At 39.9% G+C, this 1,153,433-nt stretch overlaps 2 protein-coding genes across 9 annotated transcripts; one reads left to right on the forward strand and one right to left on the reverse strand.

The window, feature by feature from the left end:
- The first annotated feature begins 309,184 nt into the window (after positions 1-309,184).
- On the forward strand, positions 309,185-862,212 carry tshz2 (teashirt zinc finger homeobox 2). 2 transcript variants are annotated; one of them, XM_072239784.1, is made up of 3 exons: positions 309,185-309,677; positions 603,454-606,554; positions 853,189-862,212. In XM_072239784.1, exons 1-2 carry the CDS (start codon positions 309,638-309,640, stop codon positions 606,543-606,545), a joined length of 3,132 nt encoding a protein of 1,043 aa, XP_072095885.1. In that variant the 5' UTR covers positions 309,185-309,637; the 3' UTR covers positions 606,546-606,554; positions 853,189-862,212. The 2 variants fall into 2 exon arrangements, with proteins under 2 accessions (XP_072095885.1, XP_072095892.1); XM_072239791.1 differs by lacking the exon at positions 853,189-862,212 and adding an exon at positions 754,656-754,696.
- Positions 862,213-901,676: 39,464 nt separating this feature from the next.
- znf217 (zinc finger protein 217) lies at positions 901,677-964,501 on the reverse strand. Of its 7 annotated transcripts, none has more exons than XM_072239842.1 (6): positions 964,477-964,501; positions 928,488-930,328; positions 919,946-920,071; positions 913,003-914,721; positions 907,979-908,089; positions 901,677-906,845 (listed from the first exon to the last, which is right to left on the reverse strand). In XM_072239842.1, exons 2-5 carry the CDS (start codon positions 930,289-930,291, stop codon positions 907,995-907,997), a joined length of 3,744 nt encoding a protein of 1,247 aa, XP_072095943.1. In that variant the 5' UTR covers positions 930,292-930,328; positions 964,477-964,501; the 3' UTR covers positions 901,677-906,845; positions 907,979-907,994. The 7 variants fall into 7 exon arrangements, with proteins under 7 accessions (XP_072095943.1, XP_072095935.1, XP_072095926.1 ...); XM_072239834.1 differs by lacking the exon at positions 964,477-964,501 and adding an exon at positions 964,386-964,473; XM_072239825.1 differs by lacking the exon at positions 964,477-964,501 and adding an exon at positions 964,386-964,472 and having other exon boundaries at positions 928,488-930,331.
- Positions 964,502-1,153,433: the final 188,932 nt, after the last annotated feature.

Here is a 1,153,433-nt window from a genome sequence, read left to right on the forward strand (position 1 = left end):
CCTCAGAATAGAAGGGTGTCCTTTTAGAACAGAGATGAGGAGGAATTTCTTTAGCTAGAGTGGTGAATCTGTGGAATTCTTTGCCACAGGCAACTGTGGAGGCTGAGTCTTTATGCATATTTAAGGCAGAGGTTGATAGATTCTTGATTGGTCAGGGCATGAAGGGATATGGGGAGAAAGCAGGAGACTGGGGCTGAAAGGAAAATTGGATCAGCCATGATGAAATGATGGAGCAGACACGATGGGCCAAATGGCCTAATTTTGCCCCTATGTCTATAAAACGCATCGATTTCTATGACAGGTATCACAATTGTTAGCTGATCTTGTATCACCAAGACCCAAAGCTTCACTCTTATATTTCTACACCTCCTGGCAATTAAGGCTAACATTTACTTCTTAAATGTTGTGTCTGCAACTTTATGTAATTTGTTTATGAGGATCTCCATATCTTTCTGAATAACAAAATTTAATATCACCTATTCAAAGTATTTCATTTTTCTTCTGTTCCTACAATAAGTGTCTAATTTGATGATTCACCATATGAAACTCCATCCTACATATGCATTATCCACAAGTTTAACTGGCAAACACTTTATTGCTTATCATTTAGCCACCAAGAGTACCAAGCATCACTCTACCCTACACACACCATCTCACCATAGTTCATTCTGCTGCTGAAGGAAAAACACAGCTCATATATGATGCAGATCCACTGCAGAGGACCTTTCAGAATCTCTAAGCCAGATAAGAGTGGTAGCTGTAAGTGTGGGGAAATAGTAAGGGCCATTCAATCACAGTTGACTTCAAAATCAGGCAAAATATTGAAACCCTCTTATCTGTACGCTGCTGTAGATTAGAAGTAGTTGAGATCCGAGTGTTGATTCCTGTGCCAGTCTTGTGTTTATGATCTTCCAACCCCAATGACTCTTGTTAATTTCCACTCTCTATTTTTTCCGAACCTTCTCTTAATTCATGCCCATTCACTATCACCTAACTTAAACATCCTAATCTTGCAAACATGCATTAAAAAAACTTAAGTGGCATACCGCATAAAAACAGATACCAGAGCCCCAAGTCTGCATTGGCCATCAAGCACACATTTATCTTAATTCTATTTCTTTGCTCCCTTATTCTCATTAACCTGCCCCAGATTAAACAGATCCCTTATAAACTAGGGGTAATTTATAGAAACTAATTAACCTTCCGACATGCATGTCTTTGGAAAGTGGGAGGAATTAGCAGCACACTGAGGAAATCCACATGCTCACAGGGAAGCCTGCAAACACCTCACAAGCAGCACCCGAGTCAGATTTGCAGTACACCAGAGTACAGCATTTGATCCAGTGGTAAAACAATAAATGCACAATGAGGCCGACTGGACTGCAAATAGTTAGAAAGTTAGAGGAATACGAAGGAGAAATGACTACTGGATGTAGCATAGAGGGAAAGTGAACTAGGTTAGAGGGAAGGATATAATTGTTACACTAATTTAAAAGTCTTCGGGTGAGGATACAATATAGTTTTAGCTGGATAATGTAATGTGACAGATATGGAAATATCGATATTCAAAGAAATCTGTGCATTCTTGTACACAAACTATTAAAAACTAACATAAAGGTATGTTGACTTATATTATAAGAGGATTTGAATTTTTTTTAAATCCTGTGGCTATTATATACATTCCCCTCAGACTGCACCTGGAGTTTTGTGTGCAGTTTTGATTTACTTGCCAATAAATGGAAATACCTACCATAAGGGTAACGAAAACTGGTTCCAGGGATGTCAGGTTGCTAAATGAGGAGAGATTGTGTAGACTGGGATTGCTACAAGAATGAGAGGAGACCTCTTTGGAACTTGCAAAATTCTTACAGAGCTTGATGGAGGCTGGGGGGAAAAGTGTTCTACTGGTTGTGGAGTCAAAGTGCAGTCTCAAAATAAGAGCTAAGCAATTCAGGACAGAGATAAAGAGACATTCTCTCCGTGGATGGTGAATATATGGAATTTTTCATCTTGGTGGGTATGGAAGCTCAGTCTTTGGGTTTGTTCAAAACAAAGATCTCTAAATTAACAGAAACAAGACATATGGGATTGTGCTGGAAAATTATGTTGGTGAGCAGGCCAAATGGTCTATTTTTAATTCTTCTATTCTTAAGTTCTCATGCACATGCCTGAGACTGAAACATATGGCAACCAAGGCTGAACTGGTCTCCACCAAATTTTCATTGACCTATATTTTCCAAGTATCAATATTTAATAAAATGAAGTGAGGCCCCTGCGTATTCATTCTTTTCTGTATCTTTGATCCAAGTGGTCTATTATTCTGAATTACTTACAGAACTATGCAAATGTCTTAGACACATATAAGTATATAGCTAGGATGTCCAAGACTTTTGCACAGTACTGTCGTAATTTTATATACTTCACTGTATTGCTGCCTCAAAAAAAAACATATTTCATGACATATGTGAGTGATGATAAACATGATTCTGATATGGGTCTCTATTGTGGACTGAGAGTGGGAAGGGAGCAGGAAGAAGGGAAACATAGTTGGTAAAAGGGGGAGGGAAGGAGGAGGGAGAGACATTCTGTAATGATCGATAAACCTATTGTTTGGAACCAAATGACCTTGTCTGGTGAATCACGGCTGGGTGTGTCCGCATCTGTGCAGTCCTTCTCTGCTATTGTCCCATATCCCTTCCACAGTGCTCCACCCTCATCATTCCCAACATCCTCAGCTCCTGCCAGATTTACTAACAAATATATAAAGAGTATTTACCCCCTTTTGGAAGTTTTCATGTTTTATTGTTTTACAACATTGAAACAAAATGGATTTAATTGTGCTTTCTTGACACTGATCAACATATAAGACTCTTTTGTGTCAAAGTGAAAACAAATTTCTACAAATTGGTCCAAATTTATTACAATTATTAAAACCCAAAATAATTGATTGCATAATTACTCACTCCCTTCAAGTCAGTATTTAGTAGGTGCACCTTTAGCAGCAATTACAGCCTTGAGTCTGTGTGGATAGGCCTCTATCAGTTTTGCACATCTGGACACTGCAATTTTTTCCCCATTCTTCTTTACAAAACTGCTCAAGCTCTATCACATTGCATGGGTATCATGAGTGAACAGTCCTTGTCAAGTCCAGCTACAAATTCTCAATTGGATTGAGGTCTGGACTCTGACTTGGCCACACTAGGACATTAACTTTGATGTTTTAAGCCACTCCTGTGTACCTTTGGCTTTATGCTTGGGGTCATTGTCTTGTTGGAAAACAAATCTTCTCCCAAGTCACAATTCTCCTGCAGACTTCATCAGGTTTTCCTCCAGAATTTCTCTGTATTTTGCTGTATTCATTTTACCCTCTACCTTCACAAGCTTGCCAGGGCCTGCTGCAGTGAAACATCCCCACAGCATGATGCAACCACCCCTATGCTTAACAGTCAGGTTAGTGTGTTTTTGGTGGTGAAGCACTGGGGAAAAGTTGTTATATGCAGAGTATCTCCCATCTCAGCCACTGAAACTTGTAACTCCTCCAGAATCGTCATAGGTCTCTTGGTGGCTTCCCTCACTAGTCCCCTTCTTACACAGTCACTCAGTTTTTGTGGACAGCCTGCTCTAGACAAATCTACAGTTGTGCCATTTTCTTTCCATTTCTTGATGATTGACTTAACTGTACTCTGAGGGATATTCAGTGACTTGGAAATTTTCTTGTATCCATCTCCTGATGAGCTTTTCAATAACTTTTCTGCAGAGTTGCTTGGAGTGTTTTATCTTCATGGTGTAGTTTTTGCCAAGATACTGACTCACCAACAGTTGGACCTTTTAGATAACAGGTGTACTTTTACTACAATCAACTGAAACACTTTGACTGCACAAAGGTGATGTCCGTTCAACTAATTATGTGACTTCCAAGACCAATTGGTGTGTCATATTAAAGGGGGTGAATACATATGCAATCAATTATTTTGTGTTTTATATATGAAATTAATTTAGATCACTGTGACATGCAAGAGCCTTTTTCTGTTGATCAGTGTCTAAAAAACCAAGTTAAATCCATTGTGATTCACTGTTGTAAAACATGAAAACTTCTAAGAGGGCAAATACTTTTTATAGGCACTGTGACTTTTACACAGCACTGTACTTAAATCACAAAGACTACTATTACTTAGATAGCCTTCCAAAAAATTCATTAGCAAGCAGAATGATGTGTTTCCTTAACAATATTTGGATAAACAACACACCTGTTAAAATGATTAAGCAAGAAGAATTAACTTCAAGAATAAGCTTTCCAAGGTGAAAATATGGTTTTCATCTTGGCTGATTGCTCTGATGATTGAATTATAGAAAATATCAAGATTGCCTTCCCGTCACCAGTTGGGCCAGGGCCATCACACAGGTCATTGATTTACTTTCTATTAATAACAAATTCTTGTGTGCATTATTTGTATGTCTATAAAAGCAGAATTGCAAACCAATTTGTTCAGTAATCAAAAGTATGTGATCTCAAATGATAAATCTGTACACCATTCTCAAACAAATATGGTTGCATTAATTTCCATCTTTAGGTATCACGGAGTATTTTGTTGGCCAAGTAGTCTAATGCAGATAATCCCACGCCAATATCATAAATGCAAACACAGAGTGAAGAAAAAACAGAGAAAAACAGCAAACCAGGAGGTCTTATAGCAGCACACAAACACATCTTACAACTGTATATTATTGCTTTAACCTTATAAATCAATAGGTAGACAAGATACTTTACAAAGGGAAAATCAGTAAAGAAAGCATTTGGCTTGTTTCTTCATGTGGGTTTGAAATAGAAGCCAATTATAAAGTTGAGAATAATTGCTACTTTGCCAAATATGTCTTTGGCTCTATGCACTCAATAGTGAGATGGACCATTTTTATTTTATTTTATTTTTAGAGATACAGCGTGGATCAAGCCCTTCTGTCCATTTGAACTGTACAGCCCCGCAACCCCCTACAACCCTGATTTAATGCTAACCTACTCAGAGACAATTTACAATGACCAATTAACTTACCTGGTATGTCTTTGGACTGTGGGAGGAAACCAGATGACCTGGAGAAAACCCATGCACTCACTGGAAGGGGGGAAACCTGGAGTGATATCTCAGTTCTCCTCTTTTTTGATCAATCAGCAGCATTTGCATTCAAATGGTCAAAGAAGCCTGAATTTATTTTTTATCCACACTTTGCAAACAACTTTGCAGTTATTGTAATGTGTTTGTAGCCAAGTTAAAATTTAAATACTAAGAGAAATAGTCACAGAAACTCAAAAGAGCCTCATGATACTTTTGCAGTGCAGCTCTGCACACACTGTAGAAAAAAATAAAACACACCAAAGGAGCTCGCATTCATCACCTTGAAATCCTATATGTGTTACAACTTTAGAGGAATGCTAAAAACGGACCGAGTAATTGTTTCACTACTTCAATAAGGATTTATACATAGAAAAAGCAATATCTGAACATGTAGAATGTAAAACCAGCGTGGCCACTAAGATGAGATGTCAAAATAAAAAAGTTTAATGTAGTAGTTAAGGAGGAGAAAAAGTCATATTTTTACAAATTGATGAAAGAATATCAATAAGAGTGTCATAGCGACCCATTTCACTCTGTTGTCAACAATGTTTGCTGGCTGTAATTTTCTTTCAATGTTCACAATATTGAGTTTGCCTATCGATTCTATTATTTTTGACCTTGCATTAGTGTAGGCTAATCTTGCACACCATCAAGATTGCTATACTTCCTCATAAAACTTCCTTTCATGATGAAAATTATTTTAAAACCCTAAGGGTAAGCTACAGTCAGGTCATAGGACCCCAGAGACTCTCTATAGATTGAATGAGCATATAACAATGTACAACATTTGTATGACTTAGATCACAGTACTTCCATCTTTCAGACTATTCATTACTTCATTTTCTTTCCCCTATCCAAAGGCTTGATCAAAACAATCACCATTCTGCAGATGTTCAGCTGTCAAGCATTGTATGACTGATGAAGAACAGACATCTTGGCAGCCTGCATATATTTCCAATGCTTGTGAAACTTTAGCACCAAAATTACGTTCCACCGAGAAAATAAAAGCTTCACTAATGCCAATCTGCTTGAGCTAACTGTCAGAAATCTTTAACTCTTCATTGAAAATATTAACAGTGTGAGTTCAGGATATAATCTCATTGTTGTACTAAATGGTTGAATGGAGATCACCTAGAAACTGCTTTACTATTAATAGATATTCTGATATTGTGAAAACAAAATCAGTTCTATACTTTGTTATATTTTCAGATGACGATGCATAACTTTCACGAGAGGGATTACTGTAAAGTAGGACTACTTAGAGCATACGTACTGGCAGGCTGGAAACATGACGAAGTAGTGAAAATCTCAGGAAATTTTGACAAGAGACCTTTTCAATATTATTTGGTGAGTAAAGTGTTTCACTTGCCATTCCAGTGCAGTGTCCGTATGTGCAAGTGCTTATATATTTTACAATCTGTTCCTGACAAAACTGCAAGTTTCCTTAAATACATGCCACGTTAATAATTGTATTGCTTTGGTAGGATCAACACTAGGCAATCCAATGTGAAAGTTTCAACATCCTTGTTAAAGGAGTGGGAGCTTGTGGCCTTGCTTTGTGGTTACCCAGTCCGAAATCCACTGAGATACACAATAGCATTAGTTGTAAATGTTAGCACAATTGCTGTGAATTAGTGCTGAACAGTTGGAGACTTAAATATTCCATTCTTATCATGGTTGTCCTCCCCAGTCAGTGAAAATGACATGGGCACTGAGGTCAAGAAGTGTGGTCTCTATGATTGAGCTTGTGCATGGCATCAGAAGATGCATTAGAAGAGTGGATTGGGAAAAGCTGTTTTCTGACCAGGATGTGTTCAGCATGTGAAAGGCATTCAAAGGCGAAATTTTGACAGTGCAGAGTTTGCATGTTCCTGTCAGGATTAAGGGCAAAGTTAACAGGCATAGGGAAGCTTGGTTTTCAAGGGATATTGGCGATCTGGTTAAGAAAAAGGGAGAGGTGTATAGCAGGTATAGGCAACAAGGAACAAATGAGGTACTTGAAGAGTATAGAAAATGTAAGAAAATACTAAAGAAGGAAATCAGGAAGACAAAAAGAAGACATGAAGTTGCTTTGGCAGATAATGTGAAGGTAAACCCGAAGGGTTTCTACAAGTATATTAAGAGTAAAAAGATAGTAAGGGACAAAATTGGTCCCCTAGAAGATCAAAGTGGTCGTCTATGTGTGGAGCCTCATGAGATGGGGGAGATCTTAAACAATCTTTTTGCATCAGTGTTTACTCAGGAAACTGCATAGCGTATATGGAAGGAAGGGAAATAAGCAGCAGTGTCATGGAACATATAGAGATTAAAGAGGAGGAGGTGCTTGCTGCCTTACAGCAAATAAAGGTAGATAAATCCCCTGGGCCTGACATGATATTTTCTCGGACCTTGAGAGAGACCAGTGTAGAAATTGCAGGGGCCCTGGCAGAAATATTTAAAATGTCCTTAGCCATGGGTGTGGTGCCGGAGGATTGGAGGGTAGCTCTTGTTGTTTCATTGTTTAAAAAAAACTCCAAAAATAAACCAGGTAATTACAGGCCGGTCAGCCTGACATCAGTAGTAGGTAATTTATTGGAAGGTGTTCTGAGAGATCAGATTTACAAGTATTTGGACAGCCAAGGGCTGAGTAAGGATAGTCAGCATGGCTTTGTGCATGGTATATTGTGTTTAGCGAATCTTGTAGAGTTTTTTTGAGGACATTACCAAGAAAGTAGATGAAGGAAAGGCTGTGGAAGTTGTCTACATGGACTTTAGTAAGGCCTTTGACAAGGTCCCACATGGGAGGTTAGTTCAGAAGGTTCAGACACTAGGTATCCATGGAGAGGTTGTAAACTGGATTTGTAATTGGCTGTGTGGGAGAAAACAGAGAGTGGTAGTGGATGATTGCTTATCAGACTGGAGGCCTGTGACTAGTGATGTGTCTCAAGGATCTGTGCTGGGACCATTGCTGTTTGTTGTCTATATCAATGATCGAGATAATAATGTGGTAAATTGGATCAGCAAGTTTGCTGATGACACTAAGATTGGAAGCGTTGTGGACAGCAAGGAAGGTTTTCAAAGCTTGCAGAGGGATCTGGACCAACTGGAAAAATGGGCCAGAAAATGGCAGATGGAATTTAACGCAGACAAGTGTGAGGTGTTGCATTTTGGAAGGACAAATCAAGGTAGGACATACACAGTAAATGGTAGGGCACTGAGGAGTGCGGAGGAACAAAGAGATCTGGGAGTTCAGATACATAATTCCCTGGAAGTGGCATCACAGGTAGACAGGGTTGTATAGAAGGCTTTTGGCATCCTGGCATTCATAAATCACAGTATTGAGTATAGGAGTTGGGATGTTATGGGGAGGTTGTATAAGACATTGGTGAGGCCAAATTTGGAGTATTGTGTACAGTTCTGGTCACCTAACTATAGGAAGGGTATCTGTAAGATTGAAAGAGTGCAGAGAAGATTTACTAGGATGTTGCTGGGTCTTCAGGAGTTGAGCTACAGGGAAAGATTGAACAGGTTAGGACTTTATTCCTTGGAGCGTAGAAGAATGAGGGGAGATTTGACAGAGGTTTACAAAATTATGAGGGATATAGACAGAGTAAATGTGAATAGGCTCTTTCCACTTAGATTTGGAGAGATAAATACAAGAGGACATGGCTTTAGGGTGAAAGGGGAAAGGTTTAGGGGGAATATTAGGGGGAACTTCACTCAGAGAGTGGTGGGAGTGTGGAACGAGCTGCCATCTGAAGTGGTAAATGCGGGCTCACTCTTAAGTTTTAAGAATAAATTAGATAGGTACATGGATGGGAGAGGTCTGGAGGGTTATGGATTGATCCATAACTTGGTCCATAGCCTAAAGATCTAGAAAATTCAATTGCTTGTCCAGATGCTTCTTAATTATTGTGATAATACTTACCTTTATCACCTTCTCAAACAGTGTTTTCCATGGTGTTCTGTTCCTTTGGCCATTAATTTTTTTGGAGCAGGTATTAGGTTGTGCATATTGAAATTAACCACAAGCAACCTAATTAGTTGGGTAATCCAGAAATAATATGTAGAATAATTGAGTTCAAAACTGTTGCTGAAACTTCCAGACCTCTGAAACACTGTAAGAGCATGCCCCACCACCCAACATCCCAACATCCCAACTCAGCTTTGCATTATGTCTCTTTATTTTCTCCACAGGTAACAAGAATATCAGCTCTATTCAAGAGTACTGTGCACTCTTGGCCATTTTTTTTTCTGTTTCTGCCTTCCCTAATATTACACATCTAGGATTAGAGCAGGTAATAGGAGCTAGATGAGACCAAAACATTGGCCATGGTTCAGTGCTTCTCTGGTGCTTATCATGTGAAGCTTCTGACACTCGAAACAGCATCAAGAGAAGAAGGAGAATGAAAATCTGGTACACTGCTGGTAATAAAGGTTACAAGCCCATTCAACAGTGGATGGATTCCACTTTGAAGGACCAAACTAGAAATAACTCCACATTTTTTTTTGCTTTAACTACCGTGTTTAAAGTAAGATAAAGGACAATACAAGCACATGTGGAAATAAATTGAAGCGAAGTATTTCAGCATCATTATAATGGTTCCCACATTTCGAATGCACACTGCTATTATTTTATTGAGCTGACACCACATTGAGCACAATGGAATGACCCTAGCCCTTCTACTGAACTCACCTGCTATGAGTGTTTGGTATTTAGCTCTGCACACTTTTCCAGAGGCTGCATGAATCCAACTAGTTTTTGTTTTTTTCCATCTCAAAATCTCAGAAGTGGTGAGTGTATCAGAGCACATCATGAGATATGTCTGCAGTTGGAGAAAGCACAAGCTTTTACTTCAGTAAAATTTTTAATTTGTGATGTTTTTTATTGTACTTTCTTGAAAAAAATGAGTAATGTGTCATTTTATCACACACTCCATTTTCTGACTTCAAACAGGCAGCTGAATGCACAGGCTGAGTTGTTTGGTTTCCTCACAATAATCAGTTAAGACAACTAAAAATTGTTTACCCAATACCCAATTGAGTTTTCAAATGAACTGATAGCAAAACTCTCCACTTAATACATATTTGGTATTCAGTTAAAGTGAACAAAATTGGAAAATAAAATAACTCAAATCAATCAATGTGTTGGGAGCAAATTGATATACCAGAAACCATGTCTACAGAAGTCAAAACTCAAGCAAATTATCAAGGAAAGTACTGTAGCTGAATAAAAGACTGCCTTGACATTTATCTGACAGATTAATCAACTTGTGGGGAAGGATGACGGCAAGGAAAGGTTCTCTAAATCTGAGACAAAACAATGGCCATGCCAACTTCATTTTGTTCTTATTTTCTATATGTATATTTAAATAATTTCCTAGTTACTAATGTCATTGTTCTATGAAAATATTTTATACTGGTATTCATGTTGTTTTGTACATAAAGCACAATGGCAATAATAACCACAGGGAACCTACAAAAAAATCTATTCTGTAATGGAATTGGTCCAAGAATGAAATCACATCGTTTCTGTTCAAAAATGCAATTAAACTGAATTCCTGAGGTGAACAATTTCATTAAATCAAATAAAATCCAAGTGGTGAAAAAAACATTTTCCATCTATGAGAAATTAATTTAATTCTTAAGCTTTTCTTCAGTGTTTAATTCAATCAGATGGATCTGGACATCATGGGGAATAGTTAATTACCAATAGTGTGTGACATTTGAGTGCCAGCTGTGGGTTCCCTACATAAGAGCAGTCTGGACTTCTGCAATGATACCAAATTTGGACAAACAGATAGTTACTCAGATATCAAAGTATTTTTCGGAGTCTTTCAAACTCCATTGCTTCAGATTCACTATATGCTTCCAGAACTGTTATTGTCTGGGAACAACTATTCCAGCACAGCAGCTGATCTTAAAGGACTGCCATTTGTATTAAATGTTAGCACTATATATTTAGAAATTCCCCAATTTTTGAAAATAAAAGAAAGGGAAAAATATTTGGAGAAGAAACCTAACTAGCGTGATGTAAACAGTTCCATGGATAGCCCAGGTTAACTCTATTGAGTGATAGGAAGTAAATTAGCTAAAAAAAATTGCTTATGTCTAGTGCTCGCCCTTATGTAGCCTTTCTATGAATATTTCTTGCTATTTGCTCAAGAGGAGCATCACAATGGAAAATGTCTTAGTGTATTTGTTTTCAAAAGCATTTGTTTCTCTTTAAGGGTCATTCAACATGACGAGAAGTGGGAAAATACAGAAAGACGTTTCAAAGACATTCATCATCATAAATATATGACCATAAGACATAGGGGCAGCATCAGGCCATTTGGCCCATCGTGTCCACTCCACAATTCTATCATGGCTGATTTACTATCTCTCTCAACTCCATTCATCTGCTTTCTCTCTAACCCTTGACACCCTGATTAACCAAGAACCTATCAACCTCTGCTTTAATTGTACACAATGACTTGGCCTCCACAGCCATCTCTGGCCATGACTTCCACAGATTCACTACCCACTGGCTAAAGAAATTCCTCCTCATCTCATTTCTAAATAGATGTCCCTCTATGCTGAGGCTGTGCCCTCTGGTTCTAGCCTTACCCACTACAGGAAACATCCTCTCCACATCCACTCTCCTTAGGCCTTCCAATATTCAATCAGTTTCTATGAGATCCTCCTTCATACTTCTATACTCCAGTGAGTACATGTCCAGAGCCATTAAATGCTGCTCATATGTTAAACTCTTTCGTTCTCACAATCATTCTCATGAACATCCTCTGAACCCTTTCCAATGCCACCACATCATTGGTTAGAAAAGGGCCCCAAAACTGCTCACAATACACCAAGTGCAGTCTGATCAATGTCTTATAAAGCCTTAGCATTACACCTTTGCTTTTATTTTTAGTCCTCTCGAAATGAGTGCTAACATTTTCTTTGCTTTCTTTTCTGCTGACTCAACCTGCAAGTTAAATTTTTAGAGAAACTTTCATGAGAACTCCCAAGTTCCTTTGTTCCTTTGCACCTTGAGTTTTGAATTTTCACCCCATTTAGGAAATAGTCTACACCTTTATTCCTTCTACCACTGTGCACGGCAATACACTTCCCTATACTGTATTTCACTGCAACTTCTTTGCTGAATCTCTCAATCTGTATAAGTCCTTCTGCAGACTCCCTACTTCCTCAACGCTACCTGACCCTCCACCTATCTTCATATTGTCTGCAAACATGGCCACAAAGCTATCAATTCCACTGTGTAAATCATTGACGTATAATATGAAAAGAAGCTGACACACCTTGTGGAACAGCACTAGTCACCAACAGCCAACCGGAGTAGGCCCCCTTTATTACCACTTTTTCCACCTACCAGTCAGCCAATCTTGAATCCCTGCTAGTATCTTTTCTGTAATACCATGGGCTCTTATCTTGTTAAGCAGCCTCCTGTACGGTACCTTGTCAAATGCCTTCTGAAAATCCAAGTAAACAACATCCACTGAATCTCCTTTGTCTATCCTGCTTTTTATTTCCTCAAGGAATTCCAACAAATTTGTCAGGTTAGATTTCAATAGGTACGCTTAATGTCAGAGAAATGTATACAACATACATCCTAAAAAATTCTTTTTCTTTGCAAACATCCATGAAAACAGAGGAGTGCCCAAAAGAATGAATGTTAGAACCCCAAAGCACCCCCCCCAGTCTCAGAAACTCCAACCATTGTTGTTCTGCTGTGTTCCCTACAAGTATCTCCTTCCAATCATCAGCTTGTCTTTCATGTCTCTGAAACTCATTTTACTCCACTGTAATACTGATACATATCACTTTATCTTCTCCCTCTCAAACTGCAGGGTGAATCCTGTCATTAATGATCACTGCCTCCTAAAGGTACCTTTACCTAGAGCTCTCTATCAAATATGGTGCTTTACACAACAGCCTATCCAAAATTGCCTTTCCACTAGTGGCTTAACTGGTGGTTGATGTGGTTTTCTTTTGTGTCTGTTGGTGACAGAAAACCTATGTGGGAGAGTGGAAAGGCCATTACACTGGGACAGTTCCATTCTCTCGATCTCAGAAGCCCTGGTCCAGTGGTTCGAGCAAGTGTCATAAACTGGGGTCTTCCTTGGTTGCAGTGGATGACTGTGACATCTTCTGTGCTTTGTAAGCCCCTTGTTCTCCACAGAGCATTGCAGTAACGCCTTCCTGGCCATTTTATCTCACTGTAGATCTCACTCACCCGGTCTACCAGAGCTGACATTGCATGCAAAGATGGCATATCCTTAACTCAATGGGGTACGAGGCCGCAGACCACACTCACCTTGTTTAGCTTTCCTTTCAAAGTGGTGTACTAGGGTGTAGCCACTTTCGCATGCAAACAGCTACTTGGAGCTACAAGGTGAGAGCTGAGTGTTCAGGTAGGAACCAAAGGTGAGTGAGCTGCCCCAGAAAAGACATGACAAACAATTTCAGTAGTGGCGCTACCCCTCCATAGACACCACATACACTCCAACTACAAGCTGCTCTAAAAATCCATCTCATAGACATTCTACAAATTCCCTCTCTTGGGATTCAGCACCAACATTATTTTCCCAATCTACTTGCATGTTGAAATCACCCATGCCTATCATAATGTTATCCCTTTTCTATCTCCTGTTGTAATTTATACCCACATCCTGGCTACTGTTCAGAGGCTGGTATATAACTCCCATCAAGCTCTTTTTACTCCTGTGGTTTCTAATCTCTATACACAAGAATTCTACATCTTCTCATCCCCTAGGGGAAGAGAAGATGGCGGTGCAACGCAGCGTGCGCGGCCGCTCCGAAATGATATCGGTATTTGTTAAGTAGGTACCATGCACAATCCTGATTTGATGGAGCCAGGCGTGAGAAGCACGGAGGAACATCTGGAAAAACTTCTGAAATGCCTGCTTTGCTGCCGCTGCTACTGTACGATCGAGAATCTCCGGAGGGGAAGGCCCCAAATCCTCAGCTTTGTCTACTGCCTGTTGCCGGGGCCGGGATCGAAACACTCAGCAGAGATGGTGCTCCGTGCTCGGTGTCGGAGGGCTGGTCGGAGGCTCGAAGTTTTCTGACGGACTCAAGAGTCGGCTGTGGTCGGGTGCTTCTAGTGTGCTGCATTGGCAAGTTTGCGGCGCTGGAGGTTCATGGCAGGGAGAGTTTTTCTTCCTTCTACCATCTGCGTGAGACAATGGGACTTTTGAGAGACTTTGAGACTTTTTTTTACCGTGCCCGTGGTCTATACTTTATCAAATTACAGTATTGATTTGCACTGTTGTAACTATATGTTATAATTATGTGGTTTTTGTTAGTTTTTTTTTAGTCTTGGTTTGTTTTGTGTTTCTGTGATATCATACTGGAGGAACATTGTATCATTTCTTAATGCATGCATTATTAAATGACAATAAAAGAGGACTGTGTGTCCTCATAATCTAATCTAATCACCTGTTCTAAGGTTCGATTTCATTTTTGACCAGCAGAACCGCCTCACTTCCTCTGCCCATCTGCCTGTGCTTTCGATACAATGTGTATCCATAGAAGAAAAACCACAGAAAAACTACAGCACAGAAACAGGCCTTTTGGCACTTCTTGGCTGTGCCGAACCATTTTCTGCCTAGTCCCACTGACCTGCACACGGACCATATCCCTCCATACACCTCCCATCCTTGGATGTTAAGCTCCCACAATGATCTTCTTTCGGCCACAACTCAGTGAGGCCCACCACGTCATACTTGCCAATCTCTAGCTGTGCTACAAGATCATCTATCATGTTCCGTATACTATGTGCATTCAAATATATCACCTTCAGTTCTGTATTCATCACCCTTTTTGATTCTGTCCCTATGCTACATATGGTGGAAATATATGGTGGAACAGAGAGACATGAAATATAAGAAAACTAATTCAATAATAGATATTAGAAATTGAATCTGTGTGTCTATCTTCTAAGAGTAAATCACCCATAACAGCAAATTTTGCCTTTTTCTCAGTGTGCTCAGTTAGTCCCACCAATCAGGAAATTGGACTGGTCACGTACTGTCATGATTCATCCTGACTCAGATTTTTATTTCCCTGTCACATTTCCCACAGCTTTATCATTGGTATGGTTCTATTTAATAACTCAATGACAGCAATTGATCAGTGGGTAATGACTGAAGACTTTTGTAATTTACTCAGATTTAACCAAAGCTTAGAAACTTCTGTGGTTTAAAAAGAGATTATTGTTATACTTTATAGTTCTCTTGCTGTTCCTTCTGTGAATTTTGCAGTACAAAAACATTTCCTTTTGCAAAAGAGGAAATCCTGGCACTGCCTCGGTCTGACCCCCTCAATATTCCAGCCCAATTGCTGAAAGTCTTCCCCCTTGCTTGATCGCAGCTATTAACTCATCTTCTACCTGCTCTCAGCAAGCACACATATCCCAGTCACATCAAACGTCAGATACGCAGCACAATCCCTAATCCCTGGATCACTCAGGTCGTAATCCCTATCCCATTGCAATCTCATCCCACTTTCTGCACAAAATGGCTGCACCTGCCCTGGGCCCCATTAAGATATTCTTCAGCTCAATGGCCATGGAATCTTAAACACTTTACTATCTGCTTTCCAATAACTGCCTCTTGAATACTCCCTCTACACCTCATTTCTTGTCACATTTCCCCACAATACCTCACTTGATTTCTCCCTGAGGTACTCTATGTGAGGTTTGCAGACTGATTGTAACATTTCTTAAAAGGAACAAGCCACAATAACTATTTCTTAAAACAGAGAGAGTATTAAATTGCAGGAACAGCATACAATCTGTTAGAGGGACTCAGCAGCTCAGGCAGCAACGCTGGGAGGAAGGGAATTGTACATGTCCCAGGTCAAAACCCCACATCAGGACTGAGACTGGGGAGACAAGATAGCCACTATGAAGAAGCAAAGAGGAGAAGTGATTCAGAAGCCAGAGGTGATTGGTGAACTGAGGAAGGGTGTAAGATGTTCAACAGGTTATGCCAATGAGGGGAGGGAAGCAGAGGCAGAGTTGGGGAAAACAGACATTTAAATGATAGATTGAGGCAGGCTGAGAGACAGAGAGAATATGTATTAAGAAGTAGATGAAGTAAGGAGGAAGAAGAAGAATGTGAAGATATGAGACAATTGCTGGAAGGTGATAAGCAGGAACACGAAGAGCTACCAGTGCTGGACTCTGATAAGTATAGGAGGTGAAAATAGGAACCATTAGGAGTTATAGTAGGAAGAAATCCTAAATTGACAATTCTTCCCCACCCCTTCCACAGATGATGCTTGACCCATTGAGTTCCTCCAGCCGATTGTTTATTGCTGCAGATTCCAGCATCTGCAGTCTATTGTTTTAAGAGTTCTATTTAAAGTCAGTGTTGTGGGCAGCATCCATTAAAAAAAATATCAGGTCCATTTCCTTAGCATAAAACATAAATGTATTAAAGCAGCGAAAGATATACAAACTGTAGATATCCATATCACCATTATACAATGATGCAGATTTATAAGGCTTTTTACAAATATCCAAATTTAACTTTTAAGATAGAGAACTGCAAAGCAAATAAATGTCAAATGGTTAGTATTTTGTTTAAACCACACACAGTGCAGTGCAGAGTTCATTTTTCTATATTGTGTTCGTCCATCGTCAATGTCGATGAGGACCCCGACAACATTATGATGGTGTCGAGACTAGCGTGTGATTTGGATTTAAGTGAGGGAGAGCTGCGCAGCGTCAGCCTCACTCTCTCTTCCCAATTCCCATCTGGATCCAGTGGCAAGACAGAGTCGAGACATCTGGAGATGGGACTCTGCGCAGTGGATGACCAGGACATCTTCTGTGTCTTGTCCTGCTCTACACGTTCACGACGCTTGCAGAGACCGCCTTCTTGACCGTCAGACCTTCCATTGGTCTCGTCCGCTCAATTCACCGGAGTCTGTCTTCACATGCTGGGATAGACAACTCCCTATCTCACCAAGGGTTTGAGACCCGTCAGCTACCCTCACCTTGTTTAGCCGGCTTGTCGAAGCCGTTGCCAGGGTGTGGCCGCTGTCGCATGCAAACAGCTATGGGGAGCCACAGGTGAGAGCTGAGTGCCAGGTGGGGACCAAAGGTGTACTAACCACCTTGAAAAGGACACGACATGTTCCCCCACCAGAGGTGCTACCCCTCCCTGACACCCCATACACCCCTTGTATATTGTATAAAACAGTAAAAGCATTGTGGGTGGCAGAAGGGAGGTACTTCTCTAGCAAAGGAGGTGTAAGGCACAGCTTCCCTCCGCTAGCCTGCAGGTCACCCTTGGGCAAGGAGTAGCACCTGCTTAGCCCCCAGTCAGAGTCACATGAAGCCATGGAACCAAGGTGGTGGATTGTCTTATGAGCAGCTCATGTATATCACAAATCCTCGTTATGCATCCACTGATGCCAAGCAGACGATCTCTGAAGAGTAATAGGAATGACTGGGGTCACACATCTTGTAAGGACACTGCCCAGAAAAAGACACTGACAAACCACTTCTGCAGAAAAAGTAGCCAAGAACAATCATGGTCAAAGGCCATGATCATCTATGTCATATGACACAGCACATAACGATTATGATGAAAAGCATTGAAATTTTTGAAAGATACTTGCAAGTCCTTTGTCAGTCAGATAACAACATATTTGTCAGGAAATTGAGGGGGTTGTTTCCTTTGAAAAAAGAAGTTTAAGGAGTAACCTAATACTGCATTCAAAAGGCATGCTGATTTGGTAGGTGGATTGGGGAGAGTCAATGAGAAGAGTTACAGGAAAATAAATGTAGAGTGGGATTGATGGAATTACCTTGAAAGCCAGCATAAGTGGGCTAAATGATCTCCTTGCCTGTCATAAGAAGATGTAATATGGAATAGGAAAATATTAAGTGCTTGGGAGAAACTTCCATGACAAACAGTAGATTGTCCTATCACAGTTTGGTTGAAGCAAATACATTACATGGATTTCAAAGGAAATAGTATGAATGTAAATATACACTATATTTGAATGAATTCATTCATTTAGATAAATGGATATGGTAAAAGGAACAAAAGGTTTGAAGTAAATTTATTATTGAAGTACACACATGTCACCATATGCAACCGTATATGTCTTCTTGTGGGCATAATCAGTTTATCCATGAAACATAATAGAATCAAAGCAAGGTACACCTCTCAGGACAGGTGTAACTAGGTGACTGTTGAATACCATCTTTTATTGTTAAGGTACACTTATGTATTCACCCTGGTAATGCTAAAATCACTGCCTGTGTCTTTAGGAGAAAACGGTGACATCATTATGCATGCGTGGAGTAAAAGAAGAGTTACAATGTTCCAGAAAGAATGTCGAGTACTGGACGTTTGGTGAGGAAAAGTGTTTGATAATATCCGTATGAACTCATTTTAACTTATTTGTAAACCTAGCATAGCATATCAGTAATTTGACATGTTTTACTTGTGGATGCTTTATATTTTCATGAGTAAGGTATCGGCACTGGATCGAGTGGTTGTGCGAAGTTCCATGTCGGCCTAGTAAGTTAGTCTTTCATGTAATTTAGCTACAAGGCAAAATATATTGTAAAAGTTTATTTTTGTCTTCCTTTGTTTCATGACTGAATGTGAAAGTAGCAGAGTAATGTAAATGTGTTATCTCCTTTCACGTGGTGTGAGTGAGGAGAACTCATTTCCGGGCCTAGCCGATATGTGCTTGGAAGTTAAGCATGTGAGTGCCAAAGTGAGTATACCTCTGAGTTAAAATGAGATGTATTAATTCCTATTTTGATGTTGTGTATAAAGTACAGGGTGGGTGGAATTCTGATGTTGTTTGTATTGTTTTTCTTAGAATTGCCACTACTGTATTTGTTTTGTATATTTTGTTTTACTTATCTTCATACTGCATCTGTAACAAGGGTGTGGACCAAAATTAATCTAAGATTGTAACAGCAGGAACTGTGTTCTTTTTATTAATTTTGTTGTTTTTATTTTGATACCCTCTTTCTGCGTTAAAAAACCTAAAAAGATAAAGAAATTAAAGACCCGAAAAAGTATTTGTTGCCCTGAGTGTGTGTTTTTCCCCAGGCAACAAAATTTGGTACCAGGAGTGGGGTTTCTAATCTTTCTATGCAGTACAATATACAATACATAAAAGGGTAGTGATGAAGAACTGGACAGCTGTTCCCATGGGACGGAAGGAAATCATGTTGTCGCATGGAGACCATGATAGGGACTAAAGATAAGGCTGGGACATTCAAGACTGACGCCAAGACATAGAATTATGACACTGATCCAGAGCAACTGTGGCCGTGAAGTCATCATGTTTTCTGCAAGAAACGCCAGCAAGCCCTTTCCTAGGCTGTTGTAGAGACTTTAAGGACTTGAATTTTCATAATTTTATATTCATAGGATAAACAAACTTAATCTGATTTGAATGAACGATTTAGAGAGTTGCGTAGTAGGCACGAGGAAGCCATGACAACTATCGATAAATTAAGCAAAATGTCCTATATAAATGTTCCAAGGGAAAGACTCATTGCTCCATTTATGGGGCATGCTGAGAAAGATCGGAAGTCTGTTGATGACTTTATTGAGTAAGTTGAATGTGTGCTTTGTGTTAGGAATCAGTCTGACTAGGATCAGTATGATTTTGTTTTGTCATTGCTCAGGGGTGGAGCTCTAGAAGAAACACGTATGTGCAGTGATGCTGAGGAAGACCAGGCCGATGACTTGTTCACCTATCTCAGGGAAACTTTTAGAGACAAGCGTAGTACACCCAGGTTCTATAGTCACAAACAGCAGGAAGGTGTAGACACAACAGAGTGTTCACATGCCCTAGCCCAAGCTCTTAACTTGCTACTGAAGTGTTCCACTGATGCTGTGGCTAACGAGTGCTGGTGTTCAGAAATCAATTTATAGAGGGGATCAGAGATTCTTCTCTTTGAAAGGAGCTCTGCAGATTCGTGCAGAACAGCCCTGAGTCCTCAGTGATGTGGAAGAAGAAGCTCATCTTCCTTACTTTCGGTACCTAGAGTGAGATGTTCAAGCGTTGGGCATGAAAATACCCAGTTGTGGCTTTCTAGTGTCCTGTTAGCATTGAACAACCCATCCCATGCATTGTAGGCATGAACATTATAAGCCAATACAGACAACTTGTCTACGCAGAATTTGACACGTCCCTGGGAGGAAAGTTGAATTCTGACTGGAGAGATGTTTCCAAGAAAATGAAACTGCACAGTTGCCAAAAAGAAGGCTGTAGTATGAATATCGAGAAAAGATACTGAGCACATTCTTGCTGAATCCGTAGTTACCATTGCAGCTAGGAAGGCCACTGGCGATGCAGGTACTGACCATAAGATGTTACTTGAGCCACTTAACACCCCTCTACCGGGTGATCTTGTAGTTACTCCCATGCTCATTGACTCTCGGAGTCGTACAGTACCAGTACAGGTTTAAAAGCTCATGAGGCAGAATGTATGGCTCTCACCTAGGACCCGGGTACCCTGTCAGAGGTAGAATACATAGATAGTGATCAGCAAAGTGCTGTAAGATTTCAGAGGATCTCAGCTGGCATTGATCAAGTGACAGTTGGTGTAAAGGAGGAGGGTAGTAACCACAAGTTAAAGTCATTTCTAGACAAACTCGACAAACTCAAACTCGACTCGTGAAGAACAACAAGCTCGGCTAAGAACTTTACTGGCTAAGTACCTGGATATCTTTGCAGTTGAAGATGAAGACCTTGGGTACACTGACAAGCTCAAGCATGAAATTCATTTAATTGATGGCGTGATAGATGGTCCTTTGCTCTTTGCCAAATTGCTGGAGTTGATATGATGCCAAAGATGAGATGATTACACTGGAACAGTCCTTTGTGAGTGTTGATGAGAGGAACTTTCTGCTTGACTCCTCAACCTCCATTTGCAGATAGGCTTGTGACAAGTCACACTATAAAAATCTCTCTCTGCCTGCCAATGATTCAAAAGTGTCTTCTATTTGTGGCAGGGGATACTGCATAGCACACAGCACTAGGTTGATGCTCACCTTGAAATCCCCACATATCAACTGGCTCCGGCCTTCCCTTTCTTGTACATCGGGACAATGGGCATAGCCCAATCAACCTTGGAGATAATTCCAGATGCCTCCAAGCTCTGAAGTTCAGCATCCACTTCAGGACATAGTGCGTAAGGCACTGGGCACACTTTGTGGAATCTTGGTGTTGCTGCTTCATCCAGTTCAATTCTGGCCTTCATTCCTTTGAGTTTAACAATATTCTTCTCAAACACCTTCTCATTAGCATCAATCAGCTGTGACAGTCTCTGGCTAGAGCTACTGTTTGAGCAACTGCCTGTTGATGGCACTTTGAGAACTTTGATTGTGTACCAGCCTGGTTGGATTTTTCTCAACCATTCATGTCTGAAAGGTGCTAGCCCTCCACTTTTCATCACATGTATCTTTAAAATGCTGTGTTTGGCCTCCATACATCATAATCACTTTCAGTTTGCCTTTGGGAGACACTCTTTTACCTGTGTAGGTCTTTAACATCACTGAGGTCTTTTCTAATGATAGCTTAGAAAACAATCTGTTGTAGTCAGCCTCTGAAATTATAGATGAAGCTGACCCTGTATCCAGCTCCATTTTCAGTTTATATCTATTCTGATTCATATGATTTTGTGATTTGCTTCAGTAATGCTTTACAGTTCTAGGCATGACAGCACATTTTTTGTCAGATTTGTGTTGTCTGATTCAGTTTCTCTGTCACTTCAAACACTTGTTTAGTTTTGTGTTTGAAACTTTTCAATTTGTGTGGTTTATTTCTTTGTTTGTGCTTTTTGTCTAACTTGCACACTCTCTCCATGTGACCTTGTCTGTGACACTTGCTGCAAACTTTTTCTTTGAAACAACAATCATTTGCATCATAGGAGGATTTACCAGATTGATAAGATTTTGCACCATTCTGTAACGTTTTGTGTGTTTCACATTCTAAATTCTTTTTGCTCTAGTCTGCTGCATCCTTTGGTGCAGTCTAATTATATTTGCAATGTTCAATGGCCATTCTAAGATTAGGTCTCTTTCTAATGGTAGCTTCTTTTGACTCCTTTGACAACGCATACCATAAACAAGCCTGTCCCTCAGTGTATCAGAAAGTGCATCTCTAAAGCCACAGTATTGGGAAAGCTTGCACAGTTCTGCAGTGTATTCAGAAATGCTTTCATCATTTGACTGGTTCCTCTTATGAAAACTAAAAACCTCAGATATTACTAGCAGTTCAGGGCTCAAGTGATTTTGTAAAACTGCAGAAATTTTGTCATTCGTCTTGCTTGTTGGCTTTTCAGGAGTTACTAAATTGCCTAAGAGTTGGTGCATTTTATTACCCATTAAGCTGAGAAGTGTGGTGGCTTTCCATTCCTCATCGACATCGTTTGCATTACAATACAATTTAACTCTCTTGATACCCAATTCCCAGTCGTCATTAGCACTATCAAATTTGCCAACTTTCCTGACTAAGGCCATCTTCATGTTATTTTCACTTTAACTTTACTAGCTGTGCATCTCTCACTATGGACTGTGCACTATGACTCATGCATCATTTTGTTTGTGTCCATGACAGCTTTCTCTGTACTTTTTGACTCTTTCCTTTCATTGTCCTTCTCCCTCATTGTCTCCCTGTAACTGTCAGTGCAGTTGGTGATATTCACTGGCATTCAGGCTCATACTCGTCACCAAATTGTTGTGTCCATTCAATTATTTATCCATTAAAAGACACGCATTGCACAGGGAGAGAGAGAGAGAGAGAGAGAGAGAGAGGGGGGGGGGTAGTGAACAATGTGCGTGCATAGACATGCAGGTCAATGTGCATGCATAGACAACAGATCAATATGCATGCATAGTTCTCAGTCAATAATCAGGGCTAAGGGGAGTCATTGCACTAAAAGAAATAGATCCATAGGTTACACTGTCTATTCTCAGATCTAATGCATTGGCCTATAATGAGGCACCTAGTCAAAGGCCATTTTAAAATGTAGCTGGATCGCATCTATTGCATTACTATTGTCTGCCCTTTCTATACCCTCCTCACAAAACTCAATAAATTTGTTCCAGCAAGTTTTTTCCCCTTTTGAAACCTTGCTGATTATTCATTTCAACAGTTTCTGACTTAGCATGTAATGTACTGCGAACATTGTATGTTTTGCTATTTAAACTACATGCATCCTATTCTTTATTTACCAATGTAAAATAAATCAAGAGAATTATATCTAAGAGGGCATATGTAACAAAATAACCAGCATGGATGTGGAGGGCCAAAGGGCCTGTTCCACTGCTGTACAACTGTGACACTGGACAAAAAACTAATGAAACTTCAAATGCCAGAATACCATGCTTACATTGTAACTATTTGATATTGTGAGGGAGATAATCGTTTTAATAGTGAGACTCTTAGGAAGGACTATCATAATATACTTCCAAGTTATGATAAGTCAGATCTCCATATGTTGCCCTAAGTGGGACCCACAGTGAGAAAGGTTCTGCATACTGAGGGAGGTTTGCAGAATCAATCCTTCTGAGATTACTCTTAAGGATTTCTGTTTATCTTTATGATGACACTGCTTTTTATTCTGAGAAGTATGATCATGTAATTTCAGGAAGTGGAGACCATCCAAAAGTTAAGTTTATCTATAAGGAATTGAAGAACACTGTGTGTCATGAGAGCTGACCGAATTTCATGACAGTAGAAAGCTTTCAGATAAATCACTGTTTGATTTTCAAAGGCCATGGTCATCATGTTGGGGAGTCTAGGGGTAGATTCAGCACTGAGCAGCCCAGAACAGGCTGATCCTGTCATATTAACTGCTGCAGATAATACTGGGGGGAGAAAAAAGCCATGAATTTTAGACCAACCAGTTTTTCACTGTTCCATTTTTGTTGGTCATCTACATCAACGATCTGGATGATAATGTAGTAAACTGGTTTAGCAAATTTGTGGATAACACAAACATTGAGAGTGGAGTGGACAGCGAGAAAGGCTATCAACACTTGCAGTGACATCTGGACCAGGTCTCTCTCTCTCGATGGTGAGTGAGACTCTGTTGGTCCTTGAGTCAGGGAACTTGGACAATGATAACCAACACGGCAGATCATAACATTGAAACTGCGAGCTGCTGGTCTCCACTTCTGTTGTCGTGGGAGAGAGCCTGTCTAAGATGTTGAAGTGTTGGGATGGACAGTCGTTTTTGATAGACTCTAGATCATGGTGTCTTTGGGGGCTTTGCTATTACTGCAAGGTGTATGGTGGGAGGTTGATTGTTTTGCTGGAGTAAGTGGAGGGATGAGAGTGGGGAGGGATGATGATTTTGTTTGTGCTTGTGCGTGAGAGGGAGAAAGGGACTTTGGGGATCCAATGTTTTTCTGCAATTAATTCTTTGTGTTTGTTTTGTTTCATAGATATCTACAAAAACATCTTTGTCTTTGTCTACATTCTCTGATGTCAAACTGAAACACTGAAAATTGAATAGGCTAGGACTTTATTCCTCGGAATGTAGATTATTCAGGGGAGATTTGACAGAGATGTACAAAATCATGAGAGATATAAGGAGGGTAAAAGCAAGCAGGCATTTTCCACTGAGGTTTGGTGAGACTCGAACTTGAGGTCATGGGTTAAGGGTGAAAGGTGGAACATTCAAGGGGAACCTCTTCAATCAGAAGGTAGTGAGAATGTAGAGTGAGCAGACAGCAGAATTAGAGTTCAATTTCAACATTTAAGATAAATTTGAAGAGGTATATAGATGGAAATGATGTCATAACACAAGGGTGTTATGATCAGTGTTTGTGAAGCATAAAATTACAATGATATATTAATTTCAATACACCTGTACACCTGCTCGTTAATGCAAATATCAAATCAGCCAATCATGTGGCAACAACTCAATGCATAAAAACACGCAGACATGGTCAAGAGATTCAGTTGTTGTTCAAACCAAACGTCAAAATGGGAAGAAATGTGATATAAGAGACTTTGGCCATGGAATGATTGTTGGTGCCAGATGTGGTGGTTTGGGTACCTCAGAAACTGCTGATCTCCTGGGATTTTCATACACAACAATTTCTAGAGTTTACAGAGAATGGTGAGAAAAACAAAACAAAACATATCCAGTGAGCTGCAGTTCTGTTGGCAAAAACTCTTGGTTAATTGGAGAGGTCGGAGGAGCATGGCCAGACTGGTTCAAGTTGACAGGAAGGTGACCATGTGTAACAACAGTGGTGTGAAGAAGACCGTCTCTGAATTCATAGCATGTCAAATCTTGAAGGGGATAGGCTACAGCAGCAGATGATCATGAGCATATACTCAGTGGCCACTTTATTAGGTACAGGAGGTACCTAATGACGTGGACACTTAGTGTACCCACATTTGGCACCTATAGTCAATGGCCAAATGTAAAGACTTACAACTAGAGTATAAAGGGATAAGATCTATGCTGTAGCTATCCTAAGCCTTTATTACACCACACCTGGAATACAGATGCTTGCTATACCTACAGTATCTTAGGCAGCATATATTGGTTTCAGATGATTGCAGAGTGGATTTTCCAGAATTATAATGGTTAATTGAGAAGAAAATATTATAAGGAACAAAAAGATGAAATATGAAGATAAGCTAGCCAGAAGCATAAAAGAAGATACCAAGAGTTTTTCTCAGATTATAAAGAGTAAAAGAGAGGTGAGAGTGGATATCAGACCACTGGAAAATAATGCTGGTGAAGAGGTAACAGGGGAAAAGAAATGCTGGATGAGCTTAATAAGAATTTTGCATGATTCTTCACTGTGGACGCTAGCAATCTGCCAGAAATTTGAGTGTCGGGGGGAAAAGTGATCATATTTGCATGACTGTATGGCTAGGCTTAGCCCAAATACCATCTATAAACTTGCTGACAATACAACCATTGTTGGTAGAATCTCAGGTGATGACGAGAGGGCATACAGGAGTGAGATATGCCAACTAGTGGAGTGATGTTGCAGCAACAATCTGCCACTCAACTTCAGTAAGATGAAAAAGCTGATTGTGGACTTCTTGAAGGGAAAGATGAAGGAACACATACCAATCCTCATAGAGGGATCAGAAGTGGAGAGAGTGAGCAGCTTCAAGTTCCTGGGTGTCAAGATTTCTGAGGATCTAACTTGGTCCCAACACATCAATGCAGTTATAAAGAAGGCAATGGTTATACTTTATTAGGAGTTTGAAGAGATTTGATATGTCAACAACTACACTCGAAAACTTCTATAGATGTACCGTGGAGAGCATTCTGACAGGCTGCATCACTGTCTGGTATAGTGGGGGAGTGGGGGGGCTACTGCACTGGAGTGAAAGAAGCTGCAGAGGGTTGTAAATTTAATTGACTCCCCCTTGGGTACTAGCCTACAAAGTACCCAGGACATTTTCAAGGAGCAGTGTCTCAGAAAGGCAGCGCCTATTATTAAGGACCTCCAGCAGCCAGGGCATGCCCTTTTCTCTCTGTTAGCATCACGGAGGAGGTACAGAAGCCTGAAGGCACACACTCAGTGATTCAGGAAGAGCTTCTTCCCCTGTGATCCGATTCCTAAATGGACATTGAACCCTTGGACACTACCTCACTTTTTTAATATATAGTATTTCTGATTTTATGCACAATTTTAATCTATTCAATATATGTAAGCTGTCATTGATTTAGTAATTTATTTATTATTATTTTATTTTGTTTTTTTCTTTTATATTATGTATTGCATTGAGTGCTGCTGCTAAGTTAACAAATTTCACGTCATATGCTGATGATAATAAACCTGATTCTGATTCCCATTCTGATTCTGACTACGGTGAAGGTATTTGGGAAACTGAAAGGTCTAAAGGTAGATAAGTCACCTAGACCAAATGGACGACACCCCAGAGTTCTGAAAGAGGTGGCTGAAGAGATTGTGGAGGCATTAGTAATGATCTTTCAAGAATCACTAGATTTGAGAATGGTTCTGGAGGACTGGAAAATTTCCAAATATTTCTGCACTCCATAATAAGAGACAGAGGCAGAAGAAAGGAAATTATAGGCCTGTTAGCCTGATTTCCGTGGTTGGTAAGATGTTGGAGTCTCTTCTTGAGGATGGGATTTTGGGATATTTGAAGGCACAAAATAAAATAAGCCAAAGGCAGCATGATTACATTTAGGAGAAATCTTGCCAGACTAATCTGTTGGAATTGTTTGAAGAAATAACAGACAGGATAGACATTGGAGAGACAGTAGGTGTTGTTTACTTGGATTTTCAGAAGGCCTTTGACAACTTGGCGCAGGTGAGGCTGCTAAACAAGGTAAGAGCCCATGGTATTACAGGAAATATACTAGCATAGACAGAAAATTGTCTAGTTGGCAGGAGGCAAATAGTGGGAATAAAATGGGCCTTAGACAGCTGTGGAGGCTATGTCATAGTATATTGAAATCTAAGGTTAATAGGTTCTTGATTAGTCAGAATGTCAAAGATTATGTGAAGAAGGCAGGAGAATTGTGTTAAGAGGGATAATAATTCAGCCATGATGGAAAGGCAGAGAAGTCTCCATGGGCGATCTGCTATCAGCAGCCTAGGCCCCTGTATGGGTAATGGGCTTAAGTAAGTAAGTATGTACTCTTGATAATTGGGCTGTCTATTTCCCTTGGTGCCTGACAATGAAGCTGCAGGACTACTATGGTCATATTCTCATAAAGATTGTCAACTAGAATCCTGGCTTACCTGGCTTAAGTACTATTAATATTTTCTGCTTTGGTTTCAGATTTCCAGTGTCTGCACTATTTACCTTCTATTCTATGGATATATTTTTCACTGCTGTCGATCAGGCTGTACCAATGGGGAGAAGAAAACTAAGCCAATATTGCGGATGGGTAGCTTACACCAAAAATGGACGATAATCGTACAGAGAAAGGACTTACCAGAAAATACAGAATTCATTCATAAAGACACAAGACTATAAGATATAGGAGAAGAATTAGGCCATTTGGCCCATCAAGTCCACTCCACAATTCAATCATGGCTGATATTTTTACATTCCCATTCTCATGCCTTCTCCCTTTACCCCTTAACCCTTTTTACTAATCAGAAACCCATGAATTTCTGCCTTAATTACACCCAATGACTTGACTTCCACAGCCATCTGTGGCAATGAATTCCACAGATTCACCACTCTTTGGCTGAAGAAATTCTTCCTCACTCAGTTTAAAAGGATATCCCTTTATTCTGAACTGTGCCCTTGGATCTTAGCGCCTCTGACTAATAGAAACATCCTCTCCATGTCCACTCTACAAGCCTTCAAGTATCCAGTACCTTCAGAAAATATTTCCGCTGATCTATATTCACTGAAGTCCAAGTAATATTACAAATACGTCCAGTGACAAAGATATAAATTTTATTGCATACAGGTTTCCATGATGTAATTTCAATTGGTCAATCTATTTGCTCAAAACCAAAAAGCCAATTTATTGCAATAAGTAATTATAGTGTGAAAAATGTCAACCTTTATCGATATGAGATTGTAACCAATGCACTAAAAATTAAATTTAGTTTATCATGTGTTAAAAACAACATCATATAGTAAAATATACATACAATAGGCTCACATTTAGTGGTCCAAATACTTTAATAGCCTGAGATAATGTTTCCAATTATTAACCTGTATGTGTATTTGAAATCAATTTAATTTATGATCAATATCAAGGACCAAACTGTTTCCCAAGGCTTCAGAAGTAAATGTTTACTGCATAGTCTTAAGGTTGTCTCTAACTGTTCCTTACTAAAATGCTTTAACTCATAACTTATGAGAATATTTAATCATGATAATTGCCCCTAAAGATAAGTTCTCATTCTTACAAATAAATGTTATAGAATTCCTAAAGGAGCAATAGAGATTCCTTTCGTAGGTCAGATTATATGTTTCCTCAGGGAGTTTCTTTACAATGAGATTAACTTTGTTGAAGCCAAAGATGGCTCAGTAGCAGAGGGGTAGATCTTGCACCAAAGAGCTTCAAGCATCTATATGATATCATCCAGTGTCTTACATGCTTAGTAATTTTCACGTCAAAAGAAATCAGAATCAAAATCAGGTTTATTATCACTGATATGTTATAATTTTTTTTTTGCTTTGTGGCAGCAGTGCACTGCAAAACATAAAAATCACTACAATCACTATAAGGTTACAATAGGTAGATAAATAGTGCAAAAAAGGAATAGCTAGGTTCTGTTCATTGGTTCATGGACCACTCAGAATCCTGATGACGGAGGGGAAGAGACTATTTCTAAAATGTTGTTTGTGGGTTTTCAGGCTCCTTTGCCTCCTCCCCAATGGTTATGATGAGGAGAGGGTGTATCCTGTATGTTGAGGATCCTGGATGATGGATGCCACCTTCCTAAGGCACCGCCTTTTGAAGATGTCCATGGTCGTGAGGAGGCTTGTGCCTATGACGCAGCTGGCTGAGTCTACAACCCTCTACAGCTAAAAAAAAATGTTATTTTCAGTTTGGCTCCCATTTCATCTCTGCTTCTTTGTCTTATTCTCTGTAGTCTTTTTTTAAACAGATAACAGTCAATAAAATTTGCTCCTTTTTTTTGGAAATTGTTTAAAACGTGTGCTCTTAGAATGCTATATTCATTGACTTCGAAAAGGAATTAAATAATATACTACATGTGGTGAAAAGTGCTCAGGCCAGGACATCTAAATCACAAGAAAAACACATTGAGTTCTTTTTAAATGACAGGCCACATTGGAATGATGTTCATGGCCACACCTTAAGAGAAAATTCAGACATGGGAACAGATTATAAGTTGATGTGAGTACAGTAAGCTGACAATTACACCATTCTTATTACATCTATGCGACATGTCTGCTTCACTAGTGCAGCTACTTTATATTTCCTACCTCTAATAACCGGTTTAGATATTGGGTACAATATCCACTATGGAACAAATGCAGTCCTTCTGGTGTCAGTATTCCTGTAGTACTACTACATTAGAAGATTCCAGGATTTAGACCCATCAGAAATAAAATATTGCTGGTAAATTTCCAAATTGGGATGGTATCTAATTTGAAGGGAGCATGCAACTACGGTTCTCAAATGTGCTGTTCTCTACTTGTTCTTCTTGTAGATCAATAGCGTCAGTGAGAAACTGCAGTTTATTTTGCACATTTTGCAAGAGGATCTGAGCATTCAGAATGGTGGAAGAAGTTCCAATTAAATTGGATGCTTTTCATGGGATGGTGTGGAGCTTTTGAGCATTGGTAATGTTGTACTCAACTAGATAAGAAGAGAGTGCTCCATCATAAGCCCAACTGGTGCTTGTAGATAATAGAAAGCTATTGGGCAGGTAGAAAGTAAGTAACTTGCAATGGGATATACATCTCTGGTACCGTTTTTGTAACCACAGTATGTGTGCATCTGCTTTAAGTAAATGTCTTGTCAAATGCTGATCCAGAATGTTGAAGCTCAGCCACGAAATAAATAAAGTGTCAATAATAGGCGGTTAAAGACTTTTGTTGGAGATGATCACAACCTGGCAATTATGTGACATATTGTATATGTTCCTCGTTATCTTCCTGCTTATGCCTGAATCTTGCCTAGGTCTTGTTTCAAGTTTTTTTTGAAGAGTTGCAAATGAAACTGAACACTCTGTGATCATTAGTGAACTTGAACACTTCAAACCTTATATGTGATCTTATTGATCAAGTAGCTGATGATAGTTGGACCTAGAACAAAACAATCAAATATTATTTTTTTTAATTTACACCCATACTTGAAGAGTAAAAGAGTTTTGTGGTGTTGAAATTGAACGTAATACTCAAGACTTCAAATTATATTCATTCACTCCACTGTCTTTGAAACTTGCGTTTTCGAAGTACAGTCAAAGAGTGTTGTTGTTATTGAAATATCAGTAAGAAATATCAGAAACATTTTAAAGAAAAAAAAACTGTTAGGAGATAATAAGAAAATAAGAGAATATCTGTTATTGTTGTGTAACACCATCAATGATTTTCTTTTAATCCGTAATGATAAATTCAGAATTGTAAAGAAACAGTTTTAAAATGTTCTCATGTTTCCCTAAGTTTTAATTTTTCAGTGGTAGAATGCGGTTTTCCCACTCCTCTACCAATATTTATAATAAGCTGGGAGAACTGAATTATCACTATGCAAGCTAACGTCTTATTTGGAGATTTAGTAAATGATATTTGACCAGGATTTGTTGTTCTTTGCTGATACACCTTCACCTCTTGTTGAACGAATACAGTTGCCTTTTATTATGACAGCCTTTCACTTTTTATTCTCCCTATGCCACAGGCTGAGTCCAAGACCATCTCAGGAATATCAATAATTCTTTGAGGCCATAACTTTTGGTGTCTGACCCGGTCACACTTCCCTGATTGAGGGTTGCTTTATTGTTAATGTAGACTGCAGCCATGATGTGTGACTAGTGGACAGGGAAGTCGACCATTACCTGCCAATGTTTGCTGGTGACTGATCAGCTCACCTTTCCTTGACTGCAGTGGTATCATGGTAGAAATTTTAAAGTACCATCCACTTGCTGTAATTATAGCTGAACCAATACTCTTCTGCAGTCTGCCTTGACCAGATAATGAGAGATAATCTTTTTTTTTATTGAGGGGTGAGTATTGCCCAGAATTTTAGAATAATTCCCTGAATTTCACCAAAATAGAGCCATATTTCATATTTCCTTAACAGGCAAGCATAGACTCAATTCAATATCTTAATTATTCATTCAGATTTGCGCAGCAATGACATTCTTGACTTTTTTTTTTGCATTTAAGCCACTAAATGGGACTTGAACCACCAAATATTCTAACTGGGGAAATTATAATGTCAAAATAAGTTAACCATTATTTAGCAAATATGATGTACTTACAAGAATGAAAGTACATCATGTCAGTAACTTTAAATTCCTGGCCGTCACTACCTCAGAGGACCTGGCCTGGACCCATCAAATTAAATATAATTGCAAAGAAAGCACAACAGTGCCTCTACTTCCTTGGGAGCCTGTGAAGATTTGGCATGTCATCAGAAACCTTGACAAACTTCTGTAGATGAGTGATGGGAAGTGTATTGACTGGCAGCATTTTGGTCTAGTATGGAAAACCATGCCTTTGAGTGGAAAATCATATAAAAGATAATGGATTCAGCCCAGTACATCATGGGTAAAACTCTCCCAACCATTGAGCACATCTACATGAAATGTTGGCGCAGAAAAGCAGCATTCATTACCAAAGATCCTCACCACCCAGGCCATGCACTTTTCTCACTGCTGCCATCAGGTAGAAGGCACAAGTGTCTCAGAACTCCCACCACCAGGTTCAAGAAAAGTTACTACCCCTCAATCATCAGGCTCTTGAACAAAAGAGAATAAGTACACCATTCTATTTCTGGTGTTTCCCCAACTGATGATCTTACTTTAAGGGATCTTATCTTCTTATTTCATGCTCTCATTATTTATATTTTCATTTGCACAGTTTGTTGCTCATTGATCCTGTTTACAGTTACTGTTCTATAGATTTGCTGAGTATACCCACATGAAAAAGGATCTCAGGGTTGTATGTAGTGATATGTATGTACTCTGATAATAAATTTACTTCAACTCTTCAGAAGACAGAGCTCTTTATTACATGATCATAGAGACTATTGGGAATAATCCAAGGGTTATATAGGATCATGAACAATACTAATATGGTATGTAGCAACTGTTTTGTTTACCTTCAGGATGGTCAGAATGTGAGAGTATTCTATTGTAGACAAAGGGTCAATAAATTATTTTAAACAAGAGGAAGATTAAAACTTGAAAAGTGGTAAAACCTTAAAGCAGTAGGAGTAGGGTTCACTCAGCTACAGAACATCTGGACAGTGAAGCTACAGACATCAGCATTGATTATATTGACTACAATTCAGCATTGCTCTCAAAACTAATCAAGACCTAGGCTTTGATACCTCCCTGTGCAACTGGATACACAATTTTCGTACTTGAGGATCCCTATAAGTTCAGATTGACAACAGCATCTCCTCCACAATAACTATTAGCATAGGTGCACCACAAAGCTGTGTGCTTAGCTCTCTGCTTTACTCACTTTACACTTATGACTGTGAGGCAGTGCATAGCTCCAATGCCATATCTAAGCTTGCCAACAACACCACTGTTGTTGGCCAAATCAAAGGTGGTGATGAATTGGCATGTTGGAGGGAGATTGAAAATCTGGTTGAATAGTTGAATAGAAGTTTCACAAGCTTCTATTGATGTAAGGTGGTGAGTATCAGAACTGGTTTCATCATGGCTATTCAACCTTTTGCTACAATTCAGGTCTTTAAGTCCTGACAACATCTTTTTAAATTTCCTCTGCTCTTTTTCAATTTTATTGACACCTTTCCTGTAGGTAGGTGACAAAAACTGCACACAATTCCCCAAATTAGGCTTTACTAACATCTCACACATCTTCAACATAATATCCCAACTCCTGTACTCAGTACTTTGATCAATGAAGTTCAATGTACCAAAAGCTCTCTTTTTGACCCCTTTTAGCTCTGTTGCCATTTTCAAGGAATTATGGATCTTTATTCACAGATCCCTCTTTACTACACCAGTCCTCAGTGCCCTACCACTCACCATGTAAGTTCTGCACTGGTTTTTCCTCCCAAAGTCCACATTGAATTCCGTCTGCAATTTTTCAGCTCATTTTTTCAGCTAGTCCAGATTCTACTGCAATCTTCAATAGCATTCCTCACTGTCCACTATACCCCTAATTTTGGTGACATCAACAACTTTGCTGATCAAATTTATTATATTATCATCCAGATCATTGACATAGATGACAAACAACAATGAACCCATCACTGATCCCTGTGGCATACTACTAATCACAGGCCTCCAGTAAGAGAAGCAACTGGCGAAGTCAATCCAGTTTGTGACCTCATCCTGAATGTCATGTGACTGAACCTTCCTAACCAACCTTGCAAAGGGGACTCCCAATAGCACTATTGGCAGGGTCCTTACCTGTGTTTTAAGAATGATTCAGCTCACAGTGTTGCTCAGTCAAGCCATCAGTGACATTTTGGAATTCCAATGAATAAATTCTTGTTTCAGTCTCAGCATGGAAGTCTGTTATTCCTCCTCACCTGGGTTCAGTCATTTGTCAATGCACACCATGACAGAAGTGCTTTGTTCTATAAAAAGACACAGCAGAGTTTCGACAGTAGTTTGGACATTGGTTGGCTGGAAGTGAGAGTGCCTTCCATTCTCAGTGCTTGTCCCAAGGCTACATTCTGAGTATTCTGAGGCTTCATTCTGAGCTTCTTGGATCCACGTTCTGAGATTTTCTAATCTACGTTCAAGGTTGTCAAGGTTTCCTGAGTCTCTCATGGCCCTCCAGGTTTCCAAGGACCATTCCTTGTTCCTGAGTTCTATGCAATTACCCCCAAGTTTTCCAGCCCCGTCTCAAACTTACCAATCCTGTCTTGAAAGTATCAGTCTGTTTTGAGTTTACCAGCCCTTTCTCGAGTTTCCTACTTCTCCCTGCACCGCCAGAGAGAGAGGGGGTACTGATATGAGCTATTTTATCTCGAGTCATTAAGTCCTTTTGATTTCTGTTTAACTTGCCAAGTTTAGTTTGACTGGCTCAAGATTTCACCATACTGTGATTATTTAAAGGGGACACCCAATTAGCACTGTTGCTGGTATCCATGTGTGTGTGTATCAAGAATGATTCAGCTTGTGGTATTACTCAGTCAAGACACCAATGTTCTTTTGGAATTCCAGTTCATGAACTCTTGTTTCTTTCTCAACATGATAGTCTGTTGTCCCTCTGCACTTGGGTTCAGTTTTTTGGCAGCATACACCATGACAAACCAATTGTATCCATTGATATCCTTTTGCACTTAACATATCAGTAGAAGTACTTTGGATTCTCCTTCACCTTCAATGCTAGAGCAACCTTGTGCCTTCTTTTAGCCCTCCTGATTTCCATCTGCAGCATTCTCTTGCATTTCTTATACCTCTCAAATACCTCATTTGCTCCTTCCTACCTATACCTGCTATGCACCTCCTTCTCCTTAACCAGTGCCTCAATATCTCAAAAATCAAGATTCCCTAAACCTGTTATCCTTACTTCTATTCTGACAGGATCATGTTGCACAGACTCTCAAAATTTCTCCTTTGAAGTCTCCCACTTGCCAAGTATCCTCCAAGAAGAATACAACCTTGTCATGGTTTGGAGGCTTGTATGCTCAATGATCCAGAGAGCTATGCTGGCTGGAGTCAGGGCTTTATGCTTTGACTCTTGGTTAGGTCACCCATGCCAAACAGATCAAAGGGTAGAGGCTAGAATAGGGGGTTCAGCTCAGGACTAACAAACCTGACTGGTAAAACAAAATTGTTATGGAAACAACAATGAAGAGTCCTTCTACATTTGAGTGTGATGGTATTCCTGAGTCTCCACTCAGGATTTAAATGACTGACAGGAGTGAAATCTGAGAGGAAGCTAGTGACGAAATGAAGGAAGCCCTGAATACCAGTAGAGATGGTAGACCTTCACTGCTGCCATAAACGCCAGTGGCATAGCAGGCAATAGGTAAGTATTACCAAGTATAACTTTGCCTGAAAACAACCTGTCCCAATCCACATTTGCCAGATCTTTTCTGATAACATCAAAAGCGGCCTTTCTCCAATTTAGAATCTCAGCCCAAAGACCAGATCTATCCTTCTGCATAATTACCTTGGAACTAATGAGGTGTATGGGGTATTCAGGGAGGGGTAGCACCTCTGGTGAAAGGGTTTGTCATGTCCAGTCTGGGGCAGCACACTCATCTTTGGTCCCGACTGGACATTTGGCTCTCACTGCAGCTGTCTGCATGTGACAGGAGGCCACACCTCGGTACACCACCTCGACAGGTAGGCTAAACCAGGTGGTGATAACCGACGGGTCTCATACCCTGGTGAGGTAGGGACATGTCTTTCCTAGCTAGTGAAGTCAGCTCTGGCAGACTGGACAGATGAGACCTGTAGTGAGATCCAATGGCTAGGAATGTGGTTCTGCGACACTCCACGGAGAGTGAAGGGTGTGACAAGGCACAGAAGACATCATGCTCATTCATTGCAACCAAGGAAGACCTCAGTTTATGATGCCTGTTGATACCACTGGACCCCGACTTCTGAGGTCGAGAGAGTGGAACTGCCCAAGTGCAATGCTTTTTCGCAGGTCCCCTGTCATTGCTGGACATGATAGACAACCATCTATGGCATTATGATCACTAGATGCAAAGTGTTCCCCAACATGAACTCTTGTCACCTGCTGAGACATTCTCTAATAGGAGATCTAGAATCTCACTCTCTGTAGCTGGGACATTGATATGTTGATTAGAAAATTTTCCGAAGCACACTTGACAAACACTATCCCATACAGCCCTTTTACAGTATAGGAGTCCTAGACAATATGTGGAAAGTTAAATTCACCAACTATCACAATCCAATGTTTCCTCAACGGTCGACGGTCTCTCTACAAATTTGCTCCTCTAAATCTTACTGACTGTTGGGTGGCCAATAATATAACCCAATTAACATGATCAATCAATTTCTTATTCCTCTCTTCTACCCATATAGCCTCAGGAGATGAAGCAAGCTCTCCAGCCTGTCCTCTGAGCACTGTCCTGACATTTTCCCTGAGTAATATTGCCACCCATTCTACTTTAATCCCTCTGCTCTATCATGTCTAAAACAACAGAAACATGAAACATTGAGCAGCCAGCCCTGTCCTCACACAAATCTCACTTATGACTAGTTTCACTAAGGTCAGTACAACATCTTTAGTCAAAGGGCCTGTACTGTGCTGTACGGTTCTGTGTTCTATAACTTGAAGCACTGGTTGATAATTCATGCAGCATTCACTGGTGTGGATACACTAAGTGAAAGAGAACTATTTTCCCATTCATTCTAATACATTACTAATAAAACATAACATTCCTCTTTGTGACATTTTTCTTGACTTGCAATGCACAAATGGAGAGTTAATCAAGAGTAACTTCCAATGATGTTGCTTATGCACTCATTAATGAGCCATATATGCAACTAACCAACCTAAATGTGACAGTCTAACTGCACATGACATAAATGAGAGAGCAAAGGTAAAATAAATAGGAAAATCTTGTGTTTATATAATGCATTATGTGACCTCGGGATGTCAAAAGCATATTATGACTGATGAAATACTTTTTGCAGTGTAGTCACTTGTGTTACAGCCACAGTCAATTTTTTTGTTCAAGGCAAAGCTCCCACAGACAGCAATGTAATAACAAACAGATAATCTGTTTTGTGATATTGATTGAGGGTTAAATATTAGCTGGGGCATTGGTGTTGATTCAAAGCTGGATAATGACACAAATTGAGATTGGGAGGAGAATGCAGGAGAAATCCAGCAAGATTTAGACAGGTTAAGCAATAAGCAAAGTCTTGTCAGATGGAATATAATGTGGAGTCATTCATTTTCGTGCAGAATAAAGATTTCTTTAAAAGGCATGGACTTGAAAGATGCTGGTGTTCAGAGGGATCTATGCATCATTATACAGGAATCACTGAAACTTAATGTGTCCTTTATTGCAGGAGGACTTAATATAAGAGAAAAGTTAACTTAATCAAATAGCATGGCTGCATGCCCCATGTCTTACCATGGCCATGGTGACAATCGGTTACTGACCTGTGCTAATTCTATTTGACAGACAAATGGTTCAGGGTAGGAGTGTAGCTGCAAAATTGAGGTAACTGGTAACTGGAAGCTTACATTTGCCCTTTTGGACAGAACACAGGTCCTCTGCAAAGCAGTCACCCAAAGTTCATTTAGTTTTTCCAATGCAGAGACCACACTGTGAACATCAAGTTAAGTGCATTAGACTGAGAGATCTGTAAGTGGCCCATTAGCTTTTCTGGAAAAAAAAACTGTTGGAGTCTCTAGATGTTGGGAAGGAATGAGATAAAAAGAACAGGTGTTGTGCCTCATGGGATTGCCTGAGAAAATCTATGAGATGAGGAAAAGTGGTGAAGGAGGAGATGTAGATCAGAGTATTCCTTTGAAGTGCTCATATTATACCCAGGCAGTATTCAGCCTGATGGCTTGAACATTAGCTTCTCCAACTTCCAGTAATTTCTCCAGCCTTCCCCCAATTTTCTTCTTTCAGCCTACATTCTGACTTTGCTCTTAACTCTTCTCTTCTCCTTACCTGCCACTGGTGCCCTTCATCCTTCCCTTTCTCCCATGGTCCACTCTCCTCTCCAGTCAGATTGCTTCTTCTTCAGACCTTTACTTTTTCCATCTATCACCTTTCAGCTTCTTACTTCATCCCCCTTCCCTCTCACCTGCCTTTGGCCTGTCACCTTCTAGTTTGTACTCCTTCCTCTCCCCCTCCCCCTTTCTTATTCTTGATTCTTCCCCCTTCCTTTCCAATCCTGATGAAGGGTCTCCGCCCAAAATGTCAACTATTTATTCCCCCTTCACAAGTTCTGCCTGATCTGCTAAGTTCCTTCAGCATTTTGTGTGTTGTTACTTTTGTTTGCAGATGTTTTCAGGTTGAGGAATGGGGAAAAGGGCAACTATTGGGCAAGGGCAAGGAATGAGCGTGGATCAGTACTTGGAGATATGATGTGGTGGCCATTACAGAAACTTGGATGGCTCAGGGACAGGAATGGTTACTTCAAGTGCTGGGTTTTAGATGTTTCAGAAAGGGCAGGGAGGGAGGCAAAAGAGGTGGGGGCGTGGCACTGTTGATCAGAGATAGTGTCACGGCTGCAGAAAAGGTGGACACCATGGAGGGATTTTCTGTGGAGTCTCTGTGGGCAGAGGTTAGGAACTGGAAGAGGTCAATAACTTTACTGGGTGTTTTATATAGGCCGCCCAATAGTAACAGGGAGATCGAGGAGCAGATAGGGAAACAGACCCTAGAAAGGTGTAATAATAACAGAGTTGTCATGATGGGAGATTTTAATTTCTCAAATATCGATTGGTGTCTCCCTAGAGTGAGGGGTTTAGATGGGGTGGAGTTTGTTAGGTGTGTTCAGGAAAGTTTCTTGACACAATATGTAGATAAGCCTACAAGAGGAGAGGCTGTTCTTGATTTGGTATTGGTAAATGAACTTGGTCAGGTGTCAGATCTCTCAGTGGGAGAGCATTTTGGGGACAGTGATCATAATACTGTCTCCTTTACAATAGCTTTGGGGAGAGATAGGAACAGACAAGTTAGAAAAGCATTTAATTGGAGTAAGGGGAATTATGAGGCTATCAGGTAGGAAATTGGAGGCTTAAATTAGAAACAGATGTTCTCAGGGAAATGTATGGAAGAAATGTGGTAAATATTCAGGGGATATTTGTGAGGAGTTCTGTATAAGTACGTTCCAATGAGACAGGAACTGTAGTGAACAAAGGCTGTTGTAAATCTAGTCAAGAAGAAAAGAAAAGCTTACAAAAGGTTCAGAGAGCTAGGTAATGTTAGAGATCGAGAAGATTATAAGGCTAATAGAAAGGCACTTAAGAAGGAAATTAAGAGAGCCAGAAGGGGCCATGAGAAGGCCTTGGCGGGCAGGATTAAGGAAAACCCCAAGGCATTCTACAAGTATGTGAAGAGCAAGAGGATATGCCGTGAAAGAATAGGACCTATTAAGTTTGACAGTGGGAAAGTGTATATGGAACCGGAGGAAATAGCAGAGGCACTTAATGAATATTTTACTTCAGTATTCATTATGGAAAAGGAACTTGGTGATTGTAGTGATGACTTTCAGCAGACTGAAAAGCTTGAGCAGGTAGGTATTAAGAAAGAGAATGTGCTGGAGCTTTTGGAAAGCATCAAGTTGGGTAAGTCGCCAGGACCAGATGAAATGTACCCCAGGCTACTGTGGGAGGCAAGGGAAGAGATTGATGAGCGGCTGGCGATGATCTTTGCATCATCAATGGGGATGGGAGAGGTTCCAGGGCATTGGAGGGTTGTGGATGTTGTTCCTTTATACAAGAAAGGGAGTAGAGATAGCCCAGGAAATTATAAAGCAGTAAGTCTTACCTCAGTGGTTGGTAAATTGATGGAGAAGATCCCGAGAGGCAGGATTAACGAATATTTGGAGAGGCATAATATGATTATGAGTCTATGAGTCCTCAGCACAGTTTTATCAAAGGCAGGTCATGCCTTACGAGCCTGATTGAATTTCTTGAGGATGTGACTAAACACATTGATGAAGGAAGAGCAGTAGATGTAGTGTATTTGGATTTCAGCAAGGCATTTGATAAGGTACCCCATGCAAGGCTTATTGAGAAAGTAAGGAGGCATGGGATCCAAGGGGACATTGCTTTGTGGATCCAGAACTGGCTTGCCCACAGAAGGCAAAGAGTGGTTGTAGGTGGGTCATATTCTGCATGGAAGTCAGTGACCGGGGTGTGCCTCTGGGACAACCTACTCTCTGTGATTTTTATAAATGACCTGGATGATGAAGTGGAGGGATGGGTTAGTAAGTTTACTGATGACACAAAGGTTGGAGGTGTTGTGGATAGTGTGGAGGGCTGTCAGAGGATACAGTGGGACATTGATAGGATGCAAAACTGGGCTGAGAAGTGGCAGATGGAGTTCAACCCAGATAAGTGTGAAGTGGTTCATTTTGGTAGGTCAAATATGACGGCAGAATATAGTATTAATGGTAAGACTCTTGGCAGTGTGGAGGATCAGAGGGATCGTGGGGTCCAAGTCCATAGGACGCTCAAAGCAGCTGCGTAGGTGGACTCTGCGGTTAAGAAGGCGTATGGTGTATTGGCCTTCATCAATCATGGAATTGAATTTAGGAGCTGAGAGGTAATGTTGCCGCTATATAGGGCCCTGTTCAGACCCCACTTGGAGCACTGTGCTCAGTTCTGGTCACCTCACTACAGGGAGGATGTGGAAGCCATAGAAAGGGTGCAGAGGAGACTTACAGGGATATTGCCTGGATTGGGGAGCATGCCTTATGAGAATAGTTTGAGTGAACTTGGCCTTTTCCCCTTGGAGCGACAGAGGATGAGTGGTGACCTTATAGAGTCATATCAGATGGTGAGAGGCATTGATCGTGTGGATAGTCAGAGGCTTTTTCCTAGGGCTGAAGTGGTTGCCACAAGAGGACACAGGTTTAAGATGCAAGTGAGTAGGTACGGAGGAGATGTCAGGGGTAAGTTTTTTTACTCAGAGTGTGGTGAGCGCGTGGAATGGGCTGCCAGCAACGGTGGTGGAGGCGGATACGATTGGGTCTTTTAAGAGACATTTAGATCAGTACATGAAGCTTAGTAAAATAGAGGGCTATAGGTAAGCCTAGTAATTTACAAGGTAGGGACATGTTCGGCACAACTTTGTGGGCCGAAGGGCCTGTATTGTGCTGTAGGTTTTCTATGTTTCTATATTCTAGCAAGAAAGAGAAGTAGGAGAAGGGATGAATATAATAAATGTAATGTGGTTGATAACTGTTGTCAGATCAGGAAATCAGAAAACACTCCAAAGCACTGATATGGAAATAGGTGAGCAGATACGATGAAGAATGAAATGGAGTATTTACAGTAAAAAAAATGGGAGGAAGTATTGGAATCTATGAGCCTGTAATAACTACTAACCTATCCCCTCAGGTAAAGACCAAAGATATGGAAAGAGAAGGGAAAAGTCAGAGATGGACTTTGTAAAAAGGAGAATAAATTGGAAAGTGACAGTAAAAATATTTTCAATGTGAGAACTGAAACCATTACAATTTATGTACTAGAAACAGAGTTAAGGAAAGTCTGTGCAAGGTTGAAACAAGGACTGTTGCATGCATCCCACAAAGAGACAAGCATAATTTAGGCCCATGTGTGGCTGCACAGCTTACTCCTTTGATCTATGAAACTGAATGGAGTTGTAGTAGAAGTTGCTCAGTGTGTGAATGAAATCAAATGAGCAAACAAGCATGTTGGTGGAGTTGTTAGTTGGGCCCCTGTTCATGAAAGAAACAAAATGACCTCAGACCATCCTGGGACTCCAACTTCAACTGCTCAAAGTGACTCCATCCCAATGGTGATTTGCTTTTTTTTTCTTGGCAACGCTTTCTAAAATAAGCACTTTTTAAGATCAGCAGGCAAACATAATCAACTACTGGTTTCAAATAAATTTTGTTTTGTATGCCATCCATACGGATCATGTTATCACCTCAGTGCATTGAGGCAGTGTCATAAGGGGGGCGCTGGGAGCGGACCCAAATGCAAGACACTGACACTGAAGAACAAGGAACAGGACTAGGACTAGAATTAAGCAAGAGAAGTGGAGAAGAAGGATGCTGGACATGACACAGGGCCTGGACTAGGACTTGACTAGGATAGCGGAACCAGGACATGGAATTTGGAACTAGGAGCCTGGGCTTGGACTCTGAGCCAGAGACTGGACAAGGACCCAGAACTTGTGTCTTGACTCGGGCTCAGACCCCGGAACTAGGCGAGGACATGACGTGGCTACAGGACTAGACATGGCTTGGGTTACTTCAGGCTTGGGTATGGACTCCGAGCCAGAGACTGGGCAAGGACCCAGAACCTGGGACTTGATTCAGGCTCGGACTCCAGAACTAAGCAAGGACAAAACATGGCTACAGGATGAGGAAAGGCAACAGGTCTGGACATGAGACTCCTGGACGGGACAAGGGAACCCAGCACAGGACGAGGGAACCCCAGCACCGAGCTGGGTAAGGTACTCCTGGGCTGGGCGAGACACATGGACAAGACGAGAACACAAAGCCATGGCTTGGACAGGACAAGGTTCTTGGATCATGGCTAGGACTGGACGAGACCCCGAAGCCTTGACTAGGTCGCGGGAGAGACAGGAACGCAGAGCCTTGGTCGAGGGAGAGACAGGAACATGGAACATAGAGCCAGGACCCCTCCTTGGGTACAGGACGTAGGGCCGGGATTCATTACATAGAATGCAGAAAATGACAAGATGGTTCCCAACACAAGGCAGCAGCAGATGGCCAGACATACCTAGCGAAGGCGTGGACACAGACGGTTTCTAACACTAGGTAGTGGCAAACAGCCAGACCTACCTAGCAAAGACGAGGACACAAAGACAGATCCCAACACTAGGTAGCAGCAAACTGCCAGACCTACCTAGTGAAGGAGTGAACACAGAGACAGTTCAAAACAACAATAGAAAATTCCTATCTTGCTCCAGCGATTGAAATTGACAGCGGTGCAGGTGAGGGTTACAGAAGAGGCAAGGCGGGGGAAGGGGAAGGGGAAGGGGAAGGGGAAGGGGAAGGGGAAGGGGAAGGGGAAGGGGAAGGGGAAGGGGAAGGGGAAGGGGAAGGGGAAGGGGAAGGGGAAGGGGAAGGGGAAGGGGAAGGGGAAGGGGAAGGGGAAGGGATAGGAATTCAGACAGGCTGTTATGGACAGAAACAATCCAGCAGCCAGAAGCTGAATCCTGAAGCTATTTATGAAGCCAGCCCAAACGAGAATCAGCTGCCTCAATGGAAACTGGGGAGAACCGGAAAACTTGGAATAAGGAACATGGACCGGACCGTGAACCGGAATGCGGATCTCACGGACCGGACCATGACAGGCAGTACAAGGGAGGAAGAACAATAGGATTCATAAGGAGGTGGTACAGTTCAGGGAAAGTGTAGTGCCAGCAGACAATTACATGGAAGGCCACGGTGAGGTAGATTGTGAGGTCAAGAATCCATCTTGACATCTGTTTAATAGTCTTATAATAGCAGGAGAGAAGTTGTCCTTCAGCCTGCTGATGTAAGCTTTCAGTTTTCTGTATTTCCTGCTTGATGGGAGTGAGGAGAAGAGAGGATGTTCAGGATGAGAGGAATGTTTGATTATGTTGACTACTTTGCTGAGGCAATGAGAAGTGTAGACAGAGTCCATGGGTGGGAGTTTGGTTTTCTTGATTATGTTGCTGAGCAGTACCGACAGCTATCTGCATCTCTCTTGTCTCTATGACCTTAACATTGTCCAAGTATGTAACAGACTACATGCAAAATGGATCAACAACTAATGCTACTGAGTAGTTTTCCATTATAAAATTGAATCAACTTTGTGTGATTCAACCAGCCCTATTATTGAACAATGAAATTCAGTGCGTTCAGATTTATACAAACTAAATTTATTAATCAAACACTATTATGTGAATTATTTATCATTCAAATGCTAATCCTCTTGCTTGAAATCAGGAAATCCTTAGAAACTTGGAATGAATCCAGAAATTAGCTTCTGATTACAGAAGAGAAGATAATTTCCACAAAATCCCAGAAATGTCCAGTTACCAGAATCCAGGAGAGTTCTAGTGCAAACCTCAGCAACAAATTAAGTAAAATAAATTTGAACCAGATCTGAATGAAAACAAGTGAGAAGATAAGGATAATAGGCTTACCAGACCATGAGTGCAAGTTGAGTGGTGGAAAGGAGGGTGCTAGTTAGGGTACTGGAACATTTTGGAGGATTGGCATAGAGCTGAGGTGTGGTGGAGTGGAGATTGGGCCTTCATCTATCTTCTTGTTGGGGGAGCTCAGAGATTGAGAGCCAGTGGCAATCAGAAAGTTTGTGCCTTTGGGTTAAAGGACGCTGGGTCATTGACTCATAAAGTTACACATTCCGATACATTTAACCCATCATATCCACCACTGACCAGTTGGCACCCCGCCATATTAATCCAATGCCCATTACCTTCTAGTCAGCTCCATCTTGGGTACCAGCCTACAAAATACCCAGGACAGCTTCAGGGAGTGGTGTCTCAGAAAGGCAGCATCCATTATTAAAGACCTTCGGCACCCAAGGCGCACTTTTCTCACTGTTACCATCAGGTAGGAGGTACAGAAGCCTGAAGACACACACTCAGCAATTCAGGAACAGCTTCTTCCCCTCTGCCATCCAATTCCTAAATGGACATTGAACCCCTGGACTCTACCTCACTTTTTTTAAATATACAGTATTTCTCATTTTTGCACGTTTTTAATCTATTCAATATACGTATACTGTTATTGATTTACTTTTTTTTTCTCTTCTATGTTAGATATTACATTGAACTGCTGCTGCTAAGTTAACAAATTTCATGTCACACGCCGGTGATAATAAATCTGATTCTGATTCTCTGTCTAAGCCACCCAAGTTCTCATCAAGACACTACTAAAAACCTTTCACACAAGAAAATGTTTTTCTGCAACTTACCAATCTATGATCTGGTAAAAATCTAGCTCTCTCAAGAGCAGCAGAGACAGGGGAATGACCCATCAAATTTCCTGATGAGCACAGAACAACTGATCTTGAACAATTACATTCCTAGAAAAGTGTAATGTGAAATTTGTACTGAAATAATGATTATTATACCGTAGAATTTCTAAGTGAACTACTTCTAAGTCCAGTTGCCATGGCGAGGTCAGGAATAGTGCAAACAATGCTCTGCAATCATTAATAATCTTCAGAAACTGAAGACAACTTACGAGGACTCTTCATTGAGAAAATGGCAGAATAAACAAACAAAGTAAAAAATGGACAAGAAATATAACAACCTATGTGAAAATCAGAAGCAAAATTTTTATGCAGACTTTGCTAATTAAACATGTATTATATTCAACTAAAGATAAACTTCCATCCCACTGACATTTTTTAAAGGAACTGATAAGATGTGAAGAAAGCTATATTTGCTTATAATCAAGATTCCTATGTGCAACGGTATGAGAAAGGGACTGCTGGAAATCATAGGAAGAAATCTCAAGGTTTCCTGAGGTTGATGAAATTGAAGTTCAAATATCAGGAGCAAGGCTCAACAGCAGTCATTCTTTCACACTTCCACTGATAAAATGGGACCATTACTTTCATCCTCCCCTTCCATTATTTTCACTGAGCTATACATGAATTTATATAAAAAGTCCGAAACTCAGTGAGAACATTGCCAAGAGAATCTAAACATTATCAAATCACTTGCTGTAATAAATCACTTCCCCTAATCATGAGAGAAGGTGTCCTGTCCTAGGCCTTTACTCTGATTTATAATGAAGAAAAACTAAAGCACCGTTCTGAGAAATGAGCGCCACAGAACATAGCTATTTGATATTCTCCTACACACTATTTTCCTAATAAGATATGTGGATGACAGACATACAATTGCTGACACAGTCTAGAATGTTTGCTGCAGATGCAGCTGAAAAAATAGGTCCCACAAAAATGTTAGCTGTGACTCAACTGAGTGTACTCCTGCCTCAGTGTCGGAAGATTGTGGAGGCATTTTTTTTCCACAGACTAGAGCACAAAAATCTCAGAAGTTCAAAGTTCAAAGTAAATTTATTATCAAAGTACACATATGTCACCATAAGTTGCCCTAAGATTGATTTTCAAGTGGACTTTCACAGTAAATACCAAGAAACACTGTAAATACCAATGAAAAACAACATAACAAAAATGGACCAATATGCAAGTCAACAAACTGTGCAAATACAAAAAAACTAAATAATAACAAATAAATAAACAATGAACATCAAGAGCATGAGATTGTAGAGTCTTTGAGAGTGAGTTCATATTTTTTGGAATCAGTTCAGTGTTGGGGTGACTGAAGTTACTAATTTATCCATTTGGTTCAAGATCCTGATGGTTGAGGGGTAATAATTGTTCCTAAACTTGGTGGTGCGCATCCTGAGGCTCCTGCACATCCTTAAGTACAGCATTGAAGCTGTACTTGGCCTCACAATCATAAGTAGAGCGGATGGCTAAGCACAGAGCCTTGTGGTGCAACTGTGCTGGTGGTAATTGTGGAGTAGATGTTGTTGTCGATCCAAACCTACTGGAGTCTGCAAGTGAGGAAATCAAGTATCTAGTTGCACAGGGAGATGTAGACGCCTAGGTCTTGAGCTTCTTGATTTGCTTTGACGGGATAATGTGTTTCATTTCCAACCTCTCAAAGCACTTCATCACAGTGGATTAAGTGATACTGGACAATAGTCATTGAGGTAGGTTACAACATTCTTGAAGCTGGTGGGTACCTTAGACTGCTGAAATGAGAGGTTAAAGATATCAGTGAGCACTCCAGCAGGTCTTCAGTACTGGTCCAGGTACCTTGTCTGGGCTAGATGCTTTCAGTGGGTTAAACTTCTAAAAGGATGCTCTCATGTCGGCCTCTGAGACTGATATTACATGGTCGTTGGGGGCTGTGGGAGCTCGTGAAGGCACCTCCATGTTTCCACAAGACCATAACACAAAGGAGCAGAAGTCGGCCATTTGGCCCATTGAGTCTGCTCCGCCATTTTATCATGAGCTGATCCATTCTCCCATTTAGTCCCACTCCCCCGCCTTCTCACCATAACCTTTGTTTTGTTGGTCAACCCTTTGTTATCTGCGAGCAAAACCTTATAATCACATACGCTGCTTAGTTAATAATTGAGTGGCTGATGAGGGGTACCAAACAGGTGGTCCAAAGGCCTTGATTCCCTGTTTTGCACTCAATGACTCAGGAGACACCCAAAGGAGAGTGAAGTCTGTTGGAATTGAAACAAGCTATGTTCTTTCTCGAGATAATCACTCTCTCAGTTAAACATGAAAGGTCTTATAAAACTACTCTGAACTAGAGATGAAAAACTATTGCCAGCAATTACTTTTTTAAAAATCTGCAGCGGCGGAAAATCTGAAATAAAAATAGAAGAAACTGGAAACTCTGAGCAGGCCATGTAGCCATTCACCACAGTGGATGTAAGTGCTACTGGACGATAGTTATTGGAGAATGCAGCTATTCAGACAAAGAAACAATATGAGCAAACTGTTAGTAAAAAATAGCAAAAGACCCTTCAGTGGAACCGATCCCAGCATTTTGGCCAATATTTATCTATTAATCAGTATCACTAAAACAAATGACTTGGTCAATAGTATTGATAAGAACATAAGAAACAGAAACTTTGCCACCAGTACTTCCTTTCCTATTCAGTGAGTTCATGTTGATGATTTAATTCTGTGGGACTTTCCTGCATTAACCTCAAATTCTTTGATACAAAGTTCACAGTAAATGTATTATCAATGTACATACTCTATACATCACCATATACAACCCTGAGATTAATCTTCTTGCAGGCATTCACAAAAAATACAAAAAAACACAATAGAATCAGTGAAAAACAGTACACAAGATGGACAAACAATCAATGTTCAAAAGACAGCAAACTGCAAATACAAGAAACCAAAATAATAATAATAAAGAAATAAGCAATAAATATCAAGAACATGACATGAAGAGTCCTTGAAAGTGAGTCCATAGGTTGTGGGAACAGTGCAGTGTTGGGGTGAGTTAAGTTTTTCCCTCTGGTTCAAGATTCTGATATTTGAGGGGTAGTAACTGTTCCTGAACCTGGTGGTGTGGGTCCTGATGCCTCCTTCCTAATGGCAGCAGTGAGAAGAGAGCATGGCCTGAATTCTGTGATTATTAAAGCTTGCCCTGAACTTGTTGAGTAACTGAACCTCCACAGCCCTCTGAATAGAGCTTTCCAAAGATCTACTCACCTTACCATGTAGATGTTTCTTCTTCTCTTTATCCTGAGTGACTGATCTCTTATTTTGAGATCATCAACAGTCTAGCCAAGTGAAACACCATTACTGCGTATACACTTTCAAACTCTAGAACAATTTTATATGTTTCAATGAGATCACATCCCAATTTCATGAACTCCAAGGAGTATAGTTGCAGCCTGTTTCCCCTTTCCTCTTCGGAATCTTTTCCATCCCAGGAACAAATCTGATGAACCTCGGTTGCACACTTTCTCAAAAATGGCTTCCTTAGATAGTGCTCAAAACTTTTGCACATTATTCTATTTGGAGTCCACCAGTACGTGATGCTTCAGGTATTTGAGGACCTTACCGCTCATAAGTTGCCTGACGTATCCCAACAGTATAACCACTGGTTACACATTTAAAGAATACTTCGTTGGCTGAATAGCTCGTTTGGACAGTGATGGAAGTTGTGTAAGTGCAATATAAAGAGAATTCTTTCTTCTCTGCGTCATAAAAAACAAAGTCAATGTCTCAAACGTGCAAACATTCTACACTCAATTCTACAAAGTCACATCAGTATTAATTTTTCAATACTGGCCATACAACAGAGTCAGCTAAGTTATTTCCCCATTAATACTCACATTCCAATTATTATTTTTAAATATACATTCAACCCAGTGGCCAAAATATCCACCTTTATCAGAACAATAGACCTGGCTCCCAAACGTATGTATTAAATTATTTATGAAGGACATTTCTCTATTTACCCTGGAAAAGTAATCTGTTTTGGTACCATTTTGGGTCATAATCCAGTCGCTTATTTTCATCCCAATAATCCTCCACCATTGAAAGCCTCACACCCTGAAGAATTACTGTGCTACTTGCTAAATGCTTATTGGCCACCCATTATTGCAATTGCCTAATTCTACTTAATTAGGAGATTAATTTGACCTGAACAAAGTGCTGGTTCCATTTATGATGTTCTGGCCTTGCATCAGGTTTGAAAATTGCCCCAGCTATATTCTGGTCAATTTACTTTTGGAAACAAAAACTAAGATGATGCTGCATCCCAAGTTTCCACAAAACCTTTTTTTATATAAATAATTATGTTCATGTTTAAATCATGAAAATCAACAGTAAACACGAAAGGAAGCTTATTTAAATGCACTTTCATATTTTCTATGAAAATTATTATAATTTGGTCAAAGTATTTCAAATATGTCCTTTTGTACTTCGGTAAGAGAATTTCTCACTATGTGGCCATGAAAAGGTTCTTTCTTCTTCCACAAGAACTTGCCTTTTCCATTTAATGATACGAGGGTAGAAGCCCACTTATTTTCCAGGCTTCTTTTGAATGACAAGCAGACTTCAAAATAGGGGAAGAATATACACTTTCAAAGAAATCACTAAAGAATTAGCAAGCTGTTTGCCCATCATTTTTCCTCACATTACAGCTAATGAATAAAAAATCATGAGTTGGATGTCTGTGATTTCACAGCATTACCTCTCATGAGCACAACCAGCTTATGAATTCAGCCCTTAAGTTTCATTAAGTCTCCATGGTGACCTGATGATTCTGACCCTATATTATAGAACACTGGAATTGTGACAACAAACAGTCATCTTATTGCATTGGAAACCAGCAATATATCAAGAAGATAATCGCCATGCTCTAACAAGATTTCACATAAATATTTGTTGATCATTCCTTTCTGTCATCCTTGGTTACATGTTGAAGTTATTAATATTCCATTAAAACATTTAATTTAAACAAGACCTACAGTTATTAAAATCTTGTCATTCCTCCACAGAGCAAGGTCATACATCTACATGTAAGTTAATAATTCAGTTTTCATTCTCCCCACCTACTGAACATTTCCATTACTGTTTTGCAGGATTGGTTTTAGCAAGACCCAGCTGTCATTCTCAACCATGCCTGCTTTTTATTTTTAAAAACTGGACCAAAAAAAATTGCATGAAGTAGTTAAATAATGACTAGCCAACTTGTTCACACACAAATCTTTACGAAAACTAACACACAGGGAGGAAAATTGTCTTAACCATCATTTTGGTGAGAATTGTTATTCACACATTCTGATGTGCCCATAATGTTGGGTATAAAATCTGATCTGTCCAAGAATCAAAAGACATACATTTTGCCAGCATTTTCTGTTGTTCCAAGCATCAGTTTTAGTGATGGGAATGACTAAGTAAGACTGATGTTGGATTAGACACTCCTTGTCCCTGTTATTCCTGCCCAGTGAACTCATTATAAGGAAATGCCAGATGTTGTATAAACAGTTGAAGGAGGAGAAGGTGTGGGTTGGTGTTGAAATAGGGTGGTCGAAGAATTGTGAAATACATAAAAACTACCTTTTTTTAAAATTTACAACAATATTATGAGTCATCATTATGATGTTCCTCCATGAGGACCATAACTTTGCCATAGGGTTTGGAGACTAGCATGTCCTAATGAGCCGGAAAGCTATGTTGGCTGGCGTCAGCGCCTTGTGCTTTGATTTTTGCCACCCATGACAAACAGGTCAAAGGGTAGAGGCCAGAATGAGAGTGGTCCACTGGTCCTCCAGGTTTGGAGGTTCAGATCAGGGCTAACAACCGTGACTGGTCCAGAAAATGTTGTTATGGAAACAGCAAAAGGCTTCCTTAAACACTAGAGGCATAACAGCCATTTGATGATGATGATGATCCTTATGATGCTTGTGAAAGTTAAATAAAAGGCTAGAACTGCAAATCTAAGGTTCACACAACTGGTGTTTCTGTTTGGTGTTCCCTCTTAATGTATTGCAAGTCTTCAGAGTTGTCAGCATGAGATCAGCATCTGCAGTCTATGCTCTTAAAGGGGCATACCACTAAACAAGCAACCTTCATAAAATTCTTCTCAAGCCCCTTTACATTAATAAACATGTCAGATTTTCAAGGATGAGATTAGGGGAACTGCAGCCTGTGGCTGTCTGCACTCCAGGGAAGTCACTAGATGCAGAACCCCAGTGCCCATATGCCACATCCTCATACTGAAAGCAATGTAGATGAAGTAGATCCTTCTTGAATACCTCACTTCAAACACACTGCATTGACTATAAATGTAAAGAATGAAAAATCATTGCACAGTTTTTCCTTTTTTTTATTATGATTAAAGTTTATTTTTATATTTAAAAATATTGGCTGCAGCTTAGAAGCAGATTAAGTACAATTATTCTGAGGGGGTTATACTATGGGCCTTTAAACAGCCAAGAGTTGAAGGAACAGATATAAAGATGATTCATGGCAATGTTTGGGAATGACAGTGTTGTCATAGTAGGGAGTTTAACTTCCCCAGTATTGATAGGAACTTCTTTAATACAAGAATCTTAGATGAGGCAGAATTTCATCAATGTTTCCCAAAGAGTTCTGAAAGCAACGTGTGGAGAGTCCAACTAGAGCAGTGGTCCACGGATGCCTCGGTTAATGGTAACGTTCCATGGCTTAAAAAAGGTTAGGAAGCACTGAACTGGAAGAAAAAGCAGACTAGACTTCACTTTCGGAAATGAGCCAGTTGTAGTGTCAGACCTGATCGTAAATGAACATGTTGGGATAGTGACAACAACTCATTATGTTTTAAGATGGTAATTAGTATAAATAAAATCCGATTCTGTGGGAAGGCAGTAAATTGGGTGAGGGAAAGTTACAACTTGATAAAACAGAAGCTAAGTGCATTAGTTGAGAGTAGCTACTGTTGGTCAACTCCTTGTCTGGCATGAGCTGTTTAAAAAAAAACCAGGTGATGGGAGTTCAGGATCGACATGTTCCTATAAGAAATAAGGACAAGGATAGTGAGGTGATCTGAGAGGTCCTACATTTAGTCAGGAAGGAAAAGGAAGCACATGTAATGTTTAGAAAGCTAAAATCAGACTAAGCCCTTGCAGGATGTAAATGTAGCAGGGAAGTGCTCAAGAAGGTAATTAGGAAGGCCAAAAGAGACCATGGAATATCCTTGGTGAACAGGATCAGTAGAATCCTAAGGTACTGTATACTTATGTAAAGAAAACAAAGAATAGCCAAGGAGAGATAGGTCCACTCAAGGACTAAGGAGGGAATTTCTACTTGAAGTCTGAGCAAGTGGCTACTGGGAATTCTGTAGTACAATCTCATCAGTGTGATTGCACCTTTCCTATTCTTGAGTTCTACCCAAACGGACTCAATGTCTGACCTCTCTGTTATGTCTCCCCTGACTGCAGCTGTGATACTGTCCCTGATTACTAGTGCTCTCCCCAACTCTTTTCCCTCCTTCTCTATCTTTTCTAAAACTTATGGTGGATAAGTTCCCAGGTTCTGATGGCAAACGTCCCAGAATATTGAAGGCTATTAGCAACACACATAAAAAATGCTGGTGAACACATCAGGCCAGGCAGCATCTCTAGGAAGAGGTACAGTCGACGTTTCGGTCCGAGACCCTTCGTCAGGACTAACTGAAAGAAGAGCTAGTAAGAGATTTGAAAGTGGGAGGGGGAGGGGGAGATCAGAAATGATAGGAGAAGACAGGAGGGGGAGGGATGGATTTAATAGCTGGAAAGTTGATTGGCAAAAAGGATACGAGGCTGGAGAAGGGAGACAATCATGGGACAGGAGGCCTAGGGAGAAAGAAAGGGGGAGGGGAGCCCAGAGGATGAGCAAGGAGTTAGAGTGAGAGGGACAGAGGGAGAGAAAAGAGAGAGAATCACCTCCAATGGGATCCCACCACTAAGCACATCTTTCCCTCCCCCCCCTCTGCTTTCAGCTCCCTATGCGACCCCCTTGTCCATTCATACCCCCCATCCCTTCCCACTGATCTCCCCCCCGGCACTTATCCTTGTAAGCGGAACAAGTGCTACACATGCCCTTACACTTCCTCCCTCACCACCATTCACGGCCCCAGGCAGTCCTTCCAGGTGAGGTGACACTTCACCTGTGAATCGGCTGGAGTGATATACTGTGTCCGGTGCTCCCGATGCAGCCTTCTATATATTGGCGAGGCCTGACGTAGGCTGGGAGGCCGTTTCGCTGAACACCTACGATCTGTCCGCCAGAGAAAGCAGGATCTCCCAGTAGTCACACATTTTAATTCCACGTCCCATTCTCATTCTAATATGTCTATCCACGGCCTCCTCTACTGTTAAGATGAAGCCACACTCAGGTTGGAGGAACAACACCTTTTTTCCATCTGGGTAGTGTCCAACCTGATGGCATGAACATTAACTTCTTTAACTTCCGTTAATACCCCACCTTCCCTTCGTACCCCATCCCTTATTTATTTATTTATTTATTTATTCTCTCTCTTTTCTCTCCCTCTGTCCCTCTCACTAACTCCTTGCCCATCCTCTGGGCTCCCCTCCCCCTTTCTTTCTCCCTAGGCCTCCCGTCCGATGATCTTCTCCCTTCTCCAGCCTCGTATCCCTTTTGCCAATCAACTTTCCAGCTCTTGACTCCATCCCTCCCCCTCCTGTCTTCTCCTATCATTTCGGATTTCCCCTCCGCCTCCCACTTTCAAATCTCTTACTATCTCTTCTTTCAGTTAGTCCTGACAAAGGGTCTCGGCCCGAAACGTCAATGTACCTCTTCCTATAGATGCTGCCTGGCCTGCTGCATTCACCAGCATTTTTTATGTGTGTTGCTTGAATTTCCAGTATCTGCAGATTTCCTCGTGATTGAAGGCTAATATTCTGGCTGGAGGTCTGTGATTAGTGGTGTCCACAAGGATCAGTGCTGGGACCTCTGTTGTTTTTGATATAGATTTAGATTTAGAGTTAGTATTTTATTTCTTACATCCATCTCACAACATGAAGGAGTAAAAATCTTTATGCTGTACAGGTTTCTCCCGCCATCCGAAGGTAGAACGTTCCTATGAAACAGTTCCTAAGCTGGAACATCGTAAAGCGAAGATGCAATTACCATCTATTTATATGCGAAAAATTTGTGAGCGTTTGCAGACCCAAATACTACCTACCAAATCATGCCAAATAGCACATAAAACCTAAAATAACAGTAACGTATAGTAAAAGCAGGAATGATATGATAAACACACAGCTTATATAAAGTAGAAATACTTTTCCACAATCATTGCCTGAACTGTTCTCCGTAGCGAAAATCTCACGCATGCACTGTTGGCAAAAGCATGGCGCAAGCGCTCTCCAGTAACCTTTAAGCTATGAAGCTGCCAAATCATACCAAATAACACGTAAAAATACACAGCCGATATAAAGTAGAAATAATGTATGTACAGTGTAGTATCACTTACTGGAATTGGGAAAGCGCTGAGCACACTGATGGTGGTGTGTTAGACTGAGTCGTTGGAGTTTGGGTGGTGCAGTGGCCCCCACCCTTCAGGCCGCCGACCGATACTGATCCGCGAAGCATGCAGGGGTCCAGCAGTAGCTGGGAGGCACACAGCACATCTTTAAGAAAAAAGCCAAAATAAACAAGCTAATTAATTAGGTGCCACCCGGCACATAATTGTCGGCCCAGATCAATGCCGATTGCCGATTGCATCGCCTGTGATCTGGGCCGACAATTACGTGTCAGACAGCACCTAATTAATTAGCATGTTTATTTCGGCTTTTTTCTCAAAGATGTGCTGTGTGTCTCCTGGCTACTGCTGCATTCTCCGCGAATCGGTATCTGTCCGCGGCCTGGGTGTTGGGGTGGCGGGACACTGGGGTGTCATCTCATCGTCTGTTTCCATTTCAGCAGGCAGCTCATCTTCTCCTATGACTGCCCGCCTTGATGTCGAAGGTCGACGTTCGTTGTCTGCTGTGGCTGATGTGGAAGGCTTGCTTGACTGCTGAGCCTTGCGCATTTTTCTATCATACAGTTGTTTGTAAGCACTCAAACCATCCTGCAAATATCTGCTAAACCGACATACCCTTTCAAAATTAAAGTCGTACTTTATCATTACTCATTCGGTTCCGATTGTTATCCTTTCCTCTTCCAATTGCATCATCTATCAGTTATTGGTCATGGGATGCCAAAACGTCTTCAACATCATCTTCGTCAGCTTCCACAAGCCAAATTCACGTTGTCCTTACTTCGTTCACCACGATCAAAACGCTTAATAATGTCTAGTTTTACGCTAAGTGTAACACCCTTACGAGCTCTTTCAGGTTTTTCCAATACCATAGAACCCATCTTGCAAACAGCTGCTCACAGGCACGTGTTTAAGCAATGCCGGCGAGAATGCCATTCCGAATCCGGGGGAGAGCGGCTGCTCGGGGTGCGCGCTGCTTTTTTCATAACAGTAAAACACCTTCTGTTAGTGAAACCAGGGTACTAATGTTGGTCTTTCGTAACAGTGAGGTTTCGTAAAGCGAACGTTCGAAAAGCGGGGGACACCTGTATCTCCGTTACTATGTACAAGCAATGAGGAAGGAAAATATAAGAGGGTATTGTCCAAATACTAAGATTCTTTGCATCATTGTTTTGTATACATGTATGTATAGTCAGATATTCAATCAGATCAATGTGTATTGATCAATCTGATGGCCTGGTGAAACAAGCTGTCCCGGAGCCTGTTGGTCCAGGCCTTAATGCTGCGGTACCATTTGCCAGATGGAAGCAGCTGAAACAGTTTGTGTTTGGGGTGGCTGGAGTCCCTGAGGATCCTCTGGTCTGTTTTTATGCACCTGAATCGAGGAATGTTCATATCCACAGATGCACAGGGCTGTCTACACCACTTTCTGCAGAGCCCTGCGACTGAGGGTAGTACAATTCTCAAACCAGGCGGTGACACAGCCAGTCAGGATGCTCTTGGTGGTACCCCTGTAGAAAGCCCTGACTATTTGGGGACTCATGCCAAATTTCTTCAGCTCTCTGAGGTGAAAGAGGCGCTGTTGTGCTTATTTCACCACGCAGCCAATATGTACAGTACAGGTGAGATCCTCGGTGACGTGTATACCAAGAAACTTGAATCTACTCACCCTTGCAACTACAATCCCATTGATGTCAATAGGGGCTAGCCTGTCTTCATTCCTCCTGCAATCCACAATCAACTCCTTCATTTTCTCGACATTAATGGAGAGGTTGTTTTCTTGGCACCACTGTGTCAGGGCATTGACTTCTCCACTGTCGGTTGTCTCATGATTGTTGGAAATAAGGCCTATCAATGTTGCGTCATCTGCAAATTTGATCAAGTGATTGGAGTTGTGCATGGCAACACAGTTGTGGGTGTATAGGGAGTAGAGGAGGGGGCTCAGGACACAGCCCTGGGGGGCTCCTGTGTTGAGGGTCAGAGGGACAGAGATGAGGGTGCCCATCTGTACCACCTGCTAATGATCTGACAGGAAGTCCAGGATCCAGCTGCAAAAGATGGTGTGCAGGCCGAGGTCTCGGAGCTTCTTGTCGAGCCAGGGGGAAGTTATGGTGATGAATGCTGAACTGTAGTCCAGAACAGCATTCTAACATAAACATCCCTGTTCTCCTGGTGAGTGAGGACAGTGTGTAGCGCTGTGGCTATACATCATCTGTTGATCAGTTGTATCGGTAGGCAAATGGTAGCGGGTCCAGTGTGCGTGGTAGCAAGCTGCAGATGTAGTCCTTGACCAGCCTCTCAAAGCATTTGCTTATGATTGAGGTGAGTGCAACAGGACGCCAGTCATTCAGACATATTACCTTGGTTTTCTTTGGTACAGGGACAATGTGGAGGTTTTGAAGCAGGAGGGCACTACACACTGGCAGAGGGAGAGATTAAAAAAGTACACCAATGATTTGGATGAAAATTTAGATGGGTGAATTAGCAAATTCATGGATGACATTAAGAACGGTGGCATTGTGCGCAGTGCACAGGATTATCAAAAAAATACAGCGGGAAAAAGAAGTGGCAGATGGGTTTAATCCAGGCAAGTATGAGGTTTTTCCATTTGGTAGGACAAATGAAAGGAGAAAATATACAATTAATGCTAGGCCCCCTAATAGCATTAAGGTAGAGAGGGATCATCACATTGTGGTACAGAGGGATCATTGTTCCAGCTCCATAGATCAGTAAAAGTCTCTAAGCAAGTGGATAGGCTGATAAAGAAGGTGAATGGGATGCTTGCCACTTCATTGATAGGAGTGTTTATTCTGAAAGTAAGGAACTTCTGCTGTAGCTAGATAATGCTTTAGTCGGACCACACTTGAAGTATTGTGTGCTCTTCTGATCGGCCCATTATAGAGAGGATTTGGAGACTGTAGAGAGGCAGCAGAAGAGTTTTAAGAGGATACTGTCTGGAATAGAGTTATGAGCTATAAGGAAAGTTTGGACAAAAGAACAAAAGAGGCTGAGGGGAATCCTGGTGGAAATTTTTTGTGAATGATGAGAGGCATGAATAAGGTAGACGGTCAGAATCGTTTCTCCAGGTTAGAAAAGTCAAACACCAAAAGGACACGTTTTTAAGGTTGGGGGTAACTTTAACAATGATATGAGGGGCAAGTTTTGTTTAATGCAGAGAGTGGTAGGTCCCTGAAATATATTGCCAGGGTAGTAGTGAAATCAAGCAATCTGATGGACCTTAAGAAAAACATGAATATGAAAGGAATGGAGGAATTTGGATGATATACAGTAAGAAGACATCTAATAAAAATTGGCATCACCACCGGTGCCATGGTAGCATAACTGTTAGAGCAAAGTTGTTAAAGCTCGGTGGGGAGGGGGGAAGAAGCTTGTACATCCTTCCTGTGAGCACATGGGTTTCCTCCAGGGGCTCCACTTTCCTCCCACAGTCCAAAGATGTACCAGTTAGTATGCCAATTGGGGCAGTTCCACGCTGTATCTCTAAATAATTAAATAATTGTGGGCTATGTGGCCTGTCCATTGCTGTACTGTTCTATGTTTTTAATTTTTTTTATATTTATACATTCCACCTCAATATGATGAAAATAAAATGACTATGGATCTAGTGTACTGATCTCTGAACCCAAAATCTCAATTTGACAGGTTATCCCACATGACACAGAAGATCAAGTACTTCTCTAATATGACGTTGTGTCAAGACAAAACTTGTCAAAGTTATCCCACAGATAATTAAGTGCAGAAGAATCCATATAAATAAGAACAAAAATCTAATTTGAAAAAAAATTACCTTTCTTCTTCCGTATATTTATGCTTGAGGATATTCAGGCTTAACAAACTTTTAAGGTTACATAGATGCTGGATAAGTGGCTGTCTCCTACATCTCTTATGGAACTTGCAAAAATCCATATGGGAATACCTACCAAACTAACTGCCTGGATGCATCCTCTGGTGACCTTCAGAGATGACCCTGTCAAAATGATCAGAAGCATTGGGAAAAGATGCCAGTAGCAAACTTCTGGCATACTGAGGACTTATCTGGGGAGTTCCTTCACCTGAGGTCAAAAATACTTGCTCAGTATGACAGATTCCTTCTTAAGAAAAAGAATAGTTTATTATTCACATTATCTATGGCTATTAGGGCTTCACTTAACGTACACTTTAAAAGCCACCACTTTCCAGTCCTCCTACCTCCAGTGTATGAGGTTTAGATTGCTTGTTAAATTATCACAGCAGATCCCCATTCACCTATATTGTGAAGACTTAATAGATATACACATTATCCCTAAATAAAGGTCTCTTTACAGGAATTTCTAATAAAGAGAATTTCCTTACCCAAATTACAATAGTTTTGTTGGAACTGTTGTGATTATACTTTAAAGCTACCATGTGGCTGCATGCCAGCCAAACCTGTGGCCGTTTCAGTAGCTATTGATTTGTACTAGATTAGATTAGATTCAATTTTATTGTCATTGTGCCAAGTACAGATACAAAGCCAATGAAATGTAGTTAGCATCTGACCAGAAATGCAAAGAGTAGTGTTATTTACAAAATAACTGGGAATAAAATGTAAGTGCTACAGCACACAAATATAAAAGTAGTGAGACAGTACAATATGGGTGCAATACTGCTTAGCGCTGTGATGTGAGGTTCAGCAGGGTCACAGCCTCAGGTAAGAAGCTCTTCCTGTGCCTGCTGGTGCAGGAGTGGAGGCTCCTGTAGGGCTTACCAGATGGGAGGAGAGTAAAAAGTCCATGGTTAGGGTGAGATGCATCCTTGATAATGCTTTTTGCCCTGCCCAGGCAGCGTTTATGGTAGATGTTCTCAATGGTGGGCAATTGGGTGCCAATAATCCGCTGGGCAGTTTTCACCACACGTTGGAGTGCTTTGCGGTCCAATACCGGGACAATTGCCATACCACACTGAGATGCAGTTGGTGAGTACACTCTCAATGGTACAGCAGTAAAATTCCATTAGTATCCTGGGACAGAGGATAATGGTTAAGGTATTTTAGAGACAAAACTTTTTGCCAAGTCTGCCTTTTACAACTATTCAGTCATGCTATTAAAGTTCAGCCAGGGGTTCCAAACATCTTTCGGTACCTTGTTAGCAGAATAAAGTTATCTATGACTTTAAACTCTTCTCAAACAAATAAAATGAATGATTCTTAAGTGATACTAACAGATATTCACATAAAATATATACAAATCTAAATAAGAAATTATTTAAAACAAGAAGTTTCAGTTTGACAGAATTCCCTTGCATGCATTGCTTTTGTTAAAATTTGAAGAACTAACATTCTGCTTTGCCATTATTGTTTAACAACAGAGCTCTGAGAGTTTCCAATGAATTCAGGAAAGCAGAACACATTGTAAGGGAAGTAATATATTGTCTGTCATTTTAAAGAAACCTTTTTTTTTTGGAGAAACCAAATTAGAGGATCAAGCCACATCATACAGGACGTGATCTAGGTTTACAAAAAAAAAGAAAAACTTATCACATGGTACTGACTTCTAAATGCCATGCTATTTTATAAGAAAGATGATCTCTGGAAAATCATTCTAGGTTTGGGAGATTTGCATGAGATTGGATAGTGAGGCGATATTATAAAAACCTACAAAGACATGTATGAATATTTAGATCTGCTGGGTTAAGTATTTATCCTGATGCCTGAAAGTAGCATTGAGTACACAAGAGGAATCACATTCATTCAGAGCCATGTTCATTTAACGTAAGATTTCAGTGAGAGTTCTTTGGAATGAAACCGATGTGACATTAATGGAAATAAAGGAACATTTCACTACATGTCCTTAAACCAAGGGGAAAGGAAACTTAGCTTTTTTCTATCACAACTGGTTATGTATTACTTAATATGAAGCTTGTTATATATACCATTTGACATCTTTTCAGTTTGCATGTTGACCAAGCATTCCATTGTCTACAATAGTGTCAGTGCTAACTTGTTTTCATTCACGGTCAATTTTGACCAATAATAAGACATTTAATTAATTTATCATTGCTATTCAAGAGAGCCAAGTGAAATGATCAGGCAACCTTTTTTCTTCATGAAGTCAGCATCTTCATTTTCTTCAGTTGGATAACAAGGAGGACAATGATCCTTTCAGCAAAGCAACTCTCTTTTTTTGTTTATGGAAATATGGTCCTCATTTTAAAATAAATACTCTTCCTAATTGACCCTCCTACTTCCATCTGAGGACAAGGGACAATCAAGTTAAAAAGAATTATGGATTGACATCATCAGCAAAGATATGGTTCTACTAATACAAATACACAGACATTCCTTCATAAAACCCATTGCAACAGTTACTGATGATGCTAAAATAATTAAGTTAATGTCTTTTTTGAAATGATATTGGAAAGTGTTATATATTTCAATAATCATTGTGTTGATGTGAAAAATAATAAAATATGGATCATAATAGTCTTGATATACTGAGTAGTGCCTGATCAGGCTTTTATGTTGCTTCATATATTACTGAAATATGAGAGGCTTAATTATAATCCAAGATGAGTTGTTCATTACCTTCCATTAAACTAAAAGGTTTAGAGCTAGTTTTATAGTTTTCTGCCTAAGGCTGCATTATCACAATGACAGTAGGGCAGGTGAAAGCAGCTTCACTTTGTTCTGATACTAAAACCGTGCAGCACCTCTGGACTCAGGCCTCAACTGGGCTCCAAGGTGAAGTGACACTTCTGAAGACTGGAGTCTTAAAGATTAATCACTTGGAAATTGGTGTGGACCCAAACCAACATATCCAGCATGAGTTTTCAATTCTGACCCTGTAAATGCAGAAATTTTGGTACCTGTCCAAAGTACCTTATATTTAGTACCTGATCAGGCACTACTCAGTATATGAAGACAACTATGATCCTTACAAGGAGTTCAAAGAGCCAAACACTTTCTAACATGTATATTGGACACATTAAAATAGGAATTTGTGCAGGGTTTGTAAAATTTTGTCTCATATTACATTTGAATATTTTACTGAAGATTATAAAATAAATGCACTACAACCAATTTTTACTCATTCTTCATAAAATTATAAATATGTAAGCAATTCATAAGCCAACAAAAATATTTCTGGAACCCATAAATATATCCTTCAGCTGTTATAAATCGCTGCAATATTTTTCCTTAACAAGCTCCTCCTTTCATAAGAGACGATGATTACTGCCTCATGTTTTTGTTACTGATGTTGTTGTTGCTGCTCACTGGATCCACACATCTCCTCATGAGAACTCTTTCTTGTACTTACTTCAAACGTAGATTCACTCCATTTTTTTCTAATCAGAGAATTTGTCATGCAGTTAACGTCCTATTATGGAGGTTCGTCGGAATGTCTTTCATATATATAAATGCCCTGATGGCATTCTCTTCATCAGAGCTAGGGAAGAAAGAAAGCAAGTTAGTCACAGGGAGCATGGGAAAAAGATGGATGGAGCAAAGGGAATATCCTTTATGGATTGCCAAATTTTAGCAGTCATCCTGCTCAGCGGCCAGGTTCTAACTTGCTTTGAGTCCCATTTACTGCTGTTCAGGTAAAGTGCTTAAAGCATCTCAGAAAATCTCAAACAAGACAAAGTTGGTATCACAGAACACTCCATGGTGATGTCACTGTTTAAACAAGTAATCATAACACCTGTTTCACTGAAAAGGTTCCTGTCTGCCCAAATTTGAGATCAGGGAGTCAAGTGTTTTAAATCATGTATGCTACAAATGCCTTGAATTTTACCCCTCATGTTAAGTATCCTGCAGATGCCATATCTTCAGAGAAAAAATTCCTTCTGATGAAGTTAAAATCTTGATAGCATGTGGAATAATAACTATTGTACTGTGAATGATGAAATATTCATATTACGTATTATATCTTTGCAAATTTTATAAATAGCATGCTCTTTGAAGGAAAAAGTCCAGCATTATGAAATAGTCAATTCATCTAATTCTCTTTTCTAATGTTGACCACTGGTTCTTGCTGAAACTATAACTGTCTAACACTCTGAACTAGACTAGGCTTGGCATGACTGCAAATAAATATTATTGAACATGCTGCTGAACATCGTCATTAAGGTTTTCAAGAGGGGTTGAAGAAGGCAGAGTTTAAAAAGGAAGCAAATGCTTATTATGTATCACAATCTTTAGGAGAGGAGGCTAAAGAAGGGAAATGTTTAAAATGTAATGTACAATGGAATTGGTGAAAGTTAATGGGAAGGAGGATGGATAACCTTAAAAGTAATTGCCTTGTGTTGTTGTGGTATTTGAATAAGTGAGAAACAGGACACAAAGAACCACAACTTTAGTATTCTATGGCAATGTAATGAATATAAGTGCATGAATCGTTGTAATTCATTTTACAATTTGTACTTCGTGTCAGTCATTTTATGAGATCACATAAACAAGTTTTTGTTATTATTAAAATATACTTCATTCATTAACTGAATTTTCAAAAGCCATCATGCTAATTATCTCGAGTTGAAAATTTTTCAAGTCTTTAATAAAATTACTTCTTCAAATTTAATCTTCCAGCCTTCGTGCTTTGAAATAATGTGCAAGAATGTTGGATTTATGTACTTGCAGGTATAGAAGAGCAGTTTTAGACCCTTGCACCATGGATTTCCCAACCACAAGGAATGTAAATCCCTGGGATAGCTGCAATGTTGAGTTATTTAAGCATTTATGGAGTGCAAACATAATCATACAAGATAGACCAATAACATTTTCTAAGATGGTATACGCAGTTAAGTAGCAATATAGTGGTGTACTATATTGTATTTATTTATTGTATTGTGGTGCCTGTATTTATCTAGCGTTTCCAGCTCATGCATGTGTTGAGGAACCCATGTCTTGATGGCCCATTTTCAAGTAAGAAGTTCAGCTGTGTAAGAAAAGCATTACTGTCCTCATTTAGCTTGCTTAAGTCTTGACAACTGCTGCTGAAGTTTGCAAAGCCAATGTTTAAGGAATTCCACTGTGTCACAGGACTGATACTAGTGTTTGAAATATTAAAAGTGCACACCTTACCAACAAGGAACACACGTAAGTATCTGCTGAGCTAACACTGCCTATCAGAGCTCTCTCTTCCTTACTCCTAGAAAGTAATTCCAGCCCCTGTGAGATCTACCTGTCTAGCTCCTACTAATGAGCCGGAATTGCTGATCTGTTATCAATGGTTCTCTGGAGTGCTGCACTAAATGTTGATTCAGTTTCATTGTGCTATAACCATGTTGGTCATTGCGGAACCAACTTCGTTCCAAATATTTGTTTATTTCTTTAGAGATACAGTGTAGGACAGGTCCTTCCAGCCCAGCAAGCCATACCACCCAGCAACTGCTCTGCTTAACACTAGCCCAATCGCAGGACAACTTTAACCAATTAACCTACTAACTGGTCTGTCTTTGGACTGTGGGAGGGAACTGGAGAACCCAGAGAAAACACACGTGATTTACGGGAAGGATGTACAAACTCCTTGAAGACAGCTTCAGAATTGAACTCTGAACTCCGGAACACCATCAGCTGTAATAGCATCGCAGTGACTGCTACACTACTGTGAGAGGACCTGACTTATCCAGCCAAAAGAAGATTGCCAATAATTGCTTTAGGGCAAATATATAATGGTGATTTTGAATCTTCACCTGTGGAATGACAAGTAACACAGCTCACCATAAAAAGTGTCAATGCATTCTCATTTACCTGGTGACTAAATTATTAAAGCATCCATTAAAGGTGCTGAGGTTTAAGAGCAATGTTTTGGCTCATACTAATTCATAGTATTGAGTCTTTAATTTATTTGTATTGAGGCATTAATTTATTTTCAAATGAGCAGAATGTTTCATACATAGCCTTCAGTAAAAAATGAGACCAGCTATCCTCCAACACGATATTTCTTCAATGGTCTAAGCCTATGCTCAGCGAGGTTCAATATGGTCTGAAAATTCAATTATAATACCAGAATGAGGGTCATTCAATGACTGCTTCTCATTTCAAATTTCTTTCACGGGATGTGGTTTTTAAAAAAGCTTTTGTGAACAGATGTACACCTTGAAGCTGACTTTGTCTAAAGTGTAGAGCAAAAGTTTGATGTAAGGTATTGTTCTTTATCCCTGCAAATGTTTCCACTTTTGCCAACAATTCTACACTAGAATTAATCCAATACAGCTATATGCACCCTTGGGGGGGCTAAAATTTCAAAATAAAAATAGCTATCTTTATTTAATTTTCTACACTTGAGTCAGTCTTGACCAATTATGCATAAAACTATTATACAGATAATTACTGCATTTTTCTTGGATTATGAGCCTTATTTCTAATGAAGGCAAATCATTAGAGACCATTCTTTATTGCCGCATAATTGAGATTCTGTAGTTTGCAAGGACGGTTTTAGGAAATCCAGCTTTCAATGTTTATTCGAAGAACTGACCAATAGATTCCTTTCAGGCTGTTTCACTGAGAACAGCCATCTTCAGACACCACATTCGTGTTCCACTTATTAAACCATAACAAGGGCAACATTTGCAACCTAATTGCAATTTTCTCACATCCATGATCACTGGAAGCATCGTTAGGAGAGGAGCTTGAATATCATATCAAAATGCAATATAGACTTAATAAATACATGTTATATTAACTTTCATTATTTTTGTAATGGTTCCTTAAGGTTTTCACAGCCAGGAGACATAGTCGGGATAAGCTTCCACTGGTGTGCATCTCACATAGCCTCTGACAACTAAGTTCATCTCCTGGTCTTCATGTGTGGCTTAGTTACTAAGCCTGGAGGAATTATTTCTAACGACAGGAGAAGCGGCAAAGGTGTGTTACTGGTGCCCTAAAACCAGTTGCTTCAGGCACGCCAGATGTAGCTGGCAGCTCATCTAGGAGGAGGAAAACTCTGATCTCAAACCTCTACTGCCTTGTGGCTATACCCACTCATGGGGAAGACTTCAGGAGTAAAACACCAGGGAAAATCTGGAGTTGGAGTCCAGAAGATAACCCTACGTTGAGTTCAACATTGATTTGTAACTCCTGTGATGCCACTGATGCCAAATTGTATTGGTCTCTGCCGTTCCTTTGGATTCTTCAGCTGCATGGAGAGGGGGTGCCTGATGCATGTGCAACAGCTTGCTCGCCATATTGTATTGCCCTGGCTTGCATATTATGTCGCCAGCTAGGACACAATATCCATGGTCGAACCCAAACCACGGAGGGCCTCAGTATTTTTGTAATTACATTATTTTATCTTGAGCTTTAATTTTGCATTTTTGCAATTCCTTCCATATATATGTAAAACAATTCCAGGGATTTTAAATATTTCTCTTCTTATATACAATTTTTCATTAGAAAATAGGCCTTCAGAGTTACTGGTGTCTCCCTCTGGCTTCTTCTATTTGGAAAGAGAAGAAATGATGTATTAAGGTTCAGCATCAACATGCACAGATTTAAGATATTGTCCCTAGCCTCTGCAGCTCATGACTATATCCACAGATACTTGTAAACAACTTCACTTTGACCTATGGCAATGTTTCAAAAGGTTGTACTTCCCTCGTGAAGCAATAACTGAGCTGTAACAGCTGTAAGATAATTACATTCAAATCTCATAACTATGATCTAAGCCCATTGCCAAATGACTCCCACCTGTCCAGTGCAATTTTGGCATCAAACTTAATTTGATCATTCAGCTTAACATGAATTTCTCTTTCACAATTTCTATATCTGTTACTTACAGCTCAATCTATCTTTCTTTTCTCAAATTACTATTCCTCCAATAATTTAAAGCAGGAAATGTTTGGAATATTCAGCAGGTTTAGCAGCATCTATAGAAACAACTAACATTTGTTTAGCACATTCTGGAGCAGAGGGTGGCGGTAATGCACCATTAAGCTGGATGCCAACCGCCGTAAAACAAGATACAGAGAGAGAGAACATTTGTTTAGTGTCAATAGTGCATCACCACCAATTAGCGCTTCTTCCATCAGGTCCCATGCCTTTGTATTTGTATCTCCTGAGTGATGTAAAAATTTAACTGTGAATATTTATATTTGAAAAGTATTAATATGAATCAAAGGTGGCATATACTGGTGATACTTAGCAGATCAAGCAGCATCCATGAAGAGAGATAAAACACTAACATCACAGGTCAATGACCTCTCATCAGAATTTGGACAATGGAAGACCTTTTGCGATAAGATTCACTCTTGACCTCAAAAACTACCTCGTTAAGGTCTTACACCTGCAAACTAAATCACTGATTACTGCACTGTCTCTGTAACTCTATCATCTTATTCTGCATTCTGTTATTATTTTATCTTGTACTACCCTAAAGTGCTGTTGTAATGAACTGATCTTTAAGAAAGGTATGCAAGCCACTGTATCTCAGAACATATGACAATACTAAATGAATTAACCAATTTACCAACCTATTCCTCTCTCCTCAGATGAAACCTTACCTACTGAGTATCGCTATCAGTAATTGTATTTATTTCACACATTCATGCTTGCCCTGATTGTTACTTAGCTCAGTGGTCCCCAACCTCTGGGCCGCAGACCGATACCGGACTGCGAAGCATGCAGGGGTGCAGCGGTAGCCGGAATGCACCCAGCACATCTTTAAGAAGAAAGCCGAAATAAACAAGCGAATTAATTAGGTGCTGCCCGGCATGTAAGTGTCGACCCAGATCAGAGGTGATTGCCGATTTCACGTGCTCTACGCAATCGACAATCGCCTCTGATCTGGGCTGACATTTACGTGCCGGGCGACACCTAATTAATTAGCTTGTTTATTTTGGCTTTTTTCGTAAAGATGTGCTGAGTGCATTCCGGCTACTGCTGTACTGCTGCATTCTTCGTGGCCCGGTATCGGTCCGCGGACCAGAGGTTGGGGACCAGTGACTTAGTTCACCAAGAAGAGTTTGAGGAAAAAACTCAAATACCTCTTTAGAGATACAACCAATGTATTTATTTCATGGTCTTCATTTAAATACTACACCCAGCTTCCTAAGTAACTCTCTTCCAGGAAGAAATCACCTACTGGCAGCAAATGCTTGATGAAGACAAGAGGGAGGAGAAGATGGCAACGCGATGCAGCACGCGTAGCCTCTCTGGTGAAATGATATCATATTTGTTAAATAGGGGCCGTGCACAATTCTGATTTGATGGAGACAGCCGTGAGAGCACGGAGGAACATCTGGAGAAACTTCTGCAATGCCCGGTTCGCTGCCGCTGCTACTGTGCGATCGAGAATCTCCGGAGGGAAGGCCCCAAAATCCTTTGCTTTGCCTGTTGCTGGTGGCCGGGGCTGGGGTCGAAGCATTCGGCAGAGATGGTGCTCGGTACTTGGTGTCAGAGGGCTGGTCGGAGCTCAAAGTTTTTGGACGACTCAGAATCGGACTGTGGTCGGGTATGGCAGGGGGAGTTTTCTTCCTTCTCCCATCTGCGTGAGATGTGGGACTTCCAAGAGACTTTGAACGTTTTTACTGTGCTCACGGCCTGTTCTTCATCAAGTTATGGTATTGTTTGCACTGTTGTAACTATATGTTATAATTATGTGGTTTTTGTCAGTTTTTCAGTCTTGGTCTGTCCTGTGTTTCTGTGATATCACACCGGAGGAATATTGTATCATTTCTTAATGCATGCATTACTAAAAGACAATAAAAGAGGACTGCGTGTCCTCATAATCTAATCTAATCTAAATCAATTAATGAAGTTCCCCTCATCAAGCTTCATGCTGGACAGGAACATCTGTGATTCTATCTCAGAAAAGCCATTGGATGTACCAGAGAATTAGTCTTATTGGACTAGAAATGGATGTTCCACCACAATTGCAGATTAACCCACTTTTCATAGAGGTTCACCATAACTTGTATAATTTGCAGTCCATTTCTGAGGGCAAGGGTCCTCTGCCTGCCAACCACCTCCACAATCTGCCCCACCACTCTCAGAGATTTATACAAACATACAATAGCCTTTCTGTTCTTGTAGTTCCTCAAGAATTTCACAGGTAATGTTATACTGTCATGTCTACACATATGCTGTTGCCCCATTATGAATATCAAACTCTCCAGTTTTAGCAATTATCTTTATTCAGATGAGAAGTTTACAATTGACATCATTGCTTTCCAGGTTAGTTAATTAAACTAGTGATTTAAATGCCCATCTATCCAATATGTGCTGAAAAGTAGAATTATTGTTGAATATATCTGCTAAGAGTGTATCTTTTAATATGGGTTAAGATCAATGTAACCAATGCACATCAGAATAGTTCAAAAAACATTTATAAGCATTGATGCAAACGAAAGACAAGATGCTCCCACAATGTTTGCACAATGCTACAACCTAGCTCATTAAAAATTAGAAGGAGGAAGTAAATGCAACAAACTTTCATCATTCTATAACAGTGATTCCCAAGGTTAAGTGATATCACCTACCTCAGGCTGGTGGGAATTTCTAAGGGGGCAGGGGTGCTCAGTAGCAGTTGAAGAATTTCAGGCTTAATATAAGAAATTAATAATTTATTATAAACATTTGATCCTCAGTGCCTCATAATTGATTACAATGATCATGTAATCACCTCATCCCTTGCTAACCCACCATTCTCCTAGACTGCTCGAAGGCGTTATAGTTGTGAAAAGTAATGTGACACTTCTTTATTTGGCATATCACAAGAAATCTAGATGAAAGATATTGTGTTATTGTATTTCTGGGCCTTGTCCCCTCAGTATTGCCATTCGCTGCTGTACTACGATGTTTGCTAGTACAATTCCCATACTCTAATCAATCAGTGATACAATTCTGTGAATTAGGGTATTGTGTTCAATGTGGTAAGTTCAGAAACAGCCCTTTCAAATGGTCTTGACTGTATTTCTCTGAACCACTGCCCAAATCAAATATTACTGTCCCATTTTATGTACCTTCAGGCAGAGAGTCAGGTGAGAGGTAGGACTTAAAGCACAGGAAATTGACTGTGGGCGTTAATCCATAATGAACAGTACAGTAGCAATTTGGCTAAATTAGCAGGGGCTGGGAAATGGTGAGCTACTGCTGAAGATGAGGTATTTGGGCTACAAACAGAGACAATGTATAGTGAAACTCTGAGCAAGGAGAAGCTGATAATAAGGCAAAATTACAGGCAACAGGATGAGTTGCAACATAAAAGCCTGGCAAAATCAAAAAGGGTGAATACAAGATTAAAGGTGTTATATTTCAATGCACACAGCAGATGGAATAAAGTCGATGAATTTGTAGCACAGTTACAGATTGGCAAGTATGATGTAAGCATCACTGAATGATGGCTGAAAGAAGATTATAGCTGCGAGCTTAATGTTGAAGGATATACATTGTATTGGAAGGATAAGCAGGAAGGCGGAGGGCTGGCATGGCTCTATTGTTAAAAATGAAATTAAATCATCAGAAAGAGGCGACATAGTGTCAAAAGTTGTTGAGTCATTGTGGATAGACCTAAGGAGTTGCAGAGGTAAAAAGACCCTGATGGAAGTTATATGCGTACCCCCAAAACAGTAGAAAGGATTTGCTCTACAAGTTGCAAAGGGAGATAGAAAATGCATGCCAAAAGGGCAATGTTACAATAGTAATGAGATATTTCAATATGCATGTATGCTGGGAAAATCAGGTTGGTGTGGGATTCCAAGAGGGGGAATTTCTAGAATGTCTAAGAGATAGCTTTTTGAAGCAACTTGTGGTTGAGCCCACTAAGGGATCAGTTATTTTGGACTTTGTATTGTGCAATAAACTGGAATTGACCAGAGCTTAAGGTCTAATCACTCATAGGGACAAGTGATCATATGGTCAAATTCACCCTGAAATTTGAGAAGGAGAAGCTGAAGTCAAATGTATCAGTATTACAGTGGAGCAAAGGAAACAGAGGCATGAGAGAGGAGTTGGCCAGAATTGATAGGAAAAGAACACCGGCAGGGATATTGGCAGAGCAGCAATGCCTGAAATTTCTGATAGCAATTAGGAAGGCACAGGAAATATGTATCCAAAAGAGGGAGAAGTCTTCTAAAAGCAAGATGACACAACCATAACTAACAATGGAAGTCAAAGCCAACATAAAAGACAAAGAAAGGGCATATAATAGAGCAAAAATTAGTGGTGAGTTAGAGGATTGAGAAGCTATTAAATACCAATAGAATGCAACTAAAAGAAGTCATTAAGAAGGTAGAGATAGAAAATGAAAGTAAGATAGCCATTAATACTAAAGAGGATGCCAAAAGTTTCACCAGATACGTAAAGTGTAAAACAGAGGTGAGAGTGGATATTGGACCGTTGGAAAATGATGCTGCAGAGGTAGCAATGGGGATAAGGAAATGGCAGATGATCTGAATAATTATTTTGCATCAGCCTACACTATGTAAGACACTTGCAGAATGGTGGAGGTTCCAGGTATCAGGAATCATGAAATGTGTGATGTTACCATTGCTAGGGAGAAGGTTCTTGTGAAACAGAAAAATCTGAAGGTAGATAAGACTCCTAGACCAGATGGTGCATGCCCCAAGATTCTGAAAGAGGTGGCTGAAAAGATTGTGAAGGAATTAGTAATGATTTTTCAAGGTTCACTAAATTCTGGAATGGTTCTGGAAGATTAGAAAATTGCAATTGTCACTCCACTTATCAAGAAGGGAGAGAGGAAAATGACAGGAAATTATAGGCCAGTTAGTCAGACGTCTGTGGTTGGGAAGATGTTGGTGCCAATTGTTATGGATGTGGTTTTGGGGTACTTGGTGGCACATGATAAAATAGGCCGTAGTCAGTATACAGGTTTAATGGTAAGGCACTGAGGAGTGCAGTAGAACAGAGGGATCTGGGAATACAGGTACAAAATTCCCTAAAAGTGTCGTCACAGGTAGATAGGGTCGTAAAGAGAGCTTTTTGTACATTGGCCTTTATTAATCAAAGTATTGAGTATAAGAGCTGGAATGTTATGATGAGGTTGTATAAGGCATTGGTGAGGCCAAATCTGGAGTATTGTGTTCAGTTTTGGTCACCAAATTACAGGAAAGATATAAATAAGATTGAAAGAGTGCAGAGAAGGTTCACCAGGATGTTGCCAGGACTTGAGAAACTCAGTTACAGAGAAAGGTTGAATAGGTTAGGACTTTATTCCCTGAAGCGTAGAAGAATGAGGGGAGATTTGATAGAGGTATATAAAATTATGATGGGTATAGATAGAGTGAATGCAAGCAAGCTTTTTCCACTGAGGCAAGGGGAGAAAAAAACCAGAGGACATGGGTTAAGGGTAAGGGGGGAAAAGTTTAAAGGGAACATTAGTGGGGGGCTTCTTCACACAGAGAGTGGTGGGAGTATGGAATGAGCTGCCAGATGAGGTGGTAAATGCAGGTAAATTCTTTTTTAACATTTAAGAATAAATTGGACAGATACATGGATGGGAGGTGTATGGAGGGATATGGTCCGTGTGCAGGTCAGTGGGACTAGGCAGAAAATGGTTCGGCACAGCCAAGAAGGGCCAAAAGGCCTGTTTCTATGCTGTAGTTTCTATGGTTCTATGGATGACCTTGCCTGAAATCTGTTGGAATTCTTTGAAGAAATAACAAGCAGGATAGACAAAGGAGAATCGGTTTTTGTTGTGTACTTGGATTTTTAGAAGGTGTTTGACAAGTTGCCACACATGAGGCTGATATACAAGCTACGAGCCCATGGTATTACAGGAGAGATTCCAGCATGGATAAAGCAGTGGCTGATTGTCAGGAGGCAAAGAGTGGGAATAAAGGGAGACTTTTCTGGTTGGCTTCCTGTGACTAGTGGTGTTCCACAGGGGTCTGTGTTGGGACTGATTCATTTTACAATATATGTCAATAATTTGCATCAATATAAAACTTGCAGGCAATACAAAGATAAATGGAGGGACAAATAGTTTTGAGGAAATTGAGAGGCGACAGAAGAACTTAGTTTCTGGAATGGAACTAAACTGGATTAAAAGAATGGACAAAGAAGTGACAGATGAAGTACAGTGACAGGAAGTGTATGACATGCACTTTGATAGGGAAGAAATGAAAGAGTTTCTAAGTGGAGAGAAAGTACAAAAATCTGAGGTGCAAATGGATTAGGGAGTCCTCGTGCAGGATTCCCTAAAGGTTAATTTGTAGGATGAGTCTGTGGTGAGGAAGGCAAATACAATGTTAGCATTTATTACAAGAGGACTAGAATATAAAAGCAAGAATGTAATGTTGAGATTTTGTCAAGCACTGGTGAAGACTCACTTGGAGTATTGTGGGTGGTTTTGAGCCCCTTATCTTAGAAAGGATGTGCTGAAACCAGAGAGGGTTCAAAGGAAGTTCATGAAAATGATTCCAGGATTATACGGCTTGTCATATGAAGACTATTTGATGGCTCTGAGCCTGTATTCACTGGAATTCAGAAGAATTGAGCTGACTAATTTAAACATATGGAATGGTGAAAGGCCTTGATAGAGTGGATGTGGAAAGGATATTTCCTAAGGTGGGAGTGCATAAGACCAGAGGACACAGCCTCAGAATAGAAGGGTATCCTTTTAGAGCAGAAATGAGGAGGAATTCCTTTAGCCAGAGAGTAGTGAATTTGTGGAATTCATTGCCACAGACAGCTGTGGAGGCCAAGTCTTTATGTAAATTTAAGGCAGAGGTTGATAGATTCGTGATTAGTCAGAGTATGAAGGGACACAGAATAAGGTGGGAGATTGGGGCTGAGAGGAAAGATAGATCAGCCATGATGAAATGGTGGAGTGGACGCGATGGGTGAAATGGCCTAATTCTGGCCTTATTGCCTTGTGGTCTTAAGCAGACCAAACAAAATAAAAGTGTAGGCAGTACAGTGTGAAGTGTCTGAAATATGGATTTATACTAGCACCAAGCAACCAACTGCAGCCAATGTGACTGTTGTGTGAAAAAGTTTTTCAAATGAGGCAATGAAACTGTTGAAGCTCCTTGAACATTTGAGGATTAAACAAACAAGACATTGATTTATTTTCAGTCACTTTGTAAAAACTTTCAGAAATGGAAAACATTTCAAAACATGTTTGCCAGCACTTCGCAACAAAACTGTGATGATTTGTGTTTTTCCATGCATTTCACTGCTCATTGCTAAATTTGGAAAGCTCCATACAATTGGAGAACTGATTCTGCCAGCAGTAAGGGAAGCTTTGAATGCGGGTTTGCGTAAGTCACCAGACCAAATAATTGAACTGATTCTACTCAGAGAGAACTCTGTTCAAAGACACATAAATAAAATTTCTGAGAATGTGGAAGACACATTGTGGAACATTCATAGGACAACAGAATTTGCTCTGCAGTGGGATGAGTCAATTTTGCCAGGTATTGAATCCTTGCTTCTTGGTTACGTTAGCATTATAAAAGATGAAAGCATAGTTGAAGAGTTGTTATTTGGAAGTGAATTAGAAACAGATACAAAAGGGGTGTCAATATTTCAGGCTGTTGAGCAATTTTTCTAAGAGGAGGACATTCGGCTCACCAACATTCTTGTTTTGTGCATCAGATAGTACACTATCAATGACAGAATACTATTGTGGTTTTATTATTTTGTTGAAAAAAACTGTACCTACATGTATCATATATACCACTTACTGAGTAATTCGCAGACAATATTTTGTCATTAAAAAAACCGCAGTGTTTGGTTGCACAAATCACTAAATACTGTGGTCACAGTGGCAAATAAAGTCAAGTGTAATGTTTTCAATTCTGAAAGTTTTGTATTGAGAATGATGAACAGTTTGAACGCTTGCTTTTCAGATGGCTCTCAAAAGGAAACTGCCAGAGACATTTTCAAGTGCTTTTGAAACTGTGATAAAATTCTTTGAAGACTCGAATGCTTCATTCAGTAATCAATTCAAGAATATTAGTCCTGACATTGCTTATTTGTCAAGTTTAATGAAATCAATCTTCAATTGCAAGGAAATGCTGTGAATCTTACCAAAGTCAAATATTTCTGTCCCAGTTAACCTTATTTAAGTGCAACATTGGCCATCACAATCTTTTCCAATTTCCAAGTCTCTCTGAGATGGAAGAGAAACAAAGAATACTATATGAAGACCTTCATATATACTGTGCCCACCTGAATGAGCTGCATAATGACATGACTGAGAGATTTCAGAATCTTCTCTCGATCCAAATCCAACACTAGGTATAAATCCATTATTGAACACTTGTATTGAGAAAGTAACAGGAAGGATAGAGGAAGAACGTTCTCACTACAAATTTACTTTGAGCGGAAGCCAAGGTTCAAATAATCACATGAAGACTTTTGGTCGCAGAAAGAAATCTGTGAATGCTATCTATCCTGTGCTGTGGAGAAAAGTCAAGATGTCCTTTAGGCCTTTCCAACATCATATTTAATGGAGCGTGGTTTCAGGGATCGCTCAACTTCTTTCAAAGCAATAAAAACAGACTCCAAAATACAGGATCTGACACTCCTTTGAGGTGACATTCAGCCTGATGTTGAAAATCAGCTATCACTGCAACAAACCCATCCATCTCATTGAAAGGTGATAAATCAAAGTAGAAAATATTCGGATTACTCATGTACGCTCTAAAATTGATTTTACTATAATTAATTAAAGAAGTATTTTTATTTGTAGCTTGAATATTTTTTGCAATTATTTGTAGTTTTTTCTCGCTGTGCATTGTAAATCAAAACCGTTAATAGTTTTTACTTAACAGCTGGAAAGGGAGAGGGGCCACTGGAGATATGGTCTGGAAGCCAAGGGGCCAGTAACTCAAAAATTTTTGAGAACCATCAGTCTATAAAAATTGACCAGAGCAATCCTCTAAAATAATATAACTTTGGTTAATTGTTCTACATTAAGCAGAAAGCATGTAAGAAGGAAAGCTCAGAGAGTTTGGTCCTATTTTATTATATTCAGGAGAGTCTGTTCCTAGACGATTTCTTTTATAACAAGGTATTGATTTTGAATATGTCTCTGTTACTTCTATATAGAGAACAAAAGCAATGAGCTGAGCTTTGGATTAGACATTCATTCTTCATATGCAATGGACATTGCAATACTTCAGTATATCAAGAGAAATAGTTTCCAGACTTCAAGCTCAATTTTTAAAGTTTACTGAAAACTAATACTCCAGCTTTATGCATTTTGCAATATATATGTAAATCATCACTGCAAGTTCTGCAATAAAAATATAACATGCCAGAAATATACTAAGATGTGATAAGGAACTGCAGCAACAGATTTCAATGTAAGGAGCATTCCTTCCAACAGCCACTTGTTCTTGGTTACCTTCACATGGCACTCTGCTTCTGAAATTCAGTTCCACTGAAATCGATAAACTCAAATTTCAGAAGCAGAGTCCAGCACTGTTTTATCAGGTGCTAACTACTTGTGGTCAAGGACAAAATTCTATCCTCACAGACTTTTACCTTACATTTCTACATAAATCAGAGCTTCAGTTTGACAAAGCTGATACATAGCTGTCAATTTTCAAAAGAATCTCCTGATGATTCTGTAAGAAACCTTTAACACTACAGATCACAAAATAAGCAAGTGAAACTAAATTTAATTTCTAGAAATTGCCAATGAAACCAAAGTGTTGCCTTAACACATCATGGCAGAATCCAGAAAGTCTTAAAATAAAAATCAGATTTTTTTTATCTGTGCATTGATGCTGCAGGTCAAAATGTATACATCCTGACTATTTTTGCCACAGCACATAGTGACAGTTTCAACTATTCCCAGGACTGCTGTTGCACAAATCAGATGCAAAGAGGAGCATCCGTGCATTACCTTGACAGGGCTAGGTCCTCAGCCTCAAAGCAGTACCCTACTGCCGCAGTGTGCATGTTCTATTCCCCGCACTATCTGTCCTTATGGCCTTCCCTCACGAGATTGCTGAATTAGCACTTTCAGTAGCATACCATCCTAATTAAAGTATAGACCATTATAACAGTTTGAAAGTAAATAATTAGTGAAATTCCGCAGTGTCATTCTTACTGTGGAAGCTGCTTCAGTCCGAGTGCTATTTCTGCAGCATTTTCTTGCACTCATTACCTTTTGAATCAAATCAGTGTGTGGGTCAGGGCATATCTGGCATCTTCATCCTTGCCAGGGGATATTTACTAACACTAGGCTACCCTTGTAGAATTATGTTGCAAGCCATCTGATTTGTGTCATGGCTTTCAAGCCAAATTATGAATATTAATTATTTAGAAATGTGCTTCGCTGCATTATTTTTTAATTATCCTTTCAAAACTAATGAATGCCCATTCTCAAGTCAAGTGCCTTGAGGGAACTGAGTACAAATAGATTTTATTTTTAAAAATATTCTGTTTTATTTTATGCATTTTGATGGTGCCAAAGGTACTAAATATCCGGTAGCTTTGTACTTCAGTTTCCTGTCTGGAGTCCTAAAAGAGATGCATCAAGTCCTTTATCACTTCATGTGGTTTCCTTGAAAAGTCTAATGTTTTAATTATTAAATAAAAATTGGTGGCTATGAAGAAATGCCCAACAATATTTCCTTTGGCATTGAAAAGTCAGAATAACATTAAAGTTGCATCTTTGCTGTTTCAAACTTCTGAAAACAATTTGCTGATGATATTATTGAGGCAATTGGAGGAATGTTTGCAATATTTGTTTTAGTGTTTCTGCCCCTATGAGTTATTTCTTGTAGATGCAGATAATGACATTATAAATCTTACTCTCAGGCAATTACTAAATGCTGGCACAGCCTATTCCCCACTGGGTGATAGGTTCAGCCTGTCTACATATTACAGCTCCACTTGCCTTGGTCATTAAGAACTAATCTTGGATTTATGGCAAGTCCTTAAAGTTCACAGCACTTTAATAATAAAAAGCAAAAAAGAAATAGCGGGCAGGTGGTTACAATGGGATGTAACAATGAGCATCATTTCTGGTTCCAGAGGGACAGACTGTAATATGTTTAGAAAATTGTTGCACATGAATCTAAAAATCCATTTACAAAGACATCAAGAGTAAATTTGGATTGACTTTAGCCAAATTATCTGACTTTAGTTCAGATGCTTCTGCTGTTTCTTTGGGAGGTGGGCTTACCCACGGGGAGCTTGAATCTTATCTAACAGGATGACACACGTGCAGAACACATGCATCACTGTTACCCGCACAGCGCATGTAAGCAGAGAGCAATTTGAGATATGCTGGCTCTTTCCTGTTTTCTGCTGTCTGCCTGGTTGCACAAAGCAAGGATGGAATTAACCAGAGTGAGCCTTAATATGACTTTTCTCATAAAGCACATTTCATTCAGCCTGAATCCAAATTAGCATGGATACATCATTCAGACACTGCAGCTTAATGTAAATGATTCATTTTGATTTAATCTAAATAAAATCTGTCTCTGGAATGATCCTGAAAGGAATGCTCTAAGCCTGTCATCCAAAGGATATGTGTCAGCAGATATTGATGCAAAAGATTAAGAATGCACAGAAGGAGAACAGAGCTGAAAATTGCTTGATACCAGTGCTAAAAGTTGTTTGCCTTGAGATGCTTCTTGAACGTATACATGACATGAATATTTAAATGTTGGAAATCAGATTCTTCACCCGTCTTTAGCATACCAATCATATTAAACTATTTGTTATGAACTGGAAGTGAATATTGGCATTATTCCTGATTTTACTACCACTCATCTACTGCCAATATATTTAGTGAGAACTCAGAAATAAGCACATTATTGGTTTGATCAACTCTCTTGAGTGCAAGGTCATAGTCTTTTCTAGTGCTTCCGTGAGTGTTTAGAACAAACCGAAACTCAGCATGACATTGCATTCATTTGTGAAGATCCTATCATGAAGTCAATAAAACTGTTTCATCAAACTATGATTTTTTTAAGTAATAGGAACAACGATATCCTCAAATAACAAAATTATTGGACTCTTGGTTGCTCTTCCAACTATAAGCCTTCAATGAATCTGAAACAAAAAAAAAATCTGAAACAGCAATAATCTCCTAGTTTATCCATATTCCTAACTGATTATTAAATAAAGCAAGGTTCTTTTGTTCAAGAGATCTTTGAAGGACAAGTTTACATCATGCAGCCTTCGATTACAAGGCACCATGTGGTCTATCATGATGCTCCTATTGAGGGCGTCTATTGGTTAGAATGCATATGTACATAGAAACTGACATTCAATTTATCATCAACAATGTATTGCCTGTCAGCAAGAATTTACCACTTAGAAACTGATTACATAGGAAATCAAAGCATACAACAGAAATAAGGAACCTGCTGCAAACTTTGAAGTTATGTCTGTCTCATTTTCCACACTTTATTAATTTTAGTAATGAAATAAACATAACTAAAAGCTGGTGCAATACCAGGAAAAAATAGAATAGAAAAATTGTGCTTCATATTTTCCAATATTCCTTTATTTCAAAAATAAGAATAAATAATTCCAAGCAAAAATTTACAATACATGAAAATATTATACAGTATTTTATGCAGGGCAGTATGTTGATTATTATGAAGGTGAAAGTAATGAAAAATAGACATCACTCCATCAAGTACAGGTAGTTAGTATCCACCAAAAATATTTAACACTGATAAGCACTTATTCCCAAGATGCCATTGTGATGCTTTCACTCTGGCACACTTCAAGCTTTCTAATTTATTTAGAACCATAAACATGTTAAAGTATAGCTATTTAGTGACAAGTATGCTGCCTTCAATCTTGGTCAATGACATCAACAAGCAACCAGGGCACTGAAGCCAATCTTTAGGTACAATGACAGTCATATGGAAACCAGATGCAACATTGAACAGGCCATTATCGTACTCAGGATGCACTTCACATGTTTGAGTAGAACAGGAAGCACTCTTCAATAAGACAAGTTTACAGTACATGGTATTCTGAACTTCTCGGTATTGGCCAGTTACATTAACATCTGGAATGCAATTGATATTCAGAATACTTCCTACACATTACGCCCTCCTTTATGAAGAAGTGTAGAAGAGTCTACTGGCTGCTCTGTCCCAACAATTTGAGAGGACCCTCATATTTTCTTTGCTTTCATCAACCTTAAACAACAAAGAAGTGAAATAACAAAGAGAAAAAAATTGTGCAAAGTACTAATTCATTTCTCTACTGGTAAAATTAAATTCTAGTCTAATAACGTCTAAACAAATACATTTAAATAAACCTAATAGCAAGCTGAATGTTCTCATGAAACTTCTCATGTTGATGTAATCAACCTGTAAGATAATTAGGTGTAGTAGCATAATGGTTAAGTTATTAGTCTAGGATTCAAAGATCTGGTTCATGAATTTAGAGATATGAGTTCAAATCCTATCAGAGCAGCTATGAAATTTAAGTAAATGCAACCCTCTCACCAGACTCGTTAGCTAACTCTGCTCACAGACACTTGACTCAGTGATAAGAAGGCCACTGTTCGTATGTATATCTAGGGTCAGTATGACTTGGGGTTCTTCCAAACTGGAAAGTTAGGAACATTGATCGTAGTGAATGCTGTGTAAGCACTTGTCCCAAACACAATTAACAGTCATCAAGAAATGACAGATCATACACCAGCATCAAATTATAAAGAAAGTATATTTACTAATTTTTTCAACTTCATCAGTTAACAGAAAAAGAAAAGAAATATGAAAGGTCTTATTACTGTTAAACCAGTCTAAATATGCACATAAACATTGCAGCTCATTTCTGAAGTAGTCGTGTGTATTGCTTTATTCACGCACTAAACACATGTTCTGCATAATAGACACTAGCCACAGTTCAAAGTTCCCTTGAAGACCACCTCGAATGAATGGGCTAACTCAGGAGTATTGATACTTCCTCCTTGGAGCCATTCGTCTGCACAAATCACTTCTTACACCGTGGTCTCTCCTTCAAACAGCATCCTCTAGGCATCTTCCCTGGTGCTCTTCTCCCCACACCTCCTGCCAAAAAACCCAAAACCAGCCTACTGTCCTTCAGAAATCTCATCCCGCCTAGCACTCCAGAATCACATCCCACTGGGCAGAAAGTTACAACATGTACCCAGACAGTGCTGACTGACCGACACAACATTCTTAATTTCGGCAACATGGCTCTTTATCTTTAGCCGAAGACAAAACACTCTTATGAGTAGGATACACTGCTTTTGCAGAAAACTGCTAAAATAAAATACCTCACAGCATTGTGGTAGAAATCTTAACCAGGGCATTACATAAATATAGAATAAGAAGTCAGAATCAGTAATGGTAAGTATGATATCCTGGATTGCTCTAGAGACCCATCAGATGTTCTGACTTACTTCTTAAGACATCTGCCAATTTATATCATCAAGCTTACATGTTGCTCTTAAATGCCTTCTCAGATCAGGAGGCACTGGAAAGGAAATTAAATCTGGCTTCCCTATTAATGACCTCTTTCCCTTTCTGATCTCCTTGGCAAACTGTTCTTTCTTATGAAGGGATAAAGCCAATATCTGCATCACATTGTCACTATTAACTCTTGCTCTGCAAGTCCAAATTCAATTGCTTCAGGCCACCATGTGCGGTTACAGTCTGGGTTAGTAAAATTTGGGGCATTGATTGGTTATTAACCAATAAATGAAGAGAGGGAAAAATTGACAGTCTGAGGGATATAATGTTTTCAGACTTTCCAGTACCAATGGATCACAGAGAGGGATTAGCAGCTCCTAGGATATGAATCTCTTTTGATTCTGTTTGCTCACTAAGCAAAAGAACTTTGAGAATAGTGCAAAACCAAAGCACAACTGATATTACAGTTACCTGAGACGTTTCTTGTTCCCTCAGATGTCACATCTCCATCCTTAACCATACAGCAGTATGCTCAGAAGTGGCATCTCTCTGTTCTCAAATGATTGCAATGTCTCCAGTTAACTGTAGCAGAGCTCTATTAGGTTCAGAGTAAGATTTAATGTCAACACAATCAATTCTAATAACCTCTGCCAGTGCCCCTACAGAGACCAAAATTGAGCTTCCAGCTGCGATAGAGCAGAGGTATCACTGAAACACAGCATAGGAGTGAATATCACCTCCAGAGTGAAAAGACATTCTGACAAATGTAACACCTGCCTCACAATGTATCCACATAAACTTTAAAATGAACACTGGCACCTCATTTGCTGCCAAGTACTCCTCTATGATCTTATTCCACCTTCATACTCTGATCTCGTGCTATTGGCATTCGACACAATGAAGCTCTTCCTTCTCCACATCTTCCTCTTTCTTCCCCTACCCTGATTCCCATTCCCCCACTTCCCCTTGCATTGACCTGAGTAGGACCTCAAGGGAATCCTGAGATGCCTGTCTGGAAAGTCTGCAAAAAAAAACTAAAGAAATCCATGATGCGGCGTGTCCATGGACCTTTGCAGAACATTGCCAGTACACATGGACTTACATATAGATGAGGTAGTCAGTTCAACAAAGCCCGGAGGAATGTTGAGGGAAACCAAGTATGTGCTTTCCTTAGAGTAATCCCTTTCTCCAGCCCTGGCCTCCGTTGCCTTAATGTTAAGGCAACGACTTTGTTCAGAATAACATTGGAATCTTTCGCCTCCTGTAGATTTTTCCTTTTGCCTGTAAGACAATCGATAGGGCTTTCATTTTAACTATTTTAATGGGGTACCTGCTATTGTCTCCATGTGTGTGACCATCTGCCTGCATGTGGACATGTGTGCAGTTGCCAGCCTGCCTGTGAAGGTGCCTATTTGCATCTGTCTGAGTTGGTTGTGTGTGCAGCCTTCTGCCTGTGTGTTTCTGACAGTTGTGACAAAAGGCAGGATACCTGGAAAGTATGCTGAAGTGTCAGTGCTGTCATCTGATGTATCTTATGAGAATATTGTACTTATATGACACTATATCCCATCTGAAAGAAAGATCTTCAATAGCATCTCAAAGTCACACTCTGTAAGTTTAGAGGTGTGCTCCGTTCTCTCTCCAGCCTCTTACAGAAAGGTAACCACTACTACAATTACCACTGCAGTGCACCACCTTGAAGATGGTCAGAAACCCGACATGCTTATAGTAGCAGAAAGTTCAAGCAAGAAGTATTGGGACAATTCATCCTTTCATTATGTGGAAACATTATCTTGGGAAATGTGCCTCTGCTATTTCACTAGGATTGAGACCTAAAATGCTAACCTAGATGTATTGGCATAAATCTAGGTGAAAAGAAGCCAAGCAATGTTATCTGCAAGTTTAAAAGCCAGCTTTCCAGTCTTTAACACCTCTTGATCTTTCCTAAGCCATCACATCTATGAAGACACATTGAAGCTTTCAGTGAAAAATTGAGAGGGCCTTCCTCTTCTGCTGAAAATCTGATTGCATCTCATTTTTACATCCAACATGTCCAGATCTCTTTGGGAAAATAAAAATCTCTTAATTATAATTCGACCGATCTCTCCATTAACTGCATGCTCCACAGTTGCTTTATTGATCCTTTCAATATATGTATCAGTTTGATGGCTCATTAGAAGCTTAAGAAGCATTACAACTATGCTGTAGTTGACTGTAAACTTTCCATTATCACTGACAAAATTGCATGCTGGTGAGATGTTCATATGAAAATCATGGAATCTTATTTGCAGGTCAAAATTAATATGAACTGTAGGCTTTTACCCATTATTTTTAATGTAAAATGACAATAATATGGTTGTTTATCCTTTGAATGTCATTTCCTCACTTTCTAAAGAGCTGTATTAAAATAGTTTCAATGAAGCCATAAGAGCATAAAATATAGGAGCAGAATTAGGCCATTTGGCCCATCAAGTCATTCAATCATGGCTGATCCTTTTTTCCCCTCCTCAACCCTACTCCCCGGCCTTCTCCCTGTAACCTTTGATGCCATGTCCAGTCAAGAACCTACCAAGCTCTGCCTTAAATACATCCAATGACCTGGCCTCCAAAGCTACCTGTGGTAATAAATTCCACAAATTCACCACCCTCTGGCTAAAGATATTTCTCCACATCCCTGTTTTAAATAGACGCCCCCTATCCTGAGGATGTACCCCCTTGTCCTGGACTCCCCCACCAAGGGAAACATCCTTTGCACATCTGCTCTGAAATGTGAATAGGCATTTAGCACAGAGCACCCCCGAGGACATTACTGTCAAAAATAAGTATACTGCTTTGGATACTGTTGTGGGGGATGACCTCCCAGGGGGATGGCATGGAGACCAGGTTACTGGCACTGAGTATAGTCAGTGGTGCAGAAGGGAAAGAGGGAGAAGGGTGGAGTGGTAGTGATAGGGGACTCAATAGTCAGGGAACAGATAGGAGATTCTGGGGACATGAATGGGATATCTGACTGGTTCGTTGCCTCCCGGGCGCAGGGTCAGAGATGCCTTGGATTGTAACCACAACAGTTTGGAGATGGAAGGAGCGCAGACAGATATCTTGGTGCATATTGGTACCAATGACATAGGACGGAAAAGCAGAGAGGTCATGAAAAGAGAATTTAGAGAGCTACATAAAAAGCTGAGAAGCAGGACCTCCGGGGAAGTAATTTCTGGATTGCTGCCTGTGCCACGTGCCAGTGAGGATAGAAACAAGATGATTTGGCAAATTAATGCGTGGCTGAAGAGCTGGTGCAGGGGGCAAGGCTTCAGGTTCTTGGATTATTGTGATCTCTTCTGGCGGAGTGTGTTCAAAAGTGACTGGTTGCTCCTGAACTTGAGGGGATCCAGTATTCTTGTGTGCAGGTTTGTTAGAGCTGTTGGGGAGGCTGTAAACTAATTTAGCAATAAAATGGAAGGAGATGCTGGCAGGGATGACAACAGAGCAGAAATAATGTGAGTTTTTGGGAAAAATAAGGAAGGTGTAGAATAGATGTATTCAAAAACAATGAAACACTCAAAAGGCAAAATAGTACAACCGTGGCTAACAAGGGAAGTCAAAGCTAATGTAAAAGCAAAAGAGAGAGCATACAAGAAAGCAAAAATTAGTGGAAAGGCAGAGAACTGGGAAGCTCTTAAAATCCTACAGACAGCAACTAAAAGAATCATTAGCAGGGAAAAGATGAAACATGAAAGCAAGAGAGCAAACAATATCAAAGTGGACACTAAAAGCTTTTTCAAGAATGTAAAAAATAAAAGAGAGATGAGAGTGGACATAGGACTGATAGAAAATGAGGCCAGAGAAATAATAATGGGAGCGAAGGAGATGACAGATGAGCTAAATGAGTATTTGCATTAGTCTTCACTGTGGAATACACTAGCAGCGTGCAAGGTGTTGAAGGGTGTGAGGAAAAAGAAGTGAGTGCAGTTACTATCACAAGGGAAAGGTGCTCAGAAAGCTAAAAGACTTAAGGGCACATAAGTCACCCAGACCAGATGAACTGCAAGCTAGGGCTCTGAAAGAGGTAACAGTAGAAATCATGGAGACATTAGTAATGATCCTTCAAAAATCATTGGACTCTGGCATAGTGCCAAAGGACTGTAAAATTGCAAATGTCACACCACTCTTTAAGAAAGGAGGAAGGCAGCAGAAAGGAAATTATAGACCAGTTAGCCTGACTTCAGTGGTTGGGAAGATGTAGGAGTCAATTGTTAAGGATCAGGTTATGGAGTACTTGGAGACACAGGACAAAATAGGACAAAGTCAGCCTGGTTTCCTTAAGGGAAAATCTGTCTGACGAACCTGTTGGAATTCTTTGAAGAGATTACAAGATAGATAAAGGGGTTGCAGTGGATATTGCATATCTGGACTTTCAGGAGGCCTTTGACAAGGTGCCACACATGTTAAGATCCCAGATATTACAGGAAAGTTACAGACATGGTTAGAGCATTGGATGATTGGTAGGAAGCAGCAAGTGGGACTAAGAAGATCCTTTTCTGGCTGGCTGCCAGTGTTGAGGAAATAGCAGGCTGCAGAAGGACTTAGACAGATTAGGAGAGTGGGCAAGAAAGTGGCAAATGGAATACAATGTTGGAAAATCCATGGTCATGCACTTAGGAAGTAGAAATAAATGTGCAGACGATTTTCTAAATTGGGAGACAATCCAAAAATCTGAGATGCAAAGGGACTTGGGAGTCTTTGTGCAGAGCACCCTAAAGGTTAACTTGCAGTTAAGATGGCAAATGTAATGTTAGCATTCATTTCAAGGTGTTTTGAATACAAGAGCAGGGATGTGATGCTGAGGCTTTATAAGGCACTAATGAGGCCTCACCTTGAGTATTGCAAACAGTCTCTAAGAAAAGCTGTGCTGGCATTGGAAAGGGTTCAGAGGAGGTGCCCAAGGCTGATTTTGGGAATGAAAGGATTATCGTACAATGAGCTTTTGATAACTCTGGGTTTGTACTTGCTGTAATTTAGAAGGATGGGGGAAGGATCTCAATGAAACCTTTTGACTTCTGAAAGATTCACATTCACATTTCCATTTCTCCTGACAGTCTCCCAGCTATTCACCTCCTGAAACTTTGAGGTGACTACTTCTCTCTAACTTTGTTTGATTATCTCCTCACTCTCCCATATAAGCCAAATGTCATCCAGCTGCTAACAAATGTCACCGACCTACAAGAAACCTCTTCACTGTGGTCTGGTCCAGCCACTTATTGGGCCATTGGAAGCCTTGTTTCTCCTTTCTTATACTAGAGTATAATGCAATGATACATTTCCACCAAGTATTTCTAATGTTTATATCCTGCCTCGTATTGATATTTAGTAGCCCTGGATATCCTCAGGCATTCCCACTATATTATGTAGGCTCACACTCTTCCTTGTAAAAACAGGTAACACTATAGAGAACAAAACCTACTAAAAAGAATCTTGGATACCATTCCACAGTATATTCTTAAAGTAAAAATCAATTTGCTGGAGGAACTCAGCAGATCAAGCGGCAGCAGTGAGGGGAAAAGAATTGCCAATGTGTTGGATTGAGACCAGGGCTTCCTTAAATAAGCACTTGATAAATAAGTACATTCGTATGGAAGGATCATCTGTTAAAATTTCCAAAGCATTTTCTAAAGCCACCCAAGCAAGTAATTGATTCTACTTCAGGGTTTGCTCTTCCAAACGGAATGCCTTATTAAACAGTTGTAGATGAATGGGTCCCACAAAATCATTCAGTGCCTTTCCCCAGCCAGGAGCCCTGGATGAACCATGAGAGCTGCAAGCTGCTGAGGGCCAGATCAGAGACATTTAAATCTGGTAACCAAGACAGTTACAAGGGGTCCAGGTATGACCTCCGGAAAGCCATCTCAAAGTTCAAAGCATGTATACATTATACAACCTTGACATTCATCTTCTAATAGGCAGCCATGAAACAAAGAAAACTAAAAGAACCCATATATTGAAAAAGACTGTCAAACATGAAGTGTGCAGAGAAAAAAAAACACACCGTGCAAACAATAACTGCAAGCAAAAAGCATTCTGAACCGAAGTCCGCAAAGAGAGCCCCATAGTTCCACAGAGTTCAGCGCAGAGCCAAGCTGTGGAGCTGCAATCTGAACTGGTCTGTTCCTTGCCTCGGACCCTGACGTCTTGACCTTTACAATCTGGCCTGGTGCCCAAATTGATGTCCAAATATTTGGTTCAATGACCTTGGTACACTCCGAGGTCAGGATCCCACCATCTCGATTTAACTTGCACCTGTCCATTTCCAGTTTAGTCCTGCACTTAAATCTCCATCCAAACATCGGGCTCAGTCGAATTGGTATGCTCTGGTGCCTGGACCTCTTCGCCTCAATTCAGCCTTTGCACGGCACTTAAAAAGACCGAACCTCAGGTCTTCCACACTCTCAGCGATGGTCCTGCTGCCTTCCCATGCCTTGGTTCTGCCGCATAGAACTACCTTCAAGTCCAAAAGGAACTTACAGACTACTACTTATGATGATCGTTTAACAGAAAAAGTGTGATTAACAATGTATTTATTTGTTGTCCTTGTTTAGCAACTAGTCAGAAGTTGTTGAGGTTCTCCAGTGCCTTCTTAAACCTGATGAAGTAGCAGACTAAATTTAAATCAATGAAGAATGCTCAATGGTTGTGGCAGGCCTTGAATATTATCTCCAGGTTAAATCAAGCGATATCAGAGACAACAGGGCTACCCTTCCAGATAAACTCAATGTCTTCTATGCTCATGTTGATCATCAAAACATGGAGGAACAATCAAGAACTCACACAGACCCCAGATAATCCTGTGATTTCAGTCTCTAAGGCCGACATATGACGAGCCTTCAAAAGGTGAACTCACGAGAAGAATCTAGCTCAGGTAGGGTACCTGACCGCATACTAAAAATCTCCGCTGATAATCTGGCTGGAGAGTTCATTGAGATCTTTAAGCTCTCACTTTGACAGTCTGAGGTACCATCCAACTTCAAGCAGGCTTCACGTACACTGGTGCCTCAGAAGTATGTGGCTACCTGCCTCAGTGACTATCATCCAGTAAAACACTTACATTCCGAGTGATGAAGTACTTTGAGAGATTGGTAATGGAACATATCAACTCCTGCCTGAGAAACATCTTGGATCTGCTCCACTTTGCCTACTGGAGCAGCAGGCCCATAGCAGATGCCATCTCACCAGTTCTTCACTCAGAAACCTCTAGGATGCTTTTTATCAACTACAGCACAGCATTCAATAACATTATCCCCTCAAAACTAGTCAATATGCATCAAGACTTTGGCCTCAATAATTCCTTGTACAATTGGATCCTTGATTTTCTCACTTGGTGACAACAATCAGTTTGGATTGGCAACAACATCTCCTCCATGCCCTCCATCAGCACAAGCTCACCACAAGGGTGACTGCTTAGCCCCCTGCTCTACTTGCTTTACACTTACAGCTGTGTGGTTAGGTGCAGCTCCAATGCCATATTCACATTTGCTGATGACACCATTGTCGTAGGCAGAAACAAAAGTAGTGACAAACCAGCATTTGGGACAGAGATTGAAAATCTGGTAGAGTGATGCCTGTTCAATGTCAGCAAGACCAAGGAGCTGATTATTTACTTCAGGAGGAGAAAATCGAAGGTCCATGAGCCAGTCCTCATTGGAGGATTAGAAGTGGAGTCAACAACTTTAAATTCCTCACTGTTATCATTTCGGAGGACAGGTCCTAGGCCCAGCATGTAAGTGCAATTACGAAGAAAGCACAGCTCCTAAGCCTGTGCTTCCTTAGGAGTTTATGAAGATTCGGCATGACATCAAAAGCTTTGACAAACCTCTATAGATGTGTAGTGGAGACTATATTGACTGGCTGCATCACAGCCTGGTATGGAAACAACAATGCTCCTAAATGGAAAATCCTACAAAAAACAGTGGATACTGCCCAGTCCATCATGGGTAAAGCATTCCCCTTCAATGAGCACATCTACACAAAACATTGTTGCAGGATAGTAGCATCCATTGTCAGAGTCCCTCACCACCCAGGACATGCTCTCTTCTCGCTGCTGCCATCAGGAAGAAGGTACAGGAGTCTCAGAACTCACACCACCTGGTTTAGGAGCAGTTATTACCCCTCAACCAATGTTCTTGAACCAAAGGGGATAACTTCACTCAACTTTAGGAACCCGATCTTTGAAATGTTACTGCAACCAATGGACTCACTTTCAAGGACTTTTCATCGCATGTTCTCAATGTTTATTGTTCATTTATTTATTATTATTATTATTTCTTTCTTTTTGTATTTGCACAGCTTGTGTCTTTTGCACACTCGTTAAATGCCCAGGTTGGTGTAGTCTTTCATTCATTCTACTATGCTTGTTACCTATTATGGATTATTGAGTGCCTGCAAGAAAATGAATCTCACCGGTGCATATAGTGACATATATGTACTTTGATAAGACATTTACATTGAATTTTCTCCTCCCAAAATTATAAATGCTGGTTAAGTGCAAGTGTTGGAGTCATGCTCTTGAAATTGTATGCCTAAGAGTCAGTAATAGAGAAATAACTGAGGTCCTTTGAAATCTTACATCACATTGGAGATCACCAGGTGAACCCTCTTGGCTGAACAAACAGGAATGATCTGAGATTATTTACAAAACAAGAGTTAACTCTCTATGTCGTAATTTCATGAAATAGTTTTGCCATTGCACGATGTCCTGTGTAATATTCAAAAGTGTCTGTACACTTGGGTCCTGAATCTCTGCAGAACCTCATGCAGGTTGTCAAGTGATCATTTGAACATTTGTTGGTGTGATGGGCTAATTCCATTGGAGAGCAGAATCAGAATCAGCACTATTATCTGTTTTATATCGAATAAAATTTGTTGTTTCGTAGCAGCGGTACAGTACAAAGACATAAAATTACTGTTAGGGCACATGGTAGCTTAACAGTTAGCACAATGTTGTTACAGCTCAGGGTGTTCTGGAGTTAGGAGTTCAATTCCAGCGTCGTTCTGTAGAGAGTCTCGGTACATTCTCTCTGTGAAATGCAAGGGTTTTCTCCAGGTCCCCTGGTTTCCTCCCACAGTCCAAAGATGTACTGGGTAGGTAAATGGTCATTGTAAATTGTCTTGTGATTTTAAGTTAGGGCTAAAGTAAATTTATTATCAAAGTACATATATATTGCTATATACAACCCTGGGATTTCTTTTCTTGTGGGCATACTTAATACATCCGCAATAGAATAATAACTATAACAGAATCTATGAAAGACCACTTGGAAGTTCAATCAGTGTTCAAAAGACACCAAACCATGCAAATACAAAAAGAAAGAAATAATAATACTAAATAAATAAGAATTAATGTTGAGAACATGAGATGAAGAATCCTTGAAAGAGAGGTTGTGGGAACATTTCAATAGGGCTATTGAAATTATCCCCTTTGGTTCAAGAGCCTGATGGTTGAGGGATAATAACTGGTCCTGAACCTGGTGGTGATGAAACTTGAAGCTCCTGTAACTTCTAACTGATGACAACAGCAAGAAGAGAGCATGTGCTGGGTGGTGGGGCTCCCTGATGATGGATGCTACGTTCCTGCAACAATGTTTCGTGTAGATGTGCTCAGTGATGGAGAGGGCCTTACCCATGATGGACAGGGTCATAGCCACTACTTTCTGTAGGATTTTCTATTCAAGGGCATTGTTATTTCAATAACAGGTTGTGATCCAGCCAGTCAATATATTCTCTACTACACATCAATAGAAGTTTGTCAAAGTCTTAAATGTCATGCTGATTCTTCACAAACTCCTAATGAGATAATGCCGTGCTTTCGTTGTAATTACACTTACATGTTGGGCCCAGGATGTGTCCTCTGAAATAACAACATCAAGAAATTTAAAGTTGCTGACCCTTTTCGCATCTGATTCTCCAATGAGGAATGGCTCATAGAGCTCCATTTGCCTTCTCCTGACGTCAATAATCAGCCAACATTGAATATGGGTTTGTATTTATGGCACCATTCAGCCAGATTTTCAACCTCCCTCCTATATGCCAATTCATTACTAACATTGATTCGGCCTACAACTGGTCACCAAAAAACTTGAATATGACATTGGAGTTGTGCTTAGGCACACAGTCATGAGTGTAGAGTGAACAGATCAATTGGCTAAGCACACATTCTTAAGATGCACCTGTGTTGATTGTTGGTGCGGAGGAGATGTTATTACCTATCCAGACTTGTTCTCATCATCCGATGGCTATGTTGAGGATCCAAAAGAAGATAAAGAGACCTGGGTTTGGAAACTTGGCATCTATACTTCTCATTGCAACTATTAGTGCTTTAGAAAAACATCAATTGCTCTTAAGATGTTTAACGTGTCACCCAACACATTGTGGAAACCCTGAGGTAGTCTAGTCCATGTACACTGTTGTTGCTCTAACATGATGGAAAATCAATCCTGAGACTCAGGAGCTAATGGCAACCCTCAGAATCTATTGGCAATGTCTCGGACTGTGAATATTCTATGTGATAGGGAGGGGCTATTAAGGATTGTAGCTGGGCTGGCCACAATGGGATGTCATCATGATGCAGTCTTATTAAGTACAGTGTAACCTATTGTCAACCTGTATGATCCATCAGGCTTCTTTACTCACCACTTGTGTGAGTTGGTAATCGAAGTCTCCTTCAATATACCCTGTTGTTTCAATTCCTTTACTATACATTGAACAGTCTTTTGGGGATATTGTTTGCGGGGTTTGTGCACTTCCCCTTCTATTGTAATCTTGTTTATTCTAAACTGCCCACAGTCTTGTTTGTGCCTGGGCCGTACCCCGGGAACTGCTGATACAGTAGTCCATATCATCCTTTCTTCAATTTCTGGTTATCGGGCTGCTGCGGCTGCATAAGGCTCATGGTAAACTCTTGAGGTGATACATCTTTGCTTACCCTGACTTGTCCATGAAATCTCTCCCTTTCCCTAATCTATGATGGCAACTGCCTTCCTTAGTACATCTATTCCCAGGATGGTACCGTCACTGTTTGGACAGACCCTGAAATGAACTAGGAAATGAACTTTTCCTACTTTCGAGCACCTGAAGCTCACTCTTTCTGCTCTCATCGCTTCCCCCCAACCCAACACCTGTAATATAAATAGCCTTGCAGGTTGTTTGCTATTAATATTCATGTCCCTGTGTGTCCACTAACGTATCACATTGCTGGCCCCCTAACAATGCTTTTGTGTACATCCATGGATCACCAGTTCTATCGAAGGGCATTGCTGCCCTCTATTTGTCTGATCTCAACACTCTCCTTATTAGTTCTATAATCTGGTCAGCGGTCAGGTTGGACAGAATGGGTACTGTTGGGGTTGGGGACTTAGGCTCTGTTGTGGTCTTTACCTGTTTTGGTGGATAACTTTCTTGCATCCCTCTCCTGCTGAAACTTCTCAAGTTTATGGATTATATACTCTGTGATTTCTCTCTTATTAATAATTGAGCCCATAATGTTGATGGATCCCTTTTATGTAGAAAGTTAAATAATTTTGCACCAACTTAGACTTTATTCTCAGGTTTTCCCATTCAAAGTCAGATACACACAAACAAATTCCCAAACAAGTATACACTCACCCTCTGGTATCCTGAATGGTATCTCCCACACTAGCCAAGTTTTCTCAGCAGTCAGGCTACACATAATCCATTGCGCACTAAATGAGAATACATGCACCCTCAGGCATCCTGAACAGGGCCACCAGTGGTCCCGTCTCAACAAACTGCCCAGTGCTGTCTGGTAGCTGGTCCCTTAAACAAATCACAGTAACAGACACACACCATACTTTTTTTTACCTACCAGTTCAGCTCTCTGCTGAGAACTTTGATACTCGTTGATCCCATGGTCATTGACCTAAACAGATCTTATTATGGGTACATCTTGGGTGCTAGTCTTATAAAAACATCTCACCCCCTTAGACTGCTGAAGTCACTGGCTACCCAATGGGTCACAAGTGTATTCTGGATGAACCTCCATATGTTGTGACTGTGATTGAAGTCACTAGAGAGACACTGAAGCTGGAGATATAGAAGTTATTATTCGTCATAACAAACAAGCATTCTTATGGGTACACTCTTGGTAGAAGCTCACAACCCCAAAAGTATATCACATTTTTATACCCTTAAAATTGAGGTTAACAGAAGGTAATTCAAGATAGTTTCAATAGTTACAATGACTTTGCTTACTTCAATAACTTGGGTTGACCATGCTTCCATTGGGAGACACCTCTGAATGTTCAAACACCCTTGTTGACATGAATATTCTAAAAGCTTCTGAAGAGAGACAGATACCCAAAATTAATGCTGTCAGGGCTGTCTCGTAGTACCCAAATATCTGAACTATTGAAAAAATATTGTTTTGCCTACATCTGTGGCCATGTTTTATATGCTAAATGACAACATCTGTCTGGTCTACCAGCTTGAACTCAGTCACGATGGTGCAGATAATTTAACCGATATTTGCTGGTTTGATGCAGGCCAGTTAACACTACTCCATTGTCTTAATGCATATGCAAATGTATCATGATCACCATTTTGCTAACCATATCTCTTAGTTTATGGGTTTTTAACCTCAGTTCACTGCTTGCAATTTACAACAAAAATTGAAGATTGGTCTTTGTTGGAATTAATTATCTGTTGTATTCACATAACTCCAGAACACTCCCTAACAAAAACAAGAATGGTTTCCAATCATAATATAACTTTGGTGTGGTGAAAATATCCCAAGGCTGGTGCAAAATTTCTAACAACAAAAATACACACTGAGCCATGAAAGAAGATATTCAAGTAGATGATCAAAGACTTAATCTAGAAAATCTGTTTGGAAGCACGCCAGAATGGAACAAAGAGGTGGAGGGGATAAAGGAAGGAATTTTGGAACTTAGACTTCGGTAGTTGAAGGTACAACTTTCAGTGGTAAAGGTGAGGATGGGCAAGAAGCCAGAATTAGAGATGTGATATATGTTACTGGGTGACAGTGCAAGATAGAATATGACCAGCATATTTTTAATAAATAGCAGAATTTGAAAAAAGCTGCATTCACTAAGAAAGACTATGCATTCATTAAAGTCTCTTGTGTGGCCGATTTGGACAATCAAGATGCTGCTGTGATAAGCCTTGTAGATTCACTGAGTTTTCAGCTAAAAGAAGCTGCAGCACATTCAGCAAAGGGCTGATGCAGTTTCTCACCTCAGTGTACCATTTACAGAGGCAAAAAATGAGGTATGCTTGAGAGGAAATTTACAAGATCTTGGCAGCATATTATGGACCAAGCCAGTCAAGATAGGCATTAGCTGTTTATGGTCACTTGCAGTCTCACCTTATATTGTATAGTGCTGAGTATTCAAACAGGCAACTGACAGGCAACATAACTAGTTCATTCCGGCAATCGTGAGCCACAGAAGTCACCTCCCATTCTCTCTAATCCCCTTGGCTTTTAGTGTATCTTACTTCTCATGCACTCACCGTGTATACTTTTGAATGCCTGGTTTCAACAACCTCCCTTGTGATCAGATTTCACAATCTAACCACCTTCCTCTCATTTTGATAGAATATATGTTTTGGCAATTTTTTGTATGTCTTGTCCCAGGTCTTGCATCCATCTAAAGTGACAATATTCTCTTCCTTTCTCCCCTTTCCAACCTGATAGCATTGTAGGTTAAACTAATGAATGAACACACAGACTCCTATCCCAAATCCAGGCATTAATTCAGTTTACATCCTATCACTGCAGTTGGGAAATTCCATTTTATGCAATTAGATAGATCTTGGAACAATTTTTAGGAGAGCTTTTTTTCTACAATGGTAAAATGAAATTATCATATTGCTACAAGAATCTACTTGGTTTACTAATGTCCTGCAGGGAAGGTAATCTGCCACCCTCACCTGGTCTGGCCTCTACGTGACTCCAGCCTTTACGATATATTTTACTCTTAATTGCCCTCTTACTTCAGCGGCAGATAGGAATGGGCATTACTAGCGATGTTCACATCCTGCAAGCAAAAAAAAATATCTTTAAGAATATGGATGATTTTTTCTTTACACTATCACTTCTCTACAGAAAAACACATCATACTATGTCATAGGGAATCAGTGAATAGTTACACAGAGAGGGAAGTCATTCAGTCCACTAAGCTCATACCAGCTGTAAGCAAGAGCAATGCAATTGGTCCCATTTCCTTTATACTCTTCCCAAAACCCTGAAAAATTCCTCCCTTCTTTTTATCTACCCAGCTCCTTTTTGAATGTTATGATTGCATGTATCTTCACTACTACAACTTTGCGTTCAAGATCACCCACTTTATATTTAAAAAAAACTCATCCTTCGGCCGGTCAGAGCAATTTCTCCAACTTCACTCGTGCCATACAATTCACAATTTCAAATACCAGATCTCCTGGCAGCCTGTTCTCTTTCCATTAACTAAATTGCTCATTTCTGTTGCCTGCCTCACAAATCTGATTTGTACATCGCCCATTGCCTCTACTTCATTCGTATCTAATATAAATCCGATCTCTGAACAGTCCTCCAAGTGTGGCCTAACCAGGTGCCGTATACATTTAATTAACTTCAGTGCTTTTGATTTATTTGTCTTTGAAAATACCCACAGCTTAGTTATCATTTTTAATTACTTTTTGACCCACGTTGCTGCTTCTAATGGTTTGTTTACTTTTATTCCTGGATGCATATGTTGTTTTTAAGTCCAGTCAAATTTAGGTGCTGTTGATGTTTCTCTTTTTTTTCCACAATGTATGAATCATCTTAGATTATTTGCATTGAAGCTTATTTGCCACTTGATTGCGCAGTCAGGCTGAAGATTTCTATGCACAGCTATCATGTAGCTAGATGCACTTTGTATCAACAGCTTGCAATTGTGTTTGTTACCTCAATTGCATCCTTGGAGTAGTTAATTGTAAAGAATCCTTTCAGTAGAATGTATTATCAACATTCTCCAGAACACTGAGCTGCAATACAGCTTCTTGCACATAAATTAATCTTAACATTCTTCCACTGTATTTCTTTACAAGTAGACTTTCAGTCTGAATCATCAGATTTCTTTAGGTTGAAAGATTTCCTTGAAACATATAAAATGCAAATGCCAATGGAGCTCTATTGTCTGGATCAGCATAGAAACTTAAGCATACTGATACACAAAAGATGTTCCTCTGCCTTTGAATCTCTTCATTCTAATAAAATTCAAATTGTCAATCAGTTATGATCAAAAAACAATTATTGCAGACTGCATCAATATTAAATCACAATATCATTATTAAAATATGGCATGGAATAAGATAGTATGCATAAAAATACTGAAAACCATCCATTTTGGTGGCAAATAAATCATACACCTTCAAATGGAGTTATATGAGGTAAAGTCTGGATATAACAGTCTGGCCAGATCTTTCGTAGAATACAATAATTGAATTAAATATTGTAGAGAAAGAGGTTAATTTGCCCATGTTAGCTATTTAGATTCCTTGGAAAGACTTGTCAATTATTCCTACCTCAGTTTCTCAATAACCCTGTAAATATTTTTCTCTCAATTCTCTTTTGAGCTTTTTAATGAATGTTCTGTCGCAATCCTTTTTTGTCAGTACATTCCCAATCTTAGCATAATTTGTGAAAAAAAAGATTCCTCCAAATATTTCAGTTGGCTTTTAAAATTTTGCCAGAATTTTGACCAGCAGTCTCCTGAAGCCACACTTTTCCAGGATGATGTTACAAAGAAAATAAAAGCATAGAATAACTTTATTCTTTGGGCACTCCTGCAAGATCAGCTTTCATTTGCCAGAATCATAATGTGCACATTCATGAATTCAAAATATCCTCTGCCAAAATCTAGCTAAATTCTGAGGAAAAGACAACCTAAAAAAATTCTCAGAATGTCAATACCTCCATAATCAAATAGTCACAAAAAAGAAACAACCTCAAAATCAGAGCAATCAAGATTTCTTTCAAATCATTTTGCTTCATTTGATTATATTGTGACAATGGCTACAATTGTGTTACTCTTTCCTTGCTAATGTGTACTCAACTTAAAAACACATTTGATAAAATCCCACATTAAAGACTATTAATTAAACTCACAGCTTTGAAGATTCTGGGAATTAGTAAGAAAATGGCTGAAGGGTGAAAATAATGAGAACACATTTGAGAAATAATATTGGATGGGGTGCTTCAGCATTAAATGCTATGCTGTACTGAAAAGAAAGTCTCTGATCAAATCTATGGTGGATACCAAATTAAAATACACAGTGAAATGGAAGATGTTAATATTAAATTAATAAATGAGTTCTCAGGATAGGAAAAAAAAGGGCAATACAATGCATGTGTAAAATCATATATAAAGAGGGGAAAATCAAGATACCTGAAGGGAGATGAAATGGCTGAAGATAAAACTGGGCTATCTTAGGCTCTCAGTAGCCATGATGTTACATATATTCAACAGATACCGGGCACTATCAAAATCGCAGGATATAACTTAGAAGAGGGCATACTATAATTTTACAGTGTGCCACTTAAAACAGAGTTACAAACTGTACTGTTCAGTAAGGTACAAAAGAACCATACACAGCTGATGCAAGATGCACAGCTGTATTTCTGTGTAAGAGTTTTGATTTATGAAGAATATCTGGAAACTATGCTATGCAGGCATAAGTAAATAAAATCTTACTTTCACTTAGTGTTTGCTAAGATTGCAAATTAGAATTTTTTAACTTGGGCTGTTGATTGAAGAAGTGATCATAGTCATTTCAGAACTGTTTGCTACCTTCAGGAATGTAAGGATCCCTCTAGATGGATTAATTAAATGGCTGAAAGATATTACCCATCTCTCATTATCTTGTGAGTTAGCAAGCCCAGGGCAATACCAAATTTCACATGTAACAGAAAATGTCACACACTAACAAATCTTTAATGTTAAAGCAACTAGCGAAGAAAGCAAGCAGCAATAAGCAGTAATACAGAAGACAATGGGCTGAAAATACAAGTCCTATTTTAATATAAGGGTGATGTTACCAAAACTTGCTAGGAAATGGTATCATATATGAAAAAAGAAAAGATGGACCAAGAGTGTCTAAAAAAACACAAGTATTGTCATTTGTGTATAAAAAAATGCTGTAACTTGAAAACCTTTGCCCAAAGCTAAATATACCATTATAATTCTTATAATAAAGAATTGGAAATAAATCAGGAGAGGTAGTTCCTAAAACCAGGTGAAATGCTGCCCAGTGCAATACAAATGTTAACATATTCATAGAGTTAATGATGAGGTAATTCACACCTTGGTTAATTCAGACAATCTCCATTAGCAAATGCAATAGAACAAATTACGCTGAAATAAGAAATTATTTAATATTTTAATTTTCAGGAAGAATGTGAATTATACTATGAAGGATGGTGCTAAGTGTATTTCACTCAAATGGATGGATTATTTAGAAAAGCAAAGGCCCACTCTGTTCATGAGCCACTTGTGGCATATTTGCTTCACTGGAACCACACTATCACTGCTTAAGAATTAAATTATATATTGAACAAAACAGTCAAACAAATGATGATGATGTGTTACTGCATTAGATATTGAATTAAAAATCAGAGTCAGAATCAGGTTTAATATCACTGGCGTTTGTTGTGAAATTTGTTGCTTAGCTGCAGCGGTTCGTTGCAATGAGGGTTACATGGATATTGTGCCCTAGCTGTCTATGTGATACGCAAGTCGGTACACAAGCTAGGGTGGTAGGGTATGGAGAGCAAGCTGTTGCGCATGCAGCATACTCCCCCTCTCCACACAGCTGATAAATCCAAAGGAACGGCAGAGACCAACACAATTTGGCACCAACAGCATTGCACAAGTTGCCAGTCTGTGCTGAACTCAAAGTAGGACCGCCTTAGGGTCTTCAGCTCTGAATTTTCCGTCGGGGTTCATTCCTGAAGACTTCACCATGGTTGGATATAGCTGCAAGGCAGTGGAGGTTTAAGATCAGAGCTTCCCTTTTCCTAGATGAGCCCAACCGCCCGAAGCGACTGGTTTTAAGGTACCGGTACCCCACATATGCCCTTCCTCCTGTCAGTAGAAATGATTCCGCCAAGCTTAGTAGCTAAACCATACGTGAAGTCTAGGAGCTGGACTTAGTTGTCAGAGGCTATTGAGACGCACAACACTGAAAGCATTTAATAGGTAGTGGGAGTTTATCCCCACGATCTCCCCCAGCTATGCCACCCTTCTGTACAGTATAATACATAATAAAAAACTATAAATTACAATAAGAAACATACACAAGAATTAAATCGAATAAGTAAGAGAAACATAGAAACATAGAAAACCTACAGCAGAATACGTAGTGCTAAAAGAAGTAGTGTTCATGGATTTATTGTCCGTTCAGAAATAGGATGGCAGAGAGAAAGAAGCAGTTGCTGAAACATTGAATGTTTGCCTTCAGGCTCCTGTACCTCCTCCTTGATGGTAGCAATAAGAAGACGGCATGTCCTGGGTGATGCGAGTCCTTAATGACGAATGCCACTTTTGAGCCATCACCTATTAAAGGTGTCCTTGATGCTGTGGAAGCTAGTGCCCATGATGGAGCTGGCTGTGTTTATAACATTCTGCAGCTTTTTCTAATCCATGATATATCTGTAGAAATCTGTGAGTGTCTCTGGTGACATAGCTAATCTCCTCAAACTACTAATGAAATATAGCAGCAATCGTACCTTCTTTATAATGGCATCAATATGCTGAGCCCAGGCTATAACTTCAGAGGCGTTGACACCCAGGAACTTAAAGCTAATCACACTTTCCCTTGATGAGGACTGGTGTGTGTTCCCTTGACTTCCCCCTTCTGAAGTCCACAATCAATTCCTTGGTCTTACTGACGTTGATTGCAAAGTTGTCATTGCAACACGACTGAAACAACTGATTTATCACACTCCTGTATGCCTCCTTGCCATCATCTGGATTTCAACAATAGTTGTGTCATCAGAAAATTTATCAGCAGTTTGAGCTAGCCACACAGTCACGGGTGTAGCGAGAGTAGAGTAGTAGGCTAAGCATGCATCCTTGAGGTTCAATGGTCAGAAAAATGTATACAATATACATCCTGAAAAGTGCCAGTATTGATTGTCAGTGAGGATATGTTATTTCCAATTCTCACAGGCTGTAGTCTCCCACTGAGGAAGTCAAGATTTCAGTTGCAGAGGAAGGCCCAGGTTTTGGAGCTTGTTGATTAGAACTGAGGGCATTATTGTGTTGACCACTGGATTGTAATCAATAAACATCAGCCTGGTGTAGGTACTACTATTGTCCAAGGCTGACTGGAGAGTCACTGAGGTTGCATCTGCTGTAGACCTATTGTGGCGATAGGCAAATTGCTGTGGGTCCAGGTCCTTGCTTAGGCAGGAGTTGATTCTAATTATGCCCATCCTCTCAAAGCACTTCATCATGGAACATGTGTGTGCAACTGGGCAATAGTCATTGAGGCAGCTCAACCTGCTCTGCTTGAGCACTGGTATGATTGTCTCCCTTTTGAAGCAGTGAGAGATTGAAAATGTCCTTGAACCCTCTCACCAGTTGTTTAGCACAGGTTTTCAATGCACTACCAGGTAGACCATCAGGGCCTGAAGGCTTGTGAGGGTTCACCCTCTTGAAAGATGTTCTGACGTTGGGTTCTGAGACAGAGATCACAGGATCGCCAGATGCTGCAGGGATTCACACAAGTGTAGTTTTATTCTCCATGTTAAAGAGTGCATAAGGATTGCTGAGCCCATCTGAGAGTAATTCATGATGTTAAGTTTTGCTTTGTCTGAAGTAATGAACTGCAAACCCTGCCAAAGCTGATGTGCATTCAATCCCATCTCTAACCTCAATTGAAATATCGAAAAAAGAAGTGAAATAACTCCTCATTCTCTCTACATGATTCTGTCCTCCTCCACCATCCTCCTGTCGCCAAGGGTTTTACGTATTATGTATCTTAATATTTTCAACTAAATGGTACAACGTACAAAGTGACGAAGAAGGTGTATGCCACACTTGCTTTCATCTGACTGGGCATTATGCATAAAAGCTAGGACATCATATTACAGAAGACATTGGTAAGAGAGCACCAAGAATATTGTTTGCTTTTCTGGTCAGTAGGCTATAGGGAAGATATGAATAAGCTAGGGAGAGTGCAAGAAAGATTCACAAGGAAGTTGCCAGGACTGATGTGCTTGAGTTATAGGGAGAGATTGGATAGGCTGGAATTGTTAACCGTGGAGTGAAATAACCTGATAGGAGATCCTATAGAGATATATAAAATCATGAAGTGACATAGTAAGATGGATTATCATGATCTTTTTCCTAGGGTAGGGGGAATCTAAACCCAGAGACCACAGATCAAACTGAGAGGGGAAAGATTTAAAGGGGACCTGAGAGATAAGTTTTTTTATGGAGAGGATCTTAGTTATGTGGAATGAGCTGCCAGAGAAAGTAGTGGAGGGAAGAACAATTATAATCTTTAAAAGACACTTAGACATATAGATAGATAGATAGGAAAGGTTTGGAGGGGTATGAGGTAAATATAAGTCATTTGGGCTAGCTCAGTAAGACACTTTGATCAACATGGATGAGTTGGGCCAAAGTGAAAAGAGAATGGTGTGGTCATATATTCATCTTACATAGAAAATGCATTATCAACAAAATAATTCTTACTTCATTGTTGGCTGTCAGACTTCTGGAGTGCCATAATTCAACCCCAAAATATTGTAAACATGTTTCATTTTAGAGAAATCAATTTTCAAATATCCAATACTTAAAGTGATTGCAGGACATAGTCGATTTTCTGGGCAATTATCTATTACTGCAGGTTAGTTTTGAATTAATTTATGATCTGTTACTATTAACCACTCTGATTTTATCTGGAGATTCAAAAATTAGCTATCGTGTTGGAATTAAAATGGTTGTTTATGACTTGCTATTGTATGCATCCTGCTGTATTTGATATAATACCTATGAAGCATTGTTCTGTAGTTGCTATCAGAACATTATTGTATTTTTATAACTGCATTATTTTCACTGAAATAAGAAAATTTATACTAGTTTACAAACACTGTCAAATTCCTCTTGCAAATTTTCACGAAGTAACTGTATATTGGCAGGCTTGTGTTTATCCTGATGTCTTCTAGTCTCTGCCTGTTCAACACACACAAAATGCTGGAGGAACTCAGCAGGCTAGGCAGCATCTATGGAAAAGAGTACAGTCAATAATTCAGGCCAAGACCCTTCATCAGGACTGAAGAAAAAAAGAAGAGGAGTCAGAGTTAGAAGGTGGGGGGAGGGGAGAAAGAAACACAAAGTGATGGGTGAAACCGGGAGAGGGAGGAGTGAAGTAAAGAGCTGGGAGGTTGATTGATGAAAGAGATACAGGGCTGGAGAAGGAGGAATCTAATAGTAGAGGAGAGAACGCCATGGAAGAAAGAAAAGTGGGAGATGAACCAGAGAGTACTGGCAATGAGATAAGGTGAAAGAGGGAAAAGAGGATGAGGAATGGTGAAGGGGGCCATTACAAGAAGTTCAAGAAAATGACATTCATGCCATCAGATTGGAGGCTAACCAAACAGAATATAAGATGCTGCTCCTCCAACCTGAGTGTGGCCTCATCGCAACAGTAGATGAGGCCGTGGATTGACATGTCAGAATGGGAATGGGAATGGGAAGTGTTGGCTTTGTCGGTGTGCTATGATCAAATAATTTCTGACTGTACTTGCTTTTCTTAGCATATTCTTCAAGTCTGAGTACAAATTCAGAATGATTCAAAACACTCAGTCCTGACCCCTATTTCTAACGTTGGGAACTTTGTTCAGACCATGTTATTAATTTTTGGTTTCACAAGCATATTGGAAAGTGAAAGATTGCTTTAAACCTTTCAATATATATATCGCTGATGAACAGTTGGTGTCTTAGTTTATAAGTCTATACATATTTGCTGAAGCTAAGTGAAAAAGATTTACTTTTATAAAATCTGGAAGTATTAATTTTAATGTTGAATAACTTGAAATTAAAATATTGAGTTTATAATCCGAGAATAAAGATAGGAACATTATGTCTAAACTCAGCAATGTTCATCTTTGTAGGTTTTGCTGTTTTTCTTCTATATTAAAAAATTACAGTGCTTAATATAAATAATATGGCAGAAAACCCGCCTGGTCAGTTGCAATAATATCACGATTTAGGACCATTGTTCATTGACTCTACTTGAAAATTTGGTCCCAATAAGGTCAGTGGAATTTCAGAAGTATAGCACGCGTGCGCGCGCACACACACACACACACACACACACACACACACACACACACACACACAGAGTTGTGGATGAATTCCATCTATTGAAATATGAAACAGTTCTAAAATCACACAAGATTTGTTTTAATGCTCGTCTTTAAAGCTATGGAACAGAAGTTCCCTCAATATACAAAGAATGCCCAATGTGGTGGCCAAAACTTAATATACATTCTGAAGCTCTCAACATGTGAAATAAAATTCCATAAAGTTTCTTATCTTTGTGTCTTTAATACCCTGTGCCTTCTTTTTAACCTAAAAACTAACATGAAAACTTGGTAAATCTGCAAACCTGGAGATGATTTAACATGTGACAGATAAATATTTCAGACTAAGCAAGAAGCTAGATATACATATTTTTGAATATTATTATTAACAATAAGAAGTTGATATTTATCGTTCAATTCCTAGCTATAAAGCTTGTCAAAAATTCAGAGTTTGACCAATTCCTTTTATTAGGAATCGGCAGTTCAATCTGTCAGATTATAGCAATACAGTGACACCATGCACAGGTTTTAACAAAATATACATTGTCAATATAATGCAATGATTCATTGCAGAATAAAAATCTTATGTAGATCTTTGAGAGTTAATCAAGGCTGTCACTGATGTTTTGATCTAATGTTGATTGGCTGAATTTTTATCAGAAATGGTGAGCTTCAATGTCCTGGTGATTTCCTGAGATAATTTGAATCTTTGCATTCAAAAGAACCTTTGAGAGTCAATTTAAGTGGCTTTAAGTAAGATATAATCAGCAAAGAGTGTGAAATAAAGTCTTTGTCTCATCACATTAATGCCAGCACTTAAAGTGGCAGTTTATCAAGAGGTACCGCACAAGGTTTTAATGAGCATGCTGCCTGTTCATGTACAGCACTAATTAATCCCATTTTTTTCACAGAGACGTGATTACTTCTTGAAACCCCCATTGTTTTTGCTCAGTGGTGAAGCACCTCACACAATTTTAATCTTCTGGCTGAGCTGGATTCTGACAACTGAATTATATCTTACTGAAAATAATTGCAGGTATCAGCTAATAAATCTGGCACATCACAAATAAATACATTTAACCAAGCACTACCAAAAAAGGGTATGATATTTGGATAAAGCAGTATTTCATTAGGTGTCTGTGCAAGAATGCATTGTCGACCAATAGAAAAACATAATAAATGCTAACACACTAGTCTTTTTAACACAATGGCTTCTTAGCAGAAATATATTATAAAAGATGCCTTTCTCATTTCAATAATTAGAAAGGCCAGCATAGCAGATACATTGAAGAGCATTGTATAAAAGGCTAGCTATTTTAACAATCAGCCATTTCTAATAGAGCTTCTAACCCATCTGCCCTTCTGACTGTGTTTGTCTAATATTATTAATATTTTCATGCAAGACTTCCTACCCACATATCTCCTGAAAATATTAACTGTAAACCAACTCGAAATCTATATCAATTTCCCAAATTTCTGCAGATTGTGTTTGGACCTGTATTGATGTTATTGTGGAGTAAGAAGTGTATTCACGGTGAATAAAATGGTTACTATTCTTGTTGGTCGGGGGACTTCAGAGTTTTGTTGTACAGGGTAAGATTTTGTATTTTTTGAAATGTGAATGCTGAATTGTAAAATATTTATATGTTGGATGACTAAACTATTAGTGGACCAATTTAAAAACTGGAATATGATTTTCAGAAAGGATAATTTTTATGTTTTAAAAGGTGATGCTATTTCTTAACTTGCGATGTTATGAAGCTTTGCCATTATATTGAATATAGTAATGAATACTTACAGAACCCGTTAAGTATGTAAACACTCTATGCCCTTATTGATTTTACAGACCTAAATCTCTGCTAAGCCTATTAATTACACATGGACAACCATCAGTTAGTCTCCATCTAAACACTTTTAGAAAAATGAATGCGAAACAACTACTCACTGTAACTAAACATTAATCTGGAACACACATTATGAATGGATCTTACTAAATGCAGCAAATTGCTGCAGTGGTCAGCATTAGAAGAAGTTCTTTGATAAATATCCAGATTTGCAGAAACAGCAAAAAAGGTAGAATTAAAAACAAGGATTTCAATACTCTACGTTTGAATGAGTTTGACAAAGCTTTTATACTGGTTTTCAGCTATGCTGGTCTAGAAATTATATTGAACAGTATAATATTTATATTTCCTGTTTGGTAGAGTTTCATCTGAATGCTGATCAATGACTTGTGCATCAATCTAGGAGTTCATGATCTGATTTCTGTGTCTTTTGTACAAATGCTGTACTGATGCAAGAAGCACCTAAGCATGCTAAGTGGCATCCAATGGCATGCAACCTATGACTGGATGCCACTTCATAAACAGCTTGAACCACTCAAACCACATCATACCTTCAGAAGCAATACAATGTCCCTCTGCCAAGAGCTTGTGAAAAGCAATACTGCCAGCTTGCAGACCAGCAAGTGAACTACAAGCTAAAAGTACCAAACACAGTAGCTTCTCCATTGATCACCCTTCTCCTGTTGCCAGTTCACCTTCGTCATCATGACCCTGACCCCTAACACCAGAACTACTGTAGTCAATCATACCATCTGATACTGATCAAACCCCCCAAATATCAACACCCTAAGGTAACCCACAAGGTCTTAACCTCCTCATAATTGATAACTTGACTTGCCCTCTCGAAGTCTCAAAGCTTCTATGACTGACATGGTGTCACATCACCCTCACCACCACACCCAGATCTTCCCCCACAACAGCACCTCGGGCTTCCTGCACAATAGGAAGTTCACTATAGCAGGTCCTCACACATGACATGTTGTTGGCCACCATATAATTTCTCAGCACTGAAGTATTTACATACAGCTAGAGCTGAGGATGCAAATTTCACAAAATGTATCTTTGTGTCATTCGCCTTTGAAGTTAACTTTCCCAGTTCTTGTCGTGACAAGTAAAGAGTTTGTCAAGGACAAAGACAATACAGCAGATTAGTGAGATTAGCTTTCAAACAGTTTGAATAACAATACTAAACAATAATTGTTAGAATAATAGAGATCAGAGGCAAAAGTAAATGAAAGAAGAAGATTTTATATTCCACTTGGGTAGATAACCACACAATGAATCTTCCAGTTTCAGGTAACACACATCCCAAGCGTTTCCTTCCCACAAACACCCACCAGTATACGTGGCTTTCCTCTCCATTTGTTCACCTCCTCTATGCCCCCTTTCCTAAGCTAGTTCCATCTCCCCCTAATCCTCTTCCCATTTATCAACTACCAGCCTCTGGCCCATCACACATCCCCTCTACACTGCTATATACTGCCAGTCATTCCTCCTCCTTCTCAGTCCCAATGCAGGGTCTTGACCCAAAGCATCGACTTAGATCTTTTGCCTCCACAAATGCTGCTTAACCCTGGAGTTCTTGCCGCATTCTGTTTTCTTATTGTTCCAGTGTCCAGTATCTGCAGTCTCTTTCGTCTTCCTGCAAAGGCAAAGTACTCTGGGGGAGGAATTGAACGACTAAAATTATATATTGCTTTTGAAATACTTCAATTGAATATCTACCTAATGCTGCGCAGACACTGGAATAATTCTACATATGAGCTACAGTATTATTCTGCTGCCTGTGCTCTTGACTATAAAGTATAACATTTTGTATAGCAATCAGATTCATGCAAGAACAATTGTGTTATGTTCCAGCTTTTGCATGAATAGTTAAAAGCAGCTGTTTGCCAGAATTCACTGCCTTGTCCACAAACCCGTGAAGGTTTATAGTAGTTTATGGACCCTAAAGGCTCTCTTCTGGTCTGACAGATTCAGTTTTAGCTCCTTAGCCCATAACAGCAGCTTTCCTCTCCCATAGGGTTCCAGTCAGGTGCAAACTGATGACACCTGCTTTGAATATTGGCACTATCTCTGGCAGTATAAATGCTGTTTAATTTACATTGCTGTATGCTAAGCTACTGTTGGCAATGAGCTGGCAATCCAAATGTAGAGAATATATTTGAACGTTAATAATGACCTTCCACCATTCTTAAATTAGTGGAAGCAGACTTATTCCACTTACCTGCAAAGCAATTTGAAAGTTTCAAATATATATATATATTATGCCAACAAACAGAACATTTTTCCTTTCACAGTGAAAAGTTTAGTACCACATTGTTTCCCAACATTGGACTACAAAATGCACTAGAAAAAACAATTGCTGAATGTTGTTATTTTCTATTTCAATTATTTTGTGTTTGATCATTAGAATGAACAAATTCGCAGATTGTTCATTTCTTACGTTGTGCACTCAAGGTTAATGTCAACTATCCCAAATCAACAAAGACAAGAATGAATTTTTCACCTTTGCAAAAATATTGCCTAAACAGGTACATTCATACTATTCAGTGTCATTTATCATAGATGATAAGACAAAAAGATGCAACGCATCTTAGTTGATCCTTTTAAATATTTTCATTTGTATTTAGATACAAGAAGCAACTGGGTTAGGATCACAAAGTATAAATTTATGAATTACAGAAAATTCAATGGTTTGGAACAGGCTAGGAATTCCAGCTGTTCCATTGCAAATTACTGACATTTACCATTGACAATGCCAACAAGTTTGCAAATCTAATGCCAACGCACATTTCATGAACTTGTTAGCAAGGCTTTGCCAGTCATTTGTGCGAAGTCTTGTGGCTGAACACAAATGTGCTAAGTATCCTGGTACTTCTCTCATGGACTCTACCCTCTGAATTTACAGCAAGAAAAAAAAGAACAGCAAGATTTTGAAAGGAGAAGTGCTACAAAGGGGCAATGTAAGTACAAAAATCATTTACATTTCTTAAAATTACTTGTTTGCTTCAATATTATTTTAAGTGTTTTAAATATTTAACTCTTGTAAAAAATAAATATTATAAACATTTTTACGCAGTTAATTTATTCTTCATAGATGGAGTGCTTCTGGCCATCACAGTCATTCCAAAATACTCAAAGTCCTTGACAGTTTTGAAAGGCAGTAAAATTAGGGGAAATATCTATGCTGACCATCAATGTGTTCTTTACACAGGCAAGGGTTTCCCAGCTCATCCATATCATGGCATTAGGTTGAGTTAGTTTCAAGCATTTCCTTAGGAACATGTTGACACTGGGGGGATCCATAAAAGGTATCTCAATATTTTTTCATAATATGGAGAGAGCAGGTGTCTGGCTACTCCCCTGTACAGTAGCCATATATGGTACACAAAACTATTGTTGTTGGAAATGCAGTTATCTGTCTTAGCAAATCTTTAATTTTCTTTTCGGTCCTGATGTGGTAAAAACTGTGCCTGAAACACAGTTTTCACCGTGTTTGAATTTCCCAAGCAGACATGAAACTCAACAAGCAGCTGAATTTACAGTCTACAGATGACTTAGATTAAATCATTCATCTCTCTTTTCTCTTTTCAAATGTTCATTGGCCTTCATGTATTAACAATATTGGCTGTTGAATTGCTTTGGTTTGTATTACTGTTAATCTCATTCTACATCTCTGATCTTTGATGGTCATAAAGCTAGGAACAGATCATTACCAGTTGTTAAAATACTTTATTTCAGGTGGACTTCAATCTCCACCAACGAAAGTGTAATTTACTTGAAAGAGAATCACACTTATAATGTAGAATACAGAACTTGAAGTCAATGCTTTAAAAATTATTTTTAAAGTAATTAAGAGCAACACAGATGAAATATGGCAGTTTGCACTCTATCTTGGTGCAGGCTATAATATCAGTGTCTGCAATATATTGAACTCTCCCACAGTACCATCGAATCGGATCAGATATACTTATCTATTTGCTTATGACAAGTCTATTGCTTTCATAATGAATTAGACAAATTTGCAATCAGATTTGAGCTATTTATATCAGATTCAAGTTGAGCTTCTGTAGTAATTTCACAATTTTGTAACCAATTAATTATGCCGAGTAAGGAATTATTCTGGCGAGGGTGAAGATCCTTGTGAACTTTGATTCTCAGTTGCTTTTTACTTCTTTGTCGTTGTCAGTATTGCACATGCACAATTCCCTGCTGAGGAAAAAGCTCTCTGCATCTACATCTACAGAAGAAAAAGTAACTAGGTGATTAATGGCGACAGAACTGAAATACTGCATGACCTGGCTGAGACGAGCTAGTCAATTTCTAGTGACATCAGCAGAAAGGCTTGCACTTTACAATTCACACTCTGTTCCAGCTGGTGGATAACCTGAATCTTGCAAATACTTACTCACTTATCAAGAAGTGAAATATAAGATATAATTTGGTGTTACATGGCTTCTTGTATATTTACTTAGCTGTGGTGAAAGGCTTTATGAAATATAACATGTTTCTTATGGCTTTATGTTTAGTGAGATGTGGTCAGGCAGATAATAAACATCTTACAGCTTGTTGTACAGGTGACTGTGTAAAAGTAGAAAATAAAAGCTTGCAGAACTTATTAATAAAAAAAGAAATGTGGAAATAAACAGCAAGTCAATCAGCATCTGAGAAAGAGCAGATAGTCTTAATATTTGGGGAACAGTCTCACTGAAAACATTGACTTCTTTGCTCTGTTGGGTACTCACTGATCTGTGCACTTTCAGCACTTCTGACATCTTTCATAACTATTTAATCAATGTTGACCACCATGTCTCATATGGAAATTAATTTTTGCATAATTTCAGACAGAATACCTTAGTATTTTAAGAAGGATCAAGATAGAGTATTTTTGAATTTCAGTTTCTATTCAATTAACTGAAATGTTCATTAAAGTAGAATTTTCTGTAACCTCAAAATGATTCTTTCAGAATATCCTCAATTGGAAGATGTTCATCATTTCACTAATTGATATCATTAGATTTGGTAATATTCTTCAACCATTAAATAACAAATAGTTTTCCTAGCTGTGAAATAGCCAAGATGAAACAACTTTCCAATATGGAATCTCTTTACAACTGATTGAAGTTACCAACAAACTTTCCATGCGCTCTCTGCACTCAAGAAATGTAGAAGTGAGTTCACTTTCCTTCTCCACCATACTTTGTCTCTACTCTCTCTCCTAGACTAACTCCCCACTGAATAAGCAGTTTCTCTGACATTCTTTTCCCTATGCTTTCTTAAAATCACAATTCATCTTGCTCTTGTTTTTTTCTTCGCTAACCCTTTTAATGATTAATATGTGTCCATTATAGTCTATGATGAAAATCTATGCCAATCCATGAAGTGAATTTTCCAAGGAAGTTTGTCCCTGATTATGGCCACACAAGTTGATTGGGCAGTAAATAAGGCTTATAGCATGTTACCTTTATGAGTAAACGCATTAAGTTCAAGTGTCAGAAAGTTATTTTGCAGCTTTTTAAAACCCTGGTTAGGCCACATCTGTAGTGGTGCATTCACTTCTTGTCATCTCATTATGGGGAGGCTTTGGAGAGAATACCAAGATGTTACTTGGATTACAGGTGTACCCTGCTTTTCGAACGTTCGCTTTACGACACCTCACTGTTACGAAAGACCTACATTAGTTACCTATTTCCACTAACAGAAGGTGTCTTCACTGTTATGAAAAAAGGCAGCACGCGTCCCGAGCAGCCAAGCTCCTCCCCCAGAACTGCATTCTAGCCGACATTGCTTAAGCACGTGCCTCTGAACATCTATGCTTTATGTTGATTTATTTTGAGCATCTGTTAGCAAAATGAGTTCTAAGGTATCGGAAAAACCTAAAAGAGCTCGTGAGGGTGTTACACTTAGCGTAAAACTAGACATAGTTAAGCGTTTCAATCATGGTGAACGAAGTAAGGACAAAGTGAGTTTGGCTTGTGGAAGTTGACGAAGATGATGTTGAAGAGGTTTTGGCATCCTATGACCAAGAACTGATAAATGAAGAGCTGACGCAATTGGAAGAGGAAAGGATAACAATCGAAACCGAATGCGGTAGCGAATGGACTGAAAGTGAAGTCGTCCAGGAACTGAACGTGAAGCAACTGCGTGAGATTTTCGCTGCAATTGACCACAATGATTGCAGAAAAATACGACTTTAATTTTGAAAGGGTGCATAGGTTTAGGGCATATTTGCAGGATGGTTTGAGTGCTTACAAAGAACTGTATGATAGAAAAATGCACGAGGCTAAGCAATCAAGCATACTGTTGTTTTTCAAGCCTTCCACATCAGCCACAGCAGAGGACGAACCTCGACCTTCGACATCGAGGCAGGCAGACAAAGAAGAAGATGACCTGCTTGTCCTGATGGAAACAGATGACAATGAGATGACATTCCAGTGTCCCACCACCCCAACCTCCGATGACTCAGCCTAACACACCATCAGCAGTGTGCTCACTGTCTTCCTGATTCCGATAAGTGATACTACACTGTACATATATTATTTCTACTTTATATAAGCTGTGTATTTTTATGTGAAATTTGGCATGATTTGACAGCTTCATAGCTTAAAGGTTACTGGAGAGAGTGTTTCTGCCGAGAGCACTTGCACCGAGTGTTTCTGCCGAGAGCGCTTGCGTGAGATTTTCGCTACGGTGGTGGACAGTACAGCAATGATTGCAGAAAAGAATTTCTACTTTATATAGGCTGTGTATTTATCATACCATTCCGGCTTTAACTATATGTTACTGTTATTTTAGATTTTATGTGTTATTTGGCATGATTTGGTAGGTTATTTTTTGAGTCTACGAACACTCACAAATATTTCCCATATGAATAAATGGTAATTGCTTCTTCACTTTACAACATTCCAGCTTACGAACCGTTTCATAGGAACGCTCTATCTTTGGATGGCGGGGGAAACCTGTATAAGGTATGTGGTACAAGGAGAGGTTGTACAAACTAGGGTTGTATTCTTTCAAGTGACAGAGGCTGTTGGGAGACCTGATAAGAGTTTATAAAATCATGAGGAGTGTGGTTTGTAGCTAGCCAATATCATTTTCCCAGGGTCAAAATGCCTCATGCTAGGGAGCATGATTTTAAGGTGGTGAGGAGGATGACAAAGGAAATGTATAGGGCAAGTTTTTCACACAGAGTGGTGAGTGCCTGCCGTGTGCTGCCAGGGATGGTGATGAGGCAGATACAATAAAGCTCCAGGATAGGCACATGAATATGCAAACAATGGAGGGATATGGACTTCATGCAAGTAGAAGGCATTAGTTTAATAAGGTGTCATTAGCTTAATTAATCTGGCAAAACATCGTGGACTGAAGCACATCTCTTGTTCTGTTCTGTTCTGTGTAAATCTAGAGCATATTAATAGATTCCAGAAGAAAAATAAGCTACTTCACTAACTTCCAAAGGTGCACCAACACCAAAAAATGTCATATGCAAGCAGTCTGCCAACTCAACAGGTGCAATCATTTATTTCCAGCTCTCCTTTCTTATGTACAAAAAGAAAGATAATTTGTCAGGTAATGGAGAATATGCCAGTTTGAATAGTCATAGTCATACTTTATTGATCCCAGGGGAAACTGGTTTTTGTTACAGTTGCACCATAAATAATAAATAGTAATAAAACCATAAATAGTTAAATAGTAATATGTAAATTATGCCAGTAAATTATGAAATAAGTCCAGGACCAGCCTATTGGCTCAGGGTGTCTGACCCTCCAAGGGAGGAGTTGTAAAGTTTGATGGCCACAGGCAGGAATGACTTCCTATGACGCTCTGCGTTGCATCTCGGTGGAATGAGTCTCTGGCTGAATGTACTCCTGTGCCCACCCAGTACATTATGTAGTGGATGGGAGACATTGTCCAAGATGGCATGCAACTTAAACAGCATCCTCTTTTTAGACACCACCATCAGAGAGTCCAGTTCCATCCCCACAACATCACTGGCCTTACGAATCAGTTTGTTGATTCTGTTGGTGTCTGCTACCCTCAGCCTGCTGCCCCGCACACAACAGCAAACATGATAGCACTGGCAACCACAGACTCGTAGAACATCCTCAGCATCTTCCATTCAGGATTTATCCAGCTTTGAGATCAATCTGTTTGCAAAAAGGAGCCTAGTTTTTGAACTGATGTTAATCATTGGACTCTGGCATAGTGCCAGAGGACCGGAAAATTGCAAATGTCACTTCACTATTTAAGAAAGGAGGAAGGCAGCAGAAAGGAAACTATAGACCAGTTAGCTGGACCTCAGTGGTTCGGAAGATGTTGGAGTCAATTGTTAAGGATAAAGTTATGGAGTACTTGGAGACACAGGACAAGATAGGACAAAGTCAGCATGGTTTTCTTAAGAGAAGATCTTGCCTGATGAACCTGTTGGAATTTTTTGAGGAGATTACAAGTAGGATAGATAAAGTGAATGCAATGAATGTTGCATATTTGGACTTTCAGAAGGCCTTTGACAAGGTGCAGCACATGAGGCTGCTTACCAAGTTAAGAGCCCATGCTATTACAGGAAAGTTACTGACATGGTTAGAGCATTGACTGATTGGTAGGAGGCATCAAGTGGGAATAAAAGAATCCCTTTCTGGTTGGCTGCCAGTGTCTAGTGGCGTTCTGCAGGAGTCGGTGTTGGGACTGCTTCTTTTTACGCTGTATATCAATGATTTAGATGATAGAATAGATGATCTTGTTGTCACGTTGGCAAATGATATGAAGATTGGTGGAGGGCAGGTAGTATTGAGGAAACAAGTAGGCTGCAGAAGGACTTAGACAGATTAGGAGAATGGGCAAGAGAGTAGCAAATGGAACACAATGTTGGAAAATGCGTGGTCATGCACTTTGGTAGTAGAAATAAATGTGCAGACTATTTTCTAAAAGGGGAGAAAATCCAAAAATCTGAGATGCAAAGGGACTTGGGAGTCTTTGTGCAGAACATCCTAAAGGTTAATTTGCAGTTAGAGTCAGTAGTGAGGATGGCAAATGCAATGTTAGCATTCATTTAAAGACGTCTAGAATACAAGAGCACGGATATGATGCTGAGGTTTTATAAGGCGCTGGTGAGGCTCACCATGAGTATTGTGAATAGCATTGTGCTCCTCATCTAAGAAAAGATGTGCTGGCATTGGAAAAGGCTCAGAGGAGGTTCACAAGGATGATTCCGGGAATGAAAGGGTTATCATATGATGAACATTTGATAGCTCTGGGTCTGTACTCATTGGAACTTAGAAGAATGAAGTGGGATTTCACTGAAACATTTTGAATGTTGAAAGGCCTAGACAGAATAGATGTGGAAAGGATATTTCCCATGGTGGGGGGCGGGGGGTTCTAGGACAAGAGGGTACAGGCTCAGGATAGAGAGGTGTCCATTTAAAACAGAGATGCAGAGAAATTTCTTTAGCCAGAGGGTGGTGAATTTGTGGACTTTATTACCACAGGCAGCAGTGGAGGGCAGGTCATTAGGTATATTTAAGACAGAGCTTAATAGGTTCTTGACTGAACATGGCATAGAAGATTATGGAGAGAAGGCCGAGGATTAAGGCTGATGAGGGGAAAAGAGGATCAGCTATGATTGAATGGTGGAGCAGACTTGATGGGGCAAATGGCCTAATTCTGCTCCTGTGTCTTATGGTCTTATGGTCTTAATATTGGGTTTACTGTTCTTTGTGCTTAAGGTCTGAAGGAGAGAAAGAATGCCTTGATATCAATCTAAAGCAAGACACATAAAATGCTGGAGGAACTCAGCAAGTCAATCATCATCTATGGAAATAAATAAACAATCAATATTTCAGGCCAAAACCCTTCATCAAGCCTGAAGAGGAAGAAGGAACATGCTGGAATAAAATGGTTCAGGGAAGGAATGGAGGCTAGTTAGAAAGTAACAGTTGAAGCCAGGTGGGAGGGAAAGAAAGAAGAAAGGTGGGTGACAAGAATGAATCTTATAGGCTATCATAGGAGAAAGGGAAGGGGAAGGGGACCCAGGGGGATGTGATGGCAGGTAAAAAGAGGTGAAAGGCCAGAGTAGGGAATAGAAGAAGAAGGAGGTGGAGAAAAAAAAATACCGGAAGGGGAAATTAATGTTCATGCCATTAGGTCAGAGGCTACCCAGAAGGAATATAACGTGTTACTCCTCCACCCTGAGCCACACCTAGGCACAAGAGGAGGACTTGGAAGACATGTCAGAATGGGAATGGAAATCAGAATTAAAATGTTTGGCCACTGGGAAGTTCCACTTTTGGCAGATGAGGCAGAGATGCTCGATATCATTTTGTTCAAGAACTAACTGCACATCAAATGTTGCTTCAGCCAGGAGTCCCTCATGTGGAAAATTGCCAATCCTTTTGCTGGAATTTAAGGTGTTCTGGTTTATTATACTTATACTAAAGACCAAAGACAGTGAAACATGTTCAATTATATATGTTTAGTACATACAGATCTGAAGGTCGCTAGTTCGAGCCTTGGCTGAGGCAGTATGTTGTGTCCTTGAGCAAGGCACTTAACCACACATTGCTCTGCGACGACACCAGTGCCAAGCTGTACGGGTCCTAGTGCCTTTCCCTTGGACAACATCCATGGCGTGGAGAGGGGAGACTTGCAGCATGGGCAACTGCCAGTCTTCCATACAACCTTGCCCAGGCCTGCGCCCTGGAAACCTTCCAAGGCGCAAATCCATGATCTCACGGACTAACGGATGCCTATAAGAAGTACATACAATATGTACAATGAAAATCCTGAGAAGTTTATTAATGTTATAATTCCTCACACAATCTTCTGCTTGCCTAGGTCATTGCCTCCAGGTAGGCCATGAGCTCAGAGCCACATCTAAATGTTTATTCCTCAAAGGTTCCAGGTTAAGATGGCACCACCGAAGATGTACAACATCTTACTGGTAAATCACAAGGCAAATGAAGAGACTAAGATCATTACTTATAACATCTTTCATGAAGCAAGTTGTAATGAACCATCGCTGCAGACAGTGAGGTGGCAAGCAGAGGTGAAGCTGATTCAGGGGATGAGCCGTGCTGGAGCATTGCGAGGTGAAACATGTTCGAACTGCCGGGTTCATCAATCGATTTCATATCGCTACCAGAGATGAGTAAGTAAGTTGGAGAGGAGTCGATGTGGAAGAGTTTCCATGCCCATCCGTCTAACCCAGTGAGAGGTTGGATCGCTCCAAGTACCGAGTCAGTTTTGCAATAGACCTGTGAGAGGCTAGTAGCAATATAGTGGTAAGAAAGATCTTATAAAGTTTTGGGCCATGATGCAATCTTGCTTGACACTTCCCTTCTCAAAGATTGGGGACATTGAGAACTGATTGATTCAGCTCTTGTTAAGATAAAAGGGGGGTAGATTTCTAGGGGCAACCAAATATGGCGTAAGTGTTCCTTATCCAACCTAGATGACAAGTCAAAAGTTTTAGTGAGGTTGAAAAAGGCCCAGTAAACTCGCTGAAATTGCTCCTTATATTTCCCCTGAGACTGCCAACCAGTGAAAACTATCATTGATTCTGCCCTCACCCCTCATCATCTCCATTTCCCGAATATCAATGCTCACCCATCTTCCCACAACAGTGATAGAGTACCTCTTGTCCTTACCTACCACCCCATGAGCCTCCACATCTTCTGTCCATTCCTCCTTCCCCACTAATCTCCCTCCCAGCACTTATCCTTGGAAGCTGCCAAAGTGCTACACCTGCCCATTCCTCTTCTTCTATTCTCCCCTCTGGTCCCTTACCTCTTTCACTCCTACTACTCTCCTATCAGATTCCTTCCTCTCCAGCCCTTGACCTTTTCTACCTACGTGCCTTCAAATACCAGCTCCTAGCTATTCTCCTCCCCTCCCCCCACCTTTTTATTCTGTTGTCTTCCCTCTTCTTTTCCACACCTGAAGAAGGGTCTTGGCCCGAAACATTGACTGTTTATTCATTTCTGCAGATGCTGTCTGACCTGCTGAGTTACTTCAGCATTTTGCATGTGTTGATTTGGATTTCCAGCCTCTGCAAAATTCTCATGTTTAAAATCTACACCTTGATAGAATCTTCATCATGATTCAATCAGCTGTTCCTCCCCCAGTGGAAGGAAGCAGCTGAGAAGCACACTGCGGATGACTTTACCTGTGGCAGATGGCAAGGAGACCCCTTTGTAGTTAACACAGTCAAATTTATCCCCTTTATTGAAGATGACAATGATTACAACATCTCTGCCATCCCCTGATGTTTTATTTGCTTCCCACATGTAGGAGGCGTGATTGAGAATTTATGACAAGTGCCTCACTGCCAAGTTTTAGAGCTGCAGCTAGGATATAATCTGGTCCTAATTCTTAATTATCACCTGTGAAGAAACTCTTGGCTCCTCTACCAGAATGATGCCAGGATTAGTTTACTCCACAGAAGATCCTTGAGTGTTCCTGGAGCCTTTCACCAACATTGCGGGAAAAGAGCACCAGAAGACCCATGACCTGAAGGAACATAATGCCAGAGAGGACGCATTTATGGTTCAAAGGAGACTGTTGGCAAGTTAGTTTGTGCAGAGTGTGATGGCTGTTGGACTGTGTTGCTCGGGTGCTGGTGGAGATAAACACAGTAGAGGCATTTAAGAGGCTCTTGGATACACATATGAATATGCAGAGAACGAGGGGATATAGACATTGTGTAGGCAGAAGGGTTTGTTTAGTTTGGCGATTAATTTCTATCTTAATTAGTTTGGCACAACATCATGGGCCAAGGGGTCTGTAGCTGTGCTGTATGCTGTACTGCCCCATAGCAATGTTCCCTCTAATCTTTAGTGTCAGTGTGCGCAAAAATCTTATGTTGTGCAGATGTTTTTCCTGTGACAAAAGTATGTGCATACTGAATGCACACATGGGACAGTTTATGTAGGTTTACAAAATATTTGACATAAAACTGCACAGAATAACAACAAAATAACATACGTATTTAAGTCACACACACAAAAAATGCTGGTGAACACAGCAGGCCAGGCAGCATCTATAGGAAGAAGCACAGTCGACGTTTCGGGCCAAGACCCTTCGTCAGGACTAACTGAAAGAAGAGTTAGTAAGAGATTTGAAAGTGGGAGGGGGAGGGGGAGATCCGAAATGATAGGAGAAGACAGGAGGGGGAGGGATGGAGCCAAGAGCTGGACAGGTGATTGGCAGAAGGGATACGAGGTTGGAGAAGGGAGAGGATCATGGGACAGGAGGCCTAGGGAGAAGGGGAGGGGAGCCCAGAGGATGGGCAAGGAGCTATAGTGAGAGGGACAGAGGGAGAAAAAAGAGGGAGAAAAGGGGAAAGAAAAGAAATCATAATAGGTAGGTAGGTAAATAAATAAATAAATAAATAGATAGATAAATAGATAGATAAGGGATCGGGTACAAAGGGGAGGAGGGGCGTTAACGGAAGTTAGAGAAGTCAATGTTCATGCCATCAGGTTGGAGATATTTAATTTTTATCACATTTAAGTCACTCAGTTATTTTTTCTCTCTCGTCTTTGGCATTTACCCATTCTTTATAAACTCTATCTCGACTAATAGAACTTCCAACTCATTGATAGCTTTTATTTCGCATTAACATATCCAAATGACATCCACCTAAATGGTTTCTCAACTTGTTTTTGAGTTGATTCATTAGGCTAACACCTCATTCACAGTCCACATTAGACGCAAGAAAGGTTCCTCCAATGCCCATCAACTGTGCAAGGTCACAAAACTGTTCATTTTGATGTACAACTGCCATTATTTGAGCAAAGTTTGAAACCGGCTTGAATTTAATTTTTTCTTGCAAGGAAAATTTGAAATCATTAAACTGTCTAACTATTACAATATTTTTAGCTAGAAAATCATGATATTTTAGACATAAGGCATTAACTTGTTCATCGCCAAATGTGAAGTCACAGTCTACAATTGCGGAGAAATCAAAAGCTGACGATTCTTGTACCTCAACTTTGATCTCCTCTGGGTTTGATCGTTTTCGCTCTCACTCATCTGCACTCAACCGTAACATGTGTAGCACTCCTGTAACAGGTAATGACGGGTTCTGTTGCCTGAGTTTTTGTACACTGTCCAAATGTGATTTACTTGCCAAATGATGTTTCAAAAAGTCAAGTTTCCAAATATCATCCCACTTCTTTCCACTAGCAAATTCTCCAGCAACTTTCGCATCACGACAATACAAATGGTTAACTCCAGCTTCCAAATCATACATAAATATTTCTCGTAGCTGAATGTTCATGACCTCATGAGCTTTCAGTGTAGCAGTTTCTGCTTTTTTGTTAAGCCATTCAACTTTAAACAAATTTGCAGTTCTTTTGCGCTTCAAGCCCTTTGCTTCTTTTGAATTCGACATAGTGAATCAGTATTCTTTCCAATAAAAACTCAGTAAGCTATCTACAGGATTTGAAACAGATCTTTGTAAACTTTACAATATGAACACTGTCCACCAAACATGGCTGCCACCATGATGCAGCTGTACAAAGCTGAACAGGATAGGTGAGGTGACGTAAATTAGCGACGTGCATTGTGGTATTTGAAAAACCGACTAACTAGTTGACAGAAACAGTTTGCTAAAAGATTATTCTCAATAAGTATAATGACTAACTACTACATTATTTTAGGTAACTAACCTTTTGTGCGCTGGTTGAAAAACGTGTGTGCAGGCGCACACGCGCACAGCTTACAGGGAACTATGCTCCATAGTCTATATTCCATTTTCTAACAAATACAATAGGAGTTCCAGCAACCCACTAAAAATCATGGCATCTTCAACATTGTCAGGACTATCCATGGCCTTAATTTCCAAGGTCCTCCTGCACTAAAAGTAGTGAGCTTATCAAGGCCAGAGAGGTGAAAAGACCATTTCCTTAACATGAATGCTTTTGATTCCATTCCATAGCAATTCACCCAGTCTGAACTTGCTGCCACCCATAAAACTCATGAAGCTGAATATGTCATATGGCAATGAAAAAAGAAAAAGATTTTATGTCTGCCAATCTGTAGACGAAAAGGAAGATAAATAAGTAAATCTAAGTAAATGTTGTTCAGTGTTTTATATGAAATAATTACCTTTTTATTAATAATTGTTTAAGTCTTTCCTTCAGTGTTAAATATTGTAAATTCTACCATTAGTCAGGGGGAATTACAAGCAATAAATACCTCAGAGCTGTTGCAAAAGTTCTGCTCTAGACCTTCTCTAGGTGAGGGATTATTCTGCACCCTCTGCTCTGCTCAGCTTCTTCGATTGTCTCCACACCACCGTGACCTTCCACCCTGACTCAGAGGTATGGATGATGACCAGTCAAATTGGCCATCCTTATTTGGATCAGGTGAAGCTTGGAACACTAGGTGGCAACTGTGGGCACGCACCAGGTCCAGCTGAATCTGAAGTATATAGTACATAATTAATGGAAATAATTTATTTTGCAAACAAATATTTTGTTTAACATTTCTCAATTTTCTCATCATATATTTAAGTATCCTTTTCATGGAAATGTGGAGTCCACTGAAAATTAAATGTCAGGGAAATGTGAAGGCATTGACTAACAAAAAAACCATGGATCACAGATCCCAAAAAGCATAAGCATGATCTGTACATTGAGAGAAACATCAACTAATAGAGGTATTAATAGTGACACCCAATATGACCTTTACTGGTGCACTTGTATATAATGGTGCAATGAAATACTGAGTATTAACTTGGATTTCTTTCCATAAAAATAATATTAGATATCTAAATACTATATATTATATGCTTTACTTGCATGATTTCACTCATGTAAACAAATTCTGATACCTTGAATTAAGCATCATTTGCACTAACAAAATAAGCCCAGGAACCACACATCAACACGTTCTGTCTGCTGGAAAATCTCATGAAGGTTGAAGCCTTGCATTTCTCTGCTTGCTTCATTCTTATCAAGGTAAGGAATAAAATACATATCAGAGGGTATGAAGAGAATTTGAATAGTCAGTAATAAATACTGACAGATAGATACAGTGTGGTATATTTGTATGTAAATATGCAAATAAGTTATGTGTGCATATGATATAATGATGTTGTCATATTTGTGATTTAAGTATGCATAGTGGTTGCTGTTCTGAAATGAAATACATACATACATTCCGAAAGAGATTATTTTCAGGCTGGATCAAACACGTCTCCAAATACACTAGGACTGATGACACAGATGGCCTGAACAACCAAGGCTAATTGGCTCTATATAAGAAACAGTGGTCTGAAGAAACTCTTCAAAGTACCTACTGAGCTTTGCTGATTGAAAGCAATGACCATAGGATCTCAAAACTTCACAGTTGGAGAAGAGAAAACAGCTCAGAGAATGAAGTTTCCTTGGTCCACAATGAGTCAATAATCTGCACAGGCAGTGGCAAATTAAAAATAGAATGACAGCAATAGTCTGTAGAATTGTCTGAAAGAAGCGCTGATAACAAGAGAATTAAACACACGGGAGCATTGTGCATAATGCAGCATGGCTTCGAGAACAGCTGTGTTACGGTTTAGGCGGGAAACAGGTCAAAATGGCACATATAGATTAGAGAGTCAGCCTTGACATGTACAATTGAATGTGAGTCCTTCACAGTATTCATGCAGAGGATGGAGCTTTTTACATCTGTTAGTATACAGTAACTGAGTTGTATTGAAAATGCACAGGCATTTAATACTGCTGTAAAAGAAAATAGGAAGACTGTTCTATTAACAGAGGTCGTTTGAGACCATTTGTATCTTTACTAATCTGAATGGCAAAGATACTGTATTCAATTCACAGTCATATAGAAACCTGAGAACTATATTGATTGATATTGATATATTGGAAAGAGCAAGAATTTAGAAGATTGGCGCAAGGAATTAGATGACATAGATCAGTTAGTGGTTGTATTGTAGAATTTGTTTGATTAAAATGTAACTGATGAATTCAGTTCTCAGTGAAATAGATTTTCACATGACTTATTAGTGAATTATAAACCGCATTTTTAAGCACACAGATCTTTTACATATGACATGCTTGCAGAATTTCAAAATAATCAAGATGGAAGCAAACAATTTCATTTGCGCCAAACATAAATATAATATTAATTTAAATCCAAAAATATTTAGTGATAGCTCCATAGATGATTTACCCTATGTAAGGGCAGAGGTGCAAATTCTTGCCAAAGAAGATCAAAACATTCTTCGAAACAAACACCATGGACCACAAGTCCATCAGGCAGTGGTTTGTGCAGGATGTCCTGCTTCCACTGCAGGGCAAAAATATGATGGTTCTTGTGAGTTGGTTCCTGCCCAGAACATTTTGCAGAATACCCCATCACTAGAACACACCAATAAACACCAAGACCTCATTTGGATGGCAATGGTCAGAATCTCACTCCAAAGTATACAGACCTCAGGATGGCTGTAGTGACTGGGAGATGACTACCCACTTCTTCGTGGTCTGTTTATTAACAGAGCTCGGAGAAGAATGAAGTGAGTCTAGTTACGATTTATCCCAAGCAGCAGCATAACAGAGGACTCCCTGACCTATAGGCTATACCCAGAGACACACACACATACAGACATCAAATGTTGCTGCAAGATCATCAACTCAGTGAAAGGCAGACTTGGTCTGCTCAAAAATTGCCCTTCCAGCAAGATGTCCCTAACCGAATGCTGGCACAATTCCAGTTGCAGAAGTACATGCTGAGGGACACACTGATATTCATTTTGTGAGGAAGAACTGCAGTCTAGAGTCCTTTGCTGCATACAACATGGAAGCACCTCAGACATTCAAAGTTTGTATTACAACAGGAGTCATGGGAATATCAATGATAGTTCGTACAAATGAAATGTACTAAAACAATTAATATACATAACCAATGAGACCGGATGTATGAACTGAACAACACTGCAAATATAAAGAGGGATACATAATGTTTTTAATCAATGAGCAAGTAACCAGATCAATGCTACCAGTGGAACCTCTTTGCAAAGATCAACAGAAAAGTATAGAGAGGATTCATGTCAAGATTGACTAGCAGGGCAGAACTTTTGGAAATGGTGGGAAGAAGAAAACTTTCAAGAACAAATAAATGATTAGTCTGTAGGTACAGCAGTGGATTGTGAGTGGAGTTAACTACAGCTGGAAATTCGGCCATCTCTCTTTGACAAAATATATGTCACACCCCCTGCTCATGAACTGTCTATCCTACTCCCATTATAAAGGAGGCTGAGTGGCATCCATGTCAGGACCACCAAATTCAAAAACAATTACTTTCCCCAAGAAGTAAGTCTGACCTAAACCTCCACCCACTAACTCCATCCCTACTTTATTATTTAACATCAGTCACCTTATGTATACTCCAGTGAAACTTTATGGACATACAATCAAACTATCTTTATAAACTATCTTGTGTATTGATGCTTTTAGTGTGTTTGTTATTATTATTGTGTTCTTTATCTTATGTGTTTTCTAATGTCGCTTTGGATCCAGAGTAACAATTATCTTATCCTCCTTACACTTGTGTACAGGAAATGACATGAAACAATCTTCAATCTTGGATTAGCTTCAAGCCATTCTGAGGTACAGTACCAAAGATATGAGGACAAACACAATGTATGTGTATGGAAGAAGATAGCACCAGTGAACAATACGACCAAAGGCGACAACCTTCAGACAGTTCAAATAACTACTCCTTTCACTTCATTGACTTCATCTTTTTGTTTCAAATGTCATTCTGCTACTGTTGGAGCCTGCAATCTACATTTCAGACTGATTGAATGATCTGGTGATTTGCTCTCGCTGAGGAAATTTGGCGAGGTTTCAAATGAAACGTGTGGCCTGGAGGCCAACAATCTGAAGATGGGGTGATTCTGATTAGGCTGGACTAGTGCTGTGGCCTGCAGGTAGCGAGATACATGGTGCTGGAATGAACTGAGCTGAGCTGAACTGAATATGCCTAGACCATTTCAAAGTCTTTCTAATTTGGTGTTTTGCATTCTGTGTTTCTTGCTTTTTTTTGCCATTTGCGTGATTTTTTTTGCACTTTGGGGATTTAATGCATTTCTTTAAACAGGTTCCATGTTTTTCTTTGTTTCTTGGCTGTCTGTGGGAAGAACGAATCTCAAGGTTATATATTGTACACATACTTAGATAATAAAGGTACTTTGAATCCTCATAATGGCCAACAATTAGAACTTCCTGAGTGTTAGTTCACTATATAGAGCAACCAACGTTAGGGGGTACACATTGGATAAGAAGACAAGCGATTGACTGGACAGATGAGTTTATTATTCATGCATCACAGCAAGACCCTTATGTAGATAGCAAAAGCATAATTTTTACCCTACACCTTCTGGAAGATGACTTCTCAGAAACAACTGCACAGATCATCAAAAGAACACAGAACATACTTGTGAAAAGAGTCTATGGGCATGGTCTCAAAAGCTGGATGAATTTAGATATGTTTCCAAGTGTAAACCTGCAAGCAAAACTACAGTAATGGTCTTACATTCATGAAAGAGACTATCAAACACATTTCATAGAGATGAAGTTGACTTTTTTATCAAATAAATAATAAAGAACTTTCTTGTCCTTGTGGTTGCTCAGTCAGGACAGGCAGAAGCTTGCCTCAACTACAGAACAAACAACTGAGAATCAGAGACTGATTTTCATAAATCCTGGTTAACCTGAAAAGGATGGTGTCATGAAATGGATTCAATTCATGTCACTTTTTTACAAATGTTTTATTAGCAGGAATGGCATCAAACTTCATCAAACTCCCCTCCACCAGCCAGCCTCAAACAGTGCTGGGAGGTCATCTGTACATAGTCTTAAGAAAGTTTTACAAGGTTTCTTGTGCTTAACCATGAATCATTATTAAGCTAACCTTTCAGTGAAACCATGTTCTACCACAGGACTTATCTCAGAAAATTTGCTGGTACATCACACAGTGATGCAAATAGTAGATCTGCTACCTCAGAGCATCAATGATCTGGATTCAGTCCTGTACTGGCAGTGTGGAGTTTGCAGGTTTCTCTGTGACCATGCAAGTTTCCTATGACCATGTCTAGTTTCCTTTACGTCCCAAAGACTTGCAGGCTGTGTGTTCACTGGACACCAAAAGTTGTCCTTATTACATAACTCAGTAGTAGAATTTATTGTAAATGTTGTGGAGACAATGAGAGATTTCAGAAAGGCAAGAAATTCTGCAGGTATTGGAAATCCAAAACAAAACCCACGCAATGCTGGAGAAACTCAGCAGGTCAGACAACATCCATAGAAATAATCAAACAGGCCTAGAACCTTCTGCAGGAGTGGCAAAGCAGAAGAAAGATGCCAGAATAGAGAGATGGGGGGAGGGGAAGGAGGATAGCTACAAAGTGCTAAATGAAGCCAAGTGGGTGGGAAAGGTAAAGAGCTGGAGAATAAGCAATCTGATAGGAGAGCAGTCCAATGAGAAAGGGAAGGAGGAGGGGGTCCAGGGGGAGGTGATAGACAGGTGACAAGAGGAAAGAGGCCAGAGTGAGGAATAGAAGAGGAAAGGAGAAGGAAATGTTTTTTTTAATTGGAAAGATAAATCGATATTCATGCCATCAAGTTGGAGGCTACCCAGATGGAATATAAGATGTTTCTCCTCAACCCTGAATGTAATCTCATCATGATACAAGGGGAGGCCATAGACTGACAAAGTTCTACTTTTGGCAGATGGAATGGAGGTGCTCAACGATGTGGTCCCCCAGTTTACGATGGGTCTTACCAGTATAGAGGAAGCCACATTGGAAGCACCAGATGCAATAGATGACCCCAGCAGATTCACAGAAGTGTTGCCTCAACTGGAAGGCTCATTTGGGGCCCTGAATGGAGGAGAGAGAGGAGGTGACTGGGTAAGTACAGCACTTTGGCTGCTTGCAGGGATAAGTGCCAAGAGGCAGATTAATTGGGAGGGACAAATGGACAACGGAATCACAGAACGAGTAATTCCTGTGGAAAATGGAGAATGGGGAGAAGCTAAAGATGTGATGGTGGTAGTGTTGGATGCAGAGGCTGATGGTTGATAGGTAAAGACAGGCTTGGAAAACTGATTGTTCCACGTAGCCAACGAAAATGCAGGCATAGCTAGAGTCCATGCAGGTGCTTATCACTAGTCCTCAAGTCTGGAGAAAGTGGAAGGAGCTGAAGGAAAAATTGTTGAGGGTGAGAACCAGTTCTGCCAAATAGAGGAAAGTAGTGGTGAAGGGGAATTGATTGGTTCTTCCATTGAGAAAAAAGCAGAAAGCTTTTAGACCTTCTTCAATTGAGAAAGAAGTGGAAAGCTTTTAGGCCTTATTCCCAATATGGAATATTTTGATATTCCCAAAAGAGAATATTTTGGATTTGTGTAAATGAGTGCTTGAGGTTCATGTGGACCCAGGGAACTGAAGGGCTTGTTTCTATGTGTTTGTCTTTATGTCTCTTTCAAACATTGTGAAATCATCTGAGTTTTTTATAATCTAGCTTGGAGGAAGTTATAAAGTGGCATGAATAAAAACAAAAATAAATCATGGTCTCTATCCTAATACAGGAAAACAGAGAGATACAAAGCAAGGAAGCAAAATTGTTTAGAGCCACGATTCAGTAGTCAATACAACTAAACGATTTTGTTCCAGTGGAAGGTGATGTTAAACATGACCACATTGCAAAATGATTGCAGCAAAAACCAAGCCAAAACCTTTTCAGAAGCAATACACACAAAGGAGGAACTCAGCAGGTGAGGCATCAACTATGGAAATGAATAAGCAGTCGATGTTTCCGGCTGAGACCCTTCATCAAGACTGGGAAGGAAGAGGGAAGATGCCACAATAAGAAGCTGGGGGGAGGCAAAGGAGCCCAAGTTAGAAGGTGATACGTGAGCTGGAAGGTGATAGGTGGAAAAGGTAAACTTTTGAAGATGTATGTGATGTGCCCAAAGCAACATTATTGACACCAGAGGGAGTTTAGTCATTTCACCAAATGTGTTTAGTGATATTTTAGTGACATTACCAATTCTGTATCCACCCACTGGTGTCTGAACTCTAACTTACGCATGCTTTTTATCCATAGATAACGACAAATTACACAAAAGGAAATTAAATGAAACCCCCAGATGCTGGAATTAATCAGCAGATCAAGCAGCATCTGTGGAGAAAGAAGTAGAGTAAATGCTTCAGCTTAATGACCTTTCATTGATAAGTCAATCTCTACAGTTTGAACTTATTTATCTTAAGCTTCTCTAAGTCATGAAGAGTCAATGACTGGAACATTTCTTTTATTCGCTTTTATAATGGAGAATGTCATCTTCTTCTGGGTAGAGTTTGAACCTGGCATCTGAGGTGAATGGGACTTACAGGAGCTCCTAGGTTGAATATTGACATATTGTTGAACTGCATTCAGAATTACTTCTGGCTTCTATGAAACACAATTAACATATGCTGTTACATATGCTTTAAATGACAAATAATTCTGAAGGAGTTACTGCTTGTGGTGCTAGTGAACACCCTCTGGATGTGTTAGTTCCGAATGTAACAACTAACTACGTTAAAAAGCACCATCACTAAGGATCGACAGTTTAGGCCTAAATTCAAATTTCATTACCTTTATTACATGCATTTTTTTAGCTATGATTTATTACCTTAATTTGTACAAACTGATAGCATTACCATTTGTCCTGCAACAATGTAATTCACTTTCTGTAATATGCCACATTTTTTTAATCCGATGTTTTTACCAGTCTGCATCATACCTTTTATAGTCAGTAATCATAATAATCAGCCTGGAAAAAAAAATAATAGTGCAGACAATAACTATTGCATTTTTTTATTTGGTTCTTGGCACCAGAACTGTGGAATCCCAGTGGAATGCAGCCAGAAGTCGTGCTTAAGAGGAAGTTGAATATAAAGTGTGCTAATCTGAGGATGTATTTGCCATGTGCTTGAAAGCCCCGAGTTTTATTGAGTGTGTTAGATTTCACTCTTGTCTCTATCCAGCCATGACTGTCTTTCTTCCTCACTGACAGTGACTGCAGGACCAAATTGACAGGCCTTTAAAGCCAGCTGACGAAAACCAGCATTAATTAAGTCATTGCCGGACTGTAATTTTGTTAAGAAGTAAAAATCTAATACAAGGAAAGGTTACTGAGTCCTTTCCTGTGTCAGAATTTCTACACAGCATGAATATTAATATGTCTAATAAAGACAGTCTTTGCTTCATCAAACATCATTCCAAGCACAGGTGCCAGCAGCAAACTCCATTGATTTCTGCCGAAGACAAATATGTCAGGATAGACTGACTGTCCTACTCCTTATCTCGAATTCCCAACCTCTTTTTTTCTGTTTACTAATGGACTTTTGTTTAATAGATCTTCCTAGGATGCGTAGCGTAGGGACATTAAATTTACAGGTTTTAACAAGGAAACAAGTCAGTACAAATAGTTTACTTATGGATTGTCTAAATCATTCAGTTGCCATCTCCGGTTCTGTCTCTGCATCCCACATGCAGTCTCAGGACTACTGATACAGAAAAACAATTAAGTGATAAACTTAGAAATCCTTATGTTTATGAGGCATTATGTGGCTCCCGTGCACTGAATAGATGTACTGGTAAGGTGTTTATTAGCTTGCAGCAGCCATTTATTGTTGAGAACACTGTGGGGTTTCTTGGTTTATCACAATTATAGCAAACGTTTGAGGGTTTTTTTAAATTAGAAAAGCAGTTTGACAAAAACATGCACTAATGACATTGTTTTCATCTTAGAATTGTGGAAGATATGCCATGGACGACTGCTATTTTTTGCGCTTAACTGCCGTCATGATGTGATTCTCAATAAGATCATTACAGTCAAAGTTTACACTTGAAAGTGATTTTATATCTTATATTTAGCTAAGTGTTTGGCATTATTTTCTCCACTGCCAACTTTAAGAATGATATACTTGCCTTCTAAACTTAGTAGCAATGTTTAGCAGCAATGATGACTTAGAAAGCTTACGAAGCAAATTGAAGTTGTTTTGTTTACTGGATTAAGAAACATTAGTGAGAAAATAAGGAGTAGAAACAAAGGAATGAAATGTATCTAAAGGATAGCCACACATGATTGAATTTTCATTAAAAATTAGGTTATTTTCTCCTGCACAATTAGAAACTCACCCTAGTCAGTCATAATAAGTATGTTATTGGGTAGCTGCCTCAGATACTCACTCCAAGTAGAATGAATATTGGAAGCAGAGTGCAGCACACTGCCATATCAAACATTACACTGGGGTTCAAGGTATTGTCTGATCAAAATTCATTAATTATTGGATGTGCATTTGACATGCTGTGATATATTAAACTACCAGCCATAAGGCGGGAAATGAGATTATGCTGAATAGTAGTTTTTAACATGATGGACTGATCTGACTCCTTCTGTGCAAAATTCTATGGTGACAAATAACAAATGTATCCAAATCTGAGACCATGTTATACCAAAGCCTTTAAGCCTCAAAGGGACCTTCAGCACCCGAGAAACTACTCAAAGTTTGCTGTGTTAAGCAATTCTAGAAAACAAGAAATACTGGCCAAATGATAACAGTAGCAAAAATAAATCAACTAACAACCAATCTATATGTAGCAAATAACCATTAAGAACATCACATTGGGAGATCCTTACCTTTGCTTATCACATGTTCAGCTGTGGAAAGTTAAAAGTGTGGATTGATTGGGCTCTGAAATACTGATGATGTTCAGTAAATCACTTACTGTTCCATCACACATGGTGTTAGTAGTAAAAACAAATCATCCTACAAATAAGCAACCTTTCATGTTGAAACCTAAAAAGCACTCAAGCCTAACGAATGGGTACTGCTCACCTAACTTTCAATCTGGCTCAAAATCTGATGCAGAAAACCAAATGCTAAGGAGAAAGAAATATGAGAATCAGAAGAAAACATTAAAAAGTGAAATATATTTGTTTTAAACATCCCCAATAACAACTACATTCTGAAAAAGTGAGATCCCCATTTGTAAAAACAAATTTTCAAAGTCAGAGATGTTGTTAGATAGTTTTGAAACCCATCACACAGTTAAAAAAAATCAATAAGATATAGATGCTTATTAGAAATGTTTAGTAACTTCACATTCTTCATAAGTTGGCTTCTCTCCCACATAACTGTGACAAACATCGACTAAGGTAGCTATGAGTGTAGTGCCATTTGTTTTGTTATTCACTTGTGGGATGTGGATGTCTCTGGAAAAGCCATTTTTTTTTATCCGTTCCTAATTTCCCGGAAATATAGGGGCAGTTAAAAGTAATCACATTGATGGGCCTGGAGTATTGTATAGGTCCAGAAAGAATAGAAGATTTCTTTCCTTGAAGGCTGGCAGCGAACCGGATAGGATTTTGTCCTTGCTACAGCTTCATTATTGTGATTGTTGTGACCATCTTGTACTCATTGCACTGTTACTGGCCCAAACCCATAAACACCAGTGGAATGTTATGCACAAGTGGAACAAGACCTGATTAATGTTGCACACATCCCTTTAAATGGGACATGTTTCTGATTGCAATTAGTCATGAACATGTTTTGCAAACTTATCAGAAGACAGTGGAAGAGAGATTATTAGTGTCACCTCAATATTTCAAACTCTCCTCTGGAGCTATTATGCTCCACCAGAGATAGTATGGCACACCGTCCAGGCTGCAGTCGGTGCTGCTCCCAGTGTTCGCTTGGCAGCTGGATAGTGGTCGACTGCAGATTTCTCCAGCATTCATGGACTCAGATTCTGGACTAAGTTTTTTGCACGGCTGTATTTTACTGATATCTCACATGTGCTTGCTCTCTTCTATGTGTGACTTGTGCTTTGTGCTCTGTGTAGCTATTGATACTGTGTTTTGCACCTTGGCCCCAGAATAATGCTGTCTTGTATTCATGGATATTTGTGTATGGTTATGTGACAATTACACTTGAATTAAATAGAATTGTAATTGCTTCTGTTGGGATATGAAAGTCCTTGTCGGAGGAGCATTGGCTCTGCCTTACTTCCCTCAGACTCTGGGTTACTTTTAGCTTTAGTTGTTGCCACTGAGCCTAAATCCAGCACATTAATCTCATTGCTGGAAGACTGCTGGTTATTTTTTGGTTCTCATAATGTTAATAAATTTCCCCAGGTAGCACTGGGAATTAGTGTGAACTCATGAGCACATATGACTTTGATCATGTTGCATAGTCCCTAACACATTCAGATTGACTAAAGCCATGCCAGTGCCTGAAAGAGTCCAGTTCGCCAGTGGTGTTGGTCCTTCAGCAACCAAGAATCAAGTGGGTTAATGCAATCTATGACCTCTGAAAGGTGCTTGAGCTGCTTCCAGTCACCTCTATAGTTGTCCAGTCAATTTTCCCAAGAACACCATAAGATATAGGAGAAGATTTATGCCATTCAGCACATCGAGTCCGCTCTGCCATTCCATCATGGCTCCTCCCAGATCCTACTCAACCCCATATACCTGCCTTCACGCCATATCCTTTGATGCCCTGACCGATCAGGAAACAATAAACTTCCGCCTTAAATATACGCGCAGACTTGACCTCCACCACAGTCTGCGGCAGAGGACTCCACATATTTACTGCTCTCTGGCTGGAAAAAATCTTCCTTATCTCTGTTCTAAAGGGTTGCCCCTCAATTTTGAGGCTGTGCCCTCTGGTTCTGGATACTCTCACTATAGGAAACATCCTCTCCACATCCACCCTATCTAGTCGTTTCAACATTCAGTAGGTTTCTATGAGATCCTCCCACATTCTTTTAAATTCCAGTGAGTACAGACCCAAAGCTGCCAAACAATCCTCATATGTTAACCCCTTTGTTACCAGAATCATCCTTGTGAACCTCCTCTGGACTCTCTTCAATGACAACACATCCCTCCTGAGATATGAGGCCCAAAGTTTTTGACAATTCTCTAACTGCAGCCAGACTAGTGTCTTATAAACATCAGCTCTCTTGGTCTGTAGTTGACATTCACCCCTTATAAAAGCTCAGCATTATCTCCTTGCTTTTATTTTCTATTCCCCTTGGAATAAATGCCAACATTGCATTTGCTTATTTTACCACAGACTCAACCTGTAAATTAACTTTCTGGGAGTCTTGCACCAGAACTCCTAAGTCCCACTGCACCTCTGACCTTTGAACCTTCTCCCCATTTAGATAATAGTTCACACTACTGTTCCTTTTACCAAAATGCAACGTCGTACATTTCCCAACACTGTATTCCATCTGTCTCTTTTTTGCCCATTCTTCCAATTTGTCTAAGTTCTGCTGCAATCATCGCATTGCTTCCTCGGCACTATCTACCTCTCCACCTATCTTCATACCTTCCGCAAACTTTGCCACAAAGCCATCAATTTCATTATCTAAACCATTGACAAACAATGTGAAAAGCAGTGGCCCCAATACCGACCTCTGAGGAATACCATTAGTCACCAACAGCCAACCAGAAAAGGCCCTGTTCATTCCCACTCGCTGCCTCCTGCCTGTCTGCCATTCTACTATCCATGCCAGACCAGGATCTTTCCAGTAACACCATAGGATTTTATCTTGTTAGGCAGCTTCATGTGTGTCACCTTATCAAATGCTTTCTGAAAATCTAAGTAAATGATATCCACAATCACTCCTTTGTCCACTCTGCTTGTTACTTCCTCAAGGAACTCTAACAGATTTGTCAGGCAAGATTTCCCTTTACAGAAACCATGCTGACTTTGACTTATTTTATCATTAGTCTCCAAGTACCTCAAAACCTTGTCCTTAATACAGACTCTAACATTTCCCCAACCTCCGAGGTTAGACTAACAGGCCTATAATTTCTCTTGCCTTTCTCCTTTCTTAAAGAGTGCAGTGATATTTTCAATCTTCCAGTCCTCTGGAATCATACCAGAGTTGAGAGGTTCTTGAAAGATCATGACCTATGTATCCGTTATCTCTTCAGCAACCTCTCTCAGGACTCTGGGATGTAGTCCATCTGGTCCAAGTGACTTAACCACCTTGAGTTTGCCTAGCATTGTTTCCTTTATAGTAGCAATGGCATTCATTGTAATGGCTCCCTGGCACTCGCAGACCACTGGCACACTGCTAGTGTCTTCCACAGTGAAGACAGGTGCAAAGTACCCAATAAGTTCATCTGCCATTATTTGCCCCCATTACTACCTCACCAACATTATTTTCCAATGGTCCGATATCAACTCTCACCTCCCTTTTACTCTGTATGTACCTAAAAAAAATCATCTGGTATCCTACTTTATATTATTGGCTAGACAGTTCTCATATTTCATCTTTTCCCTTTGTATAGCTTTTCTTACTTTCTTTTTGTTGGATTTTAAAAACTTCCCAATCATCCAACTTTCTACTTGCTTTTGCTTCCTTATATGCCCTTTCCTTGGCTTTTATTCAGCCCTTAACTTCCTATGTCAACTACGGTTGCCTACCACTGCCATTTGAGAACAATTTCTTCTGTGGGACATATCTATCTTGTGCCATGTGAACTATTCCCAGAAACTTCAGCTATATCTGCTCTGCTGTCATCACCACCAGTATCCCCCTCCAATCCACCTGAGCAAGCTCCTCTCTCATGTCTCCGTAATTTCCTTTATTCCATCATGATACAGATACATGTGACTTATGCTGCTCCTGCTCAAGTTGCAGTATGAATTCAATCATATTATGATCACTGAATCCTGAGGGTTCCCCAATACGATCTGGGTTATCACACAACCCCGAATCTAAGATAGCCTTTCCCCGAGTAGGCTCAAGCTCAAGCTGCTCTGAAAAACCATCCTGTAGGCATTTGACAAATTCCCTCTCTTGCGATCGGACACCAACTTGATTTTCGCAATACCCTTGTGTATTGAAGTCCCCCATTACAATTGTGTCATTACCTTTATTACATGCCTTTTCCAGCTCACTTTGTAATCTCAACCCCAGATCTTGGCTACTATTTGGAGGCCTATATATGATTCCCATAATGTTTTCTTACCCTTACAATTTCTTAATTCCACCCACAAAGATTCAACATTTTCTGACTCTATGTCACCTCTTTCTAGGATCTGTAATTCCATCTCTTATCAACAGAGCCACCACCACCTATACCTCCCTGCCCGTCCTTTCGATACAAAATATGTCCCTTGATGTTAAGCTCCCAACTGTGGCCTTATTTCAGCTACAATTCATGACGCCCACAATGTCATACCAACCAATCTCTAATTGGGCCACAGGTTTGTCCACCCTATTCTGAATGCTATGCGCATTTAAATACCACACCTTCAGTCCTGCATTCTTCACCCTTTTGAATTTTGCCTCTGTAGTACAATTTAGCTCTTTGCTCTGTCTGCATTTGTACCTAATTATTGGCTTGTCCTTCCTTAAGTTCATGTCACATACATCATCTACTCGTAAACATGCAGGCTGATCCTCAGCTCTATCATCCTGCCTCCCATCCCCCTGCCATGTTAGTTTAAACCACTCCCAGCAGCTCTAGTAAATCTGCTTGCAAGAATAACTTTGCAATGTTGCAGAGTGTTCCTTCAAACATATATAAATGTAACTAAATAGAAAAATATACTTTTAGCTGGAATGTGACAGTTCAACAAAGATTATTAGTGTCACTTCAATGTTTCAAATTCTGCTGATAAGGATGAAAATAAGCATTACATAAATAGTAATAACGTTAGTGTGTGTCTTGTGTCAGAAAATTATCAGTGACTCTAACATGCAATGCATTTGGAACTAACCAGTCCAATTTCCCAATGGGGTGCTACTTGTCCAGGAGTTGGTCACAAACATAATCTAACCGCTGTTAAGTCATTTTAATATGTGAAATGTACCCAACAAGAAATATTCAAATAAATTCATTTCCTCAGGATGTCACTCAGTCAGATTGCTTTGTTTTGTGAAATGATGAAGTACCTGCAGTTGAGATTATGTGTTATAATCCTTGCTGTGATGGTATTGAGCTTCCTGTACTCAAAGCCGTAAATTCAAAAGAAGATTTAAAGCCCTATCTGATATAGATATATACAGTATATATCTATGGGTATCCTCACTATTGGAAGGTTATAGTGTATCCACCTACTTTTCAAGGAATAGCTTTCTTCCCTGCTGAATCTCTGTGTTGAAGTTGTCTGTCCAAGACTGGAAGAAGCTGCAGAGGATCGCGAACACGGCGCAGCACATCACACAAACCAATCTTCCGTCCTTGGACTCACTTTACACCGCACGCTGTCGGAGCAGTGCTGCCAGGATAATCAAGGACACGACCCACCCAGCCGACACACTTTTCATCCCTCCGGGAGAAGGCTCAGGAGCTTGAAGACTCGTATGCCCAGATCTGGGAACAGCTTCTTTCCAACTGTAATAAGCTGCTGAATGGATCCTGACCCGGATCTGGGCTGTACCCTCCAAATATCCAGACCTGCATCTCAGTTTTTTTTTGCACTACCTTACTTTCCATTTTTCTATTTTCTATTTAAGATATAGAATTTAAATTTTTAATATTTACTATCGATTTGTAATCCAGGGAGCGAGAAGCACAGAATCAAATATCGCTATGACGATTATACATTCTAGTATCAATTGTTTGGCAACAATAAAGTATAAAGTAAAGTAAAGTAAAGTAGCTGCCAATATCCATTACTTGAATGGTGGGTCCCTCCCCCCTTCTGACCAATGAGGATATACTTCCAGCCAATGGAGTAGTTTAAACAGAGTTACATTATTTTAATGATACACAAAATTTAGTCATAATTATTCACACACATTTAAAACTCACAGAGAATTTGCAATCTGTAAGATATTTCCAAATTACAAAAGATTTACAAACTACAAAGGATTTTCAAACACAGATACAATTCTTACGAACAGAAGAACGTCCCCACAAGTTGCAGTAGAATGAGTCATCAATCACAGAAACTAAAGGTAAAGGATTGAATTCTAGTGCTTTTTCCTGTAACCCCATCTTCCTGTTCTTCTCCTTGTCATTCCTAAAATTATCCTTTTTTTTCTGATTTTAATACTATTTTCTACTAGATGAAATCATCTGCATGTGATGTTTTCTGGATACCTTTGCTGGGACAAAGTAACTCACACAGATGGCTTTGGGACAGTGATCCCAAGTATCCACAATTAATGTTGTATGGACTGGCCCCGGAGTACACAAGTATCCCAACATATAAACATGTTTGATGTGCTAAGTGACGTAACTCCATCTAGCTAATGGAGGCATCTCCTGGTCACTTTACTTTCCAAAGCAATGCCTCCAACTTCAAACTGAGCGTTACTTGCAATTTATTTTAAGAACTGGGGCCTGGTTCTTGTTTACAACAAAAAGCTGAGCAAAGAATATTTGTCAAAAGTTAAACTTTATCACCAACAACCCGCTCTCTTTGGAAAGGTCATTTAGCTTTGCTAGAAAGCTGAGCTTGGCAATAAATATCTTGGGCCTGGAAAGTTATTATCCATCACAAGTACAAGCAAAGTGCAAAGATAATACTGATACTGTATAATATTTTCAGATATTGTAATTGGCAACGAGTCCTTGACTTGAACATTAACACTATTTTCTTTCCACCAATTTTGGATGACCTACTGAATCTTTCCAACATTTTCTGTTTTTATTTCAGATCTCTAGTATCTGCAGTTTTATTTTAAATTTCAAAGATTGATGGGTTAGCTCAACAGTAAGAAAGAATGTGCCTCTGCATTTACTTGGAACACTGTGTCCTGGTTTTAAAAAAAGAACTGGGTGCCATTTCTGTCAATCATAATCCCTAAATTATTTTACAGAGTTTCACTGAACGTACATGGATGATTATCAGCAGTCCCTGATAAATGCATGTCATTTGACCCTATTTGCATCTTTGTAGGTCAATTAGTTGCTGATGCTGTGATATTATAAGCTAAAAACAGAGCTGTTTTCACTTGTCTCTAAAATTATTACAAGCAAGGTTATTCATCAGAAGTCCTGCTTTTCATTCTTTGACTTCTTTTCTTTCTTTCCAGGTAACTAGATGCCAGATTCCCTCAGAATCCCTAGAACTCTCAGATAAGATTGCAGAAGAAAAACTAAAGAACTACAATCTTTAGAACAGTACAATAATTGAACAAACTCAAGAAGATGACATGTTTTCAAGATAACTGAGTTTTATTGTTGCAGAAGTGGAGATTAAAGTGTAAAATGTAACCTCTAAAAGGAAAAGTGGAGGGAAGAACATTATTAACCACAGCAGCATCAGTACCAGCTCCTCTTCATGTACTACTGTAAGTAACATGAACACAAATTCTAGCTAACATTAAGGTGCATCATGGAAGAAGGAGTGAAGTTATCCTGCATGACGTGAAATCAGCCTATACTTCATAAAGGGGAGCAACATTCAGGCTTTAAGATCAAGTGGGAGTGAGACAATGCCAAAAGCAACCTGGTCAAAAAAAAAAACCCAGTGGAAAATTAAGGAAACAACACTCTCTTTCTTCTTTCTTTCTGCGATTGTACACAATTACTGAGGAAAGGTGTTTGAAGAAGAGTCAAGAGTTCTTAGGATCACACATTGCTCCAAATGCTACCATTCACCAACCAAACATGTCAAATTAATCAATACCCATACCAAACATCCGTAACATCACAGACCCACAATCTGAGCACTCTGCCAGCCTTCCAGTCACACTCAGCACCGCAGCCGAGGAATGTCTATTGTACCTCCCACTTGCATTCTAAAAGTTGTGGACCTCCAGGATATGCATCCATATTTGGGATAACCATGGAATTTATCAGCTGTTCGCCTCAATGAACACTATATTGATAAATGATCTAACTTTGCTCCTTTATATTATTTAAAAATTGGGACTCCTTCCAGGATTTCAGCATTAATTCATTGGTGTTCCATTGCTGCTTCTCTATTCACGCCCATGTCTAAATTCCCCATGACCAGATCAATAGTTCACTGACAAATTCAAAGCTGAATCTTTCAAAATGATTTGTAACATTTAAAGATATTTACATTATATTATTACAGTGGATCAAATTTGAAATTCTAAAGAAGTTACATTAATAAAATATGCAATATTTTCCTGGCCTGCAAAAAAATGATGTACTATGCTTTCTAAAACTTCTTCAAGGCATACATTTCTGAATTCTAAAGGCTCATATTACTTATGAAATTTCTTGAGTCTTGCTAAATCGCCAGGATTATGATGAGATGGTGCCCGTGGCTGAATTTTGCCCTAGAACAGATTTAAAGTGGAACTTTTGTGTGACATATTTCAAGGTACTTGAATTGAGTGGATCTGAGACTTGGGAAGAATCCAAAACAACAATAGTCAGATAGCCAGACAGCAACAAGTAGCAAAGGTTTTTGACCAGCGATAAGCACAACTCTAATAAACCTGACACAGTCACTATGCTGAGCCTGCTGAAGTAGCAGACATTTAGATATTACATCAATACTCAGTGGATAAGTGGCCAAGGGGAAAGATGAGAATAAAACACAATAGAAATTTCATTCAGAAACAACGATCATTAAACTTACAGTCAGCACAAAACCTCAGTGAAAAGATTGCGGCAGAAGCATCTGTAGTAAACATTAATCATGACTGGCAACATCAGGAAACTTATCCAAGAAGAAAGAACAACATTTGATCTGTTTAAAATCACAAGGGTGAGGAGTCAAGTTCTAAACCTCTCAAAATGAAACATCAAAGTTTGGGCAGCAGAGCAGCAGGTGAACTGTAACGGTTCAGATATTCAATGAACAGTTTAACATTATTGTCAAAGGAAATGTAACAAGGAAGTAACCAAAGACTAACCAGCAGTGCTAGTGATAGCACAAGGTAGCACAGTACGAAGCTAACCCAAAAATATTACAACTGTAAAAAGTTGTAATATTCAGTGACACATAATGAATTTATATTTGTGGAACAAGGAAAAGATTTTCAATGAATGTATAGCTTACATGATTTTACTTTAAATAAACTATGATCACAATATTATCTACTGTTGTGTTATACAAACTTTGAGATATCTTGGAAAGTGGCAGCTGAAGGGAGACATGGCTATGAATTTCAAGAAACATTGCCCTGTGAGGACATTGCTGCTGATATCATCCAAATATCTAAGCTATCTAATGCTGTCCCATTGTGCCAATGGCAGGAAACAGAAGCAAAGAATATAGATCCCCTAGAAAAACCCAACAGCCACCAAAAATCCCTTGCTACCTGATGTAGATGTTCTTTGGAAGGCATGCCTTTCTCTAAAAGGCATTTGTCAAGGCTTTCATAAAGATGTCTAAGCTTCTAAAGCACTTACTGGTGGAAAGTAACCATTTTACAACTATTATCGGTCTCCTACACCATCTTAACCATTGCCTCGAGAAATCCCAATGCTTGTAGAATAACTCTAATTTTTGTAAATTGTATACAGAATCAACAAGTCTTTCAGAGGCAGATTTTAAGATCTGGCTGTCTTCTCAGGCAGCTATTTGAGATGATTACTGGCTCGATTTAACATTGATTCTACATCCCATGTAGTCTCATGACAAAAAAAAAACAGTAAGGGCAACAAAACCTCCCAATAATTGGGAACCCTGTCCTCCTCAGCTGATGAATCAGTATTCCTCACAGTGAAAGAACTTGTGTGTAATATGAGCTGTGAATAATGATTACTACTTTAAAGTTGTCACTCTTTTAAAGAAATTACCATGTGACAAACTGATCTCTGTGTCACAACATGGAGGCCAGACCACCTGGAGTATCCCGTCCTTTCCTGAGGATTTCACAGATACTGCTCACATTTCCATCCCCCCGCCCTCTCTCTCTCATGGCAGTGTCCTCATCACTGAAATTTACTTCTCTCTGAGTGGTGTTATTTTAGGAAATTTAGTTAAAATAGGATCTTTCATTGATCCAGTTATAGTTACTATTCTATCGGCATGCTCACAGGAAAAAGAATCTCAAGGTTGTATGTGATGACACATATGTACTCTGACAATAAAATTGACTTTGAATTTTGAAGTTGTAGAACTGTATTTTGCCCTGGCCTTCAACATTTACAAGATTTGGTCACATCAATTACCTTTGACCTTGTCGAAACTCTGACTTGGGCTTTTGTTAAATATAACAAACAAGAATTCCTTTTCCTACAATGGAATTCCTTTATTTGAAGTTGAAAAGTTATAGAAATCTTAATTTAATAGCTCTAAATGAGGATCCCTTTGCTGCTTTTCCATCCCTTCTTGCTGGGAGCTAAAATCTGTGATGGGTTTACAAGCATTCTGGTGGTCAGTCTGCCAGTAATCTCCTGGGATCAACTTCTTGCAACTTTGAGACCCCATAAAGGGTCTCACCCCAAAACATCCAACACAAATGATACAGCACACACAAAATGCTGGAGGAACTCAGCAGATCAGGCAGCATTATGGAAATGAATTAACTGTCGATGTTTCTGGCTGACAGGACTGGCTTTATAGATGCTGCCGACCTAATGAGTTCCTCCTATGTCTTTATTTTGTATGTTGCTTCAGCTTCCTGCAAGTGACCAGTTTATTTCCCAGAGTGCAACTTCAGTCACAGCGCAGGCGCTGTCTCAGAGGTCTGCTGACAGCTTCTTTCGAGGATCAACTGGCTCACCTTTCCTTGACTGCAATAAGTTAAAGGTCCAACACTTGATTAGCATCTCATCACAACTAACAACAGCTTCCCTTTCACACACTTTCTCACCCCTCTTGATTTTAGCTACAAATATTTGGGCTATTTGCCTCAACCATTTTTCTGCCTGAGCTGTTTTTTTTCCCCATTTGAACAATATAAGGCCATAATGTGATAATCAAATACAATTCCAGCAGTTGCATTTGGTTATTTTACTTCAGTATCAGGGTGGGAAAGAACTGCTTCCTAGAACTACGTAGTTGCAAAGTTGTTGTGGTCAGACAGGTTCGACATTTTAAACATGTATTTCAAAGCAAGCTAGTTCATGTCAACATTCTAAAAACTTATCAGAACAAACCTTGGATAACCAAGGTGTTTCTGTATTGTCAAGACTAATTCTTGGAATACCGAACTTCTGACATGGCCAATCTTGCCAAAACCTCACTGTCATGCTGGCATTTGTTTCTTAAGCCCACAGGCTACAGTAAGGGTCTTTTAAAACATTGTACTCAAGCATGGTGAGAAAGAAACCTTTTATGGTTCATTTCTGAATTGTGGACACGATCTCTCCCTTATTGTACGTATAGTGCCTGAACAGTTGTTCTGTTCCATTAATGTAGGTATAGTCAGCCACTCTTCATGTTGGAGACGCAAGAGACTGCAGGTGCTGGAATACATGAGATGCAGGAGCAAATGAGTGGACCAGTCAGCATCAATGTAGAAAAATGGACAGTTGACATTTTGGGTCAAGAGCCTGCCCCTTACAGGCATTGCCTTTGTGTTTAGAGACTGGAAAGATACTTTCTTGAACATTTTACAGAACTTTGAACAAATTAAACATAAAAACTTATTTTAAATTACTTTAGGCATAACTGGTGCATTTTGGCATTTGCCCAGTGCTATAAATCCTTTCAGATTGCATCTGTTCAGATCATTTTGATAGTGACAACGATCATGTTTTGAGGCAAGTCACAAGATATGCAAGTTAGCATTTTTACCATTGCTCCCACTGTTAAATTATCTTTCTAGTATATTTCAGCACTTCTTCTCAAAAAACTTGGGATGTAATGTCATTTTAATTTGTGATATGTGTCACTGATCATGCAAATGCAAAGCATTTTGGTTCTATATTCCTTCTTAATGTTTCATTTTATTATCAGTTATTATCTGTCATTTTTCTACTCTCTGAAACTTGGTCTGTATTTTATTCTGCTCCTCCTGGGACATGCTTTGTACCTGATTTACACAGAAATCTATCATAACTGCTTTTGAAAGGGAAGGTGTATATAATTAACATGCAGTTGCAAGAATTTTTGATGGAATGTCACAATTTTCAAGGATCCCTTTGAATTTTGTGAATTTGTTGTACTTGAACTGAACATCAAATGATACAATAAAACTGTAACAATAATTTTCAACCTAAGATTCAGGACATCACTGGATAAACACAGCAGGGCCCAACCGATCTTATCCACCCAAAAAAATGATGATTCACCATCGCTATTTAACTGGCCCTTCATTCAATTAAACCTTTTATTGTCACTGCCTCTCTCGTAAACCAATTCTTTCTTACTTTAGAACATCCATCCAAAATTGAGATTTCATTCATTTTAATACCATATTCTGATTTTACTGAGTTGGCTTGGCATAAAATAGTATCCTAGAGTTACCTTGATAATACCATTGCAAAATACTGCACTTCATTTGCAAAGTTAATTTTCCATTGTCATTGAAGTTAGCACTTCTTCTTTAATATTTGCTCCTTGGAAGCGATGGCTCCTACCAAGATTATATTTCTTGAACATCTAGAGATGATGTGGAAAAGTGATGCTTCTGTGGTATTTTCAGGCAGAAAATTCAATTATTTTCACAACACCACAAGGAAAAAAATAGAAAATGATGTGTTACTTGTGAAGAAGAGATTTTTCCCAGATAATGAGAGTATCTGAACATGTGTAATTATGAAGGTCCATGATGGACTTAAAGGTCTGTTTTGGGGATGAGGGACTGCAGTTTCAAAGTATAATGTGAAAGGCTGTGATCATTCATATTGAAGAAGCGAAGGCTTGAGTGGAGATTGGTTAGAAGTATCTTGAATGAGGTGAAGTTCAGATACGAGAAGGCTGTTAACACTGATGGCAGGCTTGAGGACCAGACATCACATTACAAAAAAAAAGGGGAAGAGAATTTACAGTGACATGATGAAAAATGTTTATGCAACATTTGGTTGGAATGTGGAATAATCTGCCTGCAGATGCTGTAGAGCAAGATTCAATTTGGCTTTCAAAACATGATTGGATAAATTAATGGCAATGAAATATTTCCGATGCAGGAAGAGCACTAGCTGGTTGGTCTGGTAAAGCCAACTTAACACACTGGGCCAAATGTCCTCCTCCTATCCTACAGCCATCCCATGGTTCTAAGCTGATAGATGTTAACAGTTATTTAATATCACTCATGTGAATAAATCACTTTGAATAATAAATTATATTCTGAAACACCACTTATTTCAGTGCATACCTAAAATTATACAGCAGCAACACACACTGTACAGTATGTATGGCATGTCTTTTAGATGATCTTAAGTCATGTGTGGCATGAGTGTTGATTGATAGAGATTGCCATGGGTGAGTTGTGGGTATACAACACATTGACATTGTGCACATGAGTCTGGTGCTATGGTTGATGGGAAATGGCACATGGAGATACTTCTCTAACTTTAATAAATTTACGGTTGTTCCTCCTTAGGCAAATAGCTTCTAAAGTAGCAGTGACAGACATTTCTCAGGGAGAGCTCTTCAACTAGATTGCTGAACATTTTGACTCTGAGTCTTTGATAGTTGTTAAAATCCTATTTCATCTAATGCAACCGTAGCTTGCTCAGTAGCAAACTGAACAAGTACAAGGGCAAATAAAAGGTCTAATTTAGACATTTTAGGAATTTAGTCAATACAATACAGACTGTGAGTATGACCTGCATTGATTTATCCTCTCTCTTTGAATAGAGAGTATTGTGGCATATATAGCTGGAAAATAGGGGGAAAAAATGTCTTCTAATATGTGTCAGTCATGCAGAGCCAAAAGGTTCAGAGTTATTATGCTGTTTCAGTTCTGTCCTTCTTGGAAGGCGAAGAGGTGCAGAGCGACGGTCAACAGAGGAAATCAACTGCAACAGGCACTGTAACATCCGTTAACTCTCTGGAGAAGAAAGTGATTGCTACTGAAGAAATGCCAATGATGGAGACTGTGGCAGCAACAGTCTATATGTGTGTGTGTGTGTGTGTGTGTGTATGTGTATTAAATAGTTAAATTTGAAATAATGCAAAAACAGAAAAAAAATGTGGGGTAACACACATAAAAAATGCTGGTGAACGCAGCAGGCCAGGCAGCATCTATAGGAAGAGGTACAGTCGGCGTTTCGGGCCGAGACCCTTCGTCAGGACCTGTCAAAGGGTCTGGACCCGAAACATCGACTGTACCTCTTCCGATAGATACTGCCTGGCCTGCTGCATTCACCAGCATTTTTTATGTGTGTTGCTTGAATTTCCAGCATCTGCAGATTTCCTCATGTTTGCGTTTTTTAAAAAAGCAGGGTGTGTTCCAATTTCAAACAAGAGAAAATCTGTAGATGCTGGAAATTGAAGCAACACACAAAAAATGCTGGAGGAACTCAGCAGTCCAGGCAGCATCTATAGAAAAAAGTACAGTCAATGTTTCAGCCTGAGACAGAGTGCTGCTGAAGGGTCTCAACCCGAAACGTTAACTGTACTTTTTCCCATAAATGCTGCCTGGCCTGCTGAGTTCCTCCAGCATTTTGCGGGTGTTGCTTGGACTTCCAGCATCTGCAGATTTTCTCTTGTTTGTCTCCACAAGTCATACCTCGTTTTCTTGTATAGACCTGGGTTGCCAGACTTAAGTGCCACAGGTCTAGCCCTCAGCAGTCAATGAACCTCCTAGTTCATCCATGGCTTTTGGTTTGGGAATGTACAGCAAGTTTTCATAGGCACACACTCCTCCACACAGGTTTTAGTAAAGTTGGTGACAACTGCAGCATACTCATCCAGTTTCAAAGATGAATCCCTGAATACAGTCCAGCCCACCAATTCAAAGCAGTTCTGTAGGCGCTCCTGTGCTTCCCTTGTCCATACCTTCTTGGTCCTCACTACTAGTGCTGCAGTCTTCTGTCTCTGCCTATACTCAGGGAGTAGAAGTTTCGCCAGGTGATCAGACTTCCCGAAGTGTGAGTGTGGAATAGCATGGAGGGCATTCTTAATGCTGATGTAAGAGTGGTCCAGTTTCTTGTTTCCCCTGGTACTACAAGTGATTTGTTGATGATAATTATTTCGTGACTTTTTCCAAGCTGAACTGGCTAAAATCCCCCAAAATGATAGTGAAGGCTTTTGGGTGTGCTGTTTCATGCCTCTGATCATCTAGAGCATGCTTGACATTGGCCTGAGGTGGAATGTGCACCGCTACCAAGATGATCACTGAAATCTCCTCAGCAGATAGAATGGACAGCATTAATTGTGAGATATTCCAGGTGAGCAGAATTGGGTCATCACTGACACATTTGTGCACCGAGTGGAGTTGACTATGAGGCATGCACCTCCACCTCTGCTTTTGAGAGACTCAAAAGTCCTAACTTGATGGTGTACAGTGAACACGTCAATCTGAATCGCTGTGACCTGTATGGAAGGGGTTAACCGGTATTCCGTGAAACCAAGGATGCACGCTGGCATAATGTCCTCTAATGCAGCACCCTAGCTCTGAGATCTTCAGTGTTACTTACCAGTGACTGTACATTTGCCAGCAAGACAGTCGGTATTGGGAGTCGAAAGCATAGTTTTTTTTAAATGCACTTGTAGCTCAGAGTAGCAGCCTAATTTCTGATGAGGTCATCCTTGCAAGGATAGTACGGCCACTATTGACATTATTTCTGTCGGTTTTAAGTAGCGATAGATTGTTCAATCACATTATAACATCTTTATTAACTGTATAGACCTTGGATGCAGTTGTGAATCTCTGATGTAGCAGGCTGAAATGGGAATATTTAATCATATCCATTGAATTACGCTACTTCAAGTTCGCCCTTAAAGTGCCCTGGAAGTATACTTCTGAAATAAAAGTTGGAGTGAGTTAAACATGCATCCTCACATTGTTACCTTTCTGTTCCTCACAGTAGACCTTTAAAAAGAAAAGGAAATGAGGCACTAAGAGTTCAAAGCTATTTCGACAAAGAGGCCTCAGAAATTTAAACACAGTGGGAAAAGAAATTGAGGAAACATAAAGGTAATGGGAACAGAGACGACCGAAGAATCAGAGTCAGTTTTATTATCTCTGACATACTGTACGCTGTGAATTTGCTGTTTTGCAGCAGTAATGCAATGCAAAGTATAAGATATACTACAGATTATAATGAGTATACGTATATCAAAATGAAATAAGTAGTGCAAAATGAGAGCGAAACAGTCGTGAGGTCGTGTTCATGGGTTCATTGTCCATTCAGAAATCTGATGGCAGAGGGGAAGAAGCTGGTCCTAAAACATGAAGTGCACCTCCTAATTCATGCAGGTATTGAAAAGAGGGCATGCTCTGGGTGGTGGGGTTCTTAATCATAGATGCCGCCTTTTTGAGGTATTGCCCTTGATGGTGGGGAAATTAGTGCCCGTGATGGACCAGGTTGAGATCAGAACCCTCTGCAGTTTGTCCAATTCTCTCCTTAGCAGACAATGATGCAACCAGTTAGAAAGCTCTCCACAGTACATCTGCAGAAATTTGCTGGAGTTTTTGGTGACATAGCAACTCTCATCAAACTCGCAATGAAATATAGATGCTGGGATGCCCTCTTCAATATGCATCGATATGTTGGACGCAGGACAGATGGTTCATTGAATGTACACAGTAGGAAAAGAAACCTCGACCATTAAAATACAGCAAAGTAGAGGTCCTCCTGATAAGTGTAAACAGGACCTGTGATAAAGATCGGAGAATCCTGTGCTCCAACTGTTTAATCACAATGAAATAAGACTCAACAGAATACAATAGGAGAACAGATTGTTCAGAAACAGTGTTGACTGAGACCATTAAGAATTTAAAGACGGTAAGAATGAAAGGTCAAAGAGAGTAATCATGACAGAAGATTCAAGATTCAAGATTATTTAATGTCATTTCTAGTAACCAGCTGGGTCTTTGCAACTGGATCATCGACTTCCTCACTGGAAGAGCACAATCTGTGCAGATTGCAAATAACATCTCCACTTCACTGACGATCAACACTGGCACACCTTAGGGATGTGTGCTTAGCCCATTGCTCTACTCTCGCCACATCCATGATTGTGTGGCTAGACATAGCTCAAATACTTTCTATAAATTTGCTGACAATACAACCATTCTGGGCAGAATTTCAAATTGTGACAACAGGGCGTACAGCAGCTAGTGGAATGGTGGGATCAGAAGTGGAAAGAGTGAACAATTTCAAATTCCTGGGTGTCAATATCTCTGAGGATCTAATCTGAGCCCAACCAAGAAGGCACAGCAGCAGCTATATTTCATTAGGAATTTAAGGAGATTTGGTAAGTCACCTAAAACGCTCACAAACTTCTACAGATGTACTGAGGAGAGCATTCTAAATGGTTGCATCACCATCTGGTATGGGGGGTGGGGGGCCTACTTCACAGGATTGGAGTAAGCTGCAGAGAGCTGTAAACCTAGACAGCTCCATCCAGGGCATTAGCCTCTGTGGTATACAAGACATCTTCAAGGTGTGATGCCTCAAAAAGGCAGCGTCATTCATAAAGGACTGCCATCACCCTGGACATGCCCTCTTCTCATTGCTACCATCTGCAAGGAGGTACAGCAGAAGCCTGAAGACACACATTCAAATATTCAGCAACAGTTTCCTTCCTCTGCCATTTGATTCCTGAAAGGACATTGAACCCATGAACACTACCTCACTACTTTTTTAAATTTCTATTTTTGCACTTCATAGTAAATTTAACTATTAAATTATATAGATATATATATAGATATAATTTGACTGAAGGGTTAGTAAAGAAAGAACAGAAAAAGAAAATGGCCCATTTTAATGCAACAATCTAAATGTGCACAAGTTGGAGCTCACGGTTTCCTCCTTTGATCTCATCCCAAGCTTTGTCGAATCACAGCCCCGTTCCAGGTCAAATCCTACAACTTCTTCTTGTTAGCATCTTCTTCTTCATCTCCTCGTTGAGTGAACTCGGCCTTTTCTCCTTGGAGCGATGGAGGATGAGAGGTGACCTGATAGAGGTGTACATGATGATGAGAGGCATTGATTGTGTGTATAGTCAGAGGCTTTTTCCCAGGGCTGAAATAGTTACCACAAGAGGACACAGGTTTAAGGTGCTGGGGAGTAGGTATAGAGAAGAATGTCAGGGGTAAGTTTTTTATGCAGAGAGTGGAGAGTGCGTGAATGGGCTGCCAGCAACGGTGGTGGAGGCAGATATGATAGGGTCTTTTAAGAGACTTTTGGATAGGTACATGGAGCTTAGAAAAATAGAGGGCTGTGGGTAAGCCTAGTAATTTCTAAGGTAGGGACATGTTCGGCACAACTTTGTGGGCCGAAGGGCCTGTATTGTGCTGTAGGTTTTTTCTGTGTTCCTCAACAAAAGACCACAAGCCCCACCTTAGTGTCCCTCACCAGAAAAACCTAATTGGATGGCACACAATTCTCCTATCTCTTATCATTAACAGTAACCCAAACTAGCAGTTTACAGAGAACAGCATAAAAATCAAATACAGAACAGCATTAACAGTAACAAAATATGAACCGTCATTACATATATATATATTATATTTTTTATATATATACAGTATATATAGACTGCAATTCACAGTTTATTTTCTTTCTCTATTATTGTGTATTGCATTGCACTGCTGTTACAAAGTTAACAAATTTCACCACATATGCCGGTGATATAAAACCTGATTCTGATTCTGGCAAGTGTAAAGGAAAACAAAATAATAGTAACTTCAGATCCAAATCTAATGCAGCACAAACAAAAAACACAAGATAAATACACAATAAATATAAGTACATAAGATTTACATGGATTGTATTTTTTTGTGAATCCAACAGGAAATGATAAATTAGTGGTAGTTGGTGGTGTGGAGGGGTGGGTTAGTGGGTGGGGATGTTCATCACCCTTACTGCTTGGGGAAAGTAAGTAATTTTGAGTCTGGTGGTCCTGGTGTGTATACTATGCAGCCTCCTCCCTAACGGAAATAGAATAACAACAGTCCATGAGCAAAGAGTTTGGGATCTTACTTGATGTTACTGGCCATTTTCTGACACCTTTCTGTATATATAACCTTGAAAGTCAGTAGATTGGTGTCAGTGATGCGTTAGGTAATTTTGACTATCTACTGTAGAGCATTCCTGTCCACTGCTGTTCACAAGTCAGAAGTTTGTAAGCTGAGGAGGACCTCTGTGGTGGAAAGAATGGCACCGGTGTGTATTTATGTTAGCATCATAAATATAGCAGGAAAAGAGACAACAAGAAGTTTGCCATTGAGGAAGGCTGAACTCCAAAAGTTTTAAAGTACCAGGAAAGGGAACTTTGAATATTTACACATTGCTGGAAAAGAGAACCTAAGTGTTTCATGAGAAAAGGAGTGGAAGCACCAAGACATTAAACATAGTGTTAAAACACAGAAGTTAAACACAGTTAAATGAAATGGGCACTAGCACGTTAGGCACAGTGGGAAAAGGCCATAATCATTTCAATACATCTGGAACAGAAGCCCCCAGATCTTAAGTAGTAGTATTTAAAGTCATGAGGGGTATAGATAGGGTGAGAGTGCATATTTTTCCCAGGAAACAGGAACCTATAACTAGAGGGCATATGTTTAAGGTGGTGATGAATATTTACTGTCCAGGGCCCAGGAGACTTTTGTTGCCAAGCTTAGCTTTCCAACTCAGCAGCTGACTCTTCCAGGGGTCAAAGAGTTGGTTTTGAGTAGGTTAAACTTCCAACCCATATTCCTCGCTCAGCTTCTTGTTGTAGACAAGGACCACTCTTCAGTTTGTAAATTGCAAGTAATAATAGGTCTGAAGTTAAAAGGACAGTTTTGCAAACAAATAGTACTATCTATAGCCTATAGACTGCTGGCCCATGGCATACGGCTGGCTGCTCAAGAGATGCTGTGTAAGACAATGGGCCTGTATCAAACAAGAGAACACTGGCTATGTTATTTGGTTCAAGGAAGCTTGCAGATCAGGCTGATACTATATCACTTAGGACATCAAATAGCTGATCTATCAATAGTCAGGAGATTTGTGTATATTTGTCTCACATTTTGGGTGTCTGCGATCTCTGTCCCCAGAAGCATTTAGGTGACCTGTGAGAATCATATCTCAGCAAACATATCTGAAAAATATCACATGCGGGTGAAGTCACCAATTAGCAAAAAGCAGTATAAATGTTAGAGGTCAGTCAGGCTTGCTAGGAATGGTCGAGGAACAACAAGAAGAATGACAGAAATATGAGGTGACTAGAATCCGCTCATCTGCATTTGACTTCTGGGACAGATGACTCTTTGTCTGCAACTTGTGGGTATGTCTTTTTAGTTTATAGGGATTGTACCTGTGTTTTGGAAAGCCTTTGTATTTTAGAAATCATTTGTAATTTGGAAATTTTTTGTGGAGTGCAAATCCTCTGTGAGTTTTAAATGTGTTTTAAGAAGCCTATCTAAATTTAATATGCATCACGAAAAGTAAATGAACTGTGTTTAAACTGCTTTGTTAGCTGGAGGTATCTCCTCCTTGGTTGGGAGAGGGGACCCACTGCTCAAATAGTGTGTATTGACAGCTAAATCCACTGTGGAGGATAAACAGGGAAATGATCTAACCTTCAAAGAGTAGTTGGCTCTTTAGTGAGGGTACCTGCAGCTATCTATATTAGATAAGGTTTAAGATTTTGATTTGAGTTCAGATCTTTGTGGACAGCAAACCCATTAACTGAATTGAATTGAATTCAATTTATTACCTACATCCTTCATATACATGAGGAGTAAAAATCCTTACATTACATCTCTGTCCAAATGTGCAATGTATAGTAATTTATAACAAATAGTATGTCCAACAGGACAGTCAAAATAACATAGAAATACAATTGTATCAGCATGAATTAATCAGTCTGATGTCCTGGTGGAAGAAACTGTCCTGGACCTCATTAGTCCTGAAATTTATGCTGTGGTACCTTTTCCCAGATGGTAGCAGCTAGAACAATTTGTGGTTCGGATGACTTGGATCCCCAACGATCCTGTGGGCCCTTTTGACACACTTGTCTTTGTAAATGTCCTGAATAATGGGAAGATCACATCTACAGGTGCGCCGGGCTGTCCGCATCACTCTCTGCAGAGCCCTGCGATTGAGGGAAGTACAGTTTCCATTCCAGACAGTGATGCAGCCTGTCAGGATGTTCTCAACTGTGCCCTTGTAGAAAGTTCTTAGGTTTTGGGGGCCCATATCAAATCTCTTCAACTGTCAGAGGTGAAAGAGGCGCTGTTGTGCCTTTTTCACCACACAGCTGGTTTGTATAGATCATGTGAGATCCTTGGTGATGTTTATTCCAAGGAACTTTAAGCTGTTCACCCCCTCAACCCTAGGTCCACTAATGTCAATAGAGGTTAGCCTGTTTCTATTCCTCCTGTAGTCCACAACCATTTCCTTTGTTTTTGTGACTTTGAGGGTGTGGTTGTTTTCTTGACACCACTGTGTCAGGGTGATGACTTCTTCTCTGTAGGCTGCCTCGTTATTATTTGAGATTAGGTCAATCGTGTACTACCATCAGCAAATTTACTTAGCAGATTGGAGCTGTAGGTGGCGACACAGTTATGGGTATACAAAGACTAAAGAAGGGGGCTTAGGATACAGCCCTGAGGGGCACCTGTGTTGAGGGTCAGAAGGGCAGGGGTGAGGGAACACCTCACAAGGTGAGAAGAGAATGATCTATAAGGGACCTCGGGGGTAATTTATGGTTGATGCTGATACCATAACAACTTTCAAAAGACATTTGGTACTTAGGTAAGAAAAATTTAGAGAGCTATGACAGATAAATGCTTAGGAGACGATGGTACCTAACAGCGACTCCTTTGCTTGAATCTTTGGAAATAGCTCTATTTCTATCTTTAAAATCTCTATTTTTCCCTTTCAGAGTTCTTTTGAAGACCCTAACCTGGAATTATACACTGACTTTGATTCTTTGCAGGAATGGGACACACTCTCAGGGTCTCACAACTGGCCACTATTCAATATGCCAAGGACACGGCCTAGAAGACAAGTGCACCTTGAGGACTCCGGGATTTTGTGGCTCTGGAGGTGGGCGGACTCGAGGTCAGTGCCTGCGCAGGAAATTGGAGACAGAAGATCGAAAGCAGCAATCTGGCTGCTGGCTATGTGCCCAGAGACCTGAGTTCTTTGGGCACAGAGCTCGGAAAAAGCAATGCAACAGACTTTTAACATCGTAAATCAGTGAGTTGTTTGTTATGTCTCCCCTCTTGCTGTGAAATGGGGAAACCTCTTTTTCCCTTATTAGGGAGAGGGAGAGAGCCTGTGGTATGTCAAATACCTGGTGAACAAGTAGTCCCTGGGTTGCTGCAAGTCTGTGTCTTTATTGATGCTTTGCTGCATGATTGAGTGCTCGGGGGGGGGGGGCGCCGATGTTATTTTTTCTGGTGGGGAGGGGGGTCTTTGCTTTGCTGCTGCTTATGTATGGGTGGGGGGAGCTGGGGGTGGGGTACTTTGGGGTTCTAGCATTTAACTGCCATTCATCCTTTGGGGCAATCCTCTGTTTTTGTGGATGCTTGCGAAGAAAAAGAATTTCAATATGTATATTGTATGCATTTCTCTGACATTTAATGTATCTTTGAAACCTTTGAAATGGGATTTGCTCAGGTGGGCACGTTGGTTGGCATGGACAAATTGGGCTAAGAGCCTGTTTCTGTACTGTATTATTCCACGACTCTCCAACTGGAGTAATGGGTCTGGGTGCTTAGCTGCAAGAACAGGGATCCTGGGTATTTAATTACATAAATGACTTGGACCACAAGAGTTGAAAGACATACTTGAAAGTGGGGCCCTAGGAACATAAATATAACTGCAAAAGAGAGGTTAAAAAAAAAGAAAAAAGATGCTCAGAATATGTTACTACAGCAGAAGAAATTAAATAGAGTGGGTTAGCTGCTCAAGCTTTTAATCAGAATGAACAGGGATGTTGAGAATATAAACAATACAGGTAAGTATATCTGTGGATATAAACATAGAAGGAAGAAACAATCCAAGAGATTAAATACAACAAATTGTGAATTTAAATGTGGTGGGAGTAGAGTGAACTACCACTTTTAAACAGAGCAAAAAGGGTCCCAAGAATTTCATGACAGCACAGAGAGCTAGAGTATTAAAATGTGTCGATGAAAGAGATAAACAGGAGGAATTCTGCAGATGCTGGAAATTCAAGCAACACACATCAAAGTTGCTGGCGAAGTCCTGACGAAGGGTCTCGGTCCAAAACGTCGACTGTACCAGGAATGCTGCCTGGCCTGCTGCGTTCACCAGCAACTTTGCCCATCCTCTGGGTTTTTGTCCCCCCTCCCCCTTTTCCTTCTCCCTAGGCCTCCTGTCCCATGATCCTCTCATATCCCTTTTGCCAATCTCCTGTCCAGCTCTTGGCTCCATCCCCTCCCCCTCCTCCTATCATTTTGGATCTCCCCCTCCCCGTTCCACGTTCAAGTCTCTTACTAGCTCTTCCTTCAGTTAGTCCTGACGAAGGGTCTCGGCCCGAAACGTCGACTGTACCTCTTCCTAGAGTTGCTGCCTGGCCTGCTGCATTCACCAGCAACTTTGATGTGTGTCGTTTCAATGAAAGAGATAGCTTTTTTAAGTAGGGAAACCAAAATTGTGTGCAGTATTTCAGGTGATGACCGACAACATCATATACAACTGTAGTAAAACATTCCTTAAACACCAACACCTTCAAAGTGAGTCCAAAATACCAATTGCCTTCTTAACAACTTGCGGGCTGTTCCTGCTGACTCTATACGAGTCTTCCACTAGAACACCTAGATCCCTCTAAACTTCCCTCTCCATTTTGGTACTAATTTATCATTTTTTAATTTACCTATCCATCTATTTCTATCTATTTGTGTATTTATCTATTTATTTATTTATGTATGTATCAATTTCTTTATGATCTGCCTACTACTTATTTGTCTATCTATCTATTTATTTATTTATAGATACAGCGCAAAACAGGCCCTTCCAGCCCATTCAGCCGCACCACCCAGCAATCCACCTATTTAACTCTAGCCTAATCACAGGACAATTGACAATGACCAATTAACCTACTAACTGGTACACCTTTGGACTGTGGGAGGAAACCAGAGAACCTGGAGGAAACCTATGCACTCATGGTAAGAACATGCAAACTTCATGCAGACAGTGCTAGAATTGAACTTCGAACTCCGATGCCCTGAATTAATAGTGTCGTGCTAACTATTACACTACTGCGGCTATTCTCCTTACCAAAGTGCATGGCCTCAGACCTCACCACATTAAAATCTATTTCACAGAATTTGGTCCAATCACTCATTATACCTGTGTCTCATTTCTGAATCATAATGTCCTTCTCACAACCTGCTAGTCCATATAGTTTCATATAATTGGTGAATATGGAAGTCTTTTACTTCATCCCCATCCCCAAGTCATTGAGGCAAACAGTAAGAAAAGAGAGTCAAGGACCAGTCCCTCTGGTATACCACTAGTTATATCCCTTCAGACTGAAAAAGACCATTTTTCCCACTTCTATGTAATTCACATGGCAACCAGTTTTCAGTCTATGCTGACTCACTTCCTCCAGTATACTGAGCTCTTACTTTTAGCACCAGCCTCTGATATGCCACCTTGTCAAATGCCTTTTGGAAATATAAATTTACTGTACAAACAGGTTCCCTTCTGTCAACTTGCTTTGTTATAACCTTAAAAAATTCAAGCAATGTTGTCACATATAATTTTCTTTTCATAAAACCATATTGACTAGGACCGATTTATTCAACCTTCCTAAATACTTAGTCAATTCCTCTTTTATTACTGACAGTTGCATCTTGCCAAAAATAGATAGATGTTAAACCAACAGGCCCTGTATTTTGCCTTCCACCCTTTATGAACAAGTAAGCCATATTGGCTGTTTTCTAATCTTTGATAACCTCCTTGAAGTAACTGAGTTTTGAATATTTTTAACTAATACAACCACTATCTGCATAGCCACTTCCTTTAAAATCTTGGGTGTAGGCCTTTGAGTCCTGAAGACCTGCACATTTTTAGCCTTGTATGTTTCCCTAATAGTCAAGGGCTTTTATCTAGCAGGAATGAGGGCTCTGAGCATTTAAACACTGTAGTAAAAAAAGTCCCAGAGCATTTAAAGAGTAATCTTGAGCACTTAAATAACGTGGCTCAAAAATTCAAACACAACAGAATTAGAGCCTCCGGTGACTTAGAAGCAGGAGAAATAGGAAAGAGGAATTTCAATACAGCAGGACAAGTGGCCTTAAAAAGTAAAACACAATTGGAAAATAAAAGGCCACAAGAGTTCAAATGTAGCAGAAGATTCGACCATTAAATATTTAAATGCAATGAAAACTTCATCGGATAGAGGGCTCAAAGTGTGTAAACAGAACGAGAATTGAGAAGCCAAGTGATTAAACACAACAAAATGGAGTCCCTGTATATTTAAGTATAAGGGGAAAGAAACCCAAGCCTTAAAACAATGGACACAGGATCTGAATGTGGGGTGGGAGGGGGGTGGGAGTTAGGAGATATAAACCTATAACAGTTTAAATGAAGTGAGAAGAGAACCCTGAAAATGTAAGCACAGCAGGAACGGAGGCCCCAAGAGATTAAACACAAAGGAATCTTATGCCCCCATCAGTTTAATTCGAGTGGGAATGGAGTCAGAAGCATTTAAACACAGTAGGGAGTGAGCCCAAGATGTAAACATAGCAAGACATAACTTCAAGAATTCAACAGCTGAAGAATAGCGGCTCCGATAATTTTGTTACAAGATAAGGCTTGTGATTGTAAACACAATAGGGGAAGAAACCCTGAGAGAGTAATATTAGCAGAAACAGGGACCCTGAAGAATTTAATCACAAAAGTATTGGGGCTCCAAGCATCTAAACACAATATACACAAATGTCCCAAATATTAAAAGAAAGGTTCCCAGTCACATGTCATTTCTGTGGCTGGGAGGGGACAGTGTAACATGTATTTACAGAGTGTGAGCGATTTCAGCCTCTATTTGAGTATCTGAAGAGGCTATTTCTCAGGTTTTGGCTGTACTTCAGCCCTACATTCCTGATCTTCAGTCACTCAATGCAGAGGAGTTAGGTCGCTCCTTGCCATTTTGTTCCTAGACCTGATTAAGGTGGTTGTGCATGGATCTGGGCTGTGAGCTGTCAAGGGTTCAGCCCAACCTGATTGCCTGCCCCTCTTCTGGGGTTACATCTGAAGGAACATTCAGTTTTCACTGGTAAACAGGGATTTCTAGGATTAGTGGATGCCACAGCAGCTTAAGTGTATTCTGGATAGAGATGACCATGTTATAATTCAAAACTGTACTGTGTATCATGAAGTACTGTAAAATTCACATGTGATATTGTAATCACTGAATAAATCACAAATGGTAAAGGAGAAAGATTAATAACAAAAAAACTACCCCAAGGGAATAAATATAACAATATCTTTAAATGGCCAAGGCTGTGACATCTTTCCTATGGTTGAATGCGAAGTCCTCAATTGCTGCTTAGCGCAAACTTCATCAGTGAGCAACGGTTAAGCAACACTGATGTTAACTCAGCATTGAATATAATCGGCCATTTCTGCCAATCTGCACATTTACACTAGGCAGGAGTTACCTGCCAATGCTGTACATTTTCATTAAGCAGGACTATCATATCCACAGGCACACTCACCAGTAGAAGTCACACTATTAGCTTGCACATGGGCATCAGATGACAAATTGGAGGGTAAATTTTGTAAACTTTTCCCTCAGAGTTCCATTGTTGTTCTTACCTCTTCTATAAGTACATTAATTTTTAGCAAGGCCTTGGATTCCTACAAATAATTAAATATTGATCACACCTCATCCTTGACATTCATGATAGGACTTTGTAAGACTTAGCATGTAAGAAGTGATCTTAAAGAAATACTTCCATTTATGTAGGTAAACCTAGAACCACTATTTGATGTGACTCATGACTGAAAGTGTAGGGAACACAAATTAAAACAAATTAAAAACCATATATCTATCATTGGGGAAGAGGTACATGAACCTAAAAACACTAATAAGCATCCGTTAGTCTTACGAGACTATAGATCTGCCCTGGAAAGTCTTCACTCTCCAGGGCGCAGGTCTAGGCAAGGTTGTATGGAAGACCAGCAGTCGCTCATGCTGCAAGTCTCCCCTCTCCATGACACCAATGTTGTCCAAGGGAAGGGCATTAGGACCCATACAGTTTGGCACCAGTGTCATTGCAGAGCAATGTGTGATTAAGTGCCTTGCTCAAGGACACAACATGCTGCCTCAGATGGGGCTCGAACTCACGACCTTCAGGTCGTTAGTCCAATGCCTTAACCACTTGGCCACGTGCACACTCAACATTTTAGGAACAGCTTCTTCCCTTCTGCCATGGAGATTTCTGAACAGTTCATAAACCCATGAACACAACCTCATTATTCCTCTTTTGCACTTTTATATATCTTTGTAAGTTATACTGATTTTTATGTCTTGCACTCTACTGCTACCACAAAACAACCAATTTCATTACATATGTCAATAATAATACACCTGATTCTGATTCTGATTCTGTCAATTTGATAATAACATTACAATCTGCTTCAGTGATGTTGATTGACAGATAAATATTGGCAAGGAAACCAGTTATTTGCACAGCTCTTCTTCAAATAGTTATTTTGGATTATTTTGTATTCATCTTTTATATAACACTTTTCTGAAATGAAGTACTTTATCAGAAAGAAAGCACCTTGGACAATGTAACAGTCCCTGTTAATAAACCGAAGTATCAGCCTGGATTTTTCTGATGTTACATTATGAGGTACAGAATGAGGCTCATAAATCAGAATTTTTTTCAAGGATCTCTGCTTCCAATTTTGTGTTTATATATGATTTCCCAAATTAAATGAAGAGCTTTCTAATTGCCATTCTGCATTTTAAAGTACTTGCAATAACTTTGTGGGGAAACTGTGATATTGATTTAGAGTCCTAGATGACAAACTTGGTGCACCTAAATTTCTGCTTTGAGAAGTTCAAATGCCACAGAGAGATTAGAAATGTGTCCAATCAAAATATTATTTCTCAGTAAAGTATACTGAAACAATTTAATACTATTGCATGAAGGCCTTGTTGATTGTATAAATAGTAAAGGTCAGACAGATTTTGTCAAGTTCAACAATATCTGCAATGATCATAGTCTTGTTGCACATATCAATAAAGATAATCCTTATGACTAACATTTTTATTAGACTGTATTAAGACATTTTATTTACAGGTAAAACATACAATATCCATTGTAGAACATTGTTAGTTTTATTTGGACATTTATTTTCAGTTGGCTTTTGTCAGTGATTAGTCCATTAATTAGTATTCTGGGTGGTAAAGTTAGCCATTACATATGTCATGCTGATGGGAATCTACTAGTTATATTTTGAGTTAGCTAACTGGGGTCTCCTTTCGTATAGCTTGTTTACCAGTATCATAGTTTAAAATTCAAAGTAAAATTTATTATCAGAGTACATACATGTTACCACATACAACCCTGAGATTCTTTTTCTGCGGGCACACTTAGCAAATCTATAGGATGGTCCTGTAAACAGGATCAATGCACCACAAACTATGCAGATGCAGATATAAAAACATAACAATAAACAATGAGCATGAAATAACTAGATATAACAGTCCTTAAATGAGTATAGCTATCCCCTTTTGTTAAAGAGCCTGATGGTTAAGGTGTAGTAACTGTTCTTAAACCTGATGGTGCAAGTCCTGAGGCTCTTGTACCTTCTACCTGATGACAGCAGTGAGAAAAGAGTATGGTCTGGGTGGTGAGGATTTTTGATGATGGATGCTGTTTTCCTACAGCGACGTTTCATGTTGATGTACTCAATGGTTAGGAGGGTTTTACCCATGATGTACTGGACCAAATCCACTACCTTTTGTAGGATTTTCCATTCAAAGGCATTGGTGTTCCCAAGTCAGGACATAATACAGCCAGTCAGCACACCTTCCACCACACGTATATAGATGCTTGCCAAGGTTTTGGAAGACATGCCAAATCTTCACAGACTCCTGAGGAAGTAGAGGTACTGAAGTGCTTTATTTGCAATTATATTTATATGATGGGTCCAGGACAGGTCCTCTGAGATAGTGACTCCCAGAAATTTAAAGTTACTGATCCTCTCCATCTTTGATCTTCCAATGATTACTGGCTCATAGGCCGCTGGTTTCCCTCTCATGAAGTCTACAATCAGTTCCTTGGTCTTATTGTCATTGGGTGAAAAGTTGTTGTTATTACACCACTCAACCAAATTTTCAATCTCCCTCTTGTATGCTGATTCATCACCCTCCTTTGATACAACCAACAACAGTGGTGTCATCAGTAAACTTGTACATGGTGTTAGACCTGTACTTAGCCATACAGTATCCGGACTACAAATCCAACCACCCTTTAGCAGAGTGATCAAACTTGAAAAATAAAGTATTAATAGACTTGACAAAATGCAAGGTAGCAGAAACATATTTCCAGGAATTAAGTAAAAATGAGAAGACACAGGATAGATCTTAAGGTAAGGATATAAATGATACATAATTACTTCTAATGTGATCCTCATTTTTGCAACTATTTGCACCAAATGTATCAATGGGAGTCTTTTCTGAGTAAAACTGACATTTGTGAAGTGAGGAGTCAAAATAATTTAGTACTTCAAACATTGTTGGACAGAAAATGCATCTTTGATTATTAGTTACAGGATTCTACCGAAAAATATGACATTAATTAAAATGGAATCTAACCTTAATCAGCAGATATGAAATTTAGAAGGGTTGACACAATGAACAGATTTGCAGATGTAAACTCTCAGCTGATATTCAAGAGAAGTCAAAGAGATCATCATTATGGCCACTATATGTATACTAAGATAGTTAAGACAGAGGTAACTGTAGCTCCCAGTTATTAGCCTCTTGAATATCATTTTCCTGTGGTTAAGGTAAGAGGAAATAGCAAAACAAAAGCTCCCAAAAAGACTTTTTTCACATAATTGAAGTTTTAACCTTCACTTCCAACTCCTAAGGGATCGATCAGCTGACTGGCAGTGTGTGTGAGAGGACAGAGGAATACGGGACACATTTGCACCAATGTATGTCTAGAGTGGATGATGATACCTTCAGCTTTTTATCTTGATTATATTCATACATTCCTGATTGAGGGAAGATTGGAGTATCTGATGTGACAGAACACTTGGTTAATTTGAACTCAAATGGAACAATCAGAAGTGGTTACATCAAAGCTATGAATATTTTCCCAGGCTGACAGAATAATCTGCTGCATTTTTTCCAAATAATAATTTTTAAATATCATTTTAGCAATAAGGATTTTTTTGTTCCTTTTAGTCTATTTTTTGGCCTTGATATCCTCATGAGCAACATTTTGATGCCTTATCACACTGACATTGGTTACCAATAACTTTGCCAGATCTTCCAGAAAGAAGTGGTCTTCAAAAATATCAGCCTACTTGATCCTTGTGGATTTTCTGCAGACAATATTAACAAACAGATACCACGTGATTATCTTTTCCCAAACTAAACATAGTTCGATTTATAATGTAAATTCAACTTAGCCAGATGAGATCTCTCTCCAGTGTTGATGCTATCGATGCTCGTACAGCAAGTCCTATTAAAAACTGATCTGTATGTAGGCATTCAACATAATATTTATGTTGTACAATTGTATATGTCCAAGGAAATAAACTGAACTGAAAAATTATGTTTTTATTAAAATGTTTTCAGTTTACATTATAAGGTAGCTCACCAATAAAGCTAACTCAAACTATTCTATTTTTCGATCTCAGGCTCCTGATCAAGAACACATAACAAACCTATGTTTTATGACTATAAATCAAAGTAATCAATATTTTAAACACAAGAAAATACCATCTTTCAAGTTTCATGTCATGTTTTGACTACCTGGTCATAACCATTTTAATCATAATGTTGTGCTGTAAGATTTGTCAACAGTAAGCTGGTATTGCATAAAGCTTCTCCTGATATTAATGTTCCTTGGGAATACTCAGAAATGAGTTCTGAGCACTGTGCAGCAAACATACTTAACTCAATACATGCAAAGTAAAGGAACCTGCATACCATAGATTATAAATTAACTGCCTAAAATGAAATATTATGGCACCTTACCTTGTAAAGCACAATTTGAATGTTTCTACCACACCCATCAGATCAGACCAAAAAAGAAAACTCAGGAACTGGATTATCTTTTAGTTAGGAAGTTAAAGAATGACTATTTCCTTCAGGGTGCCATGCAATTTAAAACTAATTCTGCCATATTTTGAAAGTTCTTAAATCAGTCTTCAAAATGAGAAAGTTTCCATTGAACATTGAAGTAAACTATGAAAAGCAAACAAAAATTCACCCTTGCACTTCATTCTTCTTCAATGAAGACTGGTTTCAGTCAAATTCACTTCTTATATAACTAAACTTGTTTTCACAAATCACCTTTTGCTTGTTTATGGACTATTTGCTGGAGGAGAGGAAATAGTCTTATGGACCCATCTCTATGGAGGAAATGCCAGGAATCTATTTGGCCTTGAATGCTGCAAATTCAGCTCAGACTGATGGAAAATTTCAATAAGGTTGCTAAAGTTGCAGTATTTGCTTATGCTGAGTTCATGCATCTTCTAAGTAAATGCAGCAACCTTTAAGTGGAAGTATACAGAGACTAATTTGATTGATAAAATAAACTACTTCCAATTTCCAGTTTAATATAAAAGATATTTGAAATCTTTGGGTGAAATGTAAAAAAAGTTGTGCACTGAATGATACAAACCATAATTAACATTTAGAGCACCTTCCAACCCTTATTAGGGAACTCCTTGCAATGTAAATCATCATGGCTTGTTGGCCAATTTAAGTCACTCTGCCATTAGCTTTGTGAAAGCAGCAACCAACCTTTAATTTTCCAAAGAAATTCACTAGAAACCATAGAAACCATAGAAACTACAGCACAGAAACAGGCCCTTTGGCCCTTCTTGGCTGTGCCGAACCTTTTCTGCCTAGTCCCACTGACCTGCACATGGACCATATCCCTCCATACACCTCCCATCCATGTATCTCTCCAATTTATTCTTAAATGTTAAAAAAGAACCCGCATTTACCACCTCGTCTGGCAGCTCATTCCATACTCCCACCACTCTCTGTGTGTAAATGTTCCCTTTAAACTTTTCCCCCCTCACCCTTAACCCATGTCCTCTGGTTTTTTTCTCCCCTTGCCTCAGTGGAAAAAGCCTGCTTGCATTCACTCTGTCTATACCCATCATAATTTTATATACCTCTATCAAATCTCCCCTCATTCTTCTACGCTCCAGGGAATAAAGTCCTAACCTATTCAACCTTTCTCTGTAACTGAGTTTCTCAAGTCCCGGCAACATCCTTGTAAACCTTCTCCGCACTCTTTCAACTTTATTTATATCCTTCCTGTAATTTGGTGACCAAAACTGAACACAATACTCCAGATTCGGCCTTACTAATGCCTTATACAACCTCATCATAACATTCCAGCTCTTATACTCAATACTTCAATTAATAAAGACCAATGTACCAAAAGCTCTCTTTATGACCCTATCTACCTGTGACGCCACATTTAGGGAATTTTGTATCCATATTCCCAGATCCCTCTGTTCCACTGCACCCCTCAGTGCCTTACCATTAACCCTGTATGTTCTACGTTGGTCTGTCCTTCCAACGTGCAATACCTCACACTTGTCAGTATTAAATTCCATCTGCCATTTTTCAGCCCATTTTTCCAGCTGGTCCAAGTCCCTCTGCAGGCTCTGAAAACCTTCCTCACTGTCTGCTACACCTCCAATCTTTGTATCATCAGCAAACTTGCTGATCCAATTTACCACATTATCATCCAGATCATTGATATAGATGACAAATAACAATGGACCCAGCACTGATCCCTGTGGCACACCACTAGTCACAGGCCTCCACTCAGAGAAGCAATTCTCTACCACCACTCTCTGGCTTCTTCCATTGAGCCAATGTCTAATCCAATTTACCACCTCTCCATGTATACCTAGCGACTGAATTTTCCTAACTAACCAACTAACTTGCTGTATTTGCCTATGAACTTTCCATTAAATTCATCAAAAAAAGTTTAGTCGGGTAATTAACAGAATGCACCTTTTTAACATGTGCTTATTGTTAATAACTACTTATCAATTTCTCTTGCCCAGAAAGTGAACATTTAAATGAAGAGTCCTTCGATATGTAAGGGGTTTTACAAGAAAAAGGCACTTTGGCTCAGAATCCTCACTGACTTCTAAGTGCCCACTTAAATTAATCCACAATGGTCCTTTTTTATCCTCCCTACTGTTCTATCAACTCCCTCCAGATTCTATATCAGATTCTGGGATGTGGGACAAACATAAGCCACGCAGGAGAAACCTATGCAGTCAAAGGAAGAACATGCAAACCCCAGACAGAAGTGGAGGTCACAATTAAACTGGAGTTACTGGAGTGGTGAGGCTGCAGCTCGACTAGCAGTGCCACTCTGTCATCCAAATTTAAATAATTTTTAAAATTCTTTTATCACTTTTGTTCATCAAAATTCTGATACCTCTTTTTTTACTTTTAATCTATAGTGAATTGTCAATGAATTCAATATGTCAAATCTCAGAACTTCTTCATTTTTCTTTATTTTTCATTATTGTGATCTCATTGGCTGATATAAAAGAGATACTTTGCTTACCTTGTTACTCACCATCACCCACTGTCCAACTTCCCATAACGCAGCATTCTCAGCTTACATCTGCAGCAGCATGAACACTACTATTCTATCCAAGCAGACCACTAGATTCCTCTCCTCCAGCAAATAGTTGGGCAACTCTTTCAACTTTTGATTATATTTCTGAATCTTATGTTATCATTTCCTATCAAGGTAATGATTGATTTGTCACCTTACTGGTCATGACAGAGTAGAAACACCATTGCCCTAGATATATCATGGGATTATAGGTGTTGGTTCTGTAAAACACAGAAAATACATGTCCTTGATTATTTTGATACAAACCTAGCCAATGACAGACATTTTATCTCATCTAGATTGTCAAGGCATTAATTCAAATATTAGCCATTTGTTAAAACTGGCCAACTGTAGAGGTGACTGACAAAATATATAAACATAATTAATATTCATTTAAATGCATTTGGTACCATTATTTTCTGGAAGGATCTGGTTAATATCAATTGGACTATACTTCAAGACTGATCTCAGATAATGAGGATGTTTAATATGGGTGTAATATGATCCTGGCACTGTATGAGATACACATAAACTTGCTTCCCAGAATGAGATCACTGAACAATTTAGTTGTGAGAGATATACAGTATAAGCCAATATTGCTGGCCACATTTTTGTGCACCTGAGATCCGTGAACTCAAATATAGACAACCATAGTGGCCCTAGCACTTTACCTGATCAGTATGAGTTAGCTCCACACAGCACTGAGCAAAAATCCCTGCAATCTTCATTTTGGCTTCCTTTTTAAATTTTTTTATCAATCAAAACAACAACTGTATGTTAGCCACAACATTTTATTGTCTTGTCACCAGATATGTTTTACAACAAAACTACCAGACGTATCTTGAAATATGACCAGTTTCTCCATCCCACTGGGGAATATTATGAGGTTTAATTGGCTACCTCCTGCGATTGGATTGGAAAATTCAGTTAGACATGCTTATTTACATGTATGAAAAGTAACACCTGCTGGGTTAACTAATAACTTATCAAAATGTTATCAACACATGGGCAAGAAGAAATGGATACAATTGCTTGTCATATATTCATGCAAACTTTTACAAATCTTTTCTTTGTGCCACATCCATTCTTAAGAATACAAATTGACATTTGGAAAATTTGCATTGTACGATACTGTGTAGTTGCGGTAACCTTGGTTGTAATTTAACTATGGTTACACTAATACAGTTGTTACCCAGTCTTGCTGTTTAATTTTGCTTCTGGTCTCTTTTTTATTAAGTAGGAACAACATATACATTAGATGCTGCATTTCAATGTTCTCTGAGCAATATCTTGGACAAATAAAACAGGAGCCCTCTATACTGTGCAATGATACCATGCCTCATTCTAAAACCCAATTTATGTTTCGGCACTCTGGAGATTACATTCAGTTTGGGGTCATAATGACCAGAACTGAGTGTGATCCCCTGGGACACAGAGGTCAGTTTCCACACTGCAACACTTTAAATTACCTGCCCAATCTATCCACTACATTTGGATTTCCAGCTGCAATGAACAAGAGATTAGCATCAGGCATTTATTCAAGACCCAGACATCACTGAGGTCAAGCAGTGGGAGTTTTAACTCTAAAATCCAATTGAGTAGACAAGACAGTATGCTTGTACTTGACCACTTTCTGCAATGCTGTCTCAAATGTAAATTTACAGCACTAAATACACAGTGGTATAATTCTCATAAAGATATACTATGAGGAATGTTCACATAACCAATTTTGAAAATGCAATATGACATGAAATGCAAATAGTTTGGGAGCCATAAAAGAAATTCAGCTCCAAGTCTGTTCAGTCAAACTCTCCAGAGGTGAAAGTTTATGACTGAGAGCAGTCTGTTAGCTGCATCAACAAATCCACAGCAATAACCTCACTTTCAAAACATATTAAAACTTATTATTCAAACTATGCTGTGGTTTGAAATCTTACAAACAACAGATAGAATTCTCTCTGCAGTTCCATATGTTTGGAATATTGCAACATATTGAAAAACTTCAAATCATTTTGTAAAGCACAGGACCCATGAAGACTGCAATGTCAGCGCGCTTTGGAATATAAATATGAATTGAAATGCCACTTCAGATGTGTATGGTTTCTCAATGGATGACTCTCAAAAGCTCTCCACTTACAATAAATCCATATTAATCCAAGCTGGGCATATTTGACCATAGGTATTTACCAGACAAAAATATTTAATTTGGATCGCACTTTACCACCTTAAATCCAGCCAAATTAATTAGATAAACATAGAGCTAAATTTCTGTCTTGTGTGCATCAAATTGGAAGGTGACTTGCATTTATATAGTTCTGATAGCAAGGTGAAGACATTTCAATGTGCTTCATATTTTTCAAGCTGTCCCAATCATAATCTTCTTCACTTTAAAATCTGACAGTAGACATATCTTATTGGAACAGTGAATTGTTTTTTCATAATAATTTTCTCCAATTTCTCTCATTTGTACATCTGTTCTTTTTTAATCAACTTTAAAAATTGAGAATCTTTTCACAGTCATGAAGTTTTACAGTGCAGAAATAGGTCCTTTGTCCCATCATGTTTATGCCCACCTACACTAATCCCATTTGCCTGCATTAGGGCCATATCCTTTATTCCTTGGCTACTTAAGTGCCTCAAAGTCTCTTAAATGTAGTGATTGTATCTGATTTTACCACCTCCTCTGGCAGTGAGTTCCAGATATCAACCACTCTTGGTGCAAATAAATTCTCCTTAAATTCCATATGAAATTTCTTCCTCTCACCTTGAATGTTGTTGTTTGACACACATATCACAGGAAAAGGAGCTTGACTTACTTACCTTACTTACTTATGCCTCCAATAATTTTAATTATCTCTATCATGTCACTGCTCTGCCTCTTTTGTCTCAAAGCAAACAAGCCCAGCCTGTGCAATCTCTCCCCATAACTGTCAGACTTCAAGTCTCATAATCTATAGAAGTAAGGTTACGAAAAACAGCCACTTCCAGCTGTTTTCTCATCTTTGGGAAGGACCTGACCCCCCCCCCCCCCAAGGACAAGATCCAAGAGCAATCTATCTAAAGAACTTCAAATTGCCTTCAACCTGATGTTGTACCTAGTTAGACTCAGCTTCCTTTTGAAGTGATGGTTATAAAAGGATTACCCAGGCCCAGAGCCAAACACTTTAACTTTACTGCAGACCCAGACTACCAATGAGGAATTCCACAAAGGATCGGCCAATATATCATTGGTTTCAATTTGATCCACTTTTCAGTTTCATGTTCGTTGGTGTTATTGCTTTGAATTCCAGCTGAAAATCCAATAAACCATACTTTTTCACACAAATAAATTGCTATTTATTTATATTTGCATCTGCAGAGTTTGTGGTCTTCTGCACCCTGGTTGATCTTTCATTGATCCTGTTATACTTACTATTCTATAGATTTACTGAGTATGCCCACAGGAAATTGAATCTCGAAGTTGTATATGGTGACCTGTATGTACTATGATAATAACATTTTCTTTGAACTTTGAAATCAATAAATTCAAAACAATGATTTATTCTGTATATTGCATAAATGGGAATTTGTTGATAATTTCCAAATACTGTGATTAAAAACTGGAACGAAAGTGTTAAAGCTGGATTCCTCTGGCATTGATGTCAATAATATAAGACCACATGATAATTTTCAAATGTCTTGCATTAAATGAATCCAACAATGATATGAATAATTTTTGTCACTACAATTTGGTGAAAGGATTGGATTGAATTTGGCAATGTCCCATTTAACCCGATGTCAGTGTCATGGTAGCAGCTTTTTCAGATTTGTCATCCTCAGTTGTTGATGTTTTATATGTGATCTAACATTTTTTTCAAACAAAAATGATACATCATTTCTGGGCTTAGCTAACAAGCAAACAAAATCACTTATACGTAGCTTTGACTCATGCATTTTCTAACAACACAAATTCACTATCCATCCATTAATTAAAGAAAAAGTATTTTAATTTATTGTTATGTTAATTTTGGAATCAGTTTAAAAAAGAAACGAAATATTTGTTTAATTATAGTTTAAGCATGTCCAAAACATATTCACAGTTTATTTTTCTTTCTTTGGGTTCTTCACAGAGCTCAAAAGATAAGAAGCATTAAGTATTTTTTTTTACTCATATTATGCATAACTCCACAATATAATTGCTTTTGATCTTTAAATCTAGTGACTGAATCATAAGCAAGACTGACAGCATTTTTAATGCACCTAAGAACGGATTATCTTTTAATAACTCATAATAATGTATTTAACTTATTTGGAAAAGTAAGTTGTATTTCTAAATCTGTTTTTCTCTGACTTCAAACCAAATTTTGATCTATGTCTTGTTACATTAAAACAATTTTACTTTTTTCATGACTTATAACTGATATAGTTGAAATTGCCCTCTTAGATATTTGTATAAGGCTGTGAATCTAAGCACAGCTCCAACATCATATTCAAGTTTGCTGATACACCACTGTTGTTGGCCATATCCAAAGGCAGTGACCAATCAGCATAAAGGAGGGAGATCGATACTACAGCCTGGGATGGAAACACCAGTGCCCAAGAATGGAAAAGTATACTAAAAGTAGTGGATATAACCCAGTCCAGAAATGGAAAAACTCTTCCCACCATTGAGCACATTTACGAGGAGAACTGCCATAAGAAAGTAGCATCCATCACCAAGGGCTCAATCCATCCAGGCCCTGCTGTCTTCTCATTGCTGCCATCGGAAGGAGGTGCAGAACAATTAGGTCCAACACCACCATGTTGGACAACAGTTACTACTCTTCAACCATCAGGTTCTTGAACCAGGGTGGATACCTTCACTCACCTTAACTCTGATTCCACAAGTTATAGACACATTTTCAAGGGACTCTACACCCCATGCTCTCGGTTCTATTTATTTATTTATTTATTTACTTGTTTATTTGTTTATTTGTTTGTTGCATTTTCATAGATTGCCTTCTATTACACATTGGTTGTGGGTGAGTCTTTGTGTGTAGTTTTTCGTTGATTCTAGTGTATTTCTTTGCTCTAATATGAATGCCTGTAAGAATTTCATGGTAGTAAATGGTGTTATATAGGTAATTCATCAGGGTTATTTCAAGTTCGTTAATTTCTTTTGTTATATTTGAAATATTAGCTACATATTCCTGGAATTGAATCATATCAATTGACAAATTGCTGGCTAAATGTTTCTCCAAATGTTTCAAAGAGTGGCTTCCAGAAGCTGCCTGACTATGCAGAGAAAATTCACTATAAGATATCCAACACTGTACATTATATCTTTTTGTATAAATAAAGTGCTTTTGTCTGACTGGTTATTATTTCTTCCATATCTGATAGTATATATGAGAAAAAATATTGAGGAAATTTTAAAGAGTTAAATTATGAAGACTGTTTAGGTACGAAACCTTGTAATATCTTAATGTAGATATCTGGGCTATGACTTAGCATGCTAACAGTTTTGTATGTAGTTAATTGAGGATAAACTTTCCTCTAGAAATTCAACATGGTTCCCAGATAACACTCGAGTAGCACCTACTGCTTGAGCAGTACAAATGTAAATTTCTCAAATAATTTCTTTGGCGCCCATCTAGAAAAAATCAAGGTGCCACTTTACACATCAAAGAATATAAATCTGGAATTATTTTCCCCAAAACACTGTGATTGTTGGGCAAATTGTAAATGATAGTTATCATTAAATTTTAATTAGCTAGATCAGTGGTTCTCAACATGGGTCATATGATCCCCCAGGAAGCTATGCAGGATTTCATAGGGGCCACAAGTAAAAGACAAAAAACTGGGGGCCACAGAAGTTTCTGAATGGGCCATGTTAAGTTTACAGTTTTAATGAAACATTACTAAAATATATAAATAAAAAATAAATGAATATATGTAATTTACTTGGAACCCGAATGAAATGAATGGGAAAATGCGCGAGATGATGCAAATGAAACAGCATAACAGCTTAGACTGCTTGACCACACACAAATTACCAGTCACACAATGTAGGCGGCCCACATAGCCCTGCTCCACATCCACCCCCAAATCGCAAAATGCAGATTGTGTAGGGCTCTCTGCAGCAAGACCATCAGCAAATATCCAACAGGAGGCTGGTTCAGGTTGCCTTCCACTGACCAATGCGTGCTATAAAATTTATAAAACGTGACATGAAGGCTGCAGTTACTGCAGTAGTGTAATCTGCCAGAAAGGGCTTAACTACAGAGAGGCAAGAATGCATGAAGTCTACCACTGCATTACTATCTACCACAACAAATTCCATTAAATCCCTGATACTTAGCAAATTTTGAAAGACAGCTCAATTCGCTTTTCTTTGTAAGTACATTCTCGTTATTGTCACATAGAATTTGCATATGTAATAGCATTTTTAAAAAATAATCAGGCCAGTGAGGAGATGCAAAAGCTTAAGACAGATACCAAAGGTGAAACTATTTTTGAAGAAGTCAAGAGCTATTTCTTGGAACACAATATTCCGCTGGAAAATATAGTGGCTTGTGCAACCGATGGTGTTGCTCTGATGGTAAGAAGATACAGATGATTCATTACTCATTTAAAAAATGCTGTGCCTGATGTTTTTTGCATTCACTACGTCATCCATGATCAGTATTTGATTGCAAAAAAATTACGAGGACATTTGCACAACACCCTTGTCGCTGTAATAATGGCTGTCAACTTCATTTCAAATGCAATTCAAGATCATCTTTTTCAACAACTTTGTGAGAATTTGATTATTTTGAATGGCTGCTAATGCATATAGAGGTCTGATGGTTATCAAAAGGTAATGGTCTTCATTGCCCTGTTGCACTTTTAGATAGTATTGTAGCATTTCTAAGTGAAAAGCAATTCAGAGGACAAATTGTTGCTTCTAAATTTCACATATTTTACCTGTCAGATATATTTAAAAACTGAATTTATTAAACCTGTTGCAAGGAAAGGAGTGCAATCTCATATCATACAAAGAGGCTATTACTGTTTTCCATAAAAAACTCAAACTTTTCAGCAGCAATATTGGACATTGTGAACTTATGCAATTTCCTTCACTGGCCACTCTTAAAATAGAATTGTAAGATGATGATATGATTGTATATCTTGATCATATGAAGCAACTGCAGTCAGAGTTCAGAGACCTGCTGGTTCCAGACCTTCTGGTTGCAAATTCCAGATTGGGTGGTGGATCCATTTTAGGTAAATGTGAATGCTGTTGACACCACATTGCAAGAATGTCTTATTGAACTACGGAGTGATAGAACAGCTCAAGCAAAATTTCTGGATAACTAGTGATATTTAAAATAAATTTTCACCACTCTGGGAGAAAGCAAAGTTGTTTTTAAATTGCATTTCCCACTGCTTACCTAGTTGAATGTGGTTTTGCTCAAGCTCTTCACTTGCTATCAAAGGCTCCTAACAGTCTTGATGTTGTGAAAAGATGTGATCTTCGATTACCTTTAACCAAGTTGCAACCAGATATTCAAAAATTCACTAGTTTGCACCAGTTGCAAGGATCTCATTAAATACCCAAAGTAACAATATAAAGCATTTTTTGTTGCTGGTTGGAAGAATATTATAAATAAAGTATCCTATTCAGAACTTTGAAATTGTTTTATTTTTCATATACACCTGTAACATTGTATTTAATGTATAATAAAACCTATAACCTGTTTAAAAATAAATATTGACTGTATTTTGAATAATTAGTACAGCAGACCAAAAAACTAATGGAGAAAATGGAGGGTGGCGGGGGACCACAATTGAAGTCACAAATGGGTCGCAGGTGGAAAAAGGTTGAGAACCAGTGAGCTAGGTTATCAAGAGATGAGCAAGATATTGCATGTAAATGGAGCTGAAGCACAGACCAACTACCAGGTGGCTGAGTATCAAACTGTTTCATGTAACTGGATGGCTTGCTCCTGTTTGTGTGAGAATAACCATTTAAATGGCAGATGCAAAGTCAGCTATGTGTTATTAAATTAAGTACATTCCAGTTTTTTAAATTAAAATTTGAGCTGAAAAACAAATTACTTATCAAATGATTTAAAAGTAGATTTTCTTGCTTTAACTGTAAATGCCAGGAAATGAAAAGCAGAATGTGGAATTATTGTATTTTTTAAAGAATAATTTCTTCTTTCGTAAAATGAATATTATCTACAAGACAATATTATGCCATTTACTGGTATTATAAGACAACAATTTCAATGTTTTCAATTCAAAAATTCAAAGTAGACTTCGGACTAACCTTATGGAGGATTTGAATGTAACTGTGTAAACCCGATTTTACAGGAAAGAATTTAGTTACATAATGTGAGTTGATTCTGGATAGCAGCTGTAAAAAAATATGTATAATACATTCCACTATCAAAAAAATTGAAGTTTTGCATTACAGCAGAAAGGAAAGAAAAAGATTAGAATCAAGACAAACAGAAATCCACAAAAACTGAAAGGTAATATTGGTCAAAATGTTGGGTTTCAGTTTCCAAACACAAAGTAGCTCAATATTTTGGATGTGGTCTTTTGTTTTGTGTCTTTCTAACATTTTTGTGTATGTTTTCTTTCAAAATTATTAAAGCATTTTATATCTGCATTATTTTTGTAATTATTTCAAAGTAAGATATTTAGCTTGTTCCTACCTTTAATTCTAAATGGTCTCAAATGAAGTAATGGCAGTTTCTTTGTTAACTTATCCCCATTTCTTCTGCAGTAATACACTTCCCCTTCATTAAGCCAATGTCCGATATGTTACATTCTCTAATATGGCATACATTGTTTATGGCTCCCTGATTAATAAGGGAAATATACAAAACATCCTCATTATAATGCCTGCTTCAATACAACATGTTTTTATATAGCTCCCAAAGGAAGCATTATATCGAGGGGCTTGCTGTATTATTCATTAACTGTTTAGTTATTCATGTTTCTTTTTTAAAAAGTGCTTTCATAAAATTATTTGTTACTAGCATTTTTGACTTCACGGATGGCCACACTAGTATAGTGAAATTATTATTGCAAGGAAACAGATCTTAAAAACGTTGTTGAAACAGGAAATTAACTTGCCAACATTACTGGCTAAAAAGGGTTTGTGTTTTGTTGAATTACTCTAGTCATAGAGCTTTGAAGTCACACCAGATGGCCACGGTATGAATTCTAGTCTGTCTGCCCTTAAAATTTTCAACCCCTAATAGGTTTAATCAATGTTAAACCAAGCAAGTGGAACTAGGATGAATTAGGAAGAAAATCATCACTAGCTCACCACACTAAACATAACTTACTAGACAAACTCACTAGTCATGGGCAAAATTTTTATTGGCATAATTCTTTCTGATTCCCAATAAATATTTTCACAAACCACCGTAAAGAGCAGATGGAACTTAGTCAGATGCTGCAATTAATACCCAATATTATAAAACATCACCATTATCATTCCTAAATTGTGAAGTACGATTTCATTTTTTTGAAATTAAGATAATTTTAAAATCCATTTTAAATTTGATTTGATTTTTAAATGATTTGACAAAGTGAAACAATAATTATGTCATAGACCACAAAAAGTTTGGTTTGGCAGCTGGTGGAATTTCACTAACCTGAAAATACACAACCCATACATCTTTTCTACTTTTCTCGCACAGAATCAACCTTCAACCTAGAATCACAAAAGAACAGTTAAAAAATGCATATGTTTTGTATTACAATGAATGAAGCCTGAAGTATGAGAAGAAGAGGGAGATTTGGGTCTCCCAGAGATAATATTACAAGGAGATTGCAACACCAATCTAAAATATGTAGCTTTCTCTCACAAGCAAAAATATTTATTTTACTGGGATTTTCTGTATATGATTTGCATATTCATATTTACTGTTAAACAGAATCAAAATTCCATAAACTACTATTCTGGATAGTTACCAAATATTACAATTTTTCTGTCAACATGTCTACTTTGAGATGAGTTACTGAAATAGCTATTGCGCTTTTCTCCCAAGTCTTTGCTACTTTGCGTAATCTTTGAAGGCACTCATTCTGGCTCCCAAAATCTATATTGCTTCGAATCACTTTTCAGTTACCAGTGATGGTTTGACTGAGTAAAAACAAGCAATTACAAAACTAAACTTGTGATGTGATAATTGTCTATCCATAGAATGAGTTCTATTACTTGATTTTTTTTAAATTCTTGCAGAAAATAAAGCAATTTAACAATGTAGCAAATAAATAAATATTGTCAATTTAACTGACCCCCTGAAGTTGCTAAAAATAATTGGTAATAAAAACAATCAGCAGGAATCTATAGAGTATCATACATCAATTAGCGTCAGCACAAATTTTATTGTATTGTAATATGATGCTTATTTAGTTACTGATGCCTATTTTAAATTTCAAGGCAATTTTTTAAAGGTTTCCTGAGAAACACTGAAATTTTGAGGTCAACACATATGTCTTTGTCGAACTACTTTGGCTCCCAATGTTTCAAGCAAATCAAAGCCTGAACACAACCAGCAGAACACTGAACGAGCAACAAAATTCCATTTTATGAAGAATTTTCACATTGGTCTGTAAAAGAAAGAGCCAGGTGGAGATTATTGGTTCCAAATTGTGTTTACGTACAATGCTGATTCAAACAAATAGTAGCATCCCTCTGGCACAATTTCAATTTTTTTACAAAATTATTTTTTTCTTTCAGTGGTTTCATAGTGGTTCCCAAAAGCAGATGTTGTCTCCTACTAATTAGAAGTGATATGTTTTTTTTCAGTAATCGTCCCTCACTGAGTTGTGGGACCTGAGAGTTAGCAATTATTTTATTTTCAGTAATCTGTTTACATATTCTTGTGCTACTTTAAACTCAAACCAGATTTTACTACTACCATTCCGACAAGTTAGACAGACACACGCACACACACACACAAATAGAAGCAGAGTAGGCTACATAGCTCCTCAAATCTGCCATGCCACTAAGCATGATCTAGAGCCTAAGCACTGATTTGCTCCAAGGCTCGATTTTGCAGCAGTTCCACATAGGCCCCAAATCCCTAATCTTTCAAAAATGTATAAACCTCTTTTTAAATACCTCCAGTGACCCAGCTTCCCTCAACCCTCTGGGGTAGAGAATTCCGCACGTTTTGTGAGCAGAAATTCCCATTTATACAGTGCTTTAAATGCTGCAAAACAACTCAATTCATTTCACAATATGGAATCAGAATAGAGCAGAGGAGGGAAAAAATGAATTTGATGTTTGCCTACAATATGTTGTCAATTCTAATCATTGTCATCTACTTGCAGTCAAGTCGCAGTAGATGTTCTCAGTAGAAACTAGCAACCTCCTATATCACTAGAGGCTTAATAACTCATGGAATGTCTTACATTGCTCCATGTAGGAAAACTATAATCATATTTAAATAACTTGGTCTTTTCCTCAACATTATATTTGCAAATGTATGCCTAGAAATTCTTTAGTAGTGAAAAGCCAACACGGCATGGGTTGTCCTCTTTCAGTTTATCCTAAGAAATTATTTTCTGGAGGAACTCAAGAGGACGAACAGCACCTGGGGCAGGAAAAGAATTGCTAATATTTCAGGTCGAAACCCTGCATCAGGACTCAGATGAAAATGAAAATGGGCAAATTGTTTGTTGCTCCAGATTAGTTTCTGCTATCTCTTATGTCTTCATTCCAGGCAGCTGGCATTAATATCTTAACATATGAGGCATCAAAGCACATTTAAAAAAACCCTTTCCTTTGATAGCAGCACCCTTGAAATCAGATTAGGTGTTTGTTGCGTATGGGCACAAATGCCATCAGCAAGAAGGACAGACGTCGGAGTGAACACAATGAAATATCATTAAAGCAGGCTTACCTGACACAGTATTCACATTTTAGGATTCCCAGTCCTGAATCAGATATGGTTAGCTCCTTTCAGCTAAAGAAAAAGCAGGCCTAAACTCTGCTGCTATAGCCAGGGTCCCAACCCATTTGCAGATCTTAAGTGGGATTCACAAAAGAACGGCACAAGATGCCAAAATGGGTACTTGAAACTGCTGCAGATGTTGAGTGGCCTCTGGTGGATCCAAAATAAATTTACAAAACTGTTCAACCCACACATATCAAAACGCAGCTGCAATTAATGATTGGGTGTTTGATTAAATTCCTCCCATGAAAGACAAAAGCGCAGCAGTATACAAAAAAAAATAGGATCTTAGTTCTATGATCTGAAACGAGAAAAATGTCTCATGCAACACAAAGAAAATTAGGACATAATCATGAAAATGGGAACAAAATGAGTAAAGACTAAAGCACTTGTATTTTAGAAGTGCATTCTACCAACCTGGAGAGCCAGGAAGACCTATCTCCAAAGACAGCACTTTGTTGAGAAGTTTCTGTACAAACAACTTTGTTGGCTTAATTATTAAACTTTGATTAGTTATATCTTAACTTCTTAAGATTGTCACGTTTAATGTCAATTCAGATGTTAGCAACATATATGGTGAACCTTTCTGATTTAGACATGAAATACCCAACTAGCTTCCGTTCATTATGTGCCATATTGTCTGATGAAGGCGATCGTGGTCTTTCCATGACCATGATTGATCTTGGCAAATTTTTCTGCAGAAGGGGTTTGCCATTGCTTTCTTCCGGCCAGTGTCTTTACAAGATGGGTGACCCCAGCCATTATCAAGACGCTTCAGAGATTGTGTGCTTGGTATCAGAGGTCGCATAACCAGGACTTGTGATATGCACCAGCTGCTCATACGACCATTCACCACCTGCTTCTATGGCTTCACCTGATCCTGATCGGGGGCCAAGGAGGTGCTACACCTTGTCCAAGGTGCAGGTAGTGGAGGGAAGGAGCACCTTACACCTCCTTTGATAGAGACGTACCTCCATCCCGCCACTCCAATCACCTTTATTGAAATGTTTTTTAAAAGATGGTTGCCAGAACTGGAAGCTTGATTTATCAGGAGAGGCATAAAATCATGAGGGGCATAGATACAGTGAATAGTTACAGTATTTCTTCCAGGTTTTGGAAGTCTAAAACTAGAATGTAAAGATTTTCAGATCAGAGGGGAAAATCTAAAGGGGCCCTGAGGGAAAGGTTTTTTGACACAGAGAGTGGAGCAAATACAGAATGAACTTCTGAGGTTAAGGAAGTGAATAATCTAAAGAAAAAAATCACATAAAAGCCCCTATATTGAGAAGTAATCAATAAGTTCTTTGAGAATCTGATCAAGGAGAGCTCCTCTAGCATTGGTAATCTACTGGAACAATTGGTGAAGTGATCGTCTGTTCCCGTGAGGAGCCTTGGCAGTAGTCTATTCTTGAAACAGATTTCCGTAAGTTGAAGCTGAACTAGAAATATTCAGTTGGCAAGAGGGGGATGTGATGAATATTCCTGTCCAGGGACAGGGCGCCTTTTTTTTTTGCCAAACTCAGCTTTCTAACACAGCAGGTGACACTTGTAGAGATCAAAGAATTGTTTTGAAGTAAATTGGCAGCAATAATCAGTCTGATGTTAAAAGGACAGTTTTGCAAACAAACAGCACTGTCTTTAGGACACAGACTGCTGGCCCACAGCATGAGGGTAAATGCTGAAGAGATGCAGTATAAAACAATAGAGTGATGTTGATTGGGCTTGTATCAAACTAGACAACAATGGCCAAGTTATTTAGTTCAAGAAGGATTGCAGACCATATTGATACTATCACTTAGCACATCAAATAGCTGATCTATTGGTAGTTGGATGATTTGTATACTCACAGGGTCACCTTCAATAGCATTAGTTGTGGAGGTTCCGGAAATCTGTCCCCAGAAGCATATAGACTATCTGTCTGTAAAGGTACCTGAAAAAATATTACATGTCTGTGAAGTCACCCAAGTGGCAGGAAATGTTAGGAATAAATATCAAGGAACAACAAGAAGAATGACAGGAATATGGGGTGACTAGAATCTATTCCTTTTCCTTTGATTTCTGTGACAGACAAATAGTTCACCTGCGACTTGTTGGTGAGTCATTTAAGCTTATAGGGATTGTAGCTGTGTTTTAGTAATCATTTGTAATTTGGAAATCTTTCTTAAGATAGAAAACTTCTGTGAGTTTTAAATGTGTTTTAAGAATTTTGTCTGGATTTAAATGTGTATCACACAAAATAAATTGACCTAGGAGGAGGAGAAGGTGGCGGCGCAACGCAGCGCGCGCGGCCTCTCTGGTGATGAATATCTGTAATCTGTCAAGTAGGAGGCCGTGCACAATTCTGATTTGATGGAGGCAGATGTGAGAGCACGGAGGAACATCTGGTGAAACTTCTGAAATGCCTGCTTTGCTGCCACTGCTACTGTGTGATCCGAAATCTCTGGAGGGGAAGGCCCCGAATCCTTGGCTTTGCCTGTTGCTTGGCAGCCAGGGCCGGGGTCGAAGCACTCGGCAGAGATGGTGCTTGCTTCTCGGTGTCGGAGGGCTGGTCGGAGGCTCGAAGTTTTCAGATGGACTCAGAGTCAGCCTGTGGTCGGGTGCTTCCAGGTTGCTGCATCGGCAAGTTTGCGGCGCTGGAAGCTCATGGCAGGGAGAGTTTCTCCCTCTACCGTCTGCGTGAGATGTTGGGGCTATCGGAACATTGAGACCTTTTTTTTTTTACCATGCCCATGGTCTGCTCTTATCAAATTACGGTATTGCTTTGCACTGTTGTAACTGTATGTTATAATTATCTGTTTTTTTTGTCAGTTTTAGTCTTGGTCTGTCTTGTGTTTCTGTGATATCATACCGGAGGAACATTGTATCATTTTTAATGCATGCATTTCTAAATGATAATAAACAAGGACTGAGTGTCCTCATAATCTAATCTAAAACTATTTTGCCAGCTGGAAGTATCTTCTTCTTGGTAGGGAAGATACTTCCCACTCAAATAGTAGATACTGGCAGCTAAACTCACCATGGGGGATAAAAAGGGAAATTATCTAGTCTTTGAAGAGTAGGTAGCTACAATATAACCTCCCTTTAGTGAGGGCAAGGCTTGCCTTGCGCCCTTAACTCCTGGTGGAGTCGTCAGGGTGCCATCATGACAAGCTTTGCACCAGTCTGTTCTATCTGTCACGGTTGTGTGCCAGAGCCTGGGTCACCACAAATGTTTTCCCTGTCCATTCTTTAATGTTGTCCATCCATCTTCTCCTCTGTCTACCTCTCCTTCTTTTCCCCTCCACAGTTCCTTGTTGAACGGTCTTTGCAGGGCCACTGGATCTTGTTACATAGCCGTACCATCTCAGCTTTCTTTTCTTCACCATTGTAAGAAGGTCTTCATGGGGGCCAATGTGGTGCTGGATGGTCTTGCAGACCTGCTCGTTTGTGATGTGGTCCAAGTATGAGATGCCCAAGATGTTGTGATAGCATCTCATTTCCAATGCCTGTATCTTCCTCTGTAGCTCTGCTGTGATGGTCCATGTCTCACATGCGTACAGGAAGATGGAGAATACCAATACACGCAGGAGTCTGATCCTGTACTTCATGGTGATGTTGCTGTCCCTCCATATTGTCTTGAATTTCGATAGTGCAGTCATTGTCTGTGCAGTTCTTGCCAGGACTTCTGGTCTTGATACTTCATCACTGGTGATTGCCCCCAGGTATTTGAACTGCTGCACTGTCTCAAGTTTCTGACCATGGACTGAAATGTCTGTTGTGATGGTACTGTTGGCATTTGCCATGAGCTTGGTTTTCTCAGCACTTATTTCCATTCCAATCTTTGTGGAGGCTCTGTCAAGATGGCTGACCAGGCTGGCCAGTTTGTCCTCTTTTCCTGCAATTCATCAATGGCATCAGCATTAGGTTTGTGATGTTCCTCCCTCCGATGCTGACTGTGCCCGCTTGATCTTCAAGGGCAACACTCATGATCCGTTCCAGGAAGACGTTGAAGAGAGTGGGGAAGAGGAGGCAGCCCTGACGGACTCCTACAGAGGTATGGAACCACTCCCCGATGGTGCCCTGAGTGAGCACTGCACTGGTTGCCTTGGCGTAAAGCTGATGGATTGTATGAATCAGCTTCTGCCCCATGTTGAATTTCTTCATGGTGGCCCATAAGGCATCATTCTAGACTCTGTCAAGCGCCTTCTTGAAGTCTATGAAGACGTGGTAGAACTCTTTCTGATGCTGAAGGTGTTTCTCACAGGGGGTGCGGAGGTTGAAAATCTGCTCAGTGGTACTTCTGCCCTTATGGAAGTCTGCTTGTTCCTCGGCAATGTCTTCTGCCTGAGATCTCAGTCCGTTCAAGATGATTCTGAGCATTACCGTGCTTACGTGGCTGATCAAACTGATGGTATGGTAATTCTGGCAAAGTTGGAGATTGCCTTTCTTGGGAAGCACAGTGATCAGTGACTGAGTTCAAGGTGTCGGCCATTCATCTGTCTGCCAGATCTTATTGCAGATGGTGGTAAGCATGTCTATTGTGGCCTCTGCTCCATGCTTCAGCAGTTCAGCAGGGATGTTGTCAACTCCTGCTGACTTCCCTCACTTCAGTGATCGTATTGCGTCTTCAACTTATTCACGCATGAGTGGATAGTCATCCTAATTGGAAGATTCCTGTACATTCAACACGCTTGGATCCCCTTTGCTCCGGTAGTTGTACAGTTCTGAACACCTTTGTCCACCTTTCCATTATTTCCTTTTTTTCTGTGAGACTTTTGCCATTTTTGTCTTGGATGGTGTTCACTTTGGCTTGTTTTTCTTTGGTAAGATCTTTCACCAGTTGGAATGCCTTCTTTGCGTTGTTGTCCTTCAATGTCCACACACTGTTCAGCTATCCATCTTTGCTTTGTTTCCTTCATTTCCCTCCTGATTTCCCTGTTGATTTTCCTGTATTCTGTTCTTCCCTCTGCTGTGTTTTTATCTTTCTTTAATTTCCTTGTTGTCTCACACATATCCAGTATCTTGTTAGTGACCCATGGTTTAGACTTGCAGCGGCTTTTCCCCAGAATCTTGCTTGCTGTTTCCATCATCACTGTGTTAAATTTATTTGTGGTGGTCTGCAGGTCTTCATGAAGGAGGAGTATTGGTGCAAACTTCCCCCCAAATGCTGCCTGAAATTCTTCAGAGATGGCGGGGTCTTTCAGTCTTTCAAGATCAAATCTCCGCCGGCTGTTTTTTGGCTTGTTGATTCTCCTCAAGCGCCCTCTGATGTTCATCATGACAAGGTTATGGTCACTGCCCACGTCTGCTCCTGGGAATATTCTGGTCTTTGGTCTGTTCACACCAGATTTGTGCTGTCTTTGCACCAGGATGTAGTCAATCTGGTGGTGTTGACCACTGGGGGCCTGCCAGGTCCATCTTCGGGATGCTTTGTGCTCTCCAAGTGCATTCAACAGCACCATGTTGTTATAACTGGAAACTTCCAGCAGGCGTTGTCCCCTCTTATTGGAGGTGTCATTGCACGAGGGGCCGATGAGATCTCCCCAATCATCTTGTGCGTCCCTGCCCACCTTGGAATTCCAGTCACCCTGAATGATCAAAATATCAAAATATCAAAATATCAAAGAAAAAAGAAGATTGGGGGCAACTATAGCTCTCTATATTGAATAGGGCTTAAGATCTTCATTTGAGTTTAGAACATCATGGTCAACAAACTTAATACCATCACAATGGATAGGGCACACTTATTGATATTTCTTTTAAGAGAATATGGGACAAAACAGGCAAATGGGACAAGTTCAGCAAGGCACATTGGTCAGTATGGATGAGTTGGAGAGTAGGGCTATATAATTTGATAACTTTATGAATAACCTGTGCTGGCTGGAATTAAACAACATTTAATAACTATTGCAAATGTAAATTTGTAACAAATAAAACCTGCAATTGCAGTTGGATAATTGCTCCAAAAATTGATAACATGGTAAATAATGACTAAAATTATTAAGTTATACACCTGGAATATTTATTCATATTGATAAAAGACTACTAAATGCTGAATATTATATTTACAAAGGGTAACACCTCTATTAAATCAATAATCAAAATAAAGATTATGCTGATTATGACACAAAATTTCCCCATCTATTGAGAATGGAATCTGAATGTCAGGATATCAGAAAGCATTATTTTATTGAATTGTCCCTTCAATCAAATTTCAATCCAAAAAAGTAGAGACAACTTAATTATTAACTTACACAGATCTCATGTGCAGGTTCTTGCCGCTTCCTTCTCAGGTACTCAGTGCTTTGGTACATTTACTATAAAAATAGTTTACAAAAAGTTTACTTTGAAAGTTTAAAACATACGCTCATAGCTGGTGGTTCTACCATTTTCAACATTTTTCAAAAAAATTTTTTTTACATTTTCACTATAATATATTCTGAGAATTTTACACAATATTTGTTATAACATGAAAATGATTGTTTTTTGTATCAAACACTATAGCTAACTAGTGCAATGAAACAAACTCCTACTATGGGTAATGATGTGCTTTAAAAATTCCTTTAAAATCTCATCAAACTGCACAACATAAATATATGTTCTGTCAGAAACCATAAAATTGAACAAAAGTAAAAGTAAAGCCACAGCATTATTGTAGCCTCTGTTTTGATATTTTATATGTATCTGTGTTTAATGGATGATGCTGAAAGCAGAGGACTAATTCCTAGAAAGTGCAATGGAACTATATTTTAGTAATCAGAAAAACAATGATCACCTCAGGAGTACTTAACCACAACATGCCACGTGCTAATCAAGCTCACAGTTGTGCTCTGTAACTGTTCTTAGCACCTTGCTAATAACTTGCACATTTTTCGTTAAAGTTAACAACCACGGAGAGAAAAAAAAGGGAATGACATTAAAAGTTAATTAAAATACTATCTTATATTTGATTTTTACTTTAGCTACTTAGAGCTGGCATTTGAATGTTGCATTAAAAAATTTACAAACTTCTCTGATAGCTTAATGTGACATTGGGTGACCCTGACCACAAAATTCCAGACTCAGTAGTGCTGCAGCAGTCAACTTTAGCTATAGTATCAGTTCAGACACTACAATGGATGCTAATACAACTGGAGTAGAAAGAAATTTTAAAAATGCAGCAGGGGTCCTTCCAGATCACTAGCCCTTATGAGTATGTAGAGATGGACCCAGTTAAGGTACAGATATGGTACAAGCAGATGAAAGATGGTCTCTGTAACAAGGCTTCAGGAAACCAGTGGTTCTTATGAGTTTCTATTTGGAACAGAAGTAGGAAACTTAGGAGAAAAAAGAAGCTATTTTATTGTACATACACTTAAGAAAATGTAATATCAAAACAGACCAAGTAATGTCTATACACCCAGGAAGTACCAAATAAAGTGGTCACTAGGAGTATTTCTGTACGTGTGGGGTCTTCTGCTGCTGTAGCCCATCCACTTCATGGTTCGGGGGGTTGTGCGTTCAGAGATGCTCTTCTGCACACCGTTGTTACAACACATGATTATTTGAGTTACTGTCACCTTGAACCAATCTGATCATTCTCCTATGATCTCTCTTCATTAACAAGGCATTTTCACCTACAGAACTGCCACTCACTGGAATTTTTCTGTTGTTTTTCGCATGATTCTCTGTCAATTTTAGAAACTTTTATGTGTGAAAACCCCAGGGAATCAGAAGTTTCTGAGATACTCAAATCACCCTGTCTGGCACCAACGACACTGGACAGCACAGTATTTCTTTTAAGAATACTTTTGAGTGTACTTTATGGATTTTGGGCTGCTGATCATGAAAATCATCATGAAATTTCCCTATCGTGCATCATTTTTCGAAGTTGCCTATATTTGTTATTTCAATTTATAGTTCAAGTTAGAATAACTGTTGCCAGGATAAAGGAAGGCATTTTTGTTGGTCCACAAATCAAACAGGTCACCAATGATAGGCAATTCTAAGAACTTCTAATGGGACCAGAGAAAATTGCATGGAAGGATGTTGTTGAAAATGCTCTGGGCAACTACAGAGCACCGAACTATGTGTAGCTGGTTGACAACATGCTTCAAGTATACAAGACCATGATGTGCAACATGTCACTGAAGATACATTTTCTCATTCTCATTTAGACTTCTTCTCTGTAAATCTTGGCACTCTCAGTGACAAGCATGGTGAAAGGTTTCGTCAGGACATTGTGGTAATGGAAAAACAATAACAGGGCAACTGGAATCCATCGATACTGGCTCATTATTGTTCGACACTTAAACAAGAAGTCTCAGACGCTGAGTACAAATGGAAATCAACAAAAAACATTTTTAGCCTAGTTGAACTATTGCAAAGCATCACCACCATTATGAAATTAAACACATTATATTCAATAAAAGTTAGTTTCTTGTTTATTCAAATTTCTATGTGATACAAGTAGTCCGAAATTATATTAGTGTTCAGCTTCAATCATAAACAAAAAAAAATCCTGAAAAAGCAACACTTTTAAAACAAATTGTTATCCAGTGCAATCATTCCACAGTCAAAGTGACTTAGATCACTTTTTCCCACATTCTGATGTTTGGTCTGAACAACAACAGAACCTCTTGACCAGGTCTATATACTTTTAAGTATTGAGCTGCTGCTGTGTGATCGGCTGAATAGATATTTGGATTAATGAGCAGATGCACAGGAGTACCTAATAAAGTGACCAGTATCAAATGTATCAAATGTGAGAGGCAGTGAATAAGTAGCATAATCTATTTGTATCTGTATTGCAATTATGCTGGGTGTAGTTTATAGCAAATATTTTTTCTGAATAGTGAACTTCTATTTTTACAGAGCTTTCCAACTAGTGTATATCTATTGTTTTACTAACAACTACGGGTTACTGAAAAGAACATCTGCACTTATGGTCAATTTGCACTTCCAACTGAGTAATGTAACTGGCATTATAAAGTGTAAGGATTTGCCAGAGCTGCTGGAAAGTCTCTTCCTGGAATTCAGTCATGTACCCATAGGCAGATTTTTCTAGGTGTATGCAATTCCTATGTGCAGTAGAATGGCCATTTATCATATCTGTTAGAAACTAAGTCACCCTGTACATCAGATTAGCTCCATTAAGACAGATCCATTGGGACTTGATTGAATTTCCTTGGGATCATTGAAAAAAACTCTTCCTTGAAAAATACTTCCCTCATAAACAAGTCCTTATTAAAAGGCATCAACTTTCTCTGACTAAGAGTGTATAGAATTCCAAATTGAACAATAGAGATAAAAATCTGTGTTTAATCAGAACTTATCATTTTTTTCTTTTAATCTGACACTTTGGAACATACTTAGAATGTCTTGAATGACTCAAGTACCATTTTTCTATGATTGTTTTTTTTTGTTCTAAGTAGCTGCTGCATGCTAATCTCATGTTTTAGGAACTGTATGATGTATATTTCAGAATTTGGAAGGGAAGCTAATATTGACAAGTAAATTCAGGACTGATCATAGAAAAAGAATGGAATTTTCTGGTGCAAACTGATGCAGATTTAAATCCAGGTTTCTACCATCACACGCAGCACCATGACATATTCGGTTTGTGCAGATCTATTAACATTTAAAGTCTGCTTCCAGCTCAAGGAACTAAGCCACAGAGGAGCAAGAAATCTCAGTATTTTTGCAAATAGTGGTACAATTTGCAACTGCAGTGTGTAAGCTCATTTCCTTTACACCTCATGTACAATATCATTTAAAGACCAAATCCTTATTATATTTCCTTGTGGCACACTGCTTTCTTGCACTCCCTATGAGAAGGTTAAACAATTACATGCTACTAATTGGAGTATGTCAAGACTGATGAGGAGGCAAATAAACAACTAACAAAAGACTGAAAGAAATGCTGGCTAATTAAATAAGTTTATGTTAAAAAGAAATTAAGGAAATCTCAAAAAAGGACCAGATATCTCTAATGGTTTCACAGCAATAAATTCCTCATTATAGCAGTTACTGTGACAGGACGAACAATGTAAATTAGATACAGCACGTACATCCTTAATTTAATTCTTCACTCTAATAATTATTTAGCCAGTGTTATGCAGCAACTCCTGCATTAAAATAAACTGGAGAATACTGTATATCACAATGTTTTCCAAATGAAAAGGGAGAGAATAGGTCTTCTTTTGAGTCACATTTTGTCCCTTGGTTTTTACCAGTAAAGATAATCCTTTCATTCTGCCCAAGACCTATAGAAATGATGAATTCCTACACAGATGTGGGTGCTAACTGTATTTCTTAACTGTCAGTTCCATGAAGGTTGACTATGGAGTAGTCTTACTACTGTCGAAGAATCCAAAGTGACATTCCTCCACATTGTATCCCAAAAAGCCCCTAAATCACAAGGGAGATTGTTAGCTTTCTGCAAGGATTATTAAAATGAAGGGAAATTTATGGGTATCACTTTGTAATAATTAATCAGGAGCTGTTGATTCATAAAGTTCATTTTTTTATTCTCGATGAGTCAGTTATATAAGAAGGGTATTATCAAAAGGATATTGTCCTTGTCATTTTGATTAACAAACCAGTTTTCATAACCAAAGAAAATACTTTCAGCAGCATCCTTTTCTGCCTTTAAAAAATAAATATTGAATGAGAATATTAGGCAGTTAACCTTGACTACAATTTGTAATTTTCATGGGGGAAAACTTGCATATTCAGCAAATAAATTGCTGCGGGGATTTAAAAACAAATTGGAGCTGGTGAAGAATGCTACCGCATGAATCCTGTCATTTTTATGGGTTGAAATGATTAATTAGTTTGTTTAGCTCTTCAATTAAGCCAAGGAAAACTGCAGAGGCTGGTGAACACAAATGTTAGAAACAGGCCTGGTACATAGGGTTTTTTTAAAGCAAAGAACATCTAAGGTCACTACTCTTTTTTGTTATCTTCTTCAGTTTTCACCACCTCCATCTTTTCTTTACTATTTAGTCTCTCAAGACATCAGGGTAAGAGTGATGAGTACCTCTCAAAGTGGAATATTTCATGAACAGATCTGGTCAGTACTAACATTGATGACTTAAATGGAAAATGAAAGACTACCAAGAAACCACATGATCTTAACTCTTCTGAACATATTTTTGAGTTGTAGGGTAATACCAAGTCCAAAATGACCAGAGGGACAATGGATTTTCAACAAACAACTCAGTACAATCTGGTTTCTCCTCATTATTCTGAAAACCTTAAGCTCCAAACTCATGGTTTGTTTGCTATTGTTTAACCATGAAGCAAATTGCTCTTTCTTAATATTCAGATAATATAATTTATAGATTGGGTAACTATGTAGCACAACAAAATTGTGAGGTTGGATTTAAATATCAGTGCTCGCAACCATGTAAACCTAGTGGCAATTGTGTGTAGTTTTAGAGCAAAGTCCCTTCAGAAGTATTTCTTTCAAAGGAAAAGAAAATTAAAGTGATTTCTACTTAGTTGATAACCGACCAGTAACATTGATAGTTTCAAAAAACGAATCAAGTGCCCAATTGTGAAAAACCTTCAAACGTTGAAATAAATTATATGGAAGAAAGGTAATGAAAACAGATTTAAAATAGTGAGCGAGATAACAGTCCAAACAATTTTAGAGTACATTTAAGAATTAAAATACAAAATTTGTCTTAACTTTAAGGCAGAACAATTTAACTACTAATTATAATGTTAACCTTCTTTGATATTTTTATTCCTCATCATTCCATTCCTATTTTAATTCCCCTACGTGATGCACTGTACCACCAACAGGCAGGTGAGCAGGTAATCAAGCTTCTATAGATGTCATTCTCTAAACAACCTCTAAGGGATTTCATCAGTTTCCATTTTTTGTTCCATTAACTCTTTTCATTACCTTGCTCACATAGTGATAGTAATCAGGAGCTCAACATCTGAAGACACTGTTTTGGCACTCAATAGTGAGGCAAGTGAAAATGGATTGCATTCCAGAATTAGCTATATCTTTCTAAATTTAACATTTTTTTTAATATACCAGGTATTTGACATGTGAAGAAACTGAGTCGTGCATTTGATAAGAACATGTTCACAAATTCAAGTTGCTATTTGATGACTGGTTTGACAACTGTGGTATAAAAATGATTCCCACAAAGGACACAGATGTAATATCTCCCGATAGCAAAGCTGAAGTAATTGAGGGCTGACTCATTAATGCCAGTAAAGTAAATATATCTCATGGCAGCAAATCACAAAGACACCAAAGCAGGGCAGGTAAGAATGCTAGGTACCCACTGAATCAATAGCAAGAAGGTAACTACTCTAATGCATGGAAAAGGAGAGGTAGTCCACTGAAAATTGAGAGGGGAGATATAAACAGCAGCAGATAATGCAACGACTGTCAGCATAGGCAATCTGCAAAGTGAAATTATAAACATTAGTTCCAGTTAATGAAGCAGATTAAATGAAAAGTGATCTGTGCATATCCTACATTCATTTTATTAACCATGATCTGGGACATTCCAGCATTCCTCTTTGGCCAACACAGTTAACTCAGCACCTCACAATAATGCATTTCACACAGACGCAGTGACCTTTCCATATCTATAAAGACATGTCAATTAGGATTGTTGCAGACAAGCTCAAGGTGTACTTTCTTCGGCATTATTTAACTCTCCGAGGTCTTTGATAAGGAAGTGATAACAGCTAATTTAATTGATTGAAATGGACGCTCTTTACTTTCAAACTCTGTACTTTATTCTGTTTTTAAAAAGTACAGAGTTGGAAAGTAAATAGCTTCCATTTCAATCAATTAAATTAGTTGTCATCACTTCCTTTTTTTTAAACAAGGTGGTGTTGAAGCACCTGCACCAAATTTTGAGGCCAATGATCCTGGGATCGAATCCATCCGGCTCTTTTCATGATTTCAATCCATGCTGGGTTGGGCATTCAGCTAACAATTCAGCCTCATAAAAAAACAAACAAAAATGCTAAAGAAACAGCAAGATTGCCACCTGATGCACCATAAACTGCGGAAAGGAACAACATGTTTTTTTTTTAAAACAGTGTTACAAGCTGACTTCTGCCAAGGAAAGAATTTATATTAAGCTAGTTAATCAAGCTGAAAATTTACAACATGGAAATTCAATCATGCAGGTCATAAGTTGTTTGGACTATCCAATGTTCAAGTGGGAAAGCTTGGACAGATCAGGCAAGAATTCTTCAGACAAATGATCACGAGTTACCAATCTTTTAAGGTACAGACTTGCATAAAGCCTCCAACAAAATATCCTCCTGATCACACATATATCAGGAACCTTGCATGATATGTACATCCTGAGGAAGTCCTTGTGAGTCAAGCCTCAAGAACGCTAAAGTGTACAATACAATAATCAACTCAAAGCTGCCCATTAGATGGTCCACCTCTAAAACCAATCTGGCCTCAAAAAGCAGTCCAGTATTTCAGCAAAGCGTACAGTGTGAGCCATTTCATCATCTCACGCAAGCTCTCTCCCAAACACAAAGAGAGCTCATAACCTTTAATGTCTAAAAGGACAAGGGAAGCTATCACAGTGTACATCAAACAGGTACAGATGAACACAAAGTCATAAGATCCTCACTTGGAAATACATCTTCACTTTCTGGTGTGTTTAGTCACATTCAATGTTGCTTCTGCCTCCCCCCACCACCACTCCCCCAGTAGAGCCAGTGCACAATAAACACTGCAATACTGTACTGAATCAATGAGATTGCTCACCTCTAGATACAATGACAAGTAAGGATGAAGGAAAAAATGCTAACTTCCTGTTAAATCCGAATATCCATGAGGGAGACCGAATAAAGATGAATACAAATACAGTTACCAATGTGCAATTAAAGCACCATCCTGATTAATGATCAATTCAATATACCCTTCTGTACAAATCATAAAATCAGAATCATGCTACTCAACTCTGAAGTTATTTATACATTCATTTAAGAGAGGAACAAAACCATCACCATTATACATAACATGATCCTGGCAAAGCGATCAGCACAAAGCATTGACTGTTTATTCCCCTTCATTGCTGCTGCCTAACCTGCTGAGTTCCTCCAGCGTTTTGTATGTGTTGCTCTGAATTTCCAGCATCTGCGAAATCTCTTGCATTTGTGTGGCGTTACCTGTCTGCATGAATTTCCTGCCTTGACATTTCTGCCAAGATACCCATATATTTACAGCCAAGCTGGGGGATGGTTGCTGGCCTGGAGGAGAAGATGCTAAAGACTTTAGGAAGGGTAACAACAAGTCGTTCCTGGTCCGGATGTCCTAACCTCAAATTGCACCATCTCAATAGTAGTCCAGACAAGCAGAAGTAAGCTATTGCATGAACATGAGGAGACTTTTGCAGTGTCGGTGGAAGGAGCATAAAATGTTGTCATCTGAAGCAAGGACAATATGTATATTCAGAGGAGGGAGGAGAAGATGGCAGCGTGACGCAGCGCGCACGGCCATTCCGAATGAACATCGATATGTGTAACTTGGGGTGCCGTGCTCAATCCGGATTTGATGGGGACAGCCGTGAGAAGCGCAGAGGGACATCTGGAGTAACTTCTGAAATGCCTGCTTCGCTGCCGCTGCTACTGTGCGATCGAGAATCTCCGGAGACGAAGGCCCCAAACCCTTGGCTTTGCATATCGCCTGTTGCCGGGGCCGGGGTCGAAACGCTCGGCAGAGATGGTGCTCAGTGCTCGGTGTCAAATAGGTGGTCAGAGGCTCGCAGTTTTTCGGACGGACTCGGACTTGGACTGTGGCCGGATGCTTCCGGGATGCTGCATCGGCAAGTTGGCGGCGCTAGAGGTTTACCGTCTGTGTGAGATGATGGGACTTTTGAGAGAGACTGAGACTTCTACGGTGCCGTGGTCTGTTCTTATCAAATTACGGTATTGCTTTGCACTGTTGTAACTATATGTTATAATTATGTGATTTTTGTTGGTTTTAAAGTCGGTTTGTCATGTGTTTTCGTGATATCGTTCTGGAAAAGCATTTTTATCATTTCTTAATGCATGCATTACTAAATGACAATAAAAGGGGATTGCGTGTCCTCATAATCATAATATATTCATAATCTATACATCCACAGATAATTTCCCCAGGTGGGATATTGGTTGCCCTTGCCCAGTCAGATCACTGCAACGTCACTCTAGCCTCAAAGCTCCTGCCAATGCTGGAACTAAGAGTAAACTGAATTTGATGGAAGAAGTCAGAACTTCCTAAGTTGTGCACATACCTTTGTTGGTTTCTGCCTGCACTATATGCGGAAGGTGACTGCTGCAAACAGATGCTATGATAAGCTCCAGAAAGAACAAGGCCACATGAAAGACTAAAGCCAATTGAGAGATTTTCAAGCTGAATTTAATAACTCAACAAGTGTTCACATTTATATGCTCATCAACTGGAGCCTCAAAGTGCTGCATAATACTCCCCATCAGAGCTGTTGTGTAACCTTGTCCTCTAAAACATGAGCTACCCTTTCCCCTAAGTCAGGATGTAGTACAACTGTGCATGGTGATTCATCATATCCCAATTCTAAACTACCTTCCGCAGTCCAAGAGGTTCCAAGATTTAAAGGATATGAGTGTAAGTTCTAGACTTCCTCAACATATTCCATGATCTACAGTTAGATGCTGTTCCCTTGAGGAGGTAGAGGCAAGACATCATTTAGCACTGCTCTGTTGAGGCAGATTTTTGGAGCTCCTGAAATTACTTACAGTCAGCATATTCTAATGGAAAATATTATGATTGCCTATAGCAAAGTATACAACTTCATGTGAAGATATACAGAGGAAAATCATGCACTAATGACACTGGAAAAATTTGTACAGATTCAATGTAGAGTGCCTTTTTGACACATGCTTTAATTGTCAGGAAATATGGAGGAGGATTGCCCCAAAAGCTGAGCAGAGGAGACAATTTAGCAGTAAACGATACTTTACTAGAAAACTGCAAAATAACAAGCCACAAGAGGCCACAAAGCAAGAGAGAACAGCTACTAAACACAACAGGACACAAGGTAACTGAAGTTGTCTAAACTCCAACTGGCGGAGGCTAGCTGGTTCGATGTGTGAACAAGGACTGTGGACATAGGCTGCAGGTGATGAGTTGGAAATGAATGGCAGATGACTCCTGTCATCTGGGTGGAAATTAGGAGGTGTCTGCCTATGCAGGCCTGATATTAATGGTCCAAAGTAGCTCTATTACAATTGTGCAAAGTATATCTTTCTCTCTAATATACAGAGATGTCAATTGACCTCAAATTACTCATAATTTGATAACTGGCATCAAATGAGCAAGCTAATTTTTACAGGATGAGATGCAGCATGGAATGGATACCACAATAGTACAATGAGTCATTGTGGAACTCATCACTAAAGCAGCCAGGCATCAGATAGCTGCCACAATAACATACTTTACAATAATGTCAGCCTGTTTTAACATAACCATTATTGATTGGCAAATATCATACAGCATGAGCCAAATAGCCACCTACACTTTATTAATATTTCCTGAGTTGCAATTACACATGTATACATGACATCATGTGTTGGTTTCTATAGTTATTTTGATCATCTATGAGAACAGAAACTTTAAAAGAACAATAGTCTTAAAGGAATATTAAAATGTGAGATAATCTGTTTTAATATTTTTTTCAAGTGATAGTCATAGAAAATTGGTCTCTGTAAGAATTAATTGACTATAATATATAGGTTACTTTATTATCCAACAAACTGACAAACTCATTTACTTTCAAAAACATAGCCCAAAACTGAGCTATAGGCAGGGACCTCTTAGTCATCTCAGTAACAGTGTTCGCACACCTGTGCCTTTAGTCCATCAGATGTAGTCATAAAAAAAAACTGTTTAAACACTGCCTCAAATCACCAGTTATCTGCTACAAATTACTGCTCAGAACAATCTTTCTATTAGTTTGACTAGAATTTAGCCTTGCTAATGGAAACTCTAGCTTAATGCTTTTGAGTTTGACATTTCTTAGCTTGTTACATTTTGGAAAGTGCCTGCACATCATTTCTCCCTTCAACTGGGTGTCTCATTCTGCTTCTGTTGATTGACAGGTTACGGTTCAATTGTGTTTTTGAGGAAATTATATTTGAAACAGATTTCAGTGAGACACTGTGTTGATTAGATAACCTTTTATTTCTGTTTAGTAAAAGGAAAAGAATGATAGGAATATGCAGTAGGTCATAATATACAGAAAAAGTTAATATTTCGTGAAAGAGATGTAAATTAAGCATAGAAGGTGTAACCTTCAGTTGAGCCAATCAGTTTCATTTTAAGATAACAAACTATATGTTTCCTTTCAGTTAGCTAAGAGCAAAAGTGCTCTACTGCTGAAAATCTGAAACTAAAACAGATCATTCAGCAAGCCAGGCAGTATTGGTGAAAATGACAAGCAGATTTACATTTCAGGTGGAGAACTTGTCTAAGTTACAGCTGAAATGATTGTTCTACCAGCACAACCCCGTTTGGAGTTATTAGAGTGGAGTTGGAAGAAGCCCGGCCACGTTAAGGCACTTCAGTGTTTTCAAGAGGCGCTGTGAGGGATTTGGGGAATTGAACAAGAGGTCAGCAATGATCCAAAAGGAGATGGAAGGATGGGGATGCACTGAGTTGTCAGGGTTGGTGTTCAGCCTTGATCTGGCAGGACTTCTTCTACTATCTTCTTCTATGTGTCTGTCTGAGTGATCCAGAGAGGAAGTGTCAGAGCCAGACCACGTAAAGGTGAGGACAGAAGGTGAAAACTTGCAAGTAAAAACTTTCAAGTTCTGCATGAGTTCAAGAAGCAGTCATAAAAATCTCAGGAAAAAAATCTATAAAATGACAGACATAGCTTAAGCCCATGAAAATGCACATAGCTATAATTCTGATCTAGTAAAATAGTGGGTATATGCCAACTTCCACTTGGAGCCCACTGTCTTCCATAGCTAGCTTGATTACAATTCTTCCTACCCTGCCTCCTAATTACTCCACTTGGTTCTCTCAGTTCCTCCATTGTTGGCTTGTTCCAACAATGAGACATTCTTCATAGTTGCTAATCAAAGTCTTCCTTTTTCTTGACCATGAATTATCCTCAAAAACAACTTATAGACCCCTCGATGACACCTCACTTGTTTCGCACTTTCTGTTTTCACTCCTTCTCCTGGACAGAGTAAAATCCCCTTATCCACACCCTCCACCAACCAGCCTCCACATTCAATGGATCATCCTATGGAACTACCATCAGGTCCAACAAGATTCTGCCGCCAGACTCAGATTCCCCTCTCCTTCCAGCACTTAAAGGAATTGCTTCCTTCACAACTCACCGGTTCACTCCTTGAAATAAGCTGCAGAGAACTGTAAACGTAGCCAGCTCCATCATGGCACTAGCCTCCATAATATCGAGGACATCTTCAAGGAGTGAGGCCTCAAAAAGGCGGCATCCATCATTAAAGATCCCTATCACCCAGGTCATGCCTTATTCTTATTGTTAACATCAGGAAAGGAGTACAGAAGCCTGAAAGCACACACTTAATGATTGAGAAGCAGCTTCTTTCCCTCTGACATCTATTTTTTGAGTGGAAATTGAACTCATGAATACTATCTCACTACTTTTTTCATTTCTATTTTTACACTACTTATACACTGACTGTAATTCATATTTTTTCTATTCTCTTGCATTGAATTATATTGCTACCGCAAAGACAACATACAGTATGCCAATTATAATAAACCTGATTCTGATTTTGATACCATCTTTGCCTACTACTCACTATCATACAACACTTACGAATGGAACTGCAAGAGTTGTAACACCTGACCCTTCAGATCTTCCCTTCCCATCAGCTAGGGGCCTAAGCTATCATTCCAGATGAAGAAGTACTTCTTTTAATCTGGTGCACTATATTTAAAGTTCAAAATACGGTCTCCTCTGCATCGGAGAAACCACACATAGGTTAGATGACCATCTTGCCAAGTACTTCCAGTCATCTACAGAGGCAACTTTAAGCTCACGACTGCCTGCCACTTTAATTCTACATCTACTCTAATCTTTGTGATTAAAATGAGGCCAACCACAAACTAAGGAATAACACTTCATCTTCCATCTAGGCACATTGCAGGCAGCAGGACTCACTATTGAATTCTCCAACTTGAGATAAAATGTTCATTCTTTTTATTTGTATGAGAACTTGCTGTTTTGGCCTGCAGCCTTTTTTCTCATTATCTGGGCCTGCTGGGCATGTCTCCTGAGGCCAAACTGCAAAATTTTCCAGGTATTACAGAGAAAGAGAAGCCTAATCTGTTTTAACTATCTTTTGAAAATGTTGTTAAGTAATCCAGGTAAATTTCCTCTGTTCCATCCAATATATTCTCCCACTTTCCCTGCTACCTATAGATCTTATCGCTTTCTCACTCTCTCTACAACAGTGGGATAGAAGCTACCCTTGAGCCTGGTTGTATGTGCTGATTGTTTTACTGAGGCATCAAGAAGCATAGGCAAAGCCCACAGAGGGGAATCCGGTTCCTGTGATGTGTTGAGCTATGTCCACAGCTCTGCAGTAATTTGTAGTCATGGGCAGACCAGTTGCCATACCATGTCATTAATGTATCCAGACAGAATGTCTTGTATGGAGCATTGATAAAAATTGTTAAGAGCTGATAGAGATATACTCAACTTCTTTAGCCTCCTGAGGAAGTAGATGTGTTGGTGAGCTTTCTTGGTTGTGTCATCAATGCGGTTGGACCAGACCAGGCTATTGGTGATGTTCACACCAAGGAATTTTAAACTGTTAACACTCTCAACCTCAACACCATTGTTGAGGCAAGAGTGTGTGCACCGTCCTTTTCTCAAGTCAATGACCAATCACTGCATCAACTAATGTAGACTCAACAAATAACCATTAAGTACTGCTACCCTCTCTTCTTGATGGATAGAACATTTGAAGCACTCTGCAGGGCCCAGCTCTTCACCAAACTGGATCAAGAGAGCACATACAACTTAATTTGCATCCACCGGATGATGAGTGGAAGATGGTGTTCATAACACCCACTAACTACTATGAACATGTGATGATGCCTTTCAAAGTTTCCAACAGTGAAGCCATTTTCCAAGCCTTCTTCAACAAGATCCTCCAAGACATGCTACATAGGTATGTGTTCATCCACCTCAATGACATCCTCATCTTTTCCAAAGACCCCCAAAGAACACATCTGTCTCATCTGTTCAGTCCTCCAGCATCTCCTCAAAAAACCATCTCTACTGCAAGTCAGAGAAGTGCCAGTTGCACATCCCGGATACTTTCTTCCTGGGTTATGTCCTTTCGCGCCAAGGCTTAACCATTAACCCAAAGAAAATGCGTGCTGTTATTTATGACCCTGGTTAACTGATGCTGGAATGCTTGGAAGAGCACATGGAGAGCCATCCTAGCTGCCAACTGCACCTACTACCAGCAGGCCAACTGCTGTAGGCACTCATACAGACTACTTTGACCTGGAGACCATGTCTGGCTGTCCACCTAACATCTGCCCCTGTGCACCCAGTCCCTCAAGCTCTCATCACATCAACCCAGTAATAGCCATCTGCAGCTGTCACCATCCCTCAGGATCACACCTACCTTCCACGTGCTCTGCTTCAAGCCCGTTCTCCACGGACAAATCAACCCACTTGAGACTGCACCTCTGGAATCAAGTATGGTGGAAGGTCGTCGAATGTGGACAGTTCACTGGCTGATGAATTCACTTCAACATAGATGGGATGTGCAGTACCTGGTTGACAGGGAATGGTAAAGCCCGGAGAAGAGGTGCTATGTGCTATCCAGTTTCATTTTGGATTCATCACTCATCGAGGAGTTCCACTGGACCCATGCAGCCATTGCTGCTCTACCATCCTCTCTGCTATTGTTCCTTTCCAATCAATATTGTCCAGCTCCTCTTTCATGCCTCTGTAATTCCCTTTATTCCATTGTTAATGCCTCCGATCTTAGCTTTCTCCTCTCAAATTGCAGAGTGAATTCTATAGTATTATAATCACTGCTCATAATGGTTCCATTACCTTAAGCTTCTTAATCAAATCTGGTTCATTACACAACACCCAATCCAGAATTGTCTTTTTCCTAGTGGGCTCAACCACAAGCTACTCTAAACACCTCTCTCATTGGCATTTTACAAGTTCCTTCTCTTGAGTTGCAGCATCAACTTTATTTTCCTAATCTACCTGTTTGAAAAAATCCCCACCCATGACCACTGTATCACTGAACTTCCTAAAGGCCTTTTCTGTCTCCCATTGATTGTAATTTATACCCCACATCCTGTCTACTGTTCAGAGTCCTGTATCTAACTCCCAAAAGTTTTACTTTTGCAGTTTCTTAACTCTACCCACAAGGATTCCCCATCTTCTGATCCTATATCACTTCTTTCTGAGGATTTGGTTTCATTTTTTTTTTAACCAACAAATCAACTGTAACCTCTCTGCCCACCTGCCTGAACTTGCATATGATGCCAGAGAAACTTAGTGTAACAGGAAGCATCTGTAGAAAGAAATGCACAGTTGCAGCTTCAAGTTGAGACCCTCCATCTGGATAGATGCAGAATCTTGACTTGAAACATCAGCTATTCATTTCCCTCCACAAATGCCTTTTGACCTGCTGATTTTCATGTTACCTGATTTCTGCACCTTCTTTCTCCTCTTTATTAACTAGGAGCTCTATAATTTTCAGTTTAGGCAGGTCTGCATCAAGTTATTCTCCCCTCGACAGCCCAAAACACTTGCCATCATCTACAGGATGCACCAAGAGTGTAAATTTCAGTGGAGTGCTCACGTGCAACTAGCTATCTTGTCACTGACAGTGAAAATTCTCAGAGTAGTGAAAAGTCATTTCAAAGTATTATTTTGTATTCAGAACCTGGAACTTTTTTTTTCTAATTGAACCCTTTCAAACATCTATCAAAGCTTCATTTACACTTCATACAATTACCATTTTGATTTTGACACTCACAGAATATGATAGTCAGCAGTGATTTCTGCATTACAGGTCCCTTTTTTGTCAATTTACAGTCTGCACATGAAAGCTTTTACATGTAGATCGCATTTCTGAAACTGTCAAAAATAGCATTTTATTATAAAACAACACCAGTCTACCTATTATTGTCAATAAGCTCAGAGCATCATTACCGTCACTGTGTATTTTTATTTTTATCCAAATGAGCAAAGCTCTTCCCTCAAAAATCACTTATAACCTACTTAGACTTCAGGTAATAAGGTGGCACCATTTGCCTTTCTTCATTAGAGCTGTCTATGAAATATATCTGATTCACAGGTAGACAGTTCTGAATTGACTCGCTCCTTTCAAAAGGTTCTGGATTATCAAGGGCCCACCAGAAAAGGTGAGTAATCTTCCTACTGCTATCATGTTGTCAAAATCACTGCTTAGAAAGCAGTTAGTTCAACATTATCAAAAATAGCTGGAGAAAATGAGACTCCAAAGTAACTTTTGCATTCAGGATATTTATTGAGAATTTTATCTCCATGTAAAAGCTTTTTACTGAAACCTTGCTTATCTCTGGAGTATTTTTATTGTAAAAAGCATAAAAGATATTTAATTTCTGCAACTGCCATTATTAATAGTGGATTGTTTAAATTAGTTCTCACAAGTAACATTGCTTTAATGAGGTTGTTATGGAAATAATTAGACTGTTCTGTTATACAATCACCACATTCTTATCTCCATCCTGCCCCTAACATTTGATAAAACGCATTAATTCCAACCATTTGTATACCACTTCTCAAGAAATTTATTTTTGCTGAGGTTTGGTCCCACATGTGCTGACTCCCCTTCTCTTTCCAAATATACGATCTTCCCCTATGCTTGTTGGCACAGTGAATTCTAAATGGATATTCAGTAGTTATGTTTCTGAACCAAAACTGACACATCTCATTTGAGCCCCATACACAACCATCTGAATCAAGATTAGAAGTCTGAGCAATATTGTTTGCCAAAATTACAATTACACTGTTGTCAAGGAGTGCACTACATATACAAAACACCATACAATAAGGGTATATTTGTACTGCAATAGTCCCCAAATCATAAAGGTCAGAAAGGCCAAGAAGAAAATAAACTTTTTGTATCACATAGTAAATCTCCATCTGAATTACCTGGAAACCAGGAAACAAATTCTTTCTATTGTTTTAACAAGGAAGATTAAAATATTTAGTAGAATCATTATACAGTATTCCCAGTTCTCATATTTTCCCTCTGTGGACATTATCCGGTCTGTTGAGCATTTCAAGCATTTTCTGGTTTAGTTTCAGATTTCCAGCTTTTGTGTGTGTTTTTCTTAATATTCGCTTTTCAGTCCCTGACTGGTTATTAGCAAACTGAGCTTTTCTCTCTCCACAGACATTGACAAGTTTGCTGAGCCTTTTCAGCTTTCTCTTTAATTACAGATTTTCAGCAACTGCTGAGTTCAGTATCTCAGCAGCGTTTTTCTTTTGTTTCCCCTCTTCTATTTTCCCTTCACTTATACCTCCTATAGATGGATTAACAACCGTAAACTAGCCTTTTTACATTTCTTCTGTCTACATCAACGTCATACATGTTTTTTTGGTCTCCGCCCTGCTTCAGAAATTGTCTTTAATTTCCATATCTCGTTTGTTCGAGTCAAAACATGATAGTTTTCAAAATTTTCCAAGTCCTGCCTGAAAGTCATTGACCTGTAATGTAAACTTGGTTCCCCTCCATGCAGATACTGCCTGAGCTTCTGAATACTTCCTGCATCTTTTTTTTATTTCAAATATCCAGCGTCTGCAGATTTTTTGCAATTTGATTAAAATACTTAAATCATTTTAGCATAACTAAAACTTTCAGAAAACTCTTAATTGCAAGCCTTAGTCGATAGATCATTGTAAATGTATAAAAAAGAAAGCAAAAGAGGTTTGTGGTTTTAGAAAGTCATTCTGTTGGCCATAATAAAACCGCTCTAAAATTAAATAATGTCAAAATACTCTTCATTTACCAGTGAGTGCACTCTGAAAGAAGACCTACATTAATTTATAATTTTTTAAAGTGTTTAGTATGGTAGGATTCTGAATTCATGAATAATTAATCAATTTGACATTTTCAGTGTTGTTTCCCTCTTCCCTATGCATTCACAGGATATTGTTATGTTCAAAATAGTAGGTTTGATGAATAAAATTTGAGATCTGTGCATTTTTTTTTCCTTTTCTTTGTAACTATAAAAATAGTTTCAACAAAACAAAGCTGCAGTTTAACTGCTCTTGAAATTCACGTGAAAATAAAGATCTCAGTAACGATATATGAAAGAATAGTCCTGTAATTATCCCAAATTTCTGGTCACCCATGAGCTGACAAAAAAAAATTCCTTCTCAGCAGAATAATTACGTATCTTCAAAATATTTGAATGGTCTGATGGCAGTGGCTTAATTGAGCTTCAAACATGCAGAGATCTATCTAGTGTTGTGCCCAAGGAAGTGTAAAAATTTCAGTGGTGATCTGTAAAGGAGAATTCCTAACATTTGTAAATTTAGCTGTCGGAACATTTGAATAAGGACCAAGTGCGGAAAGAGAGACACTGAAGCAGGTTGACAATTCACTGACTTTAATGCAAACTTTGCAGATTTTTAAGGAAAATGAAAACACTAAATGCTAGGCCAACAGGGCCGTTAACTAAAATTCTCAAACTGAAAGTAAAATGCCAACACTGCAGCTGAAAGCAATATCCAAATACTGCTCATTTCCAGCGTCCATCAAATTATAGCAAGCAGGGAGTGTAACATTGCTGTGCTTTGCTCAAGTCTTGAAAACACTACAGCGAAAAGAAGGGAGTTAAATATCACCATAATTAAACAGTAGTTCGCTGGAATGTGCATATTCATGAGTGCAATTGTCAAAGCTGCTGTGCATGTAGACCCTGCAGTCGAATGCATGATTGTGATATTAGCATTTTCAAACCAACATACAGCATTTTCGGAGAATGGTACTCAGGTCCCATTAATATGTCCAAAGTTCTACACAAGTAAGAAGTTATCACAGCAAATGAGTTTTGAAAATGGCAAGAAAGTAGATAGGATGGTGAAGAGGTCTGGCACGCTTGCTGTCATCGGTCAGGGTACTGAGTACAGGTGTTAGGACACCATGTTTTAGTTGTACAAGACATTGGCAAGGACACAGCCTATCATCCTTCATCATTTCTGCCACATGCAATGACATTCCACCACCAAGCACATCTTCGCTTCTACGTCGCTTTCTACCTTCCACAGGATTGAAACTAATTTGTCAGGGAAATAGGAACTGGAGTGATAGGGCAGAAGGTGAGGTAGTTGGTATAGAAAAAGATGCAGTGTGCTGTGACACTATGAGAAAGAATAGGCACATAATAGGGAAAAATTGCAGTCTGTGGGATTGGTTGAAGTGTGTCTTTAAACTAACTAGTAAGGGGGTAAGTTCACCAATTTGAAAAAGTAAGGATAAGGTAAAAAAAGAAAGACAGTACAGGACAGGTTACAAACGTCTCCAACTAAATAAAAAGACAAGAAGTTTAGAAAGGGATTTCAATTTGCAGATAGATTGGGATATCAGGTTGGTGCTGGATCCAAAGAGAAGGAATTTTAGAATGCCTACAAGATGGCTTTTTTAGAGCAGCTTGTGGTTGAGCCAATAGGCAACTTCCCAAAAAGGAAATTCTGGGTTGGGTGTTGTGTCATGAAATTGATTTCATTGGAAAGCTTAGGGTGAAAGAACCCTTAGGAGGCAGTGACCATAATATGATAGAATTCACTCTAAATTTTGGGATAGAGAAGATGAAATCAAATGTATCAGTATTACATGAAATAAAGGGAACTACAGTGGTGTCAAGAAAACAACTTCTTCCTCAATGTTGCAAAAACAAAGGAGCTGGCTGTGGACTACAGGAGGAATGGACACAGGCTAGACCCTATTGACAATAATGAATCTGGGTTGAGAGGGTGAACAGTTTTAAGTTCCTCAGCATAAACATCACTGAGGATCTCACGTGATCTGTACATACCGGCTGTATGGTGAAAAAGGCATAACAGAGCCTCTATCACCTCAGACGGTTGAAGAAGTTTGGTATGGGCCTCCAAACCCTAAGAACTTTCTATAGAGGCACAATTGAGAGCATCCTGACTGGCTGCATCACTGCCAGGTATGGGATCAGTACTTCCCTCAATCGCAGGACTCTGCAGAAAGTGGTGTTGACAGCCCAGCACAACTGTAGATGTGAACTTCCCTCTATTCAGGACATTTACAAAGACAGGTGTATAAAAAGGGCCTGAAGGATCATTGGGGACCTGAGTCACCCCAACTACAAACTGTTCCAGCTGCTACCATCCGGGAAACGGTACCACAGAATAAAAGCCAGGACCGACAGGCTCCAGGACAGCTCCTTCCACTAGACCATCAGACTGCTTAACCCATGCTGACACAACTGTATTTCAATACTACACTATATAATTGACTATACTATTTATTATAAATTACTATAAATTGCACATTTTACATTTAGACAGAGACGTAACATAAAAATTTTTGCTCCTCATGTATATGAAGGATGTAAGTAATAAAGCCAATTTAATTCAATTCAAACTCAATAACCCAGTGCTTTTCAGTATAGCCAAGGATAGATCCAGCCTTTTTGATCAGTTTATTTATTCTTTTTGTATCACCAGCGTTGTTGGTGTTCCCCCAACATAAAGCCACAAAGAAGACAACACTTGCTACAACAGATTGGTAAAAGAGCTCCAGTATCCTGCTGCACACATTGAAAGATCTCAGCTTCCTTAGGAAATAATCTCTGCTCATCCCCTTCTTGTAAACAGCCTTGATTGTCAATAATATATAACAGGATACCTAAAGTTTTTCTCAGATATGTAAAGAGTAAAAAAGAGGTGAGAATAGATATCGGGTTACTGGAAAACTACAATGGAGAGGTAGTAATGGCAAACAAAGAAATGGCAGACAAACACAATATTCACTGTGGAAAACACCAGCAACATGCCTGAAATTCAAAAGTGTCTGGGGACAAAAGTGAGTTTAAATAGGAGAAGGTACTTGGGTGCTGAAAGGTCTGAAGGTAGGTATGTCACCTGGACCAGATGGACTACATCCCAGGGTTCTGAAAGTGGTAGCTGAAGAAATTGTGGAGGCATTAGCAGTGATCTTCAAGGAATCACTAGATTCTAGAATGGTTCCAGAGGACTGGAAAATTGCAAATGTCACTCCACTCTTTAAGAAGTGAAAGAGGCAAAAGATAAGAAATTATGAAACAGCAAGCCCAACTTCAGTGGTTGGCAAGATGTTAGAGTTCATTATTAAGGATGAGGTTTTCAGATATTTGGATGGAGGCATACGAGAAAATAGGTCAAAGTCAACATGGTTTCCTCAAGGGGAAATCTTGCCTGACAAATCAGTTGGAATCCTTTGGGGAAATAACAGGCAGGATAGACAAAGGAGTGTCAGTGGATGTTGCTTAATTGGATTTTGAGAAGGCCTTTGACAAGGATCGCACATGAGTCTGCTAAACAATATCAGAGCCCATGGTATTACAGCAAATATACTAGCATGGATAGAAGATTGACTGACTGGGATTAGGTAAAGAGTGAGAAAAAAGAAGGCACCTTCTGTTTGGCAGTGCTATTCTAGTGATTTTGAGTGAGAGAACCATCTCCTTTCATGTTACATTTCAATGATTTAGATGACAGAATAGATGGCTTTTTGGCCAAGTTTGTCAACAATACATAGCTGGGTGGAGGGTTAGATGATATTGAAAAGCAAAGAGTCTGTACAAGGATTCGGACAGATTAGGAGAACAGGTAAAGAAGTGGCAGATGGAATGCAGTGTAGGTTAACATACAGGTTGAGCTAGTGGTAAGGAAAGCAAATGTAATGTTAGCATTCATTTCAAGAGATCAAAATATAAAAGCAAGGATATAATGCTGAGGTTTTATAAGGCACTGGTCAGACAACACTTGGAGTTTTGTGAGCAGTTTTCAGCCCTATCAGATCTCTCTTCAGCCTCCGGCACTCCAGAGAAAACAACCTAAGTTTATCCAGCCTCTCTTGATAGCACATGCCCTCTAAAGCAGGCAGCATCCTGGTAAACTTCTTCTGCACCCTCTCCAAAGCCTCAAGGTCTTTCCTATAATAGGGCAACCAGAAATGTACGCAATACTCCAGATGTGGCCCAACCAAAGCTTTATAATGTTGCAACATAACTTCCTGAATTTTGAACTCAATTCCTCGACTAATAAAAGCAAGTATTCCATAGGCCTTCTTAACCACTTTCAAAGACCTATGAATTTGGATACAAAGATCTCTCTGCTCAGCAACATGGTTAAGGATCTTGCCTTTAACAGTGTACCGTCTCCTTGCATTTGCCCTACCGAGATGCAAGACTTCACATATATCTGGCTTAAACTCCATCTGCCATTTCTCAGCCCATATCTGCAATTGATCTGCATTGTGCTATATTCTTTGTCAGTCTTCCAGACTATCCACAAGTCCATCAATCTTAGGATCATCTGCAAATTTTCTAACCCACCCATCTACATTTTCAACCAGGCTATTTATATACATCACAAACAGCAGAGGTCCTAGCACAGATCCCTGTGGAACTCACACTAATTATAGACCACCAGCTCGAATAAGTTCCTTCAACCCATTACCCTCTGTCTTCTATGCACAAGTCAGTTCTGAATCCAAACAGCCAATTTGCCACAAACCCCATGCATCTAAATCTTCTGGATTAGCCTCCCATGAGGGACTTGGTTAAATGCCTTACTAAAATCCATGTAGACAACATCCGCTGCCCTACCCTCCCATCCTCTCTCATCACCCTGTCATTCAAGTTGGTAAGACATGACTTGCCAGGCACAAAGCCATGCTGGTTCTCCATAATGAGGCCATGGGTTTCCAAATGCTCATATAGCCCAAAGAATTTTCTCCAGCAATTTCCCTACAACCAACATGAGGCTTGCTGACCTATACTTCCCAGAATTTTCCCTTGTTGCCTTCTTAAATAGAGATACAACATTAGCCACTCACCAGCTGTAGCTGGAGAGGACATGAAGATACTGGACAAGGCCGCAGCAATCTCGTCTCCTGTCTCTTTCAATAACAAGGGGTAAATCCCATCAAGCCCTAGGGACTTATCCACCTTAATACTCAACATTTCTCTTCCTTGACCTCTACACACCCTAACTTATTTATACACAGCACAGATCTCTTGGTCCTTCATATTCCTTTCCTTGGCAAATACTGAAGCAAAGTACTCATTAAGTACCCTACTCACATTCTCTGCATCCAAGTAAATGCTCCCACCCTCTCCCTAGTTATCCGCTTACTCTTGAAGTATGTGAAGAATGCCTTGGGATTCACCTTAATCCTACTTGCCAAGAACTTTATTGGCCCCTCCTTGCTTTCCTAATTCCGCTCTTTAGTACTTTTCTGGCTTTTCTATACTCCTCATGTGCTCTGTTTGATCCTAACATCCAAAGCTCTACATAACTTTTCCTTTTTCTTCTTGACTAAATTCCTCACCTCCCTAGACATCTAAGGTTCTCTTATTTTTCCATCCCGGTCCTTCCTTCTAACAGGAATATAGCTTGCCTGGACTCTATGCAATTGATCTTTAAACACTCTCCTCATGTCTGACATGGACTTGCCAGAAAAAAGGTGTTTCCAATTAATGTTTCTTAGTTCCTGCCTAATGCAGGAACTAATGTAATTTGCCCTAATGCAATTTAAAACTCTCCCACAAGGACCATGCCCATCCTTATCTATAACTATCCTGAAAATCAAGGAATTGTGATCACTGTTTTCTAGCTGTTCACCCACTGTAAGGTCAGTCACCTGACCAGGCTCATTACCCAGCACCAGGTCCCAAGCGGCCACTCCTTTTGGTGGACCGTCCAGATATTGATTTATGAACCCTTCCTGGATACACTTAATAAATTCTGCCCCATTTAAACCCCATACACAGAGAATGTCCCAGTTTAATATTCGGGACGTTGAAATCCCCAATGAAAACAACCCTATTATTTTTACACATTTCCTTAATGTGATTATATAACTGCTCTTCAATGTCCCATTGGCTCCTGGGGGTGGGGGGGGGGAGGAGTCTGTAGTATAATCCCATCAGTGTGGTTGCATCCTTTCTATTCTTGAGTTCCACCCAAATAGACTCAGTCTCTGACCCCTCCAGTATGTTTCCCTTGACTGCAACTGTGATATTGTCCGTGATTAGTAGTGCAACTCCCCGCCCCCACTTTTACCTCCTCCTCTATCTTTTCTAAAACTTCAGAAACCTGATACCCTTTCCTACCCTCTTTCAACCATTTCAGTAATAGCTACAATATCATAGTTCCATATACTGATCCATGCTCTTAAGTTCATCACCCTTATCCATAATCAAGTAGGAAGGCGGGAGGAGAGAGAAGCTGCGTGCCGCGCCTGCGCAGCCCTCCAATGAAAAATGATATCGTATCTGTTAAATAGGGGCTGTGGACAATTCTGATTTGATGGAGATGGACGTGAAAGCACAGAGGAACATCTGGAAAAATTTCTGAAACGCTCGTTCGCTGCTGTCGTTACTGCGCGGATGGGAATCTTTCAGAGGGAAGGCCTCAAAATCCCCGGCTTTGCCTGCTGTTGGCGACCAAGATGGAGGTCGACTCATTCGGATAGAGATGGCGCTCAGTACTCGGTGTCGGAGAGCTGATCAGAGCTTGAAGTTTTCGAATGACTCAGAGTCGGACCGTGGTCGGGTATGGCAGGGAGAGTTTTTCTTCGTTCTCTCCGTCTGCGTGCGATGTGGGACATTTGAGAGACTTTGAACTTTTACTGTGCTCATGGACTTCTTCATCAAGTTATGGTATTGTTGCACTGTTGTAACTATATGTTATAATTATGTGGTTTTGTTAGTTTTTTTCAGTTTTGGTCTGTCCTGTGTTTTGTGATATCACACCAGAGGAAATATTGTATCATTTCTTAATGCATGCATTACTAAATAGCAATAAAAGAGGACTGCATGTCTTCATAATCTAATTAAAATATACACACTTCAAACTATCCAACCCATCATACTTGTTATTCTGATTTTGCCTCTCAATAATTGGAGGTCCTTCTCTTCCGATCTGATCCTTCCCTTACTGACCTGGGGCTCTGGTTCCCAGTCCCCTACAAAACTAGTTTAAACTCTACTAAGTAGCATCAGCAAAACTCCCAGCCAGGTTATTGGTTCCCTCCTGTTCAGGTGCAACCCACCTCTCTTGTAAAGGCCACTACTTCCCCAGAAAAGGTTCCAATGATGCAAGAACTTGAACCCGGTCCCCTGCACCATCTTAGCAGCCATTTATTCATCCATGCTATCACCCTATTCCTACCTGCACTAGCCCATGGCATAGGGAATAATCCAGAAATTACAAACTTGGAGGACCTTCTCTACAGTGTCTTTCCTTACTCTATATACTTACTGCATAAGATCTCTTCTGCTTTTCTACCTACTGTATGTCAATGGTGCCAATATGCACCATGATCTCTGGCTGTTCCCTCTCCCCCTTGAGAATATGCTGCAGCTGCTCTGATACATCATGGAATCTGGTAACTGAGAGGCAATACGTTATCCTGGTGTCCGTTCTGTGCCCACAGAATCTCTTTTGGGCCTTACTCAAATCTGGTCCTGTTATCCACTCTCTCCCGACATCTGCAGGCTCTGACACTGACACCCACACTCCTCCTGCCTGAGCTGCTGAGAAAGGATTGATTTTACCTGACTCTGCTCTTTTATGCTCACACCCCAAACTTTGGTAGGCCTCTGATGCTTATAGCGTAGAGTCTAAGACTGTATGGCACAACTTCAGAATACAAGCACATTCCTTTAGAACAGAGATGAAGAGGAATTTCTCTATTTAGCCAGAGAGAGTTACATCTGTCTAATACATTGCCGGAGATAGCTGTAGAGGCCAGGTCATTGGGTATAGTCAAAGAGGAGGTTGATAGTTCTTGATTAGCAAGGGTGTCAAAGGTTACAAGAAGAAGGCAGGAGAATGCGTTTGAAAGGGAAAATAAATCAGCCATAATCAAATGGCTTGATCCTGCTCTGATATCTCATGGACTTATAACATTTTATCTGATGCTTCACTTCAATAAAATCCAACCTTAGAACATGTGCAAAAGATGTTTGCAACTTGTAGAGATTGTACGTGCATTACTGCAAAACTGTTGTGTCATGACTATGAATAATTTGAGCTAGTTATTGCCCTAGCTAGCAACGGCCATATCTGATACATCAAAGGTTATGGGGAGAAGGAAGAAGAAAGGGGTTGAGAGAAATAATAAATCACCCATGATGGAATGGCGGAACAGTCTTGAGGGTCGAATGGCCTAATTTTGCTCTTATATCTTATGGTCTTATGGACCACTCTCTCCGTGGCTCCATGGTCTGCCCATCCCTCTCTGACTCCTGACACGTTACCCTGGCCTCAATGGAGATATAACACTTCTCCTCACCTCCTGTGTCATTATCATTCAAGGATCTAAACAGTCCTTCCAGGTGAGGCAAAGGTTTACATGCATTTCCTCTGACCTTGTCTACTGTATTCAGTACCCTGGGGAGTCCAAGTGCAGACTGGGTGACCACTATACAGAGTACCTATACTCATTCTGCAATGACCATCTCAAACTGGCAGAGGTAAACCAATTCAGCTCCCTTTCCCATTCCCACATTGAACTGTCCATCTTTTCTCTTCTCTTCTGTCAGGGTGGATCACAACTGTAACTGAAGGAACAACACCCTATTTTCCACCTGGGCAGTCTACAACTCTATGGCAGGAATACTTAGTTTACCAATTTCAGGCAACCTTCTTTATTTTTCTCCCTCCCGCCTTCCACTTTCTCTTTCCCCACTCCTCTCACATGCTTCTTCTGATCCTCCTCCAATGCTCCCATTTTTGTCCCTTTTCCTGTAAAACCCCAGATCACTTTCACTTATCTTCATCACTCTTAGTTCCATCCTCCCACTGCACATACAGGTCCCCCACCTCGAACCCTCATCTAGTTCCAAATGCCATTCAACTCACCTCTATTGGTTTCCATTCTTACTTCTTTTACTTATCAGAATCTAGCACTGGTAGTTCTTCATGATTCCATTTATCTCCCTCTCACAAATGTCTCCTATCTTCACATTCTCCTCTCTTCACCTTCTCCAGTTCTTGTTTATTTTCCCTCGTCCCCCTCTCCTTTTGTCCACCTCCATCCATCATTCACCTGCCACCAGCTCCACTCCCACTTCCCTCTCCTACTTGGCACTACCGGCTGTCATCTTACATGCCTCTTTGGTCCACTAATCTTCTCGCCAATCCCCTTCTCCTCTTTCTACTGGACACTTCACCTCTCCACTCTCAGTCATCGTGCAGACCTTCCACCTGAAATGTCAACAATTCCTGTTCTCCCTCAGAGGCTGCACTTCCGGCAGATTGGTTTTGGCAAGGCCACATTTGGGAAACTGTACAGTTCTGATCATCCTGCAATAGGAAGGCTGTTATTAAAGGGTCAAGAAATACTTACAAGGGTGTGACAAGGAGTGGGGAGATGGAGTTATAAGGAGCCCCTTGATAGACTTAGACTTCTTTTTGCCTGGAGTACAGAAGCTGAGAAATGACCTTATAGATGTTTATAAAATCATGAGTGGCATGGATAAGTAATCCCTGGGGTAGAGTAGTCCAGTACAGGAGGATATCAGTTTAAAGTGAAAGGGGAAAGATCTAAAGGGACTTAAGTGGCAATGACTTCACAAACAGTGCAGTGCATATCTGAAACAAACTGCCAAAGGAAGTGGTAGTGGTGATTGCAATTACATTTTAAAGACACTCTGACAGAAACATGGGTGGGAAAGTTTAGAGCAGTGATTCCCTCTGGGGATTGCTGAGGGTTTCTAAGGGGGAGATAAAAATAAAGGGGGCAGTGGGAAGGGTGCACTCAGTAGCAAGGGGGGCAGCTGATGGATTACAGGCTTAATTTAAGAAATGAATTACTTATTATAAGCACTTGATCCTCAGTGCGTCATAATAATTACAATGATCGTGTAATTACCTCATCTCTTACTAACCTACCGTTCTCTTAGGCTTTGCTTGAAGCTCATTATAGTTGTTGAAAAGCAATGTGACACTTCTTCTTTTGGCATATCATGAAAATACTGGACTGAAGAAATTGTATTAATCCTGGCCCAGCCGACGCATTATTGCTGTTCACTGCTGCAATATGGTGTTGGCTAGTATGACACCCATACTCCAGTCCTGCAGTGAAGCAATTCCTGTGAATTAGGGTATGGCATTCAATGGGGTAAAGTTCAGAATCTGCCCTTTCAAATTGTCTTGACACACTTCTCTAGCCCATGGCCTGATCGAGGTATCACTGCCCACTTTATATACCTTCAGACAGAGAGTCAAGTTTTGCCTGAGCTATGATAATGTCATAACATTCCCCTTTAATGATCGCAGCACTTGATGTTGGACTTAAACAATAGGTGATTGACCATGATCGTTAATCCATAACAAAAATGACAGAAGCAGGCCAATCTAAAAAAATAAGTGTAGACAGTATAGTGTGGCGTATTTGAAATATGGATTTATACCAGCACCAAGCAACTGACAGCAGCCAATGTGTCTGTGTGTGAAAAGGTTTTTCAAATGATGTAATGAAACCGTCCAAGCTCCTTGAACATTTGAAGAGAATACACTCTGATAAAGCAAACAAGAAATTCGTATTTTCAGTCATTTCATGAAAACTTTCAGAAAGAGAAAACATTTCAAAACATGTTTGTCAAAGCTTCGCCAGTACAGTGATGGTTTGTCAGCTTTATACAAAATTCTTTGCTCATTGCTAAATCTGGAAAGCCTCACAAAATTGGAGAAGAACTGATTTTGCCAGCAGTAAAGGAGGTTCTGAGTGCGGTTTTGCAGAAGCCACCAGACCAAATAATTAAAGTTTTTCCGCTCAGTAACAACTCTGCTGAAAGACAAATAGATGGAACCTCAGAAACACACACAAAATGCTAGAGGAACTCAGCAGGCCAGGCAGCATCTATGGAAAAGAGTAATCAGTCGACATTTTGGGCCGAGACTTGAAACGTCAACTGCTTACTCCTTTCCATAGATGCTGCCTGTCCTGCTGAGTTCCTCCAGCATTTTGTGTGTGTTGCTTGGATTTCAAGCCTCTGCAGATTTTCTCGTGAAATCTCTGAGAGTGTGGAAGATACATTGTGCAACATATTTACGACAACAGAATTTGGTCTGCAGTTGGATGAGTCAACTTTGCCAGGCAATGAACCTTTGCTTCTTGGGGACTGGAAACACATATGAAGGGAAATTCAATATTCCAGACTTCTAAGCAATTTTTCCAAAGAGAGTGACATTCTGCTCACCAATATTCCTGCTCATGAAACAGATGGGGCAACATCAATGATAGGACGACACTGTGAAATTAATACTTCCTTGAAAAAAAAGCTGTATATATTTACCACTCACTGTGTAATTCACAGACATCTTGTCACAGGAAACTTAAATGATTGGCTGCACAAATTATTGAATACCGTTATCACAGTTGTAAATAAAATCAAGTCCCATGCTTGACTCTTTCGAGAGCTTTGTATTGAGAATGATGAACAGACTGAACACTTGCTGTGGCACACTGGTCAGATCGATCTCAAAAGGAAACTGCCTGAGATGCTTTTATGCACTTTCTGAAACTGATAAAATTATTTGAAGACTTGAATGCTTCATTCAGTAATCAACTCATTGGTATAAGACCATAAGATATAGAAGCAGGATTAGGCCATTTGGCCCATCAAGTCTGCCCTGCCATTTCATCATGGCTGATCCATTTTACCTCTCAGCCCCAGTCTCCTGCCTTCTCTTCATATCCCTTCATGTCTTGTCGAATCAAGAATATATAAACCTCTGCCTTAAATATACCAAATGACTTGGCCGCCTGTGGCAACAAAAACCGCCAATTCACCACTCTCTGGTAAAAGAAATTCCTCTTCATATCTATTCTAAATGAAGTCCCTCTATTCTGGTTGTGTCCTCTGGTGTTAGGCTCCCCCCACCACATTCCCTCTATCAAGGGCTTTCAGCATTTTATAGGTTTCAATGTCACCTGTCACTCTTCTGAATTTCAGTGAGCTGAGGCCCAGATTCATCAAATGCTCCTCATATGATAAGCCTTTCAATCCTAGAAGCATTTTCATGAACCTCCTTTAAACCCTTTCCAATATCAGAACATCCATTCTTAGATAAGAGGCCCAAAGCTGCTCACAATACGCTAAGAGAGGCCTTATCAGTACTTTATAAAACATTTGCATTACTTCCTTCTTTAATATCCTAGCCCTCTTGAAATGATTGCTAACATTGCATTTTCCTTCCTCACCACTCACTCAACTTACAAATTAATCTTTAAGGAATCCTGCATGAGGACTCCCTTTGCACCTCATAATTTTGAATTTTCTCTCCACATAGAAAAAAGTACATGCTTTTATTTCTGCTACCAAAGTGCATGACCCTACACTTCCGGACATTGTATTCCATCTGCCACTTTGTCGCTCATTCTCCTCATCTGTCTCAGTCCTTCTGTTGCCTCTCTGCTTCCTCAAAACTATCTGCCCCTCCACCTATCTTCCTATCATCTGCAAAATAGGCCACAAAGCCATCAATTTCATCAGGTATATCATTGATGTACAATGTAAAAAGAAGAAGTCCCAACTCAGAACCCTATGGAATACCACCAGTCACTGGCAGACAACCAGAAAAGGCTCCCTTTGCCTCCTGCCAATCAGCCAATGTTTTATCCAGGTTAGTATCTTTCCTGCTATACCGTGGGCTCTTAACTTGTTAAGCAGCTTCATGTGTGGCACCTGATCAAAGGCCTTCTGAAAATGCAAGTACATATCCATCGATTCCTGCTTGTTATTTCTTCAAAGAATTCCAATATATTTGTCAGGCTAGATTTTCCCTTAAGGAAACCATGTTGACTATGGCCTATTTTATCATGTGCCTCCAAGTACCCTGAAACCACATTCTTAATAATCGACTCCAACAACTTCCCAATGACTGACATCAGACTAACTGGCCTATGGTTTTCTTTTTTCTGCTTCACTTCCTCCTTGATGAGCAGAGTGATGTTTGCAATTTTCCAGTCCTCTGGAACCATGCCAGGATTAATTGATTCTTGAAAGATCATTACTAATGGCTCCAGAGTACAGTGTGGAGTATCTGAAATATGAATTTATATCAGCACCAAGCAACCAACAGTAGCCAATGTGTCTGTTGTGAAAAAGTTTTACAAATGATGCAATCATACCATCCAAGCTCTTTGAGCAGCACACACAAAAAATGTTGGTGAACGCAGCAGGCCAGGCAGCATCTATAGGAAGAGGTACAGTCGACGTTTCAGGCCAAGACCCTTCATCAGGACCCAAGCTCTTTGAACACTTGAAGAGAATACACTCTGATAAAGCAAACAAGAAATTCGTATTTTCAGTCATTTCATGAAAACTTTCAGAAAGAGAAAATATTTCAAAACATGTTTGACAAAGCTTCGCCAATACAGTGACGGTTTGTCAGCTTTATACAAAATTCTTTGCTCATTGCTGAATCTGGAAAGCCTCATACAATTGGAGAAGAATTGATTCTTCCAGCAGTAAGGGAGGTTCTGAGTATGGTTTTGCATAAATCAGCAAAACCAATAATTGAAGTGATTCCTCTAAGTGACAACTCTTTTCAAAGACAGATAGATAAAATCTCTGAGAATGGGGATGACGCATTGTGCAACATATTCAGGACAACAAAACTTGCTCTGCAGTTGGATGAGTCAACTTTACCAAGCAATGAATTTTTGCTTCTTGGGGACTAGAAAAAGATATAAAGCAACCCAAACTTTTGGGTTGTTGAGCAATTTTTCAAAAGAAGGACATTCTGTTCACCAACATTTCTGCTTGTGCAACAAATGGGGCAATATCAATAACAGCACACCACCGTGGGGTTATTACTTTCTTGAAAAAAGCTGTACTAACATATTTACCAATCACTGCGTAATTCACAGACATCTAGTCACAGAAAACCGAAGTGATCAGCTGCACAAATGATCAAAAATTGTTATCACAGTGGTAGATAAAATTAAAGCCTATGCTTGACTATTTTGAGAGTTTTATATTGAGAATGATGAACAGTTTGAATGTTTGTGGTTGCACATGGAAGTCAGATGGCACTCCAAAAGGAAATCTGCCAGAGATAGTTCCATACACTTTTTGAATCTGTGATAAAGTTCCTCGAAGACTCAAATGCTTCATTCAGTAATCAACTCAAGAATATAAACATGACATTGCCTATTTGTCAGAATTATTCACAAGTTTAATGAATCAATCTTTAATTGCAGGGAACTTATGTGAATCTCATCAAAGTCAAATCAGTCATCACCACATTTCTGCCCAAGTTAACACTGTTTAAGTACAACATTGACAGTGGCAACTTTTTCCAATTTCCAAGCCACTCTGAGTTTAAAGAGAAAGAAAGAATACTAGATGATCATCTTCAAACATACGGTGCTTACCTTGGTAAGCTGCATAAAAACATGTCAGAGAGATTTCAGAATCTTCTCATAATCCAAATAATAGATCCATTCCTGAACACTTATAATGAGGAATTAACAGCAAGGATAGAAGAACTGATCTCACCTTAAAATGACTTTGAGCTGAAGACAAGTTTCAAAAAAATCATATCAAGACTTCCGATTGCGGAAAGAAATTTCTGAAAGCTATCTTGCACTGTGGAAAAAAGGTCAAGATGTTCTTTATTGCCTTTCCAATCTCATAGTGGAGCACAGTTTCAGTGCAGTCTCCTAAGTTCTTTCAAAGCAACAAAACAGACTGCAAATTACTGAATGTGAGGATCTGAGACTCCTTCTGAGTGACATTCAGCATGATGTTGAGCTGATTTCACTGCATCATTGAAAGGTGAAAAAGCAATGAAATAGTAAATAGTTGGACTACTAATGTATGCTCTAAAATGGTTGGTGACATTTTTAACTGTAATTAATTAAAGAAATACTTTTATTTGAGGCTTTAAATTTAGTTAAATAATGCTTGCAATTATTTGTCACTGCTTTGAATTTGCATTTCCTATTTTCTCTCACTGTGCAAAACAAATCAAAATTCTTGATATTTTTTAAGTAATGGCTAGAAAGGAGAGATGTGCTTTGGGATCCAAGGGGGTAGTAGTCCTAAAATGTTTGGGGGCTACTGGCTCAGAGAAAAATGAGCCAAACTTAGGCAAATCTGACTGGATCAGTGAAGCAACTTGGTTGGCATGGGCACGTTTGGCTGAAGAGCCTGTTTCTACACTGTAGATGTCTGTGACTGTGATTTGAGGGCAGCCTATTTTAATGATTGAAATTTTCTTTAAAGAATTAAATACTTCCAATAAACAATATGCACAAAAATGATGTGATAAAATAAAGCACATTTGCAAGGCATTCTTCATAATCTCAAAGCTATAAAGTAATTTTAAAGTATAGTCTTTGTTTTCCATTTGAATAACCCACAACCAGTGATGAGATCCTGACCTGATAATCTATTTTGGTTCCATTGGTTCAGGGCTAAACATTGGACATCACAAAAGCTTCCCTGCTCTGTCTTGAATAATGAAATAGGATCTTTCATACCTACGGTAAACACCAGGTAGTTCTATCTCTCATCTAAATGAATGCACAGTTGGCAGTCCATTGTTTCTTCTGTACTGTGGTACTGCATTGAGAATATAAAAATAATTTTAGGATTGGAATTACGCACTGCAATATTTGAAACCTTTTATTTCAGTTCCCTGCAGATTGTATTCCACTATGTCCTCACATTGTCTTGTGGCTCGATATTTTAGCAAAGCATAAACACTGTTTGGAAAATCTAACAGTTTAATGATATACCCTAAACCCTGTATAAGGGATTTACAGGATCCAAGTGTCTGCTATGCTTAATAGAATCATTAAGAAGTACAGGAAGAAAGATGGACACATTCAGATACTTAATTTTGCCACCTCCTTTCAGAAAAGTCCTCGAACGCACAGTGAATACACAAGAATGAGTTGCTTATAATAAATAGTGATAATGTGCACCTAATAACATAGACAGAGTGATAAATTTAATGGACCCATGTTAACTTCAATATTAATTTATTTTGTGAAGAGTTTTAAGATCTTACAGCATGATGAGACATTGTTGAATCATAAATATTACTAAAAATATACTTTAAATGCACATTTAATCTTTATTATCAGTCTAATCCCTCTTCCTGTTAACTTTTCCATCTCCGCTATGGCATCAGTTCCAAAAATAAAGAGGGTCAAGCCCAGATGGAATAAAATGTGTTTCTACAGCAACAACAATCTTAAAATTCAGGATGGGGATGTAATAGGGAAAGAAATCAGTTCATACTAGTAACAACCAAATGATATCGAAATACTATAGTTTGCACCATCTGCAGTTTGCACCACACAGTGTTACATAATGAAAATGTGTTTCATTAATTCAGTTTTAAATTTTATTACTTAAGAGGTCTGAAATTTGGGTGGAAATTATTTTGCCAAGTACCTGAAACAAAACAATAAAGTTTCCTTCTGCCTTAGTAAAAGTAATTGACACAATGAAATACAAGCCTTTCGAGAAACTTGAGAAAATCTGTATGTATGGAAACAGACTCCAAGTGAAAAGGTTAAAGCTAGTTATGTCAGAATGTTTGTCAATGTGAATGACCTGTTGTCGAGATGTTTTCCATAGTAATCATTGCTGGATTTTATAGGAGTTGCAAATCCTGTACTTCAACATCACACAGGGTGGTAAAATGCTATGAAGGCTATTAACTATAATCTGTATCATCACGGTAGAACAATTCCTTATGATCACATAGGGAGGTTCTATTTTGTAAAATGGCTGCATTTATTCATAGGTCAAAAGGGAATCAACAACGTTCCCACACAAAGTGAGAAAATCAGATTTAGCAGCTACAATGCCACCCTCGGGACTCAGAATGTTAGTGTGAGATCGGCTGGCAGGAAAGGCCATTAGATTCCTAATGTGACAGCACCTTTTGGGCAGCTGCATCTATATCTCTCTGCAGTGAATGTAAGCAATACATGACAGGTCTAGTTTGTAACCTCCATTAAAGCAGAGGACACCTACATCATTGCACAGCACACCACACCCTTCTGAGTATTTCTCGTGTCATTCTGCATGCCATCAGCAGTATTTATCTGCTATTCCAGATACGCCACCCACTGCAGCCTGTAATTTTTGAGCTATTTGCAGAGATATTTTGCTTTGATTTAACATCCACTCTGTGATGCTATAATTAAGTAAATTTTGTACACTATTTACGTGCCTTCTAGAAAGACTGGAATTTAACACTAATCCTGTAATCTGTAATTACTAGTTTCATAAAAAAAAATACAAATTTTGGAAACTTGATTAATCAGAACATGTGAAAACTCAAATGCCTTATGCAGAAAATGTTTGAGTAGTTTAGGTATTAGTAATGAGAGGGATACTTTTAAAAATGCGTTAACAGCATTTTTGTTTGATCTATAGGATCTGCTTCATTGGAGGAAAGGTGAGGTGAAGAACGAAAAGATTATTTTTAATAGTATAAAGAGGTCAGGTTTCCACATGAAAGCTGTAACATATTTACTTACTGCCATGACTACAATGGCCTTATTACACAACTGTGACCAAGATTATCATTTTATGCTTACTAGATTTTGCTACAACTTGATAACTACTGTGATAGCTGTTGTGTCATCCATCCGGGACCAAATTTAATACGTGTGGAGAGTTTCCCAAAGTGTGCCAGCAAACACGCATTAGTCCTCCAATCCTTCCTGCAACAATAATCAAAGTACAATATAGAATTCAATTATTGGTCCTTAAATAGTTCATTATTAGCCTTGTGGTAAACACTATTGAACTATCTGAGATTTTTCTGCTAGAGTAAAACTAGACATTTCTGCATCAATAACACTCACTTAGTGTTACAAATCAATGTTTTCTCATAAATATTTTTCTACTAATAGCCTACCAGTTCACTTAATAGTTACTGCATTAAATGGTAACATAAAAAATTAGCAATAGATGCTAGCTCACTTCGAATGAGCCACTTACAAGTCCCACTCCAATAATCTAGCAACAATGAAAATAAATTGATTTAGAAAGTCTATCAATTAGTGTAAGATTTTTACGCATAACATAGTGGATTTCATTGAAGATGGCATAGTTTACTATAACCTGGTATTCCATGAGTAGACAAGACACTTCCAGATCTTTAAGCTACATCATGCTACATATATTATATATTTCTACCGAGGCTCGGGGGCATGTGTGTTGACATCTGAAGGACTGCAACTCTCATTTTACCATCACTTGAGGAAACTGGTACCATGCAGATGAGGCCCATGAATGGAAGGGCCCACACTCAATTAAGCAGATGAGTGAGTCATGCTTTATTATTAATTAAAGAAATCACTATTATCTGGGCTGCTGCCATAATGTTTCTAATGAATACGGAAAGACATTTTTTACATGAAAAGCTAAAGATCTTCTCCACTACTATTCCCTTCCTAATGTCTTGAAAACCCTCCCTAGTCATATTCCCAAACCTCCAGGGCCCTCCCCTAATTAAATTTGCAATCATTTCCCTGAACAACAATATCCTCCCCTAGTCTTAACACTTCTCACCACTATCTACTGGCCCCTTGCTCTCCATTTTCCTACAATCCCTCACCCCACTCCTAGTCTTCTCAGCTATCTCCAGTCGATATATCACTGAACAAATTTTCTCCGCTATCCCTATTCAACATAAAGATGTAAGACTGCTGGAGGATAGGCTGCTCTGTGAATTCTCAGTACCAGGGCAATTATTTGTGTCTCATACAATCGAATATTCCCATCTGGACTCCCTTTGCAACGCAATTTTAATGCTTACTTTAACTGCATGGCAATTTTAAATCTATTGTCCTACAAATGATGCAGTCATTTTGAATTCTAGAACATGTATAGGTGACACATTGGTGATTCATGAATGATTCAGAAGATTATGGTTTGAGTCCCTCTCTGGAGAAAGGAACTCCAAGTGCCTTGTTCTGCTTAGAAAGTCCCATCTACACTCTTGATACCCTACTGGTTTTTCAAAAAAAAATGTTCAGGAAAAAAAAACAAATAGTTAGCTTTCGGTCCTGTTTGATACTTAACCCTAAAACTGATTATCAGCTCGTGATCACATTGCAGTTTAGGGGAGCATGCTGTGCACAAATTATCAGCAGTAATTCCTGCCATTTGCCTCTAAAGCACATCAATGATGTTTCTTAAGTGCTTTCTTTTATTAGTAACCTTAATGGATTCGTGTCAGGAACTGTGAACAATTCAAAACCAGTGCAACATGTTTAGATCATTTTCAAACACACATTACAAAAAGTTTCATTAGAGCACATTTCTGGGAAATTATCCATCCTCCAACTCTCACACCTGCAGTTGCCTTCCACATGGTAGGGGTGAGAAGTGAATGATAGATCCTTTCTCATGAAGGATGGGACTCGTCTTTTTCTCTTTGCTACTAACAACCCGCTAATGAAATTGTGGAATGTGCAGCTTTGAAACATTCAATTTAATTTTCTTAGTGGCTCATTGATCAATCATTGGATATTCCATGCCACTTTTCCTTCAGTGAAATTTATGGGATAATTTACTCTTCTTCATTGAGATACACACTCAATGAAACTAACCTAGCAAATGATAGGAATATATTTGTGTCATATATCTTGATTTTGGAATTAATCTTTAACATGCACTATTCTAAAGGGAATATGGCTTTGTGGCAAAGAACCCTGTCAATTCTAAGTACAAGGCAGAGAGTAATAATTTGAACTGCAACTACAATGCTGTGACTATATTGATAACAACCCAATAAATGTTCTGGTTTGGAGATTATAGGCTGCAGTGACTGAATGGTTCTCAGCCTTTTACTCTATGATTTGCATTAATTAGAGTCAAAACAATATTGCATTTTCCACAAGGGAGTAGGGACTGACAAGAGAATGGAATGTTTCCTCAACCAATCAGATTGAAAAATACTTAATGAGATTCACAGGCTTTGATATTAATATGGAAGTGGGGAAAGAGCAAGGTTCGTTTAGAAGCTATGAAATGCAGAAGTCGTTAGCTCATGCTCCACCAAATGTGATGGCAGGATAACTTTGGTACATTAACATGGCCATAAGCATGCGAGCTGAGACACAGACGTTCAGTGATGGCCCAAGAGCAGAGGGGGAGAAACTGAAGTGGATGAGGAGTTCACTAAATTTTAATAAGAACTGTGCAGAACAAAAGGAAACATAATAAATGCTAGGCCAACAGGGCCATTAACTAAAACTATCAAACTGAAAGCTAATGCCTACACTGCAGTACAGAAGCAGTAACTTAATACTAAATAAATTAGCTTCTCTACAGTTTCAATCTAAACTGTAGTCTTCTTTCCTGGCACAATGACAAATGTAGCAGGGAGCACTGACTGCTCTGTGTTTTGGTCAAGAATTAACAAGACTAAAATGAAAGGAAGGGAGTTAAATACAGCCACAATCAAACACTAATTGGCTAGAATCTGCATTCTCACAAGCTTGATTTCTGACTCCATTCAGCTGCCCGCCTGTGAAGGCACCCAGAGTCAGCAGCAATCCATGGTTGTGACAGGTCCCCCTCCCTAGCCACAGCTCCCAAGGTGCTAGAGACCTGTGACTGATGGAAGTCCCGTATGAGAGACATGACCAGGAAGTCAGGGCCAGAACCCATAAACATTCGTCAGGGCCATACCCATCCTAATCCCAGTCCACAAGATACTGGACCCTATCCTGTACCCAGCAAGTTGCCAGGAGGCACAGCCAAGGGACATATCCACCAAGTGGTAAGCAGAAAAAATGAGGGTGACTGGAGCAAGGGGGAGGAAGTTATTGACTTGAGCTGGGAAACATGGAACAACAGGTACATTTTCATCAATGATTTTAAGCACAGTCTATAGGAGGCTCTGTTTATAGTCTTCTCCACTACAAATGATCCCACATAGCATGAGGCCAACTTGCGGCTCTCAACTTTCAAAGGAACGTATCTAGACTCGAGCCAGACTTTCTCCCCTGGCTTGAGAGTCCTCACCTGCCAGTGGAACCAATCAGTCTGTCGGGCATATTGTTTCTGTGTACACAGCTCTCTCAGTCTGGCCATTTAGATGTGGATGAGAACCTGATGAAAGACTGGCTTTGGCCCAAAAGAGAACTGAAAGCCTTCTAAAAGTGGGATGTGAACTGTGGTCCTCGATCAGACACTATGTCCTGAGGGAAGCCATACAGCCCGAACACATGCTGAACCATGAGGCTGGCAGTAGTTTGGGGAGAGCAATGAAGTGGGATGCTTTGGAGGTCCAGTTATCAACCACCTGAATGGTAGTGTTTACATCTGACAGAGGCAGATGAGTGATGAAATCTACTGAGAAATGGGAGCAGGGTGGTGAGGCAGACCAGCAGGGTGCTGACCCCACTCAAACACTCTGGGGCACACAGTGACAAGGACAAACAGACTGCCAGGAGATTCCCCACCTTGGCCTGGATCCAAATGTTGGGCAACGCTCACCTCAACCTCTATTGCACAAATCACCAGAGCAACAATGTACAAGTGAGGAGGATGGGTTCTGGATTGGCATGTCCTCTGGGATGTCAACCTGCCAGGAAAGAGCATTGGCCTTGGTATTCTTGCTGAACATTTGATACAATAAGGTTGTAGCTCAAGAACGACACCTACTCTTTATGAATTAAAGTAAAAATAATCATCGCTAGGCCAACAGGGTCATTAATGAAAACCCTTAAATTGAAAATTAACACCAACGCCACAGCTCAGAAACAGTAACTTAATACTAAATTAATTCCACTCCTTTGCAGCATCAATCTAAACTGTAGTCTTTGCTCTCAGAACAAGGGCAAAGGTGAACAGGGGGCTTTGATGTTGCAATGCTTTGGTCAAGACATGTCAAGACTGAAATGAGAGGAAAGGAGTTAAATACAACCACAATGAAACACTGATTGGTTGAAATGTGCGTACCTATAAGCATGATTGCCGACCCCATTCAGCTGCCTGTGAGAGTACCTAGACCCTGCGGTAGAGTCTGTGGTTGAGAAGCTCAATCTTCAGCATCAGTCCAGAGCCATACAGCAGATTGGAGGCACGGCCAGATCTGAGTTGAAAAAACATGCAAGTGGCTGGGAGAAACCAGGGGATGAGGGTGAAGATTACTGAAAGGGCTGGCAGAAATGGAAGCAAGTTCTTAAGGGCCCTGGGAGTGCAGTGAGTGAGAGAAAGCATGGGAGAAGATCGATAGCCAGGAACCATATTTGGTGAGGTGCAAATCACAGCAGGATTCAGGTGTAATTGCCAAAGAGGTTAACAGGTTCATTCTCAGGACAGAGGGAGGCACAGCTCCTTCTCCTGAGCTGCAGAGAATGTTACAAAAGCTCTTCACTTTCTCATACAACAATCATAACCTTCTTTTACTCTCAGTTTTCCCAAAATATTGAAAACTTGGCCAGTACTCACTAAAAATGGAATAGAGAGAAAGCCTGAGTCACACAAGATTATTCAATATTAAGGTAGAGGCTCAGGTTTTGGGAGTGGGTTGGTCACAAGCATCTCCCATCATAATACATCCACAAAACTGGAAGCAGGCGGATTTCAGACAAGCTGTCTTTGGCATGACAGCTTTTACTTGTTGATTCGCTTCTGATTCAAATCCAGTTGTTCTGTGAAATTAAAATTATCTACTCAGAGAAACTGTGCTAGAATTCAATGTAAAATCATGTAAAGAAAGAAAATAAAATTAAAAGAGAAAGGATGATGTAAGAGAAAATCAGAGTGTATTTGTTTTTAAATCTACCACTATAGTTGAACTCTGAAGAAATTAGGCTTCATATTTGTTTAAAAATTCTAGAGAGGATGTTTGACATTTCTTTGATACCACACCATCAAAATGGATGATTGTTAACCTTTTCTGTTGTGTTCAGTAAGTATGTTGTGGGTAAGGACCCAACTTCACACCCTGGTGCCTTTACAAATGTTGCACCTGTCAACCTGTCAGTAATTTCTGGTCCAGCGAAGCTTGTTGAAGGAACTTGCTAAATTCTGTGCTTATTTGCACATAGGCAGAATATAAAATTTTCTTTTCTTAATGTCCAAACTCAATTTTCTCCATTAGAGTTTGCTGTATAATGTTCTTGTCCTAAATGCAACATATAATTTCTAAGAAATTTCAATTTCATGGGCTTTTGCAGCCCTTTGATATTTCATTCAAGTTCCTGTTTTTCCTACATGTGTCTACATGACAGTTGAAAACAGAAGTTCTCACCTGTATACCTGTTGGAGGAAGTTAGGACTGAACAGAGTATTTCCCACTACACACCAGAGCAAATTATATTTAATATCCTTTGAAGAGATTTGGTAGGCATTAGTTTCCTATATGGTCAAATTTAGTGCCATATCTGAAACCGGGTGTTGTCATGGTCCAGTCCGTGAAGTCCACGTTCCGGTTCACAGTCCGGTCCGTGGACTCCGGACTGCAGGTCTTCCGGCTGTCCCTTGTTTCAGTTGGGCTTAATCATAGGCACCTGATGCTCGTCTTGGAGCTGGGAATATAAGTGGCCCTGGGTTCAAGTGTAGTTATCTTATCAGTATCTTGTCCTTGCCTCTGTGGGGTAAGTCAGGCTGTTTTTGCCATTACCCTGCAGTTGGATCTGTCCCTTCCTGTCCTTGCCTCTGTTAGGTAAGCCAGGCTGTCTTTGCTGTTACCCTGAGGCAAGACTGTTCCCTTCCCTTCCCCTTCCTTCTGGAGTCTTGCCCTGCAGCCTAGTCAAGTTCTACCACTGGAGCCTTGTTGTGTCAAGATAAGGAACTGTATATTGTTGATTTGGAACTATCTCTGTGTCCACACCTTTGCAAGGTAGGTCTGGCTGTTTGCTGCTACCTAGTGTTGGGAACTGTCTCTGTGTCCATGACTTTGCTAGGTAGGCCTGGCCATTTGTCACTACCTAGTGCTGGGAACTGTCTTGTTGTGTTCAACATTCTGTGTAGAGCCTTGGCCCCAAGTCCTGTTCCCAAGGAGGGGTTCTGGCTCTGTGTTCCATGTCTGTGTTCCTGTCTCTCAAGTCTGAGGTTTTATGTTCCTGTGCTCTAGACCAAAGCTCTGTTTTCCTATCCTCCCCAAGACCAAGGCTCTGCTGTTCCTGAGTTCTAAGTCAAGGCTTTGTGCTCTTGTCCTGATCATGTGCTCTTGTCTTGCCCAGGAGTCTCTTGTTCTGTCCTGTAGCCTCGCCTAGTCCTGTCTCCCAAGACCCTGTCATATCTTCACCTAGTTCTGGAGTCCGAGCATGAGTCAAGACCCAGGTTCTGGGTCCTCGTCCAGTCTCTGGCTTGGAGTCTGAACCCAAGCCTTGTCATGTCCTCACCTTGAAGAACCCAAGCCATGTCCAGTTCTGTAGCCACGACATGCCCTTGCCTAGTTCTGGGGTCCGAGCCCAAGTCAAGACCCAGGTTCTGGGTCCTTGTCCAGTCTCCAGCTCGGAATCCCAGTCCAGGCTCCTAGTTCCCAGTTCCTTGTCCTGGTCCCGCTTGCCTAGACAATGTCCTAGCCCTAGTCTGTGTTCTTGTCCCAGCTCTCTAGTCAAGTCCTGTTCCTCGTACTTCAGTGTCTGTATCTTGCATTTGGGTCCACTCCCAATCCCCCCCCACCCCTGTTATGACAGGTGTCACCAAGGAAACTACAGCAGGAAGCTGAACAATTTTCAAATAAAATTGTAAACAGCCCTTAAAACTGATTTAGGAATGTTATGCTTAAAAAGAAACTCATACTTTTTGTACTGATAGTTAAGAATAAATACTTGTGTTTTTATTCTATCCCCATTTATTTTTCACCCATGTCCAGAGAAACACATTAAATAAGTCAATAGGCAAGGGAATTCAAATCAGCAGTCACACTGTGACACTTATTTCCACAAAGTGATGCCAGAATAATCAAGTTAATATGGAATAAATAGTTATTTTATTGTTAGATAACCAGCTTTCAAGGCGATCCTTATGTTGGAAAAGTCCCATATATATAATATGAATGTTAATACATTCAGAAATTCCTGATTATTAGCATGAAGAAAAGCCAACTCTAATCTTCACTATACTTCAAAAAGTGAACAAAAAGTACAAGTGATTTTTGAGGTGCTTTGCCTTAATTTATAATAGGAGATTAAAATTGTTATATTGTCAAAGCACTTTGGAGCAGAATGTGTCTAAGGTTCTTAAGAGTTTATCAGTTTTCAGCCAACAATGTTAAGAAACAAAAGCAAAAGATAATCTTGCTGTTTTCAAAACATGAGTGGTTTCTGTCACCTATATTAAATACATATTGGGCAATTTTGCCTACATGATGTGCACTCAAATTTTTGGATGTCAACATCTCAGAGGATCTATCCTGGGCCTAACACATTGAGGCAATCACAAAGAGGCACACCTGCAGTTCTGCTTCATTAAGGAGTTTGAGAAAAATTGGGATGTCAACAAAGCTTCTTACAGATTTCTGCAAATGTCTAGTGGAGTGCATTCTGACTTATTGCATTAGTCTGGTATGGAATGCACAGGATCATAAAAGTCTGCAGAGGATTGTAGACTCGGGCAGTTCCATGAAAGGCACAATTCTCCCTGCCACGAAGTTCATTTTCAAGAGGTGGTGCTTCAAGAAACTAGCATCCATCATTGAAGATATTCACCATCCTGAACATATCATCTTTGTATTATCACTATCAGGGAGAAGGTGCAGAATCCTGAAGACCCTCACTCAACATTTTAAGATCAGCTTCATCCCCTCTGTCATCAGATTTGTTAATCATCTATGAATCTATCTTTTGAATGATTTATTTTGTAACTACAATAATTTCTGTCTTGCACCATGCTGCTGCCACAAAACAGTACTGGTTTTTGATGACAGCATATTTCATGATATATTTCAATAATAATGATTCTGACTCTACTCAACAAATATATTCCTGCATTATATTATGCATAATAAAGTTAAGTCTTCATACAAAATTTGACATTATACTTCAAAATCAAAATTGCAAAAGGGGAAGAAATCTTTTATTTTTGTTTTACTTGTTGCATTTAAAAACAATGTTTTTAGCTGAATTAGTATACTGCTAAAAAGTTTTCTCTTGCAAGATAATTAAAGAAAGATGATGACAACTGTAACCAAAAACTGGTCTGATCTAAATAGAAATATCTTTTAAAAAATATATTATTTGTTGCTAAAATTCCAGCTTTCACATTTCTCTCTCTCTTTATACAAGTTTTTTTTTCATTCTTGTTTACTCTAAAATTTGACTGGACTTGCAGTCTGTTACAAATAGAATAAGACAGCTCTGTAGCAGTAACCTAAGACCCATAAGCTTCCTTGTCTATTACATCTGATAAAGTACAAACAAGCCCTGTCATTAGGAGGTGAATGTCAGCATAAAATGTGATTGACTTTCATGGAATTTAGGCTGACCATTTAATAAAATCCTGACGTATGTCTCAAATTTTCTTTATACTTCAAAAATACATTTGGAAACCTTCACAAAGATAGTTATACTGAAAATTCTCCAACTAATATTTATGCTTAATATAAAATGTTTTGGGGCAAAATGTATATCTGTCTAATTTAAATTAGACATCAAAATGAGGACACATAGTTGATCTTTACATTTTATCAATAAGGAACAATCAAATGAAAGGAATCAAAGTTATTATTTGCTTAAGTTAAGCTTGTAAAACAAGATTGCTACTGTAATATATTTTTATTTTAATTTTTTTATTGAATCAGGAATTTGTTTCTTTAATGCTGATACCTGCAAAAAGCATAATGTTAACATAGCATCTTTCATGGCTCCAGGATATAGAGTATCAAAGGATTTTATAGAAAATGTTGAAGCAAGACAGCCAATTTCACATAGGAACTTCATTGACAGAGAGAAATTCTGTGTAGACAACATCTACTGCTTTACCTTTGTTGCTTCTTCAAAAAGCTCAGTCCACTTGGTAAGGCATGACCTGCCCTGCATAAAGCCATGCAGACCGTCCCTAAGCAGGTCACATCTTCCCAAATGCACATAAACCTTAACCTTCAGTTACCTCTCCAACAGCTTCCCTACTATGCATGTGAGGCTCACTGTCCTATCATTATCCAGAATATGCATTTATTCCTTCTTGAAAAAGGGCGCAACATTTGCTATTCTCCAGTTCTCCAGGCCTCGCCTGTTGCTGGTGAAGATATAAAGACACTTCTCAAAGCTCAGAAATCTCCTTCCTTTTGTCATTCAGTTTTCTGTGACATATCCCATCAGGTTTTGAAAATGCATCCACCTTAAATCTTTTCAAAAGACCCAGCATTACCTCTTATTTAGTCTCAAAATGTCCCAATACATTAGCATGCCTATTCTATTTTCAGTACCTCTGAATCCTCCTTCTTGGCAAATACCAACACAAAGCACTCATTTAGTACATCAGCAACTTGCTCTAATTCCAAGCACAAATTCCTTCCTTTAACTTTGAATAGACCCACCCTCTCCTTAAATATCCTTTGTCTTAATATAAGTAAACAATGCCTTGGAATTCTCCCTGATCCTGCTCACCAAGAGCATTATACGGTCCCTTTAGAACTTAATTGCCTGGTTGAGCATTTCCTTGCTATCTCATATTCTGCAAGGGCTGTTTGATTTTCGCTTCCTAAAATCAAGGGACAGAACAAAGGGGACTCCGATCCTTGAACAATTATTAGGCTATTTTGTAGTGACTTTAGAATTGCTCACTCCCCATTCCCAGATCCCAGGCCATAACGTGTCTCCTCCAATTCTTCATATGCATCCAGTGATGATCCTTCTCCCATTCTCTTGTTGCAGCCCCTTTTCTCGATAATTCCCATTTCATTTTATAGTTCCCAAGTGCCAACTCTCTCTCAGCCCTCCAATCCTCTCAAGGAACTTTCTTTCACCACTACTCCATTCTGTAACCACAGGGACTGCTGACAGGAGGGGAGGACCTTTTGGTCTACGTTCCTATGTTTGTCTGAACCAGTCATGATCATTCCAGTTCTTAGAAAGAAAGGAAGAAAATTCTTCTGTCTCTGCTTTTATCTCAGATTTCTTGTACCTGCAGTCTGCAGTAATGGATACACTCAGAGCTAGAGTGGACTTTGAAGACCTATCTGAGTTACAATTAGAATCAGGTTAATTATCACTGATATCAGTCACACAACGTGTTGTTTTGCAGCAGTAGTATAGGCTAGTCATAATAAATTACTATACAGTAAGTTACAATCAATAAAGAGTATAAAAGAAGAATGTTGAGGGACCTTTTAATGGATCATGCACCATTCAGAAATCTGACTGCAGAAGGGAAGAAGTTGTTCTGAAAATGTTGAGTGTGACTCTTTAGGCTGCTGCACCTATTCCCTGATGGTAGATATGAGAAGGGGCTTGACCTGGATGATGAGGATCTTTAATGATGACCTGACCTTCTTGAGCCACCAACTTTTGAAGATGTTATCAATGTTGGAAAAGCTTGTTCCCATGATGGAGAAGGCTGAGTCTAGTACCATCTGAAGCCCCTTGCAGTTCTATGCATTGGCCCCTCCATACCAGCCAGCAATGCAATCAGTCAGACTAGTCTCCATGGTACATTTTTAGAGATTTGTGAGAGCCTTTGGTGCCATACATACCAAATCTGCTCAAATCTCCTAATGAAATATACAAATGTAGCTGTTGGTATGTCTTCATCATATTTGCATCAATATGGTGAGCTCAGTGTAAAGCCTCTGAAAGTTTAACACCCCAGAACTTGAAACTGCTCAACTTCTCCAATGTTGACCCCTCAGTGAGGACTAGTATGTGTTCTCCTGCCTTCTTGAAGTCCACAAGAGTGATGTGATCATTGATCAGAAATTTGGCCCAACCGTTCTCATTAGTAAAGGTTCCAAAAGGCAGCAGAAGACAGCAATGGATGGAACCCCAAAATACAAGGACATTCTGGTAGCCAGTTAAGTGGCACTTCACACAAAGTTATCTTTCAGAAGAAAGGCAGTGTGTTTTTGCCTTTTGCCCTATCCAGAGTATCTGTCTGTAAATGTGAAAAATAAAATCTCACATAAGCCAAAGGTGCCAGGAAAATACTACTCAGTTACTTACTAGAACAAGTATTTGCTCTGCATATGAATGACATAAATATGCCCTCAGAACTCACTAATCTTTTACTGATCATTATGAAAGGATTTCTTGCAACCTCCCAGTCTTTTGAATATTTAAAATTCATGACTATAAAGCAACATGGCATGCCTTCAGGATTTAATTTACATCTGAACTGTGCCATACTAAAATATTAAAGGGTTTCAGACAACAAATCCTTCAAACATATCCAAGATACAGTTATTGACATATTGGACAAGTTGCAATTTGGCATCTGTCTGTAACTGTGTACTTTTAAACTCAATTGCCTAAAGATCACCTTTTTGCTTAAAGACGTAATAAGTGTTGCAAGGATGTGGCTGGGGACAAATCCAAGTGCAGGACACAGATGCTGTGGCAGAGTCATTAGGGGTAGCACCACCACGAATGGGGAGCCAATATCCAGGAGACAATGCGACACTTAGAGCTAACAGTTCTCAGGAATAGGAAACAAGGTTTACTCTCAAGACTCAACCAACAAACTGGCAGCTTCTTGCTGTGGTCACAGGGTTTTTATCCTGCCGTTTGATGGGAAGCAGGTGTGTGTAGTTAGTGGAACCTGGGAATGATTGGAATCTAAATGAGGTGATTGAGGCCCAATTCTTGAGGCAAATGGCAAGGTGGGGGATTGCCAGGAGGGATCATGACACAGAGAACAAGTTCAAAATTGAGTGTGGTGGTCTAGAATTGCAAGACCTGGTTTCCCATACAGGAAACCATGTCAAATGCACCAGCCATTGAAATTATTAGCTACGTGATGAAAGATAGCCTTCTAAAACCCTCCCATCCATGTACCTGTCCAAATTTCTCTTAAGTGTTGAAATCAAAATTGAATCCCACATTGCACTGACAGCTCTTTCCACATGCACAAACCCTCTGAATGAAGAAGTTACCCCTCATGTTTCCTTAAACATTTTAGCTTGCACCCTTAACCCATGACCTATATGGACAGGAAAGAAATGGAAGGTTATGGGCTGAGTGCAGGTCAGTGGGACTAGGTGAGAGTAAGAATTCGGCACGGACTAGAAGGGCCAAGATGGCCTGTTTCCGTGCTGTAATTGTTATATGACCTCTAGTTCTAATCTCACCCAACCTCAGTGGAAAAAGTCAGCTTGCATTTACCCTATCTATACCCAACAGAATTCTATAAATCTTGATCGTCTCCCCTCAATCTTCTACATTTTAGGGAATAAAATTCTAACCTATTCAACTTTTTCTTATAGCTCAGGTTCTCAAGTCCTGACAACATCCTTGTAACTTTTCTCTGTACTCTTTCAATCTTGTTTACATCTTTCCTGTAGATAAGTGACAAAAACTGAAAATAATACTCCAAATTAGGCCTCAGCAACATTTTATACAATTTCAACATAACATCCCAACCCCTGTACTCAGTACATTGATTTATGAAGGCCAATATGCCAAAAGCTTTTTTATGACACTATCCACCTATGACACCACTTACAAGAAATTATGGATCTGTATTCCCAGGTCCCTCTGCCCTGCCAAACTCCTCAATACCCTATCACTCACCATGTAAGACCTACCCTCGTTGGTCCTCCCAAAGTGCAACTCCTCACACTTGTCTACATTAAATTTCATTGACTATTTTTCCATCTGTTCCAGATCCCACTGCGATATTTGATAGTCTTCCTCGCTGTCCACTACAGCCCCCAATCTTGGTGTCATCTGCAAATTTGCTGATACAGTTTACCACATTATCATCCAGATCATTGATGTAGATGACAAACAACGAGGGACCCAACATCGATATCTGCAGCATACCACTGGTCCAAACCTGCCAGTCAGAAAGGCAACCATAAACTACCGCTCTATGGTATCTCCCGCAGAGCAGATGTCTTACCCAATTTACTACCTTATCTTGAATGCCACGTGACTGAAACTTCTTGACCAACCTCCCATGTGCGACCTTGTCAAGGCCTTGCTAAAGACCATTGAGACAACATCCACTGCCTTGCTTTCATTAACTTTCCTGGTAACTTCCTCATAAAGCTCTATAAGATTAGTTAGACCAAGATAAAAAGCCATGTTGACTATCCCTATTCAGTTTCTGTGTATCCAAATACTTACAGTATATATTCAGTCCTTTAGAATACCTTCCATTAACTTTCCACTGCTGTTGTCAGGCTCACCAACCTATAATTTCTTAGAGCCTTTCTCAAACAACAGAACAATTTTATCTGTCCCCCATTCTACCGGCATCTCACCTGTGGCGAAAGATGCTTTAAATACCTCTGCTAGGGCCCCTGAAATTTCTGCACTTGCCTCCCACAGGGCCCAAGGGAACACCTTGTCAAGCCTTGGGTATTAATCCACAATAATTTGCCTCAAGACAGCAAAAACCACCTCCTCTGTAATCTGTCTAGGGTCCGTGGCCTCAGTGCTGCTTTGCCTCATTTTTACAGACCCGGTGTCCATTTCCCAAGTAAAAACAGGTGCAAAAGAACCTCTATTTAAGACCTCCCTCTTCGCTTTCAGCTCCAAGCATAGATTAGAACTCTGATCTTCCAGAGGACCAATTTTGTCCCTTGTTATTCTTTTCCTCTTAATATATCTTAGGATTCTCCTTCAGCTTGTCCACTAAAGGAACCTCATCCCTTCTTTTAGCCCTCCTGATTTCTACTTGGCATTTCTTATACTCCTCAGGTACCTCATTTGTTCCTACCTACCTATGCTTGTGATGGACCTCCTCTTTTTCTTAACCAGTGCCTCAATTTCTCTTGAAAACCCAGGTTCACTAACCTGTTATTCTTGTTTTTCATTCTGACAGGAACATATACCCTCTGTGCTCTCAAAATTTTACTTTCGAAGTCTTCCCACTGACCACGTACACATTTGCCACAAAACAGCCTGTCCTAGTACATATTTATCAGACCTTTGCTGATACCAACAAAATTGGCCTTTCTCCAATTTAGTATCTCATCCTTTTCCCTAATTACCTTGAAAATAGTTGCATTATGTGAAAAGTTAAAATCACTTACCATCTCAACCTTACATTCTTTGCAACAGTCTGTGAACTCTCTACAAATTTGCTCCTCTAGATCCAGCAGACAGTTGGGTGGTCTATAATAATCTTGCATTAACGCCCCTTTCTTATTCCTCAATTCCAGCTATATATCCTCATAGTTGAGCTCTCCAATCTGTCCTAACAGAGCATGCTGACACCTGTCTTAACTAGTAATCCCACCCCTTCTCCTTTATTCCCTCCCACTCTATCACGTCTAAAATAATAGAACACCAGAATACTGGGCTGCCAGTCCTGCCCCTCCTGCAACCAAGCCTCACTAATGGCTACAATGTCATAATTCCACATGCTGGACCATACCCTACGCTCACCTGCCTTCCCTACAATACTCATTGCATTAAAATATATAGTTTAGAATACTAGTCCCACATGTTTAACCTACTGATTTCAGACTTTGTATGTAGGCTTAACAACATCTTTCCCCACAACCTCTCCATTATCCTTCCTGGTGCTCTGGTTCCCATAACCCCACCCCACCCCATAAACAAGGCGGATGAACTTAGAGCGTGGATCAATGCGTGGAACTGTGACGTTGTGGCTATTACAGAGACTTGAATGTCTCAGGAGCAGGAATGGCTGTGAGTGTTTCAAAAAGAACAGAGGGAGGCAAAAGAGGTGGGGGGTTAGCAATGCTAATTAGGGATAGTGTCACTGCTGCAGAAAAGGAGGAAGTCATGGAGGGATCGTCTACTGATTTAGTGTGGGTGGAAGTCAGAAACAGGAAAGGGGCAATAACTCTATGAGGTGTTTTTATAGACCCTCCAATAGTAACAGGGATATCAGGAAGAAGATAGAGGCAGATTATGGAACGATGCAATAATATTAGGGTTGTTGTGATGGGAGATTTTAACTTTCCTAATATTGATCGGCATCTCCTTGGCGCAAGGGGTTTAGATGGGGTAGAGTTGTTAGGTGTGTTCAGGAAGGTTTTCTGATACAATACGTAGGTAGCCCAACTAGAGTAGAGGCTGTACTTGATCTGGTATTGGGAAGTGAACCTGGTCAGGTGTCAGATCTCTCAGTGGGAGAGCATTTTGAAGGCAGAGCCACAATTCTAACTCCTTCACCAAAGCACTGGAGAGGGATAGGAGCAGACCATTTGGGAAAACATTTAATTGGACTGGGGGAAAATATGATGCTATTAGGCAGGAACTTGGGAGCATAAATTGGGAGCAGATGTTCTCGGAAATGCACAGAAGAAATGTGGCAAATGTTCAGAGAACATTTGCATAGAGTTCTGCATAGGTATGTTCCATTAAGGCAGGGAAAGGATGGTAGAGTTAAAGAACCGTTGGGTACAAAGTATGTAGAAAATCTAGATAAGAAGAAAAGAAAAGCTTATAAAGGGTTCAAGAAACTAGGTACTGTTAGAGCCCTAGAAAATTACAAGGTTGCTTGGAAGGAGTTTAAGAATGGAATTAGGAGAGCCAGAAAGGGCTATGAGAAGGCCTTGGTGAGAAGGATTAAGGAAAACCCCAGAGCATTCTACAAGTATGTGAAGAGCAAGAGGATGAGCTGTGTGAGATAAGGACTAATCAGGTGCGATAGTGGAAATACGTGCATGGGGTTGGAGGAGGCAGCAGAGGTACTTAATGAGGGAAATAGATCTTGGCAATGGTGGGGATGACTTACAGCGGACTGAAGCGCTTGAGCATATACACATTAAGAAAGAGGATGTGCTAGAACTTTTGAAAAATTAAGTTAGGTGAGTCAACGTGATCAGATGAGATATACCCCAGGTTACTGTGGGAAGCGAGGGAGGAGATTGTTGAGTCTCTTGCAATGATCTTTGCATCGTCAATAGGGATGGGAGAAGTACCGGAGGATTGGAAGGTTGCAGATGTTTCTCCCTTGTTCAAGAAAGGGAGTAGTGATAACCCAGGAAATTATAGACCAGAAAGTCTGACTTCTGTGGTGGGCAAGTTGTCAGAGAAGATCCTAAGAGGCAGGATTTATGAGCATTTAGAGAGACATAATCTGATTAGGGATAGTCAGCATAGCTTTGTCAAGGGCAGATCATGAGCATGAATGAATTCTTTGAAGATATAACAAAACACATTGATGAAAGTAGAGCAGTGGATGTAGTGTATATGGATTTCAGTAAGGCATTTGATAAGGTTCCCCAAGCAAGGCTCCTTCAGAAAGTAAGGAGACATGAGATCCAAGGTGACCTTGCTTTGTAGATCCAGAATTGGCTTGCCCACAGAAGCAAAAATGGTGATTGTAGATGGTTCATATACTGCATCAAGGTTGGTGACCAGTGGTGTTCCACAGGGATCTGTTTTGGGACCCCTCCTCTTTGTGATTTTCATTAATAACCTCGATGAAGAAGTAGAAGGGTGTATTAGTAAGTTTGCTGATGACACAAAAGTTGGAGGTGCTGTGGATAGTCTGGAGAGTTGTCAGAGCTTACAGTGGGACATTGATGTGGTGCAGAACTGGGCTGAGAAGTGGCAGATGGACTTCAACCCAGATAAGTGTGAAATAGTTCATTTTGGTAGGTCCAAGTTGAAGACAGAATATTATATAAATGGTAAGACTCTTGGCAGTGTGGAGGATCTGAGATATCTTGGGGTCCGTGTTGATTGGAAACTCAAAGCTGCTGTGCAGATTGACAGTATTGTTAAGATGTATGGTGTATTGGTATTCATCAACCGTGGGATTGAGTTCAAGAGCTGTGAAATAATGTTACAGCTATATAAGACTTTGGTCAGACCCCATTTGGAGTACTGTGTTCAGTTCAGTTCTGGTCACCTCACTACAGGAAGGACATGGATACTTTAGAGAGAGTGCAGGGGAGATTTACAAGGATGTTGTCCGGATTGGAGGACATACCTTATGAGAACAGGTTGAGTGTACTTGGCCTTTTCTCCTTGGAGTGACAGAGGATGAGAGGTGCATAAGATGATGAGGGGCATTGATCATGTGGATACCCAGAAGCTTTCTCCCAGGGATGCAGTGGCTAACACGGCCGGGGGGGGGGGGGGGGGGGTATAGTTTTAAGGTGCTTGGAAATAGGTACCGAGGGGATATCAGGGGTAAGTTTTTCACACAGAGGTGGGTGTGTGGAATGCACTGACAGTGGTGGTGGAAGCAGATACAATAGGGTCTTTTAATAGCCTTTTAGATGGCACATGGAGCTTAGAAAATTAGAAGGCTATGCGCTAGAGAAATTCTATGCAGTCTCTAGAGTAGGTTACGTGGTTGGCACAACATTGTGGGCCAAAGGGTCTGTAATGTGCTGTAAAGTTCTATGTTCTAACTCTAGATAAACCCCACCCCCATGCTGCACAAGCATACCTTCCTGCTGGCATATTAGCTCCCCTCCAGTTCAGCTTCAAATTTCCCTTCTGTACAAGTCATACTTTCCCTGGGAAAGAGCCCAATAATCCAAAAATCTGAAGCCTTCCGTCCTGCACCATCTCCTTAGCCACATATTAAACTGTATGAGCTTCCTATTTCTGGCTTCAATAGCACATAGCATGGGTGGAAATTCTGATACCACAACTCTGGAGGTCCTGTCATTTAACTTAGCATCTCACTCCCTGAACTCCCTTTCCAGGACCTTGTCACCCCTGCAATCCATGACATTGGGACTGGTGTGGAAGAGTTAAGAAATTGCAAGCATAAAAAGACCCTGATGGAAGTTATTTACAGGCCTGCGAATAGTACCCAGAATACGGTCTACAAATTACAGTGGAAATCATGGGGGATTTTAATATGCACATAGATTGTGAAAATAAAGTTGATGCTGGATCTCCAGAGAACCTGTGGAATGCCTCCGAGATGGGTTTTTGGAGCAGCTTGTGGTTGAACTGACTAGGTGATCAGCAATTCTGGACTGGTGTTATGTAATGAACTGGATATGATTAAGCGCTTAAGGTCAATGAACCCTTCAGAAACAGCAATCGTAATATGATGGAATTCACCCTGCAATTTGAGAGGGAGAAGCTAATGTTAGATGTATTGGCACTAAAGTGGAGTAAAAGGAATTACAGAGGCATGAAAAAGGAGCTGGCCAAAGTTGATTGGAAGGGAACTCTACCAAAGATGATAACAGAGCAGCAATGGCCAGAGTTTCTGGGAACAAATCAGAGGCGCAGGTTAGATACATCCCAAAGAAGAGGAAGTATTCTGATAAGGGAAGTTAAAGCCAACATAAAAGCAAAAGAGGGCACATAATACAGCAAAACTTAGTGGGGAGTTAGAGGATTGGAGAATATTTAAAAACCAGCAGAAGTCAACTAGAAAACCATAAAGGGGAAAATATGAAATATGAAAGTAAGCTAGCCAATAGTATCAAAAATGATACCAAAAGCTTTTTCAGATATATAAAAGGTAAGAGAGGCAATAGTAGATACTGGTCTGCTGGAAAATGATACCGGAGAGCTAGTAACAGGGGAAAAGGAAATGGTGGATGAAATGAGTAAGTATTTTGCATTAGTCTTCACTGCAGAAGATGCTAGTTGTATGCCAGATTACTCGTAGACTTGATGGACTGAATGGCCTTATTCTGCTCCTATGTCTTATAGTTTTATGGACTTTGGCACTTTTGGCAAGGCCCTGCATGTTAGTTGAAATCTAGGGAGATCTTGCTAATTGGATGCAAGAGTGACTAAGTAATGTGACACAGACAATTGTACTGAATGGTTAAATTTCTGATTAGAGGCCCGTGATCAGTGATGTGCCTCGGGGATCAGTGGTGGGTCCTCCATTGTTGGTAATATATATGAACAATTTGGATGAAGGTATTAGGTATTAGTGGTAGACAACAGCAAAATCGATGGAAGAATGTCCTCAGTGCTTGCAAAAAAAAATGATCATCTGGGAAAGTGGTCAATCAAAGGAATAGACCATAAGACCAGAAGAGAAAGGAGCAGAAGTCAGCTATTCGGCCCATCGAGTCTGCTTCGCCATTCAATCGTGGGCTGATCCAATTCTCCAGTCATCCCCACTCCCCTGCTTTCATCCCATACCCTTTGATGCCCTGGATAATCAAAAACCTATCTCTGTCTTAAATAGACCCAATGACTTGGCCTCCACAGCCGCTTATGACAACAAATTCCACAGATTTACCACCCTCTGACTCAAGTAATTTCTCCGCATCTCAGTTCCAAAAGGACGTGCTTCAATCGTGAAGTCGTGCCCTCTTGTCCTAGAATCCTCTACCATGGGAAATAACTTTGTCATAGCTAATCTGTTCAGGCCTTTTAACACTTGGAATGTTTCTGAGATACCACCTCATTCTACTGAACTCCAGGGAATACAGCCCAAGAGTTGCAGATGTTCCTCATATGGTAACCCTTTCATTCCTGGAATCTTTCTCGTGAATCTTCTCTGAACCCTCTCCAATATCAATATATCCTTTGTAAAATAAGGAGCCCAAAACTGCACACAATACTCCAAGTGTGGTCTCACAAGTGCCTTGTAGAGCCTCAACATCACATTTCTGCTTATATTCTATACCTCGAGAAATGAATGCCTACATTGCATTCACCTTCTTCACAACCAACTGAACCTGGAGTTTAACCTTTTGGGTGTCTTGCACAAGGACTCCCAAGTCCCTTTTCATCTCTGATCTCCGACGAGCAGGATTTCAGCTAAGCCAAGTGTGAAATGATGCAATTCTTACCAGAGCAGAACATAACCAGTAAACAGTGAGGCCCTGGAGAATGCTGTTGAACAGGAAAACCTTTGGGTACAAGTACAAAGCTTTCCAAAAATTGAAGTACAGGGTGGCACATAGAATGCTTGAATTCATTGGTAGAAATATTGATTACAAGGGGTGTGATGTCATGTTACAGATGTACAAAATATTGGTTAGGTTGCATGTGGACCTTCATAGAAACATAGAAAATAGGTGCAGGAGTAGGCCATTTGGCCCTTCAAGCCTGCACTGCCATTCAGTATGATCATGGCTGATCATCCAACTCAGAACCCTGTACCAGCCTTCCCTCCATACCCCCTGATCCCTTTAGCCACAAGGGCCATATCTAACTACCACTTAAATATAACCAATGAACTGGCCTCAACTGTTTCCTGTGGCAGAGAATTCCACAGATTCACCACTCTGTGTGAAGAAGTTTTTCCTAAACTCGGTCCTAAAAGGCTTCCCCTTTATCCTCAAACTGTGACCCCTCGTTCTGGACTTCCCCCATCATCGGGAACAATCTTCCTGCATCTAGCCTGTCCAATCCCTTTAGGATTTTATACATTTCAATAAGTTCCCCCCCTTCAATCTTCTAAATTCCAACGAGTATAAGCCTGGTCGATCCAATCTTTTATCATATGAAAGTCCTGCCATCCCAGGAATCAATCTGGTGAACCTTCTTTGTACTCCTCTATGGCAAGAATGTCTTTCCTCAGATTAGGGGACAAAAACTGCACACAATACTCCAGATGTGGTCTCACCAAGGCCTTGTACAAGTGCAGTAGTACCTCCCTGCTCCTGTACTCAAATTCTCTTGCTATAAATGCCAGCATACCATTCGCCTTTTTCACCGCCTGCTGTACCTGCATGCCCACTTTCAATGACTGGTGTATAATGACACCCAGGTCTCGTTGCACCTCCCCTTTTCCTAATTGGTGACCATTCAGATAATAATCTGTTTTCCTGTTTTTGTCATCAAAGTGGATAACCTCACATTTATCCACATTAAATTGCATCTGCCATGAATTTGCCCACTCACCTAACCTAACCAATTCACCCTGCATCCTCTTAGCATTCTCCTCACAGCTAACAGTGCCGCCCAGCTTCGTGTCATCCACAAACTTGGAGATGCTGCATTTAATTCTCTCATCTAAGTCATTAATATATATTGTAAACAACTGGGGTCCCAGCACTGAGCCTTGCGGTACCCCACTAGTCACTGCCTGCCATTCTGAAAAGGTCCCACTCTTTGCTTCCTGTCTGCCAACCAATTCTCTATCCACATCAATACCTTACCCGTAATACCGTGTGCTTTAAGTTTGCACACTAATCTCCTGTGTGGGACCTTGTCAAAAGCCTTTTGAAAATCCAAATATACCACATCCACTGGTTCTCCCCTATCCACTCTACTAGTTACATCCTCAAAAAATTCTGAGATTCGTCAGACATGATTTTCCTTTCACAAATCCATGCTGACTTTGTCCGATCATTTCACTGCTCTCCAAATGTGCTGTTATCACATCTTTGATAACTGACTCCAGCAGTTTCCCCACCACCGACGTTAGGCTAACCAGTCTATAATTCCCTGGTTTCTCTCTCCCTCCTTTTTTAAAAAGTGGGGATGCATTAGCCACCCTCCAATCCTCAGGAACTAGGCCAGAATCTAATAAGTTTTGAAAAATTATCACTAATGCTTCATGTAAAGGTTTGTTCACCACCATGTGGTTAAGCTGGAAATGTTGTCAAAAATATTCACAATGACTTTGTCTGGTTTGGAAAGCTTGAGTTATAAGCAGAGATTGGATGGACTTCTTTCCTTGCAGCAGAAGCAGCTGTGAGGTGACATGATAGAGGGATGTAAAATTATGAGGCATAGATAGTGTAGATAGCCAAAACCTGTTTCATCTGGTAGAGCTGTCAAAACTGAGAGGACATGGAGATCAGGCCAGAGGAGGAGGTTTAAAGTGAATTGGATGGATGAAGTTTCACAGAAAGAGTAGTTGATATCTGGACTGAGGTTCCAGAGGAGCTGATGGAAGCAGGAGCATTTAGAAGGCATCTGAACAGGGGCTGAATGACAAGAATATAGAAGGATATGGAATTAATGCAGCCAACGTGGATTAGTGTAGACAGGCATAGTGGTCAGCAAAGATGCAGTGGGCAGAGGAGCCTGTTTCTGTGTTGTACAATTCCATGAGTCTATCTAGAGAGTCATGTAATGTGAAAATAGATAACTTTCCTGTAACTCGGGGTCTGTGTGTCTTATGCCCATATTCATTCTGACTGTCTGTTAAAATCACAGAACTTCACAGAGAAAATTACGTAATTCAGACTATTTCCAATAATGTCCCTTATAATGTTGAAGTCAGCATTTTAAATATTGTTTGCCTTTATTACTGTGGACATGAAGAGCACATTGCCAACAGGCCACTTCACTATGTGATATTTATCTATTTTCCAGGTCACAAGAAGCTTATTGCCAACATTAACTTTCTAGCACAGCAGCATGGCCTTTCCAATGGGCCAGGGTTGTTTCTGACAAACTTAATCTTCTAACCAATATTACTTGCACAGTTTCTTGTTGTAGATGAGTAGACAGTGAGTTATTGTAGGCCCATGCTTAATCAACATAACAGAATGGAGTTTTGTTAATTGGCCTGAATTGAACTAGACAGCACTGGCTGTACAATTGAGATTAAATTCATGTAAGCTTGCAGACCAGACTGATTTTGACATTTAGCACATCAATCAACAGTTGGGATATTTGTGTACTCAGAGGGTTAACACCGATAGTATTAATTTTGGGAGCCTGGGATCTCTGTCTCCAGAAGCTGTTAGACCAGCTGTGAGAATTATTTTATCCCAGCAAAGCTATCTGAAGAATATCACATGCTGATAATGTAACTAGTAGCTAAACAGTATAAATGTTAGAGAGCATTGGGGATTGTTAGGAATGGCAAGGAGGATGATGGAAAGATGGGATAATAGTAAGAAGAACTAGCTCAAACTTCAGTTTCTGTGCTGGACAGCTTGTTCATCTACAACTCATTTATATATTCTTTTATTTCCCAGGAATTGTACCTGTGTTTGGAAATCCTTTGTAGTTTGTAAATCTTTAGCAATTTGGAAATCTTTTATAAATCAGAAACCCTTTGAGTTTTAAATGTGTGTTAAGAAGAATTTGTCCAAATTTTAAAATAAAATAAATTGTGTTTAAACTATTTCGTTGCTGGAAGTACCTCCTCTTTAATAGGGAGGGGGACATATGACTCATATAGAGGAACTTGGCAACTAGACCTCACTGCTGAGACTAGTTAGGGAAGTAAGTCAATCTTTGAACAGTATATTGATACAGTATAACCCCTCTCATGGGAGGATACCAATGGGTACCTATAACAGTTGTTGTTATTGTTGTCGTTGAGTATCTCCTTTTAAATTTAGGGTTTTGCAGACAATGAGCCCAATGTCGTCACAATTAAGACCCTCATTGCTGTCACACATCTTGTAGCAAGGTATGCAAGCATCCTCATATATTATACACACATGGAACAAATCACAGTTGATTGATTACGAAAAGTATATTTTCTTGTCGGGTAGCCATTATGAACACTATCATTGTCTTGCATTTTGAGGGAGGTCATAAGAGTTATAATTGGCATCCATGTTATATTCCCATGTTTATGCAGTGGAAGCCAGCTCTGCAGAACTGTTCCTTTACAAACATGCATCTGATACATATATGCTTGATCTAACTGCTAAGAGCAGACTGAATAATCTTGACGATAGCCTGGATGTAATAGACTTAGAAAGATTAAGAGGTGATGATCTCAGCAATGGTTCTGTATGAAGAGACATTACGTCATCACAACAAATGTTTGAACTTTGTAATTACCAAAGCAGAGCCTGAAATGGGAGTGTCCCTTGGCTATTACTAGTTATATACCTCTGTAAATATGACTGATATGTTTATATCATTCATGAGGTGTACATTTACTCCTGCATCATGTTAACCTCAATCTTCTTCACCCTCTTTAAGAAAATTCACAGAACTGGTAGATTTGGTGCCAGTCTGTGGATTTTCCTTTCATTACAATACCAAAACAAATAAAATCTCATTACTCATTCTTACTTGTGAATTTTAAGCTACATCAGATGGTAACTTGGAGCATGACTGCACTCTAAACACTATTTTAAAAAAAACTTTGTGAATCTCTTTCAGCAAGGTGAATGTAACTGCAAAATTAGAGTTATTCTGCAGAAAATAGATTGGGTCTTTACATAGGTGTGACTACAACTTCATTGATTAACTTGTCAGAAACTCATTCATTTTAAGAACAACAAAACATTTCCCTAATACGTCTGACTGCGACTAAAACTAACAGGTGGCTTGATATACACTCAGCAATTGACTGAGAACTGCACCTCTCTAATGCTTGAACATGTATCATTGTTAATTTGCTTCACAGTGTTTAGTGAATGAGCATTGAAGGCAATAGAAATAGAGGCCTTTACCCTCTGAGAACAGTTTATAGGAAAAAAAAACACCTTTAATTGAAGAACTTGGCAGTCTGTTTGTCATTTGGTACAATGGGAAGTGACATAAAGTGAACTGCCTACACAATAAACCAATATTTTCTGATTTTTTTATTGTTCACCATTTTCTGTTATGTTACACAGCACGATATAAAGGCCATGACCTTCATTTTTGTGCAACATAACTTAAATAGTGTGATTAAGCTTGGGGAAACAACAGCTGATTCACCTGTGGAATCAAACATCTGTGGCCAATAGCTACCAAGGAAACTTGCATGGAAATAGCCTTGCTCGTTTTTTCTAAATACTTCCTTTTACTTGAATATATTCCTATTTCTTATAAGAATATTCTACTTTTACTAACATGAAAAAAATCTGCAGATGCTGAAAATCCAAAGCAACACACACAAAATGCAAGAGGAATTCATGCAATGTTCATGCCATCAGGTTGGAGGCTACCCAGACAGAAAATAGGGTGTTGTTCCTCCAACCTGAGTGTGGCTTCATCTTTACAGTAGAGGAGGCCATGAAGAGACATATCAGAATGGGAATGGGATGTGGAATTAAAATGTGTGGCCATTGGGAGATCCTGCTTTCTCTGGTGGACAGAGTGTAGGTGTTCAGCGAAACGATCTCCCAGTCTTCGCTGGGTCTCGCCAATATATAGAAGGCCACATCGGGAGCACCGGACGCAGTATATCACCCCAGCTGACTCACAGGTGAAGTGTCGCCTCAGCTGGAAGGACTGTCTGGGGCCCTGAATGGTGGTAAGGGAGGAAGTGTAAGGGCATGTGTAGTTGTTACGCTTACAAGGATAAGTGCCAGGAGGGAGATTGGTGGGGAGGGATGGCGGGGGGACAAATGGACAAGGGAGTCGCGTAGGGAGCAATCCCTGCGGAAAGCGGGGTGGGGTTGGGAAAGATGTGCTTAGTGGTGGGATCCCACTGGAGGTGGCGTAAGTTATGGAGAATTATACGTTGGACCTGGAGGCTGGTGGGGTGGTAGGAGAGGACAAGGGGAACCCTATTACTAGTGGGGTAACAGGAGGGTGGAGTGAGAGCAGATGTGCGTGAAATGGGGGAGATGCGTTTGAGAGCAGAGTTGATGGTGGAGGACATCTCCCTCGTCCTGGAATAAAAAGCCTCATCCTGAGAGCAGATGCGGTGGAGACGGACGAATTGCGAGAAGGGGATGGCATTTTTGCAAGAGACAGGCTGAGAAGAGGAATAGTCCAGATAGCTGTGAGAGTCAGTAGGCTTATAGTAGACATCAGTAGCTAAGCTGTCTCCAGAGATAGAGACAGAAAGATCTAGAAAGGGGAGGGAGGTGTTGGAAATGGACCAGGTAAACTTGAGGGCAGGGTCAAAGTTGGAGGCAAAGTTAATGAAGTCAACGAGCTCAGCATGTGTGCAGGAAGCAGTGTCAATGCAGTCGTCAATGTAGCGAAGGAAAAGTGGGGGACGGATACCAGAATAGGTTTGGAACATAGATTTTTCCACAAAGCCAACAAAAAGGCATGCATAGCTAGGACCCATACGGGTGCCCATATCTACACCTTTAGTTTGGAGGAAGTGGGAGGAGCCAAAGGAGAAATTATTAAGAGTAAGGACCAATTCCGCTAGACGGAACACAGTGGTGGTAGAGGGGAACTGGTTAGGTCTGGAATCCAAAAAGAAACGGAGAGCTTTAAGACCTTCCTGGTGGGGGATGGAAGTATATAGGGACTGGACATCCATGGTGAAAATAAAGCAGTAGGGGGGGCCAGGGAACTTAAAATCATCAAAGTTTAAGAGTGTGAGAGGTGTCACGAACATAGGTGGGAAGGGATTGAACAAGGGGGGATAAAACTGTCGAGGTATGCAGAAATAAGTTTGGTGGGGCAGGAGCAAGCTGAGACAATAGGTCTACCGGGACAGGCAGATTTGTGGATCTTGGGTAGGAGGTAGAAACGGGAAGTGTGGGGTGTGTGAACTATAAGGTTGGTAGCAGTGGATGGGAGATCCCCTGAGCAGATAAAGTCAGTGATGTTGTGGGAGACAATGGCCTGGTGCTCCTTAGTGGGATCACGATCGAGGGGTAAATAAGAGGAGGTATCCACGAGTTGTCGCTGTGCCTCGGCAAGGTAGAGGTTGGTACACCAGACCACAACAGCACCCCGCTTATCGGCGGGTTTTATAGTAAGGTTAGGATTAGTGCGGAAGGAGTGGAGAGCAGAGCATTCGGAAGGAGTGAGGTTGGAATGGGAACAAGGTACGGTGAAGTCAAGACGATTGAAGTCCCATCAGCAGTAAGCAATAAAGAGATCCAGAGCCGGGTGTCCATGAAGAGGAGGAGGGTTGAAGACGGGTGAAGGGGTCATCGGTGGGGGTGGGAGAGTCCTTGCCGAAGAAGTAAACTCTGAGACGGAGACAGCAGAAGAGTTCCACGTCATGGCGAACACGGAACTCACTGAGATTTGGGCAAAGTGGGACAAAGGTGAGGCCCTTACTGAGGACAGAGCATTCTGCCTCAGACAGTTGAAGGTCAGAGGGGATGGTAAAGACCCAGCACGATCTCACAGTGGCCACACATTTTATTTCCATGTCCCATTCCCATTCTGTTATGTCTATCCATGGCCTCCTCTACTGTAAGGATGAAGCCACACTCAGGTTGGAGGAACAACACCTTATATTCCGTCTGGGTAGCCTCCAACCTGATGGCATGAACATTGACTTCTCAAACTTCCGCTAATGCCCCACCTCCCGTGTACTCCATCCGTTATTTATTTATATACACACATTCTTTTTCTCTCTCTCCTTTTTCTCCCTCTGTCCCTCTGACTATACCCCTTGCCCATCCTCTGGGTTTTCCTGCCCTCCCCCTTTTCTTTCTCCCTAGGCTTCCTGTCCCATGATCCTCTCATATCCCTTTCGCCAATCAACTGTCCAGCTCTTGGCTCCATCCCTCCCCCTCCTGTCTTCTATCATTTTGGATCTCCCCCTCCCCCTCCCACTTTAAAATCTCTTACTAGCTCTTCTTTCAGTTAGTCCTGACGAAGGGTCTCGGCCCGAAACGTCGACTGTGCCTCTTCCTAGAGATGCTGCCTGGCCTGCTGCGTTCACCAGCAATTTTGATGTGTGTTAAATTTCCAGCATCAGCAGGTTTCCTCGTGTTTGCGTTTTTAAACACACTGGACTGCTGAGTTCCTCCAGAATTTTGGCATTCTGCTTTTACTGTACCTTTTAATCTGGGATAGAGGGTTTGCCATGTCTGTTTATATGATTTTCCTGGACAACAGCCATGTGATGTGCTCTGGTTTTAAACAATGCAATAGTTCTGCAGACAAGTGGAACATTCACTTATTGGCACATCTTAAAGCCTCACCATATTATCTCACCAATAAAACATTACTACTTCTATCAGTTAGTCCTGATGAAGGGTTTTGGCCCGAAACGTTGACTGTATCCTGTGGTAAACCATATGTCTGTTGTAACTGGGTTAACTGTCTGGACATGCCCTTTTGCTGACTGCCCCTGTGGCTCCTCCCACAGATTCCTGAATACAGGTAATTTCACCTTGCCCCTCCCCCTCAGTCCGGGAGCAGATACTCAGCATGGAGGTCGTATTGTACAGTGAATAAAAGCCTTTCAGTATTTGCCCTACTTCAGTCTTTTGTAGTTATTGAAGGTGCTTCAATTTTATTCGCTGTACTTTTAAAGCATGGAACACGCTGTGAGACCCGACAAGTTAGATCTCGATCCGCAAACGTCAGAAGCTGGAAGTGCTTTCGAACTCTGGCTGGCCTGCTTCGAAGCGTACCTAGAGCAGATTAAAGTGACCGACCCCACAGCGAAGCACAGAGTTCTACTCTCCAGGGTCAGTCCACGGGCCTATTCGCTGATCAGAGACCAGCCGAGCTAGGAAGGCGTGATGAGCGCACTCAAAGGACAATACCTGCAGCCAATAAACAGCGTCTATGCGCGACATCATTTAGCGACTCGAAATCAGCGACCCAGGGAATCAAGTGCTGAGTTCGTCCCAGCCCTACGGACGCTCATGTGAGCCTGCAATTGCTAAGAGCTGACGGCAGAACAGCATGCAGAACTCCTTCGTCACGGGGACCAGGTCAGTGTATGTGCACCAGCGGCTGTTGGAAAGAGCCGATCTTACCTTAAGTTCGGTGATCGAGCTGGCCGACACACTGGAGGCCGCTCTGCATAACTGTGAGGCTCTCCAGTCACGTGATCCCCTGATGGCCTCATGGGCGCCGCAGACCCCGCAACCCGCCGGCGAATCAACCTTGGCTGCTGCCAGTCGTGAGTCCCCGCAACCCGCCGGTGAATCGACCTCAGCTGCTGCCAGTCGTGAGTCCACGAAGTGCTACTTCTGCAGACTTGAGAAGCACCCCCGGAAATGCTGCCTGGCTCGACAAGCTACCTGCTCCAGCTGCAGAAAGAAGGGCCACTTCGCCAAGGTCTGTAAGTCCAAACCGCAAGCAGGATTGAGCAGTGCCGCATGCGAGACACGGTCGCCATCTTGCCTGCTGTCATCTTCCCTGCACGCCGCCACCACGTGCGAGACATGGGGGTCGCTATCTTGCCCGCTGCCATCTTCCCTGCATGCCGCCACCACATGCGAGACATGGGGGCAGCCATCTTGGCTGGCGCCCCCTCCCACTGCTTACGACCAACAGGTGCTCACGAGGCACCCCACCGTGCCAGCCCAAGACAGCGATTCAACCCTGGCCTCTGTGACCCTCGACCAAAGCGCTCCCCACCAGCTCGCAAGGTCAATGATGGACATCCTGGTGGAGGGGTGCAGGACAAGCTGCCTGTTTGACACAGGGAGCACGGAGAGTTTTATCCACCCGGACACGTTGCAGCATTGCGGACTCGTGACACGGCCAGTAAGTCAGAGGGTCACCATGGCTTCCAGGTCGCATACAACAGACATCCGGGGGGGTTGTGTAGCAACGCTAGTAGTGCAGGGCACACAATAACAAGATTTATAGGAAGGGAAAAGGGAAAGTGGAAAGGAAGCAAGAAAAAGCTAGGTATCACACTGTATAGAAAAGATCTGTAAAATAGTTAAAGTTGCATTTAGTTTCTCTAATATAGAAGAGACCATGTTGTAAGCACCAAATGCCATTATGAGACTGGAAGAGATGCAATTGAGTTGCTGAGCATCCCATACTGATACCTCTTTTCGGTTTATAGTTCAAGAATCTGTATTTTTTAAATTTTCAGTTACAGTTTGCTCCTTTGCCGCTGTCCTGTATTCCTCATTGAATCCAATGGGATCTAACAATCTGTGCGATGCTGAGGAATTCCAACTAAAACTAGGCTCTGCTACTAGATTCCATGGGCCTTCAGCATTTCACAGCATCTATGTAAGACTGGAAAATAATTCATTTGCAATGGCTCAACATAAATGTATTTTGTTCTGTTCCATGCAGTGCCATTTTGCATTGTTGCACTTAGTATTTGATTTAAAGAGTGGAGTAGCTTCTGTGCCAATAACGTCTGATCCATCCATTCTCAATCAGCAGCAAAGTAATGGAACATATCCTCAACAATGCTATTAAGCAGAACGTCCTCACCAATACCCAGCTTACTGATGGGTTTTGTTAGGACCACTTTGCTCCAAAACTCCTCATAGCCTTGGCCGAAACATAGAGCAATGAGCTAAATTCCAGAGGTGAGGCAAGAGGTCTATTCTTGATGTCAAGGCAGCATTTTTGGATTGTGCACCAAGGAGCCCTGGCACAGAAAGAAAGAAAACTTTGTCTTCTACCAAAGCTTGTCATCGATCAAGCCCACTGTTTCTGTTCATCAGCTTTCAATTGCTCAAACCTGACCCAACATTTTTCTGCAGTATCATTTAAGATATTGCCACCTGTCGGACTGACCGTCCCAGTCCCAGTAGGCCATAGGGAGCAGCCGGGCTTCAGAGCCTGCATTCTACTCCCTAAGCCTAAAGACCATTAAACTGCTCCTTAATAATCAGAGGTATTTGAAGACAATACAAAAAAAGATTTAAAATTTAAAAAAATACAAGCTTGAAATATTTTTTTAAAAAATAAATTTAAAGGTACATTAAACTACTAAAAACAAAGATGAAATAAAAAAAGAAAAAATGAGCAAACTATTTATCTGCATTTCCTTTTCAATCAATATCAGCAACCTCATCTCATCTGAGTAGACATAGAGTGGTGATCTTGAGGCTTTAGCTCTTCAAGGCTTCAGTCAGAGAAAGCAAGAGAAAGAAATGCCCAAGTTTTTTTCTTCTCTTTCTGTTTGCGCAGCTATGATGGTAGAGATGTCAGGCAGGATAGTGAAATGCTCCTCTTGCAAAATGTGGGATGGCAGGGAGAACTTCAATGTCCCTGACGACTACAACTGCAGGAAGTGCATCCCGCTGAAGATTCTAACACATGACACTAAGGAGTTGGAGCTGGAACCGGGTGAACTCTGGCTCATTCAGGAAGCTGAGAGGGTGATAAATAGGACATATAGAGATGTAGTTACACCCAGGGTGTAGGACACAGGAAACTGAGTGACAGTCAGGAAGGGGAAAGGGGTTAAGGAGCCAGTGAAGAGTACCCCTGTGGCCATCCCCCTCAACAACAGGATACTGTCGGGGTGGGTTGTGGGGAATAACCTAACAGAGGAAAACCACAGTGGTCAGATCTCTGGTACTGAGTCTGCCTCTGTGACTCAAGGGAAGCAGGGAGAAGAAACGCGCTGTGGTGATAGAGGATTCTTTAGTTAGGGGTACGGGCAGGAGGTTCTGTGGGTGAGAATGAGATTCCCAGATGGTATGTTGCCTCCTGGGTGCCAGTGTCTGGGATATCTTGGATCAAGTTCTCAGCATTCTTAAGTAGGATAATGAACTGCTAGAAGCATGGTCCATGTAGGTACCAATGACATAGGTAAGATGAGGGACAAGGTTCTGTATTGGAAGTTTGGGGAGTTAGCTGCTAAGGGACATGAACTCCAGGGCTGCAAGCTCAGAATTGTTACCCATGCCACATGTTAGTGAGGCCAGAAATAGGAAGATTATACAGTTTAATATGTGGCTAAGGAGTTGGTGTAGGAGGGAGGGCATAAGACATTTGTATCATTGGGCTGTCTTCCAGGGAAGGTGGAACCTGTACAGAAGGGAATGATTTTCACCTGAACTAGAGGCAGGACTAAAATCCAAGCAAGATGGTTTGTTAATGTGGCATGGTTGGGTTTAAACAAGAGTTTCTGGGGATTGGAACCAGAGTGCCAGAACAGACAGTAGAAGGCTGTGGAGGAAGATGTTGGTAAGACCTCAGACAAAGTCAAGAATTAAACTCAGAAGAATAATGTGACTATCACCCAGTAGCACTCACATCTACAGTGGGAAATGCTTTAAGAAGTTGGTTATGACTAGACTGAACTCCTGCCTCAGCAAGGACCTGGACCCATTGCAATTTGCCTATTGTCACAATAGGTCAACAGCAGATGCAATCTCAATGGCTCTTCACATGGCCTTAGACCACCTGGACAATACAAACACCTATGTCAGGATGCTGTTCATTGACTATAGCTCAGCATTTAGCACCATCATTCCCACAATTCTAAATGAGAAGTTACAGAACCTGGGCCTCTGTACTTCCCTCTGCAATTGGATTCTCGACATCCTAACCAGAAAACCACAACCTGTGTGGATTAGTGATAATATCTCCTCCTCGCTGATGATCAACACTGGTGCACCTCAGGAGTATGTGCTTAGCCCACTGCTCTACTCTCTCTATAACCATGACTGTGTGGCTAGGCATAACTCACATACCATCTATAAATCTGCTGATGATACAACCATTGTTGGTAGAATCTCAGGTGGAGATGAGAGGGCATACAGGAGGGAGATATGCCGACTAGTGGAGTGGTGTCACAGCAACAACCTTGCACTCAACGCCAGCTGACTGTGGACTTCAGGAATGGTAAGATGAAGGAACACACACCAATTCTCATAGAGGGATCAGAAGTGGAGAGGGTGAGCAGTTTCAAGTTTTTGGGTGTCAAGATCTCTGAGGATCTAACCTGGTCCCAACATACCGATACGGTTATAAAGAAGGCAAGATAGCGACTGTACTTCATTAAGAGTTTGAAGAGATTTGGAATGTCAACAAATATACTCAAAAACTTCTATAATTGTACTGTGGAGAGCATTCTGACAGGCTGCATCACTGTCTGGTATGGTGGGGTGGGGTGGGGTGGGGGTGTACTGCACAGGACCAAAGGAGTCTGCAGAGGGTTGTAAATTTAGTTGGCTCCATCTTAGGTACTAGCCTACAAAGTACCCAGGACATCGTCAAGGAGTGGTTTCTCAGAAAGACAGTGTTCATTATTATGGACCTCCACACCCAGGGCATGCCCTTTTCTCACTGTTACCATCAGGTAGGTGATACAGATGCCTGAAGGAACAAACTCAGCGATTCAGGATCAGCTTCTTCCCCTCTGCCATCTGATTCCTAAATGGACATTGAACCTGTGAACATTACCTCACTTTTTAAATATATATTATTTCTGTTTTTTGTATGACTTTTAATCTATTCAATATATGTATACTGTAATTTATTTCCCTCTCCTTCTCCCTCTTCTGTATTATGTATTGCATTGAACTGCTGCTGCTAAGTTAACAAATTTCATGACACACGCCGATGATAATAATTCTGATTCTGAAAAGGTTGAGCATGGTGCGACAAGTGTCCTGAGCTAACTATATTTCAATACAAGAAGTCGGAAAGGCAGATAATACTTCTGAAGATGAGATAGATACAAACAGAGGCAATGTGTAGTGAGGAGAGGCTGTTGATAAGGCAAAATTGCAGTCAACGGGATGAGTTGCAATGTAAAGCACAGACAAAATTGAAATGGGTGAATACAGGACTGCAGGTGTTGTACTTGAATGCCCGCAGTATATAGAATAAGGTAGGTGAACTTGCAGCAGAGTTGCAGATTGGCATGTATGATGTTGTAGGCATCACTGAATCATGGTTGAAAGATTAGCTTGAATCGAAAAGGTAGGCAGGAAGGCAGAGGGGTTAGTGTTGCTCTGTTGGTAAAAAAATTAAATCAAATAATTACAAAGAAAGAGTGCAGAGGAGATTTACAAGGATGCTGCCTAGATTGGAGAGTGTGCCTTATGGAAAATAGGTTGAGTGAACTCTACATTTTCTCCTTGGAGCATCAGAGGATGAGGGGTGACCTGACAGAGGTGTATAAGATGATGAAAAGCATTGATAGTGTGGATAGCCAGAGGCTTTTTTTCCCCAGGGCTGAAATGGCTAACTCAAGGGGACATTGTTTTAAAGTGCTTAGAAGTAGGTACAGAGGGCATATCAGGGGTAAGTTTTTCACACACAGCTTGGTGGGTGAGTGGAATGCACTGCCAGCGATGGAGGTGGATACAATAGGGTCTTTTAAGAGACTCTTCGGTAGGTACATAAAGCTTAAAAAAAAATAGAGGGCTATGTGGTAGGGTAAATCTATGCAGTTTCTAAAGTAGGTTACATGGTTGGCACAACATTGTGAGCCAAAGGACCTGTGTTCTATGTTCTATGTGACAAAGTGTTGGGAGGTGGTGAATCATTGTGCATAGAGCTAAGGAACTGCAAGAGTAAAAAGATCCTGATGGGGGATATATACAGACTCTCAAGCAGTAGTAAGGATGTGGCCTACAAATTACAATGGGAGATAGAAAATGTATGCTGAATGAGAAATATTACAATAGTCATGTGGTCTTCAATATGCAGGTAAATTTGGAAAATCAGATTGGTGCAGGATTACAGGAGGGGGAATTTCTAGAGTGCCTATGAGACGGCTTTTTAGAGCAGCTCATGGTTGAGCCCACTAGAGAATCAGCTATTCTGGATTAGATGTTATGCAATGAACCAGAATTGATTAGAGAACTTAAGATAAAAGAACGCTTAGGGGAAACTGATCATAATTTGATCGAATTTACTCTGAATTTTGAGAAGGAGAAGCTAACATCAGATGTATCAGTGTTACAGTAGAGTAAAGGGAATTAGAGGCATGAGAGAGCAGTTGGCCAGAATTGATTAGAAAAAAACATTGGCAGAGGTGATTGCCAAGCAGCAATGGCTGGAATTTCTGGAAGCAATTTGGAAGGCCCAGGATAAATACATCACAAAGAGGAAGAAGTATTCTAAAGGAAAGATGACACAACCATGGCTAACAAGAGAATTTAAAACCAACATAAAGCCAAAGAGAGAGCACATAATACAACAATATTTATTGTGAGAAGTTAGAGGATCGGAAAGCTTTTAAAAACCAACAGAAGGCAACTAAGAAAGTCATTAAGAAGGTAAAGATTGAATATGAAAGTAAACTAGCCAATAATAAAGAGGAGACCAAAAGTTTCCTCAGATACATAAAGTGTAAAAGAGAGACGAAAATGGATATCAGAGCACTGAAAAACAATGCTGGAGAGGTAGTATTAGGAGACAATGAAATGGTGGATGAACTGAAAAAGTATTTTGTATCAGTCTTCACTGTGGAAGACACTAGCAGCATGGTGGAGGTTCCAGGTGTCAGGGGGCATGAAGTGTGTGAAATTACCATAACTAGAGAGAAGGTTCATGAGAAACTGAAAGGACTGAAGGTAGGTAAGTCACCCGGACCAGATAGTGTACACACCAGAGTTCTGAAAGTGGTGGGAGAAGAGATTGTGGAGGCATTAGTAATGATCTTTCAAGATCACTAGATTCTGGAATGGTTCCAGAAGACTGGAAAATTGCCAATGTCACTCCACTTTTCAATAAGGGAGAGAGACAGAAGAAAGGAAACTACAAGCCAGTTAGTCTGACCCCAGTGGCTGGGAAGATGTTGGAGTCAATTATTAAGGATGAGGTCTCAGGGTATTTGGAGGCACATGAAAAACTAAGCTGTAGACAACATGGTTTCCTCAAGAGAAAATCTTGCCTGAAAAATCTGGTGGAATTCTTTGAAATAAGTTACAAGCAGGACAGACAAAGGAGAATCAGTTGATGTTGTGTACTTGTGTTTTCAGAATGCATTTGACAAGGTGCCACACGAGGCTGCTTAACAAGTTATGAGCCCATGATATTACAGGGAAAGGTTCTAACATGGATAAAGAAGTGGCTAATTGGTAGGAGGCAAAGAGTGGGAATAAAGGAAGTCTTTTCTGGTTATATGCCAATAATTTGGATGATGGAATTGATTGCTTTGTTGCAAAATTCACAAATGATATTTAGATAGGTGGAAGGGCAGGGAGTTCTGAGGAAGTGGAGAGGCTACATATGGATTTAACAGATTAGGAGAAGTGGCAAAGAAATGGCAGATGGAATATAGTGTCAGAAGTGTATGACCATGTACTTTGGTAGAAGAAATGAAAAGATTGACTATGTTCTAAATGGAGAGTAAAAACAAAAAACTGAGGTGCAAAGACACTTGGGCGTCCGTATGCAGGATTCCCTGAAGGTTAATTTGCAGGTTGAATTTGTGGTGAAGAAGACAAATACAATGTTAGCACTCATTTCAAGAGGACTAGAATATAAAAACAAGGATGTAATGCTGAATTTTTATAAAGCACTGATGAAGCTTTACTTGGAGTATTGTGAGCAGGTTTAGGCCCTTTATCTTAGAAAGGATATGTTGAAACTTGGGAGGGTTCAAAGGAGGTTCACGAAAATGATTCCAGGATTGAATGCATTGTCATAAGAAGAGTGTTTGATGGCTCTGGGCCTGTATTCACTAGATTGAGTGGTGACTTCATGGCGACCTATTGAATAGTGAAAGGCCTTGATAGAGTGGATGTGGGGAGGATGTTTTCTATGGTGGGAGAGTCTAAGACCAGAGGATACCGCTTCAGAATAGACAGGTGTCCTTTTAAAACAGAGATGAGGAGGAATTTCTTCTATCAGAAAGTGGTGAAACTTGGAATTTTTTTGCCACCTGCCACTGTGGAGGCCCAGTCTTTCTGTAAATTTAAGGTAGTGGGTGATAGATTTTTGATTGGTCAGGGCATGAGGGGACACGGAGAAGGCAGGGGATTAGGGCTGAGAAGAAAATTGGATCGGCAATGATGACATGGGGGAGGGGGGGGCACACAGCCTAGCACACAGCCTAATTCTGCTCCTATATTTTATGGTCTAATGGTCTAATTCAATAAATTAAGGCACACAATAAATATCTGTCATCTCTGGTGTAGGCTGAGCTGAGGGGCCAGATATGAGTTTCACCCCGATTCCCAATTCATGACATGCATGTTATGCCTTAAAATCAGTGGAGAATTCAGCCACAATGTAAGAGGCTGGATTGTCGATAACTGTCCTTCACACATTTGACTGGTGTTCAAAATTGTGAAAATAAGTGACTTAAATGTGCTACTCATAAATTTTCTAATTATATGAATTAAAAGTATTAAATTTAACCAAGATTTATTTTTTTAAAAGTGCTCCACTTTGCTCTTTGTCTCCTCTCCACAATCTCTATTGAAATCAATGGAGTCACATGTCCTCCATAATGCCCAGGAATCACAACAAGCCCAAGCTCTACCACAGAACTCCATGTGGTCTTCGACATTTCGGAGTGTCTGTGGATCATGGTGTGAATGCTGGTGATTCCAATTGGAACTCCAGCAGGAATCAGCTCAATCTGGTTCCTTATGTTTAAGGATTATTACTCTTCAACCATCAGGTTCCTGAACCAGTGCGGATAACATCACTCAACACTGACTTTCTCAGTATTATTTATGTACTTATTTATTGATTATTATTTTTATTTGTGCTTCCACAGTTTACCTTTTGCACATTGTTTGTCAGTCTTTGTGTCATTTTTCATTGATTCTGTGGTATTTATTGTTCTACTGTTCTAAGGTAGAAGGAAATGAGTTATTAACTTCAAACTTTCTGCATAATCACTCAAAGAGTTAACTGCACATGCATTTAACGAGAGCTGTATAACTCATCTCCTTCTACCGTAGGCCACAAAATTATCAATCACCCCAGCTGTGGATAACTTCCTAGAGGTCCAAGACGCCAACTTCTACAAAGAAGGGATCTGTATGCTCCACGACCACTGGACTAAGTGTGTAAGTGTAGGAGGGGACTATGTTGAAAAATAAATGTGCTGGGTTTTCTAAAATTGACTCCTCCTACCTTAGGCCACGAACTTATCTATCACCCCTTGTAAAGTTATACCAGCCTTACCATTGTCATTTTCACTACAATAATTTAGCCAGTGTCCAGGTTAACTTTATCCCTGAATCACTTCTTTATTTCGAAATAGACGATCATGCCTAATTATCAGAACTATTCAACATAAACTGAATCTTTTACTAATGGGAAAAATCACAGGTAACTACTGCCTTAGTGATCTGCAGACCAATATTCTATCACTGTAGGACTCAAATGGAGACAAATAAATTAGTACTTAATTACAAAATCATTGTAAGTAATTAGTCCTTATGGTCAGTTATTGATATTGAGTGCTCATTCTGATCACTTGGTTCTTTTCCAGCATCTACGATTGTCCATCTAGTCAATAATTCAATCATTTTCATACACAGACTGTCAAATCTAACTTGGGGAATTAAACACAAAGTCCTCCTTATTTTTAAAGATGATGACAACTGCAACCACTTCGCCATGAAAGGCATTTTATTGCAGATGATATAGTGCTTTTCTTTGTATCCCAGTCTCACTTGCCAACCATCTTTTGTTTCATCTTGGAGAAGATCCTTGATCATAGACTTAACATTTAAAGATGGAAGACTGTTTATGACTATACCTCTTATGAACTTAAATGCATCCACATTTGACTAGCTTTGTTCACTAAAACAAAATGCTTATTTAATTAACAGTGCATGTTTTGGGTCAGTGACAGATTTCAATCAGTGATGCAGCTTGAATTTCACATTGTGGTTCCTCATAAGTCTCACAGTCACATAAGTTACATCCAGTATAAGAAAATCCTGCAATTCATTGGAGCTAATTTCATGGAATAAAAATAAAATATTCAACAATGAAGTCTGATGTATTGATAAAAAAAAATACAGAATACAGAGAAAAAGATAAACTAGGTGCTAGGAATCATATACAATTATAATATGCAATTATAAATAGTTTCCAGATTGACATTACAAAATATTTGCTAAGCACTGTTCAGATATGTTTTGATATAGACCACAGCATGCAATAATATTCCATATACTGGCAGTGTTGTTCAGAAGTTGTAAATACATTAAAGGTGGACAAAAAACTATAATTTATGTAGCAACTGTCATGTACCAAAGCACAAAATGAAAATGTATTTGTTGATGAGAACTAGTTTAGATATTTATAATATTAAACTGGTACTTATCACTATTCATGTGCTGAATTGGGAATAGGTAGCTAAGGATTATTTGCTTTTGGTCTTGGGATTCCCAGAAAAGGAAAGGAATGAAAATGATGAAAAATCTTGAACATGAACACTCCTGAGCAGTAAGGTGAATGAACTGAATGGATATTCCTCATACATACCTTTACACTTTTTTCTTCAGAAGCAAAACCTGAAATTGAATCATTCGGATCCTTGTGCCTCAGCAATGCATTTTTAAAAGAGTTTTATTTTATTATTGTTACATGATTTACAGAGGTCAATATAATGTATAGGTCAATATAATGTGTAGGTGAATAACAACTCTTACTGCCTGTAGTGCTTACTGAAACTGTGTAATCCCAGTCACTTTTAGTAATATCTTCCTGTAAACTGAGAAGTTGTGATCTAGCTTATGTTCACTTCTTACATTTGACCTTACATCTAAGTAACATTATGGGTGATCAGCTGCAGACCCTGTTACCTCCAAGCAAAAGGTAAAATAACACAACACAAAATGAATGGAGCTCAGCAGGTCAGACAGCATCCATGGAAGTTAAACAACAGTCGAAATTTCAGTCTGAGACCCTTCATTAGAACTGGAAAGGAAGGGGGAAGATGCCAGAATGAAAAGATAGGGGGAGGAGAAAGAGGATAGCTGGAAGGTATAAGGTGAAGCCAGGTGGGTTAGAAAGGTAAAGTGCTGGGGAGGGAGAAATCTGATTAGAAAGGAGAGTGGACCATAGGAAAAGCGGAAGAAGCGGGGAACAACAGTGGAAAGTGATAGATAGGTGAAAAGAGGTGGAGAAGGCGAGAGTGGTGAATAGAAGAAGAGGGAAGGAGGAGGGAACTTTTTTTTTTACCAGAAGGCAAAATCAATGTTCACGTTATCAGGTTGGAGGCTACCCAGACTGAATATGAGGTGTTGTTTCTTCACCCTGAATGTGACCTCATCATGGAACAAGAGGAAGCCATGGACTGAAATGTTGAAACAGGAATGAGAATAGGAATTAAAATAGTTGGCCACCGGGGAATCCTGTGGAGTGGCACAGCAAAGCCATTCCCAAATTATGTCGGGTCTCACCAATGTAGAGGAGGCCACATCAGGAGCACCAGATACAATAGATGACCCCAACAGAATCATTGGTCTCCTCTACATTGGTGAGACATAAAAAGAGGAACCGCTTTGTCGAGCACCTCCACTCCATCTGCCAAAAGTGGAATTTCCCAGTGTCCAACTATTTTAATTCCTATTTTCATTCCCGTTCTGACATTTCAGTCCATGACTTCCTCTTTTGTCACAATGAGACCATACTCAAGGTGGAGGAGCAACACCTCATATTCCATCTGGGTAGCCTCCAACCTGATGACATGAACATTGATTTCTCCTTCTGGTTTAAAAAAAAATCCCTCCCCCTCTCCTCTTCATCTATTCTCCACTCTGGCCTCTTACCTTTTCACAACTGCTGATAAACTCCCCCTGGTGTCCCTCCTGCTTCCCTTTCTTGCACGGACCACTCTCCTCTCCCATCAGATTCCTTCCTCACCAGCCCTTTACCTTTCCCTCCCACCTGGCTCCACCTATCACCTTCTAGCTATCCTCCTTCCCATCCCTCTACCTTTTTATTCTGGCAGCTCTCTCCTTCCAGTCCTGAAAAAGTGTCTCAGCCAGAAATGTCAACTGTCTACTCACTTCCATAGATGCTGCCTGACCTGCTGAGTCTCTCCAGCATTTTGTGTTGCATTGCTTTGGACTTCCAGCATCTGCAGAACTTCTTGTGTTTAAAAAATAAAATAGTTGATTAAGATATACTGCCCTTAGCAATGGAAGTGAAAACAGCTTACTGATGCAATGTTTAATTCAGATCCAGACTAAATTCAAAGTGAGTGAAATGCTGGCATTGCTTATTTATTTTACCAATGGGGACATCTAAAAAAGTCTATCCTCTTCAAAATAAATGGTAAAATGAAATAGAATTGAGTGCTGCCCCAGTAACATTGCTAACTAAGGACTCTGAAATTTAATAGCAGCATTAACATTAATCTAAGTAGAGAGAAGCATCAGCAGTATAAAGCTTGGACGTAAGGCATGCATTGCTCAAGTTTTGAAGGTTGAACTCTGAGGAACATTGAGCACTCTGATCCATCTGCCTCATCAGAATGTTTCGTTTGCTTTCTCGGGTCACTCATTGGAATTCTATTCCATTTCAGGAGATTAAAAGCAAATAAGTGGCTCCAAGACTGTTGTAGAGTAAGAGTAATAACCTTGGCAGTGAGGGTGTGATGCTAATGAAAGCAAAAATTGACTACTTTGATGGATGTGTACACATTAAGTACACAATCCTAATACCTCACTCACAATTCTAAGTTGATCAGATACTTAACAGCAGAGCATTTATCTTCAGAGTATAAAGTTTCACATTTCAGTCTGCATGTCTCACCCCTTGTCTCTAAATGTGAGCTGCCTGTGATATCAATAGATAAACTATAAAATAAGAAGAGATTTCCATCATTAAATGGGAAGGATATTAAGAATGTCAATCTGATTCAGCTCTCAGTGAATGACACCTCTGGATCATGGTGTTAATTAAGGATCACCATAGGGACGTTGAAAAGACTGAAGTGTCCAGGACTCCGGATGAAGCTATGTATGAGGAAAAAATACATTTATGGGAAGAATGTTCTATAAAGTGAAGAAATACTTCACGTCTTGATATAACACGTAAGTAAGATTTATCAATGGAGCAGAACCTTCCCTTCCTCTATCAGGGAAAGCAGGAAGAGAAGCAGGATTGGATCAGGTTTCAATCCTTGGTGATTTGATTTGACCCAAATAAGGCATTTCACTGTGTGTTCAATGTCTATGTGACAAATAAAGCTCATCCTCTGAATATGTTGTTGCCTCGGCCATAATTGCCCAATTCTTGCCTTACCCATTTTTTTATTAAATTACATAGCTACTAGTTGAGAAGAACCAAAAAGGCAATGGGAGATTATGACAGTAACAAATTCATTGTACACTCATTGAAAGCAATTTGAATTTATCAGAGTGAAGTATGATCTAAACAGGATTTAATATGAATACATTAGTATCAACAATAGGTTATTATAATACTAACTACTTGACATTCTCAAGTTAGGCTACTGTGTCTATTTTAATATTATGCATTGAGGAATATATATATATGAAATATGCCTATGCATGATACTAAGTATGCAACATAAATTAAGTCGTCAATATAAGGATAAAGAGGAACAATGCAAGAGTCTGAAGTAAAAAGTTTGGACTTTAGTGAGCATTAGTGAGAAATTACAGAAATGAGAAACTCTACAGGTGCAAAGGAATGCAACACAACATGCTGGAGGAACTCAGCAGGTCAGACAGCATCTATGGAAATGAATGAACAGTCAATGTTCTGGGCCAAAGGCCTTCTTTAATACTGGAAAGGAAGAGCGAAGGTGCCAGAATAAAAAAGATGTGGGGAGGGGAAGAAGGATGGCTAGAAGGTGACAAGTGAAACCAGGTGGGTAGGAAAGATAAAGGGCTGAAGAGGAAGGAAGCTAATAGGAGAGGAGAGTGGCCTATGAGAGAAATGGAAGAAGGAGGGGACCCGAGGGAGGTGATAGGCAGGTGAGAAGAGGTAACGGGCCAGAGTGGGGAAAAGAAGAGGAGGGGGGAGGGAATGATTTTTACTGGAAGGGGAAATCAATATTCATGCCATCAATTTGGAGGTAACTCAGACAGAATAAATAAGGTATTGATATACACCCTGAGGGTGGCGTCATGTTAGCACAAAAGGAGGCCATGTACCAACAGGTTGCAATGGGAATGGGAATCAGAACTAAAATGTTTGGCCACCAGGAATTTCCGCTTTTGTGGAGAGAGTGGAGTTGTTAGATGAAGTGGTCCTCCATTTTACAATGATGTGCAGGAGGCCAGCGGTTAGAAACATAGAAATATAGAAAATAGGTGCAGGAGTAGGCCATTCGGCCCTTCGAGCCTGCACCGCCATTCAGTATGATCATGGCTGATCATCCAACTCAGAACCCTGAACTGGCCTTCCCTCCATACTGCCTGATCCCTTTAGCCACAAGGGTCATATCTAACTCCCTCTTAAATATAGCCAATGAACTGGCCTCAACCGTTTCCTGTGGCAGAGAATTCCACAGATTCACCACTCTCTGTGTGAAGAAGTTTTTCCTAATCTCGGTCCTAAAAGGCTTCCCCTTTATCCTCAAACCGTGACCCCTCGTTCTGGACTTCCCCAACATCGGGAACACCCTGCATCTAGCCTGTCCAATCCCTTTAGAATTTTATACGTTTCAATAAGATCCCCCCTCAATCTTCTAAATTCCAACGAGTATAAGCCAAGTCGATCCAGTCTTTCCTCATATGAAAGTCCTGCCATCCCAGGAATCAATCTGGTGAACCTTCTTTGTACTCCCTCTATGGCAAGGATGTCTTTCCTCAGATTAGGGGAACAAAACTGCACACAACACTCCAGGTGTGGTCTCACCAAGGCCTTGTACAACTGCAGTAGTACCTCCCTGCTCCTGTACTCGAATCCTCTTGCTATAAATGCCAGCATACCATTCGTCTTTTTCTCCGTCTGCTGTACCTGCATGCCCACTTTCAATGACTGGTGTATAATGACACCCAGGTCTCGTTGCACCTCCCCTTTTCCTAATCGGCCATTCAGATAATAATCTGTTTTCCTGTTTTTGCCACCAAAGTGGATAACCTCACATTCATCCACATTAAATTGCATCTGCCATGAATTTGCCCACTCACCCAACTTATCCAAGTCACCCTGCATCCTCTTAGCATCCTCCTCACAGCTAACACTGCCGCCCAGCTTCGTGTCATCCGCAAACTTGGAGATGCTGCATTTAATTCCCTCATCCAAGTCATTAATATATATTGTAAACAACTGGGGTCCCAGCACTGAGCCTTGCGGTACCCCACTAGTCACTGCCTGCCATTCTGAAAAGGTCCCGTTTATTCCCACTCTTTGCTTCCTGTCTGTCAACCAATTCTCTATCCACATCAATACCATACCCCCAATACCGTGTGCTTTAAGTTTGCACACTAATCTCCTGTGTGGGACCTTGTCAAAAGCCTTTTGAAAATCCAAATATACCACATCCACTGGTTCTCCCCTATCCACTCTACTAGTTACATCCTCAAAAAATTCTATGAGATTCGTCAGACATGATTTTCCTTTCATGAATCCATGCTGACTTTGTCTGTTGATTTCACCGCTTTCCAAATGTGTTGTTATCATAGGTGAAGCGTAGCCTCACTTGGAAGGACTGTTGTGGGCCCTGAATGGAGGTGAGGGAGGAGGTGAATGAGCAGGTATAGCACTTTGGCCACCTGCAGGGATAAGTGACAAGAGCAAGGTTAGTGGGGAGGGACGAATGCACAAGAGAATCTTGGAGGGAGCAATCACTGTGGAAAATGGGGTGGGGAAGGTGGAGATGGCGGAAGTAGCAGAGAGTAGAGACTCTTAGGATGGTAGGTAATGACAAAAGGAACTCTATCACTGTAAAGGCGGTGGGAATATGGGGTGAGCACAGATGTTTGGGAAATGGAGGAGATGTGGGTGAGCACAGCATCGATGGTGGAGGAAGGGAAACCCCATTCTTTGAAGAAGGAGGCCATCTCTGATGGCCTGGAAATGAAATCTGCATCAGGGGAACTGGTGCAATGGAGACAAAGTAACTACGAAAAGGGAATAGCATTTTTACAGAAGACTGTGTGGGGTAAGATATAATCAAGAAAACCATTGGAATCAGAAGGTTCATAAATCATGTTGGTTGATAGTTTGTCTCCAGAAATGGAAACAGAGAGATCGAGAAAGCAAAGGGAGATGTCAGAAATGGACCAAGTGAACTTAAGGGCAGGGTGCAAGTTAGAGGCCAAGTTGATAAAATTGAGGAGCTCAGCATGGGTGCATGAAGCAGCACCAATGCAGTTGTCAATACTGGGAAAATATGGCCTATAAATTAGATATCTATACATTTGAAAGCAAAAAGTTCATATTATGCAGTTTAAACAGATTAAACATAATCTTCCGCCTATTAAAGTGACAACTGGCTTAAAATTTGCTCAACTGCTATCAAGTAGGTGTCTGAAACAGAATCAGAATCAGGTTTAATATCACAGGCATCTGTCATGAAGTTTGTTGTTGTGCAGCAGCAGTACATTGCAATACATAATAATATGATGCTTATTTAAAAAATTAAATTAGTTTAAAAAGAGAAACAAAATAGATATGGCAAAGTTATTTCCCATGGTAGGGGATTCTAAGACAAGAGGGCACGACATCAGGATTGAAAGATGTCCATTTAGAACCAAGATGTGGAGAATCTACTTTAGTCAGAGGGTGGTAAATCTGTGGAATTTGTTGCCATGAGTGGCTGCGGAGGCCAAGTTATTGGGTGTATTTAAGGCAGAGATAGATAGGTTCTTGATTAGCCAGGGCATCAAAGGTATGGGGAGAAGGCAGGGGAGTGGGGATGACTGGAAGAATTGGATTAGCCCATGATTGAATGGCAGAGCAGACTCGATGGGCCAATTGGCCTACTTCTGCTCCTATGTCTTATGCTCTTATGGTCTTAATGGTCTAAAAAGAAAGAGTAGTGACCGGCTGTTGATAGTTTCAATGTCCATTCAGAAATCTGATTGCAGAGGGGAAGAAGCTGTTCCTGAATTGTTGAGTCTGTGGTTGCTGCAGGCTCAGTACCTTCTCCCTGATGGCAGCAATAAGAGGAGGGTCTGAATGATAGAAGTCCTTAATTATGGATGCCGTCTTTTTGAGGAATCACTCCTTGACAATATCCAGGATGCTGGGGAGGCTAGTGCCCATGATGGAGTTAACTGAGTTCGCAACTTTCTGAAGTTTATTTCAAATCTGTTCGGTGCCCTCCCCCATACCAGAGAATGATGCAGCCAGTTAGAAAGCTCTCCACAGTACATCTGCAGAAATTTACGAGTTTCTTTGGTGTCATGCCAAATCTCCTCAAACTCGGAATGATTTATCGTGCCTTTGTGCCTTCTTTGTAACTGCATCGAAATGTTGAGCATAGGATAGATGGAAAGAAATATTGACACCCAGGAACTTGAAATTGCTCTCCCTTTCCACTTCTGATCCATCAATGAGGTCTGGTATGTGTTCCCTCATCTTATTCTTTCTGAAGCCCACGATCAGTTCTTTGCTCTTACTGACACTGACTGCAAGGTTGATGCTTCAACACATTTCAAACAGCTGATCTATCTTGTTCCTGTACTTCTTCTTGTCACCATCTGAAATTCTGGTAACAATAGTTAAATCGTCAGCAAATTTATAGATGGCACTAGAGCTGTGCCTAGCCATACAGTCATGCGTGTCGAGGGAGTAGCACAGTGGGCTAAGCATACATCTTTGAGTTGCACCAGTGCTGATTGTCAGCGAGGTGGAAATGTTATTTTCAATACACACAGGTTGTGGTCTCCAGTTAGGAAGTCGAAGATCCAGTTACAGAGGGAAGTACAGAAGCCTAGGTTTTGGAGCCTTTTGATTGGAAATATAGGAATGATTGTTTTAAATACTGAGCTGTAGTCAATGAACAGCAGTCTGACGTAAGTACTAATGTTACCCAGCTGATCCCAGTCTGCATGAAGAGCTAATAAGATTGAATCTGCTGTAGACCTATTGCGGCAATAGTCAAATTGCAGTGGGTCTAGGTCCTTGCTTAGGCAGGTATTGTTTCTAGCCAGAACCAACCTCTCAAAGATAGATACCATAGAAACTACAGCACAGAAACAGGCCTTTGGCCCTTCTTGGCTGTGCCGAACCATTTTCTGCCTGGTCCCACTGACCTGCACACGGACCATATCCCTCCATATACCTCCCATCCATGTATCTGTCAAATTTATTCTTAAATGTTAAAAAAGAACCCGCATTTACCACCTCGTCTGGCAGCTCATTCCATACTCCCACCACTCTCTGTGTGAAGAAGCCCCCCCTAATGTTCCCTTTAAACTTTCCCCCCCTCACCATTAACCCATGTCTTCTGGTTTTTTTCTCCCCTTGCCTCAGTGGAAAAAGCCTGCTTGCATTCACTCTATCTATACCCATCATAATTTTATATACCTCTATCAAATCTCCCCTCATTCTTCTACGCTCCAGGGAATAAAGTCCTAACCTATTCAACCTTTCTCCGTAACTGAGTTTCTCAAGTCCCGGCAACATCATTGTAAACCTTCTCTGCACTCTTTCAACCTTATTTATATCCTTCCTGTAATTTGGTGACCAAAACTGAACACAATATTCCAGATTCGGCCTCACCAATGCCTTATACAACCTCAGCATAACATTCCAGCTCTTATACTCAATACTTCGATTAATAAAGGCCAATGTACCAAAAGCTCTCTTTACGACCCTATCTACCTGTGATGCCACTTTTAGGGAATTTTGTATCTGTATTCCCAGATCCCTCTGTTCCACTGCACTCCTCAGTGCCTTACCATTAACCCTGTATGTTCTACGTTGGTTTGTCCTTCCAAAGTGCAATACCTCACACTTGTCAGTACTAAACTCCATCTGCCATTTTTCAGCCCACTTTTCCAGCTGGTCCAAGTCCCTCTGCAGGGCCTGAAAACCTTCCTCACTGTCTACTACACCTCCAATCTTTGTATCATCAGCAAACTTGCTGAACCAATTTACTACATTATCATCCAGATCATTGATATAGATGACAAATAACAATGGACCCAGCACTGATCCCTGTGGCACACCACTAGTCACAGGCCTCCACTCAGAGAAGCAATTCTCTACCACCACTCTCTAGCTTCTTCCATCAAGCCAATGTCTAATCCAATTTACCACCTCTCCATGTATACCTAGCGACTGAATTTTCCTAACTAACCTCCCATGCGGGACCTTGTCAAAGGCCTTACTGAAGTCCATGTAGACAATATCCACTGCCTTCCCTTCATCCACTTTCCTGGTAACCTCCTCGAAAAACTCCAACAGATTGGTCAAACATGACCTACCACGCACAAAGCCATGTTGACTCTCCCTAATAAGCCCCTGTCTATCCAAATGCTTGTAGATTCTGTCTCTTAGTACTCCCTCCAATAACTTACCTACTACTGACGTTAAACTCACCGGCCTATAATTTCCCGGATTACTTTTCGATCCTTTTTTAAACAACAGAACAACATAAGCCACTCTCCAATCCTCCGGCACTTCACCCGTAGACAGCGACATTTTAAATATTTCTGCCAGGGCCCCCGCAATTTCAACACTAGTCTCCTTCAAGGTCCAAGGGAGCACTCTGTCAGGTCCCGGGGATTTATCCACTTTAATTTTCCTCAAGACAGCAAGCACCTCCTCCTTTTCAATCTGTACAGTTTCCATGGTCTCACTACTTCATTCCCTCAATTCCATAGATTTCATGCCAGCTTCCTTAGTAAATACAGACGCAAAAAACCTATTTAAGATCTCCCCCATTTCCTTTGGTTCCGCACAAAGCCGACCACTCTGATCTTCAAGAGGACCAATTTTATCCCTTACAATCCTTTAGCTCTTAATATACTTGTAAAAGCTCTTTGGATTATCCTTCACTTTGACTGCCAAGGCAACCTCATGTCTTCTTTTAGCCCTCCTGATTTCTTTCTTAAGTATTTTCTTGCACTTATACTCCTCAAGCACCTGATTTACCCCCTGTTTCCTATACATTTCATACAACTCCCTCTTCTTCTTTATCAGAGTTGCAATATCCCTTGAGAACCAAGGTTCCTTATTCCTATTCAATTTGCCTTTAATCCTGACAGGAACATACAAACTCTGCACTCTCAAAATTTCCCCTTTGAAGGCTTCCCACCTACCAATCACATCTTTGCCAGAGAACAACCTGTCCCAATCCACGCTTTTTAGATCCTTCAGATACGAGGGGTACTAGACGATAGTCATTAAGGCAGCTCACCCAGCTCTTACTGGGCACTGGTAAGATTATTACCATTTTTAAGCAGGTGGGAATCTCTGACTATAGCAATGAAGGATTAGAATACACTCGCCAGTTGGTTAGCACAGCTTTTCAGATCCCTACCAGGTACACGATTGTGGCTTGTCAACTTGTAAGGGTTTACCTTCTTGAAAGATGTTCTGACGTCAGCATCCAAGACAGAGATCACAGAGTCACCAGATGCTGCAGGGATCCTTGCTGTAGTTTTATTCTCCCTTTCAAAGTGAGCATAGAAGGCGTTGAGCTTACCTGGGAGTGAAACATCACTGCTATTCATTATGTTAGATTTCACTTTATAAGAAGTAATGGCGTGCAAATCCTGCCAGGGTTGATGTGCATCCAATTCCACTTCTAAGCTCAAGCGGAATTGTTCTTTGCTCTTGAGATTGTTCTTGTATAGTCCTGGATCACCAGACTCGAATGCCACAGGTCTAGCAGAGTCTCAGCAGAATTTGAATCTCCTGGTTCATCCACAGCTTTTGATTCAGGTACATACAGCATGTTCTCATAGGCACACAGGGTTTAATGAAGTCAGTGAGAACTGCGGCGTATTCATTCAGACTCGAAGATGAATCTCTGCATACTGTCCAGTCCAACAACTCAAAGCAATTGGGTAAGTGTTCCTCCACCACCCTCATCCATACTTAGTATTTGTTTATTGAGATAAAGCACAAATAAGCCCTTCTGACCCTTTGAGCCATGCCACCCAGCAATCCCCTGATTTAATCCTAGCCTAATCACAGAACAATTTACAATGACCAATTAACCTAACAACAGGTATATCTTTGGACTGTGGGAGGAAACCAGAGAACCTGGAGGGAATCCACGTGGTCACGAGGAGAATGTACAAACTCCTTACAGACAGCAGCAGGAATTGAACCTGGGTTGCTGGTATTGTAAAGTGTTGTGCTAACCACTACACTACTGGGCCACCCTTCTACCTTCTTGGCCCTGTCTACTCATGCTGCAGTCTTCAGTCTCTGCCTGTACTCATGGAGTAGAAGTACAGCCAGGTGATCAGATTTTTCAAAGTATAGGCATGGGATGGCATGGTAACCATTCTTGATGGTGGTGTAACAGTGGTCCAGTGTATTATCTCCTCTGGTTCCACAAGTGACATGTTTCTGATAATTATCTAGAGACTTTTTCAAGCAAATGTTGATAGGTTCTTGATTAATCAGGGTGTCAAGAGTTACAGGCAGAAGGCAGGAGAATAAGATTGATTGGGGTAATAAATCAGCCATGATGGACTGGACAGGGGAGTCTGGCTGGGCTGAATGGACCAATTCTGTTCCTATGTCTCATGGTCCTATGGTCTTACCTTTCATATTCTCCAAGAATAGTGAACCACTCTCAAAAAAACAGCACCTGCCGACCCGCTCTAAGAATGGAAGATACTAGATATTTCAAACCATGGAACACTTAACATTGATCTGCAAACCTTCATCTCCTCCAGGCAGCTTTCCAGTTAATAAACCCTCACCTCCCTATGTCAGCTAATTGTTCCACAATTTGCACCGCAGTCTCTTGTGGCATCCTTGCCACCGCAGACATTCCTTTTGTGTGACTGCTAACTTTTACCCAGATCTTATGAAAAGTTATCCATCTGCAACACCAACTCTGTTTCCCTCTTTAATCATGCTGTCTGAACTGCAAAGTATTTCCAAAATCTTCTCTTTTAAGTCTTACTATTTGAGCAACAAGCTTTGAAATATTACTGAACACAAACAAGAGAAAATATGCAAATACATGAAATCCAAGTAACACATACAAGATACAGGAAGAACTCTGCAGGCCTGCCAAACTGTCTCGGCCCGAAAACTCAGCTGTACTTTTTTCCATAGATGCTGCCTGGACTGCTGAGATACTCCAGCATTTTGTGTGTGTTGCTTGCAAATATTACTGAACCATTTGTTAGTAATATTTACATCTTTAAACTAAGTTTATCAAACTCACAAATTCGATTAATTTGTTAAAAGTATGAGTTTCAATAAAATACATTATACTGTTTTAACATAGCATCAGATTGGAACCAGTTTAATAGCTGCTAGTAGTACCACTCACTATAATACACCAAAATTCCTAACATCACACCTAAATGCAAAACGATTCTAAGCAAACATTTAATGGAAGTCCATTATATTGGATTGACTTATTCTTGCTAGTAAGTATTTGTTAACTTTGCAAAAACTGTGTTACCAGTCCCTTGCTTAATGCAAAAGATGGAAAAATGACATGTGATATTCAAAAGAAAACCGTGCTTGCAGCAAATACAAATTAATAAGAGATGACAAATAAGGATAATTAATTACCCAACATATTAAGCTTAATAGAGAGTAAAGGCTACATAGTGTTGATGTATTATTTTGTTTATTAAGGCATCTATTAATATTTATAAATAAAAAATAAAGAAAACATTCAGCAGTTCAGCAGTATAGTATGGGTGTGGCCATTGATTTTGAAATCTGATTCACTGCCTTATCTGCGGATTCAGCTGCAACTGCGTAATGTTTAAGCATTTCCACTTATTTCGATTTGTGATAAATTTATAGTTATTTTCAACCAAATATTGTCCTTATCTTTTATTTGGCTTTTTATCTTTATGGTGCTAGACCAACATTTATGATAAACTTTTAAAAGACTGTGCTTTGAGTATATCTTCTCTCCTGTTAGGAGCTGATATAAACACACACAGTGCATTAACATTGAATTTCTATGCATAGTATTTTAAAGAAAATTTTGTTTCTGACGATCAGATTGTAAAAGGTAACCACTGATGATTCAGGAGTTGGTCACAATTGCAATTGTGATGGTACTGAGTTTGTGGACTGCAAAGTTTTAAACTCAAATGAAGATTTTAAGTCTTATCTGATGTAGATAGCTACAGGTACCCTTACTAAAGTGAGGTATACTGTAGCCGCCAACTCATTAAAAGCTAGATCACTTCCCTGTTAATCCTCCATAGCGAGGTTAGCTGCCAATACCCACTATCTGAGCGGAAGGTCCCCCTTTCCTACCAAGGAGGAGATACTAACAAAGTAGTTTAAACACAGATTGTTTATTTTCAGTGATATGCATTTATGTCCAGACAAAATTCTTAAAACACATTTAAAAGTCACAGCAGTTTTCCATCTTAAAAAAAGATTACCAAATTCCAAATGATTTCTAAATCACAAAGATTTCAAAAACACAGGTACAATTCCTGTAAGTTATATAAACATACAATTGAGTTGCAAATGAATGAGTCATCTGTTGCAGAAATTAAAGGCAGATGAATGGATCCTACTCAACCCATCTTTCTGTCATTCTTCTTGCTGTTCATTGACCATTCCTAACAAGCCTGACTGATCTCTAACATATATCCTGTTTTTTTTTGCCACTTGGGTGACTTCATAACCATGATATTTTTTCAGATCCCCTTTCACACAGATGGTCTAAAAGCTTCTGGCAACAGAGTTCTCAAACACCTAAAATTAATGCTGTGAATGCTGACTTTCTGTGTATACAAAATCTTCCAGCTATTGATAGATCAGCTACTGTATTTGATGTGCTAAGTGATAGTATCAATCTGATCTGCAAACTTCCTTGAACTAAGTAACTTAGCCCGTGTTGCCTGGCTTGCTACAGGCCCAATTACCATACTCCATTGTCTTACACTGCATCTGTTAAGCCATCAGCCTCGTGCCAAGGGCCAGCAGCCTGTGCTCTATAGACAGTGCTGTTTGTTTGCAAAGCTATCATTTTAACTTCAGACTGGTTATTGCTTACTATTTCCATTAAGAACTGAAGACTGGCTCTTGATTTCGACAAGAAACTGAACAAAGAATTTTGGCTGGGAGCTTAACTTCCAAAATGCAAACAAGAGATAAAAGGGCAATATCATTTTACAATTCTTTGAAGTTTCCTGATTTGTATATATTATTATTGCATCACTTTTTTAAAGTCCAAAATTATCTAAACCACAAACTATGAAAAGATGTAATGGTTCAGGAGACATTGTTATGATTTATCATCTTTCCCTAGCAAAAGTCTAAGAACTTTTAAAAAACCTAATGGAGATTCAAACTGGATCTTAACCACAAGCAATCTCACTTATGTCAAGTCCCAAAGAGAGCTCAAAGTGGTGAATTCTTGAATTAGCCTGGGAAATTTCCTAGCCTTGAAGGGAGATCCAGATGTTTAGCCCCTTTCCTTTGCTTCTTCAGAAAATTAAGGCCCCGCTATTGGTTGGGTTTGACATTAGATGCTGCATCTTGGCTGTCTACATGACATGCGAGTCAGTGTGCAAGCCACAGCACTACAATGTGGAGAGAAAGCTGTTGCCCACGCAGCAGGCTTCCCCTCTCCATGCAGCTGATGAATCCAAAGGAACAGCAGAGACCGATACAGTTTGGAAGCAGCGGCATTGCAGGTATTGCTTTTCAGCACTCAACTCAATCAAGGGCTGCCTTAGGGAGTTGGTTCCACGTACTTCCTCAGGGTTTAGTCCCAAAGCCTTCCCTGTGAGTGGATAGAGCCACAAGGCAGCAGAGGTTCGAGATCAGTTTTCCTTCTCCTAGGTGAGCTGCCAACCATTGCTGGCAAGCCCCATTTGCCTGAAGCGACTGGTTTGGAAGTGTTAGTAACCCAGCTTTGCCCATTCTGCCAGTAGAAACAGTTCTGCAGTGCTTAGTAACAAAGGCCAGGAGCTCAACTTGGTAATGAGTTTAATTGAAGCGCACACCTTTGGGAGCATTTAATGGGAAGTGGGAGCTTATCCCCACTTTCTCCCACAGCTATGAGAACCTTAAAGTCCCGGTTTACAGTTTCTTCCCACTTTCTGATGCCATTTGATCTGTATGAATTGCATACAAAACAAAGTTTTCACTCCACCTCAGTACATGAGAAAATAATAAACCAATTTAATTACTAACTTACTAGTTCATAAATCGAGAAGCAACCTGCCCAGATACCATCAAAATTTGAACACCAAAGCAATGCTTTACCTTATCTTTTATCAGTAGTTCATTTAGGATTTTTGAATTAGCTCAGTGACTGGCTATTCAGAAATGCCCCAAGCAGAAAATGTCTTGGCCCATAATGTCAACTGTTTACTTCCCTATATAGATGCAGCATGACTTGTTAAGTTTCTCCAGCATCTTGTGCGTGTTGCTTCTAGAAAATTAGTTCTATCTTATTTAAATTTACTGGGTTGAAGGACCTCAGAAATAATTCTGCTGTACTCACCAAGAGAGTCTTATATTCCTTTTCTTCCATTTTCAATTCAACAAAAGATGACCGGTTCCCAAGTCTTCCACCAATACCAATTCTATAAATCAACTGGGAGGTTTATTCAATTTATTGATTTCCACCAAATTTTGTCTTCTCCTTCAATTTACATCTTTACTCAATCACCTTGCCTAAGTTGACAAATTCATAATGTGAGAAAGTCAATCATATCTACTTTGATATGTTTGTTTTAAGTATTTGACAATCTGGTATTATATACTCAAACTATAGTTTCACTGTTAAATTATTTTTGCAAGTTGGATTGCTTTTAGCTCTAAATATTTTTACTGAGTTTACACTTATGATTATCTTCACTGTGAGACACACACCTTATTTTGAAGCAACAAAATGTGTTATAAATATATTTTACTTTAACTATATTGCATGTAGGCAATCATTACTGTGGCAGTCACAAGTCAATGTTCAGTAAAATAACACAAACACATCAAAAAATGAACTGTTAAAAATGTTCTTATCAGTTATCTTCATAATCACTGTTGTAACCATTTGACAAACTGTTACACATGTTCATATTACACTCAGCCTCCATGCCCCAAATAAGATCTTCAATTCAACTGAGCTTCAAAATTATTCGCTTAAAAACACACTTGCTTATTGTGACATTCTTAGAGGCTACAGTAACAAATCCTAGAGCAAAGGGCAGGACCTGTCAGACAGAATTTAACCAAATTTTGCATGTTGTCCAGATAAAGTGCAAAGTCTGTGAAGAGCAGTGAAACTATAGTTTCTGCTGGATACAAGTCCAAAGATGTGAGTGGACAAGATAATCCTTTTCCCATTCGTAATTGCCATTTCAATGGTGAAACAACCCTGTCAGTTTTCACAGGTTCCATTAGTGAGGCTCTGTAATCTCAAGAAGCCAATCATTCTCAAAATTGTATATCGTTGCTTAAGAAAACTGCTAGAAGTATTGTTAAAGACACCTATCTAGTGTTAGATGTCACTTCACTTTAATCTTTATTGGCTGGGCTAAATGGAGACTCTTTTTCTGATTACTACAGCCTGCTGTTAACTGCACAAAGGCAGGCAAATTAGACTAGATTAGATTCAACTTTGTTGTCATTGTGCCAAGTACAGATACAAAGCCAATGAAATGCAGTTAGCATCTAACCAGAAATGCAAAGAATAGTGTTATTTACAAAATAACTGCAAATAAAAATTAAGTGCTACAGCATACAAATATAAAAGTCCTGAGACAGTACAATATGGGTACAATACTGCTTAGCGCTGAGATGTGAGGTTCAGCAGGGTCACAGCCTCGGGGAAGAAGTTCTTCCTGTGCCTGCTGGTGCGGGAGCGGAGGCTCCTGTAGCGCCTACCGGATGGGAGGAGAGTAAAAAGTCCATGGTTAGGGTGAGATGCATCTTTGATAATGCTTTTTGCCCTGCCCAGGCAGCGTTTATGGTAGATGTTTTCAATGGTGGGCAATTGGGTGCCGATAGTCCGCTGGGCAGTTTTCACCACATGCTGGAGTGCTTTGCGGTCCGATATAAGACAATTGTCATACCACACTGAGATACAGTTGGTGAGTATGCTCGCAATGGTACAGCGGTAAAAGTCCATCAGTATCCTGGGACAGAGGTAAGCTTTCTTGATGCTCCACAAGAAATAAAGGCACTGTTGCGCCTTTTTGATCAGGATGGAGGAGTTCAGGGACCAGGTGAGATCCTCGGAAATGTGGACACCAAGGAATTTGAAGCTTGATACACACCCCAGTACAGCTCCGTTGATGTAGATGGGGACGTGAGTGTGGCTCCTAGCATGCCAGAAGTCCACAATGATCTCCTTGGTCTTCTGGGTGTTAAGGGCCAGGTTGTTGTTGGCACACCATGCGGCCAGGTGCTGGACCTCGTCCCTGTAGGCCATCTCATCATCCCCTCTGATCAGGCCAACCACCATGGTGTCGTCTGCAAACTTGATTATGGAGTTAGAACCATGTACAGGAACGCAGTCATAGGTGAAAAATGAGTACAGAAGGGGGCTCAGGACACAGCCTTGAGGTTCACGGTGCCTGGGCCAGGGACAGATTAAAAATGTCCATGAAGACCTCGGCCAACTGCTCTGCACAGACTCTGAGCACACGGCCAGGTATTCTATCTGGTCCAGCTGCCTTCTGTACATTCACCCTGCTCAGGGTGGCGCAAACATCGGAGGTGGAAAGTGAGAGAGGCAGTTCACCAGGTGGGAGATCCGCTTTGAGGGTGACCTCCTTGCTCTCTCAGTCGAAGCGAGCGTAGAAGTAATCGAGCTCACAGGGAGGGGAGCAGAGCTGGAAGGGGACACAGTACTAGGTGGTTTGAAGTCTGCAATTCTCTGTTTGTATATGTGCTTAGCCTGAGAGATACCCCTCCTCAGGTTGGCCCTTGCTGTGCTGTAAGCCTCTCAGTCTCCAGACCTGAAGACTGAATCTCTGTTGGCCAAATTCACACTGTTGGCCTAAAGCAGCAGAAATCTGTTTGTTTGCTTATTGCAGTGAGAGAAATGACCAATCCAAATATGAACCCCAGATGTCATTGAATGGGCCAGGGAGAGAGAAAGGCCATGGAGAGAGAGTGAGAGACACATATCTGCACCTTCCATATTAGAAGTCAACAAATAACTGTATAGCAACATTTGATACATGCAGTACTGTGCAAAAGTCTTAAACATATAGAGAGAGAGCTAGGGCACCTAAGTCTTTTGCACAGTACTGTCATAATTTTACATATTACACTTTGCTGCAGTTGCAAAAATAAACAAATTTCATGACACTTGTTAGTGATGATAAACCTGATTCTGATATGGGTCTCTACTGTGGACTGAGAGTGGGACAGGGAACGGGGAATCATGGTTTGGAAAAGGGAAAGTGAGAGGAAGAGAGTGGAAAATGTCGGACAGACACTCTGTAATGATCAATGAACCAATTGTTTGGAATCAAATGACCTTGCCTGGTGTCTCAGGGCTGGGTGTGTCTGCTCCACACCATACTCCACTCCTGGAACCTCTTCTCGGCCATTTGCCCCACACCCCTCCCGTGGCACTCCACCCTCGATTTTCCCTACATCTTTTGCTCCCGCCAGATTTACAAACTGGCTCTCCATTCCATGTTGACAAATACTCTAATATGAAAATCTCTTGGGCACCCTAGCTGTATACGGCGCCTAAGACAGTCCTGTACCTCAGATAATTGTGGTGTCACCTAGTCTCTGGGTCTTTGCCTCAAATAACATTTCATATAATGCTGTACATATTTAAATAAAACCAAGGCTGTAACAAGCTCATTATCACATCAGAAATGAATTCTTGTAAGATCATCCCACTTGTGAGAAGTGGGTGTTATATAACAAATTTCCCGTGCCTTTCCAAACTCTGCAATTGTTTATGTGCATTGTTACTTAGCAAAGTCAGGGAAGCACTTTGGCATATCAGTTCTCTATTTTACTGTATTAGCATCCTCGAATAACAGGGATAAACAACGCAGTGGTAGTAAATCTTGGAATGTTGAGAATGCATCACTCTTTATACTTCATCAGTAGAAAAACAATTTCCACCTCCCCCCCTCCTTATTCATCCTATAGTCTGTACAAAGCCATGCTTGGTGCACATGTTCACAGGCCTATAGGTGAAGGAATTTTTTTAAAAATGTGCTCACTTGCTGTGAATAATTGGTCCAAAGTATCCAGTCCACCAGTAACCCAATTAGAAATTGGGTCAAATTGAAGTCCTTATGAAGGGTCTCATCCAGAGAGAAAACCGTGCCTCAGATACTATTGTCCTTACGTCCACAGTGATGAGTGTTTTGAGAAGCTGCTGATGAAAAGTATCAACTCCTGCCTGAGATGCGACTTGGATCTGCTCCAATTTTCTGGCTGGCACAACAGGCCCACAGTAGATGCCATTACATTGGCTCATCACTCAACCATGGAACATCTGGACAGCAAAGATGTTTACATCAGGATGCTCTTTATCAACCACAGCTCGGCATTCAATACTATCATCCCCTCAAATCTCATCAAAAACTTCAAGACCTTGGTCTCAATACCTTCTTGTGCAATTGGAACCTCAATTTCCTCACTTGCAAACCCCATCCAATACAAATTGGCAACAACACCCCCTTCACAATCTGCATCAGCACAGGAGCACCACAGGCTGTATGCTTAGCCCCTGCTCCACTCCCTTTATACTTATCACTGTGAGACTCAGCACAGCTCCTATACTAAATTTAAATTTGCTGATGGCACCACTGTCATAGGCTGATTCCAGGGTGGCATGTAGGAGGGAGATTGAACATTTGCCTGAGTGATGCCAAAATTACAACCTCTTACTCAATGTCAGCAAGACCGAGCAGCTGATTATTGAGTTCAGGAGGAGGAAGCAGGAGGACCTTTAGCCAGACATTATCGGATGATCAGAGGTAGAGAGGGTCAGCAGCTTTAAATTCCTCGGTGTTATCATTTCAGAGGAACTGTCCTGGGCCCAATACATAATTGCAATTACAAAGATTGCACAGCAGCATCTTTACTTCCTTAGGAGTTTACAAATATTCCGAATGTTAGCCCTAACTTTGACTAACGTCTATGGATGTGTGGTGGAGAGTATATTGACTGGTTGCATCATGGCCTGGTATGGAAACGCCAATGCCCTTGAATGGAAAATCTGACAAAAGTAGTGCATGTGGCCCACTCCATCACTGGTAAAGTCCTCCCCACCACTGAGCACATCTACACAGAGCATTGTTGCAGGAAAGCAGTGTCGATCATCAGGGACCCCACCACTAAGCTCATGGTTTCTTCTCACTGCTGCCATCAGAATGAAGGGACGGGAGCCTCAGGACCCACACCACCAGGTTCAGGAACAGTTATTACCCTTCAACCATCAGGTTCTTGAACCAAAAGAAATAACTTCACTCAACTTCACTTGCCCCATTACTGAAATGTTCCCACAACCTATGGACTCACTTTCAAGTGTTCTTCACCATGTTCTTGATGCTTATTGCTTATTTATTATCATTATTATTAGAGGTGTATAAGATGATGAGAGCCATTGATCATGTGGACAGTAAGGCACTTGGAAGTAGGTACAGAAGAGATGTCAGGAGCAAGGTTTTTACACAGAGAGTGGTGAGTGCATGGAATGGGCTGCCAGCAATGGTGGTGGAGGCAGATTCGATAGGGTCTTTTACGAGACTCCTGGATAGGAACATGGAGCTTAGAAAAATAGAGGGCTATGGGTAACCCTAGGTAACTTCTCAAGTAAGTACATGTTCGGCATAGCAGTGTGAGCCAAAGGGCCTGTATAGTGCTGTAGGTTTTTTATGTTTCTATGTTTTTATTTATTTTTATTCTTTGTTTTTTGCACAGTCTTTTGTACAGTGGTTGACCACCCTTTTGGTGCGATCTTTCATTGATTCTATTATGGTTACTAGATTTATTGAGTATGCATGCAAGTAAATGGTCTCAGTGTTGTATTTCGTGACATATATGTGTTTTGGTAATAAATTTATTTTAAACTTTGAACATTTGACTGTATATTTACATGCATAGATGCTGCCTGACCTGTTGAGTTCCTCCAGCATTTTGTGTGTATTAATCCAGGGGTCACATTTCTCTCACTGGTGGGCTTTTGCATTAATTTTCATTTCATCAACAAATGGGTGTTGTTTTGTCACTGGGAAATGCAAGGGGGAGGTTGGAAATAGAATTTATGAACCCTAATCACCCTTCTGCATGCTATGTTTGTTGATAATGTGAAAAAGAATGTTTAAGCAGAAAAATGCACCACTTAGTCTTACAGTTTGCACGACACTATTACAGCTTGGGGCATCAGAGTTTGGAGTTCAATTCCAATGTCATCTATAAAGAAACTGCATGTCTTCCCCATGGAATATGTGCTTTTTTTCCCCGAATTCTCCGGTTTCCACCCACAGTCCAAAGATATACCTGTTGGTAGGTTAATTGGTCATTGTAATTTGTCGCATGATTAGGCTAGGGTAAAATCGGGGGTGCCTGGGCCAAAGGGACCTACTCCACACTGTATCAGTAAATAAGGATACAAGTAAAAGGCAGTGAAATAGAGTTGATGTTTCAAGCCTATTATCCTTTTCTGTTCTATTCAAGTATCGTTTGCTCAAAATATTAACTATGTTTGTCCACAGATTTTGAGAATTTTTCATCTTATTCTCTGAATTTCAGTATCAGCAGATGTGTTTGTCTTTCAAAATCTGAAAATGTCCATGCACAAAATCTGTGGAATTTGCTATTCGTTACCATGTCTTTCCAGGAATCAGATTCAGCAATCTTGGATGGTCAGAAAATGGATTTGCCATATTTATGATTACATTGTTAGTTACTAAAAGACAACAAGCTATAATGATACCCAAGAAATTGTTCTACTCTATCATAATAGTGCACATAATTAGCAAGTCAATGATAAAAGAAGCCAAATTTTAAATAGTTATAAGATTGAAGCCAATTAATTATTTAACTATTTGATGTTAACTATCCAAGGAATAAAATATAGATTAGAATATAAAACTTGCCAATATATTAAAAGTAAAACATGTCCCTTATTCAGAATACAATTGAAAATTGTTCCACTTGCATCAGAGAGCAGAGTTTCCATTATCAAATTGGCAGTTTTATTTAGTAAGTGGAATCCCAATGGAAAAATGGTATTTATTCCACTATAGCCCGCAAGTGGGAGAATTACTGCCAGTTTGCATTTTCTGTCAAGTTAATGACTTACAATAATGGTTACCACCAGAATCATTAGGAGACAATTAAACTAATAATTACAGGCCAATTATAATCTTCAAATACAAATTCCTTTGCTAAACATTGGCAATAAGAAGGCTCACCAGAGCATTATAAAGTGTGTACGGAAACAGATTTCATTTTGTTTGCGCCAGTGTTTTCACGAATATTTTGGATGAAGTATTTCATATGGGAGCAGAAGCTACCCTACATAAAAGGAAGGTGGGGCATTAATTTATTTATTGGACTTAATGACTGAAAATTCACTGTCAGCAGTGACTCATTTGGTAATGCTTTCACCACTCTGAGTGGTAGCTCTCTCAGTTCTAAGTCAGAAGATCCTGAGTGAAAATCCTACTCTTTTAAGTATAAACTGGTGTTGCATTGTTGGAGGGACTATCTTACAGTGAAGGTATTACATCAAGGTCCTGTCTGTTCCTTCAAATGGAAGTAAAAGATCACATGTCACAATTTTGAAAAGAAGAAGTAATGATAATCCTGCTTTCTTAGCCAATATTCATCCCTCATTATCACTTTGAGTTTGCTGCATAGAAACTAGTTACTATATTTCCTAAAGTAGAATGGTAACTACAACTAAAAATGCTTTGTTACGAAGTGTTTTGGGACAGGGCAAAAGTTTCTATATAAAGTAAGTTTCTAGTCTGCTTTTTTTTAAAGCAGTGCTCAAGAAGATCTTGTTTTATATGATGATTGTTTATGGATCTATGTCGTGCTTTACGGACTGATTTACAAATACAACAGGAAAATCTCAGCATTGCTGGTAACTATAGAGGGAAAGAATCTGATAGACAACCTGTCAGAATAATGGCAGAAAATGTGCTTTATATTTTAGAAATTAATTCACAAACATTTGCATGAGAGGGTGGCTTGGTGATAGTTAATCATTGGGAAAATGTTGTGTGGAGGCCAAAACAACCAGCATAGATCAGTTGCAATGCACTGTGCAAATTTAGGTAATATATCTTCAAAAACAGGTTTGTACATGTAAGTGTTTTCTTAACAGTACATTCCTCTTTATAGTTTCAGAGTGACTTCTCTCTTCTTGATATAATATAGTGGCTACAAAAAATTGCCCTTTTTAGGACAAAATATAAAAGACCAGAGTCATTAATCTGGTCTACATCATCCTGAAATGCATTGGAATATTTGCCACCACAGGCATAAAAATAACCTCAGTATTCACCTATGTTTGTCAGTTATCTAGAATGATATAATTGACATTACATTTTGACTGATAGGGAAACTGTTCAGTATGAAAAAGCTGTGTGAAAAGGTCATCAAATTTATCCATACTTTTCTTTTTTAACTTTCCCACAGATTTGTGTAATTAAACCAAGCTGCATGAGGCTACCTTAGAAAATGGATACATTTAACATAATTAAGTCTACAACAGTGCAATGGCAAACTGAATATTTCATTCAGTAGTACAACGCCAGTTAGTTCATCATTTTTAGTCATCATGAGAGATTATAAAGCCAGATGATCTGTATAATAGCATGTAATTATATTCTTTATCTTTTAGAGCTTTATAATTTCATTATCTTATCTTGTCTTATAATGATGTAGAAGGAAGCCCACTGAGTTCATGCCAGCTCCCAAAGGACCACCCCCATCTGTCCCATGTTCTCTTTCCTTATTTCACTGAAACATATCCTCCCTCTTAGACACCCATCAAGTCACATTTGGATTCTTTTTGCCATTAAAATCATGAAAATACAATCTACAGGTGCCAATTAATCTATCGGAACATTTCTGGGATGGTGGAAGAAACCAGATCACCTAAGGGCAACCCCATAGTTGCAGAGAAATCATGCAAACTCCACACACACAGCACCTGAGGTCAGGAATGAACCTGAGTCCCTGGAGCTTTGACACAATAGAATTGACAGCCAGAGGGAATGTCTGTGTCTTTTCCAACTCCTGATATAAACACTCCCCCTCTCCCCCAAGAAAATTACTGCTGTTAGTTACTGTTTCTGTCAATCAGTGGCAAGGTGACTGTGTCGGAAGCTGGATACTGTGCTATGCTATATTCTCATCTGATGGTGAATCTAACCATCTGGTCATCTGCACCTTTTCATAGATACAGTAAGTCTAGCCAGGATTCAGCAGTATGCAGTGTTTCTCTAAATACAGATGCAATAGAGGAATTGTGAAAAATAACTACCCAGGGAAGGACTTTAGATAGAAAATTGAATGTTTCTTTCTAATTTACAATAAAGGAGGTGACACAGTCCTTGGCTAATAGGACTGAGATTTTTCCAAAATACTATTTGGAAAACTTACTCTCGCAAGTGAGATGCACGTTGAAAGCAATATATTTTCCAATGCATTTTCAGTATGTTTGCCTTTTTAAATGACAGATTACTTCCAAGTCAAAGATTAATTTTGTGTTCTCCTGACACTTTGACATAATAGGAAAGAATAATGCAATTGTGCCATTATGGAAGGTATTGAGTTTACTACTCTTTGCTCTCTCTTCCACATATACCCTGCATAATCGTTCAAACAAGCAGCACTTTATGGCTGAAATATTTAATTCAGACTTTTTGTTATAGCTATCTATAATAAGTAAATTAATAACTGTCTAAATTATGTCCGAAAGTAAGATGAGCGTATATGGTTCTTCTCAGAACATCGTATGGGTAGTGAAGATTTGGTCTTAACAAAGTGAAATGACTTTATTAACTCTAGCTTCCATATATGTTAGTTGCATCAAGATCAATGATTCAAGAAAAGATAAATGAATGACAATAACGGGCTGTCCCTTGGAAATGAGGATAACTTGTCTCCATTCCAGTTTAGTGGGTTCTGAAGTGGCTAGAAAGGAAATGCAGAGGGAGATGATTTTCAAATTAGATATTAAAACCAAAATCCACTTTCTTCCTTAGAAGGATAACACTAGATGAAAACACAAGTTGCTTTCATTGCTTCCTGACTAACATGAGAAAAAATAAATCAAGAAACAATAATGGTGAAAACGTGCAGAGATTCAGGCAACATCTGTGCAAAGTGAAACAGAGTTAATGTTTCGTACTGGATCCGATGAGAGATCTTTGCTCTGAAAGGTAACTCTATTTGTCTTTTACAGATGCTACCTGACCTGTTGAGTCTTTCCAGTATGTTCCGTTTTTATTTCAAATTTCTGCTAATATTTTAAATGTTCAAGACCAGAAACAGATTACCATGTCATCACACTGGTGCTTCTGAGATGTTGCTGAATCTAAATTATCCTTGGTGTTCTCTGCATTGCAAAGTTACCTATATTTTACAAGTAACCATTATGTTGTAGAGCTTTTTGTATACCTTAGGGCTGTGAAAGGCATTATATATTTAATTATGATAATGGATCTCATGGAGAATTTGTTGAGGAAATCTGCAAATATTGTATTGGATAAAGTATGATGGAACAAATATATTGTCCATATGACAGGATATAATAGTCGGTCTGAGGAATGGTAATTTTTCTTGCTGGAGGTGGGTGATAGGTAGTTGCTCAATGGGCTTGATGTAAAGATCAAGCTCTCCAATAACTGATTTGGAAGAGAGTGTCAGTAGTCTCATCTCGAAGTTTGCTAATGCAAATAGCCTAGCAAATTGAAAGTTTGCTGGATCTGAAAAAGCCAGAAGGCTATTTAGATTATATGGGAATATGGGCAGCAAGCAGCAAATGTTATCCAATATGGATGACTCCTTCTTGGAATTGGAATTGATTTATTATTGTCACATGTAGCGAGGTATATTGAAAAGCTTGTCCTGCATTCTAGTCTCACAAATCAATTCATTATGCAGTGCATTGGGGTAAAATAATAACAGATAATAACGAGATAAAACAATAACAGATTGCAGAATAAAGTGTTATGGTTACAGAGCAAATGCAGTGCAGGTAGGCAATAAAGGCTGATTTATACTTCTGCGTCAACTCGACGCTGTAAGTACTGTGTCGCTGCAAACGCTACGCAGAGCCGACGCGGATCCCTAGGCCATAGCCTGATGCACACCTCTCCCAAAATGTAATTACGCCCCGCAGCAACGCAGAATGCAACAGCTGTGATTGGTCTGCTTGGTAGCATCGCATTTCCTCCTACGCTGCAATAGTTTCCCATTGGGTGACTGAAGGGCAGGGAAGGAACTCTGGCTGCAATGCTTTCCATAAAGCTTTACAGACCTCCGAAATTATGGAGGGGACATTTCGCTTTTACGAAAAAAGATGCTTGCTTTAAACTTGTTTACCCCGAGAAAGACTACCATGACCATGAAGCCTTGCATGGGCAGGTGTGTGCGCATGTGCGACGTACCCGAATTGCAGAGCAATGCAGACACACCAACGCACAAGTATAAGTGCTCACAACATGCGTCGGCCACTTGCGTAGAGTTGACGCAGAAGTATAAATCAGGCTTAAGGGCAAGGTCATAACGAGGTAGAGTCAATTCCTATCGTATTAGCAAACAATTCAATGATCTTATAACAGCAGGGTAGAAGCTGTCCTTGAACCTTGTGTAGGTGGTTTCAAGCATTTGTATCTTCTGCCTGAAAGGAGGGGGAGAAGCAAGAATGTTCAGGGTGAGCGGGGTCTTAGATTGTGCTGGCTGCTTTATTGAGGTACCAAGAAATATAGACAGAGTCCATGGAGAGGAGGCTGGTTTCCATGATTGCTGAGCTGTGTCCACAATTCCCTGTAGTTTCTTGTGGTCATAAGTAGTTGCCATACCAAGCAGTAATGCATCCAGATAAAATATTTAGAGATACATGGTAAGTTAAGTTGTTTATGTCGATAAAGCAAGTGGGATGTTGTTTTTCATAGCTAAGAGAGAAAATTATCTATAACAAAGGGGGGTTAATCAGAAAGTTATTGATCTGGTGTTGCTAGACAGTTCTGTAATCCTCGCCATATGAAGGTTGTCAGGAAACCTGAAGTGACATACCAGAAAAAACAGAGTTCAGGTGTTAAACTCTTGATATGAGGTCAATCAACAGTCTCAGCTTAGGAAGGTTTTGTTGGTAGTTTGAACATTGTCAGAAAATCAGATGTTTAACTGATATCAGCTTTGTGAAGATGTAAGAGGCAAAAAGAAATAGTAAAACTGGTAGATTCAGGGGTGACAGAAAACGTTGTGATTTATTTGAGAGTGTACTCAAATATTGGATATATTTATGTATAAATTACAGAGAAAATGAGATTAGATCTTTTCAAGGTCAATTTGGGTAATTTTTTGAGTTGAAACATATAAATCCCAACTGTTAGAATACAATGGTGTTTTAGGTTGTGGGACTTTTTATATGTCTCTGCTTTCATATTGTGAGATATTCTTACTTCTTTTGGAATATCCCTATTTTAAATGCTGAACAAATGCCAATACCACCACACTCATTTATAAAGGTCATGTGGCTGATTTATAGCTTATTAAAATAATTAACTTTTATATTGCAACTAGGCATCTGAATCTGTGGTCAACAGATTTCTTATTCAAGCAAAAGTGGAAAATATAGTATTTAATGCCCACCATGAGAAAATCAAAGTCCAGAGTCTAATTTAAAAAAAGTAATTTTAAAATACCTGTAAATCATAATTATATGCTCCATCTTTTATCACGGATTGCATTGAGTGTTTGCGCTGGAAAGTTACCAGAAACAACAAGCTGATGAATAATCACATCTGGACTTAAGCATACAGAAAGGTCACTGCACTCTGGTCATGAAGACCTGGCTTTTTTATCAACTCAATTTCTTTCACTACTTATTATTGAGCAGATGTGAGCATTCTGAATAATATCAATACAGAATTAGAAGGAAGCAATTATTTTCAAAGAACCTTTTAACGTCCCCTTTCAATGCTGTCAACAAAGTTACCTGAAGTCAAATGTTGCAATTAAGACTTATTTCTGTGACAGAATTTCCACATCAATAGATATACATGTAATCACAGTGCGGTCCAGAAACTGTATTTTCAAACTGAGATAAAGAACAAAAAAAAACATTTTAATTCCAGAATAATTTAAAGAAAATATAGAAATAAAGCCTTATGCACTATTTAAAACTTCAAGCTAAGCAATATACTTCAGAGTACTTCTCTAAGATTAATTCCCACTCTTCAAGAACAGCATTATTTAACAAATCTTAGAGGATTCAAAACTGATCAGTAGGTTGCTTTTGCTGCCACCAAAAAATAAACTTGCTCACTGAACATATCTGCAATTCCCACGACAACCAAATGTTTTTAGTATTAACACAAACACCAAAAATATCTAAATTGCCAAACATTTATTTTCAAAATATTTACTTCAAAGATTTTTTTGAATGTATGGAATCTGGTAAGATATTTCAATAGGAAAAGAAACTACTAGAATTTAGTCACATTTCCAAATAATGAAGATTCATTATCTTGTACTATATTTGTGGAAGATGACATCATGTACATGGCCACTATTGTGAGATCCCCACTCATGTACAAGTTACATTTTTATAACTGATCAAAAGCTTAATAGAAAACAACTGAAATCATTGCTAGCATCAGCTTGACCACCTAGACTCTTGAGGTTTGTAAATAAACTCGGCTATTTCCATTTTCGGTGTGTTATATGAGCCCTTAGGGTTAGACGTTGAGTGCCCATGTGCTAAATAGGCTGATCTTGATGCCTGTTTTGGAGATTAACATTTTAGCTCATAAATTCTCTTATCAAGCATAGCTAAACATCTGTTAAATAGGAAGGAATAAGGCCAGTACTTAGCCTTCAGCGTGGAACTGGAACATTAGTTTCATCAGCTATCAGGTGCTAGTTGATTTCAACTAATTAATGCTGAGATTGGACAGGTAGTTACTCCTTCTGCAACTGGTTCTAGTTGCTGATGTGTACTAAGGAGAGTGTGGTAGTTGATGAAAAACTTGTTGCTGATTTCAGGGCCCCAAACAGTCCTTCCAGGTGAGGCAACACTTCACCTGTGAGTCGACTGGGGTGATATACTGTGTCCGGTGCTCCCGATGTGGCCTTTTATATATTGGCGAGACCCGACGCAGACTGGGAGACCGCTTTGCTGAACATCTACGCTCTGTCCGCCAGAGAAAGCAGGATCTCCCAGTGGCCACACATTTTAATTCCACATCCCATTCCCATTCTGATATGTCTATCCACGGCCTCCTCTACTGTAAAGATGAAGCCACACTCAGGTTGGAGGAACAACACCTTATATTCCGTTTGGGTAGCCTTCAACCTGATGGCATGAACATCGACTTCTCTAACTTCCGCTAAGGCCCCACCTCCCCCTCGTACCCCATCTGTTATTCATTTTTATGCACACATTCTTTCTCTCACTCTCTTTTTTTCTCCCTCTGTCCCTCTGAATATACGTCTTGCCCATCCTCTGGGTTCCCCCCCCCCTTGTCTTTCTTCCCGGACCTCCTGTCCCATGATCCTCTCGTATCCCCTTTTGCCTATCACCTGTCCATCTCTTGACTCTATCCCTCCCCCTCCTGTCTTCTCCTATCATTTTGGATCTCCCCCTCCCCCTCCAACTTTCAAATCCCTTACTCACTCTTCCTTCAGTTAGTCCTGACGAAGGGTCTCGTCCTGAAACGTCGACTGCACCTCTTCCTACAGATGCTGCTTGGCCTGCTGCGTTCACCAGCAACTTTGATGTGTGTTGCTGATTTCATGCTTTGCAGCTATCAGTCATTCCTGGACATGGTAGATTATGAGTGATTCCCCTTGCAGGACAGCATGACTGGGAAAATAAAAGCAGAAAAGAGAGATTCATAAGAGTGAAGTGTTTGCAGCAGGAGATTATATTAAACTTAAAACCTCAATGAATAATTCTGACAGAACCTCAGCAATGAACAAAATGAGATATTTGCATTCAGTAAAAATGTATTTGTACTGAAAATTTGCATAGGCTGTAGGTTCATTTGCAACATTGGAAAAGGTAAGTAGCACACAGAAAGGTGAGTGTGGCAATTAACTGTTATTGGGCAAGTTAAGTATCTGGTAAGTTTCTTCTTCAGCCTTCCACTGATAATACATAGTTAGTGCAGTGAGAATGGCTCCAGGGTCTGTGTTGTGCTCTTTGTAGGAGATGAGGGAATTCTGGGAAACGTCCAGCCTCCCACATGACAACACCTGCACAAGGTGCACTGAGTCACAGCTCATCAGAGCTGGTCAGTTAGGGAACTGGTTTTGATGACCTCTGGCTCACACGGAAAACTGAGGAGGTGATAGCTAGGAGCTACAGGAATGTAGTCACCCTAAGGTGCAGGAGGAAATACCTGGGTGAGAAGAAAAGGAACTGTGCAGCCAATCCAGAGTACCCCTGCCACCACTCTCCTCATTAGTAAGTATACCACTTTAAGGGAGACGACCTACAAGTGGGAAGCTACAGTGATTGCGTCCCTGACTCTGAGTCCGGTGCTGTGGATCAGAATACAAGAGGACTGCAGTAGTGATAGGGAGGACTTGGAGGAGAAGACACAAGATTCTGTGGATGCAATAGAGATACTCAAATGATATGTTGCCTCCCAGGTGCGAGGGTCATGGTTGTCTCGGATCAGGTCCTCAGCATTCTAAAGTGGGAGAGTGAGCAGCCAAAGGTCTTAGTGCATATTGGTACCAATGACATACTGTAGGTAGGAAAAGGGAGGAGGTACTGAAGAGGGAATTTATGGAGCTAGGTAGAAAGCTGAAATCAGGACCTCCAGGGTAGTAATCATTGGATTACATGCCAGTGAGGGGAAGAAGACGATGATTTGGCAGGTGAATGTGTGGCTAAGGAACTGATGTAGGGGACAAGGTCTCAGGTTTCTGGATCAGTGGGAGCTCTTCTGGGAAAGGTATGACCCAGACAAATGGGAAAGGTTAGAACTGAAGCCGAGGGGGACCAATATCTTTGCTGGCAGGTTTGCTAGAATTTTTGGGGAGGGTTTAAACAAGCTTGGTGGAGTGATAGGGCTGAGAATGGTGCAGTTGTTATGTAAACAGAAGCAGTGTGTAGTGAGACTGTCAGGAAGGACAGGTAGATGAAAGGCAAAATTACATACAGTGGAATGAGTTGCAGTGTAACAGGGGAACAAAATCATAAAAGGTCATAAATACAGGACTGAAGATGTTATATTTGAGTGTACACAGTATGCAAAATAAGGCAGATTATCTTGTAGCGCATTTAGAGATTGGCAGGTATGCCATTGTGGGTATCACTGCGTCATAGCTGAAAGATGATTATAGTTCGGAGCTTAACATCCAAGGATACACCATCTATTGAAAGGACAGGTAGGTAAGCAAACAAGGTTCTGTTGGTTTAAAAAAAAATTAAAATGATCTGAAGAAGGAGATGACATAGGGTCGGAAGATGTAGAATTGTTGTGGGTAGAGTTAAGGAACTGCTGCAAGGATGAAAAAACCATGATGACAGTCATATATAGACCTCCGAATAGTTGCCAGGATGTGGGTTAAAAGTTACAGCAGGAGATAGAAAATGCAGTTCAAAAGGGTAATGTTGAAATAGTCATGGGGAGCTTCAATATGCAGGTAAATTGGGAAAATCAGGTTGCTGCAGGTTTTGGATTGCAAGAAAGAGAATACGTAGAAGGCCGACAGGTGGGTTTTTAGAGCAGCTTGTGGTCGAGCCCGCTAGTGAAAAGGCAATTCTGGATTGAATGTTGTGTAATGATCTGGATTTGATTAGGGAGCTTAAGGTAAAGGAACTTTTAGAAGACGGTGCTCATACTATGATATATTCACCCTGCAATTCGAAAAGGAGGAGCTGAAGTCAGACCTATCAGTATTACAGTGGAGTAAAGGGAATTACAGAGACATGAGAGCAGAGCTGGCCAAAGTTGATTGGAAGGTGACACAAGCAGGGGTGATGGCAGAGCAGCAATGGTTGGAGTTTCTGGGAGCAATTTGGAAGGTGCAGAATAGATACATCCCAAAGAAGAAGAGGTATTCTAAGTGTAGGATGACACAACTGGGATTGTCAAGGAGAGTCAAAGCCAACATAAAAGCAAAAGTGAAGATATATAACTGAAAAACAATTAGTGGGAAGTTAGAAGATTGAGAAGCTCTTAAAAACCTACAGAAGGCAACTGAAAAAATCCATAAGATGTGATAAGATGAAATATGAAGGTAAGCAAGCCAATACCAAAGGGATACCAAAAGTTTTTTCGGATATATAGAGAGTAAAAGGGAGGTGAAAGTAGATACCAAACTGCTAGAAAATGATGCTGGAGAGGTAGTAATGGAGTCACAGAAATGGTGGAAGAACTTTATAAGCATTTTGCATCACTCTCCACTGTGGAAGATACTAGCCATATGCCGAAAGTTCAAAATTACCAGAAGGCAGAAGTGAGTACAATTGCTATTACTAGGGAGAAGATGCTTGGGAAGCTGAAATGTCTCATGGTAGATAAATGGACCAAATGAACCACACGCAAGGATTCTGAATGAGGTAGCTGAAGAGATTGTGGTGGCATGGTAATGATCTTTCAAGAATGACTAGATTCTGGCATGGTTCTGGAGAACTGGAAAATTGCAAATGTCACTCAATTTTTCAAGAAAGGAAAGAAGCAGAAGAAAGGAACTATAGGCCAGTTTGCCTGATGTCATTGGTTGGGAAGGTGTTGCAGTCGATTGCTAAGGATAAAATTTTGGGGTACTTCTAGACACATCATAAGATAGGCATAGTCACCATGGTTTCCTTGATGGAATATCTTGCCTGACAAATCTGTTGAAATTCTTTGAAGAAGTAACAAGCAGGATAAACAATGGAGAATCAGTAGATGTTGTGTATTTTGATTTTCAAAAGAACTTTGACAAGGTGCCACACGTGAAGCTATTTAAGAAAGTAAGAGCCCATGATATTACAGGAAAGATACTAGCATGGATAGAGCATTGGCTGATTGACAGGAGGCAAAGAGTGGAAATAAAGGGAGCCTTTTCTGATTGGCTGCCACTGATTAGTGATATTCCACAGAGACTGGTGTTGGGATCGCTTCTTTTCCATTGTATGTCATTGATTTAGATGATGAAATTGTTGGCTTTGTGACCAAGCTTGTGAATGATATGAAGATAGGTGGAGGAATAGGTAATGTTGAGGTTGCAGGAAGACTTAGGCAGATTAGTAGAATGGGCAAAGGAGTTCAGATGGAATACAGTGTTGGGAAGTGTATGGTCATGCATTTTGGTAGAAGGAATAAAAGCATAGACTATTTTCTAAGTGGGGAGAAAATTCAAAAATCTGAGGTGCAAAGGGACTTCAGTGTCCTTGTGCAGGATTCTTAAATGTGAACTTGCAGGCTGAGTCAGTGGTGAGGAAGGCAAATGCAATGTTAGCATTCATTAAACTGGATTCTGGTTTAAGATGGCACTATAGAAGGTGAGCAACAGCTTAGTGGTAGTTCAAAAAACAAGAAATTTGACCAAAAATATTATTTTTAACATCTTTTCTGAAGTAAATTGTGGAAAACTATCATCGTAAACAATGAAGAGATGAGCGAAAGCGAAGCAAATTTGAGAGATGCGCTATGCTGAAGCATTGCAAAATTGATGGAGTTGGAATGAACAATTCGGAGAAGAAGAGTTGAGGCAGAGGAGTTTCAATCTTCGTCCAATAAACACAGGTGCAAGGTTGGATCACTATAAGCACCGAGTTGACTTGGAGAGGTCGAGGACCTCTTTGGGCTGTGGGGCATGGTCTAGGCCCTGAGCTTTTTGCTACAGTGGGGTCCGGGTTCTAATGCAAGGCAATCCACTGTTTGGACAATTTCAACACCAGCCTAGATAGACTGAAAAGGCAGGGTGTCAGGACTGGAGGCGAGAGTTAGGCTGATTTCGCTCACACACCCGCGATATTCACTCCTCGCACCGTAACACTGAGTTTGTGATACTGCCCGAGCTGCTGTGTTTTGTGTCTATGAACCTTACTCACAGGGATTGAAAGACTTATCATATGAAGAGAATTTGATGGCTCTGGGCCTGTACTTGCTAGAATTTAGAAGAATAAGGGGAGATCTCAATGAAACCTATCGAATGTTGAAAGTCCTAGATAGAATGGATGTGGAGATGATGGTGGACCAAAGGGCACAACCTCAGTAGAGAGACGTCCACTTAGAATGGAGTGAGGAGGAATTTCTTTAGCCAATGGGTGGTGAATTTGTTGCCACAGGCAGCTGTGGAGGCCAGGTCATTGAAGGTATTTAAGGCAATGGTTGATAGATGTTTGATAAATCAGGGCTTGAAAGGTTATGGGGAGAAGGCAAGAGAATGGGGTTGAGAGGGAAATGGATCAGCCATGATCAAATGGCAGAGCAGACTTGACGGCCAAATGATCTAATTCTGCTCGGATATTTTATGATCGTATGGTCTTTTAAAATACTAATACCTCAGGTATTTCATATGCTGCAAAGATCCATTTTAGTTTCCAGTTGTATGTTTCAGAACCTAATATTTGAGTACAGATTGCAATAAATTCAAAGTCATCTTTTTCGAATGTGCACCAGTGAGAACCAGAAGGTTGTCATTGACTTTCTGACAAAAAAAAACTCTTTAAAGTGATCATCTTTCATTTCCATGTCTATAAAATTAGTGTTGTCCTGCACTCGAAGCAAACTTATGATGTCTTCTGATTCCATTGCAATACCTGTTTAATGTACTCATTTTTTGCAATAGGCTTTATATTTGTAATGCTGCGAGATAATTCATCCAAAGTCCATCTTCTCAGGGCATTTAGTATAACTTTTTTCATCAACCTCTTCAAATAATCTAGGTCAGAGGACAAATTTGCTCTTGTAAAACTATATCATATTTGACTTTGATATTAAGAGAATGTTTGTCAGCACATTGCATTACCTGAGCATTTCATTTTACTTGTGATCAGAAAACCTACATGACTCACCTACATGCCTGGTGATTTCCCCACAGTAACAAGTTCAACAGTGATTTTTGGCCATTGAGTTTGGACTGAGAAATGTTACTATGCAAAGTAAAGAAGAGATATATCAGCGTCCATAACATCCAAGAAGAAGACAATGAGAAAGCCCATAGGATCTGCCTGATCTATCAAGGTGTTGCCAATCCCCAGAAGTAATTAGGTGAGGGTACCCCAGTCTTAGCACTGACAGATGTCACTTACCCCAGCCCGTTCCACACCAGCACACAGGCAGCCAGGCTCAGTTCACACTGAACCAAGTGAAGATGAGATGTCTTTGACCATTTCATTGTTGTGGGAATGCCAGCAGAGATCTGACTCCTCAACTGGGCTCCTGGTATAGATCCTGGGCAGTGCTTGTTCTAATAATGCTCCCATTTCTGGGATAAGATCCTGAACACTAAGTAAATTACTAATGTGGACTGTAGTATCAACACTACTTATCTCTGAAATCCTATAGGATGCCATGGTACATCAGCCTTGGCACCAGAATGACCAATAAAGTGTCGTGATTCATAATTAAAATGGAAGTTCATCTGATCATTTAAGGTTCACATTGTGGTGATGGCAGTGCTTAAAATCTGTTCCTAAAATTATTGCCTTCTACATTAGTTTTAATGATGTTAAGATTGTCCCAGTTGCAAAGGCAATGGTTTTTAACTTACAGAATTTATCCATTATGAACTGGCTAATCCATGATGATGGCTTGATACTATACGGTCCAGACACTTTTGTGTGGTAATAAAGAGGTAATGATGACTTAAACACATCTGGCCATACTTCTACCTGAGATACATCTAACTTTATAATCATAAAAAGAGAAATTGACAGTGACACTCCACAAAGTGAGAAACAGGAACAACACTTTGGGTTAATAAGCCTTCATCATAAATTCCTCATTGTTCTTGAGATTGGTACAATTGATATTAGAGTCATAGAGTCACATGGATATAGAGTATGGACACAGGCCCTTACACCCAACTTCTCCATGCTAACTGTGTTGACCACTGAGCAACTCCCATCATCCCACATTGGTCTATAGCCCTCAAAATATCCACTATTCATGTACTTATCTAGGGGGCTTTTAAATATTGCTAATATGTCAGCCTCACCAACTATTTCTAGTAGCTCATTTCAAAGAAGCACCACCCTTTGCATGAAGAAGCTGCTCTTGATGCCCTTCGTAAATCTCTTCCCTCAGATCTTTAATCTATGGCATCTTGTTTTTGGTACCCTCTCCCTAGGAAAAAGACCACATGCTTTCTCCCCATCTATGCCCCTCCCGATCTTATATATTTCTATCGGGATACCACTCGACCTCTTAGATTCCAAGCAATAGAGTCTTAGTCTATTCAACCATTTTTCATAAGTCAGGCCCCTATGTCCATGTGACATCCTGGTAAATCTTTTATGAATTCTTTCTAGTTTGATAACATTTTTCCTATAACAGGGTGACCAAAACTGTACACAATATTCCAGATGTGGACTCACTACTGTTTTCTGTAATTGCAACTTGACTTCCCAACCCTTGTTCTCAGTGCCCTGACTGATGAAAGTGAGAGAAACACACAAAACACTGGAGGAACTCAGCAAATCATGGATCATTTATGGAGGGAATAAACAGTTCACATTTTATGTCAAGACCTTTCATCAGTCTTGTGATTCCACTGCACACATCACAAATTCCACTTTATATGAGAATTTATGTTTCCAGGCATGATTTCCCTGGTATTCATATGGATACCTCCATCATGTCCCAAAGGAGATGATAAGAGATACAATTGGATTCAGATGCTTAGTCCATACATAGAATATCCTCACCGGTCCCCAGCAACAGGTCAAACAAGGTGTTGCCTGAGCCACATGTCACTGTGCTGAGCAGACACACGGATGTTAGCCAGCATCTGTCAGGCAATTCTACATGCTGATGATTGTAACCCCCTTTCATTGTACGTTTGTATTTACATTAAAAACTTTGTCCAAGTAAGACTGTGCTTTGTGCTAAGGGTAGGTGATCGTTTTGCTTATTGTAGGAATGATTGCCCATAATGGAACAAGCTGCTGCTGTGTCAATCCACAACATAAACCACTTGCTGTCGATCAGCTCTCCAAATTTAAATTCATCTTGTTTCCCCAACATAGCCACACATAGGCTAGGTGCTGCACAAATCAAATTCTATGTGGTCTGCAATAGTTTCAATGTTACCTTGGTCTTTGACAGGTACTGTAGCTTACTTACTTGGAAGGAAGATAGATCCATAGTGCCAAACAATCTCATCACTCCATCCCGCCTCTTCTTCCCTCTATCCCTACAGTATTTTTCTTTCTCATGCCAATCAACTCCCCTTGGAGCCCTGTCACTTGTTGTTGTTCAGGCGTTAAGTCGAGTCCGACTCTTCGTGGTCTTGTGGACTCCTGCACACCTAGCCTTCTTGTTGGAAGCTGCCTCTCTAAGATCTCCCAAGGTCATACACATTGTCTGAGTGATATTATCTATCCATCATAGCCTCTGTCATCCTCTCCTTCTTTTACCTTCTGTTTTACCTAACACGGGAGTCTTCTCATAATGTGGCCAAAATATCTGAGCTTTAGTCTCATAATCAAGCCTCCTAGTAAGCAGTCCGGCTGTATTTCTTCAAGTATTGACTTGTTGGATCATTTTGTTGTCCACTTACAAGCAGTAATTTAGAATGGTCATTTCACCCACTTGCATGACTTTGGAATATGTGAGGAAAGCAGAGCATCTGAGGGAAATCTATACAACCACAAGAACATGCAAACTCCACACAGACAGTATCCGAGATGAGAATTGAACCCGGGTTGCTGGAGCTGTGTGACAGCAGCACTAACTGTAAGTATGGCATAGGTTACTCTGGTCTTCTTTGTTGCCCTGTGTTTGTATTTACACCCTCTCGCTACATGCTTTCCATTCAGTACAAATAACATGTTATACAATTAAAGAAACAAGCCTTTGGTGCACGGCTGCTGTTTAGTTGATTGTGCAATCTGGTAAATGTGATCATGAAATCAACAATGCCTTCTCATTCTTGTTTTCATTTTACTTTCCCTGCAATAACTCGACAGATTTCTGTCTTGTGTGTCTGAAATAAAAAATAGCATCATAGGGAAGGAAGTATCTGTGGCAGAAATGGAGTGAGGAAAGAATTGTGAGTTTTACCAATTGCTTGAACTGTGTACAAGGAGGAATCATGGGATATGAGGATGAGGACTTACCATGATGTTCAACTCAGCCAGTAGTCACAGCCTTACCAACAGATGTCCCAGTAATTGCCATCACCATTTTCTCCATAGGGTATGGACATGCAGATGTAAATTTCCCCCTTTGGCTGCAGTTCTCAGCTATTTATCAGTGTATTCATCTATGTAGGAAGAACAAGGAAAGAGGTTCTGCTGACAGAATTTGAGCAGCTAGAAAAAAAGTAATAATCTCTGCTTTGTTACCTGAGTCACATGCATATTGGCACAAGGTTAATAAAACCAGAGAATTATTCTGGTAATTTTGTACCCCCTCCCCCTTCCCTCTTCTTCATTTTCTGACTCTGGCCCCCCTCTGATCCCTTCTTCTCACCCGCCTATCACTTCCTCTGGTGCCCCTCCACCTTACCTTTCACCTCTGATGCACTATACACCCCAGGAGACACCTTCTTTTGCAACCTTTTACCTTTTCCACCTATCACCTCCCAGATTCTTACTTCATCCCCCCTCCCCCATCATTTTATTCTGGCATCTTCCCCCTTCTTTTTCACACCTGGCGAATTGGCTCGGCCCAAAACATCAACTGTTTATCCATAGATGATTCCTCACCTGTGGAGTCTCCCCAACATTTTTGTTTGTATTGCTTTCGTACGGGAGAAGCTGCTGTGAATTTATGAGACATTGGCACCAGCACTGGCAAGGAGACAGCTGTTCTGATGGGGTGGGCTCCACCTGAAGCGTGCTGGGACAGGGTCCTGGCAAACCTTGCTGTGGATGGGGCTTTAAAGATAGGTGGAAGGGCAGGTGGTTTTGGGGAAGTACAGAGGCTAAGAAGGACTTAGACGGATTAGGAGAATGAGCAAAGAAATGGCAAATGGAATACAGTGTCAAGAAGTGTATGGTCATGCATTTTGGTAGAAGAAATGAAAGGGTTGACTATTTTCTAAATTGACAGAAAATACAAAAATACTAAGGCACAAGGAAGTCCTTCTGCAGGATTCCCAAAAGATTAATTTGCAGGTTGAGTTAGTGGTACAGTAAGAAAGGTAAATGCAATGTTAGCATTCATTTCAAGAGGGTGAGAATATGTATAAAAGCAAGGATGTAATGTTGAAACTTTAAAGCACTGGTGAGGCCTCACTTAGTGTATTGTGAGCAGGTTTGGGCCCATTATCTTAGAAAGGATGTGCTGAAACAGGAGAGGGTTCAAAGGAGGTTCACGAAAATGATTCCAGGATTGAATGGCCTGTCATATGAAGAGCGTCTGATGGCTCTGAGTCTGTATTCACAGAATTTAGAAGAATGACGGGTGATCTCAATGAAACTTATTGGAAAGGGAAAGCCCATAATAGAGTCAATGTGGAGAGGATGTTTCCTATAGTGGGAGAGTCTAAGATGGGTGGACGCAGTCTCAGAAAAGAGAGGTGCCCTTTTAGAACGGAGATGAGGAGGAATTTCGTTAGCCAGAGAGTGGTGAATCTGTGGAATTCTTTGCCACAGACAGCTGTGGAGGCCAAATCTTTACATACATTTAAGGCAGAGGTTGATAGATACTTGATTGGTCAGGGCATGAAGATCTACGGAAGGAGGCAAGAGATGGGGACTGAGAGGAAAAATTTGATCAGCTATGATGAAATGGCGGAGCAGACTTGATGGACCTAATGGCCTAATTCTGCTCCTATATCTTATGGTCTATGACCTTGAACTAAATAGTGTGGTGGGGGGGGGCAAATAATGTGGTTTAGGTTCAATGGCTGAAATAGTATGGATAAAGTAAAAGGGAAGAAGAGTGTAGGGGAATTTATTGAAGTCTCTAGAATAAAGAATTAAAAAAAGTTTAGAAATGGATAAGAATTTAACTTCAGGTAACATGAAGGCAAAATTGAAAAGAAGAGTGTTGAAAACAGAACTGCATGTGTTATATTTGAATGCATGCAATATATAAAATAAGGTAGATAATCTTGTAGCGCAATTAGAAATTGGCAGGTATGATGTTGTGAGCATCACAGAGTCATGGTTGAAAGAAGAACAAATTTGGAAGCTTAACACCAAGGATACATTGTATTGAAAAGGCAGGCAGGTGAGCAAAGGGGGCAGGATGGCTTTGTTGTTAAAAAATGAAATCAAATCCTTTGAAAGCGGTGACATAGATTCAGAAGATAAAGAATCCTTGTGGGTAGAGTTAAGAAACTGTAAGGTTAAAAAGACTCTGATGGGAGTTATGGGACTCAGAAACAAATTAAAACATGACACAGATAAGGCATGAAAAAAGGGAAATGTTACAATGGTCATTGGGATTTCAATATGTAGGTAGATTGGGAAAATTAGGTTGGTGCAAAAGAAAGAATTTTTAGAATGCCCATGAAAAGACTATTTCAAAGCAAGCTGACTAGGGAAAAGTCAAATCTGGATTGATTATTGTGTAACAAACCAGATTTAATTAGGGAGCTTAAGGTAAAGGAACCCTTAGGAGACAGTGATATAATATGATAGAATTCACCTGCACTTTGAGAAAGAAAAGCTAAAGTCAGATGTATTGGATGTATTAGTATTACAGTTGAGTAATGTTAACTATAGAGAGCTGGCCAAAGTTGATTAGAAGGGTGCACTAGCTGGAACAATGGTACAGCAGCAATGACAGGAGTTTTTGGGTGTAATTCAGGAGACATAGGATCAATTCATCCAAAAAAAGAAGTGTTCTAAAGGGAAGATGAAGCAACCATGGCTGACAAGGGAAGTCAAAGGCAGAATAAAAGCAATGGAAAGGACATATGATATTTCAAATATTTGTGGGAAGCAATAAGGAGTGTAAAGAGGAAATGTAAAGGTAAACTAGCCAATAATATAAAAGAGCATAATAAACATTTTTTCAGATGTACGGTATAAAGAGTATAAGAAAGGCAAGAGTGGATTTTGGACTGCTGGAAAATGACGGTTAGAGTTAGTAATGGGGAACAAAGAAATGACAGACAAACTGAATAAGTATTTTGTTTACTCTGGAAGATACCAGCAGGTTGCCAGAAATTTGAGGTTATCAGGGGCAAAAGTGAATGTTGTCATTATTACTAAGAAGAAGGTGCTTGGGAAGCTGAAAAGTCTGAAGGTCGATAAGTCACCTTGCCAGCCAGTGGTGTAGTGGCATCTGCACTGGACTTCAAGCCGAATGGTCCCGAGTTCGATTCCGGCTGGCTCCTTATATGTTTTCCATTTGTGTTGGGCTGAATGTCGAGCTAGCAACACAGCCTCTTAAAGAACATTCAACTGCTATGAAAATGGCAAAAAAAGCCATCCGATGTGCCACAGGGTGTGAAAAAGAACAACAAAATAAGTCACCTGCACCAGATGGACTGCACTCCAGGGTTCTGAAAGATATAGGTGGAGGAATTAGTAATGATTTTTCAAGAATCACTAGATTCTGGAATGATTACAGAAGAATGGAAAACTGCAAATGTCACTCCATTCATTTTAAGAAGGGAGAGAGGAACAAAGCAGGAAATTATTAGCCAGTTAGCCTGACTTCAGTTAGATGTTAAGATGTTAGATGTTCAGCAAGATGTTAAAGTCCATTATGAGGAGCCAAAGTCAGCATGGCTTCCGCAAGGGAAAAACTTACCTTACAAACCTTTTCAAATTTTTTGAGGTAATAGCAGACAGGATAGACAAAGAAGAGTCATTGGATGTTGTTCTTTTCCTGGTTTTCAGAAGACCTTTGACAAGGTGCTGCACATGAGACTACTAAACAAGCAAAGAACCAACAATATTCCAGGAAATATACTAGCATGGACCAAAGATTGGATGACTGGCAGAAGGTAGCAAGTGAGAATAAAGGTTCTGGTTGGCTGCTGGTGACTAGAGGTGTTCCACAGGGTTACATGTTGGAACTGCTTCTTTTCACATTGTACAGTATATCTATGATCTGGATGGCAGAATTAATGGCTTTATGGCCAGGTTTATGGATGATAAAAAGATAGGCAGATGGGCAAATTGTTTTGAGGAACCAGGGAGTCTGCAGAAGGACTTGAACAGATTATGAGAATGGGCAAAGAAGTGGCAGATGGAATACAGTGCAGGGTGACACAGTTTGGTAGAAGGAATGAAGGCATAGATTTTTTTTTTAAGCAGGGATAACATTCCGAAAACAGAGGTGCAAAAGGACCTGGGTGTCCTAGTGCAGAATTCCCTAAAGGTTAACTTGCAGGTTGAGTTGGTAGTAAGGAAGGCAGATGCAAAGTTAGCATTCATTTCTATAGGGCTAGACGTAATGCTGAGCTTTATAAGGAATTGGTCAGACTGCATTTAGAATATGGTGAGCAGTTTTGGCTCCCTTATCTAAGAAAGTACGTGCATTGGAGAGGATACAGAGGAAGTTGATTAGAATGATCCCAGGAATGAATGGACTAGTGTATGGGCCTGTACTCACTGGAGTTTAGAAGAATGTGGGATCTCACTGAAACCTATTGAATATCGAAAGGCCTCGATAGGGTGGACATGGGGTGGATGTTTCCTATTGTGGAGGAGTCTTGGACACTGCCTCAAAATAGAAGGACATTTCTTTAGGACAGAAATGGGGAGGAATTTTCTCAGCCAAAGGGTGGTGGATCTGTAGAATTCATTGCCACAGACAGCTGTGGAGTCCAAGTCAATGGGTATATTTAAAGTTGAAGTTGATAGGTTGTAAATTAGTGAGAGTTGTTGATCTAAAGATATGGTGAGAAGGCCAAAGAATGGGGTTAAGAGGGAAAATAAACCAGCCATAAATGAACTCCAGCAGGTTCAAAGGGCCAAATGGCCTAAATATGCTCCTTTATCTTATGGGCTTATAAAACCAGAAGACCTTAAGACCTACAGTTTTATGCTAGCCTCTTTTCCTCAAAGAGAGTGGGATTGCTGTGTGTGATTCTGGAATGCCCTAGATATTGTCCATCATCCAGTCACCAAAGGTGGTGTGTGTTCATAGACTCGACCATGAGATCATAAAGCAACACACCAGAGCGACAGGTTGTTTGGCCCACATTCTCTGTGCTGAACAAGATGCCAAATTAAACTCATCTCTTCAACCTGCACATGATCCATATCCCTCCATTCCCTGCATATTCATGTATCTATCTATAGTCCATTGAATGCCACTATTCTATCTACTTCCACTACCACAACTGGTAATCTATTCGTGGCACCTACCATCTTCTGTGTAGAAATCTTGCCCCACACATTCCTTAAACTTTCTCCACTCACCTGGAAGCTATATCCTCTAGTATTCAGCATTTCTACACTGAAGAAAAGATTCTGCCTGACTACCTTATCTATGCCTCTCATAACTATAAATTTCTGTCAAATCTCTCATTATCCTCCAATGCTCCAGAGAAAGTTATCCAATTTTATCAAATGTCTCCTTATACTGCAGCTGATACCATCTAATCCAGGCAACATACTGGTAAACCTCTTCTGCACCCTCTAGAGTAGGGGTTCCCAACCTGGGGTTCACAGCCCCCTTGCTTAATGGTATTGGACCATGGCTTAAAAAAGGTTGGGAATCATCCACTTTGTAAGGAATAATAGAAGAGCAGATTATTATTTAAATGGTGAAAGATTGCAGCATGTTGTTGTGCAGAGGGACTTGGGAGTGCTTGTTCATGAATCGCAAAAAGTTGGCTTGCAGGTACAACAGGTTATTAAGAAGGCAAACAGAATGTTGGCCTTCATTGCTAGAGGGATTGAATTCAAGAGCATGGAGGTCATGCTGCAACTATACAGAGTACTGGTGAGGCCACACCTGGAGTACTGTGTACAGATCTGGTCTCCATACTTGAGGAAGGATATACTGGCTTTGAGGCAGTGAAGAGGAAGTTCACCAGGTTGATTCCAGAAATGAAGAGGTTAACCTGTGAGGAGTGATTGAGTCGCCTAGGACTATACTCTCTGGAATTCAGAAGAATGAGAGGGGATCTTATAGAAACATACAAAATTTTGAAAGGGATAGATAAGATAGAAGTAGGAAAGTTGTTTCTGTTGGTAGGTGAGACTAGAACTAGAGGAATTGCCTCAAGATTCAGGGGAGAAGATTTAGGACGGAGATGAGGAGAAACTGTTTTTCCCAGAGAGTGGTGAATCTTTGGAATTCTCTGCCCAGGGAAGCAGTTGAGGCTTCTTCACTAAATATATTTAAGATACAATTAGATATATTTTTACATAGTAGGGGAATTAAGGGTTATGGGGAAAAGGCAGGTAAATCGAGCTGAGTTTACGGACAGATCAGCCATGATCTTATTGAATGGCAGGGCAGGTTGATGGGCCTGATGGCCTACTCCTGCTTCTATTTCTTATGTTCTTATATTCTTAATCCCTGCTCTACAGCCTTCGCATCCTTTATGTAATGGGCAACCTAAACTACATGCAATAATCCAAGTGCGACCAAGCCTAAGTTTTATATAACTGCATCAAAACTTCCTAATCAATGCCTGAGCAATGAATGGACATGCTATATGTCTTTTTGACCACTCAATCGGCTAGTATTCCCCCTTTCAGAGATAGAATGCTAGCATTATGTTGTGTTAATCTCTATAGTTTTTAGGTAAGATTCACTTGGTGAACACGTACAGCACTCCTCCAGTCACAGTTCATCTTCCCCTTAACGAACAGTATTGCCTGGATTATTCTGCTTCTCATGACAACATCATTGTGAGAGGCAGCATAGAGGAATGTGTTACCTGCATTCCACAGAATGGGCATAACCATGCAATTCTGAAAAAGTGCATGGAAGTTTCTTATGTTCCATAAGAACATTTATCCGTCAATCAACACCACTGAATAGAATTATTGGCTCATTGTCCTTTGTTGGACTTGGCCCTTACATATACTGTAGTATATAAGGAAACAGTATATGTTCCCACCCTACTGGCACTGGCTATTCTTCAAAAGTACATCCTTGGGGGTAAAGTGTTGTTAATCCTCCTGAGGTTGTGAAAAATGCCATGCAATTTTTCTTGAATTTAACTGTTCTTTCATGAATATAATTTTTATAAATATCACTATATTTGTGTGTCAGATTAAACTATTTGATTACTGATAAACTGGTTCAGGCAAGAAGTATGCTTATATGACCTATAATTTGGATGTAACTGAAGTGAAAAATCTGTAGTTTTGACTGACAAGATGCAATAACCATTGTGCCAATTATTTTTGGGAAGTTGTAAACAGGCATGGTTAGGCAGGTTTAGGGAAGTTTGCTGTGAATGATTTGTCAAATTTTGTTTCTGGGTGTGTTGGTATAATTGACAGGTCATATTAAACATGACTTGGAATGACATGTAATGAATAGATTGTGTATGGGTGGAAGGTATGTAGCAAAATACAATTGAAGGATAAACTCAAACTGAAACTTTTTTCTCATTGTGTGGGCACTGAACTAGCAATCTAGAAGTGTGGACTAAAAACCTTGTTCATATATGTTCATATACTAATATAGTAATTTGTAGCTTGACACATATGCAATCCACTGCTCACAGATGAAATATTCTCTCTATTTGATCCATTATTATGCTGCAATATCATACAATGCATTGTGTCATTTAATTGGTCTAAACATGTCACTGAATTTCTATGCAAGTCGAATAATTAAGCATGAAAGAAACATGGATGACTTAAGAAAAAGTGGACATAATCTCTCAAATGTAATTATAATTGTTAAAATGTAATTAGTAAATGAAATAAATTATGAAGCTGGCAATTAAGAGAAACTATTTGGATTGAAAGACTGCAAGTATTGCATATGGTTTTGACTATCAAGCTAGATTCAAGATAGAGATATGAGAGACCCCATTTGCTGGAACCTAGAGTCAAAAAAATAAAATGTTGTAACAACTCTACATGTACAGCAGCATCTGTATGGGCAAAATGATGGTTGACATTTCAAGTTGAGACCCTGCATTAGGACTCATACGTACCCTGATGCGGTATCTTGACAAAAAAATTTGTCTATCCCTCTGCATTACAGATGCTGCCTGACCTGCTGAGTTCTTCCAGCAGTTTGATTTTTGCTCCAGGTTCAAAATAGCCTTTGCATTTATATAAAGTTGGCTGACAGATGAAGAACATAGATCACAAGGGTAAAGTTGTAAGTTTTATTATTGGCAGAATACAGCAGCTAATAACCTACAGAGACATCTTGAGATAAGAAAGGGAGATTGATTATGACTGTTTGGAGACATGATGAGAACAGAATAATGATTGACAGGCTGCAGTTACATTAAGTCTAGGATATGACTAATTATGATTTGTGACAGAAAATTGATGGAGTTTCATAGCTGCAGATTGATAGAATCAAATTTAGATGTCTTTTTTTGGATGAAGATGATAATGCAAAAAGTAGAACGAATGTTAAAATGGGGTATTTCTGATTACAGTTGACAGAGTACAGATGGACAAAGAGTGAGATGTGTAATATTAAGCTGAAAGGGAGTATAAACTAAACGTGGGGTGGATATCATAATGTAGAAATAAAATTGTATCACTAAATTGTGTAAATATACAGGTATCTTCTATCTCTTCGATGTAGATTGATTATTTTTCCTTTTGTTAATTCTGAATTTCCCATGGACTCATGGGCTGAATTCCAACTTCATGTCACAATTGGAGCAAAGGGATGGTATAGTTCCAGTGGATGTTATATCCCATTTTTTTTGCCCCATTAGCAAGTCATTTTTCAACCAATTATTCTGAGTGAGAGTGAGGCCAATGTATTCGTATCAATTTTGTTCTGTTATTGAAAGAAGCATTGAAAGAACATCTGGAGTTACATACATAACACACAAGCAAAAATAGAAATTGGATTCTAGATGTTTCAATGTTTAGTAGTTCATCATTAGATGCCTTCTGAGACTTGTAATGGTCAGCAAGGTAATCGTAATTCTTGTTCCTGGGAGGATGAGGCCAGCCTACAGCATAAAGGAGTTATGGGGGGAAGTTAACATCGATGTGAGCAACAGGATTATTGTTCCCCACAATTATATCCATTGCTGTAGCAGCTTGTATCTTTGTTAGGTCATGGAAGGTAAGAACAGTGGTACAGTCATTTGCATCATGATGTAAGCTTCAAGGAGAATTGCAGAATGCAGTTCACAAATTGTCACCTCCAAAAATCTGAAAGCTGAACTGCAAAGTTCATATCTTTGGTATCAATTGGAAAAGAAAGCTTCCCATGATTTTCTAAAGAGGCTTTCAGCACAACTTCTGTGAAAAAACACTATTCAAGCAATCACTCATGAAAGCATTGTGAGGCTGCAATATTTTTGTTTCAATTTTCCTTTCAAGTCTCTAGACCCCATCCAACATCATTGTGCTCTCACATTGGTTCATTGGTTTCTGGGAAGTTGAGAAAGTCTTGTACATGCAAATAAAGTTTGAAACTCCTGTTAATACTATTGTCAATGAAAATTTACAATATTTAAATTGTAAACTTTTTTCTCTAAAGAGGGTTCCCTCAAACAGCCTCCCGGGTTAAATGCAGACACTGGGGGGCTAGCATTTACTCCCCATTAGCTTGCAATCCTACTTAATTACTGAGGCTAAAATTACCGCCAGCATTTTAAACAACTAACTTCCTCTCATTGTAGACATATTAATGTTGTCAAGCACCTTATATCATTACATTCTATGTGGTTGTCAGTGATCATAGAGGTCATTGTTTAATGAAGTACAAAACTGATTGAATCAGTTTTCAAGCATTGGGCTAAAGCAGCATTAAAGAAGCCAATAGACAAAAGAGCTACTAAATACATATTAGTTAAAAATAAAATTTAATTGCAGTGTGGACTATAAAGGGAAAATATTAATGGCTAAAATGATAACAATTAACAATCTAACCTTTATAAAATTTCAGCATAACAAATCTCCAAATAAAATTTAAAATGGCGTGTTGAGGTATGTTTTAGGTTAAGAGATGCTTGAAATATGGATGATCATTAGCCCCCATAACAAATATAAAATTCTGATGAATAGTCTAAATATAAGATTGCAATACAAACTTAAACTTAGATTTAACTGTATTAATTTTTGATTATGTGTTTTCTTTGATTTTAATGGATAATATACTTGAACACACAAAATGTCGTACTACTAAAACATTGTTATTATTGCGCATAAACATACTATGACCCTACAATTTTGCAGGTACTAAAAAGAAAATGATTTTATTTAATATACAAAAACTGGATGATGGGGAATGAAATACAAACATGGATATTGTAGGATTAATGAGTGCAGGAGAGGCACAAAATCAATTTGGTACCATACAAAGATGTATAATTTACCTTTGATATTATCCTTTTCACGTTAATTGTTTGTTGAAGTTGGAAGTTAATATCTATTCACATTGGCTATACATGGTAGACCCATCTGGCTACTTGTCAGGAATCAGCAGTTGGATTACTACACCTTATTAACAGTTGAAACAATTAGATTATAAAATTGATGAATGCCATTTGTTAAGGTTTAGTTGAAAAGATGAGACAGTATCAGCAGAAAGTTGGTTCATTCACTTAGGAAAGTTAAAGCTGTGCACAACCACCACATGCAAATATGTCGGGCGCATTGTGGAGAGGAATAAAAATTCAATTTTCCTTTTCCTTAGTGGAGAATTTGTGATGTTAAAACTGATAAAGGTAGCCTTAAGATGTCTGTAAATATGTTTTATATAATGAGGTTAGAATGACAGGCACATTTGATTTTAATTTAGAGTCAAAGTGAAAATAGAGATGGATTATTAAATTTTCATTAATAGACTGATCATAAAGTGGAAATTAGAAGTATTGTCTATGAACATACTTCATTAGAGTGTGACTTGATGTCGAGATCATTTTTTTCATTACCTGTGTGCAGCCATTATGCTGTGTCCTAATGGCATAACTTAATCATGAGGAATACCACATTACTACAAGGACTGCACTTTGAATGATCTTGACAGATGGGGTTTACTGTATGTGAACATAATTGACAGAGTTAAAGTTGAAAGAAGGAATGACAGATTGGGTTCAAGGTGGAATTGGAAAATAATTATGATTGACAGATTTGACTTGCAGGCAGAATTATGAATATTTTTCATAGATTGGGGTTCAGGGTATTTGAGGTCCTAAATTATGATCATCAGATTTGGACGTTTGGGGAATATTTCATGATAATCTACTTACTATCAGTTTTAAGAGGAAAACTGAATATTGAGGTGGGGTAATAAATTGCAATTACATATTTCAGGAAGAAGTTCAGAGAGGAAACCGGTATGACAATCAAATAGATTGTTTAAGGGTCCGCTAAAAGACTGAAGTAATATAATTAGGAAAGCATGGTTTCCTTTCTAACTGGAATGATGTCATTCTGATGGAAAATATGGATTACCAAGAGCCTTAAATAAAAATTATCTAAGTAGATATTTTGGGGTTCAGGATATTTCAGGACTCTTGTCATAGTTCCATTCAGTGCTGTATTTTCATTCTCGCCGGGTTGGAGCCTGAGATAGGAATTGTGTAATTACAACGTCAAATTGTTGAGTATACGACACCATAATAAACGTTAACAGTGGCAGATCGTGCAGAATGCAGGGGAGATCATACTGCGGGATAGTTTAGTGTGGTATGGGTGAGAGGTTTTATTCATTTAAGTTGGTTAAGGGTGTATATACACGATTGACGGAGTACATTGGGCTGGGACTTACATAGTTTCTGCTGCTCTATTACACGAATCAGGCTCGCGGTCATTCAATTGACATAACAGAGGTTAACCCATGGTCGGTGGTTTTGCTTGCTGGTTTACTTGATTAGATTACATGCCTTTGATGGTTTCCTAATCATTCAGGATCCGATCGGTGCAGCCTGCCAGTGAGTTTAGCTAATCGAAGAGGGTTGGAAATGTCAGTGATCAGAGATTTCTGTGATCCATTGCCGCCCAGGGACAGATAGCACTGACAAAACCAGCTTCTCCTGAAGTTCTTATTAAGCTCGCAAGTCTCTTGGATTTCAATATAAACAAGGGATAGAAATCATTTGATTGTTAACCATCAAGGAAAACAGCCGAAATTCAGCAACTGACTCTTCCATACAAACCAGTGAATTATTGCGGTGCGTTGCTTTTCTGGGATGTGGTAATTGGTAAGTACTGACCCATTCCTCTCATCCGTCAGTCTTAGATCATATCAGTAACACTGCTCACGAAAGCCACATTGATACAAAATAAAACTACGCTACTTTAGTGGAGCGATTACGCTGAGTAAATTTTTAGATAACATATTTGGTTAGTTCATACTAAACCGCACTGGTTAATCATTTAATGAATATGATTTCTTTTGTGATTTTTAAAATTTGGTTACAAATATATCTTCTCTTTCAATGGAATGCTGAATGACTTTTACTTTCTTGATTAAGAATTACAAATAAACAATTTCAAACGTCGTCATAAACGCTGGTGTAGTTTTGCAGAGCAAAATTGGTTTTGCTCAACTTTCCCAATTCCAGATTAAACTCAACCTTGCGCAAACTGTGTTTTGGAATTAGTAGATTTCAAACTTCACTCTGATCTGATCTTAACCTGACATGAACATATATTTCGCTGCTGTGCTTCTTGCATATTATCGAGTGCGTTATAGTTGAACTGGATTATTTAGTAATGCAGGATTCTGAACCGAGTTCCGTTAGCTCCATCCCTGTGTCTCTTTTACACAGCGTTAATAGTGGCTCCGTGGCAAAGGTGATTATACTTGCATACTAATCTTACTGTGTAAATTTAATTCGCCTTTTATTTGACATGGATTATAAAACAAGTACAATTAACATTTTGCGTTTTAATATCGACATTTCTGAACATATTTAAGTATATACATAATGCCTACAGATTTCATGCCACGAATTGGCTTCTATTGATTTAATACATATCGCATATATGTTATTTATGCCTCCAGTCTCCTCAGTTTTCAACATATGTGATTAACATATTACAAAGCAAAACAAACTAATCATTTTAAAACTTAACTGGGAACAATTCATTTGTAGCATTTATGAAAAAAAATACTCCCCAGGGCTACATGACGTTTTTCTGTTTGCATACCTGATTTATATATATCGCTGTAATATATGTCCAAGTCAGATTTGAGAAATCCGGGGGAAATATTGGTACCTTTCGTATACTTGTGTGCACATCCACATATAACTAATATTAATGTGGGGCAAGTCTAGTAGTTTTGTTTACCAACATTGAGGAAGCATATTAAAGCAAATTGTGTGTGTGTGTGTGTGTGTGTGTGTGTGTGTGTGTGTGTGTGTGTATGGGGTGGGGGGGGGTATGTGTAACGTCGGTAACTGCAGCTGAAGGTTACGCGCGAATGTTTATCTTCTTTCCTGTAGAAATATTCCCCGAGCAGCGTGAACAGGATATTTGCCGAATTAGCTTTCATTCTTTTTCAAAAAAGTTACCTGAAAATATCTTTACAAGAATTTATTTTTGCTTCAGATTGGAAGAGTTGCAAAAGTTTAAAAGAGAATTTTTTTTGGAGAATACTTTTAAATGATGTTTTTTTTGCATGGTTATATGCGTGTGTGCGCATAATAGGTGTTCGGCTAATGCTTGGACCGCATAGAATTAATAATTTTGTCATTGTGTAATAACATTGTTTTATTGCCGTTAACAAATGCCTAGCCCTTGTTATTGATAGCTTTCTCTTCTGCTTTCATTTTTCACCGCTCCAGATGCTGTCAAATGCAAGGATGAGGCTGCTATAGATTGCATTTGACTTTGCCAGCAGGAGGAGCAGGAGGAGGAGGAGATCGATGCTTGCTTCTATCGCTTACCCGTGTCTGTGCGAGTGTGACTGAGCCCCAGTCCCTCCGGAAAAAAAAACTGCCAGCCACCGAACGACGGAGAGCTGCAGCAGCTCCGCTCCGCCACTGATCAGCACCCCACTCGGGGAGACGGGAGAGGGGCGCGGAGTGAGAGGCAGCGCCGGCAGCTTGTGATCATCAGCCTTTGGGAGGGGGGGTTGGCGGGCGTCCCTGTACAGATTCAGCGACCAACTCCCCCCGATAGACACATCCATGCAAAAAATATATTTCATATATAACATGCATTATATTGTATAGAAAAGAGCTACACGCATTAAGTTACACTCACGCGCGCACACACACACACACAAATACACACCCCGAGATCGGGGACGAGCCTCCAGCGAGCACCCACCCCCGCCCCCTCAACCCCCTCCCCGCAGCACCTCTCACACACCTGAAGAAAAGTCAACTTGAAACTCTCACAGCATGCCGCGGAGGAAGCAGCAAGCACCCAAGCGGGCAGCAGGTAAACAAGCAACTTCTATATCCTACCTCTGCCTAGACATTCACTAATTATTATTCATCAGTCTTATATAAATGGAAATGACCTAGCAAAATATGTTTTGTTTCACGGATCTTGTGCGTGTCTTCAAAGACTTCTGTTGTTTGAAGTTTTTGTTGTATGCTTGTGCATTCTTTTAATGGGCTGGGGAGTGATCTAACTGTAGTTTGGGCAAAGAGAGCTCTTCCGCTGGTCCAGCGCGGTGTAACCCGCTTTATTTTGTTACCCCCCCTGTCAGTCAAGCAGAATTTCGTCTGTAAAAAAAAATGGATGTGTTGCAATATTTTGCTGTAATCTGATACAGTGTTTTGTAGTGCAGCGGATTTGAACTGACGCGGCTAAAATCGACAAACTAAACTCGGTTTAAGGTTTGTGAGGCCGGCAAAGTAACAAGGAGAATTTTAAAAAACGTTAAAATTGTTGTTTAAGAGCATGCATGCACTTTGCAAATCTGTAGAAGGGGGGAGGCTGAAAGCGACGCGAGCTGCTCTAACTTTGTGCCTGCGCCCATTGTAGCTGAGCTCTCCGAGCGCTCCAAAGACCCACAGTTTAGGCAAATAGGAATCTAATCTGTGAAATAAATTGTCTGTTTAAACCCTCTTTTCCCCCTCCTGAGAGTTGTGATATTTGGTCTGGGGCACTGAAATAAAAGTCCATTTTTCATCTGCCGGATCCACCCACTTAACTGGTCTTAGAGTCGATTGCCATCTTTGATTTGACGGGTGATTGATCACCTGTCATCTGGCAGGCTTTGATCTATTCATTCTCGATAAATATCAATAAATCACTCACTATGGCAACGCATGTGCTAGTGACGTAACGCCTGCCCCTGTCATTTCCTTGCCCAGACATGCACAATAATTTTGTTTAGTTTTTTTAATGTGAGTGTTTTTCTTCATTTCCTTTCCTTTAAGGAGAGTAAGATGAATACATTATGAAGAAATCTTAGCTATTAGTTTACACGCTTTCAACTTGCATGGCTGTAATCTGGTAAATGTGTCACAGCTATAGAAATAACCCTCCAGAAGACTTTCTTCATTGTTGAGGTAATTGTCTCTCCCTTGACAGGCACATTCATCAGTGGCTTAATGGTCAATCAAAAGTTGGCAGGCTGAGTGTTTTCATTCTTTCCTATACACTACATTAGGCATACTTAATCAAAATGTCTCTGTGTAATGGCTGTGAAGAGTTCATGACTGAGTGATCTGTTGTCTGCACAGATAGAAAATTAACAGCTCAGTGCTGGAAGATGTGAGCTTGCAGATAAACAAATCGTGCATTAATATTTCATCTTTGAGACCTCGATGTGCTATCAGCAGCATATTCTTGGCTGTTCTTCTTCCTGATGGTTTCACAGCTGTAACTCATTTCACTGATGACTTTACTGGGGTTACCAAGAGTGACGACAAATTGATTACCTGGCAATGCAGGAAGGGGTGAAGAGATGTGGGTTGACAGATGTGATATAATAAGTTCAACGATGTATGATAGGAAACAGGGGGGTGGGGTAAGAATGAAAGCTATTGAGTAGCATTCATAAAGAAAACTTTGACCAAAGTTGCAATGTTTTAAAATAAACTTATTTAAATATATGTTAGCTTTCAATATTCCTGTCATTACTTAAACTTGACATGACTGTCAACTAGGGAATTCAAAATTGACTGATAACAATATGTTTTATAATTTGAAAGTATGATGAGGTTAAAAGTGCAGGAACACCACTTGGTGAGATCCACCAGTTTATGTGGTGTCAAGTATGCCTGTCTTAGATTGTCTGCTAGTTAACTGTGATCTTAATGTAATACTGCAGAAGTCAAACAAAACTAAAATCCTTCACAAAATAAATCTACTCATAAGTTCAAGAACAAAAGCATTATTAAATATTTTCTTTCTGAAGGTAGTCTCCAAATTTGATTTGGTTTCAATTTTGTTTTAGAACGATATCTCACATGATTTATTTTAAGTGGGGTCTCTACTCAAATATTTAATGCTTTAATAGCTCAGATATTTGCATGATATTTACAGTATTTACTTTGATATCCTATTGATGTGGATGGTAATTGTTAGAAAACATTTAGTGATGTATAGAGTATATTGATGGAATGAAGATCTGCAAAGAAATGAAAGCATTTTCAGGGACAGTCTAAAAATTCATCATAAAATTTATGTGCTAGACTTTTAAATAATTTTGCATTGCATTAAAAAAGATGTTACTAAAGTAAACTAGGTTCTGTTTGACTGTGCTTAAAAGATTATACCTTCAGTTGTGCTTTGTCTCTTCAGTATTTCTATGATAATTGCTTGTTTTAGGTTTGCTGTTCTTTTGAACTCTATTAAAAGCAGTCTGACTTGGTCTTTGTCCTACACCAGATCTGCATAGATATCACAACATTCCAAAGTGTCTGAATTCATACCTCAAAATTTTTCAAAGTCACACAGCACAGATTGGCCATAAAACTCAGGGTAAATTGTTGCACTCATTTCATCTCCTGTTGTAAAGGCCAAACTTGGTAGTGCCTTTTGCATCATCTTGATTTACCTTATTGCTCCTTTCTTCTTCAATACCAATATTTAACAAACCTGGGACTTGATGTTTCACACCTCAAGTAAATCATTCATTTCAGAGGGATGGAGATATATATGTATATATTGAACTAACCCTAAGAATAACCTGTGAACAAGAGTACTTTTGGCTTTGAATTCACTCTCCTTAGATCACATATATTCAAAGTATTAGTGGAAATATTTTAGAATTAGTTTGGAACCTTTACTGCTTGGAGATAACTGGGAAGGTTAATCACTTTTTTAAGTATTATTTTTGTATTGATCTATATTCTAGAATAATTTGATCAATAAATATGGCTTATTGTGTTAAAATACAAGTGTTACTGCTAACTAATAGGTATCACTGTGTGGAAGCCTTCCCCAATACTAAGTAGTTCTGAATCATTTCTAATTGGCTCTTAAAGATTAATTTCTGAATTTGATTATCTTTCACAGTCTCACTAGGTGAATCTTTTTTGAAGTTCAGAATCTTGCAGCAGCAGTTGTGTAATGTCTTCATGTGTAGAGCTCTTGTATTCTAGCCTGTAACGCTGACATTTGGAGTGAGGTTTAACTTCTTCAAGACTGTAGTGGATTTGTCACGTTGCGATATGGAGTCATGTAAGAATCATTTTGCAGGTCCATCAGTAGTAATGAATTCTGGATGGAATAATCATATTAAAAAATGAAAAAAGTGCAAATATTGGAAAAATGTTGCAATAAAAAAGAAAATATTGGTAGTCCATACCAGGCTCTGCATCATCTCTGAAAAGGCAGGTTAAGTTTTATGGTGTTAGAACTTTTCATGATCCATAATAATGTGAGTTTTCTCATTTCAAAGCCTGATAAACTTGCATTAGATTACAATCATTTTCTACTTTTTTCCAGGAGAGGAAGTGTTCATTGTAAAATTACAAGAACGTGTGTTGTGCTTTGTAAACCTTGATGCTTTCCAGCCAACATTTTCATGGTGGACCATGCTGCAACAATTTGTGATGACAAGTGGCTTATTCACTAAACAGGAATTAACTGTAATAATTACAGTTGTTCGTTAGCTCCACATGAAGTAATTATAGATTAATGAACACCTGTGTCCGGAAGGGTAGAACAGACTTAAATTCTTGCTTTGAACATTCCTACTAATTGTACCAGTGAAATATAACAAAGAGGAATGGTACTATAGAAGAAAGGTTTGTTGATTGTAACATCTGTTTTAGAGTCATAGAGTAATACAGTATGGAAATAGGCCCTTTAGCCCATAATACTCCAAGTGCGACCTCACCAACAACTTGTATGACAACAACAGTGTCCCTACTCCTAAATTCAGTGCCCTTACTGATAAAGACTAGCATGCTAAATGTGACCTTCTACTTGTACAGCTGCTTTCAGCAAACGATGCTCTTATACTGCCAGGATCCTCTGTTCAACAACACTCATTAGTTTTCAATCTCTTGAGTTTGCTTTAAAATGAGCTTAATTCTATGGTAGTCCAATATTTGGAAAAATCTGTAATGTTGCCTCCCGATAACATTGAATTATTACATTCCTTATTTTTTTTAAGTTAATATCAGCCAACAGTGACAATGAAAGCTCCTAGTTGTCCTCAAATCCATTTGGGTACACTAATGTCCTTTGAGAAGGAAATCTGCTTTTATTCTGCTGTTCAGTTTTGTGAATCCAGATTCACAGCCTTATCACTGTCTTTTAGCTGTTCACGAAAATGAGCCAGTGGCCCACACTTTGGTTTGGAAATGTGACAAAAAGTAGTAATAAAACTAGATAGATAACTGGACATGGACACTTGAAATGGCATCGGGTCTACAGACATTGCAAAGTCAGAAGAGATGTAGCACAGACAAGTCAAGCAGTAGCATGACATACTACTGTTTATAGATTTGTACAGTCAGCCAACAGCCTTTATTATAGGTGTGTATGCCTATTTCCATTGGCAAGACAGACATAGCTACCAATTTTTGTGTGACTGATTGAGGGGGGTATGGTGGTGTTGCAATGTGGTCTTTGGAACCCTTAACATTTTTATTCCGGCTCTATGAAGTCTCAGTAAATCAGCTAAAACCAAACATGGGCAAAGAAAATTAAGACATTACCAACAACCATCCTCCCTCACCGATTTTCCACCACTGAGGGAAAACAGGGATCAGTGAGGCAGTGATGGAATATGCTTAGGTATTGGGACTTATAGTTCATCTAAGTGTGGTTTGCCAGCATTGCCTTTAAGTGAGCCAGCTAAGTCCTGGAAGACAAAGGTGCTTGATAGCAAGAGGGAAGTACTTATAATCTTGTCTTTATTCAACCACGTATCAGATATGGACCTGATCCTGATGGTATTACTGAGAGAGTTCCCTTGCACAGACTCATTTAGAGATGAACTTCCTTATTCACACCGAAGACCCATTACATCTTGATGTGTACACTACTATTGCGTTCAAAGGGATGAATTCACAAGAGTTTTGAGAGTGCAGAACAATGAATATGAGAACCTATGGACGGTTAGCAGCAATAGAATGGTCTTCTTGCCATGGTCCTGGTGACCTAAAATGAGTTACCATCTGGATAACTGATCTACCATTAAATAATATCTCTGGTACCACCCAGATAAAATGTAAATTGTCTAAAAAGCAAAATGTTGCTATCTTATCAATCTACTCTAATTGGTTATATGTAATGGGATGTGATTGACAGTGGTGCACTCAGTCAAGTTGAGCATGATGTTTTCCTAAAGGGTCGTCTACTGGTGAGTTAACGGAGAACATCTCTGCGTGGCTTTGTGTAACATGGAGAGGCTGATGCACGAGCATCTACCACAATGTCCTAGTCAGATCTGAGCTTGGGTCCATTGGCGTGGATTGCAAGTCGACTGGGGTCCCTTCACTGCTGTTGTGATGTGTTATCATCTTCTGCCAGCTCAACCATTGAGGTCTTGGTTAGATCACTCTTGGAAACCTCCATCCTTTACCTTACCGCTTAAGTGACCCTACAGGATCTAAGTGCCAGGTGGCTAAACTCCAGACGGCATTGCTTTCAGGAACTCACAAGCTTCTCCACTATGACAAGGAGATGATGTTTGGAGAAGGATTGACAGTACTAGGAAGACTAAAAGAGTCTGTACATTCTGGAGCAAAAAAAGAACAGAATGCTGAAAGAACTTAACAGGACAAACAGCATCTGTGGAGGTAAAAGATGCAAGTCTCAACTTGAGTGTCTCAACCTGAGACGTTGACTTACTCCTATTACAACCTCAGTTGCTGTGTAGTCATTGACAGTGCTGTCAAGTTACAGTTGCTCATCCGTAACTTGGTCATTAATCTACTGAAGGATCTCCATGGGTTGAGCAGCATCAATGTGGGGAAAGGTATGGTTGACATCTTGGATTCGGACCTTGCATCAGGACTGAGAGTTGAGAGGGGAGATTGTGAATATAAAGAGGAGAAGGGAAGGGGCATCTGCATTCTCATATGTCTCTACTTGTTTATCAATGCTCATTCCAGATTCTGCCAAGAGTGCATTATAGAAATTTGACAGACTGTCAAATGTTGGTTAATATAGTCGAATTCTAGATTTTAGATGAGCATGTCTGCCATGAGAATAGGCAGCATTTGACTGAGTATGGCAGCAGGAGGCCTTCATAAAATTAAAATCAGTAGGAATCAGAATGGAGCAGCCTCTACTGACTTGCACTGTACCTGAGACAGAGGAAGACAGCTGTTAGAGATCAGTGACTTAGTACTGCACCATTGCTGCAAGAGCTACTCATGGTAACGCCTTATGCCCAGCTTACTTGGGTATATCATAAGGCAGGAATGGAAAGGACACTAGTGACTGTACAATGTTGTAATCATCAGGTAATGTAGTGGTCTGTGATAGCGAGCACCTCCATTTAGAGAGATCTGCACCACTTTCAGATTTGCATTACAACATGGCAGGTGATAACAGCACCATATTAATCAGGCACTGATCATCTCCAAGAGGGTGTCCGTCCCTTTTTCCTTGTCATTCAGTTGATGCTTCCATCATCCAGTCCCCTACTGTTAATACAGAGAATGTTACATCACTGGAAAGTTATCTATACGAGCTCTTTCACTCATGTCGCAGTGAGAGCAGGGCTTTATAGGCTTTTGACTCCCAGGACCCTATAAAGCACAGGGTCAAAGTGAGTGAAGTTCAACAATATCAGAACCCAAACAACCTGGCTTATCATTCCACCCGTCAGTATTAACAGTTCTATACTGGTGCACCATAATGCAGTATGTACTATGTACAGGTTGCCTTTCAATAGCACATGAAAGTCTACTTGTCATTTGTAACCCAATTTCCCTTCTACCTTAGTGGGCAAGGGCAGCAGGTGATTAGACTACCATCGCCTGCAAGTTCTGCCCTTGTCACAAACCATCCCATTTATCCAGGATATAGGATGCTGCATTGCTGCTGGGTCATACATTTCTGGAGCTCCCTATTCAACAGTAGAGTGAGTTTCTGTACGCTACAGGAATTGCAGATGTTCCAGAAAGAGCCTCCTGCCACTTCTGAATGAGGAATGAGCAAAATTACTTGCATTATCAGCGATTTCAGTTTCCCAAGAATGAAAGAAAAACAAATCCAGTGAAGTTTTCTGCTGACGGAGGTCTTCCAACTTTTCCCCAGTGCTTCTGATAATAATTCAAAATTTATGTTCTTCTGATATGAACATTTCATGTCCAGAAACAGGGTACTAGAGTTATGGTTTCATGGACAAATATACTTCTCTATGTCATTTGGGCATTGTGTTGCTTAGTTGTATGGAATAAAACTTTGAAGCAACAGGATATCTTTGGGATCAGCATTGTAATTAGTATTTCTTTCACACAATATATTTAGACCATAAGGCAGAGGAGCATAATTAGGATATTTGGCCCATCGAGACTGCTCCTCCATTCCGTCATGGCTGATATATTATCCCTCTTAATTCCATCTCCCACCTTCTCCTTGTATCCTTCGATGTCCTGACTGATCAAGAACCTGTCAGCCTCCACTTTAAATATACCTAATGATTTTGCCTCGACAACTATCTGTGGAAATGAATTCCAGATTCACTACCCACTGGCTGAATAAATTTCTCCTTATCTCTTTTCCAAAAGGATGTCCCTCTATTCAAAGACTGTGTCCTCAGGCCAGTGGCTCACCTATTGTAAGAAAAAACCTCTCCACATCCACTATATCTAGGCTTTACAACATTCAATAGGTTTCAGTGAGAACTAATCAATAAGCTTCAAGATCTTGGCCCAAAACCACATTGTGCCAATGGATCCTTAATTTCCTCACGTGGAGACCCCAGTCAGTTTGGAAGTTATGAAGAACACATGACAGCGCTTCCACTTTCTAAGAAGTTTGTGAAGATTCGGCATGACATCGGAAACTTTGTCAAACGTCTATAGCTGTATGGTGGAGAGTATATTTACTGGCTTCACTGAACTTCACTTTCGAATTACTGAACTGCTACCTCAACCTATGGGCTCTTCATCTTATATTCTGGAAATTTATTATTATTATTATTAATATTTCTTTTTTCTATCTTTTTGTATTTGCATGGTTTATTACCTTTTGCGTACTGGTTGTCCACCGTGTTGTTGAGGTCTTTCTATAATTCTATTACATTGGATCTATTGAGTATGCCTGCAAGAAATTGAATCTCAGGGTTGTATATGGTGAAATATATGTAATTTGGTAATAAATTTACTTTTAACTTTGAAATTTGAGATCCTCCCTTATTCTCTAAACTCCAGTGAGTACAGACGCAGAGCCATGAAACGTTCCTCATATAGCAACTCTTTCATTCCAGGAATTATTCTTGTGCACCTCCTCTAGACCCCCTCCAATGTCAACACATCTTTCTTACATAAGTGGCCCAAAACTGCTCACAATACTCCCAAGTGCTGTCTGATCAATGCCTTATAAAGCCTCAGCATTACATCCTTGCTCTTATATTCTAGTCCTCTTGAGATGAGTGCTAACATTGCATTTAACTTCCTCACCACTGACTGAACCAGCAAGTTAACCTTTAGGGAATCCTGCACAAGGACTCCTAGGTCCCTTATGTCCTCTGATATTTGAATTTTCTCCCCACTTTGAAAATGGTCTATGCCTTTATAACTTCTATCAAAGTGCATGACCGTACACTTCCTTGCACTATATTCCATCTGCCACTTCTTTGCCCATTCCGTCATCCAAATCATTGACATATAATGCAAAAAAAAGTGGTCCCAATACTGACCTAGGTGGAACATCACTGGTTATCTGCAGCCAATCAGAAAAAACCCCTTTATTCCCACGCTTTGCCTCTTGCCAGTCATCCAATCCTGTAATACCACAGGCTTTTATCTTGTTAAGCAGCTTCATGTTTGGGACCTTGTCAAAGATCTTTTGAAAGTCCAAGCAAACAATGTCCCCTGACTTTACTTTGTCTATCCTGCCTGTTATTTCCTCAAAGAATTACAACAGATTTATCAGGCAAGATTTCCCCTTAGGTTACCATGCTGATTTCAGCCTACTTTATCATGTGCCTCCAAGTACCCCAAAATCTCGGTCCTTAATGATGGACTGCAACATCTTCCTTACCACTGAATTCAGGATATCAACTGGCTGATAATTTCCTTTCTAATCCCTCCCTCCCTTCATAAAGAGTAAATTGACATTTTCAATTTTCCAGTCCATTCCAGAATTTAGTGATTCTTGAAAGATCATTACTAATGCTTCTACAATCTCTATAGCTACCTCTTTCAGAACTCTGGAGTGTATTCCATCTTCTCCAAGTGACTTATCTATCTTCATACCTTGCAGCTACCAACCAAATACCTTCTCATTAGTAATAGCAACAGCTCTCACTTCTGCCCAGACACTTTCAAATTTCTGAATACTGCTAGTGTCTTCTTCAGTGAATACTCAAGCAAAATACTTACGAAGTTTGTCTGCCATTTCTTTATTTCCCATTATTACCTCTCCAGTGTCATTTTCTAGCGGTCCACTCTTGCCTCTCTTTTGTTTTTTATATATCTGAAGAAACTGTTGGTATCCTCTTTTATATCGTTGGCTAGATGCCTTCATATTTCATCTATTCTCTCCTTCTGTACCAATGAATTTCTCACTAATTTTTGTTACATCATAAGTCCTCTCTTTTGCTTTTATGCTGTCTACAACTTCCCTTGTCATCCATGGTTGTCTCATCCTCCCTTTAAAATACTACTTCATCTTTGGGATATATATGGATCCTGTGCCTTCTGAATTGCCCCCAGAAACTCCAGCCATTGCTACTCTGCCATCATTCCTGTTGGTGTCCCCTGTTAATCAACTTTGGCCAGCTTCTCTCTCATGCCTCTGTAATTTCCTCTACTCCACTATAATATTGATAGATCACACTTTATCTTCTCCCTCTCAAACTGCAGGGTGAATTCTATCATATTATGATTACTGCCTCCCAACAGTTCCTTTACCTTAAGCTCCCTAATCAAATCTGGTTCATTACATAACACCAAATCCAGAATTGCCTTTCCTCTAGTGGGCTCTACCATGAGCTGCTCTAAAAAGCCATCTCATAGGCATTCTAGGGTTTCCCTCTATTGAAATCCAGCACCAACCTGATTTTCCCAGTTTACCTGTACATCGAAATCTCCCATGTTTGTCATAACATTGTACTAATTACATTCCTTTTCTATCTCCACTTGTAATTTATGTCTTGTTATAATTTATGTTTATATTACTCTAAAACTCTGCCCTTGGAGAAAGTTTCTCTACAAAATTTGTATTTTGTAGAGTGTTTCTCCAAAGGCAGAGTAATGGAATAATGTAGAACTGTTGCTATTGTATGAGTGTTCAAAATATAGTCGTTTTTAAATAAAATTTACTTCCTTCCTGATAAATGAGCCTGGCTCCAAGCATGAGTCCAAATCCCAAGATTATGCTCAGTGTAGTGCGGTATGATTGTTACTTCAGCTGGGTGGTGTTACAATGAAAGGGATGATGTTTATGGATCAATTTTTCTTTGAAATTCTCCTACTGCTTGGTTGACTGAAAGATGTGGAAGAAAATGGGAAAAATAAGGATTTTTTTAAATGAACTATTTGTTTGAAGGACACCGCAATAGCATAGAAAAAATTAATAGCATTTTATATATGCCTCAGCCTTCCTATAAATAACATTAATGGAGTTATGCCGTTTTTCATGATTTACTATCGGAAACAGATGCTGCTTACTGATTAAAAGTATGTAGGTAATGACCACACTGGAGTGCCTTGGTAGGACTAATATTTTAATCAAAAGCATCTGTTTCTCACTTTCAGTGCCATATTTATATGAAAGCTGTACACAAGATTCTATGGGGCAGTCTTTCATTCTTTCAAATGCAGTTCAGAAATCAGGCATTTGTGTAATATCTCTTTGTCCATCTTCAATTATTCACCATTGATTTCTGTCTTGCTGTTTTGAAAGTTTTCAGTTGTTGGGTAAAGATTTGTCTATAGCCTCTGTTCCATTTATTATCCTTGGCTCATTTTTATATTACATTTTTAGCATATTGTTTCTGAGTGATGTTAATTTTCATATCTACCCTAATAATGCTCAACTCCTGTTCTGTTACCTCTGGACTATTCCACCTTGTCAGACTGATTGTGTTGACACTCACTCATGCAGCAGACACATTAGGAATATGGAAGCAATTCTCTTTATTTCTCATCTCCTCTCTGTACGGTGGCTATCAACTGTGAACCTCCCCTGGCAGTGTAATATCAAAGGTTCAAAGGGTTCATTTTATTGTCAAAGTATGCATGTGCAATACAACTCTGATATTTGTCTTCTCCAGATAGCCATGAGATACAGAAAGACCATGGAGTTGATTAAAGAAAAGACATCAACTCCCACCCCAGGACGAGAAAGAAAAGAAACGAAACTGACAGACCCCAAAATCCCCCTCCCACTCCCCTGCAGAAAAATATAGCAACAATAGCATCAAATCATGTATAGCTTTAAATCATCTATAGTTTTAAAAGCCTGATATCATTCATAGTTTTAAGATGAACATATCTCTGTTACCACTAAGTTCGTGTTTTACCTCCTTTGTAACGTTGCTTGAACCACTCCATCTCTGCTCGGAGTCTGCACGGGATGGTTTTCTGTATCCAAGTGAACTGTAGGTATAAGGTAAATTTAGAGTGTGGGGAATTGAAATTGATTTGTTAGCATAGATGTGTTCACAAAATATACAGGACAGATGATTTGGATTAGCAATTTTGAAGCTACTGCTTGTAAACTGTAAACTTGTGAGGTACTTTCCAGAAGTTTACCATTATTGAAACTTAAGGCAAAGAAGACAATTCAATCCATTGTATACATGCTGGGTATGAAAATAGCTACTTGGACCGTTCCCACTTGGCTTTTGGTCCACAGCTTTGAGAGTTATGGTGCTTTAAACCCTCATCCAGCTACTTTTTAAATGTGTTATGTTTTTCGTTTCCATCACCTTTCCAGGCATTGAGTTCCAGAACAGATTCATGCTTCAGGTGAAAAATGTTTTCCTCAACTCCCCTTTAATCACTCTTGTAATTATTTTAAATTGATGCCTCGTGTTTTCATCGCCTTGTTAAAGGAATTGGGCCTTCCTGTTCAACTCCATGGCCCTTTCATACATTAAAAAAATGAACTTAACTATGAATCTGTATTTGAAACATTAGTTTGGGGATGATATAGCCTGTTAGTGTTGCCGTAGATGTTGAATATTAAGTCATCTTACCAGTTTGTATTTTACTCTAAACAATGAGTACTGAGTAACCCCCAAAAAAAAGGCCAAACATCGATCATTGATATTTCGATATTCACATGTGAATGACCACACCCTATCGGATCATCTTCTGACTTAATGCCTGGGTACATGAACCTTCGAACATAAATCAACTGGTAACAGTCAGCCCAAATGCACTTTGCCAGCAATTGCATCTTCAACATTTTGCTGAAGTGGTTAGTGTTTCTACTACTACACAACAGTTAGGGATATCTACCATTCCATGCCTGGACAACATTTCAGGAAATCTGATTACTTATCTGTCCATCTCCTACCTGCATATAGGCAGAGGCTAAAGAGCGAGGCCCCAGAGATGAAAGACAACAAAGAGGTGGTCATGGAAGACTGAGGAGCAGCTGCGGGATTGCTTCGAATCAAGAGACTAGGCCACGTTCAAGGATTCATCACAGGGTCTGAACGAATATACCACAATTCTCATGGACTTTATAAAAACAATCACAGGCAATTGTGGTCCCACTAATCATTCAGAATCGCCTTTAACCAGAAGCCCTGGATGAACAATGAGATCCGCAATCTGCTGAGGGCCTGATCAGTAACATTCAGGTCTGGTGACCAAGTTAAATACAAGAGGTACAGTTATGATCTCCAGTAAGCCATCTCACGTACGAAGTGGCAGTTCTGGACCAAACTTGAATCACTTGATGCCCATCAGCTGTGGCAGGGCTTAAATGCTATCGGCTCCAACAAAGTGAAACCGAGCAACATAGGTGACAACAAGGCTTCATTCTCAGATGAGCTCAATGCTTTTTACGCTCACTTTGACCATCAAAACATGGAGGCACCTCACAAACTCCCACGGTCTCGGTTTCTGAGGCTGGTGAGAGCTTCTCTCAGGAAAGTGAACCCAAGAAAAGCATCCGATCCAGATGGGTACCTGGCTGAGTATTGAAGATCTGTGCTGATCAATTGGCAGGAGTGTTCACTGATATCTTTAACCTCTCACTTCAGCAGTCTGAGGTACCCATCTGCTTTAAGCAGGCTTCAATTATACTGGTGCCTCAGAAGAATGTGGTAACCTGCCTCCATGACTATCATGCAGTAGCATTTACATCAACCGTGATGAAGTGCTTTGAAAGGTTGGTGACATATTTGAAAGGTGAAGCATATGAACTCCTGCCCAAGAAGTGACTGGAATCCACTCCAATTTTCCTAGTGTCATAACAAGTCAACAACAGCTGCTATTTCATTGGCTCTTCACTCAATCCTAGACAGCGAAGATGCATACATCAGGATACTCTTCGTGGACTACAGCTCAGCATTCGAAACTGATCAATAAGATTCAAGTCCTCAGTACCTCCTTGTCAAACTGGATCCTCAATTTCCTCATTGCAGACCCCAGTCAAGTCAAGATTGGCAACAACATCTGCTCCACAATCTTCCTCTGCACAGGTGCACCACAAGGCTATGTGCTTAGCTCCCTGATCTACTCACTTTATATTTATGACTGTGAGGCTAGGCATGGCTCCAATGCCATATTTAAGTTTGCCCACGACCCCACTGTCATTAGCTGAATCAGCATATAGGAGAGGGATAGAAAATCTCGCTGAGTGGTGCCACAAAAACAACCTCTCACTCAATGTCAGCAAGACCAAGGAGATGATTGTTGACTTGAGGAGGAAACTAGAGGTCCAAGAGCCAGTCCTTATTGGGAGCTCGGAGGTGAGGAGGCTCAGCAACCTTAAATTCCTCAGTGTTATTATGTCAGAGGATTTGTCCTGGGTCCAGCACATGAGTGCCATTATGAAGAAAGCATGGCAGGGCATCTCCTTCTATAAAGGTATGTGAAGATTCAGCATGACATCTAAAACTTTGACAAAATTCCATAGATATGTGGTGGAGAGTATGTTGCTTGGTTGTATCACAACCTGGTATGGAAATATCAATGCTCATGTACGGAAAAGCCTACAAATACAGCCCAGTCCATCATGGGTAAACCCCTCCCTACCGTTGAGCACATCTATACAGAGTGCTGTTCCAGGAAAGCAGCATCCATCATCAACGACCCCCAACATCCAGGCCATGCTCTCTTCTGGCTGCTGCCATCTGGTAGAAGGTGCAGGTGCCTCAGAACCTGCATCAGGAGGTTCAGGAGCGGTTATGACCCCTTAACCATTAGGCCCTTGAACCAGACGGGATAACTTCACTCACCCCACTACCAAGCTGTTTGCACTGTGCTGGACTCACTTTCAATGACTCTTCATCTCATGTTCTTGATAGTTGATTATTTGTTTATTTATTTATTATTACTTTTTTTCTTTCTTTTTTTGTATTTGCATATTTTTTTGCACATTGGTTGTTGTCCACCCTTTAGTATGGCCTTTCATTGATCCTATTGTATTTCTTTGTATTTAAAATGATTGTCCCCAAGAAGGGATCTAAGGGTTGTATATGGTGACATATATTTATATGAATACATTTAGTTTTCACATTTGTGTTAGATTAGATCCTTTCCTGGGCTTTGGCAAGATGTTGTGTCATCTGTCCTCAGTGGAATACTCTTAGTACATCGCAGAGTACATTATGTGTTTGCTACCATTCTGATTTAGAGGGCCATTCTGATAACATCAGGGACTTCATTGTAGCTGTGGTACAGTTGCAGGCTGCTCAAATACTTTCCAAGTTCCTAACAGTTATAGTAAAATGGAACGAGAGTACCTTACCCAGCATTTGACTGTTGAGATCCATAGGTACATCAGTAGTGTGTTTCATTCCCAATGCTCCATTATTGAAGACTTCGGTAAGGCTATATCTGGGTTCAGAGGCTTTGAGGGAGGGGGAAAAGACATTCCAATCAATGAAGAGACTACTCTCAGAGGGTTTTCAGAGGCGTGCATACTGCCAGTACTTGTTTGAGCACATTTAGGTTTTACAAAACTCTCATTATTGAGGTATGTGAGAAGACCTGGAGCCACTCTTTTATGCCTGATTACCTCTCCAAGAATGTCAATATCACATTGTCTTAGAATCTCCTGGTCACGGGATGGTTTCATTTGGCTGCCACATCTTTGACATTTCTCCCTGTTTTCTGCTTGCTTCTGCATTAGAGATCACTGAGGCACTGTACTTTAATTTCAGAGGATCACATGGCATCTGAAGTTTGGGATTGGTCAACTTTGCTGGTTTTCATTGTTTTTGTATAGCTGAATCAGAATCTGGTTAATATCACCGGCATATTCCAACAGTGTTTAAATTTTTTCTTTTGTGGCAGCAGTACTGTGCAATACATAAATTAAAAAAAACTATACATTATAATAAGAAAACATATGACTGAAGCTATTAAATAAGGACTGCAAAATGAGAGCTAAAGAAGAAAAAAAAATAGTGAGCTAGTTTACATGGGTTTGTTGTCCATTCAGAAATCTGATGGTGGAGGGGAAGAAGCTGTTCTTAAAACATTGTGTGTGCTTCAGGCTCTATGTACCTCCTTCCTGATGGTAATAATGAGAAGAGGGCATGCCCTGGGTGATGGGATCCTTAATGAGGAATGCATTCTTTTTGAGGCATCACCTTTTGAAGATGTCCTCAATGGTGGTGAGGTTAGTGCCCATGATGGAGCTGGCTGAGTTTGCAACTTTCTGCAGACTTTCCTGATTTAGTGCAGTGGCCCCTCCATGCTAGGTGGTGATGCGACCAGATAGAATACTCTGTACGGTTCATCGTTGGATATTTGCAAGAGTCTTTGGTGACATACCAAGTTTCCTCAAACTGTTAATGAAGTATAGCCACTGCTATGCCTTCTTTGTGATTGCATCAGTATGTTGAGCCCAGGTTACATCTTCAGAAATGTTGAGACCGTGAAACTGCTTACCCTTTCCACCGCTGATCCGACGAAGAGGACTGCTCTGTATTCCCTTGACTTCCCTCCCTGAAATCCATAAACAATTCCTTTGTCTTACTAACATTGAGTGTAAGGTTGTTGTTACGATACCACTCAACCAGCCGATCTATCACACTCTTGTATGCCTCCTCATCACCATATGAAATTCTGAAGTCAATAGTTGTGTCATTGGCAAATGTATCGGTGGTAATTGAGCTGTGCTTGGCCACGTTGTCATGTGTTTAGAGAAAGCAGAGCAGAGGTAAGCATGCATCCTTGAGGGGTGCACTGACTGTGGTCTACTGGTGAGGAAGTGAATGATCTAGTTGTGGAGAGAGGTACAGAGGCCCATGTCCTTGCTTCGAGAGAAGTTCATTCTGCCCATGACTCACTCTCAAAGCAGTAGATGTAATTGGGTCATAGTTGTTGAGGCAGCTTACCCTGCTCTTCTTGGCAGTTGTGAATCACCTGAAGAATGTTCTCATGAATGGAGCTATCATGCCATCATTGAAGGAAATAGTACTTCCAAACAGTTCCAACATCTGCCACCTCCCTGCATAATGGATCTTGGGAATAAGGTATTTCTCCTCTTGAGTGGCTTTTCACTTGAATACCCAATCCAACCACACCAGCTGAGCACTGATACAGCAAGAGTCACAGAGTAGCAATGGATATTTGTGGAAACTGTCAGTGGTCTGCTGAAAATCCCGTGCTTGCATCGGAATGGTGCTGCCTTTCAGTACGTATCAAGCAGATGTGCATACTTCTTTATCTGCAACATTCTGCATAATCTGTGTCCATGAAACAGCAACAGTGCTGGAAGAGGAGCAACAAGGAGACCCTAAGCTTGAGAGCAATGAGGCTAAACCTTATGAGTAGCAGGAACAAGTGGTGCTGCACTAGAAATGGGGATATCCCTGCTCAGATCTGCAGCCCCATGTCACAGCTCAGCTTATAGGGTAGCTAGTAACTGCACTCAATATGGGGTGTTTTTGTTTTAGACTGGTAATTCTTAAAATGACCTCAGCAATTCTGAGTCTCAAAAGCATGCCAGGTAACCCTTTCCATAGTCGATGATTCTTCTTCTCAGGCAGCCCATCTAGATCAAGAAAGAGTCCAGAGCTACAATGATTAACAATAGCATAGAATGCCGTTAATTAGTTGGGGAAACCCAATAACACTCAGGATTCATTCAAATGTTGCTGTGAGGATCCAACTATGCCGATTATTATACTTCAATAACTGAATCCTGATCCATTTGCTGAAAAGGATTCTTACATCTGTTTCTGATAGTCTGGAAATGACCAGAATGTATTCTGTGAGGAAGTGGTTTATTTCTGCATTGTTTCACTGAGAGATTCCCACAATTTGAGAAGACCACTGCAGCCCATCCTTTAGGCTCTTCTTATGCGAACCCTAGCAGTTTCCTGCCATCTCACCAACAACCCTGGCATGCAGGACCACATTCCTGACATTTACTTCACCAATGAGAATAACTAGTTCTCTTTCACTAAATTTAGGGCTCTCTCTCCCTCTCCCCCACCCTCCATACCTTACATTTCCTACAGCTTCTCTCTCTGCGTATATTGATGTTATCTGCCTGCCATAGGGAATGTGCCATGCCGGATTTAAGCTGACCATAGGGACTGTGCCTTTGAAGTCTGACGCACTTTGATTGGAGTTTAGCAAATACTTGAAAGCTGTGTACAACTGATAATGCAGAGAATTATACAGTTCCCATTTTAATGCTGGTTCTGGGTAATTCTCTTCCCAACATGCTTTTGGCCAATTTCACTATTTTATTTTGCAGGGGACCCAACCCGATGTTAGTGTTCCATCCAGTGATGATTTACAGCATCGAAAGTAGGTGAAACTCAATTTCTAGGCAATAATATTTCCATTTAGTAGTAGCAGGCAATCTGTTTCACATATGTCCCATTCTCCCATTTGTTTTTTCAGAAGATAACAAGACAAATACAGATGAGCAATGTTGATTATACTATCCTAGCTCATGTATGCAGAGAAAACAGCAGGTCTTTCTAGCCTCTTACTCTAAGCTTCTGAACCCAGGACTATTCTGATTTTGTTCTCTGATTGTACAGCCCTTTCCCCATCCTGGCATCAGGTTCTTTGCTGTGCTTAGCCTGTGAACAATTAATGAATTACCATATCTTGAACAGGATTCCAGATCTATCCTGTATCCTTTGGTACTTCTTCATCACCTTCACAGCTGAGTGATCATGCACTTTCCATTCTTTCCTCATAACTCTTGAACTTCATCTTTATCTTGAATATGTTCATTCCATCTCAGGATTTAGTATTGAGTGACTAGTGAGTTATATAGTTTAGACATGGCATCTTCTGTCTTTACTGTAGTAATAATATTCAATGTTCTACTTGCAATATTCAGTTGTTAATGTGCAATAATCTAATGGACATGGTAACTGTAAGGTTCCAGTTAACTGTAACCTTAGCTGCATAATAGCAACTTATCTGAGTATTGTTTATTCTTTCCATTACTCTGCATCAAACATTATTTTACTGTTGCGTTATTTTACAGGTTTTATACTTATTTACGAGATCGGGACTCTAGCCTCTTCTCCAGTACATCTATTGTTTTAATTTCATCTCTTGGTGGTAATGTTAAATGAAATACATAGTCAGTAGAAAGAATTTCAAAGGTAAAGTACTACACGTAGATACAATATAATACATTAAGTGCGCTGTCTGGATTTTAATTTCTGCATGTATGAATTTAATTATTTTGTGTAGCGTCTCAATCAACGTCACTGATGTTAACTTTTATTTTTAATATTAAGCCCTATTTAGCTATTACTCTCCAATAACCTCAAAATATTCTCTACAAAAATTTACTGCTCTCTCATTCAATTGTCTTAATTCTTTAAGTCTGCATAACATCTCTCTTGCAGCACACAAAGTACTGCAAGAATTCAGCGGGTCAGGGATCATCTGCAGAGAAAAGTGGACCTTTTCTGGACACAAAAGTGGATGTTTTGGGTCAAGAACCTTTACCTGGGCTCAACCCCATAGTGGCAACTGTCCTCTACCCTCCATAGTTGTTGCCTGATTGCTGAGTTCATCCAGGATTTTTTGTGTTGCTCCAAATTCCAGTTTCTGCAGTCTCCTTTATTTCTACAGAATACCTCATTAGTAGCATTTGGAGAAGTTGGGGTAATGGATTGTATTTGGGGGATTCTTGCAACTAATTGAAAGACATAGATTTGCCTAACACTGTAAGCACCATTATTAGACATGGCTTCATTTCGCATTCTTGCAATATCATCTCTGGAGTCTCCAAAGGAACAAATCCATAATCCTCTCTTCCTAGCCTTTGCTGACACCATCTAAATTCAGGAGGGAGAGAAGCAGCTAGCGTTTACTTCATGGTGGCAATATTCAGGTCTACTTCCCCATTTCTTCTCCGACTTTTGGAATTTCTCTATATTGTCGAACTGTTTGTTGTTCAGTTTTCACTAGGAAAAATGAAGTCATTATCCTTGGCTCCCATCTTTATTACCTTGGGCTGCTAACAGTCTTAAAGTGTTTGTTAATTTGGAGCTGACCTTCTGAACAATATAACTTGGAGTTGACATTCTGAATCTACCATTTTGATTATATCACCACTTTAGCCACTAATTCATCCATTTTGTCATCTACAAATATAAGTGTTCCAAATTCCACAAACAGATCTACACGCTATTGCAAATTTTGTTTCTTTCATTAAGGAGTCTTCAACTTAAAATGCTAATTCTGTTTTTCTATCCACAGATGCTGCCAGACCTGTAAGAGTTCTGCTTTTATTTGCTTCCTCCTAGTGCTACATGATCACCCACACTCATGGATCCACAGTGGCATGACCCACAGTTTAAAAAATCTGAAATCCTTGTACTGTATTTCTCCACAGACTCATTTCACCCAACTCTCTAATTTCTTCTTGCATTTTGACTTTAAACTTGTTGAAGTCTCAATTGCTCTGTTACCTTGACTATTCTCCTCTCCCTACACTCCTCTGCTCTGGTAATGCCCAGAATATGCTAGATTCCACTGATTAAAATATGTTCCAATGTCTTTCCACTTCATTTCATTGTCTTCTTGTAAAGATAATCATTAAAATTCACTTCTTTGTTGCATTTGGCTGTTATAGTATCTATAAACTCTCAAGAAACTACATCGTAAAAATAGAAGTTGCTTTTCTTTTGTCAACCACAGGGATAAAATTAAATGTATTTTCCTTTGATAATTATATCACAAAGCGGATAGTATTTTTCCTTCCAGTATTGCAATGTATGGGCAAGCTCCCTAATCTTGCACCTTGTCCCTGAACCTTGCTCACAAATGGATGCTCATCAGGAAATCTTGCTCCATTGACCCATCTGGTTTAATACATGTCAGTAAAATTGGGGTGTGCATTCAGAGCTTCCCAAACAGCCTTACTCTTGGCAGACGGGCAACTGACAGGGATGAAAATGCCATTTCTCACCAGGGCACCCAGTTATGGAAATCGGCTATGCGATATTTATACATAATGTCTTGTGATGTATGCAATCACAACTGAGTTTGACGGGAAGCATTTAAAACCAAAGCCTCCAGCCCTTTTGAGGAATAACTCGTACTCTCACACTTGGTATCATGCATCTAATCTTGTTTACACAATAGGATTTTTGAATAGTGGGTCTAGTTTTTGCACTAGATTTATCTTAATCTTTAGCTTATAAAGAACAGAATTTTGTTGTGGTTTTTCCTATTTGACTGAGAGAAGTAAAGTGCAAAATTTAAGGCTGAAGAATTTACTGCACTGTCTGATGTACCACACTGATTTAGCAATACAGCACAGTTCTCTTTTTATGTTGATTATTGATGTTCCACAGTGATTTGACATGTTGCATGCCAAGTCTGTTTTCACTCCTAGGTTTGAATAATTTCCTCAGAGCACATTAAAGTTAACTGTGTTAAAATATTGTCTATTTCTGTGCAGCAACCTGGCAACTATAAATTACTCTGGTATATGGAATGTCTTAACATTACCCTGTAGATAAATTCTCTTATAATTGATTTATTAACTGATCCTCATGTCTTAGTTTTATTTCTCCAAAAGTATAATGCTTTGCTAATCTTTGTCAAGATACTTTCTTGCTTTTCTTACTCTGTTATAATAACTATTAAACTCAATCTCAATGCCTCCTGATAAAGCTTCATTGCACATTTAGCAATTTTGTTGATCAGAATAACAATATTTACCTTGATTCCTCATGCAGTCAGCATGCCTTAGAAAACATAAGTGGAGAATAGCAATGGCAAAAAAAAGCTCACTTTAAAGCATCTTAACCAGGCGGAGATCCAAAAATGTCAAGTTGTGGAACCCAAGCTTTGTGCTTCTATTTAACTGCAAAGTTGATGGATTTTTGACAGGTTTATAGCTGAGAAGTTCCATGGCTAGTCAAGCAGTGCAATTATGTTTGAGTTAATTTGATATAATCAAGTTGATGTTATGCAGTCCCGGTTGACTCAGTCAGTGTATGTAGTTAATTTTCTACTGGAGGTTATAAATAAGAATTGAAATTTTAGCTAATCCTATCACAGTTTAAAAAAAACATCTTGCATTGTGATTTGTCTCAAGTTTATTGTGCTTTCTTAAACAATGCTTATTGATAGGAGATAATAATGCAAGTAGGCTGGTCATTTGCAAGTAAGGAGAGGAACATTTAGTTATGAGGGAGCAAAGTCATAAATGCTGCAGAACAGTATTTGTTTTGAAATGTTTCTTTTAGTGTAGATAGACTGGCAGAGCTGTCTCATTTTTGAACTGAGCTGAGCATGCATGCTTAAGAAAGCATGTCATGGGAACAAGCTTTCGGGAGTCTGGTTGCTGCAGTCTGCACTGCCTTTCCAGATGTGCTCAATACTAATGCATTAACTAGCAGCAGGGAGGTTGGGTTGATGTAGGTTTCAATGTGTTTAAATCCATGGGATAAACTTTGCTTAGAAATATGTTTAAGACACTGATCCTATTATTGAACAATCACAGAAAAACAACTACTTTTTTTTTTGAAAAGTTAAACATTTTCCTCCCTTCAGTGGCTCCCGTAACATATACATTTGCTAGGCAAGGAGTGCTTGACCCAGAAGTAGGTCAGCAGCTTCTGACAAGGCCAAAGACAGACAGGGGGCACTGTAAGGGCAAGAAATGGAATGTAAGTTTACTACAGTGGAAATTCTATTCTGAAATTTTCATAGTTCTGTTGTAGCTTGTTGTAATTAGAGGGAAAATCATTTGTATGTTAAAATATGTAGATCGTAGGACTCTGCATCACAAGGAATCATGGAATCATAGAGCAAGGGAATGGCCCACCTCGTTCATGCCACCGTGATGTCTGTTACGGCTAATCCCACTTGCCTGCATTAGGCCTGTATCTCTCTACTGTTCCGATCCATTACCTATCCAAATGATTTTAAACATTGTAATTGTATCTGCATTCTTCACTTTTTTTTCTGGTAGTTTGTTGCAACATTATACATTTCCTGCTTCAAACTGCATATGGTAGGTTATATCAGTGAAAATACCCTCAGTATGTGGTTTAGCTCAAGTAGACCATATTTTGATTTATTGCATGACCTGGTAACCTTTTGGAGCAGTACCACAAGAGTAAGGTTAAATATGTTTTGAGCAGTTAATTTACAGTTCTGTGCAAAAGTCTTGGGCACACATAGCTAAGGTGTCTGAGACATTTTTTGTACAGTAACATGGAGCGAGCCGAGAGCAAGTCTGTAAATCTGACGGGAGCAAAGAATGTTGGGAAATGTGAGGAGGGAGGAGTGTGGGATAGGTAGCAGAGGAGTGCCAGTGGGAGGGTGGCATTGGCGCGGTTACAGGCACACCTAGCCCTGAGACCCAGGCAAGGTCATTTGATTCCGAACAATTGGTTTATTGATCATTACAGAATGTCTCTCTGGTGCTTCCCACTCCCTCTCCTCTCCCTTCCCCTTTTCCCGACCATGATTCCCCTCGCCCTGCCCCTTTCCCACGCTCAGTCCACAATAGAATGTTTATCATCACTCACATATACCATGAAATTTGTTTTATTTTGCAGCAGCAATAAAGTGAAATACTTAAAATTACTACAGTATTGTGCAAAGGTCCTAGGCACTCTATTACATACGTACGCTTAAAGACTTTTGTATAGTACTGTATATCTAGTGTGAATTACGACAAAATATTTTTAGGTTATGTGGGCACATGCCCAAGTGGTTAAGGCATTCGACTAGCGATCTGAAGGTTGTGAGTTCGAGCCCCAGCCAAGGCAGTGTGTTGTGTCCTTGAGCAAGGTACTTAATCACACAGTGCTCTGCGACAACACTGGTGCCAAGCTGTATCGGCCCTTGCCCTTCCCTTGGACAACATTGGTGTCGTGGAGAGGGGAGACTTGCAGCATGGGCAACTGCCAGTCTTCCGTACAACCTTGCCCAGGCCTACGCCCTGGAGATTGAAGACTTTCCAGGCGCAGATCCGTGGTCTCACAACACTAACGGATGCCTTAAAATTTTTACGTTGCAGACGAGAAGCACGCTTTAAGTAAAAGGACTATCTGAAGAAATAAGTAGGGCGCTAAAGGTTTAATAAGGAGAGGAATTTTCAACGTTTTTTTTAAATTGGAGCAAGAGGTTGAGAGTGAAGGAGTAAAGGAATCTCGAAGAAAAGTTATCTTTTTTTACACTGCTTGGGGAAAAGAGGGTAGACTACACAAGCACGTGACTTAGAGCGCCAAAGGTTTTTTAAAAAAGACCACCATATACAGTGGGCAGCATTGAGAGCTGGCAGTGGAGTGAGAGGGAATAGGGTGGAACGGCTTTGGCTCAACAGGCTTTGGTGTGAACAGGCAGAGGCGAGGGTAGGTTCCGGTAAGGTTTGTTTGGAGTAGAGAGAATGCCAGGCAGGATGTTGGAATGCGCCTCTTGCAGGATGTGGGAAGTCAGGGAGACCTCCGGTGTTCTTGACAACGACACCTGTAAGACGTGGGTCCGGCTGCAGCTCCTGGATATGCAGACTGGGAGATCATTTTGCTGAAACGCAGACTGGGAGATCGTTTTGCTGAAACGCAGACTGGGAGATCATTTTGCTGAAAACGCAGACTGGGAGATCATTTTGCTGAAACGCAGACTGGGAGATAGTTTTGCTGAAAACGCAGACTGGGAGATCGTTTTGCTGAACACCTACGCTTTGTCCGCCAGAGAAAGCAGGATCTCCCAGTGGCCACACATTTTAATTCCACGTTCCATTCCCATTCTGATATGTCTATCCATGGCCTCCTCTACGGTAAAGATCAAGCCACACTCAAGTTGGAGGAACAACACCATTGCGTCTGGGTAGCCTCCAACCTGATGGCATGAACATTGACTTCTCTAATTTCCGCTAATGCCCCACCTCCCCTCGTACCCCATCCGTTATTTATTTATATACACACATTCTTTCTCTCTCTCTGCTTTTTCTCCCTCTGTCCCTCTGACTATACCCCTTGCCCATCCTCTGGGTTTTCCCCCCTCCCCCTTTTCCTTCTCCCTGGGCCTCCTGTCCTATGATCCTCTCATATCCCTTTTGCCAATCACCTGTCCAGCTCTTGGCTCCAACCCTCCCCCTTCTGTCTTCTCCTATCATTTTGCATCTCCCTCTCCCCCTCCAACTTTCAAATCTCTTACTAGCTCTTCCTTCATTTAGTCCTGACGAAGGGTCTGGGACCGAAACGTCGACTGTACCTCTTCCTAGAGATGCTGCCTGGCCTGCTGCGTTCACCAGCAACTTTGATGTGTGCAGCTCCTAACAAACTGCGTTAGGGAACGAGCAGGAGCTGGATGACCTCTGGGTCATTCGGGAGAATGAGGTGTTTATAGATAGTAGTTTCACCAAAGGAGCAGCGCACAGGTGATTGGGTTACCGTCAGGTGAGGGAAGGGGAAAGGGCAGGCAGAGCAGGGTTCCCCTGTGGCCATTCCCCTCAACAACAAGTATACCGTTTTGGATACAGCTGGGGGGGAATGACTTACCTGGGACAAGCTGCGGCAGCCGAATCCCTGGCACTGAGTCTGGTTCTGCAGTGCAGAAGGGAGGGTGGAAGAAGAGGAGATCAGAAGTGATAGGGGACTCGATAGTTAGAAGTACAGAAAGGAGGTTCTGTGGTCATGACAGAGACTCACAGATGCCTCATGGGTGCCAGGATCAGGGATGTCTCTGATCGCGTGCACAGCATTCTGAAGTGGGAGGGTAATCAGCCAGATGTCATGGTACACATCGGTACCAATGACGTAGGAAGAAAGAGTGAGGAAGTCCTGATTAGTAAGTATAGACAGCTTGGTAGGAAGTTAAAAAGCAGGACCTTGAGGGTGGTAATCTCAGGATTGCTACCTGCGCCACGTGCCAGTGAGGGTAAGAATAGGATGCTCTGACGGATGAACACGTGGTTGAGGAACTGGTGTAGGGGGCAGGGTTTCAGATTTCAGGATCATTGGGACCTCTTCTGGGGCAGGTGGGACCTGTACAAGAGAGACGGGTTACACCTGAACTACAAGGGGACCAATATCCTTGCAGGGAGGTTTGTTAATGCTATTGGGGAGGGTTTAAACTAGATTTGCAGGGGGATGGGAACCAGAGTGCCAGAGCAGATAGTGGAGCGGAGGTGAAAATAAGTGATGTTAAAAGTTCATGCAAAGTCACAAATAGAAGGGTTGTATCTGGTGGTAGTAATCTTCTGAGGTGTGTCTATTTCAATGCAAGAAGTATTGTGGGGAAGGCAGATGAGCTGAGGGCGTGGATTGACACATGGAATTACGACATTATAGCCATTAGTGAAACGACTACAGGAGGGGCAGGACTGGCAGTTTAATGTTCCAGGGTTCCCATGTTTCAGACGTTATAGAGGCAGAGGAATGAAGGGTGGGGTGGGGGGGTGGCATTGCTAGTCAGGGAAAATGTTACAGCAGTGCTCAGGCAGGACAGATTAGAGGGCTTGTCTACTGAGGCCATATGGGTGGAGCTGAGGATCCACATTAATGGGTTTGTATTATAGACCACCCAATAGTCAGCGGGAATTGGAGGAGCAAATCTGCAGAGAGATAGCAGACAACTGCAGGAAACAAAGTTGTGATAGTAGGGGATTTTAATTTTCCACATACTGATTGGGACTCCCATACTGTTAAAGGTATGGGTTAAAGTTTGTAAAATGTGTTCAAGAAAGTTTTCTAAATCACCATATAGAGGTACCAACTAGAGAGGATGCAATATTGGATCTCCTGTTAGGAAACGAGTAGGACAGGTGAAGGAAGTGTGTGTAGGGGAACACTTTGGTTCCAGTGACCATAACACCATTAGTTTCAACTTGATCATGGATAAAGATAGATCTGGTCCTCAGATTGAGGTTCTAAGCTGGAAAAGGCCAAATTTAAAGAAATAAGAAAGTATCTAAAAAGCATGAATTGGGACAGGTTGTTCTCTGGTAAGGATGTGATTGGTAAGCGGGAGGCCTTCAAACGAGAAATTTTGAGAGTGCAGAGTTTGTATGTTCCTGTCAGGATTAAAGGCAAAGTGACTTAGAATAAGGAACCTTGGTTCTCAAGGGATATTCGAACTCTGATGGAGAAGGAAGAGAGAGATGTATGACAAGTATAGGAAATGGAGCAAATAAGGTGCTTGAGGAGTATAAAATGTGCAAAAAAATACTTAAGGAAGAAATCAGGAGGGCTAAAAGAAGACATGAGGTTGCTTTTGCTGTCAGGGTGAAGGATAATCCAAAGAGCTTCTACAGGTATATTAAGAGCAAAATGATAGTAAGGGATAAAATTGGTCTCCTTGAAGATCAGAGTGTATGGAATCAGAAGAAATGGGGGAGATCTTAAATTTTTTTTTTTTGCGTCTGTATTTTCTAAGGAAACTGGCATGGAGTCTATGGAAATAAGGCAAACAAGTAGTGAGGTCACGGAACCTATACAGATTGAAGAGGAGGAGGGGCTTGCTATCTTGAGGCAAATCAGAGTAGATAAATTCCCAGGACCTGACAGGGTATTCCCTCGGACCTTGAAGGAGACTAGTGTTGAAATTGCAGGGGCCTTGGCAGATACATTTAAAATGTCAGTATCTACAGGTGAGGTACCGGAGGATTGGAGGATAGCTCGTTGTTTCGTTGCTTAAAAAAGGCTCTAAAAGTAATCCGGGAAATTATAGGTCGGTAAATTTGACATCGGTAGTAGGTAAATTATTTGACATGGTGGAGGATTACAAATACCTGGGGATATGAATTGACAATAAACTGGACTGGTCTAAGAACACTGAGGCTGTCTACAAGAAGGGTCAGAGCTATCTCTATTTCCTGAGGAGACTGAGGTCTGTTAACATCTGCCGGACGATGCTGAGGATGTTCTACAAGTGTGTGGTGGCCTTGGAGGGTCAGACACCCTGAGCTGATAGGCTGGTCCTGAACTTACTTCATAATTTACGGGCATAATTTATATATTACTATTTAACTATTTATGGTTCTATTAATATTTATTATTTATGGTGCAACTGTAATGAAAACCAATTTCCCCCGGGATCAATAAAGTATGACTATGACTATGGAAGGGGTACTAAGAGATGGGATCTACAAGTATTTGGATAGACAGGGACTTACTAGGGAGAGTCAACATGGCTTTATGCATGGTAGGTCATGTTTAACCAATCTATTAGAGTTTTTCGAGGAGGTTACCAGGAAAGTGGATGAAGGGAAGGCAGTGGATGTTGTCCACATGGACTTCAGTAAGGCCTTTGACAAGGTCCCGCATGGGAGGTTAGTTAGGAAGATTCAGTCACTAGGTATACATGGAGAGGTGATAAATTGGATTAGACATTGGTTCAATGGAAGAAGCCAGAGAGTGGTAGTAGAGAATTGCTTCTCTGAGTGGAGGCCTGTGACTAGTGGTGTGCCACAGGGATCAGTGCTGGGTCCATTGTTATTTGTCGTCTATATCAATGATCTGGATGATAATGTGGTAAATTGGATCAGCAAATTTGCTGATGATACAAATATTGGAGATGTAGTGGACAGTGAGGAAGGTTTTTGAAGCTTGCAGAGGGATTTGGACCAGCTGGGAAAATGGGCTGAAAAATGGCAGATGGAGTTTAATACAGACAAGTGTGAGGTATTGCATTTTGGAAGAACATACCAAGGTAGAACATACAAGGTAAATGGTAGGGCACTGAGGAGTGCAGTAGAACAGAGGGATCTGGGAATATAGATAGTAGTAGTAGTAGTAGTTATAGTCATACCTTATTGATCCCGGGGGAAATTGGTTTTCGTTACAGTTGCACCATAAATAATAGTAATAGAACCATAAATAGTTAAATAGTAATATGTAAATTATGCCAGGAAATAAGTCCAGGACCAGCCTATTGGCTCAGGGTGCCTGACCCTCCAAGGGAGGAGTTGTAAAGTTTGATGGCCACAGGCAGGAATGATGCTCTGTGTTGCATCTTGGTGGAATGAGTCTCTGGCTGAATGTACTCCTGTGCCCACCCAGTCCAGTACGTAGTGAATGGGAGACATTGACCAAGATGGCATGCAACTTAGACAGCATTCTCTTTCCAGACACCACCGTGAGAGAGTCCAGTTCCATCCCCACAACATCACTGGCCTTATGAATGAGTTTGTTGATTCTGTTGCTGTCTGCTACCCTCAGCCTGCTGCCCCAGCACACAACGGCAAACATGATAGCACTGGCCACCACAGACTCGTAGAACATCCTCAGCATCGTCGGGCAGATGTTAAAGGACCTCAGTCTCCTCAGGAAATAGAGACGGCTCTGACCCTTCTTGTAGACAGCCTCAGTGTTCTTTGACCAGTCCAGTTTATTGTCAATTCGTATCCCCAGGTATTTGTAATCCTCCACCATGTCCACACTGACCCCCTGGATGGAAACAGGGGTCACCGGTACCTTAGCCCTCCTCCTTAGTCTTTTTCACATTAAGCTGCAGATAATTCTGCTCACACCATGTGACAATGTTTCCTACCATAGCCTTGTACTCAGCCTCATCTCCCTACAGACACAAAATTCCCTAAAAGTAGCATCACAGGTAGATAGGGTCGTAAAGAGAACTTTTGGTACATTGGCCTTTATTAATCAAAGTATTGAGTATAAGAGCTGGTATGTTATGATGAGGTTGTATAAGGCATTGGTGAGGCCAGATTTGGAGTATTGTGTGCAGTTTTGGTCACCAAATTACAGGAAGGATATTATTAGGGTTGAAATAGTGCAGAGAAGGTTTACAAGGATGTTACCAGACTTGAGAAACTCAGTTACAGAGAAAGGTTGAACAGGTTGGGACTTTATTCCCTGGAGCGTAGAAGAATGAGGGGAGATTTGATAGAAGTATATAAAATTATGATGGGTACAGATAGATTGAATGCAAGGAGGCTTTTTCCAGCGAGGCTAGGGGAGAAAAAAACCAGAGGACATGGGTTAAGGGTGAAGGAGGAAAAGTTTAAAGGGAACATAAGGGGGGGGGGGCTTCTTCACACAGGGAGTGATGGGAGTGTGGAATGAGCTGCCAGTTGAAGTGGTAAATATGGGCTCACTTTTAACATTTAAGAAAAACTTGGACAGGTACAGGGATGAGATGTGTATGGAAGGATATGGTCCAGGTGCAGGTCAGTGGGCTAGACAGAAAAATGGTTTGGCACAGCCAAGAAGGGCCAAAAGGCCTGTTTCTGTGCTGTAATGTTCTATGGTTCTAAATAAGTTGCTAATCTGCAACAGATTATGTGAACCCCATCAGTCCCATTTCAGAATACTGCTAGTCTTCTTCCAATGCCTTTTTCAGCAGTTGCCCACTCTGAAACAGATCTAGATTGATTTAATATATACTGAATGTATATAAATATCAAATTTGACTCTTTGACTGTTGTGCTGTCTGGTACGCTCTCTCAGAAAGAATATGAAACTAAGCTTCCATCTGCACACAGGTGGATAAAATAGATTGCATGGTACCATTTTGAAAAAAAGCATGTGAGTTCTTACATTATCATGGAAAACATGTATCTTGAATTAAAATCAGAAAATGGATCATGCTTCTATTTGTGGGATCTCATTATCTGCAGGTTGTTTTTCCAATATTGCTGCAGTATCTGAACTCTAAAAGTACTTTGGGACATTATAAAGCTCTGAATTGAGATCGGAAGTTCATTATAAGGTTTTTTGTTAATATGCTTCACACATCAATGCTTTTACATACATATATTTAGCATTAAAAAAGTTATAAAGCATTTTTGTCTAACATGAAACATCACATTTCACCACCCATACATTAAATATTAAATTAATTTCTTTACTGCACGCAATTGATCTTGAAATATTTTGATTTGTGGTTTTTCAAATTTTTTTATGTGGCTTCACTTCTTGTGTGTGGTTGCTGATGCTTTTGTGTGCATATTATTTTTTGACCATACCTCAGAAATTAATTAAATGTGCTGTTTTGTCCAAAGAATGAGCTGCCATTTTAAACTTGATGCCAGTATGGAACTCAAACCTTATTTCAAACTGAAGTCTCTGGATGTCTGCAGATCTACTTTCAGAATTACAAGTGGTTTATTTCTGGTGTGGTTACATTACAAGGGAGATTTTATAATGGGGGTGTTGATCTTTTAGTAGGAGGATCTTCCCTTTAGAAAGGGGATCGTCAAGGTGAACCCTGCGTATGGCAGACCTTTAGAAGTATTTGTCTCACTTAAAAATACAAAGACAGCTATTCAGTAAAACTGCCATAATTGTTATGTTCAACCTCAGGAGCATTATAATCCAACAGCAAAAGGGCTGCTTTTGAAGAAAGTGCTTATTTCTTTTTGTATTAATGTGTTATTGTCTAGATCCAAAGCCACACCAGCTTTCATCAGCATGCAGTGAAATGCAACCATAATGTTTGTGAAGGGAGTGATTAAAAATAAAAAAAAAAATGACAAACCTCAAAGTTCTGGTCTTCAGCTATCAAATCTAGATGGAAGGGCTTAGTATTGCGACGGTGAGTACACGTGCATCTACACACATGCGCAAGTACACGTACATACACAATTACACATATACACAATCACCCACATATGCACGCACACAAATTAAGGCTTCAACTGTCTCATGTAAGCCAATGTTAAACTTTCTAGAATCAATGTTTAAAAAACATAGATTGCACGTATGTTTGTAAAATATTTATTTACACCTTGTTTTTGCTGTTAAAAATCCCACTGGATATGACACGCACTGCAGGTTTACTTCTGTTCTTTATTTTCAAAACTCATTGACGAGTCCATTTCAGTCTAAAAACTCTGATGTGGTTGTGTAAAGCTTGACAGTTAAATCTCATTGTTGCTAAGTTTCAAAAAATGTTTTTCTTGATGGTTGCATTTTGGAGTGAATACTACTTTCACCAGTCATTCACTCCAGATGTCTGTGATTCTGGCAAGTGATAAAAGAATGTACCTATTACATGGCAGTTATTTTTTTGCATTTTTAATTAAGAAAATTGTAACTGATAGCATTGCAAGCATGTAATAAGGTTGAAATCATGTCAGGTTAAATTAAATCCTGCTTTCCTCAATATAAGTGCATGGTGCATCAAATTTAATCCACAAAGATAACATGTTCATTCCTGATGTGTGTTTCTTTTCTTTCAAGTTGTCTTCTCTGATGCATGTGAACTGTTTGAGTCAACTGCAAGCATTATTTCTATTTGTGAATGCAGGCAAAAGTGGCAGGTTGTAAATGCTGTTGAGTTATTTTGATGTGCATCAAAATAAAGTTGACTCCAATTTGAAATTGACTTGTGTCATGTGTGTAAATGTGGTACATGTCAATATGTGTTTTTGTTTACCTGACTACCATTTTGTTGGACTATTCCAGGAATAAAATCAAATTTGTCACATCTGAATCCAGAGTTCTGATTGCTTAGGGCACTCATTTTAAAAGGCCTTTCCTCATTCAATTTAAATGAAGAATTGAAGCATTACCATACATTGAAGCATGCACAGACTAAAAAGAAAACTCTTGCCGAAATTAATTATTTTTTAAACAAATTGAAATAAACAAATACAATCTGCAGTAAAATCATTGTCAATATTCACAATTTTTTTCTATTTATTTTTTAACTATCTTTAAAAGGAAGTTTCTGTGTGAATGAAGACTGCCCAAGACAGTTTTTTAAGCGAGCCTTGGGTTAAGATTGAGTAATGAAGATTTGTGGATAGATAAGTACTCTGGAGTTTCAGTAGCCTTTGGGGATTGGGGAGCTTCACTGAGAGCAGATAAATGGGGTGGACTGTGTAAATGTCCTCTGTCAGGGTTAAATGGTGAAAATCTGCGGGAGTGGAAAATACTGAAGAGTCTTAATTGCTTTGATCTTTACTCAGTTAAGCAAATGGAATAGCATCTGATATTAGGTATGTTATAATCAGTCTTTGCAAGGAGCAGCCTTCATGGGTCAAAAAATTTGTGCTTATTTTACAATGGTTTTCAAATAATGGATTGGAAAATTTTTTACCAAATTATTATCTAACACTCATTAGTCAGTTGGACTGTCTTACATGGGTACCCTTTTTTGCAGATGATTCTTCACCTATTAGTGACCCTGTTGAAATTCCTCTTGTTTTTTTTTTCATGACCCGCTTTTACTTTTTAACTTTTATTCATAATTCTGCTTTAAATTTGGGTCATGATACTTTCTGATAAAACCCAACATTTACTGAGGCAGAGATTTTTAATCCTGTATACAATCAAAGCGACCAATATAATTCAAACAACACACATAAAAGTTGCTGGTGAACACAGCAGGCCAGGCAGCATCTCTAGGAGGAGATGCTTCCTAGAGATGCTGCTTGGCCTGCTACGTTCACCAGCAACTTTTATGTATGTTGCCTGAAATTCCAGCATCTGCAGATTTCCTCGTGTTTGTGAATATAATTCAAATATGTTAATTGCTCGACTGCATGAAGGGAGTAGCTCAAGTATCCAACATGTTTAAAATGAAGGTGGGAAGTTTCTTATCGTCATACTACATAATGACATGGTGAAACTTTTAAATATATGCATAATGGCTGCACCTACTAGAACAATCCTTTGTCAATTACATTTTTAAAAGGCATTATTTATTAAGTGAAGCATCTTGTGAGATATTTAACACAACTGTGCACATGATATGATCAGCACAATGATGTACAGTGTAATTCGTGTGATCTACAGGGATATGGGAAAAGAACATGGGAATGGGATTAGACAGCCATAGCTGAAGAGCTGAAATTGGCAGAGGCACAAAGAGGCACCATCTGTGCTGCGATTTCTGTGATGAATCTTAAGGCCGGTTTCTGCAGCATGATGGCCCTGGTGTAGAGCAGAAGCATGGATAGTTGGCCAAGATTGCCTGATTGTAAAGACATTTACAGATGGAACTAAGAATCGGAATGGAACAATACGAATAGGTCATTGAGCATCTAAGCCTATTCAGCCATTTAGAGACATCACCACAGGCATTAATTCCATAAGCCCGCCTTATAGGGCTATGGGTAACCTGAGGTAATTTCTAAAGTAAGTACGTGCTCGGCACAGCATTATGGGCCAAAGGGCCTGTATTGTACTGTAGGTTTACTATGTTTCTATGTTATTCTTAGGAATTATACATTTTATCAATTATAAAAGGTACCTAATAAAGTGGCCACTGAGTGTATGTTCATGTTCTTCTGCTGCTGTAGCCCACTTCAAGGTTCAACGTGTTGTGCATTCAGAGATGTTCTTCTGCAAACCACTGTTGTAACATGTGGTTATTTGTCGGTTTGAATCAGTTTGGCCATTCTCCTCTGACCTCTCTCATTAACAAGGTGTTTTTGCCTACAGAACTGGCACTCACTCAATGTTTTTTTTTGTTCATCGGGCCATTCTCTGTAAACTCTATAGACTGTTGTGCATGAAAATCCCAAGACATCAGCAGTTTCTGAGATACTTAAACCACCCCATCTGGTATCAACAATCATTTCACAGTCAAAGTCACTTAGATCATATTTCTTCCCCATTCTTATGTTTGGTCTGAACAACAACTGAACCTCTTGACTGTGTCTACATGCTTTTATGCATTGAGTTGTTGCCACATGATGGCTGATTAGATATTTGCATTAACAAGCAGGTGTACACATGCACCTAAGGTCATTGAATGTATAAGGTGTTCATTGAAGACATTAATTTTCAAAGATTATAACATCAATTATAAAATAAAAACAATATTGGAAAGACTTAGTAGGTTAAGCTGCATCTGTGGGAAGAGAAGCAGTTAACATTTCAGATTGGACACAGTTTGTTGGAAAATTATTTCCTTCATTTTGTTTTCATTATCAGCCCATAAATCTTTCTATTTTTCAATAAATTTTATTGATGCAGAGAAAGTAGGTGGTAAAATCAGAGTTTATAGATCATTCCTATTTGCCCATGAGTAAGTGATAATGACCTGCTTTCTTGAACTGGCGTACTCATTATAGAGATAGCGGCCCAACTGTGCTGGTAGGTGGATATTAGGATTGTTTTCCAATGGCAACAAAGGCATGTGGGCATATTTAGACACATTTCCAAACTGAGATAGAATGACTGTGGATGCATCTTATGGGGCCTGACATTCTTATTCATCTGCTCTGTTTGAGTTTTGCATTGCTAGAATTTGTGTGTTAGAAGAGGCTGCTAATTATGTCTTGGTAAATTGTTACAGCACATTTTCTTGTAAGTAGCATATGGATGATGTGTTGGTGGAGGGAATGAACATTAAAGGTATTGTTTATGCTGTTATGCCATCACACTCCTTATTTGGGCCTGGGGCAATGTTTGATAATTGGGGCCAAGATGCTTGGCTTTTAACTTTAACCAATGTCCTTTTTGCTGGATTTGACTCCTGCCATTGGAATGCCTTCTCCTTGTTTCCCATTGACTTCAATTTTACCAGGGCCTCTGGACCTCTGCACTTGGTCAAAAGTTAACCTGATTTCAACATTTATCTCTCTCATCCTACCTTTCCAATGGAACTCTTTTATTCATTGCTTGCCTCATAGGTGCTGTGAGGTCATAGAGTCAGAGATACCTGCAGCACAGAAGCAGGCCCTTCAGCCCATCAAGTCAGCACCAGGCATCAATAATTCATTTGCACTATTCCTGCATTAATTCAATTTTTATTCTTCCCAAGATATAATTTCCACCAAAATTCTACCACTCACCTAAACACATGGGGAAAATCTATGGCTAAAACCTACCAATTGTCATATCTTTAGGATGTGGGAGGAAATTTGAAAACTCCATTGAAACCTATGTGGGAGAACATGTAATCTCCACATAGACAGCAACCTAGGTCTGGAGTTAACCTGTGAGTCTGGTGCTTTGTGGCTATCACTCTGCTAACCATGCCACTGCACTGTCCCAAAGTTCTGGATCTGAACTTCTTTGGTGAACATCGAAGTGAATATGATTTGAGTATGTTATTTATATGCAGGTGTTACCTGACAAGACTGTGAACAATGCCTTTTATCATGTCAATAATGATTGAGAATGTTCCAAAGCACGGAAGTCTCATGCATTTAGCCTATTTTTCATATATTTAACATTTTCACTGGGAATTGCAATATTCAAGTCTGGTGATCCAAGACTATATTAGAAAGCCAGGTACAACTTACAGAGGGCTATCTCAAGAGCAAAAGAACAATTCCAATTGAGGTTAGAGGTGGAATTGGATGCACATCAACTCTGGCAGGGTTGGCAGCCCATTACTTCCTACAAAGCGAAACCTAACGTCGTGAATGGTAGTGATGCTTCACTCCCGGATGAGCTCAACATCTTTTATGCTCGCTTTGAAAGGGAGAACAAAACTACAGCTATAAGGATCCCTGCAGCATCCGGTGACTCTGTGATCCCTGTCTAGGAGGTGGGCGTCAGAACACCTTTCAAGAGGGTGAACCCTTGCAAAGTGACAGGTGCCTGAAAATCTGTGCCAACCAACTGGTTTTTCAGTCTCTCATTGCTGCAGTTGGAAGTTCCCACCTGCTTCAGAACAACAACAAACGTACCAGTGCTGAGAAGAGCAGTGTGAGCTGCCTTAATGCCTGCAGTCGAATAGCATGCGCATCTATGGTGATGAAGTGCTTTGAGAGATTGGTTATAGCTAGAACCAACTCCCACCTAAGCAAAGACCTTGGACCCACTGCAATTTGCCTGTCTCCACAATAGATCTGCAGCAGGTGTGATCTCATTGGCTCTTCTCACTGCCTTGGATCACTTGGACTATACTAATTCTTACATTAGCTGCTGTTGATTAGAACCTACAGCTCTACTCAAAAAGCTCAAAAACCTGTCCTCTCTACCTCCCTCTGCAAGTGGATCACTGGAAGACTGGAAGTCTGTGCAGATCAAAAATAATACCTTCCCTCACTGATAATCAAAAGTGGTGCACCTCAAGGAAGTGTGCATAGCCACTGCTCTACTCTCTCTACACCCATGACTGTGTGGCTTGGCACAGCTCAAATGCCGTCTATAAATTTGTTGATGATACAACTATTGCTGGCAGAAATTTAGATGGTGAAGAGTAGGCGTACAGGAGTGAGGTAGATCAGCTAGTTGAGTGGTATCATGGGACAACCTTGCACTCAATATCAGTAAGAACAAAGAATTGATTGTGGACTTCAGAAGGGGAAATACCAGGAAACACATAACCAGTCCTCATCAAGGGATCAGTAGTGGAAAGGGTGAACGATTTCAAGTTTATGGATATCAATATCTCTGGTGATCTATCCTGGGCCCAAAATATTGATGCAATTACAAAAAAAGCATGACAGCGACTATGTTTCGTTAGGAGTATTCTAATCGGCTGCATCACCATCTGGTATGGAGGGGCGGGGGGACTGCACAGGATCAAATTAAGCTGCAGAAAGTTGTAAACTCAGTCAGCCCATCATGGGCACTTGTCTCCCCAGCATCCCAGACATCTTCAAGGAGCAATGCCTCAAAAAGTTGGCATCCAACATTAAGAACCCTGTCATCCAGGAATGCGCTCTTCTCATTGCTAACATCAGGGAGAAGGTACAGGAGCCTGAAGGCACACACTCTACAACTTAAGAACAGCTTCTTCCCCTCTGTCATCAGATTTCTGAAACGACATTGAACCCATGAACAATACCTCACTACATGTTTTTCTCATTTTGCATGACTTAATTTAACTTTTTAAATATATTACTTACTGTAATTTACAGTTTTTATTGTTATGTATTGCAATGTACTGCTGCTGCGTAACAACAAATTTCATGACATATGCCAGTGATGCTAAACCTGATTCTGACTCTGGTAATGTGTATGTGGTTAAACAGCTTGGCCAGATGTGCATCTAGTTGTGAAAATTGTCCTCTCCAGTTGGGATGAAGTGGTTTCTCAGAACATTTAAGGTATTGAGTGATATCTCATGGAATGCATTGATTGGTGAAGGTTATTGTAAAAGCCTCACAAATCCTTGTCATAGTGTACATAAAATATACTGTGACATATCCTTGTTAAATTGCAATCAGCAGAATATGAGTATTCATGTGATGGAGACACAGAATTGTGAAAGTAGTTTAAAGTGACTTAGACTTCTCTATTAATAGTTACCCAGTCCTTTGACAGACAAGATTTCATGCCCTATCATTCATTTGATTGAATTGACCTTAATTGACTACTGCAGCGCAGGCTTACAGTAACATCTAATACTCTAAATGAAAATAGTTAGGTTATTGTTTAAAAATAGTGCCTCTGGTTTTAGATGTAGAGAGATTGCAGCTGATGTTGGAAGTCATGAAAAAGCAAAGCTGTCCTTCTTTCTCACTTGCACATGCTAACCAGTATCCTTAGCTGAAAACTGCACATATGAGTTCTAGAAGATCAGATTTGGGGTTGGGGGTAATGATTTGCACCATAGTAAAACTGGGCAATAATGAACAACGTTTCATGTGAGAAATGGCCTCATGAACATTATGTGCTGCAGCAGCACTACATAGACTCAGTAGGTGCCAAATTAGTGGAGGAGACTAGCTGCAAGAATGCTTTGGATGGTACATCTCAACATGCTCGGGTTATAGTTATCTCCTTGATCAAGTCCAGGATTCTCAGATCAATTAGGCTTTGCAAAGCATTCAAATCATATGATACACCTTCAAGCTTATTTTGGCATTCTCATCTGGGGTTGAAAGGGTGATCGAATGACTAAAGGGACTTGCTAAGAGTTGTTAAAGATCCATTTTGGTTTTAAATATTTTTGTTAGGAATGTTAGGTTCTGCTAACGTCAACTTTGGAGACAGTCTGCGAAGGATAACTGAACCCAACAGCAAGCAAAAAATTAAGATATACAGTATAGAAATGAAATGGCACAATTGCATAAACACCTGGTTTATGGCTGTATCTCCTCTGTCAATCCAGTTGTAGTATGCTGCTAAATTCAGTACAGTAACTGCTCCAGATTATTAGTCTCCCTGTGGTGTCATCAGATTTTCCAGTGGAGGATATTTTTAATGTGGAAATTATAGAATTGATTTTTTTCATTCACGTGGATTAGGAATCTGCTTGATAGAATCCAAGAGTTATTTACCTTTTCCGACGTTATGGAAAACTTGCAGTGTTCTGTTAACAATTACAATACAACTTGATATTTCTTGTATTGAAGTAAATTAAGATATTGATATTCATCACCAATATCTTAGTTTACTTCAGTACAAGAAATATCTAGATTTAACTGTTAAAAGGACATGAGAAATTTTTCACAATGTAGGAAAAGGTAAATAACTCTAGGATTCTATCAAGCAAGTTCCTATATGCATGTGAGAAATGGATTAATTCTGTTAGCTTCCTAAATTCTACTATGAAGTATTTTATCTTACTGAACAACCAGGTAACTAAGTACTGTAGTAGAATGTTTTACAGAAAGGAAAAATATGCTGTACGTTGGATCAACACACACAAAATGCTGGAGGAACTCAGCAGGCCAGGCAGCACCTATGGGAAAAAGTACAGTTGATGTTTCGGACCAAAACCCTTTGGCAGGACAGGTTAAGAGAGGCTGTTCTTGCTTGCAGAAACAAGCTATAGAGGAATAATGAATGATATCAATGAAGGGGGCTGTAAGGAATATTCATTACAACTGTGGATAGAATTCAGGACTTTAGGTGTATTTTACTTGTAATCATTTGGCTCAGTATTTTCTGATGACTTCTCAATGGATTTGCTTGCCAGCAGCCTCTGAATGGCTTAACATCGCTTTCCATAAATTCGTCCTGTATTGAGCAAACCACCAGGATGTTCGCTGTAGATATATGAATGAATGTATTATACTGTTCAACAAAGTGTATCATATCAAACATTATCAGATTGAGTACTTAAATGCTAGACTAGGAGGTGACAATAATGCTCAGCCTTGAAATGTAACACCTGATCGTGCATCCCTAATTTAAAAACAAGTATAAGTTGAGTACCTCTTATCTGCAGATCCAAAGTCCAAAACCTGCAAAATTTAAACTTTTTTTGAGCTTGACTTGATGTCACAAAATGGAAAATTCTACAAGATGCTGGGAAGGTTTACAGGCAATGTGCAGGGCTCAGCACACTACAGTCAGTTCTGAGAAGTGACCCCACGTATGTAATGAACAGAGGCGAATAAAAAGTAGAAAAAACACTGCATAAAGTTAAAAATGAAGATCTTGATCTGTATTGAAAGAGTGGATTCATCAGCATTAGAGTGAACAATTGCTGCTTAACGTTATGCTGATCTTGAAACAAGGAAATCTATCAATAAACTGAAAATCTAAGGTAATTGTGAATATTCAGCAGGCTGGATGCAGAAATTTAAGAAAAGGCACACATTTTTTTTTAATATTTGTGTTGATAAAGCATCTGCTGGTCATGAAGCAGCAGAGAAAATTAATTGCAACACACCACAAAATGCTGGAGGAACTCATCAGGTCAGGAAATGAATAAACTTTCCAGGACAAGACCCTTCTTAGGACGGTGAAAGTCATTGATGAGTTTGTCGAGATTGTTGCTGGTGAACACATCAGAACAAGTCTTCAATGCTGTCTGTTTTTATACCTTATTTAAAACCTAAAAAAGAAAGTAAAACACAAATGCGGTGTATTGTAATCTTTATTCCAAACACAGCTCTATGAATAGCAGAAATAGTTTTCTCTCTTTCCCCTTTTTGTAATCAGTTTCTTCTCGTTTGTGCTTTTGATGCCTTTTTTTATAGTACTGTAGAGGAATGATTACCAACAGGAGTTATTTTAGTGTGCTTTCTGACTTAATGGACAAAGTTGAACTATGGATATCTGTAAAAATGGATCTGTTTGTTAACTGGGGGTGGCCAGTTAAATGTGCAGCAATTAAGAATTGAATATTAATTCATAGTTAACAACAAACTGTCTAAAAATTCTACCTGTCTATAATGCTGTAGCATAGGTGGCTAGAGGGGACAAGCACCCATATTCAGAAATTATTCAAATCTACTTACGGTGTAATGTTTGCCTTCCAGGAACTCGTGTGACTGCTTTTCATTGGTTATGAGGATATGCAGTATTCTGCCTTGGTAAATCAGGGCATTCCTAAAAACCAGATGTCCATTCCCTGTAGACACCCACACTGCTTTTTTTATGACAGTTTAGTTCAGCTGATGGTTCATTTCATCTTAACTGAATTCCACAGCACAACAGTTGTCATATTTGATTTGTCATATTCAATTAAGTTTATTTGTAATACCCTGAACAGTTTGACAGGTTCAAATAAGCAGAAGAGAATGATGCACAAGTTTCCATTTTAAAAATTTAGACTATATTGGCCAACAAAAAGGGTGCTACCTTTTTTGAGTGTATCATCTGGATAAAATAATATTTGACAGCACACAGATGTCATTCGAAATTTAAGTGCTTCTGCATACAAGGAAGAATAGGGACTACCAGTGGAGAGCTGGATTTGTGGTGTGCTGGATTTGAAGTGTTATGGAACATTGACACAGTACTTTTGCAGGCCAGGTAAAATGTCGAAGAAAGGAGAGCCTCAAGTATGCCTGTTTTATAAGCAATTAGATTATTAAAAATAGAGGTAAATACCTGGTTACAGTTTGTGGGAGAATTTCACTGAATGACTCCATTTCAAGCAAATAGGTAGTCCGGAACCTTCCTGCTGTCTTGACTGGTAGCACGGCAGCATAGCAGTTAGCGTAATGTTATCATGCCACCAGCTACCCCGTTCAGTGCTGTGAATTGCCAGAAGGAGTTTGTACGTTCTCCCAGTGACCATGTAAGTTTTCTCTGGGTGCTCTGGTTTCCTCCAACATTCCAAAGTACAAGTTAATAGGTTTATTGGTTACATGGACTGCCAGGCTCATTAGGCCAGAAGGGCCTGTTAACATGCTGTATCTCTTAATAAATAATAAAAGTAAATTTTCCTATTGAATGCTTTAGATCACATCCACTCTTCAGAGGAAGGAATGCATGAGACACTAATATTGCCCGGCTTACTTACTGCCCGTTTTGCCGCTGGTGAATAGGGCAGCAGTGAAGGTCCTCCACCTTTGTATAGAAGAATTCCTCATTGCTGCTTCCGTAATAATTGTTGTTTGACCAGTTAGGGTTGTTAACCCTGAGGTGAACGCCTGAACCTGGAGGACCAGTGGACCACTCTTAGCCCAGCCTCTACCCTTTGATCTGTTTGGCATGGGTGACCCTACCAAGAGCCAAAGAACAAGGCCCTGAATCCAGCTAACATAGCTCTCTGGGTCATCGAGGTATGCAAGTCTCCAAGCTGTATGACAAGTCTATGGTCCTCTTGGAGAAATATTGTATAAATATTGAAGTATAAGTCATTATTGTTACCGGTTATTAAATGACAGATGCAATAATCACCAGGCAGTCAACCTTAACTCTTGGTGTATTTCAGCAAAAATATAGAAAAAGCAACCCTCCAATATATTAGACCCTTATATATTAGGTGTCAGGATATACATGATTCTTGTTACATGAAAAATCTTCAGAGGAATACTTGGAGGAAAATTAACCTCATGGAACATCTGAACAAAATTGATTTTTTCTATTGTCATATACTTGTCCAAGAAGTATTAGGATTGGGATTATTTTCTTTCATTGAAGTTTGTTTCCATTTGTTACCTAATGTTAACCTATATGTATTAACAGGCAGCTCTAAAGTTATGATGTGCTCAAAAATGAACTGATTGTTTCTTAAGTGTGCAGATTATACAAGAAAGTGGCACATTCATAAATGCGATTTAAGTTATGAAGTGCATATTGAATAGTCAATCCCAGGGTAATAGCACCAAAAATATTTTTCTTCCTGAGGTTAAAAAAAATGGTAATAACTACTTTTTATATCACTTCTGAAGTTTGACCAGATGCTTTCTGGGACGAGTGCTCACAACACAATTCCCACATCATTCAAGTGGGAGAGAGCTCATTCACCATGCAGCATTGTGGCAATGTGGTTACAGTTAGACCCAGTTATCTGTCATTGGACACTCCCAGGATATCTGAACTTTTATATTGTTGAACTGCGAGGACATCTCTGAACTCAGCCCATACCTACTGCAGTCCCTAGTTTCACCATCAACACCCCATACTCGCACCACCTGATGCCCAGAACTTGTCTTCCTGACCCTCTAATTCCCCTCTATCCCTTTGCTAACCTTATTGGTCCTTTTGATTATGGCTGTCCGATCTTCCTTACACTCTTGGTAGCTAAGTAAGCCCCTGAAGTCACCATCACAAAGCCCACCCACACCAACCTCTCACCTGACTGTTCCCCAGGGCTACGACTCCAATGTTTAACTTGCCTTGGCCCTGAACTAAAGCACGACATCAGTCCAAAGTATGTGCCTACACCAGCATCTTCTGACCCAAAGGGCTAATGTTTCCAGATACCCTGCTCCCCTGCTCAGACTCTTTCTCTGCCACCCACTGAACTCATCTTCGGGCCCATTAATTAACATTGGGTTCAGTGGTTATTTGCAGGATAGACCCATGATCAACATGAAAAAGCAAATTAAAAATATGGTAGTGATAAGGGAGTGAATAGGTAGGGGAATAGATCAAGAACACCAGGGATGGATCTCTGCGGTCAAGAACAAAAACCTCAAAAGGCATCTTGCCTTCTTCATGCCAGGGTTTCAGCTGCTAGTGGAAAGAGAAGGAGTAAATCCAGTCAATATAATAAATGGCATGGGTAGGAACAAGAAGGAGATCCGACTTAGGGTTTCAGGAGTTCACCTCTAAATTTGAAAAGAAGGATCTTGGGAGTGATGTGTAATGTGTCAAATAAGCAGACACATCAAGAGAATTGAGACATGGATAAATAAATGGTGTGGAGAAATCAAGGTTCCTACTCATGAGATTCGGACACCTGCTGTGCAACAGAAAGGAGCTCTACCAATGGAATGGCCTCCGCTGACCTCAGAAGCGACCAGTATCCAAATTAGGAAAGTAATAAAGCTTTATAAAAGGGAGAAATGAAGTGATGGCGGTATGTGAAGAAAGGGCTCAACAAGAAATACAAGCAGTCTGAAGATAATACCACAGGTAAGAATACAAGAGAATAATACAGGGAAAGGCATTGATGGCATGGAATCCTTTAGAGTTATAGAGCTAGATACTATAAGATAGATGTGCATAAAATGTGAGAAAATCCTAAAATGATTTAAACTGCTCAAAAAATGTACAGTTTCCATAATAAAGCAGGAAAGCTGGAGTGGCCGTGCATTGGGTAAAACCAGGCAGTGCAGTGCTGAGGCATAAGGTATTGCTACAGGTGAATCAAGGTTGAGAATTAAGCAGTCCAGGGTTTAATCTCAATAGAAAAGATAGAGGGGGATCGAGTAGCACTACTGATCGGGGATAACAAGATAATACTAAAGTAAGTAAACACAGGTAGGAAGTCAATGGTATGTAAATAGAAAGAAATAATAATTCCACAATCATGACTGATTTACAGAAGATGTAAAAGTGAAAAGAGGAGGAAAAAAATTAAATGAACAAAAATAATAATAGTGGATAAATTTCATCTACCTCAGTATTAATTGGACAGATGATGTAGCAATTCATGATATGGAAATGAGGTTCCTGCAGTGTACATAGGACTCACTTCTAATCCCATGCATCTATAAACCAACAATGGAGGGTTAGCTATTGGATTTAGGAATGAGAAAATTCAAAGCAGGTGAGAAAGGTTAAATAGGAGAATATCCAGGAAATGGGAATCCTAATATGATGTACTTCAACATAGTTGTGACAAAAATAGGTTAATAAATTGGAGAAAAGCTTATTTTGAGAATCTGAGATGAAATTAAGAAGAAAAAATCAGCAACAATATAGTCAAGGGATACAGATAAACAACAGGAATTATTTTAAATGGTGTTCAACAGACTGTGGGAAAACTATGCTTTGCTAAAAGTTAAGAATGAACTAGGCATTCATAGATGAATAAAACTAAAAGGGCACAAGAATTAGGAGTATTAAGCATGTAGAAAATAGAGCAATGCATGATAAGACAGAATAGAAAAAGATTAAGAGAGCTCAAATATTAATTATGAATGCAGAATGAATTATCAACTTAAAACAAGAACACAGGGCAAACTATATAAAAAAAGGAAAAAAATCTATCATTCAGCATTTAGAAGTGAGATTCAGCAGGTAGATAAGAAATTGGCTGATGAGATGAACAATGATATAAGTGTATTCAAAGCTTGGTAATAATATTGAATAATTAGGCTCGAAGATAAAAACCTTGGACCAGATAGATTGTGTCCATTTATTTTAAAAGTGGGAAAGAAGAGTAGCAATTCACAGTGGGAAAAATTGTGAATAGTGGTTCCATGAGGACTAATTAGGAAAAGGTATATTGCCAGAGGGTCAGTAGATAGCCAATGAAGTATATTTATTTAATTTAGAGCTGGAACATGTTTAGGGAAAAGTAGGTGGAGTTCTTGTTAAAGGAGAGCATAAACGAACACGTAGGAATGAGAAGAAATAATGGATTCTCTAGTTATATTTAAGAATAAGAAATCTTGCTTGACCAATTTTACCATATTTTTGTAGAGGTAAAGGAGAAAGTACACAATAATAATGCAGAGGATTTAAAATATCTAGATTTTCAAAAGGTTGTTGATAACTTACCCCGTAATATGTAATAAATATCAAAGTACGTAGATTCAGAGGATAAGCAGCAAGGTAGATTGTTCAGTGGCCAACTCTGAAGTTAGTGAACCCACCAGGCAACACGTCATTGGGCTGTGGGAGGAAACTAGGGTGTTGGGTGATTCCCACGTGGTCACAGGGAGAATGAGCCAACTTCACACAGACAGCACTGGAGACCAGGGTTGAACCCAGGTCACAGAAGCAATGAGGCAGTTTCATCCTTATTTCCCAAAGAGTACAGAAGCCTTGGGTGGATGAATAGTACAGAAACATTTAGAAGGTTTGAAAATATAAGGGATATAGTATCAAGAAAGGATGAACAAGTTGAGTCTGTTGTAAGTGAAGCTGGCTAAGGGGCAACTTGACTAGAGATCTTTGAAATTATGAAATGTTTATTAAGTGGTGAAAAGAAAAATAATATTTCCAATCATGAGGAAGACCAGAACTAGAGGTCATTAATATAAGGGGGGAACCAAGAAATCTGATAGGGAAACTTCTTCACTCAAAGAGTGGTGAGAACAGGTCATGTCTTTCAGGGGAGGCTGGAGAAACACTTGAGAGAGAAGGAAAAGAGAGGTTATATTGATTGTTTGAGATGGGGGAAGATGGTAAGTGGTTTGAATGGAGCAGAAATGCCAACATATAGTCATCAGCTGAGCAGAGTGACCCATTTAATTACACTCCATAACTTCTGTAAGTTAGCTAAGTTATGTATGTTTGGAATATAAATGCAAGAGCTACGTAAGAAGTTTTACACAGCAGTTTAATTTCTTGGTTAGGCTTACACATCTTGATAAGAATTCAACAAACAATCATTGATAGTATAATTGAGATGAAGGGCTGAGATGAGTTTTTGGTTTCAGTAAGAGTCAGTGTTAACTTGGGCTATGTTCTCTGACTTGCAGAGTTAACTATAAAGTTAATCAAAGTTTTTTATAAATAAATATTGAATGGATGCTCAAAGCTGGAAACACATTCTGAATGTAGAAGTATGTGTCTGAGAAGGATATGGGGCTGCATTTTCTCTTAAGAGATGAATGTACGGTGCTTGTTCAGTTTAGTAACAGCATCCCACAGACTTTTCATGATCTTTTTCTGTAAATTCAGCACCATTTTAAGAGAATCAGTGATGTTTTTGAGGAGATCAAATACCAAGAAGCTTCCTTCACCAACCTGATTGAAGACAGGGAGTTAAAAAAAGAATGGAAAATACAAAAGCATTTAAAGTAGTGAGATAACAGCAGACCAGTTCAAGGAGTTAAACACAATTAACAAAAACTTATAATGCTTTTGCTTTCTTTACATGCCTTGTGAAATTAAATATTCATAGCCTTCAGAAGTTGTTGCATTTATCGTTTGCCTCTTCATTAAAAGTTCAGTCACCTCTGAAAGTAGTAGCCCCCTCCATTCAGTTCTTTATAGTCGGGGATTAGTGTGAAGTTTAACAAACCAAGCTTTTGACATAATTGCATTATTTTGGTGGATGCTTCCCTGGTGTCATAGATTCTTGATTGCCTGACTGGCAGACCACAGTACGTGTGCTTGCAACACTGTGTGTCCGACAGAGTGATCAGCAGCACTGGGGCTCCACAGGGGACTGTCTTGTCTCCCTTCCTCTTCACTATTTACACCTCGGACTTCAACTATTGCACAGCGTCTTGTCATCTAAGTTTTCGGATGACTCTGTCATAGGTGGGTGCATCAGCAAGGGAGATGAGGCTGAGTACAGGGCTATGGTAGGAAACTTTGTCACATGGTGTGAGCAGAATTATCTGCAGCTTAATTTGAAAAAGTCTAAGGAGCTGGTGGTAGACCTGAGGAGAGCTAAGGTACTGGTGACCCCTGTTTCCAGCCAGGGGGTCAGTGTGGACATGGTGGAGGATTACAAATACGTAGGGATACGAGTTGACAATAAACTGGACTGGTCAAAGAACACTGAGGCTGTCTACAAGAAGGGTCAGAGCCGTCTCTATTTCCTGAGGAGACTGAGGTCCTTTAACATCTGCCCGACGATGCTGAGGATGTTCTACGAGTCTGTGGTGGCCAGTGCTACCATGTTTGCTGTTGTGTGTTGGGGCAGCAGGCTGAGGGTAGCAGACAGCAACAGAATCAACAAACTCATTCGTAAGGCCAGTGATGTTGTGGGGATGGAACTGGACTCTCTCACGGTGGTGTCTGGAAAGAGAATGCTGTCTAAGTTGCATGCCATCTTGGTCAATGTCTCCCATCCACTACGTAATGGACTGGGTGGGCACAGGAGTACATTCAGCCAGAGACTCATTCCACCGAGATGCAACACAGAGCATCATAGGAAGTCATTCCTGCCTGTGGCCATCAAACTTTACAACTCCTCCCTTGGAGGGTCAGGCACCCTGAGCCAATAGGCTGGTCCTGGACATTTCCTGGCATAATTTACATATTACTATTTAAGTATTTATGGTTCTATTACTATTTATTATTTATGATGCAACTGTAACAAAAACCAATTTCCCCTGCAATAAAGTATGAGTATGACTATGACTATTTTGAGGAGGATTGCAAATGCCCTGCGAAGGACCAGGATTCCTCCAACAGCAGTTTAGAAATGTCTAAACATGATTTGCTTGTACTTTTGAAGCTCCCATGGTGCTGACAGCCTCCCAGTGATTTCTACTGAAAGTTTCATGTTGTAATCTTAAAGAATTTGAACTAACCCAGTTTAGAAATGAATCTAGAAAAAAAGCATAAGAAGTTATTGACTATTTTACTCCAAAAGATCATGGATGCAAATCCGAAGTGTTTAAAGGGCAAATATATACAAGTTTCCCCCGCCATCCGAAGGTAGAGCATTCCTCTGAAACGGTTCATAAGCCGGAATATCCTAAAGCGAAGAAGCAATTACCATTTATTTGTATGGGAAAATTTTGCGAATGTTCGCAGACCCAAAAATAATCTACCAAATCATGCCAAATAACACATGAAACCTAAAATAACGGTAACATATAGTAAAAGCAGGAATGATATAATAAATACACAGCCTATATAAATTAGAAATACTTCTCTACAACGATTGCCTGCACTGTTCCTGTAGCGAAAATCTCATGCAAGCACTCTGTGCAGAAACATGGCGCAAGTGCCGTCGGCAAAAACACGGCGCAAGCGCTTACCAGTTACCTTTAAGCTATGAAGCTGCCAAATCATACCAAATAACACGCAAAAATACACAACTGATATAAAGTAGAAATAATATACGTACAGTGTAGTATCACTTACGGGAATCGGGAAGTCAGTGCCGAGCACACTGGTGATGGTGTGTTAGACTGAGTCATTAGAGTTTGGGTGGTGCAGTGGCCCCCACCCTCCGGGCAGCGACCCGATACCGATCCGCAAAGCATGCAGGGGTACAGCGGTAGCTGGGAGGCACACAGCACATCTTTAAGAAAAAAGCCGAAACAAACATGCTAATTAATTATGTGCCAGGCGGCACCTAATTAATTAGCATGTTTATTTCGGCTTTTTTCTTAAAGATGTGCTGAGTGCCTCCGGGCTACCGCTGCATTCTCCGCGAATCGGTATCTGTCCGCGGCCCAGGGGTTGGGGTGGTGGGACACTGGGGTGTCATCTCATCATTGATCGTTGCCTCGATGTCGAAGGTTGAGGTTCGTCGTCTGCTGTGGCTGATGTGGAAGGCTTGCTTGACTGCTGAGCCTCGCGCATTTTTCTATCATACAGTTCTTTGTAAGCCCTCAAACCATCTTGCAAATATGCCCTAAAGCTACGTACTCTTTCAAAATTAAAGTTGTATTTTATCATTACTATTTCGGTTTCGATTGTTATCCTTTCCTCTTCCAATTGCATCAGCTCTTCATCTGTCAGTTCTTGGTCATGGGATGCCAAAACCTCTTTAACATCACCTTCGTCAGCTTCCACAAGCCAAACTCACTTTGCCCTTACTTTGTTCAACACCATCGAAACGCTTAATTATGTATAGTTTTACGCTGAGTGTAACACCCTTACGAGCTCACAGACACATGTTTAAGCAATGCCGGTGAGAATGCAGTTCCGAATCCGGGGGAGAGCGCGCTGATTTTTTTTTCGCGTGTTGATTTTTTTTCCACGCCCTGATTTTTATTGCGCACTGCCTTTCTGTTAGCGAAACCAGGGAACTAATGTAGGTCTTTTGTAACAGTGAGGTTTCGTAAAGCGGATGTTCGAAAAGCGGGGGACATCTGTGTATATATTACTGGAGAGGATTGTTAAATATTTATCAGGCTTTGCTCAAAAATCTTTTTGAGTATTGTTGGGGGACTTTTACTTGCTTTGGCATCCATTTAAGTGTCGTGTGTTCAGACAAATTATAAACCAACTCTATGCATTTGTTTCAGCTTAATGGTTTCTCTCAGTTGATCTTCCTTGACTTTGGAGAACATCAATGGTAAAATAAAGTTATTAATAGATTGAGTGAGTGATAACTATGGCACAACAGAAGGTAGGCAGCTATCTCCTGAAGTATGTAGGAAGTAACTAATAGGTAAAACTATGCGTTGGAATGCAGCAATTCTTTTTGCTTTTTCATCTGTCATTTTCTGAAGGGCTCAAATGGGCTCTCTGATTAGAAGCAGCTGGGCTGAAAATTAATTTCCAGAAAACAGCTGGGTACAAACAAATTTAGCTAACTGCTAAATTCAAAAAGAAGATGCTAATCAAACCATTTCCACCAGATGTTTGTATTTGAATTGAAATGTTACAACTATTGTATCAGATTAAATGAGGGTTGTGTTTCCTGTCAAATAAACATGGTTTATACTTTCTATGTACTAGACCTCTAAAACATCTATAATCTGACAAAAGAGTTCATTTACCACTCCATTGTAAACTCACCTGAATGCACCAGCCTTAATCTTTTAGCATTCTTTCATGTAGGACTATCGGGCAGTTACAGCTAATCTGGTAAGTGCAGTCATGTCAGTGCTGAGCCTTTGGTGACAATTTCCTGAGGAGTCACTGAAGAGAAGCAGAATATCTCCACCCATCCTACCCTACCATTACTGGATTCAGCACTTAAATGCTGTAACGAAAATAGCAGTATCGTAGGCTTATTACATACCTCTGCCCATCTTTATTTCCATCTGTAGAAATTTTCAAGTGTCTTAGATGACAAACCAAATCTCTTCTAACTGTTAATGAAATATAGCCGCTTTATAGCAGCACTGATATGTGGGGACCAGTTTAGAACCTCAGAGATCTTGACATCTAGTAACTTGAAATTGCTCAATCTCTCCACTTCTGATCTCACTATGCAGATTGGTCATGATCCATTGTCCTACCCTTTCTGAAGTCCACAATAAGCACTTTGGTCTTACTGATGTTGAGTGCAGGGTTGTTACTGTGACACCACTCAACTAGCTGGTATATCTCCTGTATGTACTCTGTTCTCCATCAGAGACTCTACCAACAATGGTTGCATCATCAGCAAATTTATGGATGGCATTTGATCTATGCCTAGCCACACAGTCATGGATATAGGGAGTGTAGAGCACATCTTGAGCTAGCACAAATTTGGCAGTGTTGTGGTTTCTAAGATCTTCCTCCATTGGAATCATGAAGCCATTCTGATAGTTTCTTCATGGATTAGAATTTATGTTGATACCAATGATGGTGCTGACAGATTATGTGGAATCTAAATTACCCTCAACACTTATATACATTTTTCCTATGCATTTCTTCATATTACGTGCTGTGCTTTTGATGTGACAAGCCTATGTTTGCATCATGGACAATGTACTCTTAAGTAGCTTCATTTGTGCTGATAGGGTAAATTAAAGAACAGCAACATTCTTTCAAATTGGTTTCTCCTATATGCAAATCAACTGAACTATTTGCAATTATATTCACATAAGAATCATTTCTGCCCTTTGAAGTGAAGCATATGGTTTCTTTAAGCAGTCAGAGAAGTTGAGACAGGTAAAGTATCAACATTGAAAAGACATTTGGGTAAGTACATGGGTAGGAGTGGTTTAGAGGAATGCTGGAAAATGGAGCTAGCACCATGATCACCATGGGTGATGAGGGCCAGAGAGCCTGTTTCCATACTGAGTTACACTTTTCTCTTTTTCTCTTGTCAGCCTGAGGCATATCCTAATTATTTTTGAAGCTGGATCTCTACCATTGGTTGTTTTCTTGAATATATGGTCTACCTTGATTATATTTCTCCATTGCTCTGGAAACATGACCAGTTGTTTGGTAAGTCATAACAATGCAGCTGGTGTACTGTGGACTACCTTATATTCCTGAAATCTGGTATGGCATTCATATTAACTCTTCCAGTTACCTAGCAAACATTCTTTAGTTCACTTTTAGACAAGCTGGTCAGATAACCTTCAATTTCAGTCACAGTCTGATGCCCTTCTGTTTTTGCCAAATTAACTTCCCTAACCATTTCTCTAGAGTTTAGTATTAATGGACTATGCACTGTATGTCCATATAATAGGTGTTCTAAAAGAGTGAACACCTTGTTAATTGTTGGATATCTGCCAAGACCAGGCAATAGATATGGTATTTCATTCATTTAAATTCTGCTCAGGACTTGTGGACATCTCTGCTATCAGCTTGTTTTCTTTCAGGATGGTACAGTGAAATTGAAGTTGTTTTGTTTGAGACAGTTGCCATAAATAAATGATTAGTGAGATGTGAAGTCAGCATTTTCATTGGCCAGAACTCTTCTGGGAAGCCAGGCCAAGAGACTATCTCTAATAGTTAATTGGCTACATGTGTGTGTCCAGAGAGAAAGAGTAATCACATTTAGATAATCAAGATTCATACATGGGTTACCATAGTTAATATGTACTATTTCCGTAACTGAGATATAACAGGCATAAGGCTGGTGTAATTCATACAAACACATGAAAATCTAGCTAAAATAATTAGAGATTGTCAAGGGTCATTAGAGGTATGATCCACAGTTTTACCTACTGGTATTATTTACAGTATAAAAGGCTCTTAAGGAAAAAACAACTCAGGCATATCTTTAAAACCATGTTGCACCAAATGTGGGTAGTGAACAACATCCTCACAGAATAACTAGATGAAGGTTGATATGACTCTGTACTTCTGGATGGGCACTTGCCAGTTGCACTTGCATCCACAGTGATGAAGTGTTTTGAGAAACTGGTGATGAAACATATCAGTTCCTTCCTGATAGTGACTTGGCTCCGCTCCAGTTTGCCTTCCAAAGCAACAGGTCCACAGCAGATGCCACCTCATTGGCTCTCCACTCAACCCTGGAACATCTGAACAGCAAAGATCTATACAACAGGATGCTCTTTATTGACTATAACTCAGCTTTCAATTCCATCATCCCCACAAAACTAATCAATAAGCGCCAAGACATTGGCCTCAATACCTCCTTGTGCAAATGGATCCTGGACTGACTTATTTGCAGATGCCAGTCAGTTTGAATTGGCAACAACCTCTCATTCATGATCTCCACCAACTCAGGTGCACCACAGGGCTATGTGCTTAGCCCCCTGCTCTACTTACTTTACACTTATGAGTGTGTGGCTAAGCACAGCTCGGATGCCATATTAAAGTTTGCTGATAACACCACTGTCATGGGCCAAATTAAAACTGGTGATTAATCAGCATTCAAGAGGAAGATTGAAAATTTGGCTGAGTGATGTCATAACTCAATGTCAGCAAGACCAAGGAGCTGATTATAGACATCAGGAAAGGGAAACCGGAGGTCATCATTGGAAGATCAGAGGTGAAGAATGTTAGCATCTTTAAATTCCTGGGTGTTACTATTTCAGAGGACTTATCCTGGACCAGCATGTAAGTGCAAATGCAAAGAAATCACAATAGCCTCTACTTCCTGAGGAGTCTGTGGTGATTCATCACGATGTCTAAAACTTAACAAATTCAGCCCCATCTAAACCTCTTGCACTGAGAAGGTCCCAGTTTATATTCGGCAAGTTGAAGACCCCTGTGACAACAACCCTATTGATTTTACACCTTTTCTTAATCTGCCGGCATATCTGTTTCTTAATGCCCCTGTGGCTATGGCAGGGGTGGGGGGGGGGGGGGAGGCATCTGTAGTATAATCCCAACAATGATTACTCCTTTCCTATATTTGCGATCTACCCATATAGCCTCTGAATGCAGCTATGATACTGTCCCTGATTAGTAGTCCAACTTCCCTCTCCCTTACCTCCCTCTCTGTCTTTTCTAAAATATCAATACCCTGGGTTATTTCGCACCCATTCCTGTCCCTCTCTTAATCTAGTCTCTGTAATGGCCACAGCATCATAGTTCCATATACTGATCCATGCTCTGTTCATCACCATTACCCATAATACTCCTATCATTCAAGTACACAGACTTCAAACTATCCTTCCTATCTTATCTATTACTTTGCTCCTTCCTGCTTTTACCGGCCCTGACATCTACCTTCCTCTGTATTCCTCCACTTTCTGACCTGGTTTCTGGTTCCCATACTCCTGCCAAACTAGTTTAAACCCTCCCAAGCAGCACTAGCGAACCTCCTGGCCAGGATACTGGTTCTCTTCCAGTTTAGGTGCAACTCATCTCTCTTGTACAGGTCACCCCTGACCCAGAAGATATTCTAATGATCCTCAAGCCTGAAGTGGCTGCCCCCCTGCAAAAGTTCCTCAGCTACACTATCATCCTATTCCTGCTCTGACTAGCACGTGCCACTGAGAGTACCCTAGAGATTATTGCCTTGGAGGACCTGCTCTTCAGCCTCTTTCCTAACTCCCTATACTCTCTGCAAAGGACCTCTTCTCCCTTTTTACCTGTGTCATTAGTGCTATTGTGTTCCACAGCATCCTAGTCCGATTGGATAATTCAATTAAAAAGAAAACATTTCCTCATAAATCAAAGGGGTGTTTGAGTACTTGTAAAAGGATCATAGAAGAAGTTGCAAAGAGTATTGCGGAAGATAGCAGTCTGATGTGAAGAGGATGTTTCTTTTGGTGGGGGTGTCAAGGATCAGAGGGCACAGCCTCAAAATGGAGGGATAACAAATTAGAACAGAGATGAGGAGGAATTTCTTTAGCCAGATGGTGCTGAATCTGTGAAATCTGTAGCCACAGGCAGCTGTGGAGTCCAGTTCACTGGATGCATTTAAGGCGTAGGTTGATATTTTCTTGATTAGTCAGGGCCTGGAAGGTTATGGGGATAAGGCAGGAGTTTGGGGTTGAGGAAGAAATGTGTCAACCATGATGAAATGCTGGCGCAGACTCAATAGGCCGAATGGCCTAATTCTGCTCGTAGTCTTATGGAAATATTAGAGATATTCAGCATGGCTGAGAGCAGTAGCAGAGAAATAATTTCATTTAATATTTCAGACCAATGCATTTTCAGGTCACAGTTTGAAGATAAATTCTGTTTTCACAACTGCTAGTATTTTGTTATTTTTGGGATATGTTGAGATTGTTGATGAGCTGTTAAGAATGCTAGAGGTGTGATGATTATAGCAATGAACAGCCAGTTCTCAGGCTAGTGGGGAAAGAAGTGAAGGGGAGGGACCAGATCAGCAGAGAGGTGGCTTTGAGGAGGCAGTGTGAAGCAGTGGTGGAATGAGGAGGTGATGGGGTGAGACGTGAGGGATGAGGAGGGATTGAAGAAAGTTAGGTAAAGGGATAATGAATGGAACTAGAGGAAAGCAGTAAGAGAGCGTCAAGAACTATTAATTCATATCTTCAGGCATGATTAGAATCTCATTCCAATGGCTTCATTACAATGTCAGTATCTGGTTGAATACTTAAAATTTAATTCCCATAATTGTTCCTTGGTTTATAGATTAAACCCTCCCCACAAAAACACTGCCTTAGAGAACTTAGGCCAGTGAAAAGTTCTTCAGAGTGACGTTGTTCAGGTTTTTTTGAGTTCCTGATATCTGGCAAGTGAGTCTTTCAGAAGTACTACTGCCTACTAGATATTGTCTCCTATCTGGTACTGATTTGAATATGAGATAAAACGCCTTTCCTCACACCACTATATTTACAAACAATGAGTCCCTGATTCTTGAGGTACCCGAGACTACCTGTTCAGAACATTTAAGGCAAAACCTGTTCTCTAAATGTGAGGTGAGGTATCAGGAGTCCTCAGCTTTCTTATACACCCATGTCTTTGGAATCATTGTTGCAAGAACAGTTTCCTGATACCAATCCTATGTCTCAGATGCTGCCTGAACTGAGCTTGCTACAGGTTTGGTATAGAGCCATTGCTTTGCCCAAGACACTGTTACAGCCATAGAGTTTCTTCTTTAAGCAAATTAGCCACAACTCCCCGTCATTCAGGTTAGTTCTCAGCAGAACAGTAGGTGCTGATCCTTTTGCCTCCAATGATGACTGAACTTCCACCAACCTATCAGTGGACCACGAGAACAAGGTTTTCTACCTGCTAAACTGCTTCATCATTCCAAATTGTAAGATTTTGACTGTAGATAGTTTTTGAAAGGATTTCTACTATAATAGCCATTGATACCAAAACTATGCTGGTGAAAATATATTTTCAGCTCTATGATAATGGGAAGATTAAATACAGTGCTATTAGATTATTTCAGTGCTATTTTGAAAAAAAAAATCGTATTCTGTCTGATGCCATGGAAAGGAAGGACAAAATGAAGGAGCTTTATTGGTTTACAGGAACAAGCCAATGTGGACTCTGACTTGGATCTTACATTGCTACCAGGTCTTGCTCAAGTTAGTGCTTAGTCCTGAGTACAATCCAGTTATAAGTGCAGTGATCAGCAATCAAAGACTCACATTCTAAAGTACATTGAAACCTTCTCATCTACAGATGTGGGTTTGACTCCAGCCATAACACTGCACCAATGTAGCTAAATACATTGAAGCTCTTGCACATGGAGCCGAACAATCAATATACTGATGATATTCTAAAATTGGAATTTGTACAATGCACACGGTATGTGCATTACATCCTGGCTTAACATTTTGCATATGCACCGCTTCATAGAGTTACACTATGAATTTATGTGCGCAATCAGGTAGCAGTGAAGAGGAAAAAAAATATTTGTTTAATGTTTATCAGAGCCCGCTTGTTGTACAGGATGGTAATATTTCACCAAGCTTTCTTAATGCAGAGAAAATAGCCCATTTGCCATTATTCATAATTACAGGGGCATAGTATACAATCAGAACATCAGGTCAGCAGCCTACTGCCTGGCATCTTCCATTAATGCTCATTAAATGACCACCGGCAGGCACAGGAGAATTATTTGGATGATCTATCCATGTGCCTATCCTCCCTCCTTGAAGAGTGGTGTCCCTTGTGTACTGTTGTTGCACCTGACAGTCCAGCTTTGTGTGAAGGCTGCAAAAGTGCCCATTAGCTTCATAACTTGTTAGGCATTTACTTGGGAGAAAAACCGTAATTGTTTCCCTTGCATTTGAGCTGGGTGACAGGTTGAAGATAATTGTAGATCTAAATGTCATCATCAATTGAATTCTGTTTGAAATGCATCAGACTCTCAAACTTCCTTTGAATTGTTGGAAATAGAATAAAGTATATCATTGGTAATGGTATGGTGCCATAGTCAAGATTAGTTGACATTGGTCTTTTGTATAAATAAAAGGGTGTCATTAACCCAGTACTAGTGATGCTGCAGTCTGTCTATTCTCTGTATTTTTTAAAATTCCATGTGCAGTGCTGTATAATAACTGAATAGTTCCTTCATTGGTTCATTGAGATTAACCAGTACTTTCTGACTGCAGCCAAGGAAAGAGTAGCTGCCTTGCCTTGGTAATTTTGGACTGGGGATAGATGAGATTCACATTCACTGTGCAGGGGTCTCTGTTGGAACTACTTGTTTGTGAAACTGAGTAAGGACAAGATCGGGCTTGTCTGTAGCATTCCCTGCAGAGCCTGTCAGCAACTATTATCAAGGTTTACTGATGTATAGTAGGAACTTGAGCCGGGAGACCAGTAATGGATGGAAAATCCAAATTTTCCATCCATCATTTACATTTTAGCCTGAATTCACAATTGCTGCTTCCAAGGGGTTAAACACAAAGCTAGGAATGTGAATATTTAAAATCATCCCTGTAGAATAAAGCATTCTCTCCATTTGTGCTCACATAAAATACCTTGCAGCAAAAGCTGAGACCCTGAAAAAGAGTAATTGTGTGATATGATTAAACTGTACCCACGGGGTGAAGAATGTTAACTTCATGCTGCCTTCTTATGGCTAGCTTTAGTTTAAACTTCCTTGTATAGGTCTTCCAAAAAGAGATTGTCTACAGCTGCTCCTGTGTTACAGCATTTTGATAATGGAAACTTGTCCAAAATTGAGATGCAGAATAAAATTCACTCTCATAGGATTTATGGGGGGGAAAAAAGTAAATAATGTTTTAAAACTTCCATGTATTGATGCATGTGCAGATGACCCAGCTTCACGATACAGAAAATTGTTATATGGACCATTTTCAAGGAATGGTAATCGCCCACTCCTTGTAATGTGAGGATCGCTGGTATATGGCTGGAGGAAGTGAGAGCATATTTTTTACACTGAAAATTCTTCAAGTGCACAGCAGATGAAATGGCAGTTGTGGAGCAAGAAATAGAGTCAGTGATTTTTTTTTGTATCAGCATTAGAGATTATTAGTGATGTGACAGGTTTTTAGCAAGGACATAGTGAGGGAAATGGCAGGCAATGAAAGATTGAAAGAATTTTGCTATAGGGTGGATGTTGGCTAGAGATTTAATGATAAAATGGTTGACAGTACTAAGCTGGGTTATGGAACAAACAAAATGATAAAAAAGATGTGCCAGGAGAAGATGCGTAAGTGGGATTATTATTATCTGAAATTGTCCAACTTTTGTGTTGAATCAGAAGTAGTAACCTACCTGTTTGGAAGATGAACTGACAAACCTTGAGGTTACATTGAGCTTTGCCGAAATATATTAGTGGGTGGCAGATAAAGGTGTCATTGGAGATGAGGTGGACATTGTGACAGGAAACCAGAAACTGTAAAGTGATGACTTATTCTGTATCTGTATGCCACTTCTCAGAGTAGACACCCTTGTCCCTGTCCCATCAGCCTTAGCGGAGACAATAGCATGGGCATCATATATACTCTACCAAGTAGAAAATAGTTTAAATTACATTGTTAGCTGGAAGTATCTTCTCCTTGTTGTGAGGGGGGTGGGGTGGATTGAGGGGTACTGACTTCTAAAATAGTGGGTATTGGCAGCTAAACTCACCATGGACGATAAACAGGGAATTGATCTAGCCTTTGAAGAGTAGATAGGTAGAGTATAACCTCCCTTTAGTGAGGGCACCGGTAGCTATCTATATTGGAGAGGCTTAAGATCATCATTTGAGTTCAGAACTTTGCAGATAGCAAACCTAATTCCATCACAAGAGGAGAAGAGTGTGGAATGATTGAGAACTGGACTATAGTACATGAATCAAGGATAATGGGGATAGGGCAGGAAAATGGACCACAATCCAATTCAAAATTCAATGGTGGAGCAGAACCAGGGGAATGAATGGCCTATTTGTGTTCCTCCTCCTTTTGATTTGATTTAAATGGAAAGGCTATTTAAATGGAAGACATGTATTGTCAAGGAATCATGCCAGGTGGCAAAAATGGCAGAAGGTTCTCCATTAAATGTAGAACCAATTGGAATAGAAAATTAGGACAATTATTATGGATTCTTTGAGGAGGGAGAGAATCAATAGATGCTCAGAATATAGAATAGATATACTTGAAGTTGATGTAGAACATAGCAAAAGAATGCTAAAAAAAAAATGCAAAACACGGGCATTGTGGCTTTGAGATATAACAAACTGGAAGGATATATTTTTGTAAAGGAAGATGTGAGGCTGTCCATACATGTTGAGAAGGCAGTGGGAGTGGATGGAATAGGGGTGGAAGAAGATGAATGCCCAGAGCATGTCTCTGTTCCACCAGCTGCACCATGACCTTAGGTGATGCACACACCCACTTGGGAGAAAAATTGAATTTAGCAGATTTCTTCCAGCATTTGTCATCCCTCTCTGTTGGAATGAATTGGTAGTTGAACCAATTCATTAAAGTACTGAAGTCCACCAATGATAAGAGGAAACTTAACTGTGAGTGATTTCCTCGTCTCTCATTAAAAGGAGAATTATTCCAGTTATCGTTTATATTCACTCACATGGGTTTAAGTGAGAACGTTGCCTGCGTATTAGAATCTACTAAATGAATGGTCTTATTTAAAACAATGTTATATATGATTGATTGGTAGAACATAGAACTGCATAGCAGTGGACAAGCCATTTAGTCCACAATGTTGTGCCAGTTTTGATGCCATTTTATAGTAAATGCCCTCCTCATTGCCCTTTTCCCACCATTGCCTTCATAATCACATTTCAGTCTTAAAGCCACCAACACACCTCGTTCTACTACTCCCACTGTAACCTATTTCAGGTATCTACCTGTCTGAGTTTAAAAACTTGCCCCTCACACCACCTTTAAATTTCTTCACTCTGACCTTAAAAGCATGTTTTGTGGTGTTTTACTTTTCTTTTCTGGGGAAAATATTCGGACTGTCCACCCTTTCGATGCCTGTCATTATTTTTAAAAATCTCCATCACATCTCCCTCAGTCTCAGACGCTCGTGGGAGAACAACCTATATCTGTCTAACCTTTCCTTATAATTCATACTCTCTAATCAAGGCAGCATCCTGGTAAACCTCTCTTGCACCTTTTCCACAGATTCAAAGTCTATAATGGGGTGACCAGAACTGGATGGAATACATGTGCAGCATGACTTCTTTACTATTATACTCAACACCCCTACCAATGAGGGCAACCATGCCATATGCCTTATTTACCACTCTTTCTATTTGCATAGCCACATTCAGTGAACCTGGACCTCAAGATTCCATTCCACCTCAATGCTCTTACGGGGTCAATAATTAACCGTGCACTGTGTCCTTTCATTCGACCTCCCAAGGTGTAACACCTCACATTTGGCTGGATTAAACATTACCACTTCTCTACCCATTTCTGTAACTGATGTCTATCCTGCTATATTCTTTGGCAGTCCTTTACAATGTCCACATCTGTATCAATTTTGGTGTCTCCACCAATCAGTCATGCAACTCTTTTTTTTTACTCTTTCCTCCCCCATCATGTTTGATGCAACAAAACCCAGGAACATTAAGCTGCATTCAGGTCTTGTTAACAGTAACAACACTGTAATTCCATGACTACTCTGTTGTATATTGTTCTGTACATACTACTTATTACAAATTGCTGGAAATTTGCACATTGCACATTCAGTTGGAGATGTAACATAAAGATTTTTACTCTTCATGTATGTGATGGATGTAAGAAATAAAGTCAATTCAATTCAACACTGATCCAGACTCTCAGTTCATCCTCCTTTCTCATAGAACTCCAAATGCTGAATTAAACACAAGTTTAGTAGTCTGCCCCTTGCTCTCCTTCTTTCAGTCTTACCTGTCATACCACCTTCCTAACCCTCAATCTTATTACCTGTTGCTCCACTGCTGAGGTTCCCATCTCCTTGCCATTGTAATTTAAACCCCAATGATTTGACATTATCATCTATCTAAAAAGTTTCCAGAGAGATTCAGTTCCCTCATGCAAATATCCCTAATATCCTCACCATTATGGGACAAGGTGTTCACCATAATTCTGTGTACCAGTATGGTGTGGACACTCTTTTTGGATTACTAAAGTTCTTTTCCTATCTGCGAACAAGGCACTACTGAGTCTAATGTTGTCTGCATTGATCCCAGGCTGAGAATTGCTCCTAGGCTGAGAATTGCTCCTATGTTCTGTACATTTAACTTATTAGGGAATTCTCCCCCATTAAAGGTATTCAGTCCTGGAGGAGGGTCTTGGCCCAAAATGTCGACTGTTTCTCTATTCCACTGATGTTGCCTGACCTGAGTTCCTCCAGCGTTTTGTGTGTGTTGCTTCAGCTACTTGAATGTTGTGTGATAGGAGACGATACTTTTTAAGTTTTAGTTTCCTACTTTTTATGTTTCTCATTTTTCTTTTACATGCAGGTTTTTCACAACAGCATCTTGGTATTCAAGAAGTTTGTATGTAGAGTACAATACATTCTAGTTATTTTGGAAATCAGACTAAATTGTTCAAATTCCCACCACAACCTCTCAGGCAAATCCCCAAGTCAAATATGATCAGTACTTGTACAATAGATATTCTGTTATCATAGTTCCATGGTGGTTGTGTTGAAGATAGTTAATTGAAATTATTGTGATTATGTTGCCAGAAGCTATTAAATAGTTCTATCGCAGTTTATTTCTTTAACTTATGGTGTGCCTATCTTAAAGTTACTGGTATAAATTAATGGCTTTATAACAGTTGTATGATCTGGTTCCAGTATTCTGAATCTATCAATCATATTTTGTAAGCTATTTACAACATTGCTCAACTTTAAGTGAAGTTTTCAAAGAATGTGGTGTAAATCAAAGTACTCCATTACCTACAGATATTTAAAGAGTCTTAATAAATAACAATCACAGCAATGATACAAAGTAATTTTTAATAAATAAAATATTTCTAGTTTGCAGCAGTGAATATTTTATAAATGAGGCTGAAACAATGTCCTTTTTAATAAATTCGTTCTATACATCATTCATGCTTTTCAGAAAAGACTAACATTTTAAACAATCTTTGAACTAAAAACAATCTTTTTATTTCTAATTACATCCTTGCCATCAATTGAAAGCATAAATATTTGTCATGTGGTTTTGCATTTTTGTCAGTTGTTGCATTTAAGTAAAGGCAATGAATTTCCTGCGCCTAACACCTTCACCCACCACATTAATAGTTTGAAAGTAATCCTAGTAATCAGACTGCATAACAACTGTTTTTTGGGTGCTAGCCGTGCAGGTGTGAAGTTAACCCAGACAAGTTCAAGCAGCAATTTTTTTTCCATTTAGGCATGGCAAGTATTTGCCCATATTGGAATTGATGGGCATAATACCGAACACTATGAACTGTCCCAGAATATATGACCTCCCTTATGGCAAGGACTTGGACAAGGGCTTGAATACCCCTGTGCGTTAGAGTGGGAACTGTTTCCATCCCTGTTGTTACCTTCTACTCTGCCTTGATTTGGGCATGTACCATGAATGGCAGGTACCTCGGAAGCAAAGGTGCTTTGATGTAGCAGTCTGAAGATCCCTGAAGGTGGCAGCACAAGTAGATGGGATAATGAAGAAGGCATATGGGATGCTTGTTTTCATTGGTTGGAACATGGAGAATAAGAGCAGGAAGGTCATGGTGCAACTTTACCAAATGTTGGTTGAGCCACAGCAGGAATATTGTGTGTAGTACTGGCTACCAGACTATAGGAAGAAAGCACTTGCACCAGAGAGGGTATAGAGGAGATTCACGAAAATGGTGCCTGGGATGGAATATTTCATTTTTATGGAAAGACCCAAAGAACTGGGTTTGATTTTCATGGAGGAAAATGAGGGGGTATTTGGTGCAGATATTAAAAAAATGTGAGTCATAGTTTGGATAGAGATGAAAAGACTTTCCTCAATGCAACGGTGCCTGTATATAGAGAAGATACATGTAAGATTAGGTGTAAGAGATTTAAAAGGGGCTAGAGGTTATCCAAGGGTTGATTGTAATCTGGAAGGCACTGCCTGAGAGGCTGGTAGAGGCAGTGCTTTCACAATATTCAAGAAGTATCTGAACGAGCACTTGAAATGCCAAGCCATAGTAGTCTAATTGGTAATTGGTAGATTAGCTAATCATGTACTGAGGTGAACTGAAAAGTTTTGTTTTTGTGCCATTTGTTCAGATTATTTTACCACTTCAGTAGATCTAGGTAGTGCAAGGGGAAAACAATCATAGAATACAGAATATAGTGTTACAGTTTCAGAGAAAATGCAGTGCAGGCATACAACAAGGTATAAGGCCATAATGAGGCAAATTGTGATGTCAAGAATCCATCATCGTAGAAAAGGTTCAAGTGCTGGTTAATGAGGTCAGTATAGATATGAATTAGAGGAATGAACATGGTGTGATTCGGTGCTGCATAACTCTCTATCTTCATGTCAGTCATAATGTGTGCTGTTATTGCCTGCCTGCCATGGGAGTGTGCCTTTAAGACAGAAGCACTTTACTGATTCTGGCAAAGTATCACCATCAGTCATCCTGTGGGGCTCCACTTGTTTTACATTAGTTCTTGTTTGTGGGTGTTACTGAACCATATTGGATTGATTGTAAAAATGTGTGCAAGTGCACATGGGACTGATTGATAGCATAATAAATTGATTGGGCCTCTTACGAATGGAGGGCTCTATCTTTTTGCATGAGCTTTTGAGCACACGTTTTTGTCTCGGCAGGCCCTGTTCATAGCTCCTGCACTGTAAATTACCCAGCATGTACAATGGCTAACGTGACTCAGTAAGTAAAGTAGCAGTTAGCGTGATGCTGTTACAGCTCAGAGTGTTGTAGTTCCATGTTCAATCCCAGTGCCTTCTGTAACAGACAAGATATACAGACTCCTTACAGGATACAGAGTATGTTCTCCCCTTGGGTTTTCTCCCACACTCCAAAGGTATACCGGGTAGGTTTTTTTGGTCATTGTAAATTGTCCTGTGATTAGATTAGGATTAAATTGGGAGTTGCTATGCAACGCATATGAAGGGTGAGAAAGGGTAGGGACTTTTGTACCCAGGTTTACTGAGATGCACTTCAAGATCCAGGTAGATGGCATCTCTTACTTACTGTTCAAAGTAAGTAAAATTGAAAATCTGTGGGACGACAACCAATGCTACTGGAAGGTCATCAGTTTGTCTATCTTCCAGGAATTTCTTGCCCTTCCCCTTCTCTCTTTTTCCATTCTCCATTCTGGCTCCCCTTGCACCACTTCCTTGCCTATCACCTCACTTTGGTGCCCCTCCTCCTTCCCTTTCTCCTATGGTCCACTATCCTCTCCAATCAGATTACTTCAGCCGGTTACCTTTTCCACCTATCACCACCCAGCTTCTCACCTCATCCCCCCCCCTCCCCTTCCCTGTCATCTGGCTTCACCTATCACCTTCTAGCTTGTACTCCTTCCCCTCCCTTCACCTTCATATTTTGGCTTGTTCCCCCTTCCTTTCCAGTCCTGATGAAGGGTCTTGGCCCGAAACATTAACTCTTTATTCATTACCATAGATGCTGTCTCATCTGCTGAGTTCCTGCAGCATTTTGTGTGTGTTACTACTGAAAGGACATACCAGGACAGGTCTCTGTAAGGTTGTGAGTGCAGACTGTCAATGCAAACACCTTTGATGGAGAAGTCACTGTTGTTGAATATAAAGCAACAATGACCTCCCTAAAAACTGTGATATCTGACAGATATGGGTTGAAAGGGTTCAGAAGTTCAGAAGCTAGCAACCTTGAAAGCAATACAGGCACGTATGTAGGTTTATATTGGATGCTTCCTCAGGTTATGGATGTGAAAGAGGATTTCCTTATGGCGGCACAGACTACATAGATACTGCTCCTCCAAGAAGTTAGAAGAGATTATGGTTCTCTGTAAAGCCTGGGTTGAAAAGCACTTCGATGCTCAGCTGTTAGATTCCTCTTTGCAACCTGGTGCCTGTATGCATTCATTGTCTCCAGTCCATTTCATTTACGTGATATCATAGGGGAGGATGAGTATTATATCTGGAAAAATATTGAAAGGCAATTTGCTTGCAAGAAACTATTTAGATTTACAAGGAGGATTCAGTTTTTAGTATATGAGAAAGTGTGGAATAGGCTGTGTGTGCATTATTGACTATGAGTGTAGTGACTCAGATTGGCAACTTTGTTCCTTCTCTGCACATGCTGGCCCACCTGCTGAGTGTTTCTAGGAATTTCAGTTTAAGTTATGAAAACAATTTTTCTAGCCATTTATGTAACACTGTTCCTAACCCTACATTGTAAGAATAACCTGTCAATCTCTGGTTAGTGGATGTCATTTTTTAAGCCAATGTGGTTAGATAATTATGATATTTAAAAATCGCATTGCCTTTTGTCATCATTTAGATTAGTTTTATGTTAGCAAAATAACACTAGCAGAATCTTCCCCAAAAATGAGCATATGCTGAGTGAAAATAAGTGGAAAGTTACTCTACTCTACATCAGAGCAACTTTTAAATATTGTGTACTTTTTTCTGTACATGGACTCCCTCCCCCTTCTTGATCTCTCTGTTTCCATCTCTGGAGACAAACTGTCAACCGACATCTTTTATAAACCTCCTGATTCACACAGTTATCTCAACTGTACCTCTTCCCAGCCAAGCTCATGTAAAAATGCTATCCTTCTTTCTCAATTTCTTCACTTCTGCTGCATCTGTCCCCAGGATGTGCCTTTCCATTCCAGGACACCAGAGATGACCTCCTTCTTTATAGAACGGGGATTCCATCCATCTACTCTTGAAGCTGCCCTGACCTGCATCCCTTCCATTTTCCTTACATCTGCACTTAGCCATCTTCCTGCTGCCGTAATAGCAATAGTGTTCCTCTTGTGCTTACCTACTACCCCATCAGCTTCCGCATCCAACGCATTATCCTCTGCAACTTCTGCCATCTCCAAAGGGATCTTACTACTAAACATATCTTCACCTCATCCACCTCCGCTCTCTGCAGGGATTGCTCCCTCTGGGGTTCCCTGTCCATTCGTCCCTCCCCACTAATCTCCCTCTGGGCATTTAACCATGCAAGCAGCCCAAGTGCTACACCTGTCCATGCATCTCCTCCCTCACATCCGTTCAGACCTCAAACAGTCATTCCAGGTGAGGTAACACTTTACCTGCGAATCTGTTGTGATCATCTACTGTGATCAGTGCTCCTGATGCAGTCTCACATCGTAAATTGGGGGATCACTTCGTCAAGCACCTCCACACCATCTGACATAAGCAGGACTTCCTGCTGGCCAAACGTTTTAATTCTGATTCTCATTTCCGTTCTAAAAGGATCCATGGCCTCCTCTTGTGCCACGATGAGACTACCCTCAGGGTGGAGGAGCAAAACCTTATAATCTGTCTGGGTATTTGGTATCTTCCAACCTGATGGCATGAATATTGATTTCTCCTTCTGGTGAGCAACTTCCCCACCCCCTTCCTCTATTCCCCAATCTGACCTATTACTTCTTCTCAGCTGCCTGTTACTCCCCACCCCCCAGATCCCCTCCTGCTTCCTTTTCTCCTATTGTTCACTCTCCTCTCCTATTAGATTCCCTTTCTCCAGCGCTTGACCTTTCTGACTTCATCTATCACATTCCAGGTAGCTTCTTTCCCTCCACCCCCCCCCACCTTTTTATTCAGGCATCTCCCCTTTCCTTCTCAGTCTGAAGAAGGGTCTCAGCCCAGAACGTTGACTGTTGACTGTTTACTCTTTTCCATAGATGCTGCCTGACCTGCTTAGTTCCTCCAACATTTTGTGCGTGTTGCTATGGAATTTTCTAGGCCTTCAGCTTTGCACCAAAACTGTGTTTACATTTTCATGAAATGAGTGTGCAAATAATATGACTTCAAATTTTCAGGTAAGTATGAAATTGTTATGAAAAGATGGCTACACCATAGATATTATGTTAATGATCCGTTCATTCCAGTTAAGTTGAATGTACTGGTAGCCAATTAATGGCAGATAATTTTTATGAATTATTTTAGTAACTAATAACATAGCTAACAGTCTACTAAGTTTCTAGTGATTGATAATTTGCCTAATGGACTTCTCCCCTTTGTTGTAGTTATTTCACAAAGAGCAGAGATAAACCTTTCTACATTGGACAGTCTCACTGTCAAGTCATATGAAGAATGGTGATTATGGCTGGGCATGCTCATCTCACTTAGATAAATTGATGGAAACACTTGCCATTTGCTGTGGACTAATTTTCTGGAAATTCATTAAGACTGTGTTCTTGGAAATCTATTCCCAGACACAGTAGTGCAGAGGTAAATCATTTGTAACACTATATGTTACAATGTGAATAGTCCACCAACTTCATTGCATTAACTACCAGTCAAATGCAAAACACTATGATGGATTTCCCAAGTTAAAGCTGTCATGGCAAATACTGGCCTTGCAGTTTAACTTATTTTTTGTTTAGGAAATTTATCAAATCCTGTGACTGTACAACTTTTACTCTACCATTCAGAGGTCTCTTAGCAAGATTGTACCCCAGGTCGGCCCACCTTGGTAAGGTGGAATTCTTTCCTAGGTCTAAGCCCCTAATGGACTAACAGTGTTCAAAATCCTCGGCTTTAAATTTCTCTTTGCTAAAATTAGTAATTAGTAACACTCAATCTCAGTAACATGAATAGTAATGGAAAATTCAATATTTTTTCTTTATTAGAAAGGGATGTATGTTATAACATGTAATTGAAGTGCAGTTAGACCAAAGGTTTTAGGAGAAAAAAATTAGGCTTTTTGGACCATTAAGTCTGTTTTGCCATTAGATCATGGATGATTTATTTTCTATCTCAACTCCATTCCCCTGACTTCTCCCCATAACCTTTGACACTCTTACAATCAATAACCTATCAACCTCCACTTTAACTACAACAAGAGACTTGGCCTCCACTGCTGTATGTGGCAATGAATTCCACAGATTCACCACCCTTTGACGAAAGAAATTCCTCTGCATCTTAGTTATAAAGGGACATTGCTCTATTCTGAGACTGTGCCCTCTGATCCTGGAACCTTCCACTTTTGAAAATATCCTCTCCACTTCCACTCTAGGCCTTTCAATTATTTGGTATGTTTCAATGAGATCCCTACTCTTCTTCTAAGCTCCAGTGAGTACAGGCCAGGGCCATCAATCACTCCTTGTATGTTAACTCCTAATCTGGACTCTTTCCAATGCCAACACCTCTTTTCTTAGATATGGGGCCTAAAACTGCTCGCATTACTCCAATTGCAGTAAAATCAATGCCTTATATAGCCTCAGCATTACATCCTTGATTTTATATTTTAATCCTCTTGAACTGAATGCCAACTTAGCATTTGCTTTCCTTACTATCAATATAACCTGCAAGTTAACATTTAGGGAACCCTGCACAAGGACTCCAAGGTCCTATCGCACGTCTGATTTATGAGTTTGCTCAACGATTAGAAAATAGTCTACATCTTTATTCCTTTTAACAAAGTATATGTTCAAGATCTTCAGCAGACTCCCTGCTCCCTCAACACTACCTGCTCATTTACCCAACTTTGTATTCATCCACAACATGGCCACAAAGCCATCAATTCTGTTATCCAAGTCACTGACCTATAGATTGAAGAGGTGGTCCCAACACCGACCCATGCAGAACACCACATGTCAATGGCAGCCGACCAGAAAGGGGCCCCTTTATTCCCACTCTTTGCCTCCTCCCAGTCAGCCAATCTTCTATCCATTCTAGTGTCTCTCCTTTAATACCATGGGTTCTGGTCTTAGTAAGCAGCCTCATGTGAGGCACCTTGTCAAAGGCCTTCTGAAAATCCAGCAACATCCATAGAACCTAGAACATAGAATAGTACAGCACAGTACAGGCCCTTTGGCCCACAATGTTGTGCCAACCCTTAAACCCTGCCTCCCATATAACCCCCCACCTTAAATTCCTCCATATATCTGTCTAGTAGTCTCTTAAATTTCACTGACTCTTCTTTGTCTAACCTGCCTGTTTTTTTCCTCAAAGAATTCCAACAGATTTGTTAACCAAGATTTCCCTGTAAGGAAAGCATACTGGCTGCAGCCTATTTTATTATGTGCCTCCTGAAACCTCATCTTTAATAATGAGCTCTGACAGCTTGCCAACTACAGAAGTCAGGCTAACCGGTATATAATTTCCTGTCCTTTCTTAAAGAGTAGCATGACATTTGTGATTTTCCAGCCCTCTGGGACCATTTAAGAATCTAGTGATTCTTGAAAAATCATTACTAATGCCACCATGATCTCTTCAGCTACCTCTTTCAGTACTCTTAGGTTTAGTACATTTGGTGAAGGTGACTGATCTACCTTCAGACCTTTCAGCTTCTCAAGTACTTTCTTCTTAATAATAGTGACTACATTCATTGCTAACTCCTGAAACTCCTGAATTTCTGGCATGTTGCTGATTTCTTCCACTGTGAAGACTGATGTGTGATACTTATTCAGTTTGTCCATCATTTCCATGACCACTATTACAACATCTCCAGCATCATGCTTGATGACCACTTTTGCCTCTCTTTTACTCTTTGTATATCTGAAAAAAAACTTCTGCTATCCTCTGTTATATTGTTTGCTAGCCTACCTTCATATTTCATCTTTTCTGTCCTTATTGCTGTTCTCATTGCCTTCTGTTGGTTTTTAAGCTTCACAGTCCACTAGCTTCCCTCTAATTTTTGCTATTTTGTATGACCTCTCTGTTGCTTTCATGCTGTATTTCACTTTTGTTGTCAGCCACAGTTGCATCATCCTCTCGTTAGAATGCTTCTTCTTGGGAATGAGCAGATCCTGTGTCCTCTGAATTAGTCCCAAAAACTCCAGCATCTCTGTTTAATGCCTGCTTCTAACCAACTTTGGTCATCTCATCTCTCATGCCTCTGTAATTCCCTTTACTCAACTGTAATACTAATGCATCCAGTTTTAGCTACTCCCTCCCAAACTGCAAGGTGAATTCTATCATGTTATGATCACTCCCTCCTAAGGGTTATATAACCCCCTATCCAGAATTGCCTCTTTAAAAAGGTATTCTATAAATTCCATCTTCTGGGATCCAGTACTCACCTGATTTTCCCAATCTGTATGCATAGTGAAATCCCTCATTGTGGCAGCCCTATTTACATCTTTTTTAATCTACTGTTGTAATTTGTACCCCACATCTGAACAATTGTTCAGACAGCAGTATATATCTCCTGTTATCTCTTTTTGCCCTGCAGTTTCTTAACTCTGCCCACAAGGATTCTACATCTTCTGATCATAAGACCATAAGACCATAGGACAAAGAAGCAGAAGTCGGCCATTCGGCCCATCGAGTTCTCTCCGCCATTTTATCATGAGCTGATCCATTCTCCCATTTAGTCCCACTCCCCCGCCTTCTCACCATAACCTTTGATGCCCTGGCTAGTCAGATACCTATCAATCTCTGCCTTAAATACACCCAATGACTTGGCCTCCACTGCCGCCCATGGCAACAAATTCCATAGATTCACCACCCTCTGGCTAAAAAAAATTCTTGGCATCTCTGTTCTGAATGGGAGCCCTTCAATCCTTAAGTCATGCCCTCTCGTACTAGACACCCCCACCATGGGAAACAACTTTGCCACATCCAATCTGTCCATGCCTTTCAACATTCAAAATGTTTCTTTGAGGTCCCCCTTCATTCTTCTAAACTCCAAAGGATACAGTCCAAGAGCAGACAAAGGGTCCTCATATGTTAACCCTCTCATTACCAGAATCATTTTAATGAATCTTCTCTGTACCCTCTCCAACGTCAGCACATCCTTTCTTAAATAAGACCAAAACTGCCCACAGTACCCCAAATGAGGTCTTACCAACGCCTTACAGAGCCTCAACATCACATCCCTGCTCCTATACTCTATTCCTCCAGAAATGAATGCCAACATTGCATTCGTCTTCTTCACCACTGACTCAACCTGGAGGTTAACGTTAAGGGTATCCTGCAGGAGGCGTCCCAAGTCCTGTTGCATCTCAGAACTTTGAATTCTCTCCCCATTTAAATAATAGTCTGCTGGTTTATTTCTTCTGGCAAAGTGCATGACCATACACTTTACAAAATTGCATTTCATCTGCCACTTCTTTGCCCATTCTTCCAATCTATCCAAGTCTCTCTGCAGACTCTCTGTTTCCTCAGCACTACTGGCCCTTCCACCTATCTTTATATCATCAGCAAACTTAGCCACAAAGCTATCTATTCCATAATCCAAATTATTGATGTACAATGTAAAAAAAAGTGGCCCGAACACAGACCCCTGTGGAACACCACTGGTAACCGGCAGCCAACCAGAATAGGATCCCTTTATTCCCACTCTCTGTTTCCTGCCAATCAGCCAACGCTGTATGTGACTTTCCCGTAATCCCATGGGCTCTTATTTTGTTAAGCAGCCACGTGTGGCACCTTGTCAGAGGCCTTCTGAAAATCCAAATGTACAACATCCACTACATCTCCATTGTCTAGCCTACTTGTAATTTCCTCAAAAAATTGTAACAGGTTTGTCAGGCAGGATTTTCCTTTCAGGAAACCATGCTGAGTTCTGCCTATCTTGTCATATGCCTCCAGGTACTCTGTAACCTCATCCTTGACAATGGACTCCAACAACTTCCCCACCACTGATGTCAAGCTAACAGGTCTATAATTTCCTTTTTGCTTCCTTGCCCCCTTCTTAAATAGCAGAGTGACATTTGCAATCTTCCAGTCCTCCGGAACCATGCCAGAATCTATCGAATTTTGAAAGATCATTGCTAATGCCTCCATAATCTCCACAGCTACTTCCATTGTGGGTGCATTCCATCTGGTCCGGGAGATTTATCTACCCTTAGACTATTCAGCTTCCTGAGTACTTTCTCTGCCGTAATTGTGACTGCGCACACTTCTCTTCCCTGCCACCCTTGAGTGTCCGTTATACTGCTGATGTCTTCCTCAGTGAAGACTAATGCAAAATACTCGTTCAGTTCCTCCACCATCTCCTTATCTCCCATTACAATTTCTCCAGCATCATTTTCTATCGGTCCTATATCTACTCTCAACTGTCTTTGACTCTTTATATACTTGAAAAAGTTTTTATTATCCTCTTTGATATTATTTGCTAGTTTCTTTTCATAGTTTATCTTTTCCCTCTTAATGCCATTCTTAGTTTCCTTTTGTAAGCTTTTAAAAACTTCCCAATCCTTTGTCTTCCAACTAATTTTTGCTTCCTTGTATGCCCTCTCCCTTGCTTTAACTTTGGCTTTGATTTCTCTTGTCAGCCACGGTTGCATCCTTTCTCCATTTGAAAATTCTTCTTTTTTGGAATATATCAGTCTTGCACCTTCCTCACTTCTCACATAAACTCCAGCCTCTGCTGCTCTGCCGTCCTTCCCGCTAGTGTCCCTTTCCAGTCAACTTAGGCCAGTTCCTCTCTCATGCCACCGTAATTTCCTTTACTCCACTGAAATACCGGCACATCAGATTTCAGCTTCTCTTTTTTAAATTTCACAGTGAACTCAATCATGTTATGGTCACTGTCTCCTAAAGGTTCCTTCACCTCAATCTCTCTAAACACCTCCGGTTCATTACACAATACCCAATCCGGTACAGCCAATCCCCTAGTGGGCTCAACAACAAGCTGTTCTAAAAAGCCATCTCGCAGACATTCTACAAATTCTCTCTCTTGAGATCCAGTGCCGACCTGATTTTCCCAATCCACTTGCATGTTAAAGTCCCCCACAATTATCATAATACTGCCCTTCTGACAAGCCTTTTCTATTTCCTGTTGTAGTTTGTAGTCCACATCACTGCAGCTGTTCGGAGGCCTGTATATAGCTGCCATCAGGGTCCTTTTACCCCTGCGATTTCTTAGCTCAACCCATAAAGATTCTGCACCTTCCGATCCTATATCACCTCTTTCTAATGATTTGATATCATTTCTTACCAATAAAGCCACGCCACCCCCTCTGCCTACCTGCCTATCCTTCCGATACACCGTGTCTCTGGGACGTTCAGCTCCCAGAGACATGCATCCTTTAGCCACGTCTCAATGATGACCACAATATCATACCTGCCAATCTGTAGCTGTATGACAAGATCATCCACCTTATTCCTTGTGCTGCGTGCATTTAGGTATAACACCTTAAGACCAGTATTTGGTACTTTTTGCTTTGATTGCACTGCGACTCATCCCAATGGCTGCAAATTTGCCCCATCACCTGCCTGTCGTTCCTGACATCTTTACTGCTCATTATCGTAGATTTATTTCTGTTTTCCCCTTCCTCTGCTCTATCATTCCAGTTCCCATCCCCTTGCCAAATTAGTTTAAACCCTCCCTAACAGCTCTATGAAACCTTCCCACCAGGATATTGGTCCCCTTTGGGTTCAGGTGTAACCCATCCATTTTGAACAGGTCATACTTCCCCCAGAAGAGATCCCAATGATCCAAGAATCTGAAGCCCTGCCCCCTGCACCAGTCTCTCAGCCACGCATTCATCTGCCTGATCCTACTATTCTTGCCCTCACTAGTACGTGGCACAGGTAGCAATCCCGAGATTACTCCCCTTGAGGCCCTGCTTCTCAGCTTCCTTCCTAACTCCCGGAAACCTCTCTTCAGCACCTCCTCCCTTCTCCTATCATATGTCACTTCTTTCTGTCTGTCCTTTCTATATGAAGCGTATCCTTGGATGTTAAGTTCCCAGTTGTGATCTTCTTTCAACCATGTCTCAGTATGCTCATTTTCAAATACCACTTTTAGAGAATAGTAAAATCACAATAATTATGAGATAGCCATGTCTAGGGAAGGAATTGAAGAAAGGTGTTTACTCAGCAAGTGCTGAGGTTTTTTATCATTGTTACCAGCAATTGTGGAGGTCAACACATTTTAGCAAAAGGAATAGTGAATCCTATGATGGAATTAGAAGGCAGAAGATGAGCAATGACTTCAATTGAGCATAAATATCAACGTGGACCAAATACATGCTGCTGGATTATGCATTTCTGTAAAGATTGAAAGTAATGTTGCATATCAACTTTTCAGAAAGGATTGCACAGGAAACAATTAACGATTTTCAAGGCTATGGGATATGGGATAAGGGATAATTCCTAGCAAATATGAAGAAGCTGTGTTCCACTACCCTGCTAATGTATTCATTAAGTCTCTGGAACTTTGGGGTGTAGTGTTGAGTCCTGTGAGAGTGTCTTTGGGCTTAGTACTTGGATTACCATAGATTCTGAGCGATATTAGGGCATTGAGATTTAGAATCCAGATCAACGTCTGCAGATTTTTAGATGATACAAAACCGAGAAAGGCAAGGAGAGAAGTCAAAAATTAGACAATGTGTTGAATGCAATATTCATTGGGCAAATTAAATGACAATATGTTTAATAAACAGAAGTGGGAAAGATAATAATAGGAAAAACACCTGACTGTAATATTCTATGAATGGAATTTAAATAGTTGGCAATGAATTTCAGAGAATTGGGATTTTTAGTAGCATTGGTATTAAACAACATAGAGCTGCAGTTAAAAATAATAGGATGTTTAACAATAGTACACATTTTAGATGCGGCAGTAATAAAATTTAGCAGACATTGTTCTTGGAATAAGGACAATATTTAAGATGCAGTATAGAGAAGACTGAGCACTACTGATAGAATAGTTGCTGCAGGCGAAGAGGTCATTCTGTCCGGTGAGTACTTACCAGATGTCTGGAGGTTAGTCCCAATTCCCTACCCTGTTCTCTTGCACTATTTTTCCTTTCAATTACTTCATTTAATGTAATCCACAATATTGCTTAGCCCTACTAAATGGACTTTAAAGTCTGCTGTGACATTTGTATTACCCTTGCTAAATGTGCCCATAATTTCCTGCTTTATACTATGCCCTACATTGTCATTATTATTTGCAGCTTACGTGCAAAAGAACCATCAGTGCCTCACCCTTTACTCCACCCAAACTGACTCTACTTTGCTTTTCTGCACTGGTAACTTGCATCTCTGCTGGCTCTATCCCAAATTTGGAGTTTGGAATACAAGTGACTAAAATAGAAATTAGGAAATACTCAGCAGGTCAGACAGCATTTACGAACAAGGACATAGAGTTAACATTTCAAATCCATGGATTTCATCCCAATTATAGATGTGCTTTTTGGAGGGAGCGAATCTCACTTGGAGGAGGACGGCATTTCTTCTAACTTGTGTGTTTTGTAAGAAAAAGCTGGATACATTGGATCATTTGACCTGGAAAGGAGGTGACAAGAATGTGATCTTATTGTTCAAAAGTTCAAAGTGTATTTATTGTCAATGAGAGATTGTTAAGGGTATGAAAGAATCTTAGAATTAAGCAGGGATAGTAAAGTTTTTAGCAGTGTATTGATTCTTATATACATAATCAAAGACCTGTCCCACCCCGTACATTCTCTCTTTTAACCCCTCCCATTTTGCAGAAGATACAATAACTAGAAAGCATGTACCACCAGGCTTAAGAATGGTTTAGAACATAGAACAGTACAGGCCCTTCGGGCCACAATGTTGTGCCGACCCTCAAACCCTGCCTCCCATATAACCCCCCACCTTAAATTCCTCCATATACCTGTCCAGTAGTCTCTTAAATTTCACTAGTGTATCTGCCTCCACCACTGACTCAGGCAGTGCATTCCACGTACCAACCTTCCTCTAATATCCCCCTTGAACTTCCCACCCCTTACCTTAAAGCCATGTCCTCTTGTATTGAGCAGTGGTGCCCTGGGGAAGAGGCGCTGGCTATCCACTCTATCTATTCCTCTTATTATCTTGTACACCTCTACCATGTCCCCTCTCATCCTCCTTCTCTCCAAAGAGTAAAGCCATAGCTCCCTTAATCTCTGATCATAATGCATACTCTCTAAACCAGGCAGCATCCTGGTAAACCTCCTCTGTACCCTTTCCAACGCTTCCACATCCTTCCTACAGTGAGGCGACCAGAACTGGACACAGTACTCTCAAGTGTGACCTAACCAGAGTTTTATAGAGCTGCATCATTACCCCGTGACTCTAAAACTCTGCCCCTCGACTTATGAAAGCTAACACTCCGTAAGCTTTCGTAACTACCCTATCTACCTGTGAGGCAACTTTCAGGGATCTGTGGACATGTACCCCCAGATCCCTCTGCTCCTCCACACTACCAAGTATCCTACCATTTACTTTTTACTCTGCCTTGGAGATGGTCCTTCCAAAATGTACCACCTCACACTTCTCCGGGTTGAACTCCATCTGCCACTTCTCAGCCCACTTCTGCATCTTATCAATGTCTCTCTTCGACTATCCTCTACACTATCCACAACACCACCAACCTTTGTGTCGTTTGCAAACTTGCCAACTCATCCTTTGATCCCCACATCCAAGTCGTTAATAAAAATCACGAAAAGTAGAGGTCCCAGATCTGATCCTTGTGGGACACCACTAGTCACAACCCTCCAATCCGAATGTACTCCCTCCACCATGACCCTCTGCTTTCTGCAGGCAAGCCAATTCTGAATCCACCTGGCCAAACTTCCCTGGATCGCATGCCTTCTGACTTTTTGAATAAGCCTACCGTGTGGAACCTTATCAAGTGCCTTACTAAAATCCATGTGGATCACATCCACTGCATTACCCTCATCTATATGCCTGGTCACCTCCTCAAAGAACTCTATCAGGCTTGTTAGACACAATCTGCCCTTCACAAAGCCATGCTGACTGTCCCTGATCAGACCATGATTCTCTAAATATCCATAGATCCTATCTCTAAGAATCTTTTCCAACAGCTTTCCCACCACAGACGTAAGGCTCACTGGTCTATAATTACCCGGACTATCCCTACTACCTTTTTTGAACAAAGGGGCAACATTCGCCTTCTTCCAATCCTCCAGTACCATTCCCGTGGACAACGAGGACATAAAGATCCTAGCCAGAGGCTCAGCAATCTTTTCCCTCACCTCGTGGAGCAGCCTGGGGAATATTCTGTCAGGCCCCGGGGACTTATCTGTCCTAATATATTTTAATAACTCCAACACCTCCTCTCCCTTAATATCAACATGCTCCAGAACATCAACCTCACTCATATTGTCCTCACTTTCATTAAGTTCCCTCTCATTGGTGAATACCAAAGAGAAGTATTCATTTAGGACCTCGCTCACTTCCACAGCCTCCAGGCACATCTTCCCATCTTTATCTCTAATCACTCCTATCTTCACTCCTGTCATCCTTTTGTTCTTCACATAATTGAAGAATGTCTTGGGATTTTCCTTTACCCTACTAGCCAAGGCCTTCTCATGCCCCCTTCTTGCTCTCCTCAGCCCCTTCTTAAGCTTCTTTCTTGCTATCCTATTTTCCTCAATGGACCCATCTGATCCTTGCTTCCTAAACCTCGTGTATGCTGCCTTTCTTCTTCCACCTGACCAGATTCTCCACCTCACTTGTCACCCATGGTTCCTTCACCCTACCATTCTTTATCTTCCTCACTGGGACAAATTTATCCCTAACATCCTGCAAGAGATCCCCAAATATCAACCACATGTCTATAGTACATTTCCCTGCAAAAACATCATCCCAATTCACACCCGCAAGTTCTAGCCTTATAGCCTCATAATTTGCCCTTCCCCAATTAAAAATTTTCCTGTCCTCTCTGATTCTGTCCTTTTCCATGATAATGGTAAAGGCTAGGGAGTGGTAGTCACTGTCCCCCAGATGCTCACCCACTGTGACCTGACCCGGTTCGTTACCGAATACTAGATCTATCATGGCATTCCCCCTAGTCTGCCTGTCAACGTACTATAACAGGAATCCGACCTGGACACACTTAACAAACTCTGCCCCGTCTAAACCATTGGAACTAATCCGGTGCCAATCAATATTAGGGAAGTTAAAGTCACCCATGATAACAACCCTGTTATTTTTGCACCTTTCCAAGGTCTGCCTTCCAACACCTTACTACCTTTACACTCTTTATTCGGTTTCCCTTTCCTCAAAGCCTCTTTATATGTTAGACCTGGCTTTACTCCATGTACTATACTTGCAGTTCTCTCATGACCTTTATCCTCCTCCACCTCACTATCTGCTCTAACACGCTGGTTCCCCTCCCCCTGCAAGTCTAGTTTAAACCCCCCGGGGCAGCACTAGCAAACCATCCTGCAAGGATGTTATTCCCTTCCAGTTCAGGTGCAACCTGTCCCGTTGGACTCTATCCCATTGACTAAAATGTATCTCTTCGATGATAAAATTCACTTTTGACCTCACACCGTGGCCTTGAAACTTATTGCTTACCTGGACTTCATTTTCTCTGTATTTGCAACATTTTTTTGCTTTCCCCTTGTACATACTTGATGTACTGATGTGAAGTGATCTGTAAAACAAAGTTTTCGCTGTACATGTGGCAATAAATAACCAGTTACCAATTATCAGGAATTGCAGAATACCATTGATCTGCACCCAGACATAATAGCGTAGAGGTTAGTTTCATCCCCTTACAGTGCCAGTGATCACTGATTCAGGTTCAATTCCCATCACTGTCTGTACGGAGTTTGTTCTCTCTCCCTGTGACCACATGGGTTGGCACCAGATGCAGCAGTTCCTATCATATTCCAAAAAGACATATGATATGAACTAGGGTCGGTGAGTTGAGGGCATGCTAGGTTGGCACCAGGGGCATGGCGAGACTTGCAGGCTACCCCCAGCACAATCCTGCGACTGTGCTGGGCGTTGACTCAAATAATGCACTTCACTGTATATTTTGATGTACATTTGACAAATAAAGTTAATCTTTAACAGACTGATGCTATATATGATTTTCAGTGCTAAAATTGTTTTTTCTTTCTACTATTTTTGTCATATCTTTTATTAAGGTCAAAGTAAATTTATTATCAAAGTACATATTTGTCGCCGTATACAACCCCTGAGATTCATATTCTTGTGAGCATACTCAGTAAATTCAAGAACCATAACAGAATCAGTGGATTACTGTACCCAACAGGAAACAACCAATGTGCAAAAGAAAACAAACTGTGCTGATATAAATAAGCAATCGGTATCGAGAATGTGAGATGAAGAGTACTTGAAAGTCAGTCATTCGGTTGTGGGAACAGTTCAGTGATGGAGCAAGTGAAGTTCAATGAAGTTACCCCCTTTGGTTCAAGTGCCTGATGGTTGCAGGGTAATGACTGTTCTTGAGCCTGGTCGTCTGAGTTCTGAGGCCCCTGTACCTTCCTCCTGATGGCAGCAATGAGAAGAGAGTATGACGTCGGTGGTGGGGGTCCCGGATGATGAATGCAGCTTTCCTGCAGCAGCACTCCAAGAAATGTGCCCAATGGAGAGGAGGACTCTACCCATGATGGAGGCCATGCCTGTTGCATTGGTGTTTTTTGTTTTGCCTGTTCTGAAAATGGATTTACATTTTGTGGATTAAATATTAAGGAACTAGAAGTGTACAAGTTAGCATCAAAGATGTTTTTTTTAAGCGGCAGCCTATAGGTTCAGCTAATAGAACCACTACCTCATAGCTCCAGTGACCCAAATTCAGTCTTGACCTCCGGTGCTATTTGCATGTTCTCCCTATGACAGTATGGGTTTCCTTAGGGTGCTCTAGTTTCCTTGCACGTTCCAAAATGTAGAGATTACTCGATTAGTCTGGTGACTTAAGGTGACGATAGAATCTGAGGCAAGTTGAGGGCACTGTGGAATGAATAATATAGGATTAATGTAGGATTATTATTGTAAGTGGACAGTTGATCACTATGGACGTTGGCCTGAAAGACCTGTTTCCATACTGAATGTAGCATTTCTTAAGAAATATTGATCTTTGATTTTGAAAAAGATAATTAATGCTTATGATAGTTAGTATTCTATTCTGATCTCTCTTGTAGCTATGATACCTGTGATCTGTATTTTAGGACATGGATCTTAGGATCTTAGATACTATTATGTATCTGTTCATTAAGTATCAAAGAATACTATGTCTGTATTCTACTTGACGCTGTCTAAACTTGAGCTAAGTAACAATTATTTCTCTTTAATATAAAATAAAATCATATTTTGGTAGCAAAATATTTACATAAAATACCCTTTTCATTTAGTCTTAATAGACACTCTCATACAATACTAAAAGACAACTTCAAAGATATTTATTTGGAAGTCATAAGAATATGTGGGTGTTACTAATTATTCTGACATTGTGTCTGAAGGATTACAAGTTATATTTTGTGTAGCTAAAAACTAGGAGCATATTAGTAAGGCAAAGGTTCAGTGGGAATGAAAGAATAAACTCTTGGGCTTCCAGCCGGGTATAGGTATTGATTTTAACTGACATTTTGATGACAAACCTGATGAAGATGGCAGAGTTTGTCATCAAAAGGTTGATCAAAATTGATACCTGTACCTGGCTGGAAGCCTGAGAAGAGTTTATTCGTCATATATACCAGGAAAGCACTGGATCCTTTTTCAGTGGGAATGGTTTGATTTGACCTGATCGAAAGGATACAGGTCGAGTGTTACAATTGTGTAGAACACCAGAATTATTTACATGATTAGGTTTGTTCTTGGTTATTTGCCAAATTTCAAGTTTTGTTTAAGCGGAAGAAATACTAATTAAAATAATTACTTTGTAGCTGTTTATGAAGCTTATGAAAGTTTTTTTCTAGATTTTCTTTAACAGAGTAACTTCATGTACTTAACATATTTATCTTAATTTTTCCATATAGAAAAATAGACTGTCCCTTTTAATTTCTGATGAATTATTTTCCTTGAAATGGGTAATCTTTTGATAAATGATATTTAGTTCTGTAATAATGACAGCTGTAATAATAACTGTATTTTGATTTTCTACTAAAATGCTATGATATTACCTAATAAATTCACTTATCCAGAGATGTTCTATGTACAGTGATTTCAGATACTCTCTTTGGAGAATATTGACTACATGCAGATGTAAATTCTTGAATGTCCATTAGCCTGTCTTCTTTTAGATATCACCAGAGACACTAGAATAAAATCTACCACTTTACAAATTCTGACACTAGAATTCACTCAAAGGATGTAAATTTTATTTATTTATCTTTCAGCAGAGGTTAAGATTGTGAGCAGCATACTTTATAGATTTCTACTCAGCCAAGCTAGGAATCAGTGATGCAGAGTGTGAAGACTGGTAGGTCAGCATTGTTATTGTACTTTGATAACAAACTAATTAAGCTGCCTTGATCACAGAAGAGGAAGAACAAGAGTTCATTACAATTTTCATTATAGTGGCATTACATGTAAAATGACACAGTGCTGAGCTTGTAGTACAGATGCTATTTTTCAAACATAAGATTTTGTAGGTCTTTCTTTTAAGATACCAGCTATTTTAGAAGCAACTTTGGAGGGCACCACTATAGTAACAATTCCATGAAATCTGTTTTGGCTGAGAAGTGGGATAGAAACATTGAAGAATCTTAATAACACACAGTACTGCCTTGTTTAACAATCAGCAGACATGATACATGTGTGGGACAGAACTGAGAGAAAAGATATTTTTTAATAGTTCCATGAGAAGTTATTGCACTTCCTGTGAGCTCCACATTCAGTGTTCAAATTGAGAATCGAAGTAAGTATAAGAAGATAAAAATACACAGGGCAGGAATGAGAAAATAAATCCTAATAAAACCTAATCTGGATAATTTGCCTTGTAATTTAAGTCTGAGTACAAGATGACCTGTTTTGATAGCTTTCATTTCTGACTTGCATTGGTCCCAGATTGTGCTCCTCCACTACATGTTTTCATCAAAAAGTTCTCTCTTTTTGATATGCTGGTTAATAGCATAGTTGCTTGTGTCTCATATGCATTGCCTATAATTGATTCTTGGTTGCATTCTGATTCAGCTGAGAGAATGCTGTCATGCCCATCCTTGGAGAGTGATGAGTACCTGGAATGTACTGCTAGAGAGAGAATGGTGTAACCAGAGCTGCTGACAGCAATTAAGTGTCTAGATGAGCACTTGAATTGCCTAGGCATAGAAGATTCTGAGCCTATTGCTGGAAAATGGAATTCACACAGCAGTTTGGAGATGTTAGGGGGCTATCTGACTCAGGCCTGTGATCATAATGTTGTGGAACATGAATAGCATGCAATGTGAACCTTCTGAACATTGTTGCTGATAGCAGTCCTGCTTTCAGAGGTAGAGTGGCTGAATCCAGAAATGTTGAGATTCACCAAAAAAAGATAGCTCGTGCCAGTGTCTGTAGGAGCCAGAAAAATAGCACACTGAGAAAAGTATTGTTATGGTCCTAAGGAAGCCGAGTTGTTCTTCCTTTGCATTCCAGACCTAGATTACCCTCTTTTCATCATAGGCCCGCCACATAGATTGTGTTTTGTGCCAGGTCTAAACTCAAGATCTTCAAACATCAACTTTCTCCCAAATCTGTGTCACTGCGTTGAAATTGATGGTAAATCATATCATTGATGCCTGTACTGAAAGCTGGCTCCCATGATATGAGAAGTGGTTGATATTTGCTAGTGCCTCAATGTGTACTGTCATTGAGGACCCTGCTGAAGATTGAAAACTGTGCGATGAGGAGCTTCAGTCATGAATCCAAAGCCTCATTGTCCATATCTGAGAAGAGAAGAGAAGAGAAGAATATGCCAGGGGATGTCACAGATGCCATAATTGTGACCATCTTAAAGAAAGGAGATAAACCCAACTGTGGTAACTAAGAGGAATCTCCCAGCTGTCTTCCACTGGCAAATTCATCAACAGGGTCCTTCTTAACTGCTTAATCCCGGTGGCCAAATAACTAATCCTCAAAATAACGACTTGGATTCTTTTCATCGAGAAATGAAATGAGCATGATCATCACCATGCAACAACAACAAATGAAATGGAAGGACCAGCACCCACCATTATGCCCTTTTTATCAATTTGTCTAAAGCCTTTGATTGCATCAATCAGAAGATGCTGTGGAATGCCCTCAGATTCAGAAGTTCTTTTTCACCTGACTTCATGACAGCAAGCCATGAATCTGACCAAATGGCTTTAAAAAGGGATGATCTCTGTAAAGACTGGTGACAAGCAAGGGTGAACTGATAATGTATATGCCTGGATCAACAGTAAAACTTTGATGGAAATCCCAGAAAGAGACAGATGGATGTGTATTACAATTACAGAGCAAAGCTAGTGATTGGGGACTTTAGGAAGGGGATTTGTAGCTGCTTTTTCTGCTCTGGGAATTCCTGGTAGTTGACATACACCTTATGGTTGGTTTCGCTGTGATTGTTGTCAGTACATAACAGTTAGCTTTAGGTGTGTAGGGAATAGAGTTTGTGTCATAGCAGTATATAAAGACATTTCAAATAATTTGATTCAGGGAAAATTTCCAATATGGGAATAAATTCTAGAGCTGCTCTGGCTCCTTATTTAATGCATTTGTTTTTATGGATCATCTCTGGAGGGTGTGGTGGGGGAGGGGTTATGTGGGTAGTTGTTGTTTGAGTACAAGAGTAATTTCTTGACTGAACAAGCCATCACTCAGCAACAGAGGAAGTGTCCCGTGACTGAAATAACTGGAAATCAGCAACTATTGTATAATATATTATATTTATTTGGACAGCTGCAGTTGAATTGCATGAACAAACTTATGGAGGATTTTTTTTAAAGAAGTGAAACGATTGTTTTAACTGCCAAACAACTGCTGAGCCATCACAGATAGGGACTGCTGCTTTGATATATGTGAAGTTTTTATGTATCATCCTACCTCTTTGAAACTATCAAGATTCTGTTTGGAATTAAAAATAAAAGCCTAAACTGGAAATCTGATGTAAAATAGAAAATTCTGGGCATAAACAGTAGATCAGTTAAAGAGAGAGAGAGAGAGAGAAATCACTTTTCATCATAACTGCAAATTGTGCAATGTTCTTCTGAATGGTCCCAGAGGAAATAGTAATCTATCTTTCTCAATTAGATGAAAGTGACCTGTTGGCTTTTTTTTAAGAACTGACAGTTTTACTTCATGATTTATGAAAAGTTCAGAGAGCTAGATGGACTGATTTTCTCTTCTGATTGTAGTTATTGTGCACAATGACAATCATAGTCCATCGACAGAATTTGGGTTAAGAGAACCACAATGGTGCCTTGTACGTTGAAAAAGAAGTCAATTTTCCTGCACAATGGCAGGATTAAATGTGTATAATCATTACAATGCATTCAATCTGTATTTGGCTGTGTGGCAGATTTCACAGTGGACTAGATGAGTGCATTTTTTCTTTCTCTTCCATACCTGCTTATTGACTACAAATGAAGTACACATATTAGGAACAAAATAACTGTGTGGAAAATAGAAAATTGTGCAGTAGGAGGCACTCTTTTGCAGTGGGTTGGTGCACTGACAGAGCAGTGTAGTAGCTGTTTGTGGCCTCTGTGAAAGCATGAGTGTGTTATGATCACATGGCCTTGCACACAAAGCCATTTCATTTCTGTTCTGCATTGAAATAAATACATCGAGGTTTACATACAAATGGTCGGTCTGAGCATGGTGAAAATTAACATTTAATTCAAGGTTCAACACGTTCAGTGAAGGAAAGATGAGACCGGCAAGGAGACATGACTGTAGTATATTCCAGAATGTAGAACTGAAGAGGAAGTAATGATTTTTTTTTTTGTCTTTATACACCTGCCACAGTATTTGAAGCCCTGTAAACAAATGCTGCTCTGATAGTCTGATATGGGGCACTTTTCAGCAGCCCTTCTGCAGATGTATTAATATTCTATAAGGCAAATAAGAATGAAAAATCATGGTGCGCTCTAACTCTATGTATGTCTTTTATAGAAATAGTGTTAAATTTTAGCAAGTTGAAGATCAGTCAGGTTCTCCTCTTGTCATTTTGTATTTCTGAAGATATTTGGCCCGTTGATCTGCTCCACCATTCGATTATGGCTGATTTGTATTCTGTCTGAACCCTATTTTCTTGCCTTCTCCCCAAAACTTTTGACACCCTTACTAATTAAGAAGCTCAAACTCCACTTTAAATATACCCAGTGATTTGGCCTCCTGAGCCATCTGTGATAATGAATTCCACAGATTCAGTAAATAAATTCCTCCTCATTACTGTTCAAAAGAGATATCCTATTCTGGGGCTGTGCCTTCTGGTCCTCGACTCCCCTATGATAGGAAATGTCCTCTTCAGATCCACTCTGTCTCAGCCTTTCAGTATGTATTCAATAGGTTTCAATCAGATTCCCCCTCATTCATTTAAACTAAGCAAATATAGGCCCAGGGCCACTAAATGCTCCTCATGCATTAACCCTTTCATTCCTGGAATCATTCTCTTAAACATCTCCTGGACTCTTTCCATTGCCAGCACATCCTTTCTTAGAAGTGGGCCCAAAATTGCTCACAGTAGTCCAACTGTGGTCTGACCAATGTGCTGTAAAGTCTCAGCATTATATCCTTGCTTTTAAACACCAGACTCTTGAAATGAACACTAACATTGCATTTGCCTTTCTTAATACTGACTCAACCTGCAAGTTAACTTTAGGGGATTCTGCACAAGGACTGAAACTAAACTTGTCCACAAAACCATCAGTCCCATCAATCCAGATCATTAACAAATAATGAGGCAAGTACTGGACTCAACACCAACCCTTGCAGAACATCACAAGTCATCAGCGGCCTAGCAGAACATGCCAACTTTATTCCCACTCTTTTGCCTTCTGCCATTTAACTAATCTTCTGTCTACACTAGTATCTTTCCTGTCATACTATGGGCTCTTATCTTGTTTTGTTTTGCAGCCTCGTGTGGCACCTTGTCAAAGGCCTTCTGAAAATTCAAGTAAATAACTTCCACTGACTCTCCTTTGTATATCCTGCTCACTACTTTATGCCATATTATATGGTCTCTGTTTTGAAGTCACTCACAATCCAAGTCTTTCTGTATATTTAAGGCAGAGGTTGATAGATTCTTGATTTGTCAGGGCATGAAGGGATATGGGGAGAAGGCAGGAGATTGGGGCTGAGTGGAAAATTGGATCAGCAATGATGAAATGGGGGAGCAGTCTCGATGAGCCAAATTGCCTAATTCTGCTCTTATATCCTATGGCCCTATGGTCTTACAATCATGAATAGCTAGGGAGAGAGCAGAATTATTCCAGGTTTATGAAACAAGATGAGCCCAGGTATTTGTGAATTCAGATTCCAGTCACTGTAATTCATTCCTCTGGCACTTAGAAGTGTGAAAAGTCACTATCAAAAGTTTCCTCACCAGATACATTACAACAGTAATGTACTTCCTATATACAGGTGGATTATGGTTAATTGGAACATATCAGGACCCATATATTTTGGCCAAATTAGCCAGTTTCATGGAAATAGTTAAAAACTACAAAGAAGACAAACTACTGTTTAACTGAGTCATAAATTATGCATTTAAATGAAATACAGAACAACTGAGAACACTATCACTACTACTACCACATTATTAAACTATGTATTAATTCCTAATAGTAATCAATGGGGAATTAATCTATTGTATGCTGCCGTGTTCTTTTGAGTGACAGCAAATGAATCAAATCAGCGTAGACACCTAGTATAGATAATGGACTGCCTTCATACAAGCCTTTTGACGATTGCAACTTGTGAATCTTCATTTTCATTGTAACATTCAAGATGATTGCCTGTACCTTCAAATTCTTCATAATCCATAACTTCCTGAAATAGTAAAATAGGATTATTTTCACTCCTGGCCTTTTCTGGCATCTCCAAGCCTGAATGCTTGAAACTGCAGTGACCAAAACAGTCCTGAATTGTCTTACTGCTTATTTCTCACCAACTATCAGTGACAAAAATCACTGCTTTTGAATGCAAACACACACAACTGATGCTGTTTAAAAACTCTTCGCTCTAGCATGGTGTAGTGTCTGAGGGCCACACAAGTGCACACAACTGATGCTAGTTAGAAACTGTTCAGCAAGAGTCTCCTGTCCCAATTAAGCACATTGTGTCCCAAATAAGTGAAGGGAATCCCGGCTGTTACCTCAATTAGTTTTTGTTTGACATTTATCCCAAATAAACGGCTGCCCGATTAACTGATGGTCCAATTATTGGAATGCAGTGTATTTGATAATATAGAACTGTGGTGACAAAAAACAAACCTATTGTAAAAGGCAAGCTTTTTTTTTAAAAGTGACGTGACTACCTCTAACCAAATGTGAGATATAGGGCGCCATCAGATTGAAGCATCTGCAAGTCTGCAGAGTGTCAAATCGAAGTGACTGATTAGACTGTGCCGCACAAAGCACTAAGTATAATTGGTGATTTGTGGCAACGCTACTCCGTCAATGCTGAAGGTAAAACAAGCATTACAAGGAGAAATGACTTCTCATAATGGTGGGCAATTAAAAACAGATTGAGAAACTATTTTGAGCTAAAGTCACATGATACTGAGTGGGAAATGGAAGTGATCATGTGATGATATTTGATGCTCATTTCCACAATGCCTTTTGCATTTAATGCCACAAGTACTCTTGTCTATCATTCTTAATGTATATAGTAATTTACATTTCATTGTAGTCTAGCCTGAGAAAAATACTCCGTTCACTTTCAGTGTACTTTTATATATTATTTAGATATTTGACATTAAAGGGAATGACACAGCTTATTTTAAGCAATATAAATGAGCAGCTAAGATGTAATTTTTTAAGAACCCTTGGTAAATGGCACTTTGATCCTGAGAACTTTGATTAAACAGTAGCATAGTGGTTAGCATAATTGCTTTACAGTGCCAACGATCACCAAGGAAGGTTCAATTCTCGCTGCTGTCTCCAAGGAGTTTGTACAGTATATTCTTGCTGTGACCGTGTGGGTTTCCTTCCTTATTCCAAAGGTGTATGGTTAGGAATAGTAAGTTGTGGGCATGCAATATTAGTACCGGAAGCATTGCGACACTTACAGGGTGCACCCATCACAGACCTTGGATTGTGTTGGTCATTGATGCAAAATGACATTTCACTGTTCTGTTTTGATATTCATATTAAAAATAAACTAATCTTTCAAAGTTATGTGCTACCTCTGCTTGTTGTGGTGTAAGCACAGAGTTGCTATTTGTTAGACTATGTCTAGACCAGTTGCTCTAAATAAGGGTAGCAGTATTAGTTGTTGTAGAATGAATTTTAAATCAAAATTACCTAAAGTTTCCGTCAGCCTAAAACATTTATATTTATATCAATAGGAACCTCACAATTTTGTAACATTTATAAAATACCCACATTAACGCCATACATGTAAACATGCAGCTCTTAAGATAAACTGCAGTAATTGAGAAATCTTTGTTACAGCACTTCATTGGAAGTGCTAAATAATTGAATTGCCTTCTGCATCTTCATGCACTTTCTGCATGAGTTGACTGTGTGCCACACAATAAGTGATGTGATCATGACACTAATCTATAGAAAAATGGAAATCTGGAATTGCTTCTCTTTCATGAGTGGTCCCCAAAGGCTTGCATGGAACGAAAGCAAAGAAGTAAAACTTCCAGGATTTCATTTCTGAAGATGATCGGTATCTCCCTACTCTATTACTAATTGTTCACACCACCTCAAATGTCATTATGCTTCCAAAAATAGCAATAAAATATCACGGCATCACTGGAGAGTTATCAGAGTTAATTTGACACCAAACAATGTAACAATAGGGTTGGTCTATGAAAGCGTTTCACTCTTGAGAAACAGAGTGCTTTAGGAATTTCCAGAGGTCAGAAATGAAGGGGCATAGTCTTCTCAAAGGGATGTAGAGCTGAAGAAAATGGAGAAGGAAAAGCAAGAAGGAGAAGGGCTGCGTCTATGACGAGATTTGAAATAAAAGATGAGAATTTGAAATTGGAATTATTGCGAAACTGGGAGATAATGGAGATCAACAGCATGAGCTTACAGGAAAAGGAAAAGCATAGAGGTGGAGCTGTCTTGTAGCTAGAAGGATCACTGACATAGTCCAACAGCATGAAGTAGGCCTTTCATGCTAATGTGGTGACTGCTGAGGACCCATTTACTCTAATGCTTTGCTAATCCATTTCTTTATTCTTCCCACATTCCGATGGACTTTCTCTAGATTCCAAACTTGCCCAGACATTTAGCAGCAATTTACATAGACCAGTTAATATACTGACCCACATACCTGTGGGAAGAAACCCATGTGGTGACAGGAAAAACCTGTAAGCTTATAAACAATACTAAAGGTCAGAATCTAACCTGGGTTGCTGGAACTATGAAGCAGAAGTTCTGTGCTAGTCAGTTTTCTCTAGCTTTGGATAATGGGTACCTCTGGTTTTAATAATATTGAATCATTGAAAATAGGAATAGGAGTAAGTTGTGAGTCCTTTGAATCTGTCCTACATTGAATAATTCCATAACCATTCCTCTATTTCCGTATCATCCTGCTCAAATCTCCTGATGCCCGCTCTAGCTAGAAATTTGTTTGCCTGCTTCTTAAGTACATTCATTGCCTTGGCTGCCATAGTTTTCTGTGGTAGAAAGTTCCATATGTTCACAATCTTTCCGTTAAGAAATTTCTTATCTTAATCCTAAATTTCTTGGCTCTTACCGTAAGCCTGTAATTCTACACGACTAAGTCAGGGAGAGATGCTGTCTGCAGTCAGTATGTCTACCTCTGTCCGAACTGAATTTCATACAGTTTTCCTAGACTCCAGTGAATACTGATCTGGTCAACCCAAACTTAACTCCTGTGGCAATGTTGCCATCTTAGGAGTGTATCTTTGTTGTGCTCCAACTTATGGCACATAGAGTATTTCCTTTTCTTTCTTGGATAAGGAGAACAGAACTGTACATATAACGCCAAGTGTGGTCTCATCAAAGCCCTGTGTAATTGCAGAAAGATAACCTTATTGTTTTACTAATGACTTTCTACAAAGAAAGCCAACAATGTCTTCTTAAATTCTTTCTACAGCTGTGTAAAAGCTTTCAGTGAGTTGTATACCAGGATACCAGATCCATTTGTATATTGTATCTGCATTTCTCAATCTATCAGCATTCAACTGTATCTCTCTGCTTTCACATTCATCGACTTATTTCTGCACAAAAAGAGGTCATTATTAAAGATTAGCATGCGGTTAAGATAAAATGTAACATTGGAGAAACACTGGTTACACCATATAGTTTACATGTCATACTTCAAATGTATTGGGTATTACGCCAGTGCCTCATATGACAGAGTACTGGCAGGGGTACTCATATTAGAGTACTAGCAGGGGTACGCATGTTGATCCATCTGAAAGAGGAGCAGTTTTTCAACTTATTAATTTTAGTGGCAGATTATTTCATTAGCTTTGCCAGTCTCTGCAAACACTATTGACAGTTTTCTACGAAGTGGCATCTTACAAATCTCATGGTAGCACAATATTCTGTTCAGTGCCAAAGAAGTCAACATATGTTGACGTAGTTTGATGGAAGTATTGACATTTATAGATAGGAGAAAATGGATAATGCTGAAGAATTAAATAAATGATTTTGCTTCATTTTTCTCAGTTTGACCTCCACTTAGTCTAAGCAGAGTAGACTTTCACAAAGATTAGGCAGCTGAAAGTTTGACTGGTGTTCAGATATTGGATCATAAACATATTTTTTCAGAGTTAGCTGTGTTTTTAAGTAGCTTCTACTTTTTTTGGAAGAGGCTGTGAGTGGTGATGGGGGGAACAGAATCTGTCTTCACCTGGATTAAGGACACCAATGCCAGAGAGAGATATTGCACGATTAGTAATTCTGTGCTGATAAAATTGGAGTATGACAGGATACCTCTGATACAGAACAAATAGTGACTCAGGAATAATTGCTCCTTAAGATGAACGATTATATAAATAGCTCTCCAATTGAGATTGTTGGGTAAAATCTACTGATTCATGGCAGCAAACCATGTATTTACTTCTCCAGTCAATTTGTACATTTTTGAGATCTTTTCTCTACACAAACCATAAACCTCACTGTCTGTCTTTCCGTGGAGATGTTTGAAACTGAGTGAGTGAATCAAGACTGTCTCGCTGACATGTTTGGCTGTGTTTGGAATGCAGTGCATAAACTGAAGAGCCCCTCTGTTTATAATCAACACATAGAAAAACAGGCAGAATGTCGTTTTGAAGTATCTGTGAAATGGCTGGATGAAAACAAGCAATTTCTTTTGACCTCTCAACCATTATGCTCCCACTTCTTTTTTCTTTGTTGATGATTCATAATGTAATCTATATTATGATTATGTTTAGGGAAACTTTCAGTGATACTGAGAGCTTTAAACAGTTTAGACATTTATATTACACAGTGAACAGCATATAACTTTTAATATTATATTTGATGTTTATGGATGCTTAAGTTAAGATTCTTACATCCACCTACTCCTAACTGTAGAAATTACTCAAATACAAATGACAAGTGATGTCTTTAAGTTATTACTTTTAATACTACAATTTAAATGAATAAGCAGTATTTGTGTTATTTTCACCTATCCAATGTAGCATGAGATTTGACATTAAAGCTTATCTATTTAATAATTGTGGTTAGATTTTTTAATCAAGAGTATTGGCTCTTAAGTTTATTTGGTACTGTCTTTAAAGATGATGCAAATGACCCAAGTCTGTTAAAAGTGATTAGTATGTACAGTAATTTCTACATTGACTGGTTAAGATTTATGAAACTTAAAAGAAATCTACTCAATATGATGCCAATGTAGTGAGCCACCACCTTGGAGTACAGCAGTCAGACTAGTGCAGGTACTCACAGAATACTGAGTACCCAGATTAGACTTGGAATGATAAGAGGAGGATAAAATATATTGAAGTCAAAAGAATGTGCAACTTGGGGGGGGCGGGGGGAACTGAAGGTGATGCCATCACCAAGTGCCAGATGTCCTTGTTCTTTGTGGCAGAGATTGCAGTTTGAGTGGTGCTCAAACTCTCATTTAGTGTTTGTAGTCAATTTAGTAGGAAGCATGTACTCCAGCAAAGATCAATGGTGGCATAAGGGATGTACCTTTAGCATAGAGGATGGATCTGGTGCCAATTAAGTGGTGTGTATTGTCTTGAATGTTATTGGAACTACATATAAAGAGATGAAGAATATATCTCAGAATGCTGTAGATCAGGGGTCCTCAACCTTTTTTGCATTACGGACTGGTTTAATATTGACAATATTCTTGCGGACCGGCGGACTCGAGGTTGGGGGGGGTGGAACAGGTAGGGTTGCCAACGGCCAAGAGTAGCAGTCAGCTACGTTGTGTTTACCCAGAAGAAGACTACAGTGACCATGAAGCCTTGCGCGGCACCATTGCGCATGAGTGTACCTGCGGATTTTTTTCCTGCAAAATCTTTGACGAATCTTTTCGGGGGAGAGGGGTGGGGGTGGGGTGTTAATCACGACCGGAATATCGGTGATAAGTGGCTAATACATTCAATTTCGTTTCTAAAAGGGTTTATCTAACAAATTTAATATTAAACACAGCGCGTATTTTCCTTGCATGAATATAGTGATAAGTCAATTATCAGGGGAGGACGGGGAGCTTGAAGTAAGTGTTGAACAAACTTCCAGTAGAAGTGGCAGAAGGAGGTTCGGTATTATCATTTAAAGAAAAATTGGATAAGTATATGGACAGGAAAGGAATGGAGGGTTGTAGGCTGAGTGCAGGTCGGTGGGACTAGGTGAGGATAGCATTTGGCACGGACTAGAAGGGCAGAGATGGCCTGTTTCTGAGCTGTAATTGTTATATGGTTATATAAGTCAATAGCATCATAACATTTTAAGTAATGTTTGGATATTAAACACACAGCACATATTTTCCCTGTATGAACATATAAAATCATTGGAACACACCAATGTCGCTGAATCAGTGGGAGTGCTGGGCTTGTTTCCCTGCAACAACACGGTCCCATTGAGGGGTGATGGGAGACAGCGATACTCAAAGGGGGTTCTTTATGTCCAGTCTATTCCGCAATTTAGTTTTTGTTGCATTCATGCAGAAAACTTCGCTTCGCAGAGATATGATGTTGGAAATGGAAGCAACGTTTTCAGTGCTTTCGTGGCTATCTCAGGATATTTAGCCTTGACTTTGATCCAGAATGCCGGTAGAGATGTTATGTCAAACATAGTTTTCAGCCCGCCGTCATTTGCAAGCTTAAGGAGTTGATTTCCTTCCCGCGCTGACACGGATGACGCGTGGGTCATGACCTCACATGCATAATGGCTCATCAGAGAGTGACAGGGAATGAGAAAAGGTGCATCTGACTCATATTGCCAAATCATATCGTTCCCTCGTGGCCCGGTAGCACATGCTTTGCAGCCCGGCACTGGTCCGCGGCCTGGTGGTTCGGGACCGCTGCTGTAGATGTCAGAAAGAATTTAGGATGGCAGGAGGTAAGTGGTTTATCACTGGATACCCAGCCTCTCACTTGCTTATCTAAATACTATGCTTAAATGGTTGTTTGAGCTGTGTTTCTAGCCATTGGTGATTCCCATTGCTGGAAACTTGTGGATTACGTTCAGAAACAGATTAGTTAGAGGTGTGTTCTGGTGTGTAAATCTTCCGGACAGCAGCGAGTATTGTCTGATCCCAGCAACACACATCAAAGTTGCTGGTGAACGCAGCAGGCCAGGCAGCATCTCTAGGAAGAGCTACGTCGACGGTACCTCTTCCTAGAGATGCTGCCTGGCCTGCTGCGTTCACCAGCAACTTTGATGTGTGTTGCTTGAATTTCCAGCATCTACAGAATTCCTCGTGTTTGCATTGTCTGATTCCATGTGTGTTTCTAATGCTGCCAGCCATTTCTTAATATCACCTGGTACGAATGGAGAATGCCTTCTGTGATGGCAGAAATCTTGAGGAAAGTGGAAATGTATTGTTCACTAAGATTTCCAGCTGAATATGGTTGCAAAAGCTTCAGCCTTATGTTTACACACTGATCCAAAGGGTCTTTCCTGAGCTGGGCCCTGCTATAGTTGAAGCTAGGCGAATGGGGACTCGTTTAGAGTTTTTGCCCTGTTAGCAGTTTAATTATCTACCACTATTCCCTGCCAGATATGTTAGATAGTTAACCTCTAATTCAGTCTGTTTGTTGTGGAGTTACCTAGTTCTGCTATTGCACACTAACTTGACAGTTTTGCATGCATGTTGCAGCTACTCTTGGGTGGCTATCTTCCAGCATGAGTTTTCGCTACCGCACTGAACGAGGTTCACTGCCAAACTCATTTGTAATTGTAGAGTGAAGGATATGCTGTATGTTCAAGTTACTGTGCATCAACATCTCTGAGGATCTATCCTGGGCCCAACATATTGACACAATTACATAGAATACACGACAGTGGTTATATATCATTAGGAGTTTGAGGAGAATTGTTATGTAACCAAACACACTTGCAAATTTCTACAGATGTACCTCGGGGAGCATTCTAACCGGTTGCGTCATCATCTGGTATGGAGGGACAACTGCACAGGATCGGAAAAAGATGCAGAAAGTAGCCTCCCCAGCATCCAGAACATCTTCAAAAGCCGATTCCTTAAAAAGGGCGGATTCCATCATTATGGGCCCCTTTTACCCAGGACATGCCCTTTTCTCATCAAGGTGGATGTACAGGAGCCTGAAGACACACACACACAACGTTCCAAGAATAGCTTCTTCTCCTCCGCCATCAGATTTGTGAATGGACAATGAACCCATGAACATTACCTCAGTATTTTTCCTCTCTTTTTACACTACTTTTTAAATTTAATTTTCTTTTTTATATATATTTATTGTAATTTATATTTTAATATTATGTATTGGAATGTACTGCTGCCGCAAAACAACAGATTTCACTCAGTGATATGATTCCGATGCTGTTGTAGATTGCACTTCTACTGTTGTTGATGGACCATGAATCATAGTTTATCCCTATTTCCCTCCTTGAATAATGGATCAACATTAACTATCCACAGTCCTGTGGGATTGTGCCTGTGACTGTGAGGACACAAAGGTATTGTTCAAGGCCCCAGCATTCTCATCTCTTGCCTCTCTCAATAACCAGAGGTATATCCCTTCAGGCCCTGGCGAGTTGTCTGCCTTAATGTTCTTTAAGAGACCCAATACTTCTCCATGGTTATCTTGAAATGCACCAGCATATTAGCACACTCCACACTGATCTCCCTATCCTCCACATCCTTCTCCTTGGTAAACACTGATGCAAAGTATTAATTTCGGACCTCACCCAAAAACTCTACCTCCAGGCGCATGTCCTTCCTTTATCCTCAAATGGTCAGATCTACTCCCTGCTAGAATCCCGTGGAATCTTCTTTAATCCCTCTTTCCAGTGATTTCTCATGGCCCTCCTGTCTCTCTTAACTCTTGACTTCTTTTCTTGCTTCTTTATAAGCCTTAAGGGGTCTGTTTGATTTTTGCTTCCTAAACCTTGCATATGCTTCCTTTTCTTCTTGAATAAATTCAGCACCTGTTTTGACATCCAAATTCTCCTACCTTGCCATCCTTTCTTTCCTTCTTTTTTGGAAAAAACCTATGTGGTTGATACTTAAATGCCTTCCACATATCAGATGTAGATTTGTCCAAAAGCACCAGCTCCAAATTAACTCTCCTAGTTCCTGCCTAATATTCTCGTAATCTGACCTGCTCCCATTTAATACTCCACTGCAAGGTCTGTACTTATCCTTAATTATTGCTATCTTAAAACTTAAGAAGTTGTGATCACTGTTCCTTAACTGTTCTCACACTGATGGTCAGCTACATGTCTAGGCTCATTATCCAACACCAGAAGACACTATGGGCCTTCCTCTTGTTGGACTATCTACCCCCTAGGTGCAACTAACATATTTTGCTCTGACCAAACATCATGCACTAAGGAAGTCCCGGTCTATATTAGGGAAATTGAAGTCACCCACTACAACAACCCTGTTGTTTTCACCTCTTTTGCTAATCTGCCTGCATATCTGTTCCTCACTGTCTTCGTGGCTATTGAACCAGTGGGGGAAAGTTGTAGTATAATCCCATCAGAGTGGTTGCACTTCTTATTTTGAGTTCTACCACATAGACTGCATGGATGTCCCTTCATTTAATGTCAACTCCAAGCACAGCTCTGATATTACCCCTGATTAACAGTGCATCACCACCAACCCCCCCCCCACCGCCCCGCAACAGTCTCCTTCTCTATCCTCTCAATCAAGTCTCTGTAATGACCACCATAATTCTCTTTAGCATTAAAGTACACACACTTCAACTAGTCTATTCCATTATGTCAACACGTTGCTCCTGCCTGTCGTTACTGTTCATACCTTCCTCCCAATTCCTCCACTTTTTGACCTGATGCACTGACCTACCACATCCCGCTCCACTCCGCCAAATTATTATGATGTTGTTTTTATTGAGGCCTGGACCGAGGTTTTGTGGTGGTCACTTCTTCCAGTTCTTTTATGGTCAGATCCTCTGTGGATGTTAGATTGACAAGGATGAGCTCAAGAAGGTTTATCCCTTGGATTAGTTCATTTACAAACCTGTCTTATTCTGACAAGGGCAGCAGTATCCTTCATGACTTGGCAACTTGTTCAGTGGTGACATGACTGAACTGCTCTTGGTGATGGATGCTGGAGCTCCAGGTCCAGAGTACACTATGCCCTTGCTACTTACAGTGCAAAGAACATTGAACAGCTGCGTATGGTTGATACTTTATAATCAGGGGATTGCTTTGCCCATATTTGACCATTGGAGCTGATTTAGAGGACTCCCAGGGCTAGCCCTTCCTGCCCAGAAAAGAGCACAAGGAAACAGGAGAGACAATCTGGCCTTTCTAGCATGCTCAGCCATTCGTTAAGTTCATGCCTGGTCTTCTACTTCCATGCCATTTCCTACAATTATCCCCAAATCCCATGACTCTCTTAAGTCTAGAAATTTATTGATCTTTGTTTTGAATACATAAAATATCTCTTTGGGATGCAGACTTCCAAAGGTTCACTGCCCTCTGAGTAAAGCAATTTTTCCTCATCTCATCCCTAAACAGCTGCATCGTTCTGCTCCGATATTTATCTACTCTGTGAGGTGCTTTCAGAACATTAAATGTTTCAATAAGATCTCATCTCATTATTCTAAACTCTAGAGAAAACCGTCTCAGTCCACCCAATTTTTCCTCAGAAGACAAATGTCATTCCTGGAATCAGTATGGTGAATCATTGCTGCAGACTGACTATGACAATTATATATTTTCTTGGGTAAGGAAACCAAAACTGTCTATTAAGTCACAGATACATTTTTATCAAGATACTATACAATTACAATATGGCATTTTTTCATAATCTCTGCATTCACATTCTGTCAGAATAAAGGCTAACAAGCCATTTGCCAGCTAAGATGCCTTCCTTGCCTTCGTTTAGATTCCACTGAACAATACCCACTAACTAATTTCTCTTCATTTAACAAATACTCTGGTTTTCTGTATCATTCAGCAAGGTGAACGACCTCACATTTCTATATTGTATTCCTTCCACCATAGATGCCAATTTCCATCTTCTGTATACAAAATTTCACACAGTTTTGTATCAGCAGAAAACTTATAATTTGGCATTTAGTCCTGTTGACCGAATTGTTATTCAGGTTCTGAAAAGCTGGGGCTCAAGCTCATACAGCCGGACAAAAGTCATCTTATGCCCATTTTGCTTTCTGTCTGATGGCCAGTTCCCAATTCTTTGCGCTCTAATCTCATTGACTAACTCCAGTGCGAGACTGTTGATTGTCTTCAGAAATTCCAATTACACCACATCAGCTAGTTCCCCATTATCTGTTCTGTGTATCTCATCCTCAAAGAACTTCAGCAGATAAATCAAATATAATTTTCATTACTGTATCCACGTTGGCTCTGCTGATGGGTAAACAACTGTACTGCCATATCTAGTGGGTCTTTACTGGATCTGGGATTGGTATATCCAAGGATTATGATGGAGTAGTCTGGCACATTGCAGAACTAAGGATATCTTCCTTTACAACAGTGTCAGGCTGTTGTTGTGTCTAGGATTGACAACTTTTTAAACACAACAAGTAGCATAGAGAGGCGGTATATTCCATTAGCAGTGGATTGAATATACACTGAAGTAGATTCAAGTAGGACCCTTACAGTGAGGAGAGGTTATGTTAGTATGGGTAGAAAAGTATTTTATCATGAAATATTGATTTCAAGTATATATTGTTAGTGAGATTATCTATAACATAAATTGCAGTATAAAAACAGACCTTACAGATGGCTGTATAATAAACAGTAATGGCCTGTTGCATCACAGATCATACTGGAAAAATTTAAAGTTATGTGCAGTATCTTTTCAGTTATTAAAAGAATGAGAGGGGATCTTATAGAAACATACAAAATTTTGAAAGGAATAGATAAGACAGAAGTAGGAAAGTTATTTCCATTGGTAGGTGAGACTAGAACTTGGGGACATTGCCTCAAGCTTCAGAGGAGAAGACTTAGGATGGAGATGAGAAGAAACTTTTTCCCAGAGAGTGGTGAATCTGTGGAATTCTCTGCCCAGGGAGGCAGTTGAGGCTTCTGCACTAAATATATAAGTACAGTTAAAAAGATTTTTACATAGGGGAATTAAGGGTTATGGGGAAAAGGCAGGTAGATGGAGCTGAGTTTACAGACAGATGAGCCATGATCTTATTGAATGGCGGGGCAGGCTCGATGGGTTGGATGGCCTACTCCTGCTCCTATTTCTTATGTTCATATGTAAAAAGTTCACTGACCATGTGGACCAGAAAGCACTGCGCAAAGGTTTCCATTGCAGATGCAAAGATCTCAAAACGTGGCACCTCTGTGTGCAAGCAGAGTGTTATCCATCTCTCTGCCCCACCAGATCATAAAACATAGGAGGAGAATTAGGCCATTCAACCCAGTGAGTCTTGCACGCAGTATATGGAATAAGGTAGATGATGTACTATGGTTAGAGATTGACAGATATGATGTTGTGGACATCATTGAGTCATGGCTGAAAGAAGATCATAGATAGGAGCTTAAAATCCATGGATACACCTTGTATTACAAGTAGAGGCGGGTAGTCAGAGGGGGTGGTAGAGTTCCAAAAAATTTAAATCAAATCCTTAGAAAGAGGTGATCCTTCAAGAATCACCAGATTTTAGAATGGTTCCAGAGGACTGGAAAATTGCAAATGTCACTCCTCACATGAAGAAGAGACAGGGGAAGAAAGGAAATTATAGGCCAGTTATAGGCCAACTTTAGTGGTTGAGAAGATATTGTCATCATCATTAAGGGTGAGATTTTGGGGTACTTGCAGGCACATAATAAAGTAAGTCAAAGTCAGTGTGGTTTCCTTTTGGGGAAATCTTCCCTGAAAAATCTGTTAGAATTCTTTGAGGAAATAATAGGCAGAATAGAAAAGGAGAGTCAGAGAATGTTATTTACCTGGATTTTCAGAAGGCCTTTGACAAGGCACCACACATGAGCTGCTTAATGAGATAAGAGCCTGTGGTATTACAGGAAAGATACTAATATGCATAAAAGATTGGCTAACTGGCAGAATGCAATGAGTGGGAATAAAGGGGACCTTTTTTGTTTGGCTGCTGGTGACTAACAGTGCTCCACAGGTCAGTGTTGAAACAATTTCTCTTCTTGTTCTATGATTTGGATGACAGAACTGATAGCTTTGTGGCCAAGGCTGTGGATGATTTGAAGATAGATGGAGAGGCATGTAGTTTTGAGGAAACAGGGAGTCTGCAGAAGGACTTCAATAGATTGAGGGAATGGGCAAAGAAGTAGTAGATAGAATAAAGGAAAGTGTATGGTCATTCCCTGAGGCTGTGACCCTGCTGAACCTCACATCACAGCGCTAAGCAGTACTGTGTTGCATCCATATTGTACTGTCTCAATACTTTTATGTTTGTGTGCTGTAGCACTTACTTTTTATTCGTAGTTATTTTATAAATAACACTATTCTTTGCATTTCTGATTAGATGCTAACTGCATTTCATTGGCTTTGTATCTGTAGGCACAATGACAATGAAGTTGAATCTAATCTAATGCACTTAGTTTGAAGGAGTAAAGACACAGACTGTTTTCTATACAGGGAGAAAATTCAAAATCAAAGGTACAAAAGGACCTGGGAGTCCTTGTGCAGGATTCCCTAAAGGTTAATTTGCAGGTTGAGTTCAATGGTAAGGAAGGCAAGTGCAATATTAACATTCATTTACAGTGGACTATAATATAAGAGCAGGGATGTAATGCAGAAGCCTTATAAGGCATTGGTCAGACTGCACTTGGAGTATTGTGAGCGATTTTGGGTCCCTTATCTAAGAAAAGATGTGCTGGGATTGGAGAGGGTCCAAAGGAGGTTCATAAGAATTATTCGAGTGAACTGTACTTCCCTCAATCGCAGGACTCTGCCCAGTGCATCTGTAGTTATGAACTTCCCACTATTCAGGACATTTATAAAGACAGGTATGTATAAAGGGCCCAAAGGGATATTGGGGACCCGAGTCACCCCAACCACAAACTGTTCCAGCTGCTACCATCCAGGAAATGGTACCGCAGCATAAAAGCCAGGACCAACAGGCTCCGGGACAGCTTCTTCCACCAGATTGATTAATTCACACTGATACAATTGTATTTCTATGTTATTTTGACTGTCCTGTTGTACATACTATTTAATACCAATTGCTATAAATTGCACATTACACATTTAGATGGAGATATAACATAAAGGATTTTGCTCCTCATGTATATGAAGGATGTAAGTAATAAAGTTAATTCAATTCAGTGTGTGAGGGGTGTTTCATGGCTCTGGACCTGTACTCGCTTGAAGGCCTAGATAGAGTGAATGTGGAGCGGATGTTTCCTTTGGTGGGGGAGTCTAAGACCAGAGGCCACAGCCTCAGAATAGAGGGACATCCATTTAGAACAGAGGTGAGGAGGAATTTCTTTAACAGAAAGGTTGTGAATCTGATACATTCATTGCCACCAAAGGCTGTGGAGGCCAAGTTATTGAATATCTTTAAATCTGAAGTTGATAGGTTCTTGAATAGGCAGGGTGCCAAAGGTTACAGGGAGAAGGCAAGAAAAATTGGTTTGAAAGTGATTATAAATCAGCTATGATGGAATAGTAGAGCAGACTCAATGGGCTGAATGGCCTAATTCTCCTCCTATGTCTTATGATCTGGTGGGGCAGAGAGGGATGGATAACACTCTGCTTGTGCAGTATTCCATCATAGCTGATTTATAATCACTTTCAAACCCATTTTTCCTGCCTTCTCCCTGTACCTTTAGTCCTGTACTCACTTTTTTCGAGTTTGCGCCTATATGATTGTCCCACTCGTCCCATTAACTGCAATTTTGCTCTATCATCTGCCTCTCCTTCCTCAGAGTCTCACTACACACTGCATCTACTGGTATACCAACTGCCACATCCTCAGCCCTACCGCTCCGTTCCCATCCCCCTGCCAAGTTAGTTTAAATCCTCCCAAGCAGCTTTAGCAAAGCTGCCTGCAAGGATATTGGTCCCCTTCTGGTTCAGGTATAACTTGTCCTTTTTGTACAGGTCATATATTCCCCAGAAGATGCCCCCGTGAACCAGAAATCTGAAACCCTGCCCCTTGCACCAATTCCACAGCCATGCATTCATCTTTCAAATGATCCTATTCTTCCCCTCACTGGCAAGTGGCACAGGCAGCAGTCCAGAGATTACTACCCTGGAGGTCCTACTTTTCAGCTTTCTATCTAACTCCCCATATTCCCTCTTTAGGACCTCTTCCCTTTTCCTATATTGGTATCAATATGCACCACATCTTCTGGCTGCTTAACCTTTCTTTCCCCTTTAGAATGCTGTAGACCTGATCGCAGACATCCCTGATCCTGGCACCTGGGAGTCAACATACCACCTGAGTGTCTCTTTCATGTACACAGAATCTTCTGTATGCTCCTCTAACTATCAAATCTCCTATCATTACTGCACTCCTCTTCTCCCCCCCTTCTGTTCTGTGCCACCAAGACAGACAGTCCAAGATACCTGGTTGCTGTGGCCTCCCCCAGTAGGCCATCCTCCCAACAGTATCCAAAGCAGTACACTTATTATTGAGGGGAACAGCCACAGGGGTAGTCTGCATTGGCTGCTTGTTCCCTTTCCTTCTCCTGTAACGTAGAGGTGAGTGCATCCCTGTCGCTGCTATCTTTCACCTCCTCATTCTCCTGTATGAGCTGAAGGTCATCCAACTACAGTTCCAGTTCCTTGACATGGTCTCTAAGGAGCTGCAGCTTGGTGCACTTCATGGAGATCTTGCAGAGTTCCTACATCTTATACAAGGAACATATCACTAACTCTGGATCCATTCTCAGTGCACTAGCTATGTACTAATAGACAAAGAATGTGAAAAAAGAACTTACTGTAAATTTACTTAGAACCTTCAACTGTGCTTGCCCAATCATGTTGAGCCAAAGCCTCCCATTCTAACAAGGGCCCACTCCAACAATGGCCAATCAGTTTACACCCTCCCTTTTTATTGGCTCAGATAATACTATCTCGCAATGACACTTGTTCTTTTCAAATGGCTGCCCGCCCCGCAACAATGCCTTTCTCTCACTTGTTACTTCATACGAGGGTCAAAAAGAAACCAGTGTAATTTTAAATGGGATAGTTACTAAAAGACTAATATCTTAATATCTTCCATTTAAAATTCTGTGATGTAGATTAAATTTGAGGTATCATGGGTAAGTGTCTTTATGCTCCCAGTTGAAACCAACAGACAATACAATTGCTACCATCCCAATGATGACTGCAACATTAACAATCTTGTGTCATTCATGACTCCAAAAAATTACAAATCTTTTCAAGGTAGTGCTTTAAAAACTATCTTGAAATGAAGCAGGTCGGGCAGCATCAATGGAAACGATGAGACCTGCTGAGTTCATCCAGTGTACTGTAAGTTTTGCTTTGATCACAGCATCTGCAGATTATTTTGTGTTTGAAATGAAGCAAGTTTTTTTCCTTTCGGGGACATATTGTACAATCTAGCTGTTTTATGGTCAAGCTGAGTGAGTGAATACATTGTTCTTGTTGGCTCTAATACAGGGATCGTATGCATGTTTATGATAATACTATAACTATCTTGATGTAGGTATAATATCTGCGATAGTCTTTTAAAAAGTTATCTTAAGTATAAATTGAAAGTGATAGTATTAATGGATGAATAAATATGATTCTAAATCTTTTCCATTTTTCAAGTTTTTCTTTCCAAAACAAAAATTGCTATGGATTGACACTGCCTGAAGACTCCTATACTACTTAGAGTTATAGTTTCACCTCTACAAGCTAAACTTTAAATCAAAGGCAGACTGCTGGGATGAATTTAGTGTGTTCCCATATAACCACACCTTAACAAATTCACACTCAAGTACATCTTTATTTTTTATAAGGTCCTGTATATCTTGAATTTAAAGATACCTCATCTGGAGAACAATGGGATTAACAATAAAACAGTATGAACTTTAAAAGTGTGTGCTATTTCTTGACAAATTTATGGTGCCTTGGCATTATTGTAGGTTTATGATTATCATTCTTGGGACCCTGGATATTGTTGGACATGGGGCACTGTGATACATTACCACTGCTTATTGAAGTACCACAACATCCTTCTTTCTAACTAACGTCGAACTTGAGTCTTGTCACAGTATTCCAGGAATGGTGAAGGTTTGTGAATAATGATGACCTGCAAATAGTAGTTCTTTCCCAGTGTGCAAGAGAACATAGAAACTTTGAAAGCAATACTTAAACATAGTATCTTGGTATCCTATATTTTTCCCTGTTATCTTTACTAACATGAAGGAACTGTTAAAGAAATCTGTTCAGTTTCCTTTCTTTCACACCTGTTGTTGTTTCACTTAATCTGGTGCCGGGGCATAAAGAAATCTGGCTGAACTGTATTTTCTCTGAGACTGGTATTTAATTGCATCATACAACATAAAAGCAGTGGTAAAGAATGGGTGTTGTATGTTGTGTTAATATTCAATCTGAATACACTATGTGTTCTGCATTGCAAAATCGTTAACTTAGCTCAAGATATGAGGACAGGATTAACAACAGATGTGGTCACATCGGCAAGTATAAAGCTATTGGTTTGTAACAATGAACACAATTTAGCAAAATATTTTCTTCTGAAGGGGAAACCAGTTTATTGTGAGATTATTTTTTTGGGGGGGAGGGTATCAAGGAATACTGCTACAACAGTCTACTTATTATCTTACACAATGGAAGATGGTTGTACTTGTTTGAGGTCTGTCATCCCAGCCCTAGGCATCATTGCAGGAGATCAGCAGTACATTTTCCTACACCCAACCATGTTCTCCTTTGATTGTATAATCAGAAAAGGTGATTTTGCTATTATTTGTATAATATTGAATTCCTTTCACAACTCTTCAACAAATAAAGTAGTCCATGTCTGCAGGAGAAAGACATAAATGACCTGTTAGTGGGAAGTCACGTACATGTCAGAAACATGCTAAGCAATAACACTCTCCAGCAAGAGGAGTCTAACCACTAATCCTTGATTTTCAATCGTATTGCCATCACCAAGTACTACCATCAACATTGTGGGTCTTATCATTGATTAGAAAACTCAACCCACTAATCAAAGGAGATGGTAAGTGGCTGGGTATCCTAAGGTGAGTAAGTCACCGATAGATATCCCAGAACTGTCAATGGAAAGCACAAGTCAGGAGCATGATGAAATACTCCCCGTTTGCCTAGATGAGTATATCTTCAACAGCCCTCAAGAAGCTCTGTGTCATCAAGGGCAAAACAATGTATGATAGTCAACCTATTCACTACGCTAAGCATTCAGTCTCTCCACCACTGGTGCACAGGTGTTCCAGTGTTTGCCATCAACAAAAACTCTTGCAGTTACTCGCCAAGTCTATCTTTTCAAACCCACTAACCCATGCAGAAGGACTTGAGACTCTGGAAACACCACCACCCAGAGGATGCCTCAAATTTACACTGCATCCTGACCTGAATCAGAACAAGAATCAGGTTAATTATCACTGACATATGTCAGGCAATTTGTTGTTCTTGGCAGCAGTAGCAGCAAAACATAAAAACTACTATAAGTTATAAAATAAATAAACAGTGCAAAAGGAAGTAGAGTTCATGGGTTCATGGACAGTTCAGAAATCTGAGGAAGGGGAAGAGGCTGTTACTAAAATGTTAAATGTGGGTCTTTAGAGTCTTACATCCTTCCCAGTGGTAATAAAACTAAGAGGGCATGTCTTGGATGATGTGAGCCTTTAATGGTGGATACCACCTTCTTGAGGAGGTCCTCAATGGTATAGAGGCTAATGCCCTTGATGCATATAGAGGCTACTACCTTCTTCAACCACTTGTCATCCTGTGCTTGGACGCTACATACTAGGCTGTGATGCAGCCAGTCAGAATGTTCTCCGTTGTACATGTGTAGTAATTTGAAAAAGTCTTCAGTGACATGTCAATTCTTCTCAAACTCCTAATGAAGTAGAGCTCCTTGAGTGCCTTCTTCATGATTTCTTCAATGTGTGGCCCAGGAAAAATCCTATGGACTGTTGATGCCCAGAAGCTTAAAGCTGCTCGCCCTTTCCAGGACTGACCCCTCAATGAGGACTAGTATATGTTCTCCCTACTTCCCCTTCCTGACGTCCACGATTAATTCCTTGGTCTTACGACACCACTCAACCAGGCTTTTTATCTGTGTGTTGGAACAGAGGGATATTGGAGTCCAGATTCATTGAATCCTCAGAGATGTCACACAAGTTGATACCATGGTTAAGAAGGCCTTTGGTGTGCTGGCCTTCATTAGTAGGTGGTTGAGTTCAGGAGCTGCAAGGTAACCTAGAGTATTGTGTTCATTCACAATAAAGGAAGGATGTCGAAGCTTTGGAGAGGGTGCAGAAGAGATTAATCAGGATGTTGCTTGGATTAGTGAACGAGTTTTTATGAGGAAAGGTTGCGTGAGTTAGGGTTTTTCTCTTTGGAATGACAGAGGATGAGAGTTGTCTTGATGGAGATATATAAAATTATATGAGGCATAGATAAAGTGGACATGCAGCACCTTTTTCACGGTGTGGCATTGGCCAATGCCAGAGGACATCTCTTTAAAGTGAGTGGAGGAAAGTTTAGGGAAGATGTCAGAGGTGGTTTTTTTTTACACAGACACTAGTAGATACCTGGAATGTACTGCTAGGGTTGCTGGTAAGGCTTGTACAATAAAGGCATTTAACAGACTATTAGATAGGCTCATGGATGAAAGGAAATTGGAGGGTTATGATCAATATAGGAGCCAAGGGTTAGATTGCTCATAGTCTTGGATGATATTGGTTGGCACAACATCATAGGTTAAGGGGCCCATATGGTGCTGTACTGTTCTATGTTCTATAATTGTTTAAGAGTTGTAGAGTGGTATATGGATATTACTTGAATAAAAGCTGCAGGATTTTTACATTATGATACATAGATCTAAGAGTTACAAATAGGTCCAGCACATTAGAAGAGGACTGATATTTGTCTGCTTTCATTTTAACTAACTGTTTGTTATTCTGAACTTGTGGCACTGGTCTACTGTATGTATTCTATTTGTATTATTCTGGTACTTGGGGAGATAATTAATTATGATTAGTATGACCCTATTGTATTTTGTGCAAAACATTTTTTACGTGAAGGATTTCTTAACTGATGTGGAACTCATATAAGCTGTGAATTCCATTTTTATTGTGGATTGTGTTCTTGGTTAGGGTGTGTGATTTCTAATTTACTCACAGTGCTTCTGAATGTGACTCATACAAATGACCATGGGATTGATACTGCAAGTACATAATGGAAAATCATCTCCATTAGACTGTTATTATTTTTTTAAATTTTATTCTGGTATTGTTGATGTTTAATGCACTTTTTCAGGTTTAAGTATTGCTTACTATGTACTTACTGGAGAGAAAAAGTAGAACTGTAATATTTACAGGAATAGGCTGAACCTTATTTCAATTGTAGAATGAAACACAAAAATGTTCACTTTTTAGATAAACATTGCCAGACAATGCTTCATGGTGCAGGGTTTTGACATGAAGTGTCTGCAGTTCCTTTCCTCCCACAGATGCTGCTAGACCTCCTGCAGGCTACTTGCTCCTGAATGCAGCATATGAGGTCTCTGTCTCTCCAATGGCTTATCTGTCTTGAGCTTGAGAGTTTTGTGAATCCATTACTCCGAGAAAAAATGTGACCATTTTCTATTAAGGGCTGTCCATGTGCTAGGACTGGACTGGAGCAGATTCACAGAAAAGATCCTCAATTTGAACAGTCCTTGTTCATCTGAGCCACCAGTTCACTTGTTGAAGGTAACTGCCCAAAAGAATTAATTTCTTCTGAGTGCAGTGCATGTTTCTCTAAGAACAATATAGTAATTAGTTGATGGCCCTCTTTATGTTAAATAAGGGTGCAGCATCATCTGAAGAAATCATGAGAAATTACAGAATTTAGTCCTGGCTTTAGTAACATTATAGTACTAAACCATGGTAATATTTGTCTGTGTTTTACACAGCTTCCCTTACTTATAATGACTGTAATCTTTTACTGAAAACCAGATAAGCTCAAGAAGATTCTCATGAACTGCATTTCATATCAAATGTTGTCTTGGTATAAGATAGAACTTCCACAATACCGAACCTCATCATGTTCCAAAGTAATTCACATATAATTAATTAAATATGTTGAAGTAGGTGTATCTGATGGCGCAGCCTGCACCCTGAAATGTTTAGTGTTTTTTTTTCTCCACAGATGCTGCCAGACGGTGAAAATTATGAATACTTCCTGTTTTTATTCCTTACTCTCCAACCTGACCACTAGTACCAGGTGCCTCCTCTTGTGCAGTGCGCTCCTGAAGCTTGTCCTTTGGTGACTGTAGTATTATAGCTGGAGGTTACAAAGATAGGTACAATGATGCCAGGCACTTTATTGTTGCCACATCATTCACAGGTTCCTCATTATCAGAATCCTCTTCTTCCTCCCGAGACTGACCCTCAGGTGATGTAGTGCTCTTCTCTTTGGTGAGTCTGTGATGGTGTGGACTGGGAAAGTAGCTTGACTTTTATTGTCTCTGTTGATGGTCTCCATTTCAGAGGTAGCAAACATGAGTTATCTGGGTACCATAGCGATTATGACCTTGCTGAGCTGAACTGCAGCAGGGGCTTTAACAACCCCTTCTGGGGGAGTGGGTAGGGGTAGAGGAGGAGCTGGGAAAAGGGGGACCCTACCCTATTGAGACAAGTAACTCAAGAGGTTCTTCTTTCTCTCCGGAAGGACAGATAGCGGATCTATGCAGCCTGTAAGTAATAGTAGTGCGATCACTCAAGTCAAGTATGATGTTCTCCTAAGAGGATGTCTATTGGTGTGTGTTCAGGTGGCTGTGGAGGCCGATCTGGGATCCACATACTCTGGTGCAGTGTGGTCAAGAGTTAAGTGGTGCTGTGATTAGTGGTTGGGTTTTTTTGGTTGTTTATTTGGTTGACCTGTAAAACAAGGTTGTCATACTGGATGACTATGTATGCCTTTCTCTCTGGACGATGGTGAATGTAGGGGAGGGAGAGCTGCAATCTGTATGGTGACTATATTGCAACTAATGGTAGTTAATATCTGTAGCAAGATTAGCCTATAGAGATCTCCTCTTTGAGTATCGTGTGAGGTTGTGGTACTTCCTACATTGCTCCAATTTTTATGAGAGCATCACTTCAGGACGTGAACTTTTCCACCGTCTCCCGCCAGCAGCCAATGTCTTCAACAACCTCCAATTTCCAATAGCACTCTTTCTGGTGATTTTCTCAAGGTCTTCCACCACAAATGTACAGGCACCCTCCTTCAGCTTCCTTGTTTCTCTTTTTACTGCTGTAGTATCACGGCTGTGACGCGCGTGCGCGTGTGTGTGTGTGTTGTATAAATACCAATAAAAGGTAGATTCATGGAGTCACAGCTGCACAGGCAAGTGTTAGCAGCAGTGCAAAAACAGCATGCATTTTTCCAAGGTGTGCCTTTTGCCAAAAATAGGTTCTGTTTAAAAAATAATAAGTCTGTTACTCAAGATTTACACCTGAAATTGTGACCATTTGGAACTTTTAAAATAAGCACAACATTTAAAACTAGTTTAATGTTTCAGTTTTGGAGTAAATACAATTTTTAGGTGTAAATTCTTCATTGGAAGCTGCATTTGCCACCGTGGGATATACGCTTGCATAGACTTCTGCTGTAAAGCATTTTTTTTTCAATCTTAATACTAATGCCATTTCACTTTTTAAAATGCTCCATAAAGTCCATTGCATTTTGATACCATAATCAATGTAATTTGAGGAAGGAATCAATTGAGCCAGCCCATTATGTTGTAAGGGCCTGATCAAAATCTGTTGAGTCCCTCCTTATGTCCTTCAGCAGGATTCCTGACAGAAATTTGCAAAAGCAAAATCTTTAATAGCTACAAAATGAATGAGCTAACGATTGTTGAATATTGCTTTCCAGTGTTAAAACAGTGTTCTTTGTGAAAGTTACATAAAAGTTGTAAAGTCCACAGAACAGTATTACTGTGCTTTCCTGCATGCTAAACTAGAAATAACATTTTTGGTTTTGGTGCTGCAATCCCTATCGGTGTGAAGTTTAGCATGTAGAACAGCAGGTGTGACTGTTTTTGCAGCGAGCTTAGTGAGGCACTCTTCCAGTTGCAGGAAAGTGTGAATGGACGCTGCAGTAATTGGAGAGGGTGAGCAGACTCCTCCCAGGTGGATTACGTTTATCCAGAAAAGCTGGTGAAGAATGCTGTTGGTGTATGTGGGAGGGTCATAGAGATCTTCCAGGATTTACAGCAAGTGTTCTGGCAGCGAGTTACTAGAAGGCCTCTGAAGACAGGTGTGTAGTATCTGAATGCCTACAACTTTAAAGGAGCTTCTTTCAATTTGAGGTATAGGTGACTTATTTACTGCAGGAATGAGAGATAACTATGAAATGCTGCAGATGGCAGCAATAGGAATGTGAGAAAACAGTGGTGCTAGGAAGATGGGATGGTGTTAACTCCAATGTGCTGTCAAAGCACACTTAGTTGTTCAGAGGTCATGAAGAGCAGTTTGAATGTTGCCCTCTTCAATGGCATTGTTCAGGAAAATGGGATAGTAAAACCCATAGCAACACACATAAAATGCTGGAGGAACTCTGCAGATCAGGCAGCATCTATAGAAATATGGAAATGAGTGTTTCGGGCTGAGACCCTTCTTCAAGACTGGAAGGGAGAAGACGCTAGAATAAAAAGGTGGGGGTATGGGAGGGAGGACTGGCTAGAAGGTTATAGGTGTAGCCAGGTGGGTGGGAAAAGTTAAGTGCTAGAGAAGAAGGAATCTGATCGGAGAAGAGAGTGGACCATAGGAGAAAGGGAAGAAGGGGGGGCATTAGGGGGATGTGAAAGGCCAGTGAAGAGAAGAGATAAGAGACTCGAGTGGAGAATAAAAAAAAGAGGGAAGCAGGAGGGAAAAAACTTACTGACAGAAGAAGATCATGTTCATGCCATCAGATTGGAGTCTACCTAGACAAAATATGAGGTGTTTCTTTTCAACCCCGAGATTAACCTCATTGCAGTAAAAGAGGAGGCCATGGACTAACATGTCGGAACAGGAATGGGAATAAGAATTAAAATAGTTGGCCAATGGGAAATTCTGCTTTTGGTGGATGGAGCAGCGGTGCTCAAAAATGTGGTACCCCAATATATGTCGGGTCTCACCAATGTAGAAGAAGCCGCGTTGAGAGCACTGGATACATGGACAATCTCAACAGCTTCACGCAGGTGAAGTGTTGCCTCACCTAGATGGGACCCTGAATGGAGGTGAGGGAAGAGATAAATGGACTGTGTGTCTCTTGCAGGGATATGTACCAGGAGGGAGATTAGTGGGGAGCGAAGAACTGACAAGGGGATCACAAAGGGAGTGATCGCTGTGGAAAGTGGGGGAGAGGTAAAGATGTGTTTCGTGGTAGAATCCTATTGAAGATGACGGAAGTTATGGAGAATGATGTGTTGCATATGGAGGGCAATGGGGTGGTAGATTAGAACGAGAGGATTGATGATTGATCTAGAAAGTGAGGAAGTCTTCGAGCTAATTTCACCTATCACTGTCTAGCTAGTCACCCAACTAGCTTCACTTTTTCACACACATGGCTCACTTATCACCTTCCAGCCAGTCCTCCTTCCCCTCCCCCCCCCACCTTTTTATTCTGGCATCTTTCCTCTTCCTTTCCAGTTCTGAAGAAAAGTCTTGGCCTGAAACATCGACTGTTTACTCATTTCCACAGATGCTGCCTGACCTGCTGAGTTCCTCCTGCATTGTGTATGTGCTGCTCTGAATTTACAGCATCTACAGAATCTCTTGAGTTTATTTAGTAAAACCCATGCTTGTTCTGTAAGTGAATAAGTTATTTGTTTCTGAGGTTGAAAACCTCTCAGCAGATAAATTTTGCTTATTACTGCACTGTCAATATAAACTTAAAGAGTTTTACATTAGGGAACAAAAATGCTGAGAAGAATGAAATCCCTTAGGTATGGCCTTGACTTTGCAACTGGATCCTTGACTTCCTCACTGGGAAACTGCAGTCTGTGCAGATGGGAAATAACATCTCCTCCTTGCTGACATTCAACATTCGTGCATCTCAAGGATGTGTACTTAGCCCACTGCTCTAGTCTCTCTAAATCCATGATTGTGTGACTGGGCACAACGCAAAAGCCGTCTATAAATTTGCTGACAACACAACTACTGTTGGCAAAATTTCAGATTGTGACCAGGTAACGTACAGGAGCCTGATAGATCAACTGGTGTCACAGCAACAAACTTGCACTCAGTGTCAATAAGACCAAGGAATTGATTGTGGAATTCAGGAAGGGAAAGTTGAGGGAAAACATACCAGTGCTCATTGAGGGATCAGCAGTTGAAAGGATGAGCACCTTCAAGTTCCTGGGTGCCAACATCTCTATCCTTGGACCAACCTATTGATGCAGTTACTAAGAAGGCACCACAGCGGCTGTATTTCATTAGGTGTTTGGGGAGAACTGGTATGTCACCAAAGAAACTCGTAAATTTCTACATATGTGCTGTGGAAAGCATTCTAACTGGTTGCATCACCATCTGTTATGGAGGGGCCATTACACAGGATTAGAAAAAGCTGCAGAAAGTTGTAAAATCAGCCAGCTCCATCATGGGCATTGACCTTCCAGCATCCAGGACACCTTCAAAAGGTGATGCTTTAGAAAGGTGACATCCTTCATTAAGGACCCCCATCCCCCAGGACATGTTCTCTTCTCATTGCTGAATCTGATTCTGATTCTGACAAATTTACCAATTACTGCTAAAGTGTCTATGAATGTGCACAACATTATAGCTGTTCTGTATGGCAGGTGTTTTTCTCTTCACACTTCTGATGAAGTGTGAATCTTTGTTAATAAAGTTTTCATCTTTATTTCTAGATTTTTGATGAGTTTCTAAATAAAACTTGTTTAGAAATTCTTAACTGGTTCCTTCATGGTTCCTAACTGATTGAAATAGTAAATTCATTTCATTTTCACCCTCGGCTGTTTCTGGCAACTTCAAGCCTGAATGCTTGAAACCATAGTGAGTAAGACAGTTCTAACCTGCCTTAATGTTTATTTCTTGCTGACTACCAGTGACAAAAATCACTGCTTTTTGAACACAAACACAAGCAACTTGACGCTAGTTAGAAACTATTTGCCAGCAGTCCCCTGCCCTGATTGAGTGGTATGGGACCTTAAATAAACGAAGGGAATGCTGGCTATTTTCTCGATTAGTTTTTGTTCTTTAAGAGTTATCACAACTAAGTGGTTGCCCTGATTAACTGATGGCCCAATTAACCAGAAACCACTGTATTTGCAAAAACTGGAGAAAAATGGTGTTGGTTTTCCAGAAAGGTTACAGAGCTCTTTCAGGATATAAAGGCAAGTCTAGAAGGGAATTCATCACTTTTGTTCCTCAGTCCACCATTTTAGATAAAACTTCAAACAAATGTAGAAGCTCCATAGAATTAACAAAAGAGTCTGGATAGCTCAATTGTTAAAGCATCTGCTTTTTAATCAGAAGAGTTCACAGCTCAAGTCTCTATTCCAGTGCTGCTTTTGAGTATTTTTTTATGGATCTATTGTAAGCAAATGTGATCATTATATTTGACCTCAGTGGTTGGGAAGATGTTGGAGTCAATTGTTAAGGCTGAGTTTATGAAGTACCTGGTGACACATGACAAGATAGGACAAAGTCAGCATGATTTCCTTAAGGAAAAGTCTTGTCTGACGAACTTGTTGAAATTCTTTGAGAAGATTACAAGTGGGATAGATAAAGGGGATGCAGTGGATATTGTATATTTGGACTTTCAGAAGGCCTTTGACAAGGTGCCACACATGAGGCTGCTTGCCAAGTTAAGAGCCCATGGTATTACAGGAAAGTTACTAACATGTTTAGAGCATTGGCTGATTGGTAGAAGGCAGCGAGTGGGAATAAAAGAATCCTTTTCTGGTTGGCTACCAGTGACTAGTGGTGTTCCACAGGGGTCGGTGTTAGGACTCCTTCTTTTTATGCTGTTATCAATGATTTAGACGATGAAATAGATGGCTCTGTTGCCAAGTTTGAAGATGTTACGAAGGTTGGTGGAGGGGCAGGTGCTGTTGAGGAAACAGATAGGCTGCAGAAGGACTAAGATAGATTGGGAGAATGGGCAAGGAAGTGGCAAATTAAATACAATGTTGGAAAATGCATGGTCATGCACTTTGGTAGAAAAAAATAACCCTGCAGAGTATTTTCTAACAGGAAGAAAATCGAAAAATCTGAGATGCAAGGGGACTTGGGAGTCTTTGTGTAGAACACCCTAATGGTTAACTTGCAGATTGAGTTGGTAGTGAGGAAGGCAAATACAATATTAGCATTCCTTTCAAGAGATCTTGAACACAAAAGCAGGAATATGATGCTGATGCTTTATAAGGCACCGGTGAGGTCTCACCTTGAGTATTGTGAACAGTTTTCAGCACTCCATCTAAGAAAAGTTGTGCTGGCATTGGAGAGGGTCCAGAGGCGTTTCACAAGGATGATTCTGGGAATGAAAGGGTTAACATACGAGGAAAGTTTGATGACTCTGGGTCTTTCTTGCTGCAATTTAGAAGGATGAGGGGGGATCTCATTGAAACCCTTCAAATATTGAAAGGCCTAGAAAGAGTAGATGTGGAAAGGATGGTTCCCATGGTTGGAGAGTCTAGGATGAGAGGCACAGTTTCAAGATAGAGGGGTATCTATTTAAAACAGATGTGTGGAAGTTTTTTTGGCCAGAGGATCATGAATTTGTGGAATTTGTTACCATAGGCAGCTTTGGAGGCGAGGTCGTTGGCAGTATTTAAGGCAGTGATTGATAGGTTCATGATTGGACATGGCATCAAAGGTTACTGGGAGAAAGACGGGGAATGGGGTTGAGGAGGGGATAAAAGGATCAGCCATGATTGGCGGAGCAGACTCGATGGGCCAAATGGCCTAATTCTGCTCCTATGCCTTATGATCTTATAATCTTATATGTATTGTAAATGAGCAAAAAGGTTAGCATGGATGTGGTGATCTGAGGAGTAGTTTCTGTGCTTATGGTACTTTTAAGGCTCTTCTCATGTATTGACCATTAATCTATTATTCTTCAGCATAATTCCAAGACTGTTGTGTTTTCTTTTGGCCATTGTATGAATTAGTTATAGCATTCCTGACACGTCATCTCAATCACTAGATTATGCTGAGTTCCAGGGTAAAACGGTCGCGTAGTAGTTAGCACAATACTTTACAGTACAAGCAACCTGGATTCAATTTCCTCCGCTGCCTGTGAGGAACTTGTACGTTCTCCCTGGGTGCTCCGGTTTCCTCCCCCAGTTCAAAGATGTACCCGTGGGTAGGTTAATTGGTCATTGTAAACTGTCCTGTGATTAGGCTAGGGTTAAATCTGGGGATTGCTAGGCAGTGTGCTTCGAAGGGCCAGTAGGGCCTATTCTGTACTGTATCTTAATAAATAAATAAAATATGCACCCTTAGTCCTTTTACACTCGATATCCATTTAAGTAATGCCTCTTGTGTTGTTGTGCTGCTGATGGCTGTAAATGATATGATAATATGACATCTGGCACTGTTGGGCACATGTCCATCTAGAACAATGGGATCCCACTTCATTGAATACATAGGAGGTTTCGCATGCCTTTTGTAATCAGAGGTCTCATCTCATTGCAAGTTGAAGTACAACAGAACACACAGTACTTAACAGTAGTACTGTATAGATCTTACTCCACTTAGAAGAAGGACCTTTGCTCTCTCATAGGGTGGGCTGAGTGTCCTCCACTAGTCATTGAATAGCCTCTGTGATCAATTCACAAAATAATTACTGTGCTCCTAATGCACATGCTGGATTCAACCAGTACATTCTTGCTTATTTTGCCTGTCTTAATGTACATTAATAACTTCAGAATATGCTTGCACAGCTGGTGTTCCCCTTTTGTACACTCGATTAAACAGCCAGGACTTAAATGACAAAATATTTTTCATTACATTAGTTACATCTGCAGTAGTTTCACTGCTGAGGCTGTATTTAGTAAGGTGTACCAGTTGCAGATGTTCGTAATATTTTATATCTGACTAATGCTTGTGCCTTGTATAATTGTTTCATTATGCCACTTACTGATGTACCACATGATTTCTGCCACTCCCTGGATCTTGATGCAAAAAAATAACAGATTTAAGAAAATTATTTTCTTAAAGCAGAGATAGCAGCAAATTTTGGAATGCATTAGAGGATTTAGGATCAGTGTTTCAACAGGAGATGCGCTGATACTCACTGCGTTTTTCTTTAAAAATTTAGCTCAAATATAAGTGGAAAGGAGATTAGAGACTTGTCAACTGGGGAGTCTTGCCTCAGTAGTAAAGTCGCCAAGCAGTTGATGATTTTTACCAGTGGGTTACCCATGCTGTGCGAAAGGGGCCTGATTCACACTGCAGCCACAATGCCTCTTTTTAATAAAAATCCTTCACGCGGGATAAGTACAAATGAGTACAATCGCGCTCAGAGGACATCAATCATAAGAACTGCTCAATTTAGTGTGAATGACAAATTTATAGCAGGTCTCTCAAGTTTAAAAAAACTGAAGGTAGTGCATTGCAAAGTAGCTTAGCCATCATCATGTTGTATGAGGCATTCTTCAATTCCCTGATGGTGACAAGCTCATAGAGTCGTAGAGTCATGCAGTACGAAACAGGCTCTTCTTTTCTATGCCGACCATCAAGTCTCAGTTCTAAGCACTCCTTGCATTGCCTTTGATGCATTGCTATTTTAAGTGCTTGTGTAGACACTTAATAAATATCATGTGAATACATACATCCATGCAGCAGTAAATTCAAGATTCCATGCACCCTTTGGGTGAATAAGATATTTCCCAGGTTTCTTCTGAACCTCTTACCCCCTTACCTGAAACCAATGTCATCTAGTTATTTGCACCTCTACTAAGAGGACAGTTTCCAACTACCTATCCTATCTAAAACCCTTATAATTTTGTATACCTCTTATCAGATTCCCCCTCATTCTCCTTTGCTTTAGGAAAACAAGTCTATCCACTTTGTTCTCACATTCCCCATCTGTCTCTGCAATTGAGAATGTACCTGTTCTTTTGTATCACCACAAGCAGCTTGTCAGCTGACTGCTGAAGAGCTCCAGTGAGAGGGATGTATTTTCATTGGAGAGTGCGATGACCTAGAACTTTGCACTTGCAGTCAATAACATTGTGTTGTTTATTTTTTGGCATGCCCTTCAAAGCATTAATTCATTGACTTTCTCAGTGTATTTCCATTAACAATGCTAATGCCTATTAGCATATCAACACTCTATTAGCAGATAGGTATCAAAGTAACATTTGTTGTTGGCAAGCATAATTAGTTATTTTGAATCACAGTTGTTGCAGCGGTGGACAAATGAAGAAATAATGGTGGAAGATCGTTCATTTCTTCAGACAAGATAACAGTGCTCCTTTTAGAAAAGGAATTTAACTATTCTGGCAATACACACAAAACGCTGGGGGAACTCAGTAGGCCAGGCAACATCTATGGAAAAGAGTAGAATTGATGTTTCAGACTGAGACTGAGGAATATCAGGACTGGGGAATCTTGCCTCAGTAGAAAAGTCACCAAAGAGTTGATGATTTTCACCAGTGGGTTACGCATGCTGTGCGATGGTCCTGTTGAAGGGTTTCAGCCCGAAACGTTGATTATACTCTTTTCCACAGATGCTGCCTCATCTGCTGAGTCCTTCCAGCATCTTGTGTGTGATGCTTGGATTTCCAGCATCTGCAGGCTTTCTCTTGTTTGTGATTGGTTAACTATTCTGGCAGCTGAATGAACTGAAATGAGCTTGGTCTACATTGCAAAAGGCATATTCCACAAAAGTGTTGGTAACTCTTGTCTTTCCAATGTTATACCGTATCTCAATAACCCAGATAATTCTCAGTAACGTCGATTACATCTGTAAGAAAATGTGCTGCAGGTATTATTGAAAAAGGGATCCTTGGATGAAATGCTCTTACTGGTCCTCTCAACCTCCATGCTCTATAAACTGCAAATATCCAAAATTAGCAACCAATATTTGTCCTGATTGCTTGATATGGCTCCCGTCAGTCTCTTCATAACTGCACAATACATTTCACACTTCCTTTCCAATTTGTACATAGTCTTGCTTGTTTGAAAGCTACAACCTGATATTACACTTTTTGTCATCCAACAATTTTTTGGTATGAGGCTTTGAAACTTTTCTTCAACCAGAAGTTAATGCTCCATTATCACTTGTTTAATTTAAATCTCAGATTGATTTATTTAACCGAGATTTTAACGGTAATGGGACAGAACAAGTACTTAAAGTTGGAGGGATTGGTTTGGTGCTTAATAATTTTACTCTTGTTCATGTCACTATCATTAAACACAAACAATTTTGTTATCTTTAGAAATAGAGATAAAGCTCCTCACCATGGAGTCATATTTCAGATAAAGTAAGACTGTCGTGGTTGTTGGACGTCAATAGGTCAATTATCCTATCTCAAGAACATTACTGCAGAAGCTTGCAAGTAAAATTACCTATGCATAATCACTTTTCAGCTACTTCATCAGTAATCTTACATCTTTAGGCCACAATTGGGAAATCTACTGATAGTTGCATTCACAACACTTCAGCAATACTGTAAGCAGTTCCTGGCTGCATGCAACGGAATGCACACAATAATCAGGCATAGGCTGGTAAGTGGCAAATAACAGAAGTGCCAGACCATGGTCATCTCTGACAGAATAGAGTCCACTGACTTGACATTCAGTGGTAATACTGCTACCAATGCCCCATCATCAACATCCTGGAGTAACCATTCACAGGTCCTGCCAGATAAATACCGTAGGTCAGGGGTTGGATATCCTGTGGTGATTCACCTCCTGTCAACATAAAGCCACTTTACGATCCACAGGAGAGAAGGCACAATACCTTGTTTTTCTTGGGTATCGGGGTGATAGTGCTCGGCACATATCCATGCCAACTGATCTGCACGGAATCTAAGCATACAGCCAGGGACACCATACAACTCTAACCTTTCTGCATGTTAACACTCCAGAATACTGATCTTATGTTCATGATGTAGACTGTCAGGGTTGGTGGTGACATAGCCATTCCCTTCAGTTCAGATCAGCTGGCAAGGGTATTTTCAGACAATATTAACCTTTTTCTGCTTCATGTTGTGGTTCCCTCTTGCTTTAAAAATGTCATCCCAGTACTCAAGAAAAAGAAGATAAAGTGCCTTAATGACTACCACCCAGTGGCTTTAGCTGCTGTGAGAAGAGGGCCGTGGCATCGATCAGCTCCAACTTGCCAGGCAACCTCGACCCACTGCAATTCACCCACAACCAAAACAGGTGTATGGTGGATGCCATCTCCCTGGCCCTACACTCATTTCTGGAGCATCGAGATAGAAAAGGCACGCATGTAACTATAGTCTATTGATGACAGCTCTGCCTTCAGTACTATAATTCCAAGTAAATCACCAAACAGGACCCTGAGTGTTCATGCCTCCCCCTGCAACTAGGTCTTGACTTCCTGACCAACAGAGTGCAATCAATAAAGGTTAAAGACAGCAACATGTCCACCACAATTATTCTAAACAGTGGTGCTCCACAGGGTTAAGATGTCAGCCCCCTCTACTCTGTACACTTATGAATGTGTGGCCAGATTCTGCTCTTAACTTCATATACAAGTTTGCAGATAATAACACTGTATCTCAAATAACAATGAGTTGGAGTACAGGAAGGAAATAGAGAATTTAGTGACATTCTGTCATGACAACAACCTTTCCTGAAAAGTCAACAAAACTAAGGAACTAGTCATTGACTTCGGAAAGGAGAACAGTGCATATGTTCCTGTCTGCATTCAACGGTGCTGAGGTCAAGAGGATTGAAAGCTTCCTAGGAGTGCACATCACCGATAGCCTAACCCCGTTGAAGGAATAACCAAGAAAGCTCAACAACTCCTCTGTTTCCTCAGGAGGCAGAAGAAATTTGGCATGTTCCCATTGACTATTACAAATTTTTATCAGTGCACCATAAGAAGCATCCTATCTGGATGCATAATGACTTGATATGACAACTGCTATGCAACTGACCACAAGAAATGGCTGACAGGTGTGGATACAGTTAACTATATCATGGAAAACAGTCCCCTGTCTATGAACTCTGTTTATACAAGGTTAGATCGGACTGGGTGCCGAGCTGATTTGAAGAACTGGAGAGTGACTGTGAGCTCGAGCGGCGAAATCTGGGCCTGGAACAAGTCACTGGGCAGTGCAGTGTAGGCCCCAAGCCTTTTACAGTGGCTGCGTGCTGGTGTGAGGTGTGATCCGCTGTTTATACAATTTAAATGTTGACTCAGATTGGAGACAAGAGCCGATTTCACTCGCTTGCCCCCTGCGATGGTCACTCCCCTCTCCATGAGGCTATGAAGACTGCCACGCTGCTGTGCTCCATGCCCATGAATATGATAAACTATTAAGCATGGCTTTGGGCCTATCCGGACTGCTCCAGGGTTTGGAACTGAGGGCTTAGTTTGGTTCAGAATGTTATTGTTCACTTCAATTATTTATATGATTTGTGTTGCTTTTCCCCTTTCCAGATATCCCACCCTGCAAAAACTCATTTCAGGGAGGTAGCACCATCAATTTGCAGGAGACTTCCGGGAGAGGTGGGATGTCTGCAATAGAGTAGCTCCTGAGCAGCTAGCCAGCTAGCTATTGCTGATGAACGAATGACACCTGTTAAACTCACCTCAACATGTCTTTTACAGTCCTAACCCATCATGGGCAATAGAGAAGTCACTGTTGCAAACAGCGCAGCGAGTAACACTGTCATTATTTTTGACCCCTATTAGGCAGGGATACACTTTAGTATAGTCTGGGGTGATGTACGTTTTATATTTTCTTTTTTTGGAACACTCTGCTATGGCTCTCTCTCTCTCTGTCTCTCGCGGTCTCTCTTGCGTGCACACTCTGTCGCTCTCGTGGTCTTTCTCTTGCTCTTTCTCTCGCTCTCAAAAAAATTGATTTCCGGGACATTGTATATAATTTGCGGGCATCAGGGAGCCACTATTAATACGCGGGAGACTCCTGGAACTTCCGAGAGAGGTGGGATGTCTGCCTTTCTCTTGTGCATTGGGTGTTGGCTTTTTTTTTCTTTAATTCAGTTCTTTCAGGTTTCTTGCTTTGTGGCTACTTGTAAACAAACACATCTCAAGGTTGTATAATTTATACATTCTTTGATAATAAATGTAATTGGAATCTTGAATCTTGAATTATTATTGCTTTAAGTTGTTCTACCTCAATGCACTGTGTAATAGTTTGATCTGCATGAGCAGTATGCAAGACCTGCTTTTCACCGCATTCAATACATGTGACATTAATAAACCAACACCAATACAATCCACAGGGCACAAGTCAGGGTTATGATAGAATACTGTTCACATGCTTGACTAAGGGCAGCACCAAAATTCTGGACACCACTCAGGACAGTGCAGTATTTTTTGTTGGTACCCATCAGCCTCGATAACCAATTTGTTTCTCCAACGTTGATGCACAGTTGCGGCATTGTTTACCATCAACAAAATGTACTGCAGTTTCTTACCAAGGCTACCCTAATATCACTTCCCAAACTTACGTCTTCTAACACAGAGTGGAACAAGAGAAGCGAACAATGGGGCCACCTGAGGGATTTTCTTCAAGTCCCACGTTCTCCTAATTTGGACGTGTATTGTCATCTATTCCTCTTCTCTGGATCTAAAACCTGGAATTCCCTCTCCAACAACATTCTGTTAGTCCCTAGGCTAACAGGATTGCAGTGGTTCAAGAAAGTACCTCACTATCACCTTCTCAAGACCAGCTGAAGATAAGCAATTACAGTCCTTTGATACGCCAGTGATGACCTAATCCTGAAAACTATTCCATTTAAAAACAAATGCATGAACCTTCACTTTCTTTCAAAAATAACTCAAAACTCATCAAGCTCCCAGCTTCCTGCAAATAATTTGGCTTCTTAAATCTTTTTTAATGTAGTACTTTTTTAAAGTTATTTCTCTCTCTGAACGTAGTACAAAAATGAAATTTATAATTGAGCCGATAGTGGATCACTGTGTTAATGGAGATAAAATTAAGAAATAACATTTTCACAAATTAATACAATTAAGTGTAGCGCAGTGGCCCAGATTGAGGTGGCTTAGTGGTGCAGCCAGTAGAACTGCTGCCTGAAAAGTTCTGGTGAACTAGGTCCCATACTGATTTCTGGTGCTGTCTGTCTGGACTTTGCATATTATCTCCATGATTCCCTGGGTTTTCTCCGGGTTCTGCAGTTTGCTCCCACTTCTCAAAAATGTGCAGTTTGATTGCTAAATTGACCATTGTAAATTGTCTTGATATGTAAGTGAGTGGAAGATTCTGGCAGGTGAGGAGAAAAGAGGAGGCTGAAGGTGGGGGGGAGGGTGATGGGGATTGAAGAAGAGAGGAGGGGGAGGGGAAATTTATAGAAATTGGAGAAACCAATGTCCATGCCATCAGGTTGGAGGCTACCTAGAAGGAATTTGAAGTCTGCTCCTCCAACTTGAGAATGGCTTCATTAATGCAGTAAATAAGGCTTTGGACTGACATGTTGAAGCTTCTCACCTGCCTATCACCTCCCCCGGTTCTCCTCCTTCCCTTTCTCCCATGGTCCACTCTCCTGTCCTTTCAGATTCCTTCCTCTCCAGCCCTTTACCTTTTCCGCCTATCACCTCCTAGTTTCTTACTTCAACCCCCCCACCCCCGCAACCATCTGGTTTCTCCTATCACCTTCTATTCCCCTCCCCCACCTTCTTACTCTGCCTTCTTCCCCCTTCCTTTCCAATCCTGTTGTAGGACTTTGATCTGAAATGTCAACTGTTTATTCACTTCCATAGACACCGCCTGACCTGCTGAGGTCCTCCAGCATTTTGTGTGCATTACTTTGATTTCCAGCATCTGCAGATTTTCTCTTGTTTATGATCTATAGAATCTCTTGTGTTTATGATTTCCTGCAAATGGAGTTATGAGAGTTTCCATGTAACCTGGACTGTTCAGTGGATAAATTGCACAGTTTTGACAAAAAGTCAAATAAAACTGTAAGAATTGCAATATAAATATTCTTATTGCAACAAAAATAAATGTGGTCACAGGGAAGAACCACAATGATGGGCAAATTGGCAGTGGTAGTAGTACAACATTTCTAATCAAATTTGGAGGTTTACTTTACAATATCTTTTCTTTCATCTGTGCTTCCTGTCCAGCAGCACGTTTTAATGTCATAATCAGGATAATTGGTTGAGTTCTGAGAGCAGTGGAGCTGAATTAACATGCACAATTAAAGCTGAAGCACCTCTGGGGTGAATGTCTTTATCTCAACTGCTAATTCAACTCCTTACATTGTCGGCCTTTGTTGCTCCTTAAAACCAATCGTTTCAGTGGTGTCAGACACTATTCAATTAAATATATAGTATTTGGAGTTTTCTATAAAACAGCAGGACTAAAAGAAAGCAAAAAAATATTCTACGTGTGTTTTCATTTGCTTTCACTGCTATGATGGTTAATGCTTCCACTTTAGAGATTTAAAATCATGTAAGCCAGAAATATCCTGAAGAAGACTTGGGTGTCTGAGGTAAGGTCCTGATCTTGGAAATTACTTTACTTTACTTTAATGTTGCCAAACAATTGATTCTAGAGTGTACAATCATCACAGCGATATTTGATTCTGCGCTTCCCGCTCCCTGGATTACAAATCGATAGTAAATATTAAAAATTTAAATTATAAATCATAAATAGAAAATAGAAAAGGGAAAGTAAGGTAGTGCAAAAAAAAAACCGAGAGGCAGGTTCGGGTATTTGGAGGGTACAGCCCAGATCCGGGTCAGGATCCGTTCAGCAGTCTTATCACAGTTGGAAAGAAGCTGTTCCCAAATCTGGCCGTAAGAGTCTTCAAGCTCCTGAGCCTTCTCCCGGAGGGAAGAGAGACGAAAAGTGTGTTGGCTGGGTGGGTCGTGTCCTTGATTATCCTGGCAGCACTGCTCCGACAGCATGCGGTGTAAAGTGAGTCCAAGGACAGAAGACTGGTTTGTGTGGTGTGATGTGCTGAGCTGTGTTCACGGTCTTCTGCAGCTTCTTCTGGTCTTGGACAGGACAACTTCCATACCAGGTTGTGATACACCCTGGAAGAATGCTTTCTATGGTGCATCTATAAAAATTAGTGAGGGTTTTAGGGGACAGGCTAAGTTTCTTTAGTTTTCTCAGGAAGTAAAGGCGCTGGTGGGCCTTCTTGGCAGTGGACTCTGCTTGGTTGGACCAAGTGAGGTCATTTGTGATATTGACCTCGAGGAACTTAAAGCTTTTGACCTGTTCCATTTGTGCACCACCGATGTAAATTGGGTCGTGCGGTCCGCTACTCCTTCTGAAGTCAACAACCAATTCCTTCGTCTTGCTGACATTGAGGGATAGATTATTGTCTTCGCACCATGCCGCCAGGTTCTAAATTTCCTCTCTGTACTCTAAAACTCATCATTACCCGAGATACGGCCTACAATTGTTGTGTTGTGTCATCAGCAAACTTGTATATTGAGTTTGATGGAAACTTGGCTACACAATCATGGGTGTACAGTGAGTACAGCAGGGGGCTGAGTACACAGCCTTGTGGGGCACCAGTGCTCAGAGTGATTGTAGAGGAGAGCTTGTCCCCTATTTTTACAGCCTGGGTCCTGTCTGTGAGGAAGTTGAAGATCCAGTTGCAGATCTGAGTGCTAAGGCCCAGGTTCCGGAGCTTAGGAATCAGGTTATTTGGAATGATGGTATTAAAGGCAGAGCTGTAGTCAATGAAAAGGAGCCTTACGTATGTGTAAATTAGTATTACTTCTTAGAGTAAAGGTGTTATTGAAGTCCAAGGAATGCACTGTGCGCATGTTGGACTGCATTTAGCAAAATTACAAGATGGAGATACATTTGAATATTATACTCCCACTTGAAACACAGAGGCATGGTCATACTCTAAGCCACACTATCAGTGCATCTCAGTAACTGGTCCAGTGAGTTTCACAGCTATGTAACCTCTGTATGTGCCAGAATGAATAGTACTTGCAATGAGGGGAAAAAAACACTCATTCCTTAAGCATTAAAAGCTAGTTAGCCTATACCTGATATGCATGGATTTGGATCCCTTTGAAACTCTAGCCACAGTGTTAATGAACTTTGCTAATTACAAGAAACAGTTTTTCTTTAGTTCTCCAATCTTTGTCATCAAGGTTACATCAATTTAATGATCACTGCAATGGTTTGAATTTGGTAAATATTTAATTAGAATGTCTGTAATAAATCCTTGATTGGCATTGTGATGGCTTTTGTAATTGTCATTGATTCTCTCCCCAGTCACTTCCAAAAAAAACCTGACTATTATGAAGTAATTGTTGCAAAGAAGAATGTCGAGACAGTTGAACTGAACTTCCATCCTGAATGTTTTAGTAGAGCAGTTGCTTTCTAAGTCAGGATATTACAGCATTTCCTGAAATCTGCTTGCACCGGAAGATAAATGATCAGATTTTGGATAAATAAATTGTAAAACACATTCTTCCAACACTGGAAATAATTAGCTCACTTAAAAAAAAAAATGCAACAGAGGAGGAAGTGTGTGATGTTTGTGGCTACACATTCTGAATCCATAGTGCATGCTTTAAAGGTGCTCCTGCTGGGAAGGTACCAATATTACATCCAATTTTTTGGTCCGTATCGGCAGCCATTAATCAGAGGCCATGTTGGTCAAAATGGTAGCGTGTGAGCAGTGTGCACATGGCTAACAAACCCACAGGAGGCAGGTTGTAATATCAGTTAGAGAGAATTACTTTAATAATATTTCAGAATACAGAGCTCCCAAATACTATCCTTTCTTGGCCCAGCACATGTCGGCATACAATGAATAATAGGAAGTTACTATTTAAAATGCTCATCGTTTGCTATTAGGCTGGTTGTTGTTTGCTTTGTTCATGGTTTGTACCATGGTAGCATAGTGGTTCACACAATGCTATTACAGTTTGGAGCGTCAGAGTTCGACGTTCAATTCCGGCACTGTCAGTAATGAGTTTGTACATTCAACCTGTGACCACATGGGTTTCCTCCCTTGCTCCAGTTTCCTCTAACAGTGCAAAGTTATTAGGTTAATGGTTAAATAAGTGGGTTGCTGGGTGGCACAGCTCATTGGGCCAGAAGGGTCTGTCCACAATGTATTCCTAAATCAATGGCAAACCCCACACCTCAGGAACAGTGGATGTTTCTAAGTGAGTGATAAAGATAAAAGCCGTGATTGGAGGATGCTTGGTAGCAAGGTGCAGCTGGTGAATTACAGGCTTAATTTAAGAAATGAATTACTTACTATAAGCATTTGATCTTCAGTGCCTTATAATTTATTACAGTGATCACATTATCACCTCATGTCTTGCTAACTCATTCTCTTGTATCTTGCTTGAAGCCGCTGTCTGTAGGAGTTTGCACATTCTCCCTGTGGCTCCCAGGGTACCCCATGCAAGTCTTATTGAGAAAGTAAGGAGGCATGGGATCCAAGGGGACATTGCTTTGTGATCCAGAGCTGGCTTGCTCACAGAAGGCAAAGAGTGGTTGTAGACGGGTCATATTCTGCATGGAGTTTGGTCACCAGTGGTGTGCCTCAGGGATCTGTTCTGGGACCCTTACTCTTCGTGATTTTTATACGTGATGAAGAAGTGGAGGGATGGGTTTGTAAATTTGCTGATGACACAAAGGTTGGAGGTGTTGTGGATAGTGTGGAAGGCTGTCAGGGGTTACAGCGGGACATTGATAGGATGCAAAAATGGGCTGAGAAGTGGCAGATGGAGTTCAACCCAGATAATTGTGAGATGGTTCATTTTAATTGGTCAAGTATGATGATAGAATATAGTATTAATGGTAAGACTCTTGACAGTGTGGAGGATCAGAGGGATCTTGGGATCTGAGTCCATAGGACACTCAAAGCTGCTGCCCAGGTTGACTCTGTGGTTAAGAAGGCATACGGTGCATTGGCCTTCATCAATCATGGGATTGAGTTTAAGAGCCAAGAGGTAATGTTGCAGCTACATAGGACCCCGGTCAGACCCCGCTCGGAGTACTGTGCTCAGTTCTGGTCGCCTCACTGTAGGAAGGATGTGGAAACCATAGAAAGGGTGCAAAGGAGATTTACACGGATGTTGCCTGGATTGAGGAGCATGCCTTATGAGAATAGGTTGAGTGAACTTGACCTTTTCTCCTTGGAGCAACAGAGGATGAGAGGTGACCTGATAGAGGTGTACAAGATATTGAGAGGCATTGATCGTGTGGATAGTCAGAGGCTTTTTCCCAAGGCTGAAATGGCTAGCATGAGAGGGCACAGTTTTAAGGTGCTTGGAAGTAGGTATAGAGAAGATGTCAGGGGTAAGTTTTTTATGCAGAGAGTGGTGAGTGCGTGGAATGGGCTGCCGGCAACAGTGGTGGAGGTGGATATGATAGGGTCTTTTAAGAGACTCCTGGACAGGTACACGGAGCTCAGAAAAATAGAGGGCTATGAGTAACCCTAGGTAATTTCTAAGGTAAGGACATGTTTGGCACAGCTTTGTGGGCTGAAGGGCCTGTATTGTGTTGTAGGTTTTCTATGCTTCTATTTTTCTGTGCATGAGTTTCCTCTGGGTGCTCTGGTTTCCTCCCACAGTCCAGAGACATGCCAGTTAGTTGGTCAATTGGTTGTTGTAAATTGTCCCGTGATTAGTCTATGGTTAAATCAGGTGTGGGCAAGTGGCCAAGTGGTTAAGGCATTGGACTAGCGACCTGAAGGTCATGAGTTTGAGACCCAGCCGAGGGAACGTGTTGTGTCCTTGAGCAAGGCACTTAATCACACATTGCTCTGTGACGACACTGGTGCCAAGCTGTATGGATCCTAATGCCCTTCCCTTGGATAACATTGGTGTCGTGGAGAGGGGAGACTTGCAGCATGGGCAACTGCTGGTCTTCCATACAACCTTGCCCAGGCCTGCGCCCTGGAGAGTAAAGACTTTCCAGGCGCAGATCCATGGTCTCGCAAGACTAACGGATGCCTTAAAAAAAATCGGGTGTTGCTGGGTGGTGCAGTTCAAAGAGCCAGAAGGGCCTATACCATGCTTATCTCAATAATAATGATAATGAAGGCATGTTAGAGCTGTTGAAAAGCAATGTTATACTTCTGTATTTGGCCTGTGCTTTATTGCCATTCACTGCTGTAGTATACAGTGTAAGCTAGTACAATTCCCACACTCTAATTCCAGAGTAATGCAATTCCTGTGAATTAGACTTTGGCGCTCAATGGAATAAAGTTCAGAATCTGTCCAGTCGAATAGCCTTAACCACATTTCTCTATCCCTTGGCCCAACTGAGATTTTGCTGCATACTTTATGCACCTTTAGGTAGAGAATCAGGTTTGCCTGAGCTAACTTTCCCCTTTATTGATCGCAGCACTTGAGTTTGGACTTAAACAATGGGTGATTGACCGTTGTTGTTAATCCATAATGAAAATGGCAGCAGCAGACTAAATAAAAAAGAAGTGTAGACAGTATAGTGTGGAGTATCTGAAGTATGGATTTATACCAGCACCAAGCAACCAACAGCAGCCAATGTTCTGGTTGTGTGAAAAAGCATGTTTTTTTCAAATGAGGCAAAGAAACCATTCCTTGGATGTTGAAGAGAATACACTCTGATAAAGGAAACAAGAACTTGGCTTATTTTCAGTCACTTCATCAAAACTTTAAAAAGTGAAAAACATTTTAAAACATGTTTACCGATGCTCTATAACAAAACAGTGACGGTTTGCATCATGCAACAATTTATTGCTCATTACTAAACCTGGAAAGCCCCATACAATTGGAGAAGAACTGATTCTGCCAGCAGTGAGGAAATTTCTGAGTATGGTTTTGCATAAGTCACCAGATCAAAGGATTAGAGCAATTCCACTCAGCTGGAGCTCTGTTCAAAATCTATTAGATGAAATGTCTGAGAATGTGGAAGACACATTGTGCAACATACTTTGGGCAACAAAATTGTTGCTCTGCAGTTGTATGAGTAATCTTTGCTTCTTGGTTAAGTTTGTTTCATAAAAGGTAAAAGCATGGTTCAAGTGTTGATTTTTTGCAAGAAGTCTGGAGACAAATAAAAATGGGATGTCAATATTTTGGGTTGTTGAGCAATGTTTCAAAGAGAGGGAAATTCAGCTCACCAGCGTTCTTGCTTGTGCAACAGATGGGGCACCATCAATGATAGGACGCCACTGCAGTGTTTTTATTTTCTTGACAAAATCTGCACCTGACATATTTACCATTAACTGTGTAATTCATAGACACATTTTGTCATAAAAAAAAACCTTAGTGATCGGCTGCACAGATCATTAAGTACTGTTATCACAGCGGCAAATAAAATCAAGTCTCATGCTTTCAGTTCTCATCTATTTCAAGAGAGCTTTGTACTGAGAATGATGAACAGTTTGAATGCTTTCTGTTGCACACAGAAGTCAAGTGGCTCTCGAAAGGAAACTGCCTGAGACACTTCTATGCACTTTCCCATTTCCGATTCTCTCTGAGTTGGAAGAGAAAGAAGGAACACTAGATGACGATTTCCAGGTATACTCTGCCCACCTGGGTAAGCTGCATAAGGGAAGGTTTCAGGATCTTCTCTCAGTCCAAATTCCAGTTTGGATACTATATCTACTCCTGAACATGTGTAATGAGGAATTAACAAGAAGAATGGAGGAAGAACTGATCTCACTGCAAAATGACTTTGAACTGAAGCCGAAGTTCAGAAAATCATATCAAGACTTTTGGTTGCTGACTTCTATCCTGCACTACACAGAAAGCTCAAGGTGTTCTTTATTGCCTTTCAAACATCATATTTAGTGAACTATGGTCACCATGCAGTCGTCTAACTTTTTTCAAAGCAATGAAACAGCCTGCACATTACTGCGTGTGTGGCAGCACAGTAGCAGAGTGATTAGGACAACATTTTACAATACAGGCGAATTGAGTTCAATTCCTGCTGCTGCCTGTAAGGAGTTTGTATATTCTCCCTGTAACCACGTGGGTTTCCTCCAGGTACTCCAGTTTCCTCCCACAGTCCAAAGACATAGCAGTTTGCAGTTGATTGGTCATTGTAAATTGTCCTATGATTAGGCTAGCATTATATTGGGGGATTGCTCTACGGCATGGTTCGAAGGGCCGGAAAGGCCTACTCTGCGCTACGTCCCAATATATAAATAAATAAATAATCCGAGACTCCTTCTGAGTGACAGCCTGATGTTGAAAAGCTGATATAATTGCACCAAGGCCATCCACCTCATTGAAAGGTGAAAAAGCAATAAAGTTGTGAATAGTTGGACTAAAATTGTTAATGAAAATTGTTTTTATTGCGATTAAATAAATCATTTTATTTGGAGCTTTGACTAGATTCGAATAATTTTTGCAATTATTTGTCAGTTCCCCTTCCTATTTTCTTTGACTGTGCGTTGTATGTCAGAATTCTTTATAGTTTTTACATAATGGCCAGAAAGGGAGAAGGGGGACATTGGAAGCCAAGGGGGTGGTAACCTAAAAAAGTTTGGAAGCAACTGCTCTAAATAAGTAAAGAAATAAATAAATTGAAATATTAACCATGTGTGGTATTTTCTGGAACTTTTCAGGTTTGCAAGGGTGTCAGGTGGTGGGGATACCTGAGTAGTGTCTGTGCTTTTGCCCAGAACGTTTTCTCATATTTGCTTAGAGTACAATATGACTAGAAGAATGGGCAGAAGTCTTGCAAGGTGTAACACCCTGTAAGAAGAAAGTGAGGCACAAGGCCCGCATTAAAAGGGCGCAGCTATTCATGGTTATATTTTTCTACTTGATTCACAGAAAGAAAGACAATATGCAAATTACCAGAAACCAGTTAAATCTGATGCTTCTGCACAATTGCAAATGCAGAGCAGGGCATGGACCACACTGACAGTGGCTGTTAAGACTGCATTGGAATTGATGTCATATGATTTGAGTTTCATTCCAGGTAAAATGGATATATTTTAGAGATTGCCATACACCTTTAAGTAATGGATTCACTATGACTCTCTAATCCATGATAACTGGCTTCATTTTCTTAGAAGTTGCCAGGAGAAGAGTGCAGATGACTTTATTGACCACTTACAGGTTACTTTCCAAAGATTACTACCAATTCAGAGATGTACTCCAATCACGAACAGGAGAAAATCTGCAGATGCTGGAAATCCACATAACGCACATAAAATGCTGGAGGAGCTCAGCAGGGCAGGCAGCCTCTATGGAAAAAAGTACAGTCAGCATTTCAGCCCGAGACGTCAGTTGTACTCTTTTCCATACATGCTGCCTGGACTGCTGAGTTCCACCAGCATTTTGTGCATTTACTCCAATCAAACACTTTCTACCGGTGGTGCTATAGGTTGCTGAGCGGTGCAGTCCTTAGTGCTGTTGTCATCAGCAAGTTTATAGATGACGTTTGAACTATGATTGTGGGTGTAGAGAGAGTAGAGCAGTGGGCTAAGCACACATCCTTGAGGTGCACCAGTGTTGATTATCAGCAAGGAGGAGATGTTATTTCTAATCCTCACACACTGCAAACTCCCAGAGGGGAAAACTAGGATCCAGATGCAGAGGGAGATCTAGGTATTGGAGCTTGTTGATTAGAACTGAGGGTCAATATGACCTTTAATGTCATAAGGAAAATGTGAAATATAAACACTTCTGCTGTGTTCAGCTGTTGTTACTATTTGTAGTCCATCATGCAGATCAGTGACTGCTGTCCTGGCAGCAGTCGTGATTCTGTAGTCATCCACTGCTCCACCTGTATTGCTGCTCTCGTAAAGTCTCTTGACTCCAGTGTGCAACTCACACTCAGGTAGGCACTGCGCATATATCCATTAACCTGAAGTAACATAACACATGATGGAACAAACCACTGGCAGGCTGAGGCAGTATTTCTGTACCTTTACTGCTTTACTAGAATATTCTCTCAGCAGGCAAACATCATTAGGTCTGCAGTTCACTCTGTTACTTCATCATCATCATGGACACTTGGCAATGTCCGCCACAGCACTCCATCTTCAGCCATTAAAATATTGACTTGCGGGAAGTCCAATCCTTTGCAGAGAGATTGAGCTTTTCCTTTCTACCCCTCCTATCAATACAGCCTCTAGTTAAATACCATGATAGCCCTGATCACTTATGGTGACATTCTTTACAGTTCCTGAGGTTGCATTCTGTGGCAGGATACCTGATTAAACTGTGTACAACCATAATGCATCTTTGTTGAGAGATTCAGGCTGGTTTTAAATGTTGCTGGCCATCTTTGTGAATCACCCAGTGTTCTGATAACATAATAAGCCAGTAAACAAAGTAGCTTTGCCTGGCACAGCAAATGAACAGGTAGCACAACGCTGGTACCTAGTCTTGTTAGACATAAGGGGCACATCTTGTACAAGTAATGGTCTTCAAGATCTTTTCTCTTTCGTGGACTAACTGGATTTAGTGCCCCACTTATTCTGGAACAGCTAGGACACAGGCAAAACTTTGTTCTAATTTATCTTTATCGTGCTTCCTACAAATTGGATTTCATCCTCTTCAGTAAACTAAGTATATGCTGTAATGTCCAGTAAGATTGCAAACACAAGTGATGAAACATAAAAAATAATTGTAAACTTTCATTCCTCTGTTTTCACACATATATGACACCTGACCTCTTCTTGGTGGAAGCAACCTCATAAACTTGAGGTTGCCCTATCATTGCTCTGCTGTTCATCAGGAAGGCATCAGACCTTAAAGTATCCAATGCTCTTCCTGGCAAACAGTAAGGCGATTACCAGAAGGGCTGTCATCAAGCTCAGGAAGAAGTGGGTACACAGCAATCTATAACGTTCTTGGATGCAACCCCTGTGCACAGTCTTCCCTAATTCACTCCAATGCCACTGGTAGACCCTATGTCACAGAGGTGTATGATACGCAAAGGAGCCAAGATCATTGCACACAGCTTTGATGTGGTTTGCATATAAAGTCTGCAAAGAATGCGAAGAGAATCAGTGAATTTCATTTATGCTTGAGTGGATGCCATGAACAGAGACTTGATGTCACAAAATGGATCATTTAATTGATGTTGCTTTGTTAATCTCAGCACAATATGCAGAGGATTCTGGTTAATCAAGGCAGCCACTTACTTAAGACAACTCTTAAAGAGCAAAAACTAATCGAGGATAATAGCTGGGATTCCCTTTGTTTATTTGAGACACTATGCGGCTTAATTGGGGCAGGAGACTGTTGCCGAACATTCTCAGTCTCGTGCGCTTGTGTGGCCATTAGAAACTACACCTTAGAGTGTTTAGAGTGAGCAGTTTTAAAATAGCATCTGTTGCATGTGTTTGTGATCAAAAGGCAGTGATTTTTGTCACTGATAGCGAGAAATAAGCAATAAAATAATTCTGAACTGTGTTGATCACTGCGGTTTTAAGGATTGAGGCTTGGAGATGTCAAACGGTCATGAGGAAAAATGAAATATCTGTACCAATTTTCCAATAAATGGTATTTCCCCAACCCAAGAACAATTGCTGCTGTGATTGAATTGCGAAAATTGGACTTTAGAAACAGATGCTGGTGAATCAGTTATCTTGGCTGACTTTAATCATATTGAAATAACAGACCTATATAAAAAGTAAACCTTTCAATAAAACATAGAGCAGTGCTTAAAATATGATGAATTATATTAATGTGCTTGTAGATGCTGATCATTTTTAAAGGATTCACTGCACAGTTTCCATTTGAACAAGTGTTACATAGTTGGGAAAGTAGCAAATTTTGTTTCCAAGTTTAGCCTTGACCAATAAATGATAACAGAATGAATCGGCCAAGCAGAGGATAAAAAAGACTACTTTTGTTTTGTGACTTTGCCTCAAAGCAGCAGAAATAAAGGACTTTGGTTTTATCGTTCTCATAAGTTTGATTGTGGGGCTATTTTAATTGATGGGAATATGGTTGCTAGGGGAATGTGTGGTGGTTGGTGAAGGACTTCCTCTACCACTTGGATGAAAAGAAGACAGCTGTTCGTGTTTAAGTAGTGTACACGTTCTGTTGTGCTCATATGTAAAACAGAATTTGTTCTGTGAAAATCATACCTCCTGGGTATTATCTCTTCAGCTAAACCATACAGCTGAGGTTCGTTTAAATAAGCAGAAGATGTTGATATCACTAAGTAACTTAGCACAATGGAACACCAGAACTTGACACAGAAATTGAAAATAATGTTTATTTTCCAGCTTCTTTCTACATTATGTTTCATTCCCTGGGTGCCACCCATCTGCTGCCAGACCCAGATGTGCCTTTTCACTTGCTGATGATTGTATTTGAGCTACTGCTTCCAAGTACTTGAGTAGTTCGGAATTGCAATACAATTTTTTATTACATGTATTCCCTTTTAAAGGGAATACTGGCTAGGAGAGGCTTTAGATTGCACAAGAAATAACATTTGTTGGCACTGCATAAAAATTCTGTGCACTGTAATGAAGTCTAGTTTTTCAAAACTGCTGCTGAACTTAAGTGCTCATCTGTAACTGTGTGTACAAGCTACAAAAACATGTATGTTAGCACCAAGTACTCCCTCCTGAATACAGTTTGCAGCCATCCACGGTTTGATTAGAAGGCTGTAATGCTGATACCAACTGAAGTATCTCAAATTGGTTGGCAAGCCAGGAGTGTGGTTTTATTTTATTGGTTCAAAGCTACCATTTTCTTCATAAAAATTAGTACTTTCGGTATTTGGATGTAACGTTCTAGCAGAAGGATCTTGATTTCACCTTATGCAAAAGACTTATTGATAGAAGTGCAAGTAATTTTGGTTAGACAAAGAGGCCACAAAAAAATTATGGTGACAAGTCTATAGTTCTGTCAATTATAGATAACAAAGAAGTAGGTGCAGGATTTGCTCTGGTGTACAGATAAGAGAAGGCACATTTCTGAGTTTCTTTACTACATTGGTGAAGTAGCATCATGTGTGAAATAGTGTATGGAGCACATGTGCTATAAAAGTGCCTTTTACTTGAGTGTTTCTGTACTCTGTGGTCAGCTACACCTTGATGGATTTCCTCTATCCAACGAACATCACACTTTTTTGTTTCCTATTAGTGCCTAGACAGTGGCAAAGTGTCCCAAGTCACTTCACTCAAGGGTCATCAAATAAATTTAATGCTGAAAATGAGTCTAGTGCTTTCCCAGCATATATAGAAACATAGAAAATAGGTGCAGGAGTAGGCCATTCAGCCCTTCGAGCCTACATCACCATTCAGTATGATCATGGCTGATCATCCAACTCAGAACCCTGCACCAGCCTTCCCTCCATACCCCCTGATCCCTTTAGCCACACGGGCCATATCTAACTCCCTCTTAAGTATAGCCAATGAACTGGCCTCAACTGTTTCCTGTGGCAGAGAATTCCACAGATTCACCACTCTCTGTGTGAAGAAGTTTTTCCTAATCTCGGTCCTAAAAGGCTTCCCCTTTATCCTCAAACTGTATATGATGAATAAACTCTTCTTGAGCTTCCAGCTGGATCAGGTAACAATTTTAATCGATGTTTCGATGTTGAGCTCTACCATCTTCATCAGGAATGATTCCTGGGCATGTCTGGTCCAGTGGTATTTATACCTCCGTCATCCGTCCCTCCTGATTGGTTAGCCCTCATCCAGTCTGGTTTCCACTGCCCCCCTTGTTTACAATTGAATTCTAGTTCTTACTTAGAGCAAGACCTTTCTTAAAAATATTTTCCTCTGGTTTTATTTCAATGGCTTCCTTCACCAGGTAGTCCCAAAAGCCATTGGTGTGGCACAGTAGTTTTGTGCCATTGAAGTCAATCCTATGGCCATTGCAAATGCAATGTTCTGCTACCCCTGATTTTTCCAGGTAACCCAAACAGATACACCTCCTGTTCTCCTTGATGTGAGTTTCCACCGTGCACCCCGTCTGGCCTATATATGCTGCTCTGCATTCACAGGGAATTCTGTAAATACCAGCTATCCTGAATCCCAGGTCATCTTTGACCTGCATAAGCTGTGATTTGAGCTTCCTTACAGGTTTGCAGATGGTATTAATTCAGTATATCCAGTATTTCTTCAGGATCCTGGCAATCCTTCTAGAAACTATGGAAATATTGGGAAGACAGGTGCTAGCGACAGGTTCCTCCGAGTTGTTGGGTTTCCTTGTTTGTCTGTTGGCCCTTTTAAGGGTCCGAATGATTTCCTTCACCTTGTAGCCATTCTGTAGGAACATTATGCGCAATCATCTTATTTCCTTGTGGAGACTTCCCTGGTTCGAAATAGTTTTGGCATGGTTAATCAAGGAGTAACAGGGGTCATGTTGTTGGTTATGAGACAGTCTGTGAACTCTTCTGCTGTCTAGGGTGGATAGAAAACACTCTTTAACAATTTGTTGAAGAAAATGTAAAGATTTACACGGAAACCAATACCAATGCAATATTATCAAAGCAGATTATCTCTTCATTATCACGTTGCTCTTCTTGGGAGATTGCTCTGTTTAAATCAGCTGGTAGTTTTTATGCATTACCCCAATGACTTCAGACCAATTCTATCATCAGTAGCGCACATTGGAACAGCTAGAGAGGGATGTGAAAGGTGGAATATAAATGTCATGTTTCATTCATTCTTTATGTCTGTATACATGTCTGGGAGAAGCTGATTTGAGTAGAAAATTCTAGTCAAGACAAAAACTCTTTGAGTACTCTTTGGCACTCCACTTTATGTAGATTTCAACAACTTTGAAGAGCTTTAAAAAGCACAAAGTCCTTGTACCAATTATAACAGCAGCCAGTAGAAATCAATTGGCAGTGAAACTGCCATGAGATTGATGATCTCTTTAAATAGGGCTGGTGGGAGTGACTTCCTAGTCCTGCATATGTGCTAAACTGGGCAAGGTTAAGGGAGCAGATTAGTTAGAGTGCACAGCTCCTGTTCTGCAGTATTGGTGTCAGAACAGCATTGAATACTGATTGATGTCATGACCTGTAGATGAGGCCATGTCCTTGGTGTGGATGCCCTTGATTCGATCTCACTGCAGCAACCTATTCAGTTCAGCCTTACTACCTCTCCAGAGTGACAAGTAGTCATAAAGGCCATATTCTAATTTTAAAAATAACAAGGCCTCGGGAGCAGACGGTATCCATGTTGATGGTCTAAAATTTTGTAAATAAGGAGCATCATTCACAAATTGCAAACTCACTGCCCATTAGCAGGAAGTGGTTGATATATCAGAGAACCTGAGAGATGCCATAAGTGTGACCACTAACAAAAAAAAAATGACACAAGTTTGACTGTCTTAACTACAGAGGGATATCAAGAAAATTCACTGCCACACTCCTTTTTAATTGCCTCCTTCCAATGGTCAAAGAGATACTCCCTGAACCACAGAATGGAATCCATCCATTTAGAGTCACAGGATATGATATTCATATGATCTGAAGGTATTGATTGTAGACCTTAGGAAGGGGAAGTCAAGGGAAAACAGTCCAGTCCTCATCGAGGATCAGAAGTGGAATGGGTGAGCAGTTTCAAGGTCCTGGGTGTCAACATCTCTGAGTACCTATCCTGGACCTAACATATTAATGCAAATACAAAGAAGGCACAACAGTGGTTATATTTCATTCGGAATTTGAGGAAAATTGTAATGTCACGAAAACACTTGCACATTTATACATATGTACCATGGAGAGCATTCTAACTGTTTGCATCACCATCTAGTATGGAGAGGCTACTGCACAGGACCAGAAAAAGCTGCAGAAAGTTGTAAACTCTGCCAGGTCCATCATGGGCACTGTCCTCCCCAGCCTTCAGGAAACCTTCTAAAGGCAATGCCTCAAAAAGGCAACATCCATCATTAAGGACCCCCATCACCCAGGACATGCCTTCTTCTCATTGCTGCCACCAAGGAGGAGGTACAGAAGACATGCTCTCAGTATTTCAGGATTAGCTTCCCCACTGTCAACAAATTTCTGAATGGACAGTGAAGCCATGCATCTTTCCCCAGATTTTTTTCCCTCTGTTTTTGCACAACTTATTTAATTAATTTGTTTATATCTGCTTTTTATTGTAGTTTATAGTTTTTATTACTATGTATTGCAGTATACTGTTGCCTTAAAGTTACAGATTTCACGACATATGCCATTGATAGCAAACCTGATTCTGATTCGCCGCCGATAATTTCATGCAAAATATATGGGCAGCACAAATCACTCTACATAGCTTCTTTGACCCCAAGTAGTCTTTGTCCCTCACAGAAGGAACATGCTCCTCAAATTTGTTTGTCCACAGAAAATTACCTCCATCTGAAACCAGTTTAATCCCGTAAAATCCAAAGTATGAGCAAAATGTGGGAGGAGGAGATAGCGCGCCACGTGTGCGCAGTCCTCCGGTGAAAATGATATCGTATCAGTTAAATAGGGGCTGTGGACAATTCTGGTTTGATGGAGTCAGACATGAAAGCACAGAGGAACATCTGGAGAAATTTCTGAAAGGCATATTCGCTGCTGTTGTTACTGCGCGATCGAGAATCTTCTGGAGGGAAGGCCTCAAATCCCTGGCTTTGCCTGCTGTTGGCGACCGAGATTGAGGTCGAATCGTTCAGATAGAGATGGTGCTCGGTACTCGGTGTCGGAGAGCTGATCAGAGGCTCGAAGTTTTCGGGCGACTCAGAGTCGGACTGTGGTCGGGGATGGCAGGGAGAGTTTTTCTTCCTTCTCCCGTCTGCGTGAGATGTGGGACATTTGAGAGACTTTGAACTTTTTACTGTGCTCATGGACTGTTCTTCATCAAGTTATGGTACAGGTTTCCTCTGCCATCCGAAGGTAGAGCGTTCCTGTGAAACGCTTCATAAGCCGAAATGTCGTAAAGCGAAGAAGCAATTACCGTTTATTTATATGGGAAAATTTGTGAGCGTTTGCAGACCCAAAAATAACCTACCAAATCATGCTAAATAACACATAAAACCTAAAATAACAGTAACATATAGTAAAAGCAGGAATGATATGATGAATGCACAGCCTATATAAAGTAGAAATATTTTTCCACAGTCATTGTCGGCACTGTTCTCCGTAGCGAAAATCTCGCGCAAGTGCCGTCGGCAGAAAATCTCACGCAAGCGCTGTTGACAAAAACACGGCACAAGCGCACTCCAGTAACCTTTAAGCTATGAAGCTGCCAAATCATACCAAATAACACATAAAAATACACAGCCTATGTAAAGTAGAAATAACGTATGTATAGTGTAGTATCACTTACCGGAATTGGTTCAGCGCCGAGCGCACTAATGATGGTGTGTTAGACTGAGTCGTTGCAGGTTGGGGTGGTGCAGTGGCCCCACCCTCCAGGCCGCCGACAGATACCAAACCGCGAAGCATGCAGGGGTGCAGCAGTAGCCGGGAGGCACACAGCACATCTTTAAGAAAAAAGCCGAAATAAATATGCTGATTAATTACGTGTCAGGCGGCACCTAATTAATTAGTATGTTTATTTCGGCTTTTTCCTTAAAGATGAGCTGTGTGCCTCCTGGCTACCGCTGCATTCTCCGCGAATCTCGGGGTGGTGGGACACTGGGGTGTCATCTCGTCGTCTGTTTCCATTAGAGCAGGCTGCTCACCTTCTCCTATGACTGCCTGCCTCGATGTTGAAGGTCGAGGTTCGTCGTCTCCTGTGGCTGATGCGGAAGGCTTGCTTGACTGCTGAGCCTCGCACATTTTTCTATCATACGGTTCTTTGTAAGGACTCAAACCATCCTACAAATATCCCCTAAACCTACGTACCCTTTCAAAATTAAAGTTGTACTTTATCATTGCAGCGAAAATCTCACGCAGTTGCTTCACATTCAGTTCCTGGACGACTTCACTTTCGGTCCGTTCGCTACTGTATTCAGTTTCAATTGTTATCCTTTCCTCTTCCAATTGCATCTATCAGTTCTTGGTCATGGGATGCCAAAACCTCTTCAACATAATGTTCGTCAGCTTCCACAAGCCAAACTCACTTTGTCCTTACTTCGTTCACCGCAATTGAAATGCTTAATTATGTCTAGTTTTACGCTAAGTGTAACACCCTTACGAGCTCTTTTAGGCTTTTCCAATACCTTAGAACTCATCTTGCAAACGGCTGCTCACAGGCACATGTTAAAGAAATGCCGGTGAGAATGCAGTTCTGAATCCGGGGGAGAGCGGCTGCTTGGGGTGCGCGCTGCCTTTTATCACGCGCCGATTTGCCCCGTGCGCTGCTTTTTTTCGTGACAGTGAAAACACCTTCTGAAAGCGAAAACAGGGTACTAATGTAGGTCTTTCGTAACAGTGAGGTTTCGTAAAGCGAACATTCGAAAAGCGGCGAACATCTGTATTGTTGCACTGTTGTAACTATATGTTGTAATTATGTGGTTTTGTTAGTTTTTTCAGTCTTGGTCTGTCCTGTGTTTTGTGATATCACACCGGAGGAAATATTGTATCATTTCTTAATGCATGCATTACTAAATGACAATAAAAGAGGACTGCGTGTCTTCATAATCTAAAAATGCTCCCTGGCTCAAAAAGCCTTCCCTAAATTGGAAAGTTTAGGTGTCATCTCCTCCACAATAATGTACAGTCAGAAGCAACTGATCTACTGCAGTTCAATAGCTGATACAGTCATCTTATACACTCATCTGCTATCCTTAACCATGTGAATGATTATTATTTTTAAAATATTAAGCTGCTGCAGAACGCTCTGTGGCAGATTATAATCTTGGATCCACCTTCTGGGCTGTTTACATTTATTCAAGCATTGTTCATATATTTACAAAAGATATCAGACAAGACTGTGATGAACAAAATCGAGTTGGGAGTGATGGGATTCATTCACCTTCTTGAGGAGTTTCAATGAAACTGGTAATCAGTCCCTTCTGTTCAAACCCAACCCAATGTTGCTCTTTTATTTGATTCAGCAAATTGATCTTACTATGAATAGTGCCTTGAAAAAGTTTTCAGTCCCACAACTATTTTCACATTTTATTTCATATTTTGTACATCATGTTAAATGAAAAGAAAATTCCAAAATCTGGAAAACAGTTTACTGAAAATTGAAGACCAAAATTGTGAGGCTGAAAAAGAATTTGTTCCCTTTGTATTTATACACTAACTTTCCTTAGGTGCAATGCTGTATATTGCCTTACTAACTCACCCAAATTTGGTGATGCAGAAAATTAGAGGAACATCTGAATAAACAGCCCCCCCGCTTTCTGCATGTGGCCAAGTGGTTAGGGTGTTGGGCTCACGATCTGAAGGTCGTGGGTTTGAGTCTCGGCCAAGGCAGCGTGTTGTGTCTTTGAGCAAGGCGTTCAACCACACACTGCTCCAGTCCGCCCAGCTGAAAATGGGTACCAGCAAATGCTGGGAGTTAACCTTGCGATAGACTGGCGTCCTAGCCGGCGGGGGGGGGGGAGTCTCGTACACTCAGTTGCTTCACGCCACAGAAACCGGCATAAACACCAGCCTGATGGGCCACAAGGCTCGGGACAGACTTTTTTTTATAACTCTCTGTAAGTTCCAACCATATGGTATATTTGCAACAAACCAAACCAAATTGAAGACAAGAGGACATTCAAGGCAAGTCAGGGCAACGATAATAAAGAAGCACAAATCTGCGGAAGGATACAAGACCATCTCAAAGACATTGAATGTACCTTGGAACTCAGTGCAATAAATTGTGGAAAAAGTGGGAAAAAATACGAAACTCCAGACATGTTGCCAAGGTCAGGTCACCCTGTAAACGTAGTCACCAAAAAAGAGTGGCACTTGTAAGACAGGCTGCTGTGACACCAACAGCCACTTTGAATGAGATGCAGAAGTCAGTGGCTGCAAATGAGACGAAGTTCGTAGCTCCATAATCTCTATGGCCTTGCACAGAAAGGGTATTTACAGAAGAGTGGCAAGGAAGAAGCCCTGGCTAAAAGTAAAAGAAAATCCTTGCATGTAAAGACTGCAAAGCATCACTTAGAAGATATTCTAACGATGTGGGAGAGGGTCTTGTGGTCGGTTGAGACTTAAGTGGAACTTTTTGGTCTCAACAGTAATCGGTACATGTGGCATAAATCTAATACTGCACATCAGCTCGGCAACACCATCCCTAATGTAAAATACAGTGGAAGTAGCATCATGCTATGGTGATGCTTTTCGGCAGCAGAGTCTAGAAATCTGGCCAGAATTAATGGGAAGGTGATTGCTGAGAAATACAGAGAGATCCTGGATAAAAACCTGTGAGTTTGACAGAAACCATAAACTTGGAAGTAAGTTTGTTTTTCAGTTGGACAACAACCTAAAGTAAACTGCTAGAGCAACCATGGAGTGGTTTCAAAAGAAGAAAATTGATACCCTTCAGTTGCCCAGTCAGAATCCTGATCTTAACCCAATCGAACCTCTCTGGCAAGACCGCAAGATGTTCATGGCCTCTCCCCAACTAACCTGTCACAGCTTGAGCGATTTTGCAAGGAGGAATGGGCAAATCTTGCTCCATCACAATATGCAAAGCTAATAGAGGCTTATCCAAAAAGACTACTGTCTGTAATAGTTGCGAGAAGTGATTCAACTAACTTTTAGTTTCTCCTACTTTACAGTTTTCCCTTGTATTTTTGAGCTCTGCTGTGGAAAAAAAGGAGCAAGTGATTTACAAATACAAATTCTCAGTTAAATTGATTAAAATCCCTGGTTGTAATACTCATTTCAACAAAGTGGTGGGAGCTGAATGCTTCTACAAGGCACTGTAAATTAAAACCACAAAAGTGTGTTTTTTAAAAAGATAATGATAAGTTCCATTTCTATTGATTAGCCTTTGTTCTAATTCTGGTAGAAAGAAGCCACAAATCAAAAGGTTAAATCTTGATATGATCTCATTAGCTAGAAGTATCACCTACTACAAGCAGTTATTCAGAATCTTATTCTTGTTTGATTTTTTTTCATTTCCATTTCATCAATGGACTATAAATATCCTGTTATAGTGGATTCCGGTTCATTGGGATGCATCAGGACCAGAATATTTTGTCGTGATTAAGTGGTTGCCCCAATTAGCCAAAGTTTCATGGAAGTAGTTAAAATAGTATAAATAAAACAAGTACCATTTAACTGAGTAACAATTTATGTATTTAAATGAAATACAGAACAACTTAGAACACTGCCTATAGTTCTAAAGTACTATAATACTGTTTATTAGTTCCTAATAGTTACTGATGGAGGAATTTATCCAGTGTATGCTGGCCTGTGCTTTTGATTGCCTGTAAATTAACACAATCAGTGCAGACATCTCGAGCAGAATATACAATACTGTGCAAAGATCCTAGATTTTTTTATCTAAATTTTGTTTCAGATGTTTATTTTTTGCCTTCTGCACTAGTGTGTCAGTAGAAAAGAGCAAATTTTAGATTTCCAAGTGTTCATTTACCAAAGAATTAGGTGTTATAGGAAAAGGCCTGTAATTGTTAAAGAAAGTAACATTAAGTAACAGACCACTTTTCAAATAAAAACTTGGTTACTTTGTAGGTACATGTATATAGTCCAGTGCATGATTAAACAAAGGTGCTAATGATCAATGACATAATGAGTTGAATGAACTAAACTGATTAACTGAAAGAGAAACGGGTGCAGAAAGAATCAAACTGGGTGAGGGACAACCAAACCAAAAGATGAGGATGTGGCAGATGTGACAGGTTAACTTTAAAATCATCAGTTCGTATACCGTGGTAAGAGTGAGCATAGCAACAAGACACATGGTTTTCATGCTGTATCAGCAAGGTCTCTCCCAAGCAGAAATTTCACAGCGGGCAGGATTTTCAAGATGTGCTGTCCACGCTCTTCTGAAGAAGCACAAAGAAACAGGCAAGGTTGAGGATCAGAAACGCAGTGGTCAGCCATGGAACCTGACTGCAGCAAATGAGATACCTCAAACTGACTTTCCTTCTGAATTAGAAGAAGTTAACCACTGCTATCAGCTCTGAACTCACAGAAACCACTGGAACCCAGACTGGAGGAGTCTTGTCAGAAGTGGTGTTCATGGAAGAATTGCTACCAAAAAGTCATTCCTCTGAGAGGAAACAAAGGAAAAAGATGCAGCTACACACACAAAAAAAAACACAAGGACTAGGGGCTGAAAAATAGCAGCAAGAGCTCTGGATGACAAGTCAAAATTTGAAACTTTTGGGTCAAACAGAAGACAGTTTGTCTGAAGAAGAGGTATAGTTAAGCATTGCAGAGTTCCCTGTAGGCTTGGAGCTGCAATTTTGCAAATAGAGTTGGTGAGGTGGTCAGAATTAATGGAATCTTCAGTGCTGTGAGGTGCGGATTCTCATCCATTGCACAATACCATCAGGGAAGCATCTGGTTGGTCCCAACTTCATTCCAAACACACGGTCAAGTTCATAAAGAACTATCCAGTGAAGAGAAGAACAGGGACTTTTGCAAAAGATGGTATGGCCTCCACAGAGCCATGATCTCAACATCATCCAGACTGTCTGGGATTACCTGGAGAGACAGAAGCAAGTGAGACAGGCAAAGTCTGTGGAAGAACTGTGGCAAGTTATCCAAGTTGCTTGGAACAACCCACCTGTACGAGTGTGTAACTAAGAGAGTTCATGTAGTATTAAAGGCAAAGGGTAGTCATACCTAATATTGATTTGATTAGTTTTTTTTTACTGTTTACTGTTCTTTATAGTATTATTTTTGATATTTAGAAACTTCTCATTTCATTATTTTTGAAAGCACCTTCACTTTACAGAATTTCTTAACGTGTCCCTAAGACTTTTGCACAGTACTGTAGACTACCTTCTTGTAATGCTTTGGACAATTGCATCCTCCAAATCTTCATTTTCATTGTAATGTTAAAGATGATTGTTGATACCTTCAAATTCTTTGTAGTACCTAACTTGTTGAAGTAGTGAAATAGTTTCATTTTCACTCCCAGCTGTTTTTGACATCTCCAAGTTTGAATGCTTGAAACTGCAGTGAGCAAAACGGTTTAGACCATTTCTTACAAACTTGATTGAGTTTTTTGAGGAGGTAACAAAGGTGCTCGTTGAGAGTAAGGCAGTGGGCATTATCTACATGGACTTTCGAAACACACTTGACAAGGCCCCTAATGGTAGATTGATTCAGAAGATAAAAGATAATGGGGTCCTGGGTAAATTGCAAGTTTGGATTCAGAACTGACTTGCTCATAGAAGACAGAGAGTAGGGAGTGAAGGCTCCTATTTTAGCTAGAGACCCATGACCAGCTTTTAGACAGCTATATGGATATGAAGGGAATGGAGACATATGGATATAAACACAGGAAAAGGACAAGGTCATTTAGCTTAAATTGACACTAAAATCAGCATATGGTATGTGTGCTCAAGTTTAAGTTCTGAAGTTGTCATTTGAACCTTATGCATGTACATTGCCAAATGAAACAATGTTCCTCCAGACCAAGGTGCACAACACAGTAACCCACACACAACGCATAAAGTAATATTACCACAAATACTAAGGTGCATTTACGTCACAAGTTAGTAAGTAACCTGTTTAACGTTACTAGTGCTTAACGTGTGATGAGATCTGGGTAGTGGCAGGGTATTCTCACGGCCTGGGGGGAGTGGGGGTGGGGGGGAGAAACTGTTTCTCTTCCTAACAGTCTTTGTCCTATGTGTTGTTCCATGTTCTAAATCCTAATGAATTCCTGGCTGTGTTTCTTTATAATCATAATACAAAATCTATGAGTTTGTTCAGTCGCATTGGAGACCAAGGCACTGTTTTGAAGCAAGATTTTATTTAAAGTTGTTTAACCAAATTGTAGAATACTGTCAAAAGTTCTGAGTTGAGTTCATCTCCCCTTCGGTGACAGTTCTCCACAACCCTCAATTTCCTAATCATTCAAAAATCTTATCTCCATCTTTTTAAAAAATCTTTAAATATCCTCCAGTGATTGAACCACCTCAACCGAATGGATATGGAATTCTAGAGATTCACTGCACTCTGGAAGAAGCAGTCTCACAGGCCCTGGTTTCAAACTGTCTGCACCCTCCCCCCTCCATCCTCCACCCTGCCTCTATGTCTTGGAACTTGATCTCTTCATTAGAGATTCTTCCACACTCTAGAAAGCATCTCAACATCGTCCATGTGAAAGAGGAGTTTGTAATTCATAAAAGTAGGAGATAACATGACAGCTTGATGCTGATGTAGGTTTTCATTGTTGAAATACTGGATGCGCATAATACAGAGCTCCCTCCACCCTGCAGGCAGTAGCATAAATACCACAAGCAATTCACTCTACTTTAATGTATTATAAACTCCTCCTTCACAGGGAAATATTGACATGAATCTGCTAGTGAGATAGATATTTGAGCGAGTGAACAGAGTTACAAGATAAGGAGGTATCATTTAAAACTGAGGTGTATAGGAATTTCTTTCGAGCAGAGCAAGATAATGGAATCCGGTTGTTAAATACCTACCAGCTGTGATCAAGATAAGCAGCTAACCAGCACCTTAGCTACAGGGCTAATGTAATTTCCTTCAATTACACCTTTTTCTCTTTCTTTTCTCTCAAGTATCACTATCTAAATAACAGTAAAACTATAAGTCTCTTTTAAAAAAGGAGAGAATTGTGTCACTGAGCTATATTCATACTCATGATACAGCGGTTCGGACTCTGCAGTTAAGTATACTGCACCTATTGAAAACCGTTCATTCACCTTTCACTGCAGTTATTTTGACCTGGTCTGATACAGGGAGAGGATTCTATCAGCACACGGAGCAGGATCCTTTCTGAGGTCATAAGCCTGTGAAACCCTATAAAACAGGGAAAGCAGGACAACACACTGGACAAAAATGAAGAAAAGATTTTTTTTCTTAAACCCGTCATTGAAGTTGTACTGTAGCAAAATCCTGCATGTCATTAGGGAGATTTTTTTTACTGCTGCTCATGTTTTCTAGAAAGAAGGATGATAGCATTGTGATCTACTTGGGAAGTATAATTACCTTATTTAACTTTCCTCCATTTTCTAGTTGATAAATACTTCTAATGAAAAAAAAGCTAATATTTAACATTTTAAATAGAAGACATTGATCCTTTAATTAAAAACAAACCTGACAAAAAAGCATCTATCTAAATTATACATTTTGAATATTTTTGTATCCATTTTTTACACTAAAGGAGGACCCTGATTCTTCATCGTTTGCTACACTGATACTTGCTTTTGGAGGAGAATTTATCCTGCCCCCCCCCATATCCCTCTCCCAACCACTTCCCACCGGCACCAAAAATAAGTGACCAAAATTACAAATTCACAAATCGGTAACTAAGAATCAAAGGATTGTGCAAGTGAAAGTGATTAATTTGAAATATAAGCTTTGGATCCCCTTATTCCACCACCAACTCTGAGATAAAGTAGGATGTTCTGTGTTTTATTATTGACACTTGTTATATATAACCCATGGAAGACCAACAAAAGGGACACTGTCTCTTTAAATGGACTATTGTAGCCATCAAAGTCTACATTCTCACTCCTTTGGCTATGGATGAATGCTAGCCTTTTGCAGTATGTCGGTGTTAGTGACAAGCTACTTGTTATAGAGACAACAGCTGAAGCCAAAATGAGGGCATGCGTGACTGGCAGCAATCAATCACCCTTTTAATAACACCCTATTTCAGCTTTTATCTATAATCTGAGTGTTGAGTGCACAGCATGCCAAAACATAGATACATACTTTAAACGCAAAGCTCTGAAATTTTAATAGATAGCACTTGTATCAGTGTGGCTTAAAGTAAAGGAATAGACTATAAACCCATTATATACACATAGATATGGAGTCATATTATACACAGTATATGAGTGGAGAAGGTTTTCATAATGGACCAAGGATTTTATAAGTTCTAAGAAAAAATGGATGGTGTTATCAATACAGCTTTAAGAATACAAAGTTGTTCAAATCCAACACTGTGCATAATGGGTTGAGACCATTGTAAAGAGGAATCAGGACAATCTTGGTGTTAATTGTTAGAAAGTACTTTTTATTTGTAAACTGTTACTATTTTTCTGTTTCTCATTCCTGTCATGTTGAAAAGAATGTCAGAATAACTGCCCTTTAAACATGTGATGATTTTGCTCTTGAAACTGCTACAAGGACTGGGTTATCTTGTATACACATCTGTATGCCTGTATACATACAGATACTTGCTTCTTTTCTATGATCAAGTAATGTGGTTTAAGGCATTAGACCAGGGGTAAGCAACTTACAGCCCGCGGGCCAGATCCGGCCCACGAAGGTATTTTGACCGGCACGCAAGCAAATATTGGGATACTATGCTTATCTGGCCCGCGAGCAATTTTTTCCTTATTCTGAGTGTTTCACGCGACCACACTGATGGACATGCATGGCATCTTGTTACACTGCCCCAGGTTCCGTTTTGTTCCAAACCAAACACTGGTATATACAAATGACGGGAAGGCAGACTACCTTAGTAATATGTATTAGATACTCTCCATGCACGCGCAGGTTTTCAGATGGAATCTGAAGGAAACTTATATTAGGCCGGAAATGGTGTTGGATAGGCTGTTGGGTCTGAAGGCTGATAAGTCCCCGGGACCTGATGGTCTGCATCCCAGGGTACTTAAGGAGGTGGCTTTAGAAATCGTGGACGCATTGGTAATCATTTTCCAATGTTCTATAGATTCAGGATCAGTTCCTGTGGATTGGAGGGTGGCTAATGTTGTCCCTCTCATCAAGAAGGGAGGAAGAGAGAAAACAGGGAATTATAGACCGGATAGCCTGATGTCGGTGGTGGGAAAGATGCTGGAGTCAATTATAAAAGATGAAATTACAACACATCTGGATAGCAGTAACAGGATCGGTCTGAGTCAGCATGGATTTACGAAGGGGAAATCGTGCTTGACTAATCTTCTGGAATTTTTTGAAGATGTAACTATGAAAATGGACAAGGGAGAGCCAGTGGATGTAGTGTACCTGGACTTTCAGAAAGCCTTTGATAAAGTCCCACATAGGAGATTAGTGGGCAAAATTAGGGCACATGGTACTGGGGACAGAGTACTGACATGGACTGAAAATTGGCTAGCTGACAGAAAACAAAGAGTAGCAATTAACGGGTCCCTTTTGGAATGGCAGGTAGTGACCAGTGGGGTACTGCAGGGTTCAGTTCTGGGACCGCAGCTGTTTGCAATATATATTAATGATTTAGATGAGGGAATTAAAAGTAACATTAGCAAATTTGCCGATGACACAAAGCTGGGTGCCAGTGTGAAATGTGAGGAGGATGTTATGAGGATGCAGGGTGACTTGGACAGGCTGGGTGAGTGGGAAGATGCAGCTTAATGTGGATAAATGTGAGGTTATCCACTTTGGTGGCAAGAACGGGAAGGCAGATTATTATCTAAATGGAGTCAAGTTAGGAAAAGGGGAAGTACAACGAGATCTAGGTGTTCTTGTACATCTGTCACTGAAAGCAAGCATGCAAGTACAGCAGGCAGTGAAGAAAGCTAATGGCATGCTGGCTTTCATAACAAGGGGAATTGAGTATAAGAGCAAAGAGGTCCTTCTGCAGCTGTACAGGGCCCTGGTGAGACCACACCTGGAGTACTGTGTGCAGTTTTGGTTTCCACATTTGAGGAAGGTCATTCTTGCTATTGAGGGAGGTTCACAAGGTTAATTCCCGGGATGGCGGGACTGTCATATGTCAAAAGATTGGAGCGATTGGGCTAGTATACTCTGGAATTTAGAAGGCTGAGATAGGATCTTATTGAAACATATAAGATCATTAAGGGATTGGACACGCTGGAGGCAGGAAGCATGTTCCCGCTGATGGGTGAGTCCAGAACCAGAGGCCACAGTTTAAGAATAAGGGGTAGGCCATTTAGAACAGAGTTGAGGAAGAACTTTTTCACCCAGAGAGTGGTGGATATATGGAATGCTCTGCTCCAGAAGGCTGTGGAGGCCAAGTCTCTGGATGCTTTCAAGAAAGAGATGGATAGAGCTCTTAAAGATAGTGGAATCAAAGGTTATGGGGATAAGGCAGGAACTGGATACTGATTGTGGATGATCAGCCACGATCACAGTGAATGGCAGTGCTGGCTCGAAGGGCCAAATGGCCTACTGCTGCACCTATTGTCTATTGTCTATTCAAGTTTGTAAACAGAAACAGCGTCACTGTGTTTTAACAAGAAATCCACGCAAATATCCAGATATTTACATGTGTTACGATACTTGTTGAATAACTCATATTTTGAAATAAAATCGAAGAATAAAATTCCAATGGCAATGAATGCAAAACACAGGAAGGTAGACACTGAGTGCCGAAACTTCCAAGACAGTTGGACACTAGATTACTTCTTCATCGAGCAAGTTGGGAAACCAGTTTGTCTCATTTGCCTAGAAAATGTTGCTGTGAAAAAGGTGGCAAATATCAGGCGATATTACAAGACCCGCCATAGTGGAAATTTTAACAAGTTTACTGGACAAGTAAGGAAAGATGTAGTTGAGCGAACGAAGCCTAGTTTCAGAAAACAGATGTCATTTTTTGCCAGGAAAAGCAGTGAAAGTGAAGGAAATACCCATGCCAGCTACGAAGTCTCAAAACGTATTGCAGAAAAGATGAAGCCTTTTACAGATGGAGAGTTTGTCAAAGAAGGTTTACTGGCAGTGGTGGATATTGTTTGTCCTGAAAAGAAATCTTTATCTGTGTCTATCAGCCTGTCAGCAAGAGCGATCACACGGTGAGTTGAAGAAATGTCAGCAGATGTTAAAATTTGTTTAAGGAATGCCTGCAACGAATTGCAATTTTTTTCAATTGTGCCTGATGAGAGCACAGACTTGAGAGACATTGCTCAATTTGCAGTGTTTGTGGGAGGAGTGACCTCAGCCTTTCAAACTTTTGAAGAGTTTATTCAATTAATTCCTATGAAGGACATGGTTACTGGAGCAGACATTTTTGAAACTTTGTTGATAATGATGTCAGAAATGAAACTTAATGTGTCAAAGCTAATTGGCATCACAACTGATGGGGCACCAGCAATGGTGGGACAGAAAAAAGGTATCATTGCATTGCTGCAAGGGCAAATCGAAAACCTTGGAATCACACAGAAACTGGTTAAAATTCATTGCATTATCCATCAAGAGGCATTATGTGCCAAGTCTTTGAAATTAAAGGATGCTATGGACATTGCTATGAAGGCAGTGAATCTGATCCTATCTCATGGATTGAATCATCGCCAGTTTCAGCAGTTTATGTTGGATGCGGAGGCAGAATATGGGGACCTGGCTTACTTCTGCAACGTATGCTGGCTTAGCCGAGGGTTGATACTGGAAAGAGTATTTGCATTGCATGAAGAGGTGGCAATATTCCTTGAAAGCAAAAATGAGGATGTTTCACATTTTCGTGATCCTGATTGGCTTGCAACCTTGACATTTCTTATGGACATTACATCTTATTAAATAACTTGAATTTAGAACTTCAAGGAGAAAATCAGCTGATACATGAGATGTATGGTCATATTGTGGCCGTTGAAAGAAAGCTGTGTTTGTGGGAGTACCAGCTTCAAAAAGGAAATTGTGTACATTTTCCCACTTTTCAAAAAAAGTAAAGCACAAGATCCAGGCATTTATGTGAATATGGTCCAAGAATTGAGAGAAGAGTTTTCATCTCATTTTACTGATTTTCATTTGCATGCAAATGAGTTCAAGCTGTTTGGTACTCCATTTGATGTGAAAGTGGACACTGCATCAGAAATTTTTCAAATGGAATTGATTGAGATGCAGTGTGATGGCATATTGAGATCGAAATTTCACTCTGAGATGTGTCAGTGCTTGCCTTCTATAGAAAATATATTTATCCAAGTGGGAAGTATCCTAACTTAGTGGACCATGCAAAAAAGATGGCATCATTGCTTGGAGGCACTTATCTGTGTGAGCAATTATTTTCAAAAATGAAGCACACCAAGAATCATTTGAGAACAAGATTGACTGATGCCCGTCTGGATAATGTCTTGCTCTTGGCATCAACAAGTCTGACACCCAATATTGAGAAGCTTTCAAGTAACAAACAACATCAAGTTTTACATTGATTTATCAACTGTTTGCATTAAAATTTTCTTTTTATTGTACTTAATTTACCACCATTCAATGCACATGTTCATATGTTTTATGTTTCTTTGTGTCCTTTTAATAGATTCAAAAGATGCCTTGATTGAAATAAATTGCAACTAAACTGAGTTCTTTGATTACTAATTGGCGTCCTTGGTTAAGCACAGATGATTTTCTAGCATGCGTTATTCATTAATTTGAGGCAAAGCATAACTAGATGTATTTAAATGGATAATTCCCATATTTCAAGTTTTTTATGGCATTTATCTGGCCCACGGTCTGCTCATTAATACGCGATCCGGCCCACAAAGGCAAAAAGGTTGCCAACCCCTGCATTAGACTTTTAAGACCATGAGATATAGAAACAGAATTAGGCCATTTAGCCCTTTGAGCTTGCTACTTCATTTGATTATGGCTGATTTGCTATCTCTCTCAGCTCCATTTGCCTGCTTTCTCCCCATAACCTGTGACGCTCTTCCTAATCAGGAACCTATCAATCTCTGTTTTAAATATACCCAATAACTTGGCCTTCACAGCCACCCATGACAATGAATTCCACCAATTCGTCACTCTTTAGCTAAATAAAGTCCTCCTCATCTCTATTCTAAAGGGATGTACTATTCTGGGGCTGTGCCCTCTGTCTTAGAATCTCTCACTGTTGGAAGCATCCTCTTCATGTCCACTCTATCCAGGCTTTTCAATATTTGGTCGGTTTCACCACCACCATTCTTTTACATTCCAGCAAATGCAGGCCCAGAGCCATCAAACGCTCTTCATACGTTAATATTTTCATTCCCTGGATCATCTTTGTGAACCTCCTCTGGAACCTGTCCAATGTCGGCATGTCCTTTCTTCAATATGGAGCCCAATTATGTTCAGTAAAAGAATTTGTAACTTGAACAAAACTGAATTGTTGAATACCCCAGAAGGAGATTGCAGTTACTGTTCCAGGGGCAGCATTTGCACTTATTCAAAAAAAAAGGGTTAATCATACTTCAGGAAATGGCTTATTATTTCATAATCCACCAGTTTTTATTGTCTAAAATTTCACTGCTGTTTGTGATTTGTGAAGGATGGAATTTTTTGTTGCATTCTCATAAGAAAAGGTAAAAAGGTTGCATGCAATGGGATTTGGAGCCTTATTATCTCATGGACCAATAATTTGCCGGGTAGTGTTTTATCTTAATGTCTGACTTACATAATGCTTAGCAACAACAAACATAAATTATTTTACTATGTTAACAGTTCCCAGCTAGAAATGGAATTACAAGCGATCATTCAACCAGAATAAGTTCCATGTTGCTTTTACCATTTGGGACTTATTTTTTTTCTACATGGAAATGTTGTGTGTTAGTCTCCTTTCTTTTGCCAATTAAAGGAAGCCACAGAGTGCAACTAATTGAAAATAGCACCCTTTCTAAACTTAGCCACACACTTCCTCCATTTGGAGCACCAGTCTGCTTCGGTTATCTTGAGAGAATTGCGACAAAGGACCTACGCTTAACAATTATTGGAGAGATGGACAGTCCCTCACTGGATTTCTTTCGGCAATGTTCCAGAAAGATTTGACCTTCCATATATTCACCCAAGGGATTTTTCTGTGCACTTCTGCTTTCTTGTAATTAATGAGCACTTCGGCTTTGGTACACTTAACGAGTGTTCAGCCAAGAAGTTAAATGTCAAAGACCTGTGTGGATTTGCCTTTCTCAAATCCCTAAAATCCATTTTGAGCTGTTTTTTTTCCTCTGAACTTCAGTTAAGTGTGGGGCATCATTGAGAATGAAAGAGTAATTTTGTCTTGCTTTTGTAGTTACACTGTGAACCGCCCCATCCATGCTGAACTCTGCTTAGAAAAAGGAGACCCAGTGATTTCAAGGCAGCTATGTCCTACTGTGAACGTAATTCTGATTTTTGTCAAGCATCCACTTAAGTATCAACCTGTATAATTTCCTTGAATATAAAGAAGACATGTTTTTGATGCCTGTTTATGGGTTTTCAACTGACAGTCAAATGATAAAAATACTAAAGATATGTCAAATTGCCTAGTGGATGGAACTTGAATACACATCTAATGATTGGCTCTTCTTTGCATCTATAGACATTCGGTGAAACAAACAGTTCTTTACTCATTGTCGAGTTACTTTCTTTTGTGCTTAGTAATGTAAGGGGTTTCTTCTTTTATTTTACTGCATAGGCTAATTAAAATGGCTTCTTTGTTATGTTAACTGCTGAGAAAGTTCTCTCGCTGGCAGTTTGTTTAGGTTATATTATTGATAAGAGAGCGAACGAACCAGTTGTGATAGATGTTATTTTTTCTAGTGTGTCTGTAAGCTATTGTGATGCGCGGGTTTTTGGGAGAAGGCGCGATGGAGACAGAGCGGATGGGATGCTGTGAGCGGGCCGCCGGGGCGGACATGAGCCAGAGTCCAAGGTCCAGGGTCTTCGGCAAGGAGAGGAGACAAAGACAGACTCGTGTGGAGCGTCTGGTCGACCACCGTGGTTGGTCCCAGGTGGCAGGTCGAGGGGGTCAGAGGGGATCGAATGGTGAAAAGAGGATTGTTAGTAGAGCTCCAACTGTTGGTGCACGAAGAGATTGAACTTTGATAAGTGTGGTGCCTTTTATTTTCCTTTTATATTTTATTCTTTATTAATTATATAGTTCCAGTAATATCTATAAATTGTAATCAATTAATCGTATATAGTGTTTTGTCTGTTATTTGGCGGGGTGGGGTACAATCACACAGCATCCACACAAGCTTAATTACCCAGTTTGGCGGGGCCGAGGGCTGCTTTCCCTAGACAGCGAGTCGAGTGAGCCTGAGCCTTACCAGGGGTGCTACAGTAATAAAAGGATGCCTATGCAACATAATGTAAATTATCTTCTTATCATTATCCACAGGGCTAGTAACATGTGTTTCATATCCCCACCCACAACACATAGTAGTAAGCATCTTATAATATACCCCATATGCACAGTCGGTGTTTCTAAGGGAGAGTAGAATCTAATATCGTCTCTGACCAAGGAAGGACTCTACAGGTTCTTTTTCCCCTTCAATTAGCCATATTTTGGAAATAGATATATAGTACTGACTTCCCATTTCTTTTCCTTGTCAGGCTGCTGCAAGAGTAGCTGAAGCACCAGAGTAAATCAAATATAGCCTGAATAGAATGATTTGCATTTATCATTCTTGCGATCTATGGATGATTTATGTCAAAAGAGTAAAAGAATGGCATCACCGGAATATGCAAAGAAACATCAATATACATATGGCTCCATTGACTAAAGTTATAGTAGGCCTTGTGTAATGAAAGTTCAGCCTAAAGAAAGGAGGATGATTGTTAAGCAATCTGCAACTTCAGGTAAAAAACTTAAAAACTGCAAATGCAGAAAATGTGAAATAAAATCCAAAAACCTGGGGAAAAACTCATCAAGTCAGGCAGCATCTGTAGAAATATAGAGTTAGTATTTCTGATCAAAAAATAAATTTTGACTAAAAAATATTAACTCTTGTATCTCCTTCCACAGAGGCTGCCTGACCTGTTTCAAACATTTTCTGTTTTGTAGGTTAAAGCATTTATTATATTGGAAACCAACAATCAAATGTTCAACTTGTTTCTAACTATAACCTGGCTTCAAAGTTTACCTATCCCATTACCTGCTTTCTTATACTAGATACATTTCAGGTCATGTTTTCTTCTTATTTCTGAATGGAAATAATTAGTTCAGAATTTGCAACAGCTTTACATGACGCTTGCCAACAGTTTAATGTGAGAACTCTGTTGCTGGTGTTGGTTTGTATCTCATGACATGAGAACATTTCTAGATCTCTGCTTTTGATGGAGTTGGGAGGTCCTGGCTGAGAAATAGAATGCCCAAAATCAGCAGCACAGTGATAATCTATTATCAGTGAAATAGGATTTGCGTAAGGAAACTTTGGGAGTCCAGAAAGTGATTTAAGGCTTGAGATTGACAGGAAAATACACATAGGGAGAGGGGATTATGGAGGAGCTAATTTCAATGAATTATACTAATCAGTAATGATTGATCAGGGAGATAATTGGGAAGGGTATAACACTGAGTGGGTTGGGGTGATGATTGTGGAAGTGGAGGTTCGTGGTTTGGGAAGGGTGAATAACTAGGTAAATGGAGGAGGCTGGAGGAAGGCAAGCTAGGAAAATAACTGGGGTTAGTCAGTGGGTGGCTTGAAGACATTTGGAAAGAGAACTTGCTTGAAGACAGCAGCAGTGAAATGGTGGAAATGACAACCAAAGAAAGAACACCAATGTGTGAAGGTGGGTACCCTGTAGAGGTCCACTTAAGGTAAAAATCTTTTATTACCAAAACAAATCTCACTCCTCTGGTCAGGAACTGCTTCATGAATTTTCTGCACAGTACAATTTCATATCTGAGGTCAAGCAGCAATATACATGACTTGATGTCTCAGTATGTAAACTCTGAACTCCATTGTTTGAATGTGAAAATGTATTTTTAAGTTATATTTCCAAGGTCTCTTTCCCTGTTTGATTTTGAATGAATTAATGAGGAATAGTATCAATGATCTTGTGTAGATTTTGTATTTCTGAGTTGAAGTGAGTCATTTGATTGAAATAAAATCCACCAAAGGGCACTTAAAATTGGACATTTTCTTAACAAAAACCACATTAGGATTGGTTCTGTTTTCAGAAGGATTAAGCAGAAGCTTAATTATTGTGTGTGTTTAATGTACAACATGATTGAATTGTAACACAAATAATTGGCGAAATGAGAGCACACCCAATGCGTGAACACATGATCGTACAAAATGAAATGAATTCGAAGGCCACTATTTGCTACATGCAGAAGTGGTATAGGTCAGCATGCCTGCACATCTAGTGACTTGGCTGTGAAGTTGAAACATGGTTCAAGGAACTGCAAGAATCTGAAGGAAATAAGTCAGACTTAATGTGAAGATGGAGACCTCCTGGTGCACATCATGAGGCATATCCCCAACTGAATTGTTCAAGGGGTTTCTGCCACGGAGACAGTCATGGAGTCCTCACTAGTGGGTTTGATGTTAGGTGATCAGGTTCTTCCTCATTGTTTATGGAAAGAGGGGACTTTGACTGCAGCTACACTTCTCTTAGCTGCTTTCCTCCATTGCAATGATGTAAACAGACTGTTCTTGCTTGTTTCACCTTAGCTATCTCACTTCATTTCTGCTATTTGAAGCTGATAATCCAGCAATTGTGTTTTCTTCTGCAACCCTGGCTTTGGTGTGCTGCTGGCTAATGATATTTTCATGTCTAATGCAATTTTATCCCAATGTTCCTTTGCAAGACTTAAGTTCTGAATGAATCTTTTCCCTGAGAATCTGGAAATACTGTATGATTTGAATTTAAGGCCTTTTTTCCTCAAAGTATTGTTCCCCTTTAAACAATTCAGCTTTCTGCAGGCAATCTTTCTCTGGTGACAGTGAAGTACAGCAATATTTACGTGAGTATGGAAGACCCATAATTCACAAATTCCAGTAGTTACGAGATAGTCTTCTGCATGACTGAAGGACTATTTCAGATTCACTGCCACTGAAGAAATATTGTTTTGTTCTGTGAACCTGTAGTTTTTAGTATTATCTTAGACATGTCTTCAGATTAAATTGGTTGGGTCAAAGTACATGTTGATTTACATTGTGTAATGTGGTTTATTCGTCATTATAAAATATTCTTTAAGTAAAATAAAATAACTTTTTAAGTAGATCATTATTCTTACCTATAGAACAACTTCATTCTCTCACTTTTACTGTTCATGGCAAAAACAAACTAGAAAGTAGTAATTGTTCACTCCTAAGTCAAGTAAACATTATATTTCAACTCTTCTATAGCACTTAGTGAGTAAAACTTTATTGAATGATTGCAGTATTATAAATTTCGATGTACTGTTTTCTGTTCTCAGCACAAGTGATTGAGTGAAGAGTCACATGACTGGTGAAGAATGCTTTCATTTTATCTTTATAGAAAGGCCTTTAGCATTAAAACTTTGTTCAAACTTTCTGTTTACCTTTTCAGGCAGAGCATCAAATATAAAGCAGCATAGTTTGGCACAGAAAATATCGCAATATTAATTGTGGTTTACAATTTACAGTATATATCTTCATTTATTTAGAGATACACTGTGGAATAGGTCCTTCCAGCCCTTCAAGCCACGCCGTCCAGCAACCTGCATATTTACCCCTAGCCTGATCACAGGACAATCTACAATGACCAATTAACCTACTAACCAGTTGGTCTTAAAACGCTGGGAGCAAACTGGAGCATCTGGAAGAAACCCATGCACTCATCGGGAGGACGTACAAACTTCTTACAGACAGGGCCAAAAATTAACTCCGAACTCGGACGCCCCAAGCTGTAATAGCATCACACTAACTGCTACGCCTCTGTGACACTAAGCTATAGTGATAACTTGCCTGATGCATTGAGATGCTAATCCATCTTGTGAGGTGTCCATCAAATGCTTGACATAGTAACTTACTTATTTGCATTGAATTTCATGCCTTATGCCCAGAGATTACTCATGCAGGAGTTAAATGCAGCAGAGGACAACTCTCTGCTCCCTTGTATCCAATAACATGCCTAATGTATTGGTACTACAATGAATATTTCAGTGCTTATCTCTGATGTTTCAAATTTCTCCTGATCAAATTCGTAATTTCAAATAATTCAAATGTATCTCTGATAGCTGAATTTTGAACCGCGTCATTTTGGCCTGAAAGATATTTTGATTTGATAGCAGCTCTTATTTTTAATAATATTGTATGTTACAAATACAGGCTGTCCCTTTGTCAAGAAAGCCTGAACACAGCATTCAAGATGAGGTAGTAAATTGGATTAGACAATGGCTTTGTGGGAGAAGTCAGAGAGTGATAGCAGATGGTTGCCTCGCTGACTGGAGGTATGTGACTAGCGGTGTGCCGCAGGGATCGGTGCTGGGTCTGTTGTTATTTGTCATCTATATCAGTGGCCTGGATGATAACATGGTTAACCGGATCAGAAAATTTGGAAATGACACCAAATTTGGGGATGTGGTGGACAGCGAGGAAAGCTATTATGGCTTACAGCGGGATCTGGGCCAGCTGGAAAAATGGGCTGAAAAATGTCAGATGGAATTTAATGCAGACAAGTGTGAGGTATTGCACTAATAGGACTAATCAGGATGAGTCTTACACAGTGAGTGGTAGGGTACTAAGGAGTGTGGTAGAACAAAGGGATCTGGAAGTAAAGGTCCCTAATTCATTGAAAATGGCCTCACACATAGATAGGGTCATAAAGGAAGCTTTTGGCACATTGACCTTCACAAATTAAAGGACTGAATACAGGAGATGGGATGTTTTGTTGAAGTTATATAAGACATTGGTGAGGCTTAAATTGGAGTGTTTTGTACACTTTTGTTCACCTACCTTAAAGTTCAAAGTTCAAAATAAAATTATTATCGGAGTACATACATGTCACCCATACCCAAACCTGAGATTCTTTTTCTGTAGTCATGCTTGGCAAATCTATAGAACTTTAATTGAAAACTGTAAACATCAAGAACTGTAACCTGTAAACAAACTCTGCAAATGCAGATATAAATAAATAGCGATCAATAATGAGCATGAAATAACAATATAACAGAGTCTTTAAATAAGAGTAGTTATCCCCTTTTGTTCAAGAGCCTAATGGTTGAGGGGTAGTAACTGTTTTTAAACCTGCTGGTGCAGGTCCTGATGCACCCGTACCTTTTACCTGATGGCAGCAGCGAGAAAAGATCATGGTCTGGGTGGAGAGGATCTTTGATAATAGATGCTGCTTTTCTAAGGCAATGGTTCATGTAGATGTGTTCAATGGTTGGGAGGACTTTACCCTTGATATACTGTGCCGAATACGCTACCTTTTGTGGAATTTTCCACTCAAAGACATTGGTGTTCCCATACAAGGCCATAATGCTGCCAGTCAGTACACTTTCCACCACACATCTATAGAAATTTGCCAAGGTTTTTGATGATATGCCAATCCTCCACAGAATCCTGAGGAAGTAGAGGCACTGCCGTACTTTCTTCACAATATATGATGGGTCCGGGACAAGTCCTCTGAGATACTGACACCCAGAAATTTAAAGTTACTGACCCTCTCCACCTCTGATGATTATTAGCTCGTGTACCGCTGGTTTCCCTCTCCTGAGCTCTACAATCAGTTCCTTGGTCTTATTGACATTGAGTGGGAGGCTGTTGTTCTTACACCACTCAGCCAAGTTTTCAATCTTCATCCTGTATAGTGATTCATCACTCCTGGTGTCATCAGCAAACTTGCAAATGGTGTAAAACGAGTAGAGCAGGGGAGTAAGTACACATCCCTGCAGTGCTTCTGTGCTGATGGAGGTTATGGAGGAGATGTTTTTGCGAATCCAAACTGACTGGGGTCTACGAGTAAAGAAATCCAGGATCAAATTGCATAATGTGGTATTGAGGCCCAGGTCTTGGAGTTTACTGATTAGTTTTGAGGGTATAATGATGTTGAATGCCGAGCTGTAATCAATAAAGAGCATCCTGATGTATGCACTTTTGCTGTCCAGATGTTCCAGCGTTGTGTGAAGAGCCAACAAGATAGCATCTGCTTGGTGCTGATATGCTTCAGTAACAGCCTCTCAAAACACTTAATCACTGTGGATATAAGTGTCATTGGGCGATAGTCATACCGACAGGAAAGATATAAATAAGGTTGAAAGAGTAGAGAGAAAATTTACAAGGATTTTGTCTGGTCTGGAGGACCTGAGTTATAAGGAAAGATTAAATAGGTTAGGACTTTATTACTTGGAATGTAGAAGATCAAGAGGAGATTTGATAGTGGTATACAAAATTATGAGGGGTATAGATAGGGTAAATACAAGCAGGCTTTTCCACTGAGGATGGCTGAGACTACAACCAGAGGTCATAGGTTAAGGGTGAAAGGTGAAAAGTTTAAGGGGAACATGAGGGGAAACTTCTTCAGTCAGAGGTTCGTGAGAGTGTGGAATGATCTGCTGGTATACATGGTGGATACAAGCTTGATTTCAATTTTTAGGAGAAGTTTGGATGGGTACAAGGATGGTAGGGGAATGGAGGGCTCTACTGCCAGTGCAGGTCAAAGGGAGTAGGCAGTTTAAGTGTTTTAGCATGATGTTTTGGACTAGATGGGCCAAAGGATGGTTCTATGACTCTATCAATACATTGAAGTTTCAATGGGCTCCCATAGTATCACTAATTTCAAAATTCTAACAAATGTACATTGATTTGTTCCGTTGAACGGCAAAGCTACTTTCCTCTTTCTCTTCACTTTTAGTATTTTTTTTACCAGTATTATGTGCTTTTGTTGTCATTCATTATGATATCATGGTGGTATAGTTTCCATATCAGGTGATGTGCATTTTTCCAATTTATGAATATAATATATAATCTCTGTAAAAATAGAACCTATTTGTTACCCAGGTATAATCTGTAAGATACACATGTAACAAGCTCCAATAAGTGTCTTACCAATTGATATCTTATTGTCCTGACAAGTTAAGTCTCCATGTTACTGAAACAGTCCTGGATTAGCTAGTTTCCGGAAATCCAAGAAGGTATTTGTACATCTGTTGTGGAATCAACAATGGTGTTTAATGTGAAAGTACAATCAGCTTGGAAAATTTGAACACTTGGCTCTTAAGAAAATAATCATGGTAATTTAACAAGATGCATAATTTAATGTCTAGTTACCAATCATCTCCACCTCTCATACCTGATGTGGTGGCCATTAGTTTTCAGATATTGTTATGTCATAATAAAGGGCTACTAAGAGCTACGTGGAAGTATTACCTGGCTGCTCAGAAGCATTCACTACTGTGAAATCAAGTTGACGTTTAAAGCTAACTATTGAATATCTGCTTCACTTTCTTATAATGCCTGGAGTCAATCGATGAAATTTTCTACAAATATTCGTAGCCGTGTGCAAACTTGTTGATGCTATTAAAAACTAGGGAAAATCTGCAGATGCTGGAAATCCAAGCAACACACACAAAATGCTGGAGGAACTCAGCAGGGCAGGCAGCATCTATGGAAAAGTGTATCGTTGATGTTTCAGGCTGAGACCCTTCATCAGGACTGGAGGAAAAAAAGATGAGGTGTCAGAATTAAAAGGTGGGGGGAGGGAATGAAGAAATACAAGGTGATAGGTGAAACCGGGAGGTGGCAGGAGGGGTGAAGTAAATAGCTGGGAAGTTGACTGGTGAAAGAGAGACAAGGCGGGAATCTTTATTTTGCTGAAGATTTTGGAAGGGCTTTTAAAACATTAAATAACCCCTTAATCTCATAATTCATTCACGTTGTGCATAGCACACTCTTACTACAAATGCTGTTGATCTCCAAAGTAATTTTCCCTGTTTTACTCTCATTGCCTTTTGAGAACTTGTTGGATATAATTGGCTCCATCCTCCCTGGCCTGTGCTGCTGTCTTTCATGCTCAGATCATGTCATGTGGTCAGAGGAAGCCCACCTGCTGGGCCCACCAGGCTGGCAGACAAAATCATTTAAAACACTTGCACTGTACGTGATTCTAAGGAACATCTGCAAACATTTGAAAACTATGAAATAAAAATTCAACCTTTCTAAAAAAGGAAGCATTATTTGAAAAAAATTCAAAAGAACACCCAAAATATTTAAAATATTCAGTCATTTGAAAAATCTAACAACGCTGATCCTTTAGTTCCTTGCTGCAATTCTACACTCAAGTCAATGGAGGGGAACTGACTGTGACTGTCTAACTTGCCACAAGTTGTTTAAGCAAATTTCCCACTTGACCTTCTGGGGAATTGTCATGACTACATACTCCACCTCTTGGCTCCAGGCGGAAGTGCTGGCAGATACTGGAGTATATTTCACCCTGTAATCTTGCCCAATGTGTTCAGTTCAAAGTAAATTTATTATCAAAGTACATACATATTACCATATATTACCTTGAGATTCATTTTCTTGCAGGCATTTATGAGAAAAAAATTAATAGAATTTTATGGCAAGCTACACATAAATAGACAAAGGCTGACAAAAACCAATGTGCAAAGTAAAACAAACTGTGCAAGTTAAAATAATACTGAAAGCATGAACTGTAAAGAGCCCTTGAAATGGAGTCTGTACGCCGTAGAACCTGTTCAGCCTCCATGAATGAATGGTTCCATGAAGACAGTTGAATGAAGTTATCTATGCTAGTTCAGGAGCCTGGTGGCTGTGGGGTAATAACTGAGCCGGTGTTGTGGGACTTAAGGGTTCTATACCTTCTGCCTGATGGCAATAACGAGAGGAAGGCATGGTCTAGATGGTGGTGGGGGGGGGGGGAGTTGGTATCTAGGAAGATAGATACTGCTTTCCTGTGGCAGTGCTCAATGTGAATGTATGTAATGGTGGAGAGGGCTTTGCTTTTGATGGACTGGGCTATATCCACAACTGTATGTAGTCTTTTCTGTTCCTGAGCGTTGGTGTTTCCATACCAGGCCATGATTCAACCAGTTAGGGTACTCTTAACTATGTATTCATTGAAGTCTTTGGTGACGTGCTGAATCTACATAAAGTTCTAGTTCCCAGACCAATTCAATGTTATATTATTCTGTTTGATTCTGTGAGATTTTACAAAGCATTCATTTTAACAGCTTCACTTCTCAGGTGATATAGTATTTTGCATTATTCAGTTGAGCCTACCTAGAAGGTGATGTCAAGCTTGTCACATCTGTTCTTGATTTTGTGCCCTGTTTATGTAGGTAATCTATTTTTAAACATGCTCTAGTTGCACAAACTGGTCAGAGCACTGGCACATATTTAGATGTGTGTCAGCATGGCGTGCCTGGTAGTGGTTTAGTTTGTGAATGAAGGGTTTTGAATGTATTTCTCACTCCACCACTTGATCTTGTAATTTGCGTTTGCATTCTGATAGTCATAAGTGTAATTTAGATGATTTTTTAAACCAAGGTCTGCTTAGCTGGATATGAAAGATCCCATAACATTGTTTGAAGAAGCAATGGAGATATTTTTCCCTGATGTGGCAAAACTTGCCCTTGAACAGCAGTTTTAATTTGTCATTCATCTAACTTTGTGTAAATTGGATGCTATACTACAATAGATTACAGTGACTGGACTTCAAAATGTTAATCATTATCACATATTAGTGCTGAATATAATGTCACGAAAATTAGCATTTTTTTTCATTCTTGGAAATCAGAATTGCGCAACCTTGCTTCCCATACAAACTGGACAAGTGACAGTTAAAAAGCATCTGCATCGCTATGGTTCTTGAGTTTCATTTGATCCAAATCAATTAAGAATTGCAAATTTGCTTCTTGCTGACATCAGATGAAGTGTTCTATGATATGCTTTCGTAGGTTGGTATGTTGCATTGTTAATTTTCTCACTGTGGCAGCAATGAAGATAATCTTTTTCCTAGGGTTGGCGAACCAAGGACCAGAGAGCATAGGTTCAAGGTGAGAGCAGAGAGATTGAATATGAACTGATAGGCAACTCCTTCACCCAGAGCATTGTCAGTATATGAGTGAGCTGCAAGAGGAAGTAGTTGAGGGCGGTACATTAACAGCATTTAAAGGGTACTTGGACAGGTACATAGACAGGAAAGATTTAAAGGGATACGGGCCAAATGCAGGCAAATGGGTTTAGCTTAGATGGGAATTTTGCTTGGCATGGACCTGTTGGATGGAAAGGCATGTGTCAATGTTATGTGGGTCTATGACTTATGGAATCTTGGGATACCTAACTCACATGATGATTAAATAGAGTTTCAGAACTCTAACTTTCTCTTCATGCTTTAAAGCTAGTTAGAGCACTCGATTTGTTCATCTGTAGCATCCTTCTTAGCAGCAGCTGTATCATGGTTCCCTCGCTCAGTCATTCTGTGCCTAGTTTGTGTCTGAAGTGACAGGTTTAAAGACTCAGTGCCCTCCCCAGCTACTGCTTATGATCTTCAGCACTGATAATGTGATCTTAATGAGAATTTTTCCTCTTTTGTAAATCCTTTAGCCATTGCTCGATTTATTGACAGATGTCTGCTTTCCCCCTTTTAAAATTACTTCATAAATCTCCTTGGAGTAGCAGAGCCAGTGATCAGCAAAGAAGGTTGCCTTCAATTCTGTTTCCACAGCACTAGGTCTGTGCCTGATTCCCAGGGCTTGCTTTGCATTGTTACTTTCATTAGTGAGGCTTTGTGCACCTTCAGAAATTGACTTGTTCACAGCTTAGTTCTCCAGCATACGGTAAATTCTCCTGAGGACTCAATCAAACTGTCATCGATACTACAATATGACGAGTGTGAGGATCTACATTAACAGAGGACAAATGCTGATTAAAAGTAGCAAGGGGAATATTCTGTACGTATGAGCTATCAAAATGCATTTTAGTATCTGATCAAGGAGCCACTGATTACCTAGTTTAACATTTTCATTACCGATGTAGATCTTTTCTGTATATCATTACTTGTAGAACAGTTTCAGTAAAGAACAATAAACAGTTGTCAATTACATATAACACAGAAACAGAACACTCCTTCCTGACATTCATACTATTTTCAATTTTCTTTCCAGAACATTTTTTCGCCTGTACTAAGGATATCTTTCTATTCTCCTTATTCCTGTACAGTCCTCTGCATTTGAAGGCACTGGTGTTATTTGCTTCAACTGTTTTCTACATTATACATTCTAACTACTCTAAGTGAAGATATTTCTCCATATTTCACCAATGGATTTATTAATGGCTAACTTAATATTTACAACTGTATTTTTAGATTCTCTCTTGTGGAAGCTTACTGCCCATGTCAAACCTGCCCGATCAATCTATAACTTTCAAATTCGTTATCTGATCACCCCTAAGTCTCTTTTCCAAAGAAAAATGCCCTGAACTGTTCAATCTTTCACATTAGCTGTGATCTCTTGTTCCTAATAACACCCTTGTCATCTTCTCATACTTTCTACAGGATTCTGGATGGTTTGTAAAGCACTGAAGCCATGGCATGGAATAATCTTTAGTGCAGCCTGACAACAATGCTATATCCACATTTAACGTAAATTAGTTACTCTTAAATTGAACAAACGTGGAAATAGAGAACTGCTTGCATCTTAATTGCTTTATTGTTCTGAGCTACTGCTTTTAAGCACCTTTTCCCCCCACACAGTCATAGATCTCTGCTTAGAAAAATGAACCAAATCGGGTATGAGAGCAAAGTGTATTGCTCAGATTTGCCTGTAAGTATTCATTGGCCAGTCTGCAACATTTTTTATGCCTTGCTGTATTTATGTTGCATTTTTGTCAGTGCTGGCTGTAATCTCTCCATAGGCATCTTCAACTTGCAGACCCACCCACCCCACCCTATCTTACGGGCACATTCAATTTATTATTACCTTCAGACTTTGTTATTGAGTTATTATTCCATTAGCTCCCTGAGCAACGTGGCTACATTGACTGGCCTCTAGTTCCCAATTTTCGTTTTGAATACTTTATTGTATAAGGGAATAAATTTGGTTTCAAGATTTTTCTGTGATTCAGTCTCCTGTTTACATAGAACCTAGAACAATACAGCACAGTACAGGTCATTTGGCCACAATGTTGTGCTGACCTTTTGACCCACTCCAAGATCAATCTAATGCTTCACTCCCATTTTTCATTCATCCATGTGTTTATCTAAGAGTCTCTTAAATCTTCCTAATGAATCTGCCTCCACCACCACCCCTCACTGTATGTTCCACGCACTTACCATTCTCAATGTAAAGCATCTACCTCTGACATCCCCCTGATATTTTCCTCCAATCATGTTAAAATTAGGCTGTCTCATATTAGCCATAACTGCTCTGGGAAAAAAAAGCTCTGGCCGTCCATTCTATCTATTGCCTCTTATCATCTTACGCACCTCTATCAATTCACTCTCATCCTTCTTGGGTTCAAAGAGAAAACTCCATCGCTTGCTCAACCTCTCCTCACAAGACATTCACTCTAATCTAGGCAGCGTCTTTTAAATCTCCTCTGCGTCCTCTTTAAAGCTTCCACATAATTCCCAACAACAGTAATATGCTGAGAACTGAACACAACACTCCAAGTGTAGTCTAATCAGATTTTAATGGAGCTGCAACCTTTCCTTGCAGCTCTTGAACTCAATCCCTTGGCTAATAAAAGTGAACATGGCATATGACTTCTTAACCATCCTATCAACTTCTTTGAAAGATCTATGGGTGTGGCCACCGACATCCTTCTGTTAAGAATCTTGCCATTGACCTTCAAAGTTCAAGGTAAATATTATTATCAAAGTACATGTATGTCACCATATACAACCCTGAGATTCATTTGTGGGCATGCTCAACAAATCTATGCCCAGAGTGCAGAAGACAGATAGAGAGAGGGAGAGAGAGCAATAAATATCAAGAACGTGAGATGAAGACTTCTTGAAAGTGAGTCCACTGCTTGTGAGAACATTTCAATGATAGGGCAACTGAAGTTGAATAAAGCTATCTCCTTTGGTTCAAGACCCTGATAGTTGAGGAGTGGTGACTGTTCCTAAACCTGGTGATGCGAGTCCAGAAGCTCTTATACCTTCTTCCTGATGGCAGCAACTACAAAAGAGCATGTCCTGGGTGGTGCAAGTCCCTGATGATAGATGCTGCTTCCTGCAACAATGTTTCATGTAGATGTACTCAATAGTTGGGAATGTTTTACCTGTGATGGACTGGGCCAAATCTACTATTTTTTGTAGGATTCATTCAAGGGCATTGGTTTCTCCATGCCATGTTGTGATGCAACCAGTCAATATCCTGTCCACAGCACATCTATAGAAGTTTTTCAGAGTTCTAGATGTCAAATCGCTGCAAACTCCTAAGGAAGTAGAGGCACTGCAGTGTTTTCTTTGTAATTATACTTACATGCTGGACCCATGACAGGTCCACTGAAATAGTAATACCAAGGAATTTAAAGTTGCTGACTCTATCTACCTATAATCCTCCAGTGAGGTGTGCCTCATAGACCTCTGGTCTCACTGTCCTGAAGTCTATAATCAGTTCTTTGGTCTTACTGACACTGAGTGAGTGTTATTATTGTCACTACTCAGCCAGATTTTCGGTCTCCTCCTATATGCAGATTCATTACCATCTTTGATTCGGCCCATAACAGTGTGTCATCAGCAAACTTGAATAAGACATTGGAGATGTGCTTAGTCATGAGCCTTGTGATGCACCTTTGCTGACAGAGGTGGTGGAGGAGATGTTGTTGCCAATCAGAATTGACTGGGGTCTAGAAATGAGGAAATCCAGAAACCAACTGCACAAGGAGGTATTGAGGACAAGGTCTTAGAGCTTATTAATTAGTTTTGAAGGGATGTTGGTATTGACCTTGTACTCTGGCTTCAAGTTTGACCTTGTAAGTGTACTACTTCACACTTTTCTGGATTGAACTCCAGCAACCACTTCTCATCACAGGTCTTATCCCTATCAATGTGCCTTTGTAACCGATAACAACCTTCTGCACTATCCATAACACCACAAGAACGGAAATGCCCTTGAAAAGTTAAGCAGCAAATATAGTTCTACAGTTTGTCTGTGAGGCAAATCAATTACCCAACAAGGGACTCAAACTCTGGATCCTGAGATTAAGAGCCTCATGCCCTTCCTGCTAAGCTAGAAGGACTGACAAAATGTGTGGACTCCACACAGGCGGTGCAGACGTCAGGAATGAATCAAGGTCCCTGGCACAGTGAGGCATTGACTCAATCAGCTGCACCACTGTACCCCCCATGTATTGTGCAACTTCGTACATTTGCTAAATTTTGACTCGTCTTTACTTCATGGAGTATGTTATGTGCTGCATGAGTGAATTCTATCTGGATAGAACCTGGATTCTTATCCACTTTTAATTTTGCCAGAATTTTCAGTAATTCATATTTTTTCTCCTAACTACATGTTTAATGAATCCTGCAGTTAAGTATCTGTTTTGTTATCCTGTTTTATAACATCTAGCAAAGTTGTCAGTTATTGCCATTGCCAACTCTGTTACCAGTGAAGATATTGATTTTGTATTTATTCATTGTGGTGGCTATTTTAACTCCCTTTATTTTTAGTCTGCAGAGCGCTTTATTACCTTCCACGAAATTCCATGTTGTTTGTTGTTGTGATATCTGTTTGCTTGGTCTGAATCTCCAATGTTTTTTTTTATTCTTTCAAGGTAAAAGATCTTAAAGATTATCTTTATTTGTCACATGTACATTGAAACATACATGAAATGAGTCATTTTGCATGGACGACCAACACAGTCCAAGGACTGTGCTGGAGCAGCCCGCAAGTGTCGCCGTCGGTGCTTGCTTACTAACCATACCCCTGACCATACACGTTTGGGATGTGGAGGGTTAGCAGAGAGCCCCGAGGGAACCCATGCAGTCAGAGGGAGCGCATACAGACAGCAGCGGGAATCAACCACCGAATGGTGATCGCTGGCACTGTAAATCGATTGTGCTAACTGCTATGCTACAATCCCACCCCATACCTTGGTATCAAATTACTTTTTAACGCATCTTTTTCTTTCTATTTCATTTTTCCTTTGTTTCTTCATTCATTCACGGTGTTAATAATTAGTTGACTATCTTTCTGGGTTTTCAGTCCTCTGCATCAGACTGGTCTTGTTTTAATGCAATGCTTTTTATGCTCCATTATCCCGCAGATGTTTTTACTCTTTTCTAAAATGAGATAGTAGGGTGCAATTTAGATTTTCTCTGTGTGGTAGTTTGTTTTGACTTGAACTGATTGTGTTAAACTCTGATTGAAGTGACAAAAGCATGCCCAGATCAGCAAAGCCCAGTGACTAGATGGTAACATAGCAGAATACTGCAAAGGAAAGCAATCAAATAAATGCTTATACTGAGTGGTAAAGGGGTGATATTGGGACTGATGAGCAAACATCTGGTTCGCTGAGTAAGTTTTAAGCTGTAATAGTACAGCAAGGTATAAAGATTTGGGCTTTAGCTTGAGGTTAAAGGTGCAGTGCTCATGGGTGGGGCTGAAGTTATTAGCATATGCAGGCAAAGCCAGATAAGACAGAAGGCAAAAGTCCTGGATATCTATGAGGCTGTAATAGGATAGAAGAACAGTGCCGTGCAGAAGTTTAAACAGGAGATGAGCATGTTAGAATAGACACATTGATTGATCTGGAGTACGGAAATGATGGATGAATGGAACCCAATGGAAGTTTTAAGAAATGTCAAGCAAAGTTTTGGATAAGCTCTAGTATACAAATGGTAGAGATTGAGTGCAAAGCATGGGAATTGTGGAATCCATAGGTAGCAGTGCCAGAATTAGAGATCCCTTTCTACTAGATAACTTCCTGTGTTTGATCCAGGGCAGCTTTGGCTCTTGCATTATTGTGATGGCATTGCCAGTGGGTGGTAAGGTCACTATTCTTAAACACAAGAGATTCTGCAGATGCTGTAAATCATGACCAACATGCAGGAAATGCTGGAGGAACTGGGTAAGTCAGGCAGCATCTACGGAGGGGAATTAGCAGTTGATATTTGACATTTCAGGCTGATGAAATGTCACAGCCTGAAACATCAAATGTCATTTGTTTTTTCCTCTTCATAAATGCTGACTGACTTGTTCAGCTCCTCCAGCATTTTGTGCATATTGTTCAATGATGTCCTTAACTGCTTTATCCATGGCTTATTCCTAACCAGAACTGAGTCGTGAACTCATGTGCTGCTTACTGATACGTCAAACAAACAGCTGATATATTGGTCAGCATGACCTTTACTTACATCATGCTGCATAAAATGACATGGCTGTCCAATTTATCCTTACTTTTGTATTGCTCAAAGGTACAGAACATCGCTGATCACTGCCTGCACTGATCAGAATCCCATTCTAAGTATTGCTGCCATCTTGACACTGTGCTGCTGTGTGTTGTTGACTTCATTCAGCTTCCGCTATTGGTGTGATCTCAAGAGTGCTAGGTTATACAAATGTCCCTTTTATATACTTGATGCAGCAGTATCTTCAATTTGCCAACTCCATGACATAAACAAAGTGTACTCACATTCTGAACAATTGCTTACACGCACAGTTTTGCATATCAAAAGTATAATGCTGCAGAGGCTAGGTCACTGGACAAGCAGCTAAAATTTTAAATCACCATTAAAACTGGGGAATATAAATTTATGTAAGTAAGATTTAAGACCATATGACATAGAGGACATTGAATTTGAAATAAATACTAAACATGATAACAGTAACATGAAACTGCCAGATTATTATAGAATCCAGCTAGTTCACTGATGTGTTTTGGGAAAAGAAATCTGCCGTTCTTGCTACCTGGCATGATTTTAACTGCCTCCTCAATTTGTGGGCAAGTAGGCATAGACAGTAAATATTGGCACAGTCGGTGTCATTCACATTTTATGAACAGATTAAACGAATTTACTTTGTCTTTGGTTTCCATCACTTTTACCCTGCCTGTACATTTTTTGCCTTTGTGTTTTAGGTGTTCCTTTCTACATTTTGCAGAAGTTTCAAACTTTGTTGTGATTAAATCCACCTTGTAATATCAGGAACCCTCAATGGATGTAGAAAATATCTGTAATATTTGAGAATTCCAATAAGATCGCCGATAAGGCAATATCATATCGTTAGCACATGTATTCCTCTACTCTGTTAAGTATCTGTCTTTGAAAGAGAGCCAGCTGTGGAGGTGGGGGAAAACCAGAGAAAGTCTCATGTTCAAAGTACTGGAGGAACTCAGCAAGTCAGGCAGCATCTATGGAGAGGAATAAAGAGTTGCTGTTTCGTGCTGACAACCTTGATCAGGACTTTTACATTCTAAGTAATCCTAGCATTCTGGCTTTTGCAACAAAAAATGGTAGTTTCCAGTTAAGATGGCATCCCGTTACCATCTAAAGTGTTTTTCAGTAACTTATCCTCCAACATTTTGCTGGTCCATTCTGTGAATGCAATGTGATGGTGGTAAGACGAGTGAAAAATTGCACTGGCTTTCAAAGGGCTTCTTTCACAGCAAATTTTAAACCTACAAATATTTAACCTTAAAAGCCAAGGACAATAGGATCAGCCCTTGCAAGATTAACCCCTCCCATATCATACAGCATCCAGATTTAGAAATACACAGTTCTTTTTTGCTGTTTGATCAAATTATTTGGCTTGCTATCTAACCACTCTGAGCACCTGACTGTATGGAAAGTAGTAGTTGAAGATCATAGCTTAGCATTGCCTTCTCAAGGGCAATTGAGGATCAGCAATAAACACTGTCTTGTTAATGCAGTCTCATGGAACTATAATAAAAGAAACCATGAACAACTTTCTGAAGCAAATGTTTTCTCTATCTTGAGCATTATGCAAATAACAAACAGAATTTTGAGTCATAACATGGATGGTATTTCATGCAGCATATATGTAATTGAGAATTAAGAATGGAAAGAATGAGTATTTTGATTGCAAAACTGAGACTCGTTTTAATTTGTTATTTGATCAGACAATGCATCATTCTATTTATATTGTAGGATGAAGGAAAGTAACTGTAGGATTCATTGATGCTTCATTACATTCAGGCCCTGACAGTGATACCCAGCCAACACCTCACTACAAATTGAACTTTGTACCATGTTGATTTCCATGAGGTCTCATGTTTCTCCTGGGAGTAGGCAAAGAGCAGTGGAGTCATAAAGACTACAGACTTTTATGTTCAAACCAACGCAAATCTAAGATCAGTCAATAGAGGTACATAACGGACAGGTTTTCTATTCATTATAATGATACTAAATTGTGTTTATGGCACACAGTGCACTGCAGTTTTAACAGCATCGCAAATAAGATTGATAGCAAGGTTGTGACAAGCTACATTGGAATGGATGAAACACCATAAATTACAAGATATTTTATATTTAAGCAGTCTTTCACACATGGCTCAGTTTTGGCAGAGCATAGGTGGCGCAATAATGATTTTCTTATTAATTTAAAAGTGATTAGTTATATGAATGTGGATTTTAAAACTATATAAATAAACAACTTTCATAAGTAAAGCACTTTTTCTGATCTGAGGATACTTAGAGAATGTACTGAGAGTTTCTGTCTTGAAACTCGCCTGTTGTGTTTCTGACATTTGAATAAAGGGTGTTAATTTATATCGAATTCTCCTGCCTTTAGTGGGTGCTCAAGGCCTCAGAATAGGAATCGTAGCCTCACTGACTCTGGCAAGGCATTCAGATCCTTACAAAAGGGAGCCCATCCATGAGGGTCCAAAGAGTTGTGTGTTTTCGATGACAATCATTAATTTATATTCTTATTTAGATCTAATGATGCAAATTGGCCATGGGTGCTGCATTTGGGTGGAAATGGTCATGTTACTTTGACAGTTGATGAATCAGGAATTCAGAAAAGATAAATTTAGAAACCGAGATGCAGTACCTTTCCTGGTCACATGTATGGGGTTCTTCTGGGTGCTTTGGGTCACAGGTGCAGTGATAAACTTTCTTACAGCAGCATCATAAGCAGATAGCATCATATAAGCAGCATTCTTAAGGAAAATATAAACAAAAATTATCTAGAAATTTTTGCAAGGTAAAAAAACACAATTAGAATTTTTAAAAGTCCAATTTAGTGGAAAGTGATCAGAGTGGTCTTATTGTTACTGAACTATTGTGGTGATTAGAGTTTTGCCAGTTGGTTCAAGAATTAAATCATTGAAAGGAAGTAGCTGTCAATGAACTTGGTGGTATGGGACTTCATACTTCTGCACCTACTGACTGATGCCTTATACTTCATTTACAATGATTTAGATATAACAGAATAAAGTGTAAAAGCGACTGAAGAAATGCAGTGCAGGTAATTCACAAAGTGCAAGATCATAATTATGTAGACAGTGAGGCCAGGAGTCTATCTTACCGTACTGGGGAACAGATGGCTCGAAGCTGGCCTTGAGCCTGAAGGTATGTGCTTTCAGGCTTTTGAATCTTCTGCTCGATGGGAAAGGGGAGAACACAGAATGTCAGGGTGGGTCGGGTCTTCGATTATAGCAATTGTTGTACTGAGGCAGTGAGAAGTATAGACAGAGTCCACAGAGGTGAAACTGAGTTCTGTGATGTGCTCTGCAGTTTCATCTGGCCATGTGCAGAGTAGTCGCCATCCTAAATGGTTATGCATCCTGCCAGAATGCAAATGGATAAAAATTGGTAGGAATTGACAGGCACATGCTAAACTTCTTTTGAATCCTGATGTAATAGATGTGTTGTTAGCTTTCATGGCCATAACATCAACATGATTGGACGAGGACAGGCAGTTGGTGATGTTCACTCCTAAGAACTTGAAGCTCTCTATCCTGTCAACCTCAGCACTTTTGATGTAGTCAGGAGCATTTGCACTTAGTGACATCATGTCACCCTGCTCTCTATCACCTTCCTGTACTCTGACTCATTGTTATTTGAGTTGTGGCCCACTACAATGCTATCATCTGTAAACTCATAGATGGTGTTAGAGCAGAATCTGACAACTCGGTCACGAGTGTACAGGGATAGAGTAGGGTGCTGGGGATGCAACCTGGTGGAGCATCATTGCTTAGAATAATTATGGTAGAGCTGTTGCTGCCTGTACTTACTGATTTCAGTCTGTTGGCCTAAAAGTCAACTTACATTCCTGTGAATTCAAATTGCTGTGCCAAACCATGTTGCAAATAGTCAGGATACTCTCAACAACATACTTAGAATGTCTTATGTCATGCTGAACATCCTTAACTGCTAAAGAAAATAAAGATGCTGATGCATTTCTGATTGCATCAATGTGCTGGGCCCAGGACAGATAATCTGATATGTTAATACCCAGAAATTTAAATCTGCTGATACTCTCCACCACTGATCTTCCAATGTAGACTGGCACGTGTTTGCCTTCCTTCCCCTTTCTGGAGTCAACAATTAGCACTCTAGTTTTGCTGATGTTGAGCACGAAGTTGTTGCCCCTAATATGTAGAAGAGTGATAAAATCTGGGAGCAGAAGGGGTGTTGATGTCCAGGTTAGGATAGGATTATTGCAAACACGGGTGCTTGATAGTAAAAAAGTTCTCGATAGCAGGTGCAGACTTACTGGGGCAATGGGTCTGTTTATGTGTTATATCTTTCTGTGAATCTGCCAGTAATTATATCAGCTGATGAATCCCATCCCTAATCATGATTTTCTGCACTCCTCTCTATCCCTCTGATAGTACCAGCTCTCCCTTCACTGGCCCTCAACCCAGCTTCCAAGCTGAGTTAGGGAACTGATGCTGTTAAAATCAGAATCAGGTTTATTATCACTGACTTACTTACATGACATGAGATTTATTTTCTGGCAGCATTTCAGTGCAAAAACATAAAATTGCTATATATTAAAAAGTAAATAAATTGTGTAAAAAAAATTATTAATGGGAGAGCTTTTATGAGTTCATGGACCGCTCAGGAATCTGATAGCAGAGAGGAAAATGCTGTTCTTGAAGCATTATTAAGTGAGGGTCTTCAGTCTCCTATATCGCCTTCCTGATAGTAGGGAACGCTTCTCGATGAGAAGGGGGAATGTTCTTGATGGTGAGAGTCCTTAATGATGGATGCTGGCCTTTCTTTATATGATAAAATGCGTATATCTATAAAATAAAGTCATAACTGAATGCACATTTGATTTTGATCTCATCGCTTCAATTGTTATCACTGGGTTCACAACATACCCCAAAAACAGAGTCAAATCCAATTCTTGGAATTTGCAGGTTAGTGTGAGCAAAAGTAGATCAGATATGATTAACTGTTCAAAGTAGTGTGCTGCAATCATATACAAAAAGAATTGTTTGGCATAGTTTCTGGATTCTCCTTATTAAGGTCAAATCCTCCTTCCAGTTATAACAGATAACTTTGAGTGATAGGTTTGGGAATCACAATAATCCAATTATCAGCATCTATCCTGACAAAACTCTGTTTAAAAAGAGGATTTAATTCCTATCTACACCCCAACCCACCAAACTCTCGCATTTAGCTTATTTGTCTTGTTTGTGTTGTTTCAGCTAGACTGACAGAAAAAAAACACCACCCCCTCAGTCTCGAATCTGTTTTACAGTTGTTGCTGTCTGGGACATTTTGAGAGCTTTCCCCTGCTTGGCATTCTATCGAAAACAGAACAGTAGTTATCATTCTTCAGACTCTGAAACCCAGTCCTGACAGAATCCAGATCAGCTCCCTTTGCCAAAAAGTTGATTTCCTGTTTGCTGGAGTCATTTATCACAGACACTCCCATCTGTGCTGTTTGCACTTGACAGAATGACATGTGTCATTTATCATATGAGCTGTAAAAGGCTGTGGGAATGGGAATTGAAATCCTTTTGGAGGTGCTGGGTTTGCAGTTCTTGATCATTAAGATGGTCTTGTCCGAGAATTGTTGTTTACGTCCAAAAATACTGAACAAGAGATATTTCCACTGACAGTACTGATTTTTCTAGCCAATTTATTTTGACATACTTCAAATTTACATCAAAGCTCTATTTTGTTTGAATAATTTAGTTTAAAATAATGTTGCTTCAAGAAATTTCAGATTTACAGTAGAAATATTGACAATAGTGATAAAACAAGTTGCAGTAATGTTTTCATCTACTTGTTTGAAGAGGTTAAAATTGCAGTCTTTGTGCAGTAAGCTTTTCTTCTTGCTTCTCCTGTGCCAGGAATCACTGTGGATATTGGCAAAGGATGAACCTTTCTAGGATAGTATGAATACTACATTCCTTTCCATCTTGGTTAACAGAAAACCACTTTAAGAATCTCATTTGATATTTTACATTGATTATGGTTAACATCTGCAGATGAACCCCTGTTAGGAGGATAAAGAATATTGGTAAGTCCCAATGCAAAGACTAGTCCCTCTTATCAAATGATTTAGGAAACAATTATATACCAAATGAACAGTGAAACAAATAAAATGATTTTAAGCATTTTTTAACAATAAAAGCAATATCAGAAATTTGTTTTATTAACAGATACTGTATGTAGGTTTTATACTGAATCTTCAGGTGTTAAAAATAATTTATATACAATACTACAAAATGAAGCATGTCTGTGAAATTTGATACATTTGCAAATGCACATAAGGCTTTGTTTGCTGGTTGCTTGCTGTATGCTGCAATATATATATATCGGCCGGTTTAAATAATTTGACTAGCATCAATGGGTTTGTGTATCTACATAACCAGTCTCAGGTGAGTGGTAACATACAGTGGATTCCAGTTAATTGGGACACATCGGGATCAGTACATTTTGGCCCAATTAAGTGGCTGCCCCAATTAGCTGAAGTTTCATGAAAATAGTTAAAAGGAATAATAACGACAAACTACTATTTAACTATCAAATTATGTACTTAAATGGAATACAGAACAATTTTGAACTCTGCCAATACCTCTACAATACTATAAAACTGTGTATTCGTTCCTAATAGTTATCGATGGAGGAATTCATTTGTTATGTTCTTATGATTGACTGTAAATGAAGAAAATCAGCGCAGTTACCTGGTGCAGATAATGACTGCCTTAGTACAACACTTTAAATAATTGCATCCTCCAAATCTTAACTTACATTGTAATATTCAAGAAGATTGTTGACTCCTTCAAATTCTTTGTAATTCCTAACTTATCGAAATAGTGAACTTGTTTCACTTTCACTCCTGGTGATTTCTGGCAACTCCAAGCTTGAATGCTTGAAACTGTGGTGATCAATGTAATTCCAAATTGTCTTACTGCTTATTTCTCACCAACTATCTAATTGACAAAATTCACTGCGTTTTGAACACAAACGCGTGCAACCAATGCTAGTTAAAAACTGATCACTCTAAGCATGGTGTAGTGTCTAACAGCCACGCAAGTACATGCGAATGATGCTCATTAGAAACTATTCAGCAATGGTCTCCTGTCCCAATTAAGCAGCATTGTGTCCCAAATAAACAAAAAGAATCCCGGCTATTTTCTCAATATAGGTTTTTGTTGTTTAAGAGTTGTCCTAAATAAATGGTAGCCGTGGTTAACCTATGACCCAATTAATTGGAATCCATTGTACTTTTAAAAATTGAGAATTGGAAAGTCAGTAGACATGAAAGGGTTAACTCACTGATTTTTTTTACTGTTTCAGCACTAATGCAGTCACAAGCATATATAGAGGACAGAAAATATGTGGTTGGGAGTAAAATGACATTGTGTCTCAAGCAGCAGTTATTTAACCTTAAATACAGTACAATGGAAAATGGGTTCAATTATTCAAAAAACATTTTCATATCTTTGTTTAATGTGCAAACATCTTAACATGAAATAAATACAAAATATGTATATGCTGTTTCTATTCTCGGCTGCCCAGCAATGGAAAAGAAATGCAGCGTTATATCCTATGGCATTTAAAAGAAGATTATGTGCATTTACAATGTGGAGACAAAATACTGTGCTTGAAGCATCACTGTGCGACTGCTTGTATTTGTTTTCATCTACAAATAGTAACTAAATTAACCAGATATATTTTTGTTCTATCTTGAATGACTTTGTGCATTCTTCTCTTGCTTTGACCAAGTCACAAGTATATAAGCACACAAACAACAGGGTATTTTTTTCTGAATCTTTTTCATTCACAAATGGAATGTTTATAATTTTAATTGCCCTATGAATCTGAAATTTTGAGAGTCCTGCGCATGTAAATTACATCATGCAGTCACTCAGGATATTTTAGAACGCTTGCTTTTTACATTGTCTTAACTAATTGAGTTTTACTCAAGTACATTCATGTTAGAAGTGTAGGAGACATCAGTGCATTGTAACCTCATCTATCCTAGGAGCTATTAAAAGATATGCAAATTGTGTAATCTGTAAATTGAATGTAATTGTACTTCATAATATCTTGCCACGTAGACATTGTATTTTAAATGGTTATACAGTATTGAGGTGATCAATGACAAAGCAATTATTGCAATGTTTTTAAAAGAATTTAAATGCTGATTATTCATGCCCTATGTTTAAAGACAGATTTTGTGTTTGATGGAGGCAGAGAATTCTTATCTCCATACTGCACAACTAATGCTGTTAGTAATGTACTTAAAGGTGAAGTATTTATTTTAAAAAAAAACAAAGCTCTTTTTGTATTTAGCCGAGAACAGATATAAAGCTTGCAATAGGATGAGACCAAGGATAAACCTTTCTTCCCAAGAACATGGTGTAAATCTAATGCTAATCAATGGAAGAATGATAATTATGTCCTTTATGAAATGAAGGTGTTAATACTACTGCTATCCAAAATTAGTAGTAACAACATTCCCTTCTTCTCTCAATCTTCTGGCCATAATAACCAACAACTGTACCCCTGTCTTGTTTAGTTCCAATTGGGGTGCACAAAATTGTCCTAGAGTTGGCAATGGGCTATATTTCTCCTCTCTGCAGTGTTAACAAATAGAAATATGCTAGAAAGATTCACAGGCTACAACAGAATGGGGAAGAAAAAGCAATATGCTTGTTCGTGATTTCCTTTATGGTCAATAACAATGAACTGGCATTGAGAAAATAATTACCTAGGAATGGAGCTTGCCCAGTTTCGGTGTGCTAAAGTTATGTTCCGTATGGTGCTAAAACCCATTTGAATCTCCTAATAGAATTTATGAAATTGGGAAAAGATATGTTAAAAGTAGTGATATGCTGCTTTGCACACTGATTCGTGTTACAAAGAAATGAGCTGAACCATTGCTGCAGTGGCCACTGGAAAGGCAGTCAGACTTTAAGGAATCTCTCTCTCCATTGGTAGCTGCAGACAAGCTGCAAAAACACTATTGTGGAAGTCAAGAGGAAGCAGTGATATGTTTGCCAGCATCCATGTGGTCTAGTGCTTCCGTAATCTCCTGTGTTTTTCCAACATTTCTGTTTATATTGATGATATTCTGTGACTAGCTCTGGGGCAAATGTCAGGCAAACCAAGAGAAATCAAACAGGACAGTTTCCTGTTAAGAGCCAATTATATTAGAATTGATTACTGGGACAACCTAACCATAGAACACTGCTTTTTGGACTATTTGCACATGTTAAGTGTGTCACAAGGAGTTCAATTTCAGACAAATTGGGCAGGAAGTGTTCCTTGGTCATATGTGCTACTTGATATGGTGGTGGGTATATACTGCACTTCAAAATACAGTTCTGGGCACATTGGCCAGGCAGCAGTTAAATTATTGATAAATAATCCAATAGCTATGTCTAACAATTCAGAGATCTGAATTCAAATCTTACCATGGGAGCTGCAAATTTTAGATTCAGTTAATAATATTGAATTTAAATAGATACAATAATTAATAGTGATGGCCACAGATTTACTAGTTTGCTGTAAAAATATGTCCATTTAATTCACCAATGTTCTTCTAGTGAGAGCTCTAATATCCTTACCTTGTCTAGCCGGTGCATAACTCCACACCTGTCAATGTGACTAACTTTCAAATGCCCTCTGAAATGCCCCAGCAAAAAAAGAATAAACTTGAAAAATATCCATTATCATGCAGTTAGCAGGTATGATCAGGTGCACATATTTACCTTAGTGTCTTATCCAAGTGAGAGTTCAAATCTGTTAGGACAACTTTGAAATTTATAAACAATATTTTTACGTCTCGAGAAATTAATTGGCATGTGTCATGTAGTGGGAAAGGTGGAGAGTGGACAGAGAGTCACTGGAACTGATGAGAATTGCAACATAGCAGCAGATATGCTCCTGATGAGATGCATCTCTATTACTGCAATAGAGACAGCAGTGTAGAACTGATCTGGTTGAGAGTTGAGATTGTTGAAAGTTGTGAGTCCATTTACCATGAGCAACTGCAATAACATTTGCCATTCCCATTAGCAGTAATGTCAGCAAGCTTTTTAAGTAGCTATGAGAAATTATTCCAAAAATTAGCAACTTTCCTTGTTTGATATTTCAATACCTTGTGCCCTGAAATTGGACTTTAACTAAGTAGAGTTCAGGTGCCAAATCCAAAGTCAGATAATCGTGCAAAATTTGGACATGCTTTCTTTAAAAAAAATGTTGCTTCAGTTTGCCTTCTGCCTTCTTGGTGGATTGCTGCCCTATTATTAGTATGCTGACCGACCAGAATTTGGTTATTCCTTTAAGGAGGTTTCTTCACAGTGGCCTGACTTAGGAGGGGCCCACTTGAACCATATGTAGCCATGGGGGGTGAGGGGCTTGGAAGCAGGTTGCAGTTTACATATCCCTCTATCTTTATAGAAGTCTGCTTGTCAGAAAATAAAGGTTGCAGAAGATGCTTTTCCGTATATAAAATAACATCTGAAAAGTCACGGAAGTTCATCCAGAGTTCACTACTTTCAGCATGATGTACTTTATATTTTATTTGTATGTCCTTAATGAAGGTTAGAAGCCATGATCTTTGTTCCATTGTTTGTGACATTCAGTAATTAAAGCGGGCCAAGAATGTTGATGATGTCATCATAAGCTTACAATAGGAAAGGGAAATGAACCCTGTGTCAGGGCAAGTCACAACAGGAAGTGCCCAGTCATAATTTTCAGTGGGTGTCAGCAGGAACTGCAATCAAACACTTCAAAATGAGCAGTAATTGCCTTTAAATGTGTAATTTACACACAAAAAGCAATGACAATTCATTCAGGGTCTCGGCACCAGACCTTCCTTTCTGCCCAATAACAGCACGTGAGGTTCATTGAAAGTGAATTTAAGTATTTGAGCCTTTGATGCATGAATGCCTCCTTGTGCAAAAATCTTCACATTGGAGGGTATCATGAATAAATTATTGCATGGTCAAATAGTAGTCACGGTATCTGTAACTGTGATTGGTAGGTATGTGCCAGCGTCAGAGTATGGATTGCTTATTCTGCACGTCTGGAGGCAGCCATGAGTGGAGTAGTCCATGATGCAACAGATTTCCAGTTGACCTGATGATACTTGTGTGATAAGATTATTGGGCTGTAGATGTTCTATTATATTAAGCAGATATTTAATAACATTAACAACCACCCATCAGTAAAATAGCACCATCTCTAGGTTCAAAGTAAATTTTATTAGCAAAGTACATATATTTCACCATAGACAACGCTGAGATACATTTACTTGTGGACGTACTCAATAAATCCATAATAGAAAACAATAATAGGATCAATGAAAGATCGTACCAACTTGACCATTCAACCAGTGTGGAATAGACAACAAACTGTGAAAATAGAAAGAGAAAGAAATAACTACTGAAACATGAAGAGTCCTTGAAAGTGAGTCCATAGGTTGTGGGAACATTTCAATGATGGGGCAAGTGAAGTTGAGTGAATTTATCCCTTTTGGTTCAAGGGCTGGTTTAGGGGGTAATAACTTCCCAAACCTGATGTTTTGGGACCTGAAGCTCCTGTATCTTCTTCCTGATGGCAACAGCAAGAAGAGAACTTATCTTGGGTGGTGGGAGTCTCTGACGATAGATGTTGCTTTCCTGCGAAAATGATTCATGAAGATGTGCTCAGTGGTGGGGTAGTCGTTACCCATGATGGACTGGGCTGTATCCACTACTTTTTGGAGGCTTTTCTGTTCATGGGCATTGGTGCTTCCAAACCTGGCTATGATGCAGCCAGTCACTATACTCTCCACTACGCATCTGTTGAAGTTTGTCAAAGTTTTAGTTGTCATGCCAAATCTTCGCTAACTCCTAGGAAGTAGAGGAGCTGCCATGCTTTCTTCTTAAGTGCATTTTTATGCTGGTCCCAGGACAGGTCCTCCAAAATAATGACACTGAGGAATTTAAAGTTGCTGACCCTCTCCACCTCTGATCTTCAGGTGAGAACTGGCTCATGGATCTCTTATTTCCTCCACCTGAAAGCAATAATCAGCTAACATTGAGTAAGAGTTTGTTGTAATGGCACCACTCAGCCAAATTTTCACTCTCCGTCCTATATGCTGGTTCATCACCAACCTTGATTCAGTCCACAACAGTGGTGTTGTCAGCAAACTTGACTATGGCAATGGAGCTATGAGTAGCCACACAGTCATAAATATGAAGTGAGTAGAGCAGGGGGCTAAGCACACACCTTTGTGGTGCAGCTGTGCTGATGGAGATCATGGAGGAGAAGACTAAGCTGACTGGGGTCTGCAAATAAGGAAATCAAGGATCCCATTGTACCTGGAGGTATTGTGGCTATTGATTAGTTTTGAGGGGATGATGTTATTGAATGCTGAGCTGTAGTTGCTGAAGATGTCCAGATGATCCAGGGTTGAGTGACGATCCAATGAGGTGGCATCTGTTAGGGACCCGTTGCTCAAGTAGGCAAATTGGAGCATATCCTGGTTGGTTTTCGGGCAGGAGTTGACATGATTCATCACAAACCTCTCGAAACACTTCATCACTCTGCATGTAAGTGCTATTGGATGATAGTCATTGAGGCAGGTTACCATATTCTTCTTAGGCAACGGTGTAATTGAAGCCTGTTTGAAGCATACTGATAATCAAATCCTTTAAAATTAAAAATGAAAATTCCCTGACTCCTCTTTCTCCCATCATACACCTGACAGACATGCTCTTCTTTGAGTAAATTGCCAAGTATTAATCATCGCTTCATTATTGATTGACACCTTTGAAATTTATGCTGGTCTGTCACAAGACTTGTGTCAAGGTACCAGCTAATCATAGTATACCATTGATGCAGGAGATTCTGCAGATGTTAGAAATCCTGAGCAACACACACAAAATGCTGAAGGAACTCAGCAGGTCAGGCAGCATCAAAGGAGAGAAATGAGCAGGAGTCCAGATGAAGGAATTCAAAATGTCTGTTGTTCCTTTCCCTCCATGGATGCTGCCTGACCTGCTGAGTTTCTCCAGCATTTTATAACATAACATGTTAATGTAAGGAGCCAAGAATGAGAGGAATTTCTGAAGGATGTTCAGAGGATCAGCATGTTCTTGGTCCACTAAGGAAAGAGGCATTGGTCAGTCTAGTTTTGGACAATGAGGTGAACCAAATGATCAGTTATTGATAGGAAAGCACTTAAGAAACAGTAATCATTATAACATTAAGTTTAGATTGGTAATCGAGAGTAATCTAAAGTAAAGTGCCCTGTATGTGGATGATGAGTGCATATCTAGATAGCATAATGTACTACCAAAAATTGGTAAACTGTGATTGATAGATGGAATCCTTTTGAAGAATAAGTATGTATTTCCGCTGGGTGTTCTACATGCAGCCTGTCAGGCCCTGATAGAATATCCAACATTTTTGGAGGTGTGACAGGATTGATGCAAGGATGACATTGCTCCTGGCTTCAGGGTCTGCAATAAGATGGCTGAGTTTTTGTGAGTTATTATCTGCATACATTACCCCCTCCACCTAAAGCACAGGCATTAAGAGTCAGAGAGAGCAATATCTTCTTTGTAATGCAATCCAATGAATGTATTTTACAAAATGAGAGTTACCTCAATATTTTTAGCAGATCATAAAGTAAAATGAAACATAATTTTCCACCTTTTTAACAAATAAAAAAAGCTGAATTTGGAAAGAGAACAGTCTAACTATGCAGTAATGGCTGTACTTCTGAGGCTGTGAAACATAGCTGGGGTACAACAGAGGGAGCTTTAATCTCCGTCTGAAACCTGACCCTTACAGAAAGTTGCTGTTACTAAAATAGAATGTGTTCTACTCCATCAACTGCCTTCGCACCAATCAAATCCAGTTATTTTGCCATGAACAATAGGTAAAAATGAAAAATATTAAGTGTAACTATTTTGTAACTGTCTATCCCCAATGCAATTGACTATTTCAGTTTGGCTGGTACACCTGAATATAAGTGTGTACAGCAAAGAAAATCACCGCATAATAAATTTCCTTTACGAACAGCACGAGTGATTTGAAGGACAGGATACAACTTGTGATCACCTACAAACTTAATGATGACGTGGAAGCTATTGGGAAAATGCAGCAAAATCCTGCACACATTTGATGTTGCTGCTCCAATATCAAATTTTGAATCAATGCTGAAGAAGCTATATGTACCACAACTATAAGAAAGGACATTAATATGATTATGAAAGCTCACCCGAGTAGGTAAAAGTCCTTGCTTATCATAGTCACATGGAAAAATAAGTGACTATGATTTCAAAATGAATGCAAATGCTTTGTAATAATTTTTAGTTCTTTCAGACTTTGCTGGTTATGAAGTAGCTCTTTACAATCAGGTCCTGATATGATTTATATAAATGAAGCATTAGGAAGGCAATTTTAAGTTATGAGACTGGCAAAGAGAGCAACTTGCACGTATACAGCTTGCAACAGCTACGACTTCCTTGAGCATTTAAGACAACTGGTATTGAACAGTTGCCTTGACATCTTAATACATGGAACTGGAATTAAACAAATGCAGAAGGTAAAGTACCACTTAAGTGGGCATAAAGATATCGATGGACGGTGACTTCATTTAGATCAGCAATGAGCTAGGCTCAGGTGAATAGGATATGATATGAGTAGGAGTGATTTTGACAAGAATACCAGGCAGCTTGCTGAAGGAAACCTTAAGCACAAGTACAATGAATCAGGTTTGGTGAGCAAGTTTGTACAATTACTGTTGCACAACTGTGACATTGAGGCAAATTTGTGATTTGTTCTTGTATAGTGTTTTATCCATGAATATTGCTTTTGTAAACCTGATATTCAAATCCATTTGCACTCCTCTGAAGGTGAAGCAGTCCATGGTTACATGCACTATGATTCAGTCATGGAAAAATAAGTGGCTACTAATATTTGCAACACCCAAGTGGCAGTATATGACCAACTTCAGTAAGAGACAGTGCCTCAAAATGCGCAAAATGTCTTGGTTGAGAACAGCGAACAAAAGAGATAATTTGATGCATCATCCATTTCTAACCAGAAAAGTATGCCATCAGGAGTAACGTCTGTTCTTGTTGGTACTGAACACACGTCACCAGTCAAAGTATGTTCACAAAGAATGTATATCATCAAAATTGTAGAATGCTACAAATCAATTTGAAAAGGTTATTACATTTTATTCTAGATTTTCATCTACTGAAATAAACAGTGCTTTACAACTGAATTACTCTTCCTGTGAGTTTGGTTGGTGGGTTTACGACTGGGAGGGCGACACAACTGCTCACTGGCCTGTGGCTATAAAGTAAGATGGAAGTAAAAGGCAGTTCCAACTAAATATGATGCAATTCAGCATATTATCCAGCATTCCACCAGTTGGCAAAGATAGAAAAACATCAAACTAAAACCTGAAAAGCTAGAGTAGGTCAGCTAATCTCAGCTGACCATCCATAACTGTCAATGTTATCTAATTTTGAACATATATGCCTAGAAATATTTTTTGTGCCCGATACAGTACACAAAAGCTTTATCAAAAAGCTAATCACTAAACACAGTTGGGTATTTGATGTCCTTTTTAGGGAACTTCAAATTTTGTTTTGGGTTCATTGTAATATTACTTTATTAAGTAATAAAGTGGCCACTGAGTGGACTGAAGCTGCTAGATTTTGGAAAGTGAATGCATCTTCAAATGTTTCACACAAAATTGTTCTCTGTAGGCAAGGCAAATGATCCTACAATGGAGGGGTATACATTGTTTAAAGATCACTTGATCCTACCTGGTTTGTTGTTCGAGTATCAATCATTTTGGTTATTTAAATCTACTGGTAGATTTGCTCGTTCACGTCACTTTGTGATAGTATTGAGTTTGCTGACTGTGAAGTTCTAAACTCAAAGTCCTTGAACCCTATTTGATATAGATAGCTATGGGTACCCTCACTAAGGGGACGTTACACTGTAACCATCTGCTCTTCAAAAGCTGGATTGATGATTTTGATGGCATCCATCTGTCTTGACAGACAATTGGTGTGTGCTGTGGGTTAAAACAGCAGCACTGGATCCAGGGCACAAACCTGGGCAGAATGTGTGGATATCTGGGATGCCCAGTCGTCCAGAGACCCCTCTCAACCTCACCGGTGTAGTCCACTGGAAAGCAAAGCAATACCTTTGACACCAGCTTGGCTGCAGGAGCTGCCAAAGGATGTTCAGTGATATCTAGTGTATTGGGGGCCCCACATCGGATTTTCTTTTTTCGGTTTACTCCCATAGCCTTTGTCGCTTCCAAGGCCGCCCATAAGGCAATGGGGCTATTTACCCATAGCGGGGGATCTGGTTCATGAGCACCAGGGTGTGTCCACACACTGGTGGGCCTGCGTGCTACGTGTGCAGTGCCCTGATGTCCTCCCCATCCTCTGTAGTTCAGCCTAAGTCCGAAAGAAGTTCAGTTTCCATGTGTCGCCAGCGAGGAGTCACTACATTGAGGCTTGCTGTTGGAGAGGCTGTGTACTGACAGGGAGAGACTCGTGCATTCAGCTCTTCTTTTTGCAAGCCTGCTAGTCAGTGGTGGAAACTGAAAGCAAGGCCGACAAGCTCTATCCACTACACTACCACACTAGACGTGTCACAGCAACCATTTAACACACAAAAGCTAGCTCACTTCCTTTTCTATTCCCCAGAGCAAGTTTAACTGACAATACCCACTATTCGAATGGTGGGTCCCTTCTCCCTTCCAAGGTCTGAAAATGTCTTGGAGAACAGATTGCATGTACCCACAATTAATGCTGTGAAGCTAACTTCCCTGAGTACATAAACCTTCAGACTTATTTATAGATCAGTTATTGATGTCCTAAGTGATTGTCTCCATCTGGGCTGCAAGCTCCTTGAACTAAGTAACGTATCTACCATTGTCTGTTTTGAATCAAGCCCATTTAAATAAGCCATCATCTTGTACAGCACCTCTTGAGTAATAAGCATAGCTGCTGTGATCTAGCATCCTTTTTTCAGTAGACTGTGTCTACCCGCATAGCTGTGTTTTTTTAACTTCAAGCTGATTACTGCTTCTATTTTCAATTTAAGAACTGAAAACTGTCTCCTGTTTATCACCAAAAGCTAAACAATAAATATAAGATGCAAGTTTAACATACAACTATTTGTTCTTTTCACTTGGCAGCTGCTGTGTTCAGAAAGCCGAGCTTAACAAAAAAAAATACAAGACATATCTTGCCCAGAAAGTTCATCAAAGCTTCTTGTCCCATGTTTTGCTGCAAAAGGCATCAGCCCATCCCACAATGAATCCCACTGTCTCACTCCCATGCCATTGTTTAATAACCCCCCCTTTCCATCCTTACTGTCCTCAGCCCAACCATCTTACTCATCAAATGTTTTCATTGCTTTTTGTGCATCCCTGATATTTATAGATCAGCCATTGGTGACCACATTTTCAGCTGCTTCTAGTTCTGTGCATTGCTCTGTATGTAGAGGTTGTGTTTATAATGTTTTTTTCCTACAATGCCGATCCAGGTTTTACTGTTGATACGGATTCAGGAATTTTTATCTTCTGTTTGTGAATGAATTTTAGCATTCCAACCTATTACATAGAGGGAGACAATTTGACCAGTTTCATGCTGGTTTGAAATTGAGCTCCATCTGTTCAATCACCCTCTCCTTATTCTCCACTAACAAGCTCTCTCACGATTCCATCTCCTTTGATTTAATGTTTGTTTTTTGAAAAAACCATGGTGTCTGAGAATGCAATTTACATGGAGTGAAAAGCTGTAATGACTACTTCCAGATCTCGTTTTGCCTGTCTGACGCAGTTCTGTTGTTGGTCAAATGTTAAATGACATCATTTAATGTGCAATGCTGCTCCTTGAGCATTGCTAAGGAAATTAGTTCACATTGTCCCAGTAGTGTTAAAATTTGAATTGTGTTTTTCATTACATTGTTCCAAACTGGGACCCGATTCTTACCTTTGATTCCTTAGAATCCCCCCACATTTCTTCAATCATGTGACCAAATTCATTCTGCCACATATCGGGCTCAGAACCCATCCTATGGTGACTCTGATTCTGACCACCAGTCTCTGACAACTAGTCACCTGTACCCCCTTCCCATACCTCCCCACCCAACTGTCTACCCTTCCTGCATGATAAAATACCTATGCCTAGGGGCCTGACAAAACGTTCATGTCATGCAATTTCTGGCACTTTGAGACTTCCATCAGATATCATAAATGGACTCTCAGAAACTGTGAGAGAATCGTTCCTGAGAGGTCACTTCCCTTATTGTGGTCTACAGTATGCAAATGTTTTTACATAGTGGCTGCTGGTGTGAAGCAGACTGAGCATACAGTGTGCCAAATCAGCACTCAACAATTTCCAGGCTTTCCATCAGATTACTCTGTTGCAGGCCACCTTCCTGTCCCGAGTGAGTCGTGGATTTGTTTACAGGCGTGGTCCTTCACTGCAAGCATGGCAGCATAGTTCAGACATATTAACAGTCAAGGCAAGCTCAATCTCTGGCAATCCAACTATACAGCCTGTAGGAAAGGCCAGGTGGATGAACTCCTCCAATGGTTGCCAAGCATCACTGAGTGAGAAAGAGCAACTCTGGTTGACTTCACTTCCCTGTTGAAGCATGCTTTGGACATGGAAGCATGTGTCTTTCTGATCTCTGATCTTTATGAGACAATGTACTTCTTTGGTGAGTCTTCTGTAGAGATTGGCTGCTCTGTTTAAAAACACTGTCATGATTAATTTACAACGGAATTGGCAAAGCAATTATCAAAATGATTTGGTGTCCCGGAATGAACAAATGATGCTTAGAGGATACAGATGGATTAAAGTTGAACAGTTTGTTGTTATTTATCAGTGATTAATGCATTTTAGCAAAACATTCCGATATACTAAAAACATTGCTTGTCACTAACTTCCTCGTGTATGTATCTGAACAGAATATCCCATCTGGCAAAGTTCTTCCATAACATTTGATACAAGTCATCTTGACTTCGCTTGCAGAGTCATTTTTGTTCAAATCAAAGATCTAGACAGTGTGGCCAAACAAAAGCTTTACAATGATCATGCAGATATGGTCAATCAGGAAGAGGGGCAGCATTTAACACACAATTAATGAGCACACAAGGATCTGGGTGCAAATAAACAAATTGTAGGGTGAGGAAATTATGCATTTTCAGATCAATATATTGTGAAATTAGTGATAATGGTAAAGGTATGGAAAATTGTTAGTGCGTGGCCAAGTAGTTAAGGCGTTGGTCTAGTGATTTGAAGGTCGCTAGTTGGAGCCTTAGCTGAGGCAGTGTGTGTGTCCTTGAGCAAGGCACTTAACCACACATTGCTCTGCGACGACACTGGTGCCAAGCTGTATGGGTCCTAATGCCCTTCCCTTGGACAACATCGGTGGTGTGGAGAGGGGAGACTTGCAGCATGGGCAACTGCTGGTCTTCCATACAACCTTGCCCAGGCCTGCGCCCTGGAAACCTTCCAAGGCGCAAATCCATGGTCTCATGAGACTAACGGATGCCTATAATGGAAAATTGTTACTATTAAAGATTACTGTCATATCAGTATATACAACCATGAAAAAAAATATCAGAGAGTCAGACATTGTGAGACCCCCAATATTCATTCACACTAATCCTGTAGTAATCTCATTTTCCCCACAGTCCCTTTAGTTTTCCCCAGATTCAACACACTTCAGCAATTGATAATACCATGTTTGCAAATTAACCTCCAAGCCTTTCAGATGTGGGAGAAAGCCAGAGCAGTGAGATGAAACCATGTAGTCACGGAAAGAACATTCAAACTCTGCACAGGCAGCACAGGGAGTTAGAATTGAACCCAGGTCACTAAAGCTGTGAGGTACCTCTACAACTACTCAAATGCATTATTTGCTCCTCAGCAGAGAGGGGTCCAAATATGCAATGGTGTTATTAAGATTATATAGTACATTACTTCAAAGCTGTAATGTGACACAAGCAAGGAGGAATTAGACTTATGCCAATGTACCTTTATATTGTCTGTTGGGCTTCTATATAATTGATATATAAAATAAGCTACCAGAAGAGGTGTTGGAGGAAAGAATAGCAACAACATTTCAGAGGCATCTGGACAGTTAATTGAATAAGCAAGCATAGAGGAATATGGAACTAATGCAGGCAAATAGAATTAGTATAGGTAGGGAAAAGGTCAGCATAAGATGCTCTTTGGCTGTCCATGTCAGTGACAAAATTGTCGCACAAGAGCTTCAGTCTAGTATTTTACAGTATCTCGGATTGCAATGTGAACATGAAACAAAAAGAAGGGTTTTTTTTCAACTCTTCATCAGCACGTTAAATCACTATGGTATGTCTATCCTCACAATAGAAAAGGAAATTGAACAGTGCCTGTAGTGGACACAATGCACATATGTAGGTAAAACTTGAAATCAAACCCAATCAATAATTGTACTGCTTTCAAGTTGCAAGTGGATTTTTGCAAATTTCACACTCTCATCACTCATGAAAATTATTATAAAAATAGATGTCTGCAATGTGTGTATAAAATTTCAATTGGTGACCGCACTGTTTAGTGTGTATCTCAATAGGGGAAAAACATTGAACCATTATTTTTTACATTTAATAATTACATCACTGTTGGTGAGGCTAGCTAGAAAGATCATAAGTGTGATGTATGCTCTTGATATTAGGAAATATTTTATCTTATCTATTGTATATTTGGCATTTAATTATATCAATTTTTGATGTTTTTAATTAAATGCAAATGAAAAGCAATCACGTTTGAATTTATTGGCTTCTTAAAACCAGGGCAAGTGACTATTTTGTTGGCATATTTGTGAGGAATGAGGCTTAATTAGATAAATTCAGCAAGCAGAGTAATGCTTAGTTCAATACTATAGTTGAATGATGGATACAACAGAGGAACTTACAAGAGATTCTGTGGACATGAACAGGACACTCGGATGGTATGTTGCCTCCCAGGTGCCAGGGTCAGGGATGTCTCAGATTGTGTCCACAGCATTTGGAGTGGGAGGGAGAGCAGCCAAATGTCTTGGTACCTATTTATACTGATGACATTGGAAGGAAAAGCAAAGAGGTCCGGAAGAGACAATTTAGAGAGCGAGGCAGAAAGCTGAGAAGCAGAACCTCCAGGGTAGTAACTTCTGGATTGCTACCTGTGCCAGGCGCCAGTGAGGGTACAAAGAGGTTGATTTGGCAGGTAAGTGTGTGGCTGACAAGCTGCTGCAGGCAGCAGGGCTTCAGGTTCTTGGATCATTGGGATTTTTTCTGGGGCAAGTATGACCTGCACAAAAGGGATGGGTTACACCTGAACTCAAGGGGGACCAATATTCGCGCTGGCAGATTTGTTAGAGCTGTTGGGGGAGGGATTAAGCTAATTTAACAGGGGGAGCCGGAGTGAGGGGTCTCAGGATAGCACGATGGTAAAAAAGCAAAAACCGCGCACAGACTGTCAGGAAGGGCAGGCAGATGATGAAGTAAAATTGCGGCCAGCAGGGTGAGTATTAGTGCATAAGGGATGTAGAGTCAAAAAGGGCAGCAAATACAATACTCAACGTGTTATATCTCATTGCATGGAGTATAAGAAGTAAGGTGGATGATCTTGTTGCACTTTTACAGATTGGCGAGTATGATGTTGTGGCCATCACTGTATTGTGGCTGAAGGATGGTTGTAGTTGCGAGCAGAATGTCCAAGGTTATACATTGTATTAGAGGAATTGGAAGGTAGGTGGGGGTGGGGGTGTGGCTCTGCTGGCAAAGAGTGGCATCAAATCGTTAGAAAGATGTGACATAGGATCAGAAGTTGTTGAGTCCTTGTGAGTTGAGTTAAGAAACTGCAAGAGTAAAAGGACCCTGATGGCAGTTATATACGGGCCTCCAAACAGTATCTGGGGTGTTAACTACAGATTACAACAGGAAATAGAAAAGCCATATCAAAAGGGCAATGTTATGATAGTCATGGGAGGTTTTAACATGCAGGTCAATTGGGGAAAATTGGTTTGGAAATGGATCTCGAGAGAGTGAATTTGTTAAATGCCTTTGAGGTGGCTTTTTAAAGCAGTTTGTATTGAGCCTACTAGGGGATCAACAATACTGAATTGGGTGTTATGTAATGAACTGGAGGCAATTAGGGAGCTTAAGGTAAAGGAACACTTAGAAGACAGTAATCACCATATGATTACTTTCACCCTATCAAATTTCAAGTTGAATTCAAAGCCTGATGTAGCAGTACTTCAGTGGAAATTACAGTGGTATGAGAAAAGAAGCATAGAAACATATGTTTCTTTTTTTAGTCCTTACCTAAGAAATTACCTAGGGTTACCCACAGCCCTCTATTTTTCTGAGCTCTGTATACCTGTCCAGAAGCCTCTTTAAAGACCCTATCATATCCGCCTCCACCACCGTCACCGGCAGTCCTCCACTCACTCCCACACTTTGTGTAAAAAAAACCCTTGACATCTCTTCTGTACCTACTTCCAAGCACCTTAAAGCTATGCCCTCTTGTGCTAGCCGTTTCAGCCCTGGGAAAAAGCCTCTGACTATCCACACGATCAATGCCTCTCATTATCTTGTACACCTCTATCAGGTCACCTCTCATCCTCCGTCTCTCCAAGGAGCAAAGGCCGAGTTCACTCAACCTTGCCCTTGCCTTCCCTCTACCTTCCCTGAGATGGAAAACTGGCACATGGCTTTCACTCCTGAGGCAGGATCGCACTCCCAATCTTCGTCCCTGTCCAGCTCTTCATGTGCATGTCAGGACAAAGCATCAGCATCAACGTTCCTACTTCCCAGCCGTACTTCAAGCTGAAATCATAGGCAGACAACGCCACCAACCTCCGCTGGTCTGTGGCATCCAACTTTGCCGAAGTCAGGATATAAGTTAGGGGATTGTTGTCCGTCCTCACCTCAAACTTGGCACCATAGAGGTAATCACTCAATTTATCCACCATAGTCCATTTCAATGCCAGGAACCACAACCTATGCATGGGATAGTTTTTCTCAGAGGGTGACAGACTCCAGCTGACAAAGGCAACAGGTCTCAACCCAGTGCCCTGATCCTGATGCAGAGCATCCCCTAAGCCCTCTCTGCAGGCATCCATGTTCAGTGCATACGGCAGTCGGGGGTCTGCAAAAGCCAGCACAGGGCCTGTGTCAGCAGCACCTTCAGTGAATGAAAGGCCTCTTCACATTTTGCATCTCAACTCATTCCAAAGTGCTAAGATTCTCTTTACCTTCCTCTCCTTTTGTTCTCCTCCCTTTCTTCCCCAAGGGAGGGTAACCATACGGAAGCTGATGGAAAGGGTGACTCACTTTCTCTGAGCCCTTCACATCCATACCTTCCCATTCTTTTTCCTGGCTACTACTACTGGGGACACATAGGGGCTTCTGGACTCACTGATGATCCCAGCTTCCTTCAGCTTACACAAGTGCTGCCGAATATCTTCCACCTCTACAGGGGCCAGTCGCCATGACCTTTCTCTGAACAGGAATTTGGCGTTTCCCATCAATCTCACTACTTCCCCGGGCTGTAATTGGGTGAATCACACAGTCCCTCATCTAAACTCAAAAAGGTTGGCTGAAGGTAGTTGGAAGGAGATACTGGCAGGGATGACAGCATGGCAGCATTGGCTTGAGTTTCGGGAAAAATCAGGAAAGTACAGGATAGATGTATTCCATATACTCAAAAGGTAAAATAGTACTACCGTGGCTGACAAGCGAAGTCAAAGCCAATGCAAAAGCAAAAGAGAGGGCATACAACAAAGCAGAAATTAGCGGAAGGATAGAGGATTGGAAAGCTTTTAAAAACCTATACAGAGCAACTAAAAGAATCATTAGGAGAGAGAAGACAAAATTCAAAAGCAAGCTAGCAAACAATATCAAAGTTTTTTCACGTAAGTGAAAAAATGAAAGAGATGAGGGTGGATATAGGACTGCTAGAAAACGAGGCTGGAGAAATAATAACAGAGGACAAGGAGGTGGCAGGTGAACTAAATGAGTATTTTGAATCAAACTTCACTGTGGAAGACGTTAGCAGTGTGCCAGATGTTGAAGGGTGTGAAGACAGAGAAGTGAGTGCAGTTACTATATTACAGAGAAGGTACTCAAAAAGCTGAAAGACCTGAAGGTACAGAGGTCATCTGGAGCAGATGAACTACACCATAGGGTCTGAAAGAGGTAGTGATAGAGATTGTGGAGGCATTAGTAATGGTCTTCCAAGAATTATTGGATTCTAGCATGGTTCCAGAGGAGTGGAAAATTGCAAATGTATTTCCACTCTTTAAAAAAGGAGGAAGGCAGCAGAAAGGAGATTTTACACCAGTTAACCTGTTGTCAGTGGTTGGGAAAATGTTGGAGTCAATTTTTAAGGATGAGGTAATGGAGTACTTGGTGACACAGGACAAGATAGGACAAAGTCAGCATGGTTTCCTGAAAGGAAAATCTTGCCTGACGAACCTATTGATTGAAATTCTTTGAGGAGACTACAATTAGGATAAATAAAATGGATGCATTGGATATTATATATTTGGATTTTCAAAAGGCCTTTGGCACACATAAGGCTGCTTACCAAGTTAAGAGCCCATGGTATTCCAGGAAAATTTGTAGCATGGTTAAAGCATTGGCTGATTGGTAGAAAGTCGCAAATGGGAATAAAAGGATCCTTTTCTGGTTAGCTGCCAGTGACTAGTGGTGTTCCGCAGGGTTCAGTGTTGGGACCACGTCTTTTTAAGCTGTATCTCAATGATTTAGATGATGGAATAGATGGCTTTGTTGCCATGTTTGTGGATGATACCGAGATTGGTGGGGGTGGAGGCAGTGTTGAGTAAGCGAGAATCCTGCAGAAGGACTTAGATAGAAAGTGGCAAATGAAATACAGTGTTGGAAAGTGCACGGTCATGCACCTTGGCAGAAGAAATAAATGTGCAGACTATTTTCTCAACGGGTAGAAAATCCAAAAATCTGAGGTGCAAAGGAAGTTGGGAGTTCTTGTGCAGAACACCTTAAAGGTTAACTTGCAACTTGAGTCAGTGGTGAGGAAGGCAAATGTAATGTTAACATATATTTCAAGAGGCCTATAATACAAGAGCAGGGATGTGATGCTGAGGCTTTATAAGGCAATGGTGAGGAATCACGTTGAGTATTATGAACAGCTTTCGGCTCCTTATCTAAGAAAGGGTGTGCTGGCATTGGAGATGACTTAGAGGTGGTTCACAAGGACGATTCCGGGAATGAAGGGTCATCGTATAAGGAACACTTGATGGTTCTGGGTCTGTAGTTGCTGGAATTGAGAAGGATGAGGGGGGATCTTACTTAAACCTTTCGAATGTTAAAAGGCCTAGATAGAGTAGACATGGAAAGGATGTTTCCCATGGTGGAGGAGTCGAGGACAAGAGAGCATAGCTTCAGGATAGAGGGGCGTCCATTTAAAACAGAGATGCAGAGAAATTTCTTTTGCCAGAGGGTGGTGAATATCTGGAATTTGTTGCCTCATGCAGCTGTGGAGGCCAGGTCGTTGGGTCAATCAGGCAGAGATTGATAGATTCTTGATTGGTCACAGCATCAAAGGTTATAGGGAAGATGACAGGGAGTGGGACTGAGGAGTGGAAAAAAAAGGATCAGCCATGATTGAATGGCAGAGTAGGCACGATGGGCCAAATGGTCTAATTCTGCTCCTATGTCTTATGGTCCTATGGTCTTATTCTCCCCAAGCAAGAATTACAGTGGAACGGAGAAGGGATTCAGGTTGATTTTCCTCACTGAATACATAATTATAAACGTAAATTTTAAACTAACACTTAAGAAAGTTGTTAGTGGATGAAATCTACTCCCTTTGCGCATGGCTGGAAAGATTAACTCTCTCAAACCATTGCAGATATTTTAAATGTTTACATAGTGCTTGAAGTAATGGCGTTAAGAGTTAAAACATTTCAAATTCAACAATTCCTTATAATGTTACTATTAGCCCAAATTTTCATTTATTCTGGTTTACCACTGACATCCAGAATTTAGAAATAGTTTGATGCTATTCTGCTTTGTTTCTGATAATTAATAAATTTGCAGGGAATTCTCCATAGTCTGCAAACAAAATGATCTATGTTCACTGCCAACTGAGAATAATACTAAGCAAATAACACAAAGAACATTCAGAGTACCTGGGCAAAGCATCAAGGCCATCTTTGCAAATTTGATCTCAGTTGAATTGACATTTAATGCAAGACAGATTTTAGAGGTGTTTTAGAGAAGCCGGTGAGAAAATTACGAAATATTTTTATAGCAAAGTGCTGACAGATCAGAATGCTCTCCCTGAATATAAAATATGATCAACAACTAGTTATCACTAAGCAAATCTCAACCCAAGGATAACAAAGCCAGGGGCATTACAGTAGTCTACCTATCATCAGATGCCAAATGAATGCATGTTCAAATATATACTGGTTGGAACTTGGAAATGCTGCCAAATTCAGAGCTCCCAAATCTTTGGCTAGATCCCCTAAATTTTCACTGATGTTTGGTTCCACTTGGAATCCTACAGCAGAATGGAAATTTGTCAAATTCTCCAGTGCTTAATGCTGGGGAATCTGCCCGGGGAGCTGGTTTCAGTTTATACCTGCTGCAGGAATTTGAATGGATAGAGATGTCTTTGAGGGAGGTTAAGTGAAATTTAGAGCTATTTTAAATTAACTGTTTTTAATGCTTTAAAACAGTTAATTAATTTGTCACATTTAATTTTTAACAATTGTTAATTTTTTCAATTGGCTTCCAATGCTTTTGAATGTCAGAGACAGAAGCAGAACTTTACTGGCATTTGTTTTCTTCAGCCATTGTGTGAGTGGGTCATTTTACCTGCCAACTGGGTGGCATTAAGTTACACAATATTGTACTACAGTGCTGCATCTTGTCATTTAGGATCTAGACCTAATTTGCAAGCACGTGAACCTTGAAGGTTTTACACAAAATACAAGTATGATTTTTCTTGTGTCATTGGTGAATTTGTCAGCCCACTGTTGATAATGAATCCTGGCCCATTGTTTTTTTTTTATCTCGGTAGTAACATTATACCAAAAAATTCATGGGTTCAACTCCCAGTTGTTCATTCCCAAGTATGACCTGAGAGTTTTTTCCTGTTTCATGACTGTAATAGATCTTCCAGTAGAAAGTTCTTCATGGTAATTTGTGCTGAATGTGAAAATAAAGCAGTGGCTGCTCATTGTCATCTGATTTAGGCTCCATTATTTCATTCCATTGTTTTTAGTAAGGCTGAATTTGAAAAGCTGAGTAGAACATGCAGTTATTATCATGGATATACACATAGGTTTAAATTTCTACCCCAACATGTTAATCTTTGAAATAGGTTCCTTATTAAAAACTTTCAGTTCTTATTCATCAGCTGTCAAAAGAGATCATCACAAAATTTATTTCTTGTCAATTCATCCCAGTTCTGTTTGGAAACTTGTTATTTGTGTTTAGAGTACTGCATTTGCCTTTAAACAGTGGTTCCATTTAATTTAGAGTTAATTGGGGGTGTTAGATTGTGTAACATTTTGGGTATTTTTGAGAAAGTACATAGAAACATAGAAAAGACTATAGCACAATACAGGCCCTTCGGCCTACAAAGCTGTGCCGAACATGTACTTACTTTAGAAATTACCTAGGGTTACCCATACACCACTATTTTTCTAAGCTCCATGTACCTATCCAGGAATCTCTTAAAAGACCCTGTCGTCTCCACTTCCACCACCATTGTCAGCAGCCCATTCCATGCGCTCCCCACTCTCTGCGTAAAAAAACTTACCCCTGACATCTCCTCTGTACCTACTTCCAAGCACCTTAAAACTGTGCCCTCTCATGATAGCCATTTCAGCCCTGGGAAAAAGCCTCTGACTATCCACATGATCAATGCCTCTCATCATCTTATCCATCTCTATCAGGTCAGCTCTCATCGTCCGTGTTCCAAGGAGAAAAGGCCAAGTTCACTCAACCTATTCTCATAAGATATGCTCCCCAATCCAGGCAACATCCTTGTAAATGTCATCTGCACCCTTTCTATAGTTTTCACATCCTTCCTGTAGTGAGGTGACCAGAACTGAGCACAGTACTCCAAGTGGGGTCTGACCAGGGTCCTATAAAGCTGTAACATTACCTCTTGGGTCTTAAACTCAATCCCATGATTGATAAAGGCCAATGCACTGTATGCCTTCTTAACCACACAGTCAACCTGCGCTGCAGCTTTGAGTGTCTTATGGACTTGGACCCCAAGATCCCTCTGATCCTCCACACTACCAGGAGTCTTACCATTAATACTATATTCAGTTATCACATTTGACCTACCGAAATGAACCACCTCACACTTATCTGGGCTACATGACACTTTGCAAGTGCAGAGTTACTCTTATTTAGCAATGTAAGTAACTTAATTATTCTTCGGTCATTATATCTTCTGCATATACAATGAAAGTTTATGTCACACAGCTCATGTCAGTGTTGGGTATTTGCAGATATGGTATTTGCCAGGTAATTTATAATAGATTGTTTAATTCTTTCAGGAACAGATTCAGAATGAGATTTTTCTACATATTTGTGTGTGTGTGTGTGTGTGTGTGTGAGATGTGTGGGTTAGGGTTAGGAAACCTATGTATTTTCAGAAACCTACCTATCATCTTAATTGTTTTAGAATGCCTTACCAAAACTTGCAAAGGCCTGTTCTGTGACACAATAGGTTCCAGTGAGTAAAATATGTTGTCACTATTGTCCTGTTCTCTAATTTTTCATAATTTTAATAACATTGGAAATAGTTTTCTCAAACTTGCTGTCTCCTGATCCTTTCTCAAAGTTTGTCCTGATCCATCAAGTTGTTCTGTTGTTGGTAAAGTACTGCTGCCACGTATTATCTGCCATATTTGTCTATTTCACAAGAATGATTGTGTTTCTAGGAGTAATTCACTCAGAAGCACTTTGAAGTGTTTTGATGACATGATAGTGTAATACATAAATACAACTGTTCCTTTCTCTTTGATGTATCATAACACTGCAGTGTTGCACAAATTCTTTGTGGAAATGGGTCAGATTTACAATTAAAATTACTTCTTCGGGCACTCATGTCAAATGTGTTTTAATTTGTTTAAAACATTCAGAGAAATAGATAGAAATGAAATGTTTGTTTTAAGCTTGGTATACACATTTCTTTCAGATAACACAAATTTCCAGTCCCCTGAGTCTGGAAACTGAACACATTTTCTCTATGTCCACCCTGATAAAATGCTGCACCTCAACCTCATTTATTTGCTTAATTCAAGAAGAATAATTCTAAGAGAGTGGCTGATGCATGGCTGATAATTCAGCCTGCTGTGCGCAGGCCTAGGCTCTGACATCCACAATCATGAAGTACTCCAACAGACTGGCCACAGCACACATTAACTCCAGCCTCACCGACAACCCTGACCCTGGCGATTCAGCACAATAAAGACACCTACATTAAACTATTGGTTATTGGCTATAGCTCCATATTAAGTAAAAGAAATCCAAGCAAACTCATCACCAAATTCCGAGACCTGGAGTTAACACCTCAATCAGTAAGGAAAAGGCAGCAACACCTCTGCCACGATTATTCTCAGCACTGATGCTGCACAAGGTAGCGCAATAGATACACTCGCAACACGCTGGAGGAACTCAGCAGGTTGGGTAGCATCCGTGGAAACGATCAGTCAACGTTTCGGGCCGGAACCCTTCGTCAGGACTCAAGAGGGAAAGGGCAGAGGCCCTGTAAAGAAGGTGGGGGGAGGGTGGGAAGGAGAAGGCTGGAAGGTTCCAGGTGAAAAACCAGTTTGGGGAAAGATAAAGGGGTGAGGGAGGGGAGGCAGGGAGGTGACAGGCAGGAAAGGTGAAGAAGGGATAGGGGAAAATGGCTAGTAGAAGGAGGTGGAACCATGAGGGAGGTGATAGGCAGCTGCAAGAGGGGGCGGAATGAAATAGGGATGGGGGAGGGAATTACCAGAAGTTGAAGAATTCTATGTTCATTCCAAGGGGCTGGAGACTACCTAGACGGTATATGAGGTGTTGCTCCTCCAACCTGAGTTTAGCCTCATCATGGCAGTAGAGGAGGCCATGTATGGACATTTCCGAATGGGAATGTGAAGCAGATCTAACATAGTCATAGTCATACTTTATTGATCCTGGGGGAAATTGGTTTTCATTACAGTTGCACCATAAATAATAAATAGTAATAGAACCATAAATAGTTAAATAGTAATATGTAAATTATGAAATAAGTCCAGGACCAGCCTATCGGCTCAGGGTGTCTGACCCTCCAAGGGAGGAGTTGTAAAGTTTAGTGGCCACAGACAGGAATGACTTCCTATGACGCTCTGTGCTGCATCTCGGAGGAATGAGTCTCTGGCTGAATGTACTCCTGTGCCCACCCAGTACATTATGTAGTGGATGGGAGACATTGACTAAGATGGCATGCAACTTAGACAGCATCCTCTAACGCAATAGATACTAAAGCTTGGAAGCTTATGCCACCAGGCTCAAGGACAGCCTCTGCCCTGCTATTATTAGAATAATCCCTAGTACAATAGGATGAACTCTTGACCTCACAATCAACCTCATTATGATCTAGCGCCTTATTGTTTATATGCTCTGCCCTTTCTCTGTAACTGTTACGCTTTATTCTGCATTCTGTTACTGTTTTAACTTGTACCTACCACAATACACATTATAATGATTTGATCTGTACAAACAGTGTGCAAGACAAACTTTTTACTGTATCTTGGTACATGTGACAATAGTAAACCAATACTAAATATTAAGAGCTCTTTAACATGGTAGTAGCTGATCTGTGCCTAGCACTGTCTGTCGGTCTGGGTACCATATCCCAGTGGTCCCCAACCACCGGGCTGCAAAGTATGTGCTGTGGGGCTGTGAGGAAACTATATGATTTGGTGATATGAAACGATATGAGTCAGCTGCACCTTACCTCATTCCCTGTCACACACTGTTGAACTTGAACACACATGAGGTCATCAGTGACCCAAGACATGCAAAGGAATGGGTCCGTGACCTATTTGTGAATGTCCTCGGTGAATCATCCATGTCAGCGCGGGAAAAAGATCAACTCCTCGAGCTTGCAAATGACAGTGGGCTGAAAAGTATGTTTGACATAACATCTCTGCTGGCATTCTGGATCAAAGTCAAGGCTAAGTATCCTGAGCTAGCCACAAAAGCACTGAAAACATTGCTTCCATTTCCAACATCATATCGCTGCGTAGCGGAGTTTTCTGCAATGAATGCAATGAAAACTGAATTGCAGAATAGACTGGACATAAGGAACCCCCTTCGAGTATCACTGTTTCCCATCACCCTTCGATGGGACTGTCTTGTTGCAGGAAAACAAGCCTAGGGCTCCCACTGATTCAGCGATATTGGTGTGTTGCAATGATTTTATATGTTCATATGAGGAAAATATGCACTGTGTGTTTAATATACAAACATTACTTAAAATGTTATGATGCTATTGACTTCTAATTGACTTATCAATATTCATGCGAGGAAAATATGCACTGTGTGTTTAATATAAAATTTGTTAGATAAATCCTTTTAGAAACGAAATTGAGTGCATTAGCCACTTATAAGTGATTTATAGTTGACTTATCACCTATATTCCAGTCGTGATTTGCACCCCCACCCCCCCCCGGTCGGCCAGTCCACAAGAATATTGTCAATATTAAACCGGTCTGCGGTGCAAAAAAGGTTGGGGACCCCTGCCAGATCCGGTGTGGACTTTGGTAACCATGGTTTTCCGTATAGATCTATCCCTCGTTCTTTGGATGACTTCCATTTCCTCGATGTGTATCCGCCTGGCTATGCTTTTGATGTACATAAGCTGAGGTCTTCCTTTAGGTTTCCCCTCAATCCTTCCAGAGAGTATGAGTTTTTCTAGTCGTCTTTCTGCATGATGTGTCCCAGGAATCTGAGATGTCTTTCTCTTATTGTTGGTACGAGTGATCAAACTGCTTGGGCTCTTCTGAGAACTTCTTCATTTGATGTGTGTGTGGTCCATGATATTTTTAACATTCTCTTGCAGAACCATAATTCAGCTGCTTCTAGTCTCTTTTCCATTGCTAGGGAAATGATCCAGCATTCACTTCCATAAGTCAGGATAGAATAAATGTAGCACTGCAGTTTTCTGTTTTTAGTGTACATGCTCATCTTTCTGTCTGTTAATATGGTCTTCATTTTTTGGAAAGCTTCTTTCGCCATTGCTATTCTGTATTCGATATCTGTGTTGCACCTGCCATTAAGTGTTATTAGGCTGCCAAGATATCTGAATTTGATGACTTGTTTGATGTTTGTATTTCCGATCTTGATCACACATTGTGGGATGTTTGTCTTTCTGGAGATGACCATGCTTTCTGTCTTCTTGGTGTTGACTGGGAGGCCTCTGCGATTACTTTCTGCTGCCACTATAGTTCTTGAAGTTTTGTTTCTGAGTCAGCTATTAGTACAATTTCATCAGCATATCTGGTGTTATTTATATTATGACCTCCAATTGTGAATTTAGCCTAGCACTAGAGAACTCTTTTATACAGGGGCAGACCTATGCCAATCAGTACTCTGTCCCTATTCTGCACAGACTTATATTGTGTTCATCAGTACTGTCCTTCATTATTATTAAGTGACAGACCCTAACACCTTTACTTTACTAATGCCCATCAGTATTGTACTCAGATGTTGTAGTGCTAGACCCAAGCCCATTTGATCTACCAAGAGGGCTGAACCAGTTCCTACAATGCCAACTGAGTATATGGCTCTAGGTGCAGATATATCCTGATGGGGCCAGGGATCTAGACCGGGCATCAGGAAGGGGACATCCAGGCTTCAGCCAAGGCCTCCACAGCACCTCTGACAATTGACATCATGTGGGGATTCCTGGGGACTAATGGTCAGGACTGCGAGTGGTACAAATGGATCACATGCTGTGCATGAGCTATTGCTGCTGGACCATGTGAATCCCTTCCTCAGGCCTCATTTTGTGTTCCACATATCAGAAATGCCATTAACGGTAATACACAACTATAAAAGCAATTTCCTGCACACTGGGCTATGATGGTTTGAAGCAAATTTCCCATCCTTTTATCTCATTGAATTCTACACACATTTTAAAGTTATGTGATGTTGATATGCTGCCAAAAGCCAAAGAACATTGTATACTTGGTACTCCTATTTACAAATGTTTGTATTACAAAGAAAGAAAGAACAAATATTTATTAGCTACTGTACATGTTACGGACAATGAGACATAATCTGATTTTAACTGCTGCATTGGATACTTGGTTTCACCATATCAGGGATATGCTCTTTGTTCCACCTTCCTCCTCCCCACCTTCTCTGTTATCTCCATCATTCTTTCCCATTTATGATGAAGAGCCCCAAACCTGAAATGTTAACTGTTTTTTTCCCCACATCTGCTGCCTGACCAGCTGAATGTTTCAAACTTTTAAAATTTTTATTTCAGATTTCAAGCATCTGCAGATTTTTTTCCCTTTTGTTTTCATGGACCTGGTGGAAACTTTACGTGATATTACTTGCTTAGTTGCTGTTTTAAAAATGTGTGCGTTTACTCCCTTACTGCTCTGGCACTCAAGGGTGGAGAAAAGAGAGCAGCATATCCATTTTTGAGATCCCAAACACTGAGAGATTCAATCACATATTCCCTAAGTATTATCAAACTGAGATCACATCATCAGTAATTTTCTGATGTACACTGGCTATAATTGGCTTGGTACCTTTCTTAAAAGCTAACCTCATAATCCAGTTGAAAAACACATGGCTTTGTTTAACTTCACAAATGTTCAGAGCAGGAAAGAGAGGTTCCTTGCAAAGATGCAAGGTACCAATTTGTTTGCAGGACTGATGGCACAAACATTGAATTTATCAACTTCTGGTAAAATGCTCACCTTCAGCGACTTTTCGCTCTCCTCCTGGCCTACCCAGTTCTTCCTACACTCACCCCAGCTGCCATCACCTGTATCTTTTCCTTCCTCCACCCCCTCCTCATGCCCATCACCCACAGACTGCTCCCACTAGTTCCCTTCCCCCACTATTCCCATCTGTACTTCCCAGCTTCCTCGCTTGATTCCATACTTCGTCGCCCTCTCCTGTCCGATTCTATCATCTTGAATCAAGTGTTGCATCTCCCTCCACCACCTACCAATCAAAACCCTCACCTGGATCAACTGCCAGCTCTCGCTCTAACACTTCCTTTCCTCTACCTTTCAGTTTGGATAATAGGTCTTAATCCAAAAGATCAACAATCTATTTCTTTCCAAAGATGTTGCCTGATCCATTAAATTCCTCCAGCTTTTGTGTATTGCATGAGATGCCACATCGGTTTAACTGATGGTTACATCTCCATGTGTTAATCACACCTTCTAGGCTGATATTGTGATACAGCACTGTGTTGTCAGAGGCTATATTTCCTTGGAAATATGTTAAATAAGATTCTGTGCACCTATCCATTTGGACGGTAAAGATCTTTTGACATAATTTGGACATGAGGAGAATGTTGTCCTGGACAATGTTACAAATTCAACAACAACTGGCAAAATGTGTGCTATGTAATCATTTCTCTTTTCATCAACTTCTGGAATTTACCTGTCAGATTTAGAAATAATTCTAACAGAAATAATTCACTGAGTGCTAAGTAAACAAAAATTGATAAATCGGTTTATTATTGTCACGTGTACCAAGCTACAGTGAAAAACTTAACCTTGCGTACCGTTCATACAGATCAACTTATTGCAATGGTACATTGAAGTGGTACAAGTTAAGACAACAAAAGTCAAAATAAACTGTTATAATTGCAGAAAAAGTGCAGCAAAGACAGACAATAATGTGCAAGTTCATAATGTCATAGATTGCTAGGTCAAGAGTCCATCGTATTGTACTAGGGAAACTTTCAATATTCTTATTGGGGCTGAGGATTCAGTCTTCTGGGGCACCAGTTTTGAGGATAATCATGGCAGAAATGTTACTGCCTATACTTACTGATTGTGGTCTGTTGGTAAGGAAGTTCAGGATCAAATTGCAGATGGCGTTGCTGAGTCCCATGCCTAGTGGTTTGGAGATTTGAAATCCGTTCCTTCCTGTTAAATTTGCTGAACCATTTTGAATCAGAACTTTTGAACATGGTTCCAACCCACAAGGTATTGAAGTGAACTTTAAACAATTCTAAGGAAAGGCACGTAAATCAGTTGCATTATTGATGACATGTACTGAATAAGTGCTTGGAGAAACATCTCCTCATTTTTACCTTTTTCAGGACCACACATGAGAACATTAATTTTCCCGTGAGGGAAATACACCTGTGTTGTTACCTGTGCTGATTTGTACCATTTCAGAAATTTCTATTGTGAAATATTCTATTTTCTCATTCTATGCACATCAAATGATCTCATTCTCTTTGCACGATTCATTTGAAGTATGCAGAATACTTGGGCCTTGGATATTATTGAACTTGCATGCAGCAGACCCAAATTTAATGCTCTTGTTAATGCACCAAGCAGCAACCAACTCTTGTGCACCAGTGAATATCTAGGCTGATGAATTGTAGATGGAGTTAGAGCAGAATCTGACCACCGAGACATGTCTGAACGGGGTGGAGAGTAGGAAGTGAGAATGCAGTCTTGTGGGACACCGATGTTGAGGATGTTTGTGGTGGAAATGTTGATTAATTCTGTTGCCCCTTGAACTCAACAGCTTGTTAGCCTGTTTCACAGGACAGTTTGGAGAATCCAGACTGATGGGTCTAGAGCTATGTATATATACCCATGTTGGGTAAAGGTGGCAGGTTGCCATGAAGAACAATAGCAAACCAAATTCAGCTCTTCTATAGACTAGACTGGTCATTTCATAGCAACTTTCACTGACACAAAGTGTTATTCTAAATTAAATTTAAATTCTTCAAATCCCCATGCTTCGGACTCATATTCAAACTCATACTAAGTCACCTTTTACCTCATTTTTACTGACTGGTATGGCTCACCCTTCACTGTCCAACTCAATATTGCATTAATTGTATACCATTATCCCTTCTGCATTCTCTCCGTTTAGTAATCATGGTCGTGCATTCAGACATGTATCCGTAGGAACTAATGTTATCTCAATAAATCACCCTGTCTCTACAAATCTCCCTTAAGAGGCTCTTAATTTTTTTCTTTTTACCACTTGTTCAGCCAGTAGCCCTAATCACTCTATATTTTTCTAAGAGTTAAATTGTGACACACATCTACTCCTTAGGTCATTTTCAACATTAAAAACACTGCATAACTTAATTCACATTTGTTTTCTGATTTTTCCTTTTTTTAATAGTGGATATATAAAAAAGGAATGTTTGTATGAGCTTCCTGTTGAAACCATTCTAGGTTAGGTGTCTGTTGCCCCAGCTAACATGATTGTAGCACTGAGCTTGAGAAGTAACACCTCATTTTGCTGGATAACTTCCAATCTGATGGCGTGAACAATGATTTCTCTAACTTAAAGTAATTGCCCCCTGCTTCCTCATCTCTCTTTTCCCATTCCCTATTCTGTTTCACCTCTCACTCCTCTTCTTCTCAACTGCCCATCATCACCCTCTAGTGCCCACTCCTCCTCCTTCCATGGTCTACTGTCCTTCCCTATTAGATTCCTTCTTCTTCAGCCCTTTACCTCTTCTACCTTTCACCTCAGATATTCTTACTTCATTCCTCCATTCCCCACCCACCCACCTTTCTTCTCACATTGTTTCACCTATCACCTGCTACCTGTACTCTTTTCCCTCCCCACTACCTTTGTATTCCGCTTCTGTCCCCTTCCTTTCCAAACCTGATGAAGGGCCTCAGTCCAAAACGTTGACTGCTTATTCCCCTCCATAGATGCTGTCTGACTTTCTGTGTTCAGCCAGCATTTTGTTTGTGTTAGCACAGAGCTTAGTATGTCTTCTACTTCAAAGAAGGTATTATAAAATACCATATCCCACACTTTTTAATTGCAATCATGGCTGTTTGTGATTCCCACAAGATGTTATAACTGCAATTAAAAGTGTAATTTAAATGTTAATTAATTATGTTCTTATTCCAAAGAGAAATGAATGCTTTCTTGTACTCATTTCCTAATTGCTCCACCAAACTGGAATGAGTTTGAATAATTTTGTTTGACTTGGTAAAATCTTTATAATATTGATTTGGGAATTTGATATGTTCATACTAAATAGTAAGTTGTGACAATGTAAAATGTTCATCGGTTTTTGATTAAGACAACAATGAAAAAGAAACCTTGAATCCTGATTTCAGGTATGAAATAATTCTAATCCACACACAGACTTGTGTTTCCTTCATGCTTTTCATCCTTTATGAGTAGGTACTCTGTTTAGTGGTTGATTTTCTATCACTCTGCAAATATATTGCTGTGACATTTGTAATCTCATGAGCATTAAATCATTTCTGGGTAGTTATCACAGACCTTCAAAATTTAGTTGATGAAAATCAAGAAATTCCTTTCAATTATACAGGTAACAAATAGATTAGTTATTTAGATATGACGCTTTTTATGGGCAATGCATTGATAAATATAAACTAAATATTCTATGTCAGTACTTAGTACCTAAATACTAATAGTTCAATGTTAATTATTGTGGTCTGAATTTAAAATTATAGAGAAACATAGAACATTGATAGCCGATTATAGTAGACTTCCATTTTTTTTAGAAAGACTTAGATTTATATGTTACTATTCATAAACTTTGGAAGTCTCAAGGCAGTTTCACTGCCACGGAAACACCTTTGAAGTGAAGGTGTTGTTATAATGTAGGAAATGCAATAACCACACTGCCCAAAGCTTTGTTTGACAAGTAGAAATGTACTGATAACCATATAATATAGTTTTGCAATGCTGATGTTTTTGTGGGGATGGATTTTGGTCTGTACACTGCGGAAAAACCTCACTGTTCTTCTTCAAAGTAGCAGCACCAGACCAGTTATAGCCTTGTTTTCAAATCTCATCAAAAGATAGTTCCAAGCAGAAATATTTATAAGAGCTTGAAGGAAAAACCTTTTTGGATTTGCAGCCCCAGGAACATGGGCATTTCAAACAAAACCATGAAACCCTTGGGAACGTATACCTGGGTGGACTGGCATCATCACTTTCACTATCACTATTCATGAAACTTACTGTTGAACACAAATCATAGCCCAATACCTAAAGTTCTTTGGGAACAGGACAGGAATGGCTCTGGTGTTATAATGCATTCTGATTATACAAGTCTATCCCATCAATTTCACATCATCAGTCACAGAAAATACTCACTTTCTGATTTCATTTGGACAGCAGTTAAGTCAGTTACTATAACATGGATGATCAGTCTACACCTGGTATTCACAGCTCTGCTTCTTGTAATAGGTATGTTCTCTTCTGTCTTTGCTACCTTATAGGAATTTACCACCAGACTGACCCATTTAAAACTCATGGGTACCTTGGTATTAATTTACTTATTTATAATGAATGTTAGTGCCTTATACTGTTTTCTGATTTTGTGGGGCAAACATATCAATTACTTGAAGAGATTTAACTCAAACAGAATTTTCATTTCTTTTAAAACATTAAATATTTGAATGTCTCATTGAAACATCACAGTTAGAAAAAAAATTTTGGTGGCTAATCTTCCAATGAGCTGAGATATCACAAGATATTTATATCAACTATATTGTAACTTTTCAAGATAGCAAGAGTTTATTGTGTCAATTGCATTATTCTCAGTGAAGTACAGTATATGAAGCAAAAAAGAGATTGTGAAATTATTAGATTGAATTGGGTGCCACGTGCAGTGTGGGTGTGGTGTAGCAGTTAACATGATGTTATACCAGCTCTGGGCTTTAGTGTTTGTAGTTCATTTCCGGCATTCTCTGTAAGCAAGTTAATACATTCTGTCCTGTGTATGCATGGGTTTTCTCCAGGTGCTCCAACAGTCCAAAGATGTAGCATTTAGTAGATTAATTGTACATTGTAAATTTTCCCGTGGTTAGGCTAGAGTTAAATCGATAGGTGCTCAGCAGCACGGCTTGAAGGGCCTATTCCATATTGTATCTCTAAATAAATAAAAATAAATTATCAGCCTAGCTAATGCTCTCTGTCCTTAAGCAGCTGGTTTTAGTCACTGCAAGTTGTAAAATATCTTTGTTTCTTAAACTTATACAGCTGAGAAATTGTGTGCCAAATTTCATGCTGTGTGTCCTTCGTGCTCCAGTCTTAAGAAACGACCATGTTTCTAGTCTCCCAGGCTGCTGGTCAATACTTTCAAAGATGGATGCTGCTTTAAAGCAAATATTGATTGTGGATATTGAAGATATGGTACCATTTGTCATTGCTAATATTATTTAGAGTTATTGTTAAAAGCTGCAACATGAGAGGTGGCTAGGCTTAGGGGAAAACAGGGAATAGAGAGAGTCTCAGCAATGATAGATGACTACACAATGTTGGCTTTTATTGCAAGGGAGCATTTGGCTGCTGTTTTGGTTTACCTTTATCCAAGAAAAACATTTTGATGGGTTATGGAAGTGAACAGTATCATTCTGTCATGAACCTTTCAGGGTGGTCTATTCAGATATGGGGATAGGGAGGTTAATATCTTTGCAAAATACTTTCAACAGGATACAAAAATATTAAAGGGAAACAAAACTATTAAAGGAACTCTACTGTATTTAGAGGCTAAAATATACAAAGGCTAGGCCTTTAAAATGGTATCATATGTGAAGTGTTGCCAATTTAAAAGGGCATCAGTTTTATTTTATGGGATATCTTGATAAAATTTTCATACTGTGCAAACAAAATGTATTTCTAAATATAAATTCAAAGTTTGATTCTGCACTTTTCATAATTGCTCACTGATTAAGTTGCTTGAAGAGTTGGTTGAAGTCATTTACAGTAGAATGTCAATGGATTTGATTTAAATAGACTTGCAGAGAGCATTTGATAAAGTGCCTCTTAAGAAACTGTGAGTTAATTTTGAAGCTCATGGATTCGACGGCAATGTATTGAGCTAGTTTTTAACTGCCTGAGTGACAGTAGTAGGGATAATGGACAGAATCCATATAACTTTTGATGTCCTTTAATCATGTGTGTTCCACAAGTTGAACTAGCTGTGCATCCAGGTCTGCTGACAATACAAAAGTAGACAGCCTTGTGAGCGATGTGGATGGAAACATTAAATTATAGAAAAATAATGGAAGAAATCTTGATGATGCAATCTCTGCACACCCCAACCCTCCAAATCTGCACTCGCTGTCCTTCCGACCTTCTGGCTGACTGATCCTGAAACACAGGCTTTCTCTGATGCATTCTGATGTACAATGGATGATTGGAATGGCGGCAAGACCTCTGATAGTCTGATGAGAAGATCCCAGCTTAAACCACCTCTGTAACTTCTGAAAGCCAACAAAGTTGTGAGGAATTATAATGTTCAAAGACATTTAAAATAGACCAAAATTAGAGTCAATTATTTAAATAAAGTAAATAATCACTGCTTTAAATTTTTAAAAAATCATTAAAATGCAAGAATAATTTAAAAATATTGACAGAATCAATATAGTATCTTAGAAGTTACTACCTCTTTGACTCCAAATCCACCATCAGTGGGGTCTTGGATCCTGCACGGGGTGTTATCTGTTTCAGATCCGAGAGGCAGTGCACCACAGTAAATCTGTATTGAGCTCTTTACTTAACAGATTTAGTGCTCCAAAGCCATAACCCCAGAGCTTCTGTTTTTGGTAGTGCCCATATTGAGGATCAACCAGCTGGTGGTGGAGTGGGATCAGCGCTGGACTTCGGGGCAAGAGGTCCCAAGTTCGAATCTGGCCAGCTCCCTTGCATCCTCTCCATCCTTGCCTGGGTTGAGTGTCGAGCTAACAACGCGACCTCGTGAAAAAACCTGGAGAGGGATGAGCTCCACCAGGTTTCAGATGCCCAAGGTATGATGAGCATACCAAAAAGGTCGGTGCAAAAAGCTTGTCGTGACGGCGCCCCGACGACTCCACCAGGAGTTAAGGACACACACACACACACACACACACACACATATCGAGGATCAACCTTTTCTAGTGTTTATATGGCTAAAGGGCCTGGATAGCAAGCAAGTGAATGGGCAAAACAGCAACAAATGGTTTTCCATACTGGCTAAATGTAGGAATCATTCTGCATTAGATGTCTGGAAGAAAGAACAGTGGCCTGGATATGATATTGCACTGTTGGAGCTGTACACTGTACACTACAAAATATAACAGTGTCAGTTTGCCCCCGATTGCAAACTTCAGTTGTGGGTTTATATGAAATGGAATTTCACTTTTTTCTTTGCTACTCCTCAACACACAGATTACTTCACTTCATTCAAAGGCAGGTGTAGGGTTATTGGGCTTGAGGTGATGAGGGGTGGGGGGTAGGGAGTTAGCTTAGCTGTTTGGAGCATTGAATGCTACTGATGAGTGGGAATTGTGAGGAACTGGGCCCTCGGGGGCCAAGGCTATCAGAAAGTCAGGATATTGGGGCAATGGAGAAGGTTAGGATGTTGGGACATTAAAAACAAAAGACATTGGGGATCCAGAGCTTGGGGCTTCAGAAGATCAAGCATTGGGCAGGTGTGGTCTTGTATCATGTTCAGTCACATTCATAAAGACCTAGCTAGCTTAACCCATCCTCTTAAGACATGCTGTCTGATCCATGTCCAGTAAATCTTTGCTCTAAGCTTCTACATCTGTCCGATAATGAGGTGACCAGAATTCAACACAGTATTCCATGTGTGGTCTAGCCAGTGTTTTATAACGTTATCTTATGGCTCTTGAACTCTGTAACCTAACTAATAAAGGACAGCACAACATACACCTTCTTAATTACCCTATCAACTTGCAAGACAATTTAGTGGGCTCTATAAACGTGACCCAAGAACCCTCTATTCTTCCACGCTATTAAGAATCATGCCATTAACCCTGTATTCTCCCTTCAAATTTGACTTTCCCAAGAGAATCACTTCCCACTTCTCCAGGTTGAATGCAACATGTTATATTCCATTGTAATCCTCAACAACCTTCTACACTATCCACAACTTCACCAAACTTGGTGTGATCGGCAAACTTACTAACCCGCCCTTCTACTTTCTCATCCAAATGACAGGAGTTTCAGAACAGATCCCTGCGGAACACCACTGGTCAACAACCTCTAGATGAAATACATAACATCTACCACCTTTCTCTACCTTCTATGAACAATCCAATTCTGAATTTTCACAGCCTAGTTTCTCTGGATCCCATGCCTCCTGACTTTCTGAATGAGCCTACAATAAGAAACCTTATCAAGTGCCTTAGAAAAAATCCATATGTACCATATCAATGCTCTACCTTCATCAATTGCTTCATCACATCCTCAAAGAATTCAATCTGGACTATCCCTCACAAAGACTTGTTAATTGTCACTAGTCAGACTAAACTTCTCCAAATGCTTGTAAATTGTTTCCCTAAGAATTTTGTCTGATAACTTTCTTACCACTGAATCACTGGTCTATAATTTCCAGGGTTATCCTTGCTCCCTTTCCTGAACAAAGGAATAATATTTTTCATCTGGTACTACTCCTGTGACCAGTGAGAATTCAAAGATCATGGCCAAAGGAGCAGCAATCTCTTCTTTTGGTTCCCGTAGTAACTTGGGGTATATATTGTCTGGCCCTGGAGGTTTATCAAACTTACTGTTTTCCAGAAATTCCAGCATGTCCTCTGGGGAGGTGTATGGAGGGATCTGGTCCGTGTGCAGGTCAGTGGGACTAGGCAGAAAATGGTTCGGCACAGCCAAGAAGGGCCAAAAGGCCTGTTTCTGTGCTGTAGTTTTTTCTATGGTTTCTATGGTTTCTTTCTCAACGTTGACATGTTCTCTCATAGCAGCCTGTTTTATGCTGTTCTCACAAATGTAATGGTCCTTCTCAATGGTGAATACTGAAGCAAAGTATTCATTAAGGATCTCCCCTACCTCCTCTGCTCCAAGCATGTTTCATCTTCTATCCCTGGGTCCTAGCCTCTCTCTAGTTATCCTCCTGTTCTTCACATACAGGTAGAGTGCGTTGGTGATTTCCTTAACCTACTTACCTAGGCCTTCTCGTCTTCTTCTAGCTCTCCTAAGTCCATTCTTCAGCACCATCCTGACTACCTTGTAACTTCCCTAGAATTCTGTCTGATCCTTGCTTCGTAAACCTTAAGTAATGTTCTTTCTTCCTCTTGACAAGATATTCCCCATCTCTTGTCATCCATCATACTTTCACCCTACCAGACTCAATGGGCCAAGCCTATCCAGAACCCCATGCAAGTGCTTCCTTAACAGCATCCACATTTCCATTGTGCACCCAAATTCCAGTCAAATAGCATCATAATTCCCCTTCCCCCAAACAGATACTTCCCTCTACCATCTGCTCCTATCTCTGACCAAGGCTGTGCTAAAGATCAGGGAGTTATGGTCACTGTCTCAGAAATGTGGATCCAGTTAGAGGTCTGACACCCGATCTGGCTCATTGCCAGCCATTTTCTATTTCTGGATCTTTCACCTGCACACCCTTCGAACCATATCACTTAGACATGAATGAAAGGAAGGACAAGCCGATGGATGGGTACAAATGCAGACAGAGCAAAGAGTTAAATTGTGTGACAGAGGCAAAATTCAAAAGGGAAAAGAATACAGGACTGAAGGTGTTGTATTTAAATGTGTGAGTCAGTGTTCCCCAGATTCCATCAGAACATGGACTTTGCAACGAGGGGGGAGAATGCGTTGGAGCCCTGCCCCCACCTTGGTTACTCAGACCACATCTCTGTTATGCTAATCCCAGCATACAGATCGCTCATCAGGTGCTCCAGACCAGTTCAGAAGCAGGTGAAAACCTGGCCAGCAGGAGCCATCTCTGCTCTTCAAGACTGCTTTGAGCACACTGACTGGCACGTGTTCAGGGAGGCTGCAATCGGTGGTAACTCTACCAACTTAGAGTAGTAAACGGCATCAGTAACTAGCTACATCAGCAAATGCATCGATGATGTCACTGTGGCGAAGACCATCACTACACGCGATAACCAGAAACCATGGATGACCGCGCAGGTGCATGCGCTGCTGAGGACCCGTGACTCCGCCTTCAGAGCAGGCGACAAGGCAGCCCTAACAACAGCGAGGGTCAAACTGTCCCGGGCCATCAGAGAGGCAAAGCGTGCACACACCCAGCGAATCCACAGCCACTTCCAGGACAGCGGAGACATGCGGCACATATGGAAGGGCATTCAGGACATCACCAACTACAGGACAACATCACCTGCCTGTGCTGGTGATGCCTCCCTCCCAGATGCGTTGAACAACTTCTATGCTCGTTTGAGGCAGATAATGACGTGGCGTCGAGGAAGACCACCCCTCCCCCAAACGACCAGGTGCTGTGTCTTACCATGGCTGATGTGAGGAGAACCTTGCGCAGGGTCAACCTACAGAAGGCTGCTGGACTAGACAATATTCCTGGCAGAGTGCTCAGAGGATGTATAGACCAGCTAGCAGATATTCCCACTGACATCTTCAACATCTCCCTGAGCAGCACCATTGTTCCTACGTGCTTCAAGGCCGCCACCATCGTCCCCTTGCCGAAGAAGTCTTCAGTGTCCTGTTGATTACCGTCCCGTTGCACTCACCTCCATCACCATGAAGTGTTTCAAGAGGCTCATCATGAGGCACATCAGGACCCTGCTGCCCCCCTCACTGGACCCCCTGCAGTTTGTGTACCGTCCCAACCGTACAACAGACGACACCATTGCCATCATCCCCTACCTGGCCCTAACCCACCTGGACAAAAAAGACACGTACGTTCGAATGCTGTTCATAGACTTCAGTTCAACAGTCAACACAATCATTCCTCAGAAACTGATTGGAAAGCTGAGCCTACTGAGCCTGAACACCTCCCTCTGCAACTGGATCCTAGACTTCCTGACTGGGAGACCTCAGTCAGTCCGGATTGGTAGCAGCATCTCCAACACCATCACACTGAGCACAGGGGCCCCCCAGGGCTGTGTGCTCAGTCCACTGCTGTTCACTCTGCTGACCCACGACCGTGCTGCAACACACAGCTCAAACTACATCATGAAGTTCGCCGATAACACAACCATGGTGGGTCTCATCAGCAAGAATGACGAGTCAGCATACAGAGAGGAGGTGCAGCGGCTATCGGACTGGTGCAGAGCCATCAACCTGTTTCTGTAAACAAAACAAAAGAGACGGTTGTTGACTTCAGGAGAACACGGAGTGACTACTTTCCACTGAACATCGACGACTGCTCCACAGAGATCGTTAAGAGTACCAAATTTCTTGGTGTTCACCTGGCGGAGAATCTCACCTGGTCCCTCAACACCAGCTCCATAGCAAAGAAAGCCCAGCAGCATCTCTACTTTCTGTGAAGGCTGAGAAAAGTCCATCTCCCACTGCCCCCCCCATCCTCACCACATTCTACAGAGGTTGTATTGAGAGCATCCTGAGCAGCTGCATCACTGCCTGGTTCGGAAATTGTACTATCTCGGATCGCAAGACCCTGCAGCGAATAGTGAGGTCAGCTGAGAAGATCATCAGGGTCTCTCCTCCTGCCATCACAGGCATCTACACCACACGCTGCATCCACAAAGCGAACAGCATTATGAAGGACCCCACACACCCCTCATATAAACTCTTCTCCCTCCTGCCATCTGGAAAAAGGCACCGAAGCATTCGGGCTCTCACGACCAGACTATGTAGCAGTTTCTTCCCCCAAGCCATCAGACTTCTCAATACCCAGAGCCTGGCTTGACACCAACCTACTATACTCTCTATTGTGCCTACTATCTTGTTTATTATTTATTATTATTGTAGTGCCTGCACTGTTTTGTGCACTTTATGCAGTCCTTGATAGGTCTGTAGTCTAGTGTAGTTTTTGTATTTTTTTCTTACGTAGTTCAGTGTAGTTTTTGTATTGTTTCATGTAGCACCATGGTCCTGGAAAATGTCTCATTTTTACTATGTTCTGTACCAGCAGTTATGGTTGAAATGACAATAAAAAGTGACTTGACTTGACTTGATTCAGAACAAGGTGGATGAACATGTGGCGTAATTAGAGATTCGTTGGTGAGATGTGGGCATCACAGAGTCGTGGCTGAAAGAAGGCACAGTTGGGAGCTTAACATCAAGGGATATAATTGTATTGAAAGGACAGGCAGGAAGGCATAGGCGATGGTGTGGCTCTGTTGGCAAGAGATAGAATTACATCTTTAGAAAGAGGTGACAACGGGTCAGAGAATGTTGAATCTTTGTCGGTGGAGTTAAGAAAATGCAAAGGTAAAAATCCATTATAGGAATCATATATAGGCCTGCAAATAGTAGCCAAGATGTGCGATTGAGATTGAAAGGGAGCTGGAAAAGACATGTAATACGGTTATTGACACAATTGTAATGGAGGACTTCAATATGCAAGAGCATTGGGAAAATCAGGTTGGTGTCGGATCACATGAGAGGGAATTTGTTGAGTGCCTCGAGATGGCTTTTTAGAGCAGCTTGTGCTTGAGCTTACTCAGGGAAAGGCTATCTTAGATTGGGCGTTGTGTAATATCCCAGATCTTATTAGAGAGCTTAATGTAAAGGAACCCTTAGGAGACAGTGATCATAATATGATTGAATTCATACTGCAATTTGGGAGAGTGAAGTACAAGTCACATGCATCAGTATTACATTGGAATAAAGGCGATTACAGAGACTTGAGAGAGGAGCTTGGTGGATTGGAGGAGCATACTGGCAGGGATGATAGCAGAGCAGAAATGGTGGAATTTTCTGTGAAAAGTTCACAAGGCACAGGATAGCTATGTCCCACAGAGGAAGAAGTTCTCAGATGACAAAGGTAGGCAAATGTGGCTGACGAAAAGTCAAGGACTGCATAAAAGCCAAGGAAAGGGTATCAAAGGTTATGGTGAGAAGGCGGGGGAGTGGGACTAAATGGCAGAATGGATCAGCTCGTGATAAAATGGCAGAGCAGACTCAATGGGCTGAATGGCCTACTTCTGCTCCTTTGTCTTACAGTCTTATGGCATGTAAAGTAGCAAAAGTGAGTGGGAAGTTGGATTATTGGGAAACTTTTAAAATCCAACAAAAGGCAGCTAAAAAAGCTATAAGAAGGGAGAAGATGAAATGTGAGGACAGACTAGCCAATAGTATAAAGCAGGATACCAGAAGTTTTTTCAGTTATATAAAAAGTAAAAGGAAGGTGAGCATTGATATTGGACGATTGAAAAATGATGCTGGTGAGGTAGTAATGAGGGACAAAGAAATGGCAGATGAACTTAATGGGTACTTTGCATCTGTCTTCACTGTGGAAGACACTAGCAGTGGGCCAGAGGTCCATGAGTGTCAGGGAGTAGGAGTGGGTGCCATTACTATTACAAAGGAAAATGTGCTAGGCAGACTGAAAGGTGTTAAGATGGATAAGTCACCTGGGCCAGATGGACTGCATCGCAGAGTCCTGAAAGAGGTTGCAGAAGAGATCACGGATGCATCGACCATGATCTTTCAAGAATCACTTGATTGTGGCATGGTCCCCAAGGACTGGAAAATTGCAAATGTCACTCAGTAAGAAAGCAAAAGAAAGGAAATTATAGGCCAGTTAAGCTAACCTCAGTGGTTGGGAAAGTGTTGAAGTCTATTATTTAGGATGAGGTTTTGAGGTACTTGGAGACTAATGATAAAATAAGTAAAAGTCAGCATGGTTTCTGTAAAGGGAAATTTTGCCTGACAAATCTGTTAGAGTTCTTTGAGGAAGTAACAAGCAGGGTGGACAAAGGAGAGGCGGTGGATGTCATTTACTTGGATTTTCAGAAGGCGTTTGATAAGGTGCCACACATGAGGGTGCTTAAAAGATAAAATCTTATGGCATTACAGGAAAGGTACTGGCATAGATAGCAGAATGACTAACAGGCAGGTGGCAGCAAGCAGGAATAAAAGGGGCCTTTTCTGGTTGGTTGCCGGTGCCTAGTGGTGTTCCTCAGGAGTCAGTATTGGGACCACTGCTTTTCACATTGTTTATCAATGATTTAGATAATGGAGTTGATAGCTTTGTGGCAAAACTTGCGGATGATAGTGAATTTAACAAATTTCACAACACATGCCGGTGATAATAAACCTGATTCTGATACGAAGATCAGTGGAGGGGTAGGTAATGCTGAGGAAGCAATGCAATTGCAGCAGGACTTGGACAGAGTAGAAGAATTGGCAAAAAGGTGGCAGATGGAACACAGTGTTAGGAAGTGTATGATAATGCATTTTGGTAAAAGGAACATTAGTACGGACTATTATCTAAATGGGGAGAAAATTATAACATCAGAGGTGCAAAGGGACTTAGGAGTCCTTGTGTAAGACTCCCAGAAGGTTAATTTTCAGGTTGAGTCTGTGGTAAAGAAGGCAAATGCAATGTTGACATTTATTTCAAGGGGAATAGAATATGAAGGCAAGGAATATAAAAGCTGAGGCTTTATAAGACACTAGTCAGGCCGCAGTCAGAATATTGTCAACAGTTTTGGGCTCATATCTCAGAAGGGTTGTGCTGTTATTGGAGAAAGTCCAGAGGAGGTTCACGAGGATGATTCCAGGAATGAAGGAGTTAACATATGTGGAGCGTTTGGCAGCTTTAGGCCTGTACTCACTGGAATTTAGAAGAATATGGGGGATCTCATTGAAACCCACTGAATGTTGAAAGGATGTTTCCTATTATGGGAGTATCCAGAACTGGAGGGCACAGCCTCAAATTTGAGCGGCGACCTTTTAGAACAGAGGAAAGGGGGAATTTTTTTTTGCCAGAATAGTGAATCTGCAGAATGCTCTGCCACTGACTGTGGTGAAGGCCAAGTCCATGGGTATACTGAAGGTGGAAGCTGATAGTTTCCTGATCGGTCAAGGGATCAAAGGTTATGGGGAGAAGACAAGTGTATAGGGTTGAGTGGGATCCAGAATTAATCATGATGGAATGGCGGAGCTGAATGGCCTAAATCTGCTCCTATGTCTTATGGTCTTATGGACATCTAACATGGCTCCACTGACCAAATCTTTTATGGTCTGTCTGTCTGTCTGTCTGGGTACCATATCCGATGCGGACTTTGGTGACCATGGTTTTCCATATAGATCTATCCTTCGTTTTTTGGATGACTTCCATTTCCTTGATATGTAGCCACCTGGCTATGCTTTTGATGTACATAAGCTGAGGTTTTCCTCTAGGTTTGCACCCCTCAATCTTTCCAGAGAGTATGAGTTTTTCTAGTTCATCTTTCCGCATGATATGTCCGAGGAATCTAAGTTGTCTTTCTCTTATTGTTGGTAAGAGTGATCGAACTGCTTGGGCTCTTCTGAGAACTTCTTCATTTGATGTGTGTGTGGTCCATGATATTTTTAACATTCTCCTGTAGAACCATAACTCAGCTGCTTCTAGTCTCTTTTCCATGCTGGAGAAATGGTCCAGCATTCACTTCCATAAGTCAGGATAGAATAAATGTATTATGGTAGGATGATTAATTATTTTCAGATGGGTTAAAAGTTATCATTGGAATATGAGATCCTAAAAAGATAAACAGATGTCTTTTCACTATCAAAATGTGTGCATTGTTTAAATAATATTGTTTAATTTGCTTTCTATCACTGTTTGGCTTCCAACTGATTTCACAATAGCAACAGTGAAGAAGAATAATGGAGGTTCTTATGATAAGCAAAACTCTGCATCTTTTGTTAATTTTCCATCCATTCTTAGCCAATTAATACAGCATAATTAGAAACTGTTTTCTGTAATTTACAAAATGTGGCGTTGCTTCTAAAATTATTTATTTAATTTAATATCATTTTCTCTTTGAGGTTTCAAAAAAATTTAACTTTAAATACAAGCAACAAAGTGAATAAATTATCTGTGCTGACTTAATTTTCAAATTGAAATGTCTTCATAATCTTTTTTAAAATCCAATCCAATCTTTATCAAATTCTTTATTTGCATCCACTCAGAATGCTTCCCTGTGTACTCCAATCTGCTTATTTATATTGCAACTTGTGCTTGGGCATCTCTAATTACAGTGAAAATGGTCCGTGTGTGTGTGTTGAGGTTTAAGACATGTATGCCTGTAGCAAGCAGCTGACACCAGTCTGTTAGCATCTGTGTTACTGTGCATCTAAAGGCCTGTTAGTACAGGCATTCTGGAGTGACCTAGGCAATCTGTTTAGATTACCTAACTTCAGTGTGGAATGGGACCTTTCCTACTGATTTGATATCAGATTCCATGTATCAGTAGCATTTACATAAAACTCTTTATTCTGAAGCTGACTGTAAATGGATTACAGTTTTACTTATCTCCCATTATATTCACTGTGACTTTCAGAGTTCCCCAATCAATCAGTGATAGATCCACGAATAGCCTCATAACATTTAATGTCTGGTATAAACATTGCAAATATTTGAATAAGATATAGGTCTCTCTAGTTTTAGCTGATAGTCTTCCTGCAGGAGATGATGTAGGCAAACTGATTTGTTGCATTTTGGATATTAGAATCACAGAATGTCCATTTATTTCAGTTGTAAATACATTTGTGAAACTAACAGAGTTTCTGAATGCTGTGTGCCTTATCAAACCAATGATGTGATATAGCTTAACTAAATGTGATCAAAATTCTGTACAGCAATATTCCAGTAGTTAAAAACACTTAGTGATAAACAAGCTCGGATTGATGAAGGACCTTATACCTGATGTGTTAACACTTCCTCTTTCGACAGATTCTGCCTGATATGTTAAGCTTTTTATTTACATTAGATAAAACTGGTCCCTTCCTGCATATAATTCTTGAGTAATCTTGTTCAACTTATATGCAGACTAACAAATGGGAAGTGAATCAAATGCTTTGTGACAGGCAACAGTATTTGCATTTTCTTAAATTCTAGGTAATTAGTTATAAAGATCTGTATAGGGCTAAATTTACGTTTACCTTCGTCAACCTTGAAATTCTACCACGAGAGAACAGATTCAGCTGAAATGCTCTTTCTCTGCAGTTTAACAAAGCTATTAATCAGCTTTAAGGATACAACAATGAGTCAATACCATTGGCAACAGTAAAAATGAAATTTTAAAATACGTCTGCAAACATTTCGAACACTACTTTTAAAATGTTTCTGCTAACTTTGTGAAAATATGCAACTTTACAACAAATGGGATTGTGAGTCCTCCTGGGTTTGAACACTGTCTACAAAACTCTAACTCTACAAGGAAGAATGCTGACGTTCAATGTCACAATGTATTTGCAAACTGATCTATTTGTTAATTTCTGGGATTGTATCATAAATTCTATGTACTTCCAAACTGAAAGAGACACCCATCTGCAGTCCTAATTGACTGTTAAAATCTTGAAGCTTTAGCGGATCATGAAGCAGGAAATTCAGAAAAGAAACGAAGAAATTAAATGGTTGGAAAGGGAACCTACTAAAGGAAAATGAAAGAAATGTATTGCCTCGAAATGTAATTTGCTCATTATGTTCCTAGAATTGTTGAATGCTATAACAAGACCTCTGACTTATCATCCCTACTTGTGTTCCCTACTACATTCAGTCTGATTTGAATCTCCTGTTCCCCATAATCTTTAATATTCTTATTAACCAAGTAACCTTATCATTTTCTTATAAAAGTGCTTATAAAATACAATGGTTTTACCAAAGAATTGCATATGCCAACCACAGAAGATTATAATTCCCTAGTCTCCCTTTCAACTTTAGTATGATTATTAAATTTATGGGTAAACCCTGTCGTATTATACAGATCTTTTACTACTTCACCTGTTAACCTTACTGGATAGGATTTTAAAAGAAACCCAACTATTTGCTGTTCTGCGTAACTGAAACACTTTATTCTTGATTAGCTCCTGGTGGATTTATACTTTAATTTTTCATTCCGATTGGGCTAATTTTCTGCTGAATGTTATGGAATAGCTGCCTAATTATCTCCTAATGCACATCTATCGCCTTTTCCTTTAGTCTGTTTCCTCAGTTTAGAAACATAGAAACATAGAAAATATGTGCAGGAGTAGGCCATTCGGCCCTTCGAGGCTGCACCACCATTTATTATGATCATGGCTGATCATCCAACTCAGAACCAGCCTTCCCTCCATACCCCCTGATCCCCATAGCCACAAGGGCCATATCTAACTCCCTCTTAAATATAGCCAATGAACTGGCCTCAACTGTTTCCTGTGGCAGAGAATTCCACAGATTCACCACTCTCTGTGTGAAGAAGTTTTTCCTAATCTCGGTCCTAAAAGGCTGCCCCTTCATCCTCAAACTGTGACCCCTCGTTCTGGACTTCCCCAACATCGGGAACAATCTTCCTGCATCTAGCCTGTCCAATCCCTTTAGGATTTTATACGTTTCAATCAGATCCCCCCTCAATCTTCTAAATTCCAACGAGTACAAGCCCAGTTCATCCAGTCTTTCTTCATATGAAAGTCCTGCCATCCCAGGAATCAATCTGGTGAACCTTCTTTGTACTCCCTCTATGGCAAGGATGTCTTTCCTCAGATTAGGAGACCAAAACGGCACACAATACTCCAGGTGGGGTCTCACCAAGGCCTTGTACAACTGCAGTAGTACCTCCCTGCTCCTGTACTCGAATCCTCTCACTATAAATGCCAGCATACCATTCGCCTTTTTCACTGCCTGCTGTACCTGCATGCCCACCTTCAATGACTGGTGTATAATGATACCCAGGTCTCACTTCACCTCCCCTTTTCCTAATCAGCCACCATTCAGATAATAATCTGTTTTCCTATTTTTGCCACCAAAGTGGATAAATTCACATTTATCCACATTAAATTGCATCTGCCATGAATTTGCCCACTCACCCAACTTATCCAAGTCACCCTGCATCCTCTTAGCATCCTCCTCACAGCTAACACTGCCGCCCAGCTTCGTGTCATCCGCAAACTTGGAGATGCTGCATTTAATTCCCTCATCCAAGTCATTAATATATATTGTAAACAACTGGGGTCCCAGCACTGAGCCTTGCGGTACCCCACTAGTCACTGCCTGCCATTCTGAAAAGGTCCTATTTATTCCCACTCTTTGCTTCCTGTCTGCTAACCAATTCTCTATCCACATCAATACCTTACCCCCAATACCGTGTGCTTTAAGTTTGCACACTAATCTCCTGTGTGGGACCTTGTCAAAAGCCTTTTGAAAATCCAAATATACCACATCCACTGGTTCTCCCCTATCCACTCTACTAGTTACATCCTCAAAAAATTCTATGAGATTCGTCAGACATGATTTTCCTTTCACAAATCCATGCTGACTTTGTCCGATGATTTCACCGCTTTCCAAATGTGCTGTTATCACATCTTTGATAACTGACTCCAGCAGTTTCCCCACCACCGACGTTAGGCTAACCAGTCTATAATTCCCCGGTTTCTCTCTCCCTCCTTTTTTTAAAAAGTGGGGTTACATTAGCCACCCTCCAATCCTCAGGAACTAGTCCGGAATCTAACAAGTTTTGAAAAATTATCACTAATGCATCCACTATTTCTTGGGCTACTTCCTTAAGCACTCTGGGATGCAGACCATCTGGCCCTGGGGATTTATCTGCCTTTAATCCCTTCAATTTAGCTAACACCACTTCCCTACTAACATGTATTTCACTCAGTTCCTCCATCTCACTGGACCCTCTGTCCCCTACTATTTCTGGAAGATTATTTATGTCCTCCTTAGTGAAGACAGAACCAAAGTAATTATTCAATTGGTCTGCCATGTCCTTGCTCCCCATAATCAATTCACCTGTTTCTGTCTGTAGGGGACCTACATTTGTCTTTACCAGTTTTTTCCTTTTTACATATCTATAAAAGCTTTTACAGTCAGTTTTTATGTTCCCTGCCAGTTTTCTCTCATAATCTTCTTTCCCCTTCCTAATTAAGCCCTTTGTCCTCCTCTGCTGAACTCTGAATTTCTCCCAGTCCTCAGGTGAGCCACTTTTTCTGGCTAATTTGTATGCTTCTTCTTTGGAATTGATACTATCCCTAATTTCTCTTGTCAGCCACGGGTGCACTACCTTCCTTGATTTATTCTTTTGCCAAACTGGGATGAACAATTGTTGTAGTTCATCCATGCAATCCTTAAATGCTTGCCATTGCATATCCACCGTCAATCCTTTAAGTGTCATTTGCCAGTCTGTCTTAGCTAATTCACATCTCATACCTTCAAAGTTACCCCTCTTTAAGTTCAGAACCTTTGTTTCTGAATTAACTATGTCACTCTCCATCTTAATGAAGAATTCCACCATATTATGGTCGCTCTTACCCAAGGGGCCTCTCACGACAAGATTGCTAATTAACCCTTCCTCATTGCTCAAGACCCAGTCTAGAATAGCCTGCTCTCTAGTTGGTTCCTCGACATGTTGGTTCAAAAAACCATCCCGCATACATTCTAAGAAATCCTCTTCCTCAGCACCTTTACCAATTTGGTTCACCCAATCTACATGTAGATTGAAGTCACCCATTACAACTGCTGTTCCTTTATTGCACACATTTCTAATTTCCTGTTTAATACCATCTCCGACCTCACTACTACTGCTAGGTGGACTGTACACAACTCCCACCAGCGTTTTCTGCCCCTTAGTGTTATGCAGCTCTACCCATATCGATTCCACATCTTCCCGGCTTATGTCCTTCCTTTCTATTGCGTTAATCTCATCTTTAACCAGCAACGCCATCCCACCTCCTTTTCTTTCATGTCTATCCCTCCTGAATATTGAATATCCCTGAACGTTGAGCTCCCGTCCTTGGTCACCCTGGAGCCATGTCTCTGTGATCCCAACTATATCATAATCATTAATAACAATCTGCACTTTCAGTTCATCCACCTTGTTACAAATGCTCCTTGCATTGACACACAAAGCCTTCAGGCGCTCTTTTACAACTCTCTTAGCCCTTATATAATTATGTTGAAAAGTGGTCCTTTTTGATGCTTGCCCTGGATTTGTCGGCCTGCCACTTTTACTTTTCTCCTTACTACTTTTTGCTTCTACCCTCACTTTACACCCCTCTGTTTCTCTGCACTGGTTCCCATCCCCCTGTTGTGAACTAACCTCCTCTCGCCTAGCCTCTTTAATTTGATTCCCACCCCCCAACCACTCTAGTTTAAAGTCACCTCAGTAGCCCTCGCTAATCTCCCTGCCAGGATATTGGTCCCCCTAGGATTCAAGTGTAACCCGTCCTTTTTGTACAGGTCACTCCTGCGCCAAAAGAGGTCCCAATGATCCAAAAACTTGAATCCCTGCCTCCTGCTCCAATCCCTCAGCCACGCATTTATCCTCCACCTCATCGCATTCCTACTCTCACTGTCGCGTGGCACAGGCAGTAATCCCGAGATTACTACCTTTGCGGTCCTTTTTCTCAACTCCCTTCCTAGCTCCCTATATTCTCCTTTCAGGACCTCTTCCCTTTTCCTACCTATGTCATTGGTACCTATATGTACCACGACCTCTGGCTCCTCACCCTCCCACTTCAGGATATCTTGAACACGATCAGAAATATCCCGGACCCTGGCACCAGGGAGGCAAACTACCATCCGGGTCTCTGGACTGCAGAGTTTATGCTTGACAACTTCATATGTTTTTTGGCTCTTACTTAAGTGGAGACACTTGTTTTGGACCTGAGGTGTTTACCCTCAAACTGCATTTGTAATTCTACCATGTTATGATAGAGTTAAAGCTAATTAATTCAAACAAATTGTGGTTTGTGACATACTAAAATAAGTGGTAAAAATTTTTAAAGTTCTGTGTAACAAGGTTTTCAATATACTTCTCCAATAAAATTACTTGTTCTTTTTAGGCAAGGCCAAGGAAAGAATCATCCAGAATGGATTTACCTTGCATTATTACAGGTTTTGTGCTGCTTCTCCCAATATGGGTTTAGTGAGAAATTGCTGTGCAAAATATTGTTCCTTTTTTCTACTTTGATCTTTATCACTGGTCAAGAGACATGATTGAGAGTAACTATCCATCTTTCAGTTGTCTATCAAGGTCTCGTTTTAATACAGCAGCTCTTTATTTTGTATTAGAGGGAAAGGCTGTCACTCATTACATGCAAATTATATTTGTCTCTATTGATTCTATTTCAGCTAAGCACAGCAAAAGATAGCCCTAAACTGGAAGATTGCTTGCCGCAGTAAATATGATTCGTCTTATATTTATTTTAACATCCTAATCCAAACAACAAAATAAATAACCCTGTGTATACCTGATCTTGAAAATGAACTGCACAAATAACAGTTTTCTTAGTTATTACTTGACTCGTCTCTAGAAATCTAACAATCTCAGAACAGTGAAATGTGTCTGCAAAAACTGGTGTAATGAATTGTATCAAAAGTGTTGATAAACCTTTTTACTTATGGGAGAATCAACACCAGTTCATAATAGTGATTGATGCTTTCGGTTAGCTCATCCAAGTGACATCAGCAATATTTTTAACACACAAAATTTGCCTCCAGCAAGATTTTCAATCACATTTATCCAAATTTCCACAGGTGATATTTAATCACAGAGGGGAAAAAAATGGCCTGTGCTTATATAGGTTTCACAATGCTGCCATTTTAAATGGCCAGTCACATTTCTCTTGCAGTCATAGGCAGAGTGCTGCACAACTCTCTACAAAAACTAACCAACAGGCTCAGGCAGTCACCACACTACCACATCCATTCAGAATTTTCTTCAAAACTTAGTGACCAGAAATTCCAAAGGAAATCTTGCAAATAAGGAAGTAGTTGCATGCTGATAAATTGAAGTGAGTACAACACAGGAAAAAGACATTGCACTGAAACATTCTCCATCCAAGAAACACCACGGTGTCAACATCTCTCACAAAAGTCAGGTCACTGAATTCAACACATCCACTGACATCTGTGACCTCAAAAAACATCCACTGCTAACTTATTGGTGGTAATAATGCATTCATAATCAAGATCAGCCTTCAGTTCTCAAGACCAGTAGTCTTTTGATATTGATGTGTGTAATGTGTGACAATATTGCTCACAACTACATTATAAAAATGAAAAAAAATCAACTAGCATACTGTTCAATCATCGAATTTCTCCTGTCAATGCCAATTAATCTCATTTCTGCTAAAGTATGTTGAAGCATGATGTGTATGGAGTTTTGAGTGAGGTTGCGAGGTCCCTTGGCAGCAACATTCAAATATGCATGAGGGTGAAGGCCCTGTGTGTAGAGGATCAGGCCTCTGCTAAGTTAATAATGCACACTTATGCACTGCTATTGTTGACATGGGAGAGCAAATCAGTTTGGTTGTGGATCACAGAATCAGGGACTAAAGTGAAGATTAGGCTAAGCATCGGATGTCCTAAATGTCATTGCAAAATGGAAGAGGAATGAGGGTAGAAAGAATATCGGTAGTTAGAAAGGTGTTGGTGTCAATGGGTGTGAAAGTTGATCTGCGAGATGTATAGTCAACTGATTGTCCAAGTTTATGAGAAGTAGTGACCAGGCAATGGACCTGTGCCAAGGGAATCTACAGTAAAGTGCTGTGAGGAGGAGTTCCTTACAAGTTGATCAGCACCTTGGAATCGCTGGCAGAGAATTTGTGGAGGACAGGCTTACTGTCATTTTCTCTCCAGTAAAGACACCATCTCTCCAGTTCAGGCTTGTTTTGATGTGAGCAGCCTGTGTTTGGTGTGTATTTTGACTGCAAAGGAGTATACGGATAGAGAATAAAGAGGCCTACTGGTCTATCTATTCCAGTGATCCTGATACGTGTGTGCTCTTTTCCTGAAATAGAGGTGACAAAGTTAGACCTCTTTATTGTGTAGACACTAATAAGGTTCTGCATGGGGAGGTCAGCAGGTACTTTTGGGTCAGCCTGCAACAAAACAATTCCATGTTTAAAACATCCTACAAGGAAGGTTACCATAAAAAGTAAGTCAATGGTATGGAACTGATGTGAGGAAATTAGAATTGTCAAAAATGCTGAACAGGAAATACTGAGCTTGTCAAGCTACATCTATAGAGTGAGAAAAACAACTCATACTTCACAATGATGGTCTTTTGTCAATATTAAAGGGTTGTTACTCATGTATATTTTGACTCTTACGGGTTACTGCCAAGCCTCCCTGTGCATTATGCACTTAATGTAATGTGAGAGGGCATTCTGGGTGGATAACTTACAAGCAAAATAAACAGTTGCACATTTGTTCCTTGCCTCTCCGTCTCGTGTGTGTGTGTGTGTGTGTGTGTGTGTGTATTCACGGCCACCTGATATCCCAGTACCACAAACATAATAGTTATGCATAGTTATGCTTCTCAGAGGTAGATAATACTTAGGTTCAGCCTTATTGAAAAGATGTTCACTTTACAAGTGCATTTTGATGATTATTGTGGTTTGTGCACAGACAAAAATAGTCCTAATATGGGCAAATGTGAGTAGTGTAGATACATAAAGTTTGCATGGACATTCTGTGCTGTGTGAGTGTATGACTTTGAAAGCATGAATGACAGTTCTAGAGTGACAACTGCAATGAAAACAATTGTTTTCACTGTTAAGAACTCGCCCGGCAGCTTACTCTCAGTGAATATAACTATCTTCAGCTGTATTCCCATAGGTGTATTGCTATCTCATTGATGTCAAGGTGGTAACTATAGTAAGAGTTGATAGTACATTTTGTACATCGAAGAGGACAGGTTACAACGTGTGAACTAAACCACTGTAAAGATGTAACTGAATTTTAAAGTCAGCACAACGTTTTGACCAGATGGTGATCGGCTGAATGTGACGGTGTTCTGCAGTATGTTGCATCTATCCGTAAGCTAGGGCAATTCTGTTAGTGTGTTACCATTTTTCTGGTTTAATTTTTGTAGGCAGAAATTGTGAATTCCCTTAGAAAATGGAGAAATTTCACATAAAGAGCAACATTTCATTTCTAAAGCATGTTAGCTCTTCATTGAAATGTCATAAATTTCAATTGTAGTCAATGTTGTTTTGTAGTCAGCTTGGGTGTTTAATTTGTACACAACAATATCTCAATAAGTGCTTGTAAGATTAATGGTAAGTCAGTGCTAAATTAGGGGAAACAGTGTCCGAGGACATTGAAAGAACTTCCCACATCTGGATATCAGGCAAGCAGGACATTTGGTGGCACCTTCAACTTCAATGAGGAAATAGCTGCTTTAAACAACTATTCTGTGTTAGCCTTCATGGTGGAAGACATATCTAACAGGCCAAAAAGAGATGCTATAGATGCAATGGGAGGTGAGTACCTCAATATAGTTGCTAGGGTTAAGGAGGATTGCTGAGCAAGCCAGTGGGTCTAAAGGTAACTAAGTGCCCTGATCCTAATGAAATGCATCCTAGGATACTGAAAGAAATGGTGGAAGTTATAGTACAGATCTTTGTTCAAAATTCAAAGTAACTTTGTAATCAAATTACATATGTGTCACCATATAGAATCCAGAGATTCATTTTCTTGCAGGCATTCACAGTAAATACAAAGAAATGAAAAAAATGTATATAATAATTCGATACTGTGTAAAGGTCTTAGGCACCCTAACTATATATATATGATTAAGACTTTTGCTCAGTACTATATTAATTTTTTTCGTACAGTGCAAAAGTCTTAAGAACATCTATATAGCTAGGGTGCCTAAGTCTTTTGCATAGTGCTGTAGTAATTTTATGAATTGTATTGTACTGCTGCCACAACAAAAAAAAAACAAATTTCATGACATATGTGAGGGATGCTAAACCTGATTATGATATGGGTCTCTATTATGGACTCAGAGTGGGAATGGGGCACAGAGAAAGGAGGGAGTGTGACGCGCCAGAGAGATATCAATAAACCAATTGCTAGGAGTCAAATAACCTTGCCTGGTATCTCTGGGCAGGGTGTGTCTGCACCTGCGCCAACCTCGTCCCTGACACTCCTTTGCCACCTGGCCCACACGCCTCCTGCAGCGCTCCACCCTCACCATTCCCAACAATATTTGCTCCCTCCAGATTTACAGACTCACTCTCTGCTCCACTTTGACAGATACAGCACTGTACAAAAGTCTTAGGCACCCTCGCTATATATATGTGCCCAAGACTTTTGCACTCTGCTATAAATAAGCAATAAATATCGAGAACATGAATCAAATTAGGTTGAATATCAGATGAAATTTGCTGTTATGCAGCAGCAGTACATTGTAATACATAATAAATTACAGTAAAAAATTTATATATTAAAATGTTAAATTAAATAAATAGTGCAAAAAGAAAAAAGAAAATAGTGAGGTAGTACTGATGGGTTCAATGTCCATTCAAAATCTGATGGCGGAGGGAAGAAACTATTTCCGAATCGTCGAGTGTGTGCCACAGGCTCCTGTACCTCCTCCCTGATGTCAGCAATGAGAAGAGGGCATGTCCTGGGTGAGGAGGGTCCTTAAATGATAGATGCCGCCTTTGCTCCTTGCAGATGTCCTGGATTCGTGTGAGACTGGTGCCCATGATGGAGCTGACTGAGTTTACAACTTTCTGCAGGTTGTTTCGATCCTGTGCGGTCCCCACACCATACTACTCCATGATACTTCTGTAGAAATTTTTGAGTGTCTTGGGTGGCACACTAAATCTTCTCAAAACTCTTAATGAAGTATAGCTGCTATGGTGCCTTCTTTGGAACTGCATTGATATGTTGGGCCCATGATAGATCCTCAAAGATGCTGACATCCAGGAACTTGAAATTGCCTACCCTTTCCACTTCTGGCTCCTCGATGTGTGTTCTCTCATCTGACCCTTTCTGAAGTCAATCAGTTCTTTGGTCTTACTGACGATGAGTACAAGGTTGTTGTTGCAACACTTCTCAACAATCTGAGCCACCTCAATTTTGTACACCTTCTCATCACCATCTAAAATTGTGCCAACAACAGTTGTGTCATCAGCAAATTTATAGATGACATTTGAGCTGTGCCTGTTCACACAGTCATGGGTATAGAGAGAGTAGGCACACATCCTTGAGGTGTAATGAAGAATCCTTGAACGTGAGTTTTTAGGAAGTGGGATCAGTTCAGTGTTAAGATGAGTGAAGTTGAGTGATGTCATCCCTTCTGTTCAAGAGCCTGATGGTTGAGGGATAATAACGGTTCCTGAATATGACAATGTTAGTCCTGATGCCTGTGTGCCTCTTTTCTAATGGCAGCAGTGAGAACAGAGCATGAGATGGTGGGGTTCCTCAAAATGGATGCTGCTTTCCTGCAACAATGCTGCATGTAGATGTGCTCAGTGGTGGGGAAGGATTTATATATGATGGACTGGGCTGTATCCATTACCTATTGTGGTCTTTTTCATTCAAAGGTATTGGTGTTTCCATACCAGGCTGTGATGCAACCAATCAATATACTCTCCACCACACATCTATAGAAGTTTGTCAAAGTTTTAGATGACATGCCAAATCTTTGCAAAGTAGAGGCACTGCCGTGCTTTCTTTGTAATGGCACTTACATGCTCGACCCAGGGCAGGTCCTCTGAAATGATAACGCTGAGGAATTACAAGTTACTGACTCTCTCCACCTGTGATCATCCAATGAGGACTGGCTCATGGACTTCTGGATTCCTCCTCCTGTAGTCAATAATCAGCTCCTTGGTCTCACTAATATTGAGGGAGGGGTTGTTGTTGTGGCTCCACTCAGCCAGATTTTCACCCTCCCTCCTATATGCTGATTTGAATCAGCTGACGATAGTGTTGTCATCAGCAAACTTAAATATTCCGTTGGAGCTGTGCTTAGCCTCGTAGTCCTAAGTATAAAAGGAGTAGAGCAGGGACTGAAGCACACAGCCTTGTGGTGCACCTGTGCTGATGGCAATTGTGGAAAAGATATAGTTTGCCAATCCAAGCTGATTGGGATCAGCAAGTAAGGAATTTGAGGATCCAGTTGCACAAGGAGGTATTGAGGTCTAGGTCTTGGAGCTTATTGATTATTTCTGAGGGGATGAAGGTATTGAATGCTGAGCTGTAGTCAATGAAGTACATCCTGATCTATGTATCTTCACTGTCCAGATGTTCCAGGGTTGAGAGAAGAGCCAATGAAATGGTATCTGCTATGAACCTGTTGCTCTGGTAGGCAAAGTGGACCAGATCCATGTCCTTTCTTTGGCTGGAGTTGATATGTTTCATCACCAACCTCTCAAAGTACTTTATCACTGTGGATATAAGTGCTTCTCAACGATATTCATTGAGGCAGGTTACCATGTTTTTGGGAGGCACTGGTATATCTTAAGCCTGCTTGAGGAAGGTGGTACCTCAGAGTGCTGAAGTGAGTGTTTAAAGATCTCAGTTAAAACTCCAGTCAGTTGATCAGCACAGGTCCTTAGTACTCAGCTAGGTACCCAGCTGGGCTGGGTGCTTTCCTTGGGTTCATCCACGTGAAGGATGTTGTCACATTGGCACAAAGGCTGAAATCACAGGGTCGTCAGGGGCTGTGGGAGCTCGTGAAGGTGACACCATGTTTTGACATTGAAATCGTGATGATTTATCAAAGATCTCTGGAGCTGGGCAGGTCCCAATGAATTGGAAGACCATGACTGTCACTCCACTATTTAAAAACAGGATATAAGTAGAAGCCACAAAAGAATATAACTGTAGGCTCATTAGCTTAATTCCTGTAGTCAGAAAAATTCTTGAAGCTATCATTAAAGAAGAAATTGTGAGACATCTGGATATTAGTAATTACACCATGTAGCATGGATTCAGGAAGGGCAGTTGTTGTTGACAGACATTGAGGATATAACGAGTGCAGTGGATAATGAGGAACAGGTGGATGTTGTATACTTGGATTTCCAGAAGGCATTTGATGAAGTGCTGCATAAAAGACTTAACCAGAAGAATGCATGGAGTTGGGATTAATGTATTAGCGTGGATAGAGGATTGGTTAACCAATAGAAGACAGAAAGTTCGGATAAAGGGGTGTTTCTCTGATTGGCAATCACTGTTGAATGACGTGCCTCAGGGGTTGGTGCTGGTTCCACAACTGTTCATGATTTACGTTAATGATATGGAAGAATGGACTGAGTGTAACATATGTAAGTTTGTTGATGACACTAAATTGAGTGGAAGAGCAAAATACCTAGAGGATGCAGACAGTCTGCAGAAAGATATGGATAGACTAAGTGAGTGGACAAGTGTCTGGCAGATGGAGTACAATGTTACTCCATGCGAGATCATCCACTTTGGAAGGAAAACTAGAAGATGAGATTATTATTGAAATGTTAAAAGCTTGTAACATGTTGCTGTGTAGATGGATTCGCAAGTGCTTGTGCATCAACTGCAAAAGGTTGATTTGCAAGTGCAACCAGTTTTTAAGAAGTGATATAGCATGTTGGCCTTGATTGCTAGAGGAATTGAATTTAAGAGCAGGGAGGTCATGGTGCAAATGTACAGGGTACTGTTTAGGAAGCGCTTGGAGAACTGCACGCAGTTCTGGTTTCCTTACTGAAGGAAACATTTACAGTGGATTGCTGTTAATTGGGCCATTGGTTAATCGGGCAGGCATTCATTTGGGATAACTCCTAAAGAACAAAAACTAATTGAGAAAATAGCCAAGATTTCCTTTTTTTTTTGGAACACTATGCAGATTAATTGGAAAAGGAGACTGTTGCCAAACAGATCCTAACTAGCATCAGTCGCATGCACTTGTGTGGTTGATAGACACTGCACCATGCTTAGACCAAACAGCTTATAAATAGCATCAGTTGTGTGCCTTTGTGTTCAAACAGCAGTGATAGTTGGCAAGAACTAAGAACTCAGACAAATTCAGAACTGTTTTGCTCACTGTGGATTCATGCATTCAGGCTTGAAGATGCAAGAAATAAATGGAGTGAAAATAAAACTATTTTACTACTTCAGCAAGTTAAAATTATGAAGAATTTGAAGATATTGACAATCATCTTGAATGTTACAATGAAAATGAAGATTTGGAGGATGTAACAGTTTACAACTAGTATCAATCATGTTGGCTTGTGTGGCCATTAAGTACTACGCCATAATTAGAGCATTAAGTTTTTATGTATCATAGGTTACTTGTGTTATGTTAGGTGAACTTGTAGCACAGTTAGAGATTGGCATGTATGATGTTATTGGCATCACTGAGTCCTGGCTGAAAGAAGGCTATACTGGGAGCTTAACATCAAATACTACACATGGTATTGAAGTGACTGGTGACTGGCAGGAAGACAGAGGGGGTGGGCGAAACTGTTGGTAAAAAAAATTAAACCAAATCCTTAAAAAGAGGTGACATAGAATCGGAAGGTGTAGAATCGTTGTGGTTGGAGCTAAGAAGCTGCATGAGTAAAATGATCCTGATGGGAGTTACATACAGACTGCCAAACAGTAGCAAAGATGTGGGCTACAAATTACAATGGGAGGTAGAAAATGCATGTCGAAAGGGCAATGTTACGATATTCATGATGTATTTCAATATGTAGGTAGATTGGGAAAATCAGGTTGGTGCTGGAGCCCATCTTGTAGAATCCTGCAAGATGGCTTTTTAGAGCAGCTTGTGGTTGAGCCTACTAGGGGATCAGCTATTCTGGATTGGATGGTGTGCAATGACTTGTAATTGATTAGAGAGCTTAAGATAAAGGAACCCTTAGGAAACAGTGATCATAATATAATAGAATTCACCATGTAATTTGAGAGGGAGAAGCTAAAGTCAGATGTATCAATATTACAATGGAATAAAGGGACTTATAGAGACATGAGAGAGGAGATAACCATATAACTATAACCAGGAGATAGCTAAAGTTGATTGGAAGGAGACACTAGCAGGGATAATGGCTGGAGTATCTGGTAGCAATTCTGAAGATGCAGGATAGATATATCCCAATGAAGAAGAAGCATTCTAAAGGCAGGATGTTGCAACCATAGCTGACAAGGGAAGTCAAAGCCAACATAAAAGCTAAAGAGAAGGCATATAATACAGGAAAAATTAGTGGGAAATTAGAGAATTGGGAAGCTTTTAAAAACCAACAGAAGGCAACTAAAAAAGTCATTAGGACATGAAGAGGGAAAAGATATAATGTGAAGGTAAGCTAGCCAATAATATTAAAAAGGATAACAAATGTTTCTTCAGATATATAAAAAGTAAAAGAGAGGTGAGAGTACATAGCAGACTGCTTGAAAATGATGCTGGAAAAGTAGTAGTAGGGGACAAGGAAATGTCGCCTGAACTGAATAAGTATTTTGCATCAGTCTTCACTATGGAAGACATTAGTAGTATGCCAAAAGTTCAAGAGTGTTAGGGGGCAGAGTGAGTGAAGTTGCCATTGCTAGGGAGAAAGTGCTTGGGAAGATGAGAAGTCTGAACTTAGATAAATCACCTGGAACAGATAGTCAATACTCTAGGGTTCTGAATGAGGTGGCTGAAGAGATTGTGGAGGCATTAGTAATGATCTTTAAAGAATCAATAGATTCCGGCATGGTTCTGGAGGAAAGGAAATTGCAACTGTCACTTCACTCTTCAAGGGAGAGAGGCAGAAGAAAGAAAATTATAGGCCAGTTAGTCTGACTTCAGTGGTTGGGATGATGTTGGAGTCGATTGTTAAGGATGTGGTTTCAGGTTACTTGGAGGCACATGATAAAATAGGCTACAGGCAGCATAGTTTCCTCAAAGGAAAATCTTGCCTGACTACTCTGTTGGAATTCTTTGAAGAAGTAACAAACAGAATAGACAAAGAAGAATCGGTTGATGTTGTATACTTGGATTTTTAGAAAGCCTTTGACAAGGTGCCACACATGAGGCTGCTAAAGAAGATAAGAGCCCATGGTATTACAGGAAAGATACTAGAATGGATAGAGCACTGGCTGATTGGCAGGAGGCAAAGAATAAAGGGAGCCTTTACTAGTTGGCTGCCAGTGACTAGTGAAGTTCCACAGGGATCTGTGTTGGGACTGATTCTTTTTATGTTATATGACAATGATTTGCAGACATCCCACCTCTCCCGGAAGTTCCGGGAGTCTCTCGCATATCGATAGTGGCTCCCTGACGTCCGGAAATTATATACAATATCCCGGAAATAGATTTTTTTGAGAGGGAGAGGGAGAGCGAACGTCCTGATTGGTTTCTCTTCGTGCTAAGAGTGGTCCCCATCCATCGCAAGGAAACGATGATTTGGCAATATGAGTCAGTGGCACCTTTCCTCATTCCCTGTCACGGCCACTACTGAGCTTGAACACACGCGAGGCCATTACCCACACGTCATCCATGTCAGCGCAGGAGGAGATCAACTCCTCAAGCTTGCAAATGACGGCGGGCTGAAAAGTATGTTTGACATAACGTCTCTGCTGGCATTCTGGATCAAAATCAAGGCTAAGTATCCTGAGAAAGCCATGTAAGCACTGAAAACGTTGCTTCCATTTCCAACATCATATCTCTGCGAAGCGGAGTTTTCTGTGATGAATGCAACGAAAACTAAATTGCAGAACAGACTGGACATAAGGAACCCCCTTTGAATATCACTGTCTCCCATCACCCTTCGATGGGACCGTCTTGTTGCAGGAAAACAAGCCCAGGGCTCCCTCTGATTCAGCGATACTGGTGTGTTGCAATGATTTTATATGTTCATACGGGGGAAATATGCGCTGTGTGTTTAATATCCAAACGTTACTTAAAATGTTATGATGCTGTTGACTTATAATTGACTTATCACCTATATCCTGGTCGTGTTTAACACCCCCCCCCCCCCACCCCCGGTCCGCAAGAATGTTGTCAATATTAAACCGGTCAGCGGTGCAAAAAATATTGGGGACCCCTGCTAAGTAGACCTATCAGTTTTCTGTGGGCGGGCTTTACAGTCAACCTCAAAAATAATGACAGTACTGCTCGCTGCACTGTTTGCAACAGTGACTTTTCTGTTGTCCATGGTGGGTTAATATGTAAAAGACATGTTGAGGTGAGTTTAACAGGTGTCATTTGTTCATTAGCATAGCTAACGTTATTTAAACTAGCTGGCTAGCTGCTAAGGAGCTACTCTATTGATGTCCTACGTGATGAGGCCAAACTCCCTGTAGACTTGCTTAAAGTTATAATAGAATAAACATAATATAATATAAGTACATATTTTAATGTCACATTTTCTGCATATACCCAAATTTTGGTTTACAGATTAGACAAAATCACTAAACAAAGTATTACATACACCCTTGGAGGTCGACGGGGGGTGGGGGGGAGGTGCTACCTCCCTGAAATGGTGGTGATATCTCCCTGAAATGAGTTTTTGCAGGGTGGGATGTCTGGATTTGGATGATGGTATTAATGGCTTTGTGACCAAGTTTGCAGACAATATGAAAATAGCTGGAGGGGTGGGTAGTGTTAAGGAAGCAGAGAGGTTGCAGACAGATTAGGAGAATATGCAAAGGAGTGACAGATGGAATACAGTGTTGGGAAGTGTTTGGTCATGAATTTTTGGTAGAAGAAATAAAAGTGTAGACTTTTCTAAATGGCTAGAAAATTCAAAAAGCTGAGGTGCAAAGGGAATTGGGACTCCTCATGCAGGATTCCCTGAAAGTTGATTTGCAGCTTGAGTTATTGGTGAGGAGGACAAGAGCAATGATGCATTTATTTCGAGAGGACTAGGGTATAAAAGCAAGTACGTAATGTTAGCGGCTTAATAGAGCACTGGTGAGGCAGAGGTTGATAGATTCTTGGGTAGTCAGGGCATGAAGGGTTTCTGGAAGAAGGCAGGAGATTGAGACTGAGAGGGAAATAGATCAGCCATGATAAAATGGTAGAGTAGACTTGATGGGCCAAATGGCCTAATTCTGCTCCTACATCATGGTATTACAGTTATTCATTCATGACGAATAACAGCAAATTGAAAAGCAGTAACTTTTGACACTACTTTATGCAGGCAGGCAATAAAGGCAGTCCATTATCTACACTAGGTGTGTGCACTGATTTTGTTCATTAACAGTCGATCAAAAGACAGAGCAGCATACACTGTATAAATTCTTAGGTCGATAACTATTAGGAACTCATGCAGTTTTATAGTACTGTGCTAATACTGTATTGGCAGTGTTCTAGTTTGTTCTATATTTCACTTAAATACTGTACATAATTTGTTACTCAGTTAAACAGTAATTTGCTGTTTTAAACTATTTCCATGAATCTTTAGCTAATTGGGGCAACCAATTTATTGGGTTAGGTAGATTTTTGCATTTATGGGAATTAAGTGTTCTGGAGGAAAGGAAGGTAGGTGGAGTTGAGTCCATGGTCAGATCGGTATGATCAACTCATCAGGCTAGTTGCCTTATTCCTGGTCCTATTATGTAATAAGCATTCCCTTAATATTACTGGGAAATGTCAGTTTTTCTGTGCTTGAACTTATTACTTTCTTTTCTAAGATGAGATCATTGCCAATTGATGTTTACCATTGATATCTGACGTTTTTTTATTCTTGATCTGTTTTTGCTTACATACTTAAAGACATTCACATAAATTATTTATCTTTTATGACTTTTTTACCAGTTCACGGCTGAGTATAAGAGTGCTTGAGTTGCATTGGCATTTGTCGAGTTTACCTTGAAGCATTAGCTCCACACCTGTGTACTTTCTCTTGCTTCAACAATATTTTTCTAGTTTATTGAGTGGGATAACTAATTTCATATCAGTCTGGTGTACAGTTATGGAGCTTGTTCAATCACTGGTAGCTAGCTTGAGAGTGCTTTGCCCCAATTTACTTTGGAATCCTGAGATATGATGAAGAGAGGAGTATTTCATTGTACGAGACTGATTACATTCCAATATACTGGGCTGCCTTCAAATCCAAGTCCTGATTGAGAGTGTTCAAATCCATTGTACTATCCGTCTCAATTTAGTGATGTTTTAAATGTGGCACAGTAAGATATTGGACATATTTCACTTATGAGCATAAAGAGCCTCATGGAATATGTCCGCTAGCCACTGTCAGAATACTTCAGTCTGTATTTTCCAATTGAGAGCTTCATTTTGCTCACTTTAAACCAATTCTATGCAACTTTGTTGTATTACAAAAGAACCAATGGAAAGATGTGGTGGGACAAGTTTAAAATTAAAAAGACTGACTTCGGCCAGAATGTGCACAAAATAAATTTAAAGGAATCAATAGCAGCTATTGAGTGTGCTAGCTGAGAAATTGTATGCCTGACATTAACAAATCACATCTGCTGAGTGAAATATTGTCAGCCAGTGTTTTAGAGAGAAGCCAGTAAAACCAATTATTATGTTAAATAAATTTAATGGAGTACTCATTTACTTCCTTTATTCTCCTTACTGTGGTAATTATTTCATAATAAAGATGCTCAAAAATCCTCTGGTAGCTGAAAGTGAAAGGAGATCTATCCAAAGGCCTGGAATTACATTATGTACATAACATCCTTCAGTCAGATGATTGGTCCAGATATTTGCAGGTCTCTGGTAGCAAGTCACAGCGGGGACAATGGAGAAGCACAGAAGAGATCATGGATGGGTGGGACATTGATTTGGCTGGCTACCTGGAAAGACCAAAAAACACTGAGAAGGGTCCGTGGAGATCTGGGACTCATCAAACAAATGCTCAAAAAGATTAGCTTTTAAGAATTGTATTGGTACAGAGCTCCCAGAGGCATCTGAAAAGAAGGGAGGAAATTAGAAGCTTTGAAGAAGGAGGTAATAGAGGTGTGAATTGTGATTGAAGATCATCATGGTGGGAGTGGCAACAAAGTAGTGGGATTACAAATTGTAGAGCTCCCTGAACATCAAGGAGGCACAAGCCTGCTATTGGGAGAATTAATACAGTAACTTGGTGAGAAATCTTTGGTACTTCTGCCCCATTAAAAGTGCTGGAAAAGTATTCAAACTGGTCCATCCAGCAGATGTTGTCTTGGAAAATGAGTAAACCAGTTTAAAAGCCAGCGAGATGGAAAGCAATGAGAAGCCTGTATGTTTTCAGTGGGTGTAGTTCACCACTCTATACTTTAAACAGCCACAGCTTTCAGATGGGTTGGACTGGAGTTTGGAATAATCTTTCCTCCAGAGTGAAACTCTCCCATTTATGGAGGTTAAAATTACACCCCCACTTAATCTAGTTTAAACCTGCTCTGATAATTTTGATGATTCAGATGCATGTCTAATGTGCATGACACCTTTTGAAGAATGTTATAATTTCCTTGCACCCTGGTCAGCATTTTCCCTCTGGCCATCATCTCCAAAAGATTGATTAACTAGATGCTCATTTAATTACTTTATCATCGCACATACCAACAGTCACTGTGTTAGAGTAATTCATTGTGTACATATTATTTTGAAAAGAAAGAGAAGGCAGTAGATGGATGACTGTTCTATTTTTCCACACTCGTTTAAATAATAATGCAGATTTCACAAAATAACTTAAATGTTTGGCCTGACGATTATGTTTTCAAAATCTTTTTAATTTTACTTTTATTTTAAGTGATGTTTCCAATGCAACACCTATGAGAAAGTATGTAGTTCCTGCCAGTATGAATCACCATTGTTCTCCTGCTCTTCACAGGCGTTATCAGTAGTTGCCAAACTGAAAGAGATAAATTGTGATGCTCACCTTCGTGGTCAAGCTGATTTGTGCCAACTCCCAAGACTGAAGGCACGATCAATTGTAAAGCTTGGCTCGAATCATACATCAGCTTGCAACTGTCTAAGTCCATGACGTGATGACAGACTAGTTCTTCCCAGAATCCAGTACAGATAATATAGGCTTTGAGATAACTGAATCAAATAGATTGGTAGTTTCAAACACTTGCCATGAGGTATCTGGGTTTCCACTGTGGATTTACAGGATTTTTGAAGCTAGTTTTCGAAACATGACCTTTTTTTTCCACCTAACCTCACTTCTCATCATCCACTGCTGTGCCACTGCATTGAACAATAGACATGCTTGAACAGAGAGCTTTTGAAAATAATGTTGTGGTTTACTGGCATTCAAACTGTGCACACATTCATCTGAAATCCTCCTCCATTACTTCAGTGGGATGCCAACAACATGATATTAAAATAAAATCAGAGGAATTTCTGTCAAGTGTAAAAGGTATTTGCACACTAACATCCCATGGATAGTATTAATGCTTACACCTTTCTTCACCACAGATTAAAAATGCACAGAACTTGGCATATCTTTATATTCTGAAGCTACAATGACTTTGAGAATGCTTCTTAAGCCAACCTTTTTTTTTGAAAGAAACTGCATAGTGTGTTGCGAGATCAAAGACACTTTGATTCTAATGCCATTTATCCACTCCAATACATTATTTCTAATGGGCATTTCTGAGGATTAAGGGCTGCAATGTTTCTATTTTGCTGGCACTAAGACGGTTGTGCACAGGATTTCCTGTAAATTATTAGCACAATGTCTGCATTTGTTGAACATTTTGAATTCTTTTACTGTGTCTCAAAATCTGTTATAAACATTTTTCACAGAAATGGGCATTTATTTTGTTACCTTGCATGTATAACGTTAGTGCCTCTGTCAGCTTATTTGATAAACCTAAAGTATGAGTTTTCCAATCCATTTTACACTCAATATTTCTGTTTGCCTATTACTCATTTTCCTCAATGCCTGATGCCCATCCTCTTACTTGAAGTTTCTATTTCTTTTCATTTAGAGGTTGTATTTCAGAAGTAATATTTCAGAGGTTATATTTCAGAAGTTGTTTATCTTCGCTGTTTTGCTTTTGTACATTTTTACTGTTTCATAATTTATCTTGTTAAACCTCCCACTGTAAAGTCTTGTAATAGTATTAACACAATTGCATGAATAACATACCCATCAGAGTATAAATAGTTTCACTCCTTCCACTGCGCGGAGTGGAGCCGTGTCCACTGTACTTGATTGCATCTTATATCAAATGACAAAACATAACCTCTGAATGAAAAACTAATGCAACTCACTAATTGGCTAAACATAGTTTAATAGAAAGACACAAACAAGCTGTGGAATAGAAAGACATAGAGTGGCAGTGTACCCTTAGCACTTCAAGAGTTAATTAATCACAGCCATTCTGGAGAGGCTAACGTGTCAGTTTAACCTTCTGCCTGATACAGTGAATGCTTTTTAAGTGGTGGGAACAGCAGCTTTTTGTACAGAACATGAAGTGCTGAGAAATGTTTCTTGTAATGCATTATTAAGGATGTGTTAAGGTTGTTTGAGCAGGGACACTATGGAACAAAGTAATGTGGTTGTAAAAATGATAAACAAGAAATCAGGCTGTTTTGCCCAAAGCAAACTGAATGCAGCTCAGGGCAGTGTGGTAATTGGATAAAATGCTTCAGCTAAAATCTGCCAAGTTCACTTTTATTCCAGTGCGTTTGAGACAGGCATATCTCAATATTTTGTTAGCTCAATATCGAAAATGGTTTGGCAAAAGTATTCATTGAGTATCTGGACTGCTTAGCTCGAATACTGGTAAGTAGAGGAGGGCCTTCTGATATTTGATATCAAAAGGATTTCAGACAGTAAGCTGGCACAAGATATGCTCAATTTAATAGGGAAAAAGTATTCATCTGTTTAACTGCTTTCTCTAAGGAAGCATCTTTTTCAAGCACCAATGCATTCACCATGTAGTGTGTAATAATTACATAGATGGAATATTTCATGCAGCAGAAGCGTGTTCCCTTTAGATGGCCATTGAGAACAGATTCTTACTGATCAGTGAAATCTAACATAACACCCTTTAAACTTGGATAGAGCAAACTTATGATAGTTGAAAAGAAGATGGTGATTTTTTTCAAAAGTGAACCTGAAAAGCAATTATGACCAATGAGAGTCATGAGGATCTATATTGCTTTGTTCCATTTCTTTAACAACAACATGCTTACATAAGTTAAAAGTATCATGAAGCAAACTGTTGACAGTGAAATTCATTTGATGCTGGTTTAGCTTCATAAATTGTAGCTTTAACAATGACGTTGTTTTGACCGTGAGACAGCCAGTTAAGCTCTCTCATAATTTGAGTCTCTGTATTTGCTCCAAAGCAGTCTTCCCTGATTGCTATCATCACTGTTATTAAACAAATAAAATACAAAATTGTGTCAATAGGAAAATCAAATAAAACAAGTAGTAAAATTCATTGTCTTCTTTACAAGTAGTTTCAAATGTAGTTGTGAGGCAATCCTTAGAACAAATACATGCTGTAATGAATGGATTCTGTCTTTGACAGACACCCAGAAGTAAAAAAGAAACATTAAAACACGGTATTGTAATGAATGGCATAAAAACACAAAAGGCTAATAATAATGAGTAATTAGAGAGACAGAGGAAATCAATTCTGCCAATTACAGAAAAGAACATATGTACCTATGTCATTTTTGAATTAAATAGTATTATGGGAGCTTGGGTTATGCATGGGATAACTCAGGAGTGGCCTGTAAGTTCAACTGAGTGCAATTATGGTGTAACTGACATTTCTCATTAATACCATCTGGTAACAGTTGCCTAATATCGGTAATTCTTGGTGGTTTCTCTCACATTTTTTGAGAAATTTGAAAAATATTTTTAGATATTCAAAGCATAATTAAAATGCTTATGTAGAGTTGGGATGTTTGCTAAATATTACATTTCCCCTACTTATTAAATTTTGTGTTTGTACAGTATTGCAATTTGCAAAAGGTGCTCTGAAATTTAACAATTCACATCAATTTAATCATTAAAAATATATTTCAAATCATTACCAGTTTACGCTCTGTGGCCACATTATTAGCTATACCTGTACACCTCCGGTTAATACAATCATGTGGCAGCAACTCAATACATAAAAGCATGCAGACATGATCAAGAGGTTCAGTTGTTGTTCAGACAAACATCGGAATAGGATTTAAATGACTTTGACGGTAGAATGATTGTTATGCCAGGCAGGGTGGTTTGCATATCTCAGAAATTGCTGATCTCCTGAGATTTCCATGCACAGTATGTGGCAGTTCTGTGGGCAAAAATATCTTGTTAATGAGAGAGGTCAGAGGAGAATGACCAGACTGGTTCAAGCTGACAGGAAGGTGAAATTATCTCAGGTAACCACACATTACAACAGAAGAGCACCTCTGTACTCACAACACATCAAACCTTGAAGTGAATGGGCTATAGAGGCAGAAGATATGAACCTACAGAAATACATTCAGTGGCCACTTTATTAGGTGCATCCAGATAAAGAGACCAGAACGTATTTTCAAATAATCCTTAAAAATCTCTAAACATAAAATAATGCAGACATCCCACCTCTCCCGGAAGTTCCGGGAGCCTCCCACATATTAATAGTGGCTCCCTGATGCCCGCGAATTATATACAATGTCCCGGAAATTGATTTTTTTGAGAGCGAGCGTGAGAGAACTCACGAGAAAGAGTGAGAGAGCGAGTGCAAGAGCAAGAAAACAAGCGCAAGTGAGAGTGACCATGAGAGAGACGGAGAGCAAGAAAGCAAGCGCGAGAGAGAGAGCAAGGGCAAGAGTGAAAGAGTTCCAAAATAAGTCAGAGTGGCAGAGTGTTCCAAAAAAAGAAAACATCAAACGGACGTCACCCCAAACTACACTAAAGTGTATCCCTGCCTAATAGGGGTCAAAATAATGACAGAGTTGCTCACTGTGCTGTTTGCAACAGTGACTTTTCTATTGCCCATGGTGGGTTAAGACTGTAAAAGAAATGTTGAGGTGAGTTTAACAGGTGTCATTCGTTCATTAGCATAGCTAACATTATTTAAACTAGCTGGCTAGCTGCTAAGGAGCTACTCTATTGCAGGCATCCCACCTCTGCCAGGAGTCCCCCGCAAATTGATGGTGTACCTCCCTGAAATGAGTTTTTGCAGGGTGGGATGTCTGAATAATGTAAAATTTTAAAGAAATAAAATGATAGATATTTGGGCTCCAATGTTTAAATTTGATGGTGAATGTGTGGGAAGCTCATCAGTTTGGAAAGAACAAGCCAAGGGGCCTGTTTAAACAGATTCCTGCTGACTCCCACTTGATGCAGAACCAAGCTAACGCTATAGCTCAGCCAGTAGGCAATTGCTAAAGCTAGCAACGTTCACATTGCAAACTCTGAGTTACATTCTGGGTTGGGTGGCAAATCTGGAGAACTAGGACGTTTGGTATTGAAGCTTTGCTGTCGGACCACAGATAGAACATGGTGGCTAAAGAAAGGAGAGCAAGGATTATGGTAGTTATGGATATGAGAACAAGGGTGTCTGAAGATCACATTACATGTTACAAAGAGTTAGTCTTTGGATCTTAGCCTTTTTCTTTGGTCCTGCTTGCAGGCCGTCAACACCATGGATGTCAAACAACTTAATGTTCATTTTTAATCACTGACAGAATAATATGATCAAGCCAAAAATTTTGAACTTTGATTAGATCCATGCCATTTATTTGAAAGTTTTGTCAATAATTTGATATGTGTTTGTAGAGGTCTGCTGAGGGATAAAAGCAGTGTTCGTTCTGTAATTTCCAAAAATATTTCACCACCACCTGAAAAGGCATCAAAGTGTGAAAGACATCGAGGTTGTATTTTTTTCTGATACTTTTAACTTGCCTGTAGACATAAGCAAATAAGCATCTTTTTGGATTTGGGCATCAGGCAAAGCTGGGATGCAAGCTTGTTTAAATAATTTACAAATCTGTGTGTATTGTGGGCCGCACTTATCTATTTGTTTGGTGCATGACTTTTGCCATAATTTATTTTAAGGTCATTTGGAGTATGTTGCAGGAATACAGTACTGGAACAAGCATTTCTGGGTAGGGGAATTGATACTCCAGGGAGATCCAGTGATGCTGTCTGACATTGAACCTTCCTGCTGCACACATCTGGCCAAATACTCAGGGGGACAAAAAAAAATTGCCTGCAACACCACCACTGGGGAAATCCCTGTCTTGGCTTTTGAGGCTTTAATAAGTAGAGTGATTTGGAGCAAAAATGAAGAGTATGAGTACAGAGGCTCACATACTTATGCTATACTTATAAAGTATCTCTGTCTCCTGGGAGCCTTCCAGGAGATCAACCATTAATTGTAAGGAGCTCCTGAACAACCTAACCATGACTGATTTGGAGTTAATAATTACTTTACTATGTGAAAAATAATCACTTTGCTCACTGTATTGTGATCCTTTGTAGTTTTGTGTTTTAGGATTGCTACATCTGTTGTATTGGAAGGTGGAGACAGGTGTAAATGGTGACCTATGATCAGGAGGTTAAATTCCAGAAGATATTTCATCTCATATTCATTGTATTGCAACAGTCCGGGTAAAACCTTCCATGTACCATTGATTAACTATACTCAGGAAATCTCCTACTAATATTGATAAATGTGAGAAGGAAAACCATTCCATAGAGATTGCACTTGGTTCTAATTGGCATGACCTAAAGTGAACATGATTCTTCACACTCTTTCATTCTCATCTGTCCTCTTTCAGTCTTTACACCACATGTCAGCAATGGCATTGTTTCAGTGTGTCTCCACAGTGACAACAGTGACTTTGTATTATCAAACTACATCAAATCTCTTGGGTTTGCTTCCAAATTTATATTCTTTTAAAAAAAAAGAAGCTGAACATGTTAATCCTGTTTGTCCAAAGATGTCAGTTTATGTCAGATCTATTTTTAGTATCTTAAGTTCAGCATTTCCACATCTGAGTGCCCAAATTTTATATGTATAAGCATGCAAGAATGATAACTAGCTGCTGGAACAAGTGACTAGGGTGGCTGTGTGAACTCTATTGCATTCAGTTCTGAATCTAGTAGAAAGAACTGCATTAATAACACCTGAATGCTACATACAGAGATGCATTGTAAAGTGATTATGTGAAAGTTTCATCTTTATGCCAGCTGCAATGTTCTAGATATATTGTTCAAAAGAAAAGACATTAACTCAGATTCAAGTGGTTAAAATTTGCAACACATCTGGATTGAATCAGCATTGCCCTTCCAGGAAGGATAGAGAATTGTCACCATATTGAAGGGGTCTGCTGAAGTAGAGTTGAAGGTATGTACTTGGAGAAAATATAGAAAATGCTGCATTTGATCTCTGAATTCTTGATGCTGATGCATTTGGAAAAATTTCAACAAAGAATGTCATTCCCCAGCATTGTCATGTCTCGGTGAGCACAGATTACATCCACAAATTAAATTTTAAACAAGATGCAGGAATTTAGCAGTTGCATATTAACTAATAAACATTGAAAAGCATTTTGCATTAAAAATTTAATCATAAAACAGGTTGATTTTGAAAGGGGCTGGGTATGCTCAGTAGTTACATTCAGAAAATATCAGTATAAAATGCTTCCTTGAGAAGGTTAGTGTGACTTCTGAAATGGTAAGATGATTTTTGCTTCCAATACCATTACGGAGTGTAATTTTAAAGGCCACATTTTATTTCTTATACTACTTCTCTATTGTTCAGAAGCTCATTGTGAAAAACAAGTTGCGGGACCCACTTTCAGAGCTGTAAAGGTAAATAGCTGGAAGTCATTAACCTAATGCAACTGCGTCACTCAAAATACCTTTGGATCTTTTGTTCCTTTTACAATTTACAGGCATTGAAAACCTGCTGAGAAGGAATTTTAACAGGGTGAGATTCAGTGGTGTGAGATGTTAATATGGTGTACCGAATCCTAAATCACCAGCCGGTGGTGTAGTGGCATCCGCACCGGACTTTGAGGCAAGTGGTCCTAGGTTCGAATCCAGCCAGCTCCTTACATGTATTACATCTGTGCTGAGTTGTGAGTTGATCTAGCAACTCAGCTTTGCAAAAATGCTAAAGAAATGGCAAAGTTTCCGCCCCCCATGTGCCGAAAGGTGCAGAAATGACCAACAAACAATCCTAAACACTTCATTTATTACTAATTGTAAATACCCATTCCCCACCCAATAGACCCTTTACAAACAGAAGGTAAGACCAATGATATCGATGGCCTCTTAGTTTTTCCTTTAATATAACTAGCTTCTGAGGTATAGTGCCCTAACTTCCTGAAAGTCTTGGCAAAGAAAGTTTACAAGTGTATCTATTTCATCAGGAGGCCAAAGAAATTTGACATGCCCACTTTGGCACTCATGAGTTTTTATCAATGTGCCCCAAAAACCTTGCTATCCAGATGCACCATGGCTTGGTGTGGCAACAAGTGTGCCTGCAAGAAATTGCTGAGAATTGTGAGCACTCCTCAGCTTATCAAAGAAACCTGTCTCCTCTCCATGGACTTTGTCTATGCTACTCACTGTCTCTGTTAAGCTACCAGCATAATTAAAGATCTAACCCATCCCTCTCCTCCCTCATTGGGCAAAAGACGCAAAAACATGAAAGCTGTACCACCACGCTTAAGGACAGCTTCTATCCATCTGTTATAAGACCATTGAAAGGTTGTCTCATATGATAAGATGGACTCATGACCTCACAGTCTATTTCATTTTGACCTTACACCTTACCATTTATCTGCACTGCACTTCCTCTGTAACTGTTACACTTTATTCTGCACTGTTACTGTTTTCCCTTGGCACCGTTGTAATGAATTGGTCTGTATGGACAATGTGTAAGACAAGTTTTTCACTGTACCTTAGCTGATGTAACAATAAACCAATTTACCAATTTAATCAACAATGTAGTGTTATTAGGGTGCTAGTCAAACCTGGCTGATTTAAGTTTTTGTCTTGACGTGCATTGGTCCCTTGAGTTCCGCCACTCAGGACTTCACTCACTTGTGCTTCTGTCTCTTGATCCAATGATTTAAATGCACCTCACCTCTTCTAATCTCTTCCCTGCAAATCATACTTATCTTCTTGAGTATGGTTTGATTAACATCTGACAGTTTTTGATTCACCACTAATAGTTACATCTGGCCACCAGTGTTAAACACTTCTTTTGACCTTGAGTTGGACTCAGAACCAGGCTACATTTAACTCTAGGGACCTAAACTATGGGTACATCATATTAACAGATCACACCACTGAATCCCACCCTGTTAAAATTGCACATTTTAAGTAGCTGTAAATTGTGCAAGGAATAAAAGAACCAAGGGAATTGTGACTTATGCAGTTACATTAAGGTGAATAAAACACATTTGTTTAACAACATACATTTATACATATTTTAAATATTTTTTCTGACAAACAGACTACACAGGAGTCCTAAGTGTAAGTCTTATAATCAGGAATCCTTGAGGGATAATTTTATATAAAAGATATACACCTACTGTGTTCTTCAATTATTGTGTCACTAAGACAACCAATACAATTATGTCCTCACTAATATAATACAGGCTGCTTGAACATAATACCCTTTCCTAGTTTCAGAAGAGAGAGAATATTCTGATTCAGAATATTAGGAAAAAAAAGGTTACAGTTATTCTTTCTTGAGTCCCTTAGCAGTGCAAATGTGCAAAGCATTGTTGTATTTCACTATCAATTCCTTGTTCCTTTTTTGTACTTTAAAATCAGATTGTTTGTCATAAATTTGTTTATGGGTGGAGATATCATATCATGTCATGCATTGTGAGTTTAATCTGCCAGAGGTGTGAAACCAATGGGTTGCATTTTTTCTGTTATGTTTAAAACAGATGTGTTTTTATACAACCAGTTAAATGGCCACAAATTTTCTGCTTTGTATAGTGTTAAGATTCTCCGGAATTTTCAGCAGTGCTTTTGGCCTTGCATGATTGATAATGCAGGTACTCCCTTTTGCTGACCCAGTGCAGAGAGGGTGAGGTATCAGGATATAGTAACACTGGGGGAGCCAATTCCAGCTGCGGAGGAAGAAAGCCCATGTATGTATTGAAAGAAAGCCTATTACTCTGCTCTGAATATTTCTTATCAGGTAGTGTGACCCATGAACTTAAACATCTAAACTCGTTACTAGTGGGAATTGCACACTTCGACTTATCCCTTGTCTCCTAAGTGAAATAAACATGAATGTTAGTACTTGAGTAGAAAATGTAAATTTGTTTATATATCTGAATAAATAAACTCATTGGCTCTCTTACAAAGTTGCCAGTCAACCACTATCTTTATAATTTGAAATCCCGTTGAAGGTCTTTTTTTAATGAATGGCTGCAGAAGTTTTAACCATTAGAGGGTGGTCCAACAGGAATTTGTGCAGAGTAACTAGTGCACAGAAACTGTATTTTCATCTTGAAGATGAACATTAATTTCAACATTAATTGTTTTGCCACTTCACAATTATTGCAATCCTCCATATTTAAGAGAAGACCATGATAACTCTACTTATGGCACTGGAGAATTTCATTAGCCTGGAAGTTCAAAACCACATGGAAGAACTGCAAGGGAATCCACATCAGTTTAATGTGGAGCTATGCCAGTAAGATTGTTGATGTGTATTTTGTGCAAATAATCTTGCATGAAAACATTGGGCCACCAGACTGTGGTGTAGGTAATTGTGTTTTTTATCCCTCTGTTTCTCCATCCAGAAAGTGCCTTTTTCAAATATTCTGGTTGATGTCAATTTTTCAAATTATATCCATAAATTCTTTTAGCAATACCACATGTTAGTATAAACTATTTGCCCAAGAACAGACCAGTTAATGTTTGAGTTAACCTTGCTGAAAACTTCAAAAGGAAGTTTGCAGCAGAAAATCTAATCGCTAAAGGTGAAAAAGTAGGGGTTAGAAAATAGTGTTATGTGACAAAACTGAAGACCAAAAGTAATTAAAATACTCATTTGTAATTAAGCAATAATTAAAATGTTAACTGTAACTCAGAGTGCCATTTTGATGTTTAAATAATTTAAGATTATTGTTTAATATGGGTTTTATAAGCTCATTAAATCACATTTCATTTAATGAAGCAGTAGAAAAGAATGGCAGTATAGACTTCTGTCAAAAAACTAAATCTTTCCAGACTAAATTAAAAGAAAATGAGGAAGCCTAATGGCTTGTGTTTGGCAGCTTAAGCTCCTGTTTTTACTGTCACCTTCATTTTATTCATGGTTGTCACTGTTGGGTCATGCATTATTAATAATAATTTTAGGAACATTTAGCTTAGATGCCAGCACAGTACCATGCTAGTTTTCAACACTAGCCAATAGCATATTGTTAAAGTGGTTAAAATGATCTTAAAATGACTACACCAGTGAGCTACGGCTGGTCCAAATTCCATGAAATCTGCTGTGCTTTATTTTATTCCACTTACTGTTATTGAAGTGACGAGATTTCTTCCTGTATACTATTTATTGTTTTTAATTTGTGTTTTTCTTTCTGTTATATTAATCTACAGAAATGTTTTAAAAGACAAATGCAAATGGAAAACATGGTAATTTGCAAAAAACCAGAGAAATGCACAGTAAATCAGTTAGTGATGATAGAGAGGGTGTACTTTAGGTGTAGCCCTCCATCACTTCTGTATTTTGTATTCACAATGAGAGTACATGTTTGTCTCTGATGGTCCCATTATGTCTGCATTTTTATTTGCAATGAAGGGTTAGAATTGGAACATGAAAGCTTCTATCAGCTCTAAATTCCTCAACCTGCTGTTTCCTACATTTTCTGGTTATGTTATTTGCTTATTTTGTATATTCTAGAGTTACATTTTTGCCCTGGATTTTCAATATATTTAATGTGTTTATAGCTACTCAATATGATCAGAGAAAAATAAATATAAATCAGTTCTCAGGATCTCTAAATTCAATCCTCTTCTTTCCTATCTTCGGCATGTATCAGTGCAGTACAGAATGATAGCGACATCTGTCAATCTCTTGTGATCTGAATTTGGCAGTTTTTGAGCTGGTTATAATGGATAGATATCTAAACAGTTTCTGTATATTGTGGATTTGGAGGGTCCTGTTGCTTTCAAAGGAAATAGAGCTGACTTAAATAATGGAACAAAATATTCTCCTCCACACATACAATGCTTCTTTTATATTGTAGCACAGATTGGCTGTCAAATTAAAAACATATAGGCAAAATTAACATAGGAACAGGAATTTAAAATGCGTAGGGTAAAAAGATAATGATTTAAGAAGATGATGATGATTACCAGATAAGCTTCTGAAAAATACCAGGGGTGATTGATATGTTGGTGGCCTAAGGTAGGAGTCAATTTTAGAAAACCCAGAGCATTTATTTTTCAACATAGTCCCCTCCTACATTTACACACTTAGTCCAGCAGTTGTGGAGCATACAGATCCCTTCTTTGTAGAAGTTGGTGTCTTGGACCTCCAGCAGTGGTCCACAGCATGGGGTGATTGATAGGTTTGTGGCCTAAGGTGGAAGGAGATGAGTAATTAACTTAAAACTTTCTGCATAATCATTCAAAGAGTTGAACTGCACATGCATGTAACAAGAGCTGTATAACTCATCTCCTACCTTCGACAGTCAAAACCTTAGAGAAGACGGTTAGCAACCACCCTAGCAGATGGTTAGGGCTGCAAATGAGCCTGAGCAGCATCGTACTCGATGGACACTACAACAAACTTCAACTGCCCTTCAAATCCTTGAGGGAAGAATTCAAGGTAACAAGAGGCAGAGAAGTGATACAGTATAGGGACTCAAGTGATCCGAATGTGGCTAGAGAAGGGATCCAAGTGAGGACTGGCAGGAAATGGAGGGCAGAGGAAGCTGTTCAGGAAGCAGAGGCAAGGCTGCGTCACAGGAGGCTGGTGGGAGTGGTCACACGAGGCCGAGCTGGGCTAGGATCCTTTCCAACTCCCCATATGGACACCAGAGGGAAGGAAATGCATCGTCTAGTTCAGGAGTAGGTGAGAGCAGTAGTGGAGGAGATGAGAGCCTGCAAGGCGGTGGGAATGAAGCAACAGGGAGCTTGGACAAGATGGGAGAATGCAGCTGAGAGGAAAGTGTCCTGGGCTGATCTTCGGAAAGCCGAACCACACCGCATCCAATTTCTCATCCAGGCAGTGTACGACGTGCTTCCAAGCCCATCATGCCCACTGTGCTCCAAGCGAGGAACCCTGGAGCACATCCTCAGCGGCTGCGCAAGGGCACTTGGTGAGGGACGGTACAGGTGGAGGCATGATCAGGTCCTGAAAACCATCGCTGAAGCCATCAGCGCAGGAGTTGTGGGCGAAGCGGTCCCAACCCTCCAAGCAGACCATTGCCTTTGTCAGAGCTGGGGAGCAGCCAAAACCCGTCAAAAGAACATCTGCAGGCATCCTGACCTCTGCAAGGGACTGGCAGCTGTTGGTGGACCTCGAACGGCAGCTGAAGTTCCCCAACCATATCGCAGCCACCACCCTACGACCAGACATTGTCCTTGTGTCTGAGTCTACTAAGCAAGCGGTGCTGCTGGAGCTGACAGTCCCATGGGAAGATCGCTTGGAAAAGGCCTTTGAAAGGAAACTCTCCAAGTACGCAGGACTGCTCAGCAACTGTCAGCAGGCTGGATGGAGAGCGAGGTGTCTCCCAGTGGAGGTTGGTTGTAGGGGGTTCCTTAGCTCGAGCCTTCAGCAATTTGGGCATCAAGGGAGAGAGGAAGAGGGGAGCCTTCCACAATACCACCAATGCGGCAGAGAGGGCTTCAAGATGGCTGTGGCTCAGGCAATGAATGTGCTAGGTTTTTTAAAAGTGACTCCTTCTACCTTAGGCCATGAACTTATCTATCACCCCTCGTGTACTGACTCATAGCAATGTTGGCTGTTGGTTATATTTGCTGGCAAGTGCGTGTTGAATTTCTGTATTCCCTGCTTTGATTGTAATGTATGTTTCTCTCACTTGGTATAAAAACTACCCACCAACAATCCAAATTACAGGTGCACATCATAATGAATGTGTGTTTATGTCCAGAGAGATCCTGTAATTTTACCTATTTATTGAGTCTCATCATACACAAATATGTAAGAATCTCTGGAATCAGATAGTGCATCTGACTAAGAGAGAGTGTGATGTACTTTCGCAAAATTTGGCTGCCACCTGATCTTCATCTCCATCTGCTACATAATGGCATTTAAGCCATAATTCCAACTAGGCATCAACAACAGACCCAAGTTGCAGAGAAATCTAGCATGAAGCAAGACTGTCATCACTCCAACTGTAGTATGACCTCTGCAATCAACGTTCCGCTAGGGTCAATCTACTCTACAGGAAAATTAGGAAACTGTTCAGCCTACATCTCCTCCACTCCTAAACCATGGTCACTCCAACCCCACTAGTTAAGCTGAACTGTGAAGATAGGTTTTCTGTTCATGACCATTTCGAGGTCACTAAGATATATGAGTGAATGAACATTGCTCTGCAAATACTTCTTCCAAACTGCCCATTGCATAATCCAAGCCAATATTTGGAAACTAAAAATCTGTGCTGCTTTTGATAGCCTAGATACTACTGGAGCAATTGCATTCCGGGGAAGAGAGAGAGATCACCTACAAAACATTGAGGGTGGCCGGGGGCACTGCAGTAATGCTCATATGTGGGCCCGGTGGTCAGGTTTGTTTTTGAATTTTATGTTTGATAAATGAATTTGCACATTAAAATCTTGGGCATGCCCATATTCTGACTAAATACTCTTGCTGGAACCTTTTCATGAAAATCGCTTGAATCTTTTAATGGCTGCAAGAAGAGATTCACGTGCGGCCCAGTAAGCATGACTATAACTGGGCACTTACAGCTTCCAGACCTACTCTGACATTGAGTTAAATTGGATTAATGACCTTTTCTGTTTAACTGCTTTATATAGGAAAGAATTTATCTAACTCACATTTTGCCATCGTATATCACCCACAGTGACATCTCCTGTGATTTGTCAATTGAATAAGAACTTCAATTAACATGGAAAGAAAAATTGTTACCAGCAAAAGGTTAGAAGTGCAGCTGGCTATTTGGCTAATGCAACCATAAACACTGGGATAATGATCTCGGAAGTAATTGCGGTCCATGCATTATAGAACATGTCTTTTTGTTATTTGTACTTATCAGAACCTTGTTTAGGTTTGCATATTGCAATTAGAATTGAACAACCAAGAGTTTTATCACACCTCAGGTGTGATAAAAGTATCTGTATGGATGCCGCAAAACAAAGTCTTTTGCTGCATCTTTTTATGTGTGACAATAAATTGCATGCAATTTTTGTCAGCTAGAGGTAATTTGCTGTTAGATCAGCAATAATGGATTCTTGGATATTAGCATTTCTTTTTAATGTTCCTGAGATGTGATGATCTTCTGGGACGTAACATCTATCTACCTGGAAATCCAGAGATTACTTCTGATGTATATTATTGGGATATATTATTATGAATTCCTGGACTTCATGGTGGTTAACCCACTTGGTTCACTTACCTCTTCCTTTGGGAATGTGCTCAGAATATTGGTGACAGAAATTTTGCTGAGATTGGCAAGGATTATTCTTTGGAAGCTGGGCTTTGAGGAACTGTTGGAACTTCCATTCAACTTGAGTTTGCTGGGGTGACATAGCATTTATCAAACCATATATACTACTGTCTCCTTTCAATGCACTATGACCTGTTCTGGTGTATCATCATAATAATAAGTTAATTACGAAAAAGATCCCTGTACCTCAAAGCCAAAATAAATTGATATTATTAAGATTATCACTACTTAAAAGAATACCCTTTTGAAGGACATTTTCACCACAGTATAGATCTTAAGGTTTCATTTTACTGCTCGGCCACCAAAGTAGTATATTAAAGTGTGCACTTAAAGGTGACTTGGTCAATGCACCAGCAGACATTAGGCCAGTGGAAAACTCCAGCACATTACTGGCTTCATTCTATTTACTGGGATCAGTTGTTATGCACGAGTAGTTGTGTGCACTCCTTGTCGTAATCTACACATAACCATAACCAGAGAAAGTAGTGCAGCAGAATTTCACCTGGGACAGTTGCTAACAGTGGAGCAGCTTGAAAATCTATTGTTATAGTTGGAGAAAAAGAGACGAGAAGGAGTCCTTTTTTCAGACCATACTCAGTAGGAACCAAACTTAAATATCCCCCAGCAGAATGCTGGGAAATAGTTGTTCTTTGCCTTCTAACAGAAACCAGTTGACAACTAATGGGATTAAACATAAATACTATTCTAGTCATAAATTTCAGAATGATAAAATAAATCATTTATATTTGGTCTTACCTCACTGAAATCATTCAGAAGAATGGAGAAGAGCACATGAAAACATAAAATACATGAGTTTTTTAAGACATTAGTCAGACCACACTTGGAGTATTGTCTGCAGTTTTGGTCTCCATATCTAAGAAGAGATGTGCTGGTATTGGAGAGGGTCCGGAGGAGGTTCATGAGAATGAGTCTGGGAGTGAAAGGATTAATGTATGAGGAGTGTTTTGTGGCTCAGGGCCTATACTCACTGGAGTTTAGAAGAATAAGGAAGGAATCTCATTGAAACCTATCGAATATTGAAAGGCCTAGTTAGATTGGATGTACAGAGGGTGTTTCAAATGGTGGGAGAGTCTGGGACAAGATGGACAACTTCAGAATACAAGGATGTGCCTTTAGAACAGAGATGAGAAGGGATTTCTTTAGCCAGAGGGTGGTGAATCTGCCTAATTCATTGTCACAGATGGCTGTGGAAGCTATGTCATTGAATATATTTAAAGTGGAGTTTGATGGTTTCTTGAGAAGGAAGGGCCTCAAAGGTTATGAGGAGAAGGCAGGAGAATGGGGATGAGAAGGATAATAAATCAATCATGACCGAATGGCCTATTTCTGCTCTTCTATCTTACAGTCTTATACCGATGTCCAAGTCATTTCAGGGATTTCTCATTGTTATAGGATCATAGGAAGTTAGAACACAGGTGGAACCCATTTTGCCTATTTGTACTGGTCAATAAATACCTATACCTATCACAGCTTCCTGCTGTAGGTCCATAACTGTGCAATTTACAGCTGTATAGAGGCACACGCAGGGACTTCTTAAATGTGATGAGGGTCTCTCCTTTTGAGGCAATCAGAACCATATACCAATCACCGTCTGAATGACAAGATTTCTCCGCCCGCAGCTCCGTAGCATAGCATGAGTAAAGCGCCAGCAACCCAGAATCAATTCCACAACTGTCTGCAAGTAGTTGATAACTTTTCCTTGTAGGTTTCCTACAGGTGTTCCAGCTTCCTACCACATTCCAAAGGCATACATGGACACATGGGTGTAATTGAGTGGTCCAGGCTTCTTGGATTAGAAGGGCCTGTTACCTTAATGTATCTCACAATAATTTTTTTAATTCTACAACCAATTGTTTTAAACCTGTGCCTCATTATTAAGACATTTGAGTCATAAAATCTTGATGAAAAATTAACATAAAAGTTATTTCTCAGTCATTGATGATCTGTTTACAAGCAAATTCAGTCACATTTAATCAAAATGAATATTGTCATGGATGGTCCTGTAATGACACAACTGACTATCTTTTTTCCTGTAATAAGGCACAAACAGGTTTGAAATAAAATTGAAAACGGGCATAGGAAAATGAGATTATCCAATCTAATGCAAGCACTGGTGCAGAGACATTAGATGAAATAGTCTCACCATATCTTAAAAATTCAATGTGAAGTGATCATATAATTTGTTTTTTTTTTCAAATAACCCTGTATGTCACCCATGTTTCGATGTCTCAGTCCCTGAGGAGAAACCTTAAAGAATTATTTCTAGGCTCAGTATTTATGTTGTTAGTCAGAAGCAGCAAAAGTGTGACATCATGGCCTGCTGACAAATGACTTCCAATCAATAGCGAGGTAACACTTGCTTAGAGACTTGATTTTACTGTGCAGATAAAAAGATTAGAAATGAATTATTGTCAGAAGTAGATGTCAAAGGAAGGTTATGCATATTAGATATCATTTTCTGAACCCTGAGTGTCTCTTTAAAGAAGAAAGTATCAGTAATAATCAGAAGAATTTTAGCTAAAATGCACATTTGAGACAAATGTGGCATTTCAGTACACAATATTGCATTATATAGAAATTTTAGTTCAAACAATCCAGTTCCAAGTATTACATTTCTTGTTAAATATTAGCATTTTTCAGGATTAGCAGAAGAAATGAAGTAAGCCAACTTTTGACAGGAATATCTGTTTCAATTGCACAAGTATCATCCTTACCCAAGTCCAAACCAGAATCTACTGGTGCTTGAAAAATATTCTGAGCTTTACCTTTTACATAACTCAGAAGGTTTGGTACATAGTGATGTAAGCTAGTTAAGGACTTATTTTCTCACTGTTTACTACTATTGCAGCTTTCTGCCACAAATTATCTGTTTTTTTTTCAGTTTCCCAAGATCAGTATATTTTTTGGATCCATTTTGGAATTCCAAGATGGTTATGAAGAAATAACCATCAGATTTCATTAGAATTTACCATCAGATTGAGTGGGACATGGAAAAACTGAGAAGTAGTCTTTTATAGTTTGATCAACTGAACACTTTTATTTGTATCTTCTCCACATCAATCTATGATATAAGTGTATTAAGCAGGCACTACTGCATAGTGAAGTGGTTGAACTTTACACAGGGACTTAATAGTGGCAAACGGGCTGACCATGAAAGTACCTTCTGTAATTTTACAATCTACATTATCAGTGATAGTACAATAGTGATGCCTATTGACTAGATCGGACTGTTTAATTGTTATTTTCTTCATAGCTTAACAATTCATTATCTGCTTGTGTTTTGTGCCTCTTTCCTGATTTCTGAAAGAACCTTGGATTAAAACATCAGAATCCAACACTTTTTCCCAGTGCAGGTTCGAATCCTGCCAACTATGCCAATTGTTGGATTCTGATGTTTTAATCTAAGGTGCTTTCAGAAGTCAGGAAAGAGCTTGAAAACTTGCTGCCTCACTATTTCTTATTGAGTTTTAATAGAACAAAGGGAAAGTTGAAAATGGACAGTGATAGAGATCTACTTGAAGACAGGGAGAGTCAAAAGAAAAAGGACAAAAGATAGCACCGCCTCACAATCTGCTATGTTTATACTCCATAGATATCAACCAATGAGATGCCCCTTTTCAAATAATGCAGTATCAAGAGAAATTTCCAGAATTTTGCAGAATTATACCAATGTAACCACTGGGGGATTCACTAAACAGCTGCATATACTGTCTATTCTGTGACCACTAGGAAACATAGTGACCAGTTACAAAAAATTACATAAAGAAGCAGATAAATTAATTGTTAAGCTGCAAAAAAACAAACAGTCTAAAAAAAAACAACCTAATCCAATATGCCCTTTTGTTTATTTTGTGTTCAAGAATTCGGTGCATTTCTTATGTTCCGTCAGCTGAGAAAATGAACAAGTAAGTCAAGGTTTCTTAAGTTCTTTGACACCAGTACAATGAGCCACAGATGTGCACTTGTCATTGGGCAAGATGCAATTTCCACCCAATCTCATAACTAAGATCTGTCAGATCTTTAATGTCATTGAGATGATGCTTACGTTAAGATTATGCTCTAATCTGCTTCATTTACACGGATGAATCGTCTGTGAGCTATATAATCTGTGCACCTATAGAGTTCTATAAAATTAATGGTTGGCATAATTACCTAAATGAAGCACCAGTGAATGCACAATATGACTTGAAATAGCCCACTAAGCTTGAAATGCATTGTCTTGATATTTTGATGCAAATGCAATTGGAAGCACCTTTTGTTTGTCTTACTTTTGGAAATTTTCAAAATATTTCTGTGGGGAATAAAGCACAAATTGGCTGACTTTATGTCTTGGAAGGAACTGGAAACTTGCCGCCTCCGTCATTTGGATGGCTGGTTAGTGGCATTAAAGTGATTAGTAGCCGTATCAGTTACCAATATGCAAAGGAAATATTGTAGTTGATGGCTTGTGCTGTGGTTTCCTTTCTTACTGTGTCCCAAAGTCTCTGAGGTATGCAGAATTTATTTATAGCTGGAATGGAGCACCCATGGTGCAAAAGACATTCTAAATGCAGATTGGCTGCTGTTTCAGGATTTTTGTATTTTTGACACCCCAGTGTATTATCATAATTGACTTTTGTACATGATATTGTGTTAAAATGAGGTGCATTTATTTAAAGCCCTGGAGCCGCTTTCTTCGATTTTACCAAGTTTCAGCTTCATTGTCTGGGTCACATGACCTCTTCACCAGGCCTGTCCAAAGTTATAAAAGCTGAGTGACAGGGAATGGAGATTCAGTGACAGACCAAATATATGAAAGAAATCAGACTGCCAGTTGCCCATTAGAGTGGCTGCTGTACACGGCGGCCTCATCATGTTTGCTTTCAAACTACACTGAGCACCTAAATCAGCAGAGTGAATGCAGATGGAAGTGGACAGTAGGGCTGCAAATGGCTGCAACAATGTCATCAAACTTTTTCAATCAACTGCAGGAAAGCTTATTATCACTATTGGGTTGTACTGTATGTTTAACTGTTTCAGTGATGCAAACCTGCACTGAGTTTAGAGATAATACCTGAACAGTGACTATACACTAGAGCTTATATGTTAAAAAGGCTAAACTTTGCTTAAAACAAAAGTACAAAATGCTTGCTGATCAGGCAGGGTCTTTGGAATAATGATGAAACCTGGATCTATTTAGACCTTCGCTATAGCAAAATGTCCCAAGGCATTTCACAGGAGTGCTATTAAATAAAATTTGATATTGTTATGTAAGGAGATATTCAGGCAGATAATCAAAAGTCTAGTCAAAGAAATATGTTCAAAGGAGCATTTTAAGTGGAGCAGGGAGAAGAGAGAAATTTAAGATCTTGTTAGCTGAAATCACCACAGGTTCAAATCTGGGATGATTCAGGGGCTGAATGACTGAGGCATGTATGTTAGGAATGTTGTTCCTAATATGTTAGAAGCATATATGTTAGGAATGCTGAGTTTATGAAGATAAAACAAAGCAAAGAATTTGACGCAAGGGTGAACATTTTAAATCAGGAAGCAATAATCTGGAACCAGTGCGAATCCATATGCCTGTGTGTGTGGGAAAATGAGATTGTCATTGGTTAGATCCTGGGCAACCTGTGTAACCTCATGTTTACAGATATTCAAGTAATAAAGGTCAGGCAGAAGGATTTAGAGAAGTTAAGTTGAGCCATAAAAAAAGGCGTTTTAAAAAGCTGCACCAAATTTGATAGTAATCTCGTTCAGTTTCACAGTTTGGAACCTGATTTGTTTACTTATTATACTGCTGAGGGCATTATGTATGTGATAAATAGATGGGTGAAGAATCATTTATTTTAAAAGTTTTTTTTTCAATTGCAACCAATAATGAAAATAATAGGCGAAACGGTTGTTGAAGATTATATGGAAATGGTTTGTGGGACTGGGTAGCTCATCTCCTTGTTGCTGCATTGGGGGCCCTTTAGAAAGGACCATAAATCTTAGAGGCAACACGTAAAAATGTAAATTTTCTGATTCAAATAAAGATCAGGAGACTGGTTTGTTGTTGTACCTAAGATGATCACATAAATTTCTTCGGCTCTATGCAGACCCCAACAAAGATGCAAATGAGATGTTTGTCTTCACTCATAAGGAAGTTTGTTCCCTTTGGCTTGGTTTCTTCTTATTTTCTTCAATGTGTATCCATGTTTCACTATGGCAGAAGCAATGTGTGAGGTTTACTATTATGAGTGGGCATGTTAAGTCCATGGAAACGTGATTGGAAGTTTTTAATAATGTGCAGTAAAGACATGATGATATTCTACAATTGATTTTGTAGCTCAATTTAGTCCTGTAATTAATAAATAAACATGAGCTATGTATTCATTTGAATTTTTAGGTTGGTGTTTTGCCTTGAATGACAATAAAAGAAATCTAAATCATTTAGCAATTATTTCTAAAAATTAGAAATAAATAAGCAACTTAAAGATAACCATTCAAAATGCAATTTATTTTGAGCTGGCGTGCATTAAACTAGGAATCTGTTCCACTAGATATTTGAAAATGAGCTATGTATGAGTCTTTTGGTTCCAGGGATGTCTTGTCAGGTTGATAATGGTTTGTGCTGCAAACCATTTCTCTAACTGGACAGGAGCAATGTAACGATTCAAAATTCTAATGTACTTATAATCGTCCTTAAATCATTTTACTTGTCATAATCAATACAATTTTTCATCTGTGAGCTGTTCTAGGTATACAATTGCAGTAAACTCCTGCAATTGACCAAAAATCAAATAACTGATAACACTGAGAGGCGCCGAGAAGCAGTACTACTCCAGTCTGGCAAGCTGCCAGGGTTGAAACCCAATAATTTCTTTTGGAGCTGGTCTAATAATTCCAAAGTACCAGCCCTCACAGTTGAAAATGGCTTTGAGCCTCTCCAGTTGTCACATGATAATTATATCATGTTATTTAGGAAAAATCTCATATATAATCTATCCAAGTAAAGGAAAAATAATCATTTCAGTATTTCTGGCTTAATTTCACTAATTTAGAATCAAGATGTTGTTGTATAATCAGATACTTAATTGCAAAGTGGAATTAAGTGCGAGCTTTCTTGTGCTCAAAAGAGTTTTCTTTGTTGACCTTGGTGTGAAAAGAAGTTATAAAGGAAATGAAAATTAATCTTTTGTTTGATTTGAATACCGTTTTGCTGTTGCAACAGGCACATCTTTGAGAATTTCACTTCTGAAAATTAAATATCTCAGTCTATTTACACATTAATAAGTTACACCCAAATCCTTTTTATCTCCCTTATTGGCTCCCTCTGATCAAATTGGTTTATGTGGTGCTTCACATTGATTCATTTTTCTTCATACCAGACTTGTTCAGCAATTAACTTCAGTGTTTCAATATTTTTCAATCTTTGTATTGAGCATATAATTAATCAGTTGTTAAATAAATCCTTCTTTATGCCTGCATCTACAGTCAGCTTGGTCTATGATTACTGCTTCGGACATCCAATCCTCATTTCTTGAGCAGCAAGCATTGTGGAGTCAATACAGCAACTAATGCAACTAATTGACTAACTGCTGGCCCCATTTGGACCACCTTGTTTTAACTAACTGCCTAACCCTGATATGTAGTTTTGCATTTGGTGCTGTCTCCTAACATTAATTTTTTTTTTAACTCCTTGATTGTTTACTCCATATATTTGTTATCAATGCATAATATACTTTTACCTTTTTTATGATATTGCATTAACACCGGAACCTAAGCAACAATTTCTGGTAATTTTTTTTAGTTGAAATAATATAAAACTGATGAAATAAGGCATTTCCTTTGATCCCACAGTTTTAAGCTAGTTTTGGTGCTAATGTAATATTCTCTCTTTGTACCTGAACACTCATGAATTCACAGGCCTAAGTAGCATATTGCTTCAATGCATACACCTACAGACCCAAGTGGCCATTTTTTGGGTGCAGTATTCCATATCTGATGTTACCCATATATTATTGCCCGTTGTCAGATTAGAATCAGAATCAGATTTATTACCATTGACATATATCAGGAAATTTGTTGTTTTGCAGTAGCAGTAGAATGCAACACATACAAATTATTAAAATTTACAAAAGCAATACATGAAAAATAAATAGGGCTAACAGAGAGCAAAAGAGTGAGGTAGTTTTCCCGGACTCATGGGCTGTTCAGAAATCTGATGGCAGAGGGGAAGAAGCTGTTCCTAAAACATTGAGTGTGTGTCTTCAGGTTCCTGTACCTTCTCATTGATGTTAGTAATGAGACGAGGGCATGTGCTGAATGGTAAGGGTCTTTCATGATGGATGCTGCCTTCTTGAGGCATCAGCTTTTGAAGATGTCGTGGAAGGTGGGGGGTACCCATAATGGAGCTGGCTGGTTTTCCAACTCTGCAGCCTTTTCTCATTGCATTGACATGTTGGGCTCAGGATAGATCCTGTGGGATGTAGATACCCAGGAACTTGAACCTGCTCACCCTTTCCACTGCTGACCTTTTAATGAGGACTGGTATGTGTTCTCTCAATTTCCACTTCCTGAAGTCCATAATCAATTCCTTGATCTTAATGACAATGAGTCCAAAGTTGTTTTTGCAACACCACTCTCAACATGATAAAATCTGCAGATGCTGGAAATCCAAAGCAACACACACACTATGCTGGAGGAACTCAGCAGTCCAGGCAGCATCTATGGAAAAGAGTAAACAGTCAACGTTTGAGGCCGAGCCCCTTCATCAGGATTGGTTGGCCTGCTGAGTTCCTCCAGCATTTTGTGTGTGATGCAGCTGATCTATCTCACTTCTCTATGCCTCCTGGTCACCATCTGTGTTTTTATCAACCACTAGTTGTACTGTCAGCAAATTTAGAAATGACGTTTGAGCTCTGCTTAGCGACACAATCATGATTGTAGAGAGAATAGAGCAATGGGCTAAGCACTGAGTTGCTCTTTATGCCTTTTTATCTTAATTCTATTCCAGAATGCTAATTCACATGAATGATTGCCCCCTATTGCAGTTTCTGAAAATAATCTCCATTTTTATCTAACAGTCTGGATTCCCAGTAAGAGAATCTTTATGAAAGACTAATTATTAGCAATTAGGGTTCCAATACCACTGGGATAACATCCCAGTCATCATACACTCCCATGAGATCAAGAATGCCATCCCCATTTGGCAAACCATATCTCAATTGATGTTCTTATTCCAATTGAACTACTAATTTAATTACTGACCATGGATAAGTAGAGGCGTATTGTCCTTTGTCCTGGCTTTTTGGATTATAGCAATTGCATACTCTGAATGCAAGGTGCATCTGATGCCACTAGTAGGATTATAGTTCCTTCATTTTATCCTCAGAGTCTTTTCTACCAACTTGTCAGTAACTTCTCCTGTTCGGATGTTTTCATGATGCTGTAGTTTGTCACCCTGTGGATGGTTAATTTTTGTCAGCAATCCCTTTAGATGTCACTGCATTACTTCCTAGTGTTCCCGTATGTTATCTGTATAAATTCTATTGACTTTTGACATGCCATGGCTTCTACTGCTGTTTCTTCTCTACCAAATCTTATGTCATTGCCTTTTGGACCCTTGGACATCTTTCTTAGCTCTTCTAATTTTACACCAGCATTTATTTTTCTATCAGTCTAACGTATATTAATTGTAAATAACTCCCTTGTCGTTACTCCATTGATCTATTCGAGTTAATCTTTAACACAATCAAGTACTGCTACAAAGTACAGGTCATTATACAGTGCAGTTCCTGATTCTATTACTTCCAGTCCATTAACACTGGAATTGTTTAGTAGATTATTTAGGTGGATTTCTTCTTCACTGGTTCTGTTGTGTCATTCATTTCACTTGATACCATTTTTATATTTTCAGTAGAGTTGCTCTATGATTACAGCATATGCTTCTCTCCCCCACCTTCCCTCCACCACTCTTTTTACACATCAGCCTAGAAATTCCTTTTCACAACCACAGGAGAACAATATTACATCCTTCTTTGGCACCAGTCAGGACATTCATATCCTGATTTTCTAGTGGGATATTAATTTATGTTGAACCACTTCCTTGCAGATGACATTGACAATAGTGCAATGCACTAATTTGAAATCTGTGATCTCCTGCAGTTTTTTTAATGCAGTATTACACCTGTGTACATTATTGGGTTGGGCCTTTGAAAGTCATTCTTGGCTTCCTAGCCTCAGGGTCATTCCACCCAAATGGCACTGGTCTCTCTGACAACCTGCAATTTTCTGCGCTCTTGCATTAGAGAGTTTACCCAACCTCTGTATATTCAAGGAAAAAAAAGTTTCATCCATTCACTTTTCCCTCAGGAAGACCGACCTTAGGGAAAGTTTCAACTTTCCCCTAGGTGCATCCATTTATAGACTGTATACTTGTCCTTGCAGAGAGCTTCCTGACAAGTTTTATCTAGGAATATCTGGCTGAAGCCCTGGACAGCTTCAGTCACACTTTTTGCACAAATAACATGTGAGCAGACACCTGTTATGATCCTTCTCACCTGATTGTTTGGATGTCAGCCTCTGCCTGTCCCCCTGTGTTGAATTCTTTACTCACTTGTAGTGCAAACAAGTCATCACAAGAGGTTCTGTAGATGCTGGAGATCTAGAGCAACACACCCAAAATGCTGGAAGAATTCAGCAGGTCAGTCAGCATCTATGAGGAGGAATATACAGTTGAGGCACTTGGTGCACATAGAACCAAATGTGTCACCACTTCTTTCTTCAGCATCTGCAGTCTTTTCAGATTAATCTTCATAATATTATGCACAAGGAATTTTGTGTCTATTTTCTAATATCCATTTCCAGGCTGGACTCTTCTCATCTATCACTGATTCAGAATGGATCTTTTAGTTGGGGTCACTGCAATATTGTCTGAGTTTTCTTTTGACTCCAGTCTATCACCATTGTATTGTTAATGTAACATGAATTATTTATTTAGACCAGATTATTTAGGTGGATTTCATCTTCAGTGGTTCTTTTACATCATTTGAAATGTTGATGATTGGTTCCTGAATTTCAGTAAGTGAAATAAAATTCACCTCTACTAAGTCAGACCTCATGTTCCCATCCCTCTTTTAGCTGCCTTCATGTCCTCCTAAGCAATTTGCGATGACCGGTTATTTTATCCATCTCCTCAATAGCATGACATTGTAACCATTTACTTATCACCCTCATTCTCAGTATCTATCTGGTCATGCGGGTGTTCAATCTCCTCACCATATGTCCTTTGTTCTGCCTCAAACATCATAGTGTGAGGACATAGGCAGGCAGGGGAAGGCCTATCAGCTTGTCTGTCTGTTCAAAGGTTCAATTTAATGTTAGAGAAATGTATACAATACACATCCTGAAGTGCTTTTTCTTTGCAAAACATCCACAAAAACAGAGAAGTACCCCAAAGAATAAATGACAGTTAAACGTGAGTACACCGAAGTCCCTTCCCCGCCTCCCCCCTCCCGTGCGTAAGCGGCGGTGAGCAACAATCCCCCCTGCCCCCACCGGCAAAACAAAAAGCGCACCTGCTACCGAGCACAGGCGTGAGCTAAACGATAGCAAAGACACAGACCTTCCAGTTACCCCGAAGACTATCGCAATTCATCCGGCATTCGGCAACCCACAGGTTCTCCCTCTCCCTAATAAGGGAGAGGGAGGTGTCCCCCATTTTCACAGCGAGCGGGAGACATAACAACCTGCTGGTTTACGATGATAAAAAATCTGTTTCATCACTTTTTACAAAGATCACAAAGATCTCTGGTCTTTGGGCCCACAGCGAAAGATTTTCCAGCCTCCCCGATGACACACAAGTCTCCTGCCGTGACACTGACCCTCGATTAGCCCGTCTCCAGAGACTCAAGATTTTAGGCTTCCAAATACTAGGCCGCCTCTCAGGCCGACTTTTTAGCATGCCGAGCAGCAACCGGTCCTGAAACCCCGAGAATGGGTCCCATTCCCGCAGAGAACCGAAGTCAGCATGTAACTCCAGATCAGAGTCTTCAAAAAAACCCTGAAAGGGAAAAATAAAGATGTTAAAGATAGAAAAAGAGCTGTTTCCGAAGATGCAAGCAAAGGAGTCACTGTTTAGCACCATCTTAATTCCGCCTGTTTTATTGTCACTCATCTTCACTTTCCTGCCGTTTCCTTAACTCCTTAACTGCTTTAACCAACAAAGTGGTTGTGTTCTTAGACTATGCCATATGGTTGTGGATGACTTGCTTCCACTGCAAATGTCTGTCAACCTTACTCTTGAAAGTATCAATAGCTCTGTTTCCACTGCTCTCTTGGGTAGAGAATTCTAAAAGTTCCCAGCTCTGAGAGAAGATATTACTCCTCGTCTCCATCTGAAATGGTTGACTTGTTATTCTGAGGGATAGCTATGACACTGCTGTCAGAGAAGCAATGGTAGCAGCGTGAGTCTATTTACCAGAGGAAAGGGAGCATATTCATACCCTGCAAGCCAGTAATATTCCATTATGAGACAACAGGTGACTTTATAATCTGCTGCAGATCACAGCACTGTCTTCATAGTTTTGAAACTGTTGGCAGCAGAGTAATCCCCTGCTATGATGCTTACAGTCTGCATTTGCCTGGCGCCAGTCTGAACTTCCTGTGATACACTAGTCAGACTGGGGCTATTTTATGTAGACAATTAGAGGCTGAGGTGCCATCTTTTAGGAGGTTATAAAATAATGGGAGGCCTGATGGTCAAAGATTTTTTTCTCAAGGTGGAATTCTCAAATATCAGAGTGCAGAAGTTTAAGGTGAGAAAGGATGGGGAGTTTAACAGGCAAGAATTTTTTCAAAGAGAGTGTTACGTCTGTGAAATGCACTGCTATGGTTGCATGAAGTATTTACAATGGCAATATTTAAGTGGGATTGAGACATAAACATGATCAGACAGGGAATACAGGGATTTGCACACTAAAATGGGATTAGTTTGATTGTCATGGCATCTTTGCCATCTCTCCTCGAGTGTTTTTTCTTTCTCTACAAAATCCACATTCTACTGATTCATAGTTTACTTGCCTTCCTGCTGACTTAATCTTAGTTTTAAACTTCTATCATCTACAATCACTGTTTCCTCACCAGAGTGTTGGAGCAAAATCATTTCACGGTCAAAGTCATTTAGATCATACTTCTTCCCCATTCCGATGTTTGGTCTGAAAAACAACTGAACGTCTTGGCTGTGTCTGCATGCTTTTCTGCATTGAGTTGTTGCCACATGATTGGCTGATTAGATATTTGCATTAATGAGCAGGTATATAAAGTGGTAACTGCTGCATAAGATGTTTGTGTATAAGTTGATAAGTTGCATAGCCCATTCATTTAGTGTATAATTTGATGCAAAGACATAGGAATCCTTGAAACTTACTCCAGGTTCATACCTAGTTGTACTCTCTCAGATGAGCCTATCATAGTATACACCTTGGTTGACCATTGGAAGTGAAAAAGATTAAGCTAGCCTAACAGACGTCTTTGTCTAGCTTGTGATCTCCTTCATAGTTCTGCTGGTCACCTAATTCAGCACAAATTTCCAATAGTACAGTATATGGTAGTCATGCGCAGAGTCCAGTAACTACTTTCATTGATAGTCAGATGTCTAATATGCATTTATATACATTGTTTGGATGCACGTGTTAAGTATTTAATATGAACAAGTTAAATAATAATTTTCAATGTGGCCTGATATGTAAAAGTATGCTGGAACACTAAATTCTCCAATTAGGAGAAGGATTTGGTCCCAGATCTTGAATTTTGACCATGCTAACCTGACTCTGCCCTATGAGCCAGGTAGGACGTACCAGCTCAGACTAATCTGTGACAATCACATTGATAGTTTTAAGGCAGACATAACCAAACAAGTTTCATGTCTTCAAATCAACCTTAACCAGTGAATGAAACATTTTATTTGTTGAAAACATTTGTAATTCACCTTTTGCTAAGTAATGTAGATAATTTATGACCTTTCAGCTCTTTCAACCTGTCTCAAAAAAAAGTCATTAGCATATTGTTTTGTGAGCAGTTCAGGCAGGTAAAATTAATGGGATAATCAGTTTAAAGGCATTTTAATTATAAATTGCTATCACATGAACAGAACAAGAATGACACATCAGAGCTGGTCACTGCCCTCAAAACTAGGGATTATTGCACAGCAGAAATAATATAAGTCTCCAAAATGCTTAAACATGGTGTGGTCTTCATGGTGATAAAACTTAGATTCTGAAAGGGGAAAAATACGTGAATTTAGGAAAATTCAAAAGGCTCTCTAACATACCAGATTTACAATATTGGTATAACTTGCCAAAACAACATGGTTTGATGCAAGTTACATTTCTTACTGCAGTCATGAGATTATCTGTTTATAAGAAGTATGTACATTGTGGTTGCATTTGATTAAGAGATATGTTAAAACATCTTTCTGGTAGTGTGAAGTTCTCCTTCCAGTACCGAACCTTGTCTTATCCATTAATGAAGTTGCCCCCTTTTCATTTCAAGTTCTATAATGAGTTGCCAGTGGCAAAGCAAGGTAAAGTCTCTGGCAGCATCTTGAAACTCAAAAGGCCATTTGAAGGTGTATCTTCGTAGTTTGTCTCAGAAAATAAATTTTCTCCTTTTATTGGATAGGTTCTGGGTCACTTAATTTTTTTCATTTTAGTCCATCTATAATTGTAGCCATGCTGTACAATTAAAACATAGAGCATAGAGTAATACAGCACAGTACAGGCCCTTCGGCCCACAATGTTGTGCCGACCCTTAAAAGTTAGGTAAAAACATGGCAAAATAATATTTTATGCAAAAACCTTTCATTTTCCTGTCTTAAGATTTATTGGTTGTAGATAGCAACCTTTTTTTGTATACTCTTGCAACTTCATTTTATAAAAGGAAATCATTTGGCATATTGGCATATTCTTTTCTCTGAAAGACCTATTCACTTAGTTCCATTCCCCTACATATCACATTTTCCTTGTAAACACAATAAACTGATTTTGTTTCCACCACAGTTTTTCTATATTTTTTCTCCAGTCCATAATCTGCATAAAGAAAATTAGCCAAACTCTGTTATTGTTTCAGAGTGTCTGAAATAAACTGAACTTTTCTTATCAATTGGACCAGCTTTTGGATGGTGAGCTACTGAAACTCAGAATCCAAGACATAGATTTAATTTTTGCCACCACGTCAGAAAACTCTGAATACTTTTAATGTAATGTAATTATAAATTAGGAACACAAGGCCTTGAAATTTTTTTTTCTGTGTTAAAGGTTTTTTTTAATCCATCATCATCTTAAAATTATATTGTGAAATATTGATATACCTTCTGTTTATCTGTATGGAATATTGAAGAATACAGTCACTTGCATCAACATAATTTTGCAGAACCAAAGTTAGATTTTGTATTCTTGCAAGATTGGAATTACTCCATAAAATCATTCAACTTTTTTTCTTGACATATATTGTAAAGCTGATTTGATTTACTTTGAAAGCTAGTTCACTTTGGTAATTAAGGCAATTTCTCATTATTGTATTAAGTAATGGAAGAAAAATTTTGATACAGCGTTACAAACCTCCATTAAAATGACTCAAAAATGCCTTTCCACTGCTAACAAAGCATTATATGTTCATAATTGTAAAGCTACACATTCAATGAGCATTATTTTCCAGTAGAAATAATGGTGAGGCTATTGGTGTTGCCTTTCTAAGTGCCCATCAAAAAAAGACTACCAAAAGTTCACTTACACAATATAAGCCCCTGCTGAGGAAGGTTAATACTGAGGTGCTCTGATTATTGAGTCAGGAACAGAAATGGGCAAGCAAACTTCAAAAAAAGTTCAAAGTACATTCATTATCGAAATATGTAAATGGTATACAACCTTGATATTCATCTCCTAACATACAGCCACGAAACAAAGAAATGGAAAAGAACCTATTAAATAGAGAAGACCGTTAAACACCCAATGTGCAGAAAAAAAAACAAATCATGCAAACAATAAACGGAAGCAAATAGTATTCTGAACTGAAGTCTACGAAGAGAGTCTGTCCACGGACACTTAGATCAGCGCAAAGTGGAGCAACGAGCTGAACTGGCCTGACCTTCACCTTGGGTCCTGACCTCTTCAATCTGACCTGGTGCTCAAATCATCATCCAAGTATTGGATTCTGTTGCTTTGATGCACTTAGGGGCCTCACCCTGCCACCTCAATTCAACCTGTACCCAACCTTTCCAATTCAGCTCGGTGCTTAAATAGATCGAACCTCGAGTATTTCTCACTCTCAGCAGTGGGCCTGTTACCTCACCTTGCCTCGGTTTTGCCACGACAAATCACCTTGAGCTTAAAGGGAAGTTACAGACTATCACTTACGATGATCATTTGCCAGAAGAGAGTTATTAACAAAGTATTTAGTTGTTTTCCTTGTTTTATCAACCACCAGACAGAAGTTGCTGAGATTCATCAGAGTCATCTTGAACCGCCATCTTAAAGCATGATATCTCATTGAACGATTTGACATCTGAATATATTTAATGACACAAGATTTGCTCTAGTTAAGTAATGGATGCACATTAAACTCTGTAAAAACAAGTGAGACTTGTCAATTCCAGTATTAGTTTTTTCTTTTCTTTTTTTTTACTTTTTAATAACTGTAGGTGAGTGAAACTGAATGTCTGCAGGTCCAAAAGCTAAATCCTCCAAATTTTATTTTTTTGTTAGAGATTCAACAAATATCAGATATTACATCAGATTACTTGTCATTTTAAATACTCAATTCAATCTACTTTTGCTTCTCTATTTTTGCTTTCAATAATTAATTTGATATTGAATTAAACACTTCCTAATTTAGAATCTCAGTTCATTAGTCCAGTTTGTTAATGAATTTGCAGTCATTTGCCCTGGTCACACTGGGCTGAGACATCCTGAAAAGGGATTCCAATGGAAATTCCAGCAAATCCAATTGAAATTCTGTGAGCAAATGGTGCCATGATGAATCAATGTATGACTGATTCTAGTCCTTTACAATAGAGAGCAAAGTCCAACCTAATATATTCTACTATGAACAGAAAAAAATTCATTCTTTCCATCTGGTGATGTTTAATGGTGGGACCACTGGGCATTCTAAGGTGGAAGAATTTGTATAATCCTTGTCTAGTTTGACAAACAGACAGAATTAAAGACAAAATCATAAGCCTTCATTATTTGAAGAAAAAAAACATTTAGCTCTTGAAAGGTAAAAATATGCAAGTACTGAAAATCTGTAATAAGAGCAGAAAATACTAAAATACTCAGAATATCAGTGAGTATCCATTGAAAAAGACAAGTGAAAGGTCATATATCAGAAAAATTAACTAACAAATTTTTGTAATTTCAGTAATATCCTTCAGGGAAGAAAATCTGCCTGTCTAAAATAAGATGCAGGACACAGAAATGCAGTTAAGAGCATGGTGCGCCTCTCTCAGAAGTTTGCAATGATTTGGCAAGTCATCTAAAACTTAGACTAAATTCTATAAATGTGCAGTGGAGAGCATACATCATGGTATGTTGTGGAAACACCAATGCCCCTGATTGGAAAAGCCTTCAAAGAGTAGTGCATAGAGCCAGTCCATCATGGCTAAAGACATCCCCATCATTGACAACATCTACAAGAAACACTGTAGCAGGAAAGTGGTGTCCATCATCAAGGCCGCCCACCATTCAGGCCATGCTCTCTTCTTGTTACTGCCATTAGGAAGGAAGTACGGGAGCTTCAGGATGCATATCACCAGGTTCAGGAACTGTTATCCCTAAATTTAAAAAAAAATGCTCTTGAACCTGATTTCACTAAAGTTGATTTGCCCCACACTGAGATGTTCCCACAACCAATAGATTCACTTTTAAGGACCCTTCATTTCATATTCTTGATATTTATAGCTTATTTATTATTATTATTATTATTTTGTTTGTTGTTTTTTTCTTGTGGTTCAGTACTATGTAAAAGTCTTAGGCACATTACTGAGACAGTAGGCAAGGTCATTTGATTCCAAACAATTGGTTTATTGATCATTACACAATGTCTCTGGTGCTTTCCGCTTCCTCCCCTCTCCCTTCTCCTTTTCCCCAAGCGTGATTCCTTTCTCCATGCCCTCTGCCCACACTCAGTTCACAAGAGACCCACATCAGAATTAGGTTTATCATCACTCACACATCATGAAATTTGTTTTTTTTTTGCCACAGCATTACAGTGTAATACATAAAATTACTACAGTACTGTACAAAAGTCGGGCACCCTAGCTATATACATGTGCCTAAGATTTTTGTACAGGACTGTACTTGCACAGTTTATTGTCTTTTGTACATTGTTTGTCTTGTTGCATATGGTTTTTCATTGTTTCTATTGTGATTCTTTGTATTTACTGTGCCTGCAAGAAAATAAATCTCAGGTTTGCATATGGTGACATATATGTACAGACCCCATTTCCAGAAAAGTTGGGATATTTTCCAAAATGCAATAAAAACAAAAATCTGTAATATGTTAATTCACGTGAACCTTTATTTAACTGATAAAAGTACAAAGAAAAGATTTTCAATAGTTTTACTGACCAACTTAACTGTATTTTGTAAATATACACAAATTTAGAAATTGATGGCTTCAACACACTCAACAAACGTTGGGACAGAGTTAAAATAAGATTGAAAAGTGCACAGAAAATTCATGCTACTCTGACAATTATAGCCACCTGGGCTCGGGAGTACTTCGGAAAACCATTGTCACTGAACACAGTCTGTTGCTGCATCCAGAAATGCAACTTGAAACTGTATTACGCAAGGAGGAAGCCATACATCAACTCTATGCAGAAACGCCGGCGAGTTCTCTGGGCCCGAGCTTATCTCAGATGGACCGAAAGACTGTGGAACCGTGTGCTGTGGTCAGATGAGTCCACATTTCAGCTACTTTTTGGAAAAAATGGGCATCGAGTTCTCCGTGCCAAAGATGAAAACGACCGTCCAGATTGTTATCAGCGAAAGGTGCAAAAGCCAGCATCTGTGATGGTATGGGGGTGCATCAGTGCCCACGGCATGAGTGAGTTGCATGTATGTGAAGGTACCATTGACTCTGAGGCGTATATTAGGATTTTAGGGAGACATATGTTGCCATCAAGGCAACGGCTCTTCCCGGGACGTCCATGCTTATTTCAGCAGAACAATGCCAGACCACAGTCTGCACGGGCTACAACAGCGTGGCTTTGTAGACACAGAGTGTGTGTGCTTGACTGGCCTGCTGCCAGTCCAGATCTATCTCCTATTGAAAATGTATGACGCATCATGAAGAGGAGAATCAGACAACGGAGACCACGGACTGTTGAGCAGCTGAAGTCGTATATCAAGCAAGAATGGAGAAAATTTCCAATTGCAAATCCACTACAATTAGTATCCGCAGTTCCAAAAAGATTAAAAAGTGTTATTAAAAGGAAAGGTGATGTAACACAATGGTAAACATGCCTCTGTCCCAACTTTTGTTGAGTGTGTTGTAGCCATCAAATTCTAAATTTGTGTATGTTTACAAAATACAATTAAGTTGGTCAGTAAAACTATTGAAAATCTTTTCTTTGTACTTTTGTCAGTTAAATAAAGGTTCACGTGAATTAACATATCACAGATTTTTGTTTTTATCGCATTTTGGAAAATGTCCCAACTTTTCTGGAAATGGGGTTTGTACTTTGATAATAAATTTACTTTGAACCAGCCTCAGAAGTTAGAATAAGAATGAAAGTGTTTGGTCATGGGGCACCAATCTGATCATCCAGAAATACTGAATGCCCAATCCATTTAGGCTTCCTTTTGAAATCTGTACCATCATAGATAATATTCTTCAGCCAATTTGGTTCACTCCTTCAGAGGCCAAGTAATGATTGGGAGTGCTGGATACTGCAACTGTTTTGACACCAGCCAATAATGTTGAAAATTAATCAAGTGTTTCCTGGTCCGCAATTCCTGTCTATTCTGCCTAACTTTTCACCCCTTTGCTTATCAATTATTCATCTGCTATTCTTAATAACTAATCACCAACTTTGAGGTAGAGATTTCCAAAGACACTCATCTCCCTCCCCCCAGTGAGAAAAATCAACTCATCTGTGTCTTAAATGAGTAACCTCTTATTTTTAGACAGCAACTCCTGACTTCTAGATTCTCCCACATTACTTACACAAAAGGAAGCGATCTCTCCACATGCACCCTGTTAAAACCCTTCAGGATTTTATATGTTTCAAGTTATTTCTCATTGCTTGTAATATCTGAATAAATATTACATTTCTGGTCTGCTTGGCATAAAGTATTTTGGTGCAGTGGACTCACACATTTATCCTACTCAAAATCTTTCAGCAGTGTAGATATTGGAAATCAAGAAAAAATAGAATTGTTATCATTACAATGAAAGCTATTAACACTTTTACACTGCTGTACTCAAAATGGGGGGGAATCTATAGATATAAGATAACTACCAATACAAAAGACAAAGAGAAAATCTTTCAAAGAGAATAAATTGCTTGCTTTTTTGAGATTAATTACATGCACATCCAAAATCTTATTTAGGTGAATTTCAAATATGCAAAAAATAATTTTTGAGAATAACATTTCTGTGATTTTTTTTTCTTGATTGTTCCTTTTTCATTAAAAGACCTGGCATTTGAACAGGGAGTTACTAAATATGGCCTCAAGTTCAATATGTGCTTAAAGTTCAAAGTAAATTTTATCATCAAAGTATATTTTTGTCACCATATACAACCCTGAGATTCATTTTCTTGCGGGCATACACAACAATCTATAGAATGTAACCATAACCGGATCAATGAAAGATCAACTAGAGTGCAGAAAACAAACCATAGCAATAAGTTACAAAAGGTACAAGATAAAGAGTCCTTAAAGTGAGATCATTGGTTGTGGGAACATCTCAAAGGATGTAGTTATCCCCTTTGTTCAACAGCTGTGGGGTTGTGGGGTAGTAGAGAATGGCCTGGGTGGTGGATATCTCTGATGATGGGTGCTGCTATCCTATGACAGCATTTCATATAAACATGATCAGTGGTTGAGAGGGCTTTACCTGTTATGTATTGGGCCAAAACCACTGTCTTTTGTAGGATTTTTCATTCAAAGGCAGTAGTGTTTCCATGCCAGGCTTTTATGTAGCCAACCATTACACCTTCCACTATACGTCTATAGAATTTTGTCAAAGTTTTAGATGTCATGCTGAATCTCTGCAGACACCTAAGGAAATTGGTGTTTATAAATAGTTGGTTAGCTTCTGCTGACTTGATATCTCTTCTTTACCAATCTGTGATAGGACAACTACAGCTCCGCAACAATCATATACTTGATACCTAATGATAAAACGCAGTTCTTTATACAAGATCTTGAGAACAGCAGATTGAATTTTGAGGGGTTTCATCATTGTGTGATACCGATAAAGTCATACGCATTTACTGTAAGGTACATACTCTTCATACTCATTCACAATTTCACACATTCAAAGCCAGCAGAAAATTCTGACAAGATGCTATTTTATATATATATACACATGTTAAGGTCAGTGTTCAAGATTTGTACAAATGTGGATCTCTCCTTCACTCTGACCTGGTCAGTGGTTCAGAAATAGTTCATTGAAAATTCACTCAGGCACAGCATGGCAAAGTATTGTATAGCAGCAAAAGATATACATAGTATCATTGCACTGTCATATAACAAAGTGGAAGAAATAGTTGATGATTGTTCAATAACTTACGCCCATAAGGAAACATAAATATAGTCAGAAAGATATCCGAAGGTGCTTCTTGTTTGTCTGAGGAAGAAATGGAAATAAAGACAAACCTCAGAAAATATGTGGTCCCTTCTGAGCCTTGTTCTCCCAGTTGTTGGTTAAATACATGTATTAACTGGCTTATCTTAAACATATAATTTCTACACTTAAATGGTGAACTGAATTTTTTAACAAGAGGATTAAGATTTTGACTGCTGATATTACCACTGCATTAAACAGTAGATGGGGCTTGAATTTATAATTTAATTATTTTGGTTCAATTCGAAGGTTTTTTCTTCATCATTATAAGTTTGGCAAAATAAAATTCTTAGAAAAAAATTATGCTAATTTTTTTTTTGTTTCTATTTTTGATGACAATTTAACAAGCCATGAAAAAAATGTAGCTAAGCATTCAAAGTTGTCCAGTTCTTTCTGTTTTTACTAATTGGTGTTTATTTTCCCACTTCCCAGTCACTTCACTAACAAGTCCACAACAAATTGCCACATAGCCCATGTATAATATATACTCCTGAAACACAGTGCTTGGTTGGCATAATAAAACATATAGCAACACAGAGTTTTATTTGCTTTAAAAAAAATGAACTTTCTATGTGGATCTCCTGGAATGTGCTTAAGTTATTACCAACAACAGATCAAAATGATTCAATCCCTAAACATAGATGAGTTCAACTCAATTTATTCCAAAATACACGGGAATTTTACTTGCTGAATACAGCAGCCCTGCAACCTACAGATATGTTGATGGGCTGACTAACCTACCCACAATTACTTTGAAACCCCAGAACATGTATTCTGATTTTCTACATGAAAAAGAGTATACTGTAAAATGCAAGAAAGAGCTTAAATATAACTTTGTTTGGAAAGTGAAATGGAGGAAAAACATGAAGCAAGCAGTTGGCACATTTATTTTATGCCTACTTGCTTATTGTAAGAGGTTAGGGTTTATTGTTATATGTTTATTATAGTTGGAACCAGTACAGTAATAACCATATTCCTAATGTTTGAATAGTTTTATGAATGTTAAGTGAAAATGGCTTAATAGGAAATGTAAGAGCAATATTAACTGAGCTAGGTAATTTACCTGCTTTATGCAACATTTTAGTTTGAGTAATCTTATTTCAGTATTTTACTGTGATCAAAAATGTCCTGGGATAGCTTTGTGATATTTGCCCACACCCTCTTAATTCAGTGCTGTTTGCTCATAGTTGTGATTCCTGCAGCCACCACCATTCTTCATGCTATTGATTTCCTGATGACATAACCACAGGACTTAATTCTATCATTGGCTGACATCAATTGAAGCACTGATTAAAGCCAGCCTACTCCTTGAAATGGAGATACATTGTAGCTGAAACCAGTGGGGAAATCACACGAACGCTTGTTGGAACTGATGGCAGAGCATGAGTGAGGATGGATGCCCAACTAGGTCTCCACTTTGATCAGTGGGCTGGTGGTGAAGGGAATAATTATGTCTCAATCCTGACTCCTGGTTCATTGGATATGATCAGTGCATATCAAAGTTCAGTGGTGTTCATAAAGTGTCAAGTAGCATTTCTACTAAGCAGAAGCCAGCGGTGCAATTGCTACAGTTTGGAGTATGATATAAACTTAGCTGTTTCTGTTATAATAGATTACTTCCAGTTACATAAATCATTTCATGCTTAAAAGCAAAGAATGAAATTGGAAGGGAGTAATTAATTTTCAAGGCCTTCTACATAATTGAGAACATGCTGTCAAATTTGTACAAGTTAATTTAATTTCTTCTTGACTCCCTGAGAATTCTATTGACATGTTTTTTAAAGGGCTTTCGACAACACCTAGCTGAGGGATCAACTTTTATGTACTTTCAATATTGAAAAGAAATCTCTATAGAGATATAGAGAGCTATTATAGCCAGGATCAGATTTAACTTGACAAATGGACAAGAATTACCAAAATAGTATCCAGAGACAACAACATTGTTTTGGAATCTATTGTGAGATATATCAAAATGAAAGATGAATTCTACACAGAATCAGTGAAGTTTGATTATTAAAAATTCAATTTGATTGCAGTCATTTTTATTTTCATATAAAAGGATGATAGTTGTTTTGAACTGACTGCCATCTTTTCCACTGACATTTATTACAAATGCTATGGCGTTTAAGGTATTTATTAATGCTGTGTAGGCTTAAGTACATTAAATTCACTTTATTTAGATCTGATCCAAAAGATTTGTAATAGTTTTATCCATTAAGAATCTAAGACATAGGACCAGAATTAGACCATTTGACCCATTGAATCTGCTCTTCCATTTGATCATGACTGATTTATCTTCCCTCTCAACCACATTCTCCTGCCTTCTCACCATATACATTAATGCCATTACTAATCAAGAGCATATCATCCTCCATTTTAAAAATCTTTCCAAAGATTTGACCTCCACTCCTTACTGTGGCAATGAATTCCACAGAAACACCACCCCTGGCTGAAGAAATTTCATGTCATCTCTGTTCTAAAGGGACATCCTTCCATCTGAGGCTGAGCCTTCTGGTCCTAGACTCTCACATTTTATTTTCACTGGAAGTATTTGTTTTTTTTTTGTTTAAATTCTCTTAATCATCCATTGAATCAAAAAGCTAGCTATTGGAGGATCATACCCATTGAGTATATAGTAGGTGGTTTCTTACTAAAGATAGCTTTGATCATTCCTAACGGAAATATGAATAGATCAAAATCATACAAGTTTATTTTATCCTAAGTTACACCTGTTTAAAAATCAGTCTGGACACACATTTGGTCCTAATTACAGATTACCAAAGTATGAATTTCCCTGGATTCAATAAATCTGATCCATAGATATAGCATATGTGCTGATTGGATGAAATGTTTGTGAAACAGTTCCTTGTGCCCATTTCCAGTGAGGATGGGAAGTGGATTATCGAGTAAATAGCAGCATATATATGGCAGGGTAGCTTATGAAACAAGGTGGAGGGTGCAAGGATTTCTCTTGTGTAACCTTGAAGATTCTGATGGAAGAGAAATGTTTGATACAATCAGGAAGTAATGATGCCAACTTGTTTTGCTTTCCTTCTTTTCCTCCAACAACCGGTGTTGCTCTCAGAGCTGTGGATTTCCTTTGCACCCCACGCCCAAACAAATGGAGATGCCTAATAATATTATTCCCATAACCTCAGCACACCCTTTCAGTTCTAAATATTGTCTGCATAGTGACCAAATTTTGACTAATAGGAATCCCATTAGGATTCCAAGTCTTTTTCATGGCTACAGCACTGGGTGTAAACCCATTTGTAAACCCATCATCTAAGTATAAGCCCTATCTTCTTCTCCTTTCTAAACAGTGTTTTGGATGGAGGTGGATTTGTTTTCACTTGGATATTGTGGTTTGAGCTTGCTAAGAAGGCCAATGTGAGAACTGCGGACTCTCCCATAGATGAGGCAGGTGGGTGGGTAGTTGTAAGGTAGTCCACTCCTACTACTGTCTGTGCAGGGCCTTTGTATATTGCTGAATGCTCTTTCTTCATTGGCTAGAGACTCCAAGCCAATAGGGATATTGCCCTTCTTCATTGAGGATTATTAAACATTTTTGAATGTTTTCCTATGTCTGTTTGACAACACTTCCCATGAGAAGATTTGGAGTGGTATGCACACAAAATGTTGGAGGAACTCAGCAGGTCAGGCAGCATTTATGGATATTAATAAACAGTTGATATTTCAGGCCGAGACCCTAAATTGCGACTGGAAAGAAAAAATGAAAAGCTAGAATAAGATGGTGGGGGGATGGAAGGAACACAAGTTAGAAAATAATAGGTGATGCCAGATGAGTAGGGGACGGGGGGATGAAATAAGAAGCTAGGAGGTGATAGGTAGAAAAGGTAAAAGGCTGGAGAAAAAGGAATCTGAAAGGAGAGGAGAGTGGACCATGCAGGAAAGGGAAGGATGAGGGGAGCCAAGGGGAGATGATAGGCATATGAGGAAAAGAGAAGAGGTAAGAGACCATAAGACATAGAAGCAGAATTAGGGCTTTTAGCCCATTGAATCTGCTCTACCATTCCATTATGGCTGATTTGTTATCCCACTCAATTCCATTCTCTTGCCTTCTCCCCATAACTTTTGATGCCCTGTCTAACCAAAAATCTATCAACCTCCACTTTAAGTATAGCTGATGACTTGGCCTTCTCAGCTGTCTTTGGCAATGAATTCCACAGTTTCACTACCCTGTGGCTAAAGAAATTCCTCCTCATATCTTTTCGAACTGGATGCCTCTCTATTTTGAGGTTGTGGCATCTGGTCCTAGCCTTTCCCATGAAAGGAAACATCCTCTCCACATCCATTCTATCTAGGCCTTTCAATGTTCAGTAGGTATCAATGAGATCCTTCCTCATTGTTCCAAACTCCAGTGAGTACAGACCCTGAACCATTGAACACTCCTCATATGTTAACCCATTCATTCTCTTAAACCTCCTCTGAACCCAGCACATCTTTTCTTATACAAGTAGCCCGAATTGCTCACATTACTCTAAAGTGTGGTCTGAACAATGCTTTATAAAGCCTTAGGTTTTCATCTTTTATATTCTAGTCTTCTTGAACTGACTGCTAACATTGCATTTGCCTTCCTTACCACCAGCTACACCTGTAACTAAACCTTGAGGACTCCCAAGTCCCTTTTCACCTCAGATTTTTTGAATTTTCTCCAACTTAGAAAATAGTCTGACTTTATTCCTTCTACCAAAGTGCACAACCATCGATTTCCCATACTATATTGCATTTGACACTTCTTTGCCCCTTCTCTCAATCTGTTTAAATCCTGCTGCATACTTCCTGCAGACTGATGCAAAGAACTGATTAAATTTGTCCACCACTTCTTTGCCCCCCATTACTACTTCTGTAGTGTCATTTTCTGGTGGTCTGATATCCGCTCTTGCTTCTCTTTCACAGTTTATATATCTGAAAACTCTTTTGATATCCTTTTTTTATATTATTGTTTATCTTACCTTAATATTTCATCTTTCTCTCCTTATGGCTTTTATAACTGCATTCTGCTGGTTTTTAACTTCTCACTAAATTTTGCGATACTATATGCACTCGCTTTTGCTTTTATGTTTTCTTTGAATTTGTTTGAGTTAATCTCCCTTTAGAATAGTTCTTCATCTTTGGGATGTTATCTATCTATCTGTTCATTCGGTACACGATTGTGACTCTTGGCCAATGAGATGAAAGATGACAGTAATAATGATGGCAAGTAGAGTCCTGTTTGACTCCTGTCTTGTTAATGAAGGATTCTGATTCAACGCCACTAATGCTGAGTACTGTGGCTGACATGCAGTAGCCTTAGTATCCATTTTTCCTGTAATTGGTATGCTGTGAAGATCATGTCAGTGGTACCTCTAGATGGACAAAGACCACACTGTGATTCAGGGCATACTTCTTCAGTTAGCAGGAAGAGTCAGTTGACAAGGATATATGGATATACATTGCCTGTTGTTGACAGGAGGGAGATGCCTCTGATACAGCCACAATCTACCTTCTCTCCCTTTGTGAATATGGTCACTATTAGAGCTCTGAGGCCAATTGTTCCTTTTCCTAGCCCTTCAGGATCAAGTCACGTACGTGGTACAGGATCTGTGCTGGGATGCTCTAGGACCAGTGTATCTGTTGCTTTTCAGGCTCTTGATGGTATCATGGACCTCCTTCATAGTGGGAGGCTCCCCCATGTCTACTCTCACAGGTCTCTGGATGATCGGATTGGTAACCTCTGGTCCAGCATTGCTTTCATGGTTGAAAAGTTCTTGCAAATGCCCCCTCCATCGAATGCTGATTTCCTTTTGATCCTTGACAAGTTCATCCCATCCTTTGATTGAAGGGGAATTAATCTGCAGTAACTTCGACCATAGACTGCTTTGGTGGTGGTACTTGTCCAGCACCTCTCTGTGGACTACCCTGGGGATCTTTTCAGCTTTCTACCTGACTCCCTATATTCTGTCTTCAGGACTTCCTTCCTTTTTCTACCAGCTGTATGCCATTGGTACCAACATATGCCATGACTTCCAGCTGCTCACCCTGCCCCTCTAGTATGCTGTAGATATCCCTGACCCTGGAACCTAGGTTGCAACATACCATATGAGTGTCTCTTTTACTTCCACAGAATCTCCTGTCTGCTGCTGTAACGTCAGCCACAAGAGTACTCTGCACTGACTGCCTATTCCCTTTCTCTCTCCTGATAGTGGGGCTAGAAGAGGGAATTAAAGAAGACACAAGGGAGAGAAGTGAAAGTTACCGGAAGTTGGCAGAATTGGTGTTCATGCCATCAGGTTAGAAGCTACCCAGACAGAATTTGAGGTGTTGCTCCTCCATCCTGAGAGTAGCCTCATCGTGGCAATAGAGCCTTAGACTGACATATCAGAATAGGAATGGGGATTGGAACTAAAATGATTGGTCACCAGGAAATTCTGCTCTTTGCAGATGGAGTGAAGGATCTCAACAAAGTAGTCCCCCAGTCTATGTCAGATCTCACCAATATAGAGCAGACCACATCGGGAGCACTGGGTACAGAAGACAACCCCAACAGGTTCACAGGTGAAGTGTTGCCTCACCTGGAAAGAATGTTTGGGGCCCTGAACAGAGGTGAGGGAAGAGGTGAAGGGGCAGGTGTAGCTCTTTTTCTGCTTGCAGGGATAAATGCCTAGAGTGGGAAGGGACAAGTGGGCAAGGGAATCACGGAGGAATTTGGAGGCAAGGTTGATGAAATTGACAAGTTCAGCATGAGTGCATGAAGCAGCACCAATCCAGTCATCAATGTAGCACAGTTAGAGTTGGGGAAGATTACCAGGGTAGGCTCGCAACGTGGACTGCTCCACATAGCCACCGAAAAAGCAGGCATAGCTGGGGCCCATGTGGGTGCCCATGACTACCTAAAGAGTTTGAAGAAAGTAGGAGGAGCCAAAAGAGAAATTGTTGAGGATGAGGACAATTTCCACAAGACAGAGGAGGGTAGTGATGGAGGGAAACTGGTTGGGTCTTTTGTCGAGAAAAAAGCAGAGAGCTTTAAGGCCTTCTTGATGGGGGTTAGAAGTGTATAAGGAATGGACAGCTTTAGTGAAAATGAGGCAATCAGTGCGAGGGAATTGAAAGTTGTTGGAGTTTGAGAGCATGTGAAGTATCATGAATGTAGGTAGGAAGGGACTAAACCGATGGCAATTAAATGGAGTTGGGGTTTGCGGACATGAGTTCAGTGCGGTAGGAGCAGGCAGTCACAATGGGTCTACCTGGACAATCAGGTTTCTGGATCTTGGATAGGTGGTAGAAACGAGCAGTGCAGGTTAAGGGAACTATGAGGTTGGTGGCAGTGGATGGAAGATCTCAGAGTAGATGATGTTGGTGATGGTGCTGGAGCTAATTAATATCCTGATGGTCCTGAGAGGGGTCCTTTTTAAGGAGTAGGTAAGAGGAGGTGTCTGAGAGTTGCCTCCTGGCCTCAGCAAGGTAAAGGTCAGTCCGCTAGACTGCGACAGCACTCCTTTTGTCCATGGGTTTGATGGTGAGGTTGGGATTGTGTAGAGAGAGTGGATGGCAGTGCATTTAGAAGGGATGAAATACGAAGAGGAGAGAGAGGGCTGAATTTGAGTTGATGTCTCATCAGCAATTAGAGCTGAAAAGGTTTTGATAATCTTGTTGGCAGTTAAAGATGAACAGATTTTGATGTCTTGTCAGCAAGTAGTTTGGGGTCATGTCTGTGTTAAACGTCTGTTGATAGGCATACGAATGACATGGCCAACATCATATAGTTAACTGTTTGTAATATCTCAGTGCTGCTGATGTTGGCCTTGGAGCACACACTGATATTAGTTTGCTCCCAAGATATGGAAAGTGATGCATATTAATCCTGCCATTAACCATTACTTCCAGAGGACAGTGTGATGCAATATGGGCAGATTATGCAGGACCTTTGTCTAGTGGATCCATTCCAGCAGTAGCCACATGCCATATTAAGTATTCAGTTTGACATCAAGGACTTGTGAAACCTCAGTCATGGACATAGAGTGATGCAGCAAGAAATACAGGTGCTTCAGCCCTTCAAGCTTGCAGTGATTTGTTCAGTTCCTAACCATTAACCAGGTGAGCTAGACAAAGTACTTCATACCAATTCACTTCTGATAAATGGTTCATCAGCCTTGAAACACTATAGGATTTGTTTGCCTTCTAAATAAATTAACATATCTGCATTTTTTATATTATTTTATTCCTCTCACTTTCCCAACAACTCTGACAGTCACCTGGACATGAGGGGCAATTTACAGTGGTCCCTTAACCATACAATTTCTCCATAGTTCCATGATCTTCTCTTTTGTTCCAAATTTAAACAAATAAAATTTTGCAAATGATTTCTATGATGAAATTATTTCAAAAGTCAGGCAAATCCTTCAGAGTTTCAAAATTGATGAACCATTTATTAGCAGATAAATTGATTGGAAGTATATTGTCCAACCAACCTGATTCCTAATGAGGACCAGAACACATCAGTAGTTCCAATACTGATACAATATTAATTAATCTTGAATGATACTTAGTCCAATATTAATAAAGTCCTTTCATTTACTGGCAAATAATATGGAAAAAAAGATGAAGCAGGTTTTAGAGAGCGCTTAATGAAACAGAATAAAAACTGAGGAATAGATGACTACAATCTCTGTGGCTTAAATTATAAATCTATCTGTTTTATATCTTTAAATTAATCAAAATGGTTCAGAACTAAAATAATTTGAATTTAAGAGGCAGTATTACTATCCACTGGTCTTTCCAGAATCCTTTGTAATTGAAAATATGGAAGAATTGAATATTTTCAATTTAATCATGCATGTGCTGCACAAATGTATTCTTTATGGAGATATACAATCAAACATGTGATTCCCATTCAGAGATTCTCTGTTGAAATTCCATCAAATTGGCATTCAAGACAGTTCTTTTTCCGAGTGTCAATAGACTGCCAGTGTTTGCATGGAGAAGAGAAAATGGAAAGCTTGCTATTCTGCATGAGAAAATTGCATTCCATTAATGACCACTGCATATAATTTCCTAACGATGTATTCCTTCCTAGCATGTCGCACCAGACAGTCAGCCATTCTTGTCTGGCACGTAGTGTCAGGATTGGTCTCCTTTCGGATTAACCAGGTCACGATATGAACATTCCTGACTTGGCCGTTGTTTTTTAGAGGCTGAGTAGCTAGCTTGACGCTCAACCTGGCAGGGATGGAAAGCGTGCTCGGGGGGGGGGGGGGGGCGGGGGGGGGAGGTGGCCGGACTTGGATTCGAACTCGGGAGCCTTCGCTCCGAAGTCCGGTGCTGATGCCACTGCGCCACCAGCCAGCTGTATTGAAAAGTTATCTTAATGACCCAGAGTTTCTTTCATCAGGGCTGCATGTTGTTTTGATGTGGCAAGGGGTTGGTTAACAGTTTAAAAAATAATGTATAAGTTGATGAGACATTGGGAGTTATTTCATGAATTATTTAGATATTGACCAGTCAAAGGCATGGATTGGGAATTTATGGAGAATATATTTCTTAGATTATACAGTTAGGAGTGTTTTATGTACCATAGATGCATAGTGATCAGTTCAAGATGGGCCATTATTTCGCCTTGAATTCAATGGCGTGTAGTTCAGATTCAGAGAATAGATGATGTATTTTTTTGTAATGTTGGCCTCACTGTTTTGCCGTGTTGCTCATCAGTGTCTGAGAGAAAGTTAAGGTAATCGAAGTGTTGATACAGTTGAGATGTTGCTAAGGTGTTAATCCATGCTGAGATCTCTTGTATGTAAAACAAATGTAGCTGCATTTAAATACACCAGAGAACTAGTTAAAATCATGTAATGGCATTTAGCTTCCAGGATGTGCTGTCCTACAGTTTTTGGTTCTACCTTGCTCTCCTAAGTGTTTTGGAAGATTAAACTTCTTGGTTAACTGAAAGGAGAAAATAAGAAGAGTCAGGTTTGGTGATAGTTGGGTTAGTAAATCGAAGATGTATATTTGTGGCATTAATAGCTTGGAGTGCAGAGATTATGCAATGTTGAGAAAATAGGATGTGAAGAGTAGAATTGCATATGTACAGTATTTACAGTTATCTTCATTCTTTTCCTTTTTGCTGCAACCGCAAGTCTATGCCCCTTTAAGGGTTGATGGCTGGCTTTAATCATTGCTAACAAATCTGAGTTGTTGCTATTTATTCATGAAAACCAGCCTGTGTGATGAAGTCCTGAGGTTAGAAACAGTGTGGCTGTTCATGTGGCAGCATGAATGTTGTGTACATCTGACACAAGGTCAATAAGATTGATGTATCATAAACTCTGGCTCTCAATTCCTTGTAGCACAGAAACTGGCAGGTATGATGTTGTGGGCATCACGAGTTATAGTTGAAAGAAGATCACTGCTGTGAGCATAACAGCGTACACACATTCACATCATGTTGAAAGGACAAGCAGGTAGGCAGAGGGGTGAAGTGGCTTAGTTGGTAAAAATTAAAATCTAATCCTCAGAAAGAAATGACAAAGATCAGAAGATGTAGAATTCAGTAGGTAGAGTTAAGAAACTGCAAGGATAAAAAGGAACTGATGGGTGTTATATACATGCTTCTGAAAGTAGCCGGGATGTGGGGTACAAATTATAGCAGGAGGTGGAAAAGACATGTAAAAAGGGCAATGTTATGAAGGTCATGGTGGATTTCAATATGCAGGTAAATTGGAAAAATTAGGTTGGCACTGGATGCCAAGAGAAGGAATTTGTTGAATGCCTATGAGATGGCTTCAGAGCAGATTGTAGTTGAGCCCACTAGGGAAAAGTCAATTCTGGATTAGGTGTTTTGTAATGAACCAGATTTGATTATGGAGCTAAGGTAAAGGAACCCTTTGGTTGCAGTGATCATAATATGATAGTAGGTAGTGGGTAGTGGCTCCATATGTCACTACTACAGGATGTGACGACCCTGCCTTACACGAGTCCTGGGCTGAGCTGGTTCCGGCTGACAGTACCTGGTATGGGCCCCTATCCAGGGTTACGGATCCCACTGTCTTGTGGGTACCTTCAGGAGAAGAGAAGCCTAAGGAGTAAACCCTACACAAATCCAGAGTGAAACCCCTAAGGCGGTTGAATGACGTATCACGTCACCTCCCGGCAGCTCCTGCAGCCAAGCTGATGCCAAATGTACTGCTTTGCATTCCTTTGGACCACATCCGCGAGGCCGAGAGGGGGGGTCTTGATGTCTGGACCGCCCAGGATCTCCATATTCATCGCCCAGGCCTGTGCTCTGGACGGGCGCATCCATTGTCTACTTAGACAGACAGAGCCATGATGATGATGAGAATATGATACAATTCACCCTGTAGTTCAAGAGGGAGAAGCTCCAATCAGATGTATTGGTATTACAGTGGAGTAAAAGGAACTACAGAGGCATAAGAGAGGAGTTGGCCAAAGTTGTTTGGAAGAGGATGCTAGCAGTGCTGATGATAGAACAGCAAAAGCTGAAATTTCTACGTGTAATTCGGGCAACGCAGAATCAGTTCATCACAAAGAAGAAGAGGTGTTTTAAAGGGAGGATAAAGCAACTGTGGCTGATAAGGGAAGTCAAAGGCAGCATAAAAACAAAAGAGCAAACATTCATTATAACATAAGAACATAAGAAATAGGAGCAGGAGTAGGCCATCCGGCCCATCGAGCCTGCCCAGCCATTCAATAAGATCATGGCTGATCTGTCTGTAAACTCAGCTCCATCTGCCTGCCTTTTCCCCATAACCCTTAATTCCCCTACTATGTAAAAATCTATCTAACTGTATCTTAAATATATTTGGTGAAGAAGCCTTAACTGCTTGCCTGGGCAGAGAATTCCACAGATTCACCACTCTCTGGGAAAAAGTTTTTCCTCATCTCCATTCTAAATCTTCTCCCCTGAATCTTGAGGCAATGTCCCTGAGTTCTAGTCTCACCTACCAATGGAAACAACTGTCCTACTTCTATCTTATCTATCCCTTTCAAAATTTTGTATGTTTCTATAAGATCCCCTCTCATTCTTCTGAATTCCAGAGAGTATAGTCCCAGGCAATGCAATCTCTCCTCAGAGGTGAACCCCTTCATCTCTGGAATCATACCAAACATTAGTGGAAGGCTAGAGGTTTCGGACATTTCAAAAATCTAACAAAAGGCATTAAAGCAACACACAAAATGCTGGAGAAACTCAGCAGGCTAGGCAGCATCTATGGAAAAAGTGTAAACAGTTGATGACCTGACAGCCCTAATGAAGGGTCTCGGCCCGAAACATCGACTATTTACTCTTTACATAGATTCTGCCTGGGCTGGTAAGTTACTCCAGCATTTGTGTGTGTTCAAAGGCATTAAAGAAAAGATATTAGGGTGGAAAGAAGATTGGCTAACTGGCAGAAGGCAAGAGTGTGAATAAAGAGGGCCTTTGCTGGTGACTAATGATGTTCAACAGGGGATGGTGTTAGGTCTGCTTCGTTTTGTTAATGATCTTGATAATGGAATTTTATGGTTTTGTGGCCAAGTTTGATTGATGATAGTGCAAAGGTAGGTGGAGGAGCAGATAGTGTTGAGGAAGCAAAGATTCTGCAGAATGACTTGGACAGATTAGGAAAATGGGCAAAAAAGTGGCAGATGGAATACAGTGTATGGTCATGCAGTTTGGTGGAAGGAGTAAAGGGATGGACTATCTTCTAAATAGGAAGCAAATTCAGAAATCAGGTGTAAAGGGACTTGAGAGTCTCATTGCAGGATTCCATAAAGGTTAACTTGCAGGTTGAGTCAGTGATAAGGAAGGCAAATAGAATGTTAGCATTCCTTTCAGGAGGACTAGATATAGAAGCATGGATGTAATGCTGAGACATTATAAAGCATTAATCAGACCACATTTGGAGTATGGTGAGCAGCTTTGGGCGCCATATCTAAGAAAGGATGTGCTGGCATTGGACATGGCCCTGAGAAGGTTCACAGAATGATTGGCGGGGGGGGGGGGGGGGAGATGAAAGGGTTAATTTCTGAGGAGTGTTTGATGGCTCTGGGCCTGCATCTGCTGGGGTTTAGAAGAATGAGGAGGGTCTCACTGAAATCTACCAAATATTGAAAGGCCTGAATAGAGTGGATGTGGAGAGGATGTTTCCAATGGTGGGAGAGTCTAGGACCAGAGGGCATAGCCTCAAATTGAAGGGCGTGCCTTTAGAAAAGTAATGAAGATGAATTTCTTTTGCCAGATGCTGGTAAATCTGTGGAATTCGTTGCCATAGAAAGCTGTGAAGTCTAAGTCATTAGCTATATTTAAAGCAGAGCTTGATAATTTCCTGATTAGTTATGGGGAGAGGCTAGATAGCATAGTGTTTAATGTAACGCTCTCTAATACTGTGCCGGCTGTAATATCGGTGTTTCCACCAATGCCTGAAAGGAATTTGTTCTCTCTGTGACTGCATGGGTTTCTTTTGGGTGTTCGTGTTTCCTCCACGTTCCAAGGATGTACAGTTAGGGTTAGTGAATTGTGACCATGCTATGTTGGCACACTCGTTGGCTACCCAAACCTTGGCTGATTTGTTTTGATGCAAATTATGCATTTCACTGTATGTTTCAATATACCGTATACACGTGACAAATAAAGCTAATCCTTAAAAAATCTCTTTAAATATGTTTGAGAGGGAGAATAAATCAGCTATGATTGAATGGTGGAGCATACTCAATGGGCCAAATGGCCCAATTCTCCTGTGTCTTATGGTCCTGTGGTCTTATTTTGGAGGCCATCAAATGTAGTCTTTTATGTTTTCTGTTTTTACTTGAAAGTTTTGGGATACATGGCTGCTACTATGATAACAGAGGTAAGATTCAATATAACCTTGTACTGGAGTTTACACTCCCTTCCCTAAACCTGTCCCTACATGATCCACTTAAAATATTGCTTGGTTATTTGCTTCTGAATGAGGTTTTCTTTGGTGTACAATTGCAAGTTTAGTCTACTTGGAATTTTCCAGCCCTCTCCTACCTACTATTTCTCACTTGTTATGTGACGGAGGTGCTGAAAATGTGGCCCAGTGGTTATAAATTCCCGAGTTCCATTCTCTTCAGCTTGATTTCGTTAATTCCATGATTCAGGTCCAGGAATCAGGACAATTCTGTCCAGTCTGAACATCCGCCCATAAAATTTCTCAAGCCTGTTTAAAAGTGTAGTCATGTTGAGCAGCTGATCCCCACTCACAGTGTTTCATGACCGTCACTGATAAATTTGCGTCGATAGATCATACTCATGGCTGGAGAAAATTAATTTATCCACTACTTCTCTGTAATACGCTAATGATTGTGTGTAGCAGTTAACTGCAGTCAGCTGCAAGACTTATCTGCCTTGTTATATTTCTTTTATGGAGTTCAAAGGAGGAACAATTCCTCAGTATGCAAGGACCGGTGTGACAAAGAGATGTAATATTCTGTGTATGAAGGCCTTCTATAATAAATATAATTTTATCAGGCATATTGCACCTGTATAGACAGAGGATCACTTCAGACACAAAGGTTAGGGTATTATATTCTGCTTATACACTACTGTAGCCATGGATACCGACCATGGATGTTGCGTCCTAGTTGTTGAAGTTGATACGCAGCCAGGGCAGTAAAATATGGAGAGCAAGCTGTTGAATATGCAGGAGGCTCCCCTCTCCACACAGCTGATGAATCCAAAGGAACAGCAGAGACTGATACAATCTGGCAGCAGCAGCATCCCAAGAGTTGCCAATCATTGTTGAACCCAACATAGAACTGCCTTAAGGACTCCAGCTCCTGACTTTTCCTCAGGGATTACTCTCGAATCCATCTCCATGAATGGAAGGATAGAGAAATGGAGGTTTGATATCAAGAGTATTCCTTCTCCTAGATGAGCTACCAACAACAGCTAATCAGCTCTATCTGCTTAAGGCACCAGTAACCCACCTCTGTCCCTTCCATCAGTAGAAACAGTTCCACCGGCTTAGCATCTAAGCCACACGTGAAGGCCAGAAACTGAACTTGGTTGTCAGAGGCTATTTGAGACATAAGCTATTGGGAGCATTTAATAGGTAGTGGAAAAACTTACCCACAATACTCCCATCCCCCATAGCTATTACAACCTTAAGGAATGATAACCACACCCTTTCTGTTCCTGTTGCGAGGATACTTGAAACTGTTACTTGGGTGCTGGTAGTGATTATTTTTCCATTGTCAGCCCTTCCATTAATGGGGACAAACTTGAACAAAAGTGGGCCGTGAAATATTTTGTTTCCTTTAACTAAACAAAAAAGTTTCAGTAGAATGTTATCATATAAAACATGAACTTTCTGCAGTTGATCATTAAGATGTTGGATGCGTTACTTTTTTTAAAAGGGAATTTGTTTACATTTGTCTCATTTCTTATTTTGCAGCCAAATCTAACAAATGAAAATTTACCTTTGTGTGATTATGGGTTTAGGAAAGAGAAGGACATTGAGCATGCAAAGTAATAAATACAAATTTACAGAAGGGGGAGATTTAACCTCATCAAATTGAACATGACTGGGGAAGAGAAAGTGGGAATGTGTGGAGAGGGTGGAAGGAAATTTGTTCTTTGTGCCAACATGAAGCATTTTTCTTCAGGCTCAATTTATGATAGTTACAATATCAATATTACTTTGTATTTCAGTGTATGTCCCTGAAGAAGATTTAAAGACGGGAGAACTGAGAGAGGGAGAAGATGCCAGCCCTTCTGTTGAGGAATTACAGGGCAATGGTTACATGTGCACAGAAGAAGAGGAAGAGGAAGAGGAGGATAGCAAAGGCAGCTACAGCTACCAGAATTCTCCAGTTAGTGCAATGTCTAACCAGGATGTAGAGTGTGATTCACACATAAGTGATACCAGTGACCGATTGGCTGATTTTAAAAGTATTTCTTCCCGAGATGGGCAAGAAAAGGAGGAGGAATCAAATGGAGAGACAAAGAGTGACCAGCAGAACAGCTTAGGAGCAATGAGAGCTGTTTATGCTAGCTTTTTGTCTGATTCGTATTGGTCGAGTCTAGGCTTTGACCTCAAGCAGTCAAAGGCAGAAAGGACAAGCTGCAAAAGCAGCAACGAAAGCACCAAAAGTAGCTTTGATTGGCATCAAGATGCATTATCCAAAACATTTCAGCAGTCATCTTCTGGCAGACCAGTGCCTAAGCCAAATCTTTTCAGTTCAGTGCAGTTGTACAGGCAAAATAACAAATTGTTTGGGACTGTCTTCACGGGTGCCAGTAGGTTTCGTTGCCGAGAATGTAGTGCAGCATATGACACTTTGGTAGAACTAACTGTGCACATGAATGATACAGGTCATTACCAAGATGATAACCACAAAAAAAACTTGGACCCAAACAACAGTTGGACAAAGTCTCGAAAACGGGCTTTGCAGGAAATGGATGGTATGCATGATGCCCAGAAAGTTTTAAAGTGCATGTACTGTGGTTATTCATTTGATTCCCTTCAAGACTTGAGTGTTCATATGATTAAAACAAAACATTACCAGAAAGTGCCTCTGAAGGAACCAATGCCACCCATTGGATCAAAGTTAGTCCCTCCCACTAAAAAACGGGCCCAGCATGAAGTCAACCAGCCTTGTTCACCAGATTCAACAACTGGAATTGCAGGGACATTCACAGGTGAAGCACAAAAGAATTCAAACCCCTATGTGTCATCGAACAATCGGTATGGTTATCAAAACGGTGCCAGCTATACTTGGCAATTTGAAGCCTGTAAGTCTCAGATTCTGAAGTGTATGGAATGTGGAAGCTCTCATGATACACTACAGCAGCTCACAGCTCACATGATGGTGACGGGGCATTTTCTTAAGGTCACAAATTCTGCATCAAAAAAGGGAAAACAGATTGTTTTTGATCCTTTGGCTGTGGACAAAGCACAGTCTGTCACAGAAGCACCATCAAGTGAAATCCAACCTCTGGCACCAGTCAACAAATTGCCTCCAGATTCTTTAACTCCACCAACAGCTGAGGATAACAAAAATGAAGAAGAAAAGCAAGAGATACAAGAGGAAATGGAGAAACCACCTAAAGATAAAGATGATTGTAAAGGTGACAACCCAGAAAAGATATTTGGCTCCACACTTCAATACCAATACATAAGAGAAGAAGATCTGGAGGAGAGCTCAAAGGGAGGTGGTGATATTCTTAAATCACTTGAAAACACTGTTACTTCAGCCATTAACAAAGCCCAAACAGGGAGCCCAAGCTGGAGTGCATATCCCAGCATCCATGCTGCCTATCAGCTTCCAGGGATTATTAAACCTGTGCAGCTTGGTACTCAAATAATGCAAGTTAAGCCGAACCTGAAGCCAATAGCTCCAAAAGTCAGGTATTTCTCTGTAATTACAAGCAGCCAAAACCAAGGCATTCCGTCCAATAGTGACCAAATTAAGGAGGAACCAGTTAGCCCAGTTCATGAACAGATGTTATCCAAGCTGGAAGAAAACAATATTGAGAAAAACGACCCAAAGTTAAATCTTCAGTCCACCCTAACTTTGCCATGTAAAACAGAAAGTGAGAGTCCAATAAAAACAGAGACCGTCAGTGATCTCCCAAAGGCAGACTCACCATGTTTGAAGGATGCTGAAGAAATGAAGCAAAACTTCAAGAACGAGCCTGCAAAAAGTGATAAAGGATCTCCCAATTTTTCATTAACCAATGGATGTTCTGGTCTGTCTGTCATCACAGATCATCCATCCGAACACCTTTCTGTCAGCCCACTTAGTGCATTGCAATCAATAATGAATACTCATCTTGGCAAAGCTGCCAAGCCCCTTAACTCAAACGTAGACCCTGTAACTATGCTTTGTAGACTAAATAAAAGCTTGTTGGAGAAATCAGCTTCACCGCCAAGTTTAATAAAGCCATCTAATGTTGCTGATAGTTACTACTATGAAAGCAGTGATCAGCCAATAGATCTCACCAAATCGAAGAGCGGCACAACCATCCAATCAAACACTGTCAAACCTTTTACTTCATTGCCTTCCAAACATGCTTTATCTGATATTGCTGATATGGTAAAGGTCCTCCCAAAGGGTGCAACACCAAAACCTTCTACCTCATCAAAGATGACAACAGAAAGGTTAGAGACTGATGTGAGGAGCTTTGAAGATGTGTCAATGGAATTTTTACCTGTTCAGAAAAGGAAAGGAAGGCAGTCAAACTGGAATCCTCAACATCTTCTTATCTTGCAGGCCCAATTTGCTGCAAGTCTGTGGCAGACGGGAGAAGGCAAATATTTATTATCTGATCTCGGTCCGCAAGACCGTATGCATATTTCAAAGTTTACTGGACTCACCATGACTACCATAAGTCACTGGCTTGCCAATGTAAAATATCAATTGAGAAAGACAGGTGGAACAAAATTCCTTAAGAATTTAGACACAGGGCATCCAATTTTCTACTGCAATGATTGTGCCTCCCAGTTTAGGACTCCTTCCACATATATTGGTCATTTGGAATCCCACTTGGGCTTCACCATGAAAGATATGGCAAAAATTTCTGTACAACATGCAAGAGGGGAGCAAGAAGTGTCTAAAGTAGCGTCTGAGAAGTCAACAGGACCAGCTGCAGCAGATGAGGAAGTAGGCAGCAAGTTCCAGTGTAATCTGTGCAATCGAACTTTTGCTAGCAAGCATGCAGTAAAACTGCATCTCAGCAAAACACATGGGAAGTCACCAGAGAATCATTCGCAGTATGTAACTGAACTAGAGGAAGAATAGCATCTCAAGGTGAGCATCAAAACTGTTCCTATTAAGTCATATAGTTGTCTAATTCACATTATAAAGGTGAGTCACTGTAAATTATATTAAACAAAATGCATTTCTCCAGAGTAGCAGATAAGCCTTCAAAATGCTATTTAGTTTTACTAACTGGGGATTATCCCAGGAAAATATTTAAACTGGAGAGACTTACTTCCAAAGTCTAATGCTATCATCTTGATTGAAGGTGGCTTGCTATACCTTAGATCAAAAAAATGCTGGTGTGTCTGTGAAATTTTACATAGTGTACTTAGTTGTTTGTTTCTCAGTCAGCACAATAAAGTACCCTTCATCACCTACTTACTGTTAATGCAATTCAATATTGTCTGCCTTATGATTGTTCCAGCTACTTACAATGGCATTTATTTAGACTTTTGATGACCTCCTAGGCAGTTTGAACACAGAAGCACTATAAACTACTAGAAATACTGAAAGTGTGTTTACAAGCATTTGAATCAAACAACAGCACCAAAAACAGACTAATCCCAAAGCATGTATGTTACCTAGTTTTCTTTTCCATTAACATCAATGTAAAAGGAAATTGGACACAGTGTAAAAAGCACTGCTGAATCATTAGGAGTCTATGTTGTGCTACTGGCTTTGACAATGTTCACAATTTGCCACCGCAAACAATGTTTCAGAATCAGTTAACAGCAGCAGATGCAATATATTTGCCTCCCAGTATTACATTTTCAATCTCCTGTTTGTTATTGTAAAACAATTCATATATGGTAAAATACTTTTCTATAAATAGGTATACATTTTATATCTTAAAAATAATTGTTTGTACAAAAATGACCAGAAAATTTAGTGACTGTACATATAGTGCTTTTCAGAATACAAGCCTCTGTAAATAATCATTTATGGATAAAGTAAGTTTTTTTTTGCATTTGTTTCTACGTGGAAGGAATTGTATATTAAGCATTTTTGTTGAAAATGTTAATTGCATGATCAAACATCCCTTGTAGCTTGCTGTAAAGAAAAGCTTATTTTTGCAGTAAAAGTCAAACAGAACGTAGTCTAGAGAGGTTTGTTAGAATTTGCTGCTGAGCGCTGTAATGGATAATACAGCATTGGCTTACTAAATGAGAGAAAAAACATCTGAAGCATTTGATACAAATGTAAGGTATAAACTTATTACAAATGCTACACCAATTACTTCTTTATTTGAAATACTCTTAAGATATTTACTATATCTGTATGTTTTCATATCTAATCTGTCACTATCTCAGAGTGTTACCCAGCAAACATTATACATTTTATATATTTTTGCTACATCATTTTTCATTGAAACTGATAATAAATAGACTGGACATGGGGAAGACTGGTGGGAGTGGAAAAGTTTGTCTTTGGACACTAGGGTGAAACAAATGACTTTAGGCTACCAGTTGTACTCACTTCTTTGGCTTGCAAGGGAACACGGTGTGGAGAGGTGAGCGCATGGGTGACAGTGAACACAGTGTGCATATCTTGAAATTTACTGTGTTCATTTTTTTGTATTGAAAAGACAATCTATTTGTATTATCCAGTAGTTTTTTAACTGCTATTTGGCAGTCCAGCATGGACTCACGTCTTTAAATGCCAAATAGAATCGATGCATCCAGTTCGTCTGAAATCCTGAACAGCAAATCAGAATCTATATATTACACTGGGGAATGGGTAAGCTGTTCAAGAAGGACAATGAGGAAGTAAAATAACTTGTGACTAAAGAGCAAAGTTTGAGGCAGAAACCAATATATATACATAAAACATTTTCAGTGTTCTTGGACGATGTTTTCAAACAGCAACATATGGGTAGAATATCAGAGGATTCCAAGCATAAATCCTTGGGAATTCCAAAGAAAATGGTAATAAGCCACTGCAGGATTATATTCTGATTGGATAGATAAGAAAATATCCATTTGAGTACAGTTCTATTCAAGTGGGTGATAAAGGAAAGATGTGAGGAGAATGGTGTGGTCAACCATGTCAAAGGCTACAGACTAGTTGAAGAGCTGAGGAGAAAATGCTTACCATGGCCACAGCCAAAAAGCATGCATTTTTCTATATTCATTTTATAAAAACAGTCTATGGTAGAATACAGAATTCGAAATATATATTCATGAAACCCCTTTTTACAAGGCGTCCTGAGAGACACAGCTAAAGTTAGACCCTTTGTTAACAGCCACTGGATTCAGTGGTGAGAAAATCACCCTTCTCAAACTCCGTACATCTAGGGTCAGTATGACTTGGGTCCCACCAAAACCGGGAAGTTGGGATGTCTCAACCACCTGAACCCTGACCTGTGCAAATAATCTGTAAATACTACCCCCATGTAATTAGCCGTTGGCAAGAAATAACAGATTGTACACTGCATTCAATTATAAAGAAAGCATACTTACAAATTTCAGCTTTATCAAACAGTTAATAGGAAAGAGAAAAGAAAAAGTAAATTAAAAGGGCCCATTACTGTTAACGCAGTCCAAATGCGCACATAAGTTGGAGCTCATCTTGAAGTTGTTTTTAACTCACGCACTGGACCCACGATCTGCGTGAAAGCACACACCACCTTCCGAATGTCACTCGAAATGTATCTCAAACAAACTGCTCCCCACGGGGAGTATTGGTCCTTCCTTCCTGAAGCCATTCATCTGCACAAAACACAATGTGCAACAGGGATGCCATCCTCAGCTATCTTCCCTCCTGTCTTCTTTCAACTCCCGCCAAAGAGACTTCAACCCACACTACTGTCCATCACAAAAATCTCTCTGCCCAGCATTTTCTAGAACCTTCTACCAATTCCACCATCTTGATTGGCTGACACAACATTTCTAAGTTGAACAATATAGCCCCTTATCTTTAGCTCAAACCCAAACATGCTAAAAGCGGAGCAGACTGCTCTTACAGAACTGCTAAAATGAAATACCTACAGCATAGCAGTAAAAATCTTAACCAGGTTTTACATTCATAAAAATATTCTATGGTAAACCATAATAAATATGTTTCACTTTATTTCATTGGAAGTATCTTTGTGCTTTTGTTTAAAAGATATGATATTGGCTTAATCTGACTGGAGTGGTGCACAATTGCAAAGTAATTTCAAAGAAGTTAGCCCCTTTGTAGAATACAGAAATAGCAACATAATGGAGCAAAATGTGCAGTCTCAGGGAGCATGCCATCTGAACATAAACCTCACCTGCAACTACATGTTAGTGCACCACAAAACTATCTATGCCTCTCATCATAGAATTAACTCAATCCCATTAACTTTTGAAAGGTAGCACCTTCTCTTGCATTCATTAAGTAGCTTAGTCTTACCTGCCCACATTTGGTGAGTTCATAGTGAAGATTCTTTATTAAGGTAAGTTCCTGTTTTCCCCTGATATCCCCCTAAATGGCTTCAATGCCTTCTTCCTCAAAAACCTACTTACCCCTTCCATCCACAATCCTGTAATCAGACTGCTTAATTTCAATGTCTTCCATGGCCCTTCAGATCTCTTCCCATAACCCCACCTACGTTTTACCCACCTCCTTCTTTGAATCGTAGAGTTATACAGCATATAACTCTACCATCGTGCTTACTGATACTGATCGCACTTGCTTGCATTGCTTGTTTGGATAATTTGTTCATTGAAGTACCTGTTTAGATGCCTTTTAAATGTTGTTACTATTCCTGCTTCCACCACCTCCTCTGGAAGCTCATTACAGAAACCAGCTACTCACTACATGGACAATCTTCCCCCTCAGATCTCCTTCAACAATCTCTATCTGACTTTAAACCTATATCCTTTCGTTTTAAACATCCCGTATCATGGGAAATCAACACTGACTATCTACCCTGTCTCATCTATCTATGTCTGTTATCACTTAATCTGATCCCTATCTACCTTGTCTATGCCTCCCGCCACATAATCTGATCCGCACTATCCTCACTCTTCCTCCCAGCACTCTCCCCAATCTTCCCCTTCCACCTTGATGGGAAGTAACAGAAACAAGGACCATTAACTACTTTGTGTGTGAACACAGGCATATTTCTGGAACTGCCATTTCTCATGCAGATGTTGTTTTAGACATTGTGTACATGGGAATGTTAAACCCTTGCATTCTTGCATCAAGCAGGAATGCACCCCCAGCCAATGCAATGATACTTATTTGGGAAACAGATCAATTATAGAACCTGAAAAAAGAAACAGGGTGATATAAATTCATGTTGTGGTCCATTATTTGCAAATAAATGGACTCCAATAACCAGTGGATAAAATTTTAATCCATTATTTCTGTCAGTAGTGGCTTTGATCTGGGTTTCACATTGTAGTACACATCAGCCACAGTGACGTTCAATCTGATTACGAATCAATTAGCCTTGATCAAACAGCAGTCTTCAGTTTCAATTCCAACATGGAGGCTAAATAAGCCGACAACATTTGCTGCCTAAATCACTAATAATTGCTAGTATAAGAAGCTTGCATCAAACAGAAAATATTATTAAATTCTGTTTTAAGTTTTATGAAATATATAATGTTTTCAGACTTAATGTTATTTCCATTCTATTTATATTCCAGTATGCCCAGTGCTATGGTATTAAATTCTGTGGAATCACTCTTCTCTTTGTAAACTGATTGGACACCAAGGCTTGGTCTGTTAGACCTTCTTTTAGAATTAGAACATATATAAAATCCAACCTATAGGTCCTTTTAGAAGGCTTATTTAAACTCTGATCTTAATTAATGGTACTTTTCATCAAACTATAATAGTAATCAATATATTCCTATACCTAAAATATCAAAGGATCATGCAATTGTGAAATCTTAACAATGAAATTAACTTGTATTAAACATGTGGTTTCAAAAGTTTTCAGTTATGTTTCTTATTTATTCATGATAAAAACCATGACTTTGAATTATGGTTATTGCATAATTATATGAACTGATATATCAAATATCAATATGAATTGAATTGAAGCATGGTTTGCTTTTCATGCAGGTCAGATTATAGACTCATTATTATACATGTCTATTAACAACACACGCATCCTAGTGTCTTATTGTATATTCCTGACTAAATCTTCCTTAACAAAGTTGTTAGAATTGGAATAATGCACATGTGAAAAAGAGCTAGAATGCTTAAGTAAAATATTTATAACTTCCAAAAAAAAGTGAAAACTGAAAATCTGAAAGAAAATATTGCAAGAAATACTCAGAAGGTCAGGCAGTATCTGATGGGAAATCATCCACCTGAAACATTACCTCTTTTTGTTTACCTCACAGCTACTGTCTGACCAGCATTTTATATTTTTATCTAAAATAGTTTAAAATTTGTGTTCAGATTTCACTATGACACTGATTCAGATTATATTTTATTTCCCTTATTCACTCTGTAAGATGGGGTAAATAAGTGGTAATTTAAATGATCAAAGATATTTTATTCATGTAACCACTTACAGAGACAGATGGCATCCTTATAATTGTCTAATTCCAAGCGCCTCCTCGAATTTTCCTCAACAAACCCCATTTTACAGCCATCTGCACTCACCCCATCTTCCCGTTGCCTTAACAGGGATAAAATTCCTTTTGTCCTCACCTACCACCCCCTGAGCGTCAGCATCCTACACATCATTCTCCACAACTACAACGGGATCCTACCATCAAACACATCATTACCTCTCCCTATCTCTCCACAGGGATCTTCCCCTCTGGGATTCCCTTGCTCATTCGTCCCTGCAAGCAACACAAATGCTATACCTGCCTGTTCACCTCCTCCCTCATCTCCATCCAGGGCCCCAAAAATTCCTTTTTATACTCCATAGAAAAGTCCTTCCAGACAACATTCATCTATGGATCTGCTGGGGTTGTCTATTGTATCCGGCGCTCCTGGTGCAGCGTCATCTATATTGGAGAGACCTGACAGATACTGGGGGGCCACTTTGCTGAGCACCTCCACTCCATCTGTTAAAAGCAGAATTTCCCGGTGGTCAACCATTCTTGTTCTGACATGTCTGTCCATGGCCTCCTCTTTCGCCACGATGAGGCCAATGTCAGGGTGGAGGAGAAACACCTCATATTCTGACTAGGTATCCTCCAACCTGATGGCATGAACATCAATTTTTCCTTACAGTAATTTTTTCCCACCTTCTTCTCTTTTCTTCCCTTCCCCACACTGGCCTCTTACCTCTTCTTGTCTGCCTGTCACCTCCCATTGATGCTCTGTCTTCTTCCCTTTATCCCATGGTCAACTCTCCTCTCCTATCAAATTCCTTCTTCTCAAGCCCTTTACCTTTCCCACCCACCTGGCTTCATTCTAGCTGGCCTCCTTTCACTACCCCTAGCTTTTTTAATTCTGATGGCTTTCCCCTTCTTTTCTAGTCCTAAAGAAGAGTCTTGGATTAAAATGTCATCTGTTTGTTCATTTCCATAGATGCTGCCTGACCTGCTGGGTTTGTCCAGCATTCTGTCAGTGTTGCATGACATGCAAGTAACTGTTTAATCTCTCTCTGCTGTACATTGCCACAAAGTTTTGGAGGTACTTGGATTGAAGGACAATCCTTTCTGTTCTGTCTAGGTTTGCAGGGTTAATGGTTAATCCTCTGATATCTCACTGTCTGTTTATATCAAACAAACCTTTCTGGTGATGTTAGGAAGATGGTATCTATTCCTCTTCCAGCATGATCTCAAATAATTGGGGATGTGGGTGTCTCGAGTAACCACTGCTTTAGTCTGGTATTAGTCTGATGTGGGTTCAACTTCTCTGCATATTCAATATCTAGCAGTGGCAGGGCTTTGATACGTCTGAGCTTTCTTTCCTGCGCTTGGCTTGTGCTTGTGATTCCCTAACCCTTTCTGTAGTTAAGAGAAGAGTTCAAGTCATAAATCTTGGGCTGGATTATTGAGGAAGGCAAGTGCTTAAGTAGTGAGTCTGACTGCAATGATTTAACCATCTTCTGCAATATTCAATATTCTTGTCTCTTCTTATACTGCATAGAAAATATTGTATGCTTATCAAATTGTAAGTTCTTTGTCCTCTGTGAACCATGGTCTTTATCCATGATCAATACTTAAGAACTGTCATATTTATCCAACTTCCCTTTGAGGGAGTGAATGACTGTCAATGACTTTGGTGTTCTTTAATGAATCCATCTTTGTAATTTAAAAGTTAAACAACTGACATTCAACATATTTCCAATCCAGGCAAAGTAGATCTGATGTAATTTCTGCCCAGGGTCTAAATGGGACTTAGTGAATGTGAAGCTTTTACAACTGTTAGTTCTCTTTCCTGAGATCTGAAAAGCTTCTATTTTTGCGTGTGATCCATAATCTTTCTTTTCATTCACATGCCATAAAACAGATCTGCACTTTCATCAATGAACTGTGTAGCTAAAGAAATGGTTTGTGTTGAGTCCATCTTTGTGGTCCTGTATAGTAGATTTAACATTTACTGCAGTGCATAAATTCCAACAAAATGTTGACATCTTTCTGAATTTCTGGATTCCCCGAGCAACCTGATTTCTGATGAGCAACACTTTCTGATCTGTGAAAGTACAGTAATCTAACCAACCTTAACTCTCTTAAAAATACTAAGTATCATCCATGCTCCTGCTTGTAAGTGGGGAACTGGTAAAATTAATAGTTTTAATTGTAAACAGATTGTATCAAATATATTCTTCTGGAACTCAGTTGAGGACTTTGCATAGTAGCGATTTTTTTTAATACCATTTGTGATCAATGAATCTAAGCTTCTATCTGTTCTAGTCTCTGAATCAAGCAGTAGTAAATCAAGGCAACTGGACTTCTGAGTTTCAACAAGCATCAAATCCCTGTGTTTTTTAAGCCTACAAACACACTCAGATAGAAACTCGTCCACCCCAAGGATCTTACACCCAAACATAAACAGAGTAATATTGTATATATTATCAAATGCAAAGTGAACTGCACAGATCTGTATATTGGCGAGACTAAACAACCACTTGCCAAACCGATGATCCAACATAGGAGGGCTAATACCTCAGGTTAAGACTCGGTTATATATCTACACCTAAAGAACAAGGGACACTCCTTTGATGATAACAAAGTGCACATTTTGGACAGGAAGGACAGGTAGTTTGAAAGAAGGGTTAAAGAAGCCAGCTGGAAAACCCATCCCTGAACAGACCCAATCAGCTACTTACAATGCAGTCCTAACATCTCTACCCCGGCATCTCCACAACAATTCACACCTCCATTCATGCAAAGATAAGACTAATGACCCTCTCATTACCCCTACGACTCTTAACAGCCCTCATGTGATTGCTATACCTTTAAACAACTCACAGAGTTTATAAACTGGAAACCTACCCACCATGGATTAGAACTGAAGAAGACACTTGGATGAGTGGCAAAACGTCTTCTAGATAACATAGCAAGTCCAGTTGCCTTGATTTATTACTGCTAGATATACAATGACCTGGTTGACTGAGAACCTTCATAGATATGTTCTGACACATGAAGTAAATTCTTCTTTCCATTCTCTCCATTCCTTGGACAGGTTTCTTGACTGAAAATCTAAGGACTTAAATGGGTTTATCTGTTCTATCCTGTTCTGTCTCAGTTGAGATGTACAACTCGCTGTTGCAGAGTACATATTGATGTATCATTGATTTCAGTGGGATTGGACTAGGCAATCAGAATTCTAGTTCAATATAAGTTCCATTTTGTCATCAAGCAGTATTTCTAACACTATGTCTCAGTAATTTCTCTCCAACATCCCCCCCCCAACTCTCTGAGATGTAAATTATTGGTAATTTAAACTATCAACAGAAATATCTTGATCATGAAACAACCAGCATCCTTAAAGTGATTTTCTTCCCAGTCACCCCCTTTTCAAACTTTTCTCACAAAATCCTGGTGCAAAACCTGCCAGCAGTAAGTCATATAAAATAATCCCTATAGGGTGGCAGCATTAAAGGAACAATTAATGTCCACAGACTAATATTACATTATGTTACATTAATTATTCAAGGGTAAATTTGAAAGACTCGACAACATGAAAGGATATTCTCTTACTGAGTGCAAATAAAAGTCATTAGTTGGATCCTATCCCTGGCCGCTTAAAAGATCAGATGTACTAATCAAACACATTTGGACTTTTGAAGGATTTTAGCCTGGAAGTTGAGCCTTAGGTTACCTATTTAATTAATCTAAAATTTTACACAACGATCAGTTTCAGAAAGTGATCTATGGATACTTATTTAATAATTTTCTTACCTAAAATTAGTTTGTTGGATTTCTTGTGTATGTTTCTGGTATTCACTTAAAAGAGATGTTGAGCCTAATATTTACTCAGAACCAGAAGTCAGGGAATGATTGGGTTGGAGTGAAGGGTGGTATTTTTAAATAGCATCCTGCTGAATGAAATGGCAGATATCTCTCAAACGTTGTGCTGGTTGTTTTGCCCTCAACCAACCACGTTGGGCGGTGGCTGTCAATCAAGTTGGAAATCAACTGGGGATGGTTGACATATGGAGGCAAAGTGGTTGGATATTGTTAGAAAGTATGGTATGATGGGAAGATTTTGTATATGGTAATTATACCATGGTGGGATGGGACTTAGTGAGGTTGTGATTCCATTTGTACAGAGGCCCACAAATCCTTGTCTCTGTTGATTAAATATGAAAAATCAGTTAAAATGAAGAGACACAGCTTCCCTGAATGTTTTCATGATGAACCTTACTCCTGAGAAGGGTTGGTTTGTTCTGCGTATACAGAACTCTTCATAATAGAAGTGGTTGAGTTTAGATTGGCTCTAATCTATGCCTTCCAAAATGTATAAGGTTTTCCCACTAGATATCCAGTTTATGTATTAAGATCATTATTGCCTCTGTAGACTGTTGGACTGAGGCAGAGGACGTTGAGCATTCAGGAACATTCAGCAGCTATCAAAAGTGTGTAATCCAAAGCTAATTTTACCTTACCTTGGAATTGTACCTTCAGAGGAATGGTACTCTAACTCTTCACTCAATTTCCATAGACACTAGGTTAGTTTTACATATGTCTTCCAGGACTTAACTTCCGCTTCTGCTGAATTCCATTTTTGAGCCAGACTCACAAGCATGCGTTGGGATCTTAGATGGAATTTTACAGACCCTATCTGTGTCCAGAGTCCTCACCAACTCTCTCTACTTGTGAAGGCCCTCATAAGAGCCATAGGTCTCCAAACTCTGCATCTGGTGCAATCTTTATCATGGGCAATGCAAAGAATTTTTTTTTTAAATATGTCTGGGCCTCGTGCTCCTAACATACTTTTGAATTCCTAAAACAACTTAAGTCTTCCATGCATGGTATGCCTCGTGGGCACAGAAGCTGCTGGAACAGTGCAGTGACATCAAACAACTTGTAAATCTCATTTGGCATTACTTCCACAAGATTGTTCAGTGAATTCTTGGGGCCTAGCATGATAAAGCGGATGTTAGCTGGAGGTTTGAATTCTGCTTCATCCTTTAGGGCCTGACATTGTCTGAACTACTATTGGAGAGTGTGAGATAATCCATCTTCTTCCAGCTTAGTTTGATTTTCTTTGCTGGAAATGCTATCTCTCTCCTAAACTCACCTACCACTCTGTCAATGTTGGTGTTCTCAGGCAATGGTTATGAATTGCCTAACTACCAAAGTCCTACTGAGTTCCTTCAGCAGTTTTTTTTTGCTCCACACTCCAGCATCTGCAGCTTCTTGTGTCTCCATTCACCAGTTGTCTTTTTGTCTCTCTCGTCACCTCACTGCCCAGTCGACATCCCACCTGGTGACCACCTCCCTCCTTATCATTTCCATGGTGGGTTTTCTGTCTTCTTTGTCTCCACCTTTCATGACCATTCTCATCCTACCCATGAATTTCTTCTTCTACCTTCCCTCCACTACCTCACAGTTTTCTCCTTGGTTTTCTGCAACATTGTCTATCCAGCTCACTTCCTCCTCAATCTCTGCTCTGCACAGTCATATACTGTAGAATTGTGAAGCAAAACCTTCATGTATGTAATCATGGGCAGGGCCTGTTCTCCTATGGTCAGCACCTTGTGTGGCAGATATGATTGTGTATAATCTGAGAGCCTGGGAGTTTTAAGCAAAGTTATCACTAGGTCACTTATGTGTATTTTCAGGGTATGTTAAAATTTCCCTGCTATAACAATTGTATTTTAACCAGAACATTTCAATTTTTTGATACAGTCTGAGGGGATCATTACTGCAATGGATTAATTGCTATCATAAGTAGAGAGGTTTAGCAATACCATTTAACTGAATAGGATGCAACAAATTCCTCTTTGCACCTGAATTGGAGGTGAACCAATATCCTTGTCAAGTTTTTGCTGATGTGTGAGGATGGGGAGTTAAAGAAGAACTGCAAGGGGCTGGGAGACAGAATCTCAGGACAGCTAGTGGAATGGTCATGGGGAAAGAAGATGTTAAGTGTACATAAGAAGACAGGAACTGAAAAGCTTAACATGCGGGGACTAATGTTCTGAGTTGTGTCTGTTTCAATGCAAGGAGTAGTATAGGTATGGCAGTCGAGTTTAGACCATGGATCAGCCAGCTTTTAGAATTATGATATTGTAGTCATTAATTAGACTTGGTTGTAGGAGAGACAGGATTGTCAGCTCAATGTTCTGGTGTCTTTTGATTTAGACAAGATGGAGGGGAAGGTATTAAAGGGGGAGGGGTGGCATTGTTCGTCGGGGAAAATGTCATGGCAGTGCTCAGACATAACAGACTACTTGTCTACTGAGGCTATATGGGTAGAACTAAGAAATAAGAAAGGGATTAACATGTTAATAGGATTATATTACGGATCTTTAAATAGTCAGCAAGATTTAGAGGAGCAAAGAGAGATAGTAAACAGATGTGAGAAAGATAAAATTGTGATCATAGGTGATTTTAACTTTCCACAGTATGGACTGGGACTTCCATACTGGATGGGATAGAATTTATCATGTGTTCAGAAAGGTTTCAGTAATTCATATAAAGAGGTCTCAACTACAGAAAGAGTGATACCTGGTTTCCTATTAGGGAACAAGACAGGGCAGGTGACAGAGGAGTATGTAGGGGAACACTAGATCAAGTGATCATAATTCCATTAGTTTTAAAATAATTAGGAGCAGATAGGACTGATCGTCAGGTTGAGATTCTAAATTGGAGAATGGCCAATTTTGATTTGGCAGGCATGCTTTGGATAAGGCTGTTTTCTGGCAAAGGGATGCTTTGGTTTGGGAGGCCTTCTAAAGTGAACTGTTGTGAGAACAGAGGTTGTATGTTCCTGTCAGACTAAAAGGCAAGTCAAATGGTTTAGCGTGCCTTGGCTTAAAGGAGGTGGGTGAGGTCCTGGTTAGGAAGGAGGTGTATAGCAAGTTTTGGTAGCATGGAAAAGAATTAGGTGCTTGAGGAGCATAAGAAATGCAAGAGAACACTAAAGAGGGAAATCAGGAGGATTAAAAAAAAGCATGAGGTTGCTCTGGCAGACAAGATGAAGAAAAATCCGAAGTGTTTCTACAGATATATTAAAAGCAAAAGGATAACAAGGGACAAAATTAGTCCCTTGTTGAAGATCAGCATTGTCATCTATGTATGGAACTGAAAGAGATAGGTAGATTGTGAATGGACTTTTTTTTGCATCTGCATTTACTTGGGAAACAGACACAGAATCTGTAGAATTAAGGCAAAAAAATTAGTGAGGTCATGGACTGTATCAGGATTAAAGAAGTGGAGATTGATTCCTATCTTGGCACAAATTAGTGTCGATAAACTAGGTGCCCCTTCAACTTTGTGGGAGGCTGGTGCAGAATTTGCAGGGGCCCTGGCAGAGGTATTTAAAATAAATGGTGTGGAACGAACTGCAAAATAAATAGGTGAATGCAGGTTCAATTGCAACATTTAACAGAAGTTTGAATAAGTACCTCGATAAGAGGGCTATGATGTGCTATCATCCAAGTGTAAATCGATGGTACTAGACAGAACAACAATTGTGCACTGACTGAATGGGTCGAAGGTGCTGTTTACGTACTGTAGTGCTTTATGACTCTATTTGTTCCAAAATTACTTCTTTTTTTCATTTATATCAGTTTTCCCATCTTTTCTTATGATTATTTTGTCTGTCTTTCATGCAAGTGGCCCAAAGTTCAGCAAGTAGGTGTGCCAAAGTATGTTTTGACTATAATGAACTCACATTCTCAGCCTGGAAGAAAACAGAAACATAAAATACTTTGGTGCCTTCCCACATTTACACCCTTCCTTCTCCTGTGAAGAAATTACTTTTATTTTGTGTTAAATCCACTGGTCTGAACAAACTGTTTGTAGTTGAACATCAGATTGTAAGGTTGTAAAGGTAGATACAACAAAACATAAATACAACACTATATTCACTGAAACAGATCAAACTGATCTTTTAAGTATTATAGCTCATACTACTAGTTGTTTGCCAGTTAAGAAGTGTTCTTTTAACATTAATTGTTTATTTATGATTTCATTAGTAGAGCTTTTAACCAGCTCTTCATTAATAGAAAGGTATCATGAGTTTGGTTTCACAACTGAGAGAGACTTTAGCGGCCTACATTTCCAATGGTGCAGATAGTAGCAGCTCTTTGAGGAATGGAATGGCAGACACTTAAATATCTCTTTATTGAATAATCTATTGATTCGACATGTGGATTTGTGCTTGATATTTTCCTGTTCAAGTATATAGATAAACTTATTTTTCATTAAGAATGCTTTTGTCACTTTTTTGCTTTCCATAGTGTGATTTAAACAATGTGAATATTGAGAGTCAATGTAAGAGTTAGGATTGTTTGGATTTTATTGAATGTGCATCTTTTGGTTTCAGTACAGATGCCACAAAATCTTGGTGGCCATTTTAGATTTAAGTGGGTGTTGCTGTTTTTCTTCCCATTGGCTCTATTTATGTTTACTGTATATTCACAGTATTTCAATCATAGCATCCGTGCTAATTATTTTTACATGCTCTTTGACAGTGATGTTCATCTGCTGAGCTAAGTTTGTAAATTTGTTTTTTTATTGTCATATATATTGAACAACATGTTGTACAATGAACAACATGCCTGGCATGCTGTCCATACAGATCAAATTATTATAATAGTGCATTGAAAAAGTACAAGCAAAACAATAACAGAATGCAGAATAAAATGTTACCGTTCTAAGGAAGTGCAGTGGAAGTGGATAGTAATGTGCAAAATCATGACAAAATAGATTGTGAAGTCAAGAGTCCATTTTATCATGCTAGGAGATCACTACATAGTCTTATAACAGTGGGATTGAAGCTATTCTTGAGCCTAGTGAGTCTTGCATCATTTGTCCAATGGAATGAGGGAGAATAGGGAACATCAGGGGTGGGTAGGATTTTGATTATGCTGGCTGTTTAACCGAGGCAGTGAGAAGTGTTCACAGTTTTCCATGATGCGCTGAGATGTATCCACAACACTCTCCAGTTTCTTGTGGTCATAAGCAGAGGAGTTGCCATACCAAACTGTAATGTATCCAAATAGCATGTTTTCAATGATGTATCAATTAAAATTGGTAAGAGCCAACTGGAAGGGGAATCAGTATTATCGCAACCTTGGCGACCTTTTTTTTTTCATTTCAGCTACTACTTCCCAATGAAATAATTCTGTTCAATAATGTGTCAGAGTCATTTGTTGCACAAGGGAAGGTGACTCTGATTATTGGAGGTCAATCATCCCAGTCTCAGGCACCTCTGCAGAAGTTTCTCAGGGCAGTCTCCTGGCCCAAGCATCATTAGTGGCTTCATTAATGACCTTCCTTCCACCTTTAGTTCTAAAGCTGGAACGTAGAATGTCTAATTCCTTTTACAACTGATGCAACCCTTGCCTGTCAAGTTACAAGAAACAATTGGGCCACTAACATACCCGGCAATGGCCATCTTCAACAAGCAAAAACCTAATCATTTACTTTTACATTCAACGCTGTTACCTTGTGGGATTGTCACTGACTGACAACTCTATCTGACTAACCGTGTAAATACACTGGGCTCCTTGCGGCAAGTGACCCATGTCCTGGCACCCAAGGCCCTTCCACTATCCACATGGTGTATGTCAGGAGAGCGATGAATGAGTGCAACTCACACAATTCTCAAGAAGTTCAATGTCATCCTGAGAAAGTAGTTTGCTTGACTGGCACCCCATCAAATACACAGTACTGTATATTCATTCATTACACTGGTATTAAGTGCCATTCACAAAATGCACTGAATACTATTCTGACATCACCTCCAAACCCTATAATCTGAAGCACTGAGAAGGACTAGGGTAGCAGATGCATAGTGATATTGACGCTTGCAGGTTTTCCTCCAAGTTGTATGCTGTCTTTCATAATCACCAGCTCTAAGCCCTGGAAGTTAGCCAATAGCACTGTTGAGTGCTTTCACCATATGGATGGCAGCAGTTCAAAAACGCAGATCATCGTCATCTTCTCGAGAGCACTTGAGGATGGACTATAAATGTTGGGTGTTGCCACCAGCACTCAGAACCAATGAGTGATTGAAATAGAAAACTCGGAGTTGGCCATTCAGTGCTGCTGAGCGAATAATTGTGCAAAATTGCCATTGGTGGAATAATTTGATTAATTAGTATGCATATTACAAGCAGCAAAATGAATTCATTGTCTTCACTGGTTGGTAGATACAGGTTATTTTAATTTCTCACTGTACTATGAAATGTATAATTATGCAAGATGATATAAAGATATATAAGCAAATTGGAAGGTGCTTTTTCACTCCCTCCAAAGCCCCACTCTGGATGGGCTATACTTGGTCTGTTTTGAAAGCTGTGTGAGCTACTAAGCTTACCTGGTTGCCATGTTATGACAAGAAGGGTTTTATTTTGGATGGAGGGGTGGCTTGAAAGTCATCACTTGTGACAGCAGTTCTAAAATCAGAATGCAAAAAGTTGAACAGTAAATGATAAACCATATGGTGAATGAAAAAGAAAAGTAAATTCACTTAGACATGTCCCATACTGTAGACAATTAACAAGAATGATAATAATTAGCATAAATCAGAAAAGGTTTGGGTTATCAAAGTTCCTGTTCAGAGAAAAAAAGATCACTTATCAAAATTTACATAAGTGACTTTATTGTCCTAAATAAATCTAAAACGAGCCGTGTACTTGAGCAAAAAAGAAAAGAGAAAGCTTAAGATTTTAAGTGCTAATGAAAGACAGTGCATACTAAACTGATTAGTTCCTTTGTGCATTTTTGTGCCTGTCAAGTCATAAGCTACCTCTGGACATCACATCGCTGCCTCATAATAGACAACTGACATTCTGTGGTAAATGGAAAAAGAACAGAGCAGAACAGCAAATATTCTAATGCGTTGACACTCACTTGCCCTCTATTGTTCAAAATGAGGAGCAATCATCATTGTTCATCAAATGGCTCCTAATGCAGTTAAAGCATTCAGCTATAATTTCTTATTGCATTTATAATTACTGTCATAGACTATACACCTCAGTGAGCATATTAAAGCTATAAATTATGTAGGCCTTGCCATAGCTGAGGAAGTTGATTTTTCTGGCAGCAGTTATTTGTTAGAGAGCTAGGCTTTTCACATAAAAAGATGACTGAAGTGCTTGAACAATGCAAGGAATGCTTTGTTCAGTCAGTCATCTGGAGTTGACTCAGGTAATTGCAAAACAACAAAGTTCTAGTGTTTTAATAATCCATTCCATTAACAGGACTACAGTGTAGAGGTTGAGTGGCAGTTCAGTCAGAAATTGTTTCTGTGAATGTTTCTAAATAGAGTAAATTAATATAAAATATTCCACAATAAAATACATGAAAGTATACCTTAGCTCAGTCCATTGATGAAGACTATTTTCTACTTTTTTAATGGTAAGGCTCTTTCAAGTAAACCTTCAATCTTTCTTGGGATATTTATTTAGCTTATTTTAATTTTGCCAGTTGTAGATGCCTTCTAACATCTCAGATTGACTAACATCTCAGAAACCCACATAATCACACCAAAAGGAACACAAGTACTGTCCTAGAGATGTTAGTCGATGAATATCTGGTAGCTTTGAAGATGATAAAGGCTTGAGATTAAACTATTGGTTTTAAAACATATTTATAACCTTCAAAAAGCTGGACCTTTTAACTCAGCTCACACTTACTATAACTGATTACTTTTTTGAGATTATTCAAGTGAAAAGTTATTGTGGTCAAACTCAGTTTATTCAGATTAAATATTGTATATTTCTCTGTGATTTAACTCCATTAAGCATAAATATATCATATTTACAAAGGTTAATTACAATAGAGGACCATGGCATTTATAAGCATTTGAGTGACATCTATTAAAAAAACAAGGTACAGAATATTATCAAATTATGCTACATCATAAAGCAAAAAAAGATAAAACAATGTTTATCTGAAAGCAAAACAAAAGATTCCCCTTGATATTTATAAGCTTGCTTATTGTGTTGTGCACAAATTCAACTGTCTCATAACAAGAAAAGAAATTGCTTAATGGGACCAGAAATCTCAGATGTGTAAAATAGATTCTTTACAAAAATACTCAGTGGGCAGGATCTACATCTAATTTTCAACTGTATACAAAAGATTAGAAGGAAAGTTTAAATTGTCAGTTATGTTCTGGTGTTGGGGGATTTAGTTGTGCAAGTTCATGTTGAAGCTGTGTAATGATTAAAATGACAAAATAATAATTTAGAGATTTGAACTAACAATCTGGATGTGGATGTGTCAAGTCCTAATCTCATTAAATAATATCTGAGATCTAGTGTCTAAATTGGGAGAGTTTACCTTTCAATTACTACATCCCAGTGGCAGATTAGTGGCACGCAAAACAGTGCAGTGGTATATGATAGCGAAGGACGTCATTCTGAATCCCATATAGTTTCATGGCACCAAGTCAGGCATGATCTTAGAAACCTGTTGTTGTCTTCCCTCAGCTCACTTGTAAAATATAATGATAATATTAAAGACACCAAATAGCTTAGTAGCATCCAGACCACTAAGCTAAACAACTCTTGAAGGACATACATGCCAGAATGTGTGTGGAATATGTGAAGAGAAAACCACATAAAGGATTAACGTGCTTGACTTTGTCCTCATCTGTCTAATTATTGCAGGTCGAAGTATCGGTGACTCTATTGATGGAGCCACTGCTGATAAGTGTAAAGATGTATTTAGACCAGGGGATGTGCTACATGGTGCTAACATCATACTAAGTGGGAATTTAGGCCTCCAAAAGCAGCAGAATTACTTTCTACCGGGACATGTAACCTTAGGTCCTCAGTGTACCAAATGTAGCATTAAAAAATGTATAGGCGGTGGCAAAGTAAGAAAAGTTCCAAAAAAAACCGAGATGCCAACTTGGCAAACCTACACCCTGTTACTGTATGCCATTTACTGGAAGTAACAAGCAGTAAACAGTGCCAAGCGATCCTAAACTAAGTTAGATCTCTGCAGTACGACCACATCCTCTCAGGATACAAGAAGGCAATGGAAACAGATAATATACTGGTTCTAACATTGAAAATTTTCACTTCAGAGTAGCCACACATCTAGCTAAGATCTTCCTGCACAATTACAACCCTGCATCTCCCTAACAATATCGAAAAATGCCCAGGTATATCCTGCCATAAGCAGAAGAAAATCAACCAGGCTAATTACCACCCTGTCTCCTGACACTCAATCATCGGCAAAGTGATGGAATTGTCACCAAACAGCACTCACTCACTAACAACCTACTTACCACTGGCATGCACAGATTTTGCCAGAACCCCTTGACTTAGAAGCTTATTGCAGCCTTGGTAGAATAGCCAAAATGTCAATAAAAGTGCTGAATTGTTGAACGGAAATGAGAGGGTCTATTCTGGGCATTAAGGCAGCATTTGAAAATGTGTTCTTAAGCTGCTTTGGTAAAATAGATGTTTAACTTTTATTTAAAACTCACTTTTGTTTTATTTGTTCACTGAATATGAATATTGCTGGCGGTCTTAATATCCTAGATGGTACTTAGAGTCGGGCTATGTAGTTTTCTCACCTAACGGTCATTGTTTAACCAAAAATGCCGAAGTGTCATGGTCACTGTTACTGATGCAAACTTTCCATTCCAATTAGATTTAATTTGTTGAATTTAAATCCCCAACAGCCATGTTAATTCAGACTCAAGTCTGCAGGTCTCCAGATCTCCTGACATTGGCCCAGCAATTGAATCGCTGTGCTTCTGTCCTTGGAGAGTCAGTGGGAGTCATAGGAAAAGCTCTTCTCTGCCCAGATCATACCCCACACAGTGGAAGATGGCTGGAGTTATTGGACGGCATTCATTCAGTTCCAGACCACGTCTGCAGGAATCCCTCTGGAAAGTGACCAGGTCCAAACATCATTAGCTGCTTCATAAATGGCCTTTCTTCTGCCATAAAGTTGGAAATGAGGATGTGAGTGAACACTACTCAATTCCACTTGCAATGCCTTGGAAAATTAATCACCCCATGTCTCCATGCAACAATGATAAATAGTCAATAAGTGACAAAATACATTCACACTGTCCAGGTGCCAAGCTTACTGATTCTATCCAATGGTATTAACATCTATCAAACCACTCCATTAACATTATAGAGCTCAACTATTGCTGCAGATCAGAACCTGGGTAGCCTATGGTATGTAAATCTCCTCCTAACTTCCGAAAGTCTTTGAAACAACAAACACAATAAAGAAGTGCATGGAAGTATGCCAAAATGAGTGAACCTCCTACTGGACTCAAGAAGCTCAAAGCATCGAGGATAAATTAGCCCATCCCTCACCATCCAAAACAAGGCAGGCCATCTGATTGGCTGTCCCTCCATCACTCTAGGTATCTATTCCATCCATCCTTGTCATTTCTTGGCTGCATCTACAATATGTGTTGCAGTTACTCATGAAGGCTACATCAATAAACCTCATGGCTCACCATGACCTAGAAAGACAAACAAAATGTGCTTAAGACTATAAGACATAGGAGCAGAATTAGGCCATTTAGCCCATCAAATCTGCTCCACCATTCAGTCATGGTTGATTATTATCCTCCTCAACCCCATTTTACTTGCCTTTTCCCTGTAACCTTTGATGTCCGTACTAATCAAGAAAATATTAACTTCTGCTTTAAATATACCCAATGACTTGGCTTCCACAGCCATCTGCGGCAATGATTTCCACAGATTCACCACCCTCTGGCTAAAGAAATTCCTCCTCACCTCTGTTGTAAAGGCTGGCCCTTGTATTCTGAGGCTGTGCCCTCTGGTCCTAGACTCCCCCACTATAGGAAACACCACATCCATTCTAACTAGGCTTTTCAATATTTGATAGGTTTCAATGAGGTTCTCCCTCATTGTTCTAAACTCCAGCGTGTACAGGCCCTGAAGCATCAAACCCTCCTTATACCTTCATTTTTGTGAACCTTCTCTGTACCCTCTCTAATGCTAGCACATCCTTTCTGAGCTAATAGGCCCAAAACTGTTCACAATACTCCAAGTGCAGTCTGACCAATGTCTTATAAAGCCTCGGATTTGCATCCTTGCTCTTGTATTCTAGTCCTCTCAAAATCAAAGCTAAGATTGCATTTGCCTTCCTTACCAATGACTCAAACTGCCAGTTAACCTTTAGGAAATCCTGCACAGAAACTCCCACATCCTTTTGCACCTCTGATTTCTGAATTTGTTCCCTGCTTATAAAATAGTGTACGCTTTTATTCCTTCTACCAAAGTGAATGACCATACACTTTCCTACACTGTATTCCATCTGCCACTTCTTTGCCCATTCTCCTAATCTGTCTGAACTTCTGCAGAATCCCTGTTTCCAAAAGACTACCTCCCCCTCTCCTACCTTTGGACTTTCTGCAAAAGTTTCCAGAAAGCCATTAATTCTGTCATCTAAATCATTGGCATTTACCATGGAAAGAAGCGCTCTCTACACTGACCCCTGCAGAGCAACACTAGTTACCAGCGACCAACCAGGTTAAAGGCCCCTTTACTCCCAATCATTAGACACAATGCCACTTGTAAATTCTCTCCGAAGTCCCACGGTATCCAGACATTGTATGGTGTCATCAACCACTGGGTCAAACTCCCATAAACCCCCACTCAATTCCACCATGCAGCGACCAATGTAGAACTGCAGCAGTTTGACATAAATTTGACATGGGCAGACAATAATGCTGACTTGTTGTGATTGTCACTTTCCATAAATGGATTTTTAAAAATTGGTGGGAGGCAAATCCCACAGTGACTTCAGTTTAAGGCTGAGAACATTTAAATCTTCAGCTTCATTTAATTCTTGTGCCAATGATTCCCATACATAATTTGTGGGAGTGCTGTTCAAGCCAGGTGTCTGGAACAAAAATTGAAGTAGGTGCCAGAAACACTGCTGAGTGAAACCCAATGAAGTAAGTGCTTTTAATGGGTTGAGTAAGAGGATAAATTGCTATTCACTTGCATGCTTCAGTCCAAACTTCTGCTTCTTCCTCCCTTCACTATAGCTTTTAAGGCCTAGGTCATTTTTTCAGCTCGTATCATTTCATCAGCTAAATAAGCAGAAGGTATTGATTTAATAACTTCATTACCCTGCTTCTGAAATCACCGATGACCATCAACAGGTCCCACTTTCAAGTTTTGCTACACAAAGTGCTTCCTAACTGTTGTCATGGCAGCATCAATAACTTGCCTTTAGAAAGGAAATGAAGGACCTGCCTGTTTGTGAGGGGATATCCTTTTTCTCAGCTGAATTAATGTAGGGGTGTGGAGGGAAATGGTGCAGTGTAATTCAGTGATCCCTCCCAGGTTTCACCCCCACCCCACCACACCCAGCCCAAATTATCCTTCTTCCCACATTGGTCTGCTGGACAGGCAAAGTTAAACTCAGTTCATCAAAGGTAGGTATCAACGAGGTGTCAATATCTGAAAGAAACAGAAAGGGAAACTAGTGGGGTTTTTGTAACTTTTAAGAACACCACACAAATATACTTTCAACGTAAGGCTGTTCTGCCCATTATCCTGGTCTACGTATTCCATTGCACATATTTACACGATCTGCTTGACTCAGCCCTTCAGCATTACTAAGTTCATTCTCTAAAATTCAGCTGTGCAGTTGCTCCCTGGGTTTTGAATGCCCAATTTTTGGACACCCCATAGAAAGTAATGAGTACTTGGGAGGCAAGGGAGAAATGCAGACATCCCACCTCTCCTGGAAGTTCTGGGAGTCTCCCGCATATTGATATTGACTCCCTGATGCCCACAAATTATATACAATATCCCGGAAATCGATTTTTTTGAGAGCGAGAGAGCACGCCATGGCAGAGTGTTCCAAAAAAAGAAAATATAAAACGTATGTCACCCCAGTCCACACTAAAGTGTACCCCTGCCTAATAGGGGTCAAAAATAATTACAGTGTCGCTCACTGCACTGTTTGCAACAGTGATCTTTCTATTGCCCATGGTGGGTTAAGATTGTAAGAGACATGTTGAGGTGAGTTTAACAGGTGTCATTCATTCATTAACATAGCTAGCGTTATTTAAACTAGCTGGCTAGCTGCTAAGGAGCTACTCTATTGCAGATATCCCACCTCTCCCGGAAGTTCCGGGAGTCTCCTGCACATTGCTGGTGCTACCTCCCTGAAATGAGTTTTTGGTGGGATGTCTGGAAATGAGTAAACTCACTTGCTCACTCACTAACTCAGTGAGGCTGTCTGGCAGCCATTCTTCCTGTGCCTGCTCATTCTTCTCTTGAGCAGGTTGTGTTATCCTCCCCCACACACTGTTTATGTTCATTCAACTTACAAACAACTTTCAGGAACAGAACCCTATTCTAAGTTGGACTGCCTACATTGCAAAATACCATCACATGCTTTGATTATTTCAAAGCAGCTTTCAAATTGACTGGGAATGTATCTGAAAGTTGGAAAACAACAAATTTTATCTGCACCTGAACATGGAAATATTGGTAAGTTGGCTTAATGTCTTCAGTGGGACAGGAATGAGATGATTGTACCTCAAGAGCATCAAGCACACAAAGAATAATCAACAAGAATTTGAAAATACTAGTTAAAGCTTAAATCTCTAGGAATTCTTTCAGGATGCAGCTAAATGAAAATTAATCAATGACACAATCTATTTACGTCTTCAGGAGCCATTTAATGATATTTTGTATCTGAGAGTTGGAAGGTGTTGAGACCTGGCTTTAGTGATGAATTAGATGACAGTCAAAAGAAGAATGCAACAGGATGTTTACATTATTAGATGTTAATTTATATTTTCTGATCATTCCCATCCTGCTCTGTCATATATTTGCTTAGTTCAAATTATGGAGCAAAGAAAATCATTTTAGTGCAAAATGTGATTTAACTGTGGCCTGTGAAGTGGAGTGGGATAGGGACGGAGGTGACTAAATCTGAAAGCCATCAAATAGACATTGTGATTACATTGCATGATTTATTAATGCCTATTCGATGTAGTGCAGGCAGCATGCTGAATTTGTGTTCATTCCATTTATACTCAGTGGCCACTTTATTAGATACCTTCTGTACCAAATAAAGTGGCCACTGCATGCATTTCTGTATGTTTGTGGACTTCTGCTGCTGTAGCCCATCCATTTCAAGGTTCAATATGTTGTTCATTGAGAGATGCTCTTCTGTACACCATTGTTGTAACGCATAGTTATTTGAGTTACTATCGCCTTCCTGTCAGCTTGAACCAGTCTTGCCATTCTCTTCTGACTTCTCTCATTAACAAGTTATTTTTACCCACAAAACTGCTGCTCACTGGATATCTTTTGTTTCTCGCACCATTTTCTGTAAACTTTAGAGACTTTTATGTGTGTGAAAATCCCAGGAGATCAGCCATTTCTGAGATATTCAAACTACCCCACCTGACATCAACAATCATTCCACTTAGATCATATTTTTTCCACATTCTGATGGTTGGTCTGAGCAACAACTAAATTTCTTGACCTTGTCTACATTCTTTTACACCTTCAGAACTCAATGACTACCACCCGGTGGCACTGACAACAATCATTATGAAGTGCATTGAATGGCTGGTAATGGCACATTTCAAAAACTCCATTCCTGCCACTTTGAACACTCACTAATATGCTTTCCGACAAAACCACTCTGCGAGTGGTGCCATTGCATCTGTCATACACCTGGCCCTGAGACACCTAGAAAACAAGGATGCTTATGTCAGAGTGCTGTTTCTGGATTTTAGTTCAGCATTAAACTCTATTGTCCCACTGACCTTGGTGAACAAACCCAACAGACCTCAGATAGTCAGGATGCACACAGTTGCTCCTTCCTCATCAACCTCAACGCTAGTGTCCCCCAGGGCTTTGTGCTGCGTCCATTGCTGTATATTCTGCTCACACATAACTGCACGGCCAAACGCCCAAGTAATCACATTGTCAAGATCACCAATGACACAATAGTAGTGGGGCTCATCACCATCAACAATCAGACTGCCTACAAAGAGGAGGTGGAAGAGCTCAAGGCCTGGTACCAGGCAAATAACCTCTTCCCTAATGTCAACAAGACAAAGGTGATGGTTATTGACTTTCGGAGAACTCCCACCACTCACATACTTCTTTACATCAGAGGCACAGCAGTGGAAACAGTAAACAGTTTCAAACTCCTGGGAATGCACAACTCACACAACCTCTTATGGTCCTAACACAATCAGAAGAGCTCATCAATGCCTCTAGTTTTCGAGGAGGCTGAAGCAAGCTGGACTATTCACATCTATACGCATGTCATTCTACAGATGCACAGTAGGGAGCATTCTAACATGCTGCATCACTGCATGGTATGGAAACCGCACTGCGGTGCACAGGAAGGCTCTACAATGGGTAGTCAAAACTGCACAACACATCACTAGCACCAGCCTACCCGCCATCAAGGACAAATATACAGAAAGATGCCAGAAAAGTTCTAGTTACATCATAAAGGATCCCACCCACCTTGCTCACGGACTGTTAGTTCCACTTCCATCAGGGAGGATGCTACCAGACCACCAGATTCAAAAGCAGCTACTTTCCCCAAATAGTAAGGCTGATCAGCACCTGTATCAATTAACCCACCCCTCCATGGCCCTCACCACCACTACTTTGTCATTTTCTGTCAGTCACCTTATGTACAGACACTCCTGTACCTAGTGTCACGTTATGGACATACAATCAATCCTGCCACATGATTGGCTGATTAAGTATTTGCATTAACAAGCAGGTGTACAGATGAACCTAATAAAATAGCCACTGAGTTTATGATGATTGAGAAACACTTGCAAAATCATTTGTAACTCACATCATTTGAAATCGCCTTGCATCTTTAGGTGATGTGTAGGGTTGGAGCACAACTTTGCAGTCTAGTACAGAGAGCAAAGAATGGGTTATAAGTTTTCTGAATACTAGCACTAGAGGCCTTGAGATAGGAGGTACTAAGGAGGAAAGTGATCCCTTGTTTACAGGGATCGAAAAGATAAGAAGCAGGAATTACACATCTGGGAACAAAAAAAAACAATGCTGGAAGAATGTAGCTTGTCAAATTGCACCTGTGGAGGCAAAAGATGTAAAACAATGTTTTAGGTTGAGACCATACATCAGGACTGAGAAGAAAGAGGAAAGATCACCAGTGTACAGTGTATGAGGTAGTCTTTTAAGTGATGGGTGGAGCCAAATGGACGGGGAATAGTGTGCAGTGGGAACCAGGTAGGGGAGTGGAGGGAAATGCATTTTTTATACAATTGGGTTGTAAGCTACCCAAGAGGAATATTTTCTCTCAAGTCTATAGCACTTAGAAGGATCAGTTGATGATTAAATGTAAAATTGTAAATAGCCTACTCACCTCCAACCTGAAAGAATCTAAGTACATGTAATTTTGTGCGCAAATCATTGCCTCCTTCTAAATTTATAATTTTGGCAATGACAAGTTTATTCTTTTCGAAGTACACATTCATCAGTGAGGTTTCAGTGGGAGAATTGTCTCAATGCTCTGAGTGAATATGGCCTCCTATTAAGACTCTTCTTTTTCCTCCTCCCTCTTGCTACATACAGTCTTCTCTGTTCTTTGTTCTAGCTTTCTTCCAATAATGCTGCATCTCAAAGAGAAAGCACTCTTACCTTGGAACAATCAGTTTGTGCAGACATTTTAGGTCATGAAAAGTCTTTCAGCCACAATTTTGTAAGCTTGTGCAACATAAAACAATTATAGAAAGTGCCAAATACTTGCAAAAACACAGAATCAATCGGAAGGGATCAGGCTGATCCATAAATACTAAATTATTCCCATAAATATCCTGTGTAGGAATGGGAGTGAAATGGACAGGGTAAATGCATGCCCATTTGTGCATATTTAGGACAGACCACCAGCTGCTGCATTGATCTCCACAACAGGGACACTGGCATCGTATTGACATGTTATGTTAATTAAAGTCATAACTCCCTAGTCACATTCTTAAAGTGGGCTTTCAACATGCAAATGATAACATCTTCATTCTTGAGTCACAAGTGTTCATTTGCACTTCAGAAGCCTTATTAGTACAGAGGCAACACCTCTAGTAGCCAAAGAATGACCAGTAGCAATCCAGTCATTATGCTGAGAAATGAATACTTCACAGAGATCTGTTCTGGCTTCCTTACCAGTCATACAATTAATTACCAACAAAAGAGAAGAGTGTGATTCATAAAATTTGCTGTTTATATGTGATAAAGTAAAACAAATAAGTTAAAGGTGATTGGTGGAAAGTGCATCATTTAAGAATTGTCAAATGTATTTTAATGCAGATATGTCCTTGCGAGATATTTGATTTCTGGTGAATTATAGGGAGCAAAAGTGACAAATTTACCATTTGCACTCACTCTCTTAATGTATCACTGGAGAGTAGGATGCATCACAAAGTTGACCGATCCATAGGTTTGTCTCAAATCAAGCTGAGTTTTGAATTTTTCATTTTACTAATGCAAACCACCCCGACATAGGATCAGTAAACTTAAATAGTGCTAATAACAGGTGCACTATGAAAAGTGTGCTGGTAAAATGAAAGTAACCCTGGAATTACTTTTTTAGTTAAATATACCATGATTACAGGAGCAGATTTACAGATTAGCATAAATGAAGCTATCAGGCTTCTTGATTGTTCAATCTCCTGTTGTCATCACTTTGTAATACCGTCAGCAGCATTATCAACCACCCTCATATCCTCACTTCATGACACACTGGTTTTGTCATTTGACAATTGTTAAACTGTTGGATCTGCCAATACATCTTCTACAATCGTGCAGTTATTTATAGTTGTGATCATTCTTCTTATCTTCTGGGCCATGCTGATCTGAGTGAACCTAACTTCAAATTTTAAGGATGTCAAAATTTTATTTCTGAATGTAAATAATTAACTGGACTATTTTTCTCAAAACAAATTATTTATTGAGATTTAGTGCGGAATAAGCCTTTCTGGCTCTTCGTGCTACACTGTCCAGGAGCAATCTGCCAACTTAATGGTAGCCTAATTGCAGGACAATTTACAGTGACCAATTAACTCACCAATTGGTACATCTTTGGACTCTGAGAGGAAACTGGAGCACCCGGAATAAACCTGCACAGGGAGAACATCCGAACTCCTACAGGCAGCAGCAGGAATTGAACCCTAGTTGCTGGTACTGTAAAGTGTTGTGCTATCCACAGAGTTAAAAACAACGACATATGAAGTAAAATGTTCACAAATCATTACCTTGATGCTTGGACTACTTTTCTTGATTTCTGTGTTAGTGGCTTTGACTTCGTTGTATGGGGAATCTTTCAAGTTTTCCATTAGAGCCAGAACATGAAGATGGGAAGCAATGAAGAGGATGGTGAAAGTCCAAGAGGATATAGAAACACTAGTTGAATAGGCAAACACACAGCAGGTGAAATCCAAGCCAAAGAGGTACTGTATAAAGTGATAAAGTTGCAGAATTGAAGTCATTATAAGGGATGGAACAATCCAAAAGAGAACGCAGAAACATAGACCTGAGAACTTATGTGTAAATGTCTTTGAAGGTGGCAGAACAGCTTGAATAAGAAGTTTAAAAAAGACATACAGAATCCTGTAAATATTAAATGCTCAAAATCTGAAATATAGAAAATACTGGAAACACTCTGCAGGTCAAGCAGTTTCAAAGTAAAGAGAAATTGAATTAATGTTTCAGTTTGGAAACCATTTATAAGAATCAGGAAACAGAGAAAACAAGTTATTTTAGGGCATGGAGCTGTCTGTGATAGGACAAAGCCAAAATTGCCATGGTGACAAGTTGTTGATGAGGCCATTTGATTTATAGATTAATGAAGGGATTTAGAGGAAGAGAAACAAATGGGCATTTAAAACTAAGATATGCAGGACAGAGGTTAGGGAAATACCCAGCAGATCTGGTGGTGTCAGTAAAGCGAGAGAAAATAAACTAATGTTACAGAAGAATGACTTGCAGCAGAAATGATCAGTTCTGATTCACTCAAAGAAAATGATTTAGCTGAAATTTTCAAATCCAATAGAGTCCGGAAAATTGCAATATGTCCAGATAGAAGAGTAATTTCTTGATCTTGCATTGGATCTTGCTGAGAGAGTGCACAAAACCACAGACAAAAATGTCAATGGCAAATTAATGTAACAGGCAACTGGAAACTCAGGACTGCTCCTGTGGATAGAGCAAATGTGCCCTGTGAAGTGGTCAAGCAACAGATGTTTGGTGTTTTCCAGTGTAGAGGAGTCATGTCCTCATTAATCTGTCAACTAAATAGTAATCCTGGCCGTATCCTATCTGCAACTTTACCAGTTCTTATGCTCAACTTGGAATGTTATCTCTTAATTTCACCAGCAGATCAGATACCATTTAAAGAACGGTGGAGGGAAAAAATCTGAGCTAATTTACAGAGGGACAGCTACAGACAAAACTGATAGACAATAGACAATAGGTGCAGGAGTAGGCCATTCAGCCCTTCGAGCCAGCACCGCCATTCACTGTGATCATGGCTGATAATCCACAATCAGTATCCAGTTCCTGCTGCCTTATCCCCATAACCTTTGATTCCACTATCTTTAAGAGCTCTATCATCTCTTTCTTGAAAGCATCTGGAGACTTGGCCTCCACAGCCTTCTGGGGCAGAGCATTCCATACATCCACCACTCTCTGGGTGAAAAAGTTTTTCCTCAACTCTGTTCTAAATGGCCTACACCTTATTCTTAAACTGTGGCCTCTGGTTCTGGACTCACCCATCAGCGCGAATATGCTTCCTGCCTCCAGCGTGTCCAATCCCTTAATAATCTTATGTTTCAATAAGATCCCCTCTCAGCCTTCTAAATTCCAGAGTATACAAGCCTAGTTGCTCCAATCTTTCCACACATGACAGTCCCGCCATCCCGGGAATTAACCTTGTGAACTTACGCTGCACTCACTCAATAGCAAGAATGTCCTTCCTCAAATTTGGAGACCAAAACTGCACACAATACTCCAGATGTGGTCTCACCAGGGCCCTGTACAGCTGCAGAAAGACCTCTTTGCTCTAATACTTAATTCCCCTTGTTATGAAGGCCAGCATGCCATTAGCTTTCTTCACTGCCTGCTGTACTTGCATGCTTGCTTTCCGTGACTGATGTACAAGAACACCTAGATCTCGTTGTACTTCCCCTTTTCCTAACTTGACTCCATTTAGATAATAATCTGCCTTCCTGTTCTTACCACCAAAGTGGATAACCTCACATTTATTCATATTAAACTGCATCTGCCATGGATCTGCCCACTCACCCAGCCTGTCCAAGTCACCCTGCATTCTCATAACATCTTCCTCACATTTCACACTGCCACCCAGCTTTGTGTCATTGGCAAATTTGCTAATGTTACTTTTAATTCCCTCATCTAGATCATTAATATATATTGTAAACAGCTGCAGTCCCAGCACTGAACCCTGCGGTACCCCACTGGTCACTGCCTGCCATTCCAAAAGGGACCCATTAATCGCTACTCTTAGTTTTCTGTCAGCCAGCCAATTTTCAATCCATATCAGTACTCTGCCCCCAATACCATGTGCCCTAATTTTGCCCACTAATCTCCTATGTGGGACTTTATCAAAGGCTTTCTGAAAGTCCAGGTACACTACATCCACTGGCTCTCCCTTGTCCATTTTCATAGTTACATCCTCAAAAAATTCCAGAAGATTAGTCAAGCACGATTTCCCCTTCGTAAATCCATGCTGACTCGGACCGATCCTGTTACTGCTATCCAGATGTGTCGTAATTTCAACTTTTATAATTGACTTCAGCATCTTTTCCACCACCGACGTCAGGCTAACCGGTCTATAATTCCCTGTTTTCTCTCTTCCTCCCTTCTTGAAGAGAGGGACAACATTAGCCACCCTCCAATCCACAGGAACTGATCCTGAATCTGTAGAACATTGGAAAACGATTAGCAATGCGTCCACGATTTCTAAAGCCACCTCCTTAAGTACCCTTGGATGCAGACCATCAGGTCCCGGGGACTGATGAAGGGTGTTCAATCTGAAAATAGCTTCATTACCCTTTCTGCAGGGGCTGCCTGACTGACTGAGACTTTCCTTTATTTTCTGTCATAATAAAGAATTTTGTGCTTTCTAAATACTAGCATGGGAAGGTGAAGTTGGAGAAGGCAGTGTGACCCCTCATATTTCCTCTGCAATTCAGGCAAACATGTTCTTCCACTCAGTTCCTTTTTTAGGGTATTCCACATAACCATTGACTACTTTGTAATCCAAAATTCTGAGTACCTTGGCTGTAGTTATATTCAGTCGCTCAACCTTCACACCAATGTTAGGTAGAAAATTTCATGGATTTACAACTCTGAGAGAAGGAATTCCTCCTTTTTTGTCTAAATAAGTAGCTCCTGATTCTAAAATCACGGGTTCTCCATAGGAAAACATCATGTGAGTATCCAACTTTTAGCCATCTCGGAATCCTGTTTCAATAAGATTATTGCATTTTCCAAAATTTACAAGCCTGCTAATCCCCTTTCATAGCAATATCCTTGAAAGTTATCCCCCAATGTCAAAGGCTGTTTCTGTTAATAACTTAATAAATGCATTGCATGATGTTTGTGTTCTTCTTGTGACTAATTAATCCAGTCAAAAGTTTGGCAAGGTAATGTATTGGTTGGCATAATGCTATTACAGTGCCAGTGACCTGGGTTCAATTCCCACCACTGTCTGTAAGGAGTTATATGTTCTCTTCATGACAGCATGGGTTTCCTCCAGGTACTCTGGTTTCCTCCCACATTCCAAAGATGTATGGGTTAGTAGGTTAGTTGGTCACATGGGTGTAATTGGAGAGTGCTGACTCATTGTGCTGGAAAGGCATGCTACTATAATAATAATAATAATAATAATAAGTACATTGTTGATCCCCAGTGGGAAATTATTTAATTACAGCAGCAACACTTAGCAATAATAATAAATAATAATAATGATAAATATAATAATATTAAGTAATAATACAGAATGATATTATACACAATAATAATTTACCAATGTGTGATACTGTGCAATAATAATGTACAAAATAATAAAACAGAGACTATTGTACTATGATGTGTGTTCTCCTGTCACATGGAGATGAACTGTTTTATATGCTTATTGCATTTGGTAGGGAAGATTTTCTGTAACGATCCTTGTGACAGTGGAGCTGAATGAGTCTTGTTTGTCTGATGTGCCTATTTATCCATGGTGTATCTCTAAATTTAAAAAATGGTTGAAAACTATTGGAAGGAAATACTGAAAGTGAAAAGAATTTGAGAAAAAAATCTTTTTCCCTTGCCAACCACAAATAATTCTGTAATGTTACAATCAACACATAGTATTGTTTTCAAAATATTTCAAGATCATAGGATTAAGTCCATCATTGCCCAGTCATCTAAAGTATGCAATAATAATTAAGTTCTACATATTTTCTTTGTTGCTGTCTTCTTGCTCTTTCCAAAATTATTTTCTACTGCTTTCTTTCTTTGCCTACAAATTCAATATTTATTTTGTCATAATTTGATGTTATTTTGCTTCCTGGTGTTCTCCATGACTTCATTCTCTCTATACTTAAAGGTTTACAAATACTTATGTTTCAGTTCATGATAGTTAAGCAATGTGCCAGAACACATGCCTGGATGATCTCAATCTTTTGACGCAGCCATGATTAAAAGTATTATGGAGGTTGACTTATAAATGGAGTGATTTTCTGTTTCAGCTTGCATATCTGACATTCTTTGGGGCAAAGTCGTGTTCCTGCTGGAACTAGTCCATAAAGAAACAAACGCACACGCACACATATACGCACGAACACACACACACACACACACACACACACACACACACACACACACACACACACACACACACACACACACACACACGAACACACACATACATCTGCACAAAGTAGTGCTCAATGTAAAATGACTGACAAACACAAAGAGGGTGAAAGAATGTTGCAACAAAATTTAATAGCAGAGCTTACTGCTAAAGTTACTAGATATCTTAATAAAGGAGATTATTTGTAGAGGTGTGGTCCTGTCTGCCTTGAGGCCTGTGGGGAGACTGGGGGGAAGGAGCGTTATTGGAAGGGGTGAATAGTTGTTGGCTGTGGAGATTGTCGAAGACTAGACTAAGTCCAGGCTCTTCTTCTTGGAGGTTGTTGCTAAGAGTGACAATTCTTTGTCAACATGATCTATGAAAGCCCGCACTTTGAAAAAGCCTGCAGTGCTGCACACTCCTTATGTGCTGTCTTAACTGATACTCTGGGCTGAAGGAATTCTTTTGAAAGTATCTTCTTATTTAGGGAGCTTAGATGGCCTCCTGAATGCAAATAGCTCTGAGCAGCAAATAGTAAGATATGACAGAGCACCCGCAGCCACCCAGAATAATTATTGGTGTGATCCCAGAACTTTGACCTCAGGGGTTCCAAGCATATGTGTGAGACTGCATTTTGAAATCACACAATCAAAAGGATTGTCATGTTGAAATGTAGTTGGCATAGCATAGATATTGTTCCTCAGATAAGAGTGAATGTCCTGTAAATCCTGGATAGATGTGCCTTGACAATGAAACCTTTTGGTACCTGTCGCTGCCTCTAGTGCCTTGAGCACCCTCCATTTGGTCCATTCAGAGTGTGAAATGTGTAACTGAGGAGGGAAATGTGGAAGCAAATTGGAAAAAACAGTTATGAGCAATGTGTGGAGTGATCATTGAGGCTGCAGTGTTTTTGAGCAGCGTAGCAGAGAATGAAGCTTGAAACTGAGTGTGTATTGACATAATAAGGTTTTGGGAAAAATGGTGTTAGTAACACGTGGTTGTTAGGTTAGTGAGCAGTGATTGCCATATTCTGAACCAGTGAGGCTAATAATCAAATTAGAAGTGGGAAAAAAAAGGGTTTTGGGCTACTGCTGAGGTCACATGAATGAAGGTCATGCCCAAACCAAATTTCAAGCACCGCCAAAAGGAACCTGAAAGGGGCCATTTTTTTAAAAAAGGCAATCAAACACCCAGTTTGCAGAGAAAAAAAAATAAATCATGCCAAGAATAAACACATGCATATAGTGTTCTGAAGTGAAGCCCACAAAGAGAGTCCGTCCACACACTGCTAGTTCAGCGAGCTGAACTGACCTGTCTCTCACGTCAGGACCCAACGCCCTGACAATTTCAAACTGGCCCGGCACCTAAGTCATCATCCAAGCATCAGGTTCGGTCGCTTTGGTATGCTCTGGGGCCTAGACTCCACCGCCTTGATTCAGTCTGCACCCAACCTTTCCGATTCGGCCCTGTTTTCAATTCAAACAAGAATTTTGGAAGTATGAATCACAAGAACAGAGTCATATAGATCAAAACAACTGTGATAATCATCTACACATAGACCACCAGAACTATTAATAAAAATAAAAATCAGATTTATCCAGGTTTCTGAGCACACATTATCTTCACACAGTCCATCAAGTGCTCATCTTGCCCCTGTTCTCCACTCTTTACAGGTAACTTATTGGAGTCGCTGTCAGATGATCACTCAGTACTTCCCCATCAGCAAAAACTTCCAGTTTATAAGCTCAATCTTCTTCACTTTGGCATGTTGTTGCACAATAGTAGTCTAAAAATTATTTCAGAAATGTTAGTTCATCCTTAAGGCATCAGAGGCAGCTATCAAGAACATGAGAAATGTAAGCAGGAGAAGCCCCTCTAACCTCCTGGACCTGCTCTATCATCATATACGTGATCATATGCTGTCATGTTTTGGGATTTTCAGTTGTGGAAAGAGTTGGGGAAATTCATGTTTGGAAGATGCTAGTAAATTGTATTAAGTTCACAAGAACTTAATGTCACAATGTAAGTTTCTTTGAATATAGATCTTGCATCCATCTAGTATGGCACGTCCTATGTACTCCATCAGCTTCAAATAAAACAAGTATGTTAGGACAGATTAATTTATTTGTGGTTAGAAGGGAGCTGATTTGATCAAAATGGGTGGTTTGATTGACAGCTCGGCAGACTAATTGAGAAAAGGGGCATTGATAAAGCATTTGGCCAAATTTTGCTGGGTTAAGCCTGCATAAAGTCCTGGTGGGTTTCAAGACATTTGACTGAATGCAGAGAATCCAAAATTCCAGTAGAAGTTTGCCAGCTCCAAAATTCCACTGGAACTTTCTCTGCTGAACTGCACATAGAGTTCAACAGTGCATCAGTACCCTGCTGAGATTAGGGAAGGAAACAAGAATAAAGTTCATTTGCTTTAATTATATCTGTTTGCTTCCATTTTTTTATATTTAAAAGTTTACATTTAATGTTAATATATTTCATTTGTTTAATTTGTCATTGCTTTTAATTATCTCTGAATGCTATGGATGTTCAGAAGTACCAAAACTTTTGCCAACGTTGACAGATGGGAAAGTTGAGGGCAGAGCTTTGTTGTAATTCACTTCACAAAATCCAGGCCTGCGACTTCCTGCCCATTTTTGAGGACTGCAAATTAATGGTAGAGAAGTAATGACTGAATCTTTAATGCTGATTTGTTTCAGATAATAAATTTATTATTTAAAATACATTTCACTATATAAGGTATACCATCTATGATATCGAGTAGGTTTAATGAATCTGATTAAAGTCTGTGGTACTGTTTATTCAGTCTGTTCTAATTTTCTGTCAGATTAATCGACACAATGTTTTGTAGTGACCTTAGACCACCTTTGAAGGAGACTCAACACCACGGTCGAAGGAATATAAGCATCACCCGAAATTTATAACACAGTGTAATCCTATGAAATTTTAGTGTTTGATTCCACATTCTGAGAAACAGAATAAACACAATTCAAAAGGTCATTGATTCCTCCCAATAATCTGAAGGCTGATTCACAGGCCATTACTATACAGGATGTGTTTTTAAAAACATCATTGCAGAGAAAATTTTGATTTGTAACGTTTGAAAACATTAATTTATTTTCTTATCTGCAGACTTTTGAAAATATTCTCTCTTACACTGTGAATTATATCATACTTCATACCATTTTTAATTAAACTTGATAAAATAATGAGTCTGTAAATTGGTTTTGATGCTTGCAAAAATTAAATTTTGTGTTAATCCAGTTTACATGCATATAATTTTCAAAAGTAAAATAAAGCACATTATGGCTACTATGATCACAACAGCTTCCTTTGTAGATACGAAGATTTTCATCAATTCTGAAGCGTATATGTACACTAAGTATCCTGCCTTAAGGATAACAATGAATCTTGCACCATAATCATATTAGTTCTGTGGAAATTTAAACAACATATCTGCATTATTTTAGCTGTGTAGAGGTTCGTGGCTATATGATTTCGGGAGAAAAGAGCAGCCATTATGAATTACAGTAAGTGTCCATCTATACAGCTGATATTGCTCAGCTCTGAATGACTAGGAAGACAGACAATAAACCCAGTAGCTAGAAAAAAATGTACTTAACTGAAGCATATCATCCTTCTGAACTTTAGCCTCTGTGCATGTTATTTTCTGCTGTGGAATTATAAATTCAACATATTTTAGGTCATTAGTCATAGGGTTCAGGTCCAAAATGGTTTTGTCCACAGTGCTGAGTGAATCAGGATTTAAATATTTTACCATATATTTACCATTTTTAAATGTAACTTTATAAAGTCTTACGCAACCTAAAGGAGTAATTCCTGATTTGCTCTTGGCTTTTGAGCTTAAGATGTTTTCTCTCCTTTTTCTTATGTAGCTGTTGACATTTCAGCATGGGAATTATTGCTGTAACTCGTGATGTAAGCATATGAGCAGTTACCATTCCATATGAAATACTTTGTGCATTGCTTTATTGAGCATGTGAGCCTATTTAAATGGTTAATCATCTATGTTGAACTGCAGGGCAAGGAAAAGAGATCTGGTGGTTTTTTGGCATATATTATGCATAAACTCTTCTTGGGCTTCCAGCCAGGTACAGGTATTGATTATCACTGATGTTTTGATGACAAACTCTGCTATGTTCTTCAGGGATGATGCCTAAGTATGCCTAGATCGATGGTATTTATATCTCCATAGTGAGTCCCTCTCGATTGGTTAGTCCTCGTCGAATCAGGTTTCTGCTTTCCCACCTTTTTACAAATGACTTCCTGTTCTTACTTAGAGCGAGACCTTAGTTTTTGTTAACATTCTTTTCATCTAATCTTATTTCAATGGTTTCCTTTACCAGTCGGTCCCAGAAGCCAAAAGCCACAGAAGTTTTCTGCCATCAAAGTCAATCATGTGGCCATCGTGAATGCAGTGTTCTACTACTGCCGATTTCTCTGGCTAACCCAAACAGATACACCTCCTGTGCTCCTCGAAGCGGGTTTCCACCATATGCCTGTCTGGCCAATATATGCTGCTCTGCATTCACAGCGAATCATGTAAATGCTAGCCGAACTGAGTCCCAGGTCATCTTTGACCTGCATAACCTTCCTTATGGGTTTATGGATGAGGTTAATCTAGTATTTCTTCAGGATTCTGGTGATCCTTCCAGAAAGCATGAAAATACAGGGGTGACAGGCTGTAGTGAAGGATTCCTCTTTGTTGTTAGGCTTCCTGGTTTATCTGTCAACCCTTTTAAGGACCCGATTGATTTCCTTCATCTTGGAGCCATTTTGTAGGAACATTGTGTGTAACCGTCTTATTTCATTGGGGAGACTCTCCAGGTCCAAAATAGTTTTTGCACGGTTAATCGAAGTAGAAAGAATCGCCCTATGTTGGGAGGCATGATGGTGCTGTTATTGATGAGGTATAAGTCCGTGTGAGTGGGTTTCCAATAGATGCCATGACCGTGGCCACCATCTGGTTTGCGTCATATTAGAATTTTCAGGAATGGGAGGCAACCATTCTTCTCCATTTGGGTTACCTGGAGAAATCGGCAGTAGCAACACTGCATTCACAATGGCCATAGGATTGACTTTGATGGCACAAAACTGTGGCGCTGATGGCTTTTGGGACTGCCTGATAAAGGAAGCCATTGAAATAAAACTAGAGGAAAAGAATTTTAGCAAAGCTGAAGGTCTTGCTCTAAGTAACAACTGGAATTCGATTGTAAACAAGGTGAGAGAGCAGAAACCTGATTGGATGAAGACTAACTGATCAAGAGGGACGGACTATGAGACCATAAATACCACTGGTCTACACATACCCAGGCATCATCCCTGAAGAAGATGGCAGAGTTTGTCATCAAAAAGTTAGTTATAATCAGTATTGGTACCTGGCTGGAAGCCCAAGAAGAGTTTATTCCTGCAAAAAAAAACTGTTAAATAATATTTACTTGACTGCTAATATTGAACATAGAACTTAGAATAGTACAGCACATTACAGGCCCTTCGGCCCACAATGTTGTGCCAACCCTCAAACCCTGCCTCCCATATAACCTCCCCACCTTAAATTCCTCCATGTACCTGTCTAGTAGTCTCTTAAACTTCACTAGTGTATCTGCCTCCACCACTGACTCAGGCAGTGCATTCCACGTACCAACCTTCCTCTAATATCCCCCTTGAACTTCCCACCCCTTACCTTAAAGCCATGTCCTCTTGTATTGAGCAGTGGTGCCCTGGGGAAGAGGCGCTGGCTATCCACTCTATCTATTCCTCTTATTATCTTGTACACCTCTACCATGTCCCCTCTCATCCTCCTTCTCTCCAAAGAGTAAAGCCATAGCTCCCTTAATCTCTGATCATAATGCATACTCTCTAAACCAGGCAGCATCCTGGTAAATCTCCTCTGTACCCTTTCCAATGCTTCCACATCCTTCCTATAGTGAGGCGACCAGAACTGGACACAGTACTCCAAGTGTGGCCTAACCAGAGTTTTATAGAGCTGCATCATTACATCGCGACTCTTAAACTCTATCCCTCGACTTATGAAAGCTAACACCCCATAAGCTTTCTTAACTACCCTATCAACCTGTGAGGCAACTTTCAGGGATCTGTGGACATGTACCCCCCCAGATCCCTCTGCTCCTCCACACTACCAAGTATCCTGCCATTTACTTTGTACTCTGCCTTGGAGTTTGTCCTTCCAAAGTGTACCACCTCACACTTCTCCGGGTTGAACTCCATCTGCTACTTCTCAACCCACTTCTGCATCCTATCAATGTCTCTCTGCAATCTTCGACAATTCTCTACGCTATCTACAACACCACCAACCTTTGTGTCGCCTGCAAACTTGCCAACCCACCCTTCTACCCCCACATCCAGGTCGTTAATAAAAATCACGAAAAGTAGAGGTCCCAGAACAGATCCTTGTGGGACACCACTGGTCACAATCCTCCAATCTGAATGTACTCCCTCCACCACGACCCTCTGCCTTCTGCAGGCAAGCCAATTCTGAATCCACCTGGCCAAACTTCCCTGGATCCCATGTCTTCTGACTTTCTGAATAAGCCTACCATGTGGAACCTTGTCAAATGCCTTACTAAAATCGATATAGATCACATCCACTGCACTACCCTCATCTATATGCCTGGTCACCTCCTCACAGAACTCTATCAGGCTTGTTAGACATGATCTGCCCTTCACAAACCCATGCTGACTGTCCCTGATCAGACCATGATTCCCTAAATGCCCTTAGCTCCTATCTCTAAGAATCTTTTCCAACAGCTTTCCCACCACAGATGTAAGGCTCACTGGTCTATAATTACCCGGACTATCCCTACTACCTTTTTTGAACAAGGGGACAACATTCACCTCCCTCCAATCCTCCGATACCATTCCCGTGGACAACAAGGACATAAAGATCCTAGCCAGAGGCTCAGCAATCTCTTCCCTCGCCACATGGAGCAGCCTGGGGAATATTCCGTCAGGCCCTGGGGACTTATCTGTCCTAATGTATTTTAACAACTCCAACACCTCCTCTCCCTTGATATCAACATGCTCCAGAAAATCAGCCTCACTCATATTGTCCTCACCATCATCAAGTTCCCTCTCATTGGTGACTACCAAAGAGAAGTATTCATTGAGGACCTCGCTCACTTCCACAACCTCCAGGCACATCTTCCCACCTTTGTCTCTGATCGGTCCTACCTTCACTCCTATCATCCTATTGTTCTTCACATAATTGAAGAATGCCTTGGGGTTTTCCTTTACCCTACTCGCCATGGCTTTCTCATGCCCCCTTCTTGCTCTTCTCAGCCTCTTCTTAAGCTCCTTTCTTGTTTCCCTATATTCCTCAATAGACCCATCTGATCCCTGCTTCCTAAACCTCATGTGTGCTGCCTTCTTCCACCTGACTAGGTTTTCCACCTCACTTGTCACCCATGGTTCCTTCACCCTACCATTCCTTATCTTCCTCACCGGGACAAATTTATCCCTAACATCCTGCAAGAGATCACTAAACATCAACATCGACATATTGCTTAGAGTAATTTTTAGAACAAGATGGTACATGGATCAGATAGAAAGAAGCCAGATAAAACTAGACAGAGATTTGCTGTTGGGCTTGAGTTCAGCAGAATTTAGCCCTTGCTGATGCAGGTCATCAGCTGCCGGTGTTTTCTGGGAATTGAAACAGCTTCTGATGCTGGTAAACAACAACCCCTCTTCTTAACGCAATCCTTAATATAATATCATGTTTGTGGTTTTCATGGGAAATAGCCTTTGTTGTGTTTACAAATACAAACAAATCTTCAAACAAGCTCATTTTCAGAAAGAGACAGACTAAAACTTTCAAGCCTCCCCATGTAGGTCATTAATGATGGTGCAAGAAGGAACAATATCTTCAAATACATTGCCAAAGTTACTGTATAATTTGCCTTTACATCATTGTTGAATTAAAGTAAATTAGTTAAATTTAGAATAATGTAAATACTAAATTCTTGCATATTTACGTGGGTATGTCTCTCTTTAAATCTATAAGCCTGAGTATCAATTTAATTTTCCTTCCTTCTTCCATTCCAGATGTCTATGTTTCTGTTCTAAATATGCTTTCCTACATTCTGATACATTTTCCAGGGACCATTTGCTCTCCATTGCCTTCACATTGAGCTGTTCTTTTTATTCTTTGTAATCTCATACAGTGAATGGTGCTAGTTGAACTCAATAACATCATCAGCTTTGCTCATTTTCTCCAACAGAAATCATTATCAGGCCTGATTGTAACAGGTATTCTGATATCCACTTAGGCTAAACAAGTCAACTCTAGGTTTCAACTAAAATATTGCAATAATGTATGGCCCCATAACTTAATGAGCATTTAATGAACTACCCTGTTTATGGAAAGACAATAAATAGCACTGATTAATATTAAAGTACATTTTCTGAATAGGTCCCAAAGAGAGCATTAGTGAACAAAACCACTAATACTGGCATTACATTTCCATGTTCCTTTTGAAAAGAAGGTGATACGTTAAAATTGTGTGTTGGTAAAATTATGTGAAATTAATGCCATTTCCCCTAAGTGTCTGATATCTTTTGATCATGCTAGGTTGGAGCCCCACTCAACAGTTCAAAGTCCAGAATAGGTATAATATTAGGTTTTTGGGTATAAAGCAGGAGACAGCATATTTGTCATAGTTGCATTCAATTCCCCCTTTCTTTAAAGCAAGCTAAGCTTCCCTTGTCTATAACAATATCATGTGGATCCATACTTGGAGAATTATGGCCTGACACTAAGTCGGCCCTAACATCCTGCCAGGGAATGAAGTCTAGAGCATCTGGAACAAATAATTTGACCGACCTGTTATCTGGCGATCCTGAAACAGCTGGCAAAGACTCTGAAACATCCAATAAAGGTAACAGAGCTCTACCATGGATGAATTTGTGTCTCTCTTTGAAAAAAACCACGACATCTGTTGGTTCTATCCTCTTTTTTGCTCTAATGGTAATGTCAGTAAGATCAAACGTAAATTCCAAGCCTGACATAAAATTGGCAACAAACAGTTAGGGCTCCACAAAAGGAGGCTAACTCTTCATCTCCCAACAGACAATGTTTGAACTTACCCCTGTAATAGTGTTATAAAAAGACAAGTTAAGCTTTTCTACCAGGATAATTAAGGATCCAGCAAGTAGTATCTCTAGTAGAACTCAGTACAAAAACATCTAAAAGTGCCCAAGTGGTCCGAGTGGTGATGTGCTTTGGGTGATAGCAAAGCGGAGGAGAATGTCCCCGTCAGAACATGAATTTGCAAATGGGTTCCAGTCAGTTAAACTACATGTGCTGTGACTACCTCTTACATCCAGGAAATGCAAAAAGCATTAGAAAACTGTACAAACATTCCTATTGATCATTGTATTCTTCCACAAGAAAAAAATCTAGTGTAAATTTTTCCTTGATGTGTTATTTATATTACTCTGATTTTATGTTAAAGCATAGTACTTGAAGATTCAGAATTTGTTGTGGTTTAACTCCTTGAGTTAAAAGACTAAAGGTCTGATTCAATTCTGGAAGTGTGATTTGCAAGGTGGTGATTTATTTCCTTAGGATCATAGAGATTCCGCATTCCAGGATCAAAACTTACTTTTATTCACTAGCGTTTGATTCCTCCTGATGTGGCTGATTTTTGGCTGGTGCCTAGGCCCTTTGTTGTTTCTTTTGTGCCTATAAGCTGTTTGCCTTGTGGTTATGTCTATGTTTCTTGTATTTTGCTCTGATCTGTACAGCACTTTGGTCAATGTGGGTTGTTTTTAAATGTGCTGTATAAATAAATTTGACTTGAAAGTGTAATAGAATCTCAAAGGTTTCTTTTGGGAGGGAGCTTTAACATTAGATTTGTTAAATGATCAGTGACTGGAAATCTCCGCAAGATAAAGCATCCAAGTTTATTTTCTGAATCTAGGGACTGAATTGATGGGAGCATGCAAAGGCAAGTGCCAATGAACAGATCCGACATTTTGTATATTGACGATAGGTTATACATTTAAGTGTGAGATTTCAACAATATATTTGCATATAAATTTTTGAACTGATTTTCTTCTTTCAATAAGTATATTAGTATTATGAACTGCTATCATTGTTTCATGGTGTAAGCCATGCCTATCTGCACTTAATTGTGATTTTTCTGCTTTCTGTAGATGTTGTCTAATTAATCAGTAAAATGTATTTAGAGGGAAATAATTTCTATCAAAATTGGTATTTGTCCCACAAAAATATGGTGAATGACAAATTGTAAACCAGGGGTTCCCAACCTGGGGTCCACAGACCCTTTGGTTAATGGTAGGGGTCCATGGCATAAAAATGGCTGGGAACCCTATTGTAGACCATAAGAATGCATAAGACCGATAGATAGAGGAGTAGAGTTAGGCCATTTGACCCATCGAGTATGCTCGGCCATTTCATCATGGCTGATGCAACTTTCTTCTTGGCCCCCATCTTCCGCCTTCTCCCCGTATCCCTGGTGTCCTTGATTAGCGCTCTGACCAATCAAGACTATATCAACCTCTGCCTTAAGTATACATAAAGTCTTGGCCTCCACTGCTGCATATGACAAAGAATTCCATAGATTCACAACTCTCTGGCTAAAGCAATTCCTCCTCATCTCCGTTCTAAAAGGACACCCCTCAATTCTGAAGCTGTGTCCTCTGGTCTTAGACTCTCCCTCCACAGAAAACATCCTCTCCACATCCACTCTATCTAGGCCTTTCACCATTCAATAAGTTTCAATGAGGTCACCCTTCATTCTTCTGAATTCTTGTGAATACAGGCCCAGAGCCATCAAACTTTCTTCATATAAGCCATTCAATCCTGGAATCATTTTCATGAACCTCCTTTGAACCCTCTCCAGCTTCAGCTTATCCTTCCTAAGGTACGGGGCCCAAAACTGCTCACAATACTCAGTGATTTGTAAAATTTCAACATTATATCCTTGCTTTCATATTCTAGTCCTCTTGAAATGAATGCTTACATCGCATTTGCCTTCCTCACCACAGGCTCAACCTGCAAATTAAACTTTAGGGAATCCTGCACAAGGTCTCTTTGCACCTCAGTTTTTTGATAGTTTCTCAAACAGGTCTTTGTTTATCACAAACTCAGCAGAAAATGTAAATTTAATCAATATTTTGAGGTATAGTATTGTATTATATTGTTTTATATAAGTTATAAACTGTTGAATACTTATGTTATTGTATTCAGTGATAAATTAAATAATATTTTGAAAAAATGATTTCTTATTTTCTCCACATCTGCCAGGTAACTGGGTCATTTTTAAATGCTACCTGTAATTCTGTTTTTTTATATATTTGTTACTATTCTGCTTTGATACCACTGCCAGATTAATAGTTATTTATTTATGGAAAATTTTGAAATTAGTAGTAAGTGGAATTTTTAATCTTGTTTATTGGAGCAAAAATATCAACGAGGCCTCCTTACCCTTCCTCCTTTTTGGTCCCTTGGGTCAAGAATGACTTGCTTTGTATGTTCAGAGATAGTTAGTGAGAAATTATAGGATCTGCAGTCCACCACAGGTGGGACAGGAAGTGATTGACAACTCTTATGGATGGATAGTTTGGAAGGAGTTCTCTTTTTGTGGCTCTTTTGCATATGTCCCTAAGTTGTGAAGCAAGGCAATATACTCAGTGCCATTTCAGAAGAGGTCATGTAATCATGGGTCAACAACTTCCAAGAGCTGGTGGGGCCAAGAGAAGTTCTCAGTAAAACTTTGAGAACTCTTGAGGACTTTATGGTCCTTGTTACAGGATCTATAACCTAAATGTTAAGTCTTGCTCCTCTTTCCACAGTTCTTACTTGAGCTGTTGAGTGTTTCCAGCTTTTCTTTTCATTTTTATGTCAGATTTCTATCATCTGCTGTTTATTTGATTTTCATTTTATTTTTGTTAGCAGCTTGGAGCCAGACTGATAGTCATAATGAAGAAGGTCAGGTGGTAGTCAGTCTTACAGTCTTCAGAACTTATCATCACATAGGTGGTGCGAACGTCCTAAGCAATTCTCATTTGGTTAATGATATAGTCCAACAAGGGTAAGGGAATTGATTTGACTTTCTAGTTGGCTTTGAGAAGGTTTTATTCCAAGCGCTTTCTCAGGATGATGTCTTCAATGGATTTTACTCTCCTTACCCTCTCCTTTCAAATCCTGCCACACTGAAGGATTTCATTCCTTTTCCAATCTGGTATTCAAGTTACCAAGATGAATCAGCTTCTCTCACTGTGGGTTGCAATCCAAGGTTCTTGTAAAGATCTTCCTTGGTCTTTCTCTCAGGATTTGGACATATGCAGTATTATTCTGGTTCCTGGTTAGTGTGAGCCAGAGAAGGTTGTGAGATGTCATCTTTTTCCACAGGGGGAATTACAGAGATGTCAAACTAATCCATACTTGTTGGCAAGATCCACTTATTTTCTGGTTTGTCCATCCAGAAGGCAGTGTATGGACTGTCTTCTTCTTTAAGCTAGCCAGCACCTACCTATCATGCCTCACTCAGGAGAGTGATATGAATGTCAGAGTTCAGTGAAGAATCCTAACTGGCTGTTAATACTTGGGTCACTGAATGAATGTGTAGCGTCATGAGTCATGGTTTGTGGTAGTTTAATTTTCAAAAGGTGCCTGAACCTTTTTCTCATGCTTTAATCTCAGCCTTCATTACATTGGGCATTCTGAGTTTCTGTAGTAGATCCCATAACAGTGTGGTTGAGGACAGGCAAGCATAAATCACTTGTCCCATATGTCACATACTTTCTGGATTCAACGATTCAATTTTTTAGTTTTTGTATAAATTAAAGGCAAATCAAAAAGCAGTGGTTACACAGGAGTGTATTTGTGCTTTAGAACCAGGTACAATTGTAGAGGGAAGTGAGGAGGAAATGAAAGGAGGTGAGGAGCTTAACAGGTTCCCAGGGAAAAAAATATACATTAATATGAGAATTGAGTCTTGAGTGTAAAACAGTGAGAATTTGAAGAGGCATTTGATAGCGCTCTTTCTGAAGAGTGCTGTGACAGCGAACAGCTGCTGTGCTTTTTGATTAGATTGGTGGGTGTGGGCGAGGAGATCTTTGGTGTTTGACAACTCAGTTCTTACTGTAGTAAAATACTGCTGTGAAGTATGTTTTTGGAGCAATAGTTTTTTTTAACTTGGTCTGCTGATTAATTGCTGTTAGTTCTGTATTTTAAATAGAACCAGAAGTATGTAATAGTGCACCAAAAGTATTGTTTAGAATTTTGATTGAGTGCCTGAAATGTATCCGTGCTCCTCAGGAACAGAGTCTGCAAAGGGTTAGCCATAAACTACTTCCACCACTGGTTTCTGTCCTTGCTTTGTTGTGAAATCCTCCAAACTAATTTTACATCTTGATATTTGAGGAAAGTTTCTTTCCCTCTGCTATCTTTACCCATTCATTATTGGAAGAGCTCTTTGTGCATTTGGTTACCTCTTCCAAAGGTTATTGGCCCTGAAACACTTCATTCCCAACTTGTTTCCTTGGTAATGTTCAACATCATGTTGAAGTCTCATTTTTATCTTTTATTACTCTGTATCTACAAGGCCAAATCCAGCAGTTGCTATTTTCTTCTTGTGCTGTTCATAATACTTCCCTGATTCATACGTTTAGATACTTGCCTTTAGATTATGTTTTAAAATATTCTTCCCTGATAAAACCAAGCTTTTAACCTTCTAATCAAAAAGTTAAAAAAAACTGCAGATAGTGAAAGTTTGAAAATAAATAGAAAATGCAGGAAGTGCTCAGTGTTTCAGACAGCATCTCAAGTCAAGTCAAGTCACTTTTTATTGTCATTTCAACCGTAACTGCTGGTATAGAACATAGTAAAAATGAGACAACATTTTCCAGGACCATGGTGCTACATGAAAACAATACAAAAACTACACTGAACTATGTAAGAAAAAACACAAAAACTACACTAGACTACAGACCTATCCAGGACTGCATAAAGTGCGCAAAACAGCGCAGGCACTACAATAAATAATAATAAATAATAAACAAGACTGTAGGCACAGTAGAGGGTATAGTAGGTTGGTGTCAAGCCAGGCTCTGGGTATTGAGGAGTCTTACGGCTTGGGGAAAGAAACTGTTACATAGTCTGGTCATGAGAGCCCGAATGCTTCGGTACCTTTCTCCAGATGGCAGGAGGGAGAAGAGTTTATATGAGGGGTGTGTGGGGTCCTTCATAATGCTGTTTGCTTTGTGGATGCAGTGTGTGTGATGGCGGGAAGAGAGACCCCAATGATCTTCTCAGCTGACCTCACTATCCGCTGCAGGGTCTTGCGATCCGAGATGGTACAATTTCCGAACCAGGCCTTGATGCAGCTGCTCAGGATGCTGTCAATACAACCTCTGTAGAATGTGGTGAGGATGGGGGGTGGGAGATGGACTTTTCTCAGCCTTCACAGAAAGTAGAGACGCTGCTGGGCTTTCTTTGCTATGGAGCTGGTGTTGAGGGACCAGGTGAGATTCTCTGCCGGGTGAACACCAAGGAGTTAGTCATAGTATAGTCATAGTCATACTTTATTAATCCCGGGGGAAATTGGTTTTCGTTACAGTTGCTCCATAAATAATAAATAGTAATAGAACCCTAAATAGTTAAATAGTAATATGTAAATTATGCCAGTAAATTATGAAATAAGTCCAGGACTATTAGCTCAGGATGTCTGACCGTCCAAGGGAGGAGTTGTAAAGTTTGATGGCCACAGGCAGGAATGACTTCCTATGACGCTCAGTGCTGCATCTCGGTGGAATGAGTCTCTGGCTGAATGTACTCCTGTGCCCACCCAGTACATTATGTAGTGGATGGGAGGCATTGACCAAGATGGCATGCAACTTAGACAGCACCCTCTTTTCAGACACCACCGTGAGAGAGTCCAGTTCCATCCCCACAACATCACTGGCCTTACGAATGAGTTTGCTGATTCTGTTGGTGTCTGCCACCCTCAGCCTGCTGCCCCAGCACACAACAGCAAACATGATAACACTGGCCACCACAGACTCGTAGAACATCCTCAGCATCGTCCGGCAGATGTTAAAGGACCTCAGTCTCCTCAGGAAATAGAGATGGCTCTGACCCTTCTTGTAGATAGCCTCAGTGTTCTTTGAGCAGTCCAGTTTATTGTCAGTTCGTATCCCCAGGTATTTGTAATCCTCCACCATGTCCACACTGACCCCCTGGATGGAAACAGGGGTCACCGGTACCTTAGCTCTCCTCAGGTCTACCACCAGCTCCTTAGTCTTTTTCACGTTAAGCTGCGGATAATTCTGCTCACACCATGTGACAAAGTTTCCTACCATAGCCCTGTACTCAGCCTCATCTCCCTTGCTGATGCATCCAACTATGGCAGAGTCATCCGAAAACTTCTGAAGATGACAAGACTCTGCAGTAGTTGAAGTCCGAGGTGTAAATGGTGAAGAGAAAGGGAGACAAGACAGTCCCCTGTGGAGCCCTAGTGCTGCTGATCACTCTGTCGGACACACAGTGTTGCAAGCACACGTACTGTGGTCTGCCAGTCAGATAATCAAGAATCCATGACACCAGGGGAGTATCCACCTGCATCGCTGTCAGCTTCTCCCCCTCCTCTCTCGAGTTAGCTCAGCGGCAGCAGCAGCGGTCGCCGTTTCGGGGGCGGCGGCGCGGTGGTGAGAGGTCGTGGCTGTGGTGCGCGGTGAGTATGACCGCTGGCGGCAGTGCTCATAGCAGGAGGCATCGAAGGAAAGGGAAAAGTCCTCGTCCTGCCTGGCCGAATGTACGTAAATACCGCAAATGAAAGGCCGCTGCTCGCGTCTGAGCCTATCGCCACGACTCCCGTGCCATTCTGCACCGACCTGCTGTGGGTGGATTGGGCGGGCGTGCGTTAACACCTCAGATTAGTAATCTTTTACTTCAACTAGGAAAAGTCAGTGAATAAATGGTTGCTGAGAAGAAGGAGGGTGAGAGAAGAAAGGGAATGTCTGTTAAAACTTAAGGAACTGAATGACACAGATGGTGGTGGTGCCACCAGCTGAGACAGGGTGAAAGCTGGATAATCACAGATCATCTGTCTAGAGGAGGTGTAAACAGAAGGAGATCATTAAGTGCAATGGTTGCTGAAAATATGAAATGAAACCTGGAGTATTGGAATCAGCAGATTAACCAGCATTTGTGGAGAGAGAAAAATCAAGTTAAGGTTACATAGGCCAGAAATGGCCGTTTCTAATACCAACTGGAAGGGCTGGTTTTCTGAAATTACTGAAGTCAGGAATCCTGAGGGCTGTAACATACTGAAATGAAAAAGTAGCTGCTAGTTCTCAAATATGTCTTCAGTGGAGCAGTGCAGGAGACCAAAGCCGGGAGAAGTCAGAATTGAGAATAAAATAAGGCTCAGAATCATTCCGGCGAACAGAAAAGTAGTGTTCTACAAAACAGTTGCCCAAATTGCATTCAGTTTCTTTAATGTAGAAGCTACAGCGTTTTGAGTACTGAATGTATTACACTAAGTTGGAAGAGTTACAGTACTATTTTGAGTTCAACCTTCTACTCTGTTTGGCCCCATACCAATTTGTATATGGCTTATTTTCTGTGTTTTAATTTGAAACCTCTGAAAAAAAAACTTGATAGTACCCTGCCCTAAATTTACCCAGAATGGACTTTGGCTGTAATAAGTGGGTCTCCATCTTCCCATTTTAAGGTTTACCCTGGTGCAAACACATGCACTGACCCCTGGTACCAGACAATATTTAAGACAGGTAGTCAGGCTTTTCGAGAAAGGGATAAATTTCCCCAGTGCACTGTGTCCTCACATCACTATCATCGTTCTCTCTCACATACTTCTATGGTTTCCAAAATCAGTGTGTGATGGTGAGTTAGTCCACTCACCCCTGCAGACCTTGTTCCCAACCACATGGTCTGAAAAAAGCTTAGCCTGTTAGATAAGGACAATCTCTGAGATTACTCCAACATTGTTCTTAATTTTGCTCGACCTGTCTGATTCCCAAATCGTTCACTCTACTTCTCTGACCACAAGATTGACCTGTATCACCATTCTCTCAGGTGTGTGGCTGATACTTATTTTACTCTCTCATTAGTGCTGTTCCATACCCAATATCTACTACCCTTCTCTGAGTGTCTTTGACAGAGTTGTCTTCAATCACTGAAGACCTTGATATCTTGTTAGATAAGATGTTCCGAGATGATTATTGCAAAGTAATGCGGTCTAGGTCAAGATAGTAAATGACTTGGAAGGGAAATCTAAAATGATACCATTCGGATTTGCCATCTGCCCTGTTCATCTGGTAGCCAGCCGGCAGTGTAGTGACATCTGCTCAGGACTTCAAGGTGAATGGTCCTGAGTTCAAATCTGGCTGGCCCCTTGCACATTTTCCATCCCTGCTGGATTGAGCATTAATCTAGCAACGTGGCCTTATAAGACAAACAAATCAGCAAAAATCAGCAGCCCAGTGTGCCACGAGGCACGAAAAGGAACTACAGCTGCTCACTTGGTCATACAGATGTTCAGGGTTGTATTGGAAGACCTTTTTTCCAAATTATTGCAGTGCTCTGCCATTTATGGGAGCAGTCAAGCTTATTGTTGTGGGTTTAAAGTCACATTTAAAGCAATTTAGATAAAGACAGCAGATTTTCTTCCCTGAGGACATTGCTGAAACAGTAACATTTTACCAACAGTCAGGCAGTTTCATGGTCACCTTTATCAGTACCAGTATTTTTAAATTACAGCTTATTTAATAAAGGGAATTTAAATTCCTCACAGTCACTGAGATAAGATTTGAACATGCATCAGGATCTTTAGTACAATCTTTTGGATTAAAAACCAATAACATGATCATTCCTGCATTGAATGATAAGGTGGAAGTGAAAAAAACCCACTCAAAATGTGCCATGTTCTCGCTTGTTCCTGTTAGTTTTATCAAGTGTCCTTTTTAATCTTCTCCAATGAGTGGTGTCATTTTTGTTCCATAAGCTGCAAGATATTTTTGGTATCTCACTCTTTAGAATACTATCCCCCCAAGGATTTCTAATGTAACCAATACTTTATTGCTGAAGTACATGCTGACGGAGTTTGTAAGTCACACCTCATCCACACTGTAAATCATACTTTAAAGCATGAGTAATTACCAGTGGTTCAACTCTTTTTTTGGGAGTGAGTGTACTCAAAATGACAAGCTGAAAAATAGAAGTAGTTCTTGAGACAGCAGAAGCCTGTCTTATTTATAAATTCTAAAAAGGGCAATTAAATCTTTCAACTTTACCCAGAGTTTCACACTCTGTATGAAGTCTACAAGCCATAAATTTAGGAAACCCTGCAATGTCACAAGTCTGCCAGTCCATCAACTTCCCTCCAAATTTACAGTTCTTTCCTCTCCTCAAATAAATCCACCTACTGTACCAGAATTCTTCAAAGGAGTATAAGTAACCCCCTCCTTCATATAATTGACCTTTTAACTTTTTGTAAAACTGTCGCTTATTCCATAGTCTTTACTAATCATCAACCCATTTGTTGGGCACGTGGCCACATGGTTAAGGCGTTGTCTAGTGATCTGAAGGTCGCTAGTTCGAGCCTCAGCTGTGGCAGTGTGTTTGTGTCCTTGAACACAGCACTTAACTACACACTGCTCTGGTGTCTGTGCGAGGAGTGGTGCCCCACTCAGACTTCCAATCTGTGCCTTGTAAGGCATGAAAATGCCCGACGCAGGCCTCTCATGGTCTGAGTCGACGTTCCCTCCTCATTTACCCCTTTTCTCATGACAATTTAATTCCTTCATCAAAATCATATAGTTGTTAAAATCAATCATCTAAGTTTCCCACATGCTCTCAGCTCTCGTGTTCTACCTTTCTCTTTCATATCCATGCCTTTATTCTCATTTGCTTAAACCTGAATTCTTCCTCATTCTTGGGGTTATCTATTTTTGGCAATATTATGAAGCTATTCCTTTGACCAAGTATAGTTTTCAACTTCTCTTGATAGTATGGCTGAAGTGGTTTGCATGTGGGGTTGCTTTAGAAGATTATATCTTACTTGTAAACTATATGTTAATTCTTGAAATGTTAGCCACTTCTTGTTTATTTTCATATCTTGTAATGAATTCTCCCAACCTACCACTATGACCAACTCATGTCCCTTGCTTTACAAGTTTGTTTTATTTAAATTTAAGATTCTGGTTTCTGCCATTTTGTAATATCCATTCCCTAAAGGCACTGTAACTACTTAAGCACCAGATTATCAATTAAAATCAAAGGTAGAAAGAGAAGTTACTGAATGTGGACTTCTTTGATATTGATGTCTGGGTTACTGCTTAATGAGCAAGATACTGCAAGTTCTGAGAAGGGATCAGAAATTAACTCTTTCTTATGGCACACAAAGTACTTGAGCGAAAATATTACCTGTTTGGTTCTGCTTAGAATTCACTCCCAGCTGTTTATATGCCTTCTTTTCTCCATCCCTGTCGTTATTTCCTACATGCAGTGTGCCAGCTGATCTCTTCTCCAGTCCTGAGAAAATGTCCTTAACCCTAGCAATGGAAGGCAAGACAACTTCAAGGCTCATGCCTGTAGTATTTCTCTATGGCTGTGTTCTCAGTTTAAATAACTACCTGTAATTTGGCACTGTGATCAATATTTTCATCCAGTCTGCAGTTTCTCTTCGTATTCATGCAAAATCTTGTACTAGTTCATCCAGTACAAAAACTAACATTGCCTTCTGGACCCCACCCAGCCTGTATCATTCATAGTCATTATCTTCTTTCCACTTGGCTATCCTGCCCTGCAGTACATAATCCCAGGGTTGTGACTAGCCCCTGAAACGATGTGTTCAGGTAACTTTCTGGGCCCCCCCCCCCAGTAATGTATGCAGTGCACAAATCTCAGACTCCAACTCATCATCAGCTCTAAGCCATAATTTCTGGAACTGCAGACTCCTACTGTATCTGAGATTTTCACGGGCCTTAATGACTTCCATCAACTCCCACATACTATACCTGCAACGTATCACCTTTCCTGTTGTGTCTCTCTTATAATTGTTTTATATAATTCAAATGATTTATTTAATTCTGTCGCTATCATCCTAACCTCACATAAGTTATTAAACTCCACAGTCCATAGTACTGAGAGGCTGCTGTGCTAAGGCTTTTACCTAGGTTCATAGACTTATTCTACTGGAGTGTACTTTTAAATCTGTTGGCTTCAGTTAAAAGTTCTAGTTGGTTATCCAATTATCTGGGAGATTAAAGGTTATGAGTTCACCACTTTATTCCTCAAAACTATAACGCTAAGAAAATTTTACTATAAAATGAAATTAAACAAATATATTTTTGCAATGGAAAGATTATGATAAAATATGATACTGTACTAAATTATAAGATGAAATTTAAGTGGCTACACAATTTTCAATTAAGGCAATAATATAAAGTGGACGATTTCAGATCAGTCTTCAATAGAAATGAAATGGGGAAGATTATGAAATAGCTGGCAATTTTTGATATTCATTATTTTATACTACTGACCATTAATTAACAATCAACCTGTTAAAGGCAAATTTGGACAATCAATCATGTTGCATGTTTTTTCATAAATTGATCAAAATGTGGCATAATCATGTTTGCCTTGCAGTACTTATAGCAGTGATTTTATGCATATAATGGTCATTTACACAAAGAGCTCAAACATTTAGGGACATGTCAATCCTTGATTCAAATATATGCAATTAATATACAGTACGGGCCATGCAGAGAAGAGCAGGTACAAAAGAGACAAATCCCACACCTGTTATTTTAGGAACTATCAATTAGTTTCCGGTTTGCTGTGGAATCAGTTGGAGCTAAGTTCAACATTAAACTGAATTGAGTTGCTGGGTAGAATTCTTGAATGGCATTTGCTCCAAGAGAAGGACAGAATGTACCTATATGCCTCCCCACACTGCATAAATCCACCTGCAGCTCCTTGTCAACCGTGAAAACTATCATTCATTTGATGTCCAAATAGTGTGAGACTAGCCAACAAATGACTATCATAGTCAGCACCATGCATCCAGAAAGTCTTGCACAATGTACCCATTCTAAAGGAACTTACTGTGCCTGCAGTATTTCATCTCCTGAAGGGTAGGTGTGTTTTGCATAACAATGGCTATCCACCACCCCTCGCCCACTGACATTGGAGGTAGTATATTATGCAAAGCTAGATTCATCTGTCATTCTGTGAACCCATTCCACCATGTGCTGGTTAGCATTGCATGGATTTTCTGCAGCTCAAAAATCACTAATAAGTGTTCTACATCTGCCCCAGGATCATGGCTCATTCAGTATAGAATAGCGAAGTTTCAGGAGGTTCATACCATGAATTTTTTAATTTCTTCATTTTTGTTAGATGTGCCTTTTTAGACCACCTCTAAGACACAGGAGAAAAATTAGGCCATTCAACCCATCAAGTCTGCTCCACCATTACATCATGGCTGATCCCAGATCCCATTACACCCCATACGCCTGCCCTCTCACACTGTATTGTTTATTGCCCTGACCAATCAGAAATCTATTAACTTCCACTTTAAATATACCAACAGACTCGGTCTCCAACGCAGTCTGTGGCAGAGCATTCCACAGATTCACCACTGTTTGGCTAAAAAAAATTCCTCTTTACTTCTGTTCTAAAAGGTCACCCTCAATTTTGAGGCTGTGCCTGCTAGTTCAGGATACCCTGACCAGAGGAAACATCCTCTCCACATCCATCCAACCCTTGTCCTTTCAACATTCAGTAGATTTCAATGAGATACCTCCGCATTCTTCTAAATTCCAGTGAGTACAGGCCCAAACTGCCAAACGCTCCTCATATGTTAACCCTTTCATTCCTGGAATCATCCTCATGAACCTCTTCTCAACTCTCCCGAATGGCAATACATCCTTTCTGAGATAAGGGGCCCAAAACTGTTGACAATACTCCAAGTATATGACAATACTCCCAAGTGCCCTTGAGAAGGTGATAGTAAGCCACCTTCTGAACTGTACAGCTTATCTGGTAAAGGTTCTCCTGCAATACTGGTGGGCAGACAGTTCCAGGAATTAGAAACAGCAATGGTAAAGAGTCAGAATGTTGTGTGACTTGGAGGACATGCAGATGGTAGTGTTCTTGTACACCTCAGCCCTGTATCTTTCTGGGTAGTAGAGTTTAATGGTTCGGCCAATGCTGTCAAATTAGCATGGGTAAGTGACTGCAGTGCATCTTATAGATGGAACCAGAAAGAAGGAATGAATACTTATAGTACTGGAAACGGTACCATATAAGTAGTCTGCTTTGTCCTAAATAAGACCGTAAGACCATGAGATATAGGAGTAGAAGTAGGCCATTTGGCTCATCGAGTCTGCTCTGCCATTCAATCATGGGCTGGTCCATTTCTTCCAGTCATCCTCACTCCCCTGCCTTTGATGCCCTGGCTAATCAAGAACCTATCTGTCTCTGCCTTAAATACACCCAATGACTTGGCCTCCACTGCCGCTCATGGCAACAAATTCCACAGATTTACCACCCTCTGACTAAAGTAATTTCTCCGCATCTCAGTTCTAAAAGGACGTCCTTCAATCCTGAAGTCGTGCCCTCTTGTCCTAGAATCCCCTACCATGGGAATTAACTTTGCTATATCTAATTTGTTCAAGCCTTTTAACATTTGTAATGTCTCTATGAGATCCCCCCTCTTTCTTATGAACTCCAGGGAATACAGCCGAAGAGGTGCCAGACGTTCCTCATACAGTAACCCTTTCATTCCTGGAATCATTCTCGTGAATCTTCTCTGAACCTTCTCCAATGTCAGTATATCCTTTCTAAAATAAGGAGCCCAAAACTGCACACAATACTCCATGTGTGGCCTTATAGAGCCTCAACATCACATCCCTGCTCTTGTATTCTATACCTCTAAAAATGCCAATATTGCATTCGCCTTCTTCACAGCGGACTCAACCTGGATGTTAACCTTTAGGGTATCCTGCGCAAGGACTCCCAAGTCCCTTTGCATCTCTGCATTTTGAATTCTCTCCCCATCTAAATAATAGTCTGCCCATTTATTTCTTCCACCAATGTGAGTGGACCGCCGGCTTGTGGTGTAGTGGCATCAACGCCGGACTTCGGAGCGAAGGCTCACGAGTTCGAATCCAGCCGGCTCTCTTGCACGCTTTCCATCCATGCTGGGTTGAGCGTCGAGCTAGCAACTTGGCCTCGTAAAAATAAGAAAGCCTGCCAAAAAAACACCGTTATGACAGCGTCCCGATGACTCACTCGGAGTTAAAGACTTCCTTCTTCTTCTTCAAAGTGAATGACCATACACTTTCCAACATTGTATTTCATTTGCCACTTCTTTGTCCATTCCCCTAAACTATCTAAATCTCTCTGCAGGCTCTCTGTTTCCTGAACACTACCCACTCCTCCACCTATCTTTAGCCACAAATCCTTTATTACCATAGTCCAAATCATTGACATATATCATAAAAAGCAGGACCCCTGTGGAACTCCACTAGTAATCGGCAGCCAGCCAGAACAGGATCCCTTTATTCCCACTCTCTTTTTTCTGCTGACCAACTAATGCTGCACCCACGTTAGTAACTTCCCCGTAATTCCATGGGCTCTTATCTTGCTAAGCAGCCTCATGTGTGGCAGCTTGTCAAAGGTCTTCTGAAAATCCAATTACACCACGTCTACTACATCTCCTTTGTCTACCTGCTTGTAATTTCCTCAAAGAATTGCAGTAGGTTTATCAGACAGGATTTTCCTTTTATAGGAAACCATGCTGGCTTTGGCCTATCTTGTCATGTGCCTCCAGGTACTCCATAATCTCATCCCTAACACTTGATTCCAACAACTTCCCAACCACTGATGTCAGGCTAACAGGTCTATAGTTTCCTTTCTGCTGCCTCTCACCCTTCTTAAATAGCAGTGTAACATTTGCAATTGTCCAGTCATCCGGTACAATGCCAGAATCTATTGATTCTTGAAAGATCATCGTTAATGCCTCTGCAGTCTCTCCATCTACTTCCTTCAGAACTCGAGGGTGCATTCCATCAAATCCAGGAGATTTACCCATCCTCAGACCATTCAGCTTGCTGAGCACCTTCTCAGTCGTAATTTTCACTGCACAAACTTTACTTCCCTGATACTCTTGAATGTCCGATATACTGCAGACGTCTTCCACTGTGAAGACTGATGCAAAATACGCATTTAGTTCCTCTGCCATCTCTGCAACTCTCATTACAATATCTCCAGAATAATTTTGTATTGGCCCTATATCTACCCTCGACTCTCTCTTACCCTTTATCTACTTAAAAAAGCTGGAGTTGGTGTTGGAAGTTCTTGAACATTGTTGCAGGTGCACTCGTACAGCCAATTGCAGATGATGGAAATGTTCTTGGTGTTAGGAAGTAACTCACCCATAGCAGGATGCCCAGTATCTGACCTGCTCTTGTAGGCATGGTACTTGCTCAGGCTGAGTTTTTGTTCAGTGGTCGCTTGCAAGATATTGGCTATGGGAATTGTGATGGGAATACTGTTGAGTGCCTTCAATGCATGGTTTTGACACAGAGCATGAAGGGTAATTGCTTAGGCACATTCTTGATGGAGATGGCCAATTCCATTGGATAGGGTGAATCATGCATTGTGGCCATTCATTGTTGACATGGCTGTCAGACTTTGACCAAATTCGCACCATGCTAACATGATTAGAGTGTATCTTTACATATAAATGCTATATTGACTCATTTTAGCACTGATTCCTTTTGGCTCGCTTGTTCCTGGTGAGACATCCTACAGGGCAAGAAAAGTATCAGTGTATTTTCTGTCTCACCACACATACTATTTTTCTAGGAAATACCAAGTGCTCAAATTGTCATGTTGGAATAAATTAAATATGATATATCTTTAAAATAAGTTTGAACGTAAATGTCTGCATTTTTTTTCTGTCTTTGATACACCTTAACCTACAATGACACAAGCCTGAGTGGGTTTTCACTTTTGACTATAAAAAGATTAGAATTAAATGCTCTGTTGCATAATATGGTTATTACTCAAATTTGTCCAATGAAATGTTTAGCAGTCAACTGTCAAGCAAGTTTGTTTTCATTGTCGGATTCACTGCACAGTTTGCATGTTACTCCCCTTTGAGGAATTGTTTTAACTGTGATTCACTCCCTGAGTCAGTTCAGAGTTTCAGTTATTTTCAGTTTTTGCTCAGAATGTTATATCAATATTGTCTTAACATTTTAATGATATGTGTGCAAACCTCAAATTAACATTACAGCTACCACTTAGGAAATTACCTTCAACAGGCATTAAACAAATTTTCTCTGCTGATTTTAGAAGCTCCTGTGATTATTTTGTTGGTGTACTATCACAACTAACATGTAAAACAGGCTGCACTTTATTAATTTTAATGAATTTTGGAATTTGTGACTGATCTGCACCATCAAAGATTATGAATGGCATATCTAACGCAACGCACACAAAATGCTGGAGGAAGAGCAGGTCAGACAGCATTTGTGGAGAGGTGTAAAAGTTGATGTTGTGGGCTGAGACCCTTCATCAGGACCAGAAAGGAAGGGAGCAGAAACCACAATAAGGTGGAGGGAGGGGAATGAGTACAAGCTGGCCAGTGATAGGTGAAACCTGGTGAACAGGAGAAGCTGGGAAGTGATAGGTGAAAGGGATATTGGCTGAAGAAGAAGGAATCTGATAGGAGAGGACCATGGGAGAAAGTGAAAGAGGAGGGGCACGAGAGGGAGGAGAGTTGCAGGTGAGGAGAAGAAAAGGGGGAAAGGGGGAGCCAGAATGGAGAATGGAAAAAGAAAGAAGGAAGAGAGGGGAGAAATGACCAGAACTTAGAGAAATTGACGTTCATGCTGTCAGGTTGGAAGCTACCCAGATGGAATACTGTACGAGATGTTGATCCTCCAGCCTGAAAGTAGCTTTATTGTTGCAGTAGAGGAGGCCATGGGCCGACATGACAGAATGGGAATGGGAAGTAGAATTAAAAAGGGTGGCCACCGGGAAAACCCCACCCTATGTGGCGGATGGAGCAAAGATGTTCAACGAAGCAGTCCCCCAATATATATTGGTTCTCATATAAAATGATGTATCTATGTCACCCATAGAATAAAATTCATGCATTTTAATCAGTTAGGGTGATGTAGTAGTGTAGCATTTAGCGGATCCAGATATTTCAAAATACGTTTACAAAGTGGGTTGATAATATAAAGCTCAGTTTTCTAGTATTTGAGTAAACAGCACTTCAGATGGAGCAGTTGCACTAACAGAGGGGTATTGGCAGACATCAAAGACAGCACCAAGGAAACTCCAGGGTAGAGCACTGAGGGAATGCCTACCTGGATATCAGCTCAGATGGGCAGCACTGAGGGAGCACCTTGACTGCAGTGAGGGAGCGCCAGGGTAGATTTCAGGGCACCACTGTAGGAGTGCCCAAATTACCTCAGTGTCAAAAGAGATACTCTTAAATCAGGGCAGTATTCAAGATTTTGAAGGCAGGGTTTCGCAGCAGTTTTGCTGAGTTGAGGAGCAGCCAATCAGCAAGAGGCAGTGTGTAAAAAGAGCTACCTTTCAGTCAGGTCCGCATTCAAGGTTTGAAAAGCAGAGCTTCGAGCAAGTTTTCTGTGAATTGGACAATCGACACCAGGAGTGAGTAAAGCTACTTTTTAATCAGGGCGGCAATCAAGGTTTTGAAGGCAAAGTTTCTCAGCAATTTCTCGGAGTTGAGCGACCGATCAGCAAAGGATTTCATTAGAAAGAATAATTCAAGTGCAAGCGGAGCGGCCATTCTTTAGAGTGGCTTTGGTTCATCAGGCTTGGGTAAGGTAAATTATCTATGAAATTACTCTCTCTCTCTTCTTATTTGTTCATTCCTCATCTATTAGTGCATAGTATAGTAAGAATGGTTTTGTACTCTGTGTAGGATGTGGGAAGTCTGGGAGACCTCCAATCCTCCAGATAAACAGATCTGCACCAGGTGCACTGAAATGCAGCTCCTGAGAGAATGTATTAAGGAACTGGAGCTGCAGCTTGATAACTTTCGATGTATGGGAGAATGAGGAGGTGATAGACAGGAGCTACAGAGAGGTGGTTACCCCTAGTTTGCAGAAGACAGGTAACTGAGTGACTGTCAGGAGAATGAAGAGAAATGCTCAGCCAGTACAAAGTACACCTGTGGCCGTTCCACTCAATTATAAGTATATAACTTTAGATGCTATTGAGGGGGATGACCTGCCAGAGAGAGCCACAGTGACTGGGTCTCTGGCTCTGAATCTGGTGCTGTGGCTCAGAAGAGCAGAGAAGTGAAGAGGGCTGCAGTGTTGAAAGGAGATTCCCGATCAGAGGAAGAGAAACAAGGTTCTGTGGGAGCAATAGAGACACCCGGATGGTGTGTTGCCTCCCTGATTCCAGGATCAGGGATGTCTCAGATTGTGTCCATGTCATTCTCAAAGGCAAGGGCAAGCTGCCAGAAGTCTTGATACATATTGGCACCGGTGACATAGGTATAAAAGGTGAGAAGGTACTGAAGATAGATTTTAAGGAGCTAGATGGAAAGCTGAGAAACAGGACCGCCAGGGTAGTCATTTCTGGATTGCTGCCTTTGCCTCGTGCCAGTGATGGTGAGAATAGGATGATTTGGCAAGTGAATGCATGGCTGAGGAACTGGTGCAGGGGGCAGGGGTTCGATTTATGGATCTCTTGTATTTTCTCACCATTAAGATCCCTTCTGGGGAAAGTATGACCTGCACAAAGGGGATAGGTTACATCTGAACCCAAGAGGGTCCAATATCCTTGGGGGCAGGTTGTCGAGTTGTATGGGTGGTTTAAGCTAATTTTGCAGGGGGCTGGGAACTGGAGTGATAGTGCTGATGAGGTAGTTAGTTTACAAAGAGAGACAGTGTGTAGTGAGACTGCTAGCAAGGAAAGGCTGATGATAGGGAAAAATTGTAGTCAACAGGATGAGTTGCAACGTAAAAGGCCGACAAAATCGAGAAGCATGAATACAGGACGAAAGGTGTTATACTTAAATGCGTGCAGTAGACAGAATAAGGTCGATGAACTTGAAGCACAATTATAGATTGGCAAATATGACATTGTGGGCATCACTGAATCATGGCTGAAAGAAGATTATAGCTGGGAGCTTAATGTCCAAGGATACACATTTTATTGAAAGGATAGGCAGGAATGCAGAGGGGGTGGTGTGGCTCAGTTGGTAAAAAAATGAAGTTAAATCAGTAGAAAGTGGTGACATAGAGTCGGAAGGTGTTGAATCGTAGTGGATAGAGCTAAGGAACAGCAAGGGTGAAAAAGCCCTGATGGAAGTTATATACAGACCCCCAAAACAGTAGTAAGGGTGTGATCTACAAGTTACAATGGGAGATAGAAAATGCATGCCAAAAGGGCAATGTTACAATAGTTACGGGCTATTTCACTGTGCAGTTAGATTGGGAAAATCAGATTGGTGCAAGATTCCAAGAGGGGGAACTTCTTGAATGCCTACAAGATGGCTTTTTAGAGCAGATGCTGTTGAACCAACCTGGAAATCAGCTATTCTGGATTAGGTGTTGTGCAATGACCAGAATTGATTCAAGAGCTTAAGGTAGAAGAATTCTTGGGGGCAAGTGATCATAATATGATCGAATTCACCCTGGAATTTGAGGAAAAGCTGAAGTCAGATGTATCAGTATTACAGTGGACTAAAGGGAATTACAGAAGCATAATAGAGGAGTTGGCCAGAATTGACTGGAAAAGAGCAGTGGCAGGGATGTCGGCAGAGCAGCATTGGCTGGAATTTCTGAAAGCAATTCGAATGGCACAGGATATATACTTCCCAAATGTAAGGCTCTCAGTATACTAGATGGACTGTTAACTGTTGATCACTTATTACCAAAATAGGTTCTCTGAAGAGTTATATTAAAATGGCTTTTCGTAATGTTAACTGCTGAGCAAGGGGTTCTCTGTAACTGCAATGTTTGGGTTATACAGGGAGATAATGGAAATTGTATTCATTTATTAGCCAAAGGAAGTCATGGTCTGTTATCTTGTATGTTTGTGCTGAGTTGACGAGCACGGGTTTTTTTGGGAGGCGAGCAGAGAGGATGGACATGTGAGGAACGGACGGCAGTTCCCGGGCGGTGGACACCGGACCTCAGGGGTTCGGTGGGTGGCCGGAGTCTCAGAAGGACGTTGTGGATGGAATCGGAGGCGTGAGCTCCAACGTATTAAAATATTATGTGCACAAGACTGATGAGTTACTTATGTGGCACCTTTTCTGGTAGTTATTTCTACTAACCCATCACCAAAAATTTGCTATAAAGTATAATTCCTTATTCGCACTTTGTATATTGTTTCATACTTGTGTCGTGGCTGATCATTGGGCGACTCACACCTTATCCACATCAAAGCAATTGCACTGTTTGGCGAGGTTGACGGCTATTCACCCTAGGCAACGGGGGGTCAGTGGGGCAAAGACCCTTACACAAAGATAAAGAAGTATTCTGAAGACAAGATGACACAACCACGACTAACAAGGGAAGTCAAAGCCAAAGAGAGGGCATATAATATACCAAAAATTAGTGGGAAGTTAGAGGATTGGAAAGCTTTTAAATACCAACAGAAGGCAACTAAAAAAGTCATTAAAAAGGTAAAGATGGAATACAAAAGTAAGCTAGCTAATAATGTTAAAGAGGACACCAAAAGTTTCTCCAGATACATAACATGTAAAAGAGAGGCAAGGGTGGATATTGGACTGCTGGAAAATGATGCTGAAGAGGCAGTAATGGGTTCCAGGAAAGGTGGATGAACTGAATTAAGTTTTTTGCATCAGTCTTCACTGTGGAAGACACTAACAATATGGTGGAAATTCCAGGTGTCAGGTGGCAGGAAGTATGGGAAGTTACCATAACTAGAGAGAAGGTTCTTGGGAAACTGAAAGGTCTGAAAGTAGATGAATCACCTGGATCAGATGGTGTACGCCCCAGAGTTTTGAAAGTGATGGCTAAAGAGATCATGGAGGCATTAAAAATGATATTCAAGAATCACTAGATTCTGGAATGGTTCCAGAAGACTGGAAAATTGCAAAGGTCACTCCATTCTTCAAGAAGGGAGAGAGGCAGAAGAAAGGAAATCATAAACCAGTTAGTCTGACCTCAGTGCTTGGGAAGATGTTGGAATTGATAGTTAAGGATGTGGTTTCAGGGTACTTGGAGGCACATGATAAAGTAGGCCATAGTCAGCATGGTTTCCTGAAGGGAAAATCTTGCCTGACAAATCTATTGGAATTCTTTGAAGAAATAGACAAAGAAAAGCAGGATAGACAAAGAATTGGTAGATGTTGTGTACCTGATGTTTCAGAAGGCCTTTGACAAGGTGCCATATACGAGGCTGCTGAACAAGTTATGAGGCCATGGTATTACAGGAAAGATTCTGGCATGGACAAAAGCAGTGACTGCTTGACAGGAGGCAAAGAGTGGAATTAAAGGGAACCTTTTCTGTTCAGCTGCTGGAAACTAGTGGTGTTCCACAGGGGTCTGTTTTGGGACCAATTCTTTTCACATTATATGTCAATGTTTTGAATGATGGAATTGAGGGCTTTGAAGCAAAGTTTGCAGACGATATGAAGATAGGTGGGTACTGTTCAGGGTATTAAGAGAGGAGACAAAGTACACAAGGTTTCGTTGTATGCAGATAACCTGTAGTTTATATTTCAGATCCTAGGAAATCTATTCCTTCTATGCTATCTGTATTTTCTGAATTCGGTAGTTTTTCTGGATATAAATTAAATTTATATAAAAGTGAGTTATTTCCTATTAATAATTACTCAAATCAATATCAAGTACCTTTTAGTATTGCTAAAAATTACTTTGTATTAAAATTACTAAAAATTTTAAGGACCTGTATAAATATAAATTTTTCCCATTAATTGATTACACCCAACAAATGCTTTCTAAATGGTCACCTATTACATTATCATTAATAGGTCGAATTAATGCTATTAAAACGATAGTTTTACTGAAATTCTTATATACCTTTCAGGCAGTTCCTACCTTTGTTCCTAAAACGATTTTTGATAGAATAGATTCTATAATCTTATCTTATATTTGGAATAATAAAAATCCTAGACGGAATAAACCTTTATTACAGAAATTAAAAAAGGAAGATAGGTGGAGGAGAAGGTAGTTTTGAAGAAATAAAAAGGTTACTGAAGGACTTAGACAGATTAGGAAAATGGCAAAGAAGTGGCAGATAGAATACAGTGTCAGGAAGTGTACAGCCATGCACTTTGGTAGAAGAAATGAGAGGGTTATCTATTTTATAAGTGGTGAGAAAATACAAAAATCTGAGACGCAAAGGGATTTGGGAGTCATTGTGCAGGATTCCCAAAAGGTTAATTTGTAGGTTGAGTCAGTGATAAGGAAGGCAAATGTAATGTTAGCATTCAATTCAAGAGACTAAAAGCAAGGATGTAATGTTAAGACTTTATAAAGTACTAGTGAGGCCTCACTTTGAGTATTGTGAGCAGTTTGGGGCCCATTATCTTAGAAAGGATATACTGAGACTGAAGAGGGTTCATGAAAATGACTCCAGAATTAAACAGCTTGTCGTAAGAAGAACATTTGATGGCCCTGGGCCAGTATTCACGAGAATTTAGAAGAATGAGGAATGATCTCATTGAAACCTATCACTTGATGAAAGACCTTGATGGAGTGGATGTGGAGAGGATGTTTCCAATGCAGGGAGTCTCTAAGAACAGAGGACACAGCCTCAAAATAGAGGGCGTCCTTTTAGAATGGAGATGAGGAGGAATTTCTTCAGCCTGAGAGTGATGAATCTAGGAATTCATTGCCATGTGCCATTGTGGAGGCCAAGTCTTTAAGTATATTTAAGGCAGAGTTTGATAGACTCTTGACTGGTCGGGGCGTGAAGGGATGTGAGGGGAAGACAGGAGATTGGGACTGAGGAGAAAAATGGGATCGGCCATGATGAAATGGCAGAGCAGGCTCAATGGGCCAAATGGCTTAATTCTGCTTATGGTCTTATGGTCTTGTGAACATTGGGGCATTACCAAAGGAGCGTCAAGGGGCAGGACTGAGGAAGTAATGAGGCAGATATGCTGCTGCACTTCACCTACACCCTTTACTTTTACTGGTGGCTAATGCTGATTTCCAACTCATTGGTGAGTGCTGTATGATACTTGTTATTTCCCTTTTTCCATAACCTTTAGTATTATTCGTTATACAAAAATATACTCAAGTCTTGACAAACTGGCATGTTTGACTGATCAGCCAATTCTCCATGGATGCCTGATTGTAAAGCAGGGAGGGAATGAGTGAACTAGTGAAAATAATTATAGTTATGCCTGTTTTAGTTTACGAAAAAATACGTTTTAAATGTGCAAGACTTGGCAAAGTCCCCTCAGAAGAAGCAAAAATGTTAGAATGAATTGCAATTGAATTTTAATATATGTATTTGCCAAAATTGTAAAAATCAATATGAAAATGGATGGGAGGAGTTTCAGTGCCATCTGGAACCAGAGTGAGATTAACCTTCATCAGAGCATTGAAATGAACTTCTGCGCTGCGCTCACCATTTAAACTATGTTTAATGTTAATTACATTCAGGAAATTCATACTGCCAAATTTTTAAATCTCGCCTTCCTAAGTCATAAGTTTGTATTTTTTAAAATAAATTAAAACATTGAGCGCAATTAATGTATTACTTTTTTTTTCTTTTAATTGGTAACAGAGTCCTTTAACAAAAAATGACAAGCATTGCGTTTTCCACCCATATGTTTATGAACAATCTCAGCATTGTAAGAATATCGCTGTAATAAATCAATCTCAGGAATTTTTTTTGCACTGAGGAGGCATCTCTCTTTATCAGAGAAACCAGTTAGTACAGCACATTTCGCACTGCAATGCCACAATGCCGACTGATGTACTGTAGATGAAACAAATGAGTTAATGGTGTCCCTCTGCTCAAATCTGTAGCTCAGCTAGAAGGGGCCAAAGTGGCAAAGCAAAGTAAAGTTGAATGTCTCTAGTTCTGAGTAAGGCTGAATGTTTAGCAGGTATAAACAATATTACAGTTAGAAGACTCCATCATCCACACAAGTAAACATTTGTACGTACATGATTGGCGGATTGGAGTTTAACAGTGAATAAATCTGTCGTGTTGTACTTCAGAAAGTTTACTTGGAGCATCTTGATTTTGGTGAAACATTTTGAAACCACTCAAAAACTTCAAAAAAAAAGAGCAAGTTAATGGAGTCTGCAATTAAAGCAGTTGTAGTTCCCCAACTCTGCTCAGATATAATAAAATGTGGATAAATGGGGAGGAGAGGAGAAGTTGGCGGCGTGACGCAGCGCGCGGCCGCTCCGAAATGATATCCTATTTGTTAAGTAGGGGCGGTGCACAATCCTAATTGATGGAGCCAGACATGAGAAGCATGGAGGAACATCTGGAGAAACTTCTGAAATGCCTGCTTCATTGCCGCTGCTACTGTGTGATCGAGAATCTCCGGAGGGGAAGGCCCCAAATCCTCGACTTTGCCTATTGCCTGTTGCTGGGACTGGGGTCGAAGCGCTCGGCAGAGATGGTGCTCGGTGCTCGGTGTCAGAGGGCTGGTTGGAGGCTCGAGGTTTTCAGATGGACTTAGAGTCGGACTGTGGTCGGGTGCTTCCAGGATGCTGCATCGGCAAGTTTGTGGCGCTGGAAGCTCATGGCAGGGAGAGTTTCTCCCTTCTACCATCTGTGTGAGATGATGGGACTTTCGAGAGACTTTGAGACTTTTTTTTTACCATGCCCATGGTCTGCTCTTTATCAAATTACGGTATTGCTTTGCACTGTTGTAACTATATGTTACAATTATGTGTTTTTTGTCAGTTTTTTTTAGTTTTGGTTTGTCTTGTGTTTCTGTGATATCATGCTGGAGGAACATTGTATCATTTCTTAATGCATGCATTACTAAATGACATAAAAGAGGACTGCGTGTCCTCATAACCTAATCTAATCTAATTCAAATAAAGGCAATACGTTAGGCCCGCTCTGGAAATGAGACCAAGCATTTTGAAGCATTCTACAGAATTATTAGAATAGTGGTGCTTTTTGGCTCCAGTTTCTGAGGTACAAAAATATCATACCTTGATAACTATTTATTACAATTACTAGAGTCAAAGAATTATACCGCATGGAATCAGACCTTTCAGCCCAATTCATCCATGCTGATCAGAGGGCACATTTCTATATTAACCCCATTGCCCAGCACTCGGTCCTTAACCCTCTGGGCTTAAGCGATTGAAGTAGTCACGTAGATGCTTCCCAAAGGCTGAAAGAGACCCATATTCAACTACACTGTCAGGCAGTGCATTCCAGGTGCTTATCACTCACTGGATGAAACAAGTCTCCCTCATGTCCCCTCTAAATCTCCTTCCCCTCACCCTAAACACTTGTCCTCAGGCATCTTCTACCTTTGATACGGGGGAAACTTCCTGTAATTGACCCTATCTATACTTATCAAAATTTTGTATTTCTCAATCATGTCCCCTCTGACAGCTTCTCCAGTTTCTCCTCCTAACTGAACTACACCATCCCAGGCAACATCCTGGTGAATCTCCTCTGAACCCTCTCCAGCTCCATTACATCCTTCCCATACCTTAGTGACCAGCTCCTGACAAAGGGTCTCGGCCTGAAACGTCGACTGTACCTCTTCCTAGAGATGCTGCCTGGCCTGCTGCGTTCACCAGCAACTTTGATGTGTGTAGCTAAAGTCTGACCAAGGTTTTATAAAGCTGGAGCATAACCTTTTTAATTCTGTATTCAATACCCTTATTAATTAAGGCCAGTGACCCATATTCCTTCCTAACCCCATTGTCTGTTTACATTACCACCTTCAAAGATCTGTAGATTTGTATACTTAGGCCCCTCTGTTCCTCAATGATCTCCAAGACCATACATTAAATGGTGTATATCCTACCCTTCTTAGTGCTCCCAAAATGTATCACTTCACCTATGTCTGGATTAAACTAAATCTACTATTTTTTCAGTCTATTTCACCAAAACATGGATATTTGTTTGAAGCCTAATACTACCTAGCACATTATGGACAACTCCAACCAATCCTTATATTATCTAAGTTATACATATATATTCCAAACAACAAGGATCACAGTACCATTCTGTGTGGGATGATACTCAGTCACAAGGATAAAATCACAAAAGCAATTCTACCATCACCCTCCATCTCATATTGTCAGGTCTAGGTAGCCTCCAACCTTATAACCTTACGGCATGAACATCAATTTCTCAAACTTCCTGTAATGCCCCCCCCCCACTTCTCTTCTCCTTCATCATTCCCCATTCCCATTTCCATCTCTCACCTTATCTCCTTACCTGCCCATCACCTCCCTCTGGTGCTCCTCCCCCTTTCCTTTCTTCCATGGCTTGTGTCCTCTCCTATCAGATTCCCCCTTCTCCAGCCCTTTATCTCTTTCACCAAGTGACGTATCAGCTCTTACTTCACCCCTCTCCCTCTCCCAGTTTCACCTATCACCCACTACCATCTATTTCTTCCTCCACTACCCCCACCTTCTTACTCTGACTTCTCATCTTTTTTCTCCAGTGCTGATGAAGGTCTTGGCCCAAAACGTCAACTGTTTACTCTTTTCCATAGATGCTGCCTGGCCTGCTGAGTTCCTCCAGCATTTTGCATCTGTTTCTTCGAGTTCTAGCATCTGCAAAGTTTCTCTTGTTCATCATGGATCCCATACGCCCTAACTTTTTAAACCAATCACTCATGTGGAAACTTGTTGAATGCCTTACTAAAGTCCATGTAAACCACATTTACTACCCATCAATACACTTGTAACTTGTTTAAAGCATTCAGTCAAATTATTGAAACAGGATCTGTCCTTGACAAAGTCATGTTGCTGTCTCTTATTAGTCCCTGCTTCTCCATCTAATTGTTAATCCCTTTCCCTTGTGATTATTTTTCCAATGTTTTCCTTCCTATTGATGTCAGGCCTTCAGGCTTATAGTAATCAGACTTCTCCCTGATGCCTTTTTAAAAATTAGGATTTCTTTACCTTTAAGTCCACCAAAACATCAAATTAGCTGTCTTTATTTATGGAGGCTGGCTCTAGGCTTTCACTTACCCTTTCACTGAATTCTTTAATGATGAAGTTGGTTTATTTGTGAATACTGATTAAAAGTATTAACTTAGGACCTCACCTTTACCTTATGGCTGCACGCGCAGTTTGCCTATGTTGTTCCTAATGGACACTAATTTTTTCCAGGTAACTATTTTGATCTTTAATATACCTAGAATTCCTTCAGTTTTACCTTAATTCTGTATGCTAGTGATTTTTGTGATACATCTTAGCTTTCCTAACTTTATTTTCAAACACCTTTTATACTGTTGTCAGACCTCCCAGTCATTTTTTTCCTTTTACATCTCATATGTTTTTTTCTCTCTTTACTCAATTTGAAATATCCTTTCAAATCCAGGTTTCCCTACACTTGTTACCCCTGGCTTTACCTTGACAGAAACATGTTGGAATTTGTGCTATTTCTTCTTTTAATGTTTCCCACTGTGCAGATGTAGACTTATGAGAAAGTAGATGCTTCTCATCTACCTTTGCCAGTTCCTCTCTTGTTCACCTTACCACAATTTATGACTTTAATTACTTGTCCATACCTATTCTTTTACATAACCGCTTTAAAATATTTGGAATTGTGGTCATTACTTCACAAATGTTCTCTACTGACGCTCCCTCTACTGACGCTCCCTCTACCTGATCAGCTGCAGTCCCCAAGTTAAGTTCCAGTATACTCCTCTTGAAGGTCTGCTGCCCAAAAAGCTCTCTTGGACACAGTTCAAAGATTCTGCTCCCTCTTAGCCTTTAACAGCAACTTCTGGCACTTGGTCCATAGCCTTGTATGCTCAGGTGATTGAAGTGATCGTCCTCATGTATCTTAGCAGCTCTTGGAGTAGACTTGTGCTACTCTGCATTTGAGATACTCACCACTCTCTATATATATAAAAAAAATCCTCCTCAGAACACAACTAATTATTGGGCTGGTCTAGTGTAAAGTTCACAAAAGGGAAAGGGGTGTCTACATCAGGATGCAGATTTGAATTGTTTTTGTTTATGACTTGTACATGTAGGACTGCATCAAGCATCCTTGTGCTGAAGACCTGCATATGTTACTTTTAATGTAATGCATCTGAACAGAAACTGTACAAGTGTGAGGTTATACCCAATGGGTTTGAATTTTATTTCGTAAGAGTTCTTTTTTTTTCTTTTGTGTCCCTTTTATAGACACCATATACCTATCAGTACCTTTATCTTTCACAAAACCACATTGTTCTTTGCCTATTTCAGCTTGTATCTTACTTTTAGCTCTTGTCAAAAGACACCTTTACGAGAATGAAGAGTATACTGACCAATACTAAATTAGGCATGACAGCCCGCCTCAGAGTACTGAAATGTTATGTTTATCCAGTTATGTTATATGGCTCAGAATGTTGGACAATATCTAGTAACATGAGGAAACGAATTGCAGCAGCAGAGATGTGGTTTTTGAGGAGGATGCAAAGCATATCATGAATGAAACGAATATCTAATGAGGATGTCATGAACAGAGCAAACACAAAAAGAAAAATAATGTATGAGATCATGAAAAGGCAACGTAACTTCATTGGACATGTGATTAGAAAAGAGGAGTTAGAATGCATGGTAATTATGGGAAAGATTGAAGGGAAGAAAGCAAGAGGAAGACAAAGACAAATGATGATGGAGACAGCAGCCAGAGAACTGGAAACGAATACCAATGAATTGATCCACTTGACCTGAAACAGGAGTGTGTGGGCCATGGCTGTCAAAACTCAAACTGGGCATGGCGCCTGATAATGATGATACCTATCAGTAATTCGAACGTTTCTTAACTCCCATCAAAGGTTGGATGAGTTTGGGATGAAGGGTAGTTACGGATAGGTTTTCAAATCATTAGTCATTATTAATAAACCATTCACATACTAATTAGTCCTATGATATTTCTTGACTGAACACAACAAGATTCCATCTGAGTATCAGCTATTGTGAAAATAAATGATGGCGATAAGCAAGACTTAGAGAATGTGAGAACCGCAAGTTCTCTTCATGTACTTTTGCTGTATAACTTGTTCAGCCATTCTAAGTCACAAGACCTGGTTTGACCACAGAAAGTCCTTTTTTCAGATTCAGATTTCAGATTTAGATCTAGTTTTATTTGTCACGTGTATCTGTATATTGAAACATGGAGTGACAGCCAACACATCAAGGCAGCCTGCAAGTGTCGCTATACATTCCAGCGCCAACATAGTATGTCCACAGTGTTCGCCGAAATACACAAGCAGCAACAACAAAACAAAACTAAACAACAACAGCAAAACATGCCCCTTTCCCACCATTCCACTCACCCATCCACTCACACAGGCCTCCAACCCCAGGGCAGGCCTTCTCTGGGCCTCCAGTCGTTGGCCTGCACTCTCAGTCTTACAGATAATCGACCTCCAAACTCCAGACCTTGGCCCAGACTTGTAGATAGCAGATCTCTGATCTCTGGATAAGCTGACCTAGGGGATTCTACCTTAGGGTCTCTATCTCTAGACTTCCCAACTTTGACCTTTGGGCTTTTACTTCCGGACTTGCCTAGCTCTGGACTTCAACCATTGGCTTTGCCTTCTGGACTTCACTAACCACTGGATATTGACTCCTGGACTCTCCAATCATGGGTTTTGATCTCCTCTGCCAAAGCTGTCCGTCACTTCAAGATATTCATACCCAATATCCAGTCTTCTGCAATACATTGATCAGTCTGGCCCTATCATCTTTAGCCCAATCAATATATTTGTATCCTTGCTACGACTTCCATTTTGCTGCTATTGTTTAGTATTGAAGTACTGCAAACAAACTGCAGTGAGCTAATTTCCCACCACCCCACCCCCAATCACAGAGATATCTCATTCTTTATAATAGGGCCTTTTCTGTTGCCATCTCACCCACTCTGTTGAAACTCATCTCCAAACTGACATATACCAATGCCTTCCTGGCCAGCTACTACCTGCCAATTGGTTTTTCCTTTAACACATCCCATTGCCACAAAAAAAAATTGTTCATTCTTTGTCATTCTTTGCAAATTTTGCCATAGAGCTTAAGGCATTTATTAGCAACATTCAGCTAACTGGTATTCCACTTCCACAGATACTGCTTTACATGTTGATTACACTCAGTTATCACAATTTTCACAATTGTTGTGCTTTGCTAAATTATCATCCGTAATTGTGTGGCCTCATTTTGTTTATTTCTAAGCAGAGAATTAGTTAAACGTTTAATGAAGTGCAAAAATTATACACAGCCATACTATACTTCCTTTCTGCCTTTCTTCCTCAGTTGTAAAGAATCCAGTGAAGTGGATGGTGTAACCTGGTGCAGAATTTGTCAGCTGAGCCCCCGTGTAATCAGTGTAAAACCAGGGTGGTGAATCTGTGGATTCCATTGCCACAGATGACTGTAGAGGCCAAGTCATTGGGTGTATTTAAAGTGGGGAGTTCATAGTGTGACGAGAACACACATAAAATTAAGATGTTTGCTGGCCTGGGTTAGCATCAGTGGCATCAGCAGTTGGTCTGCCACCTGTCCTCAGGGGAAGGAGAGATAAGGAACAACGAAGCAGCATCTGGAGATGTGTAATGAAGGGACGGGAAAGAGAGCTGTCTAGAGCGGCTCCCCCTTTGAACCCTGAACTGTTTGAAGTGATGGAAAGGCAATACCCCAGCAGGGGGATAAAAAGGGACAGGTTCGCTAAGGCAGGACACACACACGACACCCGAGGTAACGAGACTCTGGAAGCGGTGCACCTCTCACGAGTCAGTGGGAAGTACCGGACCTTAAACGCACAGGGTGAAAAGGTATGATCAGCGGGAACCCGGTGTGTGTCCGCCCTCGCTTGGGTGCCGGGTTCACTGCAGAGGATCAACTGCATCTGGAGGAGGGGTCACAGTCGGTGACCTCAGGTGACATCACAAAGGACCCGCCCAAAAGCTGCTTATGAGCAATATCTGTGAGTGGAAGCCGTTCTGAATGATCAGTCGTTCCCATTCTCTCTCTCTCCCTCCCCCCACGTTGTCCATCGCCATGGCAACGATTACTGCGAACTGAACTATTAAATCGAACTGGACTTTTGTGTCACTTTGAAATTGGTCATTTACCCCTAGACAACGATAGAGCTTGATTGATGCTGTTATCTTAATTCTGTGCACATGTGTGTTTATCATTGCTGAACTGTTGCATTTATTATCCTTCCGATTACTGTGTTGCTTGTTTCTTTAATAAAACTTTCTTAGTTCTCGTAATCCAGACTCCAACTGAGTGATCCATTTCTGCTGGTTTGGCAACCCAGTTACGGGGTACGTAACAATAGGTTCTTCATTAATAAGGGTGTCAAAGATTGCAAAAAGGCAGGAGAGTGGGGATGAGAGATGTAATAAATTAGCTAAGATTCTATAACGGAGCAGATTCAATAACGCTGGGCTGTATGGCCTCATTCTGCTCCTACGCCTTCTGATCTTAAGGTCTTATAGTTAGTGCAAAGTCACCTCATCAAGTTTATGTCCTGCTGTTGGCTCCATACAGGATCCTGCATGCAACTGCCTGATATAATTCGTGTTTAGAATCTTTAACCAAGAACAGATCAGAAATGTTCAAACACATGTGCTAAATCACTGTCATGCTTGGATTTGTGAATGTAAAATTTGCCGTAGAGCTTAAGGCATTTATTAGCAACATTCAGCCAACTTGTATTCCACTTCCACAGATACTACCTTACATGTTGAGTATATCTGTTTTGTTATCTGATAAAGTTATTTTTTCTTTGATGCTACACAAATTCTGTACTTTTTTTCTTCTTTGGTTTTATAGGAAGTATAATCATCATTGAACCCTAGATTGCTTTCTGCATACTGCTTTATTCCATTGTTATTTAATAGAGAAGTATCTACTGCACAATACTCTCTGTTTCTCAGAAGCTTATCGTCTATTTTTCTGAGCCTGAAGACCTACATATACATTGAATTCAGAGACAGGTGTCTGCAGTGGCTTTAACAGTGTTCTTCAGATGTGTAGACTAAAGCAAGGTCAGGGCGGGTAGATCAGGAACTTGAGTTGCTTTCTGCATACTGCTTTAAAAATCACAGCTGAAAAAATCACTTTACAGAAAATGTATTTGAATAAACTCTCTAGATATAAGTTCTTCTAATTTTATAGTAAATTGAAACTAGACAAATTAATTTGTTAAATATAACCAAATCCAGATGAAGGACATTTTCTAATTAGTAGAGAAATGTTGGTGTTACACCAAATGGACATGGAAGTTGCTTGATGTGAAGAATTCTGTGCACTGACTGAAGAAGAGTAGGGAATTCTCCTGATAATTGAGCCAATGTTTGTCTTTAAACCACAATCACCAAAAATAGATTGGTCTGCTAATTGTCACAATGCATATTCAAGGCCTTGCTATGTGTATGTTAGCTGCTACAGCTGTGGATAAAATAAAGTGCCTTGAAAAAGTATTCAGCCCCCCCCAAACTATTTTCACATTTTACTGTCTCATTTTCTAAATTTAAAATATACTGTAGGATTTTTGATCTAATGTAGAAAACATTGTGCATCATGTCAAATCAAAAGAAAAATTCCAGAACCTGTAAGCGATTTACTAAAAGTTGAAAACCAAAATTGCAAGGCTGAAAAACTATTCATCCCCTTTGTAATTATTAAGCTAACTTTCCTCAGGTACAACGTATTACACTACCAATTCACCCAGTTTGTTGATGTAGAAAATTGGAGAATCATTTGTTTTCAATGAATTTGTAAGAACTCCCCTCTCTGTGTAAGAGCCAACAGTATGGTAGCTTTTCAACAGACCAAACCAAAATGAAAACAGGAACATCAAGGCAACTCAGGGAAATGATAATAGAGAAGCACAGATCTGGAGAATGGTACAAGACTTTTACAAAGGCACTGTGAACATACCTCAGTGCTCAGTGCAGTCCATTGTGAAAAATTGGAAAAAATATGAAACCATAGCCACACTGCCTAGGTCTTGCAGCCCCTCTAAACTTAGTCACCGAGGAAGAGTGGCACTTGTAAGAGCGTCTACTGTGATATCAACAGTTACTCTGAGTGAGCTGCAGGTCTGTGGCTGCAACTGCAAATGAAGTCCATGGCTCCATAATCTCTTGAAAGGATATTTATGGAAGAGTGGCAAGGAAGAAGCTCTGGCTAAAAAATAAGCATATCCTTGCTCGTAAAGACTTTGCAAAGTGTTGCTTAGAACAGCGGTCCCCAACCACTGGGCCGCAGACTGGTACCGGGCCGCAAGGCATGTGCTACTGGGCCGCGAGGTAACAATATGATTTGGTGATATGAGTCAGTTGCACCTTTCCTCATTCCCTGTCACACCCACTGTTGAGCCATTACGCATGCGAGGTCATTACCCACACGTCATCCATGTCAGCGCGGGAAGGAGATCACCTCCTCGAGCTTGCAAATGACAGCGGGCTGAAAAGTATGTTTGACATAACATCTCTGCCGGCATTCCGGATCAAAGTCCAGGCTAAATATCCTGAGATAGCTACGAAAGCACTGAAAACATTGCTTCCATTTCCAACATCATATCGCTGCGAGGCAGAGTTTTCTGCAATGAATGCAACGAAAACTAAAATGCCAAATAGACTGGACATAAGGAACCCCCTTCGAGTATCGCTGTCTCTCCCTTCGCCCCTCGATAGGACCGTCTTGTCGCAGGGAACAAGTATTCAGCCCATGGCTCCCACTGATTCAGCAATATTGGTGTGTTGCAATGATTTTATATGTTCATACGGGGAAATACGTGCTGTGTGTCTAATATCCAAATGTTGCTTAAAATGTTATGATGCTATTGACTTATAAGTGACTTATATAACCATATAACAATTACAGCCCGGAAACCGGCCATCTTGGTCCTTCTAGTTCGTGCCGAACGCTACTCTCACCTGGTCCCACTGACCTGCACTCAGCCTATAACCCTCCATTCCTTTCCTGTCCATATACCTATCCAATTTTTCTTTAAGTAATAATATCGAACCTGCCTCTATCACTTCTACTGGAAGTTCATTCAACACTTACTTCAAGCTCCACTGCCCTCCCCTGATAATTGACTTATCACTATATTCATGCGAGGAAAAGATGCGCTGTGTGTTTAATATTAAATTCGTTAGATAAAGCCTTTTAGAAACGAAATTGCGTGTATTAGTCACTTATAACCTATATTCCGGTCATGATTAACACTACCCTCCCCCCGCCCCACCGAACAGAATTGCCAAAAACGATTTGCAGAAAAAGAAATCGGCAGGTACACGCATGAGCACTGGTGCCCGCGCAAGGCTTCATGGTCATTGTAGTCTTTCTCTGCGTAAACATGACGTATTTGACTGCTACTCTTGTCCGTTGGCAACCCTACCCACCAACCCCCCCCCCCCAGGTCGGCCGGTCCGCAAGAATATTGTCAATATTAAACCAGTCCGCAGTGCAAAAAAGATTGGGGACCCCTGACTTAGAAGATACTGTAAAAATGTGGAAGAAGGTCTTGTGGTTGGATGAGACTAAAGTGGTACATTTGGCCTCAACATTAAGCAGTACGTGGTGCTTAAATCTAATGCTAAGCATCAGCCAGTTAACACTATACCTACTATAAAATATGGTGGAGGTAGCATCTTGCTATGGGGATGCTTTTCAGCAGCAGGGACTGGAAATCTGGTCAGATGTGATGGGAAGATGAATGCTACTAAATACAGATAGATCATGGATAAAAACCTGCTAGCTTCTGCCAGAAAGCTTAAACTGGGGAGGAAGTTTGTCTTTCAGAAGGACGATAACCCAATGTACACTGCCAGAGCAACCATGGAGTGGCGTCAAATGAAGAAAATTGATGTCCTTGACCGTAACTTGATCAAACATCTGTGGCAAGACATCAGAAGTCATGTCCACCACCACTTCTCAAGTAACCTGGCACAGCTTGAGCAAACTTGTAAGAAGTAATGGGCAAATCATGTACCATCATATTGTGCAAAGCTAATAGAGACTTATCCAAAAACACTGCTGTCTGTAGTAGCTGTGAGAGGTAGCTAAGCTAAGTACTGGGTAGACAGGGATGAATACTTTTGAACTGCTAACATTTGTTTTTGATGTTTTAATTTTTCATGCTTTACAATTTTCCCTGTATTTTGGGCTCTATTGTGAAGAAAGGAGCATGCGATTCATAAATCACATTCCTACTGGAAAGACGTAAATAAGGTTGAAAGAGTACTGAGAAAATTTACAAGGATTTTGCCAGGTCTGGTGGACCTGAATTAGAAGGAAAGGTTGATTAGATTAGGACTTCATTCCTTGGAGCATAGAAGATTGAGAGGAAATTTGATGGAGGTATACTAAACTAAGGGCTATAGATAGGGTAAATGCAAGCAGGTTTTTTCCACTGACGTTGGGTGGGACTACAAGTAGAGGTTCATCAGTTACGAGTGAAAGGTGGAAAGTTTAAGGGGAACATGAGGGAAAACATCTTCACTCTGAGGGACATGGGAGTGTGGAATGAAATGCCAGTGCAAATGGTTCCAGCGAGCTCAGTTTCAACATTTGAAATTGTTTAGAATTGTGGATAGATGTATGGATGGTACGGATATGGAGGGCTATGGTCCCAGTGCAGGTTGATGGGAGTAGGCACTTTAAATGGTTTGGCACAGACTAGATGGGCTGAAGGGCCTGTTTGTGTGCTGTACCTATGACCCTAAATAAAAATTCACAGTTAAATTGATCAGAATCCCTGGATGTAATACTCATTTATGGGAACAAAGGGTTGAGGTGGAATGCTATTTTCAATGCACTGTGACAGTATCTATAACTTAAAAGTCATGGTTATTCCCTTTCTGATGTGTAGGGAAGGGGGAGAACAGAGGATCTCGGAAGTTATTGCTGGAAGATTGAACTCCATAGATATTCCAAACCTCTCATCAAAGAATATCAGGTCTTGCGTAATTTAGAAATTAACTCATGCATTGTAACCACAGAACTTCATCCTTTACTTGCCTAAAAGGAAAAACAACAGCATAGTCCCCAGTCTGCACATCAATACCCACCGATATGCTAACAAGATAACATAGCAATAAGCACCAAGGAGCTGGCTTTGGTTGTCCACCACAGCAGAAAGGCGTGTGTGGCATTGTGCCATTCCTTACAGGGATATCGATTGCAAATATGCACCCTCAAGCTGGCAATGACTGACAACTGAGTCAGCTGCAACACAGAGTTTGCACAGAACATTCTTTTCCATTAATATTTAACCATCACTAGTTAATTCCTTGCTCCTTCAGCCCTGGTAAAGGCTGCTAATGATTTGAGTTGTTGTTTCAACAAAACAAAGGGTTTTTTCCCCCCTTGTGACAGTCATCTCTAATTGTCCTCAGCCATTTAAATATTCCTATGTGCAACTTCACTTTCCCACCATCAATATGTCTGTAGGTTTGCATATAATTATTCAATTAAGTTGATATAGGATCTTAGTGTTTAAATAAGTTTTACCAGTCATGAGCTTTTAGACTATGAAATAATATCATACCGATATTAGTGTTGTCTGTTAGATATAGCTAAGAAACCTAAACTAGATCACGTTAAACATATAAAAGTTTGGTGTTGAGTGGCTGGGTTGCGTAGGTTTGGGATTAAGTGAATTAGTTAAATCTGTGGAAATTGGCATTGCATCAGAAAGCTGGCTCCAACTTCTTTATTCCACGTGTACAGAGCAAGCAACATCCTCAAGTAAAGTGGTTATGTTATTGGCTCAATTGGAACTATATGAATTTGGATTTTAAAAACGCAAACAGCAGGAATTCTGCAGATGCTGGAAATTCAAGCAACACACATCAAAGTTGCTGGTGAACGCAGCAGGCCAGGCAGCATCTCTAGAAAGAGGTACTGTCGACGTTTCAGGCCGAGACCCTTCATCAGGACTCACGAAGTCACGAAGGACTGACGAAGGGTCTTGGCCTGAAACGTCGACTGTACCTCTTCCTAGAGATGCTGCCTGGCCTGCTGCGTTCACCAGCAACTTTGATGTGAATTTAGATTTTTCCTGATTAACTAATGGTTCACATGATTCCCAAGCCTCCTGGAAATCACTGGCAATACCAAAAGTTCAAAGTAAATTTATTATCAAAATACACATATGTCACCATATACAACCCTGAAATTCATTTGCTTGCGGGGATACTAAATAAATCTTTGGAATAATAACCATAACAGAATCAATGAAACTAAGTTCTCCAGAACCATGATCATAATTGAAGAATGGTTATCAGAGAATTATAATAGTGAAATTATGGAGTTACTTTAATGATTACCAAAGGTTTTGATGGTTATTCTGAGAGTTTACTTCAATAATGTTTGAGACTCCATTTACAACTTTGTCATTTGTTTTCCACTTTGGTGCTTCAATCTATCCTGCTAGCATGTGTGCAACTAGGACTTGAACTGAAAAGCAAGGTAAACGGCTATACCACCAGTACCAGCAAAAACAGAATCATTACCATTCTGTTGCTCACAGACTTGCAGCTCCACAGGTGAGAACAGGTCAGCAGAATAGCATAGCTTACAGGTGCCATATCTGCCACACACTATGTGTATATTGGAGTGGATGAGCTTCATCGACATGCTTGAAGTTTTACGTCAAGTGGTGTCAAATAGATTCATCTTGCTGATAGAAGACTAGAAAACAAGAACTCTTGATGGTTCTGTTTTACTAAGGTCACCAGCCGCATCAGCTGTTTTTTTCCACTGGACCTTTCTCTGCCTTTGCCAGTGAATTTCTAGAATTCTTCAGCAGGCCTTGCACAGGCAGATGATTGATGGTTTATTTGTCGGGCAGATAGTTTTGTCGTATGTTGAAAGCCAGGTGATTGCCAATGAAGTTATTGAGTAAACCACTAGGCATAGTGACATTAGGGACAAGTTTCTGGAGGCATCCTTTAGTATGTACAGGACTTTGAACCCATATTATACTTGGTGTTCTATTGTACAAGAGTAAGGTTTGTACATGCAGGTGAATATGGTGGGGAGCACAGAGCCTTCTTGAAGAATCCCAAGGAGAAGTCAGATTGTGATGTAGCCCATAAACCAGGAACAAAGCACAATGCACATCAGGATGTCTTCCTTACTGCAAGGTACATCTCGGATCCATCTATTCAGACACCTCAGATCCTCTAACAGGACCCAATTCCTCACCACTTCCCTTAAAATGAAGCAGCCATCTAGACAGCCAAGCATCCAGTTCACAGGGATGTACATTCAGTACCAATGCATGAATAGACCAGTTGTCAGGTACCAACTGAAAACAGGTAGGAGGCAGAAACAGTGTAAGTAAATATACAAGTGGGTCAAATGGTTATACACTAACATTTTGCAGCCCAGTCACCTACCTTTATGCAGGGACAACCACAGATATTTACTGTGCCTCTATTTAACACTTCCAAGTGATGCTAAGGTACCCCTGGCTAATATTGTCTGGGGATTGTAGCCCATGAGGACCCCTCCCTGAATTGCTCCATTGTTCTGCACTGGTCAAATCACGACAGAATATGACCTAACTCCATTTGCTGGCTTTTGCCCTATGCCCTTTCATAACATTCGTTAACTAAAATCTCTCACCCAGATTTAAAATTAGCAAATTATCAACTACAGATTTTAAACTTTGGCCATATTTTCTTAAAATTACTTTTGAAAGGACTGATTCAAGTTTTTAGACAGTGTCCCCAGTACAGAAGTAATAAGGAATGGTGGAGGTCAGATCCAAAGTACTGGCTATTTCTCTGTACATAGATACTGCTTGTTCTGCTCTGCATTTCCATTATTTCCAGTGGAAATGGTTTCTCTCTATCTTCCTTTAGCAGTTTTTTTTCTTAATGTCTTGCATTCTGTATGCCTCTAAATTCTAACTCTGATTGCTATAGTCTTTTCTTGGAATTTACCGATAAATTAGCATGATCTCCAGATGTCATTCTACTAAGTGTATGCTGCAATTCTTCCATGGCCATTATACCTTCCCTTAGAGTTGATGACTGGGAGCAGGTCACAAGCACATATACTGTATCGAAAATGTGCACATGAATGCTGATATTCGTGATGTTTGGGCAACCTATGATATTTACTGGTTCCAACTACACTTCTTGCAACTTGAAATAATCTGTAACATTTTCAAATTTGAAAAATACGACTTTTGATCCCACGTTTTAGATTCAAAGTCAGAATGATGTTTAATATGTCATGAAATTTGTTATTATGCAGTAGCAGTACATTTCAATACATTATAAAAAAAACTAATTACAGTAAGAAGTATATTTCTTTAAAGTTAAATTAAATAAGTCGTGCAAAAAGAAAAAAAAGTAATAAACAGAGGGGAAGAAGCTGTTCCTGAATCATTGAGTGTGTGCCTTCAGGCTCCTGTACCTCCAACAAGAAGAGGGCACGTCCTGCATGACGGGGGTCCTTAATAATGGGTGCTGCCTTTTTTGAGGCGTTGCTGCTTGAAAATATCCCGGATGTTGGGAGGCTAGTGCCCATGATGGAGCTGACTGAGCTTACAACTTACTGCAGCTTATTTTAATCCTGTACACTGGCACTCCCCCAAGACTTAACAGAAGGCGATGCAGCCAGTTAGAATGCTCTCCACGGTACATCTATAGAAATTTGTGAGTGTCTTTGGTGACATACCAATTCTCCTCAGACTCCAAGTGAAATATAACCATTGTTGTGCCTTTTTGTAACTGCATCGATATGTTGGGCCCAGAGTAGATCCTCAGAGATGTTGACACCCAGGAACTTGAAACTGCTCACCCTTTCCACCACTGATCCCTTGATGGGACTGCGGTGTATTCCCTCGTCTTACTGTTTCTGAAGTCCACAATCAATTCTTTGGTCTTCTTTTGAGTGCAAGGTTGCAGCCCTGATACCACTCAACCAGCTGATTTATCGCGCTCCTGTGTGCCTTCTCAGCATCATTTGAAATTCTGCCAACAATAGTTGTGTTATCGGAAAATTTATAGATGCCATTTGAGTTGTGCCTAGCCCCACAGCCCCACAGCCCCACACCCTTGAGGTCTGCCAGTGTTAGTTATTAGTGAGATGGAGATGTCGTTTCCAATCTACACAGACTGTGGTCTTCCATTGAGGAAGTGAGGATCCAGTTGCAGAAGGAGGTATAGATGCCCAGGTTTTGGTGCTTCTTGGTCAGAAAAGTAGGAATAATTGTGTTAAGAACTGAGCTGTAGTCAATAAACAGCACCCTGATGTAAGTATTGGTATTGTCCAGGTGATCCAAGGCCATGTGAAGAACCAATGAGATTGCATCCACCTATTGTAGTGATAGGCAAATTTCAGTGGGCCCAGGTCCTCGCTTTGACAGGGGTTGATTCTAGCCATGATCAAAGTGTTAAAGCACAAAACATGGCGAATAATTATTCCTCTCTTCGAATAATTAAACTGTTGTGATAAGTCCTTGCCAAATGATTACCTTGTGCAAAGATTTTTTTCTAAGTCTGGCTGAGCTTATGATAAAGATGGCTGTGTATTAAATGAGAAAATGAAGAAGAGGCAATTGGGGATCTTAACTTAAAGGCAAGCATTCTGTCATGGGATGAAGTTAACACAGCAAGAGAATGCAACTAGATTAGTTCTGACGAAATATTACTGAGGCTCAGTGGGAGGTGTGGAGGGCAAGTAAGTTTAAAACCGATAGAGCTATCTGAGGGAAAACTATCTATGAGTACAGTGTTCCACTTTCTTCCATGTAAGGTAAGTAAGGATGACACGGGCGGGTCCAACATACCAGTAGAAATGTGTCAGTCACAGATATAAAGCAAAAACCATGATATGGCAGTGCTGTTGAATGCACCTCAGGATGGGTGCCAGCAGAAACAAATTCGAGTAAGCTCAGTGTGAAATGAAACATACATGGCAGAAGGGGCAACAACTGAGAATTCAGCAGCGAATCATCTTCCCAGAATCAAAGCAATGCTGAAATGACTGCAAAATAAATTGAAAATTTGCAACAGGTGATGAGTTGAATGTGGGACCTCCAGCCTGTATGATTTGGTATAATGTGAAGAAATGCCTTGATTAGCTAGAAGTAAATGTGTGGAACTATGTCCTGTTCTCTTTGTGTGGACGGTGGGACTGGGTGTCATTGAACTGGCTTCACCACTTGGTTCTCTCCATTCATAGTACCTAACATACAAACCATATTCTGAAATGGAGGGCCCGCCAATCTCTAACCCTTCACAGCTGGAAGTCCTCCTGCAAAGTAGACTGTGCTGTCTCCATAAGACATTGAAAGAGAATCGGGCCATTTTGCCCCTCAAGTCTGCTCTGTGCTCAGGAAACAACTTTCAGGTGATCACTTTTGAGACCTTTCCCTCAGAACCCACTCCTATCCTTTAGACACTTGTTCCTGTCAACCTTGAACTGCTTTTAAACATCCTCATACTCATTGAGTTTAAAAATTATTAAATGTACTTTTAAAATGAATAAATAGCTCCTTACATATTACAGGAAAAATTAAGCTAAGGTAAAAAAATGTTAATTAAAGGACATTAAATGAACTGATTTCCTTTTTATTTTGTGCCAATTATCCTGTTCAGATGGATGGTATTGCAGTGTCTAGTGCCAGGGGAGAATACTAGGGGGCAGACTCTGAAGCCTATCTGGTCCACAGCTTTGTACCTCCAATTGAGCTCTCCAAATTACATGTTACAATATATACGCATAGAAGTCACATAACCTGAGTGCTGTGGAGACATTGCAAGTGGTTCTATAAAATGCCTGCATGATTGAGCACAACCTAATGCATTGTTTTCATTTACAAGGACCTGTACCTGCACATCTCCCATTGTCTTATTGGGAGTATATCTGAAAGCCTTATAATTTTCCCTTGTGTACATAAAGACTTTTTTAAGTCAGAAAAAGAAGGAAATTTAGGAGGAAGGTATTTAAATTCTCATCTGTCATAGTCATAGTCATAGTCATATTTTATTGATCCCGGGGGAAATTGGTTTTTGTTACGGTTGCACCATAAATAATTAAATAGTAATAAAACCATAAATAGTTAAATAGTAATATGTAAATTATGCCAGGAAGTAAGTCCAGGACCAGCCTATTGGCTCAGGATGTCTGACCCTCCAAGGGAGGAGTTGTAAAGTTTGATGGCCACGGGCAGAAATGACCTCCTATGACGCTCAGTGTTGCATCTCGGTGGAATGAGTCTCTGGCTGAATGTACTCCTGTGCCCAACCGGCACATTAAGTAGTGGATGGGAGACATTGTCCAAGATGGCATGCAACTTGGACAGCATCCTCTTTTCAGACACCACCGTCAGAGAGTCGAGTTCCATCCCCACAACATCACTGGCCTTTAAATGCAACATCTGTTAGTTGCATTTAGAAGATCAAAGTTAAAAACCGATAGGACGATGAGTTTGGCAAACTTGCTTTTGATGTACTAATAAACAGGGATATGAATTTATGAAGCATTAACACAGATGAAGCATAGATACCTAACATGATGTTTGTCAATGCAGCATATCATGTATTGGAAGGCCCCGAATGCAAAGATCAAAAACTCTGATCTGGAATTCGGAGCTAGGAATGCCAATGACTTCTGACGTTTGTAATTTAGAAAAAAAGATGAATCCTAATATTACTGAAATATAAAATATATGTTGTAAATACCAGTTTTCTGCGATCCATTACAACTTTCAGCAATAATTTTATAATGACAGTTATCCTAAAAGCATTCTTATGTATCTAGTTTCTAAGGCTTGCGTAGTCCAGTCGCGGAATAATGAATTACATTCCTTAAGCTGCTGTGTATGAGCACAGCTTTGTGATAGGAATGTATACAACTTATGCCCCAATTAATAGGAAGAAAGAGCACTGTATGTGCTGATGAAGCAGACTTTTCCCATCACAAAGAATAATGAGATCAATTAAAACATATTAACTCAACTTACTTTGAATATATAGTGATTAAAATTGTTATTCAAGTTATTAGCTGGCAAGTTTCATTGGAAATGTATGCAGGAAAGCACATTAAAAGAAAAAAGAGCAAAAGATATATTTTTTTCTAGTTTGCCTTTATTTTAGTGGTGTGCTGCTCTTAATGCACGAACACCATAGTGTGTGTAGAGTAAATGTAGGCAAGTAATTTAACCACTTATTCAAGAACTAGCTACAGTGCTTTCACAGTGGCTAAATGTAAGTAGAAACAGCTTTTTCATTTTAGAAAATATTTTAATATTTCACCTCATTTTTGATGTGAAACATCGTGGAAGATTGAGCAAAGATCTTGGATACGAGAATCAAAAAATAACAGTGTAATTGCCCCATATTTGCCAGCATTTCTATTGTAAGATCTGGCAAAGTAATTAAATCAATGTTTAGTGAGATGTATTATAAATGGAACTAGGGTAAGGTCATAACACAGTTCACAATTGAAACCACCATGAAAGGATCCTTTTTGGCTAAGAATGAATTGACCTCTCCCCTTTATAATATATCAGCCAACCTGATGGGAGACTGTTTAATATAATTGAGAGGCAGAGGGAGCCAAATTTAAACTATCTGCTTCAAATCTCTGTATTTTGATAGATTCTTAGTAGTTGTCAGTTGAAGGATTATCTCTGCGTGCTGTTCCCTATTTCATTGACATTATATTAAACATTGATATAGTATTCTTTGCCAGATCTTCCATTAGACTCCAGTAAACATACTCAGTCCAGAGCAATATGGCAGGCATGTTGCATCAGAGGGTAGGTGAATGCAGGTTCATTGCTAAACTTTTTTTCCCATCAAATCTTTTCCCTGTCAGTGATGAATAGTAAAAACAAGGATTACGCTTTGGTATAGAATTAATGGTGTATTCTTTCAGCAAGTAGACACATCAGTCGGCTGCAGGTTTCAACTTTTCCGCCCATCTCATCTGCCAAACCGCCCAAGGCCAGGGAAACCTTCCAACCAGCAGCATAAAATAAAAGGAGTGCTAAAGAAGATGGTGCTTGGAGTCATTCATATATTTCAATAGATAGTCTATCACCTGAGTGTGAACCAGTATTCCCCCTCCACCTTTATAACTGGAATCAGCCAAGTTTGAGCCAAAAGTAAAAATCTGGATTTAGTAAAAATATGAATTAACAGAAGAAAATGTTGGAGCTGTCCAGTAGGTGTGATAAGCTGGTTAACTTTTTAGTTAAATATTTCTTCAGGTAATTGGCATGAGATATTATCATTTTCTCCACAAGTGCTGCCTGTCTTGTGAAAATATTAAACTTTTACTATTTTTAACTCCTGGCCAAGATGGGCTTCTATTTCAGATTGTTAGGCTTTCATCTATTACCTGTGTTTGTATTAATATACACTCCATTATTCCCTCTACCATCAAGCATTAATTTGTAATAGATTGAGAGAGTTAGGTTACAAAAGTTAAATATCTTTGATGTTCCTATACTGAGAGCATCTATTGCTTTGTTCTCAGTGAATCCATCGGTAAATAGTGGAGAATAATCTTGTCCTTTGAAGTTGTAAGTGCTGGTGAGCAAAGCATCAGGAGCTAGTTGTCATACCTTAGAGATTTCTATTACAAGCCAAAATAGTTTTACACAACTTGCACAAAGGAGAATGCCTTGGAAATGCTTCCTGAGTGAGGAGAGATTTTTATTGTAATTCCAAGACGGCGTCCATCATTGAGGACCCCCATCACCCAGGACTTGCTCTCTTCTCATTGCTGCCCTTAGGAAGGAGGTGCAGAGGCCTGCAGGCACACACTCAGTGATTCAGGAACACCTTCTTCCCCTCTGCCATGCAATTTCAAAATGGACATTGAACCCACGAACACTACCTCACTTTTTTTTTCCTCTTTTGCACTACTTATTTAATTTAATATATATATGAACACAGAAAACAGGACCCCTGTGAGTTTTGAGGGAATTGGGGAATTGGGGTTCCAGTAATTTCAAAGAAATCTAGGAAATGGGCAAGATGATTTCAAGGGATTGTTGGAAATGAGGCACTGGTAAGGCTAAAGCAGGGGTTCCTAACCTGGGATCCATAAACCCCTTAGCTTAATGGTATTGGTCCATTGCATAAAAAAGGTTGGGAACCCCTGGTCTAAAGGGAGTGCAGGGAAGACCAGGGGAGTGCAGTGAGAGTACTGCAAGCAGGCTTCCAGTGTGTTTAAAGAGATCACAGGCAACATAACCAGTAGGTCAGATGTGAAAGCATCAGGATTTCTGAATAATTAGGTAGAAGATTATCAAAGTTTTACTATATATGTACAGGCATGTCAGCAATACCAATTGACCTTAAACATAGTAAATTCCTTCTAGCAATTGTTTACTTAAAAAATATTCATACTCAGCAAGATATAACTGGAATAGAGTCATGTACTTACCAGGTTAGTTAGGTCCCTTTCCAAAATAATCATTGATTTGGACCTTAGTCAACCAGGCAGCTTTCACGTTTGTTCTTTCCTTAACACAAGAAAATCTGTAGATGCTGGAAATACAATGTAACACTCACAAAATGTTGGAGGAACTCAGCGTTGCCAGGCAGCATCAATGGAAAAAAGTAAACAGTTGATGTTTCGGGCTGAGATCCTTCATGTTCCTCCAGCATTTTGTGTGTTGCTTTGTTTTTTTCTTGCTCACAGCCAGCGACCTTAATCAGTGATCCAGAAGCTAGTTAAACACAAAGACTGGGAATTCTTGGTTTGGAAACTCCATCATGCCATGGGGATAAGAGGCAGCTGTACACACTGCAACAGAAAGGACATGACTTACACTAAAGTCAACGGGCAGAAAGGGCAGCGGAGTTTTATCAACCAGCCAACATCCATGACCTTGGAGAAATACATGATAACTTAGCATTATTTAGAATGCCCACATACATGTTTCTGATTTTGTCATAAAATTTGGTTTATGACAACTGTGCAGTGCAAGATGTAAAAAATCTCTATACAGTAGCCTGCAATAAAAAAATAAAGTAAATAAAAAATACAAAAGATGAATTTCAAGGTAGTGTTCATGGGTTCATGGACTATTCGGAAATCTGATGGCCGAGGGGAAGAAGCTGTTCCGAACATGCTGCATATGTGTCTTCAGGCTCCTCTGTCTCCTCCTTGATGGTAGTAATGAGAATAGGGCATGGGCCGGGTGGTGAGGGTCTTTAATGATGGATGCCACCTTTTGAAGATATCCTTGACAGTGGGGAGGCTAGTGCCCATGAAGAGGCTGTTTATAACCCTCTGCAGCCTCTTTCAATCCTGTGCATTGGCGCCTCCAGACCAGACAGTAATGCAACCAAAGTTCAGAATAAATTTCTTATCAAAGTATATGTATTTTAGCACATACTACTTTGTGACTCATTTTCTTGGAGGCATTTACAGGAAAATAAATACAATATAATTTATAAAAGTTATACATAGAGACTGACAAAGAACCTATGTTCAAAAGAAGACAGTGTATAAAATATAATACTGGGAGCATGAGATGTCATGAGTCCTTGAAAGTGAGCGTGTTGGTCTTGGAATCAGGTCAGAGTTCAGGTGAGTGAAGTCAATCATGTCAGTTCAGGAGCCTGATGGTTGTAGGGTAATAACTGATCTTGGTGGTTTGGGACCTAAAGCTTCTCCTACCGAGTGGTAGTAATCAGCAGAGAATTTGTTAGTCAGAATGCTTTACACAGTCCATCTGTAAAAAGTTGCTAGAGTCATTGGTGACATACCAAATATCTTCAAACTCCTAATTAAGTAGAGTGGCTAGTGTTCTTTCTTCATAATTACAACAATGTGTTGGGTCCAGGATAGGTCTTATGAGATGTTGACACCCAGGAACTTGAAGCTGCTCACCTTTTAATAAGGACTTGTATGTCTTCTCCCAACTTCCCATTCTTGAAGTCTACAATCAATTCCGTGGTCCTGTGGTGTCATTGGCAAATTTATAGATGCTATTTGAGCAGTTTCTCACTAGACAGTCCTGAGTGTAGAGAGAGAAGAGCAATGAACTGAGCAAACATCCTTGTATGTGTTGATTGTCAGTGAGGAGGAGATATTGTTAACAAAGTCAATGTGGTTTCTGTGAAGGGAAATCTTTCCTGACAAATCTGATAGATTTCGAGGGAATAACATGTAGGGTGGACAAAGGAGAGGCAGTGGACGTCATTTACTTAGATTTTCAAAAGGCATTTGATAAGGTGCCTCACATGAGACTGCTTAACAAGATAAAATCCTATGGTGTTACAGGAAATATACTGGCATGGATGGAGGAATGGCTGACAGGCAGGAGACAGCAAGTGGGAATAAAGGCGTCCCTTTCTGGTTGGATGCCAGTGACGAGTGGTGTTCCTCAGAGATCAGTATTGGGACCGCTACTTTTCAAATTGCTTGTTAATGATTTAGATAATGGAATTGATGGCTTTGTGGCAAAGTTTGCGAAGGATTTGAAGATGGTTGGAGGGGTAGGTGATGCTGAAGAAGCAATGTGATTGCAGCAGGACTTAAACAAAATGGAAGACTGGGTAAGCAAGTGGCAGATGGAATACAGTGTTGGGAAATGTATGATAATGCATTTTGGTAAAAGTAAAAATAGTGCGGACTATTATCTAAATGGGGAGAAAATTCAAACAGCAGAGGAGTAAAGTGACTTGGGGGTTGTCTTGCAAGGCCCCCAGAAGGTTAATTCACAGGTTGAGTCTGTGATAAAGAAGGTAAATGCAATGCTAGCATTTATTTCAATGGGAATAGAATATAAGAACAAGGAGATAATGCTGAAGCTTTATAAGACACTAGTCAGGATGCACCTGGAATATTGTCAATAGTTTCAGGCCCCTTTTCTCAGAAACAACGTATTGTCATTGGAGAGAGTCCAGAGGAGGTTCACGACGATGATTCCAGGAATGAAGGGGTTAACATATGAGGAGCATCTGGCAGCTTTGGGCCTGTACTCACCGGAATTTAGAAGAATGCATGGGGATTTCATGGAAACATAGGAATTTTGAAGCAACTAGCTAAGGTGGATGGGGAGAGAATGTTTGCTCTGGTGGGTGTATCCAGAACTAGAGGCCACAGCCTCAAAGTTGGGGGGGGGGGGCGACCTTTCAGAAGAGAAGTAAGAAGGAATTTTTTTAGCCAAGGAATGGTGAATCTGTGGAATACTCTGTCAGATGAGGTCAAGTCCATGGGTATATTCAAAGCGGAAGTTGATAGATTCCTGATTGGTCGGAGCATCAAAGGATATGTAAGAGGGCAGGTGTATGGAGTTGAATGGGATCCTGGATCAGCCATGATGAAATGGCAGAGCAGGCTCAATGGGCGGATTGGCCTAATTCTGCTCCTATGTCTTATGGTTTAACTTCTTGAAGGATATTCTGACATTGACTTCTGAGACAGAGATCACAGGGTTGCCAGATGCTGTGGGGATTCGCACAGGTGTTGTCTTATTGTCTCTTTCAAGACATGCATAATAGACATTGAGCTCATCAGGGATTGAAGCATCATAGCCATTTATGCTGTTATGTTTTGCCATATAGAAGTCATGGCATGGAACCCCTGCCACAGATATTGTGAATCTGATTGTGTTTCTAACTCCACATCAAATTGCCTGTTCACTCTCATGATGGCAAGCAGTGACTAGACAGAGTCCAACAGTGGGTATAGAAAATACATTGAGAACACTTATGGAAATTGAAATTTAACAAGATTTGTGAAACTTGGGCTCACTGCAGTGATCATAAGAAAGATACAAAGGGAAAGAGAGAGTCCGGGCCTGACTACTTTTTCATGCCAGGTATTTTTTTGACTATTTAAGAGTAGTCAAAAACTCAAAGTCAAGGGACTAGAGCTTCAAACTACATTAACTCACACACTCCATTGGAAACCTGTTATGTCTGACCAACCAAGATTGGCAAATAACTGTTATTTCAAAGTAACTGGGATTGTAAGAATAAAGTCAAATTACATTTGTAGTTTGACATGGCTCTGAGCTCCAGATTATTTAAAAATAATGTTCTTTGGAGAATTTTCTGCAAAAATCTTCAAGGTCTGCCGACAGGAGAAATAATCCAATACCAGCATCCACTTGTTTTCCTATCAACAGATACCCAAGGCAAACAGTTTATTTCAAATTCTATCACGCAAGAGATTACATGATGGACAGTAAAAATGATTTGAAGCAAGTTTTCATCAACTTCAAGGGGCTACATAGGATACTTATGAAGATGGACTTTCTTTTACATGCTTGCACTTTATCCTATTTTAAACACTTTGAACTACATCATTGTATGAAAAGTGCTTTATAAACAAGTTATTATTATTATTATTATTATTAATAAAATGGAACATTTTTTGTAAGAGAGGCCTTTCCACCATGATGCAATGTGCTGATTGGTGTTCATGAAAGGAAATTTGTGTGGAAAGAAATTTAGTTCCCAAAGTGATGGATCTTTTTTCACTCATTCAAGACCACAATAATGAGAAGGATGAAACTATTAGAACTGTGGTAAGCATCAAACATTGAGGAAATTGGAATGAGCTTTGGGCTATGAAGTGGAGAGTTCAACACAAAATTTCAAAGTTGAAAGCTCAGAGTGAATTTATTGTCAAAGTATGTATATGTCACCATATACTACCCTGAGATGCATTTTCTTGCAGGTATTCACAGTGGAATAAAGAAATATAATAGTATCAGTGAAAAACTACACAAACAAAGGCTGTGCAAAAGAAGGCAAATAATGTGCAAATACAAAAAAAATAAGTAAATAAATAATACTTAAAACATGAGTTGTACATTTGAAGCTAATAATGCCAGAAGGGTGCTGAGAACTCTGGAAATAATATAGTGAGAAGTGACCCACTTGCCCTGCATCAATTCAGTGCATCAAATCTGGCTGTGATTGCATGCTCACAGAAAGCTGTTAAAATCTCTGTGTGGTCTGACTGCAGTAAGACCAAATCGAGCCACACTTGCTGCAATTTGGATTCACAACACTGCATGCCACACATATCAGCCCAGCATGTTTTACCATAGATATATCAAAATATTCAGAATCATGGAAGCACTGCAACAACACCTTTTCTAAACAGACTGCAAGTTTATCTACTTGATATCAACTCTATTTTTCGATTAGATCTCCAAAGTCCCAACAGCCTGTCTTCATCCATGGTTCCCTTTGCTGTTCTGAAAAATTATGAAGATCAATTATGGTATTCTGCCTTTGAGCAAATCCCTGCTGCAGTACAGGAGTGATAATCAATGCAAAGTCCTCACAAAAACCATAGAGGAACAACATCACTTCTTGTATTGTTCCATCAGTTTGCATCTGAAATTAGAATAACAATTCTTGGTGTTTACTGTTCTCTATCAACTTTATGTCCTTTGTCTCTACTTGTACCTCCTTATTTTTGGGTATCGTTTCACCTGATACCCCTTTCTAAAGATCACTGTTCATGGCCTGCAAGTTCTTGGGACTAGTAGAATGCCTAACATGCCTGCTGTCGTTCTAAGAAACAGTGTTGTTATTGTCCTCTTGTCTTCAGAGCAAATGTGAGGCATTGCATCCTTAGTCAATACCTTTAAAGATCGCGAGGGCAAAACACTCTCCCTGTACTACAATCACTTACATAGTGTGGCCAGAGGAAAAGAAACATAGGACATGGTGTATAATGTTAAGAACACCAAAACAAAATTACTGGAAGTCTACACTCAGCCTCAGTAAAACATTCCAATTTTCTTAATTACTGGACTTTTACCATTGCTTGTAGACATTCCTGTGAAATTTTCTTTTTTGGCAATGCAAGATAAAATGTCTCTCTTATTCAGATGTGTATTGACCCGGCAAAAGAAACAAACTAGCCTTGTTTTCCCACAAACTGTGAAATCTTTGCAGATTTTATTTATATTGGGAGTCCAGATAAATAAGGAACAAATACTTACTTCATCAAATTCAGTCCAGTCCACTGGTGGTCGCAACACACTCCTATGCTGCCTGCTTGCCCTCTTTTACTTTTCATAGAATCACAGAATTGAAGCTTGTATTCATTGTTGATTTCTTTTTGATTATATCATTGCAATGCTGTGTGACAAACAAGTCATCAGCTTTATCATAATGTTTACCTATCTTTCTCCAAGTACAATGGGATATGAGATTGAATCATTCCAAGCCAACACTAACCAGTCACTTGGCTGACATTATTTCTTGCATTCAATTTTTCCTCAACTTGATATAACCTTATCTTCCTTAATAAGTTCCGATTAGCGTCCTAATCCCTTTCATCTTCTAAACCACTTTGCAGTCCAAAAACTGTTGTCATCATTTCTCATTGTGTTTGGCCGAGTGAATTCAAAACATCACTGCAACTTTTGCTTTATCCTTTAGTGTATTGTTAATATTAAAACCTACTAATGGCACAGCAGAGGAATCAAATTATGCACATAAATATGCTTGCGTAGCAGGAATAAAACTTAAGTTAGTGACAATGATGCCAGTTTGCATTTGCAAATCTACCGTCAATCTGTCATTAAATATGTTATCAGAGGATGCTAAGTGTATGGTCCTTGCTTGCGTAGCTGCTTGTTCATGATGCTGATGTGCAGTAATGGGGCAGTGTATATTAACATATTCTTGGTTGGATGAACACAAAACATTCCTAGAAGCTTCTGCCTTGATTCCCCCTGTGACCAAATAGCAAGTGTGGAATATCCTTAAATTGCCAGAAAAAGAGCAAAACACATTATTTTTAATTAATAGTCCCATCATTTATTTATTAGTTGTATTCTGCAATCCTGATAATTTAAATGATACATAAACCACAGACCATTTGATTTATTAACTCTTTGAGCACTAGAATTACAGCTTTGTTCAGCAGCTGTGGTATTTATTCAGTATTTTTTTAATGCAAAAGCTGATGAATAATTTAGAAGTTGGAATACAAATTCACATCTCTTCATTAAGTTCATTAATTCTGATGACAACATTTACTGTCATAACAGCATCTGAGTTAAGCCACGCCTTTTCCTATTGAAATTCCACAAGAATAAATGAACTTAGGCCCTGAAGATAATATTATAAATTAAGAAAATTGTATGCTAGACTAAGATGATATGGTGCTGCAAGGCTCAATTTAAGATGCTTATCAAAAAGCACGCAGTAACAGGTCCTACGTTGCTCACCCCAGGCTCTGTCATACTGAAGCAGGTATTTCAGGTAAATTTAGTCTGGAACTTGTCATCAACACTGATAAAGAAATTACTGATCTTCCTTAGAGCTCACACAATACTTAGAGTTGCAATTAATTGTATTAAACATCTTTTTTTCTGTATTTGTGATGTACTTAGGGATTTGAGAAAAATCAGCCAAATTATTTGTGGAAAATTAAGCCATTACTTGCAATTAATGTCAGCAGTATTTTATCACAATAATTAGGTTGGGAAGTTTTAAATGGAGTAATTTGAAGAATAGCTGTAATTGCAGTGAATGGTGGGTATCCGATTTAGTTGTGTTATTTCATTCTACTGCAGTAATCTAATTGCTGTTGGGATCTTGATGTTTGGTAACTTGCATCATATTTGTCCAAAATAGTTACACAACTTCGAATTAGCTCATAGAATGTGACATTTCTCTATGGTAGCTATTGTTTCATTGCACACACAGATAGTTCTAGCTAATACAGAGATGCAGGCTCCCACTTTAATGCAAGACTAGAGCTATAACATTTCCAGGAGGTTCCCCTCCCTGTGCATTGTGCTCTTCTTATCTCCTTTAATTTTAATCTTTGTCATCTACAAAACTGCTTCATAATTATATAACTTAAAGATTGCTGAATGCTAACTATTCATAAAATATTTGACATCTAAACAGCAAATCAAATAATTATCTTGTAAATTTACTGGATGTCATTACATCCATAAAGTTAACAGAATTTAACAGATATTATTTTCCACAGGTGTGAAATGCTTCTGAGTTTAAACCTATTATGGTCATAAGAAATAGGCTTTATATGTAAAAAAGGAGAAAACGCTAGAAATGCTTAGCAGATCAACCAGTATCAACAGAGTTATCATTCCATCAGAACACGAATTGTTTCCAGAATTTCTGTTTTTATATTGGAATCTATAACAAAGAATGTAATATTAATACATTTAAGAATAATACAGAAAATAATTGAGCACAGTCATCATGAATTTTTGCAAGAAAAATCATGTTTGAGGAATCCACTGGAGTTATTTAAGTATATATTTTGTTGAGTAAATGAGGGTGAACTAGTGAATATGGTTTATCTGGAGTATTGTGTTCATTTTGGTCTCTTTACATATACTTGCTGTGGCAGAAGTGTTTCAAACATTTAATACACTCTGAAGGCATCTGCTACTCAATTTCCCTTCATATTTTTTAAAAATGAGGAGTTTTGTTCAAGTAGACAGAGAGAAGCACTTCCCATTAGTGATGGAATCAAAGACCAGGGAATAGAAGAGAGGCAAATTTCATAGATAATTTATAAAGTTTTTTTTTTACACAGAAAGTGGGGATGATCTGTGTGACAAGTGGAAATAAAACCAAATGGGCCTTTCCAAAGGGAATTGCAAAGTCACTTGTGGAAAAGATTTTTTTTATGGTGGAGAAGATCAGGGGGAATGAAAATGAACAGATCCTTCTTCTGGAAGATTACATGGACTAAGGAGACCAAATGGTTTCATTCTTCAAAGCATGTTTATTATATGCAACGTTGAGCTTCAGCTTCTTACAGGCACTCAAAACAAAGAAACAGTAAAATTCACAAAAAAAAACAAACACACGAGAAATGCCGCCGCATATGCAATGTGCAAAAGGAGACAAATTTTGCAAATATAAAAAAAGTAAACAAATAACACATGGAATATGAACTGCTCTGTCCCTGTAAGTAAGTCAGTCCACAACTGCAGAGCCAGTTCAGTGCTGAGGTGAGTGAAGCCCACCCAGGAGCCTAGTGGCTGTCGAGCAACCACTGCTCCTGAATCTGGCAGTATGGGACCCAAGATTCCTGTAAATCCTGCCCAACGGTAGTAGCAGGCAAAAAGAGAGTCCAGACAAACGCAGGCTGACGGCGCTGAACACCTGTTCATTTTGTGCTCTCAGCCTCAACAATTTTAATCTTGCTCGAAGCTTCAATCAGCATTTAGTAATGGAGCCGGGCACGAGTTTATCTTCTGCTATCAGGCCTTGATGCAGTGAAGTATATCTATTAGTTTGTCTATTAGTTTTATGAGCTGTCTGAAAAATGTCACCATTGGTCGTCAGTGCCATCTTGCAAAGCTTATGATTTTATGATCCTTTCAGTTTTCCAGCATTTGTCCCACAGTCTCTGTGAAGAAATGTAATCTCTCATTTTAATAAACATACTGTAGTTGCTTTTATTCTGTAGTATTTCAGTTATTATTAAAACAAAGGGATGCAACCATTTCAATTTATGTACATTGGTTCCAAAAAAAAATGATATATTTTCGGGCCAGTCAAACAAAGATCTTGAATCTGCATGATCTTGTCACAGAATTACAATTTACAAATTTTCAAGTTCATTCATAGGATAAGAGCCAGGGTGGTAAGGCCAGTTTATTCCCTCTCGCACTGAGAGGATGAGGGTACTCTTCCTCTGACTGTTACTTTGGACAATTAGGAGTCCAGATTAGTGTTGTCTGGTAAAGCCAGCAGTTTTTCTACAATGGAGCACTTCTGTAAACCAGTACAGTTCTGCTTCTGTGATAATCAGGTACATATATGATCTTTGCAGATTTTGTTTTATTCATTCCTCAAATCAGTAGATTAAAATTGAACTTGTGCACTCTGAATTATTAATTAAGGTCAGCGGATTACTGGTACAGCCACATAAGCAAATAAAATTAGTATTTTGAAAAATATTAAAGATATTATAGCTGTAATTATCTTTGTTGTGACAGTAGTTTAGATGAACCATTTTGTTAGAACATACTGTTACTTTAAAGTTGTTGAGAAGATCGCATATAACACATTTAACATTGGAACACAGATGCTGGACAATATCTGACTCTGCTTTTCCCACGATGAGCTGTGAATATTTGGTGTACCATATGCTTCAGTCTTCCTTGGCAAATAAAGTGCCACCAGAATCAAAAGAAATAACAAGGATGGCCATTTACTTTTATATCAATGAGCATCTCAGATCAACATAAATACCAATGCAAAATAAAAAAAAGTTGGTGTCATCCTGTTTGTAGGTCCTTTATGATCCCAGGTACAATACAGAACTAAATGATTGATTGGTTAGAAACCTAGAAAACATACAGCACAATGCAGGCCCTTCACCCCACAGTACTGTGCTGAACATGTACTTACTCTAGAAATTAACTAGGGCTACCCATAGCCGTCTATTTTTCCAAGCTCCATGTACCTATCCAGGAGTCATTTAAAAGACCCTATCGCATTGCCTCCACCACCATCGCCAGCAGCCCATTCCACCCACTCACCACTCTCTGTGTAAAAAAATTACCCCTGACATCTCCTCTCTACCTACTGCCAAGCACCTTAAAACTGTGCCCTCTCATGTTAGCCAAGCACCTCACACTTTTCTGGGTTGAACTCCATCCACAACTTCTCAGCCCAGTTTTGCATCCTCTTGCTGTCCCGTTGTAACCTCTGACAGCCCTCCACACTATCCACAACACCCCCACACCCCCAACCTTTGTGTCATCAACAGATTTACTAACCCCTCCCTCCACGTCCTCATCCAGGTCATTTATAAAAATCACGAAGAGTAAGGGTCCCAGAACAGATCCCTGAGGCACACCACTGGTCACCAATCTCTATGCAGAATATGACCCATCTACAACCATTCTCTGCCTTCTAAAGGCAAGCAAATTTTGGATCCACAAAGCAAGGTCCCCTTAGATCCCATGCCTCCTTACTTTCTCAATATGCCTTGTATGGAGTACCTTATCAAATGCTTTGCTGAAATCCATATATGCTACATGTACTGCTCTACCTTCATCAACGTGTTTAGTCACATCCTCAAAAAATTAAGTCAGGCTTGTAAGGCACAACCTGCCTTTGACAAAGCCATGCTGACTATTCCTAATCATATTATGCCTCTCCAAATGTTCATAAATCCTGCCTCTCAGGATCTTTTTCATCAACTTACCAACCAATGAAGTAAGACTCACTGGTCTATAATTTCCTGGGCTATCTCTACTCCCTTTCTTGAATAAGGGAACAGCATCTGCAAACCTCCAATCCTCTAGAACCTCTTCCGTCCTCATTGATGATGCAAAGATCATTGCCAAAGTATCAGCAATCTCCTCCCTTGCCTCCCACAGTAGCCTGGGGTACATCTCGTCCAGTCCCGGAGACTTATCCAACTTAAACATAAAATACTCTGCAGATGCTGCGGTCAAAGCAACACTCACAACATGCTGGAGGAACTCAGCAGGTCGGGCAGCATCCATGGAAATGATAAGTCAACGTTTCAGGTCGGAACCCTTCGTCAGGACTGAAGAGGGAAGGGGCAGAGGCCCTATAAAGAAGATGGGAGGAGGGTGGGAAGGAGAAGGCTGGTAGGTGCCAGGTGAAAAACCAGTAAGGGGAAAGATAAAGGGGTGGGGGAGGGGAAGCAGGGAGGTGATAGGCAGGAAAGGTGAAGAAGGGATAGGGGAAAACACAATGGATAGTAGAAGGAGGCAGAATCATGAGGGAGGTGATAGGCAGCTGGGGGAGGGGGCAGAGTGACATAGGGATAGGGGAAGGGAGGGGGAGGGAATTACCAGAAGTTGGAGAATTCTATGTTCATACCAAGGAGCTGGAGACTACCTAGACGGTATATGAGGTGTTGCTCCTCCAATCTGAGTTTAGCCTCATCATGGCAGTAGAGGCGGCCAAGTATGGATATATCTGAATAGGAATGTGAAGCAGAGTTGAAGTGGGTGGCAACCGGGAGATCCTGTCTGTTGTGGAGGACGGAGCCGAGGCAGCGCCTTGATATGAACATTGAATTCTCCAACTTCAGGTAATTCCCTTCCTTCCCTTATCCTTATTTCACTCTTCCCCCTCCCCAGCTGCCTACTACCTCCCTCATGGTGCCACCTCCTTCTACTACCCATTGTGTTTTCCTCTATTCCTTCTTCACCTTTCCCGCCTATCACGTCCCTGCTTCCCCTCCCCCACCCTTTTATCTTTCCCTTTACTGGTTTTTCACCTGGAACCTACCAGCCTTCTTCTTCCCACCCTCCCCCCACCTTCTTTATAGGGCCTCTGCCCCTTCCCCTTTTAGTCCTGACAAATGGTTCTGGCCTGAAACCAGGGCTAGGGCCCTGTAAAGCTAGGGCTTTACTCTTTGGAGAGAAGGAGGATGAGAGGAGACATGATAGAGGTGCACAAGATAATAAGAGGAATAGATAGAGTGGATAGCCAGTGCCTCTTCCCCAGGGCACCACTGCTCAATACAAGAGGACATGGCTTTCAGGCAAGGGGTGGGAAGTTCAAGGGGGATAAGAGGAAGGTTTTTTACTCAGAGAGTGGTTGGTGCGTGGAATGCACTGCCTGAGTTAGTGGTGGAGGCAGATACACTAGTGAAGTTTAAGAGACTACTAGACAGGTATATGGAGGAATCTAAGGTGGGGGCTTATATGGGAGGCAGGGTTTGAGGGTCGGCACAACATTGTGGGCCAAAGGGCCTGTACTGTGCCGTACTATTCTATGTTCTATGTATGTTCTATGTTGACTGATCCACGGATGCTGCCCGACCTGCTGAGTTCCTCCAGCGTGTTGTGAGTGTGACTTATCCAACTTGATGCTTTCCAAATGCTCCAGCACATCCTCTTTCTTAATGGCTATATGCTAAGCTACAGGGTTCAGAAATTTTCTAGCACCATTGTAACTTGCCATGACACTGCCAGTTACCTCGGAAATATTGTTTGAAATAGAGAAAGTGGAGTACTGTCATATTTGGTTACAACTAAGGTGAGATTTAATCATAATACTCAGAATCAATGAGACAACAAGTCACTTCCCCTAGCACAGAGAAGTTTCAAGTATTTGTCCTAAAGACCTCTTAGTTGAATGCTGGCCAGTCAATTAAATTCAAAGAAAAATATCAGGTTCCTGAGGATAGGTAAGAATTGACGGTGCTCACCTCATTACGATGTTGTATGTCTATTAATGCTTTGGCATTGTGTAACTTAAGTCAGACCTACAAGAGCAATTTAGCACCATGGTTAATTGACAAGTCAAATCACAAACAACTTCACATTAAATTTATCAAGTGAAGTCAGCAACCATTTAAAATCACCTGAGTGTTTCATTTATCTGAGTCTTATTCCAGCCAGGAAATACTGTAACTGAAAAAGGATTGACAGACCTAGCATGCCGTCACAGGAATCAGAAGCATTCCAAAACTATTATGGAAAAACAAAACTGCTGCAAAGATTCAGCAGATCAGGCAGCATCTGTGGTTTGAAAATGATATTCATCTGAAACGTTAACTTTGTTTCTCATCCTGCAGATGCTCCCTGACCTGACCTTTCACCAGTCCTACTAAAGGGTCTCGGCCCAAAACGTCGACTCTGTTCTTTTCCATAGATGCTGCCTGGCCTGTTGAGTTCCTCCAGCATCTTGTGTGAACAGATGTCAGCCAGTTAAGAGCTTCCATGTCTGCACACATGTGCACAGAAATCCCAAATTTCCCTGGCCTCCACAAGAGAAAACACTAGCTTTAATGCAGTAAATTGCTGGCATTTCCCTGCAGTATATGGTCAGTCATACAGTCCTGTTGTCATCCAGTCCAGTGACCTGTTAACACTGATGTCATAAACAGTAGCATGTAAAAGTTCGGGCACCCCGGTCAAAATTTCTGTTACTGTGAATAGCTAAACGAGTAAAAGATGACCTGATTTCCAAAAGGCATATAGTTAGAGATGACACATTTCTTTAATATCTTAAGCAAGATTACTTTTTTATTTCCATCTTTTACAGTTTCAAAATAACAAAAAAGGAAAAGGACCCAAAGCAAAAGTTTAGGCACCCAGTAGCACCCCCTTTGGCAAGTATCACAGCTTGTAAACGCTTTCTGTAGCCAGATAAGAGTTTTTCAATCCTTGTTTGGGGGACTTTTGCTCATTCTTCCTTGCAAAAGGCTTCTAGTTCTGTGAGATTCTTGGGCCGTCTGCACTGCTCTTTTGAGGTCTATCCACAGGTTTTCGATAATGTTTAGGTTGGGGGACTGTGAGGGCCATAGCAAAACCTTCAGCTTGCGCCTCTTGAGGTTGTCCATTGTGGATTTTGAGGTCTGTTTAGGATCATTATCCTGTTGTAGAAGCCATCCTCTTTTCATCTTAAGCTTTTTTACAGACGGTGTGGTGTTTGCTTCCAGAATTTGCTGGTATTTAATTGAAATAATTCTTCCCTCTACCAGTGAAATGTTCCCTGTGCCACTGGCTGCAACACAAGCCCAAAGCATGATTGATCCACCCCCATGCTTAACAGTTGGAGAGGTGTTCTTTTCATGAAATTCTGCACCCTTTTTCCTCCAAACATATCTTTGCTCATTGCGGCCAAGAAGTTCTATTTTAACTTCATCAGTCCACAGGATTTGTTTCCAAAATGCATCAGGCTTGTTTAGATATTCCTTTGCAAACTTCTGATGCTGAATTTTGTGGTGAGGACGCAGGAAAGGTTTTTTTCTGATGACTCTTCCATGAAGGTCATATTTGTGCAGGTGTCGCTGCACAGTAGCACAGTGCACCACCACTCCAGAGTCTGCTAAATCTTCCTGAAGGTCTTTTGCAGTCAAACAGGGGCTTTGATCTGCCTTTCTAGCAATCCTACGAGCTGTTCTCTTGGAAAGTTTTCTTGGTCTTCCAGACCTCAACTTGACCTCCACCATTCCTGTTAACTGCCATTTCTTAATTATATTACGAACTGAGGAAATGGCTACCTGAAAACGCTTTGCTATCTTCTTATAGCCTTCTCCTGCTTTGTGGGTATCATTTATTTTAATTTTCAGAGTGCTAGGCAGCTGCTTAGAGGAGCCCATGGCTGCTGATTATTGGGACAAGGTTTGAGGAGTCAGGGTATTTATAAAGCTTTGAAATTTGCTTCACCTCGCCTTTCCTAACGATGACTGTGAACAAACCATAGCCCTAACAAGTTAATTAAGGTCTGAGACCTTGGTAAAAGTTATCTGAGAGCTCAAATCTCTTGGGGTGCCCAAACTTTTGCATGGTGCTCCTTTCCTTTTATTCACTCTGAAATTGTGCAAAACAAAAATAATACACTAATCTTGCTTCAAATGTGGAAAAGAACGTTTCATCTTTAACTTTATGACTTTTGGAGATCAGTTCATCTTTTACTCACTTAACTATTCACAGTAACAGAAATTTTGAACGGGGTGCCCAAACTTTTGCATACCACTGTATCACTAATTTTAGGAAAATGAAATTCTAAACTGCCATAGTATTTACTTTGTTTTTAATCTTATTCCGGCTGACACACTGGGTGTATTAACAGATATTATAATAGGTATCTCTTATTCTAACCTCTCTTGTGCACTTGTCGAGGAGGTTACATGAAGGAGAAGGGGCAAGAGAGTGAGAATATAATGGGCTTGGATAGGATTTGTGTAAAAATGAATGTTTTGATGGTCAACATAGACTCAATGGGCTAAAGGGCCTGTTCCTGTGCTGTTCTGTTCTATGGCTCTATGACTTACCAGAAACCCTATGTACTTCTCAATTTTAAAAGAATATGAATGGGCCAAAATATAAACAAGCAAGTTTGTAATATAGTAAATATATTAATAAGATGTTGGTAAACCTTATGGTTATAATTTGAGGTTATAATGTAAATCTGAGACAAATTTAGTTATTACTATCGTTGAGGTGGAAAACTTGGCCTAAGTGACCTGCATGTAACTCACAATGTCAATTGAAATTCCTCCTGACTCATTTCTATTGGCATAAGCATGCAGTCACCAACTCCTAACCAAGGGAGACAAAATATCATGGAAGTGATTAAACCTTAGTCCACAGTTTTGAAATGCATTCTTTGTCACTTGGTACCAATTCCATAGTCTGTCATAGAACTGAATAAGACGGCAGAGAGTGCAATCATTCCATGGGCTCCTAGGATTGAATAATTCATGATGAATATTTCTTAATAATTATAGTAATGAAGAAGGGTGATAGCTCCATATTATAGGTTAGGTGGTAACGTATTTACACTCTTCATTAATTATTTCAGGAATCAAATGTAATTTATTCAAGTTTGTTGAGAAGATAGAAGTCAGTGTGTGGGTAAGCCATGTGAAATACAGGAAAAAATGGACAAAGGAATATTGACAGTTATGCTAGTGGGTGAAAAATGTGGAATATAATATGGAAATATATTCACTCTGGTAGGGAGAATTTTTTTAATAATGAGAAAATATTAAAGGAGGATTTTTATGTCCTTGTACAAGGAACACAGAGTTAAACTGAAAAACCAGCATCCAATGAGAAAGCAAGATAGAATGTTTCCCTTCGTGGCATGTGAGGAGGAATTCTAATGCAAGGAAGACTTGTGCTAGTCTTAGGGTAGTTATTGAGATCACAGATGGAGTCCTGTGCATCTTTCCTATGCTTCTGCATCTGGGAAAGGATATATTTGCATTAAGATTGATTTTCCAGATGAGAGAATTATCTTTGGAAGGGAATTGCGTAGAATGCCTTTGTCTCTCAGGAATTTGGAAGAATGAGAACTAACGTCAAGGGAACAAATAAAATTCTGTGCAGCCTCTTCCACCCCTGCTGATATATCTCATCTGCTGATGCATTAAAAATTTAGAAGTTTCTCAATGATAGGTAGAAATTGCAAGAAGGATTACATAGATCATACCTTGGGTGTGGATGAAGGCAAGAGAACAACACTAATTCAAGAAAACTTCAAGCACAAAACTTGGCAAAGAGTAAAATGAGTTGCTAACGCCTTTAATGAATTAAAACAATCCTTTGAATGAAGAGCTGTGCCCTTGTCATTTTTTTTTGGTTCATTGCCATTAATGCTGCCAAAGGACAGACTGCAAAGCAACTGATACAATTTGTTTTGCACTGAAATGAGATGACAGAACATTTTACATTCAATTTTGTATATGCACTATGACAGAACTTAAATGCTTGGTTGTGTATTCCAAGGCATTTCTAAATACCTCCCATAATAAAAGGTAGAGTCAGTGCATCAGAACACAGAAAAGGTCACCTTAGGTTCAACCTGCTTGGAGGGATACTCACAGTCACAATATTTCATTTCTTACTGTGCTGACTGATGTTATTTGCTCATTTACAAACTGAGAGTGTTTAGCTGAATTTGTTGTCAACCCAGCTGCTAAGAACAGACTGTCATTCAACATGACATGTATCAGTGAGCATTGTAACAGATATCATTCATTCCTTCATATGTAAACAGCAAATGCCTGGAAACTTGAGAAAATATAAGATAATAAGACCATAAGCCATAGAAGCAGGACTAGGCCATTCAGGCCAATTGAGTCTGCCCTGCCTTTCAAAGTTCTCAAGTTCAAAGGTCAACATATACAATCCGGAGGTTTATTTTCTTGTGGGCATACTCAATAAATCTGTAGAATAATAATCATAAGAAAATCAATGAAAAACTGCGCCAACTTGGGTGTTCCACCAGTGTGTAAAAGACAACAAACTGTGCAAATAAGAAAAGAAAGAAATAATAAAAATAAATAAATAAAAATAATACGTATCAAGAACATGAGATGAAGGGTCCTTGAAAGTCAGTCGATGGGTTGTGTGAAAGTTCAATGATGGGTCAAGTGAAGTTCAGTGAAATTATTCCCTTTGGTTCAAGAACCTCATGGTTGAGGGGTAATAACTGTTCCTGAACCTGCTGGTGTGAGTCCCAAGGCTCCTGTATCTTCTTCCTGATGGCAGTAGTGAAAAGAGAGCATGTCCTGGGTGGTGGGGCTCTCTGATGATGGATACTGCTTTCTGGTGAAAGTATTTCACGTAGGTGTGCTCAGTGGTGGGGAGGGCTATACTTCGATGGACTGGGCTGTACCCACTTCATTTTTGTAGGATTTTCTGTTCAAGGGCATACTCTGCACTGCAGATCGATAGCAATTTGTCAACTTTTTACATTAGATGTCAAATCTTTGCAAACTCCTCAAGAAATAGAGGTGCTGCCATGCCTTGCTTGTCCTCCAACGAGGACTGGCTCATGGACCTCTGGTTTCTATCTCCTGAAGTTGATAATCAGCTCATTGGTCTTGCTGATATTGAGTAAGAGGTTGTTGTTATGGCACCACTCAGACAGATTCTCAAAATCTCTCCTATGTATTGATTCACTACCACTTTTGATTCGGCCTATGATAATGCTGTTATCAGCAAACTTGAATAAGGCACTGGAGAGTGCTTACCAACACAGTCATAAATGTAAAGCAAGTCAAGCAGGGGGTTTAAGTACACAGCTAGGGTCCACCTGCGCCGATGGAGATTGTGAAGGAGGAGATATTTTTGCCAAACCAAGCTGTCTGAGGTCTACAAGTAAGGAAATCCAGGATGCAATTGCACAAGGAGGTATTACGGTAAAGGTCTAGGAGCTTATTGATTTTCAGGGGATGATGGTATTGAGTGCTGAGCTGTAGTTGATAAAGAGCATCCTGATGTATGCATCTTTACTACCTAGATGTTCCAAGATTGAGTGAAGAGCCAATAAGATGACTTCTGCTGTGGACCTGTTGCTCCACTAGGCAAATTGGAGTGGATCTAAGTCGATTCTCAGGCAGGAATCGATATGTTTCATCGCCACCCTCTTAAAACATTTCATTACTGTGGATCTAAGTGCTTCCGGATGATAGTGATTGAGGCAGATAACCATACTCTCCTTGGGTACCCGTATAATTGAAGCTTGCTTGAAGCAAGTGAGTAGTTCAGACTGCTGAAATGAGAGGTTAAAGATCTCAATGAACACTCCAGCCAGTCGATCGGCATAGTTCTTCAGTACTTGGTCAGGCACCCCTTCTGGGCTGGATGCTTTTCGTGGGTTCACCCTCCTGAAGGCTACTTGCACGTCAGCCTCAGAGACTGAAATCACAGGATCATTGGGGACAATAGGAGCCGTAATTGTTCCTCCCTATTTTGACAGTCAAAGCGCGCTTAGAAGGCATCGAGCTCATCTGGAAGCTAAGCCTTGCTGTTGCTTTTGTCACTTGATTTAGTTTTATAAGTGGTGTTAGTACTCAAGCCCAGCCACAACTGTCGAACATCTTTCGTTGATTCAGGTTTAGTCTGCAATTGCCACTTTGCCATGATGTGGGTTTCTGGAAATCATACCTGAACCATTTGCAACATTCTTGGTCACAGGTGCATCCTTGAACATGGTCCAGTCCTCTGACTCGAAGCAATTCCTCTGCCGCCTGAGACCACCTCCTTGTTGTCCTAATCTCTGGAGATTTGCTCTTTAGCCTCTGTCCGTATACAGGCAGGAGAAGGAGAGCCAAGTGATCTGATTCCATCATGGCTGATAAATTTTCCCTCACAACCCTATTCTCCTGTGTTCTCCCATAACCTTTGATACTCATACTAATCAAGAACCTATCGACCTCCACTTGAAATATATCCATTGACTTAGCCAGCACAGCCATCTGTGGCAATTAATTTCACAGGTTCACCACTAAAGAACTTCCTTCTCATCTCTGTTCTAAAGGGACGTTGTATTATGAGGCTGTGTCCTCTGATCCTAGGTTTTCCCAGTATTAGAAATATCCTCTCCATGTCCACCCTCGACTCCCATAGCCAGAGAGCAAAGTATTGGAACTTTACTGTAATGTGATGAGTACAAACCATTGAGTTGCCGCAAAAGAATGTATAATTTAACTGGGGAGAAGATATACCCATTTCATAGTAGCTCCACCATCTTCAAGGTACTGGATTGAGTAAGAGTGCCAAGTGTATCCAAAACCATCATGAAAACTTCATGAAGTAGTTGTAACAGTACATTTATTGTGCCTCTTTTCCAAAATATATCTCAAATAAAATGAGGATTGAATATTCCATCATAAACTGGTCATTGATTTGTGAAAACATTTTTCAATATTATTTATCAAAATGATAGTGTTTGGGACTATAGGGAAGGGCACAGAAAAATGTTGATTAGAATTTATAGTTACCTTTACTGTGTCCTTCATTACCATCTTGTCATCAGTTGGAAAGGCACTGGGTTGTAATCAACCCACTGTCTGATCCAGATCAGGTTATAGGGTAATCAAAGAGGAGGTTGACAGCATGAATCAGCCCTGCAACAATTAGTTGTTATCTTTCCTTTTATTCCATCAAGCAAAAGGCATTGCAAGTATGCAGAAAATTACAGGAGAATTCTGATAAATGTTATCCTTTGTTAAGTATTATGTTTGGATTGGGTTTCTACATAATGGAAGAGAATGCAAATAATATGTTGAATATTTTTCATCTGAACTTATTCATATGACTTTCACCTCGAAAAATGTACATGAACAAACTGATGGGATGCCTTATGGCTTTATCCCTATTGCTGTAAAAGCTGGAATTGATTGTAAAATATAGGAAGGGGAAATTGGAAGAACACCAGAAATCCTCGTTGAGGGACCAACAGTGGAAAGGGTGAGCAGCTTCAAGTTCTTGGGCATCAACATCTCATAGGATCTATCCTTGGCCCAACATACTAATGTAATCATGAAGGAGGCACATCAGCAGCTATACTTCATCGGGATTTTGAGGAGATTTGACATGTCACCAAAATCTCTGAAGATGTCTACAATGGAGAGCAACCAGTCAGGGTTGCATCATCGCCTATATGGAGGCTCCAAGGCACAGGATCAAAAAAGGCTGCAGTGGGTTGTAGACACCTCCATCAGAGACACAAGCCTCCCCACTATCAAGGACATCTTCAGAAGACGTTGCTTCAAGAAGATGACATCCATCATTAAGAATCCTCACCACCAGGACACAGCATATTCTCGTTACTACTATCAGGGAGGAAATACAGATGCCTGAAGACCCACACTCAACAACTTAAGAACAGCTTCTTCCCCTTTGCCATCAGACTTCTGAACGGTCCATGAAACCATGAACACTACCTCAGTATTCCTCTTTTGCACTTTTATTTATTTTATTTTTACTGTAACCTATAGTAATATTTTATGTTTTGCATTTTACTTCTGTCACCAAAACAATGAATTGCATGACATATGTTAGTGATAATAAGCGTAAAACTGATTCTGATTGAATTCATCGTGAAGGTCAGTATAATTGCAATGGTTTCCACCTAAAAATTTCTGTTCTTGTTAATTTGACAATCCACAGCCCAAGTTATGCAATTTGCCAGTGCTCTGGTCCTAGCATGGTTCAAATGGAGTTTGTCTCATCAGATGAGCTCCCTTCTTCCCCAATACTGATGCCAATATCCCAGCAATTCACACTCACTTCTCCCACACCAATCATTGAACCACACACTTAGCCCTCAGATCTTATTAATCTTGTGCCAATTTATGTGAGATTTAAGTAATAATCCAGAGATTATTACCTTTTGGGTTCTGCATTTTAATTTAGTCACTAGCTGACCAAATTCTCTCAGCAGCAGAATCTCTTCCCTTGTTCTTTCTGTTATTGGTACCCACATGGAAGACAACAACTGGATCTTTCCCCTCCCATTCCAAACTTCTCTGCTGGTCAGGTGAGATGTTCCGATCCTGGGCACCAGGCAGACAGCGTAGCCTTTAGGTCTTTAAATTGTTGTGACAGAGAATTATGTCTATTGCCCTGACTGTACTATCCCCAATTACAACTACATTTCTCTACCCCTCTTGAATGTCTTCCTGAACCACCGTTGTTCATTCTTCCTGCTCTCATCCTCACAGGAAGCATCAACCTCAGACCTGTTGGGAAACCTCAAGGGTTGAGGCTCCACCAGCACTACCTCTTGGAGCCTCCTACCAGTCACACCTGTTTGTCCCTGGCCGCTGACCACATTTAATGTCGTTTGTTTAATTTTATTTATTTAGGGATACAGCCACAGTAACAGGCCCTTTTGGCCCAACAAGATCATGATACCTACTACACCCAGTTAATTTATTGGAGAAACGGTGCCCATGTGACCCTACCCCTGCCTGAAGAACCGCTGTGTTTGAAGCTCAGATTCCAGATCACAAATTTTGAGCCTGAGTTCCTGAACAACCAACACTTGCTTCAGATGTGGACACCAGGAACCACATTGGGGTCCACCATTTCTCACATCATACGGCTGCAACACATCACCTGATCCTGCATCCCTATTATACTTAATTTGTTGAAATTTGATATATTTTAGGTAACTACTTTCTATACAAAAAATCCTTACCTGTCCTTACCTACTACTCAACTGTGTTTCATTTTCAAAGCAACAAATCTAAGGCTCCTCCCTTGGTCCACTCACATAATGGCCGATCCAAAATGGCCTCCACTGCTTCTTGTCAAAGTGTCTTGAGCCAGTGCTCAAGTTAGAGTTCCTCACTCTAACTCTGTTCACTCCCACAATGGCCACTCTGCAAAAACCTCATCTTTTTTTTATTGGCTCAAGTGTAACTCACACACAATGAAATTTATTCTTTTCAAAAGTTCCTGCTGCTGCACAGATCTCACTTCTCCAAAGTAGTAAATTATTAGTAAATGTTTTATCTTTTCAAAGGCTTTTGTCAAGGCTCTCAATGGTCTAAATTAAGAAGATTGGCACATGCTGCATAGTGCTGCATTTTTTTGGTATTGTACACACACAAGAGTATCAAGTCAACTGCAGAAAACTGTTCACCTGATGGGATAGACATTAGCACAAACATTTTTGCAATAGAAAAAAAATTGCCATATAGCTATCAAATGGGAAACATTTTACTTATTGTTGCTTGCTCTTAATACAAAGCCAGAACATAAAATAATGGATATTAAACCTGTAATAATGATCACATTCATCAACAGTGTTTCACTGACATCCACATGATTTGCAACAAAATCTTTAACCTCTTTGAGGCTGCTGCAACCAATTTTCACACTACCAAAAGAATACTATGGCAAAATTACTTATTCCATCATTCAGAAGATTCCATAGCTCAGTTATTCATTGTCTGTTTCACAGGTTATAAACTGCAGAATATGTGCGCAACACTGGTGACAGAATGATGCCACAAACACATAAAAATATAAATTTAGTTGGCACTCTCAGCTGAGTTTTAAGAATGGAATGAACAATAATACAGATGAACAGGATTTATAATGGAAATCTTTGGCATTAGTACTACATTTCAACTGCCCCACTGTTTTCTTATGATCAGTTTATGAAATAAGTGAAGGCCAGGAAGCTGCCATTGGGATCAAGGGCAAATTAACTCCAGGCTCTGACTGTGTACTGTGCAACTGCTAATCCAAAATGGCGGAGGCTGGCACTTCAGAGCATCTCAAATGTTCATCCACCTACTTAGCTACAATTCACATGTGATCTGTCACATGGCACAAAGTGAATGAAACAGTTTTTCATATTTTTTGACTTGCTAGGGTTGTTTAACGTATCAAAATTAAGCAAACTCTTTTCTGGAAGAGGCTACCTTCATTACACCAAGACTGCCCAGTGTGAGTTGAACCTGAGTTTATGTTTAACCATTCACACAATGCCTGTTCAATTAATCTCAAATTCATGTCAAAAGAGTAAGGTAATATTTTTATCTTGTTCAGCCAACTGTTATTAATTTGCAAACAATCACAATGTAATGGCAGAAATTGTGTTCAAATCAAACAATCCCTCAAGTGCAAAACTTTTTTGACAATAACCTTTTCTGACTTCACGCTTTCTGTTAGTAGGCTTTCAAACAAAATCAAAAGCAAAAGGCTTGGTTAAACAGCATCTGCTGTCAATAAAATAAATTTAATCTTTCACCCTATTGGTCAATTGTTATTTTTGAAAGAATGATTATCAATCTGATATTTTAATTCTGTTTATTTTCTCAAAAACTCCAAAATTGCATTTCTTTCTGATTCCCAGCATCCCAGTCAATTTATTCTTTAATATGTTTCCAAACTTACATCATACACTGCGATGCTCTCTACAGTACCTGATGAGGTAACCATAGCCTTTGGCCAGGAGCAGATATCATCAGGTGGTGCCCAAACTTCACAGAGTGTTTCAACCCTTAACCACTAAACTCTCCAGTTGATGGGTTAGCAGAAGTGGCCAAGTCACTGCCCATCTGCTCCTAACTTCCTGTTCAACTCCTCTCTGCTCCATATCCAGCAAAAGGTTCTATCTGCTTCCTCCCCTATCCTGCAAGCTGCTTGGTTCTCGTTCTTTTCATAAGGCCCAGCGCAGACAGGAACCTCCATGATATGGCTGGTGTGGCCCTCTCCTTCATGAAATGTCTGTCCTGTTTGCCTCTCTGCCAGTTGGTCTACTTTTACACCTCTCCTGCTCCAGTGTGTCATCAAGGGACGGCAGGACCTTGTTGTGACCCCACCTATACCATCCTCGTGTTAAAGCTGTTTTGAATCCTGACAGTACGTGTGCCAATGAACCCCACTGACCACAAAGCCTGCAGTTAGTTTCCTCTCTCAGTCCCCGTGTGTGCAGCTGTGATGGTGTAGGGAGAGTGTTATACACAGACTGCAGGAGGAAAGAAATGCGGAAGGGCTCTAGTCTCTGAAGTTCTGCCCAAGTGATCTTGCGCTTGGGAAGATCCCATTTCGTCCAAGTGCCCTATGACCCTAACTCCACACCCTTTGATACCCGCGGTTCCATACCTCTGCCTGGACCATGTCCCATCTATCCCTTGCACTTGCACTCCCCCATCATTAGAAGTGTGCTGAGCCAAGGCCTTGCCGTCCCAGGCATGGGTTGCCAATGACGGCTCTCAATTGCAGGGAGCTCACTCTGTGGTCTGTGGTGAATTGGCGACCCACTTTCTTGTTCTGACTCCTGCTTGGTTTATTAGCTTGTCATCGGAGCCCCTCAGTGTTAACACACTCTAAGCTTTGTCACCTTGAACTCCTCAGCAACCGATGACAATGGCAGCTGGCCTGATCTTATGCAAAGCCTCACTGAAGAAAAGCTTGGGGGGTGGGGGGGATCCCCAGCTACACCTGCTGGTTCTTGTTGACTTTCCTCTCGATCCCTTCTACAGTGATCATGGGGAAAAGCCAGAGCAGCCTTGATAGAAGACCATGTTGGTACAGCCATGTCTTAAATTTACTAAGGAGTCTGGTTTTGTTGATAATCTTCAGCCACTCTTCAGTCTGTTTTCTAGTGTTGGTGATGTTGGCACTGTCCGTCAATGGATGGAGTGACTTCTCCCTGTACTCAAAGACTGACTTGCTAGTAAACTTGTCCTTTTTGATCACTATTCATCTGGACTTCCTGGTCTTAAAGGTCATCCTATCCCAGGTGTCTATGTTGTCCACGTTGTCCAGGATTTCCAATACCCATCTTGCTTGGACATAGTGGTTACTGTGATGTCACCCATAAATCCCAGGTTGTTGGATGCCGGGTTCATACCCATGACAAGAAAAAGAAGGGGGAGATGGTACAGTAGGTTGGAATAACCTCTTGAAGGTCTTGCCAACTTGTTGCAAAGTGGGCTGAAGTAAAGCAGAGCTTGAATCTTCCTAGGTAGCTGGTAATCATGTCTCACATTACTGGTGGGATATGGACGTGCTCCAGGCCAGCCTGGATGAGGACTTGTGGAATTGATCTATAGACATTGGCTAGGTGTAACCAGATGACTGCATTTCTTCTGCCTGGTCTCGCAGACCAATTGGTTGATTATTAAGTTGTGTTCAAGGCACCCAGAAAAACCCAGGATGCCACCTTTCAGGATGGATGTGTTGATATAGTGGATCTCCATTACGTAAGAGGTCAATCTTCTCGCAAGCACCAAGAGGAATATCTTGCACTCCACACCAAGGGGAGAGATTGTCCTAAACTGGGTGATTGTAGAGGAAAGTTGAACACAATGGCTGTGAGGGAGTTGATTTTCCTGTAGACAGGTCATGCCAATGTAGCTTCCAAGGTTCGATCCAGGTCATTATCGGACTGTTCCAAAATATGTTGTGTGATGATCTAGGCCATCTGATCCTCCCTTTTCTTGGAGAATGGATTAGGGTGTCAGAGGGGGCACTCACTTGGTTGCTTCTTTGACACTGAGGCGGCTCAGATGCGGCAGGATCTTCAGTCTGTGGGGTGTTTCCTGACTGGAAATCTCCGTCACCTCACTGAGCGTTGAGTCCGTGCGTTGCACTTGAGTCGCCTTCATCCTGCAGCTGGACCTTTGATGTATCTTGAGGGCTTTGATGTTTTTGCAGATTCTGCCACAGTGGCACTTTGCATTGAATGCCTCCCTGGGCAGTGCTGTTTGCTTGACCCTTCTTATTATCATAATTCCAGTCTTGGCCATTACCATGATGTCCATCCTATTGAGTCTCTCATCCTCTCCTCCCACCACCTTGGAAGACTGTGGGGGTATTGTGTATGTAGTTATCTGTAGCTTGTGTGGTGCCCTCTTGCAAATGCTGCACGCTAGGCTGCTAGCCTTGTCACCGACCTTTCTCAGTTGCCATCCAGTCTTTTCTGGAAGTCACTGGCGAACCAGATGTGTCTTGCATCATACACCGGGGTGTTCTCTAGTTACCTGATGAGGTAACCGTTGCCTTTCGCCAGGAGCAGATGTTGTCAGGTGGTGCCCAACCTTCACAGACTCTTAACCACTACACTCTCTAGTTGGCAGGTCAGCAGTGGTGCCAAGTCACTGCCAATCTGCTTCTGACTTCCTGCTCAACTTCTCTCGCCTGCTCCACATCTAACAAGTGGCGGTGCGCCTCTGCTAGTGAATCCCGCTGACCACAAAACGGAGTTAGGGTCCTCTCTCAGCCCCTGTGTGTGCAGCTGTGATGGTGTAGGGAGAGCGTCAAACACAAACCGGAGGCTGAGAGAAATGCGGAATGGCTCCAGTCTCCGAAGTTCCGCCCAAATGATCTTGCACGTGAGAAGATCCCATGACATCCAGGCACTCTGTGACCCCAACTCCTCTGCTTTTGATACCTGCCTTTCTTCCTCACAGTTCCATATCTCTGGCTAGACCATGTCGCACCTATCCCTTGCACTTCCACTCCCCCATCATTGGAAGTGTGCTGAGCTGAGCCCTTGCCATTCCAGGCATGGGTTGCCAATGATATCTCTCAATTGTAATACCTGTCATTGCTTAGACAGATATGCAATTGTGTGGACAATGCCTGGCATTTCTTTCTCATCCTTGTTTCTGCATTTGGGCCTAAGAAGTGGTACTTCTTAAAAGCAGAGCTGGAGGAGTATGCCTCATGATCAGCTCTTCTTGGTGCACAAATATATCAGTGCTGTCCCAGTTCTGCTCACCAGACCTGGAATATCTAGCAGTAAAGTGCCGTCCTTTTTACCTACCACGAGAGTTCTCTGGGTCATTTTGGTAGCAGTTTACATACCACCTCAGGCCAATGATAAACAGGCTTTAGATGATCTGAGTAATGGGATCAGCATGCATGAAACAGTGCACCCTACCGTCTTCACCATAATTTTGGGAGATTTTAACCAGGCCAATCTGAAAAAATCATAAAGCAACTACCATCAACAGATCACTTGCAATACCAGAGGAAGCAACACACTGGACCATCGCTACACCACCATCAAGAATGTCTACCATGCTATCCCACACCCTCACTTTGGGAAGTCTGATCACCTGGCTGTACTTCTACTCCTTGAGTATAGGCAGAGAGTAGACTGCAGCACCAGCAGTGAGGACCAAGAAGGTATGGACAAGGGAAGCACAAGAACGCCTACAGGACTGCTTTGAATCGGTGGACTGGACTGTATTCAGGGATTCATCTTCAAACCTGGATGAGTGTACTGCAGTTGTTACCGACTTCATTAAAACCTGTGTGGATGAGTGTGTGCCCACAAAGACTTACTGTACATTCCCAAACCAAAAGCCATGAATGAACCAGGAGGTACATCGTCTGCTGAAGGCTAGATCGCTGACATTCAAGTCTGGCAACCCAGGCCTGTACCAGAAAACCAGATATGATTTGCGGAGGGCTATTTCAAGGGCAAAGAGACAATTTTGAATGAGGTTGGAGGTGACATCAGATGCACGGCAACTCTGGCAGGGTCTGCAAGACATTACTTCCTACAAAGCGAAACCCAAAAGCATGAGTGGCAGCGATGCTTCACTATCAGATGAACTCAATGCCTTCTATGCCCACTTTGAAAGAGAGAACACAACTACAGCTGTGAAGGTCCCTGCTGCACCTGATGACCCTCTGATCTCCGTCTCAGAGGCTGATGTTAGACTGTCTTTAAAGAGTGTGAACCCTTGCAAGACAGAAGGTCCTGATGGAGTACCTGGTAAGGCTCTGAAAACTTGTGCCAACCAACTAGCGGGAGTATTCAAGGACATTTTCAACCTCTCACTGCTACGGGCAGGAGTTCCCACTTGCTTCAAAAAGGCAACAATTATACCAGTGCCTAAGAAGAATAATGTGAGCAGCCTTAATAACTATCGCCTGGTAGCACTCACATCGACAGTAATGAAATGCTTTGAGAGGTTAGGCATGACTAGACTGAACTTCTGCCTCAGCAAGGACCTGGACCCATTGCAATTTACCTATCACTACAATAGGTCAATGGCAGACGCAATCTCAATGGCTCTCCACACAGCTTTAGACCACCTGGACAACATAAACATCTACGTCAGCATGCTGTTCGACTATAGCTCAGCATTTAATACCATCATTACCACAATCCTGATTGAGAAGTTGCAGAGCCTGAGCCTCTGTGCCTCCCTCTGCAATTGGATCCTCGACTTCCTAACCGGAAGACCACAGTCTTTGCGGATTGGTGATAACATACCCTCCTCGCTGACTATCAACACTGGCGCACCTCAGGGGTGTGTGCTTAGCCCACTGCTCTACTGTCTATTTTCCCATGACTGTGTGGCTAGGCATAGCTCAAATGCCACCTATAAATTTGCTGACGATACAACCGTTGTTGGTAGACTCTCAGGTGGTGACGAGAGGGCGTACAGGAGTGAGATATGCCAACTAGTGGAGTGAAGCCGCAGCAACAACCTGTCATTCAACATCAGTGAGACGAAAGAGTTGATTGTGGACTTCAGGAAGGGGAAGACGAAGGAACACATACCAATCCTCATAGAGGGATCAGAAGTGGAGAGAGTGAACAGTTTCAAGTTCCTGGGTGTCAAGATCTCTGAGGATCTAACCTGGTCCCAACACATTGATGTAGTTATAAAGAAGGCAAGACAGTGGCTATGCTTTATTAGGAGTTTGAAGAGATTTGGCTTGTTAACAAATACACTCAAAAACTTCTATACAGCATTCTGACAGGCTGCATCACTGTCAGTACGGAGGGGCTACTGCACAGGACCGAAAGAAGCTGTAGAAGGTTGTAAATCTAGTCAGCTGCATTTTGGGTACTAACCTATTAAGAACTCAGGACATCTTTAGGGAGCGGTGTCTCAGAAAAGCAGCATGCATTATTAAGGACCTCCAGCACCCAGGGCATGCCCTTTTCTCACTGTTAAAATCAGGTATGAGATACAGAAGTCTGAAGGCACACACTCAGCGATTCAGGAACAGCTTCTTCCCCTCTGCCATCCGATTCCTAAATGGCATTAAATCTTTGGGCACTACCTCATTGTCTTTTAATATGCAGTATTTCTATTTTTTCACAATTTTTAATCTATTCAATATACGTAATTGATTTACTTGGTTTTTTTAATTTTATTTATTACTATTTTATTTCTCTCTGCTAGATAATGTATTGCATTGAACTGCTGCTGCTAAGTTAACAAATTTCACGTCACATGCCGGTGATAATAAACCTGATTCTGATTCTGATACTTCTATAGCTCTTGACTTGTTTGCATTGAATAAAAATTATCAATTTTTAAATTTAGATGTTTTCTGCTTTTGAAAAAGAACAGAGCTATTAAAGTGCACAGAATATTAATTAACCTACTGCTCTACCTAGTGAACAGACTGCCATTACAAAGGGTAATATTTTTATTCTCATTTAATATTTATGCTTTGTGTTGTTTATTTACAGTACTTCTATGCACTGACCGATTGAATTTTGAACCAAATGCACAGTCTGACTAGTTAATTAGTCAAGAGATATTGACACCAGGCAAACATATTATCAAATGTAGCAATTCTAACATGATGTTTATTCAAAGAGTAATTGTTTTGTAAAGTAAACCTCACCAAATCTGTGATATCACTGGAAAATTTCAGAAGTGTCTGTTTTCTCACGTTCCCACCAATAGCAATCAAAGGAGATTCAAATTAGACAATAGAAAAATCGTAACAAATGAATTATTATATTCCATACTTTAGATGTATTAGCATCGCTATTCAAATGGCAGAAAAGAATTTTGTCCTGGTACATTGTTAACATATTACAAAGCAGTTTCAACCTAAAGCTTTTATTTTTGAGTTGCTCTCTATAATCCTGCTCCATGCTAGCCATCTACAAACCCAAAAGGAATTAACACCATCAATTTTCAATACTTTGCCTGATTTCTACCTTTTATCAGTTTAGTAGTGTTAATTTATGTAATAATTTTGCATTTTTTAATTTGTAGAGTATAAATACTGGGAAATGGAGCATCAAATTGAACATTGAATATTGGTAATAAGTATTATGTTACGTACCCCGTAACTGGGTTGCCAATCCAGCAGAAATGGAACGCTCATTGGAGTCTGTGATTACTAGGAACTAATAAAGTTTTATTAAAGAGATAAGTAATACAGTACACTAATCGCAAGGATATAAATGTAACAGGTTAGCAATGATAATACACACATATACACAGAAATAGGGTAATAGGAATCAACCAAACTCTATCGCAGTCCAGGGGTAAAATGATTAGTCTTAAGTGAAGCAGAGTTCAGTTCAGTTTAGTGCAGTTCGAAGTAATCGCTGTTGTTGTACCGTTGGAGAGTGAGAGTGAGAGATGCAGTTGGTTTCGGGCAGACCTTTTGATGTCTTCTGATCCCGCTGTGGTCACCGACTGTGACCCCTCCGTTCCGGATATGATCGTTCTTCCGCAGTGAACCCAGCACCCAGGCAAGGGCGGACACACACCCCAGGTTCCCACCGATTGTACCTTTACACCCTGTGAGCCTCTGACGGATTCCCGCGAACTGGTCCTCCAAACTCTCACCAATTTGTGGGGGCACACTGCTCTTTCCAGGGTCTCGTGGCGTGTCGTGTCTTAGCAAACCTGCTCTTTTTATCCCCCTGCTGGGGTATCACCTGTCCATCAAACTTCAGACAGTTCAGGTTCAAAGCAAACAAGCTGTCAATATCTGAATTGTGTTTCCTTCTCGTTAATCTCTCTCTTCTCTCTTATTAGCATTTTGAATGTTTCTCCATTGTCTTCCATTATCTCTGTCATTAGTATCATCCGTCCAGTAGCTCTGCTTGGTGTCACACATGACAAGTAAAATCTTCTTTACACTTCCCTCTCAAGGTACTGGTTCACCCTTCCCACTCTGTCCCCCACCAAAAAAAATTGCCCTTTGTCCAGTGAAAAACATTTCCGAGTGCAGAGATACAGTAAAGAAAAAGACCCTTTGATTCACTGCATTTATGCAACCACTAAGCAAATGCCTACACTAAGCTATAGTTTCCTTATCATGTTCTTTATCAGTCTGTCCTCCACCAACTGCCCCTCTGCGATTTTCTTGTGTCCATGTTTCCAAGGGGCAGTTTACAGCAGCCAATTAAGTTCCAGGTGTTTAGCATGTGAGAGGTAATTGGAGTACCCAGGGGAAATGTGAAAGATGTGCACAGTCTACGCAGATAGTGCCCAAGATCAGGATCAAACCTCAGTCTCTGAAGCTCTGAGGCAGCAGTGCTAACTGGTGCACCAGTTGAATTCTCCTAGATAATTTGCTAGATCCATTGATAAATTCATGCTACTTTGAACTATAGTCTTATACTGACATGTTTGAGATTCCTTTTTTCAGTCAGTACCCGCATCTTATCAGCCTAGAATGGGTTCATACTGAAATCCAGAACAGAATAGCCACATACTTTATTGAAAAGTAAGCATAAAAAAATTGCACCAGATAAAATCTCTCATTAGTTTTGTAATCTTCTCACATCAAAATGGTTAACTTAGTCAGCTGCAGTCAATTTGTAGCAGTTCGGTTGACTTATGTGCAGCAACCTACTGATCAGTTCATTATACATTTTTATAGTCAGCCTGCCCATATGTCACATCCTCCTTTCACATTCAGGATAAAGTGGGCTTCCTTTCAGCAGGGCTGCTAAGAGGATCAACTTGCAGAAGAACTCTGTTGCTGGTAGCCAAAGCTTAGGCTAAATTGCTGGCAATTTGGGGAAACGGTCAGCAACCTGCTGTCTCGAGAAGCAGTTCATATAACAATGAGCATTGTAATGGGTGGGAATGAAAGAAGGCTTTGGGTCAAGCCAGAAGTCAGATACAAAATATAGTTGGGTTTAGCAAAGTCAATTCAGAATTCAACTTTGTTTTACTAATGTGAAGTTAGATTATCAAAGTCAATCAGATCAAGCCTCTAAGTAAAGATCACATCCAGACTCTTTCTGGAATTATTTTGGCTTCTTTCTCACCAGGATGCAAAAAGTAACCCAGTTGATACATATACATGTCCAAAGTTACATTACAATATCTGACAATAGATCAATAAATAAAAATCGAAAATGCTGGAAATACTCAGCGGGTCAGGTTGTATTTGTGGGAAGAGAAGCAGAACTAGCTTTCCAGGTCAAAGACCCTTCATCAGAACCATAACTTTCAATGTGAATAATCAAATGTGTCTCTTCCACTGTGGCTTGTACCTGCTACAAAGAATTTTTATTGATAAACGTTCAATAATGTTTAAGTTGTTTATCATCTAGACTTTCTGTTCACAAAAATAATAACTGTTTACACAATGCCAGTTGTAAAGCATTTCTTTAGACATAATATCGTTTTCTACCTAATTAGATACAGCAAACTTTAAATATCTGTCACGTCTTGATTGCTCCAGGATATTCAGAAGTTAATGCCTCAAAAATGTGTGCTGCAACAAAGCACAGGCTTGACTGATTAGCTAACAGTTAGCAAGGTAAAACTAACCGTTCTAAGAACTTATTTTTTTAAGAGCCATGACTCCTTACTCTTAAAGGGGTAGAACAATGAAGGATATTGATGGTGACCCTTCAAACAAATAGAAATTGGAACTGTACAAATGCATTTGTAATTCTGCTGACAAAAGAATCCCACTTTAGCTTTTTTACATAAAGCAGGACTACACTTTATTTACTGCAAGATTTTTCTCTCTCCATCCAGGAAAGTCTTTTACTAATTTCTTTTCTCAGTTAAACAGCAATCACTCTTCTGTCACCAGAGTCTTAAACTTTTGAACCCTGTCAGCAAAAAATTCCAACAAAATGTAACCAAAGATTCACAGGGGAACAATTCAGCACCATCAAAATGAACTGCTGCAATACATTAGTGTCTATGTGCAGCACGGTGAATATTGAGCTCTGTGTGCAGTAATTGTCACGATGACAGAGCTGGGAAAGCTCTTTATAATTAGGATGGTTGTTTTGTCATGTGTAATGATCTGGAGAGGAGTCAGGGAGGGTAGAGGAACGAGAGCTGCTTTTCCCTGCAGCCTGGAGACAGAGCCGGACGGCAGCTGGTGGATTGGCTCAGCAAGCCACCCATCAGCTGTCAGAGAATTGTGCAGCAGAATCTCGGACGAAATAAAGCCAATCAGTGAAATAATGAGCAAGGTAATATTCCCCCAGAGACTTCCTGCAGGTTCTGTGAAGCCCACTGCAACTGTCCAACTATTTGCTTTATAGGAACCACATTTCTCTATTGATATAGGATGCTTTTTTTTGTTTTGCATTAAGCAGAGGGAAAAAAACTTAATTTAAATAAGCATTTTTTTTCTTGCCTACAAGGCACACTGTGCACATTCTTCCTGGTTCTAAAGTTTTGGTACCCCCACTTTTATAATTTTCTTCATGTTGACTCATTAAATATCCAGCCGCGTAAATGATAATATTTTAACAACTGGTCAAAGAATTTTCTTACACACTTTAATCGTGTGAAGGAATGTTAAATACTATCTTCAGTGCAGTGATAACTGAGGTTCCACAGCTGCCATGCACAGTGCTCTTAGGTCTATATTTGAAGAATGGTTTCTGTTTTACCATTAAACTTCTGAACATTCAAGCCCTGCTTCTTTTGATATTTCGGAAGAGTGCAGCATTTTAGTTGAGAACTAATGGATGCAGTTGACAAGTGGAATAGTTGACTGAAGAATCAGAAGTGAGATGTCAATGTTACCACTGCTCAATTTTTCAAGAGAATGCAAAAATTGTTTATTATTATACTTTATCCACACCATGTAGCATTTGTATTGAAAACAGTTCTTCTGTATAATCTTGTTTTTGAAATGTAATGCAGTTCTTATCACACCATCTTAATAATTATTACCGCTTCAATATTGCACCCACATCATTATGACCATAGAAGGTTCTCTTTCATTGACCTGTCTTCTTCAATGGAAAAATTGTGATAGCTTTCACCTGTTCATTCAGGAGTGATTGAATTAGCTTTGTTGAAAAAGAAAACAATCTGGTAAAATAAGGGTTTTGGCCTGAAATGTCACCCGTAACTTTTTCCATAGTTGCTGCCTGGAATGCTGAGTTCCTCCAGCATTTTGTGTGTGTGTTGCTCGGATTTCCAGCATCTGCAGATTTTCTCTTGTTTGTGGTAAAATAAGCTTCCCTGTAGTGAGCCATCTTGAGATGGTTTTTCCTGAGGCACCTCTCTGCCCGTATGCATGGGCATTATGTGAAGACATGTCAAGAATAGTTATGATGCAAGGATTGAACAACCAATTGACATTGAGTTAGTTCACACATGAATAAGAGTCATAAACTGTGGTACCTAAGAAGAGTGGATTTCATGAAGCTACAGGCTGAAGAAAAATATCTGAGAAAATTGACAAAGTGAAAAATATCCTAGCTCTCATTAACCTTACTACCTATACATTTTGCTTACTGATTTTCCACTATAAATTATGGTGTGATTACTGTATTATTTTAATTACAATTAGTGATACAATATTAGACAAAATGTGTTGTGCCAAAAATACATTATAAGGTTCAAGCAAAAAAGATTCACAGTGACTTCTGTACTGTCCTTCAGAAATGCATGATTTTGAATAATTTGTCGTCTAAACATAATTCAGAGAGTGCCACCAATAAAAATACTGCAGTGCCCAAAGTCAACTTGGATTAAGGTTGCAATGACCTAGTGAAGACAGCCATCCATGAATTTATATACTCTGCAGAGTGACATGGGTAAATCCATGAATATATATCAACTAGAAATTAATTGATTCATTCCCTTTGCTTTAAATATGACAGAAAAATAATCATTCTCACTGTTGTTACTGGTCTTCATTTCTATGTACAAGGCTTTCTTAAATGGATGAAGAAATGGGCCAGAGCTAGAGGCCTGGTGCCAGGCAGATAACCTCTTCCTCAATGTCAACAAGATAAAGGAGATGCTTATCGACTTCAGTGAAACTCACATGAGTCACGCCCCTCTTCACATCGGTGGCACAGCAGTGGAAACTGCAAGCAGCTTCATACTCCTGAGAGGCCATCTTGCGCATCCTCTCATGTTCCTAGAACATATCCACCGCAGCCAAGAACACTCACCAATGCCTCTACGTTCTGAGGAGGCTGAAGAGACATGAGCTAGGAACATCAATTCTCATGACTTTCTACAGATGCGCAGCTGGGAGAATCCTAACATGTTGCAACCCAAAACGTCAGCTGTTCATTCATTTCCATAGATGCTGCCTGAACTGCTGAGTTCCTCCAGCACTTTGTGTGTGTTGCTTTGGATTTCCAGCATCTGCAGACTTTCTTGTGTTTATGTTCTATTGTTGTGTGGAATGGAAACTACTTTGCAGCAGACAGGAGGACTCTACAAGGGGTGGTTGAAACTGCCCAACACATCACTGGCACCAGCCTATCTGTCAACAAGGACATACATATATAGATAAAAGTTTTTGTTGTTCCTCTCCGCTCCCTGTGGCACATCAGGTGGCAACCTTGCTGTTTCTTTAGCATTTTGTCTGTTTTTTTTATGATGCTAGCTTGATGCTCAAACTCAACACAGATAAAGAACAAGGAGCCAGCTGGATTTGAACCCTGGACCATTCGCCTCGAAGTCTGGTGCTGATGCCACTACACCACTGGTATATAAATACTGTAGAAAGGTGCTGGGAAAAGGCCAGCAATATCATGAAGGACCCCATGCACCCTGTTCATGGACTATTAATATTATTGCTTTAGCTAGTCAAGACTACGATGGACATCATTTATACTAATCCCACACTTATCCCTTATTTCATAATTCTCCATGCATTCCAAACTCCGCATAGATTCTACCACTCACTGTCACACTAGGACCAATGAACCTACCAATCTAAACATCTTTGGTATGCAGGAGGAAACGGGATACTTGGCAGAAACTTATATCTTCACAGGGGACACTGCAAAAACCCCACAGGCAGCACCAGAGATTAGAATTGAACCAAGGTGACTGGTGCTCTGAGGGAGCAGCACTACACCCTGCACCACAATAATGTCCAATGTGCTGCTTTGTATTCGCCATTTTAAACTGCTGGACAACCTCATTCTGCTGGTGCCATGGTAACATAGCAGTTAGCGTGACACTATCACAGCTCAAGGTGTCAGAGTTCGGAGTTCAATTCTGCCATGCCCTGAAAGAGGGTTGTACATCCTCCCCATGGAACGTGTGGGTTTTCTCTGGGTGCCCCAGGCTTCCTTCCACAATCCAAAGATTGAATTGAATTGACTTTATTACTTACATCCTTCATATATATGAGGAGTAAAAATCTTTACGTCTCCATTCAAGTGTGCAAAGTGCAATTATAGTAATTTATAATAAATAAATAAATAGGATAGTCAATATAACATAGAAATACAGTTGTGTCAGCATCAATTAAGCAGTCTGCTGACCTGGTGGAAGAAACTGTCCCGGAGCCTGTTGGTCCTGGCTTTTTATGCTGTGGTATCGTTTCCTGGATGGTAGCAGCTGGAACAGTTTGTGGTTGGGTGACTCAGATCTCCAATTATCCTTTGGGCCCTTTTTACACACCTGTCTTTGTAAATATCCTGAATAGTGGGAAGTTCACATCTACTGATGTGCTGGACTGTCTGCACCACCCTCTACAGAGTCCTGCAATTGAGGGAAATACAGTTCCCATACAGATTGTGTTAGTAAGTTAATTGGTCGTTGTAAGTTATTCTGTGATAAAGCTAGGGTTAATTCAGGGGTTGCTGGGTGGCTCAGCTCATAGGGCCAGGAAGACCTATCCTGCACAGTATCTCTCAATAAAATAAATACAATTAAATAAGCTGCTTATGTTGGAAGATGACACAGAGATATTAACCACTGCATTTAACAGTATACAAAGAAAGGAGTAATGTATACAGAGAAATTTTCACTTTGTCTTGAATATCATTTAGGATGAAGAAATCCCAAAGAGAGAGTGCAAAATCCATTCGAAGCAGCAATGGAATCTAGAATAAATTTTTATCTGATATTCCAGTTATATTAAGAAAAGGATTTTACAATTGAACTGTCCAAGTTGTCTCTGTACTAAGAGAAAGATATTTATTCACATTATTTGATTCATAAATAGCGTTCTTGTCAAAACGTTTCTAGTTTTACTTCAAAACTTAAGTATTCCAGTCAAAACGTTTCTAGTTTTACTTCAAAATTTTATTTTGTTCATTGAAATGCAAATTCTGAATAGACTTCTGAGAGCTTAAGTCCAATGAGTGATATGAGATTGCATTATATTGACATTGTAATTAACAGAAGTATTTTAATAATATGTGGTTTTTATATCAGGTACCAAGTTATTCATTAGATTCTATATCTACAACATATATGGGAAAGTATATATCGCAATGAATTAGTTCTGATGATGTTCTGAACCTCAGAAGTAAAGCTTGAACATCAGCAAAACCCAGTGATTAACCTATTGCCTTAAGCTCACTGCCAGCAATTTGTCATTGTGTATAATATAGTTTATTCCATTTCTTTAAAAATTAGTTTGACTTCAATTATTTTCACCTTATATAGTACAGTTGACTTGGGGTAATGCAGCTATAAAGCCCAAAGGTGATGTTGGGCCTACAAGCTATACAGCATAATTTGATAGGTGTTATAGTATTAAAAATAATTTATTTTTATTAAAATGTTTCTCTTTTTCCCAAACCCTACTTAGCCCACCATTTGCACTGGCTTAGCAGTAGTTTTCTCATAAGCCAATCTTTTGAATTCTTTAATATTCTAATAGAAAATTATAATTTGCTGTTAGATAGTAATGTGGTACTAATCCTGACCCCTTTTATTGTAACCGAACTTTGGTTTGAATTTTATGTTAAATAGTCACCATTGTTTTATCACATTTATGGGTATTTATTACTCACCTTTAACACAACACCAGAACTTTATGCAGCTACAAGGATCTATGACATCACTTGAGTTGGATTGGAGTATTAAATGGAATTATAGCCTACTTTTCTTTGGTATCTTGTGTACGTTCCTCGGAATCAAATCCCAGTTTCACCTTCTCAGATAAACTGAACCCTTCATGCTCTGTAAAAAGTGGAACAGCTGTGCTTGCTCTGGTTAAGCTGGGAGTGTGCTTTCACAAACAGCTCTGAAATCACATGCCTTTATCCAGGGGCTATGAAGTCAGGATTACCAGTTTAAAGGCAGAAAGTGTAGGAAATCATTCATGAGAACAGTGATTGAAGTGTGAACTCTAAACTTTGTTTATATTAGTGGATTTAAAGTCTGTGTGTCATCAAGAATTTCTGCCTTGGAAGTCAAAAACTCGTTACCTCTGAACATAAAGGCATGATTGCTGAGACAGCAGACAGACGAGTAATATCAAAGATGATGCTTGACAGATTGAATCTCCATGATGCTTATGTTAAAAGGGGAACTCAACCCTATTTTAAAGAAAAATTTTAATAATTTACTTACAACCTAAATCTCCTTTTCGACCTTGTGAGTCGGGTGCAACTAACATCACGTTTTTTTCCCCATGTCAATGATGACATGGCATCATTTCTGCTCCCTGCTAAGTGAGTGAGTTGTCTGATCAAAACTTCTCAGATAGGCATTAATCTTTGGTATTAATGGTATTGGTATTAATCTTTGCCAAACCAAGCGGGTACATACAGTTGGTGCCTGGTACCCCTTGGTAAAGAACAAAAAAGTAAGCCAGGTTGCTGTATTTGCATAACCATGCTGGGACTGAATTATCTGTGAATTTGATCATTGCAGTCACTCTTACATTGTATTCTGTAAAATGGTCTATTTCCAGTCAAAGTTTTAAGAGATTTATTGTTGAGTTCTTCCATTTTGAAACTACATTCTGATTGTTCCCAGTATTATTGAAAAAAACTCACAAATTCATTTGCCTGAGCACATTTATAACATACTTATTTCCTGAAAAATTGACTACCACATTAGTCGATAAAACAGGAAATAAAGCTAATTTTTATAAACTTTAGAAATTCCCCTGCTCTCTCCTGATCATGTTTGTTGATGGCCCAGGAAATACTAATATATGAACATTTTTATTGAAGTTGTAACTAAAGTAAATGGAAAATTAACATGAGTGAAGATAAAATTTACATGCATTAAATAATATAAATCTACCCAAAATGACATGGATTTCTTTTTACAAAATGAAAACCGACCATCTGTGCTAATATGTTGCTGCATGTTATCTTAAAATAACAACACATCTTTCTATTGTTTTAACTATTTTGCCTCCCATCCCAGAATGTGAAACCCACATCCTTACCAGGTCAGATCCCTAATGCTAATTCTTGGTGCACTATCTGAACCCAGTATACCTCTAATTCACACATTTACTGCAAGCTTATTTCTTGCCAAGTGCTAGTGAAAGATTGGTGGAAACCCTGCAGATGAAATATATTTGGCAGCTTATACAGTTTGTCTTAATATTTCCATCGCTTCAGTGGGGATTTGAGAGAACAAAAATATTCCATATGATTCTCGTTCAGCCAAAGTTGTCTATGGCAATTAAAATAAAATTCACAAATTATACTGTTAAGGACCTTAGCACATATAAGACGAAGAATAGACAAGTGCTATACTTCTCTGACTTTCTCTGCTAACACTGAAACAAATCAATGAGAGTTTTCCTCCAACTATTTTTAACATTGTTGTCATTATTTTGGATGAAAATGGTATTTCAATTTCAGAAAGTGTTTTCTTCAGGATTTTATTTTGGAATCAATATTACTAGGCCAACACCGTAATGTAACTACAACATGCAACCAATTCCTGAATTAAGCATTCATGTTATTAGAGTAAAATGAGGGTCAACCAATCAGCCCTAAAAACAGATTAGAGCTTAACCTCAGAATATCTAAGTCTGCTGTAAATGAGGATCTGAAAATTTATTGTGAATGCTCTGAATAAATTATATCAAATTATGATGACTAAGTCATGAAGACCTGTGTGGATGAGTGTGTGCCTTTGAGAACGTACCGGACATATCCAAAGCAAAAGCCATTGATGAATCAGGAGACACTACTTAGTTAAGTTAATATCTTATATATATTTTTATTGTAGTTTATACTTTTTTATTATGTATTGAGATGTACTGCTGCTGCAAAACAACAAATTTCATGACATCTGCCAGTTATATTAAACCTGATTCTGATTATAAGTACCAACTCCTGGATTAATATGCTTTATTATATATGTTAGATTTTTTAGATTAGTTTTTAAAAAGTTCTTTCTCCTAAATCACAGGAATCAGAATCAGAATCAGAATCAAAATCAGGTTTAATATCACTGCCGTATGTTGTGAATTTTTTTTCGTTATGCAGCAGCAGTGCTTTGCAAATTGCAAATTACAGTATGAAGTGTGTGTGTATGTGTGTGTGTATATATATATTTTTTAAGTTAAATTAAATAAATAAGGCAAAACGAAAAAAAAAGTAGTGAGATAGTGTTCATGCATTCACTGTCCATTCAGTTATCTTGTGGCAGACGGAAGAAGCAGTTCCTGAAACGTTAAGTGTGTGTCTTAAGGCTCCTGTACCTCCTCCCTGAAGGTAGCAATGAGAAGAGGCCATGTCCTGGGTGATACGGGTCCTTAGTGATGGATGCTGCCTTTCTGAGGCATCGCTCCTTAAAGATGTCCTGGATGCTGGGGAGGCTAGTGCCCATGATGGAGTTGACTGAGTTTACAGTTTTCTGCAGCTGATTTAACAGTTCTGGATGACATCAATTAAAAGTAAGGTATTCATTCAGCAAAGAAAATGGGAGAATTGAGGTGACTGAAGAGTAGTTAATAAACCTGTTTATCATTTGGAATGCTGACGTTTAGGATGCTACTTGGAAGAAGGGTGCTATATACTATTTCAGAATAACATTGCCTTTTCACCTTATTAGCCTCTCCACTAATCTTGCTCAGCTGTGCCATTGCCCTAAAAGGGAAGGGTTGTCCTATTTATGGCTGATGTTACTGAGACACTTGCGCTGTTGAACATCCATACAAGGATGGTCAGTTTAGAGGGCTGGAACAGTATTATATAGAGTTGATCCATATTTGATACATAAAGTTGTCACATATTACCCAAAGAAGTTTTGTCCTGCAATCTTCCTTTCTTTTTGGATACCGACTCCAGTGACATTTCATCTAGAATTCAAAGAGCACTGCCTTAATGAAATGCATAATTAACATATTATAATTGTGCTGTGCAGTATGATGATTTTGACAGAACTCACTTTCCATGGCTAATTCTATGCTAATTTAATCTGTTCCTCACTTGCCAACATGACCTTTCCTGATTGAGTTTCACAGAGGGATTTTTTTTGATGGATTGATTTATCAGCATTGCGGAGACAACACTTCAGAAGGACTGCTGGACTGGAAAGGAGGAAGGAGCAGAAATTGTCACAAAGCTGTGTTGCAAATTGCACTTGCAGCTTTCCAATGCTGTCCTGTAGAAAAGACAGGTGATTTAATTACCAGTCAGAAGCAAGTTCATGAAAAAGCATTAAAATGTGTCATAAAAAGTATCACGTTGATAGATTTTAATAGTGCCAGATATTATTATGCGTCTTCACAGGGACAACTTGAGGCTAACAGTGATTGACTAGGCAGTGTCATTTGAACATATGGAAATTAAGACTAGTGCAATACCACAATTCGGCAATACTGTAGATGCCAGATAGTCAGAATTCTAGCAGAAGATGCAGACTTCAATCAGAATGAATATCTAACTAATTTTCCACAGCCTTTTATGCTCAGATCACCTCTTTCTGTCTTTCCCTGTTTCTTTCTTCTGGATTTTTGCATGAGAATGTATAGTAGCAAGCCACTGAAACTTGAAGGCTCCAATAATTGTAGCAGCAACAAAAGAGTTTTTTAGCACATTTAAGGCTTCTGCCAATGAACATGGGCAGTCAACATACCAGAGAGGGAAAGAAATACAAAGCTATAATTTTACAGAGCATATTCTATAAGGGCAATAATTGCATAAAGCAATGCCTATTCGAAATAAATCTCTTTGCTAATGTTTGGTTATTGTGTTAGCAAAGTAAGCTTATAATCACTTCACTTTGCAAGATCTGGCCGCGAGTGAAGAGGTGAGAAGAGTTGTTCTCAAAATCAGGTCAAACCAATGATCAAAAAAAAGTTGAAGTTATTGGGATCAAAGGGTAAATTCCAGGTAACTGAAATCAGAAGCAAGCTGATAGTGATAATTGCATGTTAGTTGTATATCAATGGATAGTACTGTCATCTTTTGTGGGTTACATTCAAATGTGATGGTCAAGACCCAGATTTTCCTGTCAAGTGAATGATACTGCTTGAAGCATAACAGTTTGGTTATTGCTGGTGAAATCAGACATTGCTAAAACAGATTTACTTATTACTACATATTGGATTTGTAGAAATTTGTAATGCACAAATTCACTGCTTTGTTTCTTATATTACAACAGGGACTATAGTCAAAACATCCTGCAAGGAACTACAGTATATAAATGCATATCATCCCATTGATTCATTGGTTCTTCAGGGATATACCTTCAGCTTCAGTGCCTATTGCTTTTCCTCCATCAAACATCAGTAATGAGGCTCGTGAATCTCATCTACATGAAATTTTGTGTCATTCTGAAAATGAAGTGGTCATTGGAGCCTAAAATAGGATTTGAGCTTACAGTTGACAAGGAACATTTATGCCACATGAGTGCCAACTGACAACCATCTCTAATGAGAGAAAGGCTTCCATGCTGCCACCAGCATTGAGTTCACTCTCTCCTCTCAGCACCAATCAGTGCTCCAAGTCAACCTCCTGAAGCTGCCAATGACAGGTAGCTGAAATACACCCATCATTATTCATTAGAAATATAGGACAGAGGTTTAGGTCTCTGCAATAAGTAGTTCCACTTATAAAGCTTAAAAAGGCTTCTCTGCCATTACGAAGTGTGTCTATCATAAAATGGTATGAACACCATGATTCTGATTGAATGAAATTATAACACCCAAGATCTTAGAATTATATAGGTCAGAGCTAAACATCATTTTCTCCATCACTGGATCACTTGAGCTAGGAAAAAGTAATCTTCAAAATGTATCATAACAATTCCCTACTTTAATAGGATGGTGATTCTTCTGCAATTTCTATCATCAAGAAGAATTGTTGTAATTTCACATGGATAAAATCAACTCCGAGATCCTTTCCATGCTTTGGGCCCTGACTTGGACAAGCACATCCACACCTTTTTCAATAAATGATTGAAGTGATAGAATTTCACACCTAACACTGAATGTAGCTACCAAAAATCTTCAGGGTTTCAAAGAGAACTTCCCATAAGTTAGTGTTGGTCAATAAATGTTTAACCATGCCCTGGAGACAATGTCAAAGATGGCATTACTGAAGGGAATGCAATATTAGCTACCATCAAAACAGGTGAGTAAGTTGCCCAATTAGTGTCAAATAATCAGTAGCTAAACTCATTGTGATTCAGATCCTGCTATCTGTATTTGCTGCAAATAACTAGAAAAATGTTCGGTTATATAGGAGGGAAGGGTTAGATTGACCTTAGAGTAGGTTAAAAGGTCAGCACAACATTGTTGGCTGAAGGGCCTGGATTGTGCTGTAATGTTCTACGTCTATTTCTTCTTCTGTACCAGAAGCCCTGTTTGCTGGACCAACTGCAAACTCATTTAATTTAGAAGCATATTATGTTATCATTTGTTCAAATCTATGTAATCAGCTACTCTGGCATTTTTGTGCTTTTGTTGCCACATTCTCAGTGGAAGAATACATTGCAGCTTGTGTGTGGAGCAATCAGTCACCACTCCTTTGCTATATTACAGGTATGTTCATCTTGGATGTTGTGATCCAAGAGGTTCTGACAGAAAATTATTTCTCCCTATAGACGATATTGTGAGGCAAATCAAATAATGGAATGCACACTGCTGTCTGTATTCCCACATTGAAATGAAGCAGTTTCCTTTATGTGCTTTCTCACCCCAAATCTTCACCCACAATGAAGTGTATGAGATCATTCTTTCAATAACAGAATGTTGTCTCATTGGTGTATTTGTAACTAGTTACCTCGTTCAAACATCTGTAGCACTCAGGTTGACAATAGACTCATGGGCTGATTGGTGAATTGGGTTATTCGCTGCTATTTATTGGGCCATTATCTATAAACACTGTATACTCCACAGCCACATTAATAAACCTTTTACTGTGCTGGCTAAGTGGCTTGTTAGCTGCTTGAAAAGTGTTAAGACATCATTATGGCAGATGCATCATAATTGCCTTCTTTTTCAAAATTCCTAACAAAATTGCATTTTTAGGACTGGAGAATTTCAGAGCCTTACATTCTTTCAATTTTGTGAACAGATCGTGAATTAGAATAAAGGATCGGTTACTCCATTTCTATGTAGAAAAAAGAGGAAACTAGTGTGAGGCATTTCAATCAATCATATGTTTATCAGCAAGATTTGAATGATCTTTTCTTTCTTTAAATTTCTTAAGATTGTAATGTTATGTATAGTCGGACAGAAAAGCTAAACTGGCAGATGTGAGTCACCCAATAATTCTGCAGCTTTGTCACTCCTTGCTTCCCTGCCGTTTAGAAGATTATTATGCTCCATGTTTCACTGCAACCCACTGTCCATGTAACTATTGGAGTTGTCGAAGCTACTGTATATATACATCATTTATAGAGACAGCTGTCTGCAGTGGCATGTAGAATGTTTTCTTCGAAAGTGCAAACAGTAGAGTTGCAATTATAGTATTTTTGGCTGGATAATTTTGGCAAAGCACATTTTCAATGTATAACATGCTCTCATTATAATGTGGTGTTTGGGACTTATCTAATATCTATGTTATCTTATATCTTGTCTAATATCTATGCTATATAATAGGGATAGCAGTGGAACAAAAAGCTAGTGAAATGCCATATTTTGTGTGCAATTTTAATGCTGTATGTATTTACAGTACACACGTCTATATTTTATGGTGTGCAGAAGTTGAAATAGTCAATTTCCTTACCCCAAGTGGTTTCATTGATAAAATTGCTATATAAATGATGGTGACAACATTACCTACTGAGACAAGTTGAGCTATTGAAAATAGGGTTGTATATTGCTATATGATCATTGAAAGCCAAAGTTCAGAGTTAGAATCAGATTTAATATCACCAGCATATGTCGTGAAGTTGCCTTTGCTGCAGCAGTACTATGCAAATCAAAGTTCAAAGTACATTTATTATCAAACTATGTATACTATATACAACCTTGAGATTCATCTCCTTGCAGGCAGACACAGAAAATGAAACCAGATAGAACCCATTAAAAAGAAGACGGCAAACACCCAATGTGCAAAACAAAAGAAAAACTATTGCAAACAATAAAAAGTAAGCAGATAGCATTCGGAACTAAAGTTCACAAAAGTGAGTCCTTTATATTTTAAAGTGTGTACAGTACTTAGTATTGTGTTAGTCATGAAAGAATAAAGGAATACAATATTAAGTGAGTTTACAGCTCAGTTACAATTTGCTGCTATTTATTTATCTGTGGTCAACATGATGCTAATTCATACTATTTTCAGAAATATTTATCACAGAAATGTAACTCTACATTTTCAAACTAAGTTAAATTTGGATTGTAATGACCTGTTGGCTCCAAAGGTTAGTCTGAGATCTGAATGCCTGACCTTATGGTATGATTTTGTGTAATGCGTCAAGCACAGATTAAGATTGTCCAAACTATTGTCCATTTGCTGGATTTTTTTGAAAGATATCTGTTTAGTTCAATATCTCTCATCTTTCCACATAGGTTAATTAGGTCTGGATTATTTTCCCATTCCAACTATGGAATATATCAGATTTTCTCTTGAAAAATACTATTCAAGTACCATCATTGCCTACATTGTAGATCATAACTCATTAAACAATTTTTCCTGCTCTTTCTGTTAGCCAAAATGTGTGACTCTAGTCACAAACCCTAACTTTCCCCTTCCCCTCTCTACACAACCAAGTAAATTGTTGCATTAAACCATTGCAATGGAGCTGCAATAAAGGCAGTAAATATGCAGTTACTACTGTGTAGCATGTTCAGGACAATCAAACAGAGATGCTTTTCGAGGTAACTTTCTCCTTTTTCCTCTAACGAACTCCCCTGATCAAAGAAAAGTAACCCCAAACTTGTAATGATTGTCCAGAATTTGTTACAAAATATTTCAGCAAAACTAGATCACCATTCAGTCCATGAACCTGCTCCAATTAAGTCATGGTTGTCTTGTATCTTTAATTTATTTTCCCATCATTAATCGATTGTTAAGGTTGGCCTCTTTTTGCAAAGCATCCCATATGACAAAGAAGATCTTGTTTAGCAATACAATGTGACATTCCTGCTGAGCATGTTGAATAAACACAAAAAGAAAATGAAACTATGATCATTAGGTTTTACCATTCTTTTTGTGTTACCTCACTTCCAATCTTGCCCTCTGCCATTGATTCTCTCATTGCCCCAAACACAATTGGCGGCATTTCTGGTAATGCTTTCAGACTTTACAACACTTTTTTTTCTGTGCTTGCATTTCAATTGCACTGTTTCTCTGCTAATTTCACCTGACATTTAAGGATCTGCAGGTATAAGGTATAATTGCCTCCTTATCCCAAGCATCGAAAGTTGATGCATTGTTTCTTAAATTAACGATTCTTGTACGCTAGTTCTTGCCCATGTAGTAAAGGAGTTGGAAGAGTGAAAAAGATTTGAGTTTTGTCCAAGCTTGTGTTGGTAAGGAAAAATCACATGCTCACATGACAGTGAGGATATGTGACATAAGGACCAGTGGTAGCTTGCTGGGTACTCAAGGATCTGTGTTGGCAAATGGTCAACCATTTTAACAGCATTGAATCTCCTTTCATTCTATGTGCCAGTTATTTGTGGTAGTGCTGAATATCGCTGCTAGTTTCAAAGACGTTTGCTGCTCTTTCTGCTTTTAATATTCAATCCACCATTTCCTTACACATATGTTCTCTTCAATGAATCCAAGATTCACAGGGCACTTCTAGCTCCTCACATTTTCAAGACTCTTCCTGCTTCAGCCACGCCTTTAGAAAAACACAATGCTGCCCTTGCTGTCAATGCATCAACAATCAGTCCAGAGTTATATTTCCTTCCCACCCAGCACCAGGAAAATCTTTCAGCAGTGATAATGTAAGCCCTGCACAACATTCATAACCTCACTGAGGTTTATAAAAGGCCATTACAAGTTTTACTGGCTTCATAACTGCAATGCTATAACTGGGGCTTTCAGTACAGGCAGGCTGTGGTCAACTTTGGTATTCTGCAGTGGAATCAAAGTTGCTAATACTATTCAGTTGACAGAATGTGACATTCTGATCAGTTTGTAAGTGTCATCTTGCTTGATGTGAGATAATGAAGATGCATGTCAGCCATCATTGGCAAAAACACAGCTTGAGAAACAGAATAAAACCTCACTAACAAATTAAACTGTACATATTATAGAAAGGGAGCAATTTCAGGATTATAATCTAATCTGTAATGTTGCTATCGGATAAATCTCTTGATTGGATTACATTCTTGTGATTCACTGTGTTTTAGCTATTTTCTCTATATTCTGGTTCTGAAGTGTAAATGTTGTTTCAGTTCCTGTGTTAAATTGTCCACCATTCCAATTTACAACCTTAAAAATGTGACAATTATATTTATAGCATCCTGTCTTCAGAATAAAAGAATTTTTAAAATTTAGATATTGAAAAATGAATGTTTAAAAATGTAGATATAGTACTATGTTCGAAGATGATAGTCAAAGACATTAGACACCATTTAGATTCCAGGCGAATAAGCCCTTGAATTAACATGGATGGAGAGAAATGTAAGGGCTTGTTCTCCCTCTGGCCAAAGTGTGGTAGCTTTCTGCTTGTGAGATTGTGAGCAAAGGACAATTTTCCCTAATCAGTATATTGAGGTCTGATCTGAATGTGTCCTTTTGGAGTACATTTATTATTTTTTGCAAGGAAATCTTGCCAAACCAGATCTTCTTGGTTTACGTGCATTATAGGAAACTATGTAACTACTGTTTCATTCCTGTTTATTCAGTGACTCATTTTCTATATTTTATGAATGTTGATTCATAGTAGAGTTGAAGATTTAATCAACAAAAAGAAAGAGGTGTTAGCATCTAGGAAGAACTGTAACCCTATCACCAATAAGTAAGGCTTAAGGAGGTAACCATGCAGAGTACAAGTCATTGCTGTATTCTTTCTTTTGTATAGTCAATAAAACTTCATAACTGTTCTAGGAGCAAAGAATGCAGGAAGCAGACGCAGTGCACTAAAGACTTTAACCAAATTATTCCACAAAAATCAGATAAGCTTAAGCAGTCTTCAAACATAATGTCATTTTGAGTAGAAAATTATACTGAGAGCTTTCCAATGAACTCAAGGCATCCCTGCAGGGAAACATTTTACTTTTCCTCTTTGATGTGGGGCAACGATTTGTGGAGGCAAAGAGGGAAATACTCTCACTGGTTCAGGTTGACATCCGGAATGTTATGCCTTAAGCATGCTGAACTATTTAAAAGCTGTGTGTTGTCCCACAGGGCTGGGATAGGGGGTGTCACTGCAGTTAGCTTGTTCAAAGCCATTGTCACAGTACCATATGTGGTTAACAGAGTGACATGATTCAAAGCAGTAAGATCTAAGATGGCAGAGGGAGTAAGTACACAATGATCTGTCCAGTTTTCAGATAAAAATTAATTGTGCTGTGTAAAATGACACGAATGAAGCTCTCTTAAATACTGTTGTCATAGAGACTGTGACGTGCTGTCTGCTTCTATATATCAACATGGTGCTCCAAAATGACCAAGCTAGATATTCCCTTGAGATAACTGAACAATTTCCAGTGAGACTATAGCACTTAGCAGAATTGTTTGTCTTCCTGGGCATTTAGCTAGATTTCACCCATACGAACCACCTGCTGTTAAGTCTTAAACATATCCTTTATTTTCAAAAGTTTAAAACTGTTACGGATAAAGAATTGGCTTTCTAACATCTGTGAAGGAAAAGATGAAAAAAGGCAGCATTTTGAAACTGTACTGTCATCCATTGAGTTTAGAATGTCAACAATGGCTGCCAGATGATTGCTGAGAAGTTTTCCTGAATTTGGCTAATCTATATGCCTTGGATGGTTTTAGTATCCAGCTAACACAGGGCAGGGACAATGCAGTTTCTTGCACACCAATACAATTTGAAGGTTTCAAGTGGTCTTTTAACCCATGTAATGATAATTTTGTCTATATTGCATATTTGAACTTATAGACAAAATAAATATTTGAACTTAATTTGAATTTGAACTCAAGGGAGTGTTAAAATTGTATCCAATCCCTCTTAAAGTATTAATGTAAAGTAGCACATAAACAAAACACTTGGATTTATTAACATAATATACACTCATGCTGTAATTTTCATAATCTTTCATTCCACTGAGACAACAAAGTCCTAGAGCAGAAAATATCTTCATTGCTAAGACTAAATTACTGTTAAATGAGCAACACACACAAAATTCTGGAGGAACTCAGCAGGCCAGGCAGCATCTATACAAAAAAGTACAGTCGACGTTTCAAGCTGTGTTTTTTTCCATGAATGCTGCCTGGCCTGGCCTGCTGAGTTCCTCCAGCATTTTATGTGTGTTGCTTAGATTTACAGCATCTGCAGATTTTCTCTTGTTTGTATACTGTTAAATGAGGGCCAGGTTTCTCCAATTTGCAATATTGTCTTCTGTAAGTTCAATGAAATTGAGTATTGGGAGGTGAGGAGGTGGACAACCAATTTAAATACCAACTATGAAGGACAACTTCCTGCCCCTGCAATTAAATTTTTGAACTATAATCTGGCAACAGCAATGTATCCATTATCACTTTTTCAGTAGAGTGTTTATCAAATGTGGTTTCATACAAACTGTAAAGCTTTTAGTATCTGTCCAAGCTAACTGAGCTCATCTTGGTGACACTTACCATTGGCTTTGATTTGCTAATTAGAGTGAGGAAATTGAATCAAGGCTTATATTCTCAGTCGCTATCAAAACTACACTGCAGAAAGTGCATAAATACAGATTTTGGCTCTAATAAGTTGTCTTGCGAATATTGTGAAGAACAGGCAAACAGAACAACCACTTGGTTGTAGTTCCTGAGACTTGTGGCACCATCAGAATCTCTGTCACTAGCAGCCAAAGGGAAATAAATCACAAAAAAAAAAGAAAGAAGTAATTCTTCCTCCTAAAGCTTCAAAACAGCCCGTCATTATGAATGTTTTTTTTGTGCGGGGAGGGGTGGGTTTGGTTTTGGGGGATGATCATCATGCTGCTGTTCTTTTCATGGTTTCGTTGCTATGTGGAGAAGAAGAGTTTCACATGGTTAAAATTTTACCTGGTTAAAAATGCTGCCATCTTCAATGTATAAATCCACCTCTTTACTCATAATTTCCATACATAATAATGCCACTTCACTCTTGTAAATATGATTTGAGTTTGGAACCTGGGTATTAATAAGGTCATTCCACTCTAGTCTGACAGCCATGCTTAAGATAAATTTCATTCCTTCCCAATGTGCTTGCCAAGTGGGATGCTTCATAAAAGTAATATAGCTGCCCTGATTTAAAATTTATCTTCATGCTTATTACTGTCAGTGAAAATTGGTAATGAACAGAAGTATGAGTTAGGCTTACTTGGCCACTTTTCTTCCAGTCAAATCATGGTCAACACTCATAAAATACAGGAGGAACTGAGCAGGCTAGGCAAACAGCCAACGTTTCAGGCCAAGGCCCTTCGTCAGGACAGGAAAGGAAGTGGACAGAAGCTAGAATATGAAGGTGCAGGAAGGAGAGGAGAACAGGCTGGCAGGTGAAAGGTGACTTGATTAGATGCCTGACTTGCTGAGTTCCTGTAGCATTTTGTGTATGCTAGAGGATTTTCAGCATCTGCAGAATGGCTTGAGCCTTTTAGTCTATATATGTTGGTTGATGGTTTGAAGAGACTTTCACCTAGCCCCATATACGTAATCATTTTAGGTCACTATAGATCGGAGTTTTCTAACCTGGGGTCATCAGACCCCTTGCTTAATGGCATTGGTCCACGGCATAAAAAAGGTTGGGAACCCCTGCTCTAGAGTGTATTTTCCACCATCCTTTCAGGATATGAAGTAACGTGGGGAATAACTATTCAATTTGAATATAAATTGAGTAAACTAGAATCTTTAATGAAACGCATTTACCTCGAAATTCAAATGCTTCGTATTGCTTTGATCCAGAGGGGAAAATACCAATGGCCAAATTCTGGTGCATTTTGGATCACTCTGGTGATTTGTTCAGAGACCATTGTTCATGAGTCACCATTGGATGTCTGACACATTTTCCATGAAGAGTGTCCACATGCACTTCCTGTTTTGATATACTGCAGGGGAGCATATAAATTCCCAAGGGCAACTTCATCAATCACTGATTACTTCTGGGTCCACTTTCTTCCCAGTACAATGGTGAACTGCAACTTTTCTCAAGTAGGCCCAGCATTTATCTTCAATTACTCTGCCCTGATGTGTCTGATACTGATCTTGACTGCATCCACTATCTCAATCCCACCACAGCTTCCTGATCTCCTGACTCCCACCTCCTCAGCTCTTCAGTCAGTGAACACTGAGACCCAGCCCAAAATCCTCCAATCACATATCCCCTGTAAATAGACCCTAGTGGAGTCCTCAGTCTCCAGCACCACCCTACCACCCATTTCAGCCCCTCACCTTATTACCGACACAACTCATCATCAGACACAGTCCTTTGTGGATCATTGGCCCTATTTTTTCACCACCTCTCTGCTCACTCCCAAAACAACGCCAATGCACGCTCTGATCCCTCTTTTACTCATAATCCCACCCAAACCATAACCAGCCTCTAAATGTCTTCCCCTCCAGCTCTATCTCAACACCACACAAACATGATCCTATGCCCCTATATCAGCATAGGCCATTGGCCTCCAGCTTTCCTGATTCCTCAACTTAATCTTGCACTATCTACACCGTGGCATATTTTCATTCCCATAGCACTGTCCTTTCGGTGCAAATTTTATTAGTACCGGAATTCTCAGAGCAGAGTTCTTCAAAAAGATGTAGTATTTTAAATAAAGATGTATCTAGTTCCAAGCTTGTTAACTACAGACAGAGCTAGATAACCATCTAGTAGGTCCTCACCTACAAATCCACAAGCCTACACATCCATGGTCTCCAGTTAGATCCCCTCTTTCTTTACAGTTCTGATGAAGCGTCTCAGCCCAAAACATCAACTGTTCAATTCCTTCCATATCTGATTGCTGAGTTACACCAGCATTTTGTGTGCGTTGCTTCGGGAATATAAGAACAGGAATAGCCCAGTTTGCCTTTTAAGTTTGTGTCTTTATTTAATTATATCCTAAATGATTTGCTTCCATATACTTTAATGCTGTTACTTAACATAAATTATCAACCTTAGTTTTGCAATTTTTAGTCATCCTAGCTATTACAGGCTTTGGGAGAGAGAATTCCAGGATTCTCACTTTATTTTCAGTAAAAAATTGCTTTCTGACATTTTGAGAGGAATATTTTAACCACAGGTTGCAAGCTTTTTTTTCAGACGTGATAAATGCAATCCATATTTCAAACGGTCTCTCAATATATCCTATTGTATGTATTAAAACGTTAGTTAGAAATCCTTGAAAAGTTTGAAAATCTTGTTTGGGAAGTGAAAATGATCAAGTTTTGTCCCATGCCAGTCACTGTAACATATGTATTCAACATGATATTCTTATTTGATCAGAGACCTGGTGTTTTTTTTAGTTCAAGTCTGATAGGAATTTAAACTGGGCTGAAAATGCATGACAAAAGGGTTCCAGGTGTAGAGCTGGCTTCTACAAAACACTGGTTCCTTGCATAACTGATTTTCATATCGTAAGCAAGAACATTGTTGCTGCAGATATGAATTTGATGACCCAAGCATTTTATAAAGGAAAATTAGCCTGCTATCTTGACTTGCCTTCAAACAGTTGATATTGCACTTTGACGGTATGCTCAGTGGATAACTCCCCCGTAATGTTCTGCAAACCTCCTACATGGAGGGGATTTGCTCAGTGTTAGCAACGAATCATGCTTTGGTTCAAAATTGTTTAAGTTCAAAATAAAATATGATGGCCGTTGAACTCTCTGAGGCATGCTCATTTTTCCTACCCAACATCCTCAGTATATATTAGAATCTGGCCTTTCCTTATATTACCGATCATTCCGTACAACAATTGCATTTTCAGGCCATTTTTTTCAAGAAGCCTTTCCACTAACTTAGTTTTAATATTTTATGAGAGGCAAAAAAAAAAATCCCAGAAGCAGATTCCCTGAGGGAGCTGCTATTTTATTTTTTGATTTGACTCTGAAGAATGGCTGTCTGCTCTGACTGAAGCCCGTATTGTACACAGCCATGGAGCAGTAATTGAACACTGCCGGGCCCGCCCTCATTTGCATTTGCCTGCCTTTGAGTGACAGCTGTACACGAAATGCCACATCAGTTGCCAGTATGTTGTGAGTCCGCACTAACAATCCCGTGGCTCGAGGGAGACCTGCCATATTGTGATTTGGCTATCAGGCATGAAGGAAATAATTTCAAGTGCCAGGAATATGAGGCTGAATAAATGTTTCAGTGCTTCTGTATGCTGGAGGTGACAGTTCTGATTTACTGTAAAGTAATGCCCTTTTATCTACGGGATTGGCTTTCCTCTTGGTATTCTAGACATTTGTAAATTAAAAATGAATATTAAAATGATTTCATGCCAGGCTAGAATTGCCCAACTGAACTGGACTAGTACGCTTAAAACTATAGCCCAGTTGGTCATAAATAGACATAATTCTGATTTGTCTAAATATGCAGATGAATGCAGCAGCATCTCGTAACATATTCTGGTGTGCTTAACCTTGTACAGTTCGGCAGTCAAGTACTTTTAATGATAGAACATGAGGCAGTATGAGTAGAAACGGGACACAGAAAGGTGGACAACATTGGGAGAAATTTTGATTTGGGATGTTTGATGTTTGTAAATATCCATATAACATATTGGATACCATAAGCAGAAAAAGTCGGAGTACTAGGGGCACTGTCTCTGTTGAATGAGCGATGATTGAGATTTAGCACTGAACAAAGGTAGACTTATCACCTGTGGAAATTGTCTCTGTAATTTTCAGACCTCTGCTTTCCTTTTGTGTGTTTCAAACAATATCTCTTCATCTTGCAAACAAAATGCTATCCAACTGAGTAAGAACTTAAGGTAATATGTTTTAATGCTGTAATTATACATGTAGGCCATCAATTTATAGTACAATATTGTAATAATGATGACACAGGGTGACACTGCAGGCCAGAATATTGGGAGATGCTTACACTCTGCAGTAGGAGTGAATCAGAAAAAGTGAATGAATCACAAAGAAATCCCAAATGAAATAGTAAAGTACCATGAGTACACAGCTAAGAAAACAATATAAAAACATACCTGCCATAGCATATTGAAGAGAATTGGGGTGCAAGCTTGCTAGTAGCCCAAAAGGAAAAAGTGTGAACATCCCTCCTTCAAAAATGTACAAGGGGATGCCACTTTGATCATGGTACCATAAAGTACTCAAAAAAGTGAAGCAAAAACACTTCTAAAGGAATAATTCCCTTTCAACTGCAGTCAGCTATCTTATTATTTAGTCTGCAAATCAAAGTACCTCTGTTTCCTGTCGAGAGCCAGGGGTGAAGTTGGGATGTTGGGTCAATTGGGAACAGTGAGACACGGGTGTAGGGTGATGGTTAACAGCTGAAACTCATCTTTTTTTCAATCCATATTTTCTGTGCTCTACATTACAAAGGGTTTTAAACACTACTACAAATTCATTTTTAGTTAAGTATCACAAAATCTCTCTCCACTCATTTCAGCACAACTGCAGAAGCATTGAGCCTCAGAAGTGTCATTGGCCATTGCTCACACCAGCCACTGTATTTCATCTGTAACAAGATGTTCTATTTAATGCCATAACATTGGCATTTTTGTGGTGTAGGGCACAATCAACTAAGGTCTATGTTTGAGGCCATCAATTTTATGCATGTACAAACTCATTTCTGACAGAAAGAGAAAGCCTTTGGAGAGTGCCAGGCCCCTGCAGTGAACATGTATTTTGCTGACCCATAATACCTATTGATTCAGGTTGATAGAACAACATTTAATTGGATTTCCCCCCCCCCCACACTCTTCATAGAACTAAACATGGAATGAGATTCAAGAAGATCTTGATCACTTCCTAATGAATACCAGTTGACTGCACAAAATTTCCCAGCACCATTTAACACTAATTTGGCAAGGTAAACCCAAGTACTCATTATAAATCATTAGGTAATACCAAATATACTGAACAAATGCCTTGAATGCACTGCAAGAAAACAAAATAAAATTATATCCACCACAACATAAACTCTTGTACATTATGAAGGAATCTAAAATCATTGTAATATTTAAAAATGTTTGATCAACCTCATGTGGAGAACTGCTTTGTAATAGATAAAACAGTCTTCCCTACTTCAGTAATTATGGAATGAAGCACATAGATAATTTTGAAACTCAATGTTAAATTTTAAATGCAGGGTATAAATTACCGGACAGAAATTTCAAAGAGATGCTGGAACAGAAAGACCTGAGGGTTCACACATACGCTATACTTTTGTATATAGCAAGATAACTTCAAAGGTAGTTAGAAAAATTAATAGCATATGGTGCCCTTAGTTTTATAAAAAGGGCAGAGGATACAAAAGCAAGGAAATTATGTCAAGCAAAGGTGAAAATTAACTAGTGTCAGTAAAAAAAATTAAATTTGATAAGACTTTCTGATTAAGTAGCTAAGTCCCAAGCAGCATATGATGTCATAGCTTAGGAAGTATGTCAAGGCTTCTGACAAAGCATAGATGGATTATTCTAGAAGTGATAATTTTGTTTCACTTTATGAAGAAACTCAGGAAGCTGGCATTGCTCGCTGGGCAGAGAAGGTTAAAAAGATTACAATGAGAAATATTCACAATTATGTTAATATAACAGAAGAATAGAGCAGAGACAGAAGATTTGCTTAGTTGTTATGTTCTTAGTTCATAAGTCCAGGATGAAGTAAGGAGGAATTTTTCTAAAACTGAGTGGTTACAAATCACAGAAAATGATGGAATCACACCCAGTAATAATTTGAAAGGGGAATTGGACTTTTTGCAACAGGAATAAATGGCTGGAATGTGAGGGAAAAAAAACAGGGGAATGGATTTATCTCCCCCATCTGATTCCTAATGTTCCCAGTGTCAGGGGATACCACTGTATTATACTGACAATATTGTCCACAGTACTCTCCAGGCACCAAGATGAGGAAGTGAAAAGAATATATGAAGGGGGTCAGTTTTATGCCTCAGAAGATCACAAAATGGAACAACACTGGCACCTAGAGTAATTGCAAATCTTGCAGGCTTCTTGCCTACTCCTACAATGAGAGAAGGTGGGTGGAGGTAATAGTTGTACAGAAGCACAGGGTGGAGTAGGAATATAATCATCCTCGGCTTCATCCTTTATCATTCATAGCTTTTTAAATTTGCATAATAAAAATTTGTTTACACTATACATCCAACAGATGAGAAGCATTGCCAGCCACATTGATGCAGACAAAACATTGGTTTCCATCTCTGAAATAGGAATACCAAAAAATGTTCATGATTTAAAGCCAAACTCTAGGCAATGATGCATGCAAGCCAAGGCACCAGTCAAGCACCAGCACACACATTTCTTCTTGTGCTACAGCATCTGTTGCAGGCCCGATACAAGGAGTCTTTTCAAAATCTTCAGAATGATCCAGGACAGGTGGGGGAAGAGGATAAAAGTGGAGTTGCTAGTATTAAGAGCAATGGCTGAAGGTTGCTGTTTTTTTATGGGATGTGTCTGAAATAGGCAGGCAGAGGGAGGAGGAGTTGAGTTACAAACAAGAGAAAATCTCCAGATGCTGAAAATGTAAGCAACACATACAAAATGCTGGAGGAATTCAGCAGGGCAGGCAGCATCTGCAGGAAAGAGTACAGTTGATGTTTCAGGTCAAGACCCTTCAGGAGGTGAGTTAGCTGATTTTGCGTGAACTGAGCTAGATGGGCCAGTGGAAACTCTAGGCCAGATTTTTTAAAAAAGACAGTAAGTTTAACCAGTACTTGAATTCATCTTTTATTTAATTTATGATGAGATTTCTTCACTCATTATTCGTGTTTAACTGGTTAACGGTAATCATTTAAAAACTTAAGTCAAAAATATGCAACAGTTTTGATTGCCCAAGAACAAATAAATTGAAATAACTTGCTATATTCATTATCAAGATGTAAAAAGAATAATTACATTGAATCAGGACCTTCATATTCCTCACCAGATCTACAATGCATAAGAACCTCTATCTGTGTTGAAGAGATCTCATTGCTAGAGCTTTTTTGCAAAACAAGAAGTCTATAGAATAATTAATATTAGTTGTAAATGTAATTGCTGCTTTAATGCTGAGACCTCTTGAAGTAGAATGTTAGGTGATTGGCTGCTCTCTCTCAGTTGCAAGATTGCTTGTGAAGCTTCAGTGATCTCTTTGGAAAAGCCCTTGGATTTAACAGTCATGTATGTTGGAGCTCCGGAATCTTTGAGAGTTTGTTCAATAACCTCACAAACAGAGAACCCAGATACCATGGTAGCTGCAAGAAATGATGATGCAAATGCTCGTATGATTGGAAATGAAACTGAATGAGCTTGGGACCTCACGAGAAAAACATGCCAAGTTAAAAAGATGACTCTCAGTTTAAGTGAGGAGGAAATTGTAAGTGCAGATGGAGCTTAAGTAACATGGTCAACCAGCTTTAGACTGCTTACATATTGGAAGACCAGACAGCAGAGAAAGGATGTAGGAAATGGTTAGTACAGACTTTGAAGGAATGAAGAAATCTTTTCTGGTCTAACAATATTATGGTACTAATATGAGGAAACAATAATGAACAGAACCAAGGCATTCTCAAGTTGAAGAAAAGTTTTAGTAGAAATACCATTGGTACTACTACTTTACTTTATTGTCGCCAAACAATTGATACTGGAGCGTATAATCATCACAGCGATATTTGATTCTGCGCTTCAGGCTCCCTGGATTACAAATCGATAGTAAATATTAAAAATTTAAATTATAAATCAAAAATAGAAAAGGGAAGGTAAGGTAGTGCAAAAAAAACCGAGGCAGGTCCGGATATTTGGAGGATACGGCCCAGATCGGGGTCAGGATCCGTTCAGCAGTCTTATCACAGTTGGAAAGAAACTGTTCCCAAATCTGGCCGTATGAGTCTTCAAGCTCCTGAGCCTTCTCCCCAAGGGAAGAGGGACGAAAAGTGTGTTGGCTGGGTGGGTCGTGTCCTTGATTATCCTGGCAAGACTGCTCTGACAGCGTGCGGTGTAAAGTGAGTCCAAGGACGGAAGATTGGTTTGTGTGATGAACTAATTTTAACTAAAAACTGCAAACTAATTTTTTTGAGATCTCATAGGATTATTAATGTATCATTCAAGGAGGTCATCAAAATATTTTAACCTAGCACTTCAGTAATTTTTGAAAATTGTGAGTTTGGTATCCATTATCAGTTGTCCTCAGAATTGATTGGGAATTATATTGGTGAGTTAAAGCTTTTGTCATGGCACACGAATTTCAGAACGCTTGAAACCATCCATTGAGTGATCACTTTGTGGACTGGGAGATGAATGCATTTGTGCTAAGGTCAAAATACAAGCAATCACACTTGATAAGGTATGTCAAATTGCTGCAGTTATGAGAATGATGTTGAAGAGTGTGGGGGATGTTAATGTAGTGAAAGATGCAGATGTGCATGCTGTCTGTAAGGGTACAGTAAAAGAGGCACCTTCATCATCAGACTGGGGTCACAGATGTGAAAAGCTGAAAATGCTGTTAATTTGGCATTCAGCTTAACTATCCATTCAGGGAAGATTACTGGTTTCGTTCATACATTTACAAAGGCTGACTCAACAGAAATATAGATAGTAGCAGCCTAATAACAATAAAATGTGTTTCAAGAGATAATGATTGAAACCCAGAAGTGAGAATAGACAGTGCTGGAGATTGCTCAGTGACTGGGCATGACACTTGTAGTCGAAGGAGCAACAAGATCCTTTTAGCCATGGAGTTGGTTGGAATGCCATGAAATGCTGGTGTTGGTACAATGGTTGTAGCTTTGTAGTCTGACAAGATTTTTCAACTCAGTGGTAAGTTTGTGGTCATTGTTAATAGAGCAGTAGATAATGAACAGTGTGCTTTGCCCCCCCACCCCAAAATCCAGGATTTGTACTATAAGCTGACCAGAGCAAAGTTTTTAGCAAGCCTGATCAGTCACATGCCTGCACCCAGTGCAAAGTAAACCACACAAACTAATGATAATTTACAGTAAATGCTCATGAAGGCTTGCTTTCATTCACGAACAATACACAACAAAATCTTAAGACAGGTGCCCGGAAGAGGGACCATATTACTTCTATCCTGGCCTCTCCCCACTGGCTACCAGTACGGTTTAGAATTGATTTTAAGGTTCTCCTGTTTGTTTTTAAAGCCCTAAATGGGCTGCCCCCTCCTATATCACAGACTTTTTAACCCCTTTATTCTACTTCCAGGTCCCTCAGGTCGGCTGACTTGAGGCTCCTGGCTGTCCCAGGATCTAAATTTAATTTCAGGGGTGGCCGCGCCTTTGCTGTTGTAGCCCCTAGACTGTGGAACAGTATTCCCCACCCTATCAGATCTGCCCCGTCCATTGACTCTTTTAAGTCCAGGCTCAAAACTTACCTTTATTCACTGGCGTTTGAATCTTCCTGATGTGGCTGATTTTTGGCTTGTGCTTAGGCTCATGTGTTGTTTATTTTATGCCTATAAGCTGTGTGCCTTGTCATTTATATCTGTGTTTCTTATATTTGTGATTTTAACTACCTGTTATGGTTTATACAGCACTTTGGTCAACATGGGTTGTTTTTAAATGTGCTTTATAAATAAATTTGACTTGACTTGACTAAGACTGTCATTGGCCTGATGGCCTCATTGTCTCCATTCAAATGGTTCAAGTGACAAATTCAAATAACACCAGGGTACTTTTTTTTTGCAATAAGTTGTGTACCTAGTCCTATAACAATAGTTGAAAATAGACTGGAGTCTGCCAGAAAGAATATGGCTTTGAAATTAAGCTCCTGAATCACATAGCTTACAGTCCTTCCCCAACATGCTACAAGTCATTCCAGTTTCAAACCAGGTGTGGGTAGAATGCTAATACTTCCCCACCTGTTCCTGGTTACTGAGGAAAGATAAATTGTGGTATTGCATGAGGGCTTATGACATGTTTCTGCTGATCCCAGAAGCATTTTTGGTTTGCTAAGAGACAAAAAGGACACCAAGACTTTTCTATAATGGCTCCAAATCGTGGTGTTGGAGTTGCCTCACATTAAGAGGTAGGACGTGAGTTATTTATTGTGTATGTATACTGGCAATGTGTAAGGAATCATGCACAGATTGTAAAAGAAGCATTGGCTGTCATCTCCAGCAATAATTATTTTCACAAGTTCCCGTTATACCAGTCCCTCAGGCTTCTAGCAGATTATAACCTCTTGATAACTGTTTTTCAGACTGAAGTCAGCTATCAACCTAAATAGCAACATCGGGTCTAAAATGTTGGGCTGTATAACTTTCTCAGTATGACCAAGATATTGTGTATCATACTTCAAAGGAGTATACCATCTCATGTATCTTCTTGAGTCCCCCGTACAAAAAGACTACAATGAATTTTGAAAAGAGGCTTTTGATCCATGATCTGTTGAACATGGGTTTCAAGTTGCAGTTGAAATAACTTTTAAGGATTTCTTCAAAAAGACCGTTCCAAGGCAGGTCTATGTATATATCCTATATGGGTGAAATGAATCTGTCATCAGTGTCACCATAGAAAGTCAACCTTTCTATCGCAGAAGATGTAAATTCTCTACAAATTTAGAATGCTTAATTGAGATGCTGGGTGATTATTCCCAAATCAGTTCAAGAATGTATCTTAAGTGACCTTCACATTCTGTCATCTTGGTATGGTGAATAAGAAGCTGATGGTTTGCAGAATTTATTGGCCTGGGGTCTACAAGGATATTGAAGATATGGTTGGTCAATCTGCCAAGACTGTAGTCATGAGCATTTGAGGATGTCAATTCATAGGATTGCATTAGGTTTTGCAGGAACAGCCTCTTCAATACAACCCGTTCAGATTAGACTCCTACCCCAAAAGGATGAGCAACTTGGTCATGTTGAACTTTGAAGGAGGCTTTAAAGAATTGATCCAAAACCAAAACCGGAATTGCAAGATGTGATAAAAGAGTATTTCACAGAAGAACATGTGGAATCTGCAAACAAAGCAGTGAATGAAACTCCAGAGGGACATGTAGTTTCTCCTGAAACACCCACAAACTGCTGGAGGAACTCAGCAAGTCAGCCAGCATCTATGGACGGGAATAAACAGCAGACATTTTGGGCTGAGAACCTTCATCAGGACTGGATCAAGAGTCCATCTTGTTGTAATGGGGAACCATTGAATAATTTTATAACAGCGGAACAGAAGCTATCCTTGAACTTAGAGGTGTGTGTACCTTCAGTTTTTTCTACTTTCTGTCTCATGAAAGAGGAGAAAAAAGAGATTGTCTAGGGGTGGATGGGGTCTTTGATCATGCTTTTATTGAGATACAGCGTGGAACTGGCCCAACTGGCCCTTTGAGCCACGTCATCCAGCAACCCTCAATTTAACACTAGCCTAATCACGCAACAATTTACAATGACCAGTTAACCTATTAACCAGTATGCCTTTGGAGTGGGGAAGGAAACTGGAACACCCAAAGAAAACTCATATTTTCCACAGGAAAGATATAAAGATTCCTTACAGACGACCTCAGAATTGAACTCCAACATGTACTAGCCTCACACTAGCCGCTACACTACCATGGTGCCCTTCTGGTGGCATCTTATTTAGGCAGCAAGAAGTGTAAATAGAGTCCATAGAGGAGACTGGTTCCTATGATGGGCTGAACAGTATCCACACTCTGAATTGCAGTCATGGGTAGAACAGTTGTAATACCAAACTCCGATGTAATCAGATAGGATGCTTTCTATGGAGCATTCATAAAAACTGGTGAGGGTCAGGGAGTCACTTCTTTAACCTTCTGAGGAAGTAGAGGCATTAGTGAGCTTTCTTAGCCATGGCATCAATGTGGTTGGACCAGGATGGGCTGTTAATGATGTTCATTCAAAAGAGCCTGAAGCTCTTACCCTTAGTACTTTTGATATAAACTGGAGCATGTGAACCATGCCCCTTCCTAAAGTCAATGACTAGCTTTTTTACTGGCTGATGGTAATGTGACCTGTAATCTGATACACTTCAGTTTAACACACTCAAATGTAGAGATTGTTCTGAGCAGCTCCCATGCATATATATGTAAGTTTCCAGCCTTATGTTTTAAAGTTCAAAGATTTCAAAGGTACATTTAATGTCAGAGAAATGTATACAATATACATCCTGAAATGCTTTTCCTTCGCAACTATCCACAAAAACAGAGGAGTGCCCCCAAAGAATGAATGACAGTTAAATGTTAGAACCCCAAAGACCCCTCAGATCCCCCCTCCTGCATGTAAGTGGCAGCAAGTTACGATACCCCCTCCTCCCCCAGCAAAAAAAAGCATCGGCACCCACCACCGAGCACTCAATCGTGCAGCAAAGCAACAGCAAAGACATAGACTTGCAGTACCCCAAAGACTACTCATTCACACGGTATTCGATATATCACAGGCTCTTTCTCTCCCTGATAAGGGAAAAGTAGGTGTCTCTGTTTCACAAAGTCACATCCTTCTTCCCAATAGTAGTTTCTTTGCACAATTGTGAGCTATAACAGTATGAATTTCTGTTTTGGATTAATGCTATTGTATCAAGTTGTCAGTTGCTGAAGAGAGAATTATTTTGCAGGAATGCTAAATACATCTGAGCTGACATTAGCTGCATTGGTTCTAACATGGATGAAAAATGGCAAATAATTATTTGAATTCAGTTTCAAGTTTGTAGTTTCAATTTTTGACTATTTTGCCTAGGGAAAAAAATCAAAATGTTTTGCTGAAATAACTGGCATCTAAAGGAGCACAGGCTGCAGTGTTGGCAACGACCTCAATAACGTGGCTACCTGAATGAATTCCTAGAGTTTGCAGATTTGGTGGAAAGAGACCCAATCTGCATTGACCCATCTTGTTACAATATTGCGCCAACATCAACCACAAGCTGAAGTGGGCACCAGGGTAGTGTAGTAGTAAACACGACGCCATTTCAGCTCAGGGTATCAGCATTCGGTGTTCAATCCCAGCATCCCCTGTAAGGCATCTCTGTACATCCTCCCACCGTTCAAAGAGACACAGGGTTGGTTAACTGGTCATTGTAAATTGTCCCGTGATTAGGTTAGGGTTAAATTGGGGTCCTTGGGGGTTGTTAGGGTGGCATGGCTCAGAGGGCAGGAAGAGCTTATTCTGTGCCATATCTCTAAATAAATAAATTAAAAAGAAATAATTACCTTGTTCTCTTATTTCTGGAATCCAGGCCACCTGGAGCTGACTTGTTTACAACACACTAGATGTATTATTTTCCAATTTTATGCCAACTGTCGTACAGTGTTAGGAAGTCTGAATTTTACCCCAGGGAGTATTCTGACATAATGGACTCTGTTTGGATTGATAGAGATCCTGCTTCTAACATCAGGTTTCCAGTGTCCCTGATCACCGATCACCAGTGCTGTCTGGAAGGAGTATGCACATTCTCCCTGTAATCATGTAGGTTTCCCCACGTGCTCCGGTTTCTTCCCACATTCGAAAAGCATGCATATTGATCATTGCAATTATTCCCTGGCAGGTACTTGAATAGTAGAATCTGGAAGGAGTTTGTGAGAATGTGAGGAGAATAAAATAAAATGGATGTTTGATGTTGAAAACACTCGTGTACTCGAGGTCCTGTTCCAAGTGATATGATTCTGTGACTAAATTTACTGTAAAACCTGGAATCTAGTGTATCCAACTCTTTACCAATAATTCCTGCCATATCTGTAATGTACAGATCTATTTGTTTTAGAGCAATGCCCCCCCCAGCACTATGTATTGAGTTGTTGTCTATGCGCGTGCGCTGTTCTCTCTCTCTCGCTGCAATGTGAATTCTCTAGTTAAGCCATCTCCCATGTGCATACTTTTATTTAATTGATATGTGGTTGTGCACAGACACAACAAATTGGTGATGAGTACCAACCTGAATGTCAGAAAATATCACAAACTGCACTGACAGTTAAGGGACAAAAGAGCGAGAGTTAAGCAGCACAAGAAGGTCGTCACAGATGCAAACAAATGTGTGAGTAACAGTAAAAGACACATTTGAATTAAAGTGAAAATAACATGGTGATGGTTTCAGTCAGGAAAGTTGACGAATTTGATAGCACTAATGAAGGCTGGGAGTTGTATATCAAGAGAGTGGAACTGTATTGTAACACCAAAAATATGGAGGATCAAAAGAAAGCCCCTACACTTCTTAGCTTAATGGGTGCGAAAACGTAGAGTCTCTTACGCAACTTAGTAATGCCTGCAACGCCAACATGCAAGACGTTTGACGAAAAAGTTACAACTTTACGAATTCACTTGAGCTTTAAACTGCTGGTAATGGCTGAGAAATTTAGATTTTACGAATGGAACCAGTGAAAAGATGAAAGCCCTTCTGAATACATTGCAGAACTGCACAAATTTTCCCAGCGCTGTGACTTTAGAGATGGATTTCCTGATGTATTATGGGTCAGGCTTGAAAGTGGCAGGCATAGTCAAAGCACTCAAAAGGGGCTGCTGGCAGAAAAAAACCTAACCTTAGAACGGGCATGACCATTGCAATATTGTTAGAGACTGCAGCAAAGGATGCAGCAGAACTACAGAGAAGGAGGCTAGAATGTGAAATGCACAAAAGCCAAAGGTGTTATCGCTGTGGCAAATCCTCTCATGATGCAAATAACTGTTGGCTCAACGAAAAAGTCTGCTGAAAGCATCACAGAGAAGGTTGCATAGAGAGAATGTGCAAGGCAGACAAAAAGCACAACCAAGTGAAAAGTTTCAAACACAAAACTAGGCGAATTAATAAGTTGCAGAATACAAAATAGAATCAGACAACATGGAGTCTGACAAAAGTGAGCTGTCATGCCTAGAACTGCATAGTATAACTGAAACAGATTACAAAATCATCTGGATCACAATAGATGTGTCCAGTGTAAAACTGAAAATGGAGCTGGATACAGCGTCAGCTTTGTCCATAATTCCAGAGGCTGACTACAACAGACTGTTTTCTAAGATACTATTAGACAAGACCACAATGATGCTTAAGACCTACACAAGCAAAAAAGTGTCTCCCAAAGGCAAACTGAAAGTAAATGTGATATATGGAGGCTATACACAGCAGTTAGAACTTTATGCTTTGAAAGCGGAGGGCCAGCACTTTTCAGACATGAATGGCTGAGAAATATCCGACTAGACTGGCGCTCAGTCAAACCTCTCATTTTGGCATCAACAGGCATTGGCAGCCCAGATTGTAGCACTAACCAGAGACTGGCACAGCAGCTTAACGCTGATGAGAAGGTGTTTGAGAGAGTTATTGGTAAACTCAAAGGAATGAAGGCCAGAATTGAACTGGATGAAACAGCAACACAAGATTCCATAAAGCGTGCCCAGTGCCTTAAGTACTATGTCCTGAAGTGGATGCTGAACTTCAGAACGTAGAAGCATCTGGAATTCTCTCCAAGGTTGAGTGGTGTGGTTGAACCATGCCCGTTGTCCCAGTGATCAAGCAAGGGAAGGCCGGAGCCGTTTGCATATGTGAGGATTTCAAGGTGAGCGTCAACCCTATGCAGTGTACTGTGCAGTATCCCCTGCCATGAAAGGAAACCATTTTTGCATCTTTGGGAGGTGGGGAGAGATTTTCAAAGATTGACTTGTCACAAGCCTATCTGTAAATGGATATTGAGGAGTCAAGTAGGAAGTTCCTTACTATGAACATTCACAAGGGACCGTTCCAGTATAAACTTCTCGTATTTGGCGTTGCATCAGCTCCAGCAATTTGGCAAACAGCAATGGCTCCAAGATATTGAAGGAACACAGTGTTACCTTGATGACATCATTGTGACTGGCAAAAATAACTAAGAGTACCTCCAGAACCTTAGTAAAGTGCTTACCAGCTGAGTGTGTATGGTCTGTGTACAAAGAGAGAAATGTGAGTTTTTCAAGGATGAAATCTCATGTTGTGGACATGTCCTTGACAAGCATGGGTTACATAAGTCACAGGAGAAGATTGAAGCAGAGCTACAGGCACCCAAAACAGAAAATGTATTACAACTCAGGTCATACTTGGGCTTTGTAAACTACTACCACCAGTTTCTCCCAAACATTACTACAGTGCTGCACCCATTGAATGCACTGTTACAGACAGCAGCAAAGTGCAAATGGTCAGAAAGATGTGAAAGAGCATTCAAGAAAACAAAGAGGCTGATAACATCCGATGAATTGCTCACCCATTATAACCCATCCCTGCCCATCAGACTGGTGTGCAATGTGTCCCTTTATGGCATTAGAGCCGTTTCGTCACACACTATGAAGGATTGCATTTGCTTCAAGACCTCTGATGAGCACAGAACGCATCTACACACAGATTCACCGAGAGGCCCATAGTCTAGCATGGGGAATAAAGAAGTTCCACCACTAGCTCCACAAATAAATGTTTGTGTTAGTGACAGATCACCAGCCCCTCAGCAAAAGGAGACCAACTGTCAATATGTCAAAGAATGCTGGTATGTGGATCTTGTGCTGAGGTTCCTTCTAACCTGCGCACCATTGCGTTAGAATAGAAGAACACCTAGGTACACTCTAAATGAAGAGTCTCGGCCAGAGATACATGTGGTGGCCAGAAATAGATAAACAGATTGAAGACTTGGCCAAAAGCTGTTCGGGATAGTAAAAAGTTCAAAATGCACTCCCACAGGCACCATTACACCCGTGGGAGTGGCCGTCGTCACTATGGCAAAGAGTACATATTGACTTTGCTGGGCCATTCATGGACTCCATGTTTCTGATTGTTGTGGATACTCATTTGAAGTGACCGGAGGTTATATCAGTGAAGTCACTGCTCTGAGGACTATCTTCACCAGAAATGGCTTACCTAAACAAATTGTGAGTGATAGCGGACCACAATATAGGCAGAATAATTCCAACTGTTCATGAAGAAAAATAGCATCAGACATCTCAAGTCAGCTCCTCACCACCCAGCAATGAATGGGTTAGCTGAAAAATTTAGCCAAACCTTCAGGAGGACATTTCTCTACAGCACAAGGTGGACAACTTTCCTTTTTGCGTATCAGAACTCTGTTCATGTGACAACAAGTCAAAAACCTGCAATGCTGATGCTGTTCATGAGCAGGAATCTGAGATCTCACATAGACCTCCTGAAACCAGATCTACAGCGGACGACGATAGGACAGCTACAAGAACTGAGCTTCTGATGTACACAGTGGATGTTGGAGATCATACATGGAGACGTCATGTGGACCAGATACTGGATGCTCAACTGAAGATCACACCTGAGTAGCCTGCATCCAACAAGATGGACACTTTACAGCCACCGGACTTACCTCTCTGTGATGACATCACTGACAGCAACGTGACACCAGAAACCAAGAACGTTATCTTAGACAAGACACCTACCAAACCTGATGTCTCCCCACAGGTCCAGAGGTGCTGTCCTGAAAGAAACAGAGCGCCACCCAAAAGACTGAACCTTTAGAACTGTGATTTTTTTTATGGGCTTTTATCATGAAAACATGATTATTTGGAATATGGGTTTATAATTAAATTGAATGTTTTGTACATAAACAGTTTTATGCTACATTAATCTAAAGGTGGGAGGAAGTGTAATATATGGATCTATTTCTTTTAGAGCAATGATCCCTCCATAGTACTATGTATTGATCTGTTGTCTGTGCATGCGCTGTTGCTTATGCATGTGTATTGTTCTCTCTATCATTGCAATGTGAATTCACCAGTTACAGCCTTCTCCCATGTGTGTGCTTTTATTTAATTGATATGTAGTTGTGCACAGACACAACAATATTCCCATCAGAATTACAGTTGGAAAGTGTTAGAAATCCTACACAAGTCCAAGGCTGTTCTGCTAAGGACACGTGAACTCAGAGTTGTAGAATCATCCAGCATGGAAACGGGTCCTGTGACCCAACTTGTCCATGCCAAATATGTTACCCAATGAACTAGTCCCATCTGCCCATGTTTGGATCATAGCTCTCTAAATCTCTCCTATCCATATACCTATCTAGATGGCTTTTAAATTTTGCTAATGTGCCTGCCTCAACCACTCTTTCTGTCAGCCCATTCCAAATATGCACCAGTGTTTGCTTGGAGAAGCTGCCCCTAATGTACCTTTTAAATTTCTCATCGTGGATCTTAAACCTATGCCCTTCTGTTTTTAGCACTCTCCCCTTGAGAAAAAAACTTGTGCTTTAACCCTGTCTGTGACACTCGTGATCTTTGTAACCTCTTTCAACACCTGAGAATGAAGTCTTAGTCTATACAACTTACTATTGTAACTCAAATGTCCTTGCAAAATCCCGGTAAATCTTTTCAGTCTTTCTAGTTCAATAGCATATTTCCTATAACAAGGATAACCAAAACTATATACAATATTCCAAGTGCTATACTCAATGCCTTGACTGATTACATATAAATGTAATTGCAAGGAAAGCACAACAGTGCCTCTGCTTCCTTAGGAATCTGCGAAGATTTGGCATATCATCAAAAACCTCGACAAATTTCTATAGATGTGTGGTGGAAAGTGGAAAGTGCATTATGGCCTGGTGTGGGAACACCAATGCCTTTGATTGGAAAATCCTACAAAAGGTAATGAATTTGGCCCAGTACGTTACAGGTAATGCCCTCCCAACCATTGAGCACATCTACATGAAACGTTGTAGAAAAGCGGCGTCCATCGTCAAAGATCCTCACCACGCAGGCCATGCTCTTTTCTCGTTGCTACCATCAGGTAGAAGTTACAAGTGCTTCAGGACTTGCCATGGTTCAGATTGTCTGACTGCACAGGTATAGCTTTACAGTCACTGTCTGTAAGTATGGAAGTGTACTGCAAAACAAATTTCACTTTCAACATTCACATGCAGCACATTGCTTGGATTAATGCCAACTTCTTGGCAACAGCCTTGCTGCCTTCAATCTGAAGCATTTTGTTTGGCCATCTACATTTGAGTCCCTGCAACAAATTAGAGGGTAGTAATTCAGAGACAAGGGACATCTGTTGACATTATGACCCAGAAATATGTTGCAGGATTCCAAAAAAAGGTGCTGTGTAGTTAGCTAATCTCTACGTGTGTCTAACACTAAATTCAGTGGAAAAGCCAATTGTTCAGTGAATACGGAGAATCTTTAGAGTGATAGAGATAGATTAAACAAATGGGCAAACATTTGGCAAATGGAATACTGCACTGTTAAATGCAAAGTCATCTGCTTCAGAAGGAAAAATATAAATTTAGATTATTATTTAAGTGGTGAAAGTTTGCAGCATATTATACTATAGAAGGACTTGGAAATGTTGGTGCACGAGTCACAGAAAGTTGTTTTTCAGGTGCAACAGGCTATTGAAAAAGCAAAAAGGAATGTTAGCTTTCATTAGTAGAGTTGGAATTTAAGAACCTGGAGGTTGCACTGCATCTGTACTGGGTACAGGGGAGGCTTTACCTGGAGTACTACATATAGTTTTGGGCTCTCACTTGAGAGAAGATCTACTGGCTTTGGAGACAGTGCAGAAGAGATTCACCAGGATGACTTCAGAGATGAGGGGATTAGCCTATGAGGAGAGATTGAGTAGCCTAGGACTATATTCACTGGAATTCAGAAGAATGAAAAGGGATCTTATAGAAACATAAAACTATGAAAGATAGAGGAAGGAAAGTTATATCCACTAGAGATGAAACTAAAACTAGTGAATGCAGCCTCAAGCATCCAGAGGTGAGGGGAGAGTAATAGCCCTCGACATCAAGGCAGCATTTGACCTAGTATAGCATCAAGATGCCCTAGCTAAAATGGAGTCAATGGGAATTAGGGGGAAACCCCTTGCTGGTTGGAATCATACAAAGGAATATGGTTGTGGTCGTTGGAGGTCAATTATCTCCTACTCAGGACATCAATGCAGGAGTTCCTCAGGGAAGTGTTGTAGCACCAACCACTTTCAGCTTCTTCATCGATGACCTTCCTTCTGTCATAAAGTCAGAAGTGGGGATGTTCGCAGATGACTGCACAATGTTCTGTACCATTTGTGACTCCTTGGATGGTAAAGCAGTTCATACCCAAATGCAGCAGGACCTGGATAATATCCAGGCTTGGGCTGACAAGTGGCAAGTAACATTCGAGCCATGCAAGTGCCAGGCAATGACCATCTGCAACCAGAGAGTCTCTAACCATCATCCCTTGACTAGGAATCCTGCAGCATGTGGCTCACCTCCTGACTCCCCAAAGCCTGTCCACCATCTACAAGGCTCAAGTCAGGAGTGTAATGGAATACTCGCCACTCGCCTGGATGAGTGCAGCTCCATCAGCATTCAAGAACTTGACACCATCCAGTACAAGGCAGCCCACTTGATTGGTACCCCTTCCACAAGTATCCAGTCCTTCCACTATCGATGAACAGTTGCAGCAGTGTGTATTATCTACAAGATACACCACAACAACTCACCAAAGTTCCTAAGGCAGCACCTTCCAGACCCATGACCACTACCATCTAAAAGGACAAGAACAGCAGATACCTGGGAACACCACCACTTGGAAATCCCCCTCCAAGTCACTCACCTTGCTGACTTGGAAACATATTGCTCTTCCTTCATTGTTGCTGGGTCAAAATCATGGAATTCCCTCCCAAACAGCACTGTGGGTGTACCTACACCTCAGGATCTGCAGCGGTTCAAGAAGGCAGCTCATCACCACCTTCTCAAGGGCAACTGGGGATGGGCAATAAATGCTGGCTTAGCTGACAATGCCCACATCCCGTAAATAAATATTTTTTTTTAAATGTTTCTGTTAGTGTAGTGTAAAGTAAACTGTGCCCCTTTTACATGTCTCTTGAAGTGAGGATGCCAGAACAATACTCATGCAATAAACTGGCCATTGACCTTTAAGACCTGGGTTCAAATATATCACGTATTGCTGGTAACTAAATATCATCTGTGGAATCCTCTGCCCAAGAAGCAGTAGAGTGTACCTCATTAAATATATTTAAGGCACAGTTAGATAAATCTTTGCATAATTGAGGAATTACACTCAGTGGCCATTTATTAGGTACAACATTACACCTGCTCGTTAATGCAAATATCTAATCAGCTAATTATGTGGCAGCAACTCAATGCATAAAAGCATGCAGATATGATTAAAGGGTACAGTTCTGGTGCAGGGCAAGCATCTGAATGGGGATGAAATGTGATCTAAGTGACTTTGACTATGAAAAGATTGTTGATACCAGATGGGGTGGTTTGAGTATCTCCTGAACTGTTCACACACAGCAGTCTCTAGAGTTTTCAGAGAATGGTGCAAAAAAACAAAAAAAAAAATCCAGTGAGCAGCAGTTCTATGGGCAAAAACATCTTGTTAATAAGAAAGGTCAGAGGAGAATGGCTAGACTGGTTCAAGCTGACAGGAAGATAACAGTAACTCAAATAACCCTGCATCAGAAAAGCATCTCTGAATGCACAACATATCAAACCTTGAAATGGATGGGCTACAGCTGCAGAAGACCATGAACATGCACTCACTGCCTACTTTATTAGCTACAGGAGGTACCTAATAAAATGGCCATTGTGTGTAAGTCTCATGGGTAAAGGCAGGGAAGGGGAGATGAGTCCATGGCCAGATCAGCCATACTGTTTTTGAAGGCCAGAGCAAGCTCGAAAGACCAGGTGGCTTCCCCCTGCTCCTATTCATAATCTTGTTATGTGCTTATGTGGCAACTGTGTGTCCATGGGGAATTAGAAGGGCATCAAAAACAAAAAGCTATAGTTATAAGGTGAGAGGAAAATGTTTTAAAGTGGATCTGATGGGGTAAATTCAATTTTGGACAAAGTGTGGTTGATAATCTTTAATCTCCCTGAAATGAAAACAGTTGGTCTCAGTATTCACGGAACAACCACACTTCACTAACTCATTTTCTCCTTTAATTGTGTTACAGGTGTAACATTCAAACTGCATTCTTATCTCCAGTGAGATTTGTGACCTTGAGTACTAGTTCACACATGTGCCAACAAAGTTTTGTCTGTGGGTGTTGGTTTCTGAGTCACCCTTATTTCCCTGGTCTTGGGATCATTCCCAACTGCTGTCATGCATCTCCTCAACATCTTGACTAGAGGCATCCTGCTCCAATTATATAGGGTTCTGGTAAATCATGTACAAATCTGCTTTACCTATTTGAGGAACAATGAGATTTGCAATCATGAGTTTACAATCATGCCTTTCATATCCCACCCAGTTTTGACTGATCTCCTCTTGCACGTTGCACTCTTCAATATCCCATAAAGTCTAACCTCACTTTTCCAATCCTAGTATTACCTCGCTCTCCGTGAACATTTATATCGCACAAGTTCTAACCCAACTTTTTCCTCATTATTTCCACACATTTATATCCCAACTAGTATTCCCTTCACAACCTGTAAGGATGTTGAAACATTTTAATGACTTGAATTAATAAGACTGTAACAAGTATTCATTAATTTGATTCCTGAGATGGAGGGTTTATCTAAAGATTATGCAAATTGGGCTTTAGCCCTGTTGAGTTCAGAAGAATAAGGGGTCATTTTATTGAAAGGTAAAAGTTTTTATAAGGCTTAACGGAATAGATCCAGAAATAGTGACTATGGCCCCTGATTCTGGCTAGGTGGTCTGTAATCAGTGGTCACAGTCTCACAGAAAGAATATCCTTAATCAGAGATGAGAAGTAGTTTTTTCACCCAAAGGATAAAGAATATTTGGAATTTATGACTTGAGTTACAGAGGCTCAGTCACTGAACATGTTCAAGACAGCTGTAAGTACAGTAGATTGTTTTAAGTATTACAGAAATTGTGGACTAATGCAGGGAAGTGGCATTGAGGTAAAAAATTGTCCAAGATTTTACTGAATGATAGAAGAGGCATGGGGGCTGAATGGCCTACTCCTGAGTCAACTTTGTATGTTCTTGTGATTAGCTTAATAAGTCTGTCAATAGATTTGCTAGCTATTTTCTCTTGATAAGAATGAACTTCAATGTCAAGCAAAGCCCTGGGCATCCTCCGTACTTGACTCATCCTTGATCTTGCATGGCAGGACCTCTGTCAAGTTCTCCTGTCCATGCCCATTGGGCTTCTCCAGTAAGCTGCCCATTCAAATACTTAGGAACTGATGCTTGTGCCACAAACTCCCTCTGCTTGGACTCTTGCCACTCAACCCCAGTGATTCACCATATGTACATTTTGCCTCTGGGCTAACTTTAATTTATAACATCTGAACTGGTGATGAGAACTGCAGACCAAGTAATGATATGTCTGGGAGACACAAGAGACTGCAGTTGCTGGAATCTGAAGCGGCAAACAATGTGCTGAAGGAACTCAACAGGTCAGGCAGCATCTGTGAAAGGAAATGAATGGTCAAAGTTTTGAGTTGGAACCCCACATCAATCGTGTGTCAACATCTTCACTCTCTTGAAGCTTTCCTACAATTATTTGTTCACTCATTGAGAGCTGCTTCCTCTCATTGTCTTCGAAGCAGGCGCCTGAAGGGTCTCCCGGCTCTCTGCACATACAGAATCCTCTGCTCTGTAAGATGTGCATCAGGCTACTTTTTTTTATTAATTACAGCTTGCCTTTCAACACCATCACTTCCGCAGTATTATTAACCAAACTTAAAATCTTGGGTCTCTGTACCTCCCTTTGTAACTGGATCCTTGACTTCCTTATTGGGAGACCACAGTCAATGCAGATCACTAATAGCTTCTCCCCCTTGCTGACAGTCAACACAGGTGCGCCTCAAGGATGGGTGCTTAGCCCATTGCTCTACTCTCTCTACACCCATGAGTGTGTGATTAGGCCCAGTTCAAGCACCATCTATAAGTTTGTCAATTACACCACTGTTGCTGACAGAATCTCAGATGGTGACGAGCAGATTTACAGGAGTGAGATAGATCAGCTGGTTGGTGTCACAGCAACAATCTCACACACAGCATCAGCAAGACCAAGGAATTAATTGTGAACTTTAGGGAGGAGAAGTCAGGAGAAAACTCTCCAGTCCTCATTGAAGGATCAGCGATGGAAAGGGTGAACAGCTTCAAGTTCCTGGGCATCAATATCTCAGAGGATTTATCCTTGGCCCAACACATCAATACAATCACAAAAAGGGCATACCAGTGGCTATATTTATTCAGAAGCTTGAGACAATTTTGTATGTCACCAAAGACTAGCAAATTTCTACAGACTTACGGTAGAGAGCATTTTGTTTGGTTACAACACAGCTTGGTATAGAGGCCCCAGTGCACACAATCGCAAGAGGCTGCGGAGGGCTGCAAACTCAGCCAGCTCCACCGTCGAGAACATCTTCAAGAAGCAGGTGTTAAGGACCCTCACCATCTGGGACATGCCCTTTTTTCAAAACCACCATCAGGGAGGAGGGACAGGACACTGCATAATCACATTCAATGATATAGCAACAGCTTCTTCCCCACCACCATCAGATTTCTGAACTGTCTATGAATCCATAAATACTACCTGTTATTCCTTTTTATTTTGCCGACAGTGTACTCCAGTTAATTGGGCCATTGGTTAATAAGGACAGCTACTTATTTGGGAAAACTCTTAAAGAACAAAATCTAACCAAGAAAATAGCTGTGACTTCTTTCATTTATTTGCCACTTCATTGAGGCAGGAGACTGTTGCTGAAAAATTTCTAACTAGCATGCACTTGCGTGGCCATTAGACACAACACCATGCTTTCAGCAAACAGTTTTTAGATAGTGTCAGTTGTGTGTGTTTGTGTTCCAAAAGCAGTGATGTTTATCACTGATATTTGGTGAAAAATAAGCAGTAAGACAATTCAGAATAGTTTTGCTTACTGTGGTGTCAAGCATTCAGTGCTGCCACAAAACAGCAAATTTCATGTCATGTGTTATTGATATTAATCTGATTCTGATTCTGACATTGTCACACTGTTTCGTGGTGTGCCATGATGCTTCTATCAACTCTAAAAGAATTTCTACAATCCTTTCTGCTGCTTAACATGATGACAATGTACCTGCTCTTGAAGCGCAGGCTCTCTCCAAGCAGTGAAAGCTAACTTTAATAGCAAACAACGGGAATTCTGCAGATGCTGGAAATTCAAGCAACACACATCAAAGTTGCTGGTGAACGCAGCAGGCCAGGCAGCATCTGTAGGAAGAGGTGCAGTCGACGTTTCAGGCCTGAAACGTCGACTGCACCTCTTCCTACAGATGCTGCCTGGCCTGCTGCGTTCACCAGCAACTTTGATGTGCGTTGCTAACTTTAATAGGCTAGTTTCTCACAAAATCTGGGCCCCACAATTAGTGCTCTCTATTAGATGAAATCATTACAAAAGCTTGGTGTATCAGATCGAATGAGCACAGATTAATCATGTGTAATAGCCTCTGTCCTTATTTTCATGGACTATCCAATTTAGGACCACAAATTTCCTATGATATCATACCATTGAAAGTACCTAAACCATATTGAATCAAAAATATATTTATATTCTTGCTATTATAAATAAACTGCATGTTTATATACTGGTTGCATTTTTTCTAGCGTGTGAGTGCTTTGGGGTTACAAGTTCATTTATAATTATTGCGGCAACAAAGGTTAACAAAAATGACTTTTGTGTATGTGGCTGGAATTCTGCAGTTTAAGTGGCTTTTCCATCTGTAATATACAGCTTGCAAGCTAGAAATGGTTGTTTGCAGAAGATGTGGTCACTGGTAAAGTTACTTTAAGTGTCCAAGCAACTTGTCTTAATCACCTTAACAAATATTACAGACCTACAGGATGGCACAGTGTTGTATCAGGTAGTGGGCTGTTCCAGGGACTAGAGTTCAATCCTAACCTTGAGTTTGCATGATCACCCTGTGACTGTCTCCAGACCTTCTGGTTGATAAGCTGAGGCGAGTTGGTAGGTTAATTAGCTGCTGCAAATTACCTCTAGTATTAGTGAGTGGCAAGAGAATGGGGAGTGGAAGCAGGAAGCAAAATTGATGGGAAATGAGAGGAAATTTTGATTAGCGTAAATACATCACTATACTCATTTACCTCTACCATGCCCGAGCCATGTGACAAATTACTCATAACAAATGCACAACACAAAATACAATACAGACAGACAGAAAATAGGTACTTGGCTCCTACACAATTGCATAGGTTAAAATGCCCAATTCGTTGACTACCATTCATTAGTGCAAGATGTGACATTTCTTTAAGAGACTCTAGGTCATATTGAAAAGATTAATCAGAGATTGTCTCTACTTGCACCTACAGCAATCTCTATTCAATTTGGAAGCTATCAACAGCATTTTGGAAAGAGAAATTATATTCACAAGTATTTTTTGAGGATGTACCTTTAGACTAGATGTGTGAGAATGAGTGGATACTGTATAAAGTACGAGGGGTGATTGATAAGTTTGTGGCCTAAGGTAGAACGAGTCAATTTTAGAAGACCGAGCGCATTTATTTTTCCTACATTTACACACTTAGTCCAGTGGTCATGGAGCATACGGATCCCTTCTTTGTAGAAGTCGGCGTCTTGGACCTCCAGAAAGTGGTCCACAGCGGGGGTGATTGATAAGTTCGTGGCCTAAGGTAGAAGGAGATGAGTTATTAACTTCAAACTTTCTGCATTTCCACTCAAAGAGTTGAACTGCACGTGCATGTAACAAGAGCTGTATAACTCATCTCCTTCTACCTTAGGCCACAAAATTATCAATCGCCCCTGCTGTGGACCACCTGGCAGTCCAAAACGCTCTCGTTGCATGCACGTGCTGTTCAACTCTTTGAGTGATAATGCAGAAAGTTTGAAGTTAATAACTCATCTCCTTCTACCTCAGGTCACAAACTTATCAATCACTCCTGCTGTGGGCCATTTCTACAAAGAAAGGATCCGTGTGCTCCACGACTGCTGGACTAAGTGTGTACATGTAGGAATTTACCACATAAGTGAAAAGTGTGGTAAATCAAAGCATTTGGGATTGGGTGTAATGGCTTGAAAATTCTGTGACAGACAAGAAACAGAGTTGGAATATATAGGTATTTTTCCAGGCAATGGGACAGTGAGGGTCAGTGGTTTATAACAGAGCCCGTACCCTAGTGATTGACAATATACATCAGCAATTTGGATGAGGAAGCTGAAAGCAGTATTTCTGTTGTGCTGATGATATGGTGTGGTGTAGTGAGGATGGATGGCCGAATAGGTTTGTGGGTTGTGGAGTGAATACAGAAAGGTTTCAAATCAATTTAGAGTTAAGTGTGTGGGCCAAAATTTGGATAAATGTAAAGTTGCCCACTTCAGTAAGAAAGCAAAAAGAATAATGTAAATGGTGATAGATAGGAAAATGAAAAGTTGAAAATAGATCAGATTATCATTGTTCATCAATCACTTAAAGCAAGGATACTGTTACAACAAACGGTTTGTTTACCTTTATTCCAAGAAATTTGGAGTACAAGAGCAAGGATGGTTTACTACAGATGTACAGGGCCTTTGTGATGCCACACCTGGAGTAGCGTGTAGTTTGGTCACCTTACTTACAAAAGAATATACTCGCCAGAGGCTGTACAGAAGAGGTTCAGTGGATTAATTCATAGACTGTGTATGAGGAGAGACTGAGTTGATTAGGTTTATATTTATTAGAATTTAGAAGAATAAGTGACCTAATTGAAGCATGAAAAACTCTGACAGAACTTGTCAGTCTTGGTGCAGGGTGATCGTTTCCATTAACTGGACAGGACGGGGGGTGGGGGGGTGCTGCTATAGCAGGACGAAGAGCTACAGTTTCAGGTTAGTGAGTAAAACTGAGATACAGTAGAATTTGTTCATACTGAGGGTCGTGATCCTCCGGGGAAACAAAGAGCATGGTTATATTCCCAAATCTCCTCACTGTAATTGGTGAAGCATTCAGCTACAGTCTTGAAGGAAGGAGATGGATGGTCTGGTTGCAATTAGAAGGAGTGAGAGAACCAAAGGGAGGAACTACAAATCCATCAGCACAAGCAATATACAATTAATTTACCTCAATTACAAAATGGCCTATTTTAGAGCACTGCGTGATAAAAGACATGTCAGAGTGATCAAGAGCTCTGATTTTCCTCTCCTGTGAAGATTATTTCAAGCAGACCTGCAGGATTCTGCCAGAGACCACAGGGAATATTGCCTCATGCTGGATGCAAAATTCCAAGGTCTGAGCTGCTTACGGTACTTCACCTAAATTGTATTCTCTTGGAATACAGTGAGCATGAAACACATTGGAACTATCACAGCAAGGATGAATCCTGCCATTATATAAAGCATGCCAGCAAACACATCAGGGAACAGTTCCTGAAAACAGACAGTAGCTAAAGCCTTGAGTTTTCTCCCCATATGTAGTAACTAAATTATCATTCATCAGAAATCACATCATTTAACTTAGATTGAAGATTAACCCAGAATCTCTGTTGCCTATGTTATATACTTTCATTCCAAGGAGTCCAGTTAGGAGTGGAGTTTCTATTGGGACCCTTTCCAGTTACATAGTTCACACGTAAAGTGATGATCAGAAAGAATCATGCCACACCAATGAGACCTGGCAGTATCATCAATGAGCTCTGAAATATATTGTGCACAGGTTGATCAGAGTGGGTAACCAGGTATCTTGCTGAATAAATAACTTATTGCTCTGATTGTCCAGTCTGATGAACTGATTTCAAGTAGTCATTTGAGTTGGAGGGAGTACCTTATGAGAATAGGTTGAGTGAACTTGGCCTTTTCTCCTTGGTGCGAGGAAGGATGAGAGGTGACCTGATAGAGGTGTATAAGATGATGAGGGGTGTAGATCGTGTGGATAGCCAGAGGCTGACACGAGGGGGCATAGTTTTTAGGTGCTTCGGAGGGGGATGTCAGGATAAGTTTTCCACACGGAGAGTGGTAGGTGTGTGGAATGCACTGCCGGCAACGGTGGTGGAGGGAGATGCAATAGGGTTTTTAAGAGACTCTTAGATAAGTACATGGAGCTTAGAAAAATAGAAGGCTATGTGCTAGGGAAATTCTAGGCAGCTTCTAGAGCAGGTTACATGGTCAGCACAACATTGTGGGCCGAAGGGCCTGTAATGTGCTGTAAATTTCTATGTTCTATGAGTTCGCCTAGCACTTTTTTCCTTGTAACAGCAATGGCACTCACTCCTGCTCCCTGACACTCATGGACCTCCTGCACACAGCTGGTGTCTTCAGCAGTGGGGACAGATACAGAGTATCCATTGGGTTCATCTGCTAATTCTTTACTCCGTTGCTACCTCACTATCATTATTTTCCAGTAGTCGGATATCAACTCTCACCTCCCTTTTACTCTTTATATAAATGAAAAAATACTTTTGATATCCGGCTTTATATTGTTGGCTGGTCTGCCCTCATATTTCATCTTTTCCCTTCTTATAGCTTTTTTTGGTTGCCTTTTGTTGGATTTTCAAACCTTCCCACTCGCTTTTGCTACCTTGTATGCCCTTTTCTTGGCTTTTGTGCAGTCCTTGTGGGAGAAAATTGATTAAAGAGAAGAGTAAACAGGAAGAAGAAGCCCACGTAGCTGTGACTGAATTGGGGGTTTAAGGAAACAGTGCCATGTTTGAAAATCAGCTCTAAATGTGATATATACACAAGTACGTGCAAAGAAAAGTAAGACTGGAGATCATACGAAGCGTTTAAAGCAGATACAAAAGTTGCACGGCCAACTTTCCATGTTCTGTGTTCTATATAAATTTCTATGTTCTGTGTTCTCTGTACTCGATGTTATTAACGAGGAGATGTGGATGAACCCAGGGAAAACCCTTGGCAGTCCTGGAATATGGAGGGAAGAACCTTATTTGAACAAAAGAATGCAGACTGCTACCTGTTACCAGCAGCTAGGAATAATTTAATGGAGTTGGGAGGTCCCCAGCTTCCCATCTCGGTTGTCTGTAGGATCTCTGCTTACAGTCACAGTTGGAGGAAGAAGATGGTGAAAGGGGTATGAGGAATGGAAAACCTAACACATTGAGTGAGATCTGAATGGTGCTTTGCCTTATCATACTATAAGAAAGTAAATTTACAACGTACGATCAGTGGCCGCTTTATTAAGTGCATCTGTACACATGTTCATTAATGCTAATCAACCAATCGTGTGGCAGCAATTCAATACATAAGAGAATGCAGACATGGTCAAGTGATTCATTTGTTGTTCAGATCAAACATTAGAATGGGGAAGAAATTTGATGTTAAGTGACTTTGACCGTGTAATGATTGTTGGTGCCAGATAGGCTCATTTGAGTATCTCAGAAACTGCTGATCTCCTGAGATTTTCACATACAACAATCCCTAGAGTTTACAGAAAATGGTGTGATGAAGAGACATCTGGTGAACAGCAGTTCGGTAGGCAAAAATGCTCTGTCAAAGAGAGAGGGCACAGAAAAATAGCCAGACTGTTCAAGAGAACAAGAAGGCAACAGTAACTCAAATAATCATGTGTTACAACAGCGGTGTGCAGAAGAGTATGTCTGAGCACACAACACATCAAACCTTGAAGTGAGTGGGCTACAATAGCAGAAGACCACAAACATATACTTAGTGGCCACTTTATTAGATACAGGAGGTTCCTAATATCTGATGAAATTATCAAAATATATTGGCATCTTTAAGCCAGTACAGTCTTTCCTGCAGGAAGTTTTGCTTCCCAACTTGAAAGGTCAGGTCAATGAAGAGGCGTAGCAGGGATGACCCAAGCCTGTAAATGATCCCCTTTATTTTAATCATTCATCCTGCTTTCCTACTCCTGTATCCCATTAAGGAAGATGTCAAAATAAGCCACAACAGAATCTAGGAAGATCTAGGTTCAAGCTAGGAGATGGCATTGCTTTTGGAATTCATGTCATTCACTGTGAAGTAACGCAGGTCAGATCTCCAGTTCCTAATCGTTATGTGGTTGAAAATGAAGGCAAAAGTGGAGGCTGTATTGGTAAATATGAGAAGAAGAAGTGACTTTTGGACTTCATCAGACTTCAAATTCAACCATGCAGGATTGGGGACAGGGGCAGAATGGCCACCTGATGATTGATAGTGGATTAGGAATACAATTGTAACATGGAAGGGAGACCAAGGTGTAGACAAGCACTTTACTTGCAGGCTTGTAAGAACAAGTTATCCTTAGAATCAAATTTTCAAGTGATGCAAAATGACCCAATAATAGTTGCTATCTTGCTTCATTCATGGAAAGAAAGAAATGCATTACAGTGGAAAAAATATAGAATTTGGTTTTTAGGAGGAGGCAAAAATGGAATTGGGTCAGCTATTATGCTGCCATTCTTGTGCCGACACTCAACATCAAGCATCACATATTAGGAGTGACTATTTTTGTGATGTACCAAATAATCTACTGTCTATAATCTCTATCAATAATAACCCTTTGCCTTCTGGAAAGAAGAGGGAAAATTAAAAAGAAAAGCATCACCATTAATATTTAGAACAGGATTTTTGAGATAGGCTTGGTTAGGTTTCAGGTAATGATCGAATGATGTAATTAAAAATGCCTCTGTTTTAACATAGTGAAAAAAAACTTTGCTACAATGGAGCATACAGTACAAGGATCATTGGATTGTTTAGGGCTTTAATTGATGACAGGATGATTGCAGAGGAAGTATGCTTTCCAGATATTCTCCGGTGCATGGAGGTAACAGTTATTATACTAAATGGGAACTAACTATCCATAATGTGGTAGGAGACAGATTTTCTTAATGCCACGAAAGCTGCTTTTCTATTTAATAGTAACAGGGTAAGGTCCATCTTGGTAATCTCCAACCTAATGGCACGAACATCAATTTCTCCTTCCAGTAAAAAAAAAAAATCCCTTTCCCTTCCCTCTTCTTCTATTCCCCACTCTGGCTTCGTATCTTTTCTCCTCACCTCCCTATCATCTCCCCCAGCGCCTCTCCTTCTTTCCTTTCTCCCTTGGTGCACTTTCCTCTCCTGTCAGATTCCTTCATCTCCTGCCCTTTACCTTCCCTATCACCATCTAGTTCTCCTCCTTCTGCTCCCCCCACCCCTTTATTCTGGCGTCTTCCCTCTTCCTTTCCAGTCCTGATGAAGGGTCTTGGCCCAAAACATCGACTGTTTATTTATTTCTATAGATGCTGCCTGACTTGCTGAGTTCTTCCAGCATTTTGTACTTACTGCTCGGGACAATGTAAAATATGTTCGGTGTCCCTTACGTTATTTTCATGCTGCTCAAACTGAAAGAATAACCCGCACAATAGCAAAGGCTTCCCTTCAATGTTTAAACATGGTTCTGTAGCTACATAGCAAATCCATGAACCTAGAGCAACCAATTAACTGTTGCAGGAAATGGGAAAGTACAAAACTCATTGCTTTTGTCCCTATAAGTAGCATGTGATGACAGAATATCATGGACTAATGTATTTTTCAGTATTCATTACTGGAGACATGTCTTTTATCATGGGCAAGTTCCCATCCTTTGCCAGGCCGCCTAGAAAAAAAACACTCATGCATTCTTGAAGACAAGAAAGATAAACAGAGGAAGATACTGAGATATGATAGCCTCACAGAAGAGAGTTTGGAAACACTGATTATATTCCAGCCCTCTTAATAAAAAAGTTAAAATATAGTACGGGAATAGAGAGCAAAAATTAGAGAGAAATAAACCATCACATGCACTATATTTTGAAGTGATTAACATTATTAAATCATAGTCTGCTATTTTCCTTTCTCAAACAGCAAATCAGTAAACCATATTCCACAATGTATCACATGAACACATTTATCACGTATGTTTCCCCATGTCTTAGATAAGTACTTGGGCCTTTTTTTGAACAGCTTTTGTTTTAAATTAAGTTAATATACTATTGAAAATTATAATAAACCGGATATTATTTTAGTACTCCAAGAAAGCAAACCAAACAGCCCAATGTTTTCTTTTCAAGTGACAGGAAGATTGCTTTTTTCTAGGATATAGAACCTTGGGTTTGTTGCCATTATTATGGCAACGATAGCAAATTTAATAGAACCTGCAGAATTTAAAAATGCTTCTTAATCTAGCTTCTTCCCCCTATCTTTCTAGTCCTGATGAAGGGTCTCAGCCTGAAATGTTGACTTGTTTATTCCTCTCCATAGATGCCTTCTGATCTGCTGAGTTCCTCCAGTATTTTGTGTGTGTTGCTCAAGATTTCCAGCATCTGCAGAATCTCTTGTGTTTAGTATTTAAAAAACTAATATTTTATTGTACTCTGTTATTGCAAAGTTAAAAGTAATGTACTATCTTTCATTGTTTTTCATTATTTTGTACCATTAAACTGGGCAGGTTCAAGGACTTGCTTGTTCAGTAATTCAGGAAATGTTCATAACTTCAGACAACCTTTGATTTGTAATCACCACATAAGCGAGATTAAATTATAGATGTACAATAATAGTAAACTAGAATCAGGTTTCATCAGCCTCTTTCAAATTCAGGTTGTCAACTCTGCAAGTGTTCCTGGAATTTTCAGCAAATTACATAGAACTATACTATCCCATCCATGGGCTCCTACCAGGGTTATCCAACCATGATACATAATTAGAGTTTACCCATTTTTGCCAAGTTAAGTTGACACCGCAGTAGACCCTTGTCTTTGACTGCAGAAGGATAGCACTTGTAATTTAAAGTGTGAGGATTAGTAAAAATAAACTTGGGGACCCTTTGATTGATGTTAAGTTACCTGTGTTTTGCATGATGTACTGTTTGGTTTATTGAATTGACATTATTACTTACATCCCTCATATACATGAGGAGTAAAAATCTTTACATTACATCTCCATCTAAATGTACAATGTGCAATTCATAGTAATGTATAATAAATAGTATGTACAACAATATAGCATAGAAATACAGTTATGTCAGCATGAATTAATCAGTCTGATGGCCTGGTGGAAGAAGCTGTCCGGGAGCCTGTTGGTCCTGGTTTTTATGCAGTGGTACCGTTCCCCAGATGGTAGCAGCTGGAACAGTTTGTGGTTGGGGTGGCTCGGGTGCCCATTGAGCCTTTGGGCCCTTTTTATATACCTGTCTTTGTAAACGTCCTGAATAGTGGGAAGTTCACATTTACAGATGCACTGGGCTGTCCACACCACTCTCTGCAGGAGATGTCATATACCATGATGTTTTAGACCGTAAGACATAGGAGCAGAATTAGGCCAATCAGCCCATTGAGTCTGTCCCGCCATTCTATCATGGCTGATTTATTATCTCTCTCAACCTCACTCTCCTGCCTTCTCCCCTTAACCTCTGATGCCCTGACTAATCAATAATCTAGCAGTCTCTGCTTTAGATATACTCAATAACCAGGTCTCCACAGCTGTCCATGGGAATGAATTCCACAGATTCACCACCCTCTGGCTAAAGAAATTTCTCCTCATTTCTGTTCTAAATCAATGCCCCTCTATCCTGAGGCTGTGTCATCTTGGTCCGAGACTTGATATTAAATCACATTGCTAATGTCATGACACACATTGAAATACAAGGAGGGAATAGAGGATGACACCCGTGTTAGGGTGGGTCCTGACAGAAAGTTCCTGATCCAACTTCCATGGCTGGATATATACATAAAAGTAGGCACAAGTGATTTTTTTCCCCCTACTCTGGTTTCTAGCTTTTCTGATTAATTGATTCTTGGCGATGCACCTAACATTTATTTTTTTTCCTCTTAATGCTTTTACTCGTAACAAAACTGTTAAAAGAAAATTATTTCTTGATGAGTCTATGATTTTTCACTTTGTTATTTGCAGTAGCATCCAAGTGATTAATTGTTAATATCTACAAAAGTCATAGAAGTCAATAACATTCATTACCATCTAAGAAGTCATAGAGCTGTATGCATAGCAGAAATGGCACTTTAGTCCCAAATCAACCATGCCAGTCATAACTATGCTAATCCCACTTGCCTGCTTTGGGTTTGTATTCCTTTCCTAACTAAGTACTTATCCAAATGTCTTTTAAACATTATCATTATATCTGCCTGAACCATTTCCTTAGGCAGTCCTTTCCAGATATTCACCACCCATTGTGTGAAAAACTTCTATAAGTTATAATTCATTTTGGGTTTTTTTTTGGTATAAATGAGAAAAATACCCAAAATTGCACAGCTATTTTACAAATAAGAGTGTGGTTAAACAGAACCTGTCAAGCTAACAACAAATTATAGGAGCTAATGAAGTCTTGGTTTGTACCTATTATTTCCTAATAGATATCTTGTCTCAGCTATTAAGCAACAACAGTTTGCATTTCCATGACATTCTTAGGATAGCAAAATGTCCTAGAGTGCTTCATGGGTGCATTATTAAAAATAATTAATATTGGATTAATAATTAAGCTTAGGTTTCATGATGAAAGGGATGCTTGAATGGATAGGTTTCCAGGGGTCTGTTATTTGATGAAAGAAGTTAATATTTTTAGAATGAGAATTCATGGAATGAATAATTCAAGAATGATCATGAAGCTAAAAGGTAAAATGAACAGGCAGCTTGCAAGGGTATAAGGCTGCTGGAAGCTCCAGAGGTAATGTGACATCACAGAGCAGGGGTTCCCAACCTGTGGTCCATGGACCCCTTGTTTAATGGTCCATGGCATAAAAAAGGTAGGGAACTCTTACCATACAGGGAATTGTAAACAATGGTTGAAATATTTTAAAGTCAAAGTGCTGCTTAACTGGGAGTTGATATTTGTCAGTAAGTATGTGAAGTGGATGAAGAGGTGAGGACACAGTAAGCAGAATTTTGAGTGACTAGTTTTAAGGTAAAATCAATCTTGTGATTCTGTGAGGGATAGAACAACAATTCAAGGAACTCAACATTTCAGGGGATAGCACTTCATCCTTCATCTTTTTTTAGCCATCTGGCTCAGCATTGAAATTAACAATTTCAGATCATCAAAATTAACTATTTGCATGTAATCTAAAATGTTGTCATCTGGTACTTTTCGCCCCTTCAGTTCCTCTGTCCCTATCATTGACCTTTATTTTCCATCCTCTCTGGATTTATCATGCTCTACCTTGAACTAATCCAGATTTTGATGAGTGGCCATTAACCAGAGCAGCAACACTTTGCTTTCTCTGGAGAGGTTGACCAAGTATTTCCAGCATTTCTGTTTTTATTTCAGGTTTGCTTTTGTATTACAGACGTGGAAATAGGAATTGGCTGATAAAGTTGCTCAGAGTGGCCCCTGTATGCAATTCTAATGTATTGGTTCAACAGCACCTTTAATAAAAGCTTGCACAAAATTTGAACTGAACTATGTATAGCAGATAGACATAAAAAAAATCCTTTTTTGTATCATGTAGTAAATATGGATAATATTCAGAATGCTCCATTCACCTTTTCACTTTCTATTTGGTGTTCAGTTTTGGACACTACTCATAAAAATGTGCAATCCAGAAGTGTATTTGTAACCAGCATTCTTCAGGTTTTAAATTCCAAGTGTAAACCACCTTATTATTCACTGAGTGCTTCAAACTAGCCAGCATGACTGCTATGGATCTAAGTCTGTTACCTATGCTATTATCATGCACTGCTTGCAGAATAAGTAGTTTAAAAGAGGGGAATTGAAAGGTCTGTGAAAAGATTTCACAAATAAAACATTGGTTGTCATGCGAGATAGTGCTGTGTAAGTTAATATATTCATCATTATGTGTCAAAAATCATCAGCTACCTCATTAGGAGTACCTGATGATTTGTGACACTTTTGTTAGTGATCAGTTCCTCTGTGGGCGTGTCGCATGCAAAGGAGAATGCTAGAGTTTGGGGCGACAAGAATCGGCTGTTGTTTGCAGGTTGTGAATAGAAAACAACATGCTTTCAAACACATTGATACTATGATGAGTAGGGATTTAGGACAAGCAGTAAAATACTGAATGGCAAAGTCAAATTTAACTGAACAGCACTCACCACCAGCCATAATGATTTTCTTGGCTTCTTTTTGTTTGGTTTTCTCTTCGTTGGATGAAGTGACTTTCCCGGGTATTTCATATGCAGGTTATGCTCTTGAGTGAGAAGCTTCTTTTTAATTCCATCTTTCCTGCTGTTTGGCACTCAAAGTCTCAGAGGTCATGTCTCAGAGGTCATGTCTCAGAGGTTTATACTTGCTTCCATAGTCCCCCTTTGATCACTTCTGAATACAATGAGAATTCTGTCCTGAGTTATATAGGTATAAATTGTTGAAAATAATTATTGTTCATCGAGGACATGGAATACAAAGCTGAGAAGTGGGCCATTTGGCCCAGTCAGTTTATGATGATGCTCGAGCTAAACATGAATCAACTCTGTTCCTTTTTAATATAACTCTACCAGCAGACACTTAAATTCCCTTCTCCCTCATACACTCAGTTAGCCTCTGACAAGCATCCACACCATGTGGTGTGGTGGATATTCATTGTCCATGGCCCGAGGAGCCTTTTTGCCAAACTCAGCTTTCTAACACAGCAGCTGACTCTTCAAGAGGGAAATTAAACTCACAAGCAATATTCCTTGCATAGCTCCTTGACATCAACAAGAACCAGTTCTTAATGGAAATTGCATGCAATAACCAACCTGAAGTTAAAAGGACAGCTTTGCAAGCAAACATCACTTTCTAGGGCACAAACTGCTGGCGCACAGCACAGGGCTGGCTGCTCAAGAGATGCAGTGTAAAACAATGGAATTATGCTAGCTGAGCCTGCATCAAGCCAGAAAAAGTCTGGCTAAGTTATTTAAAGCTTGCAGACCAGATTGATACTATTACTTAGCACATCAAATAGCTATCAATAGGTGGGAGATTAGTGTACGCAGGGAGTCACCCTCCACATTTTGGGTGTCCGGGATCTATGTCCTCAGAAGACTTTAGACCATCTGTGTGAATTTCACAGGAAAGGTTTTGAAAAATATCACAGGCATATTACATCACCAAGTGGCAAAGAAGTATAAGTATTAGAGAGCAATCAGGTTTGTTAGGAATAGTCAGGAACGATAACAAGAATGATAGAATGATAAGAATTGACTAGAAGCTATTCCTCTGCCTCCATTTTCTGTGACAGATGGCTCATTTGTTTACAATCAGTGGTATATCTTTTTAACTTATAGGAATTGTACCTGTGTTTTGGAAATACTTTGTGCTTTAGAGATCATTTGTGATTTAGAAAACTTTTGTAAGATGGAAATCCTCAGTGTGTTTTGAACATATATTTAAAAAATTATCTAAGTTTGAACATGTATTACTGAAAAGAAATGAACTGTTTTTAAACTGCTTTGCTTGCTGGAAGTGTCTCTTCCTTGGGATGGGGTCTACTCTTCAAATAGTGAGTATTGGCAGCTAAACACCATGGAGATTAAACAGGGAAGTGATCTAGTCTTTGTAGAGTGGATGGCTATAGCATAACCTCCCTATAGTGAGGGTATCCATAGCTATCTATATTGGATAGGGCCTAAGATCTTCATCTGAGTTCAAAACTTTGTGGACAGTAAACCCACTAACATCACAGTTGTAGGGAGTGCTGTACTTTCACCACTCAAGTATAACTGAATACAATTTTCATTATGACCATAAAAAATACTATTAAATGGTGTTGCTTTATGTTAAATGGTGTTGGTCAGACTGCTCCTGGAATATTCTGAGCAGTTTTGTGCCCCATATTTAAGAAGCAATGTACTGTTACTGAACAGGGTCTGGAGGAGGTTTGCAAGAATGATCCCAGGACTGAAACAGTTAATCCATGAGGAGCATTTGACAGTCCTGGGTCTGTATTTGCTGGAGTTTAAAAAAATGAGAGAGGAACTTACTGAAACCTACAGCATATTGAAAGGCCTAGATAGAGTGGGTGCAGAGAGCATAATTCCAATAGTGGGAGAGTTTAGGGTCAGAGGGCACAGCCTCAGAAAAGAAGGATGTCCTTTTAGAACAGGGTTGAAGAGGAACTTCTTTAGCCAAAGGCTGATTCTGTGGATTTCATTGCCACAGACAATTGTGGAGGCCAAGTTGTTGTATATATTTGAAGTGGAGGTTGATAGGTTTTTGATTATAAGTGTTTTAAAGATAATGAAGAGAAGACAGAAGAATGGAGTTAACAAGGAAATAAATTAACCATGATTGAATGTCAGAGCAGATTCCATGGGCCAAATGGCCCAATTCTGTTCCTATGTCTTATGGTTATAGTTACATATAGACTTATACTGACTAACGCATAATGGTTCCACTGTCAATCTTGAGATTACTCAAATACTTTCCTACTTTCTAACGGGTAATCACTCACTGTGTACACATTTTTCAAGAATGCATTACCTAACATTTATCTACATGGCAAAGAAGATTGAGTAGGAACATGATGCAGGCTCCTACAATACTTAGACAAATGGATAATGTAGGAGTAAGCAGGTTACTTAATTTTGACGATGATTGCAGAACTGTAAAGCATTAGTGGAGTAAATGTTGTTTAATCAGTACATTTCAGTAGAAACTAATTTATCCTGAATCACCAATACCCCTATATATATAAAAAAAACAAAGTGCATTAATTTCTGTTTTAATTCCTCTTAGACTGAAAACACTTTAGCCACTATGTCGCTCGGCTCTGTTGGTCTTTGGAAAAGAGTCAAATCTCACTGTTGGCTAAGATGACGGCTACACTAGAACCGCAGATACCCCAACTAATAAGTTGAGCTGATTGGCTCATAGGCATCATTGAATGTTCAGTCCCCACCAGGTTTTCCATTACACTCTATTCCCTGCTTACCTGTGGCCCAGTCAAATCTGCCAATAAACACACACTAAAGTTTGGAAGATTTTGTCACATCCCCTTAATATGATATCTCATTTCTATCAAAACATTTATGCAGGCAGGTAACTGCTAACTTGAACCAGTTAAGTATTTCTACTAATAAGGTTTAACATTTCAAGTCATCAGACCAGTATGCTCTAATGATCTAATGATTGTTAACCCGAACGATTAACTCTATTGCTTACTGACTGACCTGCTGAGAATTTCCAACATTCTCCTTTAATTTCCAATCATTGCAGTTTTCTGTATTTCACAGTTCTCATGTTTATTTTGTTCTGCATTCCCCCATCTTCATTCATCTTCTATTTCTATCTCGTCTTGATGGATTGGCTGAAATTAACCAGTACTCCCCATCCTCTCTCATCTGGCATCAATGAGGTTATTGTATTTCTGTATCTCTTGGTCGCCACCTTCATACAGACATTTCTGTTATTCCCTCCTCTTCTTCCCCTTCTCTGCAAGTTAAAACATCTTTGATTTCTAACTTTACCCTATTCTGGCAACATCATAAAACTGAAATATTTACAAACTCAGGAACTCAGCAAGTTGATATTTCAGTCCTGATGCAGGGTTTCGATCTGAAACATCAGCCATCCTTTTCCCTCGCAAATGCTGCTCAACCTGCTGGGTTTCTCCTGCAGATTGTTTTTTTGCTCCACATTCCAGCGTCTGCAGTCTCTTTTGTCTCCACTTGAAAAATTAACCCCGTTTCTCACTCCACAGATGCTGACTGGCTGAGTCTTTCAATCAGATTCTGCTTTATAATACATAAATTAAAATGGTACTTGGGGATAAGTCTACTTTCTTATGAAACACACACTCCTGTGAAATGGTGTGTGCTGCCGAATATTTTATTGAGGATTGCCAATCTAATAAATTGCTGAGATATATTATCCAGAGAAGAATAACCATAAAATTGTCAGATAATACTGTAGAATGCAAAATCTTATTCATAAATCTGCAAACAAAAGGTGTACAATCCAAGAAAAATATCACTTAACGTATGTAAGTCAGCTAGTGATAACTCCCCCAACCAACTAAAATTATGTTTGTTTTTGCGGAATGTTAGTTCTTTTTAGGTAGTAAAATCAATGGTAACGCTCATAATGTTTGCCAAGAAAATTAAATAAAATTATAAATGAAGTGAAAGAATGCTTAAGCCCCCATTTTAACCGATCTGGAGATAAGCATAGACAGGCCAGATAGACAGCTGATTCAGCAGCTGGGAACAAATTGCCATCAAGTAAATGGTTAGGATGAATTCATGGTCAGAGTGATGATCAGCAGTCTTATTGTGTGACATGGAACAACGCATCTGATTATTGTGGCCCACAGAGACTGTAAAATCCAGTAGCCTTCTTAAGCGTCTTCCTGTGTACTGACTTGTTCCAACTACTAATCTTGTAGTTCGAGCTTGGTATTGTCTTGAGACCATGTTCTGCATGTTCAGAGTCACTTCAAGCTTCCATTTATTCATCTGATCATGTTAAGATTAAACACAAGTAGGAACTGGTGAAATCTGAGAGTCCATTTTAGTTATCTCCTCACCTTCTTGCACCCAAGAACAAGCTTATAGTCAACATTCTCCATCTGAAACATGCATTTAGATTTTCAAATCTGCTATTCTTTCTATGCTCTCAGCAGTGCATCCCTCCGCAAAGTTAGTCACTTCAGCTCTCACTCCATTACTGAGATTCTAGGGCAGTGCTGGAGTGCTAACATGTTAACTGTGTTGTCTTTTGTTCAAGACTGAGGAATATGAAAGGATCCCGTTTGTTTTCATTGTGAGAGTGTATCTTTGTTATTTACCTGCTTAATTTCTTACTATGACATGTGCAAAAAGTTTATAATATTCTCTACAACAGCGATTATATTTTTAAAAGTACTAAATTGACTGTTAAGCACTTTGGGTTATTGAAGTTGAGAAGAATAGTTTAAGAGTTTCCTGTCTTAATTCTGTAGCTGTGGATTTTATATAGAAGTAACCGCAATGCCCTATTCCAGAAAACTGAAGCACACACTAACCTTAGCAGTTGTGTTAAATCATATTAACATGTTGGTCATTTGCATTAGAAATTAGGGTTGGAATATGGTCCAGACTGTTTGTGTGAAGATCTGTAGAGAGGAGAGTTTATGGAATTGACTGTTGATGAATTGCTTCAATTCTTAATGCATTAGAGAAATTTAGGTAAGCTATTCCTGAAGGACCAAAAGTCAGACAGAGGCAACCATTGACAGAAAGTGCAGGGTATAATACAGTATAGAAAATTCCTTCAATTCACCTTTAAGACTTCAGTTTGAAATGAATTTGATGATTTTCCTCTATTTCTATTGGTTGTATGATTGGGTCATGAATCAGCTTCCAATTTCTTGCTGAATTGTTTCCTTCACTCAAAAAGAACATAAAAATGGGTCTTGGGAATGTTGAAAATCACAAATGATTGAAGCATCCTTTTGAAATTCTGCATTAAATCATGTTAGGGCAGAGTAAAATGAGCATTTGATTTGTGCTATCCTCTCCCATGTGTGTTTGACACTCTTACTAGATGTCAAAAGTGAACTCATTTTTAACTCAATGGAGATCTGTCTTATTTCACATCTAAGGTGTTGGCCTTCAATTTGCTGAACACTCTTTTTTATGGCATTTAAAGAGCACTGTGGTTCACATGAAGCTGAAAGTTAAATAAAGAGTGAGACTTCCAGTTGCAAGTTTGATACAACAACATTGCTAAGTTTTTCTGTAACTCTGTGCTGTACTGGCATTGTTCCTCTTGATGTAACACAGCAGGTGCTATTGTTGCACCCAGCACCTAAAATGACATTCAAGTGAGCATTGATTTCACTGACCGGAACACTGTCGCTTTCTTCAATTGCTCACATGATTGTGTTTTTTTCTTTCTCTTTCTCTGCGCAGTGGTTTTGCTCTTTTCTTTCCTTATTGGGTTCGTCAGGGTTCTTGCTTTGTGACTGCCTATAAGCAGTCAAATCTCAAGCTGTATGATTCATACTTTCTTTGATAATAAATGCACATTGAATCTTGAATATTGAAGTGATTGACTACTTGGACATTGTCATCCATCTGACTCTATGAGGGGACCATTCAGTAATAATATCCCTGAAATGGGGTAGCAAATTGCAATGAAAAGGTTGTCTCTCTGTCATACTAAGACATGGAATAGTTGCAACTCTCATGAAAATTTGAATGAGTTAATTACTCTTCTAGCCATGGGTGAATGTTGCTACAGAATGAATGCATGATTCACAAGGGAGGTGGTTAGAGAGACCTGGAGTAGTAAATAACAAAACCAGCTGAAGCCATGTTCTTTGTGTGTGAGCTATAAAGATGGGCTGACTGGAAGATGTCACAGAAGTCCCTGTGTGGATGTGTGCCATATCCACGAACGTCTGCACTCAGTGCCCTGTTCTGCCTCCTCTGTGGATGAAGATTGCCCTTCATTGTGAAATTTAAGTGACCGTCTTTGCTTCAAAGTGAATGGACAATGAGAGACAATAAATCCTGAAGATGGTAGTAATACAACAGTGTGGATGCCAACTGCCGTAAAAACTCAAAAAGAAGAAGAAGAAGTGACCTTCTAACTGGAGTAGTGAGGAGAAGACTGTGATATGGCAGAGTTCATCAGCAGCTTAGGTTGAGCCTGAGGCCGGGAGAATCAGAGTGAATTTGACCCTGACTTCTACAGGTAAAATAGTCAACCACAAATGTGGGGTTACATTTGAGGATATAGGAGGATCTAGATCCGAGTTAGGACAAAGAAAACATGTTTCAATGCAGTTGGCCCTTTAAGAAGCATTAGTAAAAACTGGCTATCTTCTGAGCAAGAGCAATTATTTTTCAGACCACTGAGAATGAAATAAACTTTGTATGATATATTACTATTGAAACTATTGTGAGAGTTTTTCACCAGTAAAAAATATGTAAGGGAGAATGAAAGAGAGATGGTGGATTTTCCTAAACATACTGAAATGCCCAGATATGTATGCAAAATCAGCAGTCTCTGGGTTAACTCAGTTTTCAATACCATGGTATGTTTTGTTATGTTCTTTTGGGACCATTCCAAGTTAAATAAAGCACGCAGACAGTAACCTGAAATGCATATTGTTTTAATTCATCTGTTAAAGCAACATCAAAGGTAGAATCGATTCACTCATAATTGGTAAATCCACAGGAGAGAGAAGTTCATTTTGGAACATGAAAACAAGAGTAAGCCGTTCAACCCTTTGACTCAATTCTGTCATTAATTGCATCATGGTTAATGTGCATTTAACTTACTTTACCTCTTATAGATGCTATCCTTGGTATTATTACCTAACAAAAATCTATCAATTTCATTTGATCCATTCATTTGGAGAAAAAAAAGTTCTAGATATTTATTACTCTGAGTAAACTAGTGTTTCTTGGTTATGGAGCACTACAAACAAGAAAATGCAATGTTTCATTGAGTCACCTGATATAGATCCTACATATAAGGCCCACAGATCCTGGTTGTCTCTTGAAACTGGAGGAATGATTGAAGATATCCCTTGTATGTTGTATCTGGGAATATAGATTATATCTTTCAAACCCCTTAACACAAATTGTGTTTGATTAGCTCTGATATTTCTCTTTTTGGCCACAGTAAAATCCTTGAAGAAAATAAGAATATCTTATTTAGAAATATAGAATATAGAAAATAAGCTCTGAATTGGAGTACTTAAGTGGACTTCTGCTTTACCTGACAATTTGATCAGTTTGATTTAATTGGAGTATTAATTGGGATAATGATATTAATTGTGGTAATTATTTTGAGATTTTGCACTTAACAATTCAGCCATGCAAGACTGTACACAAGTTACAAGTTGAAAATCAATTACTTTCGGTATGGAATATGATTACAATAAATTCAAATTACCTGGTAGTTTGATCAAACATATGCAGTGATATCATTCCCCATGGTTTACCTCCAAAGACTGGCTCCTAGCCCACTTTCCACATAACAAAGGCAAGCTAACCAGAGAAAGTCCTATTTAATTTTATGTAACTTAATTACTCTGTTCAGCATCCTAAACCCTCGTCCCACTCCACCTGTGCTGAACTCCAGCCCAGCCCACAACAACTTAATGATTTCCTTCCCTGTGAGTCTCTTGCTTCCAGGAATAAGCTCATTTCCCTCTCTGAACCACCCTATTTTCTCACCTTAAAATCAGCCACAAAATACTGGACCTCTTTTCCATCCCTCCACCTTCTCACTGTGTTTATTTTTGCATCTTGACCAAATATTCCAGTGGTGACCCTGTGACCAAAACACCTTTTGCTATACTCCATAATGGTCACTGCATTCTTTTAATGGCACAAATCAATTTCTCGACCTTAATGTTTTTGAAAAAGTTCAAATGCTGATCCAAATTACATATGACTTATTTATAACCTAACAAATGTTGACATTTGGTTTTCCTTTTCTTTTATAATTGTTAATTCATTTTATATTAACCTTATGGTCTTGGCCATTGCTGACAAGACTATAATTTCTTTCCCATATCTGTTTATCCTTTGGATGGTGCTAGTGAGGCAACTTCTTGAACTCCTGCAGTAACTATAGTAAAGGTTCCCTCACAAAATCAATGGAAAGTTCCAGGGTTCTGATCCAGCTGTTACTGATGGTATTGCTTCATAAGGACAGGGTTTTGAATTCACCATTTCCAGTCACTATGTAAGAATCATTGGAAACTGATCCTCAACCTGCATGCTGCCTCCTGGATTACTTGGTGCAGTTCATTTTGTTGGAAACATAGGTTTAACTGAAGCAAAATGCTCCAACTCCATTCTTCTGCATTTTTGCAATTGCCTCTGATGATCAGCACGAATCTTACAAAAGCTTCAAACCTACAGAAAGTGGTCTAGATCAAATTTAAAGATGAAGGCCTGATTTGTGCATTTTCTCATATTTCTGAGGGAAAATAAATGTCAACAGTCTTTTCAGTGTTAATATTTTAGCGCATATGAACTGACATTCCACTTAATTATTATCCAGACATTGATTTTAATGACATTTTTATATTTCCTTTCAAAATATGCATAAATATACTTTCATAATGCATATTCATTAGAACTTGTTTTTCTTGTTTGACTGATTTATTGGCAAGAATTGATCTTCTTGGTCTTTGCCACTCAGAAAAGCTATTATGAAATAGAAGAGTGGAGTTGAGAAAATCAACTTCACGTTAATCTCTATCAGGATAGACTGGACCTAATTAAGGATCTTGATGTGTGGGAGTCGTTGGACATATCTGCCGCCACAAAATCGTATGATGTGCTGTCAAAAAATGCTTCTAATAAAAGAATAAAATATACAGTTCACCTTTTGACCTTTCAGAAGTTCTCAAACATTACATAACCACAAAATTATTTTGAGTTATAATCACACAACTCATTATGAAAGTAAATGCCAACTTTTGTCACTGATGCAAATAGAATCACATAAGTTTTTGAACTTAATGTGAACTGGCCTTTTGTGTGTGTTGCTAAGTTTTTGAAATGTTTATTTTGGAGTGTAATTTGACTAAATTCATATACCTGGGAGTATCATGTCCCCCAGAAATAACAATAGTTGAACATGATTCCACAAATGGAAATCACAAACCATATTGTGTGAAGGAGTTGTATAATTTTTTCGCTGTGTACTAGGTCTGGTTGTGGTTTGTACAGCAACATTAGGTGATAATCTCGTATTATTTTGTATTTTGGCTTGTACCTGGCATTCAGAGACTCTTGAGGTGAATTGGCTTTTGGAAGCAATGCAGAACAGGACCAGAACAAATTAACAGCCAAATTTACACAACTCTTGAACTTTGTATTCTTACTTGACTTTCATGGAAGGTATAAAATACTGAGACAGTATGAAACTAATTCATCACGAGCCCACTTTCTGGAGTATCATACAACATTTTGCGTTTTTGATCGATTTGAAATTATCACCTTAAAGCTATAGTACAAATTATTGGAACTTTTATTTCTCAGGATGTGGCAAGGCTAATGTTTATGGTCCATTGGTATTGTTCCTAAAAAGAGTGGCTTGCTAGGTCACATCATACTTATTTACATAGCTGTGAATCTGCAGTCACATTTTGGTCAGAGGAGGTGTGATGATAGGTTTTGTTCACAGAAGGAATTCTTGAAACAGATAGCTTTGTTTGTCATCATTACTAAGACTGATGGTGATCTCCCATTACATACTGATAGTCCACAGGTCTGGGCTACCAGGCTTGTAATTTAACCACTCTACCACTAGCGTGTTCTCTTCATTTTAATGTTGGATCCCATTCCATGGAAAGCATAAGTGGGCTGTTATGACTTGGTTAGAACACCTGTGACGGTTGTCTGGGAATGGGTTAATTCTCTTCCACAAAATGATGCAACTTGCAGGCTGTAGATATTTCTCTGTATATCTCCTTTTTCCTTCATGCATTTATTAAAATTTGATAACATAAACTAGCAATTGGCATCAACTTATTTTAGTGGATGAAAGAAAGGGAACATGGTGCTGGGTACAATGACTGCTATCATTGACGATGATGATCACAAAGAAGCTTTCATTCTAATTCAAGTTGTCGCATATTTCCAGCCTGCCTTCCTTTTTGCTTGTACCAATCAACAAGGATTTCTAAATCATTCATGATTAGTAACTATTCCAGATGGAGGTAGTGAAGAATGAAGATACTTATTGAGCATAAACCAACTTGTTAAAGCAAAAGTAAAAGTCCTTTGAATATTATTGCCATTCTTGGGCACACTATGACATTTCCAGTTTGGAGGATTTGTATCTTTAATTGTGGCCAAAGAACAAACATGGACTTTCAGCTACTGTCAAGCAGGTTAATTTGTGGACATGCATACAACTGGGCGGTGTGGATCTATTCGGGCAAAGGGCCTATTACCATACTATATCGCTAAATAAATATAAATAAATATTTATTCAAATATATAAATATAAATAACCATGGGGTGCAGGTAGTACAGGGTGCTTCCAGTCAGGCTGGCAAGAGCCTAACCCAGAACTGAATGGATTGTCATCAGCCAAAAGTAAATGGAGCTTTTGACTTGGGATGTTCAATTATTTGGAATAAAATAATTTCCCTCTGACACATTAAACAAATGCTACTTTTCAATTACGCACAAAGTTGATGCTGATTGTAACACTTATGGCTCAGTGTTGGAACACTACCAAAAGTAGTGTAGTAGAATAATATAGTAAGAGACAACAAAAGCACTGTATTACTTCCAGTACTTAGCTGAGTCAATTCACATTTTTTTATTTTACTGTAGATAATTAAGAACACGTTGCTGATGATCGTCTCCCATTAGCATCTACTTAAGACATCAACTTTCCCAAGCCTGTCTGGTACAAAAAGTCTGAATCAAAGCCTCTGGTTTTGGCACTGTGCCTAAATAAATCATCGGAGTCTTTATCACTCCACACAAATACATGCCTTTGTTCATGGACTTTTCTTCCCCAGAATGTCTGTGGCTTAATTAATCCACTGCAAACGTTTAACTCAACTATATTACAATTGATTGCTGTTCTGTTTTTTTAAATCTTTAATACAATATGTAATTTATTTAGTGGGATATTGAAGGAATTTACTGTTCTTCAGAAGGATTTATGGTCTTTTGAGGAAATGGTGGGAGAGCTCTAGCTAAAATGTAAGTCTAAATAACAAAGTGATAAACAGCTATTAAACTTACATGCTAGTCTAAAATTTTGAATTTAAAGCAGCAAATAAATTAATATTATGGGTACTATTTACATTAATGTTGAGAACCACAGTATGTTATGTAAAAGGAATTTCGCATGCATTTTATTCTTGAAGCAAATCCAATATCAGGAATCAAGATACAACCTTGTTCCTGCTGATTGAAATAGTACTCGAAATAACAGTGATTATTAAAGAAAACTTATGCTGAAGTTCCGCTGGAACAGAAAAAGAGTTTAAAGGGGGATGAAGAAGCAGAAATGAGTGCATCAGACTTATGGTTACACTTGTAATTATAATACCCAACTGTACTTTACCTTGGATGGTTTAGCAAAGAATCTAGTGTCTTAAGGAGATGGGAATGATGCACAATGAATGCAATTTTGTACTACAACAGCCAGTATAAATGACCAAAGATGCACATTGAAATGATTGGGTTAAATTTAAATGGGAGATCTTCCAGTCATTTGTCTAAAGTTTGCTTGAAGGTCAGAAAATTAGCAGCTACACTGTCTTTCCCAATGAAAATTTAACTGAGATATTTTAACACATTATTAAATTAGTTATTAAGTCTAATTTCTGTCTCTTGAAGATATAATTCTTGTATTGTGTAAATGTTGCATCTGTGAGTTTCTATATACTGATTGTTTTATGGTGATACGCAATATTTTTCCACTGTGCTATGTGTCTTCATCTAAAATCTCAGCACTGTATATGACTAAGTAGCTGTGTGTTGCAATGGGGCATATGGAGCGGACCCAAGAGCAGGACACAGGCACGGAGACTTGACACAGAGATGGACTTGGACTTGAGCCTGGACTTGGACACGGAGAGACAGAATTCCCTACTCAGAGTAGTGGCAAACAGCCGGACCTACTCAGCTGGAAACGAGACAACAAAACCAAGCAATAACAGACGATACGTATCTTGACACGGAGAAGCTCATGAAGCGGCAAACGGCCAGCAATCACTTGACTGGACACGAAGCCTTGACTGGGACTCGGAGCCTTGACTTGGTCTGGGACTCGGAGCCTTCAAAACAAAACAACAACAGACCACTCGCATCCCAGCTCGGAGCAGTGGCAAAACGGCTGGCAGTACTCAGCTGGACACGAGACGATGTGAATCTTGACACGGAGAAGCTCATGAAGACAGTCCCTTATTCTTGGTGGCTCGGAAGACGGTCCCTTATTCTTGGCAGCTCGGAACATTCGTCGCCGCCCTGGCTATGGTGACGGACCAGCCCCAAATAGCTGTAAGCCGGAGTTTTTATCCCGCCGGTTTGGAAGATGATCAGGTGCCCTAATCAAGAAGCCCAGTGGAACACAGGGAAAAGGAAATTAACTGAAATGAGTAGTTAACAGACTGGACCATGACATTGTGTGCACAATGTGTACTTCTATAATTGTAATGAAAACATGAAGAAGTTCTACCCCATAGAGTTTCGCTAAAGTACATTGGTTCCAAAACAGAATAAAGGTCCACGTGTACTTGCACTCTGTTTAAATTGTATACTTTGTTTTCATCTTTCGTTTCTCTAGGTTTTCTACAAAAAATGGATCATTAGGCTTTATGAGCTAGCGTTCACCTAATTCTACTAGCTTGTCAATGTTTTCTCAAGTCTGTTGCTCTCTTCCCTCAGTGTATCACACTTTATAATATTTTGTCATTCCTAAGTTTTGAGTTTCTTTCCTATTATCCAAATCCAAGTCATTGATATGTATCAATAAAAGCAATGGTCCCAGCACTGACTCCAGGAAACATTTTTGCATACTTTCTGTTGGTTAAAAAAACTATTTACCTGCCACTAAACCAATGATTAACCATTCTGCCACTGTCACTTTTATTCCAAGGGCTTTAGTTTTCTGACAAATGTGGCACAAGTTAGCTCAACCGTCCAGAAGAGCATTAGCAGACACTCTTCCACTATCACCCCAGCTCTCTTCAGGTACGAGTTATCATTTTTTGTGATCATCCCACATCCCTACTTAAATAGTATTCACTCCTACACTACCTTGCCCTTATTTCCCTAAAGGTCACCTGCAGGCCCCAGTTTCACAAAGTAGACTGGTACAACTGGGGTATTGTAGACAGAAAGAAGGATGCAGATTGTAGCCCTGATTCTACAACCCTTTGTCTCTATGAGCAGGAATAGTCACCATGGACATGATTCATTTCATGTCCTATTTTAGTGCTGTTTCATACTATGACTGTAGAAGAACACCATGCATACAGGATTTGAAGTCAGGTACAATTTTGCAGGATTCAGAACTGTATTCCACCTACAAATTTAGCATCAAGAAAGATAAGATCTATTTACTACACTGAAACAATTCATTCATTTGGTAGCCGTAGATGTTACAATTATGCAGTAGAATTTCCAGCACATGATCTTTCTAATTATTCCTTTAATAATTGGTTAACACTGCACCCGTTACAAATTTGGAGCAATTATTTGTTGTTGAAAATGTTAGAGAGGCGTGATTCATAGGCTGAATCATTGGTTAACTGATGAAATTCCAAATACACTGTGTTTATGCATCATCAGCAGTTTGATGATGGAAAAGACTGCATAGCTTCTGAAAGAAAGTACATTTCTTTCTCAACTTTCTGTGTTAATTGGTTTATATTTTAACATAATACATTAAAATGAAAGGAACATAATAGTAAAAGGTGCAGAATAGTCAGTTATGGCATCATTTGAAGTGATAGGACTGATTGTAAGTGCAAGGTCATTTTGTGATGTGGCCAAGGTCTCGCAATGCTGTGTAGCAGAGTGAAGCACAATTTTAACAGAACTTTCCCATTTGTATTCTTTATGTGAAACATGGCACTTCTTTATTCTGAAAGTAACATTCATATAAATATCCAAGCAAATTACTTGGTGGACTGCTGGGACATTATGTTCTGTCCTCATGAGTTACACTGAATATAGAAATATGTGATCATCTTTGCTGGCCTCTTGTGCTCTTGTTGTCAATGTGAGTGCCCACTGGACTATGCTTTAACATTGAACATGTCACTATTCACAGAGCACTCAGAAAGAATCAAATATGATTTCTGAGAGTGATGTCGGAATGCAAGACAGCCTTTAAGGAGATTGAAATCCTATGAATTTTCAACCATCTTTTAAAATATTGGTTGATATTAGAAAAAATAAAGCATGAGGTATTTATAAATCTGAAAGATAGAATACAGCTCTATATTACTATATTCAACTCTATATTTTGTGTGTGTTCCAACATCTTGCAAAGTTAAAAGCTCCTCAAAAGAGGTGCTTATTCTATACAGTTGTATTAGTGTCACGGAAATCGCTGGGGGAGGTAGTAGTGATAAGATCCCACTAACTTTTAAATGCTACCAAAATTGTGCATCTCAAGTAGCCTCTGACAACCAAGTCTAGCACCTAGCCTTCACATGTGGCTTAGCTACTATGCCCAGTGGAACAGTTTCTTCTGCAGAAGGGACTCTGACGCCTTAGAACCAGTCACCTCAGGCAGATGGGGCTCATCAGCTGTGGTTGGCAGCTCATCTAGGAGAAGGAAAACTCTGATCTCAAACTTCCGCTGCCTTGTGGCTATATCCATTCATGGGGAAGGCTTCAGGAATAAACCTCGAGGGAAAAATCCAGAGCTGGAATCCCTAAGGCAGTCCTATGTTGATTCAACACTGACTGCCAACTTCTGCAACACCGTTGGTGCCAAACAGTATTGGTCTCTGCCATTCCTTTCAATTTATCTGCTGCATGGATAGCGGGAGCCTGCTACGCGGACAACAGTTTGCTTTCCATATCATATTGCCCTGGATTGCGTATCATGTAGACAGCTGGGACACAATAGCCATGGATGACCCTGACCAATGGAGGGCCTCATTATATGTCACAAAAATAACAGGGGTATTGCTATTTAAAAGTTAAAATATTGTGATATTCTAATATAAAACTGGGATGTTAATATAGCTTCTGGCAACTGCTAAAGATCCATTTAAAACCTAAAATTAGTTCAGAATTGATATTTGCATGCTCAGTAACATCTGCACATTGAGATGTGCAAGAAGGAACTGAAATACAAAACATGCAAAGGAAATGCTCTGTGACATGACATTATAATCATACATTAAATATACGTTTGAAGATTGCTAATTCAACAAGTTGTCCTACTAAACTCTTTTGTATATTAATTGTACAGTGTTCAACCATATCTGAAGAGACAGGCCATCCTTAATGACCAAATTGTTTTTTTTCCAGACATAAGTCTGAGTTTTTGTTTATTTTACTTTACATCACGTCAGTAAAGCTCTCAGAAGATTTATGAAGCTCTGACTGTGACTTTTATATGAGGTGGTCAGGAGACAGTGACTTGACTGGCTTCTGTTGAAAAGAGATCGGTGAAATTGTCAGTTGATTACTTTGCCTTGATTAGCATTTATAAGAGTCCTATGAAACATATTTGCATTCCTATTTAGCTGAGATTTTGTAGGGCACAAATGATTAAACTTGTCACCCAAGCTGATTGACGGGGTCAGATCTTTGCTTTATATTCTTTTGAAATTAAAAACAAATGTGTCAGCTTCTTCATGCGCCTGAGTGCTGAGAAGCTTGGCTGCCTTGTCATCGGAGATAGGTCAGGAATGTTTTAATTTTAGGGATAGATTCTAGTTGTCAAGTGAGTCTGATGGCGTGTAGTTCCTAAGACAAGATGTGAAGGGTGTATAGAAGAAGGGGGAACAACAGACAAAGACAAACACCCTCACATCATTACCACAACCATTTAGATTCTTCTCTGACAGATTTAATCACTCTGAATGACTATTAAACTCAATCAAGCAATGGATAACGATCTAACTGGTCACTTTAACCCCTTGAGGACTGAAGCAAGTAATATTTGGTATCCTGTTACATTATCTTATTTACTGGGCATTGTCACTGAGATGCCACTTTGTGTTGTCTGTTTCTGCCCTTTCTATTGGCAGCTGTGGTAACTTGGAATGATGCCCAAGCTGAAAAATATGTAACTCCTTTGATGACCTTTTTTCTTGGGATTTCGAGACAAATCACTACCAGAAAGTGTGTCTTAAGTTTAATTTGATCAGAACTACAAAGAAACAGTCACACTTGAGGTCTGGTATCACTAAATAAATGTTTCATTTTTGACCCAATGCACTAGAAATATGGGAAGGGTCAGCAACCACTCTCTTCATGTTAGGTTAGATTATTTTATTGTTGTATACATCAGGGTGTGATGAAATTCCTTATTCACATCAAGTTCACTTAATACATTTAACAATCAATATACCGATGTGTGCAAAACAGCAGAGTGGTGCAAAAATTGCCGTGCAATCTGAAGTATGAAAAAAATACTAAAATGTCATTAACAGAATAACCAACTAAAGATGGAATCTACTTAAAGCATGTAGCATGACATATCGGTAATTGGGAATTTACTTTTCTTACCTCTGACAGAGTATGAAGTTGAGATTTTACTTTATTAGATTTTTATCTGCAATTTATAATGCTTCTCACTAGTCTTTAGTAATATACTTGAATTTCATAGTCTGGTTGCAGACTTAAATTAACTTCATCCTATTTAGTATAATTTATAATATATTGAAGCATAATACTTTATTCCACAAGTCGGAACTTGTCAAATCTAGCTGTTAAGCTCTTGGCCGACGAAATAACAAAACTAACCACTTCATCTAGTGCAACAAGTACCTGGGATTCTGTCTCTTTTCCCACCAACAGCCACCAGCAATTGTGCCAATAATAAGAACAGAAAATACTGAAAATTCTCAGTAGGTCAGGCAGCATCTGTGGAAGAAAAACAGAGCAAACATTTCAGGCTTAGGTTTCCAGTATTTTCTAGTTTTTGTTAGATTTTCACTCAACTATTCTGATGTATGCATACAAAGAATGGGAATGAGAATTCATCAGAATCAGATTTACTATCACTGGCGTGTGACATGAAATTCGTTAGCTTAGCTGCAGCAGTTCAATGCAATACATAATCTAGAAGAAAAAACACAAAATAAAATAAAAATAATAGTAAATAAATAAATTACAGTATATGTATATTGAATAGATTAAAAATCATGCAACAAACAGAAATACTATATTTTTTTTTTAATTGAGATAGTGTCCAAGGGTTCGGTGTCCATTTAGGAATTGGATGGCAGAGGGGAAGAAGCTGTTCCTGGATCGCTGAGTGTGTTCATCAGGAATGATCTTGCAGATGTTAGATTGGAAAACAAAGTATTATGAAAACTGCAGTAGCTGCCCAGTGTTCAATGTGTTAACTTTAGTTCAAAAATTGTTTTGTAGCAAAAGCATATAATTTCCATTGATAGCATCTCTGGGATGTATGGAATTTGGCAATAATTGACATTTTCCAGCAGTTTAATTTGTCTGCTTTTTTGGTACTGTATTATATTTATAAAGAGAAATGTTTGACTTTAGTTCAAAGCTACAGGAATTCAAATGGGCACAGCAGATGGGGAGGTGGAATCTGTGTGCAGTTAGAATTTAATTTTGGATCTGTAACTGCTGAAATTCTGACTACTTGAGATAAATTGCTGTTCACTGTCTGCTTCATTGCCTGCCTTTTAGTGACATCTGTCAGATTTTGTGACATTCTGTGGGCATTCTCAATACTGCTACATCATGTAAAGTACCACAGGGTAGTAAAGATACCAGTCAACTAAAGTTTGGTGTACTGGTTGGAGTAAGTGACTGGATATTTATCATGACTACAGATGTTTCATTTGGCCCATAAACACGCTCAGATGGTTACAAAATATAGAATGGAAAGTAAATTGCTTTGAAAGTTAAGAAGGGCATATTTATGAAGGATGCTGACACATCTAATAATTTTTCAACATAATGTAGATGATCTGAGCAGATGATCAGAAGCAACTCTCTGTAAGTTGCTTAGTCACTCTTGTTCCTGAACTTGTATCTAACACAAAATAAATACTAGCATGTAGATAATGCATTTTCCTGGGAACTATTGAAAGAGACCTAAAATACAAGAGGAATGGGTGAAGAAATTGCACGGCACAATAATGAGGCCATAGGGGTATAGCTCTGTTGTGAGATGTCCCACCTCCCACCCCAGAGGACATTCTGTTGTGCACAATGTCTACAACATTGTTCAAGATAGATCAGGCCTTGTTCACCAGATCTCATACAAAGCCTTTCATCCACAAGCTCCCACCATTACAGAGAGTAGTTTGTAGAGGAGGTTGGTTGGGTAGGAACAAGGATGGGATGGTGGAGATCAGTGGGTGAACCACTGGAGATAGAGAAAGTATCTCACAGGGAAAGGGACAGATGAGCATAGGGAGAGAGAGCAGAGAGTGTCGGTCAGGTGAGGCAGTAATTATAAAGACGATCTGGAGACCATTTGAGGAGAGACCAAGAGGACGAAAATAGGAAGTGTCAGTCAGTAAGCGATCTAGGCCAGCAAGAGATTGAAATATTCATAAGAAAGCCTAAAGAATAACATGCGTGGAAGAATGTCAACATGTTGTACTCCAGAAAAATGGTTCAGGTGAAGACAGGCCTCCCATTAAATATCCCGAACAATTAAGGCCTTTTGCAGTGTGTACTGAACTAGCCTTCACGTTACAGTTTTACATAAGTACAAAAATGAGCCTTTCACACTGTTTAACATTACTGTGCATGCCTGTTGGCTTCCATGCACATCTGTAATTGATGCACTGAGAACCTGGGTCTAGAATCTAAAGGTGTTCTACTCGCTTGCACAGTACAATGGAATTCTGATGAATTACACTAATGTAACACACTATGTCATTATGTAACTTAACAGAGTTTCTAGGCCAAGGACCTTTAACAGTCAGTGTTGTCTCAATAGCATATCAGTTCGAAAAAATTAGCCGTCAGATAGCCATCATTTTTGTTTTCACTTCCATCTTGCTGAAGAATAGCAAGCATTCTTTCTGAAACATGCTACTTGTCAAGCATTTTGCTCTATTTGTTGTTGTGGGATAATTTCCATGAAACCAAAATTATGTTCATTCTTTCAGCATGTTATGTGAAGAAACCAAACAGAAAAATAATTTTGGTGTAACTTTGACAATGTTACAATGCTGATAAATCCTTTTAATTTTTTTTACAAACCATAGAAAGCAATGGATTGTTGCCAAAAATAGAATTTGATTCTATTATAGTGCCTTGAAGAAATACATGTTTATGCCTTGATTTTAGTTTATCAACCTATTTTACCTGTAACATACATGCTTTTTACTCGTCTGCGTGCTTTCTGCATTTTCAGGCAGAAATGTCAAGCATATGATCCATCTTGACTACCTCTTGAGATCCCCATCATTACAGAAGCCAGAATTCATCCATTTTGAGTTACTCTGTGTTGTCAAGAAATGGCTGAGAGCAAAGTTATAGGACCAGAGAAAATCCCAGCTGTAGAACTAAAGACTTATGCTCCAGAACTATCTGCTCTTCTAACCCAAGCTGTACAAGTACCACATTTGCTTGACTATCTGGAAAACGTGGGATGGATTTTTTTCTGGTGAATGATCAAAAATCAATCTTCAGACTGATGGAAGGGGTCAACAATGATGCTATGAAGCCATAACATACTTACTGGTACCCAATTTATGTAACAGGAACCATAGAGCTAAATCCCAAGGGTGAGATGAGAATGACTGTCTTTGTCATAAAAGCAGCATTTGACTAATTGTGGTATCAAGGTGTCCTGGTAAAAGTGAATTTACTGGACATCAAGGAAAACGCAGAATAATACAGTTCGTAATGTCTGTGCCAACACTGATCCCATTTTGTACTGCATGTCCGCCTACACATAGTCTATATCCTTCCATTTCTTGCCTGTTCATATATCTGTCCAAATACTGTTTAAATGTTGCTTTTGTATATGCTTCCACCAGCTCCCTGTTGGCATACAATCTACAAAAAAAAATGGTTGTAGTTGTCAGAGATTAAACATTATTGCAGCAATATCTCAGATTGCTGTTTTCAATAGTCTTCAATTGATTCTTCAATGACATTCCTGTAATCCAATGATCAGAATGGGGAATCTTCACTGATGATTGCACAATGTACAATGTACAATTCCACTCAGAATTCCTCAGCAATTAAAGATGCCCATTCTTGCATAATGTAAGGTCTAAATATCATTCAGCCATAAGCTGATAAGTGACAAGTGACATATCAAAAAAGAGAGGAAGTGGCAATGTACAACAAAGTAGAGCATCACTACTTCTGCTTGAGGGTCAATGGCATACTGATCTCTATTCCTCTGTCATTAATATCTGGGGAGTCACTGTTGACCAGAAAATCTTGTATTTCCTCCTTCCTCCACCAATAGTGGAAGGGTGTACGATATACAAATTGAAACATTTGCTTGCCTAGGGTCCCCCAACAGCACTGCCCAAACTTCCAAAACCAAGTACAAGAACTACAAAGCAACACACACAAAATGCTGGAGGACCTCAGCAGGCCAGGCAGCATCTAAGGAAAAGAGTAAACAGTTGGTGTTTCAAGCTGAGACCCTTCCACAGGACTCCCAACAGCTATAGCTAGTTGCAAATAACATCAAATGGTGGTTCCCCTTCAAGTCACACACTCTTCTGACTTGGAAATAAATTGACCACTGGTGCTAAATCTTGAAATTCCCTACCCAACACTGTTTCGTGGGAGCAGCTGAAGGACTGGGGATTCAAGAAGCATACTCAACGGCAGGTAGGGATGCGCGGTAAATGCTGGCCTTGCTGGCAGCTTCCACATCCTGAAACTGATTAAATAAAAATCTTAGCAACAAAATAGTCTATATTTTACTGCTACAAATTTGCATAATTGTAATGAATTATGGCTCCATGCTGATGCTGGCTTTAGGGCAGAGAAAATGTATGTTAGCTGTGAGGAAGTAGAATTAGCTTTGTTTCACTTAACCCTATGATACAATCAGTATGGTTTTATTGTGAATTTGTGTAAGGTGTCCCCGCACGCCCCCCCCCCCCCCCCCCGGCTTCTGAAGGCAGAATTTGTACTTTAATGTTTTCTCCATCTGCTGCCATATGTGTTGTGTCAATACTTAGAAAGAGAGCTGAACATCACAGATGTCAAAAGTGATGCCCTGAAACTTGCAGTCGTTCTGAACCAATATATCGACTATTGTTTTTATGGAGGTCCCAACGTATTACTAAGTCTCTAATAGAGTGAAAGAATGTGTATTTACTAAGTAATTCCCAGTGAATTTTAACTCAATATAAACAATGCTTAATAGCATTCTGCTATTGATTCTGGAGGTTCAATTGATTTTTAATGTGGAAAAATAAAATGCAAACATGAAAATCCTACATACCAGAAATATAATCACAGGTAGAGCACAATGGTTGCAATCATATGCACACAATGCATCAGTGAGCAAATCTAAACTGCAGAAGCAAATGCCAAGGAAGTAGAAACAGCTGAGCAAGGCAAGAGAGAATAAGTACAATAAAACTAAAAAAAAGATAACGGCAAAAAGGAATAAATATCAATGATTAACTTTGGAAAGAAAGAAGCAGTGTATATGAAGGAAAGAGATCAATCCTCATCATGAAGAAAGATGGATGGATGTGGAGAGGAAATGTGACACCCAGTGGGAGCCTTTGGGTGCTCCAAATTCTTTTACTCTATGGTCCTATTGAGAGTCAAGGAAAATATGGAGATCAAATATGCAGAATCATATTACAAAGTTAAAGTAACACATTGAATCAGGCCAAGAATTTACAATGTGCTGTTGGTTGATTGAGGCCTCTGTCAGTCAGAGTTGGCCATAGATATTCTGTCCTAGCTGTCTAGATACGCAAGCCTAGGCAGTACAATATAGAGGGCAAGCTGTTGCCCATGTAGCAAGCTTGCCCTCTCCATGCAACTGATGAACCCAAAGGAACAGCACCATCGCAGGATTTGCCAGTCAGCATTGAACTCAAAGTAGGACTGCTTTTGGGACTCCTACTTCTGGATTTTTCCCTCAGGGTTTACTCTGGAAGCCTTCCCCATGAGTGGGTATAGCCACAAGGCAGCAGAGGTTTGAGATTTCCTTCTCCTGGTTGAGCTGGCAACCACAGCTGACAAGCCCCATCTGCCCAAAGCAATTGGTTTTCGGAATGGTTCCGCCGGCTTAGTAGCTAAGCCACACGTGAAGGCCAGGAGCTGAACTTGGATGTCAGAGGCTATTTGAGGCACACGCCATTGGGAACATTTACTACCCCCAGCTAAAACAACCTTAAGGATGTGTTGTTACAGGAGCACGATATAGCTTAGAGAAGAAACAACTTCCTCAGGTGTAGGCCTACTGCAATGATGACTAATGCCAATGTCTGATGAAAATACTGTGGAAGAGTGCCAGCTAGGATAAAAGCCAAGTCTGAAGTGTCAATGAGGAATGGGCCAGTGGTCAGATGCCTTATCAAGGGGGGTGGGTGCTATTGGTGATAATAATGAGCCAACTCACTCAATGTCTCGGACAACCTCTAACTCATTGTCAGCAAGACCAAGGTGATGATTATTGACTTCAAGAGGAATAATCCAGAGATCCATGAGCCACTGCTCATCGTGAGGACCAGAGGTGGGCAGGGTCAGGAATTTTAAATCCCATGGTGTTATCATTTCAGAGGATCTGTCCTGGGTCCAGCATGTAAGTGCCATTATGAAGAAAGCATGGTAGCTCCTCTACTTTCTTTGAATTTGCAACGACTCAGCATGTCATCTAAAACTTTAACAAACTTTTATGGATGTGTGGCAGACAGTATATTGACGAGATTCATCACAGGCTGGTATGAAAACAATACTGCTCTTGCATGAAAGAGCATACTAAAAGTAGTGGATATAGCCCCAGTCCATCAAGGTTAAAGCCCTCCCCACTTTCGACCACATCTACACAGAGCACAGGAAGGCAGCATCCATCATTAAGGACCCTCATCATCTAGGCCGTGCTCTCTTCTCGCTGCTACCATTAGGAAGAATGTACAGGAGGCACAGAACCTGCATCATCAGGTTCATCAGTTATTACCCCTCAACCAACAGGCTCTTGAACCACAGCAGATAACGTCACTCAACTTCACTCTCCCCAACACTGAACTGTTCCCACAACCTACACACTCACCTTGATGAATTCTTCGTTTCATGTTCTCGATATTTATTGCTTATGTAGCCCCCAGTACACCTCAGGCTCGCTCAACTCGCTTTCGTCTACAGGACTCAGCCTTCGGCCCTGCCAAAGTGGGTAATTAAGTTTGTGTGGATGCTGTGTGATGTACCCCACCCCGCCAAATAACAGACAATACACCATATGCGAGTAAATGATTACACTTTATATATCTTACTGGAACTATGTAATTAATAGAGATAAAATATAAAAGGAAAGTAAAAGACACCAAATTTATCACAGTTCAACCACTTCGTGCACAACAGTTGGAGCTCTAGTAACGGGGTCCTCTTTCCACCATTCGATTCCCTCTGACCGCCTCGACCTGCCGCCTGGGACCAACCACGGTGGTCGACCAGACGCTCCACATGAGTCTATCTTTGTCTCCTCTCCTCGCCAAAGACCCTGGGCCTTGGATTCCCACTCGGGGTCCGTCCTGTCGGCCAGCTTACAGCATCGCGTCCACTCTCTCTGTCCCCAGCGCGCCTTCTCTCCCAAAGCCCGTGCAACACAATAGCTTACAGACACACAAGAAGGAATAACATCGATCCCAATTGGCTTGTTCCCTCTCTTATCAATAATATAACCCAAACAAGCAGAGAGAGAGAGAGAGAACTCCTTACATCGCAGTTATTTCAGAAAAGCCATTTTAATTATAACATAACAAAGGAGCCATTTTGATTAGCTTACGCAGTAACATAAAAGAAGAAACCCCTTACGCTTATTTATTTATTTGCTTGTTTATTTTCTTTCTTTTTGCATTTGCACATTGGTTTTTGTCCGTCTTGCTGGGTGTGGTCTTTCATTGATTTTATTGTGTTTCCTGTATTTACTGTGATTGCCCACAAGAAAATGAATCTTCGGGGTTGTGTATGTATGTTAATAAATTTACATTGAACTTTAAACTTAATGGGAGGAATTGATAATGGTCAGAGTATCTGTATCAGTTTTAACAGTGTATGAACTCGGACCTCTATCAGGGCAATTGGAGGGCTGGGCCCTCAGCAGAAACCTTTCAACTTTTACAGCAGTTTGACCAATTAATAATCTCACAACCAGGGTCTTTTCTGTCTAATCAATCTACTTTCCATTGCTTGCTATGTAATGCCTTGGACTTCACATGCAAAAAGATTCTGCATTGGCAAGCCTTCACACGAAACACAGAGCTCCAGTATTATGTACCTTTCTTGGCAGCAAATAGTATCTAGGTCAATCGTTTTACAGAGAACAAAGAGCACACTATGGTTTTAGAAGCAGCACACACAAAATGCTGGTGGAACACAGCAGGCCAGGCAGCATCTATAGGAAGAAGTACAGTCGACATTTCGGGCCAAGACTCGGTCTCGGCCAGGAATGTCGACTGTACTTTTTCTTATAGATGCTGCCTGGCCTGCTGCGTTCCACCAGCATTTTGTGTGTGTTGCTTGAATTTCCAGCATCTGCAGATTTTCTCATAATATGGTTTTACAGATACTTTTAAGGTGCAATTAAAGATTATGAACGTGTAGCATATACTTTGGGTCCTCAAAGATTATTAAATTATCAGGAGAGACTGAATTGACTGGGACTTCTAACCTTGGAGCATAAGAGGCTGAGGGGGACTTTAGAGTTATGTGAAATCAAGACAGACATAGTGTTTTTCCCAGAGTATGGGAGGCTAAAACGAGATGGCAGAGTTTTAAGTTGAAAGAAGAAAAATTTAGAAGAGACCTGAGAAGTGAGTTTTCAACAGAGGGTGGTGGGTATATCGAATGGGCTGTCAGAGGAAGCAGAGCCGAGTACAATTACAAGGCATTTAGACAGGTATAACGATAGGAAAAGTTTAGAAGGATATGGGCTAAATGCAGACAAATAGGACCAGCTCAGCTGGATGAGTTGGACTGAAGGGGCGATTTTCATGTTGTAAAACCTATGATTCCATGCCTCTAATATCATAAAGCAAAGGGTTAATAGTTACTATCACTGCAACTATTAAGCACTTTGCTATTAATAACTTCGTATATCTTGATTTGAAAAACTACATCTCCTATCTCTCAAACACAACTGGAAATCATAGACAGACACAAAATGCTGGAGGAACTCAGCAAGGCAGGCAGCATCTATGGAGGGGTGTACACTGTTGATATTTTGGGCCAAGACACTTCATCGGGACAGGACAGAAAGGGGTCAGAAGCCAGAATAAGAAGGTGGGAGGAGGGGAGGGAGTACAAGCTGGCAGGTGACACCAGGTGAGAGGGAAGGTGGGTGGGTTGAGGAGGGGGGATGAAGTGAGAAGTTGGGACGTGATAGGTGGAAAAGGCAAAGGGCTGAAGAAGAAGAAGAATCTAACAGGAGAGAACAGTGGAGGTGGACAGTTGAGAGAGAGTGAAAGGCTAACCAAAATGGAGAATGGAAAAAGAGAGAAGGGTAAGGGGGGCAATTACTGGAAGTTGGAGAACTCGGTGTTCATGCCATCAGATTCAAGGATACTCATGTGGAATATGAAGTGATGCTCCCCTAACCTGAATGTGGCCTTATTTTGGCAGTAGAGGAGGCTATGGGCAGACATGTTAGAATAGGACCGAGAAATCAAATTCAAATGGGTGGTTACTGGGATATCCTGCCTTTAGTGGCAGATGGAGCGAAGATGGTCCACAAAGCAATCCCACCACCTACATCCGGTCTCACTGATGTAGAGGTGGCCACTCCGGGAGCACTGGATGCAGTAGATAACCCTGACAGACTTGGCAGGGGAAGTGTCATTTCACCTGGAAGAACTGTTTGGGGCCCTGAAAGGTGATGAGGGAGGAGCTGCAGGCGCAGGTGTAACTCCTGTCTCGCTTGCAGAGGTAAGTAGCAGGTAGGGAGATCAGTGGGAAGGAACGAGTGGATAAGGGAGTCACTTAGAGTGTGACCCCTACAAAGAGAGGAGAGTGTGCAGGAGGGAAAGATGTGCCTAGTGGTAGGATCCACATTAGAGATGATGGAAGTTGCGGAGGATGATGTGCTGGATATAGAGGTACATGGGGTGGAAGGTGAGGTAGCTTCTGTCTCTCTGTAGAACGTAGAAAAACCATGTTAACGAAGAACCAGGAAGCTATGAGTATTACACCAGTAAATATACTTAAATAACTTGCTCTTCTGATGATTTTGTGACCTTTATATGAAATGTGGTGCAATGGATAAAGAGGTTCTGAGTGTTGAAATATGGCCTTGGTTGCAATGATCACTGACAGCAGTCAGCTCTGAAGTTCAGTTCCTCCCAGGGCCAAAAGTTTTAAGTTGTACGTATCTGTTTTAATGTAATTATGTTAGCAAATAAGTGATAAACATAGAAATCTAAACAAGCACCTTGGCAAATTATTTAATTATTTTCACATTTTTGCCTGAGGCAGCCTAACAATTTGGCAGGGTGTAGAAAGTAGTTCTGGTTTCTATTCCTGAATAAATGTGGAAGTCTAAGTAAGAAATAAAATTATTCAAACCTTTTTCCACACATGTGTTTGAGACAGATTAAATAATCAAATTTGATACATAAATTTCAATGAGTCTATGGAATATTTTGTTCACAGATGGGTTCATTATATATATTATCCAGCAGGGGTCTGTGTATGTGAGTGAGAGAACTTACTGTATCGGAACCTCAATGCCTGCTATAAACCAAACAGAACAATTAAGTGTGGACTCAGCAAGAAACTGTGCTCCCAAAATAGGTGAAGCTGAGCCATCCTGTCAAAGTGAAGGCATTTCATCCTCTCACTAATGCAGCAAAGACATACAAACACACATACATTAGCTTACATTGCCTTTCTAGGCGCATATGAGACAATAAGAGAGAGAGACTCATAATATACTGCAGGGTTAATGACAGTCTCCAGACTTTCCCATAATGACAGGTTGTCGACAGGTTATTTACTCATTTTCCCCATAATACGTTGTTAGAATTTCACTTTCACTGAATCTGACTGTGAAACCGTGCTGTTCTCTGAAGTAACATTTCTCAACAGATGGAGCGAAGACACGCTACTTAAATACATAATACTGCCAAACTTACAAGGTTCACAATCACGTAATTAGCTGTAATTAAGGAACAGTAAGTGAAAAATAATTTACAGTTTAGTTTATTTATCACATTAGCTAGTGTCAACTTTTACTCACACAGAACAGCATGAATTCAATTACTTTTCCCCCATTCTGCTGCGTTAATTTAAAATGAAAGAGATACAATAAAGTGAGACCTACAGTTAAGGGATGTTTTCTGTAAACTCTCTCACAATTTCTATCAATAAGACCATAAGACATAGAAGGGGAATTTGGTCATGTGGCCCATCAGGTTAGCACTACCCTTCGTTCATGGCTAATGTATTTTCTCTCTCAACCCCATTTTCCCCATAACCATTGATGCCCATACTAATCAAGAACTTATCAACCTCTGCATTAAATATATCCAATGACTTGGCCTCCACAGCCTTCTGTGGAGATAAATTCTATATATTCACCAGATCTGAAAAAAGAAATTCCTCCTCATTTCTGATCTAAAGGAACGCCCTTGTATTCTGAGACTGTGTCCCTGTTCCTAAAATCTCCCATTATTAAAAACATCCTCTTCATATCTACTCAATCTAGATATTTCAATATTTGATAGGTTTCAATGGCATCCCTCCTTATTCTGAGGAGGGAGTACAGGCCCAGAACCATCAAACACTCCTGATACGTTAATCCTTTCATTCCCAGGAGCATTCTTATATGAGGGGTGATTGATAAGTTCGTGGTCTAAGGTAAAAGGAGTCAATTTTAGAAAACCTAGCTCATTTATTTTTCAACATAGTCCCCTAGTCCAGCGGTCGTGGATCATTCGGATCTTGGACCTCCAGAAAGTGCCCGCAGCATGGGTGATTGATAAGTTCGTGACCTAGCATAGAAAAAGATGAGTTATACAGCTCTTGTTGCATGCACATGTAGTTCAACTCTTTGAAGTTAATAACTCCTCAGTTAATAACTCATCGGGGTGATTGATAAGTTTGTGGCCTAAGGTAGAAGATGTTATGAATCTGAAAGCGTTGAACTGCATGTGCATGTAATGAGAGCTGTATAACTCATCTCCTTCTACCTTAGGCCACAAACTTATCAATCACCCCTTGTAAACCTCCTCTGGAACCCTCTTCAATGCCAGCACATCCTTTCTTAGATATGTAGCCTAAACTGCTCACAATAATCCAAATATTCAAAGTTCAAAATAAATTTATTATCAAAGTACATATATGTTGCTATTTGTAACCCTGAGATCTCATGGATATATTCAATAAATCTATTACATAATAACCATAACAAAATCAATGAAACATTACCCAGAGTGTTCAACCAGAGTGCAGAAGACAACAAACTGTGCAAATAGAAAAAGAAATAATGATAATAAATAAATAAGCAATAAATTTCGAGAACATGAGATGGAGTTCTTGAAAGTGAACCCATTAGTTGTAGGAAAATTTCAATCATGGGGCAAGTGAATTTGAGTGAAGTTACCGCCTTCGTAATTGCACTTATGTTCTGGGCCTTGGGCAGGTCTTCCGAAATAAAAGACCATGGAATTTAATGTTGCTAACCCTCAACACCTCCTATCCTCTGATTCATCACCACTTTTGATTTGGCTTACAACAGTGATGTCTCAGCAAATTTGAATATGGCATTAGAGCTGTGCTGAGCCACACAGTCATAAGTGTAAAGCGAGTAGAGCAGGGGACTAAGCACAGAGCCTTGTGGTGCACCTGTGCTGTTGGAGATTGTGGAGGAGGTGTTGTTGCCAATTGGATCTGACTAAGGTATACAAGTGAGGAAATTGAGGATCCAATTGCACAAGTGGTATTGAGGTCTTATTCGTCTCAGCACTTATTGATTAGTTTTGAGGGGACGATGGTATTGAATGTTGAGCTTTTGTCAATAAAGAGCATCCTGATGGATGCACCTTTGCTGTCCAGATGTTCCAGCGTTGAGTGAAGAGCCAATGAGATGTCTTCTGCTGTGGATCTGTGGAGCTGATCTAAGACACTTCTCAAGCAGGAGTTGATATGTTTCATCACCAACCTCTCAGAACTGTGGATGTAAGTGCTACTTGGTGATAGTCATTGAGGCTGGTCATCATGTTCTTCATGGATACTGGTATAATTAAAGCGTGCTTGAACCAGGTGGGTACCTCAGTCTGCCAAAGCAAAAGGTTAAAGATCTCGGTGAACACTGCAGCCAGTTGATCAGCACAGCTCTTTAGTACTTGGCCAGGTACCCCATCTGGGCGAGATGATTTTCATGGGTTCACCCTCCTGAAGGATGCTCACACGTCAGCCTCAGAGACTGAAATCATAGAAATTCCTCCATGTTTTGGCGGTCAACGTGAGCATAGAAGGTATTGAGCTCATCTGGAAGCAAAGCACTGCTGTCATCTATGTCGCTAGATTTAACTTTATAAGAGGTGATGTTATTCAAGCCCTGCCACAACTGTCAAGCATCTCTTGTTAATTTAAGTTTGGTCCATAATTGCCACAACCCAGGAGATGGCTTTCCTGAGATCATACCTGGACCTCATGTACAGTGGCATGCAAAATTTTGGGCACCCCGGTCAAAAATTTCTATTGCTGTTAATAGCTAAGCGAGTAAAAGATGAACTGATTTCCAAAAGGCATAAAGTTAAAGATGACACATTTCTTTAATATTTTAAGCAAGAAAGCATTTTTTATTTCCTTCTTTTACAGTTTCAAAATAACAAAAAAGGAAAAGGGCCCGAAACAAAAGTTTGGGCACCCTGCATGGCAGTACTTAGTAACACCCCCTTTGGCAAGTATCACAGCTTGTAAACACTTTCTTAGCCAGCTAAGAGTCTTTCAATTCTTATTTGGGGGATTTTCACCCATTCTTCCTTGCAAACGGCTTCTAGTTCTGTGAGATTCTTGGGCCGTCTTGCATGCACTGCTCCTTTGAGGTCTATCCAGAGATTTTCGATGTTGTTCAGGTCGGGGGACTGTGAGGGCCATGGCAAAACCTTCAGCTTGCGCCTCTTGAGGTAGTCCATTGTGGATTTTGAGGTGTGTTTAGGTTCATTATCCTGTTGTAGAAGCCATCCTCTTTTCATCTTTGGCTTTTTTACAGACAGTGTGATATTTGCTTCCAGAATTTGCTGGTATTTAATTGAATTCATTCTTGCCTCTACCAGTAAATGTTCCCCGTGCCATTGGCTGCAACACAAGCCCAAAGCATGATCGATCCACCCCTGTGCTTAACAGTTGGAGAGGTGTTCTTTTCATGAAATTCTGCACCCTTTTTATTCAAACATAACGTTGCTCATTGCAGCCAAAAAATTCTATTTTAACTTCATCAGTCCACAGGACTTGTTTCCAATATGCATCAGGTTTGTTTAGATGTCCCTTTGAACCTTTTGAATAGAACTTTTTGGCCACAATGAACAAATGTATGTTTGGAGAAAAAAGGGTGCAGAATTTCATGAAAAGAACCCCTCTCCAACTGTTAAGCACGGGGGTGGATCGATCATGCTTTGGGCTTGTGTTGCAGCCAGTGGCACGGGGAACCTTTACTGGTAGAGAGAAGAATGAATTCAACTAAATACCAGCAAATTCTGGAAGCAAACATTACATCGTCTGTAAAAAAGCTGAAGATGAAAAGAGGATAGCTTCTACGACAGGATAGTGAACCTAAACACACCTCAAAATCCACAATGGACTACCTCAAGAGGCGCAAGCTGAAGGTTTTGCCATGGCCCTCACAGTTCCCTGACCTAAACATCATCGAGAATCTGTGGATAGACCTCAAAAGAGTGGTGCATGCAAGACGGCGCAAGAATCTCACAGAACTAGAAGCCTGCTCTGCTGGGGGAGAAGCTGACAGCGATGCAGGTGGATGCTTCCCTGGTGTCATGGATTCTTGATTACCTGACTGGCAGACCACAGTACGTGTGCTTGCAACACTCTGTGTCCGACAGAGTGATCAGCAGCACTGGGGCTCCACAGGGGACTGTCTTGTCTCCCTTTCTCTTCACCATTTACACCTCGGACTTCAACTACTGCACAGAGTCTTGTCATCTTCAGAAGTTTTCGGATGACTCTGCCATAGTTGGATGTATGAGCAAGGGAGATGAGGTCGAGTACAGGGCTACTGTAGGAAACTTTGTCATGTGGTGTGAGCAGAATTATCTGCAGCTTAATGTGAAAAAGGCTAAGGAGCTGGTGGTAGACCTGAGGAGAGCTAAGGTACCGGTGACCCCTGTTTTCATCCAGAGGGTCAGTGTGGACTTGGTGGAGGATTACAAATACCTGGGGATATGAATTGACAATAAACTGGACTGGTCAAAGAACACTAAGGCTGTCTACAAGAAGGGTCAGAGCCGTTTCTATTTCCTGAGGAGCCTGAGGTCCTTTAACATCTGCCGGATGATGCTGAGGATGTTCTACGAGTCTGTGGTGGCCAGTGCTATCATGTTTGCTGTTGTGTGCTGGGGCAGCAGGCTGAGGGTAGCAGACACCAACAGAATCAACAAACTTATTCGTAAGGCCAGTGATGTTGTGGGGATGGAACTGGACTCTCTCACGGTGGTGTCTGAAAAGAGGATGCTGTCTAAGTTGCATGCCATCTTGGTCAATGTCTCCCATCCACTACATAATGTACTGGTTGGGCACAGGAGTACATTCAGCCAGAGACTCATTCCTCCAAGATGCAACACAGAGCATCATAGGAAGTCATTCCTGCCTGTGGCCATCAAACTTTACAACTCCTCCCTTGGAGGGTCAGACACCCTGAGCCAATAGGCTGGTCCTGGACTTATTTCATAATTTACTGGCATAAATTACATATTACTATTTATGGTGCAACTGTAACGAAAACCAACTTTCTCCTGGGATCAATAAAGTATGACTATGACTATGACTAATTTCAGGAGAACGCATGTTTGGCAAAACTGACACATCAGAGCACTACCAAGAGATTATCATGAAACACCTCCACCTTTTGCCTTTACCAAATTAGAGGTTTGGTCCATTTGGTCTGATCAACACCTTATAAAGCCTTAGCATTACATCCTTGATTTTATATTCTAATCCTCTCAAAGGAATGCTAACATTGCAATTGCCTTTCTTACTATTGAATCAACCTACAAGCTAACCTTTGCACCTCCAACTTCTGAATTTGCTTTCCATTTAGAAAATAGTCTTTGCCTTTATTCCTTCTACTAATATGCATGACCATACACTTCCCTACACTCTAATCCATTTGCCACTTCCTTGCCCTTTCTCCTAATCTGTCCAAGTCCCTCTGCAAACTCTCTGCTTCCGCAAGACTACCTGCTCCTCCAGTTTTCTTTGTATCATCCGCAAACTTGGCCACAAAGCTATCAATTCCTTCATCCAAATCATCGATATGTAACGTAAAAACAAGCATTCATAGTACCGATCCCTGAAGAACACCACTAATCACTGGCAGCCAACCAGAAAAAGCCCGCCAGCCAATCTTCTATCCAATAAACCAATTACTTATGCTTTTCTACCATCTTAGTGAGTGGATGTAAATGTCATTTATTATTTATTTTAATGTATATTTGTACTTGTCAAGTTGAGTGGGATGACAGTGAAACTTTCTGCTTTTGGCATCCATAGGCTACACCTCAGGCTGTCAGCGCTACTCTGGGTTATACAGTTGACAGTCTCTCTAACCCCTCGCAACAAACCTAGCCTTGCAAAAGTAACTCTGTTGTACTTCTATATATAATTTTAAATTCCGCATTAACAGCTACGTTTGCCCTTTCCTACTCCAATCCCATCATCCAAGAAACTGATTTTTCAAAAATATATTTTTGTTGATAATTTACTATTTTGTATTAGACTTGCCAGAGTGCACAATTTTTAAAACAAGTACTTTCCATGAATGAGATGTTATTTGGAACATAATATTCCCCTCTATAGAGTAATAATGGTGCCAATAATTCTTCTCTGATACTTCTATGGAATTTAGATCAATAGAGATTAATAAGAGTACAATTTAGCAACCTGATCTCTACTGCTTCAGGAGCATCTGTAATGAAACATCATTCGCTTGATTTTTTTTTAGTGATAGATATAACATAATATGTTCTGGAAAGTAACGAGTGTAATTTATTACTAAAATGGTGACTGGAATAATTTAAAGGAAATTGTGGAAGATTTAGAAGAATTATGTCAGAATTTTGTCAAAAGCTACATATTTATGAGTAGGTGTTGGAAAGCAGTAAGATTTATAATTCACTTGAAAGAAAGGGTCGTTGTTTGGGTGAATTAGAAGTTCAAAAAGGAAGCTGTTTTCCTACAATTTTCTTCTTGAGTATCAGGGTAAATTTTCTAGTCAGACAACATGGCAGTGAGCCCAGCACTGCAAATTGATAAACAGGTGTCTGGACCCAAACATACAACACATATGTGTGTTTATGGTAGTGTGTTTGTGAAAAGGGCAAAACAATATTAAAAGCAGTGGATGATGCTTCTCGGGCAGCAGAGCATGCAGTAATACAGGGTACAGCAGTAGAATGCAGTAAAGCCTATAAGGTAGCGAATGTAGTTTGTGCCGAGCAATTGTTTTGCAGATAGATGTATATAAATCTTTCAAGATGGAAGGTCACATTAGTAAATTGTATTAATAAATAAACACACCTCAAGGATACATGCTTAACCCACTACTCTACTGCACACTCCACACTTATGACTGGGTGGCTAAACGCAGCTCATTTATAAATTTGCAGATGACACCTGTTGTTTTGGTAAATTCTCAGATGGTCATGAAGGGCAGACGGGAGTGAGATAGATTGGCTTGTCCTGTGGTGTCGCAATGAAAAACTCACCCTCCAAGTCAGCAAGACTAAGAAATTGATTGTGGACTTCAGGAAGTGGAAGTGGGAAGAAAATACACCAGTCCTCATTGAAACGTCAGTGATGGGAAGGGCAAAGAGCTTCAAGTTACTGAATGCTAACTTCTCCAAGGATCCGTTCTGGGCTAAAGGCATTGACACAACCATGAAGAAGGCATGAATAGCTCTACTTTGTAAGGAGTTTGAGGAAAATTGGTATGTCAGCAAAGACTCTTACAAATTTCTGTTGATAAGTGGTGGAGAGTATCCTGACTGGTTGCATCGCTGACTGGATATAGGCTCCAGTGCGTAGGATTACAAGGGGCTGCAGAGGGTTGTAGACTCAGGCAGCTCCATCTCAGTCACAACCGGCCATACCATCGAGGACGTCTTCAAAAGGTGGTGCTTCAAGAAGGCAGCATCCTTCATTAAGGACCTGGCAATCCAGGACATACCCGCTTCTCCTTACTACCAAAAGAGAGAAGGACTTGACCCTGAAAACACACACTCAACAATTCAGGACGAGCTTCTTCCACTCATCAGATTTCTGAGCAGGCTATGAACGATGAACGTTATTATTTCTTATTTCTACATTATATATTTATTTTGTAATTTCTGGTAACTTTATGTCTTTGTACTATACCTCTGCCACATGACAACAAATTTCACATCATATAAAACAGTGATAACGTATAGTGCACATCAGGAGAATGCTTCCACTTCGGGTCACCATGGGTACACAGTATACCGAAAGAATATAGAAGAAAATTTGAAATAATTTGAATGGTCAAGGGAGTTTAAGGTTAAATTGGAAAGGCTGAGATTGTTCTCCTTAGAACAGAAAGAAGGCTGCAGCCCAGGTCCAAAAAATGTTCACTGCAAGTTGTGTGGATGGGAGGGGAAAGAGTTAAGCAAAGTAGTAAACATTTTACAACATGGTCAGAGGCAATTACGATATCAAAAGATTAGAAGTATTCAATGAAATGACGATAAATTACGAGCATCTGCACCAAGGGCAGCCTCGCAGGGTTGAGACGGTGGATCAGCAGAGGGATAAGAAGGAGACACCTGCAGGGATCAGTATTGTCTTTTGTTTGTGGACAGCCTGGCCACTGGGCTCGAAGATGCCGTTGGTGCCAAGGAAACTTTGAAAATAGTCAGCTCCCACCTCCACTGCCACCTGCACAGAAGACTACACAGTTTACTGTAAATAACATATTTGGACAACATCCCCAGTGTTTGTTCAGGCTGCCAATTCTTGTTCAAATTCTATTGATGAACTTACACCATTTCAGTTTGATGCACCTGAGGCCAAATAGATGTCATAGACCAAAGCACACTGTATACAAAACTCTCAAGGCCCCTGGCATCACCTCAATGGGCATCCTGCAGCGCCCTCTGCTCCCCTCCCCTGGCTTGACCATATGCAGGCAAAGGAGGAATGACGGGTATGATCGAAAATGAGTGGTATGCACCAGGATTTCTGGCTTTAGCAAGAAAAGTATGATTTATCAGAAACATAACCCTGCGAAAACACCGCCCATTCCATCCGCTGTTGGACCCTCCCTCGGGGAGCATTCATCACCTCCAAGTGGACTTTATGCAATTACCCAAATGTACAGGTTATAATTATGTACTTGTCATTGTAAGTTCTTCTCTCAGTAGGTGGAAGAGTATCCAGCTTGTAGAAATGATGCCATAACTGTCACTAAACTCTGATTATGAGAATTTATTTCTAGGTTTGGAATCCCTAAGAATATTTTGAGTGATAATGGCCCATAGTTCACAGGCAAGGTGAAACAGGACCTAATGAAAGCCTGACAGTGTAAGCGCCATTTCACCTGTCCTTACCATCCTCAATCTGCTGGGAAATTAGAAAGACAAAATAGGGCCCTAAAAAGCAAGCTGGCTGAGCAAAGTGGACTGAGGTGGTCAGAGGTGCTTCCGCTGGCCTCATAACAATGTGCTGTGCTCCAAACCATGTAGCAAGCCTACCTCTGCATGCTCTGGCCAGTCGCTCCTCCCTCTTTAGTAAAACAGAATATAAATATTTTAAATATCCATTGTATGCATATTAACAAAAAAATTAAATTGCCACACAGCTTTCAGGCCCTTAAAAATTTCCTGCTCACAGCAGTGGTTGCTCTGTGCAGTTGTAAAAGAAAATTAGAGGGAATGTTGCTCAGGTGCCAATGCCCAGGGCACAGAAATCCTTGAAAAATGGCCACCCAAACTGGATCAGGCTACTTTTTGATCGTTCATTGTAGTCACATAAAGCAAGTGATGAAGCTGGTAATGCCTTCTTTAGCCAACCCCAAGAAATTTATGGGCAATTATAGTAACTAACTTGCAACTTCCAATTATAAAAGATGAAATAGCGGCATATTTGGATAGCAGTGGCAGGATAGGTCCGAGTCAGCATGGATTTACGAAGGGGAAATCATGCTTGACTAATCTTCTGGAATTTTTTGAGAATGTAACTATGAAAATGGACAAGGGAGAGCCAGTGGATGTAGTGTACCTGGACTTTCAGAAAGCCTTTGATAAAGTCCCACATAGGAGGTTAGTGTGCAAAATTAGAGCAAATGGTATTGGGGGTAGGGTACTGACATGGATAGAAAATTGGTTGGCAGACAGGAAACAAAGAGTAGGGATTAATGGGTCCTTTTCAGAATGGCAGGCAGTGACTAGTCGGGCACCGCAAGGCTCGGTGCTGGGACCGCAGCTATTTACAATATACATTAATGATTTAGATGAAGGGATTAAAAGTAACATCAGCAAATTTGCAGATGACACAAAGCTGGGTGGCAGTGTGAAATGTGAAGAGGATGTTATGAGAATGCAGGGTGACTTGGACAGGTTGGGTGAGTGGGCAGATGCAGTTTAATGTGGATAAATGTGAGGTTATCCACTTTGGTGGCAAGAACAGGAAGGCAGATTACTATCTGAATGGCGTCAAGTTAGGAAAAGGGGAAGTACAACGAGATCTAGGTGTCCTTGTTCATCAGTGGCTGAAAATAAGCATGCAGGTACAGCAGGCAGTGAAGAAAGCTAATGGCATGTTGGCCTTCATAACAAGGGGAGTTGAGTATAGGAGCAAAGAGGTCCTTCTGCAGTTGTACAGGGCCCTGGTGAGACCACACCTGGAGTATTGTGTACAGTTTTGGTCTCCAAATTTCAGGAAGGACATTCTAGCTATTGAGGGAGTGCAGCATAGGTTCACAAGGTTAATTCCCGGGCTGGCGGGACTGTCATATGTTGAAAGATTGGAGCGACTGGGGTTGTATACACTGGAATTTAGAAGGCTGAGAGGGGATCTGATTGAAACATATAAGATTATTAAGGGATTGGACACGCTAGCGACAGGAAACATGTTCCTGATGTTGGGGGAGTCCAGAACCAGAGGCCACAGTTTAAGAATAAGGGGTAGACAATTTAGAACGGAGTTTAGGGAAAACTTTTTCACACAGAGGGTTATGGTTCTGTGGAATGCTGTGCCTCAGAAGGCAGTGGAGGCCAATTCTCTGGATTCTTTCAAGAAAGAGTTAGATAGAGCTCTTAAAGATAGCGGAGTGAAGGGATATGGGGAAAGGGCAGGAAAAGGGTAATGATTGTGGATGATCAGCCATGATCACAGTGAATGGTGGTGCTGGCTCGAAGGGCTGAATAGCCTACTCCTGCACCTATTGTCTATTAAAGAATTGTTGGCAAAGATTTTTTCTGTGTCATATAATGATCCACTGCACAGTTACTGCAATAAGACCCTTTGCCGTTTTCAATCCCTTCCTCTTCCTCCCACCACAACCACCTCTGAACCATCATGCAGGGTTACAGCGATAAAGTAATTCAGCATGGAAACAGGCCTATTGGGACGTCCTATCCATGCCAACCGTGGACTGCACCAAGCTTGTCCATTTGCCCACATTTGGTCTGTCTCCCTCTAAACCCCTCCTAATCATGTACTTATCCAAATGTTTTTAAATGATTTTTTGTACTTGTTCCAACCACTTCCTCTGGCAGTTCATTCCATATACACACCACCCTCTTTGAGAAGAAGTTGTCCTCAGATCCTTATGATACCTTTCACCTTTATCCAATGCTCGCTTAGTTTTATTTTCCCTTCCCTGGGAGAAAAAGACTATGTGTGTTCACCCTGTCTATATCCCTCGTGATTTCAGACGCCTCTATAAAGTTATGAATCAATCTCCTGAATTCTATAGCCTGACCAACCTTTTCCTGTATCTCAGGCCATCCTGGCAGCATCCTTCAAAAACTGACAGCGTGGAGAGCAGAGAAGTGGCGGCTTGAAAATTGCACCTAAGGTTGAGCAGCCTGCTTGTGGAGATGCAACAAATGCAGGCAGATTTTGGAAAATATTAATGAGCCCCACTGGCCTTAATTTGGTCCTGAAACTCCTAGTTGAAATGCTGTGCATTACCTAGGCTGGGCTTGGAAATGAATTCAGTAAACATAATTAACATGCAATGAGGAGAAGTTCGTCTGAGCTCTCTAACACTGATTACAAGTGAGCTAACCAGCAGCCAAAATTCTGGCCTGAATTTAATGTTGTGCACTATAGGAAAATTTCACACCAACAGTTGCTGAGTTTTTAATCTAGCTTGGAATTGGACCGCTACATTTAGTTATTCGTGTCACTGCATTAGTCACGTGGATAGAGACAACCAACTACTGTAATCCAATTTGTAATAAAAAATCTTCAGTTGATTATAATACACAACATGTGCAAAATTAATCCTCGAGCTCTACGAATCCAATCCAGGCAATTAAGTCTTAATTGCACTTATATTTCTTATTTGTTGATTTGTTGTTTCAAGTTTCTGTCATATCACAGAAGGTTTTGGAAAGGTTCAGTTTTAGAGCTGGTAAACACTAGTTTTTTTGGTAGGTGAATTCTCAGGCCATGGCTGTTCTTATCAGTAAATTAGTCGAATGTAGATTTAAACTTTGTCAGGCCCTGTGCTCTGAGGTATGAGCTGATACAGCCCACAAAGATGCAAAGCCTGTCATAATGAAGGATGGAACCTGTCAATTGGCATTTAACCAAATTTTAATTACTGCAATTTAATTTGTGTCTGCATTTGAGAGGTAAATAATGTTACATTGTTTATGAAGCTGTGGTAGGGGAATGAATGGAAAATGTTTCTTCAGTATTTTATTGATAGGTCTGCCATCCAATCTGTCTATATGATTTTTCACTGACAGGCATTAGAATTACGAGAATTTTCAACCTACCGTACTAAAACTTGGCTGTTATTTCTGAAACAACCATAAATCAGTGGAAATTAAATTCAGACTGTTCTTAGCTCTCCAAAACTTCCTTTAGATGGGGGAGAGGGGAAAATTGAAATTAAGCAAAAATACTTTCCAATTCTGAACTCTTCATGCTGTTGCAATGTTGTGCTTCCCAGCCTTATCAAGAATGTGAAGTCTGATAAGCTACAATTTGAAAATATAATGAAGCTTCTTAATTTGCAAGCATAAAATGTAATGATGTGAATAGTACTTTCATTTTGATCACCTGCTTACCACGAGGTAAAAATATTTCAGGATTTCTGTGACTTACTTGCTGAAAATATTTATACTAATAACAAAATAACATGTATTTTTAAAAGCATTGTATAGTATAATCTCTGTTCACACAAAACGTACTTAGATCAGTGAATTCTAGTATCCATTTTGGAGTAAGCATGGATCATTTATTTTCCATGCAGTTTTGCTGTCTTTTGTCTGTGTGTTTTATGCAGATTCCGATGTTTTATTCTGCTATTGCCCATCATCATCTAATCCTGCAATTAGGGCATCAAACTCCTTTTGTCATTCTATATAAGCTTAAGCATCACAGTAGATGAACTGCCATTTACAGACAGGAGGGTTCAGACAAGCCCAGCATTTGAAATATGTTCCTCTTTGCTAATAACACAGTTCTTGTTAGTTTTGCCTTGGGAAGGTCATTGGTACCCAAGGGATTTAGTGTTCCCTCCAACACTTAGTCAAACTCTACCCTAAGGCAAGAATTTGATGTCATGATAGATCACATCTCCTTGGGAAGCTTCATAATAGAACAAGGCACAAACAAGATGAAATATGGCACCTCGGCATCTAATTAACAAAATCCCTCTCTTACTGCTATCTCTCCTGTTCATCGTATTTCAATTTATTTCCTTTCTTTACACTTTTTTTAGGCTTATTTACAGATAGGAATCGTGTCTATTTTTTTCTCTGGTTGATAGTTAATGGCAGTCACTTCTTTAATTGCACCTTTTTAACTCTCTGAGAACCAACTGCTGCATATACAACCTCCCTGCCCCAGTCAGGATAGTGTGATCTCCAGGTGAGTTTCCTTTATTGCGTCACTGCATCACTGTCTTTCACCAGTGGATCAAACAAATTAATAAAGACCTGTACAATTCTATAATTCAGCCATTAACTTAACCTCCTGATGTGAACACAGGATTTATCGGGAAAAATGGAAAGTTTATTTTGTGAAATACAAAAGATTAGCTGATAGCCTGGCTCATTCTGCCCTCCAAATAATTCCCTCCTCCAGCATTTTTTGATTCCTCCCCTATCATTGTCTCTCTAATCATCAGAATCAGGTTTAATATCGCCGGCGTATGTTGTGAAATTTGTTGTTTCTTCTCCCCAACCGACCTAATCCACCAACTGGGGCGAGTGCAGAGATTTATCCGGTTGGTGTTTGGGATGGAATATTTCTGTATGTTCCATTACAAATATTCCTTATCCAAACAGTGGCTATGCTGTGATTGCTTTCCTTAGAGTGGAGGAGGCTAGCAAGGGTCCTGACAGAGGAGCACAGGATTAGTGAGTGCTTAGATACAGTGGATAATGAGAAAGCTTTCCCCTATAATGGCGACATCTGAAGTGAGAAAGCTCAGGTTTAAGATGAGGAGTAAGGTGGTCACAGGAGATCTGAAGATTATTTTTTTTCATCTAGCTAGTGTTTGTAATCTATAACTCACCTCCTGAGAAGTTGGTGGAGGTTGGCACTCTCATTGCATTTGGATGAGCACCTGAATCCTCAATGCTTAATAGATATACAACATAAGGAATCAGAAAATGAATAGGCCATCAATCAATCAATCGTGTCCCATCGTTGAATATCAGTGCTGGTCGTCAATCCCAATCAGTGTCAATTCCACATAGCCCCTAATTACTCAATGTTAATCTTTCTTCACCTTAAATACATCTAATGATTTTGTCTCCACCATCCTTGAGGCAGAGAACTCCAAATATTCACTACCGTTCAAGAGAATGTATTTCTACACACTTCAATTTTAAATGACTGGACCCATATTTAAGACCAGAAGACCATAAAACATGGGTGCAGAGTTAGGCCATTTGGCCCATCGAATCTGTTCTGCCATTCCATCATTGATTTATTAAACCGCTCAACCCCATTGTCATGCCTTCTCCCTATAACCTTTCATGCCCTGACTAATCAAGAATCTATCAACGTCCACTTTAAATATATTTAATGACTGGGCCCCCACAGCCGTCCAGGGTAATGAATTCCACAGATTCACCACCCTCTTGCTAAAGAAATTCTGTCTTATCTCTGCTCCAAATGGATGACCCTCTATTCTGTGCCCTCTGGTCCTAGACTACCCCACTATAGGAAACATGATCTCCACATCTACTCTACCTCAGCCTTTCAATATTCAATAGGTTTCAATAACATCGCCCCTCATTCCTCCAAACTCCAGCAAATATAGCCCTAGAAATATCAAATGCTCCATATACATTCACCCTTTCATTCCTGGAATCGTACTTGTGCACCACCTCTGAACCCTCTCCAATGACAGCATGTTTTCTGAGATAAGGGGCCCAAAATTGCCTCACTAGTGCCTAATACAGACTCAGCATTATATCCTTGCTTTGATATTCTAGTCCTCTTGAAATTGATCCTAATATTGTATTCGCCTTCCTCAGAACCGATTCAACCTGCAAATTAATCCTGCACATGGACTCCCAAGTCCCTTTGCACCTCAGATTTTTGAATTTTCTCCCTGGTTAGAAAATAATCTCTGCCTTAATTACTTATTCCAAAGTGCATTACCACACACTTCCCTACACTATATTCCATCTGCCACTTCTTTGCCCATTCTCCCAATCTTGCTGTCCTTTTGAAGACTAGCTGATTTCTCAATATTACCTGCATGTCCACCTACCTTTGTATCATCTGCAAACTTGGCCAGAATGCAAACATGAGGAAATCTGCAAATGCTGGAATTTTAAGCAACACACATAAAAGTTGCTAGTGAATGCAGCAGGCCAGACAGCATCTCTAGGAAGAGGTATGGTCGACGTTTCGGGTCGAGACCCTACGTCAGGACTAACTGAAAGAAGAGCTAGTAAGAGATTTGAAAGTGGGAGGGGGAGGGGGAGATCCAAAATGATAGGAGAAGACAGGAGGGGGAGGGATGGAGCCAAGAGCTGGACAGTTGATTGGCAGAAGGGATATGAGAGGATCATGGGACAGGAGGCCCAGGGAGAAAGAAAAGGGGGAGGGGGGAAAAACAGAGGTTGGGCAAGGGGTATAGTGAGGAGGACAGAGGGAGAAAAAGGAGAGAGAGAAAAAGAATGTGTGTATATAAATAAATAACAGATGGGGTATGAGGGGGAGGTGGGGCATTAGCGGAAGTTTGAGAAGTCAATGTTCATGCCATCAGGTTGGAGGCTACCCAGACGGAATATAAGGTGTTGTTCCTCCAACCTGAGTGTGGCTTCATCTTTACAGTAGAGGAGGCCGTGGATAGACATATCAGAATGGGAATGGGACGTGGAATTAAAATGTGTGGCCACTGGGAGATCTTGCTTTCTCTGCCGGACAGAGCATAGGTGTTCAGCGAAACGATCTCCCAGTCTGCGTCAGGTCTCGCCAATATGTAGAAGGCCACATCGGGAGCACCGGACGCAGTATATCACCCCAGCTGACTCACAGGTGAAGTGTCGCCTCACCTGGAAGGACTGTCTGGGGCCCTGAATGGTAGTGAGGGAGGAAGTGTAAGGGCATGTGTAGCACTTGTTCCGCTTACAAGGATAAGTGCCAGGAGGGAGATCGGTGGGGAGGGATGGGGGGGGAACAAATGGACAAGGGAGTCGCGTAGGGTGCGATCCCTGCGGAAAGCGGGGGGGGGGGGGAGAGAAAGATGTGCTTAGTGGTGGGATAGTGGTGCGTTCACCAGCAACTTTTATGTGTGTTGGCCAGAATGCCATCAATTGTGTCATGCAAATTGTTGACATATGACATGAAAAGAAGTGGTCGCAATACCAGTCCCTGCAGAATACCACAAGTCACCGGCAGCCAACCAGAGAGGCCCCTTTATTCCCACACTTTGCCTCCTACCAGTCAGCCAATCTTCTGTCCATGCTAGCATCTTTCCTGTAATATAATGGGCTCTTATCTTCTTTAGCAGCCTCACATGCAGCACTTTGTCAAAGGGCTTCTGAAAATCCAGGTAAACGATATCCACTAGCTCACCTTTGTCTATGCTGCTTGTTATTTCTACAAAGAATTCCAATAGATTTGTCAGGCAAGATTTCTCCTTAAGGAAACCATGCTAACTTTGGCCTACTTTATCATGCACTTCCAAGTATCCCGAAACCTTATCCTTAATAATGGACTCCAACAGCTTCCCAACCACAGAAGTCAGGTTAACTGGTCTATAGTTTCATCTCTTCTGTCTCATTTCATTCTTTAAGAGTAGAGTCGTATTTGCAACTTTCCAGTCCTCTGCAACTGTTCCAAAATCTAGTGATCCTTGAAAGAGCATTACTAATACCTCCATAATCTCTTCAGCTACCTCTTTCAGAACTCTTGTGTGTAGCCTATCTGGTCCAGGTGACTTACCTACCTTCAGACCTTTCAGTTTCTCAAGCATTTTCTTAGTAAAGCAACTACATTCAATTCTGCCTCCCACACTTTTGAAATTCTGGCATACTGCTAGTGTTTTCCACAGTGAAAACTAATGCAAAATACTTATTAAGCTTGTTTGCCATTTCTTTGTCCTCCATTGCTACCTCTCCAGTGTCATTTTCCAGCAGTCCAATATCCACTCTCACGTCTCCTTTACACATTATATATATGAAAGAAAAACTTTGGTATGCCTTGTTTTATCATTAGCTAGCTTGCCTTAATAATTTCATTTCTTCTGCCTCACTTAATAATTCAGCTTTTCTCTTTTTAAGGCTTCTTTGGAGGCCTTCTGTTGGTTTTTAAAAGCTTCCCAATCCTCTAACTTCCCGCTATATTATACACCCTCTCTTTTCCTTTTATGCTTCTTTGACTTCCTGGATTTGATTTAATGTTGTAGACTGATATCTACATGTACCTGTCTTAGTGACTCTCCTACCACAACTGACCACTTTCCCTTTACAATTTCCTAATTTGCCCCCATACTTCACACCAGATTTTTCATTTAGTGTTTAATTTCATTATAATCTTTAAAATGTATCTATTTTGTCTGACTGCCCTTTGATCCTCAGATAACAAGGCATACCAAGGAGTTGAAGCAAGTGGCTGATGTACTAAATGAGTACTTTGATATTTACTGAGGAGGTGGTTTTGGAGGATAGTGAAAACTGAGTTAGGCATATTAATGTGCTGGGACATTTTGAGATTAAGGAAGAGGTGGTGCTGGATGATCTGAAAAACCATGAGGTGAATAAGTCCCCGGGGTCAGACATATGCACTCAGTGCCACTTTATTAGGTACCTCTTGTACCTAATAAAGTGACCACTGAGTGTATATTCATGGTCTTCTGCTGTTGTAGCTCATTCATTTCAAGGTAGACATTTTGTATAAATTAGCATCAAGATCAGCACAACATCGTGAGATGAATAGCCTGTCCAGTGCTGTTCTACATTCTATGTATGCTCTTTCTAGTGTAAGTTATGTGATAAAACCATGTCCATAAACCTGCCAGTCACAGAGCACTCCTGCCAATGAACCTGTGATATAAGTCATTGGTTCCATTTGAGGATCTCTCCTGGTGAAGACCAATATGCCCCTTGGAGTGTCCCTATTGCATTACTGTGTCCAGACCTTGTGCACTCTTTTCCCCATGTAGATAGAATAAAGTGACACTTTAGATCCTTGTGCAGTAATGAGACCCTCTCCAATAATATTTCAGGGCTTAGAGTGGGAAAAAAAATGTCATTCCTGATTAAATTGAAATCGAGAACGCTACCGTGTGGAGAAGTGAATTTGCACCTCAAGAAAACTATGGCAGAATGACTATTTGAGCTTTCAAATGTAAGAATGATTCTATATTTAACCTTGTTGGTTAACTCTTCACTCTCTGATTTCTAAGATAATTCACTAGTTTGATACAGCCAAGTCCTTTCTCAGCAATATTAATTCATACGCAGTTCTAGCCCCACAGGAAGAAAGATTCAAACCTTCAGTAAAAGGAAAATATGTTTTACCATAGTGATCAAAAAAACTAACAGATGCTGGAAATCTGAAATAAAACAGAAAATGCTGGAACTACTCAGCAGGTCAGGCACCATCTATGGAGACAGAGAAATACAATTAATGTCTCAGGGACAGTGGCATCAGTTGGACCCATCCTGATGCAGGGTGACTGACCTAAAATATGAACCCTGTTTCTCTCTCCACAGATGTCTCCAGCACAGCTAAGGATTCCAACACATGTTTTTATTTCCCATTTCCTACAGTTCCTTCCCAGCGTGTCGCACCAGACAGTCAGCCATTCTTGTTTGGCGCGTGTTGTCAGGATTGGTCTCCTTTCGGATTAACCAGGTCACGATACGAACGTTCCTGACTTGACCCTTGTTTTTTTTTATGAGGCCGAGTGGCTAGCTCGACGCTCATGGATGGAAAGCGTGCTCGGGGGGTGGCCGGACTTGGATTTGAACTCAGGAGCCTTCGCTCCGAAGTCTGGCACTGATGCCACTACGCCACCAGCCTGCCAACAGTTTCCTACAGTTGAAAATTTCATACACCGTAAATATAGTTTGGTGTCCTCATCTGAATCGGATTGTGAGAGATGTTGCTGGAGCAAAGTGCAAATTTAACTTAGCTTTGCTCCCTGCTATAGGTAATTTGGCAGGGTTGGGTGCAGAACAGTGTCTCTTGAGGAACTCAAAGGGCTGAGCAGCATCTATGGGTGGAGAGGAATTGGCATTTCAGGGCAAAACCTTGCATTAGGATTCTGTTTTTTTCTTTTAGTTATATGAAGTCAGTTACCATGCCTCACACCGTAGGTGAGGGCTCTGCTCAGCGGGTCTTCATTTTAAGACTGGGCCTCAGATTAATCATGAAGCCTTGCTAATGTGTGACTGACTTGCGCCATCTGCAGGACCTGCTCTGACAAGCAAAACCTGCTCCAGTGCCATTGGACCTAGCTTGCTTTGGAAACCTAGGCACATGAACATGTCATGCATGGAAGACTCAGAAAGAAAATGCAAATTGTGTTGTCACAAATTGCCAAATTTCCAATAAATCCTGTTGTATGGGGCACTAGCAGCAGAATTTCAAGGCCAGTAATACTGAAATCCTGCAGTGTGAAGGCATGTTCCCTATTTTCCATTGTAACTCCAGTGAAAACCAACAGACAGCACAGAGAAATCATGTGAATGGCCTTTTCCAGGTATGTCTGCTGTTGCTCTGGGGTCTGCACTGATCTGTTGCTGAGGGCAAATTGGAAAATGGAGGGAATCCTTGTGGAGTTACTGGGCCATGCCAGTCTTCTCATGAAAGTGGCATGAAACCTTTGATAATCACTGATTTTCATAAACAATTCAGCAATTCATCCCTGAGTCCTCTGGACCTCAAAGACAGTAAAACATCAATTCAACTGTTACGGTGGATTCATGGCATTTTTTTTTGTGTGCAGTAACAGTCTCCAGCTAGAACCTGCTGATTCAAGAACTGTAAAATACTTCAATAGGCTTGTGATCTTTTAATTCAAATTTCAGCTGATACCATGTGACAAATTAGCAGATGGGGAGATGTGAAAGCATTTAAGAACAGCTGCAGGTACTGAGCCATATCAGAACAGAGTAAGCCCCACCGTAGCTGATAGTAGAAAAACATGAAACTGACCACATACTAAGCTATTGAAATTCTGTTTATATTCGTGGATTAGGAGGCAAACAAATGGTAGAGCCATGGGAGCAAATTGCAAGTAGCCCTTCTGACGGTCTGCTTTGATTTATGAGACGCACATTCTCTACAGTATTGCTGTAGGGAATGGGAGGTTTTTTTTCCTCTGTAAAATGAAGGAAAACACAACAGTTTTGCTTGCTACAAGTTGAAACTTGATCAAGAACGTGATTGTTTTTTTGTCCACCATTAGAACAATCCCCGACTTTGCACTAAGGGGAATGTGCTGCTGTACCGAGTGGTGTGGAACACATCTTTCAGATCTGACTTTTGCAAAGTTGTTATCCACATAGGAAACACTCAAGAAGTGCAGGCCCCACAGCTGGAGCAAGCTTCTGAACTAGTTGGAGTCAGCCTGGCCCAATGCATCCACAGCAGAATATCCAGCTAGGTTCACCTTTAGTTCACTTTTCAGTTTTTAATCCCTTCACCTCCCTCTGCTATTGATCCTGTACACCAACCCTCTCAACTTCAAGATGTTCCTCCTTGTGATTCTAACCACATCCTGCAATTGCCTCTCTACCTGACCTTTACCCCCCAATCATGTTCCCAATTGATCTCTGCAGCGACCATGGCCTGAATTTATTTTATTCGCTTTGGATGTTTCTCCGACCCTTCACTGCCCTCCTCTCTTTGCCCCATGATTCACTCTAATCCCTGCTCCACCTTGTAACCTACAGTTCAACTGCCAACTGGCCTTTGTTTATTAAAAAAAAACTTTTTTTGGGCAGAATACTGTTTCAGTCTTCTTTGTTATAAAATTGTTTTAATTCTCTTCATGTTACACAGGAAAAACATGCATTCTGCATGTGTGTGTTGCCTTGGATTTCTAGCATCCGCAAACTTTCTCGTGTTTGCCTTCTGCACAAGTTTTCTTATGAGATAACTTGTTTTTTTTTTAATTTTAAGTTCCCCAGAATGTGGTGAATGAAATGCTGTAGTCTACCAGATTTAGAGCAGCAGTGGACTGCTCAGTTTAGTTGTCCTCAGAGGTACCTACCAGAAATGAGCACATTTCTTCCACATAAATTTGAAATCAGGAGTGTTAGACGTTATTTGGCAACCCCCTGCAATTTTAGGGTTTTAGCAGGTGAGGATGTACATGGAGGGTAGTTATTACTTAGGAAATTTTTGGAGTTGAAGGAATGAGAATGTTGTTGCTGAAAAAAAGATGACTGCTTCTTTTAAAAGAAATGTAAGTTAGATTGTAATGCAGAACTTTTGGTTTAAATTTGTTCAGTTGGATTACCAGAATTTAGAATTTCAAAAAATTCCATAGTTTTAGGCCTATGCATTATGATGCCACAGTTGATATTTATAACTATATAACAATTACAGCATGGAAACAGGCCAACTCGGCCCTTCTAGTTCATGCTGAACGCTACTCTCACCTAGTCCCACCGACTGCACACAGCCCATAACCCTCCATTCCTTTCCTGTCCATATATCTATCCAATTTTACTTTAAATTACAATATCGAACCTGCCTCTACCACTTTTACTGGAAGCTCATTCCACACAGCTACCACTCTCTGAGTAAAGAAGTTCCCCTTCGTGTTATCCCTAAACTTTTGCCCCTAACTCTCAACTCATGTCCTCTTGTTTGAATCTCCCCTACTCTCAATGGAAAAAGCCTATCCACATCAACTCTATCTATCCCCCTCATAATTTTAAATGCCTCTATCAAGTCCCCCCTCAACCTTCTGCGCTCCAAAGAATAAAGACCCAACTTGTTCAACCTTTCTCTGTAACTTAGGTGCTGAAACCCAGGTAATATTCTAGTAAATCATCTCTGTACTCTCCCCATTTTGTTGACATCTTTCCTATAATTCGGTGACCAGAACTGTACACAATACTCCAAATTTGGCCTTACCAATGCCTTGTACAATTTTAACATTACATTCCAACTCCTGTACTCAATGCTCTGATTTATAAAGGCCAACATACCAAAAGCTTTCTTCACCACCCTATCCACATGAGACTCTACCTTCAGGGAACTATGCACCATTATTCCTAGATCCCTCTGTTCTACTACATTCTTCAATGCCCTACCATTTACCATTTATGTCCTATTTTGATTGGTCCTACCAAAATGTAGCACCTCACACTTATCAGCATTAAACTCCATCTGCCATCTTTCAGCCCACTCTTCTAACTGGCCTAAATCTCTCTGCAAGCTTTGAAAGCCTACTTCATTATCCACAACTCCACCTATCTTAGTATCATCTGCATACTTACTAATCCAATTTACCACCCCATCATCCAGATCATTAATGTATATGACAAACAACATAGACCCAGTACAGATCCCTGAGGCACACCACTAGTCACCGGCCTCCAACCTGACAAACAGTTATCCACCACTACTCTCTGCCGTCTCCCATCTAGCCACTGTTGAATCCATTTTACTACTTCAATGTTAATACCTAACGATTGAACCTTCCTAACCAACCTTCTGTGTGGAACCTTGTCAAAGGCCTTACTGAAGTCCATATAGAGAACATCCACTGCTTTACCCTCGTCAACTTTCCTAGTAACCTCTTCAAAAAATTCAATAAGATTTGAGTCACTTAATAGCTGCAATACCATTGTAAATGTCTTTGAAAACTACACACCAGTCAATTCAGAGGTATAGTCATTTCTCTGGATGTGGTCCAAATCCCTGAAATCAAACTGGGGAATGGGTTGTGGAAAGGTGTGTTTCGAACAGTGCAGGTCACGCAGATTCAGTTTCCATTCCAATAATTTGCATCACATGAGTTGCTGAAAAGAGTGGAGGATAAAGGACTTAACCTGTAAGGGGAACTAGCCACAAGGTCATCTCAACTGCTCTTCTGTTTCTTCTAGCAAACTGTTAGAAAGGAGCACTATCAGAGGTCTGAGAGTAGGTTACCAGCCACCCTGCAAGAATACCAAGGGTGTGTTATTCAGGTAACAAAGCAGGAAAGAGAGATCAAAATAATTATCCCTGATTAAAACTAAAATATGTAGTTTTAATTCATTGGTTTTGACAATTTTATCCCTAGCTATACCCTTTTTATCACTCCTTCAGTATTCTTTTCAAGAGGCTTTGAAATTGTTTTATTTTTCAGTTTACGCTGACATTTTCAGGTCCCTATATTCTCTTATCTGATTTGTATTATGCTTTGAAAATGTTCCAGAAGGTTCTCTGACATTTTTTTTAATTGGGGATAGGGTGGGTGGTAATCATTATTTCCCTAGGCTTTATTTTTAATTTTCTGTGTGTACATAAGCCAGAATCAATAAAAATGTTACTTTTATTTAGTGTCTCTCTCACTACTGCCAGCACCTCCTTCCCCATAGATTTCTTGGTCATATTCAAGATTCAAATTGAAGAAAAATACTTCCATCTTTGCTTCAAACATGGGAAAATCTGCAGGCGCTGGAACTCCAAGGCAACACACACAGAATGCTGGAGGAACTCAGCAGGTGAGGTAGCATCTAAGGAAAAGAGTAAACAGTTGATGTTCCGGGCCAAGACCCTTCACCAGGACTCGGCCCAAAGGTCACAACCTAAAACATCGATTGTTTACTTTTTTCCATAGATGCTGCCTGACCTGCTGAGTTCCTCCAGCGTTTTGCATGTGTTACTTTCCATATCTGTTTGTTTGTTTTGTGATACCAGTATTATCATGTTGAGATAGACCAAGGTAGATATATACAAAAGGAGAAACAGATTGCTGCTTAAATTGTGAAGTAAATCATCCTACCCTATGACACATAAAATGAATTAAGGATCCATATCCATCTAGGAGCTATCCATAATTGTCAGCAGAGACAATACAGTGGATTCTAGTTAATTGGGCTATTAGTTAATCGGGCAGCCACTTATTTGGGACAACTCTTTAAAAACAAACACTAATCAAAAAAAACAGGACTCCTTTAGTTTATTTGGGACACTATGCTACTTATTTGGGACAGGAGACTTGCTGAACAGTCTCTAACTAATGTCAGTCACATGCACTTGCATGGCTGTCCTTTGAGCAAACGGTTTTTAGATAGCACCACTTTTGTGTGTTTGCCTTCAAAAAGTAGCGATATTTGTCGTTGATAGTTGGTGAGAAATATGTAGTAAGAAAATCCAGAATTTTTTTTTTTCACTGCAGTTTCAATCATTCAGCCAGAAACAACTGGAGTGAAAATGAAATGATTTCACTACTTCAACAAGTTAGGAACTACAGAGAATTTGAAGGTATCAACAATTATCTTGAATATTACAATAAAAATGAAAATTTGGAGGATGCAGTTATCAGCAGCGTTGTGTGAAGGCCATCCATGATCTGCACTAGGTGGCTGCGCTGATTTTGTTCATGTACAGTCAAAAGAATGTGACGTGGATGAATTCCTCCATTGATAAGTATTAGGAAATATTACACAACTTTATAGTACTGTAGTAATATTGGTAGTGTTCTAATTTATTCAGTATTTCATTTAAATACATACTTTTTTACTCATCATCCCTGAAGAAGATGGCAGAGTTTGTGATCACAACGTTAGTTATTATTGATACCTGTACCCAGCTGCAAGCTAGTGAAAAAGAATTTATTTGTCAGTTTTTTTTATATACCTTTTTAACTATTTCCATGAAACTTCAGCTAATTGGGACAGCTGCTTAACTGGGACAAAATTTACTGGTCCCAATTAATTGGAATCCACTGTATTTTTTTTCATTTCCTTACAAGTTTTAAGAAAATTGTTTAAAAATCTATGAAGCATTCTTCCTCCACTCCTATGTAGTTTTGCAATATGGAAAACGTATGTGCTTCCAACCTTGCTAGTTGAAAGAACATTTTGGGTGCTTAATTACAGTGCAACAGGAGCTTTGAAGTTTCATTGGTCTAGAAGTTAGAGCCAGACTATTAGTGATTAAAAGAGTATCAAACAATAGAATCAAAAATTATATGTTTTCATTGTTAAAGCACAAGTCAGCAGTAAGAATGCTATCAAATGGTGAGCTTCTCACTGCACAGATAGTATGAAGTGAGTGCCTAGTCTAACTTCTCTACTACAGAACAGCTCTATGTAGTTTTTAAATTGTGGTATTCTGATATATAAAGATATAGAATCATACAATGTAAAAGGAACAATTTGGTCCATTGTACCCTAACAATTGTTTCAAAGCATTCTTTGAAAGTGATTTTCAATTAGTCCCCTTTCTCTGTTGTCTTGTGTTTATTTAATACCCAGTTGAAAAATTGTTGGATCTGTTTCTACTACCCCCTTTCAGGCAATGCCTTTCAGATCACTACAACTCATTACCTTTAATAACAAACTCTTCCCGGTCTTTCGTTCCATTTTTTTTGTTTGTTTGCGGAAATGCAAAGGCCATCTTCCTACGTTGCATCGCAGTGGGAGAATCAGGAAGTCCACTATGAGGGGAAGTTCAGGTTACTCGAAGTCAATAGACAATAGACAATAGGTGCAGAAGTAGACCATTCAGCCCTTCGACCCTGCACCGCCATTCTGAGATCATGGCTGATCATCTACTATCAATACCCGGTTCCTGCCTTGTCCCCATAACCCTTGATTCCCCTATCCATAAGATACCTATCTAGCTCCTTCTTGAAAGCATCCGGAGAATTGGCCTCCGCTGCCTTCTGAGGCAGCGCGTTCCACACCTCCACAATTCTCTGGGAGAAGAAGTTCCTCCTCAACTCTGTCCTAAATGACCTACCCCTTATTCTTAAACCATGCCCTCTGGTACTGGACTCTCCCAGCATCTGGAACATATTTCCTGCCTCTATCTTGTCCAATCCCTTAATAATCTTATATGTCTCAATCAGATCCCCCCTCAATCTCTTTAATTCCAACATATACAAGCCCAGTCTCTCTAACCTCTCTGCGTAAGACAGTCCGGACATCCCAGGAATTAACCTAGTGAACCTACGCTGCACCTCCTCCACAATCAGTATGTCCTTCCTTAACCCTGGAGACCAAAACTGCATACAATACTCCAGGTGTGGTCTCACCAGGGCCCTGTACAAATGCAAAAGGATTTCCTTGCTCTTGTACTCCATTCCCTTTGTAATAAAAGCCAACATTCCATTAGCCTTCTTCACTGCCTGCTGCACTTGCTCATTCACCTTCAGAGACTGATGAACAAGTACTCCTAGATCTCTTTGTATTTCTCCCTTACCTGACTCCACACCGTTCAGATAATAATCTGCCTTCCTGTTCTTGCTCCCAAAGTGAATAACCTCACACTTATTCACATTAAACGCCATCTGCCAAGTTTCTGCTCACTCACCCAGCCTATCCAAGTCACCTTGAATTCTCCTAACATCCTCATCACATGTCACACTGCCACCCAGCTTAGTATCATCAGCAAACTTGCTGATGTTATTCACAATGCCTTCCTCTAAGTCATTGACGTAAATCGTAAACAGCTGTGGCCCCAATACCGAGCCCTGTGGCACCCCACTAGTCACGACCTGCCATTCCGAGAAACACCCATTCACTGCTACCCTTTGCTTTCTATCTGCCAACCAGTTTTCTATCCATGTCAATATCCTCCCCCCAATGCCATGAGCTCTGATTTTACCCACCAATCTCCTATGTGGTACCTTATCGAATGCCTTCTGAAAGTCAAGGTACACCACATCCACTAGATCTCCCGCGTCTATCTTCCTGGTTACATCCTCGAAAAACTCCAATAGATTAGTCAAGCATCATTTGCCCTTGGTAAATTCATGCTGGCTCGGCCCAATCCTATCACTGCTATCAAGATATGCCGCTATTTCATCTTTAACAATGGACTCTAGCATCTTCCCCACTACTGATGTTAGGCTAACAGGGCGATAGTTCTCTGTTTTCTCCCTCCCTCCTTTCTTAAAAAGTGGGATAACATTAGCCATTCGCCAATCCTCAGGAACTGATCCTGAATCTAAGGAACATTGGAAAATGATCACCAATGCATCTGCAATTTCCAGAGCCACCTCCTTTAGTGCCCTAGGATGCAGACCATCTGGACCTAGGGATTTGTTAGCCTTCAGTCCCATCAGTCTACTCATCACTGTTTCCTTCCTAATGTCAATCTGTTTCAGTTCCTCTGTTACCCTATGTCCTTGGCCCATCCATACATCTGGGAGATTGCTTGTGTCTCCCCTAGTGAAGACAGATCCAAAGTACTTACTAAATTCGTCTGCCATTTCTCTGTTTCCCATTACAATTTCTCCTAATTCATTCTTCAAGGGCCCAACATAGTTCTTAATTATCTTCCTTCTCTTCACATACCTAAAAAAACTTTTGCTATCCCCCTTTATATTTCTAGCTAGCTTGCGTTCATACCTCATTTTTTCTCCCCGTATTGCCTTTTTAGTTAAGTTCTGTTGCTCCTTAAAAATTTCCCAATCATCCGTCTTCCCACTCACCTTAGCTCTGTTATACTTCTTTTTTAATGCTATGCTATCTCTGACTTCCTTTGTCAACCACTGTGGCACTTTCCCCCCTTTGAATCCTTCCTTCTCCAGGGGATGAACTGATTTTGCACCTTGTGCATTATTCCCAAGAATACCTGCCATTGCTGTTCCACTGTCTTTTCTGCTAGGATATCCGACCAGTCAACTTTGGCCAGCTCCTCCCTCATGGCTCCATAATCTCCTTTGTTCAACTGCAATACTGACACTTCTGATCTGCCCTTGTCCCTCTCAACTTGCAGATAAAAACTTATCATATTATGGTCACTACCTCCTAATGGCTCCTTTACTTCAAGATCACTTATCAAATCCTGTTCATTGCACAACACTAAATCCAGAATAGCCTTATCCCTGGTCGGCTCTCGTACAAGCTGCTCCAAAAATGCATCCCATAGGCACTCTACAAACTCCCTATCCTGGGGTCCAGTACCAATGTGATTTTCCCAGTTCACCTGCATGTTGAAATCCCCCATAACTACTGCGACATTTCCTTTGCTACATGCCATTGTTAACTCCCTATTCAACTTGCACCCAATATCCATGCTACTGTTTGGGGGCCTGTAGATAACACCTATTAGGGTCTTTTTGCCCTTACTGTTCCTCAGTTCTATCCCTGGCAATGGGGTGCTGTGACCAAGCTACCTCTCTCCCAGCGAAGGCTATAGGAGTCAACAGACTGAAAATGGGAGGATAATTTATATCCAAAGGAAATTCATGATCTATAAAGGAAAGAAGGGTTTTGAATTTTTAAAAATGATTCAGCTCAGAAAGGGTTAAAGTGAGCATACCATCAATTGGAAAGAAGCAGGGGCAATGTGAATATGGTAGACACCCAGAAAGAAATTATCTGTTACCAGTCTAAAATGGTGGCTAAAATTTGTATATGTATCAATTGCAGTGAACTTGAGACTTAAAAATCTACTCTGCATGCAAGAGTTTTCAGATAAAGATCACAAAGTCTCCTTCACTGTTACAGAGAAAAAGGCTGATTTCAACTCTGATACCATCAACTCCCTGCTTGTTAATAGTCCAACTACTTGCACCCATTAAATCATGAATGGCTGTATCATCCTTGACTCAAGAGGGGTGAGTGAGCCCTTAGCAAATAGATTTAGTCATCCAGCTTTAATAGTTTCAGCAAGATGAGCGAAGCTGCTGATTGGCTAAACATAGATGATTACATCAGGAAAAGCTATTAGTAATTAATGAAATGCTGGCAGTAATTGGGAAAGTGTAAGGGGCCTGTAATGGAAGTCATCCATTCTACACATCCCTCATAGACATGGAACAATCCCTCACTATCCTTATGATCTCACATGCTTATCCATGCAAATCTATCTGACAGCAAGGTACATCTCTGTCTCCTTAATTGGACAGAATGGAGTTGTTTATGGATACTGCAGACATTTAGGCCTCAGTAGGGGGTTACTCAAAAAACTCGTTAGCAAAAGCCATCCTAACAATCCAGACAGATCCCTTCCCCAGAGCTCCTAGTGTCCAGCGAAATGGTGTTTCAATCAGACATTAATTTCTAGAACAGAGGAGAATATCTCCAGCAGGCAGGAAGCCCAATCAATGGCCTTGATTTACAACTTTTCATATCCCTGCTCTTTATCAACACTGAGAGGTTTTATATAATTTGAACCTCGTAATGTTCCCATGTGAGAAATGGGTTATGAATCATGCAGTGCAATAAACTATCTTATGTGCACTGGGACAGTGTGTGATGTAGTGGAAAAATGTATTCAGTACAGTGTAATCCCAAGCCCCATCATTTAAAGAGACAGTAATATCTTTTAGTGACCTACTGTAATTCAGAGTTATCAAAATTCAAATCTATGCAGCATACCTTTTTAGCCCTCAGTTTCCAATATTTATGAGATGCAGTAATGATATAATTTTGTGCTCATTGTGGTGGGAAACAGCCTTTCACAAACAATGCTAGTTAAATATTCCCAGGTCAGTTAGACCCAGAGCCAGTTCTAGATAAAAGTCGGTGCCCAATCATGCCAGTTGATAACAAATGACTGTGTGGAGTTAAGTACAGGTGTGGTCTGTGTTAACGCAGGGTGTGCATCTGCAGTGCTTTATAGGGTTCTGGCACCTTGTCACTTTGAACAGTTTTGTTCTTGATGAGTGCTGTGTCATCAAGGTTTGATTCCAGCATAAAGGTTTCTGAACACTACATCCATGGCATCAGTTAGCAAGCTAAGTGATCCTTACTGACGAGATGCCAGAATCTATACCTCTTTCAGTACCAGCACTGAGAACAGCTGTTGAGAGCAGATAAATTCTCAATGGCTGTTCTCAATAGAGATTGCATTCAAATCAGAAAGACTGAAAAGATTGTTTAATCTTCCACACTGACTGCTCATTCTTTTTTTTTCGTTTATATTCCAGTGTTCCTTGCTGGCTGCTTGTTTACTCCTCCCTTTTTTGTTGATCTTCACTGCTTTTTCACTTTTTATCATTTTACCTATTTCCTCTGGCTTCCTTGTATCATTAGTTTTTTTCTTCTCTTCCTCTTACGTTTTTCCTTAATTTCTTGTTTCGGCTATCTTCTCCCTGTTTTTTTTAATATTTAAATGCCATCATTTGAAAATTGCTATTCTCATATATAAAAGAAAACACAAAAAAAGCTGGTTGTGATCAGCTAGGGAAAGAAATGATCCTGTTTTGGATATCATCTTTCATCAAAGCTCCCAGTGGATTCTGTTTATATTTCATGTTTCCAGTTTTTTTTTGTTCTGTGTGTCCCAAATGTATTCAAATGAAACTTGTCTGTCAGCTATTTTTACAAAGTATCTAATCCATTTATTTTAAAGGAGTTCATTTATTTTTAAGGCTTGGCATAACAACTAAAGAAGCAGAGGAATTTCACTCCGCAAATGCATGCACATCCGTACTGGTATCAGGCAGCACAATTCTGTCCATTTATCTCCGGAATCTCATCATGCTCTGCTTTATTTTCAAGCTATCCTCCTTGCCCTTAAATCCATCTTCCCATATTTGTGCCAGTGCTCTGTCCATTTGCTACTTTTCCTACCAGCTCTTTTCAATATTTTAATCATTTGCCAGTCTTTGTTAACAGCAAATTAGAAGTGCTTGTTTTTTTCACATTCAGTTAGAAAATAATTTTGCTGGTTGTGGCAGGTGCAGTGCTGTATTCATATAAATGAAGTCAATGAGTTGTTAATCAGATAACATAAATATAAATGTAAATAAGCAAACTGATTTAAGCCAGTGCTGAATTACACACCACCTGCAGCATGCAGTGATACAGACTTAAGGCAAGGATGCTGAGAATTAAGTACTTGTGCGATCATTATATTTATTTTTACTTTCTATTTATTTTATATCTCCAGTGCTAACGCTATTTGTATTATGAATTACCCAGATAGTGTTATTAACATATCATACATAATCAAATCTTCTACATAGTCATTATGTTGAATTTTATTCTACTCTAGGATAAAATATATATTTCTATCTCAAAAGGTGAGATCTCAATTTGAAATAGAACAGACAATGTGGAAAGTTGCCGGTTATTCAAAATCAATAAACACTGCACATACTGAGCAATTTAAGGAGTAGCAACTTGTCAAGGAAATTCCAGCTGTTCGACTTGCAGCAACTCCTCTGACCTGCTTCAGTATGCACATTCCGTGGTGTAACATTTTTCACTGCTGTAGAAGGACTGCTGCTTGGTTTTACAACACATTCCGGTTCATCTTATTTCTTTGTCTCTCCTTAAGAAGGTCAGTGAGCACCCATGATTAAAATCTCCAGTGTTTGATAGACATTAGCTTCCTAGCAATAGTCTCGCTTGCTGAAATCTTAACCAGAGAAAAAAAATCAAATATCACTGAAATATTTGTGCAGGAACAATTGTTGTAACAATTTATTGCATAATTTCCATAATAACGGTATGCAGTTTGTTCCAGCATAACCAGACTAAATTGAATGCTGCTATAATTACCCTAGCACACACACCCAAAAGATATCACATTGGTCCCGTATCCGGTAGCAAGTAACTCATTTACTGTACTTGTTTATAGTTCTTCTTTAATTTAACTTTCTCTTATTTTGTGGACATTCATTTATTTCTTTTTCTCCTTCCTACATTTTGGAAGTAGGCCTTGTTTGCTCTGCTATTAGTAGAGCAGAAGGACATAATTCTGATTAATTAAACAGTCTGGAGTACATTGACGAAGCAGAGCAACAGACACCGAGTGAATGGGAACTGAGCTGAGAGAGAGCTTAACAAAATTACTGAACTCCTGTCTTACTCAAGTACGTAAGGAGACATGCTACACTTGGGAACAAGAAAATCCTAAGCAATTTTTAGCTAGTACTGAAATGTGGACTGAAATATTATCAAATCTGGATTTGACTATATTTTCTATTTGTAAATTTCAGTGGTGTTAATTTTGTTTCTACTTCCCATGAAGCGAAAATCCTAGGAAAGAAGAGAACAAAATTTAGCTAGAAGTCAGCAGTTAATATTTTCATCACAATTAAAAGTTGCCATTTCTTGTCAGCTATTGTGCACAGATAGATGGTAATTTTGAAGTTAGGCCTCTATTAATTATTGTTAAATCAATATAGTCTTGTAGAAATACAAAACATTGATTGATACAATTTTATTTACTAAATATAGGATGTAGTTACAGTAATAACATTGATAATAAATCAAGTTTTCAATATTCTGGAGACATGCAGAACCTCAATGTTCCCCTAAACTTTTGGTATTGAATGTTAAAGAGTGAACTATATGAAATGGTTCTGTGTAGGTTTAAATGTACTACAAAGTCACAGAATGTTGAAATCTTTATCATGGTTTTTATATTGAAATTCTTCACAGTTACTTTATCTTAAACATTGAAAATAGAGGAACTCTCTCAGGTATACATTAAATAATAATAATAATAATAATAATGAATGCCTTGGTTCAGAGATTGTTGTCAGCACAAAAGACCTCCTGGGCTTCAGTAAAATTGCCACAGTATGTTTTCTGAGCACCTAGCCAGAACCAAAAGCTTTTGTTACCGTGCTTTCATGTTACCCATAGACACTATCCGTTTGTCTAAGTTATGTAGTGATTGTCTTTCTATTTCAAATACAATATTTGAAGACCACAAATTTTGTACTAATTGGATTGCCTTTTTTTTACCTGTATATTTGTATCATTTATAGTTACAAGATCTGGATTTGCTGATTCGGGTAGGAGGTGCCTTGTGATATAAATATGACAGAGGCAATATGCAATGGTTTTGCTTAATTGATGTTTCACTGACCTTTCTAGAGCCCAGTGTAAATATGATGCAGATCAGTTTTATTGTTATAATTTCTCTGACTCATTGTGTTTTTTAAAAAAATCAATATTTATTGCATCTGCTATTCTCCAAAGGTATTTTTGCAGATTGATCAATACCAGCAGTGGTACTGGTAAATGCTGTTGTATATGTGTTGATAGGACCGATCTATTTATCATATTATGTGTTGTGTTCTGTGTTTTTCATAAACTGATTTTTTACGCGTTCTATAAAATACAAGTCAGCGGAATTAGATCTTTTCCGTTCCAGAATCTAATAACATTGGGTAAAGCATAGATATTAAAAATAAACATTTGTTGAGACTAGTGTCCTTTTATTAGCCTAATATGAAATGAATAGTTTTACAGGATATTTCAGATTATCATTTTCCCTTAACATAAAAGTCCGTTGCTTTTTTTTTCGAAGTTGAAGTATTTATCTTAAAAGCTGCTTTCTTTCCTGCGTAATTTTTAGTTTCCAGCACAGATCATACTGTATATTCATCATATAAGTACACTACTTTGATTTAAAAATAACACTCAAAAAATTAAAGGAGCAAACTGAAAATGGAAACAAATATTATTTTTGAGAGAAAGTCAAACTTTATAAGGGCATCAGATGGAATTGTTAGGTTAGTTGAAGAGGGAATGTTCTGCTTTCACATTAATCACACAGTGTTACAATTAACATTTAACAAGTTTAAGAGTTTTGTCCATTTCTAATTATTTGGGCTATGAAAAATGGTGTAAAAACTGCTGGCCAAGAAGATTTACTGAGCCAAGCTGTTCAAGAGAACTGAATTACCATCAGCAGAGATACAGTCGTTAACCTGGGAGTTCTTTAGCCATCATGTTATTTTAACCATGTGTGTTAATTTAGTGCTGTCAGGCTCAGTAATCTTATAAACCGGTTCTCCAATCAACTGTACTGATCATTTAACCATTTTCAATTTAGATAATGTTATGTAAAAGCAAGGTATCTTTTAAAATATTTTAATTCTTGATTAATAAAATGCCATATTGCTAAATTTTTTTCTCTTTCTGTTGCCCTTCCTCCATCTTTCCTTCCACTGCATCGTAATTGGGTTCTGAGCAACACAAAGGACCACACAACAAACCATAAATGAAAATATTTTGAAATTAGTTGGAAAGATTTTCATCTCCAAGATTCATGTTTATTATTATCAATTGTGCCTTGAGTTTTTTAACTAGTAATAAATTCTGAAGAGCATTTCATTGCAGGGGTGGGTGGAGGGTTGTCCACATTGTGTAAATCATTCCCATGCCAGTCTAGCAATTTAATTCACAAAACAAATTATTCCTCCTAGCAGCCACATCTTCTCTGGCTTGTGCAACCTATACACAAATGAAAGCCCAGCACGATTTCTACAGGCAGTAATTCATGAAATTTGTAATTTGTGAGGAATCAAAGATCCTATCTTATAACTTAAGAATCCTTATTAACATGGATCATAATTTTAGTTAGAGCAGTTAAAGTTACATATCATTGTTGCTGAAGATATTCTTTGAAATTATGGATAATCTGATGACTAATAAATCCATAAGAGGGGTCAGGAGACATGTGTAAACAAATAGATGGAATGGGAAGTAGAACATGCTGCTATGAAGTACAATTGAGGCAAGATAGAAAAAGTTTTTTAAGCATATACAGAAGCAAGAAATGGAAGCACCTGCTAAAATGGAGTGGAAACATTAGGCAAACATTGGCCATTTGGCCTGTCTGTTCTGGAGGCTCTATATAACTCAGTATGATTAATATGTATTTTATCATATATTGTTCTATCTTATGATGAATAATTTTGTTTGGCAGTGAAAATTGAAGGGAGAACATGGTCTAGCACTAAAAACATTGGTGCTGTTCTCTAGATTCTGCAATGCAATATTTTTAAGTAAATCACCTCAGATAACTTAATATTCCTTCAGTAGAAGAAGAAGAAATTTCAGTTAAGATTTTGAAGTGACCTTAAACCAATGGCTTTATTATTGTGTCAAAATGACATTCCAAAAGGTTGAAGAGTAATGGTCACTCAAACTGAAGGATTGCATTGATTTGTTGAAAAAAATTATATAATTTTATTATATATTATAAAATATATTAATCTATACATTAACTGATAAATGACAGATGAGATGTTGGTGGGCTGAGTTAGTAAGTTTGCTGTTGACAGGAAAATAAGTTATAAATAGTGAGGAATGCTGTCGGTGGATACAGAGGAATATAAATCAGTTGAATAATTGGCCAGCGTGATGGTAGATGAAATTTAATTCAGATAGGTGTGAGGGAATATCCTTTAAAACATCAAGTATATAAATGGCAGGGACCTTAGGAGAGTAGATGTGCACAGATACAGTAACTTGAGGTGCAAGTTTGTAGTTTTCTGAATATGGTGACACAGGTGGATAGTGCAGTGAAGAAAGCATTTTACATTCTCGATTTATTAAGCTAAAGTGTTGAGTATAAAAGTTGGGATGTCATTTTACAGCTGCACTTTTTGAGTGTTTTGTACATTTCTGGTCACCACACAATGGAAAGAATGAAAAAGCTTTAGAAACGATGCAGAAGAGATTCACTAGTATACAGCCTAGAATGGAGGACTTTCATTATAAGGAGAGATTGGATAGATCGGGTTTGTTCCCACTGGGGCGCAGGAGGCTGACCTTTCTGAGGTTTATTTGATTATGAAAGGCATAGATCAGGTTGATAGATTCTTTTTTTCAGGATAATAGAATCTAAGCCTAGATGTTTAAGGTGCAAGGGGGGAAATTCAAAAGGGATCCAAGAGACAAGTTTTTCACATACAGGATGATGGTCGTATAACTACCAGCAGAGGTGGTAGAGACAGATAAAATTACAGCATTTATAAGGCATTAGGACCAGTACTTTGATGGGAAAGGGGTAGAAAGATCCAAGCCTTATGCAGGCAAGTAGGATCAGTATAAATAAATATCAGGGTCACAAATAAATATCAGAGTTTGGCAGAAGGGTCCATTTCAATGCTGAACAGCTTTGCGACTCTGGCTGTATGACTGTATGACATTAAATCATTGCATTTCAAGAATATTCTTCTGGAAGTATATTATATAGATGCATGAAAGGAGCAGACCCCAGGATATTAGTTTGGGTTCCTTTAATAAATAACAATTGGATAATTAACAGCGTTTTCTGTCTCAGTTGTGCAGAATAAGGTAACAGTCTTGGAGAGGAGTCGAGTTGAGCCCCCATTTCTTTGTCACCTTAAAGGCAATGTAAATGGAATCAGTATTAAATATGCAATATTAGAACACTGTTAAATTCGTTTTCCTAAGTATTATTTTCTGCTCGAAGTACTGAGGCTGCAGGAGGGAGCAAGACCACTGGCATGGTGAGTAGATGAAGGGTTCCCATATAGTTTTACTCAGAAATATTTTAAGGAATTGCAAACAATAGCAGGGTTATTTTTCTCTAGAAATGTTGTGGCGTAGTCATGAACAGGCTCTGTTCAAAGTGGTGTCTGCAAAGAAAGTATGCCAATGGCCAAATCTTCTCTTTCTATTGCAATAAAATTTTAATTGCAACCAATGGCAATTAAAATTCAAGATGGCACCAGTGACCAACGAAAACATCCTGCAGACAGCTCACAAAGCTACATCTATTTCTACTTCAACTTCTTCCTCCTTTAAGTATGATTCTTCTCCTGAATTGCGAACAACTGCAGCCTATAATTTCCATTTTGTTGATGTGTTTTTGGTTAATTGAGCAATCTAGCGTTTTTGCTATTTGCTAGGGAACTCAGCAAGGTTGGGAGTGGAGTGTGCGATCATCGTGTCTTAATTGCAGAACATGAGCTCATGGTCGGCTCCATCACTCCTTGCCAGTTAAAGCACCAAGCAAGATTGAAATGGACGATGTCGAGAGCGAAAGAGAAATGGGTGGTCAGCGCCATCTGTCTGCGTGTGACCAGTCTCCATCTCACTGCTACCGGAAGAGGGTACAGGTTCAATCTCGGCAGCGTGGCTCATGACTGTGGAACTTTTTCAGGGAACTTTGTGGTTTGATGTTTAACATCCACAGCACTGAAGGTGCTCCACAATTGTGGACTCATTTTTGGAGGACCCTAGGGTTCATGTTCCATGTGTTTCTGGTTACTCTTTTTTGCTATTTGCGCAATTTGATCAAGGCGCTTCAATTTGGAACTGGCTCCATGGCTGAGGCCTGCAATCATTGACACAGTGCTAAGCTGAACTGACTTGGCGGCTATCACTCCTGGACCATTTCGGGGACTCTGCAGTTTGATCTTTAATATTCTGTGTGTTATTTGCTTGCCTTTGGCTGTTTGCACAATTTGTTCCTTTTTTCATGGGTTAGGTGTTCTTTAAATGGGTTTCATGCTTCTTTGTTTCATGGCTGTCTGCGGGGTGATGAATCTCAGGGTTGTATACTGTATATATACTTTGATAATAAATATGATTTGAAACTTTTCAAGCAGGAGGAGAAAATAAAAGCAGCAAAACAAAGTATGTAACTTTTTGCAAACTTTCTTTGCAAACACCACTTTGAACAGAGCCTTTTATGACAAGGCCAGAGCCAGAAATAAATCAAACTTTCTGCCATTGCTTGCAATTCTTTAAAGTGTTTCTGTGTAGAACTATATGAGACCCTTTCATCTACTCACCCTTGCCAGTGGTTTTGCTTCAGTAGGATCAGAAATAGGTCAGCACAGAATTATTTTGTCAAGTGCCATTGCAACATAAACAGCCCATTGCAAGCCAATATTCAAACTAGTAAGCATTAAGATTGGTCAACCAGTGGATATATTTCCTAAAGTAGATTGTGTTGAGCACACAGATACGCTCACCATTAACTATAGCTTTCAAAACAGTACAGCCATGCATTTACCCATTAAAAAAATTATAAACATGTGATGAGATGACATTTCAAGAATAAGTGAGATATTCTTGTACATGAGCTACATTTTATGTGTAAGAGTGGGAGGGAGAGTGCTGCCCTCAAAGGTGAAGGGTCATTCTGGTGCATGATCTGTGGACAGATAGAAATTTTTTTTTTAAGATCTGTAATCTTGAAATGGCTGCATCACTTCATTTGGAAGAGTTAAATAGGTCTTTGCATTTGGTGCATGCAAAGAGGTGGGTGGAGTGAGAGGTGTATTAAGGAAAGGAACAGGAAGAATTACCATCCCCATAATCTAAGCAAAATCCAATTATAACAAATCTGCCTCCATATATTGAGATGAATTTTATCCATTATGATAGTTTATAGGCACTTTGCACTTCTCTAACATAATGAAAAGCAAGCCCTTGTTTTTCCCCTCAACTTCTGCATTGGCACAGTTTCAGTCAGGCCCTCCATAAGAGTAGAACATTGCTGTTACTGGGGAAAGAGCAAAACAATGTCAATACCTTGTATTCTGGGATCAATATAGATAGTTTGAGGCAAAGACAGGAACCCCCATCTTTTCCATGGAGCTAAAGAAAGAGCTGTGGGTGAGTTTTAAAGGATCTGTGTGATTAGGAATGAAGCCAACCAGCCACCGCATTTGCATTTGATTTTATCATTGACTCTTACTCCCTGGTGGGAACTGGCTGCTCCTATATTACTCCTGTAAGATACCACCTTTCACCAAACAACATTAGTAATGGTAGGCGGCTCTCAATAATTTTCAGGGAGAGGCCTAATATAGATAGAAGATTGATCAAATAAAATCAAAACTGTAAGGTTTTAGAAACCAAAATTTTTCACATTATTTTAGTTTGTTAAAAATCTGTGATGGTTCAAGATAATTCATTCCAAATGTAAAATTAGTAATGAAATATTAACCCTTTTACTAATCTCACTCCAAATTTTATTGAAATCCAGAGCAATGAAGTTAGTAGAAATCATTTGATACAGAATTGACATTATAGAAGCTTCAAGATTAGTATTGTGGAATTTTCTTGATGCTGGAAATATTGAAATGAGATAGCTGGTGATTGAAACTCTATTATCTTACTTTATTTGGTCCCAATGTTTTAAAGGACCGTTATCAATGCTGCATCTTAAGTTATCCATCTGTCTGTGTAAGGTGCAGCCCAGTATGAATGGGATGATTTCAAGCCTTGCTATTTGGTTAGTAATGTTTGGGAACAGTTTACCCATCTTTTATTGCATTGGTTGTTTTTTTTTAATTAATGGGTAAAGTTTAAGCAGGTTCTTTAAGAGCAGGCATACTCTGGCATACTACCACCAATACAGCAAAGTAGAATTTCACCTCCAATGTTGCACATACAGCAAGGCTAACATGAAATTAAAAGGCAGAGATGTAATCAGTGTTGTGATGAAATCTTGTCCCATGAGATCCTACCTTCAACAAGATTTGTTTTAATATTTGGTAAATGTTTTACTTAACTGCGTTGACCATCGTCAAGCTGCAGGGCCCCTTTAAGGTGAACCCTGCTTCTTGTTCGCATAAGCAAATATTATGCAGCTAAGTCCGTCTGGTTTTATTCTGCTGCTGGTCCCTCCCACTTATAGGTGCCAGATTTTTGTAACAGAAGCAACAGCTGAACAAATCCGAAACAAAGTGACATCAGCACATGACTGGCATCATTTCGAGGGCAAACAGTTAAGTAGGAATTGGGGGCTGTGACAGAAGTGAATCTGCACTTTGGATCCTGCCATTCTGTGAGGAAAGATGCCAGATTTTACACCACAGTCAGCTTGAATGAGAGGCTCTCAGATGCCTCTTAGTGGCTGTCTAAGGAGAAACATGACAAGGATAAGAACAGTTCAGATAACAGAGAACTAAATTTATTCTTTGTCAACAGGAAAGAGAGATAAATGATAGCTCTAGTTGCAGCACTTATATGTAATTTATGAACTATAATTTAATTAATATGGATATTTTAATTTGACTGTTATGGAGTCTTGGGCTGTAAGAGATGTAAAGAGATGTTTTTGTATATCAACTCAACATTACTGTTTTGAGCTTATTTTAATAAATGGGCTGCTTTTAAATTAAATTTTGTAATATTTATAAATGATAGTAAACAGTAAGAAATAAATAAGTGATGGAGGAATTCTTTATAAATCAAGACAAATTCAGAGGTTTATGTTATCTATTCTTAGTCAATTGGCTGACTGAAATATCTTGTGGAAGTTTTATTTCAATAGAAACCATATAATGACCATTTAAGCTTCGATGCAAATGTGTTTGGAGGAAAAGGCTATTCTTGTTTGCTCCAAGTGCACACACTAAAAGCTATATAGCCAGCATTTGCCAATTATGATAGCCAGAAGGTATCCAACAGCCACGTTTCTGAATTTATTCTATTTTGTCTAACTTGTTCTTGATTTAGTGCACAGTTTTCCTATTAAAATGATTTGTTAGCATTGCAGGTTAGGCAGCTGGTTGACTGGTTTATCAAGTTTCACTCCCTAATATATCCCTCCAACTGCCAGCGCATTGCGGTTGTATTGTTGCACAAAAATTACCAACGATTATTTGCTACCATCCCGTGACACAAAATTATTTTCCCATCTGGATTACACAATGGCAGCAGAATCAGAGGAAACCAATCACTGCTTCGTAAGCAATTTTTTTAAAGTATGTCAATGAGAAGCTGTCTATCCAAAAACTGATTTTTAATTGTTTTTAACTATAAATAGGGGGAGAATTGCATAGATAGATAGATACTTTGTTGATCCCAAAGGAATTACAATGTCACAGGAGCATTGCAAGTGCACAGATATACAAATATACAAATATTAGAAGAGAAGTAAGAAAGAATGAAAAAAAGTTACCTCAAACAATCTGACCGGAGGGGTCACTACTCACCCGGGTATAGGTTGATTCATTGTAGAACCTAATGTCCAAGGGTAAGAATGACCTCAAATAGCACTCTTCAGGTTAGGTGTGAGCTTTTTAGCATTATACCATCGTAACATTATTATGGGCAAATAGACAACTATTCCATTGGTAGGAGATAAAATACACATATGAGAGTGCCTAGTCATCTGGCCATTTGAAAAATGTTGACTGTGAAGTCGTTCAATGTTTTTGTTTGTCTTTTCAATCTGAACAATTACAGCTTTACAAATGAGTAGATCATTTTCCCATTTCTAAGGTTATACAGACTGTGGCTAGAATTCTCAACATGTGAACAATAGATTTGCAATGTCTTTGTTTTGTCAAACAAGAGATTTATATAGTTTTGTTCAATCACCTACCTTGAGCAGGCACATTAGACCTCCTGAATTTTTCTAGGTTTTTTTTAACAACAGCAATGTGTACTGTAACACTAAGTGTAAATATCTAGGTATCCATTTTCTGCTGAGTTATCAGATACGAGCCCGCAGAAAACAGTAGAGGTGCTACAAATAGCTTTCAAATCCCCCAGGGTTCTGGGTGGAATGAAACAGACAGAAATCCAGGTTCTGAATGCCATCCAGTGAATTGCGATGGAGGACGTACCAATCCAGAGTTCTAATGAGTACAGGATTGGTGAGTTGTAAATGTCCCATTGTATTTCAATGGTTGCAAACATTTTGACAAGTCTGCTTTCTTGTACCTGCTCCCCAGCTACAGTGAATAAGACTATAAGACATAGGAGCAGAATTAGGCCATTCAGCCCATTGAGTTTGCTCCATAATTTCATCATGGCCGAATGGCCTAATTCTGCTCCTATGTATTATGGTCTTATTCCTCTCAAACCCATTCTCCTGCCTTCTCCCCATAACCTTCCACACCCTGACTAATCAAGAACTTTTCAACCTCTGCCTTACACCCGATGAGCTGGCCTCCATGACTGCCTGCAGCAAGGAATTCCACAGATTTATACCTTCTGACTGAAGAAATTCCACCTCTTTGTCATTTTAAATAGACATCTCTCTATTCTGAGGCTGGGTCCTCTGGTCCTAGACTCCCCCATTATAGAAAACATCCTCTCCATATCCAATCTATATCAGCATTCAACATTCAACAGGTTTCAACGAGGTCTGCCTCATTGTTCTGAATTCCAGTGAGTACAGGCCCAGAGCCATCAATTGCTGATCATAGGGTAAGCCTTTCTTTCTGGGAATCATTCTCCTCTCTTACATTCATTCATTCATTCATTATGTGCCATGTCATATGACATTGGCGATCATGGTCTTCCACCTGTCTTTAATCTGATCCATGACCTTTAATCTGATTGTTTTGCCTATCCATGACCATGATTATTCTTGGCAAATTTTTTAAAAGAGGTGGCTTGCCATTGCCTTCTTCTGGCCAGTGCTTTTCAGGATGGGTGACCCCAGCTATTGTCAATACTCTTCAGAGTTTGCCTGCCTGGTGCCAATGATCACATAATCAGGACTTGTGATATGCACCAGCTGCTCATATGACCATCCACCACCTGCTTCCTTGGCTTCACATGACCCTGATTGGGAGACTATAAGCAGGTGCTATACCTTGCCCAAGGGTGACCGGCAGACTAGTGGCGGGAAGGAATGCCTTATACCTTATTTGGGAGAGACGTATTTTCACCCCGCCACCTTTAGATAAGGAGCCCAAAATTGCTCACAATACTGCAAGTGAGGCCTCACCAATGCCTTAAAGATCCTCAGCATTACATCCTTGCCTTATATTCTAGTCCTCTCAAAATGAACGTTAACCTTACATTTGCCTTCCTCACCACCAGCTCAATTTTCAAGCTAACCTTTAGGGAATTCTGCATGAGGACTCCCAAGTCCCTTTGCACCTCGGATTTTTTAATTTTCTCCCTGGTTAGAAAATGGTCTCTGCTTTTATTCCTTCTAGTAAAGTATATAACCATACATTTTCCCAACACTGTATTCCATTTGCCACTTCTTTGCCCATTTTCCTAATATGTCCAATCCATAGAAACCATGCTGACTTTGGCCTATTTTATCATGTGCCTCAAAGTACCCCAAACTACATCCTTAACAATTGCCTCCAACATCTTCTCAACCACTAAGGTCTGGGTAATTGGCTTATTATTTTTGCCTCTCTCCCTTCTTGAAGAGAGGAGTGATATTCGCAATTTTCCAGTTCCCCGGAACTGTGCCAGAATATATTGATGCTTGGCGGATCATTATTAATGCCTCCACAATCTCTTCAGCTACCTCTTTCAGAAACTTGGGGTGTAGTCCATCTGGTCCCGGTGACTTCTCTACATTCAGACCTTTCAATTTCCTAAGCATCTTCTCCCTAGTAATAGCAACTGTACTCTCAAACTTCCAACGTACAGCTAATGTCTTCCATAAAATTCTTATTCAGTTCATCCACCTTTACTACCTCTCCAGCTTCATTTTCCAGCAGTCCAATATCTACTCTTGCCTCTCTTTTACTCTTTATATATCTGAAAGAGCATTTGGTATCCTCTATGATATTGTTGGCTAGCCTACCTTCATATTTCATCTTTTTCCTGTTTATGTCTTTTTAGTTGCCTTATGTTGGTACTTAAAAGTTTCCCAATCTTCGAACTTCTCACTGATTTTTGCTGTATTAGAATAAGCCCTCTGTTTTGCTTTTATGTTGGCATAATCACATAGGTTGTTAAAATAATTCCTTGCTAATTCTGTGAATATTTTCCTCACTTTGTTATGGCATTTATTGTTTGATTAAAAATGCAGAAACTAAAACTTAAAGACTTGTTAATAAATATATGGTTTGGCCTGCTGTAGAGTGAAAAGCAAGCATTATAGAGTTAAATGTAAATTAGAAAGTGATCATGTTACAATCTATTAGAAATTGTCTTTGAGGAATCAAAACTCCGTACTTGAGAAGAAAAGACATTTACACTATTACGAAATTTGTATAAGGAAATATGAAGTTTGTGAGTGTATTTTAAACTGTTGCTAGAAAAAGCAACAAAATTTTAGGGTTAAGGGATAATTTTGTTTGTGGCCTGTAGGGATACTTTGAAGAGTTGAAAGTGTTACTGCATCTGGTGAGGTCAAAACTGTTTGATTAGTCCAACTCGAGAATGTCCCTGAAAATGTAACTTTTGTGAAGCAGTCAGTTTCAAAACTCTGTAGTTGTCATTGACGACATTTTAGCCTCAACACATATCACTTCCAGATTCCTCATGAGCTTCAGACTCTGATCAAGGAAACACTCCTGGGTGATGAGTCTGAAGCAGGAAACTCACCTGATGCCGTTCACAGAATCTGCCAACAGTTTGCTTTGCCAAAATGTTCTGAGACTTAAAAGAAAGAACCTTTTTTTTAATTACCTATGCCTAGAGAGCCAAGTTGAAATGTAGTAATAATGTCACTCCTTTTTTTCTCCTCAGGGCAAAGATAAACAATGATCACAATCTGCAGTCCAGGCATCCTTGTCCAGGCGCTCTCCTGCATCACTTCAGCTACGACATTGAACTCCAGGTGCTCTGACCGCAAAGAGCACTCAACTCCTGCAATTACTCTTCATTCTCACTAACAATTTGGTAATGAAGTATTGATTTTTCAGCTCGATTCTTATGGATGTTATTAGATTTTCATTGATAAACTGTGCTCGGGCTCTCTACTCCCTGCTGCTTCTCTGCGGCACACATAACAAAGTGTTCTTTAGGGGATAATGGCTGGGAACATTGATGTGTTTATTTCATCAATTGGTTACTCCTGATGGCAAAAAAGGTACGATTTTTCAAACTTTAAGCCCAAGTTTAATGTAAAGATACAATCACATCGGACACTAATGTCTTTCCTGCTGATGCTGACATTGAATTATGGCTGAATTGCGGCTGTGGCCCATAGCACTCTCTTTATGAAGGAAGTGGTTTGTAGCCAGTCCAGTTGTCAATGTTGCACCTGGCTTTCCCACTCCAGTCTTAACAGCACAAGGGATCAATCTGTCTAACTAAGAAGAAAAAGACTGATGAAGCAGTGAACGAGATCCAGCCAGAGAGAAAATAAAAACTTGTACACTGTTTATCATCTACTGCAATAGCGCACAGAATCGGCTTCTTGTGGATAGGAACAACGTAGACATTTTCGCTACCAGGAGGATCAGTCTGCTGCTGTCCTTATTTAAAAAAATAGCCTCCTCTGACATCCTGCATCACACCGAGAATGAAGGAGGAAAAAAATATATCACAAGGAAGCAGACAACTGCAGTTCAATCCTGATAACTTTTGTTTCTACAAACAATGTGAGCTTCAATGGTAGAGATTGGAGGTAAACAGAATGAATCTCCATTTACCCCTGTTAAGGTCACAAGAGACAAAGTCAAAAATGAGTGATGCTGCAGCTAGGAGTTCAATAAATACCACATAGGCACACACATCGGGTATTCAGTTTATTAAACACTGCTGGACAAACATCAGCTTTATTAATGTAACTTTTATTTTTAGAAAGTTCAACTACTTCTTTTGTAGATGCCAACCAATCTTGTACAAGCCATTGTTAACCTGCTGAGGTTATGGCAATTCCCCAAGTAACAATATAATTGGTATTTAAGATGTATATTAACACCTTTGTTTATTGTAAATCACGGAGATCAGTCCAATTTCATAAATGCAGGTGCGGCTTCTATCGAGAAAAGGAGACTCTTTCTCTTGCTTTGATACATGAGGCATGTATTCCATTTGTGCTATACTTTGCTATTAATGATAAATTTAAATTAAGCTTTTTTTCAGCTTTGTCTGGTACTGTTGCATACTTTGGTTTGATATCAAGTTGAAGGAGACCAGTCCAATCAATATACATGCAGTACAAATACTGTCAGGAAATCTTTGTATTTCTCAGTAGATTTCTCATCTGTTTTCACTGATGAAGCCTAAGGATTAATTTATTCCACAGGCCAAGGGAAGCAGATTAGTATTGCACAAAGATTGCAAATCAGTACACAGCCCATTGCTTTCCTATCTTAGTCACTTAATTAAAAATGCATTTGGTAGCCTTAATCTAAATTCTTACTGCAAAACAAAATTATTATGAGGCCAAAAGGACCTGTTACATGTAACTCCTTGCAACACTTGAGTCCACTGCTCACATTTTGCAATCTCGAATCGAAGGCTTGCATGGCACACAGCGGAACTCTTTTAATCAGCTCCTTCATGCAGCTTAATTGTTCAGTAAACAAGCAAAAAATATATTGTTAGTTTCTCATTGCTATAGTTTCCTAAACCATCAACAATTCCATCTAAAAATATATAAGAGCCTACCAATTTTATCATGTCCTTACTGTGGTCCTGGTCGAAAATCCTGCTCTGCCTATTTTCAGGTGGTTGCAGTCTGTTTGCCTTTTGTAGAGACTATACAATGGTGAAAATTGGATGGTTTCTGCATTTGATGGTCAATCCACAGATTGCAGCTGAAAATCTATTCTAGTTTCTTCCTGGGGTTGGAAGACTATTTATGTTGTTGATAAACCTTATCCATGAATAACCTTGTGCCATCCCAGAGCATCCAAGCATTCCTCCTGCTGCATTCTATTTTCTTAATGTGCAGTTCTCAATATCAATGTAACTACATGTTTTCATATTATTTTGCAAGCGCTGCTGCTCTGGGGGCTCAAGGATTTCATGTGCAAAAAGAGCTCTTTAGTCAAAGTGAGGTTTTAGTCTGTGTTCCCAAGCAACAAAAACTTTTGTTAAATTCAGAGGGGGACTGTGTGGTGCAGGAAAGAAATCTCACAGTCACGTGGTCAGTATTTCTTGCTGAAGTAAGTCTTGCTATTGCACATATTGCTCAAAGCCCATGCACACTAGGTGCAAAGTTCCAGGTAATGACCATTCTGTCAGAATGGTAGTGTCTACTCCTAATTAATCAGGATTGACACTGCAACATACTAAGACGTCATTGTATGTTTCAGTATATTGTATTGCATATTTCATCACGAACCGATTTCACCCCAATCTTCTGGGATCACATTGCAAGTTTAACACACTAAGTGTCACTTAAGTACATTAGCTATTGTCATAAAATAACTGCAATTTTTATTTAAAAGATCCTAGTAGCAGAACAGAAATAACATTCATTGCAGATTTTATTTGTTATTTACCTCATTATCAGAAATTTAGTAATAGGAATAGAAGTAGGATTCCCTGTGAATGATCTGCAGGCAAAACAGTTCCTCACATTAATAAAAATCTTGGTGCCAATAAAAATCCCTAGCCACACTAATAGCTGGAAGCATGTGACTGAAGTATCTATCTGCAGTGTTTGATCAGTGCAGAACAGCTGCTCACTGCCTCACTATTCCTACATTTATCACTTGAACCTCTTACCTGGTATTCTTTCAGCAGGTTTAGAAAGCCATTATAATTCATCATTTTTAATTAGATATTCCCAAATCATGCAAAAATGTCCTCTAACTACTTCACTTGGCAGGTTATCTGTAAACATCTGATTGCATGCTTTATATTTGAATCCTCTGTACAAAAGCCATATGAAATTGATAACATAATATTAAGTCAGTCAGAGGCAGTTACATGCAACCCCTCCCACTGGACAGATCCCCTGGCAGTGTTCTCATCCCACATTTCCTGACTCCTTATGGTGTCTGCTGGAGCCAACTGAAATATAAGCATTTCTATATAATTGTCCTCCTGACCATCTGACTGGTGGTTTACTCCTAAAGAGAAATGTGGAGAATAGTGCAGGTTTCTGTCTGAGGCTGCCTGATTAAATGACATCAATTTTCAAACTCCTTTAACTGGAAATTTCATTTTAAAATGTCGTTTTTTTTTTGTAAAGCTAAGTTGTCGCAGGTATGTAATATGTAACAATAGCAGTTGTTTATATGGCATGACCACCCAGAACTTGTACTTACTTAACTTGGGCCAAATGGATTATTGCCCAGAAATTCATTCTCAGTTGGTTATATGGAAAACAGCCATATGCTCAATTCCACTTCTGACTTCAATAGAACCAAAACTTAAAAGCAGAATAATATTTTCAGCTGCTGACGAATAACACAATTGCACTCCAGGCTGGAGATAAGTGTCTAAGCCTTTTAAATCATAAGAACATAAGAACCAGGAGAAGGAGTAAGCCAATCAGCCCCTTGAGCCTGTTCATAGCTGATCCTATCTTTCCCATAGCACTTGACTTCCTTGTAGTTTAAAAGCCTTTTCATCTTTGCCTTGAATATCAGCAGTGACTCTTCCTCCACAGGTGTCTTGGGTGGGATAGGTGAAGCATAACCTTTTGGAAAGACATGAGAAGGTGAGCGTAATTGTAAATGTCTTTTTATTAACATGGCCCATTAACAATTTTTTAAAAATAGAGCCATAGAGTTACACAACATTAAAACTGGCTTTTCAGTGCTGTGAGTCTGCACCAGCAATGAACTACCCCGATGAAGGATCTTGGCCCAAAACATTGTTTATTCCTCTCCATAGATGCTGCCTGATCTACTGGGTTCTGCCTAACACTGCACGACTCCCATTTTATTCTCCCAGCATTTCATCAGCTCCTCCCTGATTCCACTGCTCACCTACACACCTGGGACAAATTCCAATGGCTAATTAACCTACTAACGTATGTTTCATACTTTCATATCCCAAAGACAAATGACTATGTCTTTGGGATATGAAAGGAAACCGGAGCACCTAGGGGAGATCAACACAGTCACAGAGTTACATGCAAACTGCACACAGGCAGCACCCAAGGTCAGCAGTAAACCTGGGCCTCTGGAACTGTGGTACTTTGCTGTTCCTTTTCTCTCAGCCCTCAGAGAAATCTCATCAATCCCATTTCCCCCACTTGTGTCTCTGACACCTATTGTTTCTCGTGAGCCCATCATCTCCCACCTTACCCACATTCCGTCCATCTTCAGAACAATAATTGTTAATAGCCATCGAACCACCCAACCAGCATTTCTTTGGAATGTGGGGAGAAACCAGTGTTGTTGCAGGAATAAGATGTAGACTCCACGCAGAGACAGTATCAGAGATCAGGATCAACCCCCAGTCACTGGATCTAGCATAGATGCAGATGAGACTAGCTTAGATGGGAATCTTGGTCTGCAGAGATCAGTTGGGCTGAAGGGCCTGTTCTTGTGCTGTATGACTCTATGACAATAGAGCTGTGAAACAGCAGCACTACCTGCTGCACCACTCTGCCAACCTTGTATATTTTTTAATGAATGCACCTCCCTATAGAGAACTCCAACAAATATAGACCATCAATTTTTGCACAGTAAGATCCTGAGAAAAGCAGAGCAATTTTACAATGTGGTAAAAGAAAGGCCACCTTCTTAATGGAAGACAGAAAACTTAAAGACATAACAATCCAGACCACATACTTCCATGTGTGTATCCTTGTGATTACTTATTGTGTCCCCCGTTATTGAAGGAATGTCCTGAACAGTTTCCACTTGAATTAGTGTAATGCGCGTGGCACACAGAGACTGAAAGAGGGAGATGCCATTTTGTTTCTTTAAATGAGGGAGATTTTTTTTGTTTTAGTTTTTAGAATTCTTTTCTTACAATTAAATTTTGAATAAACTTCCACTTTTACAAAGACACTGTAATTTAAACTGCTTCCATCTACTAGTGTTCCAGAACAACCTAATGGTCTAAACTGAGAGACACTCTTTGCGGTCCCCAAGTCCTGTAAAGAGTTAATGCCATAAGTTTGCCTCAGATTGAATCACGATGACATCCCATTGCAGTGTTTCCTTCCATCCATCCAATTTAATTGCGCATTGTATATAATTTTAAGCGTTATCATTGAATCTCCACAGAGCCTAGATGCCTCTTTACGTCTGAAGGTTATGTGATGCTATGTGACCACGTTCAATAACAATTCAATAAAATCAGTCATCGCTGAAAATTCTGGAGCCACAAATCTCATTTTGCTTTAATACAACCGACTACTGGCACAGTTATTATTATATTTCTAGTGTGGAAATCGTCTCCTTATCCTGTATAATGCAGAGTGAATATAGTCCTTAGGGGCAGAGAAAACCTTGTCCACTGGTGAAGATCAAGGCGGGCAGACAGCAGATGGATTTGATTGTTCTGTGTCTTGTGCAGACCTGGGGAGTAGACTCAGGAGGTTAGACAGAGAGAAACGAGCACAGGAGAAGCTCATGGTGGGTTGTGACTGAATGATGCCTGACAGGAAAGCCTTTCAGTCTTTTGTATTACAAAATAAATTCTGTAGCCCTCTTAAACCCAGCATAAAAAATCTGTCATTCACCTCCCAGGGACTACGTCAGTCAAACTCTAGTCGGACATAATAGCAAAATTGCTTTTCTCAGGGCACGCAGAGCCAGGTTCAGAATACAAAAGTATCATGCTTTGGGGAGAAGGAAAAAAAAAGAAAATGAAGTTTCAGAAATGTCATTCTGAGGTAATGAGGCGTGGGCAGAAAGTATACCCCGCGCATCATTTGATAGAGATGCTGGTCGAAATAGCTTCATTGATGTGTCAGCACTCGTCTATCAATCAATCATCCATTACACTTTGCAAGTAACAATAACTGCAAAAGCTACAGGGCAGCTTATAGAATTCACTTATGGGTATCAAAAACAGCAGTTAAAATGCAGTTTTGACATGAAAAGCATGAAGCAAGTAATTTTTTTTGTGGCAAGAGGGAAAGATGCACTAGACCAAGAAGCACATTGATGATACGGCCGTGGTTTGACTTTATTTAATGTTGCAACCAGACTCAGAAATTAAAGGTGGTTCATTCCTTTTATCTGTCGACCACATATCTGTAAATGAATCCAGCAGGAAAACAGCCATACGTAGCTGAATACCTCATTTGTACACAGAAAGAAGGAATTAAAACAATAGCCTTGATAATCAATTATCCAAAGTGAAACATAGCTCCTCTATTAACCTAGAAACTATTAAGTGAACAGCTTTTTGCCTTGGTTTCCATATGTTTTGTTTGTATTGCAAATCTCTCAGCTGTGTGCCAACTTGAGGGCAGTAATTTGATATTTTTTTCTGGCTTACCTCCAAAGTAGATGAAAATTATTAATGTTGTACTTTAGCAGTCCTTTTGATTACAGTTACCCATCATTTTGTTACAAAACACAGACTGAAATTTGAAGAAAATCTGCTAAATGACAATTCTAAATGGGTATTTTGAAAGTAATTGCTGAATATATTTGGCCTCTCCAAAATATGTAATTTCATTTCAATTCAGATGCCAAGCTATTGTTAAATTAAAATCTTCAACTTGTGAGTCATCAAATCACATTGACAGCAAGCTCTGTTTAAAGTCATGCCGATGGCTAGAAGCATGTGACTAAGAGAACCAGTTAGCCCACTCTCATGTATGTGCTCTGATGTCCGTCCTACTTGCCAGCAGGTCAGTTTACAAATAAGATTTGATGCATGCCAGCAAAGATTGAATCACTATGTCCATATTTGGATGTAAAGATAGATTTATTGAAAGGATAAAATGTACTTGGCAAACACATTCAGGTCAGCTTCAAGTCTGTGTTTTGTAACTTTAAATGAATAACATTTAAAGTAAGGAGCGTGACTGATGAGAATCAACTCTACTGACTTTTTCAATAACAATGCGCATCATTGGCAATTTGAGAAGGCCTACGCGTTGAAATTAGGTTATGATAGATCTTTTCCCTGAGATTCCTTTCTCTATTAGAAGGAAAGGGAGTTGGGTTAAGAATTTGAATAAGCAAAGATGCTGTACTGAACAGTAAATGGCCAACATCATTGTCTGTTGTAACTAACAATACAGTCATTTAGCTCTGTTATTAGTAAGTAACTTTGCACTCACTTTGCCAAAAATATTTATCCAATCACATCTAGTGTCACAATTTTGCCAGATGACTCCACTATCAAATTGTAAAGATGTTAAAAAAAAAAGTTTGGATTTCATTATTAGAAATGATAATACTCATCCTACTAAACTTAACCTGTTGTTGGAGTGCGGATGTTAGCATAATGATCCAGAGTGCCCTGGGAAGGTATTGTCATTGCAGGTAGTGTAAACCTCAGTGCAAATGAGCACGTTCCAATTGATTTGTGTATATGAAGGTGGACTGAAGTCTGTAGTTCAGTTCTAGTCTGGAATCTGAATTACAGCCAATAAAAATACACAGCTCGTTATGTTAACTGGTGCTGAACAGTTCTGATTCCCAATAACAGTAGATTTGCATATGCAGAATTCCCGGATGTTTGACATCAGTTGCAAGGACACACAGCCACACTGCCTTCAGCCGCCAAGGCAGGCAGTCACAAGTAGTCCATTGAAACAACAGAAAGAATGACTACAAAAAATACCTCATAAAAAAATGTCATATCCTAAAATTAAAGAGTTTATGAAAACATGTTACCCTTGTTCAATTATTAAATTGTATAGCAATATAAATTGCTGGATTTTAATATGAAGATAAGGGATTGGGTTTGACTTTAGGATAATTAAAATAGCTGTTACCAGCCCTGGCAAGGGTGATTAGAATTTGCAACAAAGGAATTCTCTATATGTGCTGGACTCTGAACTGATATCTGGATAGTGACAAAATGTCTGCAAATTTAACACACAAAATTAGAATTAACTGCAATAAACCAGCAGTTAAAATCATCTAATACAAATTTCTTGCTAAAAACAGTAACACTGAGAGTATGGAGAAAGTATATCTTTATAAATTGGGAAAAAAGGTGATCCAATTAGCAATACAAAGACTACTGTGTGACATTACTATTCACATTATGTTGCCATCTGCAGTTATAAAGAGCCTCTAACTATGGTTATGTTTTTATTTTAACCCTTACATAATTATCAGCTTGCATTCAAGAAGATTATTTTTCAAATAAATATTTTATTTGGCATTAATCAGTCATAGCAGTGCTGTAAATTACATCAGCATTGGCTTGTGGATAAAATTGAGGAAACAACAGGACTGCAGAAACCCATGAATTGATCTTTTTTTCTTCTTCCATGCTTACACAGTGATTGAATTTCACACCCATGTCAGCTTTTGAGAATGACAGAGAACTATAGCAATCTAAACTTTTGATTGAACATATTAAAACTAATAAGGACATACAGCAATTAGGAAACAACTCTCATACTTAAGCACAGATTCTAGAACAACCAGAACCTTGTATTATACTAGGAGCCTTTCCATAGATGCAATGGGGCAATAAAATGGTTAAACTGAGAACGCTTCGTAACTGTGCTGTTTATGTAAAAAGAAATTAGGGATGTTCAAAATGGCTCTCAGCAGTAATCCTCTAATTACTTCATGTACACTTATAGTTTACTCAAGTCTAAATATAGCCTGCTAATACTTATTCAGACATTTTATAACTCAACTGCATGTTGTATATAAATATTCTTACCTTCATTTTTTAAAAAAAATCCAATGTATATTTACTTGAAGCTCAAAGACTTGGGTGGATCAGGTGGGGTGGGGTGGGAGAGGGGAAGCGGGGTCGTGGGGGACATTGCATTGTTTAAGAATACATTAGAGGAGTTAGAAGAAACTGCACTTCAATTTTTAATATGAAGACATGAAGCACTGTAAATACATGTAAAATATTCAACTCATATAACTGTTAGGATCTATGTTTTCATGTATTGACTGTTCTTTTGAAATGATGTTCCACTTTTTTTTTGGTACAGATTATTTACCTGCTAAATGCTGTTTTGCCTTCTGGCTTTCAGCTTCTGAACAGTTTAAATGTCACAGGAAAAATAATTGGCTGGTTCCTAACATGGCACTAGTCACAATAAAACTGGCCAAGACAAAGTCACCTTATTCTGAAGTACTGTTTAAAAGGCCTCTTTCCCCAATTGCATACAGTACATAGTCAATAATATTGATAAGTAAAATCCCTTAATATGCCTCAGCAGAGTATCATGTAAATGTTTAGAATGCAGAGACAACAATTACGGTTTCTCATGGTTTGATTTGATACTTATTTATTGCATCTTTTAATCAGTATATGAAAAAGATAATTGAGTAAATATAAACTATTAAGTAGCAAAGCAACGTTGTAAAATGAGAGAAAATGCCAGCCATATAGTCATGCATGGACTTCCAAAATAAATGAAGTTTCTTTTGCATTTCCACCAACCAATTATTATTTTTAAATAAAGCCCAAAAAACTATTTCCTGGCATTGAATAGAATTGTCCAAGATTATAGTCTTGTATTGAATGAAAGTTTTTTATCATTAAAATATTGCATTTTTGTTGTTTAATATCTATTCATTATCTGAGTCTCACTGATGTATAATTTTGTAATAAACTGCCTTTTGTTTTAGTACAGTGGTTCCTGTACTGTTTGTATTGAATTTAAGTTGAAACTGCTTGTAGTGTTGATCCACCAAGACACAAGCCATGAAAGGCTTATTTGTGTCAAAATGGGTTCTCCAATGATAGTGATAATGACCTATAATACAGAAAAAAAGTGGATATGTATAAAAAAACAAACTGATGCACTTATTAAAGAGAACTATTTATATGATTAAAAATATATATTTAGATTTTTTCCAAGCACAACTCTGAACAAAAGTGCTCTTTTTATTCTTTATGAAGATGAACTGTTTCTGATCTTTCTACATCAGGCTAAATAAACTCTGTAAGGACATTTGAAGAAATTGATTTCTGTGTATTTATTCAGCTATGTTCAATATTTCCTGTGTTGCATCTTTTATCCATACTTGCCCTTTGTCAGGCTTAGTTGCCACTCCGCTGCTTATTAATATCATCTCAAGGTAGATGGTATGAGTCTTGTGTTTAGAATTCGGTATTGGATCTCAGAAATAGCACAGCATAGCAGAAGTGTCAGGGAGTTAATGGCCTAGTTGTCAAGGCTGGCCACCAAGGTAAACTGTTTATGTGCAAATGGCCGTAGTTGGATGAATGTTGAGTTTCAATAGAGACAAAAGGAGCTTTAAAGTGAAGGTTGTTTCTTGATGAGAATTTTCAAACTGAGCCATTGGTTGACCAGAAGCCGGTAGAGGTCTGTGAGGACATGGGGCTTTGCTATGGTAGCCAGAGTTTTGTATGAGTCGGGCTTATGGAGAATCTGGGAGGCCAACCAATAATTCCACACTACAAGGCAGCCTTGGGGGTTTCAGAAGATAGCCAAATATGATGATGTTATGAAGATGGTAGTGTTTCTTCCCTGGTATTCTGGCTGTGAAATCATTTTCAATACTGTGTCTGACTGTTTATTCATTTTTAAGCCTGCTAGTAAATATGGTTATTACTTTAAAGACACAAAGATACTGGCTAAGTGTGGGTTAGTGGGTCAGAGGACCGGTTGAGTGCTGAGGCATATCAATGACTTTGATTCTTGTCCAACATCCACATGTATAGTTATTCCAGAAAGGGTCAAAACAAACAGCAGACAAGGGCATGAATCTAAGCATAGGGTCACCAAAAGCAACTCCAAATGAAATTAGTAATTCAACACACGCTGGTAAACAAAACATTGAACTCTCCAGTTTACATTCACTTTACTATGTACACATGTACACCTCTTTGTTAATGCAAATATCTAATCAGCCAATATTGTGGCCACAACTCAGTGCATAAAAGCATTAAGAGGTACAGTTGCTGATCAGATCAAACATCAGAATGAGGAAGAAATGTGATCTAAGTAACAGTGACCATGGAATGATTGTTGGTGCTAGATGAGGTGGTTTAAGTGTCTCAGAAACCACTGATCTCTTGGGATTTTCATGCACAACAGTCTCTAGAGTTAACTGAAAATGGTGTGAATAACTAAAATAAAAACATCCAGTGAGTGACAGTTCTGTGGGTGAAAACACCTTGTTAATGAGAGAGGTCTGAGGAGAATGGCCAGACTGGTTCAACCTGACAGGAAGACAACAGTAACTTAAGTAACCACATGTTATAACAGTTGTGTGCTGAAGAGCATCTCTAATGCACAACACATCAAACCTTGAAGTATTTGGGCTACAACAGCAGAAGACGATGAACACACACTCAGTGGGCACTTTGTTAGGGATAGGAGGTACCTAATAAAGTGGCCACTAGATATATAGCTGACTTATAAGGTAAGTTACCGGTTTTTTTGGATGTATTTTCGTCTTATATCAGTTGCAAATGGTTTTTTTCCCCCCACAGGTCCATTTTGAATCTAAACAAATGAACAAAATCTGGCAATGTTCAAATTGATAACAGAAAATTGCAGAAGGAGATTCCCCAGCACCACCTCTCATATTGCCCCAGCATGCAGAAATAAAGCTTACGTTTAAGCCTTACAGAAAATCTGTAGAATTCAGGTCTTACACTGACACTTTAAGATGATTTATGTTGGCCTGAGAAGATGGATTAACGCTTTAAGGACTGTGGTGACACTCTAATGAGAATCTCAACTGTGTGCATAGTACTCCTGCAGAGAGAAACTTTCTGATTTATTATGGTGAAAAAATCAGCATCATTATAAAAAGCCTTCATGCTAAAATCCCAAGAGGAGTTTTTGATGCTGTAGCTATACTTATGCATATTTCCTCAAATGTCATATAGTTAAAAGGCATGCATGGAAACAGTAAATTATTGTCTTAGAGAAGCTTTTCCTAAGGCAGTCCCTTTGGGATTGAGAATGGCTTGCTTCCACTCTGGTTTTGTGGGTTCTGAGGTGACTGATGAGTTAATTGTGGGAACTGCCAGCTCTTCCGTGGATTGTGAGTTTCACATACTCCTTCTGCACTCCTAAGTCATAGCCTTCAGTTTCTCAATAACTTCCTGAATGTTCCTCCTCAACTTTGAGCAGTCACAAGCCAGATATTCCCAGGAGTCAATAAAGATGCTGCATTTTTTTTAAGTAAGAGGCTCTAAGCACATTCTTGAATCTCTTCCCTAGACAGGAGTCTGATCATTTCAGGCATGCCATCAACCTGCCCTTCCCAATATAAGCAACTGAGTACAAGAAGATCATAAGACCATCGGATATCAGAGCAGAATTAGACCATTTGGCCTATCGTGTCTGCTCCGCTATCTCATCCATTTGTCTTCTCAGCCCCAGTCTCCTGCCTTCTCCCCATATCCCTTCATGCCTTGACCAATCAAGAATCTAACAACCTATGTCTTAAAAATACATACAGACTTAGCCTCCACAGCTGCCTGTGGCAAAGAATTCCTCAGATTCACCAATCTCTGGCTAAAGAATTTCTTTCTCATCTCCATTCTAAAAGGACGCCTCTCTATTCTGAGGTTGTGTCCTCTGGTCTTAGACATGCCCACCGTAGAAATCATCCTATCTACATCTACTCTATAAAGGCCTTTCACCATTTGATAGGTTTCAATGAGGTCACCCCTCATTCTTCCAAATTCTAGTGAATACAGGCCCAGAGGCATCAAACATTCTTCATATGACAAGCCTTTCAAACCTGGAATCATTTTCATGAACCTTCTTTGAACCCTCTCCAGCTTCAGCACATCCTTTCTGATCACAATACTCCAAATGAGGCCTCACCAGTGCTTTGAAAAGACTCAAAGTTACATCTTTGCTTTTTATTCTGGTTCTCTTACTTTCCATTTGCCTTCCTCACCACAGACTCAACCTGAAAATCAACCTTTAGGAAATCTTGCACAAGGACTCACAAGTCCCTTTGTGGTTCAGATTTTTGTATTTTCTCTATATTTGGAAAACAGTCCACCCTTTCATTTCTTCTACCAAAGTGCATGACCATACACTTCCCAACACTGTATTCCATCTGTCACTTCTTTGCCCATTCTCCTAATCTAAGTCCTTATCTAGCCTCTCTATTTCCTCAAAACTAACTGCCTCTCCAACTATCTTCATATCGCCTGAAAACTTTGCAACCAAGCCATCGATTAGGTTATCCAAATCATTGAAGTATAACATAAAACAAATCAGTCCCAGCACAGACTCTTGTGGAACACAACTAGTTACCAGCAGCCAACCAGAAAAGACTCCCTTTATTCCCACTCTTTGCCTCCTGTCGATCAACCACTGCTTTATCCATGCTAGAATCTTTCCTGTAGTACCATTGGTTCGTAGCTTGTTAAGCAGCCTCGTATGTGGCACCCTGTCAAAGACCTTCTGAAAATCCAAGTATACAACATCAGTTAATTCTCCTTTGTCTATCCTGCTTGTTATTTCTTCAAGAAATTCCAACAGAAGACCTCAATGCTGATGATACTGGTCTTAGAGAGGAAACTGATGCTGCTTTGCTTGTCCTCCCAGCCAATCAGGAGGACTTTTTGGAGACAGTGTTGGTGATATATTTTCAACACAGAGCGATGTCTGCTGCAGGAAGTTCAGGTGTTCGAAATAAGAAGGCAGAATTCACTGCTACCTGGTAGCCCATGAGTTTGTGACAGGTCTGTGATGTTGATTTTTCTTCAATCCTTTTCCTCAATCCATCAAATGCAATGCTAGCACATTAAAGGTGGCAATGATTTCATCCTCATTGTTTGCCTCACCAAGTGGTGACTCCCGAGATATGGGAAGTGGTCTGCATTTTTGGGGGTCTGTTGAGAACCTTCATTGTTGAAGGGTAATGTGGAACATCAGGGACTGGCTGGTGGAAGACATTTGTCTGGCCTAACACTGAAAGGCCCAACCTGTCCATAGTTGAAAATGCCATGGAACCCAACCTCTGTTTGCAAATGGAGATATCATCTGCACTCTTTTATGATAATACAGGAGCAGTTAATATGTACTTTAAATAAAAATAACATATTTCTCTCCATCTATTTATTTGGAAATTCTCAGGTTTCCTTTCTAGAAATTAATCCAACTTATTCTGTTACTTCTGTTCAACTGTTTAATTTATAGAAGCCAGTAAATCTCAGTAAGCATACAAAATTGTCAACAATCCTGCAAATACTTGCTGAAGAAAATAAACCGAAATAACTTTTTGATCATTTTCATCCTCTGAATCACACTGCTTTAAAAAGGGAGGAATTATCACATAGAATTGCTGAAGAAGGAGGAAACTCCAAGGGTCATTTGACTTATTGATTTATGCCCATACATGCTTGTGCAGTAACGGCTTGCAATTATATTCAAGTATATTTATAGTACTTCAGGCCAAGTATTGGCCCAGGATTTTTAAAGAAACATGGTAATGATATAAAAACACTATCAATCTATTGATTTGGTGCTGCCACTATGCTAAGATGTAATAAAAGTAAAAGATAATGGCAAATTATTTAACAAAAGTGAATGTTTGAGGTTGATATCTGATTGTCAAAACCAGTTAGTACACCCTTACTGGTTTTGGAGGCAGTACAGAGGAGCTTCACCAGGCTGACTGCAGAGATGAGAGGCTTAGCTTACAGGGAGAGTCTGAGTTGCCTAGTATTACACTCACTTGAATCCAGAAGAATAAGAGGGAATCTTAGAGAAACATATAAAATTATGGAAGGGAGAGAAAAGACAGAAATAGGAAAGTTGTTTCCATTGATGAGTGAGACAGGGACTAGGGATATAGCATCCAGGTTCAGGGGACTAGATTTAGGATGGAAGCAAGCTGAAACTGCTTTTCTTGGAGAGTACTGTATCTGTGGAATTCTCTGCCCAAGGAAGAAAATCATTGAATGCTTTTAAGACATGGTTGGATAGATTTTTGCATCATAGGCAAATAAAGCATTATGGGAAAAGGCAGGTCCACAGTCAGATCAGCCATAATCTCATTCAATGACTGAGCAGACTTGACGGCCAAGATGACCTACTCCTTCAGCTGTTTGTTACGTTCTGATGTTCATGAACTGGTTTATCCTGTCTTTCATGATGCTGAGTCCAATAACTAAATCATGTTTTCACTGATCTAATCCAAGAATTTAGATTTTTAAAATCTACATAAGGCAGCACAGCAGGAGTTTCTCAGATATTTGAGTTAGTAACATTGAATACTGTGTAGCGCTACATCAAATATGAATTCATCACGTCTTCACTCTTTCCTTTCAGGATTCAAAAAAAAAATCTCCTGACTGTTGGAGGAACCCTACCAGAGTTCAAAGATTGAACCATACAAACACATTTGGAACTGGATCTTCCTGTTGCATTCTTCCTGTCTTGTTAAATTATAATCCCAAATATTCAACTACTGTTTTTATAATATTTCAGTTATGAAACTTAACATAACAAAATGTCAAATGTCCACTTATATATTTGCAAGTGCATTCAGGAACGATGCTCCAAAGACCATGCCAGACAAAGCTTCCACTGTCACACAACAACCAAATCATAGCTTAGGAATCAAAATTAGGTTTACATATTGAACAACAGTCAATCATATTTATGAAAAGAAGTAAAAATCATAAGAAATATTCAAAAATTATATTTATTAAATTTAATGGAAATATTTTAATGTATAATGAGAAAATACCCCAGACTAAATTAGCTTAATATACATTAGAATGCAATGATATTGCAGAGGATGTCATTCAGATGGGAAATTAAACCAATGCCATCTGCTTGCATGGGAGAATATAACATATCTCATGGCACTTATTCAAAGAGGAACAGGGAGTGTTTCTGGTGTTGACATACTTCCCTCTGCCTTAACCACCAAAAAACACATTGCTCTATTCTTTTACCAAATATGAGACTTTGTTTCTTCGCATTGAATGCCTGAGATGCACAGCAACAAGGTTGCTTTGAAACACCCTGATCAATATCTATCTCTCAGCTTACATCAGGATAGAACATAGAGCATCCCAGGCACAGGCCCTTTAGCCCACAGTGACTAAACTGACCAAAATGCAAATCATGGTCCCGTACAAACAGAAGATCGAACAGTACCGCACTGGAACAGATCCTTATGTCTACAATGTCAGTACTGAACATCATGACAAATTAAACAGTCTCTTCTGCTTGTACAGGATCCATATGCCTCCATTCACTGCATTTCCATACATTTATCTAGCAGCCTCTTAAACGCCATTATCGTATCCGCTTCCACTACTACTGGCAGCCCATTCCAGGTATTTACCACTGTCTGTGTAAAAAAAAGCTTGCCCTGCTCATTGCCTTTAAGCTTCCCCCACACCCCTAACTTAAAGTCATGCCCTCCAGTATTTGGGGAAAAGTCTCTCACTATCCACCCTGCCTACACCCCTCACTATTTTACAGAATTCTATCAGGTCCTACCTCAGCCTCCAATGCTCTAGCAACCCCTTCTGTACCCTCTCCAAAGCCTCCACATCCTTCATGTAATGTGGCAACCAGAGTATACAGAACAGTCCAAATGTGGTCTCAATCTTTTTGCTTAAACTGATGCAATTTTGAATCCCCTTTCCTAGGATTGTGTATATTCACCCTATGTATGCCCCTCATGATTTTACACCTCTCAGTGTTCCACACTCTGTTGAATAAAATACCTGCTTGCTCAAGCTCTCTCTTAGAACTCATGCTTTTGTTTCCTGACAACAATCCCATAAACCTTCTTCGTACTCTTTTCCAGCTTTTCAAACAGTACACAATACTCCAGCAGTAGTCTTCCCAACATCGTGTAGAACTGCAATATACCATTTCAGCTCCAGTACTCAGTGCACTGACTGATGAAGGTCCACGTGCCAAGTGCCTTCATTACCACCCTATATAGTCTTGTTGCCATTTTCAAAGGGCTTTGGACTTACATCCTGTAATCCCTCTGTGCTTCTGGAAATCTTGGTGAGAAATAATCTGCGATATACAGGGAGACAACAAACCAGGTAGTGCTCTAAGCAGCTGCTCAGAAAGCAAGGAAACCAGATACCTGCTGAGGGCCATGCCGTGATCAACCTCCTAAGACCGGGACACAGTTCAGCAAGATATTTAATGATATCATGAATGGCCAAGTGTATAAATGCACCTTGGCATGCCTTATTCTAAATAAAATTCACATTGTGTGATTCAATCACTGAATGAACGAGCTTCATCCATCAGGCTCATCTTAACTTTCCAATGCTGCCCGACACTCTCAGTAGTCAAGCTTTCCACCGTCACTGCAATGCAAGCAGGTTGAAGGAACATATTAGGTCAGAGGAGGGAAATTGTCAGTCAATCCAAAGCTGTAGGGAACGGCCATAATGTGTGCCATCATATCTCCGTAGTTATACATTCATCAGTGACCGGCATCTCAACTTCCTGACAAATAGACAGCATTTCTCGTGAACTCTTCTTACTGATGGTCTTGTGAAGAGAAGGAAGTAGATGACCATGAGTAGGGTAATCATTACAGACAGCCTCGAAAACATTTGTACTCTCTTCCTGTTAGAAAATTTCAAAATTCTATGAATGCAAATCATTGAATCCCTCTGTTCACCAAAGGGCAGGATTTTCCTCTTGAATTGTCAAAGAATAAATATAATATTAATATTATATTATAATATTTTAAGGTTCAGAGATTCCCAACCTGAGGTCCATGGACCCCTTGCTTAATGGCATTGGTCCATGGTATAAAAAACATTGGAAACCCTGTTTTAAGTATTTGTAATTTTTTTAACCGCCACTGAAATTTGCATCCATATCCACTTCATGTTCAGAACAACATAGATCAGATGGACACATCCACAATCATCATTAATGCTCAAATGTGACCAACCAGGACTTGCTACCTACCCCTGGCTAGTTTTTGAGGATTTACTGTCATTCCTCTACTGTAACCGGTCCTGATTATGCATTTTATTACTATGCTAGCAAAGGTGAGATTACCTTCAGCAATGATAACAAAAGCAAGCTATAGTTTTGACAGGGGCAAATGTTTATGTGAGCTGTGGGCAGAATTACACCACCATGACAATCAGTATGTTCAATAACTTCATAGTAGACACCAATGCTATAAGCAAGGCCATGAAACGACAGATCATCACCCAGTGACACGTTCAGTCACAGCTCTTGAGCCAGCTTAGCTCATACTGTCACGGTCCTGATCGGTTATTCCCTGGGTCCCTTTAAGTTTACTTTGTGTCACGATCAGGAGCATTGACTCCTTGTTTTCCTTAATTCATTGTTTCCCCGTGTTTCTTGGGTTTTGTAATTAAAGTTACTTGAGTCTCAGCTGAATGAGCAGTATTTAATAACACAAACACGAGGAAATCTGCAGATGCTGGAATTTCAAGCAACACACATAAAAGTTGCTGGTGAACGCAGCAGGCCAGGCAACATCTCTAGGAAACGGTACAGTTGACATTTCAGGCCGAGACCCTAACTGAAAGGAGAGATAGTAAGAGATTTGAAAGTGGGAGGGGGATGAGGAGATCTGAAATGATAGGAGAAGACAGGAAGGGGAGGGATGGAGCCAAGAGCTGGACAGTTGATTGGCAAAAGGGATATGAGAGGATCAGGGGACAGGAGGCCAAGGGAGAAAGAAAAGCCCAGAGGACAGGCAAGGGGTATAGTGAGAGGGACAGAGGGAGAAAAAGGAGAGAGAGAAAATGAATGTGTGTATATAAATAAATAACAGATGGGGTACGAGGGGGAGGTGGGACATTAGCGGAAGTTTGAGAAGTCAATGTTCATGCCATCAGGTTGGAGGCTACCCAGATGGAATATAAGGTGTTGTTCCTCCAACCTGAGTGTGGCTTCATCTTTACAGTAGAGGAGGCTGTGTATAGACATATCAGAATGGGAATGGGACGTGGAATTAAAATGTGTGGCCATTGGGTGATCCTGCTTTCTCTGGCAGACTGAGCGTAGGTGTTCAGTGAATCGATCTCCCAGTCTGCGTCGGGTCTTGCCAATATATAGAAGGCCACATCTGGAACACCGGACGCAGTGTATCACTCCAGCCGACTCACAGGTGAAGTGTCACCTCACCTGGAAGGACTGTCTGGGGCCCTGAATGGTGGGGAGGGAGGAAGTGTAAGGGCATGTGTAGCACTTGTTCTGCTTAGAAGGATAAGTGCCAGGAGGGAGATCAGTGGAGAGGGATGGGGGGGAACGAATGGACAAGGGAGTCACATAGAGAGCAATCCCTGCGGAAAGCAGAGGTGGGGGGAGGGAAAGATGTGCTTAGTGGTGGGATCCCGTTGGAGGTGGTGGAAGTTACGGAGAATTATATGTTGGATCCTGAGGCTGGTGGGGTGGTAGGTGAGGACCAGGGGAACCTTATTCCTAGTGGGGTGGCAGGAGGATGGAGTGAGTGCAGATGTGCGTGAAATGGGGGAGATGCATTTGAGAGCAGAGTTGATGGTGGAGGAAGGGAAGCCCCTTTCTTTAAAAAAGGAAGACATCTCCCTCGTCCTGGAATGAAAAGCCTCATCCTGAGAGCAGATGCGGCGGAAACGGAGGAATTGCGAGAAGGGGATGGCATTTTTGCAAGAGACAGGGTGAGAAGGGGAATAGTCCAGATAGCTGTGAGAGTCAGTAGGCTTATAGTAGACATCAGTAGATAAGCTGTCTCCAGAGATAGAGACAGAAAGATCAAGAAAGGGGAGGGAGGTGTCGGAAATGGACCAGGTAAACTTGAGGGCAGGGTGAAAGTTGGAGGCAAAGTTAATGACGTCAATGAGCTCAGCATGTGTGCGGGAAGCAGCGCCAATGCAGTCGTCGATGTAGCGAAGGAAAAGTGGGGGACAGATACCAGAATAGGTTTGGAACATAGATTGATCCACAAAGCCAACAAAAGGGCAGGCATCTCCTCTATCTCCCCCCTTTCACGCACATCTGCTCTCACTCCATCCTCCCGCCACCCCACTAGAAATAGGGTTCCCCTGGTCCTCACCTACCACCCCACCAGCCTCCGGGTCCAACATATAATTCTCCGTTCCCTCCCCCCCCCCCTCTGCTTTCCACAGGGATCACTCCCTACGTGACTCCCTTGTCCATTCATCCCCCCTATCCCTCCCCACTGATCTCCCTCCTGGCACTTATCCTTGTAAGCAGAACAAGTGCTACACATGCCCTTACACTTCCTCCCTTACCACCATTCAGGGCCCCAGACAGTCCTTCCAGGTGAGACGACACTTCACCTGTGAGTTGACTGGGGTGATATACTGCGTCCGGTGCTCCCGATGTGGCCTTCTATATATTGGCGAGACCCGACGCAGACTGGGAGATTGTTTTGCTGAACATCTACGCTCTGTCCGCCAGAGAAAGCAGGATCTCCCAGTGGCCACACATCCCATTCTGATATGTCTATCCACGGCCTCCTCTACCGTAGAGATGAAGCCACACTCAGGTTGAAGGAACAACACCTTATATTCCGTCTGGGTAGCCTCCAACCTGATGGCATGTACATTGACTTCTCAAACTTCCGCTAATACCCCACCTCCCCCTCGTACCCCATCCGTTATTTATTTATATACACACATTCTTTCTCTCTCTCTCCTTTTTCTCCCTCTGTTCCTCTGACTATACCTCTTGCCTATCCTCTGGGTTCCCCCCTCCCCCTTTTCTTTCTCCCTGGGCCTCCTGTCCCATGATCCTCTCATATCCCTTTTGCCAATCACCTGTCCAGCTCTTGGCGCCAACCCTCCACCTCCTGTCTTCTCCTATCATTTTCTATCTCTCCCTCCTCCCCCCCCCCACTTTCAAATCCCTTAGTCACTCTGCTTTCAGTTAGTCCTGACGAAGGGGCTCGGCCCGAAACGTCAACTGTACCTCTTCCTAGAGATGCTGCCTGGCCTGCTGCATTCACCAATTCTTTGCCTCTTCATTTTAGTAGGTAAACTCAAATCTCAAAAAAATCAGTGAAAGATTCTTGACATTAAAAATGCATGGTTGTGTTATTGATGAATATTAAAGCTAATATAAAATCTGATTATTTTATGCATTTTGTTGTAGAATTAACACAAGACAGTATTAATGCACAAAAACACGAGGAAATCTGCAGATGCTGGAATTTCAAGCAACACAATAAAAGTTGCTCGTGAACGCAGCAGGCCAGGCAGCATCTCTAGGAAGAGGTACAGTCGACGTTTCAGGCCGAGACCCTTCGTCAGGACTAACTGAAAGAAGAGCTAGTAAGCTCCCCCTCTCCCTCCCACTTTCAAATCTCTTGCTAGCTCTTCTTTCAGTTAGTCCTGATGAAGGGTCTCGGCCCGAAACGTCGACTGTACCTCTTCCTAGAGATGCTACCTGGCCTGCTGCGTTCACCAGCATCTTTTATTGTGTTGCGAGCAGTATTTAGTGTCGGGCTGACAGCTACTCGGCACTAGATCATCATCGGACGTCACCGAAGCAAGTGTGAGCAGGTCACCCTGCTGGAACGAGCCAAGTTACATCGCTGGAGCTACTCCCCGAAGTGAGTGCCAGTAGGTCACCCCTCCTCGCCGGAGGCAGCCTGTTAAGTTACCTTGCCTGATCAAGCCTCTAAGCTACCTCGCCAGAGCAGGTCCATCAAGTTAACCCGCCAGAGTGAGACTAGAGCTGCTGTCTGTACTTCCTGGGCCGCATCAAGGACTTGCCACTTCTTGCAGCCATTATTGTCAAGGTATGAACTGTCTATCATTGTGTGGTACCATCTCTTCGTGTTCTCGTCTCCACTGAGTAGGTTCGGCTATTTGCCTTTTCCCTGAGTTGGGGAATCCTGTCTCTCAGTGTTCCGTGTCATGTGCCTAAGAGAGGAGTCCCAGCTCTATGTCCTGTGTCCAAGGAGGAGTCTCGGCTCAGTGTTCCGTGTCCTGTGTCTAAGGAGAGTTCCGGCTCTATGTCCTGTGTCCAAGGAGGAGCCCCCGCTCAGTGTTCCGTGTCCTGTGTCTAAGAGAGGAGTCCCAGCTCTATGTCCTGTGTCCAAGGAGGAGCCCCCACTCAGTGTTCTGTGTCCTGTGTCTAAGAGAGGAGTCCCAGCTCTATGTCCTGTGTCCAAGGAGGAGTCTCGGCTCAGTGTCCCGTGTCCTGTGTCTAAGGAGGGTTCCGGCTCTATGTCCTGTGTCCAAGGAGGAGCCCCCGCTCAGTGTTCTGTGTCCTGTGTCTAAGAGAGGAGTCCCAGCTCTATGTCCTGTGTCCAAGGAGGAGTCTCGGCTCAGTGTTCCATGTCCTGTGTCTAAGAAAGGTCTAGGCTTCAATGTTCCGAGTTGCAAGTTCAGGTTTCTGATGTTCCGAGTTCCAAGTCCAGGCTCTGGTGTTCCATGTTCCAAGTTCAGGTTTCTGATGTTCCCAGTTCCAAGTTCAGGTTTCTAATGTTCCGAGTTCCAAGTTCAGGTTTCTAATGTTCTGAGTTCCGAGTCCAGGCTCTGATGTTCTGAGTTCCGAGTCCGGGCTCTGATGTTCTGAGTTCCAAGTCTGGGCTCTGATGTTCTGAGTTCCGAGTCCGGGTGCCGTGTTCCATGTTCTGAGTTCCAAGTCCGGGTCCCAAGTTCCATGTTCCGAGTTCCAAGTCCAAGTCTGAGTCTTGCCACGCTTATTCCCGCTTCTGCTTTGCTCACTCCTTGATCTCCCTCTGAACAATCCTTGCTTCCCTGCTTTCCTAGTAACAATTAATAAACTCTATTCTTGTTAACGCTACAAAACGTGTTTGTGTCCTGCTTTTGGATCCACCTGTGCTCCGCACTTGTGACACATCCAGAACTCATTTAATCATCAGCAGAGTTACACAAGTTGCTTTGTTTTCACCACTAACTTTGACATCAGCTAAATTTCTCAGTACTATTACATCTGATAAAGCTAACAATACACGAAAAAGGCATATATAGCTGTTCTTTTTTAACCCTGGGCTGTATATATTTTAACAGCTATCAGCAGAGCCACACAACCCTGATTCAAAACAGGCAGGCAGGTACAAAAATGATAACTTTCGAATGATAGCGCTGTGCATCGTAGTGCAATTTTGAACAAAAAAAAAGGATAGATTCAGCATGAAGTTAAATAAAACAAAAATGTTAGCAACAAATTCCAAATCATTAATTTGTAAAACCTACCTCATTCCATCCTGCTATATTTTAAAGTCAGACTTTCAAAGCCAGTACAGGGACAGCAGTGAAAATATTTTACCACATGTGACTGCATTTTAGACAGTCACATTAAGAGATCTAGCCTAAAGGTACAATAAATATAGTTTTTCAGAAAGCATAGAAGTATAAATTGTGTCATGCCCAGAGGGTGAAGGAATACTGAATGCGGTTGTGATGGTAAGTATTTTAAGGACACATGGCTGTGTCCTTTAGAAAGAGTTATTAATGACAATTTCCAACTGTTCAGATGTGGTGCATTTTAACTAGGTAGAAGTTATAGCATTGTGCAGCGAGTAGATCTTTGAATACACACATCGAGTGTCAATACCAACATTTATAGTGTGTATTTACACTATGTTTAAAATGGTAGTTAACTTTGACGTTGATTTAATAGTACAGAACAAAATTAAGACACATCAGGAAGCTACAATCACAGCTCAAGCCTTGCATCATATTACATTTTTACCATAGTAATATCATTTGATTTTTTTTTAATTGTATTTTGCTTTTCTAATGCTAAGTGGTGCAGTGTACTTTAATAAAATCAAATCACAGCTTATGTTAGAAATGTTGAAAAGCAAGGATATTATTTTCCTAGCTTAACGTTTTCCGTACGAATGAAAATCTGAAATAAATAAACGTCACAGATTAGGCAGCATTTTTAATAAGAATTAATGTTTAAAGTTGAAGAAAACTCATTGAACTGGGAAAGAGAAAACTAGTTTTAAATTGTAGAGACAATTGGGGAAGGATTGATAAAACAAGGGGTATATCTAAAACAGAGTGAGGTCAACACTGAGTTGATAAGTTGCAGAGGACAATTAGTCAATCTGTTAGTGGAAAGTTAGACTGCCAAACTGGAACAAAATTTGTAAAATAGGGTGGGTATAATTTGGGTGAGTTAGGGTTTTTCCCTTTGGAAAGGAGGAGGATGAAAGATTACTTGACAGAGATGCACAAGATGATAAAAGATATAGATCACCAAAGGCTTATTCCCAGCACAGAAATGGCTAATACAAGAGGCATAAGTTTAAGAAGTTTTATCTAACCAGCAGAGTGCACCCGCCCCTACACCAGTCAGGAAAGATGTTAACATACATACTGTATATATACTTCTGGTCAAGATGGCATCAGTGAACTACGATTCCTTGGGCAACATCTTCCAGATAGCAAATTATACTTTTTCTACACCGTTTGCATGTTCTTTTTGTCTTGTTCGTGTTATGAAAACTGTTGGAGCGTGTGACATACAGTGTGGAACTCAATCAAAGGATCCAGTGCTCTGCTGTGTCTGGAGAGCTGCCTCGTGGAGATTAGAGGTGGAAGGCCGAAAAGGTCTGAGAACACAAGCTGCCTCGTGGAAAGGATGAGGTGCGGGTCATGAATGACTCCATCTCAAAACAGCAAGGAAGATTGAAGCATTGAGGTGATGAGGAGGGGGCAGGGCTGACTCCCAACAGAGACGGTCAGCTGCCGGATTGGCGCGTTCATCCCAGATCAGTGGTGTTCGGAACCAGATCAGTGGGGTTTGGACCCCGGTCAGCAGCCACTCTTTATGGAAAGTCTGACTTCGTATGGTTGCTCCTCTCATATGCAGAAGTAAAGATGTGAGATCTATATGATTATTTGACTGTATTCTATATTGGTTTCCTTCAGTTTTTCGGTGTTTTCTTTCTTGTGGCCGATTGATGGGTGATCTGTTAATGTTTGTGTGAGGGTGGTGGGGTGTTAGGGGTTTGGGTGCTACGTCCATTGTCCTTTTCTGCGAGTGAGGGTTTTGGGGATTGTTATGTGGGGGGGGGGGGGTGGTCAGTGATTGTTATTGTGCCTGTTTTTTCCTGCAGGGAGGGGGAATTTTACAGTCTCTGTGTTTTGTTTCTTTCCTTTTTCATGCGAGGGGGAGTTGATGTCTTTTCTTTCATCCACACCAATGGTCTTTCTTAACTTAATGGCGCTCTGGAGTGGACAAATATCAGATTTGCACTGTACATATTTTGAAAACAAAATGAACCTTTGAACACACACACACACATATATATATATATATAATGGCTAGAGAGCAATATGTTACATATCTGAGTTGAGATACATTGTATATTGTGTTGGAGTTTTATCGCTAAGCAGGAGGGGTGTTTTGTAGTTAATATTTGAGTACTATTGTAAATACATTTTTTGATTAAGCATTCTTTGTGGTTTACATATTTCATTACAGGTTATATGTAAAAGTACGTAAATGACATGCACCATTGTGCCACCACATTATAAGTACACGCCTTACAAAGAAACAAAAAGTAAAATCTAAGTTGGCACGTTTTCTCAGCTCCTGTGTTTTTCTTTTGATTAGTTTTTGGAATTACAAAATATAACACCCTCCCCCCACCATTTTAATCAGTTGTTGTCCCCCTTCTTTTCCAGTCTTGATGGAGGGTCTTGGCCCAAAATGTCGGCTATTTATTCATTTCCATCGATACTCTCTGCCCTGCTGAGATCTTCCAGTATCTTGTGTGTGTTGCATCTGCAGAATCTCTTTTGTTTATGACTTAGCTGAAGTAGTACATAGAATTCAATATTGAGTTCAAAATGGTGTAATGTGTATCAGAAAATGAAATGGTGTTTGCAAGCTTATGTTGCCTCTTGTTGCAGCAATGTAGGGGGCCACAGGCAGGTGGGTCAGAGAGGGACTGGGCCAGAGATTTAAAGTAGCAATGAGACTGACATAGGTGCTCTCTGAAATAGCTTCCATATCTATTTTTAGTTTCTCCACTGCAGAGACAATACTGTGATCATCATAAAACATGAAATACTGCCCTGTAACTTCAATACAACTTGTTTTCATGGTTTCACAATTACAACAAAGTGTCTTTGGCCCAAAATCTCAAATCTTTCTGTTTTCACAGATACTGCCTGACCTGCTGAGAGTTCACATTTCCTGTTTTTTTCAATGAAGTACCTGATAGTGGTTTACTTAAGCTCTAGGGGTGCCATCCTTTGGCAATAAATAGAACTACAAGCAAAGAGAAAGATTAAAGTTTAATTTTTGTTTGTCACGTGTACATTGAAACATACAATGAAATGCATTGTTTGCATCAAATCAAATCAGTGAGGATCATGCTGGTCAGCCTACTAGTAACACCACACTTCCTGCACCAACAAGGCATGTTCATACCTAACCAACCCTAACTAGATATCTTTTTTGGAACGCGAAAGAAACCAGAGCACCTGGTTAAAACCCACGCACTCATAAAATCTCCTTAAATATAGTGGTGGAACTTGAATCAATGATTACTACTACTGTAATAGCATTATATTCTGTCTCATCTGTTCAACTTTGCCCTGAGATGGTGGGGTAGGTGGAGGGGAGGAGATTTGCAAAGATAAACCAACATTTCCATTTGTTATTTCCATCATTTTCCAGTGCCCTTTATCCACTGAGCATCTCTAGTCTATTTATTCTAAGAAGGATAGCAAATTCAACCAGGGAAACATATAACAAATACTTAGAGATTTATTTTATTTATTGATAGGCATTCAAATATTTCACTCTAAATAGGTCCAAGTTGCACCCATTGAAACATTTTAAAATTAAGGTTAAATGAGTTAATGAATGAATTAAGGTTAAAAGAAGCAAACTTGGTGGCATACGGAATGAATTAAGGGGGAATCAAGTTACGAAAAGAGACATACAATTTTGTAAAGATCTGTGACAGGCCTGAAAATTGGGAACTTTTTAAATCCAGCAAAGGATGACTTAGGAATAGAGAAAATATAACTGAGAATAAGCTGACAAGAAATCAAATTGAACAGGAAGTACTTTTACAACTAAAGGCCTAGATAGTGTGGACATGGAGAGGATGTTTTCCTTCAGAGAGCTGCCACCTTTTGTGAACGTTTGGATTTGCACACCAGGGTTACTTTGGCTTTTAATATTCTATTGGGCTCTACTATCTGTGGTACATGTCCTACCCTTATCTGACCTCCCCAAAGTGCAGGATGAAATTCTATTATTGCTCTATTGATTTTACCAGCTGATCAATACCATTCTGTAGTCTAAGACCACCTTCCGTCCTGTCAACAACATTGCAAATTTTTGTGTCATCTGCAAACTTATGAATTATATCTCCTATGTTCACACCCAAGTCATTAATGTGCAAAGTAAACAACAAAGTTCCCAGCACCTATCCCTGTGGTACCTGACTGGACTGATCACAACTTCCAAAACAAAAGCAACCCTCCACCATCTCTTATTACCTGGCCAATTATGATTCAGTTTGCCTTGGATGCCATAGGCTCTAACCATTTGGACCAGACTTCCACAAGGGACCTTGTCTTTGGAGGGCTGGCTTAAATCTACATAACCTACAAGAACTGCACTGGCCTCATTAATATACTTAGTTACCTCTTGAAAACACTCAATCAGTCAGACAAGATACTGGAACACTGTTCTTCACTAGTCAGGGTAGAGACTAGTGAGGTTACGTCCTAACCTCCTGAAACACTGGTCAAAACTCAGCTGGAGTACTGCATGCAGTTCTAGAAACATAGAAAATATGGTAAGTATATCATAAGAAAATTGTGATAGTGCTGGATGGCGTACAGAGGAGATTTCCCAGGATGCTGAAGACACAAGAGTCTGCAGATATGCTGAAATCTGGAGCAACAAACTACCTGGTGGAGGGACTCAGCAGGTCGAGCAGCATGTGTGACTGATGCAGGGTCTACAGTTGCTTTTCTTCTATGGATGCTGCTCCACCCACTGAGTTCCTCCAGCAGGTTGTTTGTTGCTTCTCCAAGGTGTCACCTGTGCTGGAGCACTTCAGATATGAGGAGACACCAGCAAAATTACGTTTATTCTCCCTGATGCAGAGGAGGTAGAAAGAGAAAATGATTGAGGTATGGAGATGGTAGAGTGCAGGAAACCTTTCCCTTTATCACAGGTAGATAAAACAAGAGGACACAGATGTCAACTGGAGGGAAAAAAATTTGAGGGGACCTTCTTCACAGAATAGAGTGGCAAGTACCTGCAAAGTACTACCTGAAACTTGCTGAATGCACTTAAAATGCCTAGACAAGCACTCGAATTTCCTAGGATTAGAAGACTAGAGACTGGGAAACGGGACTTATGCAGAACGGTGCCCACTGGTTGGTGTTGATGAGTTGGGTCAAATGTCTAGCTTCCATACTGCAAGGCTCTGACTGGAAAGTGAGAAAACAAGTTACTCTTCAACTGGGAATGTAGCAGTAAGACTTTCAGGGAGAGTCACCAAAATTTTATGGAAGGGGTTTATTAGGGGTCTCTGGAGGATGCAATGAGCAGGTGAATCAGCAGATGTAGTGTATTGAATTTTCAACAGTTAATCAATAGTGTGCCAAACAAAAGGATACTTCACAAGAGTTCATGATGTGAGGGAATATATTAAGATACCAACTGCCACAAAAAGCAGGTCAGATAAATTAGCCATATCCAGGTTGGCAAACTGCAATAGGGAACCACAGTGATCAGTTCCATCAAATCTACTACAGCCTAGGTTGCTGAATGATTAAAGAGGAAAAGCAAGTTGTGAAGAGGATGCAAGGAGCCTCCAAAGTGATATAGGTATGTTAAGTCTGTGGACAGAAACATGGGAAACTATGAGGTTATCCACTTTGCTAGGAAGGACAGAGAAATGGAATACTGTTTTCATGGAGAGAGATGGCAGAATACTGCTGTACAGAAGAACCTGGGTGACCTTGTTCACAAAATACAGTTAGCATGCAGATCCAGCAGGCAACAAGGAAAGCAAAGAGAATACTGGCCTTAACTACAAAGGAGAAAATAGCAAAATGAAGAGATCTTGCCACAGTGTGCAGGTCATTGATATGATAACACATGGAGTATTTTGACCTCCATTTGGAGAAAATGCTTGCATTGAAGACTGTGCAGAAAATATTCAGTAGGTTGGTCTTTGGGATGGAGCCTTTAACTTAAGATGAGCAAGGTGAGTCTGTGCACTTGTTTGTGCACTAAGAATAAGATATATTGAAATAAGATTCTGATAGATATTAACATGGTAAATGATGACATAATGTAATGCCTTGTGAAGGAATCTAGAATTAGAGAATCAGTCAGCATCCATAAGAAGATGTACAGTCTACGTTTTGGGCCTAGACACTTCGTCAGGACTAACTGAAAGAAGAGGTAGTAAGAGATTTGAAAGTTGGGGGGGGGGGATGGGGAAAGCCCAGAGGATGGGCAAGGAGTATAGTGAGAGGGACAGAGGGAGAAAAAGGAGAAAGAGAAAAAAATATTAATAATAATAATAAATAAATAACAGATGGGGTACGAAGGGGAGGTGGAGCATTAACAGAAGTTAATGTTCATGCCATCAGATTGGAGGCTACCCAGACAGGATATAAGGTGTTGTTCCTCCAACCTGAGTGTGGCCTCATCTTGACAGTAGAGGAGGCCGTGGATAGGCATAACAGAATGGGAATGGGACGTGGTCTTAAAATGTGTGGCCACTGGGAGATCCTGCTTTCTCTGGCAAACAAAGCGTAGGTGTTCAGTGAAACGGTCTCCCAACCTGCGTCAGACTTCCCCGCCTCCCCCTTTCTTTCTTTCTTTCTCCCTAGGCTTCCTATCCCATGATCATCTCATATCCCTTTTGCCAATCAACTTTCCAGCTCTTAGCTCCATCCCTCCCCCTCCTGTCTTCTCCTATCATTTCAGATCTCCCCCTCCCCATCCCACTTTCAAATCTCTTACTATCTCTTCTTTCAGTTAGACCTGACAAAGGGTCTCGGCCCGAAACGTCGACTGTACCTCTTCCTATATACGCTGCCTGGCCTGCTGTGTTCACCAGCAATTTTTATGTGTGTTGCTTGAAATTCCAGTATCTGCAGATTTTCTCATGTTTGTGTAGAATTAGAGAGTATAGGTTTAGAATAAGTGGCTGCTGTTTGAGAAGATGATGAGCAGGAACAACTTCTCTCAGATGCACATGAATCTTTGGCATTCTCTGCCTCAGATAGTTCTGGAAGCAGAGTTGTTGAATACACCTAAGGCTGGAGAGACACAATACTAGTTCATAGAGAAGCCTATGCTTATGGAGAAGAAGAAGGAAAGTTGAACAAACTTATTATCAGATTCTTTATGATCACTAGCTGGTATGGCCTATTCATAGACCATAGAACACTACTGCAGAGAAAGAGGTTCTTATGTTCATGATATTGTGTTGAACTCATTAAACTGATGACTACACCCATAACTAAATGATAAATTAATTTATTATTGCCTCCTGTACCGAGATACAGTGAAAAACTTGTCTTACATACCATTAACACAGATCAATTAATAACAACAGTACAAAGGTAAAGCAATGCAGCAGAAGTGCAGTGCAGGTGGACAACAAAGTGCGAGGTCATAATGAGAAGGATTGTGAGGTCACTAATCCATCTTAACATACAAGGGAATCATTCAATAATCTCATAATAGTGGATTGAAGCTGTCCTCTAGTCTGGTGGCACGTGCTTTCAGGCTTTTATATTTTCTGCCTGATAGGAGGTGGGAGAAAAGAGAATGCCTAGGGTGGGTAATATGAGATGGGAGAAGATAATGTCTAAGGTGGGTGGGGTCTTTGAGACAGTGAAAAATATAGACAGAGTCCATGGAAGGGAGATTAATTTCTGTGATATGCTGAACGGTGTCCACAAGTCTCTGCAGTTCCTTGCAATCACAGGCAGAGCAGTTGCCACATCAAACCATGATGCATCTGGATAGAATGTGTCCTATGGTACATCGATAAAAATTGGTGAGGGTCAAGGGTGACATGCCAAATTTCTTTAGTCTTCAGAGGAAGTAGAGCTGTTTGTGAGCTCCATTGGCCATGCCATTTACATGGTTGGACAAGGACAGACCATTGATATTCACACCAAGGAACATAAAGTTCTCAACTCCCTTGACCTCAGTACTGCTCCCCCTCCTAAAGTCAATGTCCAGCTCTTTTGTTTTGCAGACAATGAGAGAAAGGGTGTTATTATGACACCATATCACTGGGCTGTCTGCTGACTTCCTGTACTCTGACTCAGCATTGTTTGAGATACAACCCACTATGGTGGTGTCATCTTCAAACTTGCAGATCAAGTTAGAGCAGATACCATCCACGTGGTCATGAGTATACAGGGAGTAGAGGAGGCAGCTGAGGGCACAACCCTGTGATATGCCAGTGTTGATGATGATCGTGGTGGAATTTTTGCTGCCTTTTCGTATTGATTGCAATCTGATAGTCAGATAGACAGGCTCCAGTTGCAAAGGGAGGTGTCCTCAAGGGCTCGGAGATTGGAGTTGAGTTTGCTTGAAACTGTAGTATTAAAAACAGAGCTGTAGTCAATAAACAATAAGCTAATGGATGTGTCTTAACTGTCCAGATGCTCTTGAAATGAGTTTCGGGCCAGGGAAATGATGTCTGCCATAGGCATGTATTGGGAGTAGGCAAATTGCGGTGGGTTGAAGTTGTCTGGGAGACTGGAGTTGATACATGCCATGGCCAGCCTCTTGAAGCACTTCATGATGGTGAATGCCAGAGTCACCAGATTGTGTCCATTAAAGCTTGTTACCTTATTTTTCTTAGGCTCTGAGATGATAATTGTCTTCTTAAAGCAGGTGGAAACTGCAGCCTGAAGCAGGGACAGATTTAAATTGTCTGCAGATACCCCTGCCAGCTGATCTACTCACAATCTAAGGACACAGTAAGGAACACCATCCAAGCTTTATGAGCCTTCTGCTGGTTAACCCGCAAGAAGACTAATCTTACAATACATCTATAACTGTGACTGTGAGTTCAGGTACATTGAGGGTTGTTGGATGGGTGGCAATATTCCAATCACCATCTGCTCAAAATGTACATAGAATGTATTAAACTCACTGGGAAGGCATGTTGCTGCCTAACTTGGTCTTGTAGCCTGTGAGAGCATGTAAGCCCTGCCAAAACTGCCAGTAGAACCAGGACTCTATTTTGGACTGGTACTTTCCCTTAGCATTCTTGTTACCTTTATGGAGGTCATGTCGCAACATTTTTTTCAAAGGCAAGGTCACCTGATTTGAACACCCCAGTCCCAGACTCCCAGTTCATACACAGTTTCTAGTTTGGAAATGCCCAATTTGCCCTCCTTTGTATGCAATTGCTGCTTGTAAAGTCTGTGATGATTGCAACATACTTATCTAGTTGGCTGCTGAATGTTTGAACTTAGACTAGTCTACCAACTCATAGCAATCACGTGGAAGCTCATCTATTTCCTCACCAGCACTGAATGACTTTCTGCACTGGATTCCTACATTTCAACTTTTGTTTAAATGCAGGAAGAAGGAACACAGACGGTGGTCTGAGTTGCCAAAATGTGGGCGGGGTGGCGCTTGGCTCAGTAGCTATCTTTGATGGTTGTGTAGCAATGTTCAAGGGTGCTTAAATTAGTCCCTTTTGCGTGCACAAACCTATATCCTTCTCTGCTCTGAATATCAGTGGCCTATCTAAAACCTCTATCATATTTGCCTCCACTGCACCCCTGGAAGCTCATTCTAGGGACCACCTACTCTTCGTGTCAGAAAGCTTGCCCCACACCTCTCCTTGCTCCCTCTCACCTTAAATGCATCCCCTCTACTATTGGAAACTTAAAACTTTATTCCTGCACTATTTTCTTATGTACTTTTGTTAAACTGATAGCAAAGATGATCTGTGTAGAATCATGTTATTTTACTTAAATGTATAAACTACATTCTAGTATTTTTAGCAATTTCATTTATGATGGTTGAAATCCCCATGAGAAGGAATACAAGAGTTGACAGTATATAACAAGGGCTACAAAGTATCCCACTTTCTCCTTTCAGTCTTCCTAACAAACTGTTCACACCAAGTACTGACCCCAACTTGTGTAGTCAAGGGGAACAAAAAAAAACTAAATTAAAAGCCAACTTTCAAAATTATCAGCATTCACACAGTGTCCTGGCACTAGGAACAATAATTTACAGGGCATATATGGTCTGTTCCATCTTTTGGCTTGGGTTTACATGAAGAACTATCAACTAATATAAAACAAAAAAAAAATGGAGTGGGTTTATTTAAACTACTGTTATGCAGTTCAGGCTCTTATGTAAGCTTGCTAACCAATGTTCTGAGATGGCAATTTATTTAATTTTTAATTCATATTTCACATGTTACATCTTTAAAAAGCTCCCCATTATTTTAACATCATCACTAAATGTCAGTATTGAATCCATTCGATGCAGACCAAATGTTTGCCCACACCTTTAGGCATGTTGTTTGCATGGTCCAGTTTTCTAAAAATTGATACTTCACAAACCTTGAACATACTCACAGGCAGATTTTGTTCATTTCCCTGGCTTCCCATTGCTCAGCATCGACATGAACAGAGCATTTTTAATGCAAATAAAAATTGCCAACATCTTTGTTTGACTGACGATTAAATTAATCTCAACTCTTTACTGTAGACAAAACAATGGCTTCAGTAGGTTATACCTTGATTAAAGTTGCTTTATGCAAGATTTTAGTTAAAGTCCTGTAATTATTTCAACGATGCAATTATTAATTGATTAAAATAGTAGGGCTCCAGTCCAGTTCTTACACTTGCATTGAATATAATGGCTTTCTCAGTGTATACTTCTCTCCTCCATAATGGATGCAAATGTAGTTTAGTCACCAAAGCAGGCTTGAGACACTTGCATGTAATCCACAGCAACTTTGTATGCAAATATTATTAAAGATAATTATTCATTTGACTGTTTTATAGTATTTTATGTTGTTGTATTCAATACAAAGCACACATGCTGCCGGAACTGTAGTCAAGTGAAAGGTGATCAAATGACCAAAGTGAAATAATGTAAAGTAAAATGTGAGTGATAAATTCCTGGCTGGTGAAAAGTTGAAGCAGAAAAACTGGAACTCTTAATGCTGACGTCAAAAATAATGATGATGTTCATGGTTCTAACATCACCCACTTGTTTAGCATTACTTAGTATAAGTACTCATGGAGGTCATTTCAAATGCCATTCCAGAATCTAGGCTGATACTTAGCTTTTAGCTGATACATCAATATAGTAGAGACAGCATGGCTGAGATGCTATCTTTAGATAAGGTACTAAATGCCCCATCCATCCTCTCTACTCGAGGATGACTCTGCTAGCAATGCTAATACATCGAAATAGATGGGTTAGATTTACATGTGAATTTGTGGGGGCCTCCTGTAGCAACTGGGTAGAAAGCACTTTGTGTGGTGCATCAAATTAGTGGTCGTTTGCAGATTAATTTCACAAGCAAAGCGGTTAGACACTACAGTACATACTGAAAGGAGCAGTGTTACAACTAACAGTGTTCCCACTGCATATTCTTGTTGGATGGGGTAATTTAACAACAGATTTTGGCAGCACACCCAGAGGTGAGATTACTGGCTCCAATTCCTGGTGAACTTCTCCCATTTATCAAAAAGCAGTCTTATTGCTGCTTTTGGATATCCAGAGTAATTGTTATATTTGATCTATAAGTGGAACTAAAATTGAGAAACTTCATTATGCAACATTATTCAGGATGCTCCAGGATGAAGGCTTTCACTTCAGTATGGCACAAGTAATAAGTGGAAAGGGAAATAATAGATTGACTCAGAGATCTTAAGTTTTGTAGGTGTTATGTGGAAATAGATTGCAGCAGAAGTTTTCGTCTCCCACTCCACCCCCAGCCCACTACAATAAAGCCAATAAGTTAATGTCAAATTACTGTAGAGCACAGTTGAACAAGAAACTGCTGGAATGGTGTCGCACAACTTTGTCCCTGACCTCAGCCAATTCATTTTCTTGTTAATTGCATGTACTCAGTGGCCACTTTATTAGGTTCACCAGTACACCTGCTCATGATTACAAATATCTAATCAGCCAATCATGTGGCAGAAACTCAATGCCTAAATGCATGCAGGCATAGTGAAGGGGTTCAGTTGTTATTCAGATCAAACATCAGAGAGGTGAAAAGATGTGATCTAAGTGACTTTGATCATGGAATGATCGCTTATGCCAGATGGGATGGTTTAAGTGTCTCAGAAACTACTGATCCCCTGGGAAATTCATGCACAACACTCTAGAATTTTGAGGGAATGGTGCGAAAAACAAAAAAAACAAATCCAGTGAGCGGCAGTTGTGTAGGCAAAAACACCTCATTAATGAGGGGGGTCAGAAGAGAACGGCCAGACTGGTTCAAGCTGTAGAGAAGGCAACAGTAACTCAAATAACCACATGTTATAACAGTGGTGTGCAGCAGAGAATCTCCGTCAAGCCTTGAAGTGGATGGGCGACAGCAGTAGAGGGCTACACTGGCTTCCACACCTGAACCTAATAAAGTGGTCACTGAGTGTATGTTGAGAATAGTGCCAGATTTTCTTCTAGATCCAATGGTTTGGAGAACTCCCATCTCTGCACATCACTTCTGCTAAATGATACAAGTTACTGAGATTGTGGCATAAAACTGTTACGACAGGCTACTGTACAATATTTTTTCCTAAATAAACTGTTGAAATGCCATTTGTGAGTGATTGCACAGATCATACCTATGCTAGAGTAGTTATAACAATACAAATCGAGTTGATGAAACAACAAAACCCAACAGACCTGGGTCTCGTGATAGGCAGGTGCAGTGTTCTTTTTCCTTCTTAATAACATATTCAAAGCTAGCCAGAATGAATTTTGTTGTTTTTGACAAGGACAAAGCTTCTGAGTTCTATCTTCTCTGAATGTATTACAAGATTAGAGGTAGTTCTCCAATGAAAATAGGGAAATAAAATTATATTGCAACACACTGGACTGAGGAGAAAATGGGACTTTAACGTTTTGAACTCCTGTCTATAATAGGTGGTTGAGAAATATCTAGTTGATCAAGGTATTATTTATCATATGCAAAATAGTGATGTTTTAATTCATTTTCCTCAGCCTTTTATAAGCTGAGCGTTCGAGGTATTTATAATTCCTGAAAGGGCAGAGCACCACTGAATGTCATTAAAGAATGTGCAGACTGGATTTGCTTCAGCTTGTGTACAATGACTAATACACGGTGAAGGCAAATTAAAGTTGAACTTGTCATTAGAGGTGGATCACTGAAAAGTCTTTCCACACCTATCAAGTATGACTTGCTGTATTGTCTATTGTTAAACCAACTGCCACATAGTAAGATAAATTTGTAAACTAGCAATTCAAGTTCAACCAACACACACCAAATGCTGGAGGAACTCAGCAGGCCAGGCAGCATCTATGGAAAAAGCAAACAATTGACGTTTCGGGCGAGACCCTTCACCAGGATGCTGTTCAAGTTCAAGTTCATTGTCATTCTACCATACATGTACACTGCAAACGAGACCCTGTTCTTTTAGACCAAGGAGCACCACACAGTACGTATAACTCACACACCTAACACAAATAAATTCATAAAGTGCATATACAGTACAAATTAAAAAGTAAACAGAATAATGCTACTGGTCCCACCGATCTCCCTCCCGGCACTTATCCTTGTAAGCGGAACAAGTGCTACACATGCCCTTACACTTCCTCCCTCGCCACCATTCAGGGCCCCAGACAGTCCTTACAGGTGAGGCGACACTTCACCTGTGAGTCGGCTGGGGTGATATACTGCATCCGGTGCTCCCGGTGCGGCCTTCTATATATTGGCGAGACCCGACGCAGGCTGGGAGACCATTTCGCTGAACACCTACGCTCTGTCCGCCAGAGAAAGCAGGATCTCCCAGTGGCCACATATTTTAATTCCACGTCCCATTCCCATTCTGTCATGTCTATCCATGGCCTCCTCTACTGTCAAGATGAAGCCACACTCAGGTTGGAGGAACAACACTTTATATTCTGTCTGGGTAGCCTCCAACCTGATGGCATGAACATTGACTTCTCTAACTTCCGTTAATGCCCCACCTCCCCTTCGTATCCCATCCCTTATTTATTATTATATATACATTTTTTTCTCTCTCTCTTTTTCTCCCTCTGCCCCTCTCATTATACTCCTTGCCCATCCTCTGGGATTCCCCCTCCCCCTTTCTTTCTCCCTAGGCCTCCTGTTCCATGATCCTCTCATATCCCCTTTGCCAATCAACTTTCCAGCTCTTAGCTCCATCCCTCCCCCTCCTGTCTTCTCCTATCATTTTGGATCTCCCCCTCCCCCTTTCAAATTTCTCACTATCTCTTCTTTCAGTTAGTCCTGACGAAGGGTCTCGGCCCGAAACGTCGACTGTACCTCTTCCTAGAGATGCTGCCTGGCCTGCTGCGTTCACCAGCAACTTTTATGCGTGTTACTAATGCTACTGGTACCTCATAATGCTGAGACTTGGGTGGTGGCAGGGAGTTCAGCGGTCCTAATATGGGCGGGGGAGGGGGGAGCAAAGAAGTTGTTTCCCATCTTAACAATTCTTGTCCTAATGCTACAGTACCTCCTGCCTGATGGTAGGGGTTTAAAGAGGCTGTTGGACAGATGGAAGGGGTCACTGACGCTGATAATTTGTATACAGTGCTCCTGATAAGTATCTCCAATGGGTGGAAGAGATGATCATCTTGCAATGCATTGTAGGGACTTGCAGTCAGATGACTCGCAATTCCCGTGCCAGATGGTGATGTAGTTGGTCAGGTCACCATCTATGGCGCTCTTGTAAAAAGTGGTTAAAATGATAGGGGAAATCTCACTTGCCCCACACTCCTCAGGAAATGGAGACACCGAGCATTATGAAATTAACCAAAATGTGTCTTCAGTCTAGATACACAGCTGCTGTATTTGAATAGTATTTAATGTACTTGAATAGGCAAAGATCCTTCTGAACACAAATCAAACAATAGATGTCAAAATGAGAAATGCAATGCAAACATAGAGGAGTGGATGTACTTAACTGTTGAAGCCACCATCTTTAGGACGGAGCTGTAAATCAATAACCTGTTCATTTGCTCTCACATAGGCATACAGAGGTTATCATTGCATAACGAACATATTGTCGGCTAATCAGCAATTCCACAGAGGACTTCTGACTAGCTGCTACACTGAAATTTAGAGGTCAAGTTTGTCCCGTATTATATACTGAGCGAAGGGATTGCATACACTTGTGCTGTGTCCTCACAATTTCAAGTCAACCACAGCTGGCATACTTACCTTGTTCAGTTAAATTGGGCCATTTACCTTCATTAAAGCAGCAAGCTTACCTTTATTTTTAGTTATTTCTTCCTATTTCTTTGATGTTTTTAATTATCAACAGTTTAATGTTTCTATTTTTGACTTGGAAAATCAATGTCACTATTTTTATAAATGCCTGATTATGGGAGGCATTTATTTAAAAAGTGAACCGGATATTTGACAGCACATGATGTCAAAGGCAGTAAAAAAAAGTATCACGGACACAAGAAAATCTGCAGATGCTGGAAATCCAAAGCTACACACACAAAATGCTGGAGGAACTCAGCAGGCCAGGCAGCATCCATGGAAAAGAGTAAACAATCGAGGTTTCAGGACTCCAGATGAAGTGTCTAGGCCTGAAACGTCAACTGCTTTCTATTGATGCTTCCTGGCCTCCTGAGTACCTCCAGCATTTTGTGTTTGTTGCAGTTAAATAGTGCTGGGTCCAGGCCTAAGTAGGCATCATGTATAGGCCTAGTTTACTGATGAAAGGTCTCGGTCCAAAACATAGACTGTTTATTCCCCTTCATAGATGCTACCTGACCTGGGCGTTTTGTGTGTGGGGCCAATTAATATTATGGTCCGGTACATCACAAAACAGAAGCCTTAATTTGGGGAGGATCACATTCAACATGGCTCTTCAATGCTATGTAAAGGAAGAATTCTGCAGTATTTATTTCCCAATCAACATTGCTAAAACTGATTGCATCATAACTCCATCTCTGTGCAAGAGATCTAATAGTGTACAAATTGACTGCTATACTCAGTAGTCTAAAACGTTGACTACATTTATTCAAGGTCATCTTTTGCTAGCTCTAAGATACCAAGTCGCATAAAAGTAACTTTCAGGGTACATTATGAATCTGAACTTCACTTATCAGTGAATTTAATTTGCATTTTTATAGCAGTAAAGAAGGAACTGTTATATTGTTATATGTGCATGGGCAGCCTCCTTTATTTAGATAATACCCATTTTATACTGGATGTTTGATGCTGCTTAACTTTATGCATTGTTTAAAAAAGGCTGACAATATGCTCATGGACTTCAAATAATGCCATTCAAAGTCAGGCCCAAGACTGCAATTCAAGGAATGTTAGTCATTTGCACTCTTTCCACACAGGCAACTACTTTCTGACAGCCGTAAGCTTGAGAACTCAAAAAGAGAAATAGAAGCATGCTGGCATCTTGCCTCTCCGTTGCAGATGAAACTGCTTTCGGATTTATGCTTACACAACACTTTTAAATGTGGAGTCATCATGCTTGCACACAAGGAAACTATTGCGTAACAAACAAATTAATGAAAGTTTAACTCAGTAAAAACTAAATTGTTCCCACAGGTTTCCCATAAGATATGGTAAGAAAAAGAAAATCAGCATTGTGCATTTTCTGGATTAGAACTGGGAAGATCAATTATTAATGATTTCATTTTGTCCACAATTACAAATTGTGGGTCTTGGGTCTGTAATAGAATCCAATTGGTCACTTAAAAAAATGGAAACATTTCATTAGTATGTTCACACCTATAGGGGAAAAAAATCAGATTATTAGTAACAATGCCTTTATTTCCTGCAGAGCATCAAGAAAGCTCACCTCTGTCCCAGGATACTGACGGACTTTTACCGCTGTACCATTGAGAGCATACTCACCAACTGCATCTCAGTGTGGTATGGCAATTGTCCTGTATCTGACCGCAAAGCACTCCAGTGGGTGATGAAAACTTCCCAGTGGATTATCGGCACCCAATTGCCCACCATTGAGAACATCTACCATAAACGCTGCCTGGGCAGGGCGAAAAGCATAATCAAGGATGCATCTCACCCTAACCATGGACCTTTTACTCTCCTCCCATCCGGTAGGCGCTACAGGAGCCTCCGCTCCCGCACCAGCAGGCACAGGAAGAGGTTCTTCCCTGAGGCTGTGATTCTGCTGGACCTCACATCACAGCGCTAAGCAGTATTGCACCCATATTGTACTGTCTCAGTACTTTTATATTTGTGTGCTGTAGCACTTACTTTTTATTCACAGTTATTTTGTAAATAATACTATTCTTTTGCACTTCTGGTCAGATGCTAATTGCATTTCATTGACTTTGTATCTGTACTCGGCACAATGACAATAAAGTTGAATCTAAACTAATCTAATATTACTGGGTGAACGAGTAGTTTTTGGGGTACTGCAAATCTCTGTCTTTATTGATACTTTGCAGCATGCTTGAGTGCTCGATGGGAAGGGGGCAGTGGGTGGATTGTTGTTTTGCTGCTGCTTATACATGGGAGGGAGAGTTGGAGGGGGCTTTCGAGTTCTAACATTTAACTGTCATTCATTCTTTGGGGCACTCCTCTGTTTTCATGGATGTTTGCAAATAAAAGAATTTCAGGATGTACAGTATATACATATCTCTGACATTAAATGTACCTATTGAACCTAGCTTGGGGCATCGGACATCAGAGTTCAATCCCAGCATCCTCTGTGAGCAGTTGGTACATCCTTCCTGTGGAATGCGCGGGGTTTCTTCGCGTGCTTCGGTTTCCTCCCACGGTCCAACGACATACTGGTTGCTAGGCTGATTGGTCATTGTAAGCTGTCCCATGACAATTAATGTTAAGGTTAATTCAGGGGTTGTGTGTGTGTGTGGGGGGGGGGGTTGTGATTCAAAGGGCCAGAATGATCTATTCTGCACTGCGTCTCTGAATGAATGAATGACTGACTGAATAGATAAAATAGATAGTTTCTTAAAAAAAAATCAGAGTGGCTTATTTTGCAATTACAATTTCTATCTTCCCTATTTTTCTTTCTTTACACTTTCGTTCTCCCCAACACCCAAAGTATTTCTGTAGATTTTCCAAATTTCATTGAAAGTTGCTTGGGATAGGACTGGTTTACAGAGGAAGTTTAAAAAAATCAGAACCAAAGCTACAAGCAGCAATTTTTATGCACACATGGGGTTATCCAATTTAGCTGAAACAGTCTTCCCACATTTCAATTAGCAGAGAAAATCAACTGCTGTTTGGTTGTATGTACAATCTTTAGTCTTAACTACTTGATGCATAATTATAGGTTAGCTACTAATAAAACTACTTAATCTGCATCTTAAATTACTAACACAATAAGATACCAACCATTTCAATCACAGGGTAATTATAACTTGGTGCGGCCAAGTTTTGTGACTTCATTTTGGATTCAGCTTGGACCCATGGATGCTAGGGAAACAGCTAATTTTGCATCTGTGGTGGTTTACTTGCATGGAGGTAGCTTTGATTTTTCAGCAGTGCAGGAAGGAAGCTTTTTTTCTGACAGGAATGGTTGATGGTCACTAATGTTCTGTGGCAGGTCAGTACCTGGCTACATTACAGCTAATTAGCTTGAGGTGGTTTCTTGTGTCCCTGAAGAAGAAGAAGAAGAAGAAGAAAGCCCTTAACTCCAAGTGGAGTCATTGGGACGCTGTCATGACGGCTTTTTTTTTTAGCAGGCTTTCTTATTTTTACGAGGCCGAGTTGCTCGCTCGACGCTCAACCCAGCACGGATAGAAAGCATGCAAGGGAGCCGGCTGGATTCGAACTCCAGAGCCTTCACTCCAAAGTCCAGCGCTCATGCCACTACGCCATCAGCCGGCTTGCTTGTGCCCCTACAGCCTTCAAATTCTGCTGGCTGGACATCACTAGGTCAGAGTTAATGCCTTCCACAATCTAAGGTAAAGTAATAAGGGGCTAGGATAATAAGAGGACTTAGGATAAGCTTTGTATATCCAGAGGTTTGAGTTTTGAGTAAATACATTTCATTTTTTAGAATATTTGCATGTATTGTCAGATCTAAGGAATATTACCAAGTGTGACTGACTGACAGCCAGTCAAAGTATTTTTTAATGAGTGTGTTCTTCTTTGAAAGTGTCCACATGAAGATGGTGGACTCCTCATTTAACCCATTTCTTATAACATGCACATCTAAGTCAGTCAAGCCATTTGTAGCTGGCAAATAAGTTGTCAAAGTTACAAATTACTAAGCAATTACCAATATATTGCCAGACTAAAATAATTATCAGTGAGTTGATACACTTTACTAAGATCATTTATATTGCCTCAGCAAAATGCAACAGCTGCAAAAGAATTAGTTTTGACAACAGATTAAAAGATATTCAGTATTTTATTAGAAGTAGTCTTTCAATTAATGTAATTTTCCACTTACCAGTCAAACTTAGTCTTGAATACAGGTTTCCCCCGCCATCCGAAGGTAGGGTATTCCTATGAAACGGTTCGTAAGCCAGAATGTCGTAAAGTGAAGAAGCAATTACCATTTATTCATATGGGAAAATCTTGTGAGTGTTTGCAGACCCAAAAATAACCTACCAAATCATGCCAAATAACATATAAAACCTAAAATAACAGTAACACATAGTAAAAGCAGGAATGATATGATAAATACACAGCTTATATAAAGTAGAAATACTTTTCCACAATTATTGTCCGAACTGTTCTCCGTAGCGAAAATCTCATGCAAGCGCCGTCGGCAAAAACAGGGCGCAAGTGCTCTCCAGTAACCTTTAAGCTATGAAGCTGCCAAATCATACCAAATAACACGTAAAAATACACAGCCGATATAAAGCAGAAATAATGTATGTACAGTGTAGTATCACTTACCGGAATTGGGAAAGCGCTGGGCACACTGATGGTGGTGTGTTAGACTGAGTCGTCGGTGTTTGGGTGGTGCAGTGGCCCCCACCCTCGGGGCAGTGTACCAATACCAATCCGTGAAGTATGCAGGGGTACAGCGGTAGCCGGGACACATCCAGCACATCTTTAAGAAAAAAGCCGAAATAAACATGCTAATTAAGTAGGTGTCGCCCGGCACGTAGTTGTTGGCCCAGATCAGTGCCAATTGCATCGCCTCTGATCTGGGCCAAAAATTACGTGTCGGGCGGCACCTAATTAATTAGCATGTTTATTTCGGCTTTTTTCTTAAAGATGTGCTGTGTGTCTCCCGGCTACTGCTGCATTCTCCACGAATCGGTATCTGTCCGCGGCCTGGGTGTTGGGGTGGTGCGACACTGGGGTGTCATCTCGTCATCTGTTTCCATTAGAGCAGGCAGCTCATCTTCTCCTATGACTGCCCGCCTCGATGTCAAAGGTCAAGGTTCGTCGTCTGCTGTGGAAATCTTGAAAAACAACAGTGTGCTTGACTGCTGAGCCTCGCGCATTTTTCTATCATACAGTTCTTTGTAAGCACTCAAACCATTCTGCAAATATCCCCTGAACCCACGTATCCTTTCAAAATTAAAGTTGTACTTTATCATTTCTCATTTGGTTTCGATTGTTATCCTTTCCTCTTCCAATTGCATCAGCTCTTCATCTATCATTTCTTGGTCATGGGATGCCAAAACCTCTTCAACATCATCTTCGTCAGCTTCCACAAGCCAAACTCACTTAGTCCATACTTCGTTCACCGTGATCAAAACGCCTAATTATGTCTAATTTTACGCTAAGTGTAACATCCTTACGAGCTCTTTCAGGCTATTCTGATACCTTAGAACTCATCTTGCTAACGGCTGCTCACAGGCACGTGTTTAAGCAATGCCGGCGAGATTGCCGTTCTGAATCCGGGAGAGAGTGGCTGCTCGGGGTGCGCACTGCCTTTTATCGTGCGCTGATTTTTTTCACGCGCTACTTTTTTCGTAACAGTGAAAACACCTTCTGTTAGCGAAAACAGGGTACTAATGTAGGTATTTCGTAACAGTGAGGTTTTGTAAAGCGAACGTTCAAAAGGGGGGGGGGACACCTGTATTTTCAGTCGAAAATCCACAGTTCTTTTGGTTTAAAGAATTCTAAAAAAAAAATCAGCAACCTAATTTTTCCCTTGCTCTGTCAGTAAACATTGTCAAAAGATATTCAACACAAAATGTTGACCGTTTCCTCCCACCCACCCACCACCCCCACAGACATGACCTTACTTGCTCAGTTATTGCAGCATTTTCTGTTTTTACCTTTTAGCCCCTGGTTTAAAACTCCGCTGAATTCTCAGCGAGTTGATCCTGCCCATTTCTATTGGGAGTGCTGTCACCTCATTCGACATCTACATTCCTTTTTTTTTGGAACTCAAGTGCCATGTTCTCTTCATAAAAGTTTATGACTGAGAAGGAAAAAAGATCTTGAATTACTCATTTTTGGAATCCCCTACAGGAAAAGAACTACAGCTACTCAATTGTTGAGGATATTCAAGACAAAATTTGATAAATTTTTGGCATCTAAAGAAATAGACTAGACACATCTTTTTGTATTAATGGAAATGCAGGTTTGACAGACTGCAAGGCATACTGTTACCTCTATTTCTCGTACTTACAAATAGCTTAGGATTTAATAGAAACATTGTTGTAAATTTCAACAGCAGTGCAGTTGGAGATACCATAGTTGAAAATGATTCCTTTACACTAAATCTTCATAAAAGTAAATGAAAGGCTTTAATGTTTAGTTCATCTCCAAAATGAAACAAATGAATACAGATTGCAAATGAATTCAGAAAAAGGAGAAAAAATACATTTGGTGCCCGGTTTCAAAGGCAAAGTCAGGGACCGTTGCAAGATTGCTCCAGCAATTTTAATAAAGATGATAAAAACTCCTGACATGCCAGGGCCAAGACACAACTGCATGTATTTCATAGCAATTTGACAAATATTTCACTTCAAATAAGATCCAGTTGCATCATTTTAAGTTAGCAGTATATTTCAGTCATATTTAAAAGCAAAATTAATGGATTTATCAAATTTTAGACAATATTTACTCAATTACTTTAAAAGCATTTAGAATGTGTAACAAAAAGTTTGGAATTTGAAGGTGAATATTGCAAGTTACTGTAAGAAATAAGATAGTTTTGTATCTTGAGCAGTAATTGATCTGAGCAATAGTAGTTACCAGAGACATAGTTGCATCTACATCCGCACAACTGACAAAATTTAATCTCATGCTTGGAGCACAAGATGGCCTCCTCATAGGAAAATCTTTGTATCATTCCAGAACACAAATCTAGAACCAGATTTAATTAGTGAGACAAATCAGGGAGACAGGATGTCAGCAGGTTACTTATTTTAAATTACGAGGCTTCAGAAGATTTCTGCAGAGTATTTAAATAAGGATAACAACGGTACTGCAAAGACCAGCAAGTAGTTATTTTGGAATACAGCATTGCAATTGTAGATTTTTACTTAATTTTCAGATAGGACCTGTGCAGAAAATTGACAAAAGGCTCAATCCACTTATTCTTTAGTGAGATGGACTGATATTCTAGACCCTGCCATGTGGGGCAATCTTCTTTAATTAAATGCTGCATCCAAAATGGTGCTTAAACTGAATCTGAATAGCTATTTAGTGGTAGTTCACCAAATGATGTTGATACACGTACAGTATACAACTTTATTGGGTACATCTGCTTGTCAATGCAAATAACTAATCAGCCAACCATGTGGGCAGCAACTCAATGCATAAAAGCATGCAGCCATGGTCAAAGGCTTCAGTTGTTGTTCAGACCAAACATCAGAAAGGGGAACTAATAGGATCTTAAATGACTTTGACCATGGAATGATTGTTGATGCCAGACAGGGTGCTTTGAGTATCAGGAATTCCTGATCTCCTGGGACTTTTTTTTCTACATATATATATATATATACACACACACTATTTCCAGAGTTTACAGAATGGTGCAAAATAACAAAAAACATCTGGTGAGCAGCAGTTCTGCAGGTGAAAATGCCTTGTTAATGAGATAGATCAGAGGAGAATGGCCGGACTGGTTCAAGCTGACAGGAGGCCACAGTAACTCAAATAACCACGCACTACAACAGTGAAGTGCAGAAGAACATCTCTGAATACACATGTTGAACCTTGATGCGGATGGACTACAGCAGAAGACCACGAACATACACTGTGGCCACTTGATTACATACTTCCTGTCCACATGTACGTTCGCACCTAGAAATTTAATTAAGGCTAAGACCCCAAGTCATTCATCCAATACCATAATTAGACTGAAACTGTACTATACAAAGACAGACTTCCAGTTAGATAGACATTTTATTGATCCCAAGGGAAAATACAGTGTCACAGTAGCATTACAAGTGCACAGATTAACAAATATTGGAAGAGAAGTAAGAGTAAAAAATAAGTTACATCAGGCAGTCTAACAGGAGGGCTACAGGTTGACTTATTGTAGAGCTGAATGGCCAATGGTAAGAATGACCACAAATAACACTCTCTTGTCTTAGTCTATGACTAAAAGTACTCCTCTGTTCACCCAAGATGGCAAGCGGAGGGTGAGAGACATTGTCCAGAATTGCCAGGATTTTCCGTAGGGTCGTTTGTCCTACCACAGCTTCCAGTGTGTCCAGTTTGACTCCTGTAACAGAGGAGTCATTTTCTAATCATTTTGAGCCTGTTGGCATCACCAGTGTTGATGCCATTGCTCCAGCCCACCACCACATAAGTGATTGTACTGGCAACAACAGACTGGCAGAACACGTGAAGGAGAGGCCTGCATACTCCAAAGGACCTTAGTCTCCTCAGGAAGTAGAGGTGACTCTGGCCCTTCTTGTACACAGCCTGTGTTGTTGCTCCATTCTCATCTGTCATCCAGGTGCAACCCCAGGTATTTGTAGGTCCTCATCACATCCACATCCTCACCATCAATAGTTACGGAGCAGTGCAGGCTTAGTCTTCCTAAAGTCCATCAACATCTCCGTTGTCTTACTGATGGTGCAGATGATTGAGCTTGAACCATTTGACAAAATCCTTCACCAGGGCCCTGTATTCTTCCTCCCATCCTCCCTTATACACCCAACTATTACTGAGTCATCAAAGAATTTTTGTAGATGACATGACTCAGTATTGTACCTAAAGCCTGATATACAGAATATAAACAGGAAGGGAGCCAATACAGTCCCTTGTGAGGCCCCAGTACTGCTTATAACCATGTCTGACACACAGCTCTGAAGCTGCACAAACTTCAGAGCGGATGTGATTTCAAGACTTTTAAGTTACTCTGTAGAACAGTCATTTCCACATGTCCCATTTTGATAGCCCATTCTTGGTCTAACTTAGTGAATCAAGACATTGAACAGATGCAATCAAAAATTTTATCTGGTGTATAGAGTGTGTGAATGTGGCTGGCCAAGAATTAAAAACAGAAATAACTTCCCTGTAATGTTCCTGCATACCATATTGCGGTCATTACTTTAAAAGAGAGGTAGAATTTGACTAGCTTACAAGTTCGTTCAGCAAAGGAATTTCTAAAAGTCCATTTCTTTGCTAAACAACATCATTAAGTCTTGCACTTAGAAAGTGCAAGGACAGCATACACCTTGATGGAAAAAATTATGGGTCATAGAATGCCTCAGGCCAGTGTAGTAGCTTTCATACAACCGGAATACAATCTATATAGCAGCTCGGTTACTGCATCATTACTGGTTAGGTGCCTGACTTGTGATTCATGATTCAGGTATTGTTAGCTCTTACAACAGAAATCAACCAAGTCAAAGCAGCTTGCATTGCCACCACACCCACCTCTGTGCATCAATGCATTAAATACTCAGCCTTAGTGCCGTAGCTCCTCTCTTGCCATAGGCTAGTGCCCCATCAAGACTCAATACCCAAGAGTTTACATTGACGGGCACAGGCACTGCTGATTCAAGTGGTGAATTGACCCCATTTTGAGAAAGTTTATCATCTCTAGTTATCACCCAGTACAAAACACAATCTGACAGATCAATGCAAATAGCAGTGAGATCATTTAAAGGTTTACTTTAAAGTTTATTTGACAATAATTAGTCCTAACTTTAGGGTAATAACAAAATATGTATTTTTAATATCAGTGTCAGCTCAACACACAATTTTAAATGTTTTAAAAGTAGCGATAATGACAGTATCTGGCACATTGATTGAAATTTAGGTACACAGACAAATTTGGTAACTTTTTAAAAAAAGGTATTCAAAAACTTGAAACCTCTAGACTAATTTTTAAATACAAATGATGATGGAAGCAAAATATAATTTGTATGTACAACTTCTCATTTGTGGTTAAACAAGCTTAAAATACCCAAAAACTTCACTGTTGTTATACTCCGCAAATGCTGGGTAAGAGATCTTTACAAGTTCCTGTTTTATTTGTCAAATACAAAATCCACTGTCATTTTAGCAACTACCTGGGCAGTTCTTCCATTTTAAAGATCTACAATCATTCTTCCATTAGCAATAGTACAGAATGCAAGTGTGCTCTTTGCAAAATCATTTTCAAATTAAAAGCAACATCATTACAAAAAGATTTTTAAACTAACTCTAAAAAGACTTGACAGTATCAATTAGCACTCTGAGGAACTGCACTATCTTGTTAATAATATTCTTTACCTTCCAGTTCTGCACTCCTTACAAAGCTTATAGCTTTCAAACAAAATGAGTGCAAATTATGAATTTGATCTGAATCCCAAAACAAAATACCCACTCACTTGCATATCTACTTTAAAATAAAACAAATGGGCAAAATTTTAAATCCCAGCAGATACATAGATTTGAATTTCATTCTGGACTTTTGTTTTAAAATGCTTTATGCTTCAGTGGGGGTTAAATCCTACTGTACAAGCCCCCATTTTAAGGCACATGTAGATGTAATGGAATATTGCTCTAAGCTAGGCACTTGCTCAGTGAATGTCTGCCTAATGATTGCATTTGCTGGAGTAATGTAGAGCTTCTGACTGACCAGCAGAACAAGAAAATATTCCATCCAATAACTTGCTCTGTGGAAACAGCAAACATAATTATCAACTATTTTTATTCATGTACTATTCAATTGTTTCCCTGAAAATAGAGAAATTAATGGACTATGTGCAACTCAAAATGTCTTTGGGTTGCAAGTTGTGATTGAACACTCCTATGCAAACTTACATCATGTCAAGTTTAAAAATCTGCCACAATGATGAGAACAAACCCACTGTAAACTGGAACAATAGGCTGCAGAAGTGATACTGCTGCAAAATAAGTTTTGCAAACTGACTACAATAATAATTTCTGTGAAGAATAAAAGTACAACAGAACCAGAGATGTAAAACACCATATGTATTCCAAAACTGGATGAACGTACATCAGACAATGGTACATTATAAATTAAAGACAGTTTGAAACACACTTGCATGATTTAACATGGTTTTACGGAAATCAGATAGGTCCAAATATGTAATAAATACAAAAAGAAAACTGAATTAAATAAAAGGTACCTTAATATGCATACCACAGTGTAGCCAACTACATCAAACTTCTAATATCGTAACACTGAGAGATCAAAACAAAAATCATGCATGTGAATTCCCTATAAATTTCATTGCAAATGAAGATGTCCAAAACTCAATAGAATAGAAATTAATGAAATTGGGCATGCATCCTAAAGCAACAATTTTATAAACTCAAACATGCTAATTTAAGCCCATCTAATTTGATCCACAATTTCAAAAATATGCTACAAAAGTGCAACTATAAAACATTTTTAGTACATATATATATTTGGCTCAGTCTTCTCCACAAGATGGGGTGAGTAAAGGAAAAACCAGAATCCATGGTCATAGGGAGTCAGTAGTGTCAACATTGCAAGTCCTGAATAAAATGAATGCTCAGTAGATTGGGCAGTTTTCCCCCCAGAATATTAAGAATTTGGGATCTTGGTAAAATATGTCACAATTCAGATACTCTACATGAAATGTTTAAGCCAAACACTTATTTTCTCACTGCATAGCTAGTTTCTTCTTCACATAACTACTGGAATGTTGAAAGTTAATGAAAAAAAAACTTTTTTTAAACCTTAGCCACCAATCAGTCTAATCATGATTAAACTGCGTGAGTGTAATCTGTTGAATAGTTTCTTTATGTCAGAGGCATTTTGAAGAGCTGATAGACAATGAAACATCATTTTATGGGTGATGCACACTCTGATTTTTGCAAAGAGACTACTTTCTACTAAGTCTATTAAAAACACCGTTAGTTCAATTCTAAAGAAAAAAGCTTCCAAAAACCTCACACTTTCCATAAAAACTGCTTGCAGTCCCAAAATATCAATGCCCTTCACCCAGATGTATATACATGTGAGTAGCAAACAAATAGCCCAATTGCACTGAAACAGATTAGATTACCAGATTTACATTTTAAAAAAAAAATCAAACAGTTATACACAGCCTTATTCTACAATCCAAGATCACCCAAGTAAAATAAAACTATCTGGAATTTATTTGAACTATATATAACTTCTGCTCCTGGGTAGGTAAGGACACATTAGGAACATCCCTTCACTAGTGCAGTATATACAAATGGCTTATCAATTCCTGCATAATGTTCATGGTCACAGTTGCATCAGAGCTCAGGTAAAATAATGGTAGTGAACAAGTTAATCACCAAATTCTTAAAATCCAATTGAATGCTTCAATAATCAACCACCCCCAACCCAAAAAAAAAGAGCAAGATGGTGCATTTTATTTTTTTTTAAATCAAACTCCCAATTGACACTAATTAATTCTTGGCTTTATTCAAAACTTTCATTTTGGAATTTAGCAGTTTAACTTCCAAACTCGACAAAGGAGGATTTCTGGATCTGCCCTTTTCATTAAGCAAAATACAATTACTATTTCCAATGAGTCAAAATACAGTTTAGAAGGTTCATAATGTGCATAAAACATTACATGCAGGATTTTGGGCATAAAGGTGGTATATTCAAGTAAACAAACCATCTTAAACAGAATTCATATTTAACCTTTTGACTACACATTGTTTTAAATGTACAGGGCCAAGTTGTTAAAATTCACCTCACTGAGTTTTAATTAATTTAACAGATTTAAGTACAGCTGTGATGAGCACTACTTAAGATATTAAAGCTTGGAACTACTAATGCAGGATTAAAAAATGTGGACACTATGCAAAACTTCCATCTATTTGAACAAATTTTGATACAATTGTGCCTTCTGATCCTTCAAGCTGCACCGCCAGCAGCCCCCGATTTAACTAATCATGGGACAATTTGTAATGACCAATTCAACTACTAACTGGTATGTCTTTAGACTGTGGGAGGAAACTAGAGGACGTGGAGAAAATCCATTTTCCAGGGTAGGATGCAGACTCCTTACAGGTGATGTTGGCATTGAACTCTGATGCCCTGGCTGCAATAGTGTCACGCTAATGACTACGGCACTTGCTGATGATGCCCATTCTATTCACTTGTTCAGCCAAAGTCTCAGTGATTGTTGTATTATCAAAAGGTTGTGCCATAAATGAGATTGCACGAAATGGGACTGGTCAATAAATCTTTATTCAAGGCAGAGTACCATTATACAGCAAAATACCTTCAGTTATTTCAAAATAAAATTAAATTTGCCCAGTACAATAATGGGAAATAATGAGTCTTGTTATCCACAAAGTCTACTGAGTGAGACTTAATTTTGGGAAAATGAGATGAATACTCAGCTTTAATAGAACAGTGATCAGTAAATTAAGACTTTTTTTAAAAAAAAAGAAAGCACAAAACAAAAAAATCAGGTAGCTAGAACCTCAGCAACAAAGTAGGTTCCTCCCAAAAAGTTCTTCATCCAATCCAGGCAATTTCTGTTAAAAACTTTCTATTCCTTTTCAGGACATAAATTTTGTTCATTTAAACATGCTCAGTTTTACACCCAGTCGATCTTTCTTTGCAATCATTGAACCTCATAACCCCTTGTGACATACTGCTTCATTTCCTGACCCATTACATAATAATGACCCAATGTGTTACCCGGGTAAAAGGAAGGCCCAAAGAGCCCATCATTTGGATACAATTAGCCGATTTCATCTGGGAGTCCAAAAGCTGGAATAATTAGCTTCTGAAAAAGTGTCACGACATAGCATTCGACTGTGTAGTTTCACTGATGATCCCTGATAAATATTCATAATCTTAGCTAGGCCGCGAGGGAAATCGAGAGCTCTTCCTACAACATCACAATACACTGAGTTTGATATCCAGTGGAAACATTATTTGAAATTGAGTTGGGTTAAAGAAACAACATGGACTCAAAACACAAAGTTAATACAAAAATCAAACTTCATTGAAAATTAAATTTCCCTATTGATGTTTTGTCAAGTCACATGCAAAATAATTTTGAATGTTTGATGCAATACAATTAGAAATTTTGTTGCACTGTTAAAGTGAGAGTAGAGTGTAGATGACAAACTGTTTCATTTCAGACTGTCTACCAAGTTCTCATTTTTGCTAAGTGATAATCAGATGTTGCACTTTTTCCAGACAACCAGGAATTTGTTGGCTGAACCTCTCCATATATTCATGTGGCCTTTAATCATGACTTTGAGGTAACTGAACAAAACTAAAAAACATTAGTATCCTACCCAAATTTAAGGGAACCAAAACAATTTTTAAGTATTGCTTGCCACAGCTGTGCTACCCAAAATTATAAAGTATCCAAAAAAAAAAGTTGGAAGACTGAAGCTTGAAGCATTACCACAGGTCATGCAATTTATTGCTCATATTTCCAATGTAGAAGAAAAAGCTCAATAAGAGTTACGCAATTTCCCAGAAATATTAAACTTCAGGTACCAAAAATCTGTTCTCTGCTTGAAGAATCTTTCAACAAAAAAGAATGAAAGAGCCTAACATTCCAGAAATGATGGCCCACACTTATTAGTGCCAAGTAATCAATAGTTATTGCAAAAACAGAAACAACTTGACAATTTTAATTAGAAATGGTACAATTTCAAGTTCAGAATCAAAATGGAATACAAAGCAATTTTATATATATTTATAAAGTCTCTGATTACATTTCAAGGTATGAACAAAAAAAATGCAATCCAGAATGAATGGAATAGTAGTGTTCTATACATGTACAAATCACAGCTTATTTGATGTGGATCCTATATATCGAATGTGATCAGATTTCATCAGTGGACCAGCTGACACCTCCTTTAAACTTTCATTTTTGATGCAGGAGTATTCCATTCACAGTGTTCTTCAACCTAAGGTCAAGATCATACAAAACTGTTAGTAAACAGTGGTTAATAACAGTTTCAAAACATAACCCAAAAAAATCCAAATGTTTCGTGATTTCATGAAGCACTACTATTTTGCAAGTTGGTAGCACATAAATGCCAACATCAGAAGCACATTCTATCACTCAAATTTGAGGGATGAAATTTAGAAACAGGGCATTTTGAAAAACTGAACCAACTGAGCCACCTTTAATAGTTTGCTTCCTTTTCCTCTCGTACCTTTCTTTGAAAATGGTAAGTTGCCAATGAATAAGCGTGGAATAGGAGTGAACTGCCAATAAGGGCATCTCTAGTTTTCTTTGAATAAATCATTCCAGCCCCAATGATATTAGGACTAAATCACCTCCAAAATGCAGGTATAATTTGGGATAAACAGAACTATTGATTGTTTTATTCATTCAAGGAATGTGGTAAAGACATTGCATCCCAAGGTCACAAGTGGAAAAGCTAGCATTTACTGCCCATCAATAATTACCGTTTAAAGTGGTTGTGAACTCCTTCTGGTGAAGCTAATCTCTCAGAATTGTTTGGAAAAGTGTTCAAATGCATTCCCAAATCATGGTGGACTGTAACTTGAAGGAACACCTGATGGTGGTGGTTTTGTGGTTTCTATGCTCCTGCTGCTGTTTGCCCTAACCGATGCTAAAGGACATTGTGAATATATAGAGTATATTTTTCTAGATGGTTTGCACAACTACAGTGCCAGCGGTGGAAGGATGACATATTCAGAAGGGTAGGTGAGAAAAATGCAAGATCAAGACTTACTGAGAAAGTTACTTGGATGCTAGACTAAGTGGACAGACCATAACAATAATGTTTAATTGTCATAGAAACTACAGCTGTTGGAACCCGGAACAAAAATAAACTGCTGGAAGCATCATAAGATTTGAGTGAAGGAAGAAATTGATATCATTTCAAGTGGAGAACGAATATGACCACCATAAAAGAGGGGAGGAGGATGAGTGAGACAGGGGGCCAGTAGGAGATAGGCATTCCGGGGTGGGGGGGCTGAAGGATGATAGTAGGAGCCAGGTGGGGCAATGATTGCTTAATCCTCATACAACAGTTTGCACAGCACCTACTGTTGTCCCTGCAATTACCTTCCATCAACGGGCATCATTGAGTCATGTACTCTTTATCGAGAGAGTGATTAATGCTCCGCTTTTGTGACATACTGTTAGAATGTTGCAGATACTGGAGCGGCCTCTTCACTGTAACACAAATGGGTCAAATTAACTGCTTTTTGCCATGTACCCAAGTTAAAATTAATCATCATACACACTTCGTGGGACAAAATGTCAATTTACTGATACAAATGACCAAAGTTTAGTGTACTTTTTGAATCTGGCTATTACTCTTTCTCCATCCAACCCAAGTAAAATGAAAAAATTATTTATAATACATGATCCTGAATTTCAAAACATGCATATCATATGGTACAATTATTAATAAAGTTTCTAAATTTTTTTTTTTTAAAAAGTTTTCATTTCAAAACTAAATAATTTGGACTTACAAACAAGAAAATCTACAGACGCTGGAAATCCAAATTAACACACACAAAATGCTGGAGGAACTCAGCTGGTCAGGCAGCATCTTTGGAAATAAATAAACAGTTGACATTTTGGGCAGAGTCCTGATGAAGGGTCTCAGCCCAAAACATCGACTGTTCACTCTACTCCATAGATGCTGCCTGACTTGCTCCAGCATTTTGTATATGTTGATTTGGACTTAAATTCGCAGTGGCAATCTTGACTTTGCAACAAGATCATTAATTTACTCTTCATTCAAGACTAATCAAGATTAATTTTTCAAAGATAATTTTGAAAGAATCCATGGAAAACATTGATATATCAGAGTACAGTGACATAAGTGTATTCCTTTAAAATGAACTTACTTGTCTAATTGACAGCTTAAAAAGCAAAATGTAAAATTGACTGACTGAGGAAACTATACATTACATTATCTAAAGCAACCTACATTCACACAATAGCTTCAGAATTAGCACTAAAGCTTGAAAGTAGCTGACTTCAACTAGTGATACCACCTGGCTAGGAAGGGCAAGGGAGTAAAAGAAACTAAGATCTTGTGATCTCGGTATATGGAAAAAGAATAATCATTCTAATTCAAGACCAGTCTTTATTAATATGGATCAAATTAGTGGACAATTGATCCCTAGGTTAGGCCAAATAAAAGCAAACATGACATGGTACCCTGCCAGTTTTACAAAACAATTATGTTAAGACTTAACATGACTTAAAAGTCCTATATGTACTCCACTCTCAGATTTGATGGCCAAATCTTTAGCATACAAAAGTATGAAGGAATCGAATTGCTATAGGGGTCTTTAATCAACTGATATCTGACCAGCCTTTAGACCACAAGCAGCATCTGGATACTTGACCATAATAGGTCCTTTAGGTATCTAACCATGTATCACACTCACTCATTTCCAGCAGAGTTGCAGGACAATTACATTAGTTTTTGTATGGCACGGAGAGATGTTTTACTTGCATATTGATACAACAATCCAAAACCAAGATTCGGTAAAGTCTGAATCAAGCTCTATACTCATTTTAGCTTAACCTATCACCAGATTGATTGACATATTTCTGGATATTGTGTTTTTTTTTAAATAATCAAAACCTCTGCTGATAGTTGTCACAAAAATGCCAACTAAATGTTAAGGGATAAAAAAATCTTCCACAGTTGTACTTTAAGATATATGGGAACATAAATCTGCAAGTCATAAAATTAAGGATGACAAAAGTGGGCACATCAGAATCAGGTTTACTATTACTGACATATGTCATGAAATTTGTTTTGTGAGAGTGGTACAGTGCAATATATAAAAAATACCAAGTTATAACAAATATAAAACCACAAACTGTGCAATAAAAACTAAAATAGTGAGGTAATGTTCATGGGCTGTTCAGAAATCTGATGACAGACAGGAAGAGGCTGTTCCTAAAAGGTTGAACATGGAGCATGTGTGTCATCAGGCTTCTGTCCCTCCTCCCTGATGGTAGTAATGAGAAGAGGGCATGTCCTAGATCATGACGGCCCTTAATGGTGGATGCCGCTTTCTTGAGGCATTGCATTGAAGATGTCCTTGATATTCGGAGAGGATGGTATCTCTCCTGTAATATGATGGGATTTATCTTGCTCGGCAGCCTCACATCTGACATTTTGTCAAAGGCCTAGTGAAAATCCAAGTACACTATATCCACTAACATTCCTTTTTTTTTATTTATCCTGCCTGTTACTTCTTCAAAGAATTCCAACAGATCCCGTTTAAGGAAACCATGCAGACCTCAGCCTATTTTATCATCTGCCAAGTACCCTGAAACCACATCCTTAATAATGGAATCTAACGTCTTTCCAGCCACCGAAATCAAGATAGCTGACCTAAATTTATTTTTCAAAAAAAAACCTCCCTCTTATTTCTTCATCTTCTATCATCGTGGTATCCATCATTAAATACCCTCACCACCCAGGACATGCCCACTGACCATTTCTACCATCAGGCAAAAGGTACAGGAGGCTGGAGACACACACGATGTTTTTGGAACAAACAAGTCCTTGGTCTTGCTGATATTGAGTGCAAGGCTGTTACTGAGACACCACTTAAACAGCTGATCTATTGCGCTACTGTACAGCCCCTTGTCAGCATCTGTGATTCTGCCAACAACAGCTAACTGAGACTGAAGCAAGTGTGGTCCCTCAAATTCACTGGAACTGGAGAAGCACATTTTATTTGGCCAGAATGAGAGAAACCAATAACCCCACTTACATTCTCTAATTCTATCTTAAAACTAGAAGAGTTAAGGGTGGGCTTAACTTGTGCTTTCTTCAAACATCCCACTGATATTTATCCTAAATGGCCATTTTGGATTTATCATAAAGCTGCAAGAAACGTGGAATAGTACCGTGGAGAAGTATCCAACTAACTAATCTGTCTTAAACACAGTCACGATTAGTTAGTGAAAGCATAAGTCACTTTTATGCTGTTCAACACAAAATTAATGTTCTTTCACAAAATAGGGGCAAATTCAAAGTACCTTCTTCTAGAACACTGACAAAATGAGTCTTAAAGAGGACTTAATTTTCTAAAATGACATAAAATGACATAAATGCAAAAATATTAAATTATTTAAAATGTGCCATTAAATCAGCTATCACTCCATTTTATAACAAGGAACATTTGCTACACCCTCCTAGCACCACTTTTTCCCCCTGAACAAAGCAGAAATCACACTAGTTTTATTTTTGAAAAGGATCTGCAGCTATTCAAAGTTCCTAGTTACTACATAAGCCTTTCAAATTCCAGCAACTTTCTCAGAATGAAGACTCAGGAGGATTAATCAGAGCTTGGCTGTTAGATACAGAAATGCTTGCAATAAACTTATGTATTCATTGAGATATAGCTGACATTATGCAAACAGTTTTCCCAACACCATCTTCCAAAGCTGATGCACCATATATTATAAACACATCAGAAGATCCATAATCGACCAATAGTACTGTATCCTTAAAGGATATCAACTCACTGGCTGGAGGATGCGAACAGTTGCTGTGCAACAATAATCAGTTTTGCATACCCTTCGCTGACAAATCTCAATGCCCTGTATGTGTCCCAAGTTGCATTATGACCAGAAAACAGCAGGGGAAAATGATCATGTTAAAATTCAAGACAGGAAGATATCATTAGCATTTCTGATATGCCAGGACCCTTCTCTGGCTACTATGAGGCTCTGCATGACTACTTGACAGCCTTCATTGTCATCAGTGCTGACAATCCCTGCAAAGTGCAAGGCAGCAAGTATGAATAAATTGCATTAAATTAAAAGCCACAAGCTTGATAAATCTCTACAGTAGCATCATACTCTTGTCAGGCATGATCCTTTCCAAGCAGCTGGCTTTATTTTCAGACATCAACCAGCTTCATCAACCAGCAAGTCAGGCAAGATGGAACGTCGCCACCTTGATAGGGGCAACTGATGCAAAAATAACAGGAAATGAGTGGCACCAGCACTTTCCTGTCTCCTCTGGGCAAATAAAAAAAATCAGTATGATGAACAAGCAGTGATTGGAAACATCATGGGCTAATCAAGCTCGCTGAGTGTAATGCATTTCCCATGTCACTCCTGATCTTTCATCCAACACAATACTCAGCCCAGAGAATGCTGTCACAGACCAACAAAGCCTATTTTGTAATTCAAATGGCTCAAAAGATACTTTGGGCTTGAAGACATGTAGCACTTCCTGCTGCCTACGTTAGCAAGTGTAAACGGGAAGTTGGATCAGTAATACTTCTCATTCAATATCTATTTCTAGTGAAATGGTGTTAAAAGATTTAGTAGAGTAATTAGTCCTCAGGCTTTCATCTTACAGGTTCCAGACCTCTAACACTGACAGGCCACAAATTTAATCTAAAGATTGATGCTGCAGATTTAATATGAATCTTCATTTAATCCATCACATTTGCAAGTCAATAATTTGACTTCAACACAACTAAAGATCAGCAGTTTGTAGACAAGTTCATAGGCAATCATAATGAAGTTGCTGGCCCATAGCAGATGGTGTTGTCAGCCATTCAGCACATGTAAACACTGATTTGTTCCCTGCGCATTTTCTGTTTAAATGTTCGTATGAACCAAAAGGGCAGTGATGTTTTACAAAAGCCTCTAATAAAATGAACACAATTAAATGGCCCATGTGAAACTGGTGAATTTAACATTAATTTTCTTTAAAATCAAGCGAGTTTTCTGAACTCCAACTTGGTTTCTGGGAACTTTGTACACATTTGGCATGGGAGGAAAAGGGGAAGTCAGATTACAGAGAAAAAGAAAACAGTATCAAAGTTAGAAATAACTAGTTTGTGACTTCCAAGATAAAAGTAAAATTTAAATATCAGAGCACTAGGAGAGCTTAATGAACGTCTGGATCTAATCAATTAAGCAACATTTGAACCCTCCTCTTGGTTCCCTTGAATCAAATCCTCATGAGATCGCCATTTAAAAACAAGTAAAACACTGCCTGCAGAAAGTTTTTTTTTTAAAAATGTTTTCATACAGTATTGATAACACTTTAAAAATGTCTGAAGCCAAATATAAACCATTCCTACCTTCTTGAGCAGTATTAGGATCTCTACTGTTACTGGGTCCACAAGTGCTGTACAATGAAGCAAGATCTTGTGGGTTGCAGGAATTCAAAATTTTCAATACATTCCAATGAGAATCAATTCCACTTAACTCCAAGGGTGATCCTGGCTTAGTCGATACCCCTGTGCTTCTTGCCTGAATAGGGGATATCTCCTGAGATAGTTTCATATTTCTTCCTTGGATACTCCTCCTGATTCCAAATGAAAGCTGATCATTTCTTAAAGGACTATTTATTTTCATTCTTTTAGCTGTAGGCTCATGCGAGTCCAAACCTCCCTGATTCTCAGACACATTAGTAAGACACATTTTGCTAACATTTGAAGCCCAGTGACTGTCATATCTAAACAAAGGTCCCATGGGTCCTTCAGATTCATAGTCCAACTTAGTACCAGACTTTTCGGACATATTTCTCTTACTAGTACCAGCTTCTGAGGATCCATTTATTTCTGTCTTTTGCACAACCTCTTGCATCTGTCTAGTTTCAGAATGTACAGATCCATAGCTTTCAAGATGTATGTTAGGATTCTGGGTCACCTTGAATGCTTTAAAGTCACCAGATCTAGAATCTGCTGCAGAGGGAAGGAGATTATTGCACAGAGACTGGTGAGAGGAAGATGATGATTTTGCCTTTCCAGGTAGCAAGTCTGAAGCATCCGGTGGACCGGCTGGTAGTGGTGACTTGGTCCGGCGTGAAAATGGTTTGCTCATTTCTTTGGTGGCAAGCAAAGAAGAAACATTTTTACCTAATAGTGCAGGAGGGCATCCAGTGCGCCTGCTTTTAATTGACTCGTTATGAAAAGCATTTCGAAATCCATTTATTGGACTTAGGTCAGGATTATATTTATGTACCAACCTTTGGTGCATCACTAAGACCTCTGGGTAAAAAGTTCTGTAGGTACAATATGGACATGCATTGCTCTGTAAGGCACTCTTGGAAAATGAGGTAGGTGCATTTCCCTGAGGACTACTACCACTGCACAGGCTTTGCTGATATATTGTGGTACAAAGATTTAAAGGCTTTTCTGATAAGCTGGATTCATATTTATCACAGTAGTCCTCCATGTTACCTCTAGCACTAATGTAGCATTGGTCATTTATTGAAGTGGATTCCACCTTCGTACTTCTAGCAATATTCTCTTGTGCATTACTTTCTGCCATTAAACATTCCTCCAAGACCTTGGAATCATCCAGCTCAATAACAACCTTTGTATCGGAGTTACTTCTCTGCAGCTCAGCCACCAGATTTTCATCCTTCGATTCCTCACCATATGGAACAGGCAAAAGTGTTTTGCAGAAGATCTGTCGATTGTGATGGAAACTTGTACTTGTGTTCAGGTCTGGGTATTCCCTACTCATATTTGAAAAATCAGCGTTTTGAAAAATTGGGCTAGTAGATGAATGAATCCGTTTCTGTTTCCCCCGAGGAAAGTCTGCATCTAAATCTTTGACACTGCCCAACGAATCTGTAAACAACTTTTTGCCGTCTGCAGATTCTTGAATAGGTTCACTGATTTCTTTTGGTGCTACTTCCAATTTTGCAGATGCCAATGAATTCTTCAGAGGTTCACTCCTTTCTTCAGTTCTTTTCTGCTCACCCTTGTGATGTCGCTCCAAATGATACTTGAGTGAGGTTTTCTGAGCTGCAGCATAGTCACAGAGAGGACATCTATGTGGTTTTTCACCTGAAACAAAAAGTGAAGTTTACTTGTTTTAAATATGCCACAACATTAGGACAGTCTACAATTATTAAACCTTAAAAAAAATCCATAATCCAGAAGCTCAAAGTAATTGAATGATCAGATCTGTAACTGAAATTATTTCAATCTTGAGAATCATGTGCCATTTATGAGACAAAAGGAGAGAAAATGATCTAATGACATTTTTGTGATGAAGCAAAAGCTGACCACCATTAAAGAGGAAGTTTCATTGCTAGCAGTGTGCTTTTATAATTATGAGATTGATGCAATAATCTGAAGCAATACATACAAAATACTGGAGGAACTCAGCAGGTCAGGTGGCTTCTATGGAAATTCATGAACAGTCAATGCTTTGGGCCAAGACCCTTGTTTAAAGCTGGAAAGGAAGGGGGAAGACGCCAGAATAAAAAGGTGAGGGAAGGGGAAGGAGGCTAGTTAGAAGGTGAAGCCAGGAGGGTGGGAAAGGTAAAGGGCTGGAAGAAGGAGGAATCTGTTCAGAGAGGAGAGAGGACCTTAGGAGAAAGGGGAGGAGGAGGGGAAGTGTTAGGCAGCTAAGAGAGGTGAAAGACCAGAGTGGGGAATAGAAGAACATGGGAAAGGAAGGGGGGGAATAATACAATAACCTGTTTTATTTTAAAATAAACACCATCTACGAGTAAGGCAATCAAGAATTATGAATGACACAATGACACCCCTGACACCCCTCAGGTTTCGCATCTAGGTGTGTAAGGAAATTGGGCAAGATGTGCAAGCTTACAGCACTGGGGCATCGCCTCTAAAGATGACATGATAAAATTCTCATGGGAGCAGCTAATGATACGAGTATAGCAGAGCTTCTGAGAGTAGTTACCCTCAGAGAGCCATGCCAAGTCCTTAAAAAGGCAGAAATACGTGTTTCAATTTAGCATAATGTATCAGACATTTAATGGACTGTAACTTAAATGATCAGGATGGGCTAGGTATTCAGGGATTCATCTCTGAACCTGGACAAGTATGCTGCAGTCATTACTGGCTTCATTAAAACCTGTGTGGATGAGTGTGTACCCACAAAGACTCACTGTACATTCCCAAACCAAAAGCCGTGGATGAACCAGAAGGTACGTCATCTGCTGAAGGCTAGATCTATGGAATTCAAGTCTGGCGACCCAGGCCAGTACCAGAAAACCAGCTATGATTTGTGGAGGGCTATTTCAAGGGCAAAGAGACAATTTCAAACGAGGTTGGAGATGACATCAGATACACAGCAACCCTGGCAGGGTCTGCAAGACATTACTTCCTACAAAGTGAATCCCAATAGCATGAATGGCAGCGATGCTTCACTATCAGATGAACTCAATGCCTTCTATGCACGCTTTAAAAGGGAGAACACAACTACAGCTGTGAAGATCCCTGCTAAACCTGATGACCCATTGATCTCCGTCTCAGAGGTCGATGTTAGGCTGTCTTTAAAGAGAGTGAACCCTTGCAAGGCAGAAGGTCCCAATGGAGTACCTGGTAAGGCTCTGAAAACCTCTGCCAACCAACTAGTGGAAGTCTTCAAGGACATTGTCAACCCCTCACTGCTGCAGGCAGAAGTTCCCACTTGCTTCAAAAAGGCAATAATTATACCAGCGCCCAAGAATAATAATGTGGTCTGCTTTAATGACTATTGCCTGGTAGCACTCACATCTACAGTGATGAAATGCCTTGACAGGTTGGTGATGTGTAGACTGAACTCCTGTCTCAGCAAGGACCTGGACCCATTGCAATTTGTCTATCACCACAATAGGTCAATGGCAGGTGCAATCTCAATAGCTCACCACACGGCTTTAGACCACCTGGACAACACAAACACCTACGTCAGGATGCTGTTCATAGCTCAGCATTTAATACCATCATTCCCACAATCCTGATTGAGAAGCCTGGGCCTCTGCAATTTAACTCTCGACTTCCTAACTGGAAGACCACAATCTCTGTGGATTGGGGATAACATCTCCCCCTTGCTGACGATCAACACTAGCGCACCTCAGGGGTGTGTGCTTAGCCCCCTGCTCAACTCTCTATATACACATGACTGTGTGGCTAGGTATAGCTCAAATACCACCTATAAATTTGCTGACGACACAACCATTGTTGGTAGGGTCTCAGGTCGTGACGAGAGGGCGTACAGGAGTGAGATACGCCAACTAGTTGAATGGTGGCACAGCAACAACCTGGCACTCAATGTCAGTAAGATGAAAGAACTGATTGTGGACTTCAGGAAGGTCAAGACGAAGGAACACATACCAATCCTCATAGAGGGATCAGAAGCGGAGAGAGTGAGCAGTTTCAAGTTCCCGGGTGTCAAGATCTCCGAGGATCTAACCTGGTCCCAACGATGTAGTTATAAAGCAAGTAGACAGCAGCTATACTTCATGTCAACAAATACACATGAAAACTCCTATAGTTGTACCATGGAGAGCATTCTGCCAGGCTGCATCACTGTCTGGTATGGGGGTGGGGGGGTGCTACTGCACTGGACCAAAAGAAGCTGCAGCGGGTTGTAAATCTCGTCAGCTCCATCTTGGGTACTTGCCTAGAATGTACCCAGGACATCTTCAGGGAGCGGTGTCTCAGAAAGGCAGTGTCCATTATCAAGGACCTCCAGCACCCGGAGCATGCCCTTTTCTTACTGTTATCATCAGGTACGGTACAGAAGCCTGAAGACACACACTCAGCCACTCAGTAACAGCTTCTTCCCCTCTGCCATCGAATTCCTAAATGGAACATTGAATCTTGGGACACTACCTCACATTTTTTTAAAAAAAATATACAGTATTTCTGTTTTTGCATGTTTTTTTAAAAAAAATCTATTCAATATATGTATCCTGTAATTGATTTACATTATTATTATTCTGTGCTAGATTATGTATTGCATTGAACTGCTACTGCTAAGTTAACAAATTTCAGGTCACACGCCGGTGATAATAAACCTGATTTTGATGGGATTTCTCATAAAGGCAGCAACTGGAGATTAATATCTACATGCTTCTGTGCCCAAAATAAATATACAGTAAAACTCTTGATCTTGCACATCTACAACTTTAGTGGTGCCTGACTGGCAGATTTTCCTGATTACTGGATATAATATCCAAACAATTTATTTTTAAAATACACAGAGATATGCATTACTGTAATAATCTCAGTCATACTAAAAAGAGTTAATAAGACTTTAAATCTCATATCCAACAGTGGTGTCACAGGAGTTGCCAGTCACTGTTAAACTCAATGTAGGACTCCAGTTCCAGATTTTTCCCTCAGAGCTTACTCCCGAAGCTTACCCCATGAGTGGCTATAGCTGCAAGGCAGAGGAGGCTTGAGATCAGAATTCTCCCCTTAGATGAGCTGCTAACCACTGTTGACGAACTCCACCTGCTTGTAACCCTTGACACCTTTACTAATCAAGAACCTATCAACTTTCACAGAGATGAATTGGGTCCACAGCTGTCCATGGCAATAAATTCCATAGATTCACCACCCACTGGGAAAAGAAACTGCTCCTCACTTCATACAAGTACAGGATAGTTAGCCTTGCAAACGTGTACCAGAGCCAATTGTAACCCAACTCGCTATATCCAGCTTTTCTCCACATCTTTTATTTTCCGGAATTCATGGGTGATGTGGGGAAAAGAGGAAAATTCCAAGTCCAGGAAATATACATCCTATTTTTCAGCTAACAATTCTGACCGCTTGGAAGTACTGAATTTTAATTAATGTATCAAATTGAATACAGTGATATAATGCCAACAAGTCAGAAGTAGAATGGCAAGGTGAATTGTTAACTAGATAGACATAGAATAAATCATGCAAATAATCAGGTACCATCAAAAGTTAATAAACCCTTAATTACTGCCATAAAGATCTGGGTTATTTATTTACTTTAACGATTGATTGGGATGCAGCCCTTCCGGCCCCTTGAGCTGTGCCCCCCAGAAACCCCCAATAAAACCACCGCCTTATCATGGGACAATTCACACTGACCCAATTAGTAGGAAGCAGGAGCACCCGGAGGAAACCTCTTAACAGACAGTGGCAGGAACTGAACCCGGATCACTGGTACTGAAAACTGTGGCAGCCGCTATGCTACCATTAAGTACATAGATTGGGAGAAGTCCAATGGACTTAAATTTGACCAATGGGAGAATATGAATTATAGGAATGTTGCAATAAATATGCACAGTACAAAAGTTTTTTTTGGTCATTGTACTTAAAGTCCAAAAGGTTAAAACAGGACACTATATAATGGAAAATACATTGTAAGCACCTGGCCAATAAAGCAAGTTGTATAGGTTGCAGAAGGGGCAATTCAATTTAAATTGAACTCCCAATTATGGAGCATGTGTGTGAAAGAGAAGATAATTTTTTTGGGAAGGTGCTCATAGGTGCCCTTTTTAGGCTTTAATTAGATAGATAGATAGATATACTTTATTAATCTCGAGGGAAATTTGGTTTCGTTACAGCCGCACCAACCAAGAATAGAGCGTAAATATAGCAATACAAAAAACTCCAACAATCAAACAACAAAATGCAAACTATGCCAGATGGAAAATAAGTCCAGGACCAGTCTATTGGCTCAGGGTGTCTGACCCTCCACGGGAGGAGCTGCACGTTCGATGGCCACAGGCAGGAACGACTTCCCGTGCTGCCAGTATTGTATCATGGTGGAATGTGGCCGAAGTCCAACAGTAAAAAGTTCAATATCCAGTCTGCAAACACGTTCCTCAATCGTAATATACCCGGATTGCACAAGAACCAAGATTATGCTATTGTTAACTAACAGGAAAACAGGATATGTGAAACAGACTTCCAGAAAGGATGGGTTAAGTGATGGTGTGAAGAGGGACTGGATCACCAATGTAAAGAGTGATGGTACTGCTTGACAGCAAAATAAAACATCTCACCAAATTCCGCCCTTTGCAATAGCAACATAGCAGTAAGTGTAGTCCCACTGGTTGCAGGCTTTATCCTGCATGTTTGAAACATTCCTCGTATACAGCAGTGAACAATAACACAGGCAGGAAGTGAAAAAAAACAAGTAGATTGGTGGTGGTAGAATGACAAAGGCAATCTGACCACAAAGACCTCTCTTTTAACAACTTAAATGCTTTAGTAGGTCTCAACTCATGATGGTTCTAACCCAATTTTCCCCTGTAGCACTGTAACAAGCCTTCACCAGGAAATGCAGGCACACCTGTATGAATCCTGAGATGAATATTGAGGTAATAGTTTGAACGAAAAGACTTTCCACAGTAACTGCATTCACCAGATGAGCCAGACTCTCTGCTTCTTCCTCGTTCTGAGCCATCCTCACTCCGATCTGGGGGGAAAAAGGTTTAAAAGTCCATCATTCCTCTCAAATTATTCACAAAGTGTAAATATCTTTACCTGCATTTACGAGGATAGCCGATGTGCAAAAAAGATGTTTGACTGACCTAATTTTAAAAAGTATTGGAAATATACTACAAAGTGTTTCAATTCCCATATTCCCTTACTACAGTAGGAAGCCATTTGCCCACAATCTAACCAAGCTCAGAGCAATCACATTCCCCTGCTTATTTCTCTATACCATCAGGCATGTCTTCGGGACATGGGAGGAAAATCCACTCAGACACCAGGAGAACATTTAAAAACTCCACACCGACAGTCACAGAGCTTAAGACCCAACTTGGATCACTGGACTCCAGGCGGCAACATTATCTGCTGTTGAATTGTGCCATCCTTAATCTTGGAGATGTAATAGTTTTACACAAAACCTAACTGCAACTGCATAGGGTGATCAAATGCAAAGATACACACTTTCACCACGGACTTTGTTTCTACTACCTCCTGTTGCAAACATATTGCCAAAACAAGTCAAAGCGCTTGTGTTCCGTAAGCGAGTTTCAGTAAAACGACAGGGGAAACGACGTGGTGCAGCAGTGAACTGAGTAGGGTCATCTAGATTTGGAACCTTTGTGTACACTTTACAAATTAAGAAACCTTGCAAATGACCACTGTTGATCGATCCCTAAAATCAAACTACATCAGGGTAATATAGCTCAAAAAAAGCAAGTGATATGAACTATTATAATGTACCAATGTTACCAAAAGTCATCTACTTAAAGTTTAAACACATGATATGAACTAGATAGGACACGGTCCCGAGAAAGTTTAAACACATTTTAGAGTGTACATTTTCACTCTGAAATGCAACTTGCTTATATGCTTAATTTGTACATGGATCATCCTTTTTATACATTGATGATCTGAGTGTCATTTCCTCTTTTAGTCTTGCGACCCACACTATAATGGATTAAGACCTATGCCAGCAAAGTTCATAATCCCAAATGAGCCAAACTGTAGCAGTGAACTGAGTAGTGTAACCCAGATCTGGAATTTATTTGCAACAGGTTGGCAGTACTGAAGTGAACTGCAAGTGTCCCACATGAGTTGATGCACTACCAGCGCACCAGTCACTCTTGTCCATTCCTGATCTCCCAATCGCACATCACGTCCAGCTATCAGATTTACACCAGAACAGCAGTATCAATAGCAACTCAATTCATTCGATGAGATTAATGATGCTGTGGGGAAAGTGAAGTGCAAAAGTCTAATTATTTTATTATTTTTGAAACTATTTGATGCAGAAAAGCTTTTAAGTTCCCACATAGTAGTCTGGTCCAGAACGTTAAGGCACAAGGGAACTGAGTTGATTTGAATGAGAATGCAGGGAACATCAGAGACGACATGAGAATTGAAGTTGCAGATAGCAAAGAAGGTTCTTCAAGGCTGCAGTGGGACATAGATCACTGAAAAGTTTAATGAGGCACTGATTTAATGAGTGGAAAGTTTAATGAGTGGAACTTAATTCAGCTAAGTCTGAGGTAATGCACTTGAGGACAGATTCTGGAAGTACACATTAAGCAAAAGGTAGGGACCATGGGAGTTTTGGTGGACAGAATTATTTCGGAGTGCAGACCCATAACTCTCTGGAACTGGCTCTGTGGGTGAATGGACGAGGGAAAAAAGCACTTGCCTTTGTAACCCAAGGCAAATTTGGAGATCAATGCCTGGAATATTGTGTGTAATTCTGTCACCCCACTCTAGGAATGATGTGGTAGCAACAGAGAGAGTGCAGAAGAGATTCACCAGAATACTGCCTGGAAATAAAGGTTGAAGTTACAAGGAAATTGGATAGGTCGGGTTTATTCTCATTGGAATGTAAGCAGCTGATGGGTGAATTTATAGAGGTCTATAAAATTATGAGGAGTATGGATAGAGAAAATAGAGTCTTCATTTCACAGAGGAATCTAGAACTAGGAGACCAAGTTTAAAGAAGTTTAAAGGAGATCTGAGCCACAAGATTTTCTACTCAGTGTTGTGAATATCTGCAACGATCTGCCAGAGGGAGTTTTTAAAAAAGGAATTTGAGCACATAATTATATTGAAAAGTCAGAGGGATACAGGACTAATGGGATTAGCATAGACAGCCAGCATGAGGTGGGTCATATTGGACTATCTGTACTATGCTATTTTGTACTGTATTTTTAAATAAAAGTCATAATTTAGATGTGATTTAACTACTTTTTTTTTTAAAAATCTCTGAATAAACATAGTCCAAATCTGTCAGATACCCTAACTTTAACAGAGAAACTGTGCCTCCAGCCTTATTTCCTAATCAAAGGTTTTCTGAAGACAAGTCTCTGTGAAACATCAGTTATAGCCTAGATGCTGTTGAAGATGCACTATATCCCAATGCCCCACTCTCGATTGTTAATCAGAGGATGGTTCAGTTTTGGGAATACTGTACCATATTAGCATTGGCAGCAGCGTGATGATATGTCAAATCGAAAACTGTTCAGCTCAACGGGAATAGAATTGTAACCATGGGCATCAGAGTTATCGCCCCACAGTGAAAGTAAACCTAACAAGTGGAGGGGCTGTAGCTACAATAAAGAAAGCTATCAAAGTTGCCACTATTGGAATTACATTTGACATTGTAAATTGCAGGGATACTAGACTGTTCATAGTTAGCCTAGGGCTCTGAGCAAATAAATGCAGGGATACAAACAAAAATTATAAAAATTATAAATCATACATTATAATCATATCAAAGTTGCAGTTGCAATCTGTGGCAACTAGATGGATCTGTACACAGTTCTGAAGTTTTTTCTTAACATCATCACCGAAGCATTATCAAAACTAGTAGTTTAATTCTTTAAGCCACTGTTGTGTTGCCACTGGAGTGCTGATCATGACATTTGATGCATCACCAAAACCACTTTTACACATTTTGCAATAAATTGAATCAATTGTTTACTCTGAAAATCCCCTGAAGCTCTATCTCAGCTAAAGGACAAGTATTGAAATACTCTTGCTACAATTGGAAATATAAAAGCTATAAAACTAGCATTGTAGAGCAATTTCACAGGTATTGTAGATGAAAACACATTCTCTCTCAGTCCCAAAACACTCAGCATAGTAATAATGCTGTTTTATATCGAGGTATTTCTGATTGAGGCAGGAGCACATAAATGCATTGTCTATTCATTAAAGACTGCAAGTCAAGGAGAGAAAATAATAGATATATTAAATTCTGCAAATGTAAATGACTCCTTAAAAAAAATCATGCTGAAAGGAAGGAAATATCAGGACAGGTCAGCTATATTGGTTTCCAATCTTCCCAGTGACAAATATCATTGAAACTTTTATTCAGTTGAAAGCTATTTTATTAATAGAAGTATTGTAATGACCCATGCAATTCTGGATATATCAACAGTTTGGTGAGCCAAAAATAATTCTGCTGTAATAAAATAGTTGACCACTAGATGGTGCAATTGTACCATAATCTCAAAAATTTACAACAATTTATAAATTTAGAGTTATCAGATTGAATGTTGAAAGAATAAAAGGGCATTCAAATTTTAGATTTTATCATGGTAGATTGGCCAACCAAGAACCCTTTAAACAAGGATATGCACACATTTAAACCTTTTAAATTTAAAGTTGATCAAATGCAATTAAGTTAAAATATAAACAGAAAGGAACACATCAACAGGACTGGCAATTCAGGGGAAAAAGTGAAACTAGTTTTAAATCCCCAGAATATTTATCTAGCTAGTTATGATTTTCAGTGGAGAGAATGAACACAGTAGGGACTACACCACTGTACCTATGCTTGAATCCGTCCAACCAGCACGCAAAAAAACAACGATTTCTCAAAGGTTGCCAACAGCCTTTGCCTCCCTAACTAGCACGGTGTTATCTAACTGCTTTGGGTTGTATTCACCTGACCCGCATCTCCCTCACATCAATGCTGGAGGCTGTTGGCCTGCAATGTCTTCTCCCAAGCCTGCTTTCTTACCACTGGTGTCCACTGACAGCCTTTCCTTCAAAATGAAGATATCCACAAGCAGGCAGCCTCCCTATCAAACCTCATCCCTAAATCAGTTCCCTAGTGACCAACTTTTTCTCTTTTGTAGTTGCACAAAACCCTAATCCTTGAGTTTGGATGACGGGGGATTTGAGCATTGCAATGACAAAACCCCAGTCATCTTTGTTCAGTTTCAAATTTCCATTGTTGTGACATCATTAAAATCGAATATTCCATTTGTCCACTGTGACACCGGCCCTGGCCTGTCTCAGTTCACTGGCTGCTAAAACTCTCATTCTTCCCTTTCATTATATTCCGACAATTACTATTATATAGTCTTGGCCTGTCTTTACCTCAAAGTCATTCTCTCCCTTCCCTCATCGTTCCCCCCCCCCCATACCTTTTCTACACAGATACATCTGTGCCAGGGTTGCACGTGCACTAAATATCATTCAGGCATCTGTACTGATACATTGTGACTTCGTTTTAAGAAAACATTAATCTGATAAATTCCCATTCTGGGATTTCAATTTCTGGCATGGACATTCTCCACTTCCACTTTAATCACCTCCAGCCCTGCGAACACTGAGATCAGAGTGACTCAGTTTCTGCTCTCTTGCCTAACTGCTCAATCATTGGCAGCCATGTTTGCCAAGTCCTGAAATCTCTTCCAAAGCCTCCAACTCTTTCCTACAAAGCATACCTCAAAATCCCTCCTTCAAATCAGCTCATCTGCTGCCAATCCCCTCATTCTTCGTGATCTCTAGATATTGCTTTACTGACTATAATGCAGCAGACTGAGCATTAGCTAATAATCTGAACTACTCAGGCAATTTAATTGCTATGTTAAATGTACTATATAAATGGAAACTATGTAGACCTTGTAGACATACCATTAGATGAACCATCATTAATAGCAGCTATAATCATCAACTCTGCCTTCAGCAGGCCCCTATATAAAAAGGTTGAGGAATGAGTTGGTCAATAATATTAGTAATAAAATACAAGCCAATTCTAAACAGTTCATTTCAATCCAAGCAGTGGGCCATCAAGAGTAATGTTAACAAGATACAGGTAATTATTCAAACTACAATCACGTAGCACAGTGCATTGTTGTTTTGTTTAAAGCTGACGTATTGTTTGGCATTCTGTGTCACGGAAGCGATTTTTAAAAAAAGGCATTTTGGAGATGATTACATTACACTCATCTGATACTGCCACATGAACGCAATTTTCTGAAGTTCTAAAATGGGGAACAATTTTACATTATGCACAACAATTTGTACAGTAGTCATTCAGAAAAGGTAGCTCAACTTCACAATTCCTTCACTGGCAAAGAGATGAAAACAAGGAGGTAAAGATATTTGTATTGCTTCCAGGCTCATTTATTCAGTCCCTTTCTTCCAATAAGCACCAGGTAGGAAACTCCGTAATACAGACCTTGTGCGCATATTTGTGGAGCCAGAAGTGAAAAATTTATACATCTTACTCACTTGGTTCACTTATTAATCTGTAACACGTTCAAGGCAATTGAGAGAACTGCCTCTGTCTGTGCTTTCATGTATTCTTATATTTCAAAAGATATCAAAATAACACACTGTACTATTGAGTTTTAATGGGGATATGCCATTAGTAGAAGCAGTAATAATGATACATCCGTGTGCAGTTCGAACATTTGCAACTGATCTGCAAAAATGTTCTGTAATAGATAATTTTGTTTTCTCTTCCCTTATCGTCTTTGACAATTTGGTTTAAGGAAGCTTAATATACTTTTTAAAAAAACATAATTAAAATCTATAATGGACTATGATTCATTTTATTCATTCAGTAGGGCTTGAATTTTAATGAAGATTAGCTGAACAGTAAAAACCACAACATGCCCTAAAAATGCTTAAAAGAAATTGCTCTAAAACAGGTGCTGGTAGAAGGGGGCTCAAATATAACAACCACTTAAATAAAATTTGCGTAGCCCAAAAACTGACCTTTCACATACAAAATAATACAGTAAGTTCCACATGTTGTCCCCTTTAATTCATGCAATGATCCAAGAGAACTAGATGGCACATTTCTGTTAAGAAACCATGGCCTAGAAATTTAACCACAAAATGATTTATCTTTTTAAATTTGTTTTTGGGAATAACTCCATAACAATTTTTTTTAATGTGAACACTATTTCAATAGTATGTTTGTCAAATCTAGAATCTGTCTGGATATTTCGCATCACACGTTTAGAAATTGATCTCAGGCAGCAGTGACTTGAAAATCTGAACTCCTCTTTCTACAGTTGTCTGGTCTGTTGAGCACTTCCAGTATTCTGTTATTATTTCAGATTTCCAGCATATGCAGGCATTCTGTTAATCACAGGCCACACTGACTCATTGATAAGCACTCAACGCATCACGAGATCCTCAACTCAGTGAGCCCATGACCTGTCCCATCGCTCTACCCCCCCACGCCTGTCCCATCGCCCTACTCCCCCAGTCTGAAAGTTGCAGCAAGGGAAGGATAGCCTGTGGCAGTTTTAGTTGAGTGAGACCTTTGAAGTGAGACAGCTGGAGACACCTCTGCTTACTACAGATGAGATAGGCTGGGTTTACTGTGGCAGTGCGTACTCCAACCAGACAAGTGCGGTATCTGCAATGAGATTTTTCCAGAAAGGTCTTCCTAAGGCAGGGGTCCCCAACCTGTTTTGCACCGCGGACTGGTTTAATATTGATAATATTCTTGTGGACCAGCCAACCCGGGGGGGGGGGGGGGGGGGTGTTCAAGGAGGGTTAAACTCGCCTCAACATATCTTTTACAGTTAGAGTTGCCAACTTTCTCACTCCCAAATAAGGGACAAAAGTAGCAGTCAAAACCCAGGACATTTACCCCAGGAAAGACTACCATGACCATGAAGCCTTGTGTGGCCACGTGTGTGCGCATGCCTGACATGCACGTGATGTGCGCATGCACGTACGTGTCGATTTTTCCCCCACAAATCGGTTTTGCCTTCATCTTCCCGACTATACTTTACATACATAATTTCTACTTTATATAGGCTGTGTATTTATCATATCATTCCTGCTTTTACAATATGCTAGTGTTATTTTAGGTTTTATGTGTTATTTGGTATGATCTGTTAGGTTATTTTTTGGGTCTGGGAACTCTCAAAAATTTTTCCCATATAAATTAATGGTAATTGCTTCTTCGCTTCACGCCATTTCGACACGGAAGGTTTCATAGGAATGCTCTTCCTTAGCGGGGGGAAAATACGGGACAAACCAATTTAGCCCAATATACGGGATGTCCCAGCAAATACGGGACAGTTGGCAACCCTATGTTCAAGTTCAACAGTGCGTGACAGGGAATGAGGAATGGTGCAGCTGACTCATATCGTTTCCTCGTGGCCCGGTAGCACATGGTTTGCTGCCCGGTTCCGGTCCGCGGCCCGGTGGTTGGGGACCATCCACCTTGCACAATGCGGTGGGAGGGTTTCCTGAGAAAGATGAGATAAGATTAATGGAGAGCCGTGAAACATGTGCAATAACTAATGCTCTATTGTCTGTACTAACTTCAAAAAAGCTCAAGGTTTCAATTGACACCTCTACTGTGAATGGCGATTGATCTTGCAAGGAAGCAATTCGAATATATGTAATCTACAATGATCAAAATTCACAACAAGTCAACTCTGTATAAAAATAGCAGCTTTCTGTTCAGACCAGAACAGCGTCCACGATGTTCTCCTCATGCACAAGTAAAACAAAAAGAATGCTTGAGTCCTACGAGTGCTTGTGTTCTGGGCCCAGTTATTTTATTATTGATGACAACGGTTACTTCGGCAACATCACGTTCACTCTCCATCCAAGGCACAGAACCTCCAAGTGACCTTCCATGCCCTGATTACAGGTTACCTAGAAGCAACTCATTCCCATAAAAAGACACTGATTCAATATTCCCAACTTCACGAACTGACCTACTCCAAATTTTACCTTCATCCCTCCTATCCATACACAATACACACCTGTCTCTCTATCCCGTGAGTTCACTGCCTCGTTTATTTTACTTTTTAATGCTCTGCACTCAAGCTACATCAATGGTTCTCTAGTAGCACTGAACGTACCATTACCTTGCTATTTTGCAATCTCCAAAGTTGATCTAGAACTTCTAGTCCCATTCCTTATCCTGGTGTGTCCTGACACTTATGGGAAAGGGGTCAGGCAAGTTTTAAGTTTTTAAAGCATTTGACAAAAGCAATACCAAAACAAAATCTTAGAGGGACTGTGGCAAATGTTTACATTGATTGTGTCTGTGACCAAGTGACTTAAAAGTTTTTAAAAATTGTTTACAACAGAAGATAAACAAGAAACCGACGTCCAATGGGCTTATAACCACCACATACCTGATGAAAGTCCTTCACCGAGCACTCCATCTTCTGAACCCTCCTCAGAGCCCTCCTCGGGCTTATCGGTCCCTGGACTGCGATCTTCTGCTGCTGTGATAGAGTCTATGGGCTGACTGCCAGGTTCACTGCCATCAGCTGAACTTGGTGGAGCCTCCACACTTTTCCTGCCTTTCCTGTGTACCCTGGAGTGCAGCACTAATTGATGATATGTTCTAAAAATCTTTCCACACACTGCGCAGTTGGTTGGTTTATGCTTGTTCTGAGTTAATTTTGGATCAACATCCACTTCTCCCATTGGAGGAGACCCATTCTGGCCGACGCTGTTGTGTTTGATCTTGGATTTTTCAAGGTTCTCAAAGGTCGTACCATGATTGCTTTTATCGATGGTCCACTGTTCACTGGAATCCTCTTTGTCAGAGGATTCCTCCTCATTTTCCGAGTTTGCTATTTGCCCTGGATCTTTCACATTCTCTCGGCCTACTGCCACTTTTCCCTTAGTGGCCAGCTGCCAAGCTTGATAGGTATTGAAGGGATCAAGCTCAGGTATCCATTTTCCCAGTTTCACAGATTTGTTGCAACTTTGTGACGAGAAGGGGCTTAGGTTTAGCATCTGTAGGAATCCCTCCTGTGACACCACAAGTTCCTGTTTTAAGGAGTAATCATCCATTTGATCGGTCAAATCTTTGTTGTGAACTTTGCTATGTTCCTTTAAGCTGTCTTTGTTAGGGAAAAGAAACCCACATACCATACACATTTTGTAGGGAGAAACGACATTTCCCAATATTTGTTCCTGCATAGCAACGTTATTGATCGTCGCAGGACCTTCCAAGTCCTGCTGAGATTTCCCCCTGGCTTTACTTGAATGGGTCCGCATGTGGTTCTTCAGAAACCAAGGCTCTTTAAAACGCCGGCCACATACATTACAGCCATAGGTGAACGAATCCTTGTGTTTCCTCATGTGAGTTTCCAGATTCAAAACACTCTCACAGGACAGTCCACAAACTTTACAGCTCAGCTCACTGTCATCATTTTCATCATTTGCCTCTTGCTCTGGTGAGCTTATAGCAATGGGCCCCTCTTCAACAGGGCTCAAGCCTTCCTCAACTCGGAGGACTGTTGGCTCGCAGAGTGTGGGCTTGTGCTGAATTAGCACGTGCTGATGGAGGTCTTCTAAGTGTTGAAAGCCTTTATTACAGAACATACATGGGAACGGTGGGCACTCTTCAGCTTGGATTACCTTTCCTTCCAAGCTCTCAAGGGACAGAGTAACACCATTTACTGGTTTAACATTAATCTCAGTCACATCTGGGTCACTGGGAGTGATACCATCAGACATTGTATTTGTGATATCAAAACTTATAGGGGACAAATTGGCCTTACTCCTTCCAGTTTTTTTCCCCTGTTGTAAATGGTCTAGTTTGTGCTTTCGAAGGTGAATTTTCAAATGGGCTTTCTGAGAAGCTTTATGGTCACAGAAGGGATGTTCAAATGGCTTTTTAGTTGTATGCATGCTCATATGCTGTGCCAAGACATTACTAAAAGGAAAGTATTGATCACAAATTGAGCAGTGGTGTTCAAATGAATTTTTTGCATCAGAAAAATCAAGCGTCGAGCTCACGTCATCTTTGACACCAGATGTTTTCATTATCGCGCTCTCAGTGGGCTTCACCACAAATTCATGCGGCTGGTCAGTAAACCAAGGCATAAGCTCTTCTTCAGATGTTCTTTCCTGGTCGTCTTGATATTGTACTCTCATCACATTGAGGGAATACAAAGCCTTAGAGCTTTGATTTAAGCTCATGCATTTACTTTTCCCCGTTTCCTTGTAGATGTTTCAACTGCTGAAAGCAGAACACAGAACATTCAGAAACAGGATCAAAATTATCACTCGTTATATTGTACAAACATCTGGTTAACAATCATGCTTTATTGCTTTAGAAAGGAAAAAAAAACATTTTAGAACTACTTTTTCCTAACCATATCAAAACAATGGTACTTTTCATATACACAGAATTGCTTTCCACTGCAATATAAAATGTCAGGAACACAGCATAGATTATAAACTCTGAATAAAGTTACTTTTTAAAATGGAGGCCAGCTCATCACAGAATTTGGTCAACATTCATTTCTGTGACAGAGGCTTGATAATGTCTCCATTTTTACAGATTGAACAGCGAGCTCACATGTATCTTTCAACTGAAGTGATAAAGCAGCAATAAACTCCAAATGCAAATCAAAAGCAACTCCCCTTCCCACAGCATCTATGTGGTTTCCAATACAGAAACCTGTCAAAGTTGTATTGCACCAGAGACATTATTGTAGTAGTATTTTAACAAAAAAAGTCTAACAAAAAGACATGAACTGGTCCTCCTTCCCTTTCTCCCATGATCCACTCTCCTTTCCCATCAGATTCCTTCTCCAGCCCTTGGCCTTTCCACTTATCACCTCCCAACTTACTTCACTCCCCCTCCCGCACACAGCTGGATTCACCCATCACCTTCTAGCTTGTCAGAAGCTGGGGGTAGGGGAAGGAGGACATCTTCTCCCTTCCTTTCCAGTCCTGATGAAGTGTCTCGGCTTGATGCTGCCTGGCCTGCAAAGTTTATCCAGTGTTAACTGATAGACACTTACTAAACTTGCCATAAAAAATCCTTTTCTCATTCCAGGACAAATATTACTAAAACATTTTCATCAACTTCCAAACACCTTGCCAGGAACTAAAAATTAGCTATGTTTTTCCTTTAATAATTAAAAGCTAAGGGATTGAGACATTTACTTTCAGCTTTGCAGACCAGGCAACATCTATTAAGAGAAAAAGTCAATGACCCCTCATTAAGGCCTTAAGGCACAGGAGCAGAATTGGGCCCATCAAGTCAGCTCCATCTGCTCATGGCGAATTTATTTCCGCTCTCAACCCCATTTTCCTGTCTTCTTCCCATAACTTTTGACGCCTTTACTAATTAAGTATCAATCTCTGCATTAAATATACTCAATGACTTGGCCTCCACAGCAGTTTGTGGCAATAAATCCTACAGATTCACTGACCTCTGGATAAAGAAGATCCTCAACTCTATTCTAAATGGATATCCTTCTATTCTGAGAATACGAATTCTGGTCCAAGAGTCTCCCACTATTCGAAACATCCCTGCATGTCCACTCTAACTAGGCCTTTCAATATTCACTAGGTTTCAATGAGATCCCCCTTCATTCTGCTAAACTGCAAAGAGTACAGGCCCAGAGACAAACACTCCTCGTACATTAAACCTCTCATTCTAGGAATCACTCTTGTAAACCTCCTTTAGACCCTCTTCAATGCCAGCACGTCCTTTTATAGAGCCCAAATCTGTCTTAAAACTGATAGAAATTTGACAAGCAAGAGTACACTTTAGGAACAGTACTTTATCATTTGATTAGCAATTTACAGCATTCTGAATTCAAATTCAGTTAGCCGTTTCAGTATCAACCCAACATGTTCACTCTATTCTTAAATCTTCTGCCCAGCATCAACATTAGTTTAACATTCCGGCCTTCTCAGTCACCTTTTTTTAAATTTCATTCTCCAAGTCACCGCATCACTACCACCTCTCCCCACCAACCACCAGTTGCCTACTCACATTATTCACACTTGTGGCCCTGAAAAGGAGTCATTGGAAGTGACGTGACATCACACCTCCAGAACTTGCAGGACAAGTGTTACTACGTAGAGGGTGATTGACAGAACTTAATATTCTGAATATCAAAAAGAATGGAGATGAGGTGTTTTGAAGTGGAAAATAATTAATGTAAAATAACTCATTGAATATTGGAGTAAATGAATTGGCAGACATGGAAGATAGGCAAATGAATGCAAACAGCAATGTGAAAACTATTCAAATAGAATCCTTCTTCAGAGCCAGAGCAATCACAGAGACGTACATTTTCAACCACCTTGTCCATGCCAACTTTTCTGCAGATCTACAGTAATTGCACTGTTACATTAGACCTGCATCTCTCTACATCCTTCCAACCAAATCCCTATCCAAGAACAGTTTAAACTTTGTAATTGTATGTATCTGCACGGAAAAGCCAGAGGTGATATAGTGGCCATAAACAAGATGGTTTAAGTTACCAACAAGGACACCATCCACATGTTCATCATTAAAGCTGCTGATAAAGGCGAATACAAGGTCTGTTTGCAGCAGTGAGATGCAAGAAATAAAAATTAAGACCAATGCTATATCCAGAGTTTACAATGAAATATGTCAGGCTAAGCTATTATAGAGGTCAGAGGGAGCAGCCCATGTGGGTGAGAGGAAGGCCAAGTGTGCAAGGGTGGAAGTAAAGCAATCAGATTTTATATGGCTACTTTGTATTAAAAAAATTAACACTGGAAAATAAAACAATGCCCAGCATTTGTAGTTTCCAAATACTGCCACTTGGTGACACTGTATGACACTTCATCAAAAAAAAACAAAGCTTTCTTCAACTTAGCAACTTTGTGTTTATTTCAGTTTAAAATGAGTTTTAGCAAAATGGATAATTTCACAGCCTTGTTTAAATGAAAAATACACCACTATCAGCACCAACACCAGCCATCCCCTCCCCACCCTGCCAACAATCAAAGACAAATGCAAAAGACTGGATCAGTGTAAATATCCCAGGAAAAAAAAAGGTGACTATGAATTAGACGAGTTTGTGCTGAACCCAGGATACTGTCTGGTTGGAATAAGCTCCAAATGTACAATTGCTTAGACCTCATTCCCCAGTACCGTCTGATGGTGTTTGTTAATGCCTTTTGAACTATTCTTAAGTGCGTTTGATAATACAAAATGTTTAAACAATTCTAACAATGCTTTTTTTAAAAAGATACAATACTGGAACGCAATTAAAGATACTAAAAAAGAGAAAGCAAGTCTGACCCTGCAAAGAATAAAGCGGAGTAAGTTCACCACCACCCAGTGTAAATGAAGGTTATTATACAAGTCTCCTCTGCATATGCCAGTGCTCCACTGTTGAGGTGAAATGGAGAATCCAGCAGTAAAAGAAGAGTTCAAGAGCAGTGGGATCTAACCTCCTGGTCATTTCAGGCTTCTTGATTGGGCCAAGCATGTACACAATCCAAGAGGTCTAAACAACACACAGCTGGCACATCTGAAGAGTATGGCTGCTGTCAGGCAGTTCGATTCAGACCACTGAGTCTGGAAAGCAGAAGTGTTAACGTACTTGATACAGGAAAGTAGTCTAATTTAAATATATATATATATATATCCACATACACAACTGTTCAATGTACTGTATATTGATCAGACTGAGTTTTTTTTTGCAAATTTGTAATGAAGAGCCAATTTATGTCTTGAAAATCTACTTACTTCTGGAGAGACAAAATATTTCAAATTATACATGTAAATTGTACTCAACATTATCATAAACACAAGGGATTCTGCAGAAGTCCTGATGAAGGGACTCGGTCCGAACAGCGACCGTATACTTTTTTTTCCCCCCATAGAAGCTGCCTGTCCTGCAGAGTTCCTCCAGCATTTTCTGTGTGTTCCTTGGATTTCCAGCTTCTGGAGATTTTCTTAATTGGGATTCTGCAGTTGCTGGAAATCTAGAGGAACACACTCAAAATACTGGAGGAACTCAGCAGGTCAGGCAGCAGCAATGGAAATGAATTAACAGTCAAATGTTTCAGGAAAGGAAGGTGTGTGTGTGTGTGTGTGTGTGTGTGTGTGTGTGTGTGTGTGTGTGTGTGTGTGTGTGTGTGTGTTTTTGATTGAGAGTGAAACAAAGCAACTCCAACTACTTCCTTGCACAACTTGCAATTTGTATTACCTCAGAACCAAACTACCATGGATCCTTTAACAGCAGAGTAATTCATCACAGCAACTTTTGCAACTGTGGACTTGCTCAACCTTTACCTTTGATGGCCTTGCCTCCAGTAAAACTTTAATCTCCCACACAGCATGCAACCCACACCTTCACCATTCAATCAAGATTAAAGGCTATCTGTATACTTGGTGGCTAGCTAGTTCAGTAGAATCTGTTCAGCCACATTTGAAATTCTACTTGGCATGATTTCTGCAATGACCCAGAAACAACTGCAAGATCACACTACCGAGAGCTCATCTCCGAGTATAGATTGGCAGTAAATAATTGTAGCACTGGCACCAATCATTATCAGGTGATTTGAATGGCTGATAAGGGCACATATTGAAAACCCCATTCTTGCCATATTGGACACTCCAAGTTTCAAAGTTCAAAGTAAATTTATTGTCAAAGTACATACATGTCACTATATATAATCCCGAGAGATTTATTTTCTTGTGGGCTATCACAATAAGCACAAGAAACACAATAGAACCACAGACTAATCCCAACAGGGCAGACAACCACCAACGGAAAAAAAAACATCAAACTGAAAATAAAGAGAGAAAAAATATTAACAATAAGCAATAAATACACATGAGATGACGCATCCTTGAGAGTCCAGCTTAGTGGGAACAGTTCAGTGTCAGACGAGTGAAGATAAGCATCCTCACCAATATGCTTACTGAGAGAACCACTCTATGAGAGATGCCAGAGCATCTGTCATGCAGCTGGCCTGACACACCTGAAAAACAAGGACACTCATGTCAGAATGCTGTTTCTGGATTGCAGGCCAGCATTTCACCCTGGTGTCCCATAGACCTTGGTGAACAAACTCCTCCCCCTTGGTCTCAACACAGCCTTCTGTAAGTGGGCTTTGGACTTCCGAACAAACAGACCTCAATCAGGATGCACAACCCCTGCTCCCTCCCCCTCATCTTCAACACAGATGCTCCCCCAAGGCAGTGTGCTGAGCCCGTGGCTGTACACTCTGCTCACACATGGCAAGGCCAAACATCTGAGCAATGACATCAAGTTCACCGATGACCTGACAAAGGCAGGGCTCATCAACAATGATGAGACAGCCTACAGAGAGGAAATAGAAGAGCTTGAGGCCTGGTGCCAAGCAAATAATGTCTTCCTCAATGTCAACAAGACAAAGGAGATGGTTTTTGACTTCAGGAGAACTCAAACTCACCCCTTTACATTGGCGGCACAGCAGTTTCAGTCCTGGGAGTATGTGTCACACACACACACACACAATCTCTCATGATGTCAGAACACATCCTACATTGTCAAGAAAAACTCACCAACACCTCTATTTTCTGAGGACAGTGAAGGGAGCTGGACTTTGCAAATGCAGAGTAACAAGTTGCATCACTGCATGACACGGAAACTGCACTACAGTGGACAGGAAAGCTCTTCAACAGTTAGTCAAAACTGCCCAATGCATCACTGGCACCAGCTGACCCGCCATCAAGGACATATATAGAGAAAAGTGTTGGAAAAGCGTCAGTAACATTGCGAAGGATCCCTGCCTGACTCTGCTCATGGACTGTTTGTCTCACTCCAAATCAGGAAAAAGCTACGCAGCATCCACATCAGGACCACCAGACTCAAAAACGGTTACTTTCCCCAAGCAGCGAGTTTGATCAAGACCACCAACTCCACCACTGCTTTATATGCCCCATCAGTCACCTTATGTACAGCCTGGCTTCACTTTATGGACATACAATTGATGCATACAAGCTATCTTATGCATTTATATCATTATGTGTTTTTATTGTTACTGTTTTTTTTTGTGCTACATCCGATCCCAGTAGCTATTATTTTGTTCTCATGTACAGAATATAACAAACAATCCTGGATTTGAATCTGTCGGCACGTGTACTAGTAAGCCAATGGCTCTCTGGAAATCCCGTGTCCCTTGGATCAACATTATCAAGACCTACAAATTGCTTAAATGTAAAATGCACTTTGTGTTGTCCGGCACGTGGTCAGGAATTTTGCAATCAAGTTAACCACTTCAAATACTCGTAGGTAGCTAGACCTGGTGGTTGTCCTGGTATAACGTCATAATGATGTTAGAAATAGAAAATGATGCGCAAACTCAAATACAAGTTTGAAACCATTTTAGAATGTTTTTAAAGTTAAGGGAAACTGCCAGCCAACATCCAGAATATATTCACAGAATTGCCATCCTTCATAGGTTGTATTAAGGCTGCAAAAGCTGAATAGTCTCTCTAGGTGCCAAGTTTCCACGCAAAAAATACGTGCTTGAAGTCTTTTTCCAATAATTGTAACCCTCATTAGCAACTGAAATACTCCGTAATCATTGGTCCCCAATTCAAAACATGGTTTCTCTTGCAAATAACTTCAATCAGGCAAAGAACTCACACAAGTATCCCACTACAATAACATTCACACTTCCAAAAATCCTTCAGAAAATATTATTACTGGTTTCCAAAAACAGAAAATTCCTATCAATGTTCTTGCAACAATCAAGGTCCCACAAAATCTCACAGTTTATGTGTTGCAAAATGAAGCTTTGAGTGAATATGACAAAATACCAAAATAATTTTGGTGGTAAAATAAATCAGACATTATTTTTAAACCAGTGTACTGTTCTACAGTGGCAACAAACATGACTGCTGAGGGGGGGAAAAAAAGAGACAAATTACAGTAGTATTCCTTGATTTATTTGTGCTGGTACTGTTGGAACCTAACTGCACACAAAGTTCTTTGTACAGCAGGTAGTCCTCATGGATGTGCCAAGTTTATATACAGTCCATTATTATTTTCTTGTAACATTTCGGTGTTCTACTTAAAAATAGTTTCTTTATAAGTCGCTGTTCTTGCTGCAGAGTACATCTTGCATCTGGTAAAACATATCCACCCTTTTCCAACATAGGTTTAAATGTAGGGTGATGGCATAATTTTGTACAGAAGGTCTACTTCAGCACTAAAGAGTAATAATTTCTAAAGACAAGAGAAAACACTCATTTTAGCTTCCATGAAATAATATCCTTTTCCAAGAGATGTTTCAAAGAGTACATGTAAGATTTGGTAAGTACTCTTCTGGCATTTTATTTCTCAATCTGCATACTAATTGATATTTGCACTTTGGTGTTTAATTTGACCAAATATGCAATTGGACTAAATCACTAAAAGATCAATACATGAGAAAATCTGCAGATGCTGTAAATCCATAGCAACACACACAAATTGCTAGCGGAACTCAACAGACCAGGCAGCATCTATGGAAAAAGAGTCAAGAGTCAACGTTTCGGGCAGAAGCCCTTCTTTCTGAAAAATGCTGAGCATTTTGTGTGTTGCAAAAGATCAATACTCCGAGAGCCCTGCAAAAAAATAAATAAAAACCATTCTCTGAAACCTACTGTCAGCTTTAATGTTTAGCACACTGCTGATGCCCAGGCATTTTCAGTATTAATTCCAGCATTATTACTAAGTCAATGGATACTATGATTTCAAATCTGAAATCATGCAACATTTCACGTTATCCAACTAGATATTGAGATGATAAAGCCATTCATGTTCGGATCTTGGAAAGTATCAGATTTGCAGCAAGCAGACCAGCATTAAACCTCAATGCACTAGATTTCTCATGTTAGTAGCAACTCCCTGGCAAACTGACAACATACGTCAGACCACTGGGAAGACCTAGTGTGTTTTCTGTGCCAACCAGGATAAACAAAACTGGCAAGCCTACACACAGGTTGTCAACCATTGTAAAATATTCCATATATTTAACAAAATGGTAGTGGCAATAATCTCTAAATTAAATTTAAGTAGCTGAACAATTATCAATACTGAAAAAGCATTGTGCATTTCTGCAAGTAATTTAAAAACTTTTCTGTGATACATATTAAAATATACCTCTTTAGCAGTAGATCGGCTACTCTTGTAAATCCAAAGTGGAAACCAAAAAAGAAAAAATAGTTTCTACAGACCATACTGCCAGATGGAAAATCTGCAAGAAAGTTTGTCAAATACCTCCAGGATCAACTGTTATCTTTGTAATGACTAAAACAGATTTAAGATGCTCCTAAAAACCAGGAAAGCAGGCTACAAAATGATATGGGTTAAAGGTGGATATTTAAAATTAGGATTACACACCAGCCATGAATGACAGAAGAGGCTCAACAATTAACAGCTTCCTCCTGCTCCTAATATTGCTTTCACACATTTAACATTAGAGGAAGTAACAATGACCACACTTCCTGTGGCAACCTCAGAATCAATGTGCACAGTGATTATTGATAGGAAGTACTGCATTGTGTTTAACTGTTGCTGTATCACTAGCAGAAATATAAAGCCAAAGTTACTATTCTGCATTCCACTATAAGTGGTACGTTTAGCCAGACTACTTAATAAGTCGGAATGAAAGCCTATAGTGCAGAATTGTCTAATTAATTGGCCACAGGGTAAACTACGTTCCCGGATTATTTTCCAGATCAGGTGCCATTTTTCATCATAAAATATGGTGCCAGAACCAAACCCAAGTAAAAAGTGGAAAAACTGCAAGTCTTATGATGAATGATAATAGATGAAGTATAGTTATTTCCCATCATATATTTTTTTTAGGTAACAATCAGCTGCACTTTGCCATCAAGTTTATGCCAATTCTCAAAGCACTTCCATTCCCACATAGTTAATTACAAGCTCATTGACTCCATCCCAATTCTCCTACCATCTACACTTGAAGTAAATTAGTTGCTAACTAGGGTTGCCAACTGTCCCATATTAGCCGGGACATCCCGTATATTGGGCTAAATTGACCGCCCTTGTCTCCTAGTTCCCCTGCTAAGGTACAGTGTTCCTATGAAACCTTTCATGCCGAAAATCGAAGAAGCAATTACCATTAATTTATATGGGAAAATTTTTTTGAGCCTTCCTAGACCCAAAAAATAACCTACCAAACATACCAAATAACACAAAAGCTAAAATAACACCAATATATAGTAAAAGCAGGAATTATATGATAAATACACAGCCTATATAAAGTAGAAATAATGTATGTACAGTGTGGTTGGGGAGATTAAGGCAAAACCAATTTGTGGGAAAAAAACTGGCACGTACCTGCATGCGCACGTCACGCATGCACACACAGGTGCCCGCGCAAGGCTTCATGGTCATGGTAGTCTCTCTCGGGGTAAACGCAAGTGTCCTGTATTTGACTGCTATTTTTGTCCCTTTTTTGGCAGTGAGAAAGTTGGCAACCCTATTGCTAACTGATCTACCAAAAGTGATCAGTTAGTGGCACTATAGTGATGTCACTATATACGGTGCTCTTCAATATGACAAATGGTACATTCAAACTGCCAGTTCTGCTATTCAACATTAAAATTGTTCACTTGAGGAAATTGTAGATTTGCGAAGGAGGAAACTCTAGTAAACCCTTTCAACTCCACACTTCAAAATTAAATTTTTAAAAAGCCAACTGCAAATTAGAAACAACTAAAAAGGATTAAAGACAAAATTTTAAAAAGAGCATTGTTACGTACTTCAAATTATACATGATTATAAACAAAGGATTTAAGAAAGAAAAATGTAACAAAGACTACACAGGGCACCATCACCATAACTGAAAACGTATGAAGAAACCAAATAATTGATAGTCTAACAACGTTTCAGGAAATTGCAAGGATATGCAAACAAGAACTTTGAGAGATAATCACTGAAAACTAAAGAGCTAATGTATTTATTCTGCATTCAGTATAATATTTCCACACTTGGCAGTTAATGCCCTTCCATTCTTTCATTTAATTAGCTCAAGATATTTATTCATTATCTGACCGTAGTGGAATGTCAAGAGAATAAAACAGCTTTGCCACTGACCGTATCAGATGTGCAACTATTGCAGACAATCCTAACTCCAGGATGTTAATTGACAGTGTCTACAACAGACATTTTCAATTCCAGTTTATGATTATAACTAGCTACAGTTCAAATAAAGTGCTAATCATTTTATCTAAATCAAGTCAAACAGATTTCCATGATCGAGAAGATTAGCATTCTACACCAGTACATGTGGCAACATGATAGCGTCAGAAAAGCTGCAAATGTACAGGGCTCAGAACACAAGCTCTAAATTGTTGAAAATACAAGGCCTTTTCAATATGGCAGGGAGAAGCTCAACAGCTAAACTTCATTTCCTTTTCATCTCATTGCAAGACTACAATAGCATATTGAACTTAAGGCATTAAAAAGTGCACTTCTTGCATGTTTTTTGCCTGTACACTCTCTCACAAGTTGAGTGAAATTTGGATTTTGTTCCTCTTTCCACTGCAACACAATTCAGAGTCCATTTATAATATTCAGGAATCTGGCTACAGTTCAGGTAATTTACAGTAACTTCTGGAGAATTTTACCCACAGACTGTGTTGGACATTTTTCACCACCTCCCCCTATATTTAAAATGTGATATTCTGTCCTTCCACCATGTTTAAATATGGAATAGCAATATAGAAATCTTTCAGAACAAGCTTTCTTCCTAAAATAATCTACCTAAAATTATCACCCTCCATTTCTATCTGCATAATTTAACAGACCCTTGCAACACTAGTGCCAGTGGCAAAATGCTTATGTATTAAATTGGCACCGCACAGGAGTAATATGTAAAACAACTTATCCTCATCCAGCATTCCCACTATTCATGAGATCTGGGGAAAAAAGTGGTTAAACCTGTATTTTCAGGTGCAGTATGTCTAAATGACGTAGTAGAAATGTTGAATTAATGATATTCTTTGGTGTTTCATTAAACAAGCTCCATGCAATGAGATTTTAGAAAAAGAAAAAAGAAAAAGAAAAACAAATTGCTTTTACTGGGTTCCAGCACGGAACTGGCCCTTCCAGCTGCACCACCCAGCAACCTCGATTTAACCCTAGCCTAATCATGAGACAACTTACAATGACGAAGTAATATGCCAATCGGTAAATCCTTGGACTGTGGGAGGAAACCGGAGCACCCAGAGGAAACTCAATGCGGTCAAGGGAAGAACGTACAAACTCCTTACAGACAGCAGCAGGAATTGAACCATGGGTTTGCTGGTACTGTAAACACAACACTACCATGCCATCCCTTTGGTTGCTTCCAGAGATCATTTACAATCTTACCCAGATTTAAGTGCTTCACTTAAAAATTTACATTCTCTTTAGCTATGAGGCTCAAGCTCAGAACAACTCCCCCTCTCCACACACAGAACTAGCTCCCTTGGAAAAAATTGACATGTTTATTTTGATCTATAAATACTGTCAAATGATTTCTGATAGCTTCAAAGCAATTCCAATGCAGTACCCAAATTAATATTCTAATACTTTTGCTAAAGCATAGATGACAAATGTCATTGATACTGTAATTAAATACTATGGACAGCCCAACAGCATTTTTAATAGGTCATTTTATTCTACAGTACATTTTCCAGTAAATGACATAGCTTTCAAGAGTCCTTCCTGTGATTCAATGCAAATGTAGAAACAGCAAGATGAAAACAAATTCAATGGAATTGTGCCTGCTGCAAATAGAGAACATTGGCACATAAAGACAAAATCCTTTTTAAAACCAAATTTAAAATGACATGCAAGTGTACTGAAGAGTTGCTTCCACAAGCCAGGATTGGTTCCTTTGAACTTGCCTTACACAAAAACATAATTAGATGGTTGAAGTCATAAACCAGTCAAGCTTGCTCTGCCATTCAGTAAGATTTTGGTTGATGTGCATCTCAACTCTCCTTTTCCACCCAACCCCCGAATCTTTTGGCTCACTTAACACTAAGAGAGCATCCACAACCTTTAGGGTTAGAAAATTCTTAAGACTTACAACTCCATGCAAGAAAACATTTCTGCTCATTTCAACAGTCCTACCTCCACACCCTGATAGGAATTAATGACTATGTCTGCTAGTTATAAATCTCCGCTTTATGGAAACTGTATCTATCCTGTCAATTCCTCTCAGGACCTTCCATTTCATGAGATCACTACTCATTCTGAGTCCTATCAAATATTGACCAAATGCATACAATTCTTATAGGAAAATCTATTCACCCCAGTAGCTCACCAAGATTCTTCTACACTCCAACATAATCTTTTTATTGTTTTCCAGTTTTCATCTTTGTATTTTACATTTCATCTGATGCTACTTTGCTGACTCACTTACTCCAAATGCAAACTGCACAATTTCACAACTTGCTGTCCCTCCCAACTTCACAGCAGCTAAAATGGATATATAACAATGGTTTTTTTTTAAATTATTGAAAACCTATAAATTGCAATGCATCCTGTACTGGTGTTTATGGCACCCAAAAAAGCATTTTATTTTCACTTTTGTCCTGCACCATCAGCTCTCAACATCATGAACTCCCAACATCAACCTTTGGTTTGGTACCTCATCAACTACATTCTGAAAAATTTATACAGTACCGCCTTCCACTGGCTTCCCCTCATAATAACTAAATCCTTATAATTTGCAAATTATTTTTCTCATACTGATAATTCATCTAAAATAATGTATTTATGTGCTCCATTAGCAGGTATTTAGTAATGGAGTTGCAGATTTTCTCCCAGAAACAAACATACTATAGACCTATATTCTTTCTCCTTTCTTGAACAGCAGTAATAGATTGGCAGGTTTCATTTGCCTTAAGCCACTAGAGAACACAGGATTTTTAAAAATTTATCACTAGGCTAACTACAAACAGATAATGCTAGAATAAAATTCTAGGAAGAAAGGTAATGTTTAGGGTTAGGTATAAGAATTCAGTAAAAATAAAATAGAATTTATAATTACAATCCCAAAGTGCTATGTGATGCATTGCAGCAGTTTATAATCAAGCCATGAACCTAGAGAAATTAAATCCAAAGATTACTGGGATGTCAATTTGTCTGTTGTTGGTCATTAACTTCAGGAGAACACATTGTCCAGTCATATGGTCAAGCACTTGTTTCAAAGTCCAGTAACAACTAAAATTGCTATCAGAAATGTTACCTCAGTTTTAAAGCAAGACATAACGGAATAAATCAGATAAGAATGATATAGGTGATCACAGCATTGTGGCATTGGGGGTGGGTAATAAATCCACTTTTGCGAAATTTAGAGATATATCCAAAAATTCACTCTTAAAAGTCCAGTTTTTTTATCATTGACATATAAAGTTTGTATTGCAGAGCATTTGCATCTCAGAGAGAAAAAAAAAATGAGGTGGTGTACAGGAGTGAGATAGGTCAGCTGGTTAAAGAACATTGCAGCAACAGCCTCTCATTCAATGTCAGCAAAACCAAGGAATCAGAAAGGAGAACTCGGGAGAACACACACCAGTCCGCAATGAGGGGTCAGCTATGAAAGGTAAGCAGCTTGAAGTTTGTATTTTATATTCTATTTAGAGATACGGCATAGTAACAAGCCCTTCCAGCCTAGCAGGCCAATGCTGCCCAATTACATTGGTGTGACCAAGTAAGCTATTAACCCATATGTCTTTGGACTGTGGGAGGAAACTCGAACACTTGGGAAAAAACCGATGTGGTTATGGGGAGAACAAACTTCTTACAAACAGAGCAGAATTAAACTGGCCCTATAGTAGTGTTATGCTAAATGCCACACTACTGGTTCCTGGGCATCATTACGTTGGAGGATCTGCTCTGTGCCAACATATTGATACAATCATGAAGAAGCTACGGCAGCAGCCAGCTACTTTGTTCAAAGTTTGAGGAGATTTGGTTTGTCACCAAAGGCTTGCATGTCTACAGATGTATGGTGGAGGTGGTTCTGACTGGTTATGTCACAGCCTGGTATGAAGGCTCCAATGCACAGGATCGAAGTAGGATAAAGAGGGTTGTAGACTCAGCCAGCTTCATCACAGGTTTAACTCTCCCTGCCACTGAGGATATCTTCAAAAAGGCAATGCTCCAAGAAGGTCACATCCAACTCCACCATACGTCTTTTTGTGTTACCAATGGGGAGGAGGTATAAAAGCCTGATGACCCACATTCAAAGTTTTCAGAATAGCTTCTTTCCATTCTGCTATCAGAGTTTTAAAGTCAGAATCAGGTTTATTAACACCAGCATATGTCATGAAATTTGTTAACTTAGCAGCGGCAGTATAATGCAATACATGATAAAATATAGAAAGTAAAGTACTGTACAATTATAGTAAGTATTTACATGTATATTAAATAGTTAAATTAAAAAGTGCAAATATTTTTTAAAAAGTGAGGTAGAGTTCATAGGTTCAATATCCATTTAGGAAATGGATGGCAGAGGCGAAGATGATGTTCCCAAATCATTGATTGTGTGCCTTTGGGCTTCTGTACCTCCTTTCTGACAGCAACAATGAGAAGAGGGCAAGTTCCGGGCGATGAGAGTCCTTAGTAATGGACACCACCTTTCTGAGGCACTGTTCCTTCAAGATGGACGCTAGTACCCAAGATGGAACTGACTAATTTTTCAACTTTCTGTAGCTTATTTCAGTCCTGTGTAGTAGCCCCTAGCCAGCACCGCCCCCCCCCCCAATACCAGACAGTGTTGCAGCCTGTCAAAATGCCCAAGGTACATCTATAGAAGTTGAGTGTTTTAGATGACAAACCAAATCTCTTCAAACTCCTCATGAAATATAGCAGCTGCCATGCTACATCGATATGTTGGGACCAGGTTAGATCCTCCAAGACTTTGACAACCAGGAACCTGAAATTGCACACTCTCTCCACTTCTGATCCCTTTGAGGATTGGCTTGTGTTCTCTCCTCTTACCCTTCCTATAGTCCACTATCAATTCTTTAGTCTTGCTGACATTGAGTGCAAGGTCATTGCTGTGACACCACTCAACTCGCTCCTGTGTGTCCTTTCATCTCGATTTGAGATTCTAGCAACAATCCAGTCCATGGATACTACCTCATTTACCATTTGCACTATTTATTTAGTTATTTATAGTAATTTTCATGCCTTGTACTCACAACATGCCAGTAATAGTAATCCTGATTCTGTGCAACCCCATAATGTGTGGGCCACTTGTGTTGCACTGGAGCACACAAAAAATTTCCAAACTTTATAAACTCAGTTCAGTAAATAAAGGTCAGCATAATCTAAGAAAATGAATGTAATGCAGATTGAAAAATTGCAGATTTCTCACTATACAGGAACACAATTTGCACCAGCTTTAGAATTGTGATTAGTCCTTCTTAAAATCAAGAAATGGAATAATAAAATTAAAGCACAAAAAAATCTGTAACAAGTTGCTATCAAACAAAATACTCAGTTCAGCATTACTGTGACATTTACAGACAATGGACCAAGGCAAACATGCCATGAAAATCCCTTTTGCATCATTAACAATTTCCATGAAACAGCCCAACAGATTTCTTCAAAACTGTTATTTATCCAATGATACACAATAAACATCTGCATATGTGTTTAAGTAGCATGATTTCAGTAAATATCTCAAAGGTCCTTTGAATCCACTCAATTATAATGGAAAGAACAGAGGATATCTTGTGAATACATATGTGAATTCTGTAATGGTTATTGAACATTACTTGCATTGCAATGATTCTACTTAATGCCTGGTATTCAAATGGATCTCCAAAATATTTTAAACAACTGTTCTAAAAGAAATTATCCATCAATGAAATATCAGTGGAAATTCCCAAATACTCTCGAGCTTGAGGGTGATCCATCTTAAATCATAATCCTGCCACTGAAAGCCCATAGTTTTCCACCACTTAACATTGGGTAGGGATTTGGGCAAAAAGATGGAAAAAGAGACTGTGAACCATTTCAAAATAACAATACTGTTGATCGAGGGAGGGGCCCTTGCCATTGTTTATAGTCCTAAGTACAGGAAGGCAGTGTGTTTCACAGGTGCTATTACAGTAGCCTAGCAACTACCTACAATTTTGTAAGGTTTCTTTGACAAATGCACATTGCCACAGTGAGGAAGGGAATAAGTGTTGAGAGCTCCAGATGAGGAGCCAATGAGACTGATTAGTCCTGAATGGGTGTCAAGGTGAAGGCTATTAGAGCTACATTTATCCATACAATTGGAGAATGTTTCACTGCATTCCTGAACTGGGCCTTATAGATGGAAGTTTACTTGGGAATCAGGAAATAAACTACTCCCTACAGAATGAATGTTAAGGGACTTGGCAAGGGTGATGCTGAAGTGCATCCAATTAATGACTTCCAATAAATTCACAAAAACAATTTGTCTTTCAATTGGCAAAATACTTCAAAGTGTAGCACATGAAGTAAACTAATGTTCATGAAACACAACACAAAAATGCGAACATAAAGAAATGATTTCAACCCATCTTCTAATTACGTGGTTTAAGAGGATGAAATGGAATGTATAGAATCTAATAAAACTGTTATTTACTTAAAATTGGCAGTTTATGGTTTTCAGGCAAAGCAGTTTCCATCTATAATCAAAATCATCCATTTCATACAAATTACTAAATCAGGTGTGTACAGCATAAAAGTTGTTTGCCCCATAACTTCTGTGCTTGAGAAATTCAATTTACCCTGAAACTTTTATTCTAACATTTTCCTTTGCCTACAAAAGTGTTCAACAGGCCCTGCCTGGTAAAGCAAATGCACCTTTTAGATGTTATTGTACAATGAGCCTCGGATCTCCTGGTTGTGTTAGAAAACCTTGGTTTTTACATGTATGCAGCAGTTCAGTCTGACTTTTAACAGCTGGACTGAGAAAGGTATGTAATATTACATGGCCACATTTACAATGGGTACATATTCTGTACTAGCCCCAGACCATCAGCTATAGATAGAAATTAGCGCTATTGGGAAGGTACGCTGTTTTTCACAATAAGAGCATTTTGTTTAATTGATAACAAGGGAGATCCATGTGCAGAATAAACAACTAATCCAAAACACACTGGAGATCTGTTCCTCCTCCTTCCTCTAGAATCCACAGCATAACACTAGGTAATACTTGAAGGGCAGTTGGCAGTTACTGGTATCCAAAACAGATGCACTGGAAGTGGTATGGGAAGAGGAGATTGTTGAGGTGGCCAGTTAGGAATGAGTGGGAAAAAGGAAAAAGGGGACAAAGAATAGAGCAAAAGATTAATGGGGTGAAAGAATGAGGGGAAAAAAAAACAAGAATCTGAAACTCACATCGTGGGATGATAGAAATGCAATCAAATTAGGACGTCAATATATGAAAAATGGTAGGCAGCTGAGGACTTGATAAACAGAGACTCATGGATTCAATTCCATAGTTTCCAGAAACAAGTATATACTGCAGGTTGGTGAATGGCACCCTTGCCTTCACTGATCAGGGTATAGAATATAAAAGTTGGTGTTGCAATTTGACAAAACATTGGCTTGACTACGCTTGCAAAATTGTTTATTTCTGGTCACTGCACATTTGGAAGCGTGTGTTTTGCTGAAGAGAGTACAGAGGAGAGATTCATCAGGCTGCTGCATGGATTAGAGGAGTTTGGATATGGTGGGGGGGGAGCAATTGGATAGGCTGGGTCTAGAGCAAAGGAGGCTGAGAAAGACCTATCAGATATACAAATTAATAAAAATGAGGCACACACAAGATAGATAGTGAGTTCTTTCCTCTGCCCACTCCTCACAGGAGGAGTAACAAAACAAGAGGGCATTTGGCTTTATGCTGAGGGAAGAATTTTAAAGGGGATTTTTTAAAGCAAGCAACCTGGCTGATGTCTTCGGGAACTGATGCATTGATTTCTTTTATATATTCGCATACATATTTGAAATATGGCCACAATATCCAATCCCAGTGATTTAGTGATCATCTCATTCATCTGAAGAAAACAACTTACTGGTTCAAACTGAAAAACTGTTTTGATATGGGTCCAATGCCATTGCACATTATGGCAAACTAAATAGGTGACCCAGCTCCCACGATACGTTGTTAAATCCAGTTGTTCTGTCATGTGCCATTCTCTCAGGTCCACAAAACAAAATATTCTAGCAAAATATAGAGTCTGAACTCTATAGTCTGAAATCTATAGCATAAACACTAGGGGCCAGCTTAATGTTATCTCAGGAATCTGAATAAGAACAGTTTCAATGTAAAAACTAAAAACCCACACCCAGCACAAGTAAAATTTTCTAATGTAAATCTTCAATTTAGTCAAAAACCACAGAGACCAAAACTTCAGGTACTGACAATTAAAAAAAAGAACAGAAGAGTCAAAATATGGTAATTCTTTCGCCCCACACTCATTTACCGTAATACACAAATAGATGTAGCCTCAGCTATAAAGCAGTTCATTTTGTTTTGATACAATAAAGAGAGCATTAAGTATACAAAATGTAGTGAAATATATTCCTATTACTTATAAGAAAAGAGCATGACTACTGAACTTGTTCACAATGCTAGCAAAGGAACTAAAATATCTTTCTGATATACTGATGTTGCTGCTGTTGAAATGTTGAAAAGTGTAAAATATATGATCAACTAACTGGAATATAAATATGCCAGTAATTCCCAAGTTGTTGGTATAATGACTTTTCAAAAACATTGGCTAAAGAAATATATAACAAGATTTCTTACATACAATGTGAAAGACATAAATTACACCATTAGAGAACAAAGAATTTATGCAAATTAAAAGTTGAATTAGTGGCAGTACTTAAGTTTGAATGCTTCTTACTAAATGAACTTTGGACACATAGCAATCAAACAATATTGTTTCTGCATCTGCACCATTTACAAAAATGGGAGAAGCATACAACAAAGCCAGCCATGTTTTCCTGTGCGTCTACATCTTTAACTGGAGAACTAAACTGTAATGGCTCACTAAAAACGACTGTCTGTGTTTGGAGTTTCCACCAATCAGGAGATTCCTCAAAGAAAGCTGGAAAAAATAGTAGGTACAAATCGGGAGGCAGCTCAAAATGCTGAAAGGAAATCTATCAGGGAAAAAAAACTGTTAAATACAGAGTGGCGGAATAGAGATACAGGCAGGGTTATGGAACAATTCAACAGTTAGCACCTAATCTGATATTCACTGCATAGCCTACAGGGGGTGAGGAAGCGGGTTGGGTAAGAGGTCTGATCCACCCACATACTACTCAAAGTAAAACTTCTAAAAAAAAGTTCACCATCATCAATTTTTCTTATTGAAAGCTATAAATGTTTCCAAATTCTGCCACTTTGTAACTAAGTTTCAAATTATAAAAAATTGAATTGTGAATTATTTAGCATGTTGCCTCAAACTCAGTTCACATTTAACAAAAGCTAAACTATTTAGGTGTGAATATCCAAGGTAGCATGCCAACATTCTACAGGATTCAAAGCAATTACCTCACACATGGAGACACCGAAGTACCCACCCTGCCTACTCAATAAAAATACTCCACTGAAATTACATACCAATTTCAACATTAAAATTTATATTTCCCCCATCTTAAACTTTTGGATCTTTCAAGAGTGGATTGAACAAACTGAAAAAAAAATTGAACTAATTCAATGGCTTAAAAGCAGGAAACAGTCTTTAATTTTATTTTCCTGGCCTTTTGTCACAACTCATTTATCACATATTTCTTAAGTGTCTGAATACTCAACTAGTTAGTTTCTACCCCCACCCAATACTGTGACAGCAGCAGTACAACTAACCAAGTGTGACATAGCAAGGGGTTGAAGGATGAAATAAAAATATCCAAGGCTATCAGCCTTCTATATCAAGTTGTTAAGCTTCTGGAACCCCTCTCAACAGTTCAATTCTGGATTCGCCACATATGTGCTAAGAAATCACATTCAAGTGTAGGAATTCTCTTTCATGCCTTCCTTAAAAGCAACCAAATTATTCTTTCCCAATGTGTCCAGGGGTTCATATTTTAGGGGAGTTGAAAGCCACTGCAAGGTCAAAAGGTGGATGTAATTGTAGAACTATATAGCTTTTAGTCAATGGAATACAGGAATTTGCACAGGGCAGAAAGAAAACAAGAACTGCTGAATTGTGGGTGCAAAGTGCAAAGAACTGAGAACTTTGAACTAGTGCACCAAATCACAAGTTTGTAAAAATTCAGTACGTTCAATGTGGACACAAGGGATTAAATTTATATTGAAATATTTCAATACAGAAACAAATACAACTGGAAGGCACTGAACAGGATGCTAGAGGACAGTAAAACCACAAATTAAAATGTGCGCAAAATTGCATTGCTGGTATTATTCTACCCATCAGGATTGCTGGTATTAAATATTATGCTAAGTAGATAAGAATTCACATTAGTCTCTACACTATTATGTTCTGAAAGCCAAATGAAATTGGATTTGAACTGTTCAGGTTCTCTCAATCATGGATTTGAGAATTTTAACTTCATTTTCTTAAAATATTTGGCAATAAGATAGCATCAATAAAAATGACTGAGAGACTGTGCTATACATTTAACTTATTCATTAACATCCTCGTGGATGGAAAACTGGTGTCTTTATTCCAAAGGCCTACATAACTCTGCTCTCAAACAAATATTATTGATATTTAATTCTGGGTGCAAACCTGGAAATCTGCTTAGATTTTTGTTTCAAAAATACCTTCTCAGGGTAATTGGCACCCTTGTTAATGCCTGCATCTGGCAAATTAATAAATTTCAAAAAATATCTTGATTTGACCAATTAAGGCTTGCCAGCCTTCATCTTTTTGTGACTGAAACATCACCCCAGACTCACTTACACCAAACAATTTTTCCACTTGAGCAATTAAAGACAAACACAAGAGATTCTGCAGATGCTGGAAAGCACACATAAAATGCTGGAGGAACTCAGCAGGTTCGGGAAGTATCTATGGAGAGGAATAAATAGTTAATATTTCAGGCTGAGACCCTTCATTAGGACTGGAAAGTCCATTCTTTCCAATTTCTTTCCCATTAAAAAGACTTGCTCAATCATGATTATAATAGACACTCCAAAGTGGTGCAACAACCAAACAAGTAACTCTAGTGAGTGGTCAGTAGCATAACACAGCAAAGTTTAAATACTATATGATAAACTGGTAAATATTTCTAGATTTAGCACAGACATGAATTCCAATATCTTTAAAATATTACATATCTCATTCAGGTTTCAAGTTAGAAGCTCATTAAGGAGGCAAACTGATCAAAACCTAAACCAAGCAAAGCTGACTTTTTAACACCAGCTGTGCTTCAAACAGATATGCTGCAAACATCTCAAACTTCCTTGCATTCCACATTCCAAGGACAACATAATTTCTGCTGAACTGCATTGTAACAATAAACTGGAAATACTGTTAATATACTGGAAAAACATGAACACTGTATCTATTCTTCCTGCTGACAGTGCCTTCAGCTTTGAGGTCAGTCCTAAAACTTTATGGCTCCAAAAAAAAAATCACAAAACAATGTCCAAAAGATTGCTAGCTGCAAATTGAAGCCAGAAACAGCACCAGAACTCCAGCAACGATTAATCACAGGTACGCTTACAGATACAAAAATGTTAGTAAAATTGACACATTGCTAAACTATGCATGACATATCTTCGGTAACCAACTGGCTTTGTTCAAATTCACACTAGATATTGGAGTACAAAGAAAAAAATCTAGGTTAATGTGCTAACATTTGAATGAGGGTGGGAGGGAAGCACAAGGTTGGTGGTACTTTTCTTCAGATAAAACATGAAACCAAAGTTATAGTTACTCTCAGATGGATGCAAACGATCCATCGTAACATTCTAGGGGAAGTTCTCTTAGCCAATACTCATCCTTCCATCAATGTCACTAAAGTGGATGAGTAGGTCATTGACAAACTGATATCTGTGGGGTTCTGCCAGATTCCCCTATGTCACAACTGTAACTTGCTAATTCAGGTAACTGCTGATTAGGCATCTGCTTCTCATGTACCAAGTTTGGATAACACTTCAATTACTTGGTTTGCAACTGAGAGAGCAAAGAAATCATTGACTTTGTATAGGCTTAGAAAAGTCCATCTCCCCCCCTCTCCCCCCCCCCCCATCCTCACCACATTCTACAGAGGTTGTATTGAGAGCATCCTGAGCAGCTGCATCACTGCCTGGTTCGGAAATTGCACCATCTCGGATCGCAAGACCCTGCAGCGGATAGTGAGGTCAGCAGAGAAGATCATCAGGGTCACTCTTTCTGCCATTACAGATATTTACACCACACGCTGCATCCATAAAGCGAACAGCATTATGAAAGACTCCACGCACCCCTCATACAAACTCTTCTCCCTCCTGCCATCTGGCAAAAGCCACCAAAGCATTCGGGCTTTCACGACCAGACTCTGTAATAGTTTCTTCCTCCAAGCCATCAGACTCCTCAATACCCAGAGCCTGGACTGACACCAACCTACTGCCCTCTATTGTGCCTATTGTCTTGTTTATTATTTATTGTAATGCCTGCAGTGTTTTGTGCACTTTATGCAGTCCTGGGTAGGTCTGTAGTCTAGTGTAGTTTTTGTGTTGTTTTACGTAGTTCAGTGTAGTTTTAGTATTGTTTCATGTAGCACCATGGTCCTGAAAAACATTGTCTCATTTTTACTGTGTACTGTACCAGCAGTTATGGTCGAAGTGACAATAAAAAGTGACTTACATCAAAATTGCTGGTAAACGCAGGGCTTGACTTTATTCGAAGTGCACTTCCGGGTCAGTGAAGGATACCCGCAGTGCAGGGTATACAAGGTAGGCAGCAAATAGTTGATTAAAAGATCACTAAACTATACATGATTGTGCTTTTGAATTTCTGTAATATTCACTTTTAAAATTTTGTATCATTCTAAATTCACCTATACTCACAGATGGATTACCTTCAAGCAGTTGCATTTATGATATTCTCCACATTATTTGCCTCAGCTTTCAATATACAATATCAAGAATGACATCCATCAATGTACATCAATCTAAGGAGCGGTACAGGAGGCTGCTTAGCAAGATAAGAGCCCATGGAATGACAGGGAAGTTACTAGCATGGGTGGAGTATTGGCTGATCGGCAGGAAACAGAGTGGGAATAAAGGGATCCTATTCTGGCTGGCTGCCAGTCACCAGTGGAGCTCCACAGGGGTCACTGTTGGGACCACTGCTTTTAACGATGTATGTCAATGCTTTGGACTATGGGATTAATGGATTTGTGGCTAAATTTGCCAATGATACAAAGATAGGTGGAAGAGCGGGTAGTTTTGAGAAAACAGAGAGCCTGCAGAGAGACTTAGATAGTTGAAGGGAATGGGCAAAGAAATGGCAAATGAAATACAATGTTGGAAAGTGTATGGTCATGCGCTTTGGTGGAAGTAGTAAATGGGCAGACTATTATTTAGATGAGCAGAGAATTCAAAATGCAGAGATGCAAAGGGACTTGGGAGTACTTGTGCAGGATACCCTAAAGGTTAACCTCCAGGTTGAGTGGTGGTGAAAAAGGCAAATGCAATGTTGGCATTTTCGAGAAGTACAGAATACAACAGCAGGGATGTGATGTTGGAGCTCTATAAGGCACTTGTGAGACCAGACCTAGAATACTGTGTGCAGTTTTGGGCTCCTTATTTTAGAAAGGACATACTGACACTGGAGAAGGTTCAGAGAAGATTCACGAGAATGATTCCAGGAATGAAAGGGTTACTGTATGAGGAGCGTCTGGCAGCTCTAGGGCTGTATTCACTGGAGTTCAGGAGAAGGGGGGGGGGAGCGGAATCTCATATAAACATTCCGAATGTTAAAAGGCCTGAACAGATTAGATATAGCAAAGTTATTTCCCATGGTAGGGGAGTCCAGGACAAGAGGGCACGACTTCAACACTGAAGGACGTCCATTTAGAACTGAGATAGAGAGATTACTTTAGTCAGAGGGTGGTAAATCTGTGGAATTTGTTGCCAGGAGCGGCTACAGGGGCCAAGTCATTGGGTGCATTTCAGGCAGAGATAAGCCAGGACATCAAAGGGTATGGGGAGAAGGCAGGGGAGTGGGGTTAACTGGAAGAATTGGATCCGCCCATGACTGAATGGCAGAGCAGACTCGATGGGCCAAATGGCCTATTTCTGCTCCTATATCTTATGGTCTACTTTCTTCTACCATATTAACGTTTAACTATTGTTTAATTCATAAACACAAGAGATTCTGCACATGCTGGAAACTCAGAGTAATGCTTACAAAATGCTGGAGGGGACTCATCAGGTCAGGCAGTATCTATGGAAGAGAATAAACAGTCAACAATTCTGACAGACAGCCTTCATCAGGACTGGAAAGGAAGGGTAAAGAAGCCAGAAATTTCTGGCTTTCCAGTCCTGATGAGGGGTCTCTGTCTGAAACGTCCCTTTTATTCCCTTCCATAGATGCTGCCTGATCTGCTGAGCTCCTCCAGGATTTTGTCTAGGTTAATGTTTAATTAATATTTGCAACTGTAATGTAGACATGAACCATATCAATTACACTTGACTACATAATATTTCAAAATATTGAAAGTCAAATAAACAAACAGGAAATTATTGTTGAACTAAGTAAGGAAGGTTTTTGATTTTTGTCTCTCCTTTTGATTCAGGTGTTCCCATACACATTACCAATTTTTCTCATCCAGACGTAGCTTCTTAGCAATATCAGCTCCCACAAGCAAACAGGAAACTATCTCTATTGATCTTTACAGCTGTTGCAAGTTATCAGATTGCTTCCTCAAAATGTAGTAATAAAAAACTTTCATCCAAATAAACATTCAAATTATATTCACTCCATTCCTTTCTCAACTGCAGAACTGAATTGATTACTTAACCCAACTGAGTTTTGAACCACTCCGAGTCCATGCGTCTGATGGGTGAAGCTACCCCTCACTACCTCTGAAGAATTATTCTAGAGCACTCCTAGCCAGCCCCTTTCAGTCTACCATACTACACCAAATCTTTACGTATATTTAAGGCAGATGTTGATAAGATTCTTGATTGGTCAGGGCATGAAGAGATTGGGGCTGAGAGGAACAGCATGATAAAATGGCAGAGCAGACCTGATGGGCCAAATGGCCTAAATTCTACTCCTATATCTTACGGTCTTATGAGATGAGGTCAAGTAACAATCTACTATCCATGTGCTAATCCATATCCAATTTTGTTCATCCTGGGCATCACTGGCCTGTATCAAGTCCTGATTTATTCCAAATCCCTTTACAATCTAAAGCCTCCCTCTGCATTGAAATCCTCTAGTTCTTCAACACTCAGATACATGTACATTCTTATAATACTAGCCTCCTATCAAGCCCAAATTCAATATTAGAAGCCACACTCTCAGTGGTCAAACCCTGAACTTCGTTTTTCACGTATTGTTTCCTTTACAATGTTTCTTTAAGACCTACTTCTCCAGCCAAACAACCTGTCATCTTCTGCTACATATGGTTCTGTATCAAATCTGAGTTGAAAACATGTCGGGAGCCACCTTGGTATGTTTTGTGCATGAAAAGCTGATACTGCCACCACCTGTAGATAACAAGTATATTCTAACACGTGCTTAAAGACACAAGCCAATCATGATACATGTTTGGTTATGACTATACGTAAATAGATGGTAGTGGGGCTACTGTTTTCAAACCACCCCTCATTTTGAGCTAGAGAAAATAGATGTAGCGGAATTTGCCTAGAAACCTTGTGCGCAGAAGCTAATAGAAAGGCCAAAAATTAAAATGGAAGCTCAGCAGCAATGAACCACTCTACTTTTAAAAATCAAGAATTAATTGCAAGCCAAAACACCAGGAAGAGCTTAGCTATAGGTAAAATGAAACTGGATGCTAAAGGGGTGAAGAAAGAGGGGGAAAAATACACCTTGTATCAATTGTTCTGCTGATATGCAGTGTTTTTAACAAAAACAAATACATATATTTCAGCATTTGCTCTGTGATGGTCAAGAATAGACAAAGCACTAGAACTTCAAGTTATCTCAAAACATACTAAATTTTGCACTGTATTAAGTTAACATTTTACAATGTACCATTAATAAATCCCAAGTCCCTCATGCATACAATGGAAGTAATCATATAAATTTCTACTGTAAGTAGGGAGGAAAAACTTGTCTCCCCGCGGCACCAAAATGCCCAATTTTCTGAACAATCTAGGGCCCCCACAAAAGGTGGTGGAAAACAGAAGACTGGTCACCCTGTTTTGAGAAAGTAGGCAATATCAGTGAAATTCAAACCAAACTTCCACAGACATTACTTTAAAAAAAAATGGAGTCAGAGCTTCCCAACTTCCTTCCCCTATTGTTCTTATATCACAGTTTAGGTTATCAAGCATAATTATTATACTTCTGTTGCAAAATGAATCACAAAATTGAAATCAAACCTAATCATTTTCTATGCGTGAAATGACCACTGCTTGAATACACCAGTTCCATCATGTGCATTCAGTTTGCTTTCTCCCTATCCATTATTAGAACCACGTACTCGCTAGAGTTTTAAATAGCTTTGCTCAGCTTCACCCTCTACTTATGGCTACAGTCCTAGTGTGTGTATTCAACAAGCCCATCCAAGATAGCTTTAAACTGAGTTTAAGTAGAATTTTTAAAAAAATCTGAGTGAAATTCAAAATATTGCTTAATGCCAATTTTCAGGACTAAATTCTTAGTTTGCATGCTCCCTCACACTCCAATTTATTGGATATTTCAACATCCCTCTTCAGAAAGGTGGTATCATAAAGAGTGTAAATGAAATTTGATGAGGTATATAGTGCAATGGAATTCCAATGAGAATCAAATGCCTTCTTTATATAGATGTAACCCAAGATAAATGCCCAAGTTCTGTTACATGTTAGAACAAAAATATTGAAATATTACTTTTTCAGAAGGTGTAATAAATAGTATTATATCCACACCAATAGTGAGCAGCACTCGTGCCAAACCAAGTAATGAATCCTTAGGAATACCATTGGAGTCTTGTTTACTCCCAACTCTATATCAGGATGACCAAGGTATTATATGCAACAGTAAAGCTAATGAATACATTATACTAGATCATGTTCTAACTATGCTTACAAGGACAACTGAACAGAAAACACTTCATGCCTCAGCAATAAGCACCTAAAATGGTTCCTGGGTAGGTGGGATGGAAAGAAATCACATTGACTAGTTAATAGTTTAATCACAGCGTAACACCAGACTCAGATGTTAAACTCTAACCAGCAGATTACAAATGTAAAATTAGCATTCTACATTGATAAGGAGCTGATCAGAATAATGCAGCAGCTTTCAAATTGCCCATGAACCAAGAAACTAATGTTTCAATGCCAATGCAGCATGCACATAATTTTCTGAGATGCAAACAAACAGAACCCGTTGTTTGCTGTACCTTATGAAATAGACAAGATCTACTAGCCTCCCAGAAACATTACTAGTTCATATTCTTCTAGTAAACTTTTTTTTAAAAGATGGCTGATAGGAACTTATAAGCATTTCTTTTAAATAAAGTGTAGAGCTTAGGTTAAAGAGCAAGCACACCACAAAGAGGTAAAGAGAATATTAGCATTTGACCAAAGCAAGTTTCATGTTTACAAAAGTGGAAGTATCTACTCACAGTATATTTTAAAAATCTTCTATTATTTAAGGGTATAACATTCTGAAACATTTTTTACCTGATGTTTTAGTCAATGAAGAGTCAAACCTTCAGCTGCATCTGTGATTCAGCGGACTTTCAATTTAGAATGATCAATGCAGATACCTGAACGTTGGTTTGGATTACAATGAACAAAGTACAGCAAATGAAACTGATTAAACAAAACAGAATAATATTCAGTATATAGTCAAAACCCAGCTAAAATAATATTTGAATTAAAATAGAAAATATATTAAAATACTACATCAGGTACAATGCCACTGCATTTCCTTCCACCCTTCACACCACCAGCTCTCTCCCAACTACTAACCCTATGTCAAAATTTCTTCAGGAATTTTTATTAGTCTACCAAAATTTGTCAGGAATAAAAAAAAAATCTCAACTTCAATTCACAATGTGTCAATCTTAGCCAATTTCTCAGATGTTATGCCAGCAGTATCCCTGGACAAATAAGGAAAGAACCATTCAAAATTACAACTACAGGTCACAATTCAGTTATTCGTTTTGGCACTTTACACGGATGCTAGACAGGAAATGCTGACTGGCTGAGTGTGCCACAAAGAAAAGAATGATTACTTAAGAGATATTGTTGTGAATATGGCTTATAGAATCTTACCCCAAAATGAACCTGGAGAGAATAGTAGCCCAAAAGAATTAAATAAACACAAGGGATTCATTGCAACTGAACTAAAACTAGAATAAAAGTTAGAAGACTACCAAACTCCTCAGGAATATTTTTGAAATAATGACATTATCCTATCACAGTGATCCCAATAAATAAATTTCTGTGAAACTTACACAAGTAAAATTGTTGTACTAAGGACATAATAACTTCCAATTAAAGCTGAAAACCCATAGTAAAAAGGATATTGGATTCTGCACTTTTTATAGTTCTTGCCAGATTCAGATTACAGATTATGTGAGAAACAACCCAGTGTAGAAAATTGCTGCACTAGAGGGATTTTAAAATGTGCTATAGTAGGCAATATCTAGTTAAGAGATCAAAAGGACAGAACAGAAGAGGAAGTTGGTATCAAGGAATCAAGGGAAGTATCAGTCATATTCACTTGTGACGCAAACAGATCTGAGGTGCTGCAAAACTGGTATTAAAATAATGTAGCAATTGCTGGTTCAGTGGTACTTAGTGCTGATTTGTTTTAAAAATATTTCCTGACAACACTGCATTTGCTGCTATTGTGGTTACATCTGCATTCACTTCTTATATCTATAACTACAAAAAGAAGTGATAGCGCCCAGCAAATGAACAGAAAAATGTTTGGATAGAATACTGTGCAAAGACTCTTTTGTACATTATACAATAACAGCCACATCAAAGAGGGTAACTAATGGGAACTATAAATTTTAATCACACAAGGTTTATTAGCAGCCCATATTCTATTAACACCCAAATGCCAGCTCCTGGAAGCCTCAAATGAAACTTTCATGAACTCAAGAACAGTGATCAAGAGAATTACTTGTAAGCATATCCACACATTCTTGCAGTACAGTGGATCCAGAGGGTTAGGCATTTTCTCATATGGTTAAATAGTGCTGATACTCATTATGATTGACTGCAGGATAAAATCGTTCTAATTAGATGAGTAGCATTTATAAAAAGATAACCTGAAAGAATGACTGCTGCATACTTACCTAATATTTGAATATTTAGTTCAAAAATGTTTTCAGATCAGTTCAAGCTCATAGGAAACTAAAATGGGTGGCTGAATAAGAGTTCTGAACAAAATTCACTGCCACTATTCTTAAAATTGTAATTAAGAATGTTTGTAATTAGCTTTAAGATTTGGGACTTTTGACATAAAGGCCCAACTTACTGGCATATTTAATTTAGGAAAGAGAGGGTAATGTGAAACCAAATAGATTAATCTGGTTTTATATTGCTCAACGATAAAATGACTTCACAACTGATCTAATGTCTACAACTAAAACTGCTACTAAGCATCATGTGCTGAGTGTCACATATTCTTGTCCTTAAAAGTGTTAAAGCTGAATTAAAAAACACTACTTAACACTGCCTCACAATAATTCACTCTTATTTGCATCTACATAGATAACCCACAAGTGTTTTACTAAACTACTATTTCACAATTAGAATAGGGAATTATTTGAGTCGTTGAACTTTAGTTCTAAATGCTATTATAAGTTTTTCTAAATTACAATATTTTGCATTTATGTTTCATTTTATGTAGAAATTTTAAAAAAGCATTTTTAAATAATTTGTTTAATGGGCCTTTAATTCTTGTTCAACCTGTATGGAATTTGCATAACAGTCATTTCATCAAATGATATACATGGGTGGGGTTACTTCTAGTGTAAAAGGTATAAAAGTCCTATTGTATTATTTGCACAGAGCTAAAGTCAGAAATACAAGTCAGCAATCAAACCTTCTAAGTTTGACAGTTTGAACATTTATCAGCTACTGTTTCAATCTACTGGCAGCTAAAACACTGAATGGACAGTTTAAAATAAAAAAATAAGATTGACTGGAACAGTGCAAGGTGAACTAGTACAAAGTAGTAACATACAGCGATCAACTTCCAACTTCCCACAAGAGATACGCCCCAACAAAACATGACATACCAAGACTGTTGAAGAGAAATAAAGACAAGCATGCAAGCTTCTAATTTAGGGAACTGTTTAAACCCAAAACTTGATGCGGTACAGGATGTATGTGTAATGCAAACATAAATGCAGTCGAATACCAGCAAAGACACATCTACATTTTCAATAAGTGCATGAAGTCACCAAGGTCATAATCCACAAGCCCAACAGGCAGGCTGACATGCCTAATGTGAAGGACAGATGTGGCTTTTAATTTAACGGCAAAACACAGGAGGCTGCTTGTATATCAAAAACAGCTCTGAAAGGAAGGGTGGGAAAGAGCCACTAGCCTAGTAACCACTTCAACATACAAAGCAACCCACTAAAAAGCCTACTGAACTAGATATTTCAAATTTCTCTGTTCTTTTATAAATACAAAAGTACCATCTTGGATATTTTCAAAAGCAAGATGCCTTAATAGTGTCCATTTTCAAATACAAGTCTACATCTGATATGTACATATATTACACACACACAAATATACAAAAAGTGTTCTATTCCCATACAATGAAAGGCCGTACTTTTGCCAGACTGGGTCCTGACTCCATACATTCCTCACCCTATTCCAAGCCTCAACTACAATTTTAAAAAATCTTTGTGTATCAAGGAATTTGCTAGAAGTCACTGGAAACAAAATGATTATTAACAGAACCTGTGCAGAACTACAACACAAAACATTTTGCTTGCTGAACTGAATGAGAATACTACTTTCCAACTGAGAATATCTTAGAAAGCACAACTCTTGGATTGTAAAACACTTCTTCTCAGCAGGAAGTCAGGGTTTTATATTTACACTGAGCATAAAAGAAACTAGGTTTAAAACAAGGCAGTTGGATATTTGCTATATATTTGCTTTCTCTGGCTTACACAGAGATTAGAGTATTCTATACTGCATCCAAACAAAATGAGGACTTGTCAAATCATGCATTGCTTTGAACAATGAAAAACAAAAACAAAGAGCAACTGAATTTTATTCTGAACCTTTAGGTTAACCTTTTTTTCCAGGGCTTCTGCAACAATGGTGCTGCTGTAATCATTATTCTGTCTATGAAGACATTCATTTCAACATGAAAGTAAACAAATGTAGCACTTCCTTGATCACTGAATCATACTGGGAAAAGTCTGCAACTATCAGGGATTGGGGGAGGAAGAGAGGTTACAACCATTTGCACTGAGAGTGATTACAATGTAGTTGAATACCAATAGAATTTATAGAATCTAATGAAATCCTGTTGATTCTGCATATGGCAGCACTACTTTAATATGAGACCGAGAAAATAAGGGGTCTAAAATTTCCTTCATTATGCTCAAAAGGGGATTTAGAAACTAATGTCATTGAAAAAAAAGGAAATGGAAAAAATTACCATTCTAGGGACAAAAGGTTTACTAATTTTATGTTACACATGACTAAACCCACAAGATAAAAACTGATTTTTTCAGTTCCTGGTCCATATTCTGACTACATTATTATACTTAAAACCTTTACAGCCATGTACAAACAAATAACTTATTTCAATGGAATGTTTTCTGATTCTAGTTGGTAGATTCTTTTGAGTAGCTTCCAATTATATTTTGAATTGACATGGCACTCTTAAAGTATTGCCATACCATAAAGGATGCAAATTAAAAGCTGAAGTGCATGCATTGCAAAACTTGTACAAACATCAAGCAGGCAAAAGGTTTGGCATGGCAAAACAGCTTTTATTTTAAAATCTATAGCATCTTTGGAATAGACTTTCAATGTTCTAACTCCAAACACTAATGCAAACTGACCCATCAGGTTGTTCTATATTTCACTCAGAATGCACAAATATTATAATTTGCTAAATTTATAGTTTTATTAAACAGCTCTAAAAGGCTTTTAATGATTCTTTCATCTGTACTGCATGTGTGTAGTCAGCAAACAAGTACAGTACTGAAATTTAAAACCATTGTTTCTAAAACAAACACTTCAATTAAACATATGGATAAAGCCAATTTTTAAAAGTACACAAAAAAAAAATCAACCTTGAGACTTAAAAAAACACCCAAACCCTGAAGGAGACCCATCTAGTGCCAGTGACATTTGTTTAAAAAGACTAGAAGTTCTAATCAAGGTTGTGAAAATAAGACCAACAAAAAAAAAACAAAATTACAACTTCTCTGGAATTTTTTGATTCCTCAGTTCAGGTGTCCCTTATCCCAAATTTGTGAACAATTGCTCAGCAACCTTGATTCTGGTCAATTAGTAACTAATTATTTCTCCAATCTATAATGAGGTTCCTTGGTTTTCAATGTAAACCTCTTCTAATGGAAAAAAAAGTTCAATTTTCTATCATATCTGTTATTTTGTACCATTCGTTATTGGGAAGGAAACATGGTCATTATAATTAACTGTTTAAAAGTGTTGTGCTATTTCACACATCATAAAAAGTTAGTTTTTTTAAAAAAGGGCTGAAAATAAAACGCTCCACGGAAGTTATTCCCAGTGGCCAAGATTCAAAAGCAGTTTCTGTTCTTTTAAAACGGAACCAAGAATGCAACAAAAGCAATATGGAGATGCTTTTTCTTTCGCAATACGCTATCCAACTATTTTGCGAAGTTACATTAATTAGTTCTGCTCGGTATAAAGTACTATAAATACTTTCATGCGTTTTAATCATTACGTTAAAAAATTACAGTACAGTTCAAAAGCGACTTTCAGCACACATGTCTAAACATGGCGTGAAGGCATTCAAGCTATTGTCATGTCATTGTGCTTACTACCTTTTCTCCTAACACAACCCCCCAACCGTACCGTCATGGTATTAGTCAGCAAGTCACTGCCTGCTCCCACCAGATAAAGTCTAAATAACCTTCCATTTTCAACCGATTTCTTAGATACTATTCAACAGATACAGTACTTAAAAAAAGCGCCACTTAAAAGTTCCTTTAAAGATCTTCACAAGATAAGAGGTAAGCGACCAACAGTCAACATAATGCTGGACCATGTGATCCCGGACTTGCTGATTAGAATAAAAACGAATGTTAAAAGCTACAATCTTCCCCCATGAACTGCTTCTCAAAATAAGATTAGGCGTTATTCTGATTGATTTTTCTACCAAAAAAAATCCGATCACCCCATACATAAAGCAGATAATTTACAGTAATCGTCACCATATGACTGAAGACAATTAATAATAAGACATCCGTTGAGGTTCTCCCCCCCCTTTAAAAAAATAAGTTATCTATTTGCATTTCCTCTATTGATCACTGTATACAATCTGCTCGTTCAGAAAACATCGTCCACTAAGGACACAAACGCAATCCAAACGAAACAAAAAGAAACTGACAGCGATCAATGAACTTTCATAATGACTAACAAGGCTCCCTCAGACCTTCAAGTCACAGTTCATTAATAAAACTCTCCTCGTTTTAAACTTATATTAACACAGCTTGGTCAAGCAATACCACGAGAACTCCTATTCCTTTCCTATTACCAAAAAGAAGTTATTTTTGTTTATCTTTCTTCTATTGCATAATATATACCGTATATGTTATAGAAAGAAAGAAATCCCAGGGTTTTTTTTTTGCGTAACCAAGTTCAGACTCCCTTGACTTTTTGTTGTTAGGAGTTCTTGCTGATGTATTTCTATACAGTAGCCGAATGAATCCTCATTACAAGTAGACGGCGTTTCCAATTAAAGGTACTTACTTACAACAAGAATAAGCCCCACTTTATAACATTTAAAGATAAGTTTAAATGCAGCGATATATATTCAATTACAGCAACCCTCACCAAAAAATCAAACATACACACCGATCCCTGCCTTGACTGACCTGTTTCTCCTGTGTTGTTTGGACTCATTCCCTGAAGCCCTTTATTCCAAGCTATCTCATTATTTATTTACTCCGCTCCCCTCCTACCTTCCGCTGCCTGCGCTGCAGTTATTCGCTGCTCCCTTTGCCGTGTTATATTCCACCGATATCACTCCAGCGCTCGCACCGCCTCACTCACCCAACGCCTGGCATCACGTGTCCTTACCGCGCTCTCACGCCCAGCGCGCCGCCGACCATCCATCATGTGCGCGGGCGCGCTCTTCGATCTGTTTATGTGTGTGGATGTGTCTCACATTCCTGCTAGGCACTGCCCCAATTTTTTGAGTGGCGAGGACGGCGGGTAAGAAAGCATAATGATACAGGAAGTAAGATGTATCAGGGATTAAATCATTATTTTATGCCCTCCTCTTCACTAGAATTTGTTTTGAAACTTTGGACTCTACAATCACATGAACAATGAAGTAACAAAGCTTTGTGTCATTAATCACTGAACTGTTTTCTGTGCATTTTCGCCACGGATTCTTTTGGAAGGTGTATTTTATGTTAGAACTTTTAAATACAACTTTATTCGCTCTTCTACACAGATTTAGTGTATTTTAATAAGTATCCACAAATCGTTTTTTTATGCTAGTCATTGTACTTTAGTGTTTTCTTTCTCAATTCCTGCACAACTGCAAAGGTGTGAAAATCTATGGAAATCCATCAATCTAAGTGATCTCTAGAAGAAATTTGGAAATTATTTCCAAAGAAAATTCACGTAATGCTGGGGATTACTGATACCCTGCAGAGAACATCTTCATGCAAGTATTCCAATTGCCTTTTATTTTAATTCTCCATCTCAATTATTCTCTGGCCTCTTTGTCTTCAGTATTCATCAATTGGTATTATCATTGGTTTACTGCCACAAAACAACAGATTTCACAACATATGTCTGTGGTAATAAAGCTGATTCTGACTCTGATTATTGTCACCTACCAAGACACCGTGAAAAGTTTCTATTGTGCATGCCATCCAGACAGAATATGCCATACACGACTACATCGAGGCAGTAAGTAGAAAACAAAATGCAGAATATAGAGAAAGTGCACTGCAGTTCAACCATATTCCAATTGAGTCTGTGAATAACAACTTACTATCCTTTAGGACCATCACCTTGGACTCAACATTGAATTCAGCAATTCAATTATATAGATTTGAATTCACACCTTCATATGCTGTTCAGTTGATATCTCTTCTCTCTAGCCTCAGTCATTGATATTATTACACAATCATTTTGAAGGCTTATGCTAATAATCTGCAAAGTAAAGAACCTTAAAGATCTTCTACCAAACAGACCCCATGGCACATTGTTAATCCATCTCCCCAACCCCAATGTATCCCCAGAGAACATCTCAAGAGATAATCTATTTTATAGTTTCACAAAAATTTTACATACGTTCTTCAAAGAATCTCAAAATCAGAATTAGATTTTTTTCACAGCCTTAAAGGACTTAAAAATTGTTATTTTGTGGCAGCATTACTGTGCAAAGACATTAAATTACTACCAATTGCAAAATAAATAGTGCAAAAAAAAGGAATAATAAGGTAGTGTTCATTGACTATTTGCAAATCAGATGGTGAAGGGGAAGAGGTTATCTCTGAATCATTGCATGTAGGTCTTAAGGTTCCTGTACCTCCTTTCCAATGGTCATAACGAAAAGAAGGCATGCTGACTTCTTAAGTCACTGCATTTTGAAAATGCCCTTGATGGTGGGAAGGCTTGTGTCCTTCATGGAGCTGGCTGAGTCTACAAACTTCTCCAGCCTCTTTTCATTCTATGCATTGGAACTTCTACATCAAGCAGTGATGTAACCAGTCAAAATGTTCTCCACTGTACATCTGTAGGAACTTGCAAAGAGTCTTTGGTGACATAACGAATCTCATCGAACTCCTTACAAAGTAGAGCCATTGTTATGCCTTCTTCATGATTTCATCAACGTGTAGATCCTCCAAGATGTTGACATCCAGGAACTGCTGCTCACCTTTTACACCACCAATCCCTCAATAAGGCTGGTGTGTGTGTTCTCCTCACTTTCCCTTCCTGAAGTCTACAATCGATTGCTCGGTCATGTTGACTTTGAGTGCAAGATTGTTGTTGCCATACCATTCAACCACCTAATCTATCTTCTTCTGCATGCTTCCTCATCTCCATCTGAGATGTTACCAAAACTTTACCATTTTTGTCATCTGAGAATTTAAAGATGGCATTTGAGCTGTGTAGTCATGGGTGTAGGCAGAGTAGAGCTTGAGGTGCATGTGTAGATTGTCAGCAATTCCGGGACTCTACAACTCATGTTCTCAGTATTATTTTATTTATGTAGTTATTTATTATTTGCTTTTTTTGTATTTGCACAGTTTGTCTTCTCTTGTACATTAGTTGATTGTCACTCTTTGTGTGTTGTTTTTTCACTGATTCTATTGTATTTCTTTGTCCTACCGTGAATGCTGCAAGAAAATGAATCTCAGGTAGTATATGGTGACATACTGTATACGTACTTTGATAATAAATTTGCTTTGAAGTACTTTGAATTTTGAATTCCAATGTCATGAAGAAAGCATTTGAAATATATCTTCCTTACTATTCCATCGAACCCTTCAAAGATCAAAATCTCAAATCCGTCTTAAGGCTCATAATCTACAATATGGCAGATACCGACTGCCTACAGAGCAGTGGAGAATAACTACCAAAGCTATCTCCCTATATACCACATCATCTGTAGAACGCTTGTCGCTGTACTATGTTAGCTTCTCCACAAGCAGATTTCTGAGAATTCTATGAATCCATGTTTTTGTAACTTATAGTAATTTCTATTCTGCTTCCACAAATCATCAAATTTCAAGACCTATGTCAGTGATAATAAATCTGATTCTGACCCTTGCTTCTTTCCAGGTGTAAATTAATTAACTGGTATTTACATGGAATATGTAGAACAGTTGACCCAATTTGCCTATGTCAGTGTTTACGCTTTACACAAGCATCCTCATATCTTTCCAGTGTTATCAGAATCACCTATCTGTGTTACATACTGTATTTATTAAGCAATTCTTTGACCGTATTAATATTATTGCTTGAAGTTTACAACTGTGTTTGGAGCATTTATTTAAAGGTTGGGATGGTCTGCTTGCACTACAGATCATTAAATTTATTTAGACAGCAACTAAGTCAAACTGACAAAGCCTCCTTCAGGCTCTGTCCCTTGTCTATAATGAATTAAATGATCCCAACTTGAGAGGAAGTAGATGTGTTAATATTAATTTTGGCACCTATACCAGAGAAGGGAAATCAAGGCAACTCAATGTTTCATCCCAATTCTACAACTATTGTTAATACGATGCACATGGATTATTCAAACTTATTGTGATGATCATTAAATGTATTTGCCTGTGAGCATTCCATTGGGTAATACATTAAAACGTAACTTAAAATAGAATCGGGAAGCAACAATTGCTGTTAGCAGCAATACCAAAGCTTGTAATATTCATTTCAAAGAAAAGTTTTTGATTTTAACTTTTCCTTTCTAACATAACTCTACTGAGAAGCTTAGGCTTATAATTGTGCAAATTAGCAGCCAACCCTGTGGCCGAGAAAGGTTATGGGACATTTTGATAGTATTATAGATTTTCCATGCGTTTTCTGCACCATTTGCTGGTATACTTGCTAATGAATGAAATGTGCATATAAATTGTGTGTATATTTTAAGAATATAGAAATAATAGAGTTCAAACTTCACATTTCACATTTTTGCATTGTATCAGAGCCTGTGAGGATACAGCTGAAGTGTTCCAGAAATTTGTTACATCTATTACACTACCATCCAGATTTAATATCCAAAATAAAAACCCAACTCTGATTTCCATTGAGTATTCTAACTTGAATTGTGCTATTTCCAGAACTGCTGCTGATTTTCCTAGAATCACTATTATTATGGATGCAGTTTAAGAATATGAAGAGTAAACTACAAGATAACAAGTATGTTTGGCAATCTTTTCAATTGCCTCTGTGAATCAGTTATAGATTTCTGAACTTCTATTTTCTGAATTAGTAATTATTCTCTAAAATACATGGTGAATGGATATAATAAAAAATTAAGATGTTCTTAAGCAAATAATCTTCCTTCATTCAGTCATTTGAAATGTTATCTTTAATTTGTTGGATATTTGGGAAAGGGGATGATTCTGATCATGAGAATCTTAGTGTGTCACTGTATTATGTTGAAAGAAGCATGGAGAGAAACAATTTTCCTCACAATATATTTGCCTAAAAGTTTAATTCTCTCTAAAGTGTGTATGATTTGACAATGACACAGTGAATAGATGGCAGTTTTGGTCATGAAGTTGCCACTTAAATCTTCAAGATGCCACTAAATATGAGTTGTATATTTTCACACAAAAAAAATGCTCCAGGACTAAGGCTGAGATTTGGGAACAAAGAACCAATAGTCAGAGAATGTAGAATATGGTTTGAACTTGAGGTTGGGTTCAGTTAGCACTCAAGTGAGTGTTCAGGATGTCAGATCACATTGGCATTTAGGATCTGATCAGATTAAAGTGCCTAGGGAGATGGGGTGGTGACTTCTGCCTGGAGCCTCAGAGCTTAGTGCCAATTGCGGGTCAATTGCGCATTGCATGGAGAAGATCAGTGATTTGGAGGTGGGAGTGGAACAGGGCAGAGATAGCTTTGTTGGAAGGGGTTTAAAGGATGAAATGCAAGTATGGGACTTACTTTATTAGTGCTATGTAATGTAGTCCTGAAGTGTCAAATGATAACTACTTACTGGACAAGGTGGTTTACGTTTCCCCATGATTCTCAGGAAGAAACTTTGTGCAAGAAATACTGTTTCTTGCAGTACTTCTGATTTGGAAGTTGTATCAGACCTGAGACCATTGATGGGAAAGACCTGGTTAAATCTTCAGAGGTGTAAAACGATCGACTATGTTTGTGTTCACCTTTCATTATGGTAAATACGTTTATGATTGCAGAGTGCTGAGCTAGATAGTCTAATTTTTAGCCAGCACCTCATGTAGTGAAATAGCAAAATTCTTTGTAAATGCACTCAGGTTTACAATCATCCAATGTACTGTGTATAGGGAACATTCATTCTAATTTGCTGATTAAGCAGCTTAGGTGAAGTCTGGTACTGATGTACTTAAAGTCTGTTTAATGTTTACCTATCAAACAAAAGCCATCTATACTAACTATGTAACTGGGATATACCTTTAATAGATTAGGCAAAACATGTAAATATTTCTACATTGGCTTTCCCTTGGCAAAATCTTACTGCAATGTTAGTGTGAAATTATTTTTCTGCCGCATCTGTAGCAGATGTAAACACATTGATGCACCACAGATGCTGTGTCTATAGTGCACACATGCGTATGTTTATGGATTTGGAAAAGCTGTTTCTGTTCACCAATTTAAAGCAGGCCCTTGTAAACTGGTTTTGATGATCAGTACCAACAATCTATTCATGTATGTCAACAGACTACATAATGTTGTTCAGCTCATTTTCCATTACAAAGGGAAAGCAACAGAAGCAAAACTTTCTTGTTCTTTCTGAAAACTGGGAGTGAACATACACATCCACAAGACATTCACACATCAACAAAACAGGAGAGTTGCCTTTATAGTTATCTTTTATTTCATTGGGGGAAAATAACAACACATCTTTTGTGATAAGCGTTTATGGGAATAGTCTATCACCTGTAAAAGCTTCTGTACTTCATTTCAGAATCAGAATCAGGGTTAATATCACAGACATATATTGTGAAACTTGTTGTTGTGTGGCAGCAGTACATTGCAATACATAATAATAAAAACTGCAAGAAACAGTAATAAGTATAAATATATATTTTTAGAAGTTAAATTAATTAAGTAGTGCAGAAAGAGAGAGAGAGACAGAAAAAGTCGTGAGGGTTGTGTTCATGGGTTCAATGTCCATTCAGAAATCTGATGGCAGAGGGGAAGAAGCTGTTCATGAATTGTTAAGTGTGTGCCTTCAAGCTCCTGCACCTCCTCCCTGATGGCAGCAATGAGAAGAAGGCATGTCCTGAGTGATGGGGGTCCTTAATGATGAGGCATCGCTCCTTGAAGATGTCCTGGATGCTGGGGAGGCTAGTGCTCATGATGGAGCTGACTGAACTCACAACTTGTTTTGATCCCATGCAGTGCCCCCCACGCCGATACCAGACAGTATGCAGCCAGTCAGAATGATCCCTTTGGTACATTGTTAGAAACTTGTGTCTTTGTTGACATACCAAATCTCTTCAAACTCTAAATGAAATTTAGCCGCTGCTGTGCCCTCTTTGTAACTGCATTGATATGTTGGGCCCAGGATAGATCGTCAGGGATGTTGACACCCGGGAACTTGAAATTGCTCACCCTTTCCACTTCTGGTTCCTTAATGAGGACTGGTGTGTGTTCCCTCGTCTTCCCTTTGTGAAGTTCACCATCAGTTATTTGGCTTTACTAACACTGACTGCGAGGTTGTTGCTGTGACACCACTCAGTCAGCTCATCTATCTCGCTCCTCTATGCCTGCTCGTCACCACCTGAAATTCTGCCAACTATGGTTGTATCATCAGCAAATTTATAGATGGCATTTGAGCTGTGCCTAGCCACACAGTCATGGGTATCGAGAGAGTAGAGTGGTGGCTATGCACACATCTTTAAGGTGATGATTAGTAAGATGGAGATGTTATTTCCAATCCACACAAACTGTGGTCTTCCAGTAAAGGATCCAGTTGCAGAGGGAGGTACGGAGGCCCAGGTTTTAGAGTTCATTGGTCAGACCTGTAGGGATGGTTTTGTTAAATGACATTATCATTTTAAAAACAGGTTTTAAGAAAAAGGTGGTAGAGGCAATGCCTGACTGAGAAGGAACTTGATAGGAGAGAAAAGTAGACTATGGAATAAGTGGAAGGAGGTGGGAAAGCAGAGGGTGGAAGATGTGGGTGATGAGAAAATCATGAGAGTATGGGACAAGAAAGGGAAGGGATAAAGGGGCCAATCCATCTAACCCCTCCAAGATTTTCACATTATTCCCTTTCATTCCCTTGCCCATATTCCTACTTTCCTGCTGTCACGTGGATTTACCTGTTACCGCCCCCCCCCCCCCGTATGTGCTCCTCCCCCCTCAACTTTTTATTCTGTCATGATGAAAGGATCTTGGCCAAAAACACTGTTCATTTACCACCATACATGCTGCCTGACCTACTGAGTAGTAGAGCAAAAGAATCATAGAACTCTACAGCACAGAACCAGCCTCTTCAGTCCATCTAGTCCATCTATTATTCTGCCTAGTCCCAGCAACCTGCACCTGGACCATACTCCACCTATCTATGTACTCTTCAGTGTTGCAATAAAACCCGCATGTACCACTTCTGCTGGCAGGTTGTTCCACACTCACACTGCCCTCTGAGTGAATAAATTCTCCCTTAGATTCCCCTTAAATATTTCACATTTCACACTTAACCCTTGACCTCCAGTTATAGCCTCTCCCAACCTCAGTGGGGAAACCCTGCTTGCCTTAACCCTATTTATACCCCTCATAATTTTGTATACTATCAAATCTATCCTCATTCTCATCCATTACAGGAATAAAGTCATAACCTATTCAAACTTCCTATAACTTGGGTCCTCAAGTTCCAGAATCAGAATCAGGTTTATTATCACCGGCATGTGACGTGAAGTTTGTTAACTTAGTAGCAGCAGTTCAAACCAATACATAATATAGAATAATAAATAAATAAATAAATAAATAAATCTCATACAATATATGTATATTAAGTAGATAAAAAACGGGGCAAAAAGACAGAAATACTATATATTTAAAAAATGCGGTAGTGTCCAAGGGTTCAATGTCCATTTAGGAATTGGATGGCAGAGGGGAAGAAGCTGTTCCTGAATCGCTGAGTGTGTGCCTTCAGGCTTCTGCACCTCCTACCTGATGGTAACAGTGAGAAAAGGGCATGCCATGGGTCTGAAGGTCCTTAATAATGGCCGCTCCCTTTCTGAGACACCGCTCCCTAAAGATGACGTGGGTACTTTGTAGGCTAGTACCCAAGATGGAGCCGACTAAATTTACAACCCTCTGCAGCTTCTTTTGGTCCTGTGCAGTAGCCCCTCCGTACCAGACAGTGATGCAGCCTATCAGAGTGCTCTCCACAGTACATCTATAGAAGTTTTTGAGTGTATTTGTCGACATACCAATCTCTTCAAAGTCCTAATAAAGTATAGCCACTGTCTTGCCTTCTTTATAATTGCATCAATATGTTGCGACCAGGTTAGATCTTCAGAGATCTTGAGACCCAGGAACTTGAAACTGCTCAGTCTCTCCACTTCTGATCCCTCTATGAGGATTGGTATGTGTTCCTTTGTCTTACTCTTCCAGTAATGTCCACGCTGACCCCCTGGATGGAAACAGGGGTCACCGGTACCTTAGCTCTCCTCAGGTCTACCACCAGCTCCTTAGTCTTTTTCACATTAAGCTGCAGATAATTCTGCTCACACCATGTGACAAAGTTTCCTACCGTAGCCCTGTACTCAGCCTCATCTCCCTTGCTGATGCATCCAACTATGGCACAACCATCCGAAAACTTCTGAAGATGACAAGACCAACAAATACCTGTGGCCATCAAACTTTACAATTCCTCCCTTGGAGGGTCAGACACCCTGAGCCAATAGGCTGGTCCTGGACTAATTTCATAATTTACTGGCATAATTTACATATTACTATTTAACTATTTATGGTTTTATTACTATTTATTATTTATGGTGCAACTGTAATGAAAACCAATTTCCCCCAGGATCAATAAAGTATGACTATGACTATGACTATGAAATCCACAATCAGCTCTTTTGTCTTACTGATGTTGAGTGCCAGGTTGTTGCTGCGGCACCAGGTAGTTGACATATCTCACTCCAATCTTCCCTCTCGTCACCACCTGAGATTCTACCAACAATGGTTGTATCATCAACAAATTTATAGGTGGTGTTTGAGCTATGCCTAGCTGCACAGTCATGTGTATATAGAGAATAGAGTAGTGGGCTAAGCACACACCCTTGAGGTGCACCAGTGTTGGTCATCAGTGAGCAGGAGATGTTATAACCAATCTGCACAGATTGTGGTCTTTCAGTTAGGAAGTCGAGTATCCAATTGCAGAGGGAGGTACAGAGGCCCAGGTTTTGCAACCTCCCAATCAGGATTGTGGGAATGATGGTATTAAATGCTGAGCTATAGTTGATGAACAGCATCCTGACGTAAGTGTTTGTGTTGTACAGGTGGTCTAAAGCCATGTGGAGAGCCATTGAGATTGTATCTGCCATTGACCTATTGCAACATCCTTGTAAATTTTCCCTGTAGTCTTTCAAATTTATTGATATCTTTCTTGTAGGTAGATGACCAAATCTGCTCATAATACTCCAAATTTGACCTCACCAACATTGTATACAACTTCTACATAGCATCCCATTTCATGTACTCAATATGGTATTTATGAAGGCCAGTGTGCCAAAAGCTCTCTTTACAACCCTATTTACCTGTGATGCCACTTTCAAGGAATTATGGAACACTACCTCCCTTTGTTCTTCCATATTCCTCAGTGTCCTACCATTCACCTATTCAGTCTTTACCTATAACTCCAGTTCCACCATTTCTCCAGCATTTTGTGTGTGTTCCACCAGATTTCCAGCAATCTATCTTGTGTTTGCAAATCAACCAAATGTATCTTTTCCCTTTCATAAAATCGTTGGATTCTGCTGGATTGAAAGAATTCTCTGGACATCCTGCTATTACCCCATTAATAATTGATTCTAAAATGTTCCCAAAGACTAATAACATAGTGTTTTCTACTTTCTATCTACTTTCTTGAACAGTGGTCTTACCTTTGTGGTATTCCAATCCTTTGGTAACTCTACAGAGTTAAGATCCTCAGATGCTAACCATTAGGTTCAGGGATCTCGTTTAGCTCCAGTGCTTTTCCTTGTATGTTTTTCTCTCGTGATAGAGGTAGTTTTAAATCCCTCCATCCCCATAGATCCTTGATTATCTATCATTTTTAGTGAACTTTTTCTCTAATGGTTAATGAGGCACTCCCATTTATGAGTGTTGTTCCTTCAATTCATCTATCTTGTTATGAATACCATGAAGATCAATCCAAAATAATGTTCTCAAATCTCAGTCATTTCTCTGTTTCCCATTATTAATTCCCAATCTCATCTTTTAACCGACATAATTTGTTCTAGGTACTCCCTTCCGTCTGGAACAAAAGAAAATAAGAAAAGATGTAGGCCACTCAGCTCCTCAGAAATTCAAAATGATAAGGCCTTGTCTCTTCTGTGCCAGCATCTGATAACCCTCAATCACCATCACTTCAAAACTGTAAGATAAAAATAAAGATAGAGATTAGCTTTGTTTGTCATAGGTACATCGAAGCATGCATTGAAATGCATCATTTGCCTCAATGACCAATACAATCTGAGGATGGGATGGGGGTAGATCGCAAGAGTTGCCATGCTTCTGGTGCCAACATAGTATGCCCACAAATTACTAACCGTAACCTGTTATTGTTGTACTTCCTTCTCGCACCTTGTGGCGCATTGGGTGGCATTTTTTGCCGTTTCTTTAGCATTTGTCTGTTTTTTATGAGGCCGAGTTGCTAGCTCAATGCTCAAACCAGCATGGATGGAGAGCGTGCAAGGGGCCAACTGGATTGAAACCTGGGACCATTCACCTAGAGGTCCGGTACTTATGCCACTGCACCACCGGCCGGCAAACCCTAATCTGTATGTCTTTGGAATGTGGGAGGAAACTGGATCACCTAAAGGAAACCCATACTGTCATGGGAGTAATGTACAAACTCGGATATCCCTGAATATTCAGTTCGCAAGCTTGTTGACTTCACAACCATCTTCATGGAATCCTTAGGGTAATGCAACACAGAAAGAGGCCCTACAGCCCATTTGCCTCATACTAACTAAGAGTCCCCGTCCAAGCTAGTTCCATTTGCCAGCATTTGACCCATAACCTTCAAAATGCTTTCAAATCTATGTAACTGTCCAACTGTCTTTTTCAAAAAATAGTTGTACTTGCCTCAATCACTTCTTCTGTCAGCTCATTCCATGCAGACAGCATGCTTTATGTAAATAAGTTGCTTCTTGGGTTTTTATTCAATCTTTCCCTTCTCAGCTTAAACCCTGTCTCCCTGATGGCCATCAGGTCATACTAAATTATTTTTATTTGCATCTTTGACTCATCTATCTTGTTACAAACTACACACATTCTGGCAAAGAGCTTTCAATTTTAGTTTATCATTTTTCCTTACTCCAACTCTATTTGCAGCTGCAATCTTATGTTTGTAGATCCTGCCCCTTCCTGATACACTCAGGTTATTGTCACTTAGGTTGTTGTACCCCCTGACACTTCCTGGTGCTATTTCCCTTTTCTTTCTTTTTGACTTCATAAATAAACCTCACCTGAATACTTCAGTTACTATTTCCAGCTGAATAGACTCCAAGAGGACATAGGTAGACCACTATATTTTCAGGACAAATAGGGAGAGTCAAAAGCAGGCTCAAAGGCAATATTCAATAAGAATATGAGGGATATGAACTTAAGGAGGATGCATAGGAACAGTGAGATGTGGGTGCACATGTGGATAAATCTTTGAAAGTAGAAGGGCATTTTAAAGATATAATTAATAAAACACATGAGATCCTGACCTTTCATAACAAAAGCACAGAACACAAAAGCAGGGAGATTATACTGAAGCTTTATCCACTCCTGTTAATCAAAGTTGGAGTATGATACTAAATATTGGACACACAACCAAGTCCGGCTCCCAGCCTTCTCATGTGGCTAAGGCACTAATCCCAGCAGAATCATTTCTACTGACAGAAGGGGCAAAGGCGGGTTATTGGTGCCTTAAAACCAGTTGTTTCAGGCAGATGGGGCTCGTCAGCTGTGGTTGGCAACTTTTTTAAGAGAAGGAAAACTGATCTCCAACCTCTGCTGCCCTATACCTACTCATGGGGAAGGCTTTGGGAGTAGACCCCGAGGAAAAATCCAGAGCTGGAGCCTCTAAGGCAGTCCTATGTTGAGTTCAACGCTAACTGGTAACTCTTGCAACACTGCTGTTGCCAAATTATATTGGTTTCTGCCGTTCCTTTGGATTCATCAGATGCCTGGAGAAGGAGAACCTGCTACATGGACAGAGGCTTGCTCTCCATATCGTACTGCCCTGGCTTGCGTACTGGCTTGTGTATTACATAGACAGCTGGGACATAACATCCTTCCTCAACACCAACCAGTGGAGGACCTCATTGGTCACACACTTTAGATTGGTCCGAGAAGCAACACAAAAAGAAATTTATTAAAAAATGGTTCCAGGAATGAAGGACTTCACTTCCAAGTTCGACTTGTATAACGTTGCATTATTTATGTTTGATTTGCTTTTCTTGTGAATGCTGTGTATTGGATGCCATGTGCCTGTGATGATACTGCAATTAACTTTCCAAAGTTCAGAGTTCAAAGTAATTTTATTTTCAAGGTAATAATTATCATATTCTACTCTGAGTCACCATACACTATCCTGAAATTCACTTTCATGTAGGAATTCCCAGCAGAACAAAGAAATGCAATATAATCAATGAAAAACTACACGCAAAGCCTGGCAATCAACCAATGTGCAAAAGAAGACAAACTGTGAGTACAGAAAAACATAATTAATAAGGAGAAAAGTGATATTGAGAACATGAGTTAAGTTCTTGAAAGTGAGTCCATAGAAAGTCAGTGTTGAAGTGAATGATGTTATTCATGCTGATTCCTGATCCTGGTTGTTGAATGGTTATAACTCTTCCCAAACCTGGTGGTGTGTGACGCAAGGATCCTGTACCTCCTTCCCGATGGCAGCAACAAGAAAAGAACATGGCTTGGTGATGGATGCTGCTTTCTTGTAGTCACACTCCTTGTAGGTGTGGTCGTTGGTGGGGAGGGTTTTTCTTGTGATGGACTGGGCTGTATTCACTAGTTTAGTAGGCCTCTCCAATCTTGAGCATTGGTGTTTCCATACCAGGCAGGATACTCTTCACGGTGCATCAGCAGAAATTTCTCAAACTTTTAGATGACATACTGAATATGTGCAAACTTCTAAAGAAGCAGAGGCGCTAAGGTGTCTTTTTAGTAATGGCACTTATGAGCTGGTCCTGGGACATATCCTCTGAAATGATACCACCAAGGAACTTAAGGTCACTAATCCTCTCCTTCTCCGATCCCTTAATGAAGTTGGGCTCATGGACCTCCAATTTCCTTTTCCTGTAGTCAATAATCAGCTCTCTGGTTTTGTTGACATTCAGTGAGATGTTGTTGTGGTACCTACACATGCATTCACTTGTGCATATGACAATAAACTCAACTTTGACTTTGACTGGGTAAAGAAGGTTAGGAAGTGATTTATTAGGGGAGTTAATGATTGAGAAGGGCTTACAAAGAGAAGCTTTTTCCCATTAACAGGCAGATTAAGGCTCAGGGACACATTCAAGTTAAGAGGTAAAAGGTGCATTGGGGATGTTAGGGAAGTCTTCTTTATTCAAGCATCATTCTATACTAAGGTACTGAATAGAGTGGCTACTAAGTATATGTTTTTGGCCTTCTGATGCTCTCGCCCATCCATTTCAAGGTTCGATGTGTTGTGTTCAGAGATGCTTTTCTGCACACCGCTGTTATAATGTGTGGTTATTTGAGTTATTGTCACCTTTCTGTCAGCTTGAAGCAGTCTTGCTATCATCCTCCAACCTCTCTCATTAATAAGGCATCTTCACCCTCACAGTGCTGCTCACTGGATTTTTTTTTGCTTTTCACAACATTTAGCCAATTACAGCACAATGTCAGAAGCTCTACATTTGTCCTTGACCATTCCTGCAGGATGGATATACTGTATGTGCAAATAATGGAAGGCCAAAAATAAGTTAGGCAGTACATTCCCTATAGTAAGATGACTTATTAACGTTTGCTGGTAGGGCTCACACAAGATTAAAAACAGCTTGGGTAATCTACCCAAAGGAATTTTGCACCTTTGGGAAAGTATGACCAATGACTCAATTGTTGCTGGACCTAATGGAAATGAAAAAAAAGTACTCTTGAATGGGCCTACTCTAAATCATTTTGAAGAATCATTTAAGTTGATACTTGATTGTACTTAAATAAAACTTCATATATGTTGGAATGTGGCTCAGGAATTACCCAGTCTATACTTACTTTTTTTACTGAATTTATTATTATAAAAATGCACTGTTTAAAATATGTCTTATAATAATACATATTAGGTTTTGCCTCAGCTCACAAAGACTTAAAATTGTATGATGTAATTTAATTTATTCTTATTTATCATGCAGTTCTCCTCCGATAACTGTTCTATATTTTAGTTCACCATCAGTGTTATAATCATGTTTCAGAATAGAGTCTTTGTGTGCAAACACAGGTTTTCAATATTCATTGGATTAGAGACTTTCATCCGATACAGTCATGATACAATAAGCTGCAGTGTGGACAAATTAGTTTAGTGATGTTACTAAAAATAAATATCACCATTGCTAAAATCCAGATAAGCATAATTTTGTTTGCAAAAATCGATTGGGATTCTCCTTAACATTTCTGTTCATTATCTAACACATCACACGTTTTCTAATCTAGTACACATTTCTTCCATCTCTTTGCTACGTCTTAATGATTAACTCTTACAATCACATTGAATTTCAGCTGCTTTCATCAGAGCTTGGATTTATAAAGGCCTCGCATAACTCAGAATCTGGAATGCATTGTGCTTAATCAGATATATTACATACGTGTGTAGGAAAGCATCCTGTGCAACTTTTATTAAAAAGAAACCAACAATTCAAAAATTCAGAATATTTTAGAAGATCTGGCAAAGATCCATAAGAGCAAAAAAAAAACAATTGCACAATCAAATTGAAGCAGATCAGCTGGTTTACCTTTGGCCTATTTCATAAGTTCTCTGATAGCTGTACGGCTGTAAACATGTAGCCTATACCCTGGAAAACACGGAGCATTCCAATCAGCATCTATAGAGACAATATATGAGTCAACATTTCAGGAATGGATTCCTTTTCAAAAAGGTGTAAACTGTAATAGATTGAACCAAGGGAACTATTCAACTACTGGTTGCATTAATTATTTTCATGTTTTGTATGTCTTTATTACACCTTCTGGTTTATTGTTGTGCTGTTGAAGTTAACTCAGAAATGGTGTGAAAAATTGTTTGATATTGTTAGTCCTGATGAAGGGTCTCGGCCTGAAACGTTGACTGCACCTCTTCCTACAGATGCTGCCTGGCCTGCTGCGTTCACCAGCAACTTTGATGTGTGTTGCTTGATATTTACACTTTAGTATCATTATTCTGCTAAATAAACATGAACTTCATGAATTTTGGTACCATTGTATATACTTTGAAGTTTTTCCTATTGAACAAATGATTATGACTGTTAGTTAGCTACATATTACTCTATTTCTTAGTTGTTTTCTTTTGGCAATTTTTAATCTATGTATGACTATTACTTTAATACTCACCACTCTGATGGGTTTAGTCTGATGATTTTAAGAAATAACCCAGAGCCTGTTGATAGGGTGTGCCATAGAGAACTTTAACGAAATGCAATGAGTCATCTTAAGATTGCTTAAAGAAATATAATTTAGAGTTAAAGTAGGCTTGTTTTGTAATGATGTAAAAGTTTTTTTGACTTTGTGTCACTGAATTCCATGTGGAGTCCTTTGTTGATGAGGGGTCAGTGGTCTGTAGGTTAGACTGTAGAGAGGAATTCCCTGTCGACTGCAGAGGGTCCTTACCTATGTTAGATTGCACAATGCTAGATTACACATAACTTCGTATAGTTTTCCATTCATGACCAAGGCTCCATAGACTTGCTATCATTACAAGCATTATTGGGACGCCCATTAAATTTGTTTTGCTACCCTTTCATGGTGTTAATGGGTCAGAACTTTTGTCAATAAAGATGAAGCAAAAGAATGGATCTGTTTCTGTATAAAATGCAATCCATTACTTTGTTATGAGAAACAGCTGTTTTGATATCCACCAACATATCTATTTATTACCTTTGTTACACCTTAGCTGAAATATTACTTTCCGAATGCACTAAAAAAACTCCAATGAGCAATTTGACACTACTTAGCTATCACTAAAAAGTGAAAGACACCAGGCACATGGGAATCGTCGTCATCGTGGCTATCCCTCGAGGTCGAGGATGATGGTCTTCGTTCTATTGGCCTACTTATGGGCTCTCAAGTGGCTTATGAGTCCAATCTTGGCTTTGAAAGTTCTTCCGCATTCAGGACAGGTAGTTCCAGATGGCAGATCGGGCTTTGGTTATTGCTGCTTCCCTTTCCATTTTCTTCTCTTTTCTTCTAATTCTGCACATCTGTTAGCTTCGAAAGTTGCTGTTCCTTCTCAGATGATGGCTTGCCAGAGTTTCCTGTCCTTGGCATTGGTTTCCCAATTGTTGATGTCGATGTTACATTTCTTCATGTTGGCTTTTAAGACATCTTTGAATCGCTTCTGTTGTCTGCCTCTTTTACGTTTGCCTTCTTTAAGCTGGGAGTAGAAGATTTGTTTGGGCAGACGTTCGTCTTTCATCCGAACAACATGACCTCTCCATCTTAGTTGGTTCTTGATGATGCAGGCTTCAATGCTTGTTGTTTTTGCTTCATTTAGCACACTGACGTTGGTTCTTCTATCTTCCCAGCTGATATTTAAGATGTTTCAAAGACAACGTTGATGGAACTTTTCAAGTGCCTTCAGATGTCGTCGGTATGTTGTCCAGGTTTCTGATGCGTACAAGAGCGTTGGGATCACCACTGCTTTGTACACTAACATTTTAGTGTCTGTTCGGATGTCATGATCATGAAAGACTCTTGTTCGGAGATGTCCAAAAGCTGTTCCAGCGCATTTGAGACGATGTTGGATCTCGTCATTAAGGTCGACATTGGAGGAGAGGTGACTTCCAAGATACGGAAAGTGGTCCACGTTTTCCAGGGTTGTTTCGCCAAGTTGAAATGATGGTTCCATCCGATTTGTCTCAATTGGTGATGGTTGATAGATGATCTGAGTCTTCTTGGTATTGATGGTAAGTCCAAGTTTCGTGTGTGCACGGTTGAAGGTAGTCAGAATCTGTTGTGGGTTGTTTTCTGAAAGTGCTGCAACACTGTTGTCATGGAACTCGATGAGGGAACTCGTGGATGTCTTCATTTTGGATTTGAGACGGGCAAGATTGAAAAGTCTGCCACCTGTTCTGTAGACAATTTCAATTCCTGGGCGTAGGTCGTCCTTGATAATGTGGATGATAGTCGCAATGAAGATGGTGAACAAAGTTGGGGCAATCACACATCCCTATTTTACTCCTGATCTAACTTGAAAAGACTCACAGTTACTGTTGCTGACCCTGACTGTGGCAAGCAAGCCATCGTGAAGGAGTCTCAGGATTTGAATGTACTTTTCAGGGCATCCATAGGTGGGTAGGACATCCCATAGGAGTTCCTTTGATACCGAGTCAAAGGCTTTGGTGAGGGTAATGAATGCCATGTACAAAGGTTGAAGTTGTTCATGACATTTTTCTTGTAGTTGTCGCATTGTGAAGATCATGTCGATTGCTCCACGTGATGGTCTAAAACTGGCTTGTGTCTCCAGAAGGATCTTCTCAGCTAAAGGCTTGAGCTGGTTGTTCATGATGCGGGTGAGGATCTTTCCTGCTGTTGCTAACACGGAAATTCCATGATAATTTCCACACTCAGATCGATCGCCTTTCCTTTTGTAGATGGTAACGATTGCTGAGTCTCTACAGTCTGCTGGTACGTCTTCATTTATCCAGATCTTGATGAGAAGTTGATGCAGTTGATAATGAAGTGGGTTACCTTCAATTTTGTAGACCTCGGCTGGTATTCCATCAAGTCCAGCGGCCTTGTTGTTTTTCAAGGTTTTGATTGCTTCCTTGACTTCTTCAAGTGTTGGTATTTTGCTTAGGGAGTCATCAATGGGCTATTTTGGAATGGTGTTAATCTACCCTGGTTGCTTTGTCAACTTCTGAAGTAGGCTGTTTCGGATGGCAAAACCTATTCCATGGATCCTGGGTTGTTCAGGATCAAGTCCTTTCCAGAAAAAGGTGTATTGACCTTGCTCTTTCTTTAGTTGCCCTTCTCCAGCTCTGCGGTTCTCACTCAGGGCAACAATGTCAAAGTTGAATTTTTGGAGTTCCCGGGTAACAAAGGCAGTTCTCCTCTCTGGTCGGTCTGAGTTTGGGTTATCCATCAGAGTTTGTATATTCCAGGTTCCAAATTTCATACTTTCACTTCTCGATGTTTTTCGACCACATGATGGTAATCCCTCTGGACGCAGCTTTCCAGACAGGATGGGGTGAAGCAGACTATTTTTAGGGCACCTTTTCTAGCCCCTTCCCAGTTCAGGGTGAGCAGAGTGGTTCCTAAATAGGGCTGCTCAGATGTGAATATTGCTGCCGAACAACTTCACTGCTTCTGTCCAAAAGTTGAGTGACTGAATCAAATATTCACCACTTTCGTGCCGGTCCTTGACTTGGAGCTTCCAGCCCTCACATTGCCTGCTCCCATCGCCCTTCCCTGATCGCCGAAAGACTTGAAGAAGTGGCCCACAGAGTGAAGAAGCCTGTGCGTGTATTTGTTTAACGTGTACTTGTTGTTGCACTCCAAGAAGCACATGATACGTCACAAATCAACCAACTAATTCCAATGGCATGGAAACCACAACAACTGGAGCTGATGGATTTGTTGCAGCCTTCATCCGCCTTCACAGCCGTTGAGTTCGAAGTAACTTCATCCGCCTGTTCCACCATTGAGGTCTTGGTTGGTTTGTTCTTTGTCAGGGACCTCCCCCGCGACCTTACCGCCATGGGTGACCCTACCAGGAGCATAGCTCCAGAAGGCACCGCTCTAAGGATCTCAGGACCACACAAGCCTCTCCACCGTGACAAGATGACAATCCACGGAGAAGACATGGGAATATTACCATCAGCAAATCCCCTCTTATTCACACACCACTAGATTTGACATCATTGATCAGATCCTGGGGCATCCTGCTCAAACTTTTTGTGGGAATAATAGTTCCTAACAAAAGAAACTTAAAATTGTCTCTGAATTATAAAATGTTTACTCACATTTGAGCAGATGTAACCCAGGACTACCATCTGATAATACTAGAAAGAAGTGAATATCTTTCTTTTTGATATAATCTCTTCTACAGATGATATGGGAGGAAACAAAAACATACCTTTACTAGCCCCAGAATCTAGGGGCCAATGTTTAGTGTCTGACAATGACAAATTAAATTAGAATGGTGGCAGATGGTTGGATTGCTTTGGAGGTCTATTGTACAAAGAAATGTACCCACCAATAATTCTTCCAGAAGTTGGGCTTGTAATCATATTCATAATGCTATTTACTGGAGAGCAGAATTTAGTGTCTTCAAGCAGGAGTCATTTAGAATTGGAAGAACAAATGGAATATGCATCACTTACATATTTGTAATCATTTTTAGAGTTCTGTTTCTGTCTTTTGTCAATTTTCATCTTGCTTTACTTCCTTTCTGCAAAACTTTTTGAGGTACAAGAATGATGGTTTGCAGTTAGCTGAAGTGCATTTTGCATGTCTGTGAGCTGAAGTCAACTATTTCAATTGGTGGACTTACAACTGCATGGTATATCACAGTGAACCGAAATTGTGTTAACACATACACTAACTGGTTAATGATAATGCACAATATTTTTCTTATAAATTATGAAATATGCTGAGATCAATTATGGCATTTGTATTACCATCATGGCTGTGATCAACTAACTCAGCACTGGCTGGGGATTGAACTTTTTACTTCCAGTCTGTAGGCCCTCGTTGCATAGCACACATAGTCATTAGGGCAGCCTAAATAGCATGTATAATGCCATTGGCCTGTTATTATTGTGTAATGTGGAGATCTGTTGTAGATAATAATTATTCAGTATCTGGAGAATAGCAAATTTATATGAAGCCATCATTAGTTAACGTTGGCTTTAATACACACTTGCATGTGGTACAATTGTACGTGGTTGCTGTATTTTGTATTTCATTGCAGTAGTCTTGAAGAGTATTCCATAATTCTTGTAACAGACTTTGTGGTGTAGTATCCTTTGTTTTAAAAGTCAGTTTTTATTTGACACCAGGCAGACATTTTAATGTTTAACAATGATAGATTGATAATAGCAATTCCAGCATTCCTGATCTCAGAGAAGTAAGTCTGGATGGTTTGGAACAGTTGGTTAATTTCCCTTGGGGCTTGATGGCATAATTCTAAATTACAGTCGCAAAAGTAGTCAGGTTCTACATGTGCAAGTGTAGAAAACAGCACTTACGCTTGTAATTAGCCAATTAACATCAGAATGTACCTCTTCAAAGAAGTTTTATTTTCATTTCACCAGCTTGATATTTCAAATAATGCTATGGTATCAGTTAAGTAAAATGACGTGTTGCTAATTCTCTGGGTAAGTCATTAAATGTTGCCAAATAATTTGACCAATGGAGATATCTTAATGTTGACTTGAGGTTAACAGAAACAGAGCATCACCTTAGTTTGACTGAAAACATCATACCTAAATAGGAAGAGTAAATTATTTAGGCGCTCAGCAAAGTCAGATTATATTAATGAACTAGCAATACTATTGACATGGGAAACTGCTAATCATACCAGCAAGGTAAGTGAAAGTTCTATTCTCAACTCTTGCAAGTGAATGATAGAATCATTTCATTACTTGTTCATTTTTTTTTGGTTAACAGTCACGTAAAAGGAACTCTGAAAGGGCTCATTTAGCACCTGGTTTTTCTGTCTCTGAGGGCGTTTATTTTCTTCTTTGCAAACCAGGAAATAGAAACAATCTAATCTGACAATGTTGCTGAGCATCTGTGCTGTTGATAACAGTGGTTTGCCTGGGTGCTTCACAAGATACAATCAGAAATTATTAGGCAGACTAATTCATGGGGGGGGGGGGGAATTGTGCTCATAATCTTTGTCAAATTTGTCAACTGTTTTAGAGAGCTGGGGAAGTTGAGGCTCTGATTTCAAAGGCCCAGGTGGGTTAAAGGGAGATGCCAATGATGGGCTGATGGGAGTGTAAACATGTGTGAGTTGGAAAAGGCCAGGAAAGAGATTTCAAAGCAGGAATTAATGTTTTAATTTTATCCATTGCCCTTGAAAAGTTGATGCATGTTTGCAAGCAGTTAACTGGTAGATGTAGTGAACTTGGTGGATTGGGATATTAGGATATGTCAGCAAAATTTTGGATGAGTTGAAATTTATAAGGGGATACCATCCAGGAAAACATTGGAATCATTAATCAGAATGTGACAAAAATATGAATGCGATTAATATTTGGACAGACTGGGCTAATGGCAGACGGAACTGTTTACAGATTTGGAGAGGATAAGATATTGTAACAGAAGTTATCCTTATTTAAATACATCTTATTATTTGTGGGGAGGTCAAAAAGGCCTTAAACTTCCCAATAGTTAAATGAAGAGAATTGTTTTCAAATGGAGTTTTACATCAGGGGTATCAGAAGGATTGAAAAGTGCAGTACAATGGAATTATCAATGTAGATGGGAGATTTGAACCCATGTCTACAGATATTGACTCCAAGGTGAAGGTTGATTTTATAGAAGAGCGTCGGGCCATAAATAGATTATTGGGGTTCATTGTATGCAATAATATTGGGCTAGAAAGGAAGGCTATGAGAGGAGATACTTTGGTAATGATTTGATAAATTACAATAGATGCAAGAAAAATGAGATTGTAAAGGATGTAGAGAAGTGATGGAAAGAATTGTGGAACAATGCACCATGGCCTTGGTCACAAAATGTAATTAGATAAGAATTGATGACACAAGAATGGATACATGAGCACAAATTCAAGTAGCCTTGCAGGAATGATAGACATAGAATTCTGAGTAATCATTTAATTCTCATGTCCAATAGGTAAAAAGGCATTGAGGAAAACTATTGCTGAAAATCATAGAATCCACTAAGGTTGGCCAAGCCACTGAACAATTGCCTGAAATGGTCACTATATCCTTCAGGTTGAGTTTAAACTTATATTTGTGTCATTTGGTTCCAAAGGCCACTTACTGCCAAATCTGTAACCATTTGCATCTGCTATTACCTCAGTCTAATTATTAAGGAAATTCTCATATGTATCTGTCACCTCCGATTAATGGTTTCAATGTTTTCCTGGATGACATCCACTTATAAATTTCAGCTCATCCTAAATCTTGGTGATCCTGTCCTATTCCACCAAGTTCACAGTATCTACCAGCCAACTGCTTACAAACACACACTGACTTTTGAAGGGCAATAGATAAAATTTAAAATAGCATAATGGTGTTTAATTTTGATATGTGAATTACTTTGCCAGGCCATTTTCTTCTATAGCAGTACCTAAATCCATTCAGGTAGATGGAGCTCGTCAGCTTGGGAAGGCAGTCTATCTAAGAGAGGGAAAACTCTGATTTCAAACCTCTGCTGCCTTGCGGCCATACCCACTCATGGGAAAGGCTTCAGGAGTAAACCCTGAGGACAAATCTGGAGCGAGAGTCCCTAAGGCAGTCTGATGTTGCCTTCAACCTCGTTCTGGCAACTCCTGAGACAACACTGGTGCCAAGCTGTATCGGCCTTTACCCTTCCCTTGGACAACATTGATGTCGTGGAGAGGGGAGACTCGCTGCATGGGCAACTGCCTGTCTTCCATACAACCTTGCCCAGGCCAGCGCCCTGGAAACCATCCCAGGAGCAGATCCATGGTCTTGCGAGACTAGTGGATGCCACCACCTAAAGTCATTTGATAAATATAGGGGAACGTCGACTCAGACCATGAGAGGCCTGCATCAGGCATTTTCATGCCTTCCAAGGCGCAGATTGGAAGTCTGCGTGGGGCGCCACTCCTCGCACAGACACGGAGCAATGTGTGTTTAAGCGCCTTCCTCAAGGACGTAAACACACTGCCACAGCTGAGGCTCGAACTAGCGACCTTCAAATCACTAGACGAATGCTTTAACCACTTGGCCACATGCCCAACACAAAAACTGATAAACATAAGGTCCAATATAATATACTAAACTAAGGGCAGAGTTGCCTGAGAATGAAAAATCTGTCAGGGATTTGATGGATAAACAGAAGAACTTAAAATTTTAATATGGATTCAGCATACATATATAACCATATTTCAAATAATCAATTGTAGCATCAGAAATGCAGCATTCAAATAGTCTAAGATTTAAATATTTTCACAATTTTATTAGTTCTGTAATGAAATATTAATATAATGCTTCAAAAATAGAGCAGATGAGGTAATTGCATGTTCTCAGAAACTAATTCTCCACCTATTTACTAGATTAAGATGTATCTATTTATCACACATACTGGGAAATGTATCATTTGTGTTAACAAACACACCTAAGATAATGTTGAGAGCAACCTGCATTTGTTGCCACACATTCTGGTATCAACATAGCATGCCCACAATGGTCGGCAGGACAACACAGAACACAACCAGCAACAAAACAACAGCAAAACAATCCCCTTCTTCACTCCCAACCATCCACACACAGTAGGCCTCTGGGTATCCAATATACAGTCTCCAGGCTTTGGACTTCCAGACTTCCAATCAACCTTTGGGATTTCATCTTTGGTAACAACTCTAGGACGACCCAGTAATGGGACTCGATCTCTGTAAAATTTTTGCATTGCAGCCAAAGTAATAATTTTGTTTTGTTTGCTTCTATCATTTCCATCCCTCTATTGGAAGCATCTGAAAAATAATCAAGATTCACCTGTAACATTACACAACTCAATCTCACCAAACTAATGTGCAGTTGAATCGTAAAGAGCAAGATAATTCCATAGTTAATTCTGGCTTTGTGTGTATAGGTTTAGCAGTCAGCACTCATGTGGGGGTAAATCGGCAAGGGTCTCCCAGACTGAGAACCCTACTTATTGACCGTGTATATTATGTGACAAAGGATTAGATGTACCAATTTGTTCTATGAGGATAAATAACTTACCATGACCCATTGTCCAGGTTCACATGTGATAACCAGTCCACGATGGAGATGTGAACTCACTCAGCTCCATCATGTGCACTAGCCTCCCCAGCAGCCAGGACACTTCAAGGAGTGATGCCTCAAAAAGGTGGTATTCATCATTAAGGACCCCCACCACGCAGGACATGCTGTCTTTTTATTGCTACCTTCAGGGATGAGATACAGTAGCCTGAAGACACTCATTCAATGATTTAGGAACAGCTATATACTACTGTAATTCACAATTTTTATTATTATGTATTGCAGTGTACTGCTGCTGCATAACAACAAGTTTCTCAACATATGCCAGGTGATATTAAACCTAATTCTGATTCTGATTCTGCAAAGCTATACATCATAAACACAAGAGATTCTGTAGATGCTGGAAATCCAGAGCAACACACACAGAATGCTGGAAGAAGTCAGCAGGTCAGGCAACATCAATGGAAATAAAAGCTGTACAATATGTCACCAAGGAGGCAACTGATTCAATTGAGGACAAAAGCTAATACCAGTTTATTGAACTTCATTTGCAAACTTTTCTTGCTAACTTCCTTGTTTCTTGAAAAGCATGTTTTTTTTTCTATTCTGGCTGGTCAGTTGTAAAATCAACTTAAATGAAGATTTAGTGGTTCTTCCCGTTTCTACCTCCCTGCCTGCCCAGGTAGACCCATTGTCTCAGCTTGCTCCTGCCCCACTGAATTTATTTCTGCATACTTCGACACTGTTTTATCCCCACTTGCTCAATCCCTTCCCACCTATATTCATGACACTTCTCACGCTCTGAATCTTTTCAATGATTTTAAGTTCCCTGGCTCCCACCACTTTACTTTCACCGTGGATGTTCAGTCCCTATATACCTCCATCCCCCACCAGGAGGGTCTCAAAGCTCTCCACTTCTTTTTGGATTCCAGACCTAATCAGTTCCCCTCTACCACCACTCTCCTCTGACTAGAGGAATTAGTCCTTACTCTTAAGAATTTCTCCTTTGTCTCCTCCCATTTCCTCCAAACTAAAGGTGTAGCCGTGGGCACCGTATGGGTCCCAGCTATACCTGCCTTTTCATTGACTTTGTGGAACAATCCATGTTCCAAGCCCATACTGGTATCTGTTCCCCTCTTTTCCTTCGCTACATCGACGACTGCATTGGCGCTGCTTCCTGCACGCATGCTGAGCTCGTTGAATTCATTAACTTTGCCTCCAACTTTCACCCTGCCCTCAAGTTTACCTGGTCCATTTCCGACACCTCCCTCCCCTTTCTTGATCTTTCTGTCTCTATCTCTGGAGACAGCTATCTATTGATGTTTACTATAAGCCTACGGACTCTCACAACTACCTGGACTATTCTTGTTCCCACCCTGTCTCTTGCAAAAATGCCATCCCCTTCTCGCAATTCCTCCGTCTCTGCCGCATCTGCTCTCAGGATGAGGCTTTTCATTCCAGAACGAAGGAGATGTCTTCCTTTTTTAAAGGAAGAGGCTTCCCTTTCTCCACCATCAACTCTGCTCTCAAACGCATCTCTCCCATTTCACGCACATCTGCTCTCACCCCATCCTCCCGCCACCCCACTGGGAATAGGTTTCCCCTTGTCCTCACCTACCACCCCACCAGCCTCCGGGTCCAACATATTATTCTCCGTAACTTCCGCCACCTCCAACGGGATCCCACCACTAAGCACATCTTTCCCTTCCCCCCCCTTTGCTTTCCGCAGGGATCACTCCCTATGCGACTCCCTTGTCCACTCGTCCCCCCTATCCCTCCCCACTGATCTCCCTCCTGGCACTTATCCTTGTAAGCGGAACAAGTGCTACACATGCCCTTACACTTCCTCCCTTACCACCATTCAGGGCCCAAGACAGTCCTTCCAGGCGAGGCAACACTGCACCTGTGAGTCGGCTGGGGTGATATACTGCGTCTGATGCTCCAGATGTGGCCCTTTATATATTGGCGAGACCCGACGCAGACTGGGAGATCGTTTTGCTGAACACCTACGCTCTGTCCGCCAGAGAAAGCAAGACCTCCCAGTGGTCACACATGTTAATTCCACGTCCCATTCCCATTCTGACATGTCTATCAACGGCCTCCTCTACTGTCAAGATGAAGCCACACTCAGGTTGGAGGAGCAACAGCTTATATTCCGTCTGGGTAGCCTCCAACCTGATGGCATGAATACTGACTTATCTAACTTCCGTTAATGCTCCTCCTTCCCGTCACACCCCACCCCTTATTTATTTATTTAATATATTTTTATATATTTTTTATCTTCCCCTTTTTTTTCTCTCTCTCTCTCTCTTTTTTCTCCCTCTGTCCCTCTCACTACTTGCCTGCTCTCCACCCTCTGGGCTCCCCTCCCCCCTTCTCTTTCTCCCCAGGCTTCCCGTCCCATGATCCTCTCCCTTCTCCAGCTCTTAGATACACCCCTCCCCTCCTGTCTTCTCCTATCATTTCGGATCTCCCCCTCCCACTTTCAAATCTCTTATTATCTCTTCTTTCAGTTAGTCCTGACAAAGGGTCCCGGCCCAAAACGTCGACTGTTCCTCTTCCTATAGATGCTGCCTGGCCTGCTGCATTCACCAGCAATTTTTGTGTGTGTTGCTTGAATTTCCAGCATCTGCAGATTTCCTTGCGTCTGCATTTAGTGGTTCTCTGTAGTTAATAAGTTGTTGCAAATTATTGGATTTTTTTGCACCTGTACATTTTCTCTTCTTCAAATGTGTCACATGTCACATATTTAGAAAAAGATACAAAAATATATCAAAACTTTGGGGACAAGGGCATTAGAATCCTTTTTGGGAAGATAGATTAGGAAACAAAAATAATGAGTTTTAAAGAAAGAGAAGTAATACTTGTATGCTTACAATGCCTTTCACAACCTCACAATTTCTACAATGCTTTGGAGTCAATAAAGTTTTTTTTTGAACAACAGCCTGGACCAGGTAATATGTTTAGAGGTGTCAAATGAGTGATAAATGTTGGCCAGGGTGATATGGAGATCTTTGTTCTTCTGAAATGATGCTATAGGAACTGCAATGTTCAGATAAGAGTTGCGACAAAGCCTCAGTTAATGTACTATCAGAAAGATGGAGCCTGCCGTAAGGAATCAGAAGCTTATGCTCAAGTATCTGGATAGGGATTTAACCACAACCTTCTTATTCAAAGGCAGAAGCATCATCAACTGAGTTACTAATTTTTAAAAATTGTCTAAATGGTAGAAGAGACATCTGTCACTTATTGAAGACAGGCTCACACATCTCCTTGACTAAAGTCCAACTGAAAAGAAGTGGATTTATGGGAAGCATAGCTTCCAGCATTATCTTTTCCTCTGACAAAGTTTTCAGATAATTAATAGTGTCTGCAGGCCTTTCTCAGCTAATTGCACTGGGGCCAATGACTTTCTTGATATACGTTACGGATTGGTATCTCCTACATTACCTCAAAGGATATGTTTCCATTGAACACTCTCGGTGGGTTCGATAATGAACTTGGTGCATTGTCCAGCTAGGTCTCTTCAGACTCCTTCACATATTGGGTCATGCACAACAATTAAGATCAAAAGAACATTCAATTGATAAGTCATCACACTTTGATTTTGTGTTGAAAAACAGTTGCTTTTCCACTCTGAAAAACCATCTGGCAAGTCTGCTAAAACAGGGGAATTAAAACATGAAAATATTTCCACATGCTGAATGGCTTTGTCAGTGTGGTCCAACAACGAGACATTTCTTGTTAGTAGCTGTGGTGAAAAAGCAAACATCAGGAAGTTATATTCGCTTCTGACTATCATGGTGGGTGGGTGGATTTTTCTTGATGTCTGTAAGTGAATTGTTGGAGTAGTAGCACAAATGTTCTAGGGAAATAATAAATGGACATAAATCTAACAATGAAATGACTCATTTGAGCCATTATTTCCTGGAAATTCTTCAATGAAACTATGAAATGCAAACCATTACTGCCCTGGATCCAGCCCGCTGCTCAGAGTCATCAGCCGTGGATGGCCTTACCTCATATAAATGCAGAGGTCCAACAAGTGGATGGCCTCCACCAACAGAAATCTGTTAATGTGCTGCAGACTTAAAATGTTAATGAGGTTTCAGCTGGAGAATCCTTAGGACCAGCCTTTGAACATTCTTCTGATAAGTTGTCATCTTGAATTCTGAGGAGATTTTCTGAAAAAGTAAAAATAAGTTTTGAAATACTTTCACATTGTATCAAATAATTAAGAACATTAATTAACTGTACTTAAATTCTACCACTGAGGTATAGAATGTTTCCTGTTCCTCAGCCACAAACATGTTAATGCTCTGCCACAGGTCTCAATGATAATTTCTGTAGTACAATGAGATGTTAGGTGTGTTTGCAAATTACCCCCAGCTTATCTCAGTCTTTAAATTTGGCCAAACCTCCACCAATATCCTGGACATTATGAGGACCATGACAACTAGAATTCCCTACAGAAGCATTGGATGCCAATTCAGCAGTATGTTTTGAGCCCAGGAAACTCTGGTATTACATTAGTGTTACCCACTTGCGAATAGTGATTGTTCAATGGTTCAATGTTCAATTTAATATCAGAGAATGTATATAGTATACAACCTGAAATTCTTACTCTTCTCAGACACCCATGAAACAGAAGAAAAAAGAAACCCTGAGAATGAATGACAAAAACATTAGAACCCCAAATATCCCCTCCCCTCCCTTGCACAAGCAGCAACCCTCTCTCTCCCACTCCCCCCACTTGTTCCAACAAAATCATCAACCACCCACCACCCAAACAACAGCAAAGGCCCCAGACACCATGATCGCGATTTCGTCAAAAACTACTGTCCATTCCAATACTTCAATGTATCAAACAGGATCTCACTCTCACTATCACTCCCGCAACATATGAGAGGGAGATCAACAGCTCGCTGTTTCAATGTTAGAATTTGCAGCATCGCTTATTCGAGTTCTCCTGAATCAAGCACCTTCTTTCTGTTACAATATTCCACAACGCTACAGTCAGCAACATCATTGAGGAATCGGGTCATTAACAGGGCCACATGTCTTCCAAGATGCACCTGGAGATCCTGAAACTCAGACTGCTCAGTGAGTTCTGAGAGTGAGCATCCACTACTGCGAAGAAATTGTGTTAATTTTACTTTGTGTTGCTAACAATCTTAAAAAAAACAGTTCTCCAGCTAAATGTGGCCATGTCTTAGGATATCTTAACTACTAAGACCTATCTACCATTCAGTAAATATTTTAATTTACATTACAACAATAAACATATTTAAACTGCCTTAGAATTATGGTAATTTATGTGATCATTCATTGGTGATGCTTACAATTAAAAATGTCAGAGAACTGTTAATTTTAGGACAGAGCAATACTAAATAAAGAATTTTCCTCTTTGCACTATATACACATACAGAATGTTGGTAATTCATGTAATCTGAAATTACATTGGACTCACAATTCCTCAAAGAATCCATCTCTATTTCTCAACCCACAGTGGAAGTGAGTTTTTCAGACCAGTCGGCTCCAAATTCATTCTCCGGTCCATGCTGAGCTGGTGCCACAGTTTTATGTCATCAGAAAAGCTGTATGAACAATATTTCCTTTATCCACAGAGTTATACTTCAGAACAATTGAACTAATGTTTAAATTCAATTTGATTTTAACAAATCAGCCTAGTTCTTCTTGATAGCCTAGATAATCTGATGCTCATAAAACATGTCACGATAGAAGCAGGTACATTGCAACATATAACAGACATTTGGACAGGTTAGTGGTTAGGAAAAGTTTAGAAAGCTACAGTATAGGCCAACTGCAGACAACTGAAACTTGGTCTGCATGGATGATATGGGTCAAAGGGTTTATTTCTGTATTATATAGGCCTATGACTTTTGTGTTTACTGTTACACTGTAGAGATTTGTGTTCCATTCTGTAATTGTATCTATTAAATTCTCCACATCTTACTTTATTGTGCCTGTTATTATTTACATACAGATACAACATATTAGAAAGAGTCATAGTGTCATTGAACATTACAGCACAGAAACAGGTCCTTCAGCTCACCCCATTTGTGACAAACTGTTATTCTGCCGAGTCCAATCCACCTGCACCAGGACCATAGCTCTCCAGTTCAAAGTACATATATGTCACCATCTACAACCCTGAGGTTCATTTTCTTACAGGCAGTCAGAAATACAAAAGGAAAAACAATAATGAATAAATAATTGAACAGTAACTATCGAGAACATGAGATGAAGAGTTCTTGAAAGTGAGTCCATAGGTTGTGGGATCATTTCAGTGATGGGGAGACTGAAGATGAGTGAAGTTATTCCTTCTCGTTCAAGAGCCTGATAGTTGAGAGGCAATAACTGTTCCTGAACCTGGCTCCTGTACGTTTTTCATGATGGCAGCTGTGAGAAGAGAGTATTGCCTGGATGGTGGGGTTCCTTGATAATGGATGCTGCATCCACGACAGCATTCCATATAGATATGCACAATGGTGAGAGGGCTTTACCTGTGATGGACTGGGCCATATCCTTTACTTTTTGTAGGATTTTTCATTCAGTGCATTGGTGTTTCTATACCAATCCATGATGTAACCAATCAATAGTTTCTCCATCTATAGATGTTTGTAAAAGTTTTAGGTGACATTTAACCATATAACCACAGCATGGAAACAGGCCATCTCGACCCTTCTAGTCTGTGCCAAACTCTTACTCTCACCTAGACCCACTGACCTGCACTCAGCCCATAACCCTCCATTCCTTTCCTGTCCATATAGCTATCCAATTTAACTTTAAATGACAACATCGAACCTGCCTCAACCACTTCTGCTGGAAGCTCATTCCACACAGCCACCACTCTCTGAGTAAAGATTTTCCCCCTCATGTTACCCCTAAACTTTTGCCCTTTAACTCTCAACTCATGTCCTCTTATATGAATCTCCCCCACTCTCAACGGAAAAAGCCTATGCACGTCAACTCTATCTATCCCCCCATAATTTTAAATACCTCTATCAAGTCCCCCCTCAACCTTCTATGCTCCAAAGAATAAAGACCCAACTTGTTCAACCTTTCTCTGTAACTTAAGTGATGAAACCCCGAGGTAACGTTCTAGTAAGTCTTCTCTGTACTCTCTCTATTTTGTTGACATCTTTCCTATAATTTGGCGACCAAAACTGTACACAATACTCCAAATTTGGCCTCAACAATGCCTTGTACAATTTCAACATTACATCCTAACTCCTATACTCAATGCTCTGATCCATAAAGGCCAGCATACCAAAAGCTTTCTTCACCACCCTATCCACATGAGATTCCACCTTCAGGGAACTATGCACCATTATTCCTAGATCCCTCTGTTCTACAGCATTCTTCAATGCCCTACCATTGACCATGTATGTCCTATTTTGATTAGTCCTGCCAAGATGTAGCACCTCACATTTATGCCGAATCTTCGCAAATTTCTAAAGAAGTAGAGGCACTGCCGTGCTTTCTTTGTAATGGGATATACGAGCTGGACCCAGGACAGGTCCTCTGAAAGGATAAAAGAGGAATTTAAAGTTACTGACCCTCTCCAAAGAGGACTGACTCATGGTCCGCTGATATCTTCCTCCTGAAGTCAATAATCAGCTCCTTGATCTTACTGATATCAAGTGACAGTTTGTTGTTGTAGCACCATTCTGCCAGATTTTGAATTTTCCTCATCTATGTTGAGTGGTCACCACTTTTGAATCGGCCAATGAGTGTGGTGTCATCAGCAAACTTGAATGTGCTTAGCCACAGAGTCATAAGTATAAAGCAAGTAGAGTGGGGGGCTAAGCACACAGCCTTATGGTGCACCTGTGCTGATGGGAACTGTGGAGGAGATGTTTTTGCCAATTTGAATTGACTGGGGTCTGCAAGTGGGGAAACTGAGGATCCAATTGCACAAGGAGGTATTGAGGCCAAGGTCTAGGAGCTTATTTATTAGCTTTGAGGAGATGATGATATTGAATACTGAGTTATAGTTGATGATGTGGATGCTGATGTATGTTTCATCACTATCCAGGTATTCCAGGGGTGAATGAAGAGCAAGTGAAATGGCACCTGCCATAGACCTGTTGTGATGAAAGGCAAAGTGAAGCAGATCTAAGTCACTTCTCAGTCAGGAGTTGATAAGTTTCATCACCAACCTCTCAAAGCATTTCATCTTGAGAATAATTATTGAAGCAGGTTACCACATTCTTCTTAGGCACCGGTATAGTTGACAGAGGTGGGTAGGCCAGACCATTGTTCATGTACTTATCCGAAGTTCTGTTAAATGTTCAATCGAACCTGCATCCAACTCTTCCTCTGGCAGCTCGTTCCACACTTTTTTTAGATTAGATTAGGAGGACACGCAGTCCTCTTTTATTGTCATTTAGTAAGGCATGCATTAAGAAATGATAAATTGTTTCTCCAGAATGATATCACAGAAACACAAGACAAGCCGACTGAAAAACTGACAAAAATCACATAATTATAACATATAGTTACAACAGTGCAAAGTAATACTGTAATTTGATGAAGAACAGACCATGGGCACGGTAAAAAAAATCTCAAAGTCTCTCGAAAATCCTATCAACTCACGCAGATGGTAGAAGGAAGAAAAAAAACTCTTCCTGCCATGAACCTCCAGCGCTGCAAACTTGCTGATGCAGCATCCCGGAAGCACCCGACCACAGCCGACTCTTGAGTCCATCCGAAAACTCTGAGCCTCTGACCAGCCCTCCGACACTGAGCACTGAGCACTGAGCACCATCTCTGCCAAGCGCTTTGACCTCGGCCCCGGCAACAGGCAATAGGCAAAGCCGAGGATTTGGGGCCTTCCCTTCCAGAGATTCTCGATTGCACAGTAGCAGCAGCAGTGAAGCAGGCATTTCAGAAGTTTCGCCAAGTGTTCCTCTGTGCTTCTCACGGCTGTCTCCATCAAATCAGGATTGTGCATGGCATCCTAGTTAACACATACGATATCATTCGGAGCGGCCGCGCGCACTGCGTTGCACCGCCATCTTCTCCTCCCTCTGACTTCCTCCACCCTCTGAGTGAAGTCCTCCTTAGATTCCCCTAAAATACTTCACCCTTAATCTATGACCTCTGCTTCTAGTTTCACCCAACCTTAGTGAAAAAGGCTTGCTTGCATTAACCCTGTGTATACCCCTCATCATTTTGTATACCTCTAGCAAATCTCTCCTTATTCTTTTACGTTCCAGGACTCTTGAAGCTTAGAAAAATAGAGGGCAATGTGGGAGGGAAATTCTGGACAGTTTCCAGAGTAGGGTACATGGTCGGCACAATATTGTGGGCCGAAGAGCCTGTAATGTGCTGTAGATTTCTATGTTTCTATTCAACCTTTCCCTATACCTCAAGTCATCATGTCCCAGCATCATACTTGTAATTTTTTTCTACTCTTTTGATCTTATTGATAACTTTCCTGCAGGTAGAACTGCACACAATACTCCAAATTTGGTCTCAACATACCTTGTACAACTTCCTAACTCCTGTATTCATCTCTTATGATTTATGAAAGCCAATGTGCCAAAGGCTCTTTTTTATAACCCTATGAATGTGTGACGCAACTTTCAAAGAATTATGGATCTGTATTCATAGATTCCTCTGTTCTACTGCACTCCTCAGTGTCCTACCGTTAAATTAAAATCTCAAATATACTCAGTTAAAATCTCCATCTTATCTCAAATATACTCAGTTAAAATCTCCATTTTATACTCATCTTCAACTGCCAGATTCTCTTTCTTTCAATTATTGATTTTTTCTATTGCTTGGAAGGAAATACTTTATTGTTATACAAAGAATCAAAAAAATTTGCAAGACATTCAGCCTCATTGTGTTCATGGGGTTAGAAAAAGATCTCCCAGCATAGTTTACAGCCCCATCACTCTTCACAACCTCAACAGATCCCAAAGTAGTTCACAATTATTTTTGAATTAATGTTCATGGAATCCTTTGAAGATAATGATCATTGGAAATTAAAAGAATTCTAACAGTCAAATGTATTAATAAACTGCTAATCAAACTGGGATTACTGTAATCATAGGATAATAATCACATTGGCTAAGTATAAATATTGCCCCAGAAACCAATAGGCTTAGTTAAAGTCTGTCCTGAGCCTTATAGGCTCATCAGGCCGTGCTTATCTGGTTTCCGTGACGTGACGTGAAGTGACTGAGAGCACGAGACTCCCCCCCCCACCCCGCCCCCCCGGATAGGACGCCAATCTATTGCGAGGTTAACCCCCAGCATTTGGGTGTACTGGAGCAGTGTGTGGTTAAGTGCCTTGCTCAAGGACGCAACACACCGCCTCGGCTGGGGCTCGAACCCATGACCTACAGATCGCTAGTCCAACGCCTTAACCACTTGGCTACGTGCCACACAGAAACCAATAGAACACCTACTCTATTTCTTAAAAAATGTACAGTACTGGATCACTTAGAGGGTAGTGTGCACATCAGCTTAATGTATCACCAAAAAGGTTGCATAGTTTAGAAAGTGCAGCATTATACTGGAGCATGGGTCAAGTCTCTGGAGTGAATCTGGATCAGAGAAATCTCTCAACTCAAATACAACTGTACATTTGATCAGTTAATTTAAAAAAAAACTTTCTTTTTCATATAGCCTCCATTTTCCTTCTGCCCTTGTTTTTCCTTTCTTCATCATCACCTTTTTTAGGGATTTGACTCATTTCATAATAAATCTAGTTGTAATTTAGTATAGAGCTTAAAATATTCATGTGTTTTAATGGTACAAGTAGTGTTGTCAACGGTAGGAGGATGACCATGTTTCATGTGGATGAAGGATCTTTACATCATTTTGTTGCTCTTCTGATCATTTAATTTAATCCATATGCCTTCTATCAACTGAGTCTCAATTTAGCATCACAAACAAGCGAAAACCTGCAGATGCTGGAAATCCGAGCGACACACAAAATGCTGGAGGAACTCAGCAGGCCAGGCAGCATCTAGGAAAAGACGCAAACACAAGGAAATCTGCAGATGCTGGAAAAGAGTACAGTTGATGTTTTGGGCTTGGCCTGGCCTGCTGAGTTCCTCCACCATTTTGTGTGTGTTGCTCAATTTAGCATCTTTAGTTTTGATAGTTCATTTTTATTGTTCTATAATTGATTCGTGGATCTAATACAGTTATTACTTCTCATTTTAGATATATTTTTCTTCACACTTTTGTATGACAATAAAGGGGGACATTTAGTCCTTGGAGTCCATTCCAACCCTTCAGGCATTCTTATCTATGCTATTCTCCATTTATTACCCTGCAACCAGTTCTCCGTCACACACTCATCACATTCTCCCAATTCCTCTGCTTCCCACCTACACCACAGGTAACTTACGGTGGTTAATTAGTCCCTAGCACATTTTTGGGATACGGGAGGGAACCAGAAGATCAAAGGCAAACGACTTTGTGAGAGTGAACATGCAAGCTCTACACAAACAGCTCTGGAGATCAGGACTGAACCCAATCAGAGTGGCTCAGTCGCAGCAGAACTGACCCACTCCATGTTCACTGCAAACACGAGGAAATCTGCAGATGCTGGAAATTCAAGCAACACACATCAAAGTTGCTGGTGAACGCAGCAGGCCAGGCAGCATCTCCAGGAAGAGGTACAGTTGACGTTTTGGGCTGAGACCTTTGTCAGGACTAACTGAAGAAAGAGCTAGTAAGAGATTTGAAAGTGGGAGGGGGAGGGGGAGGGATGGAGCCAAGAGCTGGACAGTTGATTGGCAAAAGGGATATGAGATGATCATGGGACAGGAGGCCCAGGGAGAAGGAAAAGGGGGAGGGGGGAAAAACCCAGAGGATGAGCAAGGGGTATAGTCAGAGGGACAGAGGGAGAAAAAGGAGAGAGAGAGAAAGAATGTATGTATATAAATAAATAATGGATGGGGTATGAGGGGCAGGTGGGGCATTAGCGGAAGTATGTTCATGCCATCAGGTTGGAGGCTACCCAGATGGAATATAAGGTGTTCCTCCAACCTGAATGTGGCTTCTTCTTTACAGTAGAGGAGGCCGTGGATAGACATATCAGAATGGAAATGGGATGTGAAATTAAAATGTGTAGCCACTGGGAGACCCTGCTTTCTCTGGTGGACAGAGCATGGGTGTTCAGCAAAACAATCTCCCAGTCTGCGTCGAGTCTCGCCAATATATAGAAGGCCACATCGGGAGCATCGGACGCAGTATATCACCCCAGCCGACTCACAGGTGAAGTGTCGCCTCACCTGGAAGGACTGTCTGGGGCCCTGAATGGTGGGGAGGGAGGAAGTGTAAGGGCATGTGTAGCACTTGTTCTGCTTACAAGGATAAGTGCCAGGAGGGAGATCAGTGGAGAGGGATGGGGGGGGAACGAATGGACAAGGGAGTCACATAGGGAGCAATCCCTGCGGAAAGCAGAGGTGGGGGGAGGGAAAGATGTGCTTAGTGGTGGGATCCCATTGGAGGTGGCGGAAGTTATGGAGAATTATATGTTGGATCCTGAGGCTGGTGGGGTGGTAGGTGAGGACCAGGGGAACCTTATTCCTAGTGGGGTGGCGGGAGGATGGAGTGAGAGCAGATGTGCGTGAAATGGGGGAGATGCGTTTGAGAGCAGAGTTGATGGTGGAGGAAGGGAAGCCCCTTTCTTTAAAAAAGGAAGACATCTCCCTCGTCCTGGAATGAAAAGCCTCATCCTGAGAGCAGATGCGGCGGAGATGGAGGAATTGCGAGAAGAGGATGGCATTTTTGCAAGAGACAGGGTGAGAAGGGGAATAGTCCAGATAGCTGTGAGAGTCAGTAGGCTTATAGTAGACATCAGTAGATAAGCTGTCTCCAGAGATAGAGACAGAAAGATCAAGAAAGTGGAGGGAGGTGTCGGAAATGGACCAGGTAAACTTGAGGGCAGGGTGAAAGTTGGAGGCAAAGTTAATGACGTCAACGAGCTCAGCATGTGTGCGGGAAGCAGCACCAATGCAGTCGTCGATGTAGCGAAGGAAAAGTGGGGGACAGATACCAGAATAGGTTTGGAACATAGATTGATCCACAAAGCCAACAAAAGGGCAGGCATCTCCCCTATCTCCCCCCTTTCACGCGCATCTGCTCTCACTCCATCCTCCCGCCACCCCACTAGGAATAGGGTTCACCTGGTCCTCACCTACCACCCCACCAGACTCCGGGTCCAACATATAATTCTCCGTTCCCTCCCCCCCCCCTCTGCTTTCCACAGGGATCACTCCCTACGCGACTCCCTTGTCCATTCATCCCCCCATCCCTCCCCACTGATCTCCCTCCTGGCACTTATCCTTGTAAGCAGAACAAGTGCTACACATGCCCTTACACTTCCTCCCTTACCACCATTCAGGGCCCCAGACAGTCCTTCCAGGTGAGACGACACTTCACCTGTGAGTTGACTGGGGTGATATACTGCGTCCGGTGCTTCCGATGTGGCCTTCTATATATTGGCGAGACCCGACGCAGACTGGGAGATTGTTTTGTTGAACACCTACGCTCTGTCCGCCAGAGAAAGCAGGATCTCCCAGTGGCCACACATTTTAATTCCACATCCCATTCTGATATGTCTATCCACGGCCTCCTCTACCGTAGAGATGAAGCCACACTCAGGTTGAAGGAACAACACCTTATATTCCGTCTGGGTAGCCTCCAACCTGATGGCATGTACATTGACTTCTCAAACTTCCGCTAATACCCCACCTCCCCCTCGTACCCCATCCGTTATTTATTTATTTATATACGCACATTCTTTCTCTCCCTCTCCTTTTTCTCCCTCTGTCCCTCTGACTATACCTCTTGCCCATCCTCTGGGTTTTTCCCCCCTCCCCCTTTTCCTTCTCCCTGGGCCTCCTGTCCCATGATCCTCTCCTATCCCTTTTGCCAATCAATTGTCCAGCTCTTGGCGCCAACCCTCCACCTCCTGTTTTCTCCTATCATTTTGGATCTCCCCCTCCCCCTCCCACTTTCAAATCTCTTACTAGCTCTTCCTTCAGTTACTCCTGACGAAGGGTCTCGTCTCGAAACGTCGACTGTACCTCTTCCTAGAGATGCTGCCTGGCCTGCTGTGTTCATCAGCAACTTTGATGTGTGCTCTGTGTTCATTGTCATTGTTTCTCCCATTCTTGTCTTCATGTATTTGTCCCACATTAATATTCAAACCAGTCTTCCTTTCTTGTGGATCTAGGAATGTAATAAACATGTAAAAAAGAAATAAACCAAAATACTGCTGATGCAGGAAACACTGAAGACTAGACACTATGTGTAAAGAGAGAGCAAAAAAACGATAACATTTCAAATTGATATCTTTTGTAAAAATCAAAAGATAATATAGACGAACAGATCTATGTTACAGAAGTATACTGTCCAAGAAACCGGGCTGAAAATCAAATCATTCTCAGCTGTAACAACTCCCACGGTCACAGTGAATTCAGGAAGGGAGAAAATGGAAAAAAAAATATAAAGGAATGTTTGATAACAGCACTTCCTCTGTAGGCTGCTTCAATATAGAAGTGCCCACACGGTACGTGCTTATTCTGTATATCAAATAAATACACTCATGCATTCACATATTTAAAACATGTAGAAAAAATGTACTGTTAGTAAGAAAAGATTTTTCACTACTTCAGTAGTCATATTTAAAGCCAACTGATTTATAATTTAGTGGAGGAATTTTGACAATCGTCCAGCAGTGGGGTAAGACGTCAGCGTTCTCTACTGCTGCTTGTGGTAATGAGTAATCATGAAACCTTAGCAGTCAGCTAATTGGAATTCCTTTAGAATTGTGTTTTTACAGAAGAAACACATTGAAATGATAATGATAAAAATATGTAATTAAAACAGACGCAATGCTTATCAATATAGTACCTGCCTAATAACTTGTGATAAGTTTGACAGTATGTTATTTGATGACCGCTGATTGTACTGTGTAACACCACACATTATTAAGCCTCTGTTGAAGTTTAGAACATAACTTACCTTTTAAAGGTCACAGTAAGTGGGGATGACTAGAAATTCTACCACACCAATGTCTTTTTGCTACAACTTTCAATTGAGTCAGAGGCCCAAGATCTGGGCCCATATGCATGTGAGTAATAGTTTTCATACAATATCGAACTTAGAATACTATAGGAGTACACTTTGGCTTATGATGCCTGTGCTGAACATAATGCCAATCCAAACTAATCCTATCTACCAACATTTGGCCTATATCCCTCTATTTCCCTCTTTTTCCCTCTTTTTCTCCAGCCTTGATGAATGGCTTCATCCCAAACGTCGACTTTACTCTTTTCCATAGATGCTGCCTGGCCTGCTGAGTACCTCCAGCATTTTGTGTGTGTTGTCTGCATTTCCAGCATCTGCAGATTTTCTCATGTTTGTGATCCCTCCATTGCCTGTCTGTTCCTGTGCCTTGCACCTGCCACTCTTCCCATGAAAAAATTGCTTCTAAATCTCCTCTGAATGTTTCCCCTCTCACCTTAATATACCCTTTATTATTTCACATTTCTACCCTAGGATAAAGACTCTATCAACTCTATTCATGCCCCAGATAAACTTTTATATAGTTGTAATCAGTTCACCCTCAGCTTCTGACACCAAAGAAAGCAATTCAATCTTCCCTTATAGTTAATTCTCTCCAATCCAGGCTGCATTCTGGTAAACCTTTTCTACACCCATTCCTAAACCTCCACATTTTTCCCATAATGTGGCAATCAGAACTACACACAATGTGCTAAATATGACCTACATTTTATACAGCCGCAGCATTATTTCTTTACTTTTATACTCAACACCCTGACCAACAAAGACAAGAACATTGTATTCCTTCTTTACAACTCTATCCACTGTGGACTTGCAAACTAAGTCCCATCTGTATATCAGTGCACCCTACCTTCCAAAGTGCAATACCTTACACTTGTCCAGATTAAAATCCATGTGCCATTTCTCAACAGATACTTTCATCTGATCTATATCCTTTAGCCACATTTCACACTATTTACAAACCACCAAATTTTGTATCAGCTGCAAACTTACTAATTAGCACATCTTAACATTTATATCCAAATCATTTATATATATATATATATATATATATATATATTGGAAGCAACCAGAAATGCCAGAATTGGTACTTCTGCAGCATGACTGGTCAAAGACCTCTAGTTAGAATATCACCCTACCACACTTCCCACTATTTTCCATGTAAACTCAATTTTGAATCCAATCCAGCAAGCCTTCCCACATGTCTTAATCTTGAAAATTGGCTTACTACAAGGGACTTTACTGAGAGCTTTACAGAAGTCCATCTATGCAATACCTATTGCCCTACCCTCATCAATCCTCGTCATCGCCTCTTCTAAAAACTCAATCAGCTTGTACGATATGACCTCTCCTGCTCAAAGACAAGCAGACTATGCCTAATAGGTCTATTAGGCATATTTCCATAGTGAAAAATCTGTCAGAGGGGACTAAAGGTGAGTCTATAGGAGTGAGCAAGAGAGACGGAAGTCATAGGTTAAGATAAAAGGCCTGTGAGTAATTTCGTGAGCAGGCTATTTGAAAGTTGTTGGTAGAGTTGAAGGAATTGACTATTGTGCTGGCCTGACAGACACTGATAGATTGTGAGGCCTAAGTGATTTGTGACTGGGCTGGGACAGACAGTTTACCACCTGGGTGGAAGTCCTCTGTTGGCTGGAATGTGAAGAAATGAGAACATCAGGGTTAGTAAAAATGAAGGTCAGGTGAGGAAGTTAGTGGAATATTGGTGTCCTGAAATTATGGAGAATAGCAGTCTGGAATAATGGGAAAAATCAGAAAATTGGCAGTTATCTTCAGACCTCAATGGAAATAGGGTGGGGAATGTGGAGGAGAGATGGTGAAGGGGTCTGAAGATCAATCTCTGTCATATATACAGCCTCCAAGCTGCCTTTCCCAGTTACATCTTTAGAAATCTACTAGACATAAGGCTGAGCTTTAGGGGCAATTTCTACTCCCACACAGGGTTGTCTTTTATCCATAACTTAGCTGCTGCTGAAACCAACATCCATGCCTTAATTATCTCCAGATTTAACTAGTTCAAATTCAAATTTATTGTCATTCAACTGTATGCATATACAGTGGCATGCAAAAGTTTGGGCACCCCTGGTCAAAATTTCTGTTACTGTGAATAGCGAAGTGAGTAAAAGATGAACTGATTTCCAAAAGGCATAAAGTTAAAGATGACACATTTCTTTAATATTTTAAACAAGATTACTTTTTTATTTTCATCTTTTACAGTTGCAATATAACAAAATGAAAAGGGCCTAAAGCAAAAGTTTGGGCACCCCGCATGGTCAGTATTTAGTAACACCCCCTTTGGCAAGTATCATAGCTTGTAAACGCTTTCTGTAGCCAGCTAAGAATCTTTCAATTCTTGTTTGGGGAAATTTTGCCCATTCTTCCTTGCAAAAGGCTACTAGTTCTGTGAGATTCTTGGGCTGTCTTGCATGCATTGCTCTTTTGAGGTCTATCCACAGATTTTCAATGACGTTTAGGTCAGGGGACTGTGAGCTTGCGCCTCTTGAGGTAGTCCATTGTGGATTTTGAGGTGTGTTTAGGATCATTATCCTGTTGCAGAAGCCATCCTCTTTTCATCTTCAGTTTTTTTACAGACAGTGATGTTTGCTTCCAGAATTTGCTGGTATTTAATTGGATTCATTCTTCCCTCTACTAGTGAAATGTTCCCTATGCCACTGGCTGCAACACAAGCCCAAAGCATGATCGATCCACACCCCCCTGTGCTTAACAGTTGGAGAGGTGTTCTTTTCATGAAATTCTGCACCCTCTTTTCTCCAAACATACCTTTGCTCATTGCTACCAAAAAGTTCTATTTTAACTTCATCAGTCCACAGGACTTGTTTCCAAAATGCGTCAGGCTTGTTTAGATGTTCTTTTGCAAACTTCTGATGCTGAAATTTTGTGGTGAGGATGCAGGAGAGGTTTTCTTCTGATGACTCTGGTGTCGCTGCACAGTAGAACAGTGCACCACCACTCCAGAGTCTGCTAAATCTTCCTGAAAGTCTTTTGCAGTCAAACAGGTGTTTTGATTTGCCTTTCTAGCAATCCTACAAGCAGTTCTCTTCAAAAGTTTTCTTGGTCTTGCAGACCTCAACTTGACCCCCACCAATCCTGTTAACTGTCATTCCTTAATTACATTACAAACTGAGGAAACAGCCACCTGAAAACACTTTGCTATCTTTTTATAGCCTTCTCCTGCTTTGTGGGCATCATTTATTTTAATTTTCAGAGTGCTAGGCAGCTGCTTAGAGGAGTCCATGGCTGCTGATTCTTGGGACAAGGTTTGAGGAGTCAGCGTATTTATAAAGCTTTGAAATTTGCATCACCTGGCCTTTCCTAACGATGATTGTGAACAAGCCATAGCTCTAACAACCTAATTAAGGTCTGAGACCTTGGTAAAAGTAATCTGAGAGCTCAAATCTCTTGGGGAGCCCAAACTTTTGCATGGTGCTCGTTTTCTTTCTTCACTCTAAAATTGTACAAGACAAAAATAATACACTAATCTTGTTTAAGATGTTGAAAAGAATGTTTCATCTTTAACTTTATGACTTTTGGAGATCAGTTTGTCTTCTACTCACTTAACTATTCACAGTAACAGAAATTTTGACTGGGGGTGCCCAAACTTTTGCATGCCACTGTATACCACTAAACAAAACAACATTCCTCTGGACCAAGGTGCAGAGTACATAGAACTCACACACAACACATAAAGTAACATTACCATAAATAAATTAACAAATAATAAAATATACTTGAGAAGATTGACATTTAGCATAAGGTGTACTTACAACTCAGGTCAAAAATAATGGTGTTTCACAAGTAATGAGACCTGGGTGGTGGCAGGAAGTTCGGCAGTCTCATGGCCTGGGGGAAGAAGCTGTTTTTCATCCTAAAGGTCCTTGTCCTAATTCTATGGTACCTCCTGCCTGATGGTAGGAAGTCAAACAGATTGTGGGACAGATGGGAGGGATCTTTCACAATGCTAAGGGCCCAGCATGCAGCAGGATGGGTGGAAGAGGGACCATGATGATCCTCTCAATAGTCCTCACAATCCTTTGTTGGGACTTGCGGTCAGATGCCTTGCAATTCTCGCACCAGATGATGATATGGCTGGTCAGGCCGCTCTCAATGGTGCTCCTGTAAAAACTGGTTAGAATGGGGAGGGGCCTCACTCACCTCAATCTCCTCAAGAAGTGGAGATACTGCTATGCTTTCTTAACTAAGGAGATGCAGTTGAGGGACCAAGTGAGATTCTCTATACTGTGTACTCCCAGAAGCCTGGTTCCTTGGTTCTCTTAACCCTCTCCAAGGAGGAGCCACTTATGTCTAGTGAGGAGCGGTCAGCCTGCACCTTTCGAAAGTCCACCCTCATCTCTTTGGTCTTGTCCATGTTGAAATTCTAGGTGCTGTGCTCATGTCATTCTACAAGCAGCTCTACCTCTTCTCTGTATATTATCTCATCATCGGTTTTTGAGGTCAAGCCCTGTTTTGTCATCAGCAAACTTAATGATTCAGTTTGAGCTAGATCTAGCAGTACAGTCATGAGTCAGCAGTGGGATGGGCACACGGTCAATACTCAGTATAATGGAGCTGGAGATGTTGTTGCTAATATGGACTGACTGTGACCTTCCTTACAAGACGTCCAAGATCTTACAGAGAGAGCTGTTGAGACCCAACAAGGACAATTTACCCACCAGCTTCTGAGGGATGATTGTATTAAGTGTCAAGCTGAAGTTGATAAACAGCATCCTGGTGTATGAGGCACCATTTTCCAGGTGGGACAGGATGAAGTGGAGGGCGGAGGCTATGGCATCCTCAGAGGACTGAATTGAGCAATAGGCTAACTGGAAAGACTCCAATGTAGCAGGAAGACGGGATTTAATGCAATCCATAACCAGCTCCTCAAAGTACTTCATTATTGTTAAAGTCAGTATCACTGGATGGTAGTCATTAAGGAACTATCGTTGTCTTCTGATTGGTCACCCATGTTTTATCCTCTGTAAATGTGAGCCCATGAAAAAGGGTTGCTGTAGTTACCTTTAGTTCAGCAATTGATCATTCATTATACTTGTGTATATTGACTTTTGCTGCCTTCAGTTGTGTCAATTCTTCAGTTTTAAAAGCTGCATCCATATTTTCATGGCCGTGACCATTCTATCCTGGTCACCTTTCCCACCTCTGTTCTTGAGGAATCCTGGCCTCCTGAGCATTCAGTATTTCAATTGTTCCACACTAGTGATCATTGTATCATCTCCACAGTCTTAACACCCCTCCTTAAACCTCTCTTCTTCCTCAAGTTCCTCCATTATAACTGTGCGTTTGATTACGACCTTGGTTGCCGGTCCTAATATTCCTTTCTGTGGTTCTATGTTAGACCTTCAAAAATAAAGCTCCAATGATTCAGCAGTTAATTGTTTGGAAATCCTGGTGTCTTGACATCTGGCTCATTCATTTGTCCAGAGTATGACCTGCTGTGTTGCACTGTGAGTAAGTCAGTGAACAAATCCATGGTATGGACTGCTGGGTTACTGGGGTCAGAACTGTGGCTGGTGTGTGCTGGAGGTAGGGCTGTGTGGAAGACACTGGGGGTCATTCTGAGACATGCAAGTTGAAAATGGTAAAGCTGTAACTTACTGGGTTTTATTTTCTACTCCTTTTAAACTCACCTGGTGCACTGGAAATTTATTACACTACGTAAAAATAGCGGGAAAAAAAACTTTTTCAGATCAAATCAGATTAAATAAGGTAAGTTTATTGTCATACACACCACAATGCAAATGAAGTTCTTGCTTGCATGAATCTCAGGGAGTATACTGTGCATCTGGTAATACATAAAATACAGCAATAAATTTGTTTGGATAGTAAACCTCTTTAACATCTAATAATCCAGAAAATCTGTTAGCCGGGCACTATCAAAATCCCAAGGGAGCTGGATTATTATATTTTTACTGCATTTAATAATGCCCCTGTTGATCATTTTTGGACATATTGCTGTGGAAATATTTGTGGTTGTTATTTGGCTCTCACTTGCGGAGATCAAATATTAAACCCGGAAGTTATATTTCTTGATTATTCCTCTTCTTTCTAAGATAAAGGAAATCATTCCATCACTCTATGGTGGTGAGGTAGTATATAAATTATAATTAAAGCAACTTGCATTAATGGAGAGAATGCACTGTGGCAAACAGGCACAATCCCAATATAGCAGGTGCTGCACTCATCAATTGAGATCCCCTGAGAGAAGAGACAGCAAACAGTCTATTCCCATTCCATTTTACACTCTTGTTAAAGTGTGATGCATTTAGGGTAAATATGCACACTTTTAACATCAAAAGGATTAATTTCTAAATCTCATGCACATACCCTTTCAGTTTTCACCAAACAAAATAAAACTGGCAGTTTACTGATGTTTGCCAACATTTTTTAATGTTGATTGCCTCACATAATTATAATAATCAAGGTCATTTTACAGTCAACACCTCAGGTGACAGCTCCCCAGGAGTTTGTGTTTTTCTGAGATTTTGTTTGGATGGATTTTTCTATTTAGCAGAGGCTGGTGAGTTGAAATCATCTTCCGCTGTTTGTCACTTAGCACCAGCAGTGAACCTGATTTAGGTTTGACACAAAACAGAAAGCAACAAGTATGGTTTCCAAGAAGTTACCTTGGTTCTAACCACGGAGAGGCCCTGTATTTCATAGGTGTGAATTGTTTCACTTTACAGAGTAACTTTCCTATTGTACTCAGAAAACAAATGCCAATTAACGCTGAATCACAGCCATTTTGCTGCAGGAGTTTCATGCTTTAGAGGTGGATTCAGATTCAGGTTTAAATAGCAATACGGTTTGCTTAAAAAGTTCAAACAGACTTTTCACATGGATTTACTTTACAAAACGAAACACATCACTGGACCTTCAGGATGAGATGCCTGATTTCAAATGTGTAGTTGGGAATGGCAGAGGTAACTTGGATCTGGTCATATGTACCAAGTACCAACTATCAAGTAAAAACTTGTCTTGCATTCTACTGGCCTCAGCATTTGTGAATTAATGAGAAAGAAATTCTAAATATCTGTCTCGGAATGTTATTCAATAGGTCCACCTGAAACTTGAATTACGTCAGTACTCTCCTGCCCCCAAGTACTGCAATAATCTGGCTGCACTTTATCAAATTTCCTTTCTCCTCCAATGGCCATTCCAGCTTTTCCATTATGTATCCTCTGTTGCTTCTCCAGTGAGTGCAGTAAATTATTCTGTATTATTTCAACTTTGTCTCACTTTACATTGCCTCTCCTTTGACTTTAATGCCCTCCTCTACTTCCAAACATCTTTATTGCCAAATCCTCAACAATGAATGCTTATAGGTTTATTCACAACATGGCGGAGTGACACCAATCTCAGACAAGGTCAACTATGATCATTTATCCCTCTTTATACTGCTCTTTGTCCCCTTTGAGCCTCGCAGCCTTTTGTAGTTTTCCCTGGAGAAGGCACGTACAAATGTGATAGGTTTGACCTATACACCATGATATTTGTGCAACTGTTAGTTTGCACAAACTACTTCTGCTAAAAGACAATTACCCATCTGTTGTTATCTAGATTAAACTATTTCAGTATTTGTTGCATGCTCTTCCTTTATACAGTATTTAATTATCAAAAATTTTGCTGTCCATCTGAACTCATAGCAGGTCTTGTTTAAGCACCCCCTGTTTGCTGAACTGTATTAACAGTACAGTAATGCCTCAATTTTAAACTCTCAGCAAATGCATTTTGACCTTGCCCTCCACAATCCATAACCTCCTCTTCAAGCCGTATAGTCTCTGATAAATCAGACTCAATCTACATCACAAAAGCATTAACTGGTCATTATCACATTGTGTTGTGTGTGTGCATTTGTACATAATTTGACTCTCCATTCCAACTTCCCAGCCTCCTGTAATTACACTCCAAGATTACGGGCACCCAAATCAGAATTATGGGCTGTAGTATGCAGATGACACTTGTATTTGTGTACACACAGAGGCCATTTCTGAAGCTTTTACTGAAGCATATGAGAAGATACAGTTTACCCTCAATGTTCACAAGACAACTGGCTCTCTACCAGAAAATAAGCTGCCAGGGAACTCAATGGTTTAGGCAGCATCTACAGAGACAAAATGATAGCTGATGCCCCAGTCCTGATGCAGGGTTGCAATCTGAAATGTGACCTTCCTGAGCTTCAGAGTTCCCTCAGCAGTTTATCATTGCACCAAATCGCAGCAGCTGTAGTGTCTCGTATTCTCAACCAACCTGCCTCGCTGCATCACACTGACTTTAGACGATAAAGGTTCACATGCTAAAAAACAAGTAACACTTTCGATATCTTGGCTAGCAAGGTAAAAGGCAACTGAACGAAATTGTCTACTCAGCAGCAGTGATCCCATATGCCACACTACAAAGAGCAGGAGAACAAATTCATGGAAGGATAAGAGAACCAATGTCAGTGTTCTGACCTAAGGCTGGTCTCCCTGAAGACCCAGTTACACTGATTTGGATCAGTATAACACTGCCAACTTTTGTCAGAGGGTAAGCCATGTTTTTCACAAGCCAGACATCAAACTCGTGAAAAGGAACTCTTACTCTGAGTTTAATTGTTGTGCTCAAACACTGGGAATCTCAGAAACAGAATCAGAGTCATAATCTGTTTTATTATCACTGACAGATGTCATGAAATTTGTGGTTTTGTGGCAGCAGTACAGTACAACACATAAACAATTCCAATCAGTTACAATAAGGAAAATATACAAAAAATATAGATAGTGCAAAAAGAGAGCAAAATAATGTGGCAGTGTACATGAGTTCATGGACTGTTCAGTTCAAAGTATATTATTATCAAATTATGTATACCCTATACAACCTTAAGATTAATCTTCCTTCAGACAGCCACAAAACAAACATAATTAAATTCACAAAAAAACCCCACACCACAAAGACAGTCATACATCCAATGTGCGAAACAGAAAGAACAAATCGAGCAAACAATAAAAAAAGCGAACAAACAACTTACAGAACCGCAGTGTCCCCAAAAGTAAGTCCATAGCCATGTAGTCAGTTCAGTGCTGGTCCAGGAGCCTAATGGCTGGAGGCTACAGCAACAGAGCTAGGTTCACGTGCTGAGGCGATTACCTATGGCAGCAGACAGCAGCCGCAGAGTCAGTTCAGTGCATCCCAGAATAGTGAGCTGAATGCTGGCTCTAGCCCACGACTGCTCAAAATGGAGAAGGAGCACTGACAATGGTATAGAAACGTAGAAAACCTACAGCACAATACAGGCCCTCCGGCCCACAAAGCTGTGCCAAACATGTCCTCACCTAAGAAATTACCTAGGGTTACCCATATCCCTCTATTTTTCTGAGCTCCATGTACCTGTCCAGGGGTCTCTCTGAAGACCCGATCGTATCTGCCTCCACCACCGTCGCTGGCAGCCCATTCCACACACTCACCACTCTCTGCGTAAAAAACTTACCTCGGACATCTCCTCTCTACCTACATCCAGGCACCTTAAAACTGTGCCCTCTCGCACTAGCCATTTCAGCCCTGGGAAAAAGCCTCTGATTATCCACAAGATCAATGCCTCTCATCATCTTATACACCTCTATCAGGTCACCCCTTATTCTCTGTCGCTCCAAGGAAAAAAGGCCGAATTCACTCAACCTATTCCCAGAAGGCACGCTCCCCAATCCAGGCAACATCCTTGTAAATCTCCTCTGCACCCTTTCTATGGTTTCCACATCCTTCCTATAGTGAGGCGACCAAAACTGAGCACAGTACTCCAAGTGGGGTCTGACCAGGGTCCTATACAGTTGTAACATTACCTCTCGGCTCCTAAACTCAATCCCACAATTGATGAAGGCCAATGCACTGTATGCTTTCTTAACCACAGAGTCAACTTGCGATGCAGCTTTGAGTGTCCTATGGACTCGGACCCCAAGCTCCCTCTGATCCTCCACATTGCCAAGAGTCTTATCTTACCATTAATACTATATTCTGCCATCATATTTGACCTACCAAAATGAACTATCTCGTTCTTATCTGGGTTGAACTCCATCTGCCACTTCTCAGCCCAGTTTTGCATCCTATCAATGTCACGCTGTAACCTCTGACAGCCCTCCACACTATCCACAACACCTCCAACCTTTCTGTCAGCAAATTTACTAACCCATCCCTCCACTTCTTTATCCAGGTCATTTATAAAAATCACGAAAAGTAGGGGTCCCAGAACATATCCCTGGGGCACACCACTGGTGACCAACTTCCATGCAGAATATGACCCGTTTACAACCACTCTTTGCCTTCTGTGGGCAAGCCAGTTCTGGATCCACAAAGCAATGTCCCCTTGGATCCCATGCCTCCTTACTTTCTCAATCAGCCTTGCATGAGGTACCTTGTCAAATGCTTTGCTGAAATCCACATCATCATCATCATCTATTACTCAACCTTCATCAATGTGTTTAGTCACATCACCAAAAAATTCAATCAGGCTCGTAAGGCACGACCTGCCTCTCACAAAGCCATGACTATTCCTAATCATATTATGCCTCTCCAAATGTTCATAAGTCCTGCCTTTCAGGATCTTCTCCATCAACTTACCAACCACTGAAGTAAGACTCACTGGTCTATAATTTCCTGGGCTATATCTACTCCATTTCTTGAATAATGGAACAACATCTGCAACCCTCCAATCCTCCGGAACCTCTCCCGTCCCCATTGATGATGCAAAGATCATTGCCAGAGCTCTATCTCCTCCCTTGCCTCCCACAGTAGCCTGGAATACATTTCATCTGGTCCCGGTGACTTATCCAACTTGATGCTTTCCAAAAGCTCCAGCACATCCTCTTTGTTATAGAGAACCTGGAGTCCCTGCAGTGGGACCACACAGGGGTCCTGCATTATGTTGGAAGGAGCAGACAACCTACACCCTCCCCAAACCATCCCTTCAGTTGCCACCTGTACTGACCCTCTGTGAAAGAGTTTGCAGTTCCCAAAATGTAGCCTCATTTGCCATTTCAAAATCCATGTGAACTGCAGATGCTGGAGATTTTACGCTTACACACAAACTGCTGTGGGATCTCAGCAAGGCAGACAGCATCTATGAAGGGTGATAAACAGTTGATTATTTCAGCCCGAGACCCTTCATCATGACTGGTAAGGGGCAGAAGCCAGAATAAGAAAGTAGGAGGAGGGGAGGGAGTGCAAACAGGCGGATGATAAGTGATAACAGGTGAAGGGTAAGGTGAGTTGTGGTGGTGGGGGCGGTGGATGAACCAGGAATCTGGGAGGTGATATGTGGAAGAAGTAAAGGACTGAAGATGGAGGAATCGAATCACGATGACAGTGGACCATGGAATCAAGGAAAGAAGGCGGGGAACTAAAGGGAAGTGAAGGGCATGTGAGGAGAAGAAAAATGATGTGAGGGTAATCATAATGGCGAATGATCAAAGAGAGAAGGAAGGTGGAGGAGAAATTACCAGAAGTTGGAGAAATTGATTATCCTGCCATCAGGTTGGAGGTTACTCAGATAGAATATGAAGTGTGCACGTCCAACCTGAGCTTAGCCTCACCATGGCAGTAGAGAAGTATCAGAATTGGGAACAGAAAGTTGAATTAAAGTGTAGCCCACCGGGAGATCCTGCCGTTTGCAGCAGACACAGCAAAGGTGCTTGATGAAGTGATCCCCCAGTCAGCGTCAGGTTTCATCAGCGTAGAGGGGACCATACCGGAAACACCGGATATAATAGATGACCTCAATAAACTTGGAGGTGAAATGTTGCCTCACTGTTTGGGGCCTGGGTGGTGATGATGGAGGAGGTGTAGGGGCAGATGTAGCACTTGCAGGATAAGCGCTGGGAGGGAGGGATGAGTGAACGAGGGCATCATGTGGAAAGTGGTCCCTAATGAAAGTAGAGAGTGGTGGGGTGGGGTAGCAGGAGGGAAAGATGTGCTTTATGGTAGGGTTGCATTGGAGATGGGATACCCACATAACTGGAATCAAATTGAATCTGCCAATCCCCAGAGACTGCTCAAAGTTAAAAAATACAACAGTACACCAGAGGCGAGTTAAAAAAGACTGCACTCCATTGTTTGTAGCGCATTTTGAGTGATCTGAGACTGGGAACGGTGCTGATGTAAATATATGCTATGAGCACATAATGGTTTCTGAGTTTCAAGATGTTTTATGAGATTTGAACATGGATCTTTTACTTTGTTTGCCCATCTCTACTTTAAGATTCTTCCATATTATTCATGATGTCACATACAGACAACACTGGGTAACAGTGGCAAGTTCCATTTCCTGTGCGATATTAGGGAACAGTCCATGTTAATCTAGTAATCCAACAATTTTCACAAACATTCTTCTGGTTATTGGCCACAAAATCACTGATATATTCAATTGAATATAAGCATGCCTTTGATATTACTGCAGTGCCTACTAAATATAACAATGCAGGCATAACTACTGCTCCAGCTTTTTTCCATTCTATAAGCCAAAAACAGATTCCTGACAAACATTTGCCAACCCATCAAGAGAAAAGCTATCTGGGAGCTCATCACATCATTTCATTCACTTTACCGTCCTTGGAGCACATCCAACTATTACATACCAAAGAAATCAAAGGAAAAAGAAACATTTCATTACATTTGTGAATCCACAATCATTTTATGTTTTCTTTGATCACACAAAATCATATTGTTTTTCATGTACTGTGTAAGAGGCATCATACTGCCTGGATGAATTTTATATCCTGGGTTCCTGGGCAGGAGACAGCTCTTAGAAGCAGAACTAAACATGATGTGAATTTCTGTGCAAATTTAAAACATCAATAAGATAGATTTATTGTTCCATGATTTAGTAATAGATTTATTCTCCCAGTGGAGCATACAGTTTTGTTTCTCATGTTGAACAATCAATGTTTCATTACAATGCAAGCATAACTGGATGTTTAGGAGTAAATACAAATAAATGATTAAATGGGAGTTTGCATTAATTCTATATTTCTTGAAATAAAGCAATTGAATTATTCTTATTCCCACAAGAGTTTAGTAAATTAGCTGGTCTGAGTGTTATATTAGTAAATCCAGGCCAGACACAATTGAATGGGTTAATTATTCCTATCAGAAGGTATCAGTTCCTTCATCAGTGGAATGGTGGTGCAATCATTTAAAAGAGTTAAATTTTCTTAATCACTCAAGCTCTGTGAGTGGTTCAAACTTAATTGTACAAACAAGGATCATTCCAAATCAATCTGACTATTCAAAAATACTGCAAGCAGCTGAAAAAATTTGGTCAACCTTGAAAATGACTTTTAGTTGACTTAGAGCTAAGTGCTATTTCCTGCATTCACATTTTGAATTGGAGCTGTTTGCACCCTGCTAAGTGCATTGTTCCTTGACAATACTTACACAAAACTTCCTTATTCTGAAGTAATGTGTTATCATCATGCTTAAACTTTATTTGTAAGTGTATCTATTTGTGCATGATTTATTATCACAAGAAGTTTGAAAATCATCTGCTGCTCTCCCACATCCCTCCTTGCTTCCCCCCCCCACAACTTATTTTGGCTTCTGCCCCATTCCTTTTCAGTGATGATAAAGGATCTTATCCCAAAATGTCAACTATTTATTTCTCTCTATAGATGCTGCTTGCCCTGTAAATTCCTTCAGCATTTTGTGTGTGTTGTTCAAGAATAATTCTAATGAGAAATAAGCCAGATCAGTATGTCTGAATATTTGCTGAGTATCACCAAAGCTGGTTCTGTTAGATACTGTCCTAATTAGATAAGCAACTGAGAGAAAAAAATGTGGTCAACCTCAACCTCAGAATAGGCCATCATTGCCATGATACTTCCAAATGTACAGATATAAGTAGATGTGTGCAGAGGGACCTGTCTGCATAAACCTACTAATATGCATGCACATAGTGCTCCAGCTCACTACTTCTGCCTTGCTTCCCAATCAACTCTTCCCTTCATTGCTCTCACTTGGTGCCTCCATTAAGCATGACTTCTTCCCTCAGATATCCTTCTTCCAACCTTCACGTTCCTTGCATGCTGACACTTGATTGCATTCTCAATTTTGCTGGGTGCAGGAGGGTGGTGCCAGACAGTAGTGCCTATCTGGAATGAGCTGCCGAGGAAGCTTTTGGAGGCAGGTATAGCTCCAATGTTTAAGAGGACAGGTACGTGGTTGGGAACAATAGATTCTGCTGATGCTGGAAATCTTTGAGCAGCACACACAAAAATGCTGGAGAAATTCAACAGTTCAGGCAGCATCTATGGAGGAGAATAAATAATCAATATTTTGGGCTGAGACCTGGATAGGAAAGGTTTAGAGGGAAATGGGTCGAAGCTAGCATGTGGGGCTAGCTTGGATAAGGATCTTTGTTGGTATGGATGGTTTGGGCCAAAAGTCTGTTTCTGTACTGTATAACTATGTATCTATGATATACTCTACCCCTCCCTCTTTTTCTCTGACCCTCTTTGTTCACCCTCCCTACAGCACTTCATATCCTCCACATTGACCAGCTCTCAAATCCCCACTCTGCATTATCTCCCTTTTCAGACCTGCAAATACCTGCGTCTGTCTCTGGGCCCTACCTATGGCAGCTTCCTTCAGGCATAGGCCTATCCATAACTTCTGATAAAATATTTTATGCCTGATCTTTTCAAGAGTGAGATAAATGAAAGAGTAGGAAAATTACTACAACAAAAGATTCAAGAAAATACAGCAGGTGTAAATATCTACCAACTAGTCTACTCTATTAACTCCATCAAAGTGACCCAAAACAACAGCAGAAATGTAGCTATTGTCACCTGGAAATGTGGAAAATATCATGAATTCCATTTTCAGGCTATGCTTCCCAAACAGCCTAATGATCCTCAATACATATTGCTAGAACTACCTAAAGTCTTTCTTTTAAAAGAGAAAAAGTTACCAGAAAACACTAGTCTGGTTTTGTGAGAATAATCTGGAGATCCAAGAGCCAAGGAACTGCATGCGAAAGGGGGCAACACAAGAAACAGCCATGCTGGAATCTGAAGCAACACACAAAAGTGCTGGATGAATTCAATGGGTGGGGCAGCATTTGTGGAAGGAAATGGACACTCAATGTTTTGAGTTGAAACCCTTCATCTGTACCCTGTAGAAGGCAGGGGCAGTGAGCATACACATGAGAGATTTTGACAATATTTTCATTCTCCCTAATGCTTTTGCTTGGGTGTAAAACTCTTGCAAATCATACCAACAACAGTGCAATGTTCAAAATTCATCTGCAGTGATCTTTGATCCTTAATCGTTGACTGAAACCATGCTTTGTAAAGGGCCCACTCTAAGTATTCACTTTGTAACTTCTTATGACCTTAGCTCACCTGTGTTGATGACTTCGCACAAGGAGGTCAGGATTATGGTCATTTTCAACTTTGCAGCCCCATGATCATTCCAGGCTACAGCTGCTGCCATACTTGTGCTTGGTGTCACATTAAGGAGGTCACTCAGAATACAGACAGAAGGGGAAAGACTTCATCTGCTTTTTTTTTCCCAAGTGCATTTGCTGCACTTAAAAAAAAAATGTAACTATTTATGGATGCTTAGAGATCTCCCTGCTAACCTCTTGCCAGAAGCAATTGGCTATAGCTCTAGTCTCCATGGCCCACAGGCACATAGAAGATGCCTCCTATGGCCTCTGCTCTTAACTAGCTCATTTAGGTCGAGGGATCATTACACCACCAGCACTTCTACTATATTATTTGTTCATTCAATTGCAACGTTCCCTTGTAAATGCAGGTGTATTTCTTACAATGCAGTACATCAACTTGAGAACTGGACATCATGGTAACAACTATGAAAACTTTTGTGGGGAACACAGGTTGAAACCAGCAAATTTACAAAGGGAAGCTCAAAAATGATGTTCAGTTAAACTTGGAATCAAAATTCTTTTTTGTTTTGCAAATTTTACAGACTTGGTGGTGACCTGCAGTCACAAACAAGAGGAAATTTGCAGTTGCTGGAAATCCAAGCAAAACTCACAAAACACTCCAGGAACTTGTTAGGCCAGGCAGCATTTATGGAAAAGAGTACAGTCGGCATTTTGGGCCGAGACCCTTCATCAGATCTCTGATTGTGTTAGTGTCCTGACGAGGGGTCTCGGCCCGAAATGCCTACTGTAAGCCTTTCCACAGATGCTGCTTGGTCTGCTGAGGTCCTCCAGCATTTTGTGTGTTGCTTGGTGACCTGCAGTACAACATTAATGCCAAACTAATTTGAAGAATGCTACCAAGTGTTAAGTATGTCGAGGAGATGTGCTCATGACATTACCAAGTAGATGACATTATCCTGGAAGGTCTATTTTAACAGGATGTAGGATTAGTTTCATTCTTCCCAGTAAAAAATATATTTGTTTCTGAAAAGCTCCAATTATGAACAGTATTTGATCAGCCGTAGTGATATTAGTCATATACTTGGTGCGGTCTTTCATTGATTCCATTGCTGTTCTTGGATTTACTGAGAATGTCCGCAAGAAAGTGAATCTTGGGGTTGTATAAGGTGACATATATATACTTTGACAATAAATGTACTTTGAACTTTGAACATACACTTACACTGCTTGGTCCCACTGTGGAAATCCAGTGGGGAACTTTCACCCAGAGAGTGGTGGATATATGGAATGCTCTGCCCTAGAAGGTTGTGGAGGCCAAGTCTCTGGATGCTTTCAAGAAATAGATGGATAAAGCTCTTAAAGATAGCAGAATCAAAGGTTATGGGGATAAGGCAGCAGGAACTGGATACTGATTGTGGATGATCAGCCATGATCACAGTGAATGGCGGTGCTGGCTCGAAGAGCCGAATGGCCTACTCCTGCACCCATTGTCTATTGTCACATAATTCTTGCCCCTAGCTATATTGTTCTTTGCCTCCACTGGGGCATTCTGCTTGGTAGATTTAACTGGAGGTATTCAGCTTTGTTAGGGGCAGCAGAGTTGCATTTTTCCTGTTTTCTCAAGCAGCATATCTATTCTTTATTCCAGCAAGTTGCATGACAAAGCATTGGAAATAAAGAAAAAATAACAACCAGAGGGATCAAGAAAATTCAACCTGATTCACCCTGTTAGACAACAGAGGAAACATTTGTAAAGTAAACTAGTCAACAAGATGGACAATGTTAACTTGTCTCCAGGTTTATAGATCATATCTCAGGTATTTTGAAACTGATGGAATGCAATAATTTTTTTAAAAGTTTTATACAAAATCTTGGGGAATCCCTCAAAATTCTGCAGTATATGGTTTATTTTTAAATGGTAATATCACTGTTATGGAAGCTGCACTTTTCTTAGAAACATCATTGTGTTGTTCTGTATCTAATTTTGGACTATCGGAGAGCAGCATCTGTATAAGTACACCCAAGGCTCACAATGTTAATATTCAAACCTCAGAATGAACTGATTCTTTTCAAGCCTCCTTTTCTAAATGTTACTTGAAATTAACTTGTTTAGTAGAAGTACTTGATCAGAGAATCATCATACAACAATAATGTATTAATGTACTGCAAGGCTTATTAGTGTGATATATTTACATGTTTTGGAAGTAGTACAATGGATATAGTTATTTAACTGTTGACTTTCTAACTGTTTTTTAATTTTATTAACTTTCTTGTAGAGAAATCCTCTACGAGCTTACTGAACTTTTTCTGCAAGCTCCCTCTACTTCATCAGAACTAATTATTCCTGTTGTTGAAAGTATCTTCAGCTTTACTCCACAACTGAGAACATTTCTTGAATTGAATTGAATTGAATGATCTTTATTGTCATTATACATAGGTACAATGAAACTCTGTTTGGCTTCCTCTCTGATAAATAAAGCGGTAGATAAAAACAAGACAGTAATAGAAAAACAGTATTAAATAGATAAGTAGCAGAAAATAAGTTCTCTGCTTTCTGTCAGAAGCAAATACTTTTAAGAGTGCCACAGAAAGTACCATGGTTCACCAGTTCATCCAATAAATTGGTGGTAACTCCTTTATATATGAAAATATGCTAATTTAATAATACATTGCTAGAAGCAGCCTTTAAAGGATAAAGCCTTTAACTAGACGCTGAACATGTAATCTTTTTATATTTGACTCATCAGTTTACTCATTTCTGGAGCTTCCTTTGCGTGAACCCATGAATGTTACCTCAGTATTTTCCCTCATTTTAAGCACTACATGTTTAATATATTCTTATATACTTACTGTAATTTATAGTTTTTATTATGTATTGTAATGTACTGCTGCTGCTAATGACAAACTTCACAACATATGTCAGAGATATTAAACCTGATTCTTATTCTGATTCCCTCTCTTACATTCTCACCTCTTTCCCTCCTCCTTGGGGAAAATGGCATGTAATGCTTTTTATTTTAATCTAAATAGCCATTGGAAGCAATGTATGTAATCTGCAGCATGACATTTCAGAGAAAACCAGCTCGCTCATCCTAAATCTATTCACATGCAACTTCCACCATGCGTTTCCAAGCCAATCAGGAACAGAAGAAGAGCAATAGTAACAGCTTGTATTTATACAGTATAGTATGCTTTAAAGAATACGTTTAAAAGCATTTCATTGAAGCCAATGAAGGAGAAATTGTGGTTTCGTTCAGTTAGCTTCGGTCACAGAAAGAGGTACTTAAAAGTATCTTGGAGTATGGAAGGTGAAAGATTAGGGGGAGGGAGCTTCAGAATTTTGAGTCTGACCTTTTGAAGGCATAGTCACTACTGGTACTGAGCCCCACTCAGTTCCAGAAACAGGGAGTGTACATTTGGGCAGAATAAAAGAATATAAAAGTCCTGGATGTTTGCAAGGCTGGTAACATTTATAGAGATATCCAGGAGAGGCAATGTTAAGAAGAGTGAAAGAAACACAAGGATGACTGTTTTTTAAATGAAGATTTGGTGGTGTTGGAAGTAACATGGCAAGCATGTTGATGGGTGATTGGAACTTGACATGTTTGTTACAGACAACTGTTTTTTGGGTGAGTTTAATTTAGGGAGGATGGAAGACAGCAGAAAATTTGAATAATTTGACTGGAATTACCCTAAATGTAAATGTGAGTTTCAGTACCAGATGGGCTAAAGTATAGGTGGAGATAATAGATATTCTGGAACTGGAAGTGTTGAACAGATGGAAAATATTCCAGATTGTTTAGCCTTGATAATTGAGAAATCTAGGTTATGATGAACAGATCCTGGGAACAGAAGTCAGAGAGATGGTGTTGCAGTACTGGTGAAAGAAAGAGAAACAGACAAATGAGTTAATGAAAAAGAATAGGAGAATGACATTTTTAAAATTGAGGGACGGTCACCAGTTTTATGTCAGTTATATTGTCACTGTCTTATATGACATGAAATTTGTTGTTTTATGGCAGCAGCACATTCAAAGACATAAAATTATTATGAAATATGAGATGGTGCAACAGAAAAGGACTAACAAGGTTCATGGCTTCATGCACTGTTTAGAAATCTGATGGCAGAGGGGAAGAAGCTGCTTCTCAATCATTGAGTGTGGGTCTTCAAGCTCCCATACCTATTCCCTAATGATAGTAGCAAGAGGAGGGCATGGAGCAGATGTTGAGGGTCCTTAGTGATAGATGTCGCTTTTGTGAGGCACCACCTCTTTAAGATGTCCTCGGTGGTGGGGAGGCTTGTGCCAGTGATGGAGATGGCTGAGACTACAACCATCTGTAGCCTCTGGTAATCCTATATCTTAGAGCCAACATACCAGGCTGAGATGTAACCAGTCAGAAGGTTCACCACTGTACATCCACAGAAACTTGCTCGTCTTTGGAAGCATACCAAACCAGCTCAAACTCTGAACAAAGTTAATGTGATTTCTTCATGTGTTTGGTCTAAAGGCTGATTTATACTTGTGCGTCAAATGTACGCCGTAGGTATCGCGTACCCTACGCCATAGGGTGCAGTGCACCTCCCCAAAAATGTAACTTGCGCGTCGTGGCGATGCAGACCACAACAACTGTGATTGGTCTGCTTGGTAGCATCGCATTTCCTCTCACGCATTTCTGGTTGCTTTTCTCCGCCATGTCTGCACACTGATGCGAAATAAGTGGTTGGAGACGATGAACCAAGTCGTCAAATCTACCTGCCGACATCTGAAAATATTTGAAATGCATTTCCTCGTCCATATCTCTCACGAAGAAACTCAGCATAGTGGCATAGAAACCCCACCGCCAACTAACGTTTTGGCGGTGAATTGCAGAGCGACGCAGACACAACTATGCATGCTCGCTATGGCGTAGGCTATGCAAAGGTATAAATCAGGCCTACGGCGTAGGCTATGCAAAGGTATAAATCAGGCCTACGGCGTAGGCTATGGCGTAGCCCATACACACAAGTATAAATCAGCCTTAAGATAGATCCTCTGAGATGTTGACACCTGTGAATTTAGAGAGCTGTTCACCCTTTTCACCAGTGATTGCACTATGAGGACTGGTGCATATTCTCCTGACTTCCCCTTCCTGAAGTCCACAATTAGATCTTTGGCCTTGCTGACATTGAGTTTTTTTCTGGAACACTACTTAACCATCTGATCTATCTCACTCACACACGTACACCTCCTGATTGCCTTCTGAGATTTTAGGAGCAACGGTAGAGAAGGTAGAGTGGTGGGCACATTCTTGAGGTATGCCTGTGTGGATTATCAGCGAGGAAGAGATGTTATCACCGGTCCATACTGACTGTGGACTCCCAATGAGAAAGTCAATGATCCTGCTGCAGAGGCCCAAGTTTAGAAGTCTATTGATTAACACTGAGATAATAATGATGTTGAACACCAGGCTATAATCAATAAACAGCAGCCTGATGTAAATCTTGTCATAATAGTGCTCCAAGGCAGAGCGGATGTCCATTGAAGACCTGTTGTAGTGGTACCAAATTACAGTGGGCCCAGATCCTTTCTCAGGCTGGAGTTCATCCTTGTCATTCGCAAACTCTTGGAGCACTTCATTATGGTGTGAGTCCTACCATTTGCTGGTCGTAGAGGCAGGTCCTCCTGCTCTTCTAGGGCAACAATAGTCATACTTTATTGATCCCAGGGGAAATTGGTTTTCATTACAGTTGCACCATAATTAAATAGTAATAAAACTATAAATAGTTAAATAGTAATATGTAAATTATGCCAGGAAATAAGTCCAGCACCAGCCTATTGGCTCAGGGTGTCAAACCCTCCAAGGGAGGAGTTGTAATGTTTGATGGCCACAGGCAGGAATGACTTCCTATGACGCTCTGTGTTGCATCTCAGTGGAATGAGTCTCTGGCTGAATGTACTCCTGTGCCCATCCAGTCCATTATGTAGTGGATGGGAGACATTGTCCAAGATGGCATGCAACTTGGACAGCATCCTCTTTTCGAACACCACTATCAGAGAGTCCAGTTCCATCCCCACAACATCACTGGCCTTCTGAATGAGTTTGTTGATTCTGTTGGTGTCTGCTACCCTCAGCCTGCTGCCCCAGCACACAACAGCAAACATGATAGCACAGGCCACCACAGACTCGTAGAACATCCTCAGCATCGTCTGGCAGATGTTAAAGGACCTCAATCTCCTCAGGAAATAGAGACGGCTCTGACCCTTCTAGTAGACAGCCTCAATGTTCTTTGACCAGTCCAGTATGATTCCAAACATGAGAAAATGTGATTGATGCTTTATTGAAGCAGGTGGGAACCTCCAAGTGCTGCAGTGAGAGGCTGAAGACACCTTTGAACTCTCCAGTCAGTTGGTTGGCACAGATCTGGCCCCGAAGGTGTACCTGGAAGGGTATTGATGTCTTGTGAGGATTCAACCTCATGAAGGATTTTCTAATGTCAGCCTTTGAGATAGGGTTGCCAGATGCTGCAGGGATTCACACAGGTGTAGTTTTATTCTTCCTTTCTGATTGTTCATAAAAGTCATCTGGCTCAGTTGCGAGTGAAGCATTATTGCTATTTATGCTTTTAGGTTTTGCCTTGTAGGACAAAATGGCTGGGAAACTCTGCCACAGCTATCATGAATCTGATTGTCTCTAATTTCACACAGAGTTGACTTTTTGCTCTTGCATTCACTTTCTGTAGGTCACACCTGGACACCTTGCAGGATTCTGTATCTTCGGTCTGAGAACCATAGATTTAGTTCTCAGCAGACTGTGAATGTCCTAGTTCATCCCTGCGGCATGTTAGTAAAATAAATGGAGATTGATACACACATCTTGAAATAGAGAAGATATGGGCAGCAATGAATTTTGTTTGAATTTCATTGCTTTTAGAACATTACTTTGAATATAGCAAGGACAAGGATGAATGAGTGTAGAATAGAAATGGGTGATGACATAAAGGGGAAGAGGTAGGCAGATTTAAAATGAAGAGGATGTGGAATGAAAAGGTATCCTGGAATGGGAAGTAACCATTTTTGTGTCACAGAGCAGTAGATCACAGAAATGGGGCCTTTGTTCCAACCAATTTGTGCTGATTTTGATATCTGTCAACCCTAATCACATTTGCTTGCATTAGACCTGTAAACCTCTATTCCTCTCCCATCCAAGTACCTGCCCAAATGTCTTTCTTTGGACTTGCAATTGTGCCTGCCTCTACCACTTCCTCTGGCAGCTTCTGTTGTATAACCACCTACTTTTGTCTGAAAAGTTTGCCAATGAGAACACTCCCCTATCATCTTAAGTGTATGCCCTTTTTGAACTCCCCCACTCTAGGAAAAAAGAATCTATCTGTAAGGTCACCCAATGGCATCTTACATTCCAGTGAGAATAAATCCAGCCTATCCAATCTGTCCAATATGTAAAACACTCAATTCCAGGCAATATCCTGGCAAATCCCATCAATAACTTTTTTTTAAATGCTTGCTGCGATGTGTTGAGCACAATACCGCAAGTGAAGCCTGATCAATGTTTTGTGATGCTGCAACATTACATCTCAAATTAATACTCAATGCCTTGGCTTATGGAGGCACATGTTTAAAAAGACACACAAAAACACCCCCCTACCCCTATCCCCATCTTGCTGGAGGAACAACAGGACAGGCAGCACCTATAGAAATGAATAAACAGTCGATGTTTTCAGCTAAGACCCTTCAGGTATCAAAAGCCTTCTTCACCTTTCTATTGACTTGTGTTGCTATTTTCAAGGAGCAATAAACTTGCATCTCAAGATCTCCTTTACCTTGTTAGTGCCCTACTTCCCAAAAGGCCTTGTATGGCGGCAGGGCCTTATACAAATTAATCAGATTATGTGGGTGAGTCAGATGAATTCATGCACCATAAAATCACTGAGGAAACCCTGGCCAAATGGCAAAGCCGTACCCTTCTCTTTGTCTGTTCTTAGAATTACTTGTAATGCCTCTAACTATTCTTGGAATTTTGGAAGCATTCAAAAACCTTCAACAATGGAATCAGCAGTGAAATAATACTGAAACTATACCATTTTCCCTTTAATGACTTAAACGCACCACATTTAAACATAATTAGAAGCAAAACTTCTACAACTGAAAGGATTGTAATTTACCTTTGTTCCTAACAGATTAATATCTTGACTGAGATGGTGGGCTTGCAAAATCTGTGCTAGGGTAGAGTGTACTTCTTCCCTTCTGAAATTCATTATGGCTGAGCTCAATGGAATGCTGTGATAGAGTATTGCTGGCTGGCTCTACCAAATAGTGTGTTTAGTGCTACCAATTGGCAATGAATATCTAGGCACCTGAAGGTATTGGGCATGATGTGATAATTCCTTCTGAGTTTTTGCATCAGATGTTGTGCTACAACTTTCTTATGTTGTGTTGTAAGAAACTTCACTTCAGTAAGAATGTTATAACTGGTTCTAGTTGGCTTATATACAATACCCGAGGAAAGTTGACATTTGAAGTTGGTTTTAATTGTCCTCTGAGTTGTTCTTGATTTTTCAAATGCACAAAGGAGATTCAATCAAATGCTTGCATTGATTTCACAAGAAAACGTCGTCACAGTAGCACAGTGAATACGTTGAGCAGTTGAAGGAAGTCCAAATATGAATACTAGACCTCTTTGCTTTCATTTTGAGTAAGAAATCTACTCAATTGTGATTATGGAAAATGAAGGATGCAGATACTTAGAATAGTAGAAGATGAGTAGAATTCAGGGTAATAAAATAATCAGCCATCTTAAACATGGCAATCAATTAAATATGTCATTGTGCACATATGGACCTGTGTTCACTGGAAGAATTACCACAAGCATTTATCAATGAATGCAATTAATTTTCTTTATGTAAAAAAAATTAAGTTTTTGCATATACTGTCATCCCAATTAATTATTCTTGGTTTGGCCTTTTGTCAACGATTCAGATGATGGAATTGATGGATTTGTGGCCATTTTTACAGACAACACAAATATAGGTGGAGGGGCAGGTAATATTGAGGAAGCAGAGAAACTGCAGAAGTTCTTGGACATTGGGAGAATGGGTGAAGAAGTGGCAAATAGAATATAGTGTAAAGAATTGTATGGTCATACACTTTGGTAGAAGGAATAAAAAAGACTATTTTCTAAATGGAGAGAAGATTCAAAAATCAGAGGTGCAAAGGGTCTTGGGAGTTCTTCTGCAGGATTCCCTAAAGATTAACTTGCAGGTTGAGTCAGTAGTCAGGATGGCAAATGCAATGCCAGCATTCAATTCAGGCAGATTATAATATAAGAACAAGGATGTTGTGCTGAGGCCTTACAACACTTTGATCAGACCGCACTTGGAGTCTTGTGAGCAGTTTTGGGCCCCTTATGATAATGATTCTGGCAATGAAAGGGGTAATGTATGAGAAATATTTGATGACTCTGGGCTTGTACTCATTGGAGTTTAGAAGAATAGGGGGATCTTATTGAAACCTATTGAATATTAAAAGGCCTAGATAGAGTGGAGAGGATGTTTCTTATATTGGGTGAGTCTAGGACCAGAGGCTACGGCCTCAGAATGGAGGAACATTCATTTAGAACAGAGGTGAGAAATAATGTCTTTAACCAGACAGTAGTGAGTCTGTGGAATTATTGCCACAGATGGCTGTGGAGGTTAAGTAATTGATTATATTTAAAGCAGAGGTTGACAGTTTCTTGGTTAGTCAGGGTGTCAAAGGATATGGGGAGAAGGCAGGAGATTGGGGTTGAGAGGGATAATTAATCAGCATAATGGAATGGTGGAGCAGATTCAATGGGTCAAGTGGCCTTATTCTGCTCCTATGTCCATTGGTCTTATGGTCTTGAATAATAAGAAACAATAGACAAATACTACAAGATAAATCTTATTGTTTACTTTACAAAAATGCACAGATTCATTCTTTAGGTAATTTGCTTTCTTCTGAATTTGTATGTCTTATTGTAGAAAGTTTTATTTTTGATCTGTTTCATTATATTATGAAAACTTTTCCTGACTTTCTGCACATCTTGGTGGACAAGGATATGGACTGATTGCTGACATTGTTCTCATTGGCTTTGTGAAGGGAACAGATTTCTTGTATTTAACTATCCATCTCCATCAATAATATCTACTTAAAATATTTGTCAATTTTCTGTGTTAAGAAATAATATTCAGTGAGTGATTCTTAAATCTTGTTAAGAACATTGTGATCAGTATATTACCTCAAAACTATTGTGTTCTTTAAAAATATAAAAGGCTCATTTTCTGCCTATTATTTACTCCAATAGGATGACAGTCAAGTTGATAATCATAGCTCTGTTTTGATTAATTTGCTAACATAGAAAGTGAAATAGATGTTGGTTGCTTCATGATGAAAACAATAATCTTATTTTGCACATAAAGTTGATTCATTAAACACTTTTAGCAACCAACAGATGGAAAATTGCTTACTTTACTTTTGACCATTGTAAATTTTGTCGGCTTTGGATTAAATTAACTTTATTACTTACAGAATATCCTTCATATACATGAGAAAAAATATTTACGTTACATCATCTAAATTTGCTATTTGCAATTTGTAGTAATTTATAATAAATAGTATGTACAACAAGATAGTCAATATAACATAGAAATACAGTTGTGTCAGCATGAGTTAAGCTTGCCAAAGCCAGCATGGTTTCCTGAAAGGAAAATCAGGCCTGACTAACCTACTCCAATTTATTTGAGGAAATTACAAGCAGGGTAGACAAAGGAGATGTAGTAGATGTGGTGTACCTGAACTTTCAGAAGGCCTTTGACAAGGTGCCGCACATGAAAAGATCTCATGGAATTACAGGGGTATTACTAGCATGGGTGGAGCATTAGCTGAACGGCAGAAAACAGAGAGTGGGAACAAAGGGATCCTATTCTGGCTGGCTGCTGGTTACCAGTGGAGTTCCACAGGGGTCGATGTTGGGACCATTGCTTTTTATGATGTATGTCAATGATTTGGACTGTGGAATTAATGGATTTGTGGCTAAATTTACTGATGATACAAAGATAGGTGGAGCAGCAGGGAGTGTTGAGGAAACAAAGAGCCTGCAGAGAGACTTTTGTTAGCTAGTTTAGGGGGAAATGGGCATAGAAGTGGCAAATGAAATACAATGTTGGAAAATGTATGGTCATGCAATTTAGTGGAAGAAATAAATGGGCAGACTATTATTTAGAAGGGGAGAGAATTCAAAATGCAGAGATGCAAAGGGACTTGAGAGTCCTTGTGCAGGATACCCTAAAGGTTAATCTCCAGGTTGAGTTGGTGGTGAAGAAGGCAAATGCAATGTTGACATTCATTTCTAGAGGTATAGAATACAAGAGTAGGGATGTGATGTTGGCGCTCTATAAGGCACTTGTGAGACCACACTTGGAGTATTGTGTGAAGTTTTGGGCTCCTTATTTTGGAAAGGATATACTGACATTGGAGAGGGTTCGGAGAAGATTCACGAAAATGATTCCAGGAATGAAAGGGTTACCGTATGAGGAAATTCTGGCAGCTCTTGGGCTGTATTCCCTGGAGTTCAGGAGAATGAGGGGTATCTCGAGAATCTCTGGAGGGAAGGCCCCAAAATCCTTGGCTTTGCCTGCTGCTGGCAGCCAGGGCTGGGGTTGAAGTGTTCGGCAGAGATGGTGCTCGGTGTCGGAGGGCTGGTCGGAGCTCGAAGTTTTCGGATGACTCAAAGTCGGACTGTGGTCGGGTGTGGCAGGGAGAGTTTCTTCCTTCTCCCATCTGCGTGAGATGTGGGACTTTCTAGAGACTTTGAACTTTTTTTACTGTGCTCATGGCCTATTCTTCATCAAGTCACGGTATTGCTTGCACTGTTGTAACTATATGTTATAATTATGTGGTTTTTGTCAGTTTTTCAGTCTTGATCTGTCCTGTGTTTCTGTGATACCACACCGGAGGAATATTGTATCGTTTCTTAATGCATGCATTACTAAATGACAATAAAAGAGGACTGCGTGTCCTCATAATCTAATCTCATAGAAATATTCTGAATGTTAAAAAGCCTGAATGGATTAGATATGGCAAAGTTATTTCCCATGTCTAGGACAAGAGGGCCTCCCAGAGGGGGAGGCGTGGCTTTATTGGTAAGAAATGATATTAAGTCATTAGAAAGAGGTGATATAGGATCGGAAGGTGCAGAATCTTTATGGGTTGAGCTAAGGAATAGCAGGGGTAAAAGGACCCTGATGGCCGTTATTTATAGGCCTCCAAACAGCTGCAGGGATGTGGACTACAAATTACAACTGGAAATAGAAAAGGCTTGTCAGAAGGGCAATGTTATGATAATTGTGGGGGATTTTAACATGCGAGTAGATTGGAAAAATCAGGTCGGCACTGGATCTCAAGAGAGAGAATTTGTAGAATGTCTGCAAGATGGCTTTTTAGAACAGCTTGTTGTTGAGCCCACTAGGGGATCGGCTGTACTGGATTGGGTATTGTGTAATGAACCGGAGGTGATTGGAGAGATTGAGGTGAAAGAACCCTTAGGAGACAGTGATCATAACATGATTGAGTTCACTGTGAAATTAGAAAAAGAGAAGCCGAAATCTGATGTGTCGGTGTTTCAGTGGAGTAAAGGAAACTACAGTGGCATGAGAGAGGAACTGGCCAAAGTTGACTGGAAAGAGACACTAGCGGGAAAGACGGCAGAGCAGCAGTGGCTGGAGTTGAGAAATGAGGAATGTGCAAGACAGGTATATTCCAAAAAAGAAGAAATTTTCGAGTGGAAAAAAGATGCAACAGTGGTTGACAAGAGAAGTCAAAGCCAAAGTTAAAGCTAAGGAAAAGGAAGCAAAACTTAGTGGGAAGACAGAGGATTGGGAAGTCTTTAAAACCTTACAAAAGGAAACCAAGAAGGTCATTAAGAGAGAAAAGATTAACTATGAAAGGAAACTTGCAAGTAATATCAAAGAGGATACTAAAAGCTTTTTCAAGTATATAAAGAGTAAAAGACAGGTGAGAGTAGATATAGGACCGATAGAAAATGATACTGGAGAAATTGTAATGGGAGATGAGGAGATGGCAGAGGAACTGAACAAATATCTTGCATCAGTCTTCACTGAGGAAGACAGCAAGATACCGGACACTCAAGGGTGGCGGGGAAGAGAAGTGTGCGCAGTCACTATTACGACAGAGAAAGTACTCAGGAAGCTGAATAGGCTAAAGGTCGATAAATCTCCTGGACCAGATGGAATACACCCTCGTGTTCTGAAGGAAGTAGCTGTGGAGATTGCGGACGCATTAGCGATGATCTTTCAAAAGTCGATAGATTCTGGCATGGTTCCGGAAGACTGGAAGATTGCAAATGTCACTCCGCTATCTAAGAAGGGGGCAAGGAAGCAAAAAGGAAATTATAGATCTGTTAGCTTGACATTGGTGGTTGGGAAGTTGTTGGAGTCGATTGTCAAGGATGAGGTTACAGAGTACCTGGAGGGATATGACAAGATAGGCAGAACTCAGCATGGATTCCTTAAAGGAAAATCCTGCCTGACAAACCTATTACAATTTTTTGAGGAAATTACCAGTAGGCTAGACAAGGGAGATGCAGTGGATGTTGTATATTTGGATTTTCAGAAGACCTTTGACAAGGTGCCACAGATGAGGCTGCTTAACATGATAAGAGCCCATGGAATTACAGGAAAGTTACATACGTGGATAGAGCGTTGGCTGATTGGCAGGAATCAGAGAGTGGGAATAAAGGGATCCTATTCTGGTTGGCTGCGGGTTACCGGTGGTGTTCCACAGGGATCAGTGTTGGGGCCGCTTCTTTTTACATTGTACATCAACGATTTGGATTATGGAATAGATGGCTTTGTGGCTAAGTTTGCTGACGATACGAAGATAGGTGGAGGGGCCGGTAGTGCTGACGACACGGAGAGTCTGCAGAGAGACTTGGATAGATTGGAAGAATGGGCAGAGAAGTGGCAAATGAAGTACAATGTTGGAAAGTGTATGGTTATGCACTTTGGCAGAAAAAATAAACGGGCAGACTATTATTTAAATGGGGAAAGAATTCAAAGTTCTGAGATGCAACGGGACTTGGGAGTCCTCGTACAGGATTCCCTTAAAGTTAACCTCCAGGTTGAGTCGGTAGTGAAGAAGGCGAATGCAATGTTGGCATTTATTTCTAGAGGAATAGAGTATAGGAGCAGGGATGTGATGTTGAGGCTCTATAAGGCACTGGTGAGACCTCACTTGGAGTACTGTGGGCAGTTTTGGTCTCCTTATTTAAGAAAGGATGTGCTGACGGAGAGGGTACAGAGAAGATTCACTAGAATGATTCCGGGAATGAGAGGGTTAACATATGAGGAACGTTTGTCCGCTCTTGGACTGTATTCCTTGGAGTTTAGAAGAATGAGGGGAGACCTCATAGAAACATTTCGAATGTTAAAAGGCATGGACAGAGTGGATGTGGCAAAGTTGTTTCCCATGATGGGGGAGTCTAGTACGAGAGGGCATGACTTCAGGATTGAAGGGCGCCCTTTCAGAACAGAAATATGAAAAAATTTTTTTAGACAGAGGGTGGTGAATCTATGGAATTTGTTGCCACGGGCAGCAGTGGAGGCCAAGTCATTGGGTGTATTTAAGGCAGAGATTGATAGGTATCTGAGTAGCCAGGGCATCAAAGGTTATGGTGAGAAGGTGGGGCAGTGGGACTAAATAGGATAAAATGGATCAGCTCATGATAAAATGGCGGAGCAGACTCAATGGGCCGAATGGCCTACTTCTGCTCCTTTGTCTTATGGACTTCAGGATTGAAGGATGTCCATTTAGAACTGAGATGCAGAGAAATTACTTTAGTCAGAGGGTGGTAAATCTGTGGAATTTGTTGCCATGAGTGGCGGTGGAGGTGAAGTCATTGGGCACATTTAAGGCCGAGATAGATAGATTCTTGATTATCCAGGGCATCAAAGTGTATGGAGAGAAGGCAGGGGAGCGGGGATGATTGGAAGAATTGGATCAGCCCATGATTGAATGGTGGAGCAGACTTGATGGGCCAAATAGCCTACTTCTGCTGCTATTTCTTATGATCTCTTATGCTCTGATGGCCTGGCGGAAGAAGCTGTCCCAGGGCCTGTTGGTCCTAGCTTTTATGGAGCAGTACCGTTTCCCAGATGGTAGGAGCTGGAACAGTTTGTGGCTGGGGTGACTCAGGTCCCCAATGATCCTTCAGGCCCTTTTTACATACCTGTCTTTGTAAATGTCCTGAATAGTGGGAAGTTCACATCTACAGATGCACTGGGCTGCCTACACCACCTTCTGCAGACTCCTGCGTATGAGGGAAGTACAGTTCCCATGCCAGGCAGTGATGCAGCCAGCAGGATGCTCTCATTTGTGGCCCTATAGAAAGTTCTTAGGATTTGGGGGCACACACTAAACTTCTTTAACCATCTGAAGTGAAAGAGGCACTGTTGTGCCTTTTTCACCATACAGCTGGTGTGTACGGACCATGTGAGATCCTCGGTGATGTTTATGCTGAGGAACTTAAAGCTGTTCACCCTCTCAACCCCAGATCCATTGATGTTAATAGGGGTTAGCCTGTCTCCATTCCTCCTGTTGTCCACAAACAACTCCCTTGTTTTTGCTACATTAAGGGAGAGGTTGTTTTCTTGACACCACTGTGTCAGGGTGATGACTTCTTCTCTGTAGGCTTCTCCACGTAATAGAAATTCATGCTGAAGTATGAACACCTCATGATTTAGATTTAGAGTTTTATTTCTTACATCCATCCCACAACATAAGTAAAAATCTTCATGTTGTGTCTCTGTCGCTATGTACAAGTAATAAGGAAGGGAAATGTGGGAGGATATTGTCCAATATTGTATACATCATTGTTTTGTATACATGTATGTATAGTCAGATATTCAATCAGATCAATGTGTATTGATCAATCTGATGGCCTGGTGAAAGAAGCTGTCCCGGAGCCTGTTGGTCCTGGCCTTAATGCTGCGGTACCATTTGCCAGATGGAAGCAGCTGAAACCGTTTGTGGTTGGGGTGGCTGGAGTCCCAGATGATCCTCCCAGTCCATTTTATGCACCTGCTGCTATAAATGTCCTGAATAGAGGAATGTTCATATCCACAGATATGGGCGGGCTGTCTGCACCACTTTCTACAGTACCCTGTGACTGAGGGTAGTGCAGAAACTACTCACCTTCTCGACTACATCCACCTAGTTGTCCTTGATAAGCTAGGTTTACAGATCTTGTACTGAGTTTTCCTTTCCCTTACCTCTGAAAATGAGGTCACAAGTTGCAAAACCTCTCCTATTCCATTCAAGAATCAGCTAAGACTGAACTTGCTAATGATTAAGTCAAAATTATTTATTACATCTTGTATTTCTGTCTAACAAGGAAAGGTACTTTAGTCCATCAAATCTATAATGAATCTCAAAGAAACCACACCAATTCTATTCCTCCACTTATTTTAACTGTAATCTATTCCCTTGCATCTGCCCATCAATTTCCCAGATCTTTCTTCTACCTATATTAGTAGAAATTTAGAGTGGCCATCTATCCTCCCAATCAGCATGACTTTGGGATAGTGGTGTTGATAAAATCTACTTAAAAGTAATTGTCATCCCACTGAATCAAATATAGCAATGCATATGACCTGAAACTTGATCATTGATCCAATACTGTACATTGAAGGGAATATAGTCACTTAGCCGATGTAAGCAAAACATTCAGACTTCCCTGTATAACTGGAATTGCAGGGAGAATAAATTGGGATGAGTGTAGGATTAGTAAAAAAGGATGCTTTTTAGACAACATAGACTTAGTGGACCGAAGGACCTGCTTCCATGCTATATAACTCTATGTAACTACAGAGGAATTGCAGGATGTTTTTTTCTGTTAGTAGACTCCATTAGCAATGTCAGATTGGAATCCGAATGATAGTTATTCCTTTTCATTGATGCTGCCTGGCCTGCTGAGTTCCTCTAGCATTTTGTGTGTGTGTGTGGTGCCTTGGATTTCCAGCATCTGCAGATTTTCCCCTGTTCGTGTTTGCGATTCAGAATGATAGTGACAGGAAGCTCACAGGAAACCTGAAACAGTACTGTTCACATATGCATCTCTCAGAAATGTTCTGTGTTGTCAATCTAGCCTTGTTTTCAATTAAATTTTGCGGCACTTGTTTAATGTCACAGCATATGGTGTAATTAACTCTTGTAGCAATTGATGGAGTTAAAACAGATAATGATGTAAAATCTCTTCAATGAATGTGAAAATGTGCATCCTGATGACCCCCATGCTGAGCAGCTCCAGCAGTTGTGGGCACAAATGTGTTAAGTGTGGCAGAAAAGGCCTTACATGAGGATCTGTGCACAAAGTTCCTTCCCTCATGATATTCCATCATAATGGAAGATTAGGGTGAAATGCGCTAGTCAACAAACCTAAATGATGGAGTGGGCCGGGGAATTTGATAAAGGGTGATGGTGGAATCTTTGAGGAGATGAGTTGGGTGGAGAAATGACTGATGGGAAGGTTCTGAGGAAATGATTAAAATCCAGACATGTGAAGACAAGAAATTAACTATGGAGATAATCCAAAAAGATAATTAGATATGGGTTGGCAAAGAGAAATTTGGAGAGGGGCTGAGGAGAAGTCTGAATGTCCATGGGGAGATCAGCAGAGAAGGGGTTGATTGGAATGGTGGTGATCATTATCAATGATGAAATCATAACTAAAAGACCTACCTTGAGGATGGAGCATGCCATACAACTCCAGGTAGTGGTCTGAATAGTGTCAACTGGCCAGAAGTTGCAATACTATTTTAAAAAAATACTGCAAAAACAGCATTGCAAAACAAGCAAATGCTGTTTGTGATTGCTGCATTAAGATCGAGATCTTCTATTGCAAGATTCAAGGAGCAGAATTGTCAGGGTTCACTATATAATGCTGAAAGTGAAGTTTTCAGCTTCAGTTTGTGTTCCTTATTGAAGTTTCACAGGTTCAATCCCTGCAGTCAATCGTCAAAGGCAAATGCCACAAAGCGTGCTACACTTTTCCAATTACTTGTGAGTGTTTTTGATGAACAAGTGGATGTTCCTGTTATAACAGGATTTGGGAGTGTGCTCTTCAGTATTCAGAGGGATTTTGACAGACTGCTGAAGCGCAGTGCCCAAAGAGGGCATATTCTTTGTGGAGGAGGGTCAGGGAGATCATTCAGGGCTCCAGCCAAACATTTCTGCTGGAAATCTCTCCAGAGGGACATGACGCCAGTATCTGAATTCTGGCACTTTGGGAAACCATCTATGCAGGGGAATGACAATGCCCTTTCTCCTGCTCCAGGGAAATGTAGTCTCCCCTACTTTATGGAGGTTGAATGAATACACCCTCCCCACTCCCAGTGACGCTGTGACCAGCTAAGTGGGAGATGTGACGTAGATTAGGAGCAGCTGAGTGGCATTATCCAGAGGCTCAGTGTGGACAAAGGATATGCCAGTGGTACTTTGGATCATGCAGATTCAGGTGAGATAGCTTTAGTAAAACTTAGATGTCAGTGAGTAAATAAGAACGTTTTTTTTTCAGAAGAATGAGATTGAGATCAAAACATGCTGAAAGCACTCTTCAACCTGAAATGTATACTCGAGACTTCAAATACTGTAACTGCAGCAACAAATGATCTGCTGGAGGAACTTTGCAGGTTTTGAGCAACATCTGCAGAGAAAAGGTGTGTTGACATTTTGGGTTAAAACCCTGCATCAGGACTGTAAATTCTCTTTCTTTCCCCCTGGTCTGCTGAGGATTTCCAGTTTTTTTTCTATTTTTATTTTAAGCATCAGCAACTGCTGTGGTTTTTTTTTGGTTTACACTTGGTGAGATTGAGAATCTTACTCTAGATGAATTTGGTAAGAGCATGACAGCTGATGCCATTTCCCAGATTTTCAAGGCCAAAAACAAATTCTTCCTACATGTTACAAGTCAAATTTCCTGATAGGCACCAAGACAGCCTGAATCATATGTAAAATTCTTGTGCTCTCAGAAACCAATGTTTTATGAATTTGTACAAACAAATTTTCAGGCTAAAATTTATACTTAATACTGGAGCGGATCAGAACCATCTGGTTAAGGCCTGCTCCAATGCTCATGAATAATGCTGCTTGCAGATCTCTTATGAGCATTAGAACTTCATTTGGATGAAGTCAATTGAATGCTATGTGCTGATTGATGTCCCTGTCTGTGCATTGCCCAGGGACCCCTGTGCATATGCCTATCATCTGGATGGAGGATGTGAATTAAATATCCCAAACACAATTGGGTATCACATAGAATTCACTCACATTGCACAAAGAAACTGGCAGTATGAAATCAATTTTTTAATTGATATGCACAGAGTAGAAAAAAATTTTAAAAACCTGGTGATAAATATTATTCAACTGTTTTTGGATTCTGATGGATTATTGTGCATAAATTTACTGGGAACTTTAAAAAATTTATTCTAATAATGACAATTCAAATATACTTAATTGTTTCTAAGCTTCTCGGGATGTCTCCAGATTGCGAACCAAAATGAAATTTGCAAAATTTGCAAAGCCAGATTTTTAAGAACTTACATTTTGGCTTGTATACAAAAAATACATACAATGCTTTTCATGTCAAAATATTTCAAAATACTGCAATGCTCAAATATTACCGTCGCATGGAAGGGTCTCGACCTAAAATGTTGACTGTTCATTTCCCTCCACAGATGCTGCCTGACATACTGAAGTCCTTCAGCAATTAGTTTTATGCTCAAGAAAATACTATAAATCTTTCAAAGAGATGCGAAGCCCAGTTGTAGCTAGTTAAGTACAACTGCTTTCTTTGGCTTAGAGAGGAATGCAGTCATTCAGATTCCCACTCCTAATCACTCTGTAATAATCCCTGAATTAAAATATGTGTATAGAGAATTTATGTTCATCTGTTGTGCTGCCAGTCTGAGTGGACTGCCGGTAAACTAATTTATATGGACGGGTATTCAGAAAAGTATTATGAAGTCATTAAAGAGAAGGAGGAAGTTATATTTAAACAAAAGCAACAGGAATTCTGCAGATGCTGGAAACTCAAGCAACACACATAAAAGTTGCTGGTGAACGCAGCAGGCCAGGCAGCATCTCTAGGAAGAGGTGCAGTCGACGTTTCAGGCCGAGACCCTTCGTCCGGACTAAGTTAGTCCTGACGAAGGGTCTCAGCCTGAAACGTCGACTGCACCTCTTCCTAGAGATGCTGCCTGGCCTGCTGCGTTCACCAGCAACTTTTATGAAGTTATATTTAGGAGTTTTGTAAGCAGAAGAGGCATCAATATAGGTAAGCGAGATGAACAGCAAATAGAAAAAGGGGTAGAATATGAGAAAAAGAATCAAGAAACTTAAGTTTACAGGTAATGCAGGATAGAAGAAATCCCAGGACTGAATGGGAACCATCAATGCTGGCAATATGAAACTCTGGGTGGAGTGAGAGTTTCAGTGGGACATAATCCGTATCACCTTCCAGAATGATTCACTGATTTTAAGATGAGGCCAAAAAGAATTTGTATAGAAATACATTTTATGTTGGAATATTACTTCTAGATGACATTCCCCTTTGATGGGTAGAGAATTTAGATTATTCTTCATTTTAAAATAATTCTTAGTTTCCTGAATTTCTTGCAAATCTTGGTCACAATAGAAATTTATTTTTCCCCAATGTCAATGCACTTGAAGAATGGGCTGTGTCAGAACAACAGAATGAATTGATCACTTTGAACAGAGAGAGGGATTTGAGTTCAAATTATGCAAGTCAGAGGCAGAGTGAAGAAATGTTGGGGGTGGGACTGAGAAAAAGATCAATGTACTTTTATTCAAAATTATTTTGTTAAAATTGTTTAAAATTTTTATATTCTAATCAAAAATAATCTTAACAGCAGGAAAGCATGTTCCCTAAAGTGATTTATGACCTTCAAAATGAATAACCCAGCAAAAGGGCCATATCACCAGAAACACTGCTCTCAAATGCTGCATTCCAAGCACTACATTAAATGCATGGCTGAATTCTCATGAGGTTACATTATACAGAAAATGGTGGAAAACAATGAAAGACTGAGTGAAAGGCAAAACACTTGAATGCATCTGCTTCGATCTTTTCTTCCTTTGTCATTCTGTCACTATCACCCCAACCTAGAATTGTGGATCAGTTTAAAAAATTGTAAAAAGACTTTAAAAATAAATTAAGAGTATGGAGAGTACGTACTGAGTGCATATCTTGGAACAGAATGAAAGAAGAGTTCTGAATAGAAACAAATGTTTGATTAAAATACCAATTGTAGTTGCTAAATGGACAGCTTGAGGTAAAACATTAAATTTATAGAACAAAGTAAATCGCAAGTTTAGGCAAACACACATAGTCACTAGAGAAAATAACTTCCTGAACTTAAAGCACATTTCTTTTGAAACATGATCACGTGAAAAATTATTTTCTATTTGTGTTATCCTGGCAGAGAGAGTTAGCCACAGTTTTGATTAATCTACTGACTTTTATTAAGGTATGGGACAATAAAAATTAAAATATTTGTCTGGATATGTATTAATATATACATTTGTATTTAAATTGCTTTTATAGAAATTTTGGTGGTACTTATTCAATTCATTAAAAAAGCACAATTGTGCTCGTAGCTAAGCAGCCTCACTTACAACCTTAATTTATTTTAATTATGACCCTATATCAGCACAGCTGCTAAACAGGCGTAAGTCACACAAATCTCCAGTTTCCACGTAATCAGCTTCTCATTCAACCCACATGTTCCGGCCTATCTTGAATATCTAGCGATGTAAGTACACCCATCCCCCCACTGGCACACCGTGTATAAGCCATCAGGGGGTGACTTCATTGTTCCTCAAATAATGCACAACTTCTTCAATAGCACATTTAAGTCCTTAAATGCAGAAACATTTTATAACTTATAAAAACTATTAGGCTTCCACAAAATAAATTTTAATCTTAAAAGAAATCAAGAGTGTGTACTAAAGAAATTTATCATCACCTTCCAACTAATTTCAATCGAATCAATTTTTTTTACTGGAAATGATCAGGAGGTTGGTCTTTTTAATTTGCACCATTTCATGTGGTGAAGTGTTAGAATTCTGCACATGTTTCAATACCACTATTGTAAGCAAGAAATAATGCAGTAGTGTATTAGATATCAACAGGACCAGCGAGTTTCACTGCAATTGCTTCTTGAACTTTTGTATCTATGAATACACAGGCAATTTGCCTCCTTCCTAAAGTAATGATGGTGCAAAAATGAAGGCGGTGGGCCCCTAATGATTGATCACCACAAACAAACTGCAGGAGGGAGGAAATTATTCCAGACTTACTGTAACAGAAACATCTAGCAGCTGATTGCAAATGTAAAATAAGCATCAGTAAGCAAAATGTCAGTGTGTTACTACATACTGCTCTGCAGAAATGTACTTTTGAAAGTACTTAATTAACACCTAATCTTTCCTCTTTTGATTTAATAGAGGCATCCCACATTACTAAGCATGCCCATTTATTGTTCAAGTTAAATAATTAAGAATGTCAGACATGCAAAAATGTAATTTGCAAACTAAATCTTCACAAAACTTCAAAGAGCCAATCAAACAAAGAACTGTTAGATTGACAACAGATGTTCAACCAAAAATGTCATTCTTTGTACTCCTGAACAGAGTCAGTGATTTTTCATCCATGCACATGTACACAAACATAAACAAAACACACACAAATGTGTGTGTGTGTGTATGTTTGTATAGGTATATATGTGTGAGTGTGTGAGTATATGTGCATATATATTTCTGTATTTGAAGATGTGTGTGCGTACATGTGCAAAACAATTCTCCACTGCCTTAGCCGATTTATCTAGTGAGGTGCTGATTGAAGAAGGAAGAAAATTTATAAATTTTATCCCTGAACTGTGCTAATAGTGTAAGGTTGCTGAGTGGAACCTCTGCTGCCAATTTCAGCCTCTTTCATTTGGAGAAGGGAAATCAGTCAGGGTGATCAACAATCCAACATCCGGAGAATTCTGCTGGAATTGCAAATTTATGAACATCAGTCATGGGATTAGGTTTGGCTGTGATGATTTCCACATCTGAATAGTCCATCAACACTTATTGTCAAGACACAGACATGAATAATGGATAATTGGAACTGGCTTGGATCTGGGGGAGGGAAGAGGAGGAGGGTGCTGTCTGGCACCTGTAGAACCACATTCCACTAAGAAAGACAATGTTTTAAATGTAAAAGAAGCGTAAGAGAAGTATTAAGTAGAGGGTAAAATGACATTAATACACAACATAACTTTATTAATTGATTCACTTGAGCAAAACACATGTAAATTCAAATGGATCTGTTTCACACCAGTTGTGTGTCAGCTGTGGCTCATGCTTAATTGATGACATTCTTGCCTTTGAATTGGAAGGCTCAGAGTTTAAATCACAATTCAGAAATCTGAGGATAAAAACACTGACAGATACTCTGGTGTAGTATATGAGATGTATTGATGCATCTTTCAGGTGAAATAGTACTTGAGGACCAGTGTGTTCTCTCTGGTTGAAGTCAAAGGTCTTGCGGTAGTATTCTTACAAAGAGCAGGAGAGTCGTCCTCTAGTGTCCTGCCTAATGTTTACCCCACTATATGGGTCATTTCGGTGTTTTTAAAAGGTTTTGCCATGGCCGGTCATGTCTGTGCCCAATGAATTTCAGCAACAACACGCACATTCTAGGATCTTGCTGAACAAGATCTTGCGGATACAATATGGTCTTTTAAGAGCCTCTTACATAGGTACATGGAGCTTAGAAAAATAGGGAAATTCTATGCAGTCTCTAGAGTAGGTTACATGGTCGGCACAACAATGTGGGCCAAAGGGCCTGTAATGTGCCGTAGATTTCTATTTCTATGTTCACATTCATTGGAACATGACTATACCAATCACTGGGCTCTCACTGCTCAGTGTTTGATCCAGGCTGCTGCTAACACTGTAACTGGGATCTGGTGCCGATCTGTGGCAGTCGCTGCTACCGTTTAATGTGGCAGGAAGGGCAGAAGGACAGAGAGAGGACGGGGCTGAAAATAAAACAGAAATCGTAAAATACAAAAGCAGATGGAATGGCAAGATGGCGTGGGTGAACCACGGCAACGTTTTGTGGACTGCTTACAAAATTTCTAAATATACTACTTCTCAATTACTCTCACTGCAATCTGCAGCCTGGAATTTCCCTATAAACAATGTATTTTTGAACTGTCTTAACGAATTAGCAATTTCACAATCTTCTGAAGGAGGCAGTGGACTTAACTCTTCAAGCATGCAGGTACAGTACCTGTAGGTGGGTGAAGGTATGTTGAAATGGCCAAAAGAGAGGGATGAGAGAGGGACTCCAAATCAGACGGATACGCCGAAAGAAGGAAGTTCCTTTACTCAGCATCTTGTTAACAAGTGTACAGTCACTGGAGAAAAAGATTAAGGACCTAAGGGTGAGATTGCTCTATCAGCTTGAAATGAGGAATTGTGTTTCATGAAGATGTATCTCACTTTAGAGATGTCAGATATGTTGGTAAGACTTGAGGGCACCTTAATCCCTAGGATGGACTAGACTGTTAATTTGGAGAAGGCAAAATGTGTGTCATGATAAACTCTTTGTGATGCTCGGATGCAATGGTCTTGTTGCGCTCTTGTTCTCCCCGACCTTGAGCACCTAATGATTAAGTGCAGACCCTTCTACTCACCAAGCGAGTTCTCTTCTGTGATCCTGACAGCAGTTCATGTACCACCAAAGACTGATGTTAAGCAGGCATTCGAGATATTGTGTGCTGTCATTGTCAGCCTAGCCTAACAGCTTTCAAATCATTATCGGTGATTCATTCAGGCTTGTTTGAAGGAATCTCTGCTTAATTCTCTTCTGTATTTCAATAAATAAATTAAAAGTAATCATCAGCATATTACCTGCAGCACTAGAGGTCCCAACACATTAGACCACTGCTATACAATGATTAGGAATGCCTACCTTTCCATGCCTAGACTGCGTTTCAGGAAATGTGATTATTTGGCTGTCCTCCTCCTACTTGTATACAGGCTGAGGAAAGGAAAACAGAGCCATGCCATGGGAGGCTGAAGAGCAGCTATGGATTGCTTCGAGGTGGACTAGGCCATCTTCAAAGATTCATCAGAGGATCTCAAAGAATACACCACAGTTGTCAGAGATTTTATAAAAACTGTTATAGACAAGTGTGTCCTCACAAGAGTCTTCCCCAACCAGAGGCCCATGAGAACTACAATCTGCTGAGGGTAAAATCAGTGACATTCAGGTCTGATGATAAAGTAAGATAGAAAAGGTTCAGGTACGATCTCCAAAAAACCATCTCACGTACGAAGTGGCAATTCCAGACCAAACTTGAATCACTGAAGGATGTTTGACAGCCGTGGCAGGGCTTGAGTGCTGTTAACTCTTACAAAGGGAAATCAAGTGACACAGGTGACAACAAAACTTCACTCCCAAATCAATACAATAGATCCTTTTTTTCCTCCAGTCCTGATAAAGGGTTTCGGCCCGAAATGTCGACTATACTCTTTTTCATAGATGCTGCCTGGCCTGCTGAGTTCCTCCAGCATTTTGTGTGTGTTCTTTCAATACATTCTGTGCTTGCTTTGACTGTCAAACCATGGGGGAACCTTTGCAAATGCCCACAGCCCCCAATGACCCTTTGATTTCAGTCTCTGAGGCCAGCATGGGAACATTCTTCTGGAGGGTGAATCCATGGAAAGCATCTAGCCTAGTTGGAGTACCTAGCTGAGTACTAATGGGCTGTGCTGATCTACTGGCTGGAGTGTTCTCTGATATCTTTAACCTCTACTTTGGAAGTCTGTGTTGCTCACCTTCTTCAAGCATGCTTTAATAATACCAATGCCAAAGAAGAACGTGGTAACCTGCCTCAGTGACTATATTCCAGGAGCAGGTTTTGAGAGGGTGGTGATGAAACATACCAATTTTAGCCTGAAGAGTGACTTGGATCTGATCCAATTTTCCAACCATCACAACAGGTGCACAGCAGATGGCATCTCATTGGCTCTTCACTCAACCTGTACAGCAAAGATGCATACATCAGGACGCACTTTGTCGATTAGAACTCAACATTCAATACTATCTCCCCCCTCAAAACTAATCAGTAAGCTTCAAGGCATTAGTCTCAATACCTCCTTGTGCAACTGGATCCTAGATTTCCTCACTTACAATCCCCATCAGTTTGGATTGGCAGCAACATCTCCTCCACAACCTCCATGCACTACAAGGCTTTGTTCTTGGTCCCCGGCTGTAGATGCTTTATACTTATGACTGTGAGGTGAAGCATAGCTCCAATGCGATAGTTATGTTTGCTGACAACACTTGATGACACCACAGTTGTTGGCCAAATCAAAGGTGATGATGACCTAGCATATAGGAAGGAGATGGAAAATCTGGCTCAGTGGTGCATAACAACAATCACTCTCTTTCTTTTTCAATCTTTTTATTAGTTTCTTAAAGATATAAACGTGACGTGGTAGTAGTACAAAGTTATTGGGAATACACTGTTATAATTAACATGAGTGATTATAAAGCCAAATAATACTTAAATGATAAAACTCTCAATCATATAGGATACCAATGAATAATATAAAACAAAGAAAAATATCTAAACAAAAATCATGAAAAAGGAAAAAAAAAATTCCCCCCCCCCAAAAAAAACTAATCTAAACAGAATTAATCAACTAAACTGAAAAAACAAGACCTGGCTGTTGTAACATCGTAAAAAATGGGAGAAAAGAAAACCTTAGTGTCAACGACTCCGTTCCTCTCAACCAACATTACAGAGAAGTAAAATAAGTTGGAAATGTCAAATTACATCATGTGAAAATGCTGAATAAATGGCCTCCAAGTCTTTTCGAATTTAATGGAAGGGTCATAAACAATACTTCTAATTTTTTCCAAATTTAAACACAGCATAGTTTGTGAAAACCAGTGAAATATGGTAGGATGATTAATCTCTTTCCAATTCAGCAAAATGGATTTTCTAGCCATTAAAGTAAGAAATGCAGCCATCTGATGAGCTGAATGTCAATCACTCTCTCAATGTCAACAAGACCAAGAAGCTGATTATTGACTTCAGGGGAAAGAAGCCAGAGGTCTATAAGACAGTCCTCATTGGGTGATCAGAGGTGTAGAGTATCAGCAATTATAAATTCCTCTGTGTTATCATTTCAGAGGATCTGTCTTGGGTCCAGCACACGAGTGCCATTAGCACCTCTACTTCCCTGTGAAGATTTGACACGACATCTAAAACTTTGATGAACTTCTATGGATGTGTGGTGGAGAGTGTGTTGACTGGTTATATCACAGCCTGGTTTGGTATGGAAATATGAAATCCCATGATATGGCACAGTCCATCACGGGTAAAGTCCTCTTCACCATTAAGCATGTCAATGTAGGAGAGCAGCATCCATTATCAAAGACCCCACCATCCCGGCTTTTCATTGCTGCCATCAGAAAAAAAGAAATACATGATTCTCAAGACCCATACCACCACTACGTCAAGACCAGTTATTACCTCTCAACCAGAGGGGATAACATCACTCGCCCCATCACTGGACTGTTCCCACAGCCCATAGGCTCACTTTCAAGGACTCTTCATCTTATGTTCTCAATATTTATTGATTATTACTATTATTTTTTTCTTTTGCATTTGCGGTTTGTTGTCTTTTGCACTTCGGTTGTTTGTCCATCCTGTTGGGTGTGGTCTTTCACAGACTCTATTGTGTTTCTTGGATTTGCTGTGTATGCTCACAAGAAAATGAACCTCACAGTTGTATATGGTCACATATATGTATTTTGATAATAAATTTTCTTTGAACTTTGAATGTTGACTTCACTTCAAAATTAATGGCTGTAAAGCCATTAAGGGGTGCTGAAAGGGACTTAAAGAGTTTCATAAATGTTTTGATATGAGGCAGTGTTTTTGTCATCAAATTTAACTAATATTATGATTTGTGCTGGTATTTTTTTTAATCAAAGCTGTAACATTTGCAAATCTCTAATCTTCTTGGGAGAACATGACCAGCACCTTCGCAATTTCCACCATTATTCGCTCAGCAACTTGTTTGCAACCAAATTGGGCTACTTAACCTTATTACATAGAGCAGATCTTACTGAAACTGCTGATTAACTGATGAACTATTGAGCACCTTGCTTATAAAATTTGTAGCTTAACCAGAGTGTAAGAACTGAAGATTTAATTTTCTTTTTATCTGCCTGCCTTTCCTTAATGTAATTTGTATCTTGCAGCAACAAACAGTCTGCTGGAAGACCGCAGTGGGTCATGCAGCATCTGTGGGAGGAAAGAATTTGCCAACATTTTGGGTCAAAATCCATACTTTGCAGTCTATATTTCACGTTACGTGTATCAGTTAAATCTAATTTTCTGTATACTTTTCCTTGTTAAGACGCTGAAGTCACAGAGTATTCTTCAATTAGATTGGTTGAATTGCCCTTTACCGTTCCCATCCACGTGGCTTCACCAATCTCCTTCGAGCTGATCTTACTTCCCCTTCCCTCGCCTTTTTATTCTGGTGTCTTCTCCCTCCCTTTCCAGTATGGAAGAAGGGTCTTGACCCAAAATGTTGACAGTTTATTCACTTCCACAGATGTGTTGCTCTGGATTTCCTGCATCTTTAATATCTCTTCTGTTTATGATTGCCACTCTACTGCAAAGCCTCTTTGAGAGATGCCTACCCTGAAGAAGTTTAAATGGTCTCTTTGACAAGAGCTCAGAAAGACCCTCTCATTGCTCCCCCTCTATGATTTCTGCTGCCCTCTGACTCTTTGACCACATGCTCACCCAGACTCGCTAATACAGCCACATATCCTTCTTGGAAACTTGTCTTTTTCCCTCCTCTCCAGCCCACCTGACTTCACTATCACCTTCTACAGTGGCTAATCCTCTTTCCGCTCCCCCTCATTTATTTACTCTGGTGTCTTCCCCCTACTGTTCCAGTCCTGAAGAAGGGTCTTGACCTGAAACGTCAACTGTTTATTCATTTCCATAGGTGCTGCCTGACCTGTTTGCTGAGTTCCTCCAGCATTTTGCATGTGTTGCTCTGGTTGAAAAGATTTGCTCTTCTGACTGCAGATGTCCTCAAAATGACACCACAGAGGATTAAATGTCAGGAGACAAGAAATGTGTGGGTAGCTATCAGCAAGATTTCTTACTTATTTATGTATCTGTCTATTTTTTCAGTATTCAGTGTTGGTGGCAAGTTGGTGCCCATTCCTAATTGACCTTGAGAATATGCGAGGGAGCTGTATACAATTGACTCATTTGCTCAGCCACTGAACAGGGCACTTAATGGTCAATCAATTATTCAAGATCCAAAATTTTTTAATGCCATTTGTATTGCACAAGTATAAAGGAAATTAAAATAATCGTTACTCCAGATCTGATGCTGCACACATAAAAAAAATCATAAGACAAATAGCACATTAATTAAAAAAACTGAATAAATATAAATACATATGACCATAAGACATAGGAGCAGAATGAGGCTATCTGGCCCAACATATGTATAAATACATAAGGTAGCTTATATACATGGATTGATTGTATGTACATAAAGTGACACTAGGTGCAGGAGTATCTGCACATGAAATGACTGCCAGGAAATGATGAAGTAATGGTAGAGGGGTGGGTTAGTGGAAGGAGGTGTTGATCAGCCTTACTACTTGAACAAAATAGCTGCTTCTGAGTCTGGTGGTCCTGGCATGGATGCTCCATAGCCTCCTTTCTGATGGGAGTGGGACAAACAGTCCATGAGCAGGGCGGGATCCTTCATGATGGTACTAGCCCTTTTCTTGCACCTTTCGGTATGTACATATGTCTTTGATCATGGATAGGTTGGTCCGGTGATGCGCTGAGCAGTGTTTACCCATTGTAGAACCTTCCTGATGCTGCAGTGGAGTTTTTATACTGTGCAGTGATGCAGCATGTTGGGATGCTCTCCACTGTGCATTTGCAGAAGGATGTGTATAGTCCAGTTCTCTTCAGTCTCCTCAGGAAACAGAGGCATTGCTGAGGTTTTTTGATTGTGTAGGACGTATTCTGGGAACATGAGAGGTTTTATGAGACGTGCACTCCCAGGAGTTTGAAACTGCTCGCACTTTCCACTGCTGTGCCGCTGATGTAAAGGAGAGGTATTAGTTCCCCTGAAATTGATAGCAATCTCCTATGTCTATGTTTTGTTTACTTGCCTGTAACCAGGCCTCGAGCTCTTCCACCTCCTCTCTGTCGGCCGTCTCATCATTTTTGGTGATGAGCTCCACCGTCATCGGAGAACTTGACAATGTGATTACCCGGGTGTTTAGCCTCGTAGTTATGAATGAGCAGACCGTACAGCAGATGGCTCAGAGCATATCCCTGGGTGGCACCATGTTGAGGATGATTGGGAGGGAGAATGGCGTCTGGGTAAGATTCACAGATTTCCTCCTGTGAAAGACGTTTGTGAACCAGATGAGGTTTTATAACAATCCCATTGTTTTGTGGCCATCTTTATTAAAACCAGTTGTTAACTAAATTGAAATCCTACAGCTGTCATAGTGGGTTTTCAGCTTGCGTACTGGATTTTCAGTCCAGGCATCTGAATACCAGTCCAGTAATTTTACCATTCTGATACAAACTATACCCAGGAATGCAGATTCCTTTTCCTTCGCAACTTGCTCAAAATCCAGATCAAGAAATATGCTGATAGTTGATGGAGAAACGTTGGCAAAAGTATAAGCAAATCCCTGCTTTTCTCATTAAAGTTAAGCTTGTTAAACTTCTGGGAGGCTAGAGCAGAAATTGCAGGGACCCTGGCAGAGATATTTCAAACATCCTTAGGGTGAGGTGCTGGAGTACGGAGGGTAGTTGATATTGTTCTGCTGTTCAAATAAAGCTCTAAGAATAAACTAGGAAATTATAGGCAGGTGAGCCTGATGTTGGTCATGGGTAAATTATTGGAAAGTATCCTATGAGAGATGATGTATAAGCATTTGGATACACAGGGCCTGATTAGGAATAATTAACACAGATTTGTTTGTGATAGGTCATATCTAAGTAATCTTATCGAGTTTTTTGAGGATGTTACCAAGAAGATAGATGAAGGAAAGGTCATGGAAGTTGTCGAAATGAACTTTAGCAAGGCCTTTATCAAAGTCCCACATGGTCCAAAGGTTAAGTTACTTGGCATTCAGGATTTGTCAGTGGCTTTGCAGGAGAAACCAGAGTGGGAACAGATGGTTGCCTCTCTGGCTGGACGACTGTGACAAGTGGTGTGTTGCAGAGACTGGAGCTGGGTCTGTTGTTATATTATCTAATTTTATGATATAGATGATGACATGGCAAACTGGATCACCAAATTTGCAAATGGCACCAAGATAGCTGGTGCAATGAACAGCGAGGAAGGTTATCAAAGCTTGCAGTGGGAACTGGACCAGTTGGAATAGTGGCTGATGGAATTTAATGCAGATAACGTGAGGTGTTACACTTTGTGTGGACGAACCAGGGTAGGTCTTACATGGTGAGTGATAGGACACTGAGGAATGTGGTAGAATAGAGGGATAATAATTCCATAATTCCTTGAAAGTGGTGTCACAGGTAGATAGAGTCATAAAGAGAGCTTTTGTCACATTGGCCTTCATAAATCAAAGTATTGAGTACAGGAGATGGGATGTTATGTTGAAGTAATACAAGATGTTGATGAGACTGAAGTTAGACTATTGTGTGTAGTTCTGGTCAGCTACCTACTGGAAAGATACCAATAGTCTTGAAAGAGTGCAAAGAAATTTTACGAAGATATTGTGGGACTTGACAATCATATTATAGGGAAAGGTTGAATAGGTTCAGACTATCCCTGAAGCACAAGAGAATGGAGGAAGATCTTATAGAGGGAGACCAAATAACGAGAAGTATAGATAGGGTGAATGCATGCATGTTATTTCCCCCTCTGTTTGGGTGAGACTAGAACTAGAGGTCATAGATTAAGGGTAAAAGGTAAAATATTCAAGAGGAATCTGAGGGGAACCTTCTTCACTCACAGGGTGATATGAATATGGAACCGTAAGTGGGGATGTGGGTTCAACTGTAATATTTAAGAGCAGTTTAGATGGGTACATGGGGAAAGGAGAGGGGGGTATGGAGGGCTATGAACCAGGTCAGGTAGATGGGACTAGGCAGAAGATCAGATTGACATGAACTAGATGGGCCTGCTGTTGTACTCTGACTCTGTTGGATCTTTGACATGCACTCGAGGAAACAGGCAGAGCCTCAGCTTAATAAATTATCTGAGAGATTGCGCTTCCAGCAGTATAGCTCTCCTCCAGATCATGAGTTTAGGGCTGTACATTGGGGTTTGAAGCCATGACCTTCTGACATCAAGCTGATCTAAGTCTGACATTATGGGATGGAACAAAAGCGAAAAGGGCTGGAAATGCTCTGCAGGTCAGGCATCTGTAGGAAAAGGAACTGTCAAGGTTTCAGGTCAGGGGCACTCCATCAGAAATGTGAAAGTTAGAGAACAACTAGTTTTGTTTTTTTTTCTTTTTGCCCTTTCCCAGTTTTTTTTTTATTTCAGGTTTGCATAATCTGCAGAAAATCTGAAATAAAAACAAATACTTCATGGTAATGAAACATGTTTTTTCACATCACCTTTGCCTACCTTGTCTTTGCAGTAATATTTTTTTTTAACCCATGCTAAAACTTTGTATAATTAACAGGAGAAATTCAGAGATGGCTATTAGATGCAGTCTTAGCTGCATGGACTGTTGTTCTAAATGAATCTTAACTGCATTTATGTGATGGACATAAAGATCAAAGAGAAGGTCTATTCTGGCAGCTCTAAAGAAAGTAACCAGCAACAACAGCAGCTACTTAATGATAAAGGTTAAAGATCAGCTTTATTTGTCACATATACACTGAAACAACTAAAGATACAGTGAAATGTGTTGTTTCTGTCAATGACCAACACTGCTCAAGGATGTGCTGGGGACAGCCCATTAATATCGCCATCCTTCCAGAGTCAACAAAGCATTCCAAAAAATCACTAACCCTAAGCTGTATGGAATGTAGGAGGAAACTGGAGCAAACCCACGTGGTCATAGAGAGAATGTACAAATTCCTTGCAGCCAGTGACAGAATTGAAACTGGCTTGTTGGCACAGTAATAGCATCACACTAACTGCCACACCACTGTGCTGCTGCTTTTGCAAGTTTATCTTTGCCAACGGCAATACTTTTTCCTGCACTATGGGGATAGGGGAATTAGAGTGATATTGGCCAAATATTTCAGATTGTAGGGTACTGGGAAATTATCTATTAAAATATTTCGGGGAATGTATTCCGCTCACCCGGCCCCTAAACTGCATCCATAGGAAGTAGTCTCCAAAGTTATTCTCATGCTTTATTCATCCTTAAACACTAATTTCAATGGCTCAATGAAGTTAGGGGATGAATAAAAAATGTGTTTTGCTTTTGGAATAAGCTAGTCAACAATTCTATTGACTACTGGTATTCAAACACAAAAAATAATTGCAAAAAGGGTTTGGCATTCCAGATTTTGGTTGTGTTTTATGGATTTAAATACATTTTTATGCATCTCTGATGTTGCTTTGACAATGGAGAGTGAGTATGAAGATGTTTGCACAAGACCAAGTGTGAGAAACAATGCATTTGAAGCTGCATGGTGTTCACAGAATGTGTAGTGCTATTGTATAGACTTTGCCAACAGTTCTACTGGTGATAACGCACCATTGAACATTGTAACAACACAGCTTTATCTGTGAAAACTGTCTTTGCTGCAACCTGGTTAAACCAGGTCCCTCCCCCTTCAGTCTTCTATAAACTAAGCAAAACACTGTGCTACCAAAATAGATACAGCGTTGCACCGAAGTATTAAACCAATCTTTTTCAAATGTTGACAGACTTACTGTGTGATTTCTGTGCTTTCTATTTTTAATTCCAACAGTCATCTTAATCTGAAATAAGTATTTTTGATTCTCTTTATTGCTATGTTTTCTGTATGGCTTTAAAGCAATATTTAAAATAAATTAAAATCCTTTTAGAAATAGAGATATGTTGAACATCATAATAAAGAGCAGACATTGCTAGCTGGCAAATGTGGCTGTGGAGCCAGAGCTGTGTGCCAAATCTCTGTGTTGAAAAGGTAAACATCTGGTCAGTGCTTGGGGAAGCTTCAAGGTTTTCTTCAGAATCAGCAATTCAGCTGTTTTTGTTTCTGGCTCCAACTCTTATGAGCCTTTACTTGTTATTGGCTTATATTGTAGCTAATGTCAGGGCAATCTGATTAAAATAGCTTGGTTGAAAATTCTGTTAGGCTTACACTGTGACCTAATGACATCACTCTTTTACTGATCATGTGAGCTCCATGTTTTAATATGTAAAAATAATGTAATAAGGAGGGATATTGTCTCTTTTAAAACAAGCTAGGTCTCACAAGTGATAGGAAAATTCAGTCATTCTTTGCATAAGCTCAAACGTTAAATACATACAATACATTCATTTTTAGCAGTTACGGTCTAATAGCAAACAGAGGATAAACACTTTATGGGGGCTATGGGATCATTAGGTGGCAATATAATGACCCAGTCTCTCACAGTTGTAAATGTAAACGGCTGCGTTTGAGAAACAGTGAAGGCAGAGTTTATTGTGGGCACTTTAGTGGGAACTGCCAATATACAGCAGTTCCATTTCTATTGCCGGATGGAGTTTGGCATCGAGTGGAATATTAAATACACGAAGATAGCATCAAGCAGTAAGTATATTACCTCTCACCCAAAACCAGGAATTATATAATAAATAGGATTTAAAAATAAACAACCTGCACTTTTGTGACATTTTCAATCTAAAAATAATGCATCAGTGAGAAGCAATCAAAGAAAAAAAACAGGTAAGATGCCAAAAGAAGAAAAAGTAGATGTAGACTTGAAGAAGCTATTAAAAGAGAAGTTTTAAGAAGAACATTAAAGAAGGAAACAAATTATGGAAAAGCCAAAGGCTTAAATAAAACAATTCCAAAGCATTGGATATAGGTTCAAAGCACAGTTGCTAATGGCGGGGCAAAGACAGTGAATTAATTTGTCTGAAAGCCACTAACATAGGGAGAAATTTAATCAAGAAAAGTTAAACTGTTCTCATTTTAAAGTAAGGGATTCCATTAGCATTTTCATCGATCTACTTTAAATTACCATGAACAATAATCTACTAAAAATAATCTACAAAGCAATCAGAAAAATGAAATATTTTAATTTTACATTGAAATATATAAATGCATGGCATTGATTGCTACAAGTTTTATAATACAGTGAGATTCTATAGTGAAATAATGAACATCTACAGGAGTATAACTAATAGTACAAATGTGATTTGTCTGCTCTACAATTTGGATATATTATATAGGTCTTCTTTGTGTTTATATTATTGAGTTCTATGGCGTGGAAACATTACCTTCAGTCACAATGTCCATGCTGACCACAGCACAAATTCCATTTTTCCTCTTCCAGTTCATCACTTCTCCTTCTGTTAAATAAGTGGTGCAAAAATAGAAATAAAAATGTAGTGAATACTACCTCACAATGTTTTTTTGTTTCTATTTTTGCCCGACTTATTTAATTTAACCATTTAATGTAAATATACTTATTGTAATTCATTTTTCTATTATTATGTATTGCATTGTACTGCTGCCATAAAGACAACAAATTTCACAACATCTGCCAGTGATATTGAACCTGATTTTGATTCTGAATTCACCTGCCATCTGCCTTTGGCAAGTTACAGTGGCTATTTAACATACTAGCCTACGTATCTTCAGGATGTGGGAGGGATTTGGAGCACCTAGGCAAAACAGTTGGGGGTTACAGGGAGAACATGCAAATTCCATGCAGACAGCACCCAAGGCTAGGATCAAACCCAGGTGTCTGGGGCTCTGAAGTAGAAGTGTCATTTTATCATGGGATCCCTATAATGCCAAATTTACCATCCTGACTAAAACAAGTTTTCATTAAAGGATCTAGTTAATTTGTCCCTCTGGAATTACTTTCCCTGAATAGCTGCAGAGACCGGGAAATTCAACCATTTGAAACAGTGAGGTTACTGGATATGTATTTAGACATGTTGGATCTACTGAGCCAAAGTGCGTGGGGAATTAATGTGACCATCAGCTACGATCCAAGGGAATGGTAGAACAGACTTCAAGGGCTGAATGGTCTACTCCTGTTTCTGAGTCAAAGTTACTGTTTTCATGATCACTTTGAAGATTACAATAACTGAAAAGAGGCTTATTTGTATTATTTGCTTGATTTAAACATCAGCAGTTTAATTGTTGGAAACTGTATTAGTTTCAAGAAAGAGTGAATTTCTTGAATTTCTTCAATGACTTAAACTGACACAACATCTGGTTTCCATTAGGGACAGATGCTGGATGGGAAACAAAGCCACTCAATTGTACATGTTATTTTTCTTCTTTTACAATATGAAGATAAATGTTATTTTTTCTAAAAAGGCAACATTACCACATTTAATACCTGCCGCTTCTTATATAAATTGCTCACATGCTTTTCGTGTGGCTACATGGTGTTCTAATCCAGGAATAAAAAAAAGTGCTTTGTTGATACTTTGCTATTGGTGTAGATGTTAATTAGATTCTGCCAGTTCTATTCTTATATATGTATAGTAGATGGCAGGGAAATGTTTTATCTTCATGTAAGTATTGATAGTTGAAAAGAAAAATATCAAAAGAGATGGATTTAGTGTTGACTGATTCTTTTGTTAAATGTGTGTTAAATGATGATACCCATATGGCAGACTAACTTGAAATTTCATTGTAACCTTTTAACATTGTTTTTGCAAATGTTAGTTCATTAAAATGAAGTTGGATTCTATTAATTAAAGAGGTTATTTTGTAAAACTATTTGTTGTTTTTTATCACTTACAAATTGAATGGAAAAATATGAAAATAGAAAAAGAGTTATTCATTTTAAGAGTACTTAGAGACCATCTTTAATTCATTTCTACACTATAGCAGTTACTCTTGCTACTTAGTCCCTTTTTACTTATTTCTTGAGCCATTCCTTGGAGCTCTGTGTGAACACGAAGCAAAAATGCAAATTAGTTCAAGTCATTCAAGTACAAAAGAAAATAAATGGGTTTTTCATGGGCTGCAGAATCCATTCTTTACCATTTCATTTATCTTTAAATAAAGACAGTTTCTTTCAACTTTTGATCTGCTTAACCTCTATCTGATAAAGTTGTTGTTACAGTCTATCACCTAGTTAGATCAAGTTTCATATCATCAGTTATTATCTATCATTCAGATCAAGAAGTAAAATCAGAATAGATGTGATTAATTGTATAAGGTACATACATATTTCAATGCATTCTACTGTTTATGAATGTTATACGAGTTTAACTTCTGGTACTCAGCAGGGAGTCTTTGTGTTTTGGTTGTGGGCAAGTTTAAGTGTTCTGTTTTGTAGTAGACTGACATGAGTTGTTTAAGTTTGTCAGTTTAGATCAGCTCTTGTTTTGGAAAACCGTTTATGTCATTATGAAGAATGCTTTATTCATTTAGATTAAACCTCTGTTAGAGATTTGATAATAAGAAAAATAATGTGAAATATACCTGGCCGTCTACACAATCACATTAAAATAATGAACTGTGACTTCCAGAAAATAAAAGTATTTCTGTTGACCAAATGGGACTCCTCTTAATTAGACTAGTAAAGGGTTTGAAACATTGTTCCTTTGTAAATCGTATAGCCAATATGAATAGGCTTTCAGAATCAGGTTTAATATCACTGGCATATATCCTGAAATTTGTTAACTTTACAGCAGCAGTACAATGAAATATATGATAATAAATATAGAAAAAAAACTGAATTACAGTAAGTATATATGTCTATTAAATAGTTACGTTTAAATAAGTTGTGAATGTTCCACATTTACTCACCTATCCTGCTTATTTTCTGACGTGTTATTGACAAACAGGTTTCTTTCAGTATTTCCCTTGGACTTTTAGTTCAACTTTTACTGAAATCTTCAAATTTCAGAAATAATTTAAAATGAGTTGGATTAATTATATAGCTTACTGGATAAACATTTGAAGGAGAATAAAGGGTTACAGGGCTATAGAGGCAGGATCTGGAGATAACTGCATAACTCCTTTCAAAAACTTGGCACGTGCATGAAGAATGGAAAATTTTCATCTGTGCTTATTCCATGAATCGATAATTTTATCTCAATTCTGAGTAGTTTATTTTTCTATGTTTAACACCAGATAGGACTTGAGGCTGATATGATTTGTTTTATTACAATTTAAACTTCAGAAAGGCGCTGCCAAAGTTAGACCAACATGTCTCCTGCCCCACTAGAGGCCCGAATATACCTGACCATTGCTACACAGCAGTCAAGGATGCCTACCGTTCTGTCCCATGACCTCACTTCGGAAAATCGGACCATCAGGCCGTACTCCTCCTCTCGGCTTACAAACAGAAACTGAAGCGGAAGGTCACGGTGTCAAAAGTGGTGTCGGGTTGGATGGAGGAAACGGATGAGGTCCTCTGTGACTGCTTTGAATCGGTGGACTGGTTAGTATTCAAGGACTTGGCAGCTAACCTCGACGAGTATGCCTCAGCTGTCACAGACTTTATCTGGAAATGCAAAGAGGACTGTGTGTCTCGCAAGACGATCCGGGTATTCCCTAACCGGAAACGTTGGATGAGTTATGAGGTCAAGTCCCTTTTAAAGGCTAGAGCTGCGGCTTTTAGGTCTGGGGATACCAGTCGCTACACGGAATCCAGGCATGAACTTCGGAAGGCCATTAAGGGCGCCAAGAGGCAATATCGAGCCAAGTTGGAAGCCCAGGCTAACCAGAGGGATGCCGGTAGACTATGGCAGGGTCTAAATGGGATCACTGGGCGCAAAGAAAAGGCTGGGAATATCAATAACTGTAATGCTTTTCTTCCTGACAAACTTAACGTATTCTACACAAGATTCGAACAGAAGAGGAGCGTCCCGCTCCCTCCAGATGAACTGGACCTGGTGGCATCAAGATTCATCGTCACCGAGGAGGACGTTAGAAGGGCCTTCCTGAAGATAAATCCAAGGAAGGTGATGGGCCCAGATGGCGTCCCGGGATGGGTTCTCCGGGCCTGTGCAAGCGAGGTAACTGGAGTGTATGCTGACACCTTCAACTGCTCCTTGCTTCAGTCTAAGATCCCCTCGTGTTTTAAGAAGGCAACGATAATCCTGGTGCCGAAGAAGAACAAAGTGACATGTCTGAATGACTATCGACCTGTGTCTCTGACATCAATTACTATGAAGTGCTTCGAGCGATTGGTTAGGGCACAGTCTACTGGTCAACCTCGACGCTTTGCAATTTGCCTAATGGAGCAACAGGTCAATGGCAGATGCCATCTCTCTGGCCCTACCTTCCTCCTTCAAACACCTGGAGAATAAAGACACATATGTAAGGCTCCTTTTCATTGACTACAGCTCTGCCTTTAATACCATCATTCCAAATAAACTGATTCCTAAGCTCTGGAACCTGGGCCTTAGCGCTCAGATCTGCAGCTGGATCTTCAGCTTCCTCACAGACAGGTCCCAGGCTGTAAAAATAGGGGACAAGCTCTCCTCTACAATCACCCTGAGCACCGGTGCCCCACAAGGCTGTGTACTCAGCCCCCTGCTGTACTCACTGTACACCCGTGATTGTGTAGCCAAATTTCCATTGAACTCAATATACAAACTTGCTGATGACACCACAATTGTATGCTGTATCTCAAGTAATGATGAGTTTGAGTACAGAGAGGAAATTAAAAACCTGGTGGCATGGAGCGAAGACAATAACCTATCCCTCAACGTCAGCAAGGTGAAGGAATTGGTTCTTGACTTCACAAGGAGTAGTGGACCATACGTCCCCATTTACATCGGTGGTGCGCAAGTTGAACAGGTCAAAAGCTTTAAGTTCCTCGGGGTCAATAAACCAAATGACCTGACTTAGAACATAGAATAGTACAGCACAGTACAGGCCCTTCGGCCCACAATGTTGGGTCCAACCAAGCAGAGTTCACTGCCAAGAAGGCCCACCAGCACCTTTACTTCCTGAGAAAGCTAAAGAAATTTGGCCTGTCCCCTAAAACCCTCGCTAACTTTTATAGGTGCACCATAGAAAGCATTCTTCTAGGGTGCATCACAACCTGGTATGGAGGTTGTCCTGTCCAAGACCGGAAGAAGCTGTAGAAGCTCGTGAACACTGCCCAGCACATCACACAAACCAATCTTCCGTCCTTGGACTCACTTTACACTGCATGCTGTCGGAGCAGTGCTGCCAGGATAATCAAGGACACGGCCCACCCAGCCGACACACTTTTCGTCTCTCTGCCCTCCGGGAGAAGGTTCAGGAGCTGGAAGACTCGTACGGCCAGATTTGGGAACAGCTTCTTTCCAACTGTGATAAGACTGCTGAACGGATCCTGGCCCAGATCTGGGCCGTACCCTCCAAATATCCGGAGCTACCTCTCAGTTTTCTTGCACTACCTTTTCTATTTTCTATTTATGATTTATAATTTAATTTTTTAATATTTACTATTGAATTGTACTCCAGGGAGCACGAAGCACAGAATCAAATATTGCTGTGATGATTGTACGCACTAGTATCAATTGTTTGGCGATAATGAAGTAAAGTAAATCCTAATCTATAAGAGCCCTGTTTAGATAATTTGGCATTTTGGTTCAAGTATTTTCATTCTCAGCAATCTATGAATCTGCTTTAGGACTGATCTTTTAATCTGATTGACCTTTAATTGCAGTAGTGAGAGAGTCCTAATTTCTTTTGAAGTGATCATGTTTGGAAGGATTTGATGTACTCCTTTTGTTCAGAAATGTTGCTGTATGAATGCAATTTATCAGTCTAAAATTGGAACCATTTTCAATAACTTTATTTCCAGTGAAAGCAGAGTCAGGATGTTGAGTCAAGTACTTCCCCGTAACATTCGTCTTATCACAGCTAATGCTCTTCCAGTTTCATTGGCACTCATGATGTTGCCATCAATGTGTGAGATGCTTATCTCAGCTTTATAGATACATACTTTATTGATCCCAAAAGGTTATTACAGTGTCACAGTAGCATTACAAGTGCATGGATATAGAAAAATTCAAATATTAGGAGAGAAGTAAGAAAAAAAAAGTTACCTCAAACAGTCTAGCAGGAGGGAGCCATTACTTCCCCGGATATAGGTTGGCTCATTATAGAGCCTAATGGCCGAGGGTAAGAATGACCTTGTATAGCGCTCTTTGGAGCAGCACAGAATTAGAGTGATAATGTGCAGCTTTTGATCTTTTCTACTAAATCCAAGGAAAGCAATAGATTCAACATTCAAATACATTTGTTGTCAAAGAATGTATACGTTATACAACCTGGAGATTTGCTTGCTCCCATGTAGCCACAAAGCAAGAAACCTGAAAGGACCCAATTTAAAGAAAAAAAAAGAGTAAAAATAAAAGACTAACATTCAATTGAAGCGAGCAACAGTGTTCCAAACTAAAATTGAGTCTTCAGAGCTGAACCCTGGAGCAGCCTGGAGTAGGCCCAAAGCCTCGCTTATCAGTTCATCATATTAGCAGACATGAAGTGCAGCAGCCAGGGCTGACTTCATAGCCCCGGTACCATGGGGAGAATGAGCAAAATCATCTTCAGTCCCGACTATCACCCTGTCTTCTCACTTTATCTGGATCCGTGTTTAAATCGACCCAACGACGGACAGCGAAAGGCTCCGGTGGCTTGGAAGGAGGAGTGAAGATCATGGAGAGCAAGTGAAATTCGCTCTCGCCTCTGAACTGGGTAGGTGTTTAAATTGTCTAAACAGCGAATTGTGCCTCTCATTAGGACCATGGAACCACTGCTGGGAAGAGCCCCAGGCTGAGACCATGCTACCCTGTGACATGCTTTGGCCCTAGACCATGCTGCCCAGCACTCTGTGCCCAGATTTCGTCACCCGGCTCAAAGCCGCTCTCAGGCTCTTCAAATCCACTTGATGCCCAGAGTGATCCAACCTTGCATCCATGCCAGTTATATGGGCATCGGAGCTCCATCTGCAACGATTCATCTTCCGAACTTGCTTCACCTTGCTCGCCCCTTCACTGTTTAATTTAACACAATTTACCTCAGAAAAAGGTATTTTTAGTAATGTTTTTGGTTGGATTTCTTAGCCTTTTGACTACCTGGAAATTGTTGCACACATTCAGTAGCACCATCTCAATTGGAATGATTATGGGTTGCAAAAAAAACCAATGACGTGTTGCTATCTACTTGTGCCTGACTGAGTTTTGGATGATGCACAAGTTTGTTGGTGTACAATGCCATCAAGAGCACTCACCTCAAGGACAGAGTTGTGATTAAGACCATAAGACAAAGAAGCAGAAGGCGGCCATTTGGCCCATCGAATCTACTCCACCATTTTATCATGAGCTGATCCATTCTCCCATTTAGTCCCACTCCCCTTGCCTTCTCACCGTAACCTTTGATGCCCTGGCTACTCAGATACGTATCAATCTCTGCCTTAAATACACCCAATGACTTGGCCTCTACTGCTGCCCGGCAACAAATTCCACAGATTCACCACCCTCTGGCTAAAAAAATTTCTTCGCATCTCTGTTCTGAATAGGTGACCTTCAATCCTTAATTCATGCCCTCTTGTACTAGACTCCCCCATCATGGGAAACAACTTTGCCACATCCACTCTGTCCATTCCTTTCAACATTCAAAATGTTTCTATGAGGTCCCCCACCCATTCTTCTAAACTCCAAGGAATACAGTCCAAGAGCGGACAAACGTTCCTCATATGTTAACCCTCTCATTTCCGGAATCATTCCAGTGAATCTTCTTTGAACCCCCTCTAACAACATCAGCACACCCTTTCTTAAATAAGGAGCCCAAAACTGCACACAGTACTCCAAATGAGGTCTCACCAGTGCCTTATAGAGCCTCAACATCACATCTCTGCTCCTATACTCTATTCCTCTAGAAATGAATGCCAACATTGCATTCGCCTTCTTCACCACCGACTCAACCTGGAGGTTAACCTTAAGGATATCCTGCACGAGGACTCTCAAGTCCTGTTGCGTCTCAGAACTTTGAATTCTCTCCCCATTTAAATAATAGTCTGCCTGTTTATTTCTTCTGCCAAAGTGCATTACTATACACCGTCTTGTCTCCCTTTCTCTTCACCATTTACACCTCGGACTTCAACTACTGCACAGAGTCTTGCCACCTTCAGAAGTTTTCTGATGACGCTGCCATAGTTGGATGCATCAGCAAGGGAGATGAGGCTGAGTACAGGGCTATGGTAGGAAACTTTGTCACATGGTGTGAGCAGAATTATCTGCAGCTTAATGTGAAAAAGACTAAGGAGCTGGTGGTAGACCTGAGGAGGGCTAAGGCACCGGTGACCCCTGTTTCCATCCAGGGGGTCAGTGTGGACATGGTGGAGGATTACAAATACCTGGGGATACGAATTGACAATAAACTGGACTAGTCAAACAACACAGGCTGTCTACAAGAAGGGTCAGAGCCGTCTCTATTTCCTGAGGAGACTGAGGTCTTTTAACATCTGTCGGACGATGCTGAGGATGTTCTACGAGTCTGTGGTGGCCAGTGCTATCATGTTTGCTGTTGTGCACTGGGGCAGAAGGCTGAGGGTAGCAGACACCAACAGAATCAACAAACTCATTCGTAAGGCCAGTGATGTTGTGGGGATGGAACTGGACTCTCTGATGGTGGTGTCTGAAAAGAGGATGCTGTTCAAGCTGCGTGCTATCTTGGACAATGTCTCCCATCCACTACGTAATGGACTGGTTGGGCACAGGAGTACATTCAGCCAGAGACTAATTCCACCAAGATGCAACACAGAGCATCATAGGAATTCATTCCTGCCTGTGGCCATCAAACTTTACAACTCCTCCCTTGGAGGGTTTGACACCCTGAGCCAATAGGCTGGTCCTGGACTTACTTCCTGGCATAATTTCCATATTGCTATTTAATTATTTATGGTTTTATTACTATTTAATTATATATGGTGCAACTGTAAGGAAAACCAGTTTCCCTCGGGATCAATAAAGTATGACTATGACTATTGTATTTCATTTGCCACTTCTTTGCCAATTCTTCCAATCTATCCAAGTCACTCTGCAGACTCTTTGTTTCCTCAGCACTACTGGCCCCTCCACCTGTCTTAGTATCATCAGCAAACTTAGCCACAAGGCCATCTATTCCATAATCCAAATTGTTAATGTACAATGTAAAAAGAAATGGCCACAACATGGACCCCTGTGGAACACCACTGGTAACTGGCAGCCAACCAGAATGGGATCCCTTTATTCCCACTCTCTTTTTCCTGCCAATCAGCCAATGGTCTATCCACGTATGTAACTTCCCCGTAATCCATGGCCTCTTATCTTGTTTAGCAGTCTCATGTGTGGCACCTTGTCAAAGGCCTTCTGAAAATCCAAATACACAACATCCACTGCATCTTCCTTGTCTGGCCTACATGTAATTTCCTCAAAAAATTGCAATAGGTTTGTCAGGCAGGATTTTCCTTTCAGGAAACCATGCTGAGTTCTGCCTATCTTGTCATATGCCTCCAGGTACTCCGTAACCTCATCCTTGACAATTGGCTCCAACAACTTCCCAACCACCGATGTCAAGCTAACAAGTCTATAATTCCCCTGTTGCTTCCTTGCCTCCTTCTTAAATAGCGCAGTGACATTTGCAATCTTCCAGTCCTCCGGAACCATGTCAGAATCTATTGACTTTTGAAAGATCATTGCTAATGCCTCCACCATCTGGTCCAGGAGATTTTTTCTACCCTTAGACTATTCAGCTTCCTGAGTATTTTCTCTGTCGTAATTGTGACTGCGCACACATCTCTTCCCAGGCACCCTTGAGCGTTAGCTATACTGCTGATGTCTTCCTTAGTGAAGACTGATGCAAAATAGGTGGGAGGAGAGAGAGCAGCATGCTGTGCGTGCGCAGCCCTCCGGTGAAAAATGATATCGTATCCGTTAAATAGGAGCTGTGGACATTTCTGATTTGATGGAGACGGACGTGAAAGCACAGAGGAACATCTGGAGAAATTTCTGAAACGCCAGTTCGCTGCTGTTGTTACTGTGCGGTCAGGGATCTTCCAGAGGGAAAGCCTCAAAATCCCTGGCTTTGCCTGCTGTTGGTGACTGAGATTGAGGTCGAATTGTTCTGACAGAGTTGGCGCTCAGTATTCGGTGTTGGAGAGCTGATCGGAGGCTCGAAGTTTTCGGATGTCTCAGAGTCAGACTGTGGTCGGCATGGCAGGGAGAGTTTTTCTTCCTTCTCCCGTCTGCGTGAGATGTGGGACATTTGAGGGACTTTGAACTTTTTACTGTGCTCATGGACTTCTTCATCAAGTTATGGTATTGTTGCACTTTTGTAACTATATGTTATAATTATGTGGTTTAGTCCTGACGAAGGGGCTCGTCCTGAAACGTCGACTGCACCTCTTCCTAGAGATGCTGCCTGGCCTACTGCGTTCACCAGCAATTTTAATGTGTGTTGCTTGAATTTCCAGCATCTGCAGAATTCCTGTTGATTATGTGGTTTTGTTTGTTTTTTCAGTCTTGGTCTGTCTTGTGTTTTGTGATATCACACCGGAGGAAATATTGTATAATTTCTTAATACATGCATTACTAAATGACAATAAAAGAGGAATGCGTGTCTTCATAATCTAAAATACTCATTCAGTTCCTCTACCATCTCCTTATCTCCCATTACAATTTCTCCAGCATCATTTTCTATCGGTCCTATATCTACTCTCACCTGTCTTTTACTCTTTATATACTTGAAAAAGCTTTTAGTATCCTCTTTGATATTATTTGCTAGCTTCCTTTCATAGTTAATCTTTTCCCTCTTAATGACCTTCTTGGTTTCCTTTTGTAAGGTTTTAAAAACTTCCCACTCCTCTGTCTTCCCACTAATTTTTGCTTCCTTGTATGCCCTCTCCTTTGCTTTAACTTTGGCTTTGACTTCTCTTGTCAACCACGGTTGCATCCTTTTTCCACTTGAAAATTTCTTTTTTTTTTGGAATATACCTGTCTTGCACCTTCCTCACTTCTCGCATAAACTCCAGCTACTGCTGCTCTGCTGTCTTTCCCGCCAGTGTCCCTTTCCAGTCAACTTTGGCCAGTTCCTCTCTCATGCCACTGTAATTTCCTTTACTCCACTGAAATACCGACACACCAGATTTCGGCTTCACTTTTTCTAATTTCACAGTGAACTCAATCATGTTATGATCACTGCCTCCTAAGGGTTCCTTCACCTCAATCTCTCTAATCACCTCCGGTTCATTACACAATACCCAGTCCAGTACAGCTGATCCCCTAGTGGGCTCAACAACAAGCTGTTCTAAAAAGCCATCTCGCAGACATTCTACAAATTCTCTCTCTTGAGATCCAGTGCCGACCTGATTTTCCCAATCCACTCGCATGTTAAAATCCCCCACAATTATCATAACACTGCCCTTCTGACAAGCCTTTTCTATTTCCTGTTGTAATTTGTAGTCCACATCCCTGTAGCTGTTCGGAGGCCTATAAATAAATGCCATCAGGGTCCTTTTACCCCTGCTATTTCTTAGCTCAACCCATAAAGATCCTGCACCTTCTGATCCTATATCACCTCTTTCTGATGATTTAATATAATTTCTTACCAATAAAGCCACGCCTCCCCCTCTGCCTACCTTCCTATCCTTCCAATACACCGTGTATCCTTGGAGGTTCAGGTCCCAGAGACATGCATCCTTTAGCCAGGTCTCAGTGATGGCCACAATATCATACCTGCCAATTTGTAGCTGTACGACAAGATCATCCACTTCATTCCTTATGCTGTGTGCATTTAAGTATAACACCTTAAGTCCAGTATTTGGTACTTTTTGCTTTGATTGCACTGCAACTCATCCCAATGGCTGCAAATTTGCCTCATCACCTGCCTGTCCTTCCTGACATCTTTACAGGTAACAGAATTTCTAGAGGCTATAAGGCTAGAACTTGCGGGTGTGAATTGGGATGATGTTTCTGCAGGGAAATGTACTATGGACATGTGGTCGATGTTTAGAGATCTCCTGCAGGATGTTAGGGATAAATTTGTCCCGGTGAGGAAGATAAAGAATGGTAGGGTGAAGGAACTATGGGTGACAAGTGAGGTGGAAAATCTAGTCAGGTGGAAGGTGGCAGCGTACATGAGGTTTAGGAAGCAGGGATCAGATGGGTCTATTGAGGAATATAGGGAAGCAAGAAAGGAGCTTAAGAAGGGGCTGAGAAGAGCAAGAAGGGGGCATGAGAAGGCCTTGGCGAGTAGGGTAAAGGGAAACCCCAAGGCATTCTTCAATTATGTGAAGAAAAAAAGGATGACAGGAGTGAAGATCAGATTAGAGATCAAGGTGGGAAGATGTGCCTGGAGGCTGTGGAAGTGAGCGAGATCCTCAATGAATACTTCTCTTCGGTATTCACCAATGAGTTGGAACTTGATGATAGAGCCCCAGCATATTTTCCTTGCTGTCCCCCTTTGTTATGTGCAAATCATATAACTCACCTCAGAGTCCTCAGAAGTGGAGTGGGACCAAGTCATCCTTAGTTTTAAACAACTGAAGAAGTTTGTTACGTGATTGCTGAGCCTCATGGCATTTATTGTAAGTTTTCAAAATCATGCATGGCATAGATATGTTGCCATTCCTAACTGAACACTGAGCTAATGCTTCACGGTAATAACATTGTACTCCATCAACAGGGATGCTCATACAATGTTGTGTAGTATGATTCATGATTGAAAGCACTTTATCAAAGTATGTATGCAGAATAAAACTCTGAGAATAATTTTCCTCACAGACAGCTACGAAACAAAGAAGAACTCTTGGCAGTGTGGAAGATCAGAGGGATTTTGGGGTCCGAGTCCATCGGACACTCAAAGCTGCTGCGCAGGTTGATTCTGTGGTTAAGAAAGCATACGGTGCATTGGCCTTCATCAACCGTGGGACTGAGTTTAAGAGCTGAGAGGTAATGTTACAGCTTTATAGGGCCTGGTCAGACCCCACTTCGAATACTGTGCTCAGTTCTGGTCGTCTCATTGCAAGAAGGATGTGGAAACTATAGAAAGGGTGTAGAGGAGATTTACAAGGATGTTGCCTGGATTGGGGAGCATGCCTTATGAGAATAGGTTGAGTGAACTCGGCCTTTTCTTCTTGGAGCGACAGAGGATGAGAGGTGATCTGACAGAGGTGTATAAGATGATGAGAAGCATTGATCATGTGGATAGTCATTGGCTTTTTTCCCAGGGCTGAAATGGCTAACACGAGAGGGCACAGTTTTAAGGTGCTTGGAAGTAGGTACAAAGGAGATGTCAGGGGTAAGTCTTTTACGTAGAGAGTGGTGAGTGCGTGGAATGGGCTGCTGGCCATGGTGGTGGATATGGATATGATAGGGTCTTTTAAGAGACTCCTGGATAGGTACATTGAGCTTAGAAAAATAGAGGGCTATGGGTAACCCTAAGTAATTTCTAAAGTAAGTGCATGTTCGTCTCAGCATTGTGGGCCGGAGGGCCTGTATTGTGCTGTAGGTTTTCTATGTTTCTGTGTAACCATGGAATTTGTTCAAAGAGAGGGGGGAAAAAAACTCAATCTCCCCTCCCCCACGCACAAAAATAAGCAACTCTAGGAGGAGGTGCAGTCGACGTTTCAGGCCGAGACCCTTCACCAGCAACTTTTATGTGTGTTGCTTGAATTTCCAGCATCTGCAGAATTCCTGTTGTTTACAAAAATAAGCAAGTCGTGCCAATCACGTTGAAAGTACATGTTATGGCTTCCTTCATATCCATGGCAGCCATTTATGCTGCTGTACTGTAATTACCAAGGAAGGTGCAACTCACTTCCCATGATTCCTTACAGCATAAACACAACAGCTCCAGCTGCATTTGCTCACTCATCAAGCCTTTTGTCAACCACCAAAATAAGAGTAATTTACAGTAGAAGAGAGCGTGGAGTCTGTGGATCTACCACCTTTCCTGATAGGTGGTACCTCAAGAATCCTAGCAACCTGCTGAACAATAGACCGTAGGGCTGTTTTTCAATCCTGCACAATCTAGTCCATAGCCACGAAGGCAGCTGACTGAGCTTACCCATGAACATGGTGGACTTCTTCAACAAAACCTATGGAACTGAAATCCTTCATGCTACTGGACATTGAAAGTTCTTCTGGTTGTCTGCCCCGATCCACCAAATACTTCTTTGTTCAGTCTCATTAACTTTCCTGATAGGCTGCTCCAACAGCTAAATATACTGCAGCAGAATTCATTGTGATCACATCCAGTCTGAGCCAGCACTGTCCTTTCCCCCTGCATTAGCAACAAGAGGCATTTGCCCGCTATGCAGATCCTTTTGCTCAGAATTACATGCAGGTTCAGCATCTAAGCTGCTTGCCACAGCTGTGAAACAATGGTGTTTTGTAAGCAGCAGGATTTTCTTCTTCATCTTGTATTGCTAAACAGGCTGCATTTCTTGAGATTCCTGAATGAAACAAAATACCCCAACAGTAAGATAGTGGTCTAGGGAGATAAATCCAAATTTGGAAGGACTCCAGATTGTCCTGAAGAGTACATTCCTCCTATGAGCTCAGCACTGTGCCTAATCAAGCCTACAGTCATCATCTTTTGCATGCCCAAACAGCCTAACCTTGATTTTCAATGTCACCCTTTTGTTCCTGAAAAGCTGCACCAAACTGGTTTCCAATATGGAGACCTTGACCACAACCTCCACTAGTAACCTTTATGACATCAGTCTTGCACACCTATTAGGCACACACTACAATTTCCAAGCTCTTCAAAGCCAACATAGAAGTACTTCTGAGATAATGTGGCATTTATTAGAAATTCACTGGAATGACATCACAACTGAATTATCCAAATCTTTATATTCTAATACAAAAAGGCTGATCTGTGTATTCTTAGTTTGGCATTACTTGCTAATTACTACACCAAAGCTACCTTAGATAAGGGTTTCATATTAACATATTGCAGACCATTTTTGCAGATTAGAGCTGATTCAGACTGACTATTTCCTGTAGCAGTTTGTTTAATATTAATATATCATATTAAATGAGAGTTCTTTGTCATGACTGTATTTAGTAAACAGTGCATTGTGAAATGTCTAAAGATCACCCATAAAAATTTGTCAATTAAACATCTCATCAAAAGCAAAACAGTGAAGTGAAATCACAGGACTGTAATAATTAACGCATTATGTTATTTTATAGATAGTTTCCTAGCAATATATATTTCTTTTCACCAGGTCATAGAGTCATGTAGTGTGGAAGCAGGTCCTTTTGCCCAGCTGATCTCTGCCAGCCACACCACGATTCCTCATTTGCCTGTGTTTGGCCCACTTTGCAACTGAAAAATAATCCTGTTCTAAAGAAGATCCATCTTTCAAGTAAGACATTAAACCCAATCTTTGGATGATCTTTCCCTTGGGATAGTACCATGTGTCATCCAGCAGAGAACCTGTCATGTCTCGGTTTATCTCATGTGAGTGGTGGTACCTTAAACAGTGCAGCACCCACCCAACTGTTCAAACTAGAGTTTTTTTTTGTGTGTGTGTGTGACTGTATTTTATTGCCATCTTCTATATGCTATGTGTGCCTTGTGTTGTGTGTGATTGTTGGTACTGAGTTTTTCACCTTGACCCTGGAGTAACGCTGTTTCATTTGGCTGTATTCAGGGGTATTCATGTATGGGTGAATAACAATTAAACTTGAACTTGAACTGACGCAGGAAGCGTCAGAGGCATCGGCAGCAGCGGAAGGCAAGTGGAGCACCAGCAAACTCAGTGAGTTCTTTCTGCTTGCGTGGTGGTTCTTCTTGAAAACAGCCAGTGCGCAGGTGGGGGAAGCATCAGCAGCTTCGGCAACAGCGGAACAACAGTGGAAGGCAAGCGGAGCACCACCAAACGCAGTGAGTTCTTTCTCCCTACATGGGAGTTTTTCTTAAAAACAGTAGCTAGTGCATAGGCGCGGGAAGCGTCAGAAGCATCAGTGACAGTAGAAGGCAGGCGGAACAACACCAAATGCGGCGAGTTCTTTTTCCTTGCGTGTTTTTTTTTCTTATTCTTTTTAAGCCATAGAAGAGAGATGGGGTCTAGCGGAGTGGCCATTGTTGGAGCAACCATCAATGGAGTGGGGGCTAGAGTCAGAGTGGGAATTTAGAGGCTTTGACTCAAAAGGCTTCGTCGAGAAGAGGTTGAGGCCAAACAAACAGGTAAGAAGGGTAGATTTTTCCTTCCGTTATAGCTGATTTGGTTTTGGTCGACCATAGTACAGTGCAGGCGGGATGGCAGATATGGCAGTAGAGTGCTCCTCCTGTAGGATGTGGGAGTTCATAGAACCTGATGGTCTCACTGATGACTACACTTGCAGGAAGTGCAGCCAACTCCAGCTCATGAAAGACCGCATTACAGAGCTGGAGCTGGAGTTGATGAACTAAGGGTCATCCAGGAGGTTGCACAATTGATAGATAATACATTTGAGCAAGTGTACCCAGAGTACAGAATTCTGGAAGTAGATGGGTAAACACCGAGAGAGGTAAAGGGAGAAAGAAATCAGCGCAGGGTCCCTCTGTGGCCATTCCCCTCAGCAACAGATATACCCCTTTAGATACTGCGGAGGGTGATGACCTATCTGGGCAAGGCAGCAGCAGCCAGACCAATGGCACTGTGGTTGGTTCTGAACCTCAGAAGGCTAGGGTGAAGTCAAGTGGAGCAATAGCGATAGGGGACTTGATAGTTAGCGGGACAGATAGGAGATTCTGTGGCATCAAAAGAGACACCAGGATAGTGAATTGCCTCCTGGGTGCTAGGGTTCAGGATGTCTCTAAGGGGTTGCAGAATATTATTGAAGGGGACGGTGAGCAGCCAGAGGTCACGGTACATATTGGTTCCAATGACATAGGCAGGAGAGGGTTAGAGGTCTTGCGCAGTAAGTTTTAGGGAGTTAGGAAGGAGGCTGAAGAGTAGGACCTCCAAGGTGGTAATCTCCAGATTACTTCTGGTGCTACGAGCTAGGGAAGGACAGAACAGAAAGACAACACAGACAAATGAGTGGCTGAGGAGATGGTGCAGAGGGCAGGGTTTCAAGTTCTTGGATCTTTGGAAACCTTTCTGAGCAAGGGGTGACCTGTACAAGTGGAACGAGTTGCACCTGAACTGAAGGAGAACCAGTATCCTGGGAGTGAGGTTTGCTCATGCTACTGGGGAGGGCATTCCAATTCTGATATGTCTATCCAGGGCCTCCTCTACTGTAAAGATGAAGTCACACTCAGGTTGGAGGAACAACACCTTATATTCTGTCTGGGTAGCCTCCAACCTGATGGCATGAACATTGACTTCTCTAACTTCCGTTAATGCCCCACCTCCCCTCGTACCCCATCCGTTATTGCCCAACCTCTGGGCTTCCCCCCTCCCTCTTTCTTTCTCCCTAGGCCTCCCGTCCCATGATCCTCCCATATCCCTTTTGCCAATCAACTGACCAGCTCTTGGCTCCATCCCTCCCCCTCCTGTCTTCTCCTATCATTTTGGATCTCCCCCTCCCCCTCTCACTTTCAAATCTCTTACTATCTCTTCTTTCAGTTAGTCCTGACGAAGGGTCTCGGCCCGAATCATCGACTGTACCTCTTCCTAGAGATGCTCCCTGGCCTGCTGCGTTCACCAGCAACTTTTATGTGTGTTGCTTGAAATTCCAGCATCTGCAGATTTCCTCATGTTTGCGGGTTTATACTGAGGTGGTTTCAATAGGGTCTTTTAAGAGACTCTTAGATAGGTACATGGTGGTTAGAAAAATAGAGGGCTATGAGGTAGGGAAATTCTAGGTAGTTTCTAGAGTAGGTTACATGGTCAACACAGCATTGTGGACTGAAGGACCTGTAATGTGCTAGAGATTTCTATGTTCTATAAGTTCAAATCTCTGAAATGGGATTTGAATCTACAACCTTCAATTCCTAGATAGGATATGATACCTTGAAAAAATATTAATTAATAACTCTTAATAAAATTTATCAACTTAGAAAATAATTTTGTAGATTATTAATATTAATATTATAAAATCAACATTTTTATTACAAATTGGACATTTATGTTCACATAATTCCCAAAAGAATGTTCAACACACACACACACACACACACACACACACACACACACACACACACACACACACACACTCACTCATTCACTCAGTCATAAATATAGATATACTATAACACAATAAATATGCACTCCTAAGTATTTAACATTATCATTACCAATTTCCAATAATAGTAATTTTGGTCCTTCTGCATTTCTGCAAGTTGTCTAGAAATTCCATTGCATGACAAAGTGTTTTTAAGTGCTACATGGTAGTGAAATCTGGAAACCAACTATAAAATCATCAAAGACTTTGAGTAGATAGAGTGGAGTTTGGGAGTTTCAGCAGATGTGTGATATGCTTAGGCAGTTTGTCCTCAGGTTGGAGGCGTGTGTGTGGACGTGAAGGGGCTTGTTTTGCTGTTGTTATTTTCTTCCATTACAGTTGTTTGAGTTGTTCTGTTGACCGTTGTGGACATGCTCTGTTGATGCCGGAATGTGTGGTGACACCTGCAGGTTACCCCCAGCACACACTTATGTTGTGTTGGTGGTTAATGCAAATGACACTTTTCACTGTATGCTTCAATGTAGATGTGATATATAAGTGAATCTGAACCTATAAAAGGCAATAATGAAAACCAAAAAAATGTAACACAAGAATCACATCTCTGTGGTGTTGTATTATCCTAATTATGCACTTTGAACACAGCATGGGCCTTGAACAGAAGGAATGTGAAGGCATTTGTTAACACAGGTTAAAGAGTTATTACTCTCTGAGTCATTGTTGGATAGCGCAGCAGTGAAATATTCTGAATCTTGAAAGGATAACCTCATTTTTGAATTTTAACGATGGTCTCAGTATCTTCAAGGCAAGCATCTTTCATTCTTAGCATGCTTATCACCCCTACCAATCTCTGAGTACCATGCCCATGTATGGTAACAGTGCCCCATTAATTGTTGATAACAGCTCCAATCACCTGTTGCTACCTCTTATTCACCACAAAATGATTCCACTATTTGTAGGGTCTCAGCCTGAAACTTTGACTGTTTATTCTGCTCCATGGATGCTGCCTGATTTCTGAGTTCCTCCAGCATTTTGCATGTGTTGCTCAAGATTTCCAACATCTGCAGAATTTCTTGTGCTTTTGAGGTAGCAATTCCTGTAAGGCCAGGAGATTGTGCTGTGAAATTCTTGCTTCTTTTGTGATTTTGTGACCAACACATGTTTTCTGCACATAAGTGCAGAGGCACAGGAGCAACAATTCTACCTTCCCTTTCGTATGTGAGAAATGTGTTAAGCTCCCCCACATAGCTCAGTCTTACCCCTGGACTATTTTAATTTATGTTTTTAAGCAGAGAAAAATATGTAGGCCCATGTGTTCTGTTCCACACTTTCAACATGAAAATGATGAGTATGTATGGCATAAATGTACTTCTATGTGCATTTGTCGAAGCGTTTAATATGCTTATTTCTCTAACAGAGGCAGCTATTACACAAATGAAGTAAGGATACGCTGAGGATTTTACAAGAGTATTTCACCAAGTTCACTTTCTATTGCAAGGAAATTCTAGATTAAAGAGAGGCTGTAAAGCAGCTGTCAACTTCCTCTTTGCTGGAACTCTTCTACTTTGTTTTTGCACATTGTTTTCATTGTTTTCATTGTTTATTTCTAAATGATAAAGCAACTTAATACTGCATAACTAAACTGGGCTTAAAGGAAAGCAAAAAAACTAAAATAAATTGTCTCACTGCTGGAACATGAAGTTGCAGTAAGTGTTTTTCAGTCAGATTTGGAGTCAGCATGAAATTAATGCAACAAACTTGCGATCATAATTAATATTTAAAAATGTGGATTTACAATCATTAATTTAACTGTTTCATAAGGAAAATAATGAACTAGAATAATAGCTCCATAAAATGAAAGTGCAGCATAAATGATACAAGTTATCAACATTATAATTGTCTGGGACCTCCATATATTGTGCTATACTGCTTAATTGTGGCATTGCAAATTCATTAATCAAGTTCAAATTCAAGTTTAAAATCATTCAACCATACACACGATGGCTGGTTCTTTGCTTACGAATATCAGGAGGGAAATAACCATCACTGTAGGACTTTTCTTCCTGCCTGTGCCGCGTAGGTTTATAGCGAGGATTGGTGCATGCGGACCGATTTCACTCTTAATGCCAGGGGGACGTTCCATGATGGCACAGTGAGCTGTGACGACTGTGGTGACCATCAGGATGTAGGTTAAGTATCGGAGTTTTCCTTCTCCTAGACAGACTGCCTGGCAGGGCCAGTAGTCCCAACTACCTGGGTTTTGAATTGGAGTTGTCCTTTTCCTCGGCTGGCTGCCAGCCAAGACTGATGAGTCCAGCCCGCCCGCCCAGTTATACTGCTGGACGCTCATTCACGCCATGACATAGCAAACTCAGTAAGAACAGGGACACCACATGAAGGTGTTGCTATGGGCACAGTAGTGTAGGAGAGGCCATATGCAAGTAACCTCCTGCTTTGCAAGCCAAACAGTGGCCCTGAAGTGCTCACAACACCTGGAAAGAAGAGGCTATAGAAGAAACTTCACCTTCCTTAAGTGAGTAGGACATCCAGCCCAGGATTTACCTGTCCCCATACACATGTATACAGCTAAACAAAACAGCTTTCCTCCATAGCTAAGGTGCAAAACACGGTCCATACAGTCACACACAGTACACTGCAGACATAGTTATGATCACAGGTACAGTCATAAAAACTATCTGAACAAGTCACTGAGTGGCAAAGCCTGAAGATTGATAGTGCATACAATGTCATGGAGTCACGCTTCTGCAAGAACAAGTAGGAAGCAGTTCCTCATCTTGCACTGGGTCAGCCACAGCGAAGGTAATCCAGCTCGTCTTCCATGGAGCTAGCGCTGGAGAGCAGCAACAACAGGAGGGCCAGCCTTCAATGCAGCATGCCTGGCGTGCCTTGGTCTCTCCCACGCCACCTCCGGCATCTCCTCCCCTGGGTGCCTGTAAAAGGCGACACCACGACATCAGGGCCTGGTCCGCGCAACTGCCCTGTTGTTTGTCAATGAACCAGAATTGCATTATTTTATATTACCAATATCCAACAACATCTTGTAATCACAGAAAAAACCCCAAGGAAACCTATACTACAGATTCACAATATTTTATATAAATATCTATTATCTAAATCAGCGGTCCCCAACCACCGGGCCGCAGACCGGTACCGGGCCACAAAGCATGTGCTACTAGGCTGCGAGGAAGCGATATGATTTGGTGATATGAGTCAGCTGCACCTTTCCTCATTCCCTGTCACGCCCACTGTTGAGCCATTACGCATGCGAGGTCATTACCCACACGTCATCCATGTCAGCGTGGGAAGGAGATCAACTCCTCGAGCTTGCAAATGACGGCGGGCTGGAAAGTATGTTTGACATAACATCTCTGCCTGCATTCTGGATCAAAGTCAAGGCTAAATATCCTGAGATAGCCACGAAAGCACTGAAAATGTTGCTTCCATTTCCAACATACCTCTGCAATGAATGTAACGAAAACTAAGTTGCGGAATAGACTGGACATAAGGAACCCTGTTCGACTATCGCTGTCTCCCGTCACCCTTCAATAGGACCGTCTTGTTGCAGGAAAACAAGCCCAGGGCTCCTACTGATTCAGTGATATTGGTGTGTTGCAATGATTTTATATGTTCATGTGGGGAAAATATTTGCTGCTTGTTTAATATCCAAATGTTACTTTAAATGTTATGATGCTATTGACTTATATAACCATATAACAATTACAGCATGGAAACAGGCCATCTCTGCCCTTCTAGTCCGTGCCGAATGCTACTCTCACCTAGTCCCACCGACCTGCACTCAGCCCATAACCCTCCATTCCTTTCCTGTCTATATACCTATCCAATTTTTCTTTAAATGATAATATCGAACCTGCCTCTACCACTTCTACTGGAAGTTCGTTCAACACTTACTTCAAGCTCCCCTGATAATTGACTTATCACTATATTCATGCGAGGAAAATATGCGCTGTGTGTTTAATATTAAATTCGTTAAAGAAACCCTTTTAGAAAGGAACTTGAATGTATTGGCCACTTATCACCGATATTCCGGTCGTGATTAATAACCCGCTCCCGCCGAACAGAATCGCCAAAAATGATCTGTAGAAAAAAATCGTACACGCATGTGCACTGGTGCCCGCGCAAGGCTTCATTGTCATTGTAGTCTTTCTTGGGGTAAGCGCGACGTATTTGACTGCTACTCTTGTCCATTGGCAACCCTACCACCAAACCCCTCCCCCCCCACCCCGGTCGGCCGGTCCGCAAGAATATTGTCAATACGAAACCGGTCCGCAGTGCGATAAAGGTTGGGGACCCCTGATCTAAATCTCCTACTTAAAACACTGCAATGCAATTTGATGATGCACAAATATTGAAATTACCATAATTTTCTAGGCTAGATTTGTTATTTCATGAATGTTAAGATTGTCAGACTCAATAACCATGAATCCCTACGGCAGAATTCATTCTAACTATTTCCTGAATAGGAGTTGATGATACCCAGAAGAATGTCCTTTTTTTTCTTCTCCGTGGATGTGAGTAACATCATACTCCCTTACCAGTCCCTAGATGTAAATGGTTGTAAATTCACAGGCATACTGTAAGAGAGTAAGTAAATGCAAGCCTTTTTGTTCCAACTGATTAGTGTCTCGTTGGAATTGCTTAACTAAAACTGGACCATTAAGAGTATCGATAGTTAAGGATTGTCTTGTCTTCAAACCACATAAGTACAATGAATGAGCAGGGGTGAAGTGATTTTTGTTTATGAAAGGCAGGAGAATTTCAGACTTTCCTGGTGTCTCCACAGGTGAGTGCTACCTTGTATTTTAGTGTGAAACTAAACAGGGAGATCCAGGGCTGGTTCTGGCCAAGTCTGGTGTTCGGCAAGTTAGGTAAACTGGAAGGCCTTAATAATCTTGCACATTTGTGAGGGCAGTACAAGAATGTAAGGAAGGAACTGAAGTAGCTGGGAATTAAAGAATAAAAAAAGGCTTTTGCTGATACTGATACAGTGTAATAACATCAAAACATCATTTGCAGTGATCAAAACATCATGAACTTTAGCACATATTAAAGCGTTGCTTTTACGGTAACATCTTTCACATCTTTTTTTCAGGAAATCTCAAAGCACTTAACAGCAAAATAAATACTTTTGAAGTCACTGCAGTAACTAGGAAACAGGAACCCAATTTGCACTCAACAGTTCATTCTAACAGTAATGTGATGATGGCCAGACAATTTGTTTTATACATGTTCCTTGAATTCAATAATAATTAGATGGGTTGAAGTAGTAATTCTCTTCCAAATCAAGAATCAGAATCGGGTTTATCAATGGTGTTATGTTTTTTGGCAGCAGTACAGAGCAAGTCATAGAATTACTCTAAGTTGCAATCAATACATAAGTAAATAATGTGAAAGAGGAACAGCAAGGGAGTGTTCATGGACTGTTTAGAAATCTGATGGCAGAGGCGTAGAAGCTGTCCCTAAAATGTTCAGTTGGGCCTTCAGGCTCCTGTATCTCCTCCCCAATGGTGGTATGAGAAAAGGGCATGTCCCGGATTCCTAGAGACCTTAATGATGGATGCCACCTTCTTGAGGTTCTGCTTTTTGTCCTTGAAGAGGGGAAGGTTTGTACTCATAATGGAGCTGGCTGAGTCTACAACCCTTGGCAGCCTCTTTTGGTTCTGCACATTGGAGCCTCCCTACCAGACGATGATGCAAGTATTCAGAATGCTTTCCACCGTTTGTCTGTGGAAATCTGCTAGAGTATTTCATGATGTATCAAATCTCCTTAAACTCCTAATGAAATAGATCCACTGGTGTATCTTCACCAGTGTGTTGGGCCCAGGATCCTCTGAGATGTGAATGGCCAGGAATTTGAAGCTGCTTACTGTTTCTCCCACTGACCTCTCAGTGAGGACTGTTGGCTCTTCTCCTAACTTCCCCTTTTTGAAGTCCACAACAAATTCCTTGCTCTTGCTGACAGTGAGTGCAAGGTTGTTGTTACAACGCTACTCAACTAGCTAATCTATTTCACTCTTGTACTCCTCTTTGTCGCCAACTGAAATATTGCCAATAACAATGGTTTCATCAGCTAATTTATAGATGCCAATTGATCTGCCTCTAGCAGTGCATTCATGAGTGTAGAGAGAGAGAGAGTAGAGCAGTGGACTAGGCACACATCCTTGAGATGACTTCCCAATGAAGAAGTCAAAGATCTGTTGCAGACGGAGGTACAGAGGACAAGGTGTTGAAGCTTGTTGATTAGTACTGAATGGATGACAGTAGTTGATAAACAGCAGCCTGATAAATATGTTGCTGTTGTCCAGGCACTCCAAAGTTGAGTGGAAAGCCAATGTAACTACATCTGTTGTAGAGCTATTGTGGCGGTAAGCAAATTGAAGTGAGTCCAGGTCCTCTTTCTAGCTAGTTATTTCTAGCCTAACCAACCTTTTGAAGCATCTCATCACAGTAGCATGCACAAAATGCTGGAGCAACTCAGCAGCTCAGGGAGCATCTATTGAACTGAATAAACAGGTGATGTTTTGGGCCAAGACCCGTCTTCAGGAGGAAGGGGGAAGATGCCAGAATAAACAGGTTGGGGGAGTGGAAGGAGGCTAGCTGGAAGTTAATAGGTGAAGCCAGGCAGTGGGAAGGGTTAAGGTCTGGAGAAAAAGGAATATGATAGGAGATGAGAGTGGACAATAGGAGAAAGGGTAGGAGGAGGGGACCCAGAGGGACTGATAAGCAGGTGAGAAGTGGTAAGAGGTCAGAGTGGGGAATAGAGTGGGAGGAATGTTTTACAAGAAGGAGAAATCAATATTCATGCCATCAGGTTGGAGGCTACCTAGACCGAATATAAGTTGTTGCTCCTCCACCCTAAGGGTGGCCTCATCTTGGTACAAGAGGAGCCCATGGATGGACATGTTGGAATTGGAATGTGAATCAGAATTTGGCCACTGGGAAGTTATGTTTGTGGTTCATGGAGCAGAGGTGCTTGATGAAGGGGCTTCCCCAATTTATAATGGGTATCACCAATGTAGAGGAGGTAGTAATGGGAGCACCAGACACAATAGATGGTCCCAGTAGAATCACAGGTGAAGTATGGCCTCACTTGGAAGGACTATTTGTGTCCCTTAATGAAGGTGAGGGAGGAGGTGCACAGGCAGGTGTAACACTTAGGCTGCTTGCAAGGATAAGTGCTCGGAGGGAAATTAGTGGGGAGGGACAAGTGGACAAGGGAATTGCAGAGGGGATGATCCCTTTGAGAGCGGAGGGGGGAAGGTAAAAATATGTTTAGTGGTAGGATCCCTTTGGGGATGGGAGAAGTTGTGGGGGATAATATGTTGGATGCAGAGGCTGATGGGTTGGTAGGTAAGAAAAGATTAACCCTGTCACTGTTGAGGTGGTGGGAAGATGGGATGAGCGCGGATGTTTGGGAAATGGAGGGAGGGAAACCCCATTCTTTGAAGAAGGATATCTCAGATGTCCTGGAAAGGAAAGTCGCGTCCTGGGAACAGATGGATTCATCACAATAGGTGCGAATGCTACTGAGGGATAGTCACAGAGGTGGCTCACCTTGTTCTTCTTGGGCACCGGTACGAATGACGCCCTTTTGAAGCATCTGGGAACCTTTGATTGAAGCAGTGAGAGGTTGAAGATGTCCTTGTACATGCCAGCCAGTTGATTGGCACAGCTTTTCAGGAAATCTCAAAAGGTACAGCATCCAAGCCTAATGCTGAAGAGAAGTTTCACCCTCTTGAAGGAGATTCTGACATTGGCCTCCGAGACAGAGATCACAGAGTAGCTAGGTGTTGTGGGTATTTGTACACATTCTCCCTTTCAATGTGGCTTTTATATCCTGGAGAGTGGAAACAAGCACTATTTAAAAATGTCATTGGAAAGTGTCATTTACTCAGTATCAGCCTTGATTGTACTTCCCAAGACTTTAAGGTAAATCTTGAGCCATAATCTTCTGACTCAAAGTGCTACCAACTGAACCACAGCTGACACTGCAGCTAAACAGATTATTAGCTTACACTCTAATGAAATGCACGACTGGAGGAGGCGTGTTGCGAGTTTTGAAATACTACACTGAACTAGGCTAGACTGAATCTTAAAATTGCCCAGCATGTGTGAAGTCTGTTGCCAGAGATCACAGGGAAAGAAACAGTGAAATATGGCATTAATATATCAAATGGTGACTCTCTTTTTATACAAAATCATTACTTGGAAAAGCTTCAAAGGTTGTGATAGCTGACATTTATATCTGGTTACTAAATTAACCTCTAACAGAGGTCGCTGTATTTACTTTCCATTTGCCAATAATGGTCATGTAGAATTAAGTTTGATTGTTTTCAAGCTTTCTTACTCAGAGTTCATAATTTCATATAATAGTTACTAGTGTATAGTATTTTTTCAATAAGCAAGTACATCTAAGTTAATATGACTTAATACAATTCAAAGGTATTTAGTTTAGAATTACCACACAACTTAACACAGAAGCATCTGTTAGCCTTATCTAACTATAATGGCCAAGAGTATTGTGTCTGAACCTGTGAGATCTTTGTAACGTACAGCAATCTGTATTTTATAATTCTGAATACAAAACAGTAAAAAATCCAGTAAAACATTTAACATTTATAGGAATTAAATTAAATTTTGACAATATTAAATAAATGTTTTTCCTTATCAGTATATAGTCAGTCCTCCATTAAAGCAGATAATGGATCTTTTCTTTCAAAGTTAGGAAGGCTGACAAAAAATATTTGCTCAAAAAATACATTCTCATAAAATGATTGGCTCGTTATACATATTGAAATATGAATGCACGAAAGTGGCAAATCCTTTCATCAGTAAATCAATTAATGTATCAGTAAAACAATTAATAATGTTAAGAGGATTTAAAGAGCTCCATTAAATAATCTTTCAGCGTGATCTTCTGACATTAGGTGCCTTTGGTTAGAATCCAAATTAAATTTGAAATATACTGAATGAATATTAAGGAACACCAGTTCAGACTAAAAGATGTAAATGCTTCAGTGATGTATAATTAATGCTTGTTAATGTAACTGCTAATGACAGTTATTTTTAACTGACATTTTCTGAAACATCTTAGGCAGTCTATTGAGATTGAGGATGACTTGTTTCTCTAGGTTCAGTGCAGTATCTACAGACTCTCCCACAGGGAGGATGGGCGGAGCTTGACTGGTGAGTAGATTGCTCTGTGCTCCTTTGCTGCCTGCACATACTTCCATCAGATGGTTCAGGATGCTCAATATCTTCCTGTCTACTTGTCCGAGAATTTGGAGGATCTTGTTAATGGGCTTCTTGAAACTCAGTGATGAAGTTATTATTTTGAAAAAGTTCTGAAGATTTTTTTTGCAGCATTTTCTCTGTTCTTAAAGAAATGTCCTGATGTGACTGGTCCTGAAATATTACTTTTATTTCAGGATACTTTTATCAAACTTGTAGATGACGTGGCCATCGGATTGGAACTGGCTAATGTGCGATAGAAGCCTTAAAGCTGGCAGGATTTTGACCAGCAAGAGATGCTGAAACTGCTCTGTCTAACTTGCCAGCAGAATTAATGGCTTTTTCAATGACAACATTGGTTAAACTACTCCAGTGCTCTGTGGTACCTACTGTTGGTAGTCTATGCCTCAGAAACAATTTAGAGGACAGGAATGTTGTCCTCAATATCTGCCTTGGGAAAGGTATGGACATTGATATGTAAAGTGAGCCAGAATCTCACCTTGTTAGGGATATTGTGCACCAGGTGGAAGTTGGCAAGGCTAAGGTTGTTTGTCTTCATGTGTGAGGCCCATGATCTTGATGCCTTCGGTGAAAGCGTAAGTGATAGTTCAGAGCTAGCCATTCAATTGTGAACAGGCGCAAGAATTTCTGTGACTGTGAGGGCTTTTCTAGGTCATAGTTGATTAGTTATCCATTTAAGTCAATATTGTTGGGTTGTAGGTTAATGAAGTTCATGGAACGTTTTGTCAAGAAGTGAGTAGTAAGAAATTCCTTCAAAGATTTGAACAGTATCTATATAAAGATGCTTCTTTTAATGTGTTTGTCATGTAATTCATATTGTAACCCTCATTGTCAGGCGATTGCTTAGGTGAATTTACACCAAAGTCTGTTTAAGCAGTTAGTCTTTCTACCTAGAGATTTTAAAAAAATCGTTGCTAAGTAAGATTTCTGTATTTAGCTTATGAGGACTTGCAGGTGTAATGAGTCACTATGTGAGAGGGACCAATTTTTTCTGAATATATCTCCCTGTGAGAAGTTCTACTCAACATCTTCAATGCTAAAAGCCTTTCAAAGGGGTTTGGGCTGAAAATGTCTGCCACAGGATTCAACTTCCAAATAATTTTACAAGCTCAGCTCAACTTAAGCATAACAAATAAAGCTGGACCTAAGTATTACAGTACTGTGCAAAAGTCTTAGGCACCCTAGCGATATATCCATATGTGCCTAAGACTTTAGCAGAGTACTGTATTTAAGAAAAAAATCAATCTAATTATTTTGATTGCCTTTCCAGCCTCTTTAAAACCCTTCAACTTTGTAGGGTTATTCAAGAAATTCTGTATACTTTGTCATCAGATTCAATTGTGTGCAAGAGTGAGCTGTTATTCTGAATACTTCAGAGAGTAATCACTACCCTCTGGAAATATTGCTATGCATTGTTGTTTGCAAATCATGTCCATGTGCCCAATCATTTTGTGTCAGTGATGCACAAGATGATGTAATTCCCTGTAACAAAATCCCTTTCTATTGTGTTGTTTTGAGAGTGACTGCTAAAGGGTTCTTCATAGCCAATTTAGTCTTTCAAGTCTTCAGAATTCAACTCTTGATTGGGTTCCTGAGAATTTAAAGCTAATGCTTGTTTTTTGTTGTTTACGTCGTAAGAGTCACAGAGTCAGCACAGAATCAGACGCCTTGGTTCACTGTATCCATGTCTATCTCAACTAATACCATTTACCGGTATTTGGTCTGCAGTCTTTAATGCCTTGGTGACTCAAGTGCTCATCCAGATACCCGTTAAATATTGTGAGTATCTTTCTTTGCAACCCGCTAAAACCATGAAATCCAGATTCCAGCTGTTCACTGGATAAATTTGCTTTCCTCAACTCTCCTCTAAATCTTATTCCTATCCAAAACTTATGCCCTCTGGTATTAAACAATTCAGTTACTTGGGTATATTTTCCAGTATCTACCCTATCTCTGCCCCTCCAATTCGGTATACTTCTATTGGGTCCTTCCCCAACACAGCAGCAAACCCTCACTGACCATCCCTGCTCTCCAGCACACTTTCTGTTCACATACATGACCCACCCACCAACTGGCCAGGTTCCAAGACACCCCATGAAGGGGTGAATTTGGTGAGAGACTCCAGTTCTAGTTAGTACAAGTATGTCCATGTCAAAGTGACAATAGAATTAGTCATAACGTTCAGCCTCATCCCTACTTACATTACTGATTGCCTCCCTATAATCTGGCAAACATACCATTAGGTTCAAGAACAGTTATTACCCTACAACCATCAAGCTCCTGAACCAGCACGGATAACTTCACTCACCTCAACTCTGAACTGATTCCATAATCTATCGACCCACTTTCAAGGACTCTAGAAATCATATTCTCGGTATTATTTATTCAATATTTATTTTTATCTTTTTAAAAATTTGACAATTTGTCTCCTTTTGCACATATGGATGTTTGTCAGTCATTATGCTCTTTATAAATCCTATTGTATTTCTTTATTTTCCTGTGAATGCCGGAAAGAAAATGAATCTCAAGGTAGTATATGGTGAGATATACAAACTTTGATAGTAAATTTACTTCGAACTTTGAAACTTCTCAACATTAATTGGTTAGTTAGATAAGGACCTGTGAAAATGAATCCTGGGAAAATGCCAGCACTCTCAAGAGAAAAGGGGGATAGGTTAAAAAATCCAATGCTTTTGTGCCATTGGATAATGATCTCTTGACAACTCATTCGAATACAATAAATGGTACAAAATAAAAATATTTCTGGTCATATTTCAATTCTTAATTTACTGCTTTAAAATAAGGAGTCTGGTATTAGAAATACTTATTTTCTATTTCTTTCTGTATTTTTTCCCCATATGTTTGCTATCCACTGATCCTCGCTGGAAAATGTGTATATGAATCTTGAATGGGGATATAATCTAAATCATATTTAATATTGCCCTTGGTTGAATAGCTTGTTAACCTTCATTCCACAGGTATAGATTATAAAGATAAGCTTTATTTGTCATATGTAAATTGAAACATATTTCATAACTATATGAAAGATAAATGGAAACAGACTTATATTTCATGATTGTTTATGTGGATAAGATGCACACAAACACAATGGGGGTACACAACAACACAAGAACTAGAGGCATTAGGAAAGTATTTTAAGACACTAAATAATGTTGCTTAATTAAAGTTGCAATCAGAATTAAAAAACAATTCTAGTAAGAGATCTTAAGGGAAACAAAATCCCGGTAATTGGAATGTTAATCAATAACTGATGAAAGATGTTCCATAACATAATGGATAACAAAAAAAAACAGTTATTTAGCAAGAGCCTACGAATGTTTTCAGTTAAAGGTTAAACTGAGTTGATTTGATCTGTTGTGCTGTGGCTGCATGGTATAACCAGTGCCAGAGTCTAAGTGCAGCCTGTTGCACTTTGGTCAGTTTTATCTGAGTTGTATTTTTAAAATTGTGACAGAACTGAAGGTGTGTGTGGGAGTTAACTCTGGCAGCTTTTGGAGGGCTAGATACAGAAAACAACTGGATAGTGGCACGTTTTCATACATAGTTGGGACTATATTGTGGTTTTTTTAATGGATTATTAGTTCCTGTACTCCTCCTCACTCTCCTATCCCACATGCACTCTCTTGGATGGAGCAGACATGATAATAAAATAAGGTTTTGTTTTGAAACAGGATTGTAATTCCCAGGGCTAGACAGAGGAACATTATAACTTCTACGGATGCACTGTTGAAAGCATCCTGATTGATTGCATCATAGTCTGCTATGACATTTTCATTGCACAGGAATGTAAGAGGCTGCAGAGAGAATGTTGTCACACCCTGTCCATCATGGGTGCAGCCCCCCCCCTACCACAGATAGCACCTGCAGGAGGTGCTGTTTCAAGAAGGTAGCATCCGTCATCAAGTATTCCCCACTATCTGGGTATGCCCTCTTTGCACTGCTACTGTCTTGCAGGAGGTATAGAAGCCAGAAGGGTCACAGTAGCAGGTTCAGGAACAGCTACTTTCCTACAGCCATCGGGTTCCTGAGCTTACCTGCAAAACCCTAATCCTACCTCAAATACGGGATATTGCCCATCACTCCTTTGCACTACAGTGCTTGTCTTCAACTGTGTCCCTGTTTCTTTTTGCACTGAGGTTCTATGTTTGCACATTTTTTTCATCCTACGGTGTAATTTTATCTATAATTTATAGTCTGTGTGATTTCAGTACCTACGTGCCTGTGATCCTGTTGCAGACAAGTTTTTCATTGTAAAGCACCTCACCACACTTGTACGTGAGACAAATAACTTGAGCTGTCTTGACCTGAAGGATGCAGACAGTCACTCATTTGTTCAAAGGTGAAGTAGTGACATACGTAGCAAATGGTCAAAAGTCAGAAAAGTGATGATGACTGCTAATTGCAGTGGTCCATTTACAACTCTTCAGAAAATGAAACCATCCAGATAGCATGACCTGGAAAATACACAGGCATGGTTTAGTGAATGGCAAGTAACATTTGTAGCACACTAATCTCAACAAGAGGAAATCTGTCTACATTTCTTTGACATGCAATGACATTATCTTTGTCTGTTACCCCACCTTCAACATCCGGGTAGGGCATGGGGTCACCATAGATCAAAAATTTAATGAAATCAATCACATCAATAGGGAAGTTCAATTGCTGTGTATTCTCCAGCATGTGATCCATTTTCTGCCTCCCAAATTTTTCTTTCATTAAGTAGGTACAATGCAGAAGTGGGATGGGGTTCAAGTGCTATTGACTTAACTCAATGTGCATAGTTGTGAAGAGGACTAAAAGCTTGATACCACGACAAGCACATCATGGCTAGTGCTATAGTCAGAAATGAAACGAGTCCTTCAGCCCAGTTGTTTATGAGAGCTAAGATAGCTAGAATACAGAGAAAGACATTTTACTGCCTCCCTTATATAGAATAGTCTTAAACCCATGAAGACCATCAACTGTTTACAAGAATAGTGCTTGCCCTTTATGTCCATGGCAAATAAGATTACACCTTTGCTGGCTGTTATATTCTGTGGGGATTTGCTCCCTTTCCAAAATGTCCTACCTCACAGGAATTGTAGCACCAGTCCATCCTGAAAGGGCTTTGAAGCTGGGCATCTTTTGTAATATTTATGTTAAGGGCCCCTACTTTTTACATCAGAATCAGAATCAAGTTTATTATCTCCAGCATGTGTCGTGAAATTTGTTAACTTAGCAGCAGCAGTACAATGACAATATAGAAAGGAAAATAAATTAATAAAACAATTACAGTAAGAGTGTGTGTGCGTGTGTGTGTGTATGTATAAAACTATAAACTATATACACTGTATACAATAAATACAAATTATTTCTGTTTTTGCACTATTTTTAATCTATAGTGCAAAAACAGAACTAATTTATATTTTTTAAAAAAGGGATGTAGTGTTTATGGGTTCAATGTCCATTTAGGAATCGTATGGCAGAGGGGAAAAAGCTCTTCCTGAATTGCTGAGTGTGTGCCTTCAGGCTTCTGTACCTCCTTCCTGATTGTAACAATGAGAAGAGGGCATGTCCTTAATAATGGACGTTGCCTTCCTGAGGCACCACTCCTTGAAGCTGTCTTGGGTACTATGGAGGCTAGTACCCAAGATGGAGCTGACTAATTTTAGAACTTTCTGCAGCTTATTTTGGTCTTGTACAATAGTCACCCCCCCCCACCCCTGCCATACCAGACAATGATGAGCCTGTCAGACTGTTCTCCACAGTACATCTATAGAAGTTTTGGAGTGTTCTAGCTGACAAACCAAATCTCTTCTAACTCCAAATGAAATATAGCTGCTGTCTTGCCTTCTTTATAGCTGCATTGATACATTGGGACCAGGTTAGATCCTCAGAGATCTTGACACGCAGGAACTTGAAGCTGCTCACTCTCGTCACTATGACTGTAGCCTTCAGATCTTTTACACTGAATTCACCTGCTAACTTTGTACTGAATCCACTTTTTGCATCCATGTAACTCAGCCATGGAGAATGCAACTATGCTACCATTACCGTTTCTGTAAGCCATTACGCTGCCTCCCGAGGACTTTAAGTGTTATCTGCTTCATCAAGTGGTTTTTGCCAGAATTTGCTAATTGGTTCACAGGGTAGTCTCACAGCATTCAATCTTAAAAAAAAAGGTTGCTAACTTGCACTTCTTTGCTAATACCTTCAGCCTGATCACATTTATCATTTATTTTGTCTAGTCCCTGGCAGCATGCAAACCTCCAGCTCTCAAAAACTCCAATAGTATAATATAAATATTTAGAAATATAAAACATCTTTTCAAGGTTTTCATCAAATGAGACAATGACTATATTCTTGATGCTGGTGGACTCTTAAATATTTTGTATGTCTCTAACAACAATATTGCCTTCTGTTCTGTATCATCTTCTGAGACTTTGCCCTCAGGAACATTCTTGCTCACTCCAAATGGCACGTTTCTCTTGAATTTACCATATCTTCCATATAAATGCCTGCATCATCACTGCTTTATATAGGAACCCTGTTCTTTATTTTCTTCACAGTGAACCACTGTCCTGCTTTTCCCTCAAGGAGTAACATCAGTGTCAATATGGTTTCGATAGGTTCTTTAGTGCTGCTGTTTGCAAACACAAACTACCATGATACAGCTATCAACAGAGCATCCTTTATTAAATACATTAATACTCCACTAATGGGAGTGTCTGGTACAATATATCAAAAATCATACAGTATCACGTGATACACTCAATGCTTAAAGCTAATAATAACATGAGAAAATCTGCTGATACTGGAAATCTAAGCAACACACACAAAATGACAGCATCTATGGAAAAGAATCAACAGTGACGTTCTGGGCTGAGACCCTTCATCAGGACTGAAGCTAATACTTATGCTTTTATGCAGTACATCAACAGCACTGTGGCAGTGCATTCAATACTGAGACTGTAAAAATTGATGAATGTGCTGGTGGCGCATGTTAGAGTAATTTTTGGGTTTAGGTCATTTACACTTAGCAAATGACTTTGGCCACCAGTCTTCTGTTCATTGACAATGTACTGTGGATTGCGTTTATAACAATGCATTTCCTAAAAGCTGTGAATGCCAGAATCCCAGTCCATTTGTAACAATGCGTTTCCTAAAAGCTGTGAATGCCAGTCCAGATGCTGCTGGCGCCGGTTGGATGAATGTAATCAGAAGGTGTGAAGTTTGCATGTAGCCTCAAAAGAAAGCATTGTCTATACTTTGTAAATATGGATTGCCCTTTTGTGTTTAGTAAGTAAATATTGAGCCCCACGCTAGGCCAGCAGTCCTTTCCACCAAAAGTGTCTTGGTATGATGATGCTTGCTGTACCTGGTTTTGTCGAATAAAGAAGCTGCTTTGTATCTATCAGTAACTCTGTCTCTGGTGATTTCATTCACGCAACAACAGCACACACGTATCACAAATAAAATAAATAAATGGTAATGAGAAGGTGTAAGTTTTGTGGATCTGATTGGAAATGAAGCCATCAGGAAGGAGGTACAGAGCTTTTGCTTCTACACCATAAGGTTCAGCAACAGTTATTACTCCTCGACCATCAGACTCTTGATTTAGAGTGCATAACTTCACTCTCCCATTACTGAACTGATTCCATATCCTATGGACTCACTTTCAATGACTCTACAACTCATGTTCTCAATATTTATTATATGTTTATTATTATTATTGCTATTATTTAGTTTTTTTCTTTTCTGTATTTGCACAATTTGTTGTCTTTTGCACATTGGTTGTTTGTCCGTCTTTGCAGTTTTTCATTGATCTATTGTGTTTCTTCATCTTTACTGTGAATGTCTGCAAGAAAATGTATAGGGTGACATATATGCACTTTGATAATAAACTTACTTTGAACTTTGAACTGTAAGTCATTTAATGTAGTCAGCTATCATTAAATGACTTGCTCCATAATGTATTGCAACACTATCCACATTGAAGGAAAGGAGAAGAATATAGAAAGAGTAAAATTAAGGATGATGAAGCAGATAAAAGGAGAGAGAGAAAAAACAGTAGAGGAACGATATAGCTATTATTCTTTATTCTCTGACCTACTGGGTGCAATACCACAGATCCCTTTATTGGATTAAGAATCTTCCTTTTACCATCTACATTCTGCACATTACTCTGTTTCTGGAACATATTCTGTATCGGATACTGCTTGTGCTTCATTGATCGATTAATTAACTAACATTATTGATTAATTAACATCTGTCAGTAAAGAACAGTGGTCGAAAGACTAGAGCTTGATAGAAGTTTAAGATAGTGCTACTGAAGATGGGTGACAGCTTACTGGTGGTTCATAAAGTGAGAAATACAATGAAATACTTCATAAATAACACTTTTTTTCTGTGGTAAACGATCGCCGCAAACACTGAAGAGGCAAGTGAAGGCGAGGCTGAATTGAGGGTCAAGGCGTGCAGGTGCGATGCAAAGTCCAAGTGTGGGATGTTTGAGGAGAAGTGCTTAGAGTGAGGCTGAAGCACGTTCAAGAGTGAGTAGAGAAGAAAACCATCGGAGCGGAGGAGTTTCGGAGCCCATCCACCTAAACCGAGAGTGAGGTTGGATCAATCTAACCACTGGGTGATTTGGAAAGGTCAGGTATGGGCTGGAATGTGGCAGCAGGGTCAGGCCTAGAGCGTATTGCTGCGGTGGGGCCTGGGTCCTAGTGTGGAGTATGACCTGCTGTTTGGACAGTTTAAACACCAGCCCAGATGAAATGTAAAGGCAGGGTGTTGGGACTGGAGGCAAGAGTCGGACCGATTCTGATCGCTGCTCTACAACATTTGCTTTGCTCTCCATGGCGCTGAGGCTGCGGGACTGCTCCGACTGCTTCGGGCTTCGTGTCTGTGAGCTTCACGGCGAGTTGCCCCAGTCTTCACGTCTATTGAATCAATTTCATTCTGAATGCTGTTGCTTGCTTTTATTGATTGCACTATTAGTGTTTTTTTTCTCTCTCTGCGCATTGGGTGTTGGTCTTTTTGTTAATTGGGTTCTTTCACATTTCTTGTTTTGTGGCTGCCTATAAGCAGATGAATCTCAAGGTTGTGTAATTTATACGTAGTTTGATTACAAGTATTCTTTGAACTTTGAGGGATGAGGAAGTGAATTAGAGTGAAGAGAAGAAACTGAAATGATGAGGTTGGTGCAGGGTCAGGAGAGCAATGTATGGCCATGGAGAGCATTAACTCAGACAGAGCAGAGAGGAATGGAGATGAAGTGGGGGACTGGGTGGTTAAGACTTCCCGAGGGAGGGTGGGTGCATTCACAAGGGGATTCCTAAAAGCACTAACCTGTTGGAGCTGATGGCTGTCACCTCCATTTTGTTACCATGTTGCTAGGTCTTTTGGAAATCCATAATTCAACTTAAGCTCCTATTGTACAGTGGGAGCACCCCAATTTAAACATTACTATTCAGAGTGTCTGCGATCCTTACTTAGAAAGAACACTTGCACACCCGACAATCTACTTTGTTAAACATGTGGGGAGGTAGCCAGGGGTAGCTGGGTGTCTCTTCAGAAGAGCCATGGCATACACCAAGAACTGATGGAGTTCACCGACAAAGTGAAATGGAAACTGGGAATGTAGCTGGCAGCACACTCTTTAGATTGTGTAAATGAACCTGGTCATCAGGTGAAAGCTGTCACATGCACAAGTACATGTGTGCACAGATGAAAAGAAAACCTACCTACAAGCAGTTGTTCTTGAACCTGGTGATGTGTGAATGCCCACTGGTAGCTGTAAGAAGATGGCATGACCTGACTGGTAAGGATCTTCCATGATTGCTGTTACCTTCTGAAAGCAGCACTTCAGATAGATATTACTGATGCAAGGTGCAAGATACACTTGGGACACCACAGTGGCCAATGCTCCGACCCAGATTAGTTGAAATCTGTGTTAAATCCCTATGGCCAATTTGCTTTAAAATTGAGAATAAATAATAACTGATGATAATTGGACATAATGGAAATAACAACATTCTATAAAAGTGTTGACATGAAAGTTGACATTACATAACTTTCAAAATGTTAGTGAATAAATTATATTTTGAAATGTGCAGAAAAAAACAAAATGTGCATAGATAGACACTGGTGTGATGAGCTGAAGTTCTACTTGAACCAGGTGTTGCAAAAGAAGGATCAGGTCACGTCGGTGTGGAATAATCCTCTCAACTGGTCTGTGCTGTACCACTTGTCCGTCATAGAAAGCTTTATTCAGATGACCAAAGCAACTTACACAAAATGCTGGAGGAGCTCAGCAGGTCAGGCAGCATGAATGGAAAAGAATACAGTTTGACATGTCAGTCAGGCGGTAGACTGCATGGTACAGCATTGAGGGAAAGAGGGTGATGCATATATAGGCTGTCAAGGTTGTTTAGTGGAACGCCTCCTCACCAGAGCTTTCAAATAAGTACCAAGTATTTTCTTGGCTGGTTGAGATCCTCATCAGATCCTTCTTGAAGAGCCAGAGTCTCAGTTCCACTGCAACTGCCCCTGTGGTGATGGTGTCTACTTCAGGAATGGTAATTTGTCAAAGAAATGTGATGGTCTTTGTTGAGGTTCTTCACAAACAGTCGAAAAATATAGGACTCTGGCTCGCTGATTGCTGAGACGACCATCAATTGTTGCTGAAAGATAATCTAATCAGTGAAAGACACACTCTTGACTGCTTGACAGTTCTTGGTCTTACAATGCAGTGAGCTGTCTGCAACTGGATGTCACAGACTGACACATTCCAAGGTACAGGTCTGTGTGCAGAAAGACGCAGCTGGAACAAGGGCTCTTTGGGCAGAAATTATTGTTGACTGTTATACACTTAGGAGGCAGTAACTTGGGTTTAAAAAAATTCAACCTATTTGCACAATCAGTGTACTTAAAGAATAACTGATGTTATGCTGATGTAATGTAAATGGAATTATATATCTTAATCTGAGAATAATGGCTTTTGAATGCATTTTCTTACTTACAGTGGATTTTGGTTAATTGGGCCATTGGTTAATTGGGGGCAGCTGTTAATTTGGGACAACCCCTAAAGAACAAAAACTAATTCAAGAAAAGAGTCAGGATTCCCTTCACTAACTGGGGCAGGAGACTGTTTTCGAACAGTTTCTAACTAGCCTCAGTCGAGTGCACTTATGTCACAAACACGAGAAAATCTGCATATGCTGGAAATCCAAGCAGCACACACAAAATGCTAGAGGAACTCTGCAGGCTCGACAGGATCTATGGAAAAGAGTTAAGTTTGACTGTTTACTCTTTTTTTATAGATGCTGCCTAGCCTACTTAGATTCTCCAGCAGTTTGTGAGTGTCGCGTGCACTTGTGTGACCGTTAGGCACTACACTGTGCTTAGAGTTTTTAAGTAGTGCCAGGTGTTAGAATTTGTTCAAAGAGCAGTGATTTTTGTCATTGATAGTTGGCGAGAAATAAGCAGTAAGACAAGCAGAACTGTTTTGCTCATCAAGTATTCAGTCTTGGAGATACCAGAAACAGCTGAGATTGAAAATGGAATGATTTCACGAATTCAACAAGTTAGGAATTATGAAAGCATCAACAATAATCTTGAATGTTGGAATGTAAAATAAAGGTTTGGAGGATGCACTCATCTAAAACATTATCTGAAGGCAGTCCATTAGCTTCACTAGGTGTCTGTGCTGGTTTTGTTCATTTACAGTCAATCAAAAGAACATGGCAGATGAATTTCTTCATTGATAACTATTAAGAACTAATACACGGTTTAATAGTACTGTAGAGATATTAAAATTTTAATTTGTTCTGTATTTCATTAAAATACATATATTATTACTCAGTTAAATGGCAATTTGTCTTTTTTTATACTTCTTAACTATTTCCATGAAACGTCAGCTAATTAGAAGTAGCCACTTAAGTGGGCCAAAATGTACCAGTCTATAGTTTAGAAAATAAAATCAATGGCATGCTTCATCCATGTCAGCAATCTTCCGCTTGCAGTGGTGGCAGGGGATTAAATGCTATGAACTTAATATCAAAATGAGGAGCAATTTGCAGGATCCCCTATGGAGGGGCCCAGTGGACCTAGTTCATATTTCCTTGGCTTAAAACTGAAATGGTGCAGAAGATCACAGAATGTTCTTGGTAAATATGCATTTGGATCAATATTATATTCCAATGACAAGATTAGGATATCCCTGGCTTGGAGAAGTTATTGACCATGACAGTTTGAATGAGCTGAATTAAATCATTTTGTGTTTCAATTAAAACAATGCAATTATTTCAACAGCCTTGAATAACAACTGTCTTTGCTGATATTATATCAGCTCTTTCATACTTTAGATTTGCCCTTAGCCTGATCATCTGCTGCTGTCATCTGTATTTAACCTTAATGCAAAAAGATTCAAATAATATTGGCAAGCTAGACATTAAAATTTTAAAATTAGTAATGATTCCTTGTTGTGTTTGACAAAGAGACTCCAAATATGAAAGTATGGATTCAAAGAACAATGCATGTTATCATATTTCCCGTCATCTGGCTGTGCAGGCAAACGGGTTTCAGAAATCTGTTGTCAGTGATCACGGTTAAGTGAAATGTATTCTCCATAATGATATGGCTATTCTGCAATAAAAGCTGATGGAAGCACCAAGTATCACCCCCTTTTGGCAGGACGTTCCTGCAAATGATCATTGAGGTGCATGATTTTACTGGAATATTTTTGGTTGGTATAAATGAAGTTAAACCCACAGAATGCTTTTAATTTAAATTATGTAGTTCTATCAGAGAAGTTAAGTTCAAATCAGGAAGATTTTAGTAAATAATTTCAACAGGTACACCAACTTTAGATAAAGTAGATGTATTCAATGTGCAAGTGGAACAGATGCAGCCCACAGAAGGTGTTTCAACATTATCAAAGGTCAGATCTGCATTACACATTCTGTGGCAGCAGTCACAGTAAACGGTTGCAGTCCCTTTGAAACACTATGAAGGTTTTTTTTGTTGCTTTCCTACGTTAATTCAAAACCAATAGCACGTAAATGTATACAACCTAGTGTAAGCTTGAAAGTAGAAACAAAAGCAAAGTGACCTAGAAATTCTATCTTCTTGTGCATTGTTAATGAGTGCAATAAGGTAGAGTTTTATAGGAAAATTGATTGTTTTGTGCTTTGTATAATTTGAAGTTCACAGTATTGGTTTGAGTCCTTGATGCATATAATAAGCTTATGCACAGAGACAGCTGGACATTCATAGAAGTGTCCACCAGCATGAAATGGATATCCAGAAGTCATTTCTCTGACACTCATTCATGTTTATGTGGCCTGCTGGCTCTTAACTACAAATGTGAGGCCTGCTTGACAAAATTGGATATCAAGCGCATTAATTAATTTAAATATAAGAAGAAAATTCTAATCTTTTAATACATTTTATATATGTTTACATGCTTAACTATGAAAGCAAGCTGATATTTAATTTGTTTAACTGAGAAGTTCAATAATTCTGTTTTGCATCATTTTGTCAATTCTGGTGAGAAAATGCTTTCTGTTCAGTCAAAATGTCCTGTGTAATTTTACGGGGACATGCAAAGAATCTCACTTTTAATGCATTGTTACTTTTGTTGCTGCAGAACACTAGTGTATGTTGTTCATCTTACAAATTGACAATGAATTATTGAGATTTGGAAACAAAAATAACTAGCAAGCCCCAAAAAGTTGCAAATAATAATTCCACTCCACCCAGATGAAGCAAGGCAACTGGAATAAACTTTTGCAAACTTGCTTGCTGTGATAACTATTATGCTCCTTTTCCACACCATCCTACCAATGAATCTTCAGCTGATTTCTTCCACCTCAGCTGGGAATTGTCATTTGTACAATTTTAATCAAGGGCTCCATAAAAGGCAGTGACTGCAGAGGGAAACAGGCTGGAAATTTTTGATGAAGATGTTCATCAATATTTCCTGCTACAGAGGACAAAAATGGAAGAGCAGTTGTCATAAACTAATAGGATTTGGTATCCTGCTCAGAGTTAAAGAGTACATTAGAAAAACCCACAGGCTGGTTCTGTTTGAGCCTGCAACCAAAAAGACGGGTTTGGGCCCGAAGCGTTGATCGTACTTTTTTCCATAGCTGCTGCCTGGCCTGCTGAGTTCCTCCAGCATTTTGTGTATGTTGCCAGGCATAGTATTCAGGGGAAAAGTATTGCATCAGCAACCAAAATGATATCTGTGAAACTTCAGATATAGGATACTTTGAACTATGAACTTTGATTCCTCAGCTAGAGTTCAGTTTGGCCTAAGAGCACAGGCAGGCAGATGGTCAAATCCATTCCCCAGACAACTTGCAAAATGTGGATTTTATACATCAGTCCTTTATTTTGCATTGTATGTATGTATTGCTGTTGAAATAAGCATTTAAAAACAATCCTTTCAGTCTGTTTTACATGAGAAATAAAGATTAGTTTTATTTGTCACTTGTACGTTGAAACGTACAGAGAAATGCGTTGTTTGTGTCAAATCAAATCAATGAGGAACGTGTTGGGCAAGGATCACCACACTTAAGTGTTGCTTGCCTACAACACACTAACCCCAAATGTATGTCTGTGGAACACGGGAGGAAACCGGAGCATCTGGAAAAACCCATGCAGCCACGGGACGAAGGTATAAACTTCCTACAGACTCTGGCAGGAATCAAACCCTGATCTTACAGCTGCTGCTGTAAAGCATTGCACTAACTGTTATGCCACTGTGCCACCTCACAATAAAGGTGAAAGATGAGGAAATGTTAAACAAATCATTTCGAAGTGAACTGGAAAGCACTAATTGGGTGGGCTAGGAGCAAACTGAGATAATAAAGTTTGGTGTCCTTTGGTGCCCAAACCTTTACTGTTTACTCTTTTCCATAGATCCTGCCCGGCCTGCTGAGTTCGTTCAGCATTTTGTGTGTGTTGCTTTGGATATCCAGCATCTGCAGATTTTCTCATCTTTGTAATAAAGTTTGGAAACTTGTATATGCTGAAGTACAACACAAGCAACCCACACATTATGAGGTTGCAGAGAATCAGGTTTATCAACACTGATCTGTCATGAAATGTGTTGTATTGCATCAGGAGTACAACACAAGGCATAAAAATTACTATAAATAACGAAATAAATGAATAGTGCAAACAATAAATAGTGAGGTGATATTCATGAACTGTTCAAAAATCTGATGGTGGAGGGGAGAAGATGTTCCTAAAACTTTGATTGAGGGTCATCAGGCTTTTGTACTTCCTCCCCATTGGTAACACAAAGATGGCATGTGCCAGCTGGCATGGGTCTCTAAAGATGGATGTGGCTTTCTTGAGCCACTGCCTTTTGAAGGTGTCCTCAATGGCAGAGTGGGTTGTGTCCATGATGTAACTGGCTGAACCTACAACCCACTGCAACCTCTTTCAATCCTGTGCATTGAAGCCTCCATACCAGGCTGTGAAGCAACCAGTCAGAACACTCCACCATACATCTGGAGAAATTTGCAAGAGTCTTTGGTGTCATACAAAGTCTTCTCAAATTCCTACCAAAACAGAGCTGCTGCCATGGTTTCCTCATGAAGGTAACAATGTGTTGAGCCCGGATCAGATCTTCTAAGTTGTCAACATTAAGGAACCAGTAGCATAGCAGATAGCATAACGCTATTACAGGGTTCAGTTCTGCTGTTGTCTTGAAGGAGTTTGTACATTCTGCCCATGAACGTGTGGGTTTCCTGCAGGTAGCTCCGGTTTCCTCCCATATTCCAAAGATAATTGGTCACATGGGTGTAATTAGGCATTGTAGGCTTGTTAGGCTGGATTCTCTAGATAGAAAATAGAATATAAAGTGTGGGTGTCTGGATGTGGGAGATAGCAAGAGGTGGCCAATTGACTTACCAAATTTTCTTCTTTTTTTTCTGCACACAGTATCGCTCTTTAATTTAAGATAATAATCTCTTGCAGTACCTTAAGTTAATGGGTCATTATGGTGGTCCATGTTTGTGAATTTAAGAACAGTCAGGAACGGAAGCTTTTGCTGAGATCAATTCCTTATAGACTAGAAGGTGAACCATAGCGTCTGTATTGCTCAGCAGAATCAAAGAGAAATACAGCATATAAACAGGCCCTTTGGCCACAAGTTCTCCTTTGACTATCAATCACCCATTTTTAAACCCATCCTATCAAATTCATTCCCTTTACATACTAGAAGTGATTTACAGTGAGCAATTAAACAACTTGTCCAATATCTTTGGGATTTGGGATGAAACTGCAGCATTTGTGGAACCAGGCCATCACAAGGAGAACATGCAAAATCCACACAGACAGCACCAGTGGTTAGGATCAAATCCAGATCACTGGAGCAGCGAGCAGCAACTTGACTAGCTGTGCCACCTGTCAGTTAGAACATAGAACACAGAAAGGTACAGCACAGGAACAGGGCCTTTGTCCCATAATGTTGTGTTGAACCAATTAAATTAGTAATCAAATGCTTAACTAATCTCTTCTGCTTATCCTTCCATTTTCCTCACATTCATGTGCTTAATAGAACATAAAGTTGATCAACAAAGAGTTGTAGAATATTTAAGAATTTGTTTTTCTATACAGGGAATTATTGTGAAGTGTCTTTAACCTAATCAGAAGAAAGGCGCCAGGAATAATCATCAGTTTATAAATAATGCTTACATTCAGACTGTGGACTGCCTTGATGCCTGAAGTACAACCACCATTTTATCATGTAGCAAGAATAGCAATTGATGCAGCATTCGGTTTACAGTGATATGTAGATGAAATAATATTTATCACATAGGGACAAATTACATCAGGATGATCGGTGTCACATGATGTGAGCACTGGCCCTCTTCAAATCTGTAAATTAGGAAGTTCTGTGAACGCACAACAGAGTATAATAGTTTGATAAATCTTATATCAAAACAGGTTGCTGTTATCTCAAACAACAGGAATTCTGCAGATGCTGGAAATTCAAGCAACACACATAAAAGTTGCTGGTGAACGCAGCAGGCCAGGCAGCATCTCTAGGAAGAGGTGCAGTCGACGTTTCAGGCCGAGACCCTTTGTCAGGACTAACTGAAGGAAGAGTGAGTAAGGGATTTGAAAGTTGGAGGGGGAGGGGGAGATCCAAAATGATAGGGGAAGACAGGAGGGGGAGGGATGGAGCCAAGAGCTGGACAGGTGATAGGCAAAAGGGATACGAGAGGATCATGGGACAGGAGGTCCAGGAAGAAAGACAAGGAGGTGGGGGGGGGGAAACCAAAGGATGGGCAAGGGGTATATTCAGAGGGACAGAGGGAGAAAAAGGAGAGTGAGAGAAAGAATGTGTGTATAAAAATAAGTAACAGATGGGGTATGAGGGGGAGGTGGGGCATTAGCGGAAGTTAGAGAAGTCGATGTTCATGCCATCAGATTGGAGGCTACCCACAAGTGCTACACATGCCCTTACACTTCCTCCCTTACCACCATTCAGGGCCCCAAACAGTCCTTCCAGGTGAGGCAACACTTTACCTGTGAGTCGGCTGGGGTGATATACTGCGTCCGGTGCTCCTGATGTGGCCTTTTATATATTGGCGAGACCTGACGAAGACTGGGAGACCGCTTTGCTGAACATCTACGCTCTGTCCGCCAGAGAAAGCAGGATCTCCCAGTGGCCACACATTTTAATTCCACATCCCATTCCCATTCTGACATGTCTATCCACGGCCTCCTCTACTGTAAAGATGAAGCCACACTCAGGTTGGAGGAACAACACCTTATATTCCGTCTGGGTAGCCTCCAACCTGATGGCATGAACATCGACTTCTCTAACTTCCGCTAATGCCCCACCTCCCCCTCGTACCCCATCTGTTACTTATTTTTATAGACACATTCTTTCTCTCACTCTCCTTTTTCTCCCTCTGTCCCTCTGAATATACCCCTTGCCCATCCTCTGGTTCCCCCCCCCCCCCCACCTCCTCGCCTTTCTTCCTGGACCTCCTGTCCCATGATCCTCTCATATCCCTTTTGCCAATCACCTGTCCAGCTCTTGGCTCCATCCCTCCCCCTCCTGTCTTCCCCTATCATTTTGGATCTCCCCCTCCCCCTCCAACTTTCAAATCCCTTACTCACTCTTCCTTCAGTTAGTCCTGACGAAGGGTCTCGGCCTGAAACGTCGACTGTACCTCTTCCTAGAGATGCTGCCTGGCCTGCTGCGTGCACCAGCAACTTTTATGTGTGTTGCTGTTATCTCACGTCTCTTTAACTATTTCAACAGATTTGTAAATAGGGTGGCACAGAATGTGATGTGAATATATAATGGAATCATTAATCATATCTGCTCTTATATGTTCAAATTTTGAAAGACAGTAAAATAATCATGCTCCACAATGCCTCACAGATTATGCCTACTGTAGGATGAACAGGCTGGTGTCCATTAAAGTGACATTTAGATGAATTTGTACAGTCAGCATTTTCTGGAGTAGCTTTTATAAGAGTTCTCCAATGTCGTGACATTGACTTTAAGTCATAAATTTCCAGATTGAATAGACATCTGGGCAACAGAAGGGTTGTTTTATTTTTAATACCATTTAAGGTGATTGCATTAAAAGTTTTTACATTTGCATTACATGAGCAATGTCTAACAACTTACAAGCATATTAAAATTAAATAAATTATCTCAAGAATGCTTACAAGAACATCGTGATCCTGGCTTCAAGAATATATTAACTACATTCCGTTTGGTTTGATTCAAGTAAAACAGAATGTGGAAGAGGTAAACTGACAAGTATTACAAAATGTTTTATTCATCACTTGTTCTTTAGATGCGCTGAACAAAATCTCCTGCTTGTTGGCAAAGTCACATATATCATGACTACGTATATTGAAAAAATCTTCATGTTACATTTGTGAGTTTTGCCACATCACCTGGAAGGCAGTAAAAAATGCCAGATATGGTAATATTCAAGATTGAGTTGTGATTTGCAAGCAGTTTCTGATTTTAGATTTGGTAAAAAAAAGATAATTGTCCATCTTTAAATCATCCCACATTTTAATGTCTTTCTTGTCAGAATACATTAAATTAACAGGTGATGAAAAGTGCACTCAAGAATGGATTAACATCTTTTCTTTTGTCAGGTTTGTGGAGAATTCAAATGAACCATACTTTTGTTCACAGCAAAAACAATAAATAGTGAGTAGAAAGGACCAAAGGATCCAAAGAAATCCCATAATCCCATTGTGATCGACCCCATTTTGAATTGACAATCTGTTGTTTGATACCTACTTTATTAAGGAAGAAGAAAAGGCACAAAGCCACTGAGTAATAAAACATAATTATCCTTCTAGAGGTACAACCTTTGTACTTTTCCATAGAATTCCAATACTTCTGATATTATTTGTCATATGTAATCCTTCCAGATACAGTATAAATTACAGATAAATACTACTTTAATGCCTGCATGGCTGTATGTAAACATTTCAAAAAGCCTCTGGCGATTATCACTGATGCATGTACACAACCTGATTTTGTAAAATTTACTCACTATCAGACTGAAGTTTACTAAGATAAGCCTTTGACCTATTTCTCTGTACCTTGTACTCTGACTCATTTTGCCTACCCTAATTAAGATAGGTCACTGCAAATGGATGAGATCAGAAAATTCATGTCTATACTGGATTGCAGGTTGGTTATCATTCAAACAACACTGCTCTTCTCTACACCGACCTTCCTGAAATTATCTATTTCCATGCTCTCAAAGGGTATCAATTATTCTTGTGAAATGAATTTACTTTAAATATTCCACTAGCAAGTACAATTGACTTGAAATTTGTGTTTAAAAAGTTCTGAATAACATGGGAAAGATGACTAATCATGTTTCACTCTTCACAGAACATTCTGAAATAATCATTTGCCATTCATATATTTATTAAACAAAGCTAGTTGGGAGAAATAATGATTAGAAGTTTAGTGATTGGATAAGGTGTTTGAAGAACTAAAAACGCCTTGATTTGTAAGGAGTACCTTAATGTATGGCATATGCTGCAGCCTTTTAGCTAATTCACATGTCTGTCTGCACTAATAATAGAGGAGGTTACATGCCAATTATTCAGGGTGAAATCAGCCAGCAAGCTCAGTACAATAGAAGCAGTGTTCAGGCCCTTGATGTGGCACATTTTTTTTAAACACATTATCACCAGCTGCTTCAGAACAGTCCTGATACATTATGGTCTCCAACTATATCCAGGAATGCAAATTGCTTTAATTTAACAATATATATTATTTTATCTTTACATATTGTAATATGCACCAGCTCCTTCATCATGCTGTATTTTCTCAAAATGATTTCCATATATATTGTCACTTTTTGCCTTAGAACATGTAGATTATTGTCAGATGAAATTGGACATCCAGTAAAATGCTTTGTCTCCAACACCACACACACACTGTTTTTCATTACCGGTAGCTTTACCTTCATAGCCCATTTAAACTAATGCAGATTATTACTGTTTGGTTTGAGACAATGCAAAATTGTAGCTGGTTTTACATACTGCAGTTAAATAAAATAATGGATAGCCAGGAAATAATAATTAGCACTAATAGGCTGCTTGTTGGGAATATAATCTGGGCAAAACTAATCTTGATTCATGTGCACATCTGCAATTGACCATAATTTAGATGGCAATAGTTGCAGAATCATTAGAATTAAAGTCATATTCCAATTAGATTGTTTAATTTCTGAACTAGTTAAAATGACTGATGCTCTGCTCTTATATTTAAATGTTAGACAGCTAGATAAAAGTAACAGTTAACAGTTTAATTAAAAAACAAACAATACTGAAGGCTTAATTAAAAACATTTCCTTTTAATCTTGGCCAATTTGCGTTAATTAAGATGATTAATTTTTAAATGACAGTGAAACAAATTGCATCCAGGACAAGTACATTATGGATCAGTTTTATTTTGCTCAGCAATATTCTTGCACACAGGCTCAGAAGTAGGTCATTGAACAATAATTTGTTCTTTCTTCGCTGGCATCTAGGTTCAAATTCAGCTTGAACTGATGAGATGTATATCCCTTTTCCATCTTCGTTGTGAGCATCTGAAATTTATGTAATTTCCTGGTGTGTATATGTATGTTGGCACTAATTGGCAATCTCACCCACAGACCACCATGATTTCTGAGCTGGTTAATACGCGGTCTAGTTGTTGATGGTAGATTTAAATTAGTATCAAGAAAAAGAAAATAACTAGTAGTGTAAGAGTGAAGGAAATGGGTGATTTGCCTTGGTGGTTATTAATTCAATCATGATTCTGGGTTCTGTTTTTAGGTATCACTCAGCTTAGGGATGAATAGTAAGGATGATGATAATAATGACCAAACTCCTTGCTGAACTCAGGGATTCAAGGGCTTTAAGGATACTGGAGAATGTCAGAGGGTTGGAGGCATCACAAAATTCATTCAACATGAGGTAGGCTTTACAGGCTGAACCAGCATTTAATTTTCCATCCCTTGGAATACAGTCATTAGCTTCTTTCTTAAACCACTGTTGACTTCTGCTTAAATGGGTTAGGCTGCCTGCCCATGGCCTAGACTAGGGAAATAACCCATGGCTTCATTGCTTTTCAGAATAACTAGATATCCTTGGGTTTGATTGTAGAACTATATTGAAAGCTGCTCACAGCCATTAATGCCCTCATACAAGGCGGCAGTTAATGGCAGAACAAAGCCACCAGCCACACTGATCTTTTGTCCTTTCTTCCCCAGAACTCATAAGCTTTTCCCAGGAATGCACAATTTTGTTCATTCGATATATAGTGTAGCATAATTAATGACACCCAAGGTATTTTTTTTGTGGCTATTTCTTGACCAAGGTTTGTAAATACAAATAATCAGTATGCTGAAGAACAAATTTGTTATATTTGACTGAATGTTTAGTGTACCTTAATTACGCTATAAACAACTATAAAGCATTCAGTTACCACACTAGGACAACAGATATAAGCTTACATATAGTATACAATAAAATAATGTGACTATTGTATTAAATTGTAACACTAATTTAATTATATATTCTAATATACCTTATAATCTATAACAGATGGTTGGGAGGAGGGGTATGCTTGCAAGCTGAAGGGCTTTGATACAAATGTAAACTGCTTAAGCTTCTTGTCTGCTTTCATCAACACAATATTCATAGCACATCCACCCATAGCTTTGTATATAAATTCAGGCTGAGATTTCACAAACTGCTAAATATCTTACATGCAACAATCTTTAGTATTATTCATAAATAAATAAATTTCAGCATTCCTTCCAATATGCAACATCAATCTTTGGAACCCTTCTGTTGAATTTCTGCTGAACTGATGGTAGAAAATCTTCTGGAGGATTTTGGAAATTGGCAGGTGTCCCAAATTTTGATTATATTCATTTGGAGCTGCAGTAGCCTCAGCAGAGTCTTGTGCACTAATGCAATACAAATAGCAAAGAAAAACCCAAAACTTCAATGACTTAAAAAAATTTGGCCCATGAAAATTTGGAGGGAGCAGTAAATGCATTACAATTTATTGAGGCATTTAATCTGAAATCTAGTGCAAGAGCTTCTTACGGGGATCAATTTCTAGTTTTCTAATCAGTTTATTGTTAATCCAAACGGTTATGTATAAGGAATATAAATCAGTTCCTATTGTTTACTGTCTGCACAATATGGCTTCCATCCAGGTCATTCTTCTTCTACCAGACTACAACTCCCATCCTTGACTCAGAATTATCTTAGTGCATCCTTTAGGCTTTTGCTTCTCAGCTCAACAACTTACACTTCTTTTTAATATGCCTAGAGATATTATTGTGTAGATACACTGTGGAATTTTACTTGATGTGTGAGTGACATACTTCTGGAAATTTCTCTGAGGTCCCCTGTATATACAACCTGCATTCAACAGCAGGTCTATGCGGTGATATCAGATCACATGCTAAAACCTATTTGACGTTATTTTTGTAAAATTCTTTTGTACAGATGAGACCTTGCGCGCAAAGCTAGAGCAGGCCTGAGCTAATCTTCTGTGCAGACTTGGCACTCACATCATCCAGACATGCCCCTTCTCAAGTATTTTACCAGCATTTGTCTGTCCCTAACCTGGGCCTCTTCTTCTAACTCCAAACACCTCTTTGACAGTCCTTTGTCAAATCTCTGCCCTGGCCTGTCTTGATCAAATTAATCTCCTTGACTCAGTCTCTCCACTCCATAATGTTCTCAATTACCAATGACAAAACCATTGAAGAGAGGCAAGACCTCTGGATATGTAAGTTATCTCATGCCGGACAGAATCAGGGGAACTCATACTAAACCTTTAAGGGATTCCTCCAGAAAAGCTTTTAGGCATCATACAATTTCCAGCATCTTTAACGTAGAAAATGTCCCAAACTAGTTCAGAAAAGCTAAAACATAATGAGCATTCTGAATAGGAGTGCACCAATCTTGATTCAAAATTTTATTTTTAAAAATAAGATATGGTTGGAGGGAAGAGGCTTTTAAGGAGGAAATTTAACATGTACAGATGAAGACTTGTGATTCTCACTGGTCAGTTGAAAAGGTAGGTTAAGTTGTTTCTGAAGACAACAGCAAATACGAGGGGTGATTGATAAGTTTGTAGCCTAAGGTGGAAGCAGTGAATTTTAGAGAACCTAGCACATTTATCTTTCAAAATAGTCCCCTCCTACATTTACACACTTAGTCCAGCGGTCATGGAGCATACAGATCTTGGACCTCCAGAAAGTGTCCAGCGGTGATTGATAAGTTAGTGGCCTAAGACAGAAGGAGATGAGTTATTAACTTCAAACTTTCTGCATAGTCACTCAAAGTGTTGACCTGCATGTGCATGTAACGAGAGCTGTACCACTCATCTCCTTCTACCATAGGCCACGAACTTATCAATCACCTATCTGTGGTCTCTTTCTGGAGGTCCAAGATCCGTATGCTCCACAACTGCTGGACTAAGTGCGTAAATGTAGGAGGGGACTATGTTGAAAAATAAGTGTACTAGGTTTTCTAAAGTTGACTCCTTCTACCTTAGGCCAAAAACTTATCAATCACCCCTCGTACTTCAATGAATGCTGACATCTATTATTTTTGACTATTTTTCAGTTCTAACTAAAGATTCCTATATAAGATCTATATTGTGTTTTTAATCACACCCTGTACTCATTTTTTCTTCAATAGTTCTTAAATATAAATTTGCATTAATGATCTAAATGAATGTCAAGTTCTATAAAATCTGCCAGTGAGTCCAGTACCCAATTGTTAAGCATTAGGGAGTAAGAGCATATCCTCTTTAAGCATTATCCAAAGCACAGTTGTCAGATGTATTTTTAGCATCTATGACCAGCATTAAATGATTTCATCCCAAATCATTTTTCAGCTGTACAAGTATTAGTAAATTTCTTATTAACAGTTGTCAGATATCAGCTGTGGTTTACTTGGTAGCACATTTGTCTCTGAATCAGAATGTTGTTTGTTTCAGTGTCACTTTAAAGGTTTGCCTATCAATCTAATCTGATATGAAGAAGATACACTGAATTTATCCTGTCAGGTAGCTGTAAACAATTAAGCTGCATTGTTAAAAATTGCCGAACCTTTTGGTAATGTACACCTTGAAGATGAATCGTGATATAACCTCCTATCCTCCCACCATTCCCTTTTCATTTCAATCTTATCTAGCTCTACAACCTCCCAATATATCTGCCTTCTTCCAATCCTGTTCTCTTCCGCATCTCAATTTGAATCCCTTCACTATATATGTTTGTTGCTTCAGCTACAAGGCCCTAAACAAAACTCTGGAATAACTTCTGAAATTAACTCTATCCCTCCTTACTTCTGTAGGAGGCTCTCCAGGGGTTCCCAATTTTTCTTAAATGCTGTGGACCCCTACCATTATCTGAAGGGTATGTGGACACCGGGCTGGGGACCCCTGCACCCTGTATATTTGAACAAATAATTTAGCCACCATCCCTAATATCTCTCGTCCTGTAGCACTGTAGTTTCTTTTGTCTTTTAACATTCCTTGTTATGAAATAAATGTACTGTTCTTCCAATTCTGCCCTCTTGTGCATCTTCAATTGTAGCTGAAATATGGTAACGCTGAAGGAAAACAAGTGCACAAAATAACACACGTCTTACTGAATTATAACTTTGCAGATCATATATTATGTAATAAAAGATGACTAGTTGTAGCCAGAGGCTTGAAATGGTTGGAACTTGATTTTGCACCGTTAACCATGTGTTTGCTAATAAGAGCTTCCCGTCAGTTTAATGATCAATCTATTCATTCATTACTGGTGGTCTAGGAACTGATGTGCTGGCAGCTTTTTTCTGCAACCAACAAAAGACTTTATTGCAAAACATGCTGATTATGAAAGTATAGCTCAGCCCATCAGTAAAACCACTGAGAAATGTTTCTTCCCACTTTATCACATACATGCAGTGAACAAAAGCAAAGATAAATGGCTGGAACTACTTAGTCTGTGATCCTAGTGATTAGGCTGGTTCTCACCCACTTTTACCTGAAGATATCATTGCATAAAGAAACCAAGAGAAATGGTTCTGAAGTAAGTAAATGAAGTTAAGATAGAGGGTTAGCCAGACTCTAATTGCTAGAGCTTGCATGTATCAGGAAGAGAACACTTCACTTGTATGAAGCTGGCAACCGAAAGCAAAATTGTATGTTCTTTCAGTAACCAACCCTTTATCACAAGAGGCCAAAAAATCTTTGCTCCTCTGCCTAAGGAGTCAGTTGATAAGAACAAATTACAGGCACAATTATTTTGATAAGTTTGATAGTTAGTAGGAGCATAGTAGGTCAATAATGTCAAAGTGGTGCACACAAACTTCCAAAAAACATTTAATTAAATACTTCATAATATGTTAGGAAAAAAGACAATTGATTCATAGATAATCAGAGTACTACAACATCAGCTCCTTGGCCCAACTCATCCCTGCTGACCAATTGAAATTAATCTAATTTCCCTTAAAAATGTTCCACACTATGGAACTGTCTAAATGATTTTTTTAATGTGATAGTTCCTACTTTTTCCCATATACCTGCAACCTCTGTGAAAAAATTTGTCCCTCAGATCTTTCCCTTCTCACCCTAAACCTATGCCTTCAAATTTAGATTCTTTCCTTAAGTATGTCTGTTCTGGCCTCTAGAGGCACAGTTTATTTTGAATGAACATCAAGTACAGGAACATCAACTTCCTGTATCAAGCTGTTTTTTTGTATATATATCCTGTGTGGCTTAGGTTTGATTCGATTTGAAGCATTCGGTGGAAGGACACACACTCCATCCATTCATTATTTGCCCTTGTAACAGCAATATCTTTTCACAGTAAAGAGATCTCACTAAAAAAAAAACCCTGCAGAAAGACCATAAGACATAGGAGAAGGATAAAGACATCATTACTGATTTATTATCTGTTCCAATCCCATTCTTTCTCCCTGTAACTTTTGACACACGTTAATTAAGAAAGTATCAACCTTCACTTTAAATATACTCAATTCTTTGGCCTCCACAGCCATTTGTGGCAATGAATTCCAAAGATTCACTACCCTCTGGCCGAAGAAATTCCTCCTCATCTAAATGGATGTCCCTCTATTCTGAGGCTATGCCCCGTAGTCCTCGACTCACACTTTATAAAAAACATCCTCTGCACATCCACTCCATCTAGGCCTTTCAATATTCAATTGGTTTCAGAGAGCACTCCCCTCATTCTTTGAAACTCCAGAAAGTACAGGCCCAGAGCTATGCGCCTCATATGTTAACTCTTTCATTCCTGGGATCATTCTCAGGTACCTCCTCTGGACCCTCTCCTATGCCAGCACATCCTTTCTCTTATATTATAGTCCACTGGAAATGAATGTTGCCATTGCATTTGCCTTCCTCACCACCCGCTCAACATTCAAGTTAACCATTTAGGAATCCTGCACAAGGACTCCCAAGACACTTAATGCCTCAGATTTTTGAATTTTCAACCTATTTAGAAAATAGTCCATTCTTCTATTCATTTTACAAAAGTGCATGGCCATACTCTTCCCTACACTACCATATGTTACTTCTTTACCCATTCTCCCAATCTGTCTAAATCCTTCTGCAGACACCCTGCTTCCTCAACACTGCCTGCCCCTCCACCTATCTATGTATTGTCCGCAAAGTTGGCCACAAAGCCATCTACAGGGGCACAATTGAAAGCATCCTGATTGACTGCATAACCGCCTGGTATGGGAACTGTACTTCCCTCAATCGCAGGGCTCTGCAGAGAGCTGTGCGGACAACCCAGAACAGCTGTAGACGTGAACTTCCCAGTATTCAGGACAGTTACAAAGACGGGTGTGTAAAAAGGGCCCGAAGGATCATTGGGGACCTGAATCACCCCAACCACAAACCGTTCCAGCTGTTGCCATCTGGGAAACTGTACCGCAGCATAAAAGCCAAGACCAACAGGCTCTGGGACAGCTTCTTCCACCAGGCCATCAGACGGATTAATTGTATTTCTATGTTACATTGTCTGTCCTGTTGTATATACTATTTATTATAAATTACTATAAATTACACATTGCAAATTTAGACAGAGATGTAACATAAAGATTTTTATTCCTCATGTATATGAAGGATGTAAGTAATAAAGTCAATTCAATAAATCATTCATAGATAATGTGAAAAGAAGTGGGCCCAACACCAACTTTGGCTGCTGGTGCCTAGTGGTGTTCTGCAAATCTGAAAAGTCTCCCTTTTTTCCCACTTTTGCCTCTTGACATTTAGCCAATCTTCCATCCATGCTACTATTTTTCCAGTATAGCATTGGCTCTTATCTTTTAAAGTAACCTCATGTGCAGCAACTTGACTAGGGCTTTTGAAAATCAAAGTAAGCAGCATCCACTGTCTCTCCTTTGTCTATCCTGCCTATTATTTCCTCAAAGAAATCCAACAGATTGGTCAGGTAAGATTTCCCCTGAAGGAAACCATGTTGATTTTGCTTATTTTCTCATGTGTCTCCAATACCCTGAAACCTCACACCCTTAACAATCAACTCCAACATCTTCTCAACCACTGAGGTCAGGCTAATTGGCCAATAATTTCTTTTCTTCTGCCTCCCTACCTTTTTAAAGAATGGAGTGACATTTGCAATTTTCCAGTCGTCAGAACAATTCCAGATTCTAGTGATCCTTGTAAGATCATTACTAATGCCTTCACAATCTCTTCTGCTGCCTCCTGGGGTGTGGTCCTTCTGCTCCAGGTGACATCTACATTCCAGATTTTTTCTCTATCCCAAACACTTTCTTCTTAGTAATAGCAACTACACTCACCTCTGTCCCCTGACATTCTCAAATTTCTGCCATATTGTTAGTGTCTTCCACAGTAAAGACAAAAAATGCTTATTGAGATGTCTGCCATTTCTTTGTCTCACATTACTACCAATATCATTTTCAACTGGTCTGATATCTTCTCTTGCCTCTCTCTTACTCTTTATATATCTGAAGAAACCTTTGTTATCCTCTTTAATATTATTGGCTAGCTTACCTTCGTATTCCAAATTTTTAGTTCTTTATGACTCTTTTTCCTTCTTTATGATTTTTTTAGTTGTTTTCTGTTGGTCTTTAAAAACTTTGCAAATCTCCACTTTCCCACTAATTTTTGTTCTGTTATATGCCCTCCCTTTGGATTTCATGTTGGCTTTGACTTCCCCTGTCAGCCATGGTCTCACCATCTTGCCTTTAGAATACTTCTTCTTTAGGATGTATCTATCCTGCACTTTCTGAAATGCTACCAGAAGCTCCAGCCATTGCTGTTCTGCTGTCGTCCCTGCTAGTGTTCCCTTTCAATCAACTTTGGCCAGCTCCTCTCTCATACCTCTGTAATTCCCATTACTCCTCTGTAATACTGATACACCTGACTTTATCTTCTCCCTCTCAAACTGTAGGATGAATTCTATCATATTATGATCACTTATTCCTAAAGGTTCCTTTATCTTACGCTTCCTAATCAAATTTTGTTTATTACACAACACTCACATCACAAATATCTTTCCCCTAGAGGGCTCAATCACAAGCTGCTCTAAAAAGCCATCTCACAGGCTTCTACAAATACTATCTCTTGGGAACCAGCACCAACCTAATTTTCCCAATCTACCCGCATACATAAATCCCCCTTGACTATCATAATGTTGCTATTTTTACATGACTTTTTTGTCCCCCATTGCAATTTATATCCCTCATCCTAGCTACTGTATAGAGCTCCCATTAGGGTTTTTTCACCCTTGCAATTTCTTAACTCTACCCACCAAGATTCTGCATCTTCTGATCCTATGTCACCTCTTTTAAAGAATTTGATTTCATTTTTTTTACCAACAGAGCTGCCACACCCACAATTCTGCTTAACTGCCTGCCCTTTCGATACAAGGTGTATCCTTGGATGTTAAGCTCCCAGCTATGATCTTTCAGCCATGACTGAATGATGCCCACAACGTCGTACCTGTCAATCTCTAACCACACTACAAGATCACCTGCCTTATTCTGAATACAGGTACTGTGTGCATTCAATTTAATACCTTCAGTCCTGTCATTCATAACACTTTGTGCCCCTATGTTACACTTCAACTTGCCCCACTGAATGCAATTTTTCCCTATCATCTGCCTGTCCTTTCTCATTGTCTCACTACACACCTCACCTACTTGTATACCAACTACCCCATCCTCAGCCCTATCACTCTGGTTCCCATCCCCCTGCCAAATTAGCATAAACCCTTCCCAACCTGACCACAAGGATATTGGTCTCCTTGGGTTCAGGTGTAACCCATCTTTTTTGTACAGGTGATACCTTCCCCAGAAGAGATCCCAGTGATCCAGAAATTTGAAACCCTCCCCTCTGTACCAATTCCTCAGCCACACACTCATACCGTTAGTGCTGAACCCATTCTCAGTGCACTAGCTATAAACCTCCCACTCCAACAATGGCCACTTCGGTTGCCCCTCCCTTCTTTTAATTGGCTCAAATAAAACTTACTCCCAATGAGACTTGTTCTTTTCAAAACGTATGTCACCCTGCAATGATGTCTCCTTCTCACTTGCTACTCCAAATTAAGAGCTTCCATTTCAGGTGATTTTTGAGAAGTTGTGAGCTTGCTGCGTTTCTGTGTAGATGGGAAACAGTAGAGTGAAAAGATAGCTCATCTTAAAGGTATCACCCGCAGACAGGAGACATCTTTGAATGCCATAGACAATACTGAAAACATCCAACTTGAGCAACATTGATGGCTAAGACCTGGAAGTCAGGTCAGAATGTGGCTCATCTATCGTGTCTGCATGATGCTCAAGGGAAACACAGTTAGCATAGCTGCCGTATGAGGTTGTGCCAAGACTGAAGCAGCAAGAATAAGATCAGTGTATGCTAAGTGCAAAGTTGAGATGCAAATGGAGAAATCACATCCAGTATAGACATGGAGAGATCATATGTAGAGGCTACATTAAGTGTGTTCAAGGAAGGATGTGAAGCTGAGTCTGCCTCAGCAGAGATAAAGGTATATGAAGCAGCAACTGACATTGACAGTGGTGAATCTATCACTGGAATCAGTCACACTTTGCTGTCTCAGCAGTCAATAATTCTTACTAAACATATTTTGGCCAAAAAAAAGACTGTACTTCATTCTATAAGGAGAAGATATCCACAACATGTTGTTCACATAGTCCAGGTATTGGCAGTCAAGCTCTTCAGCAGTGAAGACACACAACATCCTCTTTTGCCATTCCACCTCAGCAAAGACTTCAGTCAAGTGTTGCTGCTAATGCCAATCCATCAACCCCAGGCACATACTTGGAAAATCAGTCTCCACAATGCTCCAGTTCAGGAGCCATATTTCATTAGATTTGGATTGGTATCTGGCTCGTTGAGACCCAGTCACAGCAGGACTAAGTGGTTTCATCAACCAGCCTGCTAGTTATCCGTCCAGGAGTCAAACTTCCACAATGACTTAGTCTCAAACCTTGCAAAGATCCAGACCTTCTCTGTAAGAGTCTTGAGGAACATTTCCATTAATAATTCAGCTAAGAGTTTACAAATGCTGTGGCAGGGGCTGAACAAATGATATGGATCTCCAGAAACAGTTGAAGAATCTCTCTTCAGTAGACTTAATAACTTTCCTAATTCCTCACACAAAGAACCTCAAAAGCTATAGGAGCTTGCAGAATTGCAAGCCACAAAAAAAGAGGGCTACCTACTGGAGCCGAGTTTCTTGGACACAGCAAGAGGAATAAACCCTATTGTGGATAAAACACCAAACAATATCCGAAAAACATTGGATATTTGATGGTTTCAGGTATATGTTGAAGTATTATGCCACCTATCTGTCATTTTCTTTCTTTGTGGAATTCATCTGCTGACATGCAGAAATGCAAAATGACACTAGTTTTATGCTCTCAGATTCTGGTCACTCAAAGAGAGGTCTCCATCAAAAGCATGGAAAACCAGAAACCCTATCATGGTCAACAAAACTGAAGTAGAAAACTGTATCATCAACTCTGGTAGACAAGGCCCTGTCCATAAGAATCCTCACCATTAAGGAAATGCAAAGGATTCCAAGAAAAAAATGTTTGCAGACCGAAGATGTTTTCTAAAGGAGCACTCAATAAGTTTCAAATCTTGTGCTTCAACAGTACACCAAGCAAAAGACAGTAAAACTATCATACACTGCACTGACTGCAACAGTGATCATCACATATCAGCACTTCATTCAGAGGCAGCACTTTGGACTGTTAATAGCTCCAGCGCACTGGCAGCAGAGCATGGCAGGCCGCCAGCTGTGCATCCATCAGATGTAGCTACTTCCTCCTGCACAGTTTATGCAGGAAAGACTTTCAAAGCGATTCCTTCTCTAAAATATGTCCTCAAGTGTCGACCAGTATCACTTATTTATCACTGTTCCAACTTGGCAGTGCGTGCTTTGAGGGTTTTTTAAGTTGGAAGTCGATTACCAGAGCAATTGTCTGGCTCTCAGTTTTTGCTCATTCCTTTCTAGGAGAAGCCAAATATTGTCTTTGCAATGGTTGGCACATTTGTAGGCAACTTCTTAACGATGGATGCTTTCATTATTGTCTATGGCGTTCAGACATGTCTCCAGTCTGTGGGTGATACCTTTGAAGATGAACAACCTTTTCAATCTACTGCCCTCATTGTCCCATCTACACAGACATGCAGCAATTGAACTGGGCAAAACCTTCTTGTTGTTCAAAGACAGGTTTATGCAGAGGATGTGCAATGCATCTCAAAGCAGGAATCTCTCCCAAAACTAAGTTCCCTTAGTAAACTCTGTCCCTTTCTTAATACTGTGGGGCTACTGCAAGTTTGAAGATGAATTACAGAAGTATAACTCCCTTCAGAGGAAATTCACACAATCATCATTCTGCTAAGCGTCATGTCACCCTCTCTGCTCATTAGATATTACCATGAGCAACTATGTTATCAAGGCCAGCATTTTTGAAGTGAGGACAGTCAAGACTAGCCTCAGAGACTATCCCTCCTTTACCAAAGACTTGGTGAAAAGGTCATTTGACTTTTAGTTTCAATAGTTAAATTTGACAATCTATGGATGCCAGGCAGGCATCTAGAGGTGCAGTTCATTCTGCATGAACATCATTTCCTGTATGTAAGCTGTTTCTTTATATCATTTCCTGTGTGGGCTAATTTTGATTTGATTTGAAGTGTGTTGTGACTGTGATCTGAAGATTGGTTGCTGTTGAAATAATTATTTGCTGTGTTCCGTATCTCCAGTATACGCCCTAACAAAGCATATGGCGGAAAGACATACTTCTCCATCCATTATTTATTTTACCTTGAAACAGTAATATCTTTTCACAGTAAGTGATCTCTGAAGAAAGCTTCCATCTTGGGTGATTTCTGAGAAGTTGTTTAGCTCAGTGCATAGCTGTGTACATACGCACATTGAGGGCAGCAGAATGCTCCTGATAATTTTATGAACTTCTATATAATCACCCTTCAGTCTCCTTCACTCCAGGGAAGAAGCTTATCTAATCTCTCCTTATAACTCAAGCCCTCCAGTCCAGGCAACATCCTTGTGAATCTTTTCTGCACCCTCACTTGCTTACTGACATCATCTTATAGTGTGACAATCAGAACTTCATACAATACTCATGCATGAATTAAGTAATATTATATACATGATGTTTATGTATCTTGCCACCTACATTCTCACACTTCATTAATATAAATGGAAATTATATATGATAAAATAGCTGAGGGAGAGTTGTAATGAAAAATTGATATCTAGACAGAGGCACGTATAGAGCAGAAATCCCCGTGATGCTATTTGAAGTGTTGATATTTTTAATAAAGGTATATGACAGACTTGTGGTGCAGGGTAAAATTTCAAAATTTACAGAAGATCAAAAAATTGAAAGCAGAGGGAACACTTAATAAGCTCACAGTAGAATTCAAAGTTTACAGTTATTCTGATGGAACAGGCAGACTCATTACATATTGAGTTCAAAGGAAAAGTGTGAAGTGATACATTTTATTGAAAGGAATGTGGATTGACAAGTCCAGCTAACAGCAGAGTGTTCACAAATCTTTGGTACCTGCAAGATGCTCTAACAAAGGAGCTAATGAAACAAATGGAATTTCTGGTTTTACTAACGTTAACTCTGTGTAGTGGCAGATTCAATGAAACCAAACTTCAGAGGCAGGATGCAAATTGAAACCAAGCTAGTAAGGATGAAACTTATGGTGAATAAAGTTCAAATTCAGAAACCTCTATCAAATGTTATGTCAGCCTTATGTGGAGTAGTTGATCCAATATTTTAGGAAAGGAATGAATACTTTGTATTGGGTACTGTTTAGATTATGAGTGGTTCCAGGAAAGCTAAGTGGGGAAGCTGGAGCTATTATACTTGGACTGAAGCAGGCTGAAAGTTATTTTAAAAAGAGGTTTAAAATCATTCATGGGCTGTTTATATAGAACAAATGAAGGAAAGTATTTATAACTCATAGGAAGAGTTTAAGATAAATGGTAAAAGAAGCAAAAGATACTTTTTCTACAGCATGAGTGGTTAGAATTGGAATTCTTTGCCTAATTATGTGTCGGATACAGATACTGTACGGTAATAACTTTCACCATGCAACTGGATAAATAAAGGATAGAAAACCGTATGTAGAATTTCAAATATCCCATATTTGATATTCTTAGATATTAATATTCATTATGTAATTAATTGTATAACTAGATGCAGACTCTCTGACAAAAATGGCCTCCCTCTGTGCTACAGAAATATCTGATTCTATGACCACTTTTTGACCCAGTGAGTACATGGCTTCCACAGCCTCATGGGCCTCATGTAACCTCATCAGCTCATGGTCCCTTCCTGTGTAATAAAGAAGATACTCTGAAGAACTCTTTCCCCTCTTTTTTGGGGTTAGGGTTCCTAGATTTTTCTTTCTAGACGTGTTCAAATTCAAAATCAAATTGAAAGTGAGAAGCAGACTTATTTTCACTGACTTATATGTTGTGAAATAGTTGTTTTGTGGCAGCAGTACAGTGCAAAGATATAAAATCATCATAAATCATAAAATGAATAAATATTGCAAGAAAGGGAGTAATGAGGTTTTCATGGACCATTTATGAATCTGATGGTGGAAAGAAGAGAGTTGTAGCACAGAGGATGAATCACGTTTATTGTCATATGCACAAAGATATTTATGCACAGATGCAGTGACAAACATACTTGCAGCAGCATCACGGGGAAATAGCATCAGATAAGCAGCATTTTAAAAAAACATAAATTAAACATGTTATCCACAATTCTTAGAAGAATGGCCCAAAACATTGGCGGTTTATTTCTTTCCATAGATGCTGCCTGACCTGCTGAGTTCCACCAACTTTTTGTTTGTGCTAATCTGGGTAACATGATGCCTTCCCTATCCCTATTGCAGGAGATTTCAGCCAGCCAGCTTGATGGAATCTCTGAACAAATACCACCAATTTATCACCTGTGGAACCAGAGGAGCTAGCACAATTGGCCTCTGTTATACCACAATCAAGAATGCTTACTGTGAAATCCCATGTCCACGCTAGAAAAGTCAAATCACCTGGCTGTACTTCTACTCCTAGTGTATAGGCAGAGACTACAGCACTATTAATGAGTACCAAGAAGATTTGGCCAAGAGAGGAGGAGGAGCACTTAAAAGACTGCTTTGAGTTGGTAGGCTGGACAATATTCAGGGATTCCACTTTGAATCCCTGAATGAATATGCCACAGTTGTCACCAGTTTCATCGAGAGCTGTTTGATAATGAATGTGTCCCTTCGAGAACATACCGGACATGCCCACACAAAAACCTGTGGATGAACCAAAAGATTCATAGTCTGTTGAGGTCTAGATCTGTGGCAATCAAGACCAGAGATCCAGAACTTTTCAAAGGCTACCAAAGGGGTGAAAAAAGCAATTCATTTGAGGTTAGAGAAAGACTCGGATGCATCTTGGCTCTGGCCACGTTTTCAGGCCGTTTACTTCATTCAAAACAATACCTAACATCCCGAACTGCTGTGATGCTTCACTCCCAATTGAGATCAAAACCTTTAATAACACTTTGAAAGGGAGAATAAAACTAGACCTGTGCAAATCCCTGCAGCATCTGGAGTCCCTGTGATCTCTGCCTTAGAGGTCAACGTCAGAACATCTTTCAAGAGAGTTTACACTTGCAAGATGTCAGGCCCTGGTTGTGTAACTGGTAGGGCTCTGAAAACCTGTGCCAACCAACTAGCGGGAGTGTTCAAGGAGATCGTCAATCTCTCACTGGTGCAGTCGGAGGTTGCCTCCTGCTTCAAAAGAGCAATAACCATACCGATGTCCGAGAAGAGGCAGGAGAGCTGCCTCAATGACTATTGCCCAGTGGCACTCACATCTACTGTGATGAAAGTTGCACTGCAATTTTCCTATCACCGTATTATGTTTAAAGTGGACACAATCTCACTGGCTCTCCACTTGGTCTTGAATCATTTAGACAACAGCAATACCTATATCAAGCTGCTTCTTTATGACTAAATCTCTGCATTCAACACCAAAATACTCAGTTTTAATCAACAAGCTCTCTGGGCCTCTGTACATCCCTTTGCAACTGGATCCTTGACTTCCTCCCCAGCACACCACAGTCTTTGCAGATCAGAAATAACTTCCCCTCCTTGCTGAGAACCAATAGTGGCACACCTCAGTAATGCATACTTAGCCCACTGCTCCACTGTCTCTCCACCCATGATTGTGTGGCTAGCCACAGATCAAACGTCATCTATAAATTTGCTGACGACACAATTATTGTTGACAGAATTTCAGATGGTGACAGGGAGACGTACAGGAGCAGGATAGATCTGCTGGTTGTGTGGTGTTGCGGAAATAACCTTGCACTCAGTGTCAGGAAACACTGTGAGTGATGATAAATCTGTTTCTGATATGGGTCTCTGTTGTGGACTGAGAGTGGGAAGGGGACAAGAAGAAGGGAATCATGGTTGGGAAAAAGGGAAGGGAGAGGGGAGGGAGCAGGAAGTACCAAAGAGAGACATTCTGTAATGATCAATAAACCAATTGCTTGGAACCAAACAACCTCGCCTGTTGTCTCAGGGCTGGTTGTTTCTGCACCCACACCATTCCTTCTCTGCCATCAGTTCCATGCCCCTCTGGAGTGCTCCACCCTCGCCAGTCCCAACAACTTTTGCTCCTGCCTGATTTACAAGCTCCGCTCCACATTACAGTACAAATTATATATATGTGCCTAAAACTTTTGCACAGTACTGTATTTCTTATTAAGGTGGCAGGGTGGAGATATGTCTCTACCAAAGGATATGTGTAAGGCACCCTTTCCCTCTGCTAGCCTGGTCAGCTGAGGGCAAGGTGGAGCACCTGCTTCACACCCAACTCAGGGTTATTTGAAGCCATGGGAGCAGGTGGTGGATGGTTGTACGAGCAGCTGGATGCATACTACCAGTCCTAGTTATGCAACCACTGATGCCAGGCAGACAATCTCTGAAGAGTATTAATAATGACTGGCGTCACCCATCTTGTAAAGACACTGCCCCGAAGAAGGCAATAAAAAAACACTTCAGTAGAAAAATTTACTAAGAATAATCATGGTAATGGAAACACCATGATTGTCTACATCATATGACACAGCACATAAAGAATGAATGTATTTCTTATTGTAGTTTATAGTTTCTATTATTCTGTATAGCAATATACTGCTATGCAAAACAACACATTTCAAGACATATGTTAGCGATATTAAATTTGATTCTGATTTTCATTCTCAATGCTTTGAAGTAGGTTGTGGTCCCATAGTCTTCTAACACATAGACAGGTATGCAGGCCCCAAACCGACACTGATGATTAATGTATGGTTCAGTGCAACACCAGCAATCTTCACTTGCATGAAGGTATGAGCCAATGTCTAATTAACTGTCTGGTATACATCTCAATGCATTTTCAATGGAGGAAAATTCTTGACCTAAGAACTTAATGCCTATCTGTAGACATTTGCTAGAGTCTTTGGTGACATATCACATCTCCTCAAACTCTTAATGAATTATAGCAATTGGCATCCCTTCTTTGTAATTGCATCAATATGTTAGGCTCTGGATAGATCTTCAGAGAAGTTGACACCCAGGAACTTGAAACTGCTCTCCCTTTCCAGGCTGACACCCTCGATGAGGACTGGCGTGTGCTCCTTCAATTTCCCCTTATTGAAGTCCACAATCAACTTCTTGGTCTTACTGATGTTGAGTGCAATGTTGTCATTGAAAGGCCACTCAACCAGATGATCTATCTCACTCGTGTACGTCTCCTCATCACCATTTGTATTTCTCTGCACAACTGAATCATTCGTTGTTGCATCCTCTCCTTTATCTAGTTCTCTACCTGCATATAGAGTGAGAAAACTTGCCCCTCAATTTCATAACTGGTTCTATTACCATGACTTTGAAATGGGTCAGTTAATCTATGAAAGTAGTGTTGGAGTTAGAAGGGAAAACAATTAAGACTTTAATGCTATGAAACCATTTTATGATGGACAAAGTGCTTCATTTCTCAGTCTTCTTCCAAAAATTACCCATCTTCAATCATGTTTAATAGGTGCCATAGAATTACACGTTATTTTATTTTTGATACTTTATATATTCAAAGTACAATCAAAACAATACATACTATATGCATGGAGGCATAGTGGCTAGCTATGGCGGCAGCAGCCCGGTTCATTTCTGCTACTATCTGTAAGGAGTATGCATGTTCTCTCCATGTCCTTTGGGGTGCTCCAGTTTCTTCCCGCATTTTAAAGATGTACAGCTTAGTCAGTTAATTGGTCACATGGTTGTATCTTGGTGGCATAGTACTGTTGACCAAGAGGGACCTATTACAGTGCTTTATCTCAAAATAAAAAGAAACAAATGCACTGATAGGGTTCTCAATATAATGAAGTTTCACCAGATGCTTTACACAGTGATTTTCGTTAGCACTCGGCTAACATTACAATTTAGCGCTCCCCCCACCCATCCAGGTCTATGACCAACTCACATCATCTCTGTGCTGACACCAGCCTATAGAAGTAACCCCCTGCTGTGAACTGTGACACAGCAGCAGATTTCCAGCAGACAGAGACAGTGTCCCAATGATGTTCTCAAAGCCTCCTTGAAAGAATGTAAAGTCAATATAGGAATCCTTGGTCTCAGTAACTTAAAATGGAGAAGGAGCACCACAAGTCTCTACATCTGGAATACATTGAGCTCATGCACAGACAGTAGAAGGAGTGTACAAATTCCAAATAATCCATCCAACTGTACTATACGCAGCAGTTTTTGGATCTTGTCCAGGAGTCTTCAAACACCTCAGAACCCTGAGAACTGGAGTGAAAACAAATAATCATCAAACCTGAATGGCTGTCCTAGATGAAGAAGTTCCCTGGAATTTTAAAATGCTGAAAGAAGCTACTTAATCTACTGTTGTCTTAGACAGCCTTTGGGACAATTAGACACACTATTCTATTTCAAAGACAAAAGTCAAAGTTGAGTTTATAGTCATTTGCACAAGCACATGTGTGCACGGGTGTAATGCAAAACTTACTTTGTAGCAGCATCACAGGCTCATAACATTCACAAAAAAAAATTAACAAGAAAGAATACAATTAGAACAGAAACAAAGAAAGAAATAAATGTTTCTGTTTCAAGTTCATTATGCTATCAAATTAAATGTATGTTAAAGTTGTTGGTAGGATGTACAAATTTGGTCACAATGCTATTGGTAGCTGAAGTCCACTTAGGCTTCCTGATTTTTTTCTCTCTTTATTTAATTCAATGACAACATTCTTATTGCTATCACCTTACCAAGTTATTTAACTCTCTATGCTTTGGCTAATTTATCCATGTAATTTACCAACACAAACATCTTAAACTCATGCCAGATTTCCAGGCCCTCCTCTGACCCCATACTGTGTTCCATTTCATCCACCTGACAGCACCTACTTCACAATCATGGGTTGCGACTTCAAGAAAATAAGGCAAGAAAGTTCTCAAATGAAAGACCAGAGGACAGACATTTGTGTATTATCTGCTCTGCTTGCCCTGAATAATAGCACAGTAGCTCAGTACTGTGCTGATCAATTTTGGTGGAATCACAGTAGATTTTTGCATTACATAGCAAGGTTTTTTTTCTAAAAAATTACTGAATGCTTTAAAATTGGTAAAGCTTTTGAATTATTACCAATCTCTGAGAAAAGAGGAGGCCATGGGGGTGGTATCAACTTCCTCTACAGAGTGAAAGTGAATATAAAAATGCTCTTAGTACTATTTCTTAAGTGAATATCAGAAGAGTACTTACTGCCACCATGAACAATGAAAAAATCATACTGCAGATTAGGATGCATAAAGTGTACAGAAGTTGCTTCATAAATGATAACAGAACTCATGCATGGTTCAATACTTGATCTAATACGTAGAGAAAGAAGAACCAACAAAAATTCACTTATGTAGCACCATTTGTAACCATAGGATACATCAGTGTTTCACTGCCCAGTAAGTACTTTTGAAGGCATTTACTGTTGTAATTAAACAGAGAAAGCAGGAGAATGGGGTTGAGAGGGGCAATAGATCAGCCATGATAGCATAGCACAGCGACTCAGTAGGTCGAATGGCCTAATTCTGCTCCTTTGCCTTATGGTCTTATAGAAGCATCCTGCAAACAACAGTGAGATGTTGGGTCACACTCTGGCCCACCAACTTGAAATGCCACCATTGACCTCAATTTTTTGAAGACAATACATTTCATTGACTATCTACACACTTGATTCCAGCACAAAACGGGAAGTCTGATTAAGCTAAAGTGATGCCACATCACACTTCCCCATCTACTGTATGTATGTGCCATTAGAAAACTTGAATATATTAGGTCCCTCATTAAAATAATTGATACAGATTGTGAATAAATAACACGCTGATAATTTTGCTATCTCTGAAACCACCCATTTCTATTCTACTCTTTAATTCATCCTCAATTCATGTGAACATATCATCTCTAATCATTTGCAATTAATGTGTCCAATTTCTCGCTCTCTGACTCAGAGACAGAATGCTACCATTGAGTCATAGCTGACAAGACAGAAATCCTGGATTGTCTGTACAGGTGACTAATAGCTGATGATCATCTATTTAATATCTAAAGTAGATGTAGGGGTTACAACTCACATGGAAATAGATTTGGCCCAGTTGCATATGTCATGTGCAACTTCATAGGAAATAAATGTCTTATACATACAGAGTACAATGTGCAGGGTAACTAGAACTGAATTGGCTTATCACTGAAACCAACTAATCCAGCACCTGTTTCCACTGCAGCTGTAAGCGCTTCATGCATTAGCAAGCAACAAGCAGCTGCAAACATTTATGAAATCTATAAATGCACTTTTGTAGGAGAATGTAAAGGTTTCCCCACTTTTTTTTCCTGCAAAAGTGCATTACACAGACCGAACTAAATTCTTGTGGTGATGTGATATATAATATAGCCTGCTGGGGAGGATTTTGTTCTACAAAGCTGATCTCTCCCTTTGTCTTCTGCTTCCTTCTGTTCCTGTGCTCTTTTATATTGTTAGTCCACAGAGGATTCATGACTTTTGGAGAGGATATTACTAAGTAGCATTACTGAGTTACATAAAGAAATGAAACATCAAGTGCTGCACCTCTTTTGGCTCTTTGCTGGTCTGATTTTCAGTTATAGTTAGGAAAGAATCGTATATCACAAGTGACAAAACAACAAATGAATCATAAAGGCTGGTGTGAAAGTGGAACATAATTTTTCATTATACATGTGCAGCAACAGGAAGATATGAAGCCAGTTTCAAGGATAATGTTTCTATCTGATATTTCTGCTTTTCAGTCGTACAAAATGAATCACGGTTGCAGTTGTTGGAATCAAGTATTACTCATTATGTATTGTGAAATTAGTAATGATTTATATCAAGTTCCAAACACGTTCAGGAGTGAAAAAAAATAGTGAGTAATTTGTGGACTCCTAGGGGAAAACAATCACCATATTCTCTAAAAAGTCTGTTTGACATTCAAATGAGAGGCAGAACAATTAACATCCTAAGATGCCCTGGGCTTAAACCTTGCTCTCTGTGGAGTTGCTCATGTGGGGGAGTATTTTCCACACCATGGTTAGATTAGAAGACCATTGGACAGGGATTCAGTGATGCTTTTATGGTGGAATAATATATATTGAGCTTTGCAAATGAAACTAGAAAGGTGAATGGCTATTTAAACAAGACCCATGGAACTTATGAGCAGGCTGTCAATGCCTTCCACAGATGAGAGGGATGTTGAGTAAAATTGGAAAGAAAAATATGTGGCTAAAACTTTGAATGGTTAGAACATTAGAACAGATACTTGGCTGTAGCTGAACATTACTGATGTCATACTGAGTTTAACCTCATATGAAGGCAATGTATATAGCCTACTTGTTTTTGCTTCCTCAGTGTACTCAACAATCTTTCCACATCCCAGTACTGAAAAAATTCTGTAGCTTCTCGGTGTCTACACATCCCTCCCAGGCTCATCTTTCGTCCTTACCCAACTCAGCACCTGGCCTCTCAATCACTGTTCTTTGGTCTGAAGCACACAGACATTACTTTTTCTTAATTCTCTTCTGTAGTCATTTTGAAACCGCTCTAATCACTAGAGACGTTAAAATATCTGCCTTGAGCTCCCAGATCTGGCCAGCTGTCACCAGTGCCCAATCTACCATTTCACCCAGCTTCTGGGACTTAACATCATTATCTTACTCTGGCCTTGCTACTCCCACGTAGAAACCCATCATCCCATTGTTCAGGAACCAGAGACACTTACTGTGTTCTCATAATTTCAGTTCTCATATTTCTTTAGGACATGTTTGGAGGCTACTTGGCTGATTGAGTCAATGTCAGTTTCAAGCAATCTCACATCCTGATTTATTTCTCTGTAAAATACTCTTACATATTCATCAGATTTTCCCACCACTCGCCTACCCTAGGATTGATTTGAAGTACCCAATTGTGCTTACTCCTCATTATCCAATTCTGATCAAATTTCATGCACCTATAACACTCAACTCTCTCCACATGTACTGCCTTTTCATTTGTAGATTTCCAGAATTTGCTGTTGTTTTGCTTTTCAGGGTGATGATGACACCTTTATCTGTTATAAACATCTCCGGCTTCAAATTTCTAATACATAGTGTGAAACTCTGGAGTAACTCAGAAAGTCAGGAATATCTATGGAGGGGGATAGACAGTCAGCATTTTGGATGGAGATCCTTCATTCTCCTTGCTTTGTTCCTATCCTACCTACATCTGTGTCACTTCACATCACTGCAATAACTTTCAGTTCCCTGGTCCAGATACTCTTATATTCACTATGGAAGTCCAGTTCCTACACACTTCATCCCCCATCAGGAAGACCTTAAAGCTCTCTGCTTCTTTCTTGACAACAGACCTAACAAGTTCTCCTCCATGACAGCTTCCTCTGTCTGGCAGAATCAGAATCAGGTTTAATATCGCTAGCACATGTCATGAAATTTGTTGTTTTGTGGTAACAATACAGTGAAATACATAATAATAATGAACTATAAATTACAATAAGATATATACAGTATATATAAAATTAGATCAAATAAGTAATGCATAAAGAGAGCACAAAAAAATTGTGAGTTAGTGTACTTGGGTTCATTGTCCATCCAGAAGTCTGACAGCAGAGAGGAAGAGCTGTTCCTAAAACTTATGTCTTCAGACTCCCGTACCACCTCCTCAATTGTAACAATGAGAATAAGTCACGTCCTGTGTAGATGGAGGCTGCCATTTTCAGAAATTGCATTTTGAAAATGTCCTCGATGCTGTGGAGGCTCATAATGGAGCTGACTGAGTTTGCAAGTTTCTGCAGCATTTTCCGACTCTGTGCGGTGGGATCTCCATAACAGACAGTGAGGCAACCAGTTAGAATGGTCTCCATGTTACATCTTTAGAAATTTGCTCATCTTTAGTGATATATCAAATCTCATAGAAACATAGAAAACCTACAGCACAATACAGGCCCTTCAGCCCACAAAGCTGTGCTGAACACGTCCTTATCCATAGCCGCAAACACAAGGAAATCTGCAGATGCTGGAATTTCAAGCAACACACATAAAAGTTGCTGGTGAACGCAGCAGGCCAGGCAGCATCTCTAGGAAGAGGTACAGTCGACGTTTCGGGCCGAGACCCTTCGTCAGGACTCAACTTCCCCTTCCTAAATCCCCTATCCATACCTTGGCCTCACTGATGTTGAGTACTAGGTTGTTGTTGCAGCACCACTCAACCAGCTGATCTGTCTCACTCCTGTATGCCTTCTCATCACCATCTGAAATTCTGCTAACAATAGTTGAGTTATAGGCAAATTTATAGATGGTATTTGAGTTGTGCCTGATCTGTGGAGCCATAACAACATAAAGTCAAAGACCAAGGAGCTGATTATTAACTTTAGAAGGAAAAAACTGAAGGTCCATGAACCAGAACTCATCAGGGGGATCAGAGGTGGAGAGGGCAGCAACCTTAAATTCTTTGGTGTTATCATTTCTGTGTCCAGCATGTATGTGCCATTACAAAGAAAGCATAGCAGTGCCTCTGCTTTCTTAGAAGCTTGCAAAGATTCAGCATATTGCATAAAACTTTGATGAACTTCCATAGATGCACAGTGGTAACACTTCCCAAATTTTCCTCCAAATGCGCGAAGTTCCATCCCAACTACATTGAAGATTGAATTGTTGCTGCGTCCTGCATCTATGCTGATCTTGTCAATTTAATAAACTTAGCCTCCGACTTCCACCCTGCCCTCAAATTTACTTGGTCCATCTTCGATGCCTCTATCCCCTTTCTTGATATCACTATCTCCATCTCTGGAGACAGATTGTCACTGACATTTTTCATAAGCCTACTGACTCTCACAGTTAGCCTGACTATACCTTTTCCCCTCCTGTCACTTGTAAGAATACTGTTACCCTTTCTCAATTCCTCCGTCTTCACCATATCTGTTCTCAGGTTGAGATTTTCCATTCTACAACATCTGGGATGTCTTCTTTTTTCGAAGAATAGGCTTTCCCTTGCACCAATATTGATGTTGCCTTCACCCGATTTAAGCACTGGACTGAGTTGGAATAGTCTGGTACAAGCTGAATCGAGCCAGTGTGGGTCCAGACCCCGAGCGTGTTGAAGCAACTGAACCTGATGTTTGGATGGTGATTTCACTGGGCCAGATTGAAAAGGTCAGGGTGTTAGGGCCCGAGGCAAGCGTTGGGCCAGTTCAGTTCGCTGCTCCACAACGTTTACTCAGCTCTGCATTAAACTAAGGGTCCATGGACAAAATCTTTGTGAACTTCCATTCAGAACACTATTTGCCTGTGTTTATTGTTTGCATGACTTTTTTTCCCTGAACATTGGGTTTTTGATGGTCTTTTAATTTTTTTGGAGGGTTTCTTTGTTTTGTGACTGCCTATATATATACTTCAATATAAAATTACTTTGAACTTTGAACCCACATCTCCTCTATTTCCTGCACATCTGCCCTTACCCCATTCTCCCACTGCTATAACAGGAATACATTTCCCTTTGTCCTTACCTTCCACTTCATGAGCCTCCATATTCAAAATGTCATTCTCTGTAACTTCCCCCATCTCTAATAAGATCCTACCTCCAAGCACATCATTCCCTCCACCCTCTCTCCACTTTCCATTGGGATTGCACTCTATGTGATTCCTTTGTCCACTGATCTCCCTCTTATCCCTGCAAGTGGGACAAGTGCTACATCTCCCTCTACACCTGTTCTCTCACCACCATTCAGGACCATAAATAGTTGCTTTAGGTGAGGCAACACTTCATCTGGGAGTACGTCAGGGTCACAGTGCAGCCTCCTCTACATCACTGAGACCCAATGCACTTTGGGAGACCACTTTATTTTGCACCTCCGCTCTCACCTCCACAAAATGTGGGTTCTCCCAGAGGCTTCCTATTTCAATTCAACTTCTCACTGCCATTCTGACATGTCTGTCTATGGTCTCCCTTACTGCTCTGATGAGGCCAAACAAAGGTTGCAGGAAAGAGATTTCATATTGGAAACATAGAAACATAGAAAACCTACAGCACAATACAGGCCCTTCGGCTCACAATGCTGTGCCAAACATTTAATTTAGAAATTACCTAGGGTTACCCATAACCCTCTATTTTTCTAAGCTCCGTGTACCTATTCAGGAGCCTCTTAAAAGGCCCTATTGTATCTGCCTTCACCACAGTCGCCAGCAGTCCATCCCATGCACTCACCATTCTCTGCATAAAAAACTTACCCCTGACATCCCATCTGTACCTACTTCCAAGCACCTCAAAACAGTGCCCTCTCGTGTTAGCTATTTCAGCCCTGGGATAAAGCCTTTGGCTATCTGCACTATCAATCCCTCTCATCATCTTATACACCATATTCTGTCTGGGTAGCCTCCAACCGGATGACAAAACATTGATTTTTCCAATTTCTGGTAATTTTCCTCTATTCTTCTTCTCTTTTTTCCATTCCCATTTGTGGTCACTCTCCGACCCTTTCTCTTCGCCTCACCTGCCTATTACTTCCCACTGGTTCCCCTCCCCCTTCTCTTTTTTCCATGGTCCATTGTCCTCTCTTATTACATTCATTCTTCTTCAGCACTTTAACTCTTCTAACTATGATCTCCCATCTTTTTACATCAATACCCCTCTCCCAACCACCTACCTTCCTTCTAACCTGCTGGCTTGTACTCCTTCGTCTCTTTCCATCTCCCCATTATGTTTTTTTTCTTGCTTTCCCTTTCTAGTCCTGATGAAGGGTCTCAGACCAAAATGTCAACTGCTTAATTTCTTCGATAGATGCTGCCTGACTTCTTGAGCTCTTCCAGCATTTTGTGTTTGCACAAGATTTCCAGCATCTGCAGAATCTCCTTGTGTTTATGATTTGCCACTCTTCCAGTTTCAAATACTTTGATATATCAAAAACAAACTTTATTCATATTACTGCAAAACTCATAACATTCTTAGTGTCATTATGTCAGCAATGCTATTGTGTTAACACATTTTGTATGAAGCCCTACTGGCACTCATATAAACCCCTGGGGTGATACACCCTTCTATTGTTAGAGAGTCTTCGTCACAAATACCAGCCCCTTGTTGTCCAGTAGAGAAAGGACCGTAGGTTAATTGATTGTAGGTAGACGCTCTGCTTCATGGTAAAAACATCACCTGTGTAACCAAACACTTACTAACGTTGGAGGAACAACACCTTATATTCCATCTGGGCAGCCTCCAACCTGATGGCATGAACATTGACTTCTCAAACTTCCGCTAATTGCCCACCTCCCCCTCATACCCCATCCATTATTTATTTATATACACACATTCTTTTTCTCTCTCTCCTTTTTCTCCCTCTGTCCCCCTCACTATATCCCTTGCCCATCCTCTGGTTTTTCCCTCCCTCCCCCTTTTCTTTCTCCCTAGGCCTCCTGTCCCATGATCCTCTCATATCCCCTTTGCCAATCACCTGTCCAGCTCTTGGCTCCATCCCTCCCCCTCCTGTCTTCTCCTATCATTTTGGATCTCCCCCTCCCCCTCCCACTTTCAAATCTCTTACTAGCTCTTCTTTCAGTTAGTCCTGACGAAGGGTCTCGGCCCGAAACGTCGACTGTACCTCTTCCAATAGATGCTGCCTAGCCTGCTGCATTCACAAGCAACTTTTATGTGTTTTGCTTCAAATTCCAGCATCTGCAGATTTCCTCATGTTTGCGACTTTCTAACATTGCTCCTCAACTTCAAATCTCAGTAATACCAACCTGTGATTTTAACCACTCTGTTTCATACCTACATGTTACTGACATCAACTTCGAAGTACCTTGGGACATATTAAATGTGATAAATAAAAATAATTAGCTGTTCATAATTGATAAACCTATTGTAGATTGAATAAACACAAGAGATTCTGCAGATGCTGGAAATCTTGAGCAACACACACAAAATGTTGGACAAACTCAGCAGGTCAGGCAGCATCAATGGAAATGAATAAACAGTTGCAGTTGTGAACAGAGATCCTTCATCAGGACTGAATAGGAAGGGGGAAGATGCCAGAACAAGAAGGTCAGGGGAAGGGGTGGAGAACAAGCTTAGAAGGTGATAGGTGAAGTCAGGTATGTGGGGGAGGGAGATGTAGTAAGTAGCTGGGAGCTGATAAGTGGGAAAAAGCAAAGGGCTGGGGAAGGAATCTAATAGGAGAGGAGAGTGGGCCATGGGGGAAAGAGTAGGAGGAGGGGAACCGGTGGGGGGGGGGGTGATAGGCAGGTGAGCAGAAGAGGTAAGAGCCAAGAGTGGGGAATTGAAGAAGAGGGAAGGAAGAGGGAGAAAAATTACTGGAAATTGGACAAGTCAATGCTTATGCCACCAGATTGGAAACTAACCGAATGGAATATGAGGTGTTGCTCCTCCGACCTGAGAACCGCCTCATTGTGATAGAAGAGGAGGACATGGACTGACATGTTGGAACAGGAATGGGGATACGAATTAAAAATGGTTGACCATTGGGAAATTCCCCTTTTACAGGATGGAGCGGAGGCGCTCGACAAAGTGGTCTCCCAATCAACAATGTAGAGGAAGCTGCATTGTGGGCATCAGATACAGTAGGCGACCCCAACAGGTTCACAGGAGAAGTGTTGCCTCATCTGGAAGGACTGTTTGGGGCCCTGCATGGAGGTGAGAGAGGAGGTGAATGGCAGCTGTAGCACTTCAAGAGGGAAAATAGTGGCAAGGGACAAATGAACAAGGGGATCATGGAAGGAGCGATCCCTACGGAAAGCAGAGAGCTGGTGGGGGATCTGTTTGGTGGTCGGACACATTGAAGATAGCAGAATTTGTGGAAAATTTGTGAACTGTAAAATTATTTTAAGAATTAGTACTCTATCTACAGCCAGTGAAGATACAAAGGTAAACAGACTATGCTATCAGAATTACCACCTTACTAAATCAAGCCAAATGCCTTTTCAAATCCAGAATATCAGAATCAGAATTATCTGATTATCACCGGCACGTGACGTGAAATTTGTTAACTTAGAAGCAGCAGTTCAATGCAATACATAACCTAGCAGAGAGAAAAAAATAGTAATAAATAAAATTTAAAAATTAATAATAATAATAAATAAACAAGTAAATCAATTACTGTATACGTATATTGAATAGATTTTTTAAAACATGCAAAAACAGAAATACTGTATATTAAAAAAAAGTGAGGTAGTGTCCAAAGATTCAATGTCCATTTAGGAATCGGTTGGCAGAGGGGAAGAAGCTGTTCCTGAATCGCTGAATGTGTGTCTTCAGCAGGGCTGGATTTAGTGGGGCCGGGGCCCCTGGGCTGGAGGCCCTAATGGGCCCCTGCCAACACTGTAAAATGCTGCTGTACCAAGCAAAAAAAGGCAAGAACAAGAGCAAAGGTTGTACTAGTCTAAATATCAAATTTGTGTACCAAGACATTGGTTTAGTACAATACGTAGGCTATAAACTTACAGGTCTTAAGAGGGAGGACAGAAAATAATGCAGATTCTTAGATTGAAGGACAGCATCTAAAGCACTCAAAAATTGGCCTATGTTTAGTTGGCTTCGTAAAGATATGAGGGAGGCGAAGTATGATGTACCCAGTCTTAAATCTTTATTTAGCTATTGCTGCACATACCATAGGCCTTATTTCTCAAGTAATGCCAATGCATTTTTACCTTGGTATTTTTCTCAACTGTGTGTTCTGAGAAAGTAAAATGGAAATGAGAGACAAAAAGGCCAAGAGAGATGGCACTATGGCAAACGAGGAAATTTGACAATACTCCAACAATCTTTTTGAAAAATGAGATCTAGCACATACTAACCTATTGCTGTGCTGTGTGGCTTGCAGAGTAAAGACTACTTATTAGTAGACTATGACTCGAGCTGTTTTTGCAGTTCTGTATCTATTCTTCCGTTGACAGACGCTAGTGTAACGTATATCAGTATTGTTTTCCTGTGGTGTTCGCTATTTTCATGCTCTCCTATGCACTCAGCGGCATGTTTCCTGTCGCTAAAGCCAGTTTTGAAGATGGACTGATGGCTACCATCACTGAAGATCGGCATGCAAAACAAAACACACAGCCAGTGGAAGGGGAATATAAGAGCCATTGGCTTGATATGTACTCACCATTTACCAGCTTGCGTTTGAAGTGAAATTTGAAGAAAAAACTTCTCTGCTGTTCGTATACTCGTTCCGAAGCTTTGATATCCACATCCTTATTCTGGCAGGACTCCGGCCCTTTCTTAGCCCAGTATGCTCGGACTCAATCATTTAACGTTTCCTTTCCCTAGCGAGCAGGATCAGTGCTGTAAGGATCCTCAGTAGTGGTAATGTTAACATTAATGGCAGCCCGACTTGATTGTTTGGAGGCCTGTGTGGTTGGGAATCCCAAAGTCATGCTCTCTGCCTCTTCAACGTTAGCTGCTGACTGTGGCAAGGACGGAGGTCCTGTGCTAACGCTGGTGCTAGTGCTAGCTGTTGAACAAGTCTCCGTTTGTCCACCGGTCTCAGACTGTGACAAGAGCGAAGGTACTGCTGCATCATTGAGAACAAGATTAAAAAATTCTGTCAATTTCAATGTCTTTTTTAATGTTTCTTTCTCACGGTCCTCGTTTTCTTGTTTCTTTTTTCTTTTCTGTGCTCCACTCTTGTATTTTTTTTGTCCGCCTTGATGATACCTATTTTGGGCCCCTCTGCAGCTCTGGCCCCTGGGCTGCAGCCCAGCCTAGCCCTGCCTAAAGTCCGACCCTGGTCTTCAGGCTTCTGTACCTCCTACCTGATGGTAACAGTGAGAAAAGGGCATGCCCTGGGCGCTGGTGGTCCTTAATAATGGATGCTGCCTTTCTGAGACACCGCTCCCCGAAGGTGTCCTGGTAGATGGAGCTGACTAGATTTACAACCTTCTGCAGCCTCTTTTGGTCCTGTGCAGTAGCCCCTCCATACCAGACAGTGATGCAGCCTGTCAGAATGCTCTCCACGGTACAACTATAGAAATTTCTGTGTGTATTTGTTGACATGCCAAATCTCTTCAAACTCCTAATAAAGTACACCTGCTGACTTGCCTTCTTTATAACTACATCAATGTGTTGGGACCAGGTTAGATCCTCAGAGATCTTGACACCCAGGAACCTGAAACTGCTCGCTCTCTTCATTTCTGATCCCTCTATGAGGATTGGTACGTGTTCCTTCATCTTGACCTTCCTGAAGTCCACAATCAGTTCTTTCGTCTTACTGACATTGAGTGCCAGGTTGTTGCTGTGGCACCACTCCACTAGTTGGCATATCTCACTCTTGTACGCCATCTCGGCACCACCTGAGATTCTACGAAAAATGGTTGTATCGTCAGCAAGTTTATAGATGGTATTTGAGCTATGCCTAGCCACACAGTCATGGATATATAGAGAGTAGAGCAGTGGGCTAAGCACCCACCCTTGTGGTGCGCCAGTGCTGATCATTAGCGAGGAGGATATGTTATCACCAATCCGCACAGATTGTGGTCTTCCGGTTAGGAGGTCGAGGATCCATTTACAGAGGGATGTACAGAGGCCCAGGTTCTGCAACTTCTCAATCAGGATTGTGGGAATGATGGTATTAAGTGCTGAGCTATGGTCGATGAACAACATCCTGACGTAGGTGTTTGTGTTGTCCATGTGGTCTAAAGCTGTGTGGAGAGCCATTGAGATTGTGTCTGCCATTGATCTGTTGTGGCGATAGGCAAATTGCAATGGGTCCAGGTCCTTGCTTAGGCAGGAGTTCAGTCTAGTCATGCCTAACCTCTCAAAACATTTCATCACTGTCGATGTGACTGCTACTGTGCGATAGTCATTAAGGCAGCCCACATTATTCTTCTTAGGCACTGGTATAATTGTTGCCCCTTTGAAGCAAGTGGGAACTTCTGCCTGTAGCAGTGAGAGGTTGAAAATGTCCTTGAGTACTCCCGCTAGTTGATTGGCACAAGTTTTCAGAGCCTTATCAGGTACTCCATCGGGACTTTCTGTCTTGCAAGGATTCACACTCTTTAAATACAGCCTAATGTCAGCCTCTGAGACGGAGATCAGAGGGTCATCAGGTGCAGCAGGGATCTTCACAGCTGCAGTTGTGTTCTCCCTTTCAAAGTGGGCATAGAAGGTATGCATCAGAATTTCAGTGTAACTTCAAATTCATTTGAGATGAAGTAATTAATGCTGTACAAGCTTTACTATAAAGCTGAGGTGATGTAATTTTAATAAAAACTATTCAGTTGCATTTTTTTTCTATTTCTTTATGATTGTGCATCAACGATTTATGTCACAGCCTTGAGCATGGACTGAATGTTTATGTGTCTGCTTTGCATTCCAACATGAGTTTAGTCTGGAGAAACCTCAAGCTGTAATCAACAGCAAATATAACCACTTGCCAGTAACAAAGATTTGGATGGATCAAGACTGTGATATTCTAGTTAGCATTGCTATTTCTGAAATGTTTAAGGAGGATGGTCCTTTTATAGAAGTTACTATTTCAAGATCACATTATTTAAGGAAGCTGGCAAATGAATATTTTGATTTCAAACAGTAACTTGGAAGTCAGATGTTTTAAGAAGCCAAAGCTTGCTATAGGAAACAAACCCATGTACTTAACACAGATCTAGATGATAAGGTCACAGTCTTTTTCTTAAAATCCATCATTGTTGATGCTGCCCAAAGCCACCTTAATTTAAGATGGCTAGGTTCCATGTGGTATCTAAATCCTATAAATTTGTGATGTTTTACCTTGATGGATGTGGCATATGGTGTAGCTGCTAGACCTGCTGCCTCCCAAATCCCCGAGTGCACGTGGGTTTCCTCCAGCTACTCCGATTTCCTCCCACAGTTCAAAGATGCTCCGGTTGGTAGGTTAATTAGTCATTGTAAATTGTCCCATGGGTCGGCTTGGGACAATCAGGGGGTTGCTGGGTCACACGGCTTGAAGGGCTGGAAGGGCCTACTCCACGCTGTATCTCAATAATTAAATAAAATTCTTATCTCCAGTGCTGTCGGTGTAGAGATTGCATGTTCTCCCAGTGATCACATCAGCTTCCTCCAAGATCAGAGACCAGTTTATTGTCATATGCATGGGTGTAGAGCAAAACATTAACTTCAGCAACTAACTTCAGCCACCAGTCTTCAAATCTGAATATGGACTGTGGATTAAATTTTAAATGCAGCTCTGGACAATCGGTTCCTAATTGGAGTTAATTGGAAGACCAGGCAACGCTGATTCATTTCAGGATCAGTAGTGTGGGTGTGAAGAAGGAGGTATGAAAGTTATAAGTAATTCAAAGGAAGCATAGTAGATACATTGTAAATATAGACTTGTCCTTTGATCCTTAGCATATAAAATGTCGTGTAATATTATGTCGAGCAGGTCTCTTCCTCTGAAAGGGTCTCAATTTGATGCTTGCTGTATCTCATTTTGTCAAATAAAAGTCTACATCATATCTCCGGCGACTTTATTCACACGACAATATTTGGGGCCTCGTCCGGGGATACCTTCTTGTGACCCATTGTGTGGCCTGTGATCTCAGGAGTCTAAGTGGGTGAGTATTTTTAAAATTAGCGCTCACACTTGGATCTCTTCAGGTAGAAGGCTACGGGATTGCGAGGTATCACAAACGCGACATCTGAAGGCAGTCACCTCCAGCCTGAATGGGGAGTGAATACAAATGATCTGGGCCCTTTCAGTGTTTGGGCCAGCGATTGACTGGACAGTTTAGAAAGGGGTGCCACTGCGGAGAGGTCCTTGCGGTCATTCAAATAGAGACCACTCCAACCCCTCCTGTACATGGATGGGAGGGCCTGTGAGCCTGGTACATTTTCCTTGCTGGTGTCCCTGGAGAGACAATTTACATTACCAGTGCAGGAGGTGAAACAATGAGGGCAGAGAGAAATCAACCCCAGATATTTGAGATTGAGAGAGTGCAGCCTCCCGTAGACTGAACGTTCTATCCTAGGAATAGACACACTCAGTAAGGCAGGTGCTATCATAGCCTCAGGAAAAGGAGAAAGAAGATGGACAAGACAGGGACAGTGACTTGCAAAGCAGCTAACTTGCCCCACAGTCCCAAGCATGGAGGAAAGACAAGGTGATGTGTGGGAATCATGTCAGGCGGTCCCTAGAGGAGAGGCCAAGCACAGTCAGCAGCTGTTAGAAGTAGTGTAGCTGCCAGAGGAGGTAGCAGTGATTAAAGTAAAGGCTCACAAGATAGGGGATAGTAAGGAGCAGAAAGGGAATGAGTGGTCAGCCCTCAGCGTGAGGAGGACAGAGGAAGAACAAGAAGCAACAGAAATTACAAGGGTGCAGAAAGAAATTACAAATGCCAAGTGAAGGGAGCATGGAGAAGTGAAGGACCACTGTAACCAGGGGAGCACATTGAGGGATCGAGCAAAGCAGCAACAACACATTGCTGAGCAGCGAGAGCCGGAAGGAAAAGTGATAGTCCTCCCACAGCTAGGGACCAAGTCATGGTGAGCGTGCTTCCTGAAAGGGCAGGGTTTACTCCCAGATGGATAGGACTACAGATGGTACTTTTGACAAATGACACTTGATTCTGTGGGCAGACTCAGCGAGGTAGCTAGTGGAAATATTGGACTCAGGTTAAAGTGTACAACTCACTTACTTGTCGGCCCTACAGACAGAGCGGGAGATCAAGTGTACCCGGTAACAGTGTCATTGCAGAGAACCTAAGTGATGGACACCAGCCAGCTGCATCAGATCTGACCACAGCTGATGGAAGCAGACTTACAAAAAATGGTGAGGCAGAGGACAATGGGAGAGTGTGACAGAAAGCCGAGAATAGCAGGTTAAAATGTAAAGGTAACGGTACTCTGTAATGAAGGCTTGTTGCAGAAGGCAGGTGACTAGTTGTATGGCATAAAATAGAAAAGATAATGGGGAAAATAGATGGAAAGGGCTCCACAGCAGAGACTTTAGGTCCCACAATTTCGACAGCATGGCAGACTGAGAACGAGAAGAAATCGCACACGGCCACTGAAGGCAGTCACCTCCAGCCTGAATGGGGAGTAAATACAAATGAGCTTGGCCCTTTCAGTGAATGGGCCAGCGACTGACTGGACAATTCAGAAGGAGGTGCCACCGGGGAGGGGTCCTTGCAGTCATTCAAATAGAGAACACACCAACCCCTTACTGTGCATGGATGAGAGGGCCTGTGAGCCTATTACATTTACCTCGATGGTGCCCCGGAAAGAGAGAGTTTTAGCTATCAGAGAGAATGAAGGGGTGAAGATAAGGAATGTGATTAAACTACAATTGGCCAGCAAGGAAAGAAGCAACAGCCATACGAATGGTGAAGCTGCAGTTTTAAAGACAGATGTTCAAATTTCTGTAGCAATCTCTCTGCTTAGCATTTTGTAGGTAGCCATTAGGGATGATAGGGTAGATGTAGATGCACATAAAGTAATTGGGGGAATTCCAAAGCAGGGCATTTCTGCTGCCCTATTTGAGTAGATCTTCCATAATGTTGGCCTTTCCTGGTACAAATTTATTTTTGTCCAAGAGGGCCAAGAGGAGGAACTGTTCATGCGACAACAGCAGGCACACAGTACCATATAAGTAGCATTCACAAACAAAGCATTAATTAATTATAAACTGAGAGAAAAAACACTAATAAAACAAAAAAAACTCCATTTTAATGCAAATATAGAAATACAGATCATGTACATACTCTGGTTTCTCCCCATGTCCCAAAGAGCCATGGATTAGAAAGCTAGTTGCCCATTGCAATTTACCTCTAGGTGGGGGATGGTAGAATCTGAGGGGGGAAACCGATTAGTATAAAGGAGATTAAAATAGGGCTGGTGGCTCCTTGATAGACAGCACAGGCTCAGTGGGTTGAAGGGTCTGATTCTCCAGTGTATGGTATGACTGTTTGACAACATAGCTGAAACGTACTTTAATTGTTGCTTGCAACTCACAGATTAAAATGTCAAATTACATTCATAACCATTCAAGATTATTAAAGTTTTATACTTCAAAACAATTTTAAAATCTTTTACAACACTTAAATACTCACAAGTAACTAACTGTATTTAAACATTTAATTAATTACCTTTACTTACCTGAGCTTTACTTACCCATTGCTTTCCAATTAAAAGTATAAGCTCACTCATTCTGGGGTAGTTTAACCAATCACTCCTGATCTCCTCAATAACGTTCAAGTTCCTTGTCCTGACTGCCTTGTTTTCACCATGGATGTCCAGTCTCTATACAGTTCTATCCCTCATCAAGAGTGCCTTAAAGCTCTCCACTTTGTTCTCACTAAAAGAACCAACCATTTCCCTTCCACCACCATCCTCCTCTATCTGGCAGAATTGGTCCTTTCCCTCAACAAGTTCTCCTTCAGCCCCTCCCACTTTCTTCAGACTCATGTAGCTATGGGTCGTTGACTATGCAGAGCAGTCCGTGTTCCAAGCTCCCCAATTCTTCATCTGTGACATTGACAACGCATTAGTGCTGTTTCATGCACTCATGCTGAGCTCAACAATTTCATCAACTTTGACTCCAACTTCCACCCTGCCCTTAAATTAACTTAGACAAATTCTGACACCTTCCTTCCCTTCCTTGATCTCTTTGTCTCCATCTCAGGAGACAAACTGTTGACTGAGATCTTTTATAAACCTACCATTTCCCATGGCTACATACATAAAAGTTGCTGGTGAACGCAGCAGGCCAGGCAGCATCTCTAGGAAGAGGTACAGCCGACGTTTCGGGCCGAGACCCTTCGTCAGGACTAACTGAAAGAAGAGCCGGTAAGAGATTTGAAAGTGGGAGGGGGAGGGGGAGATCCAAAATGATAGAAGACAGGAGGGGGAGGGATGGAGCCCATGATCCTCTCATATCCCTTTTGTCAATCAACTGTCCAGCTCTTGGCTCCATCCCTCCCCCTCCTGTCTTCTCCTATAATTTTGGATTTCCCCCACCCCCTCCCACTTTCAAATCTCTTACTAACTCTTCTTTCAGTTAGTCCTGACGAAGGATCTCGGCCCAAAACATCAACTGTACCACTTCCTAGAGTGCCTGGCCTGCTGCGTGCACTAGCAACTTTTATGTGTATTGCTTGAAATTCCAGCATCTGCAGATTTCCTCGTGTTTGCGTTTTTAAATTCCCATGGCTATCTTCAATTTACCTCTTCCCACCCTGTTTCCTGTAAAAATGCAATTCTTTTTTCTCAGTCCGTTCGTCATGGTGGCATCTGTTCCCAGGATGCAGCTGTCCATTCCAGGACATTGGAGATGTCCTCCTTCTTCAAAGAACAAAATTTCCCTTCCTCCACCATTGATGCTGCCCTTACCCACATCTCCTCCAATACCTGAACATCTGTGCTCACCCCATTTCCTGCTGCCTTAAGAGACTTAGACCTCCTCTTGTCCTTACACACCACCCCATGAGCCTTCACATCCAACACATTATTCTCCGCACCTTCTGCTATCTCCAAAGGGATCCTGCCATCTAACACATCTTTACCTCCCCCAGAGTTTCCGTTTTCCACAGAGATCATTCCCTCCATGATTCCCTTGTCTGTTTGTCCCTCCCCACGAAACCCCTCCCAGCACTTATCCCTGCAAGCAGCTGAACTGCTACACCTCCCCGTTCATCTCCATTCAAAGCCCCAAACAACCCTTGCAGGTGAGGCAACACTTCACATGTGAATCCTCTTGGGCCGCCTATTGTATCTGGTGCACTCAACGTGGCCTCTTCTACATTGGTGAGACCCATCGTAAATTGGGGGCAGCTTCGCTGAGCACTTCCACTCCTTCCACCAAAAACAGAACTTCCCAATGGCCCAGCGTTTTAATTCGGATTCCCATTTCTGTTCTGTCATGTTGGTCCATGGCCTCCTCTTCTGCCATGATGAGGCCACCCTTGGGGTGGAGGAGCAACACCATATATTCTGTCTGGTAACCTCCAATCTGATGGCAAGAATGTTGATTTCTTGTTCCAGTAAAAAAAAGTTTGCCCTCCTCTTTTCCTCTTCTATTCTCCATTCTGGCCTCTTACCTCTTCTCCTCACCTGCCCATCACCTCTCCCTGGTGCCCCTCCTCCTTCCCTTTCTCTGATGGTTCACTCTTCTCTCCTACCAAATTTCTTCTTCTTCAGCCCTTTACCTTTCCTACCCACCTGGTTTCACCTATCACCTTCCAGCTATCCTTCTTCCCCTCAACACACTTTTTATTCTGTCATTTTCCTCCTTCCTTTCCAGTCTTGAAGAACGGTCTCAGCCTGAAATGCCAACTGTTTATTTGTGTTCATGGACGCGGCCTGACCTGTTGAGTCACTCCAGCATTTTATGCATTTTGCTTTGGATTTCCAATACATGTATCTGCAGAATTTCTTATGTTTATAACCTACCATTATTTCTATAAGAAGTTCCCTTGGTATTATTCGTTGAAGAGATCCAATAATGCAGAAGATGCAGGAGAGCAGTAAGGAGGACATGTCAGTAATGACAGTCGACAGTTTCAGAACTTACATTGCTAATGTGGCAATTCTATATCCCTTGACAATTAAGCTCAGACATAATGGGAGTTTGTAGCTTGAAATTATTGTTGTTGCCAGGTCTGGCTCCATAACCTCTTTATCCCTCTCCCGAGTACTTTTTTTTTGGTTGTGAGAGACATGTTCAAAATTGAATAATTTAAACTAGAGCAGCAAATATATGTAAATTATGATCTTAGTGGTGATTTTTAATGCCAATTATCGTTTCAGAATTTATTAAATGTGTCAATCTGGAGCCAATTCTGGGAGTTTTGAAAAGCCTGTAAAAATTTTAATTTATGGAAACTTTTTTTGCAATGCAAGTTATATCTCTTGTGATTGCTTTAATAAAATGTTGTTTTCTATATTTTCCACTGCAAAATACTGCATAAACCCATTGCTATATCTAGACAGACAATTCAAACATAATTTAGCTTTTAATAATACCTTTCTGATAGCTGATTCAATTTCACAAAGATAAAATTCAGTTAAATAAGCTGAAAGATTAGCAGAGATTCCGTGGAAAGAAATATACAGTGGTGCTAGAAAGCTTGTGAGCCCCTTAGAGTTTTCTGTATTTCTGCACAAATATGACCTAAAATGTGACCTGATCTAAAACCCAGTTAAATAAATAACACAGAAAACATTATACTTGTTCATATATTTACTGAGAAAAATAATCCGATATTACATGTATTTGTTGGAAAAAAATATGTGAACCTTTGCTTTCAGTAACTGGAGTGACCCCCCCCCCCCCCGCCCCCCATACAGCAATAACTTCAACCAAACATTTCTAGCAACTGTCGATCAGTCCTGCACATCGGCTTGGAGGAATTTTAGGCTATTCCTCACTTCAAAACTACTTCAACTCTGGGATTTTGGTGGGCTTCCTTGCATGAACTGTTTGCTTCAGGTCCTTCCACAACATGTCTATACGACTAAGGGTAGGACTTTGACTTGGCCATTACAAAATGTGAAATTTTTTCTGCTTTAACCATTCCTTGGTAGACTGACTTGCGTGTTTAGGGTCTTTGTTTTGCTGCATGACCTATTTTCTCTTGAGCTTCAGTTGACAGGTGAATTCCCTAAAATTTTCCTGTAGAATTTGCTGGTATAATTCAGAATTTGTAGTTCCATCAATGAGGCAAGGCATCCTGGTCCCAAGGCAGCAAAGCAGGCCCACACCATGACACGGCCATGACCATGTTTCACTGATAGCATAAAGTTCTTATGCTGGAATGCAGTGTTTGCTTTTTGCCAGATATAATGCTTCTCATTTAAGCTAAAAAGTTCTATTTTGGACTTATCCGTCCACAGAACATTCTTCTAATAGCCTTCTGGCTTATCCATGTGGCCTTTAGTAAACTTTAAATGGGCAGGAATGTTCTTCTTGGAGAGTAGTGGGTTTCTCCTTGCTATCCTGCCATGCACACTGACTCACTCACATTGACTTTAGACAATGTAAGAGATCTCCTTAGATGTGACCCTGGGGATATCTTTGTGATCTCCTGGAATATTACACACCTTGCTCTCGGAGTGATTTTTGTTAGTCGACCACTCCCGGGGAGAGTAACAACGGTGTTGAATTTCCTCCATTTGTACACCATCTGCCTGACTGCAGATTGATGGAGCTCAAACTCTTTAGACATAGTTTTGTATCCTTTTCCAGTCTGGTGAGCATCAACAACCCTTTTTCTGATCTCCTTAGAAATATCCTTTGATTGAGGCATGGCACACTTCCAAAAAAACATGTGGTGAAGATCAGACTTTGATAGTGAAGGCCCAGGTTTATGATCTTTAAATAGGGCTGGGCCTCCCACACTCACACCTGATTGTGGGAGGCTGAGAGAGGGAGAGAGGGAGGGTGAGGGGGCAGAGAGATTGAGAGTGAGAGAGAGAGAGAGAGAGAGGGAGGGAGAGGAGAGAGATAGGGAGAGAGGGTGAAAGTCGGGGAAGGAGAGAAGGAGGGAAAGTGGGAGAGATAGAGAGAGAATTAGAGGGAGAGAGAGAGGGAGGGAGAGAGCGAAGGAGGGAGGGAGACAGAGATTGAAACACTTGACTCTAATTTCCGTTTTAAATGAACTGATCATCCTAGAGGTTCACATACTTTATCCAACAAATACATGTAATATTGGATAATTTCCTCAATAAATAAACTAACAAGTGTTATTTTTCTTGATTTACTTATTTAATTGGTTTCTCTTTTTCTAGATTTAGGTCTCGGGTGAAGATCTGATCACATTTTAGGTCAAATTTATGCAGAAATAGAGAAAATTCTAAAGGGTTCACAATCTTTCTCGCACCGCTCTATCTGAATTGGTGTCAAATGACATCAGATCTTCTGAATTTTGGTTCTCATATTGTGCAACTGAACTGTTGCCAAATCCAGCATAATTTACATAATAATGTGCTGTTTTTAAAAATAATTCATTCCTGAATATTGTCAGCAACTATTGCTTTATGTTCTCCAATTCAACATACTGTATAACAAACATTTTTTTAATTATAGAAAATGATTACACTGCAGAAATAAACAGCACAGAATGTTTTCTGGGTCAGGTTTTGTTCAAGTCTGTGCACTGTATATTTATATCGCCAGGAAGATTGCATCACCAACCGTGGGGTTGAGTGGAAGATTGTGCAGGGACTATGGCTAAACAGAACTATAAACATTCTGCCTAATTACAAGTAAAACTCAGAACATCAGCATCGCTTCAAATCCTTTAAAAGATAATTTGTGAAGTTACTGCTGATTGAAAATGTAATCAAGTCTCCATGTTCACATTTTGCTGAAGGGAAATAAAATGCCAGTTCTTTTTAATCTATGATTTGATGCAATCAATGTTTCACTTCAGAATGGTTTACATATGTGTATGTTCAGAAGCCAGATAAAATGGATGGTAATCTAACTTCTAAGGTAAGAGCATACCATCTGCCATTTATGAATACAATCATGTTCCAAACCCTTAATAAAATTTGCATTTGACCTTGCTTTCTTATAAACCTTTTAGACGTATTAAATTGTCATTTTATGTATCTTTCTACTGCTTCGCCCAGCCCTATACTTGGATAATATATTTAACAGATGTGTTATATATTCTTTTCATGGAAACTTTTGACATTTGTTTGCATTTCCAACACAGCTGACTGCAGTCATGACAATTTAGTTCATGGATCACAGCTGACTTTATATGATGCAGCATCACAAAATATTTGCTAGCTCTCTTTTTTAGGCTATGAGCTAGCACTTATTTTCAGTTTCATGGCAGCTGCAAGTAAAATCGACTGTAATTTTTTTTCAAATGGAAGATAAATGCATTCATTGTCCTCATGTTAAAGTAGTCCTGTAAACCAGGGAATCCTCTACATCAAAAGCACTGACACAAAGAAAAGCACAGCTTTTACTTCCTCACTAACTGAACAACAAAACACTTAAAAATAAACTAACAATGGTTCAGTATGCATTTCAAATCTTTTTTAAACAACAATTATTTTGTTGTATGCATGTTTCCTGGGCAACAACATAATAGTCCATCTCTAAAGGAGTTTTTTTTTGCAAGCAGGAGGTTACAAAACAATATTTCCTGAAGCCAATCAGGATGATTTTTACATTCCTCATAAACATCAGGAAATCACAGGAGTGACATTCATGCTCAGTAAGAATGCAAAATATTTGTATCCCACACTCTTAAAGATCTTTCAGTAATAAATACAAGTAAGAATTCCATAAAATGCATTGTAAATCAAATATCCTAACTGAGTACAATACCAGGAAAAGTTGACAGGAACCCAATGACAGTAAATGAAAATAAATTCATGATGGAGTAAAGATGAAGGGGTGTGCTCCCCTGAGCCTCACAATGAAAGCCAAGACTAATGCTACAATGAACTTCCTCTTGCCTGCAAGTTCTGGGAATTTTTACATTGATCTAATCCTTGTATCCTCTGACCAGAAGATCCAGTTTGGTGTGTGTAGAGCCTTCACTTTCAGCATACACACGCGGATTCCAGGGTTGCTGAAACTTATGGTTGCAGTGCACTGAAGTTCACATTAAAGTCACCAGAGTCCTCATAATATTCTCAAGTTCCTGAAAACTTTGGGTGAAACACTCCTTATGAGGGTCATAGTTAAGGTAAATGCAAGCAGGTTTTTTCCACTGAGGTTGGGTGTGACTAGAACTAAAGGTCATGGGATAATTGAATTTAATTTATTTAAGTCTTACGTCCATCCCGCAACATGAGGGTGTTAAAATCTTCGTGTTATGACTCTGCTGCAATGTACAGACATGTGAATTTACAAGTCTAATGGCTTGTAGAAAGAAGCTGTCCCATAGCCTGTTGGTCCTGGCTTTAATACTGCGGTAGTGTTTACCAGACAGAAGCAGATGAAACAGTTTATGGTTGGGGTGACCGATGTCCCCGATGATCTTCCAGGCCTTCTTTCTGCACTTGCTGCTATAAATGCCCTCAATGGAGGGAAGTTCACATCCACAGATCCGCTGGGCTGTCTGTACCACTCTCTGTAGTGCCCAGTGATCAAGCTTGGTGCAGATCCTGTACGAGCCAGTGATGCAACCAGTCAGGATGCTCTCAATGGTGCCCCTGTGGAAGGTCTTGAGGATTTGGGGGCTCATGCCGAACTTCTTCAGTCGCCTGAGGTGAAAGAGACGCTGTTGTGCTTTTTTTGCCACTCAACCAGTGTATGCAGTCCAGGTGAGATCTTTGGTGATGTGTATACTGAGGTGCTTGAAATTACTCACCCTCTCAACTGCAGACCCATTGATGCTGGTCGGGGTGAGCCTGTCTCCATTCCTCCTGTAATCCACAATCCACAATCAGCTCTTCTGTTTTTCCGACATTGGGGGAGAGGTTGTTATCTTGGCACCACTGTGCCAAGGGAAAGGTAAAATGTTAAAGGGAAACATAACGTGGGGGGGGGAGCTTCTTCACTCAGAGGGTGGTAAGAGTGTTGAACAAGTTGCCAGTGAAAATAGTGGATGCGGGTTTGGTTTCAACACTTATGGGAAATTTGGACAGGTACATGGATGGGAGGGGTATGGAGGGTTGTGATCTGGGTGCAGTTCAATGGTACGAAACGGATTAATAGTTCAGGATGGACTAGATGGGCAGAAGAGCCTGTTTCTGTACTGAAGTATTCCATTAATCTAAACATTGCTGCTTTCACAGATGCCTTCTGACTTTCTAAGTTTTTCCAGCACGTTCTGATTTTGCCTAAGAAGAAAATGAACATTTTGCAATACATGCAGTATGTCTCTGATTGTCTTTGCTTTAATAATAATTATGTAGAACAAGTAAACACGGTGCAATCCATTCTTGGCTCATGGTACATACCTTCAACATAAAAGCAACTGGACTATCCACCAATCTTTTGGCAAAGTAGGAGAGGTTAATCCAGAGAAAATATGGTGTTTTCCAGCAATAGCACTGGAGGAAATACAATGTAAATAAAATATACAAGGGTAATTTTCCAAAGGGAAGTGCAAATAGTAACCTAATGATATGAGTGCGTAAAATATCCCAAGGTACGTCACAGAAAGCCTATTGAACAGGAGTTGACATTGAATCACATGCTTGGGTAGATGGCCAAAAGACCTCAAAGAGCCAATGTCAATAAAACGATGAAAGAGAGATAGAAGTTGAACTGAATTGAATTGAATTGACTTTATTTCTTACATCCTTCACATACATGAACTAAAAATCTTTACATTAGGTCTCTGTCTAGATGAGCAATGTGCAATCATAGTAATTTATAATAATTTATCATAAATAGACCAATCAATGTAACATAGAAATACACTCAAGTTGGCATGAGTTAATCAATCTGATGGCCTGGTGGAAGAGGCTGTCCCGGAACCTGTTGGTCCTGGCTTTTATGCTGCAGCACTGTTTCCCAGATGCTAGCAGCTGGAATAGATTGTGGCTGGGGTGACTCGGGTCCCCAATGATCCTTTGGGCCCTTTTTTCACACCTGTCTTTGTAAATGTCCTGAATCATGGGAAGTTCACATCTACAGATGCACTGGGCTGTCTGCCCCACTCTGCAGAATCCTGCGATTAAGGGAAGTACAGTTCCCATACCAGGCAGTGATGCAGCCAGTAAGGATGCTCGCAATTATGCTCCTGCAGAAAGTTCTGAGAATTTGGGGGCCCCCAAATTTCCTCAAACGTCAGAGGTGAAAGAAGCGCTGTTGTGCCTTTTTCACCACACAGCTGGTGTGTACAGACCACGTGAGGTCCTCGGTGTTATGGATACTGAGGAACTTAAAGCTGTTCGCCTTCTCAACCCCAGATCCATTGATGCCAATAGGGGTTAGCCCTTCTCCATTCCTCCTGTAATCCACAACCAGCTCCTTTGTTTTGTTGATGGTGGATATAAGGAGGGGAAATCAGACCATAAAACAATTCAGGTGAAGGCATGGAGCACTTAAGTTAAGGACAAGCAAGAGGCCAAATTTAGGGGAGTCCAAAGGTCACAGATATGGATACAACAGAAAGAAGGAGAGAAGAGATTTGAAGACAACAATGAGAATTTTAAACCAACCAATCTCAAAATAGGGACCTGCAATACATAGATCACAAGAAGCATAGGCTTTTTGGTGTACAGGACATTACAAGAGTTAGGGAACACTAGGGATAGGACTTTATGTACTGAAGGAATGGAAGATAGTTGTTAGAAACTGACCAGAAACACATTAGAATAATCAATTAGATGTAACAAAAGCACTGGAAAGATTTTCAATCACTGATGAATTGTGGTGAGGCAAACCTGGATAAGAATTATGTGGTAACAACATACAAAATAAATATATTATTAGCTATATTTGTTTAGATCATACATAACCAAATATAAGAGCTCGCCTGGGGATAATATGAAACCTAAGTGGATTTTCAGATGTTACTGGGGTGGGTCAGTTTGGTCACAAGAAACAGGCTATGTGGTTGGGTCCAGACTGTAACCTTGGTCTTCTCAATATTTTGTGTGGGAAGTTTTTATTTAACCAAAAGATGGGATGAATAGATGTGAATGTGACATTTTAAAAAGAGAGGCTGTGTCAGATGACATTATGGTGTCAGCAATAAACATGTAAATGTGAATGTAAATTCTTTGCTTATGAAAATAGCATTGTTTTATGAGTTAATTCCAAAAGCAGTTTACATTTTAAATACATGCTGATATTTATGTATATATGCACATTTTATTCCATATCTGTACTTCAATCTCTAATTTTATTTTTGATATAATTCTTTATTCTTTATAATTGTTGAATCTTATTTTTTTGTTGCATGTCACATTAACACACCACAGCAAATTCCTAATACATGGAAATGTACATAGCAAATAAAATTGATCCTTGATTCTTGGTCCTTGTATAGTGAAAGGCAATTAAGCCAATATAGTTGGCTTCATACATTCATCTAACAGAAGAGCACAATGTTAATTACTTAATTCAATCAAAAACACCTGTGTTCATTTTTCACATAAGCTTTTGGAGTTTGAAGTTCTACATAACATTTGATAATCAAATGTGCTTCACACAGTTTGTGATGGTATTGGGTTTACTGTCCGCGAAGTTTTGAACTCAAACAAAGATCTTAAGCCCTATCTGGTGTAGATAGCTATGGGTACACTCACTAAAGGGAGGTTATGCTGTAGCTACCTACTCATCAAAAGCTAGATCACACCCATGTTTATTCTCTGCGATGAGTTGAGCTGCTAATACCCACTATTTGAGTGGTGGGTCCCCTGCTCCCTAGGAAGGAGGAGATACCTACAGCTAGCGAAGTAGTTTAAACACAAGTTTATTTATTTTTAGTGATACACAGTTGAATTTTGGTAAAATTTTGAAAACACATTTAAAACTCATAGAACTTATACAAAAGGGAGAAGTCACCAAACTTTATACTTTATTGTCACCAAACAATTGATACTAGAACGTACAATCATCACAGCGATATTTGATTCTGCGCTTCCTGCTCCCTGGATTACAAATCGATAGTAAATATTAAAAATTTAAATTATAAATCATAAATAGAAAATAGAAAAATGGGAAGTAAGGTAGTGCAAAAAAACTGAGAGGCAGGTCCGGATATTTGGAGGGTACGGCCCAGATCCGGGTCAGGATCCGTTCAGCAGTCTTATCACAGTTCCCAAAGCTGGCCATATGAGTCTTCAAGCTCCTGAGCCTTCTCCTGGAGGGAAGAGGGACGAAAAGTGTGTTGGCTGGGTGGGTCGTGTCCTTGATTATCCTGGCAGCACTGCTCCGACAACGTGCGGTGCAAAGTGAGTCCAAGGATGGAAGATTGGCTTGTGTGATGTGCTGTGCCGTGTTCACGATCTTCTGCAGCTTCTCTCGGTCTTGGACAGGACAACTTCCATACCAGGTTGTGATGCACCCTAGAAGAATGCTTTCTACAGTGCATCTATAAAAATTAGTGAGGGTTTTAGGGGACAGGCCAAATTTCCTTAGTTTTCTCAGGAAGTAAAGGCGCTGGTGGGCCTTCTTGACAGTGGACTCTGCTTGGTTGGACCAAGTCAGGACATTTGTGATGTTAAAGCTTTTGACCTGTTCCACTTGCACACCACTGATGTAAATTGGGTTGTGTGGTCCACTACTCCTTCTGAAGTCAAGAACCAATTCCTTCGTCTTGCTGAAGTTGAGGGATAGGTTATTGTCTTCGCACCATGCCACCAGGTTCTTAATTTCCTCTCTGTACTCAAACTCATCATTATCCAAGATACGGCCTACAATTGTTGTGTCATCAGCAAACTTATATATTGAGTTCGATGGAAACTTGGCTACATAATCATGGGTGTATAGTGAGTATAGCAGGGGGCTGAGTGCACAGCCTTGTGGGGCACTAGTGATTGTAGAGGAGAGCTTGTCCCCTATTTTTACAGTCTGGGTCCTGTCTGTGAGGAAGTTGAAGATCCAGCTGCAGATCTGAGTGCTAAGCCCCAGGTTCTGGAGCTTAGGAATCAGTTTATTTGGAATGATGGTATTAAAGGCAGAGCTGTAGTCAATGAAAAGAAGCCTTATGTATGCATCTTTATTCTCCAGGTGTTCTAAGGAGGAATGCAGGGCCAGAGAGATGGCATCTGCCTTTGACCTGTTGCTCCGGTAGGCGAATTGCAAAGCGTCGAGGTTGACCGGTAGGCTGTGGTTAATGTGTGCCATAACCAATCGCTCGAAGCACTTCATAGCAATTGATGTCAGAAACTTTGGTTCTTGTAGGCTCCAACGTTTTAAAAGAAGAGTTCTATCGAAATAATAATTCCAATGTTTAGGGGAACTGATTATTGGAAAACTGCATATAAATCTTTAATCCAATTTAAAGTAGTGCCAATACACCTGGAAACTATTTGCTGCTGTGGAAGTTAAATTTGCAACAGCTGGAAAGGTCTTAGCTGTAGCTTCAGCTAGAGCATTAAGCCATTCAATGGCTTGGTATGGGTCTGCAAGGCAAAATTGTGAAACGAGGTGCCTCGCTCATTCGATTGTGTCAGTTCAGTTACTCTAGCAGTGTACTGTATTGAGAAATATTCTTTCCATTGCATTAAGTTTCTTCTGGAATATTTTGTGTAACATCCATTGTAAACAGTTTCTTAAAACTGGACTTGAGGTTCTACCTTGACATACGCAACATAGATTGACGTATCAGATTTCTCAAAGAGTCACTTCCTTTATGAACCTAAGTGGGCAACTCTTTGATCGTGGTATGTCTGAACAATTGAGTGAATCACAGGATCACATCAGTGTTATTATAAGAGGAAGCACTGTCAAGGCATGGCTCTACAGGCAGTTAGTTTTACTCTAATGTTTTTAAAAATATCATGAAAACTGTTAAGGGGCGAATGGTGTTTTGCCTGTTAATGATAATACCATCTGACTGAATACACAGTAATAATTGAAGGCTTGTCTGTGTACGTAGCATTGTCATTTGGGAAGTAACGTTACCAATGCAGTCCCCAAATTTTGCATTATCACTCGGCCTTCAACAGTAAAATTTGTCACATGCTTTCATCAGAGAGGAAAGCATTTTCATTTTATCTTACCTTCTGCTTCAGTGCATCTTTTCATCTCATCTTCCCATGCAAAAACCTGGATCAATGGCTTTGCTGAACCATTTAGAATATAAACCAGTAATGCACAAAATTTCATGTTACCTTTAACATTTGACAATGGAGTGGAATAGTGGCCATAGTTGGAGATGTGGAAATGTCTAAAGTCATTGCACAAAGTATGCTCATATACTTGCTGGTTATGAGGTATCTGCCTAATGTAGAAGAGACTTCATTAAAATTTGTTTTTCACTATGTTCTAGTCTATGTAATTTTCCATGCTTTTTCAAGTATAAGGGGATCCATGTCAAGCGGTTCCTTTATTAGTTTACCTTTAGTATATGGGTTGTAATCTTTCAGTAATGTTCATGTGTCATTAATCACTTTTACAAGTGATTCTTTGCCTTCCCATGTATCTGTGTTCGCTTTGTTTGTAATGTGATCAGGGTGTGTAAGAGAACAAGAATGATCACTTTGCCAGAGGTAAGGATTAAGGGTTCCAGTATAACCAAGGGTTAAGGGTCATTTGGTGATATTTAAATTAGAATCATCATTCCTCGCACATCTTCTTAATCTAATATTCTCTGAGTCATTGTGCTTTCAAAGTAAGTTTATTATCAAAGTATATATATCACAATATTCAACTCTGAGATTCGTTTTCTTGAGGGCATACCCAATAAATCGATATTAGAATAATAACCAGAATAGAATCAATGAAAGAGCACATTGTCTTTTCAAAAAAGAAAGAAAAAATAATAATAAATAATTAAGCAATGAACACCAGGAACATAAGGTGCAGAGCCTTTCAGGGTGATTTCATAGGTTGTGGAAACATTTCAGTGATGGGGTAAGTGAAGTTGAGTAAAGTTATCTCATTTGGTTCAAGATCCTGATGACGGAGGGGGAATAACTGTTCTTGAATCTGGTGGTGTGAGTCCTGAGGCTCCTGTACCTTCTTCCTGATGGCAGCAGCAAGATGGTGGATGCTTAGAGGTCACAATGAATCTTTGCTAACTCCTAAGGAAGTAGAGGCGATGCCGTGCTTTCTTTGTAATTGCACCTACGAGGGCTGATTGATAAATTTGTGGCCTAAGGTAGAAGGAGTCAATTTTAGAAAACCTAGCTTATTTATTTTTCAGCATAGTCCCCTCCTACATTTACACACTTAGTCCAGCGGTCGTGGAGTGTACGGATCCCTTCTTTGTAGAAGTTGGCGTCTTGGACCTCTGGAAAGTGGTCCACAGCAGGGGTGATTGATAATTTTGTGGCCTAATGTAGAAGGAGATGAGTGGTACAGCTCTCATTACATGCACATGCAGTTCAACTCTTTGAGTGATTATGCAGAAAGCTTGAAGTTAACAACTCATCTCCTTCTACCTTAGGTCACAAACTTATCAATCACCCCTGATATTATTAACTGATGAGTTATTAACCTCAAACTTCCTGCATAATCGTTCAAAGAGTTGAACTCCAAATGCATGTGATGAGAGCTGTATAACTCATCTCCTTCTACCTTAGGCCATGAACTTACCAATCACCCCTCGTACATGCTGGGCCCAAGACCTGTCCTCCAAATTTAAGGTTGTTGACCTTCTCCACTTCTAATCCTCCATTGAGGACCCAGTCGTGGACCTCTAGTTTCCTCCTCCTGAAGCCAACAGTAAGCTCATCGGCTTCTGACATTGAGTAAGAGGTGGACACCACTCTGCCAGATTTTTAATCTCCCTCCAAAATATGATTTTTCACCACCTTTGATTCAGTTTATGACAGAAGTGTTCTCAGCAAATTTGAAAATGGCATTGGAGCTGTGCTTAGCCAGACAGTCAGAAAGCGAGTAGAGCACTGGGCTAAGCACATAGCCTTGTGGTATTCCTGTGCTGATAAAGATTGTGGAGAGGTGTTGTTGTCTATCTGAACTGACTGGGGTCTGCAAGTGAGAAAATTGAGGATCCATTTGCACAAAGTCACATTGAAGCCAATGCCTTGAAGCTCATAGATTAGTTTTGGGGGCGGAGGGAATAATGGTATTGAATGCCAAGTTGTAATCGATAAAGGGTTTCATGATGTATGCAGCTTTGCTGTCCAGGTGTTCCAGGGTTGAGTGAAGAGCCAATAAAATGGCATCTGCTGTGGACTGTTGGTGACAGTAGGCAAATAGGAGCAGATCCACGTCACTTTTCAGGCAGGAGTTGATATGGTTAATTAGCAACCTCTCAAAGCACTCCATCACAGTGGATGCAAGTATTACTGGACAATTATCATTGAGGCAGGAGATATCTTCTTAGACACTAGTATAAAAGTGAAGCCTGCTTGATGCAGATGGGTACCTCAGACTGCTGAAACAGGAGGTTAAAGACCTCAGTGAACACTCCAGCTAGTTGATCAGCACAGGTCTTTAGTACTTGCCCAGGTACCTTGTCTGGGCTGGATGCTTTCTGTGGGTTCAGCTTCGTGAAGGCTGATTGCATGTTGGCCTCAGAGACTGAAGTCACAGGATTGTCAGAGGTTGTGGGAGTTTGTGATGATATCTCTATGTTTGTCAGTCAAAGCAAACCGTAGAAGGCATTGAGCTCATCTGGAAGCGCAGTGCTGTTGTTGCCTATATCTCTTGATTTTACTTTATAAGAGGTGATTGCATTCAAGCCCTGCCACAACTCTTGACCATCCTTCTTCAAGTTTAGTCCAGAATTGCCACTTCACCTGTGAAATTGCTTTCTGCAGATTGTACCTGGACCTCTTGTAACTTTCTTGGTCACCAGACTTGAATGCATCTGATCTGGTCCTCAGCAGATTGTGTATCTCTTGGCTCATTCAGGGCTCTTGGTTGGAAGACACTCTGAATTTACTTTGAACTTTCAACTTTGAACTTCTAGAGGTGTTTGAGCCAGATGAGACAACTTCCTTAGTAAAATGCAACTTTTTCTGCAAAAAAGCGAATGGTAAGTAAGGCAGCACTGAATAATATTGTTATAAGCACAAATGTTGAAAGTAAAATATAACAATAGCAATATTTCTTCCTGGTGTTTGAGTCTTTCTTACTTTGAAAACAAGAAGCATTTTGGGTGTATTATTCCTGGACAATGTATCTATGAGATCTTCCTTAAGTATATAGGAATTTTTAAGTTTTTTTTTAGACCTAAACTTCTGTTTTATTTTTTCAATATATGTCACCCCCATCTCTTTAGGGTGTAGAGATTTCATGGTGGACCAATGTACCAGTCTGATACAAGGGTTTCTCGTATTCTAGGGGGATAAGTCCTGTTGGGCAACACACATCAAAGTTGCTGGTAAACGCAGCAGGCCAGGCAGCATCTATTGGAGGAGTTTCAGTCGACGTTTCAGGCCGAGACCCTTTGTCAGGACAGTCCTGACGAAGGGTCTCGGCCTGAAACGTCGACTGAAACTCTTCCAATAGATGCTGCCTGGCCTGCTGCGTTTACCAGCAACTTTGATGCGTGTTGCTTGAATTTCCAGCATCTG

The sequence above is a fragment of the Mobula birostris genome, chromosome 2 (assembly GCF_030028105.1).
Source record: "Mobula birostris isolate sMobBir1 chromosome 2, sMobBir1.hap1, whole genome shotgun sequence".
Lineage (NCBI taxonomy): Eukaryota > Metazoa > Chordata > Chondrichthyes > Myliobatiformes > Myliobatidae > Mobula > Mobula birostris.

Coding starts and splice junctions, on each gene's coding strand:
- tshz2 (XM_072239784.1), top strand. CDS start 309,638: ATGCCGCGGAGGAAGCAGCAAGCACCCAAGCGGGCAGCAG. Junction 309,678..603,453: donor AGCACCCAAGCGGGCAGCAG/GTAAACAAGCAA, acceptor TTTGTATTTCAG/TGTATGTCCCTGAAGAAGAT.
- znf217 (XM_072239842.1), bottom strand. CDS start 930,291: ATGAGCTTAAATCAAAGCTCTAAGGCTTTGTATTCCCTCAATGTGATG. Junction 920,072..928,487: donor CGGTGAAGGACTTTCATCAG/GTATGTGGTGGT, acceptor TTTTCCCCCCAG/ATCGGAGTGAGGATGGCTCA. Junction 908,090..913,002: donor TCCTAATACTGCTCAAGAAG/GTAGGAATGGTT, acceptor TTTGTGTTACAG/TGAAGAGGCCGCTCCAGTAT.